Source organism: Ischnura elegans, chromosome 8 (assembly GCF_921293095.1).
Source record: "Ischnura elegans chromosome 8, ioIscEleg1.1, whole genome shotgun sequence".
NCBI lineage: Eukaryota > Metazoa > Arthropoda > Insecta > Odonata > Coenagrionidae > Ischnura > Ischnura elegans.
The window spans coordinates 70487803-71523491 of NC_060253.1; the positions used below are offsets into that span (position 1 = coordinate 70487803).

Sequence of the window (1035689 nt, forward strand, 5' to 3'; positions counted from 1 at the left end):
TTTGAAACAAACAAGAATGAAAGCAAGAATTTTGCAAAAGAGGATCCTAAAGTCGACCTCTAAATTTGTAACCCACTGTGCATTTGAATGAGTTGACAAAAGTCGCCACTCTCGTTGCAGAAGGACTAAGTGATCCGAATTTCACCGGGAAATAAGGTTTAATTAGGGGTGTCAACCGAAATTTACATTCATCATGATGTGATTTATCAAGTTCATAACTCTTCAATGCTATTCATAGCATTTGCAAAGACCATACTGCAAAATAATGGAAAAAAGTGGATTGCATTGCACTTATCACCGCACCGAGGACATTTTTGAAAGACGATTAAAATGCGATTGGAGTGGCAACGGAAATCAGCCTTCTATGGGATAGAATTGGGCGTCTTCTATGCAGCAAAAGTATTGGATCACTTCTCCACAGTGGGTTTTCCCTTTGAAAGGTTTTGGTACTGTACTGCACTAGGGTGGTCCTTATTTTTCGATTTTTTTAATTTATTTCGGGACATCCCTTCATTTTATACCAATTGGTTTTCATTAAATTGATTGTTTGAGGCGTAACTTGGTGAAAGCGATTCATTATTAAAATTAAAGAGAAGAACTTTTTGCTTTCACATTAATATTTATTCACAAATTTACGGCCATGGTTTCAACGTTAGATGCCATCATCAGGTGAACTCTACAGAGGTCCATCACATCCTTTTATATCAGGCTAGGAGGGAGAGGGAGGAAGGTAATTGGTTTTAAAAAATATCCTGTAAAATATTATTGCAATAGGGTGGTTTCCTATTATTTTTTTATTGCCTAAATCGAAAGATTATTACTCGTGGAGTACGTATTTCATGCTTTTAGATTTTCAAATGACTATATCTATTTTTCGCGATTAAATGAAAAGTGAAAATTATCTAGCGCGCGAAAACGCGACGCGTAAGTATGAATGTCGGGAAATCTCTCCGTGTGACATATTTCTGGTTCCCGCTGCCGCCTTGTGAGGTGAGTTCAGCGCTGATACGACGCAGGCTGCTAGCGGGTAGCCAAGTACCCTGCTGGCTGGTAGCGCTTGGCTTAAATAAGGATTATTAATACCTTATCAAATGAATAAAACTTTCCGACCTTAGCCAGTTTTATGTAATAAGTGATTATTAAGACATGTTTCCCGGAGCTCTGCGCCTCATGCATGCATTGGTAACCTCAGACGACGTATAACTCCTATCTTCTCGTATAGAAACTAGGTCCCTGTGACGTCACGTGGAGTGGTATCGCATGGGTGCCAATCTGGCCCTTTTCAAATGAGGATAAAAATGGACCATTGCCATTCGTCTACACGGGTATTTCTAACACGAAATAATTTGTATATTATGAATACAGTAATGGTGGGTATCAAATAACAATCAATGACTTTCGTTTTCTTTGATGAAGGAAACTACCCTATTGGATAATGGAAAGACAAAGACAAAGATCACACTCAAAGTTGAGAAATTTTGGTTGTTTTTCGGATATTTGAATGGCGATAAGAAGGTGATGGTATTTTTCCACTGATTTTCTATGGTAAGCAACAATACATTGGACATTTTACATGCTGCACCTAAAATATTATTTTCCAATTATGAGCAGTGGTTCCCGAGATAAGGCCCCAAGAGTGAGCGTCTGCCATCCCAGGCAGACATTTTGGGTGGCACACAGGTTGCATACACTCAATAATTGTTGATCATTCTCACTCGTCATAAAACCATAAAATTCTCTGGGTAAATTTTAAACTTCATCAAGATAATATTGGATGCTATGTTTATCACCGTTTATTGCCAAAACGGGCTAGTATTAGTCTTAACGATTAAATCTCCATAGGTTTTGAAATACTTAACCCTTTCGAGACCGCAGAGTTTTCGTCTTAGCTTGACTGCTGTATCGAGCCCCAAGAGACTCTTCTTTCTCGTGGTACGGAGCATTTTTGGAGGGCATTCATTAAGAAGGGTCTCGCTGAACCTTTTTCGACCCCTCCACGGTGGGACTCCGCATTATCTTGGACTCTGAGAGTAGTTGTGCTCCCTCCTTTCCGGGTTTACGACCATACCTGCGGCATTGGTTCGCGGTCAACTTATGTATTGCTTATATGTATTTAGCAAATTGATAATTGTTGCTTGCACGTAAATTACAGACATAGAATATAATTCCTCATTTTTATCTGAGCATTGTCAAATTTTAAACGAAGTTCTAAGGCCATTATCAAAGCATTTAACGCAGCAACAATTTCCATGTTGATGTTTATATATAACTCGAGATATAAGTTAATATTTGTCGTAGAATTTCGTTTAAAAATTCTAAACGCTGCTCAAAAGACAAACAATTCAATTCTTAGTTTATATTTCTTGAGAAATGAACAAATATTTATTTCGAAAATTGACTCTATAAACAATTGTATGACCGCTGTCCCTTACCGCTGAGAGGGGTTATAAAAGACGAAGGGTCCGGGTACCTGCTCCCGGATTCGGAGGGTTAATCCTAAACCTAAGCTTTGGGTCCCGAGACAAAGGCGACCTTCGGGCGACCGGGTTTCGTTTTCTTGACCGGGAAAATCTCACACGTACATATACGCCCTTGGTCTCCCGGGTCAGGAAACGTCCACACGTATATATACGTGTACGGTAGGGAAAAGGTTAAAACAGAGGAACAAATTAGTGTCCGAAGACTTACCATACTTTGCGTCGAAGACACTTTTTAAAACCAGCTTGTACATGTAGTGCCAGCATGGTAGAATTTGGAAATGGAAACCACAAACGATTATCAAATATTCTTAATTGGTCATTATGAGAATCAAATTGATGGCTATAAGTTGCCATATAATGAACAGGTGCTAAGGTTTCTTTTCCATAACTTTCTAAAGGTTTTTTTTTAACTTGCGATCCTGTTCTGGACTTCCATTGAAAGAAAAGGAAGTTCTTTTTGGGAGAAAATACTGTAATTTCAGCACATCATTGTGAAATTCTATACCATTAGCGGTGGCTATTGCAAAAGTCAGGATAAAGAACTCAGTCGCCAATGGAAAAACAGTAAAATTCATGCCAGTCCTCGATGATCTGCTCAACATCGCCCATGTTGACGGTTAAGAGATAATACCTCTAGAATAAGGCAGACTGTTCCTTCTCAGTAGACAAGAAGAGAGCAGACCAGGTTGTATGCTTGGACTGTATAACTCTTTAAGAGAGAGAGAAAGGAAGACTATCCTGTGACTCTGAGGAATTACGACTGCGATGGTCTTAAGACATCGGTGTAAAAGAAGATTACAGCTGCTAGCGTAAGTCTGATGATACCATTAATGTATCAAAGTATATATATCGACATAGAGAAAGTACAGTTGAGGACCTCATATCCAGAAACCTTGAAAACCATAAATCCGGAACGTTTAAAAATTCCTCTGCATAGTGTTTCGACTTGCCACCTCTTAGCACCACCCTGCAAGCCTTGTTCTGGAAGGAGTAGTAAGTTAGCACACGCTATGAACATGCACTAAAAACCTAGGCGGGAACACGCAGAGATCTCAAATATCGAGTACAAGAGCCTGAGCACATTTATGAATTAACAAAATATACCAGAAATCCAGAAACCCTTTCATCCCAAGCTTTCCAGATTTGAGGTCCTCAACTGTACATACTTATTCTTTAATATTGTTCATTTAAGCAACTATATTTAAAAAAAAGTACCTCAGGATCACTGTGATGCAGGCATAAAATTTGGGATAGCATATACCTCTTCCAAGGAAATAACCGCAGACTGGGTGAAGATGAAGATTTTTCTTCTTTAGAATTATTGCTCTAACAATTAGTGGTGTATGCCTTTCAGAAAATTCTGTGGAAAAGCTCATAGAAAATTTCCATTTAAGATGGGGGGGTAAGTACCTTTTTCGGGGGCAATGTATCTTAGAGGAGAAAAGAGGCCATGGACTATACAAAGTGTCACGAGAAAAAGCTTCCTTTTTGACTGTGAATGGAACGTGAACTATGCATAGAGACCCTTTTTGTGTAATTCACAACTGCAGGATCCTACTATTGTCTATCCTAATGACCCTCTGTGGCACTGAAAAATATTGATGAATAAATCATAAATGTGCATATTAATGCTAATTCCTACAAAATGTTCATAAACTTCGCCAACAGTGTAAAAGTTTTAGCAAAAGGATGTCAACATAAATATATTAACAGCATCAAATTTACAGCCCAAAATAACAGTAATTCATTCTGGAGCAGGGTCGCAGCTATGAATTAAGGCTGAGGGGGGGAGGGGTAGGCACAACTATTACTGATGTCTGGACTTCCCGCCAGGTAAGCAGGAGGTGCGGGGGTCCGGTCCTCCCACAGAAAATTTTTAAGTTTAATTGTTCCAAATGGTGAGTTTTACGGCTTTCTGGGGGATATTTTATTAATCCTCTTAGACCATATAAGTAAGTTGACCCACCATTCCCCACCCCTACCCATGGCTCGCCGTGTGGCCAACATCTCCCCTCCGCTCCCTTCCTTCCCCGCCCACTTTTAAAGCAGTGTGACGTCACGGCTGGGAAGCGCATCGTTGTAGTGCATGGCTACAAATGGGGATTCACTGTATCAGTGCGGTAGTTTGACCATTTTCTTCGCGATTTTTCAATTAAAAGTACTAATATTTATTATGTTATGTACGAGAAGTATTCTTTCAACCATGGATGGATTGGTGAACTTACAATTAATGAACAGTGGCATTTTTCGGCATTGGCAACGGCGAAAACATACTGTGGCAGTAAAATGAAGAGAAAGCCCTTTCTACACTTCCGCAGATTTTTTCTTATCTAGTTAGCGATCTTGCATCATTCGGAACATCGTTATAAAAGCATGAAATCTTACACAAAAATTGGGAACGAGGCGAATTTTAGAGAGGAAAATGGTCATGATGTAAAGAATTTGCCGGTCGTTCACGAAGTAACGCGGCAACACCTTCCCATATAGTATTTTTTTAACGGTCACTTATGTGATGCAAATTGAACTGCACGCTAGTGCTATTAAAAAAGGGATGACAACAAATCAGCATTCACATGATTTAGGTAAGTAATTTAGTTATTTCATAAATGCATATTTATTTATTTAGGAGACAGCTCTCGTGTTATTTATATTTTGCGATGGTGGAAAAAGGTCTAGCGCCGGCCTTGCAAGTGACACCTACGATTTACGTACGCTATGGAAAATTCTAGGAATAAATAATACGTCTTTTAACATATTTAAAAATAGAAAAAAGAGAGGATTGGATTAAAATAGTTTTAAAAATAAATTTGCTTTTTAACAATCAATTATATTTAATTTATTGAATAACTTATTAAAGATTTTCGTGTAATTTTGTACGTATGTACTTACAGAGTTTTCAATTACATTTTTTTAAACAATTAGACATAATTTAATTTTTTTAGATTTTTTTGATAATGCGTAAGATAAGAGGATGCGGATTCAAAGATCATCTAAGAAGTGAATCTCATTTTATTAAAAAATCCAGAAGCGAGTACTCTGTCGAATGTGTGAAATGTAACGGATAATTTTCTATTTTTCATGGCAATAGGAATGATATTTCGAAGCACTTGGAGACGCAAGAGCATAAAAAATATTTAAATACTGCTGCATCTTCCTCCAAAATATAGAAATTTTTAGTAAAAACAATTTATGGAGAGGAAGAAAAGAAACTAGCATTAGCAGAAGGATGTCTTCCCATGCTATTTTTCATAGTCATTCCTTCAGATCTAAGCTTTAAGAGGCTTTGGCCTGTGAAGGCTTGTACATCACAAGCTATCAAATCGGTTTTGCAGTGCACATGATGGACATAACGCCGTTCAAACAGTTACTGATATGCTACCCACAGATGTGGAAAATATTGTCATTAAAATATATTTTTATTTCTGCATTACACCGTGCGTGTTCAAATGCTGAAAGAATTTTGTGAAACTGTGAAGTCCCATATATCAGAAAATACTTGGTTACTGTAAAACGCGCTAGTTACCTCTTTCGTCAGCTGTAGATAGAATTTTTAAATTATACCACACTATGAATTCCTACTTTCTATCACAGGTTTAATGTCCTAGAATTTTAGAAGAGAGTTTTGAAAAAGAATCCTCAAATTTAGCTAGAGTTTAAACACAATCAATCACCTCTTTCTTAAAAAGGCTATTGGAGTTATTGAAGGTGATAAAATTTTGGTAATCAACATATAGCAAATGAAGTTAAAAATATCTGAATCAAAAGCGGTCAGACAGTAATTTGCTTCCATTAACCATTGGTAAGAGCATAAGTGAGCTCGAAGTGGGTGCAATAAATCGTGCAGATATCATGAATCACGTTAAAAATTTCTGTAGTAACTGCAAAGATTGTTTAGAAGAGTGGACGCTATATTAAAATTATATTGAACATTTTCATTGGATTACATTAAAACATGAACTTAATGGGAATGATGTTCTAAAATCATTTGATCATTGTTCACAAAATTTTCCATATCTTAATATTTCCAAAAATGATCTTTTTAATGAGGTATCATTATTAAAAAAATAAATTGGTTAGAAAAGGGTAAAATCTTAGGCTTCAGCACAAATCGTGATAGAGTATAATGGTTGTAAATATTTCATCATTTGAAGCAAAGCATATTCCATACAATAGTGCACTAAAATTAAAAAATAATCTTTACCCATACCACAAGCTAATGCTGCGACTGAACACGTTTTTTCTACTGTAAATGAAGTTTATGCATCAGAAAAATCACCATTTATCAAGTGTTGAGACTTTGAAAGCAATCCAATGTGTGAAATATAACTAAACAAATTCGTGTGAAAAATTTCATGACCTTGTCCGCAAAAGAAATGAAGAAAAAAAATCACTCAAATATAAGAAATATGCCAAAGAAAAAAATTATACTAAACTTAATTTTTAATGCATCATATTTGTAAATTGTAATTGTGTTGACATTTAAAAAAATATATATTAAAATACCATTTTTTCATTGTAAACATTCTTTTGATTGAAACCATTTCTGCGGTTGGATGGTTCACAAGCACAATTAAAGCTCCATGTTCACATTTCAGTTTATTACCCTATTAATTTTGCCTGTCGGAAAATACTGCAAGGAAATGGAAATATTTAGGAAGGAAGGGGGGGTAAGCGCATTGCATATTTTCTCTATGACCTTTGACACCCAATATGACTTTTGGAGGTCAAAATAAATTGTTATACGGATCTATGAACTGCCTAACCGACTTTGGCACCCTTCAAAACCTATGGTTTAACACGTTGGTTGTCATGATGGCCCGATATGTTTAACTCTATGACCTTTGACCCCCATTGAGACCTCGGTGGTCAAAAAATCAACAATACGGCTCTATGAACTGAAAAACCGACTTTGGCACCCTTCAAAACCTATGGTTCGACACCTTGGTTGTCACGATGACCGGACGTTTACCTCTATGACCTTTGACCTCCGTATTAACCTTGGAGGTCAATTAGTGAATAATAGGGGGACAATACCAATGACTTGGGCACCCAATAAAACCCATGGAGCGACACCTTTGTTGGTGTGCTATTGTTTTTGCCACCCTTAATATATGGCCTTGATGTTGACCTTACTGGGTCAACGGTTGAATTTTTAACACTTTTATTTACTGGTTTCTCAGGTCCGGAAACCTAAGAATTGACATCTTGGTCAATGAAATTCAGACTTTTTTCTATCTCGACTTTTTAAACATTTAAACCCCATAAGGCATTCAAATTTTTGGTTTTGACCCACATTGTGAGGTCAAAAGGTCAACATTGTAAAATATTATTTACACTCAAAAAAACTTAGGACCTTTCCCCATAAGTGTGCCAATTTTCATGACTATTGCTTGATTCAAAGTTACTAAAATTACATGTCAAAAATGACACACGACCCCTGGGACAGTCTGTATAATGTATATTCATTTTCTAGGAGGTTAATCTGCTAGTAATATTTCTAAAATAATTTTTCCTTTTTATGGACCCCTCCCTTTCACCCTTTGTGAGATATCGTGGGATTTTGCTCCACGCCTTATTTCTAATCCCACGTAGGATTTTTCAAAATGCGTATTTTCAGTGTAAATACGTTAATCTAGGCTTCATTTTGTTGGATTTATAAATAAAACCATTTGTTCTAGGAGGGGGGGGGGGAAAGCCAAGTTGTGACATTTTAGCATGGAAAAGACTAATGAAACTAACATTTTAAGAAAATTATAACAGTGCTTTATTAGTTTATGAGATTGTTTCCTTGAAAAAATAGTTTTATTTTAGTTACTTATTTTATACTAATACATATCATTTTTCGTTGGTTTGAAGAAAATTTGTTGAATACTTTCGTTTCAATTCAGTACTGATTATGCTTAAAAGACTTTCGCGATTTTTGCTTCTAGGGGGCAGCTGCCCCCATGCCCCTCACTGGGTACGCCCATATTTGCATATCATATTCTTTATCAATGTACTTTAATACGATCGCTTCTCGCTTTATCTTGATTTATTTAGCTTTTTGCGCAGTCAAGGCTATAAGATACCTTAGTTCATCATAAAAATATATTTTTTTAGTCTATAATCATTTTGCGTGCCCAATATCTTCACTTTTCAGTGACTTTGCAGCGTATGAGCGTTAAAATATCTCAAGCGCGTGTACGGAATATCGTCTGCATTCTCAACCGTGACTTCACGCTCCCTCATCCCACTCACTTCCCCGCCATGCGATGTTGGCCACAGAGTTCTGCCCGAACGGTAGGTCTACTTGCTTATATGGTCTAAGTTAATCCTTACACTATTCTATCGGTAATGTTTTACCAATAGGGTGGTTTCCTATTATTTTTTTATTGCCTAAATCGAAAGATTATTACTCCTGGAGTACGTATTTCACGCTTATAAATTTTTAAATGACGATATCTATTTTTCGCGATTAAATAAAAAGTGAAAATTTTCAAGCACGCAAAAACGCGACGCGTAAGTAAGAATGCCGGGAAATCTCTCCGCGTGACGTATTTCTGGTTCCCGTTTCCGCCCTGCGAGGTGACCTTGAGGCAAGGCTTAGCGCTGATACGACGCAGGCTGCTAGCGGGTAGCCAAGTACCCTGCTGGCTGGTAGTGCTTGCCTTAAATAAGGATTATTAATTACTTATCAAAAGAGGAAAACTTTCCGACCTTAGCCAGTTTTAATAAGTGATTATTAAGACACGTTTCCCTGAGCTCTGCGCCTCATGCATGCATTGGTAACCTCAGACGATGTATAACTCCTATCTTCTCCTATATAAACTAGGTCCCTGTGACGTCACGTGGAGTGGCATCGCATGGGCGCCAATCTGGCCCTTTTCAAATGAGGATAAAAATGGACCATTGCCATTCGTCTAACCCGGTATTGCTAAAACAAAATAATTTGTATATGTATTATGAATACACTAATGGTGGGTAACGAATCGCAATCAATGCCTTTCGTTTTCTTTGATGAAGGAAACCACCCTATTAAGTAAAATGAATTAAACTTAAAAATTTGTCCAAGCTCTGGGGAGGGTTTTATCCCCCAAAACCTCTCGCTGTGCCACTGTTCTGGAGATATATTTAACATTTAACTACTGATAAAGTTCTTGGTATTCTTTCCTCCTCACCTGCAAACAAAGCTACCAGCCATGATGGCATCGTGTCTCTATTCTTTAAGTGCAGTGCCAATACCGTAATTGTTCCCATTTCAAAGATATTCAACAAAGCATTTTCAACTGGTACTTTCCCACATCATTAGAAAATGGCCAATGCCACTCCAATATTAAAATCAAAGTACAAGATTTCCATTGATAATTATCGACCAATCTCCATCGTACTGGTCCTATCTATTTTCTTTGTTAGAGCCATTCATAATCACCTCTTTTCATTCATACTTCCCTAGTTATCTCCCCACCAGCATTGGATCCTTCCAGGTGTATCATACCTTAGCAATCTCACAGTCGTGAGCAGCTACATCAATGTAGCATTTGTGCAATCTTCATAACTTGATGTCTGCTACATTGATTTTTTAGAAACATTTTATATAGTCAACCACCTCCTATCACTCAAGCTAAGAAGCTGTTTCGACATTCATGGCATCTTTCTTCATCTTCTTGTTGACTTCCTATTCAATCGGACACAGAGTAATTGTTGATGATGTCTCCTCTACATCTCTTATGAGTGATCTCCGATGTCCCCCAAGGCACTGTTCATGGCCCCCTTCTATTCACACTTTACATTAATGATATCACCTAATTGCATGACTGTGGAATTATTCTATATGCTGGTGACTGCAAGGTTTTCAGAAGAGTTGACAGCCACACCAACAGCTCAATTCTGCAAGATTCTGACTTCCATTTCACAATGGAGTTCCACTTGGAAGCTTAAGGTAAATCCACTAAAATACAAACTCTGACCTTCTCATTGCATGCTAATCCTCTGTTTTCACGCTTATAGATTTTTAAATGACATTATTTATTTTTCGCGATGAAATGAAAAGTGAAAATTTTCAAGCACGTGAAAATGCGATGGCTAAGTATGAATGCTGGGAAAAGCCCGCAAGACGTCATTCTGGTTCCTGCTGCCGCTGTGTGAATCTATGAGCACTGCTATGATGCAGTGCTAGCAGGTAACAGAGTACTCTACTAGCAGGTAGCACTTGGCTTAAATAAGGATTATTAATACCCTATCAAACAAAGGAAACTTCCAACCATAGGCAATTTTAATAGTTGATTATTAAGAGATGTTTCCCTGAGCTCTGTGCCTCTTGCATGAATTGGTAATCTCAGACGTTCTAAAACTCCTGACTACTCGTATAGTGTCTAGGCCCCTGTGACGTCACATGGAGTGGCATTGCATGGCCGCCAATCTGGCCTTTTACAAATGAAGTTAAAATTGACCATTAACATTCGTCTAAACTGGGATTTCTCAAACCAAATAATTTGTATATTATGAATACACTAATGGTGACTAACGAATCACAATCAATACCTTTCATTTTCTTTGGTGAAGGAAACTACCCTATTCCATCAAAACTCCTCTTGAAAGAACATTATCAATGTCATCATATTATACAATGCCATCAGATGTCTTCTCTAAATTCCTCTTTCTTTTCCTATCCCTCCCTAATTTACAAAAAGAACAAATGAGGCAGTCTTATTTGTGAAATACACAATACATGTGAGATTACTGTGTTTATTTAATGAGTGTTTTTTTGTTATATATTCTTAGCTGCACTTTACCATTCAACCCTTTGCTTATTAATCCAATGTAAGGAGTCTTCCTAACTGTTTTTGGATTTGATGCACACAAATCAAGGATATTGGTGGAATGCAGGGTTATTACTGGAATGAACAGTTACTATTGCCTTAAAGAATTACTACAGAGATTACTACTACTGTTTGGAGGGGAGTGTTGCATCACTAATACGGCTAGAGAATCTTTATGGTCAAACCATAGAAACAATATTAAAGCTTTCCTTTGTGGATGCTTCAAATGCATAGAAATTAGTAGGAACACTTTTGAATGGGGATGAGAAGCCTACCAATCATATGGCAACATCACTGATAAATATTGAAAGTGAAGCCTTTAGAAGTGATTCAAGGAAAAAAACTACTGGTATTTCCAAGTACTTTTAATGTAAAAATATCTTGACAAGTTAAGTAACATGTTTTATAGTTTTCATTCATCATGGAAGTCATAACAATTGGCAACACGATAAAAACAGCATCAATCAATCAACAGATGGGTCATTCAAGGTTAAAAATAGATGCTTTTAAAGCAGTACCTACCTCAAAAAAATTTGGAGCAAGTAGATGTCTTACTCTCATCCTCAGTATACTCAACAGCATAAGATAAACATTTTAAAAATTCTTATTTATACAAGGAATACATTAACAATATTTTTAACAAACCAATCCCAAGTGAATTGCAAATGCTGCCCATTCACTGAGAGAAAATGTAATTTTCCAGCCTTATCCATTTGTCGAAGCCCCAAGCGATCCTAGAAAAAGACATATTGAATTTTATAAGAAATATCTTCCAAGGCTCATTCTCAACTCTAATGTTGATAATAGGCAACATTCCTATCAATTTTTGTCACCTACTGAGACTAACTTAACAAGTGCACTCATTGTCAGAATTTTAACACACCATCTGATTGTTTCTTCATTATCATTGAATTGCATGACTTTAAATCTTACCTTCCAAAAATTAGTTTTCATGTTGAAAGAATACACCTTGTATTCTTCACAGAGATTTCAAATAGATATTCAAAGGTACATATAATCCAATTGTGATCATTTTCTTAGAAATTGTAACTTCGGTTTCTTGGCCATACTTTCATGAATTCATCATATTAGGGTGGTTTCCTATTATTTTTTACTGCCCAAATCGAAAGATTATTACTCCTGGAGTACATATTTCATGCTTTTAGATTTTTAAATGACAATATCTATTTTTCGCGATTAAATGAAAAGTGAGAATTTTCAAGCGCGCGAAAACGCGACGGCTATGTACGAATGATGGGAAAACTCCATGTGACATCGTTCTGGTTCCCGCTGCCACAAGTGAGGTGACCTTGGGGCGAGGCTTTGAGCGCTGATACGACGCAGGATGCTAACAGGTAGCAGAGTACCCTGCTAGGTGGTAGCGCTTGGCTTAAATAAGGATTATTAATACCTAATCAAACGAAGAAAACTTTCCGACCTTGGCCAGTTTTAATAGGTGATTATTAAGACATGTTTCTCTGAGCTATGTGCCTCATGCATGCATTGGTAATCTCAGACGATGTAAAACTCCTACCTACTCATATAGAAACTAGGTCCCTGTGACGTCACGTGGAGTGGCATCGCAATCTGGCCTTTTTCAAATGAGGATAAAATTGTTCATAGCCAATCGTATATACTGGGATTTCGAAAACCAAATAATTTGTATATTATGAATACACTAATGGTGGGTTACAAATCGCAATCAATGCCTTTTGTTTTCTTTGATGAAGGAAACTACCCTATAGCCCATTCCGTTGAAAAACTACATTCATAATTGCATGGCCGTACGCAGGATCAATACTGGGGGGAAAGCCGTGGTCGTTCAAGCTGTAACACAGAAAGGGTTACAAAACCAAAATTTCAAGAAAATTATAACAGCGCTTTATTAGCTTTTAAAATTATTTGCACGGAAAAATATTTTATTCTCATTAAATGATTGATCCTCATACATATTACTTTTCTTGGATTTATAGAAAATTTGTTCAAATACATTTGGGGGGGCAGCTGCCCCCTCCTACCCCTGCTGGGTATGCCTATGCATATTGCATATGCATTGAGTAGGGGAGGAGATGAAGGGGAAAAGAGATGATGACAGGAAAAGGAGAATAAGAGATTGTTTACGTGGACTGGCTTCTAAAGTGAAAGTCAGATAATCCAATAAATGGCAAAATAGGTAGGTAATCAAACATCAGAAAATTGAGGCTCGACTGTTGGTAATAAAACTTTTAAGAAATAAATTCACCAAAGAATGATGTTATTCAAAGAATAATTCTGAGGCGATGCTTCTTTTTTACCAGGCTTCCAAAGAAACGAGGAGTGCATTTTTAAATATAAAATCTAGTAATGTCATTATATTAGGGTATGGTGAATACTAGTTTACATGTATACCTACTCACAATATTTTGGCTGTTATTCAACTCAATATCAAACTTCATTAAGCTGAAGAACTGTTTCATAACAACTATCCTTATAAGGATGGCTGTTTTGTGATTCTGGTTCAGCATCGGTTTTAGTTACACTTTATAATCAAGAGTTCAATTGTAAATGCTTACTCTCTAAGAGCTATCAATGATTCTTTTAACAGTATCATTGAAATTGCTTACAATAATACATCAAGTTATCTCACAATGTTCCACAACTATTTTAATTATGTAACGTAAATTATGCTTGAGGAAAGTTTTTGAAGTAGAGCTTGCACACACTATTTCCATACTGATTCTATCTAGCTTCAGTTCCAATTATGATAATCATCTCAAGAACCAATGGAAAGAAAACACAAAGAACCAAACCTATCCACCTCTAATTATTCATTAGTAAAAGCTACATTTTCCATTTTACAGCATAAATTGTTTTTCCACACCAGATTTCCTTTAAAAAAATATTTGAAGGTTTGAATTTGAGTAATTCAAATTTGTTTGAGGCATATTATGGGCAGTGGCGTAGCCAGGATTTTGTAGAGGGGCGGTTAGGGTTTACATGAGATTTCAGGTTCATTGCAGGGTGTATGGGAAACACCCCAGGGCAAACAGGATTTGGGGTCCTAACCCGAAAATTTTGGAATTTTTGAGGTTGAAAACATGATTTTTAGGACTCAAAAACAATTTTGTACAAGTATTTATGAAAATAAAGTACTTAAATGGGATGGAGTAAAAGTTTTAAAGACTCATGGGGGTCAAGACTCATGGTAACTCAGAAACAGTATTGATTGTGGCAATGCCACTGATTATGGGCACAGGAATAATTAAAAATGAAATTTTAGGGGTAACATTCTCTTCAAGCTCTAAACCCTCTAAACACATTACAGAGAGTGTCCATCAAAAAGTGAACCCAGCGTAAAATAGTTTTCTACCCTGATTCTGTATTGGCAAGCAAAGACAAGCACCAAAACTATAGGTACAATCAAAATATCACATAAAAAAGATAAAATTTACCTGGATGTATATATCACTTTTTCTCAGTGAAGTGATGTATTTAGCTTGGCCTGGTGTATAGAATTCAAACCACTCGGATTCCCTCGGTTCAACCATTGTATCGTTATTGAATTTCACCATCACAAAGTTTTTCAGCTTTGTTAGTTGAGTGATATAAGTCTTGTTGATGGTCTACAAAATAGTAAAAACTAGAATTTTAGGTAAACCAAACACAATGCTAGAATGCAGGTTAACTCTAAATCGCATGGTTAGGTGCACCATACCAATCCAACCATAAAGAAATCCATGTCAATCGCTTAAAATTAAGACTTAAATACTTTTGTTCAAAGCTATTTAAAATCTAAATCTGCCACATAAATACTTGATTTTGTACCCTTACAATTTCATTATTGATATCAGCAAGGAAAATGCTTCCTTTCTTATAAGCATCTTCATTCACAGGATCATGCCAATATTCAGCTTGTACCAAGGAATTCTGCACCCATCTGCAAAAAGTAAAGATCATACCTGATAACACATAGGTGGGTATTTATTTAAAGGATAGAATATTTTCATTCATGTCCATATTCACTTTTTACTTTAATCATATCAATAGAGTAATTACTCTGCAACGGTAATTTTTCTGCACAAATGAAAAAGCGCCCACCTTCATAAAATTTTCCTTATTTCTTTGGTATGGCACACGAAAAGATCAATACATACACTAGAGACCATGGGAATAATAAAAAATACTTATTTCAATTCGGAGAAAGTAAAAATGACGGATCATCACAAGATAAAGATAAGGTAATAAAATAGCGTCCAGTAATACATGTGTCATGAATTTATTGAAAAGATGACTATTATTATGCATTAACAATCTATTCAAAGTTGGAACAAGTAGCCTTGATGATTTAATTTTTGCACACAAAACAAAAGGTTAAAAAAAGACAGCAATCCAAAATGCACAAATATCAAAGGAATATTTTTAATAGATTTCAAAAGGTACTAGATCAGCATCAAAATCACTAGCAATAAAATTGAGCCTCAATTATTTATCAGTCATTCAATGAGCCAATCAAAGAAATATATGCCTATATTTTTTCCAAAGACTCCTATATTCTTCCTTTTCCTAAGTCAAAGCAATTAGTTTTTTAAATGAGATGGAAGAAACATGAAGAGAAAGTATGACAAGGAAACAAAATTTTAAACTGCTAAAAAATTATCATGAATTGATTGTGCTCCTTTTGGTAATCTGTGTAGGCTCTCCTAGTAATAGGGAAGATAAGGAGGTAGTCAAAGTTCCACTACACTGTCTGTGGAAAGAATAGTCATCACATTCCTTGGATAACATAACACCACTACTTACGAAAAGTATGCTCCATAGTTGAGGATTTTCCTGACATAGTCACACCACTTGTGAGTGGGATAATAGCAATGTGGAAATCCATACACACCCTGGTGTTGCCCTCCGACAGAAATAAGGTTTATCATCTGTGGCTGGGCACAACGCTGGACAAGAGCTCTCCTGCACCAAATAGATTCATATTAGAAAGTATTTTACAGCTGAACATCTAAGAATCACATTTGATATGATTGAATTTTCTGATTGTTACAAGGAGGAAATGAAAATTTTCTACTTGTAACAATTTTCATCTGTGATTATAAGTTCCCATTCACAGTCACATTTTATAGCCTGTTTCTTCAAGATACAGTGAATCTTGATTAAATAGTCTTGCAAATACATAATACCATAGAGTAAGTATATACTATATTCCTCTGAACATAGTCCCCCTCTGAATATAGTCCCCCCAAATTATAAGGCTTTATGAGGTTTCGGGAAAAAATTAAAAAAATGGGTTTGAATATAGTCCCCCCTTAACTTTTATCACGGGCATTTTTGGAAAAAAAGGGGGGACTATATTCAGACATACATGGTATATATACTTACTCTATGATAATACCTAAATAATACAAGTGATATTGGATCTAAAAAAAAGTGGAAAATTATCATTTTCTTTACCAGTGGAGTACATACTGCAGTTTCTTTGTCTACAGAGTGAGAATGAAATATATTCATACACGCAGACACCAGATTTACATAAAAAAATAAATAAAACAAGAGTTCATGGCTGATGACATTCCAACACCTACTTTCCTCTTTCTACATTAAATTCAAAAGTTCACCACCATTAGGATGTTTCAAATTCTACAACTTCAGCTGTGTAAAAGTAAGTGTAAAGTGTGTTTCAACCAAGTAAATAAAACCATGTGCTGTTCACAACTTTTTATTTTAATTCCTTACGTTTCAACCATGATGAACATAAGAATAGGAGCTTGTTCAATGATCAGTAGTGCAACAATTTCAATGTTTTTTTTCAAAATGTAATATCAAGCGAACATTGGGAGATAATTAAATCTACTGTCTCAAATTTCCTTTAGCAGACACTTTTCAACACCATATTTGTGATGAATATGTGTTTGAATTTACATATTTCCAATTAAAAGTAGTACATAGTATTTTCAATGCAGCACATCATTAATTCCTCTTCCTGTTGCTCTGTGTTAAAATAAAAACTGAGAAATGAAAAAAAATCCCTACAGCTATGCACTGAAAATGTTCTTTCATTACCTATGAGGGAAGAGTACTGTATTTTATTTATTATATTTTATTCTCAATACCACTGGATACAGCTCTTAATGGCCAATAATTATTGGCCATTTTATACCGGGGTACTCAATAAATGTAACAAGTAAAGGTACACGGACAACCATGCCCTGGGCCGGGGAAACCTACCCAGGCGGGACTTGAACCCGCGACCCCTTGTTTGGCAGGCGAGGACGTTACCCCGCCACCATCGTAGCCAAGAGAAGTACAATAAAAGGATAATAGAGGAACTACCCCCATCAGTTTCCATTCTCACGAAGTAATATAAAATTAGTTGAGGTCCTCTAGATGCCCCTTTCTCAAGGAGTACTCCATACTTCATGGTAGACCATAATTGACCAAGTAAACATCATAAACACCTATATGCACCTAAGTCGTTCAATATCCATTCATCCAGGCACGACACCCGCTAAAGCAGATTTTGAAAAATCTATGTATTTTTTTATCCTTTCATGCAGCCATGAAACAGTGCTAAATTCATCTCGGCTATTTCCACAATTTTATTTTCACAACCATTCGAAGTGGGGGAAACTGCAATTCTTCAATGGTTGTAGCCTCCACGGGCAAATGTGCTTCAGGAAGAAAATAAATTGCCTCAGCTGTATTTTTAATCTGATTCCAAAGAAACTTGGTAGGTTTATCAAAGAAAGCATAGGGATTCCAAATATTACCAGACAATCTTCCTGAGAGAATTAGAATATTTTACATGTTTCATATCATTTTAGAAAATTAGAGGTTCCACACACCATGACCACCTGACTTGAGTATAAGCACACCACCCTACAGAGTTGAAATACACACCTCCACAACATAAAATCTTCAATGGCCAGTCTTAACTCTCACCTATCATGGCCAAAGAATACTGCTTTCTTGTTAATTTTGTCAGCTCCAGTAGTTAAGAAAAAGTTTCCAGCAAAAACTCTGGCATACCTTCATTGTTTATTATTCATGTTTAAAATTACCCAATGACCAGCCTAGATCATTTCAAATCCTCAACTTGTCTCCGATACTGTCATGCGAGAAAATGACCTTGATTTCTCTATTATTCTCATGAGAAATTTAAAAGCTGAACATAGCAGGATAAAAATAATCCATATGTAATCAACACTAGAGCATTAAATCTTTTCTTAAAAATGCCGTAATTCCAAACATCTCAAAGCTTTTCAGTTACCACGTTTTTGAGAGCCCATATATTCTTGAGCAAGCAGACATTTATCCTCTGTCAATTTTTGCTGTTGAATGAGTGAATTCTAAATATACTTTATGTATTTGGTCTTTTTAACTGTATTTATAATAACTTTCTAGGGCCCACAGTAAATAAAATGCCACTCCTATACTACTTCATCGATGTGCTACCATCCTTCGCTCCTCACATGAAAATGGGGGTGCGGGTATTGAGCAGATCATGTTAATACGACGAGTGATTCATGATCCAACTCATCCTTTCATGATTCATATCCAATAGGAACAGAAACCCGGACGGGGATACCCAACTGCACGATTAAACAGGCACTAAATGCTAAATACTTAGTACTCACAAAAACTGACCACCTTGAGAAAATCCAATTGCATTATATCCGTTGGCAAGCTGGGTATCTTCAGATATAATTTTACATGCCATTTCAATTTGTTTATTTGCATTTAGAAACAGGCTGTTTTCTGAGTCCTATAAGATGAAGAAGAATAGAGAAAGAATGTTAGACCCAAATATAAAGTCACGCGCCAAGCAACGAAAACGAGACCTCCACGGACCTCTACAGGATTTTGGCCGATCATGATGGATTTCACGTAGACTCCAGGTATACTTTCCTCGAGGAATTGCTTAATCGCTCCCATACTACCGGAATTGCAGCAGTTGTCGCCTACAACAGAAAAGGTCGGTAACAAGGTATAAAGTTTAAAAATGTGTAAAACAAATTGCTGTGATCACATTCATCACAAACCCATTCCATGCCAAAGAACAATTGGAACAGGATTAGAGGCCTCTCCCGAAATTATAGCAATGTATACGTTCAAAACAATAATCAAAGGCCCTAATTTCCACATTCTGAGTTTGTTTTGAACTTTGAAATAAAGATAAGTGAAGCTCGCTCAGCGCAGCCGCGAAGCGTTCTCCCAGCTGTCTGACTGGACCGCCTTTTGCGAGTGCTTTGAAGTTCTCCCGACTGCCCCTCTAACTCGTTCAGCCGTGACCTCTCCTCCGCGGATACATTATAGTGGATTTCAGGCGCTTCTCATTTCGAGAGAAACTTATCCACTGTGATAAAAAGGTGACTAGTGATAAGTTTGATGATTAAGGAAGATTTCATGCGACATAATCAGTTTAGCTATCTCAGGTATTTTTGTGCTCGGAATTTTGCGTTATCGCATACTTATTCAGCGAAAAAAAGAGTCAGCTGTCGCTATGCAAGAATCACGAATTTTCAAAAGCTGTGAAAAATGTGTACCTCCCTTTTCTTCATTGTATTTAGCTGGACAGTCGTGCCCGTATTTTAGTTTCCATCTATGGAATCTGTGGATACAGTCTGGAAATTATGGAATTAAATTATTATCATCATGAGTGGCAGCTGCCCCCCTCCCCTTTGAAGAAAAAATCGCAAATGTCTTCAAGGAAAATAATATTTTTTCAGTCAAATAATTTAAAAAACTAATAGAGCTGTTTAGTTTCCTTAAAATGTTGATTTCATTCACCTTTTCCATACTTAAATCTTAACTACAACTTGAATAAGCATGGTTTCCCCCCTCCCCCTAGTTTTGATCCTGGGTACGCCCTTGCAGGGCCGGATATAGGATGTGGGTGGCCAGGGTCCATTTTATTGGGAGGCTTTCTGTTTCAAGATGTTGCAATTTGTAGCGTAAATAAAGGAAATGCAAGGAACACAATTTTTCATTTATTAACGTCAATGCTGGCGACTACATGTAAACCAAAATCAACTTTGTTAGCTTCACTTCCAATCCCCTCATGCATAATAGTTTTTTTTTCTGTTTTTCCGATTTTGTGAGATTTATACCTCTATACAAGGGCGTACTCAGGATCAAAACTAGGGGGGGGGGCAAGCCATGGCTGTTCCAGTTGTAGGTAAGATTTAAGCATGGAAAAGGTGAATGAAATCGAAATTTTAAGGAAACTGCAACAGCTCTTTATTAGTTTTTAAAATTATTTGATTGAAAAAATTTTATTTTCCTTAAAGACATTTGCGACTTTTGCTTCTAGGGGGAGGCAGCTGCCACCTCCTGCCCCTCGCTGGGTAAGCCCATGCCTCTATAGTGGCGGAAAGCTCATGCTTGTTGGGTGGCCCTGGGTTGGTGGGTGTCCCAGGGCCCGGGCCCCTTGGGGCCCCCCTTTAATCAGGCCCTGGCATCGTCTGAATTGTATACGATCTGTTCAGTTCGGACTTGAAAGATATACAGTGTACGAGTAAATTTTCTCAATATGCGAAATTTTGGGGGAATGGGTTTTGTACTCCTCTTTCAAAGTAGGTAGGCACTACACCCTTGACAAAATACAACCGGTCGCGCAGGAGTGATGTGTTTTCTTAAGCCAGGGACCTCCGAACTGTTGCCCCCTATGCCCTTGAATACTGTTTACCTATAGAAAAAACGACTGAAATTTACGGATATCTTATCGTTTACGAATTGAGATAATGCAGCACAATAGTCCGGAATATATGACCTATAAATGATGAAATACAACATCTTTATTAAATCCTTTTTTATCTGGACTCCGAATGAGTAGTCGGTCCATAAGCTGCTGTCCAATGGGTCCATCACGCCGAAAAATGTGGAAACCTCAGTTTTAATCTCTATCCTTATTATTATTTTCCCCCATTTCAAGGATCGATAAACGGAAAAACAGGGATATACATTTGAGAACAGAAGGATTTTAAAATTTCATTTGTCCCGAAAAAGACAAAAGGCCACAACAGAATTAACCGCGGTGTCAAATGTGACTTTTCGCTTTGCAGTTTGGCTAATTAATAATTTTAATTGCTGTTATTTTTTTACTTGTTATTTCCGAATAATGTGTCCGTTAATTAATTTAATAAATAGTTATTGCGTTCGCATGTTTATAGCATGCCCTTTATTTATGTAACCTATCCACCTGGGGCATTGTACAGGTGGATAGGCATGAATGGTGCTATCTTAGTGAGACCAAACACCTGTCACGTGCTTGTATGCGCTATCGGGGTAGCACCTGCAGTTGTCCGAGCGCATTTTGGGAAGAAATACCCCCTGCCAAACAGCCCAGATATGCCTCGCATGGTATCGTGCACATTTTGATAACTTGAACTTTATGTTTATTAGTTAAATGGAAATTAATAGCATTACGCATAGTATACCATTTCACTCTGTCCATTGTATCGATTCATGCTTTATATTCGTGCGCAAGAACTACGCCAGTCCTATATTTAGATCTACTTGCTTGGCTTATTTGTACAGGTGAAAAGTTCATGCGTCATTGGTTTCCGACCGCGAATAGGGTGGTTTCCTATTATTTTTTTATTGCCTAAATCGAAAGATTATTACTCCTGGAGCACGTATTTCACGATTTTAGATTTTTAAATTACGATATCTATTTTTCGCAATTAAATGAATAGTGAAAATTTTCAAGCGCGCGAAAACGCGACGGGTAAGTATGAATGCCGGTAAAAACTCCGCGTGGCGTCGTTCTGCTTCCCGCTGCCGCAAGTGAGGTGACCTTGGGGCGAGGCTCTGAGCCCTGATACGACGCAGGATGCTAGCAGGTAGCTGAGTACCATGCTAGCTGATAGCGCTTAGCTTAAATAAGGATTATTAATACCTTATAAAACGAGGAAAACTTTCCGACCTTAGCCAGTTTTAATAGATGATTAATAAGACATGTTTACCTGAGCTCTGTGTCTCATGCATGCACTAGTTATCTCAGACGAAGCAAAACTCCTATCCTCTCGTGTAGAAACTAGATCCCTGTGACGTCACGTGGAGTGGTATCGCATGGGCGCCAATCTGGCCTTTTTCAAATGAGGATAAAATTGACCCTTGCCATTCGTCTAAACCGGTATTTTTAAAACCAAATAATTAGTATATTATGAATACACTAATGGTGGGTAACGAATCGCGATCAATGCCTTTCGATTTCTTTGATGAAAGAAACTACCCTATTGCGTCTTATAGTGTTGATGAATTAAAATGGAGCCCACCTCATAATATCGAGGTGCCGTGAAGTTATTGGAGTTAAAAGTTTTGGGGAAAGTAGTTGGATGAAACGAGTTCTGCAGAAAATTAACCTTTAATCTTTAAGGAAGTGGATTGCGGCTACATTGGAGATGGACCAGAGTGTGAGAAAAGCAACACTGAGCAGGTCCGTAAAAAATCGAGAATACGAAATAGTTGTCGGGGAAAGGGGAAATTTTCAATCTGCCAATTGAGGCCACACGATGCAACGGAGCCTCAGAGTAAGTTTACGGACGCGAACATACTACGGAAGATCTGACCATATAAATAAAATGGGAAAGATAGATTTGTGGAACAGACGGATTCAGAATGTCTTTTTTCCACGATCAATAAGAGATTATAACGACAGAAATAGAACTCGTAAGTAGATTGCATGACTTGTAGTGTAGCCTACTGACCTATGTAAAAATTAATGCATGTTTTTTAATTTTATTATTAATTCTAACAGCATATGGTAGTATAATTTGTTAGTATACGTGACGTTTTTTGTGCCGTGTGGTGTGCATGTGGGAGCCCAATTGCATGCTGGTGATTGGTCACCCCCTGCCAAACATCCTAGAGGTGGCTCGCAGGGTATTACGTAGATGTAAGCATATTCATCTACGTAATACCTGCGAGCCAACTTTGAGGCGTATTGTAGGTAGTAACTTATCACCGGCTTGTAGTATGCCATTGGCGAGATCTTGCGATGGGTTTAAATTAGCTGATGACGATGGCAGTCTTTTTACCAGGTTGTTAACTTCGATTGGAAATTTTATTTACATTAAATTTATTTCTCACGAAAGCGGAAGAGAATGAAAATATAAAGTAAAAATATTCATCATTATTTTATTTTCTTGCTTTTTCTGTTTCCCATTATTTACATTTCCTTGAGATTTTAATTTTGTCCTCGTTTTTTGTTTACTGCTCTGCCTCTATGGGCACTCTCTTATACATTAGTTTGAGAACGTTGCTATGAGAACTGCGACTTGAGTTGAACCCGGTGTTATAATCCTGTTGTGTACCACTGAAAATGCATAAAATGATGTATAAATCTCAGGAGATGTATACTAACCTCTATTATCAAGGTTTTGCCGCCCTTTTGGCTGTAATTGGTTCCGAAAAAAGAAAAAAAATACTTCAGCACTTATTAGGTGCTATGCTTAGTGCCTACTTTTAAATTTGGAACTCTACCGTGCGGGAGGAATAAAAAGCAGTATACATAGTGGGTTGTTGATAGGAAGAGATCGTTATAAAATGACACAGTTTCGCCCAGTGGGATCTTATTAAAATTCACTGTGGTATGTTATGGAGGAGTCTTTGTAGTGTTAGTCTGCATGGTAACTAACGACGTCGAGCGTGGTTGACAAAAAATGTTTTTTTTTTACAAAAAATACTCCACGGTAAATTCTACAGTTCAGCCGGCGAGAGTTCAATAATGATCTATCGTGGAATAAACATATTCGAGAAATAACCGGTCAAGCTAATCGTAAAATGGGTTTTGTTAAAAGAATATTAGGGAAGTGCGACGACAAAGTGAGAGAAGTTAGCTACTTTTCCCTCGTTAGACCACATTTGGAATACGCTGCCAGTGTTTGGGACCCTCATGAAAAAGGCTTAATAACAGAGTTAGAACGCGTGCAAAGAAGAGCTGCCAGGTATGTGAAAGGTCGATACGATAGTCTTGTTAGTGTAACTGACCTCTTAGATAAACTCGGATGGGAATCTCTGTCGGACCGTAGATTGAAAAATAGACTAAACCTTTTAGATAAATTCAAGAGCGGTGTCTTTCCTGACGAAGTTAACCATATCTTACGGACGCCAACATACTACGGAAGATCAGATCATATAAATAAAATAAGAGAGATAGATTGTAGAACAGACAGATTCCGAATGTCATTTTTTCCACGATCAATATCGATTTCCACGACCACGATCAATTCCCTTCCGGGAATTAGCGACCATTTAGCCGTGTGTGCATATCTCAAATGGGAAGAAGCCCAGAGTGAGGCGGCACAAAAGAAAAAGACAATATGGCAATATAGTCGTGGGGACAGTATTGGATTCCAGTCTTTTTTGAGGAGTAGGTACCCTGAGTGGGTGAGCGGTGGTCAAAACGTAGAAGAAATCTGGGGGGATTTTAAGAAGATAATGGAAGAAGGATTAAACCTCTTTGTTCCTAAAAAAGTCATCAAAGCTAGTACTGATCCCGAATATTACAACAAAACTATCAGATCTCTAAAGAGAAAAGTTAGGATTAGTCATAGGAAACGGAACGAAAGTTCGGATTCGCTAAAAAAGTACAAAATGCTGTTACGCACATTAAATAGGGAAAAGAAAATTGCCAAAGAATTTTTTTTGCAAAACACAATTTCTAAAGATAATGGCAACATGTTTTTTAAATACATGAGGAAGCGGAGAGATAATAAGGGAACAATAGAAGTTTTAAAAAACGACAAAGGAACCATAATCACAGATGACAAAGAGAAGGCCAATGCCCTCAATAATTGGTACGCTAGTGTTTTCTCAAGGATGAAAACCAGAACGGACGAAATTACTGATGTAACCCAAACAAAAGGGCAACAGGAAGACAAAGATTTGGATATTTCGAGACTGATTAAAACTTCGAGGTCAGAAATTTTCGGCGACATTAGAAAAATGAGAAAAAATAAGTCAGTGGGACCCGACGGAGTTTCTATCGATTTATTGAAATTGGGTGGCTTGGCCGTTTCAAATTACATATACCATTTATTCAATGTTACAATGAACAACAATGCCTTACCAAGTGACTGGAAGAAGGCCAGAGTAATACCAATATTCAAAGGTGGAGATAAAGATCTAGTGGAAAATTATAGACCGGTAAGCCTAACTTCTGTAGTATGCAAATTGTTAGAAAAGATCATAGCAAATTACCTTTGGAATTTATGGGAATGCGAGAATTGGTTGTATAACCGCCAACATGGATATAGAAAAGGCCACTCACCTGAAACCCAACTGTTAGGGTTTTACCATGAAATTGCCGACTTGATAGATGCGGGAAAAGAATTAGACGCGGTAATAGTAGATTTTTCTAAGGCCTTTGATAAAGTTGATCACGAACGGCTTATGCTTAAGATGAGGCAGTTGCCTATGGAAATAGATGGAAGAGTCATCTTGTGGATCGATGAATTCCTCAAGGGCAGGACGCAAAGAGTTAAGGTAGGGGATGAATGCTCAGAGACAGCGAGGGTAACGTCCGGTGTTCCTCAAGGAAGCGTCTTAGGACCTTTATTGTTTTTAGTATACCTAAATGACCTCCCGGAAAAAATAAATTCTAATATAAGGCTTTTTGCGGATGACTGTATTATTTATAGGAAAATAGAAAATAAAATTGATCAGGAAAGTCTTCAGGATGACTTAAACAAAATAATGGATTGGGTATCTAGTAACGGGATGGAAATAAATCCAAATAAATGCAAATATGTTAACTTCAGCAAAAGAAGGAAATGCGTAAATAGAAATTATGAATTTTCGGGTAGTTTAATTCCAAAATCTAACAGCTTTAAATATTTAGGAGTCCATTTATCAAAGAATTTGGGATGGGGTTTAAATGTCGAGCACACGACCAAAAAATCTTTTAAAGTATTGCACTGGGTGATGAGAAACCTCAGAGGAAGCACCAGAGCCACGAAAGAAATGGCCTATACAACTCTAGTACGACCCACTTTAGAGTACGCATCTCTTGTTTGGGACCCTCATTTCAAAGGAGAGGTCAAGAAATTGGAGAAGGTGCAGAGAAAAGCTGCTAGGTATGTTTTGGGAAAGCACAAAAAAACGGAAAGTGTTTCAGAAATGCTCGGAGTTCTAAGGTGGGAGAGTTTACAAGAGAGGAGGAAAGGAAGCAGGCTATGTGGCATGTTTAAAATTATGAGTGGGGAAAAAGCATGGAAAGAATTTGGGAAGGACATATCAAAACCCAGCTTTGTTGGTAAAAACGATCACCAGTTCAAGATAAAGTGCCGATCACAGAGGACAAATGCGAAGCAGTTCTCCTTCTTAAATAGGACCATAAGGGACTGGAACGACCTACCAGCAGAACTATTTGAGTCCTTCCCGAAAAATTTACATAGTTTTAAAAAGCGGCTGCAGAAGTAGGGACCAAGGGCTTTGTATAATGTTTTCTATTGTTCTTTCAAATGTTTTCTATTGTTTTTTCAATTTTTCTATTGTTTTTTTCAGTGTTTTCTATTGTTTTTTTTCATCATATGTACATGTTACCACCAGGCTAAATGCCTACTTGTAACAATTTTAATTATAATAATAATAATAAGAGATTATAACGGCAGCAATAGAACTCGTAAGTAGATTGCATGACTTGTAGTGTAGCCCACTAACATATGTAAAAATTAATGCATGCTTCTTAATTTAATTATTATTTCTAACAGCATATAGTAGTATAGTTTGTTAGTATAGGGGACGTTTTTTTTGGACGGTGTGGTGTGCATGTGGGAGTCCAAATGCATGCTGCATGCTGGTGATTGATCACCCCCTGCCAAACACCCTAGAGGTGGCTCGCAGGGTATTATGTAGATGTAGTTGTTCGATGGAAGTTCAAAAAGGGTGGAGGAGAACCTTGCGCCAGCACGGTTTGCAGCCAATCGCTGACCTCTAAACGCACCTTCCACCCTCGCCAAGTCATACAACGCTGTCACATGCATATGAAGCAGTGAAACGAGCCTGAGCCACCAAAACAAGCCCTTTCTTCGGATCAAATAAACAAAAGATTCATCCTTTGGGTCCCTCACGCTCGTCTTCCCTTCTGGCTCCTTTCTTAAGCCTTTTGTTTACATGTGAGGTGGGCGTTTCCCATTCTTACCCGGCAACCTTGCCCCCTACCCCGAACTAGATCCTTCTAAAAGTCATCGGACAACTCTCGGCGGCCGGATTGCACTCTCTAAACTCATCGCGGATTTATGGTGCATGCCTACTCTGGGGGACTGCCGTCCAGGGGCGCAGCTAGGAATTAAGGCTGGGGGGGATTTAGGTGCAACGGGTGCAACTAATACCGGGGTGTGTGGGGATAAGCGGGACCAGGATAAGCGGTAGGTGTAAGATTAATAACTTGCGGAATTTAAAGATTAATCTTTGCATTTCTCCAGGGTTTTCTTCCGCGTCAGATTGTTGGTTGACAACAGTTTCGCTGGCTATCCTGTCAGCGTCTTCAGGTCGAAGGTGTCGGCTGTTGGTTTCTGCCTCGCTTATATACTGTAGGCTGTAGACGCTGACAGGATAGCAAGCGAAACTGTTGTCAACCAACAATCTGACGCGGAAGAAAACCCTGGAGAAATGCAAAGATCAAACCATCGCCGCGGAAACCTACGCTCTAACTTTAAGATTAATGGTTCAAAATGGTGAGTTTTACGGCTTTGTGGGGGATATTTTATTAATCCTTACACTATTCTATTAGTAATATCAATCCAATTAAGTAAAATGGATTAAACTTAAAAATTTCTCTGAGCTCTGGGGAGGGGGGGGTTTATCCCCCAAACCCCCCCCCCCCCCCCCCCCCCCCGTCGCTGCGCCACTGCTGCCGTCGACGTTCTCCCTCTCTTGAATAGCTCGGCTTATGAGCGTACTTCTGAGGTAACTTCGACTACCTGCAGGGACGGACCCGTGCCGGCAGGCGACGAGCTCAAAACAGAAACCAAATTGGGCCGCCCCAAAGAGCCTACCTAAGAGTAGTATGCATCGCGAATTGCTAATCAAGGATTTACCATGCGTATATTTTTGTATTTAACCTTATAATACTTTTGGTGCAGTAGGAGGAATGGTACAGTAGGCGTAGCTAGGCTTCCGGGTTTTCCTACGCGTCGATTCATCTTCGTGACGTCAGCTGTTGAGATGTTGAGCGCAGGACAACTCCGAAGCTTTAAAGTAAACTTATGCAAGAGTAATAAGGAGATACTGACCATGATAAATGGTAAAATCGGAGATAACGAATCTGATTGGCTGACGACGACGATAACGTTTGTTTTTATGCTGTTTATTATGGTTGGAATTTTATTTCCGAGGAATTTAATGCCCGTAAGTATAAGAATATAAAGTCGGTTTATGAATAAGTAATTTAATTTCTTGCCTTTTTCCATATACCATAATTATTCTGAAGTTGGGTATCCAATGTAGATTCAGTCGATTCAGGCGTGAAAAATGGAAGGTCGACCTATTGAAATGAAAGAAAGTTACACTCTTCCACTCTTCACTTTAATGCATACGACGTGTTTCGGTTCACAGAGTTCCACCATCTGGTAAATGAATCACAGTGCCTGAGAGTTCTAATGACATGCCGCCCCTCACCCTGCCCTTTCTATTCTTCTTCAGTACCTTGGCCTTCCCGTTTTTGTGGTTTTTTTCCAGGATTTTTCTTCTACAGCTATTACTAGAGTTTTTCTGCCCCGGGTTTTTCCATATCTCTTTAGTAATCTACTTTTTCACTGTCTTCCCACTGTACTTTCTTTCCTGCCCCTTCCTGAAACTTGTCAAATCCTTCCCCACCTCTTCCTTGAATATATGTGATGTTCGTATCTACATAATACCCTGCGAGCCACCTCTCGGGTGTTTGGCAAATGTACTACCCAAGACATAAATATCAAATTCCCTACCCACGGCATGATTTTCCGTGCACGTGTAATCGTTAACATGTTGAAAACCCTCTATATGAAAGGCCAATATGTGCTTTTTTCGGAGGTATTGAAGATTGCAATAACTTAATCATGTGCGAAACGGGGATTCAATATGGACGCCCGCTGTCTGTAAATTACATACAAGTATAATAACAGTAATAGGAAAATGGTATTTTATAGATTATTTTAACTTTCCTTATTCCAAAAATAAGATTGTCTTGAAGATTCATCCTTTCTATCAAGGTCACTCGTAGAAGTTCCTCGTGCATGCTGCATTTTGGTGATTGGTTACCCCCTGTCAAACACCCTAGAGTTGGCTTGCAGGTCATTATGTAGCTGAACAGCTTAAAATTCTGACCTCGTTGCCGCCCAGTGTAGCTTTATGGACACGGATAATTCTGAAGAAACAATTCGATGTATTGCAAAAATATTTCACTGACATGAATTAAAGAAGACGATCATATAGGAGCAACTTATCTAAATATCTTCACACTCGCAAGCTGAAAGTTTTCTGCACGGTTGAAACACAAAGTTCTTACTAACGTAGTGTTAAACTCCTTTTTACCCTCGGAGTTGAAGTAGCGAAAAATTTCCCCAGGATGCATGAACTTCGAAGTAGCTAGAAAACTTCTTGATGTGGCGAAAGAATGTAAGCTCATCTGTATTCTTCAGCATTGATGGAGAGAGCCCGTTAGTGATATCAGTTTCGTGATGGCCGTGAGGAAAATCACGTTACTTTCTCCATTTAACGTGTTTTCTGTATTCTATATGCCGTATGTAATGGAAGTTGCTCAGTGACATTTTCACGCTTCACAGAGTTGTTAACACAACTTTCGCGGAGGAGCAGGGCGTACGGTTTAAAATTGTAGGGACGAATTGGTGGAGAAATTGATACGAAAATCAATTTAAGTATTTGGGCAATGTTGCTATCGAACATGAAGAAACAAAAGCCATTGCCTATATTTATATAATTCCCACTTAAGTTGTTTTCAAAGCAAAGTATGAAGGAATTCTTGACATTTGCGTCCTTAGTGGATGAATATGTGGACAGATTTAGCAGAGAATTAATAAGTTGTGGATATGATTTATTTTTGCAAAAATGCATAATCCTGCTACGAGTACACTATGTACCCACATAAAAGTGTAGGCGACACAAAACTCTTACAGTCCAAGTCCAAGTATATTTCTCGTTGTTGTTTTCCGCAGTTCCCAGCTTTGCAGCTGTCTCCTGGGATGGTTAACTCTTACAGTTAACGTCATCCTCGTTTGGTATTCGACATTAGACATTAGTGATGAAAGCTATCACCAGCCTTGGCAGTATTTGCAAGGTGACATTGTAATTACCTCTCGTCTTGAAACGGGTATGGAATCATTAACTATGTCTCGATAGTTGAGGAAATCAGACTGTGAAATAAATGATCTAGGTAAACATTAAAATGTATGCCCAATCATAAACCATTAAAACATTCAAATTTGTAAGGGGACTCATAGCTCAGTCAACAAACATGGCGGAGACTTGTTAAAAAAAATCTATTATTAAATAGCTTCCGCAATAAGTAAATAAGGCCGTTTGCTGGCCACGGTGGCGTCGAGGTAAAGCCCTTGCCTGCCAATTCGAAGGTCGCGTGTTTGAGTCCTGCCGGTGTAGCTCGCGCATATTAAGAGCATGGATGTACTTGTACGTTTAATTTTAAAAAAGGCTATGAAAAACCTCGATATAAAGACCAAGAAGCGCTGTGTGGAAATGGTATGTAAGGAGATGTGAAAAAAACGCGCAATGAATACTATTTTGACGTGGAGTAAGTGTTAGATATCTACTAATTAAAACTTACTAACGGATCTGAACGCTTGTGTCTGGACCTGTCCAGCAAGTTACGCGTGAATTATGCTAACAACATACATAATATATGACTGTGTCTTGAATGCAACCTATTCCCAGGAAGCTGCAGCGATTTATGGCAACATTTTTTTATGCACGGAGTACTAAGTGACGTAACACTTCCTTTAATTCCATCCTTTAGTCCTCGCATCAGTGGGCAGAGGAACTTTTTTTTACGACGCATTCTCCGAGAAGTCATTTCGCGTGCTGTGAAGCAGGTGAAAGCCCAGCGCGGTAGCACTAAATGCGATAAGCTCCGGCGAGCAAACTGGTTTCCACTTTCCGCAGCCTTGACCCAAACTTCAATGGAAAGTGAAACCGCATACGGACCAGAAAAGAACTCCGTTGCCGATCAGTTGTCGATACAGATCGGAAAATGAGTGGTTGGCAGTGTGCCAAGGCGGTATTGAAAATTCTGTATCGTACGATAATAATGTTTGGATATTGATAATTAGCGATCAAGTTATCTGATGATGGAACGGTGGCGATCTTCTTATATCGGCCCCATAAAATACATAAATACTGAATTATCAAAGAATTCTACCGATAAAGGTTTGTTTCCATGGAGTTCTTAAGAAGAATTCTGGCAGCCTCCCCTTCCTTCCTGTACTACCGACTTCAATTCTTAGTTAGGTCTATTAACTTTCATTCTATCTCAACATCCTTTTCTCTTCCTTCCTCTCTCTCATTTGCCAAATATTCTAGCCTCTAACACTGTTTTCAACATGCCCTTCCCGCTAACTCGCTCGCTCTCGTACCTTCTTTCTCCTGCTCCTGCGTATCTCACCCAGAAGCTCTCTCATAACTCACCAATCCCATCACTTTTAATCGGATTCATGTATCGTAACTTTTATCGGTCAAATATTAATCACGAATTCTCAAACTTAAATATATTACTCCAGATGTATTTAAACCTCGTGATATTTTCCGATACATCGATAGATCGTCTAAGCCTCAGTGTACCAGTCGAAGCGAAGTTCGAGCAAAGAAAGTATTTTTTTATTCACCAGATTTGGATGCGGTTACATTGGAGAAAGTCTGAATTCTCCGTAGATAGAAAATCGGCCTATACGTTTGGTGATGGGCTAACGTATAGGCCGATACGTTTGGATGGATTGGTGATGGACGAACGCCCAGGAAAACCATTTGACGGGAGTCCATTCGGGCGAGAACGAAAAATGCGATGGTAACGCTACTGTGAATTTTGGACGAAGCATAAACAGGGAAAAGCGGCGTGTTGCGAAATGTTCGCATTTTGGGTCCGCGCTTTCAAATTAGCGCCAAAAGGAATTCGGGTGAAATTCCGACCTCGTTGATCACACATCAATCACCCAGTTTCTAGCGACGATGAAAGTGAAAATTATCAAAAGAAAACACGCCATTTCTCCCGTGTCAAACGACTTTCCAAATAAAATAAATCTTGAACGAACGAAGCGCATCTACATCTACATAATACTCTGCGAGTCACCTCTAGGTTGTGGGGGTGATCAATCACCAGCATGCAATTGGATTCCCACATGCCCACCACACGGTCCAAAAAACGTTACGCATGCTAAAAAATTATACTACCACATTCATGCAAAGGCAAAACTTGCTAATTAAGGTTATCTTCCAATAAAGCTCGGACATAAAAAATATGCTGCTAGAAATAATAAGAAAATTCTGAAACATGGTGCGATCAAAGACGAATGTCATAAACGCTTGTCTTTTTGCGTTGTCCGGAATATGGAGAATAAGTAAACCAAGAATGCATTTACTTTAAAGGATTTTTTCTACTAATGCTTATTCTTCTATGAATATGTTCATACAGGTAATTATTTACATTCATAGAAGTGAAGTAGCCTGTAAGGCATTAAGCCTGTGATTACCTAAACTTCAAAATTATTAAAGACATAAATGAAAAAAACACCAATGAAAAAATAAAATCAAAAATGATCATTACATCAAGAAAAATATTGCAAGGAATTGTGTGCGTAAGTAAATGCCAAACTGTGCTGACTGTAAAATTAACTACAACATAGAATTTAAAGTGCATATGAAGTTAAGCTTAAAATGCCTGCACAATAGACAGACCATTTGCAAAAACATTTGAATATAATCAAAAGTCATTATCCATTTATATCAACCTTATGTATTTACCAAAAGATTTTGTTTCTTAAAATGTATTTGGTAGAATATGACACTGTTTTTGTCCCATATAATTGAAACTCCTTTTGTACATAATTCAATTAGGTTCGGCCATATGGATACAGAAATCCTTAAGAAAATTAATCTTATTATTGCTTCCACATAATTTTGGGATGTATCCACTACCTACGCAAAAAGAACATTTTGTAGCACTTCATAAAAATACATGTATCTCAACGGGAGTATGACTTGTTCAATGGATAGGTAAGGGACGGGAGTGTTCATGACGTTTTTAAAGTAATATTAGTATACTATTTTTTCTTCTTGTAAAATACACATGGACATCTCCAAACGGGGCTACAAGAAACCAGATTGATCATGTCCTAGTTGATCAACGCCACAAAAGTAGCATAACAGATATAAAAAGTGTTAGGGGAGCAGAATGCGGGACGGACCACGTACTAGTTCTAGTCAAAATAGCCCAAAGAATAGCGATTCAGAAAAGGAAAGAAGAAAAGTGTAATGCAAATATAGATACAGGAAAACTAAAAGATATACGGGTAGCAAAGGAATTCGAGATGAAAGTGGAAAATAGGTTTCAAGCTCTACAAGAACTGCCAATGGAAGAAGAAGAAGATGTGGATAAAAAATGGAACGACTTTAAGGAAAATATTCTGGAAACAGCAAGAAAAGTGTGTGGGAAAAATAAAAAAACAACAAAAAACCCTGGTTTGATGAAGAATTTGAGCTGAAGGTAACAGAACGGAGGGAGAAGAAGAGAACCTGGATGAACAGCAATTCCTTAGAGGATAAAATACGATACAATGAGATAAATCGAGAAACAAACAAGATATTAAGAAAGAAAAAACGAATATACATAAACAGTTTGATTGAAAAAGCAGAACAAGAGCGGACAGCAAATAATGCAAGAGAGTTTTATAAAAAAGTAAGATTCTTTAAAAAAGGATTCACCCCGAAGTCATACGGTGTGAAGAACAAAGAGGGAATTATGGTAACGGAGACGCAGAAAGTTGTAGAAAGATGGAGAGAATATTTCTATGAACTATTAAATGAAGAAGGAGCGGACATCACACCTGACTACGATAACGAAGATATCTACTATCATGTACAACCCAAAGTAGAAATACCAACTAGAGAAGAAGTCAAAGCAGCAGTTAAAGCCCTAAAAAACCATAGAGCTCCTGGTAAGGATGAAATATCTGCAGAGCTATTGAAGACGGGAGGAGATATAGTCATAGATAAGCTATGTGAATTAATGAAAATAATATGGGAATGAGAAGAAATGCCAAAAGACTGGAGGGAAGCAATAGTTGTCCCCATACACAAGAAAGGAGAGAAAGTAGAGTGCAGTAATTTTAGAGGAATCTCACTCCTTAGCATTCCTTATAAAGTCCTATCTAAGATAATATTAAATCGTATTGAAGAATATACATGTGAAATAATTCTAGATCACCAGGCAGGGTTTGTAAAAGGCAGGTCCACAACAAATCAAATATTTATCCTCAAAGAAATTATATCGAAGTACTGGGAGTTTAATAAAGATTTTTTTGCAATATTTATCGATTTCCAAAAAGCATATGACAGTATTAATAGAGAGAGACTGTGGGAAAAGTTGGACAAGTTCGGAATTCCAAAAAAGCTAATAAACCTCGCTAAAACAAGTATGACAGACTCCACATGCTCAGTACGAATAAATGCACGGGTGTCGGAACCTTTCAGGATAAAGGCAGGCGTAAGACAGGGTGATGGACTATCCCCAATCCTATTCAACTTAGCAATAGAAGAAGCTCTTCAAAAAGTAGCAAAAATGGACGAAGGCGTAACAATTGGCTCCAGAATAAATATACTTGCTTTTGCAGACGATGTGGTAATTTTAGCAGAAAATTTAGACGACATACGCCGGCTTACAAAACTTTTCATGGAAGAAACAGCTAATCTAGGACTAAAAGTAAATGATGGAAAAACTAAATATATACACTTTACAAGAAATGAAATGAACAGAAATCAAAATCCTCTCTACATAGACAACCACAAATTTGAAAAAGTGGACTCCTTTAAGTATTTAGGCGTTTTTATTTCAAGAGAAAACAAAGAAGCAATAGAAATACAAAACAGGCTAAATCTGGCTAACAGATGCTTCTACGCCTGCAACAAACTCATGTCCTCAAAATTACTATCACACACTACTAAAATCAGAATATATAAAACAATCATAAGACCCGTACTGTTATATGGAAGTGAAACTTGGAAACTGGATAAAAAGGAAGAAAGAAAATTAATTGTTTTTGAAAATAAGATCCTTAGGAAAATATATGGACCAATCTCTGAAGGAGGAGAGTGGAGGAGAAAACACAATAGAGAATTAAGAGAGCTATACAAGGATCCAGATGTAGTGTGCGAGTTTAAATGTAGAAGAATTAGATGGGCTGGGCACATTTTGAGAAGAGAGGACACTAATCATTTAAAACAAGTTATAATGAGGAATCCTGAAGGAAGAAGGCCAAGAGGAAGACCAAGGCGAAGGTGGTGGGACCAAGTGAAGGTAGACCTGGAGCGATTAGGAGCGACCGAGGAGGACGCAGGAAATAGAGATAGATGGAAGAGGATTGTTGGTGCGGCCAAATATCTACTTAGATATGTATGGCCCTGGGAGTAAGTAAGTAAGTAAGTAGTTTTTCTTCTTGAAGTAGCCTGATTTAATAGTGTTATTATAAGCTCCGCCCCAACAGGTAAGCTAGCAAAATAGGGCAATATTTTAATAATAAATTTGAATTTATTGCTTTATTTGGCCCTCTATCCGTGTCTGTCCATTAAAACACCTTAGTGAAGTGAAATACTATCTTAATATTACCTTATCCCAGCCAAATAGCCTGAATATGTGGCTCGCATAATAATGTGGGAATGTTAGAATAATCTAGTTAATATTTGAATGCCGTCAAAGGTTTACAATCCAATTAACCGAATTTGGAGTTTCACAATTGGTTTCAGAAAATATCTCGGTTTTCAAGTAAACACTTTTCTTAGGGAAAATATGAATAAAGCTCATTTATTAACTTAAGGGACACATTTTCACAATACCTATCTGTCGATTCATGCTTTGACGCATGTACATGTGTACTGGACCTTACATCGTGAAATAAATTAATTGGTTTTAATGTAGTAAGATAGGTAACCATTATCCTTATTATCTTACTTATGGACTTATGGTCTTATTATCCTTACCTTGTATTTTGTCTTCATGCAACTTGCTTCCTCTGGGTCGTGTAAAGAGTTCAATTTCTTGGATGGAAATACAGATTCAATAGTTTTTGAATTCCCACCTTGACTCTCAAACGGCAGCCGTTAAGCGCTCTCTTGTAGTTAGCTGATGAACTATGTGAGAAAAGCCAGCAAATGTCGCGGGAAGTGTTTGAAATCCGTCCCAAGTATTTATTACGCTACTTACCAATTTCTTGGTCGAAGGTGTATGGTATTTTTAATGGACTATTTCTGATGTGATTGTAGCAATTTAATACTGCAATATGAAGCTAAACAGGCTGCAGTACACTTGCTGGATTTGAGAAAATGTCTCATTATACTGCAATGGAGTTGCCAGGAATTTCCTTCGGGGGAGAGGGGGGGGGGGCAAACCACGGGGAAATTTTTATAAAAACAGGATACCAAGAAGAGGGTGTTCAACTAATTTTAACACTTTTCACTACCGGAAAAACTTCATTTTTCAAAGAAATCTTATGATATTCCATGATTTTTCAATTATGATGAAGCAAATTAGTTGTGTTTTTATATTTCGGGGAAGGTGGCATCCGAACCTCCCTCGCTGCGCCATTGCTGTTCTGGAATGCTTCCATTATTGACCATAGCTGAAGGTAAGCAGCGTTGTGCAGCTGCCCCCTCCTGCCCTCCGCTGGGCACACCCATGCTTAGGAGATGAAATGGAGATGTGCATGACATTTTCAAAGTATGAAAGAATATTCTTTCTCAGTTGTACATAAAAACGACCTGCTTTCAGAACTCGCTAATTCATCCCCTCATCCGTTTTTCAGCAAAAAAGTATTACATAGCGAATTCAAACATGTTTTTATTGGGTTGTGTATTTCTCAGTGTCACAATGAAGTTAGTTATTCGTAGAATTACGATATTATTTTGAACAATCTTGAGGGCATGGTCCCTTTTCCCATAAACAGATGGCTTGCAAGTGATAGACACAGGCATAGCGACCTTGACAAATTGATTCAGGTTAGGCATATCGTACTAATAGCATTTGATTAGCTTCTTCACTGGATATTTCTGAAGGATGAAACTCGTTTTCTTCCTTAGGTCTCGTTCCCATTTGGTATTCAATCTAGTCAACAACATATCTGAGCATCGGCACTCCAAAATTTCGGTCCTCAGGCGACGTGCGTTCTTAATAAGGCGCTCAACTCTCCTCACGTCCTCCTGTAATCGAAAAGTTTGAGGCAAATAATAATTAATGCTCCCACAAAAGTTTAATTCAAAAAGGATTTCATTCTTTCCGGACGTATGGGGGCTGTGAATGTCTCTCGGCCTTCCCACTGGGTTAGCAACTTCGCTTCGATGTTTCGATGGAATACTTTTTCATTCCAGTCTTAGCCGTGTTAGCTCTGCAAATTTTTTGACTGTTATGTCGTGGTATTAACTGTTTCCTTGAGCACAAATTTTATGATGTTTCCAAAAACTCTCGAAGCCCTCATTCAACCTCTTCGAGAATTTTTCAAAACGTCATCACCTAAGCTGTAGCCAAGGAAAAAATTCATACCACAACTTAAGCATTAAAAAATTTTAAGACCCGTAACGGCTAAGACTGTGATGACAGAGTATTTCATAGAAGTATCTGCAGAAATGGAGTGCTTGGTAAGCCGGAGAGACACTAACAGCCAAAGTTTAATTCTATCACCATAGCAAATGAGATGCTAATCGTGTAGAAAGCAATGACAATTTTGAGTGTTGAAACTCATGGGCCGCATTAATAAATTCATCTACATTCTAGTCTAGCGCTGGCTAGAAAGAGCATTAGAATGGTTTAGATTGCACGTACCTCTATTTCTTGTGTGATGGTCTGTAGGTGCATTCTCAAGTCACTAGATTCGATGGTCATTTTGCATAGTCTAATACCATGGAAACTCGTATGCCGTAGGAAACTATCCCGGATTAGTCGAACCTCCCTGTGGAGATGAAAGGTAGAGGATTAATGGATGCATGTGACTCAATGGAATCAGTTTATTTATCCACTAAAATCATGTGAAAACACCGTGAATTGACAGTCTCAGTTTAAAAAAATAGACTCTGTTGTCCGTAGGCCTTTTATTCCTTTACAGAAATATTTCTCCTGGTCACACACGCAATTACTGGAAATAAATATGCGAGTACTATGGCACTAACGTGCATTGCGTTTTTTAATGTACTATTATAGACACCATGCTCAATAATTCGTAAAAAGTGAAAAAACTTCCGCACGCAATTCAATAAAATATACTCAAAATATCGCAACAAACGCTATGGTATTAGTATAGTGGGACTAGCCACGGTGAATTCATGAATTGCCACAAATTTCGATAGTCCCGACATTCTCAATGGACACTTTTATACGGTTATAAAAAAGTATTTATCTTAAATACTCTTTGAACGTGCTGACCAAGTTAGAAACAGATATTGTGACTCATAAACAAAAACTTGGCCATTTTCATGTATTTAAAATCATAGGTTTTAGGAGTGAATAGAATGTGGGTACACAGTGACGACTGGTTTTGGTTGCAAAATGCGATGGTAATTTAGTTCTTTTTTACGTTTTTTCGACCATGATCTACTACTTCAATTTGGCTGAATTTTTCATAGATGCACGAATGCCAGTCACACCATCTGAATATACTTGTCTTGATGTTCCTTAACTTTCACTTGTAGAAGTTTCCTCATGATCGAGAATTGACTATAGTTTTACCGTATTGCTCGGTAATTGCTCAAGTCCTCTAGGAACTAGGTTTTAAAGATGGGCACACACCTTATCCTGCTTTCATGAGAAATCGAATTCAAATAAGCACAGAGGGCCTCGATGCCCCGCTGCAAATATTGCTACATCCTCACGTGCTCATGCCAATGGCATTTACTCATGAAACCAAAACTCAAAGCAGACGCGATGCCAAATTATTCAACATTTAACTGTAAAAATATCGATGGTCCGCCTCATTACTGAAATTCCCTATACAACTCTAGTGCTACCAACATTAGAGTACTCATCACTTGTTTGGGACCCACATTACAAAGGAGAAGGGACGAAATTGGAGGTGCAGAGACAAGCTGAAAGGTATGTGTTGGGAAAGCACTAGAAAACGGAGAGCGTTTCAGAAATGCTCAGAGTTCTATGGTGGGAGAGTTTAAAGGAGAGTAGGAGAAGGAGCAGGCTATGTGGTGTGGCATTTTTTAGTGTCCCCCCCCCCCCAAAATTTCTGGTACCCCCCCCCCCAGAAATTCCTCGAACTTCCTCGAACTTCCTCCGAACTTATCCGCAGAACTTCTCCCGCCAAGGTTTTTTCGCGCAAAGGATTTTTTGCGCAAAGGGTCCCTGTAGCAAAGTGCCCTGTCTCGCAAAATCCTGTCTCTGGAAAATCCTGTCTCTGGAAACAGTCTCTGAAACAGCCTCCGAAGCAGCCTCCGAACCAGCCTCCGAACCAGCCTACCTGCAATGCAAGACTTATATAGGACTACTGCGGAGAAATACTTCTCCTTGGCAAGCAAGGGGAAATCGGTGCTAAGGCCTTAGTATTGCACTTGGAGTGAGAAGTTTTACCATTGTCCTATCACAAACTCTCTCTCCCTCCAACACCTCACCCCAGTATCTCCTTCCCCTCCATGTGTTCCAATGAACGATTCCTCTGAGGTCTCCAACCCAGATGTTGAGGGGAAAATTCTGGGTGCTGGCTTTGTCTCAAAACCAGGGAATGGTGTTTTGCGGAGCGGCCGTTTCTGCTGGGGCAGTGACGCATCAGTGGGCGGTTGTTGAATTCGCCTGGCTACCCCTCCACTCCCTGGAAGAAGCCCTCCCCTCAAATGCTGTCTCGCCTTGCTTAGGCGAGCCCCTTTTCTTCCTGACCTGCATGGGAGTCACATGTCTTGTGAGCCATGGCATATTTAGAGCAATTTTCTGCTGGTAATGTTTCCTTGGGATCATGAATTTACTATCATTGTTTTCTGTAATACTTCTGATTTTTTTGAATACTCTACTTTGAATAGATATCGTACGGTAATAACTCGTAAATTATTTTTGGCTGCCTTTTTCTTGTGAGCTGTTTTTCTTGTTTGTGGAGACTTTTCCCTGATCCAGCATGTGACCGACGGTTGGAGTATTTCCCCTGTCTGGACTTACGTGAAAAATCAACCAGATTTTACGACGTAACGTTATATTTTGGTAGCAGAGTTGAGGTTCGATTTCCTGTCCTTTCGTCGAGGTCTCCCGAGTGCTGGACAATGGTGACATTTCTCCACTATTTCTCCACTTTTTGCAGTTTCTGGTTGTTTCTCCTCTTAAAAGTGAGTTATTTTATGTTCCATTAAGTGCTTTTTGGTTCGTGTGGGATTACGTGACTAGTGTTGCCGACTTTTCCTCGTGGTCATATGCCATTTGACATTAATGTTCGTAATGCTCGTAATGTTCTTGATAATTTGGATAGCAGCTCGTTATTCTCGCACTATTTTTGGTGATTGGACTCTTCCAGCAGAGATAGATAGTTTTAAATCTCGCTCTTTCTCTCTCTTTTTCTCGTTGTCGTCACTTCACTTCTCAAAATGCCTGGAGGTAATACTGACAACCCGTACGAAAAAACTTATTTAACCACGGGCGAGGATCGTAAGGCCAGGGGTACGGCTAATGTGTCCGTAGGAAGTGAAGTTTCTAATAATGAACGGGAATCTTCTTTAGAAGTGGTTCCACCTCGCCCAACGCACGAGGAAAGTAGTGATGTTCTCGTCTCTCACGAAATGTCTGCTTCTCAGACATTGCCAGTTTCTGAAGGGTTAGTAATTGTCAAACAATTACTCAGTGATTTTCCGCCATTTGAAGTGTCAAACAGTGAGAATTGGTTTAATTTCATGTTAAAAGTTAATGAAATCGTTTCTTTGTCTTTGGTTCCTCTGTCAACGTTATTGTACCTTGTAGTATCTAAACTTCCTGCCAGCTCTCGTCATTTTTGGTTGTCTATGTTAAACTTGAATCTCGCATGGTCTGAAATCACTGAAAAAGTTTGGGCTAGAATTGTTAGTGACAGAGAGTTTGATCGCTTGATCACTACGAAAGTTAAGAGATTTCAGTTCCCTCGCGAAACGCCCCACGATTTCGTGTGTTCTGTGCGTAATGCCACTCAGGTGCTGGGTTTGCAGTATTCCGAGTCTTCTATTGTGCGACTCATTATTCAAGGGTTAAATCCTTTAACAAAATCTGCAATTATGTTCTCAAATCAGCCTAACACATTTGTAGAATTGGACTCTGTTATCACGCAGGCTTCTAAACATTTAATGGACTGTGCTGAATATTCCAACACTTTCCATCGTATCTCTAGGAATCCGTCTTCTGTTGCCTCTTCCAGTGCGCCTAGGGAAGTTTCTTTCCCTATTAATTGTTCTTACTGTCATAAACCTGGCCACAAAGTGAACGAGTGTCGCAAAAGACGACGATTTACTCAGCCTGCCGTGAGTTTGATGAGCGTCCGTGACAAGTGTTCGACTCGATTGCCAATATTATCTATTAATCTTCATTCTATGCCATGCCAGGCTCTAATTGACACTGGGTGTTCAGTTTCACTGTGTGATGAAGATTTCTTTGCTTCTCTGAAATGTTGCCGGAGAAAAATTATTCGTCAAAGTGTTGACGTCGATTTAATCACGGTGTCGGGGCAGCCTTTTCATATTAATTCCTCTGTCTCACTCAAGGTTCAAATAGGCAAGTTTTCTTGGAACCACGTGTTTTATCTAGCTAATATCCCGTTTCCCGTGTTACTGGGTGTGGATTTCATTTGTAATTCAAAGATGATTATTCGTCCGGCGAACGTCAGTTTTGAAATTGCCCCGAATTCTCTTTTTTCTTTTACGGACAATTGCGAAGCGTTTAAATCGGCGCCAGTTAGTAACTCGTCCGAATCTCATGTTCTGTCGTCCACTGAAATCACGTTGTGTGATAAGTTGAAGGGCTTATTGTCAAAATTTCCTGATGTGATTTCTCAAGAATTGGGGGTCACATCTGTTATGACATACGAAATTGAACTGCTAGATTCAACTCCGATTCGATCCCATCCTTATTCGTTGTCACCTCCAAAGGCTAATTTAATGAAGAAGCATATCCAATCTTTACTTGATAAGAAAGTGATTGAGGTTTCCAATTCAAACTGGTGTTCGCCAGCTTTTCTAGTGCCTAAAAAGGATGGATCTGAAAGATTAGTGGTTGATTACCGTAAGTTGAACAAAGTTGTTAAATCAGACGGTTATCCAACACCTTCTGTTGAACATGCATTCCAATATCTTGCTGATGCAAAATATTTCACTGTTCTTGATCTCAATTCTGCCTTTCATCAAATACCATTATCTGAGAATTCTAAGAAATTAACTGCTTTTGTGACGCCGTTCGGAGTGTACCAATATAATAGATTGCCATTTGGTTTTGTAAATTCTCCTCAAATATTCACTCGTCTCATTAATGAAGTATTGGGCGATTTGAAATATTCATGTGTCTACCCATATATTGATGACTTGTGTATCTATTCCAAGTCTGCTGAAGACCATGTATCTCATGTTAATGCTGTCCTCAACAAACTACGCAGTGCCGGTTTGACGGTGTGCGAGGACAAGGTTAAGCTTGGTGTGGAATCACTCACTTTTCTGGGCCATCTCATCACAAATGGAACCTTGCAAGTTGATCCTGAGAGAGTGAGACCAATTGAACAATTCCCAGTTCCCAGAAATGTGAAGGAAGTGGCCAGATTCATTGGACTTTGTGGGTTTTACTGCAAATTTATTCCAAGGTATTCTGAAATTTCTATGCCACTGAATCGCTTAAAACGTAAAAATGTTCCTTTTCAATGGACAGCTGTTGAAAATGAGGCTTTCTGTCAGTTGAAGAAAGCTCTCACCAATCCACCAGTATTATCTTTCCCTCGATTTGACGAGGAATTTCATTTATTTGTCGATGCCAGTAATTTGGCGGTTGGTGCCGTTCTGAATCACAAAGTAAATGGTGATTTTGTCCCTGTGGCTTTCGCTAGTAAGGCACTCTTGGAACATGAACGTAAATTTTCTTCTTATGAATTGGAGTGTCACGCAATTCATTTTGGAATTCAAAAATTCAGTGTTTACTTACAAGTAAAACCATTTCACTTGTACACTGATAATGGTGCCTTGACATGGCTTTTCTCTCATCCTAAGCAGTTGGGCAAATTAGGCCGGATGGTTCTTAAATTATCCTCTTATAAATTCACTGTGCATCATGTTCGAGGATCAGCTAATTCTGTCGCAGATTGTCTTTCTCGCATTGAGCCATCCTCATCTACAAATAGTCATTTAGATGTGGAATCAATCACTCATAAGGAGTCAGCTGTTCCTTATTCTTGTGTGTTACATAAATTGCCTTTGTCATTCGTTGACATTCGAAAACACCAAGAAACTGATCTCGTTCTAAAGGATATTTTCAATCAGATTAATAATAATTCCTTGAACGACAAAAACTATTTTCTCAAGGGACAGCTATTATGTTATGGGAATTCTAAAATTAAGCGAGGAAGAGCTGTTCTGCCTACGGTCTTGAGACCTATGATTTTTCAATATTTTCACTGCTCTAGTATGTCTGCTCACTTGGGCATGGCTAAAACTTATGATAAGATTAGCAGACACTTTTGGTGGAAGGATATGAAAAGAGAGGTTTATGACATGGTCAGAAAATGCCATCTGTGTCAAACTTGTAAACCCAGAAATGCTCCACCTCCTGGCATGCTATCGTCGCACAATCCTTCTGAAGTTTGGGAAAGACTTTATATTGACTTTGTGGGTCCTTTACCTCTGACTAAAGGTGGACACCAATATGTACTTTCTCTTATTGATGGATTTTCTAAGTTTTGTTTTCTTGAGCCAGTTCGCAAGGCTACGGCCGGTTCGGTTGTTTCAATACTCACTCAAAGAGTGTTTCCAAAATTCGGTTTTCCAAAATATTTGGTTTCTGATAATGCACAAGTTTTCAAATCTCATGCCGTTAAGGAGATGTGTTTGCAACTGGGGGTTAAGCAAATTTTTGTTTCTCCATACTATCCCTGTTCTAATCAGGTAGAGAGATTGCATAGAAATCTAAAATCTGCACTTGCTATTTTGTGCAATAATGCTCACCATATGTGGGACTCTATGCTTGCTGACTTAAATTTTGCCTTGAACACTGCCTCTCATGAGAGCAGTGGTTATTCTCCTGCCAAAATAATTTTCGGCAGAGAACTAAAGCATCCTTTAATTAATCAGTGGGACATTCCAAAATCTTTATTCGAGAATGATCTCAGCGATAGTGACAGACAAGTTTTCCTGAATCATGTTATTGCTAATTTAAAAAAGGCCAGAAACAGGTATAAAGAATCCTATAATAAATCTCACTCCCAAATCACTTTCTGTGTGGGAGATCTTGTTCTCTGCAAAAACCATCCTGTCAGTTCTAAAGGTGAACAGAAAATGGCAAAACTGGAACCTCTGTGGAAAGGACCTTTCGTCCTTAAAAAGTATCTCTCTCCTGTAACAGTTATTCTGGAAGTTTCTCCTGGGAAAGAGAAAATTTGTCATGTTTCTCATTTAAAGGCATATCATGATGGCATTGGTAATTCCAGTAATTAAAAGGAGAGAAATATCATTGATTTTTTTTTATTCTTTTTTTTTTTTTTTTTCAATGAATGCTAATGTTTGCTCTCTCAAATACTATTTGATGCTTGATTTCGGTGTTGTATTTCTATTGATTCCTATTAATATTGTTTTGATTAATGAATAATAAGTCTATTTCTATGCTTGTAATTGAAATTGTTCTGAAATATTGTATTGTACTTGCTTATTCTCATCTGCTTAATTCACTCATGTAATTTAGTGTTGGTCTACTGTGATTGTGAGATGGGGTAAGGTGGAGGAATTATGGGTGCTTGGAGGGAGAGGACGGGAGATTAACTTGGGGGGAAATCCCCGAGATGGCTCGTTTCCAGATAAGCTGTGGAGGTGGCCCCAGTTATTAAGATTCAATTGTGTTTTGTGTCACCTTTCCTCCACCAAGACTTTATGCACATTCTCACAATTCTGGACAGTGATAAGTGTCGTGATTTTGCAGTGTTCAATATTCTATCGATGGCTGAGTGATTGATTTGATCAGCTGATTTTAAGACTGCCTACTGTGTTTTAGTGTGGCTTTTGGCGTTGAGTTGCGACCTTCATCGCCCGACAAGTATGAACTTTCATCTTGTCGCAACCAGCATGTAGCTCTCATTTCTATTGTTAATTGAAGAGTGAAATTTAGAGTGATTTCTTTTGTTGATGCAATTTGCAGTTCTCATTTTGTTAGCATCGCCTATGATTCTTTTTTGACTTGTTTAATTAATACTGAGAGATATATATACACATCTTGATTAAATTAGTCAGTACTTGTTCAATAGCTGACATGAATACCATATGCCTTATAAATTGTTAATAATTATTGGAAAATCGAGGAAATTAGTGCAATCTATATTCATTTATGTAAATCTTGTTGAATTTTGGAGGATTCTTTATTGATAACTAATTATGGACTGATAATATTTACAAACATGGAGGGTTTAAAGGGAGAAATACTAATGCCAATGTATATTAATTAAGTGAGACACATATTATGCTGAATATTTTTGCTGGTATTTTGATAATTAATAATTATTTAGTGAATAACCGTATTTTTGAATAAACTTGTACTTAATGATTATATAATATGGGGTATATATTTTGTTGGTCGACCCTAACTTTCTCTTGGGTTGCAATATGAATTTTGGGTAGAAGTTAAAACCCATTTTTGTCAATCGTTGATTTTTGATAAGGTGGTTGAACCCAACTAATGGGACAACCCAGGGTTCTGATGAACCCAACTGCTTCACCAACCCAATCTTGCCCATTTACTAAGTGGTTGGTTATTGTATTGCTTTACTTGGTTTTTTTTTAAAAAAAAAAAACCCACAAAATATCTCTGATGAGAGAAGGAAGATTTGATTTTGGTAAAGATATCCTGGTGTTATACCAATAATAATCTTCCCAGTTCCTTCTGGTCGCTGATGATAATTATTTGTAATTGTGATTCACTGTACACCGAAAACAAGCATCACATTATGACATGTTGATTATTAATTTTATTTTCTTGCTATGTAATACTAAATAATCTACTCTATATCAATTCAGCAATATTTCTTGTCTCACTCTTGTAATTATGTCATGTTACTCACTTAAGAATTCTGTTGAATTCCAAACATCACTCCTGAGGTTATTATTTACAGAGTGATAAAAATGTATGTTCTTGTCAAAACTATTTTTGAGTGATATTTCTTGAATACTATTGTCTCAATCAATAAACTTTTTATATTCAGTTCAATTCTAACCACTGAATAATGGTTTTTGTGAAATTCATGGGGGTTAAACAGTGGGGGTTCATCCAGTGAAAACCAGTGGACCTGTGATGCCTCGATAAGTTTTGTAGGCATTAATCAGTTCTTGGTGGACGTGTCTTGGTCCCCAAGTTCAAGCAATTTTTGTGGTCATTTTCCTACAGAGGATGTGGCATTTTTTAGTGTCCCCCCCCCCCCCAAAATTTCTGGTACCCCCCCCCCCAGAAATTCCTCGAACTTCCTCGAACTTCCTCCGAACTTATCCGCAGAACTTCTCCCGCCAAGAACTTTTCGCGCTAAGGTTTTTTCGCGCAAAGGATTTTTTGCGCAAAGGGTCCCTGTAGCAAAGTGCCCTGTCTCGCAAAATCCTGTCTCTGGAAAATCCTGTCTCTGGAAACAGTCTCTGAAACAGCCTCCGAAGCAGCCTCCGAACCAGCCTCCGAACCAGCCTACCTGCAATGCAAGACTTATATAGGACTACTGCGGAGAAATACTTCTCCTTGGCAAGCAAGGGGAAATCGGTGCTAAGGCCTTAGTATTGCACTTGGAGTGAGAAGTTTTACCATTGTCCTATCACAAACTCTCTCTCCCTCCAACACCTCACCCCAGTATCTCCTTCCCCTCCATGTGTTCCAATGAACGATTCCTCTGAGGTCTCCAACCCAGATGTTGAGGGGAAAATTCTGGGTGCTGGCTTTGTCTCAAAACCAGGGAATGGTGTTTTGCGGAGCGGCCGTTTCTGCTGGGGCAGTGACGCATCAGTGGGCGGTTGTTGAATTCGCCTGGCTACCCCTCCACTCCCTGGAAGAAGCCCTCCCCTCAAATGCTGTCTCGCCTTGCTTAGGCGAGCCCCTTTTCTTCCTGACCTGCATGGGAGTCACATGTCTTGTGAGCCATGGCATATTTAGAGCAATTTTCTGCTGGTAATGTTTCCTTGGGATCATGAATTTACTATCATTGTTTTCTGTAATACTTCTGATTTTTTTGAATACTCTACTTTGAATAGATATCGTACGGTAATAACTCGTAAATTATTTTTGGCTGCCTTTTTCTTGTGAGCTGTTTTTCTTGTTTGTGGAGACTTTTCCCTGATCCAGCATGTGACCGACGGTTGGAGTATTTCCCCTGTCTGGACTTACGTGAAAAATCAACCAGATTTTACGACGTAACGTTACAGTGGCATGTTTAAAATAATGAGTGGGGAAAAAGCATGGAAGGAGTTTGGAAAGGACATTGCAAAACCCAGCTTCGTGGGAAAAAATGATCACCAGTTCAAGATAAAGTGCCGATCACAAAGGACAAATGCGAAGCAGTTTTCCTTCTTAAATAAGACCATTAGGGACTGGAATGACCTACCAGCCAAACTATTTGAGCCCTTCCCGAAAAATTTGTATATTTTTAAAAAGCGGTTGAAGAAGTAGGGATCAATGCTTTCTTATGATGTTTCCAATTGTTTTTCATCGTATGTTCATGTTACCACCAGGCCAATGGCCTACTCGTAATAATTAAAAAATGATAAGAATAATGACAATTGGTAGTATAAGTTGTTGGTAGTATAATTTTTTAGTAGTTATGCGTGACGTTTTTTGGACTGTGTGGTGTACTTGTGGGAGTCTAATTGCATGCTGGTGATTGATCACCCCTTGCCAAACACCCTAGAGGTGGCTCGCAGGGTATTATGCAGATGAATAGTAATAATTACTGAAACCCCTACTCCTAAGTAGGTCATATGTTATACCCACCTGGAGATGACGCTATCGGTCTCGTGCATATCGAGTGCCAGAGTGACGCTGACGTTCGGGTCCTCGCGAGCGCAGAAGAGCAAGGCCTCGAGCATGTAGAGCGCCGGCCACTTCCTCAGCGGTGGGAGATGCGGCGGAGGCGATGGGGCCCTCCGCCACACGGTCCTCCTCCTCTTCGGCCGCTTAGGGACCGAGACAATTCGGCTGGAGCAGGCGACGCCGTCCACAGAACAGTCGAACCAATCGGCCCGGCCCCTCACAATCTCCCGATCTCTCGCGGAGGAAATATTGGCAGGTAAAGACTGATGAGCAAAATTGGGATTAATTAGAGAAGGCTCATTGCAGGCATACCAGGCATATTGTATCGTGGAAGGTTATTCGGGATTTCCATAGGGCCATGATCTCCATCACGGCCGACGTTTCGATGAACAAATGGGTCATCGTCATCAGGGCATGTAAAGTCTCATCGAAGCGTCGGCCGTCATGGAGAACCTGACCCGGTGGAAAACCCAAATGACCTTTCACGATAGAGAAAGCTCCTTTACAAATTTTTTTACGATTGTAATAAATAGTGATTAATAAAGAGAACCGTGTCTTTCCGTTTTAGATACATTATTTTCTTGTGCCCTTTGTGGCGAAAAATCGGATGCCTCAAACCACATGCTGTTGATGTCGTCATGCCAAGAGTGTCCCTGCTTCCCCACGGCCTTGGGTCTCAAATAAATTCTCTGTAGTTTTTCATTCTTGCGTGTGATTCCCTCCCTCGACGAAATACTTTCCCCAAGCAAGTTATTAAACCAGATCTCAAATTTCTCCAAATCACGTAAAATGAGCGGCAACTTCCGCGTCCTCTAATTTAAAATTACGAGAGAATGGAAGAATAGGAAAAGAATTATATTTTCGCCATAAGTAGTTCTTCTGTACTATTGTCTCCCTAAGGATTACAGATTTAGTTAAAAGGCGTAAAAATATAAACGAATTCTACCGACGGCTAATCAACATCTCAAAAGAATCCATCAACTGCTATAATACTTGCTCGGCAGTTAAGTCATCATCATCACTGGTCAACAATCCTAGGTTGGTTTGACGCAGCTCTCCACTCAGTTCTCCTATCAGCTAATCTTTTCACACCTACGTATTTCTTCTCTTTCACATCTCTCTTTACTTGTTCCATATATTTTGTTCGGGGTCTTCCTTTTCCATTCTTGCCTTCCACTTGGCAGTTAAGTCACTAAGCAAATTCGTCACTCAACATTAAAGAATACTATGAACAGTGTATAAAGAGGAAAAGTGTGATGAGATGGCACAAGGGCACGGTCAAGAAGCTTTCGTGACCGTGATATCTCTAAAAGAGTGAAAATCGTACTTTTTAGGCAACCGGAGCTGGTGGGCCTCTAGCGTGCTGGAAGTGTGGGGAAGTAAGTCCTATTTGACCCCAAATCGCACGCCCTAAGGTCGGAAAAAATCCCGGAGTGGGGACTTCTCACCCTCTTATCCAGCTATCCCTTTGTATGGATTGTGACTAGCCAACGGACGAAAAAGGATATCAATACGCACGAATTGCAAAATAGATTTTATCAAATGAACATACCCGAAGGCCTGGCGGCTGAAGATAATATTAAACAATGCGGAAAAAGAAAAGAAAAGCAGGGAGTGAGTTTAAACCGAATTAAATTGAATATAAATCGGAAGGGATGCAGTATGAGAAAAAAATGAGTGACGAGAAAGACACGCACGTACTAAATGCATTGGTAGAGAAAAAGTGTGTAATGCGTACGCTGATAAACTCGCCACATATCGATTTCGTGTCTGGCTGCGGTAGCATTACTTCGCCCCGGAATGGTATTCAAGATTCCACCCTTGAGGACTATCGATATAAACATTAATGCACTAGGTATAACGCAAACAAAACGCATCTTCGTCGTTAGGGAGGAAGTATTACTCCGCAACATGCTCAGAATAAGCAGGAGCACACGTTTTCGTTGAAGGCGATAACTGAAACAGTTATAAGTAACGTGAAAAAAACTGTATGCGCTCTGAGATGATATTTAAAAAGTATCAAACCACGTTGTCTACGCGCTTAATGTCTGCAAATCATTTCCGTGAGTTAAGTATTCTATAAAAATACTATAGCCTCTACGTTAAGATTACCATACTGATAAATAAATACACATGAATAGCCAAACCTTTAGTCGTATCCACGGAAAAAAATGCATAAGAGGGACACCATTCGTGAAGCTCATTGTTTCATCATGTCGTAAAATAATGTCCAAGTAGTACCTAAATAAAATACCCTGCAAGCCACCTCCAAGGTGTTTTAACTGCCTGATAGATAGTGTCAAACTCGCGCATTACATCAAAAACATGCATTGAATAAATAAATCAGCATGATCTATGCTGGGGCTCCGACCCTGTAATTCATTGGTACGTTCATTCATTCAAGTACAATCTACATCCACCCTGCGACGAATTAAATATTCTCAATTATCATAGGTTCTTATAAAGTTACAACAGAAGGGAAGAAGTCAAAATATAAAGAGACATACCTCGTCATCGGAAGTTTGCGGTCCAGCGATAGAAGTTGGTGGAACAAAATTATCTATTTCATCTAATCGTAGGGACCATCCGAATTCGCCGACCAACTCAAATCCCTTAGAAACAGTGTCGATTGTAACAGATACCTGTAAAAGGGAAATAACACATCGTTAATGAGTTAAATATGATAAAATATGATAAAATATACTTTATCGTGCATTGGGGCTGCTGTAGTAATCGGAGGCAGTGAGATATCCACATGATGATCTGCGAGATATCTCAAGCAGATATCACGCAATTCCCATGAAAAACCCAATATGTAGTTGTATCATATTGATAAAACGTATGATTAAAATAGGGAACGTGTTTATTAATAGTAATCAGTGCCGTCAGAATATATTACATATAAGGGGCTCGCCCCCCCCCCCCCTTGCCGAGCATTACAGAACCAAATTTGTAATTTTTTTTAAAAATCATAAGACGGCACTGTCTAGTATATGTGAATTAACAGTTTAAATAAAACTTTCTTCAACTTTGCACGTCACCTAATTATTATTTATTTATCACCTAATTATTTTTTATTACGAGACAATTAAATATGGCTCAAGATGGATATCTTTTGCGCCCCTCTTGAGTTTTTTCTGTATCCGCCACTACCCCCATTGGGAATGATAAGTCATGCTCTCCCGAGGAACTCGACATAAAAAATTTATATCCAGGAGAAATACATCATGCACGAGGAGGAATGCTTAAGATCCCTAAATTATTTAAAATTACTTCTTATCTAATAAAATGCGCATATTTGATTGTGTAAATAAGAACCTATACACAAAATTTTTCGGGGTTACTGACCCTACTATTAGTAATGGGAGCATAATTGATCCATTAAAAATGAAAAAGAAGTACTAATGTCGCATGGAGCCAACAAGCATGACAGGGCTATAATTAATGCAACGAAAAGCGACCGGTATGCGAATTTAGGCCAATTAATTGTACGCCCGAAATCTGCAGCAGCAAAAAGGAGCGATCCAGGGTTCAAAAGGACACCGTATGGCAAGAGGCTAACCTTAGCTGTAGAATCGATGTCCGGATCCGAAGTGGACCCCCGAATACACAGGAGCCCCTCTACAGCTTTCAAAAATGTTATCATCCCGAGGAGGATGCAGGATGGACCTAAGAATGTGAGTATAAATGCAGATGCATAGCAACCATCAACAATAGAAATGCTTGAACGGGCAGGGTGGAAATGGATGGGCCGTAATTCCATAGGAACCTCATTTATGACAACAATGTCCTTCAGGGGAAATATGTACTAGGTCTCAACAATGGTAAATGAGAAAAACACGAACTGTGTAATGCACCTCTAATTACGAGGTGCATTACTCTGTAACGTTATTAATTACGGAATGTGACGGAGATAGGATAAGAGACCTGTACTCTACCGTCCACCTCTCGAGCTATACCACGCAAAAAACTACGGCCTCCCGCGGTTTGTTGTATTTCTCACCCACCTGCGCAATCCCTCCATTAAATGTGAGGTTTACCCTGCACGAACGAAGGAACAAAAATTTTTGAGTTCATGAGAGAGTAGCCCCGCCAAGTGCGTAAAAAATACACGCGATTTTTAATATGGTTATCTACATCAACATAATACCCTGCGAGCCACCTCCAGGGTGTTTGGCAGGGGGTGATCAATCACCAGCATGCAGCATACATTTGGACTCCCACATGCACACCACACCGTCCAAAAAACGTCCCGTATAATAACAAACTATACTACTATTTGCTGTTAGAAATAGAATATTGAATAGAAATACAGAATAATGAATAAAGTTTTACATAGGTTAGTAGGCTACACTACAAGTCATGCAATCTATTTACGAGTTCTATTGCTGCCGTTATAATCTCTTATTGATCGTGGAAAAAATGACATTCGGAATCTGTCTGTTCTGCACTCTAAGTATCTCTCTTATTTTATTTAAATGATCTGATCTTCCGTAGTACGTTGGCGTCCGCAAGATATGGTTAACTTCGTCAGAAAAGACACTGCTCTTGAATTTATCTAAAAGGTTTAGTCTAATTTTCAATCTACGGTCCGACAGAGATTCCCATCCGAGTTTATCTAAGAGTTCAGTTACATTAACAAGACTATCGTAACGACCTTTCACATACCTGGCAGCTCTTCTAGGTTATCATCACCTCCGTTTTCTTATTACGCTGCCTCATTAAGTTAATATCATAACAATTAATTAATGTGATATAAAAAGAAAGAGAATACTTCGTACAGTAATTGTTTTGTTATTTTTATCTCAAAACTGAGAAGACAATTTGCCTGTCAGACCAATTTGCCCCCCCCCCCCCAGAAAAAAAATATGGATCCGCCCTTGGTGGTTGAATAAAGACGAGAACCTTGATCAGCCTACCGTAGTAGAAGGAGAGTTCTTGCCCCGGAGGAACGGGGTGGTCGGAGCTGCCGAAGCTATATCAGAGGAACCCCAAGCCCTTTTTTTACTTTTTACTTTCCATGCCTTGTTTTTTATCGTTCCTTGGTCATATGTATCTTTGCCGGTCGTCGAAACGCATCGAAAGTTAGGACGAGGCATGTGATTTATTACTTGTCCTCTAGGTGGCGACCACTGCAACAACCCCGATGGTCTCTAAGAAGGGGACTGCATAGAAGAGGCACAATTCCATCCCATCTTGAGGGAAAAGCGGCAGGGACTGATGACTTTGTGATTTTATCTGTACGGATTTGTTTGAATGCATTGCATCATCATATGGAAAATTATCCAAATCACAAAGGGAAGGAAGAATTATATCATTACCAAAAATTGATACTCCAAAGAAAATAAAAGACTACCGTCCAATTACAATCCTAAATACCGACTATAACATATTTTCAAAAACGATCAAAAATAAAATAATGACTGTTGTATCTGAAATAATACATCCCCTTCAATATGCCATAAGCAAAAAAGGGGAGAACATAAACACTGACCCAAGAATAATAAGAGACGTAATAATACCAAAGGATAACCTGGGAGTTTCAAACCTACAATTATTGGCAGTAGACTTCGAAAAAGCGTTCGACAAAGGCAACATGACCTTTTTAAATGTAGTTATGGGAAAAATGGGATTCCCAAAGGATATAATGGAAGCAATAAATACTCTCTACAATGAACCTTGTGTTTAGTGAAAGTAAGTAAAACTGAAAGCACTGACTGGATCCCAGTAGGGAAGTCCTTGAGACAAGGATGTCCCTTATCTATGCTCCGTTTTTGCATTCAGTTAAATCCCCTATTAGAATTGCTAGAAGACAACAGTATTGGGCTAAATATAGAATCTTTCAAGCTTCCATGCATAGCCTACGCACATGACGTGACCATAATATTGAAAGAAAAAAAGAGCATAAAATAGCTCATGATATTTTGCAATTCTATTCCAACATTAGCGGCATGACTGTCTACATCTACATCCACATAATACCCTGCGAGCCACCTCTAGGGTGTTTGGAAGGGGGTGATCAATCACCAGCATGCAGGATGCATTTGGACTCCCACATGCACACCACACCGTCCAAAGAACGTCCCGTATAATAACAAACTCTACTACCATATGCTGTTAGAAATAGAATATAGAATAGAAATTCAGAAATATGCATTAAGTTTTACATAGGTTAGTGGGCTACACTACAAGTCATGCAATCTATTTACGAGTTCTATTGCTGCCGTTATAATCTCATATCGATCGTGTTCATCGCGTTCTAACTCTGTTATTAAGCCTTTTTCATGAGGGTCCCAAACACTGGCAGCGTATTCCAAATGTGGTCTAACGAGGAAAAAGTAGCTAATTTCTCTCACTTTGTCGTCGCACTTTCCTAATATTCTTTTAAGAAAACCCATTTTACGATTAGCTTGACCGGTTATTTCTCGAATATGTTTATTCCACGATAGATCATTATTGAGTCTAACCCCTAGATATTTCACGGATTCAACTGCCTTTAACTGAGTGCCCCGAATGATATAGTTACGCTGTAGGGAGTATTCTTCTTCCAGAAATTCATTACGACGCATTTTTCGAAATTTAATTCTAACTGCCAAGCATCGCACCAAGCTTCGATAGTAGCAAGGTCATTCGTTAGTTCATCCATATCTTTGCTGGAACGGATTTCTCTGTAAACTACAGCGTCGTCTGCAAATAATCGTAACTTACTGTGGACTACTTCGCCAATGTCGTTTATATAAAGAAGGAATAGGAGTGGGCCTATGACACCACCCTGAGGAACGCCAGAAGTGACTCTAACCTCATTGGAGACTGCACCGTCTAATACTACTCTTTGGACGCGGTCGCTCAAAAATTCTCTAATCCAGAAAATGACATCTTCGTCTAGACCATAAGATTTCAGATTAATTATTAACTTTCCGTGGGGTACTTTATCAAATGCCTTCTTGAAATCAAGAAAAATCGCGTCTACTGGAATTTTGTCTTCCCCGGAGACTAAAATATCGTTGGCGAAAAGCGCTGAGTTTCGCACGATCTGCTTTTCCTGAACCCTTGTTGATTTCCCATTAATAAGTTTTGCGCGTCTAGATGTTTCATTACCGAGCTGACTACGATGTGTTCAAGGACTTTGCAAGAGATGGACGTTAAAGATATCGGCCTGTAATTAGATGGCTGTTCCTTGTCTCCACATTTAAATATAGGCGTTACATTAGCGATTTTCCAGTCATTAGGTACTTCGCGTTGCTTGATGGATTTACTGAATATTAACTGCAAGTAGGGGGCAATTTCTGAGGCTAGTTCTTTATATACGCGAGAAGGGGTTTCGTCTGGACCAGGTGATTTATTTGGACTGAGCGATTTCAATATATTTTCTATTCCGAGCGTACTAATGTCAATAGCTGGCATCTTATGTATACAGGGATTGTCATCGGTCTCGGGTGAGTTTTAGGAAGGCTCCGTGAAAACGCTCTTAAAGTAGGAATTTAATAAATTGGCTTTATCGTAACTGCTTGTCAACACATCTCCATTGCCGTTTCTCAGCGAACATACGGTAGATCGTTTACCTTGAACTTCCCTAACATATGACCAAAATGCTTTTGGGTTATCCTGTAACTGCTCTACTAGTATTTTTCTTTTAAAATTCGTCAACGCAATCCTGAACGCTTCCTTCGTGGTGGCTTTAGTCATCCTATATTTTTTAATTATTAGCTCGCGTTCATTAGCGGATAAATCCGTGCTGACCTTTTTCATTTTAGCATGACAAGCTCTCTGTCGCCTCAATGATTTTCTCACTTCCGCGTCGTACCATCTCGGTTCGCTGCCTTCTTTTACTATTTTCCTACTTTACTATATTACTATTTAAGTTACGAGCGAAAGAAAAGCTTTCCAAGTATTCTCTACATTTAACTTTAATACTGATTCTTGAAGCTAGGGGAAAGCATTTTTCAGATGACTCTTAAACCCATCAAAATCAGCTCTTTTAAAAATGAAAACTTTACGCTCTTTTATAAAGTTTACAGCGGTATTTAGAGAAAACTTTGCAGTTACTATACTATGGTCACTTATTCCTTCGACAGTGCCAACGTTTATTACCTGATGTGGTATATTTGTCGCTAATAAATCAAGAATATTTTCTCCTCTGTTTGGTGCAGAAGCTATTTGAAACAATGAATTAGATGTAAAAGTGTGTAATAAGGCCTCGCAGATCACTTTATCCCTCCCACCAGGAATGAAGCTATAAGTCTCCCAATCTATAGAAGGTATGTTGAAATCTCCACCCACAATGAAGTTTATTTCAGGATACTTGGATGCTACGCTGTTTATTTGATTTTGAAAATCCAATATTGTCGTTATATCTGAGTTAGGTGGTCTGTAATACGAACATAATAAAATAGTTTTGAATTTTGTACATTTAATTAAACACCACACAGATTCAACGCTGGTCTCAGTTACGGTTATCGCTTGGCTGACGATTGGATTCTTTACAGCTATAAAAACTCCGCCCCCAACTCGATTAATTCTATCTTTCCGATAAACAGTGAACGATTTTGGGAAGATCTCATTGTCTGAATCATCATCTGTTATCCAACTTTCCGTTCCAAAAATGACGTTTCACTTCGTACTATGAATTAAATGGTGGAATTCGGTAATCTTACGTCTTAAACTACGGCAATTAACCACAGCCACGATTAAAACTTCGGAAGTAGTATTATTGCGATTCGAGAATAATTCTGATTTGCTTTTGTCGAATAGACTATTCACAGGCTCTATACCGCTGATAAATGGAAATGCATGTCTTATTGTCTCACTAACAAAATGACTTGAGCCTTGACTGCCTTTGAACGTATTGCTAGACTGACGCTTCTCGTGCTTAAATGTAATACCCTAAACGCTGATTTTTCTTTCTACTTCTCTATTCTCATTTCTGGAAGAATTTTTGTCTGTGAAAAGTATTGAACTTACCCCTTTATTTTTCAACCCACTAATATATCTACACTCTGCCCTACTCTCCACACTAAAAAATACCTACAGTGCATAAATATGCTACTCGCTACACGACTAGCCGACTCGGTCGTGTAATGGACTCCCGAACGGTTCAGAGGGATCCGACACGACTGTCAGCAAAAGCAAAACTTGCTATTTGAACCTAAATAGTGAGGAAGGTTCTGTGACGGTATGAGGGGAAAGCCAGAAAACGGTAAAAACAATGGGTATTACTTGGGAAAAAACATTACTAAAACAGTAAAATATAACTGGGAAAAATTAAAAAACACAATGGTGGGAGCATGTTGTAAGTCGCATGAGCGAAATTTAAATCTGATGCAGAGAGTGCTGATTTTTAACAATTGCTTATTGATTAAAATGTGTTATGTGTGCCAAATACTGCCGTCACCAAACCATATAGTGGCAAAAATAGTAAAATGTACAAACATTTTCGTGTGGAAAAATTATTTATTTAAAATGGCGAGACAACAAGCTGTTAGAAAGTGGAGAGAGGGCGGTATAGGTCTAACCGACTTTCAAAACTAGGTAACAGCCTTATTTTATGATTATAATGGTATTTTTAAGACCTTAGAATATTCAAGTACTTGGGAAAAATCCCTTTCAAAGATTGCCATTAACATCTTAGGACAAACTCCAACGTTTAAAAAATACATCAATGGTGCAATGAACTTTCTTGAAAATGCAGACATAGGAAATATCAAAAATGTCAAAACAATTTACACTCATTTATTAAAAGGGAAAGTTGATGGGCAGTCAGTAGGCCTCACTGCAACAAAGAGTATGGTAAACTGTAAAAGAGTGTGGTGCAATCTAAAAAAGATTAACCTCAGTATAGAAAATAAACTGTATATTTTTAATGTGGCAAATAACCTATGTGTAACGAGAGAAAAACTAAAAAAGATTGGTAAAGAAACATCAGAAAACTGTGAAATTTGTAAGGTAAAGGAAGATCTACAACACAATTTTTTCCTATGTGATAAAGTGAATATACTTGGTGTACACTGAAATTATGTTTAAACAACTAAATGTTTTTGGCGAAAGTGAGATAAGTGATTTAAAAATTTTATGTTTGGCTTGCCACCTTTTCCCCAGTTTTAAGACTGATGCTATGGGGCTAATAACAGCGGATTATATTCAAAAAGTTGTGAAAAATAATGGAAAATTTGTTGATAAATTTAGAAAATATGGACTTAAAACTTGACTTAGAAATTATGTGAAGACGCAAGAAAAATTCTGCAAGGATACACCAATAATTGATTTGTATGTAACTTTTAAAAAATTTGCCTTGTTTTCAGAAAAAAATCTTTCCTGTATAAAAAAAATGTACTTGTAATCAAAAAGTTCTAAATGCTGTGACCAATAAAATGTATGAAAACAAAACCTTAGGCTTATTTCCGTTGCCACCTCGTTGCATTTTAATCCATTTTCAAAAACGTCCGCGGCACAGTGATGTTGCATTAGGGTGGTCCTTATTTTATAAAGTCTTCGAATTGCTTTTGGGACGCCCCCCAGCTTTGTTCCATTTGGTGAGAAAATAAACCGTGAAAATTAATTTTCAATCGGATTCCGGGAATACGTGCCGCATCGCACTGAAAGTTTTGAAATTTTGGCATTTTTGAGTGGTTTTCGTACATAAGTGAAGATGATGTCACTCTCGAATTAATCTATCACTTTTTTGTCTTCTATAATGACTCGTTAGACATTTGCAAGCGTATATTTTCAAATTTATTTCATTTCTGCCTTTTTTCCCGAGATATCTCACTGCGCGCCACCCCAGTCAGGCCCTTTCAGTGGCACGCGGGTTGCATACTTTCAAAATGTGCTGCTCATTCGTACTGCTCGTAAAAGAATAATATGCTTTAGGTAACCATTTCAACTTTGTCAATATAACATTGAATGCTATATTTATCACTGCTTATTACCAAAACGGGCATAGTTGCAGAGGTTTAATCTCCATATCTAAATGTTATCTATAAGTGCTTCTATCTAAATGCAGCCTGAATGTTCGCGATATCGGATGTCCGAGCGGAGGAGATTAATAATGTCCGATTTTGAGACCTGAGCCCCTGATTTAAGTTGGCAACTATCACGCTAAGGGCAAATTTTATTCTTCTATTTTATTATCTTTCATCCTGCCTATTGGTTCCCGGGATATCTGTTCGGTGTTCTGGGATGTTTTGCACAAACTAGATTTATTGATGAGGTAACAGGATTTAGCTTCCGTATTTAAGGAAATAAAAAGCCTGAAAGAAATTATGCATATCTTAATTTGTATAATGAACATGTTTTTTTCTGTCATCTATTAACAACTCCATTTATGTATAAAATTTTTTTTGGGAACAAAAAAGGAGTAGTACCGTAATCCTCGGAAGAGCTTACAAATGAATGGGATGAATTCGCATGGGAAATGCCGAAACACCCGAACCTTAGCTGACTCATTGTGCTGACAACGCACAGGCTCCCTCGAAGAAGCGGACACCACAGCCAGGGATTTGTAATCCAGTGCCAACTAAGGAAGAGCGGCCAACTGAACTACAAACCCCTAATCCTGGTGCCACGATCAGCACATTCCACTACGTTTGCTTTGACACGTTTGACCACACGTAGTTCTTTTCCATGCCAAACTAATGCTCAAGAGGCTTACCGACTGTGACGACATCTTTGTAACACCATCAGCCGAATGCCTCCAAAGCATCAATGACAAAATCCCCAACCACCGTCGGGTTCGAAATATCGAAGACAGGACAGAAGTACACCCAGAAAACGGAGGGTCGATACAGTGACTAAAAATCACACATGACCACAAAAATTCCCCTCCGTCTGACGGACGTCCATTTGGGCAAAGAGCACACCATAACACAGACCAATACCGGCATAAACCTCTGCAGGAGTACCTTGCAGAACAGCGGATGTAGATGTATACAACATGCCTGCTGTGTAGACGCGTGCAACTGCAGGCCTCAAACCCCAGTACTATCCATTTGCAAAGTACCGATGGCATGTGACCTGCAGCCGCATAACAGTCTTACACGCTATAACATCACACAGTGCAGTAACAGTTTCGCACGCTATAGCACCACAGAGTGGATAAGCTGGACGAAGCCGGGAAAGCGCAGTAGCAATTCGGTCCCGGCGGCAATAGGGACCAAGCACAGCCAGCTAAACAGTAGCGGATACAGGAAAAACCCAAGGTTGGGGGGGGCGCAAAAGATATCTTGAGTTACCTTTACCCTTAACCAAGTAACATGCAGAGTTTAAGAAAATTTTAATTAAATAAACTGAAACATATACAAGACAATACCATCCTATACTACGAAAAAGTTATAAATGTGGTTCTTCAATGTTTGGTAATACGGGCGGCAACCGCATCTTATCAGCCCTGATAAATAAGAGCGGTGAAAGGGCACCAACAACACGGGGAGAAACTCCAGTGACGATTATAACCAACATCCACTAACAGATCTCCCTGCGCAGCAGGTCCCGAACGTAAAAAGTTGCACAAGTATGCACGGAAGAGACCAGGCGGTCAGGTCTGACCAGTTATCGTGTGCGCAATAAGCAGCCACACGTAGCAGCCTATCCGCCACCCGGAAACAGGCGATACACCCCAGTACTAGTCATACAAACAGCAGCTAAGGTGAACAGCCTGACACCGTGTTAAACGTGAATGCCAGTCCACATTTAGACTCGCCAATCGACGACAATGTTGGCTTAAGTATTGACGAGGAAACCGGCCATAGTAAGCAATATTCGGCCTATCTTCGGTCAAAAACGAATCAATTACACGCTATTGACCAAAAATATGTCCAAACATCACCAACAATCCAAGTGTAAAAGCACTGTTAACCTAGGAAAGCACCGTCCATCGCTTTACAGCACTGCTGTCCAGAAGGCCGCACTTTAAATAAACACCAAACCAATGCCAAATGTACGTCTTCCGGGCGCAGGATCCAAGCGAACACGCGCCGTTAGCACTTCCTTCCAAGATATATTAATTATTATTCCTCCATGCTCTATTGAACACTGCAATACAACAGCACTCTGCGAGAATGAAGTATGATAAGCAGAAAAACGGAATACAATCTGCAAACCACCAAAAATATGATTGAATAATGGGAAAGTAAATTTACGGCGTCCAACGAATGCACTAAACTCCTTCACTAAAAATTGAATTTGAAGTAACGACGGAAGAAGTAAGTACATAACCCCGCTCTTATGAAATGATAATCAAGCAGACTGAAAATCAATTTGAAATGGATGCGGCACAATACACCCAGGAAGACAGGACTAACCACAGTGCCGCGTCCACGAAGAGAGATGAGCGGCACTACGGCGAGATGATCGGAAACGTGTGTTTCAGAATGCCGGCAGTAAAAGTAGTGAGCGGGGAGGGCGTCCAGTGGCAATATAAATATATGCCGACCGAAACTTCCTAACCACCCAATTCACACTCAATGCATTATTCGACTGAAAGTACAGTGATTGCGGGCGGGATGACACCCTGTAACGCACTGAATTCAGCGCCACCGGGAGACATCCCGAGCGCAAGCACTGCCAACACACAGGAGCCTGGAACACAAACATCAATGAAAAACGTGGCATAGAAAGCAAAGGAATGAGGTACGTACCGCCAAAGAATAGTCAATCGCAGTCATATGGTGGTCCATTCCTGGCCCCTTAAGCCCTCCGAAGACAGGAGGACAGTGGACGGATGCACAGTGAGCCACTCCCGGGGGTTGATATTTGCCAGTGCCAAACATTTTCAGTGGTAACCGAACCACAAAACGCCAAGAGGAACTCGACCTAAGCTGTCATTCTTACCACATTGAGTGAAACACTACACATCAATTAGCAAAGGGTCTAATAATAAATTCAAAGCAAATCGTATAGCAAGTTCACAAATGTAAGCTTAAATGAGTAAGAGTTTATGCTCTTCGGTGAGGTATGAAGTCACATAAAAGTACATGGTAGAACTGCAAATAAACATAAATAGGTGAACAAGGGGCACACATCCAATGACCTTTGATGCATCCATTTTGGTTAAAGGCATTACTTAGTAACTTACATCTTCTAAATAAAAGTTAATACAACTATTCTGTAATTACATAATAATGGAAAGTAGTGGAATATATGTAAGAACTGTTGTTATGAAACCAATATTGTCCAATGATGGCCAACATCTGCCAAGGTACCGCTTTAAGAGTACCGAAATAACCACTGAATGTTAATAAGTAATCAGCAAATCCTTACAGTACACTGCAACCCCATAACGTGTGGAATAAATTGCCAAAATAATTTAGACCAGCACCATGGCCCCAGTTCCACATGTACTGGTTGTGCATACCAAAGTAGTGCTCAAGAGGCCTACCGGCTGTGACGAGATATCAGTGACGCCATCAGACGGCCGCCTCTAAATCACCAATGGCAACATCCCGAACTACCGCCATCCAGGTGCAAAACATAAGTAAGCTCAAAACAGACACCCACAAACCGGATAGCGAATCCAGTGACAATACAAATAAATGACCACTTAAACCCCAATCCGGTTTGAGGATATCCAGGAAAGTCTCATGCCGCCTCAAATATGCCACTACATATTATGTTGCATGTAACTGCAAGCCTCAAGCCCCAGTACTATGTATGTATAAAGTACCGATGGCATGTGACCAGCGGCCGCATGGCAACGTTGCAGCAAAACTTGGCAAAAATTGCGAGAACTCGGCCACGGTGGCCAATCATCTAGAGCGGCAATAGCTTCTAGACAATACATCTAAATCTACATAATACCTTGCGAGCCACCTCTAAGGCCACCACAATAAGCACTGAGGATCTGAACGCGGGCATATCTTCAGTCAAAAACGAGTCAATATACCGGTAAGACTGACGATACACTGGCAGCCCAGATCCGAAAGTGTCACCGTTGAACACACGTGCGAGGAAAGGAATAGAAAAATGAAGCAGACCTCATCGCAACACAAAAATCTAAGGATTACCAAACAATGCTAGCAAATCCGAGACCACCAACAGCACTGCCCTAGACTGTGTTGTATATCGCGAGCGCAAAGTAGGAAGGTAACCTGGCTCCGTCCCAAGCCCACAATATTCCCACAGCAACTGGTTAACCGCATATCTAATCACTAGAAGACGACCGTTTGTGGTTAGCAATTGCGAGCGGGATGACCCCCTGTAACGCATTCAATAGCGCGCCACCCGAGGACATCCCGAGCGCAAGCACATCCACTAAGAATGACAGCTATAAACAAAGAAGCCTACCAGGTAGAAACCGTAAGAGATGACTCTCATGGAGTAGTGAAAGGTTGCCAACAACGAAGGGAGGAACTCCAGTGACAATATTGAATCAATGCCCTCTGAAAGTTATCCCTGCGCAGCAGGTCCCATTCTCGCAAGCATTATATAAAGCATAGTGTAGGCCAAATACCACTATTCAGAGTGTCGTATGGGCCACCAGCAACCAGCACGTCGCCCGGAATCAGGTGATACACCCCAGCACTCGTCATAGTAACAGCACTAAGGTGTACAGCCTGACTCCGTGTCAAACGTGACTAACCTCTCACAATTTAGACGAAATTACGCTGGACGACGACGAAACTATGCTAGACCGTCCAAGGATGTACCACCAAGACTGTTTTCACACAATGGCCGATTTCAGAATACACTCCCTCTAGGTAAAGCCTCACGATCACCACCAACATTACATCAGCGGAAAATAATCCCAGTCCCACCCAAATGAAAGGGCATGAAATTGTTTACCGCCAAATAACGCTGATAACCCCCTCTCGCCATAAAGGCTATTTAATTAAAAGCTGTTCTTATGATACCGACAGCAAGAAGTATTGGTTGGTAACATTAGGCATATCTCCGGTCAAAAACGAATCAAACACACGCCGTTGACCAAAAATTCGACCAAACATCACCAACAAGCTTCGAAAGGCATCATAAATGAGGATCAGAGTAAATACTGCCTATGGCATCCAAGCCGCACGTCTGGAATGCCGTGCTTTAACAAATATCAATCCAATGCTAAAGGCACGCCTTCCAGACACAAGACTCAAACCTTACGCATGGGCGCTACTCCACTCGCAAAGGCGACAAGCTTCCTGCGCAACACGCAGATCCGATAATCAGAAGCGAGAACCGTTAGAACAAAAATTATAAAAGTATAAAAAATTACTTATATAATATTATATTATATATGATATATACAGCTTTAGTATATAAAGTGCAACTAAAAAAAATATTCGATAAAAATGCTAGGATAGAGGATTGACGGCAATACAATTCCGAAGCAAAAATAAGTGAAGAATGACCGTAGGCTTTCCCGGCGTATAGTGAATACAGGAGGAAGAATTAATGGAATCAAGAAGAGTGAAGGAGAACTCGCAAACGAATGAGATCACGCTAACAAGAACTTAGAACCTCAAAACTAAAAATTAGTATCATTAAACAAGGTACAGCAGCAGTTTATATAGTTACGCAATACATAAAGCATATAAATTTAAGAAATAAAAAAATATTTTCTATGGCACCATATTATACATCTACTGATAATACATGGTGATACCAAATACTTAATGCAGAGTAAAGAAGCACAGCATCACCCCAACAGGATTATTACCAAATGAGCACCCCCAAAGGAATCTTAATAATAAATAAGAGCCGTCTTAAATTAATTGTAAGTATTCGTTCGCATCTAAGTATACTAAAAGGCAGGCTTGAAACCCCAGTACTCGTCAAAATACAGCATCTGAAGAAAGAAGCCTGTCTCATCGAATACGAACGATGGAACTTGAACTCAGCATTAGCCTCAAAACATCAGCTGACTCCGGATGAATGATAGCACGAATTAGGCGGGGAGAGAGTCCAGTGACAGCCATCATGCTATGCCAACTGCAACTTCCTCTCCGTCCAACTCATGCACAAAAGAGACTGCCACATTCATTGCGAAACGCCAAGTTCCTGAGGACCGGCACACAGTCCCGACAACATTCATGCAACATTCTCTTCGCATACATAACAGAGACATAGAAGCCATAAACTCGCGTTCGCCGGCATATCCTCAGTCAAAAACGTGTGCTAAAAAACCGTTTATGCTGAAGATGATACCGTCGCCCACGAAGTAGGGAAGATCGTCAGACACTGCACACGGACTTGGTGCATTAGCAAGAGTCAAAGCTGCCAAACAGTAACATTTTTAATCCGCATACGTGGCCACTAAATATATAAAGAGCGGGGAGGGAGTCCAGTGACAATTTCAAAATATATGCCGACCGAAACTTCCTATCCGCTCAATACACACCCAATGCAGAAGGAGGATGCAGATACGATCTATGATGAAGATGCAGAAGATAATCAACTGTAACTATCGTGATTGCGTGAAAGGTGGCACCCTGTTATTTGCGGCGGACTGAAAGCCAAGGGACGAGGTATGTACCGCCAAAGACTCAATCAATCTCAGTCATGTGGTGGTCCATCCCTCGTCCCTTAAGCCCCCCGAATGTAGAGTTAACGGCTGGACGTATTGCGAGCCACTCTCGGGGGTTAGAAATCCAGTGCCAAACATATTCAGTGGTAACCGAACTTCAAAACCCCAAGAGGAAGGAACGCTGCTCCAAAACCAGTCATACATTTTCATATACATGGTGAAGTACTACTTGTATAATAGTAAAATATAATAGCAAAAGGTAAACACAATCGAAATCCCACTCGAAGGTCAATGCAATAATGGAATCACATCACGTAATGCATTCAAAAAAACCAACAGACCCAGCCAAAAGAAATATTCGCCCTATAATATCCGACACCATGAAGGATTGTGTTTTAACTGAGAAAATCGCAGGTTGTATTATTCTCATACTGTTAAGATTAATTGTAAAATATAGCATACTGATAGAATTAATTCACAAAATTGCGATGCAACTTCTATGATGTTTTAGGTTGCGTTCTTAGGCATAGCGATAGTTCATTGACACAAACTGAACAGACTATAATACGTAATACACTGCAATAGTTAGAGCAGTTCCGCTACGGCATCCGAATTCCGTGATTGATGTGACACAACCAATCCAAAATTATGAAAAATTAACCTAATAACACACGCTTATCAATATAAAAATTAACAATATGCCCGCTTGAACATTTCCATACACGGTGATATAATAGCGATATTAGGCAAAGCGAACGTTCATTGACACAAAATCTTTAAGGAGTAATACCATAGACAAATTTGAGTAGTTCCGCTACTGCTTACCTACGGATTGTGATGGCAATGAAGCATGAAATATATAAAAAAAAATTTGGAAAGCAGTATTCTCTAAACAAAATATCCTACAAGCGCACGCTTGAAGATTTGAACACGAGGGTTGAATACGAAAACCACCGGTCGTATTATAGTGATTTATAATATAAAACACAACTGCTAGCGTTCCATTACCGCAATAGAAAGAGAAATACGCTTTATCTATCATCTATCTAACATCCGAAGCCAAAGCAACTATACATTGATCTCATAACTGGGATGTATAGCTTACACAAAAGTACTTAGTTATTTCGTTAGTGTTTTCGTATTCCACTGAGAAAATATGAATGAAATACTTGGTAATTCGTAAACAATAATATTTAAATAGTTGACCGATGTGAAGTCATTAATTTTTTTCTAACGTCGAAGCAAGGAGAATAACAAATTTTTGCGAATCTCCGCATATAACCGAAAACACATTATCTATAAAAAGAAAGATCTTACGCCTTGGAACCCGCTTTATCGTATTACGTTAAATAAATAAAGAGAGATTGTTCATGAATATATCAATTCATATATACAATTATGACCTTATATTTAATATGAGACTTTTTTTAACATCTCGATAACCAGTGATAATATATTTTACATGATATATTTTACTGAGCTGCGAGTTTACACGATGCAGAGTTGAGCAAAGGACTAGTACTCACACTACGAAGGAGAAATGGAGGACCCTGACCCGGTGCGAATCCCGAGAAAACTTCACTGCAAATATTCGCCGGGAAAATACAACAAAAATTAGTACTCACATGTAACTGGAGCCTGCAGAAATAGACGATTTTCCATCCTATTCTCTGCATTGTTGTGATGTCCGGCTAAGGATCTGCGTAGAAGTTGACAACGATCTTCTCATGCCGTCAGCCGTTGATGTCACTCATCCAAAGTCTTCAGCAACTTGTTCCCAGTAGGTCGAAGTTTCTCCTTTTTATGTGCGTCGGACAGGGAGGTTTCCACCAATTCCATAAGCTGTTCAGTGTTAAGGGGGTGGACATTTTTTTCAATTGGATGACCGCTCTCCTAGCTGAGCGCACCCCAAACCTCCCCTCTCCCGTTACTGGCTGAAGCCAGGCCGCCACCCCCAAAAGCCAGCCAATTGCGAAGAGGCGTGTTCAACCAGCGCTTCGTGGCAGATTTTTGCACTAAACAGTCGCTTACATGAAGCTGAGTTGTAAACATACTCCCTACAATATGACTTACCATTGCCCGATTAGCTGAGATGACGGAACCATCACCTTAGCATCCCAAAATATAATGCGGAGAGTACAGGAAAACGCTAGAATATGTAATCGAAGAGGGAATTGCCATTTATATATTTTGTAAAACAACTTACATTATATGATAATTTTATTTAATGAGCTTGGGAATTACGGATATCAGTAAACCCCTTCTTAAAAAAGCCAGAATTGAGGAATTATTGGTACCTCTGCCGCAACGATCTTGGAAAGCACAATGTCTGTGGTAAAGTGTTGAGGGAGTTACGAAAAACTTTACGCGGAAATTTATAAATACCCATAAGTAAAAAAAAAAATAAAATTGATGAAGACATGATAATGCTTAAAAAATGCAATGTATTCTTGCCCGGAAATAAGGAGATACAAAGAAAACACAAAATATTTCAATCATCTACATAATATGATGCGAGAAACATCTAGGCCAGGTATGTGAAAGGTCGTTACGATAGTCTTGTTAGTGTAACTGACCCGTGTGTAAATACCAAACGTCGAAAAACGTCACGCATACTAACAAATAATACTATCATATGCTGTTAGAAATTAATTCATAATTAATTAAGTATGAAAAAAATTCAGACACAAGCACTAAGTTTTACATAAGATAGTAGTCTGTACTAAAAGTCATCTAATATATTTATGAGTTCTATCGCTGCCGATATAATCTCATATTGATCGTGGAAAAAAGACAATGTGTATCTGTCTGTTCTGCAGCCTGCATCTCCCATTTTATTTATATGATCTGATGTTCCGTAGTATTTTGGAGTCCGTAAGGTATGGCTTTCTTCGTCAGAAAGGACTCTGCTCTTGAATTTAGTTTAGTCTAAGGTGTAGTCTATTTTTCAACCTACGGTCTGGCGAGCAAGACTATCGTAACGACCTCTCGCGTTCCTAGCAGCTCTTCATTACACGCGTTCTATCTCTGTCATTAGCCTTTTTCATGATGGTCCAAAACACTCACAGCGTATTCTAAATTTCTCTTGCATGCTGCATGTTGATGATTTGTCACCCCCGGCCAAACACCCTAGAGGTGGCTCGCAGGGTATTATGTAGATGTAGATGTAAATAGGGTCTAATGATGGAGAAATAGATAATTTCTCTCACTTTGTCGTCGCACTTTCCTAATATTCTTTTAACAAAACCCAATTTACGATTGCCTTGAACGGTTATATCCCATGTACGTTTATTCCACGATATATCATAATTGAGTCGGACTCCTACATATTTCACGGATACAACTGTCTTTAATTGGGTGCCCCAAATTATATAGCTATGGTGTAGGGAGTTATTCTTCTCTCAGATACTCATTACTACGCATTTTTTTCAAATTTAATTATAAACGCCATGACCCACACCACGATAACTTAGTACAGGAATCTCTCTCAGACCGTAGACTCAAGAATAAACTTGACCTACTAATTAAATTCGATAGTTGCCAAATTTCTGACGAAGTTAGCCATATGTTACGAACGCATACTACGGAGGATTAGATCATATATATATAAAATAATGGTGATATACAATAGAACAGACAGATTTATAATGTTTTTTTTTCACGATCAGTAAGAGATTTCGGCAGCGTTAAAACTCTCAAATAGATTAGATGAACTGTAGTTTAGCGTAATAACTTATGTATCACTTAATACATGTCTCTTAATTTTATTATACTTTCTAACAGCAAAATATATATATGAATTTGATAGTATGCGTGACTGTTTAGGATTCTGATTTGTGCATGTGGGAGTCCAATTGCATGCTGTATGCTGGTGATTGATCACCCCCTCTTGTTTTATGAATATGCAAACACATTCATATTTTTCAATTTAATTTTTACCAAATTGTAATGAAAATATAGCTTAAGATTGAGCAATGCCATCAATGAGTCTAGAGATACATATTTGCCGAGAGTTGATCATTTCTTTAAAAATCAAGCAGAAATAGCTTTCAAATTTGCGGTACATCGTTAACTTGAACATCCCATGCGGCATGTTGGTGTTTTGTCACCCACTGCCAAACACCCTAGTGGTGGCTAGCAGGCTATTATGTAGATATGTCGTGTATATGTCGATACAAATAATGGATGGATAATGAAATATAAATATAAATTTACTTTCCTTTCCAGTTTTTTTCACCACAACCGATCAATAGTTTCAGCATTACAAAATTCTGGTATTTTGCTATGGCTGCAGTTTGTTAACGATTTTTTCAGTGCAATTTGAAATTTTTCGTTTAAATTTCCGTTGAACACGAAGTGAATTGCAGAACGACCATCCTCTCCCCTTCCCCCCCGCCACCTTGCACTCGGACCATCACCACTCCAGGCACATGCTGAGAGTCTCATCACGCGTGTGCCTGACTCATGAGAATGTGGGTGGGTTAGGTCAGTCCGCGCTGTCACTTGGGGATTTCACACTAATTAATGCGTTTCAAAAGCGAGGGAAAAAGGATGACTTCAGCGTGGGGGAGGTTTTTTTCTGGTAACGGAAATTTTTGAACGTTGAAGAAACATGCTTAAAAGGATTAACAAAGTAAGAGGATTCAAAAAATAGTAGTGCTTTTGAATGCTGGAAAAATATTATGTCCGTTCAGAAAAGAGCGGGAAAATAAATTAGTTTACTGTTTGCGTTCCGATTGTTTACTCGCTAAAATTTGGTAACATTTTTCAGCTGTACTCATTAACTTTGTCTACATCTTCATAATACCCTACGAGCCACCTCTAGGGTGTTTGGCAGGGGGTGACAAATCACCAACATGCAGTATGCAAGAGGACCGCCAAATGCTTACCGCACGGTTTTGGAAATATTACGCATACAGGAAAAATATACATGCTTATTCATAAAATTATTGATAATGGTTAGTAATTCCTAGAGAAAATACATGCATGGTTAGAACCATGAAGACACATGCAATTAGTGATCCTAGCGATCGACGCAATTAATCTACATCTACATCTACATAATACCCTGCGAGCCACCTCTAGGGTGTTTGGCAGTGGGTGATCAATCACCAGCATGCAGCATGCATTTGGACTCCCACATGCACACCACACCGTCCAAAAAACGTCCCGTATAATAAAAAACTATACTACTATACGCTGTTAGAAATGGAATATAGAATAGAAATTCAGAAACATGCATTAAGTTTTACATAGGTTAGTAGGCTACCCTACAAGTCATGCAATCTATTTACGAGTTCTATCGCTGCCGTTATAATCTCTTATTGATCGTGGAAAAAATGATATTCGGAATCTGTCTGTTCTACAATCTATCTCTCTTATTTTATTTATATGACCTGATCTTCCGTAATATGTTGGCGTCCGTAAGATATGGTTAACTTCGTCAGAAAAGACACTGCTCATGAATTTATCTAAAAGGTTTAGTCTATTTTTCAATCTACGGTCCGACAGAGATTCCCATCCGAGTTTATCTAAGAGGTCAGTTACATTAACAAGACTAAGTATCGTAACGACCTTTCACATACCCTGCAGCTATTCCTCGCACGCGTTCTAACTCTGTTATTAATCCTCTTTCATGAGGGTCCCAAACACTGGCAGCGTATTCCAGATGTGGCCTAACGAGGGAAAAGTAGCTAATTTCTCTCACTTTGTCGTCGCACTTTCCTAATATTCTTTTAACAAAACCCATTTTACGATTAGCTTGACCGGTTATTTCTCGAATATGTTTATTCCACGATAGATCATTATTGAGTCTAACCACTAGATATTTCACGGATTCAACTGCCTTTAACTGCGTGCCCCGAATGATATAGTTACGCTGAAGGAAGGTATTCTTCCTCCAGAAATTCATTACGACGGATTTTTCCAAATTTAATTCTAACTGCCTAGCATCGCACCAAGCTTGGATAGCAGCAAGGTCATTCGTTAGTTCATCTATATCTTTGCTGGAACGGATTTCTCTGTAAACTACAGCGTCGTCTGCAAATAACCGTAACTTACCTACTCTGCACTACTTCGCCCATGTCGTTTATATAAAGAAGGAACAGGAGTGGGCCAATGACACTACCCTGAGGAACGCCAGAAGTGACTCTAACCTCATTGGAGACTGCACCGTCTAATACTACTCTTTGGACGCGGTCGCTCAAAAATTCTCTTATCCAGGAAATGACATCTTGGTCTATACCATAAGATTTCAGTTTTATTGTTAACTTTCCGTGGGATACCTTATCAAATGCCTTTTTGAAATCAAGAAAAATCGCGTCTACTGGAATTTTGTCTTCCCCGGAGACTAAAATATCGTGGGCGAAAAGCGCTAACTGAGTTTCGCACGATCTGCTTTTCCTGAATCCATGTTGAGTTCTCATTAATAAGTTTAGCGCGTCTAGATGTTTCATTGCCGAGCTGACTACGATGTGTTCAAGGACTTTGCAAGAGATGGACGTTAAAGATATCGGCCTGTAATCAGATGGCTGTTCCTTCTCTCCACTTTTAAATATTGGCGTTACATTAGCGATTTTCCAGTCATTAGGTACTTCGTGTTGCTTGATGGATTTTTCAAAGTATGAAAGAATATTCTTTCTCAATTGTACATAAAAACGACCTGCTTTCAGAACTCGCTTATTTATGCCATCATCCGTTATTCTGCGAAAAAGTGTTAGATAGCGAATTTAAACATGTTTTTTATTGGGTTGTGTATTTCTCAGTTTCACAATGAAGTTATTAATAGAATTATGATATTATGTTGAACAATATTGAGGGCATGGTCCCTTTTCCAATAAACAGACGGCCTGCAAGTGATAGACACAGGCATAGCGACCTTGACAAATTGATTCAGGTCAGGCATATCGTACTAATAGCATTTGATTAGCTTCTTCACTGGATATTTCTGTAGGCTGAAACTCGTTTCCTTCGTTAGGTCTCGTTCCCATTTGGCATTCAACCTAGTAAACAACATATCTGAGCATCGGCACTCCAAAATTTCGGTACTCAGGTGACGTGCGTTCTTAATAAGGCGCTCAACTCTCCTCACGTCCTCCTGTAATCGAAGAGTTTGAGGCATAAAATAATGAATGCTCCGACAAAAGTTTAATCCAAAAAGGATTTCATTCTTTCCGGACGTACGGTGGCTGTGAATGTCTCTCGGCCTTCCCACCGGGTTAGCAACTTCGCTTCTGACGATGTTTCGATGGAATTCTTCTTCATTCCAGTCTTAGTCGTGTTAGCTCTGCAAATTTTTTGACTGTTATGTTGACGTATTAACTGTTTCCTTGGGCACAACTTTTATGATGACGTTTTCAAGAACTCTCGAAGCCCTCATTCAACCTCTTCGAGAAGTTTTCAGAACGTCATCATCTAAGATGTAGCCAAGGAAAAAATTCATATCACAACTTAACCGTTAAAAAATTTGAAGACCCGCAACGGCTAAGACTGTGATGACAAAGTATTTCATACAAATATCTGCAGAAACGGAGTGCTTGGTAAGCCCGAGAGACACTAACAGCCAAAGTTTAATTCTATCATCATAGCAAATAAGATACTAATCGTGTAGAAAGCAATGACAATTTTGAGTGTTGAAACTCATGGCCGCATTACTAAATCCATCTACCTTCTAGTCTAGCGCTGGCTAGAAAAAGCATTAGAATAATGAAGATTGCACGTACCTCTATTTCTTGTGTAATGGTCTGTAGGTGCATTCTCAAGTCACTGGATTCGATGGTCATTTTGCATAGTCTAATACCATGGAAACTCGTATGCCGTAGGAAACTATCCCGGATTAGTCGAACCTTCCTGTGGAGATGACAGGTCGAGGATTAATGGATGCATGTGACTCAATGGGATCATAATTTATTTTTCCAGTAAAATCATGTCAAAACACCGTGAATTGATTGTCTTAGTTAACAAACAAATATATTATGTTTTCCTTAGGCCTTTTATTCCTTTGCAGACATATTTCTCCTGGTCACACACGCAATTACTGCAAATAAATATGCAAGTACTATGGCAATAAGGTGTATGGCGTTTTCTCATGTACTATTATGGACACAATGCTCAAAAATTCGTAAAAAGTGAAAAAAACTTCCGCACGCAATTCAATAGAATACAATGAAAATATCGCAACAAACGCTATGGTATTAATATTGCGGGACTAGCCACGGTGAATTTCATGAAGTGCCACAAATTTCGATAGTCCTGACATTCTCAATGGACAATTTTACACTGTTATAAAAAGTATTTATCTTAAATTCACTTTGAACGTGCTGACCAAGTAAGAAACAGATATGGTGACTCATAAACAAAAACTTGGCCATTTTCATGTATTTAAAATCATAGGTTTTAGGAGTAAATAGATTGATGGGCACACCTTGACCACTCGTTTTGTGGGCAAAATGCGATGTTATTTAAGCTCTCTTATACGTTTTTTTACCATGATCTACTACTTCAATTTAGCTGCATTTTTTGTAGATGAAAGAATGTCAGTCACACAATCTGAATGTGTTTGCCTTGATGTCCTATAACTTTCACTTATTAAAGTTTCCTCATGATCGAGAATTGACGAGATTTTACGGTATTGCTCGGTAATTGCGCAAGTCCTCTAGGAACTAGGTTTTAAAGATGGGTACACGCCTTATCCTGTTTTCATGGAGACCGAATTCAAATAAGTGGGCCTCCATGCCCCGCAGAAAATATCGCTACAACCTCACGTGCACATGCCAAAGGCATTTACTCATGAAACCAAAACTCATGAAAAAAAAAACATGAAAACAAAAAATGAAAAGAATATTAGGAAAGTGCAACGGCAAGGTGATAGAAATTATCTAGTTTTTCCTCGCTAGACCCCATTTAGAATACGCTTCCAGTGTTTGGGACCCTCATGACAAAGATTTAATAACAGAGTTATAACGCGTGCAAAGATCTGCCAGGTACGCAAAAGGTCGTTACGGTAGTCTTGTTTGTGTAAATGACCTGTTAGATAAACTCGGATGGGAATCTCTGACAGACCATAAATTGAAAGGTTAGCCATATCTTACGGACGCCAAAATACTACGGAAGACCATATCATATGAATAAAATAAGAGAGATAGACTGTAGAACAGACAGATTTAGAATGTCTTTTTTCCACGATCAACAAGAGATTATATTTCTTTTTTATTTATTTATTTAAGTAAATTTCACAAAGAGCCGTAACGCCAATTTACAGTGCAAATTTTAACAATGACATAAATTAGACACAATACAATGACAACATAAAAACAAACAAATAATTAACCAGTAGGGAAGTATAGCATTCAATTAGCAGACATATGGGTCAGAACTGGCGTTAATGGCAGCGTTAGAACTCTTAAATAGATTAGATGACTTGTAGTGTAGCCTGCAAACCTATGTAAAACTTAATGCATGTTTCTGAATTTTCTTATTATTTCTAACAGAGTGTATTAGTATAATTTGTTAGTATGCGTGACGTTTTTTGGATCGTGTGGTGTGCATGTGGGAGTCCAATTGCATGCTGCATGCTGGTGATTGATCACCCCCTGCCAAACACCCTTGAGGTGGCTCGCAGGGTATTTTGTAGATGTAGATGTAGAACTCAAAGTAGACGCGATGCCAAATTATTCAACCTTTACCTGTAAAAATATTGATGGACTGAAATTTTTTTCTGAAAATTACTGAAATGCCTTATACAACTCTAGTACGACCAACATAGAGTACCCATCACTTGTTTGGGACCCACATTACAAAGGAGAAAGACCATATTATATAGGAAGATTACTTCTTGAATAGGATCATAAGGGACTGGAATGATCTACCAGCAAAACTATTTTTAGCCCTTTACTTTAACTATTTTAGCCCTTCCCGAAAAATTTGCATATTTTTAAAAAGCGGTTGAAGAAGTAGGGACCAATGGTTTCTTATGATGTTTCCTATTGTTTTTCATCGTACGATCATGTTAACACCAGGCCAATGGCCTACTTGTAATAACTAAGAGATGATAAGAATAATGACAATTGGTAGTATAATTTGATGGTAGTATAATTTTTAGTAGTTTTGCGTGACGTTTTTTGGACTGAGTGGTGTGCATGTGAGAGTCCAATTGCATGCTTGTGATTGATCACCCCCTGCCAAACACCCTAGAGGTTGCTCGCAGGGTATTATGTAGATGAATAATAATAATTACTGGAACCCCTACTCCTGAGTAGGTTATAAGTTATACCCACCTGGAGATGACGCTATCGGTCTCGTGCATATCGAGTGCCAGGGTGACGCTGACGTTCGGGTCCTCGCGAGCGCAGAAGAGCAAGGCCTCGAGCATGTAGAGCGCCGGCCACTTCCACAGCGGTGGGAGATGCGGCGGAGGCGATGGGGCCCTCCGCCACACGGTCCTCCTCTTCGGCCGCTTAGGGATGGAGACAATTCGGCTGGAGCAGGCGACGCCGTCCACAGAACAGTCGAACCAATCGGCCCGCTCCCTCACAATCCCCAGATCTCTCGCGGAGGAAATATTGGCTGGTAAATACTGATGAGCAAAATGGGGATTAATTAGAGAAGGCTCATTGCAGGCCTTCTTGGTATATTGTATCGAGGAAGGCTATTCGGGATTTCCATTGTTCTCCATCACGGCCGACGCGACGTGTCGATGAACGAGTCGGCCATCGTCATCAGGGTATGTCAAGTCTTATCGAAGCGTGGGCCGTTATGGAGAGCCTGACCCGGTGGAAAACCCGAATAACCTTTCACGATAGAGAAGGCTCCTTTACCAATTTCTTTTACGATTGTAATAGGATTTGATTAATAAAGAGACCAGTATCTTTCCGTTTATGATACATTATTTTCTTGTGCCCTTTGTGGCGAAAAATCGGATGCCTCAAACCACATGCTGTTGATGCCGTCATGCCAAGAGCGTCCCTGCTGCCCCACGGCCTTGGGTCTCAAATAAATAATCTGTAGTTTTTCATTCTTGCGTGTGATTCCCTCCCTCGACGAAATAATTTCCCCAAACAAGTTATTAAACCAGATCTCAAATTTCTCCAAGTCACGTAAAATGAGCGGCAACTTCCGCGTCCTCTAATTTAAAATTACGAGAGAATGGAAGAATAGGAAAAGAATTATATTTTCGCCTTAAGTAGTTCTTCTGTACTATTGTCTCCCTAAGGATTACAGAGTTAGTAAAAAGGCGTAAAAATATAAACGAATTCTACCGACGGCTAATCAACATCTCAAAAGAATCCATCAACTGCTATAATACTTGCTCGGCAGTTAAGTCATCATCATCACTGGTCAACAATCCTAGGATTGGTTTGACGCAGCTCTCCACTCAGTTCTCCTATCAGCTAATCTTTTCACACCTACGTATTTCTTCTCTTTCACATCTCTCTTTACTTGTTCCATATATTTTGTTCGGGGTCTTCCTTTTCCATTCTTGCCTTCCACTTGGCAGTTAAGTCACTAAGCAAATTCGTCACTCAACATTAACGAATACTATGAGCAGTGTATAAAGAGGAAAAGTGTGATGAGATGTCACAAGGGCACGGTCAAGAAGATTTCCTGATCGTGATATCTTTAAAAGAGTGAAAATTTTACTTTCGAGGCAACCGGAGCTGGTGGGCCTCTAGCGTGCTGGAAGTGTGGGGAAGTAAGTCCTATTTGATCCCAAAACTGAGAAGATTTGCCTGTCAGACCAATTTGCCCCCACCCCAGAAAAAAACATGGATCCGCCCTTGGGGGTTGACTAAGGACGAGGACCTTGATCAGCCCACCGTAGTGGAAGGAGAGTTCTTGCCCCGGAGGAACGGAGGTCAGAGCTGCCAAAGCGATATCAGAGGAACCCCAAGCCCTTTTTTACTTTTTACTTTTCATGCGTTCTTAATTATCTTTCCTTATACCAGTCCAAATGCGTTGTTTGGTCACATGCATCTTTGCCGATAGTCTCAACGCATCGAAAATTAGGACGAAGCATGTGATTTATTGCCTGTCTTCTAGGTAGCGACCACTGCACCAACCCCAAAAACGTCCGCATCGCACTTATTTGGTTTTTGGGCGTTTTTCGAACATAAGAAAAGATGATGTATGAACTATCACTTTTTTGCCTTCTATAATGACTCGTTAGACATTTGCAGAGTATCACTTAAAAGTTCTTTCATTTCTGCCTTTTAATTCTCGAGATATCTCACCGACATTGAGCGCGCGCCACCCCAGTTAGATACTATGGGTGGCACGAGGGGTGCATACTTTCAAATTTTGTTGCTCAACTTTACTCGTCGTATAAGGATAATATTGCAGTGAAGCACATGGTATGTGTATACTCCAGCAATTTTCAACCCGGTTGGGTCTTTTGCCTTCACAACATGATCTCGTAATTTTGGTGGAGGTAAGTGAATGGTGTGGATGTCAAACCTCTTCAGGATTGTAGAGATTTTCCCTGATATGGCGGAAATAGAGACTGCGGCTATAATTTAAGCCACATACGGGACCTAATCCTAAAAATAGGGGACTAGCAGCCAATCAGGAGACGCTGAACCACCCTCGACCTCGAAAATTATAAGGATAATATTCTTTAGATAAACTTCGTCAATATAACATTGAATGCTATATTTATCACTGCTATTTACCAATAACGGGCATAGTAGCAGTGGCTTATACTCCATATCTAATTCTTATATCTAAGTGCTTCTATCTAAAATCAGCCTGAATTTTCGCGATATTTTTAAATTAGAGGACCGCGATGAGGTGAGCGGCAGTGATTAATAGTGCCCGAATGTGAGAAATCGCGAACCTGAGCCCTGATTTTAGTTGGCAACTATCCCGCATAGAGCAAATTTCATATCTATCATTCAGCCTATTGGTCCTCGGGATATCTGTTCGGTGTTCTGGGATGTTTTGTACAAACTAGAAAACTAGATTTATTGATGGGGTATTAGTATTTAGCCTCCGTATCTAATGAAATAGAAAGGATGCATAAACACTCTACACAGGATTCTCCACTCCCTTGGTTCCTGTGATTCCCACCGATCGCATCAAATAGCGGCGCTGATGTAGCGAGCCCCGATTGTTCCCAAGCAATACACGCCCACAAGAGGCACGCTACGCGGCGAATTTGAATCCACGCTTCGCAACGCAGAGCAGTGAAGGGCAAAATTTGCTGGCGGAGCGGGAGCTCTCGTGGCGTCGACGCAACGCGGAGCTGTGAAGGCACCCTAATATGGCCGCGAGAGGCACGCTTTGCGGCGAATTTGAATCCATGTCCCAATCGTTCATTGCTAAAAAATAAAGTTCGTGTCAACTGCCCTCGAAAATATAACTATCACCGTGAGTTTATGTAGTTTCCTGGTGGTGAAAATGTACGTAATCACAAAATCGGTACGCTAATTCACGTTGAGAGAAGGGAAGAATAAGTGGGTAAGGAAACGCTGTTAACTTTCCCTAGCCTGAATTAAGTTTGAGGGCCCATAGATATCAACCATGTCTTTAAACTTCCGGCACCTATGTTTTAGAGAATTAAGAATGATTCCTGCGCAGCTCATAAAGAAAAGCACTCGTTGACATCATTACCAGACCACCTAGGTACACTTGGGGACGGGTCAGATCCGGTATTAGGACCATAGCAAGAATTTTTATCACACAGACTGTCCCAAGGGTCGTGTGTCATTTTTGACCTGTAATTTTAGTAACTTTGCATGGAGCAATATTCATGAAAATTGGCACACTTATGGGGAAAGGTCCTAAGTTTTGTTGAGTGTAAGCAAAATTTTACAATTTTGACCTTTTGACCTCACAAAGTGGGCCCAAACCAAAAATTTGAATTTGCCTTATGGGGTTTCAATGTTAAAAAAATCGAGATAGACTAAAGTGTGAATTTCATTGACCAATATGTCAATTCTTAGGTTTTCGGACACAAAAAACCCGAAAATAACACTATTATTTACGAATATTCAACCGTTGACCCAGTAAGGTCACCGTCAAGGCCATAAGGGTGGCAAAAGGAATAGCATACCAACAAAGGTGTCGATCCATGGGTTTTGTAGGGTGCCCAAGTCATTGGTATTGTCCAAATACCCGTATTATTCACTAATTGACCTCCGAGGGTCACCACGGGGGTCAAAGGTCATAGAGTTAAAAGTCGGGCAATCATAAAAACCAAGGGGTCAAACCATAGGTTTGAAGGGTGCCAAAGTCGGTTAGGCTGTTCGTAGATCCGTATTGTTCATATTTTGACCTCCGAAGGTCACAATGGGGTCCGAAGGTCCCCATTGTGACCTTCTATTGGAATTGTAAAATTTTGCTTACACTCAACAAAACTTAGGACCTTTCCCCATAAGTGTGCCAATATTCATGAATATTGCTCCATGCAAAGTTACTAAAATTACAGGTCAAAAATGACACACGACCCTTGGGACAGTCTGTATGGAAAAAAATTCTTGCTATGGTCCTGTATCCCAAACCGCTTATTTTCCCACAGCTCCCAATCGTAGCCGGAGCTGCATCCGGGCACAAAACACCGAGATTTACCCATGATATTTCGTAAATATCTTACTGGTGGAGAAATACTAAAAAAACACCAAAATCGGTGAAATTCTTGGCTCACAGAGGATGATAACAGCCGATCACTCATTAGCCGCCACTGACAACAAGCCAAATGAAGGGAATAGTAGTGTCGGTCGCGCCACAAGTGGCAAAAGTTGGAGTTTGAATTAATGCGCGGGACCCGTGTTCAAATTATGACTGCTACTGTCACCTAGTGGGCCTCCTTAGTAATGTCTCTGAAAGTAAACTCTATGAAAGGATGAAAGAAAGTATGCATATCGTAATTTGTAAAATGTTTTTTCTGTTAGCTACTAACAACTCTATTTATGCATTTAAAAGTATTTATGGAAATAAAATCGTAGTATAAATGGAAATAAAATAAAAAGTACCGCAATCCTCGGAAGAGCTTACAAATGAATGGGATGAGTGCGCATCGTGCTGACAACGATCATGCTCCCTCGAAGAAGCGGACACCACAGCCAGGGAATTGTAATCCAGTGCCAACTAAGGAAGCGCGGCCAACTGAACTACAAACCCCTAATCCTGGTGCCACGATCAGCACATTCCACTATGTTTGCCCTCACACGTCTGACCACACATAGTTGTTTACTATGCCAAACCAGAGCTCAAGAGGCTTACCGACTGTGACGACATCTTTGTAACACCATCAGCCGATTGCCTCCAAAGAATCAATGACAACATCCCCAACCACCGCCGGGAGCTAAATATCGAAGACAGCACAGAAGTACACCCAGAAAACGGAGAGCGAATACAGCGACAAAAAATCACACATGACCACAAAAATTCCCCTCCATCCGACGGTCATCTATTTGGGATGTGCGCACATTACACCATAGCACATAGACCAATGCCGGTATAAACCTCTGCAGGAGTACCTAGCAGAACAGCGGATGCAGATGTACACAACATGGCTGCAGTGTATACGCTTGCAACTGCAGGCCTCAAACCCCAGTACTATCCATTTGCAAAGTACCGATGGCATGTGACCTGCAGCCGCATAACAGTCTTACACGCTATAACATCACACAGTGCATAAGCTGGGTGAAGCCGGGAAAGCATAGTAGCAATTCGGTCCCGGTGGCAATAGGGACCAAGCACAGCCAGCTAAACAGTAGCGGATACAGGAAAAACCCAAGGGTGAGGGGGGGGGGCGCAAAAGATATCTTGAGTTACCTTTTCCCTTAACCAAGTAACATGCAGAGTTTAAGAAAATTTTAATTAAATAAACTGAAACATATACAAGACAATACCATCCTATATTATGAAAAAGTTATAAATGTGGTTCTTCAATGTTGGGTAATACGGGCGGCAACCGCATCTTATCAGCCCTGATAAATAAGAGCGGTGAAAGGGCACCAACAACACGGAGAGAAACTCCAGTGACGATTATAACCAACATCCACTAACAGATCTCCCTGCGCAGCAGGTCCCGAACGTAAAAAGTTGCACATGTATGCACGGAAGAGACCAGGCGGTCAGGTCTGACCAGTTATCGTGTGCGCAATAAGCAGCCACACGTAGCAGCCTATCCGCCACCCGGAAACAGGCGATACACCCCAGTACTAGTCATACAAACAGCAGCTAAGGTGAACAGCCTGACACCGTGTTAAACGTGAATGCCAGTCCACATTTAGACTCGCCAATCGACGACAATGTTGGCTTAAGTATTGACGAGGAAACCGGCCATAGTAAGCAATATTCGGCCTATCTTCGGTCAAAAACGAATCAATTACACGCTATTGACCGAAAATATGTCCAAACATCACCAACAATCCAAGTGTAAAAGTACTGTCGACCTAGGAAAGCACCGTCCATCGCTTTACAGCATTGCTGTCCAGAAGGCCGTACTTTAAATAAACACCAAACCAATGCCAAATGCACGTCTTCAGGGCGCAGGATCCAAGCGAACACACGCCGCTAGCACTTCCTTCCAAGATATAATAATTATTATTCCTCCAAGATCTATTGACATAAGGAAACACTGCAATACAACAGCATCCTGCGAGAATGAAGTATGATAAAAAGAAAAACGGAATACAATCTGCAAACCACAAAAATTATGATTGAAAAACGGGAAAGTAAATTTACGGCGTCCAACGAATGCACTAAACTCCTTCACTAAAAATTGGATATTTGAAGTAACGACGCGACGGAAGTAGTAAGTACATAACCCCGCTCTTATGAAATGATAATCAAGCAGACTGAAAATCAATTTGAAATGGATGCGGCACAATACACCCAGGAAGACATGACTCTAACCACAGTGCCGCGTCCACGAAGAGAGGTGAGCGGCACTACGGCGAGATGAGCGGAAACGTGTGTTTCAGAATGCCGGCAGTAAAAGTAGTGAGCGGGGAGGGCGTCCAGTGGCAATATAAATATATGCCGACCGAAACTTCCTAACCACCCAATTCACACTCAATGCATTATTCGACTGAAAGTACAGTGATTGCGGGCGGGATGACACCCTGTAACGCACTGAATTCAGCGCCACCGGGAGACATCCCGAGCGCAAGCACTGCCAACACACAGGAGCCTGGAACACAAACATCAATGAAAAACGTGGCATAGAAAGCAAAGGAATGAGGTACGTACCGCCAAAGAATAGTCAATCGCAGTCATATGGTGGTCCATTCCTGGCCCCTTAAGCCCTCCGAATTTCTATCTTCTACAAATCTAATTACAGGCCGATATCTTTAACGTCCATCTCTTGCAAAGTCCTTGAACACATCGTAGTCAGCTCGGTAATGAAACACCTAGACGCGCAAAACTTATTAATGGGAAATCAACATGGATTCAGGAAAAGCAGATCGTGCGAAACTCAGTTAGCGCTTTTCGCCCACGATATTTTAGTCTCCGGGGAAGACAACATTCCAGTAGACGCGATTTTTCTTGATTTCAAAAAGGCATTTGATAAAGTACCCCACGGAAAGTTAATATTAAAACTGAAATCTTACGGTCTAGACGAAGATGTCATTTCCTGGATTAGAGAATTTTTGAGCGACCGCGTCCAAAGAGTAGTATTAGACGGTGCAGTCTCCAATGAGGTTAGAGTGACTTCTGGCGTTCCTCAGGGTAGTGTCATTGGCCCACTCCTATTCCTTCTTTATATAAACGACATTGACGAAGTAGTGCAGAGTAAGTTACGATTATTTGCAGACGACGCTGTAGTTTACAGAGAAATCCGTTCCAGCAAAGATATAGATGAACTAACGAATGACCTTGCTGCTATCCAAGCTTGGTGCGATGCTTGGCAGTTAGAATTAAATTTGGAAAAATGCGTCGTAATGAATTTCTGGAAGAAGAATAACTCCCTACAGCGTAACTATGTCATTCGGGGCGCGCAGTTAAAGGCAGTTGAATCTGTGAAATATCTAGGGGTTAGACTCAATAATGATCTATCGTGGAATAAACATATTCGAGAAATAACCGGTCAAGCTAATCGTAAAATGGGTTTTGTTAAAAGAATATTAGGAAAGTGCGACGACAAAGTGAGAGAAATTAGCTACTTTTCCCTCGTTAGACCACATTTGGAATACGCTGCCAGTGTTTGGGACCCTCATGAAAAAGGCTTAATAACAGAGTTAGAACGCGTGCAAAGAAGAGCTGCCAGGTATGTAAAAGGTCGTTACGATAGTCTTGTTAGTGTAACTGACCTCTTACATAAACTCGGATGGGAATCTCTGTCGGACCGTAGATTGAAAAATAGACTAAACCTTTTAGATAAATTCAAGAGCAGTGTCTTTTCTGACGTAGTTAACCATATCTTGCGGACGCCAACGTACTACGGAAGATCAGATCATATAAATAAAATAAGAGAGATAGATTACAGAACAGACAGATTCCGAATGTCATTTTTTCCACGATCAACAAGAGATTATAACGGCAGCAATAGAACGCGTAAATAGATTGCATGACTTGTAGTGTAGCCTATTAACCTATGTAAAACTTACTGCATGTTTCTGAATTTCTATTCTATATTCTATTTCTAACAGCATATAGTAGTATAGTTTGTTATTATACGGGACGTTTCTTGGACGGTGTGGTGTGCATGTGAGAGTCCAAATGCATGCTGGTGATTGATCACCCCCTGCCAAACACCCTAGAGGTGGCTCGCAGGGTAATTTGTAGATGTAGATGAAGACAGGAGGACAGTGGACGGATGCACAGTGAGCCACTCCCGGGGGTTGATATTTGCCAGTGCCAAACATTTTCAGTGGTAACCGAACCACAAAACGCCAAGAGGAACTCGACCTAAGCTGTCACTCTTACCACATTGAGTGAAACACTACACATCAATTAGCAAAGGGTCTAATAATAAATTCAAAGCAAATCGTATAGCAAGTTCACAAATGTAAGCTTAAATGAGTAAGAGTTTATGCTCTTCGGTGAGGTATGAAGTCACATAAAAGTACATGGTAGAACTGCAAATAAACATAAATAGGTGAACAAGGGGCACACATCCAATGACCTTTGATGCATCCATTTTGGTTAAAGGCATTACTTAGTAACTTAAATCTACTTCTAAATAAAAGTTAATACAACTATTCTGTAATTACATAATAATGGAAAGTAGTGGAATATATGTAAGAACTGTTGTTATGAAACCAATATTGTCCAATGATGGCCAACATCTGCCAAGGTACCGCTTTAAGAATTCCAAGTACCGAAATAACCACTGAATGTTAATAAGTAATCAGCAAATCCTTACAGTACAATGCAACCCCTATAACGTGTGGAATAAATTGCCAAAATAATTTAGACCAGCACCATGGCCCCAGTTCCACATGTACTGGTTGTGCATACCAAAGTAGTGCTCAAGAGGCCTACCGGCTGTGACGAGATATCTGTGACGCCATCAGACGGCCGCCTCTAAATCACCAATGGCAACATCCCGAACTACCGCCATCCAGGTGCAAAACATAAGTAAGCTCAAATCAGACTCCCACAAACCGGATAGCGAATCCAGTGACAATACAAATAAATGACCACTTAAACCCCAATCCGGTTTGAGGATATCCAGGAAAGTCTCATGCCGCCTCAAATATGCCACTACATATTATGTTGCATGTAACTGCAAGCCTCAAGCCCCAGTACTATGTATGTATAAAGTACCGATGGCATGTGACCAGCGGCCGCATGGTAACGTTGCAGCAAAACTTGGCAAAAATTGCGAGAACTCGGCCACGGTGGCCAATCATCTAGAGCGGCAATAGCTTCTAGACAATACATCTAAATTTACATAATACCCTGCGAGCCACCTCTAAGGCCACCACAATAAGCACTGAGGATCTGAACGCGGGCATATCTTCAGTCAAAAACGAGTCAATATACCGGTAAGACTGACGATACACTGGCAGCCCAGATACGAAAGTGTCACCGTTGAACACACGTACGAGGAAAGGAATAGAAAAATGAAGTAGACCTCATCGCAACACAAAAATCTAAGGATTACCAAACAATGCTAGCAAATCCGAGACCACCAACAGCACTGCCCTAGACTGTGTTGTATATCGCGAGCGCAAAGTAGGAAGGTAACCTGGCTCCGTCCCAAGCCCACAATATTCCCACAGCAACTGGTTAACCGCATATCTAATCACTAGAAGACGACCGCTTGTGGTTAGCAATTGCGAGCGGGATGACCCCCTGTAACGCATTCAATAGCGCGCCACCCGAGGACATCCCGAGCGCAAGCACATCCACTAAGAATGACAGCTATAAACAAAGAAGCCTACCAGGTAGAAACCGTAAGAGATGACTCTCATGGAGTAGTGAAAGGTTGCCAACAACGAAGGGAGGAACTCCAGTGACAATATTGAATCAATGCCCTCTGAAAGTTATCCCTGCGCAGCAGGTCCCATTCTCGCAAGCATTATATAAAGCATAGTGAAGGCCAAATACCACTATTCAGAGTGTCGTATGGGCCACCAGCAACCAGCACGTCGCCCGGAATCAGGTGATACACCCCAGTACTCGTCATAGTAACAGCACTAAGGTGTACAGCCTGACTCCGTGTCAAACGTGACTAACCTCTCACAATTTAGACGAAATTACGCTGGACGACGACGAAACTATGCTAGACCGTCCAAGGATGTACCACCAAGACTGTTTTCACACAATGGCCGATTTCAGAATACACTCCCTCTGGGTAAAGCCTCACGATCACAACCAACATTACATCAGCGGCAAATAATCCCAGTCCCACCCAAATGAAAGGGCATGAAATTGTTTACCGCCGAAATAACGCCGATAACCCCCTCTCGCCATAAAGGCTATTTAATTAAAAGCTGTTGTTATGGTACCGACAGCAAGAAGTATTGGTTGGTAACATTAGGCATATCTCCGGTCAAAAACGAATCAAACACACGCCGTTGACCAAAAATTCGACCAAACATCACCAACAAGCTTCGAAAGGCATCATAAATGAGGTTCAGAGGAAATACTGCCAATGGCATCCAAGCCGCACGTCTGGAATGCCGTGCTTTAACAAATATCAATCCAATGCTAAAGGCACGTCTTCCAGACACAAGACTCAAACCTTACGCATGGGCGCTACTCCACTCGCAAAGGCGACAAGCTTCCTGCGCAACACGCAGATCCGAATATCAGAAGCGAGAACCGTTAGAACAAAAATTATAAAAGTATAAAAAATTACTTATATAATATTATATTATATATGATATATACAGCTTTAGTATATAAAGTGCAACTAAAAAAAATATTCGATAAAAATGCTAGGATAGAGGATTGACGGCAATACAATTCCGAAGCAAAAATAAGTGAAGAATGACCGTAGGCTTTCCCGGCGTATAGTGAATACAGGAGGAAGAATTAATGGAATCAAGAAGAGTGAAGGAGAACTCGCAAACGAATGAGATCACGCTAACAAGAACTTAGAACCTCAAAACTAAAAATTAGTATCATTAAACAAGGTACAGCAGCAGTTTATATAGTTACGCAATACATAAAGCATATAAATTTAAGAAATAAAAAAATATTTTCTATGGCACCATATTATACATCTACTGATAATACATGGTGATACCAAATACTTAATGCAGAGTAAAGAAGCACAGCATCACCCCAACAGGATTATTACCAAATGAGCACCCCCAAAGGAATCTTAATAATAAATAAGAGCCGTCTTAAATTAATTGTAAGTATTCGTTCGCATCTAAGTATACTAAAAGGCAGGCTTGAAACCCCAGTACTCGTCAAAATACAGCATCTGAAGAAAGAAGCCTGTCTCATCGAATACGAACGATGGAACTCAGCATGAGCCTCAAAACATCAGCTGACTCCGGATGAATGATAGCACGAATTAGGCGGGGAGAGAGTCCAGTGACAGCCATCATGCTATGCCAACTGCAACTTCCTCTCCGTCCAACTCATGCACAAAAGAGACTGCCACATTCATTGCGAAACGCCAAGTTCCTGAGGACCGGCACACAGTCCCGACAACATTCATGCAACATTCTCTTCGCATACATAACAGAGACATAGCAGCCATAAGTTCGCGTTCGCCGGCATATCCTCAGTCAAAAACGAGTGCTAAAAAACCATTTATGCTGAAGATGATACCGTCGCCCACGAAGTAGGGAAGACCGTCAGACACTGCACACGGACTTGGTGCATTAGCAAGAGTCAAAGCTGCCAAACAGTAACATTTTTGATCCGCATACGTGGCCACTAAATATATAAAGAGCGGGGAGGGAGTCCAGTGACAATTTCAAAATATATGCCGACCGAAACTTCCTATCCGCTCAATACACACCCAATGCAGAAGGAGGATGCAGATACGATCTATGATGAAGATGCAGAAGATAATCAACTGTAACTATCGTGATTGCGTGAAAGGTGGCACCCTGTTATTTGCGGCGGACTGAAAGCCAAGGGACGAGGTATGTACCGCCAAAGACTCAATCAATCTCAGTCATGTGGTGGTCCATCCCTCGTCCCTTAAGCCCCCCGAATGTAGAGTTAACGGCTGGACGTATTGCGAGCCACTCTCGGGGGTTAGAAATCCAGTGCCAAACATATTCAGTGGTAACCGAACTTCAAAACCCCAAGAGGAAGGAACGCTGCTCCAAAACCAGTCATACATTTTCATATACATGGTGAAGTACTACTTGTATAACAGTAAAATATAATAGCAAAAGGTAAACACAATCGAAATCCCACTCGAAGGTCAATGCAATAATGGAATCACATCACGTAAGGCATTCAAAAAAACCAACAGACCCAGCCAAAAGAAATATTCGCCCTATAATATCCGACACCATGAAGGATTGTGTTAAAACTGAGAAAATCGCAGGTTGTATTATTCTCATACTGTTAAGATTAATTGTAAAACATAGCATACTGATAGAATTAATTCACAAAATTGCGATGCAACTTCTAAGATGTTTTAGGTTGCGTTCTTAGGCATAGCGATAGTTCATTGACACAAACTGAACAGACTATAATACGTAATACACTGCAATAGTTAGAGCAGTTCCGCTACGGCACCCGAATTCCGTGATTGATGTGACACAACCAATCCAAAATTATGAAAAATTAACCTAATAACACACGCTTATCAATATAAAAATTAACAATATACCCGCTTGAACATTTCTATACACGGTGATATAATAGCGATATTAGGCAAAGCGAACGCTCATTGACACAAAATCTTTAAGGAGTAATACCATAGACAAATTTGAGTAGTTCCGCTACTGCTTACCTACGGATTGTGATGGCAATGAAGCATGAAATATATAAAAAAAAATTTGGAAAGCAGTATTCTCTAAACAAAATATCCTACAAGCGCACGCTTGAAGATTTGAACACGAGGGTTGAATACGAAAACCAAAGGTCGTATTATAGTGATTTATAATATAAAACACAACTGCTAGCGTTCCATTACCGCAATAGAAAGAGAAAAACGCTTTATCTATCATCTATCTAACATCCGAAGCCAAAGCAACAATACATTGATCTCATAACGGGGATATACAGCAAAAGTACTTAGTTATTTCGCTAGTGTTTTCGTATTCCACTGAGAAAATATGAATCAAATACTTGGTAATTCGTAAACAATAATATTTAAATAGTTGACCGATGTGAAGTCATTAATTTTTTTCTAACGTCGAAGCAAGGAGAATAACAAATTTTTGCGAATCTCCGCATATAACCGAAAACACATTCTCTATAAAAAGAAAGATCTTACGCCGTGGAACCCGCTTTATCGTATTACGTTAAATAAATAAAGAGAGATTGTTCATGAATATATCAATTCATAAATACAATTATGAACTTATAATTAATATGAGACTTTTTTTAACATCTCGATAACTAGTGATAATATATTTTACATGATATATTTTACTGAGCTGCGAGTTTACACGATGCAGAGTTGAGCAAAGGACTAGTACTCACACTACGAAGGAGAAATGGAGGACCCTGACCCGGTGCGAATCCCGAGAAAACTTCACTGCAAATATTCGCCGGGAAAATACAACAAAAATTAGTACTCACATGTAACCGGAGCCTGCAGAAATAGACGATTTTCCATCCTATTCTCTGCATTGTTGTGATGTCCGGCTAAGTATCTGCGTAGAAGTTGACAACGATCTTCTCATGCCGTCAGCCGTTGATGTCACTCATCCAAAGTCTTCAGCAACTTGTTCCCAGTGGGTCGAAGTTTCTCCTTTTTATGTGCGCCGGACAGGGAGGTTTCCACCAATTCCATAAGCTGTTCAGTGTTAAGGGGGTGGACATTTTTTTCAATTGGATGACCGCTCTCCTAGCTGAGCGCCCCCCAAACCTCCCCTCTCCCGTTACTGGCTGAAGCCAGGCCGCCACCCCCAAAAGCCAGCCAATTGCGAAGAGGCGTGTTCAACCAGCGCTTCGTGGCAGATTTTTGCACTAAACAGTCGCTTACATGATGCTGAGTTGTAAACATACTCCCTACAATATGACTTACCTTTGCCCGATTAGCTGAGATGACGGAACCATCACCTTAGCATCCCAAAATATAATGCGGAGAGTACAGGAAAACGCTATTATATGTAATCGAAGAGGAAATTGCCATTTATATATTTTGTAAAACAATTTACATTATATGATCATTTTATTTAATGAGCTTGGTTATTAATTCCGCTTTGGAATTACGGATATCAGTAAACCCCTTCTTAAAAAAGCCAGAATTGAGGAATTATTGGTACCTCTGCCGCAACGATCTTGGAAAGCACAATGTCTGTGGTAAAGTGTTGAGGGAGTTACGAAAAACTTTACGCGGAAATTTATAAATACCCATAAGTAAAAAAAAAAAAAATAAAATTGATGAAGACATGATAATGCTGAAAAAATTCAAATGTATTCTTGCCCGGAAATAAGGAGATACAAAGAAAACACAAAATATTTCAATCATCTAAACTAAACCTTTTAGATAAATTCAAGAGCAATGTCTTTTCTGACGAAGTTAACCATTACTTGCGGACGCCAACTTACTACGGAAGATCAAATCATATAAATAAAATAAGAGAGATAGATTGCAGAAGAGACAGATTCCGAATGTCATTTTTTCCACGATCAATAAGAGATTATAACGGCAGCAATAGAACTCGTAAATAGATTGCATGACTTGTAGTGTAGCCCACTAACCTATGTAAATCTTAATGCATGTTTCTGAATTTCTATTCTATATTCTATTTCTAACAGCATATAGGAGTAGGGTTTGTTATCTACATCTTCATCTACATAATACCCTGCGAGCCACCTCTAGGGTGTTTGGCAGGGGGTGATCAATCACCAGCATGCAGCATGCATTTGGACTCCCACGTTATTATACGGGACGTTTTTTGGTCGGTGTGGTGTGCATCCACCAAGCAACACGAAGTACCTAATGACTGGAAAATCGCTAATGTAACGCCAATATTTAAAAGTGGAGACAAGGAACAGCCATCTAATTACAGGCCGATATCTTTAACGTCCATCTCTTGCCAAGTCCTTTTGAAGTTAATAAATTGGCTTTATCGTAACTTCTTGTCAACACATCTCCATTGTCGTTTCTCAGCGAACCTACGGTAGATCGGTTAATCCTATAAATTGAGACAACGTTGCTATCCTTAATAGCACGAGGGAAGAATGACATTTTAAATCTCTCTGTTTTGCAGTCTATTTCTATTATTTTATTCTCATGATCACGTCAAATATAGTACGATGATTAGGAAAGTATATGATTCACGTCGTCTGAGGAAACGTCTTCTTCGAATTTCCTAAGTAAGTTAAGCCTATACTTCGATATACGCTCCGGGCCGTGGCAATTACGGGACGTTTTTTGGACGGTGTGGTGCGCTTGTGGGAGTCCAATTGCATGCTGGATGCTGGTGATTGATCACCCCCTGCCAAACACCCTAGAGGTGGCTTGCAGGGTATTATGTAGATGTAGATGAATTAGCCGAGGCTAACCGTTTTGCTATGCGCTAGGCGATTTACTGCTCACACCCCATTGCTTGCTCGTGAATCTTGGGCCAAAAACAATATTGTAACCTTGCTAAAGCCTCCATATTCACCAGTAATGGTTCCGTGTGACAATTCCATATCTCCCTAAATAATAAGAACCTAAACGGGCCGTAAACAACATAAATGTCATGATAGGAAGTCGCTGACAAATCTAAAGGCTATCCCAAAGAAAAAGTTTGAGATTAGGATTGCAAAAAGCTTACGCAAGAGGATAATATCTACACATACGTCATACCCGGCGAGTCAGATATAAGTTGAGTGTTTGGCAGGGGGTGACCAATAAACAAACTGTACCATGTAACAGGACAGCCACATGCACACCACGTGGTCATTAAAATATTACGTATAATAGCGAAATATTAGTGCCTATTTATGAAAATACAAAACTCGCCAATTGCTCCCATTCCTACAGCAAGGTTAAAACTATGAATAGAGCAAAACATGGAATGAGTAGTTCTAGCAAGTGACTACATTAATTCTATGCAGAGTCCTCTGGATGGCAGTTCTCTACACTACTCCCTCATAGGGTCTTTGTAGTGTATTATCAACAATCCAGAGGACTCTGATTCTATGCACTGAGACACCGTTTCTTTACTTAATAATACAATGGAAGAATGACATTTCAAATATCTCTATTTTGTTTTAGTTTACACAATACCCTGCTAGCTACCTCTAGGATTGATTCCCACATGACCTTCATATGGTACGCATACTAAAAAATTATATTAACGCATTTATACAGAGGTAAATTTGCAGACTACTCATTCATTTTTTTCTGCCAATGAAGCTAGAACACTCAAAACATGCTGTTAGAAATAATAAGGAAATTCAGAAACACGATTTAATTATACATAATTATACATATCTATTTTTCTGATGAGCGTTATATTTCTATGACTGTGGGGTGTGCATGTAGCGGTCCTCTTGCATGCTGCATGTTGGTGATTTGTCACCCCCTACCAAACACCCTAGAGGTGGCTCGCAGGGATTCTACATCTATTATTATGTAGATGCAGATGTAGATAAGTTTGTATGCTACACCATACGCTTTGTGAGTTTTTTCGCTGCCGTTATAAATTCTAATTTATAATGGAAAAAAATACATCCTGGATATGTCTGTTGTACGGTCCATATCTCTTAATTCATTTATATGATGTGATCATCAGTAGTATTTTGGCCTCCGTAAGATACCTGTAATTACATGTAAATCTACATAATATCCAACGAGCCACCTCCAGGTGTTTGGCAGGCGGTGATCAATCACCAGCATGCAGCATGCAATTGGATTATCACATGCTCACCAAATAACCAAACGTCGAAAAACGTCACGCATACTAACAAATAATACTATCATATGCTGTTAGAAATTAATTCAATTAAATTTCAAATTAATTCATAATTAATTAAGTATGAAAAAAATTCAGACACATGCACTAAGTTTTACATAAGATAGTAGTCTGTACTAAAAGTCATCTAATATATTTATGAGTTCTATCGCTGCCGATATAATCTCATATTGATCGTGGAAAAAAGACAATGTGAATCCGTCTGTTCTGCAGCCTGCATCTCCCATTTTATTTATATGATCTGATGTTCCGTAGTATTATGGAGTCCGTAAGGTATGGCTTTCTTCGTCAGAAAGGACTCTGCTCTTGAATTTAGTTTAGTCTAAGGTGTAGTCTATTTTTCAACCTACGGTCTGGCGAGCAAGATTATCGTAACGACCTTTCGCGTTCCTAGCAGCTCTTCATTACACGCGTTCTATCTCTGTCATTAGCCTTTTTCATGATTGTCCAAAACACTGACAGCGTATTCTAAATTTCTCTTGCATGCTGCATGTTGATGATTTGTCACCCCCGGCCAAACACCCTAGAGGTGGCTCGCAGGGTATTATGTAGATGTACATCTACATCTACATAATACCCTGCGAGCCACCTCTAGGGTGTTTGGCAGGGGGTGATCAATCACCAGCATGCAGCATGCATTTGGACTCCCACATGCACTCCACACCGTCCAAAAAACGTCCCGTATAATAACAAACTATACTACTATATGCTGTTAGAAATAGAATATAGAATAGAAATTCAGAAACATGCATTAAGTTTTACATAGGTTAGTAGGCTACACTACAAGTCATGCAATCTATTTACGAGTTCTATTGCTGCCGTTATAATCTCTTATTGATCGTGGAAAAAATGACATTCGGAATCTGTCTGTTCTACAATCTATCTCTCTTATTTTATTTATATGATCTGATTTTCCGTAGTACGTAGGCGTCCGCAAGATATGGTTAACTTCGTCAGAAAAGACACTGCTCTTGAATTTATCTAAAAGGTTTAGTCTATTTTTCAATCTACGGTCCGACAGAGATTCCCATCCGAGTTTATCTAAGAGGTCAGTTACACTAACAAGACTATCGTAACGACCTTTCACATACCTGGCAGCTCTTCTTTGCACGCGTTCTAACTCTGTTATTAAGCCTTTTTCATGAGGGTCCCAAACACTGGCAGCGTATTCCAAATGTGGTCTAACGAGGGAAAAGTAGCTAATTTCTCTCACTTTGTCGTCGCACTTTCCTAATATTCTTTTAACAAAACCCATTTTACGATTAGCTTGACCGGTTATTTCTCGAATATGTTTATTCCACGATAAATCATTATTGAGTCTAACGCCTAGATATTTCACGGATTCAACTGCCTTTAACTGCGTGCCCCGAATGACATAGTTACGCTGTAGGGAGTTATTCTTCTTCCAGAAATTCATTACGACGCATTTTTCCAAATTTAATTCTAACTGCCAAGCATCGCACCAAGCTTGGATAGCAGCAAGGTCATTCGTTAGTTCATCTATATCTTTGCTGGAACGGATTTCTCTGTAAACTACAGCGTCGTCTGCAAACAATCGTAACTTACTGTGTACTACTTCGCCAATGTCGTTTATATAAAGAAGGAATAGGAGTGGGCCAATGACACTACCCTGAGGAACGCCAGAAGAGACTCTAACCTCATTGGAGACTGCACCGTCTAATACTACTCTTTGGACGCGGTCGCTCTCTCTATGTAGATGTAAATAGGGTCTAATGATGGAGAAATAGATAATTTCTCTCACTTTGTCGTCGCACTTTCCTAATATTCTTTTAACAAAACCCAATTTACGATTGCCTTGAACGGTTATATCCCATGTACGTTTATTCCACGATATATCATAATTGAGTCGGACTCCTACATATTTCACGGATACAACTGTCTTTAATTGGGTGCCCCAAATTATATAGCTATGGTGTAGGGAGTTATTCTTCTCTCAGATACTCATTACTACGCATTTTTTTCAAATTTAATTATAAACGCCATGACCCGCACCACGATAACTTAGTACAGGAATCTCTCTCAGACCGTAGACTCAAGAATAAACTTGACCTACTAATTAAATTCGATAGTTGCCAAATTTCTGACGAAGTTAGCCATATGTTACGAACGCATACTACGGAGGATTAGATCATATATATATATAAAATAATGGTGATATACAATAGAACAGACAGATTTATAATGTTTTTTTTCACGATCGGTAAGAGATTTCGGCAGCGTTAAAACTCTCAAATAGATTAGATGAACTGTAGTTTAGCGTAATAACTTATGTATCACTTAATACATGTCTCTTAATTTTGTTATACTTTCTAACACCATACGATATATATGAATATGATAGTATGCGTGACTGTTTAGGATTCTGATTTGTGCATGTGGGAGTCCAATTGCATGCTGTATGCTGGTGATTGATCACCCCCTCTTGTTTTATGAATATACAAACACATTCATATTTTTCAATTTAATTTTTACCAAATTGTAATGATAATATAGCTTAAGATTGAGCAATGCCATCAATGAGTCTAGAGATACATATTTGCCGAGAGTTGATCATTTCTTTAAAAATGAAGCAGAAATAGCTTTCAAATTTGCGGTACATCGTTAACTTGAACATCCCATGCGATATGTTGGTGTTTTGTCACCCACTGCCAAACACCCTAGTGGTGGCTCGCAGGCTATTATGTAGATATGTCGTGTATATGTCGATACAAATAATGGATGGATAATGAAATATAAATATAAATTTACTTTCCTTTCCAGTTTTTTTCACCACAACCGATCAATAGTTCCAGCATTACAAAATTCTGGCATTTTGCTAAGGCTGCAGTTTGTTAACGATTTTTTCAGTGCAATTTGAAATTTTTCGTTTAAATTTCCGTTGAACACGAAGTGAATTGCAGAACGACCATCCTCTCCCCCTTCCCCCCCGCCACCTTGTACTCGGACCATCTCCACTCCAGGCACATGCTGAGAGTCTCATCAGGCGTGTGCCTGACTCATGAGAATGGGGGTGGGTTAGGTCAGTCCGCGCGGTCACTTGGGGATTTCACACTAATTAATGCGTTTCAAAAGCGAGGGAAAAAGGATGACTTCAGCGTGGGGGAGGTTTTTTTCTGGTAACGGAAATTTTTGACCGTTGAAGAAACATGCTTAAAAGGATTAACAAAGTAAGAGGATTCAAAAAATAGTAGTGCTTTTGAATGCTGGAAAAATATTATGTCCGTTCAGAAAAGAGCGGAAAAATAAATTAGTTTACTGTTTGCGTTCCGATTGTTTACTCGCTAAAATTTGGTAACATTTTTCAGCTGTACTCATTAACTTTGTCTACACCTACATAATACCCTACGAGCCCCCTCTAGGGTGTTTGGCAGGGGGTGACAAATCACCAACATGCAGTATGCAAGAGGACCGCCAAATGCTTACCGCACGGTTTTGGAAAGTATTACGCATACAGGAAAAATAAACATGCTTATTCATAAAATTATTGATAATGGTTAGTAATTCCTAGAGAAAATACATGCAAGGTTAGAACCATGAAGAAACATGCAATTAGTGATCCTAGCGATCGACGCAATTAATCTACATCTACATCTACATAATACCCTGCGAGCTACCTCTAGGGTGTTTGGCAGGGGGGATCAATCACCAGCATGCAGCATGCATTTGGACTCCCACATGCACACCACACCGTCCAAAAAACGTCCCGTATAATAAAAAAACTATACTACTATACGCTGTTAGAAATGGAATATAGAATAGAAATTCAGAAACATGCATTAAGTTTTACATAGGTTAGTAGACTACACTACAAGTCATGCAATCTATTTACGAGTTCTATCGCTGCCGTTATAATCTCTTATTGATCGTGGAAAAAATGACATTCGGAATCTGTCTGTTCTGCAATCTATCTCTCTTATTTTATTTATATGATCTGATCTTCCGTAGTACGTTGGCGTCCGCAAGATATGGTTAACTTCGTCAGAAAAGACACTGCTCATGAATTTATCAAAAAGGTTTAGTCTATTTTTCAATCTACGGTCCGACAGAGATTCCCATCCGAGTTTATCTAAGAGGTCAGTTACATTAACAAGACTAAGTATCGTAACGACCTTTCACATACCTGGCAGCTATTCTTTGCACGCGTTCTAACTCTGTTATTAATCCTTTTTCATGAGGGTCCCAAACACTGGCAGCGTATTCCAGATGTGGCCTAACGAGTGAAAAGTAGCTAATTTCTCTCACTTTGTCGTCGCACTTTCCTAATATTCTTTTAACAAAACCCATTTTACGATTAGCTTGACCGGTTATTTCTCGAATACGTTTATTCCACGATAGATCATTATTGAGTCTAACCACTAGATATTTCACGGATTCAACTGCCTTTAACTGCGTGCCCCGAATGATATAGTTACGCTGTAGGGAGGTATTCTTCTTCCAGAAATTCATTACGACGGATTTTTCCAAATTTAATTCTAACTGCCAAGCATCGCACCAAGCTTGGATAGCAGCAAGGTCATTCGTTAGTTCATCTATATCTTTGCTGGAACGAATTTCTCTGTAAACTACAGCGTCGTCTGCAAATAATCGTAACTTACTCTGCACTACTTCGCCCATGTCGTTTATATAAAGAAGGAACAGGAGTGGGCCAATGACACTACCCTGAGGAACGCCAGAAGGGACTCTAACCTCATTGGAGACTGCACCGTCTAATACTACTCTTTGGACGCGTTCGCTCAAAAATTCTCTTATCCAGGAAATGACATCTTCGTCTATACCATAAGATTTCAGTTTTATTGTTAACTTTCCGTGGGATACCTTATCAAATGCCTTTTTGAAATCAAGAAAAATCGCGTCTACTGGAATTTTGTCTTCCCCGGAGACTAAAATATCGTGGGCGAAAAGCGCTAACAGAGTATCGCACGATCTGCTTTTCCTGAATCCATGTTGAGTTCTCATTAATAAGTTTAGCGCGTCTAGATGTTTCATTGCCGAGCTGACTACGATGTGTTCAAGGACTTTGCAAGAGATGGACGTTAAAGATATCGGCCTGTAATCAGATGGCTGTTACTTGTCTCCACTTATAAATATTGGCGTTACATTAGCGATTTTCCAGTCATTAGGTACTTCGTGTTGCTTGATGGATTTTTCAAAGTATGAAAGAATATTCTTTCTCAAATGTTCATAAAAACGACCTGCTTTCAGAACTCGCTAATTTATCCCCTCATCCGTTATTCTGCGAAAAAGTGTAAGATAGCGGATTTAAACATGTTTTTATTGGGTTGTGTATTTCTCAGTTTCACAATGAAGTTATTAATAGAATTATGATATTATGTTGAACAATATTGAGGGCATGGTCCCTTTTCCAATAAACAGACGGCCTGCAAGTGATAGACACAGGCATAGCGACCGTGACAAATTGATTCAGGTCAGGCATATCGTACTAATAACATTTGATTAGCTTCTTCACTGGATATTTCTGTAGGATGAAACTCGTTTCCTTCGTTAGGTCTCGTTCCCATTTGGCATTCAACCTAGTCAAGAACATATCTGAGCATCGGCACTCCAAAATTTCGGTCCTCAGGCGACGTGCGTTCTTAATAAAGCGCTCAACTCTCCTCACGTCCTCCTGCAATCGAAGAGTTTGAGGCAAATAATAATTAATGCTCCCACAAAAGTTTAATTCAAAAAGGATTTCATTCTTTCCGGACGCATGGTGGCTGTGAGTGTCTCTCGGCCTTCCCACCGGGTTAGCAACTTCGCTTCTGACGATGTTTCGATGGAATATTTCTTCATTCCAGTCTTAGTCGTGTTAGCTCTGCAAATTTTTTGACCGTTATGTTGTGGTATTAACTGTTTCCTTGAGCACATATTTGATGATGTTTTCAAAAACTCTCGAAGCCCCCATTCAACCTCTTCTAGATTTTTTCAAAACGTCATCACCTAAGCTGTAGCCAAGGAAAAAATTCATACCACAACTTAAGCATCAGAAAATTTTAAGACCCGTAACGGCTAAGGCTGTGATGACAGAGTACTTCATAGAAGTATCTGCAGAAATGGATTGCTAGGTAAACCCGAGAGACACTAACAGCCAAAGTTTAATTCTATCACCATAGCAAATGAGATGCTAATCGTGTAGAAAGCAATGACAATTTTGAGTGTTGAAACTCATGGGCCTCATTACTAAATCCATCTACCTTCTAGTCTAGCGCCGGCTAGAAAGAGCATTAGAATAATTTAGATTGCACGTACCTCTATTTCTTGTGTGATGGTCTGTAGGTGCATTCTCAAGTCACTAGATTCGATGGTCATTTTGCATAGTCTAATACCATGGAAACTCGTATGCCGTAGGAAACTATCCCGGATTAGTCGAACCTCCCTGTGGAGATGAAAGGTCGAGGATTAATGGATGCATGTGACACAATGGAGTCATAATTTATTTTTCCAGTAAAATCATGTCAAAACACCGTGAATTGATTGTCTTAGCTAACAAACAAATAGATTATGTTTTCCTTAGGCCTTTTATTCCTTTGCAGACATATTTCTCCTGGTCACACACGCAATTACTGCAAATAAATATGCAAGTACTATGGCAATAAGGTGTATGGCGATTTCTCATGTACTTTTATGGACACAATGCTCAAAAATTCGTAAAAAGTGAAAAAACTTCCGCACGCAATTCAATAGAATATAATGAAAATATCGCAACAAACGCTATGGTATTAGTATTGCGGTACTAGCCACGGTGAATTTCATGAAGTGCCACAAATTTCGATAGTTAACATTCTCAATGGACACTTTTACATAGTTATAAAAACGTATTTATCTTAAATTCACTTTGAACGTGCTGACCAAGTTAGAAACAGATATGGTGACTCATAAACAAACACTTGGCCATTTCTATGTATTTAAAACCATAGTATTTAGGAGTGAATAGATTGATGGGCACACCTTGACGACTCGTTTTGTGGGCAAAATGCGATGTTATATTAGCTCTCTTATACGTTTTTTTGACCATGATCTACTACTTCAATTTAGCTGCATTTTTTCCTAGATGAAAGAATGTCAGTCACACAATCTGAATGTATTTGCCTTGATGTTCTTTAACTTTCTATTATTGAAGTTTCCTCATGGTCGAGAATTGACGAGATTTTACGGTATTGCTCGGTAATTGCGCAAGTCCTCTAGGAACTAGGTTTTAAAGATGGGTACACGCCTTATCCTGTTGTCATGGAGACCGAATTCAAATAAGTGGGCCTCCATGCCCCGCAGAAAATATTGCTACAACCTCACGTGCACATGCCAAAGGCATTTACTCATGAAACCAAAACTCAAAGTAGACGCGATGCCAAATTATTCAACCTTTACCTGTAAAAATATTGATGGACTGAAATTTTTTTTTGAAAATTACTGAAATGCCCTATACAACTCTAGTACGACCAACATAGAGTACCCATCACTTGTTTGGGACCCACATTTACAAAGGAGAAGGACCATATTATATAGGAAGATTACTTCTTGTATAGGATCATAAGAGACTGGAATGATCTACCAGCAAAACTATTTTTAGCCCTTTACTTTAACTATTTTAGCCCTCCCCGAAAAATTGCATATTTTTAAAAAGCGGCTGAAGAAGTAGGGACCAATGGTTTCTTATAATGTTTCCTATTGTTTTTCATCGTACGTTCATGTTAACACCAGGCCAATAGCCTACTTGTAATAATTAAGAGATGATAAGAATAATGACAATTGGTAGTATAATTTGTTGGTAGTATAATTTTTAGTAGTTATGCGTGACGATTTTTGGACTGTGTGGTGTGCATGTGAGAGTCCAATTGCATGCTTGTGATTGATCACCCCCTGCCAAACAGCCTAGAGGTTGCTCGCAGGGTATTATGTAGATGTAGATGAATAATAATAATTACTGGAACCCCTACTCCTGAGTAGGTTATAAGTTATACCCACCTGGAGATGACGCTATCGGTCTCGTGCATATCGAGTGCCAGGGTGACGCTGACGTTCGGGTCCTCGCGAGCGCAGAAGAGCAAGGCCTCGAGCATGTAGAGCGCCGGCCACTTCCACAGCGGCGGGAGATGCGGCGGAGGCGATGGGGCCCTCCGCCACACGGTCCTCCTCCTCTTCGGCCGCTTAGGGATGGAGACAATTCGGCTGGAGCAGGCGACGCCGTCCACAGAACAATCGAACCAATCGGCCCGCCCCCTCACAATCCCCCGATCTCTCGCGGAGGAAATATTGGCAGGTAAATACTGATGAGCAAAATGGGGATTAATTAGAGAAGGCTCATTGCAGGCCTTCCTGGCATATTGTATCGAGGAAGGCTATTCGGGATTTCCATTGGGTCAAGTTCTCCATCACGGCCGACGCGACGTTTCGATGAACGAGTCGGCCATCGTCATCAGGGTATGTCAAGTCTTATCGAAGCGTGGGCCGTTATGGAGAACCTGACCCGGTGGAAAACCTGAATAACCTTTCACGATAGAGAAGGATCCTTTACCAAATTTTTTTACGATTGTAATAGGATTTGATGAATAAAGAGACCAGTATCTTTCCGTTTATGATACATTATTTTCTTGTGCCCTTTGTGGCGAAAAATCGGATGCCTCAAACCACATGCTGTTGATGTCGTCATGCCAAGAGTGTCCCTGCTTCCCCACGGCCTTGGATCTCAAATATATTCTCTGCAGTTTTTCATTCTTGCGTGTGATTCCCTCCCTCGACGAAATACTTTCCCCAAACAAGTTATTAAACCAGATCTCAAATGTCTCCAAATCACGTAAAATGAGCGGCAACTTCCGCGTCCTCTAATTTAAAATTACGAGAGAATGGAAGAATAGGATATATATTATATTTTCGCCTTAAGAAGTTATTCTGTACTATTGTCTCCCTAAGGATTACAGAGTTAATAAAAAGGCGTAAAATTATAAACGAATTCTTCCGACGGCTAATCAACATCTCAAAATAATACATCAACTGCTAAAATACTCATTTGCTCGGCAGCTAAGTCACTAAGCAAAGTCGTCATTCAATATTAACGAATACTATGAACAGTGTATAAAGAGGAAAAGTGTGAAGAGATGGCACAAGGGCACGGTCAAGAAGCTTTCTTGATCGTGATATCTCTAAAAGAGTGAAAATCGTATTTTCGAGGCAACCGGAGCTGGTGGACCTCTAGCGTGTGGGGAAGTAAGTCCTATCTGATCCCAAATCGCACGCCCTAAGGTCGGAAAAAATCCCGGAGTGGGGACTTCTCACCCTCTTATCCAGCTATCCCTTTGTATGGATTGTGACTAGCCAATGGACGAAAAAGGATATCAATACGCACGAATTGCAAAATAGATTTTATCAGATGAACATACCCGAAGGCCTGGCGGCTGAAGATAATATTAAAGAATGCGGAAAAAGAAAAGCAGGGAGTGAATTTAAACCGAATTAAATTGACTATAAATCGGAAGGGATGCAGTATGAGAAAAAAATGAGTGACGCGCACGAAAGACACGCACGTACTAAATGCATTGGTAGAGAAAAAGTGTGTAATGCGTACGCTGATAAACTCGCCACATATCGATTTCGTGTCTGGCTGCGGTAGCATTACTTCGCCCCGGAATGGTATTCAAGATTCCACCCTTGAGGACATTGGACTATCGATATAAACATTAATGCACTAAGTACCCTGCAAAACGCATCTTCGTCGTTAGGGAGGAAGTATAACTCCGCAACATGCTCAGAATAAGCAGGAGCACACGTTTTCATTGAAGGCGATAACTGAAACAGTGATAAGTAACGTGAAAAAAACTGTATGCGCTCTGAGATGATGTTAAAAAAAATATCATCTCAGAGCGCATACACAGTCTGAAAATCATTTCCGTGAGTTAAGTATGCTATAAAAATACTATAGTCTCTACGTTAAGATTACCATACTGATAAATAAATACACATGAATAGTCCTTTAGTCGTATCCACGGAAAAAAAATGCATAAGAGGGACACCATTCGTGAAGCTCATTGTTTCATCATGTCGTAAAATAATGTCCAAGTAGTACCTAAATATAATACCCTGCAACCCACCTCCAAGGTGTTTTAACTGCCTGATAGATGTGTCAAACTCGTGCATTTCATCAAAAAATGCATTAAATAAATAAATCTGCATGATCTATGCTAGAGCTCCGACCCTGTAATTCATTGATACGTTCATTCATTCAAGTACAATCTACATCCACCCTGGGAGGATGTTAAATATTCTCCATAATTATAGAGTTACAACAGAAGAGAAGAAGTCAAAACATAAAGAGAACAATTGACATACCTCGTCATCGGAAGTTTGCGGTCCAGCGACAGAAGTTGGTGGAACAAAATTATCTATTTCATCTAATCGTAGGGACCATCCGAATTCGCCGACCAACTCAAATCCCTTAGATCCAGTGTCGATTGTAATAGATAACTGTAAAAGGGAAATGAAACATCGTTAATGAGTAAAATATGATAAAATATACTTTATCGTGCATTGGGGCTGCTGTAGCAATCGGAGGCAGTGAGATATCTACACGATCATCTGCGAGACATCTCAAGCGGATATCACGCAATTCCCATGAAAAACCCAATATTAGTTCTATCATATTGATAAAACGTATGCTTAAAATAGAGAACGTGTATATTAATAGTAATCAGTACCGTTAGAATATAATACATATGCACAAGGGGCACGCCCCCGCTTGCAGAATGTAACAGAGCCACATTTGTAACATTTTTATATCTACATCTACATCTACAAATTACCCTGCGAGCCACCTCTAGGGTGTTTGGCAGGGGGTGATCAATCACCAGCATGCAGCATGCATTTGGACTCCCACATGCACACCACACCGTCCAAGAAACGTCCCGTATAATAACAAACTATACTACTATATGCTGTTAGAAATAGAATATAGAATAGAAATTCAGAAACATGCAGTAGGTTTTACATAGGTTAGTAGGCCACACTACAAGTCATGCAATCTATTTACGCGTTCTATTGCTGCCGTTATAATCTCTTATTGATCGTGGAAAAAATGACATTCGGAATCTGTCTGTTCTGCAATCTATCTCTCTTATTTTATTTATATGATCTGATCTTCCGTAGTACGTTGGCGTCCGCAAGATATGGTTAACTTCGTCAGAAAAGACACTGCTCTTGAATTTATCTAAAAGGTTTAGTCTATTTTTCAATCTACGGTCCGACAGAGATTCCCATCCGAGTTTATGTAAGAGGTCAGTTACACTAACAAGACTATCGTAACGACCTTTCACATACCTGGCAGCTCTTCTTTGCACGCGTTCTAACTCTGTTATTAAGCCTTTTTCATGAGGGTCCCAAACACTGGCAGCGTATTCCAAATGTGGTCTAACGAGGGAAAAGTAGCTAATTTCTCTCACTTTGTCGTCGCACTTTCCTAATATTCTTTTAACAAAACCCATTTTACGATTAGCTTGACCGGTTATTTCTCGAATATGTTTATTCCACGATAGATCATTATTGAGTCTAACCCCTAGATATTTCACAGATTCAACTGCCTTTAACTGCGTGCCCCGAATGACATAGTTACGCTGTAGGGAGTTATTCTTCTTCCAGAAATTCATTACGACGGATTTTTCCAAATTTAATTCTAACTGCCAAGCATCGCACCAAGCTTGGATAGCAGCAAGGTCATTCGTTAGTTCATCTATATCTTTGCTGGAACGGATTTCTCTGTAAACTACAGCGTCGTCTGCAAATAATCGTAACATACTCTGCACTACTTCGCCAATGTCGTTTATATAAAGAAGGAATAGGAGTGGGCCAATGACACTACCCTGAGGAACGCCAGAAGTCACTCTAACCTCATTGGAGACTGCACCGTCTAATACTACTCTTTGGACGCGGTCGCTCAAAAATTCTCTAATCCAGGAAATGACATCTTCGTCTAGACCATAAGATTTCAGTTTTATTATTAACTTTCCGTGGGGTACTTTATCAAATGCCTTTTTGAAATCAAGAAAAATCGCGTCTACTGGAATGTTGTCTTCCCCGGAGACTAAAATATCGTGGGCGAAAAGCGCTAACTGAGTTTCGCACGATCTGCTTTTCCTGAATCCATGTTGATTTCCCATTAATAAGTTTTGCGCGTCTAGGTGTTTCATTACCGAGCTGACTACGATGTGTTCAAGGACTTTGCAAGAGATGGACGTTAAAGATATCGGCCTGTAATTAGAGATAAGGGTTATAAGATATATATAATAAGAGGCATTACGTGTAGACCTTATATCATAAGAGGCATTGTCTTGCATGTGTATTAACAGTTTGAATAAAACTTTCTTAACCTTTGCCCGCCACTTAATAATTTTTCATTACGATAAAATGAAATATGGCTCAAGATACATATCTTTTGCGCCCCTTGTACGAGTTTTTTCTGCATCCGCCAACCGCCACTGCCCCCATTTGGAAGGACGTCATACTTGACAGACCTCGTCATCGGAAGTTAGTCTCGGGTCCCGAGGTACCCGAGATTAAAAATTTATATCCAGAAGAAATACATTCATGCACGAGGAGGAATGCTTAAGAACCCTATATTAATTAAAAATTACTTCTTGTCCAATAAAATCTCCATATTTGATTCCACGAATAAGAACCAATAAACAAAAATTTTCGGGGTTACTGACCCTACTATTAGTTATCGGAGCATAACTGATCCATTATTAAAAATGAAAAAGAACTAATGACGCACGGAGCCAACAAGCATGACAGGGCCATAATTAATGCAATGAAAAATGACCGGTATGCGAATTTAGCCCAATTAATTGTACGCACGAAATCTGCAGCAGCAAAAAGGAGCAAACCAGGGTTCAAAAGGGACTCCGTATGGGAAGAGGCTAACCTTAGATGTAGAATCGATGTCCGGATCCGAAGTGGACCCCCGAATACACAGGAGCCCCTCAACAGCTTTCAAAAATGTTATCATCCCGAGGAGGATGGACTTAAGAATGTGAGTAAATGCAGACGCATAGCAACCATCAACAATGGAAATGGTTTAAAGGGCAAGGTGGAAACGCACGGGCTGTAATGCTATAGGAACCTCATTTATGACAACAATGTCCTTCTGAGGAAATATGTACTACATCTCAGTAACGGTAAATGAGAGAAACACGAACTGTGTAATACACCTCTATTTACGAAGTGCATTACTCTGTATCGCTATTAATTACGGAATGTGACAGAGATAGTATAAGAGACCTGTACAGTACCGACCACCTCTCGAGCTTTACCACGCAAAATACCACGGCCTCCCGCGGTTTGGTGCATTTCTCACCCACATGCGCAAAGCCTCCATTAAATGTGAGGTTTACCCTGCACGAGCGAAGGAACCAAACTTTTTGAGTTCATGAGAGTGTAGCCCCTCCAAGTAAGTAAAAAATATTACGCATACACGTGATAATTAATATGGTTTTCATTGCGTCCGTTTTGTTTTTTTCTATCACTCTGCCTCATTAAGTTATAACATAACATGAATTAATGTGATATAAAATTGAAGAGAATACTTCGTACAGTAAATATTGTATGTTATTTTTATCGCAAAACTGAGAAGATTTGCCTGTCAGACCAATTTGCCCCCACCCCAGAAAAAAATATGGATCCGCCCTTGGGGGTTGAATAAGGACGAGGACCTTGATCAGCCCACCGTAGTGGAAGGAGAGTTCTTGCCCCGGAGGAACGGAGGTCGGAGCTGCCAAAGCGATATCAGAGGAACCCCAAGCCCTTTTTTACTTTTTACCTTTCATGCGTTCTTAATTATCGTTCCTTATACCAGACCAAATGCGTTGTTTGGTCACATGCATCTTTGCCGATCGTCTTAACGCGTCGAAAATTAGGACGAAGCATGTGATTTATTGCCTGTCTTCCAGGTAGCGACCACTGCACCAACCCCGATGGTCTCTAAGAAGGGGACGGCATAGAAGAGGCACAATTCTATCCCATCTTAGGCTAATTTCCGTTGCAACCTCGGTCGCATTTTAATCCATTCTCAAAAATGTCCGCGGCGCAGTGATGTTGCACTGGGGTGGTCCAATTTTTAAAGTTTTCGAATTTCTTCTGGGACGCCCCCCAGTTTTGTTCCATTTGGTGAGAACATAAATCTTGAAAATTATTTTTGCAATCGGATACCGGGAAAACGTGCCGCATCGCACTTATTTGGTTTTTGGGTGTTTTTCGGACATAAGAGAAGATGATGTATGAACTATCACTTTTTTGCCTTCTATAATGACTCGTTAGACATTTGCAGAGTATCACTTAAAAGTTCTTTCATTTCTGCCTTTTAATTCTCGAGATATCTCACCGACATTGAGCGCGCGCCACCCCAGTTAGATACTATGGGTGGCACGAGGGGTGCATACTTTCAAATTTTGTTGCTCAACTTTAATCGTCGTATAAGGATAACATTGAGGTGAAGCACATGGCATGTGTACACTCCAGCAATTTTCAACCCGGTTGGGTCTTTTGCCTTCACAAGATGATCTCGTAATTTTGGTGGAGGTAAGTGAATGGTGTGGATGTCAAACCTCTTCACGATTGTAGAGATTTTCCCTGATATGGCGGAAATAGAGACTGCGGCTATAATTTAAGCCACATACGGGACCACCTCCTAAATAGGGGACTGGCAGCCAATCAGGAGACGCTGAACCACCCTCGAAAATTGTAAGGATAATATTCTTTAGATAAACTTTAAACTTCGTCAATATAACATTGAATGCTACCTTTATCACTGCTTATTACCAATAACGGGCATAGTAGCAGTGGCTTATACTCCATATTTAATTCTTATATCTAAGTGCTTCTATCTAAAATCAGCCTGAATTTTCGCGTTATTTTTAAATTTGAGGTCCGCGATGAGGTGAGCGGCAGTGATTAATAGTGCCCGAATTTGAGAAATTGCTGACCTGAGCCCTGATTTTAGTTGGCAACTATCCCGCATAGAGCAAATTTCATATCTTTCATTCAGCCTATTGGTCCTCGGGATATCTGTTCGGTGTTCTGGGATGTTTTGTACAAACTAGAAAACTAGATTTATTGATGGGGTATTAGTATTTAGCCTCCGTATCTAATGAAATAGAAAGGATGCATAAACACTCTACACAGGATTCTCCACTCCCTTGGTTCCTGTGATTCCCACCGATCGCATCAAATAGCGGCGCTGATGTAGCGAGCCCCGATTGTTCCCAAGCAATTCACGCCCACAAGAGGCACGCTACGCGGCGAATTTGAATCCACGTTTCGCAACGCAGAGCTGTGAAGGGCAAAATTTGCTGGCGGAGCGGGAGCTCTCGTGGCGTCGACGCAACGCGGAGCTGTGAAGGCACCCTAATAGGGCCGCGAGAGGCACGCTTTGCGGCGAATTTAACACCTTGAGTGCGGCATGACGTGATATCACGTCATGGTGCGCTATCCCCTGGTGCTGATGACGTGATATCACGTCATGTGTACCCCGAGGGTTCCGGCCCTCCGTAAGAGCTCGGTTCAGTTCTTTTATGACATTTTACCCCCCTAAGTTGCTCAGCAGGGATCTAGGAGCGCATTTGTGGACGCCGTTTCAAGCAACCTTTCCTGGGAGGATCGGGAGAAATTATTTCTTTTATCTTAAGGTAAGCCAATTTCCATTCATTTTCTCCCCTGTATTTTATGCTATTATTTTTATTTATTTCTATTAATGCGTGAGTTTGACAAATTTTATTAGAGTTTTATTTTACAAATCAAAAGTAATTACTAACTGGAACTTACTTATGTGTGTTTATTAATTTTTTATTGTTTTAATAATGTTTAGCGAGAATATAGATTTTTTCCATCCTTCCTTTTTTCTTCTTGCGAGCCTTTCATTTTTCGAACCTTTATTGTCTGATGTTAATAAGTTTTATTCAATTAATACATGCAGTACTGTGATTAGTTAAACTTTAATGTAAATTTGAAAATGCCATTACATTTTTTATGCAACGTAACATATCTCTAACTTTTGCACCCTTCCTTTGTTTGTCAGTGCAACTCCTAAGCAGTGAGGTGATCGACAAGTGGCAATATTACGAGAGTGAAGGAAGTTATTTACGGAAAAAGTGTAAGTTATTTATAAAATTTATTGTTGATGTATGTATATTATGCACTTATAAACATTCTTATTATAATTGCAAATAACTGTTTGCACATTATCCCATGGATTGGCGAAAAAGTGCTTAGGAATTACTTTATAAAAATGCTTTTATTTTCTCGATAACCGTGAAATCAATGGCTTATGGGTGCTTTCAATTCTTTGTCTCGCCATTGTGAATATTTAGTTCCTAAACATAGTTTTACATTAGTAAAGCTGTTTGTAGCATTTCAGCTTTGGCCTATTTCACCGAGAGTGTTTACTTTGATCCTGTTATTTATCGGAATTAAAAAAAAATACAATGTATTTATTGCAGATGGTACGGAAGCGAGAAGTAAAAAGGAAAATGTTTCATGCTGGCCGGTAGTCAATGCCGCCTGAAAGAGGTGAAATTCTCTATTCATCAGCTTTTGTAGATGATCAGTAGTCTTCGACTTTCCATCAGGACCTGCAGCCATCGACGTCGAGGGAGGAAACCTCCGCAAGGGCACAAACATTTCCTTCTTAGCTCTCTGCCTTCTCTAGAAGAATGTACACGAAGAAGGGGGAGCTCCTGGAAGAGAGCGGGATCAGGCATTCTCTGAAGACTCCGAGCTAGAAATTAGAGAGGAGGAGGGTGGGGAGGAGGTTGAACCCTCACAGTCAGGTACTGCGTTGCCTCCTTCTACGCCAGATCCCTTTATGTCAATCACTGGCCCATCCCCTTTGTCCTATTCTTTCCTGAACCCTCTAACAATACCGTCCGTCCTTTGCGGTGGACCCTTAGTTCAGTGACCCCTCAAAATATCACTTTCATAGAAAACCCAGCTCTCACCATTCCACCCCCTTCCAAGGACCCAAGTGTTTTTTGCGTCTCCTTTTCCCAGACACCCTCTTTCGTATACAGACATACTTTCTCATAATCTTCGAAAGAATAGCTTAGGAATTAGAAACAATTGACCTATGAAGAGTTTTACCTTCATAGGCCTAATATTTCACAAGGTAAGTATTTCTATAACCAATATATCCGACTTATGGAGCATTGCTATCTTGTTTGACCTGCTTTGCTTTCGGATATACATGAGTCGTGATGGATTCTTTAGCATTCTTCAAGCCCTACATTTTTCAGCGAATACCGGCCCAAACGATTCAGAGCCTGAGTATTTCCTCTAAAAAAATCCGTCCCTTTTAGATTCATTTCACTCCTCCATTGATTCCCTAATAATTCCTTCCCGAAAGCTATGCACGCTTTTTCATTTATCGTGAACCCGCCGGAAAGATTTCCCTTATAAATTCCGTCTTTCTGTCATTAGATCCTTTATTCTTCCATTCCACATTCCTTATCCCAAGCCACTTTTACCATTAATATATCAATCTCACTTCCCTGAACTCATCCAAGAGGAAGGTGGCAGAAAGAAAAATCGATGGTGCACGTATTGCACTATTGCGGTGCAAGCACTCTTGGGCGTAGGAAAGAGACCGCAGATATCTACATTGGCTGCTAGGTCTCCTCTACTCTGTCCCGAGCTTTTTTCTTTCTTTCATAAGAAGGCATAAATAGTATTATATATTTTTGTATCATATATTGCAATAGTATTATAGGTTGCCTTGTTTAGTTGCTTTGTCATATTGCAATAGTATTGTAGGTTGTTATATTGTTATAAAATTTGTGAGAGAGGTATTTCCTACACAGGTAAAACATACATGACTGTACGTAGTGGTATATAATATATAATTTAAAAATGGTCATCATTTCGATTGTATTGAATTTGTTTTGGGTAAATAAAATATTTTTTTTTCATGTTATGTGCTCCTTTTTTCAATAGTCTAGGGCTCTTACATTAATAAGAAGTAACTAGAGATTTCCTAGCGCGATGGAATTACTCTTTCCCTCGTGTAATTAGAAAGAAAACGTATCGTTGCTTTCGGTAATCGGGTAAGTAATAAGGGGCATAGATGCTGCAAATCTATTCCTAGCAATACGTATTATTGAATGGTTTACTCGAATTGATATTATTATGCACCAAATGAAAAAATATTATTGCGGTAAAAATTTACATCATTTTCAGATTTTCGCAGAATATTCGTAGTAAGAACCGCGATACGTGGCCTAAATGAAGATTACTTGTAAGATGTTTGCTTGCAAATACTATTAGTTCCAGTTTTTATGCATTAATTTCTAACTCGGTAACATCATATTGCAAAAATATGATATTGGCTTGAGTTCAGAAGATAGTAATGAGGAAGTTATAGGTTGATTATTTCTGTTTCCACATCCATTTTTATTTCGGCAACGGAGCCTATACCCCAATAACCCTAAAAGGACACGTATCAGCAAAATATTTCCCCATACCTTCCCCATCTTTTTGATGTGCCGATAGCACTTCCAAAAAGGTTATTCCTAGTTCTCACAAGTGGACCGACTAAATCTTACTATCACCCCTCGCTTCATCTCCGTACCCCCTCCAACCTTAGAACAGCCGGCAGGAGTGGCGCACGTCAAGAAACACCCTAATTCACCGTCGGAAAATAATCTCGAAAGCAGAGTGCCACCCATCTCAAGCACCTGCAGTGAAGGGAATACATAATGGTATGTGAAAACCATTTTTGTTAAATATCTGATGCTTACGGGTGGTCGTATGGGAAGAAAGGAATTGGAGCTGAAAACATGAAACGAGTGAAGGAATTTGTGACGAGAATAGTGGCTTCAGAAGAAAATGTAGAAATTATTCAATATTATCGAACCCTACCCCGATACTTAGGATTACTAGTACAAGGAATACGCCGAAATATCTTGTGCAGAATTACCATCACAATCAAACAGCTGTTCACGGCGATTCCTTGTACTTATAACATGCATTACATCCATCTAAGCCAAACATTTCCCTATGGCAGTGGCAAAATACCAATGGCGATACCAGTAGAGCATAACAAATTCATTTTCCTCGTATTTTTTTGGATACATAGCGCAGAATAAAAATTGAAAGAAAACGGTGGCGCGGGGAAAAATCCGACAGTATGCAACCCGCATTACGTTAATATCCCGCTGTGCGGGTGACGTGATATCACGTCATGAATAAAAAAATTCATAGCTAACAAATTAGGGCCAAGAAAATTTTTTCATTATTTTTTCCAGCTCTTTTGGCACCCATGCATGCGTTTTGCATTAAAAAACGACAGCCGCACCGGGGGTCGATTTTGAGTTTTACATGGTCAGCATTGAAAGTGTTAAATCCATGTCTCAATCGTTCATTGCTAAAAAATAAAGTTCGTGTCAACTGCTCTCGAAAATATAACTATCACCGTGAGTTTATGTAGTTTCCTGGTGGTGAAAATGTACGTAATCACAAAATCGGTACGCTAATTCACGTTGAGAGAAGGGAAGAATAAGTGGGTAAGGAAACGCTGTTAACTTTCCCTAGCCTGAATTAAGTTTGAGGGCCCATAGATATCAACCATATCTTTAAACTTCCGGCACCTATGTTTTAGAGAATTAAGAATGATTCCTGCGCAGCTCATAAAGAAAAGCACTCGTTGACATCATTACCAGACCACCTAGGCACACTTGGGGACGGGTCAGATCCGGTATTAGGATCATAGCAAGAATTTTTATCACACAGACTGTCCCAAGGGTCGTGTGTCATTTTTGACCTGTAATTTTAGTAACTTTGCATGGAGCAATATTCATGAAAATTGGCACACTTATGGGGAAAGGTCCTAAGTTTTGTTGAGTGTAAGCAAAATTTTACAATTTTGACCTTTTGACCTCACAAAGTGGGTCCAAACCAAAAATTTGAATTTGCCTTATGGGGTTTCAATGTTAAAAAAATCGAGATAGACTAAAAGGTGAATTTCATTGACCAATATGTCAATTCTTAGGTTTTCGGACACGAAAAACCCGAAAATAACACTATTATTTACGAATATTCAACCGTTGACCCAGTAAGGTCACCGTCAAGGCCATAAGGGTGGCAAAAGGAATAGCATACCAACAAAGGTGTCGATCCATGGGTTTTGTAGGGTGCCCAAGTCATTGGTATTGTCCAAATACCCGTATTATTCACTAATTGACCTCCGAGGGTCACCACGGGGGTCAAAGGTCATAGAGTTAAAAGTCGGGCAATCATAAAAACCAAGGGGCAAACCATAGGTTTTGAAGGGTGCCAAAGTCGGTTAGGCTGTTCGTAGATCCGTATTGTGGATATTTTGACCTCCGAAGGTCACAAGTGTGCCAATATTCATGAATATTGCTCCATGCAAAGTTACTAAAATTACAGGTCAAAAATGACACACGACCCTTGGGGCAGTCTGTATGATAAAAATTCTTGCTATGGTCCTGTATCCCCAACCGCTTATTTTCCCACAGCTCCCAATCGTAGCCGGAGCTGCATCCGGGCACAAAACACCGAGATTTACCCATGATATTTCGTAAATATCTTACTGGTGGAGAAATACTAAAAAAACACCAAAATCGGTGAAATTCTTGGCTCACAGAGGATGATAACAGCCGATCACTCATTAGCCGCCACTGACAACAAGCCAAATGAAGGGAACAGTAGTGTCGGTCGCGCCACAAGTGGCAAAAGTTTGAATTAATGCGCGGGACCCGTGTTCAAATTATGACTGCTACTGTCACCTAGTGGGCCTCCTTAGTAATGTCTCTGAAAGTAAACTCTATGAAAGGATGAAAGAAAGTATGCATATCGTAATTTGTAAAATGAACATGTTTTTTCTGTTAGCTACTAACAACTCTATTTATGCATTTAAAGTATTTATGGAAATAAAATCGTAGTAGAAATGGAAATAAAATAAAGAGTACCGCAATCCTCGGAAGAGCTTACAAATGAATGGGATGAGTGCGCATCGTGCTGACAACGATCATGCTCCCTCGAAGAAGCGGACACCACAGCCAGGGAATTGTAATCCAGTGCCAACTAAGGAAGCGCGGCCAACTGAACTACAAACCCCTAATCCTGGTGCCACGATCAGCACATTCCACTATGTTTGCCCTTACACGTCTGACCACACATAGTTGTTTACTATGCCAAACCAGTGCTCAAGAGGCTTACCGACTGTGACGACATCTTTGTAACACCATCAGCCGATTGCCTCCAAAGAATCAATGACAACATCCCCAACCACCGCCGGGAGCTAAATATCGAAGACAGCACAGTACCCCCAGAAAACGGAGAGCGAATACAGCGACAAAAAATCACACATGACCACAAAAATTCCCCTCCATCCGACGGTCATCTATTTGGGATGTGCGCACATTACACCATAGCACAGTTTCGCACGCTATAGCACCACAGAGTGGATAAGCTGGGCGAAGCCGGGAAAGCATAGTAGCAATTCGGTCCCGGTGGCAATGGGGACCAAGCACAGCCAGCTAAACAGTAGCGGATACAGGAAAAACCCAAGGGTGGGGGGGGGGGGGGCGCAAAAGATATCTTGAGTTACCTTTTCCCTTAACCAAGTAACATGCAGAGTTTAAGAAAATTTTAATTAAATAAACTGAAACATATACAAGACAATACCATCCTATATTATGAAAAAGTTATAAATGTGGTTCTTCAATGTTGGGTAATACGGGCGGCAACGGCATCTTATCAGCCCTGACGAATAAGAGCGGTGAAAGGGCACCAACAACGCGGGGAGAAACTCCAGTGACGATTATAACCAACATCTACTAAGAGATCTCCCTGCGCAGCAGGTCCCGAACGTAAAAAGTTGCACAAGTATGCACGGAAGAGACCAAGCGGTCAGGTCTGACCAGTTATCGTGTGCGCAATAAGCAGCCACACGCAGCAGCCTAACCGCCACCCGGAAACAGGCGATACACCCCAGTACTAGTCATACAAACAGCAGCTAAGGTGAACAGCCTGACACCGTGTTAAACGTGAATGCTAGTCCACATTTAGACTCGCTAATCGACGACAATGGCTTAAGTATTGACGAGGAAACCGGCCATAGTAAGCAATATTCGGCCTATCTTCGGTCAAAAACGAATCAATTACACGCTATTGACCAAAAATATGTCCAAACATCACCAACAATCCAAGTGTAAAAGCACTGTTAACCTAGGAAAGCACCGTCCATCGCTTTACAGCACTGCTGTCCAGAAGGCCGTACTTTAAATAAACACCAAACCAATGCCAAATGCACGTCTTCAGGGCGCAGGATCCAAGCGAACACGCGCCGTTAGCACTTCCTTCCAAGATATATTAATTATTATTCCTCCAAGATCTATTGACATAAGGAAACACTGCAATACAACAGCATCCTGCGAGAATGAAGTATGATAAGCAGAAAAACGGAATACAATCTGCATTGGATTGGATATTTGAAGTAACGACGCGACGGAAGTAGTAAGTACATAACCCCGCTCTTATGAAATGATAATCAAGCAGACTGAAAATCAATTTGAAATGGATGCGGCACAATACACCCAGGAAGACAGGACTAACCACAGTGCCGCGTCCACGAAGAGAGATGAGCGGCACTACGGCGAGATGATCGGAAACGTGTGTTTCAGAATGCCGGCAGTAAAAGTAGTGAGCGGGGAGGGCGTCCAGTGGCAATATAAATATATGCCGACCGAAACTTCCTAACCACCCAATTCACACTCAATGCATTATTCGACTGAAAGTACAGTGATTGCGGGCGGGATGACACCCTGTAACGCACTGAATTCAGCGCCACCGGGAGACATCCCGAGCGCAAGCACTGCCAACACACAGGAGCCTGGAACACAAACATCAATGAAAAACGTGGCATAGAAAGCAAATGAATGAGGTACGTACCGCCAAAGAATAGTCAATCGCAGTCATATGGTGGTCCATTCCTGGCCCCTTAAGCCCTCCGAAGACAGGAGGACAGTGAACGGATGCACAGTGAGCCACTCCCGGGGGTTGATATTTGCCAGTGCCAAACATTTTCAGTGGTAACCGAACCACAAAACGCCAAGAGGAACTCGACCTAAGCTGTCACTCTTACCACATTGAGTGAAACACTACACATCAATTAGCAAAGGGTCTAATAATAAATTCAAAGCAAATCGTATAGCAAGTTCACAAATGTGAGCTTAAATGAGTAAGAGTTTATGCTCTTCGGTGAGGTATGAAGTCACATAAAAGTACATGGTAGAACTGCAAATAAACATAAATAGGTGAACAAGGGGCACACATCCAATGACCTTTGATGCATCCATTTTGGTTAAAGGCATTACTTAGTAACTTAAATCTACTTCTAAATAAAAGTTAATACAACTATTCTGTAATTACATAATAATGGAAAGTAGTGGAATATATGTAAGAACTGTTGTTATGAAACCAATATTGTCCAATGATGGCCAACATCTGCCAAGGTACCGCTTTAAGAATTCCAAGTACCGAAATAACCACTGAATGTTAATAAGTAATCAGCAAATCCTTACAGTACACTGCAACCCCTATAACGTGTGGAATAAATTGCCAAAATAATTTAGACCAGCACCATGGCCCCAGTTCCACATGTACTGGTTGTGCATACCAAAGTAGTGCTCAAGAGGCCTACCGGCTGTGACGAGATATCTGTGACGCCATCAGACGGCCGCCTCTAAATCACCAATGGCAACATCCCGAACTACCGCCATCCAGGTGCAAAACATAAGTAAGCTCAAAACAGACACCCAAAAACCGGATAGCGAATCCAGTGACAATACAAATAAATGACCACTTAAACCCCAATCCGGTTTGAGGATATCCTGGAAAGTCTCATGCCGCCTCAAATATGCCACTACATATTATGTTGCATGTAACCGCAAGCCTCAAGCCCCAGTACTATGTATGTATAAAGTACCGATGGCATGTGACCAGCGGCCGCAAGGCAACGTTGTAGCAAAACTTGGCAAAAATTGCGAGAACTCGGCCACGGTGGCCAATTATCTAGAGCGGCAATAGCTTCTAGACAATACATCTACATAATTCCCTGCGAGCCACCTCTAGGGCCACCACAATAAGCACTGAGGATCTGAACGCGGGCATATCTTCAGTCAAAAACGAGTCAATATACCGTTAAGACTGACGATACACTGGCAGCCCAGATCCGAAAGTATCACCGTTGAACACGTGTGCGAGGAAAGGAATAGAAAAATGAAGCAGACCTCATCGCAACACAAAATTCTAAGCATTACCAAACAATGCTAGCAAATCCGAGAACGCCAACAGCACTGCCCTAGACTGTGTTGTGGATCGCGAGCGCAAAGTAGGAAGGTAACCTGGCTCCGTCCCAAGCCCACAATATTCCCAAAGCAACTGGTTAACCTCATATCCAATCACTAGAAGACGACCGCTTGCGGTTAGCAATTGCGAGCGGGATGACCCCCTGTAACGCATTCAATAGCGCGCCACCCGAGGACATCCCGAGCGCAAGCACATCCACTTAGAATGTCAGCTATAAACAAAGAAGCCTACCAGGTAGAAACCGTAAGAGATGACTCTCCTGGAGCAGTGATAGGTTGCCAACAACGAAGGGAGAAACTCCAGTGACAATATTGAATCAATGCCCTCTGAAAGTTATCCCTGCGCAGCAGGTCCCATTCTCGCAAGCACTATATAAAGCATCGTGTAGGCCAAATACCACAATATTATGGCTATTCAGAGTGTCGTATGGGCCACCAGCAACCAGCACGTCGCCCGGAATCAGGTGATACACCCCAGTACTCGTCATATTAACAGCACTAAGGTGTACAGCCTGACTCCGTGTCAAACGTGACTAACCTCTCACAATTTAGACGAAATTACGCTGGACGACGACGAAACTATGCTGGACCGTCCAAGGATGTACAACCTAAACTGTTTTCACACAATGGCCCATTTCAGAATACACTCCCTCTAGGTAAAGCCTCACGATCACCACCAACATTACATCAGCGGCAAATAATCCCAGTCCCACCCAAATGAAAGGGCATGAAATTGTTTACCGCCGAAATAACGCTGATAACCCCCTCTCGCCATAAAGGCTATTTAATTAAAAGCTGTTGTTATGGAACCGACAGCAAGAAGTATTGGTTGGTAACATTAGGCATATCTCCGGTCAAAAACGAATCAAACACACGCCGTTGACCAAAAATGCGACCAAACATCACCAACAAGCTTCGAAAGGCAACATAAATGAGGATCAGAGTAAATACTGCCTATGGCATCCAAGCCGCACGTCTGGAATGCCGTGCTTTAACAAATATCAATCCAATGCTAAAGGCACGCCTTCCAGACACAAGACTCAAACCTTACGCATGGGCGCTACTCCACATGGAGTTTTTGTAGTTACGCAATACATAAAGCATATAAATTTAAGAAATAAAAAAATATTTTCTATGGCACCATATTATACATCTACTGATAATACATGGTTATACCAAATACTTAATGCAGAGTAAAGAAGCACAGCATCACCCCAACAGGATTATTACCAAATGAGCACCCCCAAAGGAATCTTAATAATAAATAAGAGCCGTCTTAAATTATTTGTAAGTATTCGTTCGCATCTAAGTATACTAAAAGGCAGGCTTGAAACCCCAGTACTCGTCAAAATACAGCATCTGAAGAAAGAAGCCTGTCTCATCGAATACGAACGATGGAACTCAGCATGAGCCTCAAAACATCAGCTGACTCCGGATGAATGATAGCACGAATTAGGCGGGGAGAGAGTCCAGTGACAGCCATCATGCTATGCCAACTGCAACTTCCTCTCCGTCCAACTCATGCACAAAAGAGACTGCCACATTCATTGCGAAACGCCAAGTTCCTGAGGACCGGCACACAGTCCCGACAACATTCATGCAACATTCTCTTCGCATACATAACAGAGACATAGCAGCCATAAACTCGCGTTCGCCGGCATATCCTCAGTCAAAAACGAGTGCTAAGAAACCGTTTATGCTGAAGATGATACCGTCGCCCATGAAGTAGCTAAGATCGTCAGACACTGCACACGGACTTGGTGCATTAGCAAGAGTCAAAGCTGCCAAACAGTAACATTTTTAATCCGCATACGTGGCCACTAAATATATAAAGAGCGGGGAGGGAGTCCAGTGACAATTTCAAAATATATGCCGACCGAAACTTCCTATCCGCTCAATACACACCCAATGCAGAAGGAGGATGCAGATACGATCTATGGTGAAGATACAGAAGATAATCAACTGTAACTATCGTGATTGCGTGAAAGGTGGCACCCTGTTATTTGCGGCGCCACCTGGAGAAATCCCGAGTGCAAGTACCGTCCCCAGCATCCAACTTTCCACTGTAGCTCGGAATAACAACTGCCTTATCAATCAAGAACGGTGGACTGAAAGCCAAGGGGCGAGGTATGTACCGCCAAAGACTCAATCGATCTCAGTCATGTGGTGGTCCATCCCTCGTCCCTTAAGCCCCCCGAATGTAGAGTTAACGGCCGGACGTATTGCGAGCCACTCTCGGGGGTTAGAAATCCAGTGCCAAACATATTCAGTGGTAACCGAACTTCAAATCCCCAAGAGGAACGCTGCTCCAAAACCAGTCATACATTTTCATATACATGGTGAAGTACTACTTGTATAACAGTAAAATATAATAGCAAAAGGTAAACGAAATCCCACTCGAAGGTCAATGCAATAATGGAATCACATCACGTATGGCATTCAAAAAAACCCACAACAAACCCAGCCAAAAGAAATATTCGCCCTATAATATCCGACACCATGAAGGATTGTGTTAAAACTGAGAAAACTGCAGGTTGTATTATTCTCATACTGTTTTGTACTTTGATTTATTGTACTGATATACTGTATTGTACACATACTGATTTATTGTAAAACATAGCATACTGATAGAATTCACAAAATTACGATGCAACTTCTATGATGTTTTAGGTTGCGGTCTTAGGCATAGTTCATTGACACCAACTGAACAGACTATAACAATACAGTGCAATAGTTAGAGCAGTTCCGCTACGGCATCCGAATTCCGTGATTGATGTGACACAACCAATCCAAAATTATGAAAAATTAACCTAATAACACACGCTAATCAATATAAAAATTATAACAACATATAAAAAACAATATACCCTAATAGTACACGCTTGAACATTTCCATACACGGTGATATAATAGCGATATTAGGCAAAGCGAACGTTCATTGACACACTCTTTATGGAGTAATACCATATACAAATTTGATTAGTTCCGCTACTGCTTACCGACGAATTGTGATGGCAATGAAGCTGTAATATATAATACAAAATTATGAAAAGCAGTATTTTCTAAACACTATATACTACTAGCGCACGCTTGAAGATTTGAACACGACGGATGAAGACGAAATCCACAGGTCGTATTATAGTGCTTTATAATATATAGCACGACTACTAGCGCTCCATTACCGCAATAGAAAGAGAAAAACGCTTTATCTATCATCTATCTAACATCCGAAGCCAAAGCAACAATACATTGATCTCATAACGGGGATATACAGCAAAAGTACTTAGTTATTTCGCTAGTGTTTTCGTATTCCACTGAGAAAATATGAATCAAATACTTGGTAATTCTTAAACAATAATATTTGAATAGTTGACCGATGTGGAGTCATTTAAATTTTTTCAAACGTCGAAGCAAGAAGAATAACAATTTTTTGCGAATCTCCGCATATAACCGAAAACACATTATCTATAAAAAGAAAGATCTTACGCCGTGGAACCCGCTTTATCGTATTACGTTAAATAAATAAAGAGAGATTGTTCATGAATATATCAATTCATAAATACAATTATGAATTTATAATTAATATGAGACTTTTTTTAACATCTCGACAACCAGTGATGGTATATTTTACATGGTATATTTTACTGAGCTGCGAGTTTACACGATGCAAAGTTGAGGAAACGACTAGTACCTACTCACACTACGAAGGAGAAATGGAGGACCTAACCCGGTGCGAATCCCGAGAAAACTTCACTGCAAATAATCGCCGGGAAAAGACAACAAAAATTAGTACTCACATGTTACCGGAGCCTGTAGACGATTTTCCATTTACGATTCTCTGCAGTGTAGTGGAGTCCTGCTAAGGATCTGCGTAGAAGTTGACAACGATCTTCTCATGCCGTCAGCCGTTGATGTCACTCATGCAAAGTCTTCAGCAACTTATACCCAGTAGGTCGAAGTCTCTCCTTTTTATGTGCGTCGGACAGGGAGGTTTCCACCAATTCCATAAACTGTTCAGTGTTAAGGGGGTGGAGATTTTTTTCAATTGGATGACCGCTCTCCTAGCTGAGCGCCCCCCAACCCTCCCATCTCCCGTTACTGGCTGAAGCCAGGCCGCCACCCCCAAAAGCCAGCCAATTGCGAAGAGGCGTGTTCAACCAGCGCTTCGTGGCAGATTTTTGCACTAAACAGTCGCTTACATGAAGCTGAGTTGTAAACATACTCCCTACAATATGACTTACCATTGACCGATTAGCTGAGATGACGGAACCATCACCTTAGCATCCCAAAATATAATGCGGAGAGTACAGGAAAACGCTATGATATGTAATCGAAGAGGAAATTGCCATTTATATATTTTGTAAAACAATTTAAATTATATGATCATTTTATTTTTGAGCTTGGTTATTAATTCCGCTTTGGAATTACGGATACCAGTAAACCCCATCTTAAAAAAGCCAGAATTGAGGTATTATTGGTACCTCTGCCGCAACGATCTTGGAAAGCATATGTCTGTGGTAAAGTTTTGAGGGAGTAACGAAAAACTTTAAGCGGAAATTTATAAAAACCCATAAGTAAAATAAAAATAAAATTGATGAAGACATGATAAGGCTTAAAAAATGCAATGTATTCTTGCCCGGAAATAAGGAGATAGAAAGAAACCACAAAATATTTCAATCATCTACATAATATCATGCGAGAAACATCTACGCCAAGCTAATCGTAAAATGGGTTTTGTTAAAAGAATATTAGGAAAGTGCGACGACAAAGTGAGAGAAATTAGCTGTTTTTCCCTAGTTAGACCACATTTGGAATACGCTGCCAGTGTTTGGGACCCTCATGATTAAGGCTTAATAACAGAGTTAGAACGCGTGCAAAGAAGAGCTGCCAGGTATGTTAAATGGTCGATACGATAGTCTTGTTAGTGTAACTGACATCTTAGATAAACTCGGATGGAAATCTCTGTCGGACCGTAGATTGAAAAATAGACTAAACCTTTTAGATAAATTCAAGAGCAGTGTCTTTTCTGACGAAGTTAACCATATCTTGCGAACACAAACGTACTACGGAAGAGTAGATCATATAAATAAAATAAAAGAGATAGATTGCAGAACAGACAGATTCCGAACGTCATTTTTTCCACGATCAATAAGAGATTATAACGGCAGCAATAGAACTCGTAAATAAATTGGATGACTTGTAGTGTAGGCTACTAACCTATGTAAAAATTAATGCATGTTTCTGAATTTCTATTCTATATTCTATTTCTAACAGCATATAGTAGTATAGTTTGTTATTATACGGGACGTATCTTGGACGGTGTGGTGTGCATGTGGGAGTCCAAATGCATGCTGGCGATTGATCACCCCCTGCCAAACACCCTAGAGGTGGCTCGAGGGTATTATGTAGCTACTAATGTACTAGTAGTACTATTCCGAGCGTACTAATGTCGATAGCTGGCATCTTATGTATACAGGGATTGTCATCGGTCTCGGGTGAGTTTTCGGAAGGCTCCGTGAACACGCTCTTAAAGTTGGAAATTAATAAATTGGCTTTATCGTAACTGCTTGTCAATACATATCCATTGTCGTTTCTCAGCGAACATACGGTAGATCGTTAACCTTGAACTTCCCTAACATATGACCAAAATGCTTTTGGGTTATCCTGTGTCTGCTCTACTAGTGTTTTTCTTTTAAAATTTGTGAACGCATTCCTGAACGTTTCCTTCGTGGCGGCCTTAGTCATCCTATATTTTTTAATTATTAGCTCGCGTTCATTAGCGGATAAATCCGTGCTGACTTTTTTCATTTTAGCATGACACGCTCTCTGTCGCCTCAATGATTTTCTCACTTCCGCGTCGTACCATCTCGGTTCGCTGCCTTCTTTTACTATTTTACTAGGGATGTAGCTATTTATTCCCGAAGTTACGAGCGAAAGAAAAGCTTTCCAAGTATTCTCTACATTTAACTTTAATACTGATTATTGAAACTCGGGGAAAGCAATTTTTCAGATGACTCTTAAACCCATCAAAATCAGCTCTTTTAAAAATGAAAACTTTACGCTCTTTTTTAAAGTTTACAGCGGTATTTAGAGAAAACTTTGCTGTTACTACCCTATGGTCACTTATTCCTTCGACAGTGCCAACGTTTATTACCTGATGTGGTATATTTGTCGCTAATAAATCAAGAATATTTTCTCCTCTGTTTGGTGCGGATGCTATTTTAAACAATGAATTAGATGTAAATGTGTGTAATAAAGCCTTGCAGATCACTGTATCCCTCCCACCAGGAGTGAAGCCATAAGTCTCCCAATCTATAGAAGGTACGTTGAAATCTCCACCCACAATGAAGTTTCTTTCAGGATAATGAAATTAATTAATTTAATTTGAAAAAAAATGCGTAGTAAATAGTATCTGAGAGAAGAATAACTCCCTACAACACAGCAATATAAATCGGGGCACCCAATTAAAGACAGTTGTATCCGTTAAATATAAAGGAGTTCGACTCAATTATGATATATCGTGGAATAAACGTACATGGGATATAACCGTTCAAGGAAATTGTAAATTGGGTTTTGTTTAAAGAATATTAGGAAAGTGCGACGACAAAGTGAGAGAAATTAGCTATTTCTCCATCATTAAACCCTATTTACATCTACATCTACATAATACCCTGCGAGCCACCTCAAGCTTGGTGCGATGCTTGGCAGTTAGAATTAAATTTGGAAAAATGCGTCGTAATGAATTTCTGGAAGAAGAATAACTCCCTACAGCGTAACTATGTCATTCGGGGCGCGCAGTTAAAGGCAGTTGAATCTGTGAAATATCTAGGGGTTAGACTCAATAATGATCTATCGTGGAATAAACATATTCGAGAAATAACCGGTCAAGCTAATCGTAAAATGGGTTTTGTTAAAAGAATATTAGGAAAGTGCGACGACAAAGTGAGAGAAATTAGCTACTTTTCCCTCGTTAGACCACATTTGGAATACGCTGCCAGTGTTTGGGACCCTCATGAAAAAGGCTTAATAACAGAGTTAGAACGCGTGCAAAGAAGAGCTGCCAGGTATGTGAAAGGTCGTTACGATAGTCTTGTTAGTGTAACTGACCTCTTACATAAACTCGGATGGGAATCTCTGTCGGACCGTAGATTGAAAAATAGACTAAACCTTTTAGATAAATTCAAGAGCAGTGTCTTTTCTGACGAAGTTAACCATATCTTGCGGACGCCAACGTACTACGGAAGATCAGATCATATAAATAAAATAAGAGAGATAGATTGCAGAACAGACAGATTCCGAATGTCATTTTTTCCACGATCAATAAGAGATTATAACGGCAGCAATGGAGCGCGTAAATAGATTGCATGACTTGTAGTGTAGCCTACTAACCTATGTAAAACTTACTGCATGTTTCTGAATTTGTATTCTATATTCTATTTCTAACAGCATATAGTAGTATAATTTGTTATTATACGGGACGTTTCTTTGACGGTGTGGTGTGCATGTGGGAGTCCAAATGCATGCTGCATGCTGGTGATTGATCACCCCCTGCCAAACACCCTAGAGGTGGCTCGCAGGGTAATTTGTAGATGTAGATGAAGGGTGTTTGGCCGGGGGTGACAAATCATCAACATGCAGCATGCAAGAGAAATTTAGAATACGCTGTGAGTGTTTTGGACCATCATGAAAAAGGCTTAATGACAGAGATAGAACGCGTGCAATGAAGTGTGAATGAATGATATATGTTTAGATATTATCCTCTTGCGTCAGCTTTTTGCAATCCTAATCTCAAACTTTTTCTTTGGGATAGCCTTTAGATTTGTCAGCGACTTCCTATCATGACATTTATGTTGTTTACGGCCCGTTTAGGTTCTTATTATTTAGGGAGATATGGAATTGTCACACGGAACCATTACTGGTGAATATGGAGGCTTTAGCATCTACATCTACAAATTACCCTGCGAGCCAACTCTAGGGTGTTTGGCAGGGGGTGATCAATCACCAGCATGCAGCATGCATTTGGACTCCCACATGCACACCACACCGTCCAAGAAACGTCCCGTATAATAACAAACTATACTACTATATGCTGTTAGAAATAGAATATAGAAGCAAGGTTACAATATTGTTTTTGGCCCAAGATTCACGAGCAAGCAATGGGGTGTGAGCCGTAAATCGCCGAGCGCATAGCAACACGGTTAGCCTCGGCTAATTCATCTACATCTACATAATTCCCTGAAAGCCACCTCTAGGGTGTTTGGCAGGGGGTGATCAATAACCAGCACGCAGCATGCAATTGGACTCCCACAAGCGCACCACACCGTCCATAAAACGTCCCGTAATTGCCACGGCCCGGAGCGTATAACGAAGTATAGGCTTAACTTACTTAGGAAATTCGAAGAAGATGTTTTCTCAGACGACGTGAATCATATCCTTTCCTAATCATCGTACTATATTTGACGTGATCATGAGAATAAAAGAATAGAAATAGACTGCAAAACAGAGAGATTTAAAATGTCATTCTTCCCTCGTGCTATTCATCTACATCTACATAATACCCTGCGAGCCACCTCTAGAGTGTTTGCTATTAAGGATAGAAACGTTGTCTCAATTTATAGGATTAATTGCGTCGATCGCTAGGATCACTAATTGCATGTTTTTTCATGGTTCTAACCTTGCCTGTATTTTCTCTAGGAATTACTAACCATTATCAATATTTTTATGAATATGCATGTATATTTATCTTGTATGCGTAATATTTCCATGACCGTGCGGTAAGCATTTGGCGGTCCTCTTGCATACTGCATGTTGGTGATTTGTCACCCCCTGCCAAACACCCTAGAGGTGGCTCGCAGGGTATTATGTAGATGTAGACAAAGTAAATGAGTACAGCTGAAAAGGGTTACCAAATTTTAGCGAGTAAACAATCGGAACGCAAACAGTAAACTAATTTATTTTTCCGCTCTTTTCTGAACGGACATCATATTTTTCCAGCGTTCAAAAGCACTATTATTTTTTGAATCCTTGTATTTGAAAATCGAGCATGTTTCTTCAACGGTCAAAAATTTCCGTTACCAGAAAAAAACCTCCCCCACGCCGAAGTCATCCTTTTTCCCTCGCTTTTGAAACGCATTAATTAGTGTGAAATCCCCAAGTGACCGCGCGGACTGACCTAACCCACACACATTCTCATGAGTCAGGCACACGCCTGATGAGACTCTCAGCATGTGCCTGGAGTGGAGATGGTCCGAGTGCAAGGTGGCGGGGGGAAGGGGGAGAGGATGGACGTTCTGTAATTCACTTCGTGTTCAACGGAAATTTAAACGAAATTTTTCAAATTGGACTGAAAAAATCGTTAACAACTGCAGCTTTAGGAAAATGCCAGATTTTTGTAATGCTGGAACTATTGATCGGTTGCGGTGAAAAAAAACTGGAAAGGAAAGTAAATTTATATTCATATTTCATTATCCATCCATTATTTGTATCGACACATACACAGTATATCTACATACATCTACATCTACATAATTACGATTATCTACGTTACGATAGTCTTGTTAGTGTAACTGACCTCTTACATAAACTCGGATGGGAATCTCTGTCGGACCGTAGGTTGAAAAATAGACTAAACCTTTTAGATAAATTCAAGAGCAGTGTCTTTTCTGACGAAGTTAACCATATCTTGCGGACGCCAACGTACTACGGAAGATCAGATCATATATATAAAATAAGAGAGATAGATTGCAGAGCAGACAGATTCCGAATGTCATTTTTTCCACGATCAATAAGAGATTATAACGGCAGCAATAGAACGCGTAAATAGATTGCATGACTTGTAGTGTAGCCTACTAACCTATGTAAAACTTACTGCATGTTTCTGAATTTCTATTCTATACTGTATTTCTAACTGCATATAGTAGTATAGTTTGTTATTATACGGGGCGTTTCTTGGACGGTGTGGTGTGCATGTGGGAGTCCAAATGCATGCTGCATGCTGGTGATTGATCACCCCCTGCCAAACACCATAGAGGTGGCTCGCAGGGTAATTTGTAGATGTAGATGATAATACCCTGCGAGCCACCTCTAGGGTGTTTGGTAGGGGGTGATCAATCACCAGCATGCAGCATGCAATTGGACTCCCACAAGCAATCCACGCCTTCCAAAAAACATCCCGTATACTAACAAATTATAATACTATATGCTGTTAGAAATCTATCTATATATATAAAAGAAAGTCGAAAATCGTGTTAGTTAGAACACTTATAACTCGAGAACGGCTGCACCGATTTCAATGAGATTTGCAGTGTCTTTTCTGACGAAGTTAACCATATCTTGCGGACGCCAACGTACTACGGAAGATCAGATCATATAAATAAAATAAGAGAGATAGATTGCAGAACAGACAGATTCCGAATGTCATTTTTTCCACGATCAATAAGAGATTATAACGGCAGCAATAGAACGCGTAAATAGATTGCATGACTTGTAGTGTAGCCTACTAACCTATGTAAAGCTTACTGCATGTTTCTGAATTTCTATTCTATATTCTATTTCTAACATCATATAGTAGTATAGTTTGTTATTATACGGGACGTTTCTTGGACGGTGTGGTGTGCATGTGGGAGTCCAAATGCATGCTGCATGCTGGTGATTGATCACCCCCTGCCAAACACCCTAGAGGTGGCTCGCAGGGTAATTTGTAGATGTAGATGTAGATGAGATTTGGTTCTTTCGACTCGTCTTACGCGGGGTTAACATATAGGCCATTAAAAAAAGGATAATTTCACAAAAAAATTCATCTCTTTCCAATGGACATGCTTTTAGGAGTTATAGTAACACAACAATTGATAAGTCGGTCAAAACTACAAATTAAATAATTTGTTTTGTTTTTACCACTTTAATAACTGAATTTTATAACAATATAACTATTTAATTACTAAATATATTCAAATATTAATTAAATTGAAATTACATTTTTTAAATTTAATTCGAGCTGATTGTAAGCCCAGCCGTGGCCCAGCTCGAGTTGACACTTCACTACCGTGTTTGTAAACAAATCTCCAAGCAATTGTTGACAAACGGTAATGTCCGTGTTCCTGTCGAGGAATCGAATCATTTGACCCACATCTCGTGATATAATAAAAAAAATATATATATATAATAAGGTGTCGTGAAGTATAAAGTTTGAATCGAGTAGTTTCTAACTCATTTCCTTGGAATGAATGAAAATTAGTTTTAGCGGGTCCATCAACAAAGAGTTCCAGAATATGATTGATCACCAAAAGAATCAAAGATGGTTGACTTAGCGAGCAAGAACGAGGATGTGGATGACTAAAACGAGGTAAATTCAGATAGTTCGTACTCTGCATGGATTAGAATCTTTTAAATGTGTAACAAACGAAGACGAAATCACCAACTATCTATCTGAATATTTTAAGTCCTTGGACGTACCTGGCTTACCAAGGCACGATTTAAAGAAAAATGTAGTTTCTGTGCTCATGATCTTTCGAAGCCTAAACCAACCGACGTGTTATCCAACGGAACGTGTTTGATCATTAAAAAAATTGGTGATGAATGTGATTTACGCAACTTTACTCAAAGGAAAATTCAAAGGTTAGGAAGTCCTCATTCCGTAGATTCCATGACCTCAACTAATATGCCCTTTTGAGCTTTAACGTATTCAATTTACAATTCGCGTTGCATTCGTGATAACGATAAAAAAATCGCATGGTCATTCTTTCAGTTATTGTGTTGTTTGTGCTCATGTGCTAATGAAAACCCATGATTTTCTCATGGTCAATTTAGCGTGGTATTTTCACGAGTCGATAAACCATCCTCTGTATTTCTTCCTTCGCTTCAAGTGCGTAGCTAGGATAGGGGGTTTTTGGCGCAGCTAATACCACGGGTCTGTAGGGTATAGAAAACTCGCTAGGGTAAGCGGGAAGTGTGGGGGAACTTCCCCCAGACATTTTTTAAGATAAATGGTTCAAAATAGTGGGTTTTGTGGCTGTGTGAATAGTTAAATATGTTTTGTTTGTTAGTCGTCCGTCCTCCAAATATTAATAACAAAATCTTTCATAAAATCTTTCATCGTTTCTCAGCGAACATACGGTAGATCGTTTACCTTGAACTTCCCTAACATATGACCAAAATGCTTTTGGGTTATCCTGTAACTGCTCTACTAGTGTTTTTCTTTTAAAATTCGTGAACGCATTCCTGAACGCTTCCTTCGTGGCGGCTTTAGTCATCCTATATTTTTTAATTATTAGCTCGCGTTCATTAGCGGATAAATCCGTGCAGACTTTTTTCATTTTAGCATGACACGCTCTCTGTCGCCTCAATGATTTTCTCACTTCCGCGTCGTACCATCTCGGTTCGCTGCCTTCTTTTACTATTTTACTAGGGATGTAGCTATTTATTCCCGAAGTTACGAGCGAAAGAAAAGCTTTCCAAGTATTCTCTACATTTAACTTTAATACTGATTCTTGAAAGTTGGGGAAAGCATTTTTCAGATGACTCTTAAACCCATCAAAATCAGCTCTTTTTAAAAATGAAAACTTTACGCTCTTTTTTAAAGTTTACAGCGGTATTTAGATAAAACTTTGCAGTTACTACCCTATGATCACTTATTCCTTCGACAGTGCCAACGTTTATTACCTGATGTGGTATATTTGTCGCTAATAAATCAAGAATATTTTCTCCTCTGTTTGGTGCGGATGCTATTTGAAACAATGAATTAGATGTGAAAGTGTGTAATAAAGCCTCGCAGATCACTTTATCCCTCCCACCAGGAATGAAGCTATAAGTCTCCCAATCTATAGAAGGTACGTTGAAATCTCCACCCACAATCAAGTTTCTTTCAGGATACTTGGATGCTACGCTGTTTATTTGATTTTGAAAATCCAACATTGACGTTATATCTGAGTTAGGTGGTCTGTAATACGAACATAATAAAATAGTTTTGAATTTTGGACATTTAATTAAACACCACACAGATTCAACGCTGGTCTCAGTTACGGTTATCGCTTGGCTGACGATTGAATTCTTTACAGCTATAAAAACTCCGCCCCCAACTCGATTAATTCTATCTTTCCGATAAACAGTGAACGATTTTGGGAAGATCTCATTGTCTGAATCATCATCTGTTAGCCAACCTTCTGTTCCAAAAATGACGTTACACTTCGTACTATGAATTAAATGGTGGAATTCGGGAATCTTATTTCTTAAACTACGGCAATTAACCACAGCCACGATTAAAACTTCGGAAGTAGTAATATTGCGATTCGGGAATAATTCTGATTTGCTTTTGTCGAATAGACTATTCACAGGCTCTATACCGCTGATAAATGGAAATGTATGTCTTATTGACACACTATCAAAATGACTTGAGCCTTGACTGCCTTTGAACGTGTTGCTCGACTACTCTTTGGACGCGGTCGCTCAAAAATTCTCTAATCCAGGAAATGACATCTTCGTCTAGACTATAAGATTTCAGTTTTATTATTAACTTTCCGTGGGGTACTTTATCAAATGCCTTTTTGAAATCAAGAAAAATCGCGTCTACTGGAATGTTGTCTTCCCCGGATAAATAAAATAAGAGAGATAGATTGCAGAACAGACAGATTCCGAATGTCATTTTTTCCACGATCAATAAGAGATTATAACGGCAGCAATAGAACGCGTAAATAGATTGCATGACTTGTAGTGTAGCCTACTAACCTATGTAAAACTTACTGCATGTTTCTGAATTTCTATTCTATATTCTATTTCTAACAGCATATAGTAGTATAGTTTGTTATTATACGGGACGTTTCTTGGACGGTGTGGTGTGCATGTGGGAGTCCAAATGCATGCTGCATGCTGGTGATTGATCACCCCCTGCCAAACACCCTAGAGGTGGCTCGCAGGGTAATTTGTAGATGTAGATGTAGATAGATTTGTAGATGAGGTGGCTCACAGGGTATAATGTTGATGTAGATGTATGACCGTGTGGTGTGCATGTGGCAGTCCTCTTGCATGCTGCATGTTGGTGATTTTCACCCCCTGCCAAACACCCTAGAGGTGGCTCGCAGGGTATTATGTAGATGTAGATGTTCCAAATATCTTAATATTTGTCGGCAAGCTAGTTGTACGGTTTGAAATCGGTTCGTTGAAATATTGAAGCAGGATTACTGACCTTGAATTTTCAAACTTAGCGCTGAGGGATGAATAACTATAACGACATTTTTCAAACATAATGGGTCCTAGTAAATCCGCCTTGCCCCGAAACCTAGTTAGCCCTATTGTTCAAGCTACGTCATTTTCCAACCCCTTTGAAGAACCTGAGAACAAAATGCTAAGTGGTTGTATGACCGTTCTAAATGAGTAACCCTTCCAGCCCGCACAGAACCTGGTATTTCCAGAATGGCCCTCCCCAAATGGGGACCGGGATTTTTTTCTATCCCTTATAACCACAATCAGCAAGCAACGAAATATTGACCAAATGCTAATGAAAAACTCAAAACCACGGTATTTTCAATATTTTTAAATGCACAAATATAAATGATACTATAACATAAGCGTGTCACGTGATGCTGTGTAAGTTTTAATATAAATTTGTAGATGCAGAAAGGTTTCTCGGGTTTTCCACCGGTTGATGTCGTCCATGTCTCCCGACGTTTCGATCTGCGACTTGCTGATCATCCTCAGGGGATCTTCCGAAATTCCGATTCGGAAGATCCCCTGAGGATGATCAGCAAGTCGCAGATCGAAACGTCGGGAGACATGGACGACATCAACCGGTGGAAAACCCGAGAAACCTTTCTGCAACTGATACGCCGGGAAAATCTAAGATCATACATAAATTTGTAGATGGTAAATAACGGGTTAATAAATTCGTAACGTCAGTCTTGTTAGTGCTCTGACCTCTTAGATAAACTCGCATGGGAATCTCTGCCAGATTGAAGACCGAAAAATAGACTAGTTGTAAGACTTTTAGTAATGTCTAAAAATATAATAATAATAACTAATTAGTTAGCCTAATATTACGAACGTCAACATACTACATCTACATCTACATAATATCCTGCGAGCTAACCTCTAGGGTGTTTGGCAGGGTGTGATCAATCACCAGCATGAAGCATGCATTTGGACTCCCACATGCACACCACACCGTCCATAAAACGTCCCGTATACTAACAAACTCAACTACTATGTGCTGTTAAAATAAAAATTGAATTAAGAAACATAGAATATAGAATATAGAATAGAAATTCAGAAACATGCATTAATTTTTACATAAGTTGGTAGGCTACACTACAAGTCATGCAATCTATTTACGAGTTCTATTGCTACCGTTATAATCTCTTATTGATCGTGGAAAAAAAGACATTCTGAATCTGTTTGTTCCACAATCTAAGCCTCTTATTTTATTTATATGATCTGATCTTCCGTAGTATGTTGCCGTCCGTATGATATGGTTAACTTCGTCAGAAAAGACAATACTCTTGAATTTATCTAAAAGGTTTAGTCTATTTTTCAATCTACGGTCCGACAGAGATTCCCATCCGAGTTTATCTAAGAGGTCAGTTACATCTACATCTACATAATACCCTGCGAGCCACCTTTGTTCCCAAAGTTACGAGCGAAATAAAAAAGGTTTCCAAGTACTCTCTACATTTAACTTTAACATTGATCTTTGGAAGGCGGGAAAATCATTTTTTATATGACTCTTACACCCATCAAAATCAGCTCTTTTAAAATTAAAATCTTAACGTTTTTTTTTTATTTTTCAACGGTATTCAGAGAAAACTTTGCTGTTACTACCCTAAAGTCACTTACCCCTTTTACGATGCTCACGTTAATTACCCGATGAGGTAAATTTGCCGCTAATAAATAAAGAATAGGAACTTTCTCCTCTTCTAGGAACGGATGCAATTTGAAACAATGAATTTGACGTTAAAGTGTGTAATAACGCCTCGCAAATCACTTTTACCACTGTGTGGGTGGAGATTTCAACGTACCTTCTAAAGATTGGGAGACCTATAGCTTCATTCCTGGTGGGAGGGATAAAGTGATCTGCGAGGCTTTATTACACACTTTTACATCTAATTCATTGTTTCAAATAGCATCCGCACCAAACAGAGGAGAAAATATTCTTGATTTATTAGCGGCAAATATACCACATCAGGTAATAAACGTTGGCACTGTCGAAGGAATAAGTGATCATAGGGTAGTAACTGCAAAGTTTTCTCTAAATACCGCTGTAAAAATTAAAAAAGAGCGTAAAGTTTTTTTTTTAAAGAGCTAATTTTGATGGGTTTAAGAGTCATCTGTAAAATGCTTTCCCCGAGTTTCAAGAATCAGTATTAAAGTTAAATGTAGAGAATACTTGGAAAGCTTTTCTTTCGCTCGTAACTTCGGGAATAAATAGCTACATCCCTAGTAAAATAGTAAAAGAAGGCAGCGAACCGAGATGGTACGACGCGGAAGTGAGAAAATCATTGAGGCGACAAAGAGCGTGTCATGCTAAAATGAAAAAAACCAGCACAGATTTATCAACTAATGAACGCGAGCTAATAATTAAAAAATATAGGATGACTAAAGCCGCCACGAAGGAAGCGTTCAGGAATGCGTTCACTAATTTTAAAAGAAAAACATTAGTAGAGCCGTTGCAGGATAACCCAAAAGCATTTTGGTCATGTGTTAGGGATGTTCAAGGTAAACGATCTACCGTATGTTCGCTGAGAAACGACAATGGAGATGTGTTGACAAGCAGTTACGATAAAGCCAATTTATTAAATTCCTACTTAAAGAGCGTGTTCACGGAGCCTTCCGAAAACTCACCCGGGACCGATGACAATCCCTGTCTACATAAGATGCCAGCTATTGACATTAGTACGCTCGGAATAGAAAATATATTGAAATCGCTTAGTCCAAATAAATCACCTGGTCCAGACGAAATCCCTTCTCGCGTATAAAAAGAACTAGCCTCAGAACTTGCCCCCTACTTGCAGTCAATATTCAGTAAATCCATCAAGCAACACGAAGTACCTAATGACTGGAAACTCGCTAATGTAACGCCAATATTTAAAAGTGGAGACAAGGAACAGCCATCTAATTACAGGCCGATATCTTTAACGTCCATCTCTTGCAAAGTCCTTGAACACATCGTAGTCAGCTCGGTAATGAAACACCTAGACGCGCAAAACTTATTAATGGGAACTCAACATGGATTCAGGAAAAGCAGATCGTGCGAAACTCAGTTAGCGCTTTTCGCCCACGATATTTTAGTCTCCGGGGAAGACAACATTCCAGTAGACGCGATTTTTCTTGATTTCAAAAAGGCATTTGATAAAGTTCCCCACGGAGAGTTAATAATAAAACTGAAATCTTATGGTCTAGACGAAGATGTCATTTCATGGATTAGAGAATTTTTGAGCGACCGCGTCCAAAGAGTAGTATTAGACGGTGCAGTCTCCAATGAGGTTAAACTCACTTCTGGCGTTCCTCAGGGTAGTGTCATAGGCCCACTCCTATTCCTTCTTTGTATAAACGACATTGGCGAAGTAGTGCAGAGAAAGTTACGATTATTTGCAGACGACGCTGTAGTTTACAGTGAAATCCGTTCCAGCAAAGATATAGATAAATTAACGAATGACCTTGCTGCTATCGAAGCTTGGTGCGATGCTTGGCAGTTAGAATTAAATTTGGAAAAATGCGTCGTAATGAATTTCTGGAAGAAAAATAACTCCCTACAGCGTAACTATATCATTCGGGGCACCCAGTTAAAGGCAGTTGAATCCGTGAAATATCTAGGGGTTAGACTCAATAATGATCTTTCGTGGAATAAACATATTCGAGAAATAACCGGTCAAGCTAATCGTAAAATGGGTTTTGTTAAAAGAATATTAGGAAAGTGCGACGACAAAGTGAGAGAAATTAGCTACTTTTCCCTCGTTAGACCACATTTGGAATACGCTGCCAGTGTTTGGGACCCTCATGAAAAAGGCTTAATAACAGAGTTAGAACGCGTGCAAAGGAGAGCTGCCAGGTATGTGAAAGGTCGTTACGATAGTCTTGTTAGTGTAACTGACCTCTTACATAAACTCGGATGGGAATCTCTGTCGGACCGTAGATTGAAAAATAGACTAAACCTTTTAGATAAATTCAAGAGCAGTGTCTTTTCTGACGAAGTTAACCATATCTTGCGGACGCCAACGTACTACGGAAGATCAGATCATATAAATAAAATAAGAGAGATAGATTGCAGAACAGACATATTCCGAATGTCATTTTTTCCACGATCAATAAGAGATTATAACGGCAGCAATAGAACGCGTAAATAGATTGCATGACTTGTAGTGTAGCCTACTAACCTATGTAAAACTTACTGCATGTTTCTGAATTTCTATTCTATATTCTATTTCTAACAGCATATAGTAGTATAGTTTGTTATTATACGGGACGTTTCTTGGACGGTGTGGTGTGCATGTGGGAGTCCAAATGCATGCTGCATGCTAGTGATTGATCACCCCCTGCCAAACACCCTAGAGGTGGCTCGCAGGGTAATTTGTAGATGTAGATGTAGATTTATATGATCTGATCTTCCGTAGTACGTTGGCGTCCGCAAGATATGGTTAACTTCGTCAGAAAAGACACTGCTCTTGAATTTATCTAAAAGGTTTAGTCTATTTTTCAATCTACGGTCCGACAGAGATTCCCATCCGAGTTTATGTAAGAGGTCAGTTACACTAACAAGACTATCGTAACGACCTTTCACATACCTGGCAGCTCTTCTTTGCACGCGTTCTAACTCTGTTATGAAGCCTTTTTCATGAGGGTCCCAAACACTGGCGGCGTATTCCAAATGTGGTCGAACGAGGGAAAAGTAGCTAATTTCTGCTGCATGCTGGTGATTGATCACCCCCTGCCAAACACCCTAGAGGTGGCTCGCAGGGTAATTTGTAGATGTAGATGTAGATTTATATGATCTGATCTTCCGTAGTACGTTGGCGTCCGCAAGATATGGTTAACTTCGTCAGAAAAGACACTGCTCTTGAATTTATCTAAAAGGTTTAGTCTATTTTTCAATCTACGGTCCGACAGAGATTCCCATCCGAGTTTATGTAAGAGGTCAGTTACACTAACAAGACTATCGTAACGACCTTTCACATACCTGGCAGCTCTTCTTTGCACGCGTTCTAACTCTGTTATGAAGCCTTTTTCATGAGGGTCCCAAACACTGGCGGCGTATTCCAAATGTGGTCGAACGAGGGAAAAGTAGCTAATTTCTCTCACTTTGTCGTCGCACTTTGCTAATATTCTTTTAACAAAACCCATTTTACGGTTAGCTTGACCGGTTATTTCTCGAATATGTTTATTCCACGATAGATCATTATTGAGTCTAACCCCTAGATATTTCACAGATTCAACTGCCTTCAACTGCGTGCCCCGAATGACATAGTTACGCTGTAGGGAGTTATTCCTCTTCCAGAAATTCATTACGACGCATTTTTCCAAATTTAATTCTAACTACGTAGCATCGCACCAAGCTTGGATAGCAGCAAGGTCATTCGTTAGTTCATCTATATCTTTGCTGGAACGAATTTCTCTGTAAACTACAGCGTCGTCTGCAAATAATCGTAACTTACTCTGCACTACTTCGCCAATGTCGTTTATATAAAGGCAGTGATCATACCTAACCTAAGCTAATCGTAAAATGGGTTTTGTTAAAAGAATATTAGGAAAGTGTGACGACAAAGTGAGAGAAATTATCTACTTTTCCCTCGTTAGACCACATTTGGAATACGCTACCAGTGTTTCGGACCCTCATAAAAAAGGCTTAATATCAGAGTTGGAACGCGTAAAAAGAAGAGCTGCCAGGTGTGTGAAAGGTCGTTACGATAGTCTTGTTAGTGTAACTGACCTCTTAGATAAACTTGGATGGGAATCTCTGTCGGACCGTAGATTGAAAAATACATTGAACCTTTTAGATAAATTCAATAGCAGTGTCTTTTCTTATGAAGTAAACCATATCTTACGGACGCCAGCATACTACGGAAGATCAGATCATATAAATAAAATTAGAAATATAGATTGTGGAACAGACAGGTACAGAATGTCATATTTTTCCACGATCAATAAGAGATTATAAAGGCAGCGATGGAACTCATAGATAGATTGCATGACTTGTAGTGTAGCCTTCACCGGCATTTCTAAATAACTTCTCATTTTTGCTTCAGCTTCCCTCGGTATTGATGCGATTATAACTCAGAAAATGGTGTGATGAGCATTTATATGCAATAAATTCATCCGTTTATTCGTAGGTATCGGAGAATTCGTCGTTAAACACTGCCTGTGCATGTAATTATTACGAGGTAAATTCCAGTCAATGCAACTTTTACTCGCTGATTCGAGACATCAAGGAACATTTTTGTGCCAAAATAGTGTTGTTTCCAACGTGACATCTCCAGTTAAGGCTACTGATAATAATCACAGTTCCAGTGGTTGTAATTCACAGCGTTTGACGAGGTTGAAAAATATCGGCCAAGAGTTATCAGTGTTCCATCGGGATTGAATTGTAAAAAGTGCTATTACGTTATCGATACATGTCTAACAGTAGTGTAAAAATTGTCAGTGTCGTGCTATGGTATATGCTAGTATATTGGTTATGGATTTACCTATATTATTGAATTTGATTGTAGCTTGTGTGTGTGTTAGCAGCGGAACCGATTCGCGATCTTACATGTGGAACATCTCTCACACGCCAAACACCCTAGAGGTGGCTCGCAGGGTATTATGCAGATGTAGATGTAGATGTGGATTGTGTGCAGACTGTTTTGCTGTGAATTCGTAACGTAGGACGGATAGGACTACCTTCTCCGCCAATACGGCGATGCCAAATTCAACAGCACAGCTTACGATCGTTATCCTTCAGTATTACAAGTTTGTTTTACATCTCGATTTGCCGTCGACGTATAGCAATAATTTGTCTTAACAAATTCCATGAGGGTCTTGCCATCAATTTTAGGGTTCCTAAGAAAAGGCTGGTGTCCTAACACCCCCTGCCACACGCCTTTTAGGCGGCTTGCGGGGTATTATGTAGATGTAGATGTAGCCAACTAACCTATGCAAAACTTATTGCATGTTTCTTAATTTTATTATTATTTCAAACAGCATCTAGTAGTATAATTTGTTAGTATACGTGACGTTTTTTGGACGATGTGGTGTGCATCTACATCTACATAATACCCTGCGAGCCACCTCTAGGGTGTTTGGCAGGGGGTGATCAATCACCAGCATGCAGCATGCATTTGGACTCCCACATGCACACCACACCGTCCAAAAACGTCCCGTATAATAACAAACTATACTACTATATGCTGTTAGAAATAGAATATAGAATAGAAATTCAGAAACATGCATTAAGTTTAACATAGATTAGTAGGCTACACTACCAGTCATGCAATTTATTTACGAGTTCTATTGCTGCCGTTATAATCTCTTATTGATCGTGGAAAAAATGACATTCTGAACCTGTCTGTTCTACAGTCTATCTTTCCTATTTAATTTATATGATCTGATCTTCCGTAGTATGTTGGCGTCCAACAATTGGCGAACTACATCTTCGAAGAGGCGGATTTTGCTCGTGACCACGTTGGTTACATCATTAATGTAAAGAAGGAGCAAAAGAGAGCCGATAACACTTCCTTGGGGTACTCCTGAGGTAACTTGAATTGTGTCCGAGCTAACTCCATCCAAAACAACTCTTTGTTCGCGCTCATTTAGGAAATCTTTGACCCAACCAATTACGAGTGTATCTATGCCGTAAGCTTCCAAATTTTGAATCAGCTTTAAATTCAGAACCTTATCGAATGCCTTTCTGAAGTTTAAAAATATGGCGTCGAGTTGAACATATCTGTCACCCGCGGATAAGATATCGTGAACGAAGACAGCAAGTTGAGTTTCACAAGACCTTTTCTAAATCCGGAACGAGGTGTTCATTACTACACAATGTCACAAAATCGAACTAATATCATATTAGTTTACTCTTGTAGAAGCATTTACATTTTAATCTATAAAATGCCCTTCGAGCCAACTCTAGGGTATTTGGCAGGGGGTGATCAATCACCAACGTGCAGCATGCATTTGGGATTGCAATAGCAAGCGGCAAATTACAAATGCGATTTAGAATTCACACATCGTGCAATGCTGCAAGTATAATGCCGCGTTTAATGCAAAAAGTTAGCATGGATTTATGCGCTAATGAACGCGAGTTAATAATTTAAAAATATAGGTTGTTTAAAGCCGCCACGAAGGAAGCGTTCAGAATGTATGTTTCTGAATTTTATTATTATTTCGAACAGCATGCGGTAGTATAATTTATTAGTATGCGTAACGATGCGTATGTGCAGCATGCAAGAGGACCGCCACTTAAAACTGATATAGACGACAGAATTACCAAACATCGAGCTAAAACTAAAATTATGAATTTGCTTTTTCATAGCATTCTCACAAATTCAAGAGAAGTTTTTTTTTCTGTAATGCAAATTCATCAGGTCTAAATTATTACCGTTGGCTGCATTATCAGATCATTATCATTATCAAAATCAGATCATTATCAAAATTATCAGGACTGACTGCAGCATTCTTGTTGAGAATTAACCCAACCATATAATGTCACGCCCATGGTGCAATCAACACTTACAATGAAGAAACGTGGTCTGACTAACAGTTCTACACCTAAATCTACATAATACCCTGCGAGCCATCTCTACCGTAGATTGAAAAATAGACTAAACCTTTTTGATAAATTCAAGAGCAGTGTCTTTTCATCTACATCTACATCTACATAATACCCTGCGAGCCACCTCTAGGGTGTTTGGCAGGGGGTGATCAATCACCAGCATGCAGCATGCATTTGGACTCCCACATGCACATCACACCGTCCAAAAAACGTCCCGTATACTAACAAACTATACTACTATATGCTGTTAGAAATAATAATTGAATTAAGAAACATGCATTAATTTTTACTCATGTTAGTAGGCTACACTACAAGTCATGCAATCTATTTACGAGTTCTATTGCTGCCGTTATAATCTCTTATTGATCGTGGAAAAAATGACATTCGGAATCTGTCTGTTCTACAATCTATCTCTCTTATTTTATTTATATAATCTGATTTTCCGTTGTACGTTGGCGTCCGCAAGATAAAATCTGACGAAGTTAACCATATCTTGCGGACGCCAACGTACTACGGAAGATCAGATCATATAAATAAAATAAGAGAGATAGATTGTAAAACAGACAGATTCCGAATGTCATTTTTTCCACGATCAATAAGAGATTATAACGGCTGCAAAAGAACTCGTAAATAGATTGCATGACTTGTAGTGTAGCCTACCACCCTATGTAAAACTTAATGCATTTTTCTGAATTTCTATCCTATATTCTATTTCTAACAGCATATAGTAGTATAGTTTGTTATTATACGGGACGTTTTTTGGACGGTGTGGTGTGCATGTGGGATTCCAAATGCATGCTGCATGCTGGTGATTGATCACCCCCTGCCAAACACCCTAGAGGTGGCACGCAGGGTATTATGTAGATGTAGATGTAGGGTGTTTGGCAGGGGGTGAAATATCACCAACATGCAGCATGCAAGAGGAGAACTTCAATCTGGAGTAGTTTGAACTGGAGCAGTTCAAACTACTCCAGATACAGCCAACAAGGGCTAACCCAGGATCGAAAATAGGAAGGGGGCAAGCCATGGTCGTTCAAGTTGTAACATTTTAATTTGGAAAAGGTGAATGAAATCAACATTTTAAGAAAATTATAACAGCGCTTTATTAGTTTTTAAAAGTATTATTTGCTTTAAAAAATATTTTAGCAACAATCTTATAGTAATATCAATTTTCGTGGGTTTAAAGAAAATTTATTGAAAACTTTAGTTTCAATCCAGTCCTGAATTTCCTAAAAACTTATGCGATTTTTTATTCTGGGGGGGTTAGAAATCCCCTCCTGCCCCCGCTGGGTACCCCCATGATAGCCACGTACGTATAATTGTCAGAATGCATTCCTTATGTCACGTATAGACGAATGGAATCAGTGAGAAATAATTTTGGGTCTAGTTCTCATTCCGTTCATGAAAAATATTACAATACCACAGGAAAATCAATGAATTCCTCCCAGATCTTTTTTTATTGCTCATCTACATCTGCGTAATACCCTCCGAGCCACCTTTAGGGTGTGTGGCAGAGGTGATCAATAACAAAACATGTAGAATGCAAGAGGGCAGACTCATGCAGGTGTTCATTCGTTTATTTATTAGCAGTCACTTCCTCTCAAGATAGTGAAATTATACCCAAGATTCATGTAGGGTGTGTGTTTTCATCTGATCGTCATGAAAGCTAATGCTTAGTACAAAAATTAGCCACAAGGCGCTGGTCGATCACGCATTTCTGCAATTGGCTCAGGATTTTTGGGGGTAGCGGCCGGGCTAACCTCTTCAGCCAGTCACGGGAGAGGGGAGGGCTGGGGCGGCGCTCAGCGAGGAGAGCGTCATCCAATTGAAAAAAATGTCCGCCCCCTTAAAACTCAGCAACTTATGGAATTGGTGGAAGCCTTTCCGTTCGACCCGAATAAAAAGGGGTAACATACACCAACAGCGCATTCAGTTGCTGAAGACTGTGGTGTAGTGACATCAACGGTTGGCCGTAAGGGGCAGAGATGCGCATGGTGTAATCGCGGTTATTCGCAGATCCTTAGCAAGACTCCACTGCACTGCGCAGAGTAGGAAGGAAATCATCGTCCATTGCTGTAGGCCTCGGTAACATGTGAGTACTAGTGTTTTGCTTTATCTTTCGACATGTGTATACCTGTATTGAGTATATTTTACACCTGAAATAGTTTAACATTGCCTACTTATTACATGAATGGTTGTCGGTAGGGTTATAGGAAATTTTAATCGTGTTGCATTCCTTATATATTAATAACTTCGTTCATCAATTAAATATATAATAACGGCTTATCTTTCTCTATTCATTCGGGTGTATGTCGAGTGTCGTTATGGAGATTGTACCGACGTTTCGCGACCGACTGCTGGTTACTTCAAGCGAATAATGTGTAATACACCCGTATGTGAGTTATTTTTTAATCATCATGAGCCGCGAAAGATTCAATCAAGAAATTCTATTCATTCATTTTTCATCAGTTACTTCGATTAATGGAATATCAGAAGATCACTTTCTTCTTCAATCATGAGAATACATAGAGGAATATTTTGAGTTACCGAATTGAGTTGCCAATATTCAAAATTCCACGATGGCATTGCGATGACCGTGCTCCTTTATTGACATTATCATGAAATTGCATGAGTCGCTATATAAAAATGTTTTTCATAGGAATTATGGAGTCACGGAATAACATGAAAGCATGAATTAACTATTTCATTCTGATTCCCTCCGGAATACGAAAGCAGGAAATCGGATACGTCAGTTGCACACCGAATTCACTGAAGTGGCATTTAGTTATTTTTTCGTTTGTTTTTTTTATCCGGGTGGGCTATACAGTCAAGCTTAACAGTATAACTTCCTGCAAACTGTGGATTTTGCACTAAATTTAAAACCTGCGTCGGATAATTGTTTTTGATTTCGTTAATCATCTATCATTTATAGCCATATTGTGCTGTATTATTCCATGATTCTTTGAGCCTAGGTGGGTTTTGGATAGTTGCTACCTTTTGCAATTAGATGTTACTGATATTCCAGTAGTATATGGCCGTGTATGGAAATCTTCAAGCGTGTGCTATTAGGATATGTTGTTTCAAGAAAATGAATTGTTCATATTTTGGATTGGTTGTTTCACATCAATAACGCAATTCGAATGCCGTAACGGAACTGCTCTAATATTACATTAATCATATTGTATTAATATAGTCTGTTCAGTTTGCATCAATGAACGATAGCTTTGCCTAAAACTGCACCCTAAAACATTCAGGTATTTAAATCGATATTTTGTAATGCAATAATATGTATTACAATTAATCTCCCTACGAACTGTGGTTTTCGCGCTAAACTTAAAACCTCGGATAATTGTTTTTGATTTCGTTAATCAGCTATCATTTATAGCCATAGTGTGCTGTATTATTCCATGATTACCTTCAGCCTAGGTGGGAAAACAATATGGGAGTCCAAATGCATGCTGCATGTTGGTGATTGATCACCCCCTGCCAAACACCCTAGAGGTGCCTCGCAGGGTATTATGTCGATATAATCTTATAAACGGTATGATAACAACACGACCTGTGGTTTACGCATCTTTAACTTAAATCATCCTTCATGGTGTCGAATATCATAATGCGAATATTGCTGTTGGCTTTGTCGATCCGTTTTCATTAAGTGCCTTACGTCATGTGATTTCATTAATGCATTTACTTGCAAGTGGGATATGTATACCTTTTGCTATTATTTTACTCGTTTTTATTTATTTAAGTAGTGTATTATCATGTCTGGATTTTGGAGAGGCGTTTCTCTTGGGGTTTTGAGGTTCAGTTACCGCTGAAAATGGTCGGCACTGGATTTCAAATCCCCGAGAGGGGCTCGCAGAATGTCCAACCTGCAATATAAATCTATATCCTCCTGGATGATGATCGGTCCTGATTCGGAGGGCTTAAGGGCCGGGTGATGGACCACCACATGACTGAGTTTGAATGGTCTTTGGCGGTACATACCTCGTCCCTTGGTTTTCCGTCCCGCGTTCTTGATAAATTTTGCTGCTGCTCCTAGCTTTTGCGTGTGTGTGCAGTGCTTGCGCTCGGGATTTCTCCAGGTGGCGCTGAATTACGTGCGTTACAGGGAGTCATCCCGTGCGCAGTCCCTGTAATCCATCATCGTGTATCTGAATCGTGCAATGCGTGTGTATTGGGTGGAGAGGAATTTTCGGTCGGCATTTACTTTAAAACTGTCACTGGACTCCCTCCCCGCTCATTATACATTTCGTGAAGGTGTCTGCGAATAGAGGAAGATAGAAGCTAAGGGGTAAAACATATTCAGCAGTTGGTAAAAGTAATGTGCATTGACCTTGAGGCCATTGTATGTGAGGGAGTCTGCAGGCCACTGGTGGAAAATCAATTGCACTTCTATCATATCTAGTCGGTCGTTTTCTTTACCGGGTTCCTCTAGCACACGTCTGAGGATGTGCCGGCGCTCGTGAACTTGTGTCACATCGGCAAGGGGGATGCTCCTTTCCCTACGGTGCATGTATTGGACGGATAGGGAGTTCTGGTCGGCATGGTGATAGATGACTGTCACTGGACTCTCTCCCCGCCTGATGCGCGCTATAGTGCATCTCATGTCAAATGTTGTAGCATAAGTACATGTCTGTGCTGATAATTCATTTCTCTCGCTCGTATTCGATGAGACAGGTTTTATGCTTCAGCTACTGTGTTTTGAACAAGTACTGGGGTTTAAAGCCTGGCTTTTAGGATACTTTGTCGCAGGTCTCCTCACGCCATCATTTTAGGTTTGTTGGCATGTCTTATTCTAATGCACGTTCTTCAAAATTATTATTTTATTGTTAACATTATCGTCATTTCCTCGTTAATAGAAAATTTTGCAACAGTTTTTTTTCCTGACTTCGGCACAAAGCGCTGGCGCTTAAAGGCGTATTTCGCTTTTGTACGGTCTGCTTGTATGGGGCTTCTTTTCGCGTTGCGTTCTTCCGCTATGATGGACTTTTCATGTGAGCTGCCATGGATGGAGCTGTTCTGCCCTGCGTTTAGCTCCAGTCTTCTGTGCGGAAAACGTGCAATGGCATTGATTAGATATTTGTTAAAGCACGGTATTCCGGACATAAGGCTTGAATGCAATTGGGGATATGGTCTCTCAGGTCAGCGGTTTTTTGGATGCTTGAAAACGCTTTGATGCTTGGTTTTCGGTTGAATGTTTGGTCGCTTTCTTGGTCAACATATGCCGATTATTGCCTAAACTTGCTAATTACTCTCCCCCGTGACGGCTGCGGTTGGTTTAAGTTTTATTTTAAAGGGCTAATTTTCTTAGATATCCCTCGTGTTTCCTAACGGGACACACTTGTAGTTTTTTAATTGAAGTAGCAGTTTTCTTCATTACAATAAGGCAATTCTTGTACTTTCTTAATAAGGTTCAAATAATGGAGTTGAATATAAATGATGATAATGATGTCGCGTTGTCCAATTTTCATTCGAAGAGCATTTATTAGCATGCCCTTTCATGTGTTACTATTAGACCGAACTGTGCGAATAATTTTTTAGATAGCCTGTTACTTGCCGTTGGTGTAATGCATGTAACTTCGCTGAGCAGTGTGGGCATTGCCTGTAGGTGTTCGTTAGGCTGTACCTAGAAGGGTTGCATTTCCATTTAGGCCATTATGATGAAGAGGTCTTTGGTGGTACTTCCTTTACCGGTGCAGCATCAATGCGTCACTTTTCGGTTAATTTTTGGTCCAGCTCACGTTCAAGATTTTGAGAAGTCAGTCACGTTTGACACGGTAGCGGGCTATACACCTTAGCTGCTGTTTATTTGACAAGCACTGGGGTGTATCCCTGCTTCCGGGTAACGTAGCGGTTTCTGTTCGCTGTCTTATCTCCGTGCATCAGTTATACTTGTGGCTCACTGTGCAGGGATAACTCTCAGAGGACATTGATTTAATATTGTCACTGGAGGTTCTCCCCGCATTGTTTGCGATCATTCACTACTCCGACTCCGTGTATGTTTGGCTCTAGTTTCTTCTCGATAGGCTTTTTTGCTTGTAAATTTCCTACTGGGGGTGCTTAGGCCCGGCATGTCCTTAGGTGGCGCTCTTTTAAGCGCGTTACAGGGGGCACGTAATTGCTAATCACATGCAATCTGTGTTCTTTTATATGCGGTTAGTAAGTTGCATTTGGTGTAATTTGAACTTGGGACTGACCTTTTCGCCTGCCTGATGTGCGCTTTGTGACCACGGCATAGTGTCGTATAGTTACTCCCGGAGTTACTTTCTGGCCTGGTTCTTCTCTTTTCTGCTTCCTGCTGCTTATCCTTAACGTGCGACGTCTTACAGTGGTCCTTTGGGATTTGAGCGCAGGTGTATCATCAGTCTAAACGGTTTATCAACTCGTTTTTGACTGAAGATATGCCCGCGTTCATATCCTCTGTGCTCGTTGACTAGACGCTGTTGCCGCGCTGGAAGATCGGCCATTGTGTCTTCGCTGTTTTTGCCCTGTTTTGCAGCAACGTTGCCATGCGGCCGCAGGTCACATTCCATCGGTACTTAGGTTCCATAGTACTGGGGTTTGAGGCCTGCGCTCACATGCACATACACCATGATTGTTATCGAATATTGTGATGCGGCTTACTTATTTTGCTGGATATCCTCACCCCGGATAGGGATTTCTGTAGGCATTCATTTATATTGTCACTGGAATCGCTCTCCGGTTTGTGGATGTCTGTTTTGGACCTTATCATCCATTACTTATACTTTGGACGTCGATGGCGGATGTTCGGGATGTTGCCATTGGTGCTTCTGTCAAGGCGGCCGTCTGGCGTCATGGTTACCTCGTCACAGCCGGTAGGCCTCTTCAGTACTACTTTGGCATGCACTTTGGAACCTTGTGTAAGTGTCGCCTTGGTGCTGGAATCCATAGTACTACTCTTTTTATAGATTTTTTTACTACACAATATTGGGGTTGCTGTGTAATGAGTTAAAAAAAAAATATTAACAACGTTTTCTTGGGGGTCTCAGGGAGAAAGGCTGAGTAACAGAGTTAGAAAACGTGCAAAGAGGTATGTTACGTATGCCAGGTATAATGTAAGCTGCCAGGTATGTATATGTACGGCAGTGTTAGAACTCACAAAAATGGAAAACCTAAGCATGCATTTGAACCTTGATGACTTTCTAGCGTAGCCTACCAACATACTGCATGTTTATGAATTTTATTATTATTCTAACAGCATAGGGTGGTATAGTGGTTAATTTTCGCGACTCGCGTTTTTTGGACACGTGTGGTGTGCACGTGTGAGTCCAGTCGCATGCTGGTGATTGATCGACCATACAACCTAGGGGTGGCTCGAAGGGATGTAGATGTAGTCAATGAACTTTGGGCTAATATAATAATTTGGAGTGCGTAATATTTCTATGACCGTACGGTGTGCATATGGCGGTCCTCTTGCATGCTGCATGTTGGTGATTTGTCACCCCCTGCCAAACACCCTAGAGGTGGCTCGCAGTGTATTCTGTAGATGCTGTATGATGGTGGTTGATGACCCCCTGCCATACAGCCCAGAGGTTGCAGAGTATTCAGTCATAGATCTTTCATATTCAAGATCTATGTATACAGTCGATGTTGATGCGCCCCCTTTTTTCTTTCGGGGTTTACCGCCTGTTTCCGGTGACGGCAAATTGCTTCCCAAGGTCGTTTCTTGTTGCATACACGTTAGCTGATTGGGTAAATGCCGTCGCCTGTGCTCTGCTCATGTGTACCTTTTCACTTTTTACATCTGTTGTAATGCTACGTTCTCGTAACCTTTTCCTGTTTATTCATTCGTTTTTTATTCCTGGATTCGCTATCCGTTTTATGGGTGTCTACACTACTCTGCTGACTTAATGGCGGTGGTTTGTGGGAAATCGTCTGTCGGCGTTATACTGTTCTCTTCACAGCCGGTACGCCTCTTTGGCCTGATTGGCGTGCGCAGCAGCTACTTGGGAGCGGACGGATAATCGCTAAGATCGCTGGTGGAGTGGTTGATCGTGGCTCCAGGATTAGGGGTTTGTGGTTCAGTAGGCCGCTCTTTCTTAGTCGGCACTGGATTACAAATCCCTGGCTGTGGTGTCCGTTTCTTCGATTGGTGTCGTCAGCTTACGTGACATGCTGCAACCATTCACCAGTATAGTCTGAGGTTTCAGGCGAGATGGAGTGGAAACGTGACATAATGAAAATGAAAACGCAGGAGCAATTTCCACAATTTTACATTTATTAATACGACCGGTTTCGCTTTTCAGCATCATTAGGTCTACCTGATGATGCTGAAAAGCGAAACCGGTCGTATTAATAAATGTAAAATTGTGGAAATTGCTCCTGCGTTTTCATTTTCATTAATTCACCAGTAATTGGATTTTCGAAGGCTTTGGGTACCCTGGTATGTCGAGATTTTTGTTTGTTTGGTAATATTTTTAATTGTGCTGTGTTTCTTGCCGATGACAGCTTTTATTTACACTAATTGGTTGTCTCGATGTTTTCGCAATTTTTATCTCTTTTGTTTTCCTTTTTTTAGGCTTTACCTGCCTAAATTTTTTTATGTTTCTCCCAAGTGTTCCCATTTGATGTCCGTTATACAAGTAGTTCCTCATTCCTTTTCTAGTGCTTCGTAGTGTGTCAAGCGTGTTGTCGTACCACTGATTCGATGTTATTAATTCCGGCTTTTTGGTTGTATGCTTTCGTTATTTTGTTTCGTTAATAAAAAATCGCACCTCCAATGGCCTTGTCTCGTTGTTTAAAATTTTATCCCTTTACACCCATTGCTTTTGTCGTGATGCTGTTAATATGTTCTTTCAAAGTTTGTTTTTCGTCTCGCCCCAGGGTAACAGTGTCCATTTTAGAATCCATTTCGGGAAGACATGTTGCATATTAAATAGCAGGCCGTCATGCCGTACTCTGTCTACAGCTTTACCAATGCATAGGAAATATTTTTCTTCCCTCAGTCGGTTAAGTCCCAAAATTCTGTTTTATAATCGATGGTTGAGTCACTTCTGAGCGTTAAGGTGGAAGTCAAACTAAACCATGGATTTCCCTGGGTTAAAAGGTTAACGTGAAGTTTGAACTGTTGAAATTGGCGGACGTTTTGGAATACTGAAGTACCCTACTATATTATACAGAAGAAATAGTCGACCGAGAGCGGCTTCCTCCATTTTTATTCGTATCAATAACAATTTAATAAGTGTAATATTTCCATAAGACCGGTGATGTATCCGGAGCGGATCACTGTTTTCATGCTATTCGTCGTATTCTTCGGTAATACGCTGCGAGATCCTTAGAGACCTCTCAAGTTCGATAGTAATCACCATCCAATAAATAATATTGTATTTTGTAGACTGCAGTCTGAGATTGTGTGCTAATTCCCTAAAAATGTTGAAGTCATGCAATATTTGTGCCGGAGAAGGCGTTTGTAATGATCTGTGCCGGCGGAAGTGAGTTGGTGAAAAATACTAGAATTACATATCGGAGGATAGGGAGGAGGTGTAACACGAGTGTAGGTATGGAAATCTATTGTTACCTGGTTTTGCTGACTTCATCAACGATCAACATGTGACGGTGTTTACTAAGACAGTTTGAATTAAAAGAACAGCCAAGTTTCTTATTTGGCAATCGAAAGAGAGTACCTACTAATCGCGTTCTGATTTACTAGCATGTGATGTCACTTTATAATTCATAATTAATTGTGAGGATATATCTTATGAGGTGAAAGGGCCTGGATATTTTAGTTTACTGAAAGCAAACGAATCGATCCTTAAAAAGTTTGATTTCCTTCCACACATTTCCCAGCCAGCACAGAACAGGACGTTGCCCCTTAAATTACGGCAACTTTCCATCAACGATAAAGAAACGGCTGAATACGTTGCTATAAACATGACGGCAACGAGGCAGCAACGAAGGGGCAAAAATGCCGTTAAATGTCGCCAACGATAAAGCAACAGTTTCTTTTCGGTGACGTCACAGACACAAGGGACACCTACCGGCACTTTCGAGAACTAACTGGGCAGCATCGCGACTGTGGCGCCATCTAGCGGGATTTTTTGATACCACTTTGATACTGCTACCATGGCGGGGTATTCAAATAATAATTGATAGGTCTGGGTTTAATAGAGAAATCAATCATTGACAGAATTTTGAAAATAAACTTTTATTTTCGCTGCAAACATTAAAATCCATTAGATATTCAAGCAAACGGTATTAAGAGGTCACAACAGCAATGATATCAAAAGCACCTAACACACCACAGAGCAACTGATTTTGTAATCAGAGCAGCCCCACCTGGGGAAATGACAGTTGGAAAAAACAATGAGCTACAGGGTAGTTCATAACCGAAAATGGAAAGAAATAGGTCTCCATCAATACAAAACAAAATATAATGCTAACCAAAAGATAGCATGATCATTTTCAAGTGGGAATTATAGAATTACAGCAATATTTATGTTAAAGCCTCAAGCACAATAGATCCCCCACGAGGAACAGTACGAAAAATATCAATCTCACACATGACTCCAATATCAAAATAGGAGAATAAACAAATTATAGTTTTACATCATTAATTACATAGTAAGGGTTGAGGTCTTAACAGAAACTTGCATTCAATTTTTTGGAGTCTAGATTTAATTTACTTTCAAATTTTCTGTTGCAGCAGATCCTAACAGGCAGGGGAATATTTTGTAAAGTTATATTTGACATAACATATTGAAGTCTTATTCCGAACACGGAGGCATGAAATGCAATAGCAACACCAGTGTGCACTATTTAATGTGGCCTCTCATTTTAGTGGTCAACTACTTAATTACCATGGAACACAGCCATTTCATACAAGGACATACACATTCAAGGTTGTGGTGACAGGGAACATTAGCATGTGGTAATTAGGAAATGTTATTTTTAAAGAAGTTTTCTTCATACAATGTACACATTCAGTTGTTCACTGCCATAGCAAGCACGATGCCCTATTATGAATGCCCTATTATTAAATTGCTGTGTTCTATGACAATAAGGAAGCTGATCACCACAAGCTAACACACCCTAGCGTTCCTGCAGCATTTTATGCCTCCATATATGGAATAAGACGTAAGCTTCACCACTCCATGGAGCTGTTTAAGGGTAGGGCATTCTATTGCATTTGAGCTAGGTTCACAGGAAAGAAATGAAGTAAAATTAATTTATTTCAGCTATACGAAAGGCTATTCAACCAAACTTGGACCTATTCCTAGCAGCATTTGGCATTTTGAAAAATCATAAAAAATAGGGCATTTAAGAAGGTGAAGAAACATTCCTTCTCCCTTGTCAGGCAAAAATCAAGGAGCATTAATGACATAGCTGTGTCTGTCGTAACAGTGATCAGTCGCTGACCTCACCTTATCCCACAATCATGTTATGAGACTACAAACAAAACTGCCTTTCCACACTGACAGGTTCTGAGATAGGCAAATTGGAAGAATCATGTTTCTTCGAGATCCCCATTGAGTTGCCTTTCAGAACACTTTCTCGTTTCTTATTCCCTTTCTCTGCTCTGTATTTTGAGGCCTGGGATCATTCCCTGATGCTTCTTTTCACACTGATAGTATCAAATCAGGCTTATTTTGGCTTTTACACTCCCTGCAAGGTAATCATAATTGGATTAGATATTATGCTGAATATGAAATATGAACATATGCTGAAAAGCTCTTTTCATTCAACTGTATTCCAAGATAAGGGAAGAGTAAATCAAAAGCACCAATGATTAAAAAATACTTACCAAATGAGACATTTATAATGGAGCTAAAATGCACTTCTTGTTTTCTGAGTGTCCCTTCAAACAGAAAGACACAGCTAACTCATTCTATGTTAGGGTAGAACACTTGTTTTTGACTTTTGTTAAGCCCAGTCCTCATTTGATTGTTCTGACTGCTCTTAAACATGATGTTCGAAGATCTTTCCTTCATGAAATAAAATCTGAAAAATGAGATGACCAGATAATTAATTATCTATGGTAATTGCTGAGAACCATTGAACATAGTGGCACAGCATTTTTAATTTCTAAGTACATCCCAGAGTTATCATAAAATTAAATATCAACAAGGAGGTGATGATGGTACCATAACTTAAGTTTAAGACTCAAAGTGATAATCTATACAAAGTACCATGAGCATATTAACACTTAGGAGGCTATGAAGTCAAACAGTTTACAATGTAAATGAAATACCAACCAAATACTCTTCTTTCAGGTTCTTTCCCAGCAAACAATAGCAGTGAAGATTTCTCATGATTTGCACTGGATAAGGTCCTCCAGATCTCATTCAAACGTTTCGACAAGCAACTTACCCATCGTCTTCAGGGATTCAAGAACCAAACGATTTAGGAATCCAACCTTGGATTCCAGAATCCCTGGAGACGATTGGTGAGTTGCTTGCGGAAACATTGGAAGGAGAAATGGAGGACCTTACCTGGTGCAAATCCTGAGAAATCTTCCCCGATACCTCTGACCTCATTGGGTGCACCAAGTGCTAACAATTGGTCTTCACTGATTCTTCAGAAATAACACTCCAATTCTATAGAAAAGTTTAAGGCTCCTTCACTCCAACATTGTTTGAGGAATCTTTAAGTGCAACCTTTCCTTCTTAGGAGGCACTCATGCAACTGAAAACAGAATAGATAAGCTTTACACTTACATTTGCACATGATAAAGCACTCAAAAAAGCAAATTCTTATATGCAAACATTTACCAGGTGATGGTGGTTTCAGTATTCTGTCATCATCAGTCTCCATAGATGAAGAATTACTTACATCAGGATACTTTCAATTCTTTTTTGTCCTTTTCCTTTCCCAGTATTTTTTGATTTCAGTGACTAAAATGCCTCCATGTCTGTTCTCCGTCTTCACAAGTAGCCATCTCTGTTAAATAGCGACAGCTGCCACTACAGTCTCTGGAAGATGATTATTATAAAATGCCACCATTAGCCACACATTTCAAAGCATGAAGTCAATGTCAAAATTAACTAAAATAAAAATATTTAATACTTGGCTTAGAGAACTAGTTTAACATGTACAACCAAGTCAGTGCTCTCACACACACACACCATGAAACAACCCCTTTGAATACATTTAAAAGGCACCCTGCCCTTGCAAGTCAAAGATGTTAACCATCCCTTTAATCAAAACAAATGCTCACAAATATTGTTTCAAACTCACCAAATGGAGGCATGCAGAACTTCACGCCCAAGATACCCCATTCCTCACTGAGTCGAGAGCCATTTTATGACCTGTGACACTGAAGACCAGTTATAGCCTAGGGTAATATTCAATAATCTTATCTCCATCCAATTTTACCCATAACTATGCAAAAGCCTGCACTGTGAGGCCAGTAAATTTTTTTATGTGGAAGAAATATTAACACTTGCCAAGGCATCCTGAAAAAAAGAGGAAAAAAAATCATGACTATGAGGCGTTCACTCTTCAGTTACTTAAAAACATAAGATCATAAAATTCCATTGAAAGTAAAGTTAATAATTGTATATGAAGACTAGTTAATAGTGATGCATTAAATGATTGCACACTCCAGTAATTGAGGAAATATCTCTGCGATTATGCTAAATTTTACTGCTCAACTCAATATTTCAAGAGTGTTTGGTAGGGGGTGAGTTCTCACCAACGTGCAGTACTGAACGTTGCACTCCATTGAATGAAAAACTTAAGCGTTCCATCCTGCACCCACAAACTCGAAGTATGAGCACCCACCAGACATACATCGATCCATACTATAGAAACACAACAGAACTAACTCAATGGTAATGAAAACTTAAGTGTACTGTTAATGAATTTCATAATGAACGACGGTAAACAGAGTCTAGACTTACCTTTCACGAATCCTGGCGGAATACGGTGGTTGAACCCTCGAAGAGGCTTCTAACTTGCACTGCCCTAGCCAAAGCCCAAAAAACTTGTAACCACAGAACACTTTTTCTCACTAAGAACACGATTTAACAAGAGTTAAAATCACTCGCGAAAACTTAAGTTAGTGAAAATTACAAACGAAAATTCACGTCAGTGAAAATTAGGAATACAATAAGGTCAGAGTACGACGGGTGGACATGATAATCGGATATGAAGGTGAAATGAAATGAAAAGTGAAAATGGAGAAGCTGAAACCACGTTAAGTTTGACGGATGAAGTAAATGAACAATTTAAGTAAAATTAAAGTTCTTGAAAAAATCTATTTACTAAAGGTTTGGTGAACGAAAACCGTCCCTCGGCCATTCAAAAAGGAGAAAAGCATCACGACGAACACAAAGCATGAATTCACATATCAACAAAGCTATGTACCAAAGTTACTATGGCTACCGGCAACGGCGGATAACGGGTTCTTCCCAAAGTGCATTTCGCATTGCGCGCACGATGGTTTCGCATGGCCTCGCTGTCGTGAGCAGACGATATGATCGAGCGTAAAATTTCATGCGAAGGAGGAAATCGTAATGGTACAGCCTTTAATTATCAATGGTATTTTAGCAATTTCACTTCGCCGATAATAAATATCCAGAGAATCGTCAACCTTGAGAGACGCTTATTATATTATCTTAATCTTTTTCCATCGCCACCGAGTGACTTGGAGACATATTAATTTATAAATCCACAAAATAGTCGAATAAATACCACTTATCCCATAAAACACATTATGCAAAGTTGATTGCGTAAGTCGTGAAACCTTTTATTTCTAGCAGATCGTTAATTAGAGCGAATGCATTCACATAAAATAGGATATGAAGCAGCCTTTCAAACTGAGCAACTTCACGGCAACGCGTTGCCGTCATGTTGATATCATCCACGGCGCAACGTCAAAGGATAAACTGTTGCCGCTTCGTTGTCTTGGACGTTTACATAAACGTCGGCGAGTGTGCTGGCTGGGTTGAGGCTTAATTCAAAGAGAGAATTTGTATCCTTACACCTGAAGACTCATTGAACATCAAATCCAGATTAATCAAAGAAATATTATATTAAGATTCTCAAGCATCGGCTGCTAAGGGAATGTTTGAAACAACCAGAGTCAGTTGTGTTTTTACACGCTTTTATTCAACTCACTCAGTCTGTTTATTTGTATGATTAGTTCAAATCTTGCAATCGAAAATTCGACCACTTTCCGACTTCTAATCGATCTGAAACTTTAGAGGAAGTCGTATTCCCGGTGACAATACAATATTTTACCACTTTCGAACGTCTAAAGTGTGTATTTTGATCATTATAAGCATATTAATTTTTAAGTTCAGCATTCTTTCGGGCTGCATCCGCGTCCGTTGTCGAAGAACCGGTTCTTCGACAACGGACTAGGATGCAGCCCGAAAGAATGCTGAACTCAAGTAATCACCGCGGAAACCTGCGTACGAACATATTAATTTTTGATATGGAATTTTCAACATGGCGGATTTTTTCGAAAAAAATACGTTATCCAATGTCAGTCATATAAGCAGCATTGCTGCTCAAAGCCTCTCACATCGCGTGCCTCACCTTCTCGCTGGTGGAGCAGTTGACTGATAAATCAGTAACTAACGAGGTGGGCTTTTGCTGTTAAACAAAACTTATGAAGGTATACGATTGCAGGATGTGAAGACTAAAAAGTAGAAAATAAGTACTTCTTTAACAAAACCTTTTTAAAAATCACGCTTTTATTTCGCTTGGAAAAAGTACTAAAAAAATATTTCAAAGAATGGACTAAAAAGTAAAACATAAATTTTTATATGAATAGTTCAAAGAACCTGGGTAATCCATAATATTTTCACTAATAACTTTTTGAAATGATAATTCAGAGAACCTGGGTAATCTATAACGTTTTCACTAAAAATAAAAGCGTAGGGGCCTCACATTTTTATGTAATGGAGTAATATGTTATGGTGAGGCCCCCACGCTTTTATTTTTAGTGAAAACATTATAGATTACCCAGGTTCTTTGAATTATCATTTCAAAAATTTATTAGTGAAAATATTACGGATTACCCAGGTTCTTTGAACTATTCATATAAAATTTTATTTTTTTACTTTTTAGTGCATTTTTTGAAATATTTTTTTTTATTACTTGTTCCAAGCGAAATAAAAGCGTGTTTTTTAATAAGTTTTTTTTTTTAAAGAAGTATTTATTTACAATATTTAGCCTGCTGGAATACTCTGGCTACTCGCTTCGCAGGGCAATGGATTCCCTTTCTAACGGTACACAATCCTTGGAAAAGGCGAGGCCGCCACCGCCGGCGGATGAATTCAGCCACCATGGTAGTGGCCAGCCCCCTCCAACTCGGCTGCCACGCCGTTGGTTGGCTGTAAGGTGCGTAATTATACGCACCTTGGGTTGGCTGGCCCCAAAATCCTCCCACGTTATTCAATTTTTTTAGTTCGTTACCTTTCGTTACAGAGTGGCGCTGCGAGCTTGTCGCGCGTCCAGTATCATAGAGGTCCAGTATCAGAGAGCTCTATGTCCAGTATCGCGTTGCTGTTTCATTCATTTCAACGATGAATCAGTGAAGCTCGTCACTTGGAAGATGTCTTATATTGCTAAAAAGCTATTGAATTTGAAGATGGTCCATGCATCGCGCTTTTGTTATGTGCCTAATAATTCTACAAGATACAGGAAAACCAGGAAGGAAGGCTGAGCTGAAAATAAAAGCTTTTTCAAAGCAGTGGTAAGTACTCAAAATGCGGTGGGTTACCTATGCTAGTTTTATGGCTCTGTTATCGTTAATTTGGTAATTTTTTCATGGTTTTAGAGTCTCAGTGACCTCGTTTTTTAATTAAAAATATGTGTTATTCGCTACAAATTAATTAGCGGTGCAAAAAGATAGCGGAAATACTGCAGTATCTGCAATGGCGGCTTTGTTTACTCTTACATGCATGCCCTTACTCTTGTTTTTAAAGAGGTCGATACGGCAAAGCATGCGATATTTATCTCTTGCCTTCCTCATTTATTTAGAGAACCTTTTACTGTTACCTTCGCGGGAATTCAAGGGTTCATGTTTTTCACATAATACCGAAATAATATCATGCCACGTTGCCGTGGAGGCATGGTTCCATCAGTTTTTACTAATTTTGCTATTGTACTCAATTACTATAGTATAACCTGGGTGATTTCTTAGCTCGCTTTCCAATTAATGGATGGCTTTCGATATTTCGTGAAGAATTTAGTGTGAGTACAGAAAAGTGGAGGAAAAATATCGCACCACACGAATATTTACTTACGATGATAGGGAAAACTTGTACTATTTCATTCCTATTAGATACAGTTGTGCAGTGAATTAGTGTTTTTATGATCGTCGTGAAAGTGTAAATGTGTATCCTACTCCAGTTTTAGGACAGTGAAGTTATAATGGTAGCTTCTGTTATCTGGTGGGATAAGGTTTATAGCGCCCTGGCGATAGTTATGCTTGCATCCATGCTCATTTTATGCAAGAATTTATGTTGTGTAGCGTACAATAATCTACATGAACTAACAGTGCTCCGCCTACGGATGTTGAAATTTTTACAGGGAACATGGCATTATTTCATATTCTTTTTTTACTTTTGTGGATTTGCTGCCATTGCAGTTTAGAAACTTGTAGTTGTAACCAAAGTGCAACAACAATAATGTGGTCAGGATATTTTTGCTGAAAAAGGGCAGGGGTTACTTGTTCTACTCAAAAAGGAAGTCATGAGATTAGAGTAAATGGTGGTAATATTGAGAATTGAAAGGATACATTTAGCTCTTGATATTTGCTATCGAAAATTTGGCCCCACCCTTTCATGATGATAATTTTCTCGTGCCTCAAAGTTTCACATTTTTGGTGTGACGTAACCTCATGTAAAGCCATTATTAGAAAACTGTGGGGATCTTTCGTGGTAAAAGTACTGTCATTCCACATTTATAACTGGTACGACCTGGGATTTCAACTGTTATTTTTTATATATTTTTTAAATTTTACCTAATTTTTAAAAATTTCTATTTCTAGGTGGTCATTCATCTCCAGATTCTTTGGTGGAAGTGATACTGCCACAACCTTGGAAAACCCTCAACTCTTCATGAACTTTGGGATTTATTTACATTTTTCTCACTTCCAACCTTTGTCCTTATCCTTTCAGCTCGCCTGTACAGTGTTAATGATAGTGCTTGTGCTTTCATAAATAAATGCATTGAAAATTTAACAACAATCACTTCCTTCAATTACCATTCCCGGCCGTCCCCTTTTCCTTTATATTGGTTACTGTTTCGGTTGATCTTGTGATGTGTATTTCTGTGACTTCCTTGGGTTAAGAATTTAGCCAGGTGTTTTTCAGCCAAGTCTTAATTAGGGTTCCCAAACGTACTTGTAACATTTCAGAATAACCATTAAGTCTTAATCTAATCTTAAATGTGTCATTATGGGAAGCTTTTAGTAATTAATTTTGGGCCAGTTTTTTTCGTTGCGTATCTAGTAATTTCTGAATCGGGTATTACCGTATCCTTGTAGTTACCTGCTAAGGATTGCCTGTTTAAGGTGGGCAACTAGGTGGTGTGCATCGACTTTGCTTTTCAGTGACGGTTATCTTGATTATCATGTTGATGCCGATAGATGGTGAACCGTGATGTTATAAATTTTTGGCGATTTGGACGTAATAACTTCTGTTTTATGTAGTAGAGCTAATAAAATACGACTGCTAGCAGACGATAACATCTCATATTCAATTACTTCTAAAGGCAATGTTTTTTGTACATGGACTTTCTAACTGGATGTCAATGAAATTAAAAGGCTATTAAATTGCTTCTTAGTGTTCAATTCAGTTATAGGCATTTTAAATTCGTTGTTCCAGCGATCAAGAATCGTATTTGGTTCAATGCAATTTCGTAATGCTGGACGCGCGGACACCCACTAGCACCATCTATCGGCGATTCCCTCGCGCGGAAGCTTTTGGGGCCACCTAGCGGCCGGGAGTTGGGGGGGGGGCTGGTAGTGGCGGTGAATTTGTCTGCCTCGGGCCGAGGCTCGAACGTGTTTCGTACTCTCTCTAGAATGTTAGCGCATTCGATATCCTTAGAAATTGTGCCTTCCTTTTACCCGCTATCTCCCTCTAACACTCCTTTCCGTTCCTTCTTTGCAGCTACTCTTGCACTCGTAATAAAATTCACTTAATGGCCATCCCCACTTCCTCATTTTCTCGTCTCTGAAATTTTAAGGGATACATATTCGATTGACGTAATCTGCAAGGCAGCAATTGCGAGGAGCGGTTTTGGGCATCAGGATTTACTCTAAATACACTGGTCAACAAAAAAACTTTTTCTGTCCTAGAGAGGTATTTGGGTGATCCTAGAGGTGCTGTTCGTCCAAATTTGGGCTCATATGTTTTCTATCACGTCTAGTTTCCTAAGGACAACCGAATTAAATAAGGGTTCAGGGATGTTTAAGCAAATAAATCGTGATTTTAAAAAATGTGAAACGGCTTTCATAGGATTTTCTCATATATTTAGCATCTGGTAAGTCCCTATTCAGTGTCCATCAGTAATCTACTTACATGTTGCTGGGATTTCCTTGGTAATATTTTTCCAAATGTAAAATATCTTGATTGAAACACTGCGCTGAGTTTTGGTGGAAAAAGGCAAGATGTGAGTCGAGAAAATAAATTTTTAAATTTATATTGCGGCCCATTTTTTGGCACGATTTAATTAGATTAGCTACCGGATCATGATAATTTTCAGCCATGATATTTCCTGAAAAATGATACATTTCTGAATGCGTTCCGCGCGCTTTTATCCGTTGACTTCAATTGCTTTTGAAATTCCGAATCGTTCAGCGCTTCCCTAATCTGTGGCCCAATACAAATTGCTTCTTTTATCTTTGCCTCACTTAATTGAGGGAGTTTTTGTTTCAAATAAGTAAAATCAGCACCATTTTGTCCATGGCTTTCAAAAAATTGAAAAAAGTCCTTATTAAAATGCTAAGGTGGAAGAAGAATATTTTTTGGATCGACCAAAGGCTAACAGGTTCAGGACCAAAGGAACGAGTTCTTTACGTTCCGGCCATTTTTCTTACAAGTAATGATTTTTTTCTGCCTCTTATATTCCACTCGCAGACGAAGCAACAAAATTTTGTATGACCTAGCTGTAAGATTCATTTTCATAAGAAATGAAACTCTGTTCCAAACGTTGCTGATTGGTAGCCTTGCTTCCCTGATTTGCCTTGGGTAGTAGAGACTCTTTTTTGCTACAATCTTCGCTTTTTTTGAAATAAATTTTATGGCCCGCCTCACTCCAAACATGCTCTGCAATGGCTGACTAGTGCAGTTGTTTTTCATTAGTAGCTCTCACATGCTCCTTCATCCTTGTCGCCATTCCTCTGCATTTCGCCAACGTATGATTTTCCGCGGGAGCATGGCACATGGAGCTCTGACGAATCAGCGCACAGGGGGAGATCGGCCAGTGCTATATAAGACGGCAAAATATGAAAACTTCTCACCTTCGACCTGAAGACGAAAGCAGGATGGCTTCCGAAACTGTTGTCAACCATAAACGACAGACGCGGCTGGAGTACCCGAAAATCAGCAGTCATCGTGGAAACCTACGCATGAATGCTTATCATTGTGTTGAAGTCAAAGTTAAGAGTACCCATAACAAACAGAATATAATTGTAAAAATCAAATGGTTTTCTGGAGAAAAAATAAATTCTAATTCGTCATGGCGAGATCGAAATCGTGGTCCTGCTATTTCACCCTTCTTTTTTGATAAAATTTAAACCGTCCACTTGATCATTTATATACTCTTGCTTTATAAAATGCGGTTCATCAGAAGTTCTCAGTCCAAAATTCGAGTCCTCCGAGTTTCCGAATCCTTCCTTATCACGTTCTTGATAACTTTCTGAATCTTCGCTAAGATTAACATACTCCATTGGTTCCGGCACTTGTAAATTTTCAGAGTAAGGGGACAGTAGTATTTTTGCTGCTATCCAAGCTTGGTGCGATGCTTGGCAGTTAGAATTAAATTTGAAAAAAATGCGTCGTAATGAATTTCTGGAATAAGAACAAATCCCTACAACGTAGGTATATAATTCGGGGTACCCAATTAGAGACTGTTGAATCCGTGAAATATCTAGGAGTTAGACTCAATAATGATCTATCGTGGAATAAACATATTCAAGAAATAACCGGTAAAGCTAATCGTAAAATGGGTTTTGTTAAAAGAATATTAGGAAAGTGCGACGACATAGTGAGAGAAATTAGCTACTTTTCCCTCGTTAGACCACATATGGAATACGCTGCCAGTGTTTGGGACCGTCATGGAAAAGGCTGAATAACAGAATTAGAATGCGCGGAAAGAAGAGGTGCAAGGTATGTGAAAGGTCTTTACGATAGTCTTGTTAGTGTAACTCACCTCTTACATAAACTCGGATGGGAATCTCTGTCGGACCGTAGATTGAAAAATAGACTAAACCTTTTAGATACATTCAAGAGCAGTGTATTTTCTGACGAAGTTAACCATATATTACGGACGCCAACATACTACGGAATATCACATCATATAAATAAAATAAGCGAGATAGATTGTAGAACAGACAGATTCCGAATGTCATTTTTTCCACGATCAATAGGAGATTATAACGGCAGCAATAGAACTCGTAAATAGATTGCATGACTTGTAGTGTAGCCTACTAACCTATGGTGAGGTGTAGTGTAGCCTACTAACATCTGTAAAAATTAATGCCTGTTTCTTTATTCTATTATTATTTCTAACTGCATATAGTAGTATAGTTTGTTAGTATGTGGGACGTTTTTTGGACGGTGTGGTGTGCATATGGGAGTCCAAATGCATGCTGCATGCTGGTGATTGATCACCCCCTACCAAATACCCTACAGGTGGCTCGCAGGGTATTATGTAGATGAGACGTACGACTGAAAACCCTTTTGATTGTCGCCAAGATTAACGCCCAACATTTTCATTTTGAACGGTTTGGCTAATTGGTTAACTATTATAACCTTTTGCTTATGCACGTGCTCTTTTGCATCCATATCTACATAATACCCTGCGAGCTAACTCTAGGGTGTTTGGCAGGGGGTGACTAGTCACCAACATGCATCATGCAAGAGGACCGCCGTATGCACACCGCATGGTCATAGAAATATTACGCATGCTAGCATAATACAGCATACGCATACATGCAAAATAAACTTCCCGATGTTTAGTAATTCCTAGAGCAAATGTGATTGTTAAATCTTATCAACCCTGATGTAAAGGCCGAACAGTGCTGTTTTCGATTGAGTGTGAAAAAAAAAGTGTTGAATGCATATTCTAGCTTCATAGGCGGATTGCCTTCATGAGCATTTGGTAGTCTTCATGAGCAGTCTTTCATTGATAATACTACATCTACATAATACCCTGCGAGTCACCTCACCAGGATATTTGGCAGGGGGTGATCAATTACCAGCATGCAGCATGCAATTCGATTCCCTCATGCACAACACACGATCCAAGAAACGTTACGCATACTAATACATTATACTACCGCATGCTGTTCAAAATAATAATAAATTTCAGAAACATATGTTCTGAACGCTTTCTTCGTGGCGGCTTTACACAACCTATATTTTTAAATTATTAACTCGCGTTCATTAGCGGATAAATCCATGCTGACTTTTTGCATTAAACAAGGCATAATACTCGCAGCATGGCACGATGTTTGAATCCTGAATCGCATTTGCAATTTCCAAATGCATGCTGCACTTTGGTGATTCATCACCCCCTGCCAAATACCCTAGAGGTGGCTCAAAGGGCATTTTGTAGATGTAAATATAAATCCATCTACAAGAGTAAACTAATGTGATATTAGTTCGGTTTTGTGACCTTGTGTAGTAATGAACACTTCGTTCCAATTATCTTAATATTTGTCGACAAGCTAGTTGTACGGTTTGAAATTGGTTCGTTAAAATATTGAAGAAGGGTTACTGACTTTGAAAACCCATTTTACGATTAGCTTGACCGGTTATTTCTCGAATATGTTTATTCCACGATAGATCATTATTGAGTCTAACCCCTAGATATTTCACGGATTCAACTGCCTTTAAATGGGTGCCCCGCATGATATAGTTACTCTATAGGGAGTTATTCTTCTTCCAGAAATTCATTGCGACGCATTTTTCTAAATTTAATTCTAACTGCATCGCACCAAGCTTGGATAACAGCAAGGTCATTCGTTAGTTCATCTATATCTTTGCTGGAACGGATTTTTCTGTAAACTACAGCGTCGTCTGCAAATAATCGTAACTTACTCTGCATTACTTCGCCCATGTCGTTTATAAAAAGAAGGAATAGGAGTGGGCCAATGACACTACCCTGAGAAAGGCCAGAAGTGACTCTAAACTAATTGGAGACTGCACCGTCTAATACTACTCTTTGGACGCGGTCGCTCAAAAATTATCTTATCCAGGAAATGACACCTTCGTCTAGACCATAAGATTTCAGTTTTATTATTAACTTTCCGTGGGGTACTTTATCAAATGCCTTTTTGAAATCAAGAAAAATCGCGTCTACTGGAATGTTGTCTTTCCCGGAGACTAAAATATCGTGGGCGAAAAGCGCTAACTGAGTTACGCACGACCTGCTTTTCCTGAATCCATGTGAGTTCCCATTAATAAGTTTTGCACGTCTAGATGTTTCATTACCGAGCTGACTACGATTTGTTCAAGGACTTTGCAAGAGATGGACGTGAAAGATATCGGCCTGTAATTAGATGGCTGTTCCTTGTCTCCACTTTTAAATATTGGCGTTACATTAGCGATTTTCCAGTCATTAGGTACTTCGTGTTGCTTGATGGATTTACTAAATATTAACTGCAAGTAAGGGGCAATTTCTGAGGCTAGTTCTTTATATACGCGAGAAGGGATTTCGTCTGGACCAGGTGATTTATTTGGACTAAGCGATTTCAATATATTTTCTATTCCGAGCGTACTAATGTCAATAGCTGGCATCTTATGTTTACAGGGATTGTCATCGGTCTCGGGTGAGTTTTCGGAACATCTACATCTATATCTACATAATACCCTGCGAGCCACCTATAGCCACCTATATTGATTCAGATGATGATTCAGACAATGAGATCTTCCCAAAATCGTTCACTGTTTATCGGAAAGATAGAATTAATCGAGTTGGGGGCGGAGTTTTTATAGCTGTAAAGAATTCAATCGTCAGCCAAGCGATAACCGTAACTGAGACCAGCGCTGAATCTGTGTGGTGTTTAATTAAATGTCCAAAATTCAAAACTATTTTATTATGTTCGTATTACAGACCACCTAACTCAGATATAACGTCAATGTTGGATTTTCAAAATCAAATAAACAGCGTAGCATCCAAGTATCCTGAAAGAAACTTGATTGTGGGTGGAGATTTCAACGTACCTTCTATAGATTGGGAGACTTATAGCTTCATTCCTGGTAAGAGGGATAAAGTGATCTGCTAGGCTTTATTACACACTTTCACATCTAATTCATTGTTTAAAATAGCATCCGCACCAAACAGAGGAGAAAATATTCTTGATATATTAGCGACAAATATACCACATCAGGTAATAAACGTTGGCACTGTCGAAGGTATAAGTGACCATAGGGTAGTAACTGCAAAGTTTTCTCTAAATACCGCTGTAAACTTTAAAAAAGAGCGTAAAGTTTTCATTTTTAAAAGAGCTAATTTTGATAGGTTTAAGAGTCATATGAAAAATGCTTTCCCCGAGTTTCAAGAATCAGTATTAAAGTTAAATGTAGAGAATACTTGGAAAGCTTTTCTTTCGCTCGTAACTTCGGGAATAAATAGCTACATCCCTAGTAAAATAGTAAAAGAAGGCAGCGAACCGAGATGGTACGACGCGGAAGTGAGAAAATCATTGAGGCGACAGAGAGCGTGTCATGCTAAAATGAAAAAAGTCAGCACGGATTTATCCGAAAATGAACGCGAGCTAATAATTAAAAAATATAGGATGACTAAAGCCGCCACGAAGGAAGCGTTCAGGAATGCGTTCACGAATTTTAAAAGAAAAACACTAGTAGAGCAGTTACAGGATAACCCAAAAGCATTTTGGTCATATGTTAGGGAAGTTCAAGGTAAACGATCTACCGTATGTTCGCTGAGAAACGACAATGGAGATGTGTTGACAAGCAGTTACGATAAAGCCAATTTATTAAATTCCTACTTTAAGAGCGTGTTCACGGAGCCTTCCGAAAACTCACCCGAGACCGACGACAATACCTGTATACATAAGATGCCAGCTATTGACATTAGTACGCTCGGAATAGAAAATATATTGAAATCGCTTAGTCCAAATAAATCACCTGGTCCAGACGAAATCCCTTCTCGCGTATATAAAGAACTAGCCTCAGAACTTGCCCCCTACTTGCAGTTAATATTCAGTAAATCCATCAAGCAACACGAAGTACCTAATGACTGGAAAACCGCTAATGTAACGCCTATATTTAAAAGTGGAGACAAGGAACAGCCATCTAATTACAGGCCGATATATTTAACGTCCATCTCTTGCAAAGTCCTTGAACACATCGTAGTCAGCTCGGTAATGAAACACCTAGACGCGCAAAACTTATTAATGGGAAATCAACATGGATTCAGGAAAAGCAGATCGTGCGAAACTCAGTTAGCGCTTTTCGCCCACGATATTTTAGTCTCCGGGGAAGACAACATTCCAGTAGACGCGATTTTTCTTGATTTCAAAAAGGCATTTGATAAAGTAACCCACGGAAAGTTAATAATAAAACTGAAATCTTATGGTCTAGACGAAGATGTCATTTCCTGGATTAGAGAATTTTTGAGCGACCGCGTCCAAAGAGTAGTATTAGACGGTGCAGTCTCCAATGAGGTTAGAGTGACTTCTGGCGTTCCTCAGGATAGTGTCATTGGCCCACTCCTATTCCTTCTTTTTATAAACGACATTGGCGAAGTAGTGCAGAGTAAGTTACGATTATTTGCAGACGACGCTGTAGTTTACAGAGAAATTCGTTCCAGCAAAGATATAGATGAACTAACGAATGACCTTGCTGCTATCCAAGCTTGGTGCGATGCTTGGCAGTTAGAATTAAATTTGGAAAAATGCGTCGTAATGAATTTCTGGAAGAAAAATAACTCCCTACAGCGTAACTATGTCATTCGGGGCACGCAGTTAAAGGCAGTTGAATCTGTGAAATATCTAGGGGTTAGACTCAATAATGATCTATCGTGGAATAAACATATTCGAGAAATAACCGGTCAAGCTAATCGTAAAATGGGTTTTGTTAAAAGAATATTAGGAAAGTGCGACGACAAAGTGAGAGAAATTAGCTACTTTTCCCTCGTTAGACCACATTTGGAATACGCTGCCAGTGTTTGGGACCCTCATGAAAAAGGCTTAATAACAGAGTTAGAACGCGTGCAAAGAAGAGCTGCCAGGTATGTGAAAGGTCGTTACGATAGTCTTGTTAGTGTAACTGACCTCTTACATAAACTCGGATGGGAATCTCTGTCGGACCGTAGATTGAAAAATAGAGTAAACCTTTTAGATAAATTCAAGAGCAGTGTCTTTTCTGACGAAGTTAACCATATCTTGCGGACGCCAACGTACTACGGAAGATCAGATCATATAAATAAAATAAGAGAGATAGATTGCAGAACAGACAGATTCCGAATGTCATTTTTTCCACGATCAATAAGAGATTATAACGGCAGCAATAGAACGCGTAAATAGATTGCATGACTTGTAGTGTAGCCTACTAACCTATGTAAAACTTACTGCATGTTTCTGAATTTCTATTCTATATTCTATTTCTAACAGCATATAGTAGTATAGTTTGTTATTATACGGGACGTTTTTTGGACGGTGTGGTGTGCATGTGGGAGTCCAAATGCATGCTGCATGCTGGTGATTGATCACCCCCTGCCACACACCCTAGAGGTGGCTCGAAGGTAATTTGTAGATGTAGATGTAGGGTGTTTGGCAAGGGGTGACCAATCACCATTATTGAGTCTAACTCCTAGGTATTTCACGGATTCAACAGTCTCTAATAGGGTACCCCGAATTATATAGCTACGTTGTAGGGAGTTGTTCTTCTTCCAGAAATTCATTACGACGCATTTTTTTCAAATTTAATTCAAACTGCCAAGCATCGCACCAAGCTTGGATAGCAGCCAGTCATCCGTTAGATCATCCATATCTTTGCTGGAACGGATTTCTCTGTAAACTACAGCGTCGTCTGCAAATAATCGTAACTTACTGTGTACTACTTCGCAAATGTCGTTTATATAAAGAAGGAATAGGAGTGGGCCTATGACATTACCCTGAGGAACGCCAGAAGTGACTCCAACCTCATTGGAGACTGCACCGTCCAATACTACTCTTTGGACGCGGTCGCTCAAAAATTCTCTAATCCAGGAAATGACATCTTCATTAAAAAATAGACTAAATCTTTTAGATAAATTCAAGAGCAGTGTCTTTTCTAACGAAGTTAGCAATATCTTACCAACGCCTACATACTACGGTAAATTAGATCATATAAATAAAATAAGAGAAATAGACTGTAGACCAGGCATGTTCAGAATGTCTTTTTTTCCACGATCAATAAGAGATTATAACGGCAGCGTTAGAACTCACAAATTGATTACATATTATATAGTCTAGTATAGACTTTGTAGTATAGTCTACTAACTTATATATACTTTACTTCATATTTATCAATTTTATTTTTATTTACAGCTGCATGTGGTAGCACAATTTGTTAGTGTTTTTTTAGTTTATATAGGTTTAGTCTATTTTTCAATCTACGGTCCGACAGAGTTACCCATCCGAGTTCATCTAAGAGTTCAGTTACTCTAAAAAGACTATCGTAACAACCTTGCATGTACCTGGCAGCTCTTTTTTGAACGCGTTCTAACTCTGTTATTAAGCCTTTTTCATAATGGTCCCAAACACTGGCAGCGTATTCCATCTACATCTACATCTACATAATACCCTGCGAGCCACCTTTAGGGTGTTTGGCAGGGGGTGATCAATCACCAGCATGCAGCATGCATTTGGACTCCCACATGCACACCACACCGTCCAAAAAACGTCCCGTATTATAACAAACTATACTACTATATGCTGTTAGAAATAGAATGTAGAATAGAAATTCAGAAACATGCTTTAAGTTTTACATAGGTTAGTAGGCTACACTACACGTCATGCAATCTATTTACGAGGTCTATTGCTGCCGTTATAATCTCTTATTGATCGAGGAAAAAAATGACATTGTGGCTAAAGATGAGACCTGAAGGTTGATCGAAAGACGATTTTCCAATTGTCCTTCATGTAGTTGATTAGACACCCCCAGTCGGTAGCTCACAAGGCATATATGATACAGTTGTTGAATTACATAGTGATAGAAAAGTAGATAGATGAAGTGATAGAAATACCAAGTGAACGAAATGAAGTGAGTGGTTCTTGCATGGTAATGTGGCAATGCATTCATGCGGATATTTAGTATTTGCAAATATAAATAGTTAAATGAATATTCTTGCATAGCCTATTCTACCAAGTACAAGTTATCCTAGGGCTAAACAATATGTACGATATTTATTTTGGGGAAAGCTACTTTTAGATAGGAACTATCGCCAAATATCTTTCTGGTATCATAATATTGTAGCGGAGGACTTACTTTTGTCAGTTACAATATTGATGATGGCTTTGTGACTTAGAAGGTTTTGTGTTTTTAAACGCATCTCATTCCACAGTGAATATTTCAACAAAATGCACATGTAATGGGCGCAAGTGGGTCTTCCCTTGCCCCAACATGTGTCCGCCCTATTGTCCAAGCTCGGTCGCTTTTCAACCCCGTAAATAAGCGTAAAAACATCCACAAGCTGTATTTCTGTTGTTGATGAGTAACCCTCTCAGCCTCATCCCTACCTGGTTATTCCGGAATGACCCTCTCGGCAGGGAGCTCGTTAATGACTTCTATCTGGGCTCACCGTAATTCCCATGCCGTGTAGTGCTGCCATGACGTCAATGGAAGCGAAAGTCAAAATCAGTGCATTTAAAAAACATTTTTGTGCATTTACTTTCAATATATTTTCTATTCACTTGACGCACGTTTATATTATAGTTGACATCAAGCCGCATATAAATTGCCGTGCGTGGATATTAAATGAAATGTAATTAAGTCAACTCAGGAAAACTTTCTGCATTCATCAATGAAGTTCTCAACGCCGACATCTACATACACTTACTCCACATTTTTCCCTGTGCATCTTACCACAAGCAAGGTATCCGATTAAAAATTATATTGAATTTCCAATACTCGAAGCGTAATATGGGAACTGAACGTAATGTTTGATTGAATTTTTATAATGAACATAATGGGAACTGTAAAGGATCAAAGCTAGAACAGCTACAGGGAGAAATTATATGCAGTTTTACCTTAATATGAACAAATTCCGACTTAGCACTTCAAGGAGGAGGAAATATAAAATTAAAGATATAATAAGAATCCAAATACTGATTGTCCGTGAACTTTTCTGTTCCTGGCGCCAACTGAACAGGCCGCGAAATAGATGTGCAACATAAATTAAATCAACTATCTCGTTCGCTCATAATCTAGAGGTTGGTTTGTATCTCATTTAACTACTGTCATCTACTCATTGCTTTTAATGTGTACTAGATGCAGTATTAGAATATATGAAGCTAACGTATTGGAGAATTACAACGGAACATATTTAACGCCGATTTGCTTAGCATTACTTACGCCTGGAAGAGAGACATACGATGATTCAGCAGTTGGATAGGTTCGGCTGAAAATAAATTTTAGCGTTCGCTGGTTTTTGCTTCAAGCGTTAGTTTTGGGCCAAGGTGAACCCAGAACGTCAAGTTACAACAATAATTATACACTGAGAAAATCGCGTAGATGAGGAGGATGAAAAAGTAATAAGCGCTATTTTTCAAGACTGTGCTGCATCTTCCAGCATGCTAACATTCTTTTAATATGTCAATTATTATGCTGAGAAAAAGATTCTTAGAGATACAAAGGTTTTTCCAAATAGGGAAAAACAGTCTACGGGCACCACGTATATGTATTGTTCGCTGGACTCTGACGTCACGCTCAGCAAACATGCCGAAGGGTTGTTTGGAGCGCCAGATTGCAATGCAATGTTCAAAGTGGTATCTAACGAACAATACGCAGGGTGGAGAAGAACACTTCCATTTTCAGGGTACACATTTTTTTTATCGCATAAACATCCATTTTCAGTTGAATTCCCAATTACATGCTGCACGTTGGTGATTTATCAACCCCTGCCAAGCACCCTTGTGGTTGTTCGCAGGGTGATATGTAGATTTACATTTAGAGGTGGATCGTAGGAAGGGTTGTAGCAAATAAAGTGTGAGGAGCATTTTAAATACTAAATAAAAAACACCAATCCAGATAAATTGGGAACATAAAATACCTTCGACTCGGGTATATAAAAAACAAACAGCACAATAGTATCCTATGTATCTATTAAATACAAAATACATTTCTATATACATCTACATCTACATTATACCCTGCAAGCCACCTCCATGGTGTTTGGTAGGGGGTGATCAATCACCAGCATGCATTTTGACTCCCACATGCACACCACACCGTCCAAAAAACGTCACGTATACTAAAAAATTATACTACATCTACATAATACCCTACGAGCCACCTCTAGGGTGTTTGACAGGGGGTGATCAATCACCAGCATGCAGCATGCATTTGGACTCCCACATGCACACCACACCGTCCAAAAAACGTCACGTATACTAACAAATTATACTACTATTATATGCTGTTAGAAATAATAATAAAATTAAGAAACATGCATTAATTTTTACATAGGTTAGTAGGCTGCACTACAAGTCATGCAATCTATTTACGAGTTATATTGCTTCCGTTATAATCTCTTATTGATCGTGGAAAAAATGACATTCGGAATATGTCTGTTCTGCAATATATCTCTCTAATTTCATTTATATTATCTGATCTTCCGTAGTATATTGGCGTCCGTAAGATATGGTTAACTTCGTCAGAAAAGACACTGCTCTTGAATTTATCTAAAAAATTTAGTCTATTTTTCAATCTACGGTCCGACAGAGATTCCCATCCGAGTTTATCTTGACGTAGTTGAAATTGAAAAAAATCGAAAATTCCATCGTTTTGAGTTTTCTTTTCACTAGCATTCGGTCAATATTCCGTCGCTTGCAGATAGCGGTAAGAAAGGATAGAAAATATGCGAGGTCCCCATGTGGGGAGAGCCGTTCTAGAAATTACCAGGTAGTGCGGGGGCTGGGTGGATTACTCATAGCGAACGGTTAGACAACCCCTCGGTATTTTATGGGTTCTTGAAAGGTGTTGGAAAGTGTCGTAGCATGAATAATAGGGCTAACAGGTATCGGGGGAAGGTGGGATTTACATGGGCCCATTATGTTTGAGAAATGTCGTTATAGCTATTCCTCACCATATTAGCATGCTCGTAATATTCTCACCCGACCCGAATCTCAATAATACTTATTCCGAATTAGTAATCGTGGCTGTGGTAAATTGCCGTAGTTTAAGATATAACATTCCCGAATTCCACCATGTAATTCATTGTACGAAGTCAAACGTTATGATTTGAACTGAAAGATGGCTAACAGATGATGATTCAGACAATGAACTCGTAAATAGATTGCATGACTTGTAGTGTAGCCTACTAACATGAGTAAAAATTAATGCATGTTTCTTAATTCAATTATTATTTCTAACAGCATATAGTAGTATAGTTTGTTAGTATACGGGACGTTTTTTGGACGGTTTGGTGTGCATGTGGGAGTCCAAATGCATGCTGCATGCTGGTGATTGATCACCCCCTGCCAAACACCCTAGAGGTGGCTCGCAGGTTATTATGTAGATGTAGATGAGATATTCCCAAACTCGTTCACGGTCAATAGGAAAGATTGAATTAATCGAGCTGGAGGAGGGGTATTTATAGCTTTAAATAATTCAATCGTCAGCCTAGTGGTAACCGTAACTAAGACCAGCGTTGAATCTGTGTGGTGTTTAATTAAATGTTCAAAATCCAAAACTATTTTATTATGCTCGTATTACAGACCACTTAACTCAGATATAACAACAATGTTGGACTTTTAAACTCAAATAAACAGCATAGCATCCAAGTATCTTATATAAAATCTACTTATATACAATATATGTATAGTAGGGGAGACCGGGGCACGTTGGCCCGATTTTTTTTACTTTTTAAATATTTTTTATTAATGAATAGTAAACTGTTATGTTGGCAGCCTGCGCGCTGTGAGTAGTGTTATGTTGGCAGCCTGCGCGCTGTGAGTCATGTGGGCAGCCTGCGCGCTGCCGAGTGTTACGTCCGGGCAGAGGGCTGTTCGGACGGTTGACGAGTTGAGAGAGGTCGCAGTCTTTCGTTACTCATGTCTGTGAGACCCAAAGTGAAATAAAGTCTAAAAGCCAAAGAGTAAGATTGTTCTTCTTGTAGACAGCTTCCTTCGACATAATATCTGGCGACGAGGAAAACTGGCGAACGTGTGCTATCTTTCAACAGTAATATCCATGTTAAGAGAGCGTGATTGTAATTGAGGTTTTTTAGTCATGTGGAAACCTCCTATATTTGAACCCGGAATCGAGGACTTTGATTCCTTCGTGGAAAGACTTGAGTTATTCTTTCTCATAAATGGCACCGAAGACAGACTCAAGAAAGGTCATTTCTGTGTGAATCTGATTCCGGGCGTTTATGCGGAGTTAAAAATTTTATTAGCTCCAGTAGATTTCGCTAAGGCTACATATGATCAGTGTGTGCAGGCTTTGAGTACTAGGTATAAAAAGATAAGTAAGGTTATACCTGAGCGTTACAAGTTCAATTCTCGTAAGCAACAATCAGGGGAATCCTTACAAGACTACGTTTCTGAGATCAAGCGTTTATCAACGAAGTGCAACTATGGCTCGTTCCTGGATCAAGCATTGCGTGACAGGCTGGTGTCGGGTCTACGGAACACGTCTATGGTGAGTCGTCTATTATCAGAGAAGTACACAATGCCATTCGACGAGGCTTGCAGTATTATTTTCGAGATGGAAGCGGTAGAGCAGTCAACATTGGTGATGGCCGGTTCGAGTTCTGACTCTTTTATGGTTTCCTCCAAGTCTGAGGGTTCGCCTTCGTTTGAACGTGTTGCCGCGAGGAAGAGTTTTCGTTCTCCCGTGAGGTCGACGTCATACCAGTCGAGGAGGGGGTCATCGCCGAGGCGAGGGTCTCCATTCCGGGGGCGTTCGCCATCACCTAGTCAACGCTCGGAAGGAGGTCAGAAGAAGAGGTGCCGGTATTGCTATTCCAGACATACTCCAGATAAGTGTCCAGCTAATAAGTGGTTGTGTTACAATTGTGAATGTCAAGGTCATACAGCTGAATTCTGTGGCAAGCAACAAGTGAATTTTGTTGTTACTGGAGTCAATGTATCTGTGAATGTGTTAAAGTCTCAGTCTGATTCATTATTTGTGAATATTGTTATTAACGGTAAATCTGTGCGGTTCCTTGTTGATACTGGGAGCTCTATTTCGATTTTGAGTTATGATGTTGCAAAGGAATTGCAGTTATTGTCGAAAATTTTGCCCTACTATGGTACTATAAAAGGTGTTGGGAATCACTTATTAGATGTGATTGGAAAGTGTGAGGTTAGTATTTGTTACGGCAAGTTGAGTACAATATTTTCCGCTGTAATTATAAGAAATGTATCATGTCCTGCTATACTGGGTCGCGATTGGCTGTCAGTATTAGCACCAAATTGGGGTATTACGTTATTACCTCATTTGTATAATGAGGGTGAGGTTGGTCTAATAAGTAGACAGGAAACTTGTATGTCCGTTCGGTCTAGCATAGAAGAGTACGTTCAGTCCTTGTCAGTGAAATTTCCTAAAGTATTTTCTAAACAGAGTAATGATAAACCAATTGAAAATATTAAGGTTAATCTAAATTTGAAAGAAAATGTTCCTCCTGTTTTTCATAAAGCATATACTGTTCCTTATGCATTGAGAAATGAAGTAGGCCTTGAGTTAGATAGATTAGAGTCTAAAGGCATAATTACTAAGGTGAAAACGTCTGATTGGGCAAGCCCTTTGGTTCTTGTTCCTAAAGGTAATGGAAAGATAAGATTGTGTGCCGATTTCAAGGCAACTTTGAATAAGTTTTTGAAGGTGGATCAACACCCTATGCCTATACCTGAGGATATTTTTAATCAGTTTACTGGCTGTACGGTGTTTTGTAGGCTAGACTTAACTGAGGCTTACTTGCAATTAGAAGTGCATGAAGCTAGTAAGGATTTTCTAGTTGTTAACACAATACGAGGTTTGTACAGATTTAATCGTTTGTGTTTTGGACTGTCTCCTGCATGTGCAATTTTTCAGTCTGTTATTGACTCCATTTTAGTAGGAATTGATCATGTGGCACCATACTTAGATGATATTTTAATTGGTGGTAAAGATCTGGCTACTTGTAAGGAAGTTTTGAATAAGGTCATGATAAGATTAGAGGAATATAATGTCAAACTGAACGTACAGAAATCTGAATTTTTTGTCAACTCTCTATTGTTTTTGGGTTTTGAGCTGTCAGGTAAGGGTAAAGTTCCTTCTGCCACCAAGATTGAGAAAATTTTGTCAATGCCACCACCTGAGAATTTGACACAGTTAAAAGCCTTTGTTTCTATGTTCAATTACTACAGAAATTTTGTTCACATGTGTCCTGACATTTTGGAACCATTCCATAAACTTATGAGGAAAGATGAACCATGGGTATGGTCTTCGGAGTGTATGATTGCCTTTTCCAAATGTAAAACAGCTTTATCTGAAGCTTCTATGCTTGTTCTGTATGATCCAAGCAAAGAGTTAATTTTGTCGGTGGATTCCAGCTCCTTTGGGGTTGGTGCCATCCTAAGTCAAATTGAAAATGGTGAGGAGCGGCCTATTGCTTTTGAATCAGCTACCTTAAATCAGTCCCAGAGGAACTATTCTCAGTTAGATAAGGAAGCATTGGCGATAATTTTTGGTGTAAAAAAATTTCATAAGTATTTGTGGGGGAGGAAATTTACAATTTTCAGTGATCACTTGCCACTGAAAACAATTTTTGGGGAACAAAAAAAAATTCCAGTTATGGCTTCTTCTCGATTAATAAGATGGGCTACCACTTTATCGGCTTATAACTACTCTCTGGTACATAAAAAAGGAACTTTGATTCCTCATGCAGATGTATTGTCGCGTTTACCATCTTCAGATAGCATAAATGATAAGGAAGTGTTGTTTACATACTTGTCCACTCCCATGTTAGATTTAGATGAAGTGAGTGAGCACACTCGCAATGATAAGTTGATGAGCAGAGTCTTGGAGTATGTTTTAAAAGGTTTTCCAAATTCTTGTGCAGATGAATTGAAGGTTTATGAACGAAATAAGTGCGCCTTATCTGTAAGTAACAATTGTTTATTTTTTGGTGACCGAATTATTGTGCCTAAGAGTTTAAGACAGAAAGTATTAGAGATAATGCATTTTAATCATGCGGGTGTTGTACGATCCAAATTATTGGCACGTTCATATGTGTGGTGGCCTGGATTAGATAATGATATTTATAACAAAATAGCAACCTGTGACATTTGTCAGTCAACAAGGAATAGAACAAATAACAAGTACCGTCAATCGTGGCCATTGGCTCATTTTCCTTGGGAAAGGGTTCATGTGGATCTATTTGATTTTTGTGGAAATAAATATTTGATAGTGTGTGATGCATATTCGAAATGGATCGAATGCTTTATTTTGAGGTATAGGTGTGATTTCAATGCGGTATTGTCCAAGTTGGCTGAAGTTTTTTCAAGATTTTCCTTTCCAAAGACTATTGTATGTGATAATGGACCACCATTCAGTTCTCATTGCATGAAGAATTTTTGCTACAATAAGGGGATTAAACTGATTTTCACTCCTCCATATTCTCCTCAATCAAATGGGCTGGCTGAGCGTAGTGTCCAGACCTTCAAAAATTTGTTATCAAAATTTCATTTACAAAATAGACACAGAAACGAAAATGTTATCACTGAAGAACTGTTACTTGACTGTCTAGTTGCTTATAGGTCTACACCGTCCTCGGTGACGGGAAAATCACCGATGTCGATGTTGTTAACATATGAGCCAAATGTTCCTTTGTCGGGTCTCAAAAAAAAAGTTACATTTAAGAGTGGTTTAATAGATGAAAAGGTCACAGAACACAGGAAATCATTCAAAATATTTGAGGTAGGCCAAGTAGTATGGGTTAACCCTAATAAAAAGCAAGAATTTGGTGTCAAATTCGAATTGGGAAAGGTTATAGAGAAGGTTAGCAATTTTGTTTATATAGTAAAATTGTCCAATGATGTTGTGGTTAAAGTACATGTAAATCAGCTCAGAGAATTTTATGATAATGCCCAGCTACGCAATTCTCTGGCGGCTAAAGTTCGCAATTTGCAAACTAGTAGTGGTGAGAGTGAGCAATGTGAGGTGAATGATTATAAGGAGACACAAAACGAATTGCGGAGGTCTGGACGAGTCATAAGGAAACCGAATAGGTATTCCGACTCGAACTTTGCTTAAATTTGTATTAGCTTGAATCTGGGATATGCCCATTATTATTGTAGTAATGTCTTTTGTTAAGTATTCGGTGTTAAGTCATTTCTTATCTAGTCAGTCTGTTAAAATATAAACCAATCTTGTCATTTTGCTATTGTTTTATTATTTGTCAACTAAGAGGGGAGAGTAGTGTTATGTTGGCAGCCTGCGCGCTGTGAGTAGTGTTATGTTGGCAGCCTGCGCGCTGTGAGTCATGTGGGCAGCCTGCGCGCTGCCGAGTGTTACGTCCGGGCAGAGGGCTGTTCGGACGGTTGACGAGTTGAGAGAGGTCGCAGTCTTTCGTTACTCATGTCTGTGAGACCCAAAGTGAAATAAAGTCTAAAAGCCAAAGAGTAAGATTGTTCTTCTTGTAGACAGCTTCCTTCGACATAATATAAACTTTATGAAATTATTGCTAAATTATAGAACAGTCTTTCTGAATCTGGATGGAAATAATTAAAGTTGACAATATGAGTTATAAATTTATAAAAATAAATAAACACTGGGCATATGACAGGTGGGACAATCTGCCCATACATCGGGGTAAGTTGGCCCAGCGGCTGGGGCACGTTGGCCCATGTATTTTTTGATAAGCTAAACTAGTATGATTTTAGGAAATCAAAATAAAACTAATAGTTGTCAAGAAATACATTTCAATATATGTAACCATTTTACTAAAACAACGGGAAAGCTTTAAATTATTAGGATTTATGGCGTTCTTATACAAACCAGTTAACATTTGTGACTATCCAGATACAAAGGATCAGCACAATTATTGCTCTTGTGTAATAGTACGCGGATTTCATTGTTCCCACATGTCTGATGAGCCCAACGCTTCCAATTTGTGCACTAAATACATTGTGCTCCAGGCTGACCGTCGAGAAAAGGCACACTTTAGGCTCAGTGAATCTTCCTCTGCCTATATCGGACGCACGTATTTTATTTTTTTTTAGCTCCAGTTGAAATGCTTTACATTATGATACTATGTTACGTTCAAATAGATGTCTGCCTTCACCACTGCGCTTACATTTTAGTAGCCTCTGCGAATTTAATTTGAGTCTTTGTGTCTAATCAGTTCAGACGCAACCCAGCGCTCCCAAAGACGACTAATTGCAGACCCAGCGCCACCTCTGGAGTTGACTATTGATGCAGGTTACCCTCAAATGTAACAGAAAATAATCCATGTAAGTGGGGAAGGGGTAATCCAGCTTTCCAGCTCAATTTAAATTGTAATCCAATTCTTCCAACTGAAGAGGCAATAAAATGCGTATTAAGTCTACTCGACTTTTTTTTCATTTTTCTCGGACGAACTGCTTAAGCACATTTGCATAAACAGTGACATATATGCTAACCAGAAAATGTAAATGTAGCTTTGGAGAAGAAGGAACGTATGATATGATAAAGTCAGGCAATATGACATGTAATGCTAATGTCATGCTACGATAAATACCCTAATAAACGTATGTGTTGGTCAAAAAGGTAACAAAACTTAATAAAAGGTGCATCCCCACACTCTACATCTACATCTACAAATTACCCTGCGAGCCACCTCTAGGGTGTTTGGCAGGGGGTGATCAATCACCAGCATGCAGCATGCAAGAGGACCGCCGCCCTTATGCTGCTAACGTTTGCCACCATTATGAAGCATGATTAAAAGAGGCCTGAAAAAATTATAGCTTATGTATGAACATTACCATCAATATATCTAGAGAAAACAATCTGTCCATGCCAAGAAAACGCCGAGAAATGGTGTTGTAATTTGTCGTGGCACCAACAAGTGTGCTCAAGCCACGTAAAACGCTATTGACCGGAGCTTCCTTTACACATACTAATATGCATTTCAAGATTCGCTATGAATATTTTTGTAACATGCAGCTTAATAGAATGGGTAGAACTAGTATACTTTTATAACTAATAACTTCAGGCTTTACTTTGTGAAACCTCTCCATATTGGAAGTAAGGAAATAAAACTTTGTAAGGTTCACTGTTATTTAATTATGGGCACTACCCGGGTTTCGTAACTTGGTTACATCGTCAGGTGACTGATCTTGCATGCGTCATACATTTATACACAAAGTACACAAGTGACTGTGAGGACATCTATCGGAAAGGAAAAGGACTGGTTGAAAGAGCGGGGGTGAGGGTTAAACACGGACTGAAATAGGGAGAGGGTGTGGGGGAAATTACAAAGTTTTATTTCCTTACTTCTAGTATACTTTTAGCCTGTCGGGCACAATCTTAAAATTAAAAATATACCTTATATAGAGAATGGATAGTATATTCCACATTTTGAAAGCCTATTTTTTATTTGTAAGATTATATTTGGAAAAAGGCGAAAGTATGTTTTTAAGGGTTGATTATTACTACTCAATCAAGTCTTACCAGGTGATAGAGACTTCACATAACGGACGTGAATCATATCCTTCGTTTACCGTCATACTATTGTAGATGTGATCATGAGAAGAAAATAAAAGAAACATTAACTATATACATATACTATAAGCAGAGATATATAAAATGTCATTCTTCCCTCGTACTATTAAGGATAGCAACGTTGTCTATATTGATTGAAATTTGTTAGTATGCGTGACGTTTTTTGTACTGTGTAGTGTGCATGTTGGAATCCAATTGCATGCTGCATGCTGGTGATAGATCACCCCCTGCCAAACACCCTAGAGGTGGCTCGCAGGGTCTTATGTAGATGTAATGGTGTCTCTCGCTAGGATCACTCATTGCATGTCCTTTTTTCGTAGTTCTAACCTTGCATGTATTTGCTCTAGGAATTACTAAACAATAGTCTTTTTTTTAGGGAATAAGCATGTTTATTTCGCTATTATGGGTAATATTTCCATGACTGTGCGATGTGCATGTGGCGGTCCTCTTGCATGCTGCATGTTGGTAATTCGTCACCCCTGCCAAACACCCTAAATTTAGCTCGCAGGGTATTATGAGGTTTTACATAGATAGGGTTTTAAAGCGCAACAATTACTATTATAAATTAATGTAATTATACCACGTGAATCGACCTCTCCCTATTGAATGTTTTGTGAATGTCCATATCTGTTTATAATGTTTAATTTTTTAATAATATATTTTCGAACAAACAGACAGCACATTTTTAAGCCTCTCATCTGCGAAGGTTTCTTTTAACTCCACCTAAGATTTTTTTTAATTCCCACAGCACTGTTCCGCAGCCAATATCTTTTTATTATAGCTGTGGCATTCAACGTTTTCTCAATTCCGGGTATTCAGTTTTAGAAATATATAAAAAATGGCAACGAAACCAAGACGATCAAATAAAATTTTTACATCATGACAAAATTTCAATTATTTTACAAAAATATGAATGGCAATCACCTCTTTTTATATTTGCAATAGCGTTTTAGAATATTCTACCTACTTATTAGATTTCAAGGAACCAATATGATATTTTTTTTATGAAACTACAAGGAGGATTTTTCATAACTCCCACTAATTTTTACCGCAGACATGATGTTTTCCAATATTTCTGCGGCAGGCGTATACCCTCAATTTTGGAAATTTGAGTGGAGTTTTCCTAATATACATAACTGCACAGCGGAATTGAATAAACAATCCCATTAAAAATGATAAAATCATGTTAATTATTTTACAATATATTATTAATAAAGTGTTCCACCGATTAGCGTAGGTTTCCGTAGAGTACCAACTTAAGATGAATTCTGTGATCATGTCATTTCATCACGAACTTTCCTCTTCAATTCACAATAAGGCTTATTCCCTTTCATTCTATTTAAAAATTCTATTATTTTCCTTCCTCTCCCATATTTACCTAATATTCTACCCTCTAACACTCTTTTCAACTTATTATTAGCAAATTCTTTTTTGATTATACTTACGTAATAGGGTTTTCCTACATCCTCCGTATTATATTTTGACAGGCTAGCAAAAAGTTTCATCCTCACGGAAAATCGCGCGTAGGTAAAACGTATTGAAGGGTCTGTGCATGGGCCATGGGTCTGTGCTTACCCCTGAACGTCATGAGGCTAATGTTTAGTGCAAAACTCTGCCGCAAGGCGCTGGTTGAGCACGCGCCTCTGTAATTGGCTGATGAATTTTGGGGGTGGCGGCCGGGCTAACTTCTTCAGCCAGTCATTGAGAGGGGAGGGGCGGGAGGCGGTTCGCTAGGAGAGCGGTCACCAATTGGAAAACAATATCCACCCCCTAAACACTGTACAGCTTTTCGAATTGGTGGAAACCTTTCCCTTCGACGCACATAAAAACGAGGAACTTGGACCAACAGGACATAAAGTTTCTTGATACTGTGGAATGGTGATATCAACGACGGACGATGACAGGCAGAGAAGCTCCTGGTGAACTTCGCAGATTCTTTGATGGACTTCTCTACAATGCAGGCGTCGCCTTCTTTCATAGGCTTCGGTAACATGTGAGTACTATTGTTTGATGCCAAACAAGCATTAAGCTTTCTTTTAGATTTACAACCTATCACATCGCTTGTGGTGGGTTTTTGGCTTGCGTTTCGTGCATCACATGGCTTGAGTTTATTTTATGTAATCATTCAATATCGATGCCATGCAGCCATTTCATATCAATAAATAAATTCATCGACTCGTCAGAAAGACCGTTCTCTTCAAAACTCTTACACTTTCTATGACGATTTTTGCCGTTAGAAAATGTTTTATAGTTGATGCGTAGTTCTCCGCGGCGTTGTCTAGATGATGTCTCTTGTGACGAAAAAGGTAGACCTGAAGACGCCGGTTGGAATACCGGAGAAACAAAGAAAATCCACGCGGTGAAACCCAGAAACATGGAGACATCAAATGTTTTATAATTTCAATTCCGTAAACAGTTTAATCATTGTTTATACGTAGATTCTATTGATTGAAAAAAGATTGCTTTGCCTTAAATAGGCTTGGGTTTATAATACATTGTTGTGCTATCGATATTGTAATGCTAGGTTCCACATTGTAGAATCGATAGCTTCCTCAATCAAATATTTGAGAACGGCTTCACCTTTTCTCTTCATACATTTGTCATTATGATGGCGTGCTTGACATGAGAAGGATATTCACAGAGCATTCTTTTAATAAATTTTTATACATACGGATATGTGCGGTGAGTGGATTTTAAATTATGCATTTATTATGATTTTGCGTCCTTTTCAACAATTTTAACGGTAGAGGGAATTTGGTCAATGATTTATTGACATCTTGTTTCTCTGAGGAATAAAAAAAACGTTTCCATTACGCCGGCAGTTTTTTTGTTTATGCCTGTGAGAGTAATCCACGTTTGCATAGATCGGTTGGGTTCCTCATTGTTTTCGGTAATGTTCTGCTAGCAATGGGTGGTGAATTAAGTTTTTATTAAAAATAAAATTAATACATTTATAAGAAAATTTTAAAGCAGAGCCTGTTATTCCAACCTGTGTCTTCCGCCTAGATTTCAAACCCTCGGGCTTAGGCTAATGGGGTATATTGTTTAGGGAATATTATTTTTAGGTCAATCGATCGATTTGCATTTTTATCGCCTTGCATCATAGGGTTCGGTGAGATAGTTATCTATGAGTATGAGTGTGTTTTGGTATCTTCGTGCATTTTGGTAGGTACCGATGGATTTGCGTTATTTTAATATGCAATGAGTTTTTTTAATATCGTTTGTCGAGCTGTGCTCCTCTTGGGGTTTTGAGATACGGTTACCACTTGAAATCGATGGCACTGGATTTCAAACCCCCGAGAGTGGCTTGTTCTGTGTCCTGCCAACCATCTGAATCCGAATCCTTCTGGATAATTCTGAGTACTGGTACGGAGGGCTTAAGGGGTTTTAATTTTAATGCGATTAAGTACGCCCAGTGGTTTTCGTCTTGCCTTCGTGTTCTTAGAGCGTGGGCTATTAGGAAATATTGTTTCGAGAATATCGTTTTTCATAATGTTGTGTAGGTAATCAATTTCATGCTAGTTGCTATCACGGAATTCGTAAGCAGTAACGGAGCTGCTAAATTCGTCCAAGGTATTATTCTTTGTTAAGTTTGTGTCAAAAATATGATCACTTTGCCTAAAATAGCATGGACTTTGGATCGATTAAAAAAATGTAATTCTCTCAGTGTGCTGCTTTTTACAGTTAATCTTGACAGTATGAGAAGAGTTTTCAAGGTGCCGGATGTCAACGGGACAATATTGCTTTTGGCTAAGTCGATCGGTTTTCATTAAGTGCCTTGCGTGATATGATTCCCTGATTGCATTAACCTGCAAGTGGGATTTCGATGTGGATACCTTTTTTTACTCTGCCTGTGTGACTTGTTTTTTTTATTACGATAAAAGTAAATACAACTAAATATATATTTTGCGCCCCCCTTGAGTTTTTCTGTATCCGCTACTGTTACCTTTTGCTATTATGTTTTACTTTTATGCAAGTATGTATCACCATTTATACATGCATGAATGCCTGGGAGAGGCGTTCCTCTTGGGGTTTTGAAGTTCGGTTACCACTGAAAATGGTTGGCACTGGATTTCAAACCCCCGAGAGTGGCTCGCAGTACGTCCAGCAATTAACTCTACATTCGATGGGCTTTAGGGCCGGGTGATGGACCACCAAATGACTTATTTGATTGGTCTTTGGCGGTACATAACACGTCCCTCGGCTTTCTATACGCCGTTCTTGATTGAAAATGCAGTTGGTGGGCCGAGCTCAAGTGTTTGAAGTGCTCGGCATTTCTCTCGGTGGCGTTGTAAATAAGTACATTACAAACTGCCTTCCCGCACGCAATTGTTTACTTTAGTTGCTGTTGATCGTAGTGTTTCTGCGTCCTCCTTATGCATTGAGTGTGTATTGGGCGGATAGGAAGTTTCGGTTGACATAAATAAAAGTTGTCACTGGACTCTCTCCCCGCTCCATATACTGTTTGTGGCAACGTCTGTGGATGTAAATTACTCTTTGGCTGCTTTGCTTCCTGCTGCTGCACCAAGCCCGCGTACGTTGCCGGACGGTCTTACCTCCTTCGTGGACGTCGGTAGAATCTTCAGCATAAACGGTTTATTAGCACACGTTTTTGACTGAGGATATGCTGGCGGACGCGTACTTTGGACTCTTGTGCATGCAGTTGGGCGGAGGGGAAGTTGCAGTCGGCATTACGTTCCGGCCCTCGCGGATTTTCCGTGTCGAAACGAATTGGGGCTGCCCCTATTTCTTTTGTGCATGCATTGGACGGGGAGGAAGTTGCAGTTGGCATTACATGATGGCTGTCACTGGAATCACTCCCCGCCTGACGCGCGCTCTGATCCATCTGATGTTGCGAGGCTCATGTTGATTTCTTTTAATTGTTATGCCGGTTCAATGTCATCGTTCGTATTCGATGAGACAGGCTTCATTCTTCAGCTGCTGTATATACGACGAGTACTGGGGTATCAAGCCTGACTTCTAGGATACGTGAACGGCATGCTTACAAATGATTTATAACGGCACATGTTTCTTCCTTAGATTCCACGTGGCTGCTATTTCGTTTGCTAATTAAGTAGATGAGGATTATAGTTTACCATGGAGTAGACTAGTAGTGAGCATAAAATTATGCCGCAGAAAGTATTAATTTTTTAAATTTAATCAAATACTTTTTGTAACTTGATCTAATGTAGTTGAAAGTCTGCTTCTTTTCCTTGTTTAAATACATGTATATTGAAGGTTTACGTTATTTTTAGCATGCATCTAATTCAATAATATTTGTTTTTGTTTTTATTGACTGAAGACAGCTAGTGTTCAGAGACGTAGTTCGTATTTCCTCGTTCAGCCGCTACAGTTGGGCGATTTCTTGTAGGGGCCATTCCGCGGTGAATGCTTGATTATCATTTTCAAGTTTGGGCTTCTTTCTTCTTGTTATATGGCTTAAAAATGGGTCTGCGTGTTTCGCAGTAATCTTGTCGCCTTCGATGCGTGTAGTTCGGGTCTTGCGTCCGGAAGACGTGCCTTTGGCATTGGATTGCTATTTGTTAAAGCACGGTATTCCGGACGTGCGGCTTGAATGCAATAGGCGGTGCTTTCTCAGATCCTCCTTTTTATTATACCTTTGGAAGATTGTTGGTGATATTTGGTCACAGTTTTGGTCAACGGCGTGTGCTTGATTTTTTTTTGGCCGGAGATATGCCGAATGTTACCAACCATTGCAGATCGCAGTCTATATCGTAACAACCACAGCTTGATCTTTTAATTAAATAGCCTTAATAGCGAGATGGGGTTATCAGCGTTATTTCGGCGGTAAACAATTTCATGCCCTTTCATTTGGGTGGGACTGGGATTATTTGCCGCCGATGTAAGGTCTGCATCGTCATTGCGCAAAGGGCGGTGGTTGGTGGTGTTCGTGTGGCTGTTCCCAGAAGGGGTCTGTATCCAATTATTGTCACTACGGTTTTTGGCGGCCCTTGCATCTTATATTGGTCGATTGTCGTCGAGCTAAGGTTGGCCTAAATTGTAAGAAGCTGGTCACGATGTCAGGATGTACACCTTTGGCGATGTTTGTATGACGAGTGAGGGGGTATATGGTTTCCTAGTGGAGGTGCTTACGCTCGGGATGTCCTCGGGTGGCGCTCTATTAAATGCGTTACAGGGGGTCATCCCGGTCGCAATTGCTAATCACAAGCGATTTTATTTCTTTAGCATCGTTGGTTATCATGCAACTGTGATCAACAGTGCTCTTTCTGGATTTTGGCGGCCGGTGTATCGTCAGTCTAAACGGTATATCGACTCGTTTTTGACTGAGGATATGCCCGCGCTCAAATCCTCAGTGCTTCCTGACTAGGCACTATTTCCGCTCTGGAAGATCGGCTACTGCGCTGATTTGCATTATTTTGCCGCAACTTTGCCATGCGGCCGCAGGTCACATGCCATCGGTACTTTATACATGCATAGTACAGGGGTTTGAGGCCTGCGGCCTCATGCCGATGCAACACATGTGTTTTGGCATGTTATGAGGTGGCGTACACCACCACGTGCCAGGTTTTCAAGCACATTCCTCCGAGTACCCTCAAACAGGATCGGGGTTTTAGTGGTCTTTTATCACAGTGCCCGCTTCCCTCTTCTTAAATCTGTCTGTGTCGATTCTAGCTGAATATTTTCGGCTTGCAATGCTTATTGTATGTCGTTATGTTTTGGGGAATTGCATATGGAAAGGCTTGTGTTTGCTCAGGTCCTGAGTCCGGAAGACGTGCGTTTGGCATTGATTTGATATTTGTTAAAGTATGGCTTTCTGGGCTCAGTGCAGGAAAACGATGGCTATGCTCCATTCCACTTTTCACTTGAGGCCTGTTCGATATGTATCGACTTTCCAGCGTGTAATTACTTCGTTTTTGACCGAAGATGAGCCCAATATCACCTAACTTTGGCCAGGTGTCGGTTTTGGCCCCGTTTTTTTTACGTTTTTATAATTATGATATTTTTTGGCTTGCTGCTTTAGTACCGTAATACCTAATTACTTGCCTTTTTTAAACAACTTGCAGATCCCGTTACTCGATCCCAGATTTCTTTCACCATACTGATAGTATGTACACTGCCGTTGAGTATGATTCCATACAAATTCGTTAAAGTAAGTGATATTTCTTTGAGCAACCAGCAGTGCCGCAGTTCATTCGCTGGTCTGCTTGTTATATAAAGCTTCTTCATCGGTGGTTCCTTGGCTGGGTTCTTCTTTCCACGTATAAGTTGATTGTCGTCGAAACGCTGTCTACATTGTTTACTAATATTCACGTTCAACAGTGTCAGGGGGTTAGTGGATGTTGGTTTAAGTTATCACTGTTGCTGGTGCTGTTTCACCGCTCTTGTTGCTGAGGGCAGATGAAATGCCGACTCAGAGGTGCTAAAGTGTCACGGATGCTCAAGCCACTTTTTCAGTCCATGGTGCTACGTTGTGCGGTACTGATGCAGCGTTCAACTTTCATGCGGCCGCAGGTCACATGCCATCGGTACTTTATACATGGATAGTACTGGGGTTTGAGGCCTGCTGTCACATGCACGTACTGCATGATATGTATGTGGTGCTTTATTTGTCTAAAACCACATAGTATTCTGCGAGGCACACCTGCTGAGGTGTTTGGCAGGAGTATGTTTTGTGGTGTGCGCGTTAGACTGCTGGATGTTTTATGTGTATGTCCTTTTCTTGTTAATTGTCCTTTTTGGTTTTGATCCTTGGTGGCGGGTGTTGAGGGTGGTGTCATTGGTGGTCTGGAGGCAGTCGTCTGGTGGCGTTTCACTGATCTCGTCACAGCCGGTAGGCCTCCAGATAGCTAGTTTGACATGCGCAACAGTCAGTCGAGTAGAGGCACAGATCATGTCATGGCAGATCATGGCACCAGGATTAGGGCTTTGTTGTTCAGTTGGCCGCTCCTATTAAGTTGGCAAACGCTGCACTTTCGTCGTAACAACTCATCGCAAATCTGGCCGCCCTGCGCTGCGCTCGATTGATTTCAGCTATTAGTCCTACCTCGTGAGGGTCCCACACGCTAGCATCATATTCCAAGTGGGGCCTCGCCACAGTCAGGTAGCTTATTTCTTTCACCTTTTTTGGGCATTTACCGAGAATTCTTTACACGAATCCAAGTTTACTACGTTAAATTAATAACCATTTAACCGATTACAAGTTTAGAATTAGTAACCACGGTTGTGTTTACTCCACGAAAGATCCCGGGTAATGGTGACCCCCAAGTATTTAAGGATTCGGCAATTGATAGTGGAATCCCGTTAGCGGTGTACCTCCTTCTTGAAGATGTATCAATCGTATGCGTCATTCTGTCCTAGAGATAAACTATCACCGGTATTTTGGTCCCTTAATACACACTGAATAAACGACGTCGTACATCTATTGTGCTGCAGTCTAATTCTCTAATCTTATCCTTTTGATCATTATGAAAGTCATCAAAAACTAATACATTAATTCAGCTACCTCTTATATATAGACGTCTGGAAAAATGTAATCTACCAATTGCCTCCAAAATATTGAAAACAACTTTTTCCTTTCGATCGTTTAGCCTTTATAATTTCCCATTCTACATTCCTAATTTATTTAGTCGCGCTCCTACGATTGTTGTTCAATGTTTTCTTATTTTTGTGCGCCATATATTATCTATGTCAGCGAAGCTTTTCTTTTTCCATTCGGGTGCTAAACGCTAGCGGCGGTATGTCGCATTATAAACCAATGTGGTCTCCACCTTCACTCAGAGGGTGAGTATCAAAAATTATACAATGAAATAGTACTACCACGTGAAAAGTAAACACACGGCGATTCGTACCATCTAGAGTGGGGGTAAACAGGTTACTATTTCTCAATGACGGAGGGAGGACTGGCTCCGTGAGGAAGATCTGAAAGAGGCAAGGTAGTTAGCATATTCATGAAAAAGTAGGTACGCGCTCAAATTAACTACAAAATAATATACTTTCTGTGCAATATATTTAGGAATTGCATTTATTAATAACGTGCATTTTTATGCAGATACTCGTAGCGGTGTTTGGGTCGGGGTATAAGAGATGCATTATCATATAGGTCATGATGTGAATGCCCTTTTTGACAATAATAATCTCACATAAGTATTGTCGTTACCACACACGAGACGCGATGGATATAATATGCGCCCTCATGGCTGTACTACCTTATTATTTACTTTGTCATTGTTTTAGTGAGTGCTTGTGGCAAATGAAAATCATATAATTAACATATTCACGCCGATCTTATTAAGGCAAAATGGTGCCATACTTGGCCCAAATGGGAGTAACTACGAAGTAGTTACATGTTTTGCGTTCCTCTTTCCTGCGGTGTTTCTTACCTCGGCGGATGCCGTCCCTGATGGTGCATTACATTTGTATTATATGCGGAATCTGACACATTTCTCCCATGACCCAAGTGATTGCCGTCAGGGATAGAGCAACAAGTAACTGAGTCTATTAGTAAGTACTTAGTTTGTAAGAGGTATTTTTTGGTTTTCGAATGAAGCAAGGCACACTCAGTGAACTATAAGACCTACTAAAACTATTACCTTTAAGGCGTTGTTCATTGTTCCACACAGAGCCGGAACTAAGACTGGGAAGAGGCGGCACGTGCCCCGGGCGGCAGATTTTAGGGGACGGCGATAATGGAAAAGCCTATTTTAAAAATTTATGTCATTTTTCTAATTAAATTACTTGACAATAATTAAAATTTCTAAATTATTAGATAGTAATATTAATAAAACTTCTTAATAATAAACATACGGTGTGTAATTTCAACTACTGAATCTCAAAAAAGTAGCTTACAGATGCACTGTATTTTAGTTATTGGGGAGATACAGGTACGGTTGATAAGGGGAGGGGGAGAAGTGGCCTTTGCCCTCCCTGACAAAACATCTTTTTCCGGCCCTGATTCCACAATCGTATGAAACGTTACGCAGCAGCGTTGAGTGAGTTTTTTAGGTTAAAGTCATTAGGTTAAAGTATTACCCTATTTCTCCGTGAAATTCAGATCGCTCTGCCTTTTTTGTACAGCCATAGGTAGTATAATTTGTTAGTATGCGTGACGTTTTTTGGACGGAGTGATTTATCACCCCCTGCCAAACACCCTAGGGGTGGCTCGCAGGGTATCATGTAGATGTAGTATTATCAATGAAAGACTATGTAACTTCCACAATATATTTTTTTAAATTCTACCTGTTTCGGCTGTTACACGATTATCAAGTACAGAAATTATAATACATATGCAGAGGACGTGTTTATATATAATATTGCCGTAAATGGAGGGGGGTTTTTCAGAGCTAGGATTGGTAATTCGCAGAGGTGAAGGCGGGGGGGAATGAGAGTTTGTAATTCGGGTTGTGAGGGTGAGGATTTTTGGGAGGGTGATGAGTAATAAGGGGGATGGGTTGGGAAAGGTTATGTCGTTTAAACGGTTTCCGTTTGTTGCGATCTCCCGAATTTCCAAGGCATTCATCCTCCTTCCTTTACCGGTAAAATAGAGTATTTCTGGATCGAAAATACTTTAGTGCCCCATTTCCAAGAGGTGGAGGGCGAAGGCTGACGTATCATCCTTATTTGTAGTATGCGCGTTTGTATTATTTCTTTAATTTGATTTTTTGCTTAGGAACTAAAAATACTGTGAACCGTGGTCATTTGATAACATTAGGATGAGGTCCCTTTAGGTCTTCGGCATGACGCATTTCCGAGTTGAAGGTTGAAAAAATATCGGGTCGCTGGGAAGCCGCTCAGAATATAGTTCAGTTGCTGGATAACCATGTGCTATTGTCGATTTTAATTTCTGAATGGAGTGCCTTTTCCATCTTGTGAAGTAATTATTCACGATATTCAATGGCACGAATAGGTCGGTTTAAGCATCTTAAACACGTAAATCCTTCGTTGCGCCTTGTGAACAAGTTCATTATTCTATATGGAGTAAGAAAAAACTCTGAATTTGGAAATCACTGAGTCATCGCCTGGCATAGTGCTAAGAGTGTTCGATGGTATATGTTTGGAAGCATCTTGTGGTATCGTGTTACAATGTGAAGTTTGTTTTGTTTCCATAAGAGTTACAGAAGAGTAATGACATTACAAACGATAATCGAATCTTAGGATTTGACTTCATTGCCGTGACAAGAGGTATTTGGCTCCAAACCCATGGAAGCAACCAAGTAATGATAATTTTCATCTTGTTAAACTAATTTTATCTACATAGTTGCTTGAGAAAAAATTTATACTTCCTTTACTAATGACTTACAATACTAATAATTGTTTGCCGTCACGGTACAGCATTGGTACATTCATGGATCCGAAAATTTTACGTCCTACAAGCTTTACGTCGATCGTATCTACCACTATTTTTCTATAGGATAATTAAAGTTAGCGGTCATAGTCACATGCATCTACACTAACGAAATTGCATAAGACGCTCCGTTATGGGAATAAATTCCCTTAAGAAGATGAATGTTGTCGTTAGCAATATCATGACTTTCTTGGACGGACGTAACTTCCTCCATGACCGTCAGCACGGATTCCGAAAATATAGATCATGCACAGCTCGCGCTCTTTCTTCACGACGTTATAAAATCTGGTGAATCGAAAAGACAAGTTGACTCACTATTTCTATATTTATGAAAGTTTTCGACACTGTACGTCACAACAAACTTTTATACAAATTGTAGTCATGCGGATTAAACGAGACAGTTTTAAACTGGACACGCGACTTTCACGTAGTTCTTGACGGAATTAGCTCAGATGTTGTAAAAGTTACATCAGTTGTTCCACAAGGAAGCGTAATCGGCCCCCTGTTATTCATTATATGCATTAATGATATCTGTTCCCGCGTTAGCAATAAGTAAGACTACTTATTAGGGCGGTTTAGCCAGACACAACAAATCCCAGACCGCCCCGGCGCCACTCGACCCAACCCAACCCCTGCTCACCATCACCGCCCCGGTGACGTCACGTCTGGTCATGTGGCTGTGACTTCACTAGTCACGTGGCTCTGTCGTCGTAGAGGGTCGAATTAATTCAAATTTCCGAATATTCGCTCTGAAAAAAACTCTCCTGCCGGTGAATTCGATCCTGCGACCCTGGAAATAGTAGTCCGACTCGATACCACTAGTCTACCGAGTCAGTTACTGAAAACGACGAAATTATTGTGTATTAAATCGGCGTAGCCATCGTCAGCTCCCAGCCCTGACCCCGTCTCCGCATACTCTGTGATCCTTCCATCAATAACGCTGGGGAATGGTAATGATCGCGTACTTTCATGAATCATTATCGATTGCCTTCCACTCGTTCTATACATTGTGACGAATGCTTGATACTCTGCATATAATGACATTGCTGGTATGTCAAAGAATTTTTCGGTCTTTACTCTGAGTTACAGTCAGTAATGGTCCGAGTTTTGCTATCGCCATGCTGCGCGGTCGGACAATCTTACCCCGACATGTACATGCGTTCAACTGTTATGAAATATACAATTACTCAACAATTATGTGACTCTCTCCCCTCCCCACTATCCCCACTCCCCCTCCCTCCCCTCTCCTCCTCAACCCCCCAACCCCGCCCCTCCGTCCCCTCTCTCCTGTACCTCCCCCCACACACCCTTATCTACTAGCCATCCATATCCCACACCCCCACGCACTTCTACGACTATACGGCCCTTACGGACGGTCCCTTGTTGTGGTATGTAAGGAAACACGACATCTCGTCTTGGGGTTGAAAAAGGTTATGCAATGATGCGCTGCGTGAATCATTCCCACATGACCGTCTTCTCTCACTCGACCACACCTATCGATCGGTGGCTGGACTTTATTATCATTGGTCCTAACGATTGAGACAACGTAACGGGTGAAATCAGACTGGATTTCATAATATACATTCCGGTCGTTATCCACTCTTGTACCAACCACCCTCAAAGTCAAAAATATGCATGGACTCGTATCAAATACATCTTATCACCAACCCCCATACTCACCTCCCACAACTTTCCTCACTCTAGTGTCTATTATGTTTATATGGTTGGGGGCTATTACCTTAATGACGAGAGCGAAAAATTGTTGATAACTATTACATCTATGACGCACAAAAATCATCCCACCAGTGATTCACTCCAACATGATGGCGATATGTGTCCTAATCACTTTGAACACGTACCCACCCCTATCCACAAGCCGGTGCTTTCCACTTCTACTCCGTCTATATATGATTTTCACGAATTGGTAATATAACTATTTTCTCGTTGGCTGTCTTTGACGCAAGTGCTCGTGAAAGTTCTCCCTTTGGTCACCTAAGAGTCCCTGAAAATGGCTGGACGTTTAAATTTTATTTCTAAGGAAATGATGGACTTGTGCCGTAAACGTGTAATGTCCCATCAAGTGAAGTAGGCGGCGAACGCATACCTCGCCATGATTTATTCGGAAGAGAGGCGGCTTCGGCTAGACGAAAAAAGGGTCGATAAAATAACAGAAGTCATCAACATCATTGAAGACCTTACCAATGCGCAACTCAGCGATGAGAGGTTGGGTGATGCGATGCATCGATACTTGGGCATGTGCGAACAGCGATGCATTGATTTATTGGAGGCCGCAAGGAAGAGACGACGGTGTGCGAGTCGGTACATCGATGTCCAAGGCAAACAAAAAGAAGCTGAGAATCCAGTGGCATCGAAGGATCATCTCGTAATTCAAGGTAATCATTTTCCGATATGCCTGTAATGTTCATATGTTAAAATAATCTTATAGGATATGAAATATCACCATTATAATCTATATTATTTTGCATTAACGATACTTTAATCACTCTCGCAGCGTTTGAAGATGATATCGAGGATGACACAGCCCTTGCAAAGGTTGTAAATGATGCGGAAGTTGCATTGGAAAATACTGGTAAGTATCCATGAGTTGGAAAATTTTATAAGAATTTATTAATCTTCGTTATATCATATTACTCTGACATTTCGAATGCAATTAATTAATCAATTACCACACATCAATTTCAGTTCCGGAACGAAAGAGAATCCCTTCGGACGAGGAAACTGATGGAGAAGGAGAAGCAGTAAGGATGAAGAAGAAGAGGCGACGAATTGTTGGTAAGATTAATTTTTTAGTTTATAACTTTATAAAGAAAAAATAATGTTATTATTCATTTTAATTTATTATTAAACTATCTTGGTGAATAAAGTATGAATTATGTCTCAAAATATAGCATTAATATATGCATTCCGTTATTAATATTGGTTAATATAAATCGTTTCAGTTCTCGACGATTCGGACGAGGATGGAGATAATGATGATGCAGCCCCCGCGCCAGAGCCTCAAGACGGTTGCGGTATTGTGCAAGTGGGAGGAGGTAGACGGAATGCGGAGACGGACGTACCAAGCGAGGAGGAAGAAGGAGACCAAGGGAAGACTGAAGAGAACCAATCCGGAAAGGATAGCCCCAGAATTGAAAGGAGTGAGAGGTGCGACACAGCGGTACAGGAGGGTTGCGGGGAGGAAGAAGGAGAGGAGACGGAAGAAGTGGACGAAGAAGAAGAGGAGGAGGGAGCGGAAGAAGGGAACGAAGAAGAAAAGGAGGAGGAGGCGGAAGAAATGGACGAAGAGGAGCAGGAAGGAAAGGACAACGACGAGGAGAGAGGCGAGGTGGACAAAGACGAGGCTGAAGGAGAAGAAACCATGTCATCCAGCGAAAGCATCAGCAATAAAGGTAAATTTTGCCTGATAGAAGAAAGTGAAAGATTTTATAAAAAGTTCAATATTACGGGTAGATCTTTTAGATTAAAGTTAAATGAAACCCCTAATGATACATCCCCTATCACATGGATGGAGAATGTCTTTGATGATGTTGTGAAGTATATTAAATCTAAGGGTGTTGAAGACCAAGATCAATTAGGCATGTCAATTTTCATGAAGTCGTCACCTGAAAAGGCGATCAGTATCTCATTTAGACGTTCAGATCAGCTCTTTTCTGACGTCATATTTGATGCTTTTTCAAAAGTTGTCCAGAGTAATGATGATTATCTGCAAACAAAAGATGTGAATATTACCGTGCATCATGTCGCTATGCCACAGGGTAGAGGAAAAAGATTTACGCACCCTAATTCTCTCTCTTTCCGTGATTTTTGCAACAGTAAGAAGAGTATTGTTGTTATTAAAAATGATGACACAATGTGTCTCGCGAGAGCAATTGTTGTAGCTATTTCGCGCGCCACTGATGGCACTCGTACGTATGCCAATGTGAGGAAAAATGTGGGGGGTGCTCAAGACATCAGGGTCCAGGAAATTCTGAGAAGCTCTCTCGTCAATCTGGAAAATGGCGGTGGTATCGAAGAGATTAAACTTTTCCAGGATTATTTAAAAGATTATGTAATCACAGTGTACAGAGACAGAAAGGGACGCGACGTAGTTTTTGAGGGACCCTCCCATTTGAACGCTGGGAAAAAATATATAGACCTCCTCTACGGTGACGGACACTTCAACGTGATCACATCGGTCACAGGAGCTTTCTCTTGCTCCTATTATTGTAGGAAGTGCCATGTGCCTTACAATGATAAAAACGCTCACAAATGTGAAAAGCCGTGTCCGCAATGTAACGCAAAATTCTTATGCCAAAGCGATGCATCTACAATCACATGCAGCTCATGTCAAAGGTATTTTTTCAATCAGGAATGCTTTGATAACCATTTACGTCAAATAGTAAGTGGCAATGCAACTAGCTCCTCCTCCCTCTCCGTCTGTGACAGATGGAAATTTTGTTGTCTTTGCCACAAAGTTTATTCCACAGAAGGGCGATCATCTGCCCATGAGTGTGGGGAAGTATTTTGTACGATTTGTAAATGTTTTCAACCCGCACCACATTTTTGCTTCATGCAACAAGACATGAATAAAAAATCGAACAAGAGGGGTGAGAAATTTCTGTATATATTTTATGATATAGAATGCCGACAAGACTCCAAAATTAATGATAACGCTTTCGAGCATCAGCCGATTCTATGTATCGCTCAGCAGTCATGTCCATCTTGTTACCATATTCAAGAGTCCAACCATGTGTGTCATGAGTGTGGGCCGCGTGAATATATTTTCGATGGTGAAGATCCAGTGGCGGAATTTTTTGAATACCTCATGCTGCCAAGAAAGCAGTTTAAAAATCTAATAATTGTGGCTCATCACATGAAGGGTTACGATGGGCAATTTCTTCTAAATCATATGATTACGAATTTGATGTGGAAGCCAAAAGTGCTGATGACAGGAGCAAAAATCATCTCAATGGAAATGGATAATTTTAAATTTATCGATTCTTTGAATTTCATGCCCATGTCTTTGGCAAGTCTACCAAAAGCATTCAATTTATCCCAAAACTTGAAGAAGGGTTTCTTTCCATATTTCTTTAATGAGAGAGGATATAAGGGGGCACTCCCACCCAAAGATACTTACGGGGCCGAATTAATGAGAGAGAGTGAAAGACATGATTTTGACGTCTGGACCTCACAACAGAAACACTTCGATTTTGAAAGGGAAATTAGGGAATACTGCAGTAATGATGTGACCATTCTAAGGCTGGCTTCCCTGCAGTTTTGTGATCAATTTCATAAACTAACATCTGTGAACCCCTTCAAGGAATCATTGACTATCGCTGGTGCTTGTATGTTGGCTTATAGAAGGAATTTTCTTTCTAGTAATACCATAGGTATTGTACCTCCTGGAGGGTACAGATGGCGAGATAGACAATCTCATGTGGGACTGATGTGGTTGTTAGTCGAGGAAATGAAACGTGGGGTAAAGATAGAACACGCTGGCAATGGTCGTGAAGTCAAATTTATGGGAAGAAAAGTGGATGGATTTTTGAAAGAGGGGAATGATGTTACAATTTTTGAATTTTATGGCTGCTATTTCCATGGTTGTCCTAAATGTTTCGAAAATAGAGATTTACCAATCATGAACACCGCTGGGGAGAGTATGAACTCAAGGTATGAGAGTACAATGAGACGTCGGGAACAGTTACTGAGAGGAAATTGTAAATTGGTGGAAATGTGGGAATGTGAGTTCTCAAGAATATTGAATGCTGAGCCTGAGCTTGTGAAATATGTGGAAAACAATACACTTTTCCTAAAAAAACCATTAGACCCTCGCGATGCATTCTTTGGGGGTCGTACTAACGCAGCAAAATTGTACCATGATGTCAGAGATGTGGATGAAAAAATAAGATATTTTGATGTCTGCTCCCTCTACCCATTCATTAACAAATGGAAAAAATATCCCATCGGACACCCTAAAATATTTATTGGCAATGAAGTACCACCGATTGATAAATGGGAGGGTCTAATAAAATGTTGTGTACTACCCCCGCAGAACTTGTATCATCCGATACTTCCATATAGGTGGGAAAACAAGCTAACATTTCCTCTATGTAGATCATGCGTTCAGAAAAATGTGCAAGACAATTGTACCCATGAGAAAGAGGCAGATAGATGGATTGTTGGTACTTGGGTGACGGACGAAGTAAAAGCGGCGGTAAGAAAGGGGTACCGCATTATTGAATCGTATGAACTATGGCAATACGAAACAACATGCTTCGACAGAAAGGAAAAGAAGGGGGGAATATTCTCCAATTATATAAACACATTTTTAAAAATCAAACTTGAATCCAGTGGTTGGCCCGCTGAGTGTAAAGCACCTGATGACAAAAAGAAATGGTTGGACATGGTTCATGAAAAGGAAGGGATTGATTTAGACGCGGAGAAAATTGAGAAAAATGAAGGCCTGCGGTCAATTTCAAAATTAATGTTGAATTCCTTATGGGGAAAGTTTGGCCAAAGAGATATTTTCCCAGTGACAGAATTTTTGTCTAGTGAGGCAGATCTTTATGCCAAACTCACAGACCCTAATATTGAGGTTACACGTGTATTACCAATAAACGACGACACCATGTGTGTGTGTAGCATCAATGCTATGGATGCTCTTAAGCCTAACCCCAATATAAATATACCAATAGCCTGCTATACCACCGCTCAGGCACGCTTGGTATTATTCGACTATTTGGATAAGTTGGGGCAACGTGCTCTGTACTGGGACACAGATTCCATTATATTCACCGAAAAACCTGGCGAATGGTCACCAGCGCTGGGTTCATCCTTGGGGGATATGACGGATGAGTTAGTGTGTTATGGGAAAGGGTCTTACATAACAGAGTTCGTCAGTGGTGGCCCGAAAAATTACGCTTTCAAAGTAGCCTGTGGGGGTGACAAAAACAATGTGAAAAGATGTTTGTTTTGATTCTCTACTTGAAATGGTTTTTTGTAAAAAGAGTTTTGTAAATGTACCCATTCCGAAGAAAATCGGAAGAGCACGACCGTTTAAAGTTGTGTCAAGGGATGAGAGGAAGATGTATAGAGTGGTTTACACGAAAAGAAGAAGATGTGATGATTTTTGTACGTTGCCATTTGGGTACAAGTTGTAATATTTTTTAGTATTTTTTTATTAAAGTATGAACTATGTTTCATTGTCTCACGATTTTTTTTTGTTTTTTGTCCCACCCTATTTCTATTTAGATATTCAAATGGGGCACTCACCATTATTGCTTAACCGCCTATCACGTAGTATTATTCCTCAGTCCCGACGCCACGATAGAAGAGTCGAAGTGGTGGTGATACAAGATGACGATGACGAATACAGCTAAGAAAATAGCTGATGTCGAAAACGTCATAAGAGATATTGAGGGGGAAAATGTATTTTATTGGGATGGCTCTCAAGATATTTTTAATTTAAGCAACTATTAATTATTTAAATAAAAATTTATTAAGATTTGGTCATTCTACATCATGAATCTCCCATGGAAACATCCCTTTACAGCCATCATAGCCGGTCCTACAGGTAGCGGTAAAACTGTTTTTTTGGAAAAGTTCATAAAATGTATAGATAGCATGATCGATACACCAATATCAAAAATAGTATGGTGTTATTCAGAAGGTGGATCTGTTCCTGCAATGATTAAATGTAACCGTATTGCTATGATTCAAGAAGGTATACCAGACTTGTCTGATCGTGTGTACGATAACAAAACTCCACGCTTAATTGTTTTGGATGATATAATGAGAGAGGCTGATGGTCGTGTTGTTGATCTGTTCTGCAAAGGATCACATCATAGAAACTTGAGCGTCATTTTCATAACACAAAATTTATTTCACCAAGGAAGAGGTAGGCGCGACATTTCTCTGACCTCTCATTATATAGTATGCTTCAAAAACCCCAGGGATAAGACACAAATTTTACATCTCTCCAGGCAAATATTTCCAGAAAACACACGCTTTATTCAGGATGCTTATAGAGATGCTACATCAGAACCTCATGGATATTTGGTAATCGATTTAAAGCAAGACACATCTGACGAGCATAGAATTAGAACGAAAATATTTCCCCAGGACATTTATTGTTATGTGTATGTACCCAAGAACTTTAAGCACCGAAACAATATTTCTACATAGATCAGGCAAAACTACGACTAATTGAAAGGTAATACCAGTCCACATACTGAAAGTAAATGTCTCGTTAACCTAGACGCTGGGAATTTCTATTTTGATTCATTATGTTAATGATTACGCTGGTGGAAGAAATTTCTTTAGAGGAACTAACATTCAAAAGTAGTGCGACTCAGTAAAGTGCATCATTTACTAAGTATGTCGCAGAAAGTAAGGAGGTGTGTTGGGCTGTTACAGGCTCTATGCAAGGTTAACCCGCCCCAAGGGGTTGCAATCTTGAAAACGTGCAAAAAAGGAGACATCGAAGCAATTTGCGAATGCATCTTTAATGTATTAAAAGGCAACGTCTCTATCCTGAAGGACCAGAAACGGAAACTGTCTCGTCACAAGAAGATCTTGCGTAAAGTTATCAAACCAGGGGTTGGTTGGAGACAGAAAAAACATATCATCATTCAGTCAGGTAGAGGTTTCATCCCTATTATTTTACGGTCTGTTCTGAGTGCTCTATTGGGGTCGGCTTTTAACAAATAAATATGCAACACGCGTGTAAGATGATTCTGGTACCACACGAAATGATTGAGAGGTTTCAGCCTAATACTAAATCACCACAACTTTCACGTTTGGACGATGAAATGCAGATAATTTTGAATAGCAATAGCACGTCAGATCACGATAAATGGTTGAAGTACAGAGAAGTTTTGCAGAAATATTTAAATTTGATTGATAAGCAAAGAAAACCGACATTTTTGCCAATTTTAGAAGAGCATAAGTCATATGATGATGATCATGATCATGAAATAATAAATAAAAGTAATTATAATGCTGCTGAAATTATGAAATCTGTACCCCCTGCCTTTAGAAGGAAAGCAGAACTCCTGCATGACATGATTTCACGTAATGATAACATCAATTGGGACGATCGAGGTGTTGTTCATGTAAACGGGAAAGTTATACCAAATTCCAACATAACAGACTTAGTTAATGATATAGTACGGCCACGTAAGTATTCAAATCCAGAAGGCTGGGAAATGTTTTGTTCAGCCTTGACGGAAATGAATATTCCTAAAGAATATATTGGTAACCATAGAAGACTACCCTTCATTCATAAGACCGACAGCGACTTACTCCACACGGACGTTAATATGCGAAAAAGAAAGTCGACGGTTGATAATCATCGATTCACGCAATACAAAATTGCGCGCTGGGAAAAACTCAATTTGAAATGAGTATCGCAAAAACTTACTTAGACCCTTCTAATCCAGAGGGTTTTTCGGGGGCATAGAATTTGATTAAATCTTTAAAGGGAAAACATTCAGTTGGTGAAATTAGAAAATGGCTGGAGAGCACCGATGCGTATACTTTGCACAGACATATACGCAGGAAATTTGAAATAAATAAATATTATGTTAATAACATAGATGATCTTTGGCAATGCGATCTAAATGATATGCGTTCCTTACGGAAACACAACGATGGGTATAATTATTTACTTGCTGTAATTGATGTTTTTAGCAAATATGGTTGGTGTATTCCAATCAAGACAAAGTCAGCAAATGATGTAAGAAATGGTTTCAAAAATATATTCAGAAATAGTAATAGGAAACCCATAAATCTTCAGTCAGATAAAGGCAGGGAATTCACTTCAAAATCGATGAAAGCATTTTTTAAAGAGAACAGAATTAATCACTACACTACCCAAAACCCAGACGTAAAAGCATGCATCGTTGAAAGATTTAACCGAACTTTGAAAACGAGAATGTGGCGATATTTTACGGCAGCCAATACACGGCGGTACGTCGATGTGATTTCTAAACTTGTTGATGGGTATAACAAGTCGAAGCATTCGAGCATAAAGCTAGCCCCTGCAGAAGTCAACGGGAGTAATGTGTATCGAGTTTGGAAAAACTTATACAAGAAAACCAACCAAAAGATGGTGGCTATGAAAACTGCCCCAGCTAGGTTCCAAGAAGGAGATTTGGTGAGAATAGTGAAGGAAAGAAATACATTTCAGAAAGTTTATGAGAGCGGATGGTCGATTGAAATATTTAAGGTCAAAAAAGTGATCAAGAGGAGACCCGTTGTGTACGCAATCGAAGATTTACAGGGAGTTGAAATAATTGGTAAATTTTATGAACAAGAACTTCAACGTGTTCGACAGCATACCACTAAAATATATAAAATAGATAAAATACTGAGCTACAGAGGAAAAGGTAACAGAAGAGAAGTGAACGTGCGCTGGAGAGGATATCCAAAGTCGTTTGATTCATGGGTGAAGTTGAAAGACATAAAGACAATTAAATGAATCTTGAAGTATTTTATTTGACCTTACCGAGCAATAGCTCTTTCCAATCATTTCCTGATAACACCACCACGAGATTTCGAACTCAGTTACAAAGACATTTCATACTAAGTGGTGAATGGCAAGTTGCAATTGTCGAGTTTCATCACCCATGTTCAATTTTGACCGTAAGTAATGGCAATAATATAATACGGCTATGGGATCGTAAAGACCTACTTTTCAGAGTGAAAATAGATCCTGGAAACTATGAAAGCATTCAGGATTTAATTCGTGAGATAAATAAAAAAGAACAGATATCATCTAAATTTACATTTAATGAAGAGGATAGTACGGGACGCGTCAGGGTTACGAGAGTTAAGGAAGAAAATGAAAAGCGATTGGAAGACAAAATGAGCAAAGACATTGTATCACTAACACAACAGGATCACAAGAAAGGTAAAGAAATCGCTACGTCAGCAGCGGCTAATGATCGTAAGGGACTATATCTCAATTTTGCACCGCGTTTGGCGTTACAGTTGGGATTTGATCCAAGAGTTCGCATTTTCGATAATCATACGTCATCCAGACCAGCAAACATTTTCTTAGGCTTTCCACTACAGATGTATATTTACTGCGACCTTATTGAATCTCAATACGTTGGTGATGCTTGTGCTCCTCTATTAAGAATAGCCAACCTCGATACGCGAAAATATGTCTATGGAACACAAAAAATAATAATTTTTGACACACCACATTATGTACCTGTAATCCGGCGCGAATTTGACAGCGTTGAAATAGACATAAGAGACGACACCGGTGATCGTATACCATTCGAGTTCGGTACTTCGTGTGTTAAACTACATTTCCGCAGAACAACATCCAAAAAGCCATGAGTTAAAGGAGACCTGTCATTTTGCATGGCCCATATCTACGGTATTACGAGAACCAGTCGGGGTTAGGAATTGAAAATGTTTACCGCGGTTCGTCGTTTCAGCGTGGACATGGCGTTGGAAGTTTTTTGGGTGGCATTTTCAGGACTGTGATGCCATTTTTGACTAAAGGCGCAAAAGCTGTTGGAAAAGAGTTTCTTCGGACAGGTTTCAACGTGTTAGGTGACGTGTCGCAAAATAGACCTATTCGGGAGTCCGTGAGGTATCGTCTCGATGAAGCAGGAAATAATCTTAAAAGAAAAGCTATTGAAACAGTTGATGATCTAATGAAAGGATCAGGATACAAGAATAAAAGACGAGGGACGTCCAGGCAGTCTTCATTCAAATCTCTTCGGGTGAAGAAGTCGAGCGAGAGCTCTGTGCGGAGAAAAAATATAAGAAAGAGGAAAGGAAAGAAAGTTAAAGGAAATTGCGTTAAGCGCAGGAAAACGACTCGAAAGAACGCCGGTCGAAAGAGAAAAATAGAGAAGCGCATCGTAGACATATTTGACTGAAAAATGTCTTTTCTTCATTCACATTCATGCGAATGTGCAAAATCTGAATTGGATCTCTTCACAATTCCACCGACTCAAACCAGCATTCAATACGGACAGTGGGTACATTATAAACCTCTCTCCTCCATCAACGATGAGTCTCCGATCGAATTTTTGATTCCTTCAAGTGGCGATGAGTATCTTGACTTGACACAGACTCTAATTCACGTAACAGCACGAATAGTAAAACAAGATGGTGGTGCAATTACGGCTGAACATCGCGTGGGACCTGTAAACAACTTCTTGCACTCGCTTTTCTCCCAAGTTGATGTATACCTGAACCAAAAATTGATATCACCCCCTAGCAATACATACCCGTACAGAGCGTACTTAGAAACTCTCCTTAACTATGGTAAGGAGGCAAAAAGTTCACATCTTACTATGACCCTTTGGTATGATGATACAGCTGGTGCTATGGATAGTGTCGACAACGACAACGATGGTCTCTCAGCACGGCGAGAATATACCAAACTAAGCAAGCCTGTAGATATGATTGGACATATTCATGGTGATATTTTCAATCAAGATAAATTTATCATTAATCGTGTGGAATTAAGAATAAAAATGATTAGATCTCGCGATCACTTTAGACTGATTTCTGATGTAGGTAACGTGAAAGTGAATATATTGGATGCCACTCTAATGGTGAGACGTGTGCGAATCAATCCATCGGTTATGATTGCGCATAGTCATGCACTTGAAAAGACGACAGCGAAGTATCCACTGACGAGAGTTGATAAGAAAATTCTTACAATTCCAGCAGGTATTCAAAGCAAAATTATTGACAATATATTTATTGGACAGCTGCCATCGCGGTGCATTTTGGGGTTCGTAACTAACAAAGCTTTTAACGGTGATGTCACTAGAAATCCCTTCAACTTTAGGCATTTTAAAAGAACTCATTTATCTCTATACATCGATGGCCAACAAATCCCTTCTAAACCTCTGCACACCGATTTTACACGAAATGATTTATGCGTTACGGCATATCATGCATTATTCAGCGGCACAGGAATTCATTTCTTAAATGAAGGAAATTCGATCGGTCGTGACAGCTATCCACATGGATATTGCTTGACTGCTTTCGATTTAACTCCTGATCTCTCCGCTAATATTGGGACTCATTGGAATCTTGTACGACAAGGCAGTCTAAGATTAGATGTTCGGTTTGAAGAAGCTCTCGATGAAACTTTGACCTGTATCATATATGCTGAATTCGATAACATCATTGAAATTGATAAAAATAGAAACGTATTTGTCGATTTTAGCGGTTAAAATGTTGTAGCATTGTCAAAAACTTTTATTCCACGGTAGGAAACCAAGCAGTCATGACGGATCTCTTCATTGATTTCCAAGCATGCACAGATAATTTCGGAAATTTTGTACTGAAAGAAGTTGCAATACTGGATGCCCGTCAGAGAGCGTTCAACTGCTGGCTTATTCAGCCGCCATACTCAGCATCAAATCTTAGCAAACGTAGCCAGAAACAAAATACGTGGTTGAATGCATGCTATCACGGCCTCAGCTGGGATGATGGTTATTGCGATATTAATGTTATAAAACGAATGCTATACATGATTGGAAGCAGGTATCGAAACATATACGTAAAAGGTTCGCAGAAAGCGGAATACTTATCGAATATACTCTGCAAAACTGTCATAGACTTATCTAGTTTTAGGATATTCTACGTACTTATTAGATTTCAAGGAACCAATGTGATATTTTCTTATGAAACTATAAGGATTTTTCATAACTCCCACTAACTTTTACCGCTGACATGATGTTTTCCATTATTTCTGCGGCAGCGTATATCCTCAATTTTGGAGTTTTCCTAATATCCATAACTGCACAGCGGAATTAAATAAACAATCCCATTAAAAATGATAAAATCGTGTAGATTATTTTACAATATATTATTATTATTATTATTAAAGTGTTCCACCGATTAGCGTAGGTTTCCATAGAGTACTTAAGAAGAATTCTGGGATCATGTCATTTCATCAGGAACTTTCCTCTTCAATTCAGAATAAGGCTTATTCACTTTCATTCTATTTAAAAATCCTATTATTTTCCTTCTTCTACCTTATTTACCTAATATTCTACCCTCTAACACTCTTTTCAACTTGTTATTAGCAAATTCTTTTTTCATTATACGTAATAGCGTTTTCCTACATCCTCCGTATTATATTTTGACAGGCAAGCAAAAAGTCTCATTCTCGCGGCGAATCGCGCGTAGGTAAATCGTATTGAAGGGTCTGTGCTTACCCCTGAACGTCATGAGGCTAGTGTTTAGTGCAAAAATCCGCCGCAAGGCGCTGGTTGAGCACGCGCCTCTGTAATTGGCTGATGAATTTTGGGGGTGGCGGCCGGGCTAAATTCTTCAGCCAGTCACTGAGAGGGGAGGGGCGGGGGGCGGTTAGCTAGGAAAGCGGTCACCAATTGAAAAACAATATCCACCCCCTAAACACTGTACAGCTTTTAGAATTGGTGGAAACCTTCCCCTTCAACGCACATAAAAACAAGGAACTTCGACCAACAGGACATAAAGTTTCTTGATACTGTGGAATGGTGATATCAACGACGGACGATGACAGGCAAAGAAGCTCCTGGTGAACTTCCCAGATTCTTTGATGGACTTCTCTACAATGCAGTCGTCGTCTTCTTTCATAGGCTTCGGTAACATGTGAGTACTAGTGTTTGATGCCAAACAAGCATTAAGCTTTCTTTTAGATTTACAACCCTTTTGTGCTATCGATATTGTAATGCTAGGTTCCACATTGTAGAATCCATAGCTTCCTCAATCAAATATTTGAGAACGGCTTCACCTTTTATCTTCATACATTTGTCATAATGACGGCATTCTCGACTTGAGAAGGATATTCACAGAGCATTCTTTTAAAAAAAAATTTATACATCGGGATATGTGCGGTGAGTGGATTTTAGATCATGCATTATTACTATGATTTTGCGTCCTTTTCAACAATTTTAATGTTAGAGGGGATTTGGTAAATGATTTATCAACTACTTTCTTGTTCCTCTGAGGAATACAAAAACGTTTCCATTACGCCAGCAGTTTTTTGTTTACGCCTGTGAGAGTAATCCACGTTTGCTTTGGCATAGATCGGTTCGGTTCTTCATTGTTTTCGGTAATGTTCTGCTAGCAATGGGTGGTGAATTAAGTTTTCATTTAAAATTAAATTAATACATTTATAAGAACATTATAAAGCAGAGCCTGTTATTCCAACCTGTGTCTTCCGCCTGGATTTCAAACCCTCGGGCTTATGCCGATGGGGTATATTGTTTAGGGAATGTTATATTCAGGCGATCGATCGATTTGTATTTTTATCGCCTTGCATAATAGGGTTCGGTGACATAGTTATCTATGAGTACGAGTGTGTTTTGGTCTCTTCATACATTTTGGTAGTTACAGGTACCGATGTATTTTCGTAATTTTAATATGCATGCCTGCCAACCATCTGAATCCGAATCCTTCTGGGTAATTCTAAGTACTGTTTCGGAGGGCTTAAGGGGTTTTAATTTTAAAACGATTAAGTGCGACCTGTGGTTTTCGTCTCGCCTTCGTGTTCTTCGAGCGTGGGCTATTAGGATATATTGTCTCGAGAATATCGTTTTTCATAATTTGTGTAGGTAATCTATTTCATTCTAACTGCAATCACGGAATTCGAAAGCAGTAACGGCTCTGCTCAAATCCGTCTATGGGATTATTCTTACTTCAGTTTGTGTCAAAAATATGATCGCTTTGCCTAATACAGCATGGATTTTGGATCGGTAAAAAAATGTTATTCTATCAGTGTGCTGCTTTTTACGGTTAATCTTAACAGTGTGAGAGGAGTATGACCTTCATGGTGCCGGATGTTATCGGGACAGTACTGATTTACTTTTTTCTACATCGATCGGTTTTCATTAAGTGCCTTGCGTGATATGATTCCATGATTGCATTAACCTGTAAGTGGGATTTCGCTGTGGATACCTTTTAGTGGTGGATACAATAGTGGGGGGGATGGGGGCGCCCCCTCCCCTGCGGGTCCGCCAGTACTGCCAGCCAGGAAATTGCAAAATCACAATTTTAACTTTTAGTATCATAAGATGGCATTGTCTTTTGCATGTGTATAATCACTTTAATTTTTTTTATTACGATAAAAGTGAAGACAACTAAAGGTATATTTAGCGCCCCCCTTGAATTTTTCTGTATCCACTGCTTTTACATTTCCTATTATGTTTTACTTTTATGGAAGTATGTATGACCATTTATACATGTATGAATGCCTGGTTTTCGAGAGGCGTTCCTCTTGGGGTTTTTCAATTTCGGTTGCCACTGAAAATGGTTGGCACTGGATTTCAAACCCCCGAGAGTGGCTCGTAGTGTCCAGCAATTAACTCTACATTCGGAGGGCTTAAGGGCCGGGTGATGGACCACCAAATGACTTTGAGTTTAATTGGTCTTTAGCGGTACATAACACGTCCCTCGGCTTTCTATAGGCCGTTCTTGATTGAAAATGCAGTTTTTGGTCCGAGCTCAAGTGTTTGATGTGCTCGGCATTTCTCTCGGTGGCGTTGTAAATAAGTACATTACAAACTGCCTTCCCGCACGCAATTGTTTACTTTAGTTGCGGTTGATCGTAGTGTTTCTGCGTCCTCCTTTTGCATTGAGTGTGTATTGGGCGGATAAGAAGTCTCGGTTGACATAAATAAAAGTTGTCACTGGACTCCCTCCCCGCTCTATATACTGTTTTTGGCAGCGTCTGTGGATGTACATTGCTGCCATCTCTTCGGCAGCTTTGCTTCCTGCTGCTGCACCAAGCCCGCGTGCAGTGCCGGACGGTCTTACCTCCTTCGTGGACGTCGGTAGCATCTTCAGCATAAACGGTTTATTAGCACACGTTTTTGACTGAGGATATGCCGGCGGACGCGAACTTTGGACCATGTCTCTTGTGCATGCAGTTGGGCGGAGGGGAAGTTGCAGTCGGCATTACGTTCCGGCCCTCGCGGATTTTCCGTCTCGAAACGAATTTGGGCTATTTCTTTTGTGCATGCATAGGACGGGGAGGAAGTTGCAGTTGGCATTACACGATGGCTGTCACTGGACTCTCTCCCCGCCTAGCGCGCGCTCTGATCCGTCTGATGTTGCGAAGCTTACGTTGATATATTGTCAACCCGGTTCAATGCCATTGTTCGTATTCGATGAGGCAGGCTTCATTCTTCAGATGCTGTATATACGACGAGTACTTGGGTATCAAGCCTTACTTCTAGGATACTTAGACGCGAACGGCATGCTTACAAATCATTTATAACGGCACATGTTTTTTCCTTAGATTCCATGGGGCTGCTATTTCGTTTGCTAATTACGTAGAAGAGGTGATGCCGTGCTTAATTATAGAATTATAGTATACCATGGAGTAGACTATTAGTGAGCATAAAATTATACCGCAGAGAGTATTAATTTATATTAATCAAATAATTTTTGAAACTTGATCTAGTGCAGCTTGAAAATCTGCTTCTATACCTTGTTTAAATATTGTGACGGGTGGTCACGATATTTTTTCTTTTCGTCCCATGTCAGCGCGCCTCACGCGGCTACGATCTTCCCCGTGGAAGATTACGTGGATCGGGCGAATTGACTCTGACCTTCATGTAGTATAAGACGGTAAAATACCATGGTTTTAGTTCCCATTCAATTGTACCCATAGGATGTAAGGCGATCACGCCACTTGTGCAGTGACGTGATTGGCTAAAATTCAAAGTGAGTGACGTGTGTCAGCTTTCCGTAACGGAAAAATCGGGAATAGCGAGGTTACGTGGTAGGAGGAGAAGTGGGGATGAAGTTAGTTGGTGAACGGACACGGTACTGGTCTGTTGGTCGAGAGGGAGACAAGCCGGTCTCGAGGTACCAGCAGAGAGAGAGCACATAATTGGGAGCTGGCAGTCAATGCTCAGCTGTGAGAGGGAAGGAGACCCAAGAAAGGCAACGGCTGTGATTGCAGAGGTGTGTGACGGAGAGCGACCGGGGGAAGTGGAGCAGTTTCTGATTCCGGAGCACGGATAAAGGTGCTGGCCCAGGCGTTTGAGAAGGCGACATCTGTGCCGAAAGTGAGGCCGTCGCTGCGCTTGTGGGCCGTTTTCATCCGGAGCAGCCAAAAGGCTCCCCGAATCGCTGGCGACGGAGTCGTCGGGAACCACAGACTGCCATGCCCGTAAGTATCTATCTCCAGTAATTATTCCCGTATTATCACATTCCCAAGTGCTTCAAGCAGTACCAAGAGGGTAAAGATTACCACTCTAAAGTCCGTCTACTTCATCCAAATACCGGTGATTCATGTAAAGACCAATCAAGTCACTTTCGCAAGAGTTCATGCGAGACTGCAAAAAGTCAATAACTGCACCGAGTTTTTAAATAGTTAATTGAACAGAAAAGGACTATTGATTGCACGTCTTACGCCCGTAAATAAGGGCAATTTAATGTATCATAATTTCCCGTCTTTCCAGGAGGCAGACGAGGAACATGTAATGGCTTTTCAATTCTTATTTCTTTGTGTCATCAAGGGTATTTCATCTTTTTGCTTGTGTTCATTCATCCATCATTAGTTTGTAGATTAGGCTTAGTATTGTTCAAGGGTGATTTTCATCAGTGTGTTGATGGTTTTTCGTTGTTTTCGCCAAAGTCTCAATAATAAATGGTGATTTTTGTGCATAATGTAAAAGGTCAGTGTTCATTCGTCGGATCCTCAAACCCTTGTCCGTGCGTGAGTCAAACAACCAGTGTCCGCATTGTCATATTGTCCACCCGTATTAACAATTATTTAATCCTGGGAGTTTGGAACGTCCTTGCTTCTACCGGCAAAGCTAGTTCGTGGGCCGCGGTTTTGGGTGGCGCCCTAATAAACGATCTAAGATCGTATTCTTCTGCAATATTTTTCCCAAAATCACATTCTACCGAAACCAGATTTCGGAGTGGCGAGCTGTCGGGGAAGGAAAGAAGGAGGGGGTAACACTCGGGAGCGTGAGGGCTGAGACGGGTCGACGGGCTGGCAGGGAAACGGGCCTGTTCCGTCACAATATACTACACATTTTATATTTAAGGTTTTAGGTTATTTTTAGCATGCATCTAATTCAATAATATTTGTTTTGTTTCTTTTGATATCCTTTTATCCATTTCGTTACTATTTGCGTCGCATTGCCGTCAATCTTCTTTCCTTGCATTTTTATCCAATTATTTTTTTTGTTCCACTTTATATACTTGGGCTGATTATTTGGTATAAAATATAAACACTTTGACTGAAGACAGCTAGCGTTCAAAGACGTAGTTTGTTTTTCCTCGTTCAGACGCTACATTTTAATTTTCAATATTGGGCTTCTTTCTTCTTGTTATATGGCTTTAAAAATGGGCCTGCGCGGTTTGCAGGAATCTCGTCTCCTTCGATGCGTGTAGTTCGGGTCTTGCGTCCGGAAGACGTGCCTTTGGCATTGGATTGATATTTGTTAAAGCACGGTATTCCGGACGTGCGGCTTGAATGCAATAGGCGGAGTTTTCTCAGATCCTCGTATTTATTGTACCTTTGGAAGCTTGTTGGTGATATTTGGTCACATTTTTGGTCAACGGCGTGTGATTGATTCGTTTTTGACCGGAGATATGCCGAATGTTACCAACCATTGCTGATCGCAGTCTATATCGTAACAACCACAGCTTGATCTTTTAATTAAATAGCCTTAATAGCGAGATGGGGTTATCAGCGTTATTTCGGCGGTAAACAATTTCATGCCCTTTCATTTGGGTGGGACTGGGATTATTTGCCGCCGATGTAAGGTCTGCATCGTCATTGCGCAAAGGGCGGTGGTTGGTGGTGTTCGTGTGGCTGTTCCCAGAAGGGGTCATAATCCAATTATTGTCACTACGGTTTTTGGCGGCTTCCTTGCATCTTATATTGGTCGATTGTCGTCGAGCTAAGGTTGGCCTAAATTGTAAGAAGCTAGTCACGATGTCAGGATGTACACCTTTGGCGATGTTTGTATGACGAGTGCGGGGATGTATGGTTTCCTAGTGGAGGTGCTTACGCTCGGGATGTCCTCTGGTGGCGCTCTATTAAATGCGTTACAGGGGGTCATCCCGGTCGCAATTGCTAATCACGAGCGATTTTATTTCTTTAGCATCGTTGGTTAACATGCAACCGTGATCAACAGTGCTCTTTCTGGATTTTGGCGGCCGGTGTATCGTCAGTCTAAACGGTATATCGACTCGTTTTTGACTGAGGATATGCCCGCGCTCAAATCCTCAGTGCTTGCTGACTAAGCACTGTTTCCGTTCTGGAAGATCGGCCACTGCGGTCGAGTTCTCGCTGATTTGCATTGTTCTGCCGCGACTTTGCCATGCGGCCGCAGGTCACATGCCATCGGTACTTTATACATGCATAGTACAGGGGTTTGAGGCCTGCGGTCTTATGCAAATGCAACACGTGTATTGGTATGTTATGAGGTGACGTGCATATAGTAGTATAGTTTTTTATTATACGGGACGTTTCTTGGACGGTGTGGTGTGCATGTGGGAGTCCAGATGCATGCTGCATGCTGGTGATTGATCACCCCCTGCCAAACACCCTAGAGGTGGCTCGCAGGGTAATTTGTAGATGTAGATGTAGATCACGTGCAAGGTTTTTATCCACATTCCTTCGGGTACCCTCCAACAGGACGTGAATTGATTTGATATTGGTTAAATTACGGCTTTCTGTGCTCAGTGCAGGATAACGATGGCCAATGCTTTCCTAGGTTCAAATGTGACTCCACTTTTCACTTGAGGCCTGTTAGAGATGTTTCGACTTTCCGGGCAATGGCGTGTAATTACTTCGTTATAGTCCGATGATGGGCCGAATATTTCCTACCATTGGCCATGTGTCGTTTTTGGCGAGGATTTTTTCACGTTTTTATAATTATGATATTTTTTGCCTTGCTGCTTACTTGCCTTTTTTAAACAACTTGCAGATCCCGTTGCCCGATCACAGAATTCTTTCGCCGTTCTGATAGTATGTAAACAGCCGTTGTATGATGCCGTACAAATTTGTTACATTAAGTGATATTTCTTTGAGCAACCAGCAGTGCCGCAGTTCATTCGCTGGTCTGGTTGTTATATGAAGCTTCTTCATCGGTGGTTCCTTGGCTGGCTTCTACTCTCCACGCATAAGTTGCTTGTCGTCGAAACGCTGTCTACATTGTTTACTAGTATTCACGTTCAACAGTGTCAGGCGGTAAGTGGATGTTGGTTTAAGTCGTCACTGTTTTTCCCCGCGTTGCTGGTGCTGTTTCATCGCTCTTGTTGCTGAGGGCAGATGAAATGCCGACTCAGAGGTGCTAAAGTGTCAAGGATGCTCAAGCCACTTTTTCAGTCCATGGTACTACGTTGTGCGGTACTGATGCAACGTTCAACTTTCATGCGGCCGCAGGTCACATGCCATCGGTACTTTATAAAGGGATAGTACTGGGGTTTGAGGCCTGCGGTCACATGCACGTACAGCATGATATGTGTGTGATGCTTTATTTGTCTAAAGCCACATAGTATTCTGCGAGGCACACCTGCTGAGGTGTTTGGCAGGAGTATGTTTTGCGGAAACCTATACAGCGGGGTGTGTTTGGTGTGCGCATTACACTGCTGGATGCCCGTAAGACGGAAAGAGATTTTAGTGGTCATTTATTCGTTTTTTTTGGTCATTAGATTCGATATTCGTTTTATGAGTATGTCCTTTTCTTGTTATTTGTCTTTTTTGCTTTCCTTTTCTTTTTTGCTTTTTTGATCCTTGGTGGCGGGTGTTGAGGGTGATGTCATTTGTGGTCTGGAGGCATTCGTCTGGTGGCGTTTCACTGATCTCGTCACAGCCGGTAGGCCTCCAGATCGCTAGTTTGACATGCGCAATAGTAGAGTAGTGGCACAGATCATGGCACCAGGATTAGGGCTTTGTTGTTCAGTTGGCCGCTCCTATTAAGTTGGCACTGGATTACAAATCCCTGGCTGTGGTGCTCGTTTCTTCGAGGGATTTTGTCCTTTTGCGAACTCTATGATTTGGCTAAGGTACACGTTGACCAGCAGCAGCATAATGTATACATCTACATAACACACTGCGAGCCACCTCTAGGGTGTTTGGCAGGAGGTGACAAATTACTAACATGCAGGGTGCAAGGGGACCACCAAATTCACACCGCACGGTCATAGAAATATTATTCATACTAGCAAAATATACATGCTTATTCATTAAAAAATTCTAATGGTTAGTAATTCCTAGAGCAAATACATGCAAGCCATGGCTGTTGAAGTTGTATCATTTAAGCATGGAACAGGTGAATTACACAAAAATTTGAAGAAAACTATAACAGAGCTATAATAGTTTTAAATGTTATTTTAAAAATATTTTAGTTACTTTTCTTTACTAATACCATATTTATGGAAAAATTTCATTTCAGTCCAGTCCATTTTTTTAAAAACATTTCGCGTGCTATGGGCGTAATATTACACCACGTTAAATCCTTCGACTTTAGCTGCGGGCGTAATATTACGCCATCCGTCTGTTGTAATATCGTAGTTTGCAATTTTTTTACAAAGTGGTACTAACGTCTAAATAAACAAATGAAAAGAACAAAAGCCAAATTCATTCTTTAAAATGATACCAAACTCCTATTTCTCGCATCACAGGTTGGTTGTTAAGAAATAATACATAAGAATAAAAAATGGCCTGCACTGAGGTACAGATGTACTCTACTTAGTTCAGTGCATTAAATGTTAAATACTTTTGCGATTTTTTCTTCCAAGAGGGGGGGGCGTACTCATCCAGGGACAGGAGGGGGCGGCTGCCCTCTACGTCCATGACCCAAGTGATTGCCGTCGGGGATAGAGCAACAAGAAACTGAGTCTATTAGTAAGTACTTAGTTTATTTGAAGTATTTTTTGGTTTTCGAATGAAGCAAGGTACACTCAGTGAACTGTAAAACCTACTTAAACTATTACCTTTAAGGCGTTGTTCATTGTTTCACACAGACCCGGAACTAAGACGGGGCAGGGGGGGCACGTGCCCCGGGCAACAGAATTTAGGGGTAAATCCTATTTTATATATCTGTTTAATTTAAATCAATTCAATACTTTCAATTTTATTTGAAATGGAAAAGTCTATTTTAAATAATTGTTAAATTTTTCTGATTAAATTACTTCACCATAACTATAAATTTCTAAATTAATAGACAGTAATATTAATTATCTATTATCGGATTTCTAATGTCTTCTTATGGTAATGCTGGATGCTCTTCTATGCCCAATGAACTAATGTATTTTTCGTGGAATTATTGGATAAATACTTTGCAGCCCCTAAGCTGAAGAAGGGCAGAAAGACACTGATAGCAGGAAGGTCACCTTAGCATTGCCACCTCACCATCTTAGCATTAGAATTAATTTTCAGAAAATTGTGTCATCATATGAAAACTATGATCAATCATAGTTTTCCTGTAGCACAAACCTTGAAAGATGAAATAGAAACTTGAGTGATAGCATGTTTTATAAAGATCCATAGGTTTTAGAATGTATGATGATTGATGATACTGACCATTTTATGTACATATCATTCTGATAATATTCATTAAAATTGTTAGATTTTTTTTTCGTCTCATCAAGCTCAGCAATTTATACACATTCTGAATTACAGGTTCAGCTATTCCATGGAATGCAGTGACAATGGAATATGCGAGCCGGCTTTCATCTCCTATTCATGATTCTCTCACTAGTTTGAAACCATTTCAATAGAAATATTCCATAATTTGTACGTAAGGTTTATTTTTAATTTGTGTACTTTGCATTGATTGTATAAATAATCTAATAGTTTCAAAGGCGTTCTTTTATCATTCTGGAAATCTGAAAATGTAACATTTGAAGTGTGTGTACATTATATAAGTTTGAAAAATGAAAATTGTTTTCCTTTGTAATACCTCTATGATTTCATTTCATGCAGCTGATATCCATGCTGCAACTCTCATGAAAAGCACATGTACTGCATGTTAGGTCGTGGTTTCTGTAGTTGTTATTGTCTTATTTTGAGGAATGATAATATTTCTGATTAGTCAGCCCTTAAAAATGACCAGATTCGTCCTCGATTCTGTTCATTGCACTACCTTAATGGAAGTTTACAATGAAATTATTTGCGGAGTCCCTTCGATCTTGTTTCTCAGCTTATATTTTACTTTCCTAAAGTTCATATTATTTCATAGTAAGCATTGCTACTTTATGGGCATGAGGTTAATATTAGTACTTTCACATATGATTTACCGTGTAAATATGTAAGTTCCATACCCGGAAAAACGTCCTGTTAAAACATCAAAACTTGGCTGAGGCTGGCAAAGATAGAACATTTACATTACATGTAAATGTTTTATCTTGATAGCAATAGAATTCCGTTTGCAATTTTGAAGTGGCTACAGATCTGCAGTCGTGGTTTTCAGTTTAAATTTTAAAGATGGAAATAAATAAAATAAACGTGTTTACCTATTTTTTACGGTAGCTTATTCCTTTTGAGAGTTTACAATTTAAAATTGCATGATCAATACGATATTTCACCGGTGAAACTATTGGATGTAGAATACGATAATTCTGCTTACTTTGCTAGTCTTATGATGCGATTGAAAAGGAAACAGGGTCATTCCGGAAGAGTATACAACGTAATCTGATGGCTAATAACGATATTTTTATTGTAACACATAAGAATTTGATGCGAAAAGGCGATATCACGACCCGGTTCCTGCTTGTTATTCCCTTGCATATGTCTACGTTGGGAACTTCGTGACGTCACGCCCGCACGGGGTTTCAGCTGAGACCACCTCCTATTATACTGCTCCTCCTACAATAGAGCTTCACGACCTTTTCGTCTTTCTCTTGTCGCTTCAGTTTCCGGTCTCCCAGCGCCTGATCATCGTAAAGTGGCAACGTTCAGAACTACGTCAACTATTGTCAGGACATGCATTCACACGGCTAGTTCGGCCAACTAACGTTAGGACGATCCCTCGGACAATCGTATCGTGAATGAGGCATAACAGTAGAATGAGGTGCCTTTAGGTCTTCGGCATGGCGCAATAGGGTGGTTTCCTTCATCAAAGAAAACGAAAGGCATTGATTGCGATTCGTTACCCACCATTAGTGTATTCATAATATACAAATTATTTTGTTTTAGAAATACCGGGTTAGACGAATGGCAATGGACCATTTTTATCCTCATTTGAAAAGGGCCGGATTGGCGCCCATGCGATGCCACTTCACGTGACGTCACAGGGACCTAGTTTCTACACGAGAAGATAGGAGTTATACGTCGTCTGAGGTTACCATTGCATGCATGAGGCGCAGAGCTCAGGGAAACATGACTTAACAATCACTTATTAAAACTGGCTAAGGTCGAAAAGTTTTCCTCGTTTGATAAGTTATTAATAATCCTTATTTAAGCCAAGCGCTACCAGCCAGCAGGGTACTAGGCTAGCCGCTAGCAGCCTGCGTCGTATCAGCGCTAAGCCTCACCTCAAGGTCACCTCGCAGGGCGGGAGGGGGAACCAGAAATACGTCACGCGGAGAGACTTCCCGTTCTTTATTCATACTTAAGCGTCGCGTTTTCGCGCGCTTGAAAATTTTCACTTTTCATTTAATCGCGAAAAATAGATTCATTTAAAGTCATTTAAAAAGAGTCATTTAAAAATCTAAAAGCGTGCAATACGTACTCCAGGAGTAATAATCTTTCGATTTAGGCAATAAAAAATAATAGGAAACCACCCTATTCAGAGTTGAGGGCGGAAAATATTTCGGGTCGCTGGGAAGCCACTCAGAATATAGCTCAGTTGCTGGATAACCATGTGATGAGTGTCGATTTTTATTTCTGAGTGGAGTGCCTTTTCCTTTTTTGTGAAGTAATTATTCACAATTTTTAACGGCACGAATAAGTCGGTTTAAGCATCTTAAGCACTTAAATCCTTCGTTACGCCTTGTGAAGAAGTTCATTATTCTATATGGAGTAAGAAAAAAATCTGAATTTGGAAATCACTGGGTCAGCGCCTGGCATAGTGCTAAGTGTACTCGATGGTGTATGTGTGGAAGAATCTTGTGGTGATCGTGTTACAATGTGAAGTTTATTTTGTTACCATAAGAGTTACAGAAGAGGAATGACATTACAAACGATAATCGGACCTTAGAATTTGACTTCATTCTCGTGACAAGAGGTAAATGGCTTCAAATCCATGGAAACAACCAAATAATGAAAATTTTCACCTTGTTTAACTAATTTTATCTATATAGTTGCTTGAGAAAAAAGTTATATTGGCTTTACTAATGACTTAAATACTTATATTTTTTTGACTACACGGTACAGCTTTGGTACATTCATGGATCCGAAAATAACGTATTTTTCTTATTGATACATCTGTAGGCTTTATTTCCCATCAATTATGTCAATTTGCGCTAATGATGTTTTCAATTTCATATTTCATTTTCATCGCGTTATTATAGGCGGAAGCAAATTTAAATAAAATGCCTTTCCGTCTTAGGGTAAGGAATACCAGAAGGCGCGTGGCCCTTCAGTAGAAGCGTTTACCTGTTGCATGTATCACGTGACGCGAGCAATTCAAAGTAAAATTAGCCCGGTAGAAAAAAAATAGGCACATATCAAAATGAAATAAAATATTTTGAAATATTCTTGGCATTAATTGCCGTCGAAAGACCACTAACCTTCTCTTGAATGATTTATCTTGGTACTCAAATCATCAGCAATTATTGCACCATTCTGTTAATCGCATGCAAATTCACAGCTGAGGCATTGCGATTTTACCTACTTGAAAAGCACTCTTAAAAAAAAAGGCATAACATTTTATTTTTTTTTAATTAAAAAACATATTGATAGCCTATAAGGTTACATGTAGATGGTGAATGAATGTAGCCTTCAAAATAACTTAACCAGAATTTATTGTATCTAACTTATATTGATGCAAAGAATTGTAATAGTTAATGAGGGGTAATAATTAATGAAGAACCATGAAAGCATTGGCAATTATAATGAGGTGAATGTCTTTCATTTTTGCATGCCGTGGCTCTAATCAACTTTGGCTTAGCATTTAGAGAAAAATACTTTCTCGCCGCAACTATTGCTTTAATTAATTCTCTCTAATATTTAGTGTTTTCTATTAGTAGATGATCGGCGATTGTTGGGTGCCCTTCTTAGAGGGTATATATCTTCCCAAACGGCGGCTCTTTCTTGCCTAAGGGCTCTCTGCATCACGAGTTCGTCGCCGATATCCAAATACGCAAGTCCAGATGGAGTGAATGGTAACCAATTGACTGATACTAGTCCATCATGGCTGCTCCCTGTTTCAGGAGTGGGATTCCTGTAAGTTAGAACATAATTTGAATGAATGAATGAATTTATTACTCCAAACTTAAAAATGTGCCATTTTTTTAACAATCACAAAATAAAGAGGAGCTTCAATGGTAAAAAAACAGCGTTGAAGCTACCATCATCTTACCATCCTTAAGCTAAGCTTACCATCCTTAAAAAAAACTAAATTCAAGGCAGGCGAGTAAACAAAAGAAAGTATATATAATTTTCTGAAAGATTATCCTTATGAAACCTATATGTGACAATGACTCACAATATACAAGAACAAGTATAATTTAGGGACAAAATAAAATAAATGAACTTAGTCAGTAAGTAATCACCTAAAACTTAGTGTGCGTATTGATCCCCATTACGGGGCGGGGTACTTTGTAATCGCCCCATGGGAGTTGAAAAACAGCATTAATTTGCACAGCTCTAAACATCGGCTTGTACCCAATGCTTGGAATCACTAACGGTAGTTGTTTGAGCCTGTCAGAATATGCCAAAAAAGATGGGTCTACGCATGACATAAGTCGCTTTCGAGCGATGATGCAGTGCCTGATCCTCGTCGCAGATGCAATTTAAATCAATGAGATGTCTCGCTTAACGTGCACTATTGCGCTGCAAATATAATTTTACGACTTAAGTTATAATAGATGATCTGATAATGTTTAGAATATCTCATTCACTCTTTTGCTGTGTCAATCAGCATTAACCTTGTCATTAATCGAATTTCGAGATCCTTTTTTACGGCTATATAAAGGAACTGAAAATTTTTACATCTACATATTATCCTGCAAGCCACGAACAAAGGTGTTTGGCAGGGGATGAAGTGAAGATTGTAGTCTTAAGGGTGCTGCTGGCGAGATTTCAACCTAGTTTTGCTTTACTTAAACGTGTATTTTCATGACTTGAAACAAATACAATATAAATTATGATAAACTACAATAACTTCAAGTATTATCTATCCCAACTGGTATTGACTAATAAGGCTAAGAGTTGCGACATAGAATACTGTGCGCACCGGTATTTTATAGGTCAGAAGCATGGAGTTTATGTAACTACACCGTAGGCTTTAATGTCCAAGTGCCTACTAATGATGGTCAAACTATAATGGACACTGACGGCATTACGTTTCGTAGATATGGTCTATTTACGTCTTAAGGTCATAACAAACCATGATATCGAAACTTCACTGACCATGAACACAAAAAGACACCATCACCAGCATCCACCGAGAAAAATACCAAGTTGGTTCCTGCTACTGTCGTTCAAGAGACTATTATAGCAATCACTTAAGACGAGCAACCCCTTTTCTTGTGGTAAGGAATTAAAGTATATAAAATGGTATCGGATGCTGCCATTAAATGTGGTTTCAAGGTATTATATAGATATTTTGGTACAACAGACTCAAAATGTTTACCAATAAAGTGGATTTTAACGTACCCAGTCCTTGCAAAGTTGGCCCACATTCGAACGAGCCGCTTCGATGTGACAGCTTCTGGATATGTGTCATCGAAAAATGGAAAAATGTCGGAGCCCCAGAAGACGTGTATCAAGTCGTCATGGTGCACAGCCCCTGAAAAAAAGAGTGGAGAAAGTGATAAATGCCAATGATTCTATAGTCAATTCAATTAAGAACGATCGAAGGATTAAGTAACCAACAATCGAGATAAAGATAATGTCTTAATATTTTCTTAGCGTCTTCACAAAATTCATAACGTATATAAAAAGGATTTTACCTAGACTCTACCCACAATAAATGCCGTCAATTTGTATTTCAAACCGTGCTTCGTTGTTAGAAAAAACATCCCAGAACCGTTTATCGGAAGAAATCTCCAGGCATGATCTCAATCCAGTTCGGTTATATAAGAAATCAGCAACCGACATAGAGCGTTATTTGATGATATCATTTGAACTGTCCTCAAAAATACAAATATCTCTAAGGATTCGAAAACCGGAAAATGACGCCTTAATTTAAAGATGGGGATAAGCAAAAACCTAATAATTACAGGCCTATGTTGCTTACTTCCATTTCTTGCAAAATAATTGAACGTATTATTTTTATTCCGACTATGAGCCACATTGATATCCAAGGTCTGTAGGGAATAGAACAGCGCATATTTAGGAAATGGAAGTTTTTTGAAACCCAGCTATGCTCGTGATATCTTAGCTCGCTTAATCTACATGGTGTTTGGCAGCGGGAATATATGAATTTATAGTTTTTCTTGCATGCCCTTAGTTGTAAAAGAGTATTCTCATGCACTTTTTTCCTAACCAAATTCATCTTAACATATCATTTCCTTATGAGTATCTGTCCACGAGAAATTTTTAATCAGCTACACTATTATACTTTTTATCAATACGTGTGATTAATTCGGCATCCAAACTGTCAGATACCTAGTTTTATTTTATATTTTTACAACTGGTAAATTTTGAGTAATTTCAAAGGAAAATTTCCTCGAGGTATCAGGCGGAGGCCTTTTTGTCTTTACAAGAGCTATCTCAACGTCTTTACTTCTGCGTCTTCTGCAAATAACCCTTTTTGAAACACTACTGTGTATAAATATACAAGCATACCGCGTCTTAGAGGTAAATGTCTACCTTACCTCTTGGTTTGTCCATTCCTGGTTCCAGTGGCATATGACCGAATCTGCCGCGGTATGTGTATTGGTAATAGTAAACTGGTGATCTACTTGATGAGGATATGAGTTTAACGGAGCGATCTGCGCCATGCAAAAATACTCCATCTGTATAGAGCTGTGGAAAAAGGAGAAAAAACTAAAAAGGGCTGCTTATAAATATTAGTCGCATTAAATGCAGTTTCACCCATTTTGTTACAATTTCGTTCGTGTTCACCAGTCTTTCCCGGATTTTTTTTCGGTTTAATATATTAGTTTCTTAAATAAACTATTACGTCCGTAATAAGTAATCATTCCTCCGTTCAAGAGAAGCCTGGAAAATTGTCATTGATTGATCGATGAAACGTTTTTTTGGTAATAGAAAAAAAATAGTTTTTCAAGAAAATACTAAAAGGCTTTTTATTGCCAATTTCAATGATCTCGCATATTATCTACTTATTTAGCTTTCAGGCTTTGAAAAGGTAGGTGCTAATCATGATTAGCATGCTTAAAATATAGTTCATTGTTTCTTTCACGCTACATTGGGGTATTCACTTAGCATACTCACGTAGTACCTGTTAAACGCCGTTGTTTCATCAAGTTTTTAATTGAGATCATGATGCCGAGGCATTGAATTTTTGAATACTCACATCTGTTATGTGTTGAAATGAGTCCTTGGTGATGCGGCCGTTGGGAAAATAGAAATCCTTCAGCCTTCTACTCTTTCTTAATGATGACGCAGACCCCCGTTCATAGTAGAGAGAAATGGGCGCCACTCTTTCGAAGTTTTCCGCGAAGTCTTCGAAGAGAGTTTCATTCTGTAGAATTGCTGAAAGGAAAGATATTAATTTACAATTTGTATTTTTATTCATTATCATGTATTTATACTTTTCCTCTAAACTTTTATGTGTGTACAATTTGTTTTTTTTCCGCTCAGTGGGTTCACCAGGTAAGTTTAAATTACAGAATTATTGCAGTAATTTTTTCTCGGGCTTCGCATCGGGTCATGTCCTCCATATCTTCTTCCAACGTTTCGATGAACAACGCCCATCGTCATCAGGGATTCAGGAATCCAATTGGATTCAGAGGGATTTGGATTCAGTGGGATTGGGGAAATACTTCCCCAATCCCACTTTTTTCTGTAAAGTTTTTGCGTGAACCTACTGATCGCATTTTACGTTTTATGCAATAATATATTTTTAATTTCTTGACAGCCGACACTGGTATGCTTCATAAAAAACAGCGGAATCCAGGTGAATTCGGTTTTTGTGTGGTTATAAATATTTTATGCAGAATTCTTCACTTCCGTGACTCCATTGATTCCCACCGGTCGCTGTAAATAATGGCACTCCAGTCGCTAGAGTACTTATCAATATACGTATTAGCCCGTAAGAGATACGCTACGCGGTGAGTTTAATATTGCTAAAAAATAAACTGTTATATAGTTTATATAAGCTTTATTTTCAGCAAGAAATGATTACATTCGCTGCATAGTGTATCTTTTGCGGCTATCTAACGATTTGATCGTTGGATTATTCTTCCTCATAAAATAATCCTCAAAGGTCGTTAGTATATTAATTGCGTATGCTTGGTTTCGCTAATAGTAGGGCCCGGCCGCCTTGTGACGGTGCGGGATTCCTCGTCCCTACCCTTCCTTCCCTATCCACTCCCCGGAGGCGTCGTCGGGCTCTCATCGCGGCGGCGCCTCCTTCCTTGTCCCTTCCCGTCCTTCCCCTTCTGGGTGCAGAGGAGAAAAGCTCGCGCTTATAGTCCCTGCCCCAGGAGGGTATCCCCGCGAACCCGCCCTAGGGTTTCATTCCTATTGTATCTTTTGCGGGTTAATACTTATATTGGTAAGTATCCTAGCGACTGGAGCGCCACTATTTACCGGCGGATATTAATGGAGTCGCGGAAGTGGAGAATAGTGGGGTCATAGCGCTTATTCCCCGACCTTAAAGATTCTATTTTGTCTATTTCTATGCTCCATGGGCATTTTAAGTGCTTACCTGCTGCCTTCTCCATCATCTCATTGTTAGTGGTCCCAGTCAGCCAAGGCACCTGTGCATAATTCCCGGTCTGGAAGAGAATCTCCGGTTCCTCCGTGATAAGAGGTTCATCCGAACTTCCCACTGATTCAATCACTGGTGCAAAAATAACCCCCGGGTCGTTCATCCATTCCTATATTGGACGATGAATATAAAATTATTTGCGTGAGATTTTTTTGCCGGAAATTGGGATAAATTGGCTAATAAATCGCAATTTTCGTAAAAAGAGGATGAGTTTAGATAAGATCGCTACAAAATTCATCTACATCTACATATTACCCTGCAAGCCACCGGCAGAGGTGCTTTGCAGCGGGTGAACAATCATAAACATGAGGATTAATTTTTACTTCCATGGACATGCACTACGCAACATGTACGCTGCATATGACACATAAGGTATGGATTTAATATGTATCCTACTTATGAAGGCAATCTACCTATGAAGCTAAAAACTTCGATGTAATATTGTGGTGAATGGAGCTTCATGTTCTTAGCAATGGCTCACAAAATTCTCACGACGGATCAGAAGTAGAGTTGGTGAATAGATTTCAAACTAGACATTAAATTTTAGCAAAATGAGGCTCATCACGCTAATTATCGCTGAAGTTTATTTATACTCACGGCAGAACTCATGAAAGCGTTGTCAAAGGGGATTTTAGCGTGACATCAATAGAAAAATGTATACTCATCAGACGAAACTGCAGGTTTTAGACCACGATAAAATCAGTTATGATATTTTGTAAGCCCTCGGTGAAATGGGTTTGTGAACATATCCACTCTGGAATACGTTTCCCTAGCCATCGTAAAATCTAAATATTAGGAATTTTTTTGCATAAAAACATTAGCCGTCTCTCGAAAATTTACGAACTTTTAATATATAGGCGTAAATGCGGATGTAACCTACGATTTGGAATATTTAGACCAGAAAAAAACGAGCTGTGAGTATCTTGATGAACGATACCAATTTGTGACAAATATTCCTTCAATGGCAGCACTGGGCGTGCATCAATTATAGAATTGATTTCGGAGGACGAATGATAGCTTTCACGAATATCGATAGATAAAAGTTACCTCCTCGACACTCTATTTGTTGCCTCTCGTAATTTGACACTGTCGGTGTGGGTTAACACTCATGCGCTCGTATTATAATTATTTATTCCATACTCGCAAAGTGCGCATTATACCAACAAAGTGTAGCCTAATGTATGCCTGTTTTAGATGAAAAATAGGTTTCCGAAAGCCCCAATCATTAGAATGCAAGACATGGGGAAAGGATAGCAGTATTATACAGAAGTACGATTAGAAGGAAAGCAAGAAGTGGAAGAAGGTGAATAATACAAACATAATAATATTAGATATAAAAATAAAAGCAAAAACTCGCGCTTCTCTTCAACTCAACCTGGCATATTTGCTCGATAGAAAAAAATCTCCGCAAAGGTCTAGGGCACGTAAATACTCGGGTTTAAAAAAAGATACAAATGCCATTGAATTTTGCAACTGCGAATTCATGTAAAGAATCAAAAAAAGATAATCAGTGGAAAATACTAGTTTGCTTTTAAAAATACATAAAAAAGTTATTATAAATTTAAAAAATAATGTATCAACATGCACTTTTATAGTTGTATTCAAATGTTTATTGTCCCCGTAAAATTGTGAGATTAACGTTTCCTTTTTCATAACACAACATTTTACACCGCAAACGCAAGCATATAAGCAAAAATTGAATGTATCTCTTAACTTGCTCGTGCCAATAAAACAACTTAAAAATAAACAAAAAATCACACTCTCATTCTCATTCATCACATATTCGCTTTAAGGGTGAAATTTTTGCTAAGGTCCCCCGAGCTCGCGCATTCAGGCTTACTACGTACTTCATTCTTGTGATAAGTCACTCCCTGCCAAAAATCCTTGATAAAGAGTCACGGGGACCCACTAGGGAGTTTGGCAGGGGTGATCAATCTCCAGCATGCAGCATACCAGACAACCCTTATGCACACCACACGGTCATAAGAATATTACGCATTCTAACAAATTATATATTCATGCGAAGGCAAAACTTACCAACGGTTAGTAATTCCTATAGCAAATCAATGCAAGGTTAGTGCAATGGAAAAAATAATGCACTGTATCGTCCCTGCAAATGAAGCCATTAATTTATCAATCTAAACACCGTGCACCTGATAGTACTGGGAAAGAAAAATCCGTGACTCCATTGAATCTCGCCGGTCTCACTAAATAGTGGCACTCCAGTCGCTAGAATACTTATCAATATAGGTATAAGCCCGTAAGAGATACGATACGCGGAGAATTTAATGGTGTATTGCTGAAAATTAAGCTGTTATATAGTTCATATGAGCTTTATTTTCAGCAAGAAATCATTGCATTGGCCGCATAGCGTATCTTTTGCGGGTTAATGCGTATTTTGGTAAGTATCCTAGCGACTGGAGCGCCACGATTTACCGGATATAAACAATTGCTCTAACCTTGCATTGATTTGCTATAGGAATTACTATTTAAAATCTATATTTTTTCAGTCTTTTTTCTTTATTTTACTCTCGTGGTCAACTCCATTGTAGTGCTCACCACATGCTGGAAGTATGTCTGGGATAATTCTTCGGCGTCCTTTCCCCTCAAGCATTCCACCATTTGCGTCGCCGAGGCTCTTTCATCGTGGGGACAGTTCATGATCTCAGCCTGCCTTCTCACGTATTTCATTGGATCCCTTGCAATGGCGTAACCGGAGAGGGCAGAGCCACTGCTGGAAATAGCGCGATGGAAAAGACCTGTAAAATCAAATTATTATCATTATTTCCACAAATGCATTGTATTGGGAGTATTATATCTGTATATACGCGGTACCGTGCAAGCCATCACCGGGGTCTGTGGCACGGGGTATTTCCACACCAGGCATGAAGCATTGTAGCCCTTATCAGACAGGCACCTGCTTGGCGGACACAGGCCAAGCGCTCAGTACAACAACAACAAGCGGTCAGAATAGGAACTAGGAGAGTGCTACGAATACGAACATGCTACAAAAACTATTTGTCATTCATAGGAAACGAAAAGTTAGTGCAATAACTGATTCCTGCACGAGTAATAATATCCTAATAAATGCATTCAGTTGGCATTGACAATTACAACAAGTTATTAACTATAAATGTAGATTGTAGAGCCTATTTTACCCATATTATATGTCCTTTTAAAGAGCTCAATATTAATTTTATTTTGAAACATGAATTATATGTCATGGAGTTTATATGCCATTTATATGAAAAAATTTCTTTCTATAAACAAAAGTTTGGGAAGTATGATTGGTCTTCATAAGGGCTTTGATAACATTGATGAGAGGAAGAGAGAGAAAATGATGGTTAAATGAAACAAAGAATACTATAAATATAATTTGACTGCAAGAATATGTAACAACTCTACATATTAAATAGAGAAATGCAGAGGATTTAGCCAAATACCTAACTAATTCATGTCAAAAAGAAGAGGTCAAAGACCCAAAATGGACGATGCTACTTTTAGGCGTTATTACTATGGTAGCTGCAATTTATCGTTGAGGATTAGGTCATGGTTAGCTCTCACCGGATATATTTCGCTTCAACAATGCTTAAGCACAGACTATGGGTCACAAAACAAGGGCATGTAAGAAAAGCAACTTAAATACTCACCTGTTGAAATACAATCTGTTGCAAATTATTCGGTTGAGTTTTTAAGCGATTTTTTTTAACTGAAAGTTCTAATTTGATATAAGTTTTTTCGGTTTATTGGGAAATAATTTACTACATCATGTAAGACTCACCTGCTGCTCTCGGGGAAGCCATTAGGAATTGTACGCTTGCAGATCCAGCGCTGTAGCCGTATATAGTGACTTGGTTCGGATCACCTCCGAAGCTTTCTATGTTTTCATGGACCCATTTTAGCGCGAGAAGCTGATCTTTGAGACCGTTGTTTCCAGGGACGACCGAGTCTCCAGTGCTTAAAAATCCTTGAAAATGAAGATTAATATGATTTAATGTACTAACTATCAGGAATATATTGTTTATTTGTTATGATTTGGATAAATAAATATCTTATCAAACTTGAAATAAAGTTTTTTTACTTTTTGGTTCTTAAAACGATAAGAGATAAATTTAATTTAAACTTCAATATACTCCTTACGCATTTGTTATTTTCTACCAATGCCTTGAGATTAAAAAAATGAGATTAAAAAGAATGATTACTTTCTATTTCATGGAAAGGAGGTACGCCACTTCAATATGTTTTACGTACTCATTCAATTTCCAAATAGTCGATTCAAATATCGAGAATCACTTAGAGGCATATGAATCGTGTATGCATTTCCATTCTCAGGAAATAGCTAATTATACATGTTATGGACTGTTAGGGTTATGGGTAAAACACGACTCCACTGGAATATCTTCTTTAGAGAACGTGATACCTACTCGTCAAAATGCGAAATAGATTCGTTTCGTGCGTTACAGGACAATTCTAAAAGTGTACTCTTTTGTGATGAAATTTAAAATGGCTTTATGAGTTTGATTTGAGAAATGATATGGCTCCTAATGTCATTATTTTCTGAGTCATGCAATTGCACATGGAAATTACTCACAAAATAATTCACATTTATTTCCTCCTTGGATTAATTTTTTTTCATGATTACCTCATCTTAATTGTTCTATTCCTACTAATTTGCTTACCTAAAGCGCCGAGTCTGTAGTTGAATGTCACCAGCACAATGTCTTCGTCCATCAAATACCTTGGTCCGACGACGTTGCTTTGGCCTGACGAGGAAAACCATGCTCCGTGGTGGATGAAGAATAATACTGGAGTTCGGGGTCTGCTTTCTCTGTTGGGGATCTGGAAGAAAAACTCTGATTGAATAATTGAAATTTGATCGGTCGGCAAGTTCACAACTGTGCTTCATGTACCCAGTGTTCTGAAATTTTTACCACGGTTTTTTGGGGGGGAAGTAAAGTATCCTTTCCTCATCCATTTTAAACCCCAAGAATAATAATTACCTTACCATCCACTGCATTCACGCATCCTTACTTCTGCATTGTTTTTATTACATGCAATACAATGGTTGTTGTACGATTAAATCATATTTTTTATTAGTTCTCACCGGTTTCGTGCGAGCGTTCGACGTGACGATAGATTTCGAGGCACTATACTTTAAAGCGTTCTGTGTATGGTTGTGTAATCACCCCTTTTTACAGCCTTGATTTTTAGGTGTGCTAATGCAGGTGCACGTAAGCTACCTTTAATTCTAAACAATTAGTTTCTATTATTCTTGAGAGTGTAGAAATCCATTGTCAAAAATATGGTACCCGTAGTAATATTGCACAGTTCATATACATTTAAGATACATTTCATTTTAATAGCCACAAAAAATTTCGACACACGCATCATCAGGCAGAGACTACGTGTAGAAAGAGTCTCCTCTTCGGAATGAATCGGAACGCGCGGTGGTTCTTGAAATAAAAAAAATGTGTAAAATTACTACGTAGATTTGTTTGTGAATTATCCTTTATCTTTTTTTTCCTTTTTATTCCTGGAGTACGTCACCATTTCCCTTTGCATGTTCTGCGGTATCCTGCAAGCTTCTTATAGGTTGAATTATACTGACAAAAGTTGTAAAATGTGTCAAAAGAGTCCAGGGTTTTCTCCAATAAAATATAGTGAATCAACTCATCTATTAATGCAGTAGATGAACAATTCTTTGGGAAAGGAAGGTAGAATTTTCCTCACCCTTTTCGTGTAGACGTTGATGAAGAGGCAGTCTTCGTTTGTGGGTCCTCCTATGAAATTGCCAGCTTGGTGGCAAGCGACAGCATCTTCGGTGGCATTCTTGACACCTTGCCATCTGTCCCTAGCAGGCACAGGGGGCTGTAAAAAAGATAAATCATGCATTCAAGCGGTGTTTTTAATCAGTGGTTGCGGTGAGAGACGGTCTCAATTTGCGTAATCGAATTTAAAACTTTGGGTGCGAATGTGACATTTGGTACAAGGTGATGGAGTTTAAAACGAATTAGTAATTTTTCACTTTAAGTTTATATAACCAAACGTATTCGACACATACTGTGTCATTGTCATAGATACAATTGCGGAAGTTCTACTCTTGTACCGTTGGAAATCAATAAAGAGTGTGTTTAATTTTACTAAGCCGTTATTACTATCATAGTCTTGGCGAAATTCCAGGAAGTCGAGCAAGCGACGATTTAGTCATTCAATGCGAGATTTTCGTAGTATTATAGCTGCAATGAAGTTTAGTTTATCAAAAAGGTACTGCCGTTTGCAGAGAGGCACTAGGGGTCTCACTCATCGGCCAATGGTGAGACAGGAGGAGCCTGGTCCAACAGGGACAATACAGAAAAATATGGAAAAATAAAAAAATAAAACAATACGACTCAGCTTCAAAAGGCATCTAAAACTCTTTCTAGTTCAATTACTGACCCATCATAGAGACTTTTGTAAAATAAAAACCGTGAACTATCTGAAGAAGACTTTAGCATAGGTGTCATTCCTAGGGAACTCAGTCCATCGTCTACGTCCGGCCCGCCCGCCGACATTGTCCCAAGTCTTTCATGCGGAGACGCCTCACTGCTGACATGTGAGCGAGGGTTTCCATGGAAAAATGAATACCAGGTGCGGAACTTTGGATTACTTGGCATGTAGGCCACCACTTTCTTGATAATTGGATCATGAAACGCTATAGTCCTAACAAATTTGGACAAGCTCGGATTGGGATCTTTCGCGGATATTCCTTGTAAGTATTAGTTCAATATTATTCCTAGTAAGTCTGCATTAGTTAAATGAGACATGCGCAAGAACATTTTTTACTCCCCGAAATGTAGCTGCATTCAGCCATGTTTACAATACTTTGTGGAGTATAAAATACCCTTTCGAACCCAGAGCTGTTTCGGGGGGAAATCAAATTTTAAAATGTTTCATTTTGAAAACTTGAAATATTTTCACTCAATGATATTGTATGTGGCAGCTGAATATTTCGTCATTACAATTTACACCACAAGATGAAGCACAGTTTACATATTTTCTAAATATAGCAGAAAATTTATACATTTTTGATGTTGTTTAGAAGCAAAATTGGGTTGTAATGGGTTAAGTCAATGGCAAACATATTAGACTGTCTACGCGCGAGAGATAGAAAGAGGTAAAATTGGTGATCCGCAATCGCCCCACTAAATATTATTAGCACCCTTATCTTGACTGGCGCGATCGCCTCTCGTCACTGTATTTACGCTTTCTTTTGGCTCAACTTGCTTGGATTTGATAGCGGTAGTCCCCATAGGGGCGAACGAAAGGAAGTCGGCTCAAAGGGTCTCCCCCACGAAAAATGGATAGATTAACACCACTGATGAATTAAAAAACTCCATGTCTTCGAACTGTGGCCAAAATTGTCTCGTTGAATCGTTTATTATAATTTTAAATTCAATTTTACACGTTTCTACGTATAAATACCTGCTTATATGTTTCTTAATGGATGCTCTTTGAAGGTACTGAATGTTTGTCAACCGCGAATTACTTTCGACGATGTCTATTTTCATAATGTATATGTGTTATGCATGGATTTTCATTATGTATATGTGAAATTCCTGCATAGGTTTCCGCGGCGATGATCATGGTGCGTATGGGTTTCCGGCCGCTCCAGCCGCGATCGTTTCGTACCGACGAACGCGGCTGGAGCGCCCGGAAACCCATACGCATTATGTATATGTATTATGTATTATTTTTAGTCAGTAAAGCAGAGTGACAAAGATTTTAAAAAAATGTGTTCTTGGTGTGCATATGAATGATTGATTGCGTCGATAAATAATAATTAATAGTCTAAGGAAGCATCGATTTTTTCTCGACCAAGGCAGCGGGCGATCATAGTTCAGGGCTTGTATAAATTAATGCAAGTAAAAACCTACAGAACGGAACAAGGTGATTCACATCGTGATACAGGGGAATTCGGTATCTCCTATAATCTCTGACATGACTCACCTTAAATCGGAGCTCTCCCACGGGCGGCTTGGCGTACCTCATCCCTCGGAACGCATAAATAGTATCGCCAGATCTAGAAGGCATCGTACTGCCCCTGACAGCACCCATCGGCGTCTGCACCACGGGGCCGTGGGCATCGTGGGCAGTGCCGAAACACAGCAGGTGACAGCCGGCCAACAGCAGCAGTGCGGAGTGAGGAGGCGCTCCCATTCTGAATCGACACGGCCGCGATGCACTGTCGATCGAATGTATCGCATTCTAATCTCCAACGTTTGTCTTTTTATACAACTTTCCGCCTTGGGGATCTGCCCTCATCCGCCGGCCAATCACGCGACCTGTCCCGGCGACTTCCTCTCTACCGCGGTGACCTCGAACAAGGTGACAGGCTCAGGAGGAAAACGGCACGGATATTTTATTTTCATTTCCTCCTCTATGTGGGATAATAGACGCGGTCTTCGACATAACATTGCGCAATCTTCACGGAATAACTAGGCATTATCATAGCGGCGTAAGACTCGAGTGTACAATTCTCCGCGTGTTCTTACTGCGAAGGTTATTTGGGGTTTTTCAGAGTTTATGAAACAAATTTTCCCTGTGCTTTATCTTATTATGGATTCAAGTTTTCTTAACTTGCATCCTCTGTATGTCTGTTCCAACGATGGATTCTTGCAATTTTTTAAAACCCACTTTCCCTTTTCGGATCGGCTTGAAATTTTACACACTTCCTTCCTTTTGATGACAATGCATTATTCAATTATCAGACATGTGTAATTTTGTTCCGTCGTGCTCTAATTAATTAAATACATTTTCATATGGAATAATAGTTTTAAATGTTCTCAATAGATGACGTTGGCTATGTATTTTTGCCAGGAAGTTTTACAGCGGCTCTGGTTTAATCAATTGCATGATTCATCACTTAAAATTAGCATGTAACAATAAAATAAAAGAAGATAAAAAAGCACTTTTTCAAAAATAAGTAAAATTCACTGAAAAATAAGCTTTCTATCACTCGGAGAACTAAGCGTGGGTGCTAATTAGGTTTATGTAGTAATATTGCGTGCCAAGCCTAGTCTACGGGAGAGGCAGGTTCTCCTGCATTGATTTCTATTAAACATTTTTAGAACACTCGCCTCATTATCCAAGTGACGAAAACCTTTTTCTTTACTATGTAGTGCAATTTAACTGTCCTTAGAAAAAGCGTATTTTTGTATATCTTTTTCATTCATTCGTCCTTTATGTGAAAATCTCACTAACATAGGTACTTCCAGTTCTCTGACACAATCCCACATGCTATTCATTCAAACAAATAGATTGTGTACAATCGATTTTACTACAGAGTGTCATAGTTTTACTTTAGAATGCACGATCAAAGTTTTTCCTGGGCAATAATATTTAGGAATTCTTTACGGAATGTGCATCATGTTTAGTATTATCTTCATTCCAGTCGAAGGAAAAGTAGCATAACCTGCTGCAGGGATCTAGAAGAATCCCTCAATTTTTAACACGTTCTTTATTTACCTCGAATATTGGCCATATTCCTACTGTATTTCATAAAATTCTAACATAATTATTCCACCATATCCTTTTAAAATAGAGTGTGAGACTCTCTCGGGTATCGATGTTTTTTTTACTTGTATTTTATGTCCTAGCCCGATTCATACCGGTATGGCATGCAAAAATATGAGCTTCATGTATGCATGGTATGTAAATATTTTAGTAACTGTCGGTTGTTGTTGTTTTCATTCATTATCTTCTTGAAGAGGATTCTTAGAGCTTATATTGCTTCTCTCGTACCCTAGTTTTTCCCAAATTCGATTTGGCCTTCACTCAGTCTCCATTGATATCTGTTCTAATCTACTAATTCTTTTATGGTGTCTTCGATGCGTTTGTCGTTAAGATCTTGGTTCAAACATGTTTACGGTTCTTCGATATTTTCTTTTTGGGGAATATAAATGATGATTTTTTGTAGAAGTCCCTTGGTATATTTCCTGTGTGTGAGGTCTATTGGAAAACCGCCAATTTGAGATGCTTTTACAATCCGTAGATGTTTGCTGTATCGACTTCGGATCTTAAGCTTGGAACTCTTTTGACTGATTTCTTTCTCTTCTTTCTTCAGTGATTTTAAACTCATATTATTTCCGTTGTGTAACTCTTACAGTCATTCCTTTCATATCTTATATATGTCTTCATTTTCAATAATTCTTCGTTCCTGTTCATTATAGCATTGCATCTTTGAAGTGGTTCCTCACTACACCGGAGGCAGCTTGCACTTTACTTGCTTTGCACTTGCCTGAGAAGTTGTTCTGCACCAAGGTCCTATGAATATAATTCAAGGACCGGGAACAATTTACATTCATACGTGTAACTTACGGACCTTGGTTTGGCACATATTTTCAGGCAATCCTCGTCCAAATTTACCTGGCTATTCTCGCTTTGCGACTTATTTCATTCCTTATTTTATGGATATTCTCGGTTTTTGCATTCTTATATTTTCTTTTTTCATCAGTAAAGTCTATAATAATCCTCTTGCTGTTTTTTCTGGCAGACAACACCCTAGAGACTATAGAGCTTTTTTCTAAAAAAATTTGCAAAATTAAAGCATTAATGATAGTGACAAGTATTCCAATATAATCACTGCTTGCTCTTTCACAGCCACTTAAAGATGCTGATGCACTACGAAAAAAATTCCCTTCTAAGTCTTCGTCCGCGGTCATGAGGAAATATTGTGGCGGTAAATAGACTCGATCGTACGATTTTCCGTATGTAAAAGGGATCATATCATTATTCTTCCTTCGGAGATACGGAGAATTGCGGATAGCTCTTGGCAAGGAATTGGACGAGCCGGTAGAATAATTTCAATCACGTAACGTCTGTGTTTAGTGGCACGCACCGCATTTCAATGTGAGAACGAGAGCTATCATTGACATGCGAAGACGGCGTTTGGAACGTGGAGGGGTTTGCATTGCTTCCTTGTAGCTATTTTTCTCCCTCAATTTCCTCCAACATCCTGAGAACATCAGGCGCTGCGTAACAGACAGCGTGAGGCTCTGTGATAATTTCCGGTGACGATTATGATGCAGCATGACATGTTAAAAGCAATGGAAATATTTATGCAAACGGTTATATTGAGGTGATACTTGGTGTTTTGGGTGCCAACTTGGTCTTGAGCACTCATTGAAATTTTTTTCTGGTTTTATCAATGTTTATATATATTATGAAATGTGTCTATTTCGACTCAGGGCATCCGGTATGGTATAGTAGTTTGAAGGAGGCGACCGACAGATTAGGTCATTTGCGCCATGAGGGAATGGTATGGAAAGATGAGTGGAGAGAAACCCGGCGTCGGGTTTCCGCTGTTGTCCTCCGCTGTTATCAATGTCAATGTCTCTCTTCTGTAGAGGATCATGCTTCTAATGTAGGCTCTCACAACATAAAAAAATTAAATTATAATTTTACGGGAACAGCGCCCTCAAAATTAGCTGGAAGTGAGAACCAATGATACAACAACCGACCCACTTGACAATCCACACCTACCCCCATTTCTCCTCTCCACAGCCGACAGGTGATTTTATGAATCAACTTTTCCCTAGGCTTTTCCCTTGACGAAGCGATAATAAGGAAACAATGGGACCACCGCAGCATTGACGCGGTGACGTGGCGATCAAGTTATTATTTCCACGCAATATTAGAAAAAAAACGCGCGTGTGATCTGCTCCGTAATACGGTGCAACATTTGCTGTAGTAATCATTGGCGGATTTACGGGGGGAAGGCAGATTGTGTACCTGCCCTTCACAGACGCTTGAAAAATAGGCAAGATTTTTAATACAGCTATCATTAAGTTCATTTTGTTTTGTGTATTATGGAGCCTCAATCGTTTTATTTCATATTAATAACTTTTATATAAAAATAAAGAGAACATTTCGTGCCGAAACTGCTGCGTGATGTTTTTAATCTCTAATGCTAGAAGACAGTTTTCCTGTCAGGTTCTTGTGCCACCCGCCCCCTGAAAAAGTTCTGGATCTGCCCTTGATTTTAGTGTTGTATTTACAACTTTACTGCCAATCAACACTACAACCAACGTTACACTGTCGTTATGGTTTTGTTTGAGCGTCTCTTGCTTAGCCTCTAATCTAGAGAATGAACAACTTTTTGCATCTCTGAATTTTTATTTTAACTTATTATTTTTGTAAGTTTTACTCAACAAATTTTTCATTCATGCCAGAATTTCATATTTAACATTAACCACATCATTGTGACCATTAGACAGATTTTCGTGAATCACTGAGAAGGTAGATATTTACTTAGGAAGTACTGTTTTCCACCGATAGCTATTTCTCTTTCCTTTGGCATTGATATTTCATCGCCGGTCCGTCGCATGTCGGGTGGTTTTCGTCTTTGCAGAAAATTTGATCCCAGAGAGCCGCTCTCTTTTGTCGATAGCCTTTCTTCATGACGAATTTTTCTCTCATATCCAAGTAGTAGAGATCTTTATGTGTGTGCGGATACCAATGAAAATCGATGAGTGAGTCTCCGTCACTTTGATGGCTAGGTGTCGGATTCCTGAAAAGAAGGATACTGCCATTCAATATTTATGATGGGGACAGTGGCGGACACACGTGGTCGGACACACACCCCCCATGCGGGGTCGCCCGCATTGCCGAACATTGCAGAACCACAATTTTAACTTTTGTATATCATAAGATGGCATTGTCTTGTATGCGTGTATCATCAGTTCAAATAAAACTTTCCTAAACTTTGCATGTGACTCGATTATTTTTATTACGATAAATGTACATCTACATAATACCCTGCGAGCCACATCTAGGGTGTTTGGCAGGGGGTGATCAATCACCAGCATGCAGCATGCATTTGGACTCCCACATGCACACCACACCGTCCAAAAAACGTCCCGTATGCTACTAAACTTTATTACTATATGCTGTTAGAAATAATAATTGAATTAAGAAACATGCATTAAGTTTTACTTTGGTTAGTAGGCTACACTACAAGTCATGCAATCTATTTATGAGTTCTATCGTTGCCGTTATAATCTCTTATTGATCGCGGAAAAAAAGACATTCTGAACCTGATATAAAAGGTATATGTAAAGGTAGCTCAAGATCTTTTGCGCTCCTCTTTAAGTTTTTTTTCGGCATCCGCCAATGGATGGGGATGCAATGATAATGCTGCAAAAATATACCACGAATATGGTGCATCTGTTTTAGGAAATAAATGAAACCTGGGACTCAAAACTCGCATCGCCTTTTCATTTTTTATTATTTTCTATTTTTGCTAACGGCGGGAGCTGTAACACTCCACTCTACACAACTATTGAAGCAGCTTGGAGTTAAGTTCGAGAGTGCGACATCCATGACCAAGAGGACTGCATAGAGGAGGCCCAATTCCATCCCATTGAAGGTTGATTAGTAAATAACTTACTATGCTTGTCAATACTAGCTTTATGGATGCATTTCTTGGCGTGTAATAACTCATGCATGAATCATCCTCTGCGCTAACTTTTTTCTATCGCTAAGTAGTAGAGTATATAACGGCAGCAATAGAACTCGTGAATAGATTGCATGACTTGTAGTGTAGCCTACTAACCTATGTAAAACTTAATGCATGTTTCTGAATTTCTATTCTATATTCTATTTCTAACAGCATATAGTAGTATAGTTTGTTATTATACGGGACGTTTTTTGGAGGGTGTGGTGTGCATGTGGGAGTCCAAATGCTGCATGCTGGTGATTGATCATCCCCTGCCAAACACCCTAGATATGGCTCGCAGGGTATTATGTAGATGTAGATGTAGTAGTTTTATTTGCATGGTAGCATGTTCGCGTCCTCAGCACTCTCCTAGTTTCCGGTCTACCCGTCTGACGTTTTCCTGAATGCTTTGCCTGTGAACGAACGCGTGTCTGATGAAGGTCACGATGAGTGATGCATGCCTGGTGTGAAATCACCCCGTGCCACACACTTTGGTGGTGGCTCGCACGGTACCCCGTTTAGATGTAGATTATGTGTCATGATGGCCTGACAATCCTATCATCCTAGAAGGACGGGTGGCAGGGAAGAATGGCATGGGGCGACCCCGAATAAATTACGTCGGATACATTTTTAAGGACATAAAAGAGAATAATTACGTCGCTATGAAAAGTTTTGGCAGATTATTTTGTAATTCTGACCTAAAATCAGTGTATACTAAACTATTTCAAAAATGAGCACAAAATTAAATGTAATAATGCACATTCTATGGACAAACGCAACAGTCCTTTGTCGAAAACTTATTTTTATAATAACATGTACGGTAAAAGGTTGCTGAAGTATGTTGTACCTCATACCTTTAATTTTATGCCAAAGGCTTTATGTAATCTCAAATCTTTGGCCGACATTAAAAGAAAAGTGAAAGATTGGTCAATAAGTGATATTGTACACTTGTTATTTCTTTATTTTAATCTGGAATGTACAAAATATATTAAATGATCATAGTTCTGTTTAAAAGCCCCTAAAGTTGAAGCTGAAACTTGTAATATAAATGCTATGCTCTCAATGTGATACATGTTGTATTGAATAACTGGAACCTTCTTGACAAGCCAAATGGTTTAGAAGGACCAAGTTTGTATATGCAAATAAAGGCATTTACAAAAAAAAATATAAAAGTGCGAGAGTTATCAGAGGAGAGCGGTTTGGAGAGCTGCGACAAACCAATGCTAGGATTGATGACTTATAATGATATTTAAGTAAATGAAAGATCGTAGCACTTTTCCACAAGAATTTTTAATGCGTACAACGCGTTTCGGCTCACTGAGCCATCATCTGGTACAAGACACTTGAACACATGTGAAGATCCCTTTTATACCCTTGAGAAAGGAGGGGGGTTAGGAGAGGACTTAACATCTTTGAGGATGGGGGGGGGGGGGGGTTGTGGGAACGGGTGTACAGAGTAGAGACAATGGGGAAAGATACAACTACGGAATATGGAGAACCCACGTTGGAGGGAGGGTTCTAGTCATAACTGGTTCTCCATATTCCGTAGTTGTATCTTTCCCCATTGTCTCTACTCTGTACACCCGTTCCCACAACCCCCCCCCCCCCCATCCTCAAAGATGTTAAGTCCTCTCCTAACCCCCCTCCTTTCTCAAGGGTATAAAAGGGATCTTCACATGTGATCAAGTGTCTTGTACCAGATGATGGCTCAGTGAGCCGAAACGCGTTGTACGCATTAAAAATTCTTATGGAAAAGTGCTACGATCTTTCATTTAAGTACTTAAATATGTCTAACTTCCACCAATTGAAGCCTGAATCTGTTGAACTTACTTATAATGATAATTCAAAAAAATTATTCATGCATGAAATAAAATAGTTAATGGTTGTGATTAAACTTTATATCCTTAATACAAGTTATATATTCCTCAACGTAGGCTAAAAAGCGGTGCATATGATCAGAAGCGCAACTAAGAATTAAGGCTAGGGAAAGTTTTAGGCGCAACTAATACTGGAGGATCTGGGGGGTACGGAAGTCACATCAGGGTAAGCGGGAGGTGCGGAGGCCCTTCACCAGAAAATTTTTAAGATAATGCTTCAAAATGGCGAGTTTTACGGCTTTCTGAGGGTTATTTTATCAATCATAACACTATTCTACAAGTTATATTAATCCAATTAAGTAAAATGGATTAAACTTTTTAAAAATTCTGTGGGGGGTTTTATTCCCCAAAACGTCCCCCTTGCTGCATATGATCATATTTACAATAGGGTGGTTTCCAATTATTTTTTTAATGCCTTAATCGAAAGATTATTACTCCTGGAGTACGTATTTCACGCATTTAGATTTTTAAATGACAATATCTATTTTTCGCGATTAAATGAAAAGTGAAAATTTTCAAGCGCGCGAAAACGCGACGCTCAAGTATGAATGCCGGGAAATATCTCCGTACGTCGTATTTCTGGTTCCCCCTCCCGCCCGGTGAGGGGACCTTGAGGCGAGGCTTAGCGCTGATACGTCGCAGGCTGCCAGCGGGTAGCTGAGTACCTTGCTGAATGGTAGCGCTTGGCTTAAAAAAGGTTTATTAATACCTTATCAAACGAAGAAAACTTTCCGACCTTAGCCAGTTTTAGTAGGTGATTATTAAGACATGTTTCCCTGGGCTCTGTGCCTCATGCATGCATTGGTAACCTCAGACGATGTATAACTCCTATCCTCTCGTGTAGAAACTAGGTCCCTGTGACGTCACGTGGAGTGGAATCGCATGGGCGCCAATCTGGCCTTTTTCAAATGAGGGTAAAATTTGACCCTTGCCATTCGTCTAAACCGGTATTTCAAAAACCAAATAATTTGTGTATTATGAATACACTAATGGTGGGTAACGAATCGCAATCAATGACTTTCGTTTTCTTTGATGAAGGAAACTACCCTATTAGGTATTCTTGAGCGTTACACTTGCAAATTGCGTTTATTACGGTAATATCCGTATACAGAGATTCTTCGCGAATGATCGCAAACTTTAATACCGTTATGTACAGGATATTACAAATAAATACTGTCGAATGATTTATACCTCGTTATTTCCCTCGTTGTCCTTATACCTTTCCCTAGCTGGAAATGGATACTTACCCGGTAATGGCAAAGTTGGTGAACAACTCTACCAGCTTCTTGGATATAACGGTGTCAACAGAGCTGTCATTTAGGAATGGCGAAACATCTTTCCGGTAAAACAGCAACGTCAGCTCATCGTGGTGAACGGGACCTGTCAGAAAGTAAAATATGCTATTTTCTTCCACGGACTGGACAGAGGTTTAATTGGTATTGTCGGCTTGGAAAGTATTAAATTATCTCTAGGAGGTAGATATTGTAATTGTTGTACGTTAAAATTCACCTTTGTGAACATGTGACACTCTATTATTCCTTCTGAAAGTTTGTGAGAAAATTTCTGAGAATCCTGCTTGTCCAAGATAGTCTTTTAAGAGCAGGTGATAAAAAATCGTTATTGTATTCTCTGTCATCGCAATTAGCTGTTTAGTTTTACGACATATGTAAACATTATCTATAAACTTTATACAATCACTATTTAATTAACTCTCTCTATGAATTAACAATAATTATATTAAATAAAATTGCATGTTTTACCGGAATTATTATTATAACTTGAACCCATAGGCTTATTAACTCAGTCATATTTAATATCTGAGTAATTTTATCTGAAAATACTCGATGGCTAATATTCATAATATGTCAGTGTGATTAATAGCAATAAGTTTGGCTGGCAAATATTTCTTAAATGAGAGGCGTATGAATAATTCTTAAATTTTCCAGGACTACAGACTAAAATATAGATCATGCTTGGAGATGAAACAACATCTCGTATTCATGTTTACTTGGAATTTCTAGGATAGTAAAACAGTTAAAGTTATTATGAAAAACATAGGTGAAATACAAAATTAAAACTTATACGGATCTATTTTTGGTCATTAAGCACCATTCTTCAACCAGGTCTTATATAAATACTAATTTGCTTACCATCTTTTTTGCAGTATCCAGGATATGTGGTCATTCCTGAGTATTTTCCCAAGAAATCAAAGTGATAGTAATAGGTAGGAAATTTGTTTTTCGACGAGATGAGTTTTACGGAGTGATCTGCGCAGTACAGGAAGGTTCCATCGGTGTAAATCTGCAAAAACGAGATTACGTATTAAATTATTTTATTACGTATTAATTATATTTTTTAAGGAGTTTAATGTCAGTATGCCACTCGCAAAAGTACCATCCACACAGTGTTCATTCCATGGAACGACCGGTTTCACCCCGCTAGTTCATTCTTGGGCGAACTAAATTTTTTCAAAATATAACTAATAATTTCAGGCTTTACTTTGTGAAACCTCTCCATTTGGAAGTAAGGAAATAAAACTTTGTAAGGTTCACTGTTATTTAATTATGGGCACCACCCGGGTTTCGTTACTTGGTTACATCGTCAGGTGACTGATCTTGCATGCATCATACATTTATACACAAAGTACACAAGTGACAGTGAGGACATCTATCGGAAAGGAAAAGGACTGGTTGAAAGGCCGGGGGTGAGGGTGAAATACGGAATGGAATAGGGAGAGGGGTGGGGGTAGGTAGGAGGGGGGGGGGGGTAAGGGGGATAGGGTAGTTTCCTTCATCAAAGAAAACGAAAGGCATTGATTGCGATTCGTTACCCACCATTACTGTATTCATAATATACAAATTATTTCGTTATAGAAACACCGGTTTAGACGAATGGCAATGGTCCATTTTTATCCTCATTTGAAAACGGCCAAATTGGCGCCCATGCGATGCCACTCCACGTGACGTCACAGGGACCTAGTTTCTATACGAGTAGATAGGAGTTTTACATCGTCTGAGATTACCAATGCATGCATGAGGCACAGAGCTCAGGGAAACATGTCTTAATAATCACTTATTAAAACTGGCTAAGGTCGGAAAGTTTTCTTCGTTTGATAAGGTATTAATAATCCTTATTTAAGCCAAGCGCTACCAGCTAGCAGGGTACTCGGCTACCCACTAGCAGCCTGCGTCGTATCAGCGCTCTAGCCTTCCTCAAGGTCACCTCACAGGGTGGCAGCGGGAACGAGAAATACGTCACACGGAGAGATTTCCCGGCATTCATACTTAGCCGTCGCGTTTTATCGCGCTTGAAAATTTTCACTTTTCATTTAATCGCGAAAAATAGATATCGTCATTTAAAAATCTAAAAGCGTGAAATGCGTACTCCAGGAGTAATAATCTTTCGATTTAGGCAATAAAAAAATAATAGGAAACCACCCTATTGGGGCAGCCTTGATTTGGGACGAGGGTTTTTTCTTGTGAGGATGGGTATCTGACCAACTAGGGGAAGGCGGGGTTAAAGTGGGTGAGGAGACGAGAGCTAAAGAAGGTGGCGGTGTTGGGGAAGAAAGAGAGGATTAGCGGGGTACATTGAGTTTTCTAAATCACTGCATCCAGGGGGAGTGATCGCTCCCTGATCAGTGAGCGGACTGTGACGTCAGCGCTCATTGAGCGATCACATTCCCCCCTGGATGGTGAATGCTCAGTGAGCGCTTTGGTGGGGAACTTGAAATGCAAAACATTCAATATGACGCCCAGCGCTTGTGCATACTTTCGTGTAGCGGCTGCGAAATATCCTTTAATGCCTGTGATAAGTTCATACCTTGTGACTCTGTCCCGAATATATATCACTCTTAATGTACGGGCCTTAAGGATTTATCGCTAACAGTTCTTTACGAGTCGTGTGATATTTATTGGAAATGCCTTTTGTGTCAATCGTCCAAATATTTCGTTGGGAATCTGGCGCCTGACATTGAAGTCTTGAAAAAAGAGGTCTTTGCACTAAAATGGACGTCTTTCCCATGTTTAGAAAGCAATAGTTTCACATTTGCTAATTCCGTGAAATCCGCTTCGTCTTATAGTTTCTTGAATGAGATTTAATAATTAATCAAGGACAGCAGTAGACGTTATTATTATCACAATAAACTGTTTGTGAACATCGGGTGACAAATGATGAAGTTATATCTCAGCATTACGGGACGTAGTGTGGCGGATGTTTTGTGGAAGTGCTGGTAAACCGGTCAAATTAAAAAAAATGCTGGTGTTATCGTACTAACCAAATCTGACATTACTTTTGAAGTGAGCTATGTGCCACATGAGCTTCTAATTGAGGAATGGACTTTGAATGTGCTCGGGTTAATGTTAATGTTCCTGCTGATGACAAACAAATGTTTGTTATATCTTCTTGTCGTTCGCCAGCGAGTTGTTTTAAGGGTTTTTAAATCGCTGAACAACTTGCTTGATGCCAACTTTTTATTGACAAAATAGATTTAGCCTATAACCTTCAACATTTCTAGTTCTGTCTACTTTATGTATGCCACTCACTTTGTCAAAGGTCACATGAAAGGTTTTACTCTTAACCCTGATATCACTGTAATATGTTTCTCTACCAGAAGACCAATATTTATAAAGGTACCTGCCTTATGTACGATCATTCTCGCGTGTGTTATAGAAATTCACCGCTTTACACGATGCAATTTTGATTTTAACTTCATACATACTTCAGCTATTGCGGAATGACGTCCCCCGTGTAAAACGGCCTGAAGGCAATGTTGAAGCAATTACTTAGTTAACCCGGGAGAAAAATTACTCACGCCTTATTTTTTGATTAACCGGACAAGTAATACCCCGCGATTTACGTATATAGATATATTTCAATTTATCTGAAGCCTATGAAATATTAATAAAGAGTTAAAAACACATTTCAACTCGAAAATCCATTTTTCAGCGAAGGCTACATCTGAACTTTACCTGGCTTACGACAAAATTCCACCGCAGAATAATATTTTGGCTACCTAATTTAGTAAATAAATACGTAACAAAAGGCCTTCTGCCAATTGCATTTAATATGCCTACATTACGTATAAGTCATCCAGCGTTCGATACGTTACAATGTATAATTAATACGGCTGCTCGACTCGACAGTTCTTCGGCACCATTTTGAACTCGCGCCGCCGCTCACTGGTCGGTTAGCGAGGTGATCATACCCGGGGGTACGCTCACAAATATGGCGGCCGCTCACTAGTGATCGGGTGGTGAGCGGTCGCATCCAGGGGGAGAGCGGTGGTTCGCTCACCTTCCGCTCAGTGAGCGGAGCTCCCCCTAGATGCACCCAATAGTCTATGGAAGGTCCTTGAGTCCGGCTGTGGAAGGTGCCGGTATGGGTTAATGATTTCTCCGAAGGACATGGGTCACTGGGGGAATTTTGGTAAAAGCACTGCGTAGTATTCGTTCTTGGAAGTTTTAACGGCACACAGGTGGATAGGCACTTGAAAATTTAGCCTCTGTGAGACATACCGAAGGCCCATGGAATTAAATACCTATATTTTAACCACGTGCAATCTGGGATTGGTTGAAGGAAGAAAGAGACACCGTCATTGGCACCGTCTCCAAATAAGTTCTGACGAGAAAAAAGTGGCTCCTTCTCTTGCTCCCACATTGCACTCACCAAAAGTTCTTTTCGTCTTTTCTAACGACGAAAATGCCGATCCATCATTTCACGGATGCTTGGCCCATGTGAGCAAATTAACGATTCATTATGTAAGGTACTTCGCGTCTCATTGGTTATTGGAGAAAAATACATATTAACTGTCTGGAGCAAAGCCAAAGGTATTTTCCTAATAGACTATCACTTGACAGGTCATCGCAAATTCTCCATCCAGCACAAGGTTGCGTAAGAGGTAATGAGAAGAGCAGGCTTCAGAGATAATATTTCCAAATTTTATTGGCTCTTGGATGTTCATTTTATCATAAATGCTCATCATATGGGCGTCAAGAGGGGGTTTTGGATACTTAATTAAAGTTGAACATTTTTTTAGCATTTACAATATCTGCCCCACGTTACTGAAAGCTATTGTAGTACTTCCTTTCCATGTATCGGTACAATCGTATTTCTCAGACAAATATCGCATAAATTTAAATGTAAACTATCGTACAGTGTGCTTATTTACTATTCCTTAACTTAACCTTACCGTGATATGGGCTAATATATATATATTGTTTATATAATAATGATTCATCACATTTTTAGCGTACCCTGGAATTAATAATGTCGGCATTCCACAAAAATATAGCGTTAGATTAAGAGCTGTATACTCACATCAGATACGTATTGTAGCGAGTTGTTGGTGATGCATCCGTTGGGAAAGTAGAAATCTTTTAATATTTTGCTCTTCTTTGCAGATAATATAGATCCTTTGTCATAAGAGAAGGCCAAGGGAGCAATGATATTAAAATAATCACCGAATTCTTGGACAAGATCTCCATTGCTTACTATGACTGAAAAAAATTGAATATTATTATTTTTTATGTAAATAAGATATCCATTTACTACATGTAAACAAGCATGGTCCCTCTAAGCTACACGGCTCTTCAGAGGACACACATGCATACATTACGACACATATCAAAATCTTGTTTGTAGTAAACGCTTAAAAAATTGCAATTTATAATATTGAGACTTGAAAACAGTAAGAATAGCTTATATATTAAGACATTCCTCATTTTTGAAAACACAGGTATTCATGCCAAATATATTTAGTATGATTTAATTTCCTCAAATAACCGTGAAGGTACCTCTTTCTTTACTTCTGCCATCCCTTCAAGATCACCACAATGTTTGGGCATGCAAATAAAAGTGTGTGGTGCATATGTAATTTTCTGATATTTTACCATAGAAATGTATATAACTGTATTTTACCAACTCAGGGTAAGTTCAGAAAACCAACGGGCAATACAAGTTGCTCATAATATTCGATGCTATGAAAAATTAATAGACCGAGCGAAGAGAACATTTCACCAAAAGAAGAGACTTGCTTACAGCAGGAAACATAAACATGGAAGTAAAGATACAATTTATGAGAATCTAAATTTGGAGTATGATTCTAAACGGAAATGAAGCATGGACAATGACAGCAGCGAAGAAAGCAAGGATAGAGGCCTTCGAAATGTGGTGCTGCAGAATAATGATGAGGATCAAATGGATCGACCGAGCTAGTAATGAGGAAGTCCTAAGAAGAGTAGGAGAGAAGAGAAGCCTCATGAAAACCTTATTAAGAAGACGGAGCAACCTTATAAGCCACCTCTTGAGACATGATGAAGTCAGTTGTCGAGGAACAAGTAAATGGCAAGAACGGAAGAAGAAGACCTCGAAAAAAATGCATGGAACAGGTTAAGAAGGATGCGAAAGAGAAGAATGACGTAGGTCTGAAAATATTAGCTCATAGGAGAATTTAGTGGAGAGCTGCGTCAAACCAATCTTAGGATTAAATTATTACGGAGACTTCCGCGGTTAGTTATTTGGTGATGGTTTTCCGGGTTTACACCGCGTTGATACATGTTTTGCGGACGACAGTTTCGGGCGCGTTCCAGCTCCCGTCTTCGGGTCCAAAAGACCCTTTTCTTCTTTTGGTCAAAAAGGTTTGGTTTAAAAAGGTCTTTTGGACCCGAAGACGGGAGCTGGAACGCGCCCGAAACTGTCGTCCGCAAAACATGTATCAACGCGGTGTAAACCCGGAAAACCATCACCAATCTTAGGATTGTTATCCAGTGATGATGACGATGAAAAATTGATGCATGCCCTTCTTTCCCCGCCAAATTCGAACATTTTTGGCTAGCACTTACCTTCAGCGAAATTCATCATCTCGTTGCTCGCAGTTCCGGTTATCCATGGCTTGTGGGCGAAGTTACCGGACTGGAAAATACATTCAGGCTCTTCTGTGAGGAAATGAGACTTATAGCTTCCTTTCGGTTCCACCACCACTGTTAGAGGAATAATAGGATTGAAGGCCCAGTCCTATACTTTTCCCATTTCCACAGCGTCACCATGAAATGAAGCATTAGAGAAAAATTGGATATGGGCTGCAATTATAGAGTAACCGGTGATGAAGTCTTAATAGGTTTCAAACCGATTTAAGTTAATAAAGTAAAATTTAAGGTAAAATTTCTATGTCCATGCGGTGTGCATGTGGCGGCATGATGCATGCTGGTGATTTATCACCCCCTGCCAAACACCTTCGAGGTGGCTATCAGTGTATTATGTAGATGTAGATAAAAGTATTAATGGGTACTGACGCTTTAGCAACGAATTCTGCCATCATAGGGTTGAGAAATTGATCTGTTGGATGAATCATTCGCCCAGCATATGATGGTGACGACATTATTTCTAGATCTAGACCTACATTATGCCCTGCAAGCCTCCTCTAGGGCGCTTGGCATAGGGTGACCAATTGCATGAGGATCCCCACATGCTCACATATACATCTACATCAACATAAGACCCTGCGAGCCACCTCTAGGGTGTTTGGCAGGGGGCGACCCATCACCAGCATGCATCCGGACTCCCACATGCACACCACACCGTCCAAAAAACGTCACGTACCTATAATAAAAAATTATACTACTAGATGCTGTTTGAAATAATAATTGAATTAAGAAACATGCATTAATTTTTATATAGGTTAGTAGGCTACACTACAAGTCATGCAATCCATTTACGAGTTCTATTGCTTACGTTATAATCTCTTATTGATGGTGGAAAAAAAGACATTCTGAATATTTCTGTTCTACATTCTATCTCTCTTATTTTATTTATATGATCTGATCTGCTGTAGTATGTTGGTGTCCGTAAGATATGGCTAACTTCGTCAGAAAAGACACTGCTCTTGAATTTATCTAAAAGGTTTAGTCTATTTTTCAATCTACGGTCCGACAGAGATTCCCATCCGAGTTTATCTAATAGGTCAGTTACACTAACAAGAATATCGTCCGCCCTTACAAAGACTTCGGAATGACCTCTCTCACTTAAGGCCGTTTTACACGGGGCAGGTCCTTGCACAATTTGACGTGTGTAAGAAGGCGCAGTAAAAATTGCGTCGTTTAAAGCGGTGAATAGCTAGAATGCATGCAAAAATGCGTGGACTTGAGATGACAAAATAGCCCCTGTTCTAATTTCGTTCATGCATTCGCGCAATTTCACGCCATTTCAGAAAGTATAGCAGTTTTAACCTGCGCAATTCCGTGCCCCGTGTAAAACGGCCTTGATAGATGTACAAATAAGGGAGTGGGGAGAGGGAACCAACTTATTGAGCAAGTAACTAACCGCAAACTTTAAATTATTTGCAAAGTTTATTTAAAGAAATCTGTTAATACCTTTTGATATTCTGTTGTGGAATTATTAATATGCTTTTCGATCACATAATTCTTATCAAAATTAGATGGTTAATTTTTTGAAGTGAATCTACAACAGTATGTTTCGATTCACTAGATTTGAGGATAAAACATTGAAAAATTCTGAAATTTTCATAAAACAAATATCACATTCTACCTTTCTCTCTTAACCTTTTTATGCCTGGCGATACCACATGGTAAGAGCTGGTAGTGCAATAGTAAACGTCCCTTTTTATTATGTTTCGTAATTTATCAGGATTTTTCAAATTTATTGGCATAATTTTTTATTTTATTTTATTTTATTTTATTTTATTCCAAAACCTCCGAATACAGCTCTCATAGGCCATTTTAAATCGGGGTATTCAACAAATTCAACAATGAAACTTACACGAACAACCATGCCCTGGATAAGGGGAACTTACCCAGGCGGGACTCGAACCCGCGACCTCATGTATGGCAGGCGAGGACTTTACCCCGCCGCCACCGAGGCCGGCAAATTTTAATTTCATATTTGCTAAAATTTCGCTCTTTTCGGCTATTATGGATATGTAAGCGTAATTTTGAATGAAAATATGTGTTTATTTGGCGAAAAATTGTGAAAATTTAACGTATTTGGCATTCAAATGTACTTTTAGATTGTTTATTAAATTTCGAAGTTTTGACCCCTTAAACGCCTAGCAGTATCATATGTTACCAGACTGTATCTCCTAAACTATTGGTGCTAAAAGTATAACATTTGCGGCTAACTACTCAGAATCAAATTGATTTGAAAATATAAGATTACGAAATAATTCGATTTTTTTTATTCAGGCGTTATCGAGTTAATTTCCGTCAAAGCGGGAATTAGGAGTTGATACATGACTGAATTTTATGAATAACGTGTTCCCCTCAAGTCAACCTTAACTTAAATTCATACAAATGTAAAGAATACGCAATTGGTTTCCCGTAATTTCGTATTCAGTCGGGTAGCCTGAGATCATTTTCCCGCCTAACGCCGGCCAAAAAATCTTTCACTTTTAGAAATTCCTAGATTCTCACTTAAAAAGGCTATCAAGGGTAAAAATGACTAAACCTGGGAGTGAGTGTCACTCATAAATTTTTCTCACTTATCAAGTTCTCGGTTATCGAGGTTTGACTGCACATCAAGAACTAATGGGATGTTTAAAAAGCACGGACCTGTTCGTACCAATGGGAATAGTACTCAGTATACCACCATCTTGTGGTGTTCTGCCCGTCGGCAGGTCCCCTTCCCCAATGCTGTCTCAATTCCCTCCTGTCTCTGGCCAACTCCTTGAAGTCTTCATATCTTCCAATTTTTATGTTGTCAAGGAAGTTCAGCCTTTCCCTTCCCCTTCTTCAGATCCCTTCCACCGTTCCCTCCAAAGCTACTTTCAAAATTCCATTCCCTCTCATCAAATGTCCCAGCCAGTTACCCTTCCTTTGATTAATTTTGTCCATCAACGTTCTTTTCTCCTCTATCCTATTTAACACTCGCTCATTCTTAACTCGATCCGTCCACCGTATTCCCTCCATCTTCCTCCAAACCCACATCTCAAACGCCCCAATCCTGTCCCTGTCTCTCTTCCCCATCGTCCAAGTCTCACATCCATACATAAACACACTCCACACATAGCATTTCACCAATCTCTTCCTCAATTTTAATTCCTACTCAGTATAACTCGTAAATAGATTTCATGACTTGTAGTGTAGCCTACTAACCTATGTAAAAATTAATGCATGTTTCTTAATTCAATTATTATTTCTAACAGCATATAGTAGTATAGTTTGTTAGTATACGGGACGTTTTTTGGACGGTTTGGTGTGCATGTGGGAGTCCAAATGCATGCTGGTGATTGATCACCCCCTGCCAAACACCCTAGAGGTGGCTCGCAGGGTATTATGTAGATGTAGATGTATAATCGAGTAAGAAATCAACAGAGTGACTAGACTGCCTGAAAAAAAGACGCAGTCACCTTGCTTTAGATTTAATTTAAGTTATTATTTATTTTTTCATACAAACCGCTTTGCCACTCACCCTTAAACTGTTGTACGACTGAGCCAGTTCCTCGGTGCTTATCCTCCTCAAACAATCCACAATTTGCTTCGACGTGGCCTTTTCATCGTAAGGGCAGTTGAGAAGCTTTGCCTGCTTCCTCAGCATCTCCCTCTGGTTCTTTTGCATCGCCCATCCGCAAGAAGCAGTTCCGCCCATCGATATCCCTCGGTGAAAGAGGTCTATGGGAACATAAACGTACTTCTAGAACATTCTTTAACACGTTGCCTGCTATGAGCGTAATCTAACGCCATACGTCTTTTCAAAAATCGTAGTTTCCCATTCTTTAACAAAGTGGTAATAACCTCTAAATAATGAAAAAAAGCAAAATTCATTCTTTAAAACTATACTAAACATCTTTTCCTCGCATCAAAGTTGGCTGTTGAGAAATGACACAAAGCCATTGAAAATAGCAAGCGCTGGGGTACATCTACATCTACAAATTACCCTGCGAGCCACCTCTAGGGTGTTTGGCAGGGGGTGATCAATCACCAGCATGCAGCATGCATTTGGAATCCCACATGCACAAATCAGGGTACAGATCAACAGCGCTAAGATCAGCAGGGATAATGTTAAATTTTGCTGATTCCTTAGAAAGTTCTCTACATATCCTTCTTTATTTTTATAGAAATTTATACATAATTCCACAGCAGTTTCTGTAGAAGATCTAAAAAATTCACCAAGGGATTTTTAAGATGCTCTACGGAATTTCTAAGCACTTTTTTGCAGAACTGTACATAATCCTCTATTGTGTGAGTAAAAATTCTTTACCATAATGTCTTTTTTCTCTGTCTTCTAATTCTTTAATAATCTGTAAAACTCTGTAATCTAATTCTTTAACTGTCTGATGAAATCTATAATGAGCGTTGCTTACATATGTGGAATAACCCCGTGTCACACACCCTGATGGTGGCTTGCACGGTACCCCTTAGATGCAGATGCTACTACCTTGACAAAAACCCTGAGCATCTTTGGTATTATGACATAATGCTGCTCCATTTTTTCAGACTCACGTTGAGATAATTTTGATGCCATGTGGAAGTTCACAGAGGCTCCACCAGCGCTGTATCCAAGGAGTGTCACCAGATTTTTGTCTCCTCCAAAGCACTCAATGTTGGCTTGGACCCATTGCATCGCCAAAACTTGGTCCTTTAGTCCGTTATTTCCTGGGACCACTGAATCCCCTGTACTCAGGAATCCTTAAGGGTTAGTAAAAATTAAGTATTAATACTCGGTGTGAGTTAGGAGTTAGACAGGCTTCGAGATTAATATGGCATTTTTTCTCAAGAATTTGTTCTCTTCTAACCAAATTACTTTCCCATCGCTCTTTGAAATTTGGAGAGGTTAATTTTATTCATCCCATTTACGTTATAACTAGTTATAAATGTCCTTTCTCGCTTTTATAAATTTAGAAGGCAAGAAGATTTAAAGCATGCTTGTTTCTTAAGGCATTTTTACACGGGGAATGTCACTACGCAGGTTTGCAAAGAAAATGTTTTTGAAACTGCGAGAATGTGAAGCCAATATTATACCAGGGAATATTTGGCCATCTATAAAATCTGATCGTGCGGGATTTTCTCTACGTGGAGGCGGAAGTACGCCGGCGTTTTCGAATTGTTTTTTGTTTATGGGAAGCTTAGGTATACAAATATGCAGGATTGGCTCAAAAGGGAGAAACGAATGTTATTAATTTCATTATTTACGATTATTTTTTAGTTTTCGGCATAGGTATTTCTAATATTTCCTATACATAAGACAAATGTTATCCCTGGATTAGATTAAAATAACTGAGGAGCGTAGATTAGCGTAATACACACTCTTCATCGGTATCACCAGCTAAATACAGCGTAAGAGCTCCTTGCTGGTGACTGCTGTCGCTTAAATACCAATTTCTACTATATAATTCTGCTCTGATGATCTGCTTAGCTGACGTTATTCAGATAAAATGGCTGGGCCAAGCTGGGTGAATAATAGTTATAAAAAATAAAAGTTCCTGAGAACTTTTCACGCTACTCATGTTCGCTTACAGCATGTAATTTGCCATTTTTCGTATAGTTCGATAGAGGAAACAAAACGTAAAGGCCGTAGTAATGCATAGGCAAGTGTCATCACTATGTACATGATTAACGACTCTGTGATCGCCATACTTACTTCCAATACAATTAATAGCTAAGAAATATTTTTCGAGTAATTTTGTTGCGCGACAATGCACAAAAAACTATACTCACTGTGCGATTAGCATGAAATCATAAGATGACTTGCTCCCAGACAGATTTTTAGGAGCCAACGCTTTTCGCTTCTCAATTGTTTTCGCAACGCAAAGCTGTGAAGGGCAAAATTTGCCGATGGGGCGAGAGCTCACGTCGCGTCGACGCAACGCAGGACTATCAAGGCACCCTTATGAGGTCGTATCACTGACGTTCAACCGGTCTTATTTCCTCGCATATTATCTCTTCATTACTCTCGCCACCGTCTCCAAACAGTCAGGGGCAATAGAGTAGATACTTGTCAACCTGTATCTCAAATATGTATAAAATTATTTTGATTTTTTTCTGTGCGGTAAAATTCTCGTTTTTGAGGTGTTTTGGGGGAAGATAATCCCGACAAAGTTATACCACCATGCTCTACGACGAGAGAGACGGTATACTTGTTTACTGCATTTCGTCCAATGGCGAAATCACGTCAAATATTCAAATTAGACTTTCTTTTCCCCCATTGCAGAAGATAAATGTTGGAAAGGGCCTATTCTATACAGACTGAAAAGTTTTGTCGATAAAGCAAATTATGACCATGTAAAGTCAGTATAAGAAAATATTTTTTATTTATTTTATTTATTTTCATCAGCCCGAAAACAGCTCACTGAAGGCCTTTTACATCGGGAGAAATAACGATTAACAATTACTGTCACACACAACCATTCCCTGGATAGGCACAAGCTATCCAGGCGGGATTCGAACCCGCGACCTTCGGTTTGGCAGGCGAGGACTTTACCCCGCTGCCACTGAGGCCGGCAAATATACAAAATACGACCGATCGAGGGGGAGATTGCCTCCTTATCAAGTGCATAAATGAATACTCACTAGTTGCCAAACACAAGTATATATTATTTAATTTCATGGTCGATGTAAAGGAATAATATGCTTCTGTCATCATGAGTCCCTCTACTTTAAGGATGTTTGAGAAATATGAGGCGTTGATGGAGGAATAGGTGAAAGGAGAAATATCTATAGTTATCTCCATGGTTTCTGCGTTAGCTACATCAAGTTGCCTTCAAGATGGAACCATCTTTCGGCACTCACACCTGATCTGAAGATGAGGTTAACATTCGCCTCGAAACATCATATTGAAAACAACTTGACGCAGATAAATTGGAAACCGTGGAGAGAACTGCAATCATCCCTGCGAAATCCTCGAGCAGAAAAAAAGAAATTATTACATTTTTTATTGAAAAGATTGCATAATGATATTTTATTGAATTTAATCTAATTCTCCTCCTTAATAAAAGTAATTAAATGAGGCAACCCAATAAAATTCATGTAAGCTCAGTCTCATGCATTGATGGTAGTGGTGAGGAGGGAGATGAGGCAGGGAAAACCTTCACGCAGGCCATCATATTTAATTGGCAAAAGAAAAGTGGATGGATACTTACATTTGACTAACCAGTAGATGGTAGTACTCTTCCATTACATCGATAGTAGTAAGTCCCCTCACCCAGGATCACTAAACCTTCGTAATTTTTACGACGCGCCAAATTAAAATTCCAAAGTTTTGAAAAATGCTCTTCGTAATAAAAATAAGTATTTCATGGTATTTTAAATACTTGCATCAAAATTTTTGTTATAAATCATAGTAAAAAGAATCATTAAAAAATAAAAGTAATAAATATACTGAAAAATTTACATTGACAATAATAAAACCTTAAGTCAATTGGTTTAAATCACAAAATTAACCTTATTGGAGGTAAAAAAATGGCGTCGTCAAAATGACGAAGGTTTAGTAAGCACGTGGCTCTGAGCTAGATTTAGTAATCTGGGGTTAACTGCAAAAGGTTATTAAATCCATCCACTTACCGAACGAACCCAATCTGTAATTTATAGTCACCAAAACGACGTCCTTATCCATCCAGTAATGTGCTCCCCATTCACTGCTTTGACCGGACCACGTGGCGTAAGCCCCAGGATGAATGTAAATTATAACAGGTAATCGCCCATGATTTTCTCCTTTCGTAGGACGCTTGGAAAAGATGCGAAATTCCAATTATTCACATTAATTTATGGAATACTACCTGGTAATCGTCATATCATATTTTGATTAGTTTTATCACACAATCGAAGCATTTCACCAGTTAAATGTGATGACCAATTTCAACAAAATAAATATTGATTTCGGAGGAAGAAATGTTTCATTCAAAAAATCAATACTGTCTCAAGTAAAAATTATCATTTCAAATTTGAAAAATCTGCCATTTCCTTCCTTTCCTTAATCTCGTCAGAATTACATTTTTTCAATGTCAAAGAAAATGCTATTCACCCATCTCTAATGTTTACCTTTGGAGTGTAAACGTCATGGTCACCATTTTTTCATTGATCCAAAATAATATTCAGGTCATAGTATGAATTTATTTGTTGGCCCATTCAAGTAAAGCATATTATATATCTTTACCTTTGGAGTGTAAACGTTGAGGAATAAGCAATCCTCGGATATCTTTCCGCTGATGGAGATGCTGGACTGCGGGCACGAGTCTCCATCTGCCACGGCATTCCTAACTCCATCCCATTCCTCTCTCACTGGCTCCGGATGCTTCAAAAAAAGTTTTAAAAAACCATTTAACTCAGCCGGCGAGTTTTGGAAAGAACAGGAAAGGTGAACTCTACGCCTCAATCGTGAGACATAAAATTTTCTCCAATGGCCGTAACGTAGGGGTCATGTAGCAAGTACAAAAAAATGTGTTGGTTTGTTGGAGCGGGAAAATTTGCAGTAGTACAAGTGTGCATGTTATTAGTGATATCTCCACCGAAGGAAACTTAGCGAGGCCCCTTACAACACTCGTTTCCTTTGCGTTGAGTGAGTTAATGTGTCTCAGCCGAAGAAACCTTAGCAAAGTTCCTTCAACCCAGTGGTGTAGCCAGGATTCTGAAATGGGTGTGGGGGGTTTACCAAAGATTTCGAGGCCCTACCGGGGTGTATTGGAAACTCCCCAGGGGCAAAGGGGTCCAGGGGTCCTCTCCCGGAAAATGTTGGTATTTTTGATGTTGAAAATGTGATTTTTAGGACTCAAAAACAGTAATTTTATACGAGTTTTCATTACAATAAAGTATATAGTATAATAACATAAAATAAAAGGCTCAAGGGGGGATTGTGATCCGGAAAACCCCCTGCGTGACTACGTCACTGGTTCAACGCTTGCAAAGGTTTCCTCCGAGTTAAGTGAGTGCTTGTAGAGGGTTGTAAATGGTTGAGAGGCTGGGGTTGGTCATTGACGTGAATTTTCCCCGTTCCAAAAAACCAACACAATATTTGTTTTGTACCTACGACGCAATCCGTACTTTATGGCTATTGGAGAGTTTTGGAAAATCCAGGAGATCTACATATACATTCTACCCTGCAAGCCGCCTAAAATGCCTGCCACCTACGGCAGGGGGTGTTAGGACACAAGCCATTTACATTAAGAGAGCAAATACACAAAATTACGACTAGCATTTATTAAAGTCCTTTATGCTTCGAGGGAAAATAGAATTTCCATATCTATCCATTATGCAAAATATCTCTCTTGATTTATCGCTTCTGTCGGAAATATAGTATGGCTCTAATATGATGTTCTCCGTGATATCTATCCAATTCCAATTGTTCAAGCAATCTAAGCCTAGTGCGCAGCCTTCCAGTCTCTAGCGGCTCCCAGGCTAATGCGCTAGTAGAATATATAATCGCTGTAGTAGTATATCTAATCGCTGCGAAAACCATGAAATCAAAAAATGTATCATATATTCATCGCTCAACTACGCCGAGAAAGGATCTCTTCATATAGGTACCTCTCTTTCAGAACTCACCTCGAATCTGCGTGCTAGGCCATACTTAATTCCAAGATAAGCGTCGAAGTCTCGGCCGGACCTAGATTTCATGGTGATGCCTCTGAGGGCTCCAAAGGAGCAATACGCCACCGGGCTACTCCGTCTCTCATCGATAGCTACGCAGAGGTGTTGCAGGAGAGCTGCGAACAATACCGCAGTGGTGGCAAATGATTTCCACATGTTCATTTCTTTCGCACGTCTCCGAGAAAAAGTGCTGGAGCACGGCTTTTTATGCGATTTTCTACGGGAGAGGGCAATGATTATCTGGAAAACGTCACATAGGACGGGTCTGCCAAACGTTATCTGCTCTCGCGGAGCTAACTCTTGGAATAATTCACTATACGTGGTAGTTTTTCTCATTTTAGCGCTCTTAGGCAAACATTTTTATAAAAAATAGTACAAAATGAATCGTGTACGCCCACCTTAATTAATTTAGCTTCAAAACTATTTTCTACGCTTATTTCGTCATCTTCATATTCTGTTATATGTATTTGGTATTAGCACTGGAACTGGTATGAGCACTGCTATTAGTGCAAGTTTTGATAGCCATGATGGCAGTGGCAGATACTTTGTGGAGCTCCATTATGGTAGGAAATAAGAAAAATTTGAAAATTCCACATTAAAAAATAAATCTTAAGTGGAGCCTGCAGTATCATCAAAACTCGTCAATAATGATGCTGCAGTGCAGTAAAACATATCCAATACAATAAAGTATTTTTAAGAGGAATTTGAAAAGTTTTCTTACTTCCTGTTAAGTTCTGAGAATGATATTAGCATTGTATTGGCATAAGTGTCACATTGAAGACTAAAGATGATGGATGCTATCAACGTCAATATTATTCGTTCAGTAACATTAATTTAAGAACACATATTCGGTAACTTTTTTTTATTATTTAAAGTGCCAGGTAGTTATAAAGAAATCATCTTCACTGATAAAGAGTTCAGAGGCAAGTCAACTTTTTTACATATTAGGAATGCAATCCTAGCTCGAGTAATTTTAGCTTGGGCTGACTTGTTTCCGACATGGACAGCATGTACACGTGTCATTAATATGAAAAACGAGCATTACACAATAGGGTGGTTTCCTATTATTTTTTATTGCCTAAATCGAAAGATTATTACTCCTGGAGTACGTATTTCACGCTTTAAGATTTTTAAATGACGATATCTATTTTTCGCGATTAAATGAAAAGTGAAAATTTTCTAGCGCGCGAAAACGCGACGCGTAAGTATGGATGCCGGGAAATCTCTCTTCATATGGCGTATTTCTGGTTCCCGCTGCCGCCCTGTGAGGTGACCTTGAGGCGAGTTGAGCGCTGATACGACTCAGGCTGCTAGCGGGTAGCTGAGTACCCTGCTGGCTGGTAGCGCTTAGCTTAAATAAGGATTATTAATACCTTATCAAATGAAGAAAACTTTCCGACCTTAGCCAGTTTTAATGAGTGATTATTAAGGCATGTTTCCCTGAGCTCTGCGCCTCATGCATGCATTGGTAACCTCAGACGACGTATAACTCCTATCTTCTCGTATAGAAACTAGGTCCCTGTGACGTCACGTGGAGTGGTATCGCATGGGCGCCAATCTGGCCCTTTTCAAATGAGGATAAAAATGGACCATTGCCATTCGTCTAAACCGGTATTTCTAAAACGAAATAATTTGTATATTATGAATACAGTGATGGTGGGTAACGAATCGCAATCAATGACTTTCGTTTTCTTTGATGAAGGAAACTACCCTATTACGACTCATGCAGGCTGATGTGAGCTATAAATGATGGTTCTGACTGACTTACGACTATCGAATAGCTGCGATAAAATTTACATAATACCCTATTAGCCACCTCCAGGGTGGTCTGGTTCTGGTCTGACCGCGCATTGTCTTGAGTGCTTGGTCTGTGTCCGGCGGACGAGCGTGTTCCTGATTAAGGCTAGGATGAGTTATGAATGCATGGTGTGGAATCACACCGCGCTAAAAACCCTGGTGGTGGATTGTATGGTACCTCGTAGATGTAGAAGGATGTTCGGATGCGATGGCTTTCACCAACATGCAAGACGGAATACGCTTCATATCAGCTTCATTGGTGCTAAGATAAATCCACAACACGTGCACATGAATGAGATCGGCGTATATCCTACCAAGTAATTCATCCCTGAGGCCTCACTTAGAATATGCTGCTAGCGTATGGGACCCTTACGAAGTAGGACTAATAGCTGAAATCCATCGAGTACAGCGTAGGGCCACTAGATTTGTGATGAGATGTTACGACAAAAATTGCTGCGTTTCCAGTATGTCACACGAGTTAAGATGGGAATTTTTACCGGAGCGTAGATCGATGTATAGGCTTAACTTACTTAGGAAATTCGAAGAAGATGTTTTCTCAGACGACGTGAATCATATCCTTAGTTTACCACCGTACTATGGTAGACGTGATCATGAGAAGAAATAAAAGAAATAGACTGCAAACAGAGATATTTAAAATGTCATTCTTCCCTCGTACTATTAGGGATAGCAACGTTGTCTCAATAGATAGGATTAATGGCGTCACTCACAGTTCTAACCTTGTATGTATTTGCTCTAGTAATTATTAACCATTAGCAAGTTTTTTTATGAATAAGCATGAAAATTTTGCCAGTATACGTAATATTTCTATGACCTTGCTGTGTGCATGTGGCGGTTCTCTTGCATGCTGCATGTTGGTGATTGGTCACCCCTGCCAAACACCCTAGAGGTGGATCGCTGGGTATTATGTAGATGTAGATCCCTAAATTCAACATGGATCTGAAGAAAAACTACGTGACGACATTGCAGACTGTAGTGCGATATGTGTAAATTTCATGCTGACTACACAACTTACTGTTTCGAAATATGCTTCACAAGTTGTCCCATTCAATCTTGTTGTTGTTGTTGAGTTGTCCAATCCAACCTCTTCCAACTACTTTTCTGCGATAATATTTCTGAGGATTAAATAACTTCGCTGTTTATGCTTCTTAAAATTATTTGCAAATTATAAGGTATCTTTTCTTTTCTGAAGCTTGCTTCTTGTTTATTTATCCTCCTTCGGAAAAGAATCGACCCCTTTCAATGGTATCTTGATCACCAATTCTCCATAAATTTGGAATATTTTTAAGGTCATGTTACTTGTGATAATGTAATGTACCTGATAATGATAACATGTGGCTAATTCTCCAGTAATAGAAATAAGTATTTGCTTGGAGACTTTCAATCTCGGAACGGCGTCCTAAATAATGGTGATGTTACTGCGACGCAAAGAGACAAGTGCACTTCCAGATGATGGCATCGTTTAGGTTTTTCAAGATTATCACCCCAAAATAAGCACGAAGTCACGTAGCGTTGGGTGAAGTATTCACCTGTTCTATTGAAAATAGCTGCCTTCTTGGATGACTACTTCTTCCTGCGAGCAATCTTTTTTTTCGGTCTCGATACAAAAAAGCCATTCTGTCTTCTTTCCTGGATATCTCATCGGACTCATGTACTTGATATTCAAATATCTTCTCACGAGGGAAGGATATTGGAGGTAATAGGGTGGTTTCCTATCATTTTTTTATTGCCTAAATCGAAAGATTATCACTACTGGAGTGCGTATTTCACGCTTTAACCCTCATATGGATTATCTGCGCCTGAGCGGCGCTCGTGGTTTTAAAAGTGGTGTACAAATTTTCCATTCCAATGGATCATTTTGAAATTTTCAGTAGTCTATTTTTTCAGCTTTCTTCGTCTACCAATAAAATTTTGTTTGACTAATGTCAATAGTTTACATTTTATTGGCCTCTATTGAAAAAAGTTACGTCGTTGGATTTACGGCGCCGCTGCGGCGCTCAGTATTTCCTCGTCGCTACGTCGGGGACTGCACTCTCAATGTTAATGTCAAAGCAATTATGTTTCGTATGAAATGCTATAATCTATTTCTAACATTATTATTTAATTTTCAAAACTTTATGAGCAAAATGAAATTGTTAAACAAAAGGAAAATATAACTATACCAATTTTGCTCTCTATTTTCGCTAGGAATCATTGTTTGCCTCGATATGATGTTCATTGACAAAACTTCATCTTTTCAGAAGAATAATTCATAGAATATCATGGCTAGCCAAAGTTGTTTTTTCCTGGGCCTACTACTTAGTGTTGCTTGGGCCGAGAATTTCTTCGTCGCTACGTCAGGGACTGCTCTCCGTACGCTAATGTCAAAGCAATTATGTTTCGTATGAAATGCTATTATCTATTTATAATCCTATTATTTAATGTTTTTAAACTTATAGACCAAGTGAAATTGTTTAACAAAAGGAAATTTTACAATATCAATTGTGCTTTCTCTTTCAGCTAAGAATCATTATGTTTGCCTCGTCATAATGTTCATTGACAAAACTTCATCTTTTTGCAGGAATTATTCATAGAAATTCATGGCTAAGCTAGGTTGTTTTTTCCATGGCTTCCGTCTTAGTTTTGCTTGGGCACCTTCTCCGCTCCACGTCCACGTACCTGCCGTGGTCATAGTCACCTTTGAGTAAATCCCAGTTTTACTCTGCTTAGAATTACACCAAGCAGCAATTCTAAGAAAATTTTAACACAATGCATTATCCGAATTCGTAGAATTATGCTTCCTCACCGTCGTGTGAATATTTCTCGTTGAATGAGCAACTGTAACTTGCCAGGAGATTCAGAGGTTTCACCGACTACCGTAAAGAACACATTGCACGGTCACTGTTATATGTCTTGTATGTACCTCTAATTCGAAAATATTCCTTTGCGGTTACGATAGTCAATGCAAAATTGCTGACGTTTATATAATTACCGATGACGCGATAGTTTACCATTGGGGTGAAATCAAGATTACTACCCAACTAATTGTGTGATAGAAAATAATTTCCTTTTTCCTGACCATTAGTTCACTATTTACATGGTAAATATCGTTTCATGATGAAAAGGAGAATAGACAATTTACCGTGAAGTAAAAATTTGTAAATATATTTCTCGTTTCTTTGTGTACTCAAATGCACAGCTATTTTATTCATTGGGATTTTACTAACGTGAGGGGGTGAGTGAGGAAAAGAAAGGAGAAGGAATGCCAGGTAGGTTGTTTTGAGGTGAAGGGGTGGTAGTGTGTCGACTGCCAAGGATCAGGGAATACCCAGATCGTTAGGCCAGGTAAGAGTAGAAAACCATTATCGCGAAAAAGGTTGGGAGAGCAAGGAGACAATTAGATACAATAGCATGCTTTTTCTTTATCTTTCCATCGCTGCATGAGGGACAGTGAACAAAAGCCTTCTCAAAACGCCTCGCGGAGGCCCTCCCTTCATTCCAAGAAGGTCCAGCTTTGGGTGGGTCATTAGGGTGGAGAGAAGTTCAATCAACTTTTGTGGGCGGGGGGAAGAAGGCGGTGAATGACGAATACGGAAGCTTAGTGGGAAGGTATGGATAGTCTCAATTGGTCTCAATGTTTGGGTCAGTGAAACGCTACGGAAAGAAAAGGTGAGGGAAGTCCTCCCAGCTTGAAGGTATATTTGTCACCCCAGAACATTCTTCCTTCTTCCCTCACGTAGAGCTGGACGAAAGAAAATAGGCGCCTGTTCCTTCTTCCCTACCACTTATAACTCATACTTCTAAGAAGTTATTTTCTTGGAATCCCCACCAATCCAAAACCTCATCTGGTACACTCCCATGCATCACATTTACTCGTCCATCTCTAAGGAAACGTCCTCAGTGAGGGAATGGGGCTCCGCGGTCGGGAAAAAATACCGGCTATTCTAGCTACACTTTCGAAGCGGCGTTGGGTTGTTGGACACGTCGCTAATTATCCCCTATTCGTTATATTTCAAAACCTATAGGACTTCATTTTTTTATTGCAGGTTATGAGCTCCCAGAATATTCGTAAGATTTGCCTTGATCGCCAGAATCCTTTAAAAATCACGAAAGTAACACTCGTCTCTTCTCACTTCACCTACAGATGTTTCATTATTAACGTTTAAAAACTTATCCTTCAGTTTACACTAAAAAGATAAAACATATGGGTGGACGCAGTGAAGCAAAATTATGTCATATGGGCATGAACGCATTTTATTCGATACTCATTTTTAGTATTAAGATACATAAAAATATAAACAATATAAACATTGAAAACCGGAGTGAGTCCAGTACTGCATATCAGAAAAAATATTTTAAACAACCATTACACGCGAAATTAGAACTTTCATTCGAAAATAACAGACAAAGGGAGCAAAAATAGAAAGCATTACGGCAAAAAATTCAAAAGAAAGCAACGTTAAATATTTTTTGTTATAACTTCCACAAGAATGGGTTAAATCTAGCAAAACACGGTGAGAAATAAAGATAATAGACGTATTTACCAATATCAATCAGAAAACTTGAAAATTTAGGCTAAATTTGAAAGATAATAGCAAAAAATGACGCGGCGCCGCTGCGGCGCCGAAAATCCGACGACGTAACTAAATTTGTAAATCCATATGAGGGTTAAGATTTTTAAATGACGATATCTATTTCTTGCGATTAAATGAAAAGTGAAAATTTTCTAGCGCGCGAAAACGCGACGGCTAAGTATAAATGCTGGGAAAAGGCCGTGTGACGTCGTTCTGGTTCCCGCTGCCTTGAGTGAGGTGACCTTGGGGCGAGGCTTTGAGCGCTGATACGACGCAGGATACTAGCAGGTAGCAGAGTACCCTGCTTGCAGGTAGCGCTTGGATTAAATAAGGATTATTAATACCTTATCAAAGGAAGGAAACTTTCCGACCATAGGCAGTTTTAATAGGTGATTATTAAGAGATGTTTCCTTGAGCTCTGTGCCACATGCATGAATTGGTAATCTCAGACGATGTAAAACTCCTATCTACTCGTATAGAAACTAGGACCCTGTGACGTCACGTGGAGAGGTCATCGCATGGACGCCAATCTGGCCTTTTTCAAATGAGGATAAAATTGACCATTGCCATTCGTCTAAACTGGGATTTCTTAAACCAAATAATTTGTATATTATGAATACACTAATGGAGGGTAACGAATCGCAATCAATGCCTTTCGTTTTCTTTGATGAAGGAAACTACCCTATTTAGATGTTGGATATTCTTTTTTTTTGGGGATGCGTGGTTGCCATTTACCTCATTACATTTTCATCAGCTCTCTGCCAAACTTGTTTATGCTCCTTTATCGTATATTACTGTCGGATTGACTAATTATAGATACTGACAACAGAAAAAGTTTTGCCTTTCTATGTAAGCGTGATTGTATTATTATACTGTGTTGTATGAAGTGACGCCTGATAGTCAGGAGCTCGCACCACCTTCAAAAATACGTACTTTTTGTGTTCATTATGATGCTCTTTTGGAAACTTCATAGTGCGCAGTATTGCATGCTGGTTGCCTCGTTTAATACCCTGGAGGTTCCTGGCCGGGTATGTGTTGTTAAGAAGCCACAAAAAATAATCCCGCTGGAAAATATTACCCCTAGACGGCATTTTCAATTTTCTTATTCTTAATTTATTTTTAATTTTTAGTGCATAATATTTTTTGGAGAAATACTGGAAAGATTCAAATACTGCATGAGTAAGCGAAATCGTAAATTATGCCTAGTTTTGTATTTATTCGAAAATATCGTGATTACAATATACCGTATCTCCAAAAAAAACTATCTATTTCACTCTGCAGTAATATTTCATTAATATTTGAACAAACACAATAAGTCCTCGTGCTATGATGTGGCCCAGGGAAGGAAAAGCCTCCATTTACCATCAACATGTGAAACATACACACCTGAGGCTTAGTCAGGTGTGAGATCTACCATTCCCTGTCCATGTAAACTTGCAGTTCGAAAAATGGACAAAACAATTTAAATTTGCATAATGGTCTCATGATTGACAGTTTTTCTAGGGAGATAAAGCACTTCTTTATTAAAATTCTTCATCTTACATCAAAATGGAGCATGGATACTTTTTGATATGTTGCATCCAAGAGTTTCAGATTTTGGAAAAAAACTATTTTGGAAAAAAAGTGTAGATTAACGTCACTAATGAATACTATATGAAACTACATTGGTATTTCAACGCTTGTCCCTCGCAGGTCGCGTGGTTTTCGTCTCTGCAGTAAATTTCGTCCCAAATGATGGCTCTATCTTGTCTATAACCGTACTTCGTCACGAATTGTTCTCCAATTTCCAAGTACTCGAGCTTTTCTGGCGTGTGAGGTTCCCAAGTGACTCCTTACAGCAGATCACTTCCTTCACTTGGAGTTGGATTTCTGGAAGGCAAGAGGTTTTACTTCCACTATTAAAGACCTTAACCCATTGATGCCCTGACAAATTTTTTATTGAGAATTTCCATTAAAATATAGAATGTTTCTTTCCGAAGGTACCTTATTTCGGGAAAAATAATTAAAAAATATGATGCAAGTAGAACAATGTTTTCTTTTTGCTTGCAACTCAAGCCGCCAACCAAGTTCCACATAGAAGAAATACGTCGCTATAAAAAGGTTAGCGGATAGGAGGGAGAAATTGATAGCTGCGTCAAACTAATCTAGGGTTGTTGACTACTGGTAATGATGACGTGCGTAGACCAAAAAGTTGTGTGAACGCATACCCCAGCAATAAGGTTTACACCAAGAAGATTGATTGGTGTAGAATCCTTTGAGCTATGTTTTCCCTTTGAACATGTCCAGATGTTTCCCTATCCGGCAGTATGTCCGCCCACAGAAGTTGCACGGCGTGACGTAACAAACGGTAATGATAAAAGAAAGCGTCCGGAACAGCCAGAAATAGTACTACGGGCTTTGGAAGCATGAGATGCACTAACGTACGAACCTTCCAGTTGGAACAGTCGCATGGAAATGCACAACGGACTAACTAACAGACATCCTCTTTTATATTTATAAATAAATTATTCTGAGGTGTATTTATCTACTCACCCTGTGACGGCAAAGTTGTACACCATCTCGACTAGCCTTTTGGATACAATCGTGTCAAGAGAGCTGTCATTCAAGAGAGGGGAAACGTCCTTTCTGTAAAACAACATTGTCAGGTCATCGTGGTGGACTAGTCCTGTAAGAAAATTGGTTTGATGGGATTGGATCAGGTGGACATTAAGGCGACTTGCCTGTTCAAGCTACGTAACTTTAGTCCTATTCCAATTTCAATTTCAGATTAAGTACTCAAATTTTAGTTATAAGTGACAATTGACATTTCCAAGATGATAGCGTGATATTAATAAAATGTTATACGCCAGGAAATTGGGAAAAAATACGTTAGGTTGAGCGGAAGTGATGCGTTTATGATACCACCTTTGCCTTATCGACAATGGTATCCCATTTGTGAACTACAGTTGAATCGTGCATTTCCAAAACGTTATAAATGCCAAAATTGGAAAGCATTACTTTTCATACTAAAACACATTTTAAGAGCCTTATATTTCTATGGCCGTGCAGTTTGTCTGAATAGTGCCGACCCTAGGCTCGCAATCTAAAGGATACTGACGCCGTAACTACATGTACTTGTACAGCCCATAAGAATCGATTTACGTGTATGACTGAAGATATGTTTTAAGATTTCAAGGCAGTAGCACAGGTGTTTTTGAATACAATGAAGCTTGGAATTTCATTTGTATCCCAGCTTCGACTAACAACTGCAGAATTTGTTAAAGAACAAGTGTCTACAAGCTTTTTGCGCGAATTGACCAACTGAGGCAAAAGTATAAGCTTTCTAAACAAAGGTGTGACTGTGGAAAGTTTTCGAAATGTGAATCAAAAAAACAACACGCTTTAAACTGGCCACGCATCTAAACAGAACACGCAGTGGCCTGTCATAAAATAAGTAAGGGAATATCAGGAAAATGATGCTTTACCTACTGAATGAAGTAAGAGAGTACTTTGAAGAAATGTTTGAGGAAACTCCACCGAACGCAGCTCCACAAGATGACGAAAGAATTAGAACTTTTCTTAATGGTTACTTGCAGTGACTTGCATAGCATTTGCAATGTTTTTACGTTGCAATTCAGAAAAATAAACATTATTTTAGATGTAAACAGGTGAAAATTTTTATTTTAAAAATGACCAATACAATTTCCACTACAAAAACAATTTAATGAATTGCAGGAATATTTCTCGGGTTTCCCACCGGGTGTCGTATCGGGTTGTAGTTCCCAACGTTTCGATGACTAAGTCCGTCATCGTCATCAAGGGTTAATGTTGAGCCAAGTATTTTCTCGATGACGGACTTAGTCATGGAAACGTTGGGAACTACAACCCGATACGACACCCGGTGGGAAACCCGAGAAATATTCCTGCAGAGCATACGCCGGGAAAAACTCAGATTCTACAATTTAATGAATTATTCACCTTCTTAATAATAATTGTTTTCTTGGCAAAACATGTTCTTTCTTCTTCCTATAAAATTTTGCTTTTTGCACTTACAACGTTTTGGAAATGCACGATTAATTTATCCTGAGCTGGGACCAGCATCATAATAATCTGATTTTAAAATGCAATTTATTCTTTAAGGCATGGAGAGTTCGGTATTTTTTATCGTCATTCGATAGTTTACCGCAGGAATAAAATACTTGGGACATTTACTGTAGTTTGACATATAATTACTTCTAAAATCTCCTATAAAATCATTTTGACGTAATTCCTCATTCCACGATAATCGATTTTACTGTTTGTATTTGACATTGTTTTCGCTATTTTTAAGTGATTTTACTTAGCTTGAGCATTAATTTTTATCTTCAGCGTTTAGTATGAGCATTCTTTAGGCCTTCAACCTTTGTAGCTCGTAATAAGCATGAAGTCACGTAACGCACGGTTAATATAATCACTTCTTCATTTTTATTTGTCTTTCTGTGATAACAGATTTTAAAAATCTTTTTCGAAGGAATATATTTGCTATGGGTTGGAACGCCGTCACCATGAAATATTGGAATATGATTCCTTCGAAGGTCAAACACCCCTCAGAGTACCGAGTAAATACATCTTTAGATATTAAGCCGTCTCTTTACCAAGAAATTTGATTATTATATAAAATGTTCCATACTAGTCTCCTTCTGGCATTTTTCATTTACGAAATTGTGTACTATGAACACGTCATTACTTTTGCGGTCATTGGTCGCAATAAGCGAACTCATATTCGGCGTTGAGAATATTTTCAAAAATCAATTTCCATGCAAAAACAGAATTGCTGTTTTTCTCAATCACTCTGAGACAATCGTATTCATCAGACTAGTTTGTCTCCCAATGGCCGATTAGTCTGCTTCGTCTTTGCCTCAAGATTTTCGCGGGAATTTGAAGGGGGATATTGAGTTGGGGGGAATACGTAGAATAACTTAAAAACCTTCCAGATTTTGCTTATTTTTTGAGTCCAAATAATTCATACAAATAATAAAGCTAAAAGTTGATTGATGGATAAGAATTGATGTCTTTGTTTCAGATCAGTTTCCTAAACAATCTAGCTTCGGAAGTATTAAAGGTAGAGCAACCACCATTGTTATTAAATTAAGCCTCCTCTCACCTATGATGTCGTCGTTGTTCAATTATCACTTATGGCTCTAAATCAAGGGGATATATCACTCTCACTTGACCAGTTCTATTTTGTCTTCATTGATTATGTTCTATTTATTTTAAAACTATGTATTATGTAGACATTTTCAGATGGTAAATACATTAGCCAACATTTATCAGCATTTCATAATTTAAATGATTTACATATGAGTAAATACCGAGAAAATGTTAAATTTGAATAGCAGGCAAATCTTGGCGAGGGCCTGCTCTAAGCACCCCGACATTTTCAGATACATAACATAATTTTTAACCATGTGATTCGTCACCAAAGTTAACCAGTCTAGTCGGAGGAAAATGGAATTAGGAAAAGAATATAAAATCGTTGCAGACAAATAAATTTATGAATTCTGGAGCATAAGTTCGTGAGGAACATAGTTTTCCGCCAAAAATCATCGCCCTTTGCTAGCACATCGATATTTCAGCGCTGGTCCTTCGCAGGTTGGGTGATTTTCGTCCCTGCAGTAAACTTCATCCCAGATGGTGGCTCTCTCTTGGCGATAGCCCTGCTTCATCGTAAATTTCTCGTTCACCTTCAAGTAGTATAGATCGGCCGGAGTGAGTGGAATCCATTGGAAGTCGATAAGTCCGTTTCCGCTACTACCATCGCTCGGAGTTGGATTCCTGGTAGGAAAGAAAAATGTAAAAAACATCTATACATGTATAATTTTCCTCTATTTTGATATTAATTTCGTTTCCTTCCTAGTCATTAACTATGTATAAACTCCTTAAACTTTTACCAGTAGCGTGGGCCACAAATGAAACGAATTCAACATGCCATGTTTCATTATGTTCGACCGTATTTCAATCTAAAGATTATATAAATTTCTATGACTTGTTCTGTCAAAACTAATAGCCGAAAAATCAAATTTTGGCGATAAGTCAAATTTGTTGAATCGCTGCTTCACGCTTGGTGTCTTTCCGCATCAGTGGAAAATGGCGAACATTATACCAATCCATAAAACTGGTCCTAAATGTGAAGTCGCTAATTAACGCCCGATTTCCTTACTTCCTATCCTATCCTCTGTCGCTGAGAGGATTATACTCAACAGATTACATTACTTTACATCCCCTAACCTCTCGAAAAATCAGCATGGTTTCCTTCCTAATCGTTCCTGTCTTACTAACTTATCTGTATTCCATCACCATGCCGTAAACTCAATAGCAAAATATTCTCAACTCGACGCCATATTCCTTGATTTCTCTAGAGCCTTCGATTCACTTGACCATACCCTCCTCTTTCACTAGCTTAATCTACGACTCAACGTGCATGGAACCTTTCTCAATCTCGTCCAATCCTTCCTTACTAATAGATTCCAAAGAATTATATTTTCTGGCACCTCGTCCTACTGGTCCCCGGTAACATCAGGTGTTCCCCAAGGTAGTGTCCTGGGGCCATATTTATTTAGCCTTTTCATTGATGATCTAGCCACACTTTTGCCTCCATACCAGACACATACTCTTTTTTACGCGGACGACTGTAAGCTGTTTAAACAAATTCAAACTCCCTCGGACTGCAAAGTCCTTCAAGATTCTTTAAACCTGACTGCAAAATGGTGCAATACTTGGAACCTAAATTTAAATTTCAGTAAATGCAACTCCCTTTCGATTTCTCTTAAAAAAACCCCTATTATTTTTCAATGTTCAATTAATTCCGAGCCTCTTCAACGCGTTTCGGCTGTGAAGGATTTAGGCGTCATTACTGACACCAAACTTAACTTCTCGGAACACATTCATTCAATCAAGAGCAAAGCCATGTCACTTTTAGGTCTCCTCTACCGCTACACAGAAATAGCTGATCCCACAGCTTTAAAATCATATTTCTCGGCATTTATCCTTCCAGTCACCGGATATTGCTCTCCCATATGGTCCATCGCAGCCCCCTCTAACCTCACCTCTCTTGGCAGTATAACAAGCTTCTTCGCCAGAATCGTAAGACGCAGAGTTCCCCACTTACGTGACATGTCCACCAGCTCACTCTTATCTTCCCTATTAATGACTGATCTCTCCCAACAAAGGAATAAAACAGACTTAAAACTTATTCACAATATTCTAAATTCACACATTGATTGTCCTGATTTTTCATTCATTTCTTTCCTGAGCTTTCATCCATTAATTTCAGAGTGCCTTGCCGACCCACTCGTACACATTCCTTGCTCCATACGCCTATCCCTAGACTATCCCTCGCTAAGCGATCCCTCCAACACCGCCTTTGCTCCTTGCTCAATTCATTACCAGACAATATTGACCCGTTTTTTCTGCCCTTAAACTCATTTATCAAACTCGCCATGTCCCATTCCTCAGCAAGTAAATAAACCTCCCTCTCCACCTCCCTTTCCTCGTGCCTTCTATTTTGTTCTTTACTATCTTAAGCCACTGCTCTCTGTTCAAATTTTTTATGTTAAAATTTTATGTTTGTTACTGCGCGCAGATGTGAACTCAGATTTACATGTGGTTTTCTTTGTTGAATTTAAATAATAGTTTTCTGTCCGTCTATGAAATAAAAAAAATCCATGCAAGTTCCCCATTGACCATTATGAGTCCCTTTAATGAGGCAATGTTTTACTTTTTTCTGTCATCAGTCCATTGAGATGAAATAAGAGAAACTACTACTCTCATTGTTTACCTTGTCACCTAGTATGAAGAAGATATATTAGGAAATTACGCGCATAAGTGCAAAGTTTTAAACACCAATGAAAATTTGTCCGGTTAACCCAGTCTGGGAATCACTTTGGACGAAGATTGCTTGGTGGTGTAACTGTTAGAATACTTTACCGACAATCGAGATATGCGGGTTTGTATCCCGGCTAAAGCAAATGATTTTTTCATGACGAATTGCATCCTTGGTGTAAATATAATCAGGTTTGTAACAATATCCCCGAGGTAATTCCCAAACGAAACCATTCGTCTCCAAAACTATTTTACACTCTATTTTTGATCCCTGCGTAACATTTTTAAAGTGTAAAAGTCAATAAAAGACATTATTATTTTTGAAGTTTAAACGTAATTCTTTTTTAAATGTATTTCATCAATTCAATAAAGTCTAATCGGATCACGCAATATCATTCGGGGAAAAGGAATTGCTCGAAAAATTAAAAATTAGCAGGGAAATATATGTATTTACTCCCTCCTTGTATTAGTAAATGAATGCGGCTAAACACAAGGGGCGACACGAATAATCGGCACAGCGTAAACCTGAACCCCGAGTCTTTTGAGTAACATGGGATATGAAACTACACGAGAAAATGGTGATGGAATATAATCTCTACCGTGCTGACCACTAATTTATTGCGAAAATAAAATACACACTTCGATGCATAGCATAACTATTATGTCGAATGTATACTCCAGTTATCAGAGTATCCAATCAAAGGCGTTTTTGCAAAAAAGTGTGTTTGGTAAGGATACGTTTAACTTGATTCATTGAGTGATAAACAAAGATAATATACTACCCACTAATTTTATTCAGCAGTTCATAACACGTGTTACGATTGCTTTAAAATCATCACCAGGTACTGATAATGGTTGCAGATCAATCGAAACACGTGTAAAGAACTGTAAAATAAAATTAGTGGACATTACGATATCTTTGTTAATCATTCTATATGTTGTTACACGATATCTCTTCGGAAAAAAAATTGACTTGATTCATTGAAAAATACTTGGATTAAAATTAGTGAACGTAAAGTGTCACGCATCATTCCCTCTTAATCATGTCAATAACGATAGATCATAGTGTACCTACCCAGTGCGAGCGAAGTTATAGAACAGCTGGACCAGCTTCTTGGAGTTGATGGTATCGAGAGAGGAGTCGTTCAGGAGTGGTGAAGTATTCTTCCTGTAGAACAACAATGTGAGGTCATCGTTGTGGACAGCAGCTGAGGGAAAATGAAGAAAAAATCATGTTATATTTTACAAAGCACACGAACACTCTTCATGTTAGAATTCAGGGTGTTTCAGGAGAAGATTGGAGTACTTCAAGAGATGGTCGGGGAATAAATTTTAAGCATTTTTTGTCTAATTAATATGTGGTCGCAACTCTTTAGTTACTGAGCTATGGCAGCGTAAAGGGCTCGTCCATCATAACATACCCTGATTACCCTAAGTTTGATAGTTTTCGCGAAATCGTATGACAAATTAAGGGTGTTGATATGTAGGCGCCTCTCACTAACTAATTATTTTAAAATTTTCGAAAAAAATTTTTTTGCCCATCCTTGTAGGTACCGTCATCGAAATCCGGTTGACGATTTTGAAATTTTAAAAAATGTTTTTTTTTTTGGGACAGCCTACGTCCATTAATTACGTGAGGTGATTTTGGCAATTTATGGGTCCCCTTTAGTGAGATATCGTGAGATTTGGCTCGAACCCCTCCCTCTAATCTCACGTGGAATTGTTCAAAATGGGTATTTTCAGTTTACATACGTCAATTTATGCTTCATTCTGTTAGATTTAAATAAAAAAGAATTTGTTGAGTTATTTTTATTTAAAATTAATTTAGACTAGTGTTTAACCCTTTACGTACGGGTGTATATTTTGAGTTGATAGTCGATTACGCCTGAGGAGCATGACATCTGGGGAAACATGTAAACAATTGAGTATTTTTCTAAGGTTATAATAGATTGCATTTAGAAAATTATGCGGCACGTGTTCGGAATTACGCTTATACATATCTTACCTATTTGCTTGCAGTACCCTTGTTGACTAGTCATCTCTGAGTAGTTTCCTTTGAACGCGAAGTTATAATAATAAGTATTATTTCTATTCGTCGCTGAGACGAGTTTTACGGCGTGATCTGCACAAGACATGAAGAGGCCATCTGTGTAGATCTGTAGAAAAGAGAAAGTCATTGATATTATGACGTATGTAATTGCATTTGCACATTTTTTAATTCTTCATTAGCGCAAATACACGCCAAATTTCAACCTTCAAACCCTTTTACATATGAAATAATGGTCATTTTCATGGTCTAAAGACAAATGAAATAGAAATACTGCTCACTTTGTGGAATTCCATTTATAATGCTAGTAATTTTAACAATCCACTATAGTCAAAGAAAAAAATTGCGCAATCCGGGTTGGAATGCAAGAGCATTATCATCAGGTGCTATATATAAAATGAATGCACACATGCACAATGCACTTATATGGCACATGATACTCCAGCATTGAAATCTGTATAGTGCAAGTTTTTTCTTTAACCATAGTGGATTGCATAAATTACTGGTATAATGCTCGAAAGACCTTTTTATTGTATTTATTCATAATCATGCAAGTTAACATGAAGCAATGAACTTTTACGTCGTTCAAGGTTATTCATTCCAGCAGTAAGAATGTATTCCGTAGATACGCATTTCATGTGCAATGTCTTGAATGTGGGTGAAATCTCAATCTTTCGAAAAATCACTTCTTTTATCTCATAGGTTACAATGGTCCCCCGGATGATGTGGCTATTCAGCTAGGTTTCCTCTTTAATTCGCGGACCAGCAAAGATTAAGTAATTTTGCAAAAATTTAAAAATTTGCAGAAATTCGAAAAGTTAATAAGCTATGCGTGTTATAGATGCGCATGAAAGAAAATATGCGTGGTATGCTTGAAAAGTTAAGAAACTTTAAGAGTGTGATTCCTGAAAATTGTTCATTATAAAGGATGGATGTAAAGGTGGATTGTCTTTCAAGGAAATTGATCATGACAATTTTTTTCCTATGAAATGTATAATTTTAAATTTGTACTCAAAATTTTGCTCTAATTTCTGTCTTTGATAGTTTTACTCAATACATCCTGAAATGGCTCTACTTCCGTGGGAAGGTGAAAAAGATGAGCTACCTGACTCTGATAAAGCCACAATTGAAGTAAACTGCAAGCTTGTAGGAGCCTTGGGATGTAGGGTAGATAGCAGGAGTCGTTATCGAGATAAAAATCGAGTTATGATAGAGAGCGCATCATCTCCAATACGTTAGGTGAGTTGGGATAAGAATATTTAAAAGAGAGTAAAGCAGGGTACAGGCAGGATGTATGAAGTAAATCTGAAATAGTTTTCCTCAGACGACGTAAAAAATATTCTTTGATTACCGTCGTACTATGGTAGACTTGATCACAAGAAGAAAATGGACTGAAAAACAGAGGGATTTTAAATTTCATTGTTTTCTCCTACTGTCAGGAATAGCAATGGTGTCTTGATTTTAAAATGACAGGCGTCACACGCTTAGACGATTAGTTGAATGTTTATCTTTTTCCATTATTCTAAACTTTCATGGATTTGCTTTTGGCATTACTAATCGTTTGACTCTTTTCATGAATGTGAGCGTATTTTTGTTGCTATGCGTTGTATTTTATGACTTTTGGTGTCCGTGGGGAGAGTATCTTGCATTTTGCATGCAGATCACCCTCTGCCAAACACCCGAACTGTTGATTGCAGGATTTTATGTGTTTGTAGATGCGCTATCATGTAGTTATCCTATTTCTACTCGGGTGTCAGAAAATACTTACGTCGGTGATGCACTGTAGGGACTCGTTGGTGATGCATCCGTGTGGAAAGTAGAAGTTTTTTAGCACTAGGCTTTTCCTTGATGAATAAATAGAGTCTTTATCATAGAAAAATGCAGTGCGAGCGATGCCATCAAACAAATCGTCGAATTCTTGGAGTAGGGTCTGATTTTGAACAATCGCTGTAATGCAATGGAAAATGGTTACATTTTCAGTTTTTATGCGTCTGACATGGCATATTTTAATTCCTAATTCTTTTAATAATCATGTAAAAATGTCCATATTCTCAGTAAAAAATAGCATATGGCAGTGACTTATTTTGAAAGCTCTTCCTCCCAGAAGGTATTTAACGAAGAATATTTAAATCACGTGAAATTATTTTTTACCCAACATTTTCTGGTATTATCGTTTATAATTTTAGCATCTTTAACTGATATTATATTTTTTTCTCGTATTTTTCATTACAGGTGAATAAAATAAGGATATTTTGTACCAGATGGGCGTATTAAGGATAGAGGCAATGGAATTTAAGCACTAAAATGAAAAGTGGCCTTAAACACCGAGCTCTCTTCAATGGCTATCATTATGCTCCGTCCGACCTTCCTTTTACCTTAAAGTCAAGTACAAGACAATGGGAAAGCAATACCTATATGGTTTAGTTAACTTTAGAACTTAAATAACTAAGTGATAGTTGCACATTAATAATAAGGTAGACAGAATATGTACCAAATGGAGCCCACCCATTGAATTTTCAATTTTTTTAAAGTTTCTATTTATAAGTAAAGTTTAAAAATTATATTATTGACATTAAAAAGATCTTCTTTTATTAAATTGACCATTTGGGATCAGTTGACTTCTATATTTTCCTGCATCTAAAAAAAAAACTTCTCATCCTTACTATTGAGCATTGTTTGTGTGTTTTAAAATTCTAGTATATTTACTTATTTTGAATGAACAATGCAATTCATTTATAATACAAATATATCTGATAATAAAAATATAATCTTTAAAAGGATACAATGACTAAACTTAGTTTAGTCAGTCGTGTTTGGGCAAGATGTGCGTAAATACCTCAAAATAAGCTTCCATCTAAATCGGCTCTTACTATTTAGCGAAAAAGAAGATCAATACTTGAATCCTCGAGCAAATAAATTACCACCGTGGTCATTTCAGGACAGAAGCAATCACTAGAATCTCAAAACTCAGAGGAATGTTCAAAGCTCATTCATCAAATGAAAGAAGTGGCAAACAAATTTAATTAAAGACTTCGTGAAGAACAAAACGTTTCATGCATGAGGCGAAGTACTTACTCGCGGCTATATTCATCCACTCGTTGCTCGTTGTGCCGGTGATCCATTGTTTTGAGACGAAATCACCCGATCGGAAAGTACATTCAGGTTCCTCTGTGAGGAATGGATTATCGGAGCTTCCTCTTGGTTCTATCACCGGTTTTAGAGCAACTATTGGGTCAAATTCCCATTGCTGCATCACACCGATACGTAGGCATGAAATGAAGAGTGAGAGGTAATTAATCACGAAGGGTAAAGGCCTGGTCTACACTGGGCCGTAAGAAATTTTGCAAATTTAAAAATTTTCAAACGGTCGAAAAGTTATGAAACTTCTGAACGTTGTTTCTTCTCAACATTCTTCGTTATCAAGAGTAGATTCAAAAGTGAGTTGTTTTTAAAGAAATAGCATTGATTTTAACTATTTCTTTATGAATAAAGGAAATAGATAATTGTGCTCTACGGCATCTAAAGATAAACAAATGAAGAAAAGGGTGTCCAAAGGCCGTAAAATTTGGCACCACTCGTCAAACTAACAAACAAATAGCCATAAAACTCTCCTACAGTAGTTTATGGGAAAATTACGTTATCGCTAGGTACTACCACATGCGCATGCGACCAAATCGATTGGAAACCTTTGCAAGGTTGTAGGGACCTCGCTAAGGTAACCTAAGGCTGTAAAATACGGTGTCACAGCCATTTTGCGTGAATGCGGTTGTGGTAGTCCGTGGCTAGGAAGAAATATTCCCGTAAACACCTCCAGCAGTGGTCTGTAATCACGTTGTGCTTGCGAGTCGTATTTCCGAGCTGATATGGCTGCCGTACACTACAATATTTTATGAGATGCTTTTGTAAATACATAATATATGCGAAGATTGATGCTAGCGATATGATGAGGAATTTTAAAATAAATAAAACTGGAGAAGGATTTCAGGAAAAGTTACTTCGCCCTGTAAAAAATTCCAAAGAATCAAGTTTTTAAAACAAATTCTTATACAAAATTACCATTTTTTCTGAAGTAAATTGTATACCTTAGGAGTGGCTAAATTCCCCCCTACCCCTCTATGGAACCGCCATATTGATTGGAAGCAATATATTACTTTTTACGAGCAAACATAAACATAAAAGTAATGTGTGAATGGCATTGGCAAAGATCGTACGCCACTTTATCACTCACCCTCAATCCGATAACTGAGTTTTTAAGTTCATCAACAGACTTTGTTTTCATGCAGTCAACCATTTGCTGTGACGACTCGTGGGGACAGTTGAGAATTTTGGCCAGTCTCCTTGCCATAGTTCCCCCATGACTCCGTTCTAATGCCCAGCCACAAAAGGCCGTTCCACCCATTGATATGCCTCGGTGGAATAGATCTATGGGGGCAAAATACTGCATTTTATTTATCTTTTTGCATGATAACCATACATATCAGTCGAACCTTTATAAGCGAGAACTGGAATAAGTTATGCCTCGTTCAGATTACGATTGTTCCAGCGATCGTTAGAACTATCGTGCATTCAGGCAACGATGGTTAAAATCTGTGCTATCCTCCAGTGCTGAAATCTAAAGTTAACAAGGATTTGACGGATAGTAACCCTATTGAGGGTTAAGATATTACTGCGTTCAGCGTGTATTTAACTTATACTTTTTCTTCAGCCCATGTTCTTCCTTGCTTGGACAAATCCATGAAAAAAATAGACCAGTGGGAGCTTCACGAACTCTGCGTCTTTTTCTTGTCGCTTCCTCTTCCGGTCTCCCAGCGACTAACCATCGTAAAGTGGCAACGTTCGGAACTACGTGAACTATTGTCAGGACATGCATTCACGCTGCTAGATCGGCCAACTATCGTTAGGACGATCGCTGTGACAATCGTAATCTGAAAGAGGCATTAGGCGCTGGGAGACCGGAAGAGGAAGAGACAAGAGATAGACGAAGAGTTCGTGAAACTCCCTTCACTCTATTTTTTCTCATGAATTTGTCCAAGCAGGGAAGAATACGGGCGGAAGAGAAAGTATTCGTTAAATACACGTTGAACACAGTAATACTTTAACCCTGCATACTTCAACAGCTTTGATGACCGTCAATTTCTCGTCCACTTTAGATGTCAGCACTTGAGGGTAGCCAGGTTTTAACCATCGTTGTGTTAATGCACGATAGTTCCAACGATTGCTGGTATAATCGTAATCTGAATAGTAGGCATAAGTGAGAGTTTTTTTTTGGCCGACTCCAGACGAAATCGATACCTCCACTGCAGTTGCTACCCACGCAATTCCGTGCTCCGTGAAAAACGGCCTTTAGATAGTCGTACAATGCTTGTGTATCAATACTTGCGGCTTATTTTAAGACTCACGTTGAGATGGTTTTGCCACCATGTGAAAGTTTACGGATGCTCCACCTGCGCTGTAACCAAGCAGAGTCACTTGATTTTTGTCTCCTCCAAAGCAGTCGATGTAGGCTTGGACCCACTGCATCGCCAAAACCTGGTCCTTGAGTCCCATGTTGCCGGGCACCACTGAATCTCCCGTACTCAGGAAACCTAAAATAATCATGAATCCGAATTAGTAATAAGTGGTGGCAGGGCAATTTTTTTCTATCGTAAAACTAGGCTTCAGCCAATGGTCACGCGATCAAGAGAGGCCTTCATTAAAATTGTTACCAAAATTATAATTAAACTAATTTTAAAACAGTGATCACTAATAGACTGAACTGAAAACAAGGGGTAATCCTAAGCTTACGATTTATAAACAAGCATAAAAATATATTGGTTAAGATCATTGATTGTGCTGCTGATAATAAATGTCCGAATAAGTGTTCAGTTAGGATAAAAAATAAACTTTGCTTTCTACAACTGAACATCTAATCATCGAGTAGTTTTAATAAACTGTATCATTTAAAAGACAAGTAAACGTTAGTCTTGACATTTATACCGTGTATTGAAACTAGTCGACGATTAAAATTTAAGTTGTGGAAAGCAAAGTTTGTTATTCTTCCTAACTTAAAATGGAATCCTATAAGGTCAACAATTTAGCGCATCAAATGAATGTTCTCAAAGTTTTTATATATATTATCAAAGCCACAATTTCATGAAGGTTAATACCAATCACAGCATGTTTAATTTAGCGTATTGACATGTTTCATAGTAATGATATATTTCATTATCTCTCATGTAATTTACAAATTTAAAAGTGGTAGGTGAAAGGGCCTCTGAAAGGGAAGAGCCTAGGGCCTCTTTTCATCTAAATCCGGCTTTCAGTGGGAGATTCGTGTCATTGAAGCCTAAGGAAAACCAATTACTTCATTAATTCCGCTTCAACACCATCGTGGAATAACTCCACTGAGTAAGCCTGTCGACCATTAATTTTATTCAGCAAATTAACAAGGAAAATATTTCTTCAGAAGTTATTTCCCGTGAAGCTTGAAGAGGTGATTTCTCTGCCGTATTTTGCCCAATATCTTCTATCAAGGTGCAGATGATTTAAGAGCCGAGAGGTTATATCCCTTAAATTTCGTCTTTGTCAATCGCCTTTTCTTCACCTATTATAATGAGACGTGCAATGGGTGGACCACAGGTCTACTGACTGGGAAGTGAGCGGTCCCTACTTCATATCCAAGGTGCCATCCGAAATTTTTCCCCTGAAATGTTTCCGCTGTGATAACTTGACTTTAATCTTCTTCGGAAATTGATGATAGCTCTGGGAAAGATAGTATAGGAGAGGTCAGTGGCGGATCCAAGATAGGAACTGGGTGGGGGGGGGGGGGCTAAGTAGGTGGTAACCTCCCATCAGTATTGCGGGTCCGAACAAAATTACATCTACATCTACATCTACATAATACCCTGCGAGCCACCTCTAGGGTGTTTGGCAGGGGGTGATCAATCACCAGCATGCAGCATGCATTTGGAATCCCACATGCACACCACACCGTCCAAGAAACGTCCCGTATAATAACAAACTATACTACTATATGCTGTTAGAAATAGAATATAGAATAGAAATTCAGAAACATGCATTAAGTTTTATATAGGTTAGTAAGCTACACTACATGCCATGCAATCTATTTACGAGTTCTATTGCTGCCGTTATAATCTCTTATCGATCGTGGAAAAAATGACATTCGGAATCTGTCTGTTCTGCAATCTATCTCTCTTATTTTATTTATATGATCTGATCTTCCGTAGTAAGTTGGCGTCCGCAAGATATGCTTAACTTCGTCAGAAAAGACACTGCTCTTGAATTTATCTAAAAGGTTTAGTCTATTTTTCAATCTACGGTCCGACAGAGATTCCCATCCCAGTTTATCTAAGAGGTCAGTTACACTAACAAGACTATCGTAACGACCTTTCACATACCTGGCAGCTCTTCTTTGCACGCGTTCTAACTCTGTTATTAAGCCTTTTTCATGAGGGTCCCAAACACTGGCAGCGTATTCCAAATGTGGTCTAACGAGGGAAAAGTAGCTAATTTCTCTCACTTTGTCGTCGCACTTTCCTAACATTCTTTTAACAAAACCCATTTTACGATTAGCTTGACCGGTTATTTCTCGAATATGTTTATTCCACAATAGATTATTATTGAGTCTAACCCCTAGATATTTCACGGATTCAACTGCCTTTAACTGGGTGCCCCGAATGATATAGTTACGCTGTAGGGAGTTATTCTTCTTCCAGAAATTCATTACGACGCATTTTTCCAAATTTAATTCTAACTGCCAAGCATCGCACCAAGCTTGGATAGCAGCAAGGTCATTCCTTAGTTCATATATATCTTTGCTGGAACGGATTTCTCTGTAAACTACAGCGTCGTCTGCAAATAATCGTAACTTACTCTGCACTACTTCGCCAATGTCGTTTATATAAAGAAGGAATAGGAGTGGGCCAATGACACTACCCTGAGGTACGCCAGAAGTAACTCTAACCTCATTGGAGACTGCACCGTCTAATACTACTCTTTGGACGCGGTCGCTCAAAAATTCTCTAATCCAGGAAATGACATATTCGTCAAGACCATAAGATTTCAGTTTTATTATTAACTTTCCGTGGGGTACTTTATCAAATGCCTTTTTGAAATCAAGAAAAATCGCGTCTACTGGAATGTTGTCTTCCCCGGAGACTAAAATATCGTGGGCGAAAAGCGCTAACTGAGTTTCGCACGATCTGCTTTTCCTGAATCCATGTTGAGTTCCCATTAATAAGTTTTGCGCGTCTAGGTGTTTCATTACCGAGCTGACAACGATGTGTTCAAGGACTTTGCAAGAGATGGACGTTAAAGATATCGGCCTGTAATTAGATGGCTGTTCCTTGTCTCCACTTTTAAATATTGGCGTTACATTAGCGATTTTCCAGTCATTAGGTACTTCGTGTTGCTTGATGGATTTACTGAATATTAACTGCAAGTAATGGGCAATTTCTGAGGCTAGTTCTTTATATACGCGAGAAGGGATTTCGTCTGGACCAGGTGATTTATTTGGACTAAGCGATTTCAATATATTTTCTATTCCGAGCGTTCTAATGTCAATAGCTGGCATCTTATGTAGACAGGGATTGTCATCGGTCTCGGGTGAGTTTTCGGAAGGCTCCGTGAACACGCTCTTAAAGTAGGAATTTAATAAATTGGCTTTATCGTAACTGCTTGTCAACACATCTCCATTGTCGTTTCTCAGCGAACATACGGTAGATCGTTTACCTTGAACTTCCCTAACATATGACCAAAATACTTTTGGGTTATCCTGTAACTGCTCTACTAGAGTTTTTCTTTTAAAATTCGTGAACGCATTCCTGAACGCTTCCTTCGTGGCGGCTTTAGTCATCCTATATTTTTTAATTATTAGCTCGCGTTCATTAGTGGATAAATCCGTGCTGACTTTTTTCATTTTAGCATGACACGCTCTCTGTCGCCTCAATGATTTTCTCACTTCCGCGTCGTGCCATCTCGGTTCGCTGCCTTCTTTTACTAGTCTAAAATCTAGTGTAAAATGGACATTAAAGGGGGGGGCATAGCCCCCTTAGCCCCCCATAGATCCGCCACTGGGAGAGGTGGATCTTCTCTGTGTGAATGGATTACTTAAATTATGAGCTATGTTCTCTCATAATGAAACCAATACAGGATGAATCATGCGTGAATTGATTTTCAGCTAAAACTACTACCATCGTAATTTTTGTGCGGCGCTTTACGGATCATAAACATGTACCATTAGAAAAGGTGACCAGAAAAGATTTGGAGCACTCAAGACCTGGTGCTAGCGGTAATGAGGGTGAATTGTACGGGAAAAGTAGATGGCAAAGGAATACCGTGAATGAAACATATGAACCAGGTGAAAGATAAGAAAAGGGTTTCAAGTCTCTAATTCAAGTTTTGTATCTTGTAGGCTAAAGTAGTGGCCATGTGCTGTACTGTTTAAGCACTCAGTTATCTTTTCATTAATAGTAGCTAGATAAATTATGAAAATTTGTTCAATTGTATTAGGCTCAACTATGTGGAAGTTAATACTCGAAAATGAAAAGGAGACTTCGAAAAGAAAGCAGAAAATTCGGTGGTGTAAATTGCCGTATTATGGTATGATTTCAGAGAAAGTAGGAAACCTCTTCCCGAAAGATAAATATAGGTTTGCATTCTATAACAGGGACACCTCAAAAAAGTCCTGGGAAATGCGAAAGACAGAGTGCAACCATTTAACGTTTATAAATTAGAGTGCAACAACTGCAGTGCGACATATATTGCACAGACGTACGTGAGAAGAGAAGCAGAACATAAGAGGTGCTACCTAAATTGCAATCTGGAGCAGTCCCATTTTGCGAAACATCTTTGGGAAGTAAATCATGAAAGCGAGCCGGAGATACTGCATTAAGAGAAGAAAGGGAGGAAATTGGAACGAATGGAGTAGCTAGAAATAAGGAGGAATATGACCAACGATCATTTACTAAACGACATCCTTTTTGAAAGGTTTTCCCCACTCCTGCAAGTGTCCCTTAACATCATGGATGGACAAAAATCCAGAACCCTATCCACCCCTCTCCACACCCACTAATTACCTACCTCTTCCTTAACCCGGACTCGCGGGAAAACGCTTTCGAGTCAACCAACTTCTCCCACCCCCTCCCTCCGTCTCACCAACGCCGTCCTCCAACGGTTGTTTTCTCAATTCTCAATACAACCTCCACTTGGGGTGTCCAACCCAACACCTTCCCCTCTTCCTCCTGACACCCACTCCTTCCACTCTCTCCCACACCCCCTTCAAGGAGTATATATGTTTGCTTACCATTCAAATTCGTTGCACTTGATAATGACCTCTACGGTTCGAAACATGTCATGTCGTACGGACGAAATAAATCAGTGGTAATCAACGAAGTCTCCTTTTCATTTTCGAAATTAAGAAAAATCCAGTGAGGTTTTACCCTTACCAAAAAATTTCCTCTTTTTTTCCTTGTGAGGTAGATGTACTAGTACTGATTTTTTTAGTATGCACTTTCATTCTGAATTGAACCTAAGGAAACTGTCACGTCGAAATATTTATTTCACTCGATTGGAGTGCAATCGTATTGAGATGCTCAACATATATAGTTTAATATTTATAGTAAGGTTAAGTGTATTACTTAATATATTTCTTCCTGTTTAATTTACTATGTGGGGGAAAATAACGTAAACTTCGCTGTTCGTTTTGGCATGCTCAGGGCAGCCTTTTGCTTTTCGCAGATCAGTGGCGGATTATTTAGCATAATAATTAAGAAAAATAATGGCAAAATAAAGATTTATTAGTCAAATAAGTTATCAAAATATAAAGCGCTGATATTTTAGAGTTCACATGCTGAAATAAATTACATATAGTAATGCTTAATAGCCTAAAGAGTACGTTAAATCGCCCCTCGCTGGATCGGTCCAGGGCCGTATGACGGCGTGTAAAGGGATCTGTGCGTAGCACGTAAGACATCATTGAAATGTTAGACTACACTAATTATGGTGCTTTAAGCTTCAAAGTATGTGTACCACTGAGTCATGCTAAGAGTTAATAATGATTGTTCACATCTGTGCCTGTCAGGCACATTGCGCCTGAACTCAACAATGTCTATATTGCGCCTGACGAAAGGTTAATAAATAAGGAACATCATTAGGAAAGTACTGTTTTTTGCTAATCGGCATAAAAAACTCTATGCGCAATACTATGATAAATATTCCTTGTGCATGTGGCGGTCCTATTACATGCTGTATGTTGGTGATTTGTCACCCCCTGGCAAACACCCTAGAGGTGGCTCGCAGGGTATTATGTAGGTGTAGATAAATGAATGAAATTATTCACTCACCAAATGGACCCAATCTATAGTTGATCGTCACCAGAATGCAGTGGTGGTCCATGAAGTATTGTGGGCCCCAAAGACTGCTTTGACCGGATGACACTAGAAAAGCCCCAGTATGCAGGAAGATGATTACAGGAAGCTTGGCATACGTCGCTCCTTTTGCAACGACCTTGGAAGAAGAAAAAAGAGATTTATCAATATTAGCCCTTTATTTGCCCTTCGTCAGTTCCACATCATCTTAGCCAATTCGAATGTAGAAATACATGCATGCGTGCAAGTTACGGCTAATTTACATTTTTACCAATCTTGCGTTGCTGCTTTCTTGACGCGGAGATCTTTGTGCTACTATACAGGAATTGGAATAATTTAAGCCAGAGAGATGGAGAATTAAGCAAGAATAGCTCAATAAATCTTTCGCGCAAAAAAGTGCGTACAGAAAATATTAAGCTATTTTTTGTAAATAGTTCTATAAGATTTCGTCTAGCTAAATATGTTCTGCACTCGTAATCCGGCAACGGCAAGCGTCACCTAGAGGTGAAGCAATTTTGAGAACACAATTAATGCAACACTTTGCCTATGAATAGAACGCCGTGAGGTTACGTAGGAATTTTCGTGACCTGACCTACTGTTATGGCCTGTAGACCAGGGATGAGGCATGTGAATGAGGATATAGTTTTAGTTTAGATGGGTAGGTTCTTGTAGGCTTTCATGTAGGTTCTTACTCAAAATAACATACATCGAAAAAAATTCATTCATAATACAAATAAGAGACTTAGCTTTTTTTCTGTCACCTGCAGGTGACGATGGGAGGCGAAGTAAAAAGTAGTAAGTGAGGTGTATTCTTTGGATTAGGCTATATGGAACATTTTTAAACACCTACATTCATTTTCGGCAATTTAAAGATTTCTTTGCAGCTGATAATTATACTTACTTTTATATATATAACCATTTACTTAAGGTTTTGAGTATGACGGCACTTTTTCTTGTTAATAAATTCAGTGAATCCATTCAATACTTACTGTTGGGAAACAAAGTCTAATACTCGCAATGATCTTATTGCGAATTGTATTATACTGATTGCTTATTTTGCGATAGCGATTCCTTATTTTAGGAATTTAATGGATTTACCGTTTGAAGAACACCATGTTCCCCCTATTGTGATAAATTTGTATGCATAGTTAATAACATATTATTATTAGTAACTTAGTATACTACATGCTATCTACATGCAATTCTTGACTTGTGATGACTCATGCATAGTTTACTTACTACGCAAACTAGGAGAGTGCATGGTACACAAACTATTGGTTTTCTATTACTAACTAGCAGTTTTATTTTCCTGGCAGCATATTCGTATTCTCAGCCTTCTTCTAGTTTTTATTCTGACCGCTTGTCGTCGTCCTGTGCACTTGGCCTGTGTCCGGCAAGAGAGAGCATGTCTGATTAAGGCTAGCATAAATTCTGTATGCCTGGTGTGGAATCACTCCGTACTATACAACCTGGTAGTAGCTTGCATTAGGTGAAGATGTACTGTTGTTACCTTTGGAGTATAAACGTTGAGGTATAAGCAATCTTCGGACGTTGATCCAGTGACGGAATTAAGAGGCTGAGGACACGATGGCCCATCTGCAACGGCATCTCTTGTTCCATCCCAAGTCTCCATGTTGGCTACTGGTGGCTTCAAAAGAAAATAAACTGATTTACTTCATCTTTTACATAGAAACATCTTTCACTTCGAGGATAAATCAGCTGACACAGAAAATTACGCTTTTGGGAAAATCTAAGGATTTCAAATGGTTTACTCTCTATTCTGGAATTGTATGGAACTTAAGTTTTATATTAACTTTCGTATTATATTAACACAAATTTGTGTTAATATAATACGAAAAGAGGAATACCATTTCCATAACCCTAAAATATATATATCCTAATATTTTATTCTCAAAATTTTGGGCGATTGCCATTCATTGAAAACAAAAAAATATTCCGAAGGATAGTATTTTTTCAATGATGAGGCGCCATTTTTCTGACGCTGTGGTAAAAAAGACACCCGAAATATTTCAGTATACGGCATTCTTAAATTATTTTCTTGGATTTTTTAGATCGATTAAAATGCTTCTGATCTCAGTAGAAAGTTTTAGTTCGTTTTAAATTTCTCCAATATCATAGGTATTGGTAAATACAGCAGCAAAATGCTTGGAGGCAAAAATCTCTTGGTTTCAATACTTCAATATGAATGGGGATATTGTAGGGTGATATTCCAGGTGAATTGGTATGGTGACCCCGCAAGATCATCACCGATTTTGAAAAAAAATATTCCAGCAAGTAATAAATCATGTTTTAATTGATGATTGTTAAAATATAATGGTCAATAATGCAATATTTGATTATATATGGCTTTTTTTATCCAGTGTCATATCGCGGCCTCTTACAGGGAGGGTCGGCATTTATGGAAACTTTGAAAAAATGCCGAATGCCAAAATTAAATGCAAAAACTTTTGCTCTTCAATACACAACTTTTGCTGCTATATTATTTGGCAAAAATATATTTTCCATGCAATATTGCTGTTCGGGTACAGCCGTCCAAAAATAGCCACAAATAGGTACGCCTCGAAAAAAGTTAAGATTTGAAGTTAAGGTTGAGTCTTACTTCTCTGAATTAAGGCCACTTGATATGGTATGGTCCGGATGACTGATGAAAGTTGTATCATAAGACACTGTGCTACAAAAAATTCTACACAGGTCTTCATGAACTTAGCAGAGATAGTTTTATTTTAGCCACAATGTTTTTAGAAAGCTAGCGTGAAAGAATATTTTTTAAATTAAGTTCCGAAAAACCCTTCATTTGTATTCTGATTTTTCGTTGTCCTATTATGGGGGAAAGCTAAGCGCTCGAAAGGTTATAATTGCACTACATACCATAAATTAACGCATATTTTGAACTTAGTCGATATCAGTGAAGGATCTATAAATATCATTAAATTTAGCCATTATCGTCGTTTTTATTCATGAATTGAATAATGAATACTAATCACATTCACTTAAATTTGCAAACACTACGCAATATTTTTCTTGTTTTTGAAGGAAAATATGTGGATATGTGTGGAAGCCTACACGGGATTTCCACCGGGTGAGGTTCTCCAACTCCATCTCGCCCGACGTTTCGATGGGCGAGTTGTCCATCGTCTTCAGTGTGGATATATGCCGAAAACTGGAGGGATACTTTAGTTGCGAATATTTTAAGGTCTTTACTATTTTTTTCATAATTGCTACACTATTTCGTCATCGTCTGCTGTTGAATGTTTAAAAACTCCCGATGTATAGGCCTCATTGTGCTGTTTTCGGGGGTGCGATATAAATAAATAAATAAATTTCATCCTCACGTTAAGAAAACACAGAAAAATTGGAGTCCGCCGTGGCCAAGGTAAAGTAATGAAGTGGAAAATCGCCTTACATGATGGGCTGTAGCGACGCTATCCTCCGAGTTAGTGACACCCCGTTAATCTTAATGCCATGCACTCCTTATTTATGCATTACCATTAGGGATATTATATCTTCCATTTCTATAGGGAATCTGGTACATATCCTGCATTACTAAAAGCTATCTATACACTCATTGGGCAAATAATGTGGTTATTTTTAGTGATTTTACTTTTTTCATGAACTGACGGTCGATTAAGTGTATGATGAAAAAGCCAACTGCAATGCTGGCGAATATGTCATTTACGAATATGAATACACTCGGTGAATATCCAGTAAGCCATCTCAACTGAATCTTCTCCACATTGAGAACTCCTACACATGGAGGTATGTCTTATATATGAGTGGGTGAGAAGATAAGGAGTACAAGTGATGTTTTTCTTTGTAGAGTTAGGAAAAGTTAATTGTTTGAATAAATACACAAAAACTTGGTTGCCATGGGATACGAGTGAGTCTCTGTTTTGTGCTGACATAGAAGTCGAGTAGAAAATCAAATACATTACTAAATATCTAATTTTTCTCCTATGTTTTCCATACCTAATTTCTGTCGCGAACTCTGCCTAGAAAAAATAAATCAACATGTCCCCCTTGGCTTCTCACCCACTCATATGATCTTGTTCTTTCCCGGTTTATGGCAGAGGTAGCTATCGAAGCGTCGGCCTACAAGCAACTCACGTCGTGGACAACACGAAAATATTTCCCCGGGGTTATGTCTTTTTCAGGACTTACCTCGAATCTGCCTGCTTTGCCATACCTAATCCCGAGAAAAGCATAGAAGTTCTTGCCCGCCCTAGATTTCATGGCGGTACCTCTGAGGCCACCGAAGGAGCAGTACGCCACCGGCTCACTCGGTGTGGCGAACTCTTCCTCGTCGATAGCTCCGCAGAGGTGTTGCAAGAGAACGGCGAACAGCACCACGGAGGTGGTAAGTGACTTCCACGTCTTCATTTCTTTGACACGTCTCCAGTTGAGGCACATGCAGGCAGGACCTTTTATGCGATCTCTGCGAAACACGGAGTGGCTATCAGGGATGTGGTATGTGACACGGATATTTTGCTAAACCTTATCTGCTCTCGCTTACTAAGGTCTAAAGCTGTTCGTTTGTTACAAAAAAATCTACATAGATCGGCATGAACTTAGCAGAGAAAGTTTTCTTTTAACTGCAATGTTTTTAGAAAGCTAGAAAGAAGATTTTTAAAATGAATTTCCTAAAACCCTTCATTTGTATTCTGATTTTTCCTCGTCCTTTTATGGGGGAAAGCTCAGCGATCCAAAGGTTATAATTGCACTACATATCATAAATTAAAGCATATTTTGGACTTGTTCGATATCAGTGAAGGATCTCGAAATATCATAAAATAAAGGCATTATCGTAATTTTTATTCTGAATTGAATAATGAATACTTATCATATTCACATATTTTGCAGACGCTATGTAATATTTTTCCTGTTTTTGAAGGACAATGTGTGGAGGTATGTCGAAAACTGGAGGAATACTTTACTTGCGAATATTTTAAGGTCTTTAAAAATTTGTCTGAATTGCACAGCGAACTATGTAGCTAAGGATATGAAATTAGCTTTTCGAAAAAAATCTTGATGAAACAAAGGTTATCCGACTAGGAAGGGTATTTGTAGATTTAAAATTTTCTTTAAATTCAAATCCGGAATTGTAATTCCTTGAAAAGGCCGTGAAGGTTTTTTTCTCTGTATCCATTCTGCAGTTGGTAAAGGGTAATTAAGTGGTAAATTTGGACGTGGACGGCGATGAAGTTGGGAATTGGGCTCTGTCATCTGGGAGTTCGTATTTTTTTAAACTGAAGTTGTTTCTTGCTCCATGTGTGCTACTATAAATTTCAGCCGTTATGATCCATAAATTACCATTCACAAACCAAGCAACATAGTATTTTTATACTGAAGGTACTGAATTGCATATTCAAATTCTGGAGTTGGCCGCACATGAATTGTTCTTGAGTGCAGTTCGGGAAGATTTTATTTAAAATTCCTTGATTGATTAACATCATTGGATTGTATCTTTTTTTAATATTTTCCTTCAAAATATGCAGTAATTATTATTTCTATAATACTATTCTGCGGACGATTTTTTCCAGTTGCTTTGATAATTTTGATAAATGGCCTTGAAAGAATAGAATTCTTTTTTGCTAAAAATCCTCCCCTCTTTTCTTAATGATAAAAAATGTGTTTACTCTTAGATAATTATGAAATTGAAGGCTGAGAAAATTTCTAGGCTTCAACTTGCAACCTCTGTAAGCATAATTTGACAAGAGATATTTTATGCAATATTTTTATTATGCGTTATAATATTTATAGATAAACTTTCATTGAAGTTCAGAGATCATGTTCGGGAATCTATTACCATTCCTCAACCTTTATTCAATTTTATGGAAGCGAGTGGGTACATCTACGTCAACATCCTACCCAAAAGTCACCAAGTGTAAGGCAGGAGGTTTTATGGCACCATCCATTTAAATTTTTATGTAGCTCCTACGAGAATTAAGGGGGCATTGGTACGGGCTAGGGAATAGTGAGAATTTATGATTCGCAATGCTATGCAAAAGTTTAAGTTGCGTGCTTATTACCATTTCCTTCATGATAATTTTCAAACCACCTTATCGGTGCTTGACCTTGGGTGAGTTTTAGCTACGCTATCAGTTGATACTTTAATCATTTTTCTTTCAGCTTGTGTAATCGATATCACATGGTACTGATTTGTGCTAGTTCTTTTTCAGATTTAGCGGATCATACCTATGCTTTCCTGTTTATGCTTTATGTTCTATCTCGATTTTTGTAGAATCATTTAAGGTTAGATAATTACGTTTCATAGGAAAGAGGGCTTCCAAAATGCATTTTATGACTAGCCTTGCGATTTTTCTTGGCTAGGAAAAATTTTATTTCTGAATTGTACAGCGCACATTGTAGTTAATGATATGAAAGTAGCTTTTAGAAAAAATCTTGATGAAACAAAGGTTCTCCGGCTAGGAAGGGATTTGTAGATTTAAAAGTTTCTTTAAATTCAAATTCCTCTTTTCTATTATCCACCAATTTTTTGGCTTAAATATATGCATATATTAATTTGTATAGATTGGTTAAGATTTTATTTTCGTTGCTGTTTAGATAGAAATCTGCCGTCTTGGCTTTTTTCTGGATGTGATGGCTCTTTGCACTGTACTAATGTAGGTACTTATTCCCTCTTAAGTCAAAATAACATCTTAAGTCTCGATTATATAGTGAGAGATAGCCTTGAAGATCTTTGAAGAAAGGATATTTCGGGCACTTACCTATTCTCAGCAAATTTCTGCCTTATCTGGTCGATCTGCTTTGAAATGCCTGCATAATTTAGGTACAAGTAAATATATAATTGCATTTTCCCTTTTGCAGTTTAAGTAGTGAGCATGTTTTGGGCTTTGAACCTGTTTCACTGGTAAAAGGCACGAAGTCACGTCACGCATATCGAAAGAATAACTCTTATTTTTTCAGAGGCGCTAACATTGTGTGATACCTGCTCCCACGGTGCCTTTTTCATGGTAAATCGATGCATTAATAGTAAATACGAAATGGAGGAATGTAATATCGAAGTCTTCCGTGGCGTTCTTGCTTACAATTAGATGATGTCTCAGAATTTAGTATTCTTCTTGACTGCATTCAAGATGATTTAGATCTTATGCTTTGATTTCTTCAGTTCCACATATATTTTGTCGCCCCGTTTTTCACATTTTATTTCCATCTTCAAGGATAAATAAAGAACATATTATATTAAAAGAATCGGGTTTTGATCGAAAAAAATTATTAGAACAATAGCATAGCAGGACATATTTTATCCAAAAACGTGAGTTGCAATTGAATAGATAATCTCTAACTTTAAGAAGTTAAAATACATTATGAAGGTTTTAAACAAACCTGTCAAACACACTGGTATTTCACGAACTCCAAGCTCTCAATGTTTTACCAGAAGTGTAAGTGAGTCCAAGAAATATTTAATTGAGCCTTTAATAAAACTTCTAAACTGCTCTTAGAAAGCTCACTTGAAGTTGCCTAATCACCGAGGACCCTGAGCTTTGGGGGGGGGGGGGGGGCGCAACGCTCTTGTCTATCCTGAAACGTAAATGAAAGGTATAATAAAAAGACTCAAAATTTAATAATAGCAAAAAATTTGGTTCTTCACAGATAATCCTGAACAGCTAATAGATTGGAATTCCTTAGCTTTTCACCTCTTTTTATTAGGTATGTATATACATAAAGCATCTTATTTAGGTGTCGGTAAATTCACTGTAATATAATTAATTTTTTTAATAATTGAACCATTTAAAGCAATATTTACTCTATATATTAATTTGTAGCTTAAAATATTCCACGTTAAACATCGGTTGTTTTCATAGTTATTCTGAAAAAAAAGTTTGTACACTCAACTTTTTCTGGGTCTTGCATCAACGTTTGAACCGTAATTTCCCGCCTTGTAAGGAAACTTCAAATGTATTCCCCTTCGGCTATATCAATTACCAGTATTTCCTTGAGGTTTCTGGTAAATGTATTCTTCCCAGATGGCTGCTCTTTCTTGATTTAGTGAATTCTTCATGACAGGTTCTTCCCCTATCTCTAAGTATGACAGGTCGCTTGGAGTAAGTGGCGCCCACCTTACACCCATCTGGCCATCACTGCCGTTTCTTGAGACCGGGGTAGGATTCCTAAGAGAAAAAAGTCTTAATTCTTATGTAGATGGTTAAAAAAATCTCTCTTTCCTTTTGAAATGCGGAGAAAATTACAGTTTCGTGGAAGTTTCAAAATATACTGCGGTAATTTTTGATCACATACTGTTGGTTGTTTCCGGCGATACGATGTGGAATTTTCTGAACATTATGATTGAATATCTAAAACTTTGTTTTTCCACAGAATTTGGTTTAAAAAAACAAGACCATAGTTCCGACGGTTAGCGTCATCATCTGGCAGAAGACTATGTTAGCCGTCGAAACGATGGGCGTGTTTTAATAAAAAATTCTGTAAATTTAAATGAAGTTTCAATTATTCATTCATTAAAAACATCGACTGTAGTTTGGAAAAACGTTTGAATAATAGTTTCCAGTATTCTTCAACATTACATTAAAAATTCACATATTTTTTTAGGATTATTTTTGTGAATATCTTTGCGAGGGCAAGCTGCAGACTGCGGCTTACTTTCAAGTATGATTTTAACAAAAGACCATAAAAAAGCGTAAGCTCGTTTTGTTGACTAGGGATGGCTGAGACAGCGGTTGACTCATAGATCTCTAAACGTGGCGCAGTGGGCAAAATTGAACAAAAAAATGTGGCATAAACCTCCGAAACAGTACTCGATCCAGGCAGTTAAAACTTGCCACACTTTTAAAATTTATTTTAGCTCACTGCTTCACGTTTTGAGTTACAAGAGCTAACGGTTTTCTTATCCATTGCTAGCCAACACTAAGTGTATGAAAAATGGATAACACATGAATTCCGTATGCATGTTGCATTGTTAGGCTTTCACATTAACCTAAGTGACTTTAATATTTTCAATTAGTTTGTGGATTTTCTTGCGTATATGACGTTAGACCGGATAAAAATAGGAAATAATTCGTTAATAATAATTTCGCGGTTAATAACACCCACGCCATGGCAATAACCCTTCCATTTCTTCGGAAAATTAGTAAAATTGACTTCTTTCTTTGTTAAATGGATACACTCATGCCAGGGACCACAAAATCATTTTTTTATTTTTTTATTGATGCCACAATTTTTAACGTTTTGTTGTATAATTTGAAACTATTCAACGCGCCGCCATAAAGTCCACAACTTGGGTCAAAAATAACTTTGCAAGCCGGGAAGTATAACAAAATTAAAGAATGTATACATAAGGTTGGATGTAAATTTAATTTTTTTTAGTTTTTAGTGGCGTAATTTATGTGCATACCCTGTTCTCGCGAAGTTTGCCCACATTTCTACGAGCCTCTTGGAGATAACAGCCTCAGGAAAATCGTCTTCCAAGAACGGGAATAAACCTTTAGGATAGAACACATATATAAGGTCATCATGGTGCGCAGCTCCTGAAATGAAACATTGGTGTTAGCAATCAGTGGCCGATCTAGGTTTTAGTGGAGGGAACCGGGAGCCTGGGGAATTCCCCCAGACGGGATTTGGGAAATTTGGTATTTTCAAGGCTGAAAAGCGGCGGTTTTAGGCTAATTCCATTTAAAAGACACTACTCTGCACATATAGTAGGTTGCTTTATTAGTACAGTAGCTAAATTTACCGCTTTAAAGCTTTAGTTGGTAAATTTATCGGAAAATATGACGAATTACTTTTGCAATATTTCAATTATATGTCGTGTATGTTTCAACCCGATGATTATAAAAATATCTAGGGCTACTGTTTATAATTATTTTTTTCCAGCGGAAGTAAATTTTAACTCAAAAATAATTTACTGGAATATATTGATTTGCATGTCAACTTTCTGTGAGGTGCAGAGGTTTATTTTAGTTTCGAATAGTGAAAAACAATTATAATGTAGGTAGTTATGTTAAGATTACTTTTACGACGCTTTTCAACGACTCTCTGCCTTCATTTCGAGGTAGAACTTGGAAGGGCGTCGAAATATTATGTAGTAAGCGGGAATTCCAATAGCTGAGTTATTTATCGTTATAAAATGGGGATCTTCAGGCTCAGATATTCATACTCTTCCATAGCCCTTTGTTTGTAGTCCTTTTTATTTGTTGACTTCCCTCATTGTAGCCCAATTACCTTATTTATATCCTTATTGAGGCTTTCTTGTGCAAAGTAGTAATCAAACAGCTCTACCTGCTCAAGTTTATGCCAATTTACCTTTATATTTATTAAGCTTAAGTTCAACAGATTCAGGCTTCAATTGGTGGAGGTTGGCATATTTAAATAAATAAAATATCGTAGCACTTATCCAAAAATATTTTTTACTGCGTACAACGCGTTTCGGCTCACTGAGCTATCATCTGGTACAAGACACTGAAAAAATTTTTAAAATCACCTTTATACCCTTTAGAAAGGAGATTGGGGAGGATTTGACATCTTTGAAGAAGGGGGTGGTAACAGGCATACAGAGACAGCGCGAAAAGTTGCAACTACAGGATGCGGAGAACCCCCGTTGGAAGGAGGACTAGTCATAACTGTAAAATAACGACACGTGGGTTTTCTGTGGTTCTTTCTGTGGCTCATTGAGCCGAAACGCGTTGTACGCAGTAAAAAATTTTTGTGGAAAAGTGCTACGATCTTTTATTTTATTTAAATGTATATTAAGCATCACATTCCGTGCTCGCGACGGTTTGTAAAATCACATTTCCACAGGAATTGATCTCTACGACCTTGCTTGTATGTTTTACTGCCTCACCTGGTGGTCTGTCCATCCCTGGCTCAGTTGACATATGTCCAAAGCGCCCTCGGTAGACAAATTGGTAGTAGTATACAGGCGATCGGCTAACTGAGGAGATCATTTTGACCGAGGTATCCGCTCCATACAGGAAGGCACCATCGGTGTAAAGCTGCAGAGGAAGGTGTGTACTGTAGTGTTTTATTATTATTGCAACATGCTTTTCCTTCATATATCGAGCATAATTTTGCTGACTTGTACCTCATTAACTACAGACACTTTCAAAAGTTTTAGGATAAAGTTTGTGGCTTCACTTCGGATCCTAGAGGAAATCTATTTCCCCTTACTACTTTTGTTGTCATTGGCTACGCACCGCAAATATATCGTTTGCGCGTGAAGAATTATGCACTCATAGGGAGAAATTAATCGCAAATACAATATTCTCTTTCGATTTGTGTTGGAATTAATGATTATTTCGTGTGCATTTTCTACGTACTTGCCCCGGTTTTCACTGTTGGTATGTACTTAACGTATTATAAGACTATTTTTTTATGAAGTTGCGGTGGCCTAGTGGAGTAAACAGTCTGCAGTGTGTGTTAGTTCGAATCCCCGTCACGGAGTGCTTTATGCTCAACTTTTTTCAGCACGTTAACTAGTTTTGTATTTCTTAAATTTTTAAATAATTTTAAATCCGTTGCAACAGCTTCATGCATATTTTAAAACGGTAATAAGTCAGATAAAACTTAGGAATACGACAACTTATCCTTTTCAGGAATGGCCGGTAGATTTTGAAGGTTTCGCAAAAGTGGGCAAAAGAGGGTAATAGAATGGCTGTTAGATTTTGAAGGTTAGGGATTTGCAAAAGAGGGTAGAAGTAACCCGGCGTTAAGAGCGTATAAAAACCCAGCGTCGGTATTAACGTACCTAATTTCTTAAGAGTGGGGACTAAGGGTTATACATATCAGTTCATCATTGTAACTTTATTAATTGGTTTCGATTGATGTTGGTTTTTAATATTTTCTGCAGTGAAAAGTGTGCTCCATTACCTCTTGAGGCGGGTGATTGAGCCCAGTCTTCAACACCACAAACTTCAAGTTAGGGAAAAAGGGCTGGCGGGTGGTAAAGGTTGGATAAAAACCTGGTATCGGTGTTAACGCGCTCTTGAAAGATGGGCGAAAAGGAGTTACTCTTTTCCTTTCATTATAACCACGCCATTTCTGCGTAATTAAAAAAATTAATCTTACACTAATTTGATTTATTTAGCTGTGCCTAGCAAAAGAAATTAAGCAAGTAATAATTGTACATGAAATTTAAAAATCTTATTTGATAATCTGTAATATACAATATCATTGGATTTCCCCCTGCAGGACATCCGCAAAAAAACTGGTCGTTTATAAATCACACGAAATAATCATTAAATCTAACTTATATCGAAAGAGAATTTTGCAATTAATTTCTCCCTCTGAGTGCAAATATCTTCACGCGTAAACGAAATATTTGCGGTGCGTAGCCAATGACAACCAGAGTAGTGAGGAAATCTAGATTTCCTCGAGGAGATGAAGTGGCACCACATACTGTTCTAAAACTTTTGAAAGTGACTGTACATAAGCGCATCATATTTTCGCCTTGTCATATTCGTCCCATACAGTATCCCACCGATGGAACTCTAACATTTTTGTGATATCTAAAGGAAACGTCTGTTGCCTGCTGGCATTGCTTGAATAAAAAGCGTTAAGGAAAGGCTTCCCGATCAATTCTTTTGTTTTTGAGACCCGTTTGGACATTAATAATTCGTCACTTCCGCGATTTGAACCCAGACCCACGAGGTGGGAGGCCAATATTCTTGCCGCCTCACGGACCCATATGAAAAAAAATGGAGGGATTCGGACGTACGTCGGTTATTTCCTGCAAAGAATCCTTGGTAATGCCTTCTGGGAAGTAGAACCCATGGAGTTTTCTGCTTTTCCTCTGTGATGAAGGCGTATCCCTCTCGTAGTAGAATAAAATTGGAGCTAATCGCTCGAAGTTCTGTGATAAATCCGCAAGGACTGTGTCATTAGCCAGGATTTCTGAAATTAAATGAAAATCAATACAACTAGCCCGTGGGAAATTTGAAAAATTCTTCTATTATATTTGTATTTCTCGGAGCTCTGGAAAATTCATAATTATTAAATAAAAGTTTTAATTGCATGAATCCGTTCTTGTTCATAGCATCTGTTTATGTTAAAATGGGTCTGGATCTTGATTCAAACTTGAAGACTTCTGCTTATCATTATAAGTTGATGCCTTGTAGTTTTTGGACATCTTGACGATGACTTTTTCCTTTTGTTGGCGTAATTAATATTATTGTGTCGATTGATACTATGCTAAAGATTTTTTTAACGTTCTGAGACTTATTGAGTATGTCTTTTTATTGGTACTTCATCAATACAGTAAAATGAGGAAATTAGGCAGGTAATTTGGCAACCTGGAAAATGGTAAAATCTTCAGGAGATATCTACATTACGAACATTTTGAGGGAAGAATAAATTAGGTTCGACATGTAATCCGGTACTATGTGGATGACTCACTCCGAAATAGCTATGTAGAATTCGAAACACCTTTATTCAAATAACACGTGCAGATAATGTGAAATACTCACGTTTTGCTCGCCTCATCCATTCGTTGTTTGTGGTTCCAGTCAGCCATGGCACCTGGGAGAAGTTTCCTTTTCGGAACAGCCAATACGGATCCTCTGCTATGAAAGGGGCGTCCGAGCTTCCTTCTGCTTCGATCACCGGAGCAAAAATCACCAGTGGATCCTTATGCCATTCCTGCGGTATGAGAATTGCATCCTGACACCATTTATATCAACACATTTCCCTGTAAGCCACCTAAAGAGGTGTTTGGCAGAGGGTTAACCATCCACATCGTGTAGAGGATTCAAATTTACTTCGGCAAACATGCTCTACGCAACATGCACGCAATATATTACATAAAAGCTATGGGATTAATCAATATCTTACTTATGAAGGAAATATACGTATGAAACTATGACGTGACTATGGTTTTAAATTGATATTCAGCCTTGAAACTGCAATTCAGCCACAGTTCAACCAGAAGAGTGGAAATTTTGCGGAGGAAATATTTTTTTAAACAAATGGTTATAATAGTTATAAACAGAGATTACGCTAAGAATTTATCTTTGAGATCGAAGTCCTCGTAACGAGATCGAAGAATTCTTGATTTTCGATCTCGCTTTTTCTCTTAGTAATACAATATAAAATCTACGTTGGTATACATACCCGTGAAGTATGATCAAATCTTCAGCTGTATTCATAGTTTACTTCGTCTGACAACCACTAATGTTAGACGTTTTTATGAGCGTGGCAATTTTCGGCTCACACTTTGCTTACTCGTGAATTTTTGGCACAAAAAATGTAACGATGCCCCACCCACCATATTCGCCAAAAATAAATATTTTCAAACGAGAAGCCTGTGACTAATGTGACTTTCCGGGTGACTTTTTCCTTTTTACAAAAATAAAGAGACCCTAAAAGGGTCGTCGTTTTACAAGAATTAATAGCATTAAACGAAATGGCTGACCAGAGATTGCGAAGATTGAGTTTGAGAAGTGTTTCGAGGATTGGTAGAAGCGCTTACACATGTGCATTATATCTCATGGGTACTATTTTGAAAGTGGAAGCATTAATGTAATCCAGCGGTTCCCAACCTTTTTCTCCTCTCTTAACCCTCTATATGTACACTATACGCTTCCTTGGTTTGACAAGGTTCTAACACACATTTTTGCAAAATTTGGTGTTTTCACTCAAGGTAACTAAGTTTATATTTCTCTATGTGTTCACCGGTTTTTATTCCTCTATGTAAAATAATAATAGATTTAGAACAGTGACAAAGTTCCAACTGCAAGGAGAAAAAACTAATATTTGGTGTGACAAGGTTCTAACTGCATTTTACTTATTTTATTACTCATATAAACATGTAAAAAATAAAATAAATAACATATTTTCTTAAAGTAATAATTACTAGTGTATCTAGTGGATCTAGTGTATGTGCCAAAAATCAAAAATAAATTCCTAATAATAATAGAAATAGAGCAGTTTAAAACTTTGACAAGGTTTTTCTCAAAATCAGCTGAAGGTCAGTTAGAACCTTGTCAAACCAAGGTAGCGTATAACTAATATTTTACCCCAAAAACGTAACTTGCTCATTTTATTACCTAATTTCACTACGGATAGGTGACACTTTTAGCTATAAATAATTGTATAAATAGAAAATTTGTTTTAAATACCCCATATAATATATGTACATATTCCAACTTAAGAGTTACATTGTTCATGGCGTCCACCATTAAGTATTATTATTGACGTACTCCCGAGTGGTTCGTACCGTACCCTCATGCTGTACGCGTACCACAGGTTGGGAACCGCTACTATCTAGCGGCTCCTACATTAATTAATGTAAAGGCTGTGCTTAGCCTTAAGTTCGTTCTCAGCATTCTTTGACGAATCTCGAAGTTTTTATATATATTTTACTGAGTTAACGGATTACGTATATAAAGAAGAAAACATCGAAAAATCATTATTGCATACCCTCAGGCGAAAGTAAGAATTGGCAATTTCCTCCGCTTCTTTGTCTGTCAGGCAGTCCACAATCTGCTTTGATGTAGCGTTCTCCGCATTTGGACAGTTCAGGAGCTTTGCCTGCCTCCTTGTAAGTGACATGGGATCCCTTGTTATTGCCCAGGAAGAGAGCGCTGACCCGCTTGAGGATATAGCCCGGTGAAATAGACCTGCCAAAAACATAGCAATTAAGATATATAATGATAAAATTTGGTTTTGACCAATAATGCAGGGTTCTCATTTTGAACATACAAACTTCAGTTTTATTTCCCGCAAGAAGAAAAAGAAATACTTTTTCCAATTTTTTCTTTTTGCCTAAATCGACAGATTATTACTCCTAGAGTACGTATTTCACGCTTTTAGATTTTTAAATGACGATATCTATTTTTCGCGATTAACTGAAGAGTATAAAATTTCAAGCGCGCGAAAACGCGACGGCTAGTATGAATGCTGGGACGTCATTCTGGTTCCCACTGCCGCAGTGTGAGGCGACCTTGGTGCGAGGCCATGTGCGCCGCTGCGATGCAGGCTGCTTGCAGGTATCAGACTAACCGGCTAGCAGGTATTGCTTGGTTTCAATAAGAATTATTAATATACCCTATCAAACGAAGTTCTGAATGCACTAATGGTGGGAAACGAATCGCATTAATACCTTCCGTTTTCTTTGATGAAGGAAACTACCGTATTCACCGCTTTATTTGACGCAATTTTGACTTCGTCTTCGTACACACGTCAGATTGTGCAAGTACGTGTCCCAAGTGTAACGGCCATTATATACTGTTGATAGAATAAAGATCACTAAGGGCCCCCGCCCACTGGCAACTTTTTCTAAGCAACTATTTAGTTACTAAAAGCCCACGTGGTTTATTCCTGCCGGCAAAATTTTACTCACCCTCGAAATATGTCCGGACGCAATTATTTAGTTTCAGCAACTAAAAAGTCGCCCGTGCGCGAGGCCACAGTCAATGCCGTGTGTTTCATTGGAATATGCTCAAAGTAACTAAATAGTTGCTTTATAAAAGTTGTCAATACGCGGGGCCCTAACGATGGATTGTCGTGCTTCGGGATGCATAAATTTAGGCGTTGTCTGGTACTTTCCACCTCTAATATCTCGAAAAATATTGAGAGTTAGCGGCTGAAACCAAGACTATACCTTATAAGTAACCATTTTATATCACATATGAACTTTTGAAAGAGATATGGTGAAAACACTTGAGGCTCTTTCCTTGTCAGACATAACACAGCTACTCGAATTAAGGATGTTTAACCTGTAAATCACTTTAATAAATTTAATCTGGGAGCTCACCTGCAGATCTTGGAGACGCCATGTGGTATTGGACACTCGCTGCGCCGGCGCTGTATCCGTAGATGGTGACTAGATTCGGATCACCTCCGAAGCTTGCGATGTTATCATGGACCCATTTTAGCGCCTGAAGCTGATCTTTGAGACCATTATTTCCGGGAACCTCCGAATCTCCGGTGCTCAAAAAACCTTATTGTTTATATGGAAGCATCCGTCATTCGAACTTAGTTAATTGCAGAATGTTTATAAATATACCAATTCCTCTTTTGATTATCTACAAAGACCATTTTTCTTTTACTCAAAGGGAATCATTAGCCATGAAAAAACACTGTAACAAAAAAAGCCTTAAAATTTATTTGTAACTTGTCAGTGAGTACAGAATATAATTAGAATTTTTATTCAAATCGATGAATGTTGGGTGTTGGATGTTTTTCTATAGTTTTTTTTAATCTTATCTTACAAGCTGCTAACAGGCGTTTCATTCTTTGTTGCATATGTGGGGGAATAAACCTGATACCTTATCTGCTATACTATACTCCTGCACTGAGTGCTGGGTATTAATGAGCGAGTTTAAAATATAGCATCAAAGACATTGAGTAAATTAGAAAACGCGGCTGATTTTTTTATTTGGTGTATTAGAGTTTTTCTTACCCAAAGCTCCCAGCCTGTAGTTAAATGCCACGAACACGATATCTTCGTCCATTAAGTAACGCGGATTCATCAGTTTACTTTGGCCGGAAAACAGGAACCAACCTCCATGATGGATGTAAACAAGGACAGGATATTTCGGGCTTTCACCTTCTTCGGAAAGCTGAAAATAGAAATTTTCCTTCAAGCTCATCACCTCATCATGTAAACCATTCACCATCTCAGCCGAATAAGACTACTTGTTCAAAATCTCCTAAATATTTTTCTTAATGCCCAGCATTTTTTGCTGAAAGTATTTTTCTACGAGACCGTAATAAAGGGTAAGGTTTTTCTTTGCTGATAACCTCATGCGTTCTTACGGCCTTCACGGCTTCATGTAAATGACTATGTATTATTTATTCATAGATAACGAATTCTTTTTGGGAAAACGCTAATGCATAACACTGTAATTATAAGTTGTCTTCAACTCGTTATCTCTCGAACGTAATCCTCATCTACCAGAAGTATTGCATTGTAAATCCTTAAGCCAAAAAGGTTGTACGAACGTGGAAGGTCATCCACAAGGAAGTACTATCACTTCACTATGCATTCTTAGTTAAAAACTTCCTGCATTTGTTTTACTCTAACAAATCATTTAAAATTTCTCCTACCAAATTATTGTATAATATCGTTTAAAATATTTTCAAAACATTTAATGGAAAGTACATGTGAATTTACTTTAAACTTTAACCAGCTCCTTTCTTAGTTAAGGTGCTCCTAACTGAAAAACATTAAATAAAAGGACCTCAAAGGAGGCTTGGTTATATATTCTTGGTACTTAACTTGACCTATCTCCACCGCTTAGTCTCCTATATATAAAATACATACTTGGTGGGAAGCCTGATAACGATAAATGAAAGAGAGATCATTTGAAGAATTTGAATACATCTAACTGTAAACTATGCAAACAGTATCTTCCATTCAGGCTGTTTCTTATTCAACATGTTAAACATTTAATTCAACTAATTAAAAAAAGTTTTACTGTTGTTTACGTCCCTGGTAGCGTATAGGACTTTATTTCCTTCAATGTGTATACGTATAGCTGTGTGATTGCAACGAATATTTTCTACATAATGCCAAATATCACGATTAATTTTATAAAGTAATCGTAATTCACAGTAAAATAATGCACCTTATGGCCTGATATCAGATCTTCGTGAGAATACGTAAAGTTACCCACTGATAAAAATAATATCGCTTCATAGTTTTAAATATTAACTAGCTCACTCCAAACACTGTGCTTTACCTTTGTGGTGTAAACGTTGATGAAAAGGCAGTCCTCAGATTTCGGTCCACTGAGGACGGTTTTGGGTTGTGGGCATGATGGTCCATCTTCTGAGGCGTTCTGGACTCCTTCCCATCCCGTCCGGAGAGGCACTGGAGGCTTGGGAGGGAGAAGTCAAGTTCGTAGGACTCAAATACATAATCATAAGCATTATCACACAATGAGTAAGGCACTGAATGTTGTAAACCTTAAGCGAACGGACAAATATTCTATTAATGGGGAAATCCTAATCCTATTATCACGAAATATCTGCTACTTCGTATTCACTATATAATAAATTGTTGTAAAATATGTCTCATTTTAGTTGATCCTTGTATATACCGCTCTAGTTTCCTTGAACTAAATTTTCAATTGTTTGATGTCCATTCGCGCACGCCTCATGCCTCCAACAATGGACCCGGACGACGCGTCATCGAATTTGGCTCCTTGCACACAAACTGACCGCTGGCAAAACAGCAGCCAATATTTTAAACTCATTCGCCTCTTAATTTGGCACGAATTTTTGGCACCTAAATCCTATTTAATTTTTTTGAAATTTTAATTTATACATTATCTTATAACTCAGGATTACGAGCAGAAATCGAAATGAAATTTGATCACTAGAATTATTTCTTTATTTGTAATGGAATTAATGTAGTTATTTGCTATATAACAAAATAATTATGCATTAACTATTAAAAAATTAAAAAATCCAACTTTTGAATACCTATGTCATAATTTTTTTATCAAGGCATAAAATATTTCCTCAACTTTGCTTCATCGTTATGATGCGGATGTTACTCCCTGAAGTTTTCATTCGATTCGTGGATATATTTTCACTTTATTGCCATTTCAGTGTTGAGGAAACCTGAAAACAAATCTTGGAAATGTAATATATCATTATTGACGTTTCCGCGTTCATCTCCAGCTATCTTTTTGCTGTTCAGTCCATTTCCATATTTAATTCTCGTGATCCCGTCGACCGTAGCAGACGGTAAACTATGGATATGTTTCACGTCATCTAACTCTTCCCCGATTTTATTGACCCTCTTACAAGATACATCGGATTATGCTTCTCAGCCGCAAAGCGACAAGATCCGAAATATCAGCTTTTTGCTCAAATTAATAACTATTCAGCAACTACACTCTTGAATAAAAAATCAGGACTATCCACACAGTTATTAATAAATATCATAAGTAAAATTTAAAAGAGACGGCACGTTGCTTTACCAAAAAATAACGTTACAAAAAATATTTCTCGTAGATGTTACATTTATTTAACCCTGGGTTATTAAACCTTCATAATTTTTAATGCGCGCCAAATTAAAATTCCAAGGTTTTGCAAAATTCATTTCGTAATAAATATTATGTACTTTTGGTATTTTAAATGTTTTTACCCAGCACGCAAGATCAATATTTTTGCTATAAATCATTGTAGAAAGATATATTAAAAATTTTCAGTGAAAGACTGATAACTTAAGTTTTGAAATATACATGAACGAAAATAAAGCTTTAAGTTAAAATACAATAATAACCTCATTGGAAGATAAAAAATAGCGTCGTAAAAATGACGAAGGTTTAGAGACCATGTTACTCTGAGCCAGGTTTAGTAATATAGGGTTCTACATCTACATAATACCCCGCAATACGTCTAAAAGGCGTGTGGCAGGGGATGTTAGGACACCAGCTGTTTACAAATAAAAAGGAAGTTATATACGGAAATTACAACTAGCATTTATTAAAATCCCTTATGATTGGGGGGAAAAACGAATTCCCTTATTTATCCGCTCGGACAAATATCTCTCTCAATTTATCGCTTCTGTCGAACCTGGAAATATAGTGCGGCTCTAATATTATGTTCTACGTGTCGCTCTTAAAGATATCCATTTTCAATTGCTCAAGCAAGCTAAGTCTAGCGCCCAGCCTCCGAGTCTCCAGCGGCTCCTAGCGTAATTCGCTTGACATCTGGGTAACGCTGTCTGTACGCCCGTAGCGGTTGTCGACCAACGCCGCAGCCTTCCTTTGTATTTTGTTCAGTACGCGGATTAAGTCTCTCGGCACCGGATCCCATACGCTCGCTGCATATTCAAGTTGCGGTCGGACGAGGGTTATGTGTCTGTAACATTTCTCGCCAGTACCACTCCAAGTAGGTGACTTTAAGAGGTTCAAGCACTCACCTTGAAGCGTAGCTCTCCCACTGGTGGTTCTGCATATCTCATTCCGAGGAAAGAGTAAATTGTCCTTCCAGACCTAGAGGTCATGGTGGTACCCCGGACGGAGCCCAGTAAAGTTCGCACCGTCGGATCTTGGGCTGCAGCATAGTGGAGGACCGCAGCGAAGAGGAGAATCGCTAAGAGAAGTGGACGGATCATTCTGCTGGTGCACTTGGATGCGGTGGAGTGACTTAACCCAAGTCACGAGGTCTCTATTTATGCGCTCGCATACGAAGCGGTGCTTCCCCGCGGACCAGCTCCTTCCCCACCCGCCCGAACACCCACCACGCGAAAACCTTGCCTTGACCTCCTCCAAGGTCAAAGGGAGTTGCAGATACAAAATGCGCGAGAACCTATCTCGTGAAGGGACCAACTTATTAATCATCTTTATTGCCGGATAATAATTACGAAGAGACTAGGAGTGACTCAGTGAAAGTTGTTGAGACACCGTTAGCGATTATATTTCCGGTATTTTCTGGTTGACGATTTTAATGTTTCAATGCAACAATTTAAATGTAACGATTTTAATGTAAGTATACCAAGTTGAAGGATTACATTGCGGGTATGGCTACAGCCATTAGCTTGCAATATGTAGTCGTTAATCGTTGTCAACTATATTTATCAAAAAATAATATTTACCTCACCTTTATCAAGTTTCGGCAAAAACGTTTAAGGAATATATTAATTGTTATTGTTAAACAGTTTATTAGTTAGTAAAAGAGTCCGTTTTCCCACTTTAAGCACGCGATTTAAGTCCATTCTCCATGGAATGCACTCAAAGAAAGAAACCTTTCAGTGCACCTCTTGCAGTGCCCAGCGATCGCATAATGAGAGTCATTCGTAGCAATATTTATTAATTTTACTTTCTGGTGATTATTTTCTGTCACTAATATATCTGTTATCCACACGTAAAAGTGAATGAGACCGTATTGCATCCTCCCGCTTGCCGCGTCGCCGTACTCTCCGCCGCCGCCGGCCAGAACCGGAGTCGTCCGTGCGTTCGAAAAAACGATTTAAAATTCGGGGTTGCAAATTGGTGCAAGGTTTGACTTTAGATTCACAATAAAGAAGCTTCAAAGAACGACATGATATAAGTTACTTAGTGTAAGCCGGTGACAATGTCTACTTTTTTTCTACGTTTATGTAAAAAATGGGTTGAAAACAGGCTCCGCCATTTTGCTATGTATCTATGGTCATTGATGAAACAAAATCTTTAAAAACCCTTCAAATGAAAGAATAAGAAGTGTCAATTAAGGTGGTATAAAAGTTTTGTCGATAAAACTATTTATAAAACCACTGCACGAGGATAAAGTCGGTAATTTTCAGAAAAAATCGAGGGTGGTCGTTTTTCGCTAAATTTGCTCAACTTTGACCTCACATATATTGTTAAAGTGAAAACACAGGACCAAAATAATCTGGTTAGTTATGAACAATTTATTTGAGAATGTGTATGCGAAGTTTCAACTTCCTAGCCAAAAAAATCGATTTTGAGGTTTTGGCCAGCTTTTTTCGATTCTAGCCCACTGTGCGGCGTCTTCGAATGTTGGTCTTGAAATAATTTAAATGCATAACTTGTTAACGTTTCGGTTTATTTATAAACGTCCATCAGGGCTTGAAATAAAAATGAAAATATAATTTTTATATGTAAACAAAATAAAGGGGTATAAAATGTTTTTTACAATAGTTTATAGTATAATCAAAAATAAACAATAAAAGTAAACCACCCATAAAATATTACACGCATTAACAACGTACGAGCACATTTACGCAAAGGAAAAACTTGCCAATGATAAGTAATTCCTAAAGTAAATCAATGGAAGATTAAAAGAATGTAAAAATTAAAACATGCGATTAGTTTCCCTAGCGAGTGCCGTCATCGATGGAAACAAAATGAAAAAAAATTGATGGCATTTGTTCAATGTTTCTTTTGGGCCTCGCAGTCGAGACCTACCTACCTATGAAGGGCACCGAGGTAAAGAGGCTTTATAGGGTATTAAGTGATGAGAGGGAATAAGACATGGAATACAACCTTTTAGTATTGATTGTATGTTGGTTTGTGATGCGGTGATAGTCCGAGATAGCAGGCGTTCGACGAAACAAATTCTGTAGAGAGCATAAATTTTAATGTGGTCAGTAGTCAGGATTTGGGGAGTCTGGGACAAGGTCAAATTAAGCGTTCCCTTTCACTCCCAGTGAATTCCAGACACGTGCCGAGCCCATAGCTTCTCCCACTCGAGTTGGATATGTTCCCATTGGCAGTTACCAAGGTCTAAACACGTGTGGTTGCAACGTGACTCCTCCCACTCCCGCATATAAATGACTCCCGAGTGATTATTACCTCATTCAACGTTAACATGACCTCCAGAACTGTTGCTGAGCTGCGAAGAGATCCCGAAGCCTCCCTGGAGGACACCAATCTCCGGGTGGAGAAGCAGTCAGATCCGGATACTTACATCGTGTACATCCCTCAACGAGGCACAGATTTTGTGCTCTCGGTACTTTTTAACGAAGTTTACTACTGCGTATTCCGACACCAGAGAAAGATATTTGAAGTGATCGGACATAAAGTGACTTTCTCCGGCTTCGAGAATGAGAATGGTGTAGTGGAGAGATTTAACATAACGAACCAGGATGACATCACCGATCCGGAAAAGCGACGCCTCGCGGACAAGCAGCACCCAATCATCTGGTTGGATGTGTACGAGTGCTACCAGCCCCGAGTCTACGCAAAAGGAGGAGGAACGAGGACTCAAAGTGATTGTATTGACGGACCAAAACCTGTTTGTTATACAGACCATAGAAAATCAAAAGTGGATTATGGTACCACAGACGCCATTAAAGGTACCCGTCTGAGAGTGATAAAGTTTATACTCAAAATTGAAGTTGATATGTATATTTATTAACAATAAATATATTAAATACTATACTATGTGTTTTTTATTTCCAAATGAAAGACCAGGGTAAATTTTAACAACAAGTTTATTTTCTTCAACCGCACACAGATGAGTTTGTTACATTGTTCACCATATACATGGTTTCATAGTTCATTTCCCCACTCATACTTATGTTATAATCCTCTTGAAACAATTGAACAGCACGTCTGAGCGCAGACAGTTCTCTAGCACTCTCGTTTAAATAACCACATTCGATTAAATATCCCCAGATACAATCATATTGTCTCAATTGTATAGCATCGTAAATGATCAAAGTGAACATGATGATGTAAAACAATAAAATGATACATTTGACTAGAAAATCTAACATATTTTATTTCGTATACACCAATCAGCTAGCTTAAAACAATTTTTTCTGGCACATTGTAGATTACCATCCATATGAATTTCAATTAAACAACCCTCATTCGTGGTCAATTTCGTGAATGAAGGACACCCATAAAGTTCCAGATTAGCCACACAAATTCCCTTGGGAAGAAGACTTGTTAAGAAGGCAGCTTTTTGAGCACCCTTTGTGAATAGATATTTAAAATTTTTAGTATAATTGTGAAGTATACTCTCCAGTTCTGAATAATCCACATCTCCAGAGTATTCGCACAAGCCGTGATAGTTGTTTCTCAGCCAAGAAGACTCTTTTGTAAAGAGCAATCTCTGTGGTGATTTAAATAACCACGTATTACAGCATTTATTCTGGACAGCGATAATTGCCAATTCTTTGACAATAAAATGTCCATTGCTACCCGTAAATCCTTGAAATTCGACAATGGCACCCATCGTGATGTATGTCCAACTTACAAGGTTTTTACACCCAATGCCAGGGGTTGAACTTACATCAAGACTCTCTAACTTACGGAACTTTCATTCACGCCAGAGGTTAGAAAGCCTTTCACTCACACAGGCTATTCATCAGCCGAACCATACGCTATGAGTACCATCTCTAATTCAAGTCTTTCAAAATCACAATCTGTGATATTCTTTGCTAATTTTGTGGCGAGAAAATGTCTCACTTTGTCACGACTAGCTGAAAGTCTCTGGAGAAATAAATCAATCAGCTTGAAGAGTTTCACCAATGCAAACCACTCTTCTTGCTTTAAATTAAAGGTCTTTTTAATAACCAAATGAGTCTTCCCAAAGTAATTCGCATAAGCCAAACAGGAAGTTAAAAAATGCTTTTCTCCTTTGTAAAAGAACAAATCCACATCCTTTTCACAGTTCAAGATGTTTGCCCACTCGCTTTGTGAAACAATTACACTTTTTTTTCCAACTTGATTAAATTGCACAACTGATTCAAAGTCTCTACCAGGATCGTAACCAATACACACACTCTTTGTCTTTGTTTTGTTCAAATAATACACAGTTTGAAGAAGTAAATTGTCCGATTGTCCAATAGAAGGAATAAAATTTCCAGCAGGTTTCTTTCTCTTCACCGGAGGAGACTGATGGTCTGCATCCACCGATGACTGCATGACGACTGGCGTATGGTGACGTAACCGTCCTTATTTAGAGGTTGATGTAGGAGGAGGGGTGGGGGAACAGTCATCCGGGCAAGGATCAACTTCGGTTTTGAGACGGTTATACTGGAACCACTGGGCGAGAGAATGTGCATCTCTCAATGCGCAAGTGCTGTTGCGCAATTTGTGACAAGGATTGAGGCAGGAAAAGGCAAGAAAGGAACATTTTTCGGGAGGGGGACAGTTTAACTCTTTTTCGAGAGAGATGAAAGTGCGTCCCGTCAGATCGGTCAGGAACTCACACTCTGCTTCGCTGAATGCGTAGAGAGCGGTTGCACCCTCAGTCATAGCTTCCAGGGTAGTTGAAAGTTCGGTGTGTGAAATGAATCCTTCGTTGAAGGATGTCTCATCTCGTTGTAAGGGGTCTGGGAAACGTAGCTTCTTTCCTCCAGCGATGAGCTTCCCATGTTTCTTGAAACTGCCCCAAAATAAACGATTTGAATCCACGTCGACGGCTGCAAGCTCCGTCACCCCGCCTTGGCTATAAGTCACAGATACCACGATCTGCATTCTGCGGCTGTTTCTTCTCAAATAATCACCTCCTCTTCCTGCTCATCGTATTTATTCGGGAACAGCACCGCTGAGCTCTGGGATGACATTTGGCCCGCCGAACCCGCTTGAAGGTCTGATGAAACAGCTTCAGGGCTCGACAATCGTTGAGATGAGGGATGGTGCGATGAAAGTGTGCGAGGAATTTGTGTAGTGTTTGACCTAATGATTTACTAGCGGTATAGAGGCAGCAGTATTCACCGCAAATATCCGAACGAAAGCTTTGAATTTGAACGTGATTGCGAGTGACTGAGAATGACTTTAAAAAATTACTTATATTTGAAACAAAAGGAGGTAAGCCGTAGGAATCAAAATACTCTGCATAATTATTATGTAAATAGAATGCAACCCAGTGTGAACCCGGTAATTTAGATGGATCTAAATTTACTATGTAAACTCCATTTCGTGGTGATTTTGGTAACCTATCAGATGCGTAAACTCCGCGAAATATATTGAGTGGTCTTAGTAACCTGTTAATTTGAATTCCATCCATGACTAAAAGTTTGTGATAATGTTTCTGTTTTTATCAATTTCCACTGTTGCATCATACTCTGAGAAAAGTAAACACGTAACCGTTCTCGATAATTCGTTTTCAAATCTCGCCTCTATTCTCACCACACCTCTATCTCCTAAACTTATATAGTCCTCATTACCCGAATCATCGGGTGTTAGATCGAAGACTAGCATAAAATAACCGTGTCCAAACATATCGTAAGTGATTTGATTACCCCGATTGTAATGCTTTATCCCACTTCCTGAGAATATTGTGTCATACGCTCGCGCCCAATACTTTTTACTTGAAAAATTGCATTGTAATCCCTCGGACGGAATTTGCACACCGTTCACAAAGAGTGAAAAATTCTCGAGCGAATAGTGAGAGAGAGCAAATGGATTCTTATTCAAACTTCCCGCATATGCTTCATTATCCACCATCGTAAAAATAATTACATTAGGTATTCGACCCACGATCGCATTGTCAAGGCTTAAAGTTCGTCCACCAGAAGGAACAGTAAAGGTTTTCAACTCGGTACGCTTGTAGTGATATTTGGCATTGTTGTTTTCCAGGATTTTATTATGTGCAACTAAAATGGATGGGTTAATATCGAAATGTTGAACGTATAAAGTTGCGTCTAAAATTTTCAATAGTCCATCATCATTCCCTCCCATAAGATGGAAAGCATGATTAGAGAGCAATAGTCTTATACCGATGTCTACTCGATCCATCATTAATTGTATCTGATTAAAAACATCTACGTGCAGTTTACCATACAACTCAACCTCTGCACTGTTCTTAAACCAACCCTTACGCCTTGTATAACCAGAATTTGAAGTATCTGTCAAGTTAATATCGTCTCCCGTGTCCAACTCCCACCCCACATTTCGTAAATGTGTTTTGCTCGCATCTGTTCCATAATTTAACACATTTTCCAGGTAGCTTCTGTAATGGTAATTATCCTCTGATGGTGTGACCAACGTCCCATTGAAATAAACGTTACACTGCTCGAACAGAGAGTGCAGAATATTGTTCACTACTCCCGGTTGATTGGTAGCGGATTCATTGTAATCAGTCCCGTCTTTTTTGCAAAGTTTCACTTTAAGTCTAAGATATATACTATTCAAATCCTTATACGCATCCCCAGAGTCTTTGATCAGGAATTCTATAACCGATCGATTATCTAGCGAAGATATGGGTTTGTAGGACACGAGTCTTTTTGCCAAGATGTTAGTTTGCACCGGCGGATTGGGCTGAAATAAATCCAACGAAGTCAGCATATGCTCTGCCATTATCGCGAAAAAATATCTCCTCCAACAACCTTCTTTCCTCTTCGACTTCTCATCGACTGTCGCTTTTTTCTTACGCAGCTATGTTTTATTTTATTTAACCTTGGACGTTTCGCGATCCTCAACCCACCCCCAGACATGCCTTTTATCTTTTCCTCGGCCTTGCGTTTCAAGTTCTGACCTGCCTCGTTTATTCTACTGCGCAGTATCTCCTTAACCGGTTTTGTTCCAAGGTCTCCAAGAGCTGCTGCCCCAGCGCTCGCGGCCTCCTTACCAACAGTCTTAAGCCCGCTAAATAGCAAAGGTTTTGCAAATCGCCACAATCCCGCGAGGAAACTCCCGATACCTCGTCCCTTTTGCACCCTATAAGAAGCTCTATACAAGGATCCAATCTCTCCTCCCACCTGTTTTGAATAATAACTATAATATCGATCCATCACGGGCGCCATCTCGTCGTAAAATGATGTACTAACGTGAATCAATTCTTTTTTATAAAGTGTAGCACAACTATCGAGCTTTGCTCCCCACTATGAAAAGAAATTGCTTCACCGAGTTTATCAGCAAAAAGAATTTCCACACTCTCGATATTGTTTTTCTCGACGGGGTAGTAATAAATCGGATTGAAAGTTTGATATTCACCAATTTTGACATTTATGATGCGGATGCATCGACTCAAAGTGTCACCCACCAACTGCGGTTTTATTATATCTGTGTAAACGTAAACATTTTTTGAGGAGGTTGCAATGCTTCTTTTTCCTCTTTTTCCTTTGTCTTCTTTAGTGTTAATCTCTACCCTGGCATCATCGATGATTTCAGCTAACTCATCATCTGTCAACGTTGAATCTTTAAATGATAATCTAATAAGAACAGCCGATAATAATGATAGGTCATTTTTTATCTTTTCCTTGCCTTTTCCACTAAAGCCTGACAAAGTTCTATTGAATAAGTTAGCAAACGAATCATACGTTCCCGGAGACAACGAGTATTTTACTCCGCTCGCAAAAATTTTCGCAGACCGTGGTAATATGCGTTCATCAACTCCAACCTGGTTAATCCTTACACTCAGTTTATCAATATAACGCATTACTTCATTTGAAATGTACGTTTGTTTTTGTGTACAGGAGGTAATATATGGTTTTGCAAATGCCGCCGCAATACTGTCATAAGTACCAATGGGAATTGTAAAGTATGAATCATCTAAAAGTTTCACGTTTATAACTTCTTTATCCCCTCGAACTAATCCCTCTTCAGTCCGGGTCCTATTATCCTTAGGAGGCAATTCGTCTGCTACGCGAGGCGCTGGAGTAAAGTTTTCGATAACAGCTGGTGTGTCTTCGGAAACTTTTTTTACCTCAAAAGAAGGAATCGAAATCTCAGCTAGACCGACATACCACTCGTTATTTTCTAAATCGATGCGATGACTCAACTTTGTACGATAATGAGCGATTGTATTTCTTGGGAAAAAATCCCTCGAGCTATCGCTGGGTAGTGTAAGATAAAATTCGTTCATATTTTACGCACGGAAGAAGCTGAAATCCACGAGTTAAAAGACGGTGGGTATCCGTCCCACTTGATAAAATACTCCAAATTAGGACCACTCCCCCGACGTCTCAATATTTTCTCGATCCTGTACTCCGTGTCAGGAGACACGTTGACTTTGACTAATTCTTCCGCATAGAAACTACCCTTTATATCCTCCCCGTTCAAATCATTCAATTTATAGGTTGGTATTAGTTTCATTCGATCAATGTTTGTAACTTGAAATATTTCCTTGGTATAATTTGGTGTGTATCCTTTGGTGAATGGAATCCTCTCTTTACTAATCCTCACATAATCACCTTTATTAAATTTTGCATCCGTCTTCTTTAAGCTTTTTCTCCGACTAGCAATGATAAATGCATTTTTAGCATTCACTTGAGAGGGAGCGATCCTAATGCTAGAATGCGTACTATGGTTATAAGAACTGATGAGTTTTGGAAGCACATCGATATATTTGTAAGTTGCGTATTTTGTAAAATATTTATACATTTTTGTCTTGAGAGTTCGATTAAAGCGTTCCACGAGGCTAGCTTTAATTTCTGGATTATTTGTAGTGTAAAACTTTACACCTTGATTCGAGAGAAAACTTTTAAACTTGCTATTAACAAATTCCCCTCCCTTATCGCTCTGAATTTTCAATGGTTTGCGCTCGCGAAATATGACCTTAAAAGCTTCTATAATTTCCTCTGGTCTTTTTGACTTGAGAGGACTAGCCCACGCATAACGGGAAAATATGTCTATTACGGTTAAAATGTAACAGAACCCATTGTTGTATTTTTTCAAACTTCTCAAATCATTTAAATCACATTGCCAACACTCATCTATATAGTTTACTTCGTAACGGTTTCTAACAAACTTTTTTCTCACCGGCTTGTGACGCGTGTACGCTTCTTGAGATTCCAACCACTCGCGAATTGTTTTTATAGGGATTCCAGTCGCTTTATTTAATTTTTTATCTGTGGAAAAACCAGCAGGATGTGCGGGATTGTTGTACACGCTAGCTATTACGTCGTGTCCCACTCTGCCCCGAACATTTTTGGTACCCTTTTTCGCTTGCTTCGCCTTGGAATTGGTCTCGGAGATGTCCATCGCTCCTTTGGAGATGTTCTTTGCTCCCTTGGAGGTGTGCTTGGCTCTCTTGGAGTTGCTATTATCCGCTTCATTTTTCTCGGTGGAGAATCGCTTTCGATTTGTTCCTTTATTCGTGCCCATGTCGAATCCAACTCTGAATTTGTCCTCCTAATTTCGTCTAACCGCCTTCTCATTGCATCGCTACCCTCAACTAGTCGTGCTGGTGGTGAGTGTTTCACTATCGGAACGTGTACGGGAGATTTAAAGTCTGACACTGAGTCGAGATACTTATCGAGTATTCTTTTATACAAATGCCACTTGTCAATATCCTTGAGCCCTTTACTCGCTAACACAAGTTTCATTTCCTTATCCAATTTACTCAACCTAGCCTTTGCATGACTTCGATCAAAGACTTCGGGACTCACTACGAGCATTTTCTGCAAACTCATTTTCCCAGCAGGCTACCGATCACACCGCTTAAAATTGAACCCAGTAGTAATGGCAAAAAGCCACCTTTTTGTACGAGAAGTGCTCGTTTTCTTTTTACACTAGTTCCTCGTTCAGCCAACTTTCTCAGTGTGTTACGATGCTTGGATAATTTTCGTTTCAATCGCTTATCAATCTTGTGATTTCCGTTTAGAGTATTGAGGCAACAATCGCAAATTGTTTTAATCAACTCCTCGTCCGAGCTATTCAATATGGCAGTACGTAATTTAGGCTTTGCAGATTTTAGGACGTGGAGCAAGTGTTTATTGTTCTTCAATCTTTTCATCGCGTTGGGGCATGTAAATGACAGTGGCCCCGTCTTGGGGAAAAATTTTGGTTCTAAAGCGGAATCTCTCGTCCGTGTCCTGACCAAGATCAAGAACCAAATAACCGAATGGTTCTTGCGTAACCTGTTTATATACCCTCTCCAATTCCCCCGATTTTTCCGGATAGACCTGCCTAGCTAAATGACCAAATTGTAACTTATCTCTGGGATTTTTGAACGCTACAATATACTTTGAATTCAATGATATGTTTCTCGATTGCTGGCTTTGATAGAAAATATTCTGCGTGATCAAAAACACCGAAATGTTAAAATGATGGCTACCTCTGGTGAATAATCTACACACATCTTTGCTGTAGGCTCCCTCACTCATTAAATCATCTATAACGTACAAAGTAGGAACACCACCAAATTCTTCGAAAGGAGGTATTTCGGAGTAAAATTCAACTGGTATTCGTATGTTAGGCTCACTTCCTGGGGCACAGCACCAAACCACTTGCTCTATTGGACTATCTATCATATAATCCAACTTTTCCAAAAACTGCGTGACAAATGTGGTTTTTCCACAACCTGATGGACCCGCGCAGATGCATGTGAAAGGATGTTTCCAGGCCAACGTCATGATTAACACTGGAATCATGATTACGATGAAACTAGTTTTTACCAATTTCAATCATTACCAAATGCCTGATCATGTGTACGCTTTCGCGGAATTCTGTAATGACCCCAAGCAAGCGTATTCATTCCATCCTCGCAAATATATCGTTTATCATCGGATGCATTTAGTGTCACCTTATTTATTTTAACAGTGTATAACTCGTGCATTTTGCTACGGATTACGTTCATCTTTCGAAATTGCGTCGAGTTCTCTCTTAAACAATTAATATAATCACCAAATTTTAGGCATTTTTCCTTCACAGATTTCGTTATCCCCTTTGCCTTCTTTTTTTCTTTACCCGATTCCATCTTGAATGAGTACAATTTGCTTCTTAATCCGACGAAAGCCGTCATAATGAGACCATCGCATTCGTCTTTGAACTTTCCAATGACCTTCTTGTTTTTTTCAGAATAACACGGATGTTCTTTTGGATAATTCGAGGTGTCGAATGCATCTAGGTATTCTAGCATATCTCTGTATACATCATCCGTTCTAATCTCATACATGAAGCTGTCAGTGTCTGTGTAGGCAAGTGACAATTTATTTTGGTACTTGGGCAGCATGGTGCGGTAATGAAAGTCGTACATTAGAGTTTTACTGAGATCGAGAACGCAGAAACCAATGTATATTGGCTTAACCATTTTGATGGTGGCTTTCCGCATGTGAACGGCTACTAAAGACTCGTTGAAAATTGTCCTATCCAAAAATGTCGATTTATTGATTAATTTTTGAAGTCTTTTTTCGCTTGTCACTAATTGCATATTCATCCGTTTCCTTACATTCTCCATTGTCTTGCCAAATACGGCGTTATTCATGAGCTTGTAAAAGTCCTTCTCAAATTCATTTTTAGCAACTTTTCGACGATCTGTATTTAGGTCAATATAGGTCTTTAACCACGAAGACTGTTTGAACTCGATAACTCTGTGCACTTTTTTGAGTATGATGCCTAATTCTAATGCCTGTTTCAGGTTCATGTAATGAATTACATATTTACTTTTATTTTCGAGGGTGGTCAAAAGTTTTTCATGTTTACCGTTAGGTGGTGTCTTGTTTTCCGGGCAAAGAGGGAAATCTGAATGCGTATCGTGCAGCCAATGTGGGTACTCAAGATCAACTTCGAGAATGTATCCAGTTTCACTGTCATCGGGAACATTTTCCACGCTAAAATCGTCAATTTCCTCCTGTTTTAACCACCGAAATTCACCGTAAGGAAGGGGTCTGGAGAGTGCCCATCCGTAGAGATTATTCGCGTCAAGATAGGTTAAATATATCGAATCTTTACCTGGGTCATAACCTGACATGTACTTATTGTTCGATTCACAGTATCTTTTACAACACTGTGAAATTCCTCCGCGAATTCCGTTTTCGATCATGAGTATCATATCGTAATCAGTCAAAAGCTCTAATTCTATGTCAGTGTACTTAAGCATTGCATCAAATGTTAAACCTGGTGCAGTGTAATACCACGCCGGATCTAACTTGTAGGCTCCGTAGCACACGTCACGAAAGTTCTCAAAAACATCGGCGAGAAGAGTGACGTCACTTTTCAAATAAACATCACTGTAATCACCGAGTGTTTCACATCCAAACGAAGACCATACGTTCAAAGCGTGACCATAATCTTCGTCTGACACATGCTCGTCGTTCAATCTGTTGTAAAAATTATCCTTGTCCGGGAGCAAGGTTTCATCGAGCTTATTCAACGAATCAGTGTAATCATAGGGATAAACCCCCTTTCGTGTAACTAGTCGCGTCTTGTCACCAAAAATTTCTGTGGTATATTTAAATTTAGTCAGGTTCGAGACTAGAGAAGCAAGAGAAGCGGGCATAAATCGAAAGGTATCGACAAAACGAATTTTGAAATTATCCTCTATAGACTTGGAAAAAGTGATATATTTTTCTTCAGAATTTGGAATAATGAATATTTCCCTCTCATCATAGTCTAGCTCTCGTACAATGAAATGACCATCATACGCGGACAGGTTATGAATAAAAATTGGAAGAAATTGAGGCATCTTATACTGCACATTGCAAAAGGAATGAGCTGGACCTCGATACTGTCCCGTCAGGTGATCGTGATCCCTAACCCTATCCTCGTTCAACTCATTCCCACAAATGTGGCACGTCGATGCGTTTTGGAAAGCGCTCTCTTTTTCCTCTGTGAGTGGTGTTATAGGAATAGTATTTTTGTACAACTTGAAAACCTTCTGGGCTTCATCTTTTATACTGTCAATAAAAACACGTGCTGCATTAGGCCCTCGATACAATACTGGCTCCTCGCATCCGTTTGGAGTCATCATGATATAACAAAAGCTGAATGGCTCATGCTTCTGTATGATGTTAGTGAACGAAGTATTAGAACACGGTTCGCATGTGTTTACATTTTTCAGTAGACATTCAAAATCGGCATATATCACGTAAGGTACACGGAAAGTGCGATTAATGTTGGTAAATTTCAATAATTTATTGTCCTCGTCTGGTAGCACTATTTTACTTGGTGTCCCCGTTCCTCTACATAAGTCTTTGTGAGATTCGAGTTTTTCTACGTCATGGTAATAAGTTAGACACCGTTTACAAATAAAAATTCTAGTTTTATGTCTAGTAATTTGGGAGCGCACGAGTCTTTCAAAATTCTTTATCCAGCAATAGTGAGCAGTTGTTTCGTTGGTAATGTAGAGGAGGTCGCGATGATCCTCAAGCTCATAATCTACAATTTTTATAGGATACACATTGTTTTTATCATCTAGTCCAAACACATTAATTGAAATGTTATTGTCACGCTCGAATTTAGGGATATCCTTCAGATCTACTGGGTAATCAATACAGTTCCAAGTATAGGTCTCCCGAAATTCCTCACAATCGTATTTTGAAACTCGTTCGGGATGATTGGCTACATATTTTGCCCATATAGCATACTTAAAGCAGTATTGATCATCATTTTTGACATTGATAACGGATTTCGTATGCTTAATTTTTGTAGGTAACTCGATGAATGTAGAACCTCGAAGAGGGATGTACTTGTTAATACGAAGCTCTAAACCTATAACTTCAGCCAAAGTCCATCCTGACCCTTTAGCTTGAAATTCGGACTTTTCTTTTAAAAGTTTCGAAAATTTCTCGTCCATAATCTCATTTAACTGATCAACAAGTAGGACTCGTTGATTACTAGTCTTAAATGAGGTATTCAGCTCCTCGTGTTCTCCCTTTTGAAATTTGCAAATCAATAGGAGGTTGAACTTTATACTCCTGTTCGTCCTTGTTTGCTCTCTAATTTTCTCAATCAACAGATTTTTTATTTCACCAAGAAAAGTTACAACGTCCTGAACATCCCCTTCGGGAGTTATCCAAAATGTTTTTAGCCTGCATCTAATTGCCGATTCGATTTCATTGAACCCTCTCCCTATTTGCTCGTTAATTTTGATCCGGTGTGCGTTGGTATTCTCATGAGGCATAGCCTCATCAATGTTATAGAAGATTTCGCAGTAAGGACAAAATTTTCTACCATTTGCTTTATCTAATGCATCTTTCATTTCATGATAAGTTTCCATGTCATCAATGCTTTCGTTTTCAAGGGCTACTTTTCTGTAAATGCACGCTAGCGCTTGTTCAAGTTCTTCTTTAGTTCTATATGTATTGTTTTTAAAGTTAAAAATGATGTCTCTAATAGATGTCATGATTAATGTGAGAAATCTGAAAAAATAGAGAAAAGTTTAGCTAATTCTTCGTCTTGGATCAGATGTAGGATTATAAAAACGTTCAATTCTAACCTCGTAACGAATGCAATCTACTTAAAATCTCAATAAAAATAAAATGGTAGTGTATTCTGCAGTGATTACTTCCTCAAGGTAGTATTTTAAGGTGGGAACTTGGAATGTCTAAAAAGTTAGACTTACCAAGATCTAGATGGCGATGATGTTGTCTTCGTTGAGAGCAGATGACGTTGTCTTTGAGGAGTAGTCACCAAGAGGAAGTTCTCGGATCAAATGACGAGATTGCAATGAATGCTTCCGTCTTCGATCGGTATTTATAAAAGGAAATCTTCTCCTCCTACTCTTCAGCGGATGGCTGCCAAGTGGGTTGAGAAGACTGTGAATGATGTCAGCTGCAGAGGTATTCCAACTAAGTGAAAAAGAAACCGTGGTCAATCCTCACGGATAGATGACAAAGTTATGCATTTCCTTACACCCAAATAAGGTAAGGAATGCGCAAAGCTGCTACTGAATGACGCCAGTAGTGTGGAAAATACCTAGCTCAATTCTCCCCGGGTGGATTGCGAAGTCGTTCTCTATTTCCTTTCACCCCAAATAAGGTAAAAATCCACAAATAAGGGAGTTATAGACCATCGCAGGAATTATCTCCAGGGTAAAGGGGTCACATCCTTGGAGTGAGGTGATTTCTTTTGCATACAAAAGATGAGTGGACACTTACTCATCAACATTCAAATTTAAACTATGGTCTTATTTGTTCAAATAAGGGAGTTATATACGGTCGTAGGAATTATCTCCAGAGTATAGGGGTCACATCCTTGGAGTGAGGTGATTTCTTTTGCATACAAAAGATGAGTGGACACTTACTCATCAACATTCAAATTTAAACTATGGTCTTACTTGTTCAAATAAGGGAGTTATATACGGTCGTAGGAATTATCTCCAGAGTATAGGGACCACGCCCTTGGAGTGAGATGATTTCTTTTGCATACAAAAGATGAGTGGACACTTACTCATCAACATTCAAATTTAAACTATGGTCCTATTTGTCTAAATAAGGGAGTTATAGACCATCGCAGGAATTATCTCCAGAGTATAGGGACCACGCCCTTGGAGTGAGGTGATTTCTTTTACATACAAAAGATGAGTGGACACTTACTCATCAACATTCAAATTTAAACTATGGTCCTATTTGTTCAAATAAGGGAGTTATAGACGGTCGTAGGAATTATCTCCAGAGTATAGGGGCCTCGCCCTTGGAGTGAGGTGATTTTTTTTACACACAAAAGATGAGTTGTCACTTACTCATCAACATTCAAATTTAAACTATGGTCCTATTTGTTCAAATAAGGGAGATATTAAAGATTTTCTTACAAAGATACCTGCTACTAACCTATATTCTCCTAATACCATCATTCATATATTGGCCCACCGAATCTAAACTATTTGCTATATCAAATTTTTTTAAACGGGGTTGTTCCTTTACTAATCTCCCCGAATTTTAGAGGAGAAAACGGGAGTACTAGGACCAGGATTTCTACCATACCCTAAGTATCCTAGGATACATAAAAAATTTCATCCTGTTTTTTGACCGGGAGTCGAAGGGGGGTATTGAGCATAACATGCTCATGAATTTTCTCGGTTCCAAAAGCAATAGAAAAAATAGGAAAAAATCCGAAAAACTCAGTTTTACGGATCATATTTACCTTAAGCGGCAAACTCCTTCGGCGTCCGGGTCTCTGATGATTCTTCCGGAATTCAATCAGAATTCATAAAGAATTCCTACAGAATTCACTTCTTGAAGACCTACTCGATGATTCAGTTGGACCGATGGAATCAGACTAGTTCTGAGACCGCTGGTGATTTTCTCAGTGGCTGCACGGCCTTATATACTGCTTAGAAGGTACCGTGGAAGGGGCAAATCTAGGCGTAACCTACCCATCCCACTTGGATCGCTTGGAAACGACTTTCACTTATAGCCTTGCCTCCTAGGCGTAACCTACCCATCCCACTTAGATCGCTTGGGAACGCCTTTCACTTATAGCCTTGCCTCATACCATAGACAATATGTGCAGTTTAGTGGAGGGTTCTGAAAATGAGTATTTATCGCTGTGGTGACAAATTTTTGGAAATGCTAAAGTATTCTATATTAAATTTGATGATGATAGGAATTTGAATGGTGATCATAGCATAAATATTAACAAAGTTATTGCGATTTTTAATAATCAACAATTGTTTATAAGACAAGATACTATTTATCTTCATAACTATGACTTGTATCGAAAAAGTGTTAGAGATATTTTTTACTGATAATTACTTGCTCTTTCACTTAAGAGCATTTATTTTCAAAAATGTTCAATAACAAAGAAGTTAGAGGTGTAATTTCGGTTATTTCCGATGCCGAGACGGGGAAATACGATTCACGTTGCAACCGCACGTGTTTAGACCTTGGTAACTGCCAATGGGAACATATCCAACTCGAGTGGGAGAAGCTATGGGCTCGGCACGTGTCTGGAATTCACTGGGAGTGAAAGGGAACGCTTAATTTGACCTTGTCCCAGACTCCCCAAATCCTGACTACTGTGGTCAGCGATTACTCTAACATCCGGAGCTTTTCCTTGCTCAGGAGATAATCCATGGACAAATTTGAGGACATTGTCGTAATTTTGAACGGCACCGGTCATCAGCCATCTGGAATGTGATAACTTAGTTAAAAGGTATATTGGTGGTTGTAATTATAATTTACCTTGTAAATGTTATAGCACGTAATACTTTTAACCTTTTGAAGTTTTATATCTATTGTCTGCAGTTAATTTTTGGTATTTCACTGACTACCGCTTTTAATGTAAAATATTAACTGGATGGCTGTTATGATAACCTGATGGCTGTGATGATCTTAACCATTGCCATATGACTAGATTATTCGCAGAAAAAAGGTATTTTATGACCTTTAAATTTTGAAACTTGCTTGGTGCAATTATCACCATACGTAATGGGGTCGAATAGTGATTTTCAAGTTTTCTTTTTCTCAGTGTATTATTTGTTGATGCAATTATTTTCTAATTCTTGTACTCCATTATTTTTTGGCGGAATTCTTCGTTGAACTTTTCAAAAATGGCTCCTGGATATGATGTCGTTTTAACTACACCGACTGCTTTCTCTTTATGATAGGAAAATTCAAAGAAATATTGCGTGAACAAGGAAAAATGATTTTCGAGGAAATTAAATTCCCGGAAATTTTCGTTAAATCAACCCATTTACAAAAAAATTGCAGGAAAAGTCTTTCTTTGTTACTTTTTTTAAATTATATAGTAAAATTAAAACAAATAACGGATTCGGACTAACACAATAATCCACATCACTACCTGACAAAACTCCTATCTCATCCTGCTCAGCCCCCTCTCCCAGCGCCAATAACGCCTGACAAATATCTTCATCGCTCCTGATGTACAAACACGACGCAGATGACGTATCTACTGTGCCTAAGTGACTCACTATGCCCCAGGACCCGATAATTACGGCAAAATATTACTATAGCTCGTAAATTAGTAGTAAAAAATGACAAAATAATCAGAATAAAACTTTTTATAAATTTCGAAAAAAATTCATGAACTACACACCGGAGTCCGTCGGACCCCAGACAATTTCCAATATTTTTTTTTTAAACATTGCACATAGCATGCAAATGACTACGCCACTCACACTAATTGCTTCTTTAAACATGAAAAGGAATTTAAGTTGGGGTGAGCTACCCATAATTCGCTTTATGAAAAAGTAACAGCAAAGATTAAATTTGCTGGAGTCCACTGGGCCCCAGTGTGCACTTCTAGGGTTGAGTATATGCGGTTTTTTACCTATTAGAAACAACAATTAAAAATAAAAGCATTTAGGAGTGCGCGTTGTGAGTTATTTTACTGCCTGCCTGACTCTTGGACCTTTACAGGGGAGTTCTAACGTATTCCCCTTCGGCTGTATCTATTCCCAGCATCACTTCGTGGTTTCGGGTAAATGTATTCTTCCCAGATAGCGGCCCTTTCTTGTCTCAGCGAATTCTTCATGACTGACTCTTCCCCTATCTCCAAGTACGACTCATCGCTTGGAGTGAGTGGCATCCAGCTGACTCCCATCTGACCATCACTGCCATTTTCCGAGACCGGGGTGGGATTCCTAGTAAAAAAAAGTATTCTTAAGTAGAAATCGATCGATTCGGCTCCCAGTGATAAGTCATGCTGAATAAAGATACACAACCTTTGAAAATATTCACAGATGTTTTACTTGTTACAACGCGTATAGACACTATGGCATCATATATCTAGCGATTATACTATAGCCACTATAATATCTAGCGATTTGATCGATTGATTTTTCTTCCTCATAGGAAAACCCACTAAAATCGCTGGCACATTAATTGCGTAAGCTTGGCTTCGCTGTTAGTAGGGCCCACCTGCCTTGTGACGGTGCGGGATTCCTCATCCCTTCCCTTCCTTTCCTATCCGTCCCTTGGAGGTGTCGTAGGGCTCTTTTCGCGGCGATGCCTCCCATCCTTATCCTTCCTCTGTCCTCCCCCTCTCGAGGTGGCACGGCGTATAAGTCTCGGGACTTGGTTCCCGGCCCTCGAGAGCGTATCCTATGCGGGGCCCGCCCTGGGTTCCCCGAATCCACTATGGCATCATTATCGAGTACTCTTATTTATTCGTATGTAGATGGTAAAATTATCTCTCCTACCGAGACACGACGCAAATTTCAGTTTCGTTAAAGTTTCAAAATATACTGCAGTAATTATTGATCGACGACTGTAGTTTGAAAAAACGTTTGAAACGTTGTTAATAACCTGCATTTTGTAAAATTGCAATTTCAATCCAAGAATTTTTAGGGCTCGTTTGGTGATTAACATCTTTGCTTAATTATACTGCAGATTGAAACTTACTTCCAATAAAGATATGATCAAAAACCCAAAGTGCATGGATTCCTTAAAAGTAACAATGGAATTTTAGCACATCATCATGCAAGTCAAATTTATCCTAACAGGCATTAGTGAATTGATTTTGAAAATTAGCGTAGAAAAGTAGACACAAAGATGGGAGGCATCTAATCTTTTGTTTGAAGCATCAAATATAAGCAGTAATTGAGATTTTTGTGGATAATTAATTAGCTCATGTAAGATTTGTAAAACTTTCCAATTCGCAGGTTTGACGTTAAGCTTTGAGACTTTTACGATTAACATATAGGTAGTCTGTTTCTTGAGAAGAAGTGTGTGCCATACGGCGTCATGCGAAATGACATCAATCTCATGTGCATGCGGAATCCATGTGTTATTCATTTTTCATACTCGTAGTGTCCGCTAGGGATGGGCGAGACAACCGTTACCTCTTAGACCTCTAAACGTTACGAGGCAGACTAAAATAAATGTAAGAATTCTTGCCTAAACCTCCGAAACAGTATTCGACCCAGTCAGTTAAAACTTGATGGTTTAAAAAAAATATTTTAGCCCTCTTCGTCTTGTTTTGAGTTCTAAGCGCTAACGGTTTTCTTAGCCATCCCTAGATGACTCTATGAGTATAAAAAATTGATCACACATTCATTGCGCATGCATTTCGCATCGTTGTGCTCTCACATTAAGCTAAGGGCCATTAATATTTTCAATTAGTTCGTGCATTTTCATACATTTTGTAAATCTCATGAATTTTGGACGTCACACTGAGTAAAAATTAAACATATTGTGTCACTAATAATATCGCGGTTAATAACGCCCACGGCATGTCAATAACTCATCGATTTCTTCGGTAAATAATTAGTGTTGACTTCTTCCGTTGTTTAATGGATAAACTCATGCAAGAAACCTCGAAATCATTTTTTTTTCTTTTTTAATTGATTTTTTAACGTTTTGTTGTATTATTTGAAAATATTCAACGCGCCGCCATAAAATCCATAACTTGAATCAAAAATAACTTTGCCAGCCGGAGAATATAACAATATTGATGAATAAATACATAGGGTTGGAATTAAATTTATTATTTAGTATTCAGTTGCTGAATTTAGGTGCATACCCTGTTCTCGCGAAGTTAGCCCACATTTTCACGAGCCTCTTGGAGACAACCGCCTCGGGAAAATCGTCTTCGAAGAACGGGAATATATCTTTAGGGTAGAAGACATATATAAGGTCATCATGGTGCACAGCTCCTGCAAAGAAATATTGGTGTTTGCATTCAGTGGTGGATCTAGGTTTGGACCAAGTGCGAGTACTCGAAAATTGGAGTCGAGTCGAGTAGTTTCGTTTACAGAGTTGTCGAGGTCAGTAAGTTCATAAATCTGCCCACAGAATGCGCTATCATGAATCTCTTGTAGTATTATCGTTTATAAAGTCGTTCCACTGCCTTGGCCTAGGAGTTTCAGCTTTTGTTTACGTAGCAGTCAACCACTATAGTTGTCGCAATGAGTGCCGAATACCTGTTCGTCAGCCGCGGCCTTCCTCCGACCATCTTCCGCCCCAGCGGCGTTTTCGGAGTTATCGTAGTGGACTACAGCATCGCTCATGCGCTCTTATGCGATACTTTTGTACCCTAACATATTTTATTTACTCAAACACCGAGGATTACGTAGAAATTGATAGGATTTCTATGAAAAAAAATCCAACTTTTACGTTTCAGCGGGCAATGCCGGTTTTCCCCGGTTTTTTACGTCACAAGTGCTGCCATCTTTTAGCCTTTTTGAGCACCAAGGACGCCCAATTTTAATTTTCGTTTATTCCATTGTTGCGTTTAGTTTCCCTCTTGAACTAAAAGAAAATAGTTGCTATGGTTGATTAAACGAAGTAAGAAATAAATAAAACTTCCATTTTTTACATACAAAGCTAAAGCTAAGTTCTATAGTTCGTTCGTTTTGTCCACTAAAATTCCATGAATATGCAAGATCCATTTAAAAGGTTTATAAAACTTTTAATAAAACTTCCCAAGGTTCCCAAACCTTACAACTTGCCTAGCTACACAAGTGTGTTGCGAAAAACATTTTTCTGCAGGCAGCAATATTGAAACATGGAGACGTCAAAACCTGCTGCCTGAGCATGTAGAACAATTGGTTTTTCTGCACAGGAATTTGAAAGGATCAAATATTACACGATACATTTACGTATACAATCTTAATTAAAATTCTACAAATATCTTATCAGGGTTCTTCTGAGCAGTTTGAATGAATACATTGACGACATATTTCTGGAGGTTAATTTATTTCAATTATGCTTATATGTAGAACTGTTTAAGACACATTGATTTTCATTCATCCCCTAATTGTGACTCAAATGCCAGAAACGTTCCTCGTTATCTTTCCATTTTTGCATCAAGCTAAGCATTCAAAATAGAAAATTCGCAAGGGGATTGAAAAGATTGAGAATATGTTGGAGCATGCATTGCTGTATTACCTAAATCAAGGATTACCATACTCCACTCGACTCGATACTCGTGAGTAGTTTTCAACTCGACTCCATACTGGAATCGAAGTCAAAAAGTACTACTCGCACATCCCTACTCAAGACTAAAAAACCGAGTTTTAGGCTAATTGTTTAATAATATAGACACTACTACGCACATATAGTAGGTTGTTTTATTAGTACCAAATCATGTAAAATAGAGCCTAATTTTAAAACTAATTTGCATTTTAAAGCGCTAGAGTAAATTCACCAGGAAATATGACTAATTATTTTTGTAATATTTAGATATTATCACTACCTCAACAAATTTACTACGTCAACTTTCTGTTAAATGCAGTGGATTATTTCAGTTTCAATTGATGATTGACGATCATATTGAAGGTAGTATCTTTAAAATTACTTTTTCGTCGCTTTTCAAAAGTTTAGCGCCGTGGGGCGTTGAAGCGCGTCAAAATAAAATAAAAATAGGGGGCAATCCAATAACTGAGTTATTTATTGTTATAATATGGAGATCTTCAGGCCCATATGTTCATGCTCTTCACTAGCACTTCGTTTGTACTCTTTCTTATTTGTTAAAGTTGCTCTTTGTAGCCCAATTATCTCATTTATATCCTTATTGAGGCTTTTGGGGCCAAAGTAGTATAATTACTGCTCCACCTGCTCAGGTTTCTGCCAATCTACTTTAACGCTAAGGCCTAGCGCACACGGTGCGACTGTTCTGCAACCACAGTTGCAGACCAGTTGACCGTGTAACTGTTTTATGACCTCGACAATGTATTGGGGTTGGGAGTCTCATACGAAACGACAGATATTTGACGATCTTAAACCAATCTGTGAACAGTCGCATACAACCGTGGGCCCGCGGTTGCAGTTGCGTTGCAGACTCATGTTTTATGAGACCAAGTAGTGTTTTGCCGGTGTTTTGACGGCCGTATAGTGTCAATATCAACATGGGTGATCAAGAACTCAATATAAAGCTCTATGGAGCAGTATAGAAGCATGAAGTTCTGTACAACCATAAACTATCTATCGCTTTCAATATTGATAATAGTTAATAACTTCATCTTAGTCTGAGCCCGGCATAGTAAGCGCATACGGCCAGGCCAAGGCCTTAAAAACACGTACCGCACTACATAAACACCTCACTGATTGCACAATAGATGCATCTGATTCACAACCAGCCCTTTGTCAGTACAATCGCGTGCGGACAGAAGTTTTATTTCATTTGTAAACTGGTTGCCGACGCAACTGGTTTCCAACTGTAGTCACAAAATAGCCACTCCGTGTGCGCTGGGCCTAAGCCTCACATTCCGTGTTCGCGTCGGCGGTTTTAGAGACCGCACATACACACTGAATGGCCTTGCTTGTATTTTTAAGTACCTCACCTGGTGGTCTGTCCATCCCTGGCTCAGTTGACATATGCCCAAAGCGCCCTCGGTAGACGAATTGGTAGTAGTACACTGGCGATCGGCTGACTGAGGAGATCATTTTGACCGAGGTATCCGCTCCATACAGGAAGGCGCCATCGGTGTAAAGCTGTTGAAGAAGGTGTGTACTGTAATATATAAAATGCTTTTTCCAATATCGAGCATAATTTTGTCAACTCACTCCTCACAATGGACATTATCGCATCATATTTTCGTCATGTTATATCCGTCCCATACGCTACTGATTGATGATACTCGTACGATACTTTAGTGATATCGGTAGTGAAGAGATTCCCGATCAATTCTTCTCTTTTAAAGATTCGCGAGGACATTACTGGAATAGATATATCATTCCTTAAACCTTTAATTTTCTAATTTCCTGGATTCCATAAAAGTATAAACAATTCAAGAATTAAGTTCAACAGATTCAGGCTTCAATGGGTGGAAGTTAGACATATTTAAGTAAATGAAAGATCGTAGCACTTTTCCACAAGAATTCTTGTGGAAAAGTGCTACGATCTTTCATTTACTTAAAAATTCAAGAATTACTTTATGGTAGTAATTTTATTTATGAAAAACACCAAGGAAGGCAGGGAGCGTGCTGGGTAAGTTCTAATGATTTTCCCGTTTTTGATAAAGTAAAAAATGAATGCCATCGAAGTACCGATTGTCAACTGCTTAGCTGGGGACATAAAGACTATTCTTGATGCGCTTCAGAATCGCCACGTGATGCATACAAATAAACAATTTTTTTACTAAATTTTATGTTACCTTAAATATTTTCATCACAATGAAAGCTTCAACCCATGTTGCTAGTTTAGATTAGTTAGGGGATAAGCTGATCCGAAACTTAGCCATAGGCGTGGTAGTTTAAATCCACAAACATTTCCAGAATAGAGGGTAAGTAGTGATGTGACGTAACAAGGCAAAAGCGATCGAATTACTGTTATCAATTACACTTTTGGTGTTTTTAACTCATAATCGATACATTAAACAAAAGTGATTTTTAGTTTTCAATTACACCTAAGCTCGAGCGAGTAATCGATTTATCGTTAATTTTGCGCAATTTTTAATCTCGATTGACAGTTACATTTGATTTATTGATGCATTTTAATAGCCGAGAGCGGAGAGAACCCGGCATCGGTATTAATATGCACTTAACGATAGGTGCCAAGGGGACCACGACTGAACGTCCCATTTGACGGACGGAGTGCTGCACTTGCATTACTCTCCATGAAGCACTCCAGCAGCGATCGAGCAGTCTCTGTAAAAGTCTCCGCGATTTGAACCCTGGTCCACGAGGTGGGAGGCAATTATTCTTACCGCCTCACCAACTCCTCATGACATAAACAGTGGAATTTGGACATACGTCGGTTATTTCCTGCAAAGAATCCTTCGTAATGCCATCGGGAAAGTAGAAATCATGGAGTCTTCTGCTTTTCCTCTGTGATGAAGGCGTATCCCTCTCGTAGTAGAATAAAATTGGTGCTACTCGCTCGAAGTTCTGCGACAAATCCGCAAGGACTGTGTCATTATCCAGGATTTCTGAAATGAAATGAAAATGAATATACTTTTAGCCCTCACAAAATTTGATAATTTCTTCTACTGTATGCATCTTTCTTATAGCTCTTGTAATATTAAATAAAACTTTAAATATACGAATCCGTCCTTATTAATGGCACCCGCTTAGGTTAAAACGAGTCAGGATCTTGATTCAATCTCAGAAGGCTTATTACTTTTACTATTACTATTATTACTAGTTGATGTCTCGTAGTTTTTGGACAACATTATGATGGCAGTGACCTTTTGTAGGCTAAATTAATATATCTGTATCGATTGATACCTTGTTAAAGCTTCTGAGGCTTATTGAACATGCATCTTTCTTGGTGCTCAACCAATATAATGAAATAGAGAAATTACGCAGGTAATTTGGCAAGCTGGTTAACTGTAAAAGATTCAGGAGATAACTACACTACCTAAATTTTGAGGGAAGGACAATCAAGATCGTCATTTATAATCCAACGCTACTTTGTGGATGACATACTCAGCAGTAGCCAATACTAATTAAAATTAGAGACACATTTAATCAAATAATGCGTACAGAGAACGTGGAACACTCACGTTTGGCTCGCCTCATCCATTCGTTGTTTGTGGATCCAGTCAGCCATGGCACCTGGGAGAAGTTTCCTGATCGGAACAGCCAATACGGATCCTCTGTGATGAAGGGAGCATCCGAGCTTCCTACTGCTTCGATCACCGGGGCGAAAATAACCAGCGGATCATACTGCCATTCCTACGGCATGAACATTGCATCATGATACCATCTGCATCTACATACTACCCTGTAAGCCACTTAAGGAGATGTTTTGGGGGGGGGTGCACTACCACTAGCATGCGCTTAAGCAGCGGTTTCCAACCAGTGGTACGTGTAAGGGGTAGGTACGCGACGAAACAGTTGGGGGTAGGTACGCCGAAAATAATAGGTACTGTCGGACGCCACGTTCCCTAAAGGTAGCCTGGCATTGGTGGCGAGCCTTAAGTCTTAACCAGGAAATATATCCATACATTATATGGGGTATTTAAAACGAAGTTTCGAGTATACAATTATTTATAACTAAAAGTGTCACCTACCCGCAGTGAAATTATGTAATTAAATGTTCACGTTACATTTTTGGGGGTGCAATATCAGTTGTATACATGTAGAGGGGTACGGTAGGAAAAAAGGCTGGGAACCGCTGCGCTAGAGGATTAAAATTTACTTTCACGAAAATGCACTTGGCAACGTGTACGCTAGGGCGGATCGGAAGAATCGATTTTTTTCAAATCCATCTGGCCCAATGAAAAAAAGTTGTGGAACCGATCAAAAATAAGGCCTCAAAAATTTGAGACCTCTAGGTGAACCCCGGACCCTCGCTCAAATGCAATTTAGGGGGGGAAGGTCGAAATTCGAAATATATAATATGTTACGGTCATTCCCTATTGATTTCACCGAGTTACTGCCCTTTCAGAACAAAAATTTCGTGCATTTTGACGTATCTGCCACCGTTTAGCCACAAAATGCCTAATTTGAGTCCGCGTCCGCGAAGAAAATATTCCAACGCCCACGCAGCGTCGCGGATACAAGATCGGCTGGCCGATCCCTTCCCCTCCCCGCTCGCTTCTCCCCCTCCCAAGCCTCGAATACAGCAGAATCCATCCCGCGTGTGCTTCTAGGAGGGCGTTCATCTTGGATAATATAAATCGGAAGATGGTAGAAAGCAAAAAAGGATGCGCCGTGAGACGACTTGTCCCTTATTTGGCGCCTGTCGGTGTTAAACAAATCGATGTTACCAACATTTAGAGACGTGATGAAATATTTTTAGATACGAGAACGCAGGAAAGGAGCCTACGGTTTATGAAGAGGCCTCTCGAGTGGCTATAAAGGTGTGCGAACTTTGGATATGCACTTCTATTCCGGTATTGTCCGCAGATGTGACTAAATGGATTTAGCGGTACCACAGGAAGTACTAAAACTTACGGAAAATGCAAATAACCCAAAAGTAGAGTTTTATTGAGGTGCGAAACTCAAACACTTTCAAAGGAACATGAACGAGGGTCAGGGGTTCACCTAGAGGTCTCAAATTTTTCAGGCCTTATTTTTGATCGGTTCCACAACTTTTTTTCATTGGGCCAGATGGATTTGAAAAAAATCCATCTGAATCCGCCCTACTGTACGCCTCATAACACACAAGCTATGGGATTATTCTATAACGAATATATGATGGCAATCTACTCATGGAACTAGATCACCTTTGTGATTTTTTAATCGATTCTCATCCTTAAAACTACAACTAAGTAACAGATCAACCAGAAGAGGGGGATTTGTGCGGAAGAAATATATTTTATATAAACCAAATAAATATGCAGATAAAGCTAAAAATTTATCTTCGAGGTCAAAGTTCTTATAATGAAATCGAAGAGACCTCCAGCTTTGATCTCGGTTTTTTGTCGTAGTAATATAAACTATACTTGATTATACATGTCGCCGAAGTATGACCAAATCCTCTGCTGTATTCATTGTTTACTTTGTCTATGGCAACCACTAAGGTTAGATATGTTTTTATGAGCTCGGCGCTTTATGGCTCACACTTTATTGCTTGTTTGTGTAATTACCCTACTAACAGTAATGAAACCCCAGCCTCCATGTACGTCAAATATTAATATTTTTTAATCGAGAAAACTGTGACCTATGTGACTCTCCACGTGAATTTTTCCTATTTCTAAAAATGAAGAGAGCCTCAAAGGGTCGTCGTTCTACAAGTATAGATGATATTGAAAGAAATCGCTGACCAGAGATCGAAGAGATTGAGCTTGAGAAGTGTTTCGAAAGTTGGAAGAAGCGCTGGCCACAGTGCATAATATCTACTAGTAGCAATGTGGATTATTTTGAAGGCGACAATATTAATGATGAATAATACATATTAACCCTACGGAACTAGCTCTTAGCCTGTTAGACTCTTCTCGTTAGTATTGTATTTTCTTATTAGTTCCCGCCCATTTCTCAACGATACGCTCAGAATCTCTTTGCCTTTTCCTTACTCTACTAGTAATGTTTTACATTCACAGTATACCCCGATTAGTCTATCACCAGGTTGGAATAGGATACTTTCTCTTTATATGCACGTGGTCCAAACCCGTCAGGCTCTACGCGAGTGCTCGTGTTACTTTTTTGAAATTATGGAATTGTATTTTATATCCCAACCTAAATAAAGTAAGAATTAAATGTTATTAATCGTAAATGAAATGAAAATATTTTAATGAAATGGAACTTTTAAGTATTGTTACTTTGATATAAACAAAAAAAGAAGGAAAATTATCGACTATCGTATGTTGAGACTTAAAAAAAATAGAGCAGGTCAGGCTCAGCGCGAGTACTTGCGTTCCGAAAACGGGCGCGAGTTGTGAAGGGTTGAAAAAAACTACGATTCCCGTTTTCTTTCTGAACATACCGTGTCTATATATTCTTAACTGCTCAAGATATGTACTCTAAGCATTGCACGTTGCTTCCGAGTTTCTAGTGGCTGCTAGATTAATTGGTGTAAATGATGTGTTACGCCATAAGTTCACTCATACCAGCTTCTGACGAAACCCGCAGTTTGCCTTTGCAGTTTATGGAGTTGACGAATTAAGTCTTTCAAGAAGAAAATAAAAAAAGAACAAAACAAAGAAAATCTTTCGAAAAACCGTTATTGCATACCCTCAGGCCAAAGTACGACTTGGCAATTTCCTCTGCGTCTTTGTCTCTCAGGCAGTCCACAATCTGCTTGGATGTTGCGTTCTCTGCATTTGGACAGTTGAGGAGCTTAGCTTGCCTCCGTGTGAGCGCCATAGGATCCCTTGTTATTGCCCAGGAAGAGAGTGCTGACCCGCTTGAGGATATAGCCCGGTGAAATAGACCTGCCAAAAATATACACACACACCTAAGATTGTGACAGTACGTGCCCCGTATGAAACGGCCTTAATATACTGTTGATAGAATGAAGGGCACTTAGGGCCCCCGCGCACTGGCAATTTTTTTATGTAGTTGCTAAAAACCCACGTGGTCTATTCCTGCCGGCAACAGTTTCCTCACCCTCGCAATAGGTTCGGACGCAATTATTTGGCTACGGCAACTAAAAATTCGCCAATGCGCGAGGCCAGAGTCAATGCCGTGTGTTTCATTGGAACTTCCGCAAAGCAACTAAATAGTTGTTTTAAACAAGTTGCCAGAGTGCGGGGGCCCTAATGATGTATTGCCGTGCTTAGGGATGCATAAATTTAGGCGTTTTATGGTACTTTCCACTCACTATTTCGGAAAGTATTGAGCGTTAGCGGCTGAAACCAAGACTATACCATATAAGAAACCATTTTCTGACACATAGGAAAATTTGAATGATGTAAGGGAGTGATACTTGTGGGACTTCCTTTGTTTGACATTTCTTTGCTCTTCAATTCAAGGATGTTTAACCTGTAATCACTTTCATAAATTTAATCTGGGAGCTCACCTGCAGATCTTGGAGACGCCATGTGGTATTGGACACTCGCTGCGCCGGCGCTGTATCCGTAGATGGTGACCAGGTTCGCATCTCCTCCAAAGCTTGCGATGTTGTCATGGACCCATTTTAGCGCCTGAAGCTGATCTTTGAGGCCATTATTTCCGGGAACCTCCGAATCTCCGGTGCTCAAAAAACCTTAAAGTGTATATAACAGGGCCAAATTTAAAGCCATTAATAGTAACGGATTAGGAAAGCATAAAACTGTAAAGACGCTACGAAGAACGAAAGGATAAGGAAGGAATTAGCTCAGTTCACAAACACTCAACTCGGTATTGCACTGGATTTTGAGAACTTGAAAAGAGTATGCTAATGTACAGCAACTTAAAGTGCCGTAACGCAACTTGTGCATCGTGATGTGTCCATCATTTGAGAAAAGCTCAATTTCTTCATAATCCTAGACGATAACTGTAGGAAGAAAGCGATTTCTAACAAAAATTTAAACTCAGATTGTGGTTGTTTAGGTCACGCTGGAACAGTATGGAACTTAACTTCCTGATCTGGATAAAATAAGTGATACATATCCTGATCTGGAACTTGTAAACATGATCAAAAACTGCTATGACGGAACATATATCTCCAAACGTTATTTAAGTGCCCTACTGGCTTAAAACCGTTTCCTGGAAACGACGTATAATACCGTACATCTTATATCTGTAATATATTTTGAATGGGTGCATACCAATCGTTCAAATCTGTTTAAATTCCTCTATTATCGATTCCGTTATTGCTATTCTAAGCGTGTACTTCTATTGGCTAAATACGTCTTTTTTCGTCCAGATCATGTGCCAAATTATGGGGAGTTACGATATTGTGAACGGGGATTTATGAGGACTAAGTTGAAATGATTTGGCAATAAATATCGATATTACCAGAGGAAACTATGATGCATGAATACTTAATTTGCCTTTTTGGAATAGAATGGTTTTAATGCTAGAAAGATGCACTCGGTAACTATAGAAATTTTTGGAATGATTTACGATGATAGGTATTTTTTGAAGACCCTACTGACACATTGGGAAGAGATTAGGGTCTATTCAAAGAGTGCTGGGATCAAATCCCATGTTAAACCTTAAAAGGACCCCGGACCAAACCCCTTGAAACATGGGGTGCCCCACGGAAAAGAAGCGACCCACCTACCCGCAATGTATAATCTTCTCATGCTAGTGGCATAGTTCAGGGTGAGCTCCACCCTGAACTAATGAAATTAACGTTGGGGTAAAATCAATGGGTTAGTGAAACTTTTCATCTCATTGCTCACCAAGTGCTCCTAGTCTGTTGTTGATGGTCACTAACACGATATCCTGGTCCATTATGTATTGTGGTCCTAGTAGGCTGCTTTGACTGGACATCTCGTACCAACCTCCATGGTGAAGGAAAACGAGAACTGGTTGCTGGGGATTAGAGTTTGAATCCGGTAGCTGTGAAAAGATAACGTTAGATATCCTGTTAGAGCATTGACGCATTATACAGCATAACTATTCAACCTGCTGGGATTTCTGGTGACACTTGGAAACTCGCGAGCACGTCAGTGTTACACATTTTTTTCATGAACATATAAGTATTACCCTACGAGCCACCTCTAAGATGTTTGGCAGGGGGTGACCAATGAGCAGCATGCAGCATACAAGAGATTGTGTGGTGGCTATCGTTGGCTTCCCACCCCGTGGTCTCGGGTTCAAATCCCGGCGGTGGCAGAGAATTTTCAGGGACTGCCTGATCCCTGCTTGAATGTTGTGTGGAGGACAACACTCCGTCCGTCGGATGGGACGTTAAGCCGTGGTCCCCTTGACGCCTTTCGTTAAGAGCAGGCTAATGCCGGCGCCGGGTTTCTCTCCAATCTTCCTTGCCTATCCTTCCCTCATGGTGCATATGACCTAAGCTGTCGGTCGCCTCATACAAATACCATACCATACAGGATTCCCACATATACACCACTTGGTCGCAAAAATATTTTGCATTATAACAAAATATACATACATCCACATTTATGCATAGGCAAAACTTGTTAACCTTCCATCGGGCGCAATGGATCTGACAGGCACTCTTTTTTTTAATAAGTTCAACAGATTCAGGCTTCAATTGGTGGAAGTTAGGCATACTTAAATAAATATAAGATCGTAGCACTTTTCCACAGTAAAAAATATGTGGAAAAGTGCTACGATCTTTTTTTATTTAAACTGGTATTTTTATTTCTCTGCACCACTAGACGGCATACACCCTTGACACTTATAGTAGCTTTTTGTTTTGACACGCAGTAAGCGGCCTTTCACTTTTCGCATTTATGCCGACAGATCAGTGGCGGGTTATGCAGTAAAATTAAGCAAAATAAAAGCATTATTAGATTAGTAAGATAAAAAAATAAAAAACACTGATCTTATACAATTCACATGCTAAAATATATTACGTATAGTATAATAATACTTAAATAGCACGTGAAATCGCATCTTGTTGGAGGCCATTTCGGCCTTGATAGAAATATAGCAGTCTTAACCTGGGCCATGTTACGCTAATAGTAAAGGTGACGGAGTTGATTCTGTTCCTTTTCATGCCACAACTCGTTATTGGCCTAAAAATAACCAGATAGCTAGTAAAAATTCAGTAAAATTAAGTGAGCCCACTAGGTCGACGAATAGTGTCCATAGTATTACACCAATAAAGATTCCCCATATCATAGCTTAACCTGGGCCGTAATTCAGTATACTTTAAGAAAGGAAGAATACGATATATTTTACATTTTAGCGTTATATAGGGACCAGTGGCGGCTTGCCCATAAGGACTCTCGGACGCCGCCCCTCCCAAATATTTGAAAAAGTAAAAAAAATAAATATCCATTAATTTATAATTATACATCTAATTAATCAAAGTGTTTTTTCAGTCCCATACATCGAAAGTATTGGAAAAACACGAAAAGAAATGGCGCGAGAAGTTCGTATTTGTAGCCGTGGGGCGCTGGCCAGAACGTCCCAATCCATCCCCATGCAGTTATATGGAGAGTGGTAGTGGTGGGGGCCGCTGGTGCTATGACGCGTCTAACGTTGTGTCTTATGGAGGTCTTGGGACGTCGTCCGAGAATGCGCAGAGCGACGTGTGAGTTGATATCGCTGCGCAGGCCGGCGGGCGTATAAACTGGCGTCTACTTGGTGCTGCCACAGAAAAGGGACGTACGGAATCAGAATGGTCACTGTACTGGGTGTAGTTATACGATTTTAATTTTTAATTACTGGTAAGTATTGATACAGAAAATAAATTATCTCATTATACTTGCGTTTTTGGGTGTTTGAATTCCGGAACACATAAAATCCAACCAGTTAAAGGCCGTATTGACGTAGGAAAACTATTCTCGAGTATTTGCCACAGTTCTGTTATGATTACGAATTTCAAGAACCTTGGGGAAACTAATGTTATAATGTTTAGGCCTGAACAATGTATTCATATCTTCCCGATGATTAGAAATGCGGTACCTATTTTTCAGATAAATTTATCAAAAGACCTGCAGTATTAGGAAAAATCAGTTAACATTCCCCACTGATTTATAATTTAAGAAATAGGTGCGTGCGTGATAGGGTGAAGGATTAAACATGATTTAACCCGTAAAACGTGACTTTAAATAGAGTCATTCAATGAATGCCAAGAAGTTTCGCGTACAATGCACCTTTTGTGTGTAGGTTCATCATTTTTCTAGCCGTCCTTGTTGTATTAGTTCATGTTCACCTAATTCCTCAGTGGCAGAGCGGTAGCTGTCTGACGGAAAATGTCCACTTGGGTCTGATTTAAGTGGCTTCGAAGAGTTCATATCAGTGCGGAGATCCTTACAGCTCTTATTTGTGGTTCAGAGCCGTCTTCTTTTACGATCTAGAATTTATTTTCTATTATATCATGGCAATGATTTCGAAGGCATGGTTATTCCAAGTGCGACCCGTTGGCGTTTCGTGTGTTTGCCACATATGAATCTTAGACTCAAGGAGATGGTGCGTGACGTCTTTTGTTTGCTTGAGTGCCTTTGCTGACCTTAAATTCGTCCCTCAGCTGAATCATCATTTGTGGACCACGACTTCTATCTCCCTTGAGTCTTCCTTATAGTAACGCAAGACTCTCCTTAAGAACGGAGTGAAATGAGTTCAGACATCATTTTTGAGGAGTTAACTGTGCTTAATTGCCGATTAAGAAGTTTCTTAGTGCTAAGTGTACATTCAAGAAGACAATTTTGAATTAATCAACAGTGCTCGTTTTTGTTTTAGGGAAATATAGGGAAAAATTGTCCCCAAATCTGTGTCCTGGCACCTTGTTCTTTTTGGTCGTATTTTTCGTCGGCTCATTTTGTGTCGTCCCTTGTTTATTTATAGACTAGCGCCCTTGCTATGTGTTCAATCGGAAAGAAATGGTTGTCCGGCGCTGATTTCAACGAACGTGTAATTGATCACTTTGCTGGACAAAAGGAAAGAAGGATGGACTTGTGCAATATAACTAAAGGCATGTGAGTATTTCAGATTTTGTTAAAAATGTGTGAGAAATATTTAATTATTGATTTTAAATCATACTGTATTCAAGAAGCAACGCGAACACCGCAATCAAAGTTTACATCTACAATAGCAAAGCGCGCGCATTCTAGTAGTGTTTGTTGCCTAGTGGAAGTCAGTGACACTCCCCTCCCTCCTCAGGTGTTACAAGTGTCATTGCTAACTGAATCTTTGCAAATGTTGTATAGATTTGACAAATAACGCATTATGATTGCAAAACGAACAACATAAGTGTATTGCACGCATATCCGCACGAAGAATGTAGGCGCTAAAACCTAAAGTTACGTATTTTCGTTTGTATTTGCAAAATATCGCAGCAATTATATTTTTATTCTTCAAGATCATTGATCAGTATAATCGAGAGTCCGGACTAAGCGGATCCGCATGAACGAGAGTCTACCGCATTTAGTATTTATTAATCAAGCTTTATTAGGAAAACTAGGTATTTTTGTTGAAAAAAACGGAACATATGGCATTACTAAATTTTATTCCTAGATTGCCGTAAAAACTTAATAAAATACACGAAATATTAAAAAAGTGGAGTGGTGCCCGGTGGAGTGCGCCCCCCCAGGCATTTGACTCACGAGCCGCCACTGATAGGGACTGTATTTCATTCCGTTTCTATCCAATTAGCTGCCTTAAAAATTTGCAATTTCATCATTGAATTCATGAATGCATCAATACATGCATGAGTGAAAAGCTATATCATCGAACAAACTTTAAGATATTTCAAGATTCTTCTCCGATATTCCAATGGAATTAGCAAAGAAACTCAAAATATAGGTCCATGATATGTGCAGTATATATTAATGTTACACATGAGGTATTGTACAGTGTTTTTCTATAAAAATTGGGTTCCAATTGTTGCCATTATTTAGCCTTACCGCCAAGGTCGTGTGTCCCGTAACTATTGGGAATCACGTAAAGGGTGGATAATTTTTTAAGTTACGTAAATATCTTTCTCACGCACACCTCAACCGTCTTACGAACACCTGCTTGAACAGATTGGTAAAATTTTCTTCGGTCACTCACCGAGTGAGAACCGGAGAAGATTATTGATGAAATTCGGAGAGAAAGTGTTCGTAATATATGCTTGAACAACTATTTATTTACTGGAAGAAACGAATTACTCAATTAGAATTTAGATCTTACCTTAGTGGAATAAACGTTGAGGAAAAGGCAGTCTTCAGACGTAGGTCCACTCAAGAAGTCACTGGCTTGAGGACACGATGCTCCGTCTTCCGTTGCATTCTTTATACCATCCCAGATCTTTGTTATTGGCACAGGAGGCTAAAAAGTCAATAAATACATCTATGTTAGTAAAGAGAAGGATGACTTTGAGGTGTACCTGGTAGCATGTGGGACCGCCTTTTAAGATTATTGTTCGAATACTGGCTAAGCCAATTTTCCAGTGACAAATTTCAACCACCCATAAAATCAATGGAACCAATGTCTTCAATTAAATTAAAATGGAAGTTAGATATTATTTTTGCCCTTTTATTTATATTTTTGGGGAAAAATAGTTTTCCCATTCGTTAGTCAAAACATCTCTCATAATTTATCGTTTCTGTATGACTTGTCAGTATTGTAATATACTGGAGTTCTTGGGTAAGTGGTCCAACGTATACCCAGCGGAGGTAGCAGGGGGAAGCTGTCCCCCCTAGAAGGAAAAGTAAATTTAGTTCAATGCAAAAGTTTTAAACAAATTTTCTTTGAATCCAAGAAATTTGAGATTACTGTAAAACATGTAATTGAGCTAAAACTATTTTTTAGCAAATATTTTTAAAACTAAGAAAACGTTATTAATGTCTTAAAAAAATTAACTTCCTTAGCCTTTTCTGGGTTAAATATTGACGGCTTGCCCCCATCTAGTTTTGTTCCTGGGTACGCCATTGATGTGGTCAGCAAAGACTTCTACCACACGGGGTGGACTGAATACCTTGAAAAGATTTGATGGTGGCAGGTATTGCATTATCAAAGTCTGTGATGAAAAAAATGAAAATAATGACCTTAGTGACGCTTTTAATCAGCACTTTTTTTCATTCTTAAATTCTCCGTCAGGCGCATTCTGTTCCGAAAATGGCGTCTCACGGACGTCATTTAACTATTGCTAAATATAGTTCGGACATGTACTGACAAGTATTTCAAATGTAAAAATGCAGTCAGTAGAAATTTAAATTTTATATACCCGGTTTAAATATGCGGACTAGAAGTGCCAACCTGTCTGTGGAACAGGAAGGTTGACTGTTCTGCGCTACTGGTCATTGCCTTGTCGCCTATCGTTGTGGCGCTGTTGCCTGTCATAGTGTTACACTTGTTGCTGGAGAGTGCCATTGGGAACACTTGTTATAATGCAATTACTCTTTCGCGTTGTCCGCCTCCCCGTTAGATACAAGTACTGAATCGCGAGCGCTCAAGAGGTAACCTTCGCAGCCGCGAGATGGTGCGCGCCTACCTGTAGAGCTACAGCGCTGTCGAGGAGTCTTAGAGAATGGAGAAAGAGTAAACCTCACGGTATACCCGACGGCAGCACCACGTACGGCTAATATTGGTACTGCTTCTTAAAAAGTAACTTTCTAATTGCCGTTTTCGCAATAAATAAGACGTTTTTGATGAAATCTTGTAATCTTAGTTTTGAATACACACTGAGGAATTGATGAAATCTTGAAGTCTACCAAAAAGGTTGACTCTTTCTGTGGCAATGTTATGATTACATAAGAAGTAATGGATTAAACCTAGTAGTCTACCAAAAAGGTTGACTCTTTCTGTAGATTTGTTATCATTACATGATGTGGAATTGATGAAAGGTAGTAGTCTACCAAAAAGGTTGACTCTTTCTGTGGCATTGTTTTGATTACATACTGAGGAATTGATGAAATCTAGTCGTCTACCAAAAAGGTTGACTCTTTCTGTGGATTAGTTTTGAATACACACTGAGGAATTGATGAAATCTTGAAGTCTACCAAAAAGGTTACTCTTTCTGTGGAGTAGTTTTGAATACACACTGAGGAATTGATGAAATCTTGTAGTCTACCAAAAAGGTTGACTCTTTCTGTGGATTAGTTTTGAATACACACTGAGGAATTGATGAAATCTTGAAGTCTACCAAAAAGGTTGACTCTTTCTGTGGATTAGTTTTGAATACACACTGAAGAATTGATGAAATCTTGAAGTCTACCAAAAAGGTTGACTCTTTCTGTGGCATTGTTATGATTACACAAGAAGTAATGGATTAAATCTAGTAGTCTACCAAAAAGGTTGACTCTTTCTGTAGATTTGTTATTATTACATGCTGTGGAATTGATGAAATCTAATAGTCTACCAAAAAGGTTGACCCTTTCTGTGGATATGTTTTGATTACACACTCAGGAATTGATAAAATATAGTCGTCTACGAAAAAGGCTGATTCTTTCTGTTGATTTGTTGTTATCAAATTCTGAGGAATTGACAAAATCTATGAGTCTACCGAATATGTGGACTCTGTCGATTCGTCTTCATTGCATTAATGAGGAATTACGTATTTGTTTATGGTTGAGCGAATCTAAAAATTTAACTCTTTCATTCAGATTGTAATAGAAATGTACTTTATGTCCCTACATGAAAATTATTCATTAACATGTTTCATTCAATGAAATCTATTCTTATTCCTCTACAACCTTTCGTCCATTCCCCGCCATTGCTTTCTTATTGTTTGTGTGGTTTCCCTGCATATTTTCACCTAGTTCTTTAATCATCCGTTTTGGCGCTGTCGTCGGGTATACCGGACGGTTGACTCTTTCTCCATTCGGAACGACTCGCTGTCGAGCTACTGCGCTGGAACCATAAAGATTGCAAAGTTGTCAATATCTAGCGGGGGCACCACTGGTTTATAGCGTTGAGCGAAGTGTGGCCGGAATGGGGTGCTAGGGTAGGACAAGCCACGCCCACTTTGACCAAAACATTGGCATTCCGTAAGGATTCTAACTATCTGGTGGAATTTTCGGTCACAACTCGATGATACATTAAAATGAACTATATAATGCACGATGTAAACCTTTTTTTCTTACTTCATTGGTAGGCTTCGCAAAGCCATGACTCGAACATGTTTTTCCAGGGAAAAATTATCATCAATCACCATAATTACGTTCTACAACCAGCTCAGCTAAAAATAAAAATGTACGAGGGTGAACTAGTCATTTCCCTGCACTTATACTGGTATTAGTTTTATTATAACAAACGGAAATCCAAGAAAAATAGTAATAAAGTATATTTTCAAGGATATCCCCACCAGTAAAGTGGCTAACAGACACAGAGTTAATTAATGGAAGTATCGCGAATGATGGAAAAAAATCCGATGACAATTACCGGCGAAATACTTAAGATTATGGTAGAATGTTTCACTTAATGTGCTTAGTTCATTTTCAGAACAAAACCTAGCCAGTTCAAAAAATCAATAGACTAAGTCCAAAAATTGCCAAACCAAGATTGAATTTGACCGCGCTAAAAACTCGGAAACAGCGCGTCCAGATATTTACAACCTCCTTGCCTGAGACCAAGTTTAAAATGTGCGTAAAGAGATCCTGCGTCAAACGCACCAAACGTTCGGCCACACCTTGAATGTGCAGCAATCGCATGGGAGATTACGAAGGTAGGCTCTGCAATGTCAATTCTTCAAAAACTACAACGGGCGTGCAGAAAGCGTTACATGGATGCTAAGCGAATTAGGCCGGGAGCCGCTAGAGACTCGAAGGGTGCGCGATTTGATTGCTTGAGCAATTGAGAATTAATATATTTCAGTGCGATACGGAGAGCATCATAATAGAACCCCATTATATTTCCACCCACGACAGAAGCTAAATCAATAGAAATAAAGAGGCCAAGAGAGTGCAACGAGTGGGAAGAAAGAAATGAAAATTCAACGGGGAAAAAATTGCCTTAAATTTTTTTTCAGAGAACTACTATGCATAATGGGCCATTACGGGGAATCAGATAGTTCAGGGTACTATTGGCTTTGCAGGACATATAGAGGAAATTTTTGTAAGATTGTAAAGCACAATGAACGTGAATGTAATTGCTATTTTTTTGATTTTTTTAATAGACTCTTCTGTATATTTAATAAGTTATTATCTTTGTAAATAATAAGTACATGCATGAATTTTTGGCATGTTATAACCTATGCTTGAATTACTTACTCCGCGAGAATTTATAAAATTCGTATTTCTTTGTCAGAGGACGCATATCTATGATAAAAATCTAGCTAGATCGCGAGAAGCATTATGCTCGAGATAAAAAAGCGACCACTCACTTTGAATCTTAGCTCTCCCACGGGTGGCTTGGCGTACCTCATCCCTCGGAACGCGTTAATAGCCCTCCCTGACCTTGAGATCATTGTGGTGCCCCTGACAGCACCCAGAGGGGTCCGCACCACCGGATTGTCCGACGCCTCATCTCGGCTCGCGCCCACGTACAGCAGGAGGCTGGCGGAAAGCAGCGTCGCGATACAAATCGACAGTTTCATGTTCTCGAGTGAAGCGTCCAATGCCACTCACTGATCACTTCCACTGCGTATTTGCGAAGATCGACTGTCCTCCCTCCTGGTCGACGGAGCCCCTCATGCCGGCAATCACTTCCTCCTCGTCCCCTCTCGATTGATGAGTCACCTTAGCAACTGTCGCTTATTTATTTTCCCCTTTATATTTGCTAGTCGAACAGTTGAGCGCGATAATACAATTCGTAACTAATATTTACATCTGCATAACACCGTGCGAGCCACCTTTAGGATGTATGGCAGTATATTATCAATCACCAGAATCTACAACTACATATTGAAGTCAACTTTTTGCGGAGAGATATAGTTGAACAATATATGGAATGATAAAAAAATATATCAAACTGCCCACTAATTTTATTAATCAGCCTACAGCACGTGTTTCCATTTCATCATCAGGAACAATACCTGATGATGATTGTGTAGCAATCGAAACACGTATTTTAAACTATTAAAATAAAATTAGTGGGCAATACGATCGATATATTTGTGTATCATTAAACTACATAATACCGTACAAGCCACCTGCAAAAGTGTTTGGCAGGGGGTGAAGCATCACCAACATATATAAGAGGATTAAAATTGAATTTCACTGCAGCGTGCAAAAGGATCCCTACATGCACACCACATAGCCGTAGAAATATTACGCAAATACACGTCCATATTTACGCAAAGGCAATACCTATGAATGATTGCGAATTCCTAAAGAAAATTCGAGATAGGTTAGATCGATGGAAAAATAAAAACATAGAGTGAGTCGTCCCCGCGAGTGACGCTATTAATTTTGTTAATTGACACAGCATTGCTATCCATAATAGACTGAAGAAAGAACGAAATGTCAATTATCTCTAATTTGCAGTCTATTTCCTTTATTTGCTTCTTGTGATCACGTCTACCATAGAGCGACGGTAAATTTAGCCTATACTTTTCTCTAAACTCATGTAAAGATCCCCATCCTAATTCGCCTGGCATATTTGAACGCTGCACCTTCGATGTGTAATTCATTTGTGAAATTCATTGTGAAGAGGTCCAGTGTACTTATCATCGCGTATAGGCATGGCGCTAATCTCATATTTACTTTTAAATTTATCAGCAGGATTGACAGCTTTGATCTGGTCCACTTCATGAGTGAGTTATCTCGAGTTGTTGTCGTGATATTGAATTATTTTGCCATTGCACGTGCAATACGAATATTCTCCGTATTATACGCACAATTCACAATTCTGTTCCCCGAGTTTGCAGAATATAATGTCACTGTTCAATTTTGAAATCAAGTAAATAAAAGTAAAGCTCAATTTTTTTCTGTATTTTCTGATAGGATACGCACATATTTAAATGCAGTGTTCATTTTATTGAATGCCCAGAAATTCTATTTCGATGCATTTTAAAAAGATATTTTGGTTTCTGCTCCGTGTTGGTTCTTATAACTTTAGGAGGACCGTTTCACCAGTATTGGAGCGCACTTCTTCAGGTCAGTTGGGTGCTGTAGTATCTTTTCCGCCTTTCATATCCAAACCGTTGGTCAAGTCGCTCCTGATTGGCTGTCGGAGATTGTATCTTTTTTCAAAACATATTTTTATGCCTGGGCGCGGGATTAGCCAAAGGGTCAAGCAGGTTAAGATGGTGAAAAGTGCCCCCTGACATTTTGAAAAATAAAAAAATACACACTTAAAGTGCATCCAAAATTATGCGTTTCCCCAAAGTTTCAGGACTCAACAATGGACAATAACCCCAAAAAAATTGAAACACGATTTTTTAAACCATATCTCCAGTTTTTATTTTTGTAAAATCGTTTTCTCGATTTTAAAATGTTAATACTATTACGTTTTACCATCCTGATTTTTTTCAAAAAAATTTGAAATGTTTTTGACCTTGTTCCACCAATTTTAAAAATATGAAAAAAATTAGGAATATACTTTAAAGTAGGAGTAACAACATATATCTTTTTAGGCGTATCTATTGTTTCCTAAAATGTTTAATTTAATTTTGAAATTTATATGGAAGTTTAGTTTTCGGTAAAAAAAAAAACTGAAAAAAATCAGGATGGTAAAACGTAATAGTATTTACATTTAAAATCGAGGAAACGATTTTACAAAAATAAAAACTGGAGATATGGTTAAGAAAGAAAAAATCGTGCTTCAATTATTTTTTGGTCTATCAATTCAATCCATTGTTGAGGCCTGAAACTTTGGGGAAGCACATAATTTTGGATGCATTTTAAGTGTATATTTTTTATTTTTCAAAATTTCTGGGGGCACTTTTCACCATCTTAACCTGCTAGACCTTTTATGTTTTCTTTCTTTGCGATCAGTAAGTCCTCGCGTTTTATCCTCGGAAAATATCTCCGTTCTTTAGATATCTCTTTATCCTTGTACTATCAGGGATAGCAAAGATGCTATTATAAAATTAATCGCGTTACTCTAGAGGACGACTCATTGGGTGCTTTCCATTCATCGACACACGTCGACACAAGTCAACTTGCGCCGCGATTTTCGTGTTCCGTTCAATGTGTGTCACCAACTGTTGTGACACAAGTCAACAAACGATAACGCGCAGAAATTGGAGCGTTATAAACAGTTACCGCGAATCGACACAAGTCGACGCGTGAGTCGCATGAATGGAAAGCGCCCATTGTATGTTATTATTTTTCCATAGTTGTAATCTTGCATGGATTTGCGATAGTAATTACTAACCGTTGGCAAATTTTGACTATGAATGAATGTGGACTTATAATTTCTTATTACGAGGTTAGCCTTTTAAGTGTCGGGAATGAAGAAAATTATAAGAGGTACAATAACGCAATTTTTAAATTGTTTTTCAAAGTACTGTCCACGATAGTCAATGCACTTTTGCATTCGATGAAACCTGTCGTTATAACATTTATTCCATTCCGAAGTAGGGGTAGTCAAAATGGCTGTTTTTTATGCATAGACCGCTTCTTTAGACGTCTGGAAGCGCTTTTCTCGTAGCCTATTCTTGATTCTGAGGAATGTAAAAAAATCATTGGGGCTTAAGTCCGGGCTATATGGAGGATGATCAAGAATTTCGACGTTTTGCTGTTCCAAAAACGACTTTGTGACTCGAGCGGTGTGTGAGCTTGTGAGCGTCATGGTGGAGCGTAATGCGTCGATTTGAGCTATCTTTCCGAAGCTCGGCGATCATTTCCGGCAAGCAAATGGTCGCATACCATTCAACATTAACTGTTCTTTGATTTTCAAGAGCAATCGTCGCTACATGGCCTGATTTGGCTACGAACGATTCGATCGTTTTCTTGGAGACGCTGCGAGAGCGAACAACTTTTGTCGGTTTGATCTCACTTTGGAAGACCCATACTGAAGATTGGCGTTTCAATTCAGGCTCTTAGCTACACATCCTGGATTCATCACCACTTGCAATGTTGTGAACGTGCTTTGATGCTCCTGAGTTGAATCGTTGTAGAGTAATTCGACACCATTTGACTTGAACTGCTTTCTGTTCTTCTGCGAGGAGGTGCGGTATCCAGCGGGAAACCAATTTTTTTAGCACTTAACTCTTTGTGTAAGATCTTTTAAACTGAGGTCCCTGAGATGTCCAATGATGCCTGAATCTCACGGTATGTAACATGACGATCTTCCGTAGTCAAGTTATGTACACATCCACGTTTTCTTGAGTGACGGCGGCTTTTGGTCGCCCTTCACGCGGTTCGTCACTGAGGCTAGAGCGTCCTCGCTGAAAGTCTGCATACCAGTGATAAACGGTTGTCTTTGATGGTGATTCTTCGCCAAAAACAACAAAAAGTTCAGCAACGAAATATTGCTGTGTGAGGCTTCGTGAAAATTTATAGAATATTATGGTGTGGTTATTTTCATGACTTAATTTCTTCTCGTACATCGACTTGAGAACTTTGACACGCCATCGTTTTTAAACTATCAGGCTGATCTTAATGAAAATTTGCATGGGTATTAACCAATTCAAAAAGTTGTTTATAAACACCATTTCTAGATGCTAGGTGATAAGGAAAGTTCTATTCTCGACACTCAAAATGCTACCCTCGTATGCGTAATATTGTATAACCGTGTGCTGTGCATACAAGGGGATTCTCTTGCATGTTGGTGATTGATCACCCCCTGCCAAACCGGCCAGAGGTGGCCCGCAGAGAATTATGCACATGTAGGTATTTGCTTAGCCGATAAGCATATTACATTGTAAGTCGGGCCTATCCATGTGTACTCAATTGTGAACAAAGGGTATTAACCGCCTGCCCGTCCTGGCCTTTGATGGTACATTAAGCGGCATTTCAGTGATCTGGAAGTTTGCCCTGAGTAGCTTCCCACACAGGTGCACTGCAATTCATAAACTCCTCTCTTCATCTACGTAGGAACTCGATTTCTCACTTGTACTAAAATGTTTTTGGTTTTGGTGAAACAAATCTCCTTACTAAATTGTTTCATTGTTTGATATTTTCCTACAGAGAAAATACCTTAAAAGTATATGCATTGATGGCTAAGTCTTTAATCTATAGTTTAAATAAAGGCGTGCACGTCTTTTTTATTAAATGAATTTTATTTGGTGGGTCTTTCGGAAAAGAATATATTTTATCTTTTCCGTGTCATATTTTTCGATACAAATCGTTTCCTTTATATTTACGGTAGACATTCAAGCAATATTACTCTCGACTATGGGCGTCAATTTCAAACGAAAAGGCAGTCTATGGTATCCATAAAAGGTATAATAGTCTTTTCTATGAAATGAATTTTATTTTTATTGGGAAGGTATTTCGGATAGGGCGATTTACCATATTTTCCTTCCTATTTTATTCAATACAAATTGTTTCGTTCAGTGGCGCAGCCCAGGTGGGTTCGGGGGATCCGGAACCGCCCCCCCCCCCCCCCCCCCGTCGAAATTAAAAACACAATTATTTTCCTTCATAAAAGAAAACAATATATTGAAAAAATCATGACTTAAGTAAAGATTTATTTGAAAAATGATATTTTTTCGATTACGAAAAGTGTTAAAATTAGTTTAAAACCCTTTGCTTAGTTCCCTGTTTTTTCAAACATTTTCTCCCCTGGTATTGGATCCCCCCGAACGAAATTCCTGGCTACGCCACTGGTTTCGTTTATAACTACGGTACTCATTCAAGAAATCATACTCTCAACAGTGGGCGTCAAATTAAAACGACAATGCAAATCAGAATAGCACGTTTCAGGCATTTTTCCGGTAGATGTCCTTCCAGATGGCGACCCTCTCTTGTCGCAGTGCCTTCTTCATGGAGAGCTCCTCCCCGATTTCCATGTACTCCAATTCCGAAGGGGTGTAGGATGCCCACTTGACTCCATCCACGCCGTCCTCAGATGGTGTGGGATTACTGGAAGTGGAAAGAAATGTTCAGTGCACATCGGACATTGCTACTTATGTGTGGAGTGTTGTGTTATATGGATGCGAAACGTGGGCCTTGGGAAGAAGATATAAATTAGTTAGTTGGTTTTTTTGGGGGTGCGTCGCCAGCAAAGATCATTTTGCACCACAACCGTCCTTATGTGAAACAAATTTTAAGTGTTTAAGGACACATTTTAAAGGACATTGATATTTCAAATTTAACATTAAAAATGCATGCATCTGTTTAAATCAATTTATAGCTAGTAAAAAACGTGATTTCCTTTAAAAAGGCAATTACTCGTGACAAACGCTCCGGAGAATCACCGAGGGTATGATTTAGGGCACCGTTCACTTTGTGCTTGTCTCGAGGGGATCGATATTTATTACACTCCGTCAGGATGTGTCGCATTCGCATTCTTCACGCCAAGGTGGATTCTTCTCTTCTGCGAAGAAGCATGAGTGTGTGAGGGCAGTGTGCCCTATCCTCAGGCTTGTGATTACGACGTCTTCTCTCCGGTTATTCCTGATGGAAGAGGGCCATACTGATACTACCGCTTTTATAGCTCGGAGCTTATTTTCATCAGTCCCATACCACGAATTTTGCCATTTCTTGACTATGACCCTTCGAAACATTGCCTTAAGGTCCTCCGCAGCCACCATGTCCCATTTTATTTCGGCTAAATCTAGTGCCTCCTTTGCTGCCTTATCTGCGCACTCGTTGCCAGGTATACCTGTATGTCCAGGTAGGTGCCCACATAAAGAAGTGATAGGGATAGGATCAAGGCTTTTGAGATTTGGGTGTGGAGAAGGCTGGAGAGGGTGAAATAGGTGGATAAAGTGAGGAGTGAGGCAGTTGCGGCGCGCGCATATACGCGTGTTAGCAACTGCACACCCAAAGATGAATGAATTATGAAAGAAAACTATGTATTCCTTTGCAAAAAGAAAGATAAAAATCCTGTCCACACACAGATGGGATATGAAGCTCCTAAGGCAAGTGCTTTCTCCTTGGCGATTTCACCGCTCTACAAGGGTGCGATCCCGTGGCATCGCGCCGGCCGCATATTCGGTCTACGCGATCGCTTGTGGGTGCTCGGGCGGGATAAGGTACTCAGGGGGGGGGGGGGGGGGGGGGGGCATGCCATGTTCAAATGGGAGCTGGGAGCAGACTCGACACGAAGCGAGTGCGCACGCGCATATTTGTTGAGTAACTCGCAGCATTGGCGCATCGAGGGGGGGGGGGTTTGGGGGTTAAACCCACCCCTCCCCCAGAGCTCAGAGAAATTTTTAAGTTTAATCCATTTTACTTAATTGGATTATTACTTACAGAATAATATAAGGATTAATAAAAATATCCCTCAGAAAGCCGTAAAACTCACCATTTTGAACCGTTTATCTTAAAATTCCGCAATTTATAAATCTCGCACCTACCGCTTATCCTGATGGGTATTCCATGCCCCCAAACACCTTGGTATTAGTTGCACCTAATCCCCCCCCAGCCTTAATTCCTTGCTGCGCCCCTGACTCGCAGGTACTTTCTCGGTTTAGCATCCACCTGCACTACCTGCGCTCAGGATCCTAGTCCGTCAATGCATTCAGTGCCATTCAGCAGAATTAATTTCAACTTCATGCCCTTTTCCATAATCTTATATATTCTCTAATGCACACCCTGGATATAAAACCACCAGCCGCCACTGGAATGAGGGGGTGCTGGAAATAGTTGGGAAGGAAATAACATTATTGAGAACTGAACTAAAGAGAAAGGGGAATTGGATCGGGAATATTTTGAGAGGGGATTGTAAATACAGCAATCAAGGGAACAGTGGAAAGTGTCAAGAGAAAAGCAAGAAGAAGGCTGAAAATGACCGACGCACTTAAGTTAGCAAGAAGGTATAAGGATACCAAAGAGGAGACCTTGGAAAAAAGGACGTGGGGACGACTTTGGTGTTAGGGACCTGTCAATGAAAGGCAGAGAACCAGTTGATGATGACATCGGACCTATTCTGAACCGGTACACTTCACCTCATTTTAACCCTTTCTAACGCAGACCTGCTTCCGGGAGAAATTATATCAAGACTTCTCATTTTAAAAAGTTGAAAATTTTCTACTCAATCATAATTCTTGTGTTAGCTTCATATTTCACCATTAAAATTACCAAAAGTAAGGTTCCCATATTTTTTACAAGTACAAAACTTTTTTTATTGATATTAATTTTCACATCGTTGAAAAGCTTATACTTTTGCCTATTTTTCGACACCCTTTTAAAAACAGTGCTCCAGCTTTTTTATCCCTAAGTTGAAGAAGTCTCCCGCCAACCCGTTGAGGAAGTGTGTGACCTGTGCTCGGATTTCATCGTCGCTCTTGAAGCGCTTGACATCTAAAAGTTTTGTTTCGGGGATAAAATGAAATACCCACGCTTCATCTCCGGTGACTATAGAGACCAACAACTTCTCCTTGTCGCCCCCCGCCTTAAATTGTTGAAGAAATGTGCGAGCAGCTTCAAGGCGTTGCTCCGCATCAGGCGCTAGTCAGCATCCGGGGGACCCAGCAAGCACACATCTTGCGATAACCCAATGTTTGCGTTAAAGTTCTTTCAATTGTGCCGTGAGAAGCTTCAGAAATGCGTTCAACAAATTCACGGACAGTAACCCTCCGATCTTTGAGCAGCTCACTGTTGATCTTCTGGGCAATCCAAAACAGGCGGTCTTCCACTTCGTTCTTCATTGTGAACTTCCGAGCGGCTCTCAGCAAAAGCCTTGCAACATTTGCAGACGTGCTGAACGGGCATGCACTCTTCACCATAAAGTTCAGTCAGTTGCTGATGAATCTCCAATGGCGGTAACTTCCTTGCAAGGAGAAATCGGATTACTGCTCGATCCTCATCCTTGGCGGGAACGGGGATCATCACTTTCATTGTTGACGGTTGCTAAGCCAATAATGAGCGACACAGTGAATCGCGGACTTGCGGACTCGAGAGTAGGGGAATCACTGCGCACGGCAATGTTGTGGGATTTAGCCTACCACCTTCGCTCAACATTGTAGCTCATTGGGAACCTTACTTTGGTGCAACTATTATAAAGCACAATTATTTTCGATTAATTACACCTAAGCAAGCCTTCATGTTCATGTAATGCATAAACATGCACGTAGTGCATGTTTGAGGAAGTAAACTTTACTAGTGTGATTCATGGCGGATGTTGGTGATGGTTCACCCCCTGCCAAACATGTCTGTAGGTGACTTGCAGTGTAATATGTACATGCACATAAGCTTAGCTTGGCAAACAAGAATGTACTTACCCTGTCTTCGCGAAATTCGTCCACAATTTTACAAGCCTCTTTGAAAAGGAGGCTTCAGGAGAATCGTTTTCGATGAAGGGGAACAATTCTGATGGGTAGAAAAGGTAAATCAGGTCATCAAGGTGATTAGCCCCTGAAATAAAATAAAATAAAAGACTCGCATAATACTCCCAACAGCACCTAACACGTCTTTAGGTATCCACGCTTATTACGGATCTTCATGAAAAATTATTTTTTCCAATTCGAAGGTCCGGAATTCGCAAAATACCTACATCTCGTAATGTCAACTAAACCGAGATCATGTAATCCAAACGCACGCTTACTTATCTCCATCTCATGATAAATCATATTTTTCCAAAAAATGTAAAACATTGGTTGTTAGCTTATGCTACAATTTAAGAAATAGTTTTTAAATTCAAATTTGATAATTATAATAACATATTTAGGAAAAAAAATGTTATTTTTTAAAATCTTGATGTGTGTTATTCGTCTGCTATTTAAACAAATGCATGGCAGACAATTATGAAATATAGGAGATTATTATGATAATGATTATTGTAACATTTCTTGGTTGGATAACTTTTTCTTACACAACTTCTTTTTTTGCATAAATAAAATAAAAAACTAAACACAGATCCGCCATCTAGCTTTCCTAAATCTCCTTATATTTTCTCTGTCTTTTTGTAAATAATATAGAGTAATAAAAATTTTTATCATCATTATTATATGTACAAATATCACGTTTGGTAAATTACGAGTAAGCCACAAAGAGATCACATCAATATACAATAATAACTTTAAAAGTTCGAATGAATGTGAATTATATCGAGCATTTCTTATATAATAATTCGGCTTTCATTCGTCCTTTCTTCTCTTTAAATCGTGGCTACTTATCAACATGCTTTTAAGGTTAAGCTTTCCCGTAAAATCTCTTTTCTTCGGGGCTGCCCTGATCATAGGTACTAAGGTTAACGTGAAAGTAATCGTGTGGTGGTGGTAGTGGTTCAAATTGCTTGGTAAGCGTATTGACCACGAATTATGATTAGTAAACAGTGATTCATTATTTTTTTAAACCTTGATTGTATTTTTTATCCAGATTTATAATTACTCACGCTAAGAGTTACTAAATATGATAATTGAATGAAATACCCTGCATTTTTTCCACGCATAAATTTTATTAATTTAGAAAAAGTGCAATGTATTTCGTTCAATTTTCACGATGAAATCCCACAAAGTATCGGCCTCCACCATTAATTTGATATTCAGTAACAACAAATATTACCCGGTAACAGCCGCCTCATATCACTGGACGGTTTGAATTTTATTGGAGAAATCATGAATTTTCATGGGGTGTATGCCACGACGCATAAATAGTAGTAAACAAGAATAGAATTTTGAGTGAATTTTGATCATTATTGTGTTGAAAATTTTATATTTCTTAATGATGTTGTATTTTGGATATGCAACACTGAAAATGTTTACAAACTGCCGACGATCATTATTGAGAGGTATCTTGGTTGAATAAAATTTTTAAACCACTTTTTTACATAAAGCGACCCTGGTTTCGATGAATGATGATCAACATCAGGCGTGCTTTATGTAAAATAAGAATCGATGTAATTAAAAATCATCCAACCAAAAAAAAACTTATAAAGGAATACCACACTGTTTAAAATGAGTTTAGTGATCATTATTGTGGTGAAACTTTTATATTTCTGTTCATTTCGTACGCTGATTTCTTTAAAACTTGGACTCCATCGAATATTCATCCTCAAAATATAGTGTTCAGAAAACTATCAGTAATATTTTCCTCAAAGCATTAACCTTTCGTCAGGCGCAATATTATAATTGCTGAGTTCAGGCTCAAAGTGCCTCACAGGAACAGATGTGAAAAAACATTATTAACTCTTAACATGGCTCAATGGAAATTTAATTTTTAAAGTTAAACCTTTAAAGTTTAAAGCGCCAATATTAATGTAAACAAAAACTAAAATTATGTCTTATTTGCTGTGTATTAACCCCTTTACATACCGTCATGCGGCCCCGGGCCTATCCAGCAAGGTGCGATTAAACTTACTCTTTCGGCTATTAATCATTTCATATGTAAAGCATTTTAGCATTTGAATTCTATAAGATCAGTGTTTTTTATTTTGCTATCCTATTTGCCTAATAGTGATTTTATTTAAGCAAGGGGACTGCAAGGAGGAGGTCCAATTCCATCCCAAAGAAGACTGTTTTCTCTTGCCGCTTCGGTCGCATTTTAATGGGTTTTCAAAAATGTCCGCGGCTCGGTGATGAGTACAATGCGATCCACTTTTTTTCAAATATCATGTTTGTAATTGCGAGAAATAGCATTAAAATTTATGAATTTGATAGGCCACATCGTTATGAGTATAAATTTCCATTTAAATCCTTAATTATACCTTGTTTCCCTGTGAAACTCGAATCCATTTGTCCGTTAGCGACGCGAGTGGCGACATTTGTAAACCCATTTAAACGCACGGTGGGCGGCAACACATTTAGAGGCCGACTGTTTTGTAATATTCGTGAGTGAAAGGATAGAAAGTTTCAAAACAAAAAGCTTCTCTAAGTGCCAAGCGTCTATGCCGTCTATTGGCGTGGAGAAATAAATAAGAATGGCAATTTGTTTGTCAGATTCATTGCGCCCGACGGAGAGTTAAAATTTAAACTAATTTAAGCCTGTTTTGTATTCCGATGGTATAACGTGCTTATGGAATTGCATGAACATCTCAGATAGGCTGTTGTGAGTTCGTGCATGTTACTTTATATTTACTACATATTACTTACCTCGCGGCTTTTCAAATCCTGTTTCGTTGGGCATATTCCCGTAGATTCCTCGGTAAACGTATTGATAATAATACACAGGCAATTCACTTGACAAAGAGGTGAGCGTAGCTGTTCGGTCGGCGCCGTACAAAAAGAGGGCATCTGTGAAGAGCTGTTGGAAACAGAATATTAGTTCTCGTCCACCGATAAAAGAAAACAAGGCAATAGTTAATTAAAACACTTTTATCATCTGCTCTGGGAGAGGTGGAGTAGCGAGGGGGGAGGTCCGGGTTTTCCGAACCCCCCTCGCAATATAAAAACACAGCTACTTTCATTTATAAAAGAAAACAAAGTATTGAAAAATCATGAATTTACAGAATATTTTTATTGAATTTTTTTCGATTATGAAAAGTGTTAAAATTAGTGCAAAACCCTATTTTTAGTAACCGGTTTTTCAAACAATTTCTCCCCTGGTTTTGGATGCCCCGAACGAAATTCGTAGCTACCCCACTGACTGGAAGTAACCATTTAGGAATAGTGGACATGTATATATGGTTTGTTTCTTGATGATATTTTGAATATGCTAAATGCGAACACTTACAGCTGGAATAAATGTCAGTATTTAAGTTATTTACGTATATTTATTTTATGAATTGAGTTGTTGGGGTTAACGGTGATGGTTTTAATTACTATCTTACCTAATGCAATATTTGCCATACATCTTCATTTTTAATGGGCATCTCGTCAATTTAATTCTAAATTGACTGCCCGCTAACTATCTTAAAATTACAGAACAAATCAAAAACCATTCATGGTATGATTAATTTTGCTATATCAGTTATATCAAATCACTTACAATTAGTGAGAGAAGAATGCATTTTTAAGTTCGATTTTGTTCTAAAGAAAGGACTGCTCATTTTATATAATTTATTTCACTTAATTGCCCTGAGATATAGCAACCTTACTAAAGGAATTTTAGTAGATTTTGTTGAGACATAAGCCTCTAAAATTTTCCGATCACCTCTGAAAGAAAGCACTAATTAAAATTAAAGAGATTACAGGATCCTTTTACAACTTACGTCAGTGATTTGCTGCAAAGAATCCTTGGTGATACCATCTGGGAAGTAATATTCTTTCAGCTTTCGGGTCTTCTCCTGTGTTTCGGGAGTTCCAATATCATATCTAAATAGTATTGGTGCTATCTCCTCAAAGTTTTGGGAGAAGTCCTCAAGGATCGTTTCGTTGTTTACCATCTCTGAAATCAAGCAAATGGAATACATCACAATGAACGCCTTAAATATAAAAAACGCTTCTTTAGAGGAACGCGAATATGAACACATTTATTGTTGTAAAGACGCCAAAGTTTTCCTAACCCTTTCACTGCTGTGGACGTACTTTTTCTTCGTCCGTGCCATGTGGTCAGCACTTTCGCCGAAGCATTCCGAAAGGTTGCTAATCCGGGACCCGGAATCCTCGACCAGTCACGCAGGACCGTCTCATCGACACTACCAGCGGGGGGGGGACACTTCCTCCCGAAAAGTGACCGCTCTGACTACAATTTGAAAATCAATCAATCAATCCGATCATTGGAAAATGATTGTTTTCATCGCACTCCTGCCAATCAAGCAATCAAGTACGTCTTTGAGCCGTGTTTCTGTGATGAAAAATAACGATTTTGTTAACTTAGCTAAAATGGCCATTTTCCGGTTGTCCGCAGCCACGTTTTTTGCAAAGTTAACTAAATCGTTATTTTTCATCGCAGAAAAACGGCTCAAAGACGTACTTGATTGCTTGATTGGCAGGAGTGCGATGAAAACAATCATTTTCCAATGATCGGATTGATTGATTGATTTTCAAATTGCAGTCAGAGTGGTCACTTTTCGGGAGGTAGGCTCAAGGCTGCTAGGGTCGAGGAGACGGTCCTGCGTGGGTTAGCTCGCCTAGGATAGGGTCCCGGATTAGCGACCCTTCGGAGGGTGTACCACACCCATCCTGAAAGTACCTGCTCCATGTACCCACGAAACGCATTTAACCTTTTCGCCGTATGTGAGGAGTAGGTTTTCGGAGATTGAACAGCAATGAAAGGGCTAATAATCGAAATATTATATGGGCTATTAAAACATACATTTTTTTCTAGTATTTTTTAGGTAACACAGTACCAACATAATGAATAAGCGATATATTTCAAAAGTTTTATTTACATTTACTTTGCACTATCATTTTTGACGGATCCAGGATTTTTTTTTCAGATCCGGATTTGGATCGGATCCTTGATTTTCGGAGTCGGATCTTACGGATCGGATATTTTCGGATCCGAATGCATTTCAAATTCCTGCTATTAAACAAAGTAGTTATTCAAGTTTATTCTGTGTACATACAATCAAAGGAATGCTTTTTAGATTTTCATACACATTTCAATATTTTTATAAATTAAAAATCATTTTTGTAAGCTTTCAAGTTGTTTTTTTAAGCATCTTTACGTGCTCAGGACCTAAAATGTTACGCTTAGGTTTGGAAATGGAAATAGAAAAAACCACTGAGCAGTGGCGTGGCGAGAGGGGGATCCGGTCCCCCCGAAATATAAAAACACAATTACTTTCCTTCATAAAAGGAAACAAAATATTGAAAATCATGAATTTACAATAGATTTCTTTGAAAAATGAAGCTTTTTTCGATTTCGAAGGGTTTTAAAATTAGTTTGAAACCCTCTACTTTGTACCCTGTTGTTTAAAAATCCCCCCCCCCCTGGTTTTGGACCCACCCTAACGAAATAGAGTGTTTGCATGGGTGAGGAATAAACATGAAACCCTTTCCATTTAGTGCATACATGTTTGAAGTTCACATATGTTTAATGAAAACTCCATGTGTTTTGTTATTAATTTATTATTTAAGTTTTAATAACCTTTGTTTTAGCATCGAAATTCAGGAGGGTAAAACGACCTGTAATTGGCTATTCGTTACGTGATCAACTATACTATACTATTTTTAAATTTTCCTTTTCCACTCCAACATCTGCTTTTCGAGTATAAACGCTTACTATACTGACGTTGCTAATTATGTTTTTCCATAGTCATCAAGCATACATAATGAAAGTAAGCATCCGAAGTGAAAAAATATGCAATGTATATCATCAATGAATACACGGCCGTTTGTATGCAAGAATAACTGCATCTCAAACATACATATGCTTCAGTATTACGCATTAGTCTCTCCTTTCTGAATGGAATAATGTAATAATTGGATCGACTTAAGATCCCTCCGGGCTGCCAATAACCATTTCCGTCGTAGTTCAGGCTTATCGGGAACATCCACAAAAATCTTGTTCGGTGTAGAAACACGGATGCTCCCACATATCGGATCAAAACAATATTCATTCCGGAATTTTGTACTACAAGCCATTAACCTATCTTCGCTCATGGCTACGAACTTAAAGAATTATTGTACGAAATATACCACTAATTTATAGTTGGACAGGTGGTTTATTCCGTCAGATTCACCTCAGTGTTCTGAAACAACAATAAACAAGGTTTCCATCAATCGCAGGTGATCGGAGGAACTGCAGTCAGTTGAGTATGGGGATTGAAGTCACAAGCCGTCTGACATGGCGGCGGAGTGTTTTAAGCGCAACATTGATTTTGGAATGTTTATTTGTTAATAACAAATTCACCCATGGTCGTACGACTGTAGGAATTGGAATTTTGCTTAATTAAACCAAACTGATATTTTTAACAGGCCTCACCAAAAAGGTGCAAATACTCTATTCCTGGCCACCCCACTGCCATCGACTGAATTCAAATTTTCCTCACGCTAAGTGAAATCTGATGCTTTCCCGGCGAATATATTCGAAAAAGGCTATTCGGGCTTCCAGCCGGGTGGTCTCCCTCCATTCTGCCGACGTTTCGGAACCCGACTCGTGTTACGAAACGTCGGCAGAATGGAGGGAGACCACCCGGCTGGAGGCCCGAATAGCCTTTTCCTCACGCACATTTCCTCCGAATTTCGTCACTTCCTCATCGCAATCCGACTTGTGTTTCACCCAAAAATGCTTGAGTATGGTGAGGTGGACTTAGCACTTCCTCGCGATAATTTCACGCCACAGTATACGCACATGGTATGTATTGGTTCTCCTTATCTCAACAGAAATGTTTCTACACAATGAAAAACATTTTTGTCAGTATATCATTAAATTAAATTGCAACTGAGCTATCTGCAACACAATTAACAGTATTTAAAACAACATTATCGTCACGAGCGACGAGGTGCTCTACCATGCTCGACCGCTCAACATGAAGAAGGGGTGGGCAGCAGAAGCGCGTAGAGGTGGAGGGGAAAGAGGGGAAAATTAAATTGCAACTGAGCTATCTGCAACACAATTAACAGTATTTAAAACAACATTATCGTCACGAGCGACGAGGTGCTCTACCATGCTCGACCGCTCAACATGAAGAAGGGGTGGGCAGCAGAAGCGCGTAGAGGTGGAGGGGAAAGAGCGCGCTCCCTAAGTATTTCAAACAAAGGGGCTACAAATGAGGGAGTCAAGGACGAACAAGTAAGATCTTGCATCAGTGACGTCGCGACTTCGTGGCGTCGTTGCCTTCAAAGCGGAGCCGGGCGCGCTACGTGATATATGCAGTTGGCGTTTTCAATCCGTCTCTACTGTTTTAGGGGTTAATGCTGCGCTTGTTTCTTTGAAAATTGTGCTTTTTGGACAATACTGCATATTATTATAGTTTAATTTTTAATAGAAAACTTAGTGGCAATCAAGTAGAGCTGAAAAGTAAACAGAAATATTTTCAGGAATGCGTCGCGTTTTGTGTGATTCTTTTTCAAATCTCGTGCATGTCATCTAATTCTCGAGGCTATCGAGACATCCTCGGTCCTAGAAAGTCACTCACCTAGCATTTGTCGTCTAGAAACAGAGAATTGAAGCACGTGGGCCAAACAATGCCAGTTAGTGAGACGGGGTAGGGATGAAACACGCTTCAATTGTTCTCGTGTAATTTGATATTTTCCTTAGAAGACAATGATTTATGGTCTGTGTGATTTCGGAAGCAAAAAAAACAACAACAGAGGCACGGGCTGATGGACGGCTGAGAGTAGTTTTCTAAAATCTGCGACGTAGTTACTTTTGACGTGATTATTATCCTACGACGCTGAGATTCCCCCGATGATTGTTCAATCTCTTGGGAAGAGTCACACTATGTGCCATTCGTATTTTTCCGTTTTTATTTTCCATGGCTGAAATTTTGCTACGTAACCTCTGCGAGAGCTCTCAAACAAAACGGTTCATAAGTAGGACAAGAATCGCATGCGACGGCGCATTCGAAGAGAGAATCGGAACTCTTTCCACCCTTATGGGGCGTTGAGTTCACTGAAGCTATTATTTAAAATTTCGGATCCAGATCCGATGTCTTACACGACTTTGGATCCGATGTGTCCGATGAAGGGCAATATCCACGGATATTTGGATACGAGGTATCCCCGACCATACATAATTTATAGTTATTCCGTAACTCAAGGCAAATGTTGGTTTAGGTAGGTGAGGGTAGACCTCACCCCGAACTAACATAGTAGCTTGTTAATTTTACAGATTAGGGGAGCAGCTTCCTTTCCCACGACCATCTCGCAATTCGAAGATCTTCTTTTAGGCGTTTCATTCAGCTTTACACGGGATTTGAACCACTTTCGCTCGGAAGCCAAACACTTAAACCCTCTCAGCCACCCTACGGGTAGTTTTGAGGGATGAGTGGGTTTTTTATGACACGTCAGAATATAAGCTAGTGATAGGACGAAAGATCGCGCACTTGCCTTTCCATCAATGGAATGAGGAATACATACCTCGAGCTCGGAGCATGAATTCGTTGTTTGTAGACCCAGTCAACAACGGCACCTTATGGAAGTTTCCCCTCTGGAACAGTTCATCTACGTCAGCTGTGAGGAAGGGTTCATCAGAGCTTCCGTCTGGTTCCACCACTGCGTTGAAACCGATCATCGGCCCGAACTTTGATTCCTGCCGTTCATGCACAACGAGTTTCGAAAAAGAATGAGAAACCAAGGATAAAACGCTCAGAAATGTGCCGGCTCTGAAGATTTACAGCATTTACTTAGGTGTAAAGGTGCCGTTTACTTACGATCATAAAATTTAAACGTAAGCACAGCCTTACATATGCTTTAACATGTGTTAATTGCTTGAAACCAGCTGATTTTTATCAAATGATTTTGGAATTACCTAAGTATTTCATTTAAAACGATAAATGTAACCGGAAATATTAAATTCTCTGTCACAGAATAAATTTGTTTATGATATTGATATACTCATTATTTTTAGCATTTATAGCTCGTTGAAGAATAGGCATTTATTTCCCCTGTCATCATAGGAATTGCATATTTAAACAGCTAGCAGGTATGAAAAAGTAGTGACTCCCAGCTTTCCACTTTCGAGACCATAAAGATATACGCTACATCGATACTTCCCAAATAAAAATACGAGGGCCTTTGTTTTCAACCTCCAATGGGTCATGCTCAGAAGACGAAGTCATTGATTAAAAATTATTTTATTGCTAAATGTTGAGCACCCTTGTGGTGTCCTTTCGACATAATCGCCTCGGCGATTGAGGAATTGGTCGTGTCTGTGGACAAGTTTTACTATGCCTTCTTCATGGAATGTTGTCGCCAAGAACGGATCCAGATTTTTTTTTCTGGGGGGTTTGGGCACCAAGGTCTGACTGTCAAACGGTCTTTTCATATTTGGGATTAAAAACTACATGCAAGAATTACTCTGTGAAATATACTCTTAATTTTAATATCAAAGTTATTAATAAGTGAATATTTATAACTTATACATTAAATTATAAAAGTTATTAATATTTGTGTTCAAAAACTCGTCTATTTTTAAGCGACTGGGGGAGGGAGGGCACGTGCCCCCGTGCCCACCCCCTAAATCCACCTATGATTGCCGCCAACGATTTCCAATGAACTATGCCTTTTTCCTGAAGCTCATCGCCCGTTTGAAAACGCTTGCCATCTAGCCACATACTCATTTCACTTAAAGATGGAAGTCTCCCGGCACTAGGTCGGCATTGCACGGCGGGTGATCGAAAATCTCTCATTGAAATTGATCAAGGAGCAGTTGGGCTGAATCAGCACTAAGATGACGGGCGTTGTCATGGGTGGCAACATTTCCAGAAGTCAGCATCTCTTCACTTGTTTTGAATAAGAATCGACGTAATGTTTTACACTGTTTCATAGTCCAGCCACATTGAATTAAAGAAAAATTCTCTTTTATCGGCATAAAGGTAAAGATTTGTCAGTGCGGAAGCCATTCGGCGAGTTTTCTGAATGTCTCTCCGCAGTGCACACTTGCCAGGAGAATCAATTGAGGCAGAGTAGTTCATGAGATTGATACTAACCTTAAACTAACAGCTTACGGTCAGAAATGACTTGAGCGTGTAGTGCGGAGGACGCGCAGTTACCCTATCTGCGCAGTACCCGCCTGTCGCTTGTATGATGAGATTTTGGTGAGATATCGGAGGTTGAAAAATAAACGTCCCTCGTATAATTACTCGACCTTACGGACAGGCATAGAGTAACCTATTTGCGTTTCCGTTAGCTAACAATCAAGTGACTGCAACTAGATGGTACCTCTTAAGAATACCTCACTCCAATTTATCCAAGGTCTTCACCGATAGGCTGAGTTTTTGACGGCAAAATGATCTGATACAATGGCTCAACTACAGCGCTAATAAATAACTTTCATATGCTCGGAAAATTACTGTAACAATAGTCCGTGTAAAACTGCCTGTTTGGAAATATAGTTCTCAGAAAAAATAGCATCACACTCTTCCGACGTGGCGGGGTTACTCGCCAGAGGACGGGTCAGCAATACACGTATATTTCGATGGCTTAGCCTGTCTCCTAGTGAGAGCCATAATATCCTTTGTTTTTCCCATCGGAGTTAGAGCAGATGCACTTACTGGCTGACATTTCTCTATGGAAGAGACCTGTGAAATGTCGATCAATTTTAATTTATCCATGTACAACCTTTACTTAATTCTTACGTTTACTTTTTAAAATTTTACCATCTGTTTTTTCTGAAATTTAATATTACCATGGAAAGGGAATATCACCTAAAAGAATATTTAGCTAAGCAATTTTTCTCTAAACTGCAGACCTGGCTTTACTTACCCTCATGCCGAAGATTGAATTGGCAATCTCTTCAGCATCCTTTCCTCGCAGGCAATCCACAATTCGTCTCGATGTTGCTACTTCAGGATTGGGGCAATCCAAGAGCTTAGCTTGTTTTCTTGCGAGAGTCATAGGGTCCTTTGTTTTTGCCATTGGGGTTAAGGCAGATCCGCTGGCTGATATTACTCTATGGAAGAGGCCTGTGAAACGTCGATCATTTTTAGTTAAAATCAAAAACGCTGTAAGAAGAAGAAAGATTTCGTGCTTTCCCAGCGAATGGACTTAGTGAAGAGTTCTCGGGATCGCCAGCGGGTCAGGAACTCCATAACTGCCGACGTTTCGATGTCCTGACTCGGTCATCGTCCTCAGGGCTATGAGTCTCAGCTAGAGGGTCTCCTAGCCCTGAGAACGATGACCGAGTCGGACATCGAAACGTCGGCAGTTATGGAGTTCCTGACCCGGTGGTGATCCCGAGAACTCTTCACTAACGCTGTAAGAAGTTGGCTGGGCTATGCCGAAAGCATTAGTTTTAATAAAGTTAGTACTAATAGAGATAATTAGATCATTTTCATTGAAGCTCAAGGACCAATTACATTTTCCTTTAGATGCTTTAGGTTGAATCCGTACTTATGACATAAATAAGGTGAACCTGTCTCATAAAATATTACATTAATGTGACACTTTTAACAACCGAGTGCCAGTCGCGTTGGACAGCCACTTGCAAAAGTAAATTCTATTAGTTGCCCTCCTTGAAACAATGGGAAATTTCATCGAAAAGGTAGTACTGTTGAAATGAGCAATTAATTAAGACCGCCATGTAATTATACTGCAGGAAAAACATGCGAATTAAACACTGAGTGGTTTTCCGTCTCCCATAATTAAGTCAATGGAAACTTTGTCCATGAATGGAAATAAAATTTCTCCATTGAGAAATAGCTGATTAGGTATACACTGTCGCTTAGCAAACGATAATTCAAGTAATTCAGGATATTTGTTCCACACATTGTTGAATTATTTACATGCAGAATAATTTTAAGTTACTTTCCAATGTAGAGAAAAGTAAACCATTAGTAAACTGTAAATTTTATGGAATTCTACAAATTCTGAAAATTATGATATAATTTTCAGAATTTAATAATAAATTAATACTATTATATTATTATAAATATTAGTGCAATAATAAATTATTTTCGTTTCCTAACACCGAGGAAGGCGGTAATGTCACCGAAAACTTAGTCGTGTGAGCGTTTTTTATTGTGTATTTCACTGTATTTTATATTGTGTCTCACCCAACCTGGATTATGTTTGTGGTAAATATCTCATCGAGGAATATCAATAAGTATATACCTATTATAAAATAAATTATACTTTTACACTATAGATGACCGCATCAAATAAAGGAGGTAGAATGAAATCGACAAAAAGCTGCCCTTCCTCGATGCCCTCATTACTTGAGGAAAATGCGGCACCCTTGGCCATCCAGAAACCAATAGACACCAATAGATATGCAAGAATTGCCATGAGAATTTTTTTTTAAGGAATAAAAGAACCTGGATAGCGTAGTGGTCTGCGCATTGGCCTGGAAAGCCAAAGGTCCGTGGTTCGATTTTCGGTCCAGGGGAATTTTTTCTCGTGGCAATTCTTGTATATTTCACCGCCGTGCACGCGGCAGGGATAGAAATGTTACACAGATACCAATACATATCCAGTTTGCACCACCATCCAACACAAATAAAGAGGGGTGATAGTGAATATGATTTATAGATAAATCGATTTTTTGGGCATATTTTTAAACTGTGACATTGGTTTGCCCAAAATTACATTGCTGGAGGGCTTCAGTTTACCAATAATTCGATATTGTCACCATTTATATTATTTCTATACCTATATTTATGAATGGAGTACGGATGAAGTTGTCATGAGAAATACGAAGGCTGTAAGTATCCTTATCGGGCAACTTACCGGCAGATCTTGGTGATGCCATGTGGAACTGAACGGCTGCTGCGCCGGCGCTGTACCCATAGATAGTGACCTGAGTCGGATCCCCACCAAAAAACACAATGTTGTCCCGAACCCACTCCAGAGCAAGAACCTGATCTTTGAGTCCATTGTTGCCAGGTATCTCCGAATCTCCCGTACTCAGGAAGCCTTACATATAATGAAATATGTTGAATCGATTTGTTATTTCACTTTTTGACTGAATTTATCAATTTTTCTAGTAGGGGCAATTTTATTATTTACCTTAAATGCCAATTATTGATTTATGCAGCATGAATAAGTACGATATTATTTCATTCAATCTTAGTTTCATGATGAATGTTTATAAATATACCAATTGCTCTTATGCGTATCTACAAAGACATTCCATTATTCTTTGAATTATAGGGAAACATTAGCCATTATAAAACATTGAAGCAAAAAAAGCCTCTAAAATTTATTTGTGATTTGTTAGTGAGTTCAAATTATAATAAAAAAATGTATTCAAATCGTGCTGAGTGTTGGATGTTTTTCCATAGTTTTTAATCTTATTTTTGTAAGCTATCTACAGGTGTTTTATTCTTTGTTGCATATAGGGGGGAATACATTCGGCTGATTTGATGATTTATTTACTTGGTGTATTAGAGCTTTTGTTACCTAGAGCTCCCAGTCTATAGTTGAATGCCACGAACACGATATCTTCGTCCATTAAGTAACGCGGATTCGTCAGGCTACTTTGGCCGGAAAATATGAACCAACCTCCATGATGGATGTAAACAAGGACTGGATATTTCGGGCTTACACCTTCTTCGGGCAGCTGAAAAAAGAAATTTTCATTCAAACTCATCAGATCATCATGTAAACCATTCACCATCTCAACCGAATAAGGCTACTTAGTTCAAATTCTCCTTAATATTTTTCATATTGCCTAGTATTTTTTGCAGACATTATTTTTCTACGAGACCGTAATGAAGGGAAAGTTTTTTCATTGCGGATAAGCTCAAGCGTTCTTACGGCCTTTCCGGTATCATATAAATGACTATGTATTATTTTTATTGTAGATAACGAATTCTTTGCGGAAAAACACTAATGCATTAACACTGTGTTTATTAGTTGTCTTCAACTCGTTATCTCTCGAACGTAATCCTTATCTACTAGAAGTATTGCATCGTTAATTCAAAAACCAAAGAGGTCGTACGAGCGTCGAAGGTTATCCACAAGGAAATACTATCACTTCACTATGCTTTCATAGTTAAAAACTTCCTGCATTTGTTTAACTGTAACAAAATGTTTAAAATTTGTCCTACCGCATTATTGTATAGTAACGTTTAAAATGTTTTCAAAACATTCAATGGAAAGTACATGTGAATTTACTTTAACCAGGTCCTTTCTTATTTTGTTATGGGTGCTGCTAACTGAAAACGAAGAAAAAGAACCTCTATGTAGCCTTGATAACTTATTCTTGGTACTAAAATTGACATATTTCCACCTCTTAGTCTCTTATATACAAAATACATAGTCCTCGGTGGCAAGCCCGATAAGGCTGAATGAAAGAGGGAACATTTGAAGAATTTGAGTATATCTAAGCTATGCAAATGGTATCTTGTATTCGTGTGTTAAACATTTAATTCAACTTATTAAAAAAAGTTTACTAGTTGATTCCGTCTCTGTTGGCGTCTAGTTTATCTAGTTTATTTCTAGGCATTATTTCCTTCAATTTGTATACCTGTAGATGTGTGATTGCAACGAATATTTTCTACATAATGCAAAATATCACTCTTAACTTTATAAAGTAATCGTAATTCACTGTAAAATATTGCACCTTATGGCCTGATGTCAGAATCTTTGTAAGAATACGTAAAGTTACCCACAGATAAAAATAATATCGCTTCACATCGTTTAAATATTCACTAGTCACTCTAAACACTGTGCTTTACCTTTGTGGTGTAAACGTTGATGAAAAGGCAGTCCTCAGATTTCGGTCCACTGAGGAAGGTTTTGGGCTGTGGGCATGATGGTCCATCTTCTGTGGCGTTCTGGACTCCTTCCCATCCTTTCTTGAGAGGCACTGGAGGCTTCGGAGAGAGAGGTCAAGCTTGTAGCACTCAAACACTTAATCATAAGCGTTCTTACACAATGAGCAAGGGACTGAATGTAGTAAACCTTAAGTGAAGGGACAAATATTCTATTAATGGGGGAATCCTATCTATCCTAATCCTATTATCACGAAACTTCTGCTACTTCGTATTCACTTTCTAATGAATTGTGGTAAAATATGTCTCATTTAGTTGATCCATGTATCTACGGCTCTAGTTTCTTAAAACTCAATTCTCAATTGTTTGCTGTCCATTCGCGGGCGCCGCATGCCTCCAACAATGGACCCGGACGACGCGTCACCGAATTGCACACAAACTGACGGCCGGTAAAAAAGCGACCAATATTTTAAACCCATTCGCCTCTTAACTTATAACTCAGGGTTGCGAGCAACTAATCGGAATGAAATGTGATGACAAGATTTATTTATTTATTTGTAATGGAATTAATGTAGTCATTTTCTATAAAACATAATATCTATGCATTAGCTATAAACAAATAAAAAAATGCAACTTTTGATTAACAGTGTCATAGTTTGTTTATCAAAACATAAAATATTTCCTCAACTTTTCTTCATCGTTATGATGTGGATGTTACTCCTTGAAGTTTTCATTCTGATACGAGGACATATTTTCACTTTATTGCAATGTCAGTGTTGAGGTAACCTGAAAACGAATCGTGGAAATGTAATATATCATTATTGACGTTTTTGAGTTCATTTCAAGCTATCACTTTCTAACGCAGTCCATTTCCAAATTTTAATTCTCGTGATCCTGTCGACCGTAGCAGACGGTAAACTATGGATATGTTTCACGTCATCTAACCCTCCCACGATTTTATTGTCCTTCTTACAAGATACATCGGCTTATGCCTCTCAGCCGAAAAGCGTCACGATGCGAGATATCAGCTATGAGGTAGTTGTTTGTTCTAATTAATAACTACTCAGCAACTACACTTTTGAATAAAAAATCAGGATAATCTATGCAGTAATAAATAAATATATTAAGACTAAAATTTAAACGAAACAGCACGTCGATATACCAAAAAATAACGTTATAGAAAATATTTCTCGTAGATGTTACGTTTTATTTAACCCTGGGTTACTAAACCTTGATAATTTTTACGACGCGCCAAAATAAAATTCCAAGGTTTTGGTAAATGCATTTCGTAGTAAAAAATTTATATATTTTATGGTATTTTAAATACTATACCCAGCATCTTGCATCAAAATTTTGTTATAAATCATAGTAAAAGGAATTATTACAAAATATTTTCAATTAAAGACACATGGCTTAAACTTTAAAATATACATTAGCAAAAATAAAGCTTTGAGTTAATTGGTTTAAAGTTCAATAATAGCCTCGTTGGAAGGCAAAAAAATAGCGTCGTCAAAATGACGGACGTTTAAGACCACGTGACTCTGAGCCAGGTTTAGTTTTCCAAGGTTGTACATCTACATAATACCCCGCAAGCCGCCTAAAAGGCGTGTAGCAGGGGGCGTTAGGACACCAGCCCTTAAAAAATAAAAAGGAAGTGCTTAAGGAAATTACGACAAGCATTTATTTAAATTCTTTATGGTTCGGGGTAAAAACGAATTCCCAATTCTATCCGTTCGGAAAAACATCTCTCTCAATTTATGGCTTCTGTCTGACCTGAAAATATAGTGCAGCTCTAATATTATGTTCTCCGTGTCGCTCTGAAAGATTTATATTTTCAATTGTTCAAGCAATCTAATCCTAGCGCGCAGCCCCCGAGTCTACAGCGGCTCCTAGCGTAATTCGCTTAACATCTGGGTAACGCTATCTGTACACCCGTAGCGGTTTTTGACTAACCGCGCAGCCTTCCTTTGTATTTTGTTCAGTTCGGGGATTACGTGTCTCTGCACCGGATCCAATACGCTCCCTGCATATTCAAGGAGCGGTTGGACGAGGGTTATGCACTTCTAACATTTCTAGCTAATACCACTCTAAGCAGGTGGCCGTAAGATGGCTAAATACTCACCTTGAAGCGTAGCTCTCCCACTGGTGGTTCTGCATATCTCATTCCGAGGAAAGAGTATATTGTCCTTCCAGACCTAGAGGTCATGGTGGTACCCCGGACGGAGCCCAGTAAAGTTCGCACCGTCGGATCTTGGGCTGCAGCATAGTGGAGGACCGCAGCGAAGAGGAGAATCGCGAAGGGCAGAGGACGGATCATTCTGCTGGTGCACTTGGATGCGGTGGAGTGACTTAACCCAAGTCACGAGGTCTCTATTTATGCGCTCGCATACGAAGCGGTGCTTCCCCGCGGACCAGCTTCCTCCCCACCCGCCCGAACACCCACCACGCGCGGGGAACCTTGCCTTGACCTCCTCCAAGGTCAAAGGGAGCTCAAGAAACAAGATGCACGAGAACCTCTCCCGTGAAGGGACCAACTTATTAATCATCTATCAAGCCTGATAACAATTGCTAAAATACGAGGAGTGACTTAGTGAAAGTTAACGTTAGTCACTGTTAACAATTATATTTTGTGTATTTTCTGGTTAACAATTTTAATGTTACAATGTAACAATTTAAATTTAATGATTTAACGTAAATATAAGGAGTTTAGCGATTACATTGTGGTTGTGGCGACAGACGTTATCTCACTACATGTAGCCTTTAATCGTCGATGACTATATTTATCAAAAAAATAATATTTACCTCACCTTTAATCAAGTTTCGGCAAGAATCTTCCCAAGAATACGTTGGGGTTTGGTGGAGAAAACCAACTACAGAGGCCATTTGCGCCATGTATTTTGACTTCTGCAAGTAACTTCGAGAACTGCGAATTTTGAAAAGGTATGGAAAATAGAATTTTGGTATTTTTGACGTAGGCCGCGACAAGGTCCGTTCAAATGTTTGTCCCAACCACAGATATATACACATATTAGAAGTATATATCTGTGGTCCCAACCACCTTCTTTGTTATCTTTCGGGGAAAGATTCAAATGAGGGCGCAAATGTAAAATTAAGAATTTTTTTACCATTTAGTTCACTAAAATGATTTTTTTCTTTTCTTGACCTGTATATTTAACACTGAAACAGTATCTTCGAGTGTAGGTCTTGAAATTATTTAAATGCAATACTTGTTAACGTTTCGGTTTATTTTTAAGCCTCCATGAGGGCTTGAAATAAAAATGAACCTAAAATTTTTATTTGCAAACATAATAAAGGGATATAAAAATGTTTTTTACAATAGTTTGTAGTATAATAAAAAATAAACAATGCACGTAAATAAATAAATATTACACGTATTAACAACATACGATCAAATTTACGCAAAGGAAAAACTTGCAAAAGATAAGTAATTCCTAAAGTAAATCAATGGAAGATTAGAAGAATGTAAAAATTAAAACATGCTATGAGTTTCCCTAGCGAGTGACGCCATCGATGGAAACAAAGTGGAAAAATAATTAATGGCATTTGTTGAATTCTATTGTTTTGGGTCTCGCGAACTATCTACCTAAGAATGGCACCGAAGTAAAGAGGCTTTACAGGGTATTAAGTGATGAGAGGGAATAAGACATGGAATACATCCTATTAGCGTTGATCGTATGTTGGTTTGTGATGCAGTGATATTCTGAGATAGCAGACGTTCGACGAAGATAAATTCTGCTATGAGGATAAAGAAGGTTAATATGATCAGCGGTGACTCTAATATCCAGAGATTCTCCTCGCTCAGGAGATAATCCATGAACAATTTGAGGGCATTGTCGTAATTTTTAACGGCACCGGTCATCAGCCATGTGGAATGTGATAACTTAGTTAAAAGGTGTAATGGTGGTTGTAATTAGAATTTACCTTGTAAATGTTATAGCACGTAATACTTTTAAACTTTTGATGTTTTATATCTATTGCTAACAGTTGATTTTTCGTATTTTATTGACTACCGCTTTTTATATAAAAGCTTATCTAGATGGCTACTATGATAAAGAATCTTAATCATTGTCACCATATGATTTGTCAATCCGCAGCAAAAAAGGTATTTTATGACCTAACACTATATTTTGAAACTTACGTGGTGCAGTTATCAGCATACGTAATAAGGTCGAATAGTGATTTGCATTTACTCTGTGTGTTATCTTATTATGAAATTATTTTATAATATTTGTGGTCCATTATTTTTTGGCGTAATTCTGTGTTGAACTCTGTAAAAATGGCTCCTTGATATGACTTCGCTGTCTTAACCACACAGACTTCTTTGTCTTTGTGATATGAAAGTTCTGAGAAATGTTGCGTGAATGAGGAAAAATGATTTTTCCAGGGAATCAAACTCCCGGAAAAATTTAAATCCACCCAGTTGCAAACAAATTGCAGGAAAAAGTCTTACTTTGTAACCTTTTCTCATTGTATAGTAAAATTAAAACAAACAACTGAGTCAGAATACATACCTAGTAATTTACATCACTTCCTAACATCCTTCCTATCTCATTCTGCTCAGACTCCTCTTCCAGCGCCAATAACGCCTGATAAATATCTTCATCCCTCATGATGTATAAACGCGACGCAGATGACATATCTACTGTGCCTAAGTATCTCAATCTGCCATAGGGCCCGATATTTACGGCAAAATATAACTATAATTCGTAAATTAGTGGTAAATAGTGACAAATTCTTCAGAATAAAACTTTTGATAAATTCTGAAAAAATTTCATGAACTACACACCGGGTTCGTCGGACCCCAGACAATTTTTTATATTACACATAGCATGTAAATGATTGCACCACTCACAATAATTGCTTCTTTAAAGAAGAAAAGGGATTTAAATTGGGGTGAGCTACCCATAATTCGCTTTATGAAAAAATAACAGCAAAGAATACATTAATTTGGCTCCACTGGACCCCAGTGTGCACTTCCAGGGATAAGTGCAGGAGGTGCAGGATAACGAGTTGTTCACCTCTTGGAAAAAACAATTAAAAAGAAAAGCATATAGGAGTGCGCATTGTGAGTGATTTTACTGCCTGCCTGACTCTTGGACCTAGCTATTATAAAAGCCGTTTAATTTCCGGGGGAAAAACAAACTCCTATACCTGTCAGCTCGGCAAAAATGTCTTATTTTCTCGTATCTGTCAAACCTGGAAATATAGTGGACTTCTTAGATGATCTTTCCGTGTGGCTCTGAAATATGAGATGAAATGCTTAAGCAATCGAAGCCGAGCACGTAGACTCCGAGTTGTGGTCTCAGTCTAATTCCTGGAAAAGCTAAGCAGCTGTATTTCCATAGCAGTTTTTGATGTATTGCTCAGCTCCTCATTATAAAGTTCACCTATTACATCAATCTACACCGGATTGCATGTGCTTGTCACGTACTTCGGGTCCCGCCCGACGAGTGCGAAGTAGCGACTTGGCCTATTAATCCGGAGATCTTCCAACAACAAACATTATTGCTGCTTTAGTTACGCATCGATACTACGTTTTAAAATTAAAATTGTACTTAGTCTTTGTTTTCATTGCCAATACATCATCCCCTCACCAGTACTGGAATCAATAATTTGATTTGCAGAGTGTTACGCCTTATTATATATCATTTTGGTTGTATACCTTTATAATTCTAACAATTAGTCATGCTTTCATTACAATTAGTCTTATTTTCATTTTTCTTGTTGCCTTATTTCCGCACCGCGACACGTTTTAAAATTAAAATTTCCTCTGACCAAAGTTTTATTTGTCGATACTCATACTCGTATCTATGTCGATATATCATTGTTTTCATTTTTGGAAAATTTCACGCTACCGTAATTTCAATTTGGCTGAATCTCCCTAAACTCATAAGATTCCACGTATTTTCGTATTACACGACCATTATGAATTACATCGACTCTTACCGTCGGAGACCAATTTGCACCTGGAGCGGACGCTAGCTGAGAAGGCAACTGCCGAGTTCAATACCCCCATCCGCCCTCAACCCCCTCCCTCCCGAACCTTCCCCCCACGACCTTGACCGAAAACAGAGCAATGCCCGAATCTACGGCTCCGTATGTCGCGAGAGAGAACCGATCAAGGAGAGAGAAAGTTGCGAGTGTAAATCGTGTATATCATGGAGGTAAAATTGAAAGGGAAGCGCTATCGGGTACTTCCTTGCTTCCTTGTCTGGTATGGTCATATTTTAAACGTTATCACTGGCCGTTTCATAACGTAATTCGTGAACTAAATCTAAACATTTAAAACAAAGTCGTGTTAGTTACACCATTTACAACTCGAGAACGGCAGTACCGATTTTAATGACAATTGAATTTTTGGATTCGTCGGAAAATAAACATCAATTGTGTGGTCAAATTTTGAACGGTATCACTGTCCGTTTCAAAACTAAATAGGGGGGTTTCCTATTATTTTTTTATTGCCTAAATCGAAAGATTATTACTCCTGGAGTACGTATTTCACGCTTTTAGATTTTTAAATGACGATATCTATTTTTCGCGATTAAATGAAAAGGGAAAAATTTCAAGCGCGCGAAAACGCGACGGCTAAGTATGAATGTCGGGAAAACACCGTGTGACGTCGTTCTGGTTCCCGCTGCCGCAAGTGAGGTGACCTTGGGGCGAGGCTTTGAGAGCTGATACGTCGCAGGATACCAGCAGGTAGCTGAGTGCCCTGCTGGCTGGTAGCGCTTGGCTTAAATAAGGATTATTAATACCTTATCAAACGAAGAAAACTTTCCGGCCTTAGCCAGTTTTAATAGGTGATTATTAAGACATGTTTCCCTGAGCTCTGTGACTCATGCATGCATTGGTAATCTCAGACGATGTAAAACTCCTATCTACTCGTATAGAAACTAGGTCCCTGTGACGTCACGTGGAGTGGCATCGCATGGGCGCCAATGTGGCCTTTTTCAAATGAGGTTAAAATTGACCGTTGCCATTCGTCTAAACCGGTATTTCTAAAACCAAATAATTTGTATATTATGAATAGACTAATGGTGGGTAAGGAATCCCAATCAATTACTTTCATTTTCTTTGATGAAGGAAACTACCCTATTCATGAACTTTATCAATACAACAAAGCCGTAAATCGTGTTAATTATACAATTTATTACTCGAGAATGGCAAAATCGATTTTAATGGCATTTGAGTTTTTGGATTCGTCTCATAATAAATATTTTAAAATAGTAAAAGTTAAAGAAAAAATTAATCTTGATCTTAGGGTATTTTTTAGGAGTTGGTAACACTGCAGGCCAGCTGTCAGCTCAGTCAAAACTAAATGATTAATTTTTTTACCAATTTAATGACTTAGCTTCGCAACGATATTAAAAACATTTTAATAGTTCAAACATATTAAAATAATATTAAAATCATTTCATTCGAGCTGTGGTGTAACTAAACTTTTCATTGACTATTAGGCGGTGCGAAGTTTGCCCGGTCAGCTAGTAAAATACAAAGGAAAGCTGCCTGATTCGCTAAAAACTCCTTCGGGATTACCAAAAGCTTTACACAGATGTTTCACGAATTAGGCTGGGAGTCGCTTAAGACTAAGTGGCTGCGACCTAGGCTTATAGACTGCTTAAGCAATTGAGAATGGATATCTTTAGCAGGGACATCATATCAACCTTACTACATTTTCAGGTCCAATGGTGAATTCCACTGAAAATAGATGATAATGCGATGAAAAAATATCCCTCGTGCTGAAAATTACAGTGAAAGTAGTTCTTCTCTAACCGGCGTATTATTCGTAAAATAACACTTTCAAATTTTTATGGAAATCTTGCGCTCCAAACGACCCATCGCCATGTTGGATGAGTGTGACGTCAGAGTCCAGTAAACAATACGTTTACGTAGTGCCAAAATGGACTATTTGTCCCAGTTTTTAGAAAAACCTATGTATCTCTCAGTACAATTAATTTTTTCGTAGCATTATATGTTTCGGTCATGTGAAATATTCAACCTGAATAATTGATTGGTGTAAAGAATACATGCATACTGGAAGATGCAGGGCAGTCTTGAAAAATAGCGATTATTACTTTTTCATCCTCCTCATCTACGGCGATTTCCACAATATAAGATTATGGTTCTGGTATCACCTTAGCCCCAACCGTGCAAACGCTCGAATTTATTAACAGTTGAGCCAAACAAACTGATGAAACACCGTATGTCTCTATTCCAGACCCTTAGGAATGCTAAGTAAATCGGCGTAAAATATGATCCGTTGTATATCTCCGAAACGCAAATTTCACACATCCCAATATTTCACTAAGAACAAATTAAAAGTAATGAGTAAATTACAGTAGTTGAATGAGATACAGACCAAGCTTTAGATTACTAGCGAATGAGATTGTTGATTTTAATTAATGTTACATTTCAATTTTGCGGCTTACCTCTCCACGCCGAGAATCTTCATTGCTGTAAAAAAATACGCGCACCGTAAAAACTTTTAAACTATGGTTGATAGGTGATGAACCCAAGCATTTCAACCCCCTTCCCCTATTGTTACTCGTCCTTTTCCAAATCATCAGGGGTGTCTGCGTGAGGGTCTCACAGTTTTCGGTGTACTGGAGAAGCCATGGGGTGGGGGGGTGTAAAATCAAAGTAGAAGAAAATGGGGTAAATAAAGTTAAACGGATCAAATAAATTAATAAATACATCACATGTGTCAGATTAATACTGGCACCCGCTGTAAACATATTTATTTAGAAGAATGCAAAAAGGAAAAGACATGTGTACTACTGGAAGATAATTCTGCTATCTTGAACAATGTGCTAGCATCCCATGACACCACCTCAATTCCAACCACAGTAATCTTTAGATCTAATTTCTCCAAGTCTTTTTTTACATTATTTTATGGAAATATATGAAACATCAGTGTTTACAGCTATTGCCCTTAATATGTATGTATTTAATTAAAGGGTACATAAGTGCTGATGTGATTCAATGAACACTGTGTGACTGGATACAATCTTAACTTATTGTCCCCTGGTACCTTTTGTTATGAAAAGCCTAGAACCATTACTTTCTTACATTAGTTTCTATCCACTTATCCCCAGCCCTAATTGAAGTAAATAACTTAATGTAGTTGGACTGCAACTGAACATTTCAATGCATCCATGTTTTGCTAAATAAGCAAAAGAAACTATGTACTTCGTATGTACTTTTCACATAGCTTCTTATTTACCCCAATCCAATCCAACAACAGTGTGTCACTTTCAAGATGTATAAGGTAGCTACATCAAGTTGGGAGCTCATATGGAAAACATAGGAAATAAACACCCTCATCATCCAAAAAAGGTAAGTGAGTCATGGTTATCCACCTGCAAAATGCAAGATCATATTTCCTGTTTAAGTGAGCTCAATTGATTTTTATCGGTCAATAAGATCTTCAATCATAAACCTTGGCAAACTGCAGAGTGATAAAAAATAATTTATTTTTTCAAACTACCCTATTGATCAAACTTAAGATTGAATTTGCAAACGTCATTGAGGGCATTGACTGAAACATTGATGATGAATGAAATTGGTTGTTGATAAGTTGACATTGGGATCTTTCCATTCTATGTGTGTTGTCAACTGTTGTGACACAATTCAACAAACGGTTACGCACAGGAATTTTAGTGTTATAACCAGTTTCCATGAGTCAATACATCAGTCCCATGAATGAAAAAGTACCCATTGTGGCAATTAATGGAGAGAGGATAACTTTAATATTCCATGGGTTATAAAATATTTATCCTCAACTGTTTCAATGTTCTTCATAGCCATTGATTGAAATTCCACAGAGAAAGAGATTTGCTCAGCAAGTAAAGATGTCAGCACCACCTCATGCAATAAATTATTACCATGCATTTTTTTAAATGCCTCAATTTCAAAATTTCATTGAAGTCCAGTTTGACACTTCAAGCAAATGAATGTAAAGTATTGAATTTAAAATTTGAAGACTGGTTACAAGTGTGAGGTGAGATCACTCTATCATCTGTTCAAAGTGTCTAACTCTTCACGATAGGTAGAGGGGGATAGTTGACGTTAAATATTTCCAAGACATAGAAATTCAAGTCAGTCTAAGTCTCCAGTATCACCCCACTGTCAGTTTTTGTAAACACAAAGAGCTTGTGGGTTTTAGTTAATAGAAATTAGGGTTCCAATATGCCCAGTGACTTTCCTTTCCTGATTAAAAAAATTCAAGAAATGACACAGCCAAAAATGAGCTTTCACAGATGATGGCTGCAGTTGATGTTGGTGGAAGGGGTAGTCAACAAGGGCTCCATCCAATGCCGTTATATCCTAACACATTCAGAAAATGGGTGAGCACTGACCATAACTTGTTTAATTAGACAAACATAGTATAGGAAACACAAGCGGAAGATAGCGACTCCTTATTTATGCACAAGAGGGTTGTGCTGGTGGTAATTTTTTATTATTCCCTTGACTTTATATCAATAACAAAGCACTTGCACATGGGGACTCAGTAGAAATATGCACTGAGGCATATTTTTAAATTATATTATTTTATTCCAGGAGTGACATATTCAAGTCAATATTAAAACAAAATATTTAATCTAAGAAGTCGCTGCTTAAAAATCTGAAATTTTTATACTCACACGTATCAGCACAAAAAATGAAACTTACCCTTTAGCTTGCCATAATTTTAGCAATATGGTCATTGTTTGCATTTATTTCTGAAATATTCTTAGTAGCAAAATTAGCCTTCTTGGCATCCAGGTTGGGCAAATTTTGCACCAATCAAATACCTCATCTCTGACGTCATACCTTTTCTGTGAATGTAAACAAACGAAATGCCCTTCTTTTCACTCAAATGCAGCAATACTCGATGCATTCAACTAAAATTTCTAATGTTTTTCCCTGACCATAATCCAAATTTTCCTGACTTCCAGTCCAGATTTTTATTTCCATGACCGATATGAACCCTATATTGAACAGATGGCATACTGAGATATCATTATAAATCAAGAAGAATTGGGTTGGTTTTGCTTTCGATCAAAATAATTCCAGGTGCTCCTACCTTTACTTTCTGCTTGAAAGAGTATTGGATATGAGCAACATCATAAATGTACACTTGGAACTTTAAATTTACACATATACGCAGTGAGTGAAAACAATATTTATGTAAAATAAATGAAAAACCTTCAACAGATGCAAAATTTCATTTTGCTCCTAGAATAGAAACACAAGCAATTTGTACGGAGCAAACTATGATTTCTGAAAATTTTTAGATTCTCAATGCTGACCCAGTGAGAAATGGGTGGTGGAATCCACGTGGAACCCACGTGGAGAATTAACGTGGATACCACATGTTTTTGGTCGTGGAATCAACGTGGAACCCACGTGGATATTTGGTGGAAAAATTAAAACAGCAGTAGGTGCTGTCCTAAAACCATTAAAACCTCATCCACTCTATATCTAAACCTTCTATATATGTGTCTACAATTTTTCATGTGCTCTCATGGCTGCCTTTCCACGAATTATATAAAAATAGAATGTGCGATACATTTTCACATAACTAGCGTGGTTTCAGGATGATAAATGACGCAATGTCACCAGAGCGTTAAGTTCCACAAATTAGAAATTCTGTTTAACATTTTATGATATTCACCACAAATCCACTTGAAATCAACGTGGATTCCATGTGGGTCCAACCACTCAATATCCACCACCAAATATCCACCACCAAATATCCACCACTCAACGTGGATTCCACGTGGGTTCCACGTGGATTCCACCACCCATTTCTCACTGGGGAGGCATTCAGATCACTTGAAGAATCATTTAAATAATAGGTTTTCCTAAAGTTCCAAGACAAGGCATCTAAAATTAGGGTGTTGAAGAGACTGATTACATACTGAACTCAAAGAAGGGCAAAGAATAGCTTTCGCAATTTTAAAGCATACAATTTTTCAGCTGGTAAGCCTTGCTAACAGAAAATATAAAAATAATTTTGCTAATAGTGTTTGAAGAAGTAGGTAATGTTGAGCAATAGAAGTGAGCAGTGTATTCTTCAGTGCACAAAGTCCACTTGGGCAGAAAGTTCTGTAGCAGGCCACTGGTTACTGGGGTCACATAGTTAAGAAGCTATTGCCATCAGGCTGGAGGAGAAGAGAATGAACCTTAAAATTATTGGTTTTCAACTCATCTATACATAGTTGGATACCAATCACAAAATACATGAAAAGGATGCGGAAAAAATAAACCAATCTTGTGGTACCTCCTTCACCAACCTAAGCTACAGAATTCTGACCATAATTTGACAAGGCACTTAGTCCTTGAAGACAATAGCAAAGTCACAGCTGTTGAAACATCAGCATGGAGCCAAGTGTACTGCATTCGAAGGCCCAAGAGTGCTCCATCCATGAACTCTCAGAGTATCATGAATGGAAATGACTGGATGGAATGGCATGGAAATGGAAATGATGGAAGGGGGCCCAGAAGGCTTGGGTCCTGGGCCCAGCCTTCTGCCAATAGACGTAAATACGTCACAAAATCAGGAAAACAGAAAAAAACATTATCAACCCTTACGCTACTAATGACGAAAATATGCAACAGGACGTTTCTTGACCCGGGAGACAAAAGTGGCAAAGTTTGGTCAGAGATTTTTCTACGCAGGAGAATGAATGCCAAAAATATATACATATTTCCTTACTCTCCCCCTTTTATGATGGTCGCAGGTTTGCAAAATCTTAGTTTCGGGACCCAACAAAGCAGGACTTGGGCCATACCCTCGAAATCCGGGAGCAGGTACCCAGACCCCTTGTCTTATTTTACTCCTCTTTGTGGAAAGAGGCCCCAGTCTTTCAACTGTTCATTCAGTCAGTTTTCAAAATAAATATTTGTTCCTTTCTCAAAAGATATAAACTAGGAATTGAATTCTTTGTCTTTTGAGCTGCGTTTACAATTTTTAAACAAAATACCACAATAAATATTATCCTATACCTCGACTTCAGTTTAAAAATCATCATGGAATTTGTTGCTGCATTAAATGTGTTAATATTGATGGCAGAGCTTCATTCAAAATTTAACGATTCTCAGAATAAAATGAGGAATTCAATTCAAAGTCTGAAATTTACGAGCAAACAACAATTATCCATATAGCTAATTCATATAAACAAAGCATTATTGACCGTGAACCAATGCCACTGGTAGGGTTATAAACCCTGAAAGGAGGGAGCCCAACTACCCTCAGAGTCTAAGATAATAAGGCTTTCCCGCTAGGAAGGGTCGAAAAAGGTTGGTGGTGAGAGTGTGTGATTATCCGTGAGACCCTTCTTAAAGAATGCCCTGCAAAAATACTGCGTACAGACGGGATGGAAGAGTCTCTTTGGGCTCAGTACAGCAGTAATGGTAAGAAGAGAACTCCACCATCTCGAAAGGGTCAATGAGAGGATTCAAATTGAAGCTAGGTTGTTACAGTAGATTCCGTTTAATGGGTCCACTGGTTACTTGGGGTAGCCGCTTAATTGGGGCAGATCTTGAAGAACAGATCCCAATAGAGGAATATCACAGAGTATTCTCCACATAATTGGGACAGTATGCCGCTTTATCGGGCCATGGGTCGGCAACATTGACTCTATACTTGCTTGATTTAATCTTATTTTTCACAAGTGTTCCTATTCTTGCCCTATTTTGAAAGCTCTTGTTGTTATACTATCTGTAAGAGGATAGGACTTTTCTTTAATAGGACTTAGTAAAAGACATTCATTCAGCATCGCCCGATAGTTTTGAAAAATATTTTCAGCTTGATTGTTATAATTCTTAAAAAAGATAATTATAATTAACTAAACTCGCTGTTTTATTAATAAAATTAATAGTTTAATGAACTTAGGTTGCATTATAAACATTCTTTAGTCTCCTGTCTACCATTTCAAAGTTTTTTATGTCCCTATACGAGAGAGTTCGCCTAATTGGGACAGCCGCTTAAATGGGGCAAAGAGCGCAAGTCTTTATAGGCCCCAATTAACCGGAATCTACTGTATTTGGTTAACATGTAGTCGTCAACAATGACATAAATAAATGGTTAACATTGCTGATAAAAAAACACTATCTGCTGGTGATGTTATTGTAGCTCTGAATGCAACCAATGGCTTCCCAAGTGGTGTTGTTGCTGAAAATTGTGTTACATACTTGCATTTCCTGTAATTGTGTTACAAATTGCAACACCTTGAAACAGTGGGATTCCCAGCCTCCCACCAAAATGGGTCACCCACATTCTAAATCCATCCCTGTATTTCATGAGAAGTGCATTAGAAATTGTTTTTAGTCTTAAGTTCATTAATAACATAAATGTAATAAAAGTTTGAGTGGTAATTATGTTTCAATTTTTGCAAGAAGTTTTACAAAGATATTACATACATGACTGTGACATTTCTGTGAATACCTTCCTATCCTCATAAATTTTGACACTAGGTCCACAACATCATATCTATTTTGTAATCCTCTCTTGATTCTTTAGTTGAGTAGTTTTTATCTGATCTGATACTCAAATTTGGAGCAGTGAACCAAGACACTCATGGCTAAGCTTAAAGTCACTTAGTACATCCACCAGGTTGAGAATGATGGTTAGACCTCTAGATATAGAGATTAGCTCCAATGTTAGTGAGTTTACTTATCAAATAAGCAGTGACAGATAAAAAACAGAAGAATTCCAAGGTTGCTGGGTCTATCACTGGGTAAAATACGCTATCCAAGTCATACTCAAAGCCAGTGAAGATGTCTGACTTGGTGACTGCAAGCTGACAGCAATAATGCTTCTCATTTACCAGCGGAGAGGGCAGCAGCCCTTCTTCATATGAGTCATGGGCATACCCAGCAGGGGGCATCTGCCCCCCCCCCCCAGAGGCAAAAGTGAATGTGGTCCAAAAAGAAAGTTTTGAACAAAATTTCTTTAAATCCAAGAAGAGCCATATTAGTATGAAACGTGTAATTAGAATAATTTTTTTGAGCAAATATTTTTAAAAACCAATAAACCGCTGTCATAATATTCTTGAAATTTTAGTCTCCTCAACTTTTTCTGAGATACAACTTGAACAGCCACGGCTTGCCCCCCTCTTAGTTTTGATCCTGGGTATGCCCTTGATAGGAGTGAAGCTGGGGATTACAATGGTCAGTACAGTGACAATGGAAACGGGTTCCCAGGGCAGGCCTGCAAAGGTTCTCTTGGTGACTCTTATGCCAGCACGTCTCAGGAGGGGAAGGACTAAGGAAGGAAAAAAAAGATAGGAGATGCTGCCGTGATGAAAGCCCGATGACGCCTCCAGGGAAAGGATAGGAATGGAAGGAAGGGGATGGGTAGAAATACACGCTGCCATGGGGACTATAGGGCCTATTACTTAAGAAACCATGACTTAATTTGCCAACGAAATTAGAAGATTATTCTATGATAAGAATAATAATCCATCGATCATTTCGATGGATGTTCAGTATAGTGACACTCACCTCACTGCCGGCATTGTAACATTTACTTTAATGTTTTGAAATGTACCATTTTAAAGTTGATGATCTCAGAGGTTGATAGTGCTGGTGTACACTACCTTAGTCATACATGTGTATGCATCTTGAAATAAACTCACTCTCATGAAGTTTCTTAAGGAGTCTAGTCATTTTTTCCCCTCCTCTCCATGACCTTCATATAACGGCTTAGTAGGTACTGCTATGTAGAAGGCAAGGGGAAACCGCCACTATTACCCAAAGGAGTTGCAGTTTCCACTTTTAAATTCTTGATGAAATTCCTTCAAGTTAAATATTCCAGAAATAAAGCAGTTCCCCTTATAAGCTCCAGGTGGGGACTACTTGAAAGAGTACATTGGTGGAATGTGATAACATTCTGGAGATAGGAACATGGAAAATGAGATACCTTAGGACCTGCAGAAGGCCAGAGAACTTGAAGGTGGAAGTACAAAGACTGAACTTTGGTATTATAGGAAATGAAGTGTCCTGAAAAAGGGAGAATTTTGGAGAACAGGCTATAGTATTATACATACAAAAAGGATCTCCAAATGGCAAAATGTACTGGAGTTGGGATGATGCAGGGAAAGAGCACCAAAATGCATACGAAAAGCTTCATGCACTACAATGAAAGGATAGTTATGGTAACTATAGAGACTAAACCAGTAGATACTGTAGTGGTCCAGGTATGCATGCCTATGTCAGATAACGAGAATGAAGAAGTTGAAGATGTCTAAGAAGGTATTGAGGAGGTAATCATACAGGTCAGAGGGGAAGAAAATATTATTTTATGTGATTGGAAATCTGTCTTCAGAGAAGGCCAAAATGGGAAATTAACTGGAAAATAGAGATTACCAAATATGTAGGATTAAAAGAGGCAAAAAGCTCCAGTAGTTCTGCACAGAATGCAAGTTGGTGGACTACAGGAACTGCCACACTTACAGTGATTAAATCCATTCCATATGGCAGCAGCTTAGTCCAGGATAAAATCCAACCTCATACAACAGAACTAACTTTGAATTAAAATCCTGAATTGAGATAGGATTATCGAAGTACATGTCATGGAAATTCACCTGCTTGTGTTGTGATAGTAAGGTTTATTAAAGTAAAAATTGATATGCAGATGAAGAAATAATGGGAAATAATAAAAGGAATGTAAAACCAATCTAAATGAATACAAAAGAAAGCATATCATGAAAAAAATTCTGTTCTTAGCCCCTCAAGCGCGGCGGGCATTTATTTAAATCCCATCCCAGCGGCCGGATGAGATTAAGATGACTTCACCTTATTGGCATACTATCATTCAATAATTAATATCTTTCATAATATACGATCAGTATCGTTAAAAATTTTGTAAACTTGCATAATGTAGTGCGCTACTTTATAATAATTTTTCGAGCGATTTGAATAAATATAGGCGTTGAGTTTTTCGACCGAAGTCGTCAATGTGCTGGTTTAAAACGGAATTCAATCGTTTCATTTTCATCGAATCATTTTAAAAAATTCTGAAGGCATAAAGTCGTTATGAATATTTTATTGGAGAGGGAAAGCACTTCTTCAAAAGATAGAGCAATTTGTTTTAATCTAAAATACAATATCTGGCGGAGAAAAAAAATTGTATACCTACAGTAGGTCAGGAAGCGTACTGGGTACACATGACGGCATTGAGGGGTTAGACCACAACCTCACAATAAATAGGACTTAATCTTTCTCCGCTTTTATCACGAGAGATATTCGTTTCAGTTTTATGAAAAAATGAAATACATATTCATTAAAAATATTTTACTTATGCTCAAATATTTTAATAAACATGAACAGAAGGGTTATAGCTATATCAGACACGTTTACAATGAATGAACTATCAAAGCAATGCACCTAGAAAACTAGTCTCTCGAAATGTGTACTTGAAAAGTTTAATCCAATCACTTACATCACATCAAGTTGAAAAGCTGATGATTCTCAATCTTACTTGAACAGATCATCTAATCACACATGAGAATCAGTTTCTTATTTGACAGGGCTTCTCAATCAATTCAGCAAAAATATATTGAGTACCTGTTTTGCGGACGTTATCTTCCCTGGCATCTCCTGTATGTACAGTGAAATTCTTCAATAAGCAAAGTTCAAAATCCTAAGCTCTCACAACAAATTAATTACCCTGTACCTCTTTGAAACCATGTGTGCGTGGAAGATCACCCAATTCTCACCAAGTGATGATACATAAATTTCAAATTGTCCCTGAAGCTATTTTCATAAATATGCACTCACATTTTCAAGTATTTTTTTGCTCAAACCATTTTAACTTTCCCAATTATATATTAGACCTGAGGGAAATTTTCTGAGTTTTTTATCACACCAATGAATACAGTTTGAGTACACATATCTCTTGTGGATAGGTGAAATGCTTTTTGAAACTTATCATAAATCAAAATTCCATGCTGGAAATGGAAATGTAACAATGCTTCCCATTTTTCTCACTACAAAATTTAGGATGACAATGTGTAATTGTTTCGGAAACTGATCAAAAATATATACAATGGGTACTTAATAAAAAATTGTGAAAGACATTGACTTCTTTTTGGCATACTAGATAAAGAAACATTTCTTTAAGCATGTACATAGTGCTGAATACATTTGGCTCCCACAAGGATTATACAATCGCTTCAATTTAATCAGTAAATATACTTACAAATCCACGTGTGGTTTTTAAATTATGCACAACAGTGACATTTATTCAGGAAGAGAAAAAATGGCCAATGTCAAATGAACATTTACATATGGCACATGAAAGCTGAAAACTCATTCTCTTCTTTTGATGATGGTGAACTGCATTACCAAAGGTGGTTACCACTTTGTAAAGTAGTGAGTTTCAAGACAAAGGCAATGACGTTGAAGAGGTTCTCCATTGCTGTGTGCTGTCGTCTCCTGGGTGAAATAACTACAGACGGGCTAGACGCAGGCCTTCAACATGAACAGTGAAAAAAACTCATTGAAATTGCAAAAAATATGATTATGGTTCTTCTTTTACAGTCAAGAACCATTCTCATGCAATTGACTTAACCCACCAGCATGACAACCAGAATTTCATATTAAATACTATGTGTAAGTACATATGAATTCAAGCACAAGGTGCAATATTGCATCAGCATCTACTTATAAGGTAAATACTCTACCAGGCTACAGCTATTTTTTGTAAAACTATGGTGATTGGGGAGTCATCATGAACTATAAAACCACCAATTCTGATAAACTGGGATTTGTAGATGAGATGGATAAACTACTGAAATTATAGTAATACATTATCACTGGCTAGATATAAATATTTTTTCATGGGGACAAAACTTGTAATATGTACACTCTGATTTTGGGAGACATGCCTGAAAAGAATGATAATTAACTATACAAAGAATTCAATCAAGTTCCATGCATGAATGCTATCAGGGGTCTACCAGGAATAAAACGCAATGAATGTCTTTATCTCTTAAATTAATGATTTATTAATGGAAACACTTCATTTTTGTATCAAATTGGACAATTATCTCAAGGGGAAAATAGAAAATGATGATCTGCAAAATATTGCTCAATATACTTTATTAGAAATATTGTTTTAAGGGGTTCTGAAAGAAAGTTGTAGTTAAAATTATCCCTACTGAGTACGAGTCAATAGCATAAAATACCTTGCAGCATTTTGGGAGTAAAAATTAAATTAGTACTCAAAGGATTTAACTTAAAATGATGAATACAATGGGGATTCATTAATTAATGTGTATACAATAATCATAGTGACACATTTGACACATTTATGTTCTTAATTTGCATGGATCAACGTAAAGACCTTGCTATACACACCCTCTAATTTTGCACAATTTCTAGTTGATGCAATTAATTGTATATGAGAATCCACTTAAAACAATACCCATGACGATGCACAACTCTGAAAAGACTATTATGATATTCTTCCCTAATGTTATGCAAATGTTTCCCCCATTACCGAAACAGATGTTACCCCTGAACAAGAATGCCAATGTCTTCTCCTTGCCATGCGGTACTGCACCCATTTCTTCTTAATGACTGAGATAACCTAGAAAAAAATGGAAAGTAATTTTCAGCATTGAACAGTTACTTCACTTAGTTGCAGATCTGGGGGATACAAGGAAGGAGGGGAAATGTCCCTCCTACAATTCAAAAGAAAAAGTGTTCATGTAATTTAACACATTCACCACGGCTGATGTTAATTAGCATCACACCGGTGTTGATTACGGAGCTGCCTGGTGCCAATTGTTGTTCACCAAATTTAAAAAAAAAATACTTTGCTCCTCACCAAACCACAATACATTGGTGCCGCAAAGAATGTGTTAATTAAAAAATTTGAAAACGTATCATTGCTAGTATAATTATGACTAGCATTATATAGGATGTTTCAGTAGGAATGTGCAATAATTCAGAATGTGGTTAGGGACAGTGGCGCAGCGAGGGGGGGTTTTGGGGGATAAAACCCCCCCAGAGCTCACAGAAATTTTTAAGTTATATCTATTTTACTTAATTGGATTAATAATGCTGATAGAATAGTATGAGGATTAATAAAATATCACTCAGAAGGCCGTAAAAATCACCATTTTGAACCATTTATTTAATTTTTTTCTGGCGGAGGGCGTCCACACTTCCCGCTTACCCTGGTGGGTATGCAATACCCCCAAGCCCCCCAGTATTAGTTGTGCCCGAATCCCCCCCTAGCCTTGATTCCTGGCTGTGGCTCTGGTAAGGGAGACAATTTTGTCCATAAATATTGGAACGCAACTCCTTAGTTGCTGAGCTATGGCATCACAAAAATATTTTTTGCATGCACTTATCAGTTGCTATGAAAATGGCTTTTCTTGGTTATTCAGCCTCTTCGAGGTTTTATTTAATAGTCTGGATTTTTAACCCTTTGGTTGCAGAACTAGGAGATAATAGCTACCAGCCTGTGTGGGATAGAACCAAGAAATATTTTTCCCTCTAGCCTAGCCTAGTGTCTCGCAAGGAATGAACCCTAAACCCTTTTAGTGCAGTGGGCTGATATATTGGCTTTTGCCGCTCGGGCAAAAAGTGTGGCGGGCCAATGTATCAGTCCTTACATAGTACATACATTATTAAATTTGCTACAACTTATTACATTGATGTATTTTATTTCAGTTAATGTAAAAATATTTTGTCAATATTAATCAGTTTAAACTCAATAATTAAAAAACACCCTCTTATGGATATGCAATAAAAAAGCTTTGTATTGTTTTTTTTCGTAGTTGCTACAGTTCATGAAAATACCCTCAGCATTTCTTGCCAGTAACTCAGGAAGAAGGATAGCACTAAAAGGGTTAATATCCGAGGCAATCCTTCCCAGTGAGAAATGGGTGGTGGAATCCACGTGGAACCCACGTGGAGAATTAATGTGGATACCACGTGTTTTTGGTCGTGGAATCAACGTGGAACCCACGTGGAAATTTGGTGGAAAAATTAAAACAGCAGTTGGTACTGTCCTAAAACCATTAAAACCTCAACCACTCTATATCTAAACCTTCTATATATGTGTCTACGATTTTTCATGTGCTCTCATGGCTGCCTTTCCACGAATTATATAAAAATAGAATGTGCGACACATTTTCACATAACTAGTGTGGTTTCAGGATGATAAATGACGCAATGTCACCAGAGAGTTAAGTTCCACAAATTATAAATTCTGTTTAACATTTTATGATAATCACCACAAATCCACTTGAAATCAACGTGGATTCCACGTGGGTCCAACCACTCAATATCCACCACCACCAAATATCCACCACTCAACATGGATTCCACGTGGGTTCCACGTGGATTCCACCACCCACTTCTCACTGGGTTCTTTCTTACCAATGGGTAGGCCTACATTTGGGCACTTATCGTAGGCATATTAACAGTGTGAAGGGGGAAGGAAACAATACAAAATGGGCAGTATGTTAAGAAATGCTGAGAGGCATACATAACAGTAAGCTAGTTGGCATTCTTATTCATTCAATGTAACCAAATAATGCTTACCTCCCCATTGCAGAAGCAGAACAGAAGTGCGACACAGAGACCCTGGGGAGTAGAAAATGAAACAAATAAGAGTATGTTTACAAAAAATCATGTTTCTTGAAGTAAAATACAAATAACGAATTTTAATAGCAAGTTCTACTGATGCCATGAATGACACTGTATTATCTTGATGCAGTGGCACATGGAAGGGGGGTTTGGCGGATAAAACCTCCCCCAAGAGCTTATTGTTAGAGAAATTTTCAAGTTTAATCCATTTTCCTTAATTGGATTGATATTACTTAAAGAATAGTCTAAGTATTAATAACATATCCTTCACAAAGCTGTAAAATTCACCATTTGAACCATTTATCCTGAAATTCCGCAATTTATTGATCTCGCACCTCCCGCTTACCCTGGCAGGTACTCCATACCACCAGATACCCCCGGTATTATTTGCATCTAAAAAACCCCCAGCCTTAATTCATAGCTGCGCCCCTGTCTTGATGAGTGCTTTTTAAGTAGCCGGTATATTAATAAATAAAATTTTATCAATACATATCGTGAGGTTATATTCTTTTCACTTTATGTTTGAGGGTGAGCTTTAGTGAGATCCTAGACACATTTTGTGGCTTTGCTAATGGGGAGGGGATATTGCTGAGAGAGAGAGCAGAAATGAACTTAACATTGCCAAATGTACAACATAGCCGCCCCAGTTTTCACTGGAAACGTGTAACTCATGGGTGACCACAGGTACTTTCGGCCAGGCACCGAGACACAGGGGCACAGCTAGGAATTAAGGATGGGGGTTTTTAGATGCAAATAATACCGGGGGCATCTGGTGGTATGGAGTACCTGCCAGGGTAAGCGGGACGTGCGAGATCAATAAATTGTGGAAATTCAGGATAAATGGTTCAAAATGGTGAGTTTTACGGCTTTCTGAGGGATATTTTATTAATACTTGCACTATTCTGTTGGTTATATCAACCCCATTAGGTAAGCTGGATTAAACTTTTTTTTAAATCTCTGAGCTCTGGGGGGTTTCTATCCCCAAAAATCCCCCCCTCGCTGCGCCACTGCCGAGACAATACGCCTACTAATTTAGAAGTTATTGAGAATGATCCCTTTACAGAAGACCATGACATTGTCAGCTACCACTCTGAATGCAGCACAGCTGATGAAAGGCATACTAAAAGCGTTAGGTTTGGAAACGCAGCTCCACGAGCAGATTCACAATGTTAACATGACGGAGGTCTGAGAACGACTGACTTTCCTAAGTGCTAGTCCACGCCTACTGTCTGCTGATTGGCAAAGGGTGTCACGTGTCGAGAAACTTTCTCTCTCCTCACCCCCAATTGCTTTAGCCTAACCAATAAAGATAAAATGAACTGAGTCTAGTTTTATAAAATAAATTATTGTCATAATTTATGAATAAATAATCTTATAAGGTAGCATAGGATAGTAGTAGGGTTTTGAAAATGGGGGGGATAAGTACCAGAGATTTTGGGGCCCATCTGGGGTGTATGGAATAAACACCAGGGCATCCATGGGTCAGTTTTGGCACCTCTTTTAACCTTCTGTCGGGCACGATGGATCTGACAGGCACAGCACGAGCTTTTTTTCAATTCTCTGTGACACTAGGCGGCATAGACCCTCAACGCTTATGGTAGCTTTTTGTTTTGACAAGCTCTATGCAGTATTTCATTTTTCCCATTTATGCCGATTGATCAGTAGTGGATTATTCAGCGTAACTAAGCAATATAAAAGTATTATTAGATAAATAAGATAGCCAAATAAAAAGCACTGATCATGTAGAGTTCAGATGATAAAATACATTACATATAATAATATTTAATAGCCTTAAGAGCAGGTTAAATCACACCTTGCAGGATCGGTGCTGGGCCATATGACGGCATGTAAAGGGGTCTATGCATTGCACAAAAGACATCAGGTGCTCGATTGCAATAATAATTTTGCTTTAAACTTCAGAGGTGTACCACTGAGCCATGCTAAGAGTTAATAATGCTTTTTCATGTCTGTGCAAGAAAGAAATTATCAGCAGAATAGCCCAGGGGAAGAGAGCATTCCACCAAAAGAGAGACCTGCTTACAGTGGGAAACTTAAATATGGAAGTAAAGAAGCAATTTATAAGAACCTACATCTGGAGTATGCTCCTATACGGAAGTGAGGCATGGACAATGACCGCAGCGGAGAAAGCAAGGATAGAGGCCTATGAAATGTGGTGCTACAGAAGAATGATGAAAACCAAATGGATCGACCGAGTTAGTAACGAGGAAGTCCTAAGAAGGGTAGGAGAGAAGAGAAGCCTCATGAAAACCTTAATAAGAAGACGGAACAACCTTATAGGCCACATCTTGAGACATAATGGCCTGATGAAGACAATCGTCGAAGGGCAAGTGGAAGGTAAGAATGGAAAAGGAAGACCCCGAACAAAATATATGGAACAAGTAAAGAGAGATGTGAAAGAGAAGAAATACGTAGGTGTGAAAAGATTAGCTGATAGGAGAACTGAGTGGAGAGCTGCGTCAAACCAATCCTAGGATTGTTGGTCAGTGATGATGATGACCTATCAGGCACATTGCACCCGAACTCAGCAATTCCAATATTTCACCTGACAAAAGGTTAGAGGCTCAAGGAGAGGTTGTAACCTGCAAACCCACCCCTCCCCTACACCACTGATCTTATAGTTTAAATATTAACCCTGAGAAGAAAACTGGATGAAACCGGATCCAAGGATAGATAGATAATTATGTCCTTTCACACACATTATCACTGATACATTATTTTGAGAGAATGGAAAATGGAGGCATATAAATGATTTAATACATTGGTTTGATAGTGTAAACAAAGTGAATGACTCACAAATGTTTGATATGATGGCATTTTATGCTCATAACTTGCAGGGCAGAAAAAATATTCTGAGTAGTAATAGTTGAGTTTCATGTTCGAAGTTCTACCACTAGGTTATGCCACTCATTCATATTTCTACTCTAGGCCCTTAGTATAACCACCATGGCATTGGTTACCCTGGTGCCACAGAAAGAGCTCTCTCCACACATGGAGACCACGAACCATGAAAACAAGTTCTTCCAGCAATTAAGTCATGACATGTCATATGTGAGATAACTATGACCATAGCCAAGTTGGAATACTGCCATATCTCTGTGTAGTCGAGCATCTACAATAAATTGGCTCTACATCATGAACATCTTCTATGTGACGGGTGGTTTAGATATCACCTCAATGAACCCCTTCAGACTGTATTTGAAGAAAGAGTGCAGCTCTTCATATGGTGGCGATTCACCTCTCAAAAAGACGAGCAACAGTTATACATAAGGCATTCCAGAGAATTGGACATCTATGGGTTAAGGTATGCATTCATATGTGTGTCTGTAGTATCGAAGGGGACATGTAGGTGATGGCAGATAGCAAATTCTACATTAGAAATATAGTGGTTACATATTTTATATCTACAGTGTTTTCAGCTGTTGATTTTTACAATTGGAAGAAGTAAATAAATTTCTAATTTTTATAAACCTTTGATACAGTAAAGGGGAATGGAATTTTTCTTCTTGGCCATTAGTTGTCAAACTGCCTATATATCATATGCTTGTGGCCAGCTCTACTACAGCCATTTTTCTAATTTAAATTGCTCTTCAACGCTATTGCATAACCACAACATGGGAAAATATTAGACAGTAAAACCTCTATGTAGTGAACCTCTTTTGACCTCCACACTTCATACCACCCCTACGGTCCCGTCAGATTTACATGTAAATTTATAGCCAAACCTCTATGTAGTGAACCTCTTTATCTCATAAAACCTCCACTTATCATACCAAGAAGACAACTTAGAGGGCCTTACTGCCTCCGCAAATCATACCGAGACTACTAGAGACCATTAATGCAGCCGTGGTTATGTACATGGAATGACATTTTCAGCAATAAATATTTCACACTTATTTTTTTCTTATAAACTTTTCATATGCTGTCATTTTCATGCTAACCATTAGTTATGGCCATTTTGTTCCATATGAGAAAAAAGACACCCAACGATCCTGATCAATTTAAGTGACAGTTGAATTAAGAGAGATCACATTGTTTTTCTCTCAAGTCATGGTAAAAATCATGCGATAGTGCTCACTTTCTGTTACTATTAAATAATAAATTTATGTTCACTAATGCATGCATGTTTGTTTAGACACATAAATATAATGGTTTAAAAGACATTGCAGTTTTTCATTTCCAAAGGATATGAAAAAATGGAGCCTATCACTAAAACCTCTTTATAGTGAACCTCCATACATCAAATTGCCCAAATTTTGGTCCCCTCAATTACGATGTAAATAGGTTTTACTGTATTTCAGTTACCATGATTTTTGGCTCCTTTAGATCCATATTATAGGATGGCCTACCTCATGTATGTTCTGATATGGTACACTGGCTATGCATTACAAATTTTATATGATCCAGGAATATAGCCAATGTTTTGGGACTTCAGAAATTTTTTCCCTAGTGGTGACTACTCACAATCCAAATGCTGATGATATCACTAGCACAGGCATGTCTATTCTTTAACACTCCATTTTTCTATGCAGGTTGGAAAAAAATTATGTCACATTATTTTAACCCTGAATAGCTGATGCCACTAGGAACCAAAATTATCTATGATGTTTAGGTTGAAAATGTACCATTTTTAAACTACTGCACTATGGTTGGCCATGAGTTTGCCCTGCTGCTAGATGCTCTGGACAACTCATGATTTTGAACGCTTGGCCTGCCTTAGATCAGGATGTATCCGTGGAATTTGGCAGTAGAGAAAACTCACAGCTAGTCATAGCAATTGGCTCAAAGTTTCTGTAGTTTAAAAATGATGCTTTTTCGACCTAAACTTCATTTGTAATTTTGTTTCCTGCTGGCATCAGATATTCAGGGCCAAAATTTAGTGACACAACTTTTCTCCACCCTGAATACTGTGGCGGGTTCGTCGCGGAGGCCCCATTTAATGACAACCCCGGATAGACAGCGGGCGCCGAGGTCGCGGAGCTGCGGGAGCGACGGATATAAAAGGCCGTGTCTTGCGGCAGACGGGGGGTTATTTTGCTGTAAAGCCAGACTGTGTAAAGTTGCTTGTTGGCTACTCAATAAAGAGGCCGAAACCCGGAACGGAGTTACTTATTTTTACGGCAACAACACATGGTGTCCGGTGTGTTATTATGTCGAATAAGCAAGTCGGAGAGACAGAAGAGGAACTACGACCGACGACACCGGACGAAAGAACTACCCCTATTGCCTGCGGGAGCCACCGTTTGGGTGAGAGATCGTCGGGAGTATGGAACGGTTGTCGGAGAGTCGGGCCATCCCCGGTCCTATCTCATTGAGACGGGTAGTGGAGTCATCAGGAGGAATCGGGTGGCGCTGACATTAGCTGAACGGCAGCCGAGTATTTCGAGTGATTATGAAGCATTTTTTCCAGACCTCGAGTCTACAGCGAAGAGCCACAGCCCACCAGAGACGGGAGTATTCAGGACGAGATACGGACGACTTGTGCGTCCCCCTCAACGATACACTCCTTAGACCCGTTTCCCTGTTCCTTTCCCTGTTTTATTCAGTGTTTTTTCAGAAGGAGAGATGTGGCGGGTTCGTCGCGGAGGCCCCATTTAATGACAACCCCGGATAGACAAGAACTTTCAGGGTTCAAGGCGAACCCTGATGAGGCTACAACGCACCGGGGCCCGGAACCAAGCCAGGGGCTTATACGCCAGGAATCCCGGGGAGGGGGAGGAGAGAGGAAGGAAAAAGGATGGAGACGCCGTCGCGATCGGAGCCCGCCGGCGCCTCCAGGGAAAGGAAAGGGTTGGAAGGGAGGGAAAGAGGGATTAAACACTCCAGTGCTATGGAAGCAAAGGAGGCCCAATCTAGCGAAACCATGCCTGCGCAATTTCTCTACCACCAACCCGAAGAGATTTTTCTATGAGAAGAAAAATCCCAATGAGAGGGACAGTGGGAACCCCGGATAGACAGCGGGCGCCGAGGTCGCGGAGCTGCGGGAGCGACGGATATAAAAGGCCGTGTCTTGCGGCAGACGGGGGGTTATTTTGCTGTAAAGCCAGACTGTGTAAAGTTGCTTGTTGGCTACTCAATAAAGAGGCCGAAACCCGGAACAGAGTTACTTATTTTTACGGCAACAACACAAATACCTACATTTCAGTCTGCCAATTACTAATGATGATTTCAACATTCAGCATTATGCTACCGAAATGTATTGGAGACTAAATGTAATGTGTGGTTTTTTGTTGCGCGCAATTTGGCAACAAAAAAATCCGTGTAGCAATTTACACATCTCTCAAGCTCCCTCCAGCAAATTTCTCAGTACATGACCATATCTATCATTGTATATGAATCCATGAGATCCCAGATTCTGGAATGAATAGAAAAAAAGGAAAAAAATAATAAGAGATAAATTTAAATCAAAAGTGCTAGATGCAGCATTGGTCATACGTGGTAAGAAGAAGAAATTAAAAAAAAAACCTGGTGTAACACCAATCGTCAAAAGTTTCATCAATCAGGAACATGATTAATCACAGTAATAAGAGATGAAAGATACAGATAGCAGAATTAATTTTGTGAGGAAGATATGGTTGAGGTACACGAGGCAAGTTTATGATTATAAAAGTACAAACAAAATGGTAGTAAAGGAAGACAGTTTTAGAGATAGAATGCCATTAAAGCAATAGATTAAAAAAACGAAGAAAAATTAAAGCATGAATTAGTCTCTAATTTACATGAAATATAAATGCACATAAGCTCTTGATAGCGTTATCAAGTTTATAGGATTGATTGATGCCTTTTTATGATCGCAAAGTTCATGATGCAAAATTTAGCATAAGAAAGCCTGCCAGTCTACACTTCTTGGTAGCATTACTTATTCAATGAAGCAATCATTCACACGACCAATTTGCATGTACATACATACCATAGGCTTATCACTGCTTTCAAAATCTCATGCATAGTGACAAAATATCGTCTATTTGTGAGGTTTATTTGTGGAATGAAGAAATGATAGATTAAAAAGTAAACTTTTTAGGATTACACACAGTGTTTATTAAAAGACTCAACCGGTTTTGACCTCTTTAGGTCATTATCAAGAGGTGAACTCTTGATTCACTTCTTCATAATGACCTGAAGATGTCAAAACCTGTTGGGCCTTTTATTAAATACTGAGTAGAATGCAACAAAGTTTACTTTTTAATATAACATATCATCATTCTCATAATTGGTAATGATTGAATAAAAAAAGGGATTTCGATAAGAAATTATTAAATTTTACCTGATACGATGCCACTATGGCAGAAAGGATTTGGTAGAGGGCCTCTCCTGGAGCGCCACTGTCTGGTCGGAAAGGAGTCAAGATGTACTGCAGCCCGAGGAGAGGGATGAGTATTAGCGTTGCTCTCACAGCCTTTCTCGAACGACGGGCGGCAGCTGCAGCAGAGGAAGACTGCTTTCTTCCAAAAGATCCCCCTCCCCCACTCCAGCGGGTAGCTGAGCCTATAGAAGAATGATCATCCAATGGGGTTCAGAAGATTAGAAAAAGCTCTAGCGATGCTGCTTTTTTTATAAAAATAATTTTATTTTTCGACATCGATTTATTTCAAAACTTCATGGCAACATTGGGTTTTACAATGATCAATATATCATCAGGCTTCATTCATTACCAGGAAGTTACTGTTATTGTTTTAAAATGATATGTAAATTACAAAAAGTCTCGCCAAAAAAAAAAACAAAATACAACAGTCATTTGAATAAACCTACCACTCAGTTGCACAAAGAGTTTGTTCATGGTAATGATTTATCACTCACAAGGAGACATCGCCAAAGTGATGTTCGGGATCTACATGCGGATGTTATTAACTGAAACTATATAGGTAAGATAGAAAAAGTGTCACGGCTTTCTTCCACATAGGCCCGGGTTCGAGAGATATTCGCTTGTAAAGATTTCGCGCAGCATGACATCCCTTGAGTAATCGCTACCTCTTTACTACGGCCGTGTTTTTCTCTCTTCTAATTTTTGAAATCACTGTTACATTTTATCCCCATTCGTTTTATTTAGTTACTTCGCGATTTTTTAAATTCAATATCAATTTATGGATTTTAAACGAAACTCCGAATTGTGCCTTACCACGGCGATTACCACGGCGATCCAGATCCTGAACATCACTTTCGCGACGTCTCCTTGTCAGAGGAAGTCTCCAGCAGTGAAGACAAAACTGTTGGTGCATACATTTTCACTCTTTGGTGCGTATTAACCTAAAATAACATATAGATGGCTAAGTTCTAACTACACGTGTCTTAAAGTTTGGCCGGTTTGACAAAGGTATCTTAAACAAAGTGTAATCACGTTAAAAAAATAATATTCAAGCAAAACGCAACTCTTTGTTGGCAAGTGTATGCTTCTTTTTCAGTTTTATGAATTTTTGGTTCTTAAATTTAGCGCACAATTATGAAAAAATAATCGTTTTTTTGCTCTCCTGAAAAGTTGCTATTTTGAGATACGTGTTGTTCGAACTTAGCCATCGATATGTATCGTGAACATGGAAGTTTAACCATTCATAAATATCTTCCAAAGGACCAAAATTTGCTTAAAAATATAAAAAAAAGGTTTCACTCCAGTACAGCAACTGACTATTCAAATTTCCGCTTGGCAGAATACAATCTCAAACAAACTTTATCTCACACTACCTTCATGGTCCCGCTTTCCTTGAGCTTTTCACTCCTGGTAAGACGCATGAATGCAGTATGCAACTAGGGTATATTATAAATGTGTCCAAATTTTATATAAAATGAATATTCATATAAGATCATTTTAACTTTACTATAATATGAGCATATTTAGTGAAAAGTTGTAACGGGATTCAAGTGGAGAAAATATACAAAATCACACCTTAAGCCTAACAATTGATGGCCTGAACAAGCACAAAAAGTCATGCTCTAGGTGGTGAAAAACTCACATCGAGGGAATTAAATTGCACAACCTTTAGCTTAAGAAGCAAGGCCAAAGGTCATGGCTTTCAGCTGATCCTATGGGAACTTGAGCAGTTGTTGTTATTCTTTTTTGCTGAGGTCATGGACACTGAGGTTGGGAATATGCATTAAAATTGAATACTGAGTCCATGTTACCGCTGTTGGTCGTCACCGATTGTTTAAGGTAATTGACTTTCCTTAATAATCTTTGATTTATGTCATTTGATGATCATACTGCCACATTTAATACTAGAAAGACCCCAGTCTACTTCTTTCATGAAGCATAATAATGTGGAAAGCATTCATTTCATCAAATCGCATAAACTATTGGCCTATCGCTGCATTAAAAATGCCGTGAAAACAATCGGGTGGTTTCCAATTATTTTTTTATTTCCTGAATTGAAAGATTATTACTCCTGGAGTGCGCATTTCAAGCTCTTATATTTTAAAATGACGATATCTATTTTTCGCGATTAAACGAAAAGTGAAAAATTTCAAGCGCGCGAAAACGCGACGGCTAAGTAGGAATGATGGGAAGAGTCCGTGTGACGTATTTCTGGTTCCAGCTGTCGGCGTGTGAGGTGACCTTGGGGCGAGGCTTGAGCGCTGATACGACGAAGGCTGCTAGCAGGTAGCGCTTGGCTTAACCCATTTACGGCCAAAGGTGCGAAAACGCACCATTTTTTAATTAGTTCGTGAAAAAATATTTACACCGTTATTTAATAGTTTTTCCATGGTAAATTAGCCTTTAGATGGTAAACTTATTTTTGAAACCATTTTCTTTAATAATTTTGACGTGATTATTTAGTTATAATTTTTCAAGTTTACTAAATTTCTAGCTCATCGAGGGCTATCTACTTAATATTTTTTTACGAGTGCACTAAGAATATTTATGAATCCTAATACTAGTATTATAAGTGTACTAATAATGCTTAATTACTCAGATTTTTTAAAACCAAATAATATATTTAGAGATGTACAATTTTGACACTTGTATATAATGGTGCGTTTTCTCACCTTTGGCGTTTGGGGGTATGGCGGATTAGGACTGAGGCACCGTACCGAGAGACAAATGTAGCAAACCTTGGTCACTAATATTGTACGCCGCCCTGTAATTATTCGGTGAATCAATTTGATCCCTGTTGGGTTGTAAATATCATAAAATGTACTTTCTTATCTTATTGGTCTCACAGCTGTCGTCTTCTAAAATGTGGCTTCTTTTAGCCATTGTGTACTAATGAGCAGCTCGATTCCCCGCCACGAGACCTATCGGTTTTCAACTGTGTGTAATGTACTGTTTCTCAAACAGCGCTGGTCATTCAAAAACGGATCACTGCTATGTATAGTTCAATGGATTTAACCTTCAAACACTCGAAGAAAGCTTCAAGAAGTTAGTCTCATTGGTCTATTTGCATTCGTTAGGTATGACGGGTGTAAATGGGTGATTCTACATCTTCAATATCAACGTTTCAGGCGACGTAGTAGTGAAAAAAAAATAACTTTTTCATTTCATCAAATTTTCCGAGACTACTGTAGGTGGATAATAAAAGAAGGTGTATGTCCACCCAATATATCTTGACCACTTTAGAGGAAACCCTGGATTCTGTGAATGACGCCACGGATGTTGTCTAAATACCGCCAGACGTTAAGAACTTGACTGATGAAGAAGACGTCGATGATAACATTTGAATTGCGAAGCCGATTAACAATGACATCGCGGTAACATTGCAAACGCATCGAGGTGATGGCATAGTGGAGCACCGGCTGAGTGCGCAAGAAGAAGAAGGAAAGCCATCAGAGTACCAAAAAGATATCCAGTCGTCTGATAAAAGGCAATTATTTCCAAAATGGAAAAAGGATATTGATGCTAAGTTTTTGTGTCGTCCAATATCAAAAGAGAAGGAATATAACGAAAAACTAAGACGTGAATTTGGAGGTATGTCTCCATCTGACTTTTTCTTCCGATTTCTTGATGACGAGGTTTGGGAGGGAATGGTAAATTTTTCAAAAAAAGTAATATATGCTACTTATCGCAGTAGGCATCAGTTACAATTAGTATTGTAGACTTGAGAAGTGTCTTGAGATTTTGATTCTCTCTAGGTATCATGTGCTCCTAAAGCAGGACTTGTCTAAAGATATTATAAAGATAAATGGGTTGAATTAGTTCGTCAAACTATGAGTAGAAGGAGATAAAGGAAAATATCCACCTTTTCTCTCGACAAAACGGACAAATGTGCAAAGCTGAGACCAATATTTACTATGCTGAATGCTAATTTTTTGCAGTTTGGAATTTTTTCTCATAACCCTCCTATGGATGAGCAAATGGTTCCGTATTTTGGACGCCACTCAGCGAAAATGCTGATACAAAATAAACGGGTTTGATTAGGGTTCAAATTATGGTGCCTTTGCTCTTTACCTCATTCAATTTGTCTTCGTATGCAGGGGCTAAATAAATCAAACTCTAATGGAGTGAAGGTAGGATTAGGAGCTATCGTTGTTTCATATCTCTTGAAAATAATTCCCGATATTACTCAGCATCAGTTATTTATTGAAAACTTCTCTTATTCCTTTCCTTGTTCCAAACACTGAAAGAAAGGCGATCCTTTGCAACTTGAACCACTTGGGTAACTGGAAAGTGCCCGCTTGAAGACTAAAGCTTTTGGAAAAAACCTCTGAAAATTGATCATGCTTTTGACGAGGAATCTGAATTGTTCGCGGTCAAATGGAATGAAAACTCTGTTGCAATTGTGGCCAGCAACAAATAGCCAATTTGCCATTAGAAAGAAAAGGCATAACTATTCCCCAGCTTCTGCCATTCCAACAATCCCACTGGTGCATTATACACCACGATAATGCAAACGCGAATAATAGAATCAAAATCAGAGGGAAAAAGTGGTGATGGACATTGTTTACTAATTTACTGGAAAGTGTGTTAACTAATTCATTTAAAATCTATAGGAGGGCCAGTTGGCTCAAAATGTCTCCAATTGATTTCTCAAAGATCATATGACGCGCAAACGTCAATCAAAGGTGACCGATTCAGTTATGGCAATCACTAAGAAATACATGCAGAAGGATCATCAAATCCGAAAAAAGACATACCTTCTCGTAATTCTTTACTAGTAGACACTAAAGAAGATGCAGGTCATATTATCGAGAAAAAGGTAACAAGGAAAGATGTAAGTAATGCAATACGCACAATGTATATTTTTGGGTAAAATGTAATGTGCTCTTATATTCAAATAATTTTCATTAATAAAAGGGATTTTTTTATAGTATGAACGGTTACTTAATGATTTTAAATACTAAATTATGCGTTTATATGTGTTTATAAATTAAAAAGGTGGAAAAGAAAAAGATTTTAGTTTTTCACGGTATGTTAACCGAAGTACCCACATTCCGCCAAAGGTGCAAAAACGCACCATTATTTTTTTGGTATAAATAAATTTTTAGAGCCTCAAATTTTTCAAAATTTCTTTTCTAGTATCTATTAAGACTAAATATGATGATAAATTCAAATATTTCTACCGAATATTAGCCTTGGCCGTTAATGGGTTAAATTAGGATTATTAATACCTTATCAAACGAAGAAAACTTTCCGGCCTTAGCCAGTTTTAATAGGTGATTATTAAGACATGTTTCCCTGAGCTCTGTGCCTCATGCATGCATTGGTAATCTCAAACGATGTAAAAATCCTATCCTCTTGTGTAGAAACTAGGTTCCTGTGACGTCACGTGGAGTGGAATCGCATGGGCGCCAATCTGGCCTTTTTCAAATGAGGTTAAAATTGACCGTTGCCATTCGTCTAAACCGGTATTTCTAAAACCAAATAATTTGTATATTATGAATACACTAATGGTGGGTAACGAATCCCAATCAATGCCTTTCGTTTTCTTTGATGAAGGAAACTACCCTATTGTCAAGGCAGTGACCAAAAAGGGCTCGATCACCATTAAGAATCGTAGGTTGTGAGAATATTTAAAAGATTGAAAAGAAAAGAATTTTTTCCGTTTTTATACTGGTCTTCGTCATTTTTAGCTGTTCACTGCGAAAAATCTACGGTCATTTCCCTTTATCAGTTTAGTTGATGACGTCACAAGCACCTACCGAGCGAGTCACCGTATCGAAGCTACTCCTCCATCTCGCACACAACACTCACGCGGTCCGTTAATGGGAAAATTTGAGAAAGTTTGTGATAGGCGATCATATTCTTGACTACATCGGAGGAAACATTTAAAATTTCCCCTCCATATTTTGGAGCAAGGTGATGCAATTACACACTTTACGTTTAATGCGGACTGGTGACTTTTTTTAATGTCGACAACCAGCAAATGTTGCCAGCAGGATACTCATTTCCACTTGGAGGGCAAGGTTAATTTTCTCCCTTTGAAAACAGTTATCAATTCAAATTTTCGAAATACAACGCCCACTGGTGGTATGCATTGTTGGTTAATTTTGAAAAAAATATACGAATGACATTGATCGGGATTTGATTTCTGACTTTTATCCTGATTCTTTAATCAACGCAAATTGGTTTTCACGAGACACAACAAAATTTCAATAAAGTACGAGTAAAGAGAGATCTGTAACTGTCAGCTGTTGTCAACTATAGATTGAAAGTTGACTATTAAAGACTTTAAGAGTCAGTTTTTGAAATGATGCACCCAAATTTTTACCATTTGTTTGCCGACCTTACCGTATGAACGTCAGGAATAAACCTTGCGAAAATTCCACATAGAAAAAAATCATTCGCCCTGACCGGGATTTAAGCCCGGATATCCCGGATTCCGGCCGTATGCTTCATCCAGTTAAGCTACCGAGCCGACTTTCCCCTCTGTGCACCTGTCAAGGCGAATGATTTTTTTTATCTTTGTAATTTCCGCACACTTTTTGCATTGCGGGTGACTCCGTAAAGTTTTCACCATGGCTACTCCCGGTATACTTAAATTAAAATTCGGAAATAAAGTTGTCATCTCATTCAATTTCGTTTTCGAACCAATGATAATTATTGGCAACTCATCGAAATATAAAGACTATTACGCGTGGAACGCCGTGCCATCACGCATACCGCTACACAAGTACGTATACCATATTGCCTCCGTTCAAGGATCGTGAAGGCTTAGGTACTAATTCTTCCGTGTATGTTCTCCGCGTCGTTGTAACTGGTGACAGTTTCTCGGCCTGCGCCGTAATTTTCAGAGCTCATCATGATGCCTGATTGCTATGGATATGGGAAAGTGATAATGATTAACATTATTTTGTTTTTAAAGCAACGCTACGATTGAAAAGAGAATATCACAAATTTCCCATTGGTACCTCGGTGATAAGCTTTTCATTTTAACATGAGGAAATTTCACAAAGTTGCGCCACAACCATTGAAGTTTTCCATATATTCTAGTTAAAATATCTTTAAGTTCCGTTCTCTGCATTTCTTCAGGGTTTTCTTTCGCGTCAGCTTGTTTGTGGACAACCGTTTCGCCACCTGGAACCTGGCCACGGAACCGGGCCACGACATCAAATTTGAGGAAAAGAAACTTTTAGTTAAGGAGTGCCGATACTTCCCAAGACAAATCAGGGAAGCAATAGAAATTCAAAAAAACACCATTGAACTTCAATAGAGAAGATGGATACTTCCTTCATAGCGCCTGGAAAAGAGTCATCAAAGAGAGAGCCAATCAGAGAGAAGCGCCCAGTCAGACAGCCAATCACAGTGCAGCTCTCATCCAGCCCACAGTATAAGCGAGGCAGAAACCAACAGCCGACACCTTCGACCTGAAGACACTGGCAGGATAACCAGCGAAACTGTTGTCCACAAACAAGCTAACGCGGAAGAAAACCCTGGAGAAATGCAGAGATCAAACCATCGCCGCGGAAACCTGCGTTCTAACATCTTTAAGTTCCATGTACCACTAATAGAACAAATACGTATAATTAAAATATAATGCACATGGGTAGCTCTTCGTATAAATATAATACGAATGATTAAAAAAAATATATTATACCACCGTATACTCTCTTATTCATCACTATACACTACGCATTATGTAACTCACGAAATTATACAAATTTATTTACATCAGTCGTAAACGTAGAGCTAAGGAAAAATATGATTTTGTCATACGACCCATTATACATTAAGCGTTTCATATATTTTGATTTTCCAAGGTAGAATCTTCCAAATGGGGATTTCCATGATTTCTGGGAAATACGATAGTTTAGTGGTCCCTATAACCGAATGAACATATCTGACGCTAAAAATCATAATTCGAAAATTTGCCACATTTAGAAATATATAGTTTGAGTTAGCGTTGGTGTGCAATTATATTGACTTTTTTCATTGAATCAATCATTGTTTAATTCGTCAATTATTACTTTTCCGGACCTAACGATTCCATAAGACGAGAGAACGCGTTTTCCTAATAAAACATAAAGTTTAGAAGAGACTAATATATTATCAACCATGGCTCGGTGGCAGTGAAGGATATCTAGTGTACTTGAGGAGGGTGGTAAGATATATTTAAGTGTTAACTGTATGAATACAGTACACAATAAAGCTGTAACTAGCGTAACAATAATAGATTCAATAGCAGCAAAATAATTTAGCCTTACAGAATGTTGGGGAGAACGGAAGTCCAGATAATTTTGGACAACGCTAGAGGTTAGTCCAGGCAGTATTCAAACGGATGATGAAAAGAAAATTTGAATGAATTATGGATGGATTATTGGATAGCGGAAAGAAAGTGGTTGAGTGATATACTAATGAGCAGGTTCTCTTGAATATTCTATTCTATTGAAAAGTCCTATTGGACCCGACCTTTTCGGTGAGAGGATAGTACCGTTTATTCCCTGTATTGACATAACTTGAGGGCCCAATAAAGAAAAATATGTTAAAAAAAGGATTGAAAAATAAAAAGAATGGAGAAATAAGAGTGATTAGGATTCACTAGACTATACCGCAGGTAATATATATATATATAAACGCTTTCCTAAATATTTTGGAACAAGCTACTGTAATTACATTCGTTACCTATAATGCGGCCCTTTGATTTTTGGAAAACACCTACCAGCAAATATTATCAGCAGGATATTGATTGCCAATTGCAAGCCAATGTTTATTTTCCCCTTTTGAAAACAATTATCAAATAAAAATTTCGAAATTTTACTTCCTCTTTTGGCATCCATCGTTGATCAATTTTGAAAATAAAAGTTCGATTTACATTGATTGGCATTTCCTTATAATATTTCAATATTGCCTTCCCAGTAGAAAAAGGTTTAGTTTTGTATTTAATTGAAAGCTTTGCAGGTAAATATTGCCTGATTTGTGGTTGAATCAAATAAACAAGAGGAATTCACCAGAATATACTATGGAAACATGGGGTATAACCGAAAATAAGTTTTACTTCACCTCTTTCACTTATTTAAACCCAAAACTTTATTATTCGCTGCAATATTTACTTCTTGATCTAGCATATATTTTAAGTACAGTGATAGAATTACGCAAGACGAGGACAACTTATTTTTTAAAGGAGCTATTAATTATTGCCAGGTTTATCCAAATAGCACACTGAATAATAAATGTGACCGTTTCAATTTAAATGAGAAATATTTCTTAATAATATGTCAATTCTTTAAGATTTCAAATTATGTTATGCTTGGTAAATAAATTAAGTAGGAGTTATTAAAAATTATCAGCTTAAAATAAAAATGGAAATCATTCAAGGCACTAATCGCGTTATTGCGTTGGATTAAATTAAAATAATTAAATCCATTGGGTTACCTACAAATGAACTTTTCATAGAAGCATTCCATTAAAAAAAAACTTTTCTATTCTCTCAGATTTAAATGAGTTGCAATAGTGTAGGCGAGAAATTAGATTTAAAGACGTTATTCAAAGGAAAACTGAGAGTTAACATATTATTTTTGAGCAATAATAACTGAGAACGTGTACTCAAAGCAAACAATAGTGGAAAAAGCGAGGCAAGATTTGTAACCTTTAATTTGTTTTTTCCTTTCTCCTGAAATATCAATTAATGTGTCAAAAACATTTGTGAAAACGATTAATTAAAAATGAGTCTTCGTAACAAATGCTAAAGAGTAACCTTCACCAAATGAATTTTCACGAAGCAAAATAGAGATTTGCTCGAGCAGTCAGCTCTGCTCTTACCATTCACTGTTTCAATTATGGTTAAAATCGGATGTTTGGGGAAAAAGAGATGAACAAGGCAAGCAGACTCTTTATAGAAAAGGGTGCATGCACAATTAACTAAGAGCAATTTTGATTTGACAACAGGAAATGAAAAAAAACTGTGCCCAGATTTTAACTCCTCGTACGTTTTTTGAAACGAGTAATTGCACTGACAAATGGAATGAAATCCGGAAAAAGAGATAGAAAGACGTGAGTTATGGGGATTTAATATTTAAAGCCTCTTTTTAAACTCCCACGGCTACCACGATGGACCTTTCAATTGGACTTTGACTACCTCGAGAATATGGTTAAGTTTATATTTAACGCCATCCTTTACCCAACACAGCCGCTACTAATGACAACCAAGTAAACTTCCTGGATTCTCATGTACCTCTTTGAGTAGTACGTGAAATTTAGGATTTGAATTTCAGCGCTTTGTACAAGTCTATTTTCTACCGAAATATGCAAAAGGTCGTGTTTGCATTGCTTTCTGTGATAACATTTCAAAAGTGGGAGTCGGAACATGTTAGCAGACGAAGGCTGTGGTCAAGATAAAACAATGTTCCCACGACTCGCCCTGGGCCTTATTCCAGAATACAAGCACGATAATTTTTACTGATTATCATAAAAAGAATTCATAAAATTATATTTGCTATCGCATTGAAATTTTAAGGGTGAGTGGAGGAAATACTTGTCAACATTTTCCTGTATTTCAAATATTAAAAAATACATCTGCGGAATTATTTTCAAATTTGGGAGCACGAAAATTTCTTCATGGTTATTTTATAGAACCTGGAAATCAAAATATGATATCATCAATTTTTAGCGAGTAATCTTCCATTAAAATAGTCCAATCTAGCACGAGGACATGAGTCTTGACTACTGGTGTTCTAACACCACCAATTACTATTAAAGCACCCTCCAGGGTAGTTTGTAGTTGTTCGTTAGGGTGTTGCTTATTTTTTCTCGGATTTTTTATTTCCATTTCTTAAAATATGCTACGAGGGGCAGAATGGATATCCTAAAAATTTTAGCCCGTTTGTTTAGAAGTTAGAGGTCGCTCAAAGAGCATAAACGCATTAACATTTAATTTTTCCTATTTTTTGAAATATCATCACGTTCAGATGAAATGCACAATTTTACAGTTCTTTAGGGCCAAATCTCGCTCCAATTTTACGTCCGCTCAACAGTTTTCCAGGAATACAATACTTTTCCGCGAGCTACAGCCGCGCATCACAGCCCTGACGGCGAGATGGTCGCTCGCAGCCCGCGTTCACGGTCAACTGATAGGTCCTGCGCCCCTCACTGCCTTTAGAAATCAAGAATCCGAGAAAAAAATAAAAAATAAGCAACACCCTCTTGTACGTGTAATGAACTCGCTTTTGCCTGCGGCCTTTTCTGGTCACTTCGTCAGTTATGACAATTTTGTCCGCCGTTTGCTCCTTCGTTTCGTTTCACCAATAATATGTAATCCTACTTAAATTGAATCTTAGGTAGAGTGACCATATCTTGGAAGGGACAAAGCGGGACACAGCGTACCTAAGCATTTTCGCGCGCGAAAATTTTGGGGTAGGGTTTTAAATTTTAAACATTGCCCTTTAAAATGATCAGGTGATTTAATTATGGGAGACTTTCAAACATTAACTTTATTGTGTTGTTTACGGTTAACTACATTTAGAAATTACAAAAAAGACACTAACGCCGTAAATGTCGGATACCAGTTTTCCTCCCTCCATATTATTTCGATTCGGTATCAGGATAGAGACAGTAAGATAGCTCACTAGCACCATTGGTGGCATAATTATTTATTATTGTTTTTGTCAGGGTAACAAATTTCTAAAAGGATGCAAAATTAAAAGTTTCAGTATTTCACACAGATGCAAGTCAAAAACCAGGATATTTGCTTGTCCCGGGGAAAATCGCGGGGACACCGGGACAAGCGTTCTGAAAACGGGACTGTTCCGGGTAAACTGGGATGTATGGTCACTTTATCTTAGGGATACCAAACAGTTTTTTTTTGTTTTCAGACTTTCTGAACGTTACAAGATGTGGACTTGTGGCTGCTAGAATAACTTTGGCGACATAAACAAGCTTCTCCACGATGTTCAATTTCCTCATTACCATTAATTTTTGACCCTCAATGCTCCCAAAAAGTAGAGGCATTAGTAGTAGATTTGGCAACACTGTAATAGAAATTTTAGTGTTTCGACAATTTATCCAAGGGTTTCAGATGACTCAGAGGGGGTTGATTGTGTGTCATGACATTAATATCCGTAGGAAAATATTCACTTTTACTGTAAATGGAGCAACGGAGGATCCAAATTGTAATTTAAAAAATTAATTATCATGAGTGTCAAGAAATCAAGGCAGCATAGGGGTCTGCGCAGTTTCATACGTCTTTTCTCATCTTTTTATGCTTGGAAATATACTTTATTGACTTTTCATTTTTTTGCTGTAATTTTTTAAGCATACTAAAATTTTTGTGACATTTTTTTTAGTGTATCGCCCCCACGAAATTTCTGGTACCCCTACCCTAGAAAATCCTCCAAAAATTGCCCTAGTATCCTCCAAACTTATCTGCAGAATTTCTCAGCTATGGAGTTTTCCCGCTAAGGATTTTCGCGCAAAGGACTTTCCGCAAAGACTCTACCTACTCGAAGGCTCGGAGACTCTAAGTCTTGGAACTCTGCCTCCGAACTCTGCCATCCGAACCTACCATCCCAATCTGCCATACCATCAGTTCAACAGTTATTCAGCAGTTGAGCGGAGAGATATCTGGATTTGGAAATCCAGGGGAAAGTTGGTGCTGAGGCTTAATATGCAGCTTGGAGTGACAAGTAGTCCACTTTTCATCGATCAAAACTCTCTCTCCCTCCAACACCTCATCCTACCATGTATTTCCCCTCTTTGACTTCCAATGGCCATCCATTGGTATGTCCATCACTCCACCTGGCAGTGGTCATCACCGAGAAGATTGAGGAAAAGGAGCTCGCCTTTACTCTGATTCCCCTACCACGCTTGAATAACGAGTACTGTTTAGGAGTTTCCTGACAATACGGCCGGTGCCGGGAAAATTCTATTGTTTAAGCTGACCGGTGCGCCACGGCGTATTTAGTGAAAAGTTGTTATCGGATTCAAGTGCAGAAAATATACAAAATCACACATCAAGCCTAACAATTGATGACCTGAACAACGAAAATGAGTCATGCTCTAGGTGGTGAAAAACTCACATCAAGGTAATTAAATTGCCTAACCTTTATCTTAAGAAGCAAGGGCCAAAGGTCATCGCCTTCAGCTGATCCTATGGTAACTTGAGCAGTTGTTGTTATTCTTTTTTGCTGGAATCAATGACACTGAGGTTGAGAATATGCATAAAAATTGAGCACTGAGTCCAAGTTACCGCTGTTGGTCGTCACCGATTGTTAAGGTCATTGACTTTCCTTAATAATCTTTGATTTATATCATTTGATGATCATACTGCCGCGGCGTCTGGGGCTGGCTGTTTCCTCGCCCCCGAAATAACCTCCCCTGCGTTGCCCACCCTTGCGGCGCGCCGTGTTCGATCCTGCTTGCTCTCTTGAATCGTCTTTGGTTGCAGTCACATCTCTCGACCTCTGACGGCGATTCTCAACTTAGTTTTTGGTGCTGACAAACTCACCTTTTGTACTTAGTCCTTCGTATTGGTTTAGGTTCATTTGAGAACATTATTTCTCAATTGGTTATTATTGATATACTTCTTATATTGAATATTAATACCTTCAAATGATAGTTAAATGAACATGACATGTAACTTTAACATAATTGATTCTCTCGCTGGTTTTTATTCTTGTCTTTGTGGAGATTTTCTCTCACCTGCTCAGTGACAGATGACAGGAATTCCCTGTGTCTGGGCTTACGTTATGAATTACCACGATTTGAGAACGTAACGCCACATTGTCTCAATTTGACTGCAATTAATTTCAAGAGTAACTTGACAAAGTAGGTATTCCTTAATAAATATTCCATATATGACAGAGGGTAGAAGAAATATGGGAATTTATAGTGCCAATATTTAAAGACGAACTATTAATGTAATCTATAGATAACACGACGTGAGAAGACTCACCGTTGCTCTCGCCGTTGTCCAGGGCTTCAGTGTCCCGGCTACGGCGGGAGCTCTTGCCGCGCCTTTTCCGGCTCCTTTCTGGACGCGTGGGCGGTGAGGGAGGCTGCGCCATTCCCAGTGGCTGGTCCTTGAGTTTGGTGAGTAGTAGGCGCACGATGTTCACGAGGAACACCAGGTTGGCGATCATGGAGGCGCACACGGGCCCAGACAGCACCCACACGAAGCGAGTCTCCTTGATCCAACAACTTCGGTTAGACCATAAAGAAGTAAATAAATAGACACAATTAATTTAAGAATACAAAATTGGAGTATTGTAGTTACAAAGAAACTAACGAAATATGTTTGTTTTTATTTATTTTTGATGAAGTTTGATATTTAAATTGGAATAAGAATGTGTTATCTTCGTTTTTTCGTATTTATCAAATATATAACGAGTGTTTGATGATTTTTTATGCACTGACTGTCTTAGTGTCTACGTACTTATATTTCTTACTTTACATATTCAATTCAAAATTTAGGTGGAAGATTGAGTGAAAGCAGCCGTTTGATTTAAATTGAAAGAAATACTTGAATTTTGTAAAATTTTCACAATAATGACATTAAATAGCAATTATTTATGAGGGCTTCAATAAACCATGAGCATTTACCATTCACTTTTCTATTGGATTCGAAATATAATAAAGTGTTAGCATTTAACATTCACTTATCTATTTGGATCCAAAAAAGTTTCCTTAAGCCAATATAATTAATTAATTTATTGAAGGTCCGGTATTATAATTTCTGATTAACGCTAACCATTAGATGATACAGCCTTCCACTTAATCTTTCAGTGGTCGAAGGTTTTGGCCATCTTCTGTATAAGATCAACCTTCAAGTTAACCTTAACTTTCACGTAAAGTGCTAACCTGACATAAAAAAACCGGCTGTAAGAGACTTATTGGCACCTGTGATGAAACGGTACAATTCAACTCCGCCGCAGGCGTGACAAAGACATTAATTTCCATAGGAAAATATTCACGCGGATTAAAAATGGAACCGCGGCGGATCAACATTGTTTTGATCAAATCAATTGAGAAATTTTTAGCACATATTTCATATAGATGGTATTTTTGCAGATTGTAATCATGCATTGCACAAACAATAGAGGAACGAGGTTTGCCACATTACCTCTGATAGCCACAGACCTTTCATGGTTTCAAATTAATGTGACAAAAACGGAAAAATTAATCAACCTTATGAGCATCATGGGTAAAAAAATTCCGGTTTCGGGGTAAACGATCATTTATTGAAAAATGTTTGACGTTACCATGGCTTAAGGATTAAAATTAAGCAATATACCGGGAGAAGGGGCTCCATGCAACGGGGGAAATGAGAATATTGTTTATGGTAATCACAAAAAAGAGGAAAAGCGAAGGGGTGGATGAGCAGAGGAATTCTGTTAAAAGGAGAATGTTGAGAGGCATAGAAAACGGAGAAAAATGAAAATTTTGGGAAACTCGTGTAAAGGGGAGCGAATATAATGGGCAGAAAATGGAAATTCCACTTAGAAAAAGGTCATTACGCTCATCTGCATTGATGTCCAAATACTAAGCGGTGAATAATAGCTAGAATGTTCTCCACAAAATTAGCTATCAGAGGATATTTATTACGGATGTAACCTCTTGAGTTCTGGGCAGGCACTTAAAAATGACCCAAATGTTTTGCCACTAAAGGAGAAGATTGTAAGGAAATAGGATTTTAACAGAGTAAAAAATAAATGAGCGAAATAAGACTAACTAATTTAGAAACCTAAACTTCGAGAACTGTAGTAAAATTAAATTTTTAGCATAAGTTATGAAAATTAACTTATTAAATATCACCCTTATCCGTTACGATTACGACAACGCGATTACATAGTCAAGACCTGGCTGACTGGATTTCCTTGGTGACCACATGTTTACAAAGCCATGGTCTGGAATTATGGATTAGGATGGCATACACAAATCGACTTTGCGGTTCCCATTTAGTAGTGGTCCTTCTTTAATGGCACTAAAATTCTATTGATTTCCATTTTATCGTGAAAGAAGCTGAGATAAAATTGTAGGCATAGGTCTCAGGGGTTAGGACTCGAGTCAATACCTTGCTTCTACCCTTTAATATTTAAATGCCAGGCGTCTTCTCATTGGTCCGTCTTCCCAGACGTTTTTCTTTTTCTCTCGAGTTCGTTGGAGCACTCTCACAGATGAGTTGGATAGTTGGTAACCGTCTACCCTATTGAAGGTTATAATGTATTTCATATTATCTGTCGCTTCCTTAATGATGCGTGGATAGCATCAATATAGACACACGCGGTGTATATCCCGTAAACCTAACGTAATTTAGCCTACTCCGTTCCTCAGTTGAACTTCCTTAATTCGAAAGACATGAAATGCAGAATGAAGGAACGCCGAAGGGCCACCAGGAATAGACGCTTTCGCTAACCCGCCATCTCCGAGAACGCATCGGAAGGACCAACATTCAATTTGGACTTCAAAAAAGCTAAACTCATCGATAGATAGAAGCAATACTATCCCCAAGTCATACGAGAGGCTATCAATACAGGCAAAGCACCTAATTTCAACGGGGAGGACAGCTATTCGCTCTCCAACGCCTGGAAGAAACTCTCCCATAAACCAACCAATTAGGACGCACCTGGCCAAAACCAGGGTCAATATAAGTCGGGAAAAAACTTGAATCCGACACTTCAAACCTGAAGACGCCTACTGCAACTCCGGTGAAACTGTGGTCACGAAGATGAATCAACGCAGAGGACAACCTAGAAATCTAGCTGAGTCTTCCTTAATTAAACATCACTCGTGAGGTTCAGTAATGTTCTCTTTACCAGAGCAAAATCAAAGTTGTTTGTCTGAATTCTCCGAGCAAACCGTAAAACGACCGAAAAATAACTAAGCGAGCATTCTCCAACAGGGATGCAAACACTGGGTGGGAGAAAAGGGCGCTGTGAAAGCACACTCCGCGGTTCAATGGAGGCGGAAATGAGACAGCCCCCTCTTTAGGGAAGGGCCTGGATTACGAGCGCTTCCTCGAGGAAAAATCTGAAACCGAGAGTGCGGGATTTCGACCTTCTTTTTTTTACCTCCTGGATATGATGTTTTAAATTCGAGATGGAAAGTTGCCACGCGATGCAAAATCTGTCCCTTAATGGCCATGGTGGGGGCGATATTCGAAGTTCGCCGAAATAAATGGAGGTTTTGTTTCGGTGAAACGAAAATATCTGCGATATATGCCCCGACCAAATGAAAAAAAGGAGCAAACCAAGGGGAATATAAAGAGTAGGCCCTGATTTTTGTTTCCATTTCGGTTGAACTTTTAGCAGTTTTCAAAAATGTCCGCAGTGTGACAATGAATGCAGAACGATCCAGTTTTTTAAATGGTGGAGTATGGTATTTTCTTTTGCGAGGAATAACATTGAAAATCGATGAATTTGATAGTCATGCATTCAGGATAATGAAATGAAATTTTGCGGTCAGAGGAAATCTCCCTCAATACACAACTACTAATCATCTGAGTAAAAGCTTAATAGGATTCAATATAAATAGGATCTTTTAAATATTTCTTACCGAACCGTCTGTCGCGTCCAACCGGATTTAATACGTTTATATTTTTAGCACAAATTTCAGTGCATTTAACCATTAATTATTACATATTTCTCTTTTTAAAACTTAAATTATAAATTGCATTTTATGTTTCTTAGATATGTCTATCTATGTTTTAAATATTTATGCCTAATTTTAGTTTTTGTTCGTAATATACATGTATTTTCTTAATATGAATTCTATGCTGAGGATTTGAATTGTACAATACATTTTTCTTGTAATATGGTATAAGGGCTTAAGCCCGTGAAATTAATGTATTATTATTATTATTGCTATAAGTTTTATTAACAGCCCTGATTGTAGCTTATTTCTCCGTGAAGTTCGCGTCGCTTTCACGCCAGTGACACTAGTGGCGATTTTTGTAAGCCCATGTAACTGCCCGGTGGGTCACAACTCACGACACATTTAGGGGCGAACTTGAGCATCCACGTTTGTAAAATTACTGGATATAACATTGCTTCTCTACTGACCGAACAATTTTTATTCCACTCAAGCACCATGGAAATATTCAAATAGGAAAAGTTTTGTGGATATTTACTTTAGCCCGCCGAAAAATTTAGCGATATTTATTTTATCAAAGAGAAATATTTAGATTTCTTGAATCATTGAGCCAAAAAAATGCTCCTGAGTGGGGATAAAATCAAAACAGCCGAGCAAGCAATCCATGAACTGGATATATCGTGGATTTTGGTGAAATAGCTCCGTGCCTGTATCACAAACTTGCAAGATTTCGGTCTAAAAGTAGTGTTCTTAGCTGAGGTTTTATCACGAGCATGTAAAGTGGCAAAGAAGAGAAGTACACACTTTATTTTTTTCTCCGAAAAATTATCGTTGATACTGATGATGGCCAGACGCGTGAGCGGAATAAAATGGAATTTTTATATTATTTACTTTAAAAATAGACGCTGCCTAAAAACGAAAGGACGTTTATTTTGCAAACAAATAAAAATAAATATCCTTTTTGCAATTTTTCTCGTTACAGTACAAAACACTCAATTTGTTTCTTAATTAATCCTAAGCCTGTTTAAACCTGGAATTTAAAGCTGCTTTTGCGTAAATGGCTGTGAAAACTTTCTATGTCCAGTTATCGATCTACAATTGGGCGCTTTAACGTGAGGATATCAATTGACTAGACCATTGCTATTAACGCAAACATACAATCCAACTTGAAATATCTAATTATACAATTTAATAGCCACTGTGGGAAACTGCCGAAATTTTCCTTTTTTATGCCAAAACGAACTACAGCCTCTCCTTCCTTCTGACAGGCTTAATTAACATTCATATTTTCACGTCGAACATTTTAATGTGAGAAGATGAAGGAAAAGAATTAACTTAATAATTCAAGCTCTACCATCTCAGACTTTTGTCCATTTACTTCTTAGTCACTCTCTCTATAACATGGGAATTTAAGGAACTAAAACAAATTAAGATCGTACTTTCTTTTGCAGCGGTTTTTAAACCATACATTTACAATATACTACTGAGTAAGTACATTTTCAATTCCATTTATATCCTTATGTCTTATCCACTCATGCTAAGTTAATTGTATTAGTCTCATAATAAAAACCGACAATACGGGGAATAATTTCAATTTATTGTTGTCACTTGTCATTTGGACGAAATAATTGGCATTAGCCGTGGATATTAATGTCAAGACTCTTTATTTTGAACGCATCTACAAAATCATTTGTTCAATTTCTTGCACGCGATAACGAAAAGGTGCTATAAGTATGACAGGCTTAAAAATTCTGACGTAATTAAAATGTTGACCTCTTTGATGCATAATCTTTTTTTATTCACGAATTTTTCCTCTCCAGTTATGTAAGCTCGCTTCAGTATACGGCCTTCAACTCACCAACTCGCAAAAATTGACAGCTACTCAGATCCACCACTCCCTACTCCCTCCCAATACTAATTCCAAGGTCCAATTTCCTCTAGTGACCGGTTTCTTTCGATCATTTCGATTTCCTCCAAATTTATTCCAACTTCCTTTCGTCTACCGTTCAGCCAACCGCTTTCCCTTCGTCCTCTTTCAGACAATTTTCCATCTATATTCTCCATTTCCTTAGGTTTATGGTCCTTGCATTGACTTTAATCCTCTCAAATTGAATACGGTAGATGATTAAGACCCCGTAATGCCAGCATACACAGCCAGCATAGTGTATCTCAGTGAATCCAGGTGAGCAGACGGATCTACAAAAAAGAATTTTTATTGAGAGCTCATGCAAGGGGTCTACATAGAGGAGGCCCCAGCCCGTTCTCAAGAAGTTAAAAAATAAATATGATAAAATAAGTGGCAATTTAAAATAATGCATGCCTATTTATTAAACAAATAATTTGTGATTGTTTTATTTTTATTAACTCATAACTTGAATACCTTTTAATGTGAATATTCTAAAATTTATGTAATATACGTTTGCATCCAATTACAATTAGCTTACAGAATTTTCATATTTCTTATTTTCTTTAAAAATTGCTTGATTATCATGATAAATCAATTGATATCCATTACCACAATTCCAATTTTAGTAGTGCTTACAAGTTATCGAAATTTTTCGAAAATTTTGTCGGTAAGAGGATTAGTTACTTTATGCATGCAATTGAAAAAGCGTCAAGAAATATTCTTCATTTAATTATTTCAATATAAGCGAAATTAGCTAGTTCCGTCTGAAGTATTTGATCGTAACTACACTGAAAAATTGCGTAGTGTTAAATTATTTCCGATGAGACAGCAACATTCTACAAAGAAGCGTCTGCAACAGTTGTAAAGCGATATTTTCAACGTTTAAGCGGTGAAATGAAAAGGCTCTTCAGTTGAGTGTCTCCACTTCAGTAGACACTTCATGCTACCTTTCACTCGAGTGATGCGGACGACAGGCCAATGGTACGGTGCCCAGCAATTCGAAAAGGCACTCTGATCGGAATCTACGTCCGAAACTGGACCTGTTTGAAATCACAGGAAGAGACAAACTATGTTCACCGTCGAATAGGCGAGAGCAATCCTACAACCGTTCGTGAGGGAATTATAAAAACTGTAGTGAGGCGGTGACTTTTTTTTGTACACACACCGTGACACAGTTTTCTCCCAAGTGCAAGAATCCAGATCCAGAGTAAAAAAAAATGAGGAGTATCCTCCGCCCATTCTGTGTCCACTCAGCCGCCAAAAAAGAGAAGAGAAGCAACACAAATTGGAATGGTCGGCCCCCCATTCCGACATAACAGCAGACAGTAAGAGTGCAAGCGTTTATTTTTGGAAAGCCTAATTCAACGAAGATAATACGCGATATTTGAAGGGAATAGGAATTATTACAAAAGTTATACGATGCCTAAAATATATTTTTAGGCTACCATTAGTTGCTCTTGTCAATATTAATAGCTTTAGGGGGTAACCCGCGTCAATAATTAAAAATGACCGTTTCCCCTCTGACATGGGAGAGGAACCGTAGGTTATTTGTTGTAGGCCAAAGTTGAATTGTGCTAAGCAGTTATGATTTTTGTATTTCTATGCCTGTAAATGTTGGCAATTGTAATTTATTCAGGTTCAAAATTGAATTTTTGGTATTGAGCCTTTGCAAGGTATTGCTATTAATGGTGTCTGAGGTCATTTCTGTGATTTCTTCTGCCAGAGTATATCAAATCATGGTGTAACAATGAAAATAATGGAGCGCGGAAGCTATAGCGATTTGATTAGTAACTCTACTTTATAAAATTTTAATCCCTTCGGTTTAGTGCCCTTTAAAATACAAAACAGACTAATTTTCAACATTTAGACTACTATTGGACCTCAACTAATGGCATAGAGCCATGTCTGCCATATCTTATTCCATTTATGTTCTTTAAGTATCGGCAAATGAAAAGGTATACTTCATTTATCGTCATGAACACTATTAAATTACTTTTGGACCTCTCTCGGTGTTTGTATAAGTTGGCACTTTCAACTAAAACAGATATATTGAATTTTATGGATGAAATCTATTAATTCGTGCAATGGAAAATATATTACCTTCGTTGATAAAGATATCAGTCACAAACGGCCTCAATAAGATCGTTTCCGTCACTCGGAAGCCCTTTTGTGCTACCCACTTCACTAAATTTACTGCATTGTTGAAAAGCGTTAATGGCTATAATGGCAACTGGTTCCGCCTCTAGCTGTATTTAATTCATAACCTCGCTCATATTCATCCATTTTCCATAATTTTAGTACACATACCGTGCCAGCATTGCAAATTATTTGTTGCTTCTTACCAGCTTCTACAGCACCACATTAGTGGTAAAAATATTCTAAAACTTACCAGCTGGCACATCACTTTCCGATTCGGAGAAACGGAAAGTCATTTATCGAGAACCTCCGTCATTTCGGCAGCTCCCGGACGAGTTCCCGTGTCGGAAAGTTCGGATAGACCTTATTGGATAGCTCATTCCGAAGTTATGACGTCATTCCGAGAACCAGCCACGAACTATCCGATAGATTGGCTAACTGTATAGGGCTCCTGAAAAGCGACCACAATTCCTAAGCAGCGATCAGTTCCATTGTCATTGCGTAGGCCAGTGAAACCGGCGTAAAATGCCCGGAGAAGGCTGAATCTCTTACATTTTTGTAGATCTCACTGTACTCTTGGCAGCTTTAATGGATAATTTCTCTTTACGCTCGGAGGAATAAGAGGAAAGAACTTCTTTTCCGTGGAGACTAAAGTAATTGTCGATGATGCTCCGTTACCTAGTGATAACGAAACTAAAACACAAAAGTGACGTAAGTGAAATATCGATTATTTGAGAACCGATATTTTTTGCATGATAAGCCGCCTGCTGAAAACATGGTTTCATTTTGTACTGCTAAGGATTTGCGTGTTCCGGAAATAAGGTCACGTGGAAAGCGTAGAAAATGGAGACCGAACTCACCTGCTCACGTACAATTAAAATGCCTTAATTTCACGATGAAGTGCATACTCCCATTACGGTTGCCCGTAGGATGAAAACAACAATCATCATGTGGTAAGCTTGATGGACATTTCGAGATGAAAATACACAATATGCAATGCTATTCTGCATTTAAAATAATGAGTAAAACTCCGACTCGGGTTTCGATGACTATGCAAAACAAGCAAATGCTATTTGAATTTAAGCTTTACCTCCGAAAATAGCAATATTAGGCCTTTACAACGTGGTTTTTAGATAACATTTAACAATCAAGTATTCACAAACATCCATGTCCTGGGCGAGGGTAACTTATCCAGGCGGGACTCGAACCCGCGACCTTTGATTTAGCGGACGATAACTTTACCCCGCCGCCACCGATGCCGGCATTAATTCTCGGGTTTCCCATGGAGTTATCTTGGTTGCATGATTACAACATTTAAACGACTAAGTCTGCCATCGTCTTCAGAAGTAGAATTCTTTCCTTAGTGTTCGCATTTTTTGAAAACATGGCTCAATGAGAATTTCTCCCCTGAAGTCAACGGCAAACTTAGGCGTAGTAACGTTCGGAAAATGTATCCTAAACATTACCCGGTGGAAAATCCGAGAAATATTCTTTTAAAGACATCAGGATTGCGCTTAGGTAGCATTTATAGAATTTTAAGGAGTTGTAAAGAGTAGGAGATGGTTGAAATGACACACAAAGATATAGTACTGCCCATCTCATTTTTTTTACAACTCTACCACACGTATGCATGAATTGCCTCGAGAAAAAATTCCTCTGGACCGAGAATCGAACCACGGACCTATTGCTTTCCGGGCAACTACGCTGCAACTGCGATATTGAAATTCTTGATATCCCAAAGTCAAAGGTCCGTGGTTCTATTTCCGGTCCAGGGGAATTTTTTCTCATGATAATTCATGTATATTTCACCGCCGTTGACGGGGCAGGCTTTGAAATATTACACATTCTAATACACCTAATCTAATTGATAAATACTAGTCTTCAATTCAACGTACAGCATTCATCGCTACCTATCAATTTAGTAATCAAACAAGGAGAGTAAACGGTCCGATGGGGAATGTTATTCGCTTGCGCTAGAAAATTATCTGGAACTGGCCCTGATTAAATGTTAGGAACAATATGCGAAACTTCTTCATTTAATGATGTTAGTGCATAAATATTTTTTCTCTATTTTTAATGGAGTATTTAGCTTAAATTCAATTCAGTTTTTATCCATTTATTATCTAATCTATCTACTATTATCTAATTTTTATTTTATAGAAATTTTATTTATGTAAAAATAGTGATCAGTAAAACCTTTGCGGACGCATGTGCAAACAAATGCTTATGAAGAGACTTCGAATTTTTACCTCATCCTTGTAGAAAATGTCTTAAAGTCAACTCTGGTTAAAATATCGTGGATATTCTTGTCACCTTCAATTCGAATTCACGGACCGACTCAACGGAAAAAAGACACACCTTTCCTCTCACCTACGACCAGGAACAAATATCAATTGCAGGTCGCCCGTCATGTGTGACCAACTCAAAGCGCTCTGTTGACGTTGAAGCCGAGGCGCTGGCGTGTGTCAACAGGCTCCATCGACAGTCATGTCGCTTGGATAACAGAAGACGGGCCGAGGGGTGCTGACACAAGGTCAACAATCAATCCACGACTCAAATGTAACGGCCGGCAAGGCGTGCGTTATGTCATGAGACGTATTATGCCTCGCCAAGCCCCAAGTAATTTCGATAAATTGCAACAAGAATTTCGATCGGACAATTACGTATCAAATGTTATATAGTAACTTCCGCTTGGAAGGAAACACGCTAAACAAAAGATTATTACTTAGCTTCAATGGAACCTTACATATTTTCCAAAATTTATTATAACCAATTTTAGGTGAATTTCTACGCTGAGATATTTTGATGAAAAATTTGGCGTAAACACCTAGTCAAAAATAAATATGGTACTGATTCCGTTCTCTAATAGTATAATGCAAGAAAGATAACACAGGCGAACAAAAAAATTTTGTTTGAAAATTTTTTTTATTTTTATAGCTGATCTTTATAGACTTTGAAGTGCCGAATCCAAACCTGGCCTTTGTTTTTTTGTAGCTCCCATAGTTTCCAAGCAATATGTATTTAATATTTAGTCTAATACCCCTATACGGTATACAGGGAAATCAATGAAACACTGTGTTACACCATAAAATTGTTTGTATTTAATGTTCACTACATCGTGATAAAATTGTTTGTATTAACTACAGCGTGATAATACAGGGTTCACTTGTCAACTGGAATTGGTCTACATTTTCTTACCCTTTTTTCCTTGAAGCTTCTTGTGTAGCTTTTTCTGCGATGAATCGCTTGCTGAACTTCTCGGTGAAGTACCAACAGTAATCCCCACTATCTTCGTTCATTAGACCTACTTTTTCAATTTTATTATAACTATAAAAAAGCTGTTAAATTCTAAAAATATTGCTTGAATACATAAATTTAGCTAAAAATGTGAATAAATGGTGGGTGATACAACTTTAAAACAATCATATTTGAATTCAGCAACTTTAAAAACATAAGAATAAGGTATTTTCAGTAAAAAAGTTTTTTCATTGTTGGCCTGTGTAATCTGCGTAACTGATGAAATGAAAAAAAAATATTGCTTCAGGACTGAAACATTAGCAAACTTTGTAAAATAGTTGGTAATATTTTCCACTGATTTGTGCAGTTAACTCTGATAGATCACAAGATCAAGGAGGAAATTACATAAAAAGTTGAACATATGGTGGCTCTGTTATTACAAGAATTATGTTCGTCTATGAATCTCATTATGCCTTATTATGACTGAGTAACTGGACTATGTGTCTCGACATCTTCCGCCACGCCGCGCCGCGACGAACTCTACTTAAAAATATTTTTCGGGAAAATTTTTATTATTTTATGTTAAGAAAAAGAGAGTTAATCTTAATCTCGTGCAAGACAATACAATTGAGGAAAAAAATACATCACTTCTAAATATAACTCGTAATAGCAGAGGAAGCGTAAGGCTCCGTTTTGCAGAAAACAAATGCACAATAAAAAATGTAAAGCTCAGGATAGGTCATGGGGATTGAACATGTCGGTTCATGCTCAAAAAAACCCTCCGCGAAGTCAATTATCAGTAATCATATAATTAAAAAAATGGATCATGATAAATTCATCAAAAATGGCTCTTGCTTCTCCCCATCAATTCCGACGATACAGAGCATACGCTCTGCAAGGTTAAAATCAATTTAAGTACCGGAAAATTTGTACTTATAGGTAATATGAAGAAATTTAAAATAAAAAAGTACCTTAATTGGAACAAAAAAGATTCAGTAGATTGCTAACTGTAGAAAGAATGGGTTTTTTGGAAGGATGCTTCGTGCACATCCTTTAATTCATTTGTGAACATAAAAAGCCTATTCGAATGAAAGAAAAGCATCCTTTTCTGCCGATTTTCATTCCAGTAATGAGTTCGTTTTACAGCCTCATTCGTAAAATTTTACTTTGCACTATCCTTCTTCAAACTGTTTCCTCTCTTGTGCGAAAATTCAATGCCCCACAAAGTTTCTAATCAAAGGCTCTACATTTACCCGTTGCAATCCCCAAATGAATTTTCACTCAAGGTCGTTCTCCGTTTTTTTTCTTTGGATTGCCAATATGATACGTTCGGCAAAGAGGTATTGCAGCAAGAGGAATGGAAGTAGAAAAAGCTTTATGGGAAGTAAAAAAACTATCTGCACATAAGCCCGATTCCATTCTCGCATTACGAATACACCTTTATGTATCTGATGCACATTTACCCACAGGTTTTTACGAGGATTTCTCCTATGTATACCACAAAAGAGTAATTACCGCCTTATATATAAACAAAACAGTCAATTTAAAAAGATAGATTTGAATATTTTCAATCTTATGTTTGGAATGCAGAGAATATTCTTCATCGTAATCCGTTAATTCGTTGAATATGTCTCTATTCATCCCCTTTAATGAAGTCAGTTTAAAAGTAAAGAGTGGACTACCATAGTTTTGTGGCAGGGATAAAATTCAAATTTTTTAGATGTAAAGTAATTGGAAAAGATGCATATTGTGACTCAGTATCCAGCTTCTATATTGTGCCGGTCCCAACTACCAGATAAGCTTTTACCCACCCCCATCCGTTCGCTCCGAGGATATTTGGACGAGTGAGGTTAGCCAACGGGGTGACACACACGTAATTATTTTTCCTGGGTCGGAGGAGTCACAGCATTCGTCTTCCACTCCCCTCCTCCGATACAGATGTGGGAACTTGGATTTCAAGCGGCCAGCACCGTTTGATTTGCATAAAATAATAGAATTGAAGAGTTCTGGAGGAATCGCCGAATAAGGTGACAAATATAAATTTATAATAGGATGCTAGGCCTATTTCTTTTTCACATATGCCAATTTTAATAAGTTAAAACAAGAGAACAAGAAATAACCCTCAAAAACACAAAATACTCTTTGAATAACACAACAAACTGCAATAATTACGAACAAAGAGATTTAACACTCTTTAGCAATGCCTTTAAAAGAAAATGACTTAGTCGCCAAGGCAATTTAGGTAGATAGTGTACAGTGAGATATTAACTAAAAAAGGCCCTTCCTCCTCACCCTTAAATGCATGAGAACATGAAGCACGCACTAGAGCACACTTTTTAAGCTTTTAAAGCTCCACTAGAGGGTATAGGGGATTGGGGCGTGGCTAGCTTACGATTCCTTTCCGGCGAGGATCAACTGTGGAGGATACTCTGACGAACAGACGGCGGACTGCGTCTGCTGGATTGTGGCAAGTACCTCTTCCAGGACGTCGACACTCCAATGCCTAGGAAATTGCGTAGCGTAGTCCAAAAAGCAAAGGCCATCCCCCACTTTTCCTCCTCTCGGCGTGTTAACCATTAACCAGTGACGTGCAATTCTTGTTACACTAACAGTGACGTGCGGCCTGGGAGACCGCAATAAAACAAAAATTCGTAAAACGTTGTAAAGTCATTTTTATTGCTTAGTTTACTGTTTCTTTGACTTCTCAACTATTATAAAATTTATATTTAATATTATGCATTCCAAATACGAACCAACTTTTTCAGTAAAAATTGTTATTTGAAACAGGATCAAAAAACTGATATCGAAAACACTTAAGGTATTATTTTAATTATGGTACTTTTTTAATTAAGTACTTAACTATCCACGTTATGCAACTAGAAATGCTTCCATATAAATTGTTAATTATTATTATTATTCTTGAAAAATCACAAGGTATTGTTTTTAACAACTTTTTGAATAATTTCCACCAGCATTACGTTTATCGGTTTTTCCAATTTAGTGACGTGTGGTCTCACAGACCGCTGCTCAAATTCAGTTGAAAGTTTTCAGAAATAAATAATAAATACGTTAAATTTTAAGAGTGTTTCGTCCTTATTTTACAAAATTATGACACTCCCGAGGATTATAGATATTTTGTAGTAGCAATTTTGAAGATATTCATAACTTTAGATACGGAGCGGTCTCTCAGACCGCACGTCACCGGTTAAGGGTTAACTAACTCCGTCTCAGTGGTGCGTTCACTAGAACCTTTCTCTCTCTCTTTCTGTGTCACTGCTTGCTTGTGCGTCACCATCTGCCCCTTCTCACTCTGCGTCTCCCTTTTTATTCACCTCCCCTACCCAATATTCCCTGCGCTAACGTCGTCTGCACTCGGCATAAACGGCGACGACGTAGTGGGAGCTACGCGAACTAATTTCCAATCACTTTCACTATTCATTTGTTCACTCATTCAAAAAGATGAAAAAAAAACAATGCGCACAATATAAGTAATAAAAAAATATAACACACAACGAAATAAACATTTTGGCTGTTATTTACGGGGTGCCGTCACAATATCAATGTGGGACATGATATACGTTAGCTCTTGAACTACGGTTGATGGATTTTATAAAATCCTTGATACTTATCCTTCTCCTACAACATAAAAATTAATGAAAATAAAATTTCTAATGACAACAAACGATATGAAAAAATACTGGTTTAGTCGTCCAATCAGAAACCCATTAGTGATCCCATAATCTCGGAGTATATCGAGGACGCGCAGCTCGAAAGCAGCCTTCTACACAGGCTCCGAGCCTCTTGCAGATGTTTCACTAATTCCTAACATTTACCCTTCTTCGTGAGTAACGAATTTAATGGGAATAAAATTTCAAACCGAAAAACACTCAATGTAAAAGATTCTAAAAAAAAATCAATCATTCAGGTCCCTCAAGTAACCTCGGATTTTGCCATTTCAATCTAGGTCCCATGCTCGAGAGCCGAAAATCGCTCTCGCCTAGATTTAATTTGGTCTCCCAGCACATGTTTTATTCGTTTTAGGGAGGCGGCGCTGTGGCCTCGGCATACTGGCGATTACGAGGTCCTTGCGCATGCATATGCATGAGCACGGGCGATGGACGGAAGCCGGGGTCGAGGGCGAAAGTGGCCGCGAATCAGTCATCGCTTATGGCGGGTGATCTTGTCGGACGTTGCGCTCCCGCGGATTCGCGAAACTACTTTCCACTGCAACGGAAACTCTGCTATACTCAACTCAATTCAACGCTCAGCACTCAATCCAGATGTTGGCAAGATAGAATTTTGAAATTCAAATGCTGAGATTTTTAATTTTTTGTTTTCCATTAAATCCCTCCAGCAAAAAAACTATACAGACACCGTTTCCGAAATATCTAAATATCAAGTTACATCAATAAAAATGCAAGTGTTACTTTTTAAATTTCCACTTCGTTTATTGAATAAAAACCGTGGTCTCAACTGTTTTAAGCTATGCTAAAGGTCAATTAGTTGTAAAATCGGTCGGTATTTAATAAAAAAAATAAAGACATTTATTTATTGCTATGCTGCCGTAAAGAGCACATTTAGCTTTTCATATTGGGGTTTTTGACTTAACAATTAAACGTACACGAATATTCATGCTCTAAATAGAGGCATACTACCCAGGTGGGACTCGAACCCGGGACCTCTGAGTTAGCAGCGTAGACTATACTCCGCCGCCACTTTACGCCAAGTTACGGAGTTCATCTAGCTTTGTGACATCAGGTATTTTCAAAACGGAAGTCTGAAGTGTTATGTTTCACCATTTTGATTTCAAGATTGCTTTTAAATCCATATTACGATGCCATGCAACGCTATCGAGCAAGGCACCTTTAACGGAGAGGGCAGAATGCGGTTGCCGCCGCGCATTGACTATTTTCCTTATCAAGTCATTAGTCCTCACGATACGGCTGGATAACGAGGTAGTTTCGCTAATGCACGATTAAAAATAGAAAGCTTAGGCATATTTGATTTTTAATATGTTTTGCCATCTTAGTCGACATCCATCGAGGCTAAAAATGAAAATACAGGGGAAAGAGATCGTGGGTTATACAATCCATATATTTTTAATTCATTATTTTCCGAATATTTTGACTCAACGTAGCGCCCTGTTCATGCAATTACCTTGATGTCACTTCCGTAAGAAAGGTTTGGACAGTGATATGTCTGGGATTATTTTAATAAGGGTAAAATATTTTATGAAGTTCATAGCATCAGTTTTTTCGCGAAACGCTTGAATATTTTGTGGCATTAATCAATTTTTTTCGTATGCTAAGACAAGTTTCGCAAAACGATGTGGTAAAAAAATGCGTATGCCAAAAAATTCCACAAATTATAGCAAGGAAAGATAATCTTTTGTACCCATCGCTGCCAGAGAAAATCAACACTTGTTTATCTCCATACAGGCAATGTCGATTTCACGCATAACAGAAACATGACCGTCACGAGGACTGAAGAAAATTCAGTTGTAACGCATGGACAACTGAAATATAAATGCGCTTTTACTATAACCTGGTGAGTTTTTCATGAAATACTCCGTAAATGAACACAAGAAACCGTTGAATACTTTTTGAAGGTGATAAAAGTCAATTACACCCTTTCTCGTTGGATTTTGATTATAAAATGCACAGGTCATATTTTAGCGAGAAGTTACCCACAATTTAATAGAATAGCATTGAAGAAAAGCGTGAACGCTATGTCGAAGGGTCGACACTTATCCCACTCAAGGAATAACGCATTCGGTTTTGGTTCACCTAGTTTACTTATAGTTATATGGATATTTTTAGAATACCCTGATTAATGCCTGTGACGTTTAAGTTCTTTTCTTAAAGTAAAAAAGTTAATTTCACAAATATACTTTCCACCATCAGCCTGAAAAACTAAGTCATCAATGAAAAAAATTTGGTTTTTAGCAACATGTCAATAACCGAGTTCATACTTATCACCTCGGAATCGAGATATTGCTTTAAGTGATTCAAACAAGAATGACGATATATAGAATACAGTAGACATGATTTCGTGAATGTACGGAAATTTTGTGGAGATTTGCACAGAGATATAACTTTCAAGAATGCAGTAATAGAATACTGCACAGTACGCTCTTTAAACATAATTATATACGTATAAACGTATTTTAAAATTTATCCACTCTCTTAGCTCATTACATAACGAATATGACACAATTTGTTTGAGTAAATAGTAACAGACAGTAAATAATAAAAGCAATAAAGGCCACTCTGAAAAAATGATCTTTAAAATGCAAAATTGTTATCTTTCAGATACCACCCTGAAGCTTGCATTCACGTCACTGTTTTTACTTCTTTAAAAATTCCAGCATAAAAAAAGATGAGGCATTTCAATGTATTCTGACACATTGTCTACATGGAATCTGTACACCAATATGTTTCCGTTGGTTGATCAAACGGAAGATAAAAATTGAAAAAATTCTATACTAATCGCCGCTTCTAAACCGATCAGGGGATAAAACCTTTGACACTGTTACATATTTGTTCCATTCATAAGTCCTTAGGGGTATTCAACGATAAAAAAGACTTGAAAAAAGGCCAACAAAGGCAATGGTGCCAGCGATACTTCTCTTTAAAAGAGTGCCTTATGTGCATTCCCGAGGTCCATTGTTAAAAAAATGACGAACGAAACTTTTTTGGCGAAATTCTGTGTTCTTCCTCACTCCATTTTTTGGTGGACTTCTCTGACACCCGAGAAAAAATTCGCGAACAGAATAATGGAATCCCTGGCCAATGACAGAGAGAAATATATACATATTCTAGTGAAAAATGCCGTTTCCACAGACTTTTCACCTGTCACTGCAGTTGACGACGAGACTGCTCGGTTCGACTGAATGCCTTTTTCTGCCCATGCTTTTTCGCGAGACAATGGAGGAATTAAGCGACGCTATAATAACGAGCATTTGGCCGAGAGTTACTCTTCAATTCCATTGGCAAAGGCCGAGCTTTCGTTTGTAAAATAAATGACTCTGTCGGTGCGGATGCCTTTCTAAGAGGATTGAGCCTCTTTATGTAGGTACCTCCAGTCTCGCGGCAACTTCAGCTTCAAAATGTTCTCACGATTTGTCTGGCATTAAATTAAGGGAGATAGGCGGATTATCAACTTAATTCTAAACTCCCTAGACCTGAGAGACATAAAGCGGATATTTTCTTGCATTCGCAACTGTCACAGTAGAATATGGAGGAATACTAGAAATGTCACAGAATGAAGTTCATCCAGAATAATAGTGGATCAACGGAAATGGCCCTTCAGAGGCACATTTAACTGTCAACCTTATAGATAGCTAAACATCGCTTCGTTGTGCCATACCAAAGAGAAAATCAGATACATGTTACTTTTATGGTCGTCGCATTTCAAGAGTACACATCACTTGGTCAACTACACTTCTTGACCGACCGATTTCTGTATATTTATCGACTCATTTGAATAAATCATTTGAAAATTATCAGAATATTTACAGCAGAAATTTGTCATGGCCATGGCTGCAATTTCTCACACAATTAGAGAAATGAAAGAAATATTCTGCCCTTTCTAAGCAACAAGAATAATAGGCAACCATACGAGTACCATTAACACCCAAATAACTTAGCTATAAATCTGACCTGCATAATTTCTAAAATCACAATTCCTTAAATTTCATTCAACTTCAGCATTATGCCCAATTAAAATCCTGTTATTTGTTTGCCTCATTACATTCCAAATTCAATTTATTTAAAATATGTAATGACACTGACTTTATAACACGGATGAACATTACTTGAGGCATAAAAATGTAAAAAAAGAGAACTGTGAGAGGAATTTTTATGGAGGGATTCGATTTTAATGGCCCTTTAGCGCAGAGAGGTCGTTAAGCAAGCCTTCGAATCGAAGCAAGCGTATTCAACCAACGGCGAAAGGGAAATAAGTAGAGAAGGACCACTGAAGCCGAAATGAAGGTACATTTCCGGAAAAAATATACGCATTCTTTCGTAGTGGCTTTCATGTTCCCTGGTTAAGGGTCTGATGATCCTAATGACCGCAGTTGAATGGGAATGGTCAATGGGTTGGGAAGGATTTTCTCATTCGGACCGTAAGGCTTTACGGACAGCAAAAGAATACAAGCAAAGATTGAATTCATTCTATCGCATGCGAAGTCAACAGCACCGAATGGAATGTAATTTTATACGCCCTATTACCCAGGTTAGCAAGTGAGAAAGAGAAAAAAAATGTACAGCAAGTAGATATTTGTTCCCAAACACATTGACTTTGCTAATTGCATTCTGATGCCATTAACGCCGAGGCGGATTTATATTTTATGTGATAATTCGTGTAAAATCAACGTTCGCCATTTTCTCACGTAACGGAAAAATAAAACTTACTTTGAAATATCTGAAATATCTTAACAATACATAAAAAGTTTCACATTATTAAATTATTTTCATTTTTCTTTATAAATTTATTCCTCTAAGACAGCAGCTTCTTAATTCGTAAGACTTTCCCACAAAACGGAAAATCTTAATTCCTTGCGAAGTTATGACATTTTTGCATGCCTGTATCGGTATAACAATTAATTTCCATGGAAATTCGGATCCTATTCTTTGTTTACGATACATTTTTTCAGGTTTTTGCAAAGTTCAGCATCTCATTACGAAAAAGGTTATTTTGGATTTTGTCCAACATTTTCCATGACAGCCCATGGTGCAACTTTGCTTACAGTCGAATTTGCGAATTATATTCCCCAAAGCAACCTCACACTACAAGGATTCTTGCTTCGAGCGTTTCGAAAGATTTCACTCCGATTTGAACTCAGAACCCTCTGATCATTTTATTATATATATTTAGTGGCAATATTAGCAGTTACAATAAATATAACATAAAATCTGGCTAAATATATAGAGAAGAAAGAGCTCATGATGACACTAAATGGGATATATAAGGAAATGCACAAAATATTTCTTTAGTGTTTAAAACATTGTATTTGAACGGCTTTTTACTACTCAGACTCAAAGTTATTCCTCGATTAGGCTCTGTTCTAGGAGATCGGTGGACTTAAACTCCACTCAGTTAAATTGATTTATTAAACTAAAATTAAATTAAATTACAGTTTAAGTATTTACTCCATTAAAGTTTCACTCGCCATCAGCCCTGATAATGGAACGCGATTCGAGATACAAAACGTTCACCGAATGGAGAGATATTACCGGCCAGAAGCCGTAATAGTCTTTGATAACATAACATATTTCCATGTAAAGCAAACTGGGAATACATACACTATTCTCTTTAACTGGGCGAGGAAATAAACATTCCCAGGAAGGAAAAAATACGCACTTGAATACGGAAAGAAGTCACTGATGCTCGCGAATGGCACGAAGAGATACAGTTAGGGAGAAATGAAAAAAATCGGCTATACGCGACTAGGAAAAGGAAATTAGCCCTAAGAAAATTGAGCGTAAAAAGAGATTTTCGGAATGCGCATTTTTTTTCGAGTCATACCATGGACCTCGGAACAATACCCTTGGAAGAGAACGATCCTTTGCGTCCTGAAAAAAACGTACTCCGGATCTCTGCGTATCCCCATAAGCGTTCAAATTACTTTTGTCTCCTCTGCCCACTTGACTTTTTTAGCCAACCCTGATTGTGCCCCCCGGTAAAACTCTTTCGAGATTGAACTTCTCTTTAAAAAGAGACCGTGAATTCAATTTTTTCTGCGTAGTCACGGAGAGATTACGCTTTAAAAAAAAGGATAGCTCCCGAGCGTAAAATGATCTCCAATAGCCTAAATCCTAAAGAAATCCTTAAAAATAGAGCTGATATCCTTAAAAAAGCATAGGCGGATGACCAAGGTCTTTTAAGTCCATATATCCTACAACAGAGCCCAACGGAAAAATTAGTTTGAGCCTGGAAAATAATAAGCCGTTTAAATACAATGTTTTAAAAACTTTAAAACTGTTTTGTGCATTCTACATTATATCCCATTTCGAATCACCATGAGCTCCTTCATCATATCTCTTTGTGCTGCTTAAATAAAAATATTACACGTTCCCATACTGGAGGTTAAGAGAAATATGCACGGTTTATTACCTGTTCTAAGAATTTCTTATAAATGTTTGAACAATTTTATCTTTGCAAAATTGCAGAAAACCCAACTGATAACAGAGTAAAGTAAGCATTATAATCCTCAATTGTTTGTTACAACTCAACGTTGAACCGAAACGTGGAAGTTAAGAAATTATGCAAATGTGATTTATAATCTGCACTAAGAATTTCAGATAAACAGATAAATCTTAAAACTATTTTTATATTTGCAAAATTAACAACATATGACAGAGTAAATAAAGCATTTTAACCCTCAAAGCGCATTGCTTGTTCAATTTCAACGTGGACGCGAAACGTGGAAGCTAAGAGAAAAATTTATGATTGATTGTCAACTCTTAGACTTTCAAATAAATGTTTATACTGTTAGTATTAAAAAATACCAACAGATAACATAGTACATAAAGTATTTCAATCCTAAGGGAGCTTTTTTGTTGCATTTCAGCATCCATCCATCTATAATTACGAGATTTTTCGGATAACTGAGTAAGCTTCTTAATTAATTAATATATTAATGCATACCTGTTCCGATGAGTCCCAATTTACCGTAATGTAAAATAGTAAGGTTAGAGTAATAAATACGAGGCATATGAAAGTGTGAGTACTCTTGAGCTCTCTCGCTGCGGGATTAATTTTTCAATAGTTGGCAACACTGTACGGTTGTGAGGGAAGTCTCTGAACACAACGGGCACTAGTGACCTTCGTTAGTACCGAAACTCACGTCGTAATGGCTGCTTCTGAGAAATACATCGATAGGAAATCCCGCCAAGTGCGCGCTGTCATGAGGTTCATTGTTGAGGAAGGAATTTTTGAATTGGTTTGGCTGGGCAATTTGAAACCACCATTCATACTCTCCTGACTTCGCGCCTAAAGATTATTATTTTTCCCCCTTCATGAAGACTCACGTGAGTAGAAAAGAATTTTTAACCGATGACGAGTTGAGACAAGAGGTCTAAGCGGACAAAGGAAATGTCGAAAGAGTTCTATGAGAAGAGACTCAAAACACTGGTAGTTTGCATGTGGCGGTCCTCTTGCATGCTACTTGTTGGTGATTGATCACCCCCGGCTAAATCGAACGATTTCAAAATCCTGATTTACGCGTCGAAGTTCTCAGCTGTAGCAGTAGCTCCAAAAAGATATCTCGCTACTATTGAAAACTCGTAATTGAAGTTTTTGTGGAGAGATATCGTGGAACAACATATCTAATGATCAACTAAGATATCGTATTTTCCACAAATTTTAATATAACAGATTACTATGTGTGTTTCGATTGTTTTCGAAGAATCGAAATAGGTGTAGTAATCTGTTTTAGTAAAATCTCTTGAAATACCCTTGAGGTGGCTCGGAGGGCATTATGTAGGTGTAGAAATACCTTCAATATCATGAAAAAAATGCTTTTTCATGTAATAGAAAAATTCTCCATTCTTAATTTCTGGACATCCTTCGTATTAAACGATTTTAAATATTCCTGGTGAACAATACTCATGAATTCTTCTCGGACTCTACTCCAGGTTAATTAAGTCATATTGGCCGACGTTTCGGAAAACGACATGTCTCTCATTCTCACGACGTGTTACTGTCTCAATGAAAGACATGTCGCTTCGGAAAATGACATGTATTTCATTTTCATGGCGTGTTACTGTCTCAGTGTCCGAATTCACATCCTTATTATTGCGAAATAGCACGAGGGGCAAATGTAGGTGGTGGGGTACTACGTACTGTTCGATCTCTTCTGGGGGTCCGGCCATGCGCAGTCCGGCGTAGAGGGCTGTTAGTAGCACAGGGAGGGCCCATCCTACGGCGGACAGGATAGCCAGGATGACCCATCCCTCGGCAGAGACGAAAGCCACGGCAAGCAGCGTGTGCAGGTAGAGGCCCTCGCAAAACATCCAGAAGTATGAGGCCACCATCGAGTACTGCAACATCACGTGCAGGATCTGGCACCCCCACTAAGATCGCGAAAATAAAATTCATCAATTAGTTCCCATGAAATAATCAATAGTGATAAATATCAGTGCACAAGATGGGCAAAGAAACACACCAGTGTAACCAAATGGCTATAAAAGCGTTGTAACCTTAGAGGAAAAAGCGATTATAAGGAGAAATATATATTAGTATTACTCATCACTTTAAAGAAGTCACATCATACGGATAGCAATAAAATAGGTTGCCTCGGGCGTGGCTTAAAATGATGAAAAGTAAAAACCTTTGTGATTTCACATAATTGATCATAAGTCATGCAATAATAAATTTATGCGTAGTTACCATAATGTTTGCTTTTCATTATAAAAGATCAAATTAATAATTTCCACTTCTTATTCTAGATGTAATATGCAGTATATCAGAGTACTTGATTAACCGTCTGACCCGCCGAAAAGAGAAGATCCCAGAATTAAAAGTGGACAATTACATTTTCATCGCTTTTATTGAGGAAGATAAGAACCAATAAAAATAGGAGAGCGTAAATTTGAAACCCTTAAGAGGTCGCACAGTGATTTGGAGCGCAAGGAGGACGACGAGGATCCTCTTCAACGAAGAACTGATGAAACAAATTAAAGTTGACGGCGTGCTAGTGAATAGTGCGCTTAGCTTCTTATCAAAAGGTACCGGGTCAAATCTCTGATGTAGCCTTCGGACACCCTCAGGAAGAAACTCGTTGAGCGAGGTAATCCTAAGGAAAGGAAATGCCCCCCTTGATATCACGAATGAGCGAAATTCAGTCACCCACGGCTGAGTGTGCTATGAGGTCTACCCTCACAGGTACAACTCAACTTTAGGGTTGACTTACTGAGTGATAGATTGGAATTTTACTGGCTGAAGTAGGTTTACTTGTCGTACTTTGTGTCAGTCTGTCATCGCTACAAATTGAAATTGATTGTTCTCGAGAAGATTGGTATAGAGCATGATAATAGCAATATTAGAATTCAGCTCACAATTTTCCACTTGTTATCGCCGGATAATTCTAACTTTGGTAGCAATAGTCTAAACAAAGTACTCAGTACATCAGAGTACTTGATGATAACTCTTATCCGTTGAAAAATCAGCGGTAGCAAGAATACATTATGGGTATTAACAATTTATTTTCTTTTATCGAGGATATACGCAAAAACAAACAATATTAGAAGGCCGTACATGAAGAACAATAGTAGTGCAAAACGGCAGAAAAAGGAAGGGAAGAGTTGCAAAGGAAGGCAACGCACCATTCGCACGGAATAATTTTCTGGTACAAAAACTGAAGGTAGAAGTGAAGGTAACTAATATTACAATTGTTGAAAAATCTTGGTGATAGAATAGTGGTAGAAATAGATATAAATAGATTAATAGTGTAGAGCAGTGGGTACAATGGAAAGAATTTCGTACAAAATCACTGTGGTTGCATAAGAGAAACGTAATAACCCGTATATTACCAGAAATAGGCGTTTTCCCCAAACAATTCGCGTTGAAACTGGAAATTAAACCCAAACAAAACATGCGTGCTCACTAGCTATTCGAGAGTTAGGGTCATAGGTTTTGCGATACCTTGGTTACATGCGGGTATCCCACAAATTACGCGAGATAGCGCAGGCCACTCTGATATTGGCTATGCATTACAAGGGCTTAGAGGAAGGCCCCGCATTTGGAAACGGCCGGGGTAACTAATGGGCACGCAATTGTTTCACACATGGTGAAATATTTCGACCACGACCGCGGCATCCTTCGATTAAGGTAATTCATCGCCCATTCTAGATGCGGAATGAACAGAGATTGAATATTTGATTTGAACCCTGGGCTAGGAATAGAACACGGACATTAAGGGATGGGCCTGCTTACTTGGCGAATACTTACGTATATCATTTGGAGTGGAGAACATTACAGCTCTAGTATTCGGAGTCGTAATATGGAAGACAAATGGATGCTATTTGTATCTCGAAAGTTCTCATTCATAACTAGTTCTATAACTTGAATGGTCTTTTGAACTTAATTTATTATCTGGGTAAACTTTTTTCTTTTGAGAACACGTACTATGGACATACATAAAAAGGAAATTGGAATTAAAATTTAAAAAAAAGACAAAGAAAACACTCTTGTTAGGTAAACATTTTGGCCTATGTCGCCGCGTCAATTTTCGGATGGCCCCAATGTTTTCCGACCGATGCTGGTTACTTTATCAAGGGTATCTGATGAAGTAGGAATATTTATTCATATTTATTTATTTCCCACTTCCCCGTAAACAGCTCAGTACGCCCTTTACAACGGATTTTTCAACATTAACAATAGAACATCACAAACATATATGCCCTGGATAGGGACCATCTAACAAGGCGGGATTCGAACACGCGACCTACGGATTGGCAGGCGAGGACTATACCCCACCACCACCGAGGCCGTATATATATAGGTCGGGGGTCGGGGAAATGGAGCGGGATCCCCGACCCTCATCCCCAGACACGGATACCTATATATATGCATATGAATAAAAACTCCTACTTCATCAGATTCCCATTAAAAAGAGACCAGCATCGGTCGGGAAACGTTGGGGACACCCAAAAATTGACGTGGCGACATAGCCCAGAATTTTTTTATCAACATGTATAGTACCCGCGAAAGTTTTAACGTAGAATTAAAAACACTCTTTCTCAAAAACGGTATAAAATTCACTGAAAACTAAGTACGAAGCGTTTCGTCACTCAGAATGAAGCGTGGGTGCTGGTTCGGTTTATTAACATTCAAAATAAATATACTCTATCGGCAGGTTTTTGTTTATGCTAGAACCGTGCCCATAACTTCCGTGCGCAGCACGTTGAAGGCGGGAGATTTGTCTTAACGAGTCTATAAGTCTGTTTACAATTTATTGAAGTGAGTGTAGAAGAGTTTAATGGGTGATTAAGGATTGACACGCAATACTAATATATAAACCTTATCCGCACGCGCACTTTGTTATGAGACCCTGCGCCGGCACCGGTCAAACCGAAGATCTTCCTCCGAAGGAACAAAAGAACGCGGTCCCGTAACGGGATTTACGGCCTCAACATAAGAGGCTTTTACAGGGAATAAGTCTCTTAGTAAAGTGGGACCCGAAGCGAATCACTCTTTTTGCTTTTTAGTGGTAGTCATGTAACCGATTAAACCAGACCTTTTAAATAAATTTTCGCTAAAATTTCATAACTAGCACCATAGATTGGGAAAATATAATACTGTTTTTCATATAGAAATTTAGTTTTTTAACTATAGATAAATTTCATTTTTATTTCTGAATATAGTATTATCATGAAAAGCAAGCAAGTGTGAGAAATTTCAATCCGATCGGACAATGAGAATTGTTTTAAAAATTAATAACCAGACTTTAATCGATGAAACAGACAAAAATACGAAGTACAGGGTGCGTTCCAAAAGTAATGCCATTGAATTTCCTGCGCTGCTCATATTGACGGGAATGGGATGCAACTACTTGAATTAAATGAGGCAACGCTAAGCTTTACAACAAAACCAGTTTCAAATCTCTCTAAGCCGTGAAAGCGGCAGGCCGTTAGTTATTGTATACCTCTGCACGTCACCTATGTCAAGATAAAGAGGTAAGCGACAATCGAGCAAAGTTTAAGTGTTATGGAAAACTGATAAAAATCTCTGAAGGAGACAAACAAAACGATTTGTGAGGCTTACGGGGACTCTGTTCTGTCTTACTCACAATTTTGAGTTGGGTATTGGTCTTTTAGAAGGGCAGGGAAGAGGTAACTCCCCAAAATGACAAGAATGAGAAAATCAAAAGTGAAATCAAAGCTCATCGTCTTTTTAAACAGCAAAGGAGTGATTTATAAGAAATTTGTTTTCAAGGTCATACAGTTAGTGCTATCTATTACATGTACATGCAGGAAATACTCCAGAAAAAGGTTCATCAGGACGAAAAAAGGCATCTTTGCTACCTGGCTACTCCATCTCGGCAAAGTGCCTTGCCACAACGCACTACGAGTCCGCGAGTTCCTCACAAAACACGAGGTTCAAATGCTTCCCTGACCCCCAATATTCCTGATGTCTCCCCGGCAGACTTTTTCTCATGACTTCTGTTACCTCATATTAAGGCAGCCCTGAAATGAACAGATTTTTTGTCCTTAGAAGGGACACAATCAGTCCTGAGGGTCGTTTACGGGGACCATGCGAGATGTCCTCGTAAAAGTCTTCCTGGACGTGTACTGGTCATGGCAGAGTCACTGTAAAAATGTGTGGAAACCCAAGGTTATTAATTTGAATAATTTAAAGTAATTGTGCGAATGTGTCCAGTAAATTTCCTTCTGAAAAAGTAATTGCATTACTTTCGGAATGCGCCCTGTAAGTGAAGAAAAAGCGTGGACAAAACTCGCAAACTGTGAAATAACCGATCGTATAATCCAAATGATGCTAAATCGAATGAAGTTATATTCCACACTATTTTATTCCTATTATCTCATATCCAATTGATATACAGAGAATTATAATCAAAAAATTAATAGCTTATTGAATCATGCACCCCGACCAGAAATAACACATAACGTTGCCCCCAACCAAAAATAACCAGAATTCGCATGATCGGGCATATGCCACACATCTAGTAGAAGTAAAGTGTGTTTTCCCATAAAAAAATGTTCTTCATTGTATTTCACAAAATTTTACGAAATCTGTTTGATTAAGGTTTACCAATGTAACACTTCCCTATTCAACCACTCCTACTTTAAGGAAAGATTACAACTTTCCGAAAGTAAATATAACATCGGTAAAAATACTTATTTTGCATAGTAATTGAATCAAATATTCACATTAAGTGAAATAATAGAGGTTTACCACAGCGTTTTGCTCGTATAGATCTTCACAAAGTGTTTGCGGTATGAGAAATCAAAATTTAATTAAATCATATGGAGAGCCTTAATTAATGAGAATACTATTTTAATTAAATCATCATAGAGGTTTTAGATGAAAAGCTTCTAATATACCATCCATAGACGCTACAATTTCCTCTTAACAAATTAATTTCTCTCTTTCTTTCTTTTCTAATAAAATTTTAAATATTTTATAGTTCATAGCCAAGCCCTCATTCTTTTTTTTTACAATTAAGGATTGAGAGGAGCTTATTACGAAAGGAACAGGAGATAAAAAAAAACAGAAGTGAAAGTTTTTATTAGAGACAAGGGATAAAATATACTTTACTAAAGCAATTTGAATCTAAATAACCAAGATGGTGAAGCCACCAAAAACGGCGGGGAACTATCTCTTCAAAGATCAACTCCAAAATATACACGATAACTAAAGATAATACCGGTGTTCCAGGAAAAATATGCCAGCAAAACATTTCCTTCCGCGAAAAAAAATCCCACTCTCAAATGATAAATCCATACGGGGATGTAATTTGTTTGTGTAAGCGGCTGCCCACGCCGATGTACGCTGGGTAAGCGGCTTACACGCATATCAGAAAAAAATACATCAAAAACTTTCCGGCGATCTCGTCATTCAAGAGCACACGCAGAGCATATACTCGAGCAGGATAATATCTACGATGGTGCTGCGTCAGGAAGGTTTAGTAGCGGAATACACCTCACGACTTGAGGGCGTAAGCTAGTCCGGTTCATAATCTTTTTAACTTCCATCAAATTATAATCAAATAATAAAAATATAAGTGGCACAATGGTAGCTAAGTAGCCGTATATCATCGCGTGATACACTTAAGAGTTTTTCACACGATTAAATATTTGTCCTTGACTGGCTTCAGAGACACATCGCCATTTCAGAGGTAGCAATAAACATGAAAAGCGCCATATTCTATAAAACCCACGTTCGACCACTAACTGGCTGACAGGCTCACTCATACAAATGTTTACGGTAAACGAACCGAGATACGACCAAAAGTTATAGATATAGACAAAAAGATATAGAACCGACCTCTCTAATATCTTCTAAAGCCCAGAGAAAAATTGTCAAAACGCTAAATTCTATAGCTATCTTTCGTTTAAAATAAATTACGGAAATAAGTTCAAAAAGTGGCCACCAAAAATCGATGGCGGCGCTGCGATTATTAAAAGAAGGAGAAGGAAATAGAATTATCACAACTAATTTGTTTAGGCAAATAAAAGAAGCAGACATGAAATATGATAGGTGGAAAAGAAGTGGAAGGATTTAAAACGAAAAGATGAGAAATGTTACGTAGGAAACTAATATTGCATTTTTTTTCAAGTCAAATCGCGCGAAATCAAGCCTTTCTCTCGAAAATCATGTATCCGAGGAAATCCTTGATTAAAATGGATAATTTGTCCACATTTTCTAAGAAATTAATTGATGAAAATTAGGTTCCTTATTCTTTTTCTAAAATTTATTTGCCTTTAACTATTGTTAATATCCATGAGTACATGAGTTGCCTGAAAAATTACGTTTATACTTAAACGTTTTATACTTACTTAAGAAAAACGTTTTATACTTACCTTACCGTGGTAAAGCTCGAACGTCGATAAAATTCTTTAGTAAGAGGTATTCATTTTTTTAAACAATTCCTAATCAAAATTTTAAGAGGTCTCGAAATTGTACCACAAGGTTCACAGGGTGCTGCGATCTTGTCATTAGGTTTCTCATATGGTTGGGTGGTTTTTGTGCGACACTTGTCAAATTTTATTATATTCTATATGCAGAAGTAGAATGTACGTATATCTCTGACACGGCCTGCAACGATGTTTCAAGATGTTTCAAGAATGTAGTAGAATAAGTTGCCGAAACGTCGGAGATGGAATAACTCACCCGAATGCAAACCTAAAAAGTCTAGCTGCAAAATATTCTGATGGAAGATATGTATTAATTGACACCCTCAAGTAAGGCATTAAGTTCCAGTAAGCCAGTCGTTATACATGCTGGTAACAACCACACATTAAATCTATGCCATTTAAGCGATTTATTACATAATAGGTGAGCACTTATTTGAATAAGAATTTTAAAAAGAGAATTAAAGCACAAATAATATAGTTTGACAAAAATAGACTTCAGAATTAATTTAGATGGCAAGTTAATTCTGAAATCAAGCCTGTCACAAAATTATACGCCGCGATTTCCGGGCCAAGGTAGGCTTTGGTAGAAGCAATAATCTCTGGTAACAAATATAAAGGCCCGTATATTACTTTGGATTGATTTTTTAAAATAGTAACTACGCAAAATATAGTAACTTACTCCATTCTGAGCTAACAAATCCGGGTTGTCGATAATTTCTTCGTACCATATCAGCCAAAGGGCGTTGTTGAGGGCAAGGGACACGAACAAATTCTTATGAATTTGTATCCTGGTACACGACAGTGATCTGAGGAAGAAATAAATAATTAATTAATGGCTAGGTCAAAATTGCAATTTACTGCCTTTTCAAACTTTTGGAAAATTTTATTTAGTTATCGAAAATTGGTAAAAGAAGGTTTACAATATAGGACCAGATGAAATGGCACTTTTTATCTAGTTTTCATAGAAAAAACTAAATGAGGTAACTAAACTAAAATAAAAAACAACATTACACAATTCGTTATCAAGACCAAGGCATTACAAAAAACTGTAAACATTAATATGAACCCTTATTTAGCATCTGAGAAATTGCAATTTTGTTTTTACTTTACCATTGAAATTACCTTACAATTTACTAGACATGCATCGATTCCTCTGACTTTACTCTTGCACTTGACGAATGAATAATAATCAGACATCACCAGGTGGAACACGCAATGTCAACGTAAACCTTGGTAAAAAACCCTGTAAGGCTAGGCTTTTACACGACTCGTTTTTTACATCGAGACCATAAGGACAACTTTAGACGATGGTAACAAGGCTGATGTTCAACAGATTGTTGCGCAAGCTATGATTTTAGAAGCATGAAAGAAGGAGCGAGTGATTAAATAAAATATGTCGGTCTGTTGTCTCGATTCGACTATAAAAATGACTCACAGTACCACAGTTTCGATCAAACTTTCGGTACATCCATCCCCAACTTCACACCAGACAACTGTTTTGCGAATTAAATTTTGCGATCTATGCGCATTTGGATTTTTTCAAAATTTCTCCAAAAATAAGCCTTGAAACATCAAATTCCATACATCCCTCCACCCAACATATTTTGCCTCATTCATAAGGCTTTGATTAAAATGCAATATTAAATTGATTTGTGGCATGTCCTTTTAGTTTCTAATGGTGAAAGTTTAAAAAATCCTAAATTAAATTTTATGCGAGATTCAATCTATGAATAGGATTAAATTTTTATTTTAAAATTTATAAGTATATTTTTTGATATTTCGAAGAAACAATTTTAGACAGCCCACACATAAGTTATTTACGTAAAAATTTCTATTTCTCTCATATGCGACACTGCTCCTACTTTAGAAATAAATACAGAAGACTAAAAATACGTGTACAGGAATATAGACCCATTTAAAAATGAAAAATAAATATTAATATTGAAAAAAATACGTATTCATGACTATAAGTGCAATAAAAATTCAATAATATTGTGGTAGGAAGAAATGTTTTGAGTGGCAACCCCTTCCAAATTTGCGAGAATATTTTGACGGTGGATATGCACCCAACGTTCACTGCACTTTTCAGGATACCACTTTAATAAAGCCCTGAGATCACTACTTTTCCGAGCCCAAGGTGTCGATGCACAATGATGCATTTCCAAACTCCACTAGCGGCGTCATGGAAGGATTTACGACGGCCTGTGCGCTCCCACGAGTTTCCGTTTACATTATCCCCGTTTGATGGCGGAAGGATTCTCTCGCGCGCCGATTCTGTTTTTTTTTCTCGAGTGCACGCACCTCCCGGAATCGAAGCGATAGTGTTTTTTTATTTCATTTTTCTCGCCACTACTTTGAGAGGTGCCGTTTCAGATCCAATCGCCATCCGTGTGGATCGAGTGGCCCGCGCGTTTACTTACTTGAAGTGGAAAAATATCGCAAGAGATAAGAGCAGCGCTCCAAGGGACACCATGTAGCCGACAGTGTAGATAGTGTTTGCCAGGTTGCGCAGCTGAAAAGAGAAAGAGAGAAAGGAGAAATTAGAGCAGCAATTGGAGAATATACCATCCGGAGAGATTTCTCTCTCCTTTAAAAATTCATTGCCAGGTGACACAAATAACTCCTTCTCACGAAACGTTTTAGATAAATTCAAGAGTAGTGTCTTTTCTAACGAAGTCAGCCATATTTTACGAACGCCAACATCCTACGGAAGATCAGATCATGTAAAAACAATAAGAGAGAGAGACTGTTGAACAGAGAGATTCAGAATGTGTTTTTTTTGCGATCAAAAGAGATTTTAACGACAGCGTTAGAACTCACTAATGGATTAGATGGCTTGTAGTGTAGTCTACTAACTTATATAATACTTAATTCACGTAATTTCATTATTATTTCTAACAGCATGTGGTAGTAAAATTGTTGGTATGCGTTACTGTTTTGGACCGTATGGAGTGCATGTGGGAATCTTCGCATGCTGCATGCTGGTGATTGATGACCCCCTGCCGAACACCTCCTAAGTGGCTCGCAGGGTGTTCGGCATTAGATGTAGATGTAACGCGCGTTATTGAGACACATCACAAAAAACTTGAAATTCACTTAGTCACTCAATCAGCAGGTTGAATCAGAGGAGTATAACGTAACATTTGGTAGAGCATTAGGCGATTTACTGATGGGTCACGCTTACCTAACATTTGGGTATAAAAAAATTCATTTCACTTTTTAACGTCGATGGGCGTCGCCTTCGTTGGCGAGAATGTTTAAAATATTAAGTACGAAAGGTTTTTTGTTCTAAGGCGACCTATCGCGAGCCGATACTTTCTTCGGAGTGTATTCTTCTCTTTTCCTTGCAAATGGAGAAGAGATCGCTACTCTCTAAAAAAAAATTTATATTGCCAGGTGACGGGTATAATGAGCACTATTGAAACATATCGCTTAAAAATTGCAACTCACTCAGTAAATCAATATGTAGGTTGAATCTGAGGAGCATGCCATAATAATTAGCATAGCGTTTGATTATTAACCAAAAGGTCACGTCTACCAAACCTTGGGGCATCCCAAAGCAATCCATTTTACATTTAACCCTCGATGGGCGTCTTATATGTTGGCAAAAACTTTTTAGACGTAAAGTACCAAAAGTTTTTTTTTAGGTTTGATGTGATCCGTCGCAAACCAATGGTTACTTTGGAACGCAATTTTCTCTTTTTTTCTCCATCAGGCCTGTTTTAATAAAGATTGTGATCAATCTATTAGCTAAAAGATGTTGTTTTTTGTGATGTGTAATTTTAGTTTCTCTTTCCTTTGCTATCTAAAACTATCCACTCCACCTAATCAACCTTTGGCTGAATCAATGAGTGATAGAAATGGAAGCTATAAGATTGGCCAATAGAAATTGAAGCCCTCAGTAATGAAAGCTTTTTATTGCTTATATATGTTTAATAAGTAATTTATACGGATAAAAAATTCGAATTTGGTCAATGAGACGCAAATATAATATCGATTCCTAGTGTTAGATGCTTAGTGTTTCAAATACGCGTTACTTTCGATCAAATTATTTTTGTCGTCGTGTGATAATTATTTGAAATAATGCAATCATATAGAAATATTGAGGATGTACACAGTAAATTGTTAACAATATTCTTGTGTCTGATTTTCGAAAACTTTATCTTAATATATTCTCAAATGCAAAAGTTTTATACTTTAGATACGTATAATGTTTGAAAACGTGTACACCCTAAAATTTTCGTGATGATAATGCTTGTTTTAACAATTAATTTATCATTAAAAAAGAGAAATATAGGTGTTTAAGGGAAATTAATGTTCAAAGCGAATGGTGAAACGTCCAATTTCGATTTGAAACGTTTATCATTGCACTAACCAAGAAAGCATTGTCCAAAACACTCTCTCTCAATTGGAGGAAAACAACAGCCCTGGAAAAAACAACCAGAGCGAGATTTACATCAAAGGGTATTTTAGCTCACCCTGTCTACATTGAATTATTGTTTGGTGCAATTTGCGCTTTCTAAAGCTCATGAAATTCATTTAACACGAAAAGGTTGGGAGATTATAATATTTCTTCCCCCACATGATTTTTAGATGAATCCATCTGATCCAGCAGAGAAGAGAAAGTCACTTAATTTTTCGAGTAAAATATATTTAAAATAGAAATATTTAATTAATACTGTCTTACTCACGTAGAGGAATTTCCACAGAGGAATAGGACCACCTACGTATACTTTCAAAATGTCGAAATGCATCACAGGCATCTCTAATTATAATAGCTATGCATAATCTATGCTCTTGCAGGGTCTGCTCTTATTTATATTTTTATAAAATAACAGTTCATAATACTTATCATCCACCTAAAATTCTAATCAATAGAGCTTTTACCTCAAAAGGAAATTTCTATACAATAATTAATTTAGTATGCATACTTAAAATACATTTCTACGAATGTTTAAAACGGTTTGAAAAATAAATTGGATTAATTTAAACAATATTAATCATAGGTGAAAGGCGTCGTTTCAAAATTAGCGGAATATAGTCAAATGTAGTGGACGTTACCTTCAGATCCTCCTGGTCGACGCATGTTGTGTAGTTCGACCACGTTTTGTTGCTGGCAGGATGCAGGAACCACGTACCATCACTATTGCACACCCGGAAGGCTAGACCTCGGAGTAAAAATATAATATGTAAGTACCTAACATTAATTTTCTTAACCTTTCGGCCTGTAATTACTTTTTCGCTTATATTTTTGCCGTCAATTATTTAATTTATTAATTAATTTTCCTGCCATTATCAAATGGCAAAACGTTGGGTTAGGTTTAAAAAAATTAATATAATGTTATTCATTTATTAATATAACATTATTATTTCCTTAACTATTGTAAAGCTCTATGAACGGTTTGAAGGAAAAATGAATATTAAGTAGAATTTATAACCATTCAAATAAAATATTTTCATTTAATTTAATTTATTTTTAGTTGTGAAATCATAATTAACAGAAGAGAGATGCTTTTACGGTGAGAGAAGAAGCAAGTATCTAATTCAAAACGAGCTAAAACATGGTCATTAGGAAATTTTGTAAACAACAACACATACTGTAAAGAGCGCAGCTTATTACAATATTCAGGAAAGGAAATAAGGAAGAATGCAACAAAATGAAAATAAAGTTAATCACAAAATAGAATCTTGGAAAAAGGCCTGCACAATTCATAAGCACCCGTAATAACTACAGAAATAAAATAAATATTCAGCTGAATATTAAAGAAAGAAGTGAACTATGCAAAAGAACATATGAATTTTCAGATGATGCAAAATGGGCAATGAATACTATTTCACGAGCTATTTTTCACTTCAAACGTAGATTTTATTGATGAATTTCACAAGATGGCTTGGTACTTATTCTAAGTTTCTCAATTAGCGTCTAATTAGACTAATTATACGCTAAGATCCTTTACGGAATACCTCCTTAGCTTTTACCAGTGAAGCTGAATTTTAATCTAACAAATTTAGCGCTATAATAGTACCATGAAAGGTTTCGAGGACTCTTTGATCAGAAGCCCATAATTTTAACCTCAAGAATAACAATTTCCCATTGGGAAAATGTGCAAAAGGGAAAAAAGTTTGCAATCACTACATTAGCTAAAAGTCCTGTCACATACCTATGAATCCTACTCACTCCTTAAACTTCCCGATGAATTTTCTTCCTTATTGGTGATTTAACATTTTTAGTCCATCTCCGTAAGGTAAACTAATAGGCTGGATTGAATTTATGAAAAAATATCAGGTATTCATAGAAAGAATAAGGGAAAGAACACTTCCTCAAATGGCACTCTGTTATATAGCAATAAATTATTAAGATATATTAACTCTAAACGCATGAAATTCAGGTGAAAAAACAGCGAACTCTAATGCACATTTATAATAAGTACCAAAATAAAGAAATAGTAATGAGTACCAACAGTTACATCCTTGCGTCGCGTCCTCTAGGTGTCAACTTGACGCTTGGAATAATTGTCTAATGCCTACATTTTAGATGAAACTGGTCTAATATTACTTGTATCTAGTCGAACTGTTCCTAAAATCAATTTGAGATATGAAGTGAAACACTTTGCACTTCATATCTCATAATGGATCTCCACAAAGTATCTGCCTCATCCATCCAATTCATTCAAAAATCATTTCATTAAAAACGCGATGCATCATTTTTAACTGTGCTTGTGCACCTTCTGACAGGTTGCACCGAAGAAATTCAATTCTCCATCGTCCAATATCAATCTGCAACAGCGGCTGTTCCAAGAAATTGATATCCAATGCTACTCTAATAAAGTCTCCATCTATCACATTCTTTGAGCTCTGCATTCACCTGACCTTCGTTCACTATTCATCCACGCCCATTTATCGCTTTCGATCAATAATACTCAGAGTCTGCCTATGTTATGAAGATTATTTTATTTTATATATTAGTCCTACTCTTGTTACAATGAGAACCATATGTAGGGCATTTAATTCCAGTAATAATCCAACGCATGCCTGGTAAGGGAACTTCTACACCTTGAATATGTATGAAAATTAAAAAGGAGGAGCTAAAAACAAATATGGAAAGAAAAAGCATTTATTTACACGTAATGACAAGCGATTGATATTCAATACCTGGGTATTCAACAAAAATTAAACCAAGATTTGCTGAAAAAAATTCCTTGAAGAAAAATGCATAGAAAAATATCCAGTATTATACTTCAATAAAAACTGTGTATAATTGATCTGAATATAAGGAGGAAGTCATAAGGGGGAAGTATCATTCATGTCGAAATTTTTGCTTTTTCCTATAAAAAATGAAAGTTTTTCTATCTACCGTCATACATGGTCTAAGTGCCATTACAAGTACAAAAGTGCTTTCATGATAAATTTATTAATTTTAAAATACTTATCACTGAGGCTAATAAAATAATATTGCACTATGGGTAATTTATCCCGGTTATTTTTAAGTAAATAATTGCACATCAAACCTCGGTTATTTATTCTGTTCGTATTGTTAGTTGCAGTAAGATTTGATGAGCCAATTTGTTGAATTTTTCTCGAATATATCCTACTATATAAGCATCATAATAACTTATAAAAGTATATTTTAGATGAAGAAATGAAAAATGACCTTCCATTTACTCAAATGGTGAGATATTTTTGGGATGAACTAACTCAAACATAGATAAAATATTATGTATATTGAGACTTACGATTCCACAAAATTTTATTCACTTGCATTTGGTGATAATAAATACACCATTACGTTGAGCACGTTTTCAATTAATTTTCTGGTTGCAATACTTCCCTAAACAGCGATCTAAGTTAGAGTAAGTAGCATTACCAAATTCAGGCGAAACTCGCAGTAATCACGCCGTAATCAATAAAATTTGAGCAAGTCTTATGAATTCTATGCGGCATCATCACTGAGATTAAGGGGTATGTCATTAATCTACAAGCACAGGTGCGCGCGAAATATTTCCCAACTTTGATGAAATCATACAGGCGCAATGAGTAAGCTGGAAAATACCAAAGCAGAGGAGCGAAGTCACGTGATGTTGATTACATTGGCATCCTTCAGCGACGCCAATTGATGCTCCAGGTGAAATTTCATATCACGATCTCTCGAAACTTTATAGAACTTGGAGAGAATAGTAGCGTCAGTGATGCTTGGATTCTACGCTTAACTCAAACTTAATTAAAATTAAACCACATTTTTTGTTTCCATAACTCAAGATTAGGTGCAACTGGCATCAGCGCATTATAAATCCTTACTATATGAAGGAGGCATGAAATTAAAAAATAAATGAATGAGTTAGTGCGCCGTTGAAAATTCATAGCTCAATATTTCACGAGTTCCACTACACATAAATTATCTTACGCAGTATATATTCCGAAAAAAGTATGCATAGTATAAAAAGCATTCGCACCATTTAGACTGAGAATCAGAGAAATTCAACTTATTTGAATTTTATCACGTGTTCGAACAACAGGAAACGTCCTACTTTACTAGCATTAGGTATATTAAATGGCTAGCGAGAAAAATAGGTAGTTAATTTCGAGGGTAATCGAGGGGTGGTGATGCTTAGATTTCACGATAGACTTAAACTTAATTAAAAGTAGACCGCATTTTTAATTCCATAACTCAAGCTTGGGTGCAACTAGCTTGCTGCGTGATAAATCCTTTCTACATAAAGGAGGCATAAAATTTAAAAAAAATGAGAGAGGGAGTGCGCTGCTAAAAATCTGTAGCTACATATTTCACGATGCTCGCTGACTTATGAAATAGCTTTCGAAGTACATATTACGAAAAAGTATAAGGACATAACTTATCGATTGAGTTTGCTGAATAAAATTTCGAAAATTATGACATTCGAAGAAGTTCGGATTATTTAGTCTAAGTATAAAAGAAATTCTTTTTTTTTTCATTTCACCACCGGTTCGGACAAGAAGACTTCACTTCGCCTATAGAGAACACCAAGTAATTATTTTGACAAGCAATCCACATTTGAACGAGGCAAATAAGCTAAAAAAATTAACCTGATGCAAAGTATTCTCTTAAAAAATTCCCAATGCACCGGCAGAAAGGCAATGTGGTTTTATTAGTTACAAAGAAACGTAAAATAATGTCTTCATGTATCTAATTACTCGATGTGGTGGCACAACATTTAATTAAATAAGTGATAAATGCTCACTGCTTGATGAATAAAAGCAAAATATTTGTAAATTAATTGCTAAAGTTATTGTTTTCGAGATGAAAAAGACTCGTAGATAAATTGGCGCATTTAATACCTTAATAATGACAAAATAGGTACCTACTCAGCAAAAGTGATTAGGAAGAAGATCACTGATGGAACGTACTGCGAAATGGTTCATTAAGATTTTTATGATTTACTGCTCAAGAATACCTTTTAAGCTAAGTCAATACACTCGTAATAGGGCAGCACAAGTTATCCACAGCAATACCAATGGACATACTAGAATATTTCAGAGCTTTACAACGACCAAAACCCTGATTTCATAACCTCTCTGGCATATGTCAATCAATGACGCCTTCGGATTCGTCCCAATTGATTAGCCCATCGGGATAGCTTCAAATTAAATTTCTTCTTTGGAAAGGAAATACTAGCAAATGCGTGGTAGCTAACTCCTGATGCACAGCAATACATCTTACTGGCAAAATTGAAAACCGCTATCGTCCAAATACAACAAAAATATTAGTTTATATACCAAAATATTTAATAGCTTCAAATATCTTTATGATTCAATACCAACCACTCGCTCATAAGCAAAACACCACTCTGGCGTTTCATGCTGGAGCTTTGAAAAATTTCCAATGCCTTCTTTCAATTAGATCCATCAATTCTTCCACACCGCTTCTTAAGCAATGAAAAAGACTTTATTGATAAATGCATTCCTAAATTTGTACAAGGAAACATGACGAATTTCTTAAAATGTGCCACTTGGTCGGGCCTCCCTTAAGTATATTGAGTAAAATAGCTAAGTATTCGTTTATCTTAGGAATAAAACAATTGGCAGTGCTTGCCAGCACTGCAGCATAAGAGAAAGTGGGTCACTGGCTCCGATCGCTCAAGATGTAAGTGATGTGCCCTGAGGACATATCGTAACATCCAGAAATACCATTCGTCTCGATGCGTCAATACGCATTGGGAATGCCCAAGTGAGGTCCGTAACGACCGCCAAGGGAAAAGTGACACGGTTATTACACATGTCGCCTCAGAGGATGCATCATCCCCGTTTCACCGGTCATTTTCCATTGCGTAATACTTTTTAAAACTTACGCTATAACCATAAAAGTTTAAGGGCATAGGGAGTTGATGCTTATCAATATTTTCCTGAACTATCGATACGTGAATTTATCCGAGCATCTAAAATGTTAGAATTAAAAAATGAGCTGACAAGTTATAATCCTCACGGATGAGTTAACCCGTTACAACCCAATGTTGCTTCTAATTAATATCAAAAAGTATACATGTTCAACTATATTCAGGAAACATTCAAAATACGTGTTCTTTTGTTCTGGAAAGTTTGATGGAGAAATATGTAGCTGCCACAATAATTATCATTGAGTTGAAAGTTTTTCACATTTTTCTAACGACAAGTCTTGGAATTAAAATTCTCCCAGAAGCAGCTCTGGATTAGAAAGGGTTAACATTTTTAAGGCAGAGGTGAAAAAGGGTAAAACGTTCAAAAGCAGAAGTTTGCCGGTATCCTTAGCATTTAAATCTACCTTAGACATTTAGTCGAAGTTGACATTGATATTTGAGCCATAAGTATATGTTATTTGGGTTAACTTAATGCAATCTATAAATAATTGTTCAATATTAACTTAAAAATGTATAGGAATATAGCATTGTTGTTTTGAGTTATTAATCAAAGTGGCAAAGAACAAGTCGCGATTATGACGAAACACGACCGATTGAGCTGGGGCGATATATACACTTACAGGCAGCGGATTGTGAGCATATTTAAGCTGAGGGCCTTAAATTGTCTCAGAAAGCCCTAAACGTAAATGGATTCTGTTGAAAAATACTTCTACGCTTAAAATCTTGGATATGAGATTAGGGAAAAATCGTCGTGATTATTTTTTTGTGACCGCTCTTTTGATATTTTTTCGGTAAATCACAACTAGTTTTATGAGGTTAATTTACGCCAACCAATTATTTACCGAAGTTAATATAAATCGCACGATAGAAGAAAGAAAGCGTAATATTACATTAAATTGAATTTTTTAAAGTAAAACCTAATTTCAGTGTTATTTACAGCAAAATATAAGGATAGTTTAAATAATATGATTCTCTGACGGAGAAGTTAATCTCCTTGCACATATTATTTAAATTTCTCCTTAACAGTTTTGCATCACAAATTGTTAATGAGAGCTGCTATATTGCATATATTTAAGATCTAAAGACAATGCAATAAATATAAAAGAAATCCAGTAACCAGGAATTTGGGCCATCATACTTGATCAATTATTAAATATACGATTATATTTTTGCCCTTCACTGCACATTTCGATAAATTATACTTAAATAATACCAGATGGCTTAAAATGAAAAGTATGGTCCAAAAGATAAAAAAAGAAAATATCTATAGTAAAATAGAATAAATTTCATAATTCCAGACTCTATAATGACAGCCAGATACTAAGTTTTAACTCTCTAATGAATCTATCAATAGCTTACAGAAAACTCTAAAAATTGATTCTTATGATTCATAAGTTCGCAACATCATACAACGCATATAAGTTCGCAACATCGAGAACTTTGCTCGTAGTAGGATATGAGAGGCATGTAGCAAGGCACCAACGAGAAGATTTTACATACAAGCAAGGGCATGAAAAAGACAACAGTCGAGACAAAATTTTTTGCCATACGATATGAATCCTAATACTTACGATTGGGGTCAAATCCGTAGACAAAATAAGGGCAAGCGAAGGTCGCGTTCTCACCGGCAGGCGTAGCGTTTATACACGTCCATCCATCAAATTCTCTGGGACACCAGAGGCGATCTAGAAAAGATGAGAGCAAACACTTAATGCACGTTGCTCACCTAGCAGCACCGACACCCAAAGAAATAAATCATTTTTAAAGAAAATATTTTCGATGTAGGCGATTTTTATTAACTTTAAATTCAATTTTATACATTTTTCTCCGAAAACAGGGGAGTAAAAAATCGAAATGTGCATTGCATCATGTATAATGCACTTATCAACGTGAAAAATGTAATGGAAATGGAGAAGTTTGCTCGTAATAGGATAAAGTTTGGTGTTTTTAAAGATGAAGGAATAGATTTTTTCTAGGATTAAAGATTACGACAGAAAATAGGGCATACTTAGCTACATTTTACGTGGAAATGTGATTTAAATCAACAATACTAGAATATTATACGCTAATTTGTACAGCCTTAGTGGTTTGTGGGACCATTTAAAAAGTAATTATTTACAGCACTGCATTAGACATTCTCAGACAGCCGCGTTGAGTTGTGTCTTGCCTTTGCGGACCTAACGTTATAATGCGCCATGCATAATTGTTTTTGTCCTCACAACATTTTTATGTTCATGGAAAAACACATCTATACCAAGCTCAGTTTTCCATTGTGGCCAATAACTTGCAGATCTTCCAATGAAATTTATAAGAATCGAGAGAGAGAGAGTAACCAAGACCAACTAGTTTAGTGGAAGTGGCAAAAGTACAATTGAAGAAAAAGTTTTTAAGCCTTATGAAATTGGTTACCTCTAAACGGTTTACCTCTTAAAAGCGCTCACCGACTATGCTAAGACCGGGAATATACGTACGTAATAGGAGTTATTGGCAATTTACCGAAAAAGGCTAAAAAGGTTGAAGTAATGAATAGAGATGTTTTTGAATATACCAACTGGTAAATACCAATTTAATTTTGAATATGCGAAAAAATCAAAAATTACCCGTAAGTAGAACAAAATCGGAAGCATTATTTACACACCGTAACTTATAATAATTCAATGCAACATTAAAAATGTATACATTTTCAGATGCATTTCGGAAATATCTAAACTACGTATTATTTGGTGGTGTAAATTTTAATTACGAATTATTGTCTGACACAATAATTATGATTGAGTACCAAATTTTTAAGTTTTCATTATGATAAATCTTTAAATTTGATTCCTCTCAGAAGAAGCTCCGGATTAGAAAGGCTTAAGACGAATCGTTTACTCTCTCTCAATCTAAATTGATCTTTTGAAACCCTAAATCGCACTTACCATTTCCGTCGGCGATTCTGGTGTCCCAATAATCCTCCTCCGCGTCTCCGAGCGTCCCGTTACCTTCGCATTCCCGTCGCCTCTCTTCAATAATGTCATCGAGGGACCACTCTGGGTCCGCGTCGTCCATTTTCGCGCACTGCAGTGACCACGGAGGCTAAACGCCTACGCCTGTAAGCAGAAAACAAAGGATGCCACCTTATAGTAGTAATACTATTTATTATAGACTATTCCTTGGAGTAATAGGCTTCCACTTTTTTATCAGTAAAAAAAAACTTGTTCTGCCGACGTTTTCAATCTTTATATTTTCATTATCAAGGCATTATTTTGAGGATAACCAGCACCAATACTTCAAATTGACCAACGTTTCCTCTTCTATACCGGAGACCTCATCAGGGCTTATGATAACTTCAGCTAAAACTATTATTTCATGGAAAATATTTTTCATATAAATATTATAGACCTATTCCCCAAGAAACAGTCTAAGATTACAAAAAGGGACCAAAAAGAAAACTCATTCTAATATCATGAACATTAGGACGTTTCAATATCCTGGGAACGACCATTGAAACTTTGACTAACGCTAGAAGTCATACTTGGCAAAACATCAGAAATGCCTCTTAAATGCTAATGGGTTAGAGTTTAAAAATTTATGGGGCATAATTAAATAAGGAATAACAAATATCAATTCCTTGCTCCAATTAAGTCGCTCCGTTCTGCTCTTGATTCCACAGTACTTATGTTTACTCTGCATTGGACTGATATCCCACAATCCACTCTTTCGGGCTCCGCCGCAAATATCCGCAGGAGGATGCGAGCGATAAGAGGTTGTTCTGGTGGTATTCCAGGTATGACTACTACCTTTACTCGACGTTACAACGTTCTTTCTGAGGATGTTGAAATGTCGCGGCGTTTAAAATATTAGAATGAGTTTTATCCCTGATCACGATCACCGGAATTTTGAAGGCATTCATGCAAAACGTTTTTTGTTGTAACTGACACAAAATATTCGCTTGCAGCAACCACAGATAACTTTTAGAATGAAAGCCTTGAAAATGGAAAAATGAAATTCCTAAACGCTAGCCAAATGCGTTTCTTTGTATACCATAAAAAATAGAGACCTATGCTTAAGGAAATGTCGCAAAAATATAACAAGCAATCGGGGAGAAAACTCATTCTAATACGTATTATAAACGTCGCGACTGAGGGGTCTAAATAATCAACCAGTCATACCTCGTAAACCACGAGAAATGCTTCTTAAATGTTAATAAGTTATATGCTCAATTATCTTTTGGACATAAGGCGGCATCCATTTATTACGAGAGGGGGGAGGGAGGATCCTGGAAAGTAACACGTATTTTTTCATGTATGTACTGTAATTCTAGACTACAATCTTAGAAATCTTGAATACTAGTCTAAACTAATCTTAGCCAAAAATAATTGAAAAAATGTTTTTTTAATAAAACCAACGCAATGAAGAATAGATAACGTATTTACGCTGAAAATACGCATTTTGAACGATCTGACGTGAGATTAGGGGGAGGGGATCGAACTGACTCTCACAATATCTCATTAAGGGGGGAAGGGGTCAAATTCACGTAATTAATAGACGCCACCTAATGAAGAAAATATGAATAAATATTTTAAATGATAAAAAAATTCTGTTTCCCAGTTATGGTGCTATGCCTCGCTCCTGTGCCCTCGAATCCATAGTACTTATGTCCACTCTGGATTGGCCCACTCTATCCCACAGCGTGCTCTTTCGGGCTCGCCCGCAAATATCCGCGGGAGAGTGCGAGCGATAAGCGTGGAGTGCATTACGGCGAGTGGCACGAGGGCCCACATGGATAGGGGTTAAAGGGCACCGAAGGAGAGTGGTCGCAGTGCGATAGTGAGACGAGAAAGCGCTTGGGACGGATCCAAGGAAGACGTTCTTATTAATGGGAGAACAATTTGTACGTTTGGGGCTCAACGGAGTGCGGTCAGGCTTCCGCTCTCTCGACACAGGACTTCCTACAAAATGAATGGAGCAAAAAAAAAAACACTAGAGAGACATCCACCCACTCACTCAGTAATAAACCCGAAGGTTGGCGTGGGTAGAGCAAGAAGGGTCGGTAAAACGTTAGACCAAGCCATGGGAGTGTGACTTTCGCACATTTATGGAAGGGAAGCATTTCCTTTCCCTTGGCTTAGTGGCTGAGCGAAGGTTTTAGTAAGGGGGTACACAAAGAATTCATCGTGGATTTGAATCCAGAACCCATGGTCATTAGCCGAATATTGTACCCATTATGCTACGATGGCCCCAAGGCAATAAAAACCACTAATCTACAAATTTCCAACATAGACATTCGTGGCTCAACAACACAACAAAAATCGTTTATTCCACGAGTAGCATAACAACAGATATAAAATATACAACGAAAAAAATATACATACTCGTGGATCTGTTTAGGCTTTTGCCTCCTCAGCAAGAAAGTGATCGACTTATAAAGCGTTTTGGGGCTTCAAGTTCCCTCTGATTGGGTCTTCACCAGTAGGATTCGTCGGGAAAGGATAAGATATTTTTTCCTTTTCCTACATATATGAATCACGTTCGGTGAAAATCATTTCTTTTTGTTCGTAAAAGGCACATGTACAGCCGTCGCTAAGAAAGAGCGAGGAGACGTAGTTAGAAAAATAAATTCTGAGGGTGGGAGGGTTCACGTGGAAAGTGAATAAATACGTTTTGGTGAGAGATTATCTGGAGGTGGCACACATTTCCCCGTACCCCCAAACAATTTGACGGGATAATTAAACCCCTACACTCCCCCCTGAACGCTGCATCCCACCAGTTATGAGATGGAGATTCTGTCCAACCCCTGCTTTTGATTCAAGGTATTTCATACCCCATAGTTACTCCAAAAACTAATGACCCTGAAAATGGAATCAAAGTTGGTGAAAAAATGGTTGTTCCTCAGAGCTTGGTATATTTAAAGTATTTATTAGTTGAGTATAAATTCGTTTCAACCAAGTTAAGCATGAAAAAATAAGTTCATTCGCCTTACAGAGTTCTTTTTTTCCGATGTGCTCTGTTTGTTTCTGTTATCTGTCTCAAGATGTGATTCTCCGTCTCACAATGTTCCCTGCCACTGAATCTGCTAGGGCTAAAAATGTGGAACTATTTGAAATGTGAAACTTACTACTGCCGAAGGATGATGAACAAGCGCTTGGGAAAAGAATTCAGAAGTGGTAAGAGATGAATCGGAGTATGACTATTTTCATCACAGAATGGTCACATAATTGGGGAAAATTTTGAGGAAAAAGTCGAGCGCAGTCAGATCAAAGTCCTTAATGAGAAGAGTCTCTCGAATGGTCGCCCGAAGGTGAAAATAAGAAATTTTGGACACGAGAAGAAAGAGAATACATTAAATATGATTCATCTTTAAATACAATGTTACTGACTGATGGCTGTCATACAGTTTCGACCAATCAGCATAAGAGATTGAGAACAATATTTCTCACTGAAAAGGCATCTCACCTCTGCCCTTGAATGTGGTAAATATATAGACTGATTTGCTGTAGGTAATTCGTGAGAAAACTGTACTTAAATATTTCCTCTTTTATGTTCATCAGTTGGTCAAAGTCCGCCAATTTAGGCCATTGGATTGGATACCCTACTAACGCTTAGAATGCCAGCTGTTTCATTATTTATTTATATCCAATGATCCCAGATAACGTTAATTCCATTGCTTCTTTTTCTACAATGGCATAGTAAGAATTCCACACGTCCCATTGATTACTGGAAATCTGATTCATTCGCTGTTTCGAGAAAAACCTAAACTATGCCTTACACACGTAAACCAGCAGCCGTTTCAAGGCATAATTTCATTAAGTTTTGGAAGGATAGGGAACAGCAATTTTTACATTACATTACTATACATGAAAGACGTTTTCAGGGAAAGTTCTCACTGCTGTGTCATTCGTCATTAGAAAAAAAATCACGTGCTGAGAATCCTGAGGACTATTTCTGCAGTATCGATGACTGGAACCTCTAGTGTTGGAAATAGAAAGTGGGTATGGTAAAGAACGGAAGGGCCACTCTTTCGATTTCAGAATCACAAAAATTATGGAGACTCTGAGGAGAGAGCTTTTGAGGCAAAAGCACGAGACGGAGGGAAGAAGCAGTCGGATAGAAGTCTCTTAGGGGAGTGTGAAGGGATATTTGCCCGAAGGCGAGACTGCGAAGGGAGAACGAGAGGGAGAAGAAGAGAATTTGCCGGAATCTATCGAGGGTGTAAGGGAGGATACGACACATCTGCGGACGGAATGGGACTCAATTTTGTCGGGGAGCTGAGTGAACCGAGAATTGAGGAAGTAAGAGAGAGAGTGCTATGACATACGGGGAAGAATTGTTCCCGAGTGAGAAATGTGACGCCCTGATATGGACGGGAAAAACATTACGGACGTAATTTACGCATTGTTTTCTTGAGTAAATTAAAATAAATTGAAGCACGGACACTCATTAATGAAAAAGAAATGAATCCAACAAAATAATATTTAGTAAGAATGAATGAAGCTCTCTCTCAAAAACATTTTTTCAGGTGTACTAAAACAGGAGAATGTTTTTCTCTCGAAGTAAATAGTGGGGATTTGTTGCAATGATACAGTTGAACCATATAAATAGTTGGAAAAAGACAAAAGATAAACAATAAATAATTTATTTTGGTAATAATGTGTGCTTAAATGATACAGTTACACATTCTAGTTTCTTCTCCTTAGTCTCCAATGAGTTGTACAATAGGGACTCGCTCTACAGCCCAGATACGTCTCTCGATTTCAGGATACATATCTGAGATATATATTTTTCTTTGCACAGATTTAATCAGTTAAAAAATTCTGATAGTTTGAATTAAAGGGGGCGGTCTGATAGTATGCTTACTGGCGATGCGTAAATATTAACTAAATTATTTGGCTGTATCAAATGAAACTTGCATTGCACGCAAAGCTGGTTACGGGATATTGATATTGATAATTAAGATAGTGAAAATTGTGTATCATAATAAATGAAACATCTCTTTTCTGAAGCTTTTTTTGATACTATTTAAAGTTATTACTTTACAAAAATAATAAAAATAAAACCCAAATCAGCATGGTAACGTTTCAAAGGCATTAAAATGTTTTGAAAATGCTTGACATCGTAATCAGTTGATCATTTTTTTAGTTTTTAACACAATAGTGTTTTAAAAAACTGTACCTGTGGTCATCAAGTTAACTCTTTAACATTTTATTTGATAGCGTAGCTAGTAAACTGAAGTTATTTCGAGGTACATCACACACCTGATCACTTAATTCAAGCAATAATTTTTGGACCTATATCATCAAGAAGGGATTTGGTTTCACTATACACCGCCCGCCATTGATCATCCTTCGGTAAGGAACACTAAATTGAGCATCCGATTGAGTGAGGAATGCGGTTGTAAGTTCTTTATTTGGCACATAATGGCTGTAAAATTTGTAATAGGACCATAAACTCGTTAAAGTTTCAAGGATATCAAAAATGTTTGAAAAAATTTGAAATCATGCTGTTTTAACTAATTTTCGGTTTTCATTACAATGGGGTTGGAAATATATGTGCCTGTACTCATCAAGTTAGCACTTATTTCTCACTTCAACGAGATTTTATTTCTTAGCGTGGTAATGTGAAGGTATTTTGAGGAACATCTCACATTAGTAAATGAATAATTACTAACTACATCATTAGGCTGTATAAAATGTATCTTGCGTTCCACGCAAACATGGATACGAGGTATTTAATCAGTAAATTACTGTATTTTATTTGAGCACTCATAACGATGCCACTTGTGGAAACACCATTCGCGTCATTTGAGCAATCAATTTTGGATCTATGCTCCATCAAGGATTAAGATATTTGGTTCCACTATGCGTTGCCCGCCATATTGAAACGGTAGGAGGGAGACAGAGGTGGGGAGGGGAAGGTGAAGTAGAGCACCAAGGAGAAACAAGGGCCCAAGAGAGACAGAGAAAGAGAGAGAGAGAGGCACTTGATGAATGCAGCAGGTGGAGTGGGCTGCAATTCACGGTGAAGGAGAATGGACCGCGACATTTTTCTCCGGCGACAGGGAACGGAGCGGGGGAATTAGCGGCAGATTAAAGGAGAAGTGCGTTGCATTCATCAGCCACAATGCGCACTGGAGCGACACTGTCCCCCGGCGAACGACGAACGACGACTGAAGTTGAGAATGAAGCATGACGAGTGCAGTTCCAGGAGAATCATTAGTAAAAGCTGCAAGCTATGAAATACAAGTGAATGCACGATCAGTCGACGAGGGATGCTCTCTGAATAAAAAGGACGGAGAAATAAAAATTCCGAAAGTTTCTGCATTAGAGTAGGTTGAGATCAACTTTCCATACGCATGATATTCAAATTTATACAACGAAGAAAAAAATATATGCAAAAAATATGGAAATCATTATAAATGATCTTGCCAAAGCATTACAGGAATGCACTGCAGTTAGCATGAGCAAAGAGAGTTAGTCAGAGACTCATTTGGCTTTAAGAACTACCAATGTTAACTATTTCATTTGTAGAATGGTAGAAAGGAGTGCATTATTGCTAACTAAATGCTATAATTATCAATCTCTTTCGGGAAAAAAAATATTTAAAGTATTCGAAGCTATTGGTTCATACACAAAGAGCTTTAATCAGCTCAGTAACTTCTCACATATTTTCAAAATATTCATAAAAAATATTAATGAAAAATTATTTAATTGATATGCTATTTCTTTTATCCAGCTTGTTATTAAATAGGTTGTGACTGCCATGAGCTTGAGTGTATAAAGACTTTACAGACTTAGGCAACGTATTCTAGAGGCAATTGGTGTTTTCTCCCCCTTTAAAATTTTCAAAATAGAAAAATCAATACCCTATATAACCCTTGTAAAATTCAAGCATTAAGAAGGAAATAATGAGCACGAGAGGTAAAATAATAAAAATATGACACTCACGAGTGGTATTGATGTATAAGAAATTTATAAGATTTCTAGGGGACCGTCATCGCTGGGATGAGTTTCCCGTAAAAAAATAGATACATTAAAATCAATATTGTAAAATATCTGAAAACAGCTGCTAACATAAAATAATAATTCAATCATAGAAATCCTTGGCAACGCTTCATCACTAAGACACAGCCTGCAGACTGAATTTGATTAAGTTTGCGATATCAAAGGCAGATTTACCACCAATATTTAAAACCTCCTTAGTAGTAAAATGCCAATTGATGTTGGAACTCAGCTGGGACTCAAATCGTATTCCTAAACTAATCGGCAGAAGTCCCAACTTCGTTATGATCACTCACCTTCTACTGACTGCAATGAAGTTTTTTCTCTATTTACTCTAATTACTATTACTAACTATAACAAATAATACTACTCTACTATGTTGAAGAGAGAAAAGGGTTGCTGACGATCTTCAAAAGGTTACCCGGGCAACGTCTTAGTTGAAGATATCGGCGGGGCTACACGTGAAAATATAATCTCTATACAAAAAGGAATAAGGTGAAACAACTAAACAAGAATACAGTAAATGAAATGGTTTAATAATTCTATCTCAATCCAGAGTAATACCATGATTTATTCAATGAAGACTTTAGACGCTGAAATACATTGATATCAAATGAAAATAATAAAGACTGCCCTAAATATGGTCTCATTGAGCCATTAACGAGGTCAAAATCCATGATGCAGCTTAAAGAGAATGGAAGAAAATTTGGGCACTAAAAATGGGTTGGGGCAATAATACAGAGCCAAAGGATTACTGCTGAAACCCGTTTACGACAGTAAATCACATTACTTGATACATAGCATGAGCCAAATCCTGCAGGATGATGAATTTATGGTTTAATTTCGGTTGAACAAGTTTAAAAATCGATTATCACTCGAATAAACTCAATTTAAAATATAATATAACCATCTTTTTAAAATTATACATTAATTTCAATAAAATTGAAATGTACACACTGAAAATTACAGGAAAATAATGGTGAGACCACTGATCCTAAAATTTGAAAAATTTCGGTACGTATTCCGGTATCATTATTTGATTGCTAAATAATTAATACGCACCACTTTAAATTGGAACAGAATTCGTGTTATCTGGTACAAGTACATTGTTCTATTGGTGCACGACTCTCATTTTTGAGCGATTCTGGGTTTCTTATACCGGAAAAATCCAGCTTGTATGGGCATGCCTCCGGATTTAAGAGAGGCCTTCCCAAACCAGTAAATAAAATTATACTCAAGCTGCTATAAGCACTTTCCTGTGCCCATAAAGGCACTGTAATGAGAACTTAAAGACATTCTTACATATTTATTCCCACAAAAAGCTCATTTTATTCAGGCAGAAATTGATTAAATACCATAAAACAGTTTTCAAGACGAGTGATGGTTCTAAAAATCGCTTGAAATCCGCGTAAACGTGTTCGTGATCTTCAAAAGCATATGTCAAATATATTTACTATCATTAGGGCTGGTGTCCCGACAAAATTGTAAAACATGATCTTGTTACTGCGAGGCTGCGATAGTGAACAAGATAGACGCTGCGCGTTAGTTTCATGAGATTATTCGCGTTATCAATAAAGCCAAATTAGAAATCGATCTAATTTCATTCACATGATCATTCGGAAAATTCACTAATTTCTCCGTTTAAAACGGTGAATGAATTTCATTCCTATGATCATTTGTATGAACTTGTGCAAGGTCATTGATCGGCTCTGAGAATGGCACACACGAAAATTTCATGAAAATGAGTTTAACGTCGTTTCTGGGTAGAACCTCCGTAAATATGGAGAACCCATCCTTATCATCAAAGAGAATGGCACAGGCTATACACTACGCCCTTTGGTCGAAGCGGAAACTTGTAGACTAAAACGATTTCGGTGTTTACCGGAAGATGGGCGTAAATCTTCGGGTTACCCGCCCTCGGGCGGAATCCTCCAGGAATAGATATCGATCCATGGTAAACAATTGACTGCCCCGAAACAAATGAATTCGACTCCTCTAGAATGCACTATGGCATATCAGAAGCGAGTTTTCACGCTGTAGCGTACATATTAAAGTTCGTAACCTCTTCATTACCGGCTGTTACCGAAATTTTCCAGTTGATGAGTTATAATAGTTGAAACTTTTGAATTGCTATCCTATAAAGATACCACTTATTTGATATTACTACTACTTAAAGCACGGTAAAAATAGTTATCTTCATCATTTTTGGTGGTATTTGCTTGCTATTTGAAGTATATTCTGCACTTTTTTTTGTTCTGAATATGTTGAAATAGGTAAAAACAGCCTAGATATGAAATATGATTTAATGCCTTCCCGGCGAATAATGTGGGTAAACTTTTCTCGGGATTCCCACCGGGCGGAATTTTAATGTTTTAATGTTTAATGGAATGGAATGTTTTAATATCGGCCAACGTTTCAAGTACCGTCTCGGCACTCATCTTCAGGGCTGAAGATGAGTGCCGAGACGGTACTTGAAACGTTGGCCGATATTAAAACATTAACCCGGTGGGAATCCCGAGAAAAGTTTACCCACAGCCTAGAAATGTTTTACAACTGTGTAACAGTGAGCAGTGTTAGTTATTTTATTATTATCAAGGGCAAAGATAGATCCAGGGAAGACTGTATGGATGTGTGCATAGGTTCAAGCAATAATTAAAACGTCTTTTTTTCTTTCTATTGATTTAAAAATCCTGAGTCTATTAATGATACATTAACGTTTTAAAATTTTGCCCCGAGATTTTTACAGTTTAACAGAATAAAGTGTTATAAAATATCATGAGGGATAAGGTTAAATGCGAGAAAGATTTGCTAGGATTATTGACCCAGATTTTCTATTCAGATATAACGGTAAGTATTTTTAATCTTTATACGGTACTTCTCGGAAAAGTTTCTAAGTTTCCATCCCTCACGAACTTTCACGAGTTTCAACTGCGGACAACGAGCAAGAACTACCTACTTCAAACCACTTTGGGAGGAACTGATCACGAATTTTACACAAGAAGATTTTCTAGTCGGCCATTGAATACTTTGTCAGCCACAATGCATTTAAATGTGCTTACTACAGTCGCCAGTCGAGACGCTGATGGTGGAGATATCCGATTTTCGCGGAGAAATAAATTGTAATGAGAGCTTCTAACCGGTATATTTTCTACCAGCAGGTCACCCGGCGTTGCTCGGGAAGGATATTGTGAAACTTGGAACTTGGATTTCATGATCATATAGGATTTTTAGGTTATCTCTTTGATTTGAGGTTTTTCTACCCGCCCGGTGGTTTGATGAGAGGTTTGCCTATCCGGCTGTATGTCCAGCCTCAGTAACTGTATGACGTGACGTAACATAGAGCAAAGAGAAAAATACTCAAAGGATGCGTTGCACCCAATCAAAAGTAGCAATACAGTGTTTGAAAGTATGAGTTGCACTAACTTATGTCGCAATCCGTTGAGCCATATGGTAACGCAAAGCTGATAGGCAAACATACTTCCTATTTTAGATGTATAGATAGATATACTGCTATGAACTGTTATATATACATATTCAGGTCCACTTTACAATTTTGCGTATTATTCCTCACGATTTTAAACGCTAAAGTACAAATATTGAGGCTAAATGGATCGCTCTTTACTTATTGCTGCGCTGCGGATACTTTCAACAACTGATTAAAAAGCCATCGAAGAAGCAACATGAATCAAGCTTCTAAGAGACGGTCTGGGGCCTCCTCAACATAGTCATGCTGCCACTGATAAAGATATTAAAGATGATGGAAATTACTGGTATCAAATTTATTATTTAATGTCATAAGTCTTAACTCTTTATGAGTGTTTGAAATGAAACCAAATATTGTGAGTATGGTAATTTCTGTGGTACGATACAAAGTGAAGTTATCACCGAAAATCACAGTGCCTTATCCTAGAAATAAGCCGGAGAATTTTATGCCATGATAAATATATATAATTGTTATAATAATGCGGGGATGAGGTTCTATTAATTTGTTTTGGTTTGTAATACTAACTGACACAGCGGAGTGGCACAATTGTAGTGTATTTCAGCAAAGTCAAATTGTACTGTAAAAGGACGTAAGCAGTAAAAATTTAAAGGTAAAAAGAAAGTCTTAATTAAGCGTTGAAAATGAAAATACAAAGAATACTTACCAGTCACTCTTAAATAATTATCATTTAATAGTATTATTGAATTCTCCCATAATTTCTTTTCCCTCCCTGAACAAAAAAAACTTTCTTATGCCTTTCTCAATGGTATAGCCACCTTATTTGAGGGATAGGTACTCAATGAATAAAGTCTGAGATTTCACAAAACCAAAGTTATGTTATCGTACCTCCAACCACACCTCTAACTGGGATATTTAAAGTTCAAAATAAAGATGGCTGCACAAATCGTGGTAGGTAGTTTTAGAATTTCAGCGACAAACCTCCCTTAGGCAAATTACCCGTCATCATCTTTCGGTGGCAGTGAACTCAGCCATCAATTAGCCCCGACATGAACTTGAGAAAGCTTCAGCACTGTCGCGAGTAATGCGATGCTATGAAAAATAGAGTAAAACATCAGACCAAAGCGTGCATATCCAATTTGCCCATCTTATTCTGTGTTGAGGGTAACCTTAAACCACCGGCACTCGCAAGGGATCTCGACTCAGGATTAAGATGAGGTATGAAAAGACTGGGTGAAGGGAGAGAACAAAACACTGTCAAGCTGCGAAGCGAGGGTAGAGGAGATAAGAGACAAGGGTTGAAGGGAAGCGGAACTGAGCGTTGACTCGCCTTCAAAAACACGTGGGATAAGGTGAAAGTGGATATTGCCTCTAGAGGACCAAATTTCAACATTACATCGTGAAAAAATTCAAGCAATATAATTAAAATTATGAAAACTCATTATATTTAAATTTTACATATATATGAAACTAAAAAAAAATAACAATATCAGCAACGCATCGGGAATAAATTATATCAACAGAAATAAAATCATAGATACTCATTAAAATTTAATTATACTAACTTATTAAACTATACAAGAAGTAAAATTTTCCCAATGAGTGAATATTAAATAATTTTCGAGCCTCGGTAGAAATATCGGTTAACAAAGTTCGCAAATAGATTTTGAACGTTTCCACTCCTTTTAAGCGATTTGAGTTTACTCAATAAGGATTACAATAAATAACTCTTGGAGGTATGAGTATAACTAATTTATAAGAGACCAAGTAATATTCTTAAATAAAAAATACAACCTCTGTTGAAAAAGGTAAAATCAAGATATAATGGATATTCGCCACTGAGTAGCATTTACTGACCCTTCACCAGTGTGGTATTTAGTTTGTAATAATAATTTATAATATCATTACCCAGTAATTATCTTGTTAGAGAAACAGTAAAATCAATAAATAGATAAATACGAGAGCTTCCAAAACCCAAAATTTATTTTCTCCGACCTTCGGCCATACCTCTAACAAGAAGATTAAATAGGGGGAAGAGATCACTGTACCACCCGGGATATGTGAAAACTTGATGGAATCGAATCAGAGTGTTTGCTTAATTGCCGAATTCTCATCCAATGGGCTCGAGAACTAATGCCGGCGGGGATGGTTAAAATATAGAAAGTGTCTGATTCTCACTTACATTCCTAATTAGTTAGAAGATAACTTATAGCTCAGTGCTTGTTTTGCAGGATGACACATTAAACGGTGATGCACTCGACGCCCTTCCATCTACACCATCGCCAAAGGTAGATGAAATTCAGTCTCCACGTAACTGAGAGCCTAATTTAAATGTATTTATAACCAGGTAATAATCTTCGATAATAATTCACCAAAGATATTCCGTGGCAAAGACAATACTGGATTATCATAAAATAATGCTACGGTGCTGAACACGGTTTATGAAAACATAATTACTTACAGTTTATGTATTTTTTCGAATTTGTCGTCCAAAACACTTTCTTTCGTAATTGATACATTTCAGTACGTACTCCTTTATCCGCTTGACAAGAGAGAAACCCGGCGTCGACATTAGCCTACCCCTTAACCCTTAGGTGCACGCGCCCGCAAGTATAGCGCCAGTGCACGCTAGCGGCTTTATTGCCGCAATTTTACATTTTTGATTTTCCCAAGTTTGCATTTAAATTTGAGGGTGTTTTAACGTATTTGGGTAAATTCTAATAAATAAAAGCACTTAAAATATTTTTCCCATTCGTTTATAAACAAAAATAATGACATAATTATGTGCAAATTTCTTGATAAATACTTCGATTTTTCTAAAGGAATTGCAGACGACAATCTAGTCACTATAAAGTAAAAAAAAAACACACGCAAAAAAGGAAATGGATATGCCAAATCGTTACTACAATCATTTAAATTTTAAAAATAACAAACTATGCAAGCAAAATTAATTTTTCATTTTTTTCATCCTTATTGGCCATCACTGCCTCTGAAATGACATTCGTTACATTTTTCAATGCATGAGGAACGATTATTGCATATAAATAAAAAACATTCGTATATTTACCGTCTCATAATTTTTACATTTTTCACGTGTAAAACAATGACCCGCCCTACATTGAGGTTCATGTGCAGAAGCAGATAATTCAGGAATTTTCCTAAGTCTCACTGCTAGAAAAGCCTGTGTGTCTGCTGGAAGAGTACCTTTTTTCACCCTGGACTTGAAATGTTCATCTACAAGGCTAAACGTGAGAGCTTCCATGAACTCCATTCTTGGACTTCGATGGATTTTTTTCAAAATTCTTAGCTACAAAAATCACGTGGTCGCTAAGAGTAGCCATATAAAAAAACCGGAGAAATTGTGATAGAGGCCACCTTCGTGTTCGTCTTGAAGGGGAGTAATTAACACACTTCTGGTCCACAGAATCGACACCTCCCTTGGTTGAGTTGTAGTTCAGGATCATTTCAGGTTTTACAGTTCGTTTCGATGTCCTCTTTGCAGTGCAACGTAGAAAGCACTTCAAAAGAATTTCACATTTTTTTCGTTTAGTGCAGTACGAAACAAGAGTTCAGGTATCCTGGAAACCAAGAAATGAAGTTGCAGCCTATCGAATTTTACAGGGTAGAAACTCTCTGTGGTTTTAAGGATTTTTTTCATGGTACCTAATAAAGTTAGACCATTTTATAGAAAATAAATGACTAAATCAAGACTTGAATAGTAATGTTTTGCTGTTATTTTCCCATTCGAATTCATTCTATTCCAAACGCTGTTCTGCAAATCATCATGCCTGTTCCATCTGTTTTACAAGCTCCTCTAGCATCTGCCTTCCAACTTTTATTTACAGAGAGAGTGTATTTAATTCCAAATAAAGATATTATTTCTATACGAGAAGTGGTGATGCAACCTCTGATTCTCGAGTACACATGAGATGACATTTATCCTTCAATATAAAAGGTTTACCTCATTTACGAAGGAAAGACAAATCAGAAATAACATCGGCTATGACGCGGAAATTCGAGCTATTTGTAGAGATAATTCTGACACCCTTTATACTTATTCCGACAGTACTCAAAATTATCTATACTTCATGCTTGCTGGGATGATAGCTTTATTATGGAACAAACAGTGACTAGAAAGGGAGATAACGCGTGCTAAAGGGTTGAAATGAGAAGACAGGCGGTGATATACAGCAATGCAGTGGGATTTGGGGACAAGGCGAATGAAGATATGAATGAAGTTAAGGGGAGGAAAGAGTGGATTTTTTCCCAAAGCGGAGAGAAGGCTCGTTTACCACGGCAGCCGACTGTTGACGATCTTAGGCCCTGGAGGGAAGATCTGAAGGGGTGTGCGCTCTTCTAAAGAAATGTTCCGCCAACGCGGTATTAACTCTACTTTAAAAGACGATCCCGGGGAAAAAATAAGCGGTCTTCATCCCACGTAAGACGTATATATCTTACGAAAACTCGGACCACCGTTCTTTTGAGGTCCCGTACACGTCTCCGCCAGAAAAGCAGGCCCTCCGCACTGCGTTATCGCAGCAAAGCGAGGCGTGCTGTTGACATTGTTCGGATTCTAAACGTAGACTCACGTAAATATCAAACCCTTCTCCCACAAGCTGTTTATATGTGTGGGGAAGAGTCAGGTCAAGGAAGACGGGTGTGGGAGGGAGGAAGTACGCCTGTGTAAAAATGGAAGAATAGATTCGTGTTCTGCCGGGATATTGGAACACATTATTCTTCCGCTCTTGTCGCTCTGATTGTATCTCAATCACTTTCATTTTTCCATGGGCTTTAGTCGTGCGAGTTCATCTTAATCTTAAAAATATTTTTTTCTACACCCTTTGTTGTAATAGAGCCTTTTAGATATGACCAGAATTTGAGTTGTCATATCGACTAAGATTCTTATATTTTTCTGCTCCGACATCACACAAAAGAGATCTTATGGAGAGTTAGTTGTTTCGGGAGGTTTCTTTCCGAGAATTTTTCTTCTTTTATCATAGGTTTACCTTGACGGTCTGTTTTAATCCGCCAAAGATTGGCTAAGAAAGGTTAAAATTAGTCAGAAAGAACTCATAAAACTAATAAAATACTTTGGTTTCATGAATTTGGCTTTAAGAGTAAGAAAGGGAGGATGGAACTGATATATTGAGCCGCATAGTTGCTCTGCTATCATATAATCCATGCTTGTGCAATTATATGTTCACCGGGATTCAAACCCTGGGAATCTCAATAGCCAAATCGGGATGCTCATAGCAAAAACAAATGACCGCCATTTTTTATCACCACAGAAGTTGTTCGGATCTCTATTCCCGAGAGCAATACAATAGACTATTTTGCGTTTGAAAAAGTCAATCCTACCTTGCCATAACCCTACGACGTAGGTTTCTCATATCATTTAGCGAAAAAACGACCGAAACCGTTGCTATATCCAAGGAAGCCTACCCTATTACGTCGCTCTAAGGAGAACATCAATTTACTGCCTAACGGGGCAGAGGTTATTGGCAATGCGTCACTTGCTGATGCCACGGACATGGTAATCTCCATAGATTGTACGCGTTGCATATGAATTAGCCAGATACTGGGCCAGAGTTTGTGTATCGGTGGATAATCCGAAAAAAACAAGGGGTAGCTACAAACAATCCGCAAGAGTAATGCGAAGTGATCCCTGAGACCGTTGTATTTAAATGAGGTTTTTCTCGCGGAATGATTATTATCTTTCACCCAGGAAAAAAGCTCGTTTCTTTAAGAAAAACGACTTTCTATATTGTCTGAAGTTTTTGCACATGCCCAGTGGTGAAAACCTTTTCCAGTATTCAAAAGTTGATAACGTTATTACATGGAAAAAAATTTCAGTTTCTTCAACTTTTCTGAATCAATTTCAAAAGTATTCATTTTCAACATGCTATAAAATCCAATAAAAAGATATAAGCAGCAAAAATTAAACTATAGGTATCAAAGTAATTAAAAACGTCCCTTCACATCGCAGCCAAGCTTTGAAAAAACTTCAGTATCTTATCTTAAAAACTTGTATCTCTATGCCAGTATGTCCCATAAAATGCAAAAACACCTAGAAATCTTACAAAGAGCTAACTTACTAGCATAGGCATGAATATATAATGAAAAAATCCATACTACGAAAAATCAATATGTCATGCAATATCAAAAACATCCAATCACTCGCTAGCTGTAGTCAGAACGGAAAATTATCAAGGATTTAGGTCTAGGTATGGAACATATGTTTTCAAAAGGGTATAAGTGGGCAAATGAAACGCCACGGAATACTATGAAATGCAATAAAAGCAGCAACATCATTTTGTCTTGTTTACCACTTCAAAACAAGTATTTTAGCAACAAAATTGTCGTGGAAAAAACATTTGAGCTCTTTATCGCTAATCACTGTACGCATACTATCAGTTTCATGTTATCTTTCATTTTCATGGGTTCCCTAAAGGTTTCCTGCTGCTTCTCCATAGCTTGCAGTTGCTCATCAATTTTTAAGCGATTCACTTTATGACCAGGAACATGACTTTTGGTCTAGTATTTCGATGAGAGATTTATGGATGATTTCCTTATGTAATATACAAGACAATTACCTAAATTATGCAGGGAATTTAGTAAATAGTAGCTTACTTTATAGGCAGAGGACGAGTAATGTGGTGATTCTACTACGAGTTCAACTGAAGGAATGATTTTTTTCTCGGTATTTTTTTCCCTTGAGAGTAGACGGTATTCTTCCTCGCCGCCGGCATCTAGTTCCCGCTGTACCGCCGAGACAACATCGAATCCGCTCGTCAGCGTGCTATCAATATGGTGGCCCTATCAATTAGGGCGATGAAGCTCCCGAAATATTTGAATACCTTACCTTATACCTTTATTGTAAAGAATTATTATTGTAGAGAATACCTTTATTGTAAAATTCTTTTGAGTTTTACATAATGTCGCCAGTGAGGAATTTGTGCCGCATGGCCTTGAATCCCAGAGTCCACGCCACTAAAATACGCCCGCACCTTGTCTAATACCACAGCCAACGCACATAACTAATACTGAGTAGTTTTTATGGCATTCAATTTGCGGGAAAAAGGGGCCAAAATATCGTAGGGCGTGGTGATACCATGATATATGTATATCTCTCTGACAAGTTGCGTCTGTAGCTATGCGTGTCTTACCAGAGCAGAGGTCAGAAAAGAAAGATTTCAAGAAAGAGATCTCAGTCCTTGACGACTCCTTCCTCCGAAAATGTCAGCCATGGTGTCTCTGGACAAACAGAAGGCGAGAAAAGTAATTCCGAATGGCGTACACACGCAAGACAGCGAAGCAGAAAAATGCCCCGGGGAAGGTGTGAAGAGTGAAAGTGAGAAATAGGTAGGTTTAGGGAGTGAAGAAGGAGGTATCTCGGGTAATGCAGAGGGGGCAAACAAAGGGAAAACAAACCACGACAGATAAAGAGAACGGCCGCTGATTGCGGGTATATGCCACCCATCCACTCATTTACCACGTGACACGGCGAAGAAGGCAGGAGGGTGGGGTGGACCAAAAATGGCCGCGAGGGCTCGGGAACCATGACGCCACCAAGCAGAAAGGGAGAGTCGTGTCGCGAGGACCTAAACATGGCAACAATGGAGAGTTGGGTGGGAGAGAGAAAGGGGAAGAAGGATTCTGCTGCAGGAGGTAGACCTTAACGACGTCATCGAGGAAGAACCGAGAGAAAGGAAAACACGGTAGGAAGGGAACAAAAGGTTGTGCACGGTTTCGAATTATTCGGACGAAAGAGCTCGAAGGATTTCCCACAAAAATATCAACGTTTATCAGGAGATAATTTCTCAGCTTTCTGCGAAGGTCACACTGTAAAATTACTTTTCCTCGAAGATCCAAGGAAAACACTCATAAAATCTTCTTAAAATAGTTAACTAGCAGATCACCAACAAGCCACAGAAAAATATACATTGAGAATATTTTTTTGATAAAAGTAAGTTCTAAGAGGAGAAATGTATGGGAGATTTAGATATTTTTTCAAATAAATAAAGGATTTTTATATACGAGTATAATTATCTAATTATAGGAATTCCCTTCAAATCCCCTGTATATGTATTGTAAGGCCGGTGGATGTATTTTTGCCATAATAGCGAAAGAATGGACGTTAATTGCACACAGAAAAGAGTATATAAATTTTATAAAGACACTTCCATGGCAGTTGTTTTCGTGCTTATAATATACATTATGCAAGTATGCCTATTCGAAAAAAGCCCATTCCCAAGAGATTCGATATAATGAAAAGTTTCCATGTAACTTAAATAAATTATTTATGCTGGAATTTTACACGCCATATGGAATAGAGAGGAAATATATTCCACTTCGAGTAGAGTTTTTCTTTTTGATATACACGTATGAGTAATATTGAAAAATATTTCCATTTTTATTCTGCCCACAATCGATTTATTAACTTGAAATGCGACATCTGCACAAAATAAGCATTTTCATTGAACCAGTATGGTCTCTAGCCAATTGATCATGTATTGTCATGAATATCATTGCAAGTTTCCCTAACATGCCTTTTCCTTATGATGCTGGGATATTACAGAGCAAGTAGCCAACAAATAACGTTTCCTCATCCATCTGTGGTATTTTAGCCGGAGCGGAAGATCTTAACCGATGTAATACTTCGGTTCTTAAACTTTAATTTTCGTCAGCTATATTCTCCACTTTGTAAAAAATAAATCGAAGGAGGTTAGAAGGATATCAGCACTCAGCAGACTTAGGCAGAGCAGACTTAGGAATCTTGCAATTTCGGTATATCCTCCCGATCATTTTCATGAAGTTTCACGAGAAAAATCCTGGCCACTCCGTGCAAGACTGGAGGCTCAATATTTTGAGAAGGCGTAGATATACATAAAACTAATATTTTACCCGGTTTATCTCTCGAGTGTCTAAGTATTTTGATATCAATGGCATCCGTTTGTCACTTCAGGCGAGGTTAACAGAGAGCATGCATGATAATTTGAAGAACAGCGCTTATCTCAAGGTGTAATGCAGCCCATACAAAGGGAGGGAAGGATTAGTTCAGCAAGAAGGGAGGATTACCCACCCACCGTGCCTCTCTAGAGGGAAAGAGATTAGGTCAAGATATAGGATGGAGCGGGGATAGGTGAGGAGGTAAAAAGAAATACCAGAACGTTGAAGTACTGTTCCTTTTCATAGCGACTTATTTCTTCTCTTTTACATCCTTTATAACCTTTCCTATGTAACTCACTCGGGGGCCGTCCCTTGCCCTTCTTTCCTTTAATATGTTCTTCAACGATTGTCTTCATCAGGCCATCATACCTCAAAATGTGGCCAATTGAGTTGTCCCATCTTCTGCTTAAGGTTTTAGAGGCTTCAATTTTCTCCCACTCTTCTTAGCACTTCCTCGTGGTCAATCCATTTTACCTTCATCATTCTTTGGTAGCACCACATTTCAAACTCTTGTCTTCTCTGCTGCTGTTCCATAGTTATCCTTGTTTATTTATTTAATCCCATATCACCGAAAACAGCGCATATTAGGCTTTTAAATTGGGGATTTTCATCGAGTTATCAGCTCGTACACAAATAACCGTGCCCTGAATAGGGACAACCTATTCTAGCAGGACTCGAACGCGACCAAGGCCGGAAAATATCTCACACACTTTTACTCCCCGCAGCTAAAAGGTTTGGAGTGCGCGTTAGTCTGACTAGGCTTGTCTTCTTCAGTTCCCTATAACTATTTGAAAATTCATATTATGAACTTAATTGTTATACATTAATTTAACTTACAATTTGAAAGAAAAACAATAGACTCTGGACAGCATTTTTCTGTATTCCGAAAAAAATTATTTCCTGAGAGAAAAAGTTTTTCCATTGAGACATAAGTATATATTGAAAATTTTCTTCTCTGTAAACCCTTAAAACTTCAATTCTATGAATGAATAAATGACTAATGACGCTTGATTGAAGATTTTCAATAGTAATACTCAATGAAAGCAGACCTATCGAGCTGGAGTGATGCGTTCTCTTAAGGCGGCAAGAAATGACATCGAACCCATAATCATTTGGAAGTGGTAGAGCGGGCAACCGAGGAGACCCTGTGGGAGTGTGCAAGGGGAGACGCTGTAGGATGGTGGTGACGGAGGAGATTTATCTTCGAGGGCGTAGGGACAAAGGATGTCAAGCGGCGCTAATGTAAGGGGTGGCTCTGGGCGATGGGGGACACGCTGGCTAATTGGGCCGCGAGGTAAACCTCCGAGGGGCGGGACTGCAACCGCCGTCTTGGGTGTCGCGTCCCTTGGGAAGTGCACCACTTGGATGCTACCGTTTGAACTGAGCCGACGCGACGAACACATAGTTACATTATGCAAAACCATTAATTATTAGTTTTCTTTCCTTCTCTTGACCTCTAAGTATTAATGGTCAAAAGTTCCTCAAGTTTAAGCCAAATGATGCAAAGGTGTTTTACCGACGTTTCGGTCTATTTTTAAACCATCCTCAGGGGTTATTATTTCACAGGGTTTTCTATCAATAAATAAGCCCTGTGCCAAAATAAGCCCTGAGGATTTTTTTTACATTTAAACCGAAACGTCGCACAGTGGGCTAGAATCGAAAAAAGCTGGCCAAAACCTAAAAAATGACTATGTTTTTGAGCTAGGAAGTTTTAATTTCACATACATATTCTCAAATAAATTGTGCATAACTTTCCAAATGATTTCTTTCCTGTGTTTTCACGTTAACAATAAATTTGAGGTCAAAGTTGAACAAATTTAGGGAAAAACGACCACCCTCGATTTTTTTCTGAAAATTTCCAACTTTATCCTCGTGCAGTGGTTGCATGAATGGTTTTATTGACAAAACTGTTTTACCGTCGTAATTAACACTTATTTTCATTCCATTTCAAGGTTTTTTCAAATATTTTGTTTCATTGATATCCATAGAATGACAAAATGTCGGAGCCTGTTTTCAGCCCATTCTTTACATAAACGTAGAGAGAAAGTAGATATTGCCACTGACTTCCAACAAGTGACTGGGACCACGTCGTTTTATGAAGCTTCTACATTGTTGATCTAAAGTAAAATCTTGCACCAATTTGCAACACCGACTTTTAAATCGTTTTTTCGAGAGTGCGGTCGACTCCGGTTCTGGCTGGCGGCGGCGGGGAGTATGGTGACGCGGCAGGCTGTGGATGCAATATGGTCTCATTCACTTTTATATCTGGATAATAGATATAAGAGTGATAGAAAATAATCACCATAAAGTAAAATTAATAAATATTGCTACGAATGACTCTTATTATGCAATCGATGGGCACTGCAAGAGGTGCACTGAAAGGCTTCTTTCTTTGAGTGTATTGCATATACTACTGCGGAGAATGGTCAAAAGGTGCTTAAAGTAGGGAAACGGACTCTTTTATTAGTAAACATGTTTTTGTACATAATGTATTTAAAAAAAGAGCCGTCAATGTCTTCGATCAATGGATCTTTTAGTTCAAATTTTTATTTTCAAAAGCCGAGCTTTTCGATTAAAAATTGTTTGAGGGTAAAAATATTCCGTCACTAGCCATATCCACGGGAATTAATTCACTTAATTTTGATAGGCTAAATCATTTCTCTACCGGTTTCATTCAACTGCTTTCATCTGTTTGAAAACGAATATCAAGCTGACATCGTGTTATGACGAAGAAAACAAATTTTTATCACCCCGGAAAGCTTGTTAGCTATTTCCCATCCGGACCTTACGAGGCCATCTGGACAGCAATCGCTATGACATTTAACCTTGCGTCATATAACCGACCACCAATATCTCTCCCAGCTGGCCGTTGCGAAATATTGTCTACAGAGAAATGATTAAGTCATTGTCCAGTAAACGTTTAAGCAATATCCCTTTATATCTCTCGCCACTGCTGGCACCCCGAGAAAAGCCATCGGACCCTACTGGGTGTTAAGGATGTCAGTGTTTTCATCTCTTCATTACAGAAGCCAATTTGGAAACCACCATGAAAGTCTTTCAAATATCACCGCATCTTCTGTTATTACGGCGGGCAGTTTGACCTTAGTGTCCCGGCAATACAATGGGAATCTCATCCCATCTTCATAAAGTTTATTTATTACCCCCGGATACCGAAAACTGAAATCCTTGTTCCATCTACGGAAGTTATGTAACTAAAAGGGTTTCACTGAGGTGAAAGTCTTTAGACGGTAATAAAATATTTTCAGAATTGAATAGGATGCCGATAGTAGAGGAAATAAATGATGCTAAGAATTAGTAATAATCTACCAAGCCATAAAATAATCGCTAACATATTCAGACAGTCTCAAAACACACAGAGAGGTAGGATGAAACAATGACAGAGAAAGTAGCAAATGTAGCGGGTTTCAAATCTCTTGATGGGCGGACGGTAAAATATCAGGCTAAAATAGTCACATCAACAAGCATCATACATATGCCACGTTAATACTGCACCTACAAAGATAAAGCTGGTATTATTTTAAACGTAATCTCTCCAGCTTCTGACGAAAATACAAGCTCAAGCTCAAATTTTACTATTTACCTTTTAATTTGACTAAAAGGTTTCGATGAAAAATACATATAAAGTTAGTTATTAATTCCTGCAGACTTTTTTCTTTTGCATATTTAAATTAGTGATAACAGTTACTTATAATTGAAATACATACCATCGGAAAGAAAAAAATATACGCATTTTTATTCCTGCATTCATATTGCGCAATTTACGGTAAACTTTGAAAAAAAAATTCATAAAAATGCTGAAATTTTTGCGTTTTTGGCTTAATGTACTATTGACGACCGTCAGCATTGTTATATTTGGAGTTCTCTACCTAAATTTAGCCACAAAATAAATCCTTATCCAAAGTATATTATTACAAAAAGGCCTTCTTCTATCATTTTGCCTATGTTTTCGTCAATACTGCAGCTACAGTAGTAAATGAGGCAGGTATCATTATAAAAACGTTGAATTACCGACTTCTGACGAAAGAAATACTATTTAAGTCTCAAATATCGGTATTTACCCATTAATTTGACCAAAAAGTCTCGATTGTTCCATGTCAACTACTCGCTCGAAGTGTATCGACTCAACACAATTTTTAAAAATTCCAAAAGCAAGAAAGGTTTAAATACCCGTCAAATCCATAACTAAACTAAAGAAACGTAACTTAAGTTAGAAAAAATAATAAAAATTAAATCTAAGAAATATGGAGAATTTTTAATGCTATCTAAAAAATACATCGTATGTAAGGAACTTAAAAGGTATTATGAGTTAAAAAATATCGTTTTTAAAGTAGTCAAGAAAAAATATCAACGGGAATCGACATCAAAAAATGAAAATAGTACGAAATGCACATAGTGATTGTGCATGGGTGAATGGTACAAAACTGCTATGTATAAGAGTGAGAGTTTATTATGAAATTGTTTTAAGAATTTGAGAATATTATGAATTTATGTGTAAAGAAAGTGAGAGTGCAAAATTTTCGCATGGGTTTCCTAGTCACTTTTGAAAAGGTAGCTTATGAGTAGTCTATAATTAAACGAAACCTTTAACCCTAACGCGTATAGCAGGATCAAAGGAATATAATAAAATATAGTTTCCCAACTATATCTTCAGAGCAGACTGGATTATCCACATTTTCCCCCCCGACTATGGTTTGAACATAACGAGAACTATCAATGGATATAATATTGTATGTGAAATAAATATTGGAAGAAGTGAAGGGAGTGAAAAAGGGGAAATTTCTATTTCTGTGTCGTTCTCCATCAAAAAATCGCCCAATAAATTTTTCTAAATTTAACAATAAGCCATGATTACATCATAATTATAGAAATTCCCACATACTTTTATATTTTTAGAAACCGAATACATTCTGGGAAAGATTAAATCATCTATATACATAAGAATAGGGTTGAATTGAGGGAAACTAAATAAATTCTTCCCTGTCAACTACAATAGCGACAAATTACATGAAAGCTCGAATCAATGATCGTCACAACAAATTTAAAACAATGGTGATTCCTATTACATTAATGGAAAAGTGGGTTAAAGGAGAAACCCCCACTTTCCAGGAATTTAATCAATCGAATTGTACAACAGCAGTTGGGAGTAAAAATCTGAAAATGAAGTATCGTAAAATCTTTTGGTTCTAATTTCGTAATTAAATCAAGAAAAATTACTTTGCGAAAGGTTAGCGCAATAATACGACTTACATGATAAATTTTTCTCATTTTTTTCTATGGACGTGAAATGTAGACTCTTGAAGACACAAGTGCTCATATGCAATCCGAAATCCGTCAAGGTAATATATTTTTTTTGGCTGTTCACGCGAATGAGTTGATATATATATCAGATGATTTATAAGTGATACTTTAGATAATCTACAGTGACCTCTTTTGATGCTTGTAGAGAAATTCGATGAAGAGCTCTGAATTTCTCAACGTATTTCGCATACATGATGCATTGTGAAAGTTGAACCTCAGTAGAAAAAATTGGAAGGAAATAGTATTTAAATGATTTATCCACAGAGAAATATTAATTGTGAACTAAGGAGGTAAGTTCAACAAATTGCACGTCACTTGGGTTGGGTCTTTATATTTCCAAGGTCTTCATATTTCAAACAATAGGGTCTTCATTTTTCCAAGGGCAACAAGCAATTATTTTCGCGGTACAGAATGCAAGTAATACCCGCAGCAGTAACGGCCGCATACATTAACATATAAATAAATTATCTTTTAAAGAAAACCAATTCATCGAAATTCCAGCATTATATGCAAGATTATTGATGCCAAAGCAAAAGAAAAAAATGAAAATTTCGTGGGTACTCAAGGGACAACCATGGAGGCAGCAGTGGTCGTAAATCACAAAGGATGAAATGGTTACGATGGTGGTTCTCCAGCAAGAAAAGGAGAGCTTGGTATGTTGTAACGCCAGGAGGGAAGAGGAAAGCTGAATGGAAATGTGAACGAGCCGAGGGGTGAGGGAAGAAATCAATCATATTTAGGGAAAGGGGCCAATCAAGTATGAAGCAAGACGCTTTTCGGGGAAAAGATATTCAGAATTTTTTTCCCTGCGTACCACGCTGAGCCTGGAAGCTATTTAAGCACGTTATTTTTCGCCAGTAGACAACTTTTTATCCTGTAGTCTGGTAGCTCTTTTACCATGAAATGCGTAAGCACCCGTTAGTTCGTGGAATATCGTGGAATCTTGGGACCCATTTCAGAAAGAGTTAATGCACCTAAAATTCGCATATGTAGGAAATAGAAATAGTTATTTTTCGCAATGTCGAGAGATGAAAAAAATTAGTATCTTTTCCACACCAAACAAGGAAAACCTACCATATTTTAAGAATCTAGTGCCATTACCGGTAGAGGTACTGGGCTATGAAGCAATCATGTCGGAAAAATCACCATATATATTTATTTTCGCATAAATTTTACCATAAAATTTCCTGTGATACATGTATATAAAATTGTAAACCTCTATCCAAAAATCATTATGAATCCAATTACAGCATCTTTTTGATAATAATTACAAAAATAATAAAGCAACTGGCCTACACATTATCTATAGTATGAATCACCTCTTAAAAAGGCACCTAATATCAGTATTTGGTCAATACGACTTATTCTATATGTTTACTACAGGAAACTCAATTATGTACGCTTCAACGCACACAAAGCAGTGCTAGTAAGAAGTGAATCCGTATTATAATGTCAAAAAATTCCAATCCTTGCATGCTACATCGATAAAACATAGTGTGTGATATTTTTATTTTTTGTTTTTAACGGAAAACTTTAAAGTCAAACACGAAGATTATGTTTTGAAATTCTCATGAATATAGGATTTGCTTAATTTAATTGTCACACCTCATAAAAATTTTCAAAATAAATATTCTTGTTTGCATAAATGACCTCATAATTTTAAAATACTAAGAATGACATTGTTTTCCATATGGGCCATTCAAATTAATTTAAAGAGTATATTTCATGGAGTAAAACTTCATATTAGGGAATACATCAGCAATGAAACAGTCCGGGATTCTTACACAAAAGTCACGTGTCAGAAATGAACAGAATGGAGTCAAGGGAACAAAGGAGATACGGCAGACGATCCGTCGGACATATTTCAGCGAATTCCTCGAGAGGACAGGTCAAAGTAAAAACCACACGGACTCCAGGGAGGCAAAGGGCGAAATTGTTGTCATGCCGATCGCAAGCCTTGCGCTGGCGCTGGTGTCATGTCCTCGGAGAAGACTAAGGAAACTATTCAGCTGGTGCCGTCCGTGCGTTTGATATTGCGCGACGTTCAACGGGGGAAATGGAACCAGAAGGCGAGTGTTGCAGAGGAAAGAAAGCATCGCCTAGGGCACACTACACCACCTTGAAGAATTTCGGCCGACCATCATGATTATTTCCGAGGAGCTAGGCTGATATTGTGCCCTAAACGTGAGCCAAAAAAGTTATTTTTTACGGAGAATGTTCTTGACCTTGGTTAGTATTGCTGTCGTACTGTAAGACGACCTTCACAACAATTCGAGAATTTACCACCACACAAAGGAAGTATAACCAATTAGTCCTGAAATGGATTTCATGTGATACAAGTATTTTGCAAAAATAGCACGCTAAACAACTATGCATAGACTTAATAGAATAGGAACTCTATCAAACGAAGTCAATCCCATTTTCACGAAAATTACAAATAATTATGGAGTCAGGAGAGCAAATATAACGGAGGAAAAAATATCTTCATGACAGATATTTCCATTTGCCGATAAAAATCATTAAGCATCAGACGCCAAAATTTATGTATATAGCATGTAAGGATCGCAAATTTTCAACGTACAACTACAGATTTTCTGCTTATTAGCAGTGCTTTTGCGAAGAGAATAAAATTGAATATTTTGCATAATTCAGTATTTAATTTAATATAATAGCATTACAATAATAGAGACAATATTTTATCTTAAGAGCAAAGACAAAGACTTCAAGAAGGAAGACATGGATTTTAAATTTAGTTTACGACCTCTATTTCTCTGCTCAGTTTTGAGCTGATTGAAGTAAATAAATTTCCTTCAAAAAGGAAATAGTTAATTTAGCGCAGGCCATATACATTAAAAAATCAATCCTAGGTTGGCATAAATCTTAGGGTGAACCTGAGTTGTTTTTAGCACTTTAAGTGAGAGCAGAGTAAAATGGAAAACGGTTATAATGCATTTATAACTTAATTCCCAAATTCCGTAACTGTCCCCATCTTTTGTTCGTCGTAGACATCATCATCATATCAATAAAAAGTGTATTTTCCTCCTTCACCACTATGTTCTCATTTTGTGCTCAGTATCTGAATATTTAAAAATAATAAGTTGGAAGGAAATTTCACTAAAACGTACTTTCTTTAACTCCACGGCATTAGAAAATAAAAACTTTATCACATTGTAATACGCATAACTCGTAAAATATGTTTGAAAAGAGTATTTTAGTGTTCCACAATGAAAAAAGGCACGCAAAATAGCCATTTTCACAGAAAGTCTGATACACAAGCAATTATCAAATTATGCTTTAGTAGAAATTGTAGCTATTTTTACATATATTTGATTTAAACTGATGGATTCGGGCATTAGTTTTGGAGAATAGTTTAAATGGCAATTAAAATGAATGAATTTCAACCCCTACATACTATTTTAGTTCCTTCAACTGGATTGGTATATAAGTGACGCAGACTTGCTGTTAACTAATATCTTAAAGTTGACTTATTGGGGTTGAAATCAAATGAAATCGTCAAATAAACAAAGAGAAGAAGGTCATTCAGCTATGCAATAGGGTGGGTATTTTCTTCTAATTGCTTTGGTCCAACTCAATTCAACACCTTTTGTCATATTTCAATTATTCCTGCTCAAATATCAGTATAGCGGTTTTTTACTGTTACATTCAAGATTTGGTAAAGTGTCTAAAAGTATAAGGAGGCTTCATTATAAACTGTAGGATGATGGAAAATCAAGCACATCCGCAAATTAGCAAGTTTATGAGACCGGCACAACTCGCATTTTGCTCCGGCTCATCTTATTTTATTGCATCCCACTTTGGCAGTCCCCCACTCCACGTCCGTCATGAACAACATTCTCGAGCCTCGCCTAATGAAGATTTTGAGAGCCAATTAGATAGGGATAAATTTCTGGCTTGCAATTTTTTAATGCTTAAGTGATAGCCTGAAGGGAGGAGAGATGACGGTGTTGAAGATTTTACTCCCATTAAATTCTTTCATGTTTTAATTTTGTCGGAAAATATAAACTTCCAGATAATTTGCTCCTGACCCTGAGCATAACCGCTTCTCCTTTTAACCCCATGAAAAGTTTCTCCCATCCAACATTCGGAGCCCTTGTTTTTCAAATATGTCCATCTTACCCTTGCCAGTCAAAATCAGAGCTACATCACAAATCTTCACCACATATTTCCATCCTATTATCTCAAAGTCTTATGCTTCAGTAACGTTTGGAAACTATTCTCCCTTGATTTTGCCAATCTAGTCATTAAAGTCATACGAGTGTACAAACTTTGTCTAAATATGTAAGAAGCAAAATTATAACATTTCACCTCAGATACATTTTCTTTTGTGCTTGCATATCTCTAAGTTTTCATTCAATAAGGAATTTTTACACTCCACTAAGGGGAGACTTGCCAAATACCGGACACTGCCCAATACGGGGCAGCGTGTGTTTCAGAAAAAAATAGATGGCAGGGTCACGCACCCTGGCCCTGAAAGTGCTATGCCACCCAAAGTCATTGCGTAGTAGGCAGCCATTTCCCGCCAGTCTTATAGTAGCAGTGAGTGAGGTATATGTTTTGTGTGAGTGAGTTTTTGTCCCATTGAATGCTTCCCGACCTAATTTTTAACCTTTGAAACTGTGACATATGGTCAGAAGGTTTTCTTTTCTTATAGTTTGTGTCAATACTACTTAAATAGACAATGCATTGAAGTAATTTAAAGTTAATTATAAGCATTAGTTTGCAAGGGTAAAGTTAAATCATCTCCACACCAATTTTTCCCAGTATCGGACAGTCGTGAATTGCCCACTACCGGACACTAACATTATAGCGTGCTAGCTCATTACACCTTATTTTCTTCTTTCCAAGCACATCGCACGCAACAACGAAGGAGAAAAAAGGGTATTTGGTCAGAGGACTCTATGAAAATAGCAAGAAAGCAAGTACAAAAAATAAAATTACTATTAGACAAGATTTACTCCATTTCTCTGTCCCAAATATTACGCTGGCAGGCGGAATCAAGCAGCTAAGAGGTGAGGACGTGGATATAAAGCCCCATATGGGTCACTTTAAGAAGGCATTCTTTGAAGAGCTAAAACTCAAATTAGCTGAGCACTTAATAGATATAGACAAGAAGGTGATGCCTATGAAAAATTAAGATTATCTAAGATTTGCTTTTGAGTTAGCTGAACACTTGAAAATTCCACACCAATTTAATGAAGGAAAGAATACAGCAGGAAATGAGTTTATAATGATTTTTTTAGCCACCATCCCCAACTTTCGTTGCAAAAACCACAGTCAACCAGTATTCAACGAGCTCCCGGTTTAAGCAATCCTCAAGCATACCTCTTTTTCAACAAGTATGAAGAAATGCTAACAATATGTAACTTAATTCACTTATTTACTAATTATGAAATGTATAAACTTGTGTTAAATGATTATTTAAACCAATCTAATCAACATGTTATTTAAGTGTCGCGTCCTGGGCAAGAGTTTCTGGACTGCTACAAAAACAAAAAATTTATTTATTTATTTTATATATTTAACCACTGCATTTTTCAGACACTGATTTTGTCACTTAACAATAAACATTTTAGCTTTTCAAACGTATTAGAAAAAATATTATTTGTAAAAAACCTTGGGTATCCGGTACAGGGCAAGTCTCTCCTACTAAAGCTAGTCACCTTCAAATCATAACTCACATGTTATCCCATAATCACTCCATAAATGTGTGTAGTTTTTATGTAACACTTTTATAGTTCACTTAGACCAAATTTTCTTGTGAGTTCCATCCATAGGCAAAATATCAAAATAATATGCTCAGTATACCAAAAGATGCCCAAAATAACTGCTTCATCAAAACTCTATTGAGTGCAATTGTGCTCAGTTTTAACCAACTGATTATGTTATATTGAGAGTTTTAGAAAATTATTCTTTAACTATACTTAATTATTTTACTTAACTGTCGATCATAAGTGTTTTTTTTCTGATTTAATCTGACTGTAGACTTATCCTCTTGACGAATGTAAGTCATTTAGGAATTTGTACACCACCATTTGAAAAAAACTTATTCCTTACGACAATTTCTGCTGACAATGAGGTTTCCTCGATGCTATTTACTATCTGGTAAGCATATATGCCTTACTTTCACATATATGCCTATATTCTTATCAAGATGCATGTATAAAATTTACAGAAGTTGAATTGCGAACATATATAATGCTATGCAAGAAAATTGTGCACACTGCCAATTATGAATTATTTCTATTATTTATTATTATTTTTAAAATTTTTATTCTCCATCATGAAGAACAGGCATTTTATTTTAATTTAGGGTCATTACAGATTTCCTTGAATACCTCTTGATCTCGAGAAATAAGAAGGATTCCAAAAGACAAGAAAAATGACGCGGGACACTAGCCACTATTGCAGAACAACATGAATTCTTGATGGTGGAAAAGGGAAAAGAGCATTTTTTACAATCCATCATCTTAACCCGTCAAGAATTTCTCCTCCTCTACATTCAAGCTCCAATCAGAACCTTGCTGACGACAAAAATGACGTGGGATTGATAAACGAGTGCCAAGCGAAAAAAAATGAGGGCCGCGAGGCGAATGAAGAGGAAAAGCGAAAGGGTACGACAAAGAGAAGCGAATCGGATCGTGAGTGAAATGGGGGCAAGAGAAAAAACAAAAGAAACGCGGAAACCGTAAAAAGAGACGGTGGAAATGAGTGGATGGGTGGGAATGATGGAAAATAGCGAGGAAAGAGGCAAATGGCGGGAGATACAAAGGGTATTTCTGAGTTGAGGGTATTTCAGCAATTTTTTTGGAGATTTTGGAGGTGAAATGAAAGGGGAGAGAAAGAAAAAGTTTCACTCCTGAAAATTACAGACGGGGAAATTGCAAGAATGGGACCTGCTGACAGTGTTCCCTCATTCATGCGGGAACATCGTGAAAGATGTGACGTGTATCAGAGTCACGCGAGCGAATATTTATGTATACTTTGCTACAGAAATGATAAAAACAAATAAACCCAGAAAAACCTTTTACAAAAAAATCATTTGAATTAATTCGCAAATTATTACGAGTGTTCACATTTTCCGGCCTCGACCGCGTCGGTTGCTGTGGTGATGACAACAGTTTCGCTGGCAATACTGCCAACTTCATCATGTCGAAATATGTTGTCGTCACAAGAAAATCTGACGCACTGAAACCCGAAAGTAAATAAATTATTTGGAAAAATTCTGAAAATCGAAGATAATTAAATTTGTTGGACAATATGCGTAGTTATTGCACTGACATTAAAGAATAGAGCGCTGAATTCATGAATGGCAGGAGTCGACATGGAAGGATTGTGTGATGAACGGCTTTTATGTATAGTTTTGGGGCAACTCAATAGTTGATGCTTTGATTTCTCTCCTACAAATGGAAAATATATACAGCACTGCATATATATCCATATGCAAAAGAGAATAGATAATTCTGGTGGCTTAGAAGATTTATTCTAGTGGATTAGAAGATTTATTCCCAGAAAAAAGGTTGGTTTCATAACTTTGCTATGTTCACTCAGGACATTTTGAAATTCACGGCTTCAATAGGTAGACCTGGACCGGAAAAAATACTTGTAAGACAAAAAAAGGAGATTCAGAAATGATCACATGAATTCTGTAGAATTTTTAACGCAAAAATAGTTATACTGAGTAGATGATTGGCGCTCAGAGATTCATATTATCATTGTGCGGTAGCGTAAACCTCGCTTGGAGAAATCCAAAATTTTAATTGGAAACTAAGTTTATTATCCTCAGTGGTAATATGATACGAGTCCATATAGTTTTGCCTGAGAATTTAAAATTTTTTTTTCTAAATAATCTATCTGTTATCCATCTTTGACCCGCCAGAAGAGCATTGGTAACAAAAACCTTCGGGGTCATCTAAATAACAGTCCAGAATGTATATCACAAGCATCCATTCACCCTCCTTAAACCACAGACCCAACTTATCTATTATAATCTTGCTAATAATTTCACTCAAACTTGCCAGAGAATTAGCAAAAAATATATTTCTAAATAATACATTATGTTATTATTTGACCCACCCGAAGAGCATTGCCTAAATAAATCCCTGGTTTATCTAAGCAATCGTCCAGAATAATCTTAAAAACTTCCATACATCCTCCGTAACCCACAGAGCCAGCTCATCTATCATAATCTCACTAACCAATACCGCGAGGCAAAATATTTTCGGAAATATAACCCTGCGGCTACTGCATGATGAACCATTAGGGCCTCCTCATTTCATTTCCCAGAACATCTCTCTCATGCCAGCGGCAATTATGGCAATGTGCGCTACAATGCGCTGAAAATTGATTCGCCATTACGTAACGGTAGAGTAAACGGTAGCGGGCGCAAGTTGATGGAAATCCTTCATCGCAAGGAAGATGGATGTAATTTCTTTCTCCTTTTCAACGATTCCTCGTTAGTACACGGTTTTGGGAAGAGTCTCTGCGGACGATTCTTCTTTGAGATAATCAAATTTATTTTTATCAAATTAAAAAGAATAAAAATTTATTGGGATCGATGCGTACAAATACAATAAAATATTCTGTTTGCAATTAGTATAAAATAGATGTCATTTTGAAATAAATATTCCCTAGAATTAAGCATAAACTACCTAAAAATAAGTAATGTTACAAATAATTTTCATTCGATACTTGACGGCTAAAACATATAACGATAAATATGTGGCAATCATCGCCACAGAGTAAATCCATTTTTCAATATCAAACCGAAAGATAGCTGAAATGAGAACGTAACATTGTGCATTTAACGATGAGTGCCAATTTCTGAATAGTGAAAATAAATTTTAAGTTTTTATGGATTTACTTCAATTAAACTAAGGTCACATAAGGTTAATGGACGTATTTACTGCTCACACTGAAACAATGTAATCAACAATGGCCGATACCCCTCTAATACCACCCAAATATTTACGTATTGATAGCAATATGCAAAAAGAAAATATACAAAATTTCCCTTTGTTAAAAAAATAAATTTTGCGAGATACTTACAAATATTTAGGACATAGATTAACTTGCATCAATTGCATTATTTTCACTCAATTCATTTAAATCAATTCTTCTTACGATTAATCACTGATGATACCTCTTGCCTGTTTTTATCTGAGGATATGATTGCAAACATCTGACGCAGTGGAATATTTCCTAAAAGCCAAAAAAATTGATGATAAAAAATATGGAAAACGCTGCTTGGTGGAGTTTGCTCTAGAATGCAATAGCATACGTAAAAAAGGCAACGGCACAGAAAGAATGCAAGAAGATTAATGAAATTTTCCGGATTCAATCACATACCACGGTTGCAGGCGCGGAATTAAAAGTATTCTTGGGTCAAAGAACGGTGGTCCAGGGGCAAAAACTAAACGTTCGATGACAAATGCCCTGTTCATATACGCCGAGTCCAAAATTTCACAACCTCCTAGACTTGTGGACCTGCATGGGCTTTTGCGATCCACCCGGCTGGCGCGACGTGTTTTAAAAATAAAAAGATAGAGCATCGCAAAGCGGGCCAAGGTTACGGGAGCGGGATCTGATTCCGCCGGAAATTTTGATTCGCACGGAAAATCCCAATGCCCGCATATCTTTGCACGTATCGCCGGCGACGCTGACGGATAGCACGGCCTGCCCTGGCACCTCCCATCGCCTAGTTTCCCGTCTGATAAAATGATATCGGATCTCGGACGATACGGCAAAAAGTGGCAGAAAAACCGATTGAGAACAGCAATTTTTAATGCTGAACGGAGAGAAACATTGGATAAAACCTAAAAATTTAAGACATCGAATATCCGTAGAACCAATTTTTTGGAAGAAAATGTTTTGGCAAGAGTCTTTGATACGCTTTTCGGGGCGATTGTGGTAATCTGACCTAAATGTTACTTTCGGAATTTATATTTGACCTATTGGGAAATGCAGCGCCACATTCATTTGGGTTATTTGAGGAGATAGCCAAACATTTTATAATATTTTACCTAGTCAAAAGTTTACTAGGGATGTCTTAATTTAGGAAAAATTTACATTTCTGGATAAATTCAAAACGCCTCCTCCCTTTTTTCACAAAAAAATGCCAAATTAAGGAGTTGATTTTTCCAATCATTAAAATTAAAACATCATTTAAGCAATAGGCCAGTCTTAAACCTAATGCGCAAAAGTATAAAAAAAATAGAACCCAATATCATTTGAGAAAATATTCCCTTCGTTCAAATGTATTTTCATTTTACAATTAACCAACGATTAATTATAGGTTTTAATAAAAAAGTAAATTTTTTAATAAATACACTTTTTAAATTATAAGTCATAGTGAAATTGCATTACATTCGCCTAAAATTTTCAAAATAATTATTTTTAATGCATGAAAACTAGTTGAAAGGAAATAAACTGAAATCCAGCTCTACCAAACAGGAACAAAATATTTCTTTTGAAACTTAAACCACAATTTCTTGAAAACATAAACGTTTTATATGTCAAAAAACAACAAAATTCAATTTCATGATTAAAACACATAAATGTGTTATTTTTTCAGGAAAAATGTGTAGGTACCAGAAAGAAGCTTACCAGATGAAAGGCAAGAAGTGACGTTAGCATGCTGATAGAAGAAATAAAGGCGACTATATAGCGGAGAACTATTCTCACATTTACAGGGATGATTTATACTGTCACTAAACTCTTTTTTATCGATTTGCAAAAATGCCTGCTTCTCGGCGATGAACGCAGGGTGATCCATTTATTCCATACATTCGTAACGGAGTTCTTTAAATCACGACGAATAGATTAAAAATTTAATTCCTACAGATTCTATCAAAGCGAGTAAGATATCTGGAAATGTCCCTAATTACATTATATTTCCCGTGAAATTTGGATCACTCTGCCGACGGTACGGCGGATTTTGTAAACACATTCAAATGAGCCGTGGGTAACAACCTACCTAAAAGTCGAGTGAATATTATCAATAAAGTATTCTACCAATTAAGGTACATTTGCATGGAGTGTTTAAGAAACATTCTGGATGTCTCCCCCCAATAATAAATAACTCCATACAGTCGGATTCAAAAGTATTGCAACGAATGAAGCGGTGTCACTTTCGCCGCAGTTTGGGGGTTAGTTTATACATAGGCTACGCTCGCTATCTCTCATTTAAAAACTTCAGCGTTAATTGTAAGAAAATATAATTCGGTATTTTCTATTGCGCTAATAGGAGGGAAATTGAATAACATTCCCACCTCCCGCAATGTTTTCATTACTGCATCAATAAAGGGAAACTTATGCGGGATTTGTGCAATGTTTAATACCACATATATTGTGCGGCCCATTCTAGATAATAGATCCAACTCCAGACCTTCAATTTACTTTTATGATTGATTGATAATAAGATCTCCTCCATTTCATTGTGTCCATAAATCTATTCCCTTCGTTCCTCTCCCTCGTTTACCCCACGTTCTATCCTCTAGCACCGTTTTCAGCATCCCCTCTCCGCTAAGTACTCCCTCTATCCATACCTTCTATCTTCGCCGTATCTCATCAAGAAGCGTTCTTTCCTCACCCACCGTGTCCAGCACTTCTTCGTTCCTTATCCTCTCCGTTCAATCCATCATCTCAATTCTTCTCCACACCCACATCTCCAACGTCTGCAGTTTTCTCTCGTCCTTCTTCCTATGTGTCCATGTTTCCGCACGGCAAAGCGTTACGCTCCATATCAGACTCTGCACTAACCTTTACTTAAAACTCTTAAACAACGATCCTCTCATAAGCTCCGTCCTGTTCATTAATTCCTCCTCTTCTAACGCAATCTCTTTCTGATGCCATTAATTCTCTGTCCGTTTTCCTCTAGTGTGCTGATAATCCTCATTTTAATATTCGGAGAATAAATCGTGTCGGAAGCCGAAAAAAGTATCTGATAATTGGATTACAGATATTCCTCTATGGTCTCGCTCATCCTGGAGCTCAACCAAAGTAAAGAGTATGAGAGAGAGGCTTAAAAAGGGAGAGAAGGGCGGTTGAAGCCGCAGCTAATAATTCCCACCCTGGTCCGCTTGTTATACTCCCGGTAAAGCCGTAGCATGTGAAGAAGATGGTCGTCGTAAAATTTCATCGAAACACAGGTCTCCGCGTGGGATAAACGTGCTGAAAATCATATTTGCTACCACATTGAAGCCGAGCATTATCTTTCCTCCTTCCGCGACCGATTGTTTACGCTGTTACTAATACGGGTGCCCGGAAACAAAACAATGGAACCGACCGCAGGCGTGTACGTAAGAATAGAATTGAGAGCGGGCTACAGACGTACTATGCACTGTTACCCATTTTCGCAAAAGATGACGTGTGAAAAGAAATACTTTCAGTCATATATATATAGAACCAGTATTTGTTTCCGCCACAAGGTTTTACTCCTAAAAATGAGGCTTTCTCTGAAACTGGTCTCGCTGTTCTATTTTCTTCCCATAGTGTGTCTATGTGTGAACACATGTTTCCGAATGGAGATGTAAGAGAAACTTTATGGAGAGAACTTTTACGCCAGAGTTCTCGGAATCGTAAATTTATTTATAGCGCGACTTCGGTTTCTAGAATGGACCGAGTTAGAGCATTGTCGGTGAGAGCACTTTCTAGAAATATACGGATGGATCGGGTGAATATACCTCACAGAGGATTTAGCGTTTCTTTTAGCTTGCAATTTTGCATGAAACTCTTCAAATGAGAATTATTGAAAAATTACCCAGACGGCACAGAATCCTCCATATCTAATTCGTATGCAGATAGCATCCATTTACTACCGCTCCGTCGCTTTTCGTCAATGGATACTATCCGCAAACGAATTAGATACGGAGGATTCTGTGCCGTCTGGGTAATGACAGAATAATTTTAAAAATTACAATTTGTCACCTTTTTTATACTACTTCCATTTATAGTTCAACACGTTGCCTCAAAAACCACATTTTTTCACTAGAGTTCCATTTTTGACTAATCTCCTTCTTCTTATAAAGATACAAGATATATAAAACTATCAACTCCATGAAATCACATTTCACTAACTTGAAAATTAATGCACTATATAGTTCGTACATAGGACTTTTACATGAAACGACTGAGGCTTCATATATTTGGCAATGATTATATAAGCCGCAATGATAATGACAGTCAAACCGTTTACGCTGATGATATTTATAGCTGAACGTTGTGGAGTAAAAAAGGCGTTTTTGAAATTTAATGAGACCACTAAAGTGTAATCCTAAAATTATGGATACTGAAGGTTTTCAAGACGGTTTGACAATTATAAGGAAATAAGACCACCGCAAAAGCTTAGGAGGGACTCGTAGAGTAATAATTTTTCTAATTAATGATTTGCACAATATTTTAGTTTGAGTATTGATTTTTACAGGTATTGGCCGATAGAGTGGTGTAAATAACGCCTTGTAAAGTGAAGCATTGTAAAAAATTACGGACCTACTCTAATAGCATAAGTTTCAATAGGAATCTCTAAATTTAATTTCATACATCCAATTAAAAATAATAAATAACCATAAATAAAATGAAAAAATAATAATAAACCCTATTTTAGCACTAGACTATATGTAAAATTTTTATATGCAATTATTTATTTCTTTAATAATTAGTTGTTCAAAATGCGTCGGCTTAATGCGACTGACCCCTCAGATATTGCGCAGCACTTCACTTTCACCTTTTAAGTTATATTTCTTGGTTTCGTTTTCGATACTCACTTTTAACTCTCTAGTTCCAAATGTGAAATAAACCAAGAAATATTTAATGACGAAGAACGTCCATAATAGCCGTGAACTACGATATGAGCTAGTGACCAAAATAGCTCCGCGGGTCGTACCCAGATTAAATAATAAGTTAAATTTAGGTAGAAAACCCTGGTCATGTAGCTATTTTATCACAACTGCAGTGTAGAGTTATCAATGAATTTTAGAAATAGACATATTATAAGGTAAGAACATTGAACCTTATTTTAACAGGGCGGAAAATTTTCACTGAAAAATGATTTAGACACCTTTTTCTACTTTTATTGTGGATTTATCCTCACTTATAAACGATAGTATTTTCTATGCAAGTCAGTATGCTTTCATCAAGAAATCACTCTAGTAACTAATCTATAAAGCACCAGTGCATCTAATCATGATGCATGCAACGAGTAAATTTCTTAATTTTATCGTAATCTCGCATTGGTAAAAATTGCTCCGGTTTACCCTTTGATTGAAAGGCAGGTAACAGCATTCTCGGAGACAAATCAGAGTCCGTCTAAAGAACGGTGTTCAACTCCAACGAAATGAAAATAATATATGATTAAAAACCTTTCGTGATACTTTCCAGGATAATTCTTCTTTATTTTAGTTGAGCCTTTCTTCGATAAAGCTCTTGTTTTCTCCCACACAAAAGGTTGGGGGGTTAATTCATCGTAGAAATTTTGGCTAACGTCTTCCGTTATATAGGCGGGCGAGTTTTGGCTCAACGGCAATAATGTAATTCCTTTAATCATTACAAATGACATTTCTCGGAATTTTGCGAGGAAAATTGTGAGTGGGAGACTATTATATCGTGTTTCGTGCGCCTTTGTTTCTTTTACGAATCCTTAATTCCTGGTTTTCGTGTCAGCTGGCGAAAGGATTTGGCTTCATGCTTGTCATATCGAGCTAACTCCGCCGCAAAGAGTAAGAAACGAATCCATAATGAAATACCGCATAGGGTTTCCTTCGTTCACATGGATTTACCGTATTGGTTGGGATTGGGTTTACCGTAAGAAAAACGTGCAACGGAAGAACTTACTGGGTTATAGACGTTTTTATCTAAAATAATAGGTTCTTAAAATAATGAAATTAAAAATTTTTATAACTCAATTACTAAATCTCAACTTACTTGAATGGCTTGAATAAAATATGCATTATCAATTAGGCAGCCCACCGAACTTTATATTATATCGCGTAGCTTATTGGAAAAAAAATCTTTTATTCGTCCTTGCTACTTTCCAAGCGTTGATAGTGGGTTTTTGAACTACCCTTAAATATTCATAGCATTTCAAATGCCTGGTGGAATAATTGTATATGATATGAATAATTTCAATACTTCCCATAATCAGAACAAGTCATCTCTGAGATGGAAATCTTACAAATTGCAGTTTTTCGAAAAAAATAATTTCCGAAATATCTGGTCACGGTCACCCTATGCCATTGATAGGACAAGTCGTATTTGCGAAGTGTCCGGGTCGCCGATGTCAAATAAGGCAAACCCAAGAACGTGCCTCCTTAGCTCAGTGGTTAGAGCACTGGTCTTGTAAACCAGGGGTCGAGAGTTCAATTCTCTCAGGAGGCAATTTTTTTTCATTTGTGCGAGATATTATTCTCTTTCTTTTTTGCCGGCCGCGGTGACTGCGGAGTAGAGTCCACGCCTGCCAAACAAGATGTCGCTGTTTCGAGTCTCACCTAGGTGGGTTGCTCCTAATCAGGGAATGTACGTTTGATTGTTAACTTGTTTAAGAAAAACGATAAAAAAAGGACAAGGGAGTGCTGTTTTCGTTGAAATGTTAAATAAAAAACAATAAAAATAAAATAAAAACAAAATAAACGCGATTTTTCCATAAACAGAATGAAATTCTATGAAAAATGCAAAATTAGCTATTCATCCCTCTGTTAATAAAGAGTGGGTACTGATTGAGGTGTGGATGAGCCTAATAGGATTGGCACGCAATGCTAATATCAAAACCAATCAGCAACCAAGCCCCTGGTGATGAAAAGATTATGATATTTGGCAAGTATATGACATTTAATGCTACCTGATGGTATGAGGTGTTTTTTAGTATCTTTTTATTGTATCTTTATTTTCTGCAAAGGTATATTCATAAAGTGAGGGCCGTTTCGTAAAAGGAAAAAATGTACTCATTTTAAACGCATTTTATTGACACTTTTATTTGGCTGCAAACCTACTTCACTTCTATACATAATTGCCGTTCACTTCTAAGAATTTTTTGTACCACTTCACCAACAGTTTTTATCCCACTGGATAGAAACTCGCCGCCTGAGAGATGATTGGACCAAGTCACAGGCTCACAATGCTCTCAAACCCAATAGGAAAATTCAGGATTTTCGTTGGAAACTCTATAACCACCCACCGTAAAATCCTGACCTTGCACCAAGCGACTACTTCCTCTTCTATCACTTGAAGCAGTGGCTAGGTCGACAACATTTCAATACCGAAAAGGGACTCAAGAACGGCGTTGTTAATTGGTTCAACTCTCAGGTGGAGAGCTTCTATGCCAAGGGGCTAAGGACGCTGGTGCAGTGGTACCAAAAATGATTAGAAGTGAAAGGCGAATATATACGGACGCGAAGTCGGTTTCTATCCGACTAAAAGTGCCAATAAAATCTGTCTCATATGATTATATTTATTCCTGTGACCAAACGAAGTAGCATATACATATGGGGGGCGCGGGGTGCGAGCGCCCCCCCCCCCTTGCGGGTACGCCTGCATTGCCAAAAATTGAAGAACCGCGATGTAACTTTTTATTTAATAATATAGCATTATCCTGTACATGTATTTAATCGATTTCAATAAAAATTTCTCAAAATTTGCATGTGACTAAATTGTTTTTCAATACGATAATAGTAAAATTAGCTCAAGATATATTTTGCGCCCCACCCTTGAGTTTTTTTCTGTTCTCGCTACTGACCAGACGGCCCTTACTTTACTTTATAAATATACCTCATAATTTTTAGTGGTGAATCACAAATTCGATTAAACCTGATATTTTAAAGAAATTTCTTATACAAAATCATAACTGTAGCCATCTATCGAGAAAATTTAAAACTATTTTTCAATGCATAAATTTAATGCATTAATAATGATGCATTAATGCAATGGAATAAAATTCAAATTTCATGACTATAGAATATTACATAGTCACCAGAACCAAGCCATTGTGAAAAATTTCAAGCCAACTTGGCGATGGGAAGTGGGTTAAAAATCAGTTACAAGATGGCAACGATGAAACAGGAAAAACAAACGAAGCAAGATAACCGTTTACAGTCCAATGTACCCCTTTGGGAATAGATTTTAAAAAATTCATGTAAATTATATTTCGTATCTGTGATTACTCTTTAGCCTTTGCTGTGTAAATAAAGAATAGAATTATATTTAAAGTGAATCGCATAACTAGTGTATATACATTAGTCTTTAATTGTGCCTTTTTCAAAGGGTTATTTTCATCTCTTCTGTAGTGAGCATGCGATTTATTCGATATTTTCCCCGAGACTCGCTCTCCTGTAAAAAATACTCATTTATTCAAAAGTTCAGTATGTATAAGGTTGCTGAACTTAGTTTTTGTTCAAGTGTATATTTATTTTTCAAGCATTATCAAAATTTTGTGGTTTGTTCCCATTTGGGAACATGCTTGAAAACGTGTTAAAAATTGTTTGTTCGGGTTTTCTTTCATAACATCTCTTAATTAGTTGTAATATTAATCGTATATGCAAAAATATGATAAATATCAGTAAGTTAGTTCGGTCTTTAAAGCGTTAAAAAAAGCGTAAGAAAAAGTGGCCATTTACCATTTCATGTGGAACCAATCAAATGCTCTCTATCCCCCACACAGATATCCAGCTAATCGTGTAAGCGACTACCTGTGCGCTCACTGCTAAGCAGATATTTCCACCACGTTTAAAAGACCGGTGCAAACCCCTATGTTCCCTCCTGCGATCCTGACGCAACGCTTTAACCGCCTGAAATCTTTTTCCACGCATGAACGAGAGAGGCGTTACGACTCATTCGGATCACGTGCGAACCTTCGAAATACGTTATGAGGAATGCTTTACCTGTTCCTTCAAGCCTCCCCGGGGCAACTTCCTCACAGTCCCCCCCGCGTCGTAAGAAGAGGAGAGGAGAAAAAAGAAGTAAATTTCCCATTCAATCCAGCCTCCCCGATAACCCGACCATTTTATGGCTACGCCCCCGACTCCACGTATTCTTCTTCCCTTGAAAATGTTTCGCCCTCAGACTTCACGGTCTCCTCTAGGCTGAGGGACCCAGAGCTGATCCTGCCCGCGGACTGAAGAGAGGAACTTCTATATTTTTTTACAGTTCCCCTGGGAAGACGGATGCTGTTAGAGGGAAAACCACGGGTTGGGGACGTGAGGATATAAAAGAGAGAAACGGGTCGGGAGGCGAATATCTTGAGGGGTAGGCTCGAGAGGTAAAAAGGAGCAGGATAAAACAAGTGTCCGGGAATGGTTATGATGGCAGAGTGCGTGTATGCTGCGTTGAAATCAGGATACGTGGGAAAAATCGACTCTTGTAACCAAAAAAGGCTATTTTAGTGGTTGATAATAATTTTTTCAGGCCGGTGTTGGCGGTAAGTTCACATGATAAAGGCAACCTTGGGCCAAAATACTAGTTTTGTCAGGATATACCATTAAATTTAACAGTCACTGCATCGATTTTGGCAAGTCATGCTTACCGTGATAGGGCTTATTTAAATGAAAGGCAGTTGCACTTTTCCACAATACCATTGAATTATTGCTGAAAAACACTACAAAAAATCTCAACCCTGTTCATATGAAAGTAGATGTCCTAAAGGAATTTCTTATTTACGCACAAATCAGCGTGTGCTACTTGTTATAAAACTGGATATTTGAGCATCTATTCAGCACAGTAGTGCATGGGTTCAAAGAGAAGATTGTTGGTATTTTGCTTGTTTTTAGCCCATAATATCGATTCAATTCGCAATTTACCATCACTTACGAGTTAATCACTATCAAAATTTTCCCTTCCGTAGTGAATACATTCATCAACAATTATTTTCCGGAATTTTCTTGACACAGTCACCGGAGAACAAAGTTATTTTGATCACTTCTTACTTTTTTCTTTTCAAAAGCTTAGCATTTGACTCTTCTCGTTAAATATTGTAAAACTTAGGCTTTAGGACGGCCGTTACCGCAGTTGATGACTCAGGGTCGGGTAGGCAAGCTACCTAATTCAAAATAACAGTGATATTTTTTTCTTTTGAAGTGTAAATTTTCTCCTTTTTTATTATAATCACATCCTTGTTCGGTAAAACCGAGTGAGGGAAAAAATATTAAAGTATATTTGGGTACTAATTATCTAATTACTATAAGGGGTTGACATTAATCCCTAACGCTTGGAATGGTTAACCACTGCAACGTATGCACTGTAACTTATGCAGTAGCCAAAGGTGGTCAAAACTTGGTATAGTAGTTAGTCCTATTGTGTGAAAGTATAGAGACGCTAAAACTGATTTACGAAAAATGAGAGAGAACATTTCCAAGTGAAAATGAAAATGCTAATGCTGAACACAGCCGCGGTTCTGGAGTTAAATCATTCAAATTATTCAAATGAGAATTCTTATCTCCAGCTGAATCAATATCAGTACGTGCGTGTGGGTAAATGTATGTAAATCCTATTTGAGAGGTATCGGACGATGTAACTTCCAGCTTGCTTGCTCTTGCTTCCACGCACGGCGTTCTATGACCATTGTCGGTATGCATCGAGGCCCAAGCTTTCCCTTCTCTCGCCGATACTCCGGCTCGCCCTCCAAATAATGGAATCGTGGCATCCAAGCTTAGAGCTCAGCGTGAACATTTTCAAATACCAGAGGCGGGATGCAACAGTGCAGCCTACGAAAAAAGAACATCTGGGCTAGAGTTAATCCAAGCAGTGAAGGAGAGCACGTGGCATATTGGAACTGAAAAAATCTCGCGTCATTTAAAATTAATCGATGAAATATGACTCCTTTTGAACTGAGATGATATGAGAACTTTTTTTTTAGGATTTTTAGAACAAATAATTACAAAAAATGAGAGAATGTTATGCTATTAATGTTATTATTCATAATTGCTATCACCATTAGCGATAAGGTTTTATTTTTCGTTCTCATACTTAAACGAAAATAGGAGAAACTAGAGCAAAATGTCGCAAGAATGAGTTCTAACATATCCAGGTCAAATTATAACGAGAGCAGATTAGGAAAATGTCTTTTTTGATATTGACGTGCTTTAATGCTCAAATAAATTAACAATAACCCAATCTAGAAAGCGAAGCTACTCAATGTGTATTGCAGTTTTTAGCATAACTTAAAATGCGAGAAAAAATGTTTTTTTTATCATTCCATGCCACTAAGCTTCTCTTCATATTCCTATCGTGAACTTTTGTTACGGAGAAAGATTGAAACCATGAAATGCACTGAACGTCCTGTTGGAAATATTCTGCACCAAAATAATTACCACTCCAAGTTTCTTCCTCCGGGCGAGATCGCACGGAGAAAGAGTAGGTACTTGAAAAACGCAACAGGTTTAAGAATGTTTTTATTTTCCTGGGATGGAGTTATTTCGCCCATTACCAACAGTGTGTGAGCTGTGCCGGTCGTAACCAGCCTTCCTCAAAATTAATTCCAAAACATGCCCCAGATTATTCGGTGGTTGCGCGCTTCGCGATGGTAGAAAGAAGAAAGTACGTACAGGAGGAGCCTTAATTGCACTCGTTATCATAACGCAATGCGGTAAGTACGGGCGTTATTCATCTAAATAACGTCATAACGCTCGTCTACGGCCAAAATAATTTTCAACTTGCCCAAATTTTTGAAGAGCCATTCCACGCGCAATAAGTACGGAGGATTTTTAACGAGCAGTTTGTTTTCTGGAGAATATAAAGTATGACATCCTTGGCTCAAAACTTTAACGGGCATGTCCTGAAGTTTTGAGCGCCTATTAAAAACTAACTGCATCAAAATGTAGCGAAATTACTTTCACAGTACATTGACAACCATATAATAAATAGCACACACAATTATTAGTTTAGCCGCCATCTTATAAATTAATTTAGAAAGCAGGTTAATTCACTTTTGAGCAGCATAAATTTTCCTTATGTATGAACTATTTTCTGTAAACATTCAGCAAAATATAGATAAGCGATTTATGCGAATTATTTGTCCCTAAGTTAACCTCAGGGGGGAACGTAAAATGATATCTTTTTCCTTCAAAAATAGAGGTCCTCAATTCTGAGGAACTCTTTCAGCTACCCTGAGTCTATTTCAATAGCAGCTCACACCACTTTCCTGGAAAAATAATCACTATAGCCGAAAAAATTCCGACGTTTTATGTTTACATTATATATTTTGAAACTTTAAGGAAAATACTCTAACTGAATTATTATATGGAAATATGTATTGGATTCCTGTCAATATCGCGCGTTAAAATAAAAAAGGTACATATTATCTGAGCAAAAGGTGAAAAAAATCATGCATCTACAAAACACTGGCTACCTGGAAAGGTCACTTTTGAATTGATAAAACTAGTTGGAGCACAGGAGAAACTGTCATCATAGCGAACAACAATTCAGTGAATGAAAATAAAATATAACTAGTTCCAACGCAAAAAATTCACCCTCTTTTTCTAAGGCTGCGATTGAGAAACCGATTATAAAGAAGATATTTTCTATAACGATGGAAAATGTCGTTTTTAATGTCATAAATTACAACAAATTCCTTTTATTTCCTCCATTTCATGGCAAGTCTGCGGAAGGCTTTCAAAGCACATTAACTTCTTAGTCATGCATACAATGGCTTATCATGTCTACGATCATTCAACAATTTCAGCTCAGAGAGGGCCTCAATCATGGAATCAAAACTTAACGAATTTTCAAGGTCTTTGAATTTTTAGAGAGATATTTATAGAGTGGATCGAAACCTTGATTCGTCCAACTTATTTATACACTATAATGAGGGGCGCGTCTATAGTATCAAGCTGCTCCTGGGTGCCACATAACACTGCAGATAATTAGAAGATACTCCACTTAGCTCTCAAGTCCAAAGTAACGTTAATGCAATATTAAGTTTCCTTGAACGGAGCTAAATTATCCTATTTCCTCAGCCAGTATTACTCCCGAGAAAAATCCACATTTATTCATCTTTCATAGCCAATTATAATGCTACACAAATGTAGTAACGGAAGGTGTAAGTATTTCACTGATATGATTAAAACAGTTAATTAGGGATTTCATAGTGGTTTATCAAAAGCGCACAGCATTCCAGGCAGAACCAAAAGGAAGCAGATGGGTCCTTCTGGAGGTGAAAAGGTAGGATTTTGCCGAAAAAAACGGAAAGGGTTCGAAATTTCAGACGTCGTTCACGTGGATGTTGACTAGACAGCGCCATTTGGCTTCGAAACGAAGATTTTACCCGAGGCAGTAGAAGTGAAGGAAAGTTATACTATCGAAACGGCCGAGGAAATATGATATTATCTCCTTGGCAGCCACTCTGCAGTCGCGTCACGGGCATAATTAAAGGTGCATACCATCTAGATTCGATTCCTAAGCGATCATTTTCTTGGTCTAGGTACGTAATAAAGTAATCTGAAAGTTTTGCAATCAGATACACGATTCGAAAATAAAAAGGAGACTTCGTTGATTTCCACTGATTTATTTCGTCCGTACGATATGTTGCCAACCATAGAGGTCATTATCAAGGTATATAGGTACTTGATAATGACCTCTATGGTTGGAAACATGTCGTACGGACGAAATAAATCAGTGGAAATCAACGAATTCTCCTTTTCATTTTCGAGTATTAACTTCCACATAGTTAATCCTAATACCATTGAACAGATACGATTCCTTTAATTTTTGAAACGATCATTTATCGATTGAAAACAACTGTTCTCCCCAGCTATATTTGACTGTCTCATGCGTGTCCGAACTGATTGCATTATTGTAGACTCATTAGACTTGTCGAAACCAAATAGAGACTGTTCGAGGATTTGGTCACGGCATGAATATTAAAAACTAAGTGGGTTAAAAATTGCTAAGGAAAGTTGGAGGTAAAGTTCCCAGGGGAATTGTATAGTTTTAATTAAGCCAGATTGTTTTTTCATCCAAGAATTTCAGTTAGAGTTCGGTGTGGAAAAATCTCCGAAGCTCGTCCAGTAGAGTAGAAAATGTATTTCGAATGAACAATTAAGAAGTCTGGAAAATTGACGGGTTTAAAAGGTAAAATAGTAATAGAGAGGTATACTTTAGCAGAAACATGCATGTGAAGTTAAAACTGATATTAAAAAATCGACAAAATGCTTTTGAGCTGTAAACCTAATCAGCGTCCACCATTTATACTGAGAGGGATGGGAAGCTAATTTTTTACATTTAAGTGTATTTTAGGCAGTGATTTGGAAAAGGAATCTTATTTTACTTTATTTTTAATTTACTGATTCAATTGATACATTGATTCCGCCGTAACGCGTTGATTCTGGGAAATTTTATCGCACAAATAAAGTAAAGGTTTACAAACTTGCATTCCATTATTGGTATCATTATCGGCTTCGTCGAATCACTTACTGAGTAATTAAACGCGAAAATTGGTTGGAATAAATTAAGGTATATTTCATCACATACGAAGTTCTTCTAGCTACTAGCATAATGAAGCATGAATAAAAATAATTTGATTATTTCGCAACTTATTCTGCACGAAACACGAACTGAGAATTGACGAAATGAAAACTAGACACACATAATATCTAAATGCCTCCCACTCAGTGATTCAACCCAATGATTTATTGAAAGAGGTCAATTTCCTTGAAAAATAGACGTCATCTTCTTATTCCTTACTTCCACTTTCCACAAAAATCCACTAAGTGAAATATTTACAAAGTGAAACACCGATTCCATCGATGAATTCAAAGTTGTACCAGGTACAGGTACAATGTACATACTTGTAAATCTGATCCATGGGGCAATGAAATCTATTTGGAGACAAATATTTTAGGAAAGAAATACATAGAATATAGTCCACATCCATTGTCGTGGGTGTGATTTTTATTCTACGTAAAGAGGCCATTGCCTTGCCTGTAACATTGCTCTCACCTCAAAGATTTTGTATATGCTGGGATATGCTATACTTCATTGGGATTTGTACCAGAAACTCTTCGAACTATAATACATAGTTTAAAAAACTAGGCCTTAACGATCTCATTTCCATTCATATTTTAAAATAATCAGTAAGATCTTTTTACTCTTGAAAAATACATTGCACTATTTGGCAGAAAACATTTACAAAGTAAACATGCCATTTTTTCGGAACAAATTCTCGTTTTCTTTCTAAATTCACCGCAAAATTTGTAAATAACTACCTTGAAGAGGCGAAATGAAGCCCGAAGAAAAATCTAAAATAGTTTCATAATATGAGTGTACTTACTTGTCTCAAGTGACATCTATGAATACAATATTTTCATTGAACTTGGCAGGATAAGAATAAGATCCAGTTTAAAACAATCGGATAAATTAAATTTACAATGGGGATATTGAGCTCGGTTAAAAAATCTGACTCGGCATATTTCCAACAGGGAGCCATGGATTGTGGAAGGAGAGATGTGTATCTCGTGCGCGTGGAACCCATGCCATATATCGTGTAGTCCGTTTAATGACATCCGCTACGACCCTGGGAGCATACAAGAAATATGTTTCGCAGTCCGTTTCCAGAAAACGTTCTCCGGAAGCATACAGGCCCACAATTTCTTGTTAAAATTTGGAAGATATATTTTTTCAAACGTATTTAGTCATAGGGTAGCGTGGTCGGCAAGTGTGGAGAGAGCTTAACATCTGAACCGACTGTCCCGGGTTCAATTCCTAGTTGAAGGCTATACACCAAACAACATTTTTTTAAATGCGAGGTAGCTCGGATAAAGCTTCTCATTTACCTTTCCGGGGCCTTATTCAGGGCAAGCTGTATCTTCACCTATCCAAATCAGCCATTGGGTTGAACCTCTCTTTGGGTGGCATGTAGGTATTTCTTAGATTTTGAGTTCATGTTTCCCGCAGAATGAGTTGAAAACTCATTTCTGTTAATTTTATTCATGGTTAATAACACTAGTAGCGAGAGTGGCTTCGTCTGGGTTGATATGTAATTATCATCATTTATTCCAACCAATCCACTCGATGAATCACGGACATAGTGGTTCAGAAAAAGCCATTAACTACAGTAAGTATTTATTTATTTCTACAGAGGGATACAATTTTCCAGAATCGACGTCTGGGGACATAATCAAAATTTAAGTTTAATCGAGAAAACAAAATGGTTTCAATCCACTGTAAACTATACTTATCACTAATATACTCTTAATAGAATTTTATTCTAATCAAGACAGCCGGGTAATAACACGCATTGGTAATGAAACACATAGATTGGAATAAGAATAAAATTGAAGAAGGATGAAATTCGCCATAACAATATCACTTGGCTCAGCCAGGATTCTTATTCTAATCTTCCAAGGCCAATATTAGGCTGGTAGCATAGAAAAACGGGATAAAATTCAAATCTGAAACATTAAAGTTTGTATCAGTGACAACGAATAACTCGTGAGAAAAGGCTTGACCAACCTTCTCCTCCTCATTTCAGATGAATTCAAATTGCATTACTATTAACGATCGTCAATTGTGACGTAGGGGTAGAACAGTGCACATCGGGGGGGCCACGCAACTTCATCCAGTGAACGCTTCACGTTAGGAGGGAGTTGTAACCATCGGAGGTTTTCTGGGAACGGAAGGCATCGAGGCGGCGAACTTTGGGAGGATTCGGAGTCAAACAGCCGCAGGGCACGGGAGCTCATAAATGGATCCGTCGCCAATCGATGGACGGATTCATCGCTTCCAGCTGAACTTTTTTCTTGTAGCTGGAACACGTGTTCATACTATATATTTACACTACTCTTCAATGGAAGGAGGTAAAAATATGCTTCAATGTGGGAGTTCAATACCATCTTCTATATTATTTCTACTGTATAGATACCTTTTTCTCAACTTATACGCAATCAAACTCTACAAATGAGGTACCAAAATACACAGAATTTATCAGAGAACATGCGACGGCATTACTTACTTTCTAAATATTGCTATTGTTTTCTGAAATTGGTTTTTAATTAATAAAAAAAAACAAAAATCGATAAATATTCCTGAAGTTAATGGCGCACAAACTGATACATTTGTTCATTTGCAACAATATCTCGCATTCTTTAAATAAATTTTATTAAAATGCGGCTGATTCCACATTCAAGTCTCCTGTTGATACGTAAGTATGAGTCATCATATGCGTTTAACTGAGGATAGTGTAATTACTTCCAAAGCTGTGTTTAAAGAGGTCCTCTGACCTCAATTTGTACATGAAAATTCCAATTAAATTTGTTCATAAGACCCTGCCTTTTTTTCTACATTTTAAAATTAGAAACGCGCCTATCCCTCTGTGGACCTGCATTGAAAAGAGCGGGGGAAGCCCGCTGGGAGCGGGCGCTCGTGGGAACTTGTATATATTATTACAGAAAGTTTTTATTTCTGTCATTCCGGATATGCAACGTTAATATTGCACCTACAGGTATAAATGAGGTATCATTTTAAACGCTGAATCACCGCCTACTGACGAAAAATACAATCTTGTCATAAATGTTATAATATCAATATCAAATTTTATTATTTTACCATTAATTTGACTTTCAAGTTTCGATTTTGGATACACATCTTTAATATTATCCAGGCAAGAAGTCCTTGCTCTTATCGGAGTCACTAAACGCCAGTTAAAGCAATTATATAGTATTTTATGTTATCAATAGCCCTAATATAAGCTCAATACATGTATATAAATATTACATATATATGTTTCTTACCCAAGGAGCAGTTTATTTATACATTTTCAAACTAACAACGAATTATTTGACTCGAAACAATCCTTTTCATTTCATAACTAGATATTTTCTTATAATCCAGGCAAGAAAAGGCTTGCAGGTACCTCAGTCAACGAAGGCCGGTTAAAAAAAGAGAACCGTTGCGTTTTATGACCTCGAAATAGATGGAAAACTTCTTGTTGGTCATACACGTGTTCACACTTCACAAAAACATGGATAGAAAGGCGTTGCATATATTTCAAATATAGAAGTGCAATAGCAAAATTCATTGAGAAAAAGCTAATTAGGGAATTTCTATGCAGCTCATTAAGTAAACTTGATTGTTTCTGGCTTTACTTTGTGAAAATCCATTCTTAATAATAAAACGTTATTGTATTTTTCCACACGATTTAATTAATACGACCGGTTTCGTCGCAGAGGCGACATCATCAGGTACAGAATCCGTTATAATAACAGTTATTTTGTTCTTGTTTATCTGGTTGCTATTACGTTGGTAGGGGAGGGTTGCGTTGGGGTTGGAGCGTCACTCAGCTTCAGGGGAATCTCCAAGAGCGGGGAATAGTTTACAAAAATATTTTCATTTGCTAAAATTCCATTTTTTATATGCTTCCTTATCTCCAACTCCTCCAAGCAGTCCATCCTTCTTCCCTTTCCCTCAAGGTGGAGAATTTCCGGAACAAAATTGCTCCTGTGGTCACTCTCCCATAGATGTTTCGCAAAATGCGATTTTTCTAACTCCCCGTTTCTCAAATGCCTTCCGTGTTCCTCTGCTCTTACTCGGAACGAACGTCCAGTCTGGCCTATGTAATAGGTCTCACAGTCACTGCACTTGAGTCTGTAAATGCCACTTCTATCATTTAAGTCAATTTTATCTTTTGTATTGCATAATAACGCCCTTAAATTAGATGTGTTATAATATGCTATTTTAAAGTCTTCTCTGGGAAAAAGGTTTGCGGTTGCCTGTGAAATATTTCCATAATAACTCAGTTTGCACCAGCGTTTCTTATGCTCATTATGAATGGTATATCATTTTCTGTGCCCGGAGGGAGTATTTCTTCCTTAACAATTTATCTATGACACTTTATTCGTATCTGTTTTTAACTGCAATGTTTTTGATGGTTTTGATTTCCATGGCGAGGTTCTCGGTAGAGAGGGGGATGTTGAGTGCTCTGTTTAACATGGCATGAAAGTCGGCTAGCTTATGAGAGGGGTGGTGACGCTCCAACCCCAACGCAACCCTCCCCTACCAACGTAATAGCAACCAGATAAACAAGAACAAAATAACTGTTATTATAAAGGATTCTGTACCTGATGATGTCGCCTCTGCGACGAAACCGGTCGTATTAATTAAATCGTGTGGAAAAGTACAATAACGTTTTATTATTAAGCTCATTAAGTGTTCAGGGAATACATGACTGGATTGATACTTCCTGACCGTGCAAGTAGAGACGTGTGTTCATGTCAGCCACCAAAACCTATTAAATAAAAAAATATTTTAAAGGAAAAATGTCTCGTACCATGCCACCAGTATGTTAGCGTTTCGTTCGGGTGTGAAAAGTAAATTTTTTTATTCTTGAGTGAAATCCAATGCAACAGGGAGCAGTTAGGCAACATTTTCAAATATTTTTCACCTATTTTGTACCATTAGCGTTACAACTTCATTCATCTTATGAAGGAGGATTATGTTGTATACATAAAAAATAAATAAATTCATCAATAAGCTCATTTCAATCAATTTATGCCACCATTTTTAGTACGAAATGCACGAAATGATTAGTAGTAATATTACAATCACGAAGAGGATTTTTAAATTTTAGAATGTATTCGAATATTTTATCAAATAAGAGGTCATGACGTAAGCCACGCATCTGACGCGGAAACAGATAAATTAAAATTAACAGAGCAGGACATGTAGGGAGGAAAAGAATCGTTACCGTAGGAAAAGAAAACGTTCACGTAGTCTATTCACGCGCTCTCAAAGCAGTAAAAGTTTTTTTTACAGTATATTTCTCCATCAACTACGAGTAAATTTCTGGCCACGCGGAAATAATGCGACAATTGATGCACGAAATCATGAACATAAAAGATAAGTAACCATTCAAATGATCTGTAAAATAGACCTAAAAAAGCTTTTTCTTTCACGAAAAGTAAATTTCAAAAAAATGCGTTGAAGTCTTCATCACCGTCATTATAGAGATCATGTTAGACTGTCATCAGTCACATACAATTAAATAGTTGTTGACTTCAACAGCTATTCGATAAAATAATAGTCAACAACTATTTGATTGTATATGACTGATATTACCTCAGTCAACAACTATTTGATTGTTTTGATGCAGCTCTCCAATCAATCCTCCTATCACTTAATCTTTTCACACATACGTATTTCTTCTCTTTCACACCCTTCATCAACTTCCATTCATAATTACTGACGCCATCATTGATTCAAGTCCCATTTTTTATGAAGAAGATACTATTTTTAGAGGTAGTATGTCTCACTCGTCCCTCACTTCTTTTGACGGTGATACGGACGTTTGAAATAGCTCGTCCCTTCCATACTGTCCCTGGAGGGTTCAAGGGTCAAGCGGGCATGGAAAAGTAGACCACACCCAAAGGAAGGATGTTTCTTTGATCTCGCTCTCTCACTGGGGTAGGCCGGATGGGACATGGAAGGGCACGCATAATATCCACACCCTACGAAACGTATTATGTTGGCTACATTTTGTGAAAATCATATCAGAAATTGTGAAAGAAAGTCTCTTAGATGGAAATCCTTCATTACTGTGCCAATGATGCCACGGTAATTTTAAAATACTTACGTAAGTTAATTCGAAAATCTAAAAACTCCACGCTATGAAATTGCTCGTATTTCAATCATCTTGAGTTCCACCGCGTAATCCAATAGAATCTACACCAAGAATAAGGAAATTGTCTTCATTGGTCCATTTAGGGTAGAACCAGATTGAATTACAAATATTTTTTTAAGGGCCCCAGTCTACTTTCCGCAAATATGGACTCAGCGGAAACAATATTATGTAATTTAATTGATGAAAAATGGAGGAAGCTAAATTTTTCCTAGGCGTAGCCTTGAAATCTAAATTTTTCAATGCATATTATCCTGTCACCTGTCATACTATAAATTCTAAAAAAGAAAATGAAGATTCCCTTATATTCTGGAACAAATTATCAAATATTGTAATAAATATTCTTTCTCGTAATATGCATTATTTTCTTTTGCACTTTTTCCACGAAGAAACTTGTAAAATCCCGTGCGAATAGCATACTTAGAGCTCCATAAGAAATAAAAAATAAATAGTACCGTAAATATGCTCACTTAATCTTTTTATAATAATTACCTTATCAGTCAACATTCGGCATTACTTTCGACAGTAAGGTTACATAATTTTATCGATAAATATAAAGATAATTTAAAAATAGAAATTGTCGATTATACGTATTCAAAGCTAAAACGTATAAGTCAAAGCAATCACTTCTGTCTTTTTGGGGAATCGAAAAATGTTGACAAATAAAAAAATTCATAGCAATAAAGTAGGTATGAAAAAATTTCCGGGTACTTATTAATGTTCCAGTAGGAAAAAATAGGAAACGATTACCAGCTCAGGTTTATGGCGGGATTCCTACCTAAAAAGAATCCAAGAGCCTTAATTATTAATTAACTCAAAAAAACCAGCACGCAACACCATTAAAGTATCAACTTTAATTCGTTGACCCCACGCCTTTTCTGGGCATTTCCCCACTGTGACTCGACCTTTCCCTGCCGTCTCTGTGGATGAAGGTGGCCAAGGCGGTAGAAGGAAGGTAGACCGCACCGTACCTAAAGAAGGGTTCCATCTCGTCCTTCCTTGATGTGGACGGATGGGTCTCCTGGAGGGAGCGACGCATAATATTCACGCCCTCTCAACCGCATCACACATACAAGCAGGGGGTCGGAGGGGTGGAGTGAGAGACCCCCCCCCTACTAAGACGAGGGGTCCCAAAAAGTCCACGTGAGCCAAGACCACCCGACGAACATCCTCTTTCCCCAACCGCAGTTTTTTTTCCACTTACCCTCCCTGGGTATGAAAGAACCCGAGGTTCTTGCGCAACCTACTTCCCTATTCCTCGTCGCTATCTACTGCCGGAGAGCTAGAGAATAATTTGTACCGTTGGAGAAACGCAGGTAAGCACTTTCACCGGAATGCTTTCAGGGCGTTTATTCAATTTCTTTCGTCGCTAAGGGCAAGCTAAAGCATTACATTAGCTAGCAATGAGGAAATTCGCCATTTCTTGACTATCTTGAATTGGCGACGGCTAGTTACACCCGGAACAAACGACCAAGTTAACTTTGACCGCTTTTTTAATCCCATTCTGTCATTTATGTATTTAAATTGCCATTAATTCCATTTTTTAAAGCGTTAACAGGCATCTCTTTATCTTGCCGCAAATGTCAAATCAATAGGTTGAAAAATAAAGGAACAGGAAGCGCTAAAAAAGAATGATCTATTCGTACATGGCCTATAGCATGAATTACACCGGGCTTATTTTGAGTAGGAGCCCGGGGCTGAGTGAAGTAAAAATATTTTGCGCAAATTTATGCGTAAATAATAATGATAAAACAACCATGGAGCTCTCTCTTGTCTCATGAAGCAATCATTAGAAAGCAATACGTTTCTAAAAAACTTATCTCAACAGTGCCACGGGTTAAACTGACACATTGACCCTCTATCACCGACTGCACTGCTTTTCTCCTCCTTACCTTAGGGGCGTAAATGGATTAAAGTTCCCTGCGCTTCCTGCAGCTATATTTACTGCTTCATTCACCACCTTAGGCATTGGAATAATTTCCACATGGTTAGGATTGTGAGAACATTCTGCATAATGCCTTGAGGAGTCTAAAGACGTAATCGTTGACATCCTCATTTTTCGATTGTACCAACTTAGGTCTTGCTCATTATCATTACGTAAACACTTAACTTGTTGTATTTAGATAGAAAAATAATTTTTAAGACCGTCGATAAGCAGAATTTTTCTGATGAAATATACGGTAAACATCAATGGGTAAATTAATCAATCAAATATGATATGATTATGACATTCAATCATCGGTACCATTGCCGTAAAAATATTTGCTTACACTAGAAATTTTATTTTTTGACTTTCAATTTAACAATTTAGAACAGTGAGAAAACAAGCATCAGTTGACACAGAGGAATATGAAGTACATCAGCAACCTGCTTCTATATTCCATTCCTTGCCTTCGCCTAGCACACGGGGTTTTGACGATGAAGCCTTAGGGAATACTATCGCCTGGCTGCTTAGTATTCACATCTCGAGAGATAGTTTCCATGTGAAGAGAAGTTGATAGAAACTGACATCATGGGGCTATAACAGTGAGACCTACGCCAGAATTAATGGTCTTTACTCGAGAAGAGATTGCCATATTCAGGAGTCAAGACAAAATGGCACAAAGATCACCCGGTTCCGCAAGACAATATTAACACTGCCAAAATATTATTGAGAATAGCATGAGGAATACAAATAAAATCTGTAATAGTATACTAGCCTTAATGTTATCAAAATATGAGGTCTTATAAAATGATAAAAAATATCCAAAACTCACTGCTTTGTTAAATACTATAGACAAGTGGAATACAAGACTAGTTGGTTTAATAAAATTTTATCGATTGATATTGAGGATGTTTATGGATTGATCAATTAGGAAAATTTAGGTTAAAGGTATTTCGATGTGACTGAGTTAATTTTTAGTAAAACTGTAAGCTTAGCGAAGATTTTTATTTTAATGTTTCATGCCATGTTCGTGAGAAAGAGGCAGTTAAACAATTACACGTTCCATATCCAAATGTAAAATTTTCATCTAAGCTACATGAATTTAGTATTTGAAAAAGCGCCATCGTAAAACGGGTATTCGTCTTCATCGCTATTCATAATGGAGCAGAAGTTGCTAAGCCGCGGCAGCTCACCTCCGAACCACCTGTCTGGCAGGCTGCGACAAAGGGTTAAGCTTGAGAATTGGAAACTCAGTACGGGAGTGAGTAATGCCCGAGAAACTTCATGACGTGGATTAATATCACCCAAGCCTTCAGAACCACATTCGGCCGAATAATTACTCCTTCTTTATGCCCGAAAAGCCCATTCGTTGTGACATGGATGGGAATCAGGACGTAAAATCATAGATTAAGTGCCTTCAAAAAGTTTCCATTCGCCAAAAAATAAATATCTGAAGGCGCGATAACGCACTCAAATGGCCTCGAAACGGCGTTTAAATTACAAAAAAGCTAATTTTTTAAAACCATTTTGCAGCCCGAAATGCACTTATTTTTCTGATAGAAAAATGCCACAGCTTTGGTACTTCATTCGGCTTTATCTTTCTTAAAAAATCCATAAAGTGGCATGCACGGTTAATCACTGAGGGAACATTGTCGTAATAGTTGCGATAGAGACGGATATCAGGACATAGAAGCACAGATGTGATAATAAAATGTGTCCTATATGAAGGAAACGTTAAAACGCCTAAATTATTTAATTTTTATAGGAAAAATGTTTTTTTTTAGTTTTTTTTTATGCCAAACATTTTTTCTCAACCTTTTCAGACCCAGGCTAAAATATATTGGAATCGCATTTTTAGGCAAATAATGGCTCTGAATCACAACTTCTGGTTACCCCTTTAGTAAAACTGCAAGTTAAGCGAAGATCAAGAAATCGGATCTTTATACTATTTAATATTATAATATTTGTGTAAAAGTTACACATTCTCATTGAAATTACGTCTCTGTCAGTAATTAACATCAAAAACACTTTTTTTTCCTCATTGAACATCAAGTTAAGTATAGAAGGCTAAAATGGAAATATTGCGCAATAGCTTTAATTTTATCAAGTTTGGGTGAGAGTAACACATTCTTTAAATTACGCCTTTGTTACTAATTAATATCAAAAACCTATTTTTTTCCTCTTTAAAAATTAATGTAGGTCTGAAAGGATTTTATGGAAATCCTGCACTACAGCTTTAAAGCACCTGGAAGTTACTTTAATATTTTTTTAAATCCAGTTAGTTACGTTAAACATTCATAATTGTTGCCACCGCATTAGCAACGCAGATGAACAATGTCTCCATTCTCCCTCATTTGTAGCCTCGTTGACCCCAATAGAAACACCACCTCGTTACGCCGCTTGCTTCTCTACGAGTTTCCACCGGCAAAGGCGGAAAGCTGTGTTACCGAAATATAATTTTGGTTAAGAGGAAGGGGAAAGGTAAGAGAAAACGGAATCCAGGTCGTAAATAACGGTAGCGATTTCTTTCTTTTCCCCGGAACGGCCCCATTACGACCAAGGGATAGAACGGCCTTTCTGCGCTCGGACCTATTAAAGTTTTGATAAAGACCCCATGAATCTACTTAGTTGATGCAATTTCTGAAATTCCAATTGCTCTTTAGAGGTCATGGCTTTTAATATGTTCCACAATGGATACTTACACGCTAATATAGTGGGCTATTGATACTTTTTTTGGGAATGCTAGCATAAAATAACTCCAGGTTCTCTTAAATAGTCCTCGCCTGCCAAGCCGAAGGTCGTGGGTTCGAGTCCTACCTGGGTAGGTTGCTCCTATGCAGGGTATATTTAATTGTCAAATGCTATGAAGACCCCGATGTAAAGGCCAGATAGCGCTGTTTTAGGAGATGCTGCGATGGTAAAATATATAAAAACATTTACTAGAAGCTGTTTTATCATCGTTCGAATACTGTTAGTACCTACATATAAATTGCAAAGATATTTATTTACAAATTATCGACGGAACCAAGATATCATATCAGTAGCAAATATTAAAAAAGATACTATGTAACTGCACCTGTATTTAAAATGCTCATGCTAAGTAAAAAAGGGTCTGAAAATAGAGTATTTTATGCTAAACTTCATATGCGTTGTTTATTCTATGCTATAATTTATGTTATAGTCATTACAGTTTTAATTTTATTTTGACGCTCAAAATTCCTTCCTAAGTTTATTTTAGGGTTTAGTTCTGTTTTTTTTTATTTCCGCAGTAAAGAATTTTGAAGTTAGCCTAATTTCAGGATTATTGATTTATAGGCTACCTTATCTCCTATGAATGAAAATTATCACCTGCATGAACATGTATGGAAGAAAACATACTATTATAATTAGCGTTATCATGCCTAGGAGAGAATTTTCAGAATACATCTCGAAGATCCCACAAATGAATTATGTTAACTTATACATCTATGTTAGCATAAAAACCTCAATGTCAATTCGCTCTAAATATTAAGAGACCCTGCAATTTATAAAGATCTTTGACTATTGTTTAGCATGTACCGATCATCAAGAGTGAGTGATGTCATCGAATACTTTGTATAAGGGTTACGAGAGTTGATTTTTCGCCATGAATAGCTTGAGAAGTAGATGACGGATCGATAATCGGAAAAAATAAGGGTCGCTTCATTTTTAAGACTCTATCATATTAATTCTCTATCGCAATAATGAAAAAAAATTGAAGAGGCCCATTTATCAAGAGTAACGTTTACAATACCCATGAGTACATTTTAACTTTATTAAGCTCTTTCCTGTACTTTTTTCTAAAGAAATTTTATTCTGAGTGAAGACGCCAAACCGTGCCGGGGGCACATTTATCGGCGAGAAAAGAGTAAAAATAATTTTTCCTCATCCTTCTTTTTTACCTCTGAGTATACCGATCGCAGGGAGATATATGTATACTGAGAGGGTATAGGTGACTGGAGTTTCCTCTTTTGGAAGGAAACCAATCCATGGGCCCTTTGTGCGGAGGAAAAGGTCCAAAAAACCTTCATCTCAACCGCCAACCAACTTGAATCCATTCCCCAACATCCATCCCTACTACTGCGTCACCTAGCAAACCACCTCTTTCCATCAACTATTTTCCATGATATCGCTATCCATCCCTTGCCTTTTCCACGCACTTTTAAAATCATTTTTCTTATCCGATTTCACTGATCTCCGGTCAATGTGTGACGGGAGTTTCGCGAACTAGTATGCTTAGACAAATTAAAGTCAAACGAAGAGATAAAGCTTAATTAGCTTTATGTAACAATATTATTAAACAATGTTTAATAAACAGATTTTCATGACATTTTTAGACGCACAAACTAGACCGCAACAAAGTTATATATCGGTGACTTTACCGATACTGGATAGGGACATGTAACACTGTTATATAACACATATATGTTGCTATACAACAAAGATTTACAACTCTTTTGGTTTTCCAAAATGTACTCTTTAAAAATATATATGTTGCATAGATTAGTTGTATTTTATTGTTTTGTAACGTCTAAATTGAATAACTGCATTCTATTGACGAACATTTATGTAATATCGTTATATAACATTTTTTGTAGCATAGTGTAAATGCAGCTTAATAATTAACTTAACATATTGTCCATTTATCCTTTGCCAATATCTCGGCTAATGGAAAGTATGCTTTGGAGGTTCGGGGTTGGGGCACAGAGAGGTATTTGGGGTAAAAGTTATTGAATGCTTTTAGCTTTAAAATTTATCAAATCTTCTTTTAAAATTGTAGCAGATATACAATACAATAATTGCATGAGCTCCCACCGAAAAAATTGTGTAAATTGTTATCTAAGGGATACGAAGAATAAGTATTAAGGGAATGTGGGATAAGACGGCGACCTCAAGAGTCAGATTATTTCCCTTACTTAATTAAGAGGTTTAAATACCTGAAATTCAAAATAAATTTTTTTAGCCTTTATATCTGATAAAAATTGATGCCGCGAGTTCATCTCTTGAATTATGAAAAATATTTCATCAAAATATAAGAGTAGTTTTCGTCATATTGCCCCACCTGAGTGATAATATGTTAAGGGGGTGGGTAAGATGATTAATAGATTTAACTAACTTTTCCTGAAGACCCCGTTTAGGAACCAGTGCTCTGGGGTTTACTTAGAGCCGATAGAGCCTTTAAAAATTTTCACACAACCTAAGTTCTTATTACGCCAGGAAAACACATAGGATGTACATCAATCGCATAAAAATTATATTCCGGTTTTATCAGAAACAACTTGATACGCATTTGCTCATCGATCATTAAATTTATAAAAATAACGGCAGATTTTCAGTTCCGCTCCTGCCCATCAATCTGCTCCATAAATATGCTTTGGCGAGACTCTCTACTATTCTATTTTATTGACCCGTAAGCCTAAATATTTCACCCAAACCATTGAAGCCGTTTCATCCTGCCACCATCAATGCTCAAAGTGTTCTCGTCGTTATTTTTTCAGCGCCTCTGTCGTGAGAATGAATCCGCAATTGCCGCTGGCACTCTTTTCACTTGAATGACCCGAGTCGATGAACCGATTATAAATAGGCGTGAAAAAAGAAGTCTTTGCGCTCATAAATAATAAAGACAGCTCACAATTCGACGGTACTTTTGGATGGATATGGGTTGAAAGACGCGAATGACAAACGGAGCGAAAAGCGTTGAGCGGCGACGAAGGGTCTGAACTCCCGTTTTCATTTCCTCGAAGGCGAGTATTTCTTTCTCTCTCCTCCTTACCTCATAAATAGTCCTTCCATCCAACACAGAAGAGCTCACAATAAACTCTTTTCAAAGAAATCAAACTGCCTTCTTTCCTGCATAACCCAAATTCTCGATGTACGCTTAACAATTGTGTAATATTTCGAGCATGCCGAAGGAACAGTGGTGAAATTTACATAAATTGCTAATATAAAAAAAATTTCCTAGGCCTTTTGGCTTTCCACGAGGGCCGAAGATATAGACCGTTAGCCTTGGCACAGTTTTCGTAAAAATCAAAGAATCTGAATGTCATTGTGGTCGGCGCAGAGGCCCGGAAAGTCATAGTCTGTGGTTCGATTTCCATTCCAAGGGAATTTCTCCTCATGGAAATTCATTTATTTATTTTTTTTTTAAATACTAAGCAAATGATTTTTTTTTAACTCCGGTGAACCGAATAGCAAACCTTGGCTGTTATTTTACATGTGGAAGTTCGTATCGCGAGATATTGTATTCTTAAGCATCCGTAGCATTGCAATTAGCATTGCTGAGGGCATGAGAAAACCGTTCTCGGACTTTGTAGTGGGTGACATTATGTAATAATGTCGAAATTTCTAAAATCAAGGCCACTTTTGAAACATAATAACGCCGAAGTTCCGAAAAAGCTGTTTTTCGAAATGCCGGAGCACCACAAAATAAAATTTAACGCAAAGTCCGAGAAAGATTTTCGTATCCTGTAAACCAGGTTTATTGCAAAACATGGGATTCCTTAGATAAAAACCTCGTCTGACAAATTTCATGATTCTAAGTTCACCAACATTATTGATAGAGTTTAACATTAAGGCCCAAAACTGATGAGAATAATGGTTTGAATATAGCAGAAATATCACAGATTGTGAGTATTATATGACATGAGAAACATCTAAAATCAATAGCCAATAAGCTAGTTTCCGACTTTTTCCCGCGTTTCATTAAGGCGATGGCGATTTTTACAGCCTTCAACCTGACCTAAGGACGTCTCCTGCATATTAAGTGAAACAGAAACAGATTAAAACCACTGAAAAAAAAACAAAAAGCGGTGCTACAGCTCACGGCACAAAAACCTTCGTCATAAATAATTTTTGTAATCCTATACAGTTCTTTTTCGGGTATTGTAAGTCGGATAGGAAATGAATAATAACATCAGCAACTTATTAGAGCATACACATATCAACCTCTACGTTCAGTCCAACCACTCTGAGGATATGGAGGCAATATCTTTCATACACTAACTTAAAATCAGCAAAGAAACGTAACAAGTTATTAAGCTTCTTAGTAGAGGTAATTCCATTCATATTTCATTGAACTTGAAAACTGGATTGAATGATAGGAATCTAGTCTACTACTCTTCTATGCGTGGCAAAACGTTCTCCATAGAGGAAAATATCCTTAAAATTAATTTCCTCAAGAAAAACCGGTAAAAGGTAATGAAAAAAAATGATCAAAGACTGCGATTCCAAATCGCTACTCGATTTTAAATTAGAATGCTTTTAATGCCATAGAAAACACGTAATAAATTTCTAGACTGCCATTTTTATATAGAAACATTACAAATGAGGAATAGCTGAAAATCTTGCCAAGAATATACGGTAATAAATATCTCTACGAATTACTAGAAATACATCAATGGTAATAATACCAGTATCCGATTAAATGTTACGGGAAAATTTTCTGATCAAGTGAGAATATTAAAAAAATCCTGGAGCATAACGCTGAGGTCATATTTTAAAGAAATTATTACGCTATATTTTAATTGTGGTTTTGGCTTCATAATGTAGATTTGGCTTCAAGCTGGTACCACTGATAATAACGGACGAGAAGTCCTTTGAGGCAGACTGAGAGAATATTTCTCGGAGCCGGAGGACACAATAAAGAAAATAATCGGGGAACTGAAGGATCTAGCATAGGAAAAGGGAGGCATGCAGCATACCAACAATAGGATACAATATAATGAGAGAATGACGTAAAATAATAGCTTATAGTGAGGAAATTGTTCCAACTAACTAAGATAACTTAAATCCAACAGTTCGATTCTTGAGTTTCAATCGTGAGCCATACAGGCGCGATAAGGAAAATAAGCGTGCCACTATTTTTCTAATAGGGATCGGTAGTACCTCTTAAGAAAAAGCTAAAACTTTGCTCATTGCAAGGAATAACTTAAAGAAATATGAACCCAAAATCAGTAGAAATCATTAAATAAGAACTCCACATATTCTTTATGTGCCTTTCATTCATAAAACATGGTGAATATGGTGTTATCGGTGCTAGAATGTGCCCCAAGTCAAAAACTAATTTCATATATACTTCATCGAGTGAAAGTATTCCAAAGTCATTCACGAGCCCTCAATTCCATGGTTATCGGAGATTTTCCAAGGTTTATTCTTATTTTATCATCTTAAAATTCTCTTTTGTGGCGTGAACTTGGCCCGCAGAAAATTTCTCGTGAGTTTGCGGTAAAAAAGCATTAATAAAATATGCCCGCAGACGAGGGAAAAAGGTGGTCAAACGATTACGAAGATGGGCCAAACGGGTGAGCGTAATCCTCCTATCAGAGATTTCCAAGTTTCTCTACTCGTTTGTCTTTCCCCAGGCCAAATTTTTATGCCCCATATTATCTTTTTTTATTTTTTGCGGAACTTAGAGAGTATAAAATTCCGGAGGCACATTAAGACATTTACAGCAATTTTGTATTAAATCACCAAACCCTAAGTATAAAACTGCAACAGAACGATAAAGTAACAATCATAGGTTTAGTGGGATTCTTATATAGCTAGTTAAGTAAGGAAATTATGGCAGTCAGCGTTGGAATATGGAAGTTTTCAATACCTTCCTTAATACCTTAAGCATCACCCAAAATCAATTAATGTATGAGATATAAGAAGTAAACGTTGCATTGCAAAAAGGCTCAATAAAGACGACTCAATAAAGACGACTTTTACATCCGATTTTACTACTGTTAAGAAATTTATTTCGAATTATTTAACCTTTTTAAGTGAACTTTAAGGATGTGTTTTACTTTTATTTTTCCTTTTAAAGAGGTTTGATGCTTCAATGAATCTAAAAAATGCAAGTATCTATGCCTATGGATCTCTAAAAAAAGCCAATCCATATTTAAATTAAATGCCACTATTTAAAAGTGACGTTCGTATATTGGCGTTTAAGATTGACTTGTGGAAATCGAATAAAACCATAATTTGATCATTCAAATCTCTGTAATTTAGTCTAACGGCAATTGGCCGCAATATTACTAATGTAAGCATGAGAGACAAGTAAAATTTAACTTTCCCAGACTTTCACTTTGCAATTACAATGAGATGATTCTTAATATATTAATTAAAAATACTTAATTACTATTAACTACAGTAATACATCCTCAGCTTAAATGAAATAAGAAAGACGTCAACTGTCTCTGAGATAATTAGTTAATTTAATAATTTACGGCGCAGAATGGTTCAGGTGTATGGTGGCATTTATTTCTAAGCTTTTAGTCAATTTTCAAAATATTGACCTTTCTGGAATCGATGGTATCGACTTTAGGTGATCCATTCTCGATTCCGATTCCGTGCCCGAGAATCTGTGGAATCTATAATCGACATTTGGAATCCACTCATCCCTAGATTAGGTCCGTAAATCAGTGCTACCCTCTGGAACCAAAGATGCTTTATAAAAACCGCGGTGATTTCTAAAAAAAAACTCAAAGAAATATTGATGTAATGAATAATTATCATTAAAACTCGCTAATGATAGCGAGATTTCCTTAAGCAATTCGCCTATTCCGTTTAAAAATTGGAGAAATTTTATAAGTTTATTCTCACATTGAATTCTGGGAAAAATACCACGCGTCAAAAGCCAAATTTACCCCAATTTTCAAACCCCAACCTGTGTTCTTGAGTGACTTCATTAGTTCCAGGCAGATGGAAAGTGGCTTCTCATTCGACTCTCAATTCTCTCTCTCTCCATTTTCTGGGACGAGAGGGCCTTTAAGGAATGCCGACAAACCGGAGCGGTTTCAAGAGGATTATGCTCCAAGCTAATCAACCCCTCAACCACGATTATGGAAGTGGAACAAATAAAGTGGTTTTAGACCTGTAGATGATATAAAAATGGGGAGAATTCTGAATAAAGACTCCAGCGTAGAGACGAGATCAATATAAAGGCGATTTTAATGGAAAATACACTAAAAAATCATCCTCATCAGGAGATACTTAGAGAAAGAGGGCTCTCCTGGGTTAAAAAGAGCCAATCTTTTGACACACCAGAATATTTTGAAGGTAATAAGATGTATGCATTAAAAATATATTTCAAGACATGCTAACAAATATTACTTGATTCTTTCCCGGCGAATGGTGAATGTCTCTCATGCTTCCCACCGGGTTAAGCGCTCCATTTGCCGACGTTTCGATGAAATGCCTTTTCATCGTCCTCATGGCTGGTTGAAATCGGGTGCTCAGGACGCGGACCTATATATAGAATCTGACGAAGTTGCGGCCGGTTCTACAACTAACTCTGGCTCCTTCAATTAGAACCGGTCTCAACTGACTCAAATTGTATTCGAGTCCGAGAACCCATCATCAACCAGCCCTCGGAACGATGAATAAGTATTTCATTGAAATGTTGGCCTAATGTAATGGAGTGCCTAAGCCAGAAAGTGTGAAAGCCCAAGAGACGTATAAAAAGTCACTCTAACGCTTTCATGTGCTGAATGTTGTAAGGTTATTTTCATTGTTATTCAAATAAAAGGTGGGCGTAGGAAAAATAGCAATTGAAATTGAAGAAAAATGGTAGCTTTTATCGAAAATATATCCTTTTATTTCATATTTTAGCAAATAAACAATGGTTTTCACATTCGGTTTAAGCGTATACCAATAATTTTCGTAAAAGCGTAATTAAATAAAAGGAATGGTTTTATATAGAATTATCATCTAATTTTTTTGTTTCGTACGAAACTTGAAATCTAACATATAAAATTTATTAGCGCTACAAATACCGTTTTTCATCATAACATCCTTACTTCTTTAATTATGTCTAAATAGAAATGTAAAGAATAGAGTAGCTTTTGCTGGTGAATGGCTGCTGAATTAACTCCTGGTTATCTTTTACCCAAAGCACACTTTGAATTGTTAATTAGATATGTCAAAGATTATAGTTACGCAGATAAATTTTCATTTATCAACTAATAATTTTAAGTAGATTCATCATTAACTGATTCGTAATGACTGAATAATTCACTGTTTTCGAAATTAATATAGTTGCTCACTATAGATGATGACGTTACCTTCCATGATCGAGGTGAACAAAATCATATCAACAATATGGTGATTCTGAAATTTGAGGAATAAAAAATTAATATAAAATTCTTTTTACAGTCTTGTAAAACTGCAAACGTATCACATATTCATTTCTCGTGCATTAACATAGAACTTATTGCTAGATATTAGCGTAAGCCCTCAAAAAGTGAAATGTAAACAGGTAAAATCGGACGTCACCTTTAAGCCAAAAGCAATCCAAATACTGTTTTGAGAACTCATATAAAATACGTGCTATCAATGTCATTAAAACCGCGAAAGAACGAAGGTAAACCAGCAGAACGCTGAAGCTCACCTAACGATGCTAAAAACACCTCTAGACAAACAAATAGATGACAGATACAAGCTTTTTTACTCTTGAATACGAACATGACATCCATAATAAAGCATTTATCCGCTGGAATAACCAGTGTCGAAAAATTCAAAGACATAGGCGCTTTAATAATTCGATGTCTTCGGTACCCTTTCCCTTAATACGAAGTAAAGCTTGCTGAAGTCCGTTTGAGGGGAACGACATCATAATTGAAGGACAGAGAGTGATAAGGAGATACGGAAAAGGGACAAACGATGGTCCTCGCAAGGAACCCCAGGAGAGGTTGGGGGTAAGATATGGCGAGAGGGCGAAGGGATTTAATGAAAAAATCCCTGCCAAGAGAAGGATGGTTTTTCGGGGCACCGGTTTGTCAGTTACGTTTTCCCAAGAACCAGGATACCGGTTTAAATCAAATAAGGAAATCAGTGCGATGGAGAAGCGATTCATAAACCTGAGTCTATGGCTAGATTCCGGTGACTAAGTTACTAAGTTAACCTGAGTAAATTTTATTACAATTGTTATATTACACAAATTTCATTTTGAAAGGTGAAAACATTTTTAATACCCCCTGATCCGTGCGTGAGTGTCAATTAAAAACGAAGAGGCATCACAAAAATCATTAATTACCTTACCAATGGTTTAATGCTAGGTACCCATCTATTTTATTGCTTTACCACGTTTTATTATACTCACTTTCTTGTTTGTCCTTCCGGGAGAAATCATGCAACTCAAATTTAGATCACTTTCTGGTTAGCTTGAGCGCTGAAATTTTTAGTTTAGTTCAGAACTGGATGACAATGCAATGTTCTAAAGTTAGGTTATAAAATTAGTATTTGCTGGTCAATGCAAATCAGATTTGTTTTTTCAGATCAAGTAAATATAATCTTAAATAAGCACCACCTTTTTTGTTTTTGATATCTAAATGTTCTTTTAAAACTTATTTTTAACCCTCCCATGAATCATATTTAAAATTTTCAATAATTTAAGGAGTCAAAGGCCGCTATTTTCTTTTTTTTTCATGAAACGTGGTTTTTCAATAAAAATATTATTTTTATATTTTGATATTAGTAAAGGTATACCCTGGTTATCATAATTAAGGTAATCCCGGTGACTTTAGAAAATTTGGCGTGACTAATTTCAAAGAAACTTAGTGAAAATTTATGAATGAGCAGAATAAAACTTATTCCTTTTTTAACTATATGGAATAGTGGTTTTGTCCGATTGACACATGACTCTAGGATTTTCCTGGGACAAATTAGGAGGTAACTCAAGGTCAAATTATGAGCCCTAATTGAAAAACTCTGATCACGTGTTTGTCATCAAGCGCAAAGCACGTAGCCTCACTGCACGCAGGTACAGAAAAACCGAACCCTAACCAGTTCGTCAATTGATATTCACGTGCTGAACTCTCATTTTCTCCCGACAAAATTGCATCAACCGCGGAAATCTTTTCAGACGCAGACACAAGATGGGTTTCCTTTTCAAAAACTTCGAGGCAAAGGAAAAATATCTCAGCTGAGGACCCCGCCACCCTTTTCAATCTCCAATTGAAAAAAAGTCGCATTTGCATAACGGAAATAGGCGTATGTGCAGGTATACCCAACGCGGCGTGGTTACCAAGCAGCAACTCTCAGTGATAAGTAGGCACAACAGTAGAAGGCATCCTCAATTGCAATACCTTCTGAAGGTTATCTTATACCATGGAAGAAAGAGACGGCACAGCGCTACGGCATCCGTCGCATTTTATTTTCATCGTAACTTCTTTCGTTTTGCGCAATTGTCTTCGGTCATGGACGCAGTAGATGCGTTTCTAGGGTCACCTATTGTTCCAAACATTTAAAAATTTCCATCAGGATGTATGAGAAGCATGCATTGAAAATTTTCCAACACACGTTTCATGAGACGTTCTGAGCATCCGCAACTCGAAACACGAAGCTGAAAACTGTGCAATGAATGTGACTCTCGGCTGCTAATACAACCGTTGTGGCTTCATTGTCCCAGGTTGATTTTGGTGCTAACTGCCTCAATGTTGCACAATATAAGTAAGCGTATCAGTTAATATATAGGTATGACCTAAGGCCATCATCTTGAAATTTTCCGTGAGTAAAGAGAAAACCCGGAAGAGCGAGGAAAACGTGCACTTTTTTATATAGATTTGGATAAATAATTGTTCAAACTTCAATGAATTACTAATTACACAATGGTAGCATAGAAAATTGTTCGTATAGAATCGTGTCACGCTCGATTTGGTGGAATTTTTAATTAAAAGCGTGGAAATTACCATTTGTGTTCTTTGTTCACGGATAGAAACATGTTGCCTATCATTTTGTATACAGTTAATCGTTTAATTATATGAATTAATTACTGAGGTACAGTAATGAAACTCGAGAATTGTGGCTATTTACAAGGGCATTGAATTACCACGTAAACATACCTTTCACTTGAGCGACGCTTGGGCCACGAAACACATCAGCAACCATCGTAATGTTCAAGACCATCGCTCTTCCTCAATCCGATTGACCTGAAATGAAAAAAGATGATATTGATTTTTTAAACGTTTCATCCTAATTGAACTCGTTAAAAAAATCCTAATCATTTTATGCAACTTCAAATAAAAAAATTATGGATAGCAGTTTTCAATTTTCTGCAGCAGTATTTTTTAAACATTTTCTTCCAAAATTGGTTCAAAATAGCTTCAAAAGGCTGAAGAAGATTGTAAACAAGTAAGTCACTTATCTAAAATAGTATTACCCAACCACTCCAATACGTATTTGCGAAATTATGTCCAGGGTAAAAGCTAATCAACTGTAATCGATATTGAAAGAGCGGCAATTTTTATTCCTCTCTGATACGTCGGATGCTGGAGAAAATAGTAAAATCAACTTATCTGTTATCTGATAACAAGTATGTTGAATTAAGAGGCTCTAACAAACTCATTAAGTACAAATAAGCCAAATAATGGAAATATGAATCACATCGCCTGAAAATCTGCATCGACGCTTTTGAAGACAGGCTTTAACACCATGCCTTAAAGATAAATTTGAATCCTAGATAGGAAATAAATTTAAGGAAAACCCCTCATTGCCATAAAAAAAGTATATAAATTCCATCTGAACAAATTTCCTAACCATAATATATGAAAAAAACACTGAAGCACGAATTCAACAATGGGAAGAGAGGAACTTTGCTAACTCAGGGATACTTTTAATATAAATATTTACACTGAAAAAGAACACGCCAGGAAAGATTTCTATCTCCTAGGACCAAATTCGGTCTCATCGATGTTTTCATATTCCTTGCCAATCATTTCATTAAATTCATTCAGTCCTTCCCTCAAAAATTGCTTTCTTGCGACAACCGATTCATCGAAAAACATAAGTACTGCATTCACATTTATACGAAATATTTTTTTTCTTTACATCGATTAACTGACTGAATTCAAAAGAAAGTCCAACTGATACGCATTTATAAATGGGAACGGAACCTCAAGAAATCCCCTAGCAAAAGAAATTCTATCAAAAATTAAAAACAGGACACCGTCTATTTCGGGGTTGATTATACAAAGTCCATATTAGGTTAATTTCACAAATTCATTCCAACGAATCGATCGATCGACGAATTGAAATCCAATGAATCAATCTTATATGAAAAAATGCATACAATTAACTCGGTTTCAGAATAAAACTAACGAAACTTCATCTTGATATTACCATACATAATTTTGCAATTTCCGTCTTGAAATTCAACGAAAATTTTGGCATATGAAATTATTACATTCATGAGATCCATCCGATCTACATGCTTCGTTTTTTTGCCGCTTGCACACACCAGGCGCTTGGCAAGGTCGAAAAAACCAACAAAGCTATTTTAAAAAACGTTGGATGCTATTTCATATCAAGTCTGCTCTTGCTTTTTTTTTGGTGGAACATATATTTCCTTCAAAACAAGAGAGAAGAGCTCAGCGGAGGTCATTCAGAGTCGCGAATCTGACACCAAGCAGTGACTGAACGGATGAAAAATGTTCTAGAGAGAGAGAGACTGACACGGATTTGAGAGCTTAAGAGGGGCTTTTAGTCCCCTTTCCCTTCTTCCCATTCCTTTCCATTTTTATCCAATTCCCTACTTCTCCCCGTCTATCAATAAAAAACACGTGACAGATGGGCGGCCACTCAAACTTTCAAACTGACCGAATCATTTAGCGGCAACTGAGACATATGGCGCCGTAAAAGTTCTATGAAAAGAGACTTACGGGCCATGGTGTAAAAAATTCAGAATTTAAACTTCTGGGTAATTCCTATTAAATCACAGGATTCGTAGAATAATTTAATCTGTATTTAAGTGAGAATGACTAAATTACAATCGCAAAATTACATTCATTAACATTTACAAGATGCGTTTTGCCCCACTACGTATTTTAAAAAAAATTGCAAGACAATCAATTTCAGTCTAATACATGAAATTTTGAAATTAAACCATCAATTATGAATGAGTCGCGACACAATGTAAGCATAGGAGGATTTTTTTTGAAACCTTAGACTTCCATTAAACTAATCGGTGCGGGTGAAATCAATGACAAATCACGTAAGCGTTTTTATTTGTTACGACTCCATGAGGCAATACTTTTTCAAAAACATTATATTTACTTTGGGATATCAAATTGCAATTGAGTTAAATAAGGCAGGTGCAATTAATTTATTATTTAAGCGTTTTGGTGTCCCTTATTTGCCATCTCATAGCATGATGGAGAAGAAATTAATTACAAAACCATTGCAATAACGGAGTATTAGACCGTTCGAACGCTGTGTGAACGTAACTCTAGCTAACGCAAAATCACAAGATATTTAATAGCATATTAAACTGGTAATTTTGCACGGTACATAGTGGTACCTAAATCAATCAAATCATGAAATGCGTAACTTGGCGCATTGATATCATAACATACTGCTAATTAGTACTATTATTATTTTTCCTCTTCTATTCTTGACCTTGTTTAATACATTTTATGATATTTCTTGGAGTTTAGGTCAATGTAAAACAAGTTATAGCCAACGTTTCGATTTATTTAAAATCATCCTCAGGGCTATGAAAGAGAAAAAACATGAACAATATAAAATACAAAGATGACAACGATATACAATATTTTTACATAAAAATGTTACGATCGCGTTTTTTATACAGTAATATAATTTAAAGTATACACATATATATAAAAACAGAATAGAATACACACAAAATTTTGACATACCTCTTAACTTTGTACATATTTATTGATGTTGTGTTACTACGGTATTGCCACACCTAGTTACCATTAATTTTGATTGATTAAATTAATGTTTTCTCTTTCATAGCCCTGAGGATGATTTTAAATAAATCGAAACGTTGGATATAACTTGTTTTGCATTGACCTAAACTCCAAGAAATATCATAAAAAAATATAACATACTGCTTGATCGACGCTAAGTTGACTGCATTTGGTGGCTGATGCCCGAGCTCCCCCTGCCACACACCTTTTATGTGGTATGCAGGGTAGTATGTAGATGTAGATGTTTATTTGCTTTGATGCATTCTACTGTCTACATAAAAGAGTACGCCTGCCATGTCAGTCGTCTAAATAAACGCAATTAAGCTCACTGCATGGAAATCAAGTGAATTTTATTCCTTTACGGAGACGGATGATGAATAAAACTCCAAATAATAGGATGAAGGCCTGCAGCAACAATGATGTGATTGAAGATATTATAATAGCAATGTTCGCTACATAAAGAAGAAATGGCCTTGCATCATTCCATTTTTATTCCATAACTGAGTCTCCGTGTTTAGTTTTTCTTTCAAGCGCTTAAGTAAAGATAATTTTTGCTCTTTAATTCCCGTTACCCTATAAAATATAGCAGAAAACACAATTTTGAATATAGTTTTCAAAATTTAAATGTACGTTTCTTCTCGAAGGCATCGGATTTGCTATGCACATGGGTTTAAAGATTTATAGGAGGATACGGTTAAGGAAATTGGTAAAATAGGGCGATGAGGTAGTAGTAAATTAACCATAAAAATTTTACAGCCCAACTGTGTTTTCGTTAAAAATTTATCAGAAGAATAACAATGTTGAGCTCAGCAAAAAAAGGGATGACTGAAGTCAGTGATGGGTAAAAACCATTGAACTGAAAACGCTGATACATCGTCAGTCAACGGGAAACAAGGCGAGGATGAAATTTAGTGTAATTAAGGGGAATAAATTTAAACACTACAGAAAATGAAAGAAGGGACTTGGAAGACTGATCCAAATTTTGGCTTGGGAACTTTATTCAAAAAATAAACCAAGCTAGTTCCTTTACTCGACATGATAAAAAAATTCATCCACGTGCTGATATGGTCAATTAGCATGAATAATGTATAAAAATATTCTTGCCGTCTGCATGGCCTTGTTTCAATTCGTGCGTACATTGTTCGTGAAAATACACTTAATTATTCTTGCGTGACTCTAGAATTCAGGGTTACCATGAAAGAATGGTGTGCCTTTGAAAATGTTTACAACGAAAGCAGAACTACAAACAGTTCATATTTTTATTCTTCACACTTTTGGTCTTAAACAGTTTTTTTACATAATTAATAAATCTCAATATGCTTTGCGCCCTTAGTCACTCGACGATAGAGAAACCCGGGGTCAACATAAACCTACTCCAAACGAAAGGCGCCAATAGGACCACGGCTTTAATGTCCCATCCGACGGACGGAGTGATACACTTGAAGCGCCCTCCTCAAGGCAGTTGAGCAGGGATAGAGCAGATTGAAAAATCTCTGCAACCGCCGGTATTCGATCCCGGAACCAATGGGTGGGTAGTCGGCAATTTAGGAGTACGCTAATGTCGAAGCCGGGTTTATCTCTTGTCGAGCGACAAAGGGCGCACTTGCTGAAATTGATAAATTATGTAACTGTTTTAGACGAAAATTCGAAAAATAAAAATTCTGTTTTTATTTTAATCTTGTTCGAAACTGCACTATTCTTTTGAGATAACCATTCATAATAACGACCGTCACCAGGATTCAAACCCTTCCAGCCGAACATTCTCGGTTTGAATTATCCTAATTTAAGAAAATTAGCCTTCAACTACAATGATATTTTGATTTAAAAGTTATATTGGGTTCCCTCACTTATACTCTAAATCGTTTTCCATCTAAAGAATTCATTCGATGTAAGATAATTTACGACAACAAACATTTCCACCATTTACCACGAGTGTAATTGTTTCAAAGTAAGTAATTCGAGAAATAAGGAAAAGCACGCTTTTTCGAAAACAGTAAAAAATACACAATATAGTCGAGAATAAGCTTTTAATCACTAGAAGAATGGGGCATAGATGCTGATCAGGTTTAATAGAAATGAGAGTAGAAGTACCTGATGAGTTAGTAAGGATAGGCAAACAATATTAACAACTAAACTTAATTCCTTTTTAGAGATTTTCATACTGTTTTTTGGAAAAAGTGTGCTTTTTTAAATCTTTTTATTCTTATATTATACTTTTCAAAAGTGAATCATGCAATCGTTACTAAATAAATTTCAACCCAAATAACTATCGTCTTGTTATTGATACCATTTGAAACTATTTTTCCACAGGGGATTTTAATTAATCAACTGGATCGTAATGGAATAAAATTTCTGATTTTTGAATTTTGAATTGCTGAATATTATACCGCCATGAGGAAAAACCAAATGAGCAGGATTTCAAACCTACCAGACAATTGAAAGTGGGCTAAAAATCAATTAAAAGATTCCATCGATGAATGAGCCAATAGGCTTAGAAATTAAGAAAAAGCGAGAAGTAAAAAAACAGATATTTTTTCCGCCCACTTTTCATGATGCCATTAGAGCTTCGGCTCATTAGCTCATTCAAGGAGAACTGCTCGTTGAAAAAGGAAACGTTCAGAAGGGTGCGGAAAACCCGCAATGGATGCAAGGAATGAAGCGGTAATCAAGCGCTGACCCGCTCAGTATAGACGCGTGCCATCTTCAACCCAAATATGAAAGGGATATGGCGGTCGATTTTTCGCCGCAAATAGCTCAAAATGAAGGCGAAATTTCTAAAAAGGGAAAATATGCGCTTTCCTTATCCTCATCGGTCGAGGCGTATTGTATGCAATACATCAACTTTTGAATGTCTTACCTCTTGTCTAATTCAAGTATCATTGTTACAACTAGTTCAGTGCTTCCTGGCATGTGACAGCATCATAGAAGCACGATTCACAGAAATCGCTATTGCTGTTTATTTACATTTAATTAACCAGGAAACATAAAACCCAAACCAAAAGTAGCGGTAGATATACCCCCAGGACTGAGTAAGTTATTTTTCAAATCCGATTGTAACTGATGTTACAACACATTTTCGTCCATCGTAGCAATATGGTTACATCCTACCATTCTGAGCACACGAGGCTCTTGAAGAAAACCCGCACTCCCTTTCGCTGTCGAATTGTCTCACATTTTTTTAAGCATGCAATAGCTAAACGCACTCATTAAATAGCACAGCGAGGAGTAACGGTTTGGGGGATAAACCCCACTCCAAGCTCAGAGAATTTTTTTAATAAAAATATTTGAATGTGAAAAATTTAGTAACTAATATTTGGGGGACGGATGATTCATAACCAAAACACCAAACTATTCATACAGCCGGAAAAATCACCATTTTAAACCATTTATCTTAAAAATTTTCTGGGGGAGGGCCCCCGCACCTCCCGATTACCCTAGCAGCTATTTTATACCTCCCAGATCCCCAAGTACTAGTTGCACCTCTGCAGTCATTGGTCTCTATTTAAAGCTGGTCGAAATAAACCAACAGACGGAAGGGACGGGTGCGCAATGAAAATTCAATATGGACTCCTATTCTCTGTAAATTTCATGCAAGTATCGAAAAAGGAAACAGGAAACCGTATTCTATTGATTATTTTAATTTTCTTTCTTCCAAAAATATGCCCTGAAGATTCAGCCCTCTCTATTATGGTCACTGATAGAAATTGAACAATATTTGACCACGTTACCACCTAGTTAGACGCATGATATTTGACAAGCTTCAACAACATATTTGTGACGATTCGGCAGAAAAAAGAGATTGCGGGTTTTCTTCATGGGCCTGACATGCTCAGAATGGGTGGATGTAGCCGTATGGCTTCCCTTGGCGGAAATATCGGTTACAATAGAGTTTGAAAATAAAGAAACCCATATTTTTCCTTTTTTTGAAATGTTACGGCCATTTTGAGCTATTTTTTGCGATAGCTGTGGCTACGGGTCATTCTGAATAAACAAGCTGATGTATTACCAAAATATTTCTCTGGATTGCGATAGACAGCCAAAGGAGCAACGTACCTAAATATCTTCACAATCACAAGTTTTAAGTTTTCTGGGCAGAATAGGGTTCACACTGGAAGGAACGGGGTTGTATGGCTACCTAGATGGATCATTTCTCGTCTTTTGACAATTAGTATTAATTAAACAATTAAAGAATTAATTAAACAATTAAAGAATTAATTAAACAATTAGACAATTAAATAAAATAAGAGAGATAGATTGTAGAACAGACAGATTCCGAATGTCATTTTTTCCACGATCAATAAGAGATTATAACGGCAGCAATAGAACTCGTAAATAGATTGCATGACTTGTAGTGTAGCCTACTAACCTACGTAAAAATTAATGCATGTTTCTTAATTCAATTATTATTTCTAACAGCATATAGTAGTATAGTTTGTTAGTATACGGGACGTTTTTTGGACGGTGTGGTGTGCATGTGGGAGTCCAAATGGATGCTGGTGATTGATCACCCCCTGCCAAACACCCTGGAGGTGGCTCGTAGGGTATTATGTAGATGTAGTAATTATTTTAAACATTTCTTTATTTATGCTGGAATTAATCAATAGATTCATTAAACATAACCTTTTTCTTCGTTTATCATTACAAAATAATAATTTTATAGATATCATTTTAGAATAAAATAATTGAAATGAACAGCGGTCACGTCGCTTCTGCTTCCCTGCTCCCTGATATAACGCAACCCTCTCGCAACGGCAGATTTTTGTCAGATTATTTGCAGATAATGTCTATTTCCATTCAACATGTAATGGGGAATGTTAAATTTATAAATGTGCTAACCAAGCAATCAAAATGGCCAGATGTAAAGTAGAGTAGTGATTTCCTGAATAAAACATGCGTAACCGTAACAAATAAAATATAAACTCATTACCCGTCATTTCGTCGGATGTTGGTCTTTAATGGTAGACAAGTAAAATCACTACATTTCTTTGAGAAAAAATCCAGTTTTTATCTAGCAGAATACGTACCGTGAAAATAAAAGTTATAAAAATGAAGATAAAAAAAACAAATTCTACCATCGGCGAAAAAAAGGCAGACACTGAACTTTAAGCATTTGTATGAGATTTTGCTGAGGCTATTCTGGGTCGTGTAAAATATCGATTTACTCATTGTGTACTCTACTACATTAATTAATCATTAAAGAGTTCCAAGGAGCGCAATGCTCCAGTTTAGCGGAATGTAGAAACGAAAAAAAATGGATTTAAACCCAGGGAGTTAAACTCAGCAGGGGCGCAGCTAGGAATTAAGACTAGGGGGGGGGGGGTTTAAGTGCAGCTAATACCGGGATTTGTTGGGGTAATGGACTACCTACCAGGATAAGCGGTTGGTGCAAGATTAATAAATTGCGGAATTTTAAGATAAATGGTTCAAAATGGTGAGTTTTACGACTTCCTGAGGGATATTTTATTAATACTTGCACTATTCTATTAGTAATATCAATACAATTAAGTAAGATGGATTAAACTAAAAATTTCTCTGAGCTCTGGGGGGGGGGGGTTATACCCCAAAACTCCCCCCTCGTTGCGCCACTGAAACTCGGGGTCGAAACGAAATCAGAGTCAAAACTACTTCGGGTCGAAACTTAACTAAAACTCTGGGACGAAACGAAACGCAAATAATGTTTCGCACCGCAAGGACCATGTGCTTCACCTTTGAACAGTTTAGTTTCGACCCATACACCGAGTACGAAGTATGATTGATTGAAGTAGAGGTTCTGCCTACCGGTATTAGATGTGTAGGGCACTCATGTTTTTACCATGAACAGGAGAACGGCGAACGAAAATTGGCCATTCCTTTTTTAAGCTCATTTTTTTAACCTCTACTCGTATTTAAAACGTAATGGGTCGAACATATTCCCTCTTATCCACATCTGGGATTGAAACTTAACTATGAGCAGCAGAGTTTCAATTAATTTAGTTTCGTTCTCGGGAGTAAAGTTTCATCCCATGTCGAAACTAAATTCCTTGGTGATTTTAATTTCGTGCGGGAGCGAAATTAAAACTAGGCCTCGCATTTTCGTTTCCCTCCGGATCGAAACGAAACATTTTCGTTTCATTATAAGACACGGTCTCAGCCGTTATTTTGTGGAATTGCTTCATTACAGAATAAAATAAAATAACTTTGTTTTATTCCACACTGTATTTTAAATAGCACGACCCGGGTTTCAGCATCTAGTGCACCTGATGATATCACTAAATGCTGAAACCCGGGTCGTGCTATTTAAAATAAAGTGTGGAATAAAATAAATTTATCTTATTTTATACCATTTTCGTTTCGTTTCTATTACCAACCATGGTTTAAACGTAATCGTTTAGCTTCTACGACCGAAAGAGTGAGGAAGAACAGGTGAAAAACTATGAGAACGGTGAAACGGTCGTCTTCTTCATCACGTATAGGCAAAATATTTTATTGGTGCTCTTCGTTCATTTTTTATAGAGAGAATAATATCTTCCCATTAAAATTATCTTTTGAAAATTGAATTTTACCCATTCTTTGATTTTTTTGAATTTCCTAAAGGTAAATTTCAACTTCTAAGGTGTAGAAAGGTTTTCCGAGGTGGTCCTTCTTGTGTTAAAGCATTTTTTGGCTTCGCTGTCATCATGCCAAAGTGATTCGGAGCCTGAAAAAGGAAACTAAAGAACGATGGTGGAAAAACGGGGCGACGTGAGTGAGAAAAAAGGCCATAGGCTGAAATGGAGAGTTTGGGCAGTGGGAATATTTGAGCGACGGATCAAGCGTTGACTGTCGACTGGAGTGCGACTGACAGATGAAAGGCGAGATGCGAGAAGGAGCGGGGAGGCCGGTGGACCGAGACCCTCGACTCGTCGGGGATCAAGAGGAGAGACTGGACCCTCTTCGGATATAGTGCTCGTGCGTGGGGCAAAGGTCTTACTGGAAAAGAAAGGCGAGGGAGGCGGATATTCCTCCAAAGGGCAAGGAGAGATGGAACAGAGATGGAGGAATACAAAGGCAGAGGAAATCGAAAAATTCACTGAATGGATAGAAGAGAATATAACGCAAGAGTAGAAAGAGTTAGGTTACCACAGATTCCAAAAACTAGATCGTAGGCTCAAAGAATATAATCATTACCAGGATGTACACTTGATATTCAATCTCAGATTTGCTCTTAATTCTTGCAACTCAATCTTAAGTCATAAATAAACCAATCGCGTCGTTGACAGCATCTGCCGGCGCGCGCCGCACCCCCAGATGCTGCAGAGATCAATTTTTTTATCAATGGAACACACGTCTAGGGTAAAGATGTTTTATGAAATTATCCTAGTTTTGAATGAGAGTTTTCTCTTGAAATTTAGAAAGACCAAATACACATTATCTGGAGGAAGTCTAACATATTCCTTAAACTGACTGAAAATTTTTCTCATAAAGTTTTCTACCACGATCGCTTCAGTATCATTGTCGGGTGACTCCATCTCAATAACTCAAACAAGTTATTCTCAGATGCGATCACCCAATGTACTGAAAACGTTTGTGGGAAAAAATTTTTCAATTAGTTTTATTTGTATTTCCCATGAAATTTTCCACGCTAACGTAGATATTCTGAGTATATGAAATTCAAACACAATTTCTCACAACTAAAAGCGTTTCCTTGGAGTTTATTTTTAGCAATTACATCCACCTACTGAGGTAGAAGGAGCTAAGAACGTAGGCTACGGTGATTTATGAGAAATAGGACGTGAATGACGTTGGAACATCAAACTAATCCTCCCTGAAAAACTTATGACGCGTGGTATACTTTGAAAACTACTGAATTCTCATTGGTGACGAAATTGATTACTTGTGTTCCCCGAGTCTTTTGCAATCGTAAAAGTAGAAGAGTAGAAATATACTGCGTGCTAAATAATGTGGCTGATATATTCTTTCCGCTAGGAAAATTTTTAGTAAGAGAGTAATACCATCTTTCAAAGGGACTACCTACAGGTATTAAAACATTTTTTTTAAATTAGTGCGAAAGTAAATACTGAATTGCTATTAGTGGAAAATTAAGTAATTTCGAGGATAACGAGTAAACATTAGAATTCAAAAGAGTAAAAAAGAATGGAAATCACAGCTAAAATACACCGAACATGCATCGCTAAATCATAATGTCTTCATTTCTCAAGTGCTAATATTCAGGGGTGACTGATAATTATAATCGAGTCATACGTGTATCATAGTAGCTGATGTTGTTGAAATGGCATCTGCTGTACATCGTTTTGAGAGTGATACGAAGAAACTTATTTGCCGAGATTGAAGAAATGAAAATTCACGCCTTTAATTCACCGCTTTATTGGACGCATATGTATCTTTAGAAATAAATTTTGCTACCTATCAGGTCGCATATCCCAGGCACGCACATTTACAGAAGTGACTGGCGTCATACATCTTGTGGAAATATCTTGAAATCAATATATATTTTCAATGCGTGGGACTCCAATCCCTTCGTCTAATTCATGACTCTTCAATACACCACTTTGTTAGAGAGACCTTTAGGCGAAATATCTCGAGCAGAGATCAGAGGAAAGCTCTATCATGAAAAGAAGTTAAGATGGAGAAATAAAACATCCCATATCACTCATGGTATCTATTCATCTGTCTTCAAATGAAAGATGCCATTCTAGACGGAGGGTTTCTATGGAAATTGCCACTCCAGGAAAACCTGTAAATGAGCTGAATCAAGATTTTATCATTTTTATGACTGACGGCGACACGAAATGCGGTGCTAGTCCTAAGAAGACCATAATGTAGCATTTTCCTGGATGAATCACCAAAATATCAAGAAATCAAGAGATTGGATGGCATTGTAGCTAGCTAAGAACGCTGAAAATGAATAAATATACACAGAAAATGCTCTAAAAATGCGATCGGGATTCATTTTAAGGCAAAGAAAGGTCAGCGTCTCGTAAAAATTACCCTGCAAAGATTGCAGTAAATAAATTTAGAACAAACAAGAAAGAAACAAATGTTCAAGACCTCTTTCTACGCACTGGCTATTGTGAACAGTACGGAATATTATGCACGCTAAAAAATAAATGCTGCACTTGAAAATTATAAATCTTTCATATCTATATTAAAAATCTTACGTGGCCGAAAGCAAGGTAAATTAACTACGCTATGAGTCACGCATATCAAAAATAGAGCAGAGAAAAAGTGGCATTTTAAACAGTTAAATTTACAATTTTATTATTTTTAATTTTGTGTGTGTTCATTTACATTATGTTCAACTAAAATTTTTATAATGACAATTTAATGAAAACATTAAAGTCATTCTGAGAAAGTCGTTATTTGAAAAAGATAATTTTAATCTTCTAAATGTAGCCTACAGTACACTATTTGGTGCCAAGATAAAGGTGGAAGTATCGTAATCACATATAACTTTGACTTAACAATATGACTACTTCAAGCATTTTATTAAACAACTGATAATTCTTTGCAAGAAGCTCTAATTGTTAAAATCGCTATCATTACGCCAGCCAGCTAGAAAATTGTTTTCATAAAAAAAATAAAATAGATTAGCACAAATGAATATTTTGTAATATAGTGGGAAAAGTACAGTAAAATGGTAGTAATTCGTGCTGTTTCCTAGTTGAAAAAACAACTCCGTACTGATAAAAAGGATAGAAGTGGATTCAATGAACCTCAGCATACGCTGCAAGACTGTTTATTTTACATTTTTGCGATATAAACCAATATAACTCACGGTAGAATTTACTTTTGATTAACATATTAATTTCACACATTCATTTATTTTAGGACATTGAACGATGCATTAAAATCAATATTATTCATGGTAAGGCGGCATCCAATATCCAAAACAATTTTTTAAATTTAGCAAATCCAAAATCCCCGTAGTAACATGTGAGGTTATAATGAGTTCCAATGGCGGTCCTTTCCTTGACTGCAGTATGCATTAATATTTTATGCAAATGAAATAAGCTATCCATATTAAACCTTTAACATGCAATAACTAAAAAATGCATTTTTTCGAGAATGATGGTATTTCTTGTTTCACACGTCCAATTATTTTAAAATAATATACTTTCAGAAATGCGTATGACTGAAACTTTTTGATTACAGCAAGTTTTCAGGCTTCAAAAAGAATCGTGAAAATGATATTTACTAGATAAAAAATTTCGACGGTTGATATTGAGCTAATCTTCTGTTTAAACGTACTATAGTTAAAATTAACAATAACTCTCTCTCAAAAGATATGTATAACATCCAATGAAATCCTGCGGTAAAATACTAAAACAAGTGTAACTCCATTAAATACATATTCATATTGGTTTTTTTTTATGGAAATGCAAGGGTGATACCGATTTAGGGATTGTTTCAGAATTACTGCTCGCATTTTTTGTGGCCATTCGTAACAACCAAGGTAAAAAGTCATGCATAAAATAAATAATAGAATATGCACTTGATTTCTATGCCATGGACACATTAACGCATTGAAAATGTATGTATTTTGACCCAACAATGCATACTGATAGCATCACACCGCTATAGGAAGGATGCTTTTTATTTGAAATGGAAAAAAGAAAATCAAGCATCATCTCAGAGAGAGGAAAACTCGCTTACCTGTTGATGCGTACAGGGGAAGGAAAACAGGGCAAGAAAAAATTAAATAATGTTGAAGGAAACGATTAACATACGCTAAGGAGTGTTATATGAACAGGAAACGAGGAAATGGCAAGAGAAGGATGTATAATACAAAAAGATATGAGAAATAATCCAAATACGAGGAAGCAACTGATTTATCCCCAGAAGTCACAGAAACACAATGAAATTCCTTGGGAATAAAAACGGGAAATGAAAAAATTGTGTTGAGCGTGAAATCATGAAAGACTTTACTTGACACAATAAGCTTAGAGTTTCTAAGGTTTGAACGGGAAAAAAAACAGTCACCAATGCTGAAAATATAGTCGAATATGATTGCGAGATTAGTAAGATAATATTGAAAGAAAATAAATTTTTATTTTTGTGCATCACCCCACTGTCAACCTTCCAATTTCCAACCCCCACGTTTTTCACTGCAAAGAGTACGGCTTTGGGGAGTTTATTTTCTTTCAAATGTTAAAAGGCCATATATAGTTCACTTAACTATAAGATAATATTGGTATGGGAATAAAAGAAAAGGGAGCAACACGAATAAAAATGTAAATATGTTAGCAAATTTACACGACTCATAGCATCTTTGTGTATTCAGAAAGTTATGACAGTATTTTGATATGTATGATTTCCAAGAATAATACATTTTTAAAGCTACTAGAGTAACATAAATAATTAGAAGGGAAAAGTCTGGCCAAAAATAAAATTCAGCAAAGTTAATGCAAATTTCAATCCAGTTTATCACGCATTATTTCTCATTTCATTTTTTGTTTTTTTCTAGTCTATCATATTTCTTACAGTTCTTATAAAATTACATGACAGTTTGTGTTTACCTGGATTTCCCTGAGGATTCTAAACCTTCAGTAGAGGTTTTGACGTTTGTGCGTTATGATTCCGGTGGCATTTCTATCACAAAGCAATGATCGATAGTTAGATATTTGGATAATTTGCATTTCACCTACAATTTAGTTAGATATTAAAGTTAAACTCAATGTAACCTCGATTAATATTCAGCTATGAGCCATCATTTCAAGATAAGTCAATGCCATAGTTTAGGTAAGGCCTAAATTCGTGAGCATAAGGATATGAATTTCAAAGACCCAAATTTCTTACTTAGTCATGATTTTCTCTGAAACAGTTAGTACTACAGTGTCCTACTTTTCATCCATTTATTCAAATTTTTGATGATTAAGTTAAAGAAAGGCGATTGCCCAAGGAAATAAAATACATTAAAATGAAAAGAGAAATTAAATACGCCTGAAACTAATTAACTGGTTACAGTAATCGCATAAATATGAAACTGAAAATTTTAAATGCGCCTATTAACTGCTCAATAATTACATCAAGCCTCTTGATGAAAATGGTCAAACGAATTCACCACAAAACCATTTTTTAAATCCAGTTCATAAAAGAAAATAAAATATAAAAATAATATTATACGAATTATTTTCTAAGTTTTTGTCGTTGTATAATGTTTTTAAGAAAATTATTTAAGGTTTTTTCAAAGTACCGATCACAATTCTACTTTTTGTTATGTATATTTTGCTAGTAATGTCCTCTGAGCTGTGCATTATATTTTCTCCAAATTCAATTTAGTGTCCAAACACAATGAATCAAAAAACTTTGCCTAAATTCAAGCATATATTTTGACACTTACTTTTATCTAATTATTTGAGGATTAGATGTAGCTTCCAGCTGTAAAAATCTAATAATAAATTTGAAGAATTGACAGTCTTAGAGTTATGAGAGTAAGTAATTGAATGGATATAAAAAATAGAAGAAAAATTTTGCATTTTCTTAATTTTCGCCCTTAAAAAATGTTAGATTATTTTCGAGAAGCTTTTTCCGCCTGGAGGTTGTTTTTAATTAAACAAGTTATAAAGATATTCAATAAAACAAGAAAACATAATTATGAAAAGGTATTTTTAATAAACAGGAGAAATTAAATGAGTTCAAAGTATCATGAAGGGGTTTAAAGAAGGAACAAATCAAGGGGGAGTTCATACAAGAATTTGACAGAAAGGCTTTTTAAGGCTAACAGTAAAAACATGGGGCAAAAATATGAACAGGTCATCCCTGGAAAGATATGAATCAAACTCTTTAAAAGAAGTGAGGCGTTCCTCATTGTATGAGCCTTAAAATTTTCACCGTCCCGTATCGATAGTGACAATTATATAAATTATAAATATATACACGGTACTATACGTATACTACATACGTATACGGGACTCACTCATAGGGCATCCCATATGCTGAAGGTAAAGACCTAACAGACTATATTTTTAATAATTAAATTTTAACAACATCCATTTCTTCGGAATCTAAGCAGCAATATGACATTCGGAAGCATGATCTGCAATGTACGATACTACAGAGGCGATGGATTTATCGTGGACTGCTACATACGCAACCGCGCATTACACGTTAGTATTGCCAGTTGCATACCACGTAGGATGATGAATACAAATTTCACGTAAGTAAATTACATTAGAGGATTCTGAATTCCGCCGCTAGAATTGCTTTCGTTCCGTGCGTATCAAAATCAGATTGCGCTACCATTCGTATATTTCAGCTTTTCATGAGGAAATACACGGCAGTAATACCTAATTGAGCCAATGTATATCATACATTCAACGCATTTGAGACGATTTGTCAATCATAAAAGACCCTTCCACTACGGTTAAAGGTGAAAGTCACATTGAAAGAGATACTGCTGCCAAGTGGCTCCGCAGAATAAAATGCGCGCGAAACAGCAACAGATAAAACGCTTAAACGCCATGTTCTTGGGCCTGGATTCCTCTTGACAATTATAAACGATTCTACTCTCCTTACATAACTACAACATAGACTTTGTAGTGAGGTATAATAATTAATAGAGGCATTTATACCGCTTAAATGGCCTTTACCATGGCAACATAGCAGGGAAAAACACTGGAGCTTGACCCAGCGTCGGCTTTAGCCAGCAAAGACCCCAAGAATAAAATGGGCTGACAGGGCTGGCCAACAAAAAGAAGAAAAGCTGTAGTTATGTGCTCACCACGCAGCACCTGGGAACTATTGCTCCTTAAAAAACGCCTCAGCACCATTGGGAAGTACACTTTACCCTCGGGATTGTATGGCAACGCTATTTCCGCCATATCAAACTGATATCTATATTATCCATATCAAAGAACTACTACGATAGAACGTAACTATAAACCTTACAGAAAAAAAATCCTAATGGTGTAAAGCTTTGTTATCAAAATATTTAGAGTAGTTAAAATAATATAAAAGGGAAAAAAGACACAAATATAGGTAAGCGATGTAAATATAACGCTTATCTTTGGAAGTTTAAAAACAATATTACTGCCTACTGCTACCATACCAATATTACGAAAGATCCCACGGGAAAATCCTTAAGAGAATAAATGTGCAACTCCGTTACATTTTGAAATAAGCAATATGGTACGGTTTAATCTTTTTGTGCCTTTAAACACGGATAAAAGAATATTGTAAGGTATAGTTTTGATAAAGAAACAAGGTGTAGGAAAAATACTAAAACAAGCGCAATTATACATCTCAACAGTTACAAATCTTTTAAACCCGATCCTCTTGTATCTCTTATGGAAATTGGAAAGTCAAAAGAAAATGACATAAAAGAATTTGCAGCTTTTTTTGGTGAGTTGTTAAAAAAAATTGTAAATGATGATTTATTTACAAAAGCCTTTACATTAATCATGAAGCTCTAGAGGAAAATAAATCACGAAAAAAGAATATAAACTTTGATTAATAAACACCGTTTATTCCACTTGTATTTCCACACACCTTTTTTTTAACGCCATTATATCTGGTAAATGCATATGATCCTCAGTAGTGAATTTTAACTCCAAACCAAATATCCTCCACGGTTTTTTGCTGACGGAAAATATTCCTCAGTTTTAAAGCAAAGAGGTAATTTTAGAGTAAAATATGCAAATCAATTAATACTCTGAGCGCAATGTGCATGTTTTGGTGCATTTCTTATCGAAATAGTCACTCTCAAGTGCAAACTTCTTGCAAGAAATTATGAAATGGATATTTTATTTGTCCTGCCGGGGAACAATTCAAACTAGAAATTTCATTTCAATTAAATCCAACGGCTAATGTAATTTGATATACTTTCAGACTAAAAATAAAATAGGCGTCGGCTCACCACACAGTATACGTATGTTTTATATTATTTCCGATAGAGAGACTGGAAATGTATGACATTTTCATTAGGGTTTGCAAAGAGCAAGAGTTTCTTGGCATTGTGTTTTAAAAGAAGATAGCATATCCCAACGTATATCTATATCACACAATATCTATATTTATGGTAAGTTTTCGAAAGAATAAGGGCATTTTTGGGAGGAACATACTGGATTGGATGCAAAAAATAATGCAATGGCTATGATTTTCATGATTTAATCACTACTGCTCACTGAGGGAAATAAATAATCCAGGTATAATGATATCAGAGACAAGCTAGTGTACACAGACCATAAAGAGGAACAGAAGTTTCTTTCTGTTTTTTGTCTATTTATCACTTTACACTATCATGCGGGGGATATCTCCTTCCCTAGTTAAGAATGAAATTTAGTTTGCAGAGCGTTACATTTTAAAGCAAAAACAACCAATAAACTATGGGTGGGTTTGTTACCTGCGCTAAAGTCTTACCTTCTCGTACACCAACGCAGTGACCTATTGCGTAAGCGGGACAAATGTAGGGAAATATATTTTTACGGCTATTTGAGGTTTTAATGAGCATATCCTGTGTAAAATGCGGTGAGTTCTAGCGAACTGCACGGATTAAATAGAGCATTAAATGATTTGAAAAATTTCGTATATGAAGCGTAGAATTTAATAATCCTTGCCCAAGAGGAATGAAATTTATTTCCACGTGTCACTCGGTCTATTTGCATGACCTCGTTTTGCTCGTTTTTCAGCGTACAAATGAAATACCTCCTGGCGTCTATGTAAATAATGGGAGCACTGTAATTGCTACATATGCTGTATAAATCTTCTCGTTCTATTGCACTCATAGAAAATAAAAATGATATGCAGCCATATTAAAGGCAAAATTATGCTGAAATACCTGGAAATTACATGGAAATTGCAGTAAAATTTGTTTCTAACTAATAGGTAGGATATTTATACGCTATAGTGTAATTATTCGTCAATGAGGTAACACTGAAAATGTATCAAGTTCTAAAATATTTTAAAAACTAAGTATCCCTTTAACCGACTCGATTGATATCTACAACCGAAAATGATTGCAAAGATTTTCCATTCATTTTTTGATGCGCGATTGAGTCCTTAGCTATTCTTCTGCTTTAGACTTGTACAGTGATAGTGAAAAACAGTGCGGTCTATTAACAGATTAATTGATTATTTATCTAACATGCACCGTATTAAGTTTGTGTCTGGCCCACAAGTGAAATATACGCTGCTTGTATATGGCAGTGAACATTCGAGAAAATGCTTCTAGAATTCTCTTGGGCTCACTCAATCTTTTCATAACAGAGGCCGATCGTCAAGTGGGCCTCAGGGGGTTCGCCTCAAGCTGAATTGATCCATTAACCCCGATGACTCCATTAAGAGAGTGGAAGAGTTGAGTGTAACCAATTGTAAATTACGAACAATTACTCTATCCAATGCTTTATAAGTTCTTTCGCTATAAGCACAAGTATATTCTATGTTCGATTGGAGTTAAAAAAGAACTTTTTCTGAATGTTTTATTTAATAAATGTTTTTCATATTCCAGCCGCTTGGAATCTATTGCATTATTTCATGCATAAGCCATAATACGAACGAAGAAAGTATTTTAAAACTTCACCGGGCCTTGAACTCCTGCCGTACGTTCATTTTTCACCTTCGCAGAGACGTCCACATCACACTATATTATAAGCAACTAAATTGGCTCAACGCCAAATACCGTAGAGAATACATTCTGGGATCCTTTTTGTTTGCTCTATTTAAAAACAAATCACCGAGGTATCTGTATGATTTGTTCCTTAGTTGTCCCTCTGTCTCCACAATGTACACTAGGTCTTATACCAATATGTTACATATCCCTAGGCATCGCACTACTGTTTACAGTAAATCTTTTCTCGTTACCGTTTGTCAGATTTGGAATAAGATACTAACTGGTGTCAAAAATTGCGTATGTGTCAAAACCTTTAAGCTAAAATATTACGATTATTTATTATATGGATAATGGCATAAGTTGCTATTATTTTTTTAAAATTTGTGTTCTGGTTAATTTTTTGTCGTAGAGTTTTTTTTTTAGTTAAGAATAGGTGACTATTTGTTTGTGTTTGTTTAGCAAAATGTAATTTAATATTATTTTTGCTCTTACGGAATTTTTCCTAAAGAAAAAATATTTTTTTATCTTCTATCTATATGTCTAATTCAGTGGCAATATAGCAGGCCCGGATTTGGAAGCCCGAAAGTGGGAGGTTACTTCGTTCGTTCCACGGTGGCTAATGGCAATCGTTCCACTTATGACAATCGAAGTATATACTCGAGGGCCGACTACCGAATTTGATGGTGTTAGCGGGTTTAAGTCCACATTCGCCAAACCGATAGTGACATCTTCCAGCCCCCTCTCTTTAGGATTTTCCCATTCACAACTTTTTGCTGGTGCATGTCAAGCCAATGACTGCGCCGGGTTTCTCTCCATCCTTCATTCCCAGCCTATCCTCATGGTATAGTTGCCTTAAACTATGACTTGAATTTACCAAATACCTGCCTACGTCTTAAAAATCCTCTTTCTGTTTTTACACCGATTGTGATTTGTATTGAATAACGCAAACACCCATCGTGGGAAAAATCTGGACTGGAAGCCGCGATCTTCTGTACGTAGACAAGGACTTCAACTCTCCCCTAATGACACCGGTAAAATGATAGAGATAGCTGAAGGGTGTCTACAGTGGTAGAAAGTTCATCCTAGCGTTTCACGTGTGTTTTCAATAGCTGATTTTTTCTATAAGGCAAACTTTGTGCATATTTTTATTTCCACACCGAGATAAGTCAAGAAATGACATGAACGGCCGTCATAATATGGTAGTTTTTTTCATCAAAGAAAACGAAAGGAGTGCGATTCGTTACCCATCATTAGTGTTTTCATAGTATACAAAGTATTTGGTTTTAGAAATCCCGGTTTAGACGAATGGCAATGGTCCATTTTTATCCTCATTTGAAAAAGGCCAGATTGGAGCCCATGCGATGCCACTCCTAGTGATGTCACAGGGACCTAGTTTCTATACGAGTAGATAGGAGTTTTACATCGTCTGAGATTACATATGCATGCATGAGGCACATACTTCAGGGAAACATTTCTTAATAATCATCTATTAAAACTGCCTATGGTCGTAGGGTTTCCTTCGTTTGATAAGGTATTAATAATCCTTACTCAAGCCAAGCGCTACCTGCTAGCAGGGTACTCTACTACCTGCTAGCAGCTAGCATCGCGGCGGCGTACAATATCATCGCCCCAAGGTCACCTCACACGGCGAAAGCGGGATCCAAAATGACGTCACACGAGCTTTTCCCTGCATTCATACTTAGCCGTCGCGTTTTCGCGCTCTTGAAAATTTTCAATTTTCAATTAATGGCGAAAAATTGATATCGTCATTAAAAAATCTGGAAGCGTGAAATACGCACTCCAGGAGTAATAATTTTTTTTTTTAAATAATAATAACAACAACTTTATTTGCAATATACAGCAAAAAGAAAATATGATACAATGTCTTGCATGAAAATCATTACATGATCCTAACTTTTGTTTTTTACAATTAAATCATAAATACACAAGTGGAAAAATAATCCGAACAATAATACAATCTTGTATACATATTCATATAGCAAGTGAATAATTACATTTTAAGTCCTCCTGAGCCACTGGCTTTCGATTTAGGCAATCTAAAAATAATAGGAAGCCATCCTATTGCTGGAAATTTGAAAAAGCATAGGAAGCAAAAAAGTTGAATATACTACGGAAACAGTTTCTAATTTACCTTGGTGCTGGTCATGGCATTTCGCAGTCAAATCTAAACTCTAGTGACTTTACGAGAAACGAACTGAATCGATTTACGCGGAAACGGATCATAAAGGGAATTACGGTAGGCTTAATAAAAACCGATGAATTAGGTTACCCTCTGGAAGTCATACTCTATACAGAGCTATGTTATTGTAAATGAAGCACTCCAATTAAAAAATCCAATTTTGTCTAAGTAATCAAATAGCTTTCCCAGTAAAGCCTTTACATTTTCATTAAATGTCCAATTCTTGAATGGAAGTGGACAAAAAGTAATTCGTTTTTCCGGGAAAATTCTCAACGAGGGGAAAAAGCATTTCATGAGTGGTTCATTTAAACTTGGGCATAGAGTTTTCAATGCCCGTGAAAAATACCCACGTATTTTCATAGCAATTCTGGCAATAGTGAGAAAATTGAGAGGGAAGGCAAACATAGCAATGGGCAATTGTGATTGAATTCGCATCTCCTTATGTGCCTCAATGTATAAATAGAATGTCATATTACTTAATTAGTTACACACGCAGTTTCGGAAAGGTCAGATACTATTGGCTATCGATGCATGGGATGAAGAATATACAATCAAACAGGTTACACATTAGTCCATGAGAATTTGAGAATGGATATATGGAGAAAATGAGGAAGCAATATCCATAACCGAATAGCAAAAGGAATGGAAAAGTGGATGAGTAATGGAAAATAATGTCGAATGTAAGTAAACCTAAACTAATATCGGAAAGGATAGAATATTATCATCATATCACTCGAATTAATATACATATAACCTAAGACTATAAAGTATTTATAGTCATCCAGAAATGTTTTTCCATTATTTTCCTCCTGCGAATCTAGAAAACTATAAAGCTTTATTTTGACATTTAAGGGCATAATAAGTCACTTATTAACTCTTTGATGCTATAAATGTAAAAAATAATGTTGCCATGTATTTTGGACAGCGTAACTTCTGCGGAATCTTGAAATAAAAATTAAAAAGGCGGAACATTCTTTTTCCGTTAACCTGAAACCACAAGTAATGCTGGAAACAGAAATGGGGACATTTGGCCGTGTCGTACATTAGTGGTGGTTTATATCCACGGGGAACAATTAAACGCCCAGGAGCACACTGGAACGTTCTATTTCTTCGCTTCCTTGAGTATGTCCTTAGATGCTTTCTGGAGAGAAAGACACAAACAAGAACTGAATGTTTTGCATGAGCTTGAGCATAACAGCAGCAAAAATGCTAGTCAACTTCACTTTGGGGGTTAACTCTGTAATGCGGACATGGATTCGGAGTAATACTGATTAAATATGTAATAAATTCTGCCACCATAGGCATGGAAATTGAGAAATAGCTCGGTTGCTCACAGTTTTTGCCTCTTGCCCTAAACAAAATCTCAAACTTCCAATAATGAATTATGAAAAAAAACACTATTAATGCATTTCTATCTAATAAAAGGGTTATTCATGCGGTACCAAAGAATATCTAGTCGTAAAAGGAGGTTTACTTGCTTGGAGTTGTGCTTGAGATCCTTAACAAATACACATTTCCAAAATACCTCAATTGATGTCCAAAAGCTGCCGGAGGCACTGCAACCTAAAGTTTGGTGATAGTTAAGTCCCAAATAACAGCGTGTAATGATTGCTTACTATTGTGACGTCATTTCTTTATTTTAAGAAAATACGGAAGGGAGAGTGTTGCAGGAGAAGAAATTGTTTTCCAAGTGGATCCTTTTCTATTTTTAAAAGCTATAGGATCAATAAAATTGGCTCAAGTTTTGCAAATTGAACGTATGAAATCAACCGGAGAAATGTAATATCATGAAGTGCAAAGTAAAATGTGGCGATTTTTTCAGAAAATACCTTTTTTAAGTATACGGGGACCAGCCACGGTGATAACTTTACGGAAGTCACCCGCAATGCACAAATTGTGCGAAAAATCGCGAATTCGCCTAGACCGAGGCGAATAATTTTTTCCCAGTGGATTTTTTGAAAATACCTTTGTCAAACACGAATTCACGTATCCCAATTTGAATTTTCTCCTGAATTTCGGCATACCCTTCATCATTTCCATGAACTCCGTTCTTTTCCTCCTTTCCCTTGTTTACCCAAAAACTCTTCCGCATGGTTTCAGTATCCATCAATACCTACCAGCTAACACGCTCTATCAACATCCATTGTTTGTATTTTATTCTTATAACAGGTAATATTATACGTATAAGAGCAAAATAAGGGCAAAAATACACAATTGCTATTCGAATATTAGAATAATGGAACACCATTGGTTCTGTAGTTCTTGCATAGTGCACTATTCCTTGGTAAATTCATCAGAATACTACACTTGCGGTGGAAACCAACAGCGATAATTTCAACGGCATCATAATAAAGTGTAACCGTGTCTATAATTTAATATCCTGTAATCAAGGGCGGATGCAGGATTTTTTCTGGCGGGCAACAGGGTCTGACAGGCAAACGGTCGTCTTATATTTGATATTAAAAACTACAAGCAACAATTTAACTACGAAATGTGTTCTTATTTTATTATCTAAGTTATTAAAATGGAAGCATTTATATTTTTATATTAGAATATAAAATTTAATAATATTTGTATTAAAAATCTCGTCTATTTTTTAAGCGTCTGGAGGGGTACGTGCCCCCTTTTCCCCTTCTAAATCCACCTATGTCTGTTATCATATGTCTACGTTAGAGCTTTGGCGGTTTCATCACCCACGTCATATACATATATAAATTTCATTTAATTCAAAGTCTTTTCCACATCTTTCAATCTTCTTTAAAAAAAAAACTTGTTGGATAGATGTATACCAGGGAATGCAATAGTAGGGAAAGATTTCCTTGAATTTAAGTACGACTAGAAATAGTTACGATGCATACCCTTATATCAAAATCAATCATTAAATTATACCAATTAACACAATTCGTTCATAATTGCTGTAAATGATCTGGAATTGAACATTGTTACCGGTCAGTAACCCATGGGATTTATGCAATGAGGAAAAAGGTAAGAAAATTCTACTAGTAGGGAATACGGGCTTCTGCAGGACCAGGAAAATGAAATCTATTATTTTATACCGAAAATCTATTTATTGCATTTATCAACTTTATTATTTGCAGTAGACGCATAGTTATTTGCAGAATTATAGTGAGGGTGCCCAACGCGAATTTTTATTTCTCAATTGTCTATTCAAAGTGATAAATCATACAGAAAAATTAATGATAAATATGGGGCTGAGATACCAATATATCCGAATCTTACAGAAAGGTATTTTTAAAGATGTGAACGCTCCTAATTATTTAGATGGCGTGTCCTAGGCGAATAAAATTACACGGAAATTAAGGTAGTTACCAAGTAAAAGGGCAGATCAATCGCAATTCTTAGGTTATTGTTCTCCTTGGATGCACCTTTCATCGCAAAACTTTATAGGAAATCAATTTGTATCCATGCTAAAACAAATATAAGGATATAAGTTTCAAAAATGGATTTCAATTCCCTAAAATATAACTTGTATTTCAATAGGTCATGTAGTACTTTCAGTCAGTGTCAAGTAAATTGCACCAATGATAAACAGTTATTTGGCTAAAGCTCTAATTACAAATATAACTATAATTGATAGAACCTCATATTATCTTATGACTTTTTTAAGAGAAGTAAGCAATTTCTTAGCGAAATTTAATGCACGACAGTTACCTGGGGATACTAACTGGAAGATTATCACTATAAAACAACTTTATTTATTTTAATTTAAATGTCATGTCGGCCCGAATCCGTAAACTTGGCCAAACAATACGGAGGAAGCTGGTCCGTAAAGGAAAGAGATGTAATCGAAGGGCATCAAGAGATCGAGATTGCTGGCTACGTAGAGGGATTGATAGAGGTCTGGGAAGCATAACAAAGGGAAAACATTAGAAAGGAAGGGATGGGATGGAAAGACTCCAGCAGAGGATGAAGAGATTTGAGCCATAAGAGGATTGATGATAATGGAAAGCTGACCCAAATGGGGAACAGATGTATAGAAAAGAAGGAGCCGCTATAAATGTTTAAGGAAGAAAAGGATCCTCTGATGGGGTGGAGAGGATGGACATAAGCAGGAAAACTCTATTCTTCCCCAGAATTCAAGTGTTTTCTCCAATGTGCTCGACTGGCCGAGAACATGCATTCCTCGAAATAATCATGTATATTGTCAGCGAAAAAGTGTTCTAAGATATAATTTGTATCGCGATCGCTCATGTAGTAACTTCTGTCAACCTTAAGTAAGCGGCACCAACGGTATCAATTCTTCATATCCCTTATAGAGTATTCTTTTCTAAAGCTCCAAAACTTTAATCAAAGCACTGGGGAACAGTTTTAGCAAATTTACGGTCAACTTACAATTTTGAGCTGTTTAAGGGTGAAATAGGCCTATGAATTTAAAAAATGTAGTTAGTTTTCTTTTACCAAGTCAAGTTTTCTCTCTGAGCCTTATGTGAATTTGTTCTCACTGCTGGATTGGGCGTGGATCACAGGAGGCATCGTTGCACTCATTGGATGACAGTACAGTAACCTTCTCCAACTGACGCCGCATAGTTACGTCGGAGATACTATAGCGAGACGCAGGCAACTAGCCAGAAATGTGCTTTGGAGGAGGTCGGGAGGTAGGCCGGTTTCCTAAACGGTTAATTTTGTTGCCCGTCTGCATGTATCGATTAACGAATGAAGGAATAAATTTAATACTCAAAACTTAAAATTAGACATTTTTTATCATAATAACATAAATATAACAACATAAAATAAATAAATTGTACATTTCCTTAAATCATCTTAATCTTTCGTTTCGTAATTCATTCTGAAAGTTGCATTTCATTAAAAATGTCTTTCTTTATTCGCAAAATACGACATATGAGAAAAAAGAGGTTAATTTATAGCTTAAAAACAGAGGAAATAGCTTGACCTGATAGATAAAAAATGAGGTTATATTCTTATCCAGAGGGCAAAAGTTAGTCAAAGCAAGTCACAGATCTAAGACAAAAAATGGATTACCTCAGTGTAATTGATAGAACTGCACCGCCTTAAGTTATCTGGTAACTTTGTCAGAAAATAAAGAAATTTTTAACGGAATGTAATGCATGACAGTTAACAGGGGATTATATTGGGGGAATTGAACCTAGGAAAGCAACCATTTAATTGCGTAGTACAAATTAGCGAATGTTTTGAAGCCTTGGGCGATAAGATCGCTCGATTAGGTAAAAAATGTGTCCAAAAAATATTCTGAAATGGTTTAATAAAGTTGATAGCAGTTATCATCGGCTATTTTTTTATTCCGATCTTGATTTTACACCATAGTGTGAATTATACATGGTGGGACATATTGTATTCAATTTGCCATTTCTTTTTCCTATAAAAATTAAAGAAGAGGCATCTTTGAAGAGGAAGTTCTTTATTTTGTAATTACATGAGGGTTATATCCCAATAACCAGAATAGATATAATTTCCAAAATTATAAATGTTGGAAGTTATTTTTATTTTATATAATTACAGGTTCTTATAGGAAAATAGATACAGAGGCCTTTACTTCTCCAATTTTGAATACATATTGAGATTTACAGTGGTTATAGCAGTCACGGTGGTAGTGTCCCGAGGCTCTTGGTGGATGCATTGAGGCTATGAGACTATTTCTTGGTTTTTACGACTCCTAAATAGCTCTCGGACAACTAAAGGAATGAGAATAATCAGTCATTCCAAACATTCCTATGAGATGGTTCTTTTTCATGAGGCATATTTTTCACTGTCACACACAATAATTAAGACCTAAAAATACAGCTATTTTCAACGCCTGAGTGCCATTATCAAGCTACTACGGTAGTAGATGGGTAAGAAATAGTCCTCATCTACCCAAGAGGAAAACCAGCATCGTGGATAAGCTTCGATATACCCCTCAATTTTAGAGATCTGTAGATAATAGTATGCCAGCCTTGGTGCCGGCGAGTTAAATTAATCGCTCGCTAAGCCAGAGGTCGTGGGTTCAAATTCCATCTACGTGGGTTTTTCACCTTCCAGGGATTTGCTTCATGCGCAGGCCCATCAAGTTGATTATAGCAGAGGACTTAATTCCTAAATTTACTCTATAAATAAATCAAAAGCCGGGGTTAATTTCAGCAGGCTGCTGCATCGAGAGACGAATTCACGTGACCATGGAAAGATGGGTTCGGGGATAGAGGTTTGCCGGCGGCACTCAAAACAGAACGGGGCGAGGATGCTTTTAACAAATGACTCGTAGACGGAGGTGCGAAATGAGGAGAGGGTGGCCCACAGCGAGCGAGTGAATAGGAACGGGTGCGGAGGCGTAAACAATGAGTTTCATGGATGCGCATGTATTTATTCGCGGTCGGAAGGGGGCGTGGTCGTAAAGCATTGAGTGGCGTGCTGTGAGGTGCGAAGTGGGAGAGACGGAAAGGGTCGTAAATTACAACGGAGAGCGAAAATGAACGAAGCCTCAGCCATTCCATCCTCGTATTTCTCTTTTTCCAGCTATTTTCCCAATAGGACTGCTTTCCAGTGGCGAGAGGCTAAAGGAAATTAAAAGGGTATTCTAGCCTATTAGCCTCTTGAAATATATCGGCATACCTAATTAGAAATTGTAAAGCAATAGAGTCTCAGTAATTTCACCCTTGTATTACTCTTTTTCCAACAATTTCCTAATATGATTACATTCCAGTGGCAAGGTCAAGGGAATTAAAATAGGAATTCCATCGTGTTAGCCCTTCCATAGACATCCACATGCTTGACTAGAAACTGCAAATCAACAAAAACTCAATCATTTTATCTTCGTATTTCTCTTCTTTCCAGGTATTTTCCCGATATGACTACTTGTCAGGGGCGATGAAAAACGAATTTAAAAGGGTTTTCTAGCCCATTAACCCCTTCATATACATCCGCATACTTGATTAGAAAGTGCAAAACACTAAAGCCGGAATGACACAATCCCTGGCAATGTATACATTTGAATATGTTAGTGAGTGATTAATTTTCTGGACCTACAATTCTAAGCGTCCTTGCCTAAATTATAAGACCTTCATGACTAGCAAAATGTTTATTTGTATTTTTCCAAACTTATGTGAACATTAAAGTTTCTCGAGTTTTCCACCGTTTGATGATGTCGATTCAGCCTCATCAAAGGAAGCATAGATTCAATTTTGCTGGTTGATGTTCTCCATGTCTCCCGAAGTTTCGAGCAGCGATTTGCTGTTCATCCTTATCGGATCTTCTGAATGATCTAATTCAGAAGATTCCCAGAGGATGAACAGCAAGTCGCTGCTCGAAAAGTCGGGAGACATGGAGAGCATCAGCCGGTGGAAAACCCGAGAGACTTTTATGCACCTGATACGACGGGAAGACCTAAGAATATACATTATATGAACATGTTTTCTCCCAAAAACGATTGGAAGGTTGATTAGTTGTATTTGTGCAGGAGTCACTCGTGAATAGGACAGATATGATAAGGGGATTGCTATTTGCGAAGATATAGGAGCTATACTTAGGAGATCGCTATTAAGAAAAGTCTTGTGAGGAGTATGATGTGGAGCGTACTGCTCAATGGTGCGGAAACGTGGATTCACGTGGAAACGTGGAGGGATGACCGGAGAGGACTGAAGTCCTTCGTGGTGTGGGTGTGAAAAAGAAATTAGAATGTGAAGAGGATTAATTGGAAGAGAAACAGCAAAGTATTACTTGTACTCGTATTCATGGTGGGTGGGGAGAGGAAACTTCTAGACCAGATGAAGAGGAAACAGAATATATAGATGGAGAGAGTGCTGAGCGGGGAGGGGATGTTAAACTCCATTGTAAGCAAGGGAGAATAGGGATAGGTTTCATCGTTTAACGAAAGGGAATGGGCCTTATTGTGAAGTGAACAGAGCGGTCCAATCTGGGTTGGCTAACTTGCAATAAAATCCATGAAAACCTACCTTAGTCGGAGGAATAATTTAACAATTAAGTCAGAAATGGAATTAAAACTCTCGGTAAGTCTTTTATTAATGACTTTTAACACATTACGATCGCAAATTCTACAACAAGAAAACATGCATTGCCGATGGTTACTGACAACAAGAATGAAAACAAGGCCTAAACCTATGACGAGGAAAAGCAAAATAGCTAGAATTATAGAGATGGTATAGGATTTCCAGTATGCTAGCCCTGCATCCCATATTACTATATTTACTATCGATATTGGGCGATTAATGCATGGCTAAGGATCGTGTACTTCATTCTTGAGTGCATGGTAACTATCATAGAATACTTTTAAGCATTACTCAGTTACTATAATCATACTTATCAAAGTGTTGATTCAGCCTCATCAGAGGAAGTATAAAATTAATTTTGCCGATTCCTACATAGCAATATAGCCTTCCTTTTCAATAAAAATTGTAAAATGAGAGTATTTTTTCTATCGATGGACGAAAAGAGTAGACTTAAAAGATTTAATTCTATCAGGAACGATAAATATGAGACTTATGATAGGAAGCTTGGCTAACTGAGAGAAATTTCCAACAGATTGATTTTAAAAAGATCTCCGGTTCATTTATTTCTAATCAACTGATTGAGAAAATTTTCCCGCAAATTAAACGGAATCCAGTGAAACCAAAAGTCTTTCTCATCTGCTTGATACAAGGTGAAAATCAGGTTAACGGCTGAAAATCTCTTTAGGCGGAGTTAGGTGTTATGTCCGCCAGATGGAAGCCGTTATCCCCGTTCACAGAAAGAAACCCCCTTAGAGAGGTATTATGGACGTGGGTCATCGTTTCATTCCTTTCATCTTTCTCCGCACTGCTCATTCAGAAGAAAATGAAAAGGGATAGAACTGCTGGCATATAAAAATGCAGAAAAAAAGCTAAAGGAGGGAATTAAAGGAAAAAGAGGATCGAAGGACTGTGAAGGTCCAAGGGATGATTTTAACGGGGCTGAGTAGAGAAAAAATAAAGGAAGGAAAGGCCTTTTGAAGTGAAATTCGAATTTAAACTTCGTTTTCCCACTGGATCGGCAGCTCACTGCGAGATAGAGGTCGAAAATTAACGAAGAACGCCTGCCGAGAATGGCATTTGCAGACCACTTGGTTCCTTTAAAGAACCAATGCCGCTTAAATATGTTTAAATTGAGGATGACTGCCACGACAGGTTGATTATGTTCCAAAGTAATGATTCAATAGCTTTTCTTTTACATCCGGCTAATTTATCTCGGATTGTAATTGTAATTGTAATGTAATGTGTTTCTACTCTTCACTAAATTGCCGCTACAACTTTAATCTACATATTATTTCGAAACACGGCCAAGATAAGGGTGTATTTTTCAGGCCAGAACTCTAGACAAATGAGAAAACTTTGCGACATGCGTACATTCCACAATATTTAAGAAATTTCGGCCGGGGAAATAGGAAAATTAGATTATTTTTACGAATGCTGGGAAAGATCACTCCACCCATTTTAACATGATAAATTCTCATCTGGAACACGAATTTTGCGAAATTTAAGTCAATTATGAAGAAAGAAAGAATCTAATCCAAAGGTGCCGGTCTGCAGGACGCTAATGGTGTTTAAGAGGCTAAGGAGCTCGACCGCCAAGAGAAGTCTTCAATGGACCGACTAGGAAAAAAAAAATATTCTGTCAAGAATGCTGTAATTTCATTTGGACGAAAAATTCAATTGGGCTTCGTTATCCCATCAGAGTCAGCAGATATCGGAAAGGATTTGCGGAGAGGAAAAGGTCGATAATTATCTGAAATGAAATGCTGAGAACGATGTTTGCAGACAGCATGTTTTGGGACACTGCTCATCTTTAAGAATATTTAAAGGCTGAAATATAACCCAATTAAAATGAGAAGACAGCATCTCAAGTGATAATAGTGTACAAGATTACATCTTCAATCAATTTACTTTACAATTCACTTTTACTAATTTGAGCTAAAGTGTCATAAAGAATACAAGCTAACTAACTTTGAAATAATATAAAGGTGGAAACATAGTAAAATTATGATTGAAAATTTTGTTAAAAGATCGTTTTTTTCTGAGTAATAATGATAATCATGGCTGGTTTACGACCATACTGAAATGATTCATAGTCCGGAACTTTCTCCTTTTGAATATAAACTAGAATAGCATTAAAGTAACCGCGGTTTATTATAAATGTTCCTACATAAATCTTCATCTTCAAAAAGCAGAAGGTTTTCAGCAGAATGTAGCGGCAAGCCTATAAAATCTGAAAATTTAAAATTTTAAGCAAAGAAAAAAAAAACAAAGCAATGTGAGTGTAACCTGAAACGACTTCTTTTATGTGAATAATGTATACGAGCGGCTCGCATGTTTAAACTCTGCCATGCCTAAACGCTAAGCTAATTCTAATGAGGAATGGATTAGCGGGGTAATGACGCGCAATTAATTAAAAAAGTGAAGGGAACTTCGAGATAGGATGTTTACAAATGCATTCACTGAGTGACCCGGCTGAATGAAAACACCTCTGAATTTGAAAGCTAACTCTTTTAAGAGGTACTGAATGTTAAGTACTGGTATGAAGCTCTATTGACATAGAATAATTTTTAAATTAAACCACATATACATATTTACTCTAGAAAATTTGTTTTTGGCCATAATAATTGCCTAATACCAATTGAATTCATACAAAAGTGCAAAACTTTCGATCTAATGTTTCCCATTTCTATAATTACCATCTTAGAGGTTATGATGAAATTTTTGTAGCATAGCAATGACTTAGCGATCCATAAATACCTTGCTATTTTCATGATCGGAAAAATATTCAATAGCAATATTTATGACCCATATTGACATGAAAACTGAAAAAATTATATTTGATTTACTTGACGAAAGTTACGTTAACACCTTCCGGCAGAAACATGGCGACGTCCGTTTTTCTCGTGGTTCTCATTTTCTAATAAATATTTCTTATAAAGTCAATAAATAATTATGATATTTATATTTAAATATGATGTATTGAATAGTGAAAAATGATTTTTCTCGAAAAAACCGGCGCCGACTGTAAGACAAAAACTTAAAGAAACGAACGAAAAACAATTCCGAAATCAGTGATAATGTTTAATGGGATAATTTTCAGGATTATAATATTTTGTAAACCTCATTGAGATAGAAAAAAATCCCTGGAATAGGAATCAAATTACGGACCACTTTTTCAGAATTTTCGGGGCCACTGAACAGACCACTACGCTTTCCAAGTTCCAAAATTCCCACGGCATTTGCACCTAGGCTCATGGTACTTCACCATTCACGAGGCAGGCTTTGAAATAATATACATACTGCCACGTGCGGCTTTATTGCAGGCTCTCAACCGCTTGTGGCTTTAGTGTCATCTTTGATGGACAACGAGGGCCTAACATCTAGTAACATGAGCCACCGTACAATTGCCATTGGAATTCAAGAACCTCATTGAGCTTGTTTAATAATCTCGTATAAAGAATTATCTCTTTAAAAAAGACTTGGCCGGTGAGATTAATGATTCTCTTAATCATTGAAGCTATTGTGGACCAATGAGGGCACAGGGTAAACATCAGTGAAAAGGGTACAAAAAAGAAGTGGGATTCACTCAAAAGTGAAGTATATTTTGCAATTGGTGATTCTTCCATTTTAGACGAAATTCTACAGGAAAGCGGAATATTTTGGAAGTAAGCTTAAAATTATACTTCGGGGAATTTTTAAAGCGATTTAAAAAATAATTAAATTCTCCATTAAAATTAGTGCACATGAATCACCGCGACGATATTCAAACGCATAATGGACGATGGTAAACACTATCATTGAATGTATCAATTATTATGGTAGGGAAGTTGATAAACGAGTTTCTCTCATGCCCATGTCATCAACTTCCATTAGTTGATTTAATAGCAACCTGATGGTAAAAAGACCGTGATTAACGGTAAATATAACACCTTTAAAAGTGAGGTCGATGGAATTTAAAAGAAAAAAAACCAAAATGAGAGATTAAATATTTTTTCCCCTTTCCCTTGACATTCTCGCCAGCGACACTTACGGCGTTGACTCAAATAGCCTTTCGCCCGGAGACCTTGTGAATTATCCTCATTCATTTTATTTTATTTTTGGAACATTTTGACGAGCGTGAAAAGTGGGCGTTAAGTAGACTGCCGTGACAGGCGCCATATGCGTCACCTCGACCGTCAAAGCAGCTCACACTCGGCAAAGACACGGCAGTTTCTCACTAATTTCCTTCCGACACCCACGTTTTCACAGCCTACAACCGCTTAACCCATTATAACCCAATGCTGCTTCTAAGAAACATCAAAAATGAATATATTACATGCTCTGTTGAGGAAATATCTAAAATGCGCATTATTTTGTGTTGTAAATTGTAATTACGAAATATTCAGTTGCCACGATAATTATGATTGGTTGCAAAATTTTCCAGTTTTCATAAGATAAAATCTTTAAATTTGAATTCTCCCAAAAATGGCTCTGGGTTATAAAGGGTTAATATTCCATAAAGTACCGTAAACAATTTACCCCAACCGGAAGAGAGAAAATTGCAGATAATTTCGGTGAATTCATTTACCAGTATATTTGTAATTCCATCAGGTTAACACACACAATACTGAAAATATCTATGTAGGTGACGCAATAGATATGATATTTTTTTATGATAGGAGCAGTAAATTAATGATAAGAGTAAAAATTTGAAAAAAATATGGAAATATGTAGATGAGGTCAGAAAAAATTAGGCACATGGAAATTATTTAACTTTCCACTCGTCCTCCTGAAGACGTATTTAAACTTATTCTGATGAGCTACTTAGGCTCAGAATGACTCAAAATGTAAACGAAATTACAGTCTGCTTTTATAAATTTTGTTAAAGCCACCGAATCTATTATCAAATACTGAGGGAGATAGACAAAAATTTATTAAATATTGACTTGAATTCAAGACAGCAGTATTGAATTTGCTAATTTCAGTCATACCGTCATCACTAACTTCCTGCATTTCGTTGCCACTCTTTAATGACTGACGGTGAATGAATTAACTAAATTATTGCTCAATTTGAACGATAAAAAATATCATTCCTTTCATATATGCGTGCCACTCTGTCTTAGAAACAAAACTTCACCTGTCTTGGTTACGCTCTTTCATGAAACATTTTGTGATAGAAGCATTATAATATTTCCGCACAGTAATAGAACAATACTCATTCTAAAATATTTTCACGCACATTTTTGCTTTAAAGTTATGTTTTCAATCCGATTTATTAGTTTTAAATTAAGGTTATACTAATTATTTCTCTTTCGTTGTGTCTAGTTAGTCAATTCTCTAAAATTTAATGTATCTTTGTAATTTTATAGACCTCAATGCTATATTTCCATTTTGATTATAAATCGTGTTTTGGCATTTGTTACAGCATTTTGGTACTGTGATCACACATGTATGCACCACACTAAACGACTTATTATTTGGCAAAAGTGTGCTGGGAGCTATTGGTGATCATAGAAAATAAACCAACATATTTTGAAGCAAATTTTGGAAAACTTACAAGAAACGGCTAAATTTTTATGGGAATTTGTTACCAAAGCACTCTAATGAAGACATAGAATGAATGCATGGAATTTAATATTTGAAAAAAAAACTTGAAGATGGAAATTGAATATATGATTGACCTAATAAATCAGTCATCGAGACGACGAATTAATGATACAAAAAGTCCATGAATTAACCTATTTTTTGATGATCAGATGGTGGTAAAACTACTCATACTGTCTTCACCAAGGATGTATTAGAGATAACTGTATTCATCAAACTAAAAAAGATAGTGATACATGCAACCACAAAGAAAGAACGGTCATTCGAAAGGAAAAAAATAACCCGTAAAGGATCCAAATAATTCAAGGAAAAAAATAGAAAAATATATTGTAGAAGAGTGATATACGGGTAAGAGATAAATGCTGGCGAGCACAGTTCTGAAGTTATATCCATTTTCAAAGGAGGCATTTTAGCTAATGCGGGCACATCTCTGTTCAACTTCACAAACGCCACACCATAATAAAAACGCGTGCTTAAAGAGAACTGTATCGTGATGAAAAATAATCCTAAATATTTTGATGAACGACGGACGACGATATTTGTTCTAAAACTGTGGTGTAACGATCGTTTGAGCACAGGTTATCATTTGAATGGGAAGTTCTGGGATAATATAGGAGCTATTGTCTGAACCTTACCTCCTGTAAATATGAATTTAGCAAAGATGTACCTTCAGAGGGCCGAATTAATGGAAACTAGAGCGTTAAACATCATACAGTCGTTACTCACTCCTGGCGAAGAATGAATACAGTGAGGAAAAATCATTCGCCATGGCCGGTATTCGAACCAGGATAAATCGATTTCCGGCCGGATGTTTTAGCCAGTTAAGTTACCGAGGCGTCAATTACCGCTTTGGAAATTTATGGACTAAACCGGACCAGATGGCCTGCACTGCCTATCGTATTATGCCGACTGCAACTAACAGTCCAAGTCGTGCACACTGCACCACAACCGGGGATAAAAGCCCGAACTTCGAACACTAGAGGCGTTTGCTCTTGAATGATTCCACTATATCGGGATTAGCCACGGTGATAAATTTACGGAGTCATCCGCAATGCATAAATGTGCAGTTTTCCACAACGCGGACAAGCCTTGTGTACAGGCCAAAGCACAAGGCCGGAAATCGAGGGATCCGGGTTCAAATCCCGGTCATAGCGAATGATTTTTCCTCTGTGAAATTCCTCACAGTTGTGAATTGCGGATTACTCCATAAATTTATCACCGTCCCGGTATACCAGAATCAATGAATGTGTTGTTCGAGGGGTTCAAAAAGCTGTGAGTGAAGGCTCACGGTCACGGAGTGACCGGATGAACGTGCATTTAAACCAAAGTCTCCACATCGTAACTTCATCACCGCCGTCACGAATTCGGAAGCCTTTCTTCCTCGCTGACATCATCTCCCTCATTTGGCCGACTCGCTACCACGCCCGATAAATCACCCTTACCTAGTCCAAGCTAGCCAATCTGAGGGCTAGGCTGTTTCTGCGTCGTGAGTATCGGTAGTGACTTGCCGACGATCTTCATGTAACGCCTCCCGTAATTATGCCAAAATTAATGATTCCACAAGGTGCACCTTTATCAAAAGAGAATTGAAAATGAGAGAAATAAAGAAGTATTTAATCGTTTATAAACTGCCTATTGAAGAAGCTTTGTTCGTATGATGGAGATAATTCCTCAATAAGTAAATTATCTGAGATTTAGAATAATTGAATCACTAATTTGGAGACAACATTGTTTAAATCGGCAGCTAAGTCAAAATTAATCTCAAAACCGTCCTCGCAGGCGGCGGAGTGAAGTTCTTGCATACTCATCCAGGAGTCGCGGGTTCGAGTCCCGCCTGGGTGGGTTCCCTCCAATTCAGTACTTGGATGTATGTGCGTCTCCAATAACTTAATTGTAAGAGAGGACCGTGCAGTATTAAATTCACTAGATAAACAATGACGACATTATTATAACTATTTATATTTTAAGAAAATCATGACATGATTGGTGACCACTGTAACGACCTATGTACCCAAAAATTGTATCAAAATAATACTATAAAATCGATGTGTATGTAAAAACAAGCAATAATTTATGAAAATAACTACATGATATGATGAAATAACAGTAAGCCTTACACCCTTATTAGTGAAATACGCACGCCTGATGAAGGGTAGGTTTGAGTTCTCCCTTTAACATTCCAAACCAATGATTGGGTTGAAAAAACCAACAGCAAAATTCAACCACGTGAATTCGTTTTTTAAGCATTCATTTTTCAAAGAAATACTAGTTTCTCAAATACCAGTTGGGAGGCTCCTATTCCTGACATGAAATAAAAACCATTTACCAAGAGCTAGTGATACGATTTACTGATTCTCGCAAAGAAATGAATGCCCACAAAAGTGTGCCGTGTGGGCGGGAGAAGATAGAAAGATAGCCAGGAGGTTTAAGTTGGGAAGTTGAACACAGAGAGGTGGTTTGTTCTGCTTTAAAATGATCGCTCGAATTATTGGGATGTCGCTATTACAGGTCATTTTAGGGGGCACATTACTCTCTAAATGAGTGACAGATAGCTTTCCTTCTCTGGCGATGGAGAAAAGTTTAATTTTTTTTACAGACATGCTATTTTTAGAGAGCCATTTTATAGAAAAGTTTGTTCTAGCAGATGTACTTATTGTTTAAAATCAAAACATGACGTTAAAAAATCAAGAGTAAGAGCATGAATCATATTAGCAAGGATTGGAAATTTATAAGGACACAATAGCCTAAGATTTGGCAAAGGAATAATCAAATGTAATAAATAAATCATTTCACTTATTTAATATTGATTGGCAACTATGTTGGATAGTTACATGACAGTAAAACGTAACAAAATACTTAACGCTGCACTGAATGATCACGAATTTCTGACTTTGCAAAAAAAGAAAATATTAATTTATCCCATATTTTATTGCACTTACACAGTTCATTAGTTTCTATCCATGTTTAATTGGTTCCTTTACATATTTTAGTCTTTTGGAGAATTAAGCTATATCTCTGAAGTATTCAAGCAAACTATGGAGGGTATGTTCATCCATTCTTCAAAAATACTTAACTAATTTAATATTTTACTGCGCTTTTCAGCAATTAAGTTTTTATAACCATGTAGAATAGGTATTCCAGATTCTATCGAGTACTCGTGAAACAATTTGCAATCTTTTATAATTATAAAGCCTTTTTTGCCAATTTAAATTGTCTTAAATTCGCAAATAACCTGCGTAAATATTGTATGAAAGACCTAAAAATGATCGTTGATTGGCCATCGTAAAAAAAAATTGGGTTGAGATCAAGTGAGTTCATAGACAACAGAACGCTGGAAACGTGTCTACTCGCATTTTATTGAAATCATTCTAGGCAGTGCTGGCGGAAAATGTGCCGAGATATCAGAATTCGTCGCTAGAATTTTACGGCAGCCATCACTTCTGGTGGAGGATTTGGAATCTCCTTGAATTACATATCCCACTGAAATCCCTTCCGGTGAGTGAGCTGCTCCTTTAAGAGGTCTGAGGATCCTTCAACCTTCTTCGCTGGCTGGCCCTGAGGAGAGAGCATTCAACCCAGGCAGGGAAAAGGGTCCACAGAATAGAAGTGCAATTTTCCCTCCGTGCCCCTAAAAGTGTGGTTGACTGAGAGTCTTCCACGATAAAACAATTTTACTGCACGCAAAAACATGAGGTCAAAGTTCATGCCATGTCCCAGTGAAAGATTACGATGCGCAATAAAAGTGCCATCCACAACTTGGCCCATCAGCAATTCTAAGCGGCCAAGACCATAAAGTTTCAACTCTGATCTTACGTTCATTAACACCGTAGGAAAGGCAAAAGTAAATAGCTTGCCATGGAATAAAATGTCTGCATTACCGACAGGTGATTACGCAGGGACGATTAAGTACTCTACGACAAACTAATGGGAAATGATTGAAACTCAAAAAAAGCTATGAAATATTAATTTGCATCAAATGTAATAACACAACTTTAAGCATATTTTTTCGCAATAAAAATGGATTTTCATTGAATTGAAAGAAATTGAATACCAATCGTTAAGTTCATCAGTTAATTCAAAACAGAGCATGTACAAGAAAATCTCATTTAAGAACCTCAAAAATGAGTATCTTAAAGACTCTTTTCTTTGAAGAAAAAACAATAAACCTTTGCAAGCATTTCCAGTCCAGAACTAAATTCAAAACTTTGCAATGTCGCTACTTCCGTCAATAATCACAAAAGTGCGCAAGATTAGATACATGCAAAAATATGACTAAATAGGTATGAAGTTTTTTTATATTTCACGCATTTTTACGCACAGAGTACAAGCTAATCCCCACCACCAAAGGGTGTGCTATTTTTAGACGCCTCGCTCTGTAAAACAACCCTTCTAAAGGTCGCTCAGGAGACACTTCATAAAAGCAGACTCAGTAGCCGCAGTCACCATTCACCAATTGATCTAATAACTGATACAGCGTGTCACTCGAGGCGTTTCGGAGCGGGGAAGTCGCGACAACGTGCGAAAGATACGGCTTCATTTACACCACACCCACGGGCAAACTTTCACTCATCGACCTCGCGATCCATCAATTACGGCCAAAATGGAAAAAGTGGGAAACGAAGCAGGAGAAAAACAATTTGACTCGCGAGAACGCTCCAACGCCTCGCTTCCTTCCTCCTCAGTCCTCATTCCTTTCATCCTAACCATCTAATCATCTCTCCCACATAAATCATCTGTTTTTTCTTCTCCGCACCACTAATTCTTCTCTTCCTCTTCCTTCCCACTCATCAAATTCCTCACTCCAACGTCCTTCACACTACCGTAGAAGGGAACAAGGGATTATCACGGTTAAAATTCGTCAAGCGTGTTATGAAAATTTTTTCGTACGAAAATGTTAAAGAATGGTGCAATTTTGCACTCGTCTGGCCACACCTTGAATGTAGGATCCAGTATAGAAAGGCTTAAAAGCGAATCCGCGAACTCAATAAAATACAAAGGAAAGCAGCGTGATACGACAAAAATTGCTATCGGCGTAAAGAAAGCGTTACACAGATGTAAAAATAGTTAGCCCTGGAGCCGCTGGGGACTCAGTGTCTGCGCGAATGGCTAAAATTTCTCGACCAATTGAGAATTGATATCATTAAAATCGACACGGAGAACATCATAATAGAATACCATTATATTTCCAGGTCCAACAAAAGCGATAAATTAAGATAGATAAATTGCCTAACGGATAGATATGGGAATTCGTTATTTCCCCAAATAAAAGAGTGGTTTCTTATCGCCTTAATCGAAAGATTATTACTCCTGGAGTACGTATTTCACGCATTAAGATATTTAAATGACGATTTATATTTTTAGCGATTAAATGAAAAGTGAAAATTTTCAAGCGCGCGAAAACGCGACGGCTAAATATTAATGCTAGGAAAACTCCGTGTAACGTCGTTCTGGTTCCCGCTGCCGCTGGTGAGGTGACCTTTGGGCGGTGCTCTGAGCGCTGATACGACCCAGGATGCTAACAGGTAGCAGAGTACCCTTAAATAAGGATTATTAATACCTTATCAAATGAAGAAAACTTTCCGACATTAGCTAGTTTTAATAGGTGATTATTAAGACATGTTTCCCTGAGCTCTGTGCCTCATGCATGCATTGGTAATCTCAGACGATGTAAAACTCCTCTCTACTCGTATAGAAACTAGGTCCCTGTGGCGTCACGTGGAATGGCATCGCATGGGTGCCACTCTGGCCTTTTTCAAGTGGGGATAAACATTTACCATTGCCATTCGTCTAAACCGATATTTCTAAAACCAAATAATTTGTATATTATGCAAACACTAATGGTGGGTAACGAACCGCAATCAATGCCTGGCGTACGTATTTCACGCTTTTAGATTTTTAAATGACGATATCTATTTTTCGCGATTAAAGTGAAAATGTTCAAGCGCGTGAAACGCGACGGCTAAGTATGAATGCTGGGAAAAGCTCGTGTGACGTCATTCTCGTCCCGGCTCCCGCTGTGTGAGGCCACCTTAGTGGGAGGCAATGAGCGCCGCCACGATGCAACCTGCTAGCAGGTAGCGCATGGCTAAAATAAGGATTACTAATACCCTATCAAGAGAAGGAAACTTTCCGACTATAGGCAATTTTAATAGGTGATTATTAAGAGTTGTTTCCCTGAGCTCTGTGCCTGATGGATCCATTGGTAATCTCAGACGGTGTAAAGCTCCTTACTACTCTTATAGCATCGAGGCCCCTGTGAATCACTTGGAGTGGCATCGCATGGCCGCCAATCTCGTCTTTTTCAAATGAGGTTAAAATTGACCATTTAATTTGTCATTAACATTCATTAAAATTAACTGAGATTTCTAAAACCAAATAATTAGTATATTATGAATAAAATAATCGTGGGTAACGAATCGCAATCAATGCCTTTCGTTTTCTTTGATGAAGGAAACTGCACTATTGAAGTATACAATATAGAAGGGAAAAATCTAAGATTCCCATCTTCCCTCAAAATAAAACCTAACTCAAATTAACTTTGTTATCACGTCGTAACCGGAGCAGAATCAACAATAGTTTTAAGAATAGGTCTAGTTGGTCAACAGCAACTTGAAATGAACCAAGATAGTGCCCGCAGCTAGAATCCCTCTTTTCGCTCTTCAAGCATTCCACTGCCAGGAACGACCCACAGTAACCTCCAACCGCCAGTCAAGCGAAAAAGGGAGACTGAAAAACGAAGAAAAATTAAAGGGGAGAGAAAAGGATAGAAGCACTGAAGCTAAAAAGGTTTCGATCCCACCACTTCCTTCCTGCCTTTCAGCGTGGACGTTTTTCTCACCCCTGGCGGATTTCCGACTTCATTGTCTGCCTGAACTGACAGATATACGTGCCTTGCCTTTCAGGAGAAGCACTCGGAAGACATCGTCTGGGATGGATGGACTAAAATATCGATATGATGACCTCCTTATAATTACCTTGATTGATAAAATTTAAATCTCTCTTGAAGTTTTCCAAACTAAAAACGTTCATTTTGCCTTATACATTTTCCAATCACTGCACCTCTGATTATTAGGTAAATTTTTCAAAAAAATGAGGAACACCTTAAAGGGACTACAGTGCTCGAAACAGAGGTACCATAAGCCAATGAAAGCATGCCCATTAAACACGTGGGATGATATCGGGGAAGTATAACTTTGGTAAAGGTCACGAAACGTCACGCTGTGGTAGAAGAAGGATGCTAAGGTGTGCTATGGTTAAGTGCATGTATATTAATCATTTAAATGAAACATCATATCATTCAATGTAGTTAGCCACTTCCAGCGTATTATTCAATTTCCGCAACGACTGGACGACTGAAATGGAACACGTTTCAGATATTTAGATTTAAAAAATTCTGTTTTGGTAGATAACATTTTCATGATTTCTATGACGTATGGAACCTAATTTTTATATTTCGCGGTACAGCATTATTATTTTTGTTCTGACCACCATCTTTCTTATTCCTGGACAAGAATTACAATAGTTTGCTCGTAAAAATCCAGGGTATCATTAGTAAAATACGGGCAAATATTTAAAAGGTCAATAAACTTCATCTCTAGTCATCAGAGTAAAATCACAAGAGCATATTTTGGTAATTGTATTTAAAAACTTTCCTTTGATCCTGTTGATACATCTTTAGTGCGTCTAACAATACTTGACTATTTTATACTCACACTAAAAATAACTATGACTGACTCTGGTGGTAGGTGTCTTGGCCAGAGCACATGCTCACTTGAAAGAATTTTTTCCCTAAGAAAGTGTCTTGACCGATTTTATCAAATTCCGTCAATCTATTTCCCCACGTAGCAGGTGAACATGGAAATGAGAGAAACAGCCAAATAGGCAAAAAAATGAGAAATTTATACAGCACCAGCTGCACGAAGAACCACTATAACTGCCTGGAAGAAGTCCTTTTTTTGCATGGGAGGTCCCAGGGCACAGTTTCCGACAAGTCTCCCAAAAAATTCAACCTTTACATCCGGTGGTTCCACGCCTTCGCAGAGCGGGGCGGACAAGCCTAGCGAAGCGGTCTTTCTTCTCGACTGCCATTTCGGGTTTTCTTTTGTCTTCCTGCCTTTCCCCGCTCCGGCTTCACATCTTTCCGCACCGAATTGCCCCAACGCCGCCCACATCGAGCCAAATTGTCAAACACCAAGACCGCTGAAAAAGGGGATAAGTCGACGACACATTCCTTCGGGCCTTTCTTCTTTCCTTTTTCCGTTCATTTTTTTCGTTTCCCCCACTGTGGCTTCCTCTCCCTCTTTCTCTCTCTGTTCGTGCCATTTTGGCGCCCAGAGGCCCACTCACGGTAAGATGAAGGAAGTCCAGCCCACGGAGAAGGAACCTCAAGGGAGTTAAAGAGTCGGCTCAGCGGCGGCACATCCAATAACGTCCCCACCATCGAAATTCTACCTCTCAAGATCAGATCCGTCTTTTATTTCTATGAGTAACCTTGGTTTTCATTGGTCTTTATTGAGTCAATCATTGAATACATAATTTTCTATGAAGCTCCTGGAAAAACTAAACAATAATTTAATGTTAGTAGGCGCAGCTTGATAAAATTGTTTGTCAAAAAAATTCAACTAATCACCTTGGTTAAGTTTTAAGGTAATATTAATAAATGGATCTCTTTTTCTTGACCCCTATTTTTTAATCTTGATTAACATCGCGGATTTAGGTTTTAGAATTATATGCAAAATTATCCGACTATTTATTATCATAAAAATTTTGATTTGCTAGCTGATCACCCGTCCATTTTTTTCGTTTCCTCCACTGTGGCTTTCTCTCTTCGTGCCATTATTGCGCCAAGAGTCCCCCACACGATGAGAGGAAGGAAGTCCACCCCACCAAGAAGGAACATCAAGGGAGGTGAAGAGTCGGCTAACCCTCGGAACATCCAATAACGTCCCGACAATCGAAATATTCCATCTCGAGACCAGATATATCTTTGAATTCCACGATTAACTAGGTTTTCATTCGTCTTCACTAAGTCAATCAATTAATACAGTCAATAGTTATTTTTCATGAAGGTCCTGGAAGAACTTAACTATTAATTAACAGTATCAGGCACGAATTCTGGAAACTGTTTGTCAACGAAAATTTAAGTAATCGCGAAAGATAAATTTTAAGGAAATGATTTCCTTATATTGAAATTAAATTCAATTGAAAAAATGATTAACCTAGTTTTTATTCGCCTTAATTAAGTCCATCCACTTACTCATAATTTTTCACGAAGTTCTCAGAAAATTTAACTACAGTTTAATCGTTCTAGGCACTACTTTTTGAAACCGTCGGTGAAATAAAATACAACAAAACACATAGGACAACACTTAAGGTAATTCTTAAAGGCAAAATTCCAGGTTTGAAGTTTGAATAATTATATTTAAGATTTTAAAGAATGTTGTAGTATAGTAAAAACTAAGCTTGGCGCCATCACCTTTGAACCATCTTTGAACCATTTGAATCTTTGAATCATACTTTGTTTACAAGACCACGCCCGCTGGATACGAATCTTTGAATTTCTTGACTAATCTAGTTTTTCATTGGGATTTATTACATTAATCATTTAACGCAAACTTTTTCATGGAGGTCCTGGAAAAACCTAACTACAATTTAACTGTACCAGGCAGAAAATGATGAAACTATTTATCACAGAAAGTTCAACCTATCACCGTAGATACATTTTAAGGTAATTATTGATGACATAAGCCCAGGTTTGAAGTTGGCTACATTTATTATTGGTATCTCAAAAACGCTGTCATACGGTCAAAATCTAGGTTGTAACCATCAAATAATTTTTAAACCATGAATTATTGATTTAATTTCATTTTCATTAACCTGAGATGAATTATTTATCCCAGGTAAATTATTTAATAATTTTAATTAGAATTAATCAATTGAATGAGAAGAGAGCAAAAATGTGAAATGTGATTTCCTGAACTTCCAGTTATAGTACAAGGAAAAGGATATTTTAAAAACACTCAGGAACATGTATGCTTCACAGTATAGTAAATTCGGTGTACTACGCATTATTGAAATCTGAAGGCGTGCCAGCTAAATTCTTATAATTATGCACATAGAGAAAATTCCATGACCATTCCAATTAATCCACGATATTGGCAATAATTACCAATGCATTAAAAGGTTACAATTCATGAACATGAGATCCTTTATTCTTATAAATGGTGGATAGATACCTATACCCACTCTCTTGACAAGAATGACCCATCCATATGGACTCAAAATGCAGTTTTAGTTAGAAAGATCATCGCAGCCGGTTGAATTAGTGAAATTGATGCACAATGATGCAAAACGGAAGATTAAACCCGACAAATTTTAGCTTGATTAACTTCTTTCAACCACATGGGGTCATTAATCAATTCTTGAATAATTTTTATTTCCCATTTAAATGACGATGCGGTTGAAATAACCTTCCGAGGGGGAGACAGCAATTAAATTCTTTATTTATTTCATTGTGGAATTGTTCACCCACATCATATCAGATTTTTCAATTTATATTTTTAGCTAAATCAGCAACCTCTGATACAATGCATTGAATCCATTTGAAGACTGCCACATAGTAAGAAACGTTAAATTTAATTTTAAATAATTCAACTCATTGAAATATTTTATTACTGAGGTATGGGGGACCGATTGGCCAAAATAAACAGTTACTCATATCGACTTACAATTACTCACTTTTTTATTTTTCAATATATTTAGTCAAAATTAATTTTTTTCTATCAAAAGTTCTTTTACTATACGAGAATCCTATAGAATGCACCAAAAAATGTTCCTTGCCAACATAAAAGTTCACAAAGCTTGGGAATAAGTCAAAGAAGCTTCGAAATGTGAAAAAAAATCTGGTCGAATTTAACTGCTCCCACACGGAAGTGACGTCAAGATACATCTAATTTCAAACGCGTGACTCACTATCATTTCGCGGGTGTAAACATGAGGCAATGGCGTGTCTTATTCATGCGATGTAACAAGGGTGACTTTGACAACTCAAAGGTCCAATAAAAGATAAAAGAGACTTTACGGAGACTTCTCCGTTTTACGGTATGCTTAAAACTTTTATGTCGCCAGCTAAAAGCAGGAAGGCTGTATCTTTTAACCGTAAACTTGCTTCTGAAGGAAAATTCCCTGACATATTACTTACTCACAGCCTTGAGATATTTCTGATTACCTAGAGTCACTTAATTTGCACCAGATCTCGGAAAAAAACTATACTAGCCTGTTTCGAAAGAAACTTCTTGGAAAGCCATATATCCATAAAAACAAATCTATAATAAAAACTACAAATGGTTTTTTCAACACTTTAATTCAAAACGCAACTACCGACCATGGTTTATATCGAAACCGAAACATGGTCGAATATATCGAAACCTAAGTTTCGTAAGAAAACCTTGACTGGGCATAATATGTTGAAACCATGGTTAGCACTAGAGTTTTGAATTATAGTGTGGGCATTACCATTTGTAGTATTTATCATGGATACAACGAACTTCCATCAAATCAAGCCTGAAACGATTTTACGCATGGAGACTAATCCCGAGTCATAAAGTATTTACAAATATTTTTTTCATTTGCCTAATAAAAGGTAATTTATTTATTGAATGAGGAAAGGATATGTGGAGATTTTCTCACAAAAAATACCACAACCTGGATGAGTATGAAACAAACGATAAAATTTTCTTTACTGACAAAAATTTACTTATTTATTTCCCCTATTTCTTAAAACTGCCCACGAAACCCAAAGTCTAAAATTAATGTTGTCAGCCTTTAAGGGCCAATCGATTTCCCGATAACCTCGATAACCCCGTCATCCACTTTTTCCCCGTCAAAATGAAGGCTCGCCTCTCCCCAAATCCTCCACTACAGCCAAAATCAAATAAACTGCCTTCATTCGTTCCCTCACTTCAAGCAAGAAAATTCTAATATTCTTTTCTTTTCCAAGAGTGTAGGGGATCAAGAAGAAGGGAAGTACGAATACAATGCTAAAAATTAAAGGTCTGTAGGATTGTAATTCCCAAGCTTACTCTGAATATAGGCACGGACATAAAAAATATGCCGTGAGTGAAACCGTAGGGAAATCACATGCGTGAAACGTTGGAGGTTTGAATTAAATGTCGGAGCACTTCTCAATTAATTGAATGCGGACAGATGCATTTTCCCATATTATTGCGTGCTTGCCTTCACCGTGTTGATTTTGCCTTCAGAGTATTTTTTTTACCCAACACGTAATGCCTAGACAACATACAGTATCATTCGAAACCGCAAAAATGTTTTAATAAGCACCAAATAAAATTCAATTTAAAAATAAATATTACGATATTATTGTACAAAAGCATGATAATGAGTTACAGGTGAGATATGAAATAAAAGTTTATGTTTATTCTTACATGAACAATAAATTGAAAATTAAGATAATTGTCATAATAATTGCTGAATATAAATAAATAAAAAGACAATTATGGAAACTACGATCATTGTATCAGCTATTTCGAGTGGTTTTAAAAATCATATCACAGCAGTTTCAACAATGTTCAATTTAATGTACTGAAATTTCATGACTTCTATTTTTTTGATGTAAAATATTGTTTCTTTTAATATTTGCCGTTACATATGATATCATTTGCGTGCTATCCTTCTTACTACCTTCAACCCCAGGACCTCTTATTGTGATAACGTAATTACTCATTTTTTTAGATATCACGTGAAGGCGTGGGTCGCTCCTCGTGGAATATAGGTTATGATGTTCGTCATACTCAGTGTAATATCAAGACAGTGCCTTAAATGCAGCTTGGTTGTGTCTCTTGCTGGTTCATTAAAAGAGGTAATGATAGTTATTCCTTGGGATAGGCATGCGGAGAGTAGATACTCGGTGAACGGTCCCTGGATCATGAAGGGGTAAGATCCAAGAAGGTAGATGGATCTTTTTTCCGTGATAAAACCAAATATTCACCTGCACGAAAAGTTATCAGAGCCACCATAAGAACTAATTTTCACTCATATCACACCCGTGAAATAAATTCTAAGAAAACTATTACCTGTATTTTTGCCGCTATCATTCTTCACGGAAAAAAACAGCTGTACCTTTCGAGTAAGCGTTGACCATTCCTTAATTACATAAGATAATGTGTCAGATATGTTTTGAATCGAGTTTTGGCCACTATTCGACGCTGCTATTATCGAACGACAATGAAAACATGAATGAAGACAACTTTGCCTGAAGCTAGGAGACAATTTGAAGGAAGCCAATACTGCCTTCATACCAGTTGATGTTTGTAATGAAAGACAGAAACAAAATAAAAGAAGAGAGAGATTTGCTGGATTGGATGCAGCTATTAAAATAGCACGAGCAGTTTTTGCAGCACCACCCAAGAGTAGGTTTGTAGATCCTTAAAACGGTAAAAAAATGTCCCTATGGGTGCGTTGAAACAAAAGCTTTGCGGTTACTTTCGGTATGGAAAAGTATTGGACTCGGCGCTGTGTATCTAATTTAAAATACTTAATAATAAGTATTTCTTTATTTAGCAAGAGTATAATTTAGTTTAATTCGAATTTGCAAAGATCACACTAATATATTGGATGTTTGCTGAGAAAATGCATAATTTTTTATAATGGCAATGAGTGTCGGTTAACACAATATCCATCAAGAAGCTTGCATAATATATTGCATTAAGTCTTAAATTAACCACCAGGTTTTGATAGCAATTCAGAAACTCTTCAAAATCTCGCCGTTTATGTAATATTTATTAAGTTTCAAGAATTTATGAGCAAAGAGTAGATAGCCAAGTTTCTCTTTATAAGTAATAGCCAAATTCTACTTCCCAACATAGAAATAGCTGCTTTCTTATCTAAAATAATGCATAAAAGAGGAAAAAAACGATATTTCAAAAAGCACAAGGAAATGATACTACCGATCAAAATGGCTGCTATCGAGTTTGAGGAAAATAGAAATTCAAGGGTATGTTTCAACAGCTGGAGCGAAGCACAATTTTTAGCCTCCAACAAGTGTCTAGACCACACAGTTTGTTCGTGTCACAGGACTCCAAGTTTTACCTCTCATCAGATTGAAAACATTTCCGTCCCCCAACCCATCTGCTAAAACCGAGTGGTTTGATGTCCTCGATATCCGAATAGCGTGGGAAACCACAGGTGACCCGTGGGTAGAAAACCGCTCTGATATTGGAAAGGAGTTTCATTCTCACGACAATGAGTTCTCTCTAATGGCAACTCTGCTATCGTCAATGAATTCTTGAAGTTTGAATCAGCTAGTAGAGACTTTCCAAGAACTGCCTATAAATATTTTACTCAAATCTAATAGGATTAACGAAATGCGCTAACAAGTAATTAAATGCAAATTTTTCTCATTTAGTGCTTCGGTTGTTATTGGGTGAATATTTGTTCGCGAAGGTTATTTTGATTGTCTTATGTATTTTTCCTAGTCTTATTTCCTTCGTCGACGTTAATTTTTGTAATTGCATTACATTACTAGTTTTCGTTCCGTAAACATTATGCGCCATCACAAATGTTGTGGATTGTCATCATGACTGTGCGAAGGAAATAGTTTCACATTATCCGTCATTTCTCTCTTATAGTTACTGAAGGGAAAAATTTTATTTAAAAAATTAATTTCTCCCAAATTTAATAACCGAATAATGTATTATTTAAATGCATGAATTTTCCATCATAGAGAACCATTCCCTTCCAACTTTTTGCACTTTTAACAATTATGCTCCCTATTAGGGAAAAATATAATAGAAATAAGTAGGTAAATAACTAGAAAGTACATGAAATGAGACGTACCATAATCACGTGGCTCCATATGAGTACGACCAAAATGACCTGAAAAATAAAAGGTAAGATAAATAATGTATCGTTGTGTTAAACACAGGCAACGAACTTAACAATTCAGTCAAATGAAAAATGATATTGTTATAATTCTCTTCAAATCTTGGCTCTTCGACGACTGTCATAGATAATTTTTACAAGTTTAAAAGGACGGCGATAAGGAGTTGGATTGCACAATGGAAACGAGACACCTAGGGCGGGCTCGCGGGTTACACTCCTGGGGCAGGGATTCTAAGCGCTAGCTTTTTTCCTCTGCCCGCAGGGGGGGAAGGACGGGAAGGAACAAGGAAGGAGGCGCCGCCGCGATGAGAGCCCGACGACGCCTCCGGGGAGGGGATAGGGAAGGAAGGGAAGGGACGAGGAATCCCGCACCGTCACAAAGGCGGGCGGGCCCTACTAACAGCGAAACCAAGCGAAACGCAATTAATATACTACCAATCCTAGTGGATTTTCCTATGAGGAAGTAAAACCCATCGATCGACTCGGTAGATAGTTGGATTGCACAGTGGCGAGAAATCGCCTCGAGGAGAAAGCGTAATTTAGGCTAATAGAGAGAGCATGGTGACACCTGGAGCCATTGAACGCATGTGGCGGCAGTAAGGGGGAAGAATATAACGTTCAAATCAATATTTGAGGAACCCTCCACAATGTGGAGAGCACATGGTACTCGATAAAGGCTCAATAATCCAATGCCAAATAATTACCATCACATAAAATCGGAATATGTGAAAAATGAGACTTTCGATTGACTCAAGTTAGGAAATTTTAAAGTAAAAATAGTAATGAAAAAACGCACAAAGTAAAAGATAAAAAGCTTATACTCCACTTGAGTGATTAAGAGATTTATTCCGAGACATTTCTGCTAAATAAGCCTATAACTGGAGTATTATTGAGGCAATTTTAGTAAAAATAAAATAAATAAGGATTGGCCTCAGCATAAGGATTTAAAATATAGGCTGATATAATAGAAAAAATTTCGTAAGATATAACATAGATATCACTACAAAGCTAAACAAAATCAATTCACTCTAAAAAAAAATGATACAATTTTAACTTCGTGTCACACCGGCTAGTGGAATGCAATAAAGAACGTACTTCGAAATTTTCAGCAGTATTGCTTCAGTTCCGCTCGTCAATGGAGCCATTTTAGGATATACAAGTATACTTGAGTAACCCTTAAGCTTTGGAGTGATGATGTTGACCAAAGACCGTCAAGAATTACCTAAACTTAATTATTTCTATCACCAGTAGAACTATCTAACACTCTACAACCTCTCTCATTTCTGAGAAATAGAATAGTTTAAATGAAGAGAGAATAAAGTTCTCATAAAGAAAAGAGATAAAAGATCATCACCATTATAAAAAACAACCAAGCATTAGTCCTTATTCAACTTCCTTTCACTTTCATCGCGGCACACAAGGTACGAAAGAGGAATGTAACTGCCACAGCTTTCATACAAATGGTCAAAAATTTCGGGGTGTCAAAAAAAAAATAAAAATGGGGAATGGTAACTGCGCCTCATCTGGCCTATCTCAGCAATTACGAGAGACGGTCGCCTACACAGAGGGCTCTCGCGGGCGCAGGCTATATGAAGCACGTTCCTTTCCATTTATAAGTGAAAGTGGACGCTAGGGTTTCAACAGGAAGGCCGAATAAACGGAGACTCAACAAGCGAGGTTGCGAGTTTGCATTCAAACAGCCGATAATTTCATTAAATCTCAAATAAGGGCAATTAGAAAAATTGTTTGATTCGTGAATTGTAATAAATGTTTTATTCATGTATTTTGGTGAAATGTAATTTGATCATGAGAATACATTAATTCATCAGATTAAAAAAATCATTATTAAAGCATTCTACCGATTAAGATAAGTTTCCATGGAGTTCTAAAGAAGCATTTTGGCAGCATCCCCTTCCTTCATGTGCTTCCCTCTTCAATTCACATAAAGGCCAATTCCCTTTCATTCTATTATAGAGAAATAGTTTAGTAAATAATCTTGAATCCTAAATATTGAATCCTAAAGGGAAATGAAATTTTTACGAATATTTGACCAATTTTCACCATACTACGAAAGAAATAGAGAGAAAATCATCAAAGCATGGAACAAAAACATTTTTGCGATTGAGCGCTCGTAATTGCAGCGGCACGGAAAGACATAAGGTCCGTGGTTCCATTCCCGTTCCGGGCAATATATTTCCCAGAACATTTAACGTTAATTACGCGTGATTCCTTTTGCTTGAATTTTTATTATTTTGACTACTGAAATGTTTACTTCTTTGCCCGCTAATAAATAATCTATCAAGTGTAGGCAGTGTATCAAGAGTGACGAACTTCGAACGTCAACGGCTTTCCCTGGCATCAAGTGATTGTAAGCCCTTTCTTGTTTGTCATTCGGTTGACGGTCACGCGGTTAACGTCATCGGTTCTCTTCATCCGTACTCAAAGGGTATGTTAGTTCTCTTACCATATCAAACAATCCATTAGGTTGAATGACTTTGTAAGCAGACGTGCGTATACATGAATAAAATAGCGTTTGACAGATATGAAAGTTTTGAAGAGTAGATACAGGTATATTAAAACTAAAACAAAAAAATTAAAAAAACATCATTCAAACACGGAAATATTCGTTCACAAAAACAATTTTTACGGTAAAAAGCTAATTATCATAAAGGATTCACGACAGGGTTCCGAGAAGTGACCCTTGGGGATATGAATGTATTCCGAGCACGAAGATTACGTTTTTTCCCAGAAAAAAAATCCCGGGGCCCATTAAATAAAATAAAACGTTCTCTCCGCACAGCATAATACGGAGCAAATTATCCATGTAAATGCGTGGGATGAAAAATACGTCCAGGTCATTCCGTGAATTAAAAGATGTTTTCCCCAGCTCATGATGTAGTGCCATTCTACATGAAAAACGTACGATTTTATGCAGTTACAACGCTCATGCAGAGCATACTTAATTATACTTCAGATAGCTATTCAGGACCAATTATTTCCACAGTTATAGACGTGCAGAAAATATTTTATGAGAGTACACCCATAATGTAACCCGTGGCTGATAAATTTATCCCGTTTTAAATGATTTATAATTCACCATTTTGACTAACTCAGCCAGTTAGAGCATCCATTTGAAAAATTATTCCAATCCTTGGAGGTTTTGGAATGAATTCCGACATTCCACAGGTATTGCATGACCATGAAACTCCGAGTCGATAAATCATCTGGAAAAAATTAATCACAGTTTTTCAAAACTTGTGAACATACTACGGATGTATGTATTTGAGGGTCATAAAAATGAAATAATTTCCTAAAGCCAAAATTTAGCATTTAATGCTTAGGCAGCTGCAACATACCATATTTAAGTACAAAAAAATACAAAAAGACACTTTTTAACCTAAGCTCATTATTTTACCAGTAAGTCCGTTTCAGTTTTGAATATACTTTTGAATTAGTATTTTTAGAAGTAGGTACTTTAAAGTCAGAAAATGCTTTGTACCACTGATCACGACGTTAATATTTTGGATATTCATCAGGAAATTCTGAATATTTCGACGACCATATTCATAACATCCCATATTCAATAATTTATATAGTTTAGTTTTTCCAAATGGAAAGAATAGCTTAAGAAACTCTCGCATGGGACATGTAGGCAAGAAATAAACCCGTAATAAACGATAAGATTGTAAAATAATCCGGTTGTACGATGTGTCAAACCCATCTTAGGATTTCTGATACTAATTAATAATCAATAACTATGACATTTGAAGAGAAATGAGAATTTTAATAAATACACAGAGAAATTAAATATCGAGTTGGAAAATCTGGATAATTTATGGCGCTCGAAGCATGGATTAAGATAAGGCATATATTTAGCTATGCATTTTTAAAGTAACTAATATTTACTGTTGAGTCATGACGTTATACTAGCATCACACTTCTGAATGTCAATGAAAAATTTAGCTAAAAAATTATTTACCAAAGTTAAACAAATTTATAATTTTTAATTAAACATGAAATTACCGAATGCAAAAAGATATTCATTGAAAATATACGAGTTTAATTATCTATAAGTGGTAGGGACACCCATGCAAGATAATTCGTAGGGTGGGAGTTAGAAGAAAGATATTCGAAGAGAATTTATCACGTATAGAGAATTAAAATTGCACGAAAGAGACACTATCTCTTCTCTGAAAACATGAATTATGCCGTCGTCCACTGATATTAAGGTTATAGCCACTCATCCTGCCGCGAAAACTATTGACCACCGCAGGAATCGGCTGGCAAAACAGCGTTCGAGCTATTAAAATCCCACCAAGGGGATAATATTCGTGAATTCCGCTCGAAAATTACCCATTACCAGGGATGGCAAGTGAAACGAAACGAAAATGTTCCGTTTCGACTCGGAGTCAAACGAAAATACGAGGCCTGGGTTTAGCTCGCACGAAATTAAAATCACTAAGGAGTTTAGTTTCGACCCGGGACGAAACTTTACTCCTAGGAGTGAAACTAAATCAATCGAAACTCCGCCGCTCATAGCTAACTTTCGATCCCAGAAGTTAAGGGGAATAAGAAGGAATAGTTTCTACCCATTACGTTTGACGTACGTGTAGAGAGGTTAAAATATCGAGATTTAAAAATCAAATGGCAAGTTTATGTTCACCGTTCTCCAGTGGTAAAAATATGAGTTGCCCCATTCATCTAATGGCGGTAGGCCGAACTTCTACTTCATTCAACCATACTTCGCACTCGATGTTTGGGTCGAAACAAACTAAACTGTTCGAAGGTAGAGCACGTAGACCCTCGGGAGCGAAGCATTATCTACTTCTCATTTCGTTCCAGAGTTTAGCTCCCAGGATTTATATCCGTTTCGTTTCTACATTAAGCTCCTCGTAACGTAACTATGCAAATTTTTCTGGTTTTGAATTTCGTTTAGTTTCTATTGCCATTCCTGCCCATTACACTGCCTACTCATCATCGTTGCCACGTATAAAAGGCCTTTTCCCTATGCAATCAATAAATACCTTTTCTTCCATCGAAGAGAGTCGATAAACGCGAGAGACGCTCATAAAAGTAGCGGAAAGGTTGATTTGATGACGGTGAGAAAAACCTAGCAAATCTAAAAGTTTATAAATTAGCTAATTTTACCGCCCGCGATCGTTTCAGGGTGTTACACTAGCCACCGTGGGGGCCAACCCAAGTCCCAGTCGAAGGGTGCGTAATCAACTGCGGATTAGGAAGCGAGCAAGGGAAGATTCCACTAATTAGGGTCTACAAGGAACTACCTGAACTATTCCGCCATGATGACCCCGCTGGTACAAATAAAAGTTGAAAAAAGGTAAAGCTAAAGATAAAACTTCCCGTTCAATATTACGATCAGTTAAAGTCATATACAATACAGATATTGTTATCTATGATAATCAGAAAAAATTATTGTTATTCAAATATAAATAGCTAGTCAAGATTAACTACAAATAGTCGAAAGCTAAAAGAACAATTATATGATATTTTAGGAAAGAAAATTGGTAAAAAAATTTCATCTAAAGTTATGATAGGCCTAATATCATGGAATGGGCTGAAATATCATAACATGGGATGAAATTGTCACGAAATTTAATGACAGTATTAAAATTCCGACAGATATGATAGAATTTTACACCTAATATCTAATGTAGGAGAAATTACTTGTCCAACATGCAATAGTCATGATAGTTCTCCCTTATGAAACAAGTGCAAGTCACGAGGCGGGAAGAATGAGGTATCACAAAGTCTTTTAAGTTCAGATCCAACCATTTTAGTGACTTCTCTGTTAAAAACGGATAAAACTCTTGTTTTCGTCGACCGCGAAAACCACAAAGACTCTCCTCGTTTTTCCAAATCCATTTCAGGGCCCGAAAGGGAAATAAACCGTACCGAGTGACAGTGCCGGGATTTAAGGAGTAGGAAACGCCTCAACGGCAAATGAACTGAGTAAGACACTGGGAACGTTCGAGTCGGGAACGTTTTATGACCTGAATGGATTTCTCTGTGAGGTTTTTCCCCTTTTCGCTCTCACCAGCGTCATGACGGGCTCTTTATTACTCTCTGCAGCATCCCCTCATACCCAATGACATTTGTGCAAGGGGCAATTACAGGTTTCTAAAACGGTATTTAATGCATGGGCATGAGTTTAAATTTATAAAATATACCTTTTCAAAAATATAACAGAGGACAGAGCACCCTCAATCCAATTTTTGGTTCGAAAATTTTTCAATTAACGATAAGGGAGGATACTTATACTAATTTTCATGTATGTATATATAAGCATGCACGTACGATTGCAAGACAATTTTGCGAAATCAGAGTGAAAATTAAAAACATGATTATTAAAGGCAAAAGGGATGAAAAGGAAGTACAATATTTGGATATACATAACATTCCGCATTAAATGACCTTATCTCAAGCATTATCGCTAACGTATAATCAAGTGAAATATATAGCAAAAGAAGAATTTCTAACACGCCAAATCTTGATAGTAATGGAATCCAACGAGTATAGTCCCAGAAACGTAAAACGGTTTCGCACAGTCATGGACGCTATAGATCACTTGAAATTAAAGGAACAGGGATCACTATACAAAGAAGCAGAATTTCCTTCCTTGAAGACATTTAAACGCCTTGTAAAAATGGAAAGTAACAAGACCTATAGAGGCATTTTCATCAAAATCTGATACTCTAAAAAGGGTCAACTGTTTGGTGATTTGAGATAGAATTACCCAAACATTTTACGAACTTTTAATAATTAATTTGGCATGACCTTTTTAATTACCAATCAACTCAAAAGAATTGAGGCTATGAAAATTTTGTGGAATGGGAGATAATGATGGCAGTCGTAAAAACACTGGATATTTCAAATAAATAAATTCCTGTCGACTGGTTTTGACATACTCATTCCCGAAGACCAAAAGAAAATTAAATACCAGAACATTCATTTCACAGAAGTAAAATGATGTTTTTTGCCATCAAATATTTTAATTCGGTGCTTATTAATATATTCATCCATGTATGTGACTGCGAGCGAAGTCAAATTCTTCTTAATACTCAAAAACCAAAACGTCAGCTGTTAGACCTTAAAAATGATGTCATTGACGACGCAACAGGCCAAAATCAACATTTTAGGGGAATTTCACACTTAATTTAGTAGTATCTAAAAGCACCTAGTAATAACTGTCGTTCATATCACAGGCATTTTAATATTGGTATTCTGTATCCCTCCATTTCTCGTCATCAAGCTTGCTCCTTTATAACCATGATATTCTATATTGGTGTGCCTTAGTATATAGATTTATTTACTCGAAGTAAGCATTAGTAGATGTATTTCTTATGTTTTAAATATTTTAAATTTTAGTATGTGTATATTATGTTCTAAATGGGGAGTAAAAGTTCAAAAAGTCCAGATTACGTCTCCTATACTTCCCCTCTCCCCTGAGCCTCCCTCAGGCGCGAACTTCTCGTGTTGACACGGGAAATGACGCTGTGGTTGTAGATTCGCTCGCACGGCAAGCCCGGGGCAAGAGAGGAAAATTTGGCCGACGAGATTTACCGCGCCGGTGAGGGCGCGGGCCGGATAAATAGATTGATTACGAGACCTTGGAGATGTGGTGGTGAAGTGAAATAGGCCACTACAAAGTTATGGCCGTATCGCGTCGGATTATCCAAACAGAATTAGATGCATTGCCCTTCCTGCAGGGAAAAAAGACTAGAATCCTTGGAGCCAAAGAAATCAGTTAAATATACGTGGAGAGTGCGAAAAAAAACTTCCAGTTCGTAGTATATATTAGCAGTTGATAAATAAAAAGGAAGTCAAACAAATAGCTGCATAGAAGAAGGGATGATTACCAATGCAATATTTAATTTCACTAACAAAATTTACGCTAGCTTAAGAGCGATTGCTAATAGCAAAACAAAAACTTTTAGCAGTCTACAAAGTCATAGAGATTAACCACATTACAACATATTCTGGTTCAAAATTACACAATAAAATTTCCAACCGCTAGAGTTTTCCAGGTTCATGTCATGAAATAATAGTACCTCAACATTCAAAAAGCTTTGAAAAGCACATGATGCATTTGGCTAGAGAAATTCAAATTTAATGAAATTTGCATTCCTATGAGGTAGTATGTCTCTAGAAAAATGTAGATGCAGCCAGAGAGCTGGCTTTCCCGATTTAAAAGATATGAGCGCAACAGAAAAATACGAAAACAATAGTGAAAAATATTTATGCACTGCTATAAAATGTAAGAAAATTCAGCTAAGAGCGAATAAAGAATTTTTTCCATTCAAAGGGGGCGAGTTAATCAAGTTTACACGCAAGATATACTCCGCTGGAATGCTGTTATCATACCAATGATATTGTATTGGAAGAAAATATTGGGCCTGGTTTCCAATTATTTCAACCGCAAAATGGAACCATTTAATTAGCCATTTTGAAAGGTAGAATTATTTTATTTTGAAATGAATTGATTGTTTAATTAAATGCTATATTTGTTGCTTTTTATGAATGATTCATATTTTAAATCAGCTAAAAAGAGAAATTTAATTACTGATTGATTTAATTTTGTGGAAAGAGCGAAGTCATTTAACATAAGGCATTGAATTATACATTTTAATGAATGATTTCACGTGAAGTGAAAATTGATGGTGTAAAGTTACAAGTTAAATGAATAAATATAAAACTGCATGAATTTGAGAGTGGTATTTTCTCTTCTTGCAGTTCCCTTTAAACTTCCTCATAAGTTTTTCTTACCACCCAGCTCATTCTAGACATCTTACTCTACATCCACACTTAATTAGCCTCAAGTCTGCTCCTTTCTTATTGTCCTGCTGTCCATTTTTCACTCCAATAAGGTAGTTTTCTGCATACACATGATATGGTAAATGACATCCTATTACTCATGTTCGTATATTTACAGGTCAACCTATATTTATTGTTCATATATGCCTGTTGGTGAAATCTTCTCTGGTTTTCCACCGGGTGAGTTACTTGCAGGCCGACATTTCGATAGCTACCTCTGCCAACTTTTTAGGGAATGGTAGAGGTAGCTATCGAAAAGTCGGCCTTCAAGTAACTCACCCGGTAGAAAACGCGAGAGTATTTCACCAGTGGTGTGTCATTTTTGACCGAAAACTGAATTCGGCACCCTTTAAAACCTATGCTTTGTCACGTTGGTTGTCATGACGGCCCAACGTTTAAGTGTATGACTTTTGACCCCATTTTGACCTTCGAAGATCAATAAATCAACTATACGAATCTATTAACGGCAAAATCGACTTTGGCATCCTTTAAAACCTGTGGTTTGACACGTTGGTTGTCACGATGGGCCGACATTTACCTCTATGACCTTTGACCTCCGTATTAACCTTTAAGTTCAATTAGTGGATAATACGGGTATTAGGACAATACCATTGACTTGGGAACCCTTTAAAACCCATCGATCGACACATTTGCTGGTATGCTATTCTTTTTGCCACCATTATGACCTTGACTGTGACCTTAATTTGGTCAAAGGTTGAGTTTTCGTAAATAAAAGTGCTATTTTCGGTATTCTCGCGTCCGAAAATCTAAGAATTAACATCTTGGTCAATGAAATTAAGACTTTTTTCTATCTCGATATTGTAAACAATGAAACCCCATAAGGCACATTCAAATATTTAGTTTGGCCCCACATTGCTAGGTCAAAAGATCAAAATTGTAAAATTTTGCTTATACTCAACAAAACTTAGGACCTTTCTACATAAGTATGCCAATTTTTATGACTATTGCTCGATGCAAAGTTACTAAAATTAGATGTTAAAAATGACAGACAACCTGTGGGACAGTCTGTATATCAATGATATACTACATCATATATGCCTGTTTTCACGCAATAATCAACCCCTTATATCCATTAAGCATCTCAACACCCTCTACAAACCTCATACATTGGATAACTTTATACAATAAAAAGCTATAAAATATCCTAGGCCGAACTAAACTAGTGAAATCTCTAAGAACTCGTGCCTGATTTTTTTATATTATTTTTATAGAATAACTATAGATGTCACCTCCCGCCACACACATTATAAAACGGTTCGTGGAGCAGTATGTTGTGTGTTTTCTTGTCTGATCATACCCCCGGGATAATTGAATGGTTCCATCTGATCAATTCTGCGTTGTCGTGGTTTTTAATATTATTGGTGTGTAGTGTGTAATGCTCGTCTCCTCAGCATCGACACGGAATCTCAGCCGGCTATCGCTTCTTAAACCTTTCCTCAGTGCCGGTGCCCTTCATAGTCTGAGCCATGACCCCTTGGGAACCTTGCAAAGTGAGCTGCTTCCTTTAGATGGGGAAGCATCGCTCACCCGTTGGGCTCCATTGCACACTTCGGCTGAGACGCCTTCCCTCCCCCGACACGGACATAGTGGGTGGCCCACTGGGCGGGTGGCTGAAATTTTGTAACCCCCCTCCATACGCTTCTTGTACTCGGGACAGAATCTTCTCCATCAAGACCCACTACCGCACCTTTCCATCACAGCTCCGACATTAGGGAACCCTTAGGGATGCTAACCCTTCCACTTCTATTTCGTTTACAATCTCTCCCATGTTCTCTAGCATGTTTCTATTCTTAAAGTTTGCTTGATAATTGCTATATAAATCGTGGAAACAACATTCAATCTTTTTTATGCACATTACTATGATAGTTTTGTAAACGAAGGTATTTTTCGTTACCAAATAAAGTATGTTTTTTAACATTGATAAGAGATAAAATATTTTTTAATATTTAAATCTATGGCTTTAATCACGTTTACACACTATATTCAAAGTCCTATGTTACATATATGCATGATTTTACCTTGGATAAAAAATTAAACACCAGGATAAAAAATTAAAATACTAATATTTTTATCAATATATATTTCTAACTAGCGTTGAAATATAAAAAAAAAAGTTTCTAAACCACCCAACTCAATACTTTTCCACCAAGGTTCTGATCTCAAGGAGTCTTCTCAAAAGCTAACCCTTCAACATGATATTTAATATAAGTCTTTTATGCAAGCTAAAACGGATCAATACTACTTTTTTCTGGCAAAGACTCACATTTAGCGTGGATAACTGAACAAGCCACGTCGCGTCGTGGGTAAAATTTGCAGAAATTGGCTCGTTTACCACCGCTGATTATAATGAAGCTGGAAACATGACGACATCTCAAAAATGATTTGAAGTAATAAAAAAAAGGTAACTATCCGAGAAATTTATTCGTAAATTTTTTACTCCTGTAAATGCGCTAGCGTTTTTAGTTACATATTAAACTCGAAACTGCATAGATCAGCAATCAAACGCGTATTGCTGAGGAAACAGTTCAAAACTCTGGGTGATTTTGTGCTTAAATTTTTGGGTAAAACATTGGTAGAAATTGAAATTACTGATCGATTATATACCATTAATTAGGTGTGAATTTTCCCTACAGAAAGGACCCAGCAAATTTAAGCTCACAAAGAGGCTCGCCCTCCCATCTTAATTATATGTATATGTATTTGGAAGGGTTATATTAATATGCATTAGAATAGGGAAGCAAACACTGAAGGAGGTGGATGAATTCCGTTATTTGTGAAGCAGGATCACTAGCGATGGGAGAAGCAAGAAAGAAACTATCAGCAGTATAGCCCAAGCAAAGAGATCATTCCGTCAAAAGAGAGACCTGCGTACAGCGGGAAACTTAAATGTGGAAGTAAGGAAACAATTTATAAGACCTACATTTGGAGTATGCCCCTATATGGAAGTGAGGCATGGACAATGACCGCAGCGGAGAAAGCAAGGATAGAGGCCTTCGAAATATGGTGCTACAGAAGAATGATGAGGATCAAATAGATGGATTGAGTTATTAATGAGGAAGTCCTAAGAATAGTAGGAGAGAAAAGAAGCTTCGTGGAAACTTGAATAAGAAGACGGAGCAACCTTATAGGCCACATCCTGAGACATGATGGCCTGATGAAGATAATCTTCGAGGGACAAGTGGATGGCAAGAATGGAAAAGGAAGACCTCGAACAAAATATATGTAACTGGTAAAGAAAGATGTGAAAGGGAAGAAATATGTAGGCGTGAAAAGTTTAGCTGATAGGAAAATGAAGTGAAGTGCTGCGTCAAACCAATCTTAGGATTGTTGACCAGTGATGATGATGATAATGATGATGTATTTGGAATATTTATTAGTTTGTGATTAAATGTTAAGTCAGCATGAGACATATTAACTACCTAAAGTGTACGTACAAGTTTCTTTACACTTAATTATTTGGAAAATTAGCGATGTGAAAACCTTAAAAAATTATTACAAGCCCATAAATTCATAAATTTTTACGTGACCTCACGGACCTCCACTACTGCTGGGACGTGGCCCTCTTTGCCCCACCTGGCCCCCTCTTTGTCCTTATTCTGGATCCACCACTGTATGTTACACAATAGTCTACCGCAATGCCTTTCGTCACACACGTATTGAGGCGGCTTGCGGGGTGTTATTTCGATGTAGATGTATTTTCACCCTCACATCCGCTGACTTTCAAGGCTGGCCCGTGAGATATATTTCAAACGGCTTTGCACCTAATTTCACTTTCTTCCTCCCTCCAGCTCACCGCCCATAATGCTTTCAACGTTCCATTAAAACCTCTCCACCCATATATTTCTCCATCGCTCTTATTTCACTCTCGAACACGTCCTCGCGGCCGGAAAGCTGTTTTCCGTTTGCAGCCGAAACTCTCTTTCGAGAGGAACATCATCTGTGCGACTTCGGAGTCGGGCGGTGTAATTTGTTTCCCTTCGTCAGAGGAAAAACAGGAGCGCCGCCACCGACACTGTGTCGGAAAAAGGAAGTTTCTCCGGAATGTTTATTTAAAATTCTTTGTTTTTCTTTGTTGGTTTCCCAAAGTTTACATCCACTGTTTGACCGTTGTTCAAAATAGAAGGCTATAAACGAGCATAAGAAATAAGCGAGTTTTTTTTTAACCCCAAATTCCAGCTTCATCACTCACACAAAAGGGGAAAAAACTAACTGCTTTCTAACGAGTATTTTTTGTGTCGAAAGGAGATAATTTCCTTCCATTAGTTGATGATTAAAGGCCAAGTCTCCCGCTCCATTGATTTTGCTGTCAATAATTTTCTAGTACCCGAACGAGAATATTGAGATAATCGCAAATATTTAGTCATTTTGGCCCTTAAAAATGATAGCAATAGAGGCAGTGCTAAAATGAAAGGGTTTATTCAATAACTTTTAATGTGCAATAAGAAAATTGAGCATTACTTCTTCATCCAAAGTAGCAGTTCCGCATATTTTACCTTCAAAAATGCCTCAAACTCAATTTCTTTGATTCACGCATCAAACTTACCGGAGTAAATCACGATATAATATGTTAGATAATATCGTGGACGACCAAACTGTCTGCTATATCATTCGAGGATAAGGCTTGGGCATGAATTGGTCCTAGAACTCTCAATGTATTTTATAACACTGCAATGTCTTTTCCAACTTCACCCGATACGCAACACAGCCTTTCGATTTCATAATTATTCTCACTTTCATCCCTTACTTTTCTTAACACTATCATGCCTAACCAATGCTTACACCCTATTACGCCCGAGTGGGTCATTTTGACCCAATATGACCATGTTTGTATATTTTACTCAAAATAATTACTTCCTCCCCAGGCTATTAATTAATATTGTTTATAAAGCATTTTGGGGGGTAGTAGAAAATTTAATTAGGATAAAAATATTAAAATTGTAGTTGTTCTATAATTTCTATGGTGCTATGGGAAACTAGCTTCCTTAAATTTGTGAATGCCTATCACTTTTCATCCGATGGGTTTGGGAGGTACTATGAATTTCAACGGTATTAGATTAAAAAACAATTGCAATAACATTTTGACAATAAATCAGTATAAATCACACCGTTACATTGAATACCATGGGAAATTATGAAGGCTTCAAATGGATTTGATAGTCTGGGTCAAAATGAGCCATACTGCAGGTATAAATGATGAGAAAAAATAATATTATCAGGCCTAAATTTTGCACAGTGGTAACCCAAGCTAAACATTTAAAAGTCATGAAATATGAGTCAAAAATTTTTCTTCCTTTTGAAATAATCAGCATAAATACTCTTTTTTGGGTCAGATTAACCCAGCCGGGAATTCTAGTGTTAAAACCTGTCCATTCATACACAGGACAGCTAAATGTAAGTATGAGTAACTCTTCCCGGCTGGAATAAATATTCACTCCTTGCCAACCTTAAGCTTTAACAGATTAGTGATTAAAAGTGACATCGGCAATACCTTTATGCATGGACTGCAATCGCAAAATAAATTCGACTTTCACTTTTTTATATCAGCATAGTCCCTGTCGGACACCGCATGAATGCTGAACACGCGGAGGTTGTAAACATTTGGATAGCTCGAAGGGTACGGACGGTTTCAAACTTGCAGGCGGCGTTCAAGGGTCGCCCTCGGGGAGGGACTAGCGTCCATTGATCGGAATATCATTGTCCCCAAACGCCCATCCCCTCAAGGAAAGCAGACTTCTGAATGAAGACCCCATTGCATATTGATCACGGAGACAAATATAACTTGAGCATGCACCTTTCTCCCTTTGAACGCACATCCTTAAGTATTTTGCAATCCCAACGAAATTGGATTACCAAGGATCTCTTTAAATAAAAACGAGTCGATTGTCGCTTGAATTCACCAAGCGTCTAATTAGGGGGGCGGGCACATTGTTGTGTCATGTGTTTCCGAGTTATCTGGCCATAAGTGGTTTAAAAGACGAAAAAAACACTCAAAATGTCGGTTAAATGAAAGGCATAGACGGAGAGTACGCTCTTTCACCCTAAACAATAATTTAGGACGTCTTAGTAACGATGATAAAAGCTTCGTAACGATAATAAAAGCTTCGTGATCGTTTTGAATTGAATGATTTACGTAATGTAGAAAAATATATAGTTTATGATATATTACCTCTTGAAATATAACTGATTTTTCGTATTTTAGACCTTACCCTGGGATGGTAGATTCTCTATTTTTTACTATCAGCGTTCAAACGCAACAAACTTAATCAAATTAAAAACAGCATTTTTGGAAAATAAACGGACAGAGACTTATTAATTTGATTTTCCGAATTAATATGTCTCGAATAATGAAGTTTTCGGACTTCACTGACGACATCTGTCTCTCAATGTTGTCACCTTGTTATATATGAACAAATTTATTACAATAAAACATGAATACGGATAAGAAACTTGAATTGGAGAAAGAACCGCGTATATCGCTAACAATGTTATAATGTGAGAAGTCCATGTTAAAAAGTAATAAACGAAATACATTTAGTTTTACTATTATTACCCCTCGGAACCAATCTATCTCTTATAACGTAAGAAATTACTCAGAAGATACGAAAAAATCCTGTGTAATAGGATTAGATGTTTATTTCGAAGTTACTATGCATAGAAAATAAAAAAAATATATAAATTGAATACAAAGGTGAACGTGGAGGCATACAGGTTAGTTATCAATGAAATATTATCAAAGTGATAAAATATTCTGTTAAATTTGTGCCTGTTCCATTTTTACTGCAAGAGCAATTGCATGACATCAATATAATTTTAATGCTATATATATTGATAACGAATCAAAATGTATTATTAATTAATGGCTTTCAAAAATTACATAGTAATATAAAGTACAAATATAAAAGTGTTGTATGGAAATAACTGCAAAGTGTAGAAGAACTACTTTTTAAAGAGAAAAACGTAGGCACTAGTATGTTATATACACATAAACATGTAAATTCTTTAGCGCTAACACGTTGCGTACGGATGGCAAGAGTTCTCGACACTTTTTTCTCATGTGTTCCGTGCGGATGACAACAATTCTCGTAATTTAAGCGCGTCAACTTAAACCATATAAAGCATACTATAGGTATTTCATGGTAATTTTTTAGTTGTTCGTTATTAAACATAATGAAAGTACTTTTCTATTTCCACACTTCCCAGGTTTCGGCACGAAATGGTATTATGTGCCGAAACTTGTAAGAAAACAATTGCAGCGAAAAGTACCCTTGAAAGTGGCGTTATGTGCCGTAATATGGGACAGTTTGAGTGAAGAAGTATGGAAATAGACAATTTCATTGTGTTAAATATCAATTATTTCCACCGATTAACGCCGGAATCTGTGTCTTTTGTGTTGTACGTTATTTATTATGAACGAAAGAGTCGTAATATTTGAATGGGGTATAATATTATCATCAATGAAACTATCCCATGGCCGGCATCAAATGGCTCAACCTTACATTGCAAATAGATGCATAAATATAAACTAATATTTTTTTCATTAAAAGAAGAAACTGTGGGTTCGTCAGTGGCGTAGCAATTTTTAGTAGTTCGCACGTTTATACGAGATTTGAAAATTCAACTGATGAAAAACCATATGCATCATCGTTTTAAATCAAAATTTCTTTTTTCTAGGAGAATATTTGTACCATTCCAATTGAAAAAACCAAAGAGTACGACGCAAGCGCCAAAAACGAATAAAGCTTAGAACATACAGCGATAAACACAAGAAAAATATTAAAAGCAAAGATGAAATGAAACATAATTTCACTGAATTCAGTGCCCATTTCAGGATATATAATTTTAATGCACTCTATAGGTCAATCGGTAGTCTATGTTTGCAGGTAAAATAGGGTCAAAGTTATTAATGATAATAAAAAAACTCAATATAAGAAAATCAACCAACATAATAGCCTATACCGAATTTAAAATAAAACTGAAGTCTTTACTTGGGCACAAGCCTGTGGTTACCCGCTTATTGAGTGATTTAAGAAGCCAGATAGAAAGGAAGTTATTTTTCACAGGAATACGTCACATCAGTCGTGGATTTTCCAACACATTCATATTGTTCCCCACACCGAAGATGAAATTCAAAATATATGGAAAACGAGGTTTCAAATAAAACGTTCGCAGATGGAGAAAGGCAGGGAGCCAAAACCACAACAAGACAAGCATTCAAAAACACTAAGGTTTTGGCACAGTTTCCGAAAGGAACACAAAGAATGAGGCCCAGAAAACCAAAAAGTCAAACAATTCCAAAACAAAATTGCTCAGCCAAAAGCATACCCAACCACATCTTTGGCAGCTAAAACCATGTTATTTTAAACTGGAATAATTTTTGCTACCGGGAAATGCTGCCTTAAGAAAACCAATGTGAAAAGCAGTGCGAGTCAAACTAGAGGCTGATTTTGACCAATGAGGAAGAAGAGCTCACGCTAAAATAACTCTCTGGGTGGTAAATATCATCAGTCATTTTTTTAATAAGGAGAATTTTATTTAGATATCCGACTATCAAGTTGGGCATCAATAAAAAAATCTAAAATCGGAATACAAATATTTCATGGAAAGGTTGGTAGGGAACAAGTGACTCCAAGTCCCAGATAAATAGATTACCCTTAAAAGTCTATAATCATGAATCGAATTAAAGCATATTTTATAAATAATCAGAGAGGTAAATGCATATTAGATTTATTTTCAGTCATTATATCTAATCATATCCTTTTATCAAGTAATGAAGACTCCGGAACTTCAACTTATCCAACATTTCCGTAGTAATTGTAGAAAGTTAAACATTATTGGACACTACTGCGTGATAAAAAAAATGAGTTTTATGATTTCAAATACATTTTTAATCGTTATGATCAAGGTTTAGGCTTAAACGTAAATTCCGAACTTGACTAAAAAAATTACAAAACTCAAAATACTGGTTGGCAAAATGAAAAATTTAGTAAATAGAAAAAAGTTGAAATACTTGTGCACACATCAGCGGGACGGCAATGCCGGGTGAAACTCCACGCACACCTATTTTTTTAAGCATAGCAGTTGTCAACTAAAATTTATAGAATCGAGAAACTGTACTTCAAATCACAAGGTTGATTTCATTTCTAACCTTAGCTACTAGGACAGTCCTCATGGCGCTCGAAACGGTCAATACTCCTCAGCATTACAACTGCGTGCGAAGGTTTCCGGAAGAAAGCGGAGAACGTGCCATTTTCACGAGGTCAAGATGAAGATATATGCGGTTGATACAGGCTAATGTGAAGCGCTTATTAAGTTCACCTCCTTCTTGACGTACCCTGTCCCGGATTTACTTAAGCCACCTTTGCCAGGAACTTTTCTCATCAATCTAGGTGATTATTCCATCATTTATTTTCATGAATAATTCCTTAAGTAACATAAAAGCGGTGGATTTAAGAGTAGACAAATGATCTGGTGGGTAGGCTAATAAACTATTCTGTATTTGAAGCAAAGAGAATGACCGCCTGAACTAAATTAAGAATTACTATGGCCATGAAAAATTAATTGCTAGGATTTATGGCACTACGTAATTAAAGTTTTAGTGATAAAGTTAGATTATAACCATAAACCAAAATTATCTACACAAATAACAAGTTCACTGATGTTTTTAATAGCTATAATTATTCTTTGGATGGTGCTACTATAATTATGAGGAGGTACATTAAGGTACTTTACAGCAATATTTAATTGAAATTACATATTTTTGATGAGTTATGATTTTTTGTAAGAATTTCTAACAAATTACACAAAAAGAATGCCAATTCTTTTCAAATAAGACATAATTTAAGTCAACGCTTATATAATCACCTTAGAAATCTTTGAAAACTTCTGAAGGGCACTATAGCTACGGGAGACAATTTTCTGCTTAGGAATTTGAGGCTTTTTTCACTACGCTCCATTAATCTTACCAAAAAGCCCATACCTCATCACCTGATTTATCGCAATATTGGTAAATATGTTCAGGATTTTATCCAGTTATTAATTAAGAACAAAAAAACAAAGAAAACAGGAGGTATTATCTTGGTATATAAACTAGAACTGGGAAATCTAATGCCATTTTGTAACATTAACACTTCAGAAAACATCATAATCTACGAACAATTACTGTCCAATTTCAATTATTTTTTACTAGTAATAAAGATAAACGTGCTTTTATAGAAGTGTAATAACATAGCTAAGGAGATTTATTGCCAAATCTTTATGTTTAAACTATTCTATGAAATTATCAGATAGAAATAATGGGAAGTATAAAGCTATTTCACTTAAATCTTCCTATTAAATTACTACTTGGACACCGTAATGTAAAAACCGGAGAGCAAAGATTTAGCATTGCCTTTCACCATAATGGTCAGTTAAAAAAAAGAATGACAGCCAAGGTTACTATTTGATTTCTCGTGAAAATACGAGAGATGCTACGATGTCCACTTTATAAAGAGGGTGGATCGGCGACAACACATGACGATGAAATCGACGAAAATCACTCAATTTTAATGAAGCAATCAAGCATTTGATGGACCCATGTTGCTGAAAGGGATCTCGAGGAGAATCAACCGAAACTTGAACAGTATATTGCTCAAGTTCGTAAGAACTCTTTCATTTAAATCTTGCTATTCACAATATTACCTGGATACATAAAGATAAAGATAACATAAAGATAACAACTAGATAGCAAAGGTCTCGCATTACCTTTTATCTAAACGGTTAGCGAAAATGAAATCGTTCGACAGGCAAGATTATAAATTTATGGTTCATGGTGATATAGGTAATGTGGACCATTTTATGAAGAGGGTTGATCGGCGAAAATTCCCGGCGATGAAATCCGAAAATCAATTAATGAATTATTATTTATATATTATGTTGATGAATGACCGAACATTATAATGGGGTTGAAAAGTAACTAATGTTGAAAGAGATCTGGAGGGGTTTCAGCCGAAATTTGAACAGCATATAACCTTTTAATTTAAATCTTACTATTCGCAATATTAACTGGATACCAAATGATAAAAACGAGAAAGCAAAGGTATAACATTGTCTTTTACCAAAAAGATTAACTAAAAAAAGAACGACAGGCACGATTATTACTGAATGATTCGTGGTGATATTGGCTACATGGTACATTTTATGAAGACGGTTTTTCAGCGAAAATACACGACGATGAAATCCGAAAATCACTTAATTTCGACGAACCAACCGAGCATTATGATGGAACCATGTTGCTGAAAGGGATCTTGAGGAGAATCAGCCGAAATTTATGGCCTCGCAGTCTACCTTTTGGGCCCTTTCTGCCCTTTCGGGAGGGGGGTTGGGGGTCAGATGGAGACGGATAGGGACACAAGGTTGGTGCCGGTGAAGCGGACAGAAGAAGGCAATGGAGCAAGAAAGTTGGCACGGAGGCGTTTGGAGAGAGGAGATAAAATGGGCCCGTCAGGGGGGGAGGGAGGGAGAGAGGGGGTGTTGTAAGGCGAGATGTGGGTGGGCGGAGGAAAAGTGGGCGTGGAGGGAAAACAAGGAGAAGGGCTTAAAGGGAGGGAGACTAGGGCCAGACCCTTGGAAAAGGGTACGTGGTTGTCTCTCAGGGGCTCAACTAGGGACAGGGTAAGGCAGATGCTTAGGGGGTATCAAGAAAATTTTCAAAAGGACAGTTGGAGGGCGCTATTACATCGCACTTTTCAAAAAAAAAGCTGGAATTTTAATTTTTATCAAAAACTAATGCGAGGCTTACAATTAAATTGCTATTTAAAACAATTGCGTGTTTTTTTACAATAAGCTGTGACTTTGTGCCTATTAATGTTTATTATACATTAATGTCTGCCCAATGTGTGAAAAATACTAGTTTTTCCAAAATAATTCGTTTATAAAGCGATTAGGAAAAATTTAATCCTAGATTGACAACTCTCCGGGGCTCCACTAGAGACAAGGTAAGGCATATGCTAAGGGGGGGGGGGAATAAATGGTATTCCATTTTTTAAAATGATTTATTTATTACGCAAAAATTACGAAAAATTAAATTTTAGTTTGAAAACTTGCAGGGGCTCAAGTAGATACTAGGTTGGTCCAAGGGAAAATAATTCCAAAGGGGAAAGATTTCAAGCAAATAGCGCATAGTTTTTCAAAAGGACCGGCGGATTACGATTTGATATCGCCCTTTTTTCGAATGATCGCGTAGATTTCTGCCTTTTACTGTTTATTAAAAACTAACGTGTGCCACATATTCTATTCTATCCTTCTAATCCTAATGGAAAAATTCTATTTTTGAATGAATTGTTTAGTATACAATGATTAGGAAAAATTAAGTGCTACATTTGCCAAGTTGCTCAATTAGAGACTAGGTATGGCAGATGCTAAGAGGATAGGAGGAAAAATTTCGAAAGTATAGGCGGATAGCGTTTAAAAATCGCCCGTTTTCACCAAAAATATGCTGTTACTTTGTGCGTTTTCGTTTTTGTCAAATAATCAGTGATAATTATTAATTGATAATGTGTGGATCGAATGAAAAAACCTATTTTCTTCGAAAATCATTCGTTTACAATGCGATTACGGTAAATTTAACCCTCCGTCAGTTGCGTCACATTTTGGAAGGCAACTTGTCGTTCCGCTCCTACAGACGACATTTAGTAATGGTTAAAGGAAACACATGCTACTGAAATAACTGTTTTTACTTCAAAAAGTCAATCATGTAAAATTTAATTTCATGCTTGGCCATCAAATATATGCATAATAATGATGGAGATGTACATATTAATGAAATACTTAATACACGTTTTTTAAAAGAAATAATTGTTTAATTCATGTGATATATTGATTACAATAATAAATGTGTATCAAAATGTCACGTACCTTAAATTTAATGCTGTGAATAGTTGTAAATAATGTTTTTTTATTATTAAACTCATTTTAAAACTTTGCAATGAATATCGCGAAGAAATTAACATATAACGTGTTGTACCTACCTCAAGTTGCCGTGTGGCGTCTACCAGACGCCAAAAGCAACAACATATTCGTATTAATTCCAGAAATGCGACGAAAAATAAAAGTATAAAATAATAAGATACAAGGAAGGACAGTTTCCTAACTGTGTGAACACGATGTGGCTAAATAAAAGAAAATTACTTGGCGTCTGGTAGACGCCACGTGACCAACGGAGTGTTAATTCTAGATTGCCAAGACGCAGGAGCTCAACTAGAGATTGGTTTGAGCGGCAGCGCGAATATTTGCAAAAGGATAGGCAGATAGCGCTATAACGTCGCGCTATTCGAAAAGATTGTGTAATTGTGTAATTTTATTGTTTATCACCATGGACGGTATCATTCGAGCATTGAAAGAAAAGGTATGGAAGAGAAAATTTGGCTAATTAATCCTGATTAAAAAACACTCAGCTATTTTAGGTTGATGTGGCGCCACTTCAGACTAAATGACGTTCTTTGACTTCAGTTACATCAATCGTGTGCTAATGACACAAAATTTATCCTGGTAAACCTTCATTTAGTATTTGTCGATTTTATTTATTCATTAAATTTGATGACATTAGAATTTAAAGATATTGGGAATATTATATCATTTTTTGCCAACATGATAGATGCATTCCAATATCAATCAATATTTTTCCTAAGCTAAGGCAAGTATCGCTACAACATCCACTCTTCAAAATGGGGAGTTTTAAATGAAATTCCCAGAAAAAATAGCAATGAAAGCCAATATTTTGTGTCCATCTGGTGATGAGGTGGAATAAGAAGGACATATTTTGAAATTTACTTGAAAATGGTATTCTTTTCGTTCCTAGGGCAAACCTCCTGAACAATATATATATACTCCTGAGCTTGCATCTAATAGGGCGCGTTGAGCAAAAGCCGTTCGTATTAGAAACTGCACGTGCATAGAGGCGGCATCTGGTTAATATAACCATGAGAATACAAGGCGGAGTCCGGATGAATCAAGCCTAGTCAGGACGTGACACAACTCGGCAACGTAGATAATCGCCACACGTGAAGTCATGATCCACTGACCGCTACTTGGTCTGCGGATAGGGAATTTGGAGACACCAGATGCCGTGCGTGCATTAAAGTAACAAGCTGAGACGAGAACTTATTCGTGAAAATAAGATTTTTAATTATTTTTTATTCACTCCTTACTGACACAAATTTGCGGAAAGCGTTCACTGAGGGAAATTTAAGCTGCTGAAGTGAAATTATATTTTAAGTTTATTAAGTAGCCATTATGAGTACGCATCAATCTCGCTCGCCATATCTTTTTTATTACGAATTACTAAAACTAATACCATAATCCTCAAGTGGACGAGGAGTTTTTATTTAGAAAGGTAACATTAAATTTCCTTAATTTTAGGTATTTTGCGTTTTTTATTGATGCGTATTTCTGAAAGCAATTTATTTATCACGTGTGTTAGTTTTCTATGCATGTCTAGTAATTGGATTCCTAAAACTGAATCCACAAACGACAAGAAAATAAAAATAACCAATGAATTAAATTAAAGATAATTTGTAAGCAAGAAATGTGTAATGATAGCCCCAAAACAGATTCATTGGGGGGTATATTCCACTGCTCTTGTGAAGGGTATACTTTAATTGTGTATAAATGGAATAAAGTTTTCAATAAATTCAAATACCTTTAAAGGTCTACCTTGCTTGCCCTGAACATTTTAGGCAGGCAACGAGGATATATGCAATAAAATCTCCAGGAAAATATATGAACCGTCGTGAGGGAGCATATCATTCTCCTGAAAACATAAAAATAATTGGAATATGATTTATCATAAAACATAAAAATATGATTTATCCCATACTGTCTTAACTAAGAATTTCTTCTACTAAGGTGTCTGCTACTGAAAAGTATATTAAGTGTGCCTCCTAATAAATCTAATTCAATCTTAACCGGAGACATGTTTTATTGAATGAATCATAGCCTCACTAAATGTCAAGGATGGGTTGGTAAGGCAGGGTGGAGAGAAACCCGGCGTCGGCATTAGTCTGCTCTTAACGAAAGGCTCCACGACTTAACGTCCCATCCGACGGACGGTATTTTGCGCTTGAAATCTCTCCACAAAACATTCAAGTAGGGATCGGGCAGTCTCTGAATTCCCTACCACAGCCAGGATTTGAACCCGAGCCCACGGGGTGGAAATCCACCACACCACCCCGATCCCTTCCTAGGGAAGAGTCTCGGATGAAAACGGTCTCCTGTATATCCATTCAATCAGCGGAGAGGTTTTTGGGATAAGCGCGTACGTTCATCTTCGTAACTGACATTGCAGCTGGATTCTTAAGGAAAAATGAAGACACTTCATAGTACTGAAGAAGCCAGTTGCAATGCTAGCAAAACTGTCATTTACGAAGATGGACACACGTGGTGCTTATCCTGAAAACCTCAACGCAGCGAAAGCCTACAGAGGAATCTCCATTCACTCTTTGATGATACGTCGCGACGTTGAGTTCCAACGTTGAAAACGAGAATACACGTTCCATCCACTCCAATTCCGGGAATATCATCGCACCAAAGTCTCTCACCTGATCCCAAAAGCCTTACTTGTTCCTTAAGGTCTTCCTCCGCCCAAGGGCTTGAAAATGTCTTTTCACCCCGATTATGGCGCTAGCGTCGCAACGCCATACCAAGAGTGATACCTCAGGGCACCATCCCGGGTCCCTCTCTCTTCACAACACCACTCCGCGTTGCTCCTACCGCTCCCAAACTCAAACAGCCAGTTCAAGAATCCTTTCTTCACCTCAAAAGCCGCATATACGCCATTCCTCACTCATAAAGAGGGGGGAGGTTTTTCCTCAAAACATGTGAGCAGCAGTAGCATGTGCAGTACTTTCATAAGGGGTCTAAGGAGTTACATGAAATTGCCCATGATTTCCCACGACTGCTTATTTTACTCACTTGTGGATTTCATATGAATATGTAGATAAGGTGGCGTTATTTTAGGGTGTCTGAGTGACTTTTTTTCTAGGCATATACTTACTAATAAAGAGCATATATTTCACTAATTTATTCAGTAAGGTGCAACGCCTTTCAACTGTTACGTCATTCTAAAGTATCCACAGTGAGCTTGAGAATGAACTAACAGTTGAGACGTAACATACGCTATTGAATAAATTTGTGAAAAAATGCTATCTCTTTATTACTAATTCAAGAAGCCCTTCCACTAAATCACGCCTGCATCACCTATTTTTATTTAGTAATATTTCAGTACCAGTAGCGCAATTATTTGAAAAGAACCTTTAATAGACGCATAATATATTACAATACCTCTTGACATCATTTATCTTGAGGCGAGAACTATATCGCACCTTTTTTATTTATAATATTCAGGAGTTCCCAATGAAAGAAGTTAGCGATATGTAGAAGAACACTGACTTTGAGTCATTGAGATATTAAAAATTCCTTAGTTTAATGGTTTTGACAAGTAGAAATTTTAGAATAGTGTCGTTTTCAATACACTGTCAAATTCATCTACACTTCAGTTATAGGCATATCCTCAGTTATAATCCAACTCTATCAACAGCGTCGCAACGCCATACCAAGATTCAAACCTCAAGGCACCATCCCAGTAAATGTCAAGATACCGACTAATTTGGTAACAACCCCACTATATTTCTCAAATAGATGACTAATAATAATACCTTTTAGGTTTTTGTACAGGTAGGTTCAATTGTGATTCTGATTAGTAATTCCAGCCTCTAACGCTCACATCCTGATTCGAGTGCCATATTTATAAGCAATGATTTTCCAACATTAAGCCTTAAGTAACCATATCCAATGCCTTAGTCAATGTCCTAATTTTTTATCTCCAATATTTACAAGTCAAACAGAATTTTCCGTCTAAAATTTATAAAATTTTGAAGTATGCCGTAAACATAAGTTCTATGCTTTCTTATAACGTTAAGAATAGAGCCTAGTTTCTACATTTAATGTATAAACTACACTCTTTGAAGAAAATGTACTACTAGCTCCACAAGAAAATATTTATTCTTAATATCATATACGAACGATTGTACTATACACACCCAAGGATTAACAGGGATGATCGAAAGAAAACCCTCAAAGCCCTGGCAGATATCTCCCAAAGTCCACGATACCCAAATATTTTGAAACCGCAAGACCGTGTGAAACGAATGTGATGGGATGTCGGTTCGATCCACAATCCATCTGGTTTGTTCCAAAAAGAAATAAGAGGAAAGGCTTTCTCCCGGCCGTGCAATACAAAAGCGACCGCAGCCCGAAATATTCCATCCGCGTAGTAAAACAAAAACGACGAGGATATAGATTTTCTTTTTTCAGAGCGGTTTTGGTGGTAACAGAAAGAGTGAAGGAAGATACACACTGAAATGTGAAACAAAACGGAAGGAAACGACCATCAAAAGCGTGATTTTAACGCTTTTCATTCTCAGAAAAGACGTCACTCTAAAAGATGAGAAAGCTGGACTTGGCAGCCGATCTAAGAACTCGTACGGTTTTAAATAGCTGGTAACATACCCACTGGACATGAAAACTATTATACTGAAGGGTTCTCGTCATGATTCTAGAAAAATATTACTTTTATGCTAATTTCCTTAATTTTACTTGCATGAAGGTAATAGATTCTATCTAAACAGTAGTTGGATCTAAGGTTTCCGCGGCGTTACTCCATAATAGTCACGGATTTCGGGGGGTCGTTCGCGTTGTGTTGTTCATAAGTAACGACAGTTTCTCCAGCCATTCATCTGGCGTTTTCAGGTCAGAAGTGGCGTCTTCTGATCTAAAGACGCCAGCAGGAATGCTGAAGAAATTTTCGTCACCTATGGACAACACAACGCGTAGGAACACAGTGAAAAATAGTGTTATACATATGCACTGAATTGTTGAGGCCTTTACTTTGTAGAATTCCATTACCAGATAGTGTTATACACATATTTAAATTTAGATACCTCACACGGAAAGTCAAAGGTATATGGTTCGATTAACGACCCAGAAGGATCGCAGAAACGCTTAAGTCGAATAAATAAAACATGCCAATTCCTCACGCAAATTTAAACCAAAAGTGTCTTATATTTACATTTCGATGTTGGGTCCACATTAACGGTGAACTATACAGAAAAAATATTATGTGAATTTAGGCTATATTAATTGACATTCTGTGTGACTAGCAGACTAAATTTTTGATCCAAAATAATGAGGATAATATATACAATTGCACTATGCTCAGAGGCAGTGGCGTATCTAGTCATAAGCTTTGGGGGAATGGGGGAGCCCGGGAGGGCGATCCCCCCTGGCAGTAAGGTGTCCGGAAAATGTTTGATAGATGACATACCTGGAAATACATTATGTATCGTTTTATTACCTAAAATCTAACTTTAATCAGATGCAGTTATTACATTTCAAAACTAGACTATAGTTTTAAATATTTTTTATATTTCTCTGAGTCTTTTGGGGGGGTATCTATCCCCCCTCATAGTTACGCCCCTGCTCAGGGGTATTTATTTAATGGCTGATGATAACAATACATAACGATGGCTAAGTTCCAAAAACACATATCTCATATTCGGACGGTTTGAGAAAGGTATCTTAAAGAAAGTGTAATAACATTAAAAAATAAAATACAAGCAGAAAAACACTCTTTGTTTGCAAATGAATGCTTCTTTTTCAGTTTTATGAACTTTTGGTTTTTAATTTCAGTGTACAAGTTAAAAAAATAATTTTTTCTCTCCTTTAAAGTTGCTTTTTTTGAGAAACGTGTTATTAGAATTTATCCATCGATAAATTACTTTATTTGATTTGAAAAAATTAAAGTCGTAATGAGCTAAAATACTTTTTAAAAGAGCAAATCTATCGGGAATTAGCGTGAAAATGGCACCTCTGCCTGGTCTGTATATCGATGGAAAAAAAGAAAGAGACTAGTGCCTGCGTATGGTTCTTCCTGCTGGGGGGTAAAGCTGCCTCGAATCCATGGACGAAAGAGATGCCGCTAAAGAGATTGAACCTGTCATTTTCCCTCGTCGTCCGCTGAGGAACGCTGAAAGAAGGGAAGAGCTTGAAAATTTCACGAGCACGGGACGTACGCGATTTGACTGCGGGATGATGAGAGAGTCTGAGTGATTCCGTCGCTTCCACTTTCCCCAAATTCCTCTCCTCTCCATTCTTTTTTTTATATTTTTGCTCGAAAAGTGGAGACGAACGGAGGGAACCACCAATGCCGGAGCGAACGGAGGGATTCAGAGGGTTCACACACTCACCAGATATTTTTGGATCGCATGGTCTTCAGTGATATCCTCTCGATATGAACTTCCCGAAAGTTTCATACGTCTATTGAGTACTACTTTAGGCACTGTAGTAATAACTAGACTTAGTATGCCAATATCCTATGAATAACCAAAACGGCCGGTACTAGTGAAATAATTTTTACTTTCATGGAAGCAAGGACAGCAAAAATCATCGAATCAGGTTTAGAAAATACTCTAGTTTGTATTCCACAGATAAACGTTGCTCATTTTTTATTAATTGAAAAGAAAAATAGTGAAACTAGATTGGCTTTGATCAAATGTCTGCAAATGCTATCCCAAATAATCCATAGTAACAACAAAGATTTCAAATAGTTTTCTAAGTATAGAAATATATTAACTGTAACAGAATATTATTTCTGTATTATAAAAACTTAAGTTTAGAAATATATATTGAGTATTGTGAGACACTGCAGTAACGATTAGGCAGGGTATATCAGTATCCGAGGGCCATAGGAATTGGCTAAAATGAAGACTAATGAGAACATAGGTGTAGAGCATATTTTAAAGCTTTTAAGTTTTGAAAAAGATTGAGTTAAAGATAATTTAATTGCTGCATTAAAAAATTCAATAATTTTGGATGATTATAATCCACATAAATAAAATAATTATTTAATTCATCACAGAAAAAGGCTGAAAAAAGTATGGAATCGTGTTTGCAAAATGCTCGATACATTGTACGTCTATTGATACACCATGCTCATTTACCATTTAAAGGCCATATTAATAGCTTTGCTTTACACAACTTACTCTAAACTCTAGCCCATACTATCCATAATTATAGCTATAATAAATAATTAAAAAACTTGAAACATCAAGATAATACATGTCAGGTCAGGTTCTCTGGGCTGCCATATATATGAAGAGAAGATGCAGTGAATTAGAATAAGAGTTTTTCTTAGGGTCTTATGCTCCATATGACACGGGGAAATATTTGAAAGCCTTATGGAATGCATAAAAAGTTGAAATAGAAGAATCTGCAGGAAATCGTGTGACTGTTACACGACATCCAGTTTACTTTTCCCCGCAAAAAAGTTCTGAAATGTTGAAACGAGAGTAGCCACACTCTTTCAAGACTGCTGTTTCCATATAAAAGGAAAAAAAACTGGTTGGAAAAAGTCGCGAAGCTCAAGAAGAGAAACTTTTCGCCGCGGTTTTAAGGGAATGGCTGACACAAGGAAAACCGCTATGATGACGAAAGAATGGAATTTCAAAAGGCATCCCGTATCATTCTTTAGGATGCGTGGAGTACGTGTGTAAGGGTAGGTGAAAAATTATACAAAGCAGTAGCTCTCAAATTCTTTTTCCTTTGGACAACTTTGTCCCAGCCGTGGAACCCATCCCTCTTTCACGTACCCAACAATACATCCTTCGAAAGGGCCTATTAAATGCGTTATTATAGCCGTATCGTAGATAAATATCATAATTTTGAAAGTATAACGATTAGGATAAGGATATGACATAATTATATTAGGTACGCCACTAAGTTCTCGCTGTTTCTTAAGCGAAAATAAAACTTTACCGTGAAAAAATGGTTATAAATGAATCATTCAATGTATTGTCCTTCGCTAGCTACAACTTTTCCCCATCAATGTGGCAGAGGCCAGTACCGTAGGGGTAAAAGTGTTCATTTTTTGAGGCTACCCTACCCTAATTTTTTTGTGTCTTCATGTGACCGACTGATGATCAGCCAGACTATATGCCATATAACAGGACAAGTAATAATCGGACGGCGTAATATTTAGAGAATACAGCCCGGGGGTCAGGAGTTCCCATTTGAGCGTTTACAGGTAGGTTTTAACGGGTTTGCAACGTGGGGTCGAGCGTTGTCATGCTGTAGACTCACTTAGAATCAAAAGGAATCCAAGTTCATTGCTTTTGCATAAACCCCAACGCATCCAATCGCTTGGAAATAGATTGGTGGGTAACGTTTAATGCATAAGCAAGCTCTTCTTGAGTTTGGTACTGATCTTCATCGAACAATGCCTCCAATTCAGCGTCTTCGAACGTTTTTGGTCTTCCTTCACGTCAGCATTGGAATGACCTTCTTTGAAGCCACGGAAGCCATCACGGCACGTTGTTTCACTTAGAGCAGCATCTCCGTAAACTTCTAGGAGCTCTCAATGCACTTCAGCCTCTGTTTTCTTCGAATGAAAGAAGAAAATAAACACTCTCCGCAAATGACGCTTACCTGGCCCAAACTCGGGCATTTTCCCGCAACAATAAGGATATGACGCAAAAAAAATCGCCATTGTTGTCGAGGGGTTTATTTACCAAATGTCTAAGCTTGATTCGTGAGGTTTTCGATACGTCAAAATCGACCAGTAATCACTTTTAGAGCCATCTGTTAACAAACAGCGGGAACTTAGTTTCGCGCCTGATAATATTGCCAAATTACGACGAAGTACGAAGCACTCACCATAAAGTACAAAGGAAGTGATGGGGATAAAATATTTACGCATAAATACATTATAATGAGTTTTACTTATGTTGATAAGTAAAACTCATGAGCAAACGTATACATGCCTGATCAAAGTTAAAATTGAAAAGCACAGATATTTGAAGGCTTCTCCGGAGAATTTAAACAAAACCTGTAAACTCATTTTTTTCGAACATTAAATTATAGCTATTTTTACCAATGCCAGAATCTATGCTCTTAGTCATAAAAAATGAAATAGCAATTAGCATTCCGAGAAATTGAATTCCTTGCAAGGAAATTTGCAAGGAATTGAATTTCTTGTTACAGAATAAAAGGAAAACAAGTAGGTTTTGGGAGGAAAGCCGACAAAAATAAGGAAAGGCTACATGAAAAAATCTCTAATTAATAAAGGGATTAATTTAAACTAAATCTTTAAGCTAATTTAAACTAAATATAAATTCAGTGTGAATGGCGAGACAAACTTCTAAAATTATAAAATTAAGTCGTTTTCCCCAAAATATCGGCTAAGGTCTCTTGGGGGTCCAGTGGCTACCATGTGGAAGCCACACTTCAGAAAGAATGAGAAGGAATTCGTAAACACCCAAACCCTTATATTCTTCCAAAGATAAAGCATAAGAGTCACGATCGAAGATGAGAGGCATGCCTGGAATCCAATATTGGAGGGCAATATCTACATAACATCGCTCATCAGTCTGTGTACACAACCTATCGGACCTACGCAAGGATGACCACAATAATGAAAACACATAACTAGACCTTTCAGACTTATCTTCCATAAAATTTCATACAAAAGGGTCTATAACGTATTTACGATGTCCTTTTTTTATAATACACTACAATTTGTGGCCAAAAGATCTTGATATTTGCAGAATTGAATAACTATGGACCCAAATACTTTCCTTGGGCATTTCTTAGTCTGGTCGGGTCACGTTAATCAATGTCCCGCAGAATAGACCATATCCACCCTTGTTTCAATGCGTTCTAATAGCCATAACATGCAAGACATAAAGGATCATCAATTTGAAAGAAAAACAATAAGGATATGACAAAATATAATATAGCCAAATTATCAAAAAATAAATAGCAATTCGCATGATCGAAAAATCAGCACAAAAATATAAGCGTCATAACTGGTGTTAGGTGCCAATTTTTTATTACTGTACACAAGTGAAAATGGTAAAAGGAACATTTTTAACTCTTATTTTTAATTTAACAATTTCTTTTAAATTGAAAAACAGTGAAAAGCTATGAAAATATTTCAGTTGGTCTTGCTAAATAATTGGTAAACCACAGTTGATATCTCTCAATTTAGCGTCCTTATCACGCGTGAGATGGTGTAGAATTAATTTCTTCCCGGCGTATCATCTGCAGGAATATTAATCGGATTTCAATTAGGAAAAAATAGATAGAAGAATATAATAAACCACCACACCCGAAAACAGCACTTGAGAAAGAACAAATTAATAACCACTTGAACGATACTCTCAGGCATAATTAGCGATAAAAACTTGGCTCCACATTATACACCTGGAGACTAAGGCAGACTAAGCCATTAAAATGTTGGGACCATGCACCTAAAACAATACCCGGTGGCAAACCCGAGAACTATTCCTACGCGTGAGATAATTCATTTCTTAGGTCAGCCAAAATATATCGAGAAAAAGTGGTCCGCAAGACAATAATGGCTTCAGTGGATCAACAAAGTTGCAAGACGTAATAAGAAAGTCACAAGAAGAGTTGGAGAGAAGAGAAGCCACACGTTAACCTTGGGAAAATACGAAACAACCTTAGAGGTCATATATAGAGATGCGTGAAAATCGCAAATGCGATGTAGATACGATGTGCGCAAATAAATGCGACATAGATGCAATGACTGGACTTTTAATGATATTTTTACGCAAATTGGACTTTTCAACGGCAAAATTCGTACATTTTGTGCCGAGCGCAGTTTAAATGCTCTGCCGACATTCATTGCTTAAAGAATGTGAGCGACTGGCCAGCTGCTAGTTGGCTGGGACTCTACGTGGCGGCAAACTACAAGTGGGCGCGGGCAAGCTACACCTCCGCCACTATATCTCTTATTCCTTAATATTTTATTTTTCTACGACATAAGTATTTAAAATATCCTGTATTTTGTCATATAACTGTGCTTCACTACATTTATCGTCATCTACCTCATTATGAAAATAAAAAATTGAAACTACAAAATGCGATAAACTGTTATTGAAAGTGCGATGAAATACAAATGAAAGTGCGATTTTCACGTATCTCTAGTCATGTATTGATACATGATGGTCTGAAGAAAACAATCGTTGAGGGACTAGCAGATGGCAAGAATGAAAAAGAATGACCTCAAATGAAATATATGGAACAGGTAAAGAAAGATGTGAAAGAGAAGAAATATGTTAGTGTGTGATAAGATCTGCTGTTTTGAGAATTAACTTAGAGTGCTGCGTCAAAGCAATCTTGAGATAACTGACCAGTGATGATTACGACGGCAAAAGATTAGTTATGAACCTAAACCGTCAATACTAGGATTAAAAAAATAAATAAAAAGAACGAAAAAAATTAGCCCAAGGTCGGTCCAACGATTGTTGGATCAACTTCACCCGTACGCTGGTTCCAAGTGTTCGAGTTATCGTCTGAGCTCATTCGCCTATCCCTTCCCGCACACCAATTCTAGTCCCACTATACTCCACCCGTTGCACCCGCTAAAGACCGCTCGGCCATCAAATGCACATCGCGCGCGGGAGCAATCAATCATTCTAATCCGACCCTGCTCGGGAAATCCGGACGTTTCCATCCACGACGAAGTGAGAAAAAACACTTAACGAGCGCCTCCTCCCCTTTAAAAGAGCATTTATCTCCTCCTGATTGAAACCACCGAATTTCTTGTTTACGCGAGGAAACCACGAGGGTAGGCGTTGGAAACAAATTCAGGCCATTTCCTCGCCCAACGATTGACGAGGGAGAAAAAATATGTATGTTTGCCACGAAACAGGCAAGGGTTCGAGAATTGTTCCAACACTCTTTTACAGGTTTGAAACGATTTAAGTGCTAACCGATATCCAACCAAAGAGGTATTAGGGTGAAAGAGAGCACATGGCATTTTCATGTTTTCGTGGGTTGATGGAATATTAAAAAATCGGACGCTTTGAAAAGATATGAACTGAAACTTGAGTCAGGACTATCCTCTGCCCCACCCGCAAACAACGGCGACAATAATGGGGGTTGAGAATACGTTCCTACTTTCCACTTGTGTTAAGTTCATCAATATCATACTTTATGATATTAATAAAATCACAAAAAATTCTGATATTATAGTTCCTGATATTAATAAAAATCACTGAATATGTCTCAAAAGGCAATATGGAAAAAAATAAGTCCAAATTCTGACACACTAAAAAGAGTACATTCTCTTTATAGTGACCTTTGTTTGATTAATTCTTTATTCCTGTACTACCTATTACAACACCATTGGCCTTAAACATCGGTGTATAACCTGTCAATTAAAACTTCACGAAAATGAGGTAACCTACCCAGGCGGGACTCAAACCCTCGACCTTTTGTGTGGCAGGAAACGACTTTACCCCGCCTCCGACGCCTGCATATGTTATAAAAGTTTTATTATTTTTTTATATTATATGTTTCTATCAAATGGACCATGGGTTTCAATGGGCAATATGTTTACCAGTTTCCGGGAATACATGAATAAATAAATTTATTTTTCTTCTCTTAATGCAATCTTCAGCTACAATATCCTACCTGGTCTAATTAAATATTTTCAAAGCAATTTCGATGTTTACTTCTAACTCCTTATCTTCGCTACTCACCACAAAAAAATAGCGGGCTAGTGGTCTAGTGGTTTTTACAATATAAAATACACTTTAAACTCACTTTTATTATTATATTCAATCATAGCAAAGTCTTTAGACGCGTTATTCGGAGTTAATTTTCTGTTAAGTATTTACGAAGCTTGTGTCAAAAAACTATTCTGCTAAGCACTAAAAAGTTAACCATAAAAGCGCTCAAAAAAGTAGGCATATTTGGCTACATTTTTCGGAATAATTCAACAGAATATACCGTTCTATGGTTTCATAAGTGTATGGAATACTTTCTAGAATTGAAGTGACAGCAATCAGTAAAATTTTCATGTTTTATTTAGTTTATGACAGTGGATTTGCTCCATATTATATTGCATTAATATAGTCATATTTAAATAGGATGTAAATTCACTATGAGATTGTACATACGAACAATTAAGATTCGTTAATCAGTGGTAAATATCAGGTTTTTAAAGTTGAAAAGAAAGAATGTACTGCGTACCTTAAGCGCGATGGTATAATACTTTAAAGATCGTAAATAAAAAAATTAATAAACATTAAGGGATAAATAAAGTGATTATTATTCTTTCACTAAGGCCAGCTCTCCTTTTGATCTCCTAGCATAACAAAATTGAAATTGAATTGAAAAAGGGGTTGATTGCCAAGTAAGAAAGTAATTTAAGTTTTGGGGGCTGGGAGAAATTAAAAATTAAGAGGATCCTGACGCAAAGGGTGCGCGGCAATATTAAAAAATTAAGAGAGTTGAAAGGAAAGGGGTCATGATGAAAAAACCTTCAGTTTCGTTACGCTGTAAAAAGTGAGGCTTATCTCCGGGCCCAGCCACAAATGTGACGAATAACCCTTCTCCACTGGTTACCGTATTAGATACTCGTTTTTTAATAATGCTCTACTTAAGAGCGATGGTCTCGTCGAAGTACGTTGACAGGCCTACCAAATTAACGAGTTAAGTTCCGTTCACAGCAGCTTAAGCTGGCGTAACTCGACTTTAAACGACTTAGAGTGGTTACTGTAAACTTCTAAAAAATGCAGCTAAAATTCTAGCTTGAGCTTCAGTCCTAACGCTGTAAAAATAAAGGCTTATCCCCAGATGTATCAATGTTGTATGACGCAAAGATGTATGCACCCATGTAGACGTTTGTCATGCGGAACTTTTGAAAGTTATTATGGCTCTAAGTCGACGCAACAGTTGTCCTATATACTGACAATTAACGAGATAAATTTGATCTTTCAGTACCATATTAGTATATTATGGTTCAACCAAGTGTGCATTAGGAAGTTCTAAGAGGAGCGAGAGAAATTTAAGTCCTTCTGAATACTCCAAGAAGAAGACTGAACAACCTAATCGACCACAGAACGAGGCATGTTGATCTAATGAAGGCTGTCGGCGAAGGGCAATTGTGGAACGGTAGGAAGGGTAAAGTAAGGCCTCGAAATAGTTACATAGGGCCAGTTAGTAAACTCGTAACCGAGAAGGCCAAAACGAAGAGAATAGCTTACAAAAGCTATGAGTGGAGATTTTGAAGCAAGCACTTTAAAATTTGAGGAAATAGGATGACAATTATGATTTTAAATTGTAAAAACTAAAACAAACTTCAGCGCCAAAAATAAAAATAACGTCCTCTATATTTTTTACAGAAGAATATTTCCATTCAGTTTGCTAAAAAAATTAGCTTATTTATAAAAAATTACTCACCACTTTAGTTCATAAAGACTTTCCCTTCCTGGCATCAGATAATAATTATATCAACTGTGCCGCTCGACGTAGTTTATAACCGGAAACTGTCCAGCAATTTGCGAATGAACGCGCAAATTCGAAACGACATTTTGCGATTACGTGAGTAAATAACGACCGTTATTGACGCTCCTCGCTTTCACATCGAAAGAAGGGATTTCAATTAGATTACTGCATGACAATGCCAAAAGATGAAGGTTGGAGGCGAGCGAAATTGTGCGCGACATCAAATATTAGCATCAAAGTTAATTTTACACGCCATATGCACTTTATTTCTTTCTCTCTAGTTATCTCAAATTCACAAGGTACTCTAGTATGGGTGTCAGGTCACAGGCGTCAACATACATTAAACAATTATGCTTCTTAATCTGCTCAAGCTGAATTATCACGCTGCGAACGATGAAAGTTATCATGGAAAACAAATGTGTACTACCCAAACAGAAGGGTGACTAACAAGAATTACATAATGTCTACTGCTGGGAATTTATTTCAATATAAAATTTTAATCGGGGTACAGAATACTTTTTCCATAATTTTTCTGCTTCCTCCACTTAAAACATGGCTTTTAATATTTATTTGATCATCCTCTTTGCTTGAAATGAGAGATAATAGCGCAAATATTTCTTTTCACTAGTAATAACCACTTACCGCAAACTATCAAGCAAACCCGTAATTTATTCATTTATGCATCTCTTGCTAAAGTTCCTTGGTCGAAATACTCTCTACTCACAATGTAGGTATGTCCCTGCTCTTTGCCAATATACTGTATACCATGGTGATAGCAACTTTCATTCGCGCCGTTCATGGTGAAGAAATGGTAAGCAATATTATAGATTCATCATTGTTCAGCATTTGACGATAGAGACTAATAATACCACGATTAAACATTTGATTCGACTCAAGTAAAAATGTACGTACAATACGGTGGCTACACAACTGCTGGTAAAATTGGAATAAGATGTATTTAACATTATATTGTCTTTCAAAAAGCGAAGCAGTTGGACATCCAAATTTTACGAAATATAACAGTATTCCCATGAGTTTCAAACATTGTAAGTACAGATTTTATGAGAAAATTCTCCTTATAAGTCTACGAAACAAAACCAAAATTTAAAGTCGGTGGAAAATGTATTGTTTATTTGAATCTTAGCTTCAAATTACTTTCTCGTACATAAACTCTAAGCTCTTATAAATACATACACTGAGATAATGTAATATTCAACACTGAAATACTCAGCGCATTAAATAAACGATTATGGTAATCCATATTATTATGGATTACCATAATCGTTAATCGAACATACATTAAACGTTTTTATTATAATTAAACATTAAACGTTCATTTACGTAAATCGTAGTCAAAGCTTAGCGGTAATATGTGCCGTATTGACCAACTAAAGCGGGTGCTTAGTATTGCCACATTGAACCAGATCCATTAGCGATTCTCTTGATTTTCATTTACAAAGACCCGGTTCAATGCCGAAAAATTTTTCAACATGGGTGATAACAAATTCGGGGCAGGATCTTCTGCCCTGAATCTTACGTTTCTGCTTTTAGAGTTTAAAAAAAACTTCAGCATGAGAACTAAGCCATGTTCAGGCATCACATGATAGTTCAAAAACAAAAAATTGAAAATGCGGAATAATATCAATGCAACGCATGCGCCTTAAATTGCGTTCACTTTTTACTCATGCCTAGGTTGCGATGCAAACTCTCAGGGATAACCGGGAAAGCAATTGAAAAAAATAATCAAGGCTTCTTATTCTTTCTTAATCTTTTTATTCATTTCAGTAGTTTACAGTAATTCACCTCCATTCCGTCCCGTCCCATTGCGTAGTCCATGAATTTCCAAATATATGAAACGCTCTCACTCTCTTTCTCAACATCCAAATGCGTGGGATCGTAACTGCGAAATCATTTGGATGGGATTAGCATAATGTGGAATAATATAATGGGAGGAATTTCAAAAACGAACTCGGAATATATTTCATTTCTTCAATTGAGAAAACACATTTGCGGGTTGAAACAGTCATTTAGACTGCCACAACCCAAAGGATTTACATTATTAAACGCAATGAGTATTAAATTATTCAAATAAAGATAAAATCATTCCATCATTCATTCATTCTTTAATACTGCATTACACCACTGAATTTGATCCGAGAAAAAAGAAGGTCCGAAACGAGGAAGCTTTAGCATAATTTAGACTTTAATTTTAACGTAAGAGTATGTTTTCCAATTTAGTAACCGAAGTGTAATGCCGAATCTAAGCACGCATGTTGTGTCAACATGCACGACACTTACTTCTACGGATCCGGAAGCATTGACTAATATGGATACGGATGTTTTAATATAATTGCAGTCAGAGAGACACTATCGCCACAATCGGAAGAATTGCTCCAGTCTAGGCAAATAGTCACTTACCTAATATGAAAATTTATTAAAATATTTCATGTAGCATGAAAAGGTTGAATTAAAAACTACAGCTATTCTGCAAACGTTAAGGTCCAGTTCACAAAAGCATAACTTGGCGTAAGTAAAAAGTTGAAAACTCCATATTTTTTAGCTCACATTGCATTTGAAAGTAGCGGTTAGCTATCGACAGACATATGAACTATAGATTTCACGACTGATACACGGTCAAACCTATGATCGGCGGAGAATTTTAATTATAGGTCTAGGTGATACTACGTTAAGTTGAGTGATTTTGAAATGGAATAATGAAAAGCGGCTCAAATTATGAGCTCCTATCCAATGCCTTGCATTTCCTAGTGTTTGGGCTAGCCTAGAAAATTTGTAAAATAATCTCCTTACATACCTCCAAACAAACATATGTATCCATACCAACACATTATCTTTGAACCATTGTACGTATTGGAAGGTTTTTTAATCTGAATCACCTCTTGCGATGGGTGCCGCAATGAAGCTGAGCGTCGCGTCATCAATGCTATGAAATCTCAATGTGTCGGGCCATTCCGAAAAGCTCGACTTCATTCAGATGAATTCAGAGATGAAAAGCGAAAAGAGATGATGATTGCTGGAAGGAGAGGACGAGACGAGAAAAATATGAGCGGGGACAAGCGACAAATTTCCAGATAGGCATCTCCCGGAAGGATTACCGCGCAGGGAAATGCCGGATTTAGGAATTTTTAAGCGGCACTGGAGGTTCAAGCATTAAATGTGACTGTATTCTCTTCCTTTCAGCAAGTTTTCCAAAGAAATACTCTCCATTTCATTCAAGAGGCGATTACATAGGTGTGATGGAACCCTGAAAATAGAACACTCACTTTCTATTATACCACCGAGAACGATTTACTCAGGTAGATTTACTAATTGAAGCGTTGACATGGAAAGGTTAGTGAGTCACAAAATGCGAATTTTACAGGAGACTAAAGAAAGAGGTTTGCCAACATTATGAAGCTTATGTCAGCGTACAAACTTCGTCAATCGTAGCAACTGATATATTGTATTAATTGGCTCTGTAGATTGTGCGTGTACTATCTTCTCCATTAAAAAATGAAATTTAAATTTTGTATGACTTACTACGTTTCAAATATCAACGCTTTAATTATCTCTCTGATTGGGAGCGTTTCCGGTCTTCGCTGCGTCATAAAATACTACGCTTTCGCTAACACTTCAGACGCCATCACCAACTGAACAAAAATTATCGCAATGCTGCATACGTTTACAAAGGGTTAATTTTAGACTTTTTCATCACAAATTTGGCCTCGATTTTTGTAGCTTACCATGATTACATAAAACTATGACAAAATTTATAGGATTTTCCTCGGTGAATAAAAGTCAGGGAATTTCCCTGAAACACTTTCAAAATATTTCACTTCTGCTAAATACCCTTAAATTATACCATACATCACTTAATTTGAAAGTAATTGCATATCTACTCTTTGAAATATTATATGTAATACAGCATATCCATTCTATTTGTTTAGTTGTGTTGCTGAGACAAAATCTCACTAACTGTTCCAAATATTTCATACTCTTTCAAATATATTATTATTACAACAAATTTAGACTGCCATTGTTTCAAGTAATTATCAGTCATTCAGATTATAACAAAAAGGTGTAAAAAACTTGGAAAAAGTTCATCCTGACCAGGGATAGATGAAACAAATCATACAACTCAATGATTACGTATGGCAAACTTTTAACGCAGTGTACATTAAGCAAGTTAAAGAAATAGCAGCCCACTGAGTTTTCCTTTTACTCCTCGTAAGCCACGCTTATTCTCCAAGAACTTCTCTCGTCCTGTGAAAATTAAAACAAAGAAGCAAAAAAGGGTGAACGCCGTATGGGAGTGTTAAGCGCCAAGGGGTCGACAAAATAATCACGCAGTTCACGCTGCGCGTTGAGAATAATAAATTTTTTGCAGAGGAAGAGACGGGAGAACGAAAAAAATGAAGGAGGAACGAGGAAGAAAAGTGAAGGAATCTACCTCTCTCCAATGGTCAGAGAAAATGTGAGGGAGAAGACAAACTGAGGCTGGAAAATGGGCAGAAAAACAACAGCGATATGTGAGAGAGAATGGAGGAAATTGCAAACCATAAAAGGCAAGCACCAGATTTTTTTGGCATTTTATTTCAACTACTGATTGAATGATAAATGATAAAAGCAACAAAAAAACGGAGAATTAATTTCGATTAGGAATACTTGAGTTTGTGATGGAATTTAAAATATCGAATACATGACCATTAAGGCATGATATTATTATTTTAAATATATTAGTTAAAGTAAATTTTTCCCTGGCGTCGAGAGGCCACCAATGGACCAATTGTGCTTAGTCTATAGGCGTCAAAGGCGTCCATCGTCTATTGGGGTTTGTACAATCCCTGTAGTTAATCGTTAATTATTTTGACAGCCAAAAGGTCCAAAAAGTCATTATGGCCACAGAAAGAAGAATAAAAAAACACAAAAAGGTGAAACGACAGAAAAGAGTGTTAGAACCACGGGTTGACAATAAAAACCAAGGGAAAAATAACATTATTCAAAAACAAGGATAATGAGAAGTTAAAAGCGTAGAAGAAAAGAAAAAAAATCGGCCTAATTGTCTCTAATAGACGAGTAATAAAGTAAGAGCAAGATAAAGGTATCTGATACTGCAAGTAAAAAAGTGCCAAACAGTATTATCACCCCGAAAATTAGGAAAATTAACGTGATACATGAAAAGGAAACATAAATATTTGCCGTAGAGGACTTAGAAAACGCCCCTTGAATTGAAGAAAATTGAAGAATCTTGAAATGAAACTTGGATGTTATATTGCATAAAAATTGGGGGAAAAAAAGTGTTTTCGGGATCTATTAGCCAAAAAGTTATTTTTCCAAAGAAATAGCTAGTCATCAACTTCATCTAGCACATTTTCACAGCGCGTACTTGTTTTCGAATTTCTTCCCAGGCCCTGCCTTACCCCTACTTTAATCCACTAAACCCTTTACGGGCTAAAAAGGGAAAAAAAGAAGTGAGAACGAGGTGATGGTTCAAAGGAGTCGCGGACTCGAAAAGGAGGAACTAAGCGAGAAACAAGGGAGGTGGTGATGGAGAGCCAGGAGAAGGCAAGACAGCGCAGCAATGGTTAAGATGAAATATCGGTTGGAAGGAGTGCGAGGGAGGAAGGGTTAACGAAATGAGAAACGCGGAAGAAACTTAAGAAAGGAGACAGCAGGAAGGGAGTTAAGGGAACGTATATCATGAGGAGAGGAGGTGATGAATGTGAAGTGTCGAGAAAACAGAGGAGGGGAACGAGTCCATTCCCGCCCATGAGAAAACAACTACGAAAAATATTTTAGCTAATCTGCAGAGTATTTCGGGATGAATCTGCAATACTTCTGGAGTTGGTACGGGAAACAATTTTAAGCATATTTTGTCCATAAACATGCGGTCACAACTCCTTAGTTACCTAGCTATGGCAACTCTTTGGTAAACATATTGCATTTATTACTTTCTTGATTCTGTTACAGTTTGGTGTAGCTACCCTTATCGCCACATTAGGGCGTTTTAAGTGGAATCCGTTATACTTCAAGAGGTAGAGGGGCATTTAACCATAATTTGTCCATAAACATGGGGTTACAACTCCTTAATTACTAGACTAGTTAGCAAAGCAAACATATTTTTTTTTGGATGCGCTATGCAGTTACCATGAAAACGGTTTTTCTAGCGTAACCAGCCTTTTCGACATTTTATTTATACCCTGGAGTTTTAAGGATATTATATAATTAAGGTTGGATGGAAATTTGCGATCATAATTGTCGGTAACAATTTATATTTGAGCTTTAGTAAACGAGAACTTTGAGCAAGTATCGGCAATACGATTACGCAATCTCACCTATTTTGAGGTTAATTTAAAACCAAGTTTACTAATTGTAACTCTTAAACCTCTATTTATTTCTCTGTGCTAAACAGTAGTTTAAAACAGAGGTTTATAAAAGGCTACTAGTACCTTGATAATGACACAAAGAATCGAAACCTTGTCGGTAAACATTAATATTAAGTAATTTATGACTGCCTTCCATTATCATCCCTTGAATGCAGTTCTTTCAATTTTTACCTACTTTTGCACTATGTCTTATAGTGCCGAATATATTTCAACCGTCTACCTCGCTCTCCCACATAATTATTCATTTCATCCAGTATAAAAGTCAGGGAATAGGCTGTAAGGCTTGAAATACTTCATTACTGCTGAATACCCTAAAATAATACAAAATATCGTTACACTTAAGCACGTCTACTCTTCCAAATATTATATTTAAAATAGTTATCCAGACCATTTCATTAGTTCATTTGAGTTGCTAAAAAATACCTAATTCTACTTTTTTCATGATTTCATTTAGCAGATCTACACTTGCCTGACTATTAATAACGATCCGTAATTATTCTGATGATAATTTCATTGTGTCAAAGAAACTTGGATGATTTTCATTCCGACCAGAGATAGTGAAAATTACATGCTTGGCCCCTGTTTTCACTAAGAGGTGTCTGTTACACCAAGCAAGAAGTATATTATATGAGGTAAATAGACAGGGAATATATGGAAGGGGTTGAAAACGGATATATGGAAGGAGGAAAGGAGAACGAAACAAGGAAAATGAAAGGAGCTTAAGGGAAGCAGGAAGAGAGTTAGGGGAAGAGAGTTAGGGGAAGACACATCGTGAGAAAAGGAGTTGACAAATATGAAACGTCAGGGAAACAGAAACGAGTTTATTGTCCCTAAGGAAGGGTCGCTGAGAAAGACTGGCACCCTTTGGCCCGGTGGCCTTCACGCCTTTAAGTAATATCACAACCTCGTATTCGAAGGTAATGTTCGTAAATTAAAAGCAGCAATTTTTATCATTTGATTTGGATGAAAACAGTATGCATAGCTCCGTAATCTAAAATGTAAAGCAGAGTTTTTTTCGCATATGCCGCGGACATATCAGCAAAAAATGCTTCCATTTATGAATCGCTTTCTGCAAAAAGGTATCATGCCCAAGTTGAGCGATTATTCTTTTTTTCATTAAGTTGTTGCTAGGTGCTACAATTTTTATGATACACAATTTTTAAATGCCCATTCATATAAAACAAAAATATTTTTTTTAAACTACACGTGTGGTGTATCTAGGTTTACAAAGTTTTTCCTCTCCTGTAAAGTTAGCCAAATTGAACATGATGCCTATCTGCGGTTAGCGGTTCACATTTCATTATCACATAGAAGTACCAGTGTTTTCCCTCCGTTAAAATTCTTGCATTCCATGTGAAACTAGTGGATGACTCTGAAAAGGTATGCCGCTATTTAAGCCGTGGATATATCATTTACTGAAATCCAAACAGTACCTTTATACTCACCAATGCGGCATTAAATAAAATTTTCATTCAAAGATAATTACTCGATTTTTTCGCACCCGATATGCGATAATTCCGCTCTTAGGTTCACAAAATGCTTAAAAACACACCATAAAACGAAAAAAAGTGAGTTTTCAGTCATTTATTCTCAAAATGAACTCCATGATTAGCAATGGCCGTCAACTCTGACCTGAAATCGCAATTTGCTGAAAGAAGGCTGAAGATGGAAGGAAAAGATAATTTATTCATTCAGATTTATTTATTGATTCAATACAGCAAATCAATGGTTTTAACCATGCATGTAGGTTGAAATAAATAACATGGTCTAACATATTTATATAATGTTTCAGTATAATATTAAAAGCATGCGTATAAAACAGTTAATATCCAAAACCGTGAAAAAATCATTAAAAAAACCATTTCTTACTATGACTACAAAGATGCTTTCCATAACAAATACATAAGTATCCCATTTTGAATATTAAGCTACTAAGAGATATATTTCACGTACATACTAAAAGATAAAGATAGATAAAATATTTACCTGCAGCCATGCCTCTCGCTGAGGTAATGTAGCACCGTAATACACTATACTGGAGGAAGGGTATTAACTGAATGTCTTTAGTGAGTAGGTGAGTTGATGAATGTGAAATGTCAGGGACTCAGAAAAGGGAAAAAGTATCCTTTGGTACGGAGACAACGCCATTAACTTTCATTTACTAAAGCCTTTAGTAATGCTAGAATAGTATAAAACTTCCTCTCACAAAACCGGAATTTTACATAGCCATAAATAATACGTATTTTGTAGATCATAGTTTACATTACTTCAGAAGCAAGTTAATAGATAAAGAAGTACGAACGGAGGCGCATATTTTGAAAATCCATGAAGTCACAAGAAATTACAATTTTCCACGGAATTTCATTATTTCTCAACGAATTTTCCATTATCAAATTGCCGTTTAAATGGTTTATTTTCATTTTCATGCTTAATATGTTCCGTGTAAAATGAAAAGCCTTACTAGTATTCTAATTTCAAGTTACTAGTAGACAATTCTTACAAGTAAAAAGGAAAGTGTCGGTCAGTGTCTTTATCAAGGTTTAAATTATTATCTGACAGTTGAAAATGGAAAAAATATTAAATGACTGTAATAATACCAAGACGGATACTTAATTAGCATAAACGCAATAAGGTGAAGCTTTTAAAAGTAAATTAGTTGAGAATTAGTTCTTGGCGTTATCTGAATTTAGCTAACGTGGTGAATCTAAGCATAGTAATTTTTCTGGGAATGGATCATAAGTCAGTCCTAAAAAGTTTACCTTCCTCTACTAAAGGAGGACGACATGACACCTACTCAATATTCGCGTGGTGATCAATCTAAGATAAGATCCGTCTTGATAAAACCCAGGAAATTTAGGTCAAATCGACAAATTAAGCCACGTGTCCTAAAAGGAAGCAAAAATCCTTGACTCGGATACAATGAGTAAGATGGACACGAATATCATTTTGCAGTTAACGAAGATACAATCGAAGTAAAAGTTCCAATAAGAGCCTTGGCAAAAATTCTGAACACGCTGAAATGAAATTTTATGTCCTATATTTAATTGACATTAAAAATGCATCACCGTCGAGTTGCCCATTACGTAATTGCTTCTATCCTACAACCTCTTGCTAACTTACACTGCCTTAAGCTAAATGAACGCCAAATTGTTATATTTCCCCCATCAAAATTTAATTATTCATTCCCTACTTTTAATGCTTAGGTGGCCCATCTCCGGTGCCTTCAAAAAAGAATTTCAGCACTCCCGCCATAATTTTAGAGCGCTGGGAGAGATTAGTTGGAAATAAAGGATTTAATTTATCTTTCCATCATGAAACCAAGCACGTTTAGCTTGCTCTGTGGATAGAGGAAATGAAAGAATAGATGGATTATACAATTACCGTGAAATATTTGCTCTTGGAGTGCATTTTCGGACGATAACGTAATTGTTGGCCGTTGGCTAGCACGCTGCTGCTTCCTAAAATGCAGACTTTTCCGATTCGTCAGTAACTATTTTCATAAAAGTTTGTATGTAATGAATTACTGTGGTCTTTTCTCTTACTAATCAGTGACTTAAATAATAATGCTTATTATCATCATTGGTCAACAATCCTAAGATTGGTTTGACGCAGCTCTCCATTCCTCTTTCCTATCCGCAAGACTTTTCATAGCGACATATTTCTTCTCTTTTACTCCCTATATCTTCTGTCCTATGCAACTCACTCGGGGCCATCCCTTGCTCTTCTTCCCTTCCATCTGCCCTTTTAATTGTTTTCATCAGACCATCATGCCTCATAATGCGGCCAACTAAGTTGTCCCATCTGCCGTTTAGAGTTTTTCGTAGAATTCTCTTTTCTCCCACTCTTCTTGGCTATTCTTCATTACTTACACGGTCGGTTCCTTTTATCTTCAACATTCATCGGCTGCTCCTCACTCCAAATGCTAATAATAATTCTAAGCAAGTAATTTAGGCGATAAACATTTCTTAATGGTAATCAGTTAATACAAATTAGAGCAAGAAAACATTATAACGTTGCTCATCTATTTTCGTCACCATCGTAATTTCTCTGAATGACGAGGGTCACTGAAAAGTCTTAATTAACCTTTCCACATCTTTGGAAGTGAATATACTCACCCTGCAGAGAAATTATAGACACCAATGTCAATGAGAAAAACAAAAGAATCAAGAAAAAGAGAATTCTCTTGGAACCTGTGAAGAGAGAAACTGAGTGAAATCCCAAGCAATGCGAATCATGTAACCATAAGATACAGCGTTCAAAATAGAAATGGTGTCAGGCAGAGCTCCGGCGACGACTCCAGTGGATTTTGCGAAATATGCAACGGTTCAAGATGATCTGTAGTTGGCAACCGAGTGTTTCAATGTTTTCCACCTATATGTTCTCACAACATAACTAATTTTAAGTATATTAAGCAATAATTAAAACGGCCCGGTGATATTAAACAGAAGGAATTATTGGTTAAAGGGCCGAAATATAGCTTGAAGTTATCAAAATAATCATTCATATTTATAATCTCTTCATTAGCAAGGAAAAATTTCCGATTTCACAGTAATGTATTTGCTTATTGAAAGAAGCAATTCTAACGTTCCACCTGAAAATGTAAAGTCAATATGATTCCAATTAGCTGTCTGCTTTACGACGAGCATCTGTTCGACAAATCCGGTTGAGTACCAAGCATCCTCTTAATTGCTATAATGTGATTTCATAATGCGGAGCTTGAAAATATTGAGTTTATATTGTAATCCTCTCCTGCAGCCCCTTATTAATTCAAATTGATCCTTCTGAAATAACGAGCCAAACGAAAATTTATGGGTGGTATGAACTCTATAAGTCAAACAAACAAAAGGCAAGTAAAGCAGTGGTTCTATGTCTGTAATGAAAAGGGGTTCAGTAGACAAGACTCATTGCAGAGAAAGGTGAAGAATCATCCACGGCTTACTTTCGTAGGATAAGAGCCGGAGAGGAGGAGTTAGTCTCGCAAAATTGTGTTGACGGATATCCATGCGAATCGGAGGAGGGAGGAGAGATGTGATGTTATACACTCAAACGTTTGTCTACTTTGTCGAGGGAGATATCGTAGAACAGCCTCATGAAAAGATACGTAAATATATCACACAACTAATTTTAATTTCAAAACTCTACAACACGCGCTTCAACTAGTTCGGAGATTTTGTCAGGCACATTACCTGAAGAATCATTGTCTCTAGTCAAAGTCTCCGCTGAAGCCTACATTGAAACGTCGATCTTGGAGGAATGAAGTTTTATTGGAAAAAAATTCAAACTTTTCCAAAAAAAACCACCCACACGGCTCTTCAATTTGAATATCGGTGCGTATAACTGCGGGTAAAGCACGTACCAGAAAACTACTACAGGTGAGTCCGTTTAAAAAAATCCATGTAGAGGATAACATACTCTCTCTTTGAAAAATCTTCTCGGGATACCGCGCGGGTAAGATTATGTAAGAGCGCCGACGTTTCGGGTACCGACTCGCTACCCATTCTCACGGCTACTGATAGAAAATTCGAAGTGACCGTTGAAGCCCAGCATTAGGAGGGGCCGGATTGGTCGAGATCCGATTGTTGTCGCGGAAGACCGTGGACCAGCGTAGACTTAGCTCTGGCAAGCATAACTTTTTTAAGGGTTCTATTCCAAGAGCTGCTGATCAAAAATCCGGTGTCTCTGTTTACATTCTTATTTTCAAGTCTTATTTCAATCGCCTCTTTGGTTAAACGATCCCAGAAATGAACTGATCGCCATAAAACTCTGGTGTCATCCCACCGTATTATAACCAACCCTTAAATAAACCCTTAGAATAGAACCCTTAAAAGAGTTATGCTTGCCAGAGCTAAGTCTACGCTGGTCCACGGTCTCCCGCGACAACAATCGGATCTCAACCAATCCGTCCCCTCCTAATGCTGGGCTTCAACGGTCACTTCGAATTTTCTATCAGTAGCCGTGAGAATGGGTAGCGAGTCGGTACCCGAAACGTCGGCGCTCTCACATAATCTTACCCGCGCGGTATCCCGAGAAGAGTTTTTACATGTTGTTCGCCGAGAAAGTGTTAGATCATATATACTCTCTCTTTATTTAACACCCACTCACTGAGTGCGGACGTCACTCTCCTTGGATTTCAACAAAGGGCTCAATTAAGAGGCTCCGTTACTATTATTCCGTCACCACGCACTCACTTGGACATGGCATGCACGTCACTCTAATCGGATATCAATACAAGGCAAGTGGCAAGACGCAACACCGACTAGGCCTAGAGTAGGAGTCAAATAAAAAAAGGCAAGTAAAGCAGCAATTTTAAGTCAAGTATGGAAGAGAGCTATTATTAAAATAAGACATTGCAATATTTCCACTGAGTTTTATTATTACACAACGCGTATAATCGTTAAAAACAACATTATCAAGTGTGTAACAATAAAACGCGTTGTCTAATAATATAACTTAGTGGAAATATTGCAATGTCTTATTTTAATAATATCAAGAACTTCCACCATTTAGTGCCCAACATCATACAAGATATGGAAGAGAGACTGAGATCAGTTGACGAAAGACAATGCGTGGGACGACACCAAAGACTTACTTCCATAGAGTAAGAGACGGAGAAGAGAATATTCGGGAGAAAGTCTCGCGAAACAGTCTAGCCAGAAATCCGGGTGAATTAAGTGCTGGGTGGGAGTGAGGATTAAGACACGGGGGCCGCGCCACTGACTTGAGGAAGGAAGCGACGAAGAAGGCGGGGACTGAGTGAAAGTCAGGGGTGATTCGTCGGCGCCGAGCCGAAGAGACCTTGAGGGATAAGAAATGCCACCCGGAGACAAGGCACTGGAGCTGAGAATGAAGACTGGGAGTTCATTTCCACACCTTGGGATAGGTTCCCTCGGCGGTGTCGTTGGGTTTGGAGGTACGGATTTAAGTAACTATGCGTAGTAAAGTAAGGATTACATGAAAAGCTATTCAAATCCATAGATCTTATTGACGTTGGATTCGACCGGATCGAAGGGATCTACGCTCGGAAAAAGAGAATTAAGACGTTAGGGAAGGCAGAAAAAAGTGGGCGTAAAATGAGAGTTGATCTAGTGACAGGTAAGTTATACCGAGGAATAATGGAGGCATCTGATTATGAAACACCACAAAACGTGGTGTTTCAATAGGAATTTGCAATGCTTCAGGAGGCAATGTTAATCATTTTTTTGCCCATAAATATGAGGCTGAAACTCCTTATTTACTGAGCTATAGCAGTGCAATCATTTTTATGATTCATTTTTATGATTCAATTTTTATGATTCACTCTACAATTACCACGAAAATGGTTTTTCTTAGGTATTTTGGACATTTATTTAAACCTCTGTAGTTTTACACACATAAAATAATTAAGATTGGAAGAAAATATGCGACTGTAATTTGCATAAAAATAATCCTGGCGCTTAATTAAACGAGAGCATTGAGCGAGTATCAACAATGCAATTGTACAATCTCACCCGTATTGAGGCCTTAAGAGGTATGCGTTTCGATAATGATGTTGCCAGATTGGAAGGGGTGAGGCTCAATACTGAATTCCCGAGAACGTAACAAAATGAGGTTAGATCTCGAAACAAGGAAAATCCGAAAGAAGCAAGGTTCGTTCGGGGAAAACTTAAATATCTTACCAAGGAAAGTATCATTCACTCCGCTCAACAAACGGAAGATTGGTCCATGTAGTTGGGACCGGAGCTTGACCGAGATGTATGTTTCGGTTATCGCGGTGTCGAGATGGAGAGATACTAAAATTCTAAGGTATTACAAAAATAATGCATAATATTACAATAATAATAATCTGAAGGTAGGTTTTTGAATTTGAGGTACTACCAAGTTAGTGCTCTTGGTTATAACAAGTCAGTATTTTGTTCTAGTCAGTAGTACTACCAAGTTAGTGCTCTTAGTTATTATAAACAAGTCAGTAGTTCGTTCGCGTATTGAGAAAGACCACTTCTAATTGAAACTGGGTGGGTTGAAATATTTTTTTTATTTTAACACTACCATGTGTTATTGTTTTCAATAACATGTAGGTAGCCCCCTGCACAATTTTACTTTTTTACTTATGGGGCAAGATCGGTGAAAACCTGGAAGGTAGGCACATGAGGCAGCCTGTATCTTTCGCCTTCACGGCTCCAAGAGCCGACGAGGATGGATGCGGATGCTGCCGAGCTAGCGAAAAAGGAGTCAAACGCCAGGGCTAAGAGTCATAGGAGAAGGATTAAAGTGAGGAAACTCACTTACACGCCCAAGTTAGCCCACCGGAGTGTTTTTTTTGGGCTCCGTGGTGAGGTTAATCCTCTCTTTAGATTCATACATGAATTCATCGAAAATATATTTAGAAGATATGGCTCCGTAGCCCAGTAGATAATTTCATGAGTGTTAGTCGCGGTGAAGTTCTGGAAGGGTTTGAATCTGAAGTAATCATAATATTTTCATTCTGTCAAATTTTCATTCCAAAAATCAACGCAATCGATATAGTTTATTCAAGATAAAGTTAACGCTGGTTTTTCAACGACTAAGTTTAATATAATAATGACTCTATATACGTTCACACTTTTATTTATAAGCAGATTAATGCACTGTGAGGAAATTATTAGAGAAAATTGACGAAAATTTTCCCGTAAAAATTTAAGGAGGATCAATAGATGTACAATGTACATCTTTAAGGCTTTAATGTAAGGCTTTTTCTGAGGGATCTACATTGTACCTCCCTCAGAAAAAGCCTTAGTCGTCAATTATTATTTGAAAGCTACTATCCTTGGCGAAACTGGATGTTACCCTAGTGCATGGATTACCCTAGTGCACGGAATTTTTAAATGAAGTTCATAAAAAGTGAGGCATTGGAAAAGATATTAAAGTTTAACTTTATTTAGCTTTGCCTTAAGAATACCTTAAGACTCGCAATTTCACATGACTCTTATCTCGTATGCTACTAAGTTAACTTCGATCACTCACTGCAGCCACATTCAGGCACCCACCACATCCTTCCTCAGAGCACGTTCGATTTTCCTTAGCTCGTTTTGCATCGCTATTCCACCCTGGCAGCATGTCATAAGTAGAGCAGAGACGAAAAATGAGGCATTTACAAAAGACGCTGAGGATTGGTGGACTATATGGCTTGCATGTACTCTAATGAGTAACAATGAGAGGAGTGAAACGTGAGGATAAAATGGAGCAGTGCATTGTGTGAAAACAACGAAAACCTTGAAATATTGATCGCCAGTCCCAAAAGGACCTAGTGGGATTATTTCCCTTAAAATGAAAGTGTCGCAAACTTGCAATGGGTTACATTGAATTCTTTAAGGCATTTGCTATGGAGTTCTGGAAGGTGTGGTGGCAGATTCCTGCCCAAGCAGCAGACTATATCCATCGGATATCTTAATTAGGTTGATACATAAAGAATATATCGTTATTTCATGTTGAATGTCTTGAAAACGTTACTTAAATATCTATTTTTAATATCCACGACGAGTCGTAAAATTTATATTGCAAAGATATCCAAGTTGTAATAACCGTGGTTTAAAAAAAAGTTATTCCTAAGAGTATCTATTGATAGCATATGTTCTGTATAACATTGAAGAGCACAAATGCTTTGTTTGTTTGTCTCTGGATTACAAAGAGACATAAAGAAACATAATTAGCAAACCTCCTCATTAGTTGTTGTGAAGATATCTAAGAGATGTTGTAATACGAAGTTCCATGCCCAGTGTTAGATATTGTTGCAACGTTGTTAGGTTGGTCTTTTGCATATTTGACATATATCAATGCAACATTGATTAACGGATTAACATGGATACTGCACGGATGTCATACGCTAACGCCGACAATGTTTCCTATATGTTGTTGGAATATTGATTGCTGCTTGGGTGATCCAGTCTTTAGGGGAGAGAACTTCAGGTTTAGGTCTTAGTCCGTCAGTTGGGACGTTACGGGACCATACTTTGCACCTTTCGTTAAGACTATCGTGAACTCTCCTATCCCTACTCTTCCTGCGGTACAAATAACATAAGCTATCAGTCACTTATTCCAAATACCTACTCATCAACCGTTCTTGAGAACAAAATGATAAAACTCAATGCACTGTCCACTGATATATTATAGTACAACGCATTTCGACGTTTAGTGTCATCATCAGGTCAAATAGAATTTAAAAGACTATTTATTTTTAATATTTTTAATTAATACACCAGTGTACAGTACAATAAGTATTATAATTTTATTCGCTATACTGTTCCACCATATCTCGATAAACACAGTTGAACACATTTTTGAGAACGACTGATACCATCATATCGACTCAACACAACCAAAACTTTTAAATTAGAGAAATGATGTTGGGTAAAGCAGGTGTACGTTTTCATGACCTCTGTTTAAAGAATGCAGTAAGAGGTATCCCAGCATATAAAAGTGGTCAATGAGAAGTCACAAAATCCAAATTGTAAAAATAGTGAATTCTTTCCCTGAGTCGCAATACACAATGAAAACATAATTCACGATGTTCTTTGCAAAATATAAACCTAATTGCTTTTAGTCCGTTCTATTATTCTGATTTTGCTGTCGTATAAATTTCTAACACCTCACCCTTATCCTCAACCATTTGCGAGCCAACTTTATGGAATTTCAGGGTCTGGATGTTTTAAATGCTCTTGCATGCAGCAATAAAAAATTAAGTTCTCAGAATATTTTGAAGGGTCTTTTAATGATGAGTTTGAAGGTATGGAGTTTCCATTTCATTAACGTCAATTCTGTCTCGTGACATTCGTAGCATTTTCTACGGCCAAATGGGAACAATAACTTCTATTATAAAAATTTTCTAGAGGAAATTTCTTGTATTACTTCATACCTATTACCCTTAATTGCAAAACTTTGCAAATGAGAAGAGGGTCTACGAATGATGTCATAAAGAAAAATGTTGTGGTATTCAACGAACGCCATTTCTTCAAATTCTCGCAAAATTATTTTCGCTGCTAACACCTCATTATTTCACCTACACCGTGGGTTTTATCATAATAATTACGAGTTATAACAAGGAAAAAATTATGCTAAACTATAAAAAAATATTTTTTCACCATAAAATTTATTTTACTTTCTTACGAAATATTTTTTCGAACACCAATAGTTTCGCCATTTTGCAACACCGTTAAGAGACACTTTGAGAGATAATCTTTATCTGCCACAACCGTCACGAGGGAATACTTGTCACCATAGTAAATAATGCTTACCAGAAGATAAAAATTTTTATTTTTCCCTTAATATTAAAAAATATCCTTCTTACGTGAGGATGTAAATTACATTCTTCATAAATACATATACGCAGGTATGTATGCATTAGTACCCTGTAGCTAGTCATAATTTAGATGGTATAGATGGTCCTCATGCCTTTGATAGCATGATAAATAGTAAATACAGAACCCACCAAACATGATCGAAGAAGATCCGTAAAACCAGTAAAATAAAGGGCGTTATTAACGTTAAAAACGAAAATGATAGGGTTATTTGAACAAAAACGGTGGAGAGTCACGTTCACTTCCAAGGGAATAAATAATTAGCTTCCTAATCAAGATACCTTAGTCAAGTTTGCTAGGAACTCCACTGTGGCAATATTTCTCTTAAGTCTGTCTAAAATGAGCACGGATACTCATAAACACGATTTCTTTCTCTTCCTCAAACCTCAACTGAACGCGGTGAACTTTTCACACAGTCTTTATTCAAGTACGTTTTCTAGTGCTTCCCTTTCACCAGTATACCTTAAATTACAGTTTTGAGAAAGAAACCACAGTTTTAATTGGATGAGGCTCGTTGATATTCCAAATATGCACCCTATAAATGTATACATTAGCTATGGATTCTTAGAATAACTAAATTAGATGTATAGTACTCGCCAGATTATCAAAGGTCCGTATATATGCAAAAAGCAACCGAGTTAGCAGCGTTTTCATCAATAGTCAGAAAATTACATATTAAAAAAAGTTCACATTAACTTACCATCTCTCAAGAGAAGGACGTATTCTCAGGATTCACGATAAGTAAGGAATAATTTTCCTGAAAATAGAAATAAACTATTTAATACTTTCCACACAATAATTTATCTTAGTATTTACTTTTAAATAAGCAAATCATGCACACATGGTACACCTAATTACGCGAAGAAATCATACCAGTACCTGAGAGAACATTTATATTCAAAGATATTTATGATAAAACGGAGAGCAAACGCTCAATGTGAACGCAGCTCAAAAAGTCATTGCCATCAGGATGTTTAACATATGACAATTCCTGAAACGATTATTTTTTACGACATAACATATTTTAAGTGGTTTTTAAGGATTTCAATGACATTAATCTCCAGGATAATGAAATATGCAAGCAACTAAGGTTTGATTCCATTCTCCTATTTCAGTGGTAAAGATTCGCGCATTTCGGCGACCGAAAAACAGTCTTCTAACAAACATCTAGTAACCTTGAAACCTCATCTCACATTTAGCCTCTTAAGATTTCATCAAAATCCAATAAAATCCCGAAAGAATGTAAATTTTCATGTCGTTTTAATGATTATTACTGTCCGATTTTTTTAATACACAAGGACGATAACACCGATTTTAAAATTATTTTTTGTACTATGGAAATACTACATACCCAGAGAAACCGCTCGCATGATTAAAAGTGCAGACAAACTAACAAACTTTCATATTATCACATCATGATAAATCAATAGACATTTCCATCCATAATTCAATTCATACGGAATACCTTGCTGAAAAAATTCGACACTTCTTCATATCATGATAAAATTAATTAAAGTATTTAGAAAATGATAAATTAGTTTTGCAGTGGCAAAAAGTGATGCATAATTTGTAATTTTACGGTCCTTAAAAACATAAAATAAGCACGTATGAAATAAAGCACCTTTCCCCTACACTTTTATATTTTCAGCATGCAGTTCATGAGAAATGAGAAACGCTTTCGTCTTCAGGTCGAAGGTGAGAATCTCGTCTCTGCTGATGTTTTATATCTTGTAGATTTCCAAGGCCTCTATAATTAGCCTTGGATAGAAGCGCCTTTCCTTTACCGATATCTTTGCCCTTTCAAAACCTCTAAATCACTCGTCAGTCGTCATTCTAAATAGGAAGCCAACTAACACGCTGCTTGGCCTATTTTCTTTTACATTTTCAACGGGAAAGGACTAAAGTTAGTGATTATGTACGCGTCTAGGTAATGAGAGAATATTTGAGATGAAGGAAAGACAAATTATCTCAGGAGTACAAAGACAAAACTTTTACTTAGAACAAAAAATTTACTTAGAGAAATACTATTCAAGAAATCCCAGCGTAACAAACCTGAATGAGACTGCCAATCTTTCATGTTTTATTGTAAAAAAGTACGCAAAAGACCAGCGCTAGGAGAAAAGCGCTAGGAGAAAAAATACTGAAGCTGAAGAAAAAGAACGTTAAAAACGGGGAAAGTCAGTTTTCTAAAGAAAATGTGAGTCTACACGACAGAGGAATGAGTAAGATATTGAAGAAAAAATATTTTTACGCAATTTCCTCCGCGGATATTGGAACAGTAGAGAGTCAGATATTGTTGAGAGATTTAATATTGCCGTCAACTCTTATTATACTGTTCAAATATCCACATGGATTGCCGTCAAACATAAGCATTGACAGGGTTTAAAGATGAGAAACGCACGAGGCAGTGGAGAACGCAGGATAATATTCAATGTGAACTATTAACATGCATTCTTGTAATGAATAGAAGAGTAACTAAGATTATACAGATGAAAGGTAAAGAACACTTTTATATACATGTTATCTATGTGGACAATACTTTAGGCTAAATAGCAAGTAATATCATCTGACATTTATGACCATTTTGCGGGTTATGCTAAGAATACCTCGATTCTGAACTTGAAGTTGATTCTGAAGTTGCTCCATGAGTCATGCTCATTTTACTACAATAAAAACGTACGGATTTGGTCACTTTCAGTTCTTAGACATCATTAAAGCACTTTGTTGAACTTATAGGTATTAAAAGAAGTGAATCAAATATTTTCCATGACGCGATTACGAGTAAATGGAGTTATATTTTTAGTAAACACTTTTAGCACACTCAGATATTATTTACTATTAAAATTTAACATCCAAAAATATCGACTAGTTATCTATGAAACAAAAAAGGTATTTATTATTTTTTCATGAGAATATTATTTTAGATACCTCGTTTCTTGAGCTAAAGGAGTTGACACTACGCGTTTTTCAGCCAACATATTAACACTTTCATATTTTCATTAGCTGCCTAAAGAATTTCTTCTAATATTTTTAACTTAAGTAAAGTCGTTTCTGATTATAACCTCCTCCATGCATACTTTTATCCTAGCATGTTTACTCACCCCTTGCTATTTCACGGTGCCCTCCCAATTGAGTTAAAGCAGCTTCGATGAAAATAAATATTTCGCCTACTCCTATTTTCGAAATAAATCCTTATAATAAATCATAATAATTATTTAAATCCTTGAATACTCTCGTTTCTCTGAATGAAAGAGATCGTTGTGATCACCTTAAGAGAGCATACATCTCGCATGTTTTCATCCTTGAGGTTCACTCTTATATTTTCATTAACTGCCTAAAGAAATTTTTCACGTATTAAACGAAAGGAGAATCAACCATCATAACTCTGTTTCTGGTTAACACCTCCTCCATAGAGGACACTCTACGCATACTTTTATCCTAACACCGTTCACTCATCCCTTATATTTCCCTATTTAAAAGCAAATACAATGAAAATAGATTGATAAATATAACTCCTATTTTTGAAAAAAAAATAATCAGAATAATAATTTATACACTTGTATGACCTCGTTTCTCTTTAAGAACTCCGTGTGAGGGGAGAATTTTCAGTGTTTCCTACATCCCAACGAGTGAATAAAGCTTCCGCTAACACGTGCGGATACATGTACGACGGAACAGGAAAGGTAAATGGAGACGACGAGAGTGTTATGTGCGGCTCCCCGCCGTCTCCAAGTGATGTCGAGAGAGAGAGTATCAGAGAAGGCTCTGGAGTCATTACGACGCGCGCGATGAGTGAAAGGAAGACATCGTGAGGTGCCGATTGACTTACAACCGGGAAAAGATTTTGAGGAAGTGAAAGCAGATTGTACGACGGGGAAAAATAGTGTATATGCCTCCATGGAAACCAAGACACACGGATTCGCACGAAACGCCACATGCCAAAAAACGTATAAGGAAGGAAGTAAACTCCCCTCCATTATGGATACGAATCCATCTGATATCGGAGAGCGCTTGAGGAAATCAGATATTTTCCTGCGACTCAGAACGCGGATTTTGAAAGGATACTCATACGCGTTCATTACGATCGTTCCGGGAAAGAAGTATTCCAACGCCGAAAGCAAGCGCGCCTCGAGACAGGATTAGCAAAATGTGCTGTTATGGTATTAAGGTTTTATAAGGAAGGAGGAAATTTTCTAACGTCTCATATTAACGTTTCACGCTTCCAAAAGACAAATGTTTGGTTTAGCTCGCGAAAATGTGGTATTGAAAGGTGGCCATGGAATGAAAAGGAATTTCTGAGAACTTTCTGTAAAGTTTTTGACGACAATTCCCTAAAGAGAACAATGGAATATCGAGTGTACATTTCTTTTCTATGATGAGGAAGGAAATGACAATATCAGTGAAGGTTTCTCGTAAGGGGATTACCTGGATATTAAATCCATATCAATTCCGCTTTTATTTTATTTAAAATATGTACTTGTTGGAAAGTTATTCATTAGCACAAATAGGCAAAGCTGGATCGTACCAACCCACATTCTATGGTCAAAATCATATTTAGCAGCTCATTTTCAATCCTCTTTCTCTGAAATTTCGTGAGTTTGTGTGAAGGCACGTGCCCATGCTACGCTATCACAAAAGAGAAATTCTGTAATACTTCTTAGAAAGTTTTCACATGGATATTAAACCAAGAAGGATGGCCATGGGTCATTTCGACTCCTGCCGGTCTCCAGCAGTAACCTCTCGCTCAGGTCAATATAAATTTACAGAAGACCTATAAAAAAGAATATCTTGTTTTGTAAGGGATAACCGGGAATAACATCATTTTTACAACAAAAAAGTCCTTAAAGCACATATCAGACCACTCAATAAAGAATGTCTTCGATTTCTATGTGGGACTGAAAACTAAAAAGCCTCAGTAAATAAAAAATCGACTCTCACTGCGATAATAAATTATTAATTTATCACTGTATGGCTACCTTCAAAATTGTATGAATACCAAATGACGTCACAGTTGGATATGTTTCAAATTGCAATGCGTGGTACAAATTTCTCATTTCGCTACATTCATTGGGAAATAAATGGTGTGTATCATCGATTCAGGAACCTTTAATCACCTTTTCTATTTAGACTTCCACTGTAATTATTGCAAACGAGGATTCAACTTTAAAAATTACTAAAATATTTGCATGATGCCAAAAGCAAATTCATATCCTGGACGAAGGTTCAGGGAAAAATAAGTTAAAAGTATAAAATTATCATCCAGGCGTGTCGTTGCGTAGTGAATTGATGATAAAAACATCTAAATTAATATAGTGTAGTTTGTTCAATCCTCTTGCTTAAATGTACGGTTTCAATTCAACTCTAAATGAAATCTGAAAAGGCTTTTTCCCAATAAATACTATCCCATATTCAGGCAAGGGGTACATTTTATGGGATAAATAACTTATTTCCACAAACTTCAAGAGAACATTCAGCGGACTGCCACCTTTTTAGTATAAATTCCACTCTTGTATGAAACAGCAGTATTTCAATTGGAAATCTAGTGTAATGCTTTTTACAATGCACATGTGTTGAATAGAGCTCAAAACACAATTTTTTAAATCTTTCTCGGCAAATTTGATTAATTACAGTCTTACTTTCAAATTTGAAAAACCGTAGCGATGAACAGAATAATTCTACACGTAAACGGGAAAAAGAACGTAATCACGCACAACGAAAATGGATTATTAAGGCTTGGAATATTTTTTGCATCTTCAAATTTTTCAATAAATAGCATATTAATACATCAAAAGTAACCTGATTATTTTGCATTACTCGGTATAAATACTCATATCGACAAATGTACTGTCGTGGTCATAGTCTTCACTCTCAATACTGAAACGTCTCGACGACACCTCATTCCAACTTTACTGGCTCATGATACAGCATTACATAAGCTTCTACACTGTAATTGAAACATTAATGTCTGTAGAATCCTTGGCGGCATGTTTTCAAATAAAATTCACTGTTCGAAATGATGTTCTAATACAAAAAATCACCGATTCAATAGGAAACCACGAATTTTTATTTTAAGAATATCCACATTGAAGAAAAATCTTTCTTTTTCCGTTAAAATGTGGGTACCAGAAGGTTCTCAGGAAATAATAAGGTCGTTACTCGTATGAGGTGCGATAGTATTCCAATACAACCCCGCATTATGCACAAGAGTGACGGGAAGATCTGGAACAAGACGGCGAGAAAAGAGAGATTCAAGAAAGGAAAAGACGCCGAACGTCGGAGCAGCGTGTCTGCAGTTCTCTCACAGGTGGCGCGGTCGGGAATAATAAAAATGGCGATCGATGCGGGGGGAGAATTTTGATTTAAGCCGAGGAGCACGTTGAAGGCAGAGTAGGCGAAGGCTCTCGGGTTGAAACTCAAGCGGCCTAAGGGAGATACTAGTTTCCTCAATCCTCCCAAGAGGCGCGGGAAAAGAAAAATCCCAAGGAAATTCTATATTCACCGCACTTATATATTCGCAAGGAATATATCTACCGAAGTGAATTTCTCTCTGGGGAGGAGAAAGAATGGTGTTACACGACTGACTCGCTGGCGATTTTACCCGATTTTTGACTTTCCGAGAAATGACGTAGGTACATGTGATTCAATAGGTTACATTTATCTTATGAAAAAGAACCAGGTCCTTCGGGTTTTATGCCGTCTATGTATCTATGACTACAATTTCCCTGCTGTGGTGTTGAAATGGCCTTCTTTAAGGAGGTAGGTCCTTATTTGAATTTGATGATTAGACTGAGTTATCCAAAATATAAATTTTTCGCGTGCGTCTTTATTTATCAGTTATGGAGTGGTTAGCATAGACAGCATTTTTCATAAATGATTCAATTTCTCTGAGCAGGAAAGATTTGAAATACTATTATTATTAAAATGCCTAAGATGAAGCTAGGGTCTCAGTAAAATTATTATAAGTCATTTGGAGATCTCTTACGGCCGGATTCTTATCTATTATTCGATACGCTTTTGATTTTTGCCCCACAACTCATGCTTTATTGCACTTTCAGAGATAAAAAAACTTACTGCATGCATTTTATATTGGTCCCCAAATAACTTTAAGGTCCACTTTAGTGAAGATGTTGACATCTACATTACCACTTTAAAGTTACCCCTCATATAAAAACAACCTTGATTTGTTTGTGTAGAGCCAGCACATGCCATAGTCGTCCTTGTAGTACGTGATGCAACAGCAAAGGACTACGGAGGATTAGATGTTAATATCATTCCCCAAAATGACCCAATTGCGTTGGTGACATTATTTTTCAATGGTATATTCTTCCAAATTTGTTTGTATCGCCTTCTGCTCTACAAAAGGGTACTATTATTACCGCCGAATTTCCGCTTGATTACAGAATGCTCAATTAGCACAAAAAAAAATTAAACCTTATAAAAAAAGAGGATTGAACAGTTACTCCAATGGAAAAAAGAAAATATTTCATGAGCCCTCTTATCATGAGACCACTCAGGAAAATCATTACTGCGGTGTGCTCTGAGCCTAAAATAAGCATTTTTGGCTTCACTTGGTGGCTTTTAGAAACAGCTATTACAAAGCTCCGAAACACCTGTGGCTCTCATTCTTTTGGACGTTATATTGGTATTTTTTTCTAATTTAATCCTCAGATTTATCCTTGGGGATTCACGCAAATGGTACGGCAGCTTTAATGTAAACTTTTTTATTGAATATTCCACGTGAACAGCGTCTTACTTTCCATTGAAAAACGAAAATAGTATGTGCGAAATCAATATAAAAATATCTGAAAGCCATTCTTGGCTACATAACAATACCAAGCATATTAATAACTGAAATTGGCAGGCGGTTTAGCATAAAAGTTAAGAAGTACTTTTAACCGTGGATTGTCTCACAAAATATGATATTTTAGCTGAATTGATATCGACGCGAGAATGATCGAAAGGAAAGGTGAACGGGAGCACAAAGATATATGTGCAATCGTTTAATAACGACTTCAATTAAAATTATTACTCAAAAAGTGGCTACAACAATAAACTCGAGCAGAGAGCAATATATATATCTATATAATAGGAGGATAAATCACGAAGTGTTATCTCGAGTGTCATAACTTTAGTTATATGATCCAGAAAGGCCTGCTTATTGGAGTATAATATCTTGTAATTGTTCAATTATCCACTAAATATCGAGGCACATTCCAAATGAACGTTAAATATTCTGCATTTAAAACCCACCAATATTAGAGAAACTTTAATCCAAATGAAAAGACAAATTTCTTTTTAATTTGAAGTATATTTGCTTGATTGAGCCTGAATCACACGATCATTTTTGGCGTCGCGAAAAGTGATCACTATCGCGATCACTAGAGTGATCACTCGCAAATGATCGTCGCCGGCAATTGTTTTTCGCGATCGCGATCGCGATGAGGATTACCATCACTATTTTCATCACTCGTCCGGCCGCTTTTTCTGTCACTAAGATCGTCCATGAAACCCCATATCAGCCAGTCGGAACACATGCCCGTATGGAGCGATTGCAGCATAACGTTTGACAATCGTGGGAACGACATAGATAAACACCTTGTATATTTTCATTATGCGTGTCCCATGACAACGAGCTGTGATATTGAAAGTGATGCGAAAGTCGACGGCGGGAGGGACCGTGTGATTCAAAAAAATGATCACTAGAGCGATCGCTGTTCGCGACGGGAAAAGTGATCGCGATAGTGATCACTTTTCACGACGAGAAAAATGATCGTGTGATTCAGGCTTTAAGAGTATTGTCTGGAATTTTACGCTGCCAGGCACACCACGAGAAGATTCAGCGAGGGAGCAAATGAGTCAAAATTACAACGAAGAATTGTCATAGAAAACTTAACACGTTGCGTACCAGGGTAAGCTAATGTTTAGAATATGACTTTACCCAATCAAACATTATGATACATCAATTCATTATGAATAACGATCAACAACTGAAAACGTACTAACGAATACGTATTGTACGCTTTAAAATTGTTATGTTGACGCGCCTAAATGACGAGAATCTTCATCTCCCGTCCGGAAAGTTCGGGAAAAAATGAAGAGAATTCTCACCATCCGTACGCAACTTGTTACTAAAACATTTAATTCAATTTGGACACATTGGGAATCGCTTTAAGAAATATTATATATTCTCATGACAAAGGTTGGTCGTCCATACTCACTCGTTGCTCATCTCAAAGAGGGTCGTTCGATAAGTCTTAAGAAAGAGGTAGAAAAACAAATTATTTTGGGCAATTTTTTATATTTTTCAACTTCGTCGCCTATCAGCTCTGAAAATGCTTAATGGTATTTTTCTAACCATTGTAATCCGTACAAGAAGTAGAATATCGGGATCTCTTCAAAATAGGCATTTTTTGGGCGATGACCTAATCCATATACGTAAAAATTTGTTTGCAAAGCTATTTCTTCGATTTGGGAAACGAGAAAAAGAGGCTGGAGTTCATATCTTGTGAATACGGTGAGTTTTGCAACGATTAGAACCTTGATTCCATAATTGTGGCCAATAGAACTGCATAGGTGTGCAACCGTGAATTGACTCGTAGGAGGAGGAACTTTTTCCCTTTCAAATGAAAACGCTTTTCTTGATTTCTACCAACTAAGCAGATTTCTCGTATTTAATGGATGAAATTCTCTGACAGTGGCTTAGTAAGCACGACCTTACTCTCCTGTGCATCAGTGAGGACTGCAGACGTCAACATCTTCGGTTAACCAAGTCTGACATTTGGCTTGATGATGTAACTGGTATCATACCTGACTAAATCGCGAAATCCAGGTTCAATGCCCGGCTAAGCCAAATGATTTTTTCATGGCGAAATTTATCCATGGTAATGTAATTTCCATAGAAAACAACTTTCAAACAAAATAATCCGACAACAGAGATAAAAGTGCAACACAAGCATTATTATTTAAAATTACGATCAGTAACCACAATTATTTCAGTGATTACTACTGATTACAAGTGAAAAATATTTATTTCCATTTTCGTTGTCATAATAAAAAATCCTGAAGGTAGTTGATATGTAATATCATCCATATAACTATCATTTCTCCTGACATACATAATCTTTGCAACGCCTTCACGATACAGTAGTCGTTAATACGTTATTAGCGATTGAAATAAACCAACGTTTCAGTGCTTCGGTAAAACTCTGATCATTTCTCAAAATGATGTTTTCGTAAAATGAATCCAGATTAGTTCGAGCGTGCGGTTCGAAGGCACGAACGGGCGGCAAAACCCTGGGATGGGGGGGGGGGGCTAAAACATTGTTCAATAAATAAAAATACTTGCGAAGAACAAAAAGGTCGCCTTGAGGTAGTGATACGTAAAATGAAAGTAAAAGGGGCTTCAGATAGCAGAGTAATGTATGCTACTATCGCTTCTTTATTTTAGTCTTGCGTGCGGAGGGATAGGATGAATTTGAGGTTAGAAAGGTTTTTCCCCGGGAGTGCACGGCTAAGTAACGGAGTCATTACAAACGCTTTAGCCACGATCCCGAGGGAGGGATAAAAACCTCATCGGAGGCCTTGTCCGAAGCAAGAGAGTGAAAGCGGGGAGTTGTGTAGGGTAGGAAGATCAAAATGACCGCCTTCACTCACGTCTTGGCCTCGCCTAAGAGCCGTGTTCACTTTCGCTTGATCCCAGTGACCACCAAGTGATGGTCAATGTAGATATCTCACCCCCATCAAACCAGCGAAAGGGTTAAGCTACTGTCTGATGGATGAGCCGAATTTAGTCAGAGTGAAGGATAACGAAGGACAACCGAGGGTTGAGAACCTAAAAGGTAGAAAAATGACCACCTTATATTTTTTTACCAAATTTATCCATGACTTTAAATAGATCGGCAGCCTAGCCTAAAAAATATATATGCAATAAAATATCACAGTTGTGTGAGCCCTTAATTTTACATCCAAAATCTAAGAACGCAAGGAAAGACGGTAAAGCTTTTCAAAGATTAATAAATTAAAATTAACTGACATTTTTGCCTAAAAATCTCTTCGAATCGACTTAAAAAATGAGAGTTATTAAATGTTGATCAATTGCTCAAAAATATCACAGCCTTTGAAACTTCAGGAAATCTTTGTCATTCTCCATATCCAGCAACGAACTCTCTTCTCAGTCAAAAGCTTCTTCTAAACCCAATAAATTCCCATAGAAGACAACTTTTTTACGAGCAAAAAATACACCTTAGCTCTTCCTAACTTTTTCAAAAAACAAAACTCAGATCGAGTCACCAAGTGAGAGAACAAATATTTATAGAACTACACGATGACTAAGTAAAGTCACACTACACCTTTAATGTACCCGTCAGGAAAAAAAAGCACTTCTCAGTGAATTTTAACGATGTATTGAATAATTACAGAATAATGTCTAGTTTTATTCCACTAATTTACTTTTCTAATATTTTCATATCGTTAAATATCGCTTGTATATAAAGTGTAGCAAGCAATGGAATTTTTTCAGAAAAGTTGAAGGGGAAATGTTTTGATTCTTTGAAGAAAATTTACTGTTAATGATCTTTGGATTGAATATTCATGCATTCAGGCCTCAATACATGACTTCTAAAAGCTCTATCTATTACCTTTAAAAATACTTATATGTATGAAAACGGTTAAAACATATGAGCAAAATGATGCCTAGAAAACGAGGTCTCTCCTTTTATGAATACGGTTGGAACTTCAGCTGGCGGGACAAAAAATATTCAGTGAGTAGATTTTTAGCACCCCAGGGGATAGAGTGAATGAGATGTGTCAGTTTTGATTTATTTTACTGGGAAATGTTATTGGGGCGCTGGAAATTTCATGAGAATCTGGAAGTGTAGGGTATGGAACGTTATCGCAAATTTTCTAGTAACCGAGGTCCAAAGGTAGACCTTTAAGATGCCAAAGTGAAGAATTATAACCCATAGGATTATTTTAATAAAATATTTTAGGAAATAATAAAATAGTTTGATCTGTTTTTACTATCAAATGATACCTAGCAGCAAAAACCAGCCTTTTAAAATTAATTACATAAAGTAATTTAATTTTTTTCATTGTAATTAAGAAATCCTTTCCTGTTGGACTTAGAGTTTTAATTTTATTCGACAATAAATCGATATCAACATGATAATTAAGGAAATACGCAACAAAATACGAAAGACGGATATAATGCAAACCGCAAATTAATTTTATTTATATTTCGCAGATTCAAAAACATTTTTTAACGCAATGCTTCCCCCTTTTTCGCGAAAATTTTCAGTTTTTACGTGACGCCTAGACCAATGCCTAATCTTAACTACAGCGGTAACCAAATTAGATGTTCTAAAGAATTTCGGGCCGCGTTATTACACAAATAATAACGATAGTAGAGAATTTTCTGAGACTTCCCGATCCCTGCTTGCACGTTTTGTGCAGAGCATTTTAAGCGCTACATTACGTCCGTTGTATGGGACGTTAAGCCGTGGTCTCCTTGGCACTTTTCGTTCCGAGAGCAGGCTTATGCCGACACAGAGTTTTACTCCATCCTTTCTTCCACATCCTCCCTTCATGGCATAAATGACCTCAGCTGTAGGACTCCTCCTCCAAATACCATACCATTCCATACTTATTACCCAATTTGTAGGATTTCTTGTACCGTGAACTCGTCGTCTTCAATATCATCAATCCCTATTTATGTATTTTGCGCCTTTGAATTCCTCTCAACTCTACCGAGTACTTAATTCCTAGTCCTCCTCCTCCGTTTGGCCATTTTTATTTTGACCTCAATTTTGTTTTTATGGCCTTTATGAGGCTCGAGCATCTCATCAAATTTTCTCCGCCTTAAGTACCTTTAGCAATGCCAGTGGGATTCAATTAGAGCCCCTCGTTGAATACGGCCATTAAGCTGACCATGAATGCCATCGAAGCAAGACTTGTGTTTGCGCAAAATTCGATGGCGGATGCATATCCATTAATTACAAGGAAGTTTCGCAGTCGATTAATTTACATCTCATTTGTCCAATTGACTATGTAAATTCCTTATACTCACCTTTTCCTTTTGTGAAGAAGCACATTGAATTTGCCAGTAATTATATTTATGAAAATTATGAGAATTTACGTCATGTTTCTTTCGGTAAAGCCACACATCTCACTATCGACCACTTTTCCTATAAATTATATCGCCATTATACAAATGCGTATCATCGACTAATCTGACGTATAGTTTCGTAGTTTCTTATTATGCCTCCCAATCATTATAATAATGAATAAAGGAAACGCTTTTAATCTTTATAATAACGTTTGAATAATGATTATTACATGGTCTTTCTGAGAAACGATATTGTGCCACCTACTACGTTAACTGAGTCCTATAGATTATTTTATAATCCAAACCCTTTTGGTGCTTAACCAGGCAAATAATTATCTGGCTATATTTCATGGTTAATTTATTGTAACTCTTTCTTCGAGTGTCGGCATTTATTTTCTAATTATAAAGTAACAATATGAAATGAGTGAAAAAATGATGAAGAGGAAGGAAGACTATGTTCTACAGAGAACTAGAGTAGCAACAGATTAGGCTACAGAAATAAACATATTTAAATTGTCTGAAAAGTTATTAATCGTATAGTTTCAAGAGAAATGAAAATAACTGGTCAGATGACATAGAAAAAGATTCATACGTAAAAGATGGAAACTTAACAGATGGAAAGAAAATAGCAAGCGAGGTTACATTAATATTGGTTGGTGATCCTGAAATATGGCGGTACAATCATTAATAAACGTAGGCTTGAAATAAAATCAATTAACTAGGTGGATAGCAATTACCAATTAAATATCGTGTAAGGTTACCGGCACGATATAGTGGAAATTATAAATATTACTTGAATTTGCACAATTTTTTACACAATGTATTGCCGCACGATACGTTTCGTTGTACACCACAACTTGATGATGCTGTCATAGACAACGAAACGCGGGGCACAGTATTACTTAGAAAAAAATTGTGCAATATTTTTACACCAATAAGCAATTGAATTACTCGAGTATTCGGCATAGTGGATGCAAAAAAGCTGTAATTTTCAACGTCTGCGTTTCATGTGGGTGCAGAAAAGTGGCACTACATTGCAATTCGAATTGTTCTGGGCGCTCTAGTGGGGATTTCAATAATAGTGCACCGGTACTAGATGAAGACGAAGATTGCATCGACCACGAGGATGATCAAGTAAATGAAGATGATTAAAAAATTAATTTTTTTTTCTGTGTTGGTATTAGTTTTATTTTTGCCTTTGCATGTAAATATTTATTATATTTTTCAGTGGAAGAGGTGGTATGTAATTGGAATTTTTTCCTATTTATACCTATGAAATTAGGTTATAAGCATTACAATATTAAATGGGATTTTTTTTCTGGGTGAAAAATGTTGCAAGATACATACATTAATACATATTAATACATTATTACATATTTTAAGCAACGAATCTCTTAAATTAAAACACTGCGTTGAATAATTTATTTTTTAAGATAAATAATTTTCCTTACGGTAACCATTAATGAGGGTTGATTTTTAAGGGCTGAAATAACAAGAACTAGAACAAAAATTATGTTCTAAACATGGCATTCAACAATCTATTCAAATAAGCCAAACTAAATTTTAACCATGTTAAGCTTTAAAATTTACTTTTTATAAGTCTTGGCATTTAGTGGTCGTTTACCCCCTAAAAAATAAAAAGCGCCCATCAGCAGAGTATAGATTTTAAATAAAAGACAAAGATTAGTCAAATCCCAAATTTTTATGCAAATGGATTCAGTTTGAAAAATTTTTGGGCTTCTTCTCCTGGACTAAATCGCATTTTCTCAACTGATGTCAATAACAGCACTTTAGAACACGCGCATAGAACTAATAATAAAGACACGATTTTAATTTTTCCTGATGAATACTTGTGACGAATATTTCTCGGGTTTTCAGCCAGGTAAATGCTTTTATGTTAGCCGACGTTTCAGGGATGACTTGTCTCCCATCCTCAAGGTTGTGTTACTTTATGGAAGTCCAATTTCACACTGAACTCAGTTACTGAGTCTAACTGAGTCTACTAACAAATCAGTTACTGAGTTTCAGTGTTCAATTGGACTTCCATAAAGTAACACAACTTTAGGATGGCAGACAAGTCGTCTCCCGAAACGTCGGCTTACTTAAAAGCATTAACCTGTCTGAAAACCCGATAAATATTCGTAGCAATAAAGACAGTTAAAATTACTATAGCATTTCAGCTGAAGATTAGAGCGTTGACTCATAACTTTAAATGGAAAACTCTCTTCTCCGTTAAATTTGTCCATCATTCACAGGTAATAAACTCGAGCAAACATCACGCATGGTTAAAACCTTTTTTGACAAACTTGATACTGAAACAAGCAACGAACAATGTCTGCTTGTCCATCCCGTTTCAATTCTGCCTCGCTGTGAGACGGAATTGGTCAATAAAATACAATGTTGACTCTGGTAATGGGATCTGGCTGCGACGAATTGGGGTGTCAAACAAGTCGACAGACCCGAAAATTAAATTCAGAATTGTGAACGATGATTAAGTGGTGGCACTTCGCGCATGAAATAGGAGAGAGAGAGAGATAAAACCTACTCCCACCACATAATGAAAATATAAAACTGCTAGCACGTCAGGAAAAACACTCACGCGCGAAATGAGAGGGAGTTAAACGTTTTGAGCCGTAAATGTAATAGCATGCCGTATTTTATTTTCCATAGTAGTTATGTTTCAAATAACTGATGTAAATATTATCCGCTGAGAATTGGTCATATTTTTCCCCCAAATCTTCTCAGCACGCAAGAAGAATGAAAAAAATAGCCTTTTTCAAAGAAATCAAAGCCATAAACAATGGAATAAAATATCATGCATGGGCAACGACTTGGAAAGTTATCAAAGAGATTTATTCACTACGTGTCAAAATTTATTTCAATATTTTATCATTCCATTTCAGTAGTAACAAACAATGGTATGATCCGAAAACATCGACCCAATGTATGCGTGAATTTTGACTATAAAATCCATCTCCTTGGCCATAAACTCCATGGAATTCGAAATGAAAGGGAAGGGTGCAATGCATTTTGCGTGATGCTAGCTCTCATCCCCAAATAGTTTTCGTCAATAGCTCCGTTGATAATGACTACAGCGAGCTTGCCAGCATAATAATGTAGTATGGAGATAGCCCACATTTTAGAATCTCTCCAGTACCTATGAACTTATCAATGGATATGTAAAATAAATCAAATTAGTCTCATCACTCCGTTATCTATTCAGCCCTCTTTACTCGTCCAAGCAACTAGAAAATTAATAGTGCCTATTAATTACAATCACTTCAACTAGAGTAACATCGATTTAAGTTTTGATACGTTGGCTAGGAATCACAGTGGGGAAAGGAAGACTAAAGGAAGGAGAAAATAATTAGGCATCATCTCTGATTTCCGTTTTCTGCAGACTATACTTGATTGCCTTAAAGATAAAGTCTCCAACAAAAATTGCACAAAAAGTTTGACCATATGGCTGGGTTTTGAAAGAACTTTAGTACTTAACTATTTATCATTCATTTTTGATTTCTTCATAACAAGCATAGTAAACAATAATTTGCGAACAAATCACTGACTAGTCACTCTTTAATAATGAATGAAAACAATCATGAACTGAACGCTTATTCTTTATTTGCCTTCAAGGGCTTTAGAAACGTCATGCACGTGGAGAATACTGCGAAGAAACCACTTTTGTTAAATGTAAGTGATCTTGAAGCTCATAGAAGATTCTGGAACAATGTTTGTTTGAACTGCAGGAGACCACTGCAATCTGGTGTCCCTTTTGAGCACCACCTCCGTGCCTCTCTTCAGTCGCCAACGCTGAGCGGTTAAGTCCCTTTCAGCGAGCGCACTCTCATGTCCTTCTTGCACGATATCGGTGGCTTTCTTTGTCTGGCCTACTTTTCACGAGCTATCCTTATAGACTCAAGATACCCATCAAGCCATTAGCAGGTGATAATGGATCTACGGTGACTCAGATATCTTTGATATCGCACTAGGTATACCATCTCATGGTACTTACCTCAACTTATCATATGGATGCGACGTGTTATTCAAACATGATTTAATGGGTTCAAATATTTTTATACTTCGTTACTAAGAATGCTATTGAGGACAGCAGCACGAACCAATTACTTAAGTGAGCTCGATCCAGATATAAATAAAATAATATTTAACCATTAAAATCTATATAGAGCTTATTGGTTACAGCTTTAATTTGTACAAATTTCTACATATACGGTCCAACATGCATGATATAAGAAAATTAAGGAAGCATTTGCGATTTTACATAAACTCAGTGATTTTGAAGACCTATAGCGTAAGTTTCAAAGTATATTTCGAAATTTATCGGTCAAAGAATATGTGAGCTGACAGTAAGTTTGCAAATTGTTGTCCCTTGTATTAGATGCAAATGAATAGTTGATAGTTAGTGTTTTTATAACTCTTCATGCTCCACCGACATCCTCCAATTTGAAAAAGACAAAAGAAAAGGAAATTTTTGCGCTGTGGAAGAGCTTATCGCCTATAATTCTTTGACAGTAAAAAAGTTCATAAACTCACTGATTTCGAAGATTTAAAGCATCAGTTTCAAAGTACTTTCCGAAATTTGTCGACATAAAACATAAGTGAGCTGACAATAAGTTTTGCGAATGGCGGGTCGTTACATTTGAGGCAAATCGATTGCTAAAAATGTGCATAAATTCACAAGCTCCACCGACGTCATCCAATTTGAAAAAGACAATAAAAACGAAACTTTTCACGTAATAGAAGACCTTATCACGCGTGATTCCTTTATTGTAACAATCTTTTGTCCATCGCGCTTCATTCTCAAAACTTAAACAATAGAACGCCTAAACTCGGTCGATTCAATTCCTAAATATTCTTTGAAACCAATAACTTTCACACTTTAGGAACATCTGACATGTCTCAGGACTCCATTTCTTTCCCGAACACGACACGTTTCACTCAACTGAGTGTAGAACAAAAAAAACAACAACTCTTTTCAGCCACAGAAAACTTAACAAGAGTCATTTCCGATTTAATGCGTATAAGACTCTCCGAGGAAATTAAGAGCATTAAAAAGTTTCGTGAACTTTCTCCCTCTCCCCCTCCGGAGTCTTCCCTCACCTTTCCCTAGCCATCTTCTTCTTTCCCTTACGCCTCAAGTATCCGATAACTCCATCTTGCACGAAAAGTGGCCCAAATGATTAATAGGAGGGCGTGTTTTAAAGCCACCGCAGGCAAAACTGGGGTCCTTGGCTATATCTCCGCGAGAAATAAAAACGTCAAGAAAAAATATCCAAAGAAAAAACAGAGAGGAAGGACAGGAGACGAGGAATACAGGTACATTTTTGTTCCCCATGGTTTTTTAAAGTCCAATGGACAATTGTCCTTAAGTCTATAAAAACAAAACACTATATTCTAACAAAAATGATTTGCACTAACTTACGATTCTCAAGAATAGTTTCTTTATTTAAGAGGAGTTTCTGTGGATGAAATATTCAAATACTTTAAGATTTATACGACTGCTTTTTAAAACATACGAATATGAAAACTTGAACTTAATTACATACCACTAACTCGTGAACCCATAACCCAGAACCTATATGATTCCTCCATGAATTATTGACGGCATAATTTTGGCTGTAAGCATTACAGAAATATCAAACTGAAAACCATTTATCTATTGAAGTAAAAGTCATTGGAAAAGCAAATGATTCTTCCTCTTTTTTTATATTTATTTTGTTTCAAAATTTCAAGAATCTTTAATTACATGTTTCACACATAATAATGTTGCCCTAAGCTTTCAACAGATCAAGGGTCATGTAATTCTCATTACCCTCTAATTAATTCCATTGCGCATATTTCAGCTATCTTCATTTAGTTGAAAAACCGGCAGCAAAATCATCCATCTTGTCGATAGCATTTATTTCACATAATATGGCGCTCAAATCCGCTATCTCATAAGTTTATGCGTCTCATGTCAATGGTAATGTTACATGTGGTCATTATAATCCAATTCACAAAGCACTGAATTCCCCCATGTATTGGAGAAATCTAATCTGCATATGCAGTATTATATACATAGGTCGATATCTACTATCTCAATCGTTTTCAATAACTGATGAAACATCAAAGTTAAATAAAATGATTTAATAATGAATGAATTTTTAAAATAGCCGATATTTTTTAAGGCCGGGATTATTAAAATATTTTCATTATCATATTTCAATTCAGTAGTATGTTTTAAATATCAAGTATTAATGAATACTGATATGCGTTAAGGTAATCATATTTTCTCACTTTCCAAATTTTCACAGATATTTCTCCGTTGACGTTTTTATTAGCCTAATTCTGAAGAGATTGCCTTTTGAAAACACTTCAATCAAGGTACAAGAATGTTTCATATCATATGAACCTAAAATTTTCAAAATAATAGTGGCACAAACGTAGAGAGAGGCAAATATATAGTTTATATTAAATTTCTAATTATTATATTTCACAATAATGGAGTCTAATCTGCATCTGCTGATCACAGTATTTCCTGATGCAACTTGAATGTAAAAGTCACTAAAAACAGTATTTTATGAGAGAAAAATAACGAATCTGGGGGATGGTAATATGAAAGCGCTCCAATATCGTTAATTCTGCATTTCTACGAGCTTATTTATAAAAAACTGATGCAAGCGCAAATAAATATTGTTGAAAGTAACCGAGGCAGGCGAGCAGTAGTGAAATTACAAAGACCAAAAGTTGGTAAAATTATTATTTTTTAATCTGGGTCATAGAGGCGTAATGGGTGGAACGGTCAGCTTGAGATCAAAGAACCCCGGGTTCTGTAGTATTCTTGTACTCACCCACAAAAAATCTCGAAGTGCGAAATAGTCCAATGAAAAGAACTGGCCCCTTATCTCTGGTATTCATTCAAATATGTCTTATGCCGAGGTTAATCCTACCCTCACCCATCCAAACCTATACTTGGGTCGAATTACAAAGATAGTAATTCTTTAAAAACCTCATTTTTTCTCGACCGAACTCTATCAGTGTAATCACATCTGGTTTGGGCGATCTTATGGCTCTATATAAAGAGCTTTAGCACCCAAATACCTCCCCTGAATATACCACTGTATTACATGATGTAAAAGGCACTTCAAGGGATACATTATAAATGCAGCACGCCATTAGGATGATGAAGAAGCAGAGAGAAGGTTGGATAAGGTAGAGGGAACATGAGGAAGGGTCACGGAACGTAGGGAGGAACACGACAAGAGGATTTATGGGCGAGTTAGAAGGAGGAAGAGTCTCGCTTGAAGAAACTCCAAAGAGATCGAGTCGACAACAAAACTACGCCCACATCGTTGGCAAAGATGAGAATAGGTACTCGGTTTCCTGGCGAAAAGAACATTTCTATCAAACAGATAAGCAAAGGATAATCCCAATGGAAAGGGAAAATATATAATAGGTACCCTTGCCCGTTCACTTCGGAACACACCGTGACTGAAAAAATAAAAATAAGCGAGTACCTACGAGAAAAGGAATTTACGGAGGTTAAATCGATAGAAACGAAGCTACAGGTATAAGATTACGGAGACCCTACGGAGATCACATTTTTCACGGAGACCCTAGCGTCTTCGAGGAAAAGAGAAACAAATATTAAGAAGATGTGGGATCACACCTGTTCGGCCGGTCTTCTATCGTAACGTATTGCTTGCTTTAAACTTAGCTTTTGAAACTGTCAGGGTATAAAAAGAGACCTTACCTCCCTGTCGATATTTCTGAACCTTAAATTAGATACTTTTGCCTCTGTATTTTCTCAAATATAATGTTTATGTAATTTAGGTGAGGAAATGTGTATTTCATTCAAATTACAAGATTTTCACCTAATCATTAAACGAGTAATGAATCACGAAAAAAATACGATTGGCGGAGCAAAATTGCTGCGCCTTCTTTGAGTTATTAAGCATTACTACAAGAGTAAAGCGTGGGACCTGATTTGGTCCACTAGAAATGAGTGTAGAAGAGCCTGATTGAAGAGTAAGGATTGGCACGCATTATTAATATCGTGAAGCGGGTTAAAAATCAATTTCAAGATAACTTCGACGAAAAAGACAAAAAGAAAAACCAAGCTAAAACCAACATAAGAAGATTAATAACTCAAATAACACATCATCATTAGCAATCATACGTGAGTAAGAATGTGAATATTAATCAGTGCGTGCATATAATAAAACGTGGGGTAATAAAAAGGAAAAAAAATATGAAGAGAAATTTACATTACCTATTACTTGGAAAACTATAAATTTCTTTTTATACAGGTACCCTTATTTACGCTGAAGAGGATCAGTTATATTTGGAAATAAAAATTTGGAGGTCGTACTATAGCGTATCTGATATATCTACTCCTTAAAAACTATCAATTTTTTTCGGAAGCATTCAATTTGCAGCAAAAAACTTTAGTATGCTACGACTACTTAAACATAAATCTCGCGGTTGTTTAAAAGATATGCAACGTTTTGGCTTCGCTAGGTGAGGAGATACCAGAACTCGGTATTGAGTATTGAGAGATAATATTGAGTCTATCTACTCACCGTTACGGTCCTCAACGCACGCACTAAATGTATTGGACGAGAAGCATCGCCAGATTTAACTCTCACCATTATAGAACAAAGCGTGATTACGGCATGGTCAATTATTAAGACCACATAACGCGGAGCCAGCGAGCGAAGATTATACTGATGGGTGAATTCACACGTATAATCCACTCATTAATTCATGGAATTTAGGCAGTGAAGCAATTTAGCTAATGGAAAGAAGCCACGGTTGCCATAGTTCCGCGTTTGACGGGGCCTAAAACAGGAAGGCAGCTAATGGATGATTGAGTATTAGCTGCGCGAACTCCTCTTAATAATTAAGCGCATTTATACGACAAAATCACATTATCCAACAATAAGATACACCTATGCAGAGTTCACATTGCTCCTACGAATGAAAATTTCGGTTCCGGTATAATTATTCTATTCGGGCACTTGGTTAGCGAACATATGGACTTGCAAGGTATTTCGGAACGCATCATGTTAAAAATAATATTTTTTAAAATTTAAAAAGGACGCTTTTCCAAAAACAGTATTGAATGAAGTAAACATTAAAAAAACGCTTATCAAAACTCGGAGAATAAAGTATTGGTGTGGACTAAGTTTATTATAAATGAGTGCAGATGAGTATGATATGTAAGTAAAAAAAAGCTGTTTAAAAAAATTAATAACAAGATTCCATCGATGAAACAATGCGAGCAGAATGCGACAATGAGAGCGGTTGGGTTAGGGTGTGTTCCACCATTTTTTGTGTTGTACTTTATGGAATTTCAAATACACAATTTTGAGCGCTGTAAAAGCAAAATTGTCTTTTTATTTCAACAAGTAATTCTAAGAGAAGTCTGAACTTAAACCCCAAAATTGTTAGTTTCTTTATATTAAGAGGAAAACTTCATTTACTACACAGTATCATTTTCACTTATTACCCATGAATGATTACTTAAGAACTCGGCAAGTATTTGAGGCCAGGTAATGTAAATTTTCAAAATAATGTTTGTTGTGCATGTAAAAAACTTTCAACTTGACAGTAACTGCTGTTTATCCCGTCAACAAACTCTTAAAGTATTTGAAAGACAAGATGCTCATTTTCACAGGTATTTCAGTAGACAATTTCCTTTGTGACTCCAAGTAATAACTCAAGACTCCGCCCTTCGCGTTGGTGTTCACATAAAGAAAAAAAATGTTCGGATTAGGGGATGACCTTCAAGGTAGAATACGGCTAGACTAAAAGAGATAGGAGACAAAATGACGAACAAAGGTGTCTAAGCCTTTCCGGAAAGAAATCTCAGGTGATCTTCTTTAAAAAGAAATCTGGAGATTTTTTTTCGAAGTCTTCCAGGCTCCTATTTGCCCTTTTGAAAAGAGAGAAATGGGTAAAGCTCGAATAATAGTCAAGCGAAGAAGGCAGAAAAAAAGGGAGCAGCTTCTGCTCTTACCTCACAGTGCTTCCACGTTAGCCTTGCTGAAGCCAAAGGATACCTACCTACTGAAATGAGATTTTTTCATCTCACCCAGCAAGTCCGACTGTCTTCGCAAAGGAAGGACGAAGACGCAAGGGCTGATTTACTAAGATTTCGGCGGCGGATAAGTACTGATCAATTTCCAGTGAATTGAAGGACAAGGCCATCTTAGAACACCCGTACGGAACGGCACGACCACCATTAATGACTTCAGTAACTCATAGGTATTTTTTCATCACGCCACAAGGCGGTAAGAATTGAAAAAATTCTAAGTAAATCATATTTTAAACCAAATGTATGTTGACGAATTAAATACTGTGGGCAATCCTGCGATATTGTGGATCACTCACATTTTTGTTCAGAATTCTAAGCAATGTATTCCATTCCACGTTATCAAAGGCCTTCTCCAAGTCGAAAAATGCTTTGAAAGTCGGTTTGTTCTTCTCCATTATCTTCTCTATGAGCACCTTAAGAGCTAACATTGTTTAGAATGTACTCATGCTTTTCATACATCCGAATTGGCCTTCAGTCAAACCTACCTTCGGATTGTTGACTTATATGAAGATCATAAATACAAACAATTACTATCCACTTCACTTACTTAGATTCATATCCTATCTCTTTTAATTCCTTCAATGAGCCATCTAGAAGGTTGATTTGAATGGGTTTGGGAAAGTCATTCAATTGTATTAGGCTCAACTATGTGGAAGTTAATACTAGAAAATGAAAAGGAGACTTCGTTGATTTCCACCAATTTATTTCGTCCGTACGACATGTTTCGAACCATAGAGTTCATTATCAAGTGATTGAGACTTGATAATGATCTCTATGGTTGGAAACATGTTGTACGGACAAAATAAATTAGTGGAAATCAGCGAAGTCTCCTTTTCTTTTTTCCTTTCTTTTACGGGTTTGGGAAAAACTAAGGGTATAAACTACTTTCACGTTAGGAGCAATCCCTTTCTCCGGGCCGCCTTGTTTAAGTATTTTTTTGCGTGCAAGTAATCGAAGTTTTTACTCGGAAATTGAACCGGGCACTCTTCCATCTATTGCGAAACAATCTATACGCTGCACAGTGGTCTGAAATCGAAAAAAGCTGGACAAAAGTCCAAAATGACGTTTTTTGAGATAGAGACTTCAAACTTGGCTTAAATACGTATAAATGATTACCAACTATAGATTTATGTGCCATTTTACATCAATACGATCCGTTACTGAGATACAGTGGCCCAAACATGACCAACTTTTTAAAAACACGCGCGGTCTCGTTTTTCTTCAGAAACCTTTGAATTTAAGCAGGTGGTGTTGCATTGGCATGATTTTTATGGAATAAAAAACGCAATATTCCTATGAATTGATGTTTTGCCTATACTTTCCATGAATTTTGAAGATTTTGGTTCTCATGTGACTGGTTTTACAACGCAAAATGGCGGACCCGTTTTTCACGTGAAATTTGACATACAGTAGACATTATCTTTCGTTTACGAAATATATAACTCAGGAAATTCATATCACGGTGTAAAGTAGAGATTTCTTAAGAATACTAAGCAGAAATCTTGGAAAAAAGTCTGCGACGAAGGTAATGAGAGCGATTTTTCGATCGCGAGTCAAGGCTGAGCTACACGCCGCGGGACCCTGAGGCTCGGTAACCGAGGTCGATGTTTCAAGTTTTTTGAAACTTTATTCTTGAAAATCGTCATTTTAAGCACAGAACCTAGTCATTAATGACCTAAAACACTATATTGATGACATTAGCAAGGATTTTGGATCGACCGAATTGACCATTTAACGCGTTACTCGAGTGGAAATGCTTGGGATTGGATATTTGTCGGAACCATTCCACGTATAAGAAACATGCTTCGGGTATTGAATTTGGGTTAAAAGATTGAGTTGGCATGCTAAAGAGAGAGAAAAACAAAATGTTTTCCCGAAATGCAACTACCGTTACCCTTTTCCATTTCCAACCTCGCCGTGGTGGGTCGCGCGTTTTATGACGACGCAGGTATTTAACAGATTCTTCCTCAAGGGTTTTTCCCTTTTTTCTACAAAAATACGTTTCAACGGATGGTGTAAAGAAGTGAATCAGACGTTAATAACAGTCGTTTGAAAAGGTCTTCATTCGTGGCCTCTCTGGAGTGCTTTCTGTTGAATCTCGGGCAGAATTTACGCATGTCCTTATTCTGGGCTTCTAATGCCTCTTCAGATAATTGTCCCGTAGGAAGAGTCAACTCTTTTGTAAAATTACTTCTATGCGGAAACACCTTATGTACCGTGGTTGTTATGTAATACCATAGAGTAAGTATATATAGGTACTTACTCGTAAGTATATATAATACCAGGGATACATCTTAGTGAATAACTCCGCAGTTCTCTGGCAGTAGTCCGAGAAAGCTGTATAATTTAGAGTTATGCCACTTGATATTGCCCTCAGAATGATGGAAAAATGTTTGATTAGGTCAACATTGATACCTGTAATTATGAAGAATTAATTTTCTTCTGATGGTACATTACACTTTCCTAAGAAAACATATAATTTAGATGAAGTATTTAACCATTTCATATGCAAACATGCGTGAATGTTACATTTGCTTTACAGTGCATGGTGTACATATCCTATTGCAGTCTACATTTACTCAATATCCCTTCAAATAAGCGGCCAATGCTGGGGAATCGAAGAATCGCCTTGCGGTGTTGCCGTCATTCGTGTTCTCTGATACAGACAGTGGAATATCAACAATAAACCCTCATCCTTCCTCTAAAAGCATTCTGAAATCTAACTTTTCTCTCTATAAGGAGTGTTTTCAGATATCCTCGGGCATGTAAAGAATGTTGGCCGTAATTAGAAGGCATTTTCATCATTTAACTGGATTCCAGCTTTGTTGTATTCTTTCTTACCAACAATTTTTTTAATTATCCTGTACTATATGTGTAGCACACATTACAAAAATCGGATGTAGCAATGTGAGGTTGATAATCCAAAAGAATATTTTGTCACACCTACAAGTCGGTTCTATATTGCCTTCAAATCATTCATCTCCATAGCTGTTGATCCGAATATGTAGCAATAAAATTTTTTACTGTTCCAGCAATATTGTCTCCACATTTTTTCGTAATAAGACCAGAATCTCAACTTAAGTAATTCACGGACACCTTCAAGAGCAGACTCGTAGCTCTCAACATTTAATCTCCGCTACAAAAAATCCAACAAGTGTATTTTTTATCCTGATGTCATTCCCTTCGTTTCTAATAATTCTTTATGAAACTCAAAACGAGTAACATAGTTAGAATCCATTAGTACGTCAAAAAGCACTCGAAACCCTGCGAGGTGAATTGAAAATTAGAAATATATGTTAGAGAACACGCATCATAATTGTCATGGTTACTGAGAGGCAAACATAGTAAGAATTCATAAGTAATTAAAAGATTCATTGAAAATGTACTAAAACAAACTCATCTTTGAAATGGAAGGAATAAAAAACTCACCTTACAAAATTCAGGATGGAAAATCACTGCGCCGTCAAACTCCGTGAAAAGATAGATATTCAGCAAATGCCGAAACATATCAATAGGCAAAACGAACTTGACTATCACACTACTGAACGACACGACATTAGGAGAACTAACACGGCACTCCTTCGCACTGATACTGCAAGTTGAAACGTATTTTTGTAGAAAAAAGGGAAAAACCCTTGAGGAAGAATCTGTTAAATACCTGCGTCGTCATAAAACGCGCGACCCACCACGGCGAGGTTGGAAATGGAAAAGGGTAACGGTAGTTGCATTTCGGGAAAACATTTTGTTTTTCTCTCTCTTTAGCATGCCAACTCAATCTTTTAACCCAAATTCAATACCCGAAGCATGTTTCTTATACGTGGAATGGTTCCGACAAATATCCAATCCCAAGCATTTCCACTCGAGTAACGCGTTAAATGGTCAATTCGGTCGATCCAAAATCCTTGCTAATGTCATCAATATAGTGTTTTAGGTCATTAATGACTAGGTTCTGTGCTTAAAATGACGATTTTCAAGAATAAAGTTTCAAAAAACTTGAAACATCGACCTCGGTTACCGAGCCTCAGGGTCCCGCGGCGTGTAGCTCAGCCTTGACTCGCGATCGAAAAATCGCTCTCATTACCTTCGTCGCAGACTTTTTTCCAAGATTTCTGCTTAGTATTCTTAAGAAATCTCTACTTTACACCGTGATATGAATTTCCTGAGTTATATATTTCGTAAACGAAAGATAATGTCTACTGTATGTCAAATTTCACGTGAAAAACGGGTCCGCCATTTTGCGTTGTAAAACCAGTCACATGAGAACCAAAATCTTCAAAATTCATGGAAAGTATAGGCAAAACATCAATTCATAGGAATATTGCGTTTTTTATTCCATAAAAATCATGCCAATGCAACACCACCTGCTTAAATTCAAAGGTTTCTGAAGAAAAACGAGACCGCGCGTGTTTTTAAAAAGTTGGTCATGTTTGGGCCACTGTATCTCAGTAACGGATCGTATTGATGTAAAATGGCACATAAATCTATAGTTGGTAATCATTTATACGTATTTAAGCCAAGTTTGAAGTCTCTATCTCAAAAAACGTCATTTTGGACTTTTGTCCAGCTTTTATCGATTTCAGACCACTGTGCGCTGGGCCACTACGCTCCTAGATTTACGATCTATTTTTATCGTTCCAATAGCTATGAAATATTTCCAGGTTAGAAAATAGCAGCAACTATAGAATAATTCCGAAATAAAATGACTACACTAGCACAAAGAAAGTATTGCGCAGCTGTGCAGTGCATAAAGCAACATAACTTAGAATAAGTGCTAAATTTCGGACGAAAAGAAGGTTCTGAAGACAAAAAACCACGAAGATGCTTTTTTCTTGTAAATATTTGGTTATATTTAGAAATTTTTCATACACCTAAACCATTAAATAAACTATTATTTCTCAGAATCATGTCATCATCTAAGGATAATCATCACAGGAATAGGAAGAATTTTGTTCCATTATAATTTAATATACCTCATCGACCTTAATTGACGTAAATACCAAATCAAGCATCGCCATCATCAAAGGGGTTTAGCTGCAAGATCCTGCAGACATAAAGAGGTATTTACTGAGATTCCGATAGCGGTAAAGGAGAGATCTATATACAGGCAATCAATGTACAAGGCCGTCTTATTAGAGACTCACTTACAATGTAAACCTCAATGATCTTATCATCCACCACGACTGATGACGACATTCACAGAATAAATACAAAATGTATCTGTATCTGTGTTGATGTATTGGTTTACTCATTAATTTCACTGAAATCATAAAATTCCAATTTTCTAATTTTGATTTCGAGAATAACAATGCTCCTGCCACTCATTTCTTAAGTTAACCTAAAATGGACTATGACCTTATTCCGAGTCAAAAAGATAATTACCCTACTGGTAAAAATTCACGCCAAATAAATAACTTATCAACAAACTGCGAATACATTTTATGTAAGAAATAGCCACGGACTAGCAAGCTGTTTACATAAGAGGATTCACCGAAAAGCTTATTATTTTATATTTCCTAAACTATTTTATTAAAACAATCCTTCGGTTTATAATTCTTCACTTTGGCGTCTTAAAAATCTACCTTTTGACCAAGGGTACTGGAAAATTTGTGATGACGTTCCGTGCGCTACACTGCCAGATTCTCATGAAATTTCCAACGCCCCAATAACATCCTTCGTGCATTGTAGTCTGTATCCAATATAAATCACAACTGGCACATCTCATTTACTCTATCCCCTAGGGTGCTAAACTACTCACTGAATATTTTTTGTCCCACCAGCTGAAGGTCCAACCGTATTCATTAAAGGAGAGGCCTCGTTTTCTTTCATCTGATGACGCAGCGGAGCATTCAATACGACTCAGGTGGTGGAAAGAGACTGATTAAGTTCTAAAGAGTGCAAAAGTGGAAGGACGGCTGTCTTGGAGCATCCACCTAGTATCTAATGGCAGGATCCCTTGATAGCTTTTCTTATATCACGGGACAGAACGTAAACATATCATAAAGTTTTCTACCACCTTCTCATCATCAGCTCATTCCTTTCCAACTTCGGGAATTAACCGGCATTTCCGACCATTTGGATGATAATATTTCCAAATACCAGAAGTATACCACAAAATAATCAAGGAAAAGTGCATCTTAAAATATTTTCAGATAGGCAAGGTTTAATTTGTATACCTCAGAAGCTCCAATACAGAAAAGGTCTTAAATTCCACTTCTGGCAAGAATGCTTTTAAGCAATGTATGGATTGGCCTTATTTGATCTCCAAACATCAATACTTTAGAGGATTTTAAAGTTTTAAATAAAAGAGGGTTTTTTTAAAACACGCTTTTTCCAAAAACAATAGAAAATAATCTAAAAAGTAACAAAATATCTTCTCATGACACGGAGGATATATTTCATGGACGCGGATAAAGTTTTCTGGAAATTGGTGAAGAAGGTCCTGATGGGTGATTAAGGATTGGTACGCAATATTTTAACCTAATCAGCACCCACGCTTCTCTACGAGTGATGAAAACCTAATGTTTTTTCTTATTACTGCATTTTATACTGTTTTCAATCTTTTTTTATATTATTTTTATTTTCTAGTTTTATTGGTGAATCATGTGGTTGATTGTAACATAGCTGGTAAAGAAAATTCCGCCAAAAAATGTGTAACCGCACATTAAGAAAATTTAAAAATATTTTAAATTAGGACATTCAATTTATTGATTACAGTACAATACAACAAAATTTCAAATGACTGATTGCTAAATATTTCATTTCCATCAAAAGCCATTAGGCTTATTAAAGTTCAAGTCAATCCGATGATAGGATTTGGTTAAAAATCTATCCATGATAAAGAAGATTACATCGATAAAACTGAACAGACGAAACAAGTTAAGAAAAAGGGTGCAATAAAAATCAGCTGATGATTTAGCTGGCGTTGAAACTAGCTCCTTTCAAACTAAAAAGCCGGCAGGAGTAAAAATATTTCGGGTCAATAAATAACCCAAACTCATACTTCTAGAAGGTGCGAAACTCCTGTCCTACTAGAGTAAAAATTATAATTCCTAATTTTGACCTTAGCTTTTGAAGTTGACGAAACCGAAATTATCTAAGTTCTTGGTACTCTTCCTATCTCCATGGGACATATGCGTGATTACCTTCATGTATTTTAATCTGGCTGCCTAGACTGCTAGATTCGCCGTCACACACTCCCTCACGGTTTTTCAACCAGAAGGTTGCTTTTGACAGGTTAGGTTAATGCTCACCTCTGACCGAATCTACGGGGCGTAAACTTCATACCTTCTAAATTCACTCCAGCGCCAAGGATTTCCTAGCGACTTATAATGATTGTGGGTCTATCAAATGCGAAACAAACATATATATACTAAATAACTTTGAGATCAGCGAAGTGAAAAATAAAGATCAAGTAATAAAATAGGAATAACAGGAAAAGAAGAATCGTAGCCAACGGACATATCACCTAATAGAAATCTCTTCGCATAAGATTGTTCCCGACAGTCTCATCCTCTGATAAATTCTGAAGAAGAGGCTTGAAATAGTGATAGTTAAATGCATCAATTAGCGCAAAAGGTAGATCGAGAGAAAAATTCGCGGTGCCTCGAAACGGAAAGAATGGTGATAGCTTTGCCCACGAAAAGGCCACGGTAACGCTCCCAATTTGTTGCTGTAATCACCACGGAGGGAACTTCCAAACCCCTAAATAGCCGCGACTTCGGGATCAAATTATAGTTCGGGAAACAATTTTATCGATAATAAAGTTAGTTAACCCCTTCACTGCACTGGCTTTATCTTTTCCCACTGGCTGGATGCCTCAAGAGCTAATAAATTCTACTTAAAAAAAGGGAAGGGGCTGAGATTGGACCCCAAAATGAAACGAAGTTCGCTCCATCACTATCTCTTATATCGGAGGAAGCACGTGGATTTGTCAGGCCGGTCGGGAAACTACCTGAGTTGGACTTGCATGCCTGAGTTCCATTAGAGGAATGGACGTTTGTTTTTTTTTTATCTCCTTCTGTCTCAAGTGATCGAGAGGGAGAACGCTAGGGAAAGAAAGAGCCTTGCTTTCTTATCGGGACACGCTGGATTCCTGCGCTGAATCGAGGCTATTCTTTGCTCCATTGTAACGACGAAAATAGTCGCGGAAAAAAGCTGCACGATGCATCAGGAGATAAAATGTATATAACACACATTCCTTAACTTTCTCGCAGGTGGAGGGCATTGAGTATGATGCCATTTTTTGCAAATGAGGACGCTCGATGACACTGAGAGAGCTAAAAGCTGGCAAAATATACATAAGCTCACCTGGTATTCATCCCACGTTTTCAAATATGTACTCAATGCATTAAATTTGATATTACACCAAAAATTTTAAAAATTTACAATGACAAACATTGAAGATAGATTATTTCGACAATTGGCCTTACTCGAAAAATATGACAAAATGTACATAAGCTCACCTCGTATTCATCCCACGTTTTCAAATATACACTCAATGCATTAAATTTGATATTACACAAAAATTTTGAAACATTTACAATCATTAATATTGAAGACAGATTATTTCGACAAACGGCTTCACTGAAAAATATAACCAAGGTATAATCGCTGCATTATTTTTTAAATAAGCATGAAAACTTGGAAAATTAAATTTTCATGAAAATTTAATGAATTGGATATCGTACCTGGTAACCTCAGAGCAAAGACACTTTGTTACTTTCCAGCAAAAAAAATTTTGAAATTATACTTTCCTGTTAACGTAAAGAAAATCTACCCAGAAAAGTCATCCTCGGTCATTAAAATTGATAAAATTTCCAGTTGAGATACCTAATCAGCAACGTCATCTAATGAAATATTGACCTCGATGCTCTCTAGGACAAACGGGAAAAAATTGGAAACCACGGTCAAACTTTATGGCACTAATTCACCCCATGGCTTATAATCATTAATCTTTATGAAAACCTTTTCCTCACGTACTATTCACACATTCATCATCAATCTAGTTCAACCCTTCCTCTCTATTCTCATCTATACCGTGAAACACAAGCAAAATGATAGAACGTGCTCCAGTCATGCCTCCGAAACCTATCCATCATCACAATATTAAATTCCACGTCCCTTATCACGTACTAGTACCAGTATTCTTTTAATATACGTAAAAATAAAAGATTACTAGTGTTATACCTCATCTTCACATACCATATATAATATTTGCAACGCCATCATAAAATCAACATGACACTATAGCCGTTCATCATATATTTGCGATAGAAAGTAGATACTTTTCAAAGGCTTCAATCGGCCTTTGATGGTGACTAATGTAGGAAAATTGATCTTTCATTTATAAGCTAACCAATTAATTTCAACCAATTGATTTTGATATATTTTAGATTTGCCGTAAGAACGGGAGTGAGAATCACATTTATTTCAATATAAAAATATTCCAAGACCCTTTCTCCCTCTTAATTTTGTGCACCATACGCAGACTAACTCTCTATTCAAGTTACACGATAATGACATATATATAATATTGACACTCATAATAATGAGATATGCAATTCTCAACACAAGATTTTCCCACCTGTGTTAACGTTAGGCAAACATGGCTATCAGATGCTGACTAAGATTCGTGCTGATAGAGTATCAAACAAACTGAATAGGAGAAAGGAAGGATCGGAAAGGGAGAGGAGTTTTGAAATGGGGAGAAAAGAGTTCGTTACCAAACTCACGGATGATGATAGAGGATGAGCGAAAATCAATACCTAAATGTATAATATCGTTTCAGCCTTCACTTGGTGGAAGTTTGATATAGTAATCACGATATAAACATAATTTCCACACATAAATTCAAAACTCAACTACCGACCATGGCTTCAGCATACAGGGTCGTATCCAGAAGTAGTAGGACTTTTTTTCTGCGCGGGCGAAAAGATTGAGGGGGGTCTGCAAGACCGGATGTTGTGGGGGGGAGTCTTGGGAACAGATTTTGACGTACGGCAGTCACCTGCGTCCATTATTCAAGTGTGGACTACTGTTTTAGTGACCTCCTGTTTTGACGCCTCGCCGTTAGCTGCGATCGAGCAAAATTTAGAGCAGTGGTACGCCATCAAGTTTTGCTAAAAACTTGGAAAATCAGCTACCGAATACAAGAAAATGCTTACCCAGGCCTTCAAGGAGGATACCATGAGTCGTTCCTCGATATTTGAGTGGCACAAGTTGTTTCATGAGGGCAGGGAGCTCGTCGAGGACGACCAATGCGCCGGGCGTCCGTCAACCTCGAAATCGAAAGTGAAATCGATGTTGATTGCGTTTATCGACCGTCGTGGAATTGTCTATAAGGAGTTTGTACCACCTAGACATACTGTAAATCCAAGATTTTACGCGGAAGTGCTCACACGCGTGCGAAATCGGATCACACGCGTGCGACCAGACCTGGTGGGGAATCGGAAGCTCCACCACAATGCACCGTGCCACGGCGCGTGAATTGTGACGGATCTCCTGGTAAAATTCGGCGTTTCCACGTTGCCTCACCCCACAACAGCCCTGATGTGGCACCACTAAACTTCTTCTGGTTCCCTAGGATCAAGAGGCAGCTCAAGGGGCATCGTTTCGACACGGTGGAAGCGGTCCAAGCGGCGATGACGAGGGCACTGAACAGCATCCCGGAGGACGACTTCGGGAAGGCCTTCACGACCTGGAAGAGTCGCTACCAGAAGTTTGTGGCTGGCCAAGTATTTTGCAGAGTATTGAGTCGATGTATCAAAATTTTCAATACATTATTTTTTTTAAATCAGCCCTACTACTTTTGGATACCCACCTGCATTATGGCCTTATTTATTACGAGATTGATACTAACGATGTTACCTTAAATACGACATAATATGTGGAAATAATAATAGGTAGTTGAGGTTTGAATTAAAGTGCATAAATTACCATTTGTGCTATTATAATAGATCAATATCCAAAATTATAGCAGTTAGGTACTGCAGACAGCAACAAAAAGGACAATTTTCCTTACGCACAGTAATTAAAAAAAAATATTTTCAAAACTATTATAAGCTGATAAGGTTCCATGGTTTTCTATAAATCCAGTTTTCATCACACCATAGCTTTCCAAGAACAAAAAAATTCATAATAACCTCTTCCTTTACTTATTCAACCAAGCAATCGTGAGTGAGGAACTGGCCAATACCCTGATAATTCCGAAAAACTCCGTATATTCTAAGCACTCTCTGAGCATGATTTTAGGGTTACATCGAATCCGATGAGAGGATTTGTTATTTAATCTTGCGATCTTTAAATAAAGATTCCGCAAAATTAATGTGTACATTATTTAAGAATTGTTAATAAGTTTTGTAACGATTTAATTGCTTTCCTACTAGTTTCCAGAATGAATCTATTCTAATTGCCTACAGCGCTGCAAATGCATGATTATAGGAAGTAGAAAATCATCAAGTCTAATTAAAAGTGATACAGTGGAAGAGTTAAACAAAGAAAAATGGGAGCGATGAACTACGAAAATTAAATGTGAAAACGCTGGTACTCAAGCATTCAAATCGGTAGCAATAAGTTTTCACGAATTGATACATTTACTATTTCACCGAAAGTAATGAACGCAAATACATCATTTCAACACAAGAGGAAAATGCTGCTCGTAGAAAGTTTAAAAAAAATTTATAATGTAAAGGTACATGCCCAATCAACATAAAAATTCTTTTTGACACCAAGTAAATTTTTTTTCGCACGAGTTCCGCCTGAGGCCAGATATTATTTTACTGCGAATTCCGCGTTTACCGTAAAATCTGTCACATCAACTTCAAGTACACAGGGATTAAGGCATTATTTATTTATGCTGAAATGAACACGAACGTAAATATTGAGGTAAAAATTAAACTTCTATTGCAGGTTATCTAAAAAATATTCACATTTCCCAATGCATATTCATTTGTTCACTATTTGCTCATTTTACCGATTATAAGCTTTATCGTTCTTTTTTCATTCAGTAGTCAAAATAAATGAAATGCCATTCGAAGCAAAGCAACATATTAGAACTCTCCTCTGACAAATCGTTATCCTGTAACAAATATTCAATCCGCTGATTCGTTATCTTTATAAGAAAAGCGGAAAAAATTTATACATAGATTTGATGCACGTTACACTCCATTCATCGTCATTAAAACCTTCCAAAAGTATGACTAAATACCATATAATCAAAAACAGTTCTTGTGTGATTCATCTATGTTAAATCCTTTCTTGAAGTATTCCAATGAATGCTGAACTTCGCGCAATATTTGAGGACTTATGAACATTGATTATAAGTCCTTCTTGAATGGTATTTGATTTTTTTAAATGTTGCGTAATGTGCATACTTTCTTTGGCCATCCCTTCAGCAATGTATTCTATACATGAGTAAGTAGCAGTTTAAGAAACATGTAGGAGTCGCAACCTTGAAAAGAAAACTTTCGGCGAAGTCCTCAGGAAAGTTTTGAGGAACAGTTTTGAAAAAATTAAATAAATTTAATGAAATTAAAGTTGGGTTCAACCGCTCATTTTGACGAACCGTTCATTTTTATTCTCATCAGTACAAAGAACATTTCTAAGTATCTATTCTTGAAAAATAGTAAATTTATTTACATATATAATAGATGTACTTATAAAAATGCTTACATCATATTTTCCAAATAATATCCTCTCCCGCTCAACCTCTACTGGAACGAACGATAGAAGTTGATGCTATGCCTATATCTTATTAAGACACCCTGGTTTCTAAACTTCCAGCTTGAAACTTAAAAATAATACCAAGTTCCATGATTTTTTGAAACAGCCTGTTACACGAAATATCTTATTATTTTACCCCTTCGTATTTGTACTGTACTAATAGTACAAATATGAAGGGGTAAAATAATGAGATTTTTCGTGTAATAGGCTCTTTGAAAACATTTTTTTAAATTAAAAAAATATCAATTAGAACTCGGAACAAAATGAACTATCTCAAACATCGGCAAGTGATTTAAATTTTTATCTGGATGGACAAATACCTCGATGCTGGGTTTTCCATTTTTCCGTGCTCCTGGTCCTAGTGCAAACTGCGTGCGGCCAAGCGAATTGAACTTCAATGCAAAATACTTTTATAATCCGAACTACTACACTTTGTTTCGTACAGCAGGATTTTTTTGTAACCAAAAGCTATTTCCGATACAATCCTACCGAGCAATCCCACCGCTTTGATACTTTGCTTCGGTATTTTAACATTCGATTTCTAATTATGCACATACTATCTCGCAAGCCGCCTTAATAGTCGTGTGGCGGGGGTGTTAGAACACCAGTCGTATACACATAAAAAGGAAATTCTGTATCGAAATTACGCCTAGCATACATCAAAGTCTATAAATTAATCTAACTATTTAAAAAATCAATGAATAATTCATTTAAAATTCAATTTTGGAACTTCTTTAAAATGAATTCGCAAAGCTATCCTTTCGTCAAAATATCTCGAAATGGCTTCTCGTAAAAATTTATTCTCTTACTAGCCGGCCACCCGACGTTGCTCGGGAAGGATAGTACTCAGAGAAGTGGGAAACTTGGAACTTAGAATTCATGTTCACGTAGAATGATTTTAACGTTTTCTCTACGAGAGTGTCGAGGGGTATGCCTATCCTGCAGGATGCCAAACCGCAGAAGTTCCATGACGTGACGTAACAACGGTAATGAGAAAACAGCGTAAAGGACGCGTTGGATGCAACCAAAAGTAAATTTACAAGGTTTGGAAGCATGAGATGCACCTATTTACTAACTTTGGTAGCAATCCTTGTAGACTTATGGAAACGCAGAGCGGACAAACAAACAGAGATCCTCCTTTATTAATATTTACTTATACATTCATGATAGTGGTGGTAACGGACGACGGAGACTACGACAAGGTGGAGAAAAAGACTCAGATGCGATATATATGAAATGCGTGCGGGCTTGAACATCATGGAGATATGATTAAAGACCTCTCGCCATAAAAATCTAGGTCAACCGTTGCAACCCGGGACGCATACACCCATCTGTAACGCGATCCGGGCTGCGGTAGCGCGGGAGAACGGTCTACGGTATGTTTTTGTTTCCCCGAATACGGGTTACCAAGAGTGATTCAGCGATTCAATACAGAAATCCATGAATGATTGATTAACGCGAGCGCGCTTAAGGAATGCGCAAACAGATGAATGTCTATGATCCTCCAAAGCATTATAGTCAGCCTCAAGCAATCCTGCGAGAGATTTTAGGACCATGATGGATGAATCTTAATCGCTATAAATAAAAATATGTACTTATCTCTAGTCTGAAAATTATTAAATAATTTTATAACCTCTGCCAAAACCAGCTTATTGTTACTTTACATCATCAAAACAAAAATATGAAAATATTTAGAGTAGTATCTTTAAAATCAAAGATATTTTGGGTGGTTACTTACGGTAGCAATTTGGATATTACGAATAGACCGTAAAGAAGAAAATGGGTAGGTACTGATATTTTTTTTAGATGAAAGAATATACTTACTAGTGACTTGATATATAATTATTCTTTAGCATATCCCACTGACTAATGAATCATTTCAATGCAAACGCTACATGTTAAATGATATGATACAAAATTATAAATATAATATAATATTTGTAATGGATATGAATTGAAGTAATGGTTACATTTATTTATTGGCGCAATGCTAAATAATTGTCTCACAAATGCGATCAAAATAATATTGGGAAACCTGATAAAAATTCAAAAAGCACCAAAACTAAGATTCCTAGCTACATGCCTCCCTGTTTACACGACTATCTTCTAGTTTATAAGGTCCAAAATGCAGAATGAGGTGAAAAACACCTCTATAAGGCCATCGCTAAACTCAAGCCTCATCCCAATGTAAAATGCTACGGCCTTCCTTCCTCACTTCTGCACAACGGTTCCCAACTCTAATTTCTTCTGTAACACAAGGGCACTTAATTCACTCCCAAAACAATTTTCCGAGAAAATTCATTAAGGAAGGAATGAATTTGCAGGCGACAAGTCGGCAAAATAAGGTCCCCGGCACATAGCGTGAGCCACTCACCTACCTCAAACCCCGGAGGAGGCGCGGAATTCAATTACTCGCCATGTTCCCCCGGATGCACTTCCCAGAGGGTTCCCACGTACCCCCGAAATTTACCGACACGTCCACGACACCTTCCGCGAGTACCTACATGCGCAGAGTTGTGGGAACTTGCTAAACTGCACTTTGGATCAATCCCAAAATGATAAATCATCTCCTTTACCAGGCACAGTAAAGGAAAGGGAAATATACCTGATCAATACATACTTCGGGTAAAAATCGTACATCCATGACACACATACAAACTTATTCAGAGTTTCTGAACATTATACGGTTAGAACAAATCAGGCTTTACTTAGTGGAATTAATGGACACAATAAGTCTACCTCTACAAAAGAGTAAAAATCATCAATCAAAGTTTAAAATTTCTAAATGAGCTTATTAGGCTTACCTTTTTCTGAAATTAAAGTGTACCATTAAATTTACTATATTCATAGTTTGAGATTTTATCTACATACTTTAGTTTCTTCTCATACATAAGTTTGTAGTATTATACATCAATTTAATGGCAACTTTTCGCAAAAATTTATTTACTTTATTAACTAAATTTTCAGCCCAAAGCATCATTATATTGACCTTGTCAATGGCCCTTGTTGCCAAAACCTTGGACCCTTAAGCCATTACAGATGCGTGGAAGGTTAAATGGAGGTTTCGTCCAGGATGAGACATTCCTATTATTTCCATAGAAAATATGAAATAATAATACAAATAATTTAATATCGAAGATGATAAAAAGTTTTACTACAGATAGCATAGAATTACGAATTTGTTAATCTACTGGGGATTCTACCCACTTACAAGCTTATGGTCAGGTATAAATAGATACTTATTAAGTATTTATATCGAATTTAAGGTTGGAATATAATGGCAGAGGGCAGGCAACGCAGTAGCGATAAAAAATATTAAACGTCATTTTTATTCGTCTTATGTATATCTCACATTGATATTTTCAAACATCAATCAACTGCTGCTGATGTAATCTAGAATTGAGTCACGTGAAATACATATACGCAAAACAAATAAGTCCATTTCACAATTTTCCCCTGTATTGCAGGAAATTGCACAAATTTTTTAAAGTGGGCGTCGCGGACATTAATGTAATCAGAATCGCAATTCTAATGGCTTGGTTAATGAATAATCAAATTATCATTGCATTACACATATATATCTAACCAGGCGTAGCATAGAAGCGTATTACTCATACTAATGAGCATATTTATTTTTATCCCGGGATATCATGAAATAATAGTGCGGTTTCATTAATTCATAGGAAGATAAGAGATTTTAAAGAGGCTGCCCGATCCCTGCTTGAGGTGGGCACTTCAAGTGCATCGCTCCGTCCGTCGCGTCGGTTGGAACGCTAAGCCTCTTGGCGGCTGACGTTTGGAGTATGTTAATGTTCACGAAGATTTCTCTTTGGTCGGGCGTCTAGGATGCAAATATTGGAATTTATTACTCACTGATCAATAATTCCTGAAGTATAGGTCGTATTATGCAAAAGGTTTTTTGCCAAAGTTTCGGTTTATTTTAAAACCCTTCTCAGGGCTATGAATGAAAAAATGAGAGTACAATAAAATACAATAATATATAATATTGATACATAAATAAAGGTTACAAAACAGTTTTTTTTTACAATAATATAGTAAAAATAATTTAAACAACTGTTTTGAAACCTTTATTTTTTTATCATATTATTGAAAAAAATCTGTTTTGTAACCATTATTTATGTATTAATAATGGTTATTATTGTACTCGCATTTTTTCATTCATAGCCCTGAGGAAGGTTTTAAAATAAACCCAAACGTGGGCAAAAAAACGTTTTGCATTACTTATTTATTTATTTATTTATCTCAATTACCCCCGAAAACAGCACATTTAGGCCTTTACATCGGGAGTTTAAACAATCAACAGCAGACGATCACTTACACCCATATCCTGGAAGGGGTAACCTATCTAGGCGGGACTCGAACCCGCGACCTACAGGCGACCTACATTATATGGCGTATACTCCAGGAATTTTTTATCATTAATTAAAAGAGGTCAAGACAAGATAAGTAAAAAGAAAATCTTATTACTTACGAAAAAAATTATTTGAGACAAAAAATTCGAAAAAAGTAGGGCATAAACTGTAATTTATTCTGTTTTCATTTAAACCATGTTCTAAACCGTACCATTCTTTTATGATAACCCTGAAGTTTGACTGTAATGCATAATTATTACGATCTCCCTACCCATCGTAATTTTGAATATGCTTCCACATTCACATATCGCTGGGTGGGTATAGTGATTTCCTCGTTGTAAATAGTGTTCCTCTTGCTCTTCTCCAAAAAAAATAATTAATGGCTAAGTTCTAACAACACGTATCTCAATAATATGGCCGGTCTGAGTTAATACTGCTAACACTGTTAATAAAATTCAACCAAAACACAAGTCTTTGTTTGCAAATGTATGCTTCATTTACAGTTTTATGAATTTTTTTTTAATTTCAATTAAAATGATATATACAATTTAAAAAATAAATCGTTTTTTTTTGCCTCCTTTTCCTACACTAGCAATTCAACGCCTTCCAACACCTGGGTCGACATAGGAGAATTTACTCACTAAATTCTTTATGATGAACCGCGAAAGACCTTTTAAATTAATTACCCAGCAAATTAATCGATGCGATTAAAGCGATGTAAAAGCGTTACGTTCTCTTTGTGTATCTAGAGCTCCCAAAGTACATTTTACCTCAAGTAAACAGATCTCAAAGCACCTGAAGACGTCAGCACTCTAAATGATTATATTGTTACGGGTATGGCTCAAATTTCTGCTCAGTTTTTTGTTTGAATTGTTTTCTTACGGAGAATAAGAAGGATATTTATTTTAAAACTGAAATTAGAATACTTAATATTCTATAGATGGAATTCAAGGAGTGATGCCTAATAATATGAATGTGGCAAGAGAGTAGAATCAGTTAAAGTTACTTAAAGTGAATTATTTTACGTAGTCCATAACCGATATGTTCCTAAAATATTATACGCCAGCTCCTGCATACTTACTGCATATTCGTTGGCACAGTCAAAATGATAGTTACCTCCACGATGAAGTATGCTTAGGCTGCTAATATTGAAATCACCTAAAATTATCTAATTTCAATAATACAAATCGTTTTATAACAAGTATTGTGATTTTTGTCTACAGCTACATTTTAAGGGAAAAAATATTGAAAAAAGAGGTTTTTCTTTCTCTTGACCTCTAATTTTAATGTTGATTCAGTATCTTGAATATCTTGGAGTACAGGTATTGAAGAATTTTAAATGCAAATTCTTGTCAACGTTCCGGTATATTGAAACACCGTCGTCAGAACTTTAAATAAAAATGAGTGCATAATTATGATGTATAAAAGGTATAAAAGGTAATAAAAACTTTTCACAACAAAAAATTAAAATATAAATCAAATTCAGCTATAAATCGATTAAAAAGAAGAGATTTGAACTTTGGCACACCTTTCATTGCAAAGAACACTGAGAGCATTTAATAAAAAAATTATTTTAAGAAATTATTCATATTAACCGAAAATAGTTGTAATAAAAGATCAAAAATCATCGAAAGTTTAAAACATCGAAAATATTTTATCCTTCAATCAAAAAAAATTGATAGTTACATATGAATTGTATAAGGTTAGTTACCATCAATAAACATATCCGATGCATCATTGCTCTCTTATTTTTAATTAATTTACAATTGATTCATTTTATTTATTATTGCAAAAAACTGGCATATCTTCAATGCTTTTTATGTACCAAATTTATACACCCGTATTCATTCATAGTCCTGATGAAAGTGTACAAATATATTCCGAAACGCTGGAAATTTTTTAATTTAAAAATTTTAATAAAATCAACACGAAAAAAGGTTATTTTGAAACTTTTCCGGGTTCCAAAGAAGCGTTTTTAAGCCACTACGAGGCAAGATTCCAAGCGTTCAGGAACCCGGAGGAGTATTTGGGGAATGAGAATTCGAGAATGTCACGGAGAAAAGGGGGTCAGAGTTCGCCGTGAGGAGTAAAGTCAGCCCGCACGCGTAGGAATGAGAAATTGGGAGACATAGAATCGTCCGCCGTAAACTGAGAATATTAATGATAGAGGGACGAAGAAAATTACTCCCAATGCTTTAGTCAGAATTTTTTTCTGCACACGCTACGCGAAAGGTGCCACAAGGAACATGCTTAGACTCATTTATTCAGCCCCGAGGTTTTGAGTTTGGGTAGGTGAGTGTAGAGCTCGGCCAAATTAAGCCACAGGCGGATGAATTTTGTATTCTGGGGAAGAGCCAATTCATTTTATTCCGCAGTTTGAGGATTTTTGAGCTGATTGACCGACGTTTTCATCCGGGATTCGAACTCACGACCCTTCGGTGATGAGCAATAAACTAAGTACAGTCGGCACAAAAAAGGTAGAACGCAGAACTTTTAGTAGTTGTACGAAATAATGCCAAAGCTCCATAGGGTCGTGTCGTATATCGTTATTCTCATTGTTTATTTGGCGTAAATCGTTATTTGGTAGAGTGCATTGTCGCGGGTCGTTTATCATGTTTTTGGTTTATTTTGAGTTAGAGGAACAATGTAAAATTCATTACATGAAAAGTTTAGAAATACTTTTCAATTATAGAACACGTAACTTCAATATTTATGTATTCTTTTAAACCTCGGAAATTGAAATCTAACTTTCAGCCATTTTAAAAATCAGGGAATAGGTAAAATTTGATTTTAAAAAGCTCTTTTTGAAGCAAAGATGGCGTTCTCTCTATGTAAAAATACAATGAAATGCACCAATAAAATATTTTTCCAGTGACGAGATGAAGAAGATGACCGTTTCGCCGTTCTAATAGTTTTCCGCGTGTTCTTTTTCACTCCTTCGACCGTAGAAGGTAAAGGTTTACATTTAAACAATGTTTAATGATTCATTGTTGTAGCCAAACAAACAGTGAGTAAAACGATATGTGACACGACCCTATGCAGCTTCGGCAGAATTGCGTACAACTGCTAAAAGTTCAGCACTTTACGTTTTTTGCACCGACAGTAGACTACCTCGCCCCCTAATGTGTAAAATATCCGTAAGCACGGGATTCCTAATAAACGAACATATTGTTTTCATATTAACAAGAAATTTTTAATGATTAACCACTACGTTCAAAATAAAAATACTTTGTTATATTACACACTATTTCAAATGGTACGACCCGTGTTTCTGCATATCATGCTATCATCAGATGAGTGGGGCTGAAACCCGATCAGATGAGTGGTGCTGATGATAGCATGATATGCAGAAACCCGGGTCGTAGCGTTTGAAATAAAGTGTGGTTTATAGCAAAGTATTTTTATTTTTAACGTAAAACAGTTCCACAAAGTAACGCCGCAGACCGTGTCTTACATGAACCACTACACTGACAGCCCTGTCGAAGTTGCTAAGAAGGCAAGAGAGGTACGAATTGCAGGGCAAACGATATCATAAACTATGAACTTTTGTGGTTGATAGGTGAAGAAAATTGCTGCAATGTCTTCACCCAAGAAAAAAAAAAGAATAATTGAGTAATAAAAACAATTTCATCCATTAAATAAACCTTTCACCATTCTCTCTAATAGTGAATACCGATCGGAAGAAAATAAGATTCTCTACCCTAATCTACGAATATTTAATAGATAAGGGATGAATAAAATTACCCCAGGTGCCTGAGGTGGAGTGTTTTCTCGGAAAATTGACCGAAATAACAGGTAAGGTGTGGAACGTAGTGTGTACGAAGGTAATATGGGTGCGAATCGAAGGACTAAGAGGTCAATTGAGGGCAGCGTTTTCCGAGGTGAGATGGCTGCATTAGCCTCGAAATCGTTTCCTCGCTTCCACGATCCATTTGATGCCCGAGGCGGCTTGTAGCGATTCCTCGTGAGGACTTAAAGGGACTTGGGGATCACAGAGGCCACATCAGTCAGTTGACTGGGCGGTATTCTAGGTGAAGTTAATGGGCACAATAGAGAGACAAGCTAGAAGCCGCTTCAAAGATTGGGCATCGACAATGATGTAACACCAGTTTCAATTTAAATGATGACGATATCTTTCGAAAGAGTAGGAGCGATATGCACACTCCTGAACTTTGATTTGTTTTCCCTAAAAGGTCAAAAGTTGTGTTAAGATCTACAATATATATACTACATCGCAAGAGGCCTTAATAATTCGCTAATTAGGCTGGGTGCCGCTAGAAACTCGAAGGTTACGCGCTCGGTTTAGATTATTGAACAATTGAGAATAGATAAGGAGCGACACGGAGGAAATCATCCGAGAGTCCCGCAATATTTCTAGGTCCGACAGAAGTGATAAATTAAGAGAGATATTTTGCTGAACGGATAGATATGTGAATTCGTTTTTTTCCCGAAATATGATGGACTTTAATAAATGCTAGTCGTAATCTTGTTAGAGCATTTGCAATACATAAGTAAACGGCTGGTGTCCTAACACCCCCTGCCACACGCCTTTTTATGCGGCTTGCTGGGTAGTGTGCAGATGTAGATGAATATTTTTGTGTTGGCAGGTGCTAGAACAACAGCAGATTATCAATAATGGATAATTTAGGTGAAATTAAATGAAAAATAGATGCTCGTTGTCAGCGTAGGAGAGCTCAACCTAGTTCAGTTCTAATTTGAAGTTTCCTTTGTCTGAAACTTATATGTCATTAATCGGCCAATAAATCAAAGGTTGGCACGTAGCCTTCACGCTTCCAGCGGTTCCCAGCCTAATTCTAGTAAAAGCTGTGTAACGCTCCAAGTTCGCTCATGGCAATTTTTTGACGAATCTAGCAGTTTTCCTTTTTATTTAACTTAGTTTACGGATAAAATCTATCGGTGCTGGTTCCCATATGCATGCCGAGTAAATGTGGCACAAGAGGTTTTGAAGTAGTACTTTTCCTTCACTTATTCAACCGAGAATATTTATAAAAAAAAGCGTTTCACATTTCCTAGCTTGTTTAGGGCTCTACCGCTAATAATACCAACATGTGTTTCTCACGATAGTTTTGACGACGTAACTCCTCATAGCCAACATTCTCGTACGAATAATGTTGCCTAAAAGCATACAGTAGTCGTCAGAAACTCACCACCGTCTCTCTTTAGTTAACTTGCATGCAAAAACTATTAGAGTAATATAAGAGTGAATATAACATTTTTCTATATGTATATCATTTTCAAATGGTCTTCTTAACCATTCCTCCAATAGTTATGTTCATTCATTGCTAAAAAAAACAGCGGCAGAGGGCTTAAATGTTAACGACCGCCAGAATTTTGAGAATCACCGTTCAGTAATTCCAGAGATTGAGATCGATGTCACAGAATAAAGAATAATGGTGTCGTTTTATCCATTGAAAACTTTCCGGCAGATGCAAGGGAAAATATCTTGTAAGAACGGAACTATTTTTGAAACAATAACTTTGAATTCATTTCATAATCAGTAAAAAAACGAAGTATTTTCCTTTCTCAAAATTTACATATCATCAATTTATAGGCTACGGAGCACTGAATTTCCCATAAATATAACAATATTGATGCATTTTATTAAGAAAAAAGATATGTTTGCCTGCAAAAAGGCCATTAGGGTTTGTGGTTCATGGGATTCTTGAGTGAAGTTTAAGACCGATTGAGTAACTTCCTCCCATATTTAATTTGCACACAAAATCTATTCAACAGATCTCGGCCGGGAGTTAGCCTGTGGCAGCGGGGATAGTTCCTCAGCTACTTTATCGAAAATTGCGGGTTCGAGTCCGGCCTGGAATGATTTCCCCCATCCAGAGCATAAATGTGAGCTATCGTTAATTGTTAATTGTCGTTGAAACCTCCGATGGAAAGGTCTCACTGTGCAGTTTTCGGGGCTAATGGGGATAAATAAATATAAAATAAATTAGTTAATTAAATCTCGAAGTGAAGATAACTCTATGGCATATATATGGCATTTAAAAACGATTTTAGTAATCATTTCTCCATTATAGATGAACATTCATTGTCCAAAATAGAATCGTAAGCAGAGAGCCAAAAGGTGAAGGACATGAATGAAATGAAACAAGGGTGTTGCGTAGAAATACGGCCGAGCCATTTGCTAATTGGAAAACCTCGCCAATGAGTTTTGAGAGCATAGGTGCGTGAGAACAACAAGAGGGCAAAAGACCTTACAAAGGCATTGTTTTTTTTTAATTCACAAAACTCATGAGCGGAAGTTTTGAACAATGAACTCGCGTCATAATGCTTCTAAAATGGAAATGTATCAACTGTCCATTACTATCTTTAAATGTAACAATGCCCAGAACTTGTTTTGTATACGTACCAACATCACCATAAGGGTTGTACACGAAGGTAAAAATATAAGCAAAAAGACAATCAGGATATAAAGCTACTACATACTACGCTCCTACAATAGAGCACAATGCTTGGAAAATACGAACCTCAAGGTAAAAGTCATTTGAGGGTTTCTTAATACAAGCATCAGAAAGGAACATAACATACACTAACTAAAGTTTCAAATTGAGCAGACTTTATTTATTTTCAATGGATAACTTTTACAGCGTGACATGATTACGAATACGTAGTTCAAGCAAAATGTCAATTTATTTCCGAGACTACCGAATTGTGGAAAGTCAGCCAAAAAGATGAAAACATAAACTGGACGTGAGTTATAATTATCCTCAATCATTAAAAATAAAATTTATGTTATATTCCACAGATATTGCTTTAAATGTCCCAAGGGGCGGTTGTTCTACAATCTGTATCAAATCCCGCAATTCATTTCGATTTTTGTACCCCATGTAATTGTAATGACTACGATCACAACATTAGACTTTAAAGCCCGACTTCGTGGTCTGCAACCAGGTTGACCTTGCTGGGAATTTGACCGGCTGTAACTTTGTTGCTTGTCATGGCCCAATAATAACATTAGAAGGGTGATACATCATAAATCTGCAATTTGCTGTGAACAAATCAAGAAATGGTAATTAGATTAAAAAAGATCTTTTAGTGCTTAGCCAATGAAAAAGACCAGTTTTAATATGTGGCTAACATCTCATGATTTTTCATTAGAAAATTTTCTTTAAAATATTTACGCAAGAAAAAAATGATTTGTAACTAATTAGGACCTGTCTTGTGGAGGATATATTAGTTAAAGCATTCAGTTACAGGCAAAGATTTCTACCTTGCAAAATTGGTGTGTGTGATCCTTGGCATTGGTTTATTATCTTCATTGTTGACTCAATATTGATAACCGAACATTAACTGTTATCTAAATAAAATTCAGGCCATACTTTGGTCCTAATTTCCTCAATCAGCTAGATTCCCGATAAGGAACTTTGAAGAACATATCGTGTCAAACTAAATTCATGCGTTAAATTTGCAAATACCAAAGAATTTTCCTTTGTTTTCTTAGTCCTGGAAATACATTTCAAAGCCTTGATATCAAACACGTGACCACAAAAACCCACGCAATATTAGTCCCTTGACTTTCAACCAAGCTTCGTCACACCAATTGATAACCGGACCACAGCTCTTTAACCTGAAACAGTGGTTTGACAGGTGAGGCTAGGCACACAACGGTTTATTTCCAAGAATTACCTAAAACAACTCTGTCTCCATTCAGTCACTGAGGTCAACAAATACAAGTCTACGGCCAATGTTAAGCATAAAATTCACCCTTCTGAGACCAAAATCAAGTAATTTTAGTGCGTGTGAGAAATTTATTCAGGTTGGTTCACATATGCAAAAATCATTCAAAATATCTATTGAGTTTATTATTAATTTTTCTCTCAGTAAAATGACCGTTTTGCCATTTGTGGATTATATTTTTTCCTTCATCAAGGCTTTTACGCCCACATAAGTCTAATAGGAACGCATTGTTCTTTAGAGCAGGAATCAAACCACGGTCCTTAGGCTACCAGGTATTTACAGAGAGAATAAACCTGGAGGGCGCTGTGACTCTAAGGTGTTCGAAAATATCTCTTAAAACTTATATTTATCTACATTCATGTCAAATATTTTTGCTGTGTTGTTTTCAAAACAGTTTTTCTTGCGAAATCTTGCTATGATATCTTTAAAACCGAAAAATTATTTTTTTAAATTGCAGATAATAATATTTTGTTGAAGTTATAATTGTTCTCAGTGCATAACATGATATGTAATTTCTTTTCCTTGTTAATATAGTTTATCCAAGAGCATAATAAACATTCGTGCATTATTGCATCTACAAATTTCTTTCAATGAATTGAGGTTTCAGGTCTGACTGAACAAGGACCCCATACCTGTTTCGGATTAAATTCATGGAAATCGCACGTACAACGATAGGTGAAAACGTAAATGCGAGGGGCTGTATGGTTAGGAGCAGGGAGGAATAATTCCAAGCCTGCTCCCTCCGTACGAGCGCCGCTATTGACTTCCCACTCGAGGTGGTGCGGCATCAGCCGCTCCCCCGAGAAAGAGAGCACACACACACACTCGCACACCCGACCGCCGACTCCACTCCGACTCGACGACAAATAACCCCTTCCGTTCCCTTTCACCGTCACCACCCGCAGGGTTTCCACGCGCGTGAGAATTTTCCCATGGCCGCACGCACGGGTGTTGGTAGAATGAGGAGGGACCGTCGGAGGAGTTTCCTTTAAGCGGTCGGAGAGAGCACTTCACACCTCTATCTAAACTTGTGCGTGCCATTTCTAAAGGGCGTCCCGTCGTTGCCGTGGTAACAATAAGTATGATCTTTGGTTTTCCCGGCGTATCAGGTGTAGAAAAGTTTCTCGGGTTTTCCACCGGTTGATTTTCTCCATGCCTACCGACGTTTCGAGCAGTGAATTGCTGTTCATCCTCAGGAGATCTTCTCGCATGAATTTCAGAAATTTCAGAAGATCCCCAGAGGATGAACAGCAAGTCACTGCTCGAAACGGCGGGAGACATGGAGAACATAAAACGGTGGAAAACCCTAGAAACCTTTCCGCAAGGTAGCAATATGAGTTTTTTTTTTACATTTTTATTAACTCGCTTTGATGTTTGTCATCTTTTCCACGTCAAACCTTGAAACCCAATGTTAACCCCCTTTCTGATTAGATAACAAGCTCTACATTTAAATATGATATGATATGTATCGATATTTTTAGAACAATTCCAAGAATATACAATAACAAATGGTGAAAACAATCGTTGCCAAAAAATTGGAATATATTGAACTACAATAAATAAAAATTTTATTTGAATAAAATGTCGCTTCAGTTCCTTGTAGAAAATTAGGAGGAGTTTTTCAGGAGAAAAATCATTTTCCCTCATTAATAAGTACCCGGCGGAAATAAAAAGTAAAAACGGGAAATATTTCCTTTTATTTATGTATTATAATTAAACAAGGTGCTGATTCGTTTCAAATTCATATCCCTCAAGCGATTAGTCTGGTAACTTAACTCCTTCAGTGTTTGACTCGTAACCCTAATAGCCAGAGTGCCAAAGGTCGTCTTGACAAACATCAACCCTCTTCCGGTAAGTGAATGGACAAGGAGTATACGGGAGAACACCTATGAAGAGGGCGGTAATTAACTGCAGGCGAAAGGCATTTAATCAATCCAACCTGAGCTTTCCTTCAAACCCTCCAGAGCGGTGTTGTGCAAGACTCAAACAGCTCAGGTGTTGTCAACGATTCAAAGTAGCAAAAGATGCAGCCAAATTCTTGAATTTTCCAGTAAAAAGTATGTTATATGTATGGCATAAGTTATGCATTATACTTTACTTATCCTTATTTACTGGAGTAAAAGCGATCTAATATACGTATTAATTTATTGAACACATCAATAAAAAACATTTTTTTTTATTTAACGCAAAAATTGTACCATTAAATTAAAAACAACCGTATAAACTTTTATTACAAAACCACTAGCATTTTCCTATTCTTCATGATAAGGATAAATCACCAGGGGTGAGTATGCTTCAGTTAGGACAGCGGTTCCCAAACTGGGGGTCGCGACCCCCAGGGGGGTCGCGGGCCGTTCGGAAAGGGGTCGCGAGATGTGCGAATAATAAAGTGAACTATGTACTTAAACTTAGACAACCATTTTTAGGGGGTCGCGGCTAAAACGTATGGGCTAAAATGGGTCGCAGAAAGAAAAAGTTTGGGAACCGCTGAGTTAGGAGATAATGCTCAATAAGTTTGTACATATAAGATTCGTATTCAACCTTTATGATTTTACTTGCATGATCAGTAATCTAACATTCAAAAATTTTGGATTACCGTATTTTTCCTTACTTATACTGAAAAATATTTCACTAAGAGCTGTGAGGTAATTGATTATATAATAGATATCAAAGTAATAAAAAAATTGCAAATTTTCATTGAAAAAACAGGAAAAATCTACTTTAAAATGTTCTTAAAGCACTAATTTACCTTCCTGCTTCTCAATTCGGCCAGTTTTCTCTTTAATTTTCTTTCATACTTAGAATGTGGCCTTGTTATTTTGTAATATATATGTCTCTCTTTTTTCACTGTCTGTTAAAAAAATCTATTACCATATTTTAGTCGTGAAGTTGGATTTTGTCATAACATTGGTAAAAACATGAACGAGAGTAATTTTGTCGCATTATTTTTTCAGATTATTTTAGAGACACGATCCAATTAAAAATATATCTAATTTTATATTTACAAATTTACACACATTAAAAAAAATATATTTGATACTTTAATATCTTTCATGTCTCATCAGGGGATACATAAAAGCGCGAAATAAAATTAAAGAGTCAACAATCGAGGACGCGTAGGCGTTACTTTCATGGTAACTAGGAGGAAAACTGTATCCCCCCAGGCTCCCCATATGACGCGCGTCATCACAAAATTGACAAACCAGGGCTTCTTCCTTATCTGACGTCAGCAGATATCCTTACCATCAAACATATTGCACGTAGAGCTGAACAGACCATTAAGATGGGCTTACGACATGTGCTTTGGGAACAGCGGAAGGGAATAAAAGAATATGGCGTATCATGATACGCCCCATGATGTGATAAAAAAAAGGAAATCTCCTAAAAGAAGGTATCATATTTTGGCTGATTTTGCTCACTGACAGGATTAATTATTTCTCTGCCAGATTGCTGCCTAAGTTTTTAGGCAAAAAATCCACAAAGGTCCTCCGAAATCAAGGGAAATGGTTAATTATATAATCAGAGCACTTGTCAGGCAACGAACTTGGACTCTGAATAACTGCCTTTAAAAAATATAATCCTCTGCAAGATGCATTTTTCACATCGGCTATACTGTTTATAAATCCATTATTGATTTACAAACAAGAATTTTCTGTCTTCATCAACATTAGACACAACCCCTTATCAAATTTATTTTGAGTGTAAATGTATTTTTAAATTGATACTACATTAAATTTTCTCCTTCAAAAAATAATCTTAATCTATCATATATCTATTTCAATTTATTCAACGTACACTAATCGATTTGAACGGATACACTTTCCGTACTCTTGCAGGGTTCCGTAAGTTTTGTAAAATTGGTGAAACTAGCAACGAATGCCATATCAACGGTATCGTTTCCTAATTTCCTTAGTGGAATATAATACACTTTCTCAACAAGTAAAAAAAAACTACTATTCTTCTGCCTTTCATTTCAGATGGTTTCCTTTTTCAGCAATACCGCTATCCAGAGTCTCATTCATGCGTTGGATGCAAGGTTATGCATCTAATTCTCTATGCACGTATTTTGTGATTGAAATTTTCATGTAATTCATGGTTGACTGGTAATACACGCATTTTTCATATACTTTCAACCTGCTTCAACAAAATTTGGGAAATAAAAAAATGAAATAGTTGGGAGGGCGTGATGAGTCCGAGATTTTTGTTGTGAAATAAATCATTTCATGCGTAAAAGTATTTGTAAAGATTTAAAATTTTCACTCCAGAAATATAATGAAATGCACATAAAACTTAAATCGCTATTGCAGTTGGAGGAATAAAAATTCAAGCAAGATGTATCTTATCCTCATGCTTTGGCCAGGATCAATTTTGAGACAACTATGACAAGCATGAAAAAGACACCGTAGCCCGTAAAAGCCCAAATTAATTATTCTTTGGGACAGTTTCTCATGAATTCCCATAGGAAAACCTTCTCCTGGACCCGGAATCGAAACACGGAACTTCAAGTGTTCCGGAAATTCAAGCGTAGGATAAAATTTTTGGGGACAAGCAGACACCATTTTTGAACCGTAAACTATATTTTTCGATCGAATTTGGTCTACTAAAGTGGATTAGAACAAGGTTTCACTCCTCACTCGGAAAGTGCTTAAAATGACATGTGAGCCAGCATCCATTTATGATAAATTTAAAGGCCCTCAATGGACCTTGGGCAACCGTTACAATTCACATCGCAGCCCATTAATCTCGGAAGGGAAATTCCGCAAACAATGGAACGACATGAAGAGTAGCAAGGCCTTTCGGCACCCACCCTAATATCGATGGTAATGAAACCCAAGAGCCGCTCCCTATACGAGTCCACCCTCAGAGAAGGGATGATTTCACGGGTTCGGCGTCACCATGGCAACCAAGCAATCTCGGGATGCCGAGCCGGGGGTACAAGAGCATACAAAAGGATACCGTAAATTCACTCTCACCCTATCAAGATTTTTAACTCCAGAAACAACAGGACCGTGATTGAAAACATTAAAAGGAGAGATCCCTATATGCTTCAATTACGTTTTTCTAGGGAAGAGAAAACTCGATTTGAAATTTCCAAACGGAATTTACTTAATGCAAAAACCGCTAATCAAGCGCTCTCATGCTGAATAATTATGAATTTACACGTCATGAATTCATTATCCACGTCTGAAGGTCTTAGGCAACATAGTTTTTTCTTGTTAACTCTATTCCTTCGTGTATCTTTATAATTCCTGTAAATATTAATTTACATTTAACATAACACACCAATGCACTAATTATACTTATCTGTTAATCAGAGACCGCTGTAATTGAAAGCTCAACCATACATACAGAATATACTAGCGGTTTAAAAAATCTCTTATTACTTATTTTTTTAATAATCGGAAAACTCATTATTAACAAATGAAAGTCCACAAAGTTGATCCGGAGATTATAGAGACTAACTCAATATTATTAATTTGGCATTGATGTTTTATAAATCACCATATTGAAACTATTTTTTCTGTAAAATAATAACCGCAGTAGTATGTGTGTCGAAACTTGTAAAATTCCTAAACATAATCGGAAGGTAAGGGAACAGTTTTAGTAAAAAGGAATAAGTATGAAGTGACGCATATAACCAATATAGAACGGTACTAACTTCATATTATTGCACATATCCACTGCGAGATCTATGAGATTACGCAGGAAAAAATTGAAAGTAATAAACAAAACGTATCTATTAAGTATTTGCGGGCAGTAATAACGATAAAATCATTATTTTGAATGTCAAACAACAACTTCGTAAAATCAAATTAACACAGCTCAACATGAGGAGAGGTCAAATGTCACATTTTCGTCCCATTATTTTAGAGCTAAATAAGAGTGACTATTTGTATATTTTTGACTAGGTAGAAATTTTAAAATTCTTTAAAAGTGTGCAAACTACAGATGCATAAATTTGATTTGTGTCCTTTCTCTGTAAAATGACTGACTTCCCTTAATTATGACTTTTACACTTTTATTTATTCCAGGAAAATAAATTACTGGCAAGCACACATGGCTATATAAAAATGTTTTCTGTTATCACTATATCGACCTATTTCTCATTTCATTTCCTTCATTCCTATAAGCCGTAGCTATTTTTAAGTAAATTTCCATAAATATTTTGTTCTTCGAATTTTGAATCAATGACCTCCAAGCCACTCTCAAATTGCTAATTTTAGTCGACATTATAACTTAAACTATCGGGGCATAGACATTGTAAGCAAAGAATTATATTGATAATAATTAATAATAATAACAAATATTAAAATGGAACAAAGAATAACATTAAAAAAACCACAATTTTTAAGGAAAAATACAGGACGGCTACGCTGCACTTTTATATCTATTCCTCTACTTGTGATGGGATAGAATAGAGTAATCGAGCTAATCGTAGATCAGACATTCGCAGTGAGTTGATTCCTTTAAAACATAACTTAGTACCAGCTCCAAAGTGCACATATAATGTGCCCCTTCAGTGTATGCACACTTTCATTCCAAGTTTTCAAAACAAATTGCCTATACTCCAGGAAACAAGGCTATCGTCATCGCAGTCCGCGAGCCAAAAAAAAAACCTTGAGCATATGGACCAATTTTTTCACTCGAATTCATGGATTGGGGAATTATTTTTTTTATAAATGATCTCAGGGTATGTCGTTCCACGGAAAATTTTTAAACAAAAACGTTTACAGTGAAAACGCTTTCACAATCTACCGAGAACTTTTAACTATAGAGCGAGAGATTTACGTTTAGCCCTAGTCCCACCAAGTATTGACGCTTTGAGATCCTATCACTCACTCCAGTGCCAAAAGAGTTAATTTGATGGTAAAGGTTTGATGGCAGCATCCAACACGTATAATTTGGGAACCAAAAGAGAGTCCTGCAATCAGTATGGCGGATAATCAATCATGAGATAATCATAACTAATCAAGCGAGAAGAAACTTATGTTCAAAATTATACTCATATTTTCATGTCATTTCATGCTATGAATAATAGTAATAAGGGCCTTTAAAACGTCATTTAAATCAAAAGGAAGTTCATTTTTCTCAAGATGCATATTTTTATGCCTCTTCAAAAGATATCACAGAGATTGTTTGTGAAAATATTTGAATAATCATATTTCACTTCATTAAGTTTGTTTATTCCAAGTTTCTTTTTTCTCATTTATTTTTTTTACAGAATTTATTTTTATTTTACTTATCAATCAGCAAGAATTGGAAGAAACCATATGTTCCTCATGCTATTATTCTTAGTCAGTAATTGGGTTTCGAAATTGTGTACACCAAAAATAGACATGATTATTATACTCATATAGTTTATAAAAATTACTTAAAAATTAAGGCAATCTCAACTAGACAAAAACTCTAAACACGCAGAAATGAAAAAATGGAATAACGAAAAAAAATAATTAATGCGATTCAAATGCTTACTTGTGATCGTAGGACACATTCTTTGATCATTGGTCCCAGAAAATAGGACTGAAAAATCAATTATTTCAGTCTTTGGAGGAAGAATAACATGGGCACATCAAGAACCACATTATTTGTACTACTTCAATTAAATATTTAGACTAATCGATTTAATTGATCCATTTCATAGATCCAGATGCTTATATACTGGAAAATGAGCTAAGAAATCTGGAAAACAAAAAGAAAAGTAAGATGATTAGGTCGTGAAAGGCAATCAAATTATTCTCATCAATGAAAAAATTTTCATTTTACACCTATTTATCCAGTTCAACTTCACTTTGGCTACGTTTTCATTATTTGAATAAAAATACCCCCTTATCGCTTTACATTCAACATTAATTAGAAAATTTTATGAAATTATCATTTTGAGCTACTTAAGCTTTATTTTCACCGCGATTTTTACATTATGATTCATCAATTTCAACTTAAGCTACTGAAAGTTCGATTTCTAGGGGGTGCTTTGAAAATTTTCAATAAATAGATGATATTCAGAGAAAGTGCAAAAAATAAGATTGAAGAATTATATTTTTATGGAAATTTATAAAAGTAGTTATTTTCCTGTGATTATTGGCATTAGAATTCTCTCTCTTCTCAAAGCCCTCACGCTGAACTCATTTATCAGGTCGTCCAAAAATCCCACTTTTTCATTCAAGAGTTGAAATAATACAATTGAAAGAAGAAATTAAGAAAATTTAATTTCACTGACGCTCACTTCATTCTCCGGTGAATCCTACTCAAATAGCCCAGAGCCGTTTACAACTCATACAGCTACCCGCAACGCTCTGCTTTCCCAAGTTCATGACACATAGCTCGGGGCAGTTCCACGAAGACTTAAGAGCCTGGATTCAGATGAAGGATACGTTTGTATTAGCAGGAGGGAGTGTAAAATATCCTCCATTCCGAAATATATCCCTTCTAATTGGGAGCGGAACGCCCAAAACGCTGGCGGCCAATCTCTTGCTCAAGATACCTTACTTCTTGGAATTGAGATAGCAAATAATATGACGGATGATTATCGATTTCTTAATCCCTTAAGTAGTCGCGTTAGGTAAGGATACCTTTGGCAGAAGAATAACACTACGTTAGTCCAAGAAATGTAATCTGAATACCGCAGTATAAAATTTGCTGATTAAATTTCATTGAATTGATGAATTTATGCGAAAAATCCACATATAAATAATAATCAGAGAAAAAAAATACCTAAAGATTTGACGCAACTTCATGGAATGCACGATCGAATACCGAGTCAAGCACCAGTTAAAAAGACTAAAGATAAGTATAGACCGTAGCCACAAAGATTACAATGCTTATGTATTAATTAATGTAAAATTAACCATGCTCGAAACAATTGGTGCTAGCGTTGAATCGATGCATAAGGCGAAAATAAACTATATAAATTGCTCATGACTAATTGAACATCGTTTTTCCTAATTATTTCATGCCTTGTGAAAAGTTAATTGATCCAAGTTTCACCTATACGCAGTACGGCACTAACGTTATGTGAGTCTACCTCCCTTATTATAGGAAATAACAGGCAACCTTAAGGCTTTTCAAGAAGACCTTTTAATCCGGAATTTAAAACTGAAAACTTTGCCATAACATTTTATATGAATGGCCATAGGATTAGAAATATTTATGCAATTCGCTAACGAAAAATATACTACAATAGAGACACTGAATTGAAGAACTGTGACCGTGATCTTATACAGGGTTTAACATTCAGGCATTGTTTTTTTTATAAAAAATAAAGCACTTGCATCGCGTCAGACATTTGCATATATAACGCGAATATATGCGCCTGCTCGAAAAACTGAATTACAGTTGATGAAGTGCATTACCGAAAACAAAATCTTGATCGAAAAAAAGAATAAAGGAAATTGAAGATTGCACGGGGAATTAATTTTACGCAGTTATATAATACGTGCATTTTTCTTTTCAAAATACCATTTTTTTACTTCATAAATAACGGTATACTATCTGCATGACAAACTAATATCTCCAGAAGATCTGGTAACCCTAAGAAAAAACTATTTGCAATCCAATAACATACAATACAAGTTGGAATACAAATATTGGATGCATGATAAAAATATGGACAAGAGCATGATAACTAGCACCTTCATCGGCATACAAAATAAATAGACGAGGTTGGAAAGTTTTTGCACCCAACTCAAGAGACTAAGTGAATTAAAATCCCTTCCAGATGAATAAATTAGGGACACAAGGGTTATACAATTCTTCACACTAATCTCAACGATATCGCTAGATCGTTTGAACATTTCATTGAGAACAAAATAGCGCCACGTATGTTTTCCGAAAATTGCAGAAAGATGCAAGCAAATGTAAGACTAGCAACCAATATTTGGTGGCACCCTTGCCATGAATAACATCAAACATACAGATACCACGTATAGGATAAACGAGTAACATTGCCCAAGATAATTCCGTTGTGGGAAGAAGACTTCTTGAAACAGAGAAATACAATGAAGTAAATGAATTCTAAGAAAATAATGGCATATTTCCTAAAAATGCTGCTAATTTTGCCGTATCCTTCAAGCACCTTCCTCTGTCTCGTCCTGAAAAAATGTAAACTCAACAAAATGCATTCATGGGAAAGCAGAGCACATTTGTTGTGATACGTAATACTGAAACAAAGAATGGTCATCAATACCATTTCGTACAAATATCTTCAAAACATTCTGCATCAGAATAAATATTACGCATAACTTAAAATTGGTAAAGTCCTTCAAACTGTGAAGGATTAGGGAAGATTAATTTTATTTCAATATAAAAATTAGTAATCCGAAGTATCTGTCAATTCGTTGGGTGAAAACTAGATATGCCATCAGGCAAATGCTATTTCAGTGCACAGCATTAGATAAATCTGACATAGATAGATAATTACTAGTTACATTATGGAAGTTATTGGCTCCATTGCGGTGAAGAAACTGTGTATCATAATATATCCTTGTTATTTACAAAATCATATTGGTTAGTGTTTCCTAACATCATATGTGAGTCTATAGCATCACTGTTTTTAGGAATAGACGAATTCATTTAAAAGGCAGTGTAACATAATGTAAACAAGCCACCATGTTGTTTGTAAATAATTTAAAACTAACAATGGTAGTGACGGACGGGGAGATTGTTGGGAACGGAAAAAGGGGAGTCGTATATGGAGAGAAGGAGGAGGTAGACGTGTTATAAAGAAAGATCGGGAGAAAGACTACTGTAGCGGTGTGTATTGAGAGAGTGGAGGAAGAGATACGGCAGAATTCAAGATCGGCAGGGAGAAGAAGAGAACGCAGAGAAAAGGAGGCGCCTACGAGAGGAGAAGAGAACGGGAGGAAAGAAATACGGCAGAACTCAAGATCCCCACTGGTGCAGTTCATGGCGTTGGGTCAGTGAGTGGTAGTACGGGTAGTACAAATGGTATTGTAATAGTCATGGTGGCTTTTTGATGTTGTTTCTTGCTCCCAAGTTTCAAAATAAAGAGCTTGTTTTTGAATTGTACTGAAATAATTTGTTAAGTTAGTAGTGGATATTTTTAAAACGTTACAGCAGAAAATAAAAAAGTAAACCATTGAATTTCAGCGATAATGCATAACCTGTCTCCTTCGAACAGATCAGCTTATTTGTCCGGAAAATTTCATCCGAGCAGATAATCCACAGAGAATTCAAGATCTCTCCCTTCACTCGAATCAGATGAAACTAATAGAGATTTATCGAGACGCTTTTTCCCGTGAAGCAAGTCTGCAGCATGTCTCGGTCGATCGAGAGAGAAAAAAAGGGTTTAACAAGGTTGCATTTACAGCACCTCGCTCAGCGGGGAGACAAGTGAACATGAACGGGGCTGATTTATTACGTGCCTCTCGGGTCATTCTCTCCGCGCTGCGAAAAAGCACTCAGCAGCCGGTCTCGGAAAAAATCTAGGCCACACACATTCACGGACTCCATCGAGCCTTCTTGAGAACACTTAAAGGAGGCAGTCCGTCCAGCGCGGACGGCCAGAAGGAGGTAGGCAGAGGATCACGCGTCAAAATTTCCACCGGTGGAGGATATTTTGCCTAGCAATCGCACAATAAGCAAAGCGTTTTCCTTTACCGGAAATATCGAGATGACATCAAATACTGACTCAATCAACGAGAATAACATTATACAACATATTCAAATCATATTGATTAGTTATTACCGTTGAATAACTTCTAACACTAGTGACCTATGCCATGCTTCGAAAAGCACTAGGAAAAAAGCTCGGTATAAATAACAAAATGGTCAACTTCTTCCAACTACTAAGGGCTAAAGCATATGCATTTTAGTTCAACAGAAATATTTCTTTTCCACATTATGCATAAATTCATTGGGGGAACAATAAATATTATCATAATATTATATTATGACATTCGGGCATACCTGATCAACAGTAAAATCTACACAACTTAAAACTGAATGAGGAATTTAAACTGGCCCAAAAATTTAAAATTGTTGTATGAACTTATACAGTAAAATTGACACCTCATCAATATCAGGGAGGTAATATCAAATACTGACTCATTCAGGGATAATGCAGGTGTATCTCTAATCAACAGTTAACTCAATCTAACTAAACACTGAAAGAGGAATGAAAACTGGCCCAACTCTAAAACTATTCCAATGACCTTATGCAGAAATATCGGGATGAAATAAAATACTGGCTCAATCAGGGAGTATGGAGGTCTACCTCTAATTATAAATAAAATATACTTAAAAACTGAACGAGGAAAAAAACAAGCCCAGCAAGTTTAAATCTCTTCATAAAATTTTATACAGAAGTATTACGCGTTGAATAGGATGGGAGTGAATATTTCTTGGGCCTTACCTCGGGTGAGGTCCTCCATACCTCCTTCGGACGTTTAGATGTGCAAATTTCCCATTGGCCTCAGGAATCAAATGACTCAGATTTGGGTTGGATTCCTGGATCCCTGAGGACGATGGGCGAGTTGCATATCGAAACGTTGGAAGGATTTATGGAAGACCTTACCCGGTATGAGACTCGAGAAGTCTTCGCTGCCATTGTTCCCCGGGGGAAAAAAACAGACATTAAATCGCTAAATAGAACGATTGTATATGATAGGAATAATGTCAAAGTTCAATAATCGTAGCTATTGAAATGAAAACTGAAATTAAACCCATCAAATTTTACACCTTTACGGCGGAAAGATACCGAAATATTACCATCTAACTGGTGTTAAAGTAACGGGGAAAATTTAGAACTTGGTGCATGATATTTACAAAATCTTCACTGGCCTCTGCTGCGCTTCGAAATAATGATCTATTTCAATCTGTTAAATAATCCGAACGAGCCTATTTTGAGGAAACTATGTCATAGTTATGACCTTAATATGGACAGTATGAACACCCAATATGCAAGATACGCTAAATTGTGCCTCTTTGAGGATTTTTTGTACTTGATCGTAGTCAAGGATGCTCAGGAGGAGCAGGGGTGAAGACAAACCTTCAACGGTGCATTTTACTTTGCAATCGCGCGGAAGCATCACGTTCACACACCCAAGGGAAATAAATACGAGGAGGACGGAAACACCAACTGAGCATGAATGACGCAATTTCTCGTGGGGTAAGAAGTCCACTCCAAATGTAAGGATGAAAAAACTAGGAGCAAGAGAGGTAAAAATACGGACATCAAAATGGAGACAGCACAATTAAATGTGGCCTACCTCACGGAAGAAAATATATAATGATGGCAGTGAATTTGACTTGATTATTTTGTTTAATACAGAAAAGTAATTGGCCATTTTCATTCAGATATGCTTTGTTATTTCAACAAGGTGCTACGCGTGGTGCTTTTGATATAGTGAAGACCACAGTAATAACTTCTCCAATTCACATTGTTTTTTTTTCTTTTACCACCTTAACTATCTTTAATAGCAGTTTCATCAATCATTTACAAAGAAATTTCTTGTTAAAATTCTATGTCATGTGCGGCCGAATTCATTTAGAATACTTTCAAGGGCAGCCAAATAATGACAGCGATCAGAACAAAACGCATCAGCGTAACCATATTCATTAATCGAAGATACCTTTCGGTAAAATTATACCATTATAGGCTCTTTAATAAATAATTGAAATAAAAGAAACATTAATATGAAAAAGTTCCTCTAGGTTAAGGAAAACACAAGAATTGACAGTTGTTTCCAGCTAATAATGAATTATACTTGAGAGTTTTCTTTCTTTTTTGGTGATATGACAGCATTATAATTGAAGACTTTTACGAAGACGTAATTTTAAAACAAAACTTCATCCCTTCGTTATGCAGAAATATTGACAGTGCAAGTAATACGCATATCTATTTGTTATTCGTTAAGCATAATAGTCCATTTATCACCAGATTTATTTATATCGCATATAATCTACAATAAGTATATTTAATTGCATCATTGCATTATGCATAGTTAAATGTTTTCCAGATTAACTTTCTATAGAATGGAAATGTCCATGACCAAATTCATTTTGTGCAGTTTTCTAAGTAAAAAATAGATACCTTGACGATAGCTAAAACAGAGGAGGGAGACATAAATCCTTTAAATACGCAGATGCGCAATATAAAATCGAAATGCTCGAAAATGTAGAACGTCAAATCATTCTTGAAGATCCAAGAAATATCGAGGCATTTCGTTTCTAAGCTAACTACTAAAGGAAGTGTTGATGTCAGGCTAGGGAGTAAAAGCAATTCTTTGTCCCGGTGCCCTAAAACCAAGAATAGATCCACATTTTACGATTCTATATACGAGTTTCAAAACCGCTCGGCTTCCTGTGATCAAAGAATAAAAAAAAACCTCCACGAGGCTCAAAGATGAGAAAATAAAATTGCGTTTTACTGACAGGAGGTGACGTCACGTTTCTCATCTTTAGGTGATTGCCACGTCGGTGATCGTGATGGGTCGTTAGCCGCTGCGTCTCTGTTCGAGTAAAATCCTAGAAATCTGTCGACCTTCAGATGGTGCTAAAACGGGCGCTGAAAGGGTGTACCCAGTAGGCGAGATGTGGGTCAGGGGTATCTTTTATCCAACTCTTTACAACTCACTGAAGCACAAAATGACCGATAGCTCTGACTTGATTTTGACTGTTATTTACAAAGAAAAACATGAGAGTTTTACTGTGTCAAGCTACTGTATGTTTAAACTAAAGGATACAGATTGATTTTTTTAACAATCCGCTGGCGTTACAGGACCATGATACAAAATAGGCAATGCTAAAATAAACATAATACAGCGATTACAGGTCGCGCCTGATGCATGCAGGCAGCATTTTGGATCTGTTATAGAAAGGTTGCGTGATCAGTGAAAGATGACTATCTATTACTTTAAAACATGTTCATCTTTTTTATACGTCAGGGTGGATTAATTTGAATCGATCGGAATTATAAGATATAGTGATGACTATTACTGGAAATCACTTTGCCTCATCTCATGAAAGAATCTCTTTGCCGGCCTCGGTGGCGGCGGGGTAATGTCCTCGCCTGCCAAACCGAAGGTCGCGGGTTCGAGTCCCGCCAGGGTAAGTCATCCTTATCCAGGACATGAGCGTGTGTTAAGTTCCTTCATTGTTAAAAGTTAATTCCCTATTGTAAAGGCCGTAAATGTGCTGTTTATGGGGCAATCGAAATAAATAAAAGAGTATAATTTCCATTAAAAAAGAGCCAAAAGCAACATTAATGCAAACGGAACATTACAGTGGACACTCTGGTAAGACTGCTTTTAGCATAAAAAAACGAATGAAGAATTACCGTAAAACATATATCCTAGTTACAGAGAAATTCTTGAAAAAGGAAATCTGTGTCAACAGAATGCCAGTAGAGTGATAGATTAAAGTTCACTAATTTCCATATGAACTCCAAGCGTATCAGTTTCAAGGTCAAAGTAAAAGTCGTCATACCCAATGGACACAAAATCAATTGCGATATTTCAATTGCTATTTAATTCGTTGAAGATGTGAAAACCATTTCAAGCAGCACCAAGTTCACCCTAAGGTCATATTTAAGATCAAAAAATCCCTCTCATGAATTTTTTTTTCAAATTTGACCTATCATCCAGATATCTGTACATATAAGGTAATAAAAAAGGTCTTTTGCCTAATACCCTAATACTAGGTTAGCTGATGGTGTTATTTAGCATACAAATGCATGCTGAGTAGAAGAGCTCGTAATAATGCCCCTCTAATTCCAGAAACTAACAAAATTGAAATAAATACTAAAGTGGGACTGTTAGGAATAGGTTCTGTAGTTTTAACTCCACAAAAATATCATGAAGCACGCTATAAAATAGGCCATTTGATCAAGCCGCTTCGCTTCGTATTACCCATCTAAATAAACTGTTCAATGCTCACTTAAACTAGAACATGTTCACTGCCGGCCGACGTAATTTAGCATCGGCTATTGCGTTCGGTACGAGCTGCAATAAAATCTCAATCCCATACGGGAGGCTGTTTTGTTTAGTCAGAGAAGATGGCCATATAACCTTGAGGTCACGATAACTCGATCTCACCCATTAATAGCTTCGTAGGCATAAGACTGTAAGCCATGCCTATTCCCCTCGGTTAGCCACCACATATATGGGAGAAGATTATACTATTACTGATGCATGTTTAGAATAAGCTGCATTATCTCTCGACATACACGATTGAAAATTTAATTTCAGCGTATTTGTTTTCACCATGCACATTCTAAGAAATAAACTTCATTGTTCATTGCTAAAATTGATTCAAACACGATGCTGTTATTTGACATTAAGATATACTTTATATCATTATATTATGCATCGCACAACTTTTCTAAGCGCTGGCGATTTGATTTATCCTAATTGAGTTATCAGAGTGTTTGAAGGCGTCATATTTTTAATATTAGCCCGAGTTGTTAGCAGAATGCTACAGGTAATACAAATAATTTAAAAATATGAAAATAAGTAATATGATTTAAGAAGGAGAGATAACTCGCTTAAAACCATATTTATCACCTTCTCTCGAGGGAGGACAACGGTAAATTACTACCCCACTTTTTAAAGGCTAATAACATAAATGAACGCGTTAAACGACTTCCATTTGTACACAATAAAAAGTTATGGTACCTTTTCACACGATTTACTCAATACGACCGGTTTCGTCGCAGAGGCTACATCTTCAGGTACAGAAATCGTTATTTTTTCACGATTAAAAAAAATTCCTTTTTTTTTTAAATAAAGTTTTTTTCCTGAAGATGACGCCTCTGCGACGAAACCTGTCGAGCTAAATAAATTGTGTGAAGAAGTACCATAACTTTTTATTGTGTACAATGGATTATCACAAAGTAAAGCCTAAAACAATCGATTTTATTGAATTCCATTAGTGTTTTCCAACAATTTCATCACAAAGTACGTTCTAGACAAAAAATTCCTAAAATGTTCCTGGTTTTTCATTGAAATAGCAGAGAAAATCTCTAAACTCAGTTCTATTCAGCAATGAATATTAAATCGGAATCCGATCAATAACTCCAGAACTTAGCGGATAAATTGCACCACTTAAACCGGGGATAACAAGGTGCTCCACTGCAGCTTCTTCAGAGTCCATAAAACTTCTCACCGCCGTGAGTCGGGGCACAAATAAATCACGTTCATAGCGAGACAAAGTAGAGAACAACTGCAAGCGAATACCATTGTCACTTAACCACAGGTGTTTCAGGGATTTATATGACAAGTTCCATTGCCATTAGACACCTTTTAATCCATTCAATGAGGTGTATATTACTGCGGTGAAATAAAATACCTCTGGGGGACGGTAATTTAATTCGGCGCCCATTCTCAACGTAGTTTCATCATGATTATTATGTGAAAAAAATTTACGAGCTGTTTTACCTATTACGATACGATAGTGATGACAGATTTGTCGGTTTTTTTATACATCTTATTCCATAACTCTGGCTATTTATTTGCTCAAAACTAATTTAATTCAAAATATGATATACTCCATTTTAATATTTACTTTAATTTATTTCATAAATGGAATAATGATGTCGGATACATCAATCTTAAAGAGACGGGTGACATGAAAATTAAAGCTTTCTACTTTTGAAGAGGCTAAGAAAAATTATATGAAAAAATGGTCGAAATTCCGGTATGCAAGATGGCTTTAACGATAGGTTTAACGATTGGTCATATTTGGCCCATTCCCAGGAATTGAAAAAATAAAAATTATTGAAATGGATTAGTGATATAAATATAAAAACTATACATTTTTTGACTTTCAACAGCTGTACTGATTCAGGCTATAGAAATTTATAACACTAATGGTATCGTTGCAATTTTGCGCCTACACAACGTAAGGTTGGCAGCGATTAACTTTCCAAAAAAAACAGTATTTTGAATGCCGTCCTATTCCAGGATACCATGGCATTCATTCCCTAAGTACTAACATTAATTAACTCATTAATCAACTAACTATAACGGTACGAGACACATGTAAATTTCAAAGAATCAAAATAATTCCAGCATTTTTCTTGAATTTTACCGGCAAACAGTATAAAATTATTCCACTTCAAACGGTAGCTCCACGTGTCGGGAATGTTCAAGGAGGAAGAAGAGAAGTAAAAGCATTAAAAATCGCACCTCCGAAAGATTAAGGGCGTGATACTAAAAGACGAGCATCGTTAGATCGTAATGAGAGCCCAGGGGGGGTCTGAAACGAATTTCCTCCTTCACGGTGGTGGAATCCATCTTACTAATACCCACCTCCCGTGCCTGCCGCCATCTTGATTGGTTTAGTTCCCAGCGCCTCCGCTCTTCACCCGTTCTTCCCTCATTTTTTCGTGGAAAAGCTTAGCAGACATAAGGGGGGAGGGGCGAGAGGCGGATGGAGCCCATGACTCGATTACATTCAGGAGAAGAGGGCAAAAGACGTGTTCCGTCTCTAGAAAAGGAGTGACATAAAACCTCCTTATAAGGCTTCAATTGATTAACTAGGACATGGTCCATTGTCGCGATACCCATGGTGAGCGAGAAGCTGAGCTTAAGTCGAATTGCCTCTCCCGAACTATAAAGTAGATCACCAGCACCACGATCGCGCTGTATTCAAGTGAATACATACATTTTACATCCCGAATCCATTTCGCTAATTTCAATTTTTTCGATTCCTGGGATTGGGCAAATTATGCCCCATTTATCGTTTAAGTCATCTTGCATACCGGCATTTTTTCATACAATTTTTCATAGCCTCTTTAAAAGTAGAAAGCCTTAATTGTCATGTCACCCCTCCCAAGTCGTATGTCATGCCAACATCTGAAAGAGATTTTTTTGCTGTGGCATCTGACATTTATTTTTTTGCAAAGACAATTTTCCACTGATACATCGAAATGTTACCAGCTATTTACAAGCCAACAAATGCAATTTTGAATGTCGTCCCACTCTAGCAGATATAAGATTTCCTTTAACACGCGAAGGAATTTTTAAACGAGAAGCGGTGCATTTTTCTTTCACCTATTAAGTTAACAACAATTAATTTATTATAGGTTAGAAATTTTCATTGAATTACAACTTTGGGTTTGTTAATGTTTAAGTTTTTCCTGGTAGGTAAAGATAGTTTCTGATCCTACCCCTTACTTTTTGGATTCGAGAACGGTACTTGATTTTGTAAATAAATTTTGTCTAGACTATGATCTGTTTCTTAACCTTTGAATATAATTTTTCGAAAAATAATTATCTACATTCCATCTAAGACATAAATACAATATGGGAAGACAATTTTTAAAATGACCTGAGCAACCATAAAAAGTCCTCTTGGTGTAAATTTTGGCAGGCCAGCACATATTTTCTCCCCATCGATGAGCCAAAGAATGAATTAAAAAACCTGTTCCAGAGACCGTTCCGATTTCCTTGAGCATGCAGTCAATCACCTCTATGGAAAATTCACCGGATACCAACTCGTTGCACACTTTCATTTCTTTAACCACAAAAGTATTTGAAAACGTAGTCAAAACAATTTATAAAGGAATAAATGATTCATTTCTATTACGTATAAGTCTATGAAAACATAAATGAAACAATATATGAAGAAACCATAAATTTAATGGCTTTTAACAACTGTAGTTGCTCAATGAATAGAATTATAGAAAACTAATAGTGTCATTGCAATTTTACGCGGACACATTGGAAATTTGCCAGCGATTTATTTGCCAAAAAATAGGATTTGGAATGTCGTCCCATTCTAGGATACCATGATATTTACTCCTTCAGTTATAAAATTCAATGATTATGAATAGATGAATGTGACCATACTTGAAGTCCCTTTGCTAATTAAAGTACAAAAATATATATTTAAACATAAGTGTATTTTTGTAGGTTAATTTTTTAATTATGTTTAATGTAAACCTATTTTTGTACTGTGCTTATAGATACAATAATATATCCCTATATGCCTATATAATAATTATATCCCTTAGGTATTGAGTATAAATTGCAATAATTCAATTCAAATACCCCGGAAAAAAAACTAGCGTATATTCGTTTGTAAGAATAATTTAGAGACTAAATCTAAGTAATAAGCCAAATCGCAACACTTAACATAAATAGATTAATAAGATTCAAATGACAAGCATGAGGCATGGCACTAAAATACTCCACATGAAATGAAACCAGAAAGGTCAGCTAAAATAGGAATGACTCCAAAGTACAAAATGTATTCTCTCATACCATAAATTTTCCTTCTAAAGTTATTTGCAAAAATAAATTTCCCCAAATATTAATTTTATTCCGCACCAACTCCACCACATGCTAAACCACAATACGTCCTCGCTTGACCTGGATCCATTCGCAATGGAACACAAGTGGAACCACAAAAGGAGTTGTAAGCGTAGGATTAAAGAAAGTTCACGAGCGATTCAAAGCACAAGTGCCCTTGCTCCATTCCAACCGCAAACTGTGGGGAGAATTTCTTTGATCTATTCAGGCATGTTGAGTGTGGAACCTCAGCAAATTTTTTATCGGGTACTTACTCCAGCAGAACGCTTTATTGCACGACAGTTGGTGACAAAAAAAGATTCTCTCAACCAAAAATTATGTGCTGTATTCTTTATCACTATGAAGGAAATAGTCACATGGGAGCGGGCTACGACTTTAAAGGAAATGTTACATTCAATGGAGCAGTGTTAAAGAAGATAGTGGCAACCTGTAAGACTCTAATAAAACTATCACCCAGTTGCGTAACTTGATTCTCACTGAAAAATGACTTTTTTTTTCAATAAATACTGGAAATTACCTTCTCAGGTTTTTATATGGCCTATGATACCTTAAAGGAGTTAAGTCTGTCATCAGGGTAAAAGATTTGTCATACGTTCTCGCTTACAATGTTAAACGGACGAACGTGACTCAGTCATTCAACCATAAGGATGACTAAAAGCTACGATCACGAAATGTGCTGGTTGAAATGCAAAATTTTGGTGCTGAGACATTCAAACAAGCTTCCAAACGATCAAGAATGCTTTTATCCGGCAAGAAACTTGAAAATATTTCATCATTTACTGCACTACTTGAGAGAACAAGATAATGATAGCTAAATTGTATATTTTTTGCAAAAAGATAGTAAATAAGGACAAAAATACGAACCGAGGAAAAGGTCTCGAAGAAATTTCGAGTATTTTTTGAGGAGCTATCTAAGCGAAATCAAATTATTCTATTGAATACTAGAATCACAAAATCCTAACACATTCCAAGTATCTATTTTGTATTCAATTTACTTTTGGATACATAATAATTGAAAAAATTGGAGTTTTTGTAGGTACCTCTAGCGGGAATAGCGGAAGTTTTCAGGAACATATGACTGGAAGAATCTATCCATCTCCCTGATGCAATAAAGCAAGTTAAGATATAGCATAAATATATAGCATATAGCATTAAGATATACCATAAGATATATCTTAAAAATCTTTCGCGAATTACAATGCTTAGTGATAGACGTTCAACGCCAAATACTTTAAACTGACAATGAGGTTATTTAAATTGACTTTTTTTTATGAACAGAAATGTTTCTGTTTTCCGCAGTGACATTACGTCCCACTTATATTTAACGATTAACACACGTGAATTGGTTGTTCCAATATTTCATAAAAAGGAGTATGTTTATACCTCATTTATTACGAATCTAGAGAAATTCGCGGTAGTCAATAGCACGTTACATTGACATAATAATTAGAATTTCCATGCAATTTGAATTACATTTTTATGATGAGGAAAGACCAAATGTGGTATGTATGTACGTTGTTGCCATTTTCTGGTGTGTTTCTTACGGAAAGTTAAAGCTTGCACTACGCGTTAAAAATAATGGAAAAACTTAAAGATTTCTCATATCGCATTGCAATTAAATAACTCCTCAAAATGAAATAAAAAACTCTCTAACGACCATGCACATTGCTCATTGCTTATGGACGTTCCTCAATATGGTTTCCGTAGCATTCCGCACTCGGAAGAATGCGATATCAAATTTGACGGACTTAGGCCGGACTGAACGAAAGAAGCTATAATAATGAATGGCTCTAACAAAAATAAAAGCTATACTTTATTTCCTTGAAAATGGATATTAAAAATAGAATACCTGTACAGAAGTTAATTCAATTATTAATCAATTTTCCAAGAAGGGTTTCATTTAATAAGTCATAAAATACAAGAACAGAACTTGGAAATGGGAGAAAAATGTAGATATTTTCCCAAAACACAAGAAAACTAAAACAAAGCAGGAAGATGTTCCGATTTTCCAAAACATATGACATTAAATCTTAAAATAAAGGCAAGCAATTTCAAGTAGCTACTTGATTTACTAAAATTGCGTCACAGTAAGTTGACAATATATAATGAGTATATGCATAACATATAAGGAGAAAGGAATAATAAGACAGAACCTACTTTTGTGCATAAATACTCCATGAAAAATCATGTGTATGCGTTAGTTGGACGCAAATTCTAACTCAATAATGACGACGACGCCACACAATTGGTCAGATACGAAGACGTAAAACAAGCATTAGTAGTTGATTGATTTTGGTTCACGATTCACTATTTCCATAAACCCTTATGAGGCGCTCACGATAAAACGTTCATATATAAGAATCTCGACACAAAGGAGGAAATTATCCATTTACTCCAATATCTTGCGCATTACTAAATTATCGTACCACAAAATTCTTGGATACAGCTTCAAAACGTGGTTGGTTATTTATTATCACGAATTAATCGAAGTAAAATCTTTATTCCCATCTTAATGTATGTCTGATAGATGTAGCCTATGTTACGCGCTTTTTAGGCCTAATCTGTTTCTTATCGCGTTTCCCATTATCCGTATTAACACCTCCAAAAATTTTAATTTTGCGTGAGACTAAGGCGACAGAGACCATGGCATGCAAAGATGAAAATAATCCGTACTGTTGCATCCGTTACTGATCGCGAGTTATTAATAAAAAATAAGCTGCCTTTAAAGGAAACATAAAAGAAAACTGTCGTACATATACACTATAAATCCCAGTTACGACCACTCACTCTTTCACTCATACAAATGTTTGGGGTGAACGAGACGTGATACGACAATAAGTCTTATTACGACCCCCTCTTTAAACTTTTAAAAGATTTAGATGAGTTCGATCAGAAATTTGTATTTCTAACAATACTTTTTGCAGTGTTTACTCCCTTTATGCAATGCTTTATCAATTAATATGTAGTAGACTGTAATTCATTGTATTTCGAAAATTCTACATGAAATAATGTTAAGTATAAATTGAGTGTTACAGTGGAAAGTTGTGTCATAGTTTTTTGTAATTAAATCGAATAATATAGAGACTGTCTGACTCGTAGATATTGATTTTATATTTTTAGTCCCTCATAAAAACGATGCTTATCTATAAAAATTTATTTAAATAATGCAATTTACGTACCATGCGCTCGTTTTACGTGAAAGTAGAAATATTGCTAATATCTAATCTAGCCAATGGAAAATTGAACGACCCGTAAGTAACAAACGGCAGACGAAGAGTGTTAGACCTTCCAGGGTGACACTAACAGGCCGCAGGCGAACAATAGCGAGTTTATAAATGTGACTTATTAATACTTTTAATATTAATAACTTTTTATGTTAAAATAAAAAGTACATTTCGTACAGTAATTGTTTTATATTGCTCTTAATCCCCTAATACTAGAAGACAGTTTGCCTGTCAGGCCCTAATGTCCTCCCTCAAGAAAAACACCTGGATCCACCCTTGACTGAAACCAATGTGAAGGATGACACAAGAGGATTGATAACTGAGAATGGAAGCATTCCTCACCTCACTAGATAAACTTCACTAACGGTGGCGACTGATACGCAGCTGAAATGAAAGAAAGAGAAGCAGATATGAAATGAAACAGTATCCAGGAAAAAAGAATAAGCGAGTCTGCCAATATTCGCGGCGGAGAAAATTGAATACCTGGAGTGCCACCTCTTCATTGATAAATGCTCTCCATCCTATCTGATGAAATATCATTGCCAGGCGGAATGAGCTCAATATTTTCCAAGAAAATAAAGAAACAGGGCAATAAAGATTGCCTCTGCCTTATTGAATTTCTTTCCCGGTTTAAAGAGAAGCAAATTTTGAAAGAACCCCATGCAATAGACTCCCACAGTTCAAAGACAAATTATTTATCTATATATTTTACTATTTTCAGCCATGAAACATGTATGAAAATCAAATTTCAAAATTATTTACAAAAATAAAGCATTTAAATGCAAATTACTGGCAAATATAAACAACCTGAGTTAATCAGTCCTCTGGATTTCTGAAAAACAACTACGAGGCAGCTGCGCCAAAAATGCAATTTAGAAGACTCTGGATGCAATTAACTTGAAAGAATGAATGCTTATGCCCCTCTCTAAGTGAAGCTAAGATACAGCGCATTCGACCATCTTAAGGGCGAACTCGGAAACTGCGCAATATTTACATGACATGCGCGGGAAATCACACAATGTCAACATTTTTCTCAGCTCAAATAATTTACAATTAACAACAGCATTTATTATTACATACTAAATGCCTAGCAACAGTTACAGCAGTCCTAAATGCGCTACACAAGTGATATGATTTTGTGCATTTTCTTCCTAAAATGCATGGTAGTTGGTAACGTAGGCTCAGTATGAGTGCAATTGATACTGTGCGTCACGTAGAATGACCAGCATCCCTTTGGTTGGAGTTCAGAGGTTCCATTCATAAACTTTAAAATTTGCATCAAAAGCCTTTCGCCTGACACAATTCGTGCTTGGAACGTTTTCATTAGCAATATGCTATGCTTTAGAAATACTTCATTGCTTTTTAAGTACTATTTGAGTCTTAATATATAGGCTAGCACCATAAAATCTTTAATCAATTAGGATCAAAAACAGAGATATTAACAGGTAATAGTAAGATTAAAATCAGCTATCATATAATACGGAAAAGGAAAATATATACGGCAAGTTAGCCGATTACTACCTCCCAAAGAAAAATATAAAGGCAAAATAATTCCTAAATAATATAAATAAGTAAAATATATAAAATAAAAATAAGGAAAAAACCTCTTCAATATGCTTGCGCCGCACTCCAATCATTCAAAATACATGGGACAAATTCAAGAAAAAGACTTGATAGAAGATACCACTTTAATCACATGCAAACTGTATATAAAAGGAAAGTATGAACTTCAAAATTTCCCAATGCTATCAGACGCTTGTTATAAGATATAGCAATGGAATCGAAGTGCTTCAAAGAAGGAGAGAGAAGTTCCCATTCTTCGCTGATTTGTTGCAGTTCTAGGAAAAAAAATTTTTTTTCAAAGGAATAAACTCTCATCCTCCTCTCTAAACCTCATATTCACTCAAAGAAGATTCGAAAGAAGATAACGAGCGATATTTTTCCTTCAAGACTTATCGTCGTATTCAAAGAATTTTCTCAGCCTCATAAAATTTCACTCTAGTCCTCCGTCTTCCCCTGTTTCTTCTGAACATTTTTGTACTTTCTCTTCTCAAAGTTACCACAGTATTTTGAAACTTATGTTTCCGTGATATTGTTTGACTGATACCTTGCGCATTATGGTTGTGCCTGCATATGCGCTTGTAGATGCAGGAGTTTAATTCCTCACCTGGGGATGCTAGCAGGAGAGCTAGTGAAACTGTTGAATAAAAGTATCGGTTATGTTCAATGGTTCAAAAAATTTTAATGATTTACAGCATAATAATTTAATATTTTATATCTATAAAGGAAGATAGAATAATTATTCTCAGTAAACATTTCAGAGGCTTTGATCACTTTGACAGCACAGGACAGGGATTCAATTACGATTTCATGGCATTTTATCGCATGAACTTTGTTACTTACTTCAATTATTTCCTCAGTTAAATTTTTAAAAAATCAAGGGAATTGTTTCTTTTTATTGTATGCTTTTATGGCGTCGCATACTGTTTCTCTCTCATGCACGTTTTTCACGAGTAAAATGCTTTTACATATACTTGATTGATTCTCTCTTTCGAACGTTTTGTATTAATTCGTTGTATTTTCTATGCTGAAACGAGTAAATGTAACTATCGTATAGTGACTTTTTACAGTTTTTCATAACTCAGCAAATCGTTTACTTTAAATATCACATATACTGTAAAGATTATAGCTCATTTACTGCCATATACTTGCAGGTAGTATTCCTTCTGTGTGGTAGTCACTCTTCCAGTCTGTTAACAATAGATCCAATGATGCTTGTTGTGTAACATTCAGTTTTAATGGCCAATAGAAGTACCAAAGCTTTCCTTTCTGTTCACTATCCGGTCCATGGAACGAACAATATAAACGAGGCGAACAAATACCTCACTGGAGGACACGATAGGGACCAAGCTGAGGGTATTCCAACCGGGAATTTTTTTCGCGATACATGGAAAGGTATCCTAGCTCCCGCTGGAGTATAATCAATTCACGCGAATCGTCATTATTCGCGTCTCCCTTTGGGAAATGGAAAGAGGAAGTTCGACGTGGAAGGTAGCGAAATTGGACAGACCTCTGACAAGGCTTGGGCTACTTGTCCTCTCTTCGTACACGGCCTGATTTCATCCATTCCATTCGCGACACGAAAATATGCGAGCGTTACGAATAAATGGGGACTGGAAATAAAACAAACAAAGCGGAAAGCGAACGTATGTTGTGATATGGAGGCGTCCAGAATCCAATTATTTCGGAGAGAGCCACCATCTTCCTTTTGTTCGCTAGCTAAAAGATTGGGAGCACTGTGTTGATACGTACGGGCTGAGATTCAGAGATATATAATATATTTGTTTTTACAATGAGAAAACCAAAATGTATGATTATAATCGAGCATAGCTACTAATTTCAATGAAAAAGTAAAAATGAATTAATATTTGACATTCAAAATCACATAAAGTCACTACGGAGGCGTCCAGAATCCAATTATTTCGGAAAGAACCACCATATTCCTTTTGCTCGCTAGCTAAAAGATTGGAGCACAGTGTTGATACGTGCGGGCTGAGATTCAGAGGTATATAATATAATTTTGTACAGTTACAAAACAATTTTTTAAATTGTAATCGAGCAAAGCTTGTAATTTCAATGAAAAATTAGGAATGAATTACTATTTGACATTCAAAATCACATATATTCACATAAATATTTATTTTTAAAGAAATGTACCATATTCTACCCGTATTTGCTCGTGTATTGCGTTAGGAACTCTAATTGAAACTGATGATTCAGTAATCCCGTTTTATTTTAGTTGAAAATTCGATTCGCGTAAGTGCTCTCATTATAGTTTTCCAATTTTACGTAACAAATTCATAGAAAAACCGATATTTTCAGGTATTTCAAAAATAGGCATGGGTTTATGGTTATAATAATTAATTACCTATTAATTAGTAAATATTAAGTATCAATACAGTTAAATAAAATACTTATTTCGTGATACATTTCTTTAAATTTTAAATATTTTAATTTTCTTTGAGGAAACAGTAATGATGCATACTTTTGGTGATTACAAAATATATAAAAAGTTGTACAATTGCGTTTCACAAACCAAAAGTAGAGCAAGATGTTTTTGTAAATAAACTGCCTCAAGACCATGGCCAAAAAATGCTTTCAGGAGGCTTTTGAGGGGAAAATGTATTTCGGGGAGTAGGATCTTATGTAGAGAGCGCGCCCGTATCCTTCCAACGTTTCCGGGGTGGATTTGATCACCCCTTCAAAATGGAAATGTTGGGGTTTTCAAATCCACCCATCTACCGCCTGCTTCGACCCTGTGTTGCCTCAGCAACAAAATTTCTCCATTTATTTTAACCCTCATATGACTACATACTACCACTCGCGACTCTGGAGGGATAACACATGAAGATTAATGCTTGTATCTTCCTTTTCTGTCGCCTCTACTCCTTTTAAGTATATCATCAACAGCAAAAATTTTAAAGCATTGTCATAGCACTAATAAAACCCATAAACCCATTCCTAATTTAAAATTGTCTGAATGGATCGCTTTCCCTAGGATTTTGGTACGTAGATTTGGAAAAAATATAATAAAATCACTTATTTGAATCATATTTTCCATTAAAATATACTTTGAATACTGAATCGTCAGTATCGATCAGAGTTCCTAGCACAGTATACCTGCAAAAACAGATAGAACGTGGTGAATTACTTTAAACTTGAATAACTGCAAGGATTAACATGAAATTTCCATGTAACGACTTCAACTTCAATGACGGAAATTTCCGTGACGAGATACGCAATTAGGTAAACTTAAAAAAAATACAAAACTGAAAATAAGAAAAGTTTCCTCACTTAAAAAAAAGAATCTTGCATTAAGCTTCAATTTAATTGAAGCATGAAGAAGACTTTCGGGTCGTTCTAATACGTCGTAACACATTTTCGCCATTCCCTCTTTATCCCCTAAGTAAGACAGCGATAGTAACAGCAACCACTGAAATTCCTTTAGATATCAGTGATACGTACTTGCTCTGCTCTTATTCTTTATTATATTTACACTTAATCATATCACTTGGTCTATGATTTCCAAGATTTAATTAGAAGTAATTTTATTACCGCGCCTAGCCTGCAGTCATACACAGATCTCGTCAGAAAAGCATATGGTTTTTTATAATGATAAATTCAGTGTATGACAAGCCATTATCCTCATGACGATATTCTCAAAAGGAGCATGTGCCCCATTTGGAAGTTAAATTTTATTGGACATTAACAATGCTCTCCCGCGTGCAACAAATGGGAATCAAAAGCTGTCTCTGTGTTGCGACGTCAAATGAATAGAAGATACCAAAAAAATATCCCTTCAAAATATTCCGATAGCGTCAGTGACAATAAATCCGTAAATTTTTCTCAGAAAACTAAAATTCTCTGGAAATGTTTCATTTTTATATACTTGTATCGAGACAGAGGTGAATTTAATATGGCTATTGACATCAAATTTATTGATTACTGCCTTTTTAGGGCGTTTTTTGCATGGTTAATTCATTTTCAAGTCATTTGATAATTCGTACCACCATCAGTTCGATTTTAAGTGACTGCGCATCGACAACGTCATTAGTTGTGAATCTTCGCACGATTTGCTCAGACGCCTGAATAAAAAATCTAATGACGAAAATCAATAGCTAGTTGTTCCAAAATGTTAACTTGAGGAATGTGAGCGAAATTTCTTAGAAGGTGACAATTGATGAAACTGCAAAAAAATATACGAAAATTGTACAGGGAAAAGATCATTCGCCTTGACGAGAATTCAAACCTGGAATTCATGATTTTCGATCGAATGTTTTAGTCAGTTTAGCTTCCGAAGCGTCTTTCCTATCCCAGGAAATCTGTCGACTATACCGGACAAGATGGTAATAATGAAGGACAAAGGTATTTGATACTGGTGTAATAGCCCAAACCGGTCAATATAAATTTTTATAAACTTTTGGAAGAAACAAAGTGTCCTTTATCATTATTATGGAGCACTTCCACCACGTACGTTCTTCAAATTTCGATTTCGGACAAGATGGTCTGGACCGCTGAGCATATTATGCGACTAGCAGACAAAGTCGTGTGCATTACGCCAAAGCAGGAGAGTAAACCCCGAACTTAGAAGACTAAGAGGTAATCGCTCTTGATTTATTTAAGTTTACAAAGACTAGCCACGGTCAAAACTATACAAGATTTACAAAAGTATTCTCTTTGACCGGGATTCGAACCCGGATCTTTCGATATCCAGTCCAGTGTTTTAGTCAGCTAGGGCTAAAGAGGGCACATATTCCCAACGCTTCAATCAGTAATTTGTGACCCCATACGCTCGATTTCAGCGCACGGCGCAACGCAAACTTCATAAATTATCAATATTTCCACATTTTTCTCAGGCGACTTAATTAAAACTCAAATGACGAAAATCGATAGCTAGTTGTTAAAAAAATGTAACTTTAGGAATGCGAATGAAAATCTCACAGGGTACGACAATTGACGAAACTCCAAAAAAGTAATCATTCTTTCTCCAACGCTCAAATGTTTCCGGAAACGGCTAGAGACGTGATGGGCTAGGGGAATTCGTGGCGAGAACTTTTCAAAAGCAGCCGACAACGCTCAAAAATCTTATTAGCCGCATTAATCAAGGAGACCTACCTTCTCCGACGATTCGTAGAAGGAGAGAAAGAGAATGGATCGGAGAGCTTTATAAATCACTCCGAGACCTCAAGATCCAGGCACGCTACGGAAAGTTCTTTCAGAAGGTCTGCGACCGAAATGCGGTGCATTAATCCGCGGAATAAGGCACCTCTTCCCATAACCCGCCCGACTCCAACTAATCCAGTGGGGAAGATCTTTAATTTTCAAGTCCTCCCCACGAATTCCCCAAACTATCACTTCGCTAACCGTTGGTTGGGAAGAAAGAATAATTACTTTTTTGGAGTTTCACCAATTTTCGTCCTCATAGAAATTTCTTTCGCATACCTAAAGTTAAACTTTTTGAACAAATAGTTAGCGATTTTCGCCATTTGAGTTTTAAGTAATGAGGAGGTGCCGAAAAGAGTAGGAGAAAACAGAAGTCTTCCAAAAAACATTAAAGAGAAAGTGGGACAACCAGGTTGGTCATATTTTGAGGCATGATGGCCATCGTTGAAGACAAGTGGAAGGAAAGAAGGGCAAGGGACGGACCCGAATAAGTTGCATAGGACAGCTTGTAAAGGATGCAAAAGAGAAGAAATAAGATATGAAAAGGCTACGGAATTGCGCAGACTTCCAAACATTCACAATGGATGAATGATCTTAGGTTTTCCCGGCGAATTAGTTACAGAAAAGTTTCTCGGGTTTTCCACCGGTTGATGTTTTCTATGTCTCTTGACGTTTCGATGCTGTTAATCCTTAGGGGATGAACAACAACGAAATTCGGAAATTGGAAATATCCCCTGAGGATGAACAGGAAGTCGCTGCTCGAAACATCGGGAGAAATGGAAAACATCAACCGGTGGAAAACTCAAGAAACCTTTCTGCACATTCACAATGGATGAAGTTGAACATGTGCAGTAGGCTGAAATTGAACCTATAGTGACAAAAATTACTGAATAACGTTTTACAACTATGTACCTTATTTAACACCAACTGGCAAAAGCACTCGAGCAATAAACGGCAGATCGGGTGCGAATCCCCGTCAAGGCGATATTTTTTTTCTTTTTGTAATTATTTCACACTTTTCTTGGAGTTTCATCTATATGGCATCTCTCTTCATAAACCGTCCAACTGCAACTAATGCAGTGGGGAAGATCTTTCATTTCAGCCGTCTGGGGGAGGAAATTTCATAGTCCAGCCTCACTCCTCCCGTCCTCACCTATCTGCCCACACCCCTTGCTTCCCCTCAAACGTCTTACGCCGAGCTCCCCTCTCAGACCAGAAATTAATCAACGACTCCTTCAGGTTGGGATATTTTTCGGGGGAAAGGGAAGGTGAAGTGGTATTCCCGAGGACTGCGGAATCATCAAAGATTCTACAACCTTTAAGAAATGACCCTCTTCCAATGCTTCCAATGCATATCACTCCCTATTTCCATTTTGAATAATTATTCCTACCTCTTCTTTTGGAAATGAAATATATAAATGAGCTTTTTACGTAAGAAAAGTACCCCTTTAAAAGTTGAAACGCCTACGAATATTCGGAGCCCATTGTAGAAATAAGCTACCATTCTCTTTGTGAATGGCATGGAATCAACGAAACATATCTGAAACAAAACCATCAGAAGTTTCACATCCCTACCATCACTACTCATTTCATTATATACGGTTTTCGTGGTAACTGCAATGAACATCCAACAAAACGTATTCCTTGACACGACAAAAAATGCTTAAAATTGTCTCCCCTATCATTTATACACCCCATGAATCTTCAAGAATATCGATATTCATTATTCATTACATAATTACCTTTGTCGATCCGTTCTATAGTGAGCGCATTTTTTTATTTGATTCCAACAAATTATTTTTCATATTTTACTTGAAAATAGCAATATTAGAAGTAGTAGTAGTAGTAGTAGCAACATTAATTACTTTGTTGCAAAACGTAAATTTTGAATATTGATAATAGTCAAACTTATTCTACCACTGCATTTTCGCACCTATCTTATTCAAATACATTAGCGACTCCTGCTCAAATATATGGCCTTAAATTTACCAAATATTTCTTTAACAAATGAAGTATTTTCGATTATGACAATTGTGTTAAAATTATTTTAAAACACTCTACTTTGTACCCCGTTTTTTGAAAAATTTCCCCCCTGCTTATGGATCCCCCCCCCCCCCCCCCCCCCCGAACGAAATTCTTGGCTACGCTACTGACTTCTGGCAGTGAAAGGTTAGGTGGCATTTCTTCTAGGTTCTTATGAATTGTGAGTCTTTAATAAAAATCAGTGCAATTGACCTCTCTTAGAGTAGGTGGAAACATCAAACCTTAGGAATTGTCGAATTATTTTGTTTGAATAGTATGCCAATGCCGCTGGTAAAGATAGGGGTGATCAATACCATGTATTCGCGATTGTAGGCTAGACTAGCAGACGACGTAGTTAACCATTTCCCCCATCTGCTACGCCCCTTTTATATTTGCGCACAGTATTTCTGCATCAAGATAACTCTTGCATTTGGATTCCAATTCTAAGATATTGAGCAGGAACCGAATTAGTAATAATCTTAGCTCTGCTTGTATTACCAGTTTGTCCACTACTCACGAGCATTCGACTTACGAACTTAAATAGATAAGAGCATTCAAAATATTGAAACGCGCCCGAAGTTTCAAATTTGGCACCTTTGAGGTTGGCTGACGCAACGCGGTGCGGCCTAGAGGGACTCCCTTTTTGAGTCAAAGTCAAAACGAAGTATCAATTAAACCGTAGTGAAGTCTGAAAATCTTCAGCGTTTCACGCGTTTTTCCTTACCGGCTGAAAGAAATTTTTTCGGCTTCAGGTACGTCACACGCGCAGCAGGGTCAGTTCGTCACCATCGTTAGTTACGTCACCATCATGAGTCATCAACGCAAGTGTAACGCAGTGTTGCATTCTGCAGGATACATCAACTTGGTTGCCTTCTCGGGCTTTTCAACATACGAACAAGATCTCGGAACGCCTCTCGCTTAGGACTTGCTGTATCCCTGAAAAAAATAGCAAGGGTAGCGTGGCAATGCCAGTGGACAGGAAGATATTTTGATGGGATGAGTCCGTTATCGAGGAAGTGAATCTCGAGAGAGACAACAGGCGAAAGAGAGACAGAAAAACTTCTCTCCGCAAATATCCGAAACTTTGTCCGTAATCGAAACAGTCCGCGGAGATTTGTGGGCGTTGAAGGGGAAAGGAAAGTGCTAAGGAAGGATTAAGATCACGAGAGAGGGGCGGGCGAGAAACGGGATGAGAAAGAAGAGGGGGGAGCGAGGTTATAACTCGGCAAAAGGGGCACGAGGAATGGGGACTGTTCCTCAGGTCCCGAAAGGAATTTGATTGCCCAACTTTCCCCTCTTAAATTGCCGCTTACACACCAGGGGGAACCACAGTGCTGATGGCTCAGCAGGTCAATCCTGCTCTTAAAACCAAAGGTTGTTTTGGATAGGTGATGGTAGAGCTCACCTCTTCCATGGTCACCGATTGGTAAAATTAATACATTTACGGCATGGAAGAACACTCAACTTTCCCTTCTCGGATTATGTTTGGGGACCCCCGAGGGCTTTGTTCAGTTATAAAACCGTGAGCCATCTATGAGTAGCCAAATACTCTTCCCACTTGTCCACAGTGCTCTTCAAAAGTTGAGTAGCTCTGAAATCTCTGACCAACATAGCTTCCCGAAAGGTATAAACGGAGAGCAGAATTTGCTTTCAATTTTAGAAATTCGTGTGACAGAATCGAGAAATCATTCGTGCATTAGGCTGGTCCAAAAAAAACGAAGTTATTTTCATTAAATTTTCAAAATATGCTATTACAATTATCACTCATAGGTTGATGGCTACGAAAATTCCAAAACACTCTCCAAGGTATACGTTTAAGGAACAATTAAAATTAATTCGCATTTTTATACGCGTTCTCAATGTGATGTATATCTAAGCACACGAAAAATACTAGTTAATGCATGAATATAGACGTCGTGGAGTAAACACATTTGTTAAGGTCGTTATATGTTCATTACATTGTTAAAACCATACTGAAAGTCGTCATCGGACTACTTTTTCAGTAACTGAGCCGATTCCGCGTGCATTCTTTCGGAGACTTAACGCGTTTGGAAGAGCTAAAAATGATACGTCCACTGCGAACGTGTCTATTTTTGTCTTTATTCACGCAGACAAAGACGTGCGGCGATATGAGTACAGCTGCCGGAAAAACCATAAACTGAATTCCAACGGGTTTCACGCTTTCACAACCGGGAAATCGGATCATGCGAGGGTAAATTACAGGACTGAGGAAATCAGCAATTGCTGCTCCGTAGTGGTGTTTTACACTCAACAACATTTCGTGTGTTGTAGGCATATCTAATACGAGCGTGATGCATCCGCTCTTTTCAATGCAGGTCAACAGAGGGAAAGGCGCGTTTCTAATTCTAAAATGTTGAAAAAAAGGCAGGGTCTTATGTACAAATTTAATTGGAATGTTCATGTACAAATTGAGGTCAGAGGACCTCTTTAAACACAACATTGGAAGTAATTACACTACCTCTGTTAAACGCACATGATGACTCATACTTACGTATCAACAGGAGACTTTAATGTGGAATCAGCCGCATTTTGATATAAGTTATTTAAAGATTGCGAGATATTGTTGCAAATGAACAAATGTATCAGTTTGTGCGCCGTTAACGTCAGGAATATTTACCGGTTTTTTTTAATTACTGAAAAACCAATTTTAGGAAACAATAGCAATATTTAGGAAGTAATATATGCCGTGGCATTTTCTCTGATAAATTGTGTGCATTTTGGTACCTCATTTGTAGAGTTTGGTTGCGTACAAGTTGAGAAAAAGGTATCTATACAGTAGAAATAATATAGTAGATAGGCCTATCTAAAATACCAGCTGAAAATGCATCATTTCAACAGGAATAGCTGCTTCCAATTTCTGCCATGTTACAATTCTAGGTATGACACAACTTACTGAATGCATACATTTATCGATCAAATCAATAACGGTCTGTCAACTGATAACATAAAAATATGAAGGCAATTTACACATAACAGAAAATTTTCGAACTACGCATTTAGCACGTTAGCACTTTTCAGAAATTCGGCGATCTCCTAAGTAATTTACTGCTTTCGGACGAAAAGAAAGTTTTCTTTCATTCCTAATGATTTTCTAACAAATTGCAATTGGGTAAACTCTTCTCGGGATTCCCACCGGGTTAAATTCTCCTTTATAGCCAATTTTCGAGTCACGACTCGGGGCTCATCCTTAGGGCTGCTGAATACCGTTTTATTTGTTTTTAATTTTATTGTTCATTGCTTTTGATACTAAGGCAGGATATTAGAATTTTCGAATAGGCCATTAAAAATGGTGTTAATTTTTTTTTTATAAGAGGCATTTTATTTCAGCTGAGTTAGAATTTCAGAATTAACAATCTCATGTAACGTGGACGTCTGACAACGTCTGCGATACTGAAATATATTATCCGAATGCATTTACGACGAATTCCACTAAAAAACGCCAAATCCTATTATTTGAGTCCAGTGAAGTACTATACAAATAGAACAGCACCAACTTCAAGCCTAATACTGCATAGTAAGGAGCCAATAGTTGTGTGTAATAATTATACAAAATGCTTGAACTGGACCATTTTCTTCAAGGCAATGCTCACTATCTCATATGGAAGCGTTTCTTCTTTCAGAAGAAGTCTTTTAGAGCGTCAAGAAAATGAAGCGATTAAATTAAACTGTCTCACCAAAAAACATTGAAGTCAATTTGGAGCGATAATTAAATAAATTTTCCAGTCATCAAGGATAAGGAATCATTCAAGATAATTCCCCAAGGCTCGAGCTTTAAGTAATGAGAGAAGTTTGTATGTTATAATGACTATACATTTGCATCCAAAAATCATAAAACTTCCCATTCAACAAAAGACCGCTCAGTGTAACGTTAAAATTATAAAATTTATATTTTGCTTCCTCCCTATCGCCATAATCCACTACCGAACTTCATTCTTTCATGTGGAAATTCCTCACAACTCACTTAAGTCGTGTCTCTTCATAGAAAATCAGCATCCGACGCTAAATTTAAAAAAATGCATTCTATATATAATACATACTTATAGTTTTCACCATAATCAACTTTGAATTTATGAAAAATACAAAAAAAAAGTTTCATGAATGTATTTTTCCAACCAACTGAATGCGGTAGACAGCATATTATGGCATCATTGTCCATATTGTGTGTAGGTATCAAAAAAATTTCCGAACTGAGACCAGTATTAAAGGTGACATATCCAAACCCTTATAAATTCTAAATCGACGCATTTCCATCACCACTGCCGTATACGCCTAAAAGTTTGAAAATGGAGTATATCAACTCTGAGAAGTTCCTTTTTGTCATAAGGAGAACACTTCCCAGTACATCAACGTGGTATATGGGCCAGAGTCACTACCAAACTGTTTCGAAAAACTTGCCCCCCAATGATTCAGATTGAGAAGAAAAATATCAGCCATTTCAGTATCAAGCGCAATGATCCATGATTCAAGTTAGTTTTCACGTTCGTCATTCAACACCGCTATGGGGTGATACACCCAATTCCCGAAACGAAGAGGGGAAATAAACTCTCAAAAGCCGAAAAATATAGCTAGTAACTATTTCAGAGGAACTGCTTTATCACAAAATAGAGGATAAATAATAAAAATTCGTCATTGCTGTGCGAGATTGGGACTAGAAAGTCTCATCGTCCGTCTAAAGTCGATTTAAAACGCAGTAAAAAGATCGCTATGTTTGGATATAAATCGAATATTACAAACTTTTGCATTCCAAATAATGGAATCATACATGCGGCTAAATTCCCCGAACAACTCACTCGTTCACTCCCACAGACACTCATGTCCTAGTTGACATTTAGCCACGCCAACAATTTTCCCCCATCTCTCTTTGTTCGTTGCTTCCTGTTCTGAAGCTCCAACCAGGGTCGGTCTAAAGAGATTGGGGACCTTCGGCTAGGCCTCATGATGGGGTCCTCCTTGTCGAGGGATTCGGGGGTCCTCCCCCATAAAATGAAAGTACATGTCTGTGAATGGATTTTGACGCTCTTCTGGATTTTGACTCCATTAAAAATTGTATATAAGTAAAAAAATTCCAATTTCGTAAGTGAGAATATAATAAAAAGTGATAATTTCACAGCTAATAAATTGTAATAGTATATTATGGTTCTAATATGTATTTAGTGAATCTGTCCCTTGGAACTACACTGAAATCTATAAAAAGGGTCTAAAGACGCTTTTATTAATTAATAAATTAACGATTAACGCTTTTAAAAAAGCATCAGGTTCCCTTTAATTTTATGACATCTTATTTTTCATATCATTGCTTTTTACACTTTGTATGTGGCAAATTAAGCAACTAATGAAAACGTATTATAATCTAATTGCAAAAACCTTTGGGGCGAGTATTCCAAGTCTTTTCATTACACCTTTCATATACGCTTCACGAAAGACACGAGCTTTGTGAGGGTCCCCCAGAGCTCGGGGCCCTTGGCGATCGCCGGGGAGTGGACTAGGCTACAACTCACCTGGCCAACCTTCTCGAAATCAGATTATAGTTGGTCCTACCAACTCTTCCTTCGTCTTATCAGACTTCGTCCTCCAGTGTTTTCTTCTAGAACCTCCTTCATCTCACGTCCGTCTTCTTTTCTCAGCACGAAACGAAACCATCTTTTCTTCTTCCCACAGTTTTCACAGATAATATCGCCACTTCTGCAGAATTCTGTGATCCCCTTATTGAATTTTCTCCTCCACCTCCACCTTAAAGTGGGTCTACGAATAGCGTCACTGAAAAGTATTGGTTCACTCCATGTAGTAATTGCTAGTCAATATTTACGAAAAAGTTAGAATTTGAGCTGGTATTTTAAACTTGGAAATTCCTCAGCTACCTACATGAAACCATAAGACGCGTCTGTAATATACTTTTGACATAAAAGAGGATCTCCAACGCTCGAAAAAATTCCGCGCACAAATTTTAATTCCGCGCTCAATTATTTAACACTAGGAGGACGGGAGTTCCGCGCTACCTAGAAGGACGGCTAGGGGTCATTTGACCCCTAAAGTGTATTTTCGAATAGAACGCACACATGAGGAAGAGCATTGTGATTGAACACAAATTACCAACTGCCCATCAAAATGACATGGCATTCAAAGATTAGGACGAGCTCAGAAATCTCGCTGCGGCTTAGGGAAATTTAAACAAAACATAGGAATCATTTTAGATGCTACGTATAGTTTGCACATAACTGGGTGATTTAAGGATCTCCAATACTTTGAAAAATATTAGAGGTACAAAACATCTCGAATTTCAGAGATAGAGAAAGATCTTTCGAAAATTTTAATTTTAATTAAAATATAAAATTTTACTGTTATTTATCTTTTCCGATTACGTTTGCAGTAGTAATATATCGCAGGTCGAACACGTGTTTCTTTCATTGACATTCTTCCGTCACTTTCCGAATAACGCACTCTATCAGTCCTTAGAATTCTCGACAAAGCCATTTTAAGCACTCACATCATGCATAAATGGGATAAAGAAACGGTAGAGGTGGATGAGGAGAAACTTGAGATTTAAACAAAATCGCCGGGAAAGGCGAATTTGTTTGAAAGAAAGTTCTTGATTAAAAAAAAAGAGTCGTGAATTTGCGCCTCAACAATCAAGGTTCCTAACCACAAGAGGAATGGTGAAATGGGGAAATGAAGCAGCTCCTCTGAGGGAATAAAGATCGTTTCAGGATTTTTTTCTGGTGGAAATATGATATACCCATGATAAAATATAAGCAACAAATGGATTTCCACAATTCAAAATATATAACTCCACTACCGACCATGGTTTCGACACACTGTGCCATTTTCAAGGTTTGCACTGAATACTTCTATTCCTTGAAAATGATATACGTGTCGAAACCATGATCAATAGTAGATTTATGAATTACAGTGAGGAAATTATCAAGTATTGTTCATATTTTTTCTTCTGAGGGAGAAGCTGTTCTTCACTTCAAACTAGTTACATTCATTTCCTGCAAATTAATTCACATATTTCCTAAGTTTCCGATATTTCATCAAACAGCTTAGTTGGAAAAATATATACGAGCTTGAAGATGATGGTATCCAAGGGTACTGTACGAAAGTATTACCGCATATAACCGTAGAGTAAGTATGCATGATTTTTTTCTCCACCCCGGCTGTAACTTTCTACATGAGAACTATTGCAGGGATTTGAAGATATGCAGGAAAATCAAGTCACCTGGTATCACAGTAAGACCATAGATTCTCTTCACAAGGTGAAAGTACTACCTAAAAGAAGCATAATTTGTTTTATAAAATTATCTTCTCTAATTTCCTGCATAATTTTCATATTTCTTTCCCCAGTTCGTCTCTTTTACTATTTCAATAATACATACGTTAATTAATTGCTCTTTGTCAATCCTTTCATGATCATCTGCATTTTAATTAACTAAGAGCATGACTTTATGCTTTCCCGGCGAATAATGTGGGTAAACTTGTGGGTGAATATTCAGCCCTGATGATGAGTGCCGAGACGGTACTTGAAACGTTGGCCGTTATAAAAACATTAACCCGGTGGGAATCCCGAGAAAAGTTTACCCACAACCAAGAGTATGCTAGACTCCCGTAGAGATAACACAATGAATCGCATGTGAAGAAACCATAAATGTTGGACTAGAAAACTAAAAAAATGTAACGACGATAAGCCTTTCGGGAGGAATAAACAGTCATTTTCATCAAATATAATAATTTATTTAAATGGCATTCATATTTTATGCTGAAATTCTTACTATTTTATATGTACATTAAAATATAATTTAATTGTAGCACGTTGGAAATAATAAACACCATACATTAGCACGTGCGATACAAATTAGACATTATGACTGCGAAATTTTCATTTGATAATAACTATTTTTTAACTTTAAAGGCTTCTTATAACAATTCTTTCCTTATTGTCTTCTCCATAACACTGGGTTCCTTCTCTATGAGTGCTCAGACTGTCTTCCGCAAGGTCTTCTCTCGTCAAAGAAGGGACAGTCGACCGAAGCCATGGCTTTTGTTCTCACTCCCCTTTGTGTCGTCTATACTTAGGTGTATCTTAGCTAATTGCCTCCAAAGAGGTCTAGTTCAGGGTCCCAAAGGCTCCACTACCCAGAACCTTTGGGCCAACTTAATTATAAGAACTTCACAAAACAAGAATGAAAGTCTTCTCATTTGGGATATGCCTTGTTTTCCTTCTATTTAACTGTTTCTCCTTCATTTATATTTTAACAAAAAAACGACTGTATATGCCTTCTAGAGGGCTATTTTTCCATTTTAAGACCAGTCTTTCCCAAAAGTCAATTAAATAATCGTAAATAGCAATGAGAAAACGATGCTTATCCTTCGATGCTTCCAAAGAATAAAAGACTCGTCTTAGTATAGTAAATAATCATCATGGAGTAGTGTAGTCATACTACTCAAAATATACGAAATGAACACGTAATAGCAACCTCTTCAATACGATGTTTGTACGTTGAAACAAGAAGAAGACTAGAAATACCTACAAGAGAAAAATTTTGAAGTCAGTAATCCATTACAAAATGCACATGACTATGGTACTATAGATGTGCCGCTTTGAAAAGAACCTGCGCGAAAATTTACTACGCGGCTGAGCTCTACAATAGAGCTATCTCCACATTTCGGGTTGAGGAAATGGTAACATGTCTATTAGACAGTTCAAACCTCGGAGGAAATATACAGAAGAGATCTCATAGTCTTCTGGCATGGTAATTAGAATGTAATAGCAATAACGGATATTATGTGATTGATATAATGGGTATAATTGGATGGTTACAACGACAGCACTTGTTTTTATGCCGTTCACATCGATTGATATTTTTCCATCATTTCATTAAAAACTCAAGAAGGAGGAATGTACGCATTTAAATAAAATTTAATAAAATACGTAAATATTTACTTAGCTAACTATTTTCATTTTCCATGCTATTACTGGCCACGAGCACATCCATTATGCACGCCCGTTCCTGTTAAAATGTTCGAGAAGACTCTACCTTATGAATAACCGCAGATAAAGCAAGCGCATTCAGACGTAACCCAAGATGAGCAAGGAAATCACATCAAATAATATTTTGGACTTGGAAGGAATCACAGAATGCTCTCATGAAAGCAAATAAAGACTATTTAAGTATTCATGTTCTTTTCAATGATTCTAGGAGGAACTCGCGGCCCATCTTGAGGCAAGCCATTTGGTAGAGAGGCCCTGAAGCCTTCATGAGAATAATTCTAACGAAAATCGTAAGTTCATACTTCACGAATCGCTGCAAAAAACGGTGATACAAATTTTTCTGCCGCATTAGCCATTAAATACATCTCCGAAACAGCTGCTTTTGAATAAAAATTGAAATGTATCAGGGCACAAAAAATTTCTCGAAATACGATAAGCTAGCAACTTTCCGCAAAATGCCGGCCCCTTATAGAGAATATGTTGACCTGCCAAATGGGATGATAATTCACTTTTTCAAAACCTGGAAAAGGAAACGACAGAACCACGAAATCCAATGCCTGGGCACAAAAATAATGATGTGGTCACATTTTTTTCGGAATAGGCTTATTCTTCCTTCAGTTCATCATTATCACCTCTCCAACTCTTGGACACGTACGGGAAGGCTTTAACCCTCCTGTCACCAGAGGTACGACGGACATAGGTCCTGAGACCTTTCACGTCCGAGACATCGAACTTTTTACGAGGGCATCACCCTACAAGGGGCAAAACCATAACTTTCACTACGCCTTCTAGAGTTAACAGGGGAGCTGCGGACACTTAGGAACGCCAGGCTAGCGGGATAAAGTGGACTACGAGAAAAAAAACAGAGGTGTGACGGCTTGCGTCCGCTTTCCGCAATTTTTTTTTCTTTCGGTGTCCTCCTAGCTTGATAAAGAAACCAGAGAATAAAAGCGCGGTGGAAACTTTCGTCCTTGGCAACAAATGAGCTCCCCTTACCCATGTAGCGATAAATGTTGCACTGGTCGTAAACAGTAGAGGCAGGAAGAAGACAATGAGCAGCAGGTGAGGATGACGAGACGTCGTTATCCAAGGTGAAGCGGAAAGACGACATGGTCATAAAAGCGTAAATTGGGGAGCGAATGACATCTCGCATTATTTTCTCCCTAGAAGATTGCGCTTGACGTCTTCTCCGCATTCGCTCTAACGACAAAACGGCTAGATTTACCCAAATATTGCAAATTTTCCACTTCCCAAGAAGATTAACAGACGCTCAATGACCTTCACCCTTGACAATCGAAGAGGGTATTTCAACTCCCCGTGTTATTACTAGCTAAGCCTTGTTATTTGGTTGCATATTGGCCCAATGGTATATGAAAGGAATATTGTTCGTCATCTTTGTTATACACTCGAAATAATTTTAAATAGAAATAAATTTTATTTGAAATTGCAGAAATATTATTTTTTAACTTCTGGGGTGGTTGCACTTGTACAAACATAATACGAATTTTTGCATCATTACTCGCTATTTTTTCTGTCTGTGTAGCCTAATCTGTGTAGTTATCTAAATAAAAAAAGCAATAAAGTTCTTAAAGCTCTTCTAAATACTTACGGAAGCGACAAAAAATACCCTCGCATTATCTATGCTGAAAATATGCATGCTTTATGTATCCGCACATAAAATAAGTAAAAATCAAATTACCATTCAGTGGGCAGCATTAAGTGAAATATTCTCTTTTGACTAGCATGCCGAAAAGGATTCGAAAGTACTACAAACCATATTTTTTTTTCAGACAAATATTTCTCGGGTTTGCATCCAGGTTAAAGCTTTTATGTAAGCCGACGTTTCGGTAGACGACTTGTCTCCCATCCTCAAGGCTGTGTTACTCTATCGAAGTTCAATTTCACACAATTAAAAGTATTTGTATCGTAAGAGTTTGAGTTCGCTGACAAGTTATTATGATTTATTTATTTTTTTAATGATATTTTATATTGATAATACTTGCGGAATTTATGAATGAAATATTAATAATATATCTTGGATATAATTATTCCTTTATAAAGCTTCCGAGTTTGAAAAAAATAGTGGTAGTTGAATTACCTCATTGGACTAAATTAGAAGTAAAATAGCATGGATAAGGATAGGTTTGAAAGCTAAAAATAATGAAAATAGAACAAATTTACGCCAATTTAAATTCTTCTGTCGCACCAAGATAATCAAAGGTAATCAAGCTGAATGAAATGCATTTACCGCTTTACAAATCAACGCTAATGCAGGTAAATATTTGCAATATATCTAGTATACAGTTAGATAAAGATAGCTCACATTCTAATCCATTCACTATAACATAATGATTACATTACTTTAATTGACGACCCCATAGTAAGATATTATAGCACATTCCAAGTATTCACCGCTGAAGTAGGAAGATAGAATTATATGTGTTAAAGGACGCACCACAGAAATTACACCTCAGTTAATTTGATATTTAGCAGAAAAAAGTAGGGCAATTTCACAGCAATGGATCTAAAATATTCGCAAAAATAAACTATGGCCTGAAATAATTCTCATTCATAAATATTTGGTTTAGATCTCAGAAGGAAAATTACATCTTAATTAAATCCGTAAAGATCCGTAAAACACTGCTTCCACGTATGAAACTACACTAGAGTATATTACACTAGAGTACATACACGACAGTATATTAAGCGTACACAAAGGCTTTCTCGTAAAGGAATTAAATCCACCAATCGAGAGCAATAGTTTCTACATTTACTCTACCTTCGGAACAAATTAGCACTCTCTTTCCCGAACAAAAACACCGTCGGAGATAAAATAAACTCCGGCAATGGCTTTCGTAGCTAGGAAGATAGAGAAACAGCAATTTATGGAGTGTTACACACGTAAAAAAATAGGGCAATGGAAGCACATCTACGGTGTTTCCGAGCAGAGGCTGTACGGATGCACCACGAAGATTTTCACGGTAGGAATCCTAATGTAACGACGCTTATTCACGCGGTTTAATGATGTATCTGCACCTTCCGAATCCCTTTCGAAAAATGAAAACGAAAAATGGGAGGATATATACGGAAATTTAGATGAAAAGCGTACATTTTCATGCGCGCGTTGACTTCTCTCAGAATTAAAAATAGAACTTCGGAGATTTACGTGGACTACAAATAACATCATAGCTCCGCTCAATGTTTTAATTCTAAACATTTTCAGCTTTCTTTATATTTCCACACGCTGTATAAAACAATGTAATGGTTCATAAAATACACGCCAGAAGTTTTCACCTCATTCACCTTGATATCAAGCAAAAAAATGAGATCCATTTCATAGCAATTGATTCCAAATTTTTTGCAAAATTGAAATATTCTAATAAACTTCAGCACATATCACTCACTACTCCCACTATTTTTTTCGTTATAAGGATTTGCAGCTGCTTTCTTAAATATTTTTCACACGATGAACCGATATATTTAATTTATTTTTTTTATTATTTAACTCAGTAGATCTCACGAACAACTGTATCCATTTCAGAAGTATATTCAAGTTTGATGCAGATAATAGAAATACAACTGTGTTAAATATTATGGGATGCAAATCAGTACGTTTTCCTCATGAGAGACCTTGAAATGGCACAAAAGATCGCTTCAAGGGAATGTGTATGTGTTTTACGGCAAGTACGAGAAACCGGCAACACAGCGCAAGAAAGGTTGAAAGTATGATAAAATTAAACAATTACAGGTATATTTTTGTGTGAAAAATGTCTTTATTGCACAACTACACAGGCACTTTACTCAGTCCTTTCTAAACTATATTTGTGGCAACGTTTCAGAATCCAACAACGGTTGGAACATATTTGCAGAGCTTAAATCACCTTGCACACAAAAAATATATCCATCTTTTGTAATTTTGTATTGCAAAGGATTCCCGGCTTCCTCGTCCTCCCTATATTTCCCTTATGTCTATTATATATGTCATATTTCATATATTCTATAGTGATAACTGCCATTAAAAACAAATATTTACTCCCTTCCATTAAAAAAGCTTAATTGAATCAATATCAGCTAATGAGGCAAATTATTACTAGGTGTTTCTTCTTTCTGCCTTAGCTAGCAATAAATCAGTCAATATATACGATAAGCTTTTGGAAAGAAACACGAGATATGCAATGGTGTTTTTAAGGTATTTATCATAAGACTACTACATAATTTGCGTTATAAGCATCGCACTTCTGTCACCTCTCCTAGGTACTTACGTATGGAATGACTTATGCAACAAATAACACCATGTATCCGTACCATATTTCACAGAATTACGAAGATTCATCAATCATCATTCGTATGCTTCTTTTGGTACTCATTTATAGGAGTCCCTTTCAACAAATTTGGCTCACAATAATAGTCTCGTTCGAGTACTTCCTTCAAATACCAACTCCATATTTTTGCTTTCCATGATTTTTCATCGTGGTATTGCCTTTTACCGGAGTAATTTTATGTATTTCACAATCATTTCCATTATCTTGACATGGAATTCTCTTATCCGTCCGAGACTTTGTGTTTGTAATTCGTTTCCAATTTCAATTAGCTGCTGTCTGTCACCGTTTTTTAAATACACTGTCTAAGACATCGTACGCTCACTCCGGCACGGCGTCCGCTGTATTGCCACTGCCCTACCCAGCTAATCCCAGAGAAAAAAAATATAACTTAATTTTTCCCGTTTCCGTGGCTTTTAAAAAGGCATACTTCCACACATCGTAATACTTTCTCAAGAAATATCAATTATGCATTTCGCGAAGCGCCGCGCCGCTGGCGGTAGAACACGTGGAGTTGGTCTTTTCTTAGAGGAAAGCAGAGAGTTGACGAGTTTGCCGCAGATCAATTTACCAACCCCTCCAAACTTCGCAAAAGCTCGGCTACACGTGGCGAAGCAATTGTTGGCCTCTACTAATGAGGATTTCGCATGCGTGATATTATCCTCCGGAGACGCGATCGCTCACGAATTGCAATTTTAAAAGGCTCTCCACGCCAACCATAAAACTCGGTCATCGATTAAAAACATCGCAGTTCTGTGACTCCAGGTATTTGAATATTTTTTTTTACTTATGATTCACTTACTAAGGCACTCCCAGAACCCAGTCAAAAATACTTGAGCTGAAATTTCTGGGTTCCGATACATCACCTAATCTCTAATGTGACTGGCGTAACAATAAAATTGACCTCAATTTACCGGCGTGGCTCTAGAGGGGGAGACGTTGGTCGTGCCCCGGTTTTTGAGGTAAAAGACTTTACACCAGTAGAGGCTTACCACTGGCGACCTGAATTCTTTCCAAATTCTATTCCGCGAGCTGCTGCTCGTGCAACCTTAATCTCAGTATAAATTCTTCCTTTCCACCTTTATCTCTATCGCTTGTAAAAAAAGTCACACACATTTTCCTTCAGAAATGTGTTGCACTATAATAATTAGCAATAATTTGGTTGTTATTCTTCGTTGAATCTGTGGCGCATATTCATCTTGGTAGTGAAAATGTTTTGGGCTAAGTCACCGCGTCAATGTTCGGGTAGCACCAACGTTCCCCGACCGATGCTGGTCGCTTCACGAAGAAAATCTCTTTCTTTATAATACTTATAACTTTGTGTTGAAGCTTGTAGGTAAAGAACGCGAAGATCTCTAGGTATTATCGAGGTGGAGATTCCCTTGATAAAGCGACCAGCATCGGTGGGGAAACGTTAGGGCCACCCAAACGTGGACGTGGTGACATAGCCCAAAAAGTTGTTAACTAGCAATAATGCGGTTGTTCACTCAGACCTAGATCTGCAATTCATTAAAAAAGTATCAAACATAAAAAGATCCATGGACATGGTTACGGAGCAACTAAGTCTGTCAGCAGTGACGCACTTGACATCACCTCATGGCGCAATCAACTTTCCTGCCAAAAGGTTAAGGCCGTTGATGATCACCGCGAATACCTCATGAAATAGGTGACGGATCGAAAAACGTTCAATTCAGGTCTCCATATTCTTGAACCCCATCAGAAACGACAATGATAAAAGTATAGTGAACTCGTAACTATATTTCTTTAATGCAATGCAGTGAATGGTGCCAATTAGGACTCTGCATGTTAAAATAGGACAATGCACTCGCGCGCAATTCCACAGAGGAAAAATCATTGTCTTTGACCGCCAATCAAACCCGGGTCTCTCGATTTCCGGCCAAGTGCTTTAAGCTGTTAGGCTACAGAGGCCTAAATCCCCTCTGTGGAACTCTTGTAGAAAGCACTAGGTCCGAAATCGACGGATTATAGTTAATTATTATTATTTATATTATTATTATAACCATATTTATCATTTATGTATTTATTTATTTATCAGAATGCTTGTTTTCATTTGAAAATTTAAACTGTTGTATAAACATTAATTCTTGTATTTACATACTTATAAAATGAATAAATGAGTAAATTATTATCATTGATTACTACAATATATAATCTATATTCATTTATTATTATTAATGTAAAAATTATTGACTTCACATATTTCATTTAAAGATATACTTAACTGTACAATTTTATAAAATGACAATAGGACATATCTCAGAAATTTTTTATATATTGTTAAATTTTAAATTTGGTGACTATATTTTGATTATATGTTACAAATGACTACTTTTTTACACTTACGTTAAACTATTTTTTGAATATATAACTATCAAATGTATTATTCATTTAAACAATTATCATTGTATCCTGACTGTATGTGACTATTTATTTGATTGCATGTTACAAATGGCTATTTTTTACACTTATGTAAAATTATTGTTTGAAAATGTAACTGTCAAATGTATTATTGATTTAAACAATTACCATTGTATCCTTTTAATGAACTATTTTATTATTATCATCATTGTTGTTGTTAATATTATTATTTTTATTATTACTATGCATGATTTTTGTAATTCGGTGTAATTTCACTCAGTTGTGCTTTGTGGATGACTCCGTAAAGTTATCACTATGTCTAGTCCCAGTATACTATAATCATTCAATTCAACGTTTGATCCATCAGCTTTATGCTGGTGAATCAAATGGTAATTTTCTGCCGGTGAATTAAACAGTGGATCAATCCAAAGTTTCGTTAGTGACCGCAGCCAGTTGCGATATCCTGCTATTATAGAGATTTAATTGTTTCAGCTCGGTTTGATCCTCTTTTTCATGCACACAATAACTGCTTAATACTTCAGTAACCTATTCAGGAACCTCAGTGCCCTATTCAGCAGCTATATCATCCAGTCATATCACCCATATGTTTTCTGGCACCATGACCACTTCACCGAAACCTGCTCAAAATACCATTCATACGATGTAAATATTTGCGTTGAAGGGTAAAATCTGCGTAAAAAATCGGGTTCACAGTGATTATAACGTACTAACGCTATGAAGGAACTTAAGACAAAAATAATTGAACGATATTTTTCAGCTAATTCTGTACAAATTCAACGATTTCAAGCTCCAAGTAAACTATTACCAATAAGGAATGAAGAAACGAGAATTCAATATTGAACTGGAGCACTAGAATTATTGATAATCTCAAAGCTACTCAAACATGGAGAAATTTAGGGAATGTATTACGAGAGATATATTTCTCGTAAGAATTTTCGTTGGCGATTAGCTCTTGGATCTTTAAAGCTCCTTGTTCTCTCCAAGATTGTGGAAATATCTTGCTAAAAGGAAAGGCTTTACTACATTTATAATTCCATAGCTTAATCAAAAATATTACAAATGACTGAACAATGGCTTTAGAGTGGAAGTAGCTAAGGATAAGCAATAACGGTTGCTCTACTTAGCTGAAGGAAAGGAGTTCATGAGGATGCAAATGTAATTTGCGTAACCAGCTCGGAGTGCAGGTAACGTCCTTAGAGACCCATAATACTCCTTGTTTGGCAATAAAATTTCCCAATCTTCCTCTTCAGCATGAAAATAAGGGGTAAATGTAATCAATTTTACCTCATAGAAACAGTGATACAGGAGAATACCAAGACCATTTCGCTTTCTTTAACGAGAAGCTTAACTACTCAGCTTTAAGTCTTATTAATTCTCATTTGATCCAAATATCAGGTGTTTCTGTGATAGCTGCACATTTTCTGTTATTTTTCTCGAAATCATAGGGCAGAGTTCCAAAGATTGGATTGTCGAAGCTACCCTCTTTGCTCCCATATCAGCTTACCTTATCATATGTACATTTATTTTTCATTTTGTAATAAGAGGCCGGAAATATTGAACATTGACAAGGAAATTATGCATAATATTAAACCTGGAATCTTATAAATATTGGACCTTCGTGAAATGAAGGCTGAAAACAATGGGCAGGGACTATATCCCGTGTGAGCCTTTAAAGAGAACCTAGAATATATTGCTAAGTCTGCTTCGTGGATTTCTAAAAAGCCTTCAATAGAGTGAACTGAGAAAAGTTGGTGGAAAATTGTAAGACAATAGGCGTAAATTGGAGGAATGGACGCCTCATGCATAATCTTTACATGGTCCATACTGCGCAAGTGAGGGTAGTAGATCGAGAATATGGGTGGGGAAACATAAGCCGAGGAGTGACTCAAGGATGTCCACCAATGCCGTTGCTTTTTAACGTGTAAGTTTTTTTACGGTGCCGTTGCTTTTTTTAACGGTGGTAAGATAGGCGTAGGATGAGTGGCACATTTTAGTAAAAAAAAGGGAAGAAAAATGAACATCCTGAAAATTTTCCTGGAAGCCAAGGAAAATGTGCCTATTTTTTCTAAGCATTTTTAGAATTTGAAGATTATGGGGGTAAAGTAATTATTTTTACACTACTTTTTGAAATTTTGAGCCTGTAAGTTAAGTGAGAGTTCATTAACGTTGTTTCTCAGTGCTAAGTTACTTTCTTAAATATAAATGGTGAACGGTGCCGATTGAGACTACATTAAAGAGTAGACCAAGCTTGAAGCTTAGCGATAGTGAAAAGGCAATGGTGCTGAAAATAATATTTAATGCATCACCTACATCCAAGGCTGCAATTTATGCATTATGGATCATTAGCAGCCTAAATATGGCTTTAAGATGGGCATGTAAAAAGGTCATTCGGCGTCTAATTGGTTCAAATAAATTCTTTAGCTATATAACCATATTTTACTGCTTCAGAACAGACGGTTCAATCCTATAAAAGTTCTACATTGGAAGGGGGAGAGGGAACTTCAAACAAAAAATAGCACTCAGCTAGCCACGATATAATTCCAGTGGATATAAATAAACAGCTTCTTGGTAGATCCACTACACACCGACGTGCCACCTGAAAGGGCCCTGATACACTGTGTAACTTCGAGCCGAGCTCCATTTTTCTGGGGGCAAAAGTCTCAACAAAAACCTGTCCCTCCTGCATTGGCGGGGAAATACTTCTGCTTCTTCAGCAGTCAGGATATATCAGAACCGCCTTATGAGTTGACTGAGATAGTTGTTTATCGAACTCTTTATTAAATTGAGCCAGCCACAATTTTATGACTGCAGCGTATTACTCTCTATGAATTAATCTCGACAAGAGAACATCATCTTCCCTTAAACTTTTTCACGACGTAAAACCGATATCGTCTGAAGTTGAATACATAATCGAGTCTAATTTTACCCAAATAAAATTATCTGCTTTTAGAAAAAAGATACGTTTACCTCACAGAAACTGTTTAAAATTATTTCTCCAAAAGGAAGCTTTAAGAATAACGGAAATGCCGGAAAGATTGCATATAAATTTAAATCATTTTCAAGGGTAACAATCAGCACCTAACAAACAAATAACAAGAACACTAAGCTTATAGAGTAAAAATGTTTACCTTACCTCTTTCTCTTGTGTTAAACCAGATTCTCAAAACGTCTCCAACCAAGAATCCGGTGCAGTATTTCCTGCAAACAAATAAAAAATGCAATATTATCCAAAGGCCATTCGACTTTTCAAAAGTAAAATTTACTAAATGGATTGATCTCTGCACTTCTCCAGGGTTTTCTTCCGCGTCAGATTGTTGGTTGACAACAGTTTCGCTGGCAGGATAGCCAGCGAAACTGTTGTCAACCAACAATCTGACGCGGAAGAAAACCCTGGAGAAATGCAGAGATCAAACCATCGCCGCGGAAACCTACGCTTTTACTAAATGGACTACAATAATAGCCACTGAATACGAGAAAATTATTCAACGGAGAAATATAAAAAAAACTGTGAAAATTTTAAAGAAGTATTTCATCAATCCTCGAATTACATTTCATAAATGTTAAAATAGCGATATCATCCGTCTCATGGTAAGTTCTTCCTATAAACGGGTCACTGTAAATAATTTAACTTGCAGAGAAAGGCAGCCTAAAATAATAGCATATAATACGCAGGAAATATGTAAGAATTAACACTTTTCCGGCGAACAACATGTAAAAACTCTTCCCGGGATACCGCGCGGCGCTCGCATATAATCTTACCCGCGCGGTATCCCGAGAAGAGTTTTCACACGCAGGAGATAGTATATATTTTATATAAGTATAATAGTTCTATGTATCTACTGACTTATACTAAAAGATTGCTATGTTTGATATACTCTTTAGCCATGAAATAGGATAGAAAATATGATTGGTATTTACTTCAGAAAGTAAAATTTTAGAGTGAAATATTTTTTCACTTCTTCCTAGCTGGAAAATAGGATGTAACTGTAAGGGATATAATGCTCAAATGGTATATTGCGGTTTAAATAACCTTCTACAATAAGAAAAAAATGGGCTTGAATGGATTCCAATCCTATTATGGAGAATTAACTTCACAGACTCTTGGATGATAAGAAAAAAACTTCATTATTACTGCTGCATTATTACTTTTTGAGTAGTCTCAAAATGCCAGTGTGAAAAATAAACTTTTTGAATCCTTTGCTCTTGTAAAAGTAAATCTCAGAACAATATTAGAGCATCATCATCGATGATAATGGCGAATAGCATTGAAATCGAGAATAAAATTAAAATGGTGAAGAAAGTTACCAGATTATTCATCCAGTAAATGGCAAAAATTAAAAAAAAAGTCCCTATTTGTCTTTGAATGACGTTGATTAGTATCTTGAAGTATAGGTCTTCAGGAAATAAAATGCAACTTTTTCCAATTTTTTATATACATCCAAAAACACATTCATCAGCATTTTTGCAAATAATTGGATTCGTTTGTACAGAATATATAAGACAAAACATTCAAAAACCATTATTTTAACATTTCTTGCAAACAAATTCATTTCATTGCTAAAGAAGCGATGAAGGTGTATAAATATATGGAATTTTTTGGCCAAAATTTGAATTTAAATTCTTCAAGACCAATACCCCAAGATATTGAATCAATATTATACATAGAGGTGAAAGGAAAGAAAAAACTCAATTAATGGAATATATGCACTGAATAGTAGAGGCCTTCACGTTGTAGAAATCCATCTTACTGATTTGTGAATGAAAAACTTTGCTGTTTCTACAATTTGGAACTTTATTTTCCTGACTAGTTTCGATACACTGTATCATATTCATAGGACTAGCAGTACAAGTAGCGTTGCTGTGGGTTATATACCAAAAAGGGGGGAGCAAAGAGTGGAAGGGGTGGGGAGGGGAAAGGGGTGGAGAGGAGATGTCTGTAGAGCGCTACATTGTTGCACTTCGCGTAGGAGGGGGGGGGAGAGGAAAGGGAACGTACTTAGGGAAGGTGGCGTGGGTTAGCGTCATGGGGATTATTTATTGGGGAATGGAATATACCTTTGATAAACGCCATCGTATTACGATGAAAGCTGTTAGAAATAGAAAAAGGGATAATGTCACGGGGCTAACGGGACGGCATGCTTTTTTCCAAGCACGGAAAGTGGATGCACGGGAGTCCGATGCCCTATCAATCATTCATGAAACAACGGTGACGGTGAAAAAAAAGGAACGCATCCAGTGCTCTCCATTTCGTCTCATGTCTTTGCAAACGGAGCGCGCACTCAATCATTGAGTGGGTCAAAGAGGATTGGGCAAAAACGCACCGCGCGATAAATGCTCCGCGCTTTGAAAATCGATGCTTTACAACGTGACATCGTGAATTATCAACGATAGCGCGGTTTACTCCTAGAGGAGCGACTATCACACGCGTTCGTACATTCCAGATTACAATCAATCGCAGGTTATCTGGAGCTTTGGTTGGCAGGAAGTAAAAAATTAATTCCTACTACCAAAGTATCGCAATCTAGGTAGGCTGAGACATTAAATGAAAGAGGCCATGTGAGATTGCTGTAGGCTACCTGATGAGATTCATATATCGCAAACTTACCCTTTAAAAAATGCTAAATAAATTACCTACAGTGAAAACTGTCAGAAATAGAGAACGGTATAATGTCGCACGGATAACGGGACGGCATACTTAAGGTAAAAAAAAATTAAATTTTTTCTAATGGTTTCAGAGTGGTATCATCTAAAAAGGATACAATGAATATTTAAAAATTTCCTATTATATACCATACTCTTCACTTATAATATTAAATCTTCAATTTAATGATCAATTTAATTCAATTCCATTACTCTAATTAGTAACAGATATAATCACAAATGATAAACCATCACAAGAGTAAAGACTGACACAGCCTGAATGCATGGTAAGAAAAGAAGGCTTGGTCCATTAAACTAAGTAGTTTAAAACAACAAACAATTGAATAAAACTGAGTAAACAACTATAAGGCAGTAAAAAGTATTATTGTATAAAATAGTATTTTTAGTAAAAGTATTTTCGATAAAGGTACTATTTTCTAGTAAGTAATTATAATACCCTGCATTTTTTCATAAAACATTTGCTAAAGAAATGTAGAGGGTAATTTTCCAGCTTAAGGGTCTATAAAGAGTCATAATCTTTAATAACTGCAAGAGTCAATGGCACTGTGAAGTACTCTACTGGCTTCGATGGAATAGAGAACCGACCATCACAAGCGTCCGCGTATTCTAGATCACAATCAATTTCAGATTATCTGGAGTTTAGCTTTGCATAATAAAAGTAATAATTCCTTCCGCCAACGTTTTGCAAAATTGAGTACTTAACCGAGGCCATTAACTCAGTGCCATTAACTCTTGCAGTCATTAGAGATGATGACTCTTTACAGGCCCTAAAGCTGGAAAATTAGCCTCTATATTTATTTAATGAATATTTTATGAAAAAAGCGGGTTTTGGAACGGATACGTTTACAAAACATAAGAAACACATTGGAAAATGAACCAATATGACTCAGCCAATTAACTCGAAGGTTAGTTTGGATTAGTGACGATAGAGCTTACCCCCTACTGAGTCACAGACGTGAGAATTTCACTCGTTCGGGGTAGAGGCCCAGTTACTTTTTCCACGCTACCTAGCACTTAGTGGACCTGATGCCAGGGTTTAGAAAGGTTATCCATGTTTTGAACTCGGAGCCTTTCGATCACTGGCCAAATGTTCTGTCCAAGAGTCCACAAATTGCCACCCTTGCATTGTAAGCATAAACGTAAAAAAATCTATACCCGATGATGAGGGCAGATACTTAGAAAATATTCATAGGGGAATTTAAAAATTAATTGTCCGCTAAATAATCCATCCAATTTTTTATAATATTCACCGAACAAATATTATACAATAACGATGAGCAACAAAGCTATATTCTTGTCTCACTATCACATTTTGCATAGTGCAACTTCTGCTATAAACATTGATTTAAGATAAAACCAGGATTTTATTGCCACTTTATACTAAAGACCACGTTTATCTTCAGCCGAAGAAACAATAAATTTACTTTCATTACGGCTAAAATAGATCCTGTCTGATGTGAAAGAAGTGTCAGCAAGTTTGAGAAGCAGTGTCACCGTAGCAATAGCTACCGTAGAGCGCTAAAACTCTTAACGCCGATGCATAAACTTGCAACTGGACTTCCTTGGAGCAGGAGAATTTCACTGCCTAACTTATCTCGCGTCGCGGGGGCTTAGAAGATGAAACTCTGGAGAAGATGCGACGGTGGGCAGTATAAGAAGACGCAATCGTCTGTTTTGTGACTCCACAGATGTAACACCCAGGTATCCGCCAAGCAATTTTTCGCAACTCCTTTCCTTGAAGAACTGGTGTCCGTCATGAAAACGTGGAAAAGCCTCTTCTATCCACACCTAGCAGGCAGGACATGCATCCATTACTAGATTAAAGTACAAATTTACAGTGATCACCACTGGAAGTTACGCCGCAATCCTTTTAATACGGCATAATTGAATATGAGAAACATCATTTTGAAATAGATTGGGCAATGCGGCTTTCTCCGCCTGCAACTAGAATTAATCATCTTGCCTACCTTTATACTATCAAAATTAGATCTGACAAGAACTCTTTTGCGTTTAATTGGTTTCAATATGTACAAACAACCAAGCCCCGGGCTACGGAAATCTCCCAGAGGGGAACCGAAGAGAGGTCTTTGCCCTGCTGCAGCCGAGGCTGGCATGATAATTGAAGTATGATGAAGCTGCTTCAAAGAAATTATATTAGAGGTTCATACAAATAGTGTTACATAAGCAACAGTTTTAGACAAAAATTCTCTTGTACTAACAAAACTACAACATCACATTCCTTGATTTACATCGAAATTTATCAATGTTATCAAATTCACTTAATCAGCGAAAGTCCCCTGTTCTGCGATCTATTCCCCAGCTATAAGGTGGATAGGCATTTCAAAACATCTACTAGGGAACATCAAACCAATATTAAAACACAAGTGATTCTCTAACTTCTGTTCACATCATGAGAAGGATGATTCTAATTACAAATATATTTTAAATTCCACTTTTTTTCTCCTCAAACCTTGACACACTGAATTCCACAGCAAGTTTCCAGGATTAATTAGTCCCAGCTGTATACATCCATTTTTTCCGAAATTTAATGATTGACACGGGAATTAAATGTGGTCAAAAATTTCGCGGCGTTGTAAAACATTGAAGTCAAAGAATTCAACCAGTCATCGCTTTTCCTTATCATAAAGAGAGAATGGTGTTTAAGTAGTAGCTTTCCTCTTTCTATTCTCACAGGCTGTGTGGACAAAATCGGAAGATTATTCATCACTGAACGTATACGGAGGTGTGGAAAACGTTGTAACTGAACCATATCGTTCGTGCGTATCTGCGTAGTTATTCCTCTGCGGATCATTCACCTAATTTGAGCCAAACTCATTTTATTATTTGATTACATTTATTAATTAGCTCCCGTTCCATCAAAGATTGGCTTATCAGTAAAGCGATTGATTAACGGTCACTTAAGGGCTCATTGAATAGTCCATACCTAATATTTTCCAGCAGTATTGTCTAAGCACACCTTGTTATTAAAGGAATGATTTGATGCATTATTTTTCTCCATAATTAAATGCCACTTTTCTAGCGAGAAATTATATACGCTTATTTGTGGAAGTGCTTGACGAAATTTCTTTAGTTTATTGACTTCTACTAGCATTCTGTAAATCATATTTGACGTTCAAATACAATTTTCATCGGGTCTCACCGTTATCAACCAAATTTTTTAAATAACTCAGTCATAGTATTGAAACGGTGGCTTCCGCGGTGATTAAATCGATATTTTTTCGGGGTAGTGTCGCTTTGACTCATTTTGGTGGACAAAAAATAATAATTACAGGATAATTGAAGATGAGAAAAATAATTTTGAAATGGCTTAGGCAGTGAGGTTTCCCCTTCCTGCAGCTAAGATTAATCAGCTTGGATACCTTTATACTATCTAAATTAGATATGAAAAGACCTCCATTAAATTTGTTTCGAAATGTACGAATAACCAAGCCCTAAACTAGGGAAAATTTCACTTAGACGGGAGTTGAACCCACGTTCTCACCCACGTGACTCATTTTGGTCCACTTAAACGAGTCCCAAAACCCAAGTTAACCCAAAAGCAAATATTTATCCACCCAAAATTTTCTGCTAGCTAAATAACGAATGATGACAGGTGGTATTGCTACCATTTCTCCGATCGTTGCAACAACCTTTCATGGAATATTAGGCTCGAAAGATCTCGACGTTGACCTATTGACTAGCTAAAGCATTGGAAGGATACAGCGGTGAGACGCGTCACGTAGAACACGGTTTTGGCTTTAGCAGGCGCCGCTGCTCCGCTCAACCTTTTTACGGCTTTTTCCGGGGCATTCTCGTACTATCGCTGATCTTTTATCTCCGCGGCGCAAATTTTTCCGTACTTGAGTAGCTTCCGCTGTTATACCGAATGCAACCTCCGTTACGTAAATGCACCAATTTTTTAAACTATCCTTCGTGAGCTAGAAGAGTGCCCAATGAGGGTGATATGTCAGCGTATGTTGATGTTTTCGCTCAATATTTATTAGATGAGGAATGGTTTGGTACTTTCAGGTGCCTCCTGTTTGTAGGGACTTGAGATTGATAATATAAAGACGTAATTTAATGAATGCAATTCACATTTTTCATATTTTCTAATCATTTTTCGAACCTTGTTCCTCATTTTCTCAGACTTTTATTGTCACTGAAAAATATGCTAAATTCCATATCACAGTTTCATACGGAGAATAGTACTAATCAAAACAAAGCATCCTACGTCTTACGCCTTCAAAATTTCAGCCAGCATTGATGATGTCAATTGCATTATGGTCAAGAAAATCTCTTTCATTAAATTTATATTAAATACTCATTCTTGCATATACTCTTCATATTGAATGCCTAATATTGCATAAAAATGTGAAGAATACACGCTCACAGCAGAAGTCGTCCAGTGTAATAAATCACCGATTCCTCAATGGTATGCTTATAATCATAAAATTAAAATCAAGTAGTATCAGTGTAGCCCATTGAAAGAGCAAAGGCGCAAATTACCTATATAAGCACATTAACTATATACCACATTAGCTAAGCAAATTTAAATGAATAGAACTGCATAAAGTCGTACTCACTAGTGGCAAGATAAGGTTTTGGGATTTGGAAAGAATGGGGTAGAAGCAAGGCCAGCTCACTCAGGTTTGCGAAGACATCTCTTACGTCACTGATCACACTTTTTTTACAATCCGAATCTTAAAAAAAGTGTAGGAAGAAGATTTTAGGAAGGATAAGGACTGGATTCGGACTAATTCGCTTCACACTGACGTAACTTCCTGAGTGGTCACACAGTACCCCTTTTTTCCTTTGCACTTTTCTATTATCGGTCGTTTTTTATCAGTTTTACTATCGTGAAGCACGAAATTAATTATGAGTGAAAAAATTAAGGTATGGATCAAGTCCAGAACCTCAATTTTTAATCTTTATAACCTGTATAAGCGAATTTCAATAAAATGAAAGTTCGTACTTTCTATTGGGCAAGATAAGGTACTGAGTTTAAGAAGAAATTCGATAGAAGTAAGTCAAAGAAATAAATCAATGTGCAATATATAACGCTCACCCACCTAGCTGAACTGCCTGGGGAATACATTTCCCCAATGGTCTCAAGCAGGCACGTACCTACCCAGGTTTGCGAAGAAATCTCTTACATCACTGATCACACTTTTTTTACAAACCGAATCTTAGGAAGAGAGGTAAAAAAGAAGATTTTACGAAAGGACCATGTTGGATTCGGAATGATTCGCTCTACCCTGACGTCACTTCTCCAGTGGTCACACATTGTCCCGTTTTTTTCCCTTTGCACTACTATCTTCGGCCGTTTTTCTCACTCCTTCCACGTCAAATATCCAAGTCCTTTTCTTGCGTTCCTCCTCTCTGCAATATCCTTCGTCTAAGACCTCTCTTTTTTCCTTTCTTCTGCCTTAACGCTTCCACGAATCTTCATCCTTTAAATACGTTTCCATTTTCGTAGCCTCTTCTCCGTCTCACACACTCTAGGGCCTCGTATCCATAGCAACGCTTCTCTTCCCGTCTCGCAACGTCTCCCTCCAGTCCCAGGACATTTCCTTTCTCCACCTTCTTTAAGACTTCGCGTGCTCTCTTTCCATTCCATTCTCAGGGGCCATTCACAGCCGGGGGCATCTAAATACTTTTTCCGTTCCATTCTTAAATACTCCCAGGTCTTCTGTGCAACCATGTTCAAGGTAAACCATTTGACAAGGCTTACTCCAAGACTGCACGATCTTAAACAAAGTAAACAAAAACTATCAAATGAATTCTTTTCTGGTTTCCAACTTGGTAAGGGCCAATGTGGTGGTTGGCTGACGTTTCTTCGGGAGCAATCCCAACATCCTCAGGGCTAATGATGAAGATGTCACTATTTTTCCTCAATTGTCTATCTTTATTAACTATATTTGCGAATTTAATTGAATTCCATAAAGTCGTACCCTCTAGTGGGCAAATATAATATACCCTCTATATCAATACCCTACCCTTACAATATGTAATATACCATGCAATATACCCTCCTCCTTCACCTAGTTGGTTCGTGATTGGTGCGAGTTTTCCCTTTTTATGGTCGGGCTCAAAGTGAAAGAAATGCGGGAAAATCCATCCCAAAGCGCACCAATCACTGACCACATAGGTGAAGGAGGAGAGCATATATACCGGAAAAATAGATTATATCAACGTAGTTTATCTTTGGCATGTTGATATTTCATAGTTTATCGTGCCGTGGTGGCCTGACGGTGGTTTTACAGGTTTCCCGCCGTCCATAGGGTGAATGCCGGGCCAATACCACTCCCGAACCAGTGTTCCATCCCAGCAATGCTGAAGAGGCGAATGCCTAAGCAGCTCCACGAGATGATATGATATTGTTGCATTGTTGCTGTGTTAACTTTGTATATTTTATTGTCTCGTGGAAATAAGCATTGTTGAACTGAACTGATGTCGGCTACATGAGCCCTGAAGATGTAGGGAAAGTCTCCTAACGAAACGAAGGCCAACATCACGAAGTTCTTCGCGGTTGGAATCCCGAAAGCAGTTAATTCAAGTTATTCACCGGGAAAAGCTTAGATTCTTCAAAGGCTAAGTTCAGCAGTTTCAGGCGTTATATGGTGGAAGTTTTTCATATTTTAATAAAAGATGGTAGCACTATTCAACAATATTATAATGCGAACGACGCGTTACGAAGGGTCTTGCACCAGAGGATGGCTAATTGAGCCGAAACGTATTAGAATATTATGGGAAAGTGCTACCAGCTTCTATTTAAATATCTTCAAAAGCTATTGAAAATAATAAACATTTCAAAATCGACGTGAAAAACTAAAATTAATTTTTTTCTAAGAGCGCAGTTCATTTTGATGGTGGCTGGTTCTTTTCTGTTTGCCGATTATTTTATTTTCCTGATGAGCTCTGTTTTCCGGGTACTATAGCCGTGTTCGTCTGTTGCGATTGACGACAGTTTGGAAAGCTATCCTGCTTTCATCTGCAGATCGATGGTGAGAAGTCAGCGAAATAACGAGCTTCTCACCTTCGACCTGAAGATGAAATCAGGTTGGCTTTCGAAATTGTCGTCACTCACTACAGAGGAACAGGGCTGGAGTACCCGAAAAATTGTAATCATTATTGCTATCATCAAAATTGCCCGGAATCCTAAGCAGAAATTCATTTTTTCCAATGCTGGTAAAAGAAATGTTTTCCTAGCATACCACTGAAGTATTAAAATTTTAGATTTGAGATACACAATTGGTCACAGTATTTGTGGAAAGTTGCGCTGTACTTAACTAATAATGATCCAAATGTACTTCAAGCTTATTTCAGCTGCTATGAACTGCCAGAGGGTATTGTCAAGCTCAAATTCCCCATAATTTACCAAGACGAGATGTTTAGAACGAGGTTATCTTTAATAGGAAGCAATAAATGTGAAATAATTTTTGGTGTTTTCCCGGCGAACAATTGCAGTGAAGTTTAATCGGGTTTCGCAACGGGTCAGGTCCTCCATTTCTCCATCCAACGTTTCGACAGACAACTCGCCCATCGTCATCAGGGATTCAGGAATCCAATACCAAATCCTCAAAGCCTCGGGGTATATATACAGAATTCTGTGGGTGAGGGCGGTTCAGCGTCCCCTGATTGGCTACCAGTCCCCTCATTTTTTAAGAGGTGGTCCCATATATGGCTTAAATTATTACCACAGGCTCTGTTGATATTATTGATGTTTTTTTCCAAATCCTCAATTCAATTTTTAAAAATTGAATTGAATTGAGGATTTGGTATTGGATTCCTCAATCCCTGATGACGATGGGAGAGTTGTCCGTCGAAACGTTGGAAGGAGAAATGGAGGACCTGTCCCGGTGCGAAACCCGAGAAAACTTCACTTGCATTAAATGTGAAATACCGCAAAAGAGAGAATGATTTACCAGTATCCGCTAACTCCAGATCGATTAAATAGTGATCAAGGTGAACCATTCCTTCATGCAGCGTAATGTTTCATTTCAGCGCACATAAAAATTACAAGCGCAATTTTAGCGCTCACATAGGCTAGGACCATAGTTACTTCTAAAATCGCCTTAGAAATAAGAAACCACAGCTACCAAACGGATTGCAATCGTAGAAATTCAAAGAGAGAACAGCATTTCTCATGGATTACACTAACCACCCTTTCTCGACAACGTATCAGTGCAATGTTATCAACTCGACCTTTGCGTCGAAATACAAGTGATCTCTGTTTTCAACGATGCCTATTGCCTATATAAGACGTGAAAGATAATTCGCAGCCAAGCAATTTGAGTGGTATCCGGGCTGCCCACACTCGAAATGTGTTGACAATTCTCATCCATCCCAAAGCCGTATAGTTCCATAAATACACTTCTAACTCCGTAAATTTAAAAAAAAATACACTTTTCACTCCCAAAATTTTATGCCGAATTTTATAACTATCATTCCTTATTTGCCATGTAGGCTTAGTTTCAGTTATTACTTATTCTTCTTAGGTGTTTGTCTCCAAAATCATAATCCCAATATTTGTAAAATTAAAACTTAAGGGCTCGGGAGGCAGTCTTTCATGCTACGCGATTTCGAAAATATTTCGGATCTGAGACCTTAACCGGCGACTTTCCCTTTCAGGGTAAAGATCCCGAAAAAAGGCATTATTCGTTCTATCCCATTGTTCAGTCCCAAACGGACGGCTAACAACCCTCAACTTGGAGGCATTAAAACCAAACATGAAAGCTGTAGTCCCATTTACGCGACTCAAACATCCTTCAGCGTCCCATCTATCTGATGTGAAATAATCTTGTATATTATGATAGCAATGCATTGAGTAAAAATTGTATTTCTAATGCAATATGCACAGACAAGTCATAAATTTCAGCTCCGGAAATATAACACCATAATATTTAATAATTAAGGCAAATTCGAAAAATATAATTGGAATCATCAATTTACAAAAGCATGTATGACAGTCAGGGTTCATTAAAAAATAATATAAGACCAAACCATCCGTTTTGGTTGTATGAGGTCTGCTAGGGGTTGACAACCCCTTGAAAACAACTACAGACACGACCAACCCTCGCTTCACAATGAAATCTTGTTTTATATATCGAAAATGTACGAATAAAATCTTAACTAATCCGCAGCCTTAGAATTTAATCATCGAAACTCAACACGAAATTTGACGTCGCAAAGGAGAGAATGAGAGAATATATAGGCTCATCTGTTTACCAAAACACAAGAAAATTCCTAGCCGCATTCCTCGCTTACAGCCAGAGCAAATAAGGAAGGAGGTAGAAGACAAGGGGTAAATCCCCAGCGTCCCGAAAGAGAGAGAAAAAAAAGGTCCTCGGATGAGAAAGAAAGCTGAGAAAAAAGTGAGAAGCAGGTGGTAGGGTTGGAAAAGAAAGGGGGAATGGCACGCGGGCGCATGACAATAAGCTAGGAAAGCGCCCCTCTCCGAAACAAAAACTGAGCCGGAGAAAACAAACCAGCGTGAGTGTGTGAGGGAAGGAAGATTGGATGAAAAGAGTCTCCGGAATAAATAATAAAATTTACGCGCAAGAGAAAGTTGGGAGGCGGAAGGTAAATTTGAGAGAGAAAGGAAGAAAAAATGAGAAAAATTGAAAAACTGAGGGTCGAGGTTATTATCATTCGGGGTTGTAACGAAATGCCTGATGTCAAATTCCCAGACTTTCCCATACGTATGAGGGGGTAAGAATTCAAGGGGCACAAGTGATTTTTTTTTTAAACAAGGGTAGGTACAGAAATTAGGCAAAGAAAACAAAACGAGACCAAATAGATATTTATAGCTAATAGGTCAGTAACGACCAACCTAGCTATCTTAACTGATTATGTTATGAATTCCATGGATAGCGGTTCTCAGGTGGATGCAGTCTACCTAGACTTTAAAAAAGCCTTTGATACTGTACAACATAACATATTGCTAAGCAAACTGAAAAGTATTGGCATTGCAGGCTCTTTGTTAACTCTTTTGAGTTCATTTCTAAATGAAAGAAAACAATACGTAGTGCATCGAAACGTGGTGTCTGACAAGTACTCTGTTGTGTCTGGTGTGCCTCAAGGCTCGAACCTGGGTCCACTTCTGTTTTTGATATTTGTTAATGACTTGCCACAATGTATCCATCATTCAAGATGTCTAATGTTTGCAGATGATGTTAAAATATATAGAAGGGTGAACAACTTACAACATTGTCTCCAGATACAGTCAGATTTAAACAGTCTGGTCACCTGGTCTCATGAAAATGGTTTATTTTTTAATGTTGATAAGTGTATTGTTTTATCTTTTTCACGGAGAAAAAATGTAATCAAATGCAATTACCATATGGAAGAATCCAAATTGAATAGGACTAACGAATGGAAGGATCTAGGGGTCACCTTTGATAGCAAAATGTATTTCACCACACATATATTGAATATTAGCATAACTGCATGTAAACTTTTGGGCTTTATACACCGTATGTCAAAATATTTTGACTCTGAGATGGTACTTAAGACATTGTATTACTCTTATGTAAGAAGTAAGTTGGAATATGGGTCAGTTATTTGGAATCCCTATTTAAAGAAACATATTGTACTGCTAGAGCAAGTTCAAAAGAGATTTTTAAGATTTCTATATTTTGTATTATATCATGTGTATCCGCTTTTCGAGAATTATGTCTGTTATAGTGATTTGTTAAGAGTATTTGGTCTCCATACCCTGCAAAATAGAAGAACCATAAACGACCTGCTATTTCTGCATGATGTCATTAATAAGGGTCAATGTTATGAATTGCTTAAGGAAATAAAAATAATAGTACCAAATGTTAATAGCCGGTTCAAAAGAACATTTTACATATCTAAGGTTAAAACAAATTATTGTTCCAATACGCCAATACGAAGGATCTGTGTACTATATAACAAAACCTTCAATGATTTAGACCTGTATCAAAAGAAAAACTGCTTTTTAAAAGATGTTAAGAATATGTTTCGCGACTGTGATAGTATTTAGTTAATATTTTTACCATTTGTTATCATGATTGTTACTTTTTTTGTGGCTGTGACCAATTTATTTTCTATTTTTTGTAGTTATAATCATGTATTGTTCGCCCTATAATTATGTACATGTTGGGCGAACATTAAACATAATAAATAAATAAATAAATAAATAAATAAATAAATAAATTTAGTAGTGCATTTGATTTTCCTTTCGATGTCAGCACAGAGAAGAGAAGGAGATATGGAGGACCCGACCCGGTGCCTGACCCGAGAAAACTTTACTGAAATTGTTCACCGGGGAAAAATCAAAATTTATATCACAGAGAAGGGACTCACTCATGTCACTTCGCCACCAAGTTTTTTTTTTATTTCTTCTATCAATTTCTGTACTTATTTCTGTATTATGCCGGCCTCGGTGGCGGCGGGGTAACGTTCTCGCCTGCCAAACAATAGGTCGCGGGTTCGAGTCCCGCCTGGGTAGGTTTCCCCGGTCAAGGGCATGGTCGTTTGTGTACGTTTACTTGTTAAATTTGTTGAACACCCCGGTGTAAAATGGTCAATCAGAGCTTTATCCGGTGGTTTGAGAATAAAATAAAATAAAAATTATCTATGCTTACAAAATATATCACTTTTACCTCTTGGCTTCTCGCCCCCTCATATATCTACACTACGTTTGACTTTTTCACGCTCTCCTTTGGATCTTCAAATAATATTTATTAAGTCAATGAAATACATAATTATTATCAACTTAAATTCAAACCGATTCTGAAATTCAACCGATTCAGGTTCGGTACAGTGGGAGTTATTCATATTGAAATAAATGTACTTCCAATTTTACACAATTATTTTCATGCGTAGGACGTGTTTTGGCTGAAAGAGCCATAATATGGTACCAGACTCTCTGGTTCTAGAGCTATCATCTGGTCTTGTATTCCATACGATGGCTCTGTGAGCCAAAGCGCGTCACACGCATTGAAATAGTTGTGGAAAAGTGTAACTTTATGTTATTTCAATATATTTAATTTTTAAAAGAATTTATTTGCAATGAGAACATAGAAAAAAATAGCTCATAAACTTCACATTTCGTCGTGGCTCGTATTACGGTCAAATTGGCAAACGTTGGCAAACGTGGCAAAGGTGAGCTTAGGGCTAAAAAGTTAGCTCCAAGAATATGTTAAAGATAAGAAAACATAACAATTGTAGAGGAGTGGAGCACAAAAAAATTCTGAGAAATGCGTAGTTATTATAATCTTAATATTCCTAAACCAGAGACTTAAAATGTTTTGCTTCGTACTTCTAGATATTTGAAATCAAACTTCGCGTTAAGTACGCAAGCTAAGCCAACCAATACCGCTGTGTGGCGGTTCTTTTGATCCATTATTTATAACGCCAATTATCTCTCTTTTCCAAAGACGGGATTTCCTCAACTATTCCCTAATTTCCGTTACCAGTAGTAACCCTAACATTGGAGCGAGAAGGTAATAAAAAATGAAATAAAATGAATGTATGAGGGTCGAGGTGCATCAAGCAGCCCTTTCTACGAATTACCATAACGCATAAATTTTCTCTGTGTTCCATTAAAACTGGTTCGTAGACCCGAAAGAAACAATACTATTTTTAGATATTTTCGTATAAGAATTTTGGGCGATCCGGTTACAACGAGTATTTGTTTAGACTAGCAGCCTAGAAGTGTACGTTTATAATCCGGCAGCATTTATTTAAGCAATCACAGGTATAATTTAAAATTATCAAAATGTTTACGAACATTTTCTTCCGATGGAGCAAAAATCTGGCATAAGCTTTGAAGAAAAGATACTCTTGGGGTCGCTCGAAGCTTAGGCAATGGAGATACATTTAAACTGCATTTTTGTCAACTTCTGATTTTATTAGTCACTTGTTATCACATCCTTCTTATGCACTTTTCAACGATTTTTTTTCATGCTAAACATGGATATCAAAACAGAGTCATTAAAGCAGGTTCATAAACCTACATTTATGAGTGTATTCAATCAATGAAACTCTTATTAATTACATAATAAATTTCAATTACGTTCCGAGTACCAACTTGCATGATTTGACCTGTTATGAGGAACCACTTACTACGACATTAAAATTAACATTAACAAATTAGTGGAAGCGTGCCATGATACGTCAATAACACGTTAATAAATTATTTAATTTTTTTCACAGAAAGGGCAACCAACGAAGCACTTTAGTATCAACTCAAACTCATGCAGGATGGTTTGTATCGCAACTTTATTCTCAGATCAACTTCCTCTTATTCTTAACATGATTATTTGAATGTGGAATATGTTTAAAGAGATAAATTTCCAATCAATAATTACCGTAGTTGAAAGAAAATAAATTCTTCAAGGCCGTACTCTTTGCTGGGCAAGGTGGGGGGTGGGAAGTTACGCAGACCTGAATGTGTGTGATTGAGACCTTCGTGGAAATTTGTTCCTTAGAGCAAATCCACGAGGTGCGGGAGTGTGAGCGTGATTCTCCTAATTTTATAATTTTGTCTGTTTCTTGTATTTGAGTGGGTCACTGGCGTAAGCATAAGCATCATAATCCTGAATGTGTGTGTGATTAAGACCGGTTTCCGGAAATTTGTAGAGAAAATCTGCTAGGTATGTGAGATGCGCGATTTTTTTGTTTCATAATATTTTAGCCTGATTTCCATGTATTACCCCCCTGTCAGCCTTGTAACTTCCCATCCCCCACGTTGCCCAGCAAAGAGTACGGCCTTGGGAAATTTATTTTCTTTCAACTGTTTAACGGCCGTAGAACGTTCAATCACCAATAAATAATCCCGTAGTAACTTGCGAAAGCAGATATTAGTATTGGTTTGTCAATAGTAGGTATCTAAATTAACCTTAGGGTTCAATAATTGGATTTTGGGGTAGATAAAAATTAAATCTGAGTGGAATCGGTTGGCTGAATTTCAATTGTTTGTAATTACGTGGTCCTCGCTCAGCAAACCAGTTGATAAAGGCCGGAGTGAATAATACCGATAATAATAACCGATAGATATTATGATCAATTTTGGTGTCACTTTGGTATGAACGCATACTCTTCCATCAGAAGGCTTTGTTTAGTAACTTATTTCTCAGATCAGAACGTCACATCCGGCAAAAAATCAATTGATATTCATGACTCATGCGTGGCTTTTCCAGATATAGCACTACAAGTGTTGCGAGTTTCCAATGACGTACTCTTTGGGGTACTCCTACTCAATGTAAAAGGCCAATGAAATAACCGAAAACATATATAAAGCATAACAGAAAGCATACAACTTTTACGTTGAGCTTGATAAATTTTTAACAAAATTCCCAACTTGTTACCTAAATTCAATTCCTAATCTGCTCAATATCATGCTCAAACACCAAATCTTCATTTTCACCTGAAATGAAAAAAACTGGAATTTCAACTTCAATTACCAGTGCTTCTCATGACACATGACATGACATCTTCAACGAAATTATTCCAGGAGTTATGAATGGGTATAATTGTAATAAAACTAATGCTGCTAAACCGAAGTTTTGGTAATAATTGAGCCAATAACTTTTAACTTGAAAACTTCACAGAGTATAGAAACGAATTATCATTGGGGAAGAATTTTTGATAAAATGAATAACTCTTTCACATAGAGGCGTATTTTAGCTATATTTGTCTATTATTCAATACCAATATGATACGAAATCAATGGCTAATACTCTGCCTTAACTATTTTTCATTTTCTACCATGACTGCAAAGAGTGCAGCACTGGAATTGAAAGTGGTAAATATCTCTGAAAAGAATGTTCTTTTCCTCTCGAAAGAGGGACACATTTTCCATCTTGTTTCATTTTTCCTGACGAAATGTCCAAGCATTTCATATACTGTGCACAGTCCGTGGTAAAAAGTCACCAGCGTTTGTACATATCCCTAATAGCTTTCGAAATATGATTTTCAGGACGCAGACAAGAGAAAATATCAAAAATAAAATATGATAGAATTTTGCTCGAAGTAAAGATTTTTATCGATCACAGAATTCAAATTCGCGCGGGGTAATTCTTTTTACTTCATTTCTGTTTTGCTGTCGCATTTTTTATCCATCTTTCCCTTTTTACAAACGCTTTATAATTTTTAAACGAGCAGAAAACTTAAAATGTTCACGCTGATATATATATTTCCACTTATTACACATTTTATCTCTTTCTAGTTTTCTTGCAGTATTGACGCGATGGAAAAATTAAACTTGAATAAATATAACTGTTAATATGAATCCCAAATGAGGAATGTTTATTCCACCTTGTTTGCGGTTACCTCCTTTGACGGCCATATTTTTTCGGCCGATGACCAATCGTTGAGGAACCAACCCCTAACATCTACTTTCACAAATTACTACGGAATTGCCGCTTGGAAATTGTTTATTCAAAATTTAGAAATTCTACGTTCAGCAAATCAAATAAGGAGTTTTATAGGGAGTTTGCATTAATATAAAAAAGGAAACCCCTATGCGGCCTGCAACCATATATGATTCATCCGTATTCCCAGCCAGAGTCCTTTGTGCACGAAATGAAAGCTTAAAAAATCTATTCAGATTGGCATACCATTATTAGGTTTAAGGCCGTTTTTACTGAATAATAATTGAGAGGAAAATCAATGTTAACAAAATAGAAAAATTTGCCTTATTATACTGAGAGAATTAAAGAAAAGGGGACACTGAAGGAAGGCAAAAGAGAATTTTTGAAAGTGGAAAAGTAGTATGGATGGACCAAAGAAAATGTACAGGGATAATTTGGATGTATCCTACGAAAATTTCCTGAAGGAAATAAACACTTCCCTGGGTAGAAAGATGGAAGAAGACGAAAAATTTTGTTAGAATGGTCAATTTACACATTTTCTGAATATAAAATGTAACTTAGTATGCAGTCACGAGCAGGTATACAAAGTTATTCTCACCGTAAAGAGTACCTGATGACATATCTGACTGGCATTGGGGATATACGGTTTCCAGATTCAAAATTTTCCCCATGTCAGATTTCACCCATGATTTAAATGTACTAATGCAAACAGTGTGGAAGTGTAAAGGGTGGGACATTAGGAAAAATAGCGGCGGGGAATGTCTTCAGGCAATGGGAGTTGGAGGGGTCAGAATGAGAAAGAGAAGCAGAGGGAGTGAGAATGCCGGGACGTGCTTTAACGAGGACTAGAACGTGCGGCGCAAGAGGAGATGCATATCCGTCGCAAGGAATTGAAATGAGGCACCGCACGAGACAACTGGAAGAAGGATGAGGATGGGAATTGGGGAGAAAGGGAAACCAATAGTGTCAGGCTCAGCGTTCAGGAAATATTTAATATGCCAAGCAGGAGGAGAGAATGAGCTGTATCCTAACTGTTTCATATTCCGACGCTCCTAAGTCTCTCGTTTGCCAGAAACGAGATCGTTACTGTAAAACGGGGTGAAGAAAATAAAGATGTCTACCCATATAGTTCTGCTGGAAGTTCCAAATTGTAACTAACCATGTTAAGTGTTTGTTTAGTATAGCTTTATAGAGTATAAACTCTCAACAATCGCCCACCGAATCAAATCCGCTCATCTAGTAGCCCAACAATACGAATCCGCTCAGCTGGCAGTGACTGGAGCATAAATGCTCACCTTCACGCTTGGAGAATAGGAGATGAGCGTTTATGCTCCGGACACTGCTAGCTGAGCGATTTCGTATTGTTGGGCTACTAGATGAGCGGATTTGATTCGGTGGGCGATTGTTGAAGGTTATTACAGTGGAGGTATCGATTATTGTTTACGCAAGATTGTCTCGGTAAAGGTGCTTGTACCATGAAGGCTACCTAAAGCCTCTACCTCTAGTGGGCAATATGAGGGATAGGGTTTAAAAAGGAATTGGATGAGAGTAATACAAAGAGCTAAATCGATGAGCAAACTACAACAAGACTATTTAAAATGAGATAGAAAATAAACACGCACTCGCTCATACCTGACTTAATTGTCAACGGAATAACTTCCCGCGTTGGTCTCAAGCACCAAAATATGCTGAAAGTAAAGGGTATATACATGGAGTGTGGCCTCGGAGATACAGCGAAGCTACAGCACATACTTACCGTGGTATTTTGACAATGACTATAGAAATTTTAAAAAATTACGCATCCAGCCTTATACGGCTTCACTTTGATGATGAGGGAAAAATTTATACCTAAAAAAATTAGCAATTTTGCACCAATCGACCCGGGCAAAATTCGAAAAAAATGAATGCAGGAATTAATTTTATCCCCGATTACCAAATAAGATACAGTCAGTAGCATATGCTTGGTACAAATTTTATGCTCCGACATAAATAAAAATACTGTTGGAAATAACAGTTAATGTTAATAACTAACAGTTAATGTTTGCTAAAACTCTGAGGATCCCTTGCGATTTGAAAATATGGATTCATTAACCTGCTATTCTTTTTTTATTTCTATTTGTTTATTTTTGTGTTTTCACAAGTTAGGAATATTTCCCTTTGTTTTCTAATACATGTAAAATGTTAGAATGAAAATAATCTAACTTGGGGAACTGTAGTATGTTTTTTTATATCTAACAGTAACGAAATTTACCAGCAAGAAAAGACGTAAACTTAAGAAAAAATCTTGTAAAGCAATAATGCTCCTTGAAGAGAGTATCATTAGGCAGGAATAGATGCCACTCTGAGCCCTTCATGGATGGTCAATCTAAAAAAGTAAAAAAGTCCCCTTTTCTCCTTTCCTGAGCATGGACTACTAACTGTAGCTCCGAAGAAGGTAAATGTTCCGATGTTGGCATTCCTGTGGAAGAAGAGGAAAGAGTGGGTGGCATAGGGAAGGGAAGGCGTTCATTAGGAAACGCGACAAATACACACAGAGTGGCGGCAGGGAAAGGCGTGGCTTTTTTGCGAGCGAGCAGAATATAGCGGCATCATGCCTTTTCGAAATTCGCACCCTTTCCATTCCGGTTAAAAACTACATGAAGTGGCGGCGACGTCGTGTGAGTAAACCACGTGCGTCCCGTTTAATCTGCACGCCCCTTTCCCAGCCAAGAAATGAACGTGATGTTGAATGAGAGTCACCCACGATATGCCGTAAATTAGAACCATTACGAATAAGTGAGAAAAACGTTCAATTACCGACTCCCACGCAAAATGCTGTGGTGGATATTTAAAAAAATATACCTGTATAAATCTGTATAAATTAATCCGTATTCTCCAATACTATTTACTGAATAATTCCTCGTTATTTTTTTCCTATATTCATAGGAAAAAATAACGAGGTAAAAGGGCTTTAGAATTGTCTCCACCACAGGATTATAGCAATTATATGTGGATGGTTTCATAATTATAGCACGCGAAAATAATCCTTTAAATGTGACTGGTTACGAAAGATATGAAAACGAGATTAAAAGCTAATCCTCCCGGAATTAAGTGATGCTAAACTCTGCGGATTATGAAATTTAACAGGCAAGTAATTAATGCAAAATTGGAATGCTTCTTTTTCCTCTAAATATTCGTTTTTGGCATGCTTTGCTACACAAAGGGAAAGCTATAACGCAATGATGATAGGAATATCCAATAAGGTTTGAAGATATAAATACCTGCTGAAAATACCTTTAAATATATGTTCAGCCTTTTGACGATAAAAGAATTTCTCTTCCGTCACGCTTGCATATTTTAGACAAAAACAATTCCGGAGTAAATTCATGCAAAAATAAGAAGATCATATTTACATTAAACGAATCATAATTTTATAAAGTAATCAAGCAATTTTCACGTTGAAATTTTTCAACTTGCCGAGTGGATTACAGGCAAAATAATTTCTAACCCTGAGGTACATCATCCTCTGACAAATTATGCCACTATCAAGGGCTCAAAGACCCAAATGACGTTAATTATTTGTAAATAATAGGTATCAATTTTACTCCTCGGGTTAGATAATTGGATTAGTGAGGTCAAAAATAAAGTAAATTTTATTATAATTAGCAGAGAAATTTTTAACCTTTGTAATTATGCGTATTTCGCTACGCAAACTCGTTGATGAAGGCTGAAGTCAATAATCTCGAGTATCAGCAGATAGAAATTATGATCACTTGCGGTAGACAAAAGGGGGTGGAAGGGAGAATGGAATCATAAGGAGTGGAAGAATACCGCAACTACGCATCCATCATCAGCGGTATGCAAAAAAGTGAAAGGAAGATTCTCCAGCAAAATGGAAAGCAGAGTGACGCGGCGCGCCAAGGCACTGTGGAAACTTAAATCAGAAATAATAGTATTTAAATAAATTTAGCTATTTCGTTAAAAATACTTTTTCACCAGATGAACCCTACAAAATATAATCTTCTCGGGAAATCAGCCGGGTGATGATGGCCATTGCTGCCAGCGTTTCGATGGCCTTCTCTGCCATCGTCTTCAGGGCGAATGATGGACCTGGTTATTTCCGGGCTTATATACGCCGTTAGGGACGCGGGTTTCAACCTTAGCAAATCGTGGAACCCAATCATAAAAAGAATGGGTAAGCTGAGAGGAGGAGAGGACTCTAAAAAACTGACCAATCACGGGCGACCTGACCTCCCCAACGGCGTATATAAGCCCGGCAATAACCAGGTCCATCATTCGCCCTGAAGACGATGGCAGAGAAGGCCATCGAAACGTTGGCAGCAATGGCCATCATCACCCGGCTGATTTCCCGAGAAGATTTCATCAACAGCATTCGCCGGGAAAGAACCAAATCCTTCTTCCTACAAAATATAATTGGCCGAACATTTAATATTTTCACCTCCGGTTAATGACACGATAATAATTAATATACGAGAAGCATCGATGCACAATAACGACTAGATGAGTGTTTGAGTAAGCAAAAGGGAATTAAGAAAAGATGTATACTTTATAGCAACAAGCCTTGTAACAGCAGGACAAAAAAATCTATGCTAATGAAACATTTCAAATCAAAAACTAGCTGACAACTTTTTCAAATCTTGGTCCTCCTTAAAAACAACATTTTACATTTTATCTCGGAGCCTCTCTTTTAATACTAGTCATATTCTATCAAGTTTGATTATATAGATGCCAAAAGAAAACTTCCCAGCCCACATCACAGCTGAAAAATATGACTAAGAATGACTCTGTGGAATATTCACTTTTTACAATCATTTACCTTGTCTCTCTGATCAAAGTACGTATTAAGTCTCAATTTATTTGAAAAATCAAATGGAATTCTTTCAGCTTAAAAGAGAAATAATTTTGAAGAAAATACTCGTTTACTCCAGGAAAATACGCCTTATTTATTTATTTATCACATCCCTCGTAAACAGCACATAACGGCCTTTTACAACGAGGATTTCCAATATTAACAAAGTACAACACAAACATCCATGCCCTGGATAGGGATCACCTACCCAGGCGGGATTCGAACCCACGACCTACGGTTTGGCAGGCGAGGACTTTACCCCACCGCCACCGAGGCCGGCATTATGATTAAAAATACGTCCTGTCATCACGAGATTATTGGTTAAATTCATGTGATTGCTGATGTTCATGGTTTCTAGAGTTTCGGGAATTGACCTTCTCAGCTCATTACCAAGAGATGAACATATAGATATAATAACAGGGCATTATACACACTTCTGTAGGATATATTTACCACCCTGCCTGTATATCTGTTTGTCCACCTCTTGATAATGACCTGAAAAGGTCGAAACCGGTTTTTTTTTTTAATACTGTACGGAAAAATTCACAGAGAAAAAAATCATTCGTCTTGCCTTCAAAATTTCTCACAATTTGTGCACTGCGGGTGATGCGGGTTAAGTTATGCGGTGGCTAGTCTCGGTATACTTAAATTACTGTAAGGAATAAAACAAAGTTCACTTTTTAATGTAACATGTCACAGTTCCACAAGTTAAACCATTGATTTCAATTCTTATCGCTCTCATTTCTTACTCATTTTGTCACGTTGCAATAAAAAATGTGTTACCTATCCCTTTGTTCCTCTTCCTTAAATTCCATCCTTAGGGAATAATTCTTCCGGGGGCGCTCTGTGATGACTGGGGGCCCTCAGCTGGGACCCGTGATTAGCCGTCGCTTACCTCCGGGGGGTTCGGCCGTCTTCCCCCGGGAAATTTTTGGAAATTGAATGCCCGAAAATAGATTTTGACGCTATTCTCGCTCCTAAAAACAAGTTAAAAGTTAATAAAATAGCAATTTCGTAAGAAAAATTACAATGAGAAGCGAGAATTTCACAGCCTGTACAATTAGGTGATGTATTATGGTTCTATCATCATTGACTTAGTGAATTTGTTCCTTGAAAATGAGCCGAAATCTAAAATTACTCTATAATAACCTTTCGAATACCCTATTAAAATAAATCAGGTTCTCTTTAACATCTGATACATTAATTTTTTATGTTCTTTTTACACTGAGTATGTTGTAAATCTCCTTGTATATTTCTACTGTATAGATACCTTTTTCTCAACTTATACGCAACCAAACTCTACAAATGAGGTAACAAAATGCACAGAATTTATCAGAGAACATGCGACGGCATATCTTACTTCCTAAATATTGCTATTGTTTCCTAAAATTGGTTTTAAAAAATGGCCCTGATATTTCCCTTAAGGGATGAGGTGATCCGCCATCTTGACGTCACACACTTGCTCCATGGTGCAGAGCAAACCTTTATTTCAGGATATTTAATTGATACCAATTTAGTTTCAGATACATATTATTATATTTTTTGCAATATAACGCGCTTTCAACATATTATTTCAAGGTAACACAGAAAGGTCTCAACACGTACTCAGTCTATGGCGAACCATTTTCTGTCTCTCTTTCTCTGGCCTTAATATTTTTGTAAATATAGCGCTTTCCTTAATATTTTTGTAAATATTAAGGAAAACGCTAAACAAGTATTAACAGAGGATAGTGTAATTACTTCCAATGTTTTAGTTTAAAGAGGTCCTCTTACCTCAATTTCTACATGAACATTCCAATTAAATTTGTACATAAGACCCTGCCTTTTTTTTCTATATTTTAAAATTAGAAACGCGCCTATCCCTCCCTGGACCTGCATTGAAAAGAGCGGGGGAAGCCCGCCGGGAGCGGGCGCATCACGCTCGTAAAACACCTAATGACAACGAAGAACCTCATAATTGCAAAAAGCTTTGGTTCAAGTAATGACTTTTTTAGTTTTATCTTTAATATATGCTTCATGATAGACGCGAGCATAGAGGGGGCCCCCTAAATTCGGAGCCTTCGACGATTGCCTATTGGCCGACCGGGCCAGACCCACACCTATTTCCTTCTACTTCTATCTTCGCTCTCTCTTTGGGATTCCACCAATTCCTGTCCAAGTTTTCCTTTTTTCTCCCGTCTCCTTCTCGTTAGTGTCCTTTCTTTCGCCTTAAAATCCTATTTTGTGCGTCTCGCAGAGACAGGAAGGAGCGAAAACGCCACCAATTTTCTTTCCGTAGGTTGTCTCGCTCATCTCCTTTTTTTATTACGCAGCGACGTTGCTTCGACCTGTTCCTCCTCCTGTTGCTCGAATGGTGAAGGGAGGCAGAATTAGGGGGGGGGGGGGGAGTGCCTTTGGAAGATTTGGTCCCACCCCGCGAGTGCGAACCCCACGTGCTATATCCGTGACCCGATTTAGTGATTCGCAATTCACGCGGGGACAAAATGTGACACTGACTGAGGAGCGTGCGTTGATGCCAGAGGCTTGTCGCACATGACCATGTACCGCACTCCTCTACACGTGAGGGCGCACATAACATAGACCCTTTCATCAGTATGATGGCGGGTATTTGCTGCGTTTCAGCCCTGCAGGTAATTTGGAGGGCATATTGATGGTGCTGATATAAGCCTCAGGTTCCTTTTATGGATGATCAATATCATTTCCTACATACATGCTTCCTGTTGAAGCCATTTACGCGTGATGGTGTGATCGTTCATGCTAATGTTAACACTAAGAGGACTAGATAGGTCAATTTTACTATTGACCAATATACCACCATCAAAATCAAATTCTAATATTCTAACTTAAATAAATAGACCGGTCAAAATAGACATTGACCCTTGTATACTTTTCCAACAAGCTGAAAATTTATAGGAACGCTAAAAATACCACTCTTATGAAATCCTGGAAAGTCCCCACAAAGTATCCATCAAAGTTTAATGAAAAACGGATGCAACTTATGGAAAAAAACGAGGGAAAATTAAGAGCACTCATGAGGCGAGAAAAGACAACTTGACGAGGCCTGGGTGAATAATCGAGAAAAGAAACGGAATGAGGAAGACAAACCTGAAATAAAAAACTATTTATTTGGTTTTTTTCTCATGTCTCAGCATCCCGTAAATCACTCGTGCTTCGGAAGTCACAACGTAGATGTGTTGGTAGCCGAAAGAAAGAAATTCTGATGCTTTTACGTTCGTTGAGTCAAAGGTGCGCCTAGACTGTATGGTTTCATGTGTAATCAAAATAAAAACTACCGTCAGACCTCAATTTATCAACTTTTTATTACTATGGAGACATTTTTCGTGGTGATTCGACAAATTTAGAGCAGTATATAGAAAAAGTATCATAAAAAGTTGATGGTATGGCCTAAATAAACCATTAAACAATTTAGCAGTAATAGTACAGATCAAGAATAAAACACGGAAGAGAAAAAAATAGGGGTGATGTGTATCGCTGCAAAGCTCAACTTTGCAAATCTTTAGAGGTATCACTGGAATAAAATACTAATTGATATGAACGATTATAAAATTTGGACACGCTCTGTTAAACTAATCCTTTGATTAATAAAATCCCATTAATGAAAACAACGAATGCTAATGATTATATCGCCAGACACCACATCCGCAAATTAATTAATTTCTACTTCATTTCCTCTGGATATTAATTACAAAAGTATTTCGAACTTTTTAGACATATACTAACTAAATTAATTATAAAATATATAAACTTTTGCCTAAAGATATAATAAATTTCCAAAGACATACTACTCCCTGGTAGTGCCACGAAAAATTTGGAAAATTGTCCCAGGACTGTTAACAAAGAATTCATATTGAAGACAATTATTAGCTATGCAATGCTTATCTTCCGTTCAAAACTTTTTTTTACGTTATTATTCCTCCTGAGCCACATTTGGCTCATCAGTAGGTTCTTTTCCTTACATTTTTCCCTTTTTATACTAATGTATATGACAAAAAATTGATAATATACATAACGTAATAAACAAATCAATATACTAATATTATATTTGTTGTCGTATAATTAAAACACAGCTAAAACATAATTTAATAAATTAGCACAAATACGCAGGTCATCCCATCAAAACTTAATCGTTAAAAATGACAAAATATTTTTTATTTATAGAATACTTAATGTTTGATCAAATGAAATAATAAATTCAAAATAATTTAAAAATCGTCACCATTTAAATTCAAGCACATTAAAAGAGAAAGATAGAATGTTGGTGGAGAAAGTTCGTCCGGGGACTTATGGAATAAGGCTTAATACACTCCCATGAAAGGTGAAGACATATTTGGTGAGTTGCCCAATCCATGTGCAACCCAGGGATCCCTTGACCCTAATCATTCCAAACACAGAGCCCGAGCATGGAGAACACGGCATTCTCGCATAAATCTTTCCAAGTTGATCAGCGACGTCATCTGAAGACCATGGACATATTATAGCATAGGATAGGTTTTCCGCACCCATAACCTTCACTGCGATTAAGACGGGAATACTATTTGTTAATGATTCTCCATCGAAATTTTTTAATAAAAAAATTTAGAATAGATCCTCTATATTCCATAATTAAATAAATTTTGAATGAATAGGGTTTAAAAATGTTTTAAAATTTTCCAATTTTCTTTCACTTCCTTTTCATATGCATAACATCTCGTCGAAATATAGGTACTAATAGAATACATTGCAAAATAAAACATTATCAGTGGTAAATAGACATCGATCTCAATTGTATATCAAAAATGTCTTTAAGCGGAGGTGACAGTAGACATCCCATGCCTAATTCTTCTCTTTGTTAAAAACTTTTATTATGGAATAAAAAGCAGTTCGGAGAGGTGCAAACACGCATGAGATTGACATTTTCATGGCCTAACTCGGTATTGTCTGGAAAGTTTTCAGCTGCTTTCAAAGCTTCGTCGACCAGTACGCGAGTGAAAAGGCTCGCTACGTCAAAAGAGACCTACTTCGAATTCGACGGAAAAAGCCTTGAGCTCCAAAATTCGTAACAGGTCAATTGAATTACGAATCGTGTATGTTATGATAAAATTGGAGAAGACATGAAAGGGAAAAAATATATCCAAATGAATCAACGAAAATATGCATGTAATTTTTTTTCGCTATTAAATTGCACGAAGTAACGAAAATAATAATTTACATTAAAGAAAAATGTAATACAAATAAAGAAAAATGTAAAAATATGGACTTTCTATAAAATTATGAAAGTATCAAAGCTATAAAAAATTTGAACTTCACAAGTAAGTAAGGAACCGTAGAGAATAGGAAGATTGTAAAAACGAAGAGAGTGAATTTTAAGCAAGTTAGATAACGTGGTCTCTCGGTAATCCGGCAGATATCGGACCAGAGCGCTGCCGGATTTCTGAAAACGACGTATTACTAGAAATCACCAATATTGACGCAATTAAACATCTGAATCTATGATTTATTGAATTTATTGAATCAGATGTTTGTAATCAATGCATAAGTGTTATGAAAAATGACTGACTCTCTAGCGGCTAGCGCAGGTACGCGGGTATTGGAACCACTCCACTTGCTGACGTTGCCGGTGAACAAATGAAAACAGTAAAATGCTCAGCAGTCATAAGATACTCGTCCATAGTAAGTGGAGGAGGTTCTTATGTTTTCATAACGTTGTGTTTATTTTAATGGTCCACTGTGCTACATTTTTGAATAGGTCTCTAGGAGAGGAAATGAATTGCCGGACAAAAAATATAGGATGCCCTTTAAAAAAGACATACCGCTATTCATATCTTTGTAAATAACAAATCTACAAGGAAGGCAACCATGCTGATTAAAGTCCCCCTGACGCCTAATGAATATTTTCCTGACACATTTTTGAATTTGCATCTGGACAAAAAGTTATTTCGGGTGGTCAAGATAAATGGGACACCCTGTATATTGTAATATACACTCCAAATATACAATTTCGCTATTGAAGTGTTAACGTAAAGTAAAACTACAACAGAGAAAAATTAAACTTACCTGACAATACTGTATAGTTTCGCAACAATAGTCCACATTATTCCATTGCAAAGGAAGCCTCACCTCTCAGTTTGGGATACTACCCCTATTATCTGAGTTGAACTTGGCTCACCGGCTAGCACCACCTAGTAGCTACCCGCTAGGTGGCTGTCTGTATAAAAACACCGGATTACTAACAGGGCTGGAGAGGTGAAGTCCCGACTTATTCAGGTTGGAGAATATCATTATTGGTCCCGGGTCATAGAGGGAGTAGTGTATTATATTTGACGTTCATACAAGATAATATGCTGGCCTCAAAGGATTAACGTAAAAAAGTTCTCATACCTCAACAGAACGATTAATGAATGGAATATACTCCCTGAAAAACTGCTTCAGCCTTATCCTAACAACACAAAGATTTTCAAGAAGAAGTGTAAAAAAGTTACCTTGGAAAATTAACTTCATAGCTATTATAAATGTTCACTGATCTACTTTGATTTTGGTGATGTATTTTCATTTAATACATTTAAACTAAATATAAACAGTGACCACCTGGAAAACAGACAACTTGCAACCTGTATTATAATAATAATTTCATTTGGTTCACCTGAATTTGAAATGGTTTAAATATATACTGATAATATTGGTTGCATCGTCTCACTACTCAGCTATACATCTCGCAACCTTCCCTCTTTTTCACCCCCACAAGGTGCCATATTCACTTCCGTTTCCTCCTCTTATAATTTTAGGATATTTTTTAAATTAAATATAAAAAAATATTATTTCAAACCTTGATAAAGGTATATCATTTCGGAAACCATGCTCAGGAATAAATCACTAATATGGAATGTACAAAATTATATTGAAAGAAATACACATTACTGGAACTATTTTGTACCTAAAATAATATTGGAGTAAATGATGTAGTAACATCGAAACCTAGATCAGGAGTAAAAGTTTATAATCGTATAAAATTGCAATTACTTGGAAAAATTACACAAAACATTTTTCATTGTTGTTCTGATTTACAAAGTTACTATTTATTCCCTTTTCCGTACCTAAAATAAAGGTTCGTCAGCTCATCATGGAAGGACCCCCATTTCCTCAATCCCTCTAAAAAGCTTTCGTGAGGACAAAACATTCAGTGTTTTGCAAAACTAGTGAACAACTGTGAAGTGAAACCAAGCGATGTCAGACTACTTCACATTCCACAGACGACATCATTGTGACAAAAAAGAGCGTAAAGAACGTGTTTTATAACTGACCTTGACAGCAATTAACGTTAACCATAACGGTAGTGCTTGGATAGAAAATTTATCGGAAGTAAATATGTTATTATTAATGAGTTTCGTAAATCTAAAAATCTATGCTAAAAAGGAACTCCTGATGATATCACTTGAAATTTATTTTTAAAAAAAGAGTTTAAAAAAGAGTAATTTAAATTAAATAAAGAGTAGTTAAATAAAGAGAATAAGAGTAAGTAATTAAAATTTAATAAAAATTAGTAATTTGTTAAACCATGAAATTGTATCAAAAGTTGAAAAGATTAAACCGCTAAATCGTGAAAAAAACATCAGAGGAAAATTAAAAACATTAATTAATGAAAGGTTACCGTCAGGAAGCTATCGTAAATCGTGTTAGTCGATTTTAGGTGTTTTTATTTCAATTATACCAATTATACGAAGATTACTTTGAACCGGAAATCGACCACATAAGAAATCTAATTTGGATCAAAACAAATACATTTATAAAAGAATTTAATTACAAAATCCCAAAACTGCCTTTTCATTTTCAATTGTATTTCCATTTCCGGATCAGATATGACTGCATGGAGGTTTCACAGGGAGCAATTTTAATTACATTTCCCGCAAAACCACGCAAACAAAAATCCTCTGAATCGTTTCTGAAAGAACGTGCTTTGGATTTCGCCATGCCAAATGCACACTTATTCATATTCCGTAATTAGCTTTCGTTAAAGGTCTTTGACATTAATTTCACACGGCTCATCATCATATACAATATTACAGAAGATATTTTTCTATCATTCCGTATATTATCCGTTAATACTGCGCTTTCAGTGATAAATGAGATATCATTTTAAACGTTTGAATCACTGCCTTTTACCGAAAAATACAATCTCAAAATTCACTATTTACCCATTATCTAACATAAAAGTTTCAATTTTTCCATATCGATTACTCGATCGAGATATATCGACTCCACACATTTTTTTCATTCTTAGCTTCAAAAGAACGTTTGAAAATCCGTTACATTCATAGCTAAACCAAAGATACCTAACATAAGCAGGCAAACATATTAAAATCAAAACTAAGAATTATAAAGAATGTTAAAATTTCTCTAAAAGATTCATCGTGTGTTGGGCACTTAAAAGATAACGTGTATCACGGATAGATGAAAATATCGTGTTTAAAGTATTAAAGAATTATTGTCGACGGCATAGGGCAAAAAAATTAAAAAATTAACTGAATGAACAATGGTATAAAATTGTCATTTATAAGAGAGAAAGTTAAGATAGAGTTATGAAATTAATTTAATAACTATTAAGAAAGTTAGTTATGATACACAATCTTCTTTTTTTAAAACCCAAATACACGGTTTCCTTTACATACTTATTCCCTGATTGTGTGAAATTGCTAAATTGTTGCACCTAGTCATTTAGCAATGGATAAACTCTTTCAGGCATTAAAATACACCCTTCAACAGGCGCAGGTGCTAAATGTTAAACGTACCATTACTCCATTTTACTGAGAAACTGATTCAGAGAAATAAAATGGGAGAAGATAAATAAAACGAAGAATACAGTGCATTCATTTTAAAAAATAATCTAAAAAATATTGGATCTTTATGGACGATAATTATGTACTTACAATAGCAAACTGTGCGAGTAGTGTGAACTCTTTCAGTCATCCACGGAAATATAGAATTTGCGAATTCAAAAACACTTTATAACATAAAGCACAATATATTTTCCTGCATCTGCAGCTAATTTACGGGTAATTAATTACGCTAATTACGCTAATTAATTGGGTAGAGGTTCATAAATGTCAAAATGGGCGAGATTGCGCAATCTTATTGTTGGTGCTCGCACCAAGCTACCGTTTAATTAAGCTCGTAGATTAATCGTTTCAGAAAATTATAATCGCACATTTTCGTCCAATCTTAATTATATAATGCCCTTAAAAATCCAGAGAAACAAAATGTCAAAAAGGCTGGATACCCAAGAAAAACCGTTTTCATGATAACTGAAAAATGCATCCAAAAAGATTTCGCGTTGCCATAATAACTAAAAAGCTGCGACCCCATATTTATGGACTAAACATTCTTCCATCTCCTCCTGAAGCATTGCAGATTCCTCAATTAACACTCAGTACTTATATCATTAATATACACACAGAATAACAAGAGCCACTACCTTGCTCAGTGAGCACATTCAATGCTAAATCTATTACAGCTGGCAGATGAATATTAGGTGCCTACAACCAGTTAGGTTCATTACTATCCTATAGGTTAAATTAAAAATTATCACGACCGTGAGATAGCAACGTTGATCACAATTAATTTGAAAGTAAAAAGGTAAAGCTTCTGGTACATTAGCGCATTATGAAAACTTCTGCTGAGCGTTCATTAGCTAGAGATCACGACCTAAAATTAAGCAACGATTAACTCCCAGGTAAATATTCACAGGCGCCACACATTATTGAATTCTGGAAGAATACCTATAGTTACCGCAAGTTGCAAATCGATTATACAACGATAAGTGTTTGACGAAAGGCCCAAGTTTTGACTTAATTTTACGTATACTTTCACTCTTCATTCGCATTAACTTCTACGAAAAAATTGTGAAAAACAAATATAATCAAATAGAAAGGACACAGTAGCGCGCTTTGAAAACTTCTGCAAAGAGTTGATTAGCAAGAGCTCACGACCTGAAACTACACCGAAATTCACTTCAAGTTAAGTTCCACAGATTCAGGCGTCATATGGTGGAAGTTTAACTCATTTAAATAAAAGATGACATCTTTTATTCAAACACTTCAAGTTATTTACCTATGCCACACTTCATTGAACGTTGGAAGAATGCGTATAGCTATCGCAAGCTACATGTCTTCTACAATGATAAACGTTTGAAGGACCTTGTTGTGGCTTAAAGGTTTAGAAGCAAACAAAAAATTTCAATGGACGTTCGTGTAAACTCTTTCGGATAAAATAGGTGGAAAACGAGGATGGATTAAGAAAAAGGACGTTACCACACCATCTAGAAAACGAGTGGGTAGCGAGACCTTGAACAAAGCGAGTATGATGATGAAGAGTATGCACTGAGGAATTATGTGATGGAGAGGAATTCAAGAGACAGATAGACAAGGAATGCCATTGGCGAAGGAAAGGCAAAAAGATGAAGAAGGGGTCCGAAAAATTTTTCATGAGACGCCCGACCCAGAAGAACCGCATGAATATGAAAAGAGAAAGACAACCAGCTTGCGAGGGGTTATTTCATATTTTTCGCATTTTATTTTTAATTTTTTAACCGCGGCCGCACCCCAGGGAAAAGGGGCGGGGGGTACAGAATACAGTCCATTAAGGGGGGAGTAAAAGGCGGGTATAGAGAGGGGGAAGAACTTAGGGGAGGGGTAATGGGGTAAGGGATAGCAGGGGAATACTCGAGAGCTCGGAATAAATAGAAATGATATGTGCACCGAGCGGCATAGCTTTGCAGTCACCGCGGAAGCTAGCCGCATTACATAGAAGACCATATTAGAATCGGGACTGGAATAAAATATCGTATGCCGATACGCTAAACGCCCACAGAGGCAGAGTCATACAGTTGGCAATAATAGGGGGGACCCAGAAATAACCAGACACAATTTTTAAAACATTCAAAATTTAATTTTTTGTCGTACAAACGCTAGTCACCTTCGAAGTCCTCTCCAATTATACTGACGCATTGGTTACAATGTCTTTAAAGGCCGTTTTACACGGTACACGGAATTGCGCAATCTGACGTACGTGCCAAGGCGCAATCAAAATTGCGTCGTGTAAAGCGGTGAATTGCTAGAACACATGCGAGAATGCGTGGATGCGAGACGGCAAAATAGCCCCTGTTCTAATTTCGTCCATGCATTCGCGCAATTCCACGCCATTTTATAAATAAATGCAGCTCTAACCTGCGCAATTCCGTGCCCCGTGTAAAACGGCCTTTATACTACGCAAAATGCTTTTGGTGCTCGTCGTTTACGATGCCTTGCAGCGCCGCATTCGATTTTTTACCTCCGTTATGTGACTAAAACAATTCCCTATTATCACCATTTTAATCAGATGTAACAATAAGAAATCACAAGGTGCGAGATCTGGTGAGTAGGGTGTAGGAAGCATCATCATGCAATTTTTAACCAAAAACTTAAGTGGCTTTTGGTCAGGAGTCAGTAAGCGGGAGATGAATTTCGCCGCGATTCGTCTCAATTGCTAATCTTCAGCTGAAATTCCCTGCAATGAACTCCACGAATGACCTGATTGTGCTGTGAGTTCCTCAATTCGTACGTACATACGCCTCTCATCCTGGTACACAATGGTACGAGTATTTTCCATATTTTCATCAGTTCTGGACCTGGAAGGCCGGTCCGAGCGTTGAATGTCTTCAATAGACACGTTGCTACGTTTGAATTGCGAATACCACTTGTGCACTTGAGTTATTTTTAAAGCGTGTTCTTTATGAGCTGTAACCAACGTATTAACCACGTCCAACTCAATTTTACGAAGCAGAGAATAAACTTTCAACGCTACACGCTGTTGTTGAATATCAGCCATTTCAAAATTCGAAGAGGTCAAAAAAAATTCTTCGAATATAAACAGTCATAGGGGCCCGCTACAACCATGTAAAGCCACGCCGTTTCGCATACTGGCTCAGAAATTATTAAATAACTCCTATCTGTTGGGAGAAGACCAAAACATGAAGAAAGATTTCGTGCTTTCCCGGCGAATGGATTGAGTGAAAAGTTCTCGGGATCGCCACCGGGTCAGGAACTCCATATCTGCCAACACCTGGAAACCTGTGCTCAAGACTATACAAAACGCTAGGCAAACCCACCAATCAGAGCATGCCGGTGACGACAGACAATCAGCAGTCACCTGACCACCAGAGTGACTGTATATAAGCAAGTCAAAATTTCTCACTCGACATTCACAGCCCTGAGGACGATGACCGAGTCGGGCATCGAAACGTTGGCAGATATGGAGTTCCTGACCCGGTGGCGATCCCGAGAACTTTTCACTCAGACCAAAACATAATAGCATCGCGCGCAGCGACTTCCGTCCGGTTATTTTTGTCCCCCCCCCCCCACCCCCCTCGTATATAGTATATTTGTTTTTCGTGAATTTTTCCTATGGCTTTAGACGATTTTAGAGTGATCAATTATATGATTTTTTGTGGTAACGTTCACTCCAAAATTTTGCATGAATCGTCAGTGAGCCAGCGGACGGAAGTGGGTTTTATAGCATAGCGGTATGGCACGGACACCCGTTTCCACGCGGTGGCACTTATTTTGGTTATTCATCAGAAGTAAAAGGATATATATGCACTGAGCAAATCCATTTGAAGTCACCAAGAGGAGCGAGCAACACCAGCTAGAAACATTGCATAGAAAACCAAATTGTTATCGCGGCAGTAATGAAAAATGGCCATCAAAATTGATATTGGGACCGGTAGAGTTTAATTTTCAAAAACTCCTTTCCGCATGTGGACGGGTAGCATAGGCGGGATAATGTTTCTGTGCGAACATTTTGCAGTGGAAAAATCATATGGAAGCAGCAGAATTTCTGTACTATACAGGCTCTTGAAGGCACGACTCAGTGAGTGTCCGCCGCTGCTGGCTAGACAGATGGACATGAAATTCCATCGTTGAAGAAAATGCAGAGAAACGAGGACGGAGAACGAAAAATCTTCCATATGACGCCAGGCCGAAAGGAACCCCTCGCTGCATGAATATGAAAAAGGAAAAACACCCAGCGCGATATGGTGATATTGTTTACATTTTATTTTCAACTTTTATTCGGATATTTCCTATAATGATAACTTATGTTTATGGCTTCCGCGTACAAATATGAAATTTTTCATACATCTTCGTTGAATTTCAATTTCCACGAACATTGCACGAGGCTAGTTGAAGGGATGAATCTCGATTTTTAATTTTTTAGGCATAGAGACCACGGCTTAGGATCCGCAGTGTACCCATACCATGTTCTACGGCCCGACGAGTATAATTAAAGGGGTCGGGTTAAGAGAATGCCAATGGTCATCTCAAGTGTTTCGAGATATTCCCATTATAGCTTGATTAAATCCATATATTTTTTTTGTAACAGCCAATTTCAACACTTGTGTTAAGGCTATTCATACATTAATGTTGTAACAATTAATTTTGAGTTATTTTAGATTGAATATTATAACCACAATTGATGGGAGAAAGACAATCAGGCAGCCGATAATGAACAGCAAAAATAGAATGGATCAATTGTTGCTGTCGACGCACGAGAGAGAATAAGGGAGTATGGTTGGAAAAAGAGTGGTGTGCGGGTGTGCGCGTCGGCGCTCCCGATGTGTTCGCCGGGATAACTATTAAAAGTGTTCTAATTTTGTTTCAACTGTATTTGTGTTTCAAGGTGAGAAATAAAAAGCGTTACTATGTTAATTTACATAATAAATTGGAGCTTGTATTTCATATTTTTCCTCAACACATTTTGGCTAAAAATGATGTTTGGCGATATGTAAACCCGACCCCTTATATTGTTTTATTCGCTGTCCTGCCTGCAGGTGAAAAATTTACGAAAACTTATTATTCGAAACTGTAGAATAGAATAGAGACCATGCGTTTTTCTGGTTACCCTGCCAGTTCTTGTATTTTTTTCTGCTGTTTGTTCCTTAAGGTTTGTTTTTTCGGTGATATCACCCTGAAGACCATGGCAGACTTAGCCTTCGAAATGTCGGTGCTGAAAAACCCTTGGACCCGGCTGGAAACCCGAGAACTCTTCCTCCAGTCTATTCGCCGGGAGAACTTTAGATCCTTCATTCATTAGCTATTTTTTTCCATGACATATAGTAATACTGAAGGCCCCATTTCAATTCTGGCCCGAGCTTGTTGTTTCTGCCCTGCACCTTCACCGTTCTTACATATATTTTCTCCGGCAGGAGGGTCATTCTGCGTTCGATGTGCTCACTTTCTCTCCGTCCCTTTCTCTTACCCTTCCCAAAAATTTCGACGCTCCCATTCTGCGTATGAAAAGGGCGTAACGGTTCGCGAGGGCTGTAGCCCTCGACTCGTAATCCGAGTGGTCTTCCGCCACTCCTGCGTCGCCGATACCGCTCGCACGCTTATTTCCCCAGAGGATAAGCATAATACCTCGCGAAAAACCGACGCGGTTCCGTCCATCGCAACGCGGGAAACAAAACTATAAAATGGCAGATAATACACCAGTATTTCCCTCTACGACGAAGAAGGGAAACTACTTTCGACAATATGAAAGGCGATAATCTTTTATAGCATCTCGGGAAATATCCGCAGTGTTAAGCAGGGAGTGAGTTATCTCCAAAGTACCTGCTACGCATATGTTCAATCGCACACGAAACTCATACAGCTGCATAGCTGCGGTTTGAATTTAACAGTACGGTAATTTCTAGACCAAGATAAATCAGCACTCTTGGCCTATCAACTATAATCTTGAAAATTGAAGCAAACAAACTGCTTCTAAATTTTCATTTGTTTCCTAATGAAAACGTTAATAACGTGAGAGTAAAAGAGTATGAATCATTCACATGTTTGCGAAATAAATTTTCATTGAAAAGTAGGGCTCTCCGAAAAACACAAGCACATTTCACTTTTAACACTTGGTAGCATGGAGTGGATAGTAAAATTTATTTGAAACGAAATTACCAGAGTACCAAATTATGGAATTAATGTCTTTTTAAAGAAATGTCTCCTACATATATACTCAACATTGCCGACTGTAATCTCTAAGGTCAATAAGGTATTTGTTTTTCCCAAAACGTGTCGAGCTTTAATTTTCGTTCAATAAATGTCATAAAATTATTATGAATTCCCGATGCTCCTTTTACGCAGCTGCGTTGAAGCTATTCATCAGGTAACAACTAAATCTGTTGACGGCTGTAATTGCAAGAATAGAATATCTTGGGATAACTAAAATAACTTAGTAAAATTCTAAGACAAAGTAATTGTCCTGATCGGTTTCATCGCTAACAATGGTAACATCGCTAACATCGGATACAACATTTATCCAATTCTTAAAGGCTTTAGTAACAAGGTGGAGAGGAAGAGCAGAGGGTGGGGAATAGGGAGGCGAAAAAACATATGATATTTAAATATAATAATGACCCAAAACATAGATTTTGCTAATTATATATTTTAAACTGGTCACCAATGTAATTTTAAACCTAAGCCATGTTAATGACAAAGGTCTTTTGAACTTGATTGTTTTGAGAATTTTGACATAACTGTGAGACGAGGTTGTCCCTAATGTTGTGATTTTATGATACATGAATGTTCCTTTTTTAAGTATTCTTCAAGCAACTCTTCTATGAGTCTTTCCTATGTTTTTCCTTCTTCTAGCTTTAACTTTTTCAAGTGTTGAATAACTAAATCGTTTTTTTTTTAATATGTCCAGCAGAGAAAATATCTATGTATATCAAAGCTAAGAGAGATATGAATAAAATAAAAAAGAGTGAAAATAAAAGACTAAAACATTGTTTTGTATAAACAGGAGCACCCTTGAATATAGCGCGATAGTGTGTAAACTGGTCGGAAAACAAATCCTAGTGGAATATTCCTAAATTCTCCTAGGAACTAAATTATCCCCTTCAAAAATTTGCCTGCATTTTACCAAAAGCTTCGTCTCCAAAATAGCCGACAAAAGAGAATGGATGGCACCTGTCGCTTTGGTTATAAAATATTGGTGCACAGCATTTTAACTTTGATGGACCGCGGATACAGGAGTGTGATTGGAAGGTACGTGCCTCGTAAAAACTTATTGCTAGTCAAACTTCATTCGGTGACGTTGATTCATGACAAGTAGCGCTCAAAGCGTGTGACTCCGGATGCTTTATCGGGGTGTCGCGTTGCATTTCGAGTTTCACGGTGTAAATCGATCCTCAATGACTTCGACGGGGCCTTGTCTATACGTGTCACTGGCGACGAGATATCCTGTAACATCCCACCGTCATTCTCGTGCCACGTTATACCTCATGCATGCGTAAAATTAAATTATCTGCTCAACTTTCTTCATTTGGTAACTCCCATTGAACTAAAATATAATGGAAAAAAATGAATTTCCGTATCCTAAAGCCTGGCATTTGCACATTGGTGACGATCGTACGCATAGCCAGATTCGCACACTGGGTTGAACTTCGCATACCATGAGATGTAAAGCGGAAAAAATAACCATGAAATGAAATAATGACACACACGATACCTTTTTGTATTATTTCACCAAATGAAAGGTTCGTCACGAATATTTTGACATGCTCTCGCATTAAAAAATAATTTCAGAAAAATTCCAGTCTTTAAGGTATGTTTGTATGCACAAACTTAAGTAGCATAACACCTCTTACATTTCTATCTATATCCCTCCAATTATAAGTGCAACTAGCCTGTCTTCGTCCTTCTCTATGGTTTTTCTATTTATAAATACTGTCACAACTATAACTAAATATTGACCAACTACTGTAACATGCAACTGTTACATAATACATCTAAATATGTCGTATGAAATCTCAGTAATTCAAATGCTACTCTCCAAAAAACACTATTAAAATTTAGTTTTTTTAATGCCGAGCCTTATTTCAATATGTATTTCGCTTTAAAAATGTTGTCCTGTTATAAAATAATGAAAAATGAGCAGTTTTAGTTTTTTGGATGAGATTCACAGCAAAATTTTAGAGCATGAGTAGCAAACAGTTGCACCTTGTGTTTAATGACGTCGTAAATAAATATTTGATGCTTTCGAGCGATTAGTTTTACGGAAATCGTACAGAGTAATAACTACTAAAAATCTGCAGAATCGATGGAAACATTTGCATGCCATGGTAGAATTTTGAATCAATTTGACTTTTCTTCTTTCTGATAAAACTGGCATTTATCTTAATGACATCTACCAAGCAAAACTGCGAAGCAAGTTATTATAAAACCGTCCAAAACAGCTATAATTTCAGATAACATATACAAAGCATATTTTAACTTCATCTAAAGCTCATTTGAATTTCAAACAGCCTATTCAAAGTTTCATTTACAGCTCGAATAGACTATTCTTGAGCATGCTCTACACTCAACGTGATTCATGCAACCTTAGTTGACACTGTAAAGGAAGAGAAAAAGAACAATTTCGACACACAAGGAACGGAAATACAAAGAATTTAGAGTCAAAAACATCGTAGTAACTGCTTCCAAGATGCGCCAACACCGACGTTTTTCGCGTTGATTGCAGAAAATGACGCACGTCAAACGGAAAGTCACGGATTGATAGTCGTATAGGTACCTATAGGTACTTTTTTCCGCCCGTAAAGTTCTTAACTCGATCGGCAAAAACATTTTATTTACCTGGTCAGATGATGTGATGAGTGCTACATGATGTCGTAAATATTTATGGGAAACTTTTCATAAAATACATATATTTGTAAAAACAATGAGCATACCAACGTGTGATCAGCTTCCCATATAATAAAAATTTGTTACAAAGATTAACTTAAAGATTTACGTTAACACAGGCTTGTTTTGGATTAATTTATTTTGTGAAACTTTTGCAGGCAATTTTACAATGTGCATAATTTTAAAGGTAAATTCTACATGAAGTAGCATTTGTATTACAGATGATTATATATCATCACAATCAAAGGAAATATCTTCAACGAATCTTCCATCGCTATACTGATCTAACTCATAAAAATGCTTAACTTTATTATTCACATATTCCTTATTTCGGACTCAAACCCTGTGTTTTATCAAGTAATAAAAGAAACTTTATGAAAGTTTATTATAAATCTTGCTAGAATGAAAACATTGTATATTTCCCGAGGTTTTTCGAACAGGAATAGTACATACCTATTTAATACTATTATGAAGGGCAAAAGAGGTGATTCTACGCGTAAGCCATACCATTCATTTTCTATATCCTAGTTTTATTTCAGAATTTATCATCTGAAATGTATTTATCCCGGGCGATGGGAAAATGGATGGGATGAAATACACCTCTGAGTTTTCGAATCCACAAAATCCAAGCTGTATCATCCGCAAGGAAGGGTTCACATCGGAGGACTGTTTATTATTGATCGAGATCCTGGAATACACGCTGAAAAGCAATCGGTGAATTCTTAACAGAGGCACAAAACCCATGAGTGAAGCAAAAACCAGGGTCCGACAAATACGTGCGATGAATCATCGCGAGAATTAAGGCGAAGAAATACCACTTGTGGGGTGGCAAACTTACTTCCAGAGGCCTCACATTTCATTTTCTTTCCTACCAAATCATCTAGATAGCATTAAAAACAAATCAGTTGCCATAAGAATAAAAATGAAGCATATACATTTTACATTAAACGATATTTTGCAATGGATTACTCCCCTATTACTATTACAAATTACTATTACTATTACAAAGCACCCAATAATGGCAATAGCGAGAAATTGTTTAGCAAAAATATTTAATGAGACATGTTGATGGGATGAGACGAGGGGATTAGTCATCAATAGTTAATAGAATAAAACGTATGGCTCCGGTTGTGAGCGAAAGATAATAATTTAATATAAAATGAAGATAAGAAGGAATGATTAGAAAATGTGTGCGAAGAGTTAATTGAAATCTATTTTAGGCAGTATTTTCCTAGTGAAACTCGTCTCTAGCAACAATACGTAACGAAGACAAACTTAGAAATTCAGGAAAATACTTTCGTTCGTTGGCTAAAGACTAATGTCAATATATACTCAAGTTCGCTTGCAAAACCCATTTCATTGGAGAACAAAACGTTACTTAGGATATTTTTCATTTTTTCCGCATCTAGGTGCTTTTGGGGAAGCTTAAAGTCCTTGAACTTCAGTTAATGGATGTAATGTCTGGTTCTTTCCCGGCCAACAATAGCAGTGAATATTTCTCGGGTTTTGCTCCGGGCAAGGAGCTGCATATATTCTTCCAACGCTTCAACAAGCAACTCGCCCACAAATGGAGAGAATCAATAGTATGACATATCACATACCACTACTGAAATAAGTTTGTAAATGAGGAGTAAGGTACATTTCTACGAAAAAGGGAGCTCCTTATTGCAAAATTTTGGTTGCTATCCCATGCAGGGATACTTCAAGTAAATCTCGTTCTACAGAATTAAGCCTCATGGGCCGAAAAGGAAGGAAGTCACAGGTGCTAAGGTCACCGATAGGATTTTTTGATCACAAAAAGATATGAAAAGAAAATACATTCCATTCCAAATATTATAAGAAGGGAAAACGGAAAACATTAGCAAAAGTTTAAACATTTTAGTTGGTAGGAAAAGTAATACAGAAACAGGGAAAAGTCATGGGGAGATATTTCATCTTTTTTTCTTCTCTCGAAGCGATTCCACCCACAACTTCAGACAAAAAAAAGAATCAGACGACGCGTCGCCTCATTCTTCTCACGCGGAATAAGCCTCTTGGTGTAGTTTCGTTGTCTCACGTGGTATAAGTCACTTGGCGGTACTCGGCGGAAGTATGTACTATTCCTCAACGTGCAGTATATGTAGAAAAATTGGCTGAAAACACGGTTTTCCATTTTTCCATCTCTATACATTAGTAAAATAAAATCTTTGAAACTCCTCAAAGTGGAAGAAAAGGAAGTTTTTATTAGAGTAGTGTAACAGTTTTGTCAATAAAGCTATACATTAAAACTACTGCATGAGGTCAAAATAGGTAATTCTCTGAACAAATCGAGGGTGGTCGTTTTTCGCTAAAATTGTTCAACTTTGACCTCAAATACATTGTTAATGTGAAAACACAGGAAAGAAAAAGCCACATTATATACAATTTATTTAAAAATATTTATACGAAGTTTCAACTTCATAACTTAAAAAAATTCTTTTTTGAGGTTTTGACCAGCTTTTTTCGATTCTAGCCCACTGTACGATGTTCTGAATGAAAAGAAAACCTACATAAATTTCTTCTTTTATTTCATCTGTACATAGAAGTGCAGGCCATGCCATATGATATATTCCTATAGATTATAAATGGACTTGAAGGATCTCAGGGGCATGAATCGCTCAGAGAATATCTTTTCCACATCCGGAAACAATAATACCATATTACGGCAATGTTTGAGGTCTACTGCCTCTGGCATATGAATTACGAGGGTTTCCCAGGAAGCTAATCATCAAAATTGTTTTCTCAGTCGAAAAATATCAAATACAAAACTCACATATGCACTATCTGAAGTTTCATGGATGCGCGCACAAAATTGCGTAGCTTTAGGACCGTTTCAAAATGGCGTCTGGAAGTATTTTACGTTGCCATCAGCGTGCCGTCATTGAATTTGTCACTACAGAAAAAGAAACTGCAGGGTATATTCAAAAACGTTCGTGCAAATTCTATGGAGTATTTGCTGTCAACAGGAGATCTGCTAATCATAGGTTCATAAGACGAAAGCATCAGAAAGCGGCGCGGCGGTTTTGCAAGATTTGCAGCGGTCGGGGACAATAATGAGCATTGATACCATCAGGGCAAAAACGCCCTTTATTTGCGCTGGAGGAAGGACATGGAACGGGACGGAGATAGCGTGGAAAAATAGGGTTTGTATTTGAAACATTTCTTTCGTGTATATAATTCTCATTAGAGGTAATAAATCAACATTGAAGGATAAAATATGGTGCATTACTTTCTGGGCAACCCTCGTATATATACAATAATTTACATAAATTATTCTTTGCTATCAATGCTGCATGAAATGTACTTAACAATACTCAAGAGAAAAATCTCAAGGTAGCTCATTCTTGCCAGTTTCCGAATAAACTTTTCGTATCCAGTAAATAATCCATTTATAACGAACCTGCCCCCTGAGTATTGACCTGGATCTAATTACCATGATTTGCTAACCTAAATAATTTTTTAAGCACTGAAAAGTAACCACCTCATTGGCCACTAAATGAATTCCACAGAGCAGCAACGCAACGGAGTGCCTCGCACCGCTGACTTAAAGAGTTTCCCACTGACCCAGAGAATATTGGGCCTGCTCTCATATCTTCCGGGAGACTTAGTTTGAAGCTGAGTTTTTCGCTTTCCTATTTTCCCACCATGACTAATGGTCAGAATTTTCACCCTTCGTTTCGAAGGAAGGATTTATCAGTTGAAGCCCACTTTTACCCACCACCACGTCGTTTCCCAAAAAAGACTGCTAAAGTACCGCTTTGATAGCCTGGCACGCTGCCAGGAAAGTGGAAAACGAAGAGCTCTACTCCCTACCTTCCCCTCTGAGTGACGGCCTCCCTTCCGGGAAAGAGTGTGATGTATAATTGAAGGAGGTGGTAAAATTATAATAAATTATCTAAAAAGGATATGAATCGCTTTGAGATTGATTTTTTTCTGCTCCCGGAAACAATAATACAATATTATGGCAATTTTAGAAGTTTACTCTCTCTCTAAAAGCTAAGTTTATCTCTCAAATAATCACAACAAAATTAAAACTGCAAGTCAAAGGTACTTTAAACATTAATATAACCGATGTTAAAGGCAGAGACTTCGGGTGCAACTTTCATCACCCGACTCCGGCATACTGTAAGTCACACTGGGAAATCAAAGCTACAACCATTCACATTAAAAGTGGATAGCAATAAGAAATGAGTTAAGAGAAACATGCATGCATTTTTACGTCTGAAGATGCATATATATCTTTAAGAATCTAGTCATGTAAAACTTCCCATATAAATACCGAAAATACTAGATGCCCAAATTATGAATAAAAAATATCAAAGAACCATGCTAATAAGCATAATCCAGCTGCTGAATAAACCCAGAAATAAAATAATGTTTTACCTGTGAGAATGTCTATAATGCTCTCACTTCTTACCAAAAGAGCATAAGGTAGCAAACAAGTAAAATGCTGCCAAGAAACACGCTTTCTAAACTCTAGATTCATTCTCATTGTGGCATTCAGTCGAAATCGCAAATAGTGAAAAATTTATGACTCAATGTGTTGTAATCATTGTGTATATTGATAAAAACTGTATTTTTCAGATCTCGGTTAGATGTGTGTATTTCCAACTTAATTTTCATATTAAAAAACTAAGACCAGTCAAAATGGGTGCGAGGATTGAGAGTTCATTATGACAATATATTACGCCAATAGTTGAGGATATATATAGGCACAAATTTTATTTAGTCATTTATTACATATAACTATATCAAATTATGATTCAATAAGCAAGTTGAATGGTTCAGTTCATTTAAATCACTAACTAATGAAATTATATTAGGCTTGACGTGGTGAAATTGTGATATTTGTATGATAAAAGGTTCATAGCATATGATTTTTCCACACTTTAATATACATATAACTCCTATACCTTGAAATGATATAGAGTGTCGACACCATGATCGGTAGTGGAGTTTTATATTCAAGTGTGGATATTACCATTTTTTTAATAGCATGATATCATGAAATCACTTAACGAAATTAATAAGGATGCTAAATATCATGATCATTATAACTTTGCAGAGGTCTCGTAAAGGGCATAAAAAATAGAGAATAATGCAAAATAAAAATAAATATGTGTAAAAACAACGCTTTTAAAAATTAAATTGTAAATTTTCTACCTTATCTGTCTCCTCTTTTTGTTATAGCTCGTTCTTCTTCTTTTGCAAGTAAATTTTTGTTCAATCAATTTTTCAATTAACTTTGATGCAAAAAAATTTGTTGATATGAATCATTATCATTTTCGTTCACACTTTGATCGCAGCGCTGCCATCGGATACTGGTGGCCATTTTTTTAAACATTCCCGTATTTTATTTTAAATTCTGCATAACAATCGGGATAGAGGTAAAATCATTATAAAAATGTTATATAATTGCATTGTCATCTGGTTCTGATTTATCCTAAATATTTCAGCTTGATAGCTAATCGGAAAGTGGGTTAGAATCGAGTAGCAAGATTTGACCCGAAAAAGATAAAAAACAGCAAAGCGAGTTCATTAAAACGTTATAAAATATTGGCTTTTACGCACTAAAAGGTGCCAAATATGAGGCTTCTCAGCGATCAACCTTAATTTCCGAGTCGGAATTTACCCTCTAAATCATCTCGGAAGCTCAAAATCCTGTCATCGGCAGCCATCGACGCCATTTTAGTACAACACCGCAACTGATGCGGCCTTGAGCACCTAAAACATCAACTTAAATACGTGTAGTCACTTGAAAGTTACATGAGTGGTCGCATTAGGTGGCGTAAGATTCGGAAGACCACTAAGTGCTTTGCACAGCATCGCTCCCGGCAGCCAACTTTCGCTCGCTGCGGCCTAAAAATTATGCAAACTTTAGGCTCCGCCATCATCAGCACTTCGGCATGGGACGCTGAAGGAGCACTTTATAATCAAACTGTCACTCGCTTCATCACCGCTCCGTTTGAGCCTTTAAAAGGCACCCTAATTGTTATTCCGGACTGTGGCATGGAAGCCGGCGGTCCGCCCTTCAATGATTACACCACGTACACAGTCCAAACTCCCTTATACCTCCTTCCAACTATTGGAACGGTCCCCTAATCTCATTTTAGGGCGTTTGTGAACTCTTTCCGAGGTGGAAGTGTTAAAAGGCGGAGAGAGGATAAGATTTGAGATAGGCGACTCGTGAAATCATCGGAAGAGACATCAGAAAACGATGTAATACGAAATTTAGTTCAAGAGAATAATCGCGAAATAACTGGATGAGACTAAATAAATATACCCAGGTAGCATGCATTAGTGGCGGCCTCGGTGGCGATGGGGTGAATTTATCGCCTGCCAAACCGAAGGCTACGGGTTTGAGTCCCGCCTAGATGTGTAGTCCCAATCCAGGGCAATTGTGTTTTCTATTGTGCATCGTTAATGTTGGAAACTCTATTTGTAAAGGGGTTTCGACCCCTGTCACGGGGAAATAATTCCCACGCCTTGAGCGAAATGACGTTGTATATATTGAGAGTTTTTAGCCTCAATACTCAAACACTAGTTTAAAAACCAACTCACAGCGGTAGAACTCCGGTATTGATTAGTTGAGCAAAAACAAACTTCCTCTAAATTCTAGCCACTAATGGCAGCTAGTCTATGGATAGACCTCAAAGTTATCGAAAGCCCTTCAAAATTTATTCCATGGTTGGTGTGCAGTCTGAACATTGATTGGTAGAATATCTCTCTCCGTAGTCTGGGTCAGAATTGGCCTAAATATAAAAGGATAATATCCTTTGAATGGTTGCCATTTATTCTCAATACTGCTTCCCTCCGAGTTTATTTTAATCTCTAATATCACCCCATCTAGTTTCAAGGCATTCACCAACCCAAATATATCATAGGGAGTCACTCATTATATGTAAACGTAATGATCGTAAAATTTAAACCCTAGGCTTTCCCAAACATTACCTGTATATTATTACTGCAGATAATCTCTACTGCAATCATATTCAATAGATGCCATGTTGAAAATCTGCTTTAGTACAAAGCTTTAGCCATTAGTACAAATTAGCCAAACATCACATTTCTATTCATTTCTCTCCATATCAAGGAGAAAGGATAGGAATTATTACTAATTTCCCAAAAAATAACGAAATTCCTTCAAAATTGATTCCATAATTGATGCGTGGTCTAAAACGTATCATTCCACTTGAATTTTAGAGTATTAATATTCTATGAGCGAGGCTTCAGATGCATATCTTATTGCTTAAAAATTACTCGCTTAGTGATTAAACCTGAAGATCGGAATGGGCAGGTGAAGATGGAGCTCACCCCGATCTAAGCCACTGGAGAGTAAATGCTTTTCACTCGATGTAACGTTGAGGAGGCATATGCTATCTTTGGGCCACCTCGAAGATGGAGGATGAAGTTGAAGGTGTTCAAACGCTCAACACGAGGTTTGAGCCTCAACTCACTAGGATACCGTGCTTCACTTACTAAATATGCTTCCCTATGGATTCATGCAAACGCTTATCCACTTTTACTCTCTTGGAACGGTTCCACAATCTCGTTTTCTGTACTCCTTCCGTGGCAGTAATGCTGAGAGAGATAGGGTCGACGACATGAGCAACCTCCGGGAAAGACACGTCAGGACGGGACATGGACGGTTGGGATGTTGAAGGCAAACTCATGATAGGGGTTGAGAGTTGAATTTAAGGGGACTATGGGTTGAAGGTGATGGGGTCACGACATCGAAAGCAGTAAATCGTGAGGACCTTCGAAGGCTAGCAAGCCTGTTGATCTCAGCGCTCTTCATCGCAGAGGTTTAACGCCACGGATTAGGAGGGGTGTTCATTCAAGTGTGCTTGCTTCAAGCACAAGACAAGATTTTCATGTCAGTCGCAGCAGCAAACCAACTAGGGGTGCATTCAAGAATTTGTTATCATGGAGTACCTGTTCTAAAAAAAATCGCGTTGTTTGCGTGAAAAACTTAAGATTTCTGATCAAACTCCTCGGAAACACCGCATATTCACAATGGAAGAACAAATATTACTTTTCCCGTAGAAATTTTATTCTAAATCTCTCCTTGCTTTTCCCCACAGTGACAATTGCATTGCCCTCATGAATGGCGGGATAAATACATATTTCCCGCCAGTCATCTGGAAAACTGAGGATCTGTAAGACACCATATATAGCCCCTGCTAGTAAAACCACCTATTTCGAGCAAGAGACGCAACATATCCCATTAACTCGGGCTCGAATATAAAATCATTTACTAATTCTGAAAATTGTCGTTATGGAGATGTTTATTGTTGCAACATAAGCGTGAACTATCATGTGGTAATAAATAAAAAATTCATGCACATAATTTTATCCTTTTATATCATAGGCGTGTGGCACATTTAGCCTGAACGGGACGAATCAGTGTTGATCACAGTATGGGCTGAGGACATAACGGATGAGGGGAGAAGTTTTACCAAACATGAAGAGATATCTAGCCATGTAAGTCAGGGGAAAAAAATGGTTTGTACTACATTATTTACGCATTACATTCTCAGCAGATACAGTCAATCAACAGGAGATGCGCCAAATTCCTGGTAAATAATTCTCATTCTACTAGTAACTTTGAAATATATTCCCCTTGAGCTCCCTCCACATATCCAATGAAACGAAGGATCACCAATAGTTGGATAGTAAAGCTAGGACATACAAAGGGAAATAGAACATGTATTCATTCATCTATTTTGTCATTAGGTTAAAATCTCAGCGAAACTGACATGATTACCTCCAAATGAGAAGGGATCAGATGGCAAACACGATGTTAGTGACGAATATTAAAGCGTAAAGCCGACCTTATAACTCCCTTGGTAATTAGTCACAAATTATAAAAGAAGATCTATTTTAAGCAAACCAATAATTATTTTTGATGGAGCATGACCTCATTTAGCAGAAAATTTCCATAATAAGTGAAATATTAGCACACTCTACATGATAAAAAGACAACGTCAAACAAAGACGAAGACGTTTCAAATAAAGGCAAATAAGATATATCCAAATTAAATTCTAAAATATTTAAAATTTTACTCGCCAAAAATGAATCATATCATAGCATAGTTAATTTAATCATGGATTATATTTTTTAAATCAAATAGGTAAATATCTCTGTCAGTCCTTTAAAATCAAAGAATATCATTCATGAGAACGTTACTTTTAAAACAAACAAATATTTTCCAAATAAATAATAAATTAAACTTAATGGAAATATGCTATCTTTTTAAATCCCTTATCTGCGATATCTGCGATTCAACTCGTCTTCGTTGATAGACTTCTTTTAATGACTAAAATCGAACCAAATATCACCAATATAGTATGACCGTAACTGTTCCATGCGAGTATGCATACATTTGCGACCGTCGCGTCGTACATACGCGCTAGGTTTCTCGAATTCATCCGCGCCTAAGGGTAAATAAAATGACGTGGAATTCCTTGTGAAAGCCTTAGTCACCAAAGAGGTAGACCGAATCAATGCTATTCAATTCACGTAATGGAATTCCGTCGCATCTCAAGCTTTTCTAGCCAGTCCTCACGATCCGAAGCCTCATTTTTTATTCGGGCGTTGAATTGACATAGGATTAATCTCTCAGCTTGAAAGGAAACGACGCATTTCATTCCGAATGTGCCAAGCAAGAAGCCATGACGGAAAACCAAGGAATGAAAGCAAAGTAAATCTTGTCAAATTCATTCATAGCGGATGAAAAAATGTTTACCTGTTGACTTTCAACACTTCCGAGGAACATTTATAAATGCAACGGTGGATTTATGTTGGTCTTCTCCAAGGGATTACTGGGGAAATAGAAAAATGGCATTCCATCTTGAGGTTTTCACAACCAAGTTTTTACAAGAATCACAGTGCATGAAAGAAGCAGCAAAGTACAAAGTAAAGTAAATTGGTACGGAAAGATTCACATGGTTGATGCAGGGCTGGTGTTGTTACTGGAAATCAACGTCTGAGAGAGAAGGATTCAGGGTAGACTCTCGGTCAAAAAAACCCTTATTTGACCACAAATATAATCAGGGATATAAATGTAAAGGCTTAATTTATTTAACCAACCCGCGACCTTCGCTTTGTCACTTTACCCCGCGGTCACGCAAATTTTTATCCTTCATTTAGTTTGACTCGAAAAATTATAATATAAGTTAGTTAACACACATAGAATATGGGAAAGTATTAATCAACAAACTGCACCAAATATTGAATCTAGGGGGATCGGGTTGGTGTGGTGGCTAGGGTATTGGCTTCCCACCCCGTGGGCTCGGGTTCAAACCCCGGCGGTGGCAGAGAATTTTCAGAGACTGCCCGATCCCTGCTTGAATGTTGTGTGGAGGACATTTCAAGGACAACACTCCGTCCGTCGGATGGGACGTTAAGCCGTGGTCCCCTTGGCGCCTTTCGTTAAGAGCAGGCTAATGCCGACGCCGGGTTTCTCTCCACCCTTCCTTACCTACCCTTCCGCCATGGCGCAAATGACCTAAGCTGTCGGTCGCCTCCTTCAAAATATCACTACTATTATTGAATCTATGAAAGAATACGAAGTCGCACAAAAAGAATGTAAATTAGATTAGAGCAATGAAAATGAACCTAAAATAAACCTAACTCGATGGAAAAATACTGATTGGCAAAATTCAGCCAAAGGAGCTGAATTCGTGCTATGCTGCTACTTACATGCTAACGAACAAGTAGTACTAACACACATCTTTCTTTCCTTCTCAAAGATCTCCTCCCTCATAATATGAAATGATACTCACCCTCTACTTCATGTAGCAACATACATTCTTCAAGATTCTGAAAACATAGAAAGGAGTCAAATCAGAAAATATTGTAAGAAAAATCTCTTGTATACAAAATGTAAAAGGATACTAAGGTATATTTATATTCTAAATCAAACCCTGTAACTAGAGTGAGTTATCTAACAAAATCATTTGATTAAATGTATTTCACATTAATAACAGGAGCTACTATTAATTTTTTTCATGTTAGTGCTGTGAAATGAAATTTTAGTACCTACTGCGCTATCGGCAGTAAACAAAAATTGCCGCGAATCCATCAGGTGTCACAGAAATCGAACCAAGTCTTAGCCAATGACGGCTACATGCGTGGTGGAAACCTAATGATTCCCAAAAGTCATTACGGGCTAAAGTAGTCGCCACTATCGTCAAAGGTATCATTTAATCAACATCATTCTTGAATAACACCATCCAGCCAGCATTTAATTAACATCATCCTTGAAGGTAAATGAAATAAATTTTAATGGCTATAATATGCTCTTTATATTCCCCTACCGCGGTGTTACACAATACTTTCATTCGTACCTTTGAGAGGCAACCTCCGTAGAGGAAACTTTGAAAGGTTAAATTCATAATTAATATGAAGCGGAAAGAGTGAAGCATTCAACTTAACTACCTCTAACAGGACGGGAAGAACGAATAAATACTTGAAACGATAGAAAAATCGGTAAACATTTCTAATGAACGATATTCACGGCTGATAGGAAGTTTTCAAGACACGAATAGGTCCCAAATTCAGGTAAAGGGAAAATATGGCCGTAAATTTTCACAAACGACCGAGAGCACTCACAAAAAATACTTTCCAGTCGATTGGATGTGTCTTGTTGTTTGATAACTCTTGTCTCTTTGCTCCTTTCCCCGAAGTTTCACCGTGGCTGAAATTTTATTAGGAGAGCAGAAGTTTGAGAAATTTTTTTATTCCATCGGCATACGATTCAAAGGTTGGAGCATCGGTTTTTGAGAGTCATCAAAGCTGATTCGCTCTCACAACAGTAAGGATTCGAACTAAAAGTGGTAATGAATGAAAGTACTTATTCAGCAGAGGTATCGTCACATCAAATTCAGAACACGACAGCGGGTCATTTTGCAAACACGATAGCAAATATTGGTCTTCTGGGATTCCAGCGAATTCTTCCCCTTAATAAAACCAAAGCTACTCAAAAGAAACATGAACTTTCTCTTTTAGGCATAAACACAAAGGATATGAGAATAAGAGAAATCTGTTCAACAAGTTTCCTCTGAAACGACAAAAATATTCCCAAAAGACGATAAATGTCCGATGAACTCGTTAAACCCAACTCCACAGCGGTTTCCTACCACCTTTCTATCACACCAATAACCTTGCATTATGCATATTTTCTGAAGCCTCAGAGCCAAAAAAGAAACGTGCTTACTTCAAACATTAGTACATCATTCTTGTATTCTTTCAAATACCATTAAATTATCAATTTCCATGGGAAACAATTTTTCGCTAAATTAACAACTATTATTTGTATATTTTTAGTCCACATCTCACCCACTTTCATAGTCATGGGTCCGTATTCATTTTGTGCAATGAAAGTACATTGGCTATATTCTTTATAATAAGCTATAATAACGTGTTTAGACGAATAAATTTGTGCGTGTATCAAATACAATTGCTAGCTGCTATATGATGCACAAATGAATAGAAGTCCCAAGTCAAAAAAATTTTCGTTTCTTAAAGGAAATATTTAGGAATAAATGACGACTATTTTGAACGGAGAGATAATTTAACAACAAAAATTATTTGTTCAGACCATCAAAACTATTTTAATTCAAATTCTCTCCAAGAGTATTAAAATTATTAAAGTTTCCACTTGAAAATCATTCCAATTTTAATCGAACGACGAGACAGGAATAAAATTTTAAAAATTCCGTAGAAAATTGTACGTTATTTTTTACGATTTTATTTTCACATTTTATATTGGTAAAATATTCTGTCATGAACGAAATACAAAAATTATAATTCTGCAAGGGCAAAAATGATTTCATGAAATAAGATTTAAGGTGGCACATTTTTATTCCCCGCGTAAAATAATCACAAAAATATACAGCTCCGCTGTGTATTACTTCTGGATTTGAACGCATCCTTGCATAGGTCTCAGTGAACGCCGATATGATAGCACAGTCGATTCAAAAAGAGATTCATAACAAGGCGCTACGAAATTCAAGAACTTCCTATCTATGCGAAGTGTCAGGACCCTCATAAACTTAAAAGATCTTTAGTAAGCGGTTCGAAAAGGGTAGAATTAAGTGGCATCAAGACATTGGAGTTTCCTTTCGAGGAAGTGGCGAAAAATTAGTAAAAAATAACATCCTCTCTCACGACGAACAGGAAGGCCACCGAAAGATAAGAGAAGAAATAAACTCTAACTGTAATTTGTTCTGGAAACCTTTGTAATTGACTAGGAACATAGCTTTTTTCATAAAAATGAGCCTATATGAGGACTTTGAGAGCCAATTTTTACTCTGATAAAGTTCAGCAACTTGTATCATCATTTACTGGGAACTCAGGAGGAGCATAAAATAACGAACTATGTACCACGGACCTGATTCTAAAACTCTGTTGCTCAATGAAGCTTTCTGCCGTATGAATTCTGCAAGGAAAATTTAAATTATTTTTCTAAATGAAGTTTTATACTCTGCAAATGAGAGATAGCATAAATCGTAATAACCTGAAGAAATTAATAACAAAATACGGCTAAAATTCTGTTATTTATTCCAGTGACACCCTGAAAATAGCTGCATAGAAATGGAAATATCCCTGATAACGGCTTTGAAATAAAACTTTTTTAATTTTCACTATTATTACTACAGTCATAGGAATATTGCCCTTCTTTTTTTGACATTAATTAAAAAAATCAGATACATTTTATCATGACACAACATTTTACCTCATTGTCAGTGTAGAGTGTATTACTAGTTTCAGGAGTACTACAAAAGATGTACTTACCATTAACTTGAATACGGTGAATCCCGAAAAAAAAAATCACTACTGGCGATATTTTTCAACATTTGTTCCATTTTATGGCTATGAATTTTTTTCACAAAAATAATCAATAAATATGGCAATCCTAATTACATGAACTAATATATTGATAAAAAATGCGCTAAGTTCAAATTACAACTCAAAGAAGAGCCATTTTTGAGGTTATCCCAGCTTATTTTGAATTCAATTCAAAGCAAAAACGCAATTTCGTCATGTATCTCAGATAAATAGGCATAAAAGCCATGAAAAGAAGTCGTAATTAGTAATTTAAAAGAGCTAATGTACTAACATACTGTAGCTTTTATTTCTTGCTGTAACCTATCTTTGTTAAAAGAAGGCTCAACTGTGCGTCGGTGTCATTATAAAATGTTAGCAAAATATTCCATTAAAATTACTGGGAAATTTTTAAGTAACATGTTAACAAACTTTGGCTATTTTAAATTGTAAATTTAAAGAAGTGAAACATTGATTTTTTTGGAACAAAAATTCGAGTAGGAACATTCATAAAGTGAAGAGAATTCAAAATTAGATATGGCCAGCCACTTAAAATCAGAGCTCCTCAATCGTAATCAAAACTGCCCCTAATACGCGGAAAACATTGTCAACCAATTCCCGCGTCTTTGAGATGTATATGTATCTCAGGCTTCTCCGAGAGCTTGAGTGACCCCAAATCAGGGAAATAGTAAAGAGAGGTGGTATTTTCCGGCTTGGAGAGTATCTCTCACGTCGCATCCAGCTCAAGATAGCCAAACACCAACTCACTAGCCTTTTAATTCCGCTCCTGCACCCTCTGCTTCCGAAAACACCGAAAACCTCAAAGCAAAAGGATCTCCGGAAAACTTTTAACCTAACGTTACGGTCCCAACACTGAGAGACCCACGCTCAACGCCGTAATCCAATTACCGCACAGAGAGCCCGTCACATCGTGTGTGTTAAAGACTCCCTAAAGACTTACTTGACCCGCCAGAGCGTTCCCCAAGGAGCTGCTTTCGTAGGTTAAAACTTGGCGATGGGCCCTTTCAAAACAGTTCACCCTTCCGGACATGTACCAACCAGCCGTCTTCCGCAGAGTAGAGGCGTATGAGGAGGACTCAACTTGGTTGCCCAGTGACTGAGATCCAGGGTCAACATTCACGCCTAAGGTCCTCGGAAAATATCATATATGAATTGAACTTAAAAAGGAAAACTGGAAATTTTTCAGAATAAAAAATTTTACTTCCAACGAATTTCTATGTACACCTTGTGATATGCGACATGTGTTCTTGTTCGGTGGAAGTTCTTAATATTAGCTAAATGAGGCATTGCAATAGTTCTACTGGAACTACTTTAACACGACGCCTTGAGTTGCTACAATCAGATGATGTTGTTTGCTACAACGAAACGCATTGCGTTAAAATAAACCCAGAGGAAATATTTCAATCTCTCATTAGACTAATTCATATAATTCTTAAATAAAAACGCATTGAAAGAGGTCCAACTAAAACTTGTTCGAATAAACTTTTTCTGTAGCCTTGAGAATCGGTCTCGAGACGGAACCCTAAAGGTCGGCAGCCTTTATTTTTCTGACCCGCACTCAAACCCGAGAGAATTTCATTCATTATATTCGCCTGGAAGGTGTTAAACCACATAAAAAATAGAAAATTACTGTTTCCTTCAAGCATGCTGATATAACACCGTCCGAAAGGGTGATTATTATTTTTATGGCAGAGGGTAATAGCTGAAAAGAAAAGCCTCTTAAAATTATATAATCATGGACATATACTTAAACTTGAGTATTACCGCCATCATCATTCGAAAAATTCATTTCAATGATATTTCGATACCGCATAAATCGCATCATCGACGGGGATTCTAATCATTTTGATTTATTTATTTATTTATCTCTGTAACATCAAAAACAGCAACTTTAGCCCTTTACGACGGGATTTTTAACTTGACAAAGAAAAGTACACGAACATCCATGCCCTGGATAAGGGCAACCTACCCAGGCGTTAATCGAACCCGCAATCCCTTGTGTGGCAGGCAAGAACTTTACCCCACCGCCACATATGGCGGCCTTTCTATCGTCTAGATTTCAAATAAAATAGAAATTTCCACGGCAAATTACTATGCCAAATCTATTTGCCATACATTACGTGTTGTTATCCAGCAACCGATCTACTTAAAAACTCTCAGCCCTAGAGTCAGGCCCACGTTATGCTAAATAGGAGTGAACGAGGTTTCACTATGAGCTCACTTTCCACATGACACTTCAGTAGGGACTTCACTCACCAAACTGCTCCCCAAGGACGGAAGGCCTGCCTCCGTAGATTTAAACTTGGTGACAACCCCTTTCAAAACAGTTCACCCTGCTGTAAGTGTACCAACCAACCACCCTCACTCCCAAACACGACCCCAGGGTTGGGTGCTCTATAACCCCAAAATTTCTCCTGAAACTTCCTCACTGGCCAACCTCTGGCGATAGGACTCTTTTGCGCACTTGTGCCTGACGCTCGACGTCCGATCAAGAATTATTCAGAGAGTTGGTCAAGTCCCGAGTTGCCATGTGGCGAAGAAAGTGTCATCACGTCAGCTCTTGGGATACACTGGGTGACTCCCACCTCTCTCTGAAATGTTTAAAATAAATAAGCCTTAGTGCCCGACCACTTTTAAATAATACTCGAAAATTCAACAACAAATTTCATCAACCAGCCCAAGTTTCGGCATTATTATAAATATCAAGATAACCTTGCGATTGGTGATTCTGATTTCTACACAATATAACCATCATCAAGGCAACCCTGATATTAACAATGATTTACAAAAAAAACTGGGTCTTTTGAATAAAATTTATACTTAATTTATGCTTGAAACATCAATTCATAAAATATATAATGCATAGTGATGAATCACATCACATGCACCTTCCATACAAATGAGAACGCGAGGATAAGAGATTTCCAAAGGAAACTTTCAATCCTGAATATTTAGAGTACATGCGTGTGCGCTAAGTCAGCTGAACTAGATAAGGAACTCATTGTGGAAACCCATTCATTCCCCTCACGGAAAAAGAACTCCCAATTGAGCATTTGACCTTCACCTTCTAAACGGGAAAGGCTAAAAAAATATTATTTTTGTCGATGAGGCGTACGAATTACTCGTTCCTCAAAAATCGATCCCGCCATCACTAAAACGATTTCATTTCATATCCATTTTTTCCGGCCAATAAGGCAGCTTTCCTCTGGGTTCGTCTATTTGCAGTAAGACCCACCTACTTATATGAGTTCCGAAAATGGGAAGAGATGGAAAATATGATCTGATTTTACCACTCATTTAAAGATAGGAACCAGGCTTAAGCGCATTGTGATGTAGGGGAGAGTTGCCTAAATCGCACCGCTTCCCAAATCGCACCACTATACTATGAACCAATGTATTAGATATATATGCAATCTAATGACTGCATTTGGAACTTCCTGCATCACCAAGCACATCAATACTTCAATTGTGGCCACCAGTGTAGTGACAAGTCAGGATCGTAAGTATTAAGAAAAGAGTGTCTGTTCTGCTATTTCTTTCGTCTTTTTACAAGAACATTGAAAGAAATAAGTTGTATTTACATAGTTTTAGCTATGTATTATATTTTTAAGTGTATTGTGTTTCATTTAATGGCATTAACAGCGTGATATGATCACGTGTTTAGGCAGTGGAAATGCTTTCGTATAAAATGGCGGTCGTTCCCAAATCGCACCATTTCTCTCTTTGCCTGTGCGATGTAAGAAGGCTTAAAAAACGCTGCCGTGAAAAGACTATTCCGAGTCATAAACACTTCTTCAAAAGACTTATAAATTTTACATCAATTTTTGCATATTTTCAATAAAGCAAAAAAATCTATCATTTATATCATATAAATCTATCTAATAAAGCAACTATTATTAATGTCAAGGATACGACTTATTTAATTTTTTTCGTTCCTTATGTTACGGGTATTTTAATGCACATGTTTGCTATATCAAGGGATCTAAAAAATAACCTTAAATAACTTGCCTCTCTACCTCCCATTGTCGTTCAAATATTATTTCCTAATTTTGGCCTCCAGTGGTGCGATTTGGGAAACCGGTCGCCTAAATCGCACCGCTTGCAATGGTTTGAAATTGAATTTTTATATATGAGTCGAACTTGGAATTAATTGTTCCCAAAAATTGTGAGAGAAGTAGACATTCCTCCTCATATTAAGCAACATCAACAAATTATACTGCGTCACTTATTTTTGAGTTAATTCGTTTTTTTTTCAAAATTGGTGCGGTTTAGGCAACCATCCCCTACGTAATCCGCAAAGTAAGAATTTTGTTCCATTAATCAAGGAAGAGAGATTAAAAAGGATTATTGGACCATTAACCAACAGAAAATTTCCTTGCAGAAGCGGCAGCGCTTTTTAAACGCATGTTTCCACATTCGGATTTGAATGGAATGCTCGATTTTACTAGGCTTCAGAAGGACTAAAGCTTGCTTGTAATCTCTCAATTATTGCTGAACAAGGAAAAAGAGTTGAGCATGGAAGACTGAAAGTCAAGTTCCTTTAAGTATTCTCATGAATTTAGAAGTCGGGAGTTAATTGAATAATTTATTATTTACGGAAAAGGTATTTTCTAATAGATTCACAAGATTGTCACCTTGTATATTGTTTGATAAAAAGTTATTGACCAGAATTTATCAAGTATAACTACAAATTAATAAACGTTTTTAGTCTTGGAAGAGAACATTGTTTTCCCACGCATAACAATGGTTAATACCATCTTTTCCTCAAATGCACTGGGCAAAAAATTCGAGCTTACAGGCATGGTTTGTTGAAAAATTCAATCCTTCTGAAATAAAAAAAACTAGCTTGTAGATTGGGATGATAAACCATGGTTATTTATAGATAAAGTAGCGTAAAATTGATACTGCATCCATATGAAAACCCAAAAAAATAGGTTGCGGTCTCTTCTTAACATTTTTCGATGATCGGAATAGAACGGTGTTTTACGCATTAAGGATTTTAGTTTAACTTCCCCCGACGACTAATCAAAGCGAAGTAGGCAGCAAAATGGAAAATTATGGTATTTATAAACCATGGAAATGACTGTACCTGCCGTCAACTAGGTCAAAATAAGGTAAATTGCGGGTAATATTGGTAAGTTTTTGACATTTTGAAATGTAATACCTCTACGCCAGACCCCATTACTTCCGTAAGGACCTTTATTGGGGGCATGAAAGACAACAAACAGTTGAAAAATCATAATCAATGACGGAGTAATAAAATACTACGCGTAGTAGACGATACCCTTTTACATTAATAGTCAATTTATTTATGTCCTGCAACGTTCAATAAAGCTCCGCATTCATCCATAAAGCCGTTAACTCGCTATCGCTCAGTCTGCGGCCTTTTCGGTCACTCTACCAGTTCTTGCGATTTTTGCTGAACTCTAAGACGCAATGCGGTATACCTCACCGTTTTTTGAGATAATAATTCACGTTAAAAAATGAAATTTCCCAATTTGACCAAAATTGAAAGTGCTGCGATCGGTCTGAAAAGTGGTTTATAGACGCATCACGTGGTCCAGATGCAAAAAATAAATTTTTGAAGACTTTTTTTTCACCTCCAAATGCCTTGAAAAAGTAGAGGCACATAGGCAGTTGGCAACACTATTATAGATAGAAAATTTGATGTTACCACAATTTTTCTGAACGTTTCAGAAGATACTAGAGGGGGTCGATTCAACGAATTTTTGTCGTTTTTAATATCATTCATCCCTAACATTTGTATGAATCAGTCAGTCAGTCGGTGGCTCGATATGGATTTTATAGTGGAAATATGTTATAAAATATTTTAAAATGTTAAATTGAATGAAACACAATTGCACTTTATTTATTGATTTTAAAATATTCAAACGACACCATGAAGACTGATATCTCACCTTAGGCTGCAGTTTTTGTTATTTATTCCCTTGAGATGAGTTTGGAAGTTCAAAGCGTCTACATTCTGAAGGAATATGGATTCCACGAATATCCAAAGACCTATAAAAACTTCATTACCAAGCTGCATCCGGGAGTTTTTCTTTCATTTTTGACGCGAATTGAATAAGAATGACTTTCCTGAGTCTTATGAGCGGAAACCAAGAGCAAAAAATCAATTCCACATTCCACAAGGCACATGCCCGTAAAATCTTCCTCATTTAGAAAACTCTAGAATCCTGAAAGCTTGATAAGATCCTTGCTTAATTCTCCTAGAGCATCCAAAGGAAAAAAATCCAATAGAAGCGGTATCTTACACTTGCAACCACAACTTCATCGATCAACAGACCTATACCCTCCCAGCCGAGATATTCAAACTCCACACACGAATGCTTCACTTCTGCTCAAAATATAAATAGCGTGCAGGTAAACTAAAACGTTGAATATCGAGAATCGGCTGTATTAATGACCGCTGCATTGGAAAAAAGAAGATATAAAAACCCAAAATATTGAGCAAACATGCATTTAAAAACTTATTACATTATTAATAGCGCGTTAAGAAATTGCTCGACGAAACATAATAGCTCTCAAGTACGTTTCCAACTTTAATTATCAAGTTTAGCCCTCCAATGTAGACAAAGTTTTAGTCAAAAAGTATTGCATAAAGTATTACATATCAACCAAGTTGCGCGAGCATTCACGATACTCGAATATTGAATTGTAAAACAATACTCACGAGGAAATACAAGTATCTCAGTTCCAAAGGTTTTCTTTCAGAATGGCATAAGCGTAGGTAGATTTTGCAACATAATTATTTATGATAGTTTAACACTTATAATGAAATGAATCCATTTAGAAATCGTATATTTCGTATTTACGTATTTAAAAAGTGTTGAATAAATAAACAAGCGGATTGAACTTTGCGATATTAATACGTAATAACACAGTACAATTGTCCAACCTTTTCGCTAGCATTGGCGACCTTTTTCGTGTTCATTTAAAGCTTGACTAGGGGTACAGTATCAAAACAAGATACCAGCATTTATTATTGCATGATTAAGATTATCTGAAACAGTAAGTAAATCTTCAAAGTACACCATAAGAGCTAATAGCAGGAAATAACTTCCACCAATATGATGAAATATATTTCCTTAAACTTCTAACCTGGACCTCTTACCTAATCTGAGTACAATTTTCCCAACTAGAATATCGCGGGGATCCGCAGGTGGCACAGGAAAATTTTCATTTTCCCATGAATATTTGAATGGCTTGGTAGGAGGAATGGGCCCGTTTTTGAGTGAAGAAAGCCAGCCGCCCAGATGATTACTGCGTATACATGCATAGACCTCGCAAAGAAAGATGGGTTCCAGGCCACGGCTAGTCATAAAACCTTCACTCCTCGAAGGAGTCCAATTTTGATTTCCATAGATCCGCACACCGAGTCTAGGCAGCACAGGAACCATCAAGAAATTGCAAGGATAAAGAAACTTGAAATTCAGCTGGCTTTTTTCCACAAGGCGAGATTAATCCAATGGAGTGCTTTTCTTCAAACTCAACCTTTCTAATGCACAAAAAAAGTACGAATATATGATTTACATTTAAGAAATAAGAAGACTGGAAATTTTCAACAAAACCTAAAAGCACGCAGCCAAGAACTCTGACGCCCTTAGAACGGAAGTAACACTCGTTTGGCTTACTAGGGTTACTAAACACAAGATTTACGACATAAGAACATAATCTGGTGATCATTGGAACGTTTTTGCCAAAAATTAATGCATTAGTCGATATTACGTCACGAATTTCAAAAAATATCGTTTGACATTTTTCTTTTTTACTCACATTCTCCTCAGTACCTCTACAAAGGCGAATTATTCCCTTTATTTCTTTTCATTATTTATAATGGACATAGATGAGAGTTATGAGGGTCAAAACACCAAGAGAGAAAATGGAATTTAAGAAAATGGATAACAAGAAAAAACACGTTTTACATGCACAGTATGCATTTTGAATATAGTTACGCATTGAAGTTTCCAATAAACCCCTCAACTACGGATGCTGTCATTTTGCTTAGCTAGCGGAAAAGGATGATATTACACTAACAAGTGCACCAAAATTACACTGAATATGTCATCATTGCCCATCAAAAAGTGATAAAATATTTGATTTATGGTTTTCCTACCACAAAATAACACTAGTGTAACGTATGATGCACTTTTCAAGGAACTATATACTCTAGCATGAAAAATACGTGAGCCCCTCGTCCGAGCAAAAAGCGAAAGGGAATGAATTAAAATAAAATAATTCTTGGATTTGAAGTAACCCTCGGGGCAAACTTGGTGGAGAAGTTTAAGACGCATGCTTAATATTGAAACCCATGAATAGTTGACCATACGTCACCAGGGTGCGTGGGGGAGAGACTTTGGTTCTGGGGTGCCAATGAATAAATAAAAGGATACCCTACCATGGGACCCTTTCCTATAACTCCCGACCTCTTTCCTGGAATCTACAGAGAGCACCCTTAGCCGTCTCTCGTCCAATGTTGGACCATAGACTGCCACTAAAAGAAGAAAGATCAAGTGTTTGGGGCACGTCATAAAGCATGTCAGCCAGGTATGCAGAACGATGATGATAATAATAATAATAATGACGATGAGGATCAAGATGATAATAAAAATAAATAATAATAATAATAAATGACCGATCAATTATCACCGATAAAACAGTCCATAGCAACCGGCATGATCTAGTAGTGCAATATAAAATTCACAATAACACGTACTTGATAGACATTTCCGTACCTAATTCGCATATCATCACGACAGCCTACACCAACAAAATGGAGAAGTATGAAGAACTTAAAGATGAAATTAAGAGATTGTGGATATCAGATAAAGTACACATAATACCAATAATTATCTCTGCCACAGGAGAGTTTCCTCATTGAATCCATCAAGATCTTAAAACTATTGTACTGCCGAAAAACTTGTTCATTACAATAAAAAAGCAGCAATTTTAAATACGTCTCGGACTGTCAGAAAATTTTTCAACACAAAGTAAAAAGACGAGAGTGCTTGGTGATACCCGTACCTCGCCTATAACCAGCAAAAATGATTTGAAAAAATTTTAAAAAGATAAAAATTATAATAATAATCATTGAAACAAGGGGGGAAACAGTCGGATTTATGAGGGCCATTCAAGATCGTATAATATTGACAAAGAACTACAGAAGGTTCATATTAAAAGAAAACGTAACCAGCGATCAATGCATAAGATGTAAGAACCAATCCGAGACAATAGACCATATTATGGGAAGTTGCACGGCACCAGCTGCAAATTAATATACCAGTAGACATGACAATGTAGCCAAAATCTTCCACCAAGAACTGGCAAGGAAAAATAGAATCCTGGACGCCGATGCATCATATTACAAATACCATTCATCTAATGTTACGGAAAACGATGATTGCAAGTTATACTGGGATGCAGAAATCAGAACTGACCGAGCAATTAAAAACAATAGACCGGACATAGTTATAATAGACAAAATAAAACGGCACAAACCCCTCATAGGCGTGACAATTCCCTTAAACCATAATGTACAGAAAGCACACTCCACCAAAATTAATAAATATGCTGAACTTGCAGCTGAGATCAAAGCCTTGAGGAAGATGCAGTCAGAAGACATATGCTCAATAGTGATAACAACAACAGGAATCACACTGTGCGAAGTTTTACACCAGCTAAAGAAGATAAACTCGGAGAAAACTCTACCAAAAATACAGAAATCAGTCATCCTGGACACCTGTCATATTGTCCGACGGTTCCTTTCAATAGAATAATAACTGAACTAATAACAAAACATAGTTGAACCTGACCTGGTCCGTTCACTGTGAACAAACCTTGCAAGGTAGCGAGGGGGGAAAAGAAAATAATAGTAATAATAATAATAACAACAACAAATTTATTGCCCCAGGATGGTATCCTTTGGAAAATATGAAGTATAAATTAATACAATTGTACGCAGTAATATAACAATAGCTGACAATATAAATAATAAAGTGAAAAATGTCTTATACTATAATTACGAGGCATATTCATAAAATAAGGGTCGTTTGGTCACAGGAAAAAATATACTCATATGAAAAACATTTAATTGACTTTTTTAGTTGGCTACAAACGTACTTTACTCCTCTATACAATCGCCGTTCAATTCTAAGTGTTTTTCGTACCACTGCACCAGCTTCTTTGACCCCTCTGCATAGAAGTTCGCCGTCTGATAGTTGAACCCATTGACAACTCCGTTCTTGAGTTCCTCTTCGAAACGTTGTCCACCGAGCCACTGTATCAAATGCAAGAAGAGGAAGTAGTTGCTATGTGCAATATCACGGCCAATACGGTGGGTGGTCAAAGAATTCCTAACGAACATCTTGAATTTTCTTATTGGTTTTCTTGCGCACTTCAGAGCTGGCTGGATCAGCGATTGTCGCGGACATTGTTCTTTGCGTGCAGGACGAAACATAAAAAGAGCAAACGACTTCCGACAAAAACAAGTTCTGCTCTAGCTTCTCAATGAGTCAGAAGACGGCGCTGCAGGAGTAAAACTGTGTTCTGAAGTGCCAATAGTTAAGTATAAGCAAACGTCCCTTACTTTACGGCCTAATAAAACAAACGTAGTAAACAATGAGTAAGCATAAGCATAGAATAAATCGAAACATAGAATCATGAAGTCAACGCACTCGTTGTGATTGACAAACCAAAAGTACAATACTACAATTCAACTAAAAATACAAGAAAAACATTTCTTACGCAATGTTTAAAAAGATTATATTCAGTGTCATCATAGAAAATACACGTAACATTACAGCTCATCGATGTAGGAGTAAAACTGATGCGCCAATATTTAAATACAGGCAAACGGCCCTTACTCTCTGAATATGCATCGTTTTAACAAAGAAGAGTAGGCACAGTATGAAACAAAAGTCATCAAAACAAAACACATCTCAAAGACTGAGTACTAAACAAAACTCGATTCAGGATATTTTCGGTCAAGCACATCCAATAGTAATACTGTTCAATTGAAGTATATACGTTAGATATGTTCAGGTACATGATCACCAATTGTATGTATGTACAAGATAATAATATGTCCAGGATATGATCTCCAATTGATATGTTCAGGTACATGTAAGGAAATAATACAGGTCATACACCGAATAACAAAAAGCACGTTATTATGTGAGAGAATATTTACGGAAAGGGAACAAGGTAAAATTTATTTGCGTAAACGCAATGAGCTAGATCCACAGAAAGGCAAGCGCAATAAAAAAGAATAAAAAAAAAGAAAAACTGATATTCAAACGATTTTCTGAGAAATCAAAAGCTACAAGGAAATTTAAAATGGAGATATTTCAAAAATTTGAGCTGAAATCTTATCTCATGATGACTTTCAAATGTGATCAATTGTTTTCACATCAGGAAATGTGTTGGAAAATAAATAAGCCATGTACCATTTTGATAGTAGAATTATTTACAAATAGTGTTATAAGACTTCTATTTAAGTAGAAAATTGTTTCCTATTTACTCTATAAGCATGATTCATGAGCATGGATTTTAATTAAAATCATTAAACACCACTTAAAACTACATCGTGATTTAGAAGATATCAATTAATTGTGCACAGGAAATTTGCGCAGATTATAAAGGAAATTAGATGCAATTCTTTAGCTTCTCCCGGATTTAGGACTCAAAACCTTTCTGTCAGTAGCTAAAAGCTAAACCGACTAGGCAACGTGACCTTACGTTAAATGACATATATTATCTAAACCGTGTTTGGTTAGCTTATCTAATATTTTTATGGTAAGTTACCAGTGTTTTAATTCTCTACATAAGAGCCACTACATAGACCACTGCCTCCTAGGTATGAAGGTTTTTCTCATTGGCACTTTAACTGTTGAAAAACTTCTAATTAGGTGGAAAAATTCCAATTTCTCATATTGATATTTATTTCCAACGAAAAAATTGGACAAAGGGGTACATAAATGATTCGTAAACTACCGCTTAAAATTACAATTAGAAATGCAAGCAGAGGTTAATATAAGCAGCCCTAGCATTAGTTATTGAGTCATTGTATAGCAGCTGGACAAAGCTGTACTAATTACATCGCTTAGTTTCATCTGCGCTGTCAGGGGCGGATATAGGATTATTTTCTGAGATGGGCACATGGGTCTGACAGGTCTTTTCATATTTGAGGTTAGAAACAAAATACAGCAATTACTCTAGAAACTATTCTCTTTTTTATACGAAAGTTATTAATCTATATTCTATAAATATAAAATTATATGATTGGGGATCCATAATTCACAAAATAAAACGAACTTAAAGAACCGTATTAAAAATCTTGTCTATTATTTAAGCGTCATGGGGAGGGACACGTGTCCCCGCCCCCCACCCCCTTAATCCACCTATGTGCGCTGTCATATGAAATGTATCATTGAAGAGTATATTGACGACCTTCGATAATTATTGCCTATTGTTTACGAAGGCATGCATGTTGATTAGCAACCATGACAATCTGAGAAGTCATTTTTATAGTACATGCCGAAGGAAGATGGGTAATTTTTAGTAAACATTTCTACAAGTAGGTTGAATCTGTATCGGTTGCCCGTTATTCGATTGAGTGAAGCGAACTCACAAGTTTTCATTTCCTCATGATTTCGTATCATAAAATAAGGTTGTTTACGAATTTTTTGTGAAGTACCTTGAATAATGGTTAAACTCTAAGAAATATGCCAGTATGAAAGCAAATGATTTGTGCCAGCTCGGTTGCCTTGGCAACACTGATTCTATTTTTGAGAAGAAGTGAATCAAATCTTGGGAAACTTATATTGAAGCTTTATATGGGCCAAAGTTAATGAAACACGTGTTTTTTCACACTAAAATGCTTGCTGGGAAAAACTACCGTCGACTGAAGTCCTTCCATTAAGCTTCCTGGGTGTCATGAGCATGTGGATATTAACCGCCGCATTTTGCCATTAACGATACCATACACAATAGACTACCACAGAAATTCCCTACCACCAAGTGTTTGTAACGCCTAAAAACGAGCCAACTAATGGTCTCTTTCGCGGTGGACGAAAACACTTAGTGCCAACGCATAATACCATAAATGATATGATCCGATGTTAGGCATAATACTTTTACGATTGTTTACCAAAGGAAGCCCATGAAAGACTACATAAAAATCTCATTGTTCCATTTTTACGACCCCATAAAAATCTCTTGCAATATTACTCTTGCACATCTAATATGTGGCACCGTAGGGTCAACACGTCATTTCCATTATTTTCTCACGTTAAGCTAATTTCAAAGCCATTATCGACCCTAGGGTCTGTGGGAAGATAATTATTCCGAGGATATGATACCTAAGTGGTAAGCAAATACGCAGTAACATGGTCAGGATATTGCTTAAACCTAAAATTATAGGGCATTATATGAATAACTCGATAGTGGTAGCTCTAAATAAAACTTCTGTCATAGATAAATTATTCATAACGATGTCCAATTCTGTGCCATTCTCCAGGGATTGAAATGTAAGGTGATGAAAAACGCATTCTTAAATCCCTGAATAAAAATCACTGGATTAATTTTTTGCGTTTGCACTGTTCATATTAATTTATATTTCTGAGGATTAATATTAAATTTAATAAAATAGACCTGAACCAGTAGCACATAATATAGAGAGTAATTCTCTTATATTTTCAAGGGATCTAAAAACATGGACATTTTTGAACAGATGTAGTTAATGCTTTTCGTTACATGTCATATTTGACATGAGGGATCGAAAATATTCCATTAAATAATTACGTTTTCAAAAGAATGTAAACTAAATGCGGCCTGATAGTTTAGCAGATAAAATCTGTTGTCCGAAGGACTCGATTAAAGCTAAGATCACCAATCGAAAAGGTATCCGCATTTTGTGATTCTGAGGCTTTAATACTTTGGCGTCACAGTTACCTCAGGGGAAGGAACTGAAAACATACCCCTCTAAAAGTCAAGTTCACATTCCAGTATTTCAAACCAGAATAAGTTCTTCCCCTACCAAGTAAGGTAACTTATGGATCACTTCAGGTTTTGAACTGAAGATGAAAAGAAAATATATCTCTCCACTTAAGAAAAATAAAGTATGCATCACTAAATGTGCTGGCCAAAATGCGGACATGAAAGATAGATTAGAGGCCATTCCAGACCACAGGTGTGTGAACTTCGCACATAGGGGGTAAAAGGTTCCGTTATTTTACTTATCACATTCAGAAAAGTAATTGATGTACAAATAGAAACTGAAGAAGCCCAATGTTATGGTCTACGCCCATAGGCGGATTTGGGAGGCACGGAGGCACTTGTCCCCTTCATAACAGACGAGATTTTTTTTATAAATATTTCTTAAATTTATACTTTTAAAAAGTTATAAATAATTACATATTTATAACTTTTTAAAAGTTTATAAATAGTTTAAAAAGTTATAAATAATTACATATTTATAACTTTTATATTAAAATTAGAGTATATTTAAGAGTCTATTTTTAAAAAAAGAGTATAATCCATAGAGTAATTGTTGCATGTAGTTTTTAGTCCCAAATATGAGACGGCCGTTTGCCTGTAAGACCCGGGTGTACCCCCAGAAAAAAAAAGAAGCTTCGTTCTACTCTTATATTAGTTGCCCAACTTATTGTGAAAACAGATACCTTTTAGAGTAACGCGAACAGCATCATATTGGAACATAACTATGCTCTTGAAACAGTCAGGAATGATAAGTTGAGAGCAATATTGTGCCGAACGAATAGGTTTAGGGACTCGCTAATCTCCAATAAATAAAGGACTCAAATTATTGCTATTTCGAACACAGTTGTAACGTATATACAGTGCACCTTTTCTCTTTTCTTTTTTTAATAACAGCTGTTGACCCCGCCACACGCTTATTAAGGCGGCGAGCGGGAAGGTATTTTCATATATATCTTGCCATTTGAATTACTTCAAAACCTGCTCTTTTGTAGTGCAGTGTTTGATACTATTTTTTAATCATTCTACCATCAAAATGGTATATGGCTAATTTCTTTTCCAATTCCATATCACGTTTTGAGCACATAATTGGTCTATTCGGAGAGTTATCATTCGATAGAATTTGAGCTCAAATTTTTGAAAAATCTATTTTTAATTTCTGAAAAAATTCGTCAAAATGTCAATTTTTCCATTTTTATTCGTTTTTTTTATTTCACTTCCGCTTCTATCATTCTGCGCAGGTGATTGTCATGCTAGCTGACTTGCTCATAACACATGCTCTTTCTTCTTTAAAATGTGTATTGGGGGCTTGAAGGTACCTAAGAGTTGTAAATTTTAAGTCATTCCAATGTGCCTCCGCGAAGATTTCCGCGAGGGGCGACCAAAAGTTTCACCCGAACTTTAAACCTGAGTCCCACTGATGCTATAACAACACGTCCCTTTCAATTCATAAATGTGGAACCAATTAACTATCCCGCTATGTGATATGGGGTCAACCTATTCTGATTTTCAAAGGCAGCGCGAGTGAAATCAATCCTGCTTAACGAGTGGAGGGAAATGCGAAAAACTTCATGAAATCTCAGATCAAGTCATCGACAATGAATGCAGAGCAAATGGTACCCGATGATGCCTGCTACGCAACAAGATACAGAGCCGTGTCCTCGCCATCCGTCACACGCGCTGAGCTTATACTACACGCTCGGATGGAAATCTTAATTAAGACATGCGTGTCGGAGGCCGAGGCAAGGACACGATCTATCCTCTCGTACACTAACCCAATGATTTTAATGGCCTCCCGGCATTTCGCCCACTGATGAAAGATGACATTATAATGCGGCGAGGAGGATAATATTCAAGCAGGATAATGGAGATTCTGGCGCACGGCGCCAATTAAGCTGTCATCCGACTAATGCACACCATAATATAATGGCGTATGTAAAAGGAACACGTAGGGAACAGTGAAAACGATTTTTAAAGATAACACAAATGGGGAAAAATGGGAAAAATTCAAAATCTATTGAAAACTGTATGTTTAATTAGACAAAAATAGTATAAGCGATCCAATAATCAGCATAAATAACAAATAAACATTGAAGTCTTTTTTTTTTCATTACTTAACAAGTTTATTTTGCTGCTTCATCATCGATAAACAACACCTATAAAAAACTTTATTGGCTCTCCGTTTTCATTTAATTTCCACTTTTAGTAAGTATCAAGCTGAAAGGAAAAATATAAGAAAATCTAATAAAATTACGATCCTTAGCAAAAATATGGCATATTATGTAAATATCTATGGATAAATGTAAATAAACGGCAAATGTTTCATGTAATCAAAATAAATATAAAGGATATAGACTCTTGCAATTTTCTTATGCTTGTTCTCGAAAGATATTCACATCAGGCTTATATCAAAATTTTTAAACTCCATATAAAACAATAGCAAATGAGCACCTTATAATATTCATATTGAAATATTTCAGTTGAGCAAACTATACTGAATATTCCCTAAAAACGTTTTTCAAACAAAATATCCATTTACACATAAAAGAGCAACGTGATAACAAAAATCTCGCCAATTTTTATGGGGAAGACCTTGGGTAAGACGTTAAACGCAGTAAGAATCAAATCCATATGCTCTCGTAAACGTATTGCCAATAAAATAAATGGCATGCAAATTTTACGAAAGTATTTTTGTCATCTTACTGGTAAAAATTACGTATTTCGTAAATATTATATTTGTCAATTAAAATAAAACTCATACCAGTCCACTAGTCACTTGTATAAAAACTAGTCACATGAATTCTCATTCCTAATTCACCTATTAAGAAATACAATTTTATTCTCCTACTCGCGATTTCACCCCTCATCCTGAGGGAGGTCAAGGTCACTCGAACAGGGTAAAGTCGTTTTACCCAAGGATAGAAGGACGCACGTTGCAGCTCTCGAGATATTTCTGAACCGAACACGAAAAGTTCTCAGGCCCCCCACAAACATCCGAAATTCCTTCGAATTCTTCAAAAATGAAGCTTCCGAAATCTGATATTTGATGCGTCAAGATGGAAAACAATGGGACATGAAAATTCACTTTCTGACCTACCCTCACTGGATATGTCAAAGATTTTACCTTTGGCTTACAATCTGCTATATATTCCTCACCGCTTCTTGGCTAATAAAGGTTTTCAGCTGTAGGGAGAGTGACTACTTTCGTGAATATTCATTTCTACCTATAAATACGCCTCCATAGGCGTGTAATGGTAGAATTTAGGACACCCGTATAATGTAGATACACCAAATATTAAATATCAATAAATACATAAAATAAAAAATAATAAAGCTGTTACTTAGTAAATTTATTATTATTCATTAAAAAAAACTATTTTTTGGGGGAAAAGACGAATTCCTTACGCCAATCCGTTCTGAAAAGGGTATCGAATTTCATTTCTCATGTTTGACATGGAAATACATAGTGACTCTAAGATGATGTTCTCCGTTTCACACGGAGGGATACCTATTCTTATTTGCTTATGGTAATTGCTCAATTAGTCTAATTCTAGCGCATAGTCTCTAGTCTCCCTCCCAGCCTAATCCGTGTAAAATGTCTGCACGCTCGCGGCAGTAGTTTACGAGTCATACCCAATTTCCTTTATATTTTATTTTGTTCATCAGAGGATCAATGTGAGAGCTAGGTTCCATATGTTTTCTGCAAATTCGTGATGCGGTCTCACGAGTGTGAAGTAGCCACTCCCTTCAAAGTCATTGAGGGCTCTTCATTTCTAAAGGTACTCTTTTATGAATGCCCAAATAAGCATCGATGTTTTTCTTTCGAACCCGCATATTCAATAAAAAAAGCAGCCGCTAGTATTTGAGGAAAACACTCTTACTATGAGACCGTACCGGCATATAGCATTAACTTCATGGAAATCATGAACGTTGGTAACCATTCTGTTGGCAAAATTTAAATCTAGTTTGGGATAATACACCTGCAATAATATTATTAGGGTCTTTATTTTGATAAACGTTGTGAAATAAAATAAGACATCACTGACACTGGAGGCATGACTTTCACTTAAACTGGAGGGTGATAACCCTAGCGTTTGCCTTCAGTGCAGAAGAAAAATTCTTCATGCAAATCATACATTTAAACGCGAATATTGGTCTTCAAGGCCTTTGACTCGATGAGTAAAATCGGTTAACTCAGTGGATGGTACACGTACTATAAGTAATTTAAATGAGTCAGTAGCAATTACGAAAGGTTCGCACTACTCAAAGAAATATTCAATGAAGTTACATTTAGAAAATATGGGTTTATGTCCATAAACGCGAATTTTACAGGCTGTTTGAGCGAAGCGGAAAACATGGCGATGGTATTATTTCATGGAATTCTCATTCTATCAACAGCCCTCTGGAGGAAATGGTCCCCCAAACGTCGAATCTTTCGATTGCTTTTCAGCAACTAAATTGTGAAGGGACATTTGCTTTACAAAAAAGAGGAAAGAGAAACAAATGAAAAGGTGATGGAATTGTTCCGGGATGGAATTGACCCCAAGGAGTGAACGTAAGTCTTCCGATATCTGGTTATCCATCGATGAAATGAATAAAAAAGACTTTTTTCAGGTCCTCTTCGAGTTTTCTTTTCGATTGATTTATTCTGTAACTTCACCTGTCTGTTGCCGATAGCCTTGTTTTTTCGAATAATTATAAAATAAAGCCATATTTTTCCTCACTGGAAAAACATTCTGCTCCACCAAACCCACCATGCTAAATGAAGCTTTTAATGTAATCCTGGAAAGAATATCAAGCTTTCGTAATATGATTATTTTTCACAGAAATCTAATTTATAATACATTTTTAGCGTATTTTACGCATGAAATATAATACGATTTCACACAATTTTTACGACTGATAGAATATTGTCACATTTTTTAAGACTCACAGGCAGAAAGTACGTCTTGACATATTATAGTATATGAAATGAAGTTAATGCCGAGCCTGGGATATTACCCGTTACGCGATTGCACTCTCAATAAATGTCAGTGGCACCAATACAATGCAATATACTAATTATGCATATTATCATACATAACAACTTGTAACACGTAACAAGTTGAATTTTTCCAAGATTAATCGACTTCAGCTGAAGTATAATTTATTAGAATCCGCAATTCCTCGTATCTGTTCTACCATATATAATCGGATTATAGTTAATAAAACTTCAAAGATTGCCCCCAAAATATGCAATAAATGTAAGATATAAATTCGTAGTACTGAACAGAAAAATGCAGGAAACGTGTGAAACTTGCTTCTAGTGTCCATCAATTCATATTTACGTGATCAATATTCCTGGCGAAAATAAACTATTAGGTGTTTTTAGAATTTAACGCTAGATTTGGGCAAATTTATAATTCTAATAACATTGATTCCATGATTGCCGCTATGTCGCATGTAACTAACTCACACGTTGAAACGTAGCTCTTTCCACGCGGACTCACTCTGGAATGATGCGCGACAAGTTCATCCCTTATTTCCCCCGCTCTCCAGATTATTCCTATCCCACGTGTTGGAGAAAGAGTAAACCTACTTTCGGTTTCAAAATTGACGCCGCTCGGCTTTAAAAGCTCGATTATATATGTTTTAAAAGGAAAAACGTGCATTCATATAGAGTGTATAATTTTATGTTGATATTATTGCACTAAGATTGACTAAGATTGCCCCGCTATTTCACTCCGTGATGGAAAGCATAAAGTTGGATATAAAGAAACTTCATTTTCATCCCATATAATGCAACATAATTCCCATTCAAAAGGTTAAAGATGCTGCCAATGAGATTTCAGAGAAAATTACTCCTTATCAAGCAATAAACAAAGAAAACATTTTCCCCATTCATAAGATAAGTACTGTTAATGAAGCATGGGAGAAAAATTTTCAATGCATTTTAGTTATCAAACAATAAGCAAATCAAAACTATATCCAAATCAAATTATTCTATTGCTACGGGAAAATATCTACCAGAAAGAGTAGAACGATTGCGCATTACTACGTGCATTAAAATATATGCCTCAACAGACGTAGGATCAATGCTGGATGCTTTAAAATCAAGCCCCGACCTGCTTGGCTCTCTGAGTGAGGCCCTTAGACCTCGCAATAACCATCGAGACCAAACGGCCAAGACTGAATTGGGAAACACCTGCGGCTGGCTTCCTTTCACGGCGACTTGATCGAGAGGACGGAGAGGACCGATGTCCCCCTGAGGATCAACTCCCTAACAAGTGGATATGCGAGAACCAGAGGTCTGAGGCACTATCAGGTGAACAAACACACAAAGAATAAATTTATCACATTATTTCGACTGGATTACGAGCTGATAACTGAGAGATATTGGTTAAATGAGACATTGCAATATTTCCACTGGATTCATTTTAACATGACGCGTTTACTGCTACAAATAATATTATCAAGTGCATCATATGCCTTACAGTTCTTTCTTATATACGTCTTAGTGCTTAAGGGGAGGGATTCCGACGGAGAATGGGGTTTGGGTGTCGAAAAGTGGGGATATTAAAGGTTGTTGGAAAAAGGGTCGTATAATACACTTGATAATGTTGCTTGTAGCAACGAAACGCGTCGTATTAAACTAAAATCCAGTGGAAATATTGTAATGTCTCATTTAACTAATTAAAAACTTCCACCATATCGCGCCGTATACCATAAAAGATAAGCTTCCGATCCTACAAAACGATGTTGCCATCATTGTAACTGTAGACACAATGTGGACGATCATGGTGCCGCAAAACTACTGGTGAAACTATGCTGTACTATGGATTCAACTATACCGTACAATAGTATCACTACAGTGGATTTTACATCATATAGGCAACGCAATGCCTGAAGTATGGTTTCCGTTATCAGTGGAGAAAATAATATTTAAAGATATTAAGGATGGCATTGCTTTAAAAATGCAAAATATTCTTGAGTGTTTTCATTGCTATCCGGAATAACTCCCTACATTACAGAATAAATTGGAGGAAATGCTTGATTTTTTACTAATGATTCTATATTTTCTACTCATATTTGGAAAGAATACAATCCGTCGCTTAAAAAAATTGGAATACATAGGGAATAGATAAAATTAGGCACCTATTCACAAATATCAAATTAATTCAATGGAAAAGTGGGAAAAGGTAAGGAAAAGGGGCCCTTCGAGAAAATACATGCAATAGGTAATGATGGATGTTAAGGACATGAAATACGTAGACGAAAATATTTTGTGATTGAAGAATTGAGTTAAGAGCTACGTCGAACGAATCTTTGGAATGTTGACCAGGGGTGGTGATCATTAAAATTATGGAGTTTTACTTAAACGTAAAATATAATTTTGTAATACTCCTACCAAACTCATTCCATACTATGGAAATTTTTAGTAAATTAACAGATAGCAAATTGAAAAGAATACCTTTTAATATCAATAAAATAACGAAGATTCAGATAGAAAGTTCTCATAATTTTTTCCTTATAGAGCCATACTTAAACATAAATCACATACTGATAAACTCCAATCGACTCCTTGAATGCCTTTAAGTAGAGTTCAATGGCAAAATGCCGTGTGGCACGAATACCTTACGGGAAATTGAGAGACAAATATTTCCATAAAGCGCACCAAATCAAGCAGAGATAATTGCATTCTCAACGGAGCCGTGAATTCTTGAATAATCAATAGGCAGTCGAGCTAAAGCGTTAACTTCAAACTAATAACCGAAGTTGTTTGGTTATGGAATGAGAACCACAGGGAAAACTATCGATTTGTGAAAGCAAGGCAAGGAATAGAAAGGCTACTATCAGCTATCTCAAATGAATTCGTTACGAGAAAAATAATTTTCATGCATCCCCTGGGGGACAGCATAATTCCTTGTGTCCAGTATACCTTCAGGCGGAAGCGTATAATAGTAGGTATTTCTATTTGCGTTTATACTACAACATGAATATTTAAGAACATTCGATTATTTAAAAAAATATAGGAAAGAATGAATTAACTTCATTTTTACGATAGTTATTAATTAAAGCCCAATTCATCAGTTTCTAATAGTTTTAGCCTTTTTTCTTCAATCAACCGTTAAAATAGACATCACTTAAGCACTATTTCTCTTGGGTTTGTTTGCCATACCAAAAGTAAAAACATAATATATGGTGGAAAGTAAAACATAGGTTGATCTATTCCATCATAAAAGCATCATAAAATGTTATTTCGATGAAACACTACCAATAGGGAAGTAAGTTAAGGGAACCTTTCCTAAAACCTTAAATTTAAATAATAATTTCCGAGAATTTATCAATGGAAGACACTTTTTCTCTGTCACCTCTAGGTAAATGTTAACGGCTATGATCTTTCACCCTATTATCGAAACAAATTAGGGTATTTAATGACCAAAAAGTATTTAATTCATAAATATGTTAAATATGCTTGGCTCAATAGCCTTGGCAATTGACCCGTATGCGATCTAGATGAGGTTGTAATGTAAAAATCTCCCTCGAAACCGAACCCAAGAGGTGGACTCTAGCCAGATTAATCCGCTATTGTACTCCTGTACATCTCTTTTTCAAGGGTGTACGTGGATTTTTTACGCTGTCCCATTTGTGCGCATATTTTTCAAGAATAAAATTATTCTTGAAATATTTCCGCCTTTGTTGCTTGTCGTATACTTTTTAAGCTATCTTTTTCGGAGATAAAAACTATTGCAAAAAAATATCACCTTAGGCCACTTTGCTTTTCACAAGGGCAATCATAATGGAAATTATTGCGTGTAATGTTGAAAAAATCAATCAAATTAAATGAATTGTGAATATGTATGCTCGCGCTGCTTCCGTCAATTTATCTTCTTTTTTTGTTAGTCATGAAGCATATATTTTTATACACCTCTATCTTGTCAGCTCAACCCAGTAGCATTGCGGTGGAAACTCAAATTTATTTTTTGGTCACCAAAATGAGCATTCATTTTTTTTTATCTCATGCCCACAATTATTTACTGCCTCACCGTTTGAAGTGGCAGGCCCTTGAATAGCGCATCAAAATAGACGATTTCTTTTCCGAAGCTTCCATATGGTTCCATGATAGGAGGATATATATTCCCAAACCCTCTGCCACAGCAATACGATTGCACCCTTGAGAGTCAAAGAGCGTGGTAAAAATTCATGGCGTCACAATTTCACACCTGGCTTGATTCCCTCTCGAATCCGCGATAAAAAAAACTTTCACCTCTCTAAATCTTCGTGTCATGAGCATCCCTCCAGTATTTTATATTCCCGCGGCATGTTTTCACACTCCACCTAAATCTCAAGCCAAAAACCATTCCCTCAAGGAAAGGCTGCTGTTTTTTTATTACTGAACGTCTGGGGAGTAAGTAAAGGTGTATACTGGAGAACTTTAAGGTTTTGGACTATCTTAGAATTAAAAAGATAATAAGGGTCTGTTTTCGATTCTTGATATACTATTCTTGAAATCGAAGTTTCTAGACCTATTTATTTTTTATTTATTGTTTATGCATTTCAATTACCACCGAAAACCACGCAATGAGGCCTTTACATCGGGAGTTTAAACAGTCAACAACAGACAATCACACACACCCATGTCTTGGAATGGGCAACCTATCCAGGCGGGACTCAAACCCGCGACCTTCAGTATGGTAGGCGTGGACTTATCCCCGCCGCCACCGAGGCCGATATTTATTCGCCGCACCCCTCTTCTGTATAAAACTTATATTGTATCCCCAAAAATGTAACGTGTACATTTTATTATATAATTTCACTACGGGTAGGTGACACATTAAGTTATAAATAATTGTATAAATCGAGGTAACGTAGCGTTCGCCATTACCGATTATTTTCGGCTTATTTTTCATTTTCGGCTCATATTTTTTGCAGAAGTAGAGATAACTATAAGTATGAGGGAAGAGCGGACGATTGGGGTTTAACAGACCATCATGTTCTTTAAATATTAATGTACCCATTAACATATACGAACGAGTTTATCGAAGCCATTGCCGGATAAACTTTAGCCATCTAAATAATAGTTTGCTAAGATGCGACTGGAGTGATATTTACTCACAACAAAATGTCAATGAAGCCTATGAATTATTTATAATTAAATTGAAATGCGTACCACTGGTGCTACATTAAATAATCACAAATTTCGAGAAAAATGTCGAGAAATTGAAAATTTTAATAGACGCTTTACAACTAGTAATGAGAAAAGCTTCACTCAATGAACAAGCAAGTAATAGGCTTTAAGACCACACACACCTCAAATGGTTGTCTATTGCAATCTTGTCAACTAAATATTTCTAAGTCTTAAATGTTCCGTGAAAACAAAATATCACTATAACTGCAGACGAATTCTTGCGTTCACCTTGGCTGCAACCGTGAAACAGTGCATATTACAGCTGAAACTATTCTTCTAGAGTAGGGCCCAATATTCAATCACAACACTGTAGGAGTGTAGGCCAACAACTTCGGATATTTTTAGTCCCAGAATAAACACTATTCTTTCCTCTAATTCAATTTTACTGCAATAAATGACATTCTCACTTAAACACCAAAGTCTAATAACCTGGTCTATTGAGCATTGAGGTGTACTTATGCATAAAAAAATAGTAATAAAACATCTAGCCAGATTTTTTCACATGCTCAAAAGTGAATTAGCCCAATTTCAAACAATATCTGCTTTCGTTATGTCAAAAATCCATGGAAACTGATAAAAAATGGATGTTGACCATAAGAGATTCTTAAGCAAAAGGAACCACGTGTAAAAATGAAACATTTTTTCCAATTAAATGCTTGCATTGAAATTTTTGTATTATTCCAACTAACAGCGGCATTTAAAACAAAAATATTTTTGTTGGGGCTAAGTATGCTAACTTCGCAGAATATCAAATAAATACCGATCCTTAATCCAAAGTTAACTACTACTGAGAAATAGTAGAAAAATAATCTGATTCATCTACTTAAAAAATAACTGCGGACTAGTCAACGGCTCTCTTTTTCAAGATCACCCGCAAGTGCGCGTCAAGTACGAAATTTCCGCAGAGCAAATATCCCGGTCAAAGCAAATGACTTCTCCTCGGTGAACTAGAACAGAAAAAATTCAGGGATCTAATAGGTACCCAGAAAAAAATGTTCAAAATAAAAACTACCAAGTAGTTTCCCAAACCACTCGTATTTCATAAAAACCGCCCTTGTACTAAGGCTACCAACCCTTCGGCATTCCTCTGAGTATAATAAAGATGTAGATTCTTTATTTTACGGCGGAAAAATATTTTTTACAGAGAACGGTCTCTGAGGTGTGGGAGCGAAGTTGCGCGTGACAAGGGTTTTGACGGATGCGAATAAGTTTTGAAAGAGAGTTCGTAAAAGTTTGAAATAGCAGGGAAATGGCTTCAAACCCATGGGATTCCCATTCCGAAAGCCGCACACACTGTCATCAACCACAGCTCGATATGGTGGCGTATTCCGGCGAGAGAAAATCGAATTATCGTATCCATAGATCACAATAGGCAACTTAAGTCGAAGAGCTGTGGGAAGCTGACCTTTGACACGACCGCTATCTTCGATCATATAACTTCACTGGGATAGAATCCCTGCCCTTACGTAACATCTCTACCTTTTGTAGAAAATTCAATTGAATCTTTCATAAGCATATCTGTCTGGAACTACGTTATGCGGGTGGCAAATTTCTTGGAAAAATATTTGCGAGATAATGGACTGTAAATATTACCCTACAAAATACTTTCTTAGAGTTGTGACAGAAATATATATAGTTCTGAATGAAATCAAATGCAATTTTTTTCATATAAAGATTAAAGTTAGTTAAAACATAGAAGGTACTTTTTAATTCCATTGACAACATAAAACTATATAGCATTCGTTAAATAGTAATTATAGGCTTTAAAAATTCGTAACGTGAATCTTCCAGAAAATACTGAGCAGTTAACAGGTCTTTTCATTATTGGCCAATTTTTAAATAAAAAAGCTTCCATAGGACAAAAGTTAGCATGACAATCATAAAATTAGAAATAACACTTTCACCACAAAATGGTATCTTGCCTTGCACCGCGATGACACCGAGGTCTTAGGATGAAAATAAAAATAGAGTGATTTCAGTGGCTAGGGTTGATGCTGAGAGTAATTGCCTCAATGTTAAAGAGTACAAAGAATTTAATCTGTTCACGAGCATACCAAACCTCATAACCAGCCTTTAAAGAAACGTGAGATCAGCGAAAATGAACTTATTGTCAGACTTATAAAAAAAGCAAGTTGTTTTGTCTCGTTTATCGTCTATGTTTTTATTTTCTAACCCTGCATCAATAATAATCAGATAAGCGTGGCCATAGTATCATCACCAGAAGCGATTTTTCCTGCTTACAGACCAAGCACTCTGCATCGTTTTTGGGTGGGAAGATGTTTTATGAAGGAGATAATAGATTCAATTGATGTTGTGTGGCAACGCCTGAATTAAATTAATATTCAGATTTTTTGGCTGAAATACATTTCAAGTGGACGTTGACTTTTGTGCAATCAGCATGCCATTTTTCAAAAATTAAATTTTTTAGTGTGAAAATTAGAAACGATGCGCTAAGAGCATAGTCAACAAAACAACTTTTTAAATATTATTTGATGCTTTCCCGGCGAATTATGTGGGTAAACTGCCCTCGGGATTCCCACCGGGTTAATTCTTTCACAACGGCCAACGTTTAAAGCTCCGTCTCGGCGATCATCATCTCGGCCCACTGACTACCGACCAAAATTTGTAACCCTTTGACATTTTCGCAATCCCTGGGCCTAGGTGTTTATTCATGGTTAAATAAAAACACAGTACTATTCCACAACCTTATATTTTTAGGTGTTTATCATGATTGATTTTGGATTTTAATTTATTTTTATCAATGTATTCTCTAACACCTTGTGGTACTTGAGGTATGAGCTACTGTTTTGAGATGGGAATTTTAATTCGCAACCTCCTATTCATCAGCAATTGCGATGGTGTAAATGGCCCAATGACGGGTGAATCTCGATACACTAGCAAGGTAATATCAATATTCTGATTACTATCACAGCAATTTTTAATCAATTTCTTTGCTGTTTCGACAGTTCTCTCAACTTGTCCATTCAATTTTGGATAGTTGGGGCTATTAGTGGTTATGCTGAACTTCCAGTCATTTGCAAATTCAGCCCTGATGATGAGCGCCGAGACGGAACTTGAAACGTATGCAATTATGAAAGAATTAACCCGTTGGGAATCCCGATAACAGTTTACCCACATAATTCGCCGAGAAAGCATCAAATCATATTTAACAAGCTGTTTTGTTCACTATGCCCTTAACGCATCGTTGCTAATTTTTACACTCAAAAAATTTTATTTTTGCAAAGGGATACGCTGATTGTACAAGAATCAACGTCCACTTGAAATGTTTTTCAGCCAAAAAAGCTGAATATTTAATTAATTCAGGCGTTGCCACACACCATCAATTGAATCTATTATCTCATTCGTAAAACATGTGTAACATCCTCCCAGCCAAAAACGATGCAGAGTACTTTGATCTATAAGCAGGAAAAATCGCCTCCTGTGATACTATGGCGACTCCTACCTGGCTAAAAAGCATACAAAGAATTATTGATGCAGGGTTGGAAAATAAAATCATATACGACAAACGAGATGAACAAAATATTTTGACGGAACAAGCGCAGTTTTGCTTGCACGGATGGTAAATACGCTATTTCCAATTATTACTATCTAGGAAAAATTCCACACTTTTATTGCACATGGGAATCCAGAATGTCATGAATGTTTTAGGCTACAATCGCGTTCCAACTTAAAAAAACGCATTGCAATGCATGAATAATTCCAAAAAAGGAAGTGCCAGGAACTTTCGTAGAATCAAAAACTTATAATATGAGATGATATTTTTCATTTGGCATGAATATTTATAACAAACATTTTATATTTATTGCCAGATTTACGAACGACGCTTCTCAGTCGAAAATTTCCAGTTTAAAATTGATGTAAAGATTTAAAGCAAGCATTGGTTTTAAATCTCTTACATACATTAACATGAACAATTATTTTGTCTCATATAGGTGAATAAATGAGGAGGCGTGAGCAGAACCACCACAGACCTCCACAGTAACGTTGATATGCTGATTTTAGACTTTATTGATTGATTTTAATGATTCATTTCAATTAGATCACCTTCCCAGAAAAGCAACAATTCGAATTAAATAATTTATCAAAACCATTAAATTGAATTAAACTTATCATAAAATGATAAGTAATCGGCCAATATAATATAAATTATGAACTTGATAAAAAGTAAATATTTTCCAAGTAGGGGAAGAAAGTGCTTTTTATGTGTCAAGTTAAAATACTTTCGTTTTTCTCTTTAATGCCTCTAAAAAATTAAGGCATTTCAAAAATGTGTATGTTTCAACGACAATGCAATAAGTTACTAATGGATCTTCATGTCTATTTTATGTGCACTTTCGCTTCATCAGTACCAATTTTTGTTTACTATAAATGACACAAAGGTAAATTTTTAATTTTAAAGCACTGGCAAAATCATTTCCTCGTAAGAAGGGCATATAACTACACAACTAAAGTATTCATTGTAATTGTATCACACGAGAGAGATTACCGCTTAGGAACATAAATCGATTTAGTAGTCCAACGGTTGCTTTACAATGAATAGCGAGATTTTAATGCGTCATAATATTCATCACAGTAAGCTTACAGCTATAAATTGCTCATTAACTGAAAGAGCAACTCAAACAGTTTTACAAAAAAGGCTAAAGGCTTTGTTAAATTCAAATCAAAGATGTAATATCAGTGTATTAAACTATTAACTACTACAAAGCGTTAAAATCCACTTATTAAATTTGAGACATTCGATATATACTCATTGAAAAACATTATGGATATAAATAATTCATGAAATCATAAGTGTTCACCAAGTAGCTTACAAATCTATTGAAGAGTATTCAGGTCATGAAACAAGTTCAGGACCTGACGTAAAACTTCAACTTCCAACTCCTGTCTAACATGATTTATTGACATGCACGAAAAAAATTCTCACCAAGCATAGATTTCAAAAATTCGTCCCTTTCGAAAAAAAAATCCGCGACCCAATTCCGTGATCGAGACAAAAATAGCTATGGAACTCGCGCGATAATAAAAACCCTCATTTTTCATTGCTATGAGTTTTCAATACCTAGGCAAATCGGATGTATAGGGACTGAAAAGTTTTGATTAATGCCCTTAGAATGCCAATATGACCCCCTAGGGGAGGCATACAAATGAGGAAAAAAATCATCCCCGCGTTAAGAAGCACCCTCACTCGAATTTATCATGGAGTATGGGGATAACACAGAATATAAAAAAAATCCTTTCAATCTCGAATTCAACGAGCGCACTAGAGAGATGAAGGTAGCGTAATATCGATCCCATTTGACTCGATCGTGATTCGAAGTCCAAAGACAGGGCCACTTAATTTTACTCCCCTTCCCCCACCACCTTGAGCATCATCAGCGATCATAACTTACACCATTGGTCCTCCACTCAGATTCCCGATAAGCTATTCCCATCAAACAAAAAAGCTTTGTTCTTATGTCCTGAAAATCTGATTGGAATATCTCATCTCGAGTTTTTTCATCGATGACCCTATCCAAGTTACGCCGAGCACCACTGGCTTTTTTCCCGGTTTCCAATATACTACCGCACAATTTACCGGCAAGTGCCTCAATTTCATCCCCTACAAATTCAATTCACAGTATGTCTGACGTACACATCTGAAGTGTGTCAAGGTTGGGCAAAAATGGAACGGAGGCCAAGTGACTGGTATCTCCCATCCCCTTGAAAATTCTCAGCTATCGTCTAGAGGATTTGACCTCCTATTGTGTTGTTATAACATCTCTGTAAATCTGATCCAAATTTTTAACCTTAAATTTTTCGTAGATAACTCTTCTCACTTTATGTCTACAATTACTATTTTCAATAGGAATCAAGAGATCGAAAGTTACAAAACATCATATTTAACTTAACTTCGAAAATTCAAAGGAATGGGAAAATGAATCTTTATACTTATCAGTGATCTAAAATTCTTTATTACTCCTAATATAAATAATATGACACCATACGCGCTACGCATAGCGCTAGAGGAGGAGGAATATTCTTCCTCACTAATATGATTGCTGTATTCTAAAACATGAATATATTTCTATTAAACTTATGATAGAAAAATTAGGACAAACGCGTGTTCGCACAAAATATTTTTTATCATTTACAACGTATATCTAGGTATTACTTTTTTAAGGAGAATCCTTATCACAATTCAGTAGCATTTAATCAAGATATTGTTTTGATTTTACTCTAATTTATATATAATACTTTCACATATAATATGTACATCTATTTTCTCAATTTTCTTGTAAAATATAAATGTCCTAGGTTTTGGTGCTCTCGCTAAGAATGAGTTTCAAATTTCACGAAGTTAAGAAAACGGCTAATTTTACAGTACGCAGAGTTCATTTTGAAACTGTTCCACAGATTCTTTCAGCCAGTATCAAAAACTAATGAAAATTATATTTAAAATAATATGTATATAAAAAGAAATTGTGCTAACAGACTGAGATAACAATGAATAATTGCAGCGGCACATGATTTTGACGGTGACAGATGGTGAGCCAGTGAGCATGAGAGCAGAAAGGAAATTTATTCACCAGTATTATGGAGATGTAATTAATTAAAACCGAATTACGGTAGATTTTTTAAGTAAATAAAGTTTCCTGCCGATTGCAGGTGTTGTACCAATTACATTTGAACGATTATAATGGTGCTCGAAAATTGCGGCTGTAAATTGCAGTTAATTTAGGTGACCACGATATCTATTTGAAAAATATCACCGAGCCATTAAGTGGAGATAGGATCAATGCGGTTTTGATAATAAATAATGAAATGTGGCACAAAAATCACATATATTCAGCCGTAAATTAAAAAAATGTCCTCCGCTCATATCATGGATCATCTATGTGAAAGTAATAAATTAATGAACGTATTAAACAGGAGAGCGAAAACCGGCGGTGACTTACATAGAGAAGGCAAAGCCAGTTTATCGATCGGCCCATTTTGTGTTGAATGAATCTCATTCCTCGCTGTCCCTCCGTCAAAGCGATGAATGGGACGAAAGAAGCATTTTCACTCCCCTAGGCAGGTTTTCAAACGAGGACGCCTTAGTTTCACGCCTTGGTCAATGGATAGGGAAGCGGACTGTCGAAATCAAATGGCAGGTTGAAATCAACAGCAGTTAAGGAGGGCGTTTGAGGATTTGAAGATTTCTAGAATGTGAATCTTTAAACATTTCCCACATACCTATACACTCACGCACTCCTCGCTGTATTTCAGACATATTGAAGTAGAAACATCCTCCTCAAACGAGTGCTAAATAGGAATCATCGCTGTCGCTCCAACTGTCGTATTTCGCATTTGTTTCGTAACGCACCGCTAGTTTAAAATTTACGTTAACACACACCTCTTTACAGGAATAAAGAAAATAATACATGATTTTGTCACATTATGTTGTATCTCAAATCGGTAAAATACTTAGATAAAATAGTTATGCTTGAGATACTTGACATGATACCGAAAACTTTAAACAATCCATGTGAATGCAAAGGAGAGTGGTGCGTCCTATTTACAAAGGAAGCACATATATGGAGAGTCAACTTTATGATTTGGCCCGTAAGTAAAGAATTCGTACAAAAGAAATTGCCTCAAAAGTAACAAGTGTAGGAACCATTTTTGTATTTTAAATTAAAATTTATTGAATCCTCAAGAAATTCTTTTCCCGGGCAATCCAGGGAATGAGCACAGAAAACGCTGCAGAAAAATAATTTATTCCCATCCACTATGAATACTTAATGGTGGTGAAATTACCATCGAACATGGAGGCAGATAAAAATTTATTCCTGCGCATTACGCTTCAAAAGAGCACCAGGTAACGTGTAAGAGAGGAGTAAGTAAGAGACAATTGGCCCGTACTCTGTGATAACAATCCTAATAGCACACGGCTTCCTACTGTGCGTGGGAGTCATACGAAACATTCAATGACGCGCGTGATATGGTAATAAAGGGTCAAAGTTAACCAGAAATTATTTCACTTTAAGTAGACAAAATAATGGCTCGGAAACACCACATTGGCATCAGTATGACGCAAGAGAATATCAAAATTATTTACCGGTCGTTGGGGAAATGATCTGGCCTCTAACTTGATCCACCGACCTGTTTAAGACGAGTTCGCGATGCAATTTTCCCCAAAACGCACTCAAACCTTAGTAGTACGCAGTCAACCTCTCGGAAGACAGTAAAAATAATCCTATCGCTTCCATTCCGTTACTGCGCGCACGAGATATATGCGTGCAGGGAGTCGTAGCAATAGAGCACCATCCCCATAAATTCGAAAGCACCTAGACCTTCCTGTGGAACTATTCTGGGCCAGGCACAGAGCCCTGAGGTACTCCCCACTATTTCCCGTGGCTCGGCCCTAATCTCCTCTTTCCCTTTAAAAGCACGCCTTTTCCGAGTAGAGCCATCGCCTTCTCGGCCCCTTGACGACCAATCAACCCACTTAACAACCTCATTCGCTCCCGTCGTCCGTTCCCAGCCTCTCACCTCACAATCCCTCCTTTATCGCAGGTTTTTTTTCTTTCTTTACGGCATCTTCATCCATGCCATCTATCTCTTCCTCCCCCACCTTGTCACTCGCCCACCGATAGGTCTTCCATAATCTCGATCTATTTTTCGCCATCTACTGTCGAACCTCGGCACGTACGATACCTCGACAGCAGTGGGGTAGCTAGGAATTTTGTTCGGGGGGAGGGGGGGTCCAAAACCAGGGGGGAAAGTTTTTGAAAAGCAGGTTACTAAGTAGAGGGTTTTCAACTAATTTTAACACTTTTCATTATCGAATAAGCTTCATTTTTCAAAGCAATGTTTCGTAAATTCATGATTCTTCAATTTTTTGTTTTATGAATAAAATTAACTGTGTTTCTATATTTCGGGGGGGTCCAGACGTCCCGGACCTCCTCCTCGCTACGCTGCTTCTCGAAAATACACATGTATCGATGCATCACAATAATCTTCATAAAAAATGCGGTATTCAGATATCTTTCACGCTTTAATACGAATAGTTTATAAAAAAAATGTTCCATAATCCTCCAAGTAAAACAAACTATATCAAAACCCAAGATATAAAGTATGATGAATACTTTCTTTTGGTGTTTGAAAAGCAAAATAGTTTTTTAACACTGGATGATGACTCGACTTCAACTAGTCTAATGGCTGGGTAGTCCTACGAGCCCCTGGGTTGAAACATCAATCATATATGTTTTCGCTGGATATAGCACAATGAAACTGATCGATGAGGATAAAAATAATGTGCTGTTTTTAGTGCTATTATAGTCAGGGGCGCTGACTTATAAAAAATATTGGGGGGGCCCATATCGGAGGTCTTGACCCGGGAAGAGGTTAAATTCAAAGTGTGTCGTAGCACCGAAACACTACCATGATTCACACCACTTGATTCAGTTAACCTGCTTAACCTTATAATTATTAGTTTCAACACACATTGTTGAATTAATTTTAAAAGGTAACTATCGTCTAACATGGAAAATAAAAACTACCAATATATTTTTGTGATTTCAAAAAGCATAATATAACTTAATTATTTTCTTGAATTATTGAGGGGGCTCCGCCCCCCCAAACGAATCTTTGAGGGGGCTCGGGCCCCCTCAGGCCCCATGGAGTCGGCGCCACTGATTATAGTAAAAATTGAGGATCGTTAAATGTTAAAAATTTTAATTATAAATAAAAATTTTTAAGATCGCTAATAAGCAGCCTAGCTACTCATACAGAGATATTAAATTTCGTGAGGGAATCAGTCGATTGGCTTCACTATTGTTGTAAGATTTTTGAAATTTCAATCGATTGATTCACTCCATACAGCATGTTATGTCACCAAATTCATCACTAATTACAGGCAAAACTGGTGGAACGATTCGACGCCTCAAATTATTTGTCTACTTCCAATTGGACTGCATAGATGCTCCATTCCATCCCATAAAAGGTTAATGTCTGTTACCACTTGGGTCGCTTTTTAATCGGTTTTAAAAATGACCGCAAGTGCTTGAGTGCATCGTGATCCACTTTTATTCCAATATTTTTCGGTGTATTATTTGCAATTGCGAGGAATAACACTGAAAAGTAATGACTATGATAGACACATCATCAGCAATGTAAATATTGGTAAATGCCCCGATAATAGCTTATTTCTCCGTATGAAGGCTAACTTGAAAATCCTCTACCATTCGCATCTACATGGGCAACAGATCCCCTGGAAATCTACTTTACTCATGAACTATGGGTGAAGGTGGTGGCAGTAAGCAGGCAGTAATACATTTAGAGAAAAATGCAATTTATTGCCACAAAATGAACTTAAGACAAAACAAAAACCCTGCCAAAAAGACGACCACGGCACATGGAACAAAGGAGAAGGGGTGAAGGGAATAATTTGGAAAGTGGAAAAGAAAGGGCTCCCAAGCTTACGTTGTTTGGCGAATCTGGCGGCGAGGCAGCCCCGGGGTGGCGTTTAGGTGAGAGGGCGCAACATGCCACAACGGACGAATCCCCAAAAAAAGGCCCGGATCTTCTTGCTCTCCCAAATATATAGGGAGCCCGCAATTTGATTCCTTCCGCAGCGACGGACTGGAACAGTCGACCGGCTAGGGCTAGTCTGAAAACTCGGGCTACGCCCCGCAGTGAGGTCGTACTTCCAATGCTTACAATGGGTTGTTCTCGATGCAGTAGAAGCTTCCCACGGATCGGAGCCCCATTAGACGGCTCACTCATACAATTCTCTTTCCTCCTTTCCAAAGTAAAGAATAATCCTTCTTTCGTTTTTCCGACTAATACCACCTTCTTTTAAATGTCTCATTTTTGAAATTATTAAGAAGAAAATGGCGAGAAACATTTCCTACTTCAATGGGAAAAAAAAGAAAAATGTTTGAAGTCTTTGTAATCCAGTTTGAATTCCCACCAATTCAATTCGTTCTTCTTTTATTTACAGAGTATGGGAGGAAGTGTACTCACAACGAAAGGGTGAGTTTGATATGTCACTCAGTCAATCAGATTAGATAGTTCTGCTTGAGTTCGGCAAAATTGCGTTCACAATATAACCCTTTGATATCATTTACTTAGGTTAAGCCGCAAAAGTGAACGGAATGGTGAGAATAAAACTCCCCTTAGTGAGGGTGATCAACTTGTTAGATTACCTGTCCCGGAGTTACCTAAATTCTCAGGTGATCCCCCCTTTCTAATTGTATGCATGGATAAACTTAGACGTGAGCTATAGAAAGAGATGCGTCACTCAATAGGATTGCCTATTCTGACCCAAAAACGCTATTCGAGGCATTAATTTGACACATGTCTGAGAAAAATCGGGTAAATGTTTTTCAGATAAATATTTTTCAGGCTCGGAATGGTATAAATAGACGAACTTGATACATTTGTCGGATAATCTGAAAACAGTTTCTTTATCCAAACATAGGTCAAACAAGCAACCTGGATGGATGTGTGGGGGTGAGTGGAGTTTTTATGGCACCGTCTGTTTTCCTGTAAGAGAAATTATAATCAGCGTTTTGCTATAATCCCAATTATTATCAAATCCTTCATTCAAAAATTCCTTCAAAAATTAATGCTGGTACCCATCCGATTGGCAAAAAAATATCTTCTAAGATCGCTCTTGTCATAATTGAAAAATACAGCAAAGGTTTCAGGTGATGGCCCACATTTCACTCTGAAAGATATCAATTCTAAATTGAGTGAATACGTTTTCAAAAGCATTTAATTGAATATTTCCTCCAAGATTTGATATTTATTGTCCCCGTAATGACTTCTCACTTTAATTTACTTTTAGGGGTACGCCACATTATTAAGCCATGTATAAATTCACATTTAGAATTACGACTTTCGACGCAATTTGTTATGAATTCATTATCATTTTTGACTCAAAAAGCAGCAATTCTAGTAACGTTTCTAATTTATTCATTGATAAGAAACTCTACCTGGAGAGATAATTTTTGCATGATCCCCTGAGGCCATTATCAACGCTGAGGAAGTAGGGCTATCACGAAAAGTAGGTCAATGAACTCCACATTTTAAAGAGCACTGAGTAATTAAACCTGGAAAACATCCTCTAGCGATCACACCGTTCTCCTTCCTTAGTCTTCTTTCCTGCGTTGCAATTCAAATTTTCTCCATGCCGAATAATCGCTCTCTTCTCACGACCAATCTCAACTTGCCGCATCAAGGAATTGTCACGATAGGGAAACTTGAGAGGAAAAGCCAGCTTCGCTACGTCAATAAAGCATGCGAGAACTGGGCCCAACTTTTGTTTCCGCTAATGTCCAAACTATTCGGATCGGGTCCGCTTGCTTGGAACGCCTGAATTGGACGAGTCATTCCTTCCTTCTTCCGGTGAAACTTGAGAAAAAATAGGACCAATGAAGAGGAAATGGGTGAGCTTCCTTCCAAGTTGGTCCAAGAAGTAAAGAGGAGATCTCCCTCGCCGTGGATTCTTGGAGGAGGCAGAAGACGGGCAGTTTTGCCGATATATATCACGCCTCCTGATCGTCTTCCCTTCAAGATGTGAACTCTTTTCATCCTTGTGGAAGTTTGTGATCATCTCTCGGAAGAAGGTTAGCAAAAACAGGTTTCGTATCTCAATTTAGACGGGGATGTGAGCGGAATGGAGGTTAGATGACAGCCTTTCCAGAAGTAGGCTGGCTCTTAAAGGGACTGGAAAAGGCATGAGTATCTTCCAGGTTGCACAGAGTATCTGGTGGTGAAAGGAAAGCGATAATTTTTCTGTCTTGCGTGACTCTGTATTTTTTCGCGCACAAGAGAGGAAAGTTTCTAAATGCAATGTAAGATATCTTGAAATTGTTCTTCTCAGTCAAGCAAGATAGCCGAGGTAAGTTAGAGAAAAAGATTTATAAATGGAATGAAAGGGAGGTCTTCCGATGAATTGAAAATTCTGTCCTTGCCTTGCCCCTTCTCCCAAGTCCACTTGGGAGAAGGGGCAGGACAATGCGGTACGCAAAATGCATGTAGACCTATTAAACCACTAAATACTTAAATAATTTAAAAAAAAAAACGAAAATCGAATTCTAACAACGCCATTTTCTACAATATTCTTAATCTTAATCTGAAATTTTAGCTTACCCGATTCTGCAATGCTTCCTTCTCTTTCTTTAAAACGCTCGAAACTTAGCATGAAGATCAGGAACGAGACTCGTTGTTTATCAACGTCAGCCCTAAAATGAGACAAAACAGGAATACCTATTTAGTTTTTCCGAATGAATCATAATTTATATTCAAATTACAACATAAAAACGAAAAAAACATTATATATTTCCCAAGATGTACTAATAATACTTCGGGTATTCCACCTGACCTCATGTCAATAGTCTTACTTATGGTTTGGACTCATGAATTCATTATCAGTTCTATCCATAGCTTTTTGGGTTTTGATTGGAGTGGTGAATATTTAACTTTTGCCCAGTACATATATATTTAGAGAAAGAGAGAATAGGACCACATTATTACACGACACATGGGATCCTTTCATGGCAGGCGTACATTCTTGTTTGTGGCAGAAAAAAACCTCTTCGCTAAGGCTACCACAAACGTTGGGATTACCCCTTATCCAGGATCAAAACGATACTTGCACTGCACAAAAGCTCAACAATCGCCCACCGAATCAAATCCGCTCATCTAGTACCTGATATAGTACTAGATGAGCGGATTTGATTCGGTGGGCGATTGTTGAGCGTTTATGAAGTGGAGGTATCTAAAAATTGTTGCTCATGTATATGAATATGTTGCTCAAGAAGCTATCGTATTACAATCATAGGAATAAATATTCACCACTCCAATCACAACCTAAAAAGCTATGGGTAGAACAGATATAGAATATATTTATGAGTTCAAATTATAAGTGACCTGACCTCATAACGCTTTTCTTATGAGGTCAGGTTGAATACCCGAAGCAGTTAGTCCGACTTCTTAGGAGCTAGTTGTGTAATCAAGGCGGTAAATAAGCATTTAATATTAATAGCAGTTTCGTCTGTTAGTCTTATAAATAGTTCCATTTTTAGTTCACATCTTTGCACAAGTTTTCGTTTACGGTTCTAAGATAATTTTTGCGGAAAAACATATGCCGACACTTCCACATGGGACAGTCATGGTATGCATTATTCAGGATAAAATATATAAATTGATAGGGGTTGAGTTGGTGCTGGTAGGTGGAAGAAAATTTCCGTCTAGATTGCTTCGTGAAAGACACTTCAATGCAGGAATCCGTCCTTCGAATGAAAAGTTAAGGCGTGGTCCTCTTAACGCCTTTCGTTTATAGCAGGCGAATGGCAAAGCTAGGTTCCTCTCCACCTTGGTTTCAATAGCACCCCCTAATGGCACAAATTACTTAAGTAGTCGGTCGCCTCCTCCATATACCTCAAAAATTAGTTTTGTCTTTCAGTCACTAGATTTCGATTAGGTTTCGATGTGATATTATCAAAAATACATCATTTTACGAATGAAATCAATAATCAAGAAGGGATTTAGAATGCGTTTTTTACCAGGCTTACATCCGATGGTCTCATCATTTGCTATTAAAGGATTTTCATCTTGATTTCCGTTTACATTGATTCTGATTCCATTTATAAAGTTGTTGAAGCCTTAATTGAAAGAAATAAGTTGACCCATTTTTTGTTATAAAATTATAGCAAAAACGTGTAAGCTAAATTCCGTATGCGCAATGCGCCAATAAACTGCATCATAAAAGTAAACAGAGGTAATTTGATGTCATGACATGCAAAATAAAACATATTCCCTGAAACAGTGAGTGGAAACTACCACGGGACTTCTCTAGTTTAACGCTGACGACCACCGCTAAACTCTTAATTGCTCCTCTCTATTCTGAGAAACCTCTTGAGGAACACTAAATTGCCTCTTAACATCACCTCGTTTATTTAAACGACTGAGGGAAGTAGACGAATCCTAGCAATATACAGCCTTCCATATTAAAATTAACTACGAGTCATAACATTACATTCCTTACGACATTGCAACCGTAAGCCTTTCTCCAGAACCTCCTTGAGAAACTTATAAGTTCCTTTTTCACCAAAAACTTACTTTTATTACCATATGAGGGGTAATTGAGTCAAACTATTATATGCGTTCTCCTTTAAATTATCTCACTCAATTATTCTTAATATCACCAACAACGATTTAGCACTCCATAAGAGATTGTAATTCAATACAGGTAACGAGACTTATCGTAAAAAATATTCTTAGAGGACTTTAATTTAATAATGTCTTTTCAAAATAGTTGAATTGATTTATAATCTTTTCTTCATGTGCCGAGAGAAATTGTTACGTCCATCAAAGAAATAATTGCTACACCAGCGTTGATATTTAAAAAAAAACCTAAGTTATGTCTTCTTGGTCAATGAAAGATTCGAAATACAGCCAAGAAGGCATTACTTCGTGTGAAACAAGATTCAGCTCTGAATTTAACCCCTACTCATACAGGTACCTTGCCTTTTGTGTTCCTTCCTCGCAACAGCATTTCACAGTTTTGGAGGATGTTATCAAACGAAGGTGACTACCTTTTTTCCAGAAATCGCAATTTCATGGTAGTCAATTATACCCGTAATCGAGATAATTTTGCTTAAAGTAACTAAAACCATATACAATCAGGTTTTCTGGAAATTCGGTTGGCACTGATTTTATTTTCGTTTGAATTACTATTGAGAAAACAAGAGAATCAGCAAGGGATCTCAGAGGTCTAAGTTCTAATACCCTTGCATGCCGTTAAACTTTTCAGTACAAAAAGAAATGTATTGAAAAATGTCCTCCACCTGTACACAGCATAAGAAGAGCTCAATAAAAGGTACTGACTTTCAAACTTCCAAGATTCAAAACGTTAAACTACAACATAGATTATAATACCAAGAAAATGACGAAACTTGATTAAACTATATTAAGTTTGTGCATAATTTTGTTGGGCACCAACGTAGGTTTGATACTCAAGTGCAAAATGCTTCATATATTTCCTGAGCTAATAAGCTATTAGTTCTTCTTACCATAGATATACTAGAATAACGAGCACATAAAAAATATATATACTCTCCGCCATAAAGGCATTTTTATACATCATCCCCTCGTTATTATTAATCGCAAAAAGGGTTCAAAACCAATTTTGGCTCTCCTATATATAGTCGTCAAAATTGTATATCCTCCAAATAATTGACTACAACATTGAAATTAAAACAAATATCCTGAATTCAAATTTATGTTGTCAAAACACATTAAACCCAAAAATAAACAACAGTAATCAGAGAAGAACTCAAATTAGATACCACCAATAGTTTTTTTCCCTTATTATTATATCCACAATATCCAATGAATGTGAAATGCAAGGCTTGGAATACATTATAGATGGCCTCCCTAAATGAATAAGAAAAGGGAGGATTATTAAATATTCATGAAAAATACTGAGGTTTCCAAATCTAAAAGCATGAGGAGTGAAATGGGATCCTTCCGGTAGTCTCAGAGGCCTTTCGCGTTCGTTGCGACTGCTCATTTCTGAAAAGGACAAAAATGAAGCTTTGGGCGTGTGAGTTAGGAAGTTGATAGCTTTCAGGAATAAAAAGTCATCCCCAAGTTCCGCAATATTTTACATTGTTATACACGCTTCCTTCAACCTGTCAAAATAAGATTCAAACATTTTCTATAGCCCAAGTTTCGGACGTGTTCCTATCTTTTTTCGGGAAGAGCGGAAAAAAGCCATCTGCTTACCACGCATATGAGAGAATATGGGATATTCTATAAAAACGCTCCATTCATACCTTAGTGACTTCCTCTTATAATGGTCGCAAATATTTTTCCCAAAAGAAAGATGTGATTTATGTATTTTTAAACCCTACACGAACCTTTACTCCAGATTAATGGTTTAAGTTTCCATAAGTGTTCGCAGAGTCTACTTATAAAAAAAGGAGTCACTCTTAAAGCTGAGATTGAAATTACAGCTTGGCGTACAAGCATACAAATAGACAATTTCATATCTGGCATTTCTAATCTGCTTATGAAACTCATAGGATAAGTAATAAAGTGGTGGCAATTCAAGAATTTTAGGTACCTATTTAAAAGTGTTATACGAGAAAAGCATCTAACCAATTTTCGGGTTACTGGAACCTGGATTCGATCATTCTTTATCTTTGAGTTTTCCCCGAGAAATATTCCTTCTCCGGCCCGGGACTACTTCCGAAAATATATGTTATGTGTATAGCATAATTTCTGTTTCATATAACATTCTAAGTTATAGTCAATATTTACTGATGATTTATTTACTAGGTATTTCTTCAAGTATGCTATTTACTTGTATTGAAATGACAATGTAACATGAGATTTTAAATAACGATTTAAAAAGCTACCTACCCAAGAGCAACGTAAAGCAACAGAAAATACACTATTAGGATAAAAAATGCACTAATAAGATACCATGCTATTAAAAAATGAAATTTGAACAAAATAGGTAACCCAATTTCCGACGCTCCCGAATGAACCATATTTGTCAACTAACGCTCAAATTGAGGAACGCTTAGCCTTAAAAAAATTAATATTTGCGGGGAAGATTGCCTTATTTACAATGAATACTTCTTGAAAGATGTTTTTTAGTTGTTTGTTTCAAAATCCCACAACATGTTTCGCAAATTTTCAAACTCAAGACCGCTTGCGGTAGTGGCTACATTTGTTTATAATTTTATTCGAAGACCCTGATATAGTCCATGACGTTTCCGCATACAGAAAATTTAATCTCGAAATAAAGTTATTTCTGGGCCCATCCCAGAAACATAGGGTTCTTCAAGGTTCGTATAAAGCCTCGCAACGGTTAATATATCATACTGTCATACCCTATTGGATTTTATGTAACACTTATTCTTCTAGTCATCTGAAAAGTCACGAAATGTTAAATTATGAATTTATCAGAATCTGGCATTGCATGGTTTAAACGTACTTTATGACAAACTTACTTCAAGACTTTATGATAAACAAAACAAATGAATTTATTTGAATGGCCAGTTTTCCTGAGTCTTCTGTTTTCTTGGCGATAAATCCGTTACTTTGAGTCTAGTCAATTAAAAGAAAAATTCTGGCCAATGAAAAAATTATATTTGGTACTAGCAGGCCAACCGGTACTGGCAGGCAGGCGTTTCTCGGGAAGGATTGTTAGACTCACGGAAGTGGGAAACTTATAACTTGTACTTCATGGTAACAGAGCAGGGTTTTTGTAAAAAGATCAAAACTGGTACGACAACGATCTCCTCCCCCACAATTGTATGCCTCCCACGGTTGACTCGAAATCGAAGTAAGACGGTGAGTGGAAGACGCTGAACAGAAAAAAAAACGATTTACGTATACCCGGATCAGCTTATACCCCGCTCCACAACATTGATTTACATGTGTTTACGTACGTGCGGACACCAAAAAATCGTGCGAAATCATACCCTAGCATTAAGGTTTACACCGAGAGAGTTAAGAGATAATTTGTAGTATTCTTTGAGTTATTGATAGTGTTAAAAATTGTGCCTATCCGGCAGGATGTCCAACCGCAGAAGTTGTATGCCGTGACGTAACAAACGAGAAAATTACGCAGAGCACGCGTTGAACGTAACCAGAAGTAGCAATAAGGGCTTTGGGATAATAATATGCACATGTGCACTAACTATGGCCGTACTTCCGTGCTTCCGTATCGAAACGCATATCGAACATACAAACAGGCATCCTCTTTTATAAACATAGAAGATAGAACGAGTTAAATTTTTCCTGGTGAATACTTCTGACGAATATTTCTCGGGTCCTCAGCCAGGTTAATGCTTTTATATAAGCTGACGTTTCGGGAGACGACTTGTCTCCCATCCTCAAGGCTGTGTTACTTTATGGAAGTCCAATTTCACACAAATTCAATTACTTTATGGAAGTACAATTTGAGTGTGAAATTGGAATTCCATAAAGTAACACAGCCTTGAGGATGGGAGACTAGTCGTCTCCCGAAACGTCGGCTTATATAAAAGCATTATCCTGGCTGAGAACTCGAGAAATATTCGTCAGATAGAAGATAAAAGATTGACGGATTGGAAGGTTGATGGGCTAGAGAACCAGCAGCGATTTCGGATCAAGTTCAATGATTCCATCTCTGTATAATTCTAATATCTTGGCGACCTACGATCAGCATTAGAACTATGCCTTCAAAAATTCCATCACTCACCCATACCTACCAACGAATCATTTCCAAATAAGTATCAAACCCGTCTTCAACGCCTACGGAACCAAAATCTGACAAGCCTCCGAAGAGATTTTGTCGTCAATACGGGAAGTGGGTTAAGGGGAGGGAGTTTGAGGGAATAATTAAACCACGGGGGCAGGATCGGCAGCCATCCATGGGTCCAGAAACAGTAGCGACTCGCTGCGCATGAACGGATCGACGAAAATCGCTTATGAGGAACCCTCAGACAAGGAAACCAAGGAATGCCTGTTCTTGGCGGGTTTGCAATTCGCACCAAATTGAAACGGGGATTCGGCAGCGATGATATGGGTGGATGGAGGTGGAAATCTACTACCAGAAGGGATTCATCTTCAAAAATATTTCTCGACTCCTTCCTCCCCGTTTCTGGTACCCTTGGAACATTCATAAGAGGACACGTCACTTACTATCAACCGGCCGCCTTATTTTTCTTATTTTAACAAACAATTACTCGTTAAATATTTGCGTTCCACATCGTTGATTTTCATAGTATTTAGAGCGGGTTATTGTCAAAATTTCCCTGCACCTCCAATAAAAAAATTAAATATTCGAAAATATAAAGTAAATTTGCAAGGTAAAGTGAGAGATGTGTCAGTGAGTCAGTGAGTGAGATGTGTCAGTGAGTGAATACTGGGTTTTTTTAGCAAGAGGATGCTGTTACCAGGAGTGGATTAAGGGGAGGGGTTACAAGCTTTAATGACCCTCCAAATGTTATTGAAAATGTTTAAATTTTTTAGTTTAATAGTTTTTGTACCCTTGAAAAGGATGAAAGGTAGTGTATATGCAAGTGGATGGCTACAATTTCCAAGCGTGAGAGAAGTTCGAGTTGTATTAATCGTAGAGTAGATTGTAGCAGCGCTGTAGCACTCTATAACTGTACACAGTAGCATTCCCTTCTGTAAAAACACCCCGCTTTCCCAGGGAGTATTCCATACTCCCCGAACCCATATCATGGCCCTCCCCTCCAAATTTGATGCCGAATCCGCCCCTTGCTGTAATTGGTAAAATTTAATTGGTTACATTAAAATGGTACTTCAGTCTGCTTGCCTTACTCGGTGAATAATTAATTAATATTATAGAGCTTGAATAATCTGAACTCCGTGTATCCAAATTTTTCTTTTAAAACAGATAGAAAATGTTTAAATTCGCGATAGCGCTGGAACGAAACTATCCACGTAAGGAATTGTTTTAAATCGTGAGTAATGCCATCAGCGGAAATCTATTATCTCATCTAGAATTTACCTTCCTCGGAAGCCCTCCACAGTCCACAACCTTCTCCATCTCCGTAAGGATACTTAAAATCCTTATTTTTTATAAAGCACATTAGGAATGTTTAGCTCGCTTGAACACCTCGTAACGACGATACTGCTAAGTCAAACAAATCCCTCATGAAAAACCCAGTTGCGTGGTACTAAATAACTAATTGCCAGCACGCTTTGGCTAGGAATCCTTAAATCAGATATGTGAAATACCTGAAACGCCTGAAATGTGAATTTTCGAATCATATCACCACGTATTAATTATTGTTTCTGGTGAAATTATTGCTTTTGAATTTATGCTGGGAAAAGAATTAACTTAAAACAATACGGATTTAATCACCCACATTCTGTGTCCTCACTTTTTGCTTTTTAACCATGATGAAAAAATTTTCAATTCACGAAAAGCAGCTCTTTTGAATAGCGCTGACGCGGAACTATCCAGGTTAAGGATTGTTTTTCAATCGTGTGCCATACCGCCAGCGGAAATCTATTCCCTCATCTGAATTTGCTCTTCTTGGAAGCCTTCCGCAATCTTCTTCATCTTGCTGCTCGCCTAATTATGCATGGAGAATCCAATTCATTTGGTTCCCGATTGAACTGTCGTCACCGGATCCTCCACGTTTCTTAATGGCTTTGGCTGATGAGCAAATTTTCTTCCCACTTTTCCTCGACTGCTGAGGGCATTCCACCAGAAAATGAAGGCTAGAATATTTCCTTCAATCCCTGATCTCGAGTTCGCGAGTTAGTCAGATAAAAATACCCCAGACAAAAGACTCACTAATTTAAAAACTTTGGTACTCATCATACACCAGGTAAAGCAAACTCGTAAATGGAGTGAGAGTGGGTTCAAATTTGAACAATGCACAAAAAGATTATCCATCAGCGCCTGATGACGTTTCTGGCATTGATATCTGCTTTAAGGTCTTCTAATCAAAGTGTGCAGGGTAATCTTTTATTAAGTACCAGGCAACTTGATTCATCCTACGGGCTTTGTTTGACATTGCAGTGTCGCTATAACGAAGTATTCAAGCAAGCTAACAATGTTTAATGCGCTTTAGAGATATAAGGATGTTAATTATCCTAACGGATAAGATTGAAGAATTTGCGAATTACCTCGGCCAGTCTTTACTCCCAATTTGGGCTTTCCCCTTTTCAATCAACAATAAGGCCACCTCTCTTCATTCTATCTAAAGAGTGTATCAGGATGATTCTCCAATTCTTTCAGGAGGCGGTAGGAAAGACAATTTCAAGCATTTAGTAAATCGTTTAGTTAATCCCTTTAATCTTAATTAAACGAGATTTTTTTACTAATATCGACAATACGATTGCACAATCTCACCCATTTTGAGATAAATTGTGTTACACAATCATAATCGCACTTTCTTACTTTACCTTAATTACTTAAAGTACTCAAAAATCCAGGATCCAAATCTTATGTATAAAATGTAGGATAACCCAGAAAAACCGTTTTCATGGAAACTGCCTAGTGCATTCAAAAAGATGTTTGCATTGCTATAGCTCAGTAACTAAGGAGTTGCAACCCCATGTTTACGGACAATAATGCTGAAAATATTCTCCATTACCACCTCCTTAAGTATTTCCTGTAAAATTAGCCCAGTATATTGGAAGCAAAAGAAAGAGAGGTCATGCGCCTTGAGGAAAAAAATATCATTGAAATAAATGGGGTATTTTAACCTCTATTTCACACTATTTATTGATATAAAATTAGTGCGCCCATTTTTATATTCCATTGGATACGCCTAACCATGTGCATCATTGAATAAGAAAGAAGCATAATGCAAATTTTGTGGCCCAAGATAATATTATTCGAGAAACAGCGAGGGAATAAATTGTTTAGGATTTTTATTTGAGAGGATATTGGCTCTTTCGAATTTATATTTAAAGTTTGATGAAATAATTACTTTCTCACTATTTCAAAGCATAATATTCCAAATGAGTAATGAGATATATTATATCCACTACGAATAATTCCGACAGTAAACTCAAGTCTATAAATTCCCACTACTTCAGGTAGTCTAAAATCATCAAAATATCCATTTTTACAAGGGCATACGCATACAAGTTTATTTTACAGACATAATAAAATGGCATAAATGAAGCAAGAGTTTCACTGTATAAATATCTGCTGAAGCCTTAAAGCCCAGCAAAAGAGCAGCAAATTCGCTAGAAATCTCCTTTTTTCTGATTTTACTTGCACATCGTCGAGAGTGTTTGAATGATAAATAAAAGGAGTTGAATAAAGCGTCGCGAAAAACCTTTCTCTCTTATCGATTCCCGAAAAATAACAGTCAGTCGCCCAACAAATCCAAATAATATTGTCAGCTCATGTTTATTCCATAAACAATCGAAACTGATTCTTTTTATTTGATGCTGGTGTTTCAAGGCCTTGGCATGTTTGGGGGATGGTATGGAACATGCAAGTTTTAATATTTTTCGAGAACAAATTTTGATCTCGGAGTGTCATGTACTAACCAACGTGAGATTTAGAAAACCTAACCACGTGTTACCATGTTACCACAAAGTAATGAACACTAGATTCTTAAATAATGCACCTAGAGCATACTTTTGGAAAAAAACGTGATATACGTAAAATTGTAGTCATGAACTCTATTAAAAAGGAAACCTTTAATGCAATATCCTTTACATTTATTCACCAAAGTTGTATTTTATTGCTTCAATATGTACAAATAACACAGTACGAAAAATGATAGCAGATTGCACTAACATTTGCTGCCCCCAAATAAACTAAAATCTCGTAACTTTCGAAATATATCTAAACTAAATAAACCCCCTCTACCTCTGACGCGGAAGAAAAATTCCTTATGGTCTTACAGCTACGGTATAATTCGAATTTAGGTAAAAGGAAATTGAATACATAAAGAGAAAGAGACTCAATAGCATCCATGGAGAATAATCTTGCTTATATTTATTTAATAATTTACTAGCCTTGAGTGATTAAAGTCTTCAAATATGAATTATCCATCACATAATCACTTTCAGTCAAGATCATAGTAATCAGTAACAATAAGTTAAGACTTAAAAAGATCTTAGATCTTCCTGATTTTTGATGAATATGTAAAACAAAATACGATCGGTCGAGAGAGAGGGAGATAAGTTCTCTTAATCTTCATATTTTTCACGCCCAATAAGCCTAAGGCTGGAGCTACATATAATTGCTGATATTAACCACGAAACAAATAACGAAATCCCGGAATACAAGAGTATGATATAAACATCAACGATATGGGTGGTAAAAAATATTGCGTAGCCTTGACTCATTTAGACCCCGCCGTTGCACTTTTTCATTAACGGATGAGCTTCTGCGGCGAAAGACTTTATCACGGCCAACACGTAAACCGCGAAATATACTGCGGCCTTCCACTCCATTCCTCTGGAGAGAGACAACGTAATTAAATCGCGCGGAGTTTGCGAGCTTCTCCGCAGGTACCTAAATAGAGCCATCGTCGCTACGGCGACACCGCGATATTTACTAACTATTAGGATAAGAGGCTTTTCCCTGCCTTGGAGCAAAAATAAATTTAATCCATTATTTCCGAGAGCAAATGGATGTGCCAACGTAGCGATCTAGCTGACAAATGAAGGCCTGACTAGTAGCTCCGTTCTATGTGGGAACGAAAAAGGGGAGTAGGTACTGTGCATTGTGGTGTTGTGAATTCCAGCGCGACCTCAACGATAACACGATAAACGTGGGTGTATTCCGCACTAAAAACACTTTAAGCAATCATCTTTTGAAACCGTCCCAGAACGGTCTCCTGAAAGCAAGCGAAACGGGGCTAGTAGAATAGGAAGAGGCCTTGCAGGAATTTAAGCTCTAACCTTTGTTCTTTTCCTAAATGAACGAACGAGGGCTATAATTCCACCTGAGTCATCAACCCAGATTTCACAGTTTAGCGCCGTTAACGGAGAGAAAATTGCATTTCATTGATGGGATGAGGCGATAACTCATGGAGCTTTGCACTTTAAAGGGCAAGAACGGAGACCAACGGGTCTGTTTCTCATTTTCCCGATATTGTCCCCTTCGAAAATGATATCAGAATTTTATCCTAGAAAATATTAGCCAAATTGAATTTCATGTAAAGTAAGAAAATTTTTACCATAGTTTATCTGTAGATAGTGTCCAGTTAGTTCTATAATTTAGCTTTTAGAAGTTGGCCTGCTAAAAAAAGACGCTCTCCCTCTCCCTACGACCATTAATAGCATCGTCTTTACTCCTCAAATTTGACACATTTGAATGAACATCATTAAAGTCACCTAAGAGGTTGTTAAATAATTAATCGTAGGACTAATTTGAGACAAATCCTAAGAAATGAGAATTAAATGCGGAATTTACAATATAATTCTTTTTCTAACAAGCTTTATCCAGGGATTTCATAAAGGAAGGCACAAAACATATGATTAAGTTTGTCATTAAAGATACATTCAAACGGATCCTCCTGAAGTATAGTTGCTATGTATAAGCAAAAATAAACCAACTCCGCTAAATATATTTTATCAATTCCATAGAATTTCTTGAATATCTTCTATCGATAAATTTCATTATTCCCACCATCAATATATTATCCAAATTGATTGCTTCGCCAATTTCGAATCCGTTGTTTGATTCTTATAAAAGTATTACCCTTTGGAGATTAAACATGTATATGTATTTCTTCGTTTATTTTGGATGCTCAAACTGATTTTTTTATTAAGTTAACGGAAAATGATTTTTCGAACACTGTTCATGGTATATATGTATAGCCGCAGGTCCTAAATTACGGAAAAAGGTAGGGCAAATATTTACATCCTGTATCAGGTAAATTTGAAGTATTAACGTTTAAGCAGAATATGTAGATATTTTTATGACAAATTGATTAGTGTTTATAGGCAAAAAGTATTACGAAAATAAAAAATAAAGTACAAATTGTTGTCTACGAAACTTTTGAGGATAATATGGATCAACCACACTTGAACAGGCATTGTTCAGTAGGAAATGGATATATGAAACATATTCTCTCAACTGACGTTTACTTCCGACGGTAATCTATAATTCGTAACGTCATGATCCCTAATTAGGGAATTTGATTAACATTCTTACATACGATAGATTTTGCATTACTTCAGTTAATTTGAAATAATTTACAATATTCAATGGCACGTATAGCAGCGTACGAAGTAAAATAACAGTTTTTTTCCATATAACTGATGAATCTGTGTAATGCATTATACAGAGGGTATGTATAAGACCACCTGACTTTCCTTACCTTGAGCAGCCGCTAAAAGAGAAAAAAGAAGTCGGGCGTATTCAACGAATGGAAAAATATTGACGTGTGCGAAAATTCATAGAATCGAATGGATCGGTGATATTCAAAATGCATTTTTCAGTAAGGAAGAAGAATGAAAGACGAAAATGATATTAATAAAAGCAAAAAATATCCTCTAACAGCATTCCAATGAAAACAGGATACATATCAGTTATTATATGAATTGAATTTTATTTTCGACAGTAATCTTTAATCTTTAACGTCAGGATCATTGAGAGCATGATCAAAACAGCTGTTGAGAGACAAATTAAAGAACAGAACTAGTCATACAGAGAGACCTTGACAAATGAGGATAGAAAGAATTAAGAAAATAATAAGAGTGATGTTTGTTTTACATTTTGGAGGTAAAAAGAATTGACCTGCACGGCAATTTAATGCACAGTTGCGGAGCGCAACCTCAAGTTTGATAGCGAGAGTTAGCGGATGAGCCCAAACTTTGGAATACGGCATAACAAGGAAGGTTCCTTAATCTTTCCATACCTATCAGCTTTCAGCATGCCATAATACCCTTTTGTTCCCTTTGATAGCGCTTGCCGTATCCTGCTTCTCAGATTTCAATGATGAATGTCTTTGTTTGCTTTTCCCTTGTATATTCCAATCTTTTGTCATCTGCACCGGATTGACGTCACTCATCACATCTCAATTTAGTTAGCTTTATCTCAATTATCTTATGTTATTTTCACTTCAAATCGCAACCCGCGCCTTTCGGTATAACCACCTACTACACCAACCTTGATTCCGTCTTTCTCTCTCCCAGAGATCAGTTTTTGTAGACTTCCTACCTTGTTCAACACCATTTCGTCTACCAAGCCTTTCCTCGATCTCTCAACGCCTTTCGGAACATTGACGAGGTAGCTTCAAAAGGTTTTCTTCTGCTGAATCTTTATTCGTATTCTTCCCATAGTTATATTAATTTTTACCACGTTTTATTATACTCGCTTTCTTGTTTGTCCGTCCGGGAATATCTTGCAACTCAAATTTTATACCACTTTTCGATTACGTAGATCGCTGAAATATACAGGTTAGGTCAGAACTAGATGACGATGCAATTTTAATGTAATATTTAGGAATAAAAATCAAATCTGGAGTTCCAAAAATGGTCACCAAAATGCTGGCGCTGCAATCATTACAGCTCTATCTAACTGACTTTAGAACATAACTACAACTTACGCCATAGTCTAGATGCCATAAAATGCGATTTCTATGCGTGGGAGTCTCGAATGGAGACTCTCAACAATCATTTTTTTATATTTGTTAAAGCTGCAGATTATAAGTGTTTATTGAAAGTAAAGGCCATATCGGGATTTTTAATTATTTATTTATTTATTCTTTCAATTCAGTACCTTTAAAAGATTACTTTTGCTCTCACATTGTTTCCCTGAGATCAATCATTTATAATCTCTCCTTTATGTTCCATAATGCACTCGAACCAATGAGATTCCTTAAGACTCCTCATTGCTCTTACTTTCCGGTTGTCTGTACTTCTCTGCCTCCCTTGTGAATCAAATCGTTACAATAAGGGAGGTTTATAAGTCTTACTTTTAAAACAGCACACTGACGAAGACATGATATTCATTTGGATTTAGATGGAACGAAAATCTTTCAACATTATCCTCAATTTGAACTCAGTCTCTCAAAGAGATCAATAAAAATTGCGTTGCGACTAAAACGTATGGATCCAACAAAATGGTGATGAGAAAAATTATTTCAAAATATAGTTTCAAGACCTTTTCTGAGCATCTATTTCCTATGAAATTTTATTTTCTTCAAGAATTGTGATATTAACGCAGAGAAAATCTTTGGTTTCAGCAAGTTCTTGAACCGGGGATACTCAACGCGGAGCCACAGTAGTAACGCGGAGTAACAATGAAATGGACCAAACTAGTAATTACAGCGTGCCAAACTCAAGGCAATGTGAAAATATTATAATTTTCAACAGCAATCTTTAGAGCAGATACACAACCTCAATAATAAATGCGTAAAATTCGAATATTTCTATGCCTTAATCTGGGGTGAGCTCCACCATTTCCAATTAAAACCAACCTACAGGTTTAATCAATGGATGGGTGAAGATTTTATGTTAGGGTGCAACAATTTTGAGAAAAAGAAAATAATTTAAAATTAACGTAAACAAGCGGCAATATGTACACGGCATTCCGGATATATGATGAGTGATGTCAATCCGGTGTGGATGACGAAGGATTGGAGTATACAACGGAATAGCAAACAAAGATGTTCCTGATTGAATTCTGAGAAGCATGATACGGAAAGCGTGACTAAAAGGAACAAAAGAGAATTATGACACACTGAAAATTGAAAAAAAATGAAGATGCCTTCCTTGGTATGCCGTGTTCCAAAATTTTGGCTCATGCACTAACTCTAGCTATAAAACTTGAGTTTTCTCTCCGCAGTTATTCATTAAATTTCCGTCTTTCACCTCCGCAATGTAATACACGACTCACTTTTATCACATTCTTAATTATTTCTTTCCTTATTCGTCAAGGATTTACTGTGTGATTGCTTCTATTCTTCAAATTCGTCTCTCAACCGTTGTTCTGATATGTTACCGCCCCTAATGGATGCACGAATACAAAAGGACAATAATTTCTTTTTTTCTCTTCTCTTCAAGGTTACGCCTTGATGACCCCATAAAAGCCCACCCTTTACGACCTCCAGTGCCACGCCTCGAAATTCGGGATGTTGACCAGATGCTCACAAAGACACGGAGAATCCATTCGAGGCTGCTACTCCACGCGAGCCGCCGCCGCTACGCCTTTGTTTGTTTGTGTTCCTCCGCCTCCGAGCCAGATGACTGAGCCGCGCCGCGTATAATGGAGGCAATTTTCCATGGCGCGCAAATGCAACCAGCCTCTCGGCGATAACTCAAAACCACGCCGCCAGTAGCCCTTGTCCCATCTCTGCCGCGATATCGGATCCCCGTATCCATTTCAGATCTCGCCTTTTCGGATAATCGCCTCGGCAGCCAATAATGTCGCGTTCGCGAACAAGTACGAGGCGTCGACTCATCTTCATATAGCCTTCAGTTCCGCATCGATACGTGGAGATGAAAATCGACACCTCATGTATTTCACGTAGTACAATGGATCGAGGTGTAAACTCATCAGGTTAATAGGGCAGTTTATCAGGCATGAAAATACCATTTCATGTGCTTTCCCTCCCTCCAACCCATTTGACACATGAAAATGAAAAGTTTTGAGTACCGTCAGGAAGCCATTTTTTCTCAAGCCAAGTCTTCAAAAAATAAATAAAATATATCACCGCTCTCTTTGTTTACGCTTAAAGCGTCCCGTTGAGAAAATTATTAAAGGCTGAGATATCTAGAAAGTTAATTATTTGGTGGTGAAACTGGCTGATCAGATGAGATATGTTGGAATGGATGGATTATAATTTTTTTAAATCGAAAAATGACATAAAGGTGTCGAAACTACCACCGTAAATGAGGGTTTCTTTGGCCCTGGGGTGCGTCTTTGTCCCGAACTGAAAAAAAGTACAACGTTCTATGGCTACCTTAAGGAAACAGGTGTCTCAACTTATTCCAGAAGTTCCAACTAGCCTGCAGCATCAAGCTTTTACAGATGCATTCCAAGCATTTTGATTGTTCACCACTTGGATCAACGCTAGTAGTTTTCATTTCTTTGTGCAACCACATGTTTTTCTGTGCTCTTAAACTTTTTTTGTGAAAATAGCTCTACATCAGCTAAAAGTCTGGTATGCATCTATTTATTAGCAAAATTATATGTTAAAGCTTTAGCATACTTGCACTTTTAGTTACTAATAAGTTTTTAACGTGAAATTTTCATAATAACAACTCGTCTCCGAACCTCAAAATTAAGACAGAATTTGGCCCAGCTTTTGATTGGATCTATTGAATACTAGACTTTCTTTGGCTCTCACTATTCTTGAAATGCTTTTTAGTGGGTAAAGCTGATTGAGCCAAATCAACGCAAACTGAAGAGTAACATTGGCACAGGTAAAAATAAGTTTTTAATAAACGAAATCTCAAAAATAGTTAAAATAAATCAGATACCGTACTAAAGATAGTATGTACGTGTTACAATGTTATAAGGCCTGAAAAGGTAAAATAGAAAACATATGTGAAGAATATTTTTTTAAATGTTTTAAATAGGGCAAACATTTAGTCCTTATCTATGGTAGTTTCAGATAATGAAGATGTTCAGAGAAACTTGCTAGATTTTCTTTTATTTACAAGTTGGCGATAGCGATGGTTCGAACTGTTCGAAGGTTCAAGATACAATTGGGACATGATTTGAATTTTTCTGAACGTTGTCACTAAGAATAATTGCAATAATTAAGACACGTATTGGGTCTCAAAAGTTATAGCCACGATGTCCGGCAAGTGACAGACAACAGAATTTACTATCTCGCATGTATAATTAAGTTAAATCGACAGAATGAGGAAGAGGAATGATTTTAACACCTTTTTTCCCCCTTTCAACAATAATGGTCATTGATGATTTAACGTGGATTTACTTGAATTTCAATCACTGCAATAAATTGATCGACGAATACGGATGATGAATCTGTTCTGTGATAAGTGCTATTTCAGTTCATATGCTTTAGTATAGCTTTTCAATGAAATGTAGTATGAAATAGAATTCATTGGGAATATTTAACATGGGTTAAATAACCAAACACTTGGAAAATCACTCAAGAGAGCTAATCATACTTATTGGAGCTTTTCTTAGAATTTATTCATCGATCCGTAGTTTTTATGGAAATCTGAGACCTTAAAAAATAGTCGATTTATCAAACTAAGCTTGATATTTCAAACGCACCTAGATGATTCGGCCATGGATCTATTGTAGCGAATTTTCGGAATTTTATAAAAAGACAGCAATTAGTCAGTAGAAGGAAAAGCAACTGTTAAATTAACTGCCCAACTCTTAGCCAAGTTAGCGAGCCCTTAAATACATTGACGACAAAGCTCGGGAGAAGAAAAGCATGGCAGGTTCAAGACATTCTATCTTTACATGCAAGAAGAAACTTTAAGGCCCATCCATTAAAAAGTTCACACGTGATTCGAGTAAAACATTCGCTCTCAAACAAATCCCGAAGGTGAAAAACTTGTAAGCTCCCTTGTTTACAGCATAAAGAATCCTCACGCACTGCAGTAATGACGAGCCTAGTAATAATCCTCGAACCATATGGTGCTTCCATTCAGTTCCCAACGAGCACGGGCCAAAACTAGATTCGTGGGGATCTTCAAGTTCCTCTTTCACCCGTACATTCCCCATTAGCGAATTTGGAATTCCAAGTCCCTTCAACTTGACTATTAAACTTGACCTGGATCCTTCAATTCATTAAGGAACTCAACTTACCCCATGCACCTATTAAGTCATAAGCGATTACAAAAAATTTAAGTCATAAGCGATATTACAAAAAACCTGTTTTGGATAAATTCATTCGTATGAAATGAAATGGTAAGGTTTCAATCCAATCAGCTAAGGAAATATAGTTTTTAAAATTCCCGGTTGTATGAGAGCATTACGAGACCAAAATTTTGAAAGACGGACGTCTTCAAGTTATTTCTAAGCTGGCCGCTTTCAGACACAAATGAGCTTTGCGTTATTTTTTTGCGCAAATTTACCAACTAATATTTGTTACACGTTCAAAAGGCTCCAGCGGATTAGCAATTGAGGCAATAAATACGCACCGTAGCATCATGAACCATAATGAAGGATTTTTTTAATATTATAAAAATATCAGAGTATGGGAGTAAAGGAAGAAGAACTGAGTGTATTTACATAATATTTACGATATAATGACGGAAGTATATACATTGATTTCAAAAGGGATAAAATATTTGCAATATTTAACACACTAAAAACGATTTTCATTAATTAGGCAATTTTTGCATATATATGTTGATAAATTCTATAAACCATTAGGCTGCCAGTCCAATGATGTTAATCTGAAAAACTACGGCTTCTTCAAAGGAATGATAATCAACTATTTGTATATTCGGGAATGGAAACATTCACGGAGCCTAATTAATTTTACAAATACTTAGATATGCAAACGTAGGGAAAATAATACCAATTTTTTCCAGCCATCACAAGATGAATTCTAGGGTGGACACACATATTCCATAAGCAACAAATTCCTCAATGTTTCGCATTGAATCTCAAATTAATTTTTCCTTCTCAAGAAATCTACCGTCAGCTACTGTCGTTATTTCTTAACAGAAGTTTAACCAACTCCATCATTCACTTTAAATAATAAGTCGGAAGGGATTATTTCCGGTACTTGAAGAAATTTAACTATTAAGTAAACCAGGACCAGGATGGTGGACCATAAATTAAAAGATGGCGGTAAAATTATAAACATTTTCATCTTCTTTAACTGAATAAAATAAATCAAATGTTTCCAAACAGAAGTACTTCCATAGTGCCAGATAAATGAGCTATATTTGGCCCCAAGTCAATTAATAACACAACGTAATTGCTGAAAACTTTGCTAAATGGGCCAAAACAGCAATCGTCCTTCGTAAATGGGCCTAAACAATTGGTGTAAGTAAACTTAAGGGCATAATTACAGTGTTTAATGCAACGAAAAAAATCATGCAATGAAAAAGTAGCACTTGAATTTCTAGAAAGGAGAACAATTTATGGGCTTCTCATTCAAAGCAATAAAAATGTCTCGTAATGTTCAATTAGGAATTGTGTTTGCTCAGCAGTTTGCTTTACATTTTGCAAAATCAGGAAGAGATTTCCACATGTACAGTGAAGATACAGGAATAAAACCTCAAATAGAAGAAAATAATTCAGTTAAAGGCTTTTGGCGGCAGAAATAACATTAGTAACATCTCAGCGAGCCAATTGAAACATTGAAATGCAGGAGTTAACCTTTCAATACGTAAACAATAGAGGCGTAATCAAGAAAATAGGGTGGAAGGAAGTAAACAGAATGATTGTTTAAAAATTAATGCCCACAAATCTTATTTTCCAACTAATATTTGAGTATTAGAAATAAGAGTTAATCACAAAATGGCAAAAAGGTGCAACAGAGATCAAAATCTTACCATGCGCATGACTAGGTCAAGGATGTAGATAAATATAGAACGCTACCTTCGATAGGGAAAAAAATCTCAAGCTTCGATTCATAATTAAAGCAGCCCAGATTTGCAGATACGAGACACAAGTTGCTGATACGAGAGCTGAAGCGCTGAAGCCTTCCCCTTAGCTTAAAGCGTGAGGATGTGCAATCATTCAAAATTTCGGTCATAATGGGATCCACGGCGGAAGATTAATGCATTACCCCAGAACTTTAACGCGGACGGGGCGTGGAAAATTTGGAGAGTCATTAAGACACTAAGCGCACCCTTAATGACTAAATTTAGAACGGCTCTGAGGGGTAAATGTTTCCAAAGGGGATGGGCATGCGCCAAATATTATCTTTCAACTTCCTTCCGAGACGTTTACGTTATTTTTTTTAAATATTGTTTCGGTTACAGCCTCACAGACTAGCTCGGACACTAAAAAACGATTCAGCGCAAATGCTTGGTTCCAGTTTCGAGTACAACGATTTTTCTCAAAAATATTTATTTTTAAATGATAGTGAACACATCAAATACAGCAAAAACATCCAGTGAACTAATAATAGGTAAGGTGGCGTGACTACGCCTTAGATTGAACGTGTCACTGTAAAGCTTATTTCAGCAGGCTGCCAAAAATATATTTACAGTATAATAGTGTTTTACGTTTCTCAATGCTAAAATATGCCCGTAGAATTTTTTTTCATATTGATCAGTGAACTCTTAAATAGCATTGTATAATTTGTGAAGCTCAATATTTATAAATATGGTTGATTGAATGCAAACAAGTTTTATTTTTTTATTTTTACTAACACGATATTTCTGCAGTTGTTAGAAATATATAACCGTTTCAAGTGGCATTAAATTAAATTTTCTCCTTTCATGTAGAAAATTTTGGAGTTATATTTTCTTTATTACCCTAATAACACATCTGGCATGAATTAAATTCAGCAAAGATGTAGTGAAAGTCATGGATGACACCGGATCTAGCCTAAACTAAAACGAGAACCAAGGTGTAAAAAAAAATGTCAGAGTCGATATTCAGATATTCAAATAAAAAAAAGATAACTTCACGGAGACTTTAATTTATAAAATTAGTTACTTTTATTGCGCATGTAAGCTAAGGTCATTAATTCGATAACTTAACAATCAACCCGAACCCCTAACATGATTTTCTGGTCAAATGGCTGGATAGGACTTATGTATCAGCGTTTATATTATTTATTGTCCTGATTAAAACATCCAGAATTAAAGCGAACATCGGATGTAAATCTGAATAAATGTAATTCTGTATGAGGGTTATATGAAATTGATAAAATGCACAGGTAGATTTTTTAAAGTGTATTCACTAATTCGGTGGACGGAAAAGAAATAGCAATTCATTTTCAAAATTCAGTAGCACGACAGTAAAGCTAGGAACCAGCAGAAGAAGGGAAACGAGTACAGTGTTTGATGGACGTTACCAGCCTCGGGAGACGATCAACTGACAAGTAATAGTATGTATCTATACTGGTGGATGCAAATATATATTTACTACCTGGGTAACTCTGTTCTGAGTCTTTCCCAACACCCCCATATCATATTCACCTCCGTTTACTGTTGTAGCCAAAGCCAACAGGGAATTTATAACGAACCAATCGCTACGAAGACTTAGTTCGGTTCTCACGTCCTTCCGCTCCCTAAGGATAAGTTGCAGCCATGGGAAGGGGTAAAGGTATAGGCGGACTTCGTGACAAAGAGACTTCGCTCGCGTCACCTAATTTAGGGATGGCTGAACACGCATGATTTACGGCACATCTCATCGCCAAAGTCGGACCAACTTCTCCTCCGCATCTTACGTGAGCCCCATTTGCATTGAGAAGACAACAGACTAATGCACCTGTTCAGGGTGGATGCAGAAATGAACGTGCTTTGAATTTTTTTCTCCAACAACAACAGTTAAGAAATTGGACCACGTCTTTCATGCGAGAGCACTACACGAAATCATTATATAGATTACCTTCTCATACACCTCATCAGCTTTGCAAGAGCATAATAAAGCAATGGAACGAATAAGGTAGAACGGTATCCAATAAGATGAATAAAATCTGTGGATAAAATACAAGTTCTCGTAAAAGGAAAATCTTGAAGGAATATGGGTCACATAAAAACACTTGCAATGAGAAAAAGGCTCTAAACTACAGGGTATAGAGTGAAGAGATGTTGAAATTTGCCAACTGTTAGCATTACCAATTTAGAGAACAACTTATCATGCCTAAATCCTACATTTAAAAAAGGCGAAAAAGGGTAATGTCATCGATCTTAAAAGAGAAAGAAACATAATTATGGCTCACTATGCCCTCTATTCAATATTCCGGGGGCTGCGTTATTTTTTTAGGTTAATTAGTCTGGTCTTTAGGTTGAGCGAAAAAGGTATCGTATTATAACTATATCTGTAAAATACTTGCTTTCCATGTCAAGTTTAAGAAAATGAAAATGGCACACATTATGAGCAATATTATCCCTCAGGGAGCACCCTCATTTTTAGAGATTTTCAAGAAGTTATTAGCATCTAATAGCGGTGTCAGATGCAAATAATTGATTGGAGACCGCATGTAGCCCACGAATGCCAGCCATAATATTACACCAAAGACCCTTTATACTTTTAAGAAGGTAGAAATTTGTTTTTAACCGTCGAGCGGGCGCGCTGGCGTATAAAGTACGCCGATCTTCGAAAACCAAGGAATTCAACATTGTACGTACGTTTTGGTCTAGAATGGCCTTGTATATTCTTACATTGAACTTTGATTTTCTTTTAAAAAAAAAGGGGGGGGAAATGGTACGTTATCAGATGTAAAGTGTCTATTCCATTCTCCCCTCGACTGCTCCCCTCAACTCGAGGGTGGGCAGAGTATATTCTTTAAAAATAATAATACATATTTGGGGTTTCATATTTTTTTAACTTAGTCCTCCTTTATTTCAAAATAAGCAATACTTGTTAAATTACCAAATTTAATAAAATCGACTAATCAAGAAAAAATACAAAATAATACAATAATTTTCTTTCTCCCGCAAGATATGCCACATCCCGGCCTGCGGACTCTTCTATACTTTTCTTCTGCAGTGTTTCCTTCCTTCCTCTTCAGAGTACTCTTCTCTCTTCTTTCTTCTCACTTCAGGTTTGCTAAATAATGTTAATCAGGAATCTGTGTGGAGATTGTCTATAGTGCGGCTTTTCAAAGTTCGAAGTATTGTAGCTTACTTATTTTTATACCGGCAAGAGGAACCGACACCCTTGGGGTACAAAGTACGCCGCGTGACCTGCCCTGTACCTCGTGCTTTGCTTTTCTTGAATGGCCTCGTGTATTCTCACAATGTCATTTTGACTGTCTGTAGCGTGAGTTTTTAAAGTATTGCAGAAATTTTTTTAGATCGTCAAGAGGAGCCCGACACCCGTGGCGTACAAAGTACGCCGCGCGACCGGTCGTGTACCACGTGTGTATCTTTATATCTGCATCGCATATTAATATATCGCATACAAGCTTGAATTAATTCTTACAAATAAAGATTTTTTTTATCGAGTTCTATCTATATCATAAATGCATATGCATATCGTGGACAAAGTACGCCACGCGCACGGTCATATAAAAATATCAGGGTTCCGTAAAAAAAGTAATAACTATCATGTGGTAAAAGAAAGAATATAGTATTACGTGCAATGCGGTGATTTTCTGCTGATGCCAAAGAAAATAAATCGAAGTATAGGTTCACATTAAAATTGTAAATATCAAACGGATCGACCGATGGAGAAATGAGGTATTCCAAATAAGAGCAGAAAAAACGAGAAGTTGCCTAAAGAAATAGTGAACACCAAAGGGCCACTTAATCGGTTCCATCTTTATAATGATAATCTGACAAAGGAAATCGCCAAAGGACGAAAAGACGGTAAGTAAGGCCAAGGGAGGCTTAGGATGGAATAGGTACATAGGTCAAGTGATTAAGGATACGACATAGGGAAAAAATAAATTGCTAGCTGGTTGGGCAATCGAGTAGAAAGCTTCAGCCATTTACTCCTGATATCGTTGACTGTTGATGAAAAAACTAAACTATTTTCAACTTTTAGCAGATACCCAGATAGGTGTTAGTGTGGGTTTGGTATTTTTTACTATCATGTCACTTATTTGGATACAATTGGCCGATATCTTAAAGAAGAGGTAATCTTATAACTGCAATATCAAAATATCATTATTTTCAAAATTATTTTGGTACATAAATAGTTCTTCTTCTTTCTTACAGTCATAACTTAAAGTAATTACATCACAAGACTTACATAATCAATCAAACCACATAGTTTACAAATATGTCTAAAGCTTTTGTGTCACAGTAACTACGGCGTGAACAAATATAAAAAATTAAGATGGCAAGCACGCAGTATCCCTTAAGTTTCCTCTGGTTTTACAGAACCGAACAAGTTAAAGAAGGACCCTCACGGGAAAAAACCTTCCGACGTTATTGAATCTGTAAGCTTAAAGCAGACGGAAAACTCTACAGTTGGGAAAATAAACAAGATCCTAATTTCACCAGCAGACTTATTTTGGTAAAAAAAGTAAACACATCCACATATTGCCGAGTGGTTTCTCACTGCTAGCCATGATTTTGAGAGAGAGCTCAAGAAACCAATCCAATGTATTATGGCGTTCAATTAGGAACAGAGATTGACTCAATTACGACCAATTGTAGCGGCCCGGAAAAAAAGACGATAAAAATGAAGCTCCGAGTCTCCTCAAAAGTTAGCTCCAGAGAAAGATTTTATTTCGCCGACTGAGGATTCACCACACAAAATGAGATACATTTGGGCAATTTGTTAGCAAAGATTTGATTCGCGGGCATATACCCACTCTAGAAGCGAAAAACCATTGTGAAAAAAATCTGACTACTTTTTCTCCCTCTCACTTTGGGATTTCCTTGGCAGGGACCCATTTCGTCGGAATAAATAAAGCAAACACGTAAAATGGGATGGTAAACAGTCTGGTTCTGATTATATTAAACCCATATTTTCGTAGAGGTCCACGAATTTAAATGTAAGATATTTTTATGGTACTCAGAGCTCGAAACTATTTCTTTCGAGATATGGAAAAATATCTAAAATAAATACACTGAGTGGAATAATGAAAGTTGATTTGCAATTTTCCACAAAAATAAATTTAATCCGACCCGAGTTTCGATGTTACTACATCATTTTCAAGGTACAAACGGTGGTTTCTATACTCTAAATAAAAGTATTACAAATTTAAATAGACAATAAACTGTCAGAATTAAAAAGAATATAATTTAATTAAACATAAATGGTAAGTATTAGAACGAACGCTTTTGCTGAAAAGACCTCCCACACGGAAAACAAAGGTCGTAAAGCTTACACCAAGGAAGAAAATCATTCTCATTACGCTAATAAGTCAACCGAGCACTACAATTAGACAAATAATATGCTTTCATCCAAAAAAAAAACGTTGCATACGCTACAGAAGAATAGACGAAAACCTGACTTGAGACGATGAAATTACCACTCAATAAGCAATATTGCACCATAATCCAGTGTTGGAAAACATCTAACAAGGTAATAAAATAAAGCTGCTTTGAAATAAATGATAGTGACCAATGCACGATGCATCCGAAAAAAGGATGGCCCCTGTGCGCCGCAGAGAGTGGGATACTAGCCAGGCTCTGTTCCATCCATTCCCATGCAATTGACGGAATCATAAAGACAGACTTGCGTCTACAAGGGGATCCAGAGCCACCAAGTCCAGTCACTCGAAAACAAACAGGGTAATTGGATGTGGATGGAAAGTAACACGGCGTAATTAGTAAGATGAAAAGTACATTTCGAGAAACTACGGGGCACAATTAAACACTTAAGTTTATGTTAGTATTCTATTCATTAATTATCGGACACTTAAATAAATGGAAAGCAAAATTATAGATTGCCACATAAAAAGGCAAAAAGGTCATTATATTTTTAAATACAATTAAATCCAATTTTTAAGAATTTCACCTAACTGTATTTTTTATTATATTGATAACATCACCAAACAAATAAGGATGGTTGTTTAATTCTGTCTACATGATTTCACATGCCGAAATCGAATTCATCTTGAAAGATATTTCCCACCATACTTTTTCAAGGTAATGTGCATTATATGGGTACAGGACTTTATATCCAGGTTTTCGGTTTAGTGGATACCGTGGGTAAATTTACAGTTTTAAAATGAACAACATCACTCCCAACAAATTTTCTGAATTTAATTCCCTCCATCATATTCCAATGCCTTGAATATTCTAACTGTTCTCATTTGTCTATATTCCATAACAACCCAGTAATACAATGTTAAGTTATAAATTAGAGAGCTACACTGTGCTACCACGATCGATGCAGAGAATTACTGAGAATAAAATATGACATGACACTCTTACTGAACTAGTCAAAAAAGGGTGGAAACTATAATACTTATTTTCCGACTACTTTTGTCTAATACATATGTCATTTTTGAGCTTAATTAATTAATTTTACGAAAACATTGCATGCCACGGTAAAATTAATCTACATTCCGAAATTTTGTATTCATTTTACTCATTTGTTTACTTAAGTTTATTCCGTACCTCAGGAGCCCCTGTTACAGCTTGTAGAGCATAATTTATTACGATAACCAATTTCTATGTATAAATTAAATACGACGACATCGCAGAAAATGCATAAAAGTTCCATTGGAAATTGAAAGCCATTTTCGGGACTTTATATTTGATTTTTTCTGGATATCATTCTATATACTGTATCGATCATGAAATATTTGTAAGAAAATCGTATTCTCATCCAGTTCTGAGCTGTTCTGAAAATTTCAGCGCTCTAGCTAATCAGAAAGTGGTCGAAATGAGTTACCATATTTTTTACGGAACGACAAACAAACAAGAAAGTGATTATAAAAAAACGTGTTGAAAAATATCAAAACTCAACTGCACATAATTTTTGGCAATATAATATTTTTTCATCAATCACCGGTTTTTCAAAAGCCATTCGGCCTTTCTCGAATAATTTCCATAAACTAAATAACATTCAATTTTGCAATAGCCGTAAATTATCCTACATTTCTTGATTTTTGCCACTCTCCTTTAAGGGGGTGAACGAAAATTATTTGAAGATGAGATCATGTTAAACAGTATAGTTATTCCCAACAATAATGCAATGATAAGCGCAGAGAATATTCGCTACGCCTGCCAGCGCATAATTACGGATGAAACCACGGTCGGAGGCCTAGCAACCGTAGGCAAGAAACTATTTATTAATTCAATGTTTTTAATCGACTAAAAACCTTTACATTTGTTCATGATGGCCTTTTCTTCATCAAACAATATTCAGAGCTTTGAATAGCTACAATAATAACTGTGGTATAATGAGCAAGGATAACAATTACATGTGGTTTTCCATTTAAATATTTTACTGCATATCTTAAGGATATCCTGACCAAACCGGAAATTTTCTACACTGCGAACGAACACCGGCTGTTGATCAATATTGCTCCGGTGAAGATAGCATGGGAAATTGTATTGGTGAGTACACTTTTCTGGCAATTATGAAGATCATGTTTTACACAAATTTTTAGTTTCGATCTTTTTAGCACTTGCCACACGATAAAAAAAGATTTTTTAAATTATCAAACTGGTGTGATAGGGAGTATTTTTGTTAAATATACTTAAACTTTGATGTAAATTTTTACGCACTTGATTTATTTTACCAAACGCTCTTGATATATTTCGTCAATCATTCTGATATTTCATAATTTGGTCAATTGAACGAAAGAGTTTGGTAAAAATAACTGAATTAATTCACTACGATTCTGAGATTGGTAACTTTCATCGAAGTTATGATTAATTTTACGAACGTGATTGCATTTTTGGTAAAAATTATCAAACTCTACATTGTTATGCAAATTTGGTTTGATAGAATTTACTCAGCGTTTCGTAATCTATCTAACGGTCTGTCGTTCCTCTTTTGTTTATACCAATACACATTTGCAGTTGAAAGATTCTTAAACAAGCCTTACCTAAAAGATAGGTTGGTAGAAATGATTTTGCTTTCATTATTTGTGATGGCGATAACGTTTTAATTTTGTTTATGTTCATTTTTCTGTTGGTTCCTGCTTTAAATCGCAATGTTATCCGTAAGCTGGTGCATCAAAGACGATGATTGAATATCGTATTATAATGGATATTAAAGCTGTAAGGAAATGTTTGTGTATTTCGACACATTAAAAATTTAATTAGAGGTATTCCTGAGGTATAATCATTCGCGATCATGTTTAATAACCTGTGATAAAAGTCGTTATACTAGACCCAAAAGTCGTTATACTAGACCCATGCTAAGGATATCACCCAGCAGGTTAAAGTCATCTCTATATCGATGTAAAAAGCCTGTAAATAAAGTTTTCTTGCGCATCTGCACTAGATGTGGAGTAACTACGTAATGCAATTGTGTGCATCAAACATTCCTCTTAATCTTGCAAAGGGAGCTGTATTCACACCTTATTCACATTTCAAAACAAAGGTTGATTATTTACATTAATAATAATATATAACAGCTTTTGAGTGCGCACTTTTTTAGCAACCTAATGCTGGTGTATTATTTTTCCACTTTTTGTTTGTATTACTTTTGCAGAAACACGTTAAACTTCTAATTTTATGATTTTCAATCAGAATAGTGTTTTCTGGGTTGAAAATCTTTCACATGTGCACGCTAAGTCCGTTTAATTATCCTTTCGATTTTTATGGTTTTTATCGAACTGCTGTGGCCATTTCGGCAACAATTACCAAACCAGTTTGATAAAATTTATCAAACTGAATTGGTAATTATTTCTGAATTTTTCAATGTGCCATATGAACGGAAAATTTTGATAAATTTCATCAGAATTCGGTAGTTCTAACTAAACTTTTTTTCCTTGTGAAAGACCTTATCCTCATTTTCACTATCAAAGTTTGTTTTTAATCTTAAGTGTACACGAGAACAAGGAACAAACTGAAATTTGGCCATGATATTCGATTCCTTTTACATTTTAAAATCTATTATTCTCTCAAATCTCCAATTTTTTTAGATTGTGAATTTTTAATCTAAGTTTTTGCATAATCTTTTAACATTCCTATAACTGTAAAAGGCATAATTTTAGCTTATAATCTTTCCTCTAGGATGTAGTTCTCGCAAGACTGACAACAGAGTAAAAGATAATTCCAAAGACTTCTCTGGCAATAAAAATGTCTCGCAATCGAAACCAAAAGCTTCCGAAATGTCGCTTAAAGGTAATTATATTTTAGGCAAAAAGCCTTGTCCATTCCTTTCCTGAAGTTACATTCATTCGAAAAAAGCAACCACGAAATGAAATACTACGTATTTATAATATAGACATGTTTATCTCCACCTCTAAAACGATTCCATAACTTATAACCATAATTAACTTTTATAAATGTTTGCATGATATTTAATTGTTAGAATTAAAATGCTATTAACATTATTGCACATTTTTACAGGACCACCAACCCTTCATACTGATCTTGAACAAACGCCACTCGTGCATTCATCTAATTTATCGGAGGAACACATGACAAGTAAGTGAAACTATGAAAGTTGAGCACGAAGTTCATCAATCTTGAATGGGATTAAATTATTTTTTTTAATTCCAAGCAACCCTAAAAAAGAGACTGGCTAACCGATCCACAATTAGAGGTTCCAAAATGATAAGGCTCACCTCGATGTCACCAGTCCAACATCCAAATCAGATTGTAATACTGGTACCACCATGTTTGTTCGGGTTCATAATTCGGTGAGTGCAAAGCAAACAACATTAAACCCTCCAATAGGTTGTCGGTGATGATTTTTCGGCTAGGAATAGCAGAGCAGGATGCAAAAATAAAATGACTCCTTCACCCCATCCACTTTCAACCTCCTTCCCTTCATGAGCCTAAAATATGAAGCCTAAGTCTTAAAAACCAATATTTTGCATTTCAGAGAGATTCGTTATCCGCCTATTGGGTTCATACCATTTCAAGGATTGCATGGTAAGAAAGAGCCCACTATAGTTCCAAATCATGTGTAAAGTTTTAGAATTACGGAGCGGAGAAATATATCAGTTAATCTTATATTCTGCTTGTAGGGCAACTATTCCAAAGAGGTCTCGTGCCGATCGACTGGGAAACATCGATGGTCGTGAGAATCATGAATGAAGACACAAATGCATCCATAGACTTACAAGTTGTGGGAGTAAGTACATAATTAAATCAAACGTTTCGATTGGAAAAATCCCAAAGTCATGCATAATTCAACGACTTTCGAAATCGAGGGAATTGAAATATGAAAATGCAAGTTGTATTAAACTTATCTTTTAAAAATTGCACAATTTTCCATTCAATTTAGTAGCGCATGACGCGTTTGGTTGCCTGTCACAATATTGTACGCGACTTGCTCAGATAATACAGCGGAAAATTGTGCGTTTTCATATTCGAACAATATCTATAATTTCATCATATCGCGCTGAAAATACAAAAAGTCGTATCATAACCGGCAAGAACAACCATTGGCTGAAGATAATTCATATTGAACATATTTATTCCACACCAATAACAATGGGGAACAATTTTTAATACATTTTCTGTTGACTTCAATTTTAAGCTGCTTCATGCTACTATACTAGTACTCTAATGGTGCTCACAAAAACATGTACAGGGAAAATGACTAGACTACATCATATTTTTTATTACTTATTTCCTGGATTTTCTACGCTTTAGTACTACGCAAACGAATTATTATGCGACCAAGTAGAATACACGGCAATTCGAACACAGTTATCTTTTATAGCTTTGGGATGAACCACACTATCGAAAAATACGCAGAGAAAAGAATCGAACATGCTTCTGGTTCCTTCCAACACTTAACCTTACCAATTAAATTCGCGGGTTAAGTAAAATTCACTCAAGGAAAAATCTTAATAATGTCAGCAACAATTCTAACTAAAAATGAAATAATAAAAAAATCAAACATACGTTCAATCTACAAGCCAACTGCAGACTCATCAATAATCAGTGTCGGTAAAACTATCTGGGATCAAATTACAATTATTTCCTACAAAAATTAATGAATTACGAGCAAAAATTACTGATTTTTAAAATTAATCAGTAATATTCGATTATAATTACAACTTGTACGATTTTCTACTATAGAGACCACCTGAAAACTGAATATTGAAATAAAAATGTGGAATAATTGAGTCATACTAATTGCTAGCTGGACTTTCAACTGCGATACATACAATTATACTTAATTGGTGTAACAACAAAAGGGGTTTCATATTATGTACTCATCATAAGTTAGTAGTAACCTAGTATATTACAAAGGCTAAACCTAAACAAGCAAATTATGGTACCCAGGGAGTCGAAGTCAATTGTAGGCAGCAGATCAGTGAATTCAGTAAAGTAATCGTCGATTAAGAAAAATTTCGTGTTTTCCCGGCGAATAGACTTAGTGAGAGTTCTCGGGATGGCCACCGGGTCAGGAACTGCATAATTGCCGATGTTTCGATGCCCGACTCTGCCATCGTCCTCAGGGCTGTGAGTGCAATCCAATTACTATCCCGTCACACATAGCCCTCGAAAAGTCGGCAGTTGTGCAGTTCCTGACCCCGTGGCGATCCCGAGAACTCTTCACTAATTGTCGATTACGTACAAGTAACGATTCTTCTTTCATCTAAAGGAGTAAATTATAAGTAAAAATTACATATCGCAAAAAATAATCGTTACAAGTTAATATTACTGCAAAAGTAATCGTTACTATTAATTCAATTACTTTGAATCGATTTAACGTATCAATACTGGGTCACTCGCATCAGAGGAGTGGAAAAATAATTTTTAAATCTACGGGATCACACTAGATGGAGACTATGTTGATGTTTTCATTATAGAAACAAGTTGCTGCTAATTGGGTTTCTTTAATATGTATGTTAATATTATGTAGCAATGCTCTCTTTAATATATTATTCTTAATAACGATTATATTTATTAATGTAGGGTGTTCCAAAAAGGACCTTACAACTTTGAAAAATCAAATGCAAACGTTTTCTCCAATGAATGACATGCGGTCGATTTTGTAGGGCTGTTGACAAAACTTTGTCTCACTTCCTCGACGACTTATTCAGATGCGCATGGACGACTTGATGATTTCTTCTTTTTTACCGAGCACCCCGTTTATACAAAAACATTTATACCACTCATTAAATGTAGGAGTACTAAGAGGATCTTTAGCGTACTTAGTACGAAAATTACCCTTAACTTTTGTCGCCGACTTCGATTCTTCAAACCAAAATACACAGCTAGCACTTTCGGGTTCTGTGAGGGCAGCCATATTTAACGTAACCCACTACCGCTCGTTGCCGCGTGATTCTGCACGAGGGAACTACGCGAGTCAAATTTTGATGTGATTTCCTTTATAACGAAACTAAAATCAGCACTGTATCTTTTTTGAAAATTTATATTCATTTTTAAAGTTGTAAAGTCCCTTTTTTAAACACTCTTTGTATATGTAACATTTAAATGATTTGATAAAAATGCGTATAATGATAAACTGTCAACAGGGTCTACGTACTTTGGTATTACGGGCACGGCAAGCTTTACCTGACCCTGCGGAAGAATCATATCCCAATGGCTAATGTGAGGTACAGTGAGAGCTACAACAAATATAATCCGACAACCACAATGAACGAGATATCCACAGTCTCACTCCGTAAGTCGGAAGAGTATATCCCGATACATGAAGGAATAAGGAAGGAATAATGCAAACCGAATCCCGACAACTAACTACACGCTTGCAGTCACTGAAGATGCTTGATGTACTCATTGAAAACTTGACGTAATGTATGACTACTTATAACAGCCCCTCGTTGATAGCAAGAATGATTCACTTTCGTTATGATCCATGATTCCTGCTATCCTTTGTACTTGAGGATATTAAGGAAGCATGCATCATGCCATTCTTCTATTAACTTAACCTAATCTATTATTGTAAAGATGATTCATGGCACATTCTAATATAATCATATTCTATAGGAAGCTCAATTGTAATTGATGATTTGTAGTTTCTAAAAAGGATTGAAAAAATAAGAATCGCGTCGATTTTATTGCCTTACCTGGTTTTTCTTCCACAATTAGTGGTAACATTTCTATCTACAGCCAACGTATTTATCCTTAACAGCGCTAATGGTCTCAGCAGTCTGTCTCATCTCTAAAGGTGTAAATGATTAACGCAGCGTCTTATCATACTGGAAATGACAAACTTCTCCCGGTAAAATTGATTTTTGAACAAAAACATTTATAATCCGAAATTACGGAGCTTCGGATATCGGAAAAATGTTTCATTCAATATCGAGTCATTCGCAAACAAATTCTAGGCCATATATGAAAAAGGATCTTTGATACCCAAATTCTACATTATACACATTTTATGGAAAAAAAGAACTAATCGGTGAGAATCTCTTGCAATTTTCACTTCTAATCCTTAATATAGAATTTGTCCGAAAGTTGAAGCTGATACCTAAAAGTTGTAGTCATACAGGCGCTAGTTCGTGTGGCCCAGACAATTCCCTTGGATTCCGGCTCAAATAATTTCTGTAATCGAATAAACAAGTTTAGCAGGGATATTTTTCTTTAAAAGGAGCCCAAAATAAGAACTTTTGTTGCATAAAAAAGCGGCAGCCTTACTCCTGGGAAATATTATGCTTATTTTGGTAGGTTAACAATTTCTAAATAATAAAATCCTAATAAGAATAGGCAGCGAGTATCAAATGATGTTCTCAACTTTGTTACGAGGTAACCATTGTGGCAAACAGAGCCATTTGATTTAGGTTGCTGGATTTCAGAGAAGTGCTCAATTTGGATAAAAGTTTAAACAGGTAATTATTATATATGTTTCACTTAATGATTTATGACATTTGCGTTCACTTGCTACACAGCCAAAAACAGCATGAGTCGGCATTTTGGTAGCTTTGGGACGTCGTATCTCCAGAAATGCGGGGAGAAATAAAATATTGCTCAATGATAACAAATTTTTCTACTCCAATGAGAAAAAAAATAAGATCATCTATTGTCTAAGCAATTTTGGTTATTTAGCGCACAAATCACCAAAGAATTCGAATTAGAAAAATTAACGCCTGGAGGAAAGGTAGCTTTTAGATGCATGTGTGTCTGGAAATGTGATATTTTTTAACTATTTGAAAAGTTAGATCTATCGTATTTATAAGATATTCCATCTAGGATATTGATAATTTTAAAAATTGAGTGAGAAATTTGTGAATTCTATAAAATCATGAAAAAATAATTTTCACAATAAATAAAATTTAATATGTTAATATAAGTATATAATATTTAGACAACTACCCTAGTGGAATAACAATAAAAATTAAATTATTCATCAACTAAAACAAAAGATTCTTGGTGCCTTATTAAGAGGAGTCTTTAACCATTTAACCATTTAACTTTTTTTAACCATTTGGTAGACTTATAGATTGTTCTATAGTGTGCACTAGCCTCAGCAGCATACTACAAAGCCTATGCTCATCTTGTTTTGAGAGAGGCGAACAGTAACTCGCTTGGTCAAACGAGCATAACCAGAGACCAATTCGACACTGTCCCTTCGCAATCGTCCCAAGAGGACTTTAGGAACGGAGTTGCGAAGCATGGCGATGGAATTCCATCGGGATCATTCGTCACACCCGCAGTGAGCGGATCAGTCGCGTGCATCGTAATTCCGAAGGACGTCACGTCAACTAGTAGGTTGTTAGTGCGCTCACGAATCACGAAAGTCATCACAGCAACATCACCGAAGCTTCAACATGTCGAACGACTCCCGAAATTGCTCATCCGGTAAAAATGATGTGCTGGTTGCTTATTCAATTGCAATCCCTAACCACCTAACCAGGAAAAACCTAAGTGATCGTATCATATCCAGCTACACCGTATTGTTTATTTAAATGTTAGCGTATTATCATGAGGTTTTCTATGCGTAAACTCTTGTCTACATTTGCCTCTATCTCAATTTTTTTTAAATTTAGTAAGGTATTTTCTAAGATGTGGATATTATATATTCTTGAGAAGGCCATTTCTTCTTCGTGACTCCAATTTTATCACTATTAATTACGTCTTAGAGTACAGGTCTGGGAATGAAATGCAAAAATTTTTGCCGACTTTTCGATGTTTTCTTATATATTTTCCTGGGCTTATTTGCACTTTGTTTACCGTTTGTATATTTTTGCATTTCATTCCTTAACCCATCTACTCCAAGACGTTATTAATTAATATTCTTGGGAAACAGATATTGGCAAGAACTGACTATATATAACTCCACTCCTTTACTCCTTTTTGCTGTCGAATTGTCACAAATTTGTTGCCAAAGTTTACAAAAAAAATAATTCCCTTAATATTTTATTATTGAAACCAGTCGATATGAGCCGATTGATGGATAGAATTGGGTGCTAAACTGAAATACAATATTGACCTCTACTGTCTTTAAATTATATACAAGTATCATAAAAGCAAAGAGTGGATGTCATTGTATAGATTATTTAAACTTTCTTTCATCAAAAAGAAGCTAAGCCTGAAGATTTATCATTTGTATCAAAGTCACTCATAGAAATTGAACATGTTAAGAATCTGACATGGTAGAGGACAGAGGAGTCTGGGGACAGTTTGTTGGCTAGGCCAAAAAACGACTTGTATTTGAAAGACCACAGAAGTGAGTGTGGGAACAAAAAGTACAAAGATATAAAGCGTATCTGCTATAGATATGTTGGGGAAAAAAGTGAAAAGCCATTTGTTTAGTAATGAGAAATGCTTGTCGATGATGAATTCTCCCTTTCCCTTAATTTTCAATTCAAATTGTAAATTTCAGTTGGAAGATGGAAAATTAAGAGGAATTCTATGACGGCTATATTTCCACACAGTCGGCCATTACGATACTTCCACTTCACAAACGCTCAACAATAGCCCACCGTTCATCTATAAGCAGTAACTAGCCCAAGTAGTACTAGATGAGTGTATGATTTGATTCGGTGGGCGATTGTTGGGCGTTTGTGCAGTGGATGTATCGGTTAGTGGTGGACTGTGAGGGCTCTACTTCTTGATTACATTGAAGAATCTGCACAAACACTAATTAATGCACCATGTGTTATCTTATCGATAGTGATAGGGAAGCGAAGAATGAAGCCAGGTTCCACCATATTTCCCACCACATCTAATAAAATATTAAGGTATGTATTCAATAACTATTGATATTATATTATTTTAACATGCGATTCCTTCCAGCGGCTACAAGCAACGCCCTGCATAACCATGGAGTTATTTATAATAGTGAAAAAAATCATAGAATGAGAAAAATCGACGTGGAGCATTACGGAAACGTGAGTATGAATTAATTTCATTTGCAAATTTTCGTTATGTAAGCTTTTTTCCACAATCAGCATGCAATTCATCAGTTATATGTTTTATGCAAAAAGTAAGAAAAATACCATGCATATAAGAACAAATTCATCGTAAATTTCGTGATATAATGCCTCCGTAATACCCTTCTTCCGTGATGGATCACTGCTATTGCGCTGTTTGCATATTATTCTCTGCGAACTTGCAAATGAGGCACTGGGGGTTCTGCGTAACTTTTCCGAGGATTATCATATGAGTTGATACACAAATATGTTTTTATAAATTTAACCTGAAAGTTCAAATGGGCTATCCTCATTTTTACGCTTCCTATATCAATTAAAAGCATTTTACACCACCTGTAATGATCACGTGTGTGACTTAGTATTGCTAGACTGAAGAAGAAAATACTAGTTGAAAATCACTCCACAGAATAAACCCAAAACTCGAGGATCAAATTACACAAAGGCTTTACGATCCCTTTTCGGTAAGAGAAATAGCAAATATTCAGACCCTTTACGGAAAAGACAACAAAAATCAACGCTTTAGATGGAAAAACCTTTGTGGGGATAACACCAAAGCTACATGCGTTTGCGACAAAAGGGAAGAGAATGTGCAACCTCATCAAAAAAGAACCCAACGAAATAGCACGCCAACAAAGCTTCATCCTTACCCGTTAACAACGCATGTACGGCAGCACTTTTTTGTTTACACGTTTCCATAAAAAAGGGTCACGCATCTGGATCCCCTTGACCAAGGCTGGTGTTATCCTTTCTCACAAGTAAACTTCACAGATGCAAAATGACTCGGACACTTAAAGTACAAGCCATGATCGAACAATGTGATGCTTCAACAAATGACAACGGTCAGAAATATGCCCATTGTTAAGCAAAGAGTACAGCCACAACAAATTGGCATTATTTCTCTGCGTGAATGGTTTGAAACGGTCTCAGTTAGAAAACGAAACATTTACATCTCTCCAAACAATGTCAGTCAGAAAGTAATCAAGGTTATCTCCAAGTTATTTTAGTTTTATTTTATCCAGTTTTTTTTTATTCACTCTTAATAGTATCCCTCCAGGAGTGCTTTCTAATATGTACTGCAATATTGCAAACGCCTGTAGCGTTCCGAAATCAACCACAATGGAGCCACCGATCACCTTAAAAGGCAAAACTGCCTCTCCCAAGTGAGTTCAAACGCTGTAGACCCCTTAAGGTCACTCGTTAACGAATAGCTTGATACCGAGACCGGACTAATCCCTATCTTCCGAAAATAGCAGAACATCCAATTAGCAGTACAACCCTGCATCCAGCGGAGTGAAATGGACGAGAGCGGATTGCATTCAATCAATACTATGCTTTTTTAAAGGGTAACTGCGAGCACTATGGACAGCAGGAGAAAAATAATTCAGGCTCATTCCGTGGTTGATTACATAACTCCGATGTATTCATCTACTTAATGCGAACACGAAGAATGCATGACCTCAATGTCATCATTCTGATTGTTATCGTAATCAATAGTAAGGTAGTGCATTTTTAACCCATTACAACCCAACGTTGCTTCAAAGTAAAATCAACAATGTATACATTCTCAGCTCTATTTAGGAAATATTTAAACTACGTGTTCTCTTGTGCAGTAAATTTTAATGGTGAAATATGTAGCTGCCACAATAATTATGATTGAGTAGAAAATATTCACTTTTATTAAATGAGAAGTCTTGATATTTAATATATATCCCAGAAGCACCTCTGGGTTAGAAAGGGTTAAGGCACTTTCAACTCTTTCCTGATTTAATATTTCTAGCACTACCCTCAGATGATGAAAAAGTATTCAGAGAAAATATAAGTATTTCCGTCGTTCATGGCCATGTCAAATTGGCACGATGGTATCAAAATGTCACTTACTAGATTTTAGATCAATTTTTCTCCTGGAATTCCAGTATGTTGACTTATTTTGTGCTACGACTTTTTAATGTTTTGAGGGGAGTGCGTTGAAGCCCAAAGTCTACGGCATTGTAAAAATATCAAAAATCGAAAAGCAAACTGAAATCTTTGCAAATGAGTCCAAAACATTACGTAACTTTCCACATTATTGGAGCTGAGGCGCAAAAAAAATCTTTCTTGGAAAATACAAAAGGGTTATGCATCGGAAAAAATTAATATTATTTCCAAAAAGAAAGTAATATAGTCGTTAGGCTGCGTTGCTCTAACTTTGTACCTTAATTACGTATCTTACCAAAGAACAACGAAACACAGCCCCTTTTGATGGGGAAAACACTTAATGGCCAAATTTCTTCAGCAGGATCAAACAAGCGCTTCACGCATTTCCTGGAACAGTTTCATAAAATATACTCAGCATTTTCATGGCCAGGAAGGGCGGTACACGCTTTTTGATCTATGCCGAAGACAGTAATTACAAATAAACCCGCTTACGAAAGACGCGATGCCGTAAAACTGCTTCGGGTGGTTTGATGGATTGCTTAAGTATCACTGGCAAGCATCCTAGTCGTAAATAAAATTCAAATTCTCCCTCAAAGGAAGCGTGATGAGAGAATTTCTTTCAACACACACTTGAAACTATGACTCAGACCCGTCTCTGATTCTGATTAAATACAAACTGGGAATGCAACACTTTGACTTCGGCCGAACTATAGGGAACGATAAACTATCATTTATTTTCTCAAGCATAGTTTTATACACGATGATTCACTGCAATATAAAAAATGATCTCTAATAACTATGCCATAAAGTATATAAAGACTAGCGTGACCCCAATGGCACACTCTCCTTGAGCAAAAAGGACCGATAACGTTTACTTGGGATCGGGTTGGTGTGGTGGCTAGAGTGTTGGCTTCCCACTCGGCGGGCTCGGGTTCAAATCCCGGCAGTGGCAGAGAATTTTCAGAGACTGCCCGATCCCTGCTTGAATGTTGTGTGGAGGACATTTCAAGCGCAACACTTCGTCCGTCAGATGGGACGTTAAGCCGTGGTCCCCTTGGCGCCTTTCGTTAAGAGCAGGCTAACGCCGACGCCGGGTTTCTCTCCACCCTTCCTTCCACACCCATTCCTCATGGCGCAAATGACCTCAGCTGTCGGTCGCCTCCTCCAAATACCATACCAACGTTAATTCCTCGCCTTTGCTATCGATAGATAGATAGGCCTAGCGAAGCAACTTGATTATGCCTGATGAGGGTTCAATATCATAACTTCAAATATTTAAGCAAATACTAATGGGCAGATTTTGCTCAATAGATTCTTTGTGTTCCCACCACTATCCAAAATCTCGTTCAAATAGGAGTTTTAGGATAATGAATGATTTTCACACGATGTACCGCGAAATCAACATATCCCCACTTCTTAGTAAACATAGACAAGAACCATATCCCGCTACTTCGCAAGGGATGAAGATTGGAATGGCAAAACATGGTAACTTCCTGATGTACCCGAATGGCTCACTACGACAAAAGTGATAGTTTTCGTGGTGTTTACTTTACGTAATTGGAGACTTTTTATCATAACATTTAATACTCAAGTCATGCATGCGTGAAATTTCATGTAGATACATATCTCAAATTAATATCCATCATAAATACTGGTCAGTGAGAAAATAAATGACTAAAATATAATTCCTTGACTCTTGTGATGGATTCAGCCAAATTCAACGCAAAAAAAACTGTAATTCCACGTACTTTTATTACTGTACGGCCTAGTTTTCGACGTGGCACGTCATCACATAACAGAATCATATACACGGGCAAAGGATATAAGATAAGAATAAAATATAATCCGTTGCCCCGGGCGTGACTTAATTCAATCGACTTAGCATAATCAAGTATAAAAAACTTTGTAATTAAACATATTTTTTCACATATCACATTTATTTACACATTTTTATGTGGCACATAATAATGAACCCTAGATCGTGCAGTAATAAAAAAAATGTGGAATTACAATTTAATTTTGCTATAAAATACTAAAAATTGGGAATCAATCGGGATATGAGTTGAAAAAACTCTCACCAGGGTTCCCAAATGTTTTGTAGGTATGACTCTCTGCGACGCAAGGAAAGAATGAACGAATTTTTTTTAGTAAACTGCAATTAGACGATGACGGACAACTAAGGTGCCAGTAGTACACTAAAGAAGCGATTACCTCGAAGTACCAGCAACATGGTACAGCTACTAGGTACGAGACACTTTCAAAGTCCTTGAGAGCGGGTTGCAGCCTGCGGTCAAGGGGTCCCAGCACTCGTGTCTGTCACAATACATCAACGTACACGACCATACATCTCCCACCGCAGATTTCACCGTGGTTGTTTTGCCTCGGTATTTACGACCCAAACATCTACATAAACAATGCCCGAGGACATCACGCTTCTGTGCTTGGTAGTCAGTTGCTGACCGTGGAAGTCAAGGATAAATTTCTAACGTAGCAACCAATAAATAAAGCATTAAAAACGAAGAATCTGGTTGCAAGTAATTTTTGGTCGCTGCTAAATCCTTCGCTGCAGTTCCTCGAATTGAGGAAGAAGAGCAAAGCGATATGAATATGTAGAATATCGTTTAAAACACTGTGTAATGGAAATGACAAAATTTAGCGATTGACCTCCTCATATTAGACGGATTACATTCGAGACGCTCAGACAAATTACGTGTCCATCGTATCTTCATGGAAAAAATAAAGTAAAAAAGTGATGCTGGATTGAGTTAAATAAAGCTTCTGGATTTAATAATTAAGTTAAATTATAAAATTAATTGATTAAATCCGCAAGGCAAATTGATCAAATAAACCAATGTATATGTGAATTAACTGAATTTATCTAATTCTTATCACATGGTCCAACTGCCCCAATTATTTGCTGAATAAGTAGCACATATACACAAATCTTAAGGCATTCAAAATACCGTCATTCACGCATAATGATTTATTTTCACATTTTAATAACTATTCAACTATTAACTACCTGAAAGGTTAAATGAGGCAAGAAAAGTTTCCCTCAATATTGAAAAGTGAAATCAAATTCGCTGTAAGCGGTCACCGATGACAAATATGACAGCATCCCCTTTAAAAATCTACTTGATTTCTTTGCGGTGAACCTGGGTGCATCCTATGACTAAATGAAAAGTATTGAACTACCCGCGAAGCATTTATTGCATTAAGCATTTTTTGTGGTAGAATGGTTGTAATTTTCCCTGCGAAATTATTCTAATAAACGGATTTCACTTAATCTGACAAGTATGAAACTATTTTTATTCTGCTAAAAATATTCTGATTAGCATCAGCTCTTCAATCGAAAACTACCGACATACTGGAAACATACGATACAAAACTCGACAATTAATGATTACAGATAACTTATCAAGAGTACAGTCAACTTCTACGCACAGATGTAACCAAGGAGTGGTTCAAAAGGAATGTAAATAATCAAATCCTACCCATAATGGCTAATTGCCCTTGAATAGGCACCTAAACATATAAAATGCAATCAATCAAGTTCTCTTTTTAGACAAGCAAGAGGCCACACCCACTGGCAATTAACGATAACGGCTTCTTTAGGATCACGAACGAGGAACCCTCTAAGAACGACAACCTTATCATTTGAAGATAGCAAAAAAATACTTTACTTCTTTTCCGATCTTCACTAGCCTGAAAGAGCACGTTCATTTTTTATCATGAGAGAGGTTTTCAATGTCCACTAAGTGAAAGCTTCAACATCTTTTTTTATGCTTAATAATTGCTACTTCGAATACGATCGTAACATTTTCTCATAATTATACCAATTGTTTTAATAAATAGCTAAGTAAGCGCATTATTGCATTATTAGATGTGCATTACTGAAGTTCTACAGCAATTTTGGACATGATAAAAACGTAAATCAAGTAATGTTAGGCCAAAAAAGAGATTTTTTTGGAAAAGATAACCGATAAAGCTGAGAATTAAAGAAAATTTTAACGGATAGACTTTATCAACATGGAAAATGATTAAAGTGAAATTACCCCTTTCTTATTACAAATGTGACACTTGATTCCATATGCAAGTAGGTAAACATTTTCCTAGGCACAAAACTTGCTCGACTAAAAGAGGGAAAGGAAAAGAAAGATACTCCTCCGAAAAGAAGAGAGTTACATAAATATGAATAGATAAGCTGGAAGAGATATTGATTAATGAGCAGTATCTAAACTATGACTAAATTCTAGGCCAATGTTGATGAGTAATAATTAAAACGAATTAAACTAGCATTGGTACCTATATTATTCCAAAGTTAATACATCATAGCTGCTATTTAATGCAGTAACATGAGTCTTTATATTAAACAACAAAGTGGGATAACCCACACCGGTAATTTTTCATACAGTTGATGAATATAAATGAGGAAGTAGCTAATGTTGAAGGAATCCAACATTCTAACACGCATAAGAGATTTCCAACAGCGATGAAGCTTACTATATCAGCTAAAATCATAGCGCAAACCCTCACATTTTCAAATTTTTTTGAGCTTTTTTTTTCTATTAAAGACCTAAGGAAATTTTACAGTGAACGTCTCCATTATGAAGCTAGCAGGGGAGTGATGCTTCCTCTTAATAAGTTCATTCAGTGCTTTAAAGGAAAATTTACGATTGGTTTTAAGATGATGCAGAATAAATATTTTGCATTCCATTACATATAATTAAGTGGATGAATTAATTCATCTTTCAATTAAGATACGGATTTTCTCTAAAAACGCCTCGGACTTAACTTCCATTTTTTTGGGCTTTTCAATAAATAATCAACTCCATTGGTCAAAAATTTCTGGATTAGAAAAAAATTATTTCTCTTTAAAAGTCTCATACTTGAATTATTTAGGCAGGCCAGAAATTGTTTTTTATGATATTTTTATGACCGAAGAACTTGACATGAGAAAAGAATAACGCTGAGATGAGCTTAAAAATCATACATTCCAATTAAATTCATTATTTTGTCGTTACAGGGTGATAAATCATATCTCTTGAACTAAGTTAAGGGAAATTAAAATATCTATAGAGAATATTTCCTGAATCGTAGCGAGTGAGACAAAATTACCATGCTTTTTTGTAGAAACAGGCATGCGTCAGAAAGCTATACTCTCTTTCATTTATTCCAGGTCGAGGAAAATATTCCAACCGCGGTGAGTAATCGGACAAGAGACTCCGATAATGGAAACGTTACCGCATGAAAGCAAAGCGTTCCAAGCATAGAGCGATACGGCCGAATGCCTTAACGTTGTCCTAAAAAAAAATTAATCCAAATGAGTAGTCAACTCGATAAGAATACGTTCGCTAAAATGACAGCTGGGAGATCGGCACACTCAGAGCCGCAGAAAACAGATATGAAGTAAAAATAGAGCCATTTCAATGAAACATATTTTTGAATGGGTGTTTTTGTAACGAGAGATAAGTAAAACAGGTTTTCCTCGAGCATGAAAAAATTTTCAAAAAATTAATTCCAGAAATTCGTCATATCCCAGAGAACTACGCGGAATCGCATCGCATTAGAGAAGAAATACATGGTATCCACAGTATATATTTTCCAAATAAAGAATAATAGGTCGTTTAAACAAATATAATTATACTAAGAAAAAAAGTTTAACAGTTTTACTACCTTGAACTTACATAAAATACAGGGTGTGTCCTGAAAGTAGTAGGACTGAGTCGAGAACAAAAAATGTATTTCTCATATAGGTACATCGCTTCAAAAATCTTCAAAGTAGCCCCCTTGGGCATCGACACAACGCTGCCAGCGAGTTTTCCACGCAGCATACGCTTCCTGGAAGGCTGACTCCGGGATGTCCTCTACAGCGCGCGTCACGGCCTTTTGGAGAGCTTCCACCGACCCGTGGTGACGCCCTTTCAGAGGGGTCTTGAGCTTGGGAAAGAGAAAGAAGTCCGGGGGGGCGATATCCGGGCTTTAGGGTGGGTTTCCACGCCGTGTTTCGCCAGTTAGTCAACGACAATGAACGCGGTGTGGGCCGGCGCAATGTCATGATGAAGGATCCACGAAGCGGCGATGGCTGGTCGGACGCGGAAGATGCGTTTTCGCAGTCTTTCCAGGACTTGCACGTAAAAAGCTGCATTAACGGTTTGCCCTGGTGGCACAAACTCACTGTGGATGACACCTTTCGAATCAAAGAAGCATATGAGCATGGATTTTTGCTTCGATTTGGACATGCGAGCTTTTTTGGGTTTCGGCGATGTCGCTGTGTGCCATTCTGCACTTTGCCGCTTCGTTTCTGGGTCGTATTCAAACGTTGAGCGGTTGTTCTGCTCATGGCACTATCCCCGTAAGCTGCCTTGATGAGTTCATGGGTCTCCTTGCCGCTTTTCTCGAGTTTAACGCAGAATTTCACTGCGTAACGCTGCTCCACTAACCGTTCCATGACGCACCGTGACGAGGTCACTTGACAGAGGTCTGGAAGAAATACGATTCACACTCCGCAAGAGCTCAGAGCCGACTGCCGCGTGTTCGCAGCGCTTTGTTAGAGTCCCTTCCACCACCTACAACCCAGAAAACTCCCGTCCGACCGTCCGCGTGTGTGGGAAAAAATCAGTCCTACTACTTTCAGGACACACCCTGTATTTGTCTCTATTTGTAAATAATGAGTAATTATTCAATGCTCTCTTCACAAGCAGAAAATTTTCATTTATTTGTAATAAGTTATTCGTTGCCTACTTTAAAGATGATATAATTATTTTCCTTCAAAACTAATCAGATATTTAATTAAGCCGTGGATAAAATCTTTTTAAGATGTGACATGGGAAAATGCACAAACATTATCCTGCCAGATGGCCGAGAAAAAAAGCGAATGATCAGTGATTGAATATTTGATTCGTGAAATGAATTAAATATGAGATATGGGGAATTCCCTGCATAAGAGTTCCCTTCGATAGTAAAAAAAAAGACAAAAGTCCCAATTTGAACAAACAACTCTGGGGAAAAACACAGGGATGGACAACAAAATTCAATTATTTACGAAAGAATGATAAAGCCACAAGAAAACCGCACCCTACATGATTCACATCAAAGCACTAAAAAATCGCGACTGGCCCGTTCTAAATCAGAACAAATAGGTTACATAAATAACACGATACATCATGTGACATTTCGGGCACCTAACAACATTGGCCATCATAATAAAAATGCATAACAGTCAATATTCCACGGCAGAGGCGTTGGGTCAGTAAAGTTGCTCGATTTAATTTCAGTGTATAAATAAGTATAACTAATTTCTAAGTATATATGATATCCACCTCCTACTACATCACTATCACCAGAGCCAAATAAGCATACAATGCTACGCTATGCAACGGTAATATCTAATTACTTAGTTAATGCCTGGACTCGTCTTCCCGTAAATCGTGAAAAAAGAACGAAAACCCCCAATAAGTTCACTCTGGTTTGAACTTGTGGCATTGAACAGAGGGGAAAGAGTTGCCTGTTCGCCCGACGGTAGTATTAGAGAGAAAATATTTAGAAAAATGCTGAGCGTTGGCTTCATCTCAACGTCTCACCGTTACAAAGGTGCGATTCACAGGTTATTGCAAAGAATAATTTATAACACTAAGAATTAATGACTATTCAAAGTAAAAATGAAGGTTACCAGTAAAATTTCGGTTACCGTTTATGAAAATATAATCTCAAAGTCGATAATTTTTTTCTGTTTCAGATGGGTAAAAAGTTTTCTCGCTTCGTAAACATAGCTTTAGAATGTCAATAATGGATAGCGATTAAACATATTCAATGACAAATAAAAAGCCACATTTATATCCACACAGCTTCAAATATTTTTGTCAATACATGAGGGATATAACGTAGATCACAGCATACCATATTTCTCATGCTCATCATCATCAATAGTCAATGATTCTGAAATTAGTTGCACTACCCCTACATTCGGTATTCCAATCGGATAACCTCTTCTATCCACGAATTTCTCTCTTTTGCGTACCTCATCACTCCTTGTTATTTCCGACGTGGCCCGATATTATCGTTCTTTCTTCTACTTCTCTTCCGACATGTCTGAAGATGAGGCCGTATGCGATTCCCCGTCTTCATTCAGGGATATAACAGTGAATACATAGCCTCTCCTACTCCAGTCCTTTCGTAATACTTCCACAGTATTCTCTCGATATTTAGTCATTTTCATGTGTCAAGACATTACTCATATTTCCATATACCTAGGCTGACGACTGAAATTTATCGACAGTCATACAATTACTTAGAGCCTAAATTGTTTAGTATGTTGCCGAGTAATGTAGCAAACTCGGAAAAAAGATAGGGATTTGCATCCGCTGTAAAAAAAAATGGCTTATGAGGTGTGAGGAAGTAGAGTTTCTAATAAGAAAGGTGCGTTAAAAAGTATACAATAAAAGGTATATTGTATATTCTATGTATGTAATTATGCGTTTATATAAGAAAAATAGTTATCCTTGTGCAAATATTTGAAATACATTTTGTAATAATGAATGCAATCGGCAATGGAACAAATAACTGATTGCAAAGAAATTTTACTTCTCATGTGTGCTAGCACCAGACCTATGTAAAAAGGTTAAGATGGTAGCCCCATAACTATTCAAAGGGGTACCTATGTATTCCATAATTATTTAAGTATGTTCTAAAATGTAATATATTTTATTGTAAATGGAATAAATTTATATATATTTCCGCCTTTGAGATAAAAAAAGGAAGATAAGTGAGAGCATTGGGCATTACTTTTTGGAAACTCAGCATTTAATGAAATTGATTTCGTAGCTGGGTAACACGAACGGCCTTGAAAATGTTAGAGCCAATCAATTGGGATCTTGCTTGCACTGGACTCTAAACTGTGGAATACCTATACCCACACCCTGAGTGAAGCCAAGAAAGTTCGCATTTGGCCATCATGAATAGAATCTGGGGAACTACGCTGTATTAATGCCAAGAGAAATTACGCAGTCTTTATTTTACCTGTACGAAATATTTTTCCTCACACATCATTCCGATTAAGCTACTTGTTATGCCACAAAATATCGGGTCACTATTTGTCAGTTTAAGGAAAAGAAAGTATCACTACCTACGCAATCGAAATGGCGCCATTTTTCCCATTTGAAACACATGGTAGTATTATAATTTTTGGTTTTTTCCCGGCGAACAATTGCAGTGAAGTTTTCTCGGGTTTCACACCGGGTCAGGTCCTCCATTTCTCCTTCCAATGTTTTCATTGGATTCCTGAATCCCTGAAGACGATGGGCGAGTTGTTCATCGAAACGTTGGAAGAAGAAATGGAGGAGCTGACCCGGTGTGAAACCCGAGAAAACTTCACTGCACATGGTAGTATTCTTGTTAGGAGGTACCATACTTTCTTCGACCTCGCTTTTACTGCCCCCTTTGCGCGATCATTATTCCATTGTATTAAGTTCAGAATTGAAGCGAACACGCATGATATTGAACGACCTCAAGACTGCCCAGTAATGATCTCCTGACATGTCAAAATAAAATTAGGAAAGAGCCAAGACGATGCTTTTTCAAAGGCTTCGAAAAAATGTAAAAAACGTTAGAACGCCGCTAAATAGGTGCCAACTAATTAAAAACAAGGAGAATTGTACCGTTAGAGGAAGCAACAGCGCCGGAAACAAGTCCTCGCATGACACCTCACCGACTCCTGGCCGTTCAGTACCATCCGCTCATTTCCTCTCGAAGGGACGAAACTATGGCAAAAATTTTTAACGTCTCATTTTTGTCTTTCCCCGCGGCTGCGACGCAAGTGACCTAGATCGCCCGCGGTGGGCAGGAACAGATAGTTCCCGAGAGAATGCATCCACACGGCAAATGGCCAGACTCGTATAAAAAGGAACGCCAAGCAAAGTCCGGAGGGTACAATCGTAGTCATAAAGGTAGAAAAAAAACCTTTAAATCGAAATAAAAACTTATATAAAAATTTCTCCCCGACGAGCTAGCTTTCGCCGACCACTATTCTAGGCGGAATTCCGCACCGCACGTGTGTTCCCTGGGGTGTGAAGGTTGGATATCTCGTGGGAATGCAGGGAGCAGGCAGAGAACGTGGAAAATAAAACGGTTTCGTCGCAGAAGCGAAATATCAGGGAGAACCAGTGAGTCCAGCAAGTCCTATCACACATGTTCCGCAAAGGTTTTCTCTGGAACGTTTTACAATTAGAAAAAAAAAAACTTCCCTCACCTCCCACGAATCCAATTATCCCAGCTGATCATTTACACTGGCTGAGTCAGGAGGTCGCCTGCAAATTTTCATTTTTTTTTTAATGTTACACAAGATTTTTTTGGTGGATTCAACACCGTTGGTTACTTTGCCAAAAGCTGTCACAAAAGTGAGCTGTACGTGATACTTGACTCATGCAGCGAAACTAACTAGACGTGAGGAGGCATCTTCGTGTAGGGAAGGGAAATAAAACCCACAGAGGTGCGATGAAATTCACAAGGTTCACAAGGAAATCATCAAAAACGTGGCTTCGTAAAAGAATTATAATCTACCGATTTCACGCACCAGCATTTTCATTTTCTTTCGGCTATTTCAGCCACGAGGACTGTGGAGTTCCTACAGCCCACTAATTTGCTGACTACACGGAATTGGAAGCAGGGGCAATTTCAAAATAACTCGTTCTTCAAGTATCCCATGAAATTAATGCAATCGAATGTGCACATGAGAGTGTCAAAAAAAACACACGAAATGTACATTTTTCGACTCGAGCGTATTTGCATTTTTCTTATTGAAAGATAACCTATAGCAGTTTTTTTAAATCCAGCAAAAGACAGCATATGATTTCGCACACGTGCTTTAAAATTGCGACGCTTCTAAGGGCTATCGCAAAAAAATACCACCAAATACTTAGTAATTAATCAAGACAATACATTGGAATTTGTCAGTGGGTCACGACGAAGCAAACTACGAGATTGATAAATACCCTCGATCACTTGACGCACTATGTTTTCTTTATTCCTTCTTCCTCAATAAGGCTTCTGATGCAACAATCATTCGCTTTATATCTGTCTCCGAGGCGCCAACTCAACCAAAGCACAATAGAACAAAAGAGCAACTAAAATTTACAACAAATGAACTTCAGTACAATGAAGCGATTTGAGGGTCATTTATCTTCGTTACATCAGGATAATAGTCTGATCCATCCGCGTAAATTCCTTGCTTTGCTTCAACTACCGTTTCAAGGAGGTCTTTTACCAATCGCTCACCCTTATTTTGCCTCTCCTTATTTATAATTTCACTCACCTAACACTCTCGATCCATGTTTATCACGAAAAAATTTCGCCACCCAAACTTTCCACAATTCAATATTTTCCTCTCTCATGTTGGCGCCTTCTTTGTTAAATTTTTATAATACATTCCTCTCTACATTTCATGCTTTTATGATATGCTTCACTGTAATTTGTCGCAACTTCTGCATGAATAATGCTTTAAATTGATGAATAATCGGAAAGATGAAATCATTTGAACTCTTAAGTTTCACGCGCAGGAACCTTCTTTGAAAGAGATATTTCTAGCAGGTACCGATAAATACACCCACTTCAGTCCCCCCTCCCCAAGGCAGTGACGTCAAACCTACTCGCGTGCAAGCCGTGATAATGCGTTTCGCTTTCGCCGGCTGCTAATAGCATTCAAAGCTTTTCAAGTGTATTCCCCTCTCCATCACTCGATTCGCTACTTGAGTTGATCGGCGAACTGATTATTTCCACCCAGCGCCAAGTGATCCATCGCACGATTTCATTCACGCGACTTTAGGCTGCTAAAGAGCGGAGAAGTGTGCTTATTAGCCGTACAAGACGATGAGAAATGACGTTAAGTAAAACTGGTTTCTTGGCGGTGTCATTGTCTGTTTCAGTATATGATCCCCCTCCAACTGCTCTTTCTAAAGACCGTTATACACGGTGTGTGATCATGCGAATGATCATGCTGGATGAAATCATTCGCCGTGTATTCGTATGTAAAAATTCGCGAATGAACCGTCATGCGCATGACCATTCAATAAAAATAAGAACGTGTTCTAAAATTCACTAATTCATTACTAACTTTGCCATAAAAATTCCATTGTTAAGTTTTCTTGGATATTATACTATTACTTATACCACTTCTTTTTTACATAGTCGGGTTTTAAATTATTGAAAGTCAGGACAGTACTCTGATACATGAATATCTTTACCCATCTTTTTCCCCTATTATGGCGTCCGTTTTAAAATTCATCAGGTGACTAGGTAACAATAATAAGATAAATAGATCATAATTTGCGCCTGAAGATGATGGTAATTCATCGAAACCCGGGTTGCGCTGTATAAAAAATAATTGGTATAAGTAATAGTGTAATATCCAAGAAAACTTAGAACATTTTCTATTTTTGCTCTCATAATCTCGTGAATGATGGCAGTGCATTCGCGTGACCATTCAATATGATCTTTCACGGTGTATAGCGGCCTTTACGTCCTTATTGTCGAATTAAATGCCTTCTTCCGTGTTGAACACATAGTCCAAGCATAGGTGATAAAGTCTAAGGACTAACACATAGTCTAATACGAAAGATAAAGGTGTTGATGATGGTTTTTGGTTGTACCCCACGTACCGTTCCCCGTATTTTATCCGCTATGCCGGCTTCGGCGGAGGCGAGGTTAAGTTAATGTGTTGTTTAAGGGTAAGATAATACATAAATAATAAGATAATTAATAGATAAAAAATTATTGTAAATAATTAAATAAAAATAATACTTATTGGGTTTGTCACGTGACGTTTCGCGGTCGTTCCTGGTCGTTTTTCTTAGGGAATAAGGTTGTTTTATCTCCTCCTTCTCTCGATGAATTATTGTAGGTACACGAAAAACTATCTTTATTCCTTCAGAAATAGTGTCCATAAACGTCCAGGAAACGTCGGCCATCAAACCCAATAATGACGCGGGGCACACCCGAAAAACATCAACAGCTGTAATGATCCGCGAAAGCTTCCACGAATAAATATGAAGTATACACTCTTTTCCCAAATCTATTTCTATGATACTCGTCCATTCCATACATCATAAATCACTATGTTAAGAATCACAGGGATGTAGAAAGAACTTTTACGGCCGTTAAAGATATCTTTCATGCTATAATATATATTATATCTTCAATAAGAGGCCGCAGAGCTCCAAATTCCCCTTGACTTCATAGTTTCACTCTGAAAAGCAACTTCATTGGATATTAAAATTCCCAGTTATTTTTCCATAAAGTATTAACACCAATACAAGAATTACAGATATCTTAGTGGTTTCAGCCGTATCTATTATTTTCAAGGTGTCGAACACGAAGAGAGCGATAAATACAGCGTCAATACGACATTTTTTTAGACTTAAGGTGACCTTAACTAACCATCCAATACACTTGACGTCAAAAACTAGCAGGCTAAGATCATGTGAATATTTTCCAGAACAAGGAAAAGAAACTTTTCTACTTCAAAACTGAAAGGAGAGAAATGCGAAGCGCATTTTCATCACTTCCCTGCCCGATGCACATTCATTCGCATGATGACACAATCGGATACGTAACATTACTCATCATCATTGCTCCTTCGATAAAAATACCTTTTTCCTTCACTTGCAGAAAAGCACCAACGAATAGCACGAAAGAATTTTGCTCCAATTGGTTCCATCGTTCACGATACAATCGCTGAATTCAAAAAATGGTTCCTTACGAGCACTGCGACAATATTCAGCTCACACGTGGAGGCCGAATACGAGTCTCAAGGTTTTTTCCTGGAAAAGCTATAGAGAAACGGTATGTTGTCCTATCTTTTTGAAAGTCATTTTGGTTGCGATTTTTAGACCAGAAAGGAGAGTAATAGGCCGTGTATGTAATAATACCCAATGGCGGCATAGAGATACTCAATACCTACCAATACAGATCGTGTTGCACATAACTTAAAAATAACGACCTCGATCCATGAATACTAAAAATTTGGAAATAACCACGTACGGCAAGATTCCAGCAATATCTCATCCTACGATCAAACACAACAGTACCGTAGATAAAAAAGTTTTGTGAGTTACATCATCCATCGTTTGCAAAATCATAAGTAGATTTTTGCGAAAGACGCAAAATTTACCACTTTACTGTGATATTCCATTTTTTCTCTTCTTCTTGATCATACCGTTTCTCTTCTTCATACCATATTTTCTTTTCTCTTCTTACTTCAGTGAGGAATAATGGCGCATTATTTGAAGAAAGCAAATCACCCCACAGACAGCATTGAAAGGGCTTATGTTCATGAATAAAGCCTCCCTTGACACATCATCTAATAGTATCATTATCACTACATATATTAACGGTCGTTTTGCAGACATTTTATGAGTTGCACTGGGAACATGATCTATATAAAACAAACTATAAAATTGTTAACTGAATATAGCAAGATCTAGGCAGCTATACACCATCGCAGACCTTTGAAAGTAACTCAAGTATAACACAACACCAATAATTTATAAAATATACCACGCTTAGCACAGAATTAAACTTTAACACTTTTAAACCACAAAAGATAGCTTTAAAAAATACCTTACACAGGATAAAGGGCTGCTTTATGCATGCATTAAAAAACTTTCTGGGGACGCCGAGGAAAAGGAATACCTTGAATCTATAATGTCGCAATAATGCGTTAAATTATTAACTTCAACCAAAAAACCTTTTCCCGTGGAATTGGATTGTAAAACTTTCATCCAATTAATCTGACTTTGTAAGTTTTATAACCGAAGAAAATCTACCACTGTACTGGATTATGCTAGCTGATATTTTATCCCCCCCAGAAGACGAATCATGATGATTTTTTGGTACATTAAATTCCCCTAGGAAGAAAAGGCAACATAATATTTTCAGTTTGATAGAATCCGTTTGAAACTCTGCAAATAACTCTTGTGGGTCATATTGCCGAATTTTAAATCAGCAAGAAATTTAACAAAATAATTTTTCTACATTTCAACGTTTCTCACAATATTTGCAAATATGCTAGTCACATCATCGAAATATTACGCCTTTTTTTACAAATATTTCGTTTCAGCCGCTCGTTAGAGTTTAAAACGGTTCAAAAAAAGTTATTCGAAACCTTCATGATAACGGAAGTCTCGCGAAAAAAATAACGGTCCTAGATTTGGGCGGGATTAGATAAATTATTCAGCTTGAACGTTATACTTGTTAATAAAAACATTTGAAAATTCAATTCACTGCTTTTTGCTCTATTTCAATGCTTGTCATCCGCAGAAGAAATTTAAATCATTTTTGAGAAAATATTCATGTAAGCTCTATTGTAAGACCCACGAAAGAAGGAAATCTATGCATTCCACTATCCTACTCTGTGAATAATTAGTAAAAGAAATCTCCGCCTGGGAATGAAATACGTTAATTACACGAGCGTACAGCTAAACTCGACTGCAAAATCTGGAAAAACTGCTAATGATAAAAATAAAACCTGAGAACTATAGTTTATTCTGAGTCATTTGCCAAGAAAATCTTCATTTGAACTCCAAACAAGCTAATTACTTAAACATTGAACATTGCGCAACACTCATCTCCAAAAAGTAAGAAAGAGGTAATTTTAAACACAAATTCGCAGAATAAATCTACCGCATGTATGCCGCAATCTTGCTAAAAAAATATAATCAGAGCACCATACTTCCTTACAAGTCATTAGCGAAGAAAATCTGTATTTGAAGTCTATAAACGCTAACTAAATACTAATGGCGATACACAGGACTACAGACGTAGGAAAAAGGCCAATTCAAACATTAATTCATTGAGTAAAAATGCGTGCCGTGAATCACTTGTGAGAGAATATTTAAATCGCACGTAAAACGACAATTTGGAGATGGTATCTTTTATTTATATCACAGCCACGGCAGAAAGCTTAGTAGGAGGTTAGTTAGAGATATACAAAGGATATTTTACCTTTATGAAAATTTTTTCATCAACCTCATCGACCGACGGCCACAAAAAAGGGTTTTTCCGTATTACCTAGTATTGCCATTTGATAATTATCATTCATATACGATGAAATTTCGATAACTATTAGAATATATTTGATTTTTCAGCATTAAACTGATATAATGTTTGGAGTATATTAATAAGAGCATATTACTTTGTGCATTAATGGAAAATAAATATATGATTATAACAAAATCACGTTAGTTACATGTAAATGTTAATTTGGTGGGCTCATAAAGCAGGAAAAATTGATGGCTGAAAAATATTATGATCACATTATTTGCATTCTCTTAACCCCTATTTTACACTATAACCTCGACAGATACCGTTTACGATGGAAAACCATTTTCAATAATGTATTGGAAGAGCATGTTTTTTTTAATTGCGCAAATGCCCCGTAAATTTAGATATGCCCTTTACCGATTGAGCAAAAACATAAACAACCCCCTTCTTTCTCAGCCACTGCGGAGGCCAAAATTCTTCATTCAGAGGAACTATTCATATTTAGAAACGACGCGACGCTAAGCGCTTCATCTTCTTATTGCACCGCGAGGGCGAACGTAAATAGAATGAAATTTTTCTTCCACGAAAGATTCCCAACCGCCCTCAACGTTTTCATCATCAGTCATCATTTCTTCCATTCCCAAGCGGGTCTCTCTCTCTCTCCATGGGAATTCAATTTTCTCCGCCTGTTGTGCGCGATGCAAGGGGCATGTTGCTGGTAGGAGACCTTTCAAAGCTAAAATATCAATGGCGGCGAGCGTTTGTACCCTGTCAGGGTTCTATATCAGGCGGTACACAAGCGCATCTTCCTTAGAAAAGAAGGAACCTATTTTAGACCGCACGTAATGCTCAATTTTTAAATGGAGTCTTGAAATGAGAACCCACGACTAGGCGTTTACTCAACTAGTCATTCGGGTGGTGCATGTGTACGAAACGGATGGTAAAAGGAATTACTTGGTCAACCATTCAACTTCCCTCTTTAAATTTTCTTTCACAGAGCACTATTACCCGCAGGTAAAACGTTTAATACGTCAAAGTATATTACATTAATTGTAATTATTTTTGTTGTATTTTAAAACCAATATTCAGTGTGGGATAGCATGCATTGACAAATATCATTAATGTAAGCCATTAATAAGCAACACGTATTTATTACAACAATTATTAAAGAGTTTCGGTGAATTTTTCCCTAATTAGTAGAAATAAGTGGCATACATTTTTTTTAAACATAAACGTAAATTTTAGAAAATTGTAACTTAAAATGTTCAAAAATAGATGCATAAAATGTACAAAAAAAGTCGCATAAAATATTTCAATGAGTGAAACATAAATAATTAGTTAAATAAGAAGTATTTTCAGCATATTCTTGCTTAAGCCGCAAATAGAGTTGATAAAAATTTGTTATCCTGAAAACGAGTCCCGAATAAGATGGAGGTAAATGACGTACCAAATTTTGGTTGCTCTTTTTTTTTAAATTAAGAGATGCTGCAAAAATGTAGGCCACTAGAAAATCGTAAATCCACTTCTTAACTTTTCAGGAACAGCCATAGAAAAGCAAAAATCACCGAAGGAAATGAAGACAAAAACCATTCCCTTTTGGGCCACTGGCCAAAAAGGATTGAATCTCATGAATAACTTAAGACCAAAAATGTCCAACGAAATCGTTGAGCATGTAGGTCAGTTATCATTCCGAGAGATTGTAACCGCAACCGTGTTCTAAATTCATTCCTATTTTGCAAGGTTCATTTCAAAATTCTTTTATTTTAAAAAATCTATAACTTTGTGGGTATTTACTTGACAGCGACTCATGATTGAATTAAGTTTACACAGCACGTGATTCATCTTTAAAAAATTAACCAAATTACTGCCAATTTCTATCTAAATGAGGCAGAAATAAATTCTTAAATACTGAAATTCATACTAAACCCAGTACATTTTAAGAAGATAGAAGCAGAGCGCAAATATGTTTCAACTAAAAGAAATATTTCGCAATAGATGTCGGTGAAGTGGCGCAAATTTCTCATTGGCCCTGAGTCATACTTTCTCACGCGAATATAGAATGTGAAGGGTGACTCAACAGCAATGTAACAATAGTTACAAAACGTAAAGCGAAAGGGCTACATTCGTAGGAAGCGGGAAAAAAGTCTAAATGCCTTGCATGTTCTGAATTTTAAATACCCAAAAATGGCTGTTTACAACAAAGGCCATTTAAACCATTTCACCCCTGTTTAGTTTCAGGTGCTTCTAGAGGAAACATGAGATTGGAAAGAAATGAGGAAAATACATTAAAAATAAATGATCAAATTACCATCTCTTTTATCTCAAAATTAATTAAAAATCAATTTTTTTCCGTGATTGAGGTGTTTGGTATTTATCTCGGCTCCCGCGAGTAAGTAAAATAAATACAAGAATCCCATTCTTATTTTTAACTCATTATAAGTTAATAAATTTCATGAGCCAAATATGAAAGCCAAGGACATTTATAGGTAAAGAGCTTATAATTGGAAACACGAGAATTAGTTCCGCAGAAAGACGTAATCGCAAGTACTTATAAAAATTCAATACTTTCACGGTGGAGAAGCATTTGGGAGTAAAGAAACTAGCTAGCATGAGGTAAAATTGAGGGTTGCATGATACCAAATGATTTGAGAAAGACAAAGAAGGATACCAGTAACGAGAAGCGGAATGGTGAAGAAGCATAAAATGTACACACAAGACGGCGTATTTTTTTTCCATAAGCGTAGCCTTTTTTAAGCGTAACATCGTACGCCACCGACAGTTTGGCAAATAAGGGCGACGGAGCCAAAAGCGTTAAAATTTCAACTTCCACCTCAATTTATCGATCCCATGATGCATTATCCAACCGACGACGTGACGGTTACATTGAGCCAATCACGCGGAGGGAGTTTTCGCCTTCGGGACAGAGCATTGAGGGAGCCTCATTATCAATCAATCGCTCCAAGACGGCTGGCTGAGTGAAACCCTTTGTGCGGAATGTATCAAAAGCCATCGCTCGAAAATTCGCTCCTCTTTGGAATCAAGCGCGAGGTTCACTAACGTCCATTAGCGCTTCAGAAAGAATGACGGCAAGTCGATAAGGGTGCGGTTATAGCGTGTGACAAGGGATACTGTCACACTCCCGAATTCTGACAAAAATTTAATGAAAACTGAAAATTTTCCGCCTCCAAACAAATATTGATGGAATAATCATGTTTATTTCCCCAAACGTGAAGGAAGAGAATTTCTCAATGCAACAATGATTTTTAAGGCTTAAAGCTGTGTAACTTACATTCGTGAATGAATATTTTAGAATAATTTTACAGCTCAGAACATGAATTGGACGTTTATAAATCAAAAGAGGTGTCTACTCCGTGGTATTTCCGTTGATTGTAAAAAAAACAACATTTTTTAAGGTTAATTGACAGTCACATTCAGTTTCACCACCTTAAAATGGAAAATTAAAATGGAGCACATTGGAGGGAAAATATTTAAGGTAACTCTTCCCATGATGAAGGATCTTAGACAACTAAATAATTTTACGAGTAAAAAGAACTAAAGAGAGCCGAAGAAACTAACATGTCATAGGGAAAACAGCAGGGAGGCAATCCTAGGATTGAAAATTACGTATTTTTATAGGTATGGATGAAAGTACCTGAACAACAATATGACATGGCTAGGGCACTTGCTGTATGTAATCGAGTTTTCCACGATGCATGCTATTTTGGATTCGAAAATTCGAAAATTTGTAAAATTAGCCTCAGCTGTGTATTGGCGTGGTAGTAATGAAGATTATTAGTACACTACCTTTGTTATTTTGACCAGAAATGGATAAAAACACTCAACGTCACCAGGTTCCTAATGATCAAATACCTAGGCAAATAATCAAATAAATTTTTGAGATATTAGTACTTATGTGTCGTATGTAAAGCCAAACTATTCACGTCATAAGACTCCTAAAAATCGAACGCCTAGACACATTATCAAATGAATTCCCGCGTCATTATAAGTATATATGAGCAGTATTCAAATTAAAACTATGTCCGACATATTAAAAGCACACTAAAGGCTCCTGAAAAGGTCGGTGTAGAGTGAAAATGTGTTAACTGAAAAATAGCCTTTGGCTAATCTGAGCGCCATGCACCCTGAATTTTCTTTTGAAAAATAAAGAAGTTGCAAGTGAGTACTGTATTTTAACAATATTCACCACAAGCTAGTTAACTATAAGGGCACTCAAGGGGTAATTTCCCCAATAGTCATGATTGAATTAAAGATTTTAAATTTTCTATAGCTTTTACACAGTTTTAATTCATTACCTCTACACTGGTATTTACAATGCATTAAATGTTTTCCCTCTGAAAACCCCAGCAGAATATTCATTTGCATTATTAATGGGTGAATATAGCTTGAAGAAAAGTAAAAATTATAATCAAAATTTTTATTTAGTATTTCCAACCAATGCGACCCCTCAGCTTTTAAACTGTGGCAGATGAAAAATTATAAAAAATTAAAATTTTCTCAATTTTTTATTTAGAGACTACAGGAAATATATTAATTCATTTCAGAAAAAAGGGATGGTCAAAGAAGGTAAATAGCTAGGCGGAAGAGGAAACTCTCAAGTACGTTTGCTCACCGCTCTAATCTCTCCAGGAAATTGAATTTGTGAAATTAATATTTATACGTTAAAAGTGGTTGAAATTCTGCAGCGAAAGGTCCGCCTACAGAGGAAAATAAAAATATATAATTGTTTTTGGTCTCTCTAAGCGTCAAAATTGAGGCTTCGATGAAATGTACATATTAATATAATATTTATCGTCGCTCACATAATTAATTTTGAAACCTGATTTAATTTCCGGTATTAATACAGGAAGAAGTGGAGGTAATTGAGTTCTGACATTTTGGTAACAATTTTTATTCCTCGATTTTTCGGTTGAATAAATATTGAATAATACCTGTTCACCACCATTTTACCTTACAAGCATCCAACACAGTCACTGCACAAAAAGATTATTGAGAGAAACGCAAATTATCACAAAATTACTCCCTCAGTCCTTTCCTCCGCGCATGAAATTCGTTTTTGCATGCAATGAGCCATTTGGGCAAAAACATTTACTGCAATAATGATCATTCTTTCCCGAAACATGAAGGAAGAGAAATACTAAATGCGACATGGAATTTTAACTCTTTCAGATACTGTTGCTTGCATCCGTGAAGGATTATTTGAGGAAAATATAACAGCCCACAATATGAACTAGAGCTTTATAAATCAAAAGATGTCTCTACTTCGTGGTATTGATACCGATGGTGGAAATAAATATTTTGGAAGGTGAACTGACAATCACGTTCAGTTACACTACAAAATTTGGCTGTAAACTTAAAATGAGTCACATTCGAGATAAAACATTTTGGAGAAATTTCCCTCGGGAAGACCTTAACAAAAGTAAAGAAAGCTACGATAAAAATGAACTCTAGAGTACTGAAGAAACTATCTTGGGAATAGGGAGGAAAGGGGGGGGTAGCGGCGAAGGATATCCTAGGATTGAAAACTATGTATTTTTATAGGTATACATTTAGATACCTAAACAACAACCTGGCCAGGGCACATACCAAAAAAGTAATTATTTCAAATGAGAATGGTCGAAAGTAATTTAAATAAAAAGCAAAGAAAAGGAATAATCCAGTTTAGACTAGTCATAGGAATATTCTACTTAGAGGGAGAATTTGGAAGTGGAAAATGAACCATTCTTGCTAGTTTTAGTTTTAAGGTTTTCGCAGCGATTAGATGCACTATTATAATCCATTTTCGGGTGTACGTCTGCGTGTTTAATATTTGTCTCGACGTTTCATTCCACTTACTGGGAACGTCGCGTCGTCAGGAGAAACAAGGAGTTTTTCTTCTTCTTCTCCTGACGATGTTCCCAGTAAGTGGAATGAAACGTTGAGACAAATATTAAGCACGCAGACGTACACCCCAAAATGGATTATAATAGTGCATTCTTGCCAGTGTTTACTATTTCACTCCTTCACGTTCTTCCATATTCAATAACGATCTATACACATATTTATAAAGGTCAGAAACCTTGAATCGCGCCAGGCCAGTAGTAAATTTGGTCAAAAACTTATGACTGACCATCAACACGCGGAAATAGGCAAATAAATTTCATATTAAAGCTGCATTGTCACTCCCATTGGAACTTCGAGTACAGCGTCAGTAACTACTTTTCTCTTAGTAAATATTTCAACCCAATCCTGCCACGTTAAGCTGGTAAAATTCAGATAAAATGCTATAGGAATCCGAGAACCAGGAATCAAAGCACGACCCATTGGCTATCTAAACCACTGCGCTATGCCTCAGCCATGCAAGACTCCGAGAGAAAATACAATTATTTTTTTGTACTGTAGGCTCAAAATCGTTCAAAGGCGTCAATAAATGTCCGTCTAATCTCACTCGGTTTCCCGAACGAGTACAAAATCGATCAGATGTAATTATGCAGTGGTGAAGGTAAAAGGAAATAACATAAGAATGATAGGGGATATTTTAGCTCAATGGCTCCTTTTAAATGGCCTTTATTCTTGATGAGGTGGTGCGTGAGACCCAAACCGTTTAATTTCAATGATATGCTAATTTCTCTGCAATGAGTTCACCATCGGCGACATAGTGTTCAATGGCGTAGCCAGAAATTTTGTTCGAGGGGGGCTCAAAACCAGGGAGGAAAATTTTTTAAAAACAGGGTACTAGGTAGATTGTTTTAAACTAGTTTTAACACTTTTCATATTCGAAAAAACTTCATTTTTTAAAGAAATATTTTGTAAATTCATGATTTTTAAATATTTGGTTTTCTTTTATGAAGGAAAATGATTGTTTTTTTTATATTTCGGGGGGGTCCGTAAAGGCGTAGCTCCCCCTAGCTACGCCTTTACTCCTTTGAAATGACCTGTATACTTAATAAGGTGGTGTGTAACATCATAAACGTACAATTTCTATGGTATGCTGATGTTCATCATCAGCGACATAGTTTTCATAAGGTTTGAATCAAGCTTTTCCCGACCCTGTATTGCCCTCTCCAGATCTTTCGGTGAGGCTTGGAAGCATTTGAAGGACTGGTCTGGACACTCAAGATTCGCGTTGTGCCGGTCATAAGCGCTCGGTGGTCGATGGGAATTTGCGGACGCGTCGTCCGGTCATTTGGGAGTCTATCCTCAGCCAGACTCCTTAACCTCAAAAACACCTCAACACAAAGCGCTCCAATGCAATTTAGGCAGAAGGTTTTGAGCTTTCTCTAAAGTTTCGTTACTACCATTAAGGAAAAAAATAGAGATTATGTGATTGTTAGGGGGCGTCCATAAATTACATCAGGTGACTTTCGCGATTTTTGGAACCACCATCCCTCTTATTTATAGTGAGGTATCGTGAGATTCTGCTTGATCCACTCCCTATAATCACACGTGCGATTGTTCAAAATGCGTATTTTCAATGTAAATACGCTAACATATGCGTATTTTCGTTGGATTTGTATTTTATTAAACAATTTGTATAATTAGTATTATTTAATATCAGTTAAGACTAGTATTTCACAATAGAAAGTCACAAATATGGACCCATCTTTTGGCTGGCCGGTAGCTAAACAATTGAAGAGCTACTGTGCACCTTTGCGACTTTCGAATAAACCGCGATAAATATCACTGTGTACAATTTAGTCACATTTTATTAGAGTAACAGGTATTGCTCCATTCAGATTAGTTTTCTCGCATAGTTTCTTGGGGGAAACAATTACGCGATACTTGCCAGGACCCCTCCCCTCCCCTAAGTGAGATTGGGTGAGAATCGGCTTGGCTCCCTCACCCACTAAATGTCTCACGTAGTTAATGGGTGACCCCAACCTCAAAAACACCTCAACACAAAGCGCTATGAGGTAATTTAGGCGGAAGCTCTTTTTTTCTCTCTTAAGCTTTCTTAAGCGTTCTCTAGAGCTTTGTAACAGCAATTCAGGAAAAAAATAAGAGACTAAATGATTATCACTAGGAACCTATTTCAGATGACATCAACGGTTTACGAATACTTTGTGGAAACTTGACATGATAGATTAAAGAGCAAACCCTGTTCTATTCCACACAGTATTTAAGTATTAAAAGACTAAACCGGTTTCGACCATTTCAGATAGTAATCTGAAATGGTCGAAAAGATGGTTATTAAAAGTGATTATTAAAAAATATTATTAATAGTTAATTTCATAGATTTCTTAATGATAACCGGAAGTTTATTATTAAGAATTCTATGAAATTAACGTGTGTCAGAACTAAAATTCAACTTCAGCCATTTATTCACAAGCTCTAACAATATGCATTAAAAACCCTGCATTTTATGCAAAAGCCTAGAGCCCTCCGGAATCATCACAACGGTCTTGACTCGTTTTGATCGAAGTCCGAGAAAAAATTCAATGAAGGTGAGAACAAGTTTGGGAGAGAGTTTGGAAGTAAGTTTTCCACTTTCAAGTTTTTGGAAGTAAGTTTTGAAGAGCATAGGAGGTGTTCTCTGCAGACTTCCACGAATCATTTAATTTTGAGACGCATCTCCCTTATTCTCCAAGTGGCCTATTTCAAGCTCACGATCGGCTAAAACTGTCTGAAAGAAGATCCAGAAGTAATCTCACTCGATAACACTACCGAGTTGAAAATAGGGAGTAAGGATTTGAAAACTACCCGGAGAATGCATTAGAATGGTATGATTAATTTCAAATTGAATTTGAGTTCACTTCAGCATCTTATTGCAGCTTTATTCAAGTAAACTAACATCGAGAACTACAGTTAGTTCATGTGTCTTCAAACTATGAGCATCCGATAAGCTACCAGTGAAGAAGGCGCTGAATAAATGCCTGTTACTTAATGGGGATTTATAAACTGAGATTTTTATCGGGATTCCAAGAAAAACAGGTCGGATTTTTAAACAAAGTTTCGAGTTCTGATTCGATACTTTGCATAGAATCGTAATCGATACGACGCAGGACGAACAACGAAAAGCTGTGGGACGCCGGTTGGCCACTAGGCACCACTAAAGGCCCAGTGGTAATAATAATAATTTCTTTACTCCTACATTTTGGTTTTACAGCTGAATATCAATATGCAAAGAAAAGGAGATTTAGGTAGTCTCCAAGGTGATAGGGCCAGGAATGAGCCACCATCAAATAACAAAAATTTATGCCAATAAAAAGAAAACAAATACAGTAAATAATAAAACATTAGTGTTTAAAAAAATAACTTCAAAGTAAATATTCGAATATATCTTGCGAGAAAATCCAGTCTTCAGCAAGTCTTAACATTTTCTTTGGTGATTTAATTTTTTTTTCATTTTATCGGGCAGTAAATGAAATAACTTTGCCCCAATATAAGAAAACAACTTTTATATAATGTTAACCTTGGTCTGTTTGTTACCAAACATGACTCACTCCTTAAATCATATTTGTATTTACCACATCCACTCGGCATATTGCCACTTCTGGCATTTAAAAAATTAGGACTTTGAATAAATACAAATGCCTTAGTGGTAAAAATTTTAGGGGCACAAATAACGGAAAGAGTATTTCAACCAGTGATGGGAATCTAAACTGAATAAAAGTCAAAACCAGTAAAATTTCAACAGTTTTAGTAATAATACTCAGGAGCGGAATGTAGAAACGAAACGAAATGGATTTGGTCGCGGGCAGATAAACTCAGGGTCGAAACAAAATCGGAGTTTAAACTACTTCGGGTCGTAACTAAAGTAAAACTCTGCGATGAAACGAAACACAGATAATGTGTCGCACCGGAAGAGACCACGTGCTACACCTTCGAACCGTTTAGTTTAGACCTACACACCGAGTACAAAGTATGGTTAAATGAAGTAGAGCATAGAGTTTACATTACTAGAGTATTTATGAAGTAGAGGTTCGGCGTACCGCCATTAGATGCATGGTGCACTCAGATTTTGACCACAAACAGGAGAACGGTGAACACAAACTGGTCGTTCGATTTTTTAGCTCGATGTTTTAACCTCTCTACACGCATGTCAAACGTAATGGGTCGAAACTATTCCCTCTTATCCCCCTCCACTCTACTTTTGGGATAGAAACTTAACTATGAGCAGCGGAGTATCCATTAATTTCGTTTTGTTCCTGAGAGTAAAGTTTCGTCCCGGGTCGAAACTAATCTCGATAATATAATCTTGGTGATTTTAATTTCGTCCGGGAACAAAACTAAACCTTCGCCTCGTATTTTCGTTTCCCTCCGGGTCGAAACGAAACATTTTCGTTTCGTTTCACGTGCCTTCCCTGATTTCAACAAGCACCAATCTGTTTCTTGTTGTGAGATTGAGACAGTTTAGATTCTCAATCATAGAAATAATATACCTCACAGCCTTATAGTAGAGACCTACTATATTGAAGAAGAATTATATATAAATAAAATTTTACCTTAGGTAAAAAGTCATGTTCTAATTAAATATTTATCATACCATAGTTAGAAAACTTATTCGTAAAAAAGTTTGCATTAAACTGTCATAAAATATTCATATCTCCCCTTCATATTTCGAGGTTATTCGCAGCTGAAGCACACAAATTATTCCTGTACATACAGTCACCATCAGTGGCGGATCCAGGATAGGGACAAGGGGGGAGTTAAGTGGGGGGTTAAATTTCCAGCAGTAGTGGGGGTCCGAAGAAAACTATCATTCTATCTAGTATGAATTGGATATCTGAGGGAGGGGGCCCCATAGATCCGCCAACGGCCGCCATCTTAAAATTTTTGATTGAAATAAAAATCTGAAAATATCATCCAATGCATTCAATACTGTCTACAAGTGCGCTCATAGGTCAAGAAAGCAACCAGTAATTTTACCGATAATTTCTTGGAAGAGGTGCAGGTACCCTAGAGTGAAACTTGTATGAGGTATTCTCAAATGTGTTTCGAAAGAGTGCAGATAATGATAAGCAGATGCTTCATCGACCAGATTGTGCTCATTTCAAAGAGAACGTAATGTAAAAACTCCAATAAAATAGTTTCACAATTACCGCGTTTTAATCAATTGCTCACTAGGAAGTCTTATCAAATTTATTTCACTATTTCTCGCAGCTAAAAATCCCTGAAAAGAAATTTTAAAAGTGCAGAACACGGCCTTACGGATTGCCACAATTTGGCACCGGAAGCACAACGAAATTAGAGAGGATTTTTACTGTACGCTTTGGCTAGGTTTGTGCCTGCATCTTTTCCGTTCATTCAAACGCCCAATGGACAGGAAATATTATTCGTCACATTTGCGAGCACGCACTTCGGTTATGAGCGGTCTTCACGCCGAGCAGCTTAAACAGTATGTTCTACCACAGACACAGTGTCAGAAGAAGTCTATTAAACTAATCAAGAGTGATTAGTTGTCAGCTTCATTTATACCGGGCAAAATTCTTGATTTTTGCACATTTTCCCTAACAAAAGTTTAAAAATACAAGGCTACTGATACAAACTAACTGAGATAAACATGAGCATGAAAACACGAAGTGATTGCTAATTATTCCAGAGCTTTGGTCAATAAAATGTTACAATCTACACAAATATACGAAGTTTCGCCCTGACAATAGCATTCACTAGGCGATATCAACAGGTTTGGGGCGAATTTTTAATTCATCTGATTGTTGGAGTCTGAAATATTCTATCCACCAAGCTCTGTAAAGACATCGTTAGATCATTGAAAATTGTTCCACAGCATCGATTTAAAATGTATTTAGCATAAGTTATATTCTGGGGCGTGTGATGGCTCAGTGAGTAGACCGTTGGGCTACAGAGGGGTCTCAGATACAAGCTTGCCTAGAGGTTTAGCGGCATATCTGACCGGCAATAGGGAGAACCAGGTTCCAATCCCGTAGCCACATAACTTTAACGGTGAAATCAGTCCTTAGAGCAAAGAAAACTTGGTACATAGTTGCAAATATCAACCAATTTTGAATAGGGATTGGATAGTGGATAAGTAGGGATAGTCGTGGCTGGTATTGTTTTACTTTTTCCTGGTAACTGAACACAGCTACTTAATAGAAATTTCGGTTAAATGCATACAAAGTTATTTCAATGATATCAATAACATTATTTATGCTATGGTCTGAACAATAAAATAGTTAATTGATGCTTATTTTTTGTATTGAGTTTTGCTATTATTTATTAATAGAACAAAAGATGATAAGTTTATATTTAATTGAATTCATACTATTAATCATGAGCTAGATCTGGTAAACCATAAAATTCAGTTGAAATTGATCAAAGAATGCATTACACCAAAATAAAAATAGTGCTTAAGTTTCAGAGCGCACAGTGTAGCGTAGCGCTTCGTCCAAGATAAACGCAGCGGGGTGGAATTAATTACTCTTTGTCGGAACAATTGTGATTCATCATCACTCCAATGGAGATTCGAAACTAGTGAATCGAGGAGATTAATCGCACTGTCACGAACTGAGGCACGCGAAGTCCTCTCCTCGGTAGTTAATGGAGTCCACGTGAACACGTTCCCCTAACAGGATGGCACCATTCCCCTGACGCGGACGTTGCGAACACATTCTCGCTTTAACTTCATTCAAGCGATTTTCTCACTGCCGGGGAAATACGCGTAAGACGATGCCATGAGTGAGTGGAACGAATTTTCAGTTTCCCTTGGCGGTCACCATTGTTTTCTGGCGACGGAACCGTTTTTGTCACCGCCCTCGCAGCATCTAAGATTCAATGCTGTCGCGTTCTTATGTGGACACCACGGAGTATATACTATCGGCTATCTTGGTTAGCTGTACTATCCTTCTGCCTTGGAGGTGTGGCGGGATATCTGACCGGAAGGAGATCCAGGTTCGAATCCCGCATAAGCCACATGATTTTATTGATGGTGAATTTCTTCCTTAAAGCAAAGAAAGCTGCGGACGGAGTTGGGAATATCAACCAATTGTAAGTAGGTATTGGATAGTGGATCGGTAGTGATAGCCATGGCTAGTATTTTTTTAACTTTTTTCTAGCAACAGAACAAAGCAACTTAATGACAATTTTCTATAAAATTCACGTGAAGTATATATAGTATAGCCCTGAGCGTCATTAAAGGTTGAGGATAGAAAATAATGCGGTCTAATCATGCAGAGTAGTTCATTCAATCACTCAGTGATTCAACCCGAAAGTTGTGAAACGAACTTCGAGGCCCGGGGGTATGCCGAGGAGTGTAAAGCACAAAAAAATAAAAAGGCACGGTTGAACACGAGTATCAAATAAATTTAATAACAAAAGAAACGGTTGATTAACAAAAAAAATCACCTTTCTGAAATATGGTAGCCAGGAAACCAACTAAAAGACTCGGGGAAAAGGCGAGGTTCGAAACAGGGATGGAGGGTTGTTACCTTGGCTGTAGGAGGTAGCGGTGGTCGAAAAAGGTGCCTTTGGTCGCCTCCCGGGAGCAGCTCTTCTCACGCCTAAACACTCGACAAGAGCTTTAGCAAAACAATGCACACCGCTCGCGGATAAACATTCCCTCATTTGTTTGGGCCCATTTGCCAACACCAATGTTATTCCTCGTTCACATTACGATTGCCTGAACGATCGTCCAAACGATAGTTGGCGAAACAAGCCGTGTGAATGCATGTCCTGGCAATAGTTGACGTAGTTCTGAACGTTGCCACTTTACGATGGTTAGGCGCTGGGAGACCGGAAACGGAAGCGACAAGAGAAAGACAAAAAGCTCGTGAAGCTCTATTCTTTTTCATGGATTTGTCCTAGGAAGGAAGAATATGGGCGGAAGAAAAATTATTCGGTAAATACACGTTGAACACAGTAATATCTTGTCCCTGCATACCTCAACAGCTTTGATAACCGTCAATTTTCCGTTCACTTTAGATTTCAGCACTAGAGGGCAGCACAGGTTTTAACAATCGTCGTGTGAATGCACGATAGTTCCGACAATCGCTGGAACAATCGTAATGTGAATGAGGCATTAGGCCCCTACTGACCGGAGGCCATTTCCTTTGGCGGAGGATTTCACCACCCGCCAAGCTGCTCCACCGATAGCGTAGAGTGAGGTACGGCTCAGTTGGCTGGAATATGCTAGCGTAAAGATCGCATTTGACTAAGTCACAAGCGTGTGAATTCCCAAACACTCAGGGCATGAGGTCCAGTTTATTTCCCTCGGTCACCTCGTCGGGAGTTTTGCTGGGAGTCTTCGAAGAGTTCATCCGAGATTAGCACTGGTGATCGTTGCATCAGCAGCAAGGCTCTAATACCTACTCTAAAGGCCGCTATACACGGTGAATGATCATGCGAATGATCATGCGAATGATCATGCTGAATGATCATGCGAATGATCATGCTGAATGATTACGTGATCATTCACAGGATCATGCGAGCAAAATAGAACATGTTCTAATTTTCACTGAATGATCATGCGCATGAAGGTTCATCCGCGAATTGTTCCGTCATACACGGTGAATGATCATGCGAATGAAATCATTCGCCGTGCATAGCGGCCTTAATCCGCGAGGGCTGCGAATGTGAACACATTCTCGCTTTAACTGCAGTCAAACGATTTGCTCACTGCGGGGGAAATACACAAAAGAGGATGCCAAGAGTGAGTGGAACGAATTTTCAGTTTCCCTTGGCGGTCAATAATGTTTTTGGCGACGGAAAGGCTTCCGTCGCAGCCCTTCCAGCATCTAAGTGGATTCATCGTTCGCGTTCCTGTAAGGACTTCACGGAATATATGGCCCTGAACCTCATTAAAAGTTGACGACAGAAAATAATACGGCCTAATCATGTTTACTAACTCACTCAATCACTGATTAACTGATCTGATCGCCCAAAAGGTAAATAACTTCTATTTATACTAGGTGGAATTCCACCAGTGAAAATATCACACAATGTGAGCCTAGTACTTCATTATTCCCGCGCGGGTTAATGGATAGTTTACTAAAACCTCTTATCACCCCTACTCGTTGAGAGGCAGCCAGTTAAGTGGTGTGTAGCTGTAAAATGAGTACAATGAGTTTTCAGTGAAAATAACCATGTCTTACACAGCTCAGGAATGCTCACTGACTTCATGCTAGTGATGGGTGAAAATAATCGATTTTCGATGATAATCGATTATTGTGTTCCGATTTTTTCGATTATGTCTTCGATTATGGGGTGTCGATTTAGTCGTTGAATCGATTTTTTAAGCTTGATACTCACTTTAAAAATTGGCGGCAATAGTAGTTGTTTTAATATATCTCTAATCGCGTGATAGTCAAGTACCGTTGGCTACATTTTTATATAGCAATTATATCGCAGTATATTTGAATTGCTAGTGATAGGGAAAATTCGTATCGAAAAATCGTATGATATCCTCGCGATTATCCAACATAGAATCGGTATAATCGTATGATTAGTTGCCCTCACATAATCGGTAGAATCAAATGATTCGTTGCCTTCACATAATCAGTAGAATCATATGATTCGATGCCTACATCGAATCGTCATCGAATCATATGATTCTATCGATTTTCAAAATAATCGATTATGCCCTCCCGATTTTTACACTGAATCGCTGCTTGGGAACCGATGATCATTTGATCGATTACGGCGGAATTTCGCCCATCTCTACTTCATGCCGATCATATCCCTTACAAAGTACCTAATTTAAGTGTATTTTGCAAAAGAGCTAGAGCGCTGGGACGTAATTGTATCGCCACCACACGGGCAGAATTTTTTCATCGGGAACCTAGAGAGTACTTCCTTGTTGAATTCACGTCACAATCCAAGTGCGATCTATGTAGCATTAAGGAAAGTGCGTTTTAAAGAGACGTCATTTGTTTGCTCCCGCTGGGCAGATGTCCAAGAGACCGCAAAAGATAGCAGGCGTGAATTTTATCCGGCAGCTAAAATGAAAGCGCCGGCGTTATTAGCTCAACAGGTGCAGGACCCCATCGCAAAACATGCGCTAAATGAGTTAAAACGGCAAATCGGATAACATTTACCGCGATGCGCTAGCAGTCTAATGAGGATATTCCATGATAATTCACGTTATATCGCCCGCCATAAAATTAATTTGACTTTTTTTTGCTCAAAGCCTCTATTTTGTACACACAATGGTGATTGCATTGTCGATATATTCTCTTCCTTATTATAGTTGTCGAAACCCATGTCACAAGTAGTCACCATTGATAAAATTTGAAATATATTCTGATGAAAACAATTTTTTTTAATTCTTGGGCCACACCTTTCCAATATACTATAAGATCGTATCTTTTGAATGGTTTGCTTTAACTGCCGCGGCTTTTTTCTCGTAAGATTTACAAAGTCACTCATTAGACTCATCCACATCTACCTGATAGTATGAAGTTCTTTTCGACGTTCAATACTAGGTTTTAATATGTTTTCTAAGCTGTACGGTCTTTCTGATTGCCAATTAAATACTCGTCTGAGTGCAAAAAAAATTTCAGAAAACGAAATTAAACAGTCCTTTTTGACAAAAATTTAGAACAAAATTCATGATTTGATATGTGTTATGGCACAAATTGATATTAAGCCACTCACTATACTACATTTTAGGTATCGCGGTGAAGAATAAATGCTGTGACTGAGTGCCAAATACATTAGTTGAATGGAAACGAGCGAAAGTTCGGTTGGGTTCCGGATAGGAGGTAAATTTAGGTGGAGGTTTGTTTGTAAAGGATGAAATTAAGAGTCATTCTCTAATTCAATTACGGGGATTTAGCCAAGATCCATCCCCCCTCTCGCCTCAGTCTTGCTTCAACACAGCAACGGAACGTTGTAACGATGATAAAAATCACTACTAGGTACATTCTAGATGAAATCGATACAGTCTGGTGGGTGGTGCGATTGGCTACGGGCCGAAAGGTCCTGGGTTCACCTCCTCAAATCACGCCCCCGTAAAAAAAACAGGCAAAACAAGGTGATCCAGAGTAAGGCACTATTAGTGAAATTCAGTCGCAAGTGGCTAAGCCTGGAGGGAGCTCTAACTCCACCTATCCAAACCAACCTTCGGATTGAAGCACTGAATGCGACGGATACCAATTCATGTAAATATACAGGGTACCCAGTCCATTTCTATAGCATGAAGACCTCCTTCTTATCAAGTGGTTCATTCTCTTAATAACAACAAAAGAAATCAAAAAATTATTACGATAAAAATCATGCAAGAAGTGAAATAAATGAGTTAGAAAAAAAGAGAATCATATAATAAATATTGCTCATAATTCTTTAAATAGACCGACAAAAAATATCAAAATAAAATTTAAATAAATAATTTGAAAAAAATTTTTTGCTTATTACCAGAATGGTTATTCAAATGTTGCTGCTGTCTGAGATTAATTGCATTAGGTAAAAAAAATTCGAGTTTTAAGTTTCTACTTCACACAAACAACACTATATACCAACAACGATACACTTGAGCATTTTTGATTACTGTAAACTGGTTGGTTGGGGTGAGCCAAGGCTCACCGGTACAGCGGAATATTTATTACTTATATATTTATTATGTATTTATTATTATATATTTCCTTTTATCAAGTGAAGGAGGTATAAATCTGCAATGCTTCAGGAGGTGAAAATTTTAACCAATTTTTTTTTGTCAATGAGCATGGGGTCTCAAATCCTTAGTTACTGAGTTATGTCAACGCGAACATTTTTGGAGTGCATTTTGAAGTTATTATGAAAACGTTTTTTTTTTATATTCAGCCTTTTCGAAATTTTATTAAATATTATAAATTTTTAAGGACGTTAAATAACTAAGATTCGAGGAAAATATGCGATTATAATTGTTTGAAACAATTGAGCTTTGTCTTTGAGCTTTCAGCGAGTATTGATGTGCAATCCCACCTGTTCTTAAAAATCTAGAATATTAAATAAAATGTCGAAAAGGTAAGATACCCAAGAAAAACAGCTTTCATGGGAACTGCAAAGAGCATCCAATAAAGTGTTTGCGTTGACAAATTCTTTGCTCAGTCACTAAAAGAGTTGCGATCCCATGTTTATAGTACAAAAAAAGCTTAAAATGATCTCCACTACCACCCCATGAAGTATTGCAGATCCATCCTCAAACACTCTGTACCTAGCAATTAATATTTCAGGCCATTTCAGCAACTAATAATTCATATCAGGCCATATTCAGTCAACTTATATGTATAAGTGGAACCGAAACTGCACTTCACGTGCCAAAAACTTCGTGTTACGAAGCTATTCGATGAATAAGCAGTTTTACAAAGAAAATAGGAATAGACTCAAGGATCTCAAGCAGGTGACCAGGATCAAAGTGACCAAAGAATTCAACGCTTGCAATTACACCCATCTCATGCGCTTATACGTATTTGCGCGCTCCGCGAAGTGAAGAGCAGTTTGAACGGCGAATGACACCAGGTGCATTTTATCATTCTGCTAGTGTACGGCTATTAATTCGCGCAACACCAAAGGCGCTTAAAGATGGTCCTATAAAATTGCATAAGTATGCGTTTACTCACCCACGGAGAATACTTCCACATATTTCGCTAACATGAGTAATGACTTAGGAATCTAGCTGAATAGCTCGCTTCATTTTGATAAACAGCTACACGAACACAGAAGAAAGTTTAGAAGCAAGTACGTTAGCGTAAACTGGAGAAATAGTTATGGATATCACTGCAGTGCTGTAGTTAGACCGGTGCGGGCCAGTACGACGTACCCCCTAAAATCCAAACTCGATGCAAGCGTACCAGTTAAACTATCTTTTTAAATCTGTAAAAAAATAGCCCTAATGTAAACTGTCCAATGGATTTCAGGAAGAAAAATCAGAAATGATTATTAACTTATTCAGAGTTATCTCGTGGCACAACTTGGAACTAGTGTAAGAGTTGGAGCTTGACATTTCAATCATGGCCGGATTTATAATACGTGTTCAGTATTAACTTATTCAGAGTTATCTCGTGGCACAACTTGGAACTAGTGTAAGAGTTGGAGCTTGACATTTCAATCATGGCCGGATTTATAATACGTGTTCAGCTGTTGGAAATATTTGGTGAGTACCGCCTAAATTTTTTCCCGACTACGTCACAGGATATCAGCTGAAATTCATCACAAAAAAGGGATATTATAGACCATTACACGTGCCTGAAAAAAATCCTCAGAGATAAAACGAATAAAAAAATCTCCATGAGCGTTATCATCACCAGTCATCCGTACGAAGATTGTTTGAGGTAGCTCTCCACTCAGTTCACTTTTCAGCTGATCCTTTGTATATCTTTTCACATTTTTACACATTTCCTCTACATTACATCGTCATCGCCGGCTCTATGTAACTAAAAAAAGACGTAAGATGATGAGGATGGAAGAAATCATTCCATTAGGTTTCGATTTGAGGATAGGTACATCTAAAAATGCGTTATTTCCCTAATGCATACTCAAAGTAATACAGAATTCACACAAAAAAGTAAGTAAATCAAAGAAAAATATTGATACCATTGAAACGCCTACCGCATGACACTTTCGGGTCAAAGAGGCCTCAGTGTAGATAAATACTTTCCATAAATTTTAATAAGAAACACATACAAATTTTCAAATATATCAAACTTACGTGTGGTTAACATTGGTGATTTGAACAAGTAAAAATTTGCTAAGTGAAAATTAAAAAATTTCAGGCTACTCTGGCAGCGTCTTAAGATCGAAACCTGAGAAAATGCACAGATCAAGCCACCACAGCAGAAACCTTTGCGTTAGTGGTAAACATTTTACTATGAAAAAGTAAATTTTAATCTCTCAATGATCAGAACTGTGTTCAGGAGAACAACACTTTTGAAAATTAATAATATTAAGAATAACTGTGATAGATTTGTGCTGTAATTCATCGCCATTAAGGAATTCTCTTTTGCCGAAGTGGGTAATATTTTTCTGAAGATCATAGTATCATTCTCCACTTTTTTTTCTCTTGGCAGACAGTTTCACACACTTTATGTGGGTACATTTGATAATAAAATAAATGAGAAAAATTTCAGCGAGTCATTCAAATAAGGAAGCAAGAGCTTACATATACATCCTCAAAAAATATTTTTCGTGGATACTACTTCTAAATCACTCGTTTTTTATTATCTCCAAATGATAAAGATGGATTACTTATTCCTTGCATATTAAAATTAGTTTACGTGAGTTCTTATTTGAATTCAAATTGAAATCAATATCACATTCTTAAAGAAAATTCAAATTTTTGGGTTCGCACGCGAATGTTGTGGATTTTGGAAACATTTTTCAGGAATATGAAATCAAATTAGGAAGCCAGATAGTCTAATGAGTAAATAGTAGCTTGGCTGCGAATTCAAGAGTCCCGAGTTCAAATTCCAGGCGCACCCTCTGGGCATTCATAACGAAAATGCTCTCGGTAAGAGCTCTCTAAGGTAGAAGAATCGCTCACCTTATGCCTATCCTAGCCTATCGTAACTGGTTTTGAGTTACATTCTTATGCCTGAGCACATGAGCTCTGCCAGCCTTCGAGTTGAGTAACAGAGAGATTGGGAGAGACATATTACGAGAAATGACGTCAACCACCGTGGTGAAACGTGATAATTTTTAAAGATCAGTTTCGGCCGACTAATTTTGATGCGGTTAAGTAGACGTATTACTCTCCCTGAGCGTATTTTTTAGGCATATTACTCGTTTAAATGTTCCCTAACCTCTTAAAATTATAATGCCGTATTAAGTTAAAATTAGCATGCAGCTCAAATTTAAATATTTTACCCAAACATTTTCTTAAATGTAAAATGTTTAAATTTTAAACATACAAAATTGACAAAGGTTCATTCTGTATACCGAGAAAAATTCATCAACGTAAAATAAACAAGAAATATAAAGCATAACTAAAAATTATTCAAAATATAAAGAAATACAAAAGAAATTTCATGAATGCTAAATTTTTACATTTTAGACGCAGGAAAAAGTTGACAAAGTTTCATTCTTTCAACCGAGACCAATTCATGAAAATAAAGCAAGTTTTAAACGAGGTCAGTAAGAATAGGAAAATAAGCCGAGTACAGAGAGGGAGTATTACGTTCTCTTAAGTAATGAGGTCGTGACATTGCGTGAAGCTCATGCTTTAATCTTCAAACAGTCAACAACTCCTAGGAACGCGGAGTGCTCCATTCCACAACGCCGTCACTGTAGAGGAAGACTCGGTCGTACACTCAGGCAGTCATCACTTTCAGCCACCAGCTGTTACGGCCTCAACCTTGACACCATAGTCATCGAGACGATTCGCAAATGAAGCGAACGCTCATCAACAACTCACGAGGGAGCCATTAAATAGAACACGCGACCTCAAAGGCACCAATGCCTCAACACTGCTGCCCACTCACCCACGCGGGTTCCGATTTAATGACCACTCGGACTTCCAAAGAGGGACACACGAGAACAGTGCGTCGGCCGTTGTATTAACTGGTGGCGGGGCATGGGCGTAATATTATGCGGCTGATAGCGAGGCGGCAGCGCTTCGGCGTCCACGTCGTTGACGGCGAGAATTGGGTGCTGTCGACGGCAAACTTCAGCTCCAAACAATTTCTTTAAAAAAATGATGTAACTTGCCTTAATCGCTGCAGTCAATTCAAGTTCTTTTTTATTAAGCTTAACGTGTTTTCTGATTTTTTTCATGTCGTAGTATCCCAAGTGAAGCACAAACAATTTTCTAAAAATTAAAATGAAGTGACATGCGTTAAAACGTTATAATTGAACCAAGTCAATTTTTTCTACTGCTTAACTTATTATCTGATTAATTTCACTACATAGTGGATGTTCATTGTAGGATATGAAGTACTGATACTTTGCACTTTTCCACATGCATCTAGATTTCAAAGGAGTCAATATATTTCACTGAGACTTCTGATGATGCTGCAGTACTGTGAAACATGTTGACCCCTTTCAAAACAAGATTTATGCGGAAAAGTGCAGAGTATCATTACTTCATATCCTATTCATACAATTGGCTAAATTTATGATGTGGGGCTCGTGAGAACACCTGGGACCAAGGATTAAACACTCCTAGGATGATCAGGGTATCTTTAAGAGAAATAACTCCTGTTGAGAAATAGTAACTACCAATATTTCTAAAAGAAATTGAACATTGTCTTGCATTACCTTCGTAGCAAAAGAAAATTGACTCTTAGAGGAAGTATGAGCGTCGCGGCTGGCTGGAGTTTCCAATGAAAATTTATCGTGATTCTCACATCGCCTTTCTAATTTCAAAGGCGACAGTTTCACATCTCACATTTTAAAGTATTATTTCAAACAATACCACCGTTTAATTGGTAATTAATATGCTTTATTCCGCACTTTGTTCTGTCATGACGGAATCTCCAATCGTGTACCTTTCTATAACTTGATTAAATAGGCAAAAAGTCTCTCATTACTCCGGGCAGAAACTAATTTATATTCGTACAGCAAAATGCCTCACTTATTTTTTTCGTTTTTGTCGGATCTATCGGTATTTTGAGTGTCTAATTTTAATATTATGTTCTCCACGTCAATGTGAAAGGCACATAATCTTTATTTCTCAATTACTGTAAGCCTAGCTCGTAGCTTCCGATTTACTATCGGATAGCCCATCCTAATTTCTGTCGAAGCCGTGCGAAGCTTTTCGATCCCTCGTGGCAATATTTAACAGACATAACAACACAAAACTGCAGCAATAAATACCAACAAATTATATCCATAGGTTTAAAACCTATCGCAAAGAAACACATTTTTCTTGTCAAACAGTTTTTCTATCCACAGAAATGTATTTAGTTATAAGGGATCAATGACATTCACATATACTTCGATAGGTATTTCCCTTCTTCGGCGCCTTGGCTGGACAAAGCCCGTCGCGGATCTGGGGTATCGTGGCTGGTGTTCATCGCAATCTTCACGGTCCCTTGAGAAGTTTGGCGCTAGGCTTGTGTGAGATGCCGCAAAAGTTTCACCGACGGCTATTCCGCCGTTGTTTTTAGAATCAGAGTCAGGTTGTTTTTTTTAACGAAGGCCAAATTATCCCTCTCTTTGCGTGACATCTGAAAAACTATTACTTTTCAAGAAATTTCATTCTCCCGGTCAGCAGACGTCCTACCTCTACCAATTCCATTCATATATCCTTTTTCAATTTGATTTGCTTGATTATTTGAAAATTCAATCGACTTTTCCTATCATCTTTTTCCTTTCAAATTGCTATTCCACGCTTTTGATTCGTCAAAAAAATTCGCCCTTACAGTCACATTCGAATTGCTGCGCTTGGGATCTGTAAACAGAATTAATCGTTATGACGATATCTAAATCCACACTTTACTGTAATTTCAACTTAGGACACTAAGACAAATTCAGACATTGTACTAAACGAAAATCGTGAGTGACGCTAAAAATTCCATATTCTGCACAAAACACGTACTTTTTATCCGAAAGGTCTGTTAAGATGGCACTAACAATCTTTTATCTGGAAGAAATTTCTAATATTCGTGATAATCCCGGTATGTGAAAAGATTTGGTGATTTCTCCGCTAAATTTTCTTGTAAAAGTTTACCAAGGAAATCCAGCTAATAAAACCAATTTTACTCATTTAAAAAATATAGGGTATGAACTCGGTCTTACCTTAAAATTTTCTTCTGACTGGCTAGAATTCTTGTTCTCATCCCAGTACTAAAAGCAGGAGAATACAAGTGATGATTCTGCCAATTGTTGGACTTACACGTTTAATTTCCCTCGGATCTTTTAACTCGTTTAATGAACAGTACATAGGTTTCACCTCATTCCATGGTACCGAAACAGTCTCTCTTATAGGAAACTAAGCTTCTCTTTACAGGTGAAGAAGCTTCAGAGCATCACAGGGAAAAATAAATAGTTTCCAAAGAAAAACGAAGTTCAACACACGACAAAACTAGTACCGCTAAAAAGCCTCTTTTAAACTGTCCACAACTAATATGAACACTTTATTTTGATGATCTCCATCAACAAAAAGAAAAACGAAGGCTCTGAAAAATTTTGTCCGAGGCTAACGCGATCGTTCCCTCTATCACTCCCAACTTTTCAATTCCTTCATTGTTTTTTTTTTTCTTTCACTGCTGCATCATCACTCGTCTTTTTCCCGTCACCACGATATTACGGCCAGATGTAAGGTTTTTAATGTTCCTCACACGACGCACTTAAAAAGTACAGCTTACGGTACGGCTTGGTTTTCGGGGGCGCGCGAGAAAAACTTCTCGCGGAGACCGAGCGTGGAGTAGGGAACATTCCCCTCCGCCAGTTACGCGAAGACTGAAGCTTCCGAGGAAGGGACAGAAGTGGCGGGGACTCCTCCCTCCAACTCCCGGCAGAGAGCGTCCTCACATTTCCCCTAAGCTCCCCCGCCGCCTTCCCCCAGCTATCAAGCCTCAACCAAAAGGCCCAAACCTTCCCCTCTCATCGCGCGCAGTCCCATCAAACCCCACGCAAGACCATCCGCACACAAACTCGTGCGGGCGCATTCGACTCTACCTCAAAAACAACCCCTCCCTCCAGTTGCTCTCGCTCCAATGCGCATCCTCGGACTTTGCCTTCGTCACCACCAGGGTTCCCCTCCCGTTTCGGCCCGTCAAAAGTCCCGCCTTCCCTACTACCCATTCATGTCCCGACTGCAACCTTCAGTCCGCCCACGCAGCTGGGCGCGATCGAACGTGTCTTACGCACTGTCAAAGAACGAAGTTTCCGAAAAATGTTTGACCCAGTCATGGTCACGTTGCATTGGCCACCTACGCTCCCATACTTCCGTTCGAGTTACTAAAAAATTAATAATCTACATATCGATGGCTAAGTTATACAACACGTATATTAAAAATAGCAACTTTTCAAGAGAGCAAAATAACGATTAATTTTCGTTGCTTGTACACTGAAATTAAAAACCAAAAGTTCATAAAACTGAAAAAGAAGTATTAATTTGCAAACAAAGGGTTGTTTTTTGCTTGTATTATATTTTTAATGTTATTACACTTTGTTTAAGATACCTGTCTTAAAACGGCCGAATTTGAGATACGTGTTGTTAGAACTTGGCCATTGATATGCATGTTACCCCGCAAGTCACCTCAAAGGCGTGTAGCAGGTGGTGTAAGGACATCATCCGTTAAGAAATAAAAAGCAAATCCTCCAATGAAATTACGCCCAGCATTTGTTAAAGCCCGGATAATACGTGGAGGCTCAGTGGGGGGAGCATATAGTTGTTGATGGAGGTTTCCGCGGAGTTGTGCAGCTAGCTTTCCGGGTACTCCGTGTCGAATCATCTTCGTACGATATGACTCGACGCGGAGGAGTACCCGGAAATCAAGCTGCATCTATAGAACTTAGCTGCTAAGTTGATGGTTCCAGGGGCCGTATTCTGTAACTCCAAACCGATCGGTGCGGCACCGATTCGTCGGGTGCGACGTCACACCGACTCCCGGTAAGAAGTCGTGCGATTCTGTACGAACCCGATCGGTGCGGCACCGACGTGAGGGCGAGAGATCGTCGGTACCCGTACCGACAGCAAAAAGGTGTTGGTACGGCCACCGACTAGTGGGTTTCATCAACTCCCCGGTGCGCATTGTACGTTTTATTTTTTTTTAATCTCATCACCGAGTAAATAATGAGGTTTGCTGCAATGTTATCTTTTTCTGCCCCTTCGAATAGGCCTCTATAATTCACTGTGTCAACATCTATATTGATTACCTTGACATAAATATAAGATATTGGGTTAATAAACATTAGGTTTGCCACTATATAATGACTTTCTCTCATTTATGTTACCACTTTCACTCGCTTGTAATAGGATTTCTTTCACTCTATCATCATTTATTTGCTCCTTTGACATAAAAAAGATATTTTTGATTAAATATGAGTTTTGCCGCAATGTTATCACTTTATCTCACTCTGAATAGGCAACTATTATTTCACTCAATCATCATTTGGCGTTTCTCTCGGCATAGAAATAAGATCTTTTTATTTAAGTATGAAGTTTGCCACAACGGTATCAGTTTCTTTCATCTGTAACAGGCAACTATATTTCATTTTATCGTCAGCCATTGATTCCCTTGACGATGAAAGAAGATATTTGTTATTAAGTATGAGGTTTACCGCAATATTATCATTTTCTCTCACTTGGAATGCGTAACTTAAACATATGTATTTCACCCAATCACAATTTCTTTACTTCCTCGTCATTACACTTCTTTTAATTACACCCAGCTCCATATTTTTATAACAATTTCCTAACTTGTTCCTCTAATATGACATTTACATTTGAATCCTACGTTCACGTTCCATGGTATGCTATTTTCGTCTGCTACGGTGCCAATGGCATAACCTTCCGTTGATAACATTTATACGGAACTTACTTAATGACAACTATATTACCAAATCATGAATAAATAGCATTATACGGAACCAATATTTAAAAAAAGAAACTACGATCTCAAGGATAGTTTCAATAATTCATTCCAGCAACAACAATCTCCATCACATACAAACTTTATTGTGATGTTGTAATATTGTTTCCTTCGATTCTGTAGGTACAGCATTACTACCACACATTATATAAGCATTGTCAACAACTTATCCAATATCGTTTATCTTAATCTAGCAATAAGTCGTAATTTCCGCAAATAAAAAGATTGAGAATGACGACAACAAACTGTGCCAATGAGTCTTCTCTTGTTTTTACCCTTCTTTCATTGGTGGAGACACGTGAAACTTCGGATATAGTCGGATTTTCCCTGTTTGGGAAGGAGAGGGAACCGTACCGACTGGTTTGAAACCGACGACCTTACAGAATCGCTGAAAGTGTCGTCGTCGGTGCGGAATCCGTTGTCGGTACGGTTTGATGTCCAGTCGGTGGGCTTGAAAGGGAAACCGACCGGTGCGGCACCGACGAAATACAGAATACGGCCCCAGGTTCGAATTCTGGGTGATGGCAAGGAAAGGACCCAAAGTTCTGACCTTAAACCATCTCTCATTATTTTTCACTGAAAACACTCTCTATGGGTACTAAAAATTCAATTTCCAGCGATTATATAAAATGAACTATTTAAAAGAAATCAAAACGTATTTCCTGCGATTGAATTTCTTGTACGAGCCGTATTTTTTTCGATTGTGTTGTAATTTTAGAAGAAAATACTTTCAATTTTTCTGCATGTGATTGCTTCATGTTCCTGAAAGTAAATTATTGATAATCGGTGTAAGTTTTCTATTTTTGTATAATAAATGGATTCTTAAAATTTAATGCACAAACGATAAGAAAATAAAAACAATCCCTGAATTGAACTAAAGAGAGATTTCTATCATTTATTGGTAGCACCAGTTCGGTTAGAACAATGTATGACGGTAGCTCCAAAACAGGCTCCTACACGAAATAATCCGTAAAATACCTCCAAGGGCATCTTTAAGTGGACTGAGTGACACTCCACTTCATTCACCTACTGAAGAAATAAAAATAAATTGAAATATCACGACTCTGATCCGTTTGTATTTACATCCCACTTTTGATTGGAGCAGGCAGATTCGTTTTAAGCAAGAGAACATGATCATGCAGCCTAGAAAAATAATTTACCGCTGACATACCCCTGTTTTTGTTAATTCCCTTAATAAGATGATAGACACTGATTCTTCAAGTAAAATAATATAACCTCCCTTCAAAATATTTATTTTTTCGTAATAATGAACTGAAGTTGTTATATTTAGAGTATCAATGAAAATTAGCAATGCGATGGTTTCCTAATCACTCGGTTATGGGATTATAAAATTAATTAAGTACTCTCAATCAATTTATAATGGCGATGTGTTACCTTTGTTCATTGATTGATAACTATATTGGATAAATTCAATTTGCCGTTTGATAGGCATATATTTCATTTCCTAACCTCGGGCCTCTCTTCTGGTTAAGTACTTAGCTTGCTTTAAAGTACTTGTAGGAATGACTTGTAGGAGTACTTGTACATGCTGGTATAACTCATTTAATTTTAAACTTGGCAAATGGCATAAACAATGAGAAATTCCGCGAATCGACGAATATATCCTTGATGAAGTTTTCAGTGTAGCCGTTGTCTATGTTCCGTCTGCCTAACTGTTTAATCATCATTCGAGATTGCGCGTATTTTCTCGTAGCCTCGGTCATTTTAGCCGTCCCCCAGTCTCGTTGACCCACCCTCTCCAGTGTAAATTCCCCGTTCATGACATAAGCGTGACTTGCTCAGCGCTAAATTGAGTAAGGCATGAGGTTGACCCACAGGGTAACCAGTGAAAAAATTATTTTTTTTCAAAGAATATCCTAAGAAGCCCAAACTTTGTGCAATAAGAGATGTTCGCTCTTGACTAATTTAAGTATGCCGGGACTAGCCACGGTAAAAACTTTACGGAGTCACCCGTAATGCACAAATTGTGCGATAATCCAACGAAGATGAGATAATTCCCCTTGACCGAGAATTTGTGCATTGCGGGTGACTCCGTAAAGTTTTCACCGTGGCTAGTCCCGGCATACTTAAATTAGTCAAGAGCGAACATCTCTTATTACTGAAAGTTTGGCCTTCGCTCTCTGGCTGAGGCGCAGTGCGCAAGACTTGGACTGCAAGGGACATAATGTGCTCTGCATTTTGTACCATCTTGTCCGGTAACTAAAGTATTCAGCAGCAATCGAAAGATCCGGGTACGATCCCCAATGAAGGCGAATTATTTTTTTCTCTGTAGAATTTTCGCACAACATGTGAAAGTTATAAGAATGCCCTAAAGATTCTCTATGGTTTTCTAAATCAATTTCACGGTATCTTTTAAGATAAAAAATAAATTTATATCACCTTTAATAGAATTTTTATCAGGTGTTTCATCATAAGTGTAAAATCAATTCCAGTAAAAAACCCAACCGAAAACAAATTAATTTATTGCTACAGTGCTGGACTTCATTCATAATGAAATTAGAATAAAAGGTTCGTCGTTTTGATGGTTGTAGGACATATATGAATAAAATATTGGTCAACATGATGTAAGTGAAAGCGGAAATCAAGCAACCTTGAGACCTCAGAAATCTCTAAAATAGTTTTTAATGAATTTTTGCTAAAATATTCCCCCGGCAAGCCTAAAATAACTCAAAAAAAGAGCTTGATTATAGCGATAACCTGTTAACATTTACTTCCTCTCAGTAATAAATCCCTTAAGCTTTTCATTAGTACCTATTTGTATTTTCTAGGTCAGCAAATGGATGTCATTGATGCAACTCAAGTGAGATGGGTAAGAGAAGATCAATTTTTCAACTATAAATAATGTAACTATAAATAATCGCTAATTTCTGTTTTGAAAGATGTATATAAATGAATAAAATCATGCAACGGCGTAAGCATAAAATTCAATTTATAGGTACATACACCAAGAACGAAATTCACCGTTAAAAAATATTTCACTTAGAGAGGATCCGAACCCGGATCCCCCGATTCCGATTAGGTATGTTACCAGTAACATCACCGAGTTCATTTATAAGAAGCAGAACATGAATATAAATGGATTATAGAATGTTTTGCTACACATAAACTATTTAGCGCAATCAGCTTCGAAAATTTAAAATAGAAACGTGGAACACAACCACTATTTTAATAAGGACGTTATTCTTCGTTAAAACTTTCGCAGGGGGCTCGTCATTATGAATAAAAACTTTTGGGCTATGTCGCCGCGTCAATTCTTGGGTGGCCCCAACGTTTTCCGACCGATGCTGGTCGCTTTCTCAAGGGATTCTGAGAATAAGGACGTTATAAAATAAAAATCAATAAATAAATTTCTAATCCAAAAATGAAATTGAAGAAACATAATTTGAACATAATTGGTAAAAAAATGTGATCGCTATAGTTAATAAATACATGAAATTTAAATAACGTTGGTGGTGTAAATCGAAATGCTAAAAATCTCCGCAGAAAAATAAATAGCAACATCGGAAATAGGACCTAAACACTGAGTAGAGAGAATTAATAAAAGCTGCGGCAATCGTAATGGCACGAGATAGTTCCCTTTATACTATCAAGTTCAAATCTCAATCAACCTTGCACTTGGGCTAGGGAAAAGAAAATGCCATCAAAATATAATTATTGACTCGTCACAAAATCGTTAGCTACTATAAAAAAAACTCAGGAATGCAGTTTTTCTTCATTGTTGAGATAAAAATTCTGAAAGATCGATGGTTCCATTAGACGCCTTTTCGCGAACGCGTTACGCCTAAGGACTGCTCCAGCAAGTCGAGTCGGAAGCCGTCTTTTTTCCCGTCTCCTTTAGGACCCTATTCAAACGCCGATTTTAGCTAATCTCGTTAATCCTTTAAGAGTCTCCTCTCCTCCCAGTAAACGAACAATAGCTGCCCGCAGAGCAAACACGGTCGAGAGGAGGCGGACGGCATACTTGGAAAATCCTTAAAGCTAGGTCGCCAACAAGATGTTCCTCATGAAGATGATGAAAAAACATTTACCTTTTGAGTCTCTAAGGTTGGGAAGTTAGCTTTGGTAAGAATCCAAATAAGGCTACTACTATTACTCCGAAATCTTGAGTGCCTCCATCGGAAGATTTTGGAAAATCGTAAGCCACGTTCTCAGTTAAATAATGAGAGGGGGAATTCATATTGTTTGCACCACTGGTGAAACAAAAAAAAACATTTGTTTTCTTATGAAGCGACGCAAAAGACATCATCTTGAGGCTGAAACTTTTTTTGCAGGTCCGAGAAAAATATAAAAATAAGATAAAAATAGGTATTTGAAAAATAAATAATTAACGGATAGGTAGAGGAATTAGTTTTTCCCTAAAAATGAAGGATTGTTGTGAATGTAAGGCGGAAGTCAAATCACCAGTCCCACCCTGCCAACGCACCTACACTTTTGTTTAGTCATTAATTGGTGTTGTAACACCCACCTTCGATCGCGTTTTAAAGCGTCGTGCGGGGCAATATTCAGATGAAGTAATAAATAAATCAGCTACGGTCAAAATATTCCCTTGCCTTCAAAATTCAGTTACTGTCTATTAGAATATAGGAGGCCAAATGCCATCATAGTGAACCATCGAGATAACCGACAAATCTAAATTTTCATCATCATAAATACCTAAATCATTCCGCAAGCTGGCATATTTCGATGATTCTTAAGGCTAGAAGAGCCATGAGATGAAAATGAAATGAAAGATATATTACAATGCAAGAGACCCTTCTGTAAGCACCATTACAATAAATAGAAATCCCTCCTGGAATGAAAAATGGATGATTTCTACCCCACGAAGAAGAATTAACGTTGATATTATTTCGTTGAACAGCATAATGAACATTAGCCTACTAGCTATCAGGAAGGGTCTGCTTTATTCAAACAAAACGCTACCAAGGTGAGATTTGGAAGTAGCAATCGACTATTGCGTATTGGTTAATTAACTATTATGACTTCAATCACCTCCCACCTGCACCAATCAATTTTGATTTCGACCCATACATTATGACGCAATTCGCATTTTTGTAAAATATTATTTTAAGCATAGCTTCAACTTACGTTACGAACATGGCCAAAAGTGCCTGCAGAAAATAATGGATTATAAAATGTAATTTTCAGAGAAACGTCACGTGGGAAGCCTAATTTTTTAAGAGTAATCACTTTAGTGCAATTGGAAGCACATATTTTGAAATATCCACAAAATGACTTTCATTTCTTCCCCCGGTAGAGTCTCCTTAAACAGACTGATATGAACCAATATTTGATCTAAAATATCGATAAGTATGCGGGCGAATGGGAAGTCAGCTCTATGTATTGACTTTCCCTTGGCTCAATCCGACCCTATTGCTTCCCTTTGCATGAGTTCCCTTTAAATAAAGAGAAGTGCGGTTGAGGTCTGGGCAAAGCCCCACCCCCTTGAGAGTGGCCGGAATCTCTGTGGTAGGGGATTAATCACAAACCTGTGGCCTCCTTAATCCTTTATTACCTTATGTCCTGGGAATCTTGCGGCTGTGAGCAGAGATTTGCTTTATTTGAGCCTTCTATAATTTCCACTTCACTATTAAAAATGAATTACTAGCTAATTTCAGACAAAATTAATAACTTTCCTTCATAAACCCCACCACTATCAATAATATGAATCCAATCACTCACAGGAGCTTCCTTTACGTCATCTTTACGTTTACGAAGTATTTAAAATGTTCTAATTGCGGCGAAAATTCCACAGAGAAAAAAACATTATTCGCATTTAACTATATTTTAACCCAGATTCCCCGATTTTTGGTTGGGGGCTTAACTAGCTAAAGCACTCGATCGGAAATTCGTGGGATCCGGGTTCGAACCCCGATCAAGATGAATTCTTTTTTTCACTGTGGAATTTTCGTTCAATTAGTGCATTGCGGGTGACTCCGTAAATTTATTCCCGTGGCAACTGCGCGTATATTGAAATTGCTCTACCTTAGAAGTGGCAATAAACCTAAAGAAGAACCAGAAACTAACGTAGGTACACAACTTAAGATCTAAAAAAAATTATGTATTTTCCCAAGCCAAATTGGCCCTTTTCAAACTCTCATTTACCTTCGGTAGGGCCAATGTTACTCCCTACATTATCAGATAAGAGAGATGTTTTGCCGAACGGATAGATATGGGAATTCGTTTTTCCCCCGAACCATTAAGGACTCTAATAAACGGCAGTCCAAACTTCGTTAGAGCACTTCATTTTTTTTTTGCTGTAAACGGCTGGTCTCTTAACGCCCCCTGCCACACGCCTTTTAGGCGTTTTGCGGGGTATTGCATAGATGTAGATGTAGATAGTGAAAGAGGTTCAAATGGTTTAACATCTTTTTGAAAAGAGTAAAAATAATAAATTCTCAGTGTAGAAAATCCAGATTTTTTTGTTAATGGTATGATAAATAGTCAACATACTTTGTATGAACAATAGGTATTTTTTTCTTTTCGTGCATTTACTTATGTTTCGTATCTGGTTTCATTTTACTTATTTTTTCAATTAATATTGTTATTTGCCCTGAGGTATCCCGACGCATGCAATGCCTAAAAGGAATGCGTAATTTATCCTGGTTTATTTAAAATGTAAAATATGCTTATTATGTTGATTCCACGGATAAAAAAATGATATTATTGTTTACAAAACAATCTTTCAGACAAAATGGTAAAGAGCAATCAAACTATTTTTTACAAAATGGGAATTTTTTGGGAAAAAATTAATAATCAATTGCATATTCTGCTAAAATAATTTTTTGCTTGTTGTTATCGGGCGTTTTGACGCATGCAATACCATTATCATATGAGTCTTTTCATCACGTAACTGAAACCAAGCTTTCACGGATTAAATTAAAGGGGAAATGTAAGATTACCGTCAATCGTGACCACGTTACTTGTAACAGGAAAACACACGTCACCCTCCGTTCAAAAGACATGCAAACGGAAAACAGGAGAAATTAAGCAACCTGTACGCAGGCATACATTGAGGATGATGCACCAACACCCATTCATTGACGCAGCTAGACTTCCGGGTTGTCCTCCATCAATTGAGTATACTTAAAACCCAATTTCCACTAAATTATATTTTAGTAATAACAGTATCTCAGACATTACCCATTCCATATTTCAAGTTTACCGAAAATGAAATAATGGAAGACAACTTTTTGTTTTCACTGGTGAAATTTATTTCGCTCTTTGCTTACTGAATGGCTCAGAGAGGAATATCCTTCACATTGAGACGCTTAATTGGTTTACCTCATAAAAAATGTCTCAAGAGAAAGTAAGTTAAGAGGATCACAGACAGTACATCTCAAAAAATAATAATATTATGAATAAATCAATAACGCAGCATGATGCATTTAATGCTTTCATAGAAGCAAATAAATTATGTTGGGTAATATCTTTTTACTTTTTGAATTACTCAACAGAAATTTTCTTCTTCAAACAGAAATTTTCTGATGCAAAGGTTTCCACATACAACGAAAAGACTGACTCGGGGTATAAAATAGTTTTTTTAGAGAACATAAAAGATTCAAATAGCAAACTAGATCGTAGCTCTTTAACTAGTTACCTTGAGAGATGAAAAAAGAGGATCAATGCAAATCCTCTAAGGAGTACCTGAAATCTTATTAGAGCTCAAAATTTATTCCCCAAGGATTTTAAACCGTAGAAAAACTCCTTCTCGTCAACCCTAAATAGGAAAAATGTTAAAAAGGCCCTTTAAAGCGGAGTATTCAGATAAAAAATAAATAACTCGGTTTATTTTGCTATTTTTACCCATCTTCCCCTAGGCAAAGAGTTATTCCAACTACTCTACATCTCCTGGGAAGAAAAAACAAAAGAAGTACAGCACCTATTACAGCGAAGTCTTAAATTTTCAGCTTTGTACTCTTCGGTGAATATAAAGCTTATCATTTTTTGCTATTTCAATTTTTCCATTCATGCTATTGCTATCCTTTAGATGGTATTTTCTTTCAAATTTGGCACTCATACCAGAATCCTTTATCTCTTTCATGTCACTTGAGTATTCACAGATCCACAGATCCTGCCTTTTTATCTATTACGCACAGCGCCAGCTTTTTTTCCGTTCCGATAAATCTTGGTACTGGAATAGTATGATGCATGACAACAGGAAAAGTGATATTTCCATTTTTTTTATCAACATCTAGCTCCTGCACGTAAACTCAGGAATAAAATCTTCTGGGAGGATGGAAACATTTTTCCATTGAATTCCATTTCGAAACTCGATATAATTCACAGGAGGTGAAGATAACTTCAGAAATTTTGGGGATGTAAACAGTAGCTATCAAAATCATTGTTAATTAGTATGTCTGGAAAAGCTACGGTATTGATAAATTTCTTTTTTTCCTGGGGTTCCAGTTTCAGATCAAGAGATTAATAATCTCTTCCTGACAAAACATGGTGAAACTTCATAGATAACTCGAGACAAAGAATGCGTGACGAATCTTTAATTCACCGTTCTGTATCTAATTATCTTAAATACTTAAAATTAATAAGGATATATAGAATTGAATATTTTTCTAGCAGCCTGAAATAAGCCTTCACTGTCAATAAGCCTGACTACCGAGGCATTAAACTAGGCTCTTGAGCAGACCCAAACTGAGAATATTTTGTATTTGAGCAGTTAATCCTTTTTCAGGGTAAAATCATACCCTAATTAATTATCCGGAAGCAAGAAATTCCAACAGCAATATATGCGCATAAAAACACTGACTCTTCAGGGTACTTAAAAAAAACTCGAAGCCTTCCCAGGCAATTAAATTCGTATTTCGCGTACGAGGGTTTTAAGAGAGAAATAAGTAAATGGAGAGAAAATCAGGGTCGGCATAAACCAGGCAATTAGGACACATATATATGTATATATTCTGCAAATAAAAACACTTCAGTTAATATGTTCTTAACTTCCTCTCTTAAATCCGATTATGAGGTTGCATCACTCGACAAGGCCACGGGGAAACAAAATCGATGTGCTATGATATAGCTTAGTACTATGATTTGGGCTCGATTCTTTTATGGTAACTCAACCCTGGTGCTTATCACCAAATTAAAAATCCAATGATAAAAGGATCTTGGGAGATGGATATGGATTTAAAAACCTGCTGCCACGACTCCCAAATTTTCTCCCTCATTCTCAAGGAATAAAAATCAAAAAGCTGATTCCCTATTCGAGTGGCCTCACCTAGAACTAAAGTGGTATCACTAATTTATGAAATCGTTTCAGGCGTTTACTTGCGGTATTTGTTAGCATTCGAAATGAAACAGAGTAATAATAATTCACAATCAAATCCTCCTCATTTGAATATTTTCGATATAAATTTCCTTCTCCATACAGGCATCTTTATAGAAGGACAGATAGATGCAAAGAATTTCAAATATAGCGAAAAGACTGAATAGCGAAGACTGATTCTGAATATTAAAGTTTTTTTATTATTTTTTCAGAGAATATAAAAGATTATTACTTACATTACACGCATTACAAACGAGACCATTACTCTTCAACTAAGTACCTTGAGATATGTAAAGAAGAGGATCAATACCAATCCTCCAGCATGTCACATATTATTTATCCTATTTTATTTTAATTATTTAAGGTAATTCGATTAAGAGCGATGAATTAAGTAAATATTCATTATTCCTTTTTCATAATGACCCATAGCCATATAGTTATGAGTGGTGGTAAAGAGGTCAGTATCTAATGTTGTTCAATTTCTTCGAGTGACCTTTATAAAAAGGATTAACCTTCAGAGCATGTTTATTTGTGGACGAAATAAAGTTAAAATTATCTAAACACTTCCATTTCCTGTTTACTTTTATGGAACATGCATGTAATTTACACAGAGTAGGCATCCATATTGAATTTTCGTTTCCCAACCGTCTCTTTCAGCTAGTGGGCTCATTTCGATCGGATTAAAACAACATTCTAACAAGTGAATTAAGTTATATCAAACTTCAAAAACATATTTGTGACAATTCTACAGAAAAAAGAGCACGGCTTTTCTTCAAGTAACTCATGTGCTAAAAATTGTAGGATGTAGACACATGGCTGTGGTGGGTGAAATGGGTTAATTTATTTATATTTCACCAATAAATGCGTTTTTCGACTTCAAAAATGAGCAACATTAGAATTCGTAGTGCGTATTTTCACGCCATTTTGTTGTAGGGGAACCCGGGGAAGAAAAAAATGCCTCGGCACTTTTAGCATGGTATTTAGAAAATCGTTTAGCACTCAAACGGTTAAGCAACATATTTGAAATAATTTTAAACAAAAAAGTGCACAGTTTTTAATCAATATCCTCATTTCCTCGGCACTTTAGGGTGTAGCCACATGGCCACCGTAGGTGGAAATGTGTTAATTAATGCACTAAAACAGCAGGGAGACCCAGCCACCTTCAGGTAATGACGTGCGGGCGAACTGATTACGCTGTCACTCCCCGAACGCGGTAATAAGACTCGACGATTTCAACTCCCTTCGCTTCGCTCTGATGGATATCGTCGCGCCCTTGATGTGACATCACTTATGGATGGCGACCTACGTTACTGTCGTACCTCGCTGGGACAAAGAATATCGGTACGGGAAGTCATTAAACTGGGATATCTGGGGCCGTTGGGATATCAAACCTGATCCCCCGGGAATATATTCCTGGAGAAAGGTATTGTTCCACGCTGGAAGACGTAAACCGAATGTTCATGCGTGATATGGTACGTTTTTGTCACCGTCATGAAAGATGAAAGTTCCATCATCGATGCCTTGATGAGATTATATCATCATTTAAATCGTTGCCCCGATGTTTACCACTAAGTCTCGGGCTTCACGGGCGTCACGGATGTATATATATGATCTTACTCATAATAAGAAGATATACGGGGTTCATTTCGACTCACTTTCAATACACAAGCGCCATAATTTCGATGTCACGTTTCGATAAAATTTCTGCATCTGAAGGTGCCACATAAATCCAAAACAAAATGGTTATAAGTGCAAAGGGTATATAAAGGGTCTATCGTATCCCTGGCATCACTTTAAACTAATTTTAAACTAAACACGAAGAGTTTTTAGGCCGTCTTAAATAGGACATGTCATTGCCCAGGATAGCACTGAAAATATTTTTGAAATTGCGGGAATGCGAGCTAGTAATTAGAGCAGGGGCTATTTTGCCATCTCGCATCCATGCATTCTCGCATGCTTTCTAACAATTCACTGCTTTAAAAGACGCAATTTTGACTGCGCCTTTGTACACAAGTCAGATTGCGCAATTACGTGCCCCGTGTAAAACGGCCTTTTGGGAGGTTAATGATCAACATTTAAAAACTTGTATTTTGCATAATAATTACCAAGTTCCCTGAGCTAAACTGCATGGTATAATTATAATTAAAAGTTCATTCAGTATTTTTTTAGCGTTCAAAACAGAAAGTCTTTTGCTGAATAGTTTCTAGGGTTTTACACCAGTTAATGTTCTCCATGTCTCCCGACGTCTCGAGCAGCGACTTGGTTTTCATCCGCAGGGGATCTTCAGAATGCCGTATCTCAAAATTTGACACGTACATTTACACCCTATCACTTCAGTTGTAACCTAATTGGTTCCCGGGTGCTGCGCTTTCCCGCCATTTTTGTTGTAGGGGAACCCGGGGCGGAACGGGGTAAGCGATTATTAAGTGCGAAAAGAGGCGGCAAAAACCAGGGGCGCAGCCAGGAATTAAGGCAGGGGGGGGGGGGGGGAGTTTAGGTGCAACCAATACTTGGGTGTGTGGGGGTATGGAATACGCACCAGGATAAGCGGTAGGTGCGAGATTAATGAATTGCGGAATTTTAAGATAAATGATTCAAAATGGTGAGTTTTACAGCTTTCTAAGGGATATATCATTAATCCTTACACTATTGTATTAGTTATTGCAATCCAATTAAGTAAAATGGATTACACTTAAAATTTCTCTGAGCTCCCCAAACCCCCCCCCCCCTCGCTGCGCCACTGGCAAAAACTATAGCTAGTCCAGATTGGTGTTCCTTGACTTATTAGCAAAAGCAAAGCAATCTGGACTATTTTCCTATAAGTTAAGGAATAACAATCTGGACTATTTAGAGCTATAATAGATTTCAATATTGGTCTCCAAGCATTGCTGATTTAGAACCCAGTGTCTCTGCTGATGTTGTTGCGGTTGATGCGAATATGAATGGCTTCCTTAACAAAACATGGAAGTATTTTATTTAGTTATACAAATGGAAATGAGACGTACTTCGTTGCTATGCGTAAGCACACTAAATGAATACTTGAAATGAGACTCCATCATCACGTGCTTCGAAGCACCGTTACCACTGCGTTTCCGTCGCCTCTTACGATAATAATCATTGCCTCACCTCTCCCTCGTTATGTATTTTTGAGATGTTCCTCTGCATCACTCAAAATTTCAATCTATATTGGCAATGCCGACTCTTACATCATGCAATTGGTTGCCTTAATAAAGCAAACCCTTGGGCAAGCCTTAAGTATCTCTGGTCGAATGCATGTGTAGTTCCTAGACAGATTCCATACCTTTGGCGGCTCGAAGTCATTCAGAAAAAACTGTTTTAATATATTTTATTTTTAGGTCCAATTTATTATATAATTTGGTAATATTAAAGTAGATATCCATGATTAAGCAAAAACAAGTGAAAATGCGGCTTCAGCGGATCAGTAACATTGTGAGCAAACGTTTCAGACAAGGATAAATTAAAAACGCTACCGAAAAAGTGTTCAGGGGATGAAAAACACTCAGAAATTCGCAAGCTAAACCTAATATTGCACATTTGGTAGTTTTAGTATTAATAATTCTCATGCATTCCTCGACTTGATTTCAACACTTACGTTTACGGAACGTCTTCATAAGAACGGTCGCGATAACGAAATTGTCTGTTACGAATTGTCTGGTTACCAATTGTCGCTATTGCAAGATGTCCTAGTCGCAAACTGTCCGTTTTCGAGATGTCAGTTGCGAAATAGCCCTTTGCGTGTTAACACGATACCTCTGGACACCAAGGCCAGCTTTCCCAGTGAATTTTGTCGGAATTTACGGTATTTCACTGCCTCACATTCCGTAGCGACGAGCGACAGTTTTTAGAGGATCAGAGAGCGTAATAGAAAAGATATTTTTCATGAATTCTCCATGAATGGTAATATTTTATTCTACTTGGTGTTCATAGCATGCCATTTTTTTACGGATACCCTTCCTCATATCAGAAAAACATCTTGTATTCGGCTGTCACAAAAAAAATTAAATCAATGCTGACTCTGAGACTACAACTATGCTACGACACTTGTGGCGCAGCTATTAACCCATTGTTTAATTTCAGTTGAATATTTCTTTCTAATTTTTATAACACCTTTTTAACATGAATTACTTACGTTACCCAAGATACGCTTCTACAAACACTCGATATTTAAAAGTTCTCCAATTTAAAAATGTACAATGTCACAATCTTTTACCCATTCGATTATAGTCGTTTGTATAATAATTATCATCGACTCTAAAATAAAATTACTACGACAGGCAAATGGCCTTTTCTGAACAGTTGCATTCATTAAACCATCTCCTTTTCGTAAATTGTCGCTTACATTTACGAAATATTTCAACTTGTCTCGAGCTCACCTATTGAACATCAATATTGCTAATTTTGAACATAACCAATTTATCCTGTAGCATACTCCCTTCATTCGTTTCAATGTGAACTCCGCTGTTTTACCGTCCTTATACCCTCTAATTTTGTAAGAAGTTGTAAAGTCACTTCCTTCAAGTGTTACTTTACGACAGTTACAGTAAGATCGAATCGTAGCACATTTTAGTTCGGGTCTGTCCATTTCTTTTTGTCAATCAAAATTCCAGGCGCCGCATGACCACTTATAATGGCGTTCACCGATTAACCACACAATTAATATTATACACTGTAAACAAAAACTTCGCCCAGCATTCTCACTCGTAAATGGTGAAATTTCCCTTCGGAGGATGGGTCAATCAAACAGGAGTACCCGTCGCCTCGGCAAATTTCCCATGAAATCACCATCTATTATGTTCCAAAATGAAAATTGCAGCGATGAAAGACGGACGATGGTGTTGAAATCAACACATACCATATTATGCTTTTCATTCAAGCAATAAGCTAGCTTAATTTACTGCCCGGATGAAAGCATAACGGAATTTTCATCTACATTAACCAAACAATGCCCCCATGTAGCTTTTTACTCGCTCTCCATCACATCATCATTATTCAGAGAACGTGCTGTTTTGCGAAGAATTTTCGTATTTTTCGTTTTTTTTTTCTTTTTTTAAGCGTCAATATTTACGACTGGCCGTGCAAGCGACACGTGAGAGAAGTACGCCCTCGTTTTTATGCCACGCAAAACATCTCCAACTCACAGCAGTGAAAAAGGCCAATCTACGAAACAAGCAAATAGTTATCGCATAGGATCGCACATTCAACATTGCAGATAATATTTCGGAGGCAAATATTTTCATGCAACGAAATCCTATGAATGAAAAGGTGGCAGTGTCAAATAATCGATACTACACTGAGAATCCAAAAAAGGAAAATTCCATAAATCTGCTTTCGACACAGGTATTTGTACCGTTTTTTTTTCGAATGGCGAGTATTTTAGAAAACGGATTGCAAATTGTATCAATGCCGCATTTTCCAGTAAATAATTCAGTATCAGACCGCATCAATCCCTCTTGAATCTTCGTATTTTATCTGCTTTCGTACTGAACCGCTAGTTTAAAACTTATATGCAACGTCTTTAGGATTGTATAGTCAAGCAAAATTTGTACGCTGAAGGTTTACTGCCTAATTAAGTCTCAAGTTCCGCCTCCCACTCGTGCGGTTACGGGCTGAGAGTGGGACCAGAGTTTATCGAAACTTCCCCAGACATCGATGGGACACGAAGCAACCCAGCGTTTAGTGGAAACAGCTTTGTGACTACACAAGTTAGCCAGTTAAATTAAATTAAGGAGGTTTCTTGCCGCTTTCATCCCTTGATGTGAAACAATTTTCCGGCTATGAGCATTCGCATGTTTATAGAGCTGATCGAGGAAACTGATGATGTGGAAAAGGATCTGATCACAATGCTCTACGCCTTATTGCTCGTTGGTTACCAGCACAGAGGAAATAGGCTACCACCAAATAATCAAAGGTAACTAATAGATACTAGGAGCCAGTGGCGTAACTAGGAATATGGTTTTGGGGAGACGGGGGCGATCCCCCCCCCCCAGGCAACTGGGGTCCGGGAGTTATTCGCCGGTTTGAATTAAGTGACTCTTCTCACTGCCGTGATATTAATAAATGATCTTTAACCTTAATCAGATGCAGTTATTATATGTCAAAACTGGACAATAGTTTCAAATACTTTTTATTTCTCTAAGGCTTTTGGGGGATCTATCCCCCTCATTACCCCCTTAGTTACGCCACTACAAAGAGCAAACTCAAAAAGTTTCAATAATATTTATATTTATAGAAATCTTTCCTTCCTAGTATGTTTGGAATACGCAATTTTTGAAACCGCTTGGACACTGCACAAAAATATCGTGGAATTTCTCAACGTATGCTTATTAAGAATCAACTGCAATGATTTTAGCTTTTAATAATAAATCTAGCTGTATCATACTTGATCAGTTGAAACAACTTAGTTATCTGGATACTATCATTACACAGAATAATATATGGTCAATGGAAGTCATGATCCGAATTGCTTTGGCAGAACTCCAGAATGCAGAAGTTATGCCAAAGAAAAATATTTTTACCAACAAAAAATATTAATACAGGTATTCGAAATCCTTTGCAAAAATGGCCTGGGATAGGTACACTGGTGTGTAGATGTGAAAGTTGGACTTAAGGAAAATTTAATCTAAGATAGACGTAGGCTTGGTTCTGATTAAAAGCAGCGGATAAAATTCAATCATAAACATTCTTGAAGAAATAGAATTGGGAAAGAAAGGAAGAGGACATTTGAAAAAGACGTATTTGATCGAGACTATAAAGAACATAGTATACAGCGAATAAGTGGGAAAAAACGAGTGGCAAATGACAAAGGTATCGACACGGCATCAGTCTTCGGAGGAATGGGAGAAATATATTGTGCAGTATTAGCTGTCTTTTAAAGTTTGTAAATTCTTTCATGCACAGTTTACACGAAATGTTCACACACTTGAGAGCAGTCACTCGCTTTCAATGGTTGCGAAAATTGAATTTCCACTCTATCTTCGCATTTAAAGTTTTTACCTAGTTTCAATGATATTTCCCAATTTTTAGGATTAAAAAATAAAGAGGTACATAAAAAATGACACATTTTATCAACATTAATATCTCTTCTACGAAATACACGCAATATTACTCCTAAAAACATACCATAAAACACTAAACGCCTGATCTGAGGTTTTCCCGGCGTATGATGATGTTGAAGTTGCTTCGGGTTTCCCACCGGATGAGGTTCTCCATCTCTGCCGACGTTTCGATGGTCGTGTCGTCCATAGTCATCAGGGCTTGATGCCGATGACGATCATCAGGGCTTGATAGCCCTGATGACGATAGACGACACGACCATCGAAACGTTGGCAGAGATGGAGAACCTCATCCGGTGGGAAACCCGAAGCAACTTCAACACTAAACGTCTGCATGTCATTTCCTGTTGAAATCGCAGAGCTTTGCAAGAAATAATGCAGCAACTCACAATCTCCAAAATACCGAAATACGCATTTAGTTCAAAAAATCGAAGATGAAGGCAAGCAAGCAGAGCAGATATGCCTAATGGAAGCGAAGATAGATTCCCTTTTCTAGCTCGATCTCTTGACTAATGGCCTCGCGTCGCAAAGGACGGAGATATCCACGCCGGTGTCGGCTACAAAGAACACCTGCTCTCAATGGCTGGAAGTCACCACAGTGCCTGAAAGAATGATAGCACTGCGCATCGGCCCCATATACATTACTCTGAGGTCCCAAAATAATATATTCTGCTTAAGACTCCAACATTCTCCGAGAGAACTCCCAACAGCCTATGCATTTATCGTTTTCTGCCAGCCGAAGTTAAAAATTAAAAGCGGTGCCACTTCATGAGGAAAAGATATTCATCCTCAGGCTGCTTCCGCAAAAATCTCCATCCATATAAGTTATGAAATCATCACAAATATCAAATTGAAAGAGCTAACAGGAGGAAATTACTTTCACCTTATCTCCATTCCTAATTTACCTGGAAGTAGTCGCATACTTTTTAAACATTTTGGATTTGTATAAATTGAATTCATCAATCCTCTCAAAGTTGGGCTAGAGTTTAAATCAAAACTAGAAGCTTGAACGCGGTGGAAGGTCTGAATATCAGTTTTGATAACACTTCGTGCAATTTATCTTACAAAGTTACGACCTGTTTTGCCTATAAATCATTATCAAGAACATAAGCACAATTAAATAAACATAAATAAAATTTATGTTTGTGTTCTTGATAATGGCTTGATAGCCGAAACCCGTGGTACTTTGTTAAATAAATTGTGGCAGTGACGAAATCTAGTTTGGGATAGAATTTGACCCTGCACATCCATGGGCGAACCCAGTGGGGGGTAGAAGGCGGCTGCTACCTCTCCTCCCCCCCCCCCCAGAAGCAAAGGTAAATTTAGTTCAAAACGAAAGTTTTGAACAAATTTTCTTTAAATCCATAAGGATTGATATTAGTATAAAACGCGTGATTAAAATAAAAATATTTTTTGAGCAATTAATTTAAAAAACTAATACAGCGCTGTTATAATTTTCTTGAAATTTTTATTTCCTTAAACTTTTCTGTGTTCTGTGTAAAACTTGAACCACTCTAATTTTGATCCTGGGTAGGCCCTTATGCATATCGACAATGTTTGGGTGCATGCATCTCAAATTAGAAAGAACACATTTTCGAAATGATGTCCAAGTAACTGCCTCATTCAACGCACTTATCATATTTGACCCCAAAAAACATTTTGTTTATTCAAAATTACCTTCGAAGTATTTGGGGGTTATGTTTAAAAATGAGAGTGAGTTAACCAAATGTGAAAACATTTTCCGTTGTTTTGTGATAACTTGATAATCCATCCCATTAGAGATATAAACCCTACAAGGCAGCCTCAAATAGCCTCTTTTTCCAACGTAAGACTCAAATTTAGTAGAATTAAAATCTTCTCCATTAACAATCACTTTACTTTCGCGAAAAAAAGTCAGCACCAACTATTTCATAGATTTATTTGATTACTTATGCCCAACAGTAGTCGAATGAATCTATGAGGTAATTGTTCAGAGGAATTAAGTTAGTAGTGATCTTCCCCGTCACAGAAAAGGTGGTGGTAGACACAATTGAAATATTTTGGGATTGCTTTCACATTGTAATTATTGACAAACTAAAATTACTAAAACTAAAACTAAACTAAAAACTAAAACTTAAACGAAAAAATTAAGTCGTTTATTAATAATTTATCTTCTGTCTTTTGATACTAAAATACTACATAGACATCACGCGACTCTAGATTTTTAATCTCGACCAAAAACAAATAAGCTCATTATTGGTCCTATCAATCGCTAACCTGGGTTAGGAATATTCCCAAAAATCACGTTATTTCGCATCATGAAATGGGAGAAACTTGAGATAGTGGAATTCTTGGAGGTAAGTACAGGGCGAAAGGCCTACAATTTGGCTCCTTTGAAATTCCTTACATCCGCGTCATGAAACACGATAACACCCGATACTCTCCGAAGATCATCATCCAATGCGTACGGCAAAGGTCATGCTAATGGGATCATCATCCTCTTCTCACGTGTTCCTGAGCAAATAAGTCCACTCGACAAAAGAAGCACGCGGAGATGACCAAGGGTCAGTATTTGATGGAGAGGGAGTGAGGGTCTCTCAGCCGACCATTATCTATTCCCGTTGGGTAAGGGAACTTGAGCGTTTGATTGCCTCCCTTATTCCCTCACGGCCTCCATGCTACAAGATAGCTGACACATATTACTTATGTCACGCATTGATCTCGTCACTGAAGGTCATTGCATACTCTTTCGAATAAAATTTGATACCATCTTTGCCGATAAGTCTTCCCCAGATCAAATGCATTTTCGCAGAGCTCTGTGAGCACCCAGCCACAAGAAAATATTAATAAAGAAATAAATCTAATACGATTGGGAATTTTATTTATGCATACGGCTTTTTTTATTTTACTGTATCCCATTTAACGAGGCGCTAAAAAAAAGGGCATCCGATTTCTTTTACGGTAGGCAAAACCTTAATTATTAGAAGCAATGCAGGCTTTAGTCAAACTAAATAAACGATTACGAAATACCAGATTTATTTGTATCATACATATCCAAAATGCGTACTCCAAATTCATTTTGAAAAATATTAAATTACTTATCTAATTGTAGTAATGAAAATTTTCAATTTAAATTAATGTAACATAGCTTAAGGAATTCCTAACAAAACCTGAGATTATACCTATCATGATAGTCCATGAAATATAGGACGTAATATCATTTGCATGAAGCACACGACATGTTAAATCATCTTATGACGGAATAATCACATTAAGCAGGGTCCGAGCACCGAAGCAATGTCATGCCGTCCACAAAACCAAGTATTAAGCTAATAGTCACCGCCTGATTGTAAATAATTAAAGTGGTAATGGTGTCCTCATTACGCCTAAATCTTGAGTTTCAGTTATTCATTTATAAAAGCAATGCGTAAAATTATTGGCATTAGCATCCCACTTAGCCCTGTCATTCGAAAAATGCAGCCAATAAGCTCAAAAATGACTTCTGATACACAAAACAGAAAAAAAAATCTTGTTAAATAATCTACAGGCTTTTTCACATCTAAGAGAAGCTTTAGGTAGCCTCTAAGAAATATCTGCTGTGAGGCTACCATCCCTGTTAATGTATGAGGAGTTGCAGAGATATAGAAATAAAGTTTTTCTTAGCCAAAGCGACCAACTTTGCAGTTCTCTTGGCGCTGCCGAAGTAACACGTGACGGAGCTTAAAACTCGAGCTTTTTTTTAACGTGGGAACCATCTTCAAGGCAAAATTCACAATTTTTCGTGAAAAAAGTGGTTTATTCACAACAAGGAACTTAAAAATTGGCTAAAAAACATTCTCTAACCCTAAACCAACAACAAGATCGATATTACTACGCATTAGCAAGATCCCTCACCGAAATCCAGATTTCTGGAAGCGAACACATAGTGAGCAATTTCGTGAGCGACTTTCGATAAATGTGCGGTCATACATCAACCAAAATATGGGTCGACGATTTCCAAGATTCGGGGAGTATGTTTTCTTCACGATGGGATCCAATGGTATTAAAGGGATAGACAGCTGACCTGGCAGCATTTAGTAATCCTCAACTAAAGACCGTTCCGCCTACACTAATGGCTTTCCGATTGATGACCCGAAAAAAGAGAACAATTTTCTATGCCTGCGTATTGGACCCTATGATGAGCAGCATCTGCAAACGTTCTTATCGAAGATATTGATCGTCACCTCGAATCGTTTAAGGGAGCACAAGGCAAAGCAACATGATACAGACGAAAAGTACCAGACGCTGAAATAACCTTCAGAATGGAATGCAATTCCTAAGTATATCTGGCTTTCTTGTAGCAAAGAAAGTAAAGGTTTAATTAAAGTAGTTCGGGAAAGTAGTAAGCAGCAGGAAAAATGAATCGGCCGGGTTATGAGTGAGAAATCAAATGATTCCAGAAAACATTTAACTAACAACTTATAACATTAATATAGCAGTGTGGTGTATTTGCAGTTGTGTCATGTGAACGGAGGAAAATTAAATTCAATTGCCATTGGAATTGGTAATGAAGGCATATTAGACATTCCAATTATTTACTAAATAAAAGGGTCTTGGGTTCGATTGCCGGCTAATAGAAATTTTTCCCATGGAAATTAATGTGAATTAACGAATCAAAACACAAGAATATATTGTCGACAAAAACAGCTACATTTCTAAAAATAGATATCGTGAAACAAGTTAAATGTCTTTCTCATTAGGGGTTGATATAGCAAAAGTCAATCCAGTAGAGGGAAATACATGTGGAACAAAGAAGGGGATCCAAAGCAGGTGTTGAACTTCGTAAAATATTTTAATTTTGTCAGTAAGCACTCTTTCTAAGATAAAATATAAAAATCTATAGATGTACCGAAAACCCAGATCAGCTAGTATCAAAATTGGTATATCAATTGTGCAAGTCAACCACAAAGTCGTCCCTGTGGACTATACAAGCATTTCCTTGTAAATGGATGAAAACGCAAATATCAGAGTTATAAAACTCTTCCAAAACCAATGCAACTTAATTTAGAAGAGTTTAATAGCATGGGTTGAAAAAATGAAGAGTTACCTTGATCTTCGATTAGGAATTCCATCATTTTCAATGCATGGCATCATGGAGTATTTCATCTCTATAATAGCGTGCGCTATCTACACCATTCATTTTTATCCTTGAATTTCATGAAGGGGTTTTTTCATGAGAGAAAAAGACTCTTTCATCATTTAAATTCAATTGAATATTTAAGAAAAGTAATATGTACGTTAAAAGGATGTTTTGATAGCTTGGCAATCTTCTCTTATCAGCAATTTGAGGGAAGGGTAGGCGTCCCCCTCAAGCAAAGCTTGAACATTTTGGGTTTCATGACGCAATACAATTTTGTCGAAACTTCTCAAACTGCTAAGAGATAATCCCCTTAGTATGACGTCACTTGGCCCTGTAATGGATTTACGGCCTCAGATCACGTCCAGGATGGAAGCCTTCGGGATAACTGAACCTTCAAAGAGGGCAACTAACTTAAGCTCTCAAAGAGTTGAGCCCAATGGACTTCGGAGAAGCAATATCTTTCACTTCACACAACTCGTAAATGGCGTAAGGGAAAAACACATTTTACATTGCATTACAACGGAATCTGTTTTTAAATATGTGTGGTTGAATGAAGTTTTGTTGAATGCCCAATACGATGAAATCGTTGAAATTTGCTGAGTGAAGGCATAGAAAACTTTACATCAATTTCAAATACGTAGCAACGTTATAAAGTTGGAACAGTATAATGGTTAATTTGTCCGTACCGTTTTTCTTATGCTGAATACCCACGATAAGCGCAAAAATCCAGATACATTCATTTTTCGAGGTACCTACATTGAATCACTAGGTAAAAGATAAGTGGTAAGGTTGAGCTTATAAAATCTTATTGTTTAGAATAATTCGTAACTTCCTCCCTCAGTCACTAAACCAGGGATGCTGAATTATAAAAAATATTGGGGGAGAAATTTAAGTTCTTTACTGAGAGCACTTTACTATCTTTCCTGGTGAAACTTCCTTGAGGGAACTCATCCACTCCCCTCTACCTTGTATTTTCAGCAAATTTCAGTAAAATCTCATTGCTTTCAACAGCTCGTAACTTCCTCAATTATCCCCAGGTTTACCCAAAGGCCAAAAGATCGGTATTGGATGCATCAAACCTTACGGTATCATATCGAGTTTTCGGAGAATATAGAGTAGACCTTATACAGTCGCAGATTGAGGGGGAGTGGAGGTGGCGTATCCCCACCACGTAATTTCCAAAAACTGATATCGCAATGTTAAGGTGGCTCCCCTGTGAAAGTATACGGGGTGTTACAATAGGAATTTGCTATACTTCAGGAGGTTGTAAAAGAGAAAATTTTAAGCATTTTTTTTCCTATAAACATGGGTTCTTAACTCCTTAGTTTCTGAGCAATGGCTACCTAAACGTTTTTGGGTTCAGTCACGATGGAAACGGTTTTTTTTTTTGGTATCTAGCATTTTCGGCTTTTTATTAAACATCCTGGATTTTCAAGGAGATTAAATAATTCACAATGGAGGAAAGGGGCTAGCAGGTTAAGATGGTGAAAAGTGCCCTCAGATGTTTTTAAAAATAAAAAATATACACTTAAATTGCATCAAAAATCATGTGTTCCCCCAAAGTTTCAGGCCCTAACAATGGAAACTAACCCCAAAAAAAATTAAAACACGATCTTTACGTATAGGTTTAGTTTTCGCTCAAAAAATTTTGAAAAAAATCAGAATGGTAGAACGTAATAATATATACATTTTAAAATTAAGAAAAAGGTTTTACAAAAATAAAAACTGGAGATATGGTTAAAAAAACGAAAAATCGTGTTTCAACTTTTTTGGGGTGTTTCCATTGTTAGGGCCTGAAACTTTGACGGAGCACATAATTTTTGATGCACTTTCAAGTGTATATTTTTTTTATAAACATCTGGGGGCTCTTTTCACCATCTTAAACGTCTAGACCCTTTGCGATTATAATGCTCTTTTATAATCAATCTTTGACCTACATCAAACGAGAGTCTTGAGCGAGTATCAACAATACGATTGCGCAGTATCACCCATTTTGAGATCAATTACTTCAGACAATTATACAGGCACATTATAACCCTAATTATTGAATGCCCTTAAAATCTAGAGTAGTATTGAAATAAATGTCGAAAAGTCTGGATACCAAAAAAAACCATTGTAACTGCAAACTGCACCCCAAAAAATGTTTTTTCGGTTAGTTAGTAAGTTTGTTTTCTTTTGGGGGAGTGCGTCGATAGCAAATGTCATTTTGCATTACAACCGTCCTTATGTAAAACAAATTTAAAGTATTTAATGACACATTATTAAGGGTATTAATATTTAAAATAAAAAATATACATGCATCTGTTTAAATTAATTTACAGTTTGTTAAAAACGATGATTTCTTTTAAAAAGACAATTACTCGTAATAAACGCTCCAGGGAATCACCAAGGGTGTGATTGAAGGTACCGATCACTTTGTGCTTGCCTCGAGGGAATCGATATTTATCGCACTCCGTCGGGATGTGTGAACACTCAAATATAAATCGCATTCTTCACACCAAGGTGGGTTCTTCTCTTCTGTAAAGAGGTATGATTTTGTGTGGGCAGTGTGCCCTATCCTCAGGCGTGTGATTACGACTTCTTCCTTCTGTTTGCGTTGCCATAGCTTAATAACTAAGGAGTTGCGACCCCATTTTTATGGAAAAAAATGCTTGAATGTGTCTTCCCAACCACCACCTGAACTACTGCAGTTTCCTCTTGAAAACACCTGTATTATTCACCCGGTTAACCGTTTATAATCCAATCTTCTCATTCGGAAACAAATATATAAAAATTCATGAAAATTATATTTCGTATCTATGATTACTTTTATAGCTTTTCTTATGTAACTAAATTATGGAAGTATTTTTTTGAGTGAATCGCACGCCTTGTGTATACATTGGTCGTTAATTATACCCTTTCAAAGATGGTTATTTTGAGCTCCTCTATAGTGAGTATGCGGTTTACTTGATACTTATTTCTACAATCGTTCTCTAGAAACAAATACTCATTTATTCAAAAGATCAATACATATTCTATCGTTTAACTTAGTTTTTTTGGTCAAGTGTATATTTATTTTGCAAGACATATCAAAATTTTGTGACGTTCCCAAATGGGAACATGCTTGAAAACGAATTTGAAAATTTTTGTTTGGGTTTTCTTTCGCAATATCTCCTAAATACTTGTAAAATAAATAGGATGTGCAAAAAATAATAAAAATCAGTTTTGTAAGTTAGTTCGGTATTTGAATGGCTAACAAATAGTGTTAAAAAATAATTAATGAATCTCTAAAAGTTAGATGTTTACCCATATCAGTCCTCATTATATGAGGCGAATTACTATGAGAAATATTGCATGCCACCAAAGCGTCGCAAAAAGTTAGGAACCTCCTAACAACGTCCTTAATCGGCCCTTGTCTTTGTATTGCCCTTAATATGAAACGCATATGCTCATATTTACTCAGAGGCAAAATTTTCAAATTGAGTTTAACGTTTTAGGCGATACCTAGTGGAAATTGTAAATTGATATGATGTTAAAGATAAATCAGTCGTTTTCACAATTTTAATTTCTTAATCTATCTAGGTTTCATATAAGGCTTGGTTCCGCTCTAAATAAGTAGGCTGATTTTTTGAGATGTTACCTTGATAATGCCAGTGTACATTGTTGAAACCTAGGTCGGTAAGAAATAAATTCTGTGCATATAAAACACCTTTTATTTTTATGATAAAAAATTTAATGTTTGTGATACAGGTTTATATATAAAGTATGGACTCTGTACATCATGAAAGTTTCATCAAGTTTTAAGAGAGAGTTATTCGTCCTCTTGAAATGGGACACTGAAATGAGACCCCGCCAGTCCAAAGGGAAGCTGAGCCCCGATTCCACCCATATTGAACGTGTAGTGTTTCGAAGCGCGCAATCAGGCCCCGCCGCGGTAAGCTCCACGCAGAAATGGACCAGGAATCCTCGAAACGGAAATTCCTTTCCATCATCCTGTTTCCATTATCTTACCGTCCTTAATGTGGACCGGAGAACCTCGGAGACGGCGCGGGATAGGACCGGGCCCATATTTCTCTAGAACGGACGAGGGGAGTAATGACCACGCATACTTCTAACCAGAGGCCCATAAAAAAATCTCCCTCAGCTACGATGGATGGACCGCGCAGTAGAGGAATATGGTACGTAAAAAAAATATGTAAAGGGAGACAGAAAGGATGCGAAGAAACACTAACCTACATCTTTGTTCAGGATAGCCTACTAATCATCACACGGGTGCCGCAATTCGTGCTTCGTCTTAAATAAACTTCACGCAAAATATTACGTGAACAATAGCAGGTAATACATTTGGTTTCACCTCTCACCACGCTTCCGTAGCTTTATGCTCCATTTACAGCCACGGAACGACAAAAAATGTGTTCAGGAGAAAAAAATTAAACAGATTTAAAACAAAAAATGAGACCAATGACTCACGTCTATTAAAAGGTATAAATTTTCTATTAGTTCGAATATTTTCGCGGCGTTGATAAATTAAAACAAAAGTAAATAATCTCAAAACGGCATTGAGAGAAATAAATCGAATGTACAATCGAAAAAACTATTCCCGCCCTCATTGGTCCAAATTATCTAATACTAGGGTATGAATATTCTGAGTGCTAGGGTAAATTTACCAAAAAAGGCCGGACTCCAAATAAGGCACAACAGCCTTTGTATGAAATATATGCTGCCCCTAAAATCTCTTTCTCTTTTTTCTTCTGGCATCAAACGGCCGAGGCAAGCAATTGTTCAATTAAGGATTTTAGAAATGACCTATTTTTCAGATAAACTGTGTAAATCGTAGATGTTAGACGTAGATGGTAACGGTTGCTTATATCCTTGAATATTCTCTGTGATTTAAGACTTGGATTTCATCTAAAGGAAGTCTTGAAAAGGGATTCAAATAATTGGTTAATTGAGGATTGGTTGAATTAGTAATATTATCAGTGGGGATCGTAGTGGTCCTGTGTGTAAAGATGGTGGATATTGATTGGAGGATTTCGGGTTCCAATCCGGCCTTCCAATACCCCTGAACAAGAGTCTTTATAGTGCGAGGTGGCGCCAAGAAAAGGAAGTGGACTATTTGTGTGAAATTAACACGGCTACGAGGAGAACTCTCCCTGACCTATCCATTAACAGCCTTCCATTTGAATCATCAAGAGAGAAAATGTTATCAATTGATAGCTGTATGATATCATGCCAAGAGTCATAATAAAGATAAGCTCAAAGGAAAAGTGTAGCCGACTATTCTGCGGTATTAATGTCGAGAGGGGTAGAGAACCGCACCATCACTCAAAGGTGCCGACAAGGACAAAATACTTTCCATGATGTGTCATATTCCATGGATCCTTATGATTGATTCACAGGCAAAATCCTTTCCCGATAGATGAATAAAACACAAAAACCTCAAAAGCAAATATATATATCATACCTCATATTTAACTAACCTACAGTATAACTGGAATATTGGACTTACAAGTAGTGTTTCCGGGTAAAACTGCGGCTTTTTGACTATATATGCGAACTGAAGAAGACTCCGAAGCATTTCTGAAAAAATAAGAAGAGAGGCGTCAGACAAATAGATAAAAAAAGAACAGCAAAGCACTAAGAACGCCTCGCAAGATTCCGGGCAACAGGAGAATCAGAGTGGAAAGAAAACCATTACTTTCATTTTAGTGGGGGGGTTCCATCTTTTTGTTTCACGGCGATTCTTCCTCAAGGATTCCGCCTTCGCTATTAGGGCTGCCCATTTCGGTTACCCCTCATGTGAATAAAAAAAACCTTTTAGGGGCATCCCACAACTTTGGTCGTCTCCGTAGGGACGGCGCGGCGTAGGGTTCCACCTGACTGCACGAGGCGCCTGGACCCTACGCTGGCGACGTAGGATTGTTTAGCGACGCATTCCTTACCCGGGAGAGAACTCCAGTATGAATAAAAGCAAGGAGTGGGGCTGGAAAAACTTTTCTACTCAGACTCACGGTCACCTCAAAAATAAAGGTAGTCGATGTATATTTGACAGTGATTACCCGCTAGGACACAAATGTATATCCTTAATCACTGCCACTTTCCTTGCTCATTTCATCTCATTGTCAGAGAATATATTTGCTTAGAAGTAATTTAAGTATTGTATTAACGCAGATAAATTAACCATTTTAATAAATTAGGTCATAGATTTTTCTTGAGTCAACAGTATCTATTGCATTGATGCTAAGAATGCATTTTTAACGTGATTAAAAAGTATGATTACTTAGAAATCGAATTCATTCATAGTAATGCCACAACTACCGCGCAGGGGATAAACATACTCGGCTACAGAGGCACGTACTTCATGGAAATAAAAAGTGAGTCCCAATATCAATAACTAGGAATGTAAATGTGAATCTGAAGAGAGGAAATACCTCTCCACGAATCCCGAAAGAAAACACTTCGATGGTCAAACGCGTGTGTGGATCAGAGTATCCTCGGCGATTCCATTCGCTTCTATTCCATCCGCTTTGGCTTTTACGCCTGGAGTGACTACCGTTCAGCCCAGTCGTATTCACGTCCGTCCTCGTTGATTCTAGGTGGTGGAAAAGCTAAGGAATGCGGCTTGCCTCATGTGACAACACTCCAAATTTTCACGGACTTGGTGCCATGGATAAAACGGGACACGTTGTTGTCTACATATTATTGGAAACGATACTACGTCTACATGGAGCATTGGCTCTTGAGATTTGACCGATTTTTTTTAAGTTCTCTGGAGGCATTTGAGATATGGGTTTGGGGGAGAATGGAGAAGATTGACGAGAAAGGAGAGTAGGAAGAACAACGAATTGCAAGTCATGGTGGGTGAGGAGTGGTAGCTTATAGATGGGATACGGAGGAGACAATATATGGATGGTGCGAGGGAAAGAGAGGGATAGAATAGAATTTTTAGGTTTAATGAAAGGGAGCAACCCTGTTTTGTGAATTTGTAAGTGACACCCATGAAAATAGGGGAGACTGATAGAATACTTCTTAAATACACCTTACAAACCTACCTTAATCGATAGAATTCTTTGATAATAATATTTTTCGGGAGAAAAATGCGTTGGAAATAAAGAAATAAAACTTTGTAAAGTTCACTATTATTTTAATATGGACACGACTCAGGTTTCGTAACGTGGTCAAATTGACGATAGATACCCATATTAAAATAATAGTGAACCTTACAAAGTTTTATTTCTATATTTCCAATATGGAGAGGTTTCACAAAGTAAAGCCTGAAGTTATCAGAAACATATGTTTTATCCCGAAAGACAGAAGGCAACATAGAATAACAAATATAGATCTCTGACCCGAGTGGCTGGGCCGAAGTCTCGAAGGTTGGGTTTAGGCACCTAAGAGTAGAAACTCAAGCGTGGGCTATGGAAGATGTTTAAAGAGCCCTAGCCGAAGCGCAGCAGATCCTCCGGCTGCACCTTGGAGATTGTTCCCCGAGTACAGAAGTTCTGGGGTATTTATACCATTCTCTGGACCAGGAGTCTGCAGTGGGTGGCGTGAGAAGAGTCCTTTGTAAAGGATTCCCACGGAAACAGTTTCCCAGGGAGAGCAACTGCAATATTTGGGCCAGTGTACAGGCCCGGCGCGGCCCCGTTTGGCAACATGACATTAATAGTAGTTATTAACATTCACAAATATCAATATTTTTATAGGCTACGGATCATAGAAATATTGCAAATAAATTAAGAAGCGTTTCTATAAGTTTTATTTTTTCTTTCGGGGTAAACTGTAGGGCAAGGTAATTTTTAAACGTTTTCGTTATTTTACAACAAAATATGTGTTCAAAAAATACTCAAAAGCCATTTCATTAATATACATTAATGTTTGCAACTTATTGTGGAAGATGAATGCTATAGACATAGTAGTTTTTCCCTAGGTTGAGTTACAACATTCATGAAGTTGAAAAAACGAGTAATTTTATGGTGCGCGGAATCATTTACTGCACTCGCGTGTCTTGATCTTTAAACTTTTCGTAAAACCAGAAATAAATAAGAATTGAGAATAAAATTCCTTTATAATGACGAATAATTCATTATTGTTGCATGTACTGAAGTCCAGATATAAATTTGCAAAGTACAGCGGCACATCATGTTGACGCAGGAATGGGCAATAGGACCTAAAAAATCTCCCCTTCACTCTAGGCGTGACCCTCGATTGCTCCCACGCCAGCCTCCACGAACCCATAAAGTACCACGGTGGTTTCCACCCCGATACCTTAAGCTAAAAGAGAGGGCGATATACGTAACAAATAATACGTTATCCATCTATTCGGAAAATGTCTATCTTATTTTACCGTAGATGTCGATCCTAAAGTGATAGGGTGGCTCTAGGATGATATCCTACGGGTCGCTCTGAGAGATATCTGTTCTCAATTGATCAAGCGTTTCAACTATAGCGCACGGCGTCCGGGATGAAAACTTTCTCCGACGGATCCCATATTCTCGCCGAGTGTTCGAAGTGCGGCCTGATGAGTGTAAAGTAGTACCTCCACTTCGATCTTTTATCCAAGAATCTTCCCACAGCACGCTTTACGAATACCATTTTCAGGATTCACGTATATTTTTAATTCACAACGATAGGTATGAAGTTCTCGTAACTCCCAGATATTTGGTCTCATATGATGTCTCCATGAGAAAGCTTTCGAGGCTTCCCCGAGGGATGAATCCTGGAGAACATGGGGTTTGTCAAAATTATTGAAAATAATTCAGGTACTCAGGTACCTACGACGAGAAGTAGTCGGAACAATGAACATTTCAATTTTGATAGAATCGATAGTTGTAGCAGATGATTAATACGAAAAAAATATCTCTCCAAAAATGTATGGCTATTAGCCGACTAGTAACTGTAAGTTCAGTAACTTTTCCTTTTTTTTTAGAAAAAGCATGCTGCCCGAAATCTTTTTTTTATGCATTACTTTTCATAAGTTAAGCTATCATCTTCATCTTTTTAGGATAAAAAGAGTTGACCATTGAAAAAATACCCAGTTTTCCAGGCATTTGTAACTCAGCATAAGTACCCAAAACCATTACAGCCATAAGAGGAAAAGAAAAGAAACATTGAATGCATCTGCGATGTAAATAGAAATCTGAGCTGTTTTTGTGATATTTTTATGGGGGATGTCATTTTTTCATTTCATTGAAAAAAGTTGGAAAAAATCAAATACTTTCCAAGACAATTAATATTATATTTCAATTTTTTCCAAATAGGGACAATGTTTTTTATATTTTTCATTTATTTATTTATGGACCACAGTTGGTCCACAGAAAAGTTTATATTGCAAATGAGAAATCCAAAATTGCGGATGGAGAACCTATTTCACTTGGCCAAGCTGCTGGTTAAATGTATAAGTCTTAAGTAATTCTGCTAAAAGCCGCCAGAGAAGCCAATTTGGGCATCTTCTAGAAGATCTAGCTTGTTTGATAGGTCACCTGGGCTAGTGAATTACAAGGCTCCATCTTACTAGGTCACCAATTTATCCTCATAGACTAACCTACCACTACAAATATGTCGTCAAGTCTCTATAACACGGCTCAGTTCCAACAAACAATCACCGTACCGATCGCAATAATTGTCATTATTCCTTTTCATCACCGATTGGAAAGGAGAAGTAAGTTAAAGTAATTTATTTACGATTATCAATAACCGGAAAAAGGCATACAACAGGTTTTCATACAAAATAAGGGCATCGTATTATTCTATAATAATTTCTACCCATTATCATGGATTACTTATTTAATTCAAGTATCCGAAGTACATAAAGACGTAATTAAGGAGATGGGGAATTAATAATTAATGTGAATGTAAGTACCTAAGGTAAATTATCCACGGAACAATGACATGTGGGCACAAAATATGTCTTATTGAAATGATAGAAAAAAATTATTTCTCCCCAGCGGGAAATCGAACCGTGACAGGTGGGGATACTAACCACTATACTACTGAGGATACCAAATACAAAATGTTGGATTAAGGCAATTAAATCATATACGAGCGTAGGCAATATCCTATGAACTTACAGATCACCTGTCTTCGCTCCTCTTTTTCCAAGACCTTCCCATCTCTTCTTGCACAAGGTATGGAAGATAAGGATTTATTACACGTGGTTTAGTTACCATTTACCTTGGCAAATTCCAGCATGAAGGTAATCACGATTTTAATGAGCTATAGCACCATTGGTTGGCTCCCGTTCATCCAAACTCACTAACTAAGGTATAGTGGTTCGTATTCCCGCCTATCTACCTGAAAAGAAAATGCTTATTCTTCAAAACTTTACGTATTGATATACAAGGGCAGTTTATTTTTCAAGCTCTGGTGGATCATGAACAGAAGACGAAGTGATTGATTAAAAATTATTTGATTGCTAAATGTTGAGCACTCTTGTGGTATCCCTTCGACATAATCCCTTCCCTAATGGTATCCCTTCCTACATAGGGGGATATTGGATTGGAATGGTTTACCGGAGGAAATTGTTTTCAGCCTTTTCCAACTAACTCCAAGATAACTAGATTAAATAAAATTGAATTCTAAGGCCTTATCCAAACGTTTTTTTTTTATTTGGTGTTTCATATTTTTAGCTTTGGTCATAATATATTCTTGTGTGTCATGTAATGTGTAAAAATGGATTTTGAGTGCTTTTTCCAAAATCTTTTTGTACTTAGTATTTTATGTTTTGCATTTTGGTTTTAGTATAGTTTTGTACGTGAAGAAACCTATCGACCAAGCTGGTACTTCGTATTTTACATTTTTGTCTTACTATTATATATTCTCTGAATTTATCTTACCACTCGACTTTATGGTCGACTTGTAACAATTTTTGCTATAATAATAAAAATGATCGCATCGACGATTGAGGAATTGGTCGTGCCTGTGGTCAAGCTTTACTATATCGATATCTCCACTGCACAAACGCTCAGCAATCGCCTTCTGAATCAAATACTGTCATCTTATAGCCCAACAATACGAATCCGCTCAGCTGGTAGTAGCCGGAGCATAAACGCTCACCTCAGAAGCTTGGAGAATTGGAGGTGAGCCTTTATGCTCCGGCTTATTGTAAGGTTTGTACCTGCATTATCATGGAGGTGAGCGTTTATGCTCCGGCTACTGCCAGCTGAGCGGATTCGTATTGAAAGGCTACTAGATGAGCGGATTTGATTCGGTGGTCGCCTTTTAAGCGTTTGTGCAGTGGAGGTATCGATACCTTCCTCATTGGAAGTTGCCGCCGATGACTTCCTATGAATTTTGCCTTTATCCTGAAGCTCATCGCCCGTTTGAAAACGCTTCCCTCCTAGCCACTTCTTTATTTCAGCGTAAACATAGAAGTCACACGGCACAATGTCGACATTGCACGGCGTGTGATTGAAAATGTCTCATTGAAATTGCTCAAGGAGCAGTTGGGCTGCATCAACGCTGAGATGACGGGCGTTGTCATGGATCAGAACGCTTCCGGAAATCAGCATGTCTCGTATTCTGTTTTAATTGGAATGGACGTAATGTTTCACACTCTAGCCACAGTGCATGTAAAAAATTCTATTTTATCGGCATTAAGGTAAGGACATGTCAATGCTGAAGCGCTTCGGCGAGTTTTCTGGCTGTCTCTCAGGAGTGTACACTAGGGGGAAGAATAAATTGAGGCAGTGTATAACATGAGATTGCAACTAACCTCAAACTAACGACTTACGGTCAAAAATTCCTTGAGGGTGTAGTACGGAGAACGCGCAATTGCCCTACCTGCGCCGTACCCGCCAGTTGCTGGTATGATTTTTTTGCTGAGCGACCTGTGTTGAAAAAATCCGCCCTCGTATTAGGTATCCAAGAAAAATGTTACCCAAAAAAAACATTTTCAAAAATCCCCATATTTCGAATTATTAATTTAGTAACTTCGTCACATATGTGTAACGTTAAGGTTGTAATGTAATTGCAATGTAATTGTGTTCATAATTTTAACTGTAAATGGAATGCTTAGTGAACGCGTGGCTTTCAACCCAAATGAATCAACAAATACTATCATTCCGTATTTGGCCTTTTGAAACCATTTTTTTATATAAAAAAACTGTTTGGACTGGCACATTGAAGAACACACATACGAATTTTGTAAGAATTATTAAATAATCCATTTTATACTTACCAAATCGATATATAGGGTGTCGTCATCACTAGGCGGGAGAAAAGACTGAAAATATGACAGAGAAGTGACTCAAAACCGGAGGAGATATATCCCCTTTAAGAGAAAGGAACACGGAGAGAGTTAGCCCTTGAAAACTTTTCCGGAAATCTTTAAGACCCCGTGACTTCCTGAACCTTCCCATTCCGGGATAATATATATCGCGTCGGAAAGAGTCAGTACAGGCTGTAACTTATACTTTTTTAGAGTGCAATGCTGGACGCTGGAGCACGCTTAAATTTCAATAAAGCGAAAATTATTTTGGAGAGAATGTAGCCCTGAGGTATTCCATCATTACAAGATTTATAAATTTAAAAATTTTAACGCACAATCTGCTTTCCAGTTCATAAATGAACAATGGATAAACAACAATAAATGTTATATTTTATTTTTCTGTGGCGTTCTTGATTAGATGATCTCTTGTTTGTCTTAAGCCTGAATCACACGATCATTTTTATCGTCCCTCTTAGTGATTACTCGAGCAATCGCTTTTCGGGACCGGAAAAGTGATCGCTCGAGTGATTCCCATCACATTTTTCTAAATCACACGGTCTCTACCACCGTCGCGACTTATCACAGCCGATGTCAGAGCTCTACGTCGTTAGCTATGTCGTTCCCACGATTGTCAAACGTTGCGCTGCAATCGCTCCATACGGGCATGTGTCCTGATTGATTGTCCTGATATAGGGTTTCAGTGACGAGCCGAATGATGAAAAAAGTGATGGGAATCCTCATCATTTGAGTGGTTGCAAAAAAAACAATTGCGCGCGACGATCATTTCCGAGTGATCATTCGAGTGATCGCTGGAGTGATCACTCGAAAATGACGAAAAAAATGATCGCGTGATTCAGGCTTTAGGGTGGCGACAGTTTCGCCTGGATTCCACCAGGCGTTTTCAGGTCGATGTGGACCGACCTGAAGACGTCTTCGTGGATTCTAGGCGAACCTGTTGTCACCCTAAGACAAACAACGCGGCGAGAACCCGAAAAGAGGAGACATCATCTAAACAAAAAGAAAATGTATAGGAATAGATTCAAACAAATATAATCGTTATCTAACTAAATATGAAAATAAATTGGAAATAAGCAATTAAAATTTATCGATGAGATACGAAATATCATGGCTGATTAGTGTGTAGAAATAAGTTAAATACGGGTCAATGCGGCATGAAAGTGAAATTATTATAGGAAATAGAGGAGGGAGGGTTTTTCCTTGGAAAAACCTAACAATGTATGAAAATAATAAGGCTAGAAGCAATTTAAATTTGTGGGCAAGATACGAAATATCACGGCTGATTACTGATTAGTGTGTAGAAATAAGTTAGATACGGATCAATGCGGCATGAAGGTGAAGTTATTATAGAAAGGAAAAGGTAGAGGAGGGAGAGTCTCTTCAAGGAAAAATCTGAATTTATGTGAGAGACCGCTCATTTAAGTATTGAGCCTCTCGAAAAACAGGACTACTCAACAAAAAACGAGTATTGTTAGGTGCGGCACATTGTGACATACAAAAACTACTTCTGTCGGTGGCATTTAAATTATCCATTTTATCATCGCGCAACCGGTATAAATCTGGTCACATACCTAGGCGAAAATATACTGAAATGAGCTGATAAACTAAAATTTTAAAAATCTAATGTATATCGACCAAGGTTTGTTTTTCCGCATTTCAATATGCTTCCATTCTGGTTCTGACCCCAAAAAAGAAAAATATCGTGTAATTCCTTCAAATATGCACCCTTTCGCTTCATATAAAGTGAGTATCTAATGCTTTATTTACGGATTTAAAGCCATCACATTTAAAATAGGAACCTATGCTTCCCATATATTTTATTACGTGTAAAGAGTTTTGGATTTTGCGACCTAGCCAGGCCACACCCTCTGAGTTTCGGCTTTTGCCATCCTCCATATTACACTGTTCTCTCCATTCTGCTTTATATGTTTAAATCATTTTATCGCCAATTCAAGGTTGATGAACTAATTAAATCCTCTCTTTAATAGATTTGATTATTTTATGCACTTTATGACGTACAAATTGAGCCTTGTGAGGAGTGCAGCGCTCTGCTGTAAGGATACAAGGACGCTAACGAAGGAGGACGTGATAAAGTGCGTTCAGGGTGTAGGTGCGGGAAAGAATGAATAAAGTGAAGTAGACGGAAAGAAGAAAGAAGGGCTAAGAGCTGGACATGACGGGTGAGGAGCGGAAACTTCTACATGAGATACTTCTGGAGGAACCTTCTAGAGGAGGAGTCAGGGTGTCCACATGTAGCAAGTACCAAGAGGGGAAGAGGAAAATAAGATTTATGGAATTTATTTAAAATTTTATTTTATTATTTTATTTTACTTAATATAATTTTATTTTAAAATAACTATAAAAATAACGATTTCTGTACCTGAAGATGTCACCTCTGCGACGAAACCGGTCGTTTTCAATAAATTGTGTGAAAAAGTATCATATCCTTTTAATTGTTTAAAATAGATTTCACAAAGTTAAGCCTGAAACAATCGAGTTTAAAATGATACAAGATATTAACTGGTTGAGACATAATCGGAGATTCATTTTTAACTAATTTAAAGGGAAATTCTAATTTTGAAGGGGATGCAATCTGGTTTAATTTACGCCATATTTCTTAGGTTTAAACTTACATCAATAAAATACCTTTATAATAACAATAATCCCTTATCAAAATAATATAATGACTATATTTTAGCATGGCAATTATACTACCGGTTTACATGCTGAAAAATAAAAAGTATATGCCACAGTAATATTCGAGCTTTATGCTTTCCGCTGAGTGAAAGAGCCTCCCTTAAGTCTCCGTGAGCCTCTGAATCCTTTCCGCAGGCCAATACTTAACGAGATAAGATTCAGTTTCTGATTCTACCCCGAATACAGCAGCGCAGCCCGCATGCCACGGAAAAGCCATCTCCCGAATTTATGGACCTAAAATATGCGGACCCTTAAAGTAACCCGATGTAACCCCAACCTCACGACCTTACGGAAGAAAATTTTCGTTCGGCTCCTTTAGTTGAATTGTTGCCAGGTACGTGAAAAATACTGCATAGCGCTAAGAGTAATTAGATTCGTGAATTACCCGAGCACAGCCACGCAGATCAATGGAAAAACATAAAGAGGACCGCAAATGACCGCTAATTTCAGAAACCGAGGAAATACATTCCGTTAATTGTATTTTATCTCTAATAACATTATTTTTCTAAGATAAGGCACAACATACCAATGAGAGCGATCATGGGGGTCGGGTGTCCCGGAATTCTCCCGAGGTTCAGTTGTGATATTGGAAATAATTATTTTACGAATTCACGGAAACTTGGCTAAATTTGGACACAACGCTATGCTTTAAAGCTGCTTCTACTGTCGGTAAATCAATTAGAGGTAACAAATTCAAAATAGCTTGCTAAAAATTTTCCTTACTGGTCACTCCCTCTGACCCTCATTGCACCAACCTGACCATATGTTCTGCCTTAAGCAAAGGTTAAGTGCGAGCAAAACGATACAAGCGTTTAAGGTATCAATCGGTTAATACAAAATCGAGGACTCATTTTTTAAGCAAGTTTGCACTGCGAGCATAACGAGTAAAAAGAACTACTATTAAGCAGAAAAAGAAAACTGACAGAAAATGTACAAAATATTTGCCATGTTTCACAAAGTTTTTTTCCTCCTCCAGTCGTGATGATAAATATATTCGTCTTAATATTGGAAGCTAAAGGTGGGACACTTCAATTAAATTTTTTATCTCTAGTAACAGGGCATAGATGTCAGCTAATGCGCGTTCTACGGCTGTATAGAATTCGAGTGAAATTTTTCTCTAAGATCGTATTCTTAGGAAAGCAAAGAAAGGGAATGGAAGGAGAAAATTAATAGGTAGAAGAAGGTAAAGAAGCAATTGAAAAGCGAAGGACTTGTTCTGAAAAAAGGGGAGGGAAGAAACAGAAATTTGAGTAAAGTCACAAACACGCACTCACTCACTCACCTAGCAATTTTGCGCTGAAGAACATATTTTCCTTGGAGGTCTCAGTCATACGCGCGGGCAGATTTGCGAAGATCCTTCTCACGCCAGTCAACACATTCGCGCGATAAAACACAAACACTAAACTAGAAAATTCACAAACACGCTAAACGCACACCTCGCGGATCTGCTGTGAAGAATAATTTTCCGCAGAGATCTCAGTTACTCACGCACATAGGCTTACAAATATTTCTCTTACGCCAGGGACCATGATCGTAAAATAAAATTACCGGATGTAAAACCGGAAAAACCACCAGTCTCTCACACGCTCGCTTACTCACACCTCGTAGATTTGTTCAAGGAGCAACTTCCCACTCATGTCTCAAGCGCACCCAAAGGTTTGCGAGATTACTCTTATCTGAGATCGCCACCCATACTGGGATGACGAATACTGGGATTTGGAAAGGGATGTAAAAGTGCCCAAGAATAAATTCCAGGCGTTTCGTCCTTCTTGCAGACGTTCTCGAATGGTATTCAGAAGATAGAGCTTGACATAGAAGCAGGAGATAAGGAGATAGATAAAAGGACGAGCTCTACGGCCTCATCGTTCCAGCATACCAGCACAGTGTTTTGTTTATACCTGCAACGAGGTCCCCTGTTACGGCCATTGGAGATTTTCATATCCCAGTTGATAAATAGATAGGTTAAAGCTAGGATTGAAATATTAACGACACCAAATAAAGATGCTATTTTTCGAATCCACACAAAACCGAATCTATCCTGTATGTGAAAAGCTAAATTGGGTAAAAAATACAGGCGACTGATTTTCCACAGGTCATTTTCGTAATAAAATACCAAAACTTTATACTATTAACAGACCATTCGTGTAGAGTAAAAAATTAGTGTACGAAGTTAATGATGAATACGAGGATATCTACGAGAGTATTCATCATGTACTTCGTTCTTCATGAAGTCTTAATCCCTCACAACTGCGCAATTGACAGTAAACATGTACGTTTATCAATCCATGAGCTGTTACTAGCACCTTTAACAAGAATATCACTATAAATACGCCGCTGCTGCCATGTCGCATCGCGAAGCCGCCGATTTTTTAGCGGCGCGAACGCCGGCTCGCTGTCCGGCGTCACGAAAAACGCACGTGGGAGAAGCCGATGCACAGGTATAATCCATACACAATAAAACCTATTGCTACATTTGAACCAATACCCATAAAATATTAGGCAAACAAAATTCAACTACTCACCCATCCCTGGATCTTTCAATGCGTTTCGGATCATACAAGAGGCAGCTTCGAAAAGCCATCTTCTAAATCTTTTTTAATATCTTTTTCATAGTTTTTTAGCAGTTTATATTTGTTAAAGCTGCAGATTTTAAGTTTTCTATTCAATGTAAAGGCCGTGACGGGTGTTTTTGAATGATTAAATAAATAAAATAACTTACTACACTAAATTTTCTTTTTCTCTTACTAACTAATAGTTTTATTTGCATGGTAGCATATTCGTGTCCTTAACACTCCTAGTCTCTGGTCTGACAGCCTGTCGTTGTCAAGGGTGCTTGGCCTGTGTCCAGCGAGCGCGTTTCTGATTAAAGCTGGGAAGAGTGCTGCATAGCTGCATACCTGGTGAGGAATCACCCAGTGCCACACACCCTGGTGGCGGCTTGCACGGTATCTTGTAGATGTAGAAAGGTACAATCACCTTCCTAGGGTTGAGTCGACAATTGCTATTGCAATGCAACAAAAATGGCGGGAAAAGCACAACACGCGGGAACCAATCAGATTACACCTGACCATGGATGGGGTGTATATGTATTTGCCAAATTTTATTCCCAGTAACGCTGAAGAGGCGCAAGCCTAGAGCAGATTTACGAGCTATTGTTTTTGTTATTGTTGTTGTTATTTAAAATTCTATGTACCTGTTTTGCTCGTGAAAAAGACATATTTTGAACTTGAACTTGAAGAACGGCATTCAGAAGATCCCCTGAGGATGGACATCAAGTCGTTGCTCGAAACGTCGGGAGGCATGGCAAACATCAACCGGTGGAAAACCCGAGAAACATTTCTGCGCCAAAATATTTATTTTCCTGGAATCGGAATCGGCATTAGGCGATCGATTCTCGATTCCGATTCCGTGTCCGAGAATCGATGGAATCGAAAATCGCCTTTGGAATTTTGGAATCGACTCATCCCCACAACTTCCCTATGTGCTCTTCTCTGCAATTTCCTTGTTTTTTTTTTAGACTGGTAGGATAATAAAATGTAAAGCAAAACCAGATGCATGCAAATATGGGAGGGAGATTCCGCAACTAGATTTCCATTTAGATGCTCTCCTGCGCTTGCATTCTCTATGACTACTTGCTCCGTTTTTTACTCTCTACAAGAACCGAATTTACGGCCACATCAGAACTGGAGATAGATATACACATGGACACCTGACCTAGAAAGAATTTAATGGAAGGCCCAAGACAAGCGTCTCTGCATTTTCGAAGATGAGAAAAGTTTACTACCAAAAAATGAGAGCGTAAAAATGCATAAAATACTTCATTCAGCCATCACTTGACAGTGAAAATGCCAATGAGTTGCATGAATGCAAGAAAAAGGTTAAAAAAGCGTCCGATAGAAACGCAATTCCAGACATGGAGGATTCTTCGCCTGAAAAAGCCTATAAATCGAAAAATAAATATTGATGGACTTCGATTTTTATTTTTTCACTATTAATGCACTTCACTCCCCATGCATACAAAATACGTTTAAAACCTTACCGAGGAAGAATTTGAATCACTGATGCTTGAATTATAATAATGGCGATGATTAAATTTTGATCCAGCGCAAGTCAACCTCATCGATTTAACAAAATTACTCCATGAAATCGTGAAATAAGAAAGCAACCATATCTTAAAGCTTAACTTTTCAAATACAAGGAGATTTAAGGTTATTATCAAAAACGACACATATTTTTGTGAAAAACAATTAGATGCCGTATAACCCTCAACTTTAATGAAATCATGGCTGCTGTGAACGACAATCGATGACATGGTGCTACCTATCAATCATAACGCTTCATCATTCGCAGCAGTTAAGTAGATTAATACAATATACGTCCCACAAACTAATTAAATATACATATTGATGCATTGTAAGTCGCAAAACTTATGATTAGGGCAATAATTTCAGGTAGTGAGATCTTAATCCATTATCATGATAAATTATGATGCGCTAACTAATATAATTATGCTATTAGTTTACAATTCGACGTGTATAACATAATTTTCTTATAGACTTTTAAGTGGGAAATTTTGATAAAAGCTTTATAAGACGCATATCAAAACACTATGTTCCAATAAGTTCCATCGATTTCTTCTCGGTCTATCATGAAATTCCGGCAGGAATATTAAATTATTGGCGGAAGTGTTACAGCTTTTCAAAACATCCATAAATAAGATCGCATTTTTATTTTTTTAAGGCTGCATCACAATTCAGTGGAAGATTTATATTAATAAAAAATATCTCGCAAAAAGTACCGCAATAATAAATTTACCTATATGAAATAGGTACTTTTTTATATCGTTCCGATTTATTTTCATACTTGCATGAAAATGCGTTATGTACCTATGCCTGTTTGGAATGAAATGGCACATAGATGATATATGGAAGTGATATGAGTTAGTATAGTAGCCCCTAGAATAACACAGCATTTTACTTGGTGAATTCACTTGGCACAATCTCCTACCATTAAACACATACGAAGGGCCATATAATTACCATGAATATGATACAATGCGATAAAGAAACAGGTAAAGGAATATTTACCAACAAATAGTGCGAGACTTAGCAACAAACATTAAATAAATCAATATTCAGCCCTGAAGATTAGTGCCGAGACGGTACTTGAAACGTTGGCCGATATAAAAACATTAACCCGGTGGGAATCCCGAGAAAAGTTTACCCACATTATTCGCCGGGAAAGCATTAAATCATATTTCACAAATAGTGCGAGGTCGAAACGAAAACTAGATTTAAACTACTAGAACCTCTTTAAAGAATGAGAAAAATAACTAGCACCTAGCGAGCGATGGAAAACCCCAAGATCTAAAATGGAAGTCTATTTTAAATTAAATTTCAAAACCGCGGAATTAAAAAAATAATTCTCTAGGGTGGGATTCAAACCATGCTTTGAAAAGATCAATGAAATCCCAAATTGAAAAGAAATAAATGCCACTCAAATGAAATATTCAAAATATTCGATCATATGTTCTTCTGTAGAACATAAAACGGAGTACATGAGTCCTTTTTATACAAACACAGTTGACAGAAAAAAAAACAATGCTGAACGAGCACATTGTGAATAAATTATTTTTTAACTGTGCTATCGCAGAGGAAAATCTCGGAGAAGAAGCACATACAAAGGATAGAACCCAATCAATCTCTCTGCAAATATTTACTCAAGATTGAAATTCGTTTGTTCCAACCAACCAAGACGGAATGCAGGAGACCGAGAAATGCTTGGAAAAGAAGGATTTGAAGTGATTCACAAATAAACTGGAGGAAGGTCTCAGGAATTCAAAAAAAATGTGCCTCTGAAAACGCTTATTGTTCAGTATTTTATTTAAAGGCGTGTCACCACGAAGTAAACTTTTTTGCTGAAAATTTCAGTTCTTAATCTTCAAATTTGACCTTAAATTTTCGTAAAAATGCGTGTTTCATTCGTAAAATTGTGTTTTCAAATTACGAATAATATTAGGCTCTTATAATTATACATTTCACTATCAGGAAAAATGTTATTGTAGCGCCATTACAATCATAGGCGATACGAACGTAGTTTTGACGATAAACTGGTATACAGTTCGTCATAGCATACTATAGATTTACGACTGCATTAAAAGGTAGCGCACGTTTTCCTAAAAACACGCAGTTTCAATGAAATTTTCAATGAAGGTTAGTCAAAATACGGGAAGAAATGCTCATTACAATATCAGTTCATTCAGCATATTCCCATATCTTTTAGTTTAACCTTATTCAAATAAATAAATATGGTTAATATGCTTATAGTCGTGAAATCAACCCCCAATATAATCATCTCCGTAGTTCAGGTCGAGTTACGATCACTCCCACTGGTTGAAATCTATTTTCTGCAAGCCATTATAAATTTTTCGATGAAGCAATTATGCCTTTCCCTGATTCATGGTCTCCCTAGGCTTTCACGCATGCATTTTGTCCAAAATATGCCATATTGAAAGGGCATTTTTAGCAATGATAGATAAAGGTAAACTTGTTATATTCCTCACTATATTTGTTTTTTTTTAAACTCGTTCCAGTTTCGATCTCTTCAGGCCATTATCAAGAGGTAAATCTTTTTCATTTTTTTAACCGCCACCTTTTTTTTATAATTACTGTGTGGACTATAAAAAAGTTACTTTTACTTTTTTAGTCACTATTCCACATATTGAACTCACAAACCATTGATATTATTCATAGCAGTGTTGAAAATTTTGAAGTTTTATTTTTATCTATTAAGTAGTAGAGGGAAAAACTCCTCAGTCGCAATGTAAGGCGGTAAAATTTTGAGAAGTAATAGCAATGGCAACATAGGAGGAAATATAAATAGAATTAGGGAGATAAATTCGAAAAAAAAGAAGTAGGTGAAGCGATTCTTCCACCGACCTCTCGATTTCTCAATCCTTGAAAGTGATTGATTAACCTGGACAGGAGGAGAAAACGGGCTGAAAAATGAAAAACGAATCGGGAATCCCGGCTGATGAAGATCTCCCGAGGAACGTTTTACTCCCGTCTGCCCAACTGCGGAGGCGTTCTCCCAGAGGAAGAAATAAATGAAGTCCCGTCGAGAAAAGGATTGTAGCGCCGTAAACCTCAGCAATGGGATTCTCAGAGTGACACGGGATACCTCTCGGAGTAACACGGCTTTGCATAGTGTAGCGTGAGAATGTCCGAAAAGAGGAAAAGGGGTTTCGAGGGTCACGTGATGGGATTTCGCTTTCGCCTCAGAGTAGGCATGCTCTCGCTAACTTACCCCGACTATTTTTTATTAATTAAATTTTACGGTGTTGGATGGGCCTGTTTTGATTCACTCAGTTGCTGGAACCTAGGTGGGTATAATGTATGTACAGTGATATTTCGCGTGGCCGTTAATGTGACAGTGTCCGTCATTCCTGCCCGCATGTTGAAAATGTATCAAAATTGATACTTCAAATCTTTTGGATAGAAAAAAAAACTCTTAATTAATCCTCTACCAAGCTTTAGGAAAGTTGGACTCACACCACGAGTTCTAATGTAAGGTATAAATCATATACTACCAGCAAAAAACGTAGGTAAAAGTCAATTCATTGTAAATGAATTTTCATTTTAAGAAATTAAAGTTAAGGTATAACCTATAAAATCTCCTACCAGAGTTACTGATAAAGCAAAAGTTTTAAGATAAAAAGGTAAACAAATTATATAGGGTGTAGGGAAAATAACTCCAAAAATTATTCTACCACCAAAAACTCCTATAAAACTCTACCTAATATGCCCTTTAATATATACAAGAATTGCCATGAGAAAAAATTCCCCTGGACCGGGAATCGAACCGGGAATTTAATATGTTTCAGCTTTCATCTCTAATTCTATTGGCAGGAGGAAGATTAACTGGACTGATAATTGTAAAATAAATTAAACGAGCAGTATAACACGCAGTTAAACCAGTAGAAAAAATAAAAAAGAAAGACAATGAATTAACAGAAGAAAAACAACTAACTTCCGAAATTAAATCCTTAGAATAAAATCCAGCTAGAAAAGGTATTCCACATAAAGCAAGATTAGATACACAAAAACAAGCCGAAGTTAAAGGAAAATAACTAACTAAACTTCCTATACCCCGAATGTCTTGACAGTCCGTCAAATTGTGAATCATTACACCAGCACATATAAATAATAAAGCCTTAAAAAGAGCATGAGTTAATAGATGAAAAAAAGCCAAATTATAATACCCTATAGATAAAATACACTGATACATTGGGTATGGTTCAGCGGCCTTTTCTGGTCATTCTGCCAGTTCTTAACTCTCGAGACACTTACAAATGCAAGGAAAAGGGCAAACGTAGTGAGAGATTCCTGTTAAATTCGCACAAGAATGCCCACGGAAAGCACAGATGAAGGTGAAATAAGATGTTATGCTCTGCCGGCGAACGATGTGGGTGAACTCTTCTCGGGATTCCCACCGACTCAGTAGCCTTGATGATGAGCCCCGAGTCGGAGCTTGAAACTTTGGAGAATACGGAGAATGTAATCCGGTGGGAATCCCGAGAAGAGTTTACCCATATTATTCGCCAGGAAAGTATCAAATCATATTCCATGCTTCTGGTTCCTTCATATGCGTAACCATACCAGTAAAATTCGCGGCCTAATTTAAGTTTACACAAGGAATACTTAATGATCTCAGCTATAATTTTAACTAAAAATGAATCAATAAAAACATGAAACATGCGTTCAATCTCTTCAAGCCAACAGCAGGCAGCAGAGAAAAAGTGAATGGGCTCAATTACAGTTGAAGGGCGCAATTACCAATGTCACTGGGCACAGTCACCGATGAATATCATTGAATTGATCGAAATAGAAGCATAAAAGACACATTGTTGGATTTGAGGTTTCCGCAGCGCTTCTCCTCATTAGAAACGGCTTTCCGGCGATCTTCCGCGTAGTATAAAGGCGAAACGTCTTTAAACAAGACTACGCGGAGAAACGCCCGCTAGCCGTTACCAATATGGCATACTAAAGTTGGCGCACCAATTTAAGTTCACCTCATATAATAATGAGTACTCTACCTAAAATACATTAAAAATAAATTGTTTCAGTTGGACATTTGAAACGCTGAAACAAAAACTCGCAGGGGGAAATTTGTCAATTTGGCCAAACAAAATTATCTGTAATTATCTATTACGTCGTTATGACGAGATACATACGCTGCGCCGGCTATTTTAATTGGCCCCGCCATAAAAGTAGCAAAACGAAGCATCGCCTTCAACACAATGTCTCAAATTTCAAACCAAATGGAGAGGATACATTTCCTATTTAAATGAAGTTGTTCGTGTGGAATCGATGGCTAAAAAACGGGCCACAAGTTTACGAGATGGTCAAGTTTCATTCTTTCGGTATAATACCAGACATCTTCAGCATTTTAATTTTAATAAAGAGCAAAAAACTGCTGTTTGCGTAATTTCCAAGGGAAGATGAATGTATTTATCAGTTCATGCAGTGTTTTTTTGTGCTTTGACGGTACTGCACAAAGAACCTCCATTTTGAGGCACCGCATTGTAGCCCCTATGCATATTCATAAGGGAACGCATTAGGGCGTCTTCTACTGCATTAATTGAAAGACCATATGTTGAAATACAAAGTAGGATACGATGAGCCGCTCCTCCCATTAATGGCATGCTTTCCGAAAACCCACGAAGTTTTTGATGAAAATGGTAACGGAAAGGTTTAATAACTCTTTTTGCGACCAAAAGTCGCTTTCTGAGGGTCGACAAAAACATTTTCAAGACCCCAACATCAAATTAATTCTAAAAGAGAGATGTTGATTTATTGCAAAGGAATAAAAATGTATATGCTGCATTTCATTAATTAAACCACATTGTTGGGGCTTTTCCAAAAGAGGCTGGACATTGAAAAACATTGAATTGTTCATCGAGATAAAAATGAAAAAAATATGTACGTTGAAAATATATGAAAATTGAATAACAAATTTTATATACATTGCATTATAAGTAGTATGACCTATGCTCAAGTATTTTGAAAAAATCACGTCTTGTTTTTATACTGTATCGTTAAAAGGCTTATTTATTTGAAATCGATGAAACAGTTTATAAAATTTCTGATAACTATCGCTTAAAATCAGTCAGCAGTCAATTTATTTGTTTCTGAAGATTCTATTTTGACGCATGGAGACAAATGGAAAAAAATTGAGTTTCAGCGGCACACGAGAGATCATACGAGTAAATTAGAGAAGGTGACGATTTGATATAATCTGATTCTGTCTTCTGGCTGTAGAAGAAAGCCATTTTGGTAATTGAGTACTCTTTGTAAACTGGCTGGGTATTGCAATTTCAAAGACCCAAAATGAATTTAGAGTAGGGAACCAACTTCCCTGGATGAGTGGATGACAATTTTTGTTACAGAAACACAGTTTTCTCGTGAGTGATCACGATGAAATAACGACACAAACACAAAATTTATATCAATAAGCAAATCAAACATTACCGCATCGATACAGCAACAGGACTAAATAAAGGAGTATATGTGTCACGGAATTATTCTAATCCAGAAAGTTACTAACTGCATTCAACTGCGGTCTGAACTTTAGATGTAACAATGATATTAAACCTGGGTCGAGCCAATTTTAATATTCAAGTGAACATTGCAAAGTTCTATTCTTTTATTTTCCAAAAAATAAGAAGTTTGAAACCCAACTTGGTGGATTGGATACCAAGATAATGAGTTTCTACCAAGCGTGTAGTAATTCATATACTCATAGGATGATGAGGATAACGACTTACAGATTAGTTCAACTCCGGAATTGGATCGAGATACAGTTCGAGTTTGATCAGTGCTTTGATACTTTTATTTCAGCTATACATTGGGTTGGTGCTTCAAGTAAAGCACCCCTTCAATGGGATAGGATGTTAAACGAAGTTCCCCTTGTCGCTTTTCCTAATAAAACACTCATTTTCTAGTAGAAACTTCTTCGTTATCTCAAAAGCGGAAATATATACTGCTTCAGGCCGCATTCTTCACTTCTAAAACAATTATAAATGTTTAACTGGAAAAACTAATAGTGAAGAATTTATAAACGGAAATGCAGTAGAAACCTTTTTCCCGGATTTTCAATTGGGTGAGACGGTCCATGATAACCGACGTTTCGATAGTAATCGTTCTTTATAATGTAAATTCGCCGCATTGAGGGAGAACGGTTCGGACTTTGCTGTGTGGCGAAGGTCAAAGTGAATCAAATCAACTCATTCTGTCGTCAAAACACGAAGCGAATTCATCCAGAGAATTCATTGAAAAATCGATAAATATATCAAAATGATAACATGGTGATTGCGAATTCAAAACAATAATCCAGCGTAAGATATATTTGCAAAAGAAGGCCAAGAATAATTTGCCAACAGAATGGATTAAACGGGCGGAAAAATAGACTCGTAGATAGATAAGTTAAAATCCAATAAAACAAGAAATATCAATTTACTATCAAAATGGGTCCTGCAAAACAACAAACAAATAATTTGCTTCAGGAAAACTAGTACTGTATTAAAAGCACTGTAAAATTAGGCAATACCGTCTAATCATTAAAAAAAATAACTCACTGCACTTTTGAATAGCCGATAAAAACTTGCATCGGCCGGGAATCGAACCCGGGCCGCCCGCGTGGCAGGCGAGCATTCTACCACTGAACCACCGATGCTTATAAATTCGTACGGATAATGACGTGATGTCATGAAAAACATGAACTTAGGCGGATGCTCGCATCAAGTGACCCAGTCAGCGATATCTCAGCGCCATGGAGAGGAGCGCTCTTACCACCCACACACTCTCCGTTCGTCTCTGTCGCGTGGCAACGTTGCAGTGTCTGCTCTGGGGTCAGGAAAAACTTTTTTCAACGCGCTTTTCTCTGTGATTACGCAGTGATGGAAAGACTTATACATCTCTAGATGATTGTTTTTCGGAGAACCACACCTGACTCTGTTGTCTCATATCTCCAATATTTCGACGAAAGAGAGAGGATCTCAGGACTATAAGACTTCTGGAGAGTTCAGCTATATAGTATTAGGAGATATTTAGTAATTGTTGCGGACCCGATACGCATCATCCACCAAAAAAGACTGAATTCATTCCACATTACCATAAAATGGGTCCGGCCAATTTTGCTTTACTGATGAACGACGTAGGCCATATCGAGCGGTGTAAGTATTCAAAGTAATAATAATATTACATCTAAACGCAATAAATTTGGATGTAATATTATTATTTTTATAGTCTTAGAAATTGTAGTTAACTCTTAGATTGTGCTTTCCTGGCCATGTTACCATGTTTATGTGATGAGACTATCATTTTCCTTGGAACTGAATAAACGTCATTCACCAGTTTCTCTTTACCAGCTACTACTATAATAGCAGCTATATTATAATATCGACCTGTCTTCAATATTGGTGATAAAAGATTTCATTTATCTGTAGTTAAATATTTCCATCATATTTTTAAGACTATTTTGGTCCTTATTTCATCGCCACTGCAAACCATTTCAAGTCTTAGCGGTTATTATTTATTCCACCACAGCCAGGGCGAATTTCAATACCGAGCACAATAAGGGAAAAAATTCGTTCTATTTTTTTACATCAAGCACATTTCAACCCGTGCAAAAATATTTCTGAGGATGTTTGAATCATACAGTAAAACAGTTTAAGTGATGAAACTCTGCCCTCTCACATGCAAAAGAGGCCTTCATACCATCGCTCTCGGGATGTTGCACTACTGGTGCATTATTAATTCTAAGATATAGATGCGAAGCCACGATGAATGAACATTAAAAAATAAAAGACCTACGGCCAACTACGAAATCAAATCTATTACTACACAGTACACGCTCCTCACTTCTTAAAAAAATTGTGATACAACGTCGAAAACTAAAAATGTGGTCGAGTGAAAAAGCATCTCGCCCCTTTCATGCAATACTAGCCGAAATAAGTTTATCGCCTCGCCTAAAAATAGAACCTCTCTCCACCTTCTACTTCTCCCTAAACGACACGTTTCACCTCGTGCTGAGAGAATGGAACCAATTCGGCTCGCAAGCTAATGAAGAGAATGAAAGAAATGTTTATACAGTACGTTGAGCGAAGGTCAAAGCATGGCACTTGAGCGGAACATTTTCACGTCCCGATCCATTGAAAATAACACTTTCCCCCACCGTTAAGAGCTATGGGATGTGCGCCGAACCCCTTTCACTTCGAGTCCCTAGGCTATTCCCTGAAACTCGATAAAGCTGACTAAAGCTCGGATTACCACTCCAAGAGTCAGTCTCGATCCAGATCATGGTGCAAAAACTTTTTCACGGAGAAGATCGCTGACTCAGAATCACCAGATTTTTACTTTTATCCCTTACCTGCCGTAAATAAAAGAAAGGAAACCAGCACCTATGAAATAAAAGTTAGGATCTAGGACGCCTTTTACAGCATCGGAGGTCTATAGAAGTTTGAGTCTCTTAAACTTTTCCTCAAATATAAAGCCGCAGCTGGTTATGTAAGAATAAAAGAGCTCATACTGTATATTTTGCATAAGTTAAGAGGAAGCTACTTACGCGTCTACGTGTCTTTAGTGTGCCTTAACCTTCTTCTAATCATAGGTATTATTTAGTTCCGCTTTTGTCTCTATTGTCTATGTTAAAATTTTATTATCGCATCTACTTTTCCTTGTAATTACGGAAAACCCGTAATGGAAAAAGAAGAAATAATTTTTAAAAAGCAATCTTTACAACAGCAATATCTATTATGAAAAAAAAGAAAACAAAAACATGATAAAAATATAATTGAAATCATACGTCAAAACTAATTTGCAACTATTAATATATTTTCAACCATTAGTTTTAAATTTCCTTCTTCACAAAAACAACATTTAACACAGCCAATGATACACATGAGCCATTACATAATAATGATTAGAGTATCAATTCACTGTAAAAGTAGCGGAGTGCAGTAGGGATTAAGGAGATTTTTGTGGAAAAAGAAAAAAGTTAAGGGAGATAATAAGTGCATTTTGGTCTTCCATAAGTTAACTACCGTCAAAAAACTATGAAATATCCGCAAATGAGCCGACAACGCAGTATACGTATTATACGGCAAACGTTAGATTGAACAATTCTTGAACTAATAAGAAGAAATACCGTTTCATGGTGAGACAGAGAATATCCGGATATCAGCTGGAAATAGGCAAAAAGAACATTAACATATTAGTATGCAGCAAAAGAGAGGAGGCCAGGGCAAACATTAAATAAGGAAAACAAAATATTGGAGATGTGAAAGAGTTTTGTTACCTTGGAGGCCGAATAACCAACAATGGACGAAGCAAGAAAGATATAGTCAGTAGAATAGCACTGATGGAGAGGGCTATCTTCAAAAATATGTTACTACTACTTACAGCTGAGAATAGAAGTATAGGATAAAAGAAACAATTCAGTAGCTACCACATATGGAGCATGGTTCTCTATAGAAGCGAGGCTTGGACATTGATAGCAGCAGCATTCGCATTCGAAATGTGGTGCTAATGACGCATGATAAAGTCAAAATGGATCGACCGAATAAGTGATTAGGAATTGCTAAGCAGAGTGGGAGAAAATAGAAGTCTTCTAAAACCTTTTAAGAGAAGATGGGACAATTCTGTTGGCCACATTATGAGGCATGAATGCCAGAAGGCCAGTAATAAACCGTAGAAGGACAGGTGGAGGGGAAAAAAGTCAAGGGAAGGCCCCGAATGAGTTACATTGGACATGTCAGAGGATGTAAAAGAGAAGGTATATGTCGCTTTAAAAAGGCTGGAGGGTAGATTAGCGGAGTACAGAGCTGCTTCAAACCTTATTGATTGCTGGGATTGTTGTCTTAAGATGATGATGACAGAATATCATCTCAGTGCAGTACTGATTTGCTTAGTCTGACAAAACCAATAAAACAAGAGAGATTTTTCGCCGAACGAGTAGATACAGGTATGCTTATTTCCCTTAAGATTTACGGACTTCAGTAAATTCTAGAAATAACCATGGCCGAAAAATCAATGTGCACCAAATTTTTAGTACACTTCCACGGATTAAAGGTTGGTGTCGAAATTCATCCCGCCGCACGCCTACTTGGCTGTCTTGCGGTCTAGTGTCTTGATTTCGATGCATACGCAGTAATTCGGCAACACTCCCAGTGACGACTCCGAAAATTCTTAGCCTGTACCCGGACACCTAAAACTAAAACGTCTATATGTAATTGACGAGAAGATGAAAGATGTGGAAACGTTCCGAAGACGAGAAAATTAGAAATTAAATATTTTATCAACGTAATAGGTAGTATCTACACAAGGGGTACTTGGCAATCAATAAGCGCTGTAAATCAAGAGAAAATAACTAAAGTACTTGCGTATCTGTGGCCTCATAAGCAAAATCGTGACGAAACATAAATAACTTTAAGATTATAAAAAATATAACAAAAAATTGACACACTTGGAAGCATCAAATAATTTACAACGATATTATTTTATTTCATTTAAGGAAATTGTACACGCATGTTTCAATTATTGACATGAATTAGGAGCTCAAATTACAGCATTTGATAAATACGAGTAGTATTTTTATATATTTAATTTTGTAAAATTTTGATGAAAATATTTCGTTCGAAAAATGGATCATCTTTACTGTAACCATATATTCATCACTATTTCTCCAGTTAATGCTTCTGCAATGACATTATTTTGGTGTCAAAATCACATACTAATCAGCACCCATCCATTACACGACAACTTGTTTGGATAGTTTTTATTTTGTCTTAGGGAACTACTTCATCTTCCTCGTATCGGACTCCTTCACACCTATGTAGTCTTAAGGAATTAAATAATACAACGAAGAAGAATGCTGCTCATTTAAAGGAAAAAATTTAATGATAAACTTTCCGGTAAATATTCTGTGTCACCCTCCCAGCAGCATTGAGATGTTTCCCTCCCTTTCATGGGTGAGAAAATATTGTAGCGATCCGGAAATGGAAGGTTTCCATTCCCAAAATATGCATAAACATGTTGTTGTGTGACGTTTCAGAATAGCCGGCTAAGACAAACTACGCTTCGGGATTTGTACCTTTTCACTTTCAAGAACGCCTAACCTTCCTTTTCCCCTTCCTCTTTGACGGAAACATACTAGTTCCACTTCCCTATATAATTGCACGGTGGAGACGCTATTGACACGCAGTCACTTACTGGACTCAGTAACTCGTACTCAGTCACTGGTCACTCGTTTCTCGTCAGTCATAATATAGCCGTCAGTCGGAGTCGAAGCGCGGGCCGTATGGCCCGTGCGACCGAAGGGCCTCGCTATCCACCCGTGCCATCACCAGATGCTCCTCTCCTTCCCGAGACTTTGGTAATATCTTAACTTTTGGCTATTCTATACGCACAAATTCATCATTACTTTATACATTTTCATTGAACCGATTTGGAAAATGGGATTTTAAATGGAAATAAACTTGGGGGTAAAAGCTTTAAATACTTGTGCGTGATTATTCGCTTCCCGACACCAAGGGCAAGAACCCACACAATTAAAAGCGTGCGACCCGCGACTTTAGGTGGCGGGCCGTACCTGTTGACCAATCCGTTCAACCTAATTACCTTCCTCCCTACCCCTCCTAGCCAGGTATAAAAGGATGTGATGGACCTCTGTAGAGTTCACCTGATGATGACGTCTTACGTTGAAACCATGGTCGTGAATAAATATTAATGTGAAAGCACAAAGTTCTTCTTTTTTAATTTAATTATGAATCGCTTTCACCAAGTTACGCCTCAAACAATCAATCTTACAATATCATTTCAACGTAATGATAAGAAATTGTTAAACGAGAGCAATGCTGACCCACATAACTCTGGCAAATATAAAACGTTATCATTGCTACCACCCAAAGCCTAAAAGGCATGAGGCTGCATTTCCTTTTCCAAAGTGATTTATAAGCACTACACTATTTCCTTCACCTTTAGATGTCACTATATATTTTGTTGGAGCCCGAAACTGGTAAATATTTCGGGAAAATTGAATAAAAAAATTCTCTTCGCAACCTTTTGTGCTGGCCTCTACACTAAATTCTCGTAGAACCAAGCAGGTCTCGAAACGGTAGAAAAATATCCACCACGTGTCTTACCTGCACCTGGACTCCTCAGGATGGAATTTATTGCACTCGGCTTCCGTGACCTTCCGCAAAAGGAGAGGATTCCTAAAAAAGAAGTACAAAGAATGCAGAGTTACTCCTCCGACTACAAATACAGATTGCAGACTCCGAATTGACTCGACCTCACATCTGGAAAATATTTCGAGGAAGATATTCAAAAGTCGCGTCACCGCTGCACAATTTCCAATTACATTAGGAAAGGGAAAAATTGCAATGTTTTACTGATATATTCCCAGAGACAAAAATGACTGACAATTTTGGTCTGAATAGGGTGGTTTCCTATTATTTTTTTATTGCCTTAATCGAAAGATTATTACTCCTGGAGTACGTATTTCGCGCTTTTAGATTTTTAAATGACAACATCTATTTTTCGCGATTAAATGAAAAGTGAAAATTTTCAAGCGCGCGAAAACGCGACGCTTAAGTATGAATGTCGGGAAATATCTCCGTACGTCGTATTTCTGGTTCCCCCTCCCGCCCGGTGAGGTGACCTTGAGGCGAGGCTTAGCTCTGATACGTCGCAGGATGCTAGCGGATAGCCGAGTACCTTGCTGAACGGTAGCGCTTGGCTTAAAAAAGGTTTATTAATACCTTATCAAACGAAGAAAACTTTCCGACATTAGCCAGTTTTAATAGGTGATTATTAAGACATGTTTCCCTGAGCTCTGTGCCTCATGCTTGCATTGGTAACCTCAGACGATGCATAACTCCTATCCTCTCGTGTAGAAACTAGGTCCCTGTGACGTCATGCGGAGTGGAATCGCATGGGCGCCAATCTGGCCTTTTTCAAATGAGGATAAAATTTGACCCTTGCCATTCGTCTAAACCGGTATTTCAAAAACCAAATAATTTGTGTATTATGAATACACTAATGGTGGGTAACGAATCGCAATCAATGCCTTTCGTTTTCTTTGATGAAGGAAACTACCCTATTATATTATCAATTATATATATGAAGTGATGATTCAGGAGATTAAAATAACTTCAGTGGTAGCTATTTTTTATAGTTTTCGGATAATACTTTTAACTAGTAGAGGCCAGTTTTGCAAAGAACTGCTAATTACGTTGCAAGGTATGTTAAGTCCTCTAAGCACAATCAGTTTTGAAGAAACATGGTTTATAACCAAGCGTTTCTTTCTTTGATTTAGTCTTGATACATTTTAACAACTGATATAACAAATTATTCAGCTAGAAAGAATTTCTGAAACAATTCACGAACAAATAAATTTTTTGCAAGTTTTACCTAAATTAAATTTAAACATAGGCCTTTCTATCTCGCTTTTAAATAGCTTAATTAATAGACCTTGTACTTTAAATCAATATTAGTAAATAGCAACATGATCGCTGTTCTCGTTCATACACTCTACAAATGAAGACCGACGTACAAAAACTATTTTTTAAGTCTTTTTTATATATTTAAAAAAGGTAATAATCGAGGGCGGAAAATATTTCAGTTATCGCCCGTGAAATATATTTAGTCAATCAACACATACCAAATATAACTTCCCCAAGGACTGCACGCAGCATAATATTTTTCCGCTTTCAGTATAACCACAGAGGTGCAATGCAAATTTCCGTACAACACACAGTGAATTAATGCTCCGAATTAGGATATTTTTCATTAAAAAAGAAAATTCCACAGACATCACAGACATCATCAATTTCAAGGTCATATTCGCGAAATGAGATAAACCAGAATTTGTTTTTTTCTCCCGGAGGTCTGTATATCGACTACCTACCTAATTCCCGAAGCATTAACACGAATTCAGCTTCATAAAATAATTTACTTTAAAACACATCGCGTAAAAACCATACCGGGTAAAGCAGGAAACAATGTAGGTCTTAAGAATGATGGGAAACATAACGTAATATGAGAATCAATCAAAAAAGCAATACCGCATCCCAAACGTCGCTTAACTATCAAATATACACAATAACGGCAGTAAAATTACATGACTATATTTAATTCTTGACAATTTGAATAAGATTTGATGACACATCCTAATCTTTCGCAACGTCAGGACTTCAACATCCGGGGTAACCGACAGAATAAAAAACTTCCACTGAACTTGATTAATTTTTTGCACAACAAAAGACCTGATAAATGAGACATGATGTCGGCGAGAGGCATTACACCACCCTATAGGATTAATAACTCATAACGCACCGGAAGAGTTTATTTGTTTATGTTTTGGTGGACAGCCAAGATTATAAATGACGGGGGTACACACATCCATCGATTTTTGTTGCCACGGAACCCGAGACGAACGGGAGGAAAAAAATACTTAATTACCTCGCGCGGTTCTCGGGATATTTGGAGCCCTGCCTGCGGTCGGAGCGGGCACCGTTTTTCTTTTGTCTGATGAACAGAGAGGGTGCGTGGGCGTGGCAGGAAGAGATGAATACTCGGCAAAAAAAACGAAGGGCGATCGGGAAGTTTGTTGATCGAGCATCAAACTCACCTTCACTCCCATTTAGTCCTCCAGCGACTCGGGAGAGTGTTTACTTTCAATTTGCGCATCGAAGTGGATACACAATGCCGGCGAGGAAAATTTAATCTACACCATGCCGAAAGGATTATCTTGGCCGAAGGGAAATCCGGAGGAATTCACGGCACGCGCTGCTATGCAATGCGGTCCGATCGAGTTCCACATCGACGGTGAGTATAACTCACCAGCTCCCGGAAAAAGGGGTCCGTTTACTTGGTACCGTCAGTGGCGCCGACTCCATGGGGCTTGAGGGGGCCCGAGCCCCCTCAAAAATTCGCAATGGGTGTGAGGAAAAAATGTGTTATGCTTGTAGATTTTCCCCTGAGTGTCAAGATATTCGAGTTTCGAGATTCGAGTTATCAGGGTTCTAATGTTGATCATATGACTCTTCCAAAATGCTCAAAGAAATTAAAACTCACTATTAATATTTTTTGTAGGTCGGCATCCCTGTGTAAAGTAAGTATTATAAAGAAACTCAGCCACAATAGCCTTATTGGATTCAGTGAGCCATCTATTACGTAAGCAGAGAGGGTAAGAAGGATGCGAGTATAACTGAGCAGTACAAGTTGAGTACGCCTTTCATAGAGCCACTGATTTTGCCGTCATCTACATAATGCTCAGAAACTTTTTTCGGGTCTTCCTCCGCGTCTACCCTCATCCTTTGGAAAATATACCGTCAATTTTCAAGTTATTTCTTAAATTGTTATTGAAATTTCAGTTTCGAGTTCTTTTTAAATTCATGTAACCCTTGATTCATTGCAAACCACCATTTTCCCTTTCAAAGTCCTCTTTTTTTAATTTTCCAATATTCCATTGATTTTTTTGTTTGTGTAGAGTTGTTTTTTGCCTCATAAATTATTTATGTGTAATATTTCCGCCTAGCAACATTTCTGTGAATTTTTTTAACCGTTCAATGCAACATAAGGTATTCTATGACATCCTTCTTTATTGTCTGTGTCCACCATAGTCTTTTTCTACGTCCGCCGTGCGCATCTATATATCTTTAATTTCCTCCTACTCCACAGATTCGACTACTTCCTTTCATTTCTGACAAGCTTTAAAAACGCTCCAGTTAGCTTTATCAGATACATGGCTGGCCTCGGTGGAGTCGGGGTAAAGATCTCGTCTGCCGAGCCGAAGGTTGTTTCATGTCCTTCCTGGGTGGGTTGCCCCTATTCACGGCATAGATGCTCATGTACTTGAAATTGTTAAATGTTATGAAAACCCCGATATGAAAGCTAAATAGCACAGTTTTCGGTGTTGTGGCAATAAAAAAATAAATACACTAAGTTTCTCTCAGCCTTTCCTATTGAAGCATGGTCCACCGAGCCACTGCGCCGCGTTGATCTGGTTCTATTAAAAATGTTTTTACGATGACAAGTTGAAAGAGCAAGTCTGCATTTCCCTCCTCGCGTTAAAAAAAATTCCACGGTCTATGTAAGACTTTAACGATAGCACTATAACATGTATTTAAGATGAGGATGTCCCAAAGAAATATCTTTATAATTTGGGAATATTTTCTGTCAAAGAAAGACAATAAACAGCCATAGAGCTTTGAAAAGAGAGCGATTCCAAAAATATAGGGAAGTCATCTTCCGTTAGCCTCGACCAATTCTTGAAATGAACCAGAAAAAAAGCGCAAGGACAAGGTCACATTGCAGGCATATCTCTCTGCCAGTGAAGATGACCCCTCGCATATAACGGCGATGAGAAACGGTAGAGGAAAATATTCTTCGAAGCATTGGAATTGACAATACATACGAGGTGCACTGCCAATTGATTAACTTTGAAAGTAACTCCGGGAAAGACATGGGCGCCAGGATTGTAAGATTTCCAACCCCTCCCAGTAGATTGACGAGCTCCGTGATAAATACGCAGCGGAAATAGTAACATTTCCCACATTTATCTACTTCGAACGACCACGAGAATGGCTCATCTGAAAAAAACAACCAAATGCGGGTGCTAAAGAGCTTGCGCCCGTGGTCTTTGACACGAACTCCGACAATAGTAATGCAAAATTCCCTTGAAGTAACCAAATTAAAAGTATTATCCTTTAAGCTACACACATTCAGTCAAGATTTGTATTAGGTGTAAAAATATCGACGTAAAAGGTGATCTAAGAGTTATCATTTCAAAAAAGTTAATGCAATTTATGCAATTAAAAATAAATAATTACTATGTGACGAATTAAATTTTTACGTCATAATAAGTATTCAAAATAAATGTACTTAAGCAAAGTTACTTTGAAGACTTCTTCCATAGGCATTAGTGAAGGGCATAAAAATAAATCCTTGCATGAGGTAGGAAGGTTACTTTGGCAGGTAGACAGAAGGCTAATTCGAGCATATGAACAATAAAAATAAAAACACCCGTACAAAGTAATAATTTGCCGTAAAATAAACAAATGGGAGGGTAAATTGAACATCATACATTTTCGATACTATTGATGAGAAGACAGAGATAATAATCTGCACTGTTTACATGTAATAAATACCGACTGTTTCGTTAATCCCGCAAGGCATTTGCTTTTCGAATGCTAAATTTTGCCAAAGTCGTTGGGATTGGGAATTCTCAACATTTTCGATATATGCAAATCATTTATTTATCCACGAAAAAAATAACAGAACGCCACAGTGGTCCATAAAGACCCATCGTGAATTTTCAAAGCCACTCTTTTGTAATAAAATAATTGTGTTTTGCTGTTCAACTCGGCCACAAAAACCAAATGGCCACAAGCAAGAGGGATAAATTCAGTTTATGGCAAAAATTAGAGCCCGGAATTATAAAGCTTTTTAAATATTTATGCTCTTTTGCAAACTGAGAATAATTAAAGCTTTTAATATTTACTATTTTTATTTAAAATTTATTATTTTTTTATATTTTATTATATTTTAAATGGCTGAAGTGACATTTTCATCCTCGATAATACGAGGAAGTGGCACCAAAGAGATTATTTCAACCACGCTTCAGTAATGATGAACGATCGCATATAGAGATTAATTAATAATTGAAAATCGAGGAATATTTAATAATTATCAACTATTTTTACGCCAAGTGATTCCCTTAACTTTATTCTGTTTCCTGCTTAGTGCACTCCGTGATACAGGTAATTTTTTCAGGTATTTGAATGACTGAATTTCATTTATACATTAAATTTTCGCTAAGTTAGGAGTGTATTCATCACTGTGGACCCCATTATTTTCCTAAATATCAAAATAGTTTCAGTAAATAAATTTATAATATTAAATATTTTATTATTGTTGTATATCATAAAAACCTACATAGTTTCCAGGTGCGTACATGGACTCCCATAGACGTATTTAGACATTTTCAAGAAATATTACCCAGTTTGAATCAGGTATGTCACGGAGTAGTAGACCAATTTCATCGCTGCAAAATTCTAAGATACTCTTCACTGGAGAACGTCATTTCAATGGGGGTAAGCTTTTCTTAAGTATATCTACGCACAAGTAGGTAATTATGCTTTGAGTTTTAGGTTCCTACACATGATCAAGTAAGCCATGATTTACATTTATCTACCTACTTTGCACTATTTTCAAATACGGAGGCCATTTAAACGCTAAGAACAATATCTAGTGTTAGTAAAAAATGTAAAAACAATTTGAAATTGAAATAAATAAACTGCTAACTAATTTAATTCTAATATGACAAATACCACAAAATCAATTTTTAAAAACTATTTGATAAAATATTAATATCAGGATGTAAATGGCCCCATGTAATAATTCTGAGTTATGAATACAAAAATGTAAAAACATTTTATCGACACTGTTTTAATAGGCAGAAAAATATTAAAGAAAGTAATACGCAACACATTGCAATAATGAAGAAAAATCCATCGCAATTAGTCATGCAACGTATTAATGTAGTATATAAATAATAAGAGGCTGAAACTTGAATACACGGAATTATTTATTTTATTCATTATTTTCATACAAATTACTGTCGGTGCCTATCCCCTCACGGCTTTTTTCCCTCTCCCTAAATTCTAAAACGAACAGGTACCTGATTGCCTCGAATTTGAAGATGCCCCACCGTAATAACACCAAAGCCGATTAAGAAAGGGTATTTTTATTTTTATAACGTTCAATTAAGAATGACTTTAATAATAATTTGATTAAATAAAGAAGATATATGGCGCTTAACATCGAGAAAACGCATTTCTGTAGCTCATATAGCATTTTCTTTTTCACGGCGTTTATTCCTTAACATTCAACCTTTCCCCTTGAAATTTTAGGACATTTAAGGTAGACTATTTTCAATATTTGCATGTATATCAAACTTTGAAGATCTCAGTATTGCATAATATATTTCTTTTAATGCAGACAAATGTTCAGAAAAGCCTTCGAGAAAAGTTACGAGATATTCGTCGTGAAAAAAGACAAAAAACGGTTGGTCAAGAGGGAGTGATGCTTCCTCTCTCTAAAATATCATTTGTTGAAGGTAAATCCGTATAATATGTCATTTGTGAACCAAATAAGAAATTAAACAACTAAAATAACTCCAATGTTATATACATTTAAAACTTTAGCGATCAATATTCACCCCGCATTGCATTACTTTTACTTTTCATACCTTATTTTATTTACATTCTCAATTCAAATACCTGTAAGTATTTAGTAAAGTTCTTACACGAGGGAAGTTCTTCCGAGAAAGGAAGCGTATATCATTTTTGTAATGATTACATATTTTTCCTAAAACTTAACGCTTCGTATAGGCAGTAATAAATAGCGCTATCGAATATGGTTATGCCTACACTGTTGCATACCTGATACAGTGATGAGTATGCCTACATGCCTATGAGTAAGATGAGTAAAACGACTCAAATACAAATGCCGTTTTTACCGGGAAATATGATACAAGTCATTTATAGCTATATAACCATTGCAAAAAAAATAGCTATGCGGGCGAGACACTATATTCGGAGACATGAGAAAATTAATCCAAAAAATGAAGCTAAATAGGTTAGTTGAATATAAATGGTGTTAAATTTAAAAAATATTCATTGACTTAGTGGCGTAACTATGTGGGGGGGAATGAGGGCACAGATCCCCCTAGATCCTAAGAGAAATTAAAAAAAAAATATTAAAAATTATCGACTAGTGTTTGTATATAATAACTACACCTGCTTAAAGTTAAATTTTGAGTGCAAAAATGATATAGAATGTATTTCTAGGTATGTCATTCTTCAAAAATTTTCTCGGATTCCCCTTTGCCAAGGGGGTGGTGGTTCTCCCCATCCTCCTCATCCCCCAAAGCAAATTCATAGTTACGCCTTTGCATTGACCTGTCCACCTGCATTATCGCGTAATCTTACGATTGAAGGATGTCATTGAAAGCAACACTTTCAAATGATGTAAATACGAAAATATAGATTCAGATATATGCTTTGAAACACAAGCTTGTACCAATATCTTATCGTCACTAAGTTTTCAATATACCCTCATTTAAATGTAACGACGCATTATTGAGGGATAGGAACTAATATCAAGCGTAGATAATGTAAAATACACAATAATTTGGATACATGTGATCTAGATTGCACTCACGTCTAGAGCAGAAGCCGTTTTTATACGGAATAAAAATACACATTTAATTGAAAGCGATACGACAGAATTGCAATGAGATGAATATCATAGCTGTAATTAGAAATGTAACTTAAAATTGGGACAAAATTAATAAGAGGCTGAAATTTCACTTTACGGAATTATTTTTTATTATAAATTCAATTTGAATACGCTAATGATTAAGAGGCATGTTAATTTCAAAATGTAGCTCGTGCGTATTAAAAAGATGTTGAAATCTAATGCACTACCAAAAATATCCGTAAAAATCGCCTATTGGCGAACAAGAAAAGGCTAAATGATCGTGGGCCTTTCCGGAAAATACTATATAAAATCTTCTTGGTTTTGGCAGCTGGTTAGGTTTTTTAAGGTTGAATCACTTACCCGGTGCTATACTCGACAAGATTTTATCTAAAAAAAGCTAGAATAAGAAACGGTGCCATAAAATTGACTGATGTCACTTATTACGCATAGTTCAGCTAATTTAACCAAAAACTTGTGACGAAATAATTTTCACCCGCAAACTGTTTCTCAGTGCATCAGTCTCCGGTTACTATCCGTTTCCCACGAGCAAGACCAACGTCCTCAACTACCAGGGACCGAAAACTTAGGAAGCTTGGTCGAACCGGTCACAGCTGGCTTACACGTGAAAACGATGACGTGGTGCGGACGAGAAGTGGAAAGATAAGTAAACATAAGGTGATAAAATTCACCCATTTATGAGAATGACGGATAGAGTTGACAGTAGAAATTTCCTCTCTTCCCAGACCATTACGTCACTCATACTCGATTACGTGAACAAGTCTCAATCACCAGATAAATTTTTATGCATCTCCACGAGCCGTTACCGAATTCTGTTGTACTAGATGGAATCAAGATATTGTGAACAAATTTCACATTACTCATTGCAATATTACATGACGACTAAAGGGACTAGAGGAGGTACAAATCCGTTCCAAAGAAGGTTTATTTCTGACACTACTTCCGTCGCATTTTAATTGGGTGGGGCATTTTTTTTCTATTTGTTTTTAATTTTCATGTTGCAAAAACCCGCTATTCATCATTATTTCTATGATTTTCACGTAAAAAATTATTTTTCCTCCTTCCAAAAACTTCTCTGAAATGCAGCCAGCGCGAGCGTCTCATATTTTCCCATTTTTTACACAAAAGCCTACTACTTCAATTATGTTATCTCGGTGTCGCAACAGGAAGCCTTTTACGTTGCACATGCACTTGATTTCCTTTTAAGTTGCAATATGGACTCATATTCTTGCCTTACAAGCCTAATATTTTGGAATTTAATTGCCCTATTAGTGAAATTCAAGCACTATAAGGATTAGAAAAGGAAAATTATAAAGGCAAAGCTATGTTTTATGCATAATAATTGTTCATTCTCTTTCGGGGAGAGGTAAAAGCAAAATTTACGAACAAGATACTAAGGGCTACGGGCCCTGCTTGAACAGGGGTCATTTCTAAGGGAATATATTTGGCCTGTAAATGTTTAAACATTTGTTTTCACTGTTGGTCATATAACCCTAAATGGGGTTTTATTCGTGGTCACCTCCCGATGGACTACAATACCACAAAGTTTGATAGAAATCTGAGGACCAGTTCTTGAACAATCCCCTTGTAAGTGAGCTAGAGGGAGAAATTTGAAAGACGCCTCCCTGTTTAATCCCCTCAGCGGCAGAAATCTTAGAACTACTTCCCCGCTCCCTCAACAGGTCCCATGGTGTAACGGTTAGCACTCTGGACTCTGAATCCAGCGATCCGAGTTCAAATCTCGGTGGGACCTTCACTTTTTCTCAAACTGAACAATATCTCAGAATTACAGATTATCCATACTAAATGCAAAAAAAAGACTTGGAAATACTAGGATCTACAAATCAATTTTTGATTGCGAATTTATAAGGATAATATTGATATTATCAGCGTTAAAGACCTAAAGTAACATAAAAATTTAATTTTAATATGCAATATCGCGTTTATAAAACTTAGCAATTATGAATTCTATGTGCAGAAAATTTTTTTACGTACAAACTCATACTATCTGCATAAACGCCAGCTTGATTCGTTAAATATTCATTGGCACTCTTTCTCATGTATATTATGTATCTATTTTCCCTCCTTTGGCAAGAATATATTTCCCAACAACTCAAAAATAAATATACAGTTTTGTAAATACCGTTCTTATTTAGTTGTGAAAATTATTTTTCCAGGCTACTTTCAAATCATACATTAAAAATTTATTTTTGTATGAGACCGAGACTATTAAATCCAATCAGCAAAAAACCATACGAATGATACCGATCGCATGCATACACAATAAATAATGATGGGAGATACAATGACTAGATGTTGATAATAATAACCTTCCACAAAATGATGGCTGAAATGATCTCTGCAAGAGAAAATCTGTACCCCTAGACTTTCGCATCAACGCAAGTTGGCCAGATATAATGATAGAATCTAATATATAGAATTTAATATTTATGATGATATAATTTATGTTTCACACAAAACTGTACACGTATGTTGCCCATAAAAATTGCTAACTATCTTATAAAAAACATACTAGCGCGACTGATGATCGCTAGACAGTGCGAGAAAAAAATTAGGTCCCACCGAGATTTGAACTCGGATCGCTGGATTCAGAGTCCAGAGTGCTAACCATTACACCATGGGACAAACAGATATGCATAATGAAACACCGTCACATTTTTCTAGTATGCCAATAGTTTCAAAGATTCCTCGTACATTAAAAAGTGAAGATTAAAAAATATGCTCCATAACCTAGAGCAATTACCGCATGCATTCCGACGTTGCTTTTAATTATACTTACGTAAGTATAATAACTCTTGGCCAGCATTAAACGAAAAGTAAAAGAGTGTCTAATGAACGAATTAAAATTATGGATGTGATATAAATGTAATGTAAACAATATACCAGTAGGATAATTTTTTTAGAATATTAAATGCTATGCTTGTAACATGCCCCTATGTTATAAAATAATGGAACCTTCTGACATGCTATATATCTTAGAAGGACCAAGTATGTATAAGTACAAATGAAAGCATTTTCTTGTTATAAATTCCAGAATGCTAGCCAAAAAATAGGTTAAAAAATTACTAAAGGTTTCATAGGTAATGCGAACTGAATGAAACGTATTTAACAAATTCACTTGTGAATAACTCAATGAGACACGCCACCAATTTTTGGTACCGACATGCATGTAATTTAAGCGCGCCTTTTAGACGGCTTGCGGGGTAATATTAGGATTTCGATGCAGATATAATGATTGATTTTCGCGATTAAATCAAGGCATGTATCGCTAAACGATTATTCGCGATAATCTGGATCTCTGACAGACTACCCAAAACATTAAATTAGCATAGTTTCTTTTACCAAAACACAATGTAAATGAAAAACGCCTACCTTTTTAATCCATTTAACAGGAGACGAAACGATAATCAGTGAAGCAGGCCCAGAACTAGGACGGGCAGAAGGGGCACGTGCCCCGCGTGGCATATTTTAGGGTGCGGCCTAAGATCGTTTTAAAAAGTCTTTTCATTTTTTTAATTAAATTTTTTGACCTCGATTATAAATTTATAAATTATTAAATAATAATTCTTTAAAAAACTTCTTAATAACAAACATACGGTCTCGGTGGCGGCAGAGTAAGTGACCTCGCATGCAAACGAAAGGTCGCAGGTTCGAGTCCCACTGCCTGGGTAGGAGAAACCTAGCTAGAGAGGGGTCTAAAACTAGGGGGAGGGAATTTTTTTAAAAACAGGGTACGAATAACTCTTTTTAACACTTTTCATAATCGAATAAACTTCATTTGTTGAAACAATTGTAAATTCCTGATTTATCAATATTTTGTTTTCTTTTGCGAAGGAAAATAATTATGTTTTTATATTTCGGTGGGGGTTCGGACCCCCCGAATCCCCCCTGGCGTCACCACTGTATCCAGGGAATGGTTGTGTGTGATAGCCATTGTTACATGTTAGTTCCCCGATGAAAAAGGCCTAAAATGAGATGCTTTCGGGGCGATCAAGATAAATAAAATAAAAATAATTTCAACAACCTCATTAAAAAAATAGCTTACAGATATATTATAAGCTAATGGTGGGTAGGGGGGGACGGAGCGAGGGGAAAATGATTGGAGGGGGGCGGCAAACTGATATTTGCCCTCACATAACTCCGAGTTCCGGACCAGCTGTGAAGTGTCATCTTGGTCCGCACATGACATAATCACAGACAGCGGTCGATCATGGAAGTTTCATTAAGCTCCGAGGGAAGAGTCTCAAGGTCAACTTTCATGATCCATCTCTGACTGAGGCTTCCGCTTGGGGGAAAAAACGTGTTTACTATCGGCTCCGTGCCACGGAGAAACTACAACGAGATACTGTTGGCTCATGTTCACAGGGTTTTTTTGTTTTATACGGGTCTCAGCCTAGTAAAGATAAAAATATCGCGAGCTAAAGCAAACGAGGGAAGCATCTATATCTTGTGAACACGATGCTTTAGCGTCTGATTGCTACGGAAGACTACGTGATGAAACAAAATAAATAATCCCTTTAGTTGGGGAATCAATATTTTCACCGTTAAATTCAATCAAAACACATAAAACGTCCTAAAGTGATCAGAATCACGGTTGCATCTTATTAAATTTCAGCTATCTACAAACGACAATGAATGTCCAAGGTTATTTATTTGCATGTTATTACCATTGACGATAAAATATTAACTGATAAAACTTATTTTCTTCTTCATTAGTTCACGTGACATTAAAGTTTCAAATATCCAGGAAAAACTTACGTACCACCGAGATTTGAATTCACATCGTTGGATTCAAATTCCAGAATTCAGACCATTACTCCATGAGATCTAAAGGCCGAGTGATTAACTGAATAGATCGTCAAAGTTTCTCGTGCATTTGAGTGTATGGCAGTAATCAAATAAAAATTGACTAAAATAATGAAAATACTGCGAAAATTCTCATACCATAAATTCTAGAATTCATCACCAAACGACGTAAGATTACGGTTGTAGAGATAACGCGATGCTATCCCATTCACCTACCTCAATTTTGAGTAACTCTATGAGGCCACCTTACCACCAAGTATGGGACGTGGCCGTGAAATATTTTTCAGCCTTGATTTACTCTCCTGATATGTATATCTTATTAATTAATTCATCCTGTTGTCCTTATATTATTTTAAATTTCAGAGTTTATTTGGCACCCACTGGAAAATAGGATATAGATGGTTCCTTAAATTTCCTAATACCAATTATTACATCTCTGCTACGGTAGCTTAATCTCCATTTTTTTTCTTCAAATAGCATATGAATAATTTATCATAGCTTTTGAATTATCTAATAACAAATCTTTTACTTTGAATCCAGTGATTTATTAATGATCCTGATCATTAATTTATTTGTTTTTTGTTCTTCATAATATTTTCGTGACCCATTTAGTCAAAATAACTTTTCATTGAGGTAAAATCAAGTAGCATATATCCAATAGAAGCTATTATTTTTTGTAACACCCCATCTCTTCATCCTCACTGCGTAAGAGCAAGAACTAATTTTAATTTATCACACAGATGCACATTAAGTAGGCTTTAATCCAAAATGAGAGAGAAGTTACTTTTTTATTAAACGCATTAATTTTCAGTTGACTTATTTATTAAATATTTTATTAAACAACTCTTTCACTTTCCAAATTGTGGAAGAGTATGAATTTTGCCCAATTAAAAAGCATTAAATAGTCTCGAAATTCAAGCCGGGGGGAAGATGTCATCATAATAAATATGAAAAAACGATGACAGAAATTAGGAAAATCGAGACAAATATTTGAAGATTTTACTCCGTAGCAGAGACATCCACGTAAATGCATTGCGATTTATGGCTAATCCCACTCTCAAAGCGTGCTCCATGTAATAGACGAAACTGAATGCTTACAAATGCATTGAATACGAAATGACTGGCTACATCCCGATACAGAGGGGAATTAGATTGCATGTTCCTCTGGAGAATTACGAAAGCCGAGTGGTTATGGAATTGAAATGAGATTTGGTAGCAGGTACGGAAGAATACTGGAAAGATTCGTTCAGAAAATTAAGGCATTGTAGGTACTCAATAACGTGAACTCAAGGTCCGATCCAGAAAAAACTCGAAAAGAATAAAGAAAAAACTGCGAGCAGCTGAGTAGCAGCTGAGTCATGTGCCTAAATTATTGTGTAATTAATAGTCTTAACAGCTCCATATACTTTATGAACCGTTGAAAGTGATAGATGGCACTAATAAATAGCATATTAATGCACTTATGATTGCAATGACAGCGTTTAGAGGTAGCTTAGTTGAACACGCCAATATCCTTTAACTAAATATAATAACCCGCCTTTAACTTATTATTCGTTAAAATTTTCGCTGGTACTCGTCATGTTTTTATTTAACTTAACTTTTAACTAAATCCTACTAAACTAAAATAAAATAAATTATTTTGGAAGTGTGTTGTGGACTAGATTATTAATAAATGAATATTAATTAGCTTAGGAAAATATGGTTGTCATTAAACTGATAAAAATATTTTTACGATAGCATGAAAACTATAGCAAATGGATGTGCACCTGATTGACACCATTTTGGGCGTGTAAGAAGTACGATGCTTGAAAATATAAAATGATCAATGTTATCTTTTCATTGTTGCACATGGTATTTTATCTCTTTTGCTGTTTAAAATTACCTCGTTGCAATGCGACACAAGTCGAACTTGCAGCCTTAATATATTAGTATCTTCTGTTCAAATAAAAATTTTTACGCAAAGTTACCCATTTTAGTCCTCCATCAAATCTTGACTGCAAGAGCATAGGCTCTTGACTGCCAGACGGATAAGGATATATATAGTAATGCACGATCCAAGTTTGGGAGCTGTAAATAACTCCTCAACTAATTCTAAGAAAATATTAGCCTTACTTTTTTCTGAATAGTCGAAATAAGAAAAACTATCCTTCAGTTTTTGGACTCAGCTTTGCCACAATGTAGCAAACAAGAGCAGAAATATGAAATTAGTGCACGTGTAAGTGGTAAAAAAAAGTGGGAAATATTTGTAAGAATTATTATTTTGTCTTAGCCGTTAATTGCAATTATTTTACGTGAGAAAAACTTAATATTTTAATACTAAATGTGATGAATGCTCTACAGTGAAATAAATGCTTTCCATTGCTTCGATACGCATTACCTGCCCATGTAGAAAATATATGATAATGTAGCGGAGCGCTGTCCGCTACTCAGGACATGGACTCTTGGGGAAAACCCAGGAGGTGGGGGCGTGAAGCCCTCGACGGGAGAAGGGCTTTTGGGGCCCGTTGTAAAAGAGAGAGAATAAAGGAGTTGTGGTTTGAACCTCGAAGTGAGCGAACGTTATTTTGAATAGCCTTCTCCAGCGAACCGGCGCTACATTGGCGCAGTCGGTAGGATTGTGTTCTCGATCCTGAGATTTTGCGTGCGGTTCGGCGGCGGCAGCCATGGCGGGTATGGTGATGCCGGAGAAGTTTAGTGGTGCGGAGGAGTGGGAAGACTGGGTCTTCCAATTTGAGACAGTGGCGGAAATAAATAAATGGCCTGAGGAGCAGAAGACGCTCTATCTGAGACTCTGCCTCACAGGAAACGCTCTCTCGGCGTTTCGTGATCTGCCGGAGGAAAACCGTGGGAGCTATGCAAAGGCGCGGGAGGCATTGGGGCGGCGCTTCAACCCAAGGGAAGCGAGCGAGAAGGAGAAGGCGCGATTCGTCCAAAGGGCGCGCAACCCCGGAGAAGACATCGCCGCCTTTGCCACGGACCTCGGGCGCCTTGCTCGGCGCGCATACCCTTCCTGGCCCGAGGATGCGAGAAAGGCCGTAGTGCGCGACCGCTTCCTCGATGGGCTCGACCGGAACATTCGGGTGTGGGTGAAGCAGGCGAGACCTGCTAGCCTCGAAGAAGCAATCGGCGTTGCAATCGAGATGGAGGCAATCCATTTCGCCGAGTCATCCACCAGGGGAGTGAATGCGTTGGCGCCGGCGACGCTCGTCAGGTCACAGGAAATCGGTGTGGAGAGTCGGGGGTGCGGTCGCGAGGACAGAGTGGAGGCCGCGTTGACACAGAACTCAGAGACAATGAGAGAGGTGTTGCAATTTTTACGAGGGATGGTTATGTCGAGTGGTGAGGACCACGGCCCCGCTCCCGCTCCGGAGAGGCGGCGCCCTAATTCCAGTGTGAGGCGCAGAGATCGGCCGCGCTGTTGGATGTGCGGCGAGGAGGGCCATCTGAGGGCCGAATGCCCACGGCTTTCCTTCTCGGGAAACGATGGGAGGCCGAGGAGACGGTAACCTTCTCGGCCGCAGACAAAAAAGGAACCCGAGACACTACTTCACCGCTCGAGGGCGTCGGAGGACGCGGAGTAAAGGAAATTTGGACGATTTTGTCTGAGTCAGTGCCCCTGGTGCGCGGATCCGTTTCGGGGATCCCCGTCGAGATACTAATAGACACGGGAGCGGCAGTGTCATTGATATCGGAGGAAATATGGAGCCGCACCGAAAATTCGGGGAAAATCATAACAGACAATGTGACACTAATAACGGCGAATGGGGAGCCATTACGGGTGCTTGGGAAGGGTGAAGTGATACTTCAGATCGGAGGGGAAGAGTTCTCTCATGATGTGCTCATCGCCCCGCGCCTATCGAAGGGATGCCTCCTGGGTGCCGATTTTCTGCGAGCACATCAGTGTGACGTGGCTTTTTCCCGGAATTGCATTCTTCTCCGCGGAAAAGCGGTGCCTTTTCTCTCAAGTGAGGGAAAGTGCGAGTGGGGCTGCGCAGTGACGTTGAAGGAGAACGTTGTTCTTCCTCCTCACCACGAAGTGGTAGTGGAGTGTTTGGTGAGCTCGGACCCGGGGTTCAAAGAAAAAGTGGGGATAATCGAGCCAAACCCAAAACTTTTAGAGCGTTATGGCGTTTTCGGTGCGCGGATTTTGCATAACGTGAAGGATACCGTGAATATGCTTTTCCTGAATCCCTTGGGAGAGACAGTGACTCTATACAAAGACACGAAAGTGGGCGTATTACACGAGTGTTGTGGAGAACAAGTGGAAACAAGTCAAAAGCCCGTTTTTAGTCTGGAGAACGCGCATCTTCCCCCAGCATCTTCCCTCTTTGACTTAAACTGTGCCGATATTAGTGAAGCGGAAATAGAGGAACTCAAAACAGTGTTGAATGAGTTTTCAGATGTGTGCTCTCGAGGACCCTACGACTTAGGGCGTACAAACATTCTTAAGCACACAATAGAGACTAGTAATGTGTCCCCGATTCGGCAACCTCCCAGGCGATTGCCCATCCACAGACGCGGAGAAGTGCGACGAATCGTAGAGGAAATGATGAGGGACGATATAATCGAAGAATCATCATCTCCTTGGAGTTCACCGATCGTTCTTGTGAAAAAGAAAGACGGATCGACGCGATTTTGTGTTGATTATAGGCGTCTGAATTCCGTGACTCACAAAGATGCTTATCCCCTCCCCCGCATGGACGACATTCTCGATTCGCTCGCCGGCGCAACAGCTTTCTCAACAATAGATATGGCGTCAGGATACTGGCAGTGCGAGGTCGCGGAAGTTGATCGAGAAAAGACAGCCTTTACCACTGGTGACGGTCTATATCAGTTTAAAGTGCTGCCTTTCGGATTGTGCAACGGACCCAGTACATTCCAAAGACTAATGGACCTAGTGCTCGCGGGTGCACAGTGGAGGTCTTGTTTGGTGTACTTGGATGACGTCATAATTTTTGGAAGGGATTTTAGGGAGCACGTAGAAAGGCTAACAGATGTGTTGATGCGCCTAAGGAAGGCGGGACTGAAAATTAAGCCTGAGAAGTGCCAAATCATGAAACCATCTGTGAAATTTTTAGGCCATATAGTCTCCAAAAATGGTGTTGCGACGGATCCTGATAAAATTGCCGCGATCACACAATGGCGATCTCCAGCATCCCTTGAGGAGCTTAGGGCGTTCCTAGGAACTGTGTCTTACTACAGGCGGTTCATTAGAGACTTTTCACAGATAGCCTGCCCCCTTCACAGGTTGACCGAAAAGCATGCCTTATTTAAATGGAGTGCAGAATGTGAAGACGCCTTTCAGACTCTTAAGCGAAAGCTAACGTGTTCACCGATTTTGGCCTTCCCGCGGATGGACTGCGAATTTACGCTCGACTGTGACGCTAGCGGGATGGGTATCGGGGCCGTACTCAGCCAGAGACAGGAAGGTGAGGAGAGGGTTGTGGCCTATTATAGTCGGACGCTCTCACGTGCCGAAAAACAATATTGTGTGACGAGGCGTGAACTTTTGGCGGTAGTAAATTCTACCCGCCATTTTCGCCAATATTTATTAGGCAAACGGTTTGTAGTGCGCACCGATCATAATTCCCTACAGTGGTTGAGATCGTTTCGAGAACCGGAAGGACAAGTTGCTCGCTGGCTTGAGCAATTGTCGGAGTATGACTTTTTAGTGGTGCATCGGCCGGGAAACAAACATGGAAATGCCGACGGTTTATCCCGGTCTGTTTGTAAACAGTGCGCCCGGGGAGAGGGGGAGCTGATTTCAGCGGAAATCGACGCCGTCTTAGAGGCCCCCAGTGAAAGCGTGAGGGACAGGCAAAGCAGAGACCCCGTGCTGAGAAGGGTAATGGAAGCACTCGAAGCAGGAATTCGGCCGTCCGAGGGAGAGAGGAGGGGTGACTGCCCGAAGGCGAAGGCTTTGTGGACACAATGGGATAGGCTAGTGTTTAAGGATGGGGCTCTCTTCCGAAGGTGGGAAGAAGAAGGAAGAGACGCCGAACGTTTACAGATAATAGTGCCTGCTGAGGCGAGGGACGAAATTCTTCGGGCTTTGCACGATTCGCCCGTCGGAGGCCATTTAGGGTATGAGAAAACTCTAGGTAAAGTGAGAGAGCGCTACTATTGGCCCGGATACACAAAAGACGTGGAAATTTGGTGCCGCACGTGTGAAGATTGTTCGCGTCGGAAATCCCCGCCTCACCAGCAACGAGCACCACTGGGTCATTGCCCGACGGGAGGACCGATGGAAAGGATTTCCATGGACATTTTAGGACCACTTCCTCAAACAAAGTTGGGAAATAAATATATATTGGTGGTCGCTGATGAGTTCACCAAGTGGACCGAAGCGTATGCCATGCATAACCAAGAGGCGGAAACAGTGGCGCATCATGTTAAGGGCTTCGTGTGCAGGTGGGGAGTGCCACGGGAAATCCATACTGATCAAGGACGCCAATTCGAATCCCGCCTCTTCCAAGAGATGTGTAAAGTGATTGGGGCGGTAAAAACAAGAACATCACCCTACCACCCACAGTCGGACGGCCAAGTCGAGCGGTTCAATAGAACATTATTAGCTATGTTGAGCCAGTGGACGGATATGGAATCCGAATGGGATGAGCATTTGGATTCCGTCATGCTAGCCTATCGGTCGGCCAAACACAGCAGCACAGGATTTACACCTTATTTTCTTATGTTTGGCAGAGAAGTGCGCCTTCCCATTGAGTTAGAGTGGGGGATCCCTGACGTGCAGAGGGGGGTGGCGAAAGAAGGCGACTTTGTGAGACGCTTGCGAGAGAGCCTCGAGAAAGCCCATGATCTCGCACGGCAGAGGCTTGGGTCGGCCCACCTCCGGCAAAAAGAACAATACGACCGCCGTTGTCACGGTGCACCCTTTGAGGAAGGGGAAAGGGTATGGCTCCACGATCCCGCTACGGCAAGAGGGAAGTGTCGCAAATTCCATCGCCCCTGGACGGGTCCTTTCCAAATCATACGGAAATTGTCCGAGGTCACGTACCGAGTGAAGAAGGTGGATAATCCTCGCCGCCGCCTAGTGGTACACTTCAACCGACTCAAAAGGTGGGAGGAAAGACCGGGAGGAGACACGGAAAAGGAATGTGAGAATACGGACGGAGTTGAAGAGACAAAAGATGGGCCAAGAGAGGCCGAGACAGCGAGGGAAAAACCGGTCGTCCGCGGAGGGGGTGGATGGAAGTTTTTCTCCATTCCACCAACACAGGAGGGCCAAGCGACTCCGGCAGCGAGAGAGGAGCCACCAGCTGAAGCGGTTATTGAGCCGACCATGCGATATCCCAGACGGGTGACAAGGGAGCCAGAAAGGTTTCAAGCCGGGCTCTGAGGAAGGAGTAATTCCGGGGGGGGTGGTCTCTTTTCTTTTCGTTTCAGAGGTAAGGAGATAAAGGCGCCAACTTTCCGAGATCCGAGGACAGCGAAGGTTCCAGCTATGCTGACCGTCGCGAGGGCGCGACGCCTTTGAAAGGAGGGGGCAGTGTAGCGGAGCGCTGTCCGCTACTCAGGACATGGACTCTTGGGGAAAACCCAGGAGGTGGGGGCGTGAAGCCCTCGACGGGAGAAGGGCTTTTGGGGCCCGTTGTAAAAGAGAGAGAATAAAGGAGTTGTGGTTTGAACCTCGAAGTGAGCGAACGTTATTTTGAATAGCCTTCTCCAGCGAACCGGCGCTACAATAATATCACAGAAATATTAGAACAGCTATAAATTTTTGGTACTACATAATTTAGAGCAGGTACTTGTTGAAAAGTTGCACGTGACCTCAAGATATTTTTTTTTGTTTAGCACTCCAAGAGTTAGAAGAGTCAGTATTATGGTGCAAAACAAAACAGCAAAGCTATGGTGAAATATAAGAGAGAGAGAAAGCTACTTTCGCCGTTAAATTTGTATGCCTTTAAACTGGAGTTCCAAAAACAGAGAGAGCAATGTCATTCTGCAAAAAAAAATATGTATGTACTCAAATCCATGAACACAATTTAATTGAGAAACAGCATATTCAGGTGAGGAAATGACATACAACGTGCGGACTTTCACATTCATTTTATAAAACTCGATAATATTTCCTGATGAGCGGTATTATATAGTATCGGGCAGTAAGCATTGGTGACTTGAGGGCCATTGAATAATAATTATTTCCTTATGACTCACCCAACGTGGCTTTAGCGCAGAAAACCCGCAGCATTGATGACGGACGACATTTTCGTTGCTCTTGATGACCTCATAGTCTACCCACTCCTCATTTGAATGGCGAAACGGGGATGCAAATCATGGCCGTTGTGAATTAATTGAAGCAGCACCTCGCGATGGGGCAATTCGAGTGAAAAGTAGCGTTAATCCAGGGCAAAGGTAATGACCGAGGAGACTGATGAAGACGAATACGAGCCTTCATATCACATTGACAATTTGACGATTTTTCACAGGATTGATGATGCAAACCAAGGCTAACATCAGCACATTGACACTTTGCTCATAAGAAAAACGCATAAAAACCTGACCACGCAATACCACGATAACATGGAGCACAAAAAATATTTTTTTTGCTCCATCAACAGCGATTTGATCAGATTCCAGCAGGAGGAGATATGATACAAGCCGTACCCATAAAAATTTACTACCGATAAACCATTTCTATCTCATACTCACATAATTCTTAGAGTTTGATGGGAGTTATTGACTCATTTCAAATGAAAAATAAGGTTGCAATTGTACAGCTTCTGGTAACTGTCTCACAAAATAAACCGCACTAAGGATTTCTCTTTAAAAAGCTTACTTTCATGAATTTAAAAACCAGATAATCATTTCTTACTTCTTCTAAAAGTGATTCAATTTATCTATTCATCATGGTAAAAATCCTGATCTCTGAAGGCATGCTGAAGCAGGAAATACTTGAAACTTCATAAATTTTGACAGGTTTTTATTTTAACCGCAACTTTAAGTAATATGCCAAAATTATTTGTCACAAAAAAAAACAAATTTTAAAGTAAATTGGGTCACTGATTAACTGGAAATATTAAACATGGAATTGAAGCTGAATTTCATATAGCTTTGAAATAATACACGACCTTCCCCCCGAGGAATGTAATTTTGTCAGACAGAAAGCTTTGTCATACACTTCCTTGTGCTAAATAACGCAGCAGTATCCACCGACCATTAGGAAATTTATGGAAGCAATTTGAGGAAAACTCCATCAATGGAATTATATAGCTTGAGACAAGGTTTTTCGTTAAGTGAAGACATATGAGAAGAAAGAGGTCTGCTCTACCACGAGGGAAATATTGAAAGAGTGAGAGAGCAATTTTGAAGCCACCACTGAACATATTAAGGCAGGCTGCCACGATATTGAGTAGGCAGAGATTAATAAAAATGGCAATATGCATATTGTAATATTCGCGAGACAATCCCTAACATCGAATTTTTTCAATTTTCGAAAATTAAGTGCCGTCGGAGGGGCCAAGTTCGCAAGGGTCGGATAACGATATTAATTCATGTAAAATATGAAGATAACACGGATACTTCTGTTAAATTTATTAACATATGCAAATTTTGACTTCATTACCTATTCTCAATTTTTTTGTTGCTGCAGAGCTTCAACGTTCGCGAAAATTATTAACTTCTTTGACGCTACAAGAACGCCCTGTGACGTCAGAATGCGAGTACGCAGATTCGCTCCATGGCAATAACAAACAGCAAATACCATAACAAACAGCTACGACGGTACTGATTGTACCTGTAGGGTACCTGTACGTGTTGCGCGATGGCTGACTCCGACTTCGTAAAGGCGCATACTGGGAACATTCTGAAGGCAGATTAATGGTCGCTGATTTCTTCTCCAGCAATGAAGATTTCTCGGCGCGAAGTTTGAAATGTAATATAAATTAAATCAACTAACTCGTTCGCTAGTAATCTAGAGCTCGTTTTGTACCTTATTTAACTACTGACATTAACCCATTGCTTTTTACGCGTACTGGGTGCAATATTGAAATATGTGAAGTTAACGTTTTGGAGAAATATAACGGAATATATTTGACGCCGATTTACTCTGTGACGCCATGGCAAAATTAACGGTAACGGAACGCACTTCCCTTAACTTTTTTTAGAAGTGAAATGTTACTTTATCTGTTTTTTATTACAAGTTATAATTTACATTTAATATAAAGTTTTTGCTTTCTTACGAATATTAGAAATTTTGAGGCAACAAAACATTTTAATTACTTTAATTATTTTAATTAATACATGTGTTGACTATTAAGGCTTTTGTGAACCTGTGCCGAAACGACGTTACGTCACCATGGCATCAATGGATTTACTTACGTAAGTGAGAGAGAGAAATTTAAAAGACGCATCCCTGCTAACTCCCCGTTGCGAAATAAATGTTAGCACTACTTCCACTCGCACTCAACAGGTCCCATGGTGTAATGGTTAGCACTCTGGACTCTGAATCCAGCGATCCGAGTTCAAATCTCGGTGGGACCTTCATTTTTTTCCCATGTGAACAATCTCCAACGCTCTTACTTACATACTTAACATTCTTTGTAGCATATTGCATTACATTAAAACCCATTCAGGATCCGCAACACACTTGTCCGGAACTTTTACGTATGAAGAGAAATAGCTGTTCACAAGTATGTTATTATTCATGTTATCTTCCGGTGTAGTACTAAAGAAGACGGTGGCAATCACAAATATTCTCCCAATTTCTCCGACTTCTCCAACGCGGGATCTTGGTAGGCACTTTAGTTTCCCCCCCTCATAAGTGAGACCGATTATTTTGACCTAGACTGGGTATTTCCTAGCTATCCAGGAAATGCACAATGACTCATTTGCAGTTATCCACATCGTGTTTTAAATAGAACTTACATTAAATAAACTATAATATTTAAAGATCTTTCTAGCAGTGTCCCACATTGAGCTGGGAATGTTTCATGAATGTCTTTCGAGTAGTTCCCAGGGTTAATTGATCTATGTTCTCCAACGTTTTGACGACTAACTTTCCCGACTTTCTTGGTTTATCAGCAGAAAGAGTACCCTGATCTATGGTCTTCAGTACAACTGATAGATCACTAGATTGATTGCCCGGATGCAATGTGAACTGGCCTCTGATTGGTAGGGGAATTCATTAATTGGCCGGGGTGAGATGAGGCCAACTTGCCGTGGAGTGGAGATAAAGTCTCACAATGGAAACTTTCCCTTATTATTTATTTTATTTTCGATTGCAATAGCGTTTCACAAAGAAAGTTACCCGTATTTTTTCGTTTTTTGATCCGCCGTGAACTCCTCAATCTTTTCACGACAAAAAAGCGACGGCCTAAGACCTTTCGCAGATAATTTGATTCAGCCCCTCTCCTTACATCATTCTGCTTAAAAAAAAGTAGCCTGGCGTGATTCATTGCAGTTTACACTCGCTCAAACGATTACGTCTCTTAATAAAAGGTTCTCCCTTAGCGGATAAATGAGACATAACCCAAATGACGTTTTCATCTTACGAAAATTGGGCCGCTAACGGAATCGTTTATCGAGTTTACATTAGCATAAACGATACCGTCTCTCAAAGAAAATCTCTCCCTAAGTGCATTAAATAACGATTCTTCTAATGACGTCACCAACTCACGAAAATTGGGCTGCAAATATCTCGTTAACCTCCTTTAAAATCACGAGAGAACGGCTTATTGGAGGTATTTTCTTTCGTGCAAACGTATCTGTTCCAAATATCTACCGAATTATTTAAATGAATTAATTATTTACATGATTTTGTGTGTGGTGTACTCCCATAAATAAACAGCGGCCCCTATTCCATACCCTTCCTTCACGCCTCTTTCCCCAAAGCAATCACACGTATTCCGGCAGATGATGAAAGACCCCGCCGTAGAATAAAGGATTGATGGGAGGAGAGTAACCCGAGAGTCCGTCGCTTTGCACACCCACCGTAATTTACCACGGACGTCCCCCAAGTTCCAACCAATACCCGAAGGGTCGTAAAAGTGCCCGCGGATAAAAGGGTTTACATAGATGAGGACATACTCGAGGGCACCTTTTCCACTGGAGCAGGGGGAGAGTAACAACCAAACCAGGAACATTGAGGGGGTAACAGGAAAGAGTGAGTCCTTGGCTTCACAAACACGGTCCAATGGCCCACGTCTCTCAGCTTAGAATGATTCCATCACAAAGAAGACAAAGTGGACTATGTATTTATCTCAGCATAGGGGCTTTCAAATAAAATGACAGACAATTGTAGTTTTAAAAATGGTTCAAATGTTTAGCCTGAAGTAATTTATTAAACTGATGACATACTGTGATTGGTTCACACCAATATTCAATATTTTTTCGTTTGATTTCGCATTGGTATGTACGGAATAGAATTTGTAATAAAAGGTTAGATTTTGCGAAAAGTTTTCATAAGCACGTTCAAATTAACATTAATGATTTTCCACCCAACATTCTACAATTTAACGACATAAAATTAATACCCTAGCTTCATGATCAACGTAAATGATTGGCCTGCGTTGAAACTAAAGCTGATTTTGAATAAGGCGATTATCATGCTTACAATGTTTTACTACATTTTCAAACACACCACGAGGCATGACAGTCTGATGGAAACAATTGTTGGCAGGAGAGATGAAGGGAAGGACCAAGTAAGGCCTCAGTTATCTGTAGAAAAGGATGGTGACATTGGCATAACTATGGAGGGGGGATGCGGGGATAGATCCACCCCCAAAGCCTGAGAGAAAAAAAATTATTTTAGACTATTTCCTAGTTTTGACATGAATAACTGCATCGGCTAAAAACCAATTTTTTTGTGAAAAAATGATGTAAAATGTATGTCTAGGGATGTCATTTTTCAAAACTTTTCCCGGACCCCCGTTGACAGGGGGAGAGGGTCGCCACAGCCCTCCCCCACCCCCAGCATATTCCTAGTTACGACTCTGGATGAAGGATTATAACATAAGAATGACATGCGTTTTAAATTATTGGCTGATAGAGCTGAGTGAAGAGCTGCTTCAAACTAATCTTCGGATTGCTGGCAGCTGATTATTATGATGATAATTTTAAATACTAAGCATTAGCAGCTCGTGTAGCTCGTAAAGATAGTCAAGAGTTCAGCAGTTTGGTGACCTTCAACTTTCCCTCTTATATCTAGTATCTAACCTCGTCATTGGAGGTTAGCTCTCGAGATACAAGTGTTAAACAGCAGCATCTAACTCAGTCACGAGTGAATGCTATTTATTAGTTGATGAGAGAAGATAAGCCTCTGCATAGGAAAGATAAGCTTTAAAATCAACAGCGCTGCGGGCGGAATTAATTGACCGCGATGAACTTATCGGCATATTTCATCGCGAGAAAACTTTTTTTACAAGATTTAACTGCATTGCCAGACAGTTCTTCAAAAAAATATGCATTGAAACTGCGAAATAAATGTGGTTTTGAAAATAAAAACATTTTAGGTGCATCAATAAAAGAAATTACGGAATGAAAATGAAATGTGGACACCTCATCGTAGCCATTTTTAGAGTTATCATAAAACTCGTACCGTAATCGGAGTTAAGCTATATGCTTTGAATGAAAATGCCCTGCATTAGACAGCAAATTTTGGAATAAGGGTATATTGTATTTCATACCCATAAGATAATCTATATTATCTGGATTCTGCAATAGTTTGAAATTCATGAGAATCTCGACCTATATATTGTCTAAGCGGAACAAATGGTGACCACACCTAGAGAGAGCTACCGCCTCCCTGCCGTTATTTTGTTGGGGGGTGGTGCCCGAAAACTTCGCGCGTGATTTGAAGTGGGACACCTTGAGCTGGAACCATGCACTCAATCCATTTACCACTATCCCGAACCTTAACACTTACCCTGCTGATCTCAGCATTGTAGATCAGTACCACAGTGCTGGCCATTTTCAATACTTTTGTGTTATTTTTCAACAACCAACCTTAGATGCCAGGAATAGGTGTTTGGTATCACTTTAAATAATGGTTTTTGCTTTTGTTCTTTTCATTTGTTTATTTAGACGTTTACCAGTCTGTTAAAAAAATGGCGAATTACTATTTTTCAAAAGACGGATGGCGTAATATTATGCCCATAGCACGCAAAGTGTAAATGTAGGACCTTAAATATCAATTTCCAATCCTATTGCAATTAAAATCGGACATCCCATAATGAAGCATTAACTTTTTTTACTCTTCCCTCAGATCACATGACCTCGGGCCACGAAGCATTCCTAGGGCTGGCGGCGAGGCGTTCCATACTCATAGCTCGGTAGTTTTTCGCCCTAATCTATTTGCAACCTACCTACCGAGACCAACAACGATTAGCAAACAGGTATCTCCGCATTCTGCGATGGTCCGCCCATATTTCGTCAGCCGTGCCCAAAAGCCATTAGCAAAGGGCAGTCAAAGGTAACTATCACAAATTACCTCCTGTAAGTACGCTCACCTTTCGCCGCCGTGGCGACAAAACAATTTGCCTAATCGATAAAGCTAGAAAATTTTCCGTCCTAGTAGTAAATCCTAGTTACACTAATCAATCCCCATGTCCTCCAATATCATCGTGCTTTTCAAGTCGTGAAGAGACTTTATTACGGTCACCACAATATATTTCCATCTTGTTCCGGGTGACACATATATTATCCCTACCCTTACATAGCGACACAGAAAAGAGATGAGAAATTTTCAGAGGTTAGGAATTCAGAACAAAAGGGAAATGAATTTGCCCCGATGAAAAATTGACATCCAAGGAATAGGGAAATAAATAATATGTTCACCTCAAACTTGTAAAAAAAGAGAGCATTTTATTGTTTATTACTTACTTGAATACGATCGCATCTAAAATAAGAATTCCTCTGTTAGATTAGTTATTAATTCGAGGAAAATTGAATCACTTAAATTCCAAATATTTAATTATTCCCCTATATCTGTCCAGGCAATCTCTCCTGTGGATGCTAAGATGGTTGGACGACGAACATAACTTCCAAATATATTTTATTTGGTGTAATAAAGGTTGTTTTCTTCTAATATTATGGCAACACGCTCCATTTGTTGAAGTCTAGAAGGGTTGTGAATGACCGAATAACGCGCTAATTCGTTTGAATGTTGCGGTAGTATATAAAAATTGAAGAACGGTACAACCTCCCATCTGCTATGCATGTGCCCATGACCACCTAGATACTCAGGTGGTCATGAGTATCTAAGTGGTCCCGTCGTTATGAGCGCTCGTAACAGTCACCTGGGTTCACCATTTTGGAGCCCACAGAGATCAGACCTGTGGTCGGCCTGACATCTTTCAGCAAGGATATTAGACTCTACGGGTTTAATCACTCATTGGTGAATAACACAATGGACCACTTAGCTATAACAATAAGTGCTCATGGCGATTTAGCGCCCCATTCTTATTTTAATCAATCAATCAATCATGGTACCACCTTACTAATGGTACTGCATGATACCAGCAAAAAAGGAGAAAAAAATCATAAATTTTGTTAACAGAATATTCATACTTTTGTCTGATTCCAAGCCAGACACAGATCTTCCTTCTTTCGCCGCCAGTAACAGCTCCCTTCTTTAACTTTCGGCATACCTCGATGTATCAAAATCTCTACCACCTCACTACCGCAATGGAAAATAATTAAATGAGATATTATTCAATACATATATTGATAATACCTCGTAAGCCACCTCAATGTGGCTGGCGGGCGATGTTAGGAAACCAGCCGTTAGCAAAAAAAAATAAATGCGCATACTATATTGTAAACAGTATAGAGGACTTAAAATGCGCAAGTCGTACGGTGCAAGAATGGAAGCGAAAAAATAGTCAGAGAGTATAAATCTCACTTTCATGTTATTTATTGGATTAATTAAAATTGTGTTAATTTTAAGTTCCGCCAATCATTTATTAAAGTCCTTTTTTGTTTGGGGAGAACACGAATTCCCATACAAATCCCATCGGCGGAATATGTATCTTAATGTATCGTTTCCGTCGGATCTATGTCTAATAATACAAAACAAAAATAAATTTGCATAAAAAACGTTTTCATCGCGAACTAAAAAGAGCAATAGGGAATTGTTCATCTATTAGCAAGCCATGAAAAATTTGACTTTTCAAAAATTACATTGCTAATTCCTTACCTTATCTGTCTCCCCTTTCTATTTTAGCTCCTTCTTCTTTTGCTAGTAAATTTTTGTTCAAACGATTTTTCAATGAACTTTGATGTAAATAAATTTATTATTAATATCAGTTAAGACTAAATCACTGCCGTTACTTTAAATGATCGCAGCGCTGCCATCGGATGTTTATGGTCATTTTTTGATTCTCAACACTTAATTTTAAAATTCTGAATAACAATCGAGATGCAGTTAAAATCATAATGGAAGTGTTAAAATATTGCATTCCCATCTGGTTTTGATGTGTGCTGAAATATTCAGCTTGATAGCAAATCGGAATGTGAGTTTAAATTTAATTGCAAGATTTAACACGGACAAGATGAGAAACAAAAAAGCGAGTTTATAAAAACGTTATAAAATCAGAATCTAATATGATAATCTCCGTTTCGCTCCGAAAGAGATATGTTTTGGAAGAATTGCTGGGGAGAAGTACATTATAGTGGTCCATTTTAGTTGAAAAGATGAGAAGATTGATTGGTAGATTCTTCCTCTAATGCTGATGTTCGTGTTTCCTCTTTTCTTGCGCGAATAACCTTTCTTTGATGCCACATGAGAGAATCGCGGTAGAGAATTTTTTATGGAGACGCTATTTCGGGAGAGGAAGAGGGGAGGAAATGAAATGGAGCGAGTGGTTGTAGTCGGATTCGGCGAGGTGGAAGAGAGAATGGATGTATGCGGGGAGAGATTCAGGGGAGGAGATGATGTGGACTGAGTGGGCGAATAGTGTTTTGCTTATGAGAAGACGCGGCGAAAGAGGGAATATCAGATGAGAGGAAGTGAGCTACAGCATATCCACCAGAACATTACAAGGATGGGAACGAGAAATATACAAACGGGGAATTTTGAGAGGTAAGTGAGTAATAGTAGCGGGCATTGGCAGATTTAGGGGGGATACGACGGCACGCACCCCCCGGAGGTTTAAAAAATAGACACTATTTCGAATACGGTTATCACTAAGTTCGTTTTGTTTTGTGTTTTACGGAGCCTCAATCATTTAAGCCATGAGCTCATGTGAATAAGATAGATTTGACGGTCTTTGATCATTCGCAAGTCAGCGCTCGAACAAAAATCACCAAGTGGGAAAGGGACTCCAAAACAGTCTAACAAAAAACTTATGTATGAAGCTTATAAATATTTTCATATTAATACCATTCATATTCAATTCATTCATTCATAATAGAATATTTCCTACAATAATTATCGTATGTTGTTTATAATCTCAAATATGAGAGGACGGTTGCCTGTCAGACCCTCCCCCCCCCCCCCTCCGAGAAAAAATCCTGGATCCGCCCTTGGTAGCGGGAGAATATCTGATGAGAGGAAGAGAGCTATAGCATATCTCCTTGCACATTACCAGGATGGAAGTGATGAGTACACAAAAGGAGGAATTTTTTGGGGTAAGTAACTGTGCGATTTACATGAAATGCTTTTCACGTGATCATTTTTAAATAAAGTTTTCTCACCAAAAACGATATCTTTCTTCTTCATTTATCTTGAAGATCATTTCTGCCGACGCGACGTTTCGACTTATATAAGATAAGACATAAGATAAGATGTATAAAAGACAAGCCGTGGGGTAGCTAGGAATATGCTTTGAGGGGGTGATGAGGGGCATAGGGGGCGCCTCCCCTACGCCCCTCATCAGGGGGTATAACACGACCAAGCAATCGGGGTGCGAGAAAATAAAAAAATGACATTCCTGGATATGAATTTCACATCAATTTGGTTCTTAAAATTTAACTTTAAGTAGATGCAGTCATTATATATTAAAACTAGGCAATAGTTTTATAATATTTTTTTTCTCCGAGGCTTTGGGGGGATCTATCCCCCTCAACCCCCCATAGCTACGCCACTGAAGACAAGGTGTATATAATATATATAATGTAAGAAGGCCAATATCCTCAAAACGGCATTCAGCATCCCTGAGTATGAGCCCCGAGTCGGAGCTCGATACTATAGCAGAAGCGTATGCGAACAATTTCATTTGCATGAATTGGCGGCTAATAATAAATGTAGGGAGCTCCCCAGCCTCCTCCAATGGAATTAAATATTCGAAACTTATAGAAGGAGATAGTGATGTTCGATATTTATTAATATTTTTATTTTATTGAATTCATTGGAGCATGCAATTTACAATCGCAACGAGCTTACGTCGTCGATCATTATAAACATAAAATATTCTCAGAGTACTTAAAGACACCAAGTATAAAATATGAACCGTGATTGCATTGGTATTAAAATTTTAGGATGAGAACCATCGACCACGTAAATAGTAAAGACGTTTCTAAGGACAAATGCCGGTCCTAGAATCAAAATTTTTTCTTGAGAAGCTCAAGCTCTGACGCTAAACAATTGATCGTTCGGCAGATGATCGTGCGAAGCTTGCTTAGCAGAAGGGGAGACGGAAAAGGGAATATGAGATGAGGGAACCGGTTTCCACAACATACGTACACACTACACAAAGGGGAGCGCGTAATATGCAAGAGGGTACTATAAACACAACTCCGGAAAGAAGATAGGAATAGGGTATTTCTGTCATTTCGCTGAGGAAAAATCCACAAGTGGAGGTATTGATAGCAGTAACCTAAGGAGCGGTCTGGGGTGACCATGGGCCCTAGGCTGAGGCTCATTATGGGACCCCCGTACCCTGGGGGGTTTGAGGGTCCTACTCCGGAAAATATTACGATTTAGCAAGCCCGGAAATAAATTTGGACGCTATTCTGGATCTTATAAATCAGATTAAAGTCAATAGTAAATAGCAACTTCGTCAACAAAAAGTTTGTTTTTCATTTTTCCCCTCAAAACAGCACTGAAATCGAAAAACCTCTATAACAACTAGCCCTCTCAAAAAAAACATAACGTTTTCTTATGCCTTACACCTTTATTTTAGATATATTTTTATATTTAATTAAGTTCAACAGATTCAGGCTTCAATTAGTGGAAGTTAGACATATTTAAATAAATAAAATGTTTAGCACTTTTCCACAAAATGTTTACTGTGTACAACGCACTTCGGCTTACAGAGCCATCATCTGGTACAAGATGAGGTGTTTTACCAGATGATGTCTCTGTGAGCCAAAACGCGTTGTACGCAGTAAACATTTTGTGGAAAAGTGCTAAAACATTTTATTTATTTAAATATGTAATTAAGTTTTAATGCAACTAATGAAAACATGGAATTTTACCACGGGAAACAAATTTCGTTCAAGTAATCCGAGTCATTTTTTTTATCCCACCTTCCATATACGCTTCACGATAGACGCGATCATTGTGGAGGCCCAATATGCCCGGGGCCTTCGGCGATTGTCGACCTGGCCAGACCACCACCCCTGGTTAACCTCCTCGGTCCTGGCATATTGTATGCAATACATCGACGTTTGAATTATTTCACCGCTTTGCTACGTGAAATGACATTATTGCAACTAGTTCAGTGCGTCCTGACTGATGATAGCATCATACAAAAGCACGATTCACCGAAATCGCTAATGTTGTTTGTAAACATTTAATTACGCGGAAATATGTATGTAGATATGTTCCGGAACTGAGGAGATTTAAAAGACGCATCACTCCCGCTCCACTCGTCTTTGTTCCTTACTCAAGACGTATTAAAAACTGACAATGTTATCCTAAACATTTATGAATATTCGATTTTTGTCCAAATTCACATTCATCTCATTGATTAACACTTAACCTCAGTATCAATTTTGAAGGAAATTTTTCACGTTAGAATCACATGTAAGCGTCATTCAACTCTCCGTATCCTCAATGAAAGAGATTATCTAGTATTTAAGTATAATGTGCAAAAAAAATTTCCATTTAGGATATGTAGAGTTGATCAATGTCAACACTTAGATGTGATTCTAATCTACTCATAAACTTCATAAATCTCTTTCATTTGTGTTGGAATGGATACATGGCATCTCACCTAAAACTAAAAGTTTTATTCCGCATAATTATTTGAAATATTCAAGCTAAAGCAAAGGGTTTTAAACAAAAGAAACTTCATGATAACAGACAACATGCAGCCAGTTGAGCAGAAGTCGCATCGTCCTCTTAAGAAGTCATCGTCTAGGCCATTCTATTAAAATAATGACTCCCGTTCTCTCAATACTTTTTCAAAAATTTTCTTTCAATTGTGAAGGGGCCATTGAGTCATCGAGATACCCGTTGATTTTAGAAAGTCAATTTATATAAAAATAGAATTAAAAAAGATTGAATAAAGCACTTTTTATCCAAAAACAGTATACAATGAACTAACTAGTAACAAAATGAGCAATTCATCACTGTGAGAAATATGGGTGGGTGCTGATTTGGTATATTAGAAGTGAGTGTAAAAGAGTCTAAAAGTTAAGTGCGGATTGGTTCGCAATAATAATCATCACCCACGCTTTATTATCCGGGTGATGAAAAGCTCATCTTTTACTCTTAAGAACATAGCACACTATTTTTGGATATAGAGTGCTTTTTTATATTTAATATTTAGTGACGAATAATGTAATCTATTAAACCATTGTTGTTAAAGAAATGTCTGCCAAAAAATATAACTAAAGTGATGTTCTGAGACAATTTAAAACCATTTTCCGTGTGGAAATTTAGTAAAATGATTAGAGCAAAATGGAACGAAATATCAAATGTTTTATTATTAAATATTACATCGTCATCAGGAGAAGGCAGGCGTGCAAAATTCGATTGCCTCAAGCCGATTCGACAATGGGAAAGGGGTTGAAATTCAATTGCAATATTTCATCGATGAGATGGATAAGCACACGAAGCAAGTGAAGAAAAAGCACTTGAAAACATAGCATATAGACTAGTTAATGAATATAGTGTTGTACAAACACTTTTACGGCAGCTTCATTCGACTACAGAGCCATCAAGACTACATTAAATATTACATCGTCATCAGGAGAAGGCAGGCGTGCAAAATTCGATTGCCTCAAGCCGATTCGACAATGGGAAAGGGGTGAGATTCAATTGCAATATTTCATCGATGAGACGGATAAACACACGAAGCAAGTGAAGAAAAAGCACTTGAAAACATAGCATATAGACTAGTTAATGAATATAGTGTTGTACAAACACTTTTACGGCAGCTTCAGTCGACTACAGAGCCATTTCAATTCAACCAACGTATTTTGACTTTATTCATGGCATTAATTTCCTAATGGCCTAGAGAGTACTATAGCGAAGTACTTAATACAACGTATTTCAAGTTGATCAATATTTCATGTAACACCTTATATCGGTCATGGGTACAGCGCCTTAATTTCATCACCACTCATCCGGTAAAATTGAAGTATCCGCATACATTTTCGCACATCAGTGCCCTTGCGAGAGACTCGGAGCATGTTTACCGCCGACGAGACTTGCGGTTATTTTCCAAAATATGCAACGATATTTCCGTTCGACTCGGTTCACCGACAAAATTTACAGCGCGTCTGGTTTCCATGGAGATTCCATGGACGTGAGCAGGATAGCGAAAAGGTTGATGCAGCCGTTCAACTACAGATGTGTCTTCACGAACGTGGAACAAGATTGTGGGAAGGGCAAAATTGAATTAGGACGTGAGTAAGAAAAGGAGATAGACCACTAGGACGACGTCGCTGGGAAAAATATTTTGTCGCGGTCGCTTAGGAGTGAATTGATACGAAAAAATGGCTGTGCGGTACTCCCCCGAAGGCGATCATGTATTCATGCTTCACGCACAGGTATACAGCCAAGTGAATTTCACGCCTTAACTGCGGATGGTGAGACGATTAACTGTTCACCTAAATTGCAAGCAAACTGAGCGAATGGAAGTTCATGAAGCAATCGATAAATGCTACCCGTATAGAAATTTGGATCAGGCCTAATCCGAAATTTTGATCAGTAAATGAACTCATTTAAATCTTGATAAGGTTTTTTGATCACACTGTATTAAATTTTACATCAAATCAGGTCATATTTCACCTCAACCCCTGATCGGTATTTGAATCAACTCATTCCCTGGTCTAAATTCTATATCAGACGTGACCCGATGTATATCTACATCTACAAGCCACCAACAGGGTGTGAGGCACGCGGTAATTCCACACCAGGCATGCAGTACTCATTCGAGCCTTAATAAGAAACGCTCTCGATTGCCCCTCCACTCTTCCCCCCATGAATTGTAAATACACAATTACTTCGGTAAAACATAAAAGAAAACAAAATATTGAAAAATCATGAATTTAAAATAGATACCTTTGAAGAATGAAGTTTTTTCGATTTGGAAAAGTGTTAACATTAGTTCAAAACCCTGTAATTAGTACCCTGTTTTCCAAATTATCCCCCCTGGTTTCGGATCCCCCCGAACGAAATTCTGGGCTACATAACTGCTCCTTGTCTACCACCGTTCGTCACTTTGAGATCATTTATTCACTTATTTATTAAGAAGTAGCATCCCTTAAATTTGTTTTAAGCTTTCTGTAAAGGCTTGCGGTTTTAGCTATACGGCGATGCAAAATATATAAGTGTAATTCTTTGTTTAAACTTTCGCGGGTACTCGTCATGATAAATAAAAACTTCTGGGCTATTTCGCCGCTCCAACGTTTGCCGACCGATGCTGGGCGCTTTCTCAAGGGAATCTTTCCATCAAATTATAATATGAATGTGAAATGCATCAAATTATGACATGAATTTTAAATACATCAAATTATAACATGAATGTTAAAAAAAAACAGATTCCCTAGAGAAAGCGACTAGCATCGGTCGGTAAACACTGGGGCCACCCAAAAATTCACGTGGCGACAAAGCCCAAAAGTTTTTATTTAACATAGCTAAGTGTAATCAATGTATGGTCCATGAATAAGGCTTTTTTATTCCAATAAAGCCAACGTTTTGGCCAAGTACAAAATCATAGGTGAAAAAAATATAAAAATTAACAATGCATCAAAGTATAAAACCAATGTTTAAAAAAAATATTAATGCGTAATGAAAGCTACACAAACGATAGACAATACAATTTAAAAATTAGTGACCAAAAATATACGCAATTATCTAACCTCATTTTAATTATTTTATTGTCCTATTCCGCTCTCCTAACACCTATCTTTTTAATGTTTGTGTATTTTTTCTCTTTTTTATCCTTAATATATTTTCCTCTACAACTCATTTTTGGCCTTCCATTGCCTTCCTTACCGTCCACTGCTCCTTCGACAATATTCCCCATCAAGCCATTATTCCTCATGATGTGGCTGCATATGATACACGTCTACTGCCCTATGTTTTTGCTTACTCTTTTCCCCTAGTCTTCTTAGCACTTCCTCATTACTTTCTCGGTCCATCCATTTTATCTCCATCACTCATCGGTAGGACCATAGAATCACAATTGATTCAATTCCTGATCAGATCTGATCATGACACATGACGCCAAATCTAATTTAAACAGACTTTATTTAATGCATTATACTCCTAAAACATTTGATTTCAATAGAGTGGTTTCCTATTACTTTTTATTGCCTAAATCGAAAGATTATTACTCCTGGAATACGCATTTCACGCTCTGAGATTTTTTAATGACGATATCTATTTTTAGCGATTAAATGAAAAGTGAAATTTTTCAAGCGCGCGAAAACGCGACGGCTAAGTATGAATGCTGGGAAAAGCCCGTTTGACGTATTTCTGGTTCCCGCTGCCGTCGTGTGACGTGACCTTGGTGCGAGGCTTTGAGAGCCGCTACGATGCAGACTGCTAGCTGGGAGCAAAGTATCCTGATAGCAGGTAGCGCTTGGCTTAAATAAGGATTATAATTACCCTATCAAACGAAGGAAACTTTCCAACCTTAGGCAATTTTAATAGGTTATAATTAAGAGATATTTCCCTGAGCTCTTTGCCTCATGCATGCACTGTTAATCTCAGACGATGTAAAACTCCTATCTACTCGTATAGAAACTAGGTCCCTGTGACGTCACGTGGAGTGGCATCGCATGGGCGCCAATCTGGCCTTTTTCAAATGAGGTTGAAATTGACCATCAACATTCGTCTCAACTGGAATTTCTAACACCAAATAATTTATATATTATGAATACACTAATGGTGGGTAACGAATTGCAATCAATGCCTTTCTTTTTCTCTGATGAAGGAAACTACCCTATTCTGATCAGACCTTACCCGCTTAAATCAGAAATTTCCATGCAGAGCAAAACAAATATATTGTCCCAATGATGGGTGATCTGTCCAGGTCGGCTGGTCGGCAATCACCGAGGGCTCCGAGTTTTAGGGCCCCCCAGAACGCTAGCCTCTATCGTGAAGCGTATATGAAAGGTGCAATAAAAGAGTCTTAGGTAACTTGAACCAAATATATTTTTCAATTGGAAAATGATACGTTTTAATTAGTTGCTTTATTTACATCATACTGTAAGTTAAAAAGATAACACGAAAAATAAAAAAATATATTTGTCAGAAGATTTAAGAGAACCAGATGCATTTTTGAAAGGGTTATTCGGAAGGCCTAGACAAAATTACGGCTTGCCCATTCTTTATGGTCATTTACTACGTCTCCACTCCGTAAATGAATATTCTCTAAATAATTTTTATATATACTAGCAATATAGAGTATGGTTCTCTATGGAAGCGAGGCTTGGACGTTGACATTGGCAGAGAAGTCAAGATTGGAAGCATTCGAAATGTGATGCTACCGAAGAATGATGAAGATAAAATGGATTGACCGTGTAAGTAACGAGGAAGTGCTAAGAAGAGTGGGAGAAAAGAGAAGCCTCCTAAAAAACCTTGAGCAGGAGACGGAAAAACCTAGTTGGACGCATTTTGGGGCACGATGGACTGATGAAGACAATCGTTAAAGTACCTACAAGTGGAAGGGACGGCCCCGAATGAGTTACATAGTACAGGTTATAAAGGTTGTAAAAGAGAAGAAATATGTAGCTATGAAAAGGTTAGCGGATAGAAGACGTTCTTATATTATAGACGTTCTTATATATCTTCATATATGATAAAACTTCAAGGGTCTGATCAGCATTGAAATCAAATGTTTTAGGAGTATAATGCATTAAATAAAGTCTGATTAAATTAGACTGGAGAGCTGCGTCAAACCAATCTCGGGATTGTTGACTAATGATGATAAGCAATTTTGTTCTCCTACTTATCGTGGAGGGGGGTGAGGAAAGTAGATGGGTACTGAGTAGAAAGGTGAGGGGTTAAAAGGGACTCGGTTGTTTATCAAATCATTCAATCATTCTTATATATCTTCATATATGATAAAACTTCAAAGTTCTTTGTACTTAAAAGTTGCGCAATTCATTCCACTAATATCTAACACTCATAATAGTAAATATGTTCAAGAATTAACTAAAAGGATGCCGTCGTCGTTTCGTGGGTAATCCTTCTCTTCCAATTTAGAAATACCGCCCTTCGCTACGGTTCCGTTCGGAGAAGAGAGTGGAACAGCTTTAGATCGAGAAGACGGACGCCCGGCCTTCCACTCAACCATCAAGTTGACGTCTTCGCCGCTGGTAGCAGCACTGGTCGAGGTAATGAAATGCCTCCAGTCGTACCGCCTGCTGTGCGGGGGAGCACTTGGTGACAATCGCGTTGCTCAACACGCATCGTCCACCTCCCTCCATCGCATCGCTCATTAATATGCGTTTCGAGGTACATACTAGCTTTGACCTTTTAAGACCATTGTACACGCGCAGCCCGTCACATTCATTCGCATAAGAGTCCCTTGGCAATGAATATGTGCTGCGGCAATGTAGGTCAAAGTTCGAGGAAGCGACGTAATTCTTATCTTTTTCGGAATATCACTGTCATTCCAAGTCTGATTTCAACAATAATAAAACCAATTATCCACCTGACGAGGTGCGTGTGGGTGTAATTCGATAATTACAAGTTGGTAACTAAGGGGATTACCGGAATAATTAAGAGATTAAATACAGCGCACAAAGACATTTTTCCAGGTATTGGCTTGATTTGATCCTGTAGTTCAAATACCGTCAGGATTTAGGAATGATGATATCAAAGTAAACCACATTAAAAGTTGGCCATTGAATAAAACAAAGTATAACACATGTCAACAAAATATTTTCCTAATTTTTAATGAGAATGGATGGCATTTCGACGGTAACAATTTAGCGTAAATTCGTCAGTAAGGTAAGGAGCTAAATAGCTAAATTGCAAAGAAAAGAAATGGGTAATTAGGGCAGAGGCTGAAAAGGAGACTCAATATCTCTACACATGAAATGTATCATTTCCATAAAATAAACTATGATGGTGCATGATAATAATTAATGATGATTTACGCATCATGATCCGAATATACGTAGCATTTAAGCAATTGAAATGTGGACATGAAGACGGTTGCAAAAAATTCGTGGGATTGAAACATTTATATTTAAGGAGCGCATAACTCCAATCGACCGGTTGTATCTTGTCATATTTCATGACATAGATGCTGCTCGTTTAAAACTGATGACATCATTTTGGTATATTCAACGTAGATAGAGAAGTATTTGGTCAACATTTGTCTGTGTTTCTGATACATAAAATTTTAATCAGGAAACTCTGAAGCGGAATTTTCAAATTGGATACAGAGGTAAATATTGAAAATTGGTTCATTTTATTCACGATAGAATGTAAGTTCAACACACAATCCATCTCGATTCCCTCGCTGATTCTATTAATGCAAATTTGGTGACTCTAGCAAATTAATTTTTTTTAGTTTTATTACAATTAATACATATAACAGCAAAGTTACAGACCACCAAAACTGGGAAATTTGGTGAAACGTGACCTATCTACCTAAATATAGATGAAAATTACTCTATTATGATATTGGTGCACGATTTACGGGATGCTCTTGACAACTCATCACTTCGAATGCTTTGCCGGCCGGAGTTCGCAATACATCCAAGGCATTCGGCTACATGGCAAACTCGCGGCCAATCGGAGCGCTTGGCTCATAGTTTCTGTAGTTTAAAAATGGTGCGTTTTTGGCCTATACATCATTCGTAATTTTGGTTCCTGCTGGCATCGGCATTATCCAACGAATTGATCGGTGGATTATTCTCACTGCAGAATAATCTTCAAATTTCGTTGGCAAATTAAGTAATTCTTTCGCTAGTAATGGGTGCCATTGTCCCCATGGCAGCGCGGGTTTGCCCCTATTCCCTACCCTCCCATTCCCATCCTTTCCTGGAGGCGTCATCGGGCTCTCATCGTGGATTATATCAATTAGGGATTTATGTATAAGAATATTTTTTTCATTCTTGAAGCTTCTATAGCATGATTAGAAATAACATCATACAGCCATAATTTGAAAATCATTCTCGTTTTTGAAATGATGGGGGAACCATGGTCGTAAGAAAGAAGCATGCGTTCACATGAAAAGTGACGGAGGAGACAGTTAAATCTAAATTGCAGCGCACGAACTGTGAGAAACCGTCTCCACGAAGCCGGTTTAAGACATTGCCGGCCAGCAAGAAAACCAGCAATGAGTGAAGCGAACAAAGTGTCAAGATTGGAGTTTGCCCGTGCGTATGTGGGTATGGATCCTACATTTTGGGATCTCGTCATGTTCAGTGACGAAAATACATTTAGGAGTGATGAAAATGGACATGGTAAGCTTTGGAGGAGAAGAAATTCTAGGTAAATATAATTTAGTTATGGAGGTTGACATATACGATTGTTTACCTATCTAAGAGCTAAACCATCTTTCTTTTATTTTTCAGATATCACCCAAAAATATTTTAAGAAGAAATACATCGGGCCATGTAAGCCTTAGCTTTTGGGGTACCATAACCGCTGCTAGGCCTAGACCATTGGTCAAAACACCAGCACGAAAGGGTTCAGGTGATTACGTGCACATTCTACGATCTTCCTTGTTCCATACGTGAAAGAGGTAGTGCCTGAGGGTGAAGAAATTGTGTTTGTGCAGGACAATTGTCCCATCCACAAAGCGTACATTACGATGCAATTTTTTAAATCGTACCGGCACATCAACATCTTACCCTGACCATCTAATTCTCCGGATCTCAACCCTATAGAGAATATTTGGGGCCTGATGGTTAGGGAATGGGAGAATGCCGGCGATAGGAGCCAAGAGACTCTGGAACTTCACGTTCGAGAAATATGGGAATCTTTGGGTACACGCCCATTATTATTTCAAAACTTATTAGGGTCAAGTAGGCAAAGGCTTCAAAGAGTAATTGATTGTGATGGAGGTGACACTAAATATTTACCCAAGTGAAGTGCGAGTTCGTTGTTTTATGTTTTTCGTCCACTGATTTTTTTTTCCTACATCAAGTTAGCTATTTGATTTTACCCTTACACGATGTCAATATAATTTCATAATTATAAATATGCTTTATATAATTTACAATACTCAATTTTACAAAATTTGTTTTCAAAACAATTTATAAGAAAAGGATATAGGTATCATATTGCAAAAAATAAAAAGTTTTTGCTGGCTAGAAAAAAAAATTAAAATTTTTATTTTATCCTATTTATTGAATTTATCCCGGAAAATTGTGTGCCATCATTTAAATTTGCATCAATCATATGCATTTTAATTGAGCAAATATTTTCAATAGCAATTGACGTAGGTACTTACATCTTTTATAGTACTGATTTTTTAGGTATTTAGAGTAATTACTTATCCTTTCTGAAGCTCAAAATCGTTCCTCGCAATTCCTGCCTTGCATATTACGTCTAGCGAATACATCTGCCTAAAATTTCCAAACACGGCAGAGTGAGGGAGTGGAGATGGGTTTTAAGTGAATTTCAGAACTATTGCCCGAGCAGGTGCGATGAATAGAAGGGAAGGAGGGTTAGAGGGATATAGCGGGGACAAAGGAGGGCACGAGGGTTAAACTAACCATCGACTGATAAGGATATCGAATGCGCCAACATTCTAGCGAAAAGTACGAATTACGTTCGAGGCCGGCAAGTTCACCTTCAAAACCTTGGTTACTGAAAAAATACCGTATTTGAATTTCCCTAGTGCCTTTCCAGGGATTATATAGCATCAAAAAGGGAATCAATTCCCCCACGAAGTGATGGTGGCGGCACAAAATGTGTTGGGATACTTTTTCCCCCCATAGTACATTTAGCACGATTCCTCACAGGAAAAATAGTAAATACAGAGATACTCGAAGTTCCAAGGAACAATCTCACTAGGCAATCACCCATTAGATGATTCACAGTTGTATAATTGTTTTTCGTGCTACGTAGCTAGTGAGGAAATAGTGGTAAGAAGTGCGATTGTGGAAAAAATTATAAAATTAGCAAAACTGTTGTATCGGCCGGGAATCGAACCCGGGCCGCCCGCGTGGCAGGCGAGCATTCTACCACTGAACCACCGATGCTGCTTAATTTACTAAAGTTCATTTTTAATGGAGTTTCTGCCTTCGCCTGTCACCTGAGATGCTCAGTCAGCGTGCAAAGAAGCTCATCTACCTCATCCCTCTACCACTCATCGCCGTTAGGACCGCGTGGCGCGCGTGGCTGTCTATAGGTCGCGGGCGGATGCTATGCCCTCTCTTTGGAAAACGGGTAGGTGGATTTATGTAAACTGTGTTTATCCTTTCGATCTGCACAGTCAGTGGCCCATATTTGGGACAGATTTTATGTTCTAACATAAATAAAACAACTGAAGGAAATAACTACAAACTGTAAATGCAAACCAAAGCTCTAAAGAGCACTTCTACTTTCAAAATAAGGAATGGCCAACCCACCATTCTTTTATATTCTTTTTTATGTTCTCCCAAGTAAGAGATACCTCCTACGTACCTAGAACACTTTGTTTTCAAATGCACCGTGTCAAACTAAAATACTCTACCTTGGGACATTTTTGCATGTTTATTATTTACAGTTTTTATTTAATTTTGTAAAGATTTTTTCCATTGGCCTTTAACCACAGATTCCCAGGCAGTGCGCTCAGCTGTCTCCAACCCTCCCCCACTCATCGCCGTTCAAACAACGTGGCCGACTCCAAGTCGCGAGCGGATGTGATGTACTCTCAGAGAACGTGTAGTTGGTATAGTAAAAACTGCGTCTGTCTAAACATAGTGTAATGCTAAATTCATGAATACTAAACCAGTGTTAGGTAAATACGAATGAATATTTTGCGTTTTTTTTTTTAAATGAGACCGGGGACACTCAAGTTAGAGCTCTCGGAAAAAAATCTCATATAAAGGCCCGTTTACATGGTACATGAACACGCACGGGTTAATATCTAAATGCGTGAACGCGAGAATGAACACCAAAATCCACCGTGTAACCACTCAACTTGTGCTAATGCATACACAGAAAAAAGAATCTGCTGTAATTTTGTTGATGCATTCGTACATGTTCCGTTCCGGTCCACAAAAATCATTCATGCAAACAGACATTAACTCGTACGTGTTAATGTATCGTGTAAACAGGCCTTAACGAATTGCTTTTTTGTCGAAAATTTTGTACATCTTACAGTTTCATTTCGATAGTCAATCACTCCGTCTTATAAGGGTTTTCAGGAGACTTCTCTCCTCATTTCTAAGTACATCTTCTTTACTTACTTAGTCAGTCCATCTGATCTTCATCATTCTTCCGTGGTATTTCGAAAGCCAGCATCCTAGATTTCTCCGCTGCAGTCATTGTCCATCACTTTCGTAGACATGCATACTATAAATGTCAGATCAGTTTTGATCATTGTTTCTATCCATCATCTATTCGCCTTAGCTATTGTACTGAGTTCTCCTAAGTTCGTTTTACTTACCCCACCGCTATTTAACCTGCTTCCCAAAAAGAGAATTCATTCATCTCTTATAGTTCTCGTAACCTTATATTTATTTTAGTCTTCACTTCTTTTCTTCCATTGCATACTGATATGTTTTTGCTTTTTGTTTATATTCAGCTGATAGAAATCCTTAACCCTACTCATATTAACCAGAATCATCATCACATCCTTCTCTGAATCTACTATGAAGACTTTTTTTTAGATCACGAGATGTGGGTCAATTGTAAATATTATTTATTTTTTCAGACTTTGCCTACGTTTCGGACATTATATTTGTCCATCCTCAGGGCTATAAAAATGATAATGTATGATACAAAATTAGTTAAATACAGGCAATTTTACAGTTGTTATACATTAAAATACATGGAAATACATATTCAAAATTTACCTTTAAGTCTGATGTTGTTTTTATTTATTTACAATTTGGTTGCTTGGATTTCTTTCTTTGTTGGTTATGTCATTTATTAAATTATGATAAATTTTGCTAAGGTAAGTAATGTCTGTTCTTTTATTGCAGCTTTAAAAAATATATATATACCTATATATAATAAGGGGTCGTGAAGCATAAAGTTTGAACTATGAAGACTATGTCATCTGCAAGTAGTAACATGATATTTTTTCTCCATGACGCCTTTTTTTATTCCTTTAATGGCTTTCCTGATGAAATTTTTCAAATTCAAAATAACGGCTGACAAAGTAAAGCCATGTAATTCTCCTTCTTCAGCTTCTTTCGTAATTCTTTGTTAATTAACAGGTGGGTCCTTATTTTATTGTTGCAGCTTGTTTTTTTCCTAACTGTCGATGTTTCTCCTAACATTACAAAGAAGTACAATTTATTTTTACTGAATATATGAAAACTAAGGAATAATTTGTTTTATGAGAATGTCGTTTCGAGACTTCTTACATCCATTTCCACGGCATCATTGAAAAAAAACCCAAAGTATTCCTCCTTATTTTCCTAACTCTAAGTTTGTATTCATAAATGCAGCATTATATTTGCGGGGTGAAAAGCCAAGAGGTATGACTGATTTTTTTAAACAGAGCTAGGTAAAGAAAACAAACCAGAAAATAAACCGATTGCCCCCCCTCAAATGTGCATTTGCTTTGCACCCCCTCATTTGTACATTAATTTCACAAGAATTTAGAGGAGGAACAAAGTTTTACCATTGGAGCTGAACTTCCTCCGAAGAGAGGGTATAACACCCGCTCGCGACTTGGAGGCAGCCATGAAGTTCCATCGGCGATGAGTGGAGGAGGGGTGGAGAAAGATGAGCTTTATTGCACGCTGGCTGAGCAAATCAGGTGAAAGGCGGAAACTTTAATCAAAATTAAGCGCGACAACATATGAGCATCGGTGGTTCAGTGGTAGAATGCTCGCCTGCCACGCGGGCGGCCCGGGTTCGATTCCCGGCCGATGCAATAATTTTGCAACTAGTGTAATTTTCTCCACACTCGGCAAGAATTTTTGTAACTCATACCATTAAATTTCTCAAGAAATGCATTCCCTTCATCGAAGAAGATTTCTTGTACTATCATCAGTGCTTTAGTTGGGCCGGTACTGGCAGGTACGGCGTAAAATCCTAACTCGTTATAATCGTAACGGTTAAAATACCTTAGGGGCTGGATGTATAGTACATGTTCAGCTGTCGGAATTTTTGGTGAGTATCGCCTAATATTTTTTCCAATTACAGCATTGACTACCATGACTGCAGTAGCGATTAGAAGAACGTCTGAAACCATTTGTAATGAGGGAACTTGTCGGCAAACTACGACATTTGACATTTGTAATTGCTCAAAGAGTTTCGTGAATAAATCACAGCTAAATTAGCAAAGCCTGGAAGGTTTAGTACTTCCGTGAATAAATCACAGCTAAATTTGCAAAGCGTGGAAGTTTAATCGGGAAATGCCCTGATGACGATGGACAACTACTTAAACTTGGACTAAACGTCGGCCGAGATGGAGTTGGAGAACCTGACCCGGTGGAATTCCCGAGTCACCTTTCACGATTCTATACGCCGGGAAAGCCTGCGATCATTCTTAACTTAGCGAAGATTAATGATCAGCATACAATCGCTTCAATGTCACATCATTTCGCATGGTTTAACACCTTGGCATCGGTTCAAAATATATTTTTGAAAACTTATCCATACCTACGCAACGTAGCAAAGTGAGAGACTTTACAGAGCAACTGCAATATGAAAAAAAAATTGATCACGAGAATCATTGGATAGCATTACATACAGTCAGTAGCACATACTTCGGACAGGTATCTAACTTGGAATAAAAGGGGACTCTTTACTTTTCACGTTGGCTACATGATGTAAAAAGTGTGAGTGGTCCGAGTGGTATTTATTGCTGCATAATCATACTGTCTTCAAAATGAACTGTTGATTCATTAGATTTCTCTTAATTTCATGAGTTTTTGCAGGTAATTTCTGTTGCTGTTAAATGTAAACAGCAAAACCTACCACAATATCCCAAGTTAGAGTAGGTAATTTAGTTTCAGACGGTGCAGGCATTAAAAATCAAAGGTGTCCAATTACGTAGGGGGTATCCCTAACTTGGAACAACACAAAAAAATAAATATAAAAGAATGGTGGGTTAGCCATTTCTTATTTTGAAAGTGGAAAGGCTCTTCAGAGTTTCAGTTGGCATTTACAGTTTGTGGTTTTAGGGCCTTCGAGGGTCATCGGAGCTCGTGTAGAGCGAAATAACTGAATAACTGCGCCCTATATAAAAACGTATCCGTTTATTTAGGACACAAATACAAGCTTGTCGCTACAAGCTAGTTCGGCCAACTATGATCGCTGCCTCGTTCACATTACGATCGCTGGGACAATCGTAATGTGAACGAGGCATTACGCTACCGGTGGCAAGGGTTATCCGCCTGTCTCCCTCCAGGCGGTACTGCCTTTCGGCGGTAGCATGCAATAATTTGAACGCTACACCGGTTATTTCCTACAGTTGTTTCATTTATGTTAGAACAGAAACCATGTCCCTAATATTGGCTGCTGACTGTATAGAAAGAAAGGAAAAATGCCGTTTTCATAATTCCAGCAAAACGGTCTACGAAGAGAGGGCATAACATCCGATCGAAACTTGGAGGCAGCCACGCGGCTGCGTGTCCACGGTCTAGTTGAAAAAAAAACTCAAAATATGCCATCGTATATTTCTAACTCTGGCTTTTTATCATTAAGGCAGTATTTATTACATATTTTTACGAGTCGCAGTCCAGCCTTCGAGCAGTGCGGATCGCTGTCTGTCTCTCTTGCTCGTGAAAGCTCTTGCGAAATGCCTAACTGTAGTGCTTGCGTGAAACCCATTAAGCGAGACCAAAAATCGCTCACTTGCGGCAAATGTGGTGACTTCTATCATCCGGTTTGTCTCTCAATATCCGATGATGACTTCAAGTTACTTAGTGAGAAGTGCCGACAATGGTTCTGCGACGCGTGTCGTGCCAAAACGCCGGGTCATCCTGTGGTAGCTGCACCGAGACCTGAGTCTTCTGAGGGCACCTCTTCCGATAGTCAACTTGTGCGCACGATGCTGCAAGAAGTCCTCGATCGCATGAACGCTCTGCAGGGCAAGCAAGAGGAATTAATTAATCTGGTGAGTGCTAACAGTGCCTCCTTAAGCGACCAGTCGAAGCGCCTAGAGTCGCTTCAGAAGGAACTATCAGTGATGTGTAATAAACTAGAAACAGTGGAAGCCGAGAATAGACGTCTTCAAAAGAAAATATGTGACCTTGAAGTTAAAATTAACAAAAACGAACAAGACTGTAAAAGAAACGTTCTTGAAATTCGTGGCGTCCCGGTTAACACCGGTGACAGTTTAACCGGTACAATCCTAAAGCTAGGATCGGTGTTAGGTGTCCAAATGAAACCTGAAGATATCGACCAAGTTTTCAGACCGCGCCCCTCTCACAATCCGGAAGGTCTCACCAGAATCCCTCCTATTGTTGTTCGTTTCACAAGACAACTTATTAGAGATGAGTTAATAAACAAGCGACGAACACGCAGGGATCTCAATACCCGAGACCTTGGCATGGACTCCTCCAGCCCAATATACGTAGATGAGTCACTCACAATGGTCAACAAAAAGCTGTTTGCGTTGACGAGAGATTTGAAGAAAGCTGGAAAAATCAAGTTTGCCTGGGTTAGGGGTGGGAATATTCTGGCAAGGAAAGAGACGGGATCCCCCGCAAAAGTTATTTGTAAAGAGGAAGATCTTGATCATTTTTTATAGATACTCAAATAAGGGTACCAGTACAATTACCAGTAACATCCACCTCGCATGAGGAAATGAGAATTTCTCATGTCAACGCCCAGTCATTGATTGCTCACATCGATGATTTCAGACATTACTATTGTACAAACACTTTTCATGTAATCGGTGTGAGTGAAACGTGGTTAAACGAATCAATTGACTCTGTAATGGTTTCCTTACCTGGGTTTGTACTATACCGAAATGATCGTGAAGGAAAACGAGGAGGAGGGGTCGGCATATATGTACACTCATCATTAAAAGTCAAAGATTTGGGTCGATCTGCTAATGTAATTGATAATCAACTGGAGTATATCTCTCTTGAAATTAGCGGTCCATATTCAAAATTATTAGCGACTGTTGTATACAGACCACCAAAGACAAATGGGTTGCCCGAACTCGAAAGTTTTCTTGTTAATACTGTTCCTAGTTATGTAAATCGAGTTGTCATGGGTGACTTCAACATCAATCTTTTAAAAGAAACAGCTGATAAAGATGCCTTCCTTAACCTATTACAAGTGTGTGGTTTGAATATTGTGCCAACTATGCCAACCTGTCATACGAAGAGCTGCAGCTCTCTCCTAGATATTATCTGTGTTGATGACCTTAATAAAATTACGTCCTCTGGTCAAACACTGGATCCGCCACTCTCATGCCACGACCAAGTCTTTGTTACCTACAAAATGTTAATTCCATCATTTACGCCAAAAATTGTAACCTTCAGAGACTTCAAAAATTTTGACGAGGAAAAGTTCATCACCGATCTATGCCAGATTAACTGGTCTTCCATCAGTAGACTGATTTCTGTGGACGACAAAGTTAACGAGTTAAACTCCCTCCTACTCAACACACTGGACTCGCATGCTCCAATCCGAAGTGTACGTGTCACCCATCCCCCGACACCATGGCTCACACCAGAAATTAAACTGAAGATAAAGGAAAGAAATATTACTCGAGCAATGTTCCGGCGATATAAAGTTCCGGCTACTCTCACTAGATACAAAACCATACGTAACCAAGTGAAGAGTATGATACGCAATGCAAAAAAAAATTATTTCAAACGCACTCTAGGAAAAAAGGGCGATCCTAAATCTATGTGGAAATCCATTCGTAATCTTGGAATTTTACCTCCTAAAACCAATAGCAATATCTTAAATATCCATCCAGATGTTCTCAATAATCACTTTGTCAAAAGTGAACCGCAAATCTCCCTCGAACCTCATATCCCACCTCCAGCGAATCATAATCAGTTCTTCTTCTCACATGTCTCATCGTCCTCAGTTTTTAGCGCGTGCAAAAAAATCACCTCCAATGCCAAAGGACATGATAAAATTCCCATTTCTTGCATTAAGAAGGCTCTACCTGTCATTTTGCCCTCGCTCCTAAATATAATAGATGCCTCACTTCAAACGGCACACTATCCTGCGACCTGGAAGCACTCCCTTATACACCCAATTGCTAAATGCCCCCAGCCCTCTACACCTGATGACTTCAGACCGATAGGAATTTTATGTGCTTTTGCCAAGATATTTGAGCGGATTGTATTTCAGCAATTAAGCTCATATACATCCACTGCTAACTTACTAAACCCCTTGCAGTCTGGCTTCCGTGGTCGACATAGCACTCAAACTGCACTCTTAAAAATTACCGAGGACATTCGTGAGGCAATGGACAAACGCCAGGTGACGATCTTAGTATTATTCGATTTCACCAAGGCTTTCGACTCCGTTTGCCATGAATTGCTCCTCCGCAAGCTGAGTACCCTAAATTTCTCAAAGAGTGCTGTTGACTGGTTTAGATCTTACCTCAGCGGTCGCACTCAAGCAGTGGTGGTCAGTAGTAACCTACAGTCAAACTGGATCCCTAATCCCGTGGGGATGGTACAAGGCTCAGTTCTTAGCCCACTTCTTTTTTCTCTCTTTATAAACGACCTCCCTGATGTCCTCATGCATTGTGGCTACCACCTTTACGCCGACGATTTTCAAATTTATCGTCATTCATCGCCGTCCAATATTATTAATTCAATCGCACTTATCAATGAGGACATCGAGAGAATTAACAGTTGGGCGCAGGCTAATCATTTGGTTCTCAATGACAAGAAAACAACAGCAATAATTATAGGGAGCAATTATTTCTTTTCCCAATTAGACCATGAAAATCTACCTAAAATAAGACTCGGTAGCCACAATATACCTTATGAGGAAACAGTAAAAAACCTTGGAGTCATATTCGATCGAACCCTAAGCTGGAAGCCTCAAACAAACTATGCGAGGCGTAAAATTTTGGGATCACTACATCAACTTGTCAGAGCCAGAGAAATACTTACACCCGACATACGAATTTCATTAGTTAAAACACTAGTCTTCCCTCACTTGGATTATTGTACAGCCTTATTCACTAACCAAGACGATGCAAACAATAATAAACTCCAATTGGCCATGAATTCAGCTGTAAGGTTTATTTACGATTTAAAAAAATGGGACCATATCAGTAACTATTACAATCACCTCAACTGGCTTAAGTATAAAGAGCGTCACACCCTTCACATAATAACTCTAGCCTTTAGTATCTTAACGACCGGTTACCCGCCATACTTGTATGAGAAATTCATTAGAAAATCTGAGGTTCATGATATACCTACCCGAAATCATAACATTGACCTCCATATTCCAAAACATCACACGCCTCATATGAACAAATCATTCATAGTAACCGCCTCACAAATATGGAACTCTCTCCCAGCCCAAATAAGAAGCAGTACAAATATCAATAGGTTCAAACACAGCACATATGGGTTTCTGAAGAATGCCTCCTTATCCCCAAGTTAAATTTCTTTTGCTTATATTCACTTTCTTATGTTCATATTTCTTGTTTATATTCACTTTCTTATGTTCATATTTCTTGTTTATATTCACTTTCTTATGCTCATATTTCTTGTTTATATTCACTTTCTTATGTTCATATTTCTTGTTTATATTCACTTTCTTATGTTCATATCTCTTGTTCATATTTCTTTTGTTTGTCACCTTAAATTTTGTAATTAGTGTGTTATATCGAAGTGCGATTATTTATTTTTTTTTTTTTTGTCGAAAATATTGTATTGTTTCTTTCATGTACTAGGCGATATGCACTGTTCACATTTGACTGTATATGTATATATATTTATTTACTTTTCTTTTATTTATCTATCTCAATGTGAAATGTAGAAAGATGTACTTATATTTTCTCATGGGCCCCAGTGCCTACGAAAATAAACGATATTATTATTATTTTTTCATACAAAGATACAGGACAAATACTGTTTTCCCTATCTCAGCCAAACTTTCCCGGAAAGGGGGCCATATCATCCGCCCGCGACTTGTAGGCAGCCACGCGGTTCTAACGGCGATGAGTGGGGGAGGGATGGAGGAAGATCAGCTTCACTCGCTTCACTGCACACTGACTGGGAATCTCAGGTGAAAGGCGGAGGGAAAATTTCCCTGTAATATGAGCATCGGTGGTTCAGTGGTAGAATGCTCGCCTGCCACGCGGGCGGCCCGGGTTCGATTCCCGGCCGATGCATAATTTCGAATTTGTTGTCATTTTTTTTACCATTTAACGATAATATATGGTTAATTATAATGATTCAATGATAACTGTTTAAATAAACAATACATTTGATAATTAAATTTTCAAATAATAGTTTAACATAAGTGTAAAAAATAGCCATTTGTAACATATAATGGGGAACATGCACAATTTTTTTTAAAGTACTGGAATAAGAAGGCCTCTATCTCAAATGTACTCGCCGAAATTTTCGCGTATAAATGATGCTTTTTAGCTGAGTTATGAGTCTTTAAAAATTGATCTTCATCGGCTGCTTGAAAACACGACGTCATCGGAGCGTGACGTCACGGCACGGATCCACTGATGACAGCCTGAGGAAGTGGATAGAAAATCGATCTACGAGGGCTCAAATGCAAATTTGGCGAAAATAATTGCTGTTTTAACGACAAAATGCAGACTGTGAATATTTTGGGTTGCCAAGGCGTTGTTGAAACAAATAAAGGGGATTGTTTGGGAAGATTTGGAAAGATTAAATGAAAATAAGTTGGTTGCAAATTGCGGTCTAGGTTGGACACCCACATGATTTGGTTAGTGGAATAAGTGTATTGCACCATGGGTATTCAATAGACAAACGTCTGAAAACCATATATATCGTATTTAGTGCCCCGCCACTCAAGTACATCTATTTTCGCGCCAGAAAAGGTTTTTGCTTGTGCCCAAAGGACACAAATAAGAGAAGAAAGTGGTTGATGATTTACGGAATGGAGTTAACTACTTTATTCACATTGTCAACGGGATATTTCTCAACGTAAGTACACTCTTGAATCAGGGTTACCGTAGGGTTTTATCAATTCGCCAGTATTTCTCGGATGCCCCCCAAATTTAAGATGTATCACTCATTTCATCTTGTAAATAACCCTAGAAATGTACCTAATAGTCCACCGATTGAAGGATTATATACATAAAGGAAGTTGGCTATTCATGAGAATAAATACTGATGACGATTAAACCTTGGGGAAAATAAGGAGTATACGAGAAATGGGCGGCTTTTGGTAAGGTAAACTAAGTATTTGCTGATGTGATGCCCATTAAGTTCGCTGCATGTCAACGCAAAACGAAAAATATCTTCTCGTTTCTGCAGTGGGTTTCTGTTTAAAATAAGGAACTTGAGTAAGTACAGCGTAAATAGTACTTGAAACTTATTTCTGTGTCTATCAAATACTTTTCTTTTTACCTTTTCACGATCATTTGGATCTCAACTTTGGCCGATTAGGGAAAACTATCTAAGTTCCGCATGGTAGGTAACTAATGTAAGTAAATACATCAGTTAGATTTTCAGCTAGCAATGGGTATAAAAAATCTTAATGGACAATAAATAAATATTTAAAAACGTTCTAAATAATTTTCATTAATCGCATAATTATTTACCTGCCTTATTTTACTCCCGCATCACGATACTGACGATGCAATCACTGTTTTTCAGATAATCAGCCGCCATAAGGAAGTCGACACAAAAGTTAACGGAGGTACTTTACTTTCTTAAATCCCTCTTAAGTCAACTTGTCCTTTTAGGAATTACAACAAAGCTCGACGAAGATTTTTACTTCGATATCTTGCATTCAAGGCTCTACCGCACTACTGTCTTAGCGAAGTGAATGGTGTACCGTGCGATGACGTCAGAGGCGTTTCAAGTCACGTGACTTCAAGCGATATTCGAGCAATTTTAAGTAGCATTTATTTACGTTTGTGGAGTACTAGGAGAGTTTTGGTTTATATATTTGGACTCGTGAGAAAATTTTCTATTCAATGAGACTATCTAGCATGATGAACAAATTTCATGCATGTTCCCCAATATATACAAAATTTCTGAGATATACCATATTGTCATTTTATAAAATGGATGACTTAATTATTTTTTCCACGCTCGTTGAAAACAGGATTTCCTGAAGTGCTATTGATTATCACATTAGTTCACAGCTCTATATTAACTCCCTAGTGATAAAGAATCTGAGTTTTTCCCGGAGAATGACTTGGATTAATTCTCAGATTTCCAACCGGGTCAAGCTCTGCATCTTATGGGCCGACGTTTAGTTGGGAGATTAAGTCAATATTTTAAGGGCTTATGAAAAATGCCTCTTGAGCATGAATGAAAATGAAAATCACCGAGTGAATGTTATGAGTGTTATTCCCTCTCTCAGGAGAACGTGCAGCTGGAATAATAAAAACTGCGTGTATCTTTTCTTCCTTTATGTAATGTAATTCAATGATTTCCGCGGTCAGTTTTTCATCATCACCATCATCAGCCATGAAAATGATGGGAAAGTTTCCCAACGAAACATCGGCCTACAACATGAATGAATGAATATTTATTATGCTTTAGTTAAAACCTGTGAGAGCAAAAGAATAGAAGATGAATATAAACGTTCCGCTCAAACAAAATAGCATTTTGACAAAAATATAACGCAGCAATACAAAGAGTAAGTGTTCGGTTTTGAGGATTATTGAAAGGCTGACATGATGTAAATGTTTGGAAAAAAACAGTGAAATATTCAATATCAAATAGCATAAATATATATAGGTTTCAACGCAGATCGTAATGAACACACATATTTATAGATATATTTATAGAAAGTTTTGATAAAATTGCAAAATAAAGATGATAAACTGACTTCAGACCTGGACTTCAGCTAGGAGTAATGCCTTTCTTTGAACGACTGAGGTGATTGTGTTGTTTTAATATTTAGCGGTAGAGAGTTCCAGAATATAGAAATGTGAATATTATAATGGAGTTGAAATAGTGGATTTATAAGTTTAATACAAAATAGTAAGATGAGGATCTGAAAAAGGCTCACTGATCCATTTTGACATGGTATAGCAAAGCATTACATGAAGGTACCAAATTAAGTGTTTAGTTTTGTATACCAATGGCTCTATACCACCCTTGCGAGCGCATATGTTAAATTCACAACTTTTTAGTAGACAAATAAACGTCGATGAAATTTCAATGATGCTTGTATTCGAAAAGATAAAATTACGTATCTAAAAACACTGACCTGAGACCATGCACTTGTCTTGATATTCGCATGCCGGTGAAGTTGAGTCGCCATTTCTCGTGACCAAAATAACCTAACGGGTCCATTACAACGATACCTCTCATGCAAAGCTGGGGAGGAATACGAGGTAGCGCTACGAACATAAATAGATCCCACAGATACGATCAATCCGTTCAGGAAGTATATGGAACGAGTCCTCATATTCTCAAATTAGATGCGAAAGGTTACTAGGTTTTAGATAAGATTCAATCGAGATAGAAAGAATAATAGCAGAAATGGGTAAATTGACTATCAATCAGTGGAAAAGGAAAATTTTTCTAGTGAAAAACTACAGTCAGATTTTTAATGAAATATAAAACACTTTATGGTTCCACATATATTTAATATTGTACGACCTAGGTTTTCCCGCGGCATCACCATCTGGCCGGGTTAGTTTGGAATTAAAAAACTTAGCAATATCCCACATGGTTTTTTTTCTCATCTACCGGTTTAATTTACCGTGGAAATTTTCCACCAAGTTAGCTCTTGGGCTATTAAATTTATTCAAAGTAGACTTCATTGACAAGGAGAGGTCACATATCTTCCTCCGCCTTTTTCAATGCCGTATTTTTTATGGCATTCGGAAAGGCGAACACATCTCTGACCTGGTAGTGGTTGCATTTAATGGGCCTTAGTTTGGCTATAATTGATTAATTTTCATACGGTACTTTTAACAAGCCTTATATAAATCCAAAATAGAGCACCTCCCAACAGATCGGTCAGTTGGTGTAGTGATTAGCGTCGTCGACTTTCACCTAGGGGGGCCAAGTAAGTAAGTACAATAACCTTGTCAGCAAAATAACGTCTTTTTACCGTACCTGTCCAATTAATTTTCGCTCGCAGGACGCCTTTGAATGTAAAGAGTATTGAAAAAACGAAGATACGCCCTAACATAAACCGCTTCTTCAGTCGGCCATTAAAGGTGCTGTCCTTTCAACTCATTCATTTACTCAAAGGTTTTACCGCGCGTTTACTCATCGGTTTACAGAAGTCGCCACCCGCATCGCAGTTTGTAGAGCGATCCGATTTCACGGGGAAATAAACTATAATAGGGTAGTTTCCTTCATCAAAGAAAACGAAAGATATTGATTGCGATTCGCTACTCACCATTAGTGTATTCATAATATACAAATTATTTGGTTTTAGAAATCCCAGTTTATACAAATGGCAATGGTCTATTTTAACCGCATTTGAAAAAGGCCAGATTGGCGCCCATGTGATGCCACACCACGTGACGTTACAGGGACCTATTTTCTATACGAGTAGATAGCAGTTTTACATCGTTTGACTAGCAGGTGACAGAGTACAGAGTACTCTGATACCTGCTAGCAGCCTGCATCGCAGCGGCGCACATATCCCCGCCCCAAGGTCACCTCTCAAGACGGAAGCGGGAACCAGAATGACGTCACACGGGCTTTTCCCAACATTCATACTTAGCCGTCGCGTTTTCGCGCGCTTGAAAATTTTCACTTTTAATTTTATCGCGAAAAATAGATATCGTCATTTATAAATCTAAAAGCGTGAAATACGTACTCCAGGAGCAATTATATTTCGATTTAGGCAATAAAAAATAATAGGAAACCACCCTATTATGACAGAGTTCACCTACATCAGAAGAATCCATTGGGCGAAATTCTTCTCTGTACTACGACATGAATGCTGGGGAGATGGTGTGGGAGGCGGAGGAGGGGGGAAGGAAGTCAGCGAATGAGTGCTCTTCCCGCTGACGAGACAACTCAAGTGAAAGGAAAATCTTCGCCGAGAGGCCATTGTGAAGTGCTTTTTACGGCACAATATTTTCTTTTACAGTAGAAGAAGCATCGGTGGTTCAGTGGTAGAATGCTCGCCTGCCACGCGGGCGGCCCGGGTTCGATTCCCGGCCGATGCAATGTTTTTTGAGGTCATTTCAATGAATGTAACATATATTTTTGATTTGACGAAAGATTTGGTGCTTTCGTATAAAATAGACATCGTCATTTAAAAATCTAAAAGGGTAAAGTGCGTACTCCAAGTCTAATAATCTTTCGATATGGGCAGTAAAAAATAAAAGGAAACCACCCTATTAAGACCGCCGGCGTAAATTTATACTCGAGGTAGAATAATTAAGGAGATGTTCAAATTTCAATCCTTTTGCTGCGATTACAAAATCCATTGCTATCATCTATATCTACATAGTACCCCGCAAGCCGCCTCAATAGGTGTGTGGCGGGGGTTGTTAGGTCACTAGCCGTTTATAAATAAAGAGGAAATGCTCGAACGAAATTACGCCTAGCATTTATCTTCAGTCTAGCATCAAGTCCTTCATCGGTCGGGGGAAAATGAATTCCCATACCAATCCGTTTGGCAAAATTCTTAATTTATCGTTCTCTCGGACCTCGAAATGTATTGGGACTCTGTTGTAAATCTCTTCGTGTCTCTCATAAAGATATCTATTATCAATTGCTCAACAATCTAATCCTGGCGCACATCCTCCGACTCTCTAGTGGCTCCCGACCGAATTCCTTTAACATCTGTGAATCGTAAACATTGGGGGTGTGGGGCATATATGGGCACGTGGATACATAGATTGATCTGTGCTCACAGGCGCGCTGCGGACTTTTTTGACAGCCGATTAAAAAGCTAACTAAGTGCCAGCATAAATTAAGGCCTACGGGATGGACTATGGCCCTCTACATGTAGACCACACAAAGCCTGTGTAAGAAGAAAAATGACTATTCTTAAGCATAATGAGGACCTAAACACGACGAGACTTTTCGACGAGAAAATGCATTGTCCTATACGACAGGAAACAGCAAGATTTTTCAGCAGTCTTATTTCCACCCCGACTCAGGAAGCGCTCCTCGAATAACCAGTGAATACATTATCTAGGCTTCTTTGTTCGCGAGGGGAAAAATGAATATCCCCCTCGCAAGGTCTCTCCCACTTCGTGAAATGCTTAATATTGCGACGCTTTTCAAGCTATCGAGGAGGAATTTGAGCTAGGGTAGCACTTCCTCCGTGCGCGAGCATATAACGAACAAAAGACTTAGAGACAAAGCTCAAGGTCGGAGTCTATCACACGAACGCTACGGCTAACCTATTCAGGAGGAAATGAAACTATAAGTAGAATCAAAAGAGGGCACACCGTCATACCAAATTATTCAGGGTAAAGTAGCGTTAGATCACAGTATATGAGAATAGGTTCTTCTTGCCACTCAATGGTTGATTCCTCATAGCGTCAACCAAAACCATTCAGGTTGTTTGAGCCGCCAGATATCAGGGATAGCTACTCATTTAGCACTATCTACTTCCATAGAAAGTTCCCGATTTAGGAATTAACTCGAGTTTTTTTCCATGACAAAAAGCCATTTGAACGGGCCACACATCTACACCTACATCTGCATAATACCCTGCGAGCCACCTCAAGGGTTATTGACAGGGAATGACCTATCATGCAATTGGATTCCCACATGCACATCACACGGTCCAAAAAACGTCACGCATGCTAACAAATTTTACTACCACATCCTGTCAGAAATAATAATAAAATTCAGTAATATACATCAAGGTATACCAAGTTAGTAGGCTACACTACAGGTCATCTAATTTATGCGTGAGTTCAATCGCTGCCTTCATAATCTCTCATTGATTGTGGAAAAAAAGACATTCTGAATCTGTCTGTTCTACAGCCTATCTCTCTTATTTTATTTATATGATCTGATCATCCGTAGTACGTTGGTGTTCGTAAGAGATGGCTAAATTCGTTAGAAAAGACACTGCTCTTGCATTTATCTTAAAGGTTTGGTTAGAGAGACGATGAAACAGGGTACGCTTATATAGTTTAATGCAGGAGAAAGTAAATGCAAAAATGATTTGTAGGCTTTCATTAACTGCATGTCTTCTCGTAAGTATTAGGCAAATAATGCCGATGCGGAAGGAACGTACTCGGGAAATAACAGGTCAAGCTAATCGTAAAATGGGGTTCGTTAAAAGGATATTAGAAAACTGCGACGACAAAAGTGAGAGAAATGATCTACTTTTCCCTCGTTAGACCCCTCGTTAGATTTTTCAGTCTACTGTCTAACAGAGATTCCCATCCGAGTTTATCTAAGAGGTCAGTTACACTAACAAGAATATCGTAGCGACTTTTCACGTACTTGGGAGCTATTCTTTGCACGCGTTCTAACTCCGTTTTTAAGCCTTTTTCATGAGGGTCCCAAACACTGGCAGCGTATTCTAAATGGGGTCCGAAGTGCTAGGCCACGCCTACTGTCAGCTGATTGGGAGAGGGAAAGTCACGTGTAGATAAACTTTCCCTCCTCTCACCCCAACTCGGTTAAGCCACACCAGCTCACCCGCAAAGATAAAGTGAACAGACCTTAGTTGCACCAAAAACCCCCCCTAACCTTAATTCTTAGCTGCGCCCCTCCGAATGCATGCACAGAAAATAGAACCTGTTCTAATTTGGTTCATGCACTCCTACATGTTCCGTTCCGGTCCACAAAAATCATTCACGCAAACAGACATCAACTCGTACGTGTTAATGTATCGAGTATACAGGCCTTTAGGGTCGCCTTTTGGGAACTTGGGAACAGTGGACCCTTTCCCTCTCTTTGGCTGGCATTACTGAGATATGAAAATGATCAGCTTTTTCACCAAACAAAAGAACTATTTTAAATCCAATCCCGCAACATCATACTTGATGGGATAAAATATATTTTACCCCGCAATACTTGAATATTTACCATTATTATTATGCCCTACTAGCCTGATTGCTACGATAGGCTGAATTGCAAGGCTAACATAAATAACGGTCATTTTAAAATCCATGGTTTGCAGTAATAGAAATTGACTAAATACTATAACGCAGCTTAAAAACCACCTCAAAAGATGCAGTAACTTAAAATAATGACAACAAAGTTCGATTCAGATTATTTTAGTTTTTATTGCGCTGAATATAATATTCAAAATAACAGCGCAAATAGTTATTTAAAACATAGAAACATCTTAGTTATAAATATATGCTCAGTAACAATAATATAATTCAGTATAAAATAAATAATCCGTCATAACAAAGCGATGAGATACCACATAAATTCTTGTCCTATTAACAAACTTAACAAACAATAATTCTCAGGTCAAATTTACAATGAGTACATAATGGTAACTCATAATATTCAGTAGTCAAAAGGAAAGAAGTACATATAAATTGAAACAATTAGAACTAAATATTGCACTGAAAATTAAACTGATTGCAGACGTGATTCTTGAAGGCCACATAGAAAACATTTCACAACAACTTTGAAACCAATTCATATCCAAAATTCGGAAAGCCCTGCGCAAAAGCCATATATTTTTTCCCGTGCTATTAATTTATCGTCACATTTAAAGAAACTAATTGAAAAAAAACCTACATTATATTCGTCCAATAAATTCCAAAAAACATGGACAATGTAATTAAGCCATGTTCCAATACTGGAGCATGAAAAATTCTATGAAATTTATAATTAAAAGCAAAAAGTAAACATGGCCGAGCATGGTAACTCGTAATAAAAATCAATTTTTGAATATTTCAATGAACGATATAAAGACATAAACGAAGATAAAAACACAGATCATACTATGACTATACCCATAAAATTATCTTAAAACATCAACAAAATAAAGATTATTAAAACGCCAATAAGAGATCTAAATCCGATATTATACAGTCGCATAATTTCATATCTTTGGCAATACGTTCACAATACATTAAAAATTCTGGGGAAAAAACTGAAGACTAAAAGAGGAGACCACACGGACGGATTATCAATTACCCTGATCAGCTTAACCACCTCCAACAGATGATTGCGCTACGTCACCAAACATGTTGAGGTACTATGGAACAATAAGATACAGAGCAAAGCATGCCAATGGATTCTTTTTCGTAATAAATATTGCCGAAAAGTATACTGATGTATAGCAATGAACTCTAATCATGAGATATTCCTATTAGCAATTAGCAAATTATGAGATATATTCCTATAGACATGAATGCTAATTATGAAATATATTACTAATAATGATAATCTTTACTTTTCGGAATGCGACAATGCTGATTGTAAAGCAATCATCCCATAGTAACTCTTGTCCCACAAATCCAAATCAGCCCTCCAAGTCCATGATCAAACAAACAATAAACAAATATCATGAATAAATAGAAAATTCTACCATAACAACAACAATTCCAAAGTCACTCGCTTCTCGTCATAGCCTGAGTCCACCCCGGTTATCCCGAACGATTTTGCACTGACTCAGCCTTTTCTTCGTCACCATAAACCTCTTCACCATTGCCCGCTGTCTTTGAATACTCCTCACTGGCTTCTGCACTGAGGAAAAGATAGCTTTGTCCCCACTGGAACTAGACTGTGACGTCGCCGGAGATAACGGGTTTGCCACGTTTGAGACTTCGGATGGATCAGTACTGGTGTCCAGAATCCTTCGGTTGATTCTCCGCCGAAAGAAAGGACTGTTGGCGGCCGTCGGGGTCTTGTAGGTCGGTGATAGAGACCTCCCCGGTGTCCTGACGTTGGGAGACCGTAGGGACAACGGAGTGGATGGCCTGGAGTCTGCAAGCACCGCCGATGCCTCCCACTCAAGGAGTTGCAGCAGGCATGAGGGACTGGGAGGGTTGACGGGAGTAGACGTGTAAACGGCGTACGGTGAGGCCATCCTCTTCCAGCTTGAGGGCGTCTTCCTCCCAGGGGTGAACTTGCTCACGCACAGGGGGCTTGTAATTCCGGTGCCGGCAGGGCTGCAGAAAGAAGAGAATCAAAAGATGAAGTTTTCGGCGTAATTCGGTGTAAATATTAATTATTAATTTATTTTTTCCCAAACCACCGAATACAGCTCATATTGGCCATTACATCGTGGTGTTCACAAGGGCGTAACTAGGATCAAAACTAGGGGGGCAGGCCGTGGTGGTAGAAGTTCTAACATTTTATCACAGAAAACGTTAATGAAACCAAAATTTTAAGAAAATTATGACAGCGATGGATTAGTTTTTATAATGATTTACTTGAAAAAATAATCATATTTATTCTAGTTCCCTGTCTTATATTAATATCATTTTTCTTCGAAAGAAAAGTGTGTTCAACACTTTCGTTTTTAACTAAATTCATTACCGCTTCTAGGGGGAGAGTTGCCCCCTCCTGCCCCCCGCTGGGTACGTCCATGGGTGTTCAACAAATTTAACAAGTACATGTGCACGAACAACCATGTCATAGAGAAACCTATCCAGGCGGGACTCAAACCCGCTACCTCTGATTTGGCAGGCAGACTTTACCCCGCCGCCACCGAGACCGGAAATTAATTCAACATAATGAAAGTACTTGTCCATTTCCACACTTCAATTCTACCGACCCAGGTCTCGGCACATAAGGCTATTTTCAACCTTTTCAGACATTATGTCATTAAAACGGGCAGGAACTTTAGGAGATTCTTGTTCCGTACTTAGTAAGTCCCTAATAGTAATGAAAACAGACCACAAAATTTTCAGCATGAAATATAGCCTAATGTTTTGGCATAATTTGGCAAATTTCCCCATGATAGGTTCGAAGTTATCGTAACTCCCAGTGGATTGCGGAAGGATAAGAGTTGCTCTAGAATAGGAAAGACCCGATGAGAGAAGCGTTACTTGAGAGTTAAAAGAAAAGGCTATTGAAGATTCTTATCTGAAGAGTAGCGAATTACGTTGCGCAAACATGTAAGCTGAGGAAGTAGGAGGAGAAAAGACTGGAAGCGTTCAAGATGTGGTTGGGGAGAAGAATGGAGAAGGTGAAGTGTCATCGCTTCGTCGAAAACTGGTCCCCGTATATTCAGTCATATTCTCCCACTATTAGCTTGTTGGCTCAAATGTAGGCGATAATTACATGTTTAATTAGAGTTATTTTTTTACATTTAAATTTAAAAAATTCATTTTCGTCAGACGTTGTATTTCTCGAAGCTAGAAGACTAACTTAAAGTCATGGTCCTTATACAAGGGCCATGGTTAAAGCTTAGCAGTATGGTAATAAACAATGATTACGATTTATCTAAGTGTGATAGGCATTGTTCATGCTAATGTTTATTCTTAATCAATAATATTAGCAACTGATCAACGATCGTTACTCTCAACAATCAAATCAAATATCCTCCTCGAATGCATAGATGCAAATGGCGCAAATATTCGTGTTTTTTACTGTGTTCTACCAATTTTTAAAATCTGAAAAAAAAGGATTATACTTTAAGGTAGGGATAACAACGTATATTTTTTTCGGCTTGCCTATTGTTTCCTATGAAACGTATGTAGAAGTTTAGTTTTTGGTTCAAAATTTTTGAAAAAAAATCAGGATGATAGAACGTAATAGTATATACACTGTAAAATCAAGAAAACGATTTTACAAAAATAAAAACTGGAGATATGGTAAAAAACTAAAAATCGTGTTTCAATTTTTTTGGGGTTATTTTACATTATTAAGGCCTGAAACTTTAGGGAAACACATTATTTTGGATGCACTTTAAGTGTTTATTTTTTATTTTTCAAAGTATCTGGGGGCACTTTTCACCATCTTAACCTGCTAGAACCTTTAAAGATATAACCATTAGACACCAAGACGGAAGCCCTGAAAGTGTGTCAACAAGGATGGGCGGAGGAAAAAAAACAAAATGAAATAAAAGTACTGGAAATGACACAACAGCAAATATAGAAAAGTATTCAAAATATAATTGCAATGAATTGGTATCTCAAATATTATGGACTTTGCGGAAGCCAGGAACATGAATTTCAACTATAGGAAAATATTGAGAATGGAGAAATGCTTCACGTGAACTGTTTTAATATGCTGATGCGTAACGAAAAGTGGGAAGAAATTTTCATCGAAAGATAGAGTTAAGTATCAGTTTCATCGTCTACCAAATAATTTTGGACAGAAAAATAAAATAGGAATGGAAAAGCAGTAAGGAAGATAGCTTCAGTAATACTAAGTATTCTGAGAGAAATGCATAAAAGGAAAAGATGGAAAAAAATGCAAAAGAATTATAGTTGAAAAAGATTTGTAATAGCTGGGAAGCGGAGAAGTGGAAAAACGAGGCACGATGATGACTACGTGGATTTAACTGGTTAAAATACTTTACAAAATAATTCGTGGCGGAGTATTATTTATAGTAGAAATTATAAACTGACAAATCATGCTAAATGAAAAGGATGAGGTATAATATTTAATATTTGCATTCGAAGAAAAAAAATACGGATTCGAATCCGATCAAATTAAAGATTCGAACACTTATAATTACCTCACAGAAGACTGAAGAGTTTCAATAGGATCAAGAACAGAGGAAAGTGTGCGTATTGGCATTGCACTAGTAACTTTCAGGATTGATGCAAGAATTACTTAAAACTACGACTTACAACCCAAACTGCAGTACTGTTATTACAAAAAATAACGATTTCAAGAAATTCTGAGTTTTCTAGATTGCAATCAAACTGTATTGCTTTAACTGGTATCACACACAATAGTACGGCCGTCGGATCTGGACATTTGAACTTGCAACCACAGGCTCAAGGTTGAAGCTGACACGTACTTAGATTGAGGCAGGGCGGAATGGTAGCTCCGAAGAGATTTAAATTTCTAAGATGATTTATTGTTTTGCCATATTTTTCACGAAAGCCTATGCATAATTGGAACAATCACACGTTTTCATGTTTTTAATTTCTGTTGCGTAACAAAAAAATCGTTTCTGCATCGCACTGAAATAAATGACGCACGATATACGGTTATGGATGAAGTTTATGGTAATATTATGTTCACCCGCAAGTAGATAATGCGAAGAACTCGGTTATCTAATCTGGATTGCACATCACTACTTGCTATGTGCATTCTCAGAGCTTCTCGCGCGGCATTTCTCAATTTCATCAACCACCCACTTTTAACGTTCTTCGCTGTCATCGTCACACGGATTTTAAGGCTTAAATCGTCGTCAGACATCGTTTTACTGAACTTATCCATAGTTATTCGCACAGTTACATCGCGACTATCTTTGAATATATAATTGAAAGTGAGAAATGGATTAAGCTGAAGAGTATCAAGCTCAAGTTCTATGATCTGTGGACCGTATATTTTTAGGGACAAAATACAACAGCGAACTGAAGTAAAACCAGCGCAATGTATTACGAGAAGTGTAACATAGTTTACACATTATGCATAACGCCTAGACGCGAGGAACCTAGTTATCATCTTTAAATAATGGCAATCAGAGATTATAAATAAAATGAGAGATCGACTGTAGAACAGACTGATTCAGAATGTCTTTTTTTCCTCGATCAATAAGAGATTGTAACGGCACCGTTAGAACTCATGAATAGATTAGATGACTTTTAGTGCAGCCTACTAACGTATGTAAAACTTCACGCATGTTTCTGAATTTTATTATTATTTCTAACAGAATATGGTATTATAATTTGTTTGTATGCGTGACGTTTTTTGTACCGTACGGTGTGTATGTGGGAATCCAATTGCATGCTGCAGGCTGGGGATTGATCACCCCCTGCCAAACCCCTTAGAGGTGGCTCGCAGGGTATTTTGTAGATGTAGAGTAGATGAATCATCTAAGGATGTCGAAACTGAAACATTCTAACGAGCACTTATTTTAAGTAGAAGGAATTGTTACTCCTTTCTTAGAAAATAAAATTTGCTCAGAGTAACAAATCTACTGACATTTTCTACATGATGAATAATTCATTTGTATGCGCTTATGTTTAATTTCAACTTAAATCGCTTCTGAGAATTCCAACTTCAGTTTTCCTCCAATACATTTCGAGTGATTTGTCGCACTGCTTGACAAGTCGCTAATTGATGATGTTCCAAGTTATTTCATCCGCAATGCAGTTTATTTCCAAAATCATGTTTTACACGGGGCACATACATATGGCACAGAAACCTGATGCAGACAAAAAAAGTGCATCTCAATGTGCATTTTATAATCCCGTGAATTGTAGAAACGCATGCACGAATGGCAAATACGCAAGATGACAAAACAGTTCTTCATGTAACTCCACAATGAATGCATCCCCGTCTGAGAAAAGCATGATGTAATTTGGAGATGGGCAATTTCGTACTTCATGTAAAATGGGTAAAAAAAAGACTTGCATAGAGTTCAGTATATGCTGTGAAAGCACCAATCCTATAGTCAAACACGTGGCACAATGCTTACGAGCTGACGGGCACGGATAATTTCCTTATGAATCGGCGACCTTCGAGGACGAAAGTAGAATTGCACGAATGCAAAAAGATAAAAGTGCCTCGGCTTTTCCTCTAGCAAAACGGGCTTCGCTGATGGCAGATGTGGCTGAATATGCATTTAATCGCTTCTTCCATATCCCCTTTGACACCAAGCATTTTAGTGTAATTCCGCGCCGAGACGCATTGAAAATTACACATTAAAGAGGCATATGACGGCAAATTCTCAAATTCGAGTCGGAAATAAACATATTTCGTTTTAAAAGAACATTTGAATGTGCGTTTTACGGCATGATCCAGAGAAATTTTCAACGCCTCCCATCAAACAGCTTTGTGGGTTACTTTGCACGACGAATTTTAGTTCACATTCTCATGAACAATCACTTTTTTAAAAATTAGGACAAAATTTTGACGCTACTCATGCTTCTTAAGAAAATTTTGTTTTTGGGTTGTGTAAAACTGTAAATAAATGAATAACGATTGAACGAGCTGAAAAAATATTTTGATGCCATATTTCGCGACGGGGACCAGAACTCTCTACCATCAACTTTTTCATTTTCAGCACACCTTGCCCACAAGAACACCGCAGTTATTTACTGTGGTAGTCTTACAGTGTTGATAAAAGTAATGAAAAAAGTAGCCGGGCGAAAGTAAGTAAAAATGAACTAAGTAAGTAAAAATCAGTCAAATACAATTACTTCTTGTAAGATTGTCCACCAAAGAGACCACCGGGAAACTGTCTAATATTCCAGCTAAAATGTGGAATAATTGATCCAATGAAATTGCTAATTGCAATATGACTTAACATACAATAATAACTTGTCTAACAACACAAAGGGTGTAACATATTGTACCCATCATAAGTAGGCTGCAGCATAAGATTGGATGAATTTCGGCTCGAAGAAATCTGTAGGCATGGGTAAATCAATGGAATAAGTAAAGTAAATGTCGATTACGAGCAATTAACGATTACAAAAAAAGTAAAGATTCATCTTTCACCGTAAGGAGTAATTAATGAATAAAAATTATATTTCGTGAAAATTAATCGTTACAAGTACAAAATACAGCGAAAGTAATCGTTACAAGTAATCCAGTAACTTTTACTCGATTACTTGCAGACGGCCTTACAATGCGTAAAGTACAAACCAACAGTGAAAACCGGGGAAAGTACGCACTAAATACAAGCGGAGTAATCATAAATCCAACAGAAATCGAAAGAGAATGATAAATTTGAAATAATGAAGTAAATTATCCCTTTGAACTCATGTATACTCAAGCAAAATGAAATAATTACAGTAACGAAGGAATCCAAAAGGAGTATGGGAAACTAAGTTTTCTTGATAAACAGGAGTAGTGCAACAAAATTGTCCTACAGCTTTTGACAAAGACTGTACGTTCTGAGGTACAGTGAAAATTGGACTTCATTTCACTTCACTGTTCCACAATCTTTTATTTGCTGTCGACTATTTTAGACGGCTAAAGCGTCATTATCAAGACAAACAGAACAGACTGTTTGCCTTGATAATGACGCTATAGCCGTCGAAACTAATCTACAGCCAATAAAATGTGTTGGGACAGAACTGGGTTTTTGTTTCACCATCAATATCTCATCGTTCCACCAAGTCATACCAAAATCAGTTAATTGCATTCGAAAATTTGACTATCTAAAGTGAGCAATTGCTACGGCGAATACGCAAATACATGAATCCGAGCTAAAAGTAAAGAGTTCCCTCCTAATTAATTACAAGAACGCTGAACTGTATTATTAACTGCTTGGGTCAACCTTAACGTTAAACAGGTTTAACATTCCCAGGTTAAAACGACCCTAAGAGGTCTTGACACGCTTACCATGATAGCGCAGTTAATGAGAATTTTTCTTACATCCAAGAGTATGACAAGTTTGAAAATCAATTCATTACGCCACTCATTCATTAAGACCAAAAAAATCAAATAAATATTCATAAGGAGACGCTTTGAATCGAGGCAATGGAAATGATCCGACACACAAAGGTGCTCTCTCCTGAGCCTTCACTACTTCCATCTCATACTGTAATTCCAAATTCCCGGAAAGGTCGGCGATTAAAAAATCGACACCACCATTCCAAGACCACGTACTGAATAACTCACGAGGTGACACGCGTCAAACAAGATATTTACAAAAGCGAAATAGTCCAAAAAAGAAAGCGCAGATAAAATACCCACGCAATGAACGTGGAAAACACACTAGGGAATTGAATTACGTACGTACCTCTCCATTCTACCGCGAAGTAGTCTTTGATGTGGTCACTGCAATATTCCAGGATGGCCTTTCGGGATGACACAATCGTAAATAACCGTATCCTTGCACAAAAACACACCCGCGAGCTATTCACGTCACTAGCACGAGGACACAACGGGAACAAGCAAAGAGGAAGACGCCGAAAATCAAACTTCAGCTACCGACGGTGGGCGAGCGACTGATTAAGAAGGGAGAAACCTATGGGTTATATATATAAAAGTGCAGCCAGTCAGTCACTCACCCACCCATACCCCCTCTTTCCCCGCCCACATTCCCTCCGCCAACGTAAGCAAGTAGCGACAGCCGTGCAACTCCCCTGTCTCTTCCCCACCCACACTTCTAAAGACCGCGCTCAATCACGTACGCCGACGGAGGGGAACGGGAACTAAAGGTTTGCGTAAACACACGGGTTCTCGACCCCTTTTAAGTCACGTGGGTAAGTCGCATATCATGCACTCGCAATTAGGATAGCTCGGTCGCTTGACCATTCCTAACCACACAAACAATGGTGAATTACGATTTCGACGGCAGGCGTCGACGCCTTTATTTGGACGATTCATCGTTTGCGAATGTTAAGCGCCCAACCCTAAGCAATGGAATAAAGAGATATCTCATCCTCATTTGAGGAACTTAGGAGCCAAGGGGCATAAGTGCATCTGATATAATTTTGAAGATAAGTGCAGATAATGGTTCATCTACATATTACGCCGCAAAGCGCCTAAAAAGGTATGAGGTGTTAGGACATCAGCCGTTTACATATAAAAAGCAAATGCTCAAACAAGGTAACGACTAGTATTTATTAAAGTCCGTTATGATTTGAGGAGAAAACGAAATCCCATATATATCTCTTCGATAAAATATCTCTCTTAAATTATCGCTTCTGTCGGATTTGGAAATATAGTGGGGTCGTAGTATTATATTCTCCGTGTCACTTTTAAATGTATCTGTTCTCAATTTCCTGAAGCAATCTAAGCCTGTAAATCTATCTAATTGTAAGCTGTTGATGGGATACACAATATTTTTGTGCCTAAGGGATGCAAGAGAATCACTGATAAGTATGCATTTATATATTCAGTGATTCACTTGTCCATTTGACACAACAATAACTTTTACCCCACCAACAATAATCTGCACTTAACTCCGAAATTATAAAAACTGCTCTCGTACCCCATGGCTTCAAGATTACTCCATTAAGACAGAGACTGGTGAAAGAGGAATGTCCAGTTAAAGTCACGTGAATGACGAATAAAATAAGCAACGCTGAAAAAAGTGTGACAAGTACTCACTGAAGCGACGTTGGGCTCCATTTTTAATATAAAGGCATAAAAATTGCAAATTGGGTTAGCGCCAATTTTAAGTTTCGATTTAATGGAATTGGAAGAGTGCACCTCTCCCTCTTATATCGGTGGCAGTAATTCTTTTTCTCAGGTATGATAACACATTTGACTTGGGATATAGGGTCCTCAATTAAAGCAAAGAAATTGCGCATCTGGCCATCTGGAATTGAGCTCCATGGGAAATAAATACATGGAAAATCGCGCACCTTGAAATTTTCTCTCAGCTCATATAATTCGGATTCGGATTGCGACTTGGAAGATACTTTTGGACATTTTTGCGATTTTTTACGGCAAATCTATCTGCGATTTCCGATTGATTAATTGTGGCCAATAAATGAAAGATAGTTGATAACTGATGATCCACTACGCAATAGACAACCTGCGTTAACGGACTACCATGCAAAACCATGGGCAATCCACGACCATTAAAAAAACGAATACTAGCATTGAAAATCGCTTCATTACCATTGAAAATTAATCTTATCAAACATATTACAATATTTTAATTAATATATTTATAATTTCCAATGAGTGTTAGCAATACCAGCAATCTATGATACTATTTACAATTGAATAAGTATAAAATCCGAAGATCTTGGCGTGATGGAGTGTTTTTTTTTTCATTTTAAAATAAACAATTGCAATTTTCAGTTTCAATTTTAATACGCCATCCACTGTTATTAAACTATTTGTACCTTGATGATGCTGTGGTACACTGAAAAAAAAGTTAAGCTAGAAATCAAATTCTGATGAAATTTATCAAACTTTTCGGTTCACATGGCACATTGAATATTTTGGTAACAATGGCCAGTTTGATAAATTCTATCAAAATGGCCACAGCAGTTTGATAAAAACTACCAAAATCAAAAGAATAAAAAACCGACGTAGGGTGCGTATATGAAACATTTCCCATACAGAAAAACATTGTTCCGATTGAAAATTAGGAGTTCAACGTAAGTTTCCGCGAAAGAAATACAAAAAAATACGCTTTAAAGAAGCATTTACAATCGTGGAAATTGCAATTGTTTATTTTAATAATCGCAGGAGAGTTCATCGCTTCGAATGAAATTTAATGGTGGATGACCATCATTAAAAGGCTCCGTAAGACGGACTTTAGTTACTGAACAAGGCTAGCCACACTAGAGGTCGGGAGAAGGGACAGGCCCCTGTCGCCATTGTATAGCCTCGCTATCACTAGAAAGGAAATCGTTCCTCCTACGTCTACCAACATAAACATTTCCCCACCGACCAGAGCACAGCCCCGATGACTCGCCAAATATTCCCAGAACTGCAGGCTGGTGAGACAAATTATAGATATGGGAGATCGTCAACCCACAACCCTTTCCCCGAGTCCGCGAGGGACGTAAATAGTACAAGGTTTGCTTTCGCGTGGGCAATGCACATTATCCGACCCTTTTGCTGCGTAAGAGCAGGTCGACAGCCCATCCAAGGATTAGCAGAGCATGGTTCGACACGACCCCAGGCCAGGCACAGCCGCGCCGAAGTCCCTCCCTCCCTAAGGGACTCAGCAAGGGCGCCAGCCCAATTAGCGGCAGGGAATTGCGTCCCTTCTGACAGCTTTCCTTTCGGTCTCGTACACTTAAAGGTGCAAGAACAAAGACTCCTTCCTTTTCCACGCATTATGTCATTAAGAGGTAATACCGCCGGAAAAGTAACGCTGAAAAATTATGAGCAGCTTTTGTTCCACTATTTTGACGTTAAATTGGTATGAAATTATATATTTATAACATAAATAAACAACATATATACATACATATTCAATATGTTCCGCTTTAAATATAATAGTTGAAAATATATACATTTTGTTTCACCATTTTGGCGTTACATAGCTGTGCATTGATGCATTGATTATAAAAATAAACAATGTAATTAGTATAGTAATATTAACTTTCAGGTTTTTATTAACACGCAGTGTAGACATCACTGAAAAATCTCAAAATATCCCTGAGGATCTACGATGAAGTAGCTTTTTATCCATAAACGAAGTGATTCATTCCGTTTAAATTCATCGATAGATGACAAATATATTTGCAGCCACATCGCGATATTTTAATAAATACTGAAAATACTACAATACTAATACTAAGGCCGTAGCGAGCACCATAGTTTCCATCCCCCCAGAAATACAGCGTTTAGCTTACCCCCTCCATCAAAACCTCCTCATTGGAATGATGATAATTCAGGGACAACTAGATAAACGTGATATGGTAATATTTGGGTGGATTGTATCATCCGTGTTCAAGGAATCATTAATCATTAACAACATCATACCTTGTGCCTAAACATGGGCGCACCAATCGAGGGACGGAGGGGGCAGCCCCCTCCCTCCCTAAGAAGCCAAAATCGCTTAGGTATTTAAGGAAAATCAGGACTGAATTAAAACGAAAGTTTTCAACAAATTTCATTTAAACCCACGAAAAATTCTATTAGTATAAAGCATGTAACAATTTTTTTCAATCAATTAATTTAAAAAACAAAGCGCTGTTATAGTTTTCTTAAAATGTTGGTTATATTCACCTTTCCTACGCTTAAATGTTACAACTTGAGCAGCAATGGCTTGCCCCTACCCCTTTGTTTTGATCCTGGGTACGCCCTTACGCCTACTTGACGGTGAATCCGCGTGGCTTGGTAACATTTTTGTGGATTGTATCACCCGCGTTCAAGGAAGCACGGCTATTTTCCTGAAAATCCGGGATTTATGATGTCTCCTGGTAATCCCCCTTCTCTGAAGTAGTATGACACAAACAGATGTAGTAATTTTACACGCTATTTTATTCGCTCAACGTGTTTCAATATTCACACGTCATTATACTAGTAAGACTAAATTCCTGAGCGTTTTGTAATGTAATGACATGTTAAATGCATTCACGTAGTTCCTTATTGATTTTTTAATCAGACACGTATGAGCGAATTTTTTCTGTCTGAAAAATTAATAACTTCATAAATAAGTAAGTAAAAGTATTGAATAATGCTAACCATAGACTGGTAATTTAACAAATGCGTAAATAACTAACTTAGCCAATTCCATACCGTTTTAACGATTACACATCATTATTAGCTCTCGATAATGTAAACGTTGAAACTGGTTGGGGGAATATAATTTTGTGGAAAATTACTACAGGTATCTTATGAAAGTCCATAAAGTGGACTTTAATCGATCTTTTATCGATAAATCGATAAAAATAATCGATCTGATCCCATTATCTGCCCCCACCGAAACTTTTTGTTGCCTGCGACCCGGTAGAAGCGTTCCACAGAGTAGAACCTGAACCGATTGGTTTTATAAAATTCACATGTACCCGTATAAGGACGATTGTATAACATACCACGGCAGCCAGATACGCTCCTTCTCCTTCCTCAACCAAATGTTTCAACGTGTGAACGGAAACAACTCATCTCTGCCGGACATCGACCCGTCCGAGGGAGAGTCGCCATTTCCCATTGACCAGTCACCTGGGGCAATTACAACGGTTGCGTTCTAAAATCGGCCGGGTTTGGAATGTTTGTGACATTCCGAAAACTCGCGTGGCGTCACGTACCCAAGGAAATCAATGTTCACGGGGCCATTACCCTACCGGCACGTAGGTATATACCATCATTTTCGGAGCGGTCTTCACAGGACGGCGGTATAATGCATCAGCGGCTTCCACGCAACGATTTCCGTCTGGAAGAGTCGTGTCGTCCACGGCGACCGGGGCTAAATTAAGCGCAAATTTTCTCACCGAGCGGCATAGATGCGACACAACGCCAATTAGCAGCGGGGTAAAATGAACTTCGCCATTCTATGTCAAAATATGCACATCAATTTATAAACTTCCGCTTAAGTAAGGATAAAACAGAATGTATCAACCACTCGATTTAATAATGTTGAACTCCACCGCTAATCTACTCGATACTTAGATTGGGGGTTGGCAAACTTTTCTTTCAACTGCGTGACACAGGATAAAGTTGGTATGATTTTTCGGGACAAGAGTACTTCTGTGAAACCTGTCTCAAGTGGCCATCGAACGGCTTGAAGAAAAGTGGCCGTATGAGGAGTTCACCGCTGAATAAAGGCGAGAGATGCAAGGTTCTCGTGCATGAAAAATAGTAATTAAATGATCAATTGATTTATTTTATACGTAAACTGGCATAATTAGCTCGCTAGAGTATTGTAATTTTTAATTTCAAGTGTGAAAGCAATTTACAGTGGTATGAATGAAGCAGTTAATACTGCTTTTAGTTGGTATGGCCTGCAACCAGTATTTATTTCCGAATTCATACCAGTGTAAAAATGTCGCAGGCATACGGGATGCACCCCACATATCTATTCTCACAATGCAGTTGATTGTTGTGTCTTAAATGCGTGTGCTGGAAGTCTTCATAGCCTCTGCGGATTTTGTGGTTTTAGACCTTGTTATATGTGTTCTAGTTTGGCTTATTTGTGCTATCGGGTGAATCTTTACTGATAGATTCTGTGTGTCTGTTCGTGGATTTCTTAAATCAGCTGGAACATTTTATTTCTGCAAACTTAAAATTTTGTTTGCAATTCATTGGAGTGACTGTTATTAGCGACTCTTGTTTACGTATCCAAGTAACAACAATAGAGCATCATGTCTTGTGCCAAATGCAATGACCCTCTGCCAAAGGATGGTGTCGCGTCACGGGGCCGTTGTGCTCCGCCCGAAATGCAATGCATGCAGGGCCGGAACTAGCCTTACATTTACGACGAAAATAATAAGAAAAGAGAAATGAGGGACTGGAAACCAAAATTTAAATAAAGTGAAAGGAAGAAATGACGGGGGTGGAAGAAAATAAGGAAGGGAATCCCACCTTACCTTGGCTTCCGCCCGAACTCTCCACCCCATGCGTCCGTCCACCACTTGATTCTCGTCAGAGCTTCGACGAGATAAACGCTCTTCGCCTTGAACTCAGGCGAACGAAAGCTGTCGTCTTCGCCCGGACCCAAGCGAATGAATGAATACCGGTGCCGCAGGCCAGCACCGTTCTTCCGGTGCTGCTCAAGCCCTCTTTAGGCAAAAAAGTACGGCACAAAACAAAAAAACCAAGGCAGGCGGGAAAAAGAAGAAAAGAGGGAAATTCAAATGGAAGAAAAGAAGGCATAAGGCTGTTCCGGCCCGAACAGATGGTCTTTTTGTATGTTGTGATGGATGCAATGGATCCTTCCATTATAAATGCTCAAAAATATCTGAGAGCACCTGGAGAGCCAAATCAGCGAAAAAGAAGCGTGAGTGGAGATGCGGTGACTGCAGACGTTCAACTGTTTTCATCAACGACGAGTCACAGGAGGCCTCCTTTTCTGCTGTGAAAATTGCTGAAAAGGAACGTATAATGGATGTAAGCATAGGTGGAATGGAATCAGGAAGATCTTCAGGCAGTCGGAATAGTGATGTAAGTGGTCGCTTAGGCAATATTGATAAGAATTTGTGTGAAATCACGCATAGCATTAATTTCATGAGTGCACGGTATGATGAGTTGTGTGAAAATATTAGGGTGGTCAAAGAACTCAAAGACATTATTTTTGATTTGAGAGATGAGTTAAATTGTAAAAATAAAGTGATTGATGATTTAAAAATTAGAGTGAATGAGCTGGAGCAAAACGCAATGATGGATAAGGTGGAAGTAGTTGGGATAGATATAAATTATGTAGATACTTCTCCAATTGAATTAGTTAATAAGATAGCGAAATCGATTAAAATAGATAATCACAAAGATGATGATGTTCGAGATGCTTTTTTCGTAAATAATAAGTCCCCAAACAGAAAGTCTAAGCTGGTTATCTCCTTTACAAATAAAAAGGTTAAAGATGCATGGATAGATAAAAGAAAAGGGTTGGATAACAAAGATATTACTGAAGGGAAAATTAGTGGGAAATTTTTTATAAATGAAGCACTCACAGGTTATTATAAAAATCTCCTGTGGAAAACTAAGGAAAAGAGTAAAGAGAAAGGTTTTAGGTATGTTTGGGTCAAATTTGGAAAAATATTAGTTAAAAAAGATGAACATTCTCAAATCATCAGAATAAGGTCAGAAGATGACTTAAATAAATTTTGAAATTGCTAATAACTTGTGTGAATATAACTTTTTTTTTTAATACTAAGTATAAGAATGGATTTGTTTTCCATCATAGATGATGATTACAGAGAATGTCATACGTATAATTTATCTGAAAGTTCAAAAATAGTTAAGACTTATGATGAAATGTGTTTACACTTGAATATACGAAGTCTCCGGAAAAATTTCAATGACTTACTTATTCTTTTGCATCAAATTAATATGAATAACAAAGTTGGAGTTGTGGTTTTAACGGAAGTTAATATAAAGGAAGAAGAAGTTGAGAACTTCCAAATACCGGGCTATGAAATGATATTTAAACTTAGAAATTTTGGTAGAGGAGGTGGCGTGTTAATCTATGTCTCTAATGATAAAATTTATCATTGTATTTCGGTTAATAGTATTTCTTATGAAGCGATCTCTTGTGTTGTAAATATATTAGGAGTAGATATAACTGTTATGGGACTGTATCGACCACCTAACCTCAAATTTAAAGATTTTTTAGAGGAATTTTTTGATGAAATTATTAATTTACGAACTAGAGATGTACTTATATGTGGAGATTTCAATATTAATTTCATGTCCAATCTTGGCACAAATATTAATGTTTACAAAGATGCATTAGCTCAAAGAGGATATATACAATTAATTAAAGAAAATACTAGAGAGGTGATAGTAGATGGAAATTTAGTTTCCTCATGCATTGACCATATACTCTACCGAGGGAATGCCTTTCATTGTGATGGGGTGATATTTCAGACTTGCATATCGGATCATTATGCTGTAGCAGTTGGTATGGTTAAAAAAGATAATTTTCCCTCATTGAAATTGACTACTTTAAATAATACAATTTATGAAACGTATGTTTGTGAAAGAACGGTGAAACAGCTGATTTCAAGCCTTGATTTAAACGATCTTCTAATGTTAGATTCGCAATCTCCTAATGATATATATCTAGAATTATCACGTCTGTTTCAAGGAATATACAGTAAAGCCATGAAAAAACGTTTTCTAAAGGATAATAAAGATAATAAAAAAACTTGGATTAATAAAGAAATGATTGAAAAAATTAAAGTTAGAGACTGCCTCTATAAGAGATGGAAAAATAGTCCCTCGAATTTGAGTTATAGAAGGGAGTATCAAACTTTTAGAAATCAAGTTAATAAAGAAATCTGCCGAGCAAAAAAGAGTTTTTACTATCATAGTATAATTCGTGCAGGTAATGATGCAAAAAAGATTTGGGAACTAGTTAAGTTAATCACTGGAGCAGATAAAAATAAGGGGCCTGATCATACTATTGTTAAATATTTCTCTGGTAAGATGAATTTAAAATCTGTGGTCAATCTCTTTGTAAAGCAGTACTCAAAAGATAACGAAGAGCTTAGAATAAATTGTTCAGAAGTTTTATACGAGTACAGTCCTGTTACAATAAATAATAGTATAGTGGTAAATTATGCAACTGAAAAAGATGTTAAAAATATTCTTAAGAATATTGAAAATAAAGGACCTGGAATTGATGGGATGAAAATTAAAGACTTAAAATCTAACAGCATCTTTATACCGGTTTTAAAAAAATTTATTAACACTAGTTTAGAAAATTCCATTGTTCCTGTTGAATTGAAAACAGCTATTGTTCGTCCGGTTTATAAAAGTGGAAATCACCTTCAAACACAGAACTATAGGCCCATATCTATCTTACCTTGTATGAGTAAAATATTAGAAAAATATGTGGCAGACATGCTGTTAAATTTTTTGGACAAAAATAGAGCAATTTTTGAGCATCAATATGGTTTTCAAAAAAAGAAAGGTACAAAGGATGCCTTAGAATACTTTTCAGAGAATATTCGAAATAATTTAGATAGAGGAAATAATGTTGTAATAACTTACATTGATTATAAAAAGGCTTTCGATATGGTTGATCACACTTTGTTGCTTAAAAAATTATACAATATTGGAGTGAGAGGGTTGTTGTTTGATTGGTTTAAAGATTATTTATTTAATAGAAAGATGGTAGTGAAAGTTCAAAATGTTGTTAGTGATATTACCAGCATAAAAATGGGAGTGCCCCAAGGATCGATTCTGGGGCCAATTTTGTATTTAATTTATGTTAATGATATGCATGAATGTATTAAAAATTGTAATTTACTTTTGTATGCTGACGACACAGTCTTGATATCTAGTCATGTCAACTTCAAAAATGCCGTCAATAATATGCAGAATGATATCAATAATATGTTAAAATGGTCCCATGACAATAATTTAATTTTAAATGAAAAAAAATCTAAAACAATGCACATCACTTATCTTGCTTCTAATATTAAATCAATAAATATTAAATCTCACGGTCATGAATGTCTACATTCCAACATGATAACTTGTAACTGTAATATTTTAGAACAAGTGAACGAATATAAATATTTGGGTTTGATTGTTGATTGTAATTTCACTTTTAATTCTCATGTATCAAAATTGAACCAAAAGCTCAGATGCATTATGTACAAATTTTATTATCTGAAGGACAGCGTCACGAAAAATGTACTCAAAATGATGTATCACGGTCTTTTTGAGAGCCTTCTCAGATATGGCCTTACTGTGTGGGGATCATGTGGTGTGACTAATATGAAAAGATTGAAGTCCAACCAAAAAAGGACTTTAAAAATGATTCATCGAACTAACTTTGAGGAAAATGGTGGATATTCAGGTGACTCGTATTTTAAAGACCTTGGTACATTACCACTTGATAAATTGTATCAGTACATATTAATAATTGATAATTATTTTAATGATAGATACAAAAGGAAAAGAAATATTAATAGTAATATCGATTTAAGGGCTTTAGGAATGTATGAGATTCCGCGATGTTATACGCATAAGGGTTGTAGGCAATTGAAAGTTGTTGTACCTAAACATTTCAATAATTTGAAGAGCGAATTTAAAGAGTTAAAATCTTTGAGTGAAGTTAAAAGAAAAATTAAGACATGGATATTGTCTGGTTGTTGATAATGGAATGTAACAGTATTTTATATATTGATATGCTTAATTGCTATTAAGAATGTTTTTTTTAATGTAAAAATTTGTTTGTTAGTGAAATTGTTAATTTAGTAATTTTTACAAGACACAAATTGTAATGCTTAAGTTGGCACCTGCTGACAAGCCAATTTCGGCTTAGCGGGACCAGAATGTTTGTTTTCATTTGTAAATATACACTGTTGTCTAAACATTATTTCTTGTTTGTACATAGTTAAATGAATAAATAAATAAATTGTTATATTAAAGGTATGTTGAACCAACAGTTAATATTTACATTATTGTAACTCAACACTTGTGTCATAATACATGTCGATATTTGTGTTTTTCCTTTGAAATAAGGGAATATGCTTCTAGCCCTACCGCCAATAAACCGTTTAATCCTCGTCAGAATACTGTTAAGTATTTTTAATGAATTTAATACAATTCGACATGATATCCATCCAGCGTAATATTTTGCTATGATTAAAATACAATTAATTTCCTCTAATTAATAGTTCTTCTCATCATGCTCACTTCTGTATGTACCATAACCAATCGTTAACAATGCTATTACATTTTTTATATTGATGTAGACGTGCACCACTGTTGTCAATGCATTTAAAAATCTTGGAAGATCCATTACAAAGCGGTTATCTAAGATACTGTGCATTTGGAGTGCAGGTAAAACTTAGTTTTTCTTTGAGAAATATAGTTTTTGCTCGAAGCGTTGAAGGTATCCTCTCAGATGGTGCGTAGTCTGCATCGAAGCGGCGCGGCGCTCTCGTACCAAGGTCACCTACCGCTGACGTCACACGGCGATTACCCATCATTCATACTTACCATTCCCGTTTTTGCGCGCTTGAAATTTTTCACTTTTCATTTATTCTCGAAAAATATATATCGTCATTAAAAAAACTAAAACCGTGAAATACATCCTCCAGGAGTAAAAATCTTTCGATTGAGGCAATAAAAAAAATTGGAAACCAACCTATTGATATAATAAAAGGGAGATTAATATCAGAAATGATAGAATTTAAAAAAAAAGTCAATAACCTAGTACGATTATCTAAACGGCCACTTGATGAAATTATGACCATAAGAGATAATAAAATACAAAAAGATATATAATATATAAGAGAAGTAAAAAAATAATGAAAAAATACAAAATCCATTTTAAGTACACACTAATATTAACAAAGTTTCAACACTACAAGCCATCGAAAAAAAAGTTGCATCGGCCGGGAATCGAACCCGGGCCGCCCGCGTGGCAGGCGAGCATTCTACCACTGAACCACCGATGCTCGTTGCATCCATTGGATATTTTTACTGACCTAACCTACCATACTTGGTTTCTCCTCTTGCTCATGTTTAAGTCCGCTTTTCGATATACCCGTATAACGTACATTAATATGAATATATATGTATTATTCATGGATATGTCCATGCCGACGAACACGCAAAATGGGGAATATCGTAAACAAGGCGCCTGAACAGGCTCCTCAACATAAAGCCAAATTTTTTTTCGCGATGGCAACGCCTGATGTCCACAAAACCAACAATATACATGATCGAAAGATGTAGACCGAAGCCGCCAAGGCAAAATTGAGTTGATAGAGCTCGGCCTTAGACCACGTATTTCGAAGCGATATTGAGGCGCATTTATCATTCCAATTTTTCAACTTACTGATGTTTACGCCGAAGTAAAGGGGGTTTTCCGCCACGAATGACGAATCTTTCTACACAAAGGCGTTCCAACTGCAAAGCAAAATAACTTCATGAGATAAGAGGCTCCGTTATCGGGCGCTCCCCTTATCGCTCATGGCTAAAGCGAACTTATTTGATTCCCAGCGTCGGAAACGATTAAGATATCACGAAGTCAACAATGACTAAAATTCTATAGACTCCTTCAAAATTACTTCAAACTACGGCTCACAGCATTTTCCGTTCTCGGAAGGCACCTTTCCTTACGCATCGTAATCACTACCTGGAGAGTTAGGTCCGACTAGAATTTCCGGCTCCAAATCCCTCCAAAATCCCCGGATGAAAGCCAAGCAGGAAGTAACGGGGTTGAGAAGGTCGGCACCCCTCCTACTCTCCCCAACTAGATTTCCCGGTTCAGCCATTATCTTTGATTCGTTCACTTACACATCCATATCACACGGGGTATGAATGAATTCCTGAGCGTCAAGCAATGTTACGACACGTAAAATGCATATGTTGATTCTTCCTTGTTGATTATTTTTTAATGTGACATACATGAGAGAAATGTTTCAGCTCGGGGACGCGAGAAATGAATAGCTTTATAAAAATAGTAAGACTTATAAGTTATAATCCCAGACGGCACAGAACCCTCCGTATCTAATTCGTATGTACATAGTACCCATTGACTAAGGGGATACTATGCCGCTCCGTCGCTTTTCGTCAATGGATAATTTCCGTTCGCGGCCTGTCGACGAAGCGCGTACGCAGCATGTGAATGTCCGCTACTAAGCACGTACGATTGGATACGAAGCGCGCAGGAACACGGCACTCAGGCTAATCTCAATCGATTAGGTCGAAATTAGATATATCGTAACTCGCACGATCGAAAAATGTATCGAACGCAACACAATCGATAGCTACCGACCGTAGCGAGAACCTTGATACGAATCATTATGAATTGTAAGTTCTCAATAGGTAAATAACACCATATCATGAATTCTAATTACCATGAAAGACTCACGACCGACAAAGTTTTTGTCGGTTGTGAGTTTTTCATGGTAATTAGAATTCATGATATAGTATTATTTACCCATTGAGAACTTACAAAACTTACTCGGCCACTTAAATAACTCTGCGAAAAATGAGATTCTCATGGCTAATTCACGCACCCCCAGCATCCAGCATTGTTAAGTGGCTCGTACTTACTGGGAAACCTTGAGATGTTAATGAGAGTAAATTCTTATTAATTTTGACACTAAATAAGACATCACATAGCCCACGAGCATTAAAAAGCTTACCCTAAAGCCTGACGAAATAAAATTTTTAAATAAAAATTGCCGATGAAACAGGATTGCTGACACATCTGCTATTAGTATGATCGAATTCATCAAAATGCAAGCAAAAATTAACGTATAGTTCAGTCTCAGCTACTAAAACTTACCCATATCAGGCGCTAAAGTATTTGAAAAATTATTTGGTATGAGTAAAAGTCCCTAGGTCACTGCAGTAAATGTATCAACCTATTAAAAATATGAAAGTCCTGCCAAATCACCAGCATAAACACTTGTAAAATAAAACATGCTATCTCTTAGATCACACCTCCGATTTTATACTTACTTTGCATGAAGTCACCACCGCAAGAAATTTTAAAGAGGCAGGAAAGAAAAAACCCACAGAAATACAATACATATATTATGTATTTTCTATTGTCAACCACAATAATATTTCCAATTTTCTCTTCTATCCCACATCTAATTTAGCGAAACAATTAATTTTATTCTCTTTCGAATAGAAAATTATTTAAAAGAGGACTGGTCGATACATACAAACTATCGTCAATACTTTATCCGATGAACGTCCACTATCACTGCACCAACTTGCACAAATCAAATCCACATCCACAAATATGTCACTTCTGCCACAATGTCTGTCTTCTTGGCGACAGGTAACAGTGAAGCAATGGTACCTTCCTCCAATCTGGGCACCTTCAATTCAGCAAGAATTTTCTCCTCGTCTTCTCGTCCAAGGCCACAGATTATTTTCTGATATCACAAGGTGCGATGTGAAGCTCACACACCTAAAATTAATAAATAATAAAATACCATGTAACTTATTAGGTCAAATCATTGCCAATTTTTTGTATTTCTGCATGAGAAATCAAATTACTAGGCTCGTAAATATAGTAAATATTTTTATGCCTGATATTTTTATTGTTTTAAACTATAGCATAAGATAATTTGAAATGATGAAAGCCGACGTGTAATACACCATAGGGCAAGCTAAGAAGCAATATTCGATCCTATAAACTTGGCAGCTTATTCCTAGTTTCTCCTTTAACCACACGTTTACCGAATGAATTAATACAAAAAAGACAACTAAAATACAAGAATTTTCAAAAGAATTGCTGCTACAATATTTTGAATCACCATTTTTAGTACTGAATAGTACTATAGTACTTCAGTACTGATTGTTCGGGATGTTGATGCATCAACATCCCGAGGCCACTTCTAACTTAAAATTACATCCAAGTAATTACAGCGAGAAAGAGTACATACCTCACAATTTTTCGTAGGGGTGAAATGTTTTCTTCTTATCGCCCAAATGCACTTCTTCTTCGACTCAGGATCTTTTGGAAAGCTAAATACTTGAGCCATGTCCCGGAGTTTCCATTACATCCCGACATTACACACACGGAAGGCATTTTTAACAAAAATATCTCACAAACACGTTTCTGAAGCCCAGAAAATGAAATTAAAGAATAAGGGAAACTTCACCATTACCAGACACTCTATTTTTCACAAACTTAACCACAAAAATCCCTGAAATGTGGTGAGACGTGACGTAAACCATGCCATCTCCAACGGCTTGTGAAGGCATGTGATCTTTCTAGGAGGATATGGCACGATGGCACCAGATGGCACCACCCGCGAAAGAAAATAGTCCCAGACCGAATACAGTTTTATCGATGAGATACAATTTTATCGATGCATATGAATTTGCCAGTCCTCTTGC

General features: G+C 37.7%; 13 protein-coding genes, 3 long non-coding RNA genes and 10 other non-coding genes across 50 annotated transcripts; 9 read left to right on the forward strand and 17 right to left on the reverse strand.

Annotated features, from left to right (window-relative positions):
- Positions 1–11625: 11625 nt before the first annotated feature.
- Positions 11626–19578, reverse strand: LOC124163982 (palmitoyl-protein thioesterase 1). The gene is made up of 7 exons (XM_046541126.1): positions 19300–19578; positions 19109–19218; positions 18895–19022; positions 16058–16216; positions 15089–15194; positions 14710–14880; positions 11626–12012 (listed from the first exon to the last, which is right to left on the reverse strand). Exons 1-7 carry the CDS (start codon positions 19400–19402, stop codon positions 11887–11889), a joined length of 903 nt encoding a protein of 300 aa, XP_046397082.1. The 5' UTR covers positions 19403–19578; the 3' UTR covers positions 11626–11886.
- A 17719-nt stretch (positions 19579–37297) lies between these two features.
- LOC124163989 lies at positions 37298–52305 on the reverse strand. The gene is made up of 5 exons (XM_046541135.1): positions 52210–52305; positions 51155–51289; positions 48609–48910; positions 38292–38418; positions 37298–37672 (listed from the first exon to the last, which is right to left on the reverse strand). The coding sequence occupies exons 1-5, from the start codon at positions 52291–52293 to the stop codon at positions 37487–37489; spliced, it is 834 nt and encodes a 277-aa protein (XP_046397091.1). The 5' UTR covers positions 52294–52305; the 3' UTR covers positions 37298–37486.
- Positions 52306–98932: 46627 nt separating this feature from the next.
- On the reverse strand, positions 98933–116636 carry LOC124164430. Its single transcript, XM_046541755.1, has 5 exons — positions 116505–116636; positions 103887–104021; positions 101529–101830; positions 99816–99942; positions 98933–99192 (listed from the first exon to the last, which is right to left on the reverse strand). Exons 1-5 carry the CDS (start codon positions 116634–116636, stop codon positions 99007–99009), a joined length of 882 nt encoding a protein of 293 aa, XP_046397711.1. The 3' UTR covers positions 98933–99006.
- A 34161-nt stretch (positions 116637–150797) lies between these two features.
- LOC124163979 lies at positions 150798–155277 on the reverse strand. Of its 20 annotated transcripts, none has more exons than XR_006865905.1 (8): positions 154977–155277; positions 154511–154574; positions 154303–154430; positions 153846–154063; positions 153380–153580; positions 152864–153293; positions 152413–152609; positions 150798–152273 (listed from the first exon to the last, which is right to left on the reverse strand). It is a non-coding gene; the product is annotated as an uncharacterized LOC124163979 (long non-coding RNA). The 20 variants fall into 20 exon arrangements; XR_006865908.1 differs by having other exon boundaries at positions 154303–154411; positions 154511–154569; positions 154977–155276; XR_006865907.1 differs by having other exon boundaries at positions 154303–154411; positions 154977–155276.
- Positions 155278–193340: 38063 nt separating this feature from the next.
- On the forward strand, positions 193341–193819 carry LOC124163785. Its single transcript, XR_006865841.1, has 3 exons — positions 193341–193426; positions 193546–193623; positions 193737–193819. It is a non-coding gene; the product is annotated as an uncharacterized LOC124163785 (long non-coding RNA).
- A 195-nt stretch (positions 193820–194014) lies between these two features.
- Positions 194015–194458, forward strand: LOC124164431 (protamine-like). The gene has a single exon (XM_046541756.1). The coding sequence runs from the start codon at positions 194015–194017 to the stop codon at positions 194456–194458; it is 444 nt and encodes a 147-aa protein (XP_046397712.1).
- A 23470-nt stretch (positions 194459–217928) lies between these two features.
- Positions 217929–231291, reverse strand: LOC124163534 (juvenile hormone esterase-like). The gene is made up of 10 exons (XM_046540505.1): positions 231032–231291; positions 228776–228913; positions 227725–227884; positions 226827–227012; positions 225605–225804; positions 222983–223154; positions 221627–221805; positions 220965–221115; positions 219802–219934; positions 217929–218365 (listed from the first exon to the last, which is right to left on the reverse strand). The coding sequence occupies exons 1-10, from the start codon at positions 231239–231241 to the stop codon at positions 218152–218154; spliced, it is 1743 nt and encodes a 580-aa protein (XP_046396461.1). The 5' UTR covers positions 231242–231291; the 3' UTR covers positions 217929–218151.
- A 3961-nt stretch (positions 231292–235252) lies between these two features.
- On the reverse strand, positions 235253–256100 carry LOC124164224 (venom carboxylesterase-6-like). Its single transcript, XM_046541453.1, has 10 exons — positions 255883–256100; positions 254498–254635; positions 253906–254068; positions 250849–251034; positions 249818–250017; positions 246238–246409; positions 244715–244893; positions 240547–240697; positions 239644–239776; positions 235253–235592 (listed from the first exon to the last, which is right to left on the reverse strand). Exons 1-10 carry the CDS (start codon positions 256087–256089, stop codon positions 235361–235363), a joined length of 1761 nt encoding a protein of 586 aa, XP_046397409.1. The 5' UTR covers positions 256090–256100; the 3' UTR covers positions 235253–235360.
- An 11658-nt stretch (positions 256101–267758) lies between these two features.
- LOC124164432 (venom carboxylesterase-6-like) lies at positions 267759–287975 on the reverse strand. Its single transcript, XM_046541757.1, has 10 exons — positions 287727–287975; positions 285058–285195; positions 283524–283686; positions 277581–277766; positions 276410–276603; positions 275257–275428; positions 273950–274128; positions 272140–272290; positions 271210–271342; positions 267759–268088 (listed from the first exon to the last, which is right to left on the reverse strand). Exons 1-10 carry the CDS (start codon positions 287973–287975, stop codon positions 267857–267859), a joined length of 1797 nt encoding a protein of 598 aa, XP_046397713.1. The 3' UTR covers positions 267759–267856.
- Positions 287976–291207: 3232 nt separating this feature from the next.
- On the reverse strand, positions 291208–304715 carry LOC124163587 (juvenile hormone esterase-like). The gene is made up of 10 exons (XM_046540580.1): positions 304414–304715; positions 302219–302356; positions 300937–301096; positions 300289–300474; positions 298953–299152; positions 297002–297173; positions 296254–296429; positions 294382–294532; positions 292936–293068; positions 291208–291697 (listed from the first exon to the last, which is right to left on the reverse strand). The coding sequence occupies exons 1-10, from the start codon at positions 304606–304608 to the stop codon at positions 291505–291507; spliced, it is 1704 nt and encodes a 567-aa protein (XP_046396536.1). The 5' UTR covers positions 304609–304715; the 3' UTR covers positions 291208–291504.
- A 14123-nt stretch (positions 304716–318838) lies between these two features.
- On the reverse strand, positions 318839–320978 carry LOC124163588. Its single transcript, XR_006865810.1, has 3 exons — positions 320696–320978; positions 319176–319401; positions 318839–318972 (listed from the first exon to the last, which is right to left on the reverse strand). It is a non-coding gene; the product is annotated as an uncharacterized LOC124163588 (long non-coding RNA).
- Positions 320979–322291: 1313 nt separating this feature from the next.
- On the reverse strand, positions 322292–344018 carry LOC124163586 (juvenile hormone esterase-like). Its single transcript, XM_046540579.1, has 10 exons — positions 343715–344018; positions 339583–339720; positions 335172–335331; positions 333863–334048; positions 333076–333275; positions 329961–330132; positions 329209–329384; positions 327798–327948; positions 325037–325169; positions 322292–323156 (listed from the first exon to the last, which is right to left on the reverse strand). Exons 1-10 carry the CDS (start codon positions 343925–343927, stop codon positions 322940–322942), a joined length of 1746 nt encoding a protein of 581 aa, XP_046396535.1. The 5' UTR covers positions 343928–344018; the 3' UTR covers positions 322292–322939.
- Positions 344019–348995: 4977 nt separating this feature from the next.
- Positions 348996–369890, reverse strand: LOC124163634 (juvenile hormone esterase-like). The gene is made up of 10 exons (XM_046540673.1): positions 369653–369890; positions 367495–367632; positions 366215–366374; positions 365543–365728; positions 363581–363780; positions 361235–361406; positions 356476–356651; positions 355418–355568; positions 352610–352742; positions 348996–349304 (listed from the first exon to the last, which is right to left on the reverse strand). Exons 1-10 carry the CDS (start codon positions 369845–369847, stop codon positions 349142–349144), a joined length of 1674 nt encoding a protein of 557 aa, XP_046396629.1. The 5' UTR covers positions 369848–369890; the 3' UTR covers positions 348996–349141.
- Positions 369891–385621: 15731 nt separating this feature from the next.
- LOC124163718 (calcitonin gene-related peptide type 1 receptor-like) lies at positions 385622–896606 on the reverse strand. Of its 6 annotated transcripts, none has more exons than XM_046540792.1 (17): positions 895869–896606; positions 818005–818096; positions 726397–726461; positions 627995–628051; positions 573360–573398; positions 523352–523438; positions 453213–453383; positions 451866–451979; positions 444989–445095; positions 442348–442439; positions 440607–440733; positions 433173–433402; positions 410409–410653; positions 396425–396645; positions 389098–389139; positions 387056–387130; positions 385622–386010 (listed from the first exon to the last, which is right to left on the reverse strand). In XM_046540792.1, the coding sequence occupies exons 7-17, from the start codon at positions 453340–453342 to the stop codon at positions 385999–386001; spliced, it is 1395 nt and encodes a 464-aa protein (XP_046396748.1). In that variant the 5' UTR covers positions 453343–453383; positions 523352–523438; positions 573360–573398; positions 627995–628051; positions 726397–726461; positions 818005–818096; positions 895869–896606; the 3' UTR covers positions 385622–385998. The 6 variants fall into 6 exon arrangements, with proteins under 6 accessions (XP_046396748.1, XP_046396747.1, XP_046396742.1 ...); XM_046540791.1 differs by having other exon boundaries at positions 387041–387130; positions 895869–896605; XM_046540786.1 differs by lacking the exon at positions 385622–386010 and having other exon boundaries at positions 386253–387130; positions 895869–896603.
- On the forward strand, positions 493299–493371 carry Trnat-ugu. Its single transcript has one exon. It is a non-coding gene; the product is annotated as a tRNA-Thr (tRNA).
- Positions 845145–850991, forward strand: LOC124163719. Its single transcript, XM_046540793.1, has 7 exons — positions 845145–845403; positions 847033–847143; positions 847372–847449; positions 847526–847664; positions 847850–847899; positions 847995–848101; positions 850464–850991. The coding sequence occupies exons 1-7, from the start codon at positions 845388–845390 to the stop codon at positions 850536–850538; spliced, it is 576 nt and encodes a 191-aa protein (XP_046396749.1). The 5' UTR covers positions 845145–845387; the 3' UTR covers positions 850539–850991.
- A 50093-nt stretch (positions 896607–946699) lies between the features above and the next one.
- Positions 946700–946770, reverse strand: Trnag-gcc. The gene has a single exon. It is a non-coding gene; the product is annotated as a tRNA-Gly (tRNA).
- A 15291-nt stretch (positions 946771–962061) lies between these two features.
- Trnaq-cug lies at positions 962062–962133 on the forward strand. The gene has a single exon. It is a non-coding gene; the product is annotated as a tRNA-Gln (tRNA).
- Positions 962134–962954: 821 nt separating this feature from the next.
- On the reverse strand, positions 962955–963026 carry Trnaq-cug. Its single transcript has one exon. It is a non-coding gene; the product is annotated as a tRNA-Gln (tRNA).
- Positions 963027–975632: 12606 nt separating this feature from the next.
- Positions 975633–975704, forward strand: Trnaq-cug. Its single transcript has one exon. It is a non-coding gene; the product is annotated as a tRNA-Gln (tRNA).
- Positions 975705–994659: 18955 nt separating this feature from the next.
- Positions 994660–994730, reverse strand: Trnag-gcc. The gene has a single exon. It is a non-coding gene; the product is annotated as a tRNA-Gly (tRNA).
- A 2760-nt stretch (positions 994731–997490) lies between these two features.
- Positions 997491–997561, forward strand: Trnag-gcc. Its single transcript has one exon. It is a non-coding gene; the product is annotated as a tRNA-Gly (tRNA).
- A 6334-nt stretch (positions 997562–1003895) lies between these two features.
- On the forward strand, positions 1003896–1003966 carry Trnag-gcc. The gene has a single exon. It is a non-coding gene; the product is annotated as a tRNA-Gly (tRNA).
- A 4894-nt stretch (positions 1003967–1008860) lies between these two features.
- On the forward strand, positions 1008861–1008931 carry Trnag-gcc. The gene has a single exon. It is a non-coding gene; the product is annotated as a tRNA-Gly (tRNA).
- Positions 1008932–1011947: 3016 nt separating this feature from the next.
- LOC124163806 lies at positions 1011948–1020755 on the reverse strand. The gene is made up of 2 exons (XM_046540898.1): positions 1020526–1020755; positions 1011948–1013815 (listed from the first exon to the last, which is right to left on the reverse strand). Exons 1-2 carry the CDS (start codon positions 1020531–1020533, stop codon positions 1013269–1013271), a joined length of 555 nt encoding a protein of 184 aa, XP_046396854.1. The 5' UTR covers positions 1020534–1020755; the 3' UTR covers positions 1011948–1013268.
- An 11451-nt stretch (positions 1020756–1032206) lies between these two features.
- Trnag-gcc lies at positions 1032207–1032277 on the reverse strand. The gene has a single exon. It is a non-coding gene; the product is annotated as a tRNA-Gly (tRNA).
- Between the last annotated feature and the right edge of the window lie 3412 nt (positions 1032278–1035689).

Bases quoted from the DNA above. Each gene is read 5' to 3' on its own strand.
- LOC124163586 (XM_046540579.1), bottom strand. From the start codon at position 343,927: ATGAAACTGTCGATTTGTATCGCGACGCTGCTTTCCGCCAGCCTCCTG. The intron at 329,385-329,960 runs GTGAGTGTTCCA...ATTTCATTTCAG, and splicing joins ATGGATGAGGCGAGCCAAAC to AAATCCTGGATAATGACACA. The intron at 323,157-325,036 runs GTATGCACCTAA...TTTTTTTACTAG, and splicing joins GCTAACTTCGCGAGAACAGG to GAATCCCACCCCGGTCTCGG.
- LOC124163587 (XM_046540580.1), bottom strand. From the start codon at position 304,608: ATGATCCGTCCACTTCTCTTAGCGATTCTCCTCTTCGCTGCGGTCCTC. The intron at 300,475-300,936 runs GTAAGAAAAACT...ATAAACAATAAG, and splicing joins CTACAGGCTGGGAGCTTTGG to GTTTTTTGAGCACCGGAGAT. The intron at 297,174-298,952 runs GTATGCAATAAT...CTCATACCGCAG, and splicing joins ATTCTTACTTTCGCCTGAGG to GAATGGCATAAGGATCCACT.
- LOC124164431 (XM_046541756.1), top strand. From the start codon at position 194,015: ATGGAGATAATGATGATGCAGCCCCCGCGCCAGAGCCTCAAGACGGTT.
- LOC124163534 (XM_046540505.1), bottom strand. From the start codon at position 231,241: ATGGGAGCGCCTCCTCACTCCGCACTGCTGCTGTTGGCCGGCTGTCAC. The intron at 227,013-227,724 runs GTAAGCAAATTA...TTCATTTTCAAG, and splicing joins CTACAGACTCGGCGCTTTAG to GATTTTTAAGCACTGGAGAC. The intron at 221,116-221,626 runs GTGAGTATTCAA...CTTTTTCCACAG, and splicing joins CATTTCAACACATAACAGAT to CTCTATACAGATGGAGTATT.
- LOC124163718 (XM_046540787.1), bottom strand. From the start codon at position 453,342: ATGGACGACGCGGACCCAGAGTGGTCCCTCGATGACATTATTGAAGAG. The intron at 445,096-451,865 runs GTAAGTATTAGG...TTTTACTCCGAG, and splicing joins CTACGGATTTGACCCCAATC to GTCTAGCCTTCCGGGTGTGC. The intron at 440,734-442,347 runs GTAAGTAAACGC...TTTCTTCCTCAG, and splicing joins GCGATATTTTTCCACTTCAA to ATCACTGTCGTGTACCAGGA.
- LOC124163989 (XM_046541135.1), bottom strand. From the start codon at position 52,293: ATGATAACATTTTTGAAAGCTGTAGAGGGGCTCCTGTGTATTCGGGGG. The intron at 51,290-52,209 runs GTTAGCCTCTTG...TCCCTTTTACAG, and splicing joins ACATCGATTCTACAGCTAAG to GTATCTGTTACAATCGACAC. The intron at 48,911-51,154 runs GTATGTCTCTTT...TTTGCTCATCAG, and splicing joins CGCAAACTTCCGATGACGAG to TCTTTACCTGCCAATATTTC.
- LOC124163634 (XM_046540673.1), bottom strand. From the start codon at position 369,847: ATGATCCGTCCTCTGCCCTTCGCGATTCTCCTCTTCGCTGCGGTCCTC. The intron at 356,652-361,234 runs GTATGTATTCCT...GCTTGATTTCAG, and splicing joins ATTCATGCTCCGAGCTCGAG to AGATGGTAAACAACGAAACG. The intron at 352,743-355,417 runs GTAAGTAATATG...ATTTTATTTCAG, and splicing joins AGGATTTGAAAAGCCGCGAG to GGGCTAATCACCTTGATGAC.
- LOC124164224 (XM_046541453.1), bottom strand. From the start codon at position 256,089: ATGAACATGTGGAAATCATTTGCCACCACTGCGGTATTGTTCGCAGCT. The intron at 254,636-255,882 runs GTGAGTTCTGAA...CTTTTTTTGAAG, and splicing joins GCCTAGCACGCAGATTCGAG to CATCCGGAGCCAGTGAGAGA. The intron at 246,410-249,817 runs GTGAGTGGCAAA...GGAAAAGTATAG, and splicing joins AGTCGTACAACAGTTTAAGG to GACTGGGCCTTCAATCCTAT.
- LOC124163982 (XM_046541126.1), bottom strand. From the start codon at position 19,402: ATGTGGAAATTAGGGCCTTTGATTATTGTTTTGAACGTATACATTGCT. The intron at 14,881-15,088 runs GTAAGGGTACAA...ACTATTTTGTAG, and splicing joins CTGATATCAATAATGAAATT to ACCATCAACAAGACTTATAT. The intron at 12,013-14,709 runs GTAAATTTTATC...GTCTTTTTCTAG, and splicing joins AAAGTGATATATACATCCAG to GATCGCTTGGGGCTTCGACA.
- LOC124164432 (XM_046541757.1), bottom strand. From the start codon at position 287,975: ATGTGCCTCAACTGGAGACGTGTCAAAGAAATGAAGACGTGGAAGTCA. The intron at 275,429-276,409 runs GTGAGTGATAAA...GGTGTGATGCAG, and splicing joins ACTCAGTTATCGGATTGAGG to CAATGGGAATTTGACCCAAT. The intron at 274,129-275,256 runs GTAAGTACTTCG...ATTGCATTACAG, and splicing joins GTGGATGAATATAGCCGCGA to CGATTGTTCAAAATCAGACC.
- LOC124163719 (XM_046540793.1), top strand. The intron at 847,665-847,849 runs GTGAGTGCAAAG...TTTGCATTTCAG, and splicing joins TTGTTCGGGTTCATAATTCG to AGAGATTCGTTATCCGCCTA. The intron at 847,900-847,994 runs GTAAGAAAGAGC...TTCTGCTTGTAG, and splicing joins ACCATTTCAAGGATTGCATG to GGCAACTATTCCAAAGAGGT.
- LOC124164430 (XM_046541755.1), bottom strand. From the start codon at position 116,636: ATGTTTGGCACTGGCAAATATCAACCCCCGGGAGTGGCTCACTGTGCA. The intron at 104,022-116,504 runs GTACGTACCTCA...TCCCTTTTACAG, and splicing joins CGATTGACTATTCTTTGGCG to TTATCTATTACAATCGACAC. The intron at 101,831-103,886 runs GTATGTCAATTG...TTTGCTCATCAG, and splicing joins CGCAAACTTCCGATGACGAG to TATTTACCTGCCAATATTTC.